Below are 1,104,333 nucleotides of genomic sequence, written 5' to 3' on the forward strand. Positions count from 1 at the left end.
TGAACTGGTACAGAGCATCCAGTGAAAACACCCAACTAAAGTTGATGGGTAGTCCCCATGGTTTCCCAGCCATCCAGAGCCGGGCCGGGCTTTTTCAGGCTGCGCTTCCCTGGCTCACGGTCTTCTGGTGCATGACGGATTTCCTACAGCTTACTCCAAAGCAGCTGTTTCCTTTCCTGCTGTCATCCATTCTCCTCAAGGGGCTTGTCCTGCTTGGTCGATGCCCTGGGCTCCTGACTATAGAAAGCAAGGAGGGTTATGAGTTGGGCCTGGTGTTTGAAGACCTCTTCATGGCTGTTTAGGCTGCTCTGTGACCCCAGCCAGCTGCCTTGCAAACGCAAGTGACTGTTAACAAGGGAAACCAGATGTGGGATGGATGGATCGGGTGAACCTGTCACCCTGACTAAACATGTGTTCAGCCGGGAGCAGATCAGTATTATCTTCCCAAGGAGTAAAGGAGAATCTATTTATAGCCTTATTACATATGCAGACTTGTGACCAAATTGCTAGAGGTGACAGGTCCGGGTGTTGCTTCTGTGAGGATTACTTCAGGTTTTGTTCTGGATTTTCTTGTTTGAATGCTGTCATTTCTTCTGCACAATATAAGCTACAGTCATGTAGATGTTGGGTTCTTTTTTTTCTTGCAGACATCAGATTCCAGCTACTATCACCTGCTTCCTCACTTACACTAAGTAGTTTTCATAAGGGAACCTCCTCTGTAGGTAGCCTGGACGTATCATGTGCAGAAGCAGCTTGATTCCTACTGAGTAACTATATTCTGGGCTGAATCAAGCAGAATATGCAGATATACTCTGGGGTGAAGACTATTATTTTAATATCTGGCACTGCAGTTCCTCTTGGCAGGTACTTTCTGTGTGTATGAAAATACTTTGATAAACAGTTTAGGAACAGAAAGTGGCCCTGACGTATAGATTAGGAGATGGAGGTAGGTACTATGTAAGGAGAGAAAAGAGGACAGGAGAGGTGGGACCAGAGAGATACTGGAGATGGGAAGTTGCATTTAATTCTAAAAGAGAATGGGATCAGTAGATACCAAAGCCATTGGGATACTGAAGGACCTTTAAGAGCAGGGAATTATAATTTTAGGTTATTTGCATCCTTCATTTAAAACCCCTCAGTTGCCCCAAACCTTTGAGAGTTTGCTATACAAACAACCAAAGAAAAGGGTTTGATTTCTACCTTGTGTGCCAGCAGGAGAGAAGAGAGTTTCAGGAGGGGAGATGTGAGGGAGTCTAAGTGTACAAAGAAAGCAAGAACTCAGGGGCAGAAGTGCCCTTAAGGTTGTGAACCCCCAGGGAATATGCAATCTTGGAGAGAACACTGGTCTTCCACTGGAGTTAGTCAATTTTAACAAAATCTCTGTGGGCAAGGTGACCTCGACTGAAAACTGGACGACAGACACAGCAGCTTGTTATTTTCAATCGTAATTTCTTGAGAGGCATTTATTACTAGAAAAGGACAGGGTCAGTAATCCCTCCTTCCTCCCCCATTTACCTAAATCCTTAGGCCTCGTTTTCCTCATCTGCATATTCTGGAGACTGGACTTAAAAAATGTCTATGGTCTCTCTTAGAGTCTACAGCTCTAATAATAATAGCTAATATTTTCATGTTCTTTTTAAAGATAAATTTACATACAGTGAAATGCACAAATCTTGAGAAGCATTTCAAGAGTTTTGACAAAGGCATATGCCTCTGTAACCTAACCCCTAAGCAAGGTAGTTTATCACTACAGAAAAACTCCCTCTTCAGTCAAATGACACCTTCACCTCCAGCCTCCCACTCTTCTAATTCTTACCACGATGGATTAAAGAACCAATATTTAAGTTAGTGTTAAATGCCAGGCTTTGGTTTAGAACACTGTATCATTATCAATGCTTTTATTTCTCATAAGCTCTGTGACATAACTATTATCTCCATTTTGCAGATTAAAGTTGAGCATCACAGCGGGTAAATCGCCCCAGGTTATGGGCTACCAAGAGTAGCGGCACGCCTAGAGCTGTAAGAAGTGGGTTTTAGAAGCCCGTGCTTATAACCTCAGTTTAGACTATACTGAATCTCTGAGACAAGTCATGGCGAGTTCACAAACGATTATTTAAGAAGTATTACAGGTCAAAATTCATTTGAAATCAATGCCATTTTAAAAGCAGTTTACATTTAAATTATATCTACTAAACGATTCGGTTTCTATCCTATTCAGAAAATGGCAGGAAAGAGGTGTGAAAGATTGCAAATTCGGTTTTACTGGTGAACCCCTCCTCCCCCCGAAAGAGGTGGCTAAGGTTCCAAACGCGCCATCCGGCCGGGCCAGCGGGGGATGCCTGGATCGGCGGCGGGGGAGGGGCTGGACCAGCGACCTTTAAAGAGCGGGCGCCGCTCCTTCCTCTGACGCCACCAGCATCCTCTCGGAATAGAGCAGGCATCGACGCGCTGCGCCTAGAGAACGGGCACGCGTCCTGCCACGGGGATTGGCCGCTGCAGCGCAGGGCTCATCGGCACTACCGGGGCTCAATTAGTCATCCGTCCTCCTCAATGTCACCGTCTGCCTCCGCTCCCAGACGCACCCTCGCGCCTCCCTGTCCCCCGCACCCGGGCTCCTCCCCGGAGCTGACTCCGAGCCCCCGCGCTCCCCCTGCGGCGCGGCCCTCGGTTGCCATGGCAACCATACGCCGCCGCTGCCGCCGCCTCTCCACGCACGTCGCGAACTAACGGACTCCGCGGCGGCGGCGGCCTATGCCCCACCCACATCCCACCTGGACCGCTTCAAGACGGTCGGCCGACCTGCGGCACATAGGTAATGAATCCGAGGGAGATGAGCGCCAGCCAGAGAGCCGGTGGTGGGGTGGCCGGGTTGCCAGCCCCACCCCGGCTCCCGCCGCGGGAGACGCGGGAACAGAGCGGAACGGGGGACGAGCTGTGGGGCGCGCGGGGCATTATGGGGATTGTAGTTCAGCTGCTCCTCGGGCTCCCGGCCTTGGCGGGGCGGCCTGGACGGGCGAACTACAAAGCCCGGCGGCCCCGTCCGCTGGGAAAGACCGATAAACTTTGAGTGGACCCGGAGAGAAGACAATCTCTCTCTTTGTGCTGAGGGGGCTCCGGGGTGGTCGCGGACCTGGGCTCTGAGCGTTGGGAAGGGGAAGTGGAGGTGAGACTTGGGCTTTCCGTCCTGCCATCGGGCCCGCCCCGGCTGCAGCGCTAGCCCCACCCCGGCCCGGCCACCGCCCCGCGTAGACTGGGGAGGAGCGGCCGCCCTGGCTGCAGGGCCTCGGGCCTTCGGCGCCTCTCATCCTCCCAGGTTGCTGCCTCTCGGTGCAGAACCGTATGTATGGCACACATTTGATGGGAGACCCGAAAAAGGATATTTTAACAGGCTTTTCTCCTTTCCCTGATACGTTTATTTCTAGGTATTGGATCCCGTTTGTTCTGAAGTAGTTAAGAGGTGTTTGCGTTAATTAAACCCACTGATTAATAATTACTCAAAGGGCATTAATGTTTAAAGGTTAACTGTAGAAGTAGATAAAAGATACCATGCTATTATATGATAGTATCTGATTTTTTTTTATTGTTTTGCAATTTGCATTTTATTTATTGAGTCAAGATTGTAAAACGAATACCCCTCCCACTCACCAGCTTCAACACTGCCTACACATATTTTGATTCCAGTTTAAAGATTAATTCAGCTTTAAATTATTAGTGTTTTTAAAAGTACAGATTTGTCTTTTTTTTCTTTAGCAGTAGGTAGTAATAATTATTTTCTTTAATTATTCCAGTGTTTTCTAGCATTTTTCCGAGTGAAAACGCCATGTTCTTTCTCTCTCTCTCTTCCTTTTTTTTCAGCGCTCTGGGATACACCTTAGCCCCCTAAAGTTGGCTCAGGCCCTGATGGTGAGGAAGCTAACACAGATTTAGAAAACCTGCCTTGCCTACACTTTGAAATTTTTCAATAGGTAGATAACCATTCTAGAAACTGGATATTTTGTGATAGTATGTTGGAAAATTGTTGACATATTGTGGGCTTATTTTATGTGAGTGTTTTTAAGCAAGAAAACAACATACGGCCACTATAAAATTTCTTTTCTCTCAATTAAATGAAGCTGGCCTCTGTAAACTTAAAGTAGCAATTTTGTAGAAGGAAATAAAAAGTAGGTTTAGTAATACCACTAGGAAAAAAATCAAGGCCTTATACAGTAGAGGGAGTTCTAAAAATCTTTTTAGTTTTTTTTTATTTATGAGGGGAGGTAATTAGGTTAGGTAGGTTTGTTTGTTTATTTAATGCAGGTACTGGAAATTGAACCCAGGACCTCATGCATGCTGGGCATGCACTCTACCACCAAGCTATACCCTCCCCCCCGTAGAGGGATTTAAAGTATTTCATTCATTCATTCAAGATTTGTTTATCTTATTTATTCATTCTAGGTTTGTTAAGGACCTAGTATGGGCCAGGTGTTCCACTAGGTGGTGGGAATAAAGAGATGATAGAAGGTTGTCTGTGTCCTGCGTGGCACACAGTCGTGTTGTCACAATAGTGTGATGGAGCTAGGTGCCAGTTGCTATAGGAGCCCAGAGAGAGAATACATAGTCATAGCACAGTAATAGGTAACGAACACTTACTCTACAGGAGGTGCTGTGCAGCGCATTTTGCATGCAGCCCCTTGTTTCATCCTCACAACAATCCTGTGAAGTAGGCGCTGCTATTTAGGGATGAGGAAGCAGCCTTAGAGACCTTGCCCAGAGTCGTAGCTGATAAGATGTGACTGGTGCTTCAACCCAGGTGGGTCTAACTCATCTAAATGGTGCTCTCAACCACTGATGCCATTCCCTGTACCCTTTGTTAGAAAGATCCTGTCTGAGAGGATTAGGGAAAGTCTCCAGAATGATGTGACATTTGACTTGTGCTAAGAAAGTTGATTAAGCTTTTACTGGAGAGAGGCCGAGGAAGGTCTTTGTAGGCAAATGGTATAACAGAAGCAAAGGAGAGATTTGGATGTTTTGTGTTTGGGGAACCCTAGGTCATTGTGGTGACTGAATCCCAGAATACTTGCAGTGTAGTGGGAGAGACCAGATTTGAAGTACTTGGTGCTGTGATAAAGAGTTTAGAATTTTTCTTCAACATGGGGTAACCATTGAAGAATTTCAGATGGACTAGTGGCATCACCGGGTTTGCGTTTTAGAAAGATAGCTTTGACTCCAGTGTGGAGAATGGATCCAGGAGAGGTGGGATTAGAATGGGGGTAGGAAAACCAGTTTTAGGAAAAAAAAGTCCAGTAGGGAAATGAAACAAGTCTAAACTAAGCAGTTGGAGTTACAGAAGGAGATGGATTGCAGAAACATTAAAGGGGTAAAACTGATACGACTTAATAAGAGTTTGGATGGATTTGGAACCCTAAGACGAATGATTCCTAGTTTTCTGGCTAGGATGACTGATGGGATATTGAAACATTGATTGAGATAAGGAGGAGCAGGTTTTTATTGGCATGAAAGATAAATCAGTTTATCTGATTTTCTCAACATGCACAGTGATATTCTTTTATAGAGAACATTTCTCCAAGGATCACTTACTAAGTGTGGTGTCGTGGAAGGAGTCACATAGATTTGTTGTCCACTTCTGGAACTACAGTTTACTTTCTGTGTGATCATGGGCAAGTTTCCAGACCTGTGGCCTACTTAAAAAAGATACTAATACTATCTGTAGGATTCTTGGGGTGATTAGACAGTTGAATGGAGGTACACCTTAAGTGCTCAATAACTGAAGATCTTTCTCTTCCCCTTATCCCTCTTCCTTAGCAACAACATGGCAGGATTGACTCTTCTGTTTGACAGAAAGCCACGTTCTAGGACTTGACCTGACCGTGTTAAGCAGGTAGATCAGGCAGTAGTTACATTACAGAATGATTATGTCATCTATAAAAGGATTCATCAATTATTCTTTTAAATGAAGCTTCTTTAAATGATACAAAATTATTTTATAGACCATTAATGGTAACAACATCCTTGCTTTGATTTCACCTTCTAAGAAAACAGGGAGTTCCACTACATGATTTGAGATCCCAGTAGCTCTAAAATTCTTTGATTCTCTAACTTTGATTCTCATTTTTGGACAGATCCATATTATAATTTCACTAATTGCACACCTATTTGTAATGAAAATATGTATATATTTGAACTCAGAATTATATATTTGAACTCAGAATTATATATTTAACTCAGAATTAAACATTTTATTTTCTCGATAACCATAATTCTGTATGGTAGACCTAGTGAAAGCATGCCTTAGAATGCCTTGTAAAAGTCAGGTGTACACAGGCATTTGCTAGATAAATGTAAGGCATAGATTGTGAGAGTAGTTAGAAAAAAATGGAGTAATTTTCCAAGATGAGCTGTTTAATCTCCACTAGATGTCTAGAAAGCCATTTTTGTCACATCGCTTGATGTGGTGTAAGCTCAGTAAATGGCCTTACTATTATTTTCATCTAAAAGGATATTTATGCACTTAAGATAAAATTTATAGTTTTAGCTGCCATTTTGAGACAGAATGGCAGATGATAAACATTTTCTATCTTTTTTAATGTTTTAAAGATGCCAGTGGAATTTAGTACATGGGCAGAAATTATTGTAATGGTTACTTCGGAGAAACATTTAAGCTCTTAGAATTATCTATCTAGATTCTTTCATGTTGCAAAGACAATTTTCTGCTTCTCAAGTATTTGCAAAGTGAGCTCAGGTGAGGAAACAAATGAGAAGGCTTCAGTGCTACAGGGATTCTCTTATCTCTGGGTATGTGATTAAATCATATTCTCTGTTATTCATGGCAAGAAACAGTCCTTGAGAATATAACCCAACATAAAGAGATGGGAGGTATTATGACTTTCAGAGTTAACTATTTTGGTGACGAGTACCCACATGGTAGTTTGATTTATTGCTATTAAAACATACTTCAAGATGCCATAATTTGCATCTAATGATGTAAGACTATTCAAATTAATTACTCTGTTTCTTCTTGAGAGAGAGCTTTGGTATGTTGTAACTAGAATTTGTCCATTTCATTAAGCCTTTTTTGCCTTTTAATATCTGTAAAGTTTGTAGTGATAGCCTCTCCTTCATTTCTTTTTTCTTCTTTTTTTTTTTTAATCAAGGTATAGTTGGTTTACAATGTTCTGTCAATTTCTGGTGTACAGCATAATAATTCAGTCATACATTTACATACATATATTTGTTTCCATATTGTTTTTCATTATAGATTACTACAAGATATTGAATATAGTTCCCTGTGCTGTACAGTATAAACTTGTTTATCTATTTTATATTTAGTAGTTAGTGTCTGCAAATCTCGAACTCCCAAAATTTATCCCTTCCCACTCCCTTCCCTCCCTGGTAACCATAAGTTTGTTTTCTATGTCTGTGAATCTGTTTCTGTTTTGTAAATAAGTTAATTTGTCTTTTTTTTTTTTTTTAGATTCCAAATATAAGTGATATCATACGGTATTTTTTTCCCTCTGTGGCTTACTCTCCTTCATTTCTAATTTTGGTTATTTGTGTTTTCTCTCTCCCTTTCTTGGTCAGTGTTACTAGAGGTTTATTTGTTTTTAATGAGCTTTCCAAAGAACCAGCTTTTGGCTACATTGAAATTTCTTTTTTTTTTTTTTTTCCTGTTTCTATTTTATTGATTTCTGCTCTTAACTTTATTGTGTTCTTCCTTGTACTTCTTTTGGGATACATGTGCTTTTATTTCCCTAGAATCTTGAGATAGAAGCTGAAAGCACGAGTTGACAAACTGCCTTCTGGGGGCCAAATCCAGCCTGCTGCTTGTTTTGAATGGTCCATGAACTAAGAATGGTTTTTGCATTTTTTTTTAAAGGTTAAAGAAGTCAAAAGAAGAATAATGTTTTATGACATATGAAAATAAATGAAATTCAGATACTATTGTCTGGAAATAAAGTTTTATTGCAACACAGCCACACTCACTGGTTCACGTGTGGTCCGTGGCTGCCCCTGCGCTGGCGGGGCTGAGCTGGTGGCTGCCGCGGGGACTGTGTGGCGTTCTCGTGGCTTTGCGTTGCTGCTCGGTGCGCACTGTAGTCACAGGGTTTCCCATGCCAATGTATCACTGCACTGCGACATGTTACTTTATCATCGGTGCGTTTTCTTCATGTCAAAACACGATGAGAAAAATGGACTTGACATATACTTTTAAAGCACAGAAGAATGTGGAGTATCGAACTAGAGCTGAATGACAGCGCGTTGTGATTGCTGTGCAATGACACTATAGCTGTGCTAAAGAAATGCAGTTTACACTGACGTCCCCAGACTAATCACTCATCATGCTAGTCCCAAGTCACAGGAAAGCAGTGGTTAGAAAACTTGAAAAGGAATATCTGTTGAAGCAGAATTTCTTCAGAAAATTAAAAAACGAAACTCAGACTGCACCCAGAATAAGTTTCTGAATGTCTCATTTGCTGGCCAAACAAGGAAGTCATTTACTGATTGTGACTTAACTAATCTTGTTTGATTGTAGCAGCCAAAGAAATGTGTCTGGAGAAAACAAACTTGTTTAAGACTATTAGCCTTTTGGTGAGAACAGTTGCTGAAAGTGTTGAGGACGTCAGTAATCAATTAAAAAAATAGGGCAAATGATTTTGAATGGTTTTTTTGGCTCTTGATGAATTAACAGATGTTACCAAAGTGACTCAGTTGTTTATTTGAGAAGTTGATGCTGAATTTGAAGTTACTTAAGAATTATGTTTAACGAATAGTGTTCATGGAATAATTACAGACAGGAATATTTGTGAAAAGTTGAGAAAACATTAATTCTGTATAACTTGATAAGATAGATAATGTATAACTAAGACGTTAAAACTGATGGTGGTAAAAATATGTGTAGGACAGAAAAAAGGCTTAGGTGAACAAATTTACAAAGCTATGAGGAAGTAGGGTGGTTAACGTCGATGGTTATTCACTTTTATTTTTCAGCAGGTATTTTGCAGAGAATATTTGAATCTATCATGTGATAAGGAACCATTAATGTCTTAAGACTCAAAAGTGTTGCTCTTGAGGACTTACCATTGTCACTTCTATGAAGTTTTGTCAGAAGTGGAAGCTGAATATCCTGGCTTGCCCCTACCACACAGCAGTTCAGTGACTTGTAGTGGTCAAGTTATATTGCAATCTTTTGAGCCAAGGGCTGATTTGAAATTTTTCTGAAGGAGAGGAACTGCTCTCATCCACTGCTATTGAACACTGAATGGCTTTGGAAATCAGTTTCGCTGCAGACTTGATAATGTTTCTTAATGAATTCCACTGAAAGTAACAGGGCAAAACAGTGCATATGTGCAAAAATAAAAGTTATTTCGATGCCAACTAATACTTGAATCGCAAGTCATATCAAGCTATTTTATATTCCATGCTGTCAAAAGTTAAAGCAAAGAAGTGAGGTCGCCATTCCCACCCAGATTTTCAGTATATTTCCTGAGCTCAAATTACATTTTCAGGGACATTTTTCAGACTTTGATGCAAGCGCAAAAGAAATTTCTATTTTACAAAACCTATTTAACTGCATAATTGAGCTACTTTCACCTAAACTTCAATTGGAAGTGATCAATACGCACTGTAAATGGCATGCTGAAAGATGTGTCAAGAGAAGAATAAAATCTTTAAATGCCTTCCAGACAATGCATATACTGAACTGAAATCACATGCTTGTGATTTTATATCTGTATGTGACAGTACCTATCTGGGTAAAAAGACTTTTAAACATGAAGTACATAAAATCTTATTAAAAAAGCAGTATTAACACATAAACATTTGCAACTGATTTTGATGATAGAGAGCACTAACTTTGAATCCCAACTAAATGAAATATTATCCTCCCAGAGAGTTCCTTTTTTTTTGTGGGGCGGGGTAATTAGGTTTATTTATTTATTTTTAATGAAGGCACTGGGGATTGAACTGAGGACCTTGTGCACTCTAAGCACCCACTCTGCCACTGAGCTATTCCCCGTCCACCCCCTGCCAAAGAGTTCCATTCTTGTTAGTAGACCTGTTTTGCAAAAAGAACTCAACTATTGTTGCTATAATATTTTGAATTCCAACAGTAAGAGTTGTAGAAATTTTTGTCTCATCATACAAGTGCTTACATAGTATCCTCAGCTTTACCTCTTGCCCCTCAAAGCCTGAAATACTTACTCTGGCCCTTTGCAGAAACAGTTTGCTGACCCCTGCTTTACATTAGGGTAGTTTTATTCTTCATATTTGTGTACCTGCACATAGTAGAATTAATGCTTTTATCTCATAATGACTAATCTGAAGAATTGTTCTAATTTGAGGAAGAGACTTTCTATGCTTGTCCTATATTCTGTGGGTATCTCTGCTGAATGTTGAAATTTCTTATTGCCTAGAAGTAGTGTACTGTTTGCTGCAGTATGAGTCTCAAGTAGATGATGCCTTCAAGGAACCTGTGCTGGGAAAAGGGGCAAATAATACGCCAAAACACATAAAAGAAACTATTTTATTTTCTAGAGTGTACTGGAGTCAGCTGGAATGCCTAGAACAGATGTGGTTAATTTTGAGGAAGTTTTTGAGCCCCTTTAGAAAGAGGTAGAAAGGAAGAGCCACACTACCAAAATTTAATTCCCCCAGGAAGGCATGGAGGAACATTTTGATTTTCTCTGCTAAGTGTATTCATTGATTTATTGTTCCAGGAAATAAGAGTAGGTCAATTTGGAATCCAATCTCTCCCATGATGTCATTCTTCTGTACCTCTGGACTTCCTACTCTTTGTAGTTTTCGTTGGAGAATATCTTTGCTTAGAAGCCTTGGATGATTCTGGGAGACTTTTGAGAAGCCTGGAAGAAAAGCCAGAGTTACTGGGCTGGAGGGCTTTGGTGGAAACCAGGTATTCAGGTGATATTCTCCCTGGCATCTTGTGGAAGGGGAAGGGTTAGGGCTAGGTATTTACACAGATGAAAAGCTATAGAGGATGACGGGATCATGGAAGATTACACTATGAGGCACAGAAAGGGCTCAGGTCGTCTAGTTCACAGGTTCTCGCTTAGATTTGAGTTGTATGGAACAGTTAAATGCATGGAAATGATGCATGAACAACTATAGGCTCTTTTTAAAAAATGTGTTTCTTAAGTATAACTTTTTGTTCTTGGGGCCAAAAAGTTTTAGTGAGAAATAATTTCCGTAGTTTTAATTGGTATCAGTGGAAATTATGAGATATTCATTGATTTTTACATTGTCAAGAATAAATTGAGTAAAATAAAGCAAGTTTCTCTTTACCATTATTGCAGCTTGTGGTAATTATAAATGAGCACGGAGAACTAGTGTCCAGTTTATGTAACTGTAACGTAAATTGATAGTTCAGGGCTGTGTAACTTCTCTCCTTATTGTCTCCTTAGGCGTTTGTTTGTTCTTTCTTTCTTTCTTTCTTTTAAGTGGATGTACTTGGGATGGAACCCAGGACCTCATGAACGCTAAGCATGCGCTCTACCACTGAGCTATATCCCCACCCCAGGTGTTCTTTTGTGATCTCCTTTGTATTTCCAAAATTAGAAATTTTGTTCACTGTTATAAGACTCATTCAGATAATCTCAAGGAATTTTGACTTTCAAAGTAGTTTTAAGCAGGTATTTTAAAGCATAATAAGAAATACTTTAAAGTCAGTACTGGAAACTTAATAAAAAGTCATTATATTTTATGTTTAGGTCTCTGAAAGATGAATTTGGCTGAAATTTGTGACAACGCAAAGAAAGGAAGAGAATACGCACTTCTTGGAAATTATGACTCATCGATGGTATATTACCAGGGGGTGATACAGCAGATTCAGAGACACTGCCAGTCCGTCAGAGACCCAGCTGTCAAAGGCAAATGGCAGCAGGTAAGGCCGTGTTTAAGTACTCAGTGAATGAAGGCAGTAGTCTGTTACACTTGACAGATTAGAGTTGGAAAATCAGTTTGAGTTTGTAAATAGTTCTTATTTATCTGAATACTGAAATATATTTAAAATGCACTCAGTAATTTTCTGTCTTTCCCAGTTAATATTTTCTGTATTTTTGATACTGTATTTTATGAGACATATTTCAAAGATATTTAATTCAAATTGAATCTCCTTTTAATTGCTTTCCTCATCAGTTGACCAGTTGTGTGTAATTATAAATTTTTGAAATAAGGTATTTCCACTTGCCCTTTCCCCTTTCATTTTTACATGTAGCTTTGACCCATTTTGTAAAACTTTTCCTTTAAGAAAGTTTCCTCTTCTTTTGAAAGACTCCTTACAGATACAAAGGAATCAGTAATCTAATAAAAAACCACTAGTATGTTTGCTGTGTCTCTTGAATATACAACTTAATTACATACAGCTAATAAAAACTTGAATTATAATTTCCCCACTTAGTCTTGAAACTTAAAATCCTTTTAAAATTAAAAGTACAAAGTCAAGCATTTCTTTGAAGTTTCCATTTTATGTGCCAATGCCTTTCAAGTGTTTCCTCTAAGTTTTCCACGAGTCCGAAATTGATGTTTTACTAAGTTTTGAGGGTAGATTTGACTTACTGTCCAATTTGAGCATTACCAAACTGAGTGAGAACAATGTACTTGAGATTTTCAGTTGTGTTCTTTTATCCTGCATATTAGCCACAGGCAAGAGTGGTTTATTAATCTAACATGGAAATATTTTTGACATGTTCTTAATTGTGTTAAATAGTGACCATTTCTATTCAGATACTTCTACTATGTTTCTTTCTGTTACATTCTGAAGTTTCATTTCTCCAAGTGTAGCGTATAATTGCATACACTAGCAGTTGAATTTTACTTAGATTTTTCTTTGGTTCTACGACTCCTTTATTTGTTCCTTTCCACGTGTTATTCAAGATAAAGTTAAGGGAAAGTTTCTTATGCTCAGCTTTATAGTAAAGTGTGCTTCTTGGTTAAAAAAATAGAATTGTGAAAACTAATTTTTAAATGCAATTTTCAATCTATCTGCTTTAGAAAATTAGTTCAGGCTCAAAGTTTGAAAACACAAAGATTTCCACATAGTTGGTGTTCAGTGAAGTTTTTTAAATATGGGGAAAATCGTACCTTTGAACTCAAAATAAACTTTACCCAGGCCTTGAAAGATTTTAAACAAGGTCAAAAGTATTTAGATTTCAGGTGAAGAAGAATTTAAATTAAATTAGAAGTGGGCAGCTCTTGGTATTGTACCATGTCGGGCTTTCAAATGCTCATCACAGGCATTTCATATTTTGTGATATTAGGCATAGGAAATGCTGATGAAAATTTTGGCTGGCAATTTTTGAGGAAGCTATTTACAAATATAGTAAAAGGATTTAGTGTAACATAGATTTCTGGGAATGGTTAACCTGTTTGGTACTAACTTAGTTGCTAGTTTTAAATTGTATTAATGTTTATCACATTCTTTGGCAGAAAGAGTTTCATTATGAATGATATATAACTCTTTGCCCTAAGAAAAGATATATAATTATGTCTTTTTTCAAACTAATCCTTGCCCTCCTATCTGTATTAAATAGTTCTTTGTCTTTTGATTATGCTTTAATGACTTATTTTGCGTACTTTGAATGACATTAAGGAAACTGGCATTTTATAGCAGTTTGTTATCTGCAATTTATATGGTTTGTAGTATAAAGGCTATTTTTTTAAGGTTCGACAGGAATTATTGGAAGAATATGAGCAAGTTAAAAGTATTGTCAGCACTTTGGAAAGTTTTAAAATCGACAGACCCCCAGATTTCCCTGTGTCCTGTCAAGATGAACCATTTAGAGATCCTGCTGTCTGGCCACCCCCTGTACCTGCAGAACACAGGTAAATGGAACTTTATGTTCTCTTTAGGTACTTTATGGTTAATTGATATTGAGAGTGAAGAGAGTAAAGCTTTATATGAACAAAGTATAAAAACCTATTTGAGGGGGCATGTAAATTTAATACCTGTTTATAATTTTCACATGTGTATGTTTACAGAGTTTGTATTTGATAACAGAAGGATATCAGTTGTCATATATCTTGCCTTTAGAATGTTTTACTGCTGTAATCTTAACAGTAGAAATCTACTGCTAGTCATAAAATGTACCGGTTAAGTGAGGTCTGTTAGATTTTATAATGTCAGCATCCAAACTTATTTTATTTAAAAGACTAACAACTTTGGATGAAATGGTGGACAAATTGGATTCATCTAGTTGGGCCTACAGCAAGTTTTCAGAATCTTAGTATAGAAGGAACCTCACCTTTCCTTAAAGGTTAAAGGGCAAAGTCCCTAGTGTGGAATATAAGGCTCTGAATTTATCTCCTTGATGCTCAGCCTGTGCATTATGGACTTTGAACCTCTCTCTTGTTCTTTCCTGTCTTCATGTCTTTGCACAGTCTGTTCTTTCTTCAGGGAATTCCCACAATCCCCATCTGAGCAACTCATAGCCATTCTTCAAGTGTCAGCTCGGAAGGCTCTTCTCCAGTTTGCGCAGGCGTAACAGTCTGTTTATAGTAGTTATGTTGTATTTCTTTGTCTCTTGACAAGATGAGGAAATTTGCAAGGGCCCAGACCTTAAATTTATTTGCTTAAAACAAGTAACAAATAGCAAATGTTCAGTGTTAGCAGAGAGTTTGGCACATAGTAGGTATTCAGCCAACACCGAATAAATAATTCCATTAATTCCGTAAGTAAGGAAACTGAGGCCTGGGAGACCTCAGCCTGTAAGACAGGCTAGACCAGGAGCTGAGTTTGGGTCTTTCTTGCTTTCAGTTCACTCTTCTGTGAAGTGGTATTGTGGCCAGAGTGTTGCATCATAGAAAATGTTTCCCTTTGATTAGTAGTTGTGATTATGTGTAACTTGTTGATCTCTTAAAATTTCCTAAAAGCACGTAAAGAACTGTGAAAAATAGGTAATTTATTCCTTCAGGATTTTTTCCACTGAGTTAGACATGATTGTACGATTCCCATTATAAAAACACTAGATGATAATTCTTTTCTAAGGTCTACAGCAATATAGTGCTTTCCTCAGATGTAACCACCTTCAGGTGTTTTGGATTAAGGTCACTGTTACCCCTCAAAAAGCACTGTTTCAAGAGTCATAGGATTATTACCATGGAAGTTCCAAAGTAAATACTGAGAAAATAATGGCATTTTGATGTATCAAACTTGAAAATTGTATGTATGTATGTATGTATAATAGAATACCTCGTTTTTTTCTGAAAGTCATTGATTCAGAAATATATTTCTGGTTTAAAGCTAAAAGCTGACACTAACTTTATTTTGATTTAGCTATAATTGACATGTAACATTTTGTAAGCTTAAGGTGTACAACACTGATTTGATATATTTACATATTGTGACATGATCATCGCAGTAGCATTCACTAACAACTCTGTCACATAACATAATTACCATTTCTTTTTTTCTGGTGAGAATTAAGAGCTAGTCTCTTAGCAACTTTGAAGTATATGGTACAGTATTGTTGGGTTTAATTACTACACTATGCATTAGATTTCTAGGACTTACTTAAGTACTGGTTACAAGTTTGTACCCTTAAGAAACATCTTCCCAACTGCCCACCCCCACCCCCATCTCCCAGCCCCTGGTAACCACCATTCTACTCTCTGTTTTTAGAAGTTTGGCTTTTTTGGATTCTACATATAAGAGATACCATACAATATTTGTCTTTCTTTACCTGACTTAACTCACTTAGCATAATGCCCTCAAGGTCCATCCATGTTGCAAGTGGCAAGATTTCCTTCTTTCTCAGGGCTGAGTAATACTCCATTGCAGTATAGATGTACCACATTGTCTTTAACCATTCATCTGTTGGTGGACACTTATGTTGTTTCCATATCTTGGCTATTGTGTGAATAAAGCTGCAGTGAACATGGCAGTGCATATATCTCTTCAGTATCCTGTTTTTATTTCTTTTGGGTATATGCCCAGGAGTGGAATTGCTCGATTGTCTGGTAGGTAGGTCTATTTTTAATTTTTTGATGGATCTTCATACTGTTTTTCATAGTGGCTGAACCAATTTTCATTCCCATCAACAGTGCCCAAGGGTTCCCACATTCTTGCCAACCCTTATCTCTTGACTTCTTGGTAATGATCATCCTAACAAGTGTGAGATGATATCTCATTGTGGTTATGATTCACATTTCCCTGATGATTAGTAATGTTGAGCATCTTTTCATGTACCTGGTCATCTGGATGTCTTCTTGGGAAAACAGTATATTTGATTCCTCTCCTCATTTTTCAATTGAATTTTTATTGTCATTACTGAATTCTATGAGTTATTTATATATATATATATATATATATATATATATATATATATATTTATTTAACATTTTGGATATTAACCCCTTATCTGATAAATGGTTTGCAAATATTTTCTCCATTTGGTAATTTGCCCTTTAATTTTTTTTATTGTTTCTTTGCTGTGCAGAAGCTTTTTAGTTTGATGTCGTCCCACTTACTGATTTTTGCATTTGCTGCTTGTGCTTTTGGTGGCATATCTAAAAAAATCATTGCCAAGAGCAATATTGAGGAGCTTCCTTTTGTTTTCTTCTAGGGTTTTATAGTATCAGGCCTTACATTTAAGTCTTTTTAATCCATTTTGAGTTCATTTTTGTGTGTGGTGTAAGATAGGGTGTCCATTTCATTTTCAGCTTGTGGTTATCCAGTTTCCTCAACAGGATTTGTTGAAGAGATTCTTCTCTCCCTGTTGAATGCTCTTGGCTCCCTTGTCAAATGTCAGCTGACTATGGATGAGCTCACTGTTCTGCTCCAGTGGTCTATGTGTCTATTTTTATGCCAGTTCTATACTGTTTTAATTACTGTAGCTTTGTAACAGAGTTTGAAACCAGAAAGTGTGATGTCTCTGGCTTTGTTCTTCTTTCTCATGACTGCTTTGGCTGTGTGGGGTCTTTTGTGGTTCTATACAAATTTTAGGACTATTCTTTCTAGTTCTGTGAAAAACGCCATTGGAATTTTGATAGGGATTATGTTGAATCTGTAGATGGCTTTGGGTATGGATGTTTTAACATCATTAATCTTCCGATCCATGAATGTGAGCTATCTTTCTATTTGTGTTTTCTTCAGTTTCATTAAAGTCTTGTAGTTTTCACTGTATAAATCTTTCACTTCCTTGGTTGACTTTATTCCTAAATATTTTATTGTTTTTGATGCTAATATGACTAGGATAATTTTATTTCTTTAATATATATTTTGTTAGTGTGTAGAGGCACAACTGATTTCTGTATGTTGGTCTTATATCCTGCAACTTTACTGAATTCATTGATTAGTTTCCAATGTTTTTTTGGTTGTCTCTAGGGTTTTCTATCTTTAAGATTGTATTATCTGCAAATAATGATAAGTTTTGCTTATTCCTTTCCAAGTTGGATGCCTTTTATTTATTTGTCTTGTCTAATCACCCTGGCAAGGACTTCAGTATTATGCTGAATAGAAGTGGTGAGTGTGAGCATCCTTGTCTCGTTCCTGATCTCAGAGAAGAGCTTTCAGCTTTCACCGTTGTGTAGAATGTTAGCTGTGGCTTTGTCACATATGCCTTTATTATGTTGAGGTATGTTCCTTCTGCAGTCTAATTTGTTGAGGGTTTTTATCATGAGAGGATGTTGTAATTTGTTTTTCCATATCTATCGAGATGATCATATGATTGTTTCCTTTTATTCTATTCATACTGTGTATCACATGTGTTGATTTGTATATGTCAGATCACCCTGGCATCCCAGGGATAAATCCCACTTGGTCATTGTGTAGAATCCTTTTCATGTGTTGTTGAATTTGAAAATGTTCCCTCTTCTTCAGTTTTTTGGAAAAGTTTGAGAAGGACTGGCATTAATTCTTCATTAAATGTTTGGTAGTCTTCGCCTGTAAAGCCATCTGTTCCTGGGAATAACTTTCAGTGTAGGAAGTACCTGTTCTTAATTGCTAGAGCCTCATGATGTATTTCAAAAAGCAGACGTAGATAATAATGCTAATGTTCATGGCTCAGACTGAATAAAAAGTGTGGCTGGCATCTTTCCCATTGACGAACACTTACCTGAAAACTTCTCCCCGTAGAGAAACACCAGCCCAATGATTTCTTTTCCTTCGGCCTCCCTTAACTGCCCATACCCGTAACACAGGACTGATTTGTGTTTGTGCTTGTGCTTTCATCCTTTCTTTTGATGAAGGTGAAAGATGAACGGGCCAGAATGTTTCTCCTACCCTCCTTCCTTCGTACTAAGTTAAAAAAAGTTCCCCTTGTATGTAGCCATTGTTTGTATTTTTCTCTGTGGATCAGAAATCCTTCATAAAAGCAAATCTGAGGCTGTATGTTGCCTGGGGAAGAAGATTCCCATTCCCATGTGTATTATAAACAGCGGTGGAAACACCCAGCAGCTCCACAGGTGTTGCCAGAGAAGGCGTTCTGTCTGGTACCGTGGGTAGTACCACAGGGTTAGTAGTTTTAAACTTCATGAATAAAATCTTTACATAAGCAGATTCACAGACACTTCACCCAGTACTAACACCATAGTGATACATATGTTCAGCAGACGTTAATGAGGTAAACTTGACACAGGTTTGCGGCACAGTGTGTGGGCGTGAGCTAACAGAATAAGCAAATATTAAGGTTGTAAGTTTAGGGTTAAAAGTTACAGGAGATTAGAGTTATGTAATATTTCTCTCCTTTTACAGTTTTGTTTCTTCTACAGGTCATATAAAACAAACAATCAAATTTTCACCTAGAGAAAGTGAATAGTGAATATAGTCCTTAGATATTCTTGGTTTAATGGAAGACACTTGACTTGAGGCTGTGAGATCTGGATTTGAGTTCTGCTTCTGTCACCTCCTTGCTTTATGACCTTGTGTGGGTTATTTAACTTCTAAAGATTAGCTGCACTACCTGTAAGGGGTATGTATGGGGATGCCTACCTCATGGAATTAATTAAAAGAACTTAATGATTAAGATAGTAACTGGTGTGTAATAAGTAAGTAAAATGAATTGTCAACTCCGAAATAAAGTACTGTGGTGTTCTTTCAGATAAATAGTAAGAGACTGACAATTAAAAAATGATCACTTCATTCATAAAATTCCTCAAGGAATCTTATTTCCTTCCTGCACATTCTGCGAAAATCATTAGTTTTCTGAGACATTTTGAGTAACTCTGGCAGAGAGGATGTGGTTTTTAAAATGTCCAGGTCTCATGAAGTAGGTGACCATTTTCAGGAAAAGGACGATAACTAATATTGGTCACTTTATGTTTTCTTATTTAAGCCTCCAATGATCCTGTGAAGTAGCTACTGTTATTGTGTACCCATATTATTGCTAATTTTTTACTCTGCACCCCGTTTACTGCTGAGGAAATTGAAGCTTATGAAGTTTGTTATGTTCCCAAAGTCATCTGAACAAGAAAGTGGCAGAGCCAGGATTTGAACCCAGATCTCCTCAGCTTCAGGAGTCTTCTTTATATTCACTCTGCTGTTACTTTCCTACACACACCTGGTGGTGTCTCTGTGGGTCTGTTTTGATGTACACCTATATATCCTGATACGTTCTGTCATATATGTCCTGATACAGTTCTGTTATCCACTTGATTAAATTCTTACTGGAGGTGGTAGAAGAATAAAGAAGCTGAAAATGCTTAATGAAATAATGTAATTTAAAAATTTTCTCTATGGGAATACCACACTGAAATTACAGGGTAGGTCAATAGGAAAGTGTAATTTACCTTGTTCTTGTACAAAGTGTTTTGGGGATGCATCCTGTGTGTCGTTAGGTATGGATTTGGTAGCCCTGCTCGTGGGTCTGTCGTCGCTTCAGAGACTTACAGCACACAGCTTCCCCTCCACGCCTGCACACCCGGGGAGTCTCACTCTGTGCTTTCCAGCGTGCTTTGCCACATTCTTTGAAGTTGTACCTTGTATGTCATGTGTCCTCTGAGTTTAATCATGATCCTGTTTTAAATCACCAGCAGCTGCTTGGATAAATCAAAACAATCTTTTAAAATGAATTAGATTTATTGCCTTAAATGTGAGGAAATTGAGCTACAGACGTAGGATTTTGGGAGGTACTGGCAATACTAGAATTAAACTCCAAAGAGATGAAGCCTCAGATCATTCTTGGTGTCCTAAGTTGAAGGTATCTTGTATTAATTAAATTATCTTATAATATTTTCCATATAAGTTTATTAAGTACATTCTCTTTAATGAGGCCATTTTAAAATGATCTCTCCCAGTGAGACCTGAGGCCATGAAACTAAGATTTTCTGCATTGGAGCAGTATTTGACATAGCGTATATTCAACAAACTATTCTTTATTCAACTTAACATGTAAACGTATTATGTCTTTTGAAATTACGTCTTTTGGGAGAGATGGCGCTAGCAGTAGATACACAAGCCTGGAGACAATCGTTTGTCTTACTCCGTGCTGGTGAGCCAGACCTCTGATAGTTATTTCACCCAGAACTGAGGGAAATCATCTGTTTCCGTATACATACAGATGGGGAGAGCGGTTTCCATCAAATTTGTACTATTCTGTCAAATTTCAGCACTTCTTCAGAAATTCTTACTGACTTAGTATTAAAGTTGTTGTTGCTTTATGTTTTCTTCGGGTACCCTAATAGGTTAAGTAACTGCTAGCATTTTAAATCCCAGTTTGCACTGGAACAAGATCAGTTAAGGCCGAGGTCAGGTACCCTCAGAGAGTAAACTGCCACCTGAACCTTACAGGTATTTGTTCCTTTCACCCAAGCTCTGGGAGATTTTCCTGGGATCGGGAGGTAGGAGAGCAAGTTTTTGTATCAGTTCCACCGCCGATAGAAGGATCCTCCAACAAAGTTCACATCGCTCTGCCTCTTTTTCCCCCCTGTGAGATGTATATCATGACAAGATTGTTTTGTAAAATTGTTTTGAAGTCTTGGGAAGAAAAACACTACTATTGATCTATCCAGCATATATTTAAGGAACATTCATCATATGCTAGAATCTATCTTTGGCCCTGTGGAAAGTATAAAGGTAATAATAATAGTAAAACCTCCACAGACATTGGCCTCAAGAAACCAGTAAGAGAAAATAACCCAGACATTGTGGACAGCTTCGGCTCGGATGCTGGCACCTGCTGCATGCCAGAGTGCTGTGTGCGGTGCCAGCACTGTGCGGGGAATGTGGGACCCAGAAACAAACACAGTCCCCGCCTTCCTCAGCCTGCAGTCCTGTGAAGTGGGTGTGAGCCATTACTGAGATGCAGAGAATGAGAGAAAATTTGAAGCAGATAATTAAATATCCAGACCAAGCTGTTGAATAGGAAATGGAAATAAGAACCAGAGTTTAAGAGAGATTAGGATCTGTAGTATTACTTAGGAATCATCAGCAAGTAAGGAATGTTAAGAAGGAAATTTTAAGATCCTTCTTTTTTTTTTAAACATTTTTTTATTGAGTTATAGTCATTTTACAATGTTGTGTCAAATTCCAGTGTAGAGCACAATTTTTCAGTTATACACGAACATACATACATTCATTGTCACATTCTCTTTTGCTGTTTAAGATCCTTCTTTATATGGTGGAATATGTTATTGCCTAATATGATTGGCAGGTTGAGATTATACTCACTTCTAAGCATTCTGGAGTCATTCTCTTCCAAAATTCTGTGTCTGGAGTATAGGATGGACTCTATTTTCAGACTGTGGGTAGACTGTAGGTAGCAGCACTGATGAGCCACATAACTGGCATTTATTGAGTTTTTAACTGTGAGTTAGGTACTATGGTAATAAACTCTCCACGTGGTTTATTTCTTAATCTTCACAACCACCCTCTAAAATAGGTACTATTATTCATCACCCCTATTTTTAGAAGAAATTGAGGTTTAAAGATTCTAAGCAACTTTCTCAAATACTGCATGTAGGTCAGGTAAGATAAGGGTTGAGAATTAGGCTAGATTAAGCAACATGGAGCTCACTGGTGACCATGATCAGCGGTTTTGGTGAATGTGGAGAATAATGGAGTAGGTTCAGAGAATGGGAAGAGAGAAATTGAAAACAATGAATGCAACAATTCTTTGAACGAGTCTTGCTATAAAGAAGAGCATAGAAATTGAGTGGTAGTTGCGGAAGATGTGAAATCAAAATTTGTTGTTTTAGAGAGAAAAGGAATAACAGGACATTTGTATGCCGATGAGAATGCTACACGGAACAGGGGAGATTGATGGTGCACGGGAGACAGCGGACAATTACAGGAGCTGCATCCCTGAGCAGACAGGGAGAGGGGCGGGTGGGGGTGTGGATCGTGCAGGACAGCTGACTCGGAGTAGCTGGGCGGCAGGCAGGAGTTATCAAGGGTGTGGATTAGAGAAGTGGGTAGACGTGACGGTGAGCCCTGTGGGAGTTCTCTCCTGATGATCTCGGTGAGGGAAGAAAAGCACACAAGATCATGAGTGAGGGCAGGCGTGCGGTTGTTTTCCAGGGTCTGAGTTCTCATCTGAAGTGTCCCGGGAGTGGGAGATCCATTCCATTTGGCTATTTTATCTCTTGGATGTAAGGGAGCATTTGTCTTATTTTGTAGAACTCAGTAGTCACTCATTTGAAATCTTTATTTTGAAATTCTAGGTATTTATTGCAATAAATTACCTAAAAACTTGGTATTTCTATCTTTTTTTTTAATATTACAGAAAAGATAACTGAAAGATAGACATTTTATTTCATTAGAGGTAGACTGAGGAATGGGAACAAGATAGTGGTGAGTCAGAATGAAGTCATAACACATTACTTTTACATGTTTATTGAAAGAAATCTTTGCCTTGCCAACTTACCACTGTCATCTGCCTCTGTTGCCTTTCACTGCGTCTTTTTCCTTAATAAGTAGAAATCCCAGATCTCCATTCATTGCAGCATTAGGGCTGAATTCTTGAAGATAGCTTCCTAATTTACAATGCAACGCCTAATTCTTAAGAGTTACTGGGTTTAACTTTTACAACATTTGATAATGTTTACCATCTTTCTTCTCTGGAATGCTCCTCTTACTACTACGGCTTCTATAACACTACACTGTTCTGTTTTTCTGCCTCTTTTTTTTTTTTTTCCTTCCCTGACTGGCCTCTTCTCCTTCTCTTACCTCCTCCTCTTGTTCCCTGGTCCTCATCCTGCTTTTTCTGTATTCAGTTCAGCTCAACGTATCCAGGCTCGCGGTGTCTGGGCTTTGAAGATGACATTAATGATGGTAGTACATTGCATTAGCAATCTGTTGTTTGTATATAACTTCTCTTTTCTCTCTCATTGTTTTTATGATTTTGTTTTTTGTCTTGGTGTTAAATAGTTTCACTATAAATGATTTCAGTGTGGATTTATTTTTATTTAACACTACTTAAGATTTGTGTTTCTTTTGTTTCAAATTATTCTTTTTTATGCTTTTAACCATTTTAAACATTCATTTTATCATCTATAACTGATTGTTCTATTATTGGAAGTTATTTGGAGCCGTATCTTTCTTTGTTATTTCTGAGGGCTCTTGTTTGTGGTGAAGTTGAGAATGCCCCTTCAAGGTTTGCGTCATTGTAATGTGTGGCTTGTTTAGAGGGATATCACTCCTGAGAGGGTCTCTGTTGGCTTTAGCCAGGTGCTTAAGTGATGTCACCTGCCTGGACCACTTTTAGGTACATTTCTTTGCTTAAGGGAGTATTCAACTAAATCCCGAGTCACATGAGAGCAGGCCCTTGGTTACTGTTTCTAGGGGAGACTTGTACCTCATCCACAAATATAGAACATGGGCCCAGATAGACAGATGTCTTGTTCCTTCCATGTGCATGTTTAAATTCTGCCCTTTGAGCATCATGGCTTTATGTACTAGTCTCAGTTCATCTTCTTTGATGTGTGTGGGCCTCAGGCCTTGTCTCAGGCCTCACTGTGTGCTTTTTAAATCTCAAGCCCTTCGATGTTTGAGACCCAGAAACCCTAAAGGACTGCCATGTCATGAGCTATATTCTTTTATTTATTTTTTCGACCTTTCCTTTTTTATCTTCTGGTAAGATCACCTATGTATATAACAGAATATTTGTTACATCTTATCAAGAATTCCTATTTGTTTTTTCTTGATGTTACAGAAAAGATAACTGAAAGATAGAATCTTTAATGCATTAGAGATAAACTTTATTTATATATTTATCAAAGTTCTTAAGGGTCTTATCTGCCAGTTTGTTATTTTTGAGGACTCTTGTTTACAGTTTAGTAGGGAACTCTTTTTCAGCAAGGCTCTCGTTACAGTATTTATGTGTGGATAGAAAGAGGTGTCCAGTATAATTCATAAAATATGTGTATATTTTTAGCTAAATTATAAGCTTCTTGAATGCATATGTTTTTTGTCTCCCTATGTTTTGAAAATCAGTAGAATAATCTCAGCACTTGACTATAAGCTAGACAAAGAACCATGAGATATTTAAAGTTCAACTGATAATATTTTAATATAATCTGTAAAAGTTATGTAGTCCTTATAATCTGAAAGAATGCCATTGTCCATCTAGTTTTAAGGTTTTTAGAGTTATACAGAAGATAAATTAATATTTTGTTTTTCAAGTTCAGACTCTTTAGAGATAAAATGGAAAAGGCAAGGGCCTATCTTTAGAACCAAAGAAGAGCAAGGTACAGTCAAATAACTTACCTGCCTGAAGTGGTGGAGTTCTACCACTGCGCCAAAGAATTAGTGATGTTGTCATCCCCTTTCCCACACCTTAGAAGTGATAGAGTGATTGGCTTAGCAACTTTAAATAAGGCTTAGTATGTCCCATCAGAATCTCTGACAAGAATCCAGTCGCTGTCCTTGCTGAAATAGCTGGCTGTGGGTAGCATCAAAATGCTGAAGGCAGCCCCCATGAAATTGAAGGGGATTGTATACTATTTGGTGTGAGAAGTATGTTAGCAGCTCCACATCTCATACCAGCTGAAATTTCTGGTTAAATGTTACCTTGGTTAACTTGGGTGATGCTTATGTTCTGCTGTGGGTAAGCATCTTTCAGCTCCAGGGACATTTGAGAATTAAGATTGGAAATGTCTAAGAGAATCAAAACTATAATAATACTATTTTTTGTTAATGGATATGTACATATTTGTTTATTATTTTTATGTATTTATAATTTAAGAAAATATAGCTGATGAGGGTGATAAGCATGCAATTCCAATTTAAAATGTATTATGGAATAATTTGGAGCTGTGGTTTTACATATAAATTTATGTTAAGTACTTTGGGGAACATTTAGAAGAAATTTAGGCTTACCTCATTTATAAGTTTAATTTACCAAGTTTATGAAAGTTTTTATATGTAAGTTATGCTTTGTTAAGTAAGACAGTTGAAGAACTAAGGAAATAAAATGTTACATTTATAAATGTAGGTTAAAAATTTTAGTGGCATTTAATTAGTCAGGTTGGTAGATGGCATCAGGCATTCTTCAAAAGCCTCTTGAAAGTGACTTCTAAAATCTGCTAGTCTTGAACATAGAAAAAGATTTGTAAGCGAATCTAAAAGCTTTAAGGACTAACTGAATTTTTGTATTTTTAACTTTAATAAGTTGAATATTTAAAAATATCAAAGTAAACCTTTGAAGAAGTATTTTCTGCACAAAAAGCACCCTTGAGGATACAAAACAACTCGTACCACCATGGCTTCTAGTACTCGATGTATTTTTGAATGTGATTGATTTTCTTGTTAGATAATGAGGAAAGACTTAACATAATATACAAAAGGCCTTTTATATTATGTAGCACAGTGTCTTGCATTCATTTAGAGTTCGGTATTTGTTAAAAAAATATTTTTAACAGATTCTGGAATATATCATACTAAAATACTTGTTTATAATTTTCTGATAGCAAATAACTAAAATTTCTAAAGTTCTTTTTAGAACTGGAACTTATTATTAAAGATTGAATTCTGTGGAGTCACTTGATTTATGAAGAGGCACCAAGCAATTCAGTGGGGAAAAGTGGGTCTTACCAGTAAATGCTTCTGTCTTAATTGAATATCCATGTGGGGAGGAAAATCTTGGCCCTTCACCTCACACCATATAGACAAGTTAATTTGAAATATATCATGACCTAAAATGTAAAAATAATAAAATAAAACTTTCAGAAGAAAATATGGAAGGGATATCATCATGATCTTGGGGTAGCAAAGGTTTATTAAACTGGACAAAAAGCATTAAAGATAGAAGACTGGTAAATCAGAATTGTAAAATGTGAACTTCTTCTCATCAAGAGACAACCATTAAGAGAGCAAAGAGGAGAGCCATGTACTGATAGAAGATATTTGCAATGTATATATCTGACTAAGGACTTGTATCCAGAATCTTTAAAGGGCGACAATCAATAAATCAGTAAGAAAAAGTCAAACAACCTGATTAAAAAAAATGGACTAAAGACTGGAACGGGTACTCTACAAAAGGAGATATTCACATGGCCAGTGAGCATATTGTGGAAAAGGTGTTTAACGTGCGTAGTGATTCAGGAAAGGGGAAGTAAAACCACCGGGAGACAGGCCCACCAGGATGGCTGGGAGGGAACAGCTGACGCTCATGCGTTGCTGACGGGAGGCTACCTTCACTAAAGCTACTCTTAACGTAGACCCTGTGATCCAGCTATTCTACTCCCAGGGACACACCCCCCAGAAATGAATGCTTATGTTTACCATGAACATGATTCCCATGTTCATAGAGGCTTTAATAATAAACCTCAAATGCAAAACAACTCAGGTGTTCATCCACAGAAAGATAAATTGTATATTCATGCAGTAGAATAGTACCCACCTGTGGATAAAGATAAACTCCCATTTGTAGGAACATGGATGAATTTCACAGGGAATACTGGAAAGGAAAAAATCAGACACGGAGTATGTACTATAGGATTCCATTTATCTGAAACTGGAACAGGCAAACCTAATCTATGATAGTAGGGTCAGAACAGTGGTTATCTTTATCAGCTGAACTTACTAACAGGGGCCATGAAAAACTTTCTGGGATATTGGGAAATGTTCTATGTCTTGTCCTATTGGTGGTTATATGGTACCAAAATTTATTGAGTTGTATACCTGATATATGTACATTTTACTGAATATATGTTATATCTCAATGAAAAATAGATTTAAAAATTGTATGAAGTATTATCTCCATTTATAGAGGAAGAACATGGGGCTCATGGATGTTAAGTGATGTGCTTATATAATCAGTAATTGGTGAATCTGGGAGTAGGAAGGCACGCAGTTTTTAGGATTCTAAATGTAGTGCTAACTCCAGATCACCATGTTGTTTCTCTGTGAAGGCGGGATTAGTGTTTGCAAAATTTGTATGTCAATATCCAGCATAATTCCTACCCTTATTAGGTAAATAATAAATAATTATTGATTTGAAAAATAGCAGTCATATATTTGATCAGAGTGGACATGAAAATTCTTAATCATTAATGTTTAATTTCAAATAATAGGTCCTCTAATTTCTATTTAAGCTTTGTTTTTTTGCCTCCTGATTTCTTACCAAATAATTTCTCTTAGACTCAGAAGTCTCATGTATTGACTCCAAGTTCTTACAGTAAAAAACATCATGTAAACTACTTGGAACTTACGTTTCTTTTCATTAGCCGTGGAGAGAGATGTTTTCCTGTTTATTTAATTCACATAGATTAATGTCATGGCAAGTAAGATTATTTTTTTCTTTTCCAGGAGTTTAATCTGGTTTCTGTCCTTGGGAATATAGGACCTGTTCCAAATGACTTATTCTTAAACTAGAATTCTAACAATGTATGAACAAATGGATGTAACCAAAGTATTTGGAATAATCATGAAACAGAAACCCGGAAGAAATAGAAAGAGCTCAATAGATGGGAATCTTAAGAAGGAGCCTATTGAGCAATTGGAGAAGTGAGAGTATCTTAGACTGTTTCTTAATATGGCATGGAATGAAGGCACGTTGAGAAGGGGTCTCTTTCCCTTTGACTTCTGGAATCCTGGAAGAGTGGTGTGGTTAGACAGTCCTATTTCTGTTGCCCAATCTTTTATGGAGATTTGCTAGGCAGTAATCCAGTAGGTTCAACAGAGGATGTGTACTCTGAGCCCACATCACTGCCACATGCATGTTTCTTGATCATGCCAAAAACTTTGTAGCAACCCTATAATTTCATTTTTCTAGGTGCTCAGATACTTTAATTACTTGTGTTATTGTGTTTGTCATATTTAAAGTTTATTAACCACTGAGTAGATAATATGAATGATTAAGTTTTAGGTAAGTATAAGGAGTCACAATACAATAGCATCCATTTACCCACTGCGGAATTTAAGATAAAGAACATTACTGTTACTTTGAAGGCCCCCAGTGAGCTCCTCTGCATCCTGCTCCCTTCGCTCCCCTTTCAGAGGGTTTATCCTGGATTTAGGGTTTATCGTTCCCTTGCCTTTCTTGATAGTTTTAGTACATACATTTGTATCTGCAAACAGTATCCTGTTTTGCTTGGAACCATACTGTATGTGTTCTTTGAACTTATTTTTACACTCAGCATTATAGAGTCATCTGATGTTATTGCATGTGGCTATCATTCATGTTCACATGAATATCGTACCCCATTATGTAAATTTATAATAATTTATGCATCTATTCTGATACTGGGTGTTTGGGTTGTTCCCAGGTATTTGCTATTACAAGCTTTGCTGGTAAGAACACTTACATATAATATTGATTATTCATATAGCTTAGAAAGGGAGTATTGGCTTTTGGAGGAAATCAGGCTTATTTGCATATGATAGAATAAGGCATATTTCTTCCCGTCCCTACAGGGAAGTATCCTCCAATAGGAGAACTGAGCGCAGTGTGGACATGTGACTTACCCGCAGATCACCAGTTGTCTGTACTTGAAAAGCTGTAAGCTGGTAGGGGGCAGCCTCTGTTGATTAGGGCGGGGGCTGGTGGTGCTGTGCTGCCCTACTGTGGTCTCTTTGTAGAAAGAGATCAGGGAAAGAAGCCTGGAGACTTATTTTTACATAGTCTGGAAACTCAGAGTCCTTAAATTGAAGCATGACATTGTGCAGTGATGCGCTGTTGGAGGAGGACGTACAGAACAGAATCAAGGATGTCCTTTGGGAAGCCGACAGTCTGTTACAAATGAAATAGCAAACCGCAGTGAGTCCGAACGGAAGACTCACCCAGCGCAGGCCCACTTTCCAGGAGACGTGGGACTTGCCTCGAATGGCGCATCCGGCTTCCTGAGCAGTTTCATTCAGACCGTTTATGAGCCCGGCGGAAGACCGAGTGGCGGGTCAAGGTCAGCAGCAGCAGCGGACGCTTGGGGTGCAGCCTGTGGTCAGCTTTGAAATAAGCCGCCTCACAACTCAGCGTCGTTGAGCCGGACGCGAGTGCGGAGCGGACCGCGGGGCTCTCACTGCTCGGCGCGCGGCCGGCCGGGGAGGAGGGCCCGCCCAGCGGCAGGAGGGAGGCTCCACGTTCACCCCAGGTCGCCCTGGGGCCCGGCCGCCGCCCGCAGCCTGGCGAGCGGTGGAGCGGGCGTGCTGCTGGCGAGCGGAAGCGTCAGGCCGGCTGCGCCTCCGAAAGGCAGGTCCGCAAACAATGACAGACTATTTAAATAGCAGGCGCAGCTGCTCCCAGAAGGGCAGGCTTGACGCGCGTTCTGTGGAAGAGATTGTTGGTCGTGTTTGATTCTCTTTGGCCATGAATCCCATTCAGGAAAGACATTTATATACACACAGTTTTATACGTAAATAAAAGTGAAGTTCTGCTTCACAGCTTGACATCCCTTCATCGAAACAAAACAGTTCAGTCAAAAAACAATAGCTGCACTGAAATACTAGGAGTAGAGCAACGTAACACTTTTTATTTTTTACTCTCTACCAGTCTCATCCCATTTTTATCTTACTGGCAGAATGCTTGAAAGACTCAGAGTGCTCTAGAACCAAAAACATGGTAATACCTTTAAATTTGAAAATGCCTTGTAACCATTTTACTGTGCACGATGTTCAAGTCCCCTTCCTGTGGATTTTTCCCCCATAAGATTGCTTAGTCATCTGTGTCTCCTCCGGGGGCCTAGCACAGGAGGGGCTCCATGCCTCCTAATGGGTGTGTGTGTTCAATAAACGATTGTTTAACTGGACTGGGCTCCAAGGATTCAGATGTTCCACATATGGTGACCTAGTAGGTGAACATACACTTTTCACCAGCCTCGCTTGTCCTTAGCAGTTTCACGCAGTGGTCTGATTCCAGGGGTCTGGAGAGGCTGCAATATGGTAACATTTTTTTACCTTGACTTTGCAGCCTTTTATGCCTTTTCATCCGTTTTCCTGTTTTTCTGGGTTCATTGAGTTATACACGTGTGCCACTTTTTCTGATACCAGGAAGAGAAATTCTATGATGAGTTAGATGAATGAAAAGCATGAAGCTGAAAGAGGGATAATAACAGATACGGCATATGGATGGAAAAGGAATACACATATGAGATGTGAAGGGCTTACAAATACAGGCGGAGCTGTGGAGAGAGTGAAGGGAGGGAAACGGAGGCAGAGACAGCGCTAGAAAGAAGAGCTAAGATTAGACACAAAGTGTTGGCGTCTCCCGCAGCACCCAAAGAGAGGCAAATAAATACTGAGAAACCCCATAATTTCACTATTTGAATAAGACATGTTTGACATTACATGACAAAATATGCCACTTTGTGAGCATGATTATATTTATATATTTATCCAAATTCTTTTTTAAATTGATGTATAATTGACACATTAGTTTTGGGTGTGCAACAAAATCATTCAATATTTGTATATATTGCGAAATGATCACCATAAGTGTAGTAACATTCTTCGCCACGTATGGTTATCCAGATTCTTAATTCATATTTGGGGGCCTGTATAATTTGAATGATCCTGCGATTTTTTGACACTCTCAAAGCATGAGTAATATTTCTGCACATAAATTTTACACATAAATTAAGATTTCATTGTTAAGCCCTGTCATTTTGCAGTGTGATGAATGAAATATTGGTTTTTCCAGTACAGAAGCAGAGAAAATCATTTTGGTTTTAAAGGATAAATTAGTAAGCTACGCAGATAGACATATTTCGAATTCTTGTCCTTTCAGCTTTTAATGCTTTTTTTTTTAGGTTACTTATTCTTGGTTTAGGACAGTAATGAATAAAGTACTTGACTATCTATTACACTATTAAGATTATGAGATGGAAATAGTCTGTGTTGCCCTCTGTTGGTGATTAATTGTTATTTTTGACAAAATAATTGCTGCTGTGTCATTTATATGTATTTAGTGTTTGTATCAACTACTGTATTTTACAGAAAAGCACTCTGAAAAACTGACCTAATAGTTGTGGCCATGAATTGGCGAAAGGGGAAAAAATTGACCTGTGGGCTTATTGACTTAGTAATTTTTTGGACTAAGGTAGTACTGAAATACTTTTGCCTGTGATTAATTTTAATTATAATTTTTTTTTTTTTTTGTCAGAGCTCCACCTCAGATAAGGCGTCCTAATCGGGAAGTAAGACCGCTGAGGAAAGAAATGCCCGGAGGAGGAGGCCGGGGACCCGTGGGCCGAGCACATCCCATATCGAAGAGTGAGAGGCCCTCTGCGAGTAGGGACAAGGAGTGCAGAGCGAGAGGGAGAGACGACAAGGCAAGGCGCCCTCTTTGTACCGCACTCACTTGAAGGCCATGACCTCTGGTGCATATTACAATTTTTGTTGTCTTTTCAGAGGACCTGGGTTTTGACATGCAAGAGATTTTTTTTAAAAAGTCTAAATCAAAACCTAAGCAGTTTTTGCACTTTAAAGGCCATTCTGCAATGTCAGTAACCTCAGAGATACATTAAAAAATACACACACGCGCACGCACACACACAGAGAAATCTTAAGTGAAACGGATCTTCTGTAGAAGTATTCAAAATAAAGTTTTTAAAACTTTAAATTTTTTTATAAATATTCTCAATGAAAATGAACAGTAAATGAAAACGTAACTGTAGGGGAAAAATATATAAAGAAGTAGATGAATATACCGTATTCACAGAATAAAATGATAGATACGGTTCACCATGGATAACAATTTTAAAAATCTTTGATTTATCTGCAAATTTTAGATAGAACAAAATTTTTTTCCCTAATGAGAAAATTTTCCTTGGTTAGGATTTAGTATGTACATTTACTTTATTGGGGAAACTGATTAGTGAATAAACATAATACTGGGTAGAAATCCTGTACTGCCCTTAAAATGGACTTTAGAAAAATGGGCTGAAAATAATTTTGTAAAGAAGCCAAGATGACCTGATATTTTTCTTAGCCTTAATTTTAATGAAAAGCCAAAAATAAATTTTTGGTGATAGAGTTCCCCATTTCCTCTGTGATGTCAGACACGAATGAGGATGTTATTGAATTGCCACAGAGAAGTTTTCTTTTCCTAGCTAGGGGTTCAGGATATGCCATCACATTTATGCCATGATATTTGTCATGAAAATATAGCTAGAACTAATAGCAATTGGTTATGCTTCAAAATTACATACTATATTTGAATATTTTTACTATGTATCATTTCAGTCAGTAGGTAAGCTTTCTACACAGACCAACTTCCTATACTTTGTGGTTTTTTTAGGATGGAAGCTGATATTTTCTGAGTATTTCTAGTCATGAGTTAGAGTCAGAGACATATTCTACCTCTATCTCACTAGAATACTGAAAATGAATTAGATTTTTTATGTTTGTAATTTATTGGAGCTATTACACCATAAAGCAGTAAGTGATTCTGTCTCAGATCCTTTTGGGATTGGTGAGGGCTACTAGTAAATTAATTTTCCTGCTGATGAAATTGAACTGGTTCTCCCCAGTATCAAAAACCACATAAATGGATAATTAAAAATCTGAATTTTACATATCATCTTTGTTTTTCCCTCTGTTCTTCATTTTTGTGTAGCTAACTATGGTTTGCATTTTAGAGAATAAACTAACAGCTGAAGTCCACCCCTCACTCTGCTTGTAGCTTTTAGGTACACTTTTAGAACCAGGTGAGGAACTTTCAGTCTTTACCTTGAGTTCAGATAACACAAGAGAAGAATCTTGGTCATGGTTTATTGGATGCTTCCTTGCTGCGTACCATTTGGAGTGATTACATAATAATTTATGAAACAATCCCATGAAGTAGGCAGTCATTTTATTCACATTTTTACAAATGAAGAAGCTGAGGTAGAGAGAGCTAAAGTAACTTACCCAAGGTCATAGAGTAGGGAATGGAGCTTGGAATGGAATTTATGAAGTCATAGATCTTTTTTGTCTTTATTTTAGTATTTTTCATATTATGCAGTATCCCTGCCAAACTAGGTAAAAAATCTGGATTGGCTTTGAAAAGAGTTCCAGAAAAATTAAATAAATGTCGATTTTTAAATGTGATTCTTAAAGAACAAAACAATTGGGCCATATTTGTTGAATGTCAAATAAATTTTTCTGGATATTGTAAATTGTCTTTTACTTTAAAAGTTCCAAATTTTCTAAATCTTAGCTGTTTTTTCATTGACATGTAAGTACTCAGAATGTCACTGGAAAGTAAGATGTTTATTAAAAAAAAAAAAGAACTCTGCAGTTGTTTGAAGATAAACGATACTTTCTGAGTCACTCTGAAACAAAAGGGACTACCATTAAAAAAAAAAACCCGAACTCATGTAAACGTCATTAGAATTTGGAAAGTATACTTGGTTTGGTTATGATTATCCTAAGCACTCAGGTATTCGGCAGCACACTGGAGTCCCTGAGCTTGCTGAAGGCTGCGGGAAGGTGGGGGCAGGTCAGGTGATACCCGCTGCCCTTGAAAGGCAATTTGAAAATGAGCGGGAAGCGTCCTCAGAGAGACAGTAGTCCTCAGTATTATTGGTTTTTTAAAATCAGTTTTGTGGGTTGTAGCCAGCTTTAAAGATAAAATGAAATAGACTGGAAAATTCAAAGTGCATTGTCCATTGAAGGGACACTTTGAGAAAAACAATTTGTTACATGAATATGTAAAAATTTAGTTAATATAATTATATGTTTGTGTACACTAGTTCATGGTCTAAAATGGATTTATTACTTTGTGTCATGGTCAGAAGTTTGAAAGCTGCTGTTCTCTCCAAGCACTTAACTTTTTAGATGTTTAAAAAAATGAGAACAAGAGAAATTAAATATTTTGCTTAAGATTCTCAGGATCTTTGGATTTTTAGTTTAGTGTTGTGAACTGTATGAAGGAGCAACCAATAGTAAACGCAGTAGCAACAGATGTTACTCTGCCTTGAGCACACTTAGCTGTACCAGTTCCTACAGATTCCTGTGAACTCAGCGTTATTTCCCTTGTTCTACATTTGGAGAAATTGACACCCGAAAGTCATAACTGCAAGTAGGTGGTGGAAGTAGGACTTGAACTCTGACACCTGAGTGCCTAATCATTATGCTCTGTAGCTTCTTATTTGCAAATGCTTCCTGTCTTATTTTAATGCGTCACAAATATCTGTTTCTTTTAAAAGTACCAGTTCATTTTCTGAGAGTGATTAAATCTTTCTTCTTTTTTTAAATTGCTAACAAGCTTCAAGTTAGGTCCAAGCTTAGAAATACTGCTTTTCAGTAAATAACAGTCCCTTTGTATAGCGATCTGTTACTCAGGCCTTACAGTTTTTTCCCCTGAGGTACCGAGTCATCATGAGGCCAGTTTGTTAACGCCATTTAGTTAATGCCCCTTTATTAAGCGCACGCTTTGTGTTAGTCATACATCTAGGTACTAGGAAGGCAGACTTTAATAAAGGGTGACTCCTGGCCTCAAGGTGATTATTTTCTTATTGAAGAGGGAATCAGATGAATAAATTATCTTCTACAGCTATGTTTTTTAGTCTTATCTGAATGTACCTGAGAAAATTGGATATTATTATTTTACTATTTAAGCTAAGAGTCAGTATAGAAATATATGTAAAATAACAAACACATTTTTTAATTTAAAACCATAGTATAAAAGCAAAATATTAGGTAGCAGAATAAATGTGTTTCTATTATAACCAAAAACATTTAATTCATAAAATTCTGATTCGCAAGTATTTTTAAAGACTGTGGCTTTATGGTTAATTAACTCTTAGTGAAATGAGCAGTGCTTCCATTTATGATCTCGTGATTAAAGCTGTATGTGCTTTTGAATAGAATTCAGATAAAGTATGGTAAATCATCTTCATGGACTTAAAGTTATTACACTTAAGGGACTTCATTTCATTGAATTACATGTAACAAATGGCCATTTTTGAATTTCCTTCTTATGACTAAGTTTAGGGATGTCTGGTATGGAGAGTCATTGTAAACCTGGAGTATTCTCTTGAACGCTGCTAATCAGTGGTTATACAAGTGAACGGTGACTTAAAAAATCTTTTTATTGAAGGAAAGTGCACAGACTATAAGGGTACTATTTGATGAATTATGATCATCTAACCAGCAGTGTACTGGTAAATGTTTAATAACTAGTTTTCTGAAAAACCTGTGTGTGTGTGTGTGTGTGTGTGTGTACACATTCACACACAAATTTATTTTAAATCTGATATAAAGGGTGCACTACATATAATTTACAAATAGCAACATATGCAGTACTCTTTATTGTACATTTTATGGATCAAGTGGACGCTCACAGAATGCCTTTGCTGATTTTTGCTTAACTCTTGTATCTGTAGGTACCTAAGGTTGCAATTGACAGTTGAATAGGAATGTAGTTCTGGCAGGATGTTGGTAGATATTTTGTTTTCATTAATGAGTCAGATGAAAGTGAAACAGCCGAAACATTTGTTGAGACCTCATGCATTTGTCAATCACTTGAGCAACTTTGGTGAATCAGATCATAGTTTTCAAATACTGAAAAATTATTTCCTTAATTTTTTTATGCTATTTACATTGTAACAACTGTAGATATGACACACCTTTTAGGTTTAACATTTTCCCCATTACTTTAAGTTTAGACAGTTAACAAAACAAGAAATCAAGCCCTGATTTGTAGCATTTACTGGTTTCTATAGCATAAATACTTCCACTGTGACTGATTTCAAGCTACCAACATGAAGTCCCTGAACTCAGAGTCAAGATGAGATGGATAATAACGTACCATTCTGTAGTATTTCTAGCACACAGACACGACAGACTTAAGTAACCTCAAGTGTGTAGGTACTAGTTTATTTTAGAAGTGAGGAATTTTGAGTAATTATTACTTTTGTTTTTAATATAATTTATTCGAAGTTTGTGTAATTTAGTTTTTCTTAATGGCTGTTTTTCACAGCTGGCTTGAAAAATTCCTGAAAATTTAATAATTGACCCTTACAAATCAGTCAGAGTAAGCTTCAGCACACCTTTGCATTGTAACTTCTGTAAATACCATGTAATCCACGGAACTGTCATTCAGGGATCAGGAATAGAACAGTTAGCACCTCAGACACCATAGTCATGATCCCTTCTGATCCTTGCTACTTCCTTCCCCAAAGTAACCACTATTCTGATTTCTGATACCATAAATTAGTTATACTTATTTTGAAACTTTGTGTACAGTGAGTATTCTTTTTTGTTTGGCTTTTTTTGACTTAACATATGTCAGTGAAATTCTTCCGTGCTGTTGTGTATATCTGAAGTTTGTTTATTTTCATAAATATACAGTATTGCATACCACAGTTAAATCTGTTTTACTGTTAATGGGTTTTTGGATTGCTGCTAGTTTGAAACTATCATTGGTTCTGCTACCTTGGGTAGTTTTGTACTTACCCTTGGGTATGTGCACAAGCCTTTCTAGTGAGCACATACCTACGAGTCGAATTGATGGGCCACAGGATATGCATATGGTGAACTTCAGTAGATGACACCAAGTCATCTTCCAAAGCCATTATACCAATTTCCACTCCCACCTGCAGAGTCTGAAAGTTCTAGTTGCTCCACATCTTTACCAACATTTGACACTGTCTATCTCTGGTGAGTCTTACTGTGATTTTACCAGTGTATTTACCATGTATTGTGTATATACCTGATAACTTATAAGGCAACAAGTTCTTTCATGTGTTTATTGGGCATTCATGTTATCAGTGACTTGTTTTTAAGAAATATCTTGTTCTGTCCTTTGGATATTAAATCACTCCACAAATTCTTTCTCTGATGGCAGCTAATTTATAGTGTTGGTTTTTGCTTCTATTTCATTTTTAATTTTATTGCATTCGAACTTGCTTTTCTGTCCCTAAATGTTTTACTGTGTTTCACTGGTTTATGTATTGTGTCCTCTAAGGTGAATACATGCCTCTGAGGGCAGGATTTTTGTCTGTTTGGAATATTGCTATTTCCTAGTGCCTGGAAAAGTGCCTGGTACAGAGTAATTATTCATAAATATTGTTACAAGAGTAAATTTATTGATAAGTAAGCAGAAATCTGTGATTTCATTATTTCAATTTAAACCGATTTTGTATTAACACTCTAATGCAGGACGTGCCACTGAAATTAGTAAGCATTTTGCATTTATCAACCTACTTTCCCTTGTAAAGTAATAAAGTCTTAGAGTGGGAGGCAGTTTAGGGACCTTGTAAATTTTTCCTCTGTTTGCCTCTTACACTGGGGTACGCGTAGCCCAAAGTGTACAGCATTATGCCATAGTGTACAAAGTGGGTAAAAGCACTGATTTTGGAGCCATACTGCCTAGGATCCAGCTGGGTGTCCTTGGACAACTTACTTAACCTCTCTGTGCCTCAATTTTCTCATCTATGAGGTAGAAATAATAAGAGTGCCTAACTCCTAAGACCTTTAAGATGGTTAAGTCATGTACTTCGAACAGTGGCTGCACATAGTAAGCTGTATACAGGTGTTAGCTATAAAGGTAACATGATAGTGGGGACCTAACACAGATACGTCACAGAATTCAGATCATTTTTTTTTAAAAAAAGAGAAACAATGAGATTTCCAAGAAATTTTGCACTTGCCGTGGGCAGTCGAATTCAGGAAACGAATAACTGGGCAAGTGAGAGGCAGTGGCTTTGCAGAAAGAACAAAGGTCAGCTATAATTCCACTTAGACATCCCTGTGACTGTGGGCCAGTGGTTTTCATTACTAATCAGCCTGTGATTCTAATGTTGGGGAGCTCACTGCCCAGCAAGAGAGATGACTCCCTTGTTGTACAGACTCATTTTTAGAAAATTCTTTGTTTTGTTGCTCTGAAATTGACCTCTTTTGTTATTGTGTATTGGTCCTGGGTCTTTCCTTTGGAGTAATATAGAGTACGTGGAGGTGAATAGTTCAGTTGGTTGTGTTGCTCTGTTAGCTTCAGCTTAAATGTCACCGATGTCCCTCACCTTTCTCTATATGACATGGTTTTTGAACCATTTGTCACCCTTCTTTGAGTATAATTTATTTGTCAATATTTCTCTTAAAATGTAAGAGCCAGGGCTAATGACTGAGCATGTTTCTCTTAATCTGCCGAGGTGCGAACGCACATGATAAAATGCAAAAACCGTTATTTGCGTTTTAGACCAAGTTGTGTTGTGTCATTAATTGACTTTGTACTACTGAGTTAGTCACTTATTGTAGCCTCATTTTCCTCAAATAGAATGACTAGCCAATACTAATGAAAGATCAATAATAGACCTTTCTTGATATGGGTAATTTAGATACTAGTAGAAAGAAGTTAAAATGTTTTGCTTTAAGAAGAAAAAAGAGTATAGCAGCCTTCATGCTAAATATAAAATTTCTGTTAATGTTGACCTTAGTCAGTTAGTGTGGGTATCTAAGCCGAGATCTCTAGGACCATTTCAGTGATGCTGCAGCTAGTATTAGTGCTATAAACAGTGTGGATAGTATCTTGGGTGAGGTTAGCTTTATTGCCTGAAAACTAAACCTCTTTTAGGTGTTGCGGTTAACCTAGCGGATTAACTGAAACTGCAGTTACTAACTTATATCTAATATCCCTGTTTTAATTTGTCTGAATATTTGTGATGAACGATAATTGTCACCCATTTGGTTGATTTCCCAATATAACCAAATTAATTATTTTCAGTTTCCTAAATCTGTTTTTTAATAACCTCACCATTTTGATTCAAAAAAGTTCTAGAATCTTCTTTGGAATATTTAATTTGTGTTCCAGTCTCCTCTCTACCATTGAGAACCTTTTGCTGCTAGGGCAAGTCATTTGACTGGCATATACCCACATTTCCTTGTCTGTGAACTGAGGGCCTTGACCTTGACTACTGCAGTGGGCTCTTATTTCTCTGCTTCTGCGTCTCCTCCAGCCCATCTGTTTTCCAGATAGCAGAGGGGAGGGTCGTTTTAAAATGTAAATCAGATCCTGTCATTCCTCTGCTTAGCACATTTCAAAAATTTCCCCACGTGCTTAGAATAAAATCTAAACTCCTCCCCATGGCCTATAGGGGCCCAGTGAGCTGGCCTCTGACGGTCTTTCCAACCCACTCCATTTGCTCAACTTGTAGCCACACTGACCACTCAGTTTTTTTCATCGCACTTCATATTTTATAATTACCTGTGTTTTGAGTTTGTTTACTTGTTACCCTCACTAGACTGGATGCTCGAGGAGGGCACATAATGTTTTTTCGTTGACTAATCTAAAACCATAAAATGTCCTGGACATAGATGGTCACGTATTTATTGTTCTTAAAAATCCTGTGATTTCTCTTACTTTCAGATAAGTGTACAGCTTTTCCTTTCCCTTGGTAGTGTTTATCAAATCCTCCCTACCACTTGGACATTCATATTAAGATGATGTACTTTCATTTTTTAATACTGAGTTTTCGGTAAGTCTCAGATTGTAGTGCCGTATCAAAGCTTGTGAAGTCCCAGATGGATCCGTTTCTGTTTCATTCTTTAGTTGGTTTATTTCTAGAAGAGTTCTAAAATGATTACGGAGTGTTCCTAGTGATTTGTTTGAATTTGACTAGCCTTGGCCTGTCTTTGTTATAAAATGTGATGCTAGGCCGAGCTTATTTTAAATGTGTTGATGTTATCTCTGTTGTGTAGGCATCCCAGAAATTTACTCCTTTAATAGTGTCAATATTGGGATCTGTCATCTGAAATACAAGAATCAAGAATCTTTCTGAAAAGTTAGCCTAATACTGTTGCCATGCTACCCAAAGACAGTAAATTACTCATTTTGGGGTCAAGTCACCAGAGTCCTGTTTGGTCACTTACCTAGTGGCTTAAAGAACTTCAGCATTTGCCCAAAGCGAGCTATTTCGTCCCCTCAGCATGTCTGATCGAGTCTGGTTTTTCTCAGATGAGGTGTGGTAGGAGAGGTTCGTCCTGTTCTCTCTTTTCAGATTGAAGCTTAGGAAATCAACTCATTTTTGGCCCATTTTTCCTTTCATTTTTGTATTAGGCAGTAACTGTGGGGCTGCAGCTCTGGGAGGTGCATGGCTCTGTCTGCTGAAGGAATTCCAGTGGTGAGCTGCCTCTGGCAGCTGAGCACGTTTCATTTAATGCTCTTCAGAGCTGAGTAAATCTTGGCAGAACTCCATAGAAACCATAGCATATAATTCTTTTTTAAAGCCACTATCCTATTAAATGAAGAATTTGGGGTAAAGTATATTGCTTTGATTATCCTAATGGTACTATTTTAAAAGGTCCTTTTACCGTTGTCATTATATTGACTTTATGATGGGGGTCCAAGGACCTTACTGGGAAGAAATCCTGAGTCCTGAGTTGGTCCTTACAGGGACAGGGAAAAGGCTTTGTAAGATGCAGTTCTGAGGCCCAACTCCTTCCTCGTCTGCAGCCTCTCTCGCAGATGCTTGGTGGGGAGTAGTAGTTCTGCTGTACATAACCTGCTCTTAAGCTTCAAGCTGACGCAGCCAGGCCTGAGGTCATCTGATGCTGTGGGAAGGTATGGGTTTGGGGAGTCAGGAAGATCTGAGTTAAAATCTGTACTCTGACATTTAATAATTGTGAACTTAGGTTACTTAACCTTTCTGAGTCCTAGTTCCTTATCTGTAAAAATAGGGTAAAAATACCAGCCTTGTAGGGTTGTTGTATTAAATGAGGTAATACATACGAGATTTTTTTTTTTTTTGCCATGCAGTAGATTCTCAGTAAATTGATTTTTTTCTTTATTAATATTCTTAATATTTTCTGGTGATGGTAGAAATCCCTTGTATCCACAAATTTAGAGGTATCTAGCTCATTTTAGTCTTACATGCAACTGTCCCCTCAAGAGTGTAAATTTGAAGTCTCTAATAAAGTTGGCCAGTTCATCTATTTCTGATGCATTAGTAGGGGAGGATGGCGTTTGGGCAGTCAGAAAACACTATTTTAAAAAACAGTAAGTCATTGAAAGTGGTTATATAGCAAAATTTAGAATGCTCAGTGATGCTAATTAACTTTACCTTGTTATTGACCAGTACTTTTTTACACTTGTCCCCAGGGAAGGAAAAATACGCAAGATGGTACAAGTGATGGTGAAATTCCAAAATTTGATGGTGCTGCATATGATAAGGATCTGGTGGAAGCCCTTGAGAGAGACATCGTATCTAGGAATCCAAGCATTCATTGGTTAGTCTGTTAAATTCTTGAATTAAAGTAGCAGAGAAAACAAGTTACAGGTTGGCTTGGTATGAGCTTGTTTTGTTATACATTCACCTCCTGATTATAATTTCATCCGTAATAGGGGTTTGTAGAATTGGCAGGATGGTTCTTCTTTCAGAAATAACCAAGACATTTTACATGTTAATTTGATGTTGACATTACTGACAAGGGTTGTTAATTGAATAACACATCCTAATTTATAACTGCAATATTTTTTCACTGATTGATTTGCTACAGTAAAAATTAGAACAATGTTCTTAACGTAAAAATAATTTCATAAGTAAAAAAATTAAAAGAATTAGTATTGACTGTAAATCAAAGGTGCCCCTGAGTAAACATGGAACTTTGCTGTTCTTACAAAGGGACGACATAGCAGATCTGGAAGAAGCTAAGAAGCTGCTAAGGGAGGCTGTTGTTCTTCCCATGTGGATGCCTGACTTTTTCAAAGGGATTAGAAGGCCATGGAAGGTGAGAATGTATTAGAATAATACAGGTGTAAAAATGCTGCTTACATGATAATAAGAGCTGGCCTTGTAGTGTCTGTGTGTGTCTGTGAACAGAGGTTGTGGAGGTTGGGGAGGTTTATACGCACCTCACCTACCGGGGCTTGGGTGCGCGCGCGCGTGCGCAGCCTCTGTGTGCGGCCGGAGAGGGCCTGAGCGCTGAACCGATCCTCTTCCACGCTGTACCCTCAGGGGCACTGAGCTAGAGATTAGCTGTAAGAGATTTCTAGATGTCTGTTTTTGTAAATAAAAAGTTAGCAAGCAAATTAAACAGTAATAGTACATAGTAAGAAATAAGTGATCAAATAAATACCTTTTTAAAAGCTGGCATATTTCTCAAAGTTAATTATTTTGATGACTTCACCAAGGCTTGGCATAATTCTCAGATGTAATCAGAATGTTTATATCTTACTAACTTGCTCTGTGATTTATAGTTTAAAGCCTGCCCCAGACTAGTTCCTCCTAAGTCCAGTGTTTTCATTTTAGCATATTAAAAAACCATCCCAACAGCTGCTGCCTGGAGGTTTTTTTTGCCATAGGCAGAGTCTTTCTTTACTCTGACTGGTGGAGTGAAATACAAGCATGGTCTTACTTTGCCCTTCTGAATTAGCCTCAGTACCTCCTTCCCTTTTGATGTGCCTAAAGGTAAAGGGGAGGAGAAACTGCACCTGCACGAATGGCTTGGGATACCCTCGGCATTTTGATTGCTTCTCACAACTTAAAAACTTTTATAGACCATTAAAGATTTACCTAATTTGGGGAACATATTACCATATATTCCCTCTTTATTATAACTTTTAAAACAATGTTTAAAAGAAAGAATAAGGTCTTTATAAAATAGATATTCAAAGGGGTTTTAAAATAGCTGGAATGGTAGGTATAACCTGCTTATCAAGATGAGCCCTATAAATCCTTAGCAGGAGGGCAGTTTGCAGAGGTAGGGAGCGCACCGCGGCCGCCGTGTGGAGGAGGGCTGGGGATGGGCCCACAGGGTGGAGGTGCGGAATCTGGTTAGGAGGCTGTTGCAGCCGTCCAGCCAAACGATGAGGACCTGGACAACGGCATTTGTTATTTGGCCAGTAGAAGTGGGTGGATATGTGAGAGGTGTTCATAATGTGTAAGTGATAACACTATGACTGATGGTTTCTGGCGTCTGGGAGAGGGACCCGTGGTATGACTCCCAGATTCCAGGCTTATATTGAAGGAGTATGCAATTAGTCTAATGCCAGCTGCCCAAAATTGGGCCAAACTTTACAGATTGCAGGCAGTTTTCCACAAGGCTGCCCTCACTTCAGATGCTGGCTACAAATTTGGGGGCCCTGAGTCACCCTCACCTCTGACAGCTGGCTGTGAATTTGGGGTTCTCACTGTGCCCTCAGGTTCAGTAATTCTCTAGAATGACTCAGAACTCAGGAAAGCATTATACTTCTGATTACAGTTTTCTCATAGCAAAAAGAGGCGAATCAGAACTAGCCAAAGGGAAAAGTGTGCAGGGCAAGAACTGGGAGGGTGCTGACAGCGCAGCTTCTGGTGTCCTCTTCCCTTGGACCCAGAATGCTTCACGCCCCCAGCGCATGGGTGCGTGACAGTGCACACAGTGCTGCCGGCAGGGACACTCACTCAAGCTTCAGTGTCCAGAGTTTTTATTGAGTTTTTATGGGGGTTTCATTGCATAGTCATGATTGATTATATCACAGCCCATGTGTCTCAATCTTCGGTTCCCCTTCTCTCCCCAGAGGTCCGGTTGATATCACATGACTCAAAGCCCCAATCCTCTAATCACAAGGTTGGCTTTTCTGACAGGGCCGGCCCCCATCCTGAGTCATCTCATTAACATAATCTATACAGGGGCCCACTGTGAGTCAGTCACTTCATTAGCATAAAATTTCAGGGCTCAAAGTGAAAAACAAAGACACTCCTATTGCTTGGGAAATTCCAAGCATTTAGAATCTGCCTCCCAGGAACTGAGGAAAAGAACCAGCCAATTCTTCATTATATAGGGTACCTGATATTGGAAATTGAGGAGAAGAGCAGGTTTAAATAGAATCAAAATATATTTAGGTAAAAACTCAGCGGGTAATTGGGAATAGAGGTCTGGAGCTTAGGATAGAGTTTAAGTTAAATTAAAATCGTGAGATTAGTGGTGGTTGATAATATGGATGTGAATGAAATTGTTCAAGGAGTTTTATAAACGGTTTTTTAAATTGCAAAAGACTTAGAATTACTTTGGGAATTTAAAGGGCAGGGGGGCGGGGGAGACCTGAAGGGCACTAAAGATGGTCATGAGTAGCAGTGTCAGGAAAGAGCAGGTCGCAGAACCAACCTGGTGGGAAGGGTTTGGGGAAGAAGGGAATGACCCCTAGGTTTTGGCAGCATCTAAGGTCAGAGAGAAGGAAAGAAACTGTGAGTTGAAAAGTGACCACTGGATTAGTAAATCGGGTGTTTTTAGTGAAGTAGTGGAGGCAGAAGTTGGATTGAAGCTGGTGAAGGAAAAATAGTAAGCATAAACCTCTTCTTTAGGAAGATTGGCTGGGAAAGGAAGGGGAAAGAAAGGTGGAGAGTAGATAGAGGGTGTGTAGGGTCAAGTGAAGGATTTTATTTTTAAAATAAGTAAAGCCAGTAGAGGACACAGTAAATAGAGGAGATGGCTGAAGGGTCATGTTGTGAGGAGGTGAAATTTATAAATGCTGCACTGCATCTGTGAGCTGTATCTGTGCACAGACGCTAACGTTGGAAATTGTCTCCTACTGGACGTGGCCACATTGATGACATTACAAGAACTGAGAGGTCATTGAGAGGCCACATTAGAAAGAGAAATTGGAACTTCTCTGTAACTGTGTCTATACCATTCGTTGTTTTTACAGTTTTCAAAGTATCAATCTCATGCATAGTTAAAGGCTTCTTGCAAATCAGAAAAATTTTTAAATGAAACTAGTGTTCAAACTCTAGTAATCCCTGGTTGTCCTGGGTATCAAAATTATATAGCTAGAAAAGGGTTTGGATAGTTTCTGAATTTAGAGGTTATAAAACTTTGATGTGCACATAGTTTTCAAAGTTTAAATCCCCAAAAGCTTATTCCATTAAATTAACAAATGGCACAGAATTCTTAAGATCACAAACTATTATACAAAAGAAATGTAGGTTTAACTATATATCTGAACTCTGATTAAAAGTGTTAGAAGAAAATAAGTATTTAAAAATTCACTAGTCTCCAAGACCAGTGGATTGGTGTTCTTGGATAATTTTTACTTCTCATTAATTTATTTTTATAGAATACTTTTCTATTTATTTGTTTTCAAAGGTGAGAGGGAACTAAAATTTAGCTTTTAGTCTATATTATATTTAGTGACTTTCATTACTAACACTTTTATGTAAACTATTAACTGTCTAGCACATTAAACTGCTAAAATGCTAGATAATTTGATTGTTTGAATTGCCACTGGATTTCAGCTGCCTTAGTAACTGATAAATGGATCTTTATTTCTGATTAAAAGTGTATCTTGTAAGTGTGTTTTGGAAGATAGGTTTTGCCTCTCAGGGAGGCAAGATATGTATAACTCTGTTACCCGTGGTAGAAGATGTCGTCTGACCCTTACTGCTTAAACAGAGCAATCACCCTTAAGGCGGAACTCAAGACCGTGCATGTTTGTCTTCTGCCAGGTGCAGGAAAATCGGCAGGTTCTTTCAGAGTGTGCCAGGAGAGTCCTTGTCGTCTAGGCCCTTTGCTAGCCCATCTCTCAGTGCCTCTGATTTGAGACATCTCGTGAACTCACTCTTCATTTTCATTTTTTCTGTCTATAAAATGGTAATCGTGCTAAATGCACTGTGATTTTACTATGACAGATGAGCTTGTCTTTTGATGGGAAAAGTTTCATGTACGTTAATAGTTGATGATATTTTATAAGAAAGTATTTAAATCTGATAAATCGTTTAATACATCTTCTGAAATTTCAGGGTGTGCTGATGGTTGGGCCCCCAGGCACTGGTAAGACCATGCTCGCTAAAGCCGTCGCCACCGAGTGTGGCACAACGTTCTTCAACGTCTCCTCATCCACCCTGACGTCTAAATATAGAGGTGAATCCGAGAAGTTAGTTCGTCTCTTGTTTGAAATGGTGAGTGATGATATATTCGAATTTCAGAGTACTGTTCGGGTAGGCAGATTATATCCCTATCGTCTAGATCCATTCACCTAGGGATCTTTTCTAAAAAGGGCAAGTGTAGTTGTAGTTTAACAGTTCTTGACACACTAATAAGATACGGGGTGGTGGGTTTTGTGTAGTTGGTGTCTCTTCCGTGTCCCTTCCTCTCTGAGGTAAAAGCCCTTTGGCATCCCATCTAGTGAGGGTAGAAGAGACTTGGAAAAAGTGTGTGGTTTGCCTGATGATTCTGGATCTCTGATGAGCTGGTTGAGTAGAAGTGTATTTTAATGTATATTTTGAAATCAATTAGAAATTGATCTATCATTAAAGTTTGTTCCTTTCTTGTAAGGGGTTTGCAGTGGTTACTTAAGAATGCATATTTGAGGATAGACTGATAATTTATCCTTAGAAACTTTTTTGTATTATGGAAATTTCCAAACACAAAAGTAGAAAGAATCCCCATGTTATTGGTCCCCTGACTTCACCAACCATGTAACTTACCTTTATTTTTAGAAATGTTCTTTTTCTGATATGGTTGATTGATTTAACCTCTGTCCATAACCAAATGGTGGCATTACTTAAAGCAGTGAGAAATTTCTGCTCTTTTGTTTTTTAACCATTGTTAGAAGGACAAAATGGCGTTTTAAAAAATTCAGATTATTTTGTGAGATAATTAAATGATTTTTAAAAAATATTTTCACAAAGGCTAGATTTTATGCCCCTACCACGATCTTCATTGATGAGATAGATTCTATCTGCAGTCGAAGAGGAACCTCTGATGAACACGAGGCAAGTCGCAGAGTCAAGTCTGAACTGCTCATTCAGATGGATGGTAATTGATATTTAATCACTATCTCAAAACTGTTTCAGTTCTGTTTTGAATTTTGTATAGATTCATACTTCGGAAATTCTCAATGAATGGACTAGAAGGCAGCCTGAATTTATTTATAATCATTTGTTTGTCCACCCATTGGTTCATGAATTCAGAGAGTACTTTCTGCACACTTGTGCATTTCAGGTTCTGAGGTTACAGAGAAAAGGAATGCTGTGGCCTTCAAGGAGCTTACTATAGAGCAAAGTTCCTAGAGATGTGGCCCAGGGTCCCAGGGGTCTTTAAGACTCTTTTAAAAGGCATGCAAGGACCAAACTATTTTCATAATAGTATCAAGACATTGTTTACCTTTTCCTCTCACTCTCCACAAGTGCACAGTGGAGATTTTCAGAGGCCATGAGAAGTGCGGGCTGTCGTGATAGGTGGAAAGCAGAAGCAGCTGTGAGAACCCAGCTCTTCCCTGTTGAGCCCGATGCTACAGAGATTTGCAAAAATGCAAAAAATTTCCAGTCTTTGTACTAATTTTTTTGTTTTGAAAATCATAGTTATTTTTCATGAAATGTATTAATTATGTTAATAAATAATAGATTTATTATTATTGCTTTAAATGAATTAATATTTTTAAAAATTCTCAGTTTTAATTTTTAGTAATAAATATTGATATACTCTATGCACACAAAAGCTCTCTGAAACCCAATAATCTTTAAGAGTATGAAAAGGATCCTGGGACCAAAAAGTTTGAGCACCAGTCATCTAGCTGGGAAACAGCAGTTTCACAGACAATTTTGATACATTGAACATTCTGTGGTAGAACTAAATAAATTCTAGGTATAGTGAAAACACAGTGGGAGAGGTACCACCTGGACTAAAGGAGTCACAGAAGGGAATAGCTGAGTTGGGCTTTGAAGCATTGGTAGTAGTCACTCAGATAAAGAGAGACGACTTTGAGGGGCCATTGGAGGGAGAGAGTGACGGGCCCAGAGCTACTTTTTAGAGATTTATTACTCTGGTGGTTGTGTGGTGAGCAGGAGGCTATTTAAGCAAACTATGAGAAACCATAAAATGTGTTAAAATGACATACCCAGAGTGTGTTGTTTTAAAACAGATACAGTTACCCACCAACCATGGATACTTACTGAATACTTCAGTGTGTGTTGTGCACAGTGCCAGGCACTCTCAGATACATAAAATAGTGTAGTACTAGGAGTCCCTGCCCTCAGTGAGTTTACCATTTTAATTTCTGTTAAATTATGAGAGAAAGGAGTGACTATGTTATGTTTTGGAGGGGGGATATAGAGGAAAACACATTAAACATTAAAAATACCTCTGAATACAAATTTAGTCAGCTGAAGTTCATTGCCGGCTATTTGTGACTGTTGATTATTAGCTGGACAGCCTGATTCTTTATGATAATGACTGAAATAGGAGTTTAGTAATACTGTATTAAGAAAATACCATATTGAGTTGGGTTGCTTTAAATCTACTACTTTTTAATACGAGACTAGAAACTCTTATCAATAAAGTTCATGAGTTTTTAATTTTTTTTTTTACCATATATTTTCCAGAGTTTCCATTCTGTAAGCCTGAAGTTTTTTATTCTAAAATTTGTAATTCTGAAAAACTAGGCTCTGTGTACATATATTTGGCTTGATATAAGAAGAAATGGTATTTTCAACAATGACTGATTATTAGGTTCATTCTTAAATTTCTTGTTTATTTTTTATGAGTCACTTAGAAGTTTGAAGGACAAAATTATTGCAGTATAACCTGTCTCTCAAAATTATGATTGCATTCTAGTGTATTAAGTAAATGTGAACCCTGTTCTATTCTTTCTTCTAGAGAAAATCAAATTAGAGTAACAACTAAAATAAAAAAAATTTTTTGAGGACCTTTGTGATTTAAAAAAATAACAACGGAGTGAAACAGTATAATCCCCCTTGCCTCTTCTTTTCAAAGGAAATATATATTCATTTTCTTACAGAAAAAAAAATTGCTCTTTCTTATTGGACTAGAATTCTGCAGTAGGTTACGTGAATCCTCCTACCTCCTTGTGCTACAGTTACCTGCCGGTGTGTGTGGTTCCGACACCACGCGGGGGTGGGGAGGGCCGCGTCGCGCGCGTCGCTGAGTCTGCCGCCGAGCCCGCGGCTGATGTCTAGACGTGTTAGTTGAATGAAAGATGAAGGGCTGTGAGAAAAACGCCCTTTTCCCCCTTACTGTGTCTAGGAGTCGGAGGAGCTTTAGAGAACGACGATCCCTCCAAAATGGTTATGGTCCTGGCCGCTACTAACTTCCCGTGGGACATCGATGAAGCTTTGCGCAGGAGGTTAGAGAAAAGGATATACATACCTCTCCCTACAGGTACGGGGCCGCCTTTTTGCTGTATTTTGGTCTTTCTTTTACTCCCTTTTCTATTTCTCTAAGTCTTTATTCCATTGTCATTCTGCTTAAATGAGTTTATAGCACCACAGAACCGATTTGTTGTTTATGGAAACAGAGGCCACAGTACCGGGCTGAAGTCCCTTCCACTGCAGGGAGGTTCTTGCATTGGAGCAGTAGTCGTGTTAGTAAGTTGGTAGGGCATCTGAGTTTTTACTTTCAAACTTGAGTCTTTGTTAAAAATTAAGTGGTTAAAAATAAAATTCTGTTGATCTTTTTCAAAGTATGCTGCTTTGAAAAAAATTCATTCTGTTGATGAAGTTAAAATTTTCGTGAGTTTTTTCTTTTTATATTGAGATAAAATTTACCTATGTACAAATGTACAAATCTTAAGTGTATAATTTGATGATTTTTGACAAATGAATTCTCCTGTTTAATCAAGATGTGACATTTCTATCGCCCCAGAAAGTTTCTCTGTGCCCCCTAGTTAGTTCAAACCCCCAGTAGGCATTCACCTTCCTGATTTTTATCATCATAGATTAGATTTACCTATTATTAAACTTTATATAAACAAAATCATGACATACGTACGCTACATAGTGATTTTGAGATTCATCCATGTGGGTACATGTATCAGTAGTTTATTTGTGATATGATTACGTGATGATTTGTTTTTTCTCTTTTTGATGGACATTTGAGTTATTTCTAGTTTCTGGCTATTATGAATAAAGTTACATTTTTGTCCAGATCTTTTTATGGATGAGTGTTTTCAGTTCTTTCGGGTGACATGGATAAGAGAATAGGTGGAACATAGGGTAGGTATGTGTTTAACTTTAATAATGCTCACACTGTCTTCCTAAGTGATTGTACTGTTTTCTATTCTCACCATCAGTGAATGAGAAGTCCAGTACTTCCACATCCTTGCCAACATTTGGTACTGTCAGTATTTTAATTTTAGTCATTCCCAGTAAGTATGAAGTGCTGTCTCATTATGGTTTTAGTTTGCATTCTCTGATGTCTAATCATGTGGAGCACCTTTTCATGTGCCTGTTGGTCATTGGTCTATCTTTTGTGCTGTGTCAACAAATCTTTTGCTCAGCTTTAATTGGTTTATTTGTTGTTAATTAATGCTCCGTAGTCTTTATCAGATACATGAATTGTGAATATTTTCTTTGTTTGTGGTTTACCTTTCGATTTTGTTTATGGTGTCTTTGGATAAGCAGAAGTTTTAATTTTGATCAAGTCCTCTTGTCAAGTTTTTCTTTTATGGACAGTGCTTTTTGTATCTTAAGAAATCTTTGCTTACCACAGAGATCAAAGGTTTTCTCCTGTATTTTCTTTTAGAAGCTATAGTTAGATCTATGATCCATCAGGAATTAACTTTGTGTGTATGTGTCCGTTGGGGGTTGAGTGGTTTTTTTTTCATATGTATATTGAGTTGTTCTAGCATCACACATTAAAAGGAGTTTCAGTTTTCCACTGAATTACTTGGGAGCTTCATTGAAAATTATTTTGCTGTGTATGTTTAGGTCTGTTTATGATTTCTCTATTCTGTTCCATTGATTTAAAAAAATAGACATAGGGCTATCCTGTCGGGTTACCCATTTTTCCTGGAGTAAGCTTTGGTAGCTTGTGTTTTCTACATCATTTGTCCACTTCCTCTGAGTCGTCAGGTTTATTGTGATTCGACCTAATGTAAATGTGGAATCCAACTAAATGGTTTATGTGAGGCTGCTGACTTCATGCCTGGTTCCGGAGCCTGAAGCCAGGAGGGAATTGAGGAAGAGAAGATGAAGTAGTGGAAATGAGGACAAACTGGAACCTGTGGGGATGAGCAGGGACTCATGAGGGTAGACTGGAACCCACGTTGGGCTTTCGCTGCCTCTGAGACTTAGAACTTTGATGACTGGGAGGCCCTTTAGAAGAAGCTGGCATTGTTTGTAACAGTACTAAATATATAGTTGGCATAGGAGTCAGAAAAGCTGAAGGAGGAAACCTAACAGGAACCAGAAAGATTTGGAGGCTCGGGTGCTGCCCCTCACTAACCAGGCGAGCCGGCAGACAAGTGACAGACCGTGTGCATGAGCAGCAAACGTGCCTAATGCCCTGAACTAACTTTCTGAGTTGATCTCATTTCTGCCTTTCAAATCTCATCCGCAATGACCAATGTGATCCACACTAACCCAGAACGAAGAGAATTCCAGGAAATGAAATTCTGCCTTCGCTGAAGTTGACATAGTACAAATCCACACACTTTATTTTCCATTTTTGTCTGTATGATCTATAATAATGGCTCAGTTTTCATTCCTAAAATTGGTAACTTGTGTTTTATCTCTATTGTTCTTGATCATTGTTGCTAGACATTTATCAATGTTGTTACCAACTTCTTCCTTTGTTAATGTTCTCTCTGTTTCCTGTTTCATTGATTTTTTTTCTCTTTGTATTTCTCTCTTATACTTTGAGTTTAATCTTCTCTTCTTTTTATGAAGTTAGAAACTTAGATTGTTGATTTTAAACCTTTTCTCTTTTTAAAATATAAACATTTAAAGCTGTACATTTCTCCTTAAGCCCTGCTTTGGCTTCATCCCACAAATTTTGTTATATTTTCTTCACTATTCAATTAGAAATATTTTTTAGCTTTTTCTTTCTTTCTTTGACTGTTGAGTTAGAAGTATGTGGCTTTGTATGCAAATATTTGAGGATTTTCTAGGTGTTTTGTTACTGATTTCTAATTTAATTCCACTACAGTTAGGAACTACTCTGTAAGATGTCAAGTTTTGAATTTTATTGAGATTTTATGATTCAGCATATAGTTCATCTTGATGACTGTTTCAGCTGAAATATTTAGAATATTATTCAGTGCTTGTTGATTATAATATTCCATAAATGTCAGATCAGTTGGTGTGATTAGTATTGTTTAAGTCTTCTAGATTCTTACTGATTTTTTGCTCTGGTTTTTCTGTCAGTTACTGAGTGGGTGGTTAAACTCTTCAAATGTGATTGTAAATTTGTTTATTTTTTGCTTTAACTCTGTCAATTTTTGCTTCATGAGTTTTAAGTTCTGTCATTAGGTACATGACCGGTTATCACTGTTACATCTTCTTGGTCCTCCTTTCTTGATGAAGTGCCTCTCCTTATCTCTGATTATATCCTTCGACTTGATGTGTACTTTGATATTAATACAGCCTCACTATCTTTCTTTTGCTGCTACTGTTTGCATGATATGTCTGCTTCCTCCCTTTAATTTTCACCCTGCATGTCTTTACAGTTTCAGTGCAGTTCTTGTAGACAGTATATAATTAGGTCTTACTATTTATACAGTTTACCTCTGCTTTTTAATTGGGATATTTGGCCATTCACATATAATGTAATTACTGTTACGTGTTGAAGTCTGCCACCTTGCTATTTGTCCCTTTTGTTTGTTTGTTAGTCTGTACCTGCTTTCCTAAATTCTTTTGATAATTGAATATTTTTTAGTATCCATTTTAATTCCCTTATTGGCTTTTAGCTATACTAACTGTGTTTTTTAGCAGTTACTCTGGGGATTACAACATGCATCTGTAACTTATCACAGTCACCTTAAAGCTGATGTTGTACCACTTCATGTGAAATGTAAGAACTGTTTGCCTCCCCCAGCCTTTGTGCTGTTTTGTCATGTACTTTACATCTGCGTATGTTATAAATCTCAACATGTAATGGGGTTTAAATTGTCAGTGTAAATTTAAATTAAGAGGAGCATAAAAAATGTAGTCTTTTCTATTTTACCTGCATGTTTACCATCCACTGCTCTGCTTTCCTTTTTTAAGATTCCATCTGGGTTCATCTCTCATTTATCTGAAGAACTTCATTTAGTATTTCTTCTAGTTAAGGTCTGCAAACATCAAATTCAGTTTTTGTTTTCTGAAATGTCTTTATTTCACTCTTATTTCTGAAGGATATTTTTGATAAATAGTTCTGAGTTGGAAGAGGGTTTTTGTTTTTTGTTTTGCTTTGTTTTTCTTTCAGTGCTTATAAAGATATCATTCTATAATCTTTTGGTCTCTGTTGTGTTTTTCATGTGAGGTCAGCTGTCATTCTTGCCACTGTTTGTAATATATCTTGTATGTAATATATCCTTTCCCCTCTGGCTATTGTTTTTTAAATTCAACTTTATTGAGAAATAATTTATATGTAAGAGACTTTATCCATTTAAAATTTGATGGATTCAACATTGTATATACCCATGCAACCACACCGCCGTCAGGATGCAGGAAGCATCCTTCATCTGAAAGGACTTCATGTGCCCCTTTGCAGTCCATTCTTCTCTCCCCTCAGTACCTCCCGCCTCAGGCAACCACTGATCTGATTTTTTGTCACTACAGATTGTTTTGAATTTCATATAAATAGGATCATACAGTATGTATTATTTTGTGACTGGCTTTTTCACTTAGCATAATTATTTTGAGAATCATCAGTGTTACTGTTTTTTATTGGTGAGTAATATTCCACTGTATGGTCATGGCACAGATTACTTATCCATTCTCTTATTTACGGACGTTTAGATTGTTTCTAGTTTGGGACCATTGTAAATAAAGCCACCATCAACATTCATATTCAGTTCTTCAAGTGAACATATGTTTTCATTTCTCTTGGATAAATACCTGTACGTGAAATAACTGGGTCATGTGGTCATACATGTTTATGTATAGAAAACATTTTTCTTGAATGATTGTTCTCTACAGTTGTTTTTAAGGTATTTTATTTATCTTTATTTTTCAGCAGTTTGACTACAGTGTACCTCTGTGAGCTTTTCCTTTTATTTATCCTGCATGTGTGTTGGACTTTTTGGTATTGTTGCACAGGTCACTAGGACTCTGTTAAAATTTTTTCAGTCTTTTTCTTTCTGTTCTTCAGGTTGGTAATTTCTGTTCACTTATCTTCTTGTTCACTGACAGTTTCTTCTGCTGCTGCCAATCTGCTTTTAATCCTGTCCAGTGAATTTTTCATTTCAGATGTATTTTGCAAATCTAGCATTTCTGTTTGTTTTAATAGTTTCCATTGCTTTGCTGGGATTCCTCGTCTGTGCATTGATTTTGTGTATCTTTTCCTTTAATTCTTTGAGATTTTTTTCCCTCCAAAAAGTGGAGCTTAATTCCCCTCCTCTTGAAAATGGATTGGACTTAGTGATTTGCTCCTGAGGAATAGAATATGGCAGAACATGGCAGAAGTGTTGCCACATGACTTCCAGGGCTAGATCATAAGCCTTTTTATCTGAAGGCCATCTGCTGGTGGAATTCCCTCTTGCTCTGGGGACCATTTTTGTTCTGTTCAGGCCTTCAACTGATTGGTTGAGGCCCACCCATGTTATGGGGTACAGTCCACTGTATTCAGAGTCCAGTGATTTAAATATTCATCTCATCCAAAAACACCCTCACGAAAACATCTAGAATAATGTTGAACAAATATCTGGACACTATCACCCAACTGTGTTGACACAAAATTACCATCACAGACCCCAAATGAGAATTTTCTAGCCAAGTGCTCCCAAATTCCTGATGCACAAAACTGTGAGGATAATAAATTTTTGTTTTAAGCCACTGAGTTAGTCAGATGAAGATTTGAAATTTGAATGGTTTATTATCACTTCTGATTTAATAAAATTTTCCCTTTCTCTTTCCCTCTTTTTCTCTCCTTCCTTGCTTTCTAAACAAAATATGTATAGAATATCTAGTATATTTATATGAAATTTTAAAATTTTACTACCATGTACAGTGATTATGAATAAAAAGTTAATACTACTGGGGCAAAATAAAAGCTTTAATAGTTGAACTGACATCATTTAAGCATTTGTACTTTGAACTTTAATTCATTATGATAGGGAGAAAAAATATAATTAGAAATATAATTGATGACAGGAATTTTATAAACTGCTGGGGAGAGGTTAGGTTGGGGGAAAAATACACTTCATAGTACAAAGGTAGGAGTTTAGAAGAACATAGACCTGGCTGACTAATGGGCTTTCTTCTAAACTTGTTTTCTCTTATGAAAAAGTTCTGTCCATTATAGGTAATGACTTTTAGGTGCTTCTCTTTGCTTATTACTTGTCTGAACGTGTGTACCTCATGACCATAGGAGTTGAGAAATCGCTTTCTCCTAGAGGGCTCCCAAACGAATAATCATAATTAGAACACTCTTTTTCTTTCATCTGTGTTAATTTCAGAGGCGTTAATTTAGCTCTTTGCTCTCTGAAAGACGTTTGGTAGGTTCTGTGAGAATGTAAAGGTGTACGACACCGTCCTTAGAGAACCCGCTGTGGGGTTGCGAGGGGGCATACACCTCCCCTAACTGCAGGGAAGCAGAGGAGCATGAGATACTGGAGTTCCCCATAGTACATTTGGGGTGGAAAATGAGGAATAGGAAACTCTCACTGAGGTGCTTAGGGGAGACTTCGTGAAGGAAGTTGCATTTTTGCTGAATTTCCATAGGGAAAGACAGATACAAAGGCATGGTTGCTTGAAAATGAGTAGACAGCTATTATGGCTGGAGTATTTGGTGGGATAAAAGGGTCTGGAAGAGACAGGACTGTAAAGAAAAGTTAGAAGGAGAGACCTGAACGATTTGGAAATCCAGGGTAAAATAAATGGAAAGAAAAGTAGATTATATTAAAGTAAAAGAAATTGAAGGGCATTTTATGAACAAAAACAACAAAAGAGATTTTTAGTTGGAAAAGGCAAGAAGTATGAGAATGAAATAGATAAAACAAGAAAAGCCACCCAAAAAGGCATATTGTAAATTATGTAGTTTACATAAAGAAGTATGCTGATTTCTTTAAGATTGAGAGGCAATTAGAATTTCATGGCAAGAAAAGTCAGCATATCAGTTCCTCTTCCTGTTTGGCATACTATTCCAGTCTTACTTTGCTCACAGATTCTGTGGGTCAGGAATTCAGATAGGGCACCACAGGGATGGTTTTTATCTGTCTCATGATGCCTGGGGTCACACCTGGGAGACTCAGCGGCTGAGGGTGACTCCGCATGGGGAGCCTGGCGTCACTTGGAGTGTCTTCACTCACGTGCCTGGTGGCTGAGGCCTGGGGCCTCAGGTGGGGCTATCTTTCTGGAGCTCCTCTGTGTTGTTTATGGTTACGCCGTGTGGCCTGGGCTTCCTCAGGCACGGTGGTCTCAGGTTGTCACGTTTAATACAGGGGAGGGGGCCCACCTTTTCTGGTGGAAGGTACATTGCTTTTTGTAACCTAGCCTTGGAAGTCGTGTAGTGTCACCTCTGCTGTCTGAACTGAAGCATTTTAAAGAGGAGGGGAAGTAGACCGTGTCTGGGTGGGGAGTAGAAGTGTGTGTACGGTGAGAGAGGCTCTTGCGCCACCTTGGTGAATCCAATCTGCCGAGGTCGCCAGGAGGAAGAAGTCAGACACCAGGCACAGGTGGGGCTTGGTCTCACACCAGGCCTGTTCCTCGGTGCATCTACATTACGGCAGCAACCACCCGCTCAGCCTAATGCACTCCTTCTCCAGCCCCCTGCCTTTAATGATATTTTGCTTTTAACCACCTCTTTGCCTAAACCACCTCTGAGACTCAGTGATTCGTATTTCCGATCACATCTGGGTCAGAGTATTTTTTTGTTACTGTAAGTCCCGACCTCATCTATTGTGTCTACTGCGTTTCTTACTGTTCTGTTGTACTTCTCTACGTACACTTTTTTCACTCATGCTTCTTCCTACTTCCGTGTCATAATTTAAGGTGCTCTCATTTCCCATGTTTTTTCTCTATTCCTTTCTATTTAATTTTTTTTTTTGGTTTTTCAAAGTCGACATGAAAGCACACCAATTCTATGAAGTCTTCTTTGCCCTGGCCTCTCCCTTGTGTGGACTTCCCTCCCCTGGGTGTTTCCTCTATGTCATCTCTCTCTCAGACGGCCCTTAACAGAAGGGGTCTGGCTTTTCTTGGTCTCCCTCTAATCCTGTTTTGTTGATTGACTGACTGATGGTGGGAGGAGGCAGTGAACATGAGTGCTGACTGTGGGCCAGGCTTTGCCTGTATTAACTCATTTAACCCTCACAAGTCTTGTGAGGTAGAGTCTCTTCTTACCTTTACTTTACTTATGAGGAAACTGAGGCACTGAGCAGTTAGGGATCCTGCCCAGTGCAGCAGACAGATCACTGAGCCCAGGCAGTCTGACCCCAGAGCGCACACTCGTTATCTACTGTGTGAGACTGCCTCCTGTATTCAAGAAGAACTGTTAATACAAGAAGTGTCTGATCCTTGTAACAATGTTTATTTAAATTTCAGAAGCCTGTTAAGTTGGTTATGTAGGATTGGCAGTTTTTTATACTGTTATTAACACTTTGACCCCTTGTTAAATCCTTTCACGAGGTTATTAAATATCATTAATTCAGTGTTACAGAAATGATAAATCCTACTTACATTCTTACAGCAAACACTGATGTAACCAATATTAAAAGTTAATTTTCCCCAAATCAGTTACTAGGGAAGAGAAGGATGCTTCCTTCACACCTTGTACCGCCAGGCCCTCACTTATGCACAGGTGTCTGCTTCAGAGTGCACTTAAGTTGGCTGTCTGGGTCTTCGTTGCTGGGGGAGAACACGTTACATTAAACTTGATGTTTTGAGTCCTTAGGGCGGGCCACAGGAGAGCATGTTGCTTTACAAAGAGGGGTACACCAGCACTGGGACTGACAGAGCAAAGTGCCGTGGTTCGCCAGCACCCACCTACTGCGGGCGGAGCGCTCCGCGGCTTGGGGGGGGGGCAGAATTCCCGGTCCCCGGGGCTCCAGGAGTGCAGCCGGTAGCAGGGGACCCGCAGCTTCCCCCCGTGCCTCTTTCTTCCCACACCCTTCTTGCTGACCACCTGTGTTGGACCCCTGCGTGGGCCTCTGGCCCGGGATGGGCAAGGTTGGGGAGCTCCCAGGTGAAGGAATTTTAGGGGTGACGGTTTTCTAGCCACACCCCGTTGTGCCTGCGGCTGCTTCTCTCCCCACCGGCGCTGCTCTTTGCGTTGCTTTGCTTTGTCTTACTTCAAACCTGTTCAAATGTTCAGTTTATCCAGTAATTGGCAGAGCAAGCAAGGCCCACAAGTGGAGGACACCAGCCCCCAGGAGCTCCCTTCCTGCCCCCTGGTGGTCACCACTGTTACTCCTTTTATGGAAATAATACATTGTTTTTCCTTGTAACTTTATCAACCAATAATAGATCCCCACGCCGTTTTACCTCCCTTTAAACTTTACATAAATTGTGTTCATTTGTGCCTTGCTTCTGTTGCTCCGTGTGTTTTTGAGATTCATCCATGCTGTGACCCGCAGACGCAGTCCAGCATCCGTCCTGCTGTGTGGCGCTCCGGCGTGTTGGTTTGCTAGGGCCGCGCGACAAAGCAGCGCAGGCAGAGGGGCTTAAGCAGGAGAAGTGTATCTTCTCACAGCTCTGGAGGCTGCAGGGCCAGGAGCAGGGTGTCAGCGGGACTGGTTTCATTCTGGGGCGTCTCTGGCCATTTTCTTTTCACGTCTTCATGTGGTCTTTGGTCCTGTGTGTGTCTGTGTCCTAATCTCTTATTATAAAGATACCAGTCATACTGGACTAAGGCCCACGCAGCTGACCTCGTTTTACCTTAGTTCGCCCTTTAAAGGCCCTGTCTTCAAATACAGTCACATTCTGAGGTATTGGAGGTTAGAGCCTCAACGTAAGAATCTAGCGTGAGACACAGTTTAGCCCATAACACCCGCCATGTGATCTTCCTGCAGTTACCTGTCATGTTATTTGATGGGCATTATGATTATTTCCGGTTTCCGGCTATTACGAACAATACTGCTATGAACATTCTTGTGCATGTATCATAGTGCAAGGGCCTGAGTTTCTTCAGGCCAGGGTGGACCATCCCATCCGGGAGTGAGCTGCTAGGTCACGCTGCGTGGCTGAAACGTCAGTACATAAATCCAGCCTCTTGGATTGTTGTGGTTGTTGGGCTTCCACTCCTCCCAGCAGACTACGGAATTCCTGTTGTTTCACGGTTTCCCGTCACGTGGTATTGTCAGATGTTTAAGTGTCCACCAGTCTCTTGATGTGCGGTGCTCATGTGGTTTAATTTGTATTTCCTTTATTATTGAAGAATTTGACCATCTTTTCCTTTATTAATTGGCCGTTTGGATTTTATGATGTATCTATTCAAGCTTTTTGCCCATTTTTCTATTAGGTGGTCTGACTTTTTCTTACTGGTTTGCAGGAATTCTTTAAATATTCTGGATATAAGTTTTTTTTGTTAATTAAGTATGTTGTAAATATTTTCTCAAACTCTATAGCTTGTGTGTTTTCACTGTACTTACAGTGTCTTTTGACATATAGGAGTTCCTAATTTTAATGTGGTCAGTTTATCAGTCTTTTTCTTTGTAGTCAATTTTTTATGTATCTTAGGAATACTTACTCTGAGATCATTAAGATATTTTCCTGTTTTATCTTCTATAATGCTTATAATTTTGCATCTTACACTTACATCGGTAATGTATCTGGCCCTGAATTTTCTGTGTGGTGAGGTGTGACCCAGTTTCATTTTTCTCTCTATGAGTAGTCAGTTCTGGCATCATTTATTGAAAGGACCCTCCTTTCTCCCACTGCTTGTCCCGCCTGTGTCATGAATCTGATGTCCATAGTATATGCTTTGCTCTGCTTCTAGACTCCCTATTCTGTATCCTGTCCACAGGAGTGTTACACAGATTTGAATCCTGTTGCTTTGTAATAGAGCAGTTCCTCCCACCTTGCTGTCTTCCTCCCACAGTGTCGTGATTGTTCTTATTCTCTCCATTAACATTTTCGTATCTGCCTGTCAAATTCCGCTAACAGACTGTTGGGATTTTACTGGGATACCTTGACTCTGGAAGATCATTTGGGCGAGAATTGCCAGTGTCATGAAAGACAAAACAAACAGAATAACACTGGGGAACTGTTTTAGATTAAAGAAGACTAAAGAGAGATGATAACTAAATGCAACTTGTGATAGTTTTTAAAAAAGTAATAAAGGGCTGGGATGAATGTGGACGTTTTAATCTGGATTATGTATTAAATGATACCGATGTACCAATGTTAAACTTCCTGATAAGAGTAATAATCGTATGGACACCTTTGTTCTTAGGAGCCACATACTAAAGAATTTAAGGTGAAGTGTTGTGATGCCTACAGTTAGATCTCAATTCAAAATAGAGAGGGGGGTGGGGAGAGGAGAGGACAACAGAATGGTAACAGCAATATGTTGACAATTGGTGAATCTAGAGGAAAGGTAAAATGGGTGTTCACTGATTTTTTTTTTTAACCTGAAGAGTAAAAAATTTTCAAAAAAATTGCAAAAATTAAATTTCACTTTGTATATCAGGAAATAGTAGAGAGCCAAATCCAAACTAATTTTACATTATCTTAGTGTGCTGTATTAAGCAGATTTGCTACTAAAACTGATAGCGAGACTGCAAGCATGTTATTTTAAAAATTCTGTAGTTTGTTTCAGCTTACTCAATACACATTTCAATCATATTGGAACAGCAAATGTCTATGGGCTGGCTCGCCAAGTGAAAAATACATTAAATAAGTGTTTTGTGCCAGTTGCTGATTTCCAGGAAAAGAGAACTGGATTTTTTTAATACTGATTAGAATTATGGAAATCTTCTCCTGTGTCATGCTAAAAGGTGAGCAAAGTAACTCATAGGAGTGACACTCCATGTGATCTAGTTTCATAAAACTAGACTAAATTTTTTTTAACAAAAGCATTTCTGGTGTTTGACAACTAATGTTTTTATTTTTCATAAAGTATCTCAGACTCATAGCAAGTATCTTCACAATCTGTAAGGAAAACTCTGAGTTTTGTTTCAATTTTTAGTTACTACAACCAAGGCACATAAAAAGTTAAATGATGCCATGAGTCATGCAGTGAACTGGTAATTAACTAGTGGACTCAAGAGTTGTTGGCCCTTCTTTGCATTAGTCTTTCTTCTCCTGAATGTTAACAGGTGATTTCTTATCAAAATGATTTGTAAAGTAAAACATCTAGTAATAACCAAAAAATCTTCTAACAGCAAAAGGAAGAACTGAGCTTCTGAAAATCAATCTTCGTGAGGTTGAGTTGGATCCTGATATTCAGCTGGAAGACATAGCAGAGAAGATTGAGGGCTATTCTGGTGCTGATATAACTAATGTTTGCAGGTATTTTTTTTTTAATGATCTGTGACCTTAGGCATTAGTTATAGATTTATCAAAAGGACTTGTCTTAACGTCGGTGTGCAGTTAACCCGTGAACAACATGGGTTTGAACTGTGCATATTTTTTTTTTGCTAAATTGTACTATGGGATCTGCAGTTGGTTGAATCTGGGGGTGCAGAACTGTGGATAAGGAGGAACTGCTTATACTGGGGCTGACTCTTAAGTTATATCCAGGTTTTCGACGGGCTAAATAAGGGTTTGCACTCCTAACTCCCATGTTGTTCAAGGGTCAGCTGTAGTTATTAGCTCTTGACATGAAAGGTCTTGAAATGATTTCCCATTTGTCTTGTTTTTTTCCTGCATAACTTCATTCATCATTGTTAGATGAATAATTATACAACAATATGTTCACCTTTTCTAGCTTTTTATTTTTAAGAAATTGATGTGCCTAACTTAGTAATAATGACTTTGACAACCTAAATTGGAGTTTTGATTGGCATTATTTTACCACATGCAGATGAACAGTTGATCAGTTATATATGTGTAAATATATATGTGTTTTTTCATCATATATATATAAATTTCCCTTTCAATTTAGTGGCATCATAAATTTTAGACAATTCACCCAGTGAAGAGGGTGTTTTTTAGTACTTAACATTCCTAACAATACTTGACATCGGTAGCCTTTCTTTAAAACCATTTCTACTAGTATTTTTCCTTTATGCATCTAAGTTGAGTGGCACCCAGTAAGCTCACAATAGCTTCTACTAATACTAATAGTAAAATATATGAAAATCTGCGATTTTGGTTGGCTTGGCTTCCTAATAGCTCTTTTTGTGAGCGCGAATTGTCCACTTCTTCCCAGGCTGCATAGTTTTTTACAAGTGATCATAATGGAGCTGAAAATAGGACCCGGAGAAGCCAGGTTTTATTTCTTCAGTTGCCGACAAATATTCCGTGTAGAGAATTCCACATTTACTATATGTAGAGACATTCATGTTTCAGGGAGAGAGTTCCTGGCTTTACCTCCTCTAATAGGTTGTAGACAAACTGGTACAAGATTTGAGTTATCTCACACTAGCTGAATGTTCATTTCCAAGTACGCAATTCAGTATTTCATAATTCTACGTCAGATTCCTAGACTTTTGTCTGTCTTTGAGAATCAAGTGGGGAAAAGAGAATTCAGCACCATCTGAGCCCACCCTAGACTTTTAGGGTTCATTGACAGTTCCTTTTATGTTTAAGTCCTTTGCATCCTACTTTAACTCTTCTTGACCCCTCAGGATGTCTCTGATATGGAATATTCTGAGCAGCATTGTAAAAACATGTACAATTTTTTGAATGTTTTCCCTTAACATTATCACAGTTGAAAATGTTTAAAACATTTGCAGCAGTAAGTTTTCACTGACTGTGGTGTGTTTTTAGGGATGCCTCTTTAATGGCAATGAGACGGCGAATCAATGGCTTAAGTCCAGAAGAGATCCGTGCCCTTTCTAAAGAGGAGCTTCAGATGCCTGTTACCAAAGGAGACTTTGAATTGGCTCTTAAGAAAATTGCTAAGTCTGTCTCTGCTGCAGACTTGGAGAAGTATGAAAAGTGGATGGTTGAATTTGGATCTGCTTGAATTTCTGTCAGCTCTTTCATTTCTGGTATTTTTGTTTATAAGATGTGAAGAAATTCCAGCAATTTAAAAAAAAAACAGGTTTGAAACTTTTCATTGGAGAGATTTTGCTCTTAAAGGAAAAGAAATCTAAAACTGCAAAGAATATAAATGTAGTTGAAAAATAAGAAAAGCTTACATGGAGAGCCTGATGCCCACACACCCATGCAGCCCATTGCACACCAGCCAGAGTGTCAGGGAGGCTGCAGGAAGTGATCAGTGTGCTGTTGTAGGAACTTGTTTACAGAAAATTTACAAGGACCTCTGTTTCTCACTCGCATTTGATGCTTTTTGGTTTCTCCCCTTTCTTTGCTCTGAGCACGAGGGACCTATTATCTGTTGACTTTTAACAGCCAAACTGGGTTTGTGTCAATTCATTATTTGCTGTTATGAGTGATGGTTTTGGATTAAATAATGAATCTGCTAGTTAAACCTTTAGAATTTTACTATTACTGTTAGAGTCTATTATATAGTTTGAATTCTCACCTTTCCTTCCCTTACCATTTCTTTTATTAGCTATTTAATCACTTACTAAGCTTCATAGGGGAGTATCCTCATGTTTGTGGTTTTTGAATCATTTTGCCAGGTGGCTTCTCTGGCCTTTTTGCTGGCACCTCTTACATTTCATACTGGAATGGTGGGAAGAATACTCTGATTGCATAAGACGCTCTTCTTCATTCTAGACTTTGAGTGTTTGCACTTTTCTTTCAGTATGTTCAACAGATAAACCCTTTATTTTTCTCAGCTCCAGCGTTGTTTGTTTTCTGCTGAATTTGCCTTTCATATTCTAAATAAATGCTTCGGTATTCTAAACAAGTCCACTCTCTTGTGGCTAATGGAAAACAAACAACACAAAATCTTTATGGTTTTGTAGACAGCTTGTTTATTAACAGAGTAACGTCGTGCATAATGAACGATGTTCAGTTGAAAACTTAAAAATTATTCCTTGTCTAGATTGAGAGCTTGTACACACACTAAGATGAGGTTAGAAATCTGACGTGCTCACTCAGTCCCGCGGGAATGAGACAGCAGGGAGAGGCCAGAAGAGGGGAGGCCGTGGATCTCATCACGAGCGGAGTAGCCTAGTGTTAGTTTTTAAAAATTACATTTGTCCTATTTTGTTGGGCAGCCTATGCTTTAATAGTCAAGCTTTAAAAATTTATACTTGATGATATCCTGAGTTTTCAATTTTGGAGAGCACCTATTGGTTTAAAACTAAAAATAATATAGCTTTTTTGACACTTAGAAAAAAAACTCTTAGCATCGTGCTTAAGAGATTTTTCCCCCTACTAAGAACTATGTAATTTTTAGATAAGTCTGACTCTAGACTGCAGTATTCATCTAATGCTATAAGTTGCCCACCTCTTCCTCTGAGGCATAGATTATGAGTTAAAATCATAACGTATCATGATTTTATTTTAACTGAATTAGTTCATCTTAAAACTTGAAGTGAGACGTTTCCTTTTATTCATGAACTTTTAATAAAGAAAGAAATAACCCCACTGAGATAATCTTGCAAATTATTGCCTGAATTCAGTAACTTATTTTTTTCCTGAAGTCCTAGGGGCAATTGTTAAAACCTTAGTGTTTTGACTGTTAAAACTTGTTTGTATATTTTAGTTGATTAGTTAGACCATTTTTAAAATTTTGTGTTATTTGTCTTGGCTTACATTTAGAATTTTTTTCTGAATTCATGGATAGTAACATGGTAATTATGATTTTTTAAAAAACTAGTTGAGCAGTATTTGGACGCTGAAGGTTCCTGGGAGCTTATCTTTATTGAGTCAGGTGTGTTTTTAAATTTCCCTTGTTTTCTCGTTTTGCTCTGTCCGTGGATGGTGAATGCTTTGTAAGTCTTAAAGGATCCTGAGGAGACAGGATCCTCAGGTGTTCTGTCCAACCTTTACTGTACATTGTATGTACGTTGTCTTCATTGCGAGACTGTGTTGCCTTACCCAGAATGAGAGACTTTTTGTGTTTTGTTTTGTTTTATTTTTCCTGTTGCATTATCAAATTAGATTTGTTTCCATTAATTCATCAGAAAACCTGAGTATTTCAGGTTCTGCAACACAGTGATGTTAGGACTGAGTTTTGTACACTTCTGGCATGCAGCTACCTGATGAGACAGTCCTGGGTTCAGCAGGCTCGTGTTGGTTGCTTACTGTGTGCACACCCCTCGCTGGGAGCTCTGTGGCTTACAGACTCGGCCCAGGCGGTGCAGTTCCGTCTGGGCACTTTCTGTAATTATGCTGTGTAGCTTCTGGCTCCAACTAATGAAACGAGTTCAGATCATAAATGAAAGGCACAGAAATCTGTGGATGCCTTGGAAAGATAATATATAAATTTTTTCTCTTTTCTCTCTTTAAATTTGCTTCAAAATTAGAACTGCATCCATTTGCTTGAACAACATAACTCTTATGGATCTGGCTATTTTCATGAACCGTTTTGGTCCTTTCCCAAGCTTCATGTTTATTGTAAACATGTACATGTGTAATTATGGCAAACATGTAAACATGTTACCTGTTTGCTGCAAATATTTTGCTTGCATAATCCTTTATTTTTAAAAGGAAATTAATATTAATGAAATGTACCAGACAAATGGCTCGCTGATGTAGGCTGAAGCCTAGTTCCAAGCAGAAAGTGGACGGTGGCATCACAGACTTCATCTCCTGGTCAGCGCAGTGTAGGCATCCCAGAATGACCACACACACTCCAGGCTTGGACCTCTACCTCCAGAAATGCCAAGACGACTTGGAAGAGGTGACAGGTTGGCAGGCTAGCTGCTTCACTGGGGGCTTCGTCTGGCTCTTGAGATTGCAGTTTTGATGATGTGATATTTGACTATCAAAAAATAGGCTGAAATCAAGAATTACTCAAAAAGTGAGCAAGCGTCTGATGAATCTCCTGTAAACAGACATGGAGCTACACCAGGAAAATGTGTGTATCCAGCCCACATTTGCAGTGTCATTGTCACTCTTTCACTTTGCTACATGTAGCCTGACTCTTTTGAACATTTCAGAATGATTGATACTGTAGGTTTTGAACAGCTTGAGTTTGTTTGAATTCAGAGTTTCTGTAGACGCCGCTGAGTCCATGACGAGAATGGTAGACCAGCTGGCACAGTTGTTTCACTTCCCGGACCCTCAGGACGCTGAGATGAAGTGAGGACTGAGGAAGGCGTTTCATGCCATGGGGTCTTCGGCTCCTTCTGCATTGTCTTGATGAATGAGTCCTTTTGGCACAGTAGTAGATTCCCACTCTTCCTTGTATCTTATTAATGACAAGTCACCTTAGGATGTTTCCTGTATGATAGGCATAAAATGTTAAGGATAATTGCTGGCCTTTTCCAAGAAAGGGCCACATTAACTGTATGAGGAAACAGTCATAATTGTTCTTTTAACATTTGTTTTGTCTTCTGTTCCATAACTGTTTTGATTGTATAGTATTTTTTATATACCACTTAATTTGTGATGTACGTAATATTTATGTGACTCTAAGAATCTGTCACAATGAGGAAGGGTAGGAATTACCATTGGAGGGTGTGCTGGGGGATACAAATATTTAAACCCCAAATGTTTTATTCTCATCTCCACTAATCATTTTTTTTTGCAGAAGAAGCTAAAAACTTGTAATTACTGTGTTTACTTATTTATATTTTTAAATTAAGCTTTTCAAACTTATTTATTTAATTTTTTAGGACATTTGCTTTTAATATTGTTTTCTCTTGTGGAAACTGTATGAATATTTAAAAAATAAAGTCTCTAAGATAACAGATGTTTTTAAACATTCACAAATTAACAGTAATTCTTTGAATTTTTATTAGGTTTTTTGGCTCCGGACAACTCTTTACTTTACTGACATTTCTGAATTTCCAGGTGACTTGTTAATAAAAACAGGAGAAATAGTCAGGTAATGTCATCCAGTTTATTCTTTTTATTTTACCTCTCTCGTTTCTCGGTTGACTTTATTTTATATGTATAGATGTAACCTAGGTTCTGCCTTGTCACCAGCAGAGTGTAGGTTTCTGTCGCTTGGAAGTCACAACAGGCAGGGAGTTAATACAGCCATTCTCCTCCTGTGAAAGGACTCCCACTTGATTTTCAAACCTGTAAATGAGCTTCGGTTTTACGGCCTCTGAAATGACTAAATATTGCCCTTTGGAAAACCTGAATCTTTGCACACAGCATTTCCAGAGTCTACTACCTCAGTTAACCAGGCTTAGTTTTAGGTGGGAAGGAATTGAAACCAGACTGCAATTCAGTTCATCACCTATGCAGGTTTGTTTGTTTAAGCGCTTCCTTCTCTCGTCTCTCACTAACTTTTTTTAAGGCTGCAATTTTAATTGAAAATATCTGTTGTTCTCCCTCGGGCAGAGCCCAGTGGTCCACGCTGAGCTCTGTAAAGTGTCTGAGCTGGTCTCCCCTGTTGTTGTAACCAGCTCCACCCATTAGATGTGCTTCATTTCAAGGAGCAGTTTCAGACCCAGCACACCTCCTCCCGTTTTTTCATAGCTTCATTAATGCAGACTCATGGGACAGCATTAAAAACCTTGGGACCTAACTGTTGCCTGTGTCCTTTCTCCAAGGACATACATACTTTGTGAAAACACACAGAGGTGGACGTGTGCCTGCTCACATGGGTGCAGCAGCAGTGCAGTGGGAGTGGCCTCTGGTTCACACTGTGTAGACAGTGTCCAGCGAGACCACTGTGTGTTATGATGGTTTGTTTTTGCTAAGATCTTTGTTTCAGTGTGTGCCTCCCAGTATTTTGAACCTAAGTTGAAGAAAAAGATGTTTCTAAATTGTGTTTACTAACCATGCTTTTCTTTACATTTTGTGCGGCTACATTGCTGGCCTCCTGAGCTTAGCTGTGTCTGTGCACAGGCTGTAATTTGGTAATAAATTTCTAGAGTGTTGCGTGTCAGTGTTTTCTTTGCGGTTCATGTTTGATCTACAGTCGCTGGTCCACTTACTGCTGCCAGCTGGGAGTGTCAGACCCCTTCACTAGTGAGGGATGGCTCTTTCCAGAGTTTTAGTTCTTATAAAATCACATACTGTAACCCTGACCAAAAATGTGTTTGCTGTGCATTATGCTAATAATTTCAAGGCTGATGCAGGTAAGATAAGCGTGGGTTTTCAATGAATTCTTCCTGGTTTAATAAATACCCCTGTCTCATTTGTGTAGCCCCATTGCAAAGTGGGTGTCCTGTAAGGGGAACTTTCCAGATGACTGTGCCTTATTTTAGGAACCCCCCCAAAATGATTTTTTTAATTTATAGACTATTTTTTGAGCAGTTTTAGGTTTTCAGGAAAATTAAACCTATGTATGAGGTGAGTTCTCACCTTCCTCCCCTCCCCCATTTCCCCTTTTATTAATATCTTGCTTTAGTGTGATGTGCTTGTTTATACTGTACCTGAGTCAGTATTGATACATTATTATTGCTGAAGTCCATGGTTTACATCACAGTTCATTGGGTTTGGATAAAAGCATCATGTCCTGGATCCACCATTACAGCGTCATACAGAATAGTTCCACTGATCCAGCATCCCCACCGGCTCTGCCTCTTCATCTCTGCCCCTCCTCCTAACTGCTGGCGACCTTTCTACTGTCCCCACGGTTTGCCTTTTCCAGAATGTCATTCAGTTGTAATCACACAGTATGTACCCTATTTAGACAGGCTTATTTCACTTAGCGATATGCATTTAAGGTTCCTCCTTGTCTTCTTGTGGCTTGATAGTTCATTTCTTTTTTTTTTAATTTACTTATTCATCATTGTATTGCTTAATTATTTGGCAGGGGGGGATAATTAGGTTTATTTATTTTTAGAGGAGGTACTGGGGATTGAACCCAGGGCCTCATGCCTGCTAATAAGCATGTGCTTTACCGCTTGCGCTGTACCCTCCCCCTATAGTTCATCTCCCTTTATCATGGAATAATGCCCCATTATACGGATGTACCAGTTTGTTTACCCATTCACCTACGGAAGGGCATGTTGGTTGCGTCCAAGTTTCAGCAATTATGAATAAAACTGCTGTAAACATTCCTGTGCAGGGTTTTGTGTGGACATAAGTGTTCAACTCGTGAGTAAATACCTGAGAGTACAGTTGCTGGAATATATGATGAGAGTATGTTTAACTTTGTAAGAAATGGCAGAACCGTCCTCCACAGCTGCTGTACCACTTTGTGTCCCGACCAGCAGTGAACGAGCCCCTGTCGCTCCACCCTCTCGAGCATTTGGAGCATTTGGTGTCGTCTGGGCTCTGATTGTGCCATTCTCATGGGTGTGTTGTGGGTTCGCATTGTTGTTTTAATTTCTCAAAATGTTCTCTAATTGACGTGATGTTCAGCATCTTTTCATATGTTCATCTGTTTTTTAATTGGTTCCTATTGAAACTTTGCTAAAAGATACCACACTTGTTCTCTGACTTTGTAAAACAGAGAATCTGAACTCAACCTTTTCTTTGTGACTGAGTTCTCCTTGTGACATGCTGCCCTCAGCAGCAGTGCAGGGGCGCAGGGCTGTCACTAAGTGGTCTTTGAGTTTTGGTGTTTGCCTTTATAGCATTTTTACTCTTCTGTTATCAGGCTGTCAACCTCTATTTCTCTTCCAGTTTCTAACCTCCAGTCTAACCTAGTGACGAGGAAACAGTCCGGGCTTGTTAGAATCGTGGGGAAACTAGGAGTTCAGCCTCTGGGGGAAGGAGTGATGGGGAGGTCAGTTCTGGGGGCGGTGGCGTCTGTGTCATTTCTCTTGGCTATCAGTGGCCTTCCTAGCTTCATCTTTGGTTCCCAGAGAGTTCCAGGTAGACCAAGTGTGAAGTAGATGTCTCTGCATAATTATTTTGTCGTGCAGTTGTATCATATTTGTAGCTGAAAGGCACCTGGCAACAATGGCATCCCATGGCTCCACCTTCATTTCTTGCTGTGACCATTGAGGATTTGATCTCTTAAAGGGAATAAAGGAAAAGAATGAGGGACAGAATTAATCAGGGACAAAAACAGAACGCATGTGCAGCTGGAGCCTTCCCTTCAGTCCTTTCCACTCTCTATGCGGCGTACTGCCTGTGCCGACTGGCTCCCGTGGCTGGGCGTACTTGGGTGCTGAGCAAACTTAGGTGCTGGGTGAACCTGGGTGCCGGGGCATTTGCCCGCAGCGAGGGCTTCAGTTGGAAACTGCAAGGAAGCATTGGCCAGCAGGGGTCAACTGCTGCCTTGCAGAGGGGTGAGCAGAAAGGCAGGGTGGGCGCCAGTCTCACCTGGCTGATTCCATCAACTCAGGCTCAGATTTGGGGGCTGATGCCAACGTGCCTTCCTCCCTGCCTGCTGGATGCCACTGCCAGCTGCACCTGGCCCGGCCGACTCCCGTTCACCTGGGCTTCCTCCCGCTCGTACAGCTGTCGCTCCCCCCCCCCTCCCCAGCGCAGGTGGGAAAAGGAGTCAAGGGAGAGAGCCTGTGTGTTCAGTGCCTCCTTCCTGTCCTCTGTGGGATCATAAAAGTTTTATGGCCAACTCTTCCCTAATTTTCATTTTTCTAAGATCTTCTCAGGACCTTTCCTGTAAGTCTTCAGAGACTCAGCAGGCGCCTGAGTCAGTGAGACCTGAAACTGGGAACAAGTGACTTGGTCCTCTCGTCTTACAGGTGAAGGAACTGAACCCAGGCAGGGTTTAGGATAGGTGTTCAGGATCCCATTCTGAACTGGGAAACAGGACTTAACATCTGTTTCTGATCTTGAAGAATGCTGCACAGAAGGTGTAAAGAAAGCCAGTGAGACAGCAGAACGCTTGCTGAGGACCTCTCGGCCTCTGAAGCATGATGCCAATACAGACGACTCACCCAAGTTGGTTAAGAGGAGTAAGAAACAGCAGATAAACTGGCATCATAGGACTGGAACTGACATTTACCAAGTTTACTATTTGCTAGATACTTTAATTCTGTTGCTTTATTAGATCCACTCATTAGTTCTAAGATATATTTACTATTATTCTCTTTTCACAGAAGAGGAAACTGAGGCTTATAGAGTGATGTGCTCTAGTCGTTTGGCTCCTGAGAAGCAAAGCGATGGAACCTAAGTCAGTTTAGTCCCAGAGCCTAGTCCTTTGCCATGTTCCAAGGTTACTTTCAACGGTGTTAAATGCAAAAGTACTGAATTCTTGAAATAAATATGTTAACATTCACCCAGTTTTCTGAGGTTATTACTCATGGTTTTACCTCTCCTTTCCTGTAATAATCCTTTTTTTCTTTTTTTGCCCGGAGACTTTCAGGCAGACTAAAGTGATATATTCTTTTATAGTATTTATGTTTATGATGATAGGAAAGTAATAGTGGCTCTTGTGTCTTGTGACATGAGTTTGGGGAGTCTGTTGCCCTTTGCTGTGTCTGAGTGTAAATATACACCTACTTGTTTTTCAGGGCAGGGTTTATGAAATGAGCCAATCGTTCTAAGAGTTTCCATGAATTATATTTAGACCACCAACTTAAGTGACGTAGAACTCAGTCAGTTCCTTTTACTAATAAGATTCCCAACAGTGTTCTGCCCACGAGGTGACAGCTCCACGGTTCTCAGCTGCACGTGTGGCCCCATCAGTTACCAAGAGGGCGGCCCCGTGTGCTTGCCCGTGGCTTCAGTGTCCGTATTGGAAGCACGACCCCAGAGCTGAGTTTAGCTCAGAATGCTCATGACACTTTCAATGAGCACATCTTAAATAACTTGTGTCAACAAATAACTAATCGTGGTATGACTACTGGATTCCGTAACAAATCCTACACTGTAGTGTCAGTCATTATTGTTGTAATTAGAGATGGATGAATCAAGCTTCATTTGGAATTTGTAAAATACCTCCAGCTATTTTTCAAACATTTTGAAATACATTTTATTACATTCCTCAAACATACTTCACCAAGCATATTTTCTCTAGTTTTTAAACCCTGTGTATTTTAAGGGGAATTTAATCCATAAGTTTCTTGATTCATTTATGCTTAACTCATCAAAGTTTTTTAAAGAACAATTTGGTTTTCAAGAAGCCTTAGGAAACCCTTCTCATGAATTCTGTCTGCCTTTAAAAAGCCTTTTCCACAATCAAACTTTTTTCCTCAAAGGTAAATGTGGCTGAAGTGTTTTAGTTTGGTTTACAATGCAGAGCCCAGATTTCACGTCTAAGCTAGGTCTGAATTTAGTGTAACAAGCTACGCTGCCTCTCCCGTAGGAACTCCCTTCCTTTGACTGTGAAGAGCTTGTTAACAACAGAGCTGTCTCGATAAGCGAGCGTGCTGACGGCCCTGCCGCCCGGAGCCGTAGCACGGGGGGCGGGTGGGGGCTGGTCAGACCCAGAAAACTGAATGAACTATTGGTGACCTGTCAGCTAGGCTGAAAATGTACACATATTTGTACATATTCAAATATACATGGACACACTCATAAAGATGCTTAAATCCTTATAGGCCATCTCTTTTGTTTTGACCTCTTCGTATACATGCTAACGGCAATACTGTGTTCTGGATTAAGTTAACAGCTTACTGTGAGGTGACTGTAACTGTCCACGTCTCTCTCCAGAAATGTTTTTCACCTGAGATTTAGTCCGGCCGGTTTCTGTTGCCTAGCAGTGGGTCTCGGAGACCAGCTCTTTGTGCAGTTTTAATTGAACAGGTTGGTTGTATGAAATCTTCTTAGGAAAAGGAAGGTCATTGCCATGAAGGTAACAGAATATGCTGACAACTAATGGGACAGAATGTCACCCGGCACAGCGGCTCTGGAAGAGACGAGCAGGAACGTGGCAACGTAAGAATGGAGTTTGCTCGAGGCAGGTAGACACCGCATCCCGAAGCAGTCGCGTCGGAAGGAGGGCACCGCCTTCCTGGGTTCTCATTAGGGAACCGTGTGAAATACATACTTGCTACTCACAAGAAGCAGCCTCTTTAGTTCCTATTCTTAATGAAAACTCTCATTTTTCCCCCTGAATCTTTTAGTGTGGGATCATTAAACAATGAAAGCATCTCTTCTGTACTTTTCAGAGCATACCAGTTTCATGTACATCTTGTTAGTTTGTACTCGAACTCTTTTAATATTTTAGAAGAAACTTTTATAATAGATAAATTCCTTTTAAAAATTAACACCTATATTTTTCTTTATTCAAACCAAAATGGAAAACCTCTTTCATGAAAGACTTACCTTTTGCTTTATGCTTTTCCATATGATAATCATTTTACTTCACAAAGGAAATATGCTTGTAAAATTATGAAGGTCGTTTTTAAAAAGCATTATTTCTAGAAATCCAGGCGGTGCTTTCCCTCACTTCTGTCTCCCCAAAGCCCTTGGCCTGGAAGTGAGTCGTGGCTTTTGCTTGACCCCGTCGCGTTTGACTCGTAGGGCCAGACGTGCTGGCCGTCGTCCCGCAGCCCGGGTGAGGGCCCTAGAAACTTCTGCAATGATGCCTTTCCATCAGGAAGATGTTTGTGAATTTTATACTATGTTTTAACCCTGTATTACAACACATTCACTCTATTGATAATTCATAGAGTATTTGTAATTTAGTATTTGTATGTAATGTATAAAAATATTCACAGTTAGACAATTTAAATATGAAAACATGGGAAATAATTTTATTGGCATAAAATGCTCTCCAAAAATTACAAATAATATTTGTATTGAGAGCCATGAGATTAGCTATGCTTCATTATTTTTTTAAACCTTGGGCTAGGCTAACTAGGTACAGTGATTTACTTAATTTTAGTGCTTAGTTTTAATGACTTTTGTAGATGAAAAAGTTTACTTCACAAAGGTGTGTAGATCCAAGTGGAAGAGAAATCATTGGCCACAGTTACAAGTCCTGAGCTTCTGGTTTTAATCATGGTCCCAATTATGCAGCAGCTTTCATTTAACTTTGGCTGTTAAATTTGCATCTTCCTTGATGTCAGTCGGTTCTTGCAAAGTAATTGGGAGGTTGCATTCTGTATGAATAGTTTCAAAACCCACTGAACCTCTTCATTTGAAAGATTTTAAAATAAACAGGGAAAATTGTTTCAAGTTTAAATTGCACGTATTAAGAGTTTTTAATAAGAGACTCCCTGCTTCTGCAACAAAATGACGGAACAATGAAGACAGGGCCTGAGCGTCTTCCCTCTGCCTGCCTGCCTGCCTGCCCCTCCTGGGCTGGTAAACCCCAGTTCTCAGTCCGTCCCTCTGATGGCTCCCCTGATTCTGCTCGGTCTGCACATGACAGTCCTTAAATGACTCAGGACAAGTTTAACTCCTATCCTGAGTTTTCGTTTCTCCTCAGACTTGAAATAATTCCGGGCCTGTAGATATGATTATGTCGCAGTCCATTTCTTCCTTTTTGTTCATCAGTGTTCCCTATGCCAGCGGCCACCGCAGTTCCTCCGACGCGCATGGCAGACTTGCCCTGGGGAGGCGCCGGCGTGGGTTCTGGTCCTGGTGGGGGCATCCGGGTGGCCGCAGGCCCGAGGCAGGATGCTGCCCGCTCACCTCTCCTCATGGTGGAGCATGTTCAGCTACCATCAGTGGGGCTGTAGGAGGTCCAAGAGCAGGACAGAGGCCCTCGTTACTCACAGGGAAGTGTTAAGGGATGAGAGGCGACCGGGAGGAGGAGTCAAGGAAGGAGGAGGCTGAAGTTTCAAAGGGAAGGGATCTCCGTGCGTCCTGTGACGGGGTGAGGAAGTTTAGCATGAAACATAAACGTTTGGTCTTATTTGGGCCGGGCGTACTCCGGTCACAGCCCCGTCCCTGCCCTTTGGCCGGAGATGTGTTACTGTGAATTGTGAGAACGTCAGCGCTCAAGTCAGAACCTGGGTTTGACCCCAGCCCCGCCACTGCCCAGCTGGGCGGTTTGGGGCAAGTTCCTCATCCTCCCTATGCCTCTGTCACCTCGCCTTAAATGGAGATGGTAATGACAGACCTTTCGTATAGGACTGCTGGGAAGATGGAATGAGGTTCTTGAATTACAAAGTGCTTACCAGTTTCTGGTCCTGTAATAAAAACCCTCAGTAAACGTTAGCTGCCATGGAGGGCTAGAGCGGGCTAGGAGCAGGCTTTTTCAGAGCCAGACATTGAATATTGAAAAATGTTGCAAATTCTTCAACCTGTTGATAGATTAAAACTGGGTCCGCTGAGAGTATTTGTGCCGTGGAAACGGCAAACACAAGAGTGGGGTTTCCTCCTCCACACGGCCCCCCTGTGGAGCCAGTTTACAGCACATCCCTGGTTACCTGTTTGTATTTCGCATGAGTTTTTGTTTGTTTTTCCTGCAGCTAAAGCAGCTGTGGATGCCCAGGCTGGCTCTTTGTCAGTCCCTCTGGAATAAGTAGATGCAACGGTGAGTAACACTCCTGGCCCTTGCCGGTCATGAATGGGGTCAGGCCGATTTGCCGTGAGTCGTTCTGACTGGAGAGGGGAGTGGCTGCTTTGGATCTGCCACAATTAGGGACCACCCTCTTCTCTGAACTAGACTTCGCTTCAATACTTTTATTGTGATGTAGCAGAAATCTTCGGACACCAGAAACAGACCAGAGTGTTCCATTACCCTTTAATTCTCTGACAAACAGTCTGAGCTGTATCTAGGCAAGACCCACACTGCTCTCAGCCTTTCGCCAAAGGGGAGATTCTTCAGTCACCCAGAGGTTCTGGACCCCAGAATTGTCACAGCTTACCTAGTGGTCACGGCAGACACGTGTACACAGAAGTGTCTGCCAAGTGCTTGTGAGGCTCTTTGGCTGTGTTTCCAGCCAAGGCGGGGGGGGGGGGGTGGGCAGGAAGAAGAGAGGCACTGTTCCCTCTGCTCTGAGCACCTTTCCTGAACCAAAATGGGGTGTTGCTGGTGGCGCCCAGCCAGAACCCTCTTGCCTCGTTTAGCACACTAAGGGTCAAATTTCTCCCTCTTGACAACAGAAACAAAAAAGCAAGCCGAATTTCTCAAAAAGAGACACTTTAAATACGGAATTTACAAGCTACGCGGTGTCTTCCCTACTGCACATGCATACACGTGTCCTGGACAGGATCATGCACAGAGGTCTTCGTGCGCCCTGCTTGAGGATCACGGGTGAGAGTTGCAGTTCGTTAGCCCCATTTGCTTTTCACCGAATGAAAAAGCATTACATGATGTCAGAGGGTCTCAGTTTCCACAAAGGGGAGTTTCCCAAGATTTTCTGCGTCAGGGAGTTTGCTGGGTAATCCATGCAGGGTCTGGAAGGATCCAGCCAGGACTAATTTTTCCATATTTTCTAATTTGAATCTCATACATGTATTTATTGATTTGTGTAGGTCTATTATTTAGACCTTTATAAAGTCAGTTTAACTTATTGAATGCCCAGCAGACTTGAGGCACAGCCCCTGGCTTAAGGAACTCGTGCCGGTACAAAAAGCCCTGAAATAAACTAACGAGATACTGGACGCATCATCGGTCACCGGCAGCACATGACTGAGAAGTGGTGTGGAGGGGAGGGCTTCATAGAGGAGGTGATGTCAGCCCTGCTCTGAAGCTCGAAGAGTTTACCATGTGACCAGAGAGGGAATACTAGTCCAGTAGTGGTGACAGTCATCGCCTTCCTGTTGACTTGTGTTTGAGTTAGTTGCGTTTTATCAGAGCAAGTTCTTTTCCACACTCAGTGGTGAGCTGTGGGAGGGCAGGAGGCAACTGTCATCGCTGTCTCCTCCGAAGGACTTCCCACACTGTAGGGGCTCTGTCCCCAGTGGGCAGTGAGAACCACACAAGAAGGCTGCTTTCTTCACTGTGAAGCTGTAAGCAAAGCCCTTCTGAGGAACACTGACATGAAGAAACATTCACTATGTGAAGATGGCGAAGCTCAGATTTGAAATCGGCTCCTAAGCAGAAAGCGTAGAGCAAAGTTGGATGTCTAGTCTGTGGACCTGGTCTAAATAAACACAGAAGCCATTTCCTTTCACTGTTATGTGGCGTAAAGGTCCCTCATTGTGATCAGTGTTGGTGGAGTTGTTGATAAACTGCTTTGCCTGTCTTCTCGGGAAGGCTGCTGCCGGCCCCGGCCCCGGCCCCGGCCTCCGTGCAGCTGTGCCCACCAGCAACAGTGTCCTCGGGGCAGCTGATTTTTACTGCCGTGGATGGCGATGCACCTCTCCAGTCACTGTCTTCTCTGTGCTATGAAATTCCCCGCCGTCTTTCCAGGTCCTGCTATGTTAGCCCGTCTTGGAATTGTCTATGGGATAGAATTTTTTCCACATATGAGCCAAGCCTACTGTATAAATCAAAAGGCACTTCTTAATTTGCAGTTGTATATTAAATTCACACATATCAGATTGAAATTCACACTATTTTGCATTACTCACACTTAATGGTAATTTCTTTTGGCTATTGCCCTCAGGCTGTATAAGAATGAAAAAATAGATTTGAGCTCTTTATTTTGACTATGTTCACAGATTGTAAATCTAATTGGTTCCCTCTCTTTTTTTCTCTTAAAGTAACATACACATTACTCTCTGAACAAAGACTGATAAGTAGGGCAGGTTTGCCTTGTAACCATGTGCATCTCACCTCAATTATGCTGTCAGTTCACTTGGAAAAGTCATCTGTTTTTCTGCCTTAATTTGCTGCATCAAGTTGATGTGGACCCCTAATAGATATGCCATCCACCTGTGAAACAGTGAGAAAATTAGGTAATGCTTTAAGAGTGATCTATTTCAGAGCTGAAAGGGACCTTCCAGATCATTGAATCCAGTATTTCTCCTACGGAGCTAGACAATCTACTTGTTCTATAAGAAATTTTTAAAAACTTATGTTTTCATTTAGATGAACAACCACAAAGAAGTAGCAACACATGCTGGCCCGTAGGGACGTCCTCTGAGCTGAGCACTGCTGTCAGATTTCAGAGGTCACATGACTTGAGTTCAGGGATAGGATCAAGGGTTCCTGCAGACACGTGGGAATTCAGTAATCAAGGAGTGGCCTCTGGATGATAAATCCACGTCTCTCTTTACCACATTGAACTCCAATCAGATCCATAGTGAACTGAGGGCCTCACTGCGACGACGGTGTCACGCCAGCCCCAGATTCCTGGGAGAGGCAGCTGGTGCTGCGTGTCAGGATGGCGGTGTATTTCTGGTGTCCATGTACTGAGTTACAAGGCTGCTGCTGCTGCCCGGAGCGCTCGTTCGTAGAGCATCAGTTAGCCAAGGCATCCTTGTCCTTCTCTGAGTGCTTCTCACACGTGCCCAGTGGAGGTGGTGGATCAGCCAGCTTTCTGCAGGTAAGACTAAAGCGATGAAATAACCCCCGGATTTCAGTGGCCTGCGATGGCCGAGGTGTGTTTCTTGTCCTCGTGTCCTCTGCAGCCCTGTTCTGGCTGTGGCTCTGCTCCATCCATTGTCTCTTCCTGGGACCCATGATACCTTCCATGGCCCCTGTTCTCGGGCAGAGGGAAAAGAGCAGGAGGGCCCAAAAGCACCCAGAGGCCCTGGGAACTCCTCTCCAGACACCATGTACATCATTTCTGTTACGATCCATTGGCCAGAACAAGTTGGATGGCCAGCCCTATTGTCAGCCGAACTGGGAAATAGTCTCTCCAAGAGGCATCACATGGCAGTGGGTAGAGATGTGTAATCCTCCCCCGGGGTGGGGTCGGGTTGGATAACCAGGAACCAGGTGCGCCCTGCACAGGCGGCACCCCCCACCCCCACCCCTGCCCCGTGACTCTGCACCCACGTCACTGCCGCGCATCCCTCTGGCTGACCCGGCTCCTCAGTTTGGCTTTCTGTTCTTAATGTTCATTGTCTCTTATTTGGAAGCTTTAGAATTGGAAAACCAGACAGCCTTAGGGCTGGAGGGACATCTAGAGATCTTATCTCATGTTCTTACTTTTCCAGTAGAGGAACTGAGGCCTAGCAAGGCGCTTGGCCCGGGTCACACAGCAAGACCTTACCACGGTAGCCTCTTCACAGCGTCAGCTTGTGAGAATGTCAGGGAAGAACTGCCTTGCTAATTGTAAAAGAAAACACCATTACGGTTCCTGAAACCATCCCCCTCCTGGAGCCAGAAATAACGCAGAACCTGAGTGGTCAGTCTTGGAATGAAAGCTGGTTCATTTCTATCCATTGTTCTTCCCAGCCACACTCACGTGAGAGGCGACTAATTTCAATTTGTTACGTAGCATCAACAGAGCACCAGGAGTTGTTTGGTACAAGAGTTAATTCACAGTTCTTCCAAGGCCAATTGCATGTCTATTTTAGAACCAGTCTGCACCCTGGGCTGATTTGATTTGAAATAAAACCTGTGTGGAGCGTGCAGCGTGCTTCCCTGCAGCCTTTGTGGAGGAACAGTAGGTGGGTGACACTCGATACCGGCCGCGTGAGGCAGGGGGAGAGCTGGCCAGTGGGTGGCCCGTGGGCTTTTCACGTTCTCGTGGGGTTCAACTGATAGCAAACGACAAAGCCCAACGCTGCCCGTGGGAAAGGCGGATAACCTGTACTTCACCACTGCCTTTCCCAGCACCCCTCTTCTGCTCTTCAGAGATTTCAAGTTCTGAGGTCAATGACCAATGAAAAAGTGCTAAAATAGATGGAGGTTACTGGGAGAGCTCCCATGGGGAGGACAGTGATTGGGAGGCGGCAGAAAGAGGCAAAATAGGAGCAGCCGCCGCTTTGGGAAGGGGGTGCTTTCGAGGGAGACACGGGTGTTACTGCACGAGGGTCTTCCAAATAAGATGCAAGAGGAAACGAACGGGGTGATAGCTCGTGGGCCCCAGCAAGCCTTTAATGCACAGCGTGGTCCCTTCCTCTGCAGGGTGCTCCCGGGCAAGCACCCATGGATGCACGAATGCTTGGCATTCTACAATCTCTTAGATCTGCCACCAGCAAAATTTAAATATATGTTTGCATTTGTGATTGTCTTAGGCAAAACAGGTCACAGAAGGATGGAACCTCTTGTATTGCGGCCAGCTGGCTGAGGTTAAGTGGCACATCTGGGCTGTGCTCTGGGGTAGAAAGAGCGCCCCGTCCCCAGATGAGAGTTTCCACCTTCAGCCTGTGGCCGTCGGGGGGTGGGGGAGGGAAGGACCTGCTTCCAAGGAGTTAACTGAAAGTTGCTTTGTCCTCTGCAGACTGGAGGCAAGATTAGTCTAAATTTTGAAAAGGCCTCCTTCTGGTTTTTCACTCCCTCTCACGGCCTAAAACATCTTCTCCCTGGGAATCAAGTGCCCAGCTCCCTCACTCAGGTTTCTCAAAGCTCCTGCTTTAACATCCCACACAGCCTGCTCCACATTGCATCAAAATGATCCGAGTCAGGGTACCTCTCCCCTACGTGGCAGGTGTTAAGAAAGCGATCTGATGCAGCTTTGTTGCACACACTGACATTGTGGCCCTTGGGATTTCCTAGTTCTTCTAACAGTGAGCTCTGTTTACGTGTTGCTCCGATACTGCTTGTCTGCTCGAAAATTAGGAAGACAAAGTGGGACAATTGTTTGGTAACATTTCATTTGCGTTTGACTGACAGTTTGGCGCCATTTCAACAGCACCCAAGTGTAAACAACAGGCCTGAGTTTACTGTCAAGATGAGAGCCAGAGAGTTGGGTATTCCCATCTCACATTTTGAATTTCAAAGCAATTGCAATCTCCCCAGCCTTCTACTGAGAGAGAAGTGTGTGTGTGTGTGTGTGTGTGTGTGTGTGTGTGTGTGGGCGCGCACGCATCTTTGGGGATGGAATAAGAAAGGCACTTTGCCAAGGCTTTTGGCAACATCTTCAGTGATGTCCTTAAGGACAAGGTAGAGAAATGTCACCTGAATGGTAGTTTCGCAGGTTCTCGGTCAAATGACTACATCGAAGGGAACCTAGTGGTGGTCTGCTGGGCTGCAAAGAAGGCTTTAATGCCTTGCTGTTGGCCTGTGCTTGACCCTGCTCTCCAGGCGTTTTAATAGAAGGCGAAGATGAAGATACCAAATCTCTAGATGACCCAGAGCCGGGAGGAATGGATTGTATTTGAGATTATTGAAATGATGCTTAAAAAGAGCTCAGTAGATAAAAGGAAGGGCTGGAATGAGCAAAATGAAATGTAAAGAAATGCAATGGGGGTAGAAACAGGTGTAAAATCCTGTACCTGTTCATTGCTTGATGCACAAGTTAGGGAGACCTGCTCTGGTACGACAGTCGCTACCTGACAAAGGCCTGTGTGAGACTGTGTCACCTGAGGGGTTCCAGTTTCTCAGAAGTTGGTCATGAGGGTCCCAGAGGACCTCCAGGCAGGTCAGAGGATCTGGGATCTCTTGAGGGCTCTAGCCACCTAAAGCTAGGGAGAAAAACCTTGGAACCCCCCAGGCCCACCCAGTAATCCACCATTCCCAGAACTTTGCCTCTCTGGAGTCCAGCACTTATGAAGATGCACTACAGTTAGGTGATCTGTGCGTCTGTCTTGGCTTCTTAATTGTAAACTCCAGGGTAGGGACCGTGGTTTAACCCTTCTGAGTGCCTCTGGCCAAGTGCCTGATGCGGACACAAACTGGGGAGTTCAGGGAGCCTGCACATGCAGGGAGTTTTGTCTGGTTGGTTGGTTTTGTTCACCGTCGCACCCACGGGACTTAGAACAGTACTTGGCACAAGGTAGGTCTCAGTGTGTATCTGATGAAAGAAAGACACACGGCTGCTCAGTGAACCTTCGCCGTTCATTCTCAGCACGGTTGTAGCGCATCCTGTTCGTAAGTCACCCCTTAGTTATCCTAAAGCTTTCGGGAACTTCACACCCTTTTTCTTTTGCTTCTCAGTTCTCAGTTCATAGGACTAAAACGCTTGATGATCCTTTGAAAAGACATACTCCAGATGTAATGAATTCATCACCCTTTGGCAGGGAGTTAAGTGCACAGGCGGAAGTCTGATGGGTCTGGGTCCCAACCTGGAGATCTATTTATGAGATTTATGACCATGGGAAAATATCCTATTTTCCTGAAGCCTTGGTCTTCTCGTCTGTAAAATGTAGATGAAACACTTACTCCAGACGGTAGACAGAGTACGTGTAACACAAAGTACCATCTTAGTAAATGCCACTATTATTATTATTAGTTCGACAAAGCCTTCACTCAAATAAGAGCCACGAGTAAGAGAGGGAGAAAACTCTTCAGGAAGAACCAGGGAAAAAGAAATTGGAAGTTGCTAAAGGCTTGTCTTCAAGGTTTACTTCTTTTGTATGTCAGAGCACTTGCTCCTGTTAGACAGGCTCCTCCGGTGGGGGGAGTGGAGGCCTCCATTGCTGAGGGGGCTCTGGTCTCCATGGTAACAGCACAGGAGATTCTGATGCAGGCACACCTGGTGTTCTCAGGTTGCTCCCCCATATGGCACCTCATATATTTCATCAGGGAAGAAAAACCTACCTTGACCTCCCCCTACTGTGCAGGCAGGCACACACACACACCCCCGCCCCCCCCCCAGCACATCCCTCTCTGTCCAATCCATGGCCGCTGAAGCCGTGTAAGCTTCTGTCACAGAGATTAGAAACACAGTTCTGAGAGCCATTCAGTCAAACAAAGGGCCAGAACAGTTATTCTTGCTTCAAAGAGGTGCCCAGAAGAGAGGTACCTGACAAACACATTTGCAGTTCGCCTTTCTTTTCTGTGGGACTGACTCCGAATCCCTGGCTCCCCCGGTGCCCTCCGGTTTGCTAATAAAGCAGCCCCATTCATAACCCTGCCGGAAGCAGCATCACATCCTTGACCATGACTCATCTCACGACACCATTTGTAAAATGGCCTCTCAAATGCTCCCTGCGTATAAATGCCCATTAAATGCTCTGCTTTGAACTAGTTTTAAAAGAAAAAGAAAGATTTCCTGGTAGGGTTAAAAACATTCAGCCTGTAGTTGCCATGTGACACAACTAAAGAATTACGGCTGCTTAGAGCTTTCTGGCTCTGCTTCAGAAACAGATGTTTAACAACGTCATGTTGAAAGAGATGTCAGCAACTGGGGACAGAAGTCACCGTTTCTTGCCGCACATCAAAGTCTTCCTTTTCACTGGGCATCTCACTGACTTGGTTTCTTCACACCGCCTTCCTGGTAAAGCCCGTTTAAATTAACCACGCATGCTGTTCCAGCGTGCTCGGGTGAACCACGGTGCCTTGTGTGTGTCATGCTTCATAAAGAGCCTTTGAAGACAATGTCTTAAAAGCCACAGTGAAGAAATTTTAGAATTTAGGTTCTAGAAACGTTGGCTCACTCACAGTATTCGTGGTGGTGTTTTAAGCTCCTTGGGTAGCCTGCTGAGTAATTAATAATAACCAAATGTATCCATCCACAGAGGAGAGTGAGCTGTGCTCTATAAAGTCTGTAGTTTGCGTTTGGAAACTGGCTCAGCGTGCAGGGTTCCTGGGTCATTACTTAGTTTTAATTTGTAGGAAAGGCATTATGCTTAAAGCAATAAAAACCTTTCCTCCCATGTCACGGCAACCTTTTGGCAAACTCACTGGCTCTTTCTCTCAGCTACTTCTCCACCCAACTTGGTCATGAGGGAACTTGGAGATTGCCTGGAACCCCAAGGGGAACTCTAGTCTCTTGGAGCATAGCTGATTGCTCATAAACATGCCAGACACCATCAGACCTCAGTTCTAGCCAATAGGAAGTAGCTGTATTCCTCCCAGCTGCTCCCTCTTACAACCAAAGGGCCATGGACATCACACAACAAAGAGGCATGAGAAGAAAGGCAGAGATGAAGGCAGACTTCCCAGGGTCCTCGGGACTCGAGGATCATCACAGTGGTGGGTCCTGGGATTTCTTTATTGCGTCCTGTGCATTCCTGGCAGGGCTCTACATAAGCTTCCAACCTGGAGATGCCAGCAGGCCCACACAGACCAAAAACATCCCTGCTCCATCCAAACGCCAGTGGAAAGACCACACCCACACCTCCACGTTTCAGCAGGACCAGACGGGGAGCTGATCCCACAGCCCCCTGGCCCGGGGAAGAAGGCTGCAGCAGCCCCCTTGCCCTGCTCAGCAGGGCTAAGCAGAGCTCTGATCGCTGACTGGGGGGAAGCACGTGGTGCTCTAATCCCCCCACTGGGTACTATCTGTGCACCAAGTGGGGAGTGGATCTTCCATCATCTGCTCAGTGGAAGCAGGCAGTGCTCCGATTTCCCTGCCAGGGTAGTGTCAGTGGAGCCCAGTGGCTTAGTTGAGCCTCACACTTACCTGGTATCCAGAGGCAGAGTGAGGCGGGTGCAGAATGAGCCTCGCTGGTGTGCTCACCCACCGCTTCCACGTCCCTGGTGTTAGCAAGGCCCACAAGGAGCTGAACTTCAGCCCAACCCCGCAGCAGCAAAGCAGTGTGAGTCAGCCCTCCACCTCCCCACTGCCAGGTGTCGGTGGGGCCCTGGAGGGAAGCTGAGCTCACACCGATCCCTGGAGACAACAGGCAGTGAAAGTTCGTGCCCAGCTTTTTCTGGGAGGGTTATCAGTGGGGTCGGGCTATAAATCTATAGATTCAAGAGGCAGAGTGAAATCCAAATGGGGTAAATCCAAATGGTGTGACACCCATGGCAAGGCACATCATAAGCTTCTAAAAGCTAAAGAAAGAAAGAAAGGAAGGAAGAAAGACAGAAAGAAAGAAAGGAAGGAAGAAAGAAAAGAAAGAAAAGAAAAGAAAGAAAGAAAAAATTTTTGAAAGCAGCTAAAGAGAAACAAGGCATTACCTATATGGGGACAACAATGGAGTATCAGCAGATTTCTCATCTGAAAATATGGCAGCCAGAAGGAAGTGGCACAACATTTTTCAAGTATTGAAAGAAAAGAACTGTCAACCACAAATTCTATATCCACTGAAAATATCATTCAATACTGAAGGGGAAATAAAAGACATTCACTGACAAAGAAAAACCAAGAGATTTTGTTGCTAGTCAACCTGTCTTTTTAGCATGTCTAAAGAAGGTTCTCTGGCATAAAGGAAATGATAATAGAAGAAGCCTTGGAACTTTAAAAAGAACATCAGAATGGGTAAAAATGGAGGTAAATCTCATGAGTTTCTTAAAACATAATTTGATAGTTGAAGCAAAAATTATACCACCACCTGATGTAGTGTTCACTATATTTGGAGGAAATACTTAAGAAAACTAACTTTTTAAAATAGGGAAGGTAAGGGGACCAAAATTAAAATATACTTCACTCAAAATAGTACCAGTACCACTGATACCAGTTGACAGTGACGAGTTATATATACAATAAATTATATATGTATAATATCTATCTGTATATTATTGCAACTATTAAGAAAACTTTGCAAAACAAAATATTCAAAAACATTACAAATATATCAAGATGAAATTGTAAAAAATGCCAAGTAACCCAGAGGATGGTAAGAAAAGAGAAATGGTGGAATTAGAGGAAACAAACGGAAAACGAGTAATAAAATGGCAGATGGAAGCCCTGAAACGTCAACAGTTCCCTTAAATATAATGTAAATGGTCTGAGTGCATCAGTCAAAAGACCAAAATGGCTGAATGGATAAAAGAAAAATGATCTAACATATGCCGTTTACAGGAAACTCACTTCAAATAGAACACGGGTAGGTTGAAAGTAAAAGTAAAAAAGGATAAAAGGATGGAAAAGATGTACCATGCAGGCTGTTCATAATAATGGGAAGCAGGAGTGGCTCTGCTGACATCTGGTAAAGCAGCCTCCAGAGCAAAGCAAATGACTAGAGACAAAGAGGACTATTACAACACGTGACCGCAGGCTCAAGCCCCCGGGAAGACACAGAGCAGTGAGATAAAGCACGGCTTTCGCTTTGATGACACAAACCTCCCTTCCTCACTGCACTGGAAGAGCCTTCCAGGGCAGGAGTCATACCTATTGGTCTTGATCTCTCACCCCACCTGCCACAGGAGGTGCTTGAGAAGCATTTACCATGAACTTAGTGAAGCCCCACTGCAGTGCAGTCCGGCTCCCAAGGACGCCCCCTTCTCTAGGAAGGGCCTTGGAGGAACCGGGGACACTGTGGCCGTTTGCAGTGCCGCTGCAGGTGGTACCCGTCGAGTTGCCCTTTGAAGCAGGGCACGTGTTCACTCACTCACTTTAGACCTGAGGTGGCGGGGAGGGGGCTTGCTTTCCCAAAGTGCTATCCTTTGAGGTTTGACTTGAGTCTCTATGGAGTAGCTGGTCCCTAAATGTGGGGAATCTGCCCCTCAGCTGTGCCACAGGCCTCTTTGTAAGCCCTCCCAAAAAACCTAGGGGTTCTCATGCAGATAACGTCCCGGCTCTCCTGAGAGGCATATGCAGATCAGGCCCCACAGTGACCCTACACACGAAACCATAGCCATAAATAATCCCAACTCTCAGCCACGCCGGGGTCAAGCAGCGTACCATTTGATTAAGTAATGCACTGAAATGCAGTGAGAGGTCCTATCTCACGACTGGAACGTAAATCTGGGAGAGACTGGCCAGGAATAAATAGAAACCTGTCTCAGTGCTGTCATTATGATCCTTGGTGGTTGGAAAGGAAATTATTTACTTGGGAAATCTCCACAGTGACATTATGAGATCACTGGTACATTGCTAATGATTCTGTGCTCCTGCTTTATAGCTTAGGGCCCCAAATTTATAGGTGTGATGGGGGGGCAGGTTTGCTGGCATCAGCATCCTTGGTGAGTGAGGCCAGAGCAAGGGAGACGGTGGCCGCAGAAGGGAGATTTTCCTTGGGGCCTTTTAGGGGGAAGCCTGGAGTCACGGCCTTCCGGCCAGTAGAACTCAGAGGTCTGGTCCAAACATCTCCTGACCACGTGCTCCCTCCCGATGGCTCCATCCATCCTGGGTCATCTCTCTACGTTCCGTTTTCACCGCTGGTGGTCAGACTTCAAACGCCGATGGTCATCTTGCCATGATGCCCCCTACCCCGGCCTCCTCCTCATGCCCAGCCTGACCTGGAGGCCTTCCCATGGCTGCATCAACCACTCACAGCGGGAGGCTCCAGCTGGGCCACCCGCTGCCTCTCCACATGGGGCCAAGCCTCCTGGTTCCTTGTCCGTGTTGCCCCTCGGCCCTCGGGGACTTCTGGTCTTGTCTGCACCCCGACTTTAGGATTCATCTTGGCTTTCACTTTTCTTACGGATCTCTGGTTTTGACCCTTGACATTCCCTTGGACGTGTCTACATGGGCCCCCTGGCTGCTCTTGGTCATCACCCACCCAGGCAATCACCTCTTTGAGCAAACCCCCCCCCAGTGATGCCCCAGCTCCTCACTCCTGTCCTCATCCATCTTCGTGCAGCAAGAGTCACCCCCAAATCCAATTTAGTCTTCCCGTAGCCTCACCGTGATAGGAGTGACCATACTCTCTGCCCTCCCACCTCCCTCTGTGGCCTTCATGCTGAGGTGGGATGGCAAGGTTTTAAAAGCGGGCATCCTGGAGGAGCTTACTGTTTATCTATTTTATATAAAGTAGTTAGTGTCATAGGGAACTGTATTTAATACCTCGTAATGGCCTATAATGAAAAGGAATACGAAAAGGAGTACATATATATATATATATGAATACATGTATATGTGTATATATATATATGAATCACTATGCTGTACACCAGAAATTAACACAACATTGTAAATCGACTATACTTCAATTAAAAAAAATTTCTTTTTTAAGTGGGTATTCTGGAGGCAGGCTGCTGCCTGGCTGCACACCCCAGCTCTCCCTCTCTCGCCGTGAGATGCAGGGCAAGTCAGGGGCACCTTCTTAGCCTCAGATTCCTTGTGTATTAAGTGACGATCACAACAGTGGCTACCTGAGAGGGGCATCGGGAAGATTAAATAAATAAATCACATAAAGCGTTTAGAACAGGGCCCAGCACACAGTAAGTGCTACACATTTGCTCTTTTGCTAAGTGAATCTTTAAACGCTAAGCCAGCCGTGAACCACTTACTATGTCATTTCAGGAGCCCCGTCGTCACGTCATGCCTTGCCTGCCTGGCCACCCAGCCTGGACGGGAAGGCGAAAATCAAAAGCAGGTTTAGGAGAGGGGGAGGGAGCTCTGGATGCTTTTCTGCCTGTAATTTTCAAAAAGAGCTCTCTGCCCTAAAAATGTTGCACTTCATATTAACTCCTGAAGCAGATGACTCTTGAAGAACCACCGTAGAAGAAATGCCTAGAAAAAGTTAGTACCATTTTCTTTCATTCTGATTCTCCTCTGTCAACTGACACAGAATCTCATCGGAATCTTAGCCCTAAAGCTGTTCTGATGGGCACTGTCTCTGCTGCCGCTGGCTACTGGTCGCCCTGCCCCCCCTGGCTCCTGGTCGCCCTGCCCCCAGGCTCTTGTCTCTCAGGGTTGAGCTGTCATTGCTTCCTTAACTGTAGGTGGCCTCTACACCCTGCCAAGGTTTGCATTTCTTGCAAGGAAGACCATCATTTTTTTTATGAATTTAAAAAAATTTTAATATTTATATATATGTGTGTGTGTGTGTATATATATATATATATATATATATATATACACATACACCTTTAATGGAGGTCCTGGGGATTGAACCCAGGACCTTGTGCATGCTAAGCATGTGTTGTACCACTGAGCTATACCCACTCCCCCAACCCTCATTTATTTTGCAATATTCTTGTGCTCCAAGTTAGTTTCCTTTCTCTAGCGGAGGAGAGAAGAAAGAGGTGCTTCAAAGCTGCTCGTTGACATGGAGGCAGACAGAGTCCCAGGTAAGGCCTGAAGCGGCAGTGAGGCCAGCCCTGTCCGCTCACTGCGGGCCTTTGACGGCCAGAGCCCAGCAGGGCCATGCGGCCCACCTTCCGGCCCGCCGTGCCACCGGCACCCACCTGTCTGGGCTGCTTCTGGGGCTGGTGCCTCAGGCTTTGGCTTGGGGCTATTTCCCAGGATGGTGGCTCTGGTTCTTTGTCCCAAACTGTCCTGGCCTCCCAGCTAGGATCTCTGCAGACTCAACCCCACAGAGAACACTCTTGTAGGGGCGGGGCTCAGATAGTAGGATGGGAAAGAGGGAGGGGCTGTCCTTCCTGGGGCCAAGCATTGGCGGGGGGGGGGGGGGGGGGTGTGAGGCGGGGAGGGTGGATCAGAGAGGCTTCCTCAGGAAGGTGATGCCTGACCCGAGTCCTAAAGGACCAGTGAGGGGTGTTTGCTTGTAGACGGCGAGGTGGCCGGGAGCGGGATGCCCATTCCAGGTAGAGGACACACCCCGACCAGAGACGAAGCAGCACAGGGGTGTGTGCGGGGAGGGGTGCAGTGATGGGGGGAGTGGTGTGTGGGGGGAGGGGTGCAGGAACCGGGGAGCGGGGTGCAGTGATGGGGGGAGGGGTGCAGTGACTGGGGGAGGGCAAAGGGCACCCAGGGCTCCTGGGCTCACTCTGGGTGGAGCCCCGATCCTCAAGGATGTTCAGATTTTATTCTGAAAATCATTCATTCCGGGCGGTCAAACAGCCCCGGGTCTCTTACCTGTAAAAGAACATGAAGCCTCCCTCCACAGAGCAGGGTCATCTTCGGGGTCTAACAGATTTGAAAACCACAGCTTTAACCTCTGACACATTCCCTGCTTGGCGCCGGCCAGCACTGCTAAGCCCGCTCCTCTGCTCAAGAAGGAAACCTGAAGACCCTTCAGGGGAAGCCTCAGAGAAGAGGCAGGTGTTCAGAGGGAGGCCTGACAAGGGCCTATAATTAAATCATGCTGACCCGCCTCTAGGAGAAGCCAGACTAAACTAATTCTACCCTCCCTCGAGGCAAGAATTCCAAAGAATCATCCTGGACAGATCCTCTAGTAATGTATAATTATCCATTATGATTAATTAGCTCGCTAGACACCCGTATTTAATGAGTGAATCAAGAATTTATTAAATGGTATCTGTACGAGGCACTGCACGTCCCGCAGGGGATGCAGAGGAGAGTGAAACGTGGTGCCTGCCCTTCAGGCGCTCACGATAGGAGAGGCGAATCCATGCACAAACCCCCAGCACTGTGTGATATGTGCCTGGCATCACAGCTGTGGCCACGTGGAAAGGAAGATGCTAAAGCTCCTGGCAAGGAGCTGGGGTCTTGAAGGATGAATAGGAGTTTAACTGGTGAGCAGAGTGGGAAAGAACCCTCTAGGCAGTTGCAATGTCATTTTCTAAGCATGAAGTTATGAAAAACCACGGTGTGTATGGGGACTGTCAAGCAGAGGCTCATTGATCCACAGCACGTCCTGCTTTCGCCACCTTGAGAGCCCCTGGCAGACACACTGATCCACCACGGCCATCTCTCCCTCTTCTCCTCCCCAGAGGTCTTCCCCAGGCAGCGGTCACAGATCTGCAGAGTCAGTGCTTAGAAGGAGCCCCTTTGCTTTGCCATTTGGGATACAGACTTCCGTGTTGCTGGATCACCAGGTGTTTAGAGGAGAATGCAGGAGGCGGGGCAGTGGTTTGGGGCCAGGATGTAAAGAGCCTTACATGGCATTCTGAGTTCCTTCTGTTGGTGACAGAAAGCCAACAGAGTGTTCAGGCTGGAGCGTAACACAGTCAGAGCCCTGTTTGGAAATACACTCTGTACCCCGTGCGTTCTCCGCCTCAGCGCTGCTGCTCACTGGTGTGCGTGGGCAAGGACCGAAGGTCGCAGCGTGAGGTCTGCGAAGGGCATCGTTCTCACACAGGAGGGACGGATTTAACAGTAGCCGCATCGCCTCTCTCACTCACCCAGGGGAGGCGACAAAGAGGCCGGAGTTGCATCGGCTGTGCTGAGAATTCCTTTGGATCTTGGCATCCCAGCCCTGCTCTGTCGGCACCTGCTTGCCGTTTGGTGACATCTTTTCCTGGTTCACGTGACTTTTCTACGCCTTTCCCTCTGAGCTTATTTATCATGTCGGCTTAACTCGTGCTCCCTTTATTCCGACAGTTCTGCTGCAGGGGCGCACGCCCTGGCTTGGCCTCTTCCTTCTGGTGCTTGCACTCCTCAGAGGTGAGGCTCGGCCCAGGGGCCCACAGGTCCCAGAAGGTAGCAGCTTCCTCTCTGCTAATGCGTGTTCCCGGGAAGCCACAGTCCAGGCCCCTGTGTGTCCCCAAGGCCCGGGACCCACAGAGCCACTGCGGCCCCCCGGAACTGACGTCCCTGCTCAGAGCCGTCCCTGTAAACGCTCAGTGCCCAGCTTGGAGGCTCCAGGCCTGGGGCGAGTCCTGTTACTTCCGTCAGCTCCTCTCTCGGCTGGGCTGGGGACCGACATCACCGAGACCTGGGCCTGTTTCTGACTGTTTCTGTGAGGGCAGGTGAGCTCGGATTGTCCCAAGGCAGCGTGGGACAGGCTAGGGCTGGGCTTAAACTCCTCCAGGACACCCTCATGCTCTTGACTCAGCACCACAGTGCCGTGCACCAGCCCCCTCCCACCTCCCTCCACCCCTCCCAGCCCCACCCCCCACTCCCCCACACCTGCACCCCACCCACCCACCCCCTCCCACCGCCACCCCACACCCATTTTAACCATTCTAATAGGTGCACTGTGGCATCTCATTGTTGTTTCAATTTGTGTTTCCCTGATGACATATGATGTGGAGTATTTTTCATTTGCCGATTCATCATCTGCATATGTTCTTTGGTGAGATGTCTGTTAAGGTCCTTGCCCCATTTTAAAATCAGGTTGTTTTCTTATTGTTGAGTTTTAAGAGTTCTTTGTGTATTTTGGGCAACAATCCTTTATCAGAACTGTCTTTTGTAAATATTTTCTCTCAATCTGTGGCTTGTCTTCTAATATTGTCTTTCACAGAACAGAAGTTTTTCATTTTGATGAAGCCCAACATATCAGGTAACTCATGGATCTTGTACGCGGGGTTATGTCTGAAAAGGCACCAGCACACCCAAGGGCATCTGGGCTTTCTTCTCTGTTACCTTCTAGGAGTTTTACAGGTTTGTGTTTTACACTTAGATCTGTGATGAATTTTGAGTGAATTTTTGTCAAGGGTATAAAGTCCGTGTCTAGATTCTTTTCACGTGGATGTCTGATTGCTCCGGTGCTACTTGGAAAGACTATGTTTGCTTCATTGTGTCGCCTTTGCTCCTCTGACGGACGTCAGTTACCTGTGTGTGTGGTGGTCTAGTCCTGGGCTCTCCGCTCTGTTACACGGATCTATTTGTCTGTCATTTCACCAGTACCACACTGTCCTGGCTACTATAGCTTTATAGTAAGCTTTAAAGTTAGGTAGCACCAGTCCTCTAACTGTACTTCTATTTCAATATTGTATTGGCTATTTGGGGTCTTTTGCCTCTCCACATAAACTGTAGACTCAGTTTGTCAGTATCCACAAAATAACTTGTGAGATTTTGACCCAGATTACACTGACTCTACAAATCAGGTTGGGAAGAACTGACATCTTGACAATATTGAGTCTTCCTATCTGTGAACACAGAATACCTCCCCTTTACTTAGTATTTCTTTGATTTCATTCATCAGAGTATTGTGGGTTTCCTCATATAGATCTTATACATATGTTGGCAGATTTATTCTTAAGTATTTTTTTTTAGTTGCTAATGTAAATCGTATTGTGTTTTGAATTTCAAATTCCATTTGCTCATTGTTGGTATATAGGAAAGCAATTAACTTTTGTATATTAACTTTGTATCCTGGAACCTAACTATAATTGCTTCTTAGTTCCAGGATTTTTTGGTTGATTCTTTTAGATTTTTTACATAGATGATTGTGTCATCTGTGAATGAAGACAGTTTTATGTCTTCAGTCTCAATCTGTGTACTTTTTATTTTCTTTTCTTGCCTTATTGCATTAGCAAGGACTTCCAGTATGTTGAAAAGGAGTGGTAGAGGGGCCATTCTCGCCTTGTGCCTGATCTTAGAGGAAAAGCTTCACATTTCTCATCTTTAAGTTCAATGTTAACTGTAAGTTTTTTTGTAGATAGTTTTTATCAAGTTAAGAAAGTTCCCCTCTATTCCTAGTTTACTAAGAGTTTTTATCATGAATGGGTGTTAGTGTTTGTCACGTGCTTTTTCTGCATCTGTTGATATGATCATATGATTTTCCCCTTTCAGTCTGTTGATGTAATGGACTATATTAATTGATTTTTGAATGCTGAACCAGCTGGGATATATCCCACTTGGTCATGGTGTATAATTCTTTTCATACTTTTTTGGATTCAATTTGCTAATATTTTGCTATGGATTTTTACTTCTGTATACATGAAAGATGTTGGTTTTTAACTTTGTTTTCTTATAAAGTCTTTGTATAGTTTTGGTATTAGGATTACGCTGGCCTCACAGAATGAATTAGTAAGTATTGCCTCTGTTTCTAAACTCTGAAAGAGATGGTTGGAAATTGGTATAATTTCTTCTTTAAATGTTTGATATAATTCACCAGTGAACCCATCCGGGCCTGGTGATTTCCATGTTAGGAGGTTATTAATTATTGATTCAATTCGTTTATTAGATACAGGCCTATTCATGTCTTCCATTTCCTCTTGTGTGCATTTTGACAGATTGTGTTTTTTCAAAGTATTGATCCATTTCACCTAGGTTATCAAATACATAAGCATACATAACTGAATACATTGTTGCTATTATTTTTAAGAATAAAAAAAATTAGGGTTTTTTTTTTTTACTTTCACTTATTCCTTCTTTGATGTTCTTTCTTTCTTTATGTAGATCTGAGTTTCTGACATATTATTTCCATTCTCTGTAAAGAACTTCTTTTGGCATTTGTTTCAAGGCAGGTATACTGGCAGCAGATTCCCTGAATGTTTGTTTGTCTGAAGAAGTCTTTATTTGTCCTTCACTTTTAGGGGGATAATTTCATAGGGTACAGAATTTCAGGTTGGTGTGTTTTATTTCTCTCAATACTCAACAAGGAGCAGTAATATTTTGAAATAAATATTTTTTTCCCCTTTTCTGCATAGTAGGTCTCAACAGTGGGTTTAAAATATTCAGGAAGCCATGTTATAAACAGCTTTGCTGTCACCCAGACTTTGTTGTTCCATTTGCAGAGCACAGGCAGAGTAGATTAAGCATCATTCTTAAGGACCGTAGGATTTTTGGAACGGTAGTTAGCATTGGCCTCAGCTTCAAGTCACCAGCTGCATTAGCCCCTAACGAGAGTCAGCCTGTCCTTTGAAGCTTTGAAGCCAGGCGTTGACTTCTCTCTAACTGTGAAAGTCCTAGATGGCATCTTTTTCCACTATGACTGTTTCATCTACACTGAAAATCTGTTGTTAAGTGGAGCCACCTTCATGAATTACCTGAGCTCGAGCTTCTGCATAGCTTGCTGCATTTTCTGCTTCAGAACCTGTCGCTTCCCCGTGCACTTTGATGTTACGGAGACAGCTTCTTCCCTTCAACCTCATGAGCTAACCTCTGCTAGCTCCAGACTTTCCTTCTGCAGCTTCCTCACCTCTCTCTTCATTGACCTGAAGAGTTAGAACCTTGCTCTGGACTAGATTTTGGCTGAAGGGAATGCTGTGGCTGGTTTGATCTTCCATCCAGACCACTCAGACTTTCTCCCTATCGGCAATAAGGCTGTTTCGCTTTCTCATCATTCACGTGTTTACTGGTGGAGCACTTTTAATTACCTTCAAGAACTTTTCCTTTGTATTCGCAACTTGGCTGTGTGACTCAAGACACTTAGCTTTCGGCCTGACTCGGCTTTCGACGTGTCTTCCTTACTAAGCTTAATCATTTCTAGCGTTTGATTTAAAGTGAGAGACACGTGACTCTTCCTTTCACTTGAACCCTTACAGGCCGTTGTAGGGTCATGAATGGCCTGATCTCAATATTGTTGTGTCTCAGGGAACAGGGAGGCCTGAGGAGATGGAGAGAGATGTCCTGTCGGTGGAGCTGTCAGAACACACGTTTATCGATTAAGTTCACCAGTTTATGTGGGCGTGGCGTGTGGCATCCCCAAGTAACATCACAGATCACTGACCACATATCCCTATAATAAATACAGTAATAATGAAAACGCTGGGGAAATGGCACCAATAGGCTTTTCTATGCCCCGATTTATAAAAAATGCAGTATCTGCGAAGCGCTTAAAGCAAAGTACAATAAACCGAGGTCTGCCCATAAGCCCATCAAAGCATTCTTCATCTCTGTTACAGGGCCTTTTATCTCCAGCATTTCTCAGGATTCCCATCGCTCTGCTTACATGGCCCATCTGTGCCTGTGTGCTGTCTGCTTTACCCAGCAGGGCCCTTAGCATATGAATCAGAGTGGTTTTACATTCCTGGTCCGATAATTCCAACAGGCCTCCTGTGTCTGGTTCTCATGATAGCTCTGTCTCTTCAACTGGGATTTTTGCCTTTGGTCTCGCTTGTGAATTTTTTAACAGTCAGACACGATGGGCTGGGTAAAAGGAACTGCTGTAAATGAGCCTTGGGTTATGTGGTGGGGGGTTGTGCGGGGAGGGGAGGTGTTTTGGGTTCTAAGATTTGGTGACAGTGTTTAAGTGAGTTGGTGGCTCTGGACTGTGAACTTCGTAAATGTTTCTGTTTTTTTTTTTTTTTTCCTCCCCCTTGAGGTAGAACAGGAGGCTAGAGTGGGCTGGAGGTGGGAATTCCCCTTCCCCAGGTCAGCCAGGCTCTGCAGACACCCCAGCAGGTCAGGCTCCGGCTACCTGTTAAGGTCTTGGTGAGAAGGGCAATATTTCAGCATCGTTCCTTTCCCTTCCACTGCTGGAAGCTCGGAGGGGACTCTGCTCTGGTATTTACTGTGGGAATGTGGCTGAGCTCCTGGAGAGAAATCTCACAAGATTGTGGGCCCCGCCGAGGACTGGGTCTCCCTGCAGTTTTTAACTCAGATTTGTCTGCACGGAGGCTGGAGGGGTTTGTCAGTCACCCCTGAGGTCTGCCTCCCCGCCCTGGTTCCCGAGGACCATCCCCACTCAGGTCTGCTCTGGGCAGCCGCCCTCCCTGAACCTGCCTGTCTGTCTCTCCAGTCTTGGGGGCAATGGTTTGCCCTGTGTCCTCCCCTCCTTCTGCTTGGGTCCTACAGAGTTGTTGGTTTTTCAGTCTTTTCAACATTTACTTGCTTTTTAGGGCAGACAGGCAACTTCTAAGCTCCTTACCTACAGAACCAGAAACCAGAAACCAGAAACCCCATCCTTTCCTTTAAAAGTTTAATTTCAATATATTTTAAAAGCGTTATAAATAGCTATTTATACAGTTTTTTATCACATACATAGCTGCAGTCTTAAAAATCTAAGAAGCAAAAGAAATTATTTAATTTATTTTATAGATTAAGAAACTGAGGCTCAGAAAGGTTGGGCACCTTTCCTAAGGTCACACAGTAAGTAATTTAATAATCTGACAATAATAAGGTTTTAAATCACTATGGTCAAACCTAATCTGTAAGAGTCCTGCCAGACCATGTGGTTAGTGAAGGTCCTGGTGGCTTAGCAGCCAAGCAGCTTTTGCAAACATGGATAGGTTTATAGGCTCTGTTTGTGTGTGGGTGTGTGTACACGCATATAAGATAACTTTGGACCACGTGGTCCAAATTTTGGACCTGTTTCAAAAAATGCTTTCCTAACCTGTCTTACCAGAACCTCTAATAAGGTTTTCTCTCGCCTCACCCATTTTGCCCCTCAGTATTGCTGTTTCCACCATAAGGCTGCCTGGTTTTAGTTGGCATTAATGAGTTACTAGCAGATTCACAACCACGTGAGTCTCTTATTAGGCAAAAAGTTGTTTGGTTTTAATTTTTCGGTAACCCCGTGTTTAACCATCCTAAAATCAAATTGTCTTCTTCAACCCAAATGAGCTATTTCCTTCTTAGATCTAAGAGCTTTCAAGCTTTGAAGATAAAAAGGACAGGCTGTCCTGCAGCTCCAAGCTTTCCATGACAAGTTGCTGAGACAGGAAGTGAATTTGCCATCCCTCATGTGTCCGAAGGAGTTCATGCTGGAGAGGAGGGCATGGTTCCAAAGTGGCCACCCTGACTTCCCTGAATTGTGAGACACCTAACTGCTCCGCAGTCCTCCGAGTCAGAGGTGAGCCCGCGACGGAACTGCACAGGACGGGCCCCAGCTCTACGTCCGGGGAAGGCGGAGTGGAGAACACAGCTGAGAAGCACACCTGTGCCCAGATCAGCGGCCCCTTAAAGGAAAAGGGCACCATCAGCTGGAAAATGGGCAGCTCACCTGTGTCAACGACTAGAGGCTAAACGATGAACATCCTCATGTAGAAAAACTTGATTAAAATACAAATTCAATAGATTCATGTTTAATCTTCTCAATGAAAACTGGAAAGAAATCACCCACACATTTGTCTTGCTCAACAGAGCCTTAGAAGAGGTTAACATAGAACATTAAACATCATCTATTAAAGAATTACATTTCACAATAGTGAGTAAAAGGGAAAAAACATTAGCCAACAAAGGACGCTATTCTTCCCCCAGTTTATTTCCATGCTCAATCTCCACTAGTAGTTACAAGAGGAGAAAAAAGACAAAGTTAAAAGCTCTTAAAATTGAGGATATAATAGGATTGTTTTTTCTTGTGAAATACTGTTTTCAGTCTGTTTATTTCAATGTCAGGTTAGTGTGTCACCTAAGGTTGCTCTTGGGCCCCACCTACCAGTTTGGCGCTAAATAGGGGTGGGTGATGGGGACCGAGGGGACGCCAATGTCATGCTGCCTCCAAATGGAAACCAGTCGAAATGACACCTTAGAGGGCAAGGACCCTGATAACTGCGCTCCATGGCTTTCCCAGTGGCCCCAGGACTTTCAGTCAATAGGCACATATGAGGCTGGAAGACTGTGTTAAACGACCATGGTGCGTGTGGAAAGGAGGGAGACCAGTTCTGCTCTGTGAGTGTTTGCAAGTGGAGCACATAATGCACGATGAACCTGATTGTTAGTATAATTAATAGAAAGATGACAAGTTGCTGAAAAGCATGCATTTAGTTAATGACTACTTTGGACAGCTCCCAAGTGTTTCAAAGGCCCATCCAGGTGGTCCCCACACAGATTTGCCCAAAGGCGAAGAGTAGGGGTGCTGGGGTCAGACTCTCAGCAGGGCCATGTTCTGCCACCCCTGCCACTTCTGGCTGTGTGACCACAGCCAGTTACCTGACCCCACTGGGACGCATCTCTAACAATCTGTGAAATGAGAACAGCGCCTTGGCAGGTGGGTGTGAGGGTGAGATGAGTTGGTGTATGTAAGGCGTTTGCACAGCGCTGTGCACAGTGACTTCCCCTCCACGCTCTCCTCTCCCTCCTGGGTCCCCTTGTCTCCTCCAGCGGCACCTTTCCTGATGGGGTCACGCTGCCGGTATCCGGACTGCGGGGCGTCCTTCTCTGAGCCCTCTCACCGTCCTACAGATCCCTCCTCAGTTCATCTTCATAAAACACCACTTGGCTTGACATCACTTTCTCCGGCTCAAGAATGTTCAATGGCTCCCCATTGCCTATAGGAAAAAAAGACTGAACTCATTGGCATGATATTTAAAACTCTCCCAAGTGGGCCCCACCTGCCTCATTTCCCCCTCAGACACTGTATCTGTTCTCTCTTCCGAGGCTTGTCCAGTTTCTCCTGCAGGGAGGAGCTTGCACCCTCTTCCATGACCCCTTTCAGGACTTCCTCTGTCAGCCTGGGCTCAGCCCTTGCAGCCCAGAGCCAGGGCTGCTGGCCCCATCCCTTGACTACATATGTAGTAGGCTAAGTGACAAACGGATCAAAATCAATACAAACATCTTTTTGATGGATTGACCTTTTTATCATTAAAAAATGACCTTCTTTATGTCTCATAACAATTTTTGTTTTAAACTCTATTTTGTCTGATATTAATATAGCTACTCCAGCATCCCTTTGGTTACTGTTTGCATGGTTTATCTTTTTCTATCTTTGACTTTCAACCTATTTGTGTCTTTGAATTTGAAGTATATCTCTTGTAGATAGCATACAGTTGGATCATTTTTTAACCTACCAATCTCTTTTACTTGGAGAGTTTTTAATTCATTTACACTGAACATAATTACTGATGAGGTAGAATTTATCTTGCCATTTGTTTTCTCCATATATCTCATGTCTTTTTCAGTCCCCTGTTCCTCCATTGCTGTCTCCTTTTATGTCGGATACATATTTTCCAGTGTATCATTTTAAGTCCTTTGTCATTTGTTTAACTATATATATTTACACTAATTTCTCAGTGGTTGCTCTGAGGGTTACAATGAACTCTTCACTTACAAGAATCTAGTTTGGATACTTCAGTAGCGTACAAAAACTTTGCTTGTAAATAGTTTCATTCACTTCCTCCTTCGATATGCTGTTACTGCCATAGAAATTATACCTTTACACAACTGTGGCTCAACAACATAGACTTTAACTATTGTCCTAGGCAAATGGCCTTTAAATCAGAGAGGAGAAAGAAAGCGTTACAAGCCAAAAATGCATTTATACTGTTTATCATATTTACCTAAGCAGTTACCTTTACTGATGCTACATATTTCTCCATGTGGATTTGAGTAAATATCCAGTATCCCTTCATTTGTCCGAAGGATTCCTTTTAGTATTTCTCATAAGGTCAATCTGTTAGCAACAAATTCTCTCAAGCTTTTTTTTTTAATTATTTAAACCTGAGAATGTCTGAATTTTGCTTTTGTATTTTGAGGGGTAGTCTCTTGCTGGGTGTAGAGTTCTTGGGTGATGGTCTTGTTCTGTTTTGAACATGTCATCCTGCTGTCTTCTGCCCTCCATGGTTTTTTATTTTTTATTGAGGTGTAGTTGATGTACAATATTATATAAGTTCCAGGTGTACCACATAGTGATTCACAATTTTTAAGGTTGTATTCCATTTATAGTTATGATAAAACATCATCTATATTGTACAGTATATCCTTGTAGCTTATTTATTTCTTACACAGTAGTTTGTACCTCTCAGTCCTCTACTCTGATCTTGCCCCACCCCTCCCCTCCCTGCTGGTAACCCCTAGCTGGTTCTGCGTATCTATGAGTCTGTTTCTTTTTTGCTATATTCACTAGTTTGTTTTATTTTTTAGATTCTACATATACGTGATATCATGTAGTATTTGTCTTTCTCTGTCTGACTTATTTCACTTGTAATACTCTCCGAGTCCATTCATGTTGTTGCAAATGGCAAAAACTCATTCTTTTTTATGGCTGAGTAGTGTTCCACTGTATATATATACAGCACATCTTCTTTATCCGTTCATCTGTTGATGGACACATAGATTGCTTCCATATCTTGGCAATTGTGAATAATACTGCTATGAGCATTGGGGTACATGTATATTTTCAAATTAATGTTTTCTTTTTCTTTTTGGATATATACCCAGGAGTGGAATTGCTCAGTGATAGGGTAGTTCTATTTTTAGTTTTTTGAGAAACCTCCATACTGTTTTCCACCAATCTGCATTCCTACCAACTATATAAAAGAGTTCCCTTTTCTCCACATCCTCAACATTTGTTATTTGTGTTCTTTTTAATGACAGCCATTCTGACAGGTGTGAAGTGATATCTCATTGTGGTTTTAATGGGCATTTCTCTGATGATTAACAATATTGAACATCTTTCCATGTGCCTGTTGGCCATCTGTATGTCTTCTTTTGAAAAATGTCTATTCAGATCTTCTGCTCATTTTTAAATTGGGTTGTATGTGTTTTTTTCTTTTCTTTTTCTTTTTTTTTTTTGTATTAGCCCCTTATCAGTCATATCATTTGTAAACATTTTCTCCCATTCAGTAGATCGTCTTTTCATTTTGTTGATGGTTTCTTTTGCTGTGCAAAAGCTTTTAAGTTTAATTATATACCATTCCTCCATGGTTTTTTGATGAGAAATCAGCTGCTAATCTTATTGAGGACACCTACCACGTGATGAGTCACTTTTCATACTTGAAAGATTCTCTTTTTCTTTGATGTTAGACAGTTTGATTGTGAAATAGCTAGGTGTGGATCTCTTTGAGTTTATCCTAGCCAGACCTTCTTGAATTGATCTTTTTGAAAGTGTAGATTAATGTTTTCCATCAAACTTGGAAATTTTTTTGTCATCATTTCTTCAAATGTTCTTTTTACCCTTTTTTCTCCTCTCACTCTGAGATGCCCATTAAGCGCATATTGGAATTTTGATGGTGCCCCATAGGTCTCTGAGGCTTTGTTACTTTTTCTCCTTCCTTTTTTTCTTTCTGTCCCTCACATTGGGTAATCTCAATTGATGTCGTTTCAATTGGCATCTTCAAGATTCTTCCACCTGCTCAAATCCAATGTTGAGCCCCTCTAGTGAATATTTCATTTTAATTATTAGACTTTTTAACTGCAGAACTGCTATTTGGTTCTTTTTTTTTTTCACAATTTCACCTCTTTATTGATATTCTCTACATTTTGTCATTCTTTCCTCTAGTTCTTTAGACATAGTTTCCTTTACATCTTTTAATGTATTTAAAATAATTAACTTAAAATCTTTATCTAGTAGGTCCAATGTCTGAGTTTCCTCAGGGAACATCTCTTTTAATTGTTTTTTCTGCCTGTGTATGGCCCATACTTTCTTTTTTCTTTGCATGTCTCATAATTTTTTGTTGAAAGGTGGACATTTTAAATTACATAATGTAGTAACTCTGGAAATCAGATTCTGCCCTGTCTCCAGTGTTTGCTGTTGTTCTCATTTTGTTTAATAACTTTTCTGAACTAATTCTGTAAAGTCTATAATCTTTTTCAGATTTAGATATTAAATAAACTCTGTGCACTTAGCTCAGTGGTCAGTTAAATCTCTGTAACCAAGAAATCCCCTGGTCTTTGCCCACGGCTCTGTGTGCATCGTGGACTCATCTTCAAAGCTCACCAGGAAGCTGACAGCTCTGCCTTAGCTTTCACTTCCGGGTTGTGCAAGCATCCAGATCAGCCAGAGGGGGCACTCCTGGGGCCTTGTTTGGTCTTGTCTGGATGTACACATGGCCCTGACTGTGCACAAGGCCGTCTAGATTCCCAGCAATATGTTGAATCTTTTCAAAGGTCCTATGGAAATCTATCCCTCAGCTTTTCCTTTTAAGCTTTGTGGCTAATCGTCCCAACTGTTATTCACTGCCTGAGGCAGCCGCAAAGCACCCAGACACAAAGTTAAACAGTTGCCTTTAAGTTTTTTTTCAACAAACATCCCTTGGGAAAAGGCTCTCTGCATGGCATGAACTCCAAGTCAGGTGCAATAAAGATGACTTTGCAAGTGGAGTCTCCCAGGGAACTACTGGAGAGGTCAGATGATGACGGCCACCTGAGGATGAAGCTGCGGAGGGGCTCTGACCCCCTTTTGGTCTGTCTGATGGCTGTCAGGCTGCTGGTTTTACTGTGATGGGTTTTCAAGGCAGCCATAGAACTGGTGGTGGGGAGATTGGAATAAGGCAAGCTAATATATCACAAATGTCACTGTTCTTGCCAAGATTTAGCCATTTATATTGAATAAAAGCTTCCCAGATTAACTGCAAGCCTTTGGTTAACTGTGAGTTTTGGCAAAGTTGGTTTTGACAATTTATTGCCATTTTGGTTTTTTTTTGGAAGACAGAATTTTTGGACGTCCTTAGTATCAATCAGATTTATGGTTTGGAGGATCACTCTGGCCCTCGTGTGTAGGAGATGTTGAGTTTTGGGAAAATGCTGGAGTCAGGGAGGTGAGTTGGGTGCTTTGTGGTCAACAGGCAACAGATGGTGGACACCTGCGTTCAGAGGGTGGCCGGTGGGGAATACTCATAGCTGCTCATCGGTGCTGAGCGGTTAGTTTGCGAGGTTCCGTGCTCAGTACTTCACATACCTTTTTTACGTCATCACACCGAGTTCACAGGTGGTAAAACCACATTTAGAGAGGCCCAATACCTTGCCCAAGGCCACGCAGCTGACGAGGGTTTAGAGCAGGGTTTGAATCTTCATTAGTCTCACTTTAAAATCTCTGTTTATAATCACTACCCTCTATGTCTAGAAGCAGTGACTGCAGTAAAAAACAAATGACTCAGTAAAAATGACTACAGTAAAAAAAAAAAAAAAAAAGACAAGGACTTAGCAAAACAAAAATGACTCAATGACTACAGTAAGAAAAGCAAAACAAAACAAAATTTCATTCAACAAATATTTACTGATGACCAGTTATGTGCCAGGTACTGTTTTAGGGGTTAGGGATGTAGGAGTGAACATGATAGGAAAAAAAATCCCTGTTATCATGGAGCTTACATTCTAGTTGGTGGAGACAATAAACAACTTATAGAAGCAAACTCTATTTTATGCTGAGTAGTGATAAGCGTTCCAATAAAGCAGAGGAAGGAGAAGAAGGGAAAGCACCTTGTTAGAAAGTAATGTTTGAGTGAGGACCTGAAGCTGGGAGAAAAATCATGTGCGTATCTAGGTGAATAGCATTCTAGACAGAAGAAACAGCAAGTGCAAAGGCCCTGGGGCAGGAAAGTGTCTGGCTTGTATGAGAAACAGCAAGGGGTCCAGGACTGTGAATGAGGAGGGAGATGTAAGGAGACCAAGTCAGAGGGGTCCTGAGGGTCCAGATGCGTGGGCCTCACAGGCCATTGAAAGGACTTTGACTTTGAGGAGTGACATTATTGAAAGGATTACTCTGGCTTGTGTGCTGAGAACAGGGAGACCAGGCCAACAGGAGGCCAGGTAGGAAGCTTTGCAGTAACCCAGGAGAGAGGAGGCGGGGGCTTGCACTGGGGTGGTAGCAGTGGAGGAGGGGGAGGGGATCAGCCTCCGTGCCTATTTCCAAGGTAGAGCTTCCAGGATTTGCTGGTTGCCTGGAGCTGGGGAGCTAGGAAAGGATGTTGTCAAGAATGCCTCCAAGTCTTAGGGCTTTAGCAGCAGTCAGGATGGAATCTCCCTTGCTGAGAAGGGGAAGATGGGGGCAGAGGTTGGGGAATTAGAACAGGTGTCTGGGAGTACCTAGTGGAGTTCCCTGTGCAATACCCTTGTGGAGCTTTCTAGTGGACAGTGTTATGAACATGTCTGTTGTCCAGGGAAGGCATCGAGCCCGGGTGAGCAAAGTCGTGTAGCGAAGAGGCCCAAGAAATGACCATTAATAGCCTAATGGTGAAAGGGGGAGGGGAGAGAAATCACAGACACACACACTCGAAAAGACAGCCCTTTGTACCTCTCCAGCTTCATCTCACGCCTGTCCACCTCTACAGAGCCTCCCTCCAACAGTAATAGTCACACTGATGACCCTGAATTATAAGAGAAATACACTAATAGAGCACGAAGCACGGGACACTGCCTGGCACTCGCCGTGTGCCAGCCTTGTGCTCTGTACTCACTCAGATGCCGTCTCACTGAAGCTCAGTATATGCCAACATTCGTTTTGCAAAGATTTCTACAAAGATATTGTTAAACTTGACACAAATAAACTTTGGGGACTTAAATGGGAAAAGCTCTGTTTTTTGGTAAAAAGGATTCAGGGGGACTAGCCCTTGCCCAGGGATGCTGGACACATGAGACTTCACTGCAAAATCAAGTAGGGAAGCATTGGGAAGGAGGGGAAGGCACCAGGCCAGAACTCATTCACGGCCTCCTAGCCCAGGGTCAGTGGCCACCCATCACTCAGAGCTCTCCCCAGGCAGAAAATGGACACGGCTTGTTGGAGAGAGTTTATGTTTCCCACTTGCATTAATCTTCCTTTTCTAGGGAGCTCGGCGTCTGGTCTGCCGGGGAAAACACACTCCACGTTAACATTTCCAATGTAAATGAAAGCTCTTTGTTCGCGCTCTTCCCAGGGACTGGACCCGCTGCTCTTCCAGACTGGAATCATCTTTTCATGTGGTTGTCACATACGGTTGGCTCAACCCAACCAATCTTTTCTCTGTAGCGTCTTGTTGCTGCAATCTGTGGTTACAGCTTTTAAAGACTTAATAAACGATGTGTTTTCTATCCCTGAGGAATGAAACGAAGATTGTCACTTGGCGTGGTTCTCCGCCATCGTGTTTTTGTTGCTGTTGTAGAAATGGAGCAGCAAATGACTGTAGCTCCTTTATTGCTCAGCTGCCCATGCCACTTCCAGTCCCTGGGAAGGAAATCAATTGTTTCTGCAAATTTTATTCAGACATTCGGTCAGTAACTGTTGAAATTGTCCCCGTTCTTTGCTGTGACCAACCCTTAGTTCTGGGATGGGGGAAGAAAAACGCCACTTTCCCCATCTCAGTGAACAACCAGCTGCTACTGTATCCTTTCATTATGTCTCAGCGTCTCACTTTGTCGCAGGAGATGAATGAGAGAGCTGTTTACGCCTGGATGGCATGCAACTTCACATTTTTTTCAAAAGTTATTTCTTTACTATCCCTGAGCTTCACTCGGTACCAAACACAATGCTTACAGCACCTGGATGAGGAAGCGGTTTTAATCCCAATTTATTGACAAGACAACTGAGGCCAAAGAATTTAAACCTCTCACTTAAAGCCAATGAGTGTTCTTCACAAAAGTGTCCGCTGCCCCTCATGCGATCAACACCAGCTGCCAGGAAGAATTTCTCATTTTGCACACTGTGCGTTTTGCAAAGGAATCACAATTTGAATCAGAATAGCTCATGCTTCATTTTTGCCAAATATTCTAATACATGGTGTGTCAATTACTAGAAAAATCCCGCACAGATGCATGTGACCAATTACAGTAAGAGAAACAGGCGTATGTAGGACGGCTGGGCTTAGAACGTCTTTGAAATGGTTTATATTTCAAACCTGTAACTCTGGTTTAGAGCAGACATTATCCACCAGTTGAAAGTTTTTGACTCTGCAACAGCCAAGTAATTATAAAATTTGGGCTACAGTAGCACGACAAATGGACTCCAGCCAAGAGGGCTCCGGTGAAAGGAAAGACATTCACGCTGGCGACTAATAATTTTAATTAAATCTTAGGTTTCTGGGTTTTTTTCCCAAGTTAGTAGTGGATACTTATTCTAAGAGAGGGGAAGTTGATAAAAAAAAATGTTTTAAGTCATCAGGAAAACGCTGAGAACGTGTGTTTGCCGAGGTTACAGACTGAATAACCAGGGGTGGATTTTGACACTGTTCTTAGTTGTCAGCTACTTAGTGAAATTGATGTCACTGACCCAGCGGTGGCCTCAGTCCTGGCAGGGACTGGAACAGGGGTCTCCTGAGCCAGGCGTCCGAGAGGAGAGGGGAAGCAGAGGGCTGGGCAGGCGGTGGTGTGGGACCCGGTGGGAGAGGTATTTCCTGATACAGTCTTTGCTGCTTACAAAGGTCTCCACCACGAGGCAGACAGGAAAGAGTGAGGCCAGGAGTTGGAGACTCTCTGCAAAGAGGGAAGGATTTGATTCGGATGGGAGAGTTTTCCATCTTGCAGCAGGGGTCAGCATCAAGGCTGCTGTGTTGGTCCGCGGGGGCTGCCTTCACAAAGGGCCACAGACTGGGGGACTTAAACAGCAGAAATGTGTTTTCTCTCCGTCTCGGAGGTGGGAAGTCTGGGGTGAAGGTGTGAGAGGTGCTGGTTCCTCTGAGGCCTCCCTCTTTGGCTCTCAGACGGCCGTCTTCTCCTTGTGTCTTCACATAGTCTCCCCTCTGCCTCTTTGTGTCTAAATTTCCTCTTCTTATAAGGACCCTGGTCATATTGGGTTAGGGCCCACCCTGATAACCTCATTTTAACTTAATCACCACTTTAGAGACCCCCCTCGCCAAATGCAGTCACTTTCTGAGGTCCTGGAGGTTAGGATTCCAACATAGGGATTTGGGGGGGGGGGCACAATGCAGCCATAATGCTGATTTTACAGCGGTCTCCACAGTAGTTCTATCATGTGCTCCGCAGAAAACACACAGTCTGGGCAGGAACACCTAATAAATCTCTGTTTAATTATTTACAAATAATATTTTACTGGACAACTACTTTGCACATTACAAAGCATACCTGTATATAGAAATTTTAAAGGATAAACAAGATACAACCAGAAGTTCTATTTCTTGCCCCATTTCCCAGCGGATCACTTTGGTCCCCACTAGGAGGGAGGCCCCTGCTTTGGGGGGGGCCACTGCCTTTGTCTCTTCAGGTTGACATTCATTCCTCGGATTTGAGTACCTTCCAACAGATTACCATCAAGGCTCCCTACCACCCTCTCTCTTTAAGGAGAGTTTCCCTACCTCCTGATCTGTCCTGTGTAGATTTACAGTTTCCTCAGCAGTCAGATTTCCTCCAGTTCTAAGTCCTGAGGGCACACGTCAGTCTCCTATCAGGCTCACCACCTGCCCTTTTCGTTTGATACCCAAACATTTTCTCTTTGATACACTTTGCATTCTTCTTATACATAATCCCCACTTCCTCACTTAGGCTGATGCCAAGAGGGTACAGATTAGTCTAAAGTCGGTTTTCCTGGCGCCTGGTGTGGTGCTTGGGAACAGCGGGGGCTTCCTAGATTGTTGACATTATGCCTTTCCACATCATCACATGGTGACAGAGAAAATGAACAACTCACTAGGGAGTTAAAGGTTAAAAACTCGAGTCTTGCAATTAAGTATAAAGGTGGGTGTGATTCTAACACAATTAACAAATGAATAGCCTTACAGCAAGGTCCTCCTGTACAGCACAGGGAACTATGTTCAATACTTATAATAGCCTATAATAAAAAAAATATGAAAAGGAATATATATATATGTATAACTGAATCACTATGCTGCACACTAGAAATTAACACAACATTGTCAAAGAGACAAAACTTCAATAAAAATAATGAATAGCCTTCTGAGTGGCCCTTCTAGATAGTCCCTGGGGAGTAAAAAAATATAAAAGTCATCACTTTTGGCTTCGTTCCCAGTGCAGGGCTCAGGGCTACCGGCAAGGTGGCGGCCAGCCTCAGCTTCAGCCCAGAGATGCTGCAGGCGACTTGATCCTCAGGGTTTCCTGAGCTGTCACTGGGTGAAGCGCAAAGGAAGATGGGGGAGATCTGGCAGAGGTTACCCCGAGGTAGAGGTCAAAAGACCGAGAGAAAGAGGAAGGTGCCACATCCTGCCCACAGAGTTGGGGGGAAGGAATTGGTATCACCGGTTATGTGCCAGGCACTGTGTTAGTCTCCCCACGGGAGCGCCTTTAATCCTCCACCACCGCAAAGTAGAAAATGCCTGCTTTCCCGAGGTTGTTACTTAGAGAAGGCAAGTAATTTTCTCAACATCACAGAGCTAGTGGGTGAGTGGAGGAGCTGGATTTGAACCCAGGGCCGTCTGACTCGGGGGCGACTGGGGCTTCATCTAGCATCCTACCTGCTGATCCCAGGCAACGCCCCACTTTCTAGCATCTTTCCTTGACTGCCCTGCCTCTGCCAAGCAGCGTCTTTGTTCTCTTGCCCTGGGGAGCTCTCTCCTAGTGAAGGTGGGCTGGCAGCACTGAGGTGGGGATTCGTGACCACGGGCCAGCTGCCCCTCTGGAGACCTACGTCCGTTCGGAGGTGGGGCTCGTGGGGACCGCGCCTGAGCGAGAGTGGGAGAGCTATCTGAGGGCAGGCCGGCCTGCGGGGCTTTCCCAGATCATGTCATGCAAGCAGCCATCTCTTGTGGGTCAGATCTAGACACGCTGGGTTTTGTGTGGTTTTAGTCCCAATGACAGTGGCACTAATTATGGGAGATGAGAAGCTCAGCAACCCTTACCTTGGACTATGATGTAAAGACCACCGACGCATGGCGGAGCAGGCTCTGTTGCTTAATTAGAGCGCAGGGGGTGTGAATTCGGCTTTCAAAGAAGAGGATCTCTCTGCGTGCTGGCCCTCCTGCCCTGGCTAATTAGGGATGAGACTGGGTGTGCTATTGAATATGTTCTTAGTGAACTTAGCTCATGGACCAAAGACTTTTCCTTTAGTTTTATTTGCCAGCAGATACAGCTTCTAGGGCCAAGTTGTCAATTTGGCTTTGGTGTGTTCAGGATCTCTCCAGACGCCTCCTCAAAACTGCGCCCCTTGTCACAGGAGGGGGCTTTAGACATTCTGACATCTTGTATGAAACCTGCCCTCTGGTCTTTCTAAGTCAAGGAAAACCAGTCTTTCTGCTCTTCTGAGCCTCATTCAGCCTTTACAAACCTGATCAACTTTTCAACTCGTCCACAGTGCCGGGTGAGTGTCTTGGTGTGTGCAGGCCCCAGGGTGGGTTCAGTGATGGACAGTGTGGGCAGCGGGAGGCGCCGACTCTGACACTGAAAACCAGCAGGGCACCTACACTCTGAGTACTCACTCCTTAACACTGTTATTTCCTTTACTCTTGGCACCCATGAGAAAGGCATTATCATCCCTGTTTTGCAGACAAGGAAGGTGACGATCGGAGAGACTGAGTTATACCGTTATTAGTGGAAGAGCCAGGATCTGAACTCAGGCCTGACTCCAAAGCTCGTTCTCTGTCTGCACCCTTTGAATTCAGGAGAACGTATGACCTCCGTGTGCTGACGGGGGTGGTGGGCAGAGGCCAGCTGCACCATCACTTATTAATCCTAGATTGACAAGCCGTTTCTTGGCGAAGCAGAGGACTTTACCTGTAGTTTTTTACACATCTGTCTAAATTGGGAGCCATTGTTTTGTTCTTTCCTCAGTTGAGGAAGCATCCGTCCACCTGGTCCCAGTCAGGTGTGTTCTAGGATCTCACAGACGTGGACCCCACCTTCCTGCACCAGATAGTACTTGGGTTCACTTTACTCCAATGAGATGGGACTTGTAGGACACCAAAAGGCAGAGACCAGCTACGGGTTTCACGTTCCACTGATCCCTGCTAAACGCAGTGCCAAGCACTACCGGGTCATGACTGCACGGCTCCAGTCCTCTGCCAGGAGCGGCATTCTTCAATGAGCCGAGGAGTCCGGGCCCCCAGAGCTGGCGCTGACCCTTAGTGATGGGGGCAGACACATGGCAGCCCAGCCCTTGCAAGGACAGCCAGTGTCTCTTCCAGCAAAAGGATGTACGTGAGCTGCTGTGACTTTTTCCCCAGGGCAGAAGTTGCAGGTCCCTAATAACATCTCGTCATCACTTTATCTTATTCATTCTAAGGGATGAGTTTCTCTCCAATTTATTGACAGAAACATTGTCAAAAGAGCAAACACGAATGATTCGTAAAGAGGGGGTGGGGGTCGCTGAGCAGGGAAACTGCTGGTTGCATGTGCCAGCTCAGGCCGCCTTAACAAACCCCAGAGGCTGGGGTGCTTGAGCAGCAGGCCTTTATTTCTCACAGTTCTGGAGGCTGGAAGTCCAAGATCAAGGTGTCGGCAAGGTTGGTTTCTTCTGAGGCCTGTCTCCTGGGCTTCTTAGAAGGGCACCATATTGGATTAGGGCTCAAACTAGTGACCTCATCACCTCAATTAACCTCTTGAAAGGTCCCACCTCCAAAGACAGTCATATTCTGAGCTACTGGGAGTTAGGGCTTCAATATGTGAATTTTGGGGAGATATAATGCAGCCCATCACACTGATGTGATATAAATATAAATAAAAATATAAATATAAATATATATGTATCATATATATATATATATATATATATATACCTGTATCCTCCCTCCCTTGATGCAGAGACGTAGCTCCTCTCTTGGGACGGACCAACAATCTGGGCTCCCCTCAGATTACCTCTGTAATTTTCTATCCAGTGTATCTGACATTCAAAACAGGCAGGCAGACACGTAGAAGATCCGGGTTAAGAGGCGGCTGAGTGCTGTCCCAGGGTCTCCTGCAGCTCTGTGCTCTCTTCGCGCGTGACGCCCGCCTCGGAGGGTGGCTGCCTGGACACAGGCCGGTGATGTTAGTGGAAAGGGTAGCGGAGAGCAGCGAGAGCTGTCCGTAGGCTCTCTCGTTTCCTCCAGACACCAACCCTAGGATGTCGATACTATTGTTCCCATTTTACAGGTGAGAAAATGAGCTGGGGGACTGGACCGAAATCTGACTGCATAGCCTGGACTCCGAACCACAAATTGGCGCCGTTCCCCTGACGTGTTCTTATTCGTGAAGGTTTGTGGGGTGATGGGCTCAAGCGGATACCCACCCAGTCGATGATGGGGCGTCAGTGCCTGGCTTAGGGCTTGCCAAAGCGAACACTCACTTGTCAGGCGCTACGGGCAGGCCGTTGGCTCCTGGATTTGAGCGGCGCGACCACACGGATCCACAGGGGCACCTCATCACACCTTTGTCTGGGACAGCAAGGGCAGAGCATCAGCTCGTAGACAGTCACTGATGCCCGGTGACGGCTGCCCCAGTGTGGAAGGAATCCCAGGGCCTCCTGGGAGGACGCCCTTAGACCAGTGCCGTCTCCTGGCAGCTGTGGGGTCCTGCCCTGTCTCAGGCTTCTCGCTGTGCCAGCCTTACAGACGTGCCTCCAGGGAGCCCGGGGGAACCTGCGGGATGTTCCTAGTGAGCCCTCAGTCAGGGGTTTTCAAATTTGGCTCCTTGGGGCCCTGGAAGTTCTTTGGAGACAAGGGGTGACAGAGGTTGGGGGACAGTGAAGAGGTGGGCTGGTCCACCCCTCTTTCAGTAATCATATTTTACCATTCTTGATATTGATGTTCCATAAAGATGAAAAATTTTTAAATATTTGTTCAATTTTTTACATTAAAAAAAGTGTCCAACTGTTTTTAAAAAATGTTGAAAGACGGCCTTTCTAATCTAAACTTCTTACTTGAAAGATGGAAAGTTTCCTGCCCAGAGAGGGTAACTGACATGTCCAAGGGCAGGGGGGTAATGACAGAGCCACAAACCGGGTTTCCCGACGGCTGGGCTGGTGCGTCTCCCTGGTGCTGGGCCAGGTCCCATAAAGGAAGTGCTAGGAACCGGACAGTGTGTCATTACTGAGCCCAGGGGACAGAACGGATGGTCCTCCGTACGTTGTAGGGTTGCTGTGGGGATGACGTGAGTTAACACAGATGTAAAGCATTTAGGATGGTGTCTGCGGGGAAGGCAGCCGAGCTCCACTGACAGAAGACGTCAGACCTGGCAGAGATGCGGGCTGCTCTGCGCTTTCAAGGCTCATTTGGTTGTTGCGAGGAGAACGCACAACAGAGAGGGCACTGGGAGACCAGGTGGGCGATGGGGGCTGATGCAGGGAAGCGGGTGGACTGGAGAGATGTTTGGGGGAGGACCCATGGGCCTTGCTGATGGACGTGGGGTCGGGTGGAGGTGCGGGGAGGGAAACTAACCTTCAGCTTTGTGGCTTTGAAACTGGGAATGTGGGGAGGCTGAATTTGGAGAGGTTTCTGTAACCTGTGCAACGTCACACAGGGTGTGGGTGGGATTCGGACCCAGGTCATCCTGACAATGGGGGCCTGTTCTTTCCATGCACAAGCCAGTTTCCTGGGATCATGGGTCTTCTGGTCAGAGGGACCTGGGGAGAGCGCGTGGGGAGCCGTCTACCTGCCTTCTCTGGACGGGACAGGGAATCAGAGGTTGAGGGGTTTGCCCACACGGGCAGAGAGAGGAGACTCAGGCCGGCACGCTCTGTTCCAGGCCACAGAGAACGTGCCACCCAAAAATAGCTGCCAGGCTTTCTGCAAAGCTCTTCTCAGCTCCCCTGTGATAAACAGCCTGCTTTCCCCAGCGGCTCTGGGCAGGAGGAATCGAAGGGACACCACTTCCCTATCTGTTTGCACAAAGGTTACCCAGCCTGACAGGCGCATTGAAACCATAAGCTCAGCAGGCAGGGTAGTAACAGCCCCCGCTGGCTCCCATTCATCCTCCAGGCCTCGCTGGGACTGAGAAGCATCTGCATGGAGAAACCTCGAACCCAGCTTTCCATGTATGAAACCGAGTGTGACCTTCAATATGCACTTTGACTTCGTACCACTGAGCTCTGTCAGTGAAGTCGCCGCGGCTGAATCACGGCTCTGTCATCCTCACGCCTGGACCCTCTGTCCCCGCCCGCGTGCTGCAGCCTGCCCTCTCTCCAGGTTGTCATGACAATTTTCACTGAGGAGCTGTTTCTAGAGAGGGAGCAGAAAAGAAATAGGGGGAGAAAATGCTTATTAAAGTCAGGCTGGTGGCTCTCAGGATTTCAGTGGTGTGAACACACGTCACGGTGGTCTCTCGTGAAAAACCAGAGGGTCTGTCCTCTCCCAGCCTGGGCCTGGGAGCTCGGCTGTTCTGTGGGGGCAAAGCAGGAGGTCCAGAATCCATCAGATGTTGCTAATTACAGTAATAATGATGACAGCAATGGAATGTGAGGTCCCCTGGGCATGATCCCTTAGATGGTGTAATTGTTCAGGCCACAGAGGCCATATCTCACTTTTGAGGGGTTGGTCAGCTTTTCTGATAACAAGCCTATTCTCTGCCTCTCTGTCACTGGCCGTCTGGCCTCGGTCTCAGCCGTCTGTCCAGGAGGTCCCACTAATCTTTGCAAACAATCTGTGTCAAATTAGAACTAAAAGTCAACACCCCTTTTCACAGATTACTCACTGAGTCCCCCAACAGACAGTGAGGGAACTCAGGGAAGGCAACCCTCAGGCCGACCACAGCACATCTTACAGAAGAGCCAGACCCCGGGGTCCTGTTTTGGACCAGCCATGGTGGGAATCACAAGCTGAGTTAAAATTTATACTTTTCGTTATTTTCCCCCCTTATCATTAAACCAGGGCAAGTTCATTGTCGTGAATCTGAGTAAAAACAGAAAAGCCCCAAAAGGAAAGTCAAAATCACCCACAATCTTAACACCTGGATTTAATCTCAACACTGAGGAAAGAAGCTGATTTAGGATTGCTTCGTCCTTGTCCACCCAGGCCCACGCACTTTTCTTTTAGGGTCATGTCTGCTCACCCAGCTACAAATCAAAGTTATTTCCCCCCTATTTTATGTTCAGTGTCAATTAAGAACAATTACAACACCTGTTAGGAAGTGACTTATGTCTCCCCTCCATAATAGCTATGTTCAAGTCCTAATCCGCAGTGCCTCTAATTGTGACCTTATTTGGAAATAGGCTCCTTAGAAAAGTAATTAGTTAAATACAATACGGACGTAGGAGTGATCCGATAGGACTCATGTCCTTATCAGAAAAAGGCCTTGGGAAGACAGACACGCACGTGGAAAATGTCATGTGGCGATGGAGGGTTGGAGTGATGCGGCTGCCAAGCAATACCGAGAAGTGCCCGCCTCCCCAGAAGCTAAGAAAAAGGCGTGGGACGGATTCTCCCTGAGAGCCCTTGCGAGAGCACAGCCCTCCTTACAACTTGATCTTGGACTTCTAGTCTAGATCTAGTCTAGAGCTGTAAGAGAAGAAGTTTCTGTTGTTTTAAGCCCCCGACCTTGTGGTACTTTGTTACAGCAGCTGTGGGAAACTGATCCAGACCAAGTTATCACGCCCACTTTTGCTTGTTTCAGAGGCAGTAGGTTGTGCTGGTGGAGAGCATGGGCTTTGGTGTCAAGCAGACTTGGGTTCCACTCCCTCCTGTGATGACCGGTGTGACCTGGGTAAATAGTGTAACAGCTCTGAGCCTCACTTTTCTCATCTGTAAAATGGGGACACTAACACCTAATTCACAGAGCTTTTATGAAATTTGAAACAGATGATGTCTATGAAGTACTCAGGCCTGGCGCTCGTAGGCCCTCACAAAGCACAGGGGCAAGAGACGGACAGGGCCATGGGCGGGGATCCAGGGGCATCTCCACCCACCTGTGCGGATCACTCAGGCTGAGGCCTCGGCCCTGCGTGGCAGACTGTCTGTCTGGGTAACGGAGGGCAGAGGCCGGGCCAAGTGTCTGCCTCCCCCGGATGCTGTCAGGGTGAAGGAGGGGATGTGTGGGAGCCCTGGGAGGGAGCTGGGGCCTTAGCCTCACAGCACCGTCATCGTTTTCCCATCTTTTCATCATTGATTATTTCAGAGTTTCAACAACACGGTTTTCAGCGCAATGCAGAGGCTGTGTGCAGGGCCTCCATGCCTACCCCAGGCATCTGCTGTCACGCAGCAACAGCAAACCCTCTCACTTGGGTCTTACTGCTTAATTATTGCAAATTGGCACGGCTTCGGGTGCCTTGAGAGCCCTTGGACATGTACCATACGTTTTGGGCAGGAAGGCTCTCCTGGCACGGGGCCTCTGCCTGTCACGCCTGTCACTCCTGCAGCTCCGCTCTGCTAAGTGGTGGATCCCCTCCAAACCGTCGGCCCCAAACCACAGGAAGCCAAAGCCTGGCACTTGGAGGTGCCAGTGCCCTGCTCACACGGGACCAGCCTGTCAGCCGTGCGTCCGGCATTTGTCACTGGTGGTAGTTTCCAGCCTGGCTGTGGCAAGAGGCAAGGGGCTGGAGAGCCAGGCAGCCCGTCTGATGTTTCATGTGTGAGCAGGACTCCCATGAAACATGTGCAACCCACCAGCCCCGAACCCCCAGGCCCGAGTGAAGAGCTGTGTCCCCCCACCCATCTTGGTTGGCCCTCAAGGATGGACTCAGAGCAGAGGAGAGCTTGACTGGAACTAATCGCTCAATCATTCAACCAATGTTTATTGAGCACCTACCATGTGCCAGCACCCTGGTGACAGCGATGACCGGGAAAGGGGGCGTCTAGAAGCTCGGTCCAGAGACAAAGATGTGCATGGTCTGGGATGAAGAGCAGGCCAGCCTCCCTGAGCCTCCCAGTGTCCCAGGAGGAGCCTGCACTGGAGGCCCCCGGGGGGCAGGAGCTCCCTCCCCAGCCTCCTGTGCTGGTCTCCCAGGCTTAACAAAACGCCACCTTCAGGATGGGCCCCGGGCACCCGTACTTTTCTAAAGCACCCTAGCAGATTCCAACTGGGTGAGCAGCACGGCTGCGGAGTCCGTTCCAGCGCGCCTTGCCTCTCACCCTCGCCTGAAGACAGGGGAGAGCCAGAGACAGGCGGGCAGCAACAGCCCCCCACTTCACCTCTGCTGAGGTTTCCAGGTACTCTCTGCCCATCTGGGCTTGCCAGGGGGCTCCATCTCCCAGCCCTGTTTCCTCTGGCATTGGGTGAAACAGAGAATTTGAGAACGCCGCTTGGACGAGGGCCATTTGGGGAGGCTATTCTGTAACAGAAAGACCCATCGCAAAATGTGAGAACAGAATTTATTACCAAGAAACCGGCACAGCAGACTTCCTGACCTTCAGCCCGTCTCTGAGCCGTAAGCACCCCGTTTCCCAGAAGGTGGGGGGGACCAGCATGGCGTGAGACAGGAGGTGAGGCCGGGGCCTGGGGACAGAATGTCTGTTTCGTTTGTTACTTGGTAATAAAAATAGTTGAAAGCTTGATTTCTGTCCACATCAAAATGTTCTTGGGTCAAAACGAGAGTAAAGCAAGTCTGTTGGAACATCCCTGGTGACAAAATGACTGTGTTAAACTGTCCTGAATCCTCCTGAGGGCTGGGGAGGTGGGGTCTGCGCCGGCAACACAAGAAGCCACATGGTCTACACTGATGGGGGAGGGGTTTTTGTTTTTTTTGTTTTTTTGGTTTTTTTTGAGGTTCTATTTAATTTTGCTTCAATTTTAAAAATTTTCTATTGAAGTATAGTTGATTTACTATATTGTTTATTGTAATGTGTTAGTTTCTGGTGTACAGCACAGTGATCCAGTTATACATATATATGTTCTCTTTCATATTCTTTTTTATTATAGGTTATTACAAGGTATTGAATACAGTTCCCTGTTATATATAGTAGGACCTTGTTGTTTATCTATTTTATGTATAGTAGTTTGTATCTACTAATCCCAAACTCCTAATTTATCCCTCCCCCACCCCCTGCAAAATCTCCTTGGGTTCAGTTTGATGGACTGGCCATTTGCGCTCCTCCTTTGAGTGTGTTATCCCTTTCTTCCCTTTAAACTGGCATTCTGAGAGGTCCCTATATTTTGAAAGGCATCCTGGTCACCAGGGGTTTTTTGGGGGGGTTGTGGAGGATGCTGTTGTGGGGAGAGCTAATAACTTGATAGATACATGCTTGGAAATTTCAATATATATTTAAGTAGCTCAGAAAAATACCAGGTGTAGTTTTTGGTAAATTATGTACAAAGGAGATCATTTCTAAGCTTAGGTAATTATTAACATCAGTATCTCAAGGGACTCGAGAAAACTCTTCATGGGCTGGGGCTGTCCTTCACACCTCGGGGTGACTAGCGTCATGGGTCTCTATATGCCAGTAACACTACCCGCTCCATCACTGTGATGACTGAAAACGCCCACCAACCCTGCTGCATATGCAGCCCTGCCTCCACGGGGAGGCTGCTCACCCGGATGTCAAGTCGCTGCTTCCTAAACCTCAACCCCGAGAAGGTCCTGCTGTTTGGACTTCCCTTTCTCAGAGGGTCCCAGCGGCTCTCTGGCTCCCCTGGGGGTGGCTGGTGCTTCCCTGACGTGGGTCCCCTTGCCTCTCGTCTATGGCTTCACCACTGAGGCTGCTCCCTGCCTCCAGGGCAGCGGAAAAGGCTATCTTACCTCCTGTCACTATTGATTTGTCTTTGGTGACCCGAAGATAGATGGCAAGCCCACCCTCAAAGACCTTGGACCAGCTCCTTGAGGCAGGGTCAGATGTTTGAGGGGCACTCCCAGACGTCACAGCCTGTAACCTCCTAAACACCCTTTCCCCCAGACTCATTACTTAGTGTTAATTCCAGGATTTTTATGTTTAACAGTCTCAGAAATGGTCTAATTTCTCCAAGATGGACTCAGCTGTGGACATGAAGTTTTAGTGCGCATAAAAATGACCTAAAAACGTGGCTATAAATTACAGATCTGTAGGGCTCACTCTGATATTCGAATCCAATGAGCCTGGAGGGCCCAGGAATCTGCACGTTTAAGAAGGAGCTCAGGGGGTTCTGAGGCAGGTGGACTGCAGACTGCACGTGGGGAAACTGCCTGGTTGGGGGGCAGTGGTGTGTGGGAGAGGCAAGGAGCCTCATCAGGAGAGGACTGTGAGGGACCCACCGTGATAATTAAGGATTCTCAAAGTGAGTGTCACCTTAGGCTCCTCCACATCTCTGGGGCATTAATTCTCGTGGCTATGAGGAGTGGACGTCTGTGGCAGAGACTTCTACCCATTGTCTGCTCTTTCTAGAACGGACCCCAAGTTTTTACTGGGCACGGTCCACCGGGAATAAAGACTGCCTTTCCCAGCCTTTCTTTCAGCTGGGGACGGCCCGGTGAGCGCATGTGGGCCGATGGATGTAAGCAGAGGTGGTAGCTCCAGCTTCCAGAAAGTGTCCTTAGAAAAGTGCCCTTTCCAGTCTTTCTCTTCCCTGTTCACTGGAACAGGGATGCATTCTCCCAAGGAGACCGTGGGGGCACATGCAGCAGAGCTGCGGGACAGAAGCGGCCTGGGTCCCTCGGGGTCCCTGTAACTGCCTGGGACTCTCCAAACCCAGCCTTCGTGGGGATGTAAGGGGGACAGAAGCATGTCTTCTTTAAGCCACTGTTATCTGGTGGCTTTTCACTTATTCATGGCTGAGGCCAGTGTTTACTAATACAGGGTCTCAGCTTAGGATTAATCAGCATTCAGCCCAAGATCTAGCCCTGTGGGGGGACGGCCCTGCCAGGAGGGTCTGAGGGTCCTTCTGGGCAATAAGCTTTTTTAAAGGAAGAAAGAATGGAGTTCTCCCCAACATCCTAGTGGGGAAGACTGTCTACTACCACAGGGCCCCTTGGTCACACCTCCACGTGCAATAGGGAAGAACAAATCTGACTCCATATTGGATCTGTTTTTCCTTTGTATTCTGTTGCTTGTTAATCATTAAAGGGATGTTGCCTATAAGCTTAAATTACACATAATGGCCCATCTCTGGGAACCCTGCCTCCCCGGTAATGAGCGTCAAGCTAAAATACCTTCGTTTAGCTCACAGGAAGCATCCTGACCAGGCCCCCCTGTGCATGACTGCAGGAAGGAGGCAGTGAACACACCCCCTCTGGAGGCTGCTAGAACCAGGAAAGATTTGACTCTACTCTCTCCCCTTTAATATAAAAGGAGCCTGCATTCTGACTCAGGCAAGATGATTCTTTGAGACACTAGTCCACCATCTTCTCGGTCTGCTGGCTCGCTGAATGAGGTCACTATTCCTTGCCCCAGCAACTTGTCTCTCGATTTACTGGCCTTTCCTGCAGCGAGCAGTACCAGCCTGGGCTCAGTAACACACTCTGCCGCCTCCACCCTTACACACCTTAAGGCTGAGGCAGAGCCCTGGGCAGCAGGGTGGGGTGGGGGAGGTGGAGGCCCAAACAAGAAAACAAGCAGAAGGAAAGGGGAGGGTGAGAGATCTTCCAGCTCTGCTCCTTCCAGCGTTGGCTCGGGGCGCCTTGAAGCTCTGACGCATCAGCAGGGTCCCAGCTTTCTGTGGTGATGAGAGCTAGAGCCCTTGAGAATCGGCAGTGGCCTCAGGACAACAGTGCCCGCATCACCGGAGCATCAGAAACCACAGAAGAGAGTGGGGTGGAGAAGAGGCAGGGTGGACGCCAGGCCTCCCAGAGGGCTCCTGGCGATCTCGCGTCACATGGCTTTGGGGACCCCAGAAGTTGGCAGAATGCAGCTGAGCCAGGTCCTGCAAAATATGGGGCAAGGGAAACACCCGCACCCTGCAGACATGGCCTGGGGTTGGGAGGGCCACACGAGAAAGCTTGCAGGGGACCTTCTGCAAGGCTGATCCGCAGGCGGACATCTGGAGCCACCCGCGGAGGGCGCGCAATGCCGAGCTCCATCCGTCCCCTGGCGCTGCGCCGCCTGGGCAGCCAGACACCCCACAGCCCTCTGCGGGACCACACACTTAAAACCAGCAAAGAGTTCCCAGGCCACTCTTCGGCCTGAAGAATGTCTGCTTATCAAAGGCTCTGCTTGCCCTGGAGGTTCAGAACATCCTTTTCCTTTCCCCTCTGCATGCGTGCAGACCTGGCGGGCAGCAGGGCCCCGCAGTCCTCTGGGGGGACGGCTTCCTGACTCATGGAGACACATGCTTGGCAGCCTCCTTTGTTTCATTTCCTGTGAGGAACAAGGCACCCCATGTGGAAATGGCCGAAGGTTTGATGAATGGGGGCCCCATAACATCAGAACGTCTGCTGTTCTCTGGGGACTTACAGGAATCCTGAAGCTGAATTCAAGGGCAATGTTTCAAAGGAAGTTGCAGGAGAGGTGGCTGCGTGGGAGGAGGGGGAGTGAGTTTGCAAGCAGGCTGGCTTGGTAGTCCTTTGGCGGCTCCGTGTCAAGGGCAGTGGGGCTGGATGTTGAGCTCTGGAACCGGTTGGGGGACTCTCCCAATATCAGGAAACTGCGGACTACACCTCATGACTCTGGCTGAGTGATTTCAAGATTAACCCGCACTGGGGCTGATGGAGAAACCTGTGGATTCCCCTGCAGAAACACTCAGCTGCGGTTTCAGACTGCAGAAATCTATTTTCATAGATTGAAAAAAGGATCTGTTCTTACGTAGCTGAGATTCTCCCGCTGGTCCTTCCTTTCCACCCCTAAGCCCCCCAAAGCCCAAGAGGTTCCCCAGTCCCTTGGAGAGTTGTCCCTTGAAAGGTTACACAGTAGCTTCCCGAGCGTGTAGCACCTGGTGAGGATTGTTCTTTCTTCCCCTTGGAACTGTCTTTTTGGGTTAAAACATCCGGGAGCTGCTTTCAGGTTGCCTGGGATACCAAATGGCTTAACAATCCCAAGAATAAAATGGTGATAAAAGGAACTCAGGCCCTGGAGATGCCCTCTGAGCCAGGCAAAAGGTTCATCACACACTGCAGCCAGCCTCATGCTGGGCGGGAGGATGTGAACAGAGATCCAGGCCAGGAGTCAGTTTCCTGAGCGCAGTCAGGAGGCTGATGAAAAGAGGATACACAATGCGATGTACCACCTGCGTATTTCTGTAATTCAGGATCTCCCGAACTGGGAGATGCTCCCATGTGCGGCACGCGGGAGCCTGGAGTTCCCCTCACCTGCCAGCCTCCCGCCTCTCCGGTTCTCAGCTTCCCCAGGTGAGAGTGAGGCTGTGTGACTAGGTGTTCTGTGGGTTCTCTTCCAGTTCTAAACGTCTTATGACTCCAGGGTTTCTCAGATTGATTTCTTGTGACAAATATTTATGAAGTCAAGCACAATGATGGGCCCTGGAAACAGACAGTGAGTCAGATGTTGTCCCTGCTTCCTGTGAGCCCAGCTGAAATGTTCACATACAGCGCAGTACAGGATACACTAGAGTCACACCCGCATTGCTGTGGGAGCACTGAAAGGAGCGCTGAGGTCAGCGCGGAGTCTGGGAGGATGTCAGGCGTCCCTGAAGTGGTGAGCACCATAGACGGAGGGAAACGCAGGTAGAGCCTGGAGGTGGGAACCAGCTAGGAGCGTCCGGGTGAGATTCTGACACCAGTTCCGGGGTGGGGTGGGGTTCCCCCGCACCACGCAATTCTCAGACACCAGCTGGGTGTCCCACAGTGCAGCCCAATTCTGAAACTCTCTACCTGGAGGAAGCACCATATTGTAGGAGTGAAGGGCTCAGCCCCACAAGACACCCCCACTTCAGATGCTCATCACGAGCCCTGTGCTTCTTACCAACTGACCATAAATCAGAGGTTCTCCCGATCCTCGCCTTGGGTTCGATTAATTTTCTAGAGGGCCTCACAGAACTCAGGAAACCAGTTTACTCTCTAGATTACTAGTTTATTACAAAGGGTAAGAGTCAACAGCCAAGGGGGGAGGGTATAGCTCAGTAGTAGGGTGTATGCCTAGCATGCATGAGGTCCTGAGTTCAATACCCAGTACCTCCATTAAAAAAAAAATCAAAGAAATAAGTAAACCTAATTACTTCTCTTGCCAAAAAAAAAAAGACTTGACAGCCAGGTGAAGAGGTACACAGGTGAGGTTTTGAAGAAAGGAGCTTGGGTCCCTGTGGCGTTTGGGGACTGGAGGAGCATCCTGTGGATATGCTCTGGTTCTCCAACTTGGAAGCTCTCCAAAACCTGTCCTTCTGGGGTTTTATGGAGGCTTATTTATGTGGACATGACTGGTTAAATCATGTCATTGGTGATTGATTCAACCTCCAGCCCCTCTCCCCTCCCGGGAGGTCTGGGGTGGGACTTGAAGTTCCAACCCTCCGATCACATGGTGGGTTCTTCTGGTGACCAGCCCCCATCCTTTGGTGACTTAGGGGCTTTCTAAAAGTTCCCTCAGTAACATAACAAAAAACACCTTGATTTCTCTCAGCACTTAGGAAATTCCAAGTGTTTAAGAGCTCTGCCAGGAAGGTGGGGGCAAGGTAACCTGACAGGACAGACGAAGACTAAATGTATATTTCTTATTATGAATCACAGTATCACCTTGGGGTTCTGTGACTAGTCCGTTGTGACCAGAAGGAGGGACATACCAGAACCTGAGGCTAATTATAGAGGGACTTCATGCCCCGCGGCAAAGTGACAGGGTCAGGTTTGTAACTAAGATTATCCTGTGGGCAGCATAGGAGCTATTTTGGAGGAAGCAAGACGGAAAACCTGGAGACCTGACTGCAGATTCTTTCAGTAATCAGTGTGGAAGCTGTGCGCGCTGGCTGGAGGCAGCAGGCACGGAAGGGAGGGGTTGTGAGGCGAACTCAGAAGGTGGAACCCGCAGGATTTGGGTGGCCGGTGGAATTTAGGGAATGGGGGGGTGGGGGAGACAGGAGGATGTACAGGTTTCAGAAGAATGGACAGGGTAGCTATAAACCTGGAAAAGACCCAGGGGAGAGCAGGCTTGGGGTATGGGTGTGGGCAGCACGCCTCATTCATCTGGGGCCTGTCGGGTTTACGGAGCAGATAGAGGCTGTGTAGATGGAGGTGTCCGGCAGAGAGCGGAGAACCCACGCCTGGCCACTGGGACACCGACTGGGAACAGAGTCACAGACTTAGGGGTACACAGCATGTAGGGGGCAGAGTATGGAGGCGGGGAAGACACCCCCAGATCTGATCCTGGGAAATGTCAAGATTTGGGGAGCCGTTTGAACACGAGCAGTGAGCAAGGGAGACCGAGACGGTGCAGCCTGGAGGAAACTGCAGTGACGCGGGGCTGCAGAGCCGGTCTCAGGACAGAAGGCTCCATCCACGGTAGCCAAGCTGAGCGGTGGGCGGAGGGAGACAGAGACCACCCCGGGGCGGAAGTGGAACTCTGAGAAGAGGTAAGAGAAGGGGAGGGTGTGACTCCCGTCTGCATAATGAGAATGTCTCCAGCCTGAGTGCCCTTCCATCAGACGACTGAACAAACACCAGGGCCGCTGCACCGGCTCTTCCTGCGCCACGTGCGCCCGTCTGCTGGGCCTCTCCCTTCCATCCCCCCGGTCCTTTAGCCCGGAGAGCGTTCCCATTCCCGCTTCTGCATGGACAGCTAGGGAAGACCCCCGCCTTCGCACTAAGATGTGAGGCTTGAACTCTCCTGTGGTGAAATTCTTGCCTCTCCTAGAGCACCAAGCTTCAAGCAGCAGGGGCTGAGCCCTGTGCTTGGGACAAAGGTCAGGGAGAGGCAAGGAAACCACAGTCCCAAATTCCACCCCATCCTTCCTACCCCCGCCTCCCCGCTTCTACCACCTACTCATATACATTTTTTATTTTGAAAAAATTTAAACCTACAGAGAAGTTGGAAGAAGCAGAATCCAAGTTCCTCATTCCAGAATTCACTCTCTTCACCATGACCCACAATTCTGAGGGCCCGAGATCTGCCGCACACTGTCTGAACATCCATCATCACTGATCTCACGATAACACTGCAAAGATAGGTGTTCCTATTGTACAGATGGGGAAACCTTGACTCAGAGATGGTACACGAGCTGAATTAGCTCATCACCTAGTACGAGATGCAGCCAGATGGTGGGTTCCGGTTGGAGCCTTCGCTTCTCCGCCCCACACGTGGTCCTCACGTCATCTCCTATTTGGCTCTGGGAGGAATATGTCTGAGAGGAAAGGTGCGGCTGGGGCAGGGCCCTGCTCTCACTCTCCTGGGCTTCCACTCACTGCCTCCCCTGCTTCTCCACACCTGCTGGAACCATGGACAGGGCTGAGGTGAGGGAAGGAGTCGAGACTGCCTGACCTGGGAGTTGGGCAGCCCTTGTGGCCACGTTGCTTGTCTGGCTCAGAACCTGCACGTGGAAAACTGATCTCTCAGTGTGCTGGTGGCGGTGTGGGGTTGCCTCAGCTGAGGACAGACTGGGGACAGATATTGAGGCAAAGCCTCTTCCTAGGCTATCTTCCCCGGCTGTTCCAGAGGCCCCAGGGTGCCCGGATCTGAGTGGGGAGACGGGCACACTGTGGTTATAGGGTTGGGAGCACAGCAGGCTGGGGTCAGCAGACTTGGGTTTGAATATTATTTCTATCCATTATTATTATTAGTATCTGTGAGATGTTGGGTTAGTTACTAAAATCTCCAAGTCTTGATTACCCCATATGAAAAATAGGGATAATATTATTCACTAACCTCCTGCGGTCGTTGAGAGGATATGATGAGTGAAAACAGGGGAAATGCTTGATGCGTTGTAAAGCTCAAGTCAATGTCATCTGGCTTTATTATCACTTCGTTAAGGGACGGCCCCAGACAGTAGCAGGAAGAGGACCCCTTACAGTACAGCCTGCTTTGCCGGGCTCAGCGTCTCCCTAATCAGCTCGGTCCTTCCATAACTGAGCTCATGGCTTTTTAAAAAATTAATTACCTTTTAATTAAGCTTCAAGGGAGAAAGCAGTTTGGAACTGGCCGAGCCCTGTGTGTCTAACTGCTGTCACAGGGGAGAGGGGGCTGGGGGTGGGAGGGGCAGCCGTGGTGAGTGGGAGGGGAGGGGAGGATGGTTGCTCCCCATCTCCGGGCACTGGGTGGGGGCAGCGCCGAGTCCTTAGCAGACTCTCCCTGAGTATTTCCTCCTGCTGCCTCCTTGACATCACTTGGAGGTCACAGGTTGTCACAAACTTCAATAAACAGAACCCTTGAATTTTCCCCTAAATGTGCTTCATTTCTCAGGAAATGGTCATCTAGGGCCTTGTCTAGGCCAAAAACTTCACAGGCTCCCTTAACTTCCACATCCTTCATCCCCCACAACCAGAAGCAATCAGCAGGTCCTGGCTGGCTCTCCCTCCCAGGTCATTCCGAAATGTGCCGATTCTGGACAGATTTCAGGGTCCACCAGTGACTGTCCCTCCATCCCTCCAGGCACGGGCATCAGGTAGAGGGCCAGACCACCATCTGGACCCTGAGGCTGGGCTGGAGAATGGGCTCGGACCACCTTCTCTCCCTAGTCTCATCAATCTCTCTGCTGGGTGGAGGGACCGGAAGTGGTCCTTGATTCTCTCCTGGGGCTGCTGTGGGAGCCCCGAGAGTGGGTGCTTGTGCGGTGGACCGCGTTTCCCCTGTGCACTGCCCTCTGAGGGCAGGTCCTATCCTCTCTGGCCTGGCTCACTGATGTCCACTGGACCACAGTGTCTAGTCTCCTCTCCTCCCTCTCTGTGACCAATTCTCCGAACAGCAGCCAGGGTGGCTCTCTAAAAACAGGAATCGGATCCCTTTGCCTCCCTTTTTCAAGCCTGTTTCCATCCAGGATTATGGGGGTTGTGGTCTCTGATGGTCCCCTGACCAGAAAGGACCTACCCCAGATGGTAAACAGGTGACCCCTCCTGAGTGATGTTTTGAACAATAAATTCAGATTTGGCTCCAAATCACTTCCCCAGAAAGGCTGTGTGTCCCCACTCCCACCCAGGATGCCCCACCTGCCCCCCGTTCTCTGTCACGTCACCCTGTTTTCACAGCATTTCTCACTTCTCTGATTTATCTTGCTCATTCATCATGACCTGATTATCCGCCACACTCTTCTAGAACAGGAGTTCCTCAGAGTCAGCTCGGTCCGGTGCACTGCTGTTCTGGCACAGAGCAGGTGCCCAATTAGACCCTTGTTACAGGGAGCGGGGCACAGCCACCAGGGCTCATGCTGTCCAAGGCCTTCTCCCAGGGAGCTAAATGATGTCTTAAGGATGGTCTGGTGTCTTCCCTCAGGAGCTGCTTTAAGGCTTGAGAACCCTCCAGATTAGGACATTGTTTCTGCTTGGCGGAGCACACATTTGTTCCCACTGGCTCACGGTTTCACAGCTGAAGCAGCCGAGCATAGCGGTTCAGACCACAGCAGGAAGACTGGTTACATCTGGGTTTAAATCCAGCTTCTGCAACTTACTAGCCGTGCAAATCTTGGGAAGTTACTCAACCTCTTAAAGCCTTTGTTTCCTTGGCTGGAAAATGGGGACTCCTGCAGAGCTGTGACCACTCGATAACATGATACAAGTAAAGCACGTAGCACAGTAGCTGGCACCTAGGAGAGCCACGGAATTTTTTTCCTATTTTTATGAGATCCGAAAAAGGGGAGGGGGAGGCAGAGACTGGCTTCCTGGGGTGATAACTGAAGTATTTGTGATCACTGCTTTAAAATATTCTGGCTGGTTGACCGTTGGCCCATCTCTCTCTGCTGATGCTGAGTAAGTGGGGGCCCCCAGAGGAGCTCAGGATGCGGCAGGAACCTGCCCCACCCCCCTCCTGCCGGGAAGGAGTATGGGGACAAGCATCCCTGGCCGGCAGCAGCCCTGTCTTTCAGGAGGCTGGGGTCCTGGTTGTCTTGCGGCCGATGCCCGGATGTGCTTTACCGCCTGGAGGAAGCAGGCCTGTTTGGGTCATTAGCTGCGGCTTCTTCAAGATAAAGAGAAACCACAATTGAGTCTGCTGCGCTTTAGAGAAGCTAGCTGTGCATTCCTCGCTCCATAATAACCCTGGTACTATCTTCACTTTTCTCCTACTCTTCTTTTATTTCTTTATTTAAAAGAGGACAAGTCAACCTAAAACACTGAATAAATAATTCACCAGGGATGGAATCAGGTGGTGAGATGGGCCCAGGATCTGGAGTCAAAAAAGGTCTGGGTACAGTCACGTCACTTACAGCCTGGGGATCTGAGGAAGCTAATGGACCTCTTTGGTTCTAATGGTCCCTGTGGTTCGGGGACATTTTCAAGACACAGATGCCCCACCCTACGAGCGGGAGAGCCCCCCTCAAGGCTGGACTGGTGCCAGCCACGCATAGCATGCCCATCTGCTTCGAGAACGGATGGCAAACACTCCCCTCTGGGCTCTCCTCCCTCGCAGGGTGGGTCTCGTCCCTCTTTGCCATCCTCACACCCAGCCCCACCTCCAAACCTCAGCCATCCACAGCTGGATGGCGACCGCGTGTGCGCTGATGACCCTGACAAGCGGTTTGTCTCTTCAGCAGCCCTTTCTTGCCCTTTCAACAGAGGCAGAGGCTCGGTGGAGATGTATTTACAATTCGTGGTGGGAATACCTCTGCTTAGGCAAGCTCTTTGAAACCTGCATTTTCCGGGAAAACAGCAGCTCCGGGTGCCAAGCTTTCTGCCTTAAACAAGGAGAAGCCGCCCTCTGCTGGTCATACTCGGTAATAGCACACACAGGCGGAGAGAACCGGGAGCTCCTCCCCGCCTCCCGTCGCCACGCCTCCCACCGGAGGGAGAAGCAGGCCTGGGAGATTCTGGATTGTATGCAGTTCTGTAGGTTTTAAAAGCTGCGGTTTTCCCTCTCTTCTCTTCTTTTCTTTTCTTTTCTTTGAACAGCATGGACGTGTCTTTATTTTGCTAAATTTGATTTACGTCCAAATTTTTCAAGACTAATCTATCACCTAAAGCAAGGTATGTCTATATTCAACTACATTTGCAAAAGTTTGATCTGGACTGATTCCAAAATTTTTGGAAGAGCTGCTACAAGTCCCATGCTATAGCTCAGTTTTACTGCTAGGTCATTTAGACATTAAGATTGACCTTTTCTACAAAAAAAAATATTTGTGTTGGGTTGTAGTCAGTTTACAATGTTGTGTCAATTTCTGGTGTACAGCACAATTTACATATATATATATATATATATATATATATATATATATATATATATATATACACACACACACACATACACAAGGTCTTACTGTTCAGCATAGGGAACTAGATTTAGTATCTTGTAGTCACCTGTAATGAAAAAGATCCACGTATGTATAACTGAATCACTTTGCTGTACACCAGAAACTAACACATTGTAAGTCAACTTTACTTTAATAAAATAAATAAATAAAAGTACCCTATACTTAAAAAAAAAAAAAAGATTGACCTTTCCTTTTTTTCAAATTAAAAAAGATTAAAAAAATTTTTTTACTAAGTTAGTCTCCCTTTTTCTTTTTTTCATTTTCTTTCCTAGTGCCGCTCCTCCCCCACTCCAGGCAATTCCAGCTATTGACACTGAATGCCAGTTGAAAGTCGACAATTGCGTGTGCGATACAATTTCATCTTAGAAGACAAGAAAAAGGTTCACAGCTCTAGGAGAGGAAACAGAAAATAATCATTAAACTCTCAGCAGCAGGACTATGAATTTTTAGGACTGATCATTTATTTCTGTGTAACAGAGAAGTAATTATCCTCGTGTTGGGAGTATATTTCTTTAACAATCACAGGTGACCGTGTTTATTAATAACTGATAATCGGCAGAAAGGCAAGAGCATTCCTGTGTGTGCGCACGTCTGGTTAAGCTTGAGTCTTCTGATGGGCGTCTGCTCTGGGCCTGGGCTGCTGCGGCTGGCACAGCCCGAGGGCTTCCGCGCCTTGGAGAACCTTGAGTTATTTCTTGAGCGCAATTTCAGAAGTCAGATCACGGTTTTTAAAGTCTGGCTTTTATCCTGATCACGTTGAATAACTTAAAACACCGTAAGAGGCACAGGTGCCAGGCTGATCCTGGAGGGAGCGCCAGCAATTCCGGGGCGGGGCCCTCCCACGGGTCGGCGCTGTGCTCACCGGGGGCCCTCGGGTGGAAGGAGCTTGGGCTTTGGAGTCGGACACGGGGGTCTGGCTTTGCCACTTACTGGCTGGAACTCCGCTGCCTCTTTAGTTCCTCGGAACCCATTTCCTCCTCTGTAAAATCCGGGTAGTGAGCCTCTGGTGGAGCTTTTGAAAAGGTCACCTCAGCGAGAAGTGGTGCACGATCTTTTCGAATAATGACCGGCCGCTCTCAGTTCTGTGTGTCGGAGATGCCAACGCACAAGAGGTTCGGGCTATTGTTGGCGGAAAAAGTCTAGAATAGTTTCCTAGTGGCTGTGTGCAGTTGGGGCCCTCAGAGAGCCTGGAGGGCCTCTTCTATCCGACTTTGCTACAACGTGGCCTGGGGCCCTGTCGGGGGATTGCAGCCCTCCTCCAGGCTCTAATATCCCCCCACGGAAGTCGGACTGGCTGCCCCCTCCCTGTTGGCGGTCTCCAGGCTCTTCTGACTGCTCCCTTGTCATTAAACGTTTCTGAGCACACATCCCTGTATACATAAGTTCATTTTAAATTGTATATGGGCACATGTAACTATTCTGTTGCCAATCTGCATATCAAGCATTTATATATCAAATAAGAGCTCAAGTTCTCATTCTTAAAATAATTATATATAGGATTTCTAGTTTCATCTTCCCACATCTCAGTAGATTCACTTGGTCACCTGCTTTAGGGACCACATCGCTTGGAAGGGTTAAATGATCCAGACTCTTAGACACCACTGTTACTATCCCCCTGCCATCCTTGCTGTCAGTGCCGTCCTGCACCCCAGTGGAGCTGTATTTCCATCAGTTCCTGAGATGTGCGTGTCATGATGATACGCGGGAGGCTGCCATCCATTCACTTACTCACTCAACCATTAATTCTTCACACACGTCTAGGGATGATCTATGGTGGAAACACCGTGTTGGGCTCTAGGATGGAGGGAGGGGAAAGAGTGTTCAGGCAGCCCCTCTGGGTCCTGGTCCTGGGAGCTTCCTCTGAGGCTATTACTAGAATCAGTGGCTCTTGTGCTTATAAAGCACTGAAAGGGAGGCTGGCAGCACGTGGCGAGGACCCCGTAAGTGTCATCACCACCTGCATGCCGTGCCTTCATCTCTCTGCAGACCTGGGTACCTGCACCAGTGTCTCCCCAGGGACCACAGGGTGTGAACGCTGTGACCACACTAACCAGTAACATTCAGGAAACAGTGGCTGCATCAAAATTTAAATTTTGATATCAATGTGTACTATTAGCAATTCTTTGGAAGAACTGTATGCCCGTCTGGATTTTATTTAATCTAAGGTTTGAAAGTTTTAAGCAATTAAAAATGTCTGACCTGCCTATAAGAAGCCTAACAGATGCAGAAATGGTAATCAAACATTGGAAGAGCGATCAGACAGGCGCCGGGAGCAAAATGACAACTTCACGAATACAGATCGACAGCCTAGAGGAAACAGAGACTGGTTGGAGAGGAGAAAAGTGAAAACTGCAGGACGGAGCCACCTGCAGGACTGGGTGGGGACCCTCACCAAGCTGTCTGGGCTTAAGATTCCAAGATAGGAAATAAGGACCATTTGTGTAAGTGAAGAGGGATCCTGGGGAGAACCTGACACCTGTTGGGTAATATGGTGGTTCTTCACTGATAACCATGAGGATGTTCTGCTGGACCATGTGCACACCAGGTGGAGCTGGTACTGTTGTCCTGTCATCCCTATGACAACGGCTACCTGGGAAGTTTGGGGTCTAATAGAGAAGACGTAGGCAAATGTGTAATAGGGTCCAGCACGTTAGTATAATAGATGTTCGAATAATTGGCTCTGTGATGCCTGAGAGGAACTATGACTTGGGGATCAGAGAAGGGGCTGGAGAAGAGGGGACACTAAGCTGTGTCTTGAAGAATCCATCGGAGTGCATTCAGCGTAGCGGGAGCAGCCTGTGCTAGGCTCAGATCAAGGTAAAGGTGCTGGGGAGGGACGGGTTTCGTGTGAAGGGAGTGAAGGGGGCGTGTGGGAGTCAGATGCAAGGTGGTGCTGGTGGAGTCGGTGGGAAAAGGCCGTGAGTGCTGTGCTGGGGCATTCAGACCCTGCCCGGTTGGCAATAAAAAGCAATGCTGGAGATTTTAAGCAGGGCAATAACAGGACTGCCAACTTGAGCACTGGCCACCTTCTGGACGCAGGATCTTGCCCCCAGGCAGGTGGGGCTGCCGCAGCTGCCCTGGATGGACTGGCATCACCTTGGGCCCCGGTCTCTGGTGACCCATGTTCAGGAAGTGGAGCTCCTCTTCGGTAGGATTTCCGCGGGGGGCAGCCCTGCCTTTAATCCCAGTGCTACGGTGGTTTGCTCGGAAGGGGTCTCCAGAAGCTTTCAGGCTGGAAGCCCTCTAAGTACCTGGAAGTGACTGGAGTCCTCACTCAGATCTCTCTTTCCACTGGAGAAGCTGGTCCTATCTGACAAATGATTGGCCACATGACCTGTGGGGAGGGGAAAGTGTTGAGAGAGGGAGTGAGTTAGGTCTGCCTCGTGACTTGGTGTTTTGCTCTGTAAACTGAGTCCGGCAGCGGCGTCTGACTGGGGGTGGGAGAGGCTGGGGGCTGAAGACCTGGGCCCTCCCCAGTCGTGGTGGTCCGGGGAGAGTGGGAGGTGGGAGTGGTGCCCTCCCTCGGCTTCAGAAGGGTCCGCCCAGGAAGAAGCCAAACGGGGTCATGATTCAAAGAGCCTCGGTTTGGAGAATCTAGATTTGAATTTTACCTCTGCCATTTTTTAAAGGGATGACCTTTGCTGATGATCCCACCTCCTCATGCCTCCGTTTTCTCTGTGTGAAATAGAATGACTTAAAGAGCTTCCTCATTAGGTTCTAGTGATGATGAATTGCAGTTTAACGTGCTAATATACATAAGATGTTTACAGTAGAGACCAGCACCCAGGAATGTGTAAATGGTACCCATTACTGACTTATTTAAAATGCAGTTTATTTGACGACCTGCCTCCTCCCCATAATTCCATGCCCTTCCACCTGGCTTTGCTTCTCCACCGCCTGACAGCTGGCTGTGACCCCTGTGGAAACCCTGGCTCCTCAGCTCTGCTGCCTCAGAAAGGCCAGCAGGCCTTCAGCACCTCGTAGGGCTTCAAGAGTGTAAACTGTCAAGACCGTGACAAGGCGTTCTGGAGCTTGAGAGCGGCTCAGAAGCTCTTGGCGAGGATTCTCAGCCCTTTTCTGGCTGTGATTAATGGCTTCGGTAGGAAGAGGTCTTTGGGGAACTCTCTCACGGGAGCGCCGTCAGAGCCGTGAGCCTGACCACAACGCCCGTGAAAGCGACACCGATGCCCAGGGCAGAGGTCCCCTCCTGGGCTGTAGCCTCTGCCCGGGTGTAGGAAACTTTCCTCGCTAGCAGGAACTAGTGACACGTTCAGGTCGTGATGCTGTTTTGGGAGGTCATTATCCGCAGGGAGATGCACAGGCATCTGTAGAGCTTGGAGTTAAACTGGTGTGCTTTTCATTGTCTCACGTGGGACTTGCATCTAGTCCAGAGGTAGCATCAGACTCACAGAAACACCGGGTTCTGAATTCTCAGGTTCCAGCAGCAGGTAAACACAGGTGGGAACCACACAAGATCAGAGCCTGATCAATAAAAAGCATTTTTTTTTAAACACTCAGAACTCTTTAAAGATGGACAGGCCCCCTTGAGAGCTCCCAGACTAGACAGATTCAAGCACAGAGGGCGGCCAGGTTGTAAAAGAGACGAATATTGGAGGGTGGGCAGTGGGAGGGCAGACTAATTTGGTCATTAAAGTCCTTCTAACCTGACAGGCTATGATTAAAGACATCTAGACACTGGATTCCTTTTAACTCGCCTTGTGCCTTTGGCCAAATCCTAACCTCTCCAGGCCCCAGTTCTCTCCCTGTAAGAGGAAAGGACAGTTCCTCCCAGCTCATAAATCTCAGGATTATGTGTCAGGGTCTAGGAAAAAAAATAAAATTACAGAAGAATCCTATTTTTTTCTTGAGGTTTTTTTTTTTAATTAAAAAACGAGAAACTTTGGATAATTCATTTTTAGAATAATCAATAAGACATTTCTACAAAGCTGCTTACATTCCTAAACTTGACGCACCCAAAATTATTTTTTTGAACATTAAATTAGAATATTTAAAATGTATCAGATCCTAACCGTTCCTGAGCTCTGGGAACACTCTGTACAACACAGCCCACAGACTGGAGAGCAAGATGCAACTCTTCTGCGTGTTTTCAAAAGTTGTTTTGATTGTTCTGTTTGTGGCCTCGCTCGGCTCGGACTGATCGGTGCCAGACCCATCACGAAGACTCACACAGCGGCCAGCGCCCTGCCTCCATCCCACCGTCCTTCTCCAAGCTGCCTTGTAGTTCTGCTCTTTCTGAGGGCAGAGTAAACCCAGCCCCTAATGGTCACCTCCTCCCCAAACCCTGATTTGGTTGTCCTGCGTGTGAAATGTCCCCAGCGCCGCAAAACTGGAGAGAAGAAAATCCGCCCGGAGTAGTGAGTGTGGCGCTAGCATCTCAGAGCCACGCGGCGGCGGAGCTGGGACCGGACCGCCCAGCAGCCCCCGCTCCGCTCCGCGGGTCTTTCCATGACAGCCCCACCCTTCCAGGGGCTGCTGGTCTTCGTCCCACCTGTTGATCTTCTGCTTTTGAACACCATCAGGGGACCTCTCCCAGGAAGCACATTATTGTTCGGAAAAACCTGACCACACTCGTTCACCCCTTCCCTCGATATTTATGCAGCTCTGTGTGTGTGTCAGGCTGGGTCCCACGTTTCTGGGAACTCGCGAGGAGCAAGACAGAAGGTCCCTGCACTCACGGAGCTTTCCTTCTCTCGGGGGGAGGGGGGAATGACAGGTAACATAGGAAGGACGTGGACACATCAGAGCTGTGTGACAGGTGCCCTGCGCATCACCGAGGAGGCCGGCCGGTGACCGGCGGTGCTCTTGGGCCTGTGGTCGGGACACCTCCTTGAAGCAGGAGTGTTGAATATGAGACCTAAATTCCGAGGCGGAGCCCCTTCGGTGGGGATGGGGCCTGTTCTGGGCTCAGGGGAGCAGCAGGCCGGAGTGACAGGCAGGGAGGAGAGAGCCGGGGGTGCGGGTGGGGGCGGGGGGGAGAACGGAGACTGGAGGCTGGCGGGGAAGGAGGCCCAGAGCTCAGGGCCTTTGCAAAGCAGCCTCAGGGCTGGGGTTTCAGCGGCAGGACTCTGGGAGCCACTGACCGGTGCTGGGACTGGGTGCAGTCACCCGGAGTGACTCCTGTTATTTTCTTGGAAGCTGACTTACGGCTGCGCGCAGAATGCACTCCACGGAACTTATTAGTCAGCTTTGCCAGGTAAGATGCTACCCCAAATAGTCCCTCCTGGTGACGACGTCACTTAGCTCGGGCTCCCATCCCCCCCACCCCGCCCCGTTCTCGCCAGGACCAGGCCCTGCCGGGACACAGGGGCTGGAGGTGTGGCGACCAGGACAGTAGAACGGCCCCCCAGGGAGGGAGGCGGCGCTGGAAACCACGGGGGAGTCGCGGCGGTGGTTCCAGGGCGGGCAGTGGTGGCCTGGGCCAGCTTGATGGGCGTGGAGTGGACGGAAAGGGATGGATTTGGGCCACGTTTGGAAGGAAGAGTCGCTGAGTTAGGTGGGGAGGTGGATCTTGGGGAAAGTGGAGACAAGGTTAAACTTCTAGGTTTTCTGAGTGAGAAAGCGAGTGCAGGGGCTTCGGCCATGGAGCCAAGAAGTGGTTGCAGGCCAGGCCGGGACCAAAGGGCCGCCGGGCCGCCTGCCTGCTGTCCAGGTGCGGGTGAAGCCTCCGCGGGGCACGAGAAGTTGGGGTCCCCGGGGGGGTCGGGGTTGGTGATTGCAGACTTACCTGACCCGAACTTACCTGCCGATCATCCGCGTGCTAGCAGAGGTGGGAAATTTCTCAATTATCTTGTCTCACAGAAGTGGGAGGAACTATGGTTTTAAAATAGGAAAAGTAGGAGGTAACGCCAAAATATATTGAACGTTTTTTGAGCTATTCATAGTTTTAAGGTCACTTTGTCAGCTTAGGAACAGACAAATCCATTAGGTAAATCCTCCAGGGTGAAGGGCAGCGTGCTGGCGAGGTGGGGAGTCAGAGCCTGAGGCGGGGGTGGGGGTGGGGGGGATGGCAGTGTGGGCACCGGGTGGGCCACTCACAGGGAGATTGGTCAAATAAGTGAATATATTAAGGACAAGAGGGAGCAAGTTTGTCACTGTCAGGAAAAGGAGGTATACATATGGAGAGGGAGCAAACGAGAATTTCTAGTTAGACTGGAATTGGAAGTATTTGTCTGAACTCATTTTTTCAATAGATAGCGAAATAAGTACAGCTGTATATGTGTGTCTGTGTCTCTCTACACCTGCATTTATACCTGTATCTGTATCTGCACGTGTCTTCCCTAGCTCCGTCCACTGGGACAGTCTGGAGCAGTGACATTCAAGTTGCAATGAGCACACTTAGCACCCAGATCTTGGCTTCTAAATAAGAGAAGACAGCTTGAAGAGACTTTCAATGGCCAAACCCAGGACAATATGAACATCAGAATATAAAATTATAGTAAGAGATAAACCTGTTGAATAAAACAGGAGACCGCAAGTATAGATAGATATAAATAAATGAAATAATAAATAGAAAGAATATATATAAAAGAATATATATGTACAGAAATGAAAGAATAAGCGGAGAGGTATTTAGATAGTTTAAACATGCCTCCCCATGAAATAGTTATTAATAACAAAGGGGAAAGGAGTACTTTTACAGAGGAGAGGACTGCCTGGCATTCCCCGAATCAAGTGATCAAAGCGAGCAACGTCAGTAATGGGACAAATGAAAATTTTGTGCCACCCGATAGGATGCAGTGAGAAAAACCCAGACTCGCGCTGGTGACACTCCTTCTGAAGAAGTGTAACCTGCATGGAATCGCCAGAAAAACTTAGACAAACCCAATTTGAGCGACATTCTACTAAATGACTGGCCCGTCATCTTCGAAAGTGTTGGGGTCCTGAAAGTGAAGAGAAGACCGAGGAAGGGTCCCAGACGAAAGGAGGCTTGGGAGACAGGACAGCTAAACGCAGCTCGTGGTTCAGGACTGGATCCTGTTTCTAGAAAGGGACAATTGGTGAAGCTTGAAGGAGGTCTCAGGCACTAAGTACATCAACACTGATTTCCTGATTCTGATGGCTGTGTTGTGGTTATGTGGCTCACTGCCCTTGTTCATAGGAAATACACATTCAAAGACACAGGGGGCGCTGCATCAGGTCAGCTATGGTGACTTGTTCTCAGGTGGTTCAGGAGCCAAAAAAATCCTTGGAACTGTGCTTATAGCTCCTGTTCATGACTCTTATCAAAAGCTTACAGATATTTTATTCAGATTTCATGGATCATAGACAGGAAAGACCTTTCAGTCTGAATCACCTCTATTTTATAGACAAGGACTCAAAGCAGAGAACATGTGAATTCCCCAGGGTCCCAAGGCTAGTTAGTGATAGAGGCAGGTCTGCTTCCTGCAGCCTGGCCCACAGCATTCTCTGCAGCAACCCCCTGACGCCAGGGGTGCCCAGGAGGAGTCAGGAAGGCAGGTTCTCAGGAGTGGAAGCAGGAGAAAGAGCAGGGTTCCCAACCAGACTCTGAAAGAGGACACAGACGCCCAAGAACCCTTTCTTGAGAGCCTGCTAATTGACTTTTACCTTCATCCTACAAATTAACATTTTATTTTAAGTCAAAACAATGCCTATCCACTTAAAATATTCCAGCAATGCAGAAAATGTAAAGAAGAAAGTTTAAAACATCACTCCAAGTCTCACATTTATGGAAAATAACCCCCGTTGATTTTTTGGTGAACATCCTTTCAGATACGTCTTTTGGATATACAATCTATACGTGACTTTACATGAATGTCACCATCCTATGTGTCAGTGGACATAGATCTTACACAGTGTGGTCATCTGCAGATACATCCTGGCAGAACCTCTGGCTGTGGCTGGGTCTCCTCTGCTCAGTCAGTACTTCTGCCCTCTCAGTTATTAAACATTGCAGATGTCACCCCTGGGTCTACATTATTAAGGAAGGGCTGTGATTGGTTCAGCTTGGTCCCACCCCCATATCAACCTGGGGAGAAGAAATACTCAGAACCTAGGCCCTGATAGAGCAGACCCTTTGGTGATGAGACCTGAACATGTTTCTACAAAAGGTCCTTAGGTGATTCTAATGGTCAGTGGGTTTGATCTACTCCTTTAACTACAGATACATATCAAGACAACCTGGGGACATTTTTAAAAACACAAGTATCACCCCTAGAGATTTTTCTTCAGATCTCAGTGGTGGATGTCACTGGTTACAAACTTTGCCCTTGAACTTGGTTCTTAGCCTTAGAGTCATGGCTCCAAAGGCTCACACTGCTCCCACCCCCGATACTGAACACATCCATTTTGTAAATGTCCCTGCATATTTTTCTGGGACGAGGGGCTGAAACTTTTATGAGTCTCAAAGAGGACAAACCTGAAAACTCTTAAGAATCACAGCTCTGGACTGAATTAGATTGATTAACCAGGCTTTACCAGATTTAGCTGCTTAAGTAATTCACACAACATATCCAGTCCTTATCCTGTCCGCATTTCTTCACTCCTTTGACAGAGACCATGCCAACGTTTTGCAGGAAAATGCAACGTCATATCTAATGACATTCCTTGATCTACTAGTTCAATAGCTCTACACACTTAAAAAATTTTTTGTGTGTCATGACTTCAGCCCATCATAGGCTCTACACGGTATCACCTTCTTAACTCATGCTCATAAGTCATCTGTTTAATATTCAGATCTAGAATTGCGTTAGTGATTGATATAATGCCTAAGAGTTCCTTTTATTTGCTCTCAGAAGCAGAGGGTTGGGGAGATCACGGTCCTCAGCTGATAGTGCACTTTATCACATCACTGGTTTCCGCACAGCCCCGTGTCATCCATGCGGTACGCATGCACCCAGGCATGTACACATGCATTTATTATTTTGGTTTCCACTTTCCCCTTACCCTCTAGGCAACCATCCTAACGTGATCGCTGTATGTTGTTATTAGCACGTGCCCTGACAAACATGTGCTGTTTAATATGCTTGTGCTATTAAATGTGCACAGACATCTGCTAGCCTTCATTGTTTCTCACTCCCTTGGCCCAAACGGTGTTTTAAGAGCTCTATTCAGGTTGCTGCGACTACATTCAGTCAGTTCCCTCCAACTCCCGCAGAGTATTTCAGAGAGCGCCTCCCCCATGGGTACCCATTGGTCCCCTCTAGGTGGACACACTGCCACCAACAGAACTGCAGTCCGCATCTCCCTGCACTGCCCTTGGGACATTTGGAGGACTTCTCTGGGATGACGCGGGGGTGATATTGTTAGGTTATAGACATGTATATTGAACTTGACATAACTGCTGCTGTCCAGAATGGCGGTACTGTTCTGTGAACCTCCAGCGGGGCCCAGGAATTCCCATATTCCCACATCTGGCCACCACCTGGCATTATCCCGCTTCCTAATTTGGGCTGATCAAATGGAGGTAAATGATACATCATCATTACTTCGATTTATATTTCTCTAATTACTAATGAGACTGAACGTCGCTTCACATGCCTGCCATTCACAATGGCGTTCTCTTCCATGTATCGCCTCTTCTGATCCTTTGTTCGTTGAGGAGAGGGGACTTCACGCTGTTTGCTGATTAGCAGGGTGTTTGCATATTCTAGATCCCAACCCCTAGTCAGTTGAGACATTGCAAGTATCTTCTCCCAGTATCTGTCATCTGTCTGATAACCTTGTCCTTCCTCTGATGAAAATCCTTTTATTCCGATGTATTCAAATCCATTAAGCTCTTACCGTATGCTTTGTGCTTTTGTGGTTTTGTTTTAAGAAGGGCTTTCCCACTTCGAGGCCACCAAGACCCTCTCTGGAGGCGCTGCAGCCACATTTAAATTGAGTGCGACAACAGCCGGACACCAGTGTGCCGCCCCGTCAGCCTCTTTGTCCCTGCTGGACCTGCAGCTCCAGGCCCAGCTCGCCCCTCTCTTCCCCGCTCTGCCCTCACGCTTCCTCTCTCCCCAGTGCCCTTTCCTCATCTCTCAGCTACATCTGGCCTTCTTTCAAAGCCCACTTCCTCAAAATCCAAACCCCAAACTCGGATGAATCTAGCCTTCTCTGGTCCCTTCCGTTCTACACTGGTACCCACGTCACAGGGACTTCGTTCCTGAACCCGATTCCCTAATTATTTCACGCGTGCTCCGCTCACTCCCTGGACAGGCATGCTTCATGTGCTTACTTTGTCCAGGGCTCCCAGGTCAAGGCTCTTAGTAGGCACCTAAGAAATACTCTTCTCTCCAAATTCAGGCTGCTGCTGAACTCTGATTACTTAAGCCTCCAAAACCTTTTTAAAAATGCATTTCTTCCTCTCCCTCTCCAAAGCCACATCCGTGCCTGGCTTTAGTCATTGCATACTCAGACTTTTATAACCATTTGTACCTTCTTTCTTCCTGTCTGCCTTGACTCCAGTGAGAGCAGAGAATGGCTATAAAACCCCCTGGCTTAAAATCCCCGGGTCCAAGGGAACTTATGCAGCCTCCAATCCACCCAGCCTCTGGGGCTTAAACTCCCTTCACAACATTCACATTCCTAACGAGTGCTGCTCAGTCTCTGCTTGAATACCTTCAGGCACAGTGGGGTCACTACCCTTTGAGGCTGTTTATTCCCTCTTTGTGCAGAGGTCACTTTCTTATTTTAAGCTGAAATTTGTCACCTTGTTGGTTACAGCTGTTGACTTAACTTTTCCTCTTGGGACCATCAGAACAACTCCTAATGTCTCTTTTGGTAAATATATCTCCCATGTGTGATGCCCAGAGCTAAACACAGCCCTGCCAAGTGAAGGATGGAACAGAACGCTCTCCTCTCTCCCTGTGTTAATTTCCTGTGGCTGCCGTAACACATGACCACAAGCGTGGTGGCTTAAAGCAAGAGAAATGTACTCTCTCGCACTTCCGGAAGCCAGGATTCCAAAATCAGTATCACTGGGTCAAAATCGAGGTGTCAGTGGGACCGTGCCCCTCCAGAGACTCTGAGGGGGAGTCTGTGGCCTCCTCCGGCTTCTGGTGCTGCTGGCATTCCTTGGTTTGTGTCTGCATCACTTCAATCTTCTTTTTTAAAAATATTTTTAAAATTGAAGTATAATTGATTTACAATGTTGTATTAGTTTCTGGTGTACAGCACAGTGATTCAGTTTTATATATATACGTGTATTCATTTTCATTACAGGTTACTACAAGCCATTGAATATAGTTCCCTGTGCCATACGGTAGGACCTTGCAGTTTATCTATTCTGTACATAGTAGTTTGTATCTGCCAATCCCAAACTCCCAATTTATCCCTCCCTCCCTGCTTTCCCCCTAGGTAAGCATAAGTTTTTTTCTATGCCTATGAGTCTCTTTCTGTTTTATAAATAAGTTCATTTGTGTCATTTTTTAAGATTCCCCATATAAGTGATATCATATGGTATTTGTCTTTCTCTGTCTGATTTACTTCACTTAATATGATAATCTCTAGGTCCAACCATGTTGCTGCAAATGGCATTATTTCATTCCTCTTTATGGCTGAGTAGTATTCCATTGTATATATATCTACCACATTTTCTTTATGCAATCATCTGTCAATGGACGTTTAGGTTTCTTCCATGTCTTAGCTATTGTAAACAGTGCTGCTATGCAAACTGGGGTGCATATATGTTTTCAAATTAGAGTTTTCTAATTAATTTGCATTGGTGCTGTTGGTTGCTTGGTCCTGACTGCAGTACGTTATCCCAAATGAATGACACGCTTAAACCATCGTCCCAGTCCTGTGGCTATCTTCTCAGATCTATCACCAAACATCTAGGATTTCTATGAACTAAAGTAAATCTGTAAATTTTATCAGTGATAATACTAAACAAGTGATTTATTTAGTGATCAAGATATTCAGCGGGCCCGGCTGAAAGCAGAGCTCCGTGGCCCATCACCAGAAACCCCCCTCCAGGTTCCATTAAGCCTGTTACCCGCCCCTTTCCTCCTATAGGTCTCTTCTCATAGGCTCTCTGCTGACTGACGCTGTGTCTTGCACTGAGTAGGAGCTGGGAGTGATGATTTCATATGTATCAAGCTTTATTTCCCACATTCCAAGCCCTCCTTTAAACCCATCACTCATGGATTTACTCTGACTTTCACATCAAAGGTAAATACTTAACCCCACAGGGAAGATACGGTGTAGAGCGGGGGTTCCCAAACTTCAGGGAGCCTCCAAATCACCTGGACGTTTTGTTAAAACACAGGTGGCTGGGCCCGCCCTCAGAGTCTCTGATTCAGTAGGTCTAGGAGGAGACCTGAGAGTCTGCATTGCTAAGTTCCCAGGTGATGCTTCTGCTGCCCTCTGGGAACCCCACTTTGAGAATCACTGATGTAAAGTATGCGTGGTTCCATCACATCTTCAGATAAACGAAGATGTCAGACTTTCATGGCCAGAATGTTTGGCCGCAACAGGTATTTCACACTTGCCACCCAATGACCGGGCGACGCTGGCTCTCTGTGGTGTGAAGTAGCCGCGATCAGGTAAGAAAAGTTGTTCTTTCGCCAATATATGGGGAGCAAGTTACCTTCATTCCTTGGTCTTTGCCTTTCTCACATGAGAAAGCACTTGTGAAGGTGCGATGACTTGATTTGAAGGCTTAACGCAAAGGCTAAAACAGACCATAGACCATTTTCATCCAAATGATGTACATTCAAGGTTATTCCCCTCTCCTACTTCTGAAAGTCTCTGCTCCCTTAGGTATATGTCAACCTCGGGCCCCCGGCTCTTCCTCTGGGGCAGGGCTGAGTGGGCCAGGCCCCCCAGGCCGGCAGTGTAGCCTACTTGCTCTGGCAGGCGGAGGGGTGGATAGAAAGCCTGGACCATCCATGCTCATGGTTCTCAGGAATGGCAGAAGATGGTCCCCACGTGGTTAAGCACTGGCAAACAGACATCCTCCGAGGCCAGCCCGGCCTTGCACCAACCAGGAGAACCTTCATCTCACTTAGCTTCGCTGCCTCTCTGGTTTCCCCAGGCCCAGAGGGACACATCCTGATTGGGTCCACAAGAGATATGTCTGTCAATTGAGTTTGAAAAGAAAACAAGAATCTCTCTCTCTCCCCTCCCTTTGCTTCCTCCTCCTCCTCTTTTTTCTTTTTCCAGTGCCAGCGGCTCCGTTCAGAGCCTCAGTACCGCCGCTGCCGGCGCTTCTGTGACATCCCACTGCACGGCTCACCTCACAGCCGCCCACTCACAGCGCGAATCACAGGACAGGGGCCACAACACGGGGCTGACTGCCTGACTTAGATGGCTGAAACGCCTAGACGTTTTCCACATTTATGTTTTATTACGGGAATAAAACACAAGATGTTTTTCAGATGTTCACATAAACACATTTTACTTATCATTTCTGTTTCCATCAAAGCAACAAATGAAACTCCAAAGGTTTATGGTGCTTTCATTGAACTATCTTCCCGTTGAGCCTACAGACAGAAGCCTTCACGAGTCGGTGTTGTATATTCAATACATTTAAGAAAGCCGGCTGACTGTCAGGCATTCATGCCGTGCCAAATATACAGTGGTTCCAGGAGAGAAATTCAACCCACTTCTATTTCCCCGGGGCAGGTAAGTCCGGACGCAACACTGAATGTTCTGTTTGTTGCTGTTCCGTACATAGCATTCAGTTACAGAACATTCTCGGCACTTCTCGGGCCTAACCCATTTTCCCGTTTTTATTGCATCTCTGTTCTTTCACGCCTTAGACTGTGAGAATCTTGCCACCGAGATCTCTGCGGCACCCAGTGGGAAAAGCCCGCAGCTGTTTTCTATTTGTACGCGCGCGCGTGTGTTTTAGCTGGAAAACCGCCCCCGATGATGACTGCAGATGACAATCTGAACCGGCTGGGAGCTCCGGGAGCTGGTGTCCGCCAGGGGGAGCCGGGGGTCCCTGCGGGGGCACCTCGCCCGGGACCTCGCGGGGCCCGCCGGGCTGGCGGCCCTCGCGCCGGGCGGGGCGCGCGGGGCGGCGCCTGCGGAGCGGGTCGCGGAGTCACTAATGGGCCGGAGCCGCCGGCGGAGGAAATGGCCCTGCCAGAGATTGATCTCACTTGGAAACGGCTGAGTCGGCGCTGCGGTTCCGGGAGTCTGGCTCCTCGCGGCGGATGCCCTTTCTTCGCGCACCCGCTGCAGCCTTCGTGCTTCTGTGCCTTGAAGAACTGCGTCCCCAAATTTCTAGCCAAAGGCCGCTATGCTAATAGATCCATCTTTCACTGGGGTTCTTGATATCAAAGGCCACTGGAAGCAATTTTCTAAAGTTGGCTTTTATCCAGACGTCCACTGCGCCCTGCAGGAGGGGGAACAGGGCTGTTTAAACGTCTGCGTCCCGGTAACCAGCTCCTCAACCCCGCTCCTCTTCAAGGAAGCGGGGAGGGAGGTCGGGGTTCTGCGCCCCTTCTCCTTAGGAAGTCTGATTCTGATTTTCACGTCCCTGCTTAGGTGTGGCTGGTGGAAATGTCCTGAGCAGGTGGTAAGCCTCATACTAAATAAGCACCTTCAATTCCTCCAGTAACCCGATTGCCCTCATCTTCCTGAGGACAAGATCCGGGCTCAGAGAGGTGCGGTAACTTACCAAAGCTTACACACCTAGTTATGGTCAGAGGCAGATCTGTCACCCACCTGCCCCTCTGAGGGTCTTGAGTCCCCTAAGCCTCTACCCAGGAACCCAGTTCTGGGAGAGGTTTAATGCTTACCAGCTCCCCCACTGATAGGAGGGAGGAATGGGCTAAGGGGGTTCCCAAAGTTCTTCCCCACCATTTCAGGGTTCAGGATTCATTGTGTATTAAATACAGAAGCACAAAGCTTGCACTGGTCACTCTTACCATCAGTGTGATCAGTGTTTCCTCTGGTGTCCCAGTATTTGCCCAGCTTGGGGGGAGAAAAAAGTTTTGGGATGGTATTAGCTTGTTAGGACCACCATAACAAAACATCACAGGCTGGGGGCTTAAAGAGAAATTTATTTTCTCACAGCTCTGGAGGCTGGAAGTCCAAGATCAAGGTGTTGGCAGGGTGGGTTTCTCCTGAGGCCTCTCCCCTTGGCTGGCAGGTGCTGCCTTCTCTGTTCTTAACTGGTTTTCCCCCCTTTGTCTGCACAGTCGGTAAACTTCCTCTTCTTACAGGGACACCAGTCAGACTGGATGAGGACACCTTACAGACCTCCTGTTAACTTAATTACCTCGTTTCCAATATGGTTAAACTCTGAAGTCCTGGGGATGAGGGCTTATTTGAATTTGGGGTGGGGCAAAATTCAGCCCATCACCGAGGCTTGGATAAGTCTTAAGCTGTTTGAGGCCTGACCCTGAAAACTGTGCACTGCTATTCCTTATGCAAATCAGTCAGATTTTTATGTGTCCGCACAGACAACTTCCCTAAAAACAAAAGAGCTGTGAGAAAATTGCCCAAACACTGTTCTCTGCCTGTTTATTGTTTTTAAGAGTCATGAGTCTTTGGTTTGGCTCAAGCAAAATTATGTGTGAAATCCAATAAATGGGAAGTCTTTATTGCTCAACCATTTTTGAAAAATGTCTGCAACAGAGGCCAATTTTCCCCCTTCCTATCAAGTCTCATGATTTTCTGTGAAACCAGCTCATTACGAGGAAAGGCTCTTTAAGAAGCAGGATGAAGAGTGTAGTTCCGCGGGTGGACGCTAGATGGAGCCCCGAGCAGAAGCCAGGAGGAGACAAAATGTCTGCAGGCACAGCTGAGGCTCTGAATTTGGTTTAAATGAAGAATGCAGTCATTCTTGAAGTTGGCTTTCTTCAATCCAAAGAGAAACCGAGGGCTCTGACTCTAATGGAAAAGTGTGTTTTTGTTTTTGTTTTTGTTTTTTTGGAAGGAGGGGGCGGTAATCTAGGGATCATAACTGAGCAAAGCTGAAATGGTTTTTATCATCAGGAGCTGTTCTCTCTCCATCAGAAATGTTCAGCATCTTCAGTGGCCATTCCTGTTGGGATTGTACAAAATCTTCCAGATCTCTTTCATCCCCTCGTTCCCACACGGCTCCCCACCTACCAGGTGCCCTCTCTCTCCTTCCCCAGTTGCTCAGCTGTTGAATCTCTGGTCTCTGCTGAATATACTGGCTCATCTGAATCCAGATGGACCAAATCCACTGAGTTTTACAGCATAATATCAGAAACAGAGGGGCCATCCTGAGCGAAGGCAATGAGACAGTGTTTGGGGAACAGAATATGTATTGTGTCCCACTCTCCCTCCAGGCCACGTGCTGCAGACCTGGACCTGCTGGGTCAGGCGTGGTGCAGCTACAAGAGTGTTTCCCAGAGACTGACACACATGCGCTCTCCTAGGCTGTTGTGGGGTGGGGCGGGAGGTGGGGCCTCAAGATCACAGCCAGATCTCCTTGGGTCTTGGTGGGTGATGGCAAGGGCAGGACACTTGAAGCTGTTACTTGAAGCTGTTCTCCTGGACTGCCCAAAGGCTGCTGGATCTGAAGTCCTGCTGGGGCTTACTCTTCCGCAACAAATGCTCTGCCTTCTTGTGTTCACTGGGAAAAGCTGGATGCTCCAGTCATTCCCAATCCTGGCTCCATGTTTTACCATCCTTGCTGGCTGGTCTCCAGTTGTCCCCCAACTCCCCATTCATTCTTCACCTTCTCCACTCTGTTCAGTGCCCCAGGGGCTCTTCTCTGTGGTCGGTGTCACCCCAGCTCTGCTGTCCTGTTGCTTCCAGCTGGGCTTGGCCTTGGCTAGAGGAGAGAGGAATCAGGGTATGTATTCCTCTGTTCCTTCCCTGCTGGCAGTGGTGGGACCCTCGGGACCCCAGCTCCGGTTAGGGGCTGGCTTAGACCCAAACTGTCCACCTCATCAGAAAACAGGCTGGAAGGTTCTGGACCCCAAGCTCAAAGTCAGCACTCAGGCCAGACTGAAGAGACAGACAGATGGCAGGACTAGACGGCCGTCACTCCTGTTTGCTGCGTGGAACCACTTTTCAGCCTGGAAAGAGGAGGGGCAGGTCCCTGAGCAGAGAGGGCTTCTGAAGAATCTCAGGATCCTCCACTGGCTGCTTGAGAAGGAAAGGTCTTAGGGTCAGATTTTGTCCTCCAGCTAAAATGCAAAGTCATCCTCTCCATTTTTAAGGCCCCTAACTTTGACGATTGGAATTTACTGGTGGATTTTATCCTCCATACCCTTAGGAAGAGCTTCCTTCATTATGACTCACTTCAAGGGTGAAGATGGAGCCAGTGGTGTCGCTCAGCGTGGACGCTAAGGCTTCCCGGCACGCCCGGCGTCTCGCGGGTGCCGAGTGTGTTCTCTAAGTGTCGCTGTCGGCAGAGAGAGGAGTTGGTTCGTGGTCACCCTGCTGCCAGCCTTGTTGTGGGTTTCTGGCAGGCAGAGAGGGACCACTTTGCAGATGAAACTCGTGATAATATGATCTCAATGCTTTAATAACTCACTCTCCTGGGACAGGGTCCAGAGACACCCGTGTCAGATGGATTCAGCATCACTGTGCCTAGAATTTGTGAGACCCTGAGTGCGTTGAGGGTCGAGCCCCTCTCACCTGCTTCTGCAAATACTGTTCAATTCTTAACCACTTCTTCATCCGCTCAATTTTCTAAACCTTTAGTTATTTATTTCCTCTTCACCAACCCGCTCTAATTTTCCCATGCCTTTCCAAAATTTCAGTTCTGAGAACTAGAAAGCTCATTTGTTTTAAATTCTTAAATTCTTTTACTCTTCAGTTTGACATAAACACCCATTGATAACATTGAGGCTTTTCTTTGTTTTGTTTTAAAATAGCATTTCATTACAAGGACCTGTTCGACCTGAGATATGATCTGACCCCAAAGGCCTTTTTATTAATGGAACCCATTGTTCATATTCTGAGTCTCTGTCTCCTTCCAGGTTCCCAGATGAGGAAACCTGGTCTTTGTCCCTGCCCCTACTGGATGTCATCTTGCTTTGACAAGTCATTTGTCTGATCTCAGAAAGACTTTCTGACATCTCAGCCATGCTGCAGAGAGGTTAATGCCCTTTGGTGCCCTGCAACTTTAATGGGACAGTCCTCATTTCCACGACCTGCCTGGAATGAGCCCCGTCACCTTGACCTTGCCATCGGACCCCCGGGGCTCCCGCTGTGCCCATTTTCCCGCCAAGCTAACCCTGAGGGCCCCTGGCTCAGCGCAGCTCCGTCTCCCGTGCGGTGCCAAGGGAAGTCCGCTTCCGCCCGGGGTTCGTTACCTGATGACACCTGAGCGAGGAAGGCCAGGTATTTCCAAACGTCACGGGGGCCGGGTGACTCTCTGAGGATGAGGTCAGAGTCCGCAGCAGCCGAGCTGGCAGAAGGGAGGGGGAGGAAGGCTGCCTCGTCTCTGCGCGCTGCCATGCCTGTGATTTCATCACGCGCACCTTTGTAAACAATCCATTTAGCAACCAAATTACACCCCGGGTAATTACAGCTTCCAGCCTAACATCAGGAGTCCCCAGCACAACAACCTGCTGGTGGTGATCGCCCCGCAGGGAGCAGGGCGGCTGGAATCTCGCCAGGGTCCTGAAGCGACGCGGAGGAGAGACGGCACGCGGCGGGGGCCGCCTTGGCCTCTGCGGATTGTCTGTGTCGGGTCTGCAGGGCTTGCTTTGACAGTCCCTAAACTGTCTGGACTCTTGACTCAATCAATGTGGGAAACTGGGCCAGAGTAGTTCGTCTTTGAGGAAAAAGCAAGCTGGGAAGATCAGACCCCCGGGGGAAGGAGGGGGGTCTCTCTTCATGTCCCCTTTTACCTTCCTTTTCTCCCTGAAGCTTTCCTTCTGGGCACCCAGCCCTTCCAGCGGGCCTGGGGACACTGTTCCGGTGCGGGGAGTCTCACCGTAGGAGGCAAGGCCCGAGTTAAAGGCCAACTCATGCATTTAAGAAATGAATTCAGGGGTTGATTCTCAGTCCTCTCCTCGCTTGGTGGCTCAACAGAAAATTGTTTTCACAGGGCACGAGAGGGCGGGGACAGGGCACAAGGCAGCAGTGGGGTGGCCGGTGGAAGGAGTCACCCAGTAAAGGAAGCGCATTAGGACCCCGAGCTAGGGCAGGAGGGCTGTATTCTCCACATCTATTAAAACCGTGTCTGAGAAAACAAACTCCTGGTTGCTAAAGAGGAGAAGGGGGGATAAATTGGGAGTTTGGGATTAGCAGACAAAACTACTGTATATAAAATAGAAAAACAGCAAGGTCCTACTGTACAGCTCAGGGAACTACATTCAATAACTTGTAATAACCTATAATGAAAAAGAATATATATGTGTGTAACTGAATCACTATGTTGTACACCAGAAACTAAGACAACATTCTAAATCAACTATACTTTAAAAAAAAAAAAACCCCAACGGTGTCTGCTGGTGATGCTTGTGTTTACAACCTTGCTGTTCGCTTAGATCCGATGATTCTTTATGCCTTTGGTGGCAGAAAGATTTCACCCCTGGAGCTGCTTGCAAGGAGCTCCCACGACCAGCGGCTTGTTGCATCCAAGGCGTCACAGGTCTCACCAAGCTGTTCGTCTATGGCTGGAATTCCCTCTGCAGACATGGTTCCCCTGCTGCAGCGGCTCACGCTCAGACACATTCACGGAAGGAAGGAAACAGTGAAGATGGGATGAGATCAGTCAGGTACAGACGTGGTTCCCCTGCTGTGGAGGCTCACGCTCAGACACACTCACGGAAGGAAAGAAACAGCAAAGGTGCGCTGAGATGAGTCAGGTAGCGCGCCCCAGGCACCCCCCACCTCCCAGCCCATCACGGAGGGCGCTGCAGCCGGGAGCCTCTCCTCCCCGCCCGGTCCACTGGGAAGGGTCTACTGTTGTCAGAGGGCTTCTTTGCTTGCTCAGCCTGTGGCCGGGAGACATTTCTCAGGTAGATTTGAGGAGAGATGTGAGGAGACTAAATGGAAAAGGTTAAGAGATTTTAAGAAGTATTGCCTCGGGCCAAGTGTCTCTGTTGCTGTGTTCAAGAAATGATGTGCATAAGGAACATGATTGTTTTTAAGTTATCCTGTGGTTGATTGCTGGTGGTTTTTGACTCTAACCGGGTCTGAGACTGACCACATGGACCACGGCTTCAGTGGGGTTGTGGGAATAACCGTGTTTCCTTGCACATGACGACCCCACACCCTTGGAAGCTTTGGCAAACAAGCAGCCTCCCTTGTATCCCAGGCGGGCCCAGGGATACGGGCTCTGAATCCAGAGGAAACGTCATGGGGGTGGGGGGGACACATTCGTTTCTCCCTGAGCCTCTCAGCACGTGCTCACCGAAGCCCTGCAGAGAGCCGTGTCTCTAGGGCCAGGTTCACTGTGCGTTGTGTCTGGTTGTTTCCAAGTCTGTCTCTGGAGCGCTTTGTCAGAAGGATGATCCCATTTTATAATTTTCTGGAGTGCTTCCTCAAAATGCAATGGATAATTTGCTTAGCTCTCCTATTAGCATAAATTTGCATATTTGTTTCAAACTTAAAACATGAGTAAGAGGAAAAGGATAATTGCGCCCAAACTGCATGAGTCGCCATGATGAAAACAGTGCACAATACCTTTACTTACCGGTTTCGAGTGCTGCACCCTCACTCAGCATCCTTTCATCGTGTCCTTAGTGCAGTGGGGGGGGGGGCACTCCAGGGCTGGGGAGCTGGCGTCTGAAGGCCTTCCCCAGTCTCAGGAAGACCGGAATCAGTGGAGGGAACAGTGAGTCAGGAGGATTTGTGTTGAAATCACATGCACACAGGCACCATCAGTGCTTTGGCTTAAGACACTAGGTCTTGTGTTGGACGGTGGGTTTTATTAATATGCCTCGTGATCGTATAATATTATTGGATTTCTAATTACATAAACATATCGAATAATATTTAAATATTTATAAATATATAAATATTTCTAATTATATAAATATTCTTTGGGATAGCCCAAATATCACGGCATTTTTTATTACAGAAGGAACTAGTCCTGGTGGAAGTGGCCCTAAGTCCGGGGCAGAGACCCTGGCATGGGCTGGGACTGTCAGATTCATCTCTTTGCGAGTGTGAACTTGGGAGAGCAGTTGATCTGTCTTCATAATAAGGGGCCCCATTTTCTTGAGAATATGGAGTTCTAAAGAGTTACCTTTCAGCTGTACGGAGAGTGGAAAGTCAGAATTTGGACATGTTCTTACAAGGCTCCTGGAGGAACCATTGGCTCAGGTGACTCTGTGGCGGTAAAGTCAGGAAGTATCCTTCAGGGATCCCTGATCAGGGGTGACACAGAGCTGGCGAGAGCTGAGCTCTCCCCCGGGCAGCAGGCTCTGGCATTGAAGCCATCACAGGAGTGTCCTGCTCTGGCCTCCACAATGCACGGGACGTGGCTTTTGCATCATCTAGTGAGACTGCGTTCCTGCGGCAGAGATGGCAGACTCTCCCGCCAGCCAGGTGGCCTATGCTGGGACATGGAATGGGGAGGAAGCAGCCCAAAGACCCCCCTACCCTTCCTCCTTCAGTGCCGAGTGGCGGGCACCTGCACTCCCGGGGCTGCCTGACAGGGGCTGGGAGCTACGGGGCGGAGGGGGGTCAGGTGCCTCCGGGCGGCTCCGAGCCTCCCCTTCGTGCTTGTGGTCCAGCAGCAAGTCCCTTGCCTCCTTCCCTTCCTGTGCCTGCTCCTTCCCGCTGCCTCTAGCCCAGGCTCAGCTCCTGTCAGTCCATGCCCTGGCTGCTGACACAGTCCCTCTGCCTCTGGGCCCTGTGCCTCAGTCGGGGATACCCAGAGCGGGCAGCCATTCTCATCCCGTGCCTGGAAAACTCCAGGCTGTCCCCCATCTCCTGCAGGAAAGAGTCCACTTCAGCCTGGTATTCGAGACGTCTCTTGATGTGGCTCCAACTCCCTGGGGCCCTTAAAGAAACACAGCCCCCAGTCTGGGCCCTGTTCTCGCTGGTCCTGTCCCCTTGCTGGTCCCAAGCTCAGACCTGGGCGCGGAGCATGGCTTAGTCTTTGCCTTCCTGACCCTTTTCCCTTTGACATTCTAGCTGCTCTAAGAAGGCAAAGCATGAGACGAGAGAGGGGTTAAGAAAAACCCAGTGACAGATTCCGTGGACTGGAAAATACAGGGAGGATCACCTTGTCACAGGAGAGCAGGTGAGCCGGGTCATCCAGGCCCGTCCGCCCCCCTCCCCCCTCCGCGGCTGCCTCCCGTCCGGGACAGATCAGTCACCGGGTCCCTTCAGTTCTCCCTTGGCCAATATTCTTGGATCCATCCCTTCTTCTCCATTCTCTCTGTCCCACCCATAGCCAGGATGCTAACCCCCTCTTGTCTGGATGTTTTCAAATTTCTTCCTAACTTGGAATCCATTCCACTTGTCATCAGCAAGTCTTCCTGAAACGCTGTTTGGAGCCATGTCCTCACCTGAACTAAATCGTCAATGACTCCACATTATAGATGGGCTGAGACCCACTGACTGTAGCCCGGAGTTCGAGACTCTCAATTTGCTTTTCCATTTGTATTTCCTCACAGAATCCTTTGTCAGATAAGCAACTCTCACTGTCCTCTGAGTGTTATTTTTGGGTTCTACCATCACCCCCACCTCACCTGACAGTTCAGACCAACACATACTCCGTGTCAGGTGTGCTTTTCCCTGGGCAGAGAAATGGTCCTCACCCTTGGTCTCCCCGGGCTCAGTTCAAATCCTTTCTCACTGATTGACTGACTCATTCATTGATTGATTCCATCATTCAAGATATATCTAGAGTAGGACCCTGTTCTAGAAGTTAAAATGGATACAGAGTTGAGGGAAAAGCAGTTCTTTCTGTCCAGAGACCCCTAGCTAGAAGTCTCTCTGGCCATTGCCATGAAACCTTATGCTCCCCGCCCTGCCCATGGAGATCCAGCTTTCCGCTGAATTCTTCCAGCCCCACGTTAACCAGGACCTTCCGGTGGCAGAAGCAGAAGGTGACTCAGTGGCTCTTATCTGTTTACTTGATTGTTGAAGGGTAAACAAGACAGAGGAGGAGAGGAATCTCCGCCCACTGCGCGTCCAGAGGAAGGCAGGGCCAGCCCCACACCAGGCCCCTGGGTGCTCGAGGGGACGGTGGGACTGATGGTGTCCCAGGTGCTCTGAGACCAAGGGTTTATGCCGCCCCCACTGTCCTGCTCTCAGCCCCCATCACCTCCCCCCTCACTCTGTGCGACTGGCTTTTCTGTATCCCTTGCTGCCCTGACAGCATCTCCCACTTCCCACAAAGGATGGTGCCCCTGAGAAGAGGACGGCGGATGCAGCGAGCCTGCGGAGGCAGGTCCCTTCCGGCTCAGTTCTCAGGCTGTGCTCCTTACTTGCTCTCTTGTGTGTGTGTCTTCTCTCTCCCACATGGTTATAAACCCCCTGAGGGCAGGGGCTGTATTCTGTTCCTTGTTATATCCTGTCAGGCAGTGACTCACAAACTTGGTGCATCACCTGGGGAGTTTTTAAAAATAGATTCCTCCAGAAACCATAAAGCCAAACAATTTTAAAGTTTGACCACATTAGAATAGAGCAAAACAAAATCTTCTTTATGGCGAAAAAAAAAAAAAAAGAACCAAGCCAACAGACCCGTGAATAGGTCAGAAGTAATAATGAACAAGGGGAAAAAATTTGGAACACAGATGAACAAGCACTAACTTCTTTCACTTGCAAAGAGTTCTTGTACGTCCTACAAACAACCTGCTAACTGCTGGGCAGAGGATCCGAACTGGCAGAGCAAGAAGAGGAAAACCCAAAGACCAATATGTGTAGAAAGAGTTGTTCAGCCTAACTCGCAAGTAAGGAGGTGTGGATCAGAACAGTGCAAGACCATTCTTTATGAATCTGATTGACAGAATTTATAAAGTTTCACAATGCCTAGCGCTGGTGAGAGGAAGGGGACAAGAAGTCAAAAGGAATGACAACGAATGCGAATTTGGTGGCACCCAGGAGGCATGGTGGAGCCATGGTCCCCACACTTGGGTGAGCTCCAGATCACCAAATGGGCTTGGAACAACGCAGATTCCCAGAACCCGTGCCTCCAGCATCATCGTACACACCCACGTGTAATTAAGGGCAGCAGCTGTGAAGTTTCAAATGATTACAGGGACTGGACCAGTGAACCTCGCCGGAGGATAACTTTTGACCCAGTGATCCCACTGTTGGGAGCTGGCTCTGTGCAGTCACCCACAAGAGAAGGTCAAGATCGTTGAAGAAGGAAGTCCCCTGCACCCTTGTTCGTGTCACAAGCAACCTAAATGTCCATCAGCAGAGAACTGGCTAAATAAACTAGGGTAACGTTCTCGCGTTGCTGAAAAACATTTAAGAGGAACTCTATTTGCTGAGATAGCACAGTCTCTGAGCTACACTGCGTAGTGAGAAAAAGCAAGAAGCAGCAGGGTGTAAATAGTATGATCCCTTTTCCATAAAAGTTTTTAAATGCTACACTGTGTATTTTGGTGAATGCGTGCCTTCTTCTCTTAACGGGAAGTATACGAGAAAGTGACAACGGTGACACCTTTGGGGGAGGGGCCGGGAAGAGGGGTTTTAGCACTTCATTCTATGCTGTTTGACGTTCTTACTTCGAGCATTGATTACTTTTCCTGGAAAACTTCGGTAAGTGTCTTCTGGATGGTGGAATTACGGAACAATTTTGCTTTCTCCTTTACAGTTTCTGTAAAAAAAAAAAGTTCACAAATTGTAGATTCTCAGGCTACCCGCCAGATATACTAAATTTGTGGGGGGAGGTGCTGGGATGTTAGGAATCAGCTTGTCGTGTGATTCTGCTGATCTGTCGGGTTCTATAGAAGCTTCTAGAAGAAAGGCATACTCTTCTCTAGTTTAAGGGGTGTGGGGACATGGGGTCTGGACAGCCACAGCCCTTTCGTGTTCATGAAATGCAAATATAGGTGGCGGTGTGCAGCCTCAGGACAAAGCCTCATCTCATGTGGAGAGCAGGTCAGAAGCAGAGGGGAGGTGGGCGCTGGTGACATTACTAGGCCCCAGCATCCAGCCGCTCCCAGCGAAAGACAGCCTTGTCTTCTAGGCTTTTTCATTATGAGACCAATAAATTCTCTCTGTTGTTTAAGGCAGTTTGAGATGGGTCCTCTGTCACATACAATATTAAGAGTTCTAACTGATAGACTTCCATCTGCTGAAACAAACTGAGTATGTCTTTATCCCTCACAGCCTGAAATTGCCTAATTTATAAAGTATTTAATGATGTTTCCAAGACAATCCCTCATCTGGCACCCCAGGCCATGTCTGATTGCCTGCTCTATTTCTCCTTCCGGAAATAAACTGTCAAACCAAGAAGTTTGTCCTCGGAGTACGTCCTCCATGTTAGCGAAAGAATTATTATGTGTTTCAGTTACTCTTCATTAGGTAACTCGTGAATAAATTTGGAGCCAATAGTCTGAGGGCATAACCAAGGACTATTTCTTGTGATTTCACTGATATCTGGGTTGGCTCACTGAGTCATTCATTCAGGAGATATATGTTGAGGGCTTCCCATGAACCAGGTGCCTTGCTAGGCACTCGGTGGGTGTACAACACGGAGCAAAACACATGATCTTGCCCCTCGTAGAAGTTATAGGTTAATAGGAGAGACAGATATTAAACCAACGACCAATAATCACCCAGATTACTAAGAAACGTATGTATTTAGATAATTGTATGAACAGAAAATACTGAGAAATGGCAGGGCTTTCTAACATGCATGAAGAGATTAGAAAAGACCCTTCAAAGAAGATGACTTTCAGCTGAGAGTTGAAAAATGAGTATCTGTTAATTAGGCAGAGAGTGGAGAGGACATTCCAGGCAGGGAAAACCGCATGTGCAAAGGCCCTGAGGCATGAAAGAGCTTGACTCATTTGAGCGCTTGAAAAAAGGCTAATGTGGCCCAAGAAGTGAGTGAGGGTCTGGCCAGGAGGAGGGCTGGAGAGACGGCCTATGGGGAGCCTTGCAGTCCATGTTAAGGATTCAGTATCGTATCCTAAGTGAAATTGGCACCACTGAAGGTGACTTGAAGCAGCAGTGACATGATCTGAGTTGTGTGTTTTAACAAAGATCTCTTTGGCTTCTGTGCAGAGAATGGATCAGGGAAGCCAAGGGTAGAAGCAATGAGACCAGTAAGGGGTGTTGCAGGAACCAGGCAAGAGTTTCTGAGGTCTTGGACTCAGATGGTGGCTATAGCATGGAGAGAGTGGAAGGATTTGAGACATTTTAGGTAGAATCTGTAAAATTCAGGGGTGGATTGTTTATGTGTATGTTGTCGGGAATGAGAGGGAGTGAACTGTCAAGTTGGATCAGTCAAGGAACTTGCAAGGGCCCATAATATTAAGAGTTAATTTTGGGTTTTATTTGCATGGACAGTTTTGCCAGAACAGGCAGAAATTTTGTCTTCCTGTCTCAACTGACCATACCAGAACTTTGTCCAAATAAGCTTTTCTAAATGTATCTAGAAGTCCCCAAATGTAGGATGACATTTCCCCAGAAAAGCAGGGAGAGAAGGAGGACAGAGCCAGTGCAACATTAGGGAAGCTGGAGGGGAGAATCTGGCATCGAAGGGCAGAGATTCTCTCCAATCAGATCCTCCTCGCCACCTCTTCACTTTCTTAGTTTGGACCTTCATCGTGTCTCCTTTGGACCTTTGCAGCAGCATCCGACTTGTCTAGTGCCTCAGCCCTGGGGATGATGGAAGACCAGACAAGAACAATCAAGGCTCACAGCTTCTCAGCCCTGGGGACATCCCAGACTCCACGTTCTTTCATTTTTAATATCTTTAAGATTTCCATTTCCTTGACAGAGGAGTTCTAGAGGCATCTAGGACTCTCTTTTTTTAATTTATTAACTTATTTTTCAACAAATGATAGTAACAAATATGTAAAAGGAAATTTTGGAAAACATAGTCATGATTCATTCCATTGCCCAAGTACAACAATGGTCTTTCTTGGCTTTTTTGTTTTTGTTTTTCTTGGTTCTTTATTTTTTCGTTTTGCATCTAACTTTCCGGCCCTCAGTGCGTTCATTCAGTTCAACAAGTTCTGAGAGGGCACAGACTGTGTGCCAGGCACACAGAAGTGAACGAAACAGACAAAAGTCAACATGCTTGTGTATTTCAAATTGTTCTAGCTTACTGTAGGTGCCATTCTAAATTAAGTGTGATGAATTTTAAGTGGTATTTGCATCTTTCTTAATTACCATTTAATGCCTGCATGTTATGCAAACATGTTAAGAATATAACTCATTAAAAACATTCACCAAACTGGGACTGTAGGCTCTTTGCAAATAGGGACTAGAATGATTTTTTTTTACCACTGCTTCCCCAGCCCCTAGCAGAATGCCCTATGATAGAAGGGGCTCGGTAACTATTAGCTGAACAGATAATGTCTCTTTGTTTCTGGTTTGGGAAAAGCAATTATGCCGCCACAGTCGTCTTTGTACCTGGCAGCCTCAGCTTACATTGGATTATTTCCTGAAGATAGATCTTTTCAAACTTGCCCATCAAAGTTCTAACAGCAGTAGAAGCTGAACCTTCAGGGACCTGAGGGATATAAACAGTGACTATAATATATAAATACATTCAAATATAATTAACATGACTTGGATCTAGAAAAAATTTTGTAAGCTATTGCTTTAAATACTTTCTGTTCACTTCTGTACGGCCCAGGGAAGGGTAACACCCAGATCTGACCTGCCCAGCAGATACAAGATACATTCCTGGGAGTGAGATCTGTGGACCGAAGGACAGTTATCTGGATGGCTACTGGTGCACGTCATCCTACTGTGACCTCATTACCATGCAGTACCAGTTACCATATTGCTCCCCTAACATTTTATAGCTGTTGTTACTGCCAGAAACATCTCTGTATAAGCAGACCAGCTTTACCCCGGCCTTGCCAGCGCTGGGTGTTTTTATGGGTTGAATTGTATCCCCTAAAGACATTGAAGTCCTAACCGCTCCCAGGACCTATGGATGTGACCTTATTTGGAAATAGGGTTTTTGTAGATGATCAAGTTAAGATGAGATCATACTGGAGTAGGGTGACCTTTAATCCAATGTGACTGATGTCCTTATAAAAAGGAGAAATCTGGGCACAGAGTCAGGCACACACACAGGGAGACCGTCATGTGAAGATGAAGACAGAGACCAGGGTGAAGCATCCAAGGAACAGCAAAGGCTTCAGCAAATCACCAGGAGCTAGGAGAGCGGCCTGAGCAGATTCTCCCCCAACAGCCTGAGAAGGATCCGCACCTTGACCTTGGCCTTCAGGCCTCCAGAACTGTGGGACGACCAGTTTCCATTGTTTAAGCCACCCAGGTTTGGTACTTTGTTATGGCAGCTCAAGCAAACTAATATGGATGTTTTATTTAAAAACTTAAAAAACAGCCTAGTGGGGACAAAATGAGCCCTCAAGCATGCTTTAATTTTTTTTATAACCTGAGAGAATGAGCACTTTGCTGTGAGTGTGTTTCATTGTCGTATGTTTACCTTCTCCCCAGGGTGTGGGGTCGCTCTCACACCTGGGCTGGGGCTGGGTCACTATGTGCTGAATAGAGGGAGAATTAAAGAATCAGCAGCCTGATGGAATGTCATTCAATGGAGCATCTGTCCGATTAAGTCTGATCAAAGAAAGTACATGCTTTCGTTCCCATATCGCCTGTCAGCACCTATGACAGCCTTGAGACAGTTCCCCAGAGAGAATTACTTTGCTCACACCATCTGGACAGAGGTGCCCACGAGTGCTCGTTGGCTATGCGTCCAACTTGCCTCAAGAGACCGTACGGTCCTTTAGGGAGGATGTGGGGAGGCAGTTACTCATCTCCTAGCCCCAGGTCCAGACGTGCCCGGCCCACATTAGGGGCTCCGTACAAGCTTGCGAAATGAGCTGGGGATAATGAATGACACCAGTGACCTACCTCTAAGAACATGAGATGGGCTGAAAGTGAACGATTTACTTTGAATGAATGTGAAGTCAGTCTGAAAACTGATCCTCCATTAGTTCAAGCTACTGATGCCGCCGCAGTCACCACGTCTCCAAATCTCAGGCTTGCATCTCACTCACAGAGTCTGACGTGGGTCAGGTGGCCCTTCTCCATCTTGCAGCTACGCTCTCTGCAGAAGGTGAGGGAGATGGAGGTCCCTGGAGCAAGAAAAGGAGACATGGAGGGTCACACCGGTTCTTAACTACCTCAGCCGGGAATGAAAGGAGTGGCTTCTGCTTGCATTTCATTGGCCAGCACTGGCCACATGGTACCAGCCTAGCTGGGGGAGGGGCGGGACCACAAGATGTGGACAAATGCAAATGAGTATCATCTCTGCCATAGTTTTGCTGAAAAGCAACTGGCCAGATGAATGTATTTGTGTGTGTGCAAGGATGTTCATAATAGAAATCCGTTCAAATACAGCCTTGAAAGAAATGTAGAGTTTTCATAGTATGGATTTGAAAGCTCCCTTTGAAGCAACTCTCTTGTTCCTCCTTTGGAGCACAGATATGGAGATAAGTGAACTGAAACCACTGGCCAACTGAAAACCAGAATTGAGCCAAAATGCAAAAAGACAAACAAAAATATTCATGCCTATTTGGAGTCACTTGGATAGTACACAGACCATGCATGGCTGGGTTGGCATGTGTGTGAGTTTAGTATTAGAAACTCTTAAGGCTTGACTCTGGGGCTTCTGACAACTTTTTTTTTAATCCCATGGGGCTTAATTTAAACTATGACAATGATATGTGAACATTTGTTTGGCTGCAAAGCAGCTGTCCAGGAGGAAGGAGTGAGAAGATAAAAAAGTTCTATGTCTTGTCAGTGGGATTTGGTTTCCAGAACAGAAAAGCAGAAGGTTGGTTTACTATTGAGATACTGGAAGTAAGTCAGATAAAGACAAAGATCCTATGACATCACTTACATGTGGAATCTAAAATATGACACAAATGAACTTATTTACAAAACAGAGACAGACTCACAGACATAGAAAACAAACTTACGGTTACCAAAGGGGAAAGGGAGGGGGGACGGATAAATTGGGAGCTTGGGATGAGCAGATACAAACTACCATATACAAAATAGACAAACAACAAGGTCCTACTGTACAGCACAGGGAACTCTACTCAATAGCTTGTAATAACCTATAATGAAAAATAATATATGCATATAACTGAATCACTGTGCTGTACACCAGAAACTAACACAACATTGTAAATCAACTATACTTCAATTAAAAAAATAAAACAACAATACCAGCAACAACAAAACCCCAAATAAATCACCCCTAGGCCTGCTCCTAGGTGACAATGAAACCTCTCATGTTGTCCCTTGAATCAAGAAACCTCACAGCCACGTATAGAGACATGTGTCCAATCTGTACTCATCAAGCCTTTTTAGGGACTGTTTTCTAAGGATAAAGCAATGGCATCCATAGACCTGAGTCCTCCTATTCACTCCTTGTGGGTGGGCACGTGGATTTAAGCCTGAAGTAGGGGATTCTAATGCTGATAGCCCAGCATGTCTATCACTGCAAATCCTGGGTCACTTTGTGGCAGCTGCATGCAGGGTTTTAATGTCAGTTGGTTTTCCAAGCCACTGGGTGATTAAGTCACACCACTAACCATCGATCTCATCTCAGAGGATGGAGGAACACTCAGAAAAACTATCTGAGGAATTCAAACAACACCCACCCCAATCACCTTTCAAGGAGACATTCCAGCCCCAGTCAAGTCTTCAGAAGAGACTGCAGCCCCAACCAACATCTCATCTGCAACCTCAAGAGAGACCCCGAGCCTCTTTTGTAAGGCCTGTATTGGCTGTTTGTCATCTTTTTTGACTGCTGAGCATCTGAAGCCTCCTTTATAGGTCTACAGAATTCCTTCCCATATAGGTCCAGGAAACAGAGAGAGGCTGGTTTTCGGTAACTGAAAAGACCACATGCTTGTTTTCTGTAGCAGAGACTACTAGCTAATCACTAAACCTATTTCCTCTTCTCCCTGAATATATTCCCAGCCTCCCTCGTAGTCAGGCCATGTGACTGAATTCCAGCCAATGGCTTGGAGCCACTTCCAGGCCTGGCCAATGAGATTGCCCCTTCACAATCCCCTCTTTTTCACTTCCTCTCTCCATTTTCTGGATGCTAATGGCCCAGGCAGCCTTAGAAGCCCGAAGCTGAAGATGACAGAGCCTCTTTTCAGGCTAGGTCCTCGTAAGACGGCATGGATTAAGGGGACACCTCCCCATGCCCACCACACTCTGGCCATTCTGAAAGCTTTTCAGCCAGGATCCATTCCCGTTGCGTGCAACTAAGAATCCAGACTCACACACCGTTAGTAAAAATTATCTGCCTAAAAGGAATTTATTTTTATGGGCAAATGGCATTGTTAGCCTGGAGTATGGTGATCACTGTAGCTGGTCATCATTCACACAGCGCTTGTGGGGTGTTAGCTGTGTCTTGTGGCCTGGAGTTAATTCTGACTTTGAAGAGCCTGTCTACCAGGATAACAGGTCATATATCAAACACTTCAGACTGGTCTCCCGGAGAGGGAAAGGCAAGAGGAGGTCAGGGAAGAAGCGGGGAAAATCAGATAAACAATAACAGTAACAAGGGGGGAGGGTGTAGCTCAGTGGTAGAGCACGTGCTTAGCATGCACGAGGTCCTGGGTTCAATCCCCAGCACCTCCACTAAGAAATAAATAAAACAAATAAACCCAATCACCTCCCCCCAAAAACCCCCAAACATACATAAAAAAATACAGTAGTAATAACAGTGTAGGGAACACGTACCTAGTATCGACTACACACAGCCACAGCTCTCAGTGTCCCACACGTAATTACTCATTTTATCCTCAGGACAGGCTCGGGTGATGGGTGTCATTTTTATCCCTAGTTAACAGACAGGCTGAGCACACAGCCCAGGCCACATGGCCACCACGTGGTGGAACCAGGATTTGAACCTGCCACGGCTGTGGGTGACAAGGACAGAGGAGACTGAGTAACTAAAAATTCTCTGTCCTTAAAGTGCAGTCGGGACAACTGAAAACAACTAAGGAGAATAGAATAACATAAAAGCTGGTAGCGCTTGGCAGGGCACTTGGAATAATTTGCCCGAGGCACCCAATTTTCCCTCAGATACCAAGAATCTTCCTTTTATAGGCCATTTAAGAAGAACTTGATGATGGGGAGGTTCCTCAAAAGGGCCCGAGGCACTCGCCACCCCCGGGGAAGCTGGGCTGCTGCTGGAGGCTCTCCCAGCCCGCAGGTCCTCAGAGCATCTCCCGACAGGGTTGAGTCACCCGTGCAGGCGGACGGAAGGCTCCCGCAAGCACCTCTGCACGGCTCATCCCCAGCCAGGGGAGAGGCTGAAGTGGTGAGGCAGAGCCCGGGGCGGGGGGTTCAGGTGGGTCCTTGGGAGAACAGAATTGTGGCCAAGTTGTATTGGACCCTGCAGACCCCGTTCTCACCGGGGCGAGAGAGCAGCTGTAGGTGTGCACACTCCGTGTCGTGCTGCGTGAGTGTGCATTCAGCACAGCCGGGGCTGGAGGGGCCTCGGGGTCACAGCCGTCCGAGCAGCGCCAGGCCTGGGTGACCGGCTTCTGCACAGCGCCGTCACTGGATCTGGTCATTTAGAGCAAGAAGGATGAGCTGGTCCTTAGCGGAGGCTGGGAGATCAGTATATTTCAGATGTAATTGGGGTTGGCGTGGGGACAGCTGGGTCTGATAAATAAAAATACCCTTTCGGTTTCATTCAGTCCTCATGGTGAGAACAGAAAGGAGTCTCCAGCTTGGCTCTGAGCGGCTCCTATCTTACAAATTCGTTTAATGCAAATGGTTACATTAATGCAAAAGGCAAGCCTTGGCACTATAAATAACTTAAGCCGAGTCCTGCTGACGGTGGGAGTCTGACATGTGAAATGCTGCACTGTTCCCAGCTCTGAATGAGGCAGCGACACCTCCTTTTCCATCACCATTTCCAAGACAGGGCCCTGGCAAGGTGGCACCCTTCACCACTAGACCCATCAGAGGAGCTTTAAAAAGAAAGCGTGGTCAGCAGAATAATGCTCCCCAAAGATGTCCACATTCTAGTCCCTGGAACCTGTGAATATGTTACCCTACACAGCAAAAGGGACTTGGCAGATGTGATTAAGTTAAAGACCTTGAGGTGACCCTGGATAATCTGGGTGGGCCAAAGTCATCACAAGGGAACAAGAGAGGCAGTGGAGTCAGAATTAGAGAAGCAGATGTGCTGACGGAAGCAGAGGTGGGAGAGGAGAAAGGTTTGAAAGTGCTCTGTGGCTGGTGTTGAAGCTGGAGGAAGGGGCCGCAAGTCAAGGGATGCAGGTGTCCTCTAGAAACTGCAGAAGGCAAGGGAGTATATTTTCTCCTAGAGGAGGAGGCAAACGAGCCTGCCTACCCCTTGACTTCAGGCCAGGGAAACCAGTTTCTGACTTCTGACCACCAGAACGGTAAGTTAGCACATTTGTGTTCTTTTAAGCCACTAAGTTTGTGGAAATTTGTTACATCAGCTACAGGGAACTAATACCATAGGCAGTTGTTCTGAAATGCTTCTAAATAGAATTCTTTCTTCATCGTGCGTTTCTTTCCTGCTTCTTTTGTTTCTGGAGCAGGATCGTGGGTGGGAGCGAAGGTTTAAGAGGGGGTGAAGGTAACCTCAGTGTCACCCAGCTGCCCACCCGTCTGAGATGAGTTGCACTGCTTGGAGGAAAAACCAACATCAATTCTGGGGGCAGGAGTCCTTATTTCTTAGAGATTCACATTTAAAAGCAGTTCTGCAAGACAACTGTCCCCCGCCTTCCACCTCGCCCCCCACTTTGGCTGTTGTGTCCCGTGAAACCCTAGCTTTTCACCCAAGCCACCAGCCCTTTTCAAAAGCGGAAGATGACAGCATCTGCAAGTCGCACAGAGTAGGGTCTCGGACCGCCTGGGCTGGAGGCGGCTGGCTCAGCACTTTGCCTGCAGAAGTACTTCCCAGTGTTAATATTCCAGGCAAACTGAGGATCTTATTTAAACGCAGGTTGGATTCAGGGGTCTGTGGTGGTGCTAAGAGTCCAACAAGCTTCAGCGGATGCCGAGCTGCTGGTCCTGCTCCGCACGGGGTCATGGGGACACCGAGGGCGGACACCGTGTATTTGAGCAGCTGGAACCATTCGCAGCTCGCCTGCGGGCAGGAGGCTTTTGAACAGTCTTGCTCCTCCGCGTGTGGCCCCCCAGGAAGCAGCATTGGCGCATCCTGAGCTTGTGAGGAGCCCTTTCTCTCTGAACTCAGCCTCCTAGGTCTGCCGGCTCAGAACCTGCGTTTCCACTAGGTCTTCAGGCGATTCCGCGCACAGTGACGGGGGAGAAGCACTGCCTCGGAGCCCAGCTCTCAGCCCTCCCCACGCAGCAGAAGTGCCTGGAGACCTCCTTAAATGACCGACTGCTGGGGTCCCCTCTCCCAGTGTGTGACTCACTACATTGTGGGCAGGGCTTGAGAACGTGCATTTCTAACAGGTTCCCAGGTGATGTGACCCAGCTGACCCAGGGACCCCACGGTAAGAACCCCTGCCTTAGAGGGAGCCTGGTGACCAACACACCCAACCACAAGTTCTAGAATGAACCCGAGGGACATGCTTGCTCTGGCATTTGGATACTGAGGTCTACCTTCTTTAATGATGAATTTTTGGTGTGTGATATGGTAAGAAATATATGTATTTGGTTTCGTATCAGTGTCTGTTGTATACTCATGAGGTGACTGGGGGCTGGAGGCTCCCTCCCCCGTGGCTGCAGGATGGGGACTGGTGGCCAGAAAGAGAAGGGCAGGAGTAGAGAACTGGGCCTTTCAGTCCCACCCGCCAGCCTCCAGGGAGTGAGGAGAGGCTGACAGGTGAGTTCAGTCACCCATGGCCAATTGTTAAATGAAATCTCCACAAACCCCACCCCCCGCCAAATGATGGCGTTCCAAGAGCTTCTGGGTTGGTGAATGCATCCGTGTGCTGGGAGGGTGGCGCACCCCGAACTCCATGGGAACAGAAGCTCCCACACGCAGGACCCTTCCAGACATCGTGTACCTCTTCATCTGGTGGTTCATTTTTATCCTTTATAACAGCCTTTACAATAAACCAGTAATAATTAATGTGTCATTTTCTTGAGCTCTGTGAGCCGTTCTAACAAATTACTGAAGCTGGGGAGGGGTTCATGGGAACCCCAGGTTTATCGCCAGTTGGCCAGAAGTACGGAGGACAACCTGGGACTTGTGACTGATATCTGAAGCAGGGACAGTCTTGTGGGACTGAGCTCCTAAACTGTGGGGTCTGAACCAACTTCCTGGAGTTAGAGTCACAATTAGATGGAATTGTTGGACTCCCTGCTGGTGTCCAGAGAGTTGGAAATTTTGCTGGTGTTGGGAAGAACACCACACACGTGGGGTCGGAAATGCTGGTGGTAAAATACTCATGGTGGTTTCATAGAAACAGTATATGCATTTTCATTTTATAGAATTTGTATAAAATGAAACAGCAGACCTTCGCTGCAGCTCCACAGGCAACAGCACGACCCTGACAAGGAATTCCAAGTCTCTGGGCCTCCGTTTTCCTCATCAAGAAAATGAAGGAGCTGAATGAGGGTCATCAAATCCTATACTTGAGAGCCGACTTTTAATATCTCAGCTGAAGGCAGAGGTTAAAAATGACTGAATCTTGGCTTTTTGGTCAGTTATTGGTGATAGCCCTGAATTATTTGAGTTGGGAATCCAACCCTCAACTGTAAAATGGTGCAATGGGATGATAAAGTCTCTTTCTCTCCCAGTTTTATGTATTGGAAAAACAATGTTATAAAATAGTAAAGACAATCTGAGAGAGTTAAAAATGTCATTTCACACTAGCAACAGCAGCTGTTTCGCCTTGCTGCGCCCCCTTCACACCGTGGGTCCCCTTAGAGAGAAACACACGTACCTTTGTAGCCGGCTTCTCTGCTCAGTGTTTGGTCATAAAAGCGCCACCTGCAATAGAAACATAAATTAGTTGCACTCTGAAGTCACTCCCGTTGGCATTTTAACTTTGTCACTGGTACCTCACTGATGTTCGAAGTTGTAACTTTGTACCGCTTGTGATGTTGGCCATTTCCCCCATGTTTGTTTATTATATGCATTTTCTGACTTTCCTTAGTTGTTTAATTGAGGAAACTGCTGGAAAGTGCCTTGTATAAGGTCTGGCAGCCAAGAAATATCTCAGCAAATATGAGAATATGCCCTTTCTGCAATATGCAGATATGCAGATAGACCATTTCTGAGCCTCCTTTCCCTCTCTGGGAATGGTGGGGTGGTGGGAGATTGAAGGAGACGCTTTGTGACAAGGGTCTCGCAGTGTCTGGTGTCTAGAAAGGGGGGCTCTGCCTGTGTTCCTGGCCCATCCGTCAGGGCTCGGTGGTGCCCTCAATGTAACCAATACCCACTTTTGCAGGGATGTTTCCACGCACACACCTCGGGGGAAGGCGGAGTCCTTCCTTGTTGAAAGTAAACCAGCTCAGCTCTCCTCGTTGGCAAAATAGGGAATAAAAACATACCTACTCACTGAGTTGTGAGCATTAAGTGAGCTCATCTGTGCCAAACGTTCAGCCTTGCGCCCGGCACTCGGGAGGCAGTCAGTGGAGGCTGGCTTCATGATGTGCTCTGTCACATTTATAGCCCGAGAGATTATTATTTTTAATTTTAATCATCTTGGCCAGATTGCTTTCCAAAAATTTAAAGTGGATATCGCTTAAATTTAGAAGTATATTCTGAACTTTGAATTGAAAGACTTATTTGCATTTTAAAAGTCTCAAGCAGCACATTGTACTAAGCCTGTTCCCAAAGCTCCCATTTCAGAAACAAGGAGAAAACCTTGCAGAATAAAAGGCATTGCACAGTGCCAAGCAGAAATAACTACAGCCAAGTAGAAAGCTTCTCTTCAAAATGCCTATTTATTGATGGCAAACATTGCTTTTTATTCCTTTTTTTTTTTTTTTTTTTTGCTGCTGCACTTATATCAACAGAATCTCTTGAGGGAACTTCATTCAACATTACCAAATGATTTACCAGGGAATTTGGATTAACTATGAATGAGTTCAGATTGGAGGTAGATGAATAGACAGATAGATATAGATACAGATTTTTACGAATATTACAAATACGTGTCTGAGAATAGGGGACCCTCCAGAGGAGCTTTCTCATTTCTTATAACACAGCAAAGCAATAACATCTCATGCATCTAAAGTGCTTTATGATCTGCGAAGCATCTTCTTATACATTTTCTAGTTTAATTCTCACAATGGTCCATGAGAAAGGAGAAACATGTTTTACAATCCTCACATTAGCGATGAGAACACTGACCCACAAAGAGGTTCCGACTTGTCTGAGACCCCATAGCTGGTGGCAGAGTGGAGTCTGTCCGTAGGTTCAGGCTTCTGCTCCTCAACACACTACAACTAGATCCACCCAAACCCACTGATCTTGGTCAAATGCACCCCAAGCCATGTAGATGTGGAAAGAGCATTTCTGAACCTCTAAATATAATTCCCATTCCATTTGCAAAAGATAAGCTTTGCCCGCAGAGAGAGAAGGCGCTCACAGCCATCGAGGATGCTAAGATGGGCGTGTCAGTGCCAGCTGGTTCTGCCTGGGGCTCCTGCTGGGAGTCATTTGGCCATGTCACAGTTGCACATGCCTCCATTTTCAGGGACTGGAGATCTCTTAATTATGCACGTTGTTGTTAAAGATGCTAACACACTACCTAAATGTTCATTGACAGATGACTGGATAAAGAAGTTGTGGTATATTTACACAAAGGAATATTATTCAGCCATAAAAAGAATGAAATAATGCCCCTTGCAGCAACATAGATGGACCTAGAGATGATCATACTAAGTGAAGTAATTCAAAGAGAAATATCATATGAAATCAGTTATATGTGGAATCTAAAAAAAATTATATAAATTCTATTCACAAACTGAAACCAGACTCACGGACATAGAAAACAAACTATGGTTACCAAAGGGGAAAGTGTGGGAGAGGGTAAATTAGGAGTTTCAGATTACAGATACACATTACTATACATAAAATAGATAAACAACAAGGACCTACTGTATAGCATACTGTGTATTATATAGGGAACTATATCCAATTTCTTGTAATATATAATGGAAAAGAATCTGAAAAGAAAAAAACATACATGTATGTGTGTGTATAATTGAATTGCTTTGCTGTACACCTGAAACTGACATTGTAAATCAACTACACTTCAACAACAACAACAAAAGACACTGATACGGCAAAGGAACTGTATACAAACCCACACCCGGAGGAGGACTTCCAGCAGGTAAAGGCTGGCAGTGTCCAACTTGATACCCTTGCTGTGGAGCCAGCAGGAAGGGCCTCAGAAGGCACCTCCCTGATGCTGGGAAGGATGTGTTGTTTGTGAACACCATTTGGGCCACGTGACCATCTGTAACCCTGCAAGACTAGATGAATAGCTTTCAGAGACAAACATGGTCAATGTTCATCTAACTTTGCTTGAAATCGTCAGCATTTGCCAGTAATCTTAACACATCATCTGGAGCCTTCTGTGCTAGTCTCAAATTATGAGGATGCAACATGTTGGTTGTAACAGGTGAAAACAGTTTAAAGACAGACGAAGAGAAGCTCACTGTTACTGACCTCCAATCCTGCTCTCCTGAGACATCCAGTCTCTGCACTTTACAAACTTGTATGTTGCTCATACAGGTAAACACGCACATATTTTGGGGTTTTGGTTTATTTCTTTTTGCTGAAATGAAATCTCACTAAGCAGATGGCTCTGCAGGTTGCCTTTTTATTTGAGGATATACCATAGGCACCCCTGCATGTCTGTGGTTAGGACAGACTTAACTTTGTCTTTGTTCCTTAATTTCTTTATGAACACATATATGTGTAGGTGTGTGTATGTGAGTTACGTATGGAATCATTAAAAAAACTTTTCCTCTCGCCCATTACCCCTAATGACATTACCCCTTCCCTATAAATCCTTCTTTCCTCCAAGCTGATGCAATCATATAAAATACTAACACGCATATATTTCTGTAAGGATTTTTTCATTATTTGTATCAAAACAGGATTGCATGCATATTTCTCTTATTCCACCCAATAAAGCCTCATGAAAATACCTACCAGGTAACTGGTCTGGTGCATGATTTTTAATGACTGTGTATCATTTTATGGGGTGGAGGCAATTTTGTGCTGGTAAATGTTTAACAACCAGCTATCAGGGAAAACCCTGATTGGCAGTGTTTGCTGATATCTGTGCCCTATGTATTCCCACCCAGGCTCATTTCAAGCTACAGACAAGCTGGTTGGATAGAGTGGGCTGGGCTGGGAAGTGACACGTGCCCTGTGTCTGGAGCTGGCTCCAGCGAACTACTGGGAGAAGGTTCCACACTGAAGCCAATTCCTCTCCAGTGATGAGTGTTCATTTGTTTCCAGGCCCCCCCCCCCCACCATCACCACCACTACCAACAGTGACACATTGTTTGTTGTTAGTCTATTCTGTATTTTCCTGACCTCAATCAGATTTGAACATTATTTCATGGTTGTGGTCACGGATTGGCAATTTAGTACATATTCTGGATCCAAGATGCCTGGGTTAAAAATCACAGCTCTGCCACGGACTAGTTGTATGACCTCAAGCAAGTAACAGACTCTCTGTGCCTCCAGTTCCCCATATGTAAAATAAAGATAGAAATAAGAAGCAGATGTATAAAATATAAGTGCCAATTTTTATTCTAAATTCAACAACATAAAAATATTCTGTCAGATTGCTATGAAAGTTTCTACTGATTGCTCTCAATTTCTCATCATGGGCTGGTAACAAAGAGCTTGCAGACAGATATGGGCCTAAAGAGGCACCCTACCTTTGGAAATTCCTTTAGGGCAACTAGCTTCAGGGTTAACAAGTGGTAGGTGCTCAGGTTTGATGCTGTAAGTCACGGGGGTGGGTCACAGGAGCTTGTTCAAGGGGACTTCTAGTTTTAATAGTATATATGACTGGAACATGATGCTGTACACCAGAAACTGACACATTGTAACTGACTCCACTTCAATTAAAAAAAAAAAGAACATTAAAAAAATAGATGAGTGGCCATGAAGGATAGAAAAATGAGGATATTGGGTCCTTCTAATAAGACTGCAAGTTCACAGAGTCAGGGAAGTCTTGCAGAGGGTTAAGAGGAGCTGCTGTGAGCTGTGGTTTAGGAAAAACACCAGGTACCTGCCTTTCCTCCCTCCCTCCCTCCCCCATGTCTGGGAACTTGGAGTTTTCTCTTCTTGGTGCTTTTCCTGATTTCCTGCTGAGAGAAGAGAGGGGCGGGAAGGGCTGTCTCCTCCTTTGTTCCCAGGAACTGACAGGATTTGGAGTCACACAGCGCCCTTACTAGGGAGGTGGTCAGGTCCCCGCCGGAACTCGCTGACCACTTGGGTGGTGACCACACTAGGCCAGGTGCTTGAAGACATCAGTGAACAAAACAGGATCCCTGCCCTGCTGGTGCCTACCTTCTGGAGGGAAAGGTCACAGTAAACAACAACCACAATGAAAAAGTGACCTGATGGTCCCACCACATTGTGAGTGTACTTGTAATTAAATCATTAAAATGGTAAGTTTTATGTTACATTTTAACACCAAAAACCCAAATAAATAACTTGTAAAAAGTCCATTATGAAGTATGTTTGAAGATGATTAGTGCTACAAAGAAGAGCAGGCACAGAAGGATAAGGGGGTGCGAGGGTGTCCATGCAGGTGGGGTCCCTGTGGTGCTCAGCACAGGTATGAGGGAAGGCTATCCTGGGGGAAACCCAGCAGCCAGCAAGGCCAGTCACAGGGGTCCTTGAGAAGCTTTTCCACTGTTTCGGCCTCAAAGATGAGAATGAGAATTTCTCCGCTCTTTGAATGCACCTTTGAGAAATGGGGAAAAAAAAGTAGTTTATGGTTATTTTGTTACTTCAGCTAATATTTAATTTAAGTTACAAACTAAAAAGAATTTCTCTTTCCTTGGGCTTTGAAATTAAAAGTCTTATAATTGTTTTCAAAATTCATATATTTTAACAATTACTTTCAAAATCCTTCTAAAATTTAGTTAATTGAATTTCTTTCAACATTTATAAATAATTCTAGTTTTTTCTTAGTACTCCAAGTAGACTAACAGAATCTTCCCTAAAATTAGGTGATTTTTATACACATAAGTTAAACTTAGAAGTACAGTGACTCAAATTCTCTTAAGCATTTCAATATTGTTTACTAGCTTTATTCTCTTACATTTTTCAGCTTAAAATCTTACATTGAAGTCAATCACTCAATTACACATCAAACTGGAATCACAAGGCTGACCTGTTAGCTGTGCCAACAAACCAACTTCTCATAAATGGGACTAATATCATAAATACCAAGTGTACACAGTGTAGAGAAGGAGACCATTTTCCTCTATCCTTCTTGGTTCTTTGGCTGATCTGATAATCAAATTAACATCAGACAGGTTAACAGGAGAAAAACAAATTTAATTACATTCATATAGGAGCCCAGAAGAATGGGGGACCCACAGGCAAGTTGGGTAGCTGAGATTTAGACTCCTTTCTGATTTAAGGAATAGGGTAGGCACCATCACATCTGCTCCAGGCCACCAACCTCTGAATTTCTTATCTGGGAAAAGAAACTTTTTATTTGTTAAATCCAGAGTAGTCAAATTTTTGCTACACACACAGTAGAATCCAATCATAAATGATGTGATACTATTTCATTGTCTGGAGAGATCATTATTTATTTATCTAGTCTTCTCTAGATGAAAAATACTGTGATTTTAAAAAGAAAAATGTGTAGTTTTCCATGCATGAGTGTATCCATAGAATAAATTCCTAGAACTAGAACCACTGGGTCAAAGGGTACATAAATTATTAACTTTGGTAGATACTGCGACTATCTGTCCGTAAAGTTGTACATATTCTTGGAGAATTCTTAATGTGCTGGGAAGAAGGCATCCATATTAAGGCTTCAGGACATAGATGATCAAAAGCTTAATTTCATTTTAGAATTTTTCTTGGTGAAGTAATTGGCTTCCTTTGGAAGGAGAAAGGCTTCAGTAGACCCTATAACTGGGCACGAAAGACTGTAAGATTCACTTACTAATTGAGAAGGATTCATCAAAGAAATGCTGATGATCGTGAGCTGTAAAATCCTTCCCAGAATTGACCTTAGGACTGCATATCAGACACAAATCATAATGCGTTTCAGCAAAGGCCCTCATCTCCCTTCTTCTGAAGTGATAGGCTACTGATGCAATTAAACAAACAAATTTCAGCATCTGTTGGGTATCAGGCACCAAGCTGGTACTAGAAAGAGAAGGATACTATACTGGGTTGAACTGTGTCCCACAAAAAGGTATGTTCAAGTCCTTATATATGTATGAAGTATGTACAATTCCTGCCTACAGTCCCTGGTACCTGTGAATGGAAACTTTTTTGAATATAGAGTCTTTGCAGATGAAACCAAGTTCAGATGTGGGTCCTTCTTCAGTAATTGACTCCAAGATCTACCCACTGGCTGACACCCAGCACCCAGGAGTCGCCCTTGATTTCTCTTTCTCCCTCACCTCCAACATCCTGCTCATTACCAAGCCTTGACTGGTCAACCTCTTCTGTATCCCTAGAATGTTTGACTTTCTCTACCACCACCACCACCACCACCAAGCTTAGGCTACTGTGCATACTCACTTGTGTTACTAAGTCCAAACTCATTCTGCTCACTGCACAGCAGGCCACTAAATCGGGAGACAAGGTGTTGGGGCAAGGAATAATGATTTTATTCGGAAAGCCGGCAGACCAAGAAGATGGCAGACTGATGTCCTGGAGACCCATCTTCTCCAAGTCAGAACTCAGGCTCCCTTTATCCGAAAAAGGGTAGGGGGTGTGGTTGGTTGTTCCAAACTTCTTGGTGTCAGAATCCTTTGTTCTTGCAGCTGTCCCCATAGGTCAGGTCATGGTGTCCCTGCAAACCTCCAACAAGTCAAATGTTATTTCTATTCCGCAACTTTTTATCTTTATATGGAGGGGAAAGTGTTATACCCTTAAAGGACAGAGCCTTGAGAATAGGTATCCTGTATATTTCAAGCTAGAGGCAGCATTCTTTTACAAAAGGTGCAGAACCAGCATGACTCAGCATGGAAACAGAGCACAAGGTTAGAGCCAAAGGAACAGATCTAGTCCAGAGTCAGATTTGTTCTTCCCTACTACACTTGGGCTTCATCAGTAACCTCCTAACTGGTCTTCTTGCCTCCAGTCTTCCTTCTCTGCCACCCCTCCTCCAGGTTGTACCAAGAATGATTTAAGATAAAAAAACTCACCTCAATATGATCACGTAACTACCCTGTTTAAAAGTGCAGTAGCCTTAACATTCAGGCAGAACTCCTCTCTGTGCTTTCCAAAGCCTGTGGCAACCTGGCACCTGCTTCCAGCTTCTCAGGTGTACTCTGCTTCCACCACATTAAAATGTCCTTTTGGTCTTCACACGTGCTTACTCTCTCTTCCCTCCTAAACTTTGTATCTACTGTTTCTTCTGCTGAAATACCCCTTCCTCACTTCTGTATCAGAGTGATGCCAACTTAGTCCTCCAGTCTGTAAGTCCTCCTTCCTTGGGGAGGTTTTTCCTAATCACCCACACGCTCACTCTTCTCCTGGGCTGCAGTTCCATTGCACCTTTCCCTTCCCCTCCCTCTCCTACATCACACCAGTAATTATTAGTTTTAACATCTATATTTGTTTCTAGATTGTGGACTTTCATACAGAAAAGGTCCACTGTGTCTCTGGAGGGTAACACTGTCCCCCACACATAATAGATGCTGAGTAAGTATTATTCTAATAATTGAAGAACGAATGAACAAATCTCCAGGGTACAGAGAGGTTCAATAAGAATTGGTTGAATTAATGAGAATAAATGAATTTTTATCTATTTCAATTGTAACTACCTTCCTTCAGTTCAAGCCTCTATCAACTTAAAACTCAAATTTTGCAATGTCCACCCTTACTCTCTACTTCAGCCTACACCACATAAGACATCCAGATCCACTGTCTCAAAGCATTGCTTTCATCAGGTAACTCCCAAGAAGAAAATTCATTCATAGCTCCCCAATAAATTCAGAGCCAACCCCCAAGTCCATGGCTGTGCAAGCCCCACAGAATGTTTGCCATAGATTCTTTAGATGTTTGTGTACTAGAGTTAAGGCATGTGTTAGTTGGCCTCTGTGGGCTAGCCTCTGCCCAACACCATTGTTTATTTGCAGAAATGCCTCCCTTACCCCAAGCATCCTGTTTACACATGGATATTTGGAAATACAGCCTGTTATTAGGCTGAGCATTGCTTTTTTTTTTTTTTAAATTGAAGTACAGTCAGTTACAACGTGTCAGTTTCTGATGTACAGCATAATGTCCTAGTCATACATATATATACACATATATTCATTTTCATATTCATTTTCATTAAAGGTTATTACAAGATATTGAATATAGTTCCCTGTGTTCTGAGCATTGCTTACTCTGAATCGTACTGGTTGTTCCTAAAGGTGACCAGTGCCAGGTTCCCAAGGAGTCAGCAGAGATGCACAGGTGGGCTTCCAAAAACCCTTCACTACTGCTAGTGCTTGGGAGGACTTCAAAGAGTAAGATATGACGTTTGGCCTAAATTTGGAGGACTAACTCTTCATGGAGCTTTCAAACCTTAAGTGAGGTAATGACTTGTTTGACGCTTTTTTGAAAATTAGAAAGCCCATCATCCTTGGGCTCAGAAATACTTTGATCTGGGCCTTCTTTTATTTTATAGAAGCTTAGTTGATTGACCATGTTGTGTTAGTCTCTGGTGTGCAGCACAGTGATTCAGTTATACACACCTATACACATATACATACTCTTTTTCATTACAGGTTATTACAAGCTATTGGATATAGTTCCCTGTGCTGTACAGGAGGACCTTGTTGTTTATTTTATATATAGTGTATTAGTTTGTACCTGCTAATCCCAAACTCCTAATTTTTGCCTCTCCCTACCTTTCCCCTTTGGTAACCATGAGTTTATTTTCTATGTCCGTGAATCTTTTTCTATTTTGTAAATAAGTTCATTTGTATCATTTTTTTAGGCTCCACATATAAGTGGTTTATGGTATTTGTCTTTGTCTGACTTACTTCACTTAGTATGATCCATCCATGTTGGTGCAAATGGCATTATTTTATTCTTTCTTATGGCTGAGTAGTCCCCCCATTGTGCATCTACACCACAACTTCTTCATCCAGTCACCCGTTGAGGGACATCTAGGTTGCTTCCATGTCTCGGCTATTATAAATAGTGCTCCCATGAACACTGGGATACATGTATGTTTTCAAATTAAAGTTTTCCCCGGATATGTGCCCAGGAGTGGGCTTGCTAGGTTGTGTGGTAATTCTGTGTTTAGTTTTAGGGACTCTCCATAGTGGGGATTTTCCATAGTGGCTGCACCAATTTACGTTTGATCTGAGCCTTCTTGATTTGCAAGATGCTGTGTCTGCAGCCCTTGTGGCACCAACTTGCTGACTTCGCTTGTCTAGGTGGGAGGACGGATTTCTTTTTGGCCTTGGGTATCACTGTTGGCCTGGGTGTGGACCCCGGGCTGGTGTACAAGGGTCTGGTAGCCCCCAGCACGAGCTCTGTCTGGGTACTTCCTCTGCCAGGACGCAGCCAGCTGGGAAGACACGGGAGGTCTGGGTAGTCGGGAAAGCTGAGGACTTGATCCTGGGCATTCGAGCCTTCCTTTTCTGCCCCCTCTCCCTTCTAGCACTCACCGTCCGTGCCATCTTTAGCCCTCTCCCCACCAAAGGAGGAAATTATCTGACTTGGTTCCGGGTATCAGGAGGCAGGGCAGAGCTGGCCACCAGACCAGAGCTCTGGAGTCGAGTCTGGATCGATCTTCATCTCAGCTCTACCACGTCATCCACTGTGAACTCTGGGCAACTTACTTAGCCTCCCTAGCCTCAGTTTCCACCTTTGCACAATGCAGAGAATACTCGTCTTCATAGCTATTTTGAGGCTCTGGGAACTTCACCCCAGAGCAGGAGCTGGGCATTCAGAGCCTGAAACTTAAGGTGTCATAACAAGGGTGAGGACTGTTGGCTGCCTTGTGGGATGACTTGATTAATTCTGCTTTGTGGGAAGTCTTAGGGTTGCCGCCTACAGCATCTTAAAGGTCACCTGGCACCTGGCAACAGAAGTCTGACTGGGCTTCCGCTGGTCCCTGAAGTTGGACCAGTGTTGGAAGCCACACTCAGGCTCATTGTTAACAGTAACCGTACACATTGTTTCCACTTAACGGAGCACCAACGGTGTACTGGGAACTGTGTGAGGCACATGCATTCATGCGTTACCTTCTTTAATCCTCACAACAAACCGGTGACTTAGCTACTCTTATTGTCTTTGTTTTACAGATGAGGAAATGGAGGGCAAGGGAGCTTACCAAGCTTCAGGTTAACTGAGGCCACTGAGCCAGTTCGTCAACAGATGTTTGGCTTACGATAAGCACAAGCCTGGGGTCACTGCACACATTACTTCCTGATCATTCCACAGCTTGCTGGTTGCTGATTTTCTTTTTTTGTGATGGAACAGACATTTCTGGACCTGAGATGCTTCTCTGAAACACTCACCCCTCTACCGCTCCTTCACACTCCCTCCGTGTGACTTGCTTTTGGGACAGCTGGATTCTGCCCATCACCTAGGTCAGGTTCTGATTTGCTCTGGCCAGCTGGACCTTTCTTAGCTGTCTGAGACCCACCTCCAATACTCCTGTGCTCCTCTGCTTAGCATTTGCCCATTGACACTGGACCTGGCCTCCGGCTCTACGCCCCTGGTCAGCCCAAACTGCCCTCTTCCCTCTCCATCGTCCCCAACGTCCCTGATTGTGACTTCACCACTCCCCACCAGACCAGTATCTCTTCCCCAGCATGGTCCTTGAAGATGTGTTCTTCTGATAAAGCAAGGTCTCTGCTCTGGGAAATGGGGCCATGGAGAGAGAGTGGGGGACATGGCATCTGGCTCCATAGTGTTCATCCATACTTTTGTGTTTTGCTTAATTATGAGAATGGGGACCACCGTGTTTGATGACAAAGACATAGAGAAAACCAGAAACCCTCAAGGCAGATCAATCCCATGTTTGTTACTACTCCCATCACCTTTATAAATTGAATTTCTGCCTAATTATCATGTGCAATAAAATATTGCAATCAAAAATTGTCCTTGAGTAAAATAGTACATTAGTCTTGTAAGATTAATTTTAGTTTTTATTTATTGCAACCCTCGCCTCTACCTTGTATCACCGCCTGCTTCCTGGATAGATACTGATTAACCATATGTATTCAGCCAGAGCTAAAACCAACCAGGGAATGTTGTTCTGAATGAGCGCATCTGTGCTTTGCTGGGGAACTTCCCAGAGAGAGTTCACGGCCCTGAGAGTGAGTCAGAGGTGGGGGCTTTCTCCGCCTTCTCTCCAACCAGAAGGAATGGGCAGCAGTGAAGGCGGGGCAGGCGGGGCAGGCTCCCCTCCCCCCAAGCACAACGCAGAGGGGACATATTTTCTGGGTGATTCTGGTCCCCACTTCTACTACTGTGGGAAGAAACCCCTTTCGAGCCTATATTACGACTGACGTTGACTAATTAGTCAGGTTCCAATGACTGAATTCATTTGTCAGTGCAGATTTTCCCTTAAGAAACAGTAAGAGCCACACGGCTCAGTATTTCATTCTTGGATGAGGAACCAGCCTGCAGAGATAGCCTCTGATTGGCTCAGATGGAGGCCACTGGGTTCAAAGTCATCCCTGTAGAGCTCTGGCAAAAGCTGGCCAGGCTTGCCCTCTGCTTGAGGGATGCTGAATTGGGTACAATCACTGAAGGAGGGCTCCTGAGCGATGTCCTGGGGACCAGGCACCCAGAAAAGTGTGGGATGGCAGAGCACCAAGGGGAGCCCCGGTGGCCCCCTGCTACTAAATTCTGTCTAATCAGGCGTTGGGCATGTTTTCCGAGGCACGTGTAGCCTGGCATAAGGTCCACTTCACTGAGCCCACACTTCAGGTGTGGATAGTAAGTGATACACTGAAGCGTTCATCCTCCTTTATCCTTGGTAACAGCCCTCTGACAAGACGAGAGATTACAGATGCATGTGAAAGAAGTTAGCCCAACTGCACACCATCCTCACATATTTATTTATTTTTTTCCAGCTCTGGTCAAATTTCTAAATTGGAAAAGAGGCAGATGGCTTCCTGAAAACAAAAATAGATTTATCCCCTGAAGCTTCACAGCCTGTTGGAGGGGGAGTCGCTGAACTCAGTGTTTGAAGGATCCTCTCTGAAGACGCACATGTGGTTTGATGTTGCACATTGCAGTGAGACAGGCAGCCAGAAATCTGTGAAGATGAGTGCTGAGAAGGCAGATGCTCCAGAGAATGGACTCCTGGTACAGCTGTGGCGGACCTTCAGAGGAAGAACGAGGTTGTGGGAAGGGACAAGAGAGTTGGACCCAGACAATCTGTGGTTTGATTTTTGGTCTAGTAGTAGTCCTGATCTCCAGCAGTTCACCTTATGTCTCTGAGCCTCTGTGTCCTGACCTGTAAAATGAGCTGTAGTGAAGAGGAAATGAAATAATGTGTATTGGTGATCTCTTGCTGTGTAACAAATTACCCCCAAACTTACTAATTTAAAACAACCACGTGTTATGTCAGTTTCTGTGCTCTGCTCAGCTGGGTCCTCTAACTCAGGGTCTCATAAGAGGATAATCCAAGTGTCAGCCAGGCCATGGGCAACTCAAGCTTCCGTGGAGGAAGGAGTGGTGTCTGAACTCACTCCCGTTGCTGTTGGCAGGCTTTGGTTTCCTGTGGGCTGTTGGACTGAGGGCCTAGATCCTCATGCCCTGCTGGCTGGAGGCCTTTCTCAGTTCCTTGCCATGTGGGTCTGTCCACAGCAGAGCTCACAACTCAGCTTTCTTCACCAGAACAAGCCAGGGAGCAGAGGCAGAGAGAGAAAGAAGGAAGTCACGGTTTCCTACAGCCTAATCTTGGAAGGGACATCCCATCACATCCCATCACTGTTTCGTTAAAAGAGAGACACTAGAGCTGCTCCCAACGCCCCCAAAGGAGAGGGCTGTACAGGGTTGGATACCAGGAGGCAGGGATCGCTAGGAGCCATTTCAGAACCAGCCTACCGCCCGGTGCATACATAAAGTGCCTATCATTGCTTCCCATGCCTGGTGCTCAATTCATGCAGCAGCCTTCTTCCTCTACTGGCCGGACATCTAGAGCTTTAATGCTGCAATGATGACTCTGCTTGGATAAAGTATATTCCAGGCCAGAGACAGAATTCCTCCAAGTATGTACTGAGCTCCTGCCACGTGCTGGGAGGCGACAGGGAACATCCAGACTGAAGGTCCGGCTCACGTGGCACTTACATTTTAGTGCGGGCAGATGGACAATAAGCAAGATAAATAATACAACCCAATGCATTATATTAAATGAGAAAATTATGATGTTACAAGTCTACCCAAACCTCCAGTCAGCTTCCTAACACGTAACCCAAACTCAGTCAACGCCCACAGAGCGCCAGTCATGAATGCTTACCTCATCACTTCTTGGTCTCTACCTATTAATAAGGTTGCTAACAGTCACCTGTGTGCAGTGACACTTGCATGCCACGTCACAAGCATTACCTCAAGATGATTCATGGCAAATAAATAAGGCAAATAGCAGTCAATTAACCATTTGTAGGTAAAAATGCAGGTAGCATTTACAGTAAATTTTTATTTTTACAGTAAAGAAACACAAAGCGATTTCTTGAAATGAACAATTTGGGGACTGGAGTGCTGGAGAAACGTTGAGATGCTCAGCCCTCTGCTGTCCGCTGGAAAGCCTTTCAAAGCACCTGCACATGCTTCTGACATTCTACAAACTGTGTCTGGGCTGTAACTCAAGATTCTATCGCACGTCATTTTATAAAGATGTCACACTGAGCCTGCGGGATATAAGTACACTCTTTCCCTATATAAGCGGCAGCTGAAGAAAATATTGTTTTGTGAGCTGTGCGTATTCTTTGAAGTTTGTGAATTAAAAACCAGAGGGACCTTACCATTAGAATATTAACTTAGAGCGGATGTTCTAAGTGGGAGATTGGGAGATATTTGATGGAGAAAAATGCAGCAAAGAAGGGGTAGTAAATTGCAGTTTGAAATCGTGGGCCAGCAAAGAGGGAGCTGTTTGAGTGGAGACCTCGAGGAGGAAGAACAAGTTTTGTGCTTGAGGTGGGGGGAAGGGCCCCCCAGGGGCAGAGAGCTCTGAGGCAGAGGGTGTTCTGGCAGGTTCTAGGGGAAGCCAGGAAGCCAGCAGGGCTCCCGGAGAGCACAGTGGAGCGGTGTAGGAGCCAAGCCCCAGCAGTGAGGATGGGGAAGGGTCCTACACAATTTTCACTCTGAAGGAGACCGCAGGCTTCAAACAGAGACCTGAGGGGAGGGACTGGTCTCTGTATCCCCAGCCAGTCAAGTTGTGACCGCCACCTCCGCCTCTGATGAGCCAGCGTCTGTGGCAGGGAGGAGCAGGCAGGGCAGGAGGGCGTGACCCGCACACTCTAAGTCCCAGACACGGGGCAGCTTCGGCGTTCGCCCTGACCCGCGTCAGGAAATTGCGGTGAAGACTGTCAGGGATGTGTTCGTGGTCTAAGAAAAGAGCCAGTGGCAATCGATGTGCAGAGATCTGAGAGGTGCTAAGAGGGCACCTTTTTCTTCAGCTCCCCAAATATTGCCTACTGACAACCTCCCACGGGACCTGAACCCACGCACAAACCTGCACTTGGAAGTTAAATGAGGGTGGGCATCGCTCACGGGACACCCACCGAGCCCCAGGTGCCGAGCTCAGTGCTTTGTACTCAAGGGTTCATCTCATCAGCTCAGCAACCCCATGAGGTCATTGCTTTTATCCCCATTTTACAGACAAGGAGGAAACGGAGGCTCAAGGGGGTAAGTAACTTGCCCAGGGTCGTAGAGATAGTAAGTTTACTGAGGAAGATTCAAACCCTGGGCCTTCTGATACTGTTCTTCACCCTGTTCTGTCTGGACTGCTGTGTCGACAGCATCCACTGTGAATAGCATGACTGTTTTGTGGGATCAGACAGGGTCAGAGCTGTAAGTGGTCACGTTCTCTACCTGATAGACGCGCCCATGTGGAATCCCCCAGGCGCAGAGAGCAAGCTTGTTGGGCAGGGAGGGTGTTTGGGGCTCTGGGGAAGGGGGCGAGTAGAGGGAGGGGGCTGGAGACGCGGGTGGGAATGGAATGTTTCCTGCCAGTTGGGGGCTGAGAGTCGGACCCCCACCTTCTGACTTCCTCAGTGGGCGGTCCACCCCCCACACCCCCGCCATTACGTCTTCATTGTATTTAGCGTGGCAATCACTTAAATGAATGAATCCAACCACCATCTCTCAGACATCTCGGTAAAGACCCATCACTTGAGAGTTAGTGCTGGAGAAAAAAAGCCATTTTACAAGAAATGACTCCATTAATGATGCACAAGAAAATGGGAAAGAAGAGGGGCCTCCCTCCACCCCCCACCCCATTCACAATGACAGGCTGATTCCAAACCAACTTGGAAGATAAAAATCACAGCTGTTTTTTCTCCCCCGGCCGCAAGGCTGAAGCATGGGCAAATCTTTAATTTTCACCAGTCCTGGGGGCTGTTGTTACGAAATTTTGCTAAATAGGATGCACCCACCCACCAAGCACATTTTATTAGCTCTACTTTCTGACGGTGCTTTCAATTTTTAAAACAGTTGCTTTGAAAAGCCTCTGGGGACGTGCCCAGCAAGCTCAGTTAATCTCCTAATAATAAAACCCAGCAGCTAAAGTGCTGCTGTAACAGTAATGACCAAACTCATGGGCTTTAAGATGGATTGTAAGGAGGATCTCCTGACGAGGAGTGTTAGGGCCCCACCGCGGGCTCCCTCCCCTTCCTTAGCAAGCAGAACGAGGCTCATCCTTCTTGTCCGGCTTTGCTGAGCTTTCCTAGGGGCAGAGACAGATGAGGTAACCTCTCAGCATCCTTTCCCAGCCTGTGAGTCTGAAAACATGCCTGCTGACCTGTCCCAGTGGGAACCGCTTTTCCCACTCTGGGCTGAGTGTGTGAAAACTCAAAAAGGTGATTCGACAAACATGCACTCGGCAGCTGCCATTTGCACAGCCCGGGGAAGTTCTGGAAAGGATGAGAACGGGGTGTTGACTCTAACCTCAAAGAACTGACATCCAGCGGGAGACAGAGGGCCATTCACGGGAACCTGAGGCCAAGTGAAGTAGGTAATGTGTTAGAAGCTGCAGCAAAGTGGAGGAGGTTTGGAAGAAGAAAGAATTTATGACAACTCGGCAATGGATAAATGCTTCCAGAAGAGGTGGCAACTGGGATCACTTGTTAAAGATGAATGGGATTTGGGGAGCTGGAAAAGGGGTAAAAGGCCAGAGGCTGAGGAAACAGCGTTGAGCAGAGACACAGCAGTGTGGCTGTCTGGGTTTGTCTGGCTGGGAGGGGATGTTCCTCCAACCTTTCCGTGAGCAGTGGTTTTTGTCTCATTGGTTTTAACCTACACTGAGTCTTACTTGCAAGGCCATTGGAGCCCATTTCATTTCTTTTGATTTCTTTTTCCCCATTTGCCTTGTACTCTGCCTCCCTGGTCACCAAGCACAAATGGCATTCTGGGTGGTTAGCTGGGTGTATCGCCCCTGGCCTCGCTCGGGATACTAGCTTGGGGGGGTTGGCACTGAAGAGAGGAAACCCCTTCTGCCACCTGGGGCGGATGCCTTCCTGCCAGCGGTTGGGCCTGCGGGGTCTTGGATGGACATGCAAACTGGTACAAACGGTCCTCTCAGCCTGCCTCCCACCAACCCACCTCTTCATAGATTTATTCCACAGATACTTACCGAGCATCTGTTGTGCCAGGCGCTGCATCAGAGACTCAGAGAAAGTAGAGGAGAATCAGGCATGCTCCTTGCCCTTGAAGAAGTTCAGCTTCAACAAATCATGGGTGCTTGGCATGCATGGAGGACGGACAGGAGCGGTAGAGGGTTGGGGGGAGGGGCGGGGCACAGCCATGCCAAGTGAGGGCAGAGAAGGAGGTCAGTTCTAAGCAGACAAAAACGCAAAGACAAGTGTCTGCAGGCGATTGACAGAAAGTGGGTGAGTCTGAGGACCTGAAAGGAACCCAGCTGGGGGCGAGCAGGAGCTGCAGAGAGTGACGCGGGGAGGAGGCTGGAGAGGAAGGCAAGGCTGTGTCACCGGGGACTTCACTGTTGATATTAGTACTTGTGCAACGACTTAGGGCGAGTTCCTTGTCTTCCTCTAGCTTCCGTTTCCTTTCTCTATAGTGAGATTAGGGTAATAAACCAGGAAAGAGAAGTTATGGAACAATGACATATATGTGGACTGCTTTGTAAACAATAAATTTTTAATAATAATAGGCCATCGATAGAGCACACAGAGTTTAGTAGCTCCAAGGTGCATAAGCGTATATACATCTCTCACTGTATACCATCGAAAGCATCCCAGTACACACCCCAAACCCACCACGCACAGAGCCTGACGCTCCCTAAATGTTAGCTGAACTGACCTGAAAGAACTGTCAGTGTCGTTTGCCACAGGTTGCAGAGGACCGTGGGGGCCAAGGGGAGACGTTCCCCACCACGTCCCGAGCCAAGGTTGTGGGGCGCGGAGGATGCTGTGGTCTTAGGGGTTGTAACAGATCAAACCAGCAATGCTCTGACTTCATAGCAAATCTGAACTCAAGTGACGTCAAGGTTTTAAACAGATTCATCCTAACCCAACTTATTTCAATTTGAAATGTTTTAAACTCAATTTGATAAATGCAACTCACTCCACGGCAAGAAATTGTTTATAACTCTCGTTGCCCGTCTAAGATTTCTATCCGTGTAGATAATACAAGACAAAAAACCCCAAAACCTTGAGCATAGGATATTCATAAATGCTGCAGACAGTTTACCATTACACTGAGCCAAAGGGAGCCCTGCGAGCAATCTATAAATAAATCGTTACCGATTTGTTTGTATTTCTCCTCATTTGTTTAAACTGCATGGACATATACTGAAAAGTACTGAAAACTGGTTGAAAGCTTTTAAAAAATATTTAGAACAAAGTATAATTTAAAATGCTCAGGCAGTATAAGCTGCATCTGGAGGAAAATCCAGCATTAAACAGAAATACCTTCTAATTCAACCCCTGCTGTTGAAAATTCTGACTTGCTTATTTATTCCACTTTCTTGCCTCAGTGGGTAAAGAACTTTGAGTCTCTTTTAGTCTTTCTGACAACCAAGGATCTTGTCTGGTCTTGGGCAGCAGAAACACAATGATGCTGGGGTCACAGCAATTATAGACTGTCCGGCAGAGAAGGGGTAAGAGATATACTCTCATAATCCCCTTTTTGCCAAAGGGGAAACAGATTTCTAGAGAAGCGGAGTGACTGGCATCAGATCCAGTGAGAACCAGGACCAGGTTTCTCTCTTCCCCTGGGCTTGGTCAATACTCAAATTCCATGCCTATGGGGCTGGATACATACCCGTCCCAGAACAGAATTTTTATATAAATGTTTATCCATGCATGTTTAATTTTCATCTTGGGCCCTAGAATGTAGCTTTGCCGAACATGGGGACTTGAAGATTCTGCTTAATTATGTTCCTATTGATTATAGTTTTATTATACATTTTATTGTAAATTCTTCATGTGAGATGTGGAGATAATACTGATTCTCAGTTTGAAAAGGCTGAGGGGATAGAAACTAAAAAAAAAAAAAAAAAAAAAAAATGAAGCAGTGCCCAAATCCCACAGACAGCCTGGTGGTTACAGGACAGGAATCTATGGGATATCTTTTTTTTTTTTTTTAATGTGGATTTTGCAGCAAGATAGATTTTAAAAAAAAGAAGACAAATCCATTTTCTTTGAAACCTTAGAAGACACAACATAAAGTGGCCCTTTTCTTGGATTCGGCCTCAACTTTGCTCGACTTAGACACAACTTGTGTGTGGGCACTGTTCCCAGAGGTTTTCAAACAGTAAGTCCTTTAGTTTTGAACAACTCTGCTCCTTACAGCTTCCCAGGTGGGGCAGCAGGTGGACCAATGAGAGAAGCCCTCAGGCCCCCTGCACGAAGCTCCAACCACCTGGGCTACCTTGGAGGGGCAAACCTCCTCCAGTCCCTGGTGGAGGCAGGGAGGCCCACTGGTGTCTGGGTGGGCAGTGTTCTCTGGGATGAGGAATTTTGTGCTGAAACCTCACTGCAATTTATCTTTACTTAAAAAGTTATTTCACTTGTGGTAAAATGGGCATAACATAAAGTTCACCATCTTAACCATTTTTCAGTGTACAGATCAGTAGTGTACAGAATATTCACATTGTTGGACAACCACCTCCACAGTTCTTTTCATCTTACGAAACTGAAACTCTGCACCCAGAAAACCTCTACTCCCCATTCCCCGACCCCTGGCCCCTGGCAACCACCATACTTCCTGTCTGTGCAAATGTGACTCTTCTAGGGACAACATATAAGGTGGCCTCCTAGGCTGGTGATTGACTGGTTAATTTCACTGACCGTAGTGTCCTCAAGACACATCCATGTTGTAGCCTGTGTCAGACCTTCCTTCCTTTTTAAGACTGAATAGTATTCCATTGTCCATATGTACCACATTCCATTTATCCATTCATCTGTTGTTGGACACCATTTGGCTATTGTGAATTCAACCCTATGGTTATAATAGCATTGTGAAAACTGAGGAATCACTGGGGTTGGGGGTGGTGACACTAAAGGCAAATACTACTTCAGAGCTCCCCTGACTCCCGCAGACAGGGTGGACAAGAGAGAGCTAGGTCTGCTTCATAAAACAAGGCACTTGTTCTGCTGCACCTTTTCAAAGAGCTATTTTGCCTCAACACTGAACATTATAATCACAAGCTGGACACTGTCCAATTCCCAAGGGCACTATGTACAACCTCAAATAAGTGAGCATATGGACATCATAAAGACTCATTTTGTGAACTCTCAGAACCTCACCATCTTTTTGATTATAACATGACTTTAGGGCAGATTTGGAGCAGAAGGTGTCTTTGCACGGAGAAGCTCTGGACACAAACCTTGGACCTTCATTCATCGGCTGCCCATTCCAGGTGTGGTATTTGGTGCTCCAGGAATTGTCTTTGCCTCAGTGTTTGTTGTATCACACACAAACACCATCGTGGCTTCGCCTATAAAAGGTGGTGAACCTGCATGAGCTCCAGCCTTACGTGGCTGTTGGGCTCCGTGATGGGAAACCAAGGCGAGGACTCTACAAAGTCTAGTCAGTGGTACCCTTGCACATCCTTCAGGAAGGGTCACTGGGAGAACTGAGCACCCTTCCTGTTGATGGGAATGGATTCCACGTACTAGGTTGCTTTTTCTAAAGACATTCTACTGAACAAAAGTAGAATGAGAAGACATTGCTCAGGGGATGGTGCCCAGGTAGTCTCCATTCCCAGTTAAACCATACCATGTGAAAGATTTGTTTTCAAAAAAGGGGATGATTACTATTGGCTGTAAAACCAGAATGCCTGAGTATGAACACCATCACTGACATTCCCTAGCTGTGTGAACTTGGGCAAGTTACTTAACTTCTCTGAGCCTCAGAGAGTCTTGGTCTCAAATGTGGATGATAACAGTACCCAAATCATAACTGCTGAGGACTAAATGAGTTAAAATGGGCAGAGCATTCAGAACAGTGCGTAGCAAATTGATCAATTGATTGATAAAGAAGTCAAGAGTGAGACAGTTGCTGTAACAAAGAAAGATCTTTCATATGATGTGTGTTATTTAGAGATACTGAAATCATCTTCCTTGACTGTATCTGTAATAGGATTGGTTCCTAAATGTCCAGCTCAATAGAGATGAAATTCTTCTAGAGGAGATAACATAAAACCCACAGAGGCCACAAAAGGATTCCCTAAAGAGTAAGCGAGCGGATAATAAATAAAGCCACGTGCACCACTATTGTGAGTCCAGGGGCCTCTGAGGCTTTGGTGGAGCTGATGATGGCCCCTGACCAGGAAATTGTCCAGACAAAGCAGATCATTGACAGTGCCTCGTCCATGGCGAACAACATTCGGTGTCTTTGCTGTTCATGGAGCTGTCTTAACACATAATGCACCGCCCCCCAGCGATGGGAACTGAAGTCTGGGGAAGTGGATGGATTAGCACACAGTGGGAGGGGAGGGAGGAGCCTGGGGGGGGGCGGTGAAATGAGATGCTGGAGGGATTCGACCCAGTTTACTCCATCAGCCCGCTTCCCCTAGCACAGAGAGAAAGCCTCGTCCTCCTTCTGGGACAGCTGTCAAGTAGTGGCCCTGCCACCACCTGCCCTGAAACCCTCCAGTGACAGAATATCTTCGGTAATTGCCTTGATACATGCAATTCTTTTCTAGGCAGTAATGCAAAAGGAATTAGCCAAAGGGATCCTGGCTCAAAAAGTGTTTCCGCTCTTAGACAGGAGATGTGGAGCATGCTCGTGAACGGCTCCCTGTTAGGAATATGGTTCATCCCTTCTCGAAGTCTGCCCTCTCTTCGGGTGGGCTCTGCTCAGCAGCTGTGGAGGAGGCCAGAGACACGTGCGAGGGAGGGGCCGTCCTCGCCTCTGCGCTCCTGGCCAGGGGCCTGCCAGAGAAACAACAGGTGGCCTCTCCCTGCCAGAAAGCGGGGGCAGGGGGGATTTTCCACCAACTGGGTGGCCATTCCTGGGGCTTGACTGGGGAGCTCCAGCTGCAACCTGATGGCCAGCCCCGCGTTAGGCAGTTTGGCCGAGTGACACGTTGTAGCCAGTTCACTGTCCTTCCAGTTGAAGGCCCTTCTGGTCGCCTCTGGGATCCTGAGGGGGCAGGGGGGTCCCAGGGGAAGGGATCCAGCAGTCGCGGTCACCTCGCTTTGCCCTTTACTCCAGGGCCACCCCCCACAGTTACAGGTGGTCCACACCTGCTGTTGGACATACACCTTCCTGAGAACCTTCCAGGGCTCTGCCTTCTCCCCATCGGTGCCCCCCTGGGCCCCAGGCCCCTTGACTCGGTGCTTTATTTAGCATTTAAATTGGCACATGATGGAACCAGGGAAGGCCGCCCCCTGGAAAGAGTCACCCACCTTAGGTACTATGTTAATAAAAAATGATTCGTGCTCCAAAGCCCTGGGGAATTATCTGGGTCACGCCTGGCTATGCTCTCACCATGCCCCGCAGTGCATTACATGTGACACTGAGGGAAACCACCCCCACCAGCCAGCCCCCAAGACCCAGTTTTCCAAAATATCCACCCAGTTGCCCAGAAAGCAGGACTGATGGAGGAGGCGGGGACGCAGTGTCAAAGTGTAAAATAGAAAGAATCGTAAACCACGTGTTCATGTTTAGGTAAGGTGGCAAGCAAGCCTTCTTCAGTGATGGAAATTCCTTTAAAACAAACAAAAACCAGTGGGTCGCATTCTTTTGTGAATTCTTGCTGTTCTTTTCCCCTCGTTTTCATTTTCACCGTTAAGAATCCAGAACAAGGCTGAAGAGTAAGTCTTCCTACATAATGTAAAAGGAGTGGAACCACTGGTGATATTAATAATACTTTACATTTATAGAACATTTTCATCTTTAAAGCCCTTTATGGATATTAACTAATTAATCCCCTTAGCAACAAAGTACTTACTTTGTTGGCTTCTAGGCATCAAGTCAGTAGTGGGCTGAATTACAAATCTCCCTGTGGAGTGATTTGCTATCTTTTTTCAAATACACAACCTGGGTTGAGATGCTTTTCCCTGTCCAGTTCTGAAGTCAGATCTTTAAAAATCACTGTAAGAAAAAGGAGGGGAAAAAAAGAATTCTAGCCCCAGCCAACGTCTCCCAGTTGTCAGCCTGCCTGTGCTAAAGGCAGAACGTGTTTTCAGCACTGAGTCTTCTAAGGCTTGCTGGGTATCAGCCGTGCCCCAGATGTTATCATCTCTGGTGGCTCGGATAGAAAATTCCAGAAACAAACATCCTCAATTCTATTTCTGCGTATTTAAAAATAAAACTGACATCAATACTCATATTGCTTGGGGCTATTACTGCCTCAGGTGTTTTTCCTCTTTCCTTTTTGAGGTTTGAATCAATAGACCAGCAAAGACGATGGGCGAAACACTCCCTCCCTCCTCCCCCACCCTTCCTCTGCACCTTCCCCTCCCACGCCTGCACCTGTGGGTTCACTTTGTGGCAGCCCCACTGTTTAGCACATTTCTGGCACAAGGCAGTTGCTCAATAAATGAGCTTTGGAGAACTTGACGAGTTCGGCACTGAACAAAGCCCCCACCTGCCAGCCAAAGCCACTTGTGCCCAAGGCATCCCCAGTGGTGTCTACAACTGAGATACTTTCAGAAATGTAGTGCAGCACGTAGTGGGTCCTGCACAACCCTGGCTCCTGTGTGCATTTGCCCAGATCTCCCAGTGCTGAGAATCCCCAGCAGTGACTCCGTTCTTGCCTCCGCCCAGGCCCCCATCTCTGGGTTCACAGCCCTGGCTCAGCAGCTGTCTCTGTCCGCTTCTCTGTCTACCCTGTACTGGTCCTTCCTGCTGTAAACTTCCGCTCACAGTTGCTCTGCCTGAAAACTGGCGAAGTTCAGTCCCGAGGGTAGAGTGAAAGTATTGCTTTTCTCCTCCTCTGGGTCCTGCATCACTGGCCTGATTGCTTTTGCCCTGAACCAGGATGCTCAGGCCCTGTGGGGACGTTCCCCTGTGTGACTCCTTGGGCTGCCTGAACTTTTTGCAGACTGCTCAGGGCGGTGACGTTCTTCCACGTTCACAGCCTGTAGAGCTGCATCCATTCTCCCACCTTGAAACTTCCCCTTGGCCACACCTGGGGTTAGAAGTCCCTGTTTATAATCAAATTCTATTTTTACAAAGCCTGTGCTTGTGGGTACTCCCCACCCCCACCTCCTGCTGCGTGTAAGTTACAGTGTCAGCAAGCGACACGCTGAGTCCAGATACCTTCCCAGCCCTGACAATAACTGGACTTGAAGCCAGGAGAGAAGGACAGATGTGCTGGCCCTGACAGCATCTCGGCTCAGGATGCAGTGGGATGTTATAGCCGTTGGAGTCAGATGGACCTGGTTCTAACCCCACCTGTCCCACCCTCAGGGCTGTCCTGGGCCACGCAGCCGCAAACCTTTGAACTGGCAGCTGGATTCTCTCTGAGTCTTGGGTTCCTGATCTGTGAGATGGGTTAAGCTTACCTACCTTGCAGGGTTGTTGGTGGCATCAAGTGATGATACAGAGGATGCACATAAAGACCTGAACTTGGCCCTTAGCCAGTTTCTGTGAGCGAAAGTGTTGTCAGGGCATCTAGTCTGGGTTCTTTCTAGCCTGGGTTCTTTCTCTGCCACTGCAGGTCAAGATCTGCAGAGATTCAGGCCTACCAGGAGAGGGGATCTAGCAAAGATCCCAGGAGGGGTCATTCCCCGACCCCGCCACCCCCACTCCAGGTGCGATGAGCCCACACCCACAGGATTCAGACCCACTCTATTTGCCAAACAGCACATTCCAGCGCAGCTTTGTTGCCATGGACAACGGTGACTGCCCCGCTATTATGCAGAACACTGCTGCGTTCTCTTTCTCACAGTAGAGAGAGAGAGCATGTTCTAATGGGAAGGTGCAAAAGGTCTCTGCAGCACCCAGACACCCCAAATGCCAAACCTGAATGCAAACGCTGAGAGAGGGAGCTCATTCAGAGCAGCGCGGCAAGCGGTCCACGCTGGCCAGGCGGCCCCATCTGCAGCCCCTTGTAAGCAGGGCGGGGAACATCCCCGTTCATCGCTGTTGCAGAAATTGGGAGGAGTCATACAACCAGGAGCCTCTCAAATGGCCAGATGGCTGGGCATTTACTGCCCTGTCTCAGGCTGCTCTGATGTGTTCTTATCTGTGATGTCCACATGGAAGGCCGAGGGTCGGCATGGCTCCAGCGCCGTCACTCCCAGCACCACAGGACAGACAGGGAGGGACCGAGATGGCCCACCCATCGGGCTGAGTTGGGGGAAGCCATCCAGCTTCAGAGAAACAGCTGGCCCCAGAGCTAGAGCTGGCAGGGAAGATCACATGGATATTTAACCTTAGGAATTCCAGAACAAAGAGGAAGAGTCCCCTCAGAGACAAGAGCACTGTGAGCAGGACCTCAGGCTGAGGTCAAGACCTGGATGTCAGGCAGACAGGGACATCTTGGGTCAGCTTGCAAAGGTGCCCATAGAAAGGCAATGCCCCACTCGCAGGAAGAGGATTAGATTAGCAGGAACCCCGGAGGGCAGAGTGGAGGGCACAGCCTCTGGGTGGGAGTTGGGCAGAGTACTGCTGCCAGAGATGGAGGTGACAGACAGGAACAGCCACCCAAACCCCAAGGGCAGAGTGATGGCCAAAATAGGGGGTGGCAGCAGACGTGGCTTGCCTGTAACACCACAGGTAGCCACTCCTTGGCTCTAGATGGTACCGAAGAGGAAGAAATAGGGGCCCCTTTCCCAGCCCTGGAACCAGACGTGCAGAGTGTGCACATCCTGGAGAAACAAAGGACGCAGGGACTTGGGGAGAGACGGATGCTGAGAACCAGGGATGCTCGCTTCTCTGACTCTAATCCTGCTGGAAAGAAGGATGCTAGAGGGGCAGAGGAGACCAGCTGACCACCTGACCGCTTGGCAAGAGGGATGGAGAAGGCCAAGTCGGATAAAGACGCAGCATATGTGCCTTCTGCAGTGTTCCTGCACCCTTCTCCCTGGGACCTGCAGAGCCTGAGTTGGCATGGAGACTGTTCCAGCTGCACTGTGGTGACAAGGATGAATTTCATGTCAAGAGCACTCCTAGGAACGGGAGGATGTGCTGAGGTGATGAGGAGTTTTGGCCAGTGGAGAGATGGGGCAGTGCCCTGCTGTTCCAGGATGCCGTCCACCTGCTCCGGGGAGGGCCTGCCCCTGCTTGCCTGCACAACTGGTGGAAAAAGAGACACTGGTAGAAATCAGAACATCGTTGTGAAACTCAGCATGATTTCCTGATCAGAAATCATCAAAAAAGCTCCCTCTTAAACAATTAACGTCAGGAATAGATTCACAAACCAAGCCCACGGTTAACGCACGTGCTGGTGAACCTGAGCTTGAGCTGAATCCTACTCTTCTGTCTCCGGGTGAACAAACAACAAATAAGCGAGTCATCAGGGGTGCGGGCTCGGTGTGCCCCTAGGAGATTGCTTTAAACCACGTTATTGTATAGTAATAGCCAGTCTTTCCAGGTGTCAATTATGTGTTTGGAAAGTTGTCTCGACTTTAAAAAAGGACCTTATCTCGTTTACAATAAACACAGTGAAGAGTGAGTTAACCCTTTAAAAGCCAGGCATTTAAGGAGAGGTGATTTTTCCGGTAAAGTGATTCATAAGGTAGAATTTCAGCTGGAAGAGCAGGGGTTGGGTCAGAACCTGACACCCGGGGGCAGAGCCGGGAAGAGTGCATTTCCTATCTAGTCCTTGATCTTTTGACTTCATTTTCTCGTTCCTAAAGTAAACACCCCCTCTTAAAACATCAGCCTTTTAGTGACTCTTCCCTGAATGGTGTTTACCTTCCAGGCTGTCTACTAATTGTCAGTTTGTTTAGCAAACCTAGTTCGCCTGGGGTTGACGGATCTGTTTCATATCCTTCTTTAAGACAGACCGGCTTATCTGTACAAAAAATGTTATCAGGTGTCTGTTCTAAGGATCATTACTTTGATTTATTGTTTCCTCTGCAGCAAATGTCCAATAATGGGCTTTCCTTAAGGCAGGTCTGGACTTTTTCTCATACATTTTCAGTGCCTCTCTTGTTTCCCTGTGCCTGAAGTGCTGTGTGGATTTGGGGGCCAGGATGTCTCATGAGCTCAGCCGGGCCCTGTCCACTTGGCCTGCAGCCTCTGATAGATGAGACCCCCACACGGAACCAAGATGCCCTGTGGGTCGTGTGCAAGGTCCCAGGCAGGCACCAACCAAGATCTCCCAGATGAGGGTAGGGTGAGGTGGACCGCGAGGCCTAAGCGGGCCTGGGGGACACCGAGTTCTTCATCCAAAGCTCAAAGGCCTGAGAAGAAGCCATCCTGACCTCGGCTTGTTCTTTGTCTCTGGTGTCAGAGTGAATCATTGCTTTCCCTTTGCCTCCCATTTTTAAAATGAATGTATGAGTAATACTTTGAATATTTTCCATTTTAAGAGAAATTCAGAAAGTTAAGATAGACTGGGGTCTCTTAAAAAAAAAAACCCAAATGTATATGTAATGCACACACGCACATCAGAGGTAAGTACTTCCACCATCAAACTTGAACCTAGTCACCTGGGAAAACAAGAAGGACACTGTATCGATGTTTCTGAACAAGAGTCCTAAGCGCTGGTTATTTCGAGGAAAAGAAAGTCAAGAATAGCAGATTGGAAGTTTCAGCCTTTCCTAAACTGCTGAATGAATGATCCGATAATGCTTAATTAGCTGCCTCGGAAATTTTAAGGGATGTTGGAAATATGAAAGAGCAAAAGAGAATTTCTTTGTGGTGGTAAAACCCAGGCTACCAGGCTGTGCGTGTGCGTGTGTGTGTGTGAGAGAGCGAGAGCCCCTCCCATTCTTAGAACTATAACACTAACTATTAATGGCCAAAAGTACCACTGATGATCACACTGGCTGTGAAGTGCCACCATTCCCCATTTCACACTATTTTTGCTCGTGTGTTTCAGGAGGGGTGACAACAGCAAGCCTGTGGCATTCCTCCTGGTTTCATTTCCGTGGGAATGAGGAGGGGCGGGGATGTGGGGATGGAGCGCCCTCTCTATGCAAATTCCAGCCCTGCCTTTTCTCGGGGCTGCCAGTTTGAGGAGCATGTGGGTTGTGATCCCTTTGTTCCTTTGGAAGAAAAAAATGTGCTCTGGGTAAAAATAGTATTTTAAAGTCTTTAAAAAATAATAATGTGAATCAGAGCTGATGACAAGGGAGCTGTTCCCCTGGGTGGGACCAGGAAAGAGAGTGAGTTGCAAAGGCTGGTGTGCCCTCTGCACCCGCTGCTCCAGGCATCTCCCCCTGCCCTGGATTCCGTCAGCAGCAGTGCCTGGGGAGTGAGCCCAGTGTCCCACTTCCTCCTCCTGTCACTTGCTTTTATGATTTCTAGAAAGTCCACCTGCTCAGGGCCTTTCCCTGGAGGCAGGCAGCTGATGCCGGGGCTCCACCTGCCTCTCATCTGTTCGTGTTTCACAAAATGTCCCTCCTTGCCTCCTTCTGTCGCTTTCTGGAGTCTCTCCTCCCTTGCTTTCTCCCGCTTTTTTTGTTTATTCTCCTCTAGGTTTTACCCAAGAATCCCAGACCTTTGCATTCAATTGCCCTGTTCCCAGTTCAAGACACTTGTGTGTTTTACTCTCTGTAGCATCGTTTCCCTCATTGGAGTAGGGCGTGTTTCAAGGAAATTCAGCTCTATCCAAGAAAGCGGACTCTCAGGGCCTTGTCCAGGAAACAACCCCCATTCCACAGGAGGGGCAGGAGGTACTTGGAGGGGCAGGGGATGGGGCTGGGCCTCTCCCATCTTTCACCCCAATGGCACTGTTTTCCTCTTTGATGACACTCGACTATGAGACAGCTTTTCCTTGGGCTAAATAAAATGCAACGAATAAAATAAAAGTAAAATCTCTTGGTGGGTAGGGACCCCTCCTATTCTGTACCACCCAGTTCATCTCCACTCGCCACACTTGGCTTGACGTCACCTCCTGACCTTGGAGGAAGTCACACATCATTGTAGCAGGTCCCACTTACGGATGAAACCAACAGCGACTAAGCTCAGAGCTCTGGTAATCCAACCATTTTTGGTTTTGTAGATACGAGACACAGGGGTGTCAAGTCACACGCCCAACTACTCAGAATTGCTTGCTCTAAGAGATGGTGCTAAAACCCCAGTATCTGTGTTCTTTGCTCATGGTGCTTTTCACCAGGCCACAGGGCCTCCCCACCATGGCTAAGACAAAAGCCATTTGGTCACTTAAAACATTTTGGGGGTACTTTTTGTAAGAGTTCCCTGAAAGGCACTAATTGGCCTACCTTACAAATAAAAATAATTATATGGACATACTTATGTGCATGTGGGTTCATGTATTCTCTAAACGACTTTAGAATCAGTGTCACAGTCTGGCAGGGCGCGATTAGCTTCGGGACCACATGCTCCAGAAACTTCCAGTTACTAGGGAGACTGAGTGGCTGGTCGGGCCCAGGCTCAACTTCGCTCGCTGACTCCTGAAAACAGCCCTTAAGAGTCAAAAGAGTTCCCCTTCTCTGTTGTGTGGTCAGGGCATCTTAGATACAGTGGCTTTTCTTCCTTTTCTTTGACGGCAGCCCCACTTCCCGTGCATCTGGAGCTATCAGTGCCCCAGCTGATGACCGTGCCCCCGCCACGTCCGGGGCCCAGCGAGCTGCTGTGAGGTCACGGCCGGGGTGCTGGGCAGCAGCCTAGTGTGCTCACAGCCGGCCGCAGGCCCCGCTCTCGACCTGTGGGCAGTGCCCAGGCTGGCCCAGGGCCCTGCCCCTTGTTCCGGTCTTCACTTCTGAGCAATGGTCAGCCTGCTGCTGTTGCCCAGAATCAGGTGAGGGACAATTATTTTAGCGTCTAGGCTTGGATGGCATGTCTGTGGCTTCTGGGCTGGGAGCGGGGAAGGGGAGCTCACCTTGGATTAGTGCAGAAAGCAGGTGAAAGTACACCTGGCCTTCAATCCTGGCAGCTGAAGCAGACTGGGGGCCGCCTGCATGATGGGGGCAGCCCCAGGGCTTCTAACGCGGAGGCTCTAAGGCAAAGACGTGCCTGACATGGGGGCAGGTAAGGGCTTCTGGGTGTGCACAGCAAGCACTTGGCCTCTACTAAGACTGTGTGCTTCTTGGGTTGGTTTTGGGGGCCCCGATGGAGATTTCCGGGGGAAGGATGCCTTATGCTGCTAAGCCCCCTGCGGGCCGCCCAGCACTGCCGCGGGCGGAAGCCAGCATCTCCCTCTGCTCTGTCTCCAAGTCACCTGCGGGGACTCAGTGAGGATCGCTTACACTCTTGAACTCCTCGCGCATAAAAGAAATGCCAAAGGCCTGCGGAGCTTCTAAACTTCCTCTGAAAGGCCAGAGTCATTTAGGGGACAGGCAGGGAGCCCGCTGTGGCGGGCAGAGCAGGTCAGCGGCAGGAGCATGAGGGAGCAAGCAGGGGGAGGGGCCACGAGGGACAAAGCAAAACTGAGCGTGGGGCCAGGAGCCGAAAGCCTACGCAGTTTTCACCTCTGCCCCTTGTTGTCCCCAGAGAGGTGGCCCTGGGGAGACGAGAGATGCACGTGCACAGGCGACTGCGGGGGGCGTGGTACCCGGGCCGCCTCCGCGCTCTCCCGTCAGTGCTGTCTGATTCAGACGGGGCCCCAGTCTCTGCCGCCCAGGCTCCGTCGTGGTAGGGTGTGAGGTCCTGCTTAAAGGCCACAGCTCAGCCCCCACCAGGAGAAGCTCATGGGTAACACCGGTCCTCCTGCTCAAAGGCAAATCCGAACAGGGGGTCCCCGAGTTTCATGGTGCTCTAGGGACACACCCCATGTCACCACCCACCCTCCCACTCCCGCCCCACTGCCCCCTGGAGAGGCAGCTGGTGTAGCAGAAAGAGCACAGGGCTCTGGAGTCCAACACTCTGGCTTTAAATCCCAGCTGGGGCAGTTACCATCTTCTACTCCGGGTAAAAACTAGTGAGTCAAAGCTTCTTCCTCTGGAGGACAGGGATTGTAACAGGCCAAGGAGCACGCAGGAGACTTCTGGGCAAAGTAGAACAAGAAGCCCTTTCCTTAAGATGTTCTATTTCCATATGTCAGAAAATTATTGTATCCTGCATTGCCTGTGGTATGAAACTGTCCCTGAGCTGGGCCCCCTTGCTCAACAGAGGCCTTTGGCCTAGGAGGGCAGTGAGGTACTTTGTGAAGGGCCTGGTACACGTGGGCTCTCAGCTGTCACCAGGCAGAGCTGCCTTTGTCCCCAGTCTGTCTCAGGAGGGACCTGAGACAATGGGTAGGGCCAGGACTGAACCCCAAGTCTTCTGACTTCTCCTCCAGCTCCCCTTCCGTGGTGCTCATAATCTACCTTCTGAAAATGTGCCAGTCATTCAGTAGAACACCCAGCTCTGTATTTCGCCAGAAACAAACATGTAGACATACTTTAACTTTCCCCAGGGACTGGTCCACTTTCTCCAAGCTGAAATACTGCAGGACAGAGAGCGAAATAGGATGATTTCCAAACACACAGAGTTCTCAGGAAGACGGCCAACCAGCCCCAAACGGGAATCCCAGACTCTGTCGGAGTCTCTCCACTCTGTTTGTGGTCTTGATGGAGTGACCCAGCCTCTGGTGATTCAGCTCCCTTGTACATAAAGTGGAAAACAACACTGCTCTGTCTTGCAGAGATACTATCACATGGACTTCACGAGCTTTCCAAAGAACAGGGAGAGAAAGCCAGAGGGATCCGGTCCTGTGCAAGAACAGCATGTTAACACTGCTGTTGTTATCAGAGCATCATCGTTGCTCCTGTAAAAGCATTCTGAAGGGCTCTTTTGAAGAATCCCATCTAGTGTGAATAATTAAATTTGCCCAAGGAAGTGTAAAGGACATGCCAAACTTCATCCATTCGGCAGTCAGTGATTTTTAATTGAGATTCTACTATATGCCTAGCAATGGGATTACAGTGATGAACAAAAGACACACAGGCCTTTCCTCTAGGAGCTTACAAACTAGTGGGCATATGTCATGGGACCCAGAAAAAGCAGACGGAGAAGTCCCAACGTTATTGGGGCGGCGGGAACAGAGAAGCAAGACCCACTTGCCTGAGTACCATTTTCCCTTTTATCTCGGCCTTCTTGCTGTCCGTGGAGTAAGCTGTGGGAAGCATCTTTCTGCCCATCAGACATCTATGCAGTCTGTCTCTGGTGAAGCATCTGATTGGTCACCACCCCCCACTCCCAGTCCACGGGGTGAGGATGGAGCTGACCCCACTCCTGGGGTCCCTGGCACGGACACATGACCCAGGGTGGACCAGCGAAGCTCCTCATCTGCCTGGCCACGTGGATGGGTGCAGAGATAGGACTGCCAGATAAAACAGAGGCTGTTATTTGATTTGATTCCAATTTAAATGTGGGTTTTGAATAAATAAATACTTTCTCATGTATGTCCCAAATACTATGTGGGATATGCTCATACTAAGGAATTATTCATTATTTATCTGAAATTCACATTTAATGGAGCATCTGAATTTTTATTTGCTAAATCTGGCAACCCTATTTGGGAGGGGGGGGCAATGAAAGCCCTCCCTGGGAAGTTTCTGGGATTATTGACAAAAGGGTACCCTTTCCCCACCAGGCTTCTGATAGCTGCTGTTACGGATTTCTGGGACAGCCTCCCTGAGAAAGGAGTTAGTACCCTAAGCAGAGATGAGAGAGGGAAAGACATATCCACATAATGTCTTTAGCGCCTCTGGATCTGGCTGTCCTGGTGGACCGCTGGCCTCTCCAGGTAGGTGAGCCGCTACCATCCCTTTGCTTCCTGTAACTGTCCTGAACTTGCATTCCCAGCCTTGTGTCATTGCTCCAGTTTCCCCGATTTCAAGGGACTATCTTTCTATCAAAATTATTCCCATTCCTCAAAGTCCACTCATTTCCAGTTTTCTCCAGAAATTGTCCTCAGACTTTCCCAAACACTGCTCGCCGTGTTTCCAGGATCACACAGACAGGTTGTTTTTGTATTCTGGAACATAGTATGTCTGGTCCAGAGACTTAGTGAGTACTCATATGAGTACTGAGTACTGGGTACGCACTGTCAGTACTTGCCCAGGTGTTTGTGTGAGTGCTCATGGTGGGTCATTGTGCAGGTACTCTCGCCTTCTGTTTCTCCATCAGTGAAGTACTGAGTTGCACGACATCTAGCATGTGCTTCTGACCCCGTGGTTCAATGATGCAATCATTCTGATAGATCCAGAGAGACTGGCACAGAGAAAGCAGAGCTGGATTTCAGCGGGTAATTTACAAAGTTCTCATGATATCCTCTAGGAGAAATGCGACAGATAGAGGAAGAGAAATTCAGTCTAAGTGGCAGAAGATTATTGCAACATGTCGCTGAAAATTCAGAGGCAAGAAGTCTCAGAGGTGAGATGTGGCCGAGTCACAGGGCCGTTACATCATCCCGGGCTTTACCGACAACTGCAAGTAATTGAAGGCGTTCTTTCAGATGACACAGAACTGGGAGGACTGGCCAATAGATTGGAAGAACCAAACCAGATTCAAATCAATTTAATGTTCTGAATTGACAGTTTAAAGCTAACTCTACTTTCTATCTGTCTGTCTGTCTGTCTATCTATCTATCTACCAAAAAATATTAAACAGGTTTAAAAAAAAAGGTGACTACACAAATGCCAGATAGAGATGTGGTTCGTGTGAGAAAGCCGTGGAAGGCTTGGTTTATGGCAGGCCGACTATAGATCATCAGTCGAGGTCCTAAGAGCCACTGCGAAGCTAGTTTGCATTACCAGCTGGGGAGGGCCTCGTTCAAGGGACGTGAGAGCTCCCTGTACTCTGCACGGGCCGCGCCCTTTGTAGTACTGGGATTTATCTTGAGGAGTTCAGGGAGTGTTGGAAAGGTCTGGAAATCACCTATTCATTTGCTCTTTCCTGTGCACCTGCTTTCGTTCATTCAGCAAACACATTCAGCCTTAACTTACAGTTGCCTCAGATCCTTTTCTGAAATGAGATAGGGGTATAAATAAATAAAAGCAAGCAAACAAAATATGCCAGAAACAGTGCTGGGGGCCTGGTATCCAGAGATGAAAGACAGAGTTCCTGCCCTCAAGGACCCCACCTGGAGATGCGAGAGTCCATCCACGTGGGGAGGGCTGTATGTCTAACAGCCTCTCAGCTGAGTCCATCCCCGAGTAGCGAGCCTGTCCTGTGCGATGGGGAGCTCCTGGTTCTCCGAGATGGCCCAGCACAGGCTGGATGGAGGTCAGCACGCTGTCAGAACTGTAGCCTTGACAAGGGCCTCTAGTCCATGAGCCCGAAGTTGCTGTCAGTTCTGAGTCTGCGAATGGGCTGGAATGAGGAGGGAAGGACTTGCACGGCCACTGCGCGCTCCCTTAAGCTAGCAAGTCCCCATCCTGCCTATATATCCAAGGCCTAGAAGAGTCACAAAGCAATTTTAACTGTTTCCAAACCTATTACTGTTAATAATAAGCCTGGCGTTATTTTGAAGGTATTAAATATGCCTATTCCATATTTTACCTGTATGTATAATAAAATTATAATATAGACACATATATTTGATAAACCAAATAATTTATTAGAATAAAGTTAATGCCCAAGAGCTACAATTTTCAGAGTAAAAGAAACAAGTATTATAAACTCATGATGTTTTCTTAAAAATGTTTCTCTAGCTCTATCCACTAAAAAGGTCTAGAAACAGCAATCACCCTGGCAGCAGTGAGTCTCCCAGCACACAGACTGTGGTCTCTAAATATCATTTCCCAGCAAAGAGCGCCAGAGGCCCTTAGGGAAACGGCAGCGTGCAAGTCTGCAGCAAGATGAACCTGGGACATCCTACTGTATCAAAAAGCAAGGAAGCCATCAAACTGTTGCAGACTCTTCCAAAGGACTCAGGAGTCATCTGGAAGGGACTATCTCTGGCCAAAAGGTGGCAATTTGATCATCAAAAAGACTAATAGCTACAATGGATTGAGACACACCAGTTATTTTAAAATCTCTAGTTTATAATGCTACTAAATTTATAAAGCTCCACTGGTCATTTTTGGAGGATACTAGGAAACCATTCACTCTTCCAAAACCAGTGACTTCCAGGAAAAAACCAAGCACACAGCCTCAACTTCCTATATGAACTGCACCTCAGAGTAACCAAATACTTAACAGGAGAAAAATCTCTCTCCTTCTTTAAGAATGACCATCAAAAGCTGCAGAAGGAACACAAATTGGTTTCCTAGGGCCGCTCTAACAAAGTACCACAATCTGAGCGCCTTAATCAACAGAAGTGTGTGGTCTCACAGGTCTGGCAGGTAGAAGTCCGAGATCAAGGTGTCGGTGGGGAGAGAGTCTGCCCCAGGCCTGCCTCCTGGCTTCTGCGAGTTCCTTGGCTTGTGGCCGTGTAGCTCCAGTCTTCACACAGCATTCCTCTGTCTCTGTATCCAAATTTCCCCTATTTGTCAAGACACCGGTCATACTGAAGGAGGGGCTCACTCTCCTCCACTGTGACCTCATCGTAACTAATTCCATCTGCAACGATGCTATTTCCAAATAAGGTCCTGTTCTGAGATACCGGGGACTAGGATTTCAACATATGATTCTGGAGGGGACATAAGTCACTCCGTAACAAAATGATAGAATAGTATTATTTTGTAATTCCTAATGAAATAATGGGTCTAGGCAGTGGCCATCAGTAACTGTGAAACCCCCTAAGCAAAAAGCTGATGAGGAACCTCACATTGAGTAGAGCAGGTGGACGGCACCCAACACACTGACAACCTTAACATCGCAAGACGCAGCACAGCCGGCCCTGAGGTCACAGGTGACGGAACAGGTGGGGCACAGCCACACCTGCAAAGCGCTCTTGCCCCCCCCCCAAATCAGACCTTAATCTGACCAAACCTTTGATGTAAGACGTAAACTAACAGTTTAGAGACTTACAAGTGAGAAAAGAAGGCGTCAAATCGCACCTTGGGTATGCAATCAGCAAAATCCAGAATGTGAGAGATTCTATAGGATGAAAGACTTAGTTTCTTAACAGATGTTAAGGGAAATGAAAGGGAGGGGAAACCTATAGACCCAAAGAGACTTTAAAAAGCATGTCAACCAAATTCAATGTGTGCGCCTTGTACGTTTTTTGTTTGTTTTGGGTTTTTTTGTTTTTGGTTTTTTTTTTTTTTTTTTGCTTATTTGGTTTTTTTTGGCGGGGGAGGTCCTTGTTTGGTTTTGATTTGAACAAGTCATCTGTAAAAATTAAAAACATATAAGAGACCATCAGGAAAATTTGAACACTGACTGGGTATTTGACGATGTTAACAGATTATTAATTTCAAGTGTGATAATAATTTTGTTGTAATTTTTTAAGTCCTTATTTTTAGGGAGGCTACTGAGATCTTTATGGATGAAAAGTTGCAGTGTCTTGGATTTGTTTCAAAATAATCTGGGAGAGGAGTGATAAATTGGGGGGCACAGATGACACGTGCTTGGCTATGAGTTGAGGCTGGGGTGATGGGTGTCTGGGGTTTCATTATACTATTCCCTCGACTTTTATGTGTTTGAAATTATCCATAATAAAGTTAAAAATTGATGAGGTGGCTCTCCTCCGATAAAAGTCCTATCTATTCATCTCTGTTCTGGACACCATCCCATCTTATCTTCTCAAGGACTTAGCTCTCCGTTTATTGCCTCTCTGAGCATCGTTAAGTCTCTCTCTCTCTCCCCCTGAGTCATCCCACAGCTTATAAACATGCTCTGCTACCTCCCATTTAAAAAAGAAAGAAAGAAAATCTGGAAAACCAGCCTCAGTTCCTCCCTTGGCTTGTCTCATCTCTCCCTGCCCACCTGATTTCTCTGTTCTGCTGCACAGCCCAAACTGCTTTTCTTATGCGCAGACCTTCTAATTCCTCACCATCCGTTTGCTCCTCAACCAACTGCATTCTGGGAAACTCTGTTAGGGTCACCACCAACCTCCACGTTCCCAGCACCAGTGGACACATTCCTGCCTCTCTCCTACTGCCCACTCTGGCCCTGTCCATCTCTCCCCCGACACACAACATTCCTCCCGTGCCTTTCAGGTCCTCCAGCTCCCCCTGACGCCCGCTGCTCCCCATTTTCTTCCCGGCTCTTCCCACGGCTGGCTCCTCCCTCTCCTCTGTCTTCAGGATGGTCTTCGGGACCTGAACCTCTGATGGGGTTCCTCCACCCATGTCTGTCACGGCACCAGCTTCATCCCCTCTCTAGCACTTACTGAACATTGCAGTCAGATTTTTCTTTCTGCATTTCCCATTGGACTGTAAGCTCCACAAGGAAAGGAAGCAAATCTGTTTTGCTTGTCCCTGTAATCCTAGCAAATAGCATGGTTCCTGACACACAGAGGCACTTAAAACATATTTGTTGAGTGAAAACATTAAACGATACATTAGCCAAATGATCGCCCAAATTAGTCTAATTACAAGTTGTGAAAAGCACTATGAAAAAAGGCGCATTTGAGTGTCGGTCTAGTTCCAGAGGGTCGCCAAAGCTTCCACGTGAAAATCACATTAGAGCTGAGCTCTGAAGACTGGCTGCCGTTACTTAGAAGTCAGGTAAATGTAAAGAGAAAAGGGTTAGCAGACCCTGCTGAAAAGATGCAAGAAGTTCTTTTGAAACCAAAAGTCGCCTGGGGATCAGCGATTTGTTATTTCCCCTACGAGGGCGGGTCTGTGTGTGTTACCTGGGAATAAGCAGTGCAGGGGAGCCCAAAGGTCTACATTGTTCAGGCTACAGTTAACGCCTTGTGGACCTGCAGCCAAGGGAGCTCCAGCAAGGTTTCACTTTCCTCCCTCCTTCAAAGCAGGAAGTGAACCAAATGCTTTAGGGAGCAGCCAGGACTGAGTTGGGGCCCCTGGGTTTCACCCTAACCTCACAGCTTCCTATGAGACACAAGCCGCCTTTACACAAACAAAACCTCAGATGCTGTCTCTTTCAGTTTTGCACAACAGACCTCCTTTGCTCAGATCTCTAGGTTTGATCTAAGGGATGGTTAGCATTCAAGCATATCTTCCCTAAAGGCAGTTTTCCATTAAGAAAAAAAAAGGTTGAGATCCCAGGGGCTTCAAATGGTTCCCCAGATGAACAAAGGACAGAGAAAGGGCTTCTGAAACTAGTTTACACACACACAACACCCCCCGACACACACACACACCCCACCCAGAAATAGTGAAACAGCTTTTCAAATATATAACCTGTCCTTTGACCCAGTAACTCTGTTTCTAGGAGCCAATCCCAAGGAAATAATCAGAGGCAGGCAAATACGAATGCACCAGAATGATCGCTTTAATGCTATTTATGAAGTACAAAATCGGAAAAATTTAAATGTCCAAAAACAGAGGGAGGACTACATAAATTACAGCATGCCTGAACTAACGTTCAGCCATTACAATTATGTTTACAAATAAATTTTAATTGCTTGGAAAATGCTCAGAATATAATGTTAAGTGAAAAGAAATGAATAAATAACTGCTTACACGGTATGAACTCAAATATTTGAGTTTCTGTGTATGTAATAGAGAGATAGGGAGAGAGATGCAGTTGGGAAGATTGGATAGGAATCATAATTATAGTTAAATCTAGCTGGTAAAAATCGTGTCAGTTTAATCTGATTTTTGTAATTCTCTATAATTGTTTAACAAATGCATATTATATAATCAGAAACAATAAAATACTTTTTGATATATTCGTTTTTTAACTTTTTTATTGGGATAAACCACACAGCACATAAAATTTACCATTTTAACCATTTTTGAGTGTACAGTTCAGAGGTGTTAAGAACATTCACACTGTTGAGACCATCACCACACCATTCACCTCCAGAATGTTTTCATCTTGCAAAACTGCAACTCTGTCCCCATTAAACACTCATTCCTAGTCCCCCTCCCCCAGGCCCTGGCAACCATCATCCTCCTCTCTGTCTCTATGAATTCAGTTTCTCTGGGCACCTCAGATGAGTGGAATCACGTAATATTTGTCCTTTCACGTCTGGCTTGTTTAGTGTAATGTCAAGGTTCATCCACGTTTGGCTGGTTTTCCAGGCACCTCGATGTTGCTTTTGCACCGTGTGAAGCTGCAGCGTGCACCCACAGGCATCTCCAACGAGGTCTTTGCTTGGGACCTGATGAACCCAAATACTTTGCTTGAGACATGAAGGGTCCTCTCAAAGCGCGCAGGAAGCGGTGATAAGAGACAGTACTGGATATTAAGTGCTCACCCCCCTTTGCCTCGGCCACATTCTGGTGTTAAGTCTTAAGAAAGGGCTGGTAGAAGGAGAGGGGAGGATTGACGTTGATTGAAGAAAGGCCTGGAAGGAGCTTTTAAAGCATCTACTAGAGCCGGTTCCTTTCACAGAGGCTGAGGGAACTGACGTTCGTTGCCCGAGGCAGGAGACGCAGTGTCCGGATCACAAATTCCAGCTCAGCCTCTGAGAGCTGCGTGACCTGGGGAGGTCACTGAGAGATCTAGCTGTCTCATGTGCAGCACGGGCGCCATCAGCGCACCCACCTCACCCCATCAGGCAGGTTAAGCGCAAAGTCCTTCACATAATGCCCGGCAGCAGTAAGTGCTATTTTTATTTTAAATTATTATTGTTGTTGTTGTTTGGTGTCAGACCTCAGACACAAACTCAGCTTTCTTAATTCCGGGCCAGAGCTGTTCTTCCTAACTCTCTTTTTCTTCTGTGTCCTTCTTTTGACCGTTGACCCTTGGCCCTTGACCATGCCCTCCCTTTCCCCCTCTCCTCTTCTGGCCCTGGCAGAGGAGAGGGGGAAAAAGGAGAGAGAAGTGCAGGATAAAAGGGGAAGAAGAGAAAACAGCGAAGACAGGAGGTCCCTGCTGTAAGAGTGAAGAAACAGGCACCGAAATCACGGTTCTGCGACTCACAGAAAGAACTCAAGGCCCCTGCCCACCCACTGATGCTTCCAGGTGCCAAGAAACGTCTGTATTTTCTATGTCTCACTTTGGAGTGTAAGTCAACCCTCATTTCAACAGGTAGCAGATAGAAACATCTTGGTCACAATAAACATTGACTTGTCTCAAGCTACATTCCATGTGAAAAAAAAAAATCTAGATCTCTAGAACCTTCCATCCATGGTCATTTTTAAGAGTAGCCATGATTCTCTTCAGAATCCTGGTGTGTGTACCTTTTGCCCCTCGTTCCCTTCCAAAGCTGGCTGCACATGACTCCTTCCACATCCCACCCAACGTGAACGGCTGCTGCCGGTAGGAGTTCGACAGTTTTTCTGTCTCGTTTGTCCCACTTCAGAAAGATCTCTCTCCTACCTTCGGCTCCTGGCCGTCCGCTCCTGCCCGGCTGAGGAGGAGACAGCCTGCACTTCCTCCCCCCGCACGGTCCTGCTGCCAAAGACCCAACACGCAGGGAGTGGTCCAGTTAAAAAGCTGCGCACGCCAGGAAAGACGGGCATTGAAGGACAACCCTGTTCACTTAAAAAAAAAAAAAAAAAGGAAAAAATAACACATGTAACTTTTTTATTTCAAGTTCTCTTGTGCTAATTAAGGCATATAGACAGTTGTTTTCCATTGGCTTTAAGCAACTGCTCATTTAGAGTGGAATCTTCTTAATGGACTGGTATAAACAAGAAAGGATGCCTTAAAGAGAAGACTCATTATACAGGTGGTCCCAAGCCGTGTTCCCTTTGGGCATCTGCTGGCTTCCAAGATGTCGTGGGCGAGGTGAGATGTGCCCAAAGGGGGCTCCTTGTTCAGAGGGCATCTGTGTGAGAGCAGACACGGGCAGCTCCTCCACCACCAAGTGTGCACTTGAAGAGTGTCATTTTAATTCAGAAGCCTTCAAGTATCCCATTCATTTCTGAAAACACGTGTGCCAGCTTGGCATCCAGCTCAGGGGACATAAAAGAAATCAGGAAGGGGAGGGAAGTGTCCAGAGCCCACATTTGCTAATTATGTGTTTTCTCTCCTTCAATCCCCTCCTCAGCCCTCTCTGTCCCCACCCTCCCCTCGCCACCATGAACATGACCGACTCGGAAATGTTTTCAACTCTGGGCCACCTTGGCAGTCCATTCAGGTTCTGTCCTTCCCCTCCGCTGCTTGAGCATTCAGGATGCACGGGCCGTGCGTCGGTGCTGTTCCCTGGCTTGGCTGGGACCACCTGGCTCGGCCGGCGACTTTGAAAGATGCACTCAGGAAGACGAAACAATCTCTCTGTTGAGAGCAACTGCCCTTGGCCTGAATTTGTCAAACAGGATTTATGGGGAAAGGACAAGGGAAGGAAGCAGGAGGGAGACTGATATTCAGAATATATTAAGTAAACACAAGTTAGGGTACAGCGCAGGGGTGCCAGGAAGAGACACAGTCAAAACAGGGAACCACACAGCGTGGTGAGAGCTGGTGTTTCAAGGCAGATGACAAGGCTCATATTCAACCAGTGTGCCAGGCACCACCCTGGGGGCTTTCGTGGTTATGGCTTCATTTCTGCCTCCCAAGAAACCCTGGAAGTTCATCCCATTATCCACCCCGAACCCCGCCCAGCGCCCTGAGAATTCAGACCCAGAGGGATCAACACGACCAAAGCTTTGACTCCCAAGACTTGTGCCTTGTGAACACATGACCAGTGGTTATCCACACTCCAAGGCAAAGAGAAAATACTCACTTTTAAAATTACCCGACATAATAATTAGCCACGATTATGCAGCTATTAACATTAGGGGAAATGAGGTGAGAACTCTGTACTATCTTTGCAACTTCTCTGTTGCAAGATAGAAAGCTTATTTTAAAGAGAGAGGCCACAGTCTGGGAGTATAAGTACTTCCAAAAGGGATGTGATGCAGATAAACTCTTGTCATCCTGATCTTCCGTCCTTCCTGGAATTGGTGGTGCCCAGCATGGTGCCTGCGCAGAACAAGCCTTTGTTATGCTGCCGACAATGCAGGTCTGTGCGGAGGAGGAGGAACACAGGGCTCTATGAAATGTTAGTGGGAGCCTCTCGGAGGAAATAAGATGTCTGAATTTTAGCTTATTGATTTACGGGTCTACTAGTCAATTATGAATATTAAGTTGTTATGTGGTAAAACCAGTTCCAGTTGGTATATGTCTTTTGGCTTTCTCTTTGCAATTAAAAAATATCTTTAATTAAAAAAATGACAATTAGCTTTATTTTGTCTCTAAAAGGAGAGAGACTGCCATTTGGGAGGCAAATTTGGCGAAAAGAGAAGGTATTTTGGAGACAGAAAGAGCTGGGTTCAAACCTCAGTTAGAAGGCTTTCTAGCTGGGTGACCTTGCACGAATGGCTCAGAATCTCTAAAGTTCAGATTCTTTATACGTAAAATGCAGCAATCACCCCTACCCACAGGATCATGGCATTAAAATACACAAATATGGTGTTTACTGATGCACGGTATGTGCTCAGGAAATAAATGTATGGATGAATGAGTGAATGTGGATGAAGACGTAAAATTGAATATTTATGCCTAATTTAACAGAAAAATCAAACTCATAGAGGGACGAGTCTATTGATTTAGAAGAATCATAGGAATAGTCATGGCCCCATCTATAAGTCCTACTCAGGCAGTGTTTTCAGTGGCTCTTGGGCAGGGCAGGAGGCACGCAGGCACCAGGTCTGGGTGCTGAGTATCAGACAGACCACAAGTAGCCAGTCTCCCTCATATGTTCATTGCGAGCAGAGCCAGATGCAACGCAGGCAGGTAGAGATGGAACATCCTGACAAGACAGGGGGCTGGGAGGACTAGGGGGCTGCCGGAAGCACCAGAGGAGCAGGTGGAGGTGCTTCTACTCATAGGTTAGGACTGTGGCTGTGAGTCGTCCTGAGGCTTTTCAAACCTTCACCCTCTGTCTTAGAAAGGACATGAGGATGCCAGGACCATGGGCAGCACCCAGCTACACTAGAGGGGGTGGGCAGCCCAGGGGAGGCATCACCGCCCTCTCCTGCGTGCGCGGCATGATGTTCTGGAGAAGAACAAAATCTGCCCAGGCCAGGCCAAGCCTTCCTTTTTACTAGCTCTCCATATGCCTGGCTGTTGTCTTTACTGTCTTGCAAAATTAGCCTGTCAGCTCAGAAAGCAAAGGCAAACACCTCGCCTGAATTTATTAGCCAGAAACCGACTTCCCCAATGCTGTGACCTGGAAGGGGGTCTGCCGGTCACTCACGTAGGTTTTTTTCCCTGGTTCACTCAGTCCTCACAGCTGGAAAATGCCAGTTTGTCACAGAGAAGCCCATGCCTGGGGCTTTTTCTTCCATAAATGTGTATGCGTGAGGGGGCAGGAGAAGGGGCTGGGGTGGACCAGATCAGTGGCCCCCAAATCTGTCTGAACTAAAATAGGCTATTTTAAAATCTGTGGACTATTTGGGTGGAGCTTGGGGAATACATGACTTTTTAGAAAGTTCCTGGGTGATTCTTATAATCAGGCAAGATTGGGGATCACTGGACCCCAGGATCTACCAGGTCCATTTGGTCTGGAACATTCTACATTATGGAATTCCAGATCCTCCCCTAAACCATAGCTGTCAACCCTCTTTCTAGCCTAGAAATTGTTTCTTAACAATCAGTGGGATGTGCTACAATCAAAGGACCTTTCTCGCTTTCCCATGCTCATTTGGCCTCGGCTCCCTTCAATATTTTCTGTTTCTCCACAGATCACTTGGCATCAGGGAGGAAGAAATACACCTTGGCTACATCTTTTCAAGGTATGGTCTACGGACCAGCCCCACTGGCGTCTCGTGGGAGCTCATTAGAACCGTGGGCTCGAGCCCCACCCTAGACTTCTTGGATAAAGTTTCCATTTTACCAGGGTCCCAGAGTGACTCACATGCACATTAAAGCCTGCAAGAGCACTAGTTCAGGTCACTGGTCATCAACTCGGTGGCACTTTGGCGTCATCTGAAGAATTTTAAAAAAAATAGTGATGTCTGAGTGTGGTGCCCAGGGTGCCGAGATTATTTTAAGTTCCCAGGTGATTCTAATGTGCAGTAAAGTGACAACTGGATAAATGGTTTAAAATAAAAATCCAAGGAAACTATTTTTTTTAGTAGGGACGGATGTAGCAAGGGCTTGTGTGGTTTGGCTTTTTTCCTTCATTAAACTGATGAAATTGTCCAGGGGTAGGGGTGAGAGAGAGAGAGAACTAAACAAATTCTCCCACAAACAGGGATGCCCTGAAACGCTCCGATCAAAACACGAGGAAATAGGAGCAGCCGGCATTAGGATATTAACTACCTCAGTGTAATTCAGATTTCTTCGGGAGCCTGCATGGATGGACCAGCACATGGAGAGGGGCACATGGAATCACCAGGTACACATGGGAATCCATCCTTGGGCCCGAGATGCCTCTGTCTCCCTCTAACAGAAAATCGTTTCTTATGTCCTTGTAGTTTAAGCAATTCTTTTTCTGTCAAAGCCAAGTACATATTGTGGGTCTATTGAGACATAACAATAGTCCATCTTGGGGAAATAACAAAGGCTGTATCTCAAACTTCAGTTCTGTGAATTTTGACTAAACCTGGTTCCAGCTGCATCAAAACTCACCCAGAGCCCTTGCCCAGCCCAGAGTCAGTCTCCACGGCATCCTGTGGGGCAATGCGGTGGTACTGGATCCTTCCACACGGGACCCAATCGGTCCTGGGTGGTAGGCCAGAGAGCTCGGGTTTGTTTCGGTTTGGATGCAACCTCTCTGATCCCCAGTTTTTCACCTGGGTTCTACCTCACCACACTCTTCTGAACGCACAGAGCAACGGCACCGGGAGGGAAGGTTGGTGAGTCCAAGTGTAGGAGGCAGCACTTCACAAGCACCGCGGGAGGCTTCTCCCCAGCCTGCAGGGCCGGGAGGCCTCAAGTCCCAGCTGTCCCCGGGTCCCTGCCCCGGCCCCACCAGGCTCCCCTGGCTTTGCCCACGGCGGCTGAGACAGCACCGGGCATGCAGCTGCGTTCGCTCGCTCTGATTAACCCTGAGTAAAATGCCAGGCTCAGAAAAGCCTCACCAATAAAAACAGCTGCGGGAGGCGGCAGCCTGACCCTTGGGGCTTTAGTGTGGGCGAGAGACTTTTTCCACACCACTCCCTGGGGGCTTGTGGGAAAGATGTGGGGTGGACCAGACCAAAGCACTGACACAGTTCACCTTCCCCGGGCGCCTTAACTGGAAAGCGATTTCCCCTCCTTCCCTTTCCCTGACCACCTCTTCCGAGGAGGGGAGGGTCCGTGGGGACCTGGATCTAGGATGGGCCGGAGATGGGAACACGGAGAAGACCCCACAGCTGTGAGGACCAGCCTCTCACCTGACCTGAGGTTGGCTTTGAATGTGAGACACCTCGGGGTGACCTGAGGATGGCTCTCTGCCTCTGGCTCTAGTGGCTCGTCGGCAAAACGGGGCCACAGGGTCGGGGAGCGGGTGGGAGGCATTGGTGAGATCTGAGGATGCTGTCACACTCATGAGGCTGTGGCTTTTGGAGAATTTACAGCCCAGGAAAGGAAAAAAAAATGCCGATGAGATTGTAAGATGCTATTTCAGAACCAGAAATAGTATTTTGGGCGAATCTAAGGGAGTAATTTTGTGAAGTTTCAGACAGAAGCCACGCAGAAATGACTGTATCCAAAGGCAGTGCCCAGAAAGGGCGGGCATGGCCGAATGGAGAGGAGGTTTGCACTGGAAATTTTCCCCAAAAGTCTGAGCGACAGTTTAAGGTGCAAACCAGCTGGAACACAGGCTGTGGTCATCAGAGCGTTCCCTGTCCCCTGACATTGAGTCCCTGGACCAGAAGTGCAAAGGAAACACATTTGTCCCCAGACACCAAGGACTCCAGAGAAGAGAGAGAAAGAGAAAGACAGAAAGGGTCAGAGACAGAGGGAGAGACGGGTTTTGAAACTAACTCTCCATTTTATTCACTTTTACAAGTGCTGGATCCTGGGTCAATGGTCATCCTCACTCTGAGTCTAATATTCCCCTGGTGAGGAAACAGCCAAGACAGTTTACTCCGTGGCTCAGACACCTCCGTGACCAGGTGGGGGACATGCTGGGTGCCCAGGGACCTCCTGGCGGGGTGCACCCTCCCTCCTTCTGCGTCCCCAGCTCCTCACAGGACCCTGGCCAGTGAAGGGAGCTCAGTGTGCATTTGCCACTGGATTCTGCCCAGAAGTAAAGGACAGAGAGGGAACAGGGGCAAGTAAGATGTCTCCCTGCCCTCACTTTTCCCACAGCAGCCGCAGCTGGCAAAGCAAATTGTTCTCAAAGGCTGATACTTTAAATCAAAAAAGGAGGCTTGCAAAATGCGTATTTACAAATGTCCTTCTTTGTGTGTGAAAGGTTGCCATGGAAACCTGCGAATGTGACACCAGTTTATGGCTTAAGAGCACATCCATCTCTGTGATTTTAGCCAGGTAGACTGCTAGGCCCGTGCTGCTTCAGCTGCTGGTTCTAGGGGTGCCTGTGCGTGCCCGGGGGTGGCGGGCAGCATTCCCTCAACCTGGAAACTCCTCCAGGACCGAAGATGCTGCATTCTCTTCCAAAACGGATAATTAGGCAAGGCGAGCAGCATCTGTCTCCCAGAGATCCAATCTTCATTTCAAAGCCTTCACATATGTGAGCCACCCCCACCCCAGTCTGGCTGGATGGGCAGAACTTGGCCTTCAGAGCGCTCCAACTCCATTCACCCTCCAGACTGCAGACAAGTGGGAGCAGCAGCTCCCGGCCTCCGTCCAGTGCCCGCTTCTGCTCATAAAACAGCCCAATTAGCAAGACCATTGGCAGTGCTGCTGCTTCCCAGGGGGCATCCACGATGCTAAAAATTGCACATCGCCTTGAATGGAGCCCTTTTCTAATCCATGATGAGCTCCACTGAGCTCCACCTGAACTGTGCCTTTTGAAACTCAGGTGCCAAAGACAGAAACAGTAGTGAAAATTGACAAGCGCAGGCCACGGTATGAAGCTGGAAGACACTGCCTTGTGCTTCATGAGAATGTTTCCTACGCTCTGAGGCTGGAGTTTCTGCTTCCTGGGTGGATGGCAGGGTGCTTGAATGACCCTGACTGGTAATGTGGAACCTCGTCTGGGGTGTCCCTTCACCAGACGCAATGCAGGTTAGGGGCTGGCTCCTTAAATTCACGCATAAAGACTATTTCATATTGGAAAGGGGTTGGTCGATGCACTCGGTGACATCTGACGCGGACTCAGGGTCAGCCCCGTCCCTTCTGAGGCTGTGATCCCGGTGTCTCAGTGTCTTTGAGGACCTGGCAGCTCTGCTCTCAGAGAGTGTGCGCCCCTCCCAGGCACAGCATGAACCCGCTCAGCGGCGCCCCACGGACTGTGCCCTCAGGGCCCATTCATGCTTGTTTCTTAAAGTGTTTTACAAAAGCTCCCCCTGTCCTCTTTCCAAAACAGAAATTAAAGTAGATTAAGAGGTGTGTGGGTTGAGAACCAGTGTGAACACTGAACTTATTCAAAGAGAATTGAGGAAAAGGCCAAGCTCCCCACTCGCCTTCTCTAATTGACGGTCTAATCTGTCTGAGTGTTTTTTGACAAAGCCCCAGACTGTGGTTCAGGAGGACCTGAAGGCTCACTGAAGTTTCTTCAAAGACGCTTCACCTTGTCGGTGAGAAACGCAGACCATTTGAGCACCTTCTAGGTCCATGAAGACCACCCAGGAGAGGATGCCCCAGGTAAGCGTGTCAGTAAGCTGAACAGGTGTTGGGCATATAGCAATGAACAGCTCTTACCCTCATGGAATTTAATCTAGCGCATAAAGTGGACAGTTCAACACTAAAATGTGCGGCAAGTTCTGGCAATGAGCACGCACAGTGCCGTGAGGGTGCACGGGAGGGCAGGTGTTCTGGAGGGCCTCTCATTGGCAGGCCGTGGACAGCACCTGGGCCGAGGGAGGGCAGAGAGCACGTCCAGGGAAGCCGTGACAGGTGGTGTGAGGAGGGTCTGCCGGGGAAAGCAAGGCGGAAAACAGCTTGGGGAGCCAGGAGGCTGCGTCTGGGAGTGGACTGGCAGGAAGACAGCTGGCGTCCAAGGGCCTTGACAGCTGGTGAGACAGCCCGCCACACCACAGGGAGAGCAGGAGGGGGACCCTTGGAGAACCAAGAAATGGGGCTGAGGGAACCGAGGTAAAGCTCTGGTCACTGGGATATACTCGGCAAAAGGACGTCATAAGGCCAAGCTAGAATCCAGTTCAGAGTTCAAGGCCGACCAGAGTGGGGCTGTTTAAAGCTAAGCCTAGGACTCGGAAAACCATGCCCGACAGAGACTGAGTCGGGCCCAGAGCCGGGGCCTGCCGGAGTCTGCAGACCGGAAGCAGATACCACATCCATGCAGGTGGCGGCCGAGGTGGCCAGGCTCGGTCACAACCCCACACATGTTAAAGGCCCCAGGGGAGTTTAAGAAAGAATGCCAAGGCCTGGCCACTGTCTTGTTTGTTTATTTACCTGCAGTTTTCCAATTGCTCCAGCACCATTTATTGAAAGTCTTTCCTGCATTGAGTTGCTTGTGCACCTTTGTGAGAAATCAGTTATTTGCGTGTCTCTGCCTACGGGCTGTCTGTCTGGTTTCATTGATCGATGTGATTATCTTTTTGCTAAATATCCTGTGACTTGTGGATTATTCGGAAGCATGTTGTCTAACTTCCAAGAGTCTAGTGGTTTCCCTGTCATCTTCTTGATACTGACTTCCAATTTGAGTCCATTTTGGTCAGAGAACACACGCTGTATGATTTCATTTTTCGCATTTGCTGAGGTTTGTTTTATGACCTGGGATATTATCTGTCTCAGTGTGTACTTGGTGAGCACTTGCAACAAACGTGTGTTCTGCTGATAGTGGGTGGCGTCAGTTCCTCCATATCCCTGCTCATTTTCTACCTTCCTGTTCTGTCAACTATTGCAAGACAGGTGTTGAAGTCTCCAGCTGTAATTGGGGATTTATCCATTTCTCCATTCATTTCTGTCACTGATTGCTTCATATGTTTTGCAGCTCCTTTTTTGGTTCATGCATATTGAAGATTGCTATGTTTTCTTGGTGGATTGATCCTTATCATTATATAATATTTTTCTCTGTTTCTGATAATTTTCTTTTCTCTGAAGTCTACTTCATCTGATATTAGTATAGCCATTTCTGTTTCCTTTTGATTATTTGCATAATAAATTTTTTTCTGTTCTTTAACTTTAATCTGCCTATATTATTATGTTTGAAGAAATTTATTATAGATAGTGTATGCTAGATCATGTTTTTTTAATCCACTCTGCTGATTTCTGTCTTTTAATTTGTAATCTAGACCACTTGTATTTATTTAATTTTTTTTAATGGAGGTACTGGGGATAGAACCCAGGACCTCATGCATGCTAAGCATGTGCTCTACTACTTGAGCTATACCCTCCCCACCCCAGACCACTTACATTTAATGTAATCATTGATATATTAGGGCTTAAATATGCCATTTGTATAATCTCTTCTTGTATGATCTAGGGGAATATTTTTAGTAACTTTTGTAAATGCAGATTTTTTTGGTAGTTCTAAGAAGGAATAAATCCTCCTGTGTATTATCAGAGTTCTAGGAGAGTTTCTTATAGCTAAGAAATGTATTTTAAGAAATTGACTCGCACAATTGTGGGGACTGGAACGCCTGAAATGTGTAAGGCAGTCCAGCAGGCTGGAAACTCAGGCAGGAGCTAATGCGGCAGTCTTGAGACAGAATCTCTTCATCTCCAGGAAACCTATTTTTGCCCTTAAGGCCATCAACTGATTGGATGAGGTACCACCCATACTATCAACTTCGCTTAAAGATAACTAATTATAGATAATAACCGTATCTACAAAATACCTTGACAGCAGCACCTAGATTAGTGTTTGACTTTGTAATTGCATACTGTGGCCTAGCCACCTGACACACAAAGCTAACCGTCACGTACTTCGCCTCGTGTGTTTTCCTGTTTGGCTCAGTGGGAAAGCTTTTCAAGAGGTGAAATCGTATCCTGGGTGGTGGTTTTTCTGATCAGCTGAAACATAGCAGGCTACTGAGTTGCAGGAGGCTTTGACAGTTTCATGTATCAGCCTAATGTTCTGCAAACCAGTGGGGTCAGGGCAGTTTTTTAAATCTATAATATGAAGCAAAACTGAATGGTAATTTGGAATCTCAATCTTGCATTTTCAATTATTTATCTTCTATATTCAAGCTCTTTTTTAGTACAATTGCTTTTTGAAGAAAACTGCTCCCAGATCTTGGCTCTTCCAGCCATTACTACCTGTAATATCTTTTGTAGAGGTCGCATAATTTTCTTCCTAATAGCTGTATCAGTTTTTTGTGACAAATTGGAGACTTGTCAGTATGTGATATGCATGATATTAAGTTGTGAATTAGTGGGACCTTAGAGCAAACAGCTTGTCAGCATTTGTAAATACTGGTGGTTAATGGCTCTTTTTAAGAAAAAATTTCCTCCAAATTTAAGCTGGAAAGTAACTGGGATAATTGTCTGGAAAAGTGTTAAAACTCTGTGGCTTCTGGGTTTAGTACTCACATTATGAATTATGTGTGTTTTGTTCACAATGTCTTTATACTGATCACCAAACCAAAAAAATGATGAAATCTCAATTATGAAAGAAAAAATTAGCCCCCAGAGTTAATCATTCCATTAGGGGAGGTAAGACTCTTCTGTTTAAAGCAATTAGAGAATTCAAGAAGAATAAGTAACTGCATGCAAAAGAGATGCTGTGAAAGTGCTAGAGGATATAGGATGCTGTAGAAGCGAAAGACACATGCCCTGTGGCCAGAGACCTGGCCGTTTCACAAGGACCCTGAGGAGGTGGAACTTGAGCGAGGGTTTGAAATCGGGATGAGAAGCTTTGTGTGGGCTCAGAGTGGAAAGAAGACATTCCAGCAGGGATGAACAGCGTGGGCAAAAGCGTGGGAAGGAGAGTGCTTGGTGGGCAGTGAGGGATGTGGAACAGCCGACGTGGATGGACAAATGAGATGCAGGGGCCCCTGGAGGCAGTGCCAACCTGCTGAGAGGGACACTGCCCAGGCGGTCGGACATGGGGCTCCAGGGAAGCCTGATCTCGCCCCAAATCTATTCCTCCACCCGCATTTCACGGGGCCTCAATGTGGCCCAGAGAGATGCATTCCTCAACTGGTAAAGACTCTCCATTCTTCCCGAGAGCCCAATAAAACTGCAAATAGTCCTCGTAGGAGGAAGCTCTGCTAATACCTTACCAGGGTATTTTCTGAGAAGAAGCCTCCAGGCATTCTCAGGGTGGAGGTGGAGCAGGATGAGAGAAAGTGGAAAACTTCAATTTCCCGGAGCTCAGGTTGCTTGGCTGCTCTGGCGCTGGGCTGGCGGTGAGAGCCATTTGAGACTTTAAGATGGAGAGAGAGCAGCGAAGGGAGCTGTGATTAAAAAGCACAGTCTGACACACAACTGGAAGGGCAAAGACTAGAGGTTAAGAGCCACTCTGTGCAGACTGTTCCACTTGGAGCTACAAGACTTGAGGTACGGGAGGGCTTCCAAAAATACTTACTGAATGAATGAATGAGTCACCAATTCAGGGCAGGTGGATGAGAAAGCAGGCAATTTGCCCTGAAGGAGCTTTCCATTCTGCCATAGTGGCATGCAGTATTTTAGGTCCAACCTCTTGTGAGGATCGGATCGGGTTTATGGGTCCCCCTCCCTCAGGAAAATGCACATTTGCAAATGCAATCAATTTCAGATGATTTAGAGCTTCCCTCCCACCTCCCCCAGGAACCAGTCCATGAAACTTTCCTGATCTTCTTCAGATATCTAAAGGGATGTGATGAGGAAGAGACACTTTTCTGTGCAAGAAATATATATCCCAAGGAAGTACTGGGACTAAGAGATGGATTCAGGCCCTTTATGCATTTGCCAGATGTCAATTGCTCTGTAGTTTCCTCTGACTAACATGGCTGGAAATCCAGTTTCATTCTCTGATCTTCTTCCCTTCCCAAGGGCATATAAGGTGCCTGGGTTTTAAGGGTGACTTGTGCTGCCCCTTCTCTTGGATGACACCTAGGCTACCTGTGGAGCTGGTCCTGCATTGCCTGCCTGGCATGGAGGTACTCACCTGCCCAGCTTCCAGCCAGTTCAGAGTGGTCTTTCAAAGACTGTCTGCCCGTCCAGCAGTTCCTCCCACCCTGGACCACATCACACTCCACTGGACCTGTGGACCCCAGCTTTTTGCATCCAGCTCTTTCCAGCCACTCTGCCTGAGGATGTACAATCTCAGAGTGGACACATGTGAGGGGGTCTGTTCCCTGAACACCCAGCAGCCCATCAACCTCCTTCCCCATCTCTGAGTACTCAACTACCGCCTTCCAGGTTGGAAATGCCCTCTTCAACTTTCTCTGTCCTATTACTTTCCTTTCTGGAAAAATCTAGCTGGTTCCTCATATGAGTCTGGACACAAGGAACTGGCTCATGAGATGGCAGAGGCTAAGTCCCAAGATCTGCAGTCTGCAGGCTGGAGACCCAGGAGAGCTGGTGTGTCCTTCTGGTCCAAGGTCAAGTCTGAAGGCAAAAGAAAACCAGTGTCCCAGCTGGAGGACAATCAGGCAGAGAGAGCGAGTCCTGCCTGCTCAGGCCAGAACCAGTGGACGACTGTGGAAGGCCTCTGCTTTACTCAGCCTGCATATACAAATGTTAATCTCACCCAGAAACCCTCTCCCAGACACACCTCGAATAAGGTTTGACCAAGTATCTGGGCACCCCAGGGCCTAGTCAAGTTGACACGGAAAATCAACTACCACACTCCTCTTCAAAGGCTGTGGGAGTGAATTACCAGAAAAGAGAGAGATCATTTTAGTTATAAAAGTCCGAAGCAGCCTGGACAAAGCTCAGGGTCATTTCTCCAGAGGCTGTCGTGCCATTAAATTGTTAATAAATCACCCACTAGTTATGAAGCAAGCTGGGTCACGAGAGAAGTCCCTCAGGAGGGAATGGAGTGAGCGGTGAGATGGAAGGGAAAAGGGTGTGGCCAGTGCTTTCCAGAGCGACCCCCACACCCAGGTTTCCTCTGTGACCCAGTTGTGCAGTGACCAGTGTGCTCTGTTAATAAATCTGAGTGAAAAAACAAAGATACGAGGATTGGAAAAGAAAAACAAATTATTTAACCAGTCTACTAATGAGGAGCATTTCCTTAATAGTCTTTCCCTGGTCATTAAATAAACACCCTTCAAATACGACAAAATAAGTAAATCCGAGTTCAGAAGTCCTAGTCTGGGGCAGCCGCTCCTCGGCTTCCTGCACCGAGAACCAGTCCCAGCTGAGCTGCAGACGCCCCAGGGCTCTCAGCTGGCTGCACGGGGACCTCCCCCTGCGAGGGAAAAGCAGCCTGGTTCCAAAAGCACCGTGCCCCTGTGCTATTTTTTACTGTTGAAGTTGTACTGTGGCCATGCGGGGACGGCCGCTTCCTGGGAAAAAGGGCCATGATGGAGCTCATTTTCAAATGGTTCAGAAAACAATTTTTAAAAAATACTGTGTGTGTGTATGCAAATGTGTGTGTGTGAGAATGTGCGTGTGTAGAGAAAGAGACATGACAAAGCAAAAGGTGAAAATGTTCGCAGTAGGTGTAAGGGGCCCGTGGGCATCTTCACAGCCTTAGTCTTGCACCTTTTCAGTGAGCTGGAAATTACTTCCAAATAAAAGTTAAAAAAAAATGTAATCCGAACTTCCCAGGTCCACCCCCTAGAGGTTCTGGTTTAACTGGCCTGGAGTTTTCAAAGCCCCGGGTGACTCCGTAGGCCCCCAGGCCCCGAGACTCCGAGTCACCCTGCGGCCCCTGGGCTCGGCGCGGCCGCCAGCCCGTGTCAGCAGCGGCGACCAGCGTCGTGGCGGAGGGTAGCTGGGTGCCTACTGCGAGAAGGACCCGTTTAGAAGTAAGCGTCCTCTTTAAAGACCGCTGCTGCATTGAGGGTGTGCGGCGTGGCTGCTGAGTATTTATCACCCCCGCCATTTCCTGCAGGGCCCACACATCGTTGGTGATGGCCAGCACTTCCTAATTGCTCAGCTGTTTGGGCTGCTTTCATCAGAAGTGGCCTGTTTGCTAAAAAGCCCCACCAGGGGTCACCCGGGCTGGGTGAATTACTTAACTCTAGCGATGGCGGCTGGAGGAGGGGAAGTGGGCGGGACATGAAGGGACCCGCCTTTCTCCTCTTCCACGCTGTTAGGGCAGGAGCTGAGGGGAGAGCTCAAAGTGACTTGAGAAGCCCCAGGGGAACCCATGCTCCAACTGCATGCTTTAGCTGAGAGCCGAGGGTTGTCCCTCTTGCCACTTTCAATTGTCAGAAATGCAGCCTCATCCAGTCCATCCATCACTTCCCATCACCTGTCCCCTGAGACCAGGGACATGCATTTGTGAGGTGAGAAGGGCTGAGTCTGGGGATGCATTACAGAATCTTCCTCCGGGCACCATAGACGCCCACAGACGCTCACCTGGAGCTCATTAACTTCTCTTAAAATCATGGCACAGGCCAAGCTGACTCCCGTGCTGTGTGTGGTCCACTGAGAGCCTCCACATCTTTGTTGGCACTGTCTTCCTCACCTTCTCAGTGCCGCGTATGTGCGATTCAACTTTTGTGCCTAGATGGACTCGGAAGCATTGTTTTTACAGGACTGAATGTCCCTGCTCTGTGACCTGGAGCACTTTCCAGGACCTGGCAAGCAGCGGGTCAGGCCCTAGAGGTCAGGGGAGACTCAGCAGGGCAGCAAGTCAGATCTGGGCGGGGCAAGCAGCAGTAGGAATAAAAGCGTCAGAGCAGCGGGAGGCTGGGTATGGTATCCCTCCCTATCTGCTCCATAGTTCTTGCTTCTTGTTGTACCTAGTCCTGTGCGAGGGCTTCATTGTTCAGTTGATCTTCGTATTCCTCACAGTCTCCGCGCCCTGCCCCTGTGCAGCCTTGCTGGAGGTGGCTGATGGGTGCTACTGGCTGTTTCTTGGTCAGTGAGAACCTGCATAGCTGGTACACCGGGCACAAGCATTTAAGGGCTTCTGCCTCTTTACCTAAAAAGTGACTTTCAAGGGTGATAGAGTTTTAACAGATTTGGGGCTTTCGCTGCTTCCAAATCACCTTCTTTTTACTCTCCTTCAGGCTCCCCTCAAATGCAGGCTGTGTACACATTCCTATCTCAAGTCCAGGTGTTAAGAATGGAATTGGTGGGGTGAAGATACAGCTCCGTGGTGGAGCCCATGCTTGGCATGCACAAGGTCCTGGGTTCAATCCCCAGTACCTCCACTTAAAAAAAGAATGGAGGTGGGCCCATCCCTTCAACTGGGTGAGCTCGGGGCCCAGTGGGATCCCTGGGACCATGACAGGGGGTGGGAGGGCACCAAGGGAGCCTTGCTAGCTTCAGGGTTGCCTATGTCCCGTGCATTTCGGCACTGGATTACTATTATCTTGTAATGTAGTCTCTAATATCTTCACGCATGTTTGTGAGTCTGTAAGCTCCTTCAGGACAGGGGCAGAGTATTTTTCTTTTCTGAACCTCACAGTGCTCAGGAAAGCATTGGGCCTGTAGCAGACACTCAGTCAAATAAGTAACAATAAATGCCTGCTGAATCGCATCACCTTGAATCTGATGCATCTCTGATAATTTTTAGAGCTTCGCAATAAAGTGTCAGAGCAAGAGGCAGGGGCTCGCAGCTGTCCAAAGCTTGTTAAAGAGTGAGACAGAGAGGAGACAGACCAGAAAACACTTTTTTTTCTTGCCCTGGGATTAGTACCAAGTAGTTGCAGTCACTGGTTTGTGGTTGATTTAAGCACAACATACAGGGGAAAAAAATCCCTTCCTTGCATCATTTCTCCAAGTCACTTGTGACTGTTCTTCCTTTTTTCTGGTGGGTCCCTATTCCACTGCGGATAATATTCTCGTCTCTTCTCAATCTTGGAAGCAGTGCAGTGAGCCTTGGACCCGTCTGGGGGGTGCAGGTGGGAGGCACTACCCCCTCATGCACTTCCTCAAGAAAATCCATCTCTTGTTGCACATCTTATATCGAACTAAATGTCTATTTAGTGCAAGATCAATCTGCTCTACGATGGCCTCCGCTCTCCAAAACGGACTGGAATGTTTAAAGCGGAGATTCCTCAAAGGAATGGGTAGGGCTCGCACAACAGCCTTAATAAAGTTTCATTCTCCCAGTTATTTCCCCATGGGGTTGAAACCCGAGCATGCTTTCATCTTGTTTCTCTTGCTATTGATTGTTTTCGCTTAGCCTCCCCCCTTGCTTAGAGAGAACCCCGACTTAGTAGAGACCAGGTTCATTGTCAGTCTGGTTTCCTCCTCACTGGGCGAACTGTCCCGTTTGGGCAAACCTCACCGGGGCAGTAGACCTGCTGCTACCCAACTTTCTCTGCTCCATCCTCCTCCTCTGATGTCCTGGAGGTGCTGGTGAAAAAGAAACTGATTTTCCAAATAGAGGAACCTGCCTGTTCCCAACACAGAAGGAGGGAGAAGGAGGAGGGTGAAATTACAACCCGCAGGCACCTTGCATCTGAGTTCTCCGGCAGTCAGCACAGGCCGTGTTATGAATAATAAAATCACATCCTTGTAACTCTCATGCTCTCAGGAGCGCAGAACAGTTTGCCAACATGATCATATCAGTCTTTACAGTGTTTATGGAAGGCAGGCATGAGGCTCGGAGGCTGCTGCTCCCTGCGGATGACTCCCCCAGCCTCCACATAGAAGGAGGGATGGGGGCTGCCCAAGAGCCCTGCTGCCCCAGCAGCACCTGGGCTAAATCTTGCCCAGTTCGTCCTTCACGCTGCCTTTATAAAAAATACACTATGTGGGTGGGGATAATTAGGTAATATTAAAATGCTTTGCTTTACCAATTGAGAAAGAGGAAAAAGAATGTCTCCCAGGGGCGCATCTCAGAGGGACTGAATATATTACAGGCACTAAATGCACCTCGGCCATCTGCTCCTGTATTTAGGTCTCCTCTGCGCTCGGGCTACCCCAGCATCCATGTCTGCCGGGTGCTGGGCAGCATCCAGCTGGTGACATTCAATCTGTCGCTGGCCTCCAACATCAGGGGACACTGCAGCCCGACAGCAGGGGCCCTGCAGATCAACAACAAGGAGATGCCTGTGTTCCATCAAGTTCCAGCCAGAGTCTAGTGATTCTGAAAATTCTGAGTTTCTCTTTTTCTTTCCCACTTCCTTCCCTCCTTTCTTAGCCGTGGTGCCCTTTCTTCCAGCCTTTTCTTGCATTAATTGACCTTCAGGTTCTGTGGAATTTGTTCTTCCTCGAGATTTCTCTTCCGGAGTCTTCCCTTTCCATTTCTCTAATCACCTTTTTGCCATTCTTGTCTGAGGCTATGAGTGAAGAACTGAACCCTTAAACAAGACCACCCAATTTACAGTCCAATTTTTCGATAGTGTGGTTGCTGTGACCCTTTCAAATCTCTCCTTATTTGCTAATCTGTTAAAAAGCACTGATGAGCGAGGAGGTGGCAGGTCCAGAGAGAATGACTCTTCCCTCCGAACATCTGATAGAAAGAACCATTCCTCTTTATGACGATGGCTTTGGTCAAGGCGTGTGTGAATAGTATGTGATTGTAATCATTTTACTTTTTTGACGTAGAAAATGATTAAAGCTTGGACCAAATGCTTGCAGGATTACTCAGCCTTCTGGGGCCCGGTGTTTTTTCTGTTTATGTGATTGACCCTTGAACAACACAGGTTTGAACTGCAAGAATCCACTTAGACATGGATTTTTTCAATAGTAAATATGATACCACTACATGGTGTATGGCTCGTTGAATCCTCGGATGCAGGTGGAACTGGAGGTGGGGAGGGCTAGCTGTAAGTTACATGTGGATTGCCTCCCCCCAACATTGTTCAGGGGTCAGCTGTACTTACTATCTTTACATATTTCTGAATCAAAGGAAAAACAAATAACAGAGGTTCTCGAATAAAGTTCTTTGAAAAGTTGACTGTATCAATAAATCTCAACTGGCCATTTAGAAAAGAAGCTTTTTGTTTGTTTGTTTAACTGATACTAGGTACTCACCCTCAGGGCCATTACTGCCCCGGCCACAGACGCGGGAGGGGGGTTTCCGGAAGCAGGAGCCTTCCTGATCTCATTTATCTGTATCCAGGCCCTCTCATGGTGCCTCGCACAAGGTAGGGGTTCAATAAGCATCTGATGAGTGGCTTAGTGAACAAGTCAACTGAGGTGGTCATGGAAGGTGCTAGAGAACCATCTGCTGGAATCAGGTGCTTCAGAGCCTAATTCTCCACCTGGAGCGGAGGGAGGTTGTGCTGGGACAACAAAGAGAGTGGAAACCACTGTGGTCTTGTCCAGGTACTTCGACCTATCTGCTAGCATCCAAAAAACACAGCTCTGTGTAGCACATTAAACACTGATAGCAACTTCTACTCTGTGCCAGAGACTATGCTGAACTCGAGGGGTACCAAAACAAATAGGACATTGTCCTTATCCTCAAATGGTTCTTGGTATGGCAAGGAAATGAATTGATTTTTGAAAATGTTATACCCCCATGCATTAAATTTTGTACTGAACTGAATCAACGTTTTATTATTTTAAAAAATCTGATGAACCAGTGGGTTTGAATTACCATTCCGTGTGTGTCTGTCTCTTAACCCTCTGCACTGGAATAGCACGAGAGCGGCGGTCTGTTCTCGTAGACAGCACCTGGAGGAAACACTCTGCTTACAGGGAGTCCATATTTCTTTCTTCTCTGTCCTTTGCATATCTCAGCATCCTTTCTCCCTAGCTGCACCTAGAATCTTTGATGGGAGCTGTCACCGGTAACCTAGCAACCCTTCTCATGCATACTTGTCATAGAAGGAGCAGGCATCTCCTGAAGACCTTGCCAGTCTTATGCCCTGACCCCGCTGTTACTTTGGTGAAAGGTCCCTTCTCTAGAACTATCTCTGGGAAACAGACTAGGGCTTTAACTAATGTGTTTAGAGTGGCCCATCTGTTTAAAAGCACTTTGATCAATGAGCTCACAGATTTGTGCTCCATGTCCCCCCGGCTTCCGGTGGTTCTTAGCAGGACCACTTCAGGTCTGGCCCATTATGGAAACCTGGATGATGAGTAAGACCTTACATGCTAACATCCTGCCCGATCCTGGAACTCCCTCCTCAAAGTCCCTACAAACCGCCATCTAGTTTATGTTCCAGTGGACAACAAAGAGCTCTCTGTCTCTAGAGAGTGCCATTTCCAACATTCAGCACTTTGGTTTTGGAGAAAGCTTTTTTTTTAGAAAGTTGATTTCTTACACTTCCTGCCACTTCCTTCCTTGGTTACCTCCTCAGCCCTTCCCTTGACATTTACTCACTCTTTGCTCTGATTCTTTTACTAAAATAAAACCTATCCATTCTTTCTTCCTCACAACAACTCCTCCAATATTTGAGGACAGTGTTTCTTAGTTTTCTCTGTTCGGAGGGAAACACTCAGAGCCTCCCCCAATTTTACACCTGGCGGATCCAGACCATAGCGTCTGCACCTTTCTTCTCTAGATACATCACGGTACCTTACGATCCATTTAAAATTACAACGCCTCAAATGGCACAAACCTTTCAATTGTCATCTGACCAACATACATTGTTACTATTACTTATTATCTGGATACTATAGTTCTATTTAATGGAATCTACAATTACATTAGCTTTTTCTAGCAACCACATCACTCTGTTGTATAGCACATGAAGCTTTTGGCGAAAGGAAAACTCCAGGTACTTTTTTTTTTAAGGACCTGCAATTAAACAGGTCCCCCTGGCGATGCTACTGTGCCATCTATTTCTGGACCTAAGTGTCTTGGCACAATACCAGCTGTATCAACAGAAGGGAACTGTTTTCTTCAAATGTGTCCTGGACTCACTTCTGGCTTCTTCCTCTAACCCCAGCCCCTCCCCTCTCCCCCACCTGAATGTGAGGTCTCCAGCCTCTGTGGTCCCACCTGGTCTGAGACATCTCTGCTTTTTTTTTTTAATTGAAGTATAGCCAGTTTATAATGTGGTATTAATTCCTGGTGTACAGCATAGTGATTCAGTTATATATATATATATATTCCTTTTTATAATTCTTTTTCATTATAGGCTATTACAAGGTATTGAATACATTTCCCTGTGCTGGCCGGTAGGACCTTGTTTATCCATTCTATACATAGTAGTTAGCAGCTGCAAATCCCCAAATCCCAATTTATCCCTCCAACCCCTACGTTCCCCCCGGTAACCGTAGGTTTGTTTTCTATGTCTGTGAGTTGCTGTGTTGTAAATAAGTTTGTTTGTCTCATTTTTTTAAGATTCCACATATAAGAGATATCATATGGGATTTTTCTTCCTCTTTCTGGCTTACTTCACTTAATTCTCCCAAGTATCAAGCACAGACAGCGAGAGAAGTCGACTTAAATTGTCAAAGGGCTTCTTTTTTGAAGGTCATGTGGCCTCTAACACCACTTCCCCCAGGCTGGCACCACTGAATGAGCTGGTAAGACTGATACTTTAGTGAGTCCTGGAGTCTGCTCCAGCCATGGGTGACTCTGAACTCAAAAAATATTCAAGGAAAGGCTGGTAATTACTGGGTGGAGTAAAGGCTGTGCTAATTTGGTCCCTCTCCCAGGTTCGAATTGGGCAGCCCAAGCCATTTCCCTTAGGTGCCTAAAACTAACACGATGGTCTGCACAGGGCGGCCACTTGTTTTTAGAAGTCTCCCAGGGCTGAGCCTCATTTAGCAGTGCAAAGGCAACAGGGCATTCTCTTAAATAAACAGAGGAGAGGAAGCCTTCAGAGAGCAAGAAAATGGGTATGTTTAGCTCTCAGAAGAAATCAAAATGGTAAACAGGAAATGAGTTTGCATTTGACTTTCCTTTAGTTATTCTAAACCTTGGAGTGGGAATTCTCCACATCTTGGGCACTTGGGATGGACAAAGTGAGCTTGATTTCCTGTTCTATGAAATTTTTCTAAACCTTAGAGTCAAGACATTTGCAACATCAAGAGATACTGAAACACGAACTTGGAGCGAGGCTTATGCTGTGGGTAGCACAATATCCCTTACTGAAAAGAAAGCAATGGATTTCATAAAAATGTAACACCACCTTCTCCCCTTTGGTGTCCCTTAGACACTGTGCTGATGCCTGGGGTGTGCCAAATGAAGACACCAGGGAGGGAGGGTGAAGAAGGGGGTTCAGGCTCCTGTGTGTTTCGAAACAATTCACCAACGTGCGCTGCGTTCCCATTCCGTTAACCCCAGGTACCCTGTGCTCTGGTAAGACAGAGTTTCTCATGGTGAAAGGTACACAGTTACTAGCTAGGACAGGGTCAGCACCACATGTAAGCCCTCTGGGACTTGGTTTTTCAGACTATAAAATGGGGATAACGATGCTATTTCCCAAGTTTGCTGTGACGAATAAGCCAATTAAAGCCTGGTAAGTGCTTATGACAGAGCCTGAAACACTGGAAAATAGTAAAGTGCTTAAAAAAAAAAAAAAAGAGTTAGCTATCATTTTCAGAGAAGGAGCTGAGATAAAACACACGTTTGACGTGAAGCTGTTGCCAAAAGTGCTGAATGTATTTAGTGAGATACTGCTGCGTGCTCAGCCATGTACCAGCCATCATGCAGGTGTGAAGCCCCATGAAAGACCGGCAGGACCCCCAGGCAGGTCCTCTACTCTCCTGCCAGCATCATCCGGTTCCCTGGCCCAGCAGCATTATCTCGCTTTTTGCTTCTGACACTGCTTACTTCTAGGAAAGTGAAACTTACCCCTAAGACTCTATTGGTTCCCTGAGCTTACTCCTGATTGGTCCATTTGTAGCACCTTATTTGCATGGAGTTCACTCCTGATTGGTCCATTTCTATAACTCCTGATTGGTCCATTTCTACAAAGCTTGTTCCTAATTAGTCAACTTTTGTTACACCTTATTTGCATATGATGTTGCAAAGTCTAGACTGGCAGCCTATTAAAAGCCTGTGTAAACCTACAGACGGGGTCCAGAGCTTGGAGTGTTAACTCCTCTGGTCCCGTCGGCGTAATAAGCCTGAGTTCTCCAACCCTCTGAGTGCTGCTTGGTCTCTCACCTGGACCCAGGTTGCTGTCACAACTGAGCTGTAACACTGAGCTGTAACACACTTTGCTGCAACAATACAACGATTTCTGCATCAATAGTTTTCCTCTGGACTTTCTTTGTTCACAGGACTCCGTTCATGAAGAAATTAAAGGCATTAACAGATAGTCCTTTTCCAGACGACCATGAAACCCTCTTCCATGGGTTATAAAAATCTATAAATGAGCTTCAATATCATATTTGTGTTGTAACATTTAAAATCCTTCAGCACCAAAGTGTTTTTATAAGAGCTGGGGCTGGAAGGAACTGACTTCCAGTATCCCCTTTTCTCCTTGATCTTGTCCACTTTCTGGAGAGATACTCAGCTGCCCGGTGAGATGACGTGCTGTGGGGCAGCAGGGAGGAAAATGGGAAGGAAAGACGGAAATATTCCACACACTGAATGTTCGCCTCTGGCAGGATGGGAACCTGCAGGGCCACCAAGGGCAGATTCCGGAAGGCTCTTGGGTCTGCTTAGGGGCTCAAGAAGTCTGAAACCTTGGAGAAAATTGTAGGTGTTTATTTTCTGTTTCTGAGTCAATTTTTAAGAGGAACTGGAAAAGGGATTATATGTGAGACTGGATTGTGGGGGGCTGGGGGGATGCATCCGTACATGGTGTGAGAGGCAAAGAGAGAGACAGAAACCCCTCTCAGGAACCCAGATCTGGTTCTTTGAGGGGTCAAAATGGTTAAAGCAGCAAGGAGAGAGCCAGGGGAGGGAATCCAGGATATTAAGGGTTAAAGCTCTTTTCTCTGGCTCTAGGATCCACTGATATATGTTCATCTTGAGTTGCAAACACCCCTGTTTCCTGCAGTTGTAAACTACCAGTCATGAGGCTTGAAGAGGTGGGGTGGACACCCGCCACTGGCCAGTCCCAGTACATCGACATGTGGAGAACTCCACGGGAAACTCTGAGGTGTCCAAAGTCAAGGGCCCTCAGAGAGCGCCAGGCCCCTCGCTGGACCTGGGCAGAGACACAGATCATGGAGCGACCATGGTTATAACTTCACCATTCAGGGTAACAGCCAAACAGAGAACACTAATAATTTAACCCAGCAACTGAAAATAACACCCACAATTTACTCCTGGCGTCCAGACTGCCCTTAGCTCTGAAAGCAGCCACTGGAGGCTTCAGGGATTTCTGTGCAGAGCACGTCACGATGCTGCCCCTTCCAGCCTGTGTGCCTGCCCTCTCAGCTCCCGCCTGACGGGGAAGGAGGGGGAAGAGTCAGGCAGACCGCTCTCCCCCAGCGGCTGCCTGGGCCCGGCTGGGCCTTGAAGCAAGAGTAGGGTTTTTTCAGTTAGAAAAAGAGAGGAGATAAGAAAAGTGAAATTTGGAAGCCAAGGGCACCCAGCAGAATTGTCGGGCAGGATGGGAACAGCCTTAGTGTTACTCCCCAGTGGCCCTACAGGGGACATTCCTTCAACCGGGGGGACCTGGGGACACACTTAGTTCTGTCATCTTTTTTTTTTTTTTTTTTTTTTTTTTTTGTGAGAGCTTGGGGGTATACTCTTATTTAATTAATTTTTAAAAAATTTATTTTTAGTGGGGGAGGGGTATAGCTCCTTAGCATGTGCAAGGTCCTGGGTTCAATCCCCTGCACCTCCATTAAAAATAAAGAAGAAGAAGGAGGTAAAGGAGGAGGAGCGGTAAACCTAACTACCTCCCTGCACAAAAATTTATTTTTATTGAAGTGTAGTTTATTTACAATGCTGTGTTAGTTTCAGGTATACACACACACACACACACATATACACATACATATATATGTACAAATATATTCATTTTCAGATTCTTTTCCATTATAGGTTATTATAAGGTATTGAATGGAGTTCCCTGTGCTGTACACTAGGTCCTTGTTTATCTGTTTTCTATATTGTAGCGTGTATCCGTTAATCACGAACTCCTGTCTCTCTTCTCCACCCCTTTCCCCTTTGGTAACCAGAGTTTGTTTTCTATGTCCGTGAATCTATTTCCGGCAGCCCTCTTCTTATGGACAAGCTGAGTCAGGGAAGGGTAATGGATTTCCCGCCGCTGGTGGAGAGAAGCATGGAGTTATGAAGGCTCTGATATGCCCGGGGTGGACACACACTAACACAAGGCTGGCTCAACACCTGCGGTGTTTGTCCCACCTTGAGCACCTGGCCTGACATTGTGTTTGTCTGAAAATAAGAGATGATTTAAGGAAAACTTCCAGGGCTTTGGAGATGGTCCTTTTCAGGGTAATTCACACTGAGCCGACAATAAGGAAAGTGGGGAGAAAACACTTCTGGTGGGTAAGGAAATCTGTCTCCTGCATTTTCACGATGAGCACCTTTGATTGGAGAAGTACGTTTACGTTAGAAAAAAACTGGTGAAACAGCTGTGTTTGTGACTGATGAAAGAGACGTGTGATCAACCAGCACCCTCTTTTCCTACAACCAGGGGACAGCCCGTTCCCGTGGTTGAAAGGCATCTGGAAACCTAGCCCCCGGGAAGGACGCAGAGCATCGACCATCGGCACCCACGGGAGCCACGCGGCACATTATTTGTGTTTGTTGGGTACTTTCACTTTTACTGGCTTTCGACCCAATTTCCAGAGTAGACAGCAGGGTCCTAGTCTCAATCCAACTAATGGGACTTCAGAGGTTTTCCAACATTCCTGCCACCTTTTTAGGACATTGGTGCAAATAAATGGCACCTGTCTTAAATGTACGTTGCCTCAGAAAAAATGAGACCAGAACTTGGAAACCGGAAGCCGGGGCATCAGCCTTGCCGATGGCTTCCTTTGGTCCAGGTTATTGCATTATTTTCTAATGGGCGGCGGGTTTTGTTGATGGCATGGGAAACTCACTGGCTGGAGTCTCTGATCTCCATGGTCTGTGTGGGGTCTTTCTGCTGACCGTCACATGGAGGACTTCCTGGCGAAGGGAGGGGCAGAAACTGAGCCAGAGGGGTCCTTCACATCTCTGAGGATACATTAAAGGGTCCCAGGAGTGTCAGAGAAGAACAGACATGGGTGATTAGGGAAGGACAATGAATCACTTTCCACAGAATTTCAGAGCTTCCCACTGCGGAATCACGTGTGGGAAGGACTTAATGAGGGTGTTGATGGAACGTGGCCCCAGGCAGCTCCCAAATCGAGAACAAAGTCCCGGGTACTTTGCATTCTCACCACCTTATTTCTTTCTTCTGTTTTCCCACACAAGGTCCCGGCTCTGCTTCAGCTCCTCTTCAAAGCATCCAATCATCCAGCGTCTCTGACAGCCTCCTCTCCTCCCTCAGGGCTGAGCGCACAGTCAGCCTCGAGAGGACAGAGCTCCCTGAGCCCAGACACTTTGGCAGTTTCAGTAAACTCCGCTATTTTCCTGAAACTATATTGCATTATATGATGCTGGAACGGGTGGTGACCAGTCATGGAGTTCATGCTTCTCTGTCTGGACAGGACGGAACTCGGCCATTGCAGAAAGGTGGTCAGTTCTCTTTCCCTGTTAGATCTCCACGTGCTCCTTTTACATCTTGCCTTTCTGTTTGTTTCCAAACCACGTTCCTCTGCCACGGGCTCACACAGAGAGCCTCTGGTCTTAGGGACAGTGTGTGTTATTCATCCTTACTCATCTTCGCCTTCCCACAGAGGCTGCACAGAGATTGCAATTCATATGTATTTGTAGAATGCATTTCATTGAAGAAATGAATGAAGATTCGTGAACCAGGTGTGGTTTTGACAGTTTCTGCATTGTCCTTCGCTTCTACCTCCCCACTAGGTCTGAGGACAGGATTTCTCAGAGGCCCTGAAGCCCAGCTTGGAACCACCATTCTTTCTACCACCTAAAAGCTGACCCTGCACCTTCCCTGCATCCCAGCCACCGCCACAGACTTCCCTGCACCCAACTCTCCCTGTCTAGGGAAGCCAGCCCCCAGCTCCCTGCCACCCCGAGGGGCTCCCGGAAGGCTCCTTCCCGCCCTCCTCGCCTCTGCTTCTGTCCTCAGTCCCTCACCACTTTTCCTTCCACGTTTCACTTAATTTTCTCTGCTCATAACTCATAACTCTGCTCATAGTCATCACTGAAAATTTGGAAAATGAAAGAAAATACCAAGAAGCAAACAAATAAAAACCCTCACTGTTTCCAAAAGTCCTGTTTCCTCACATGGCTTCCCTGGCCCACCAGGCCACCCACTCCCCGCAACCTCCGACCTGCCTGCCCACAACCCCCTTTCCTGGAAAGGAGCTCACGTTAGTATTTTCAGGTCTTTTTATCTTTGGGGACAATTGTTTGCCTATGGATTCGCATATTACAACCCAATTACTTCTCAATCCCAAGCAACCTCAACCAGATCGGGGTTATTCTTAATTTGCATAATTTTGGCAAAGGGGTAAGAGGTGCCATGGAAACCCCTGGTGTTTTAATATATCTTCAAGAAAACACAGCGAAGGCTTGGTTTGGAGAGGAACGTGGTTTGGAAACAAACAGAAAGGCAAGATGTAAAAGGAGCACGTGGAGATCTAACAGGGAAAGAGAACTGACCACCTTTCTGCAATGGCCGAGTTCCGTCCTGTCCAGACAGAGAAGCATGAACTCCATGACTGGTCACCACCCGTTCCAGCATCATATAATGCAATATAGTTTCAGGAAAATAGCGGAGTTTACTGAAAAAGTTTGCTGGTGTCAGAGGGTCCAGAGGCTAGCCCTGTCTTCCCTGTAAGTCTCTGTGAAGTTCAAGTGGAGATGCTGAGTAAATCTAGGACACTCTCCCTCCACCCTCACCATCCAGGAAACTGTGCGGCCCCCAGTACAGTATGCGCTAAATAGAAAATCCAGACAGGTGGTCGTCGGGGGACCAACACGTGGCTGGTCAGTGTAACTGAATAAGTCATCCCTTGGTATCCTCGGGAGATTGGCTCCAGGACCCCCATGGATACCAAACCCACGGATGCTCAAGACCCTTATATAAAATGGCATAGTATTTGCCTATAACCTACACACATCGTCTGGTATACTTTAAACCATCTCTAGCTTACTTATAATACCTAATGTAATGTAAGTGCTACATAAATAGTTGCAAGTGCGCAGCAAATCCAGGTTTTGCTTTTTGGAACTTTCTGGAATTAAAAAAAAATTTTTTTATTTTGATCTGAAGTTAGTCGAACCCACGGATGCAGAACCCGAGGATACGGAGGGCCCACTGCAACTGAGTTGCTGCTACCCCAGAAGAGACACGTTGTTTCATTACCCTAAGGTCTCTAGGATGTATTGTAAACCTACTACAGGAAAAGCTCTCTACTAGGCAGGGCCTGATTTTCTGCTGAATTCTGTTTTGGATCAGTGGGAAAATGAGATCAAGAAACTTCCTTCTGAGGGATTAAAGTCTAGATATAAACAGCAAGATTTTCTCAGAGAAGACAGAATGGATTTTCCAGTGTTACCCAGGTGCTGAGTAGCTATGGGTTTTCAGTCTCCATCCACCTTGAAGCGGGATTATTCACTGAATGACAACCCCAAAGAGAAAACCCACTTCACAAAGCATTAGTGAGCCCTGTAGATCTTAGTAAAGACAGTGTTCAGGGGAGGAAGATTAATTTCTAGAACACAACACACAGCATTTCACTTTAAAATTCCTTACAAGACATCTCTCTCCTAGTCTTTATTCTTGGCATTAAGTATTTCCTCCTGAAATTCCTCCTGGATTTTAGACAGTTTTTAATGGGTTCAGACTCTGGTCTAGCGCTGGACTGAGAGCTCCCAGTGTGGAGGGGGAGCCAGGTCCTGGTGGGCACAGCCCCCAGGAGGGTCCGAGCTGCTGGCCGGGCGGGTGACCTCGAGGAGATGTGTGGAAGGCATGTGACAGTGGGGGCAGAGGCAGTGCCCAGCGTGGGTTTGCAGTGAGTGGCAGGGGTGACACCAGATGGGACCCCGTTGGCACTGAGAGGGAGCTTTGCCTCGGTCTGGAGGAAACAGAAAGCCATCAGGGGATTTATTTCTTGTTCCAATTTTCATCTACATTTTTATTGTCCTGCCCTTCACCTCCTCAGGAACATATGATCAGCATCCTCCTGCCAAAAACCTGTCATATGTTTGAAAACACTGGTATTTCATCACTTCATCTTTCCTCTTTAGGTTAAATAGTCCTGATTCTTTCCCCCTCCCTGGTGGGACCTCTTTTCCATCACACAGTCTGTCTTTTCACCTGTATCACCCTTTCAGGGCTGTCCCGAGTTTTGCAATGTCTTTTGAAAAGTGCGATCATCACAATGACATGTGGTTTCCTGAAGGTCTAACGGGGAAGCATAACAAAATGCTTATTTCTTCTACCCTCAAATACAGTTTTCTTTTTCACACATTCTAGAAGCACAATGGAGAACTTCCCCCCAAGAAACGCCACGCGGTTGGCATATTTCACCGCTTGAGATCAGGGCTGAATTCTAGGCATCCTTTCCCATATTTTTACCTGCTAGTCTCCAGACAGCCTTCACATCAGTTGGCACATTTTGATCCTAGTGTGCCCCTAAGCATTACTGGACATGGTCTTAGTTTAAGTTTTAAATTTTACATTAAATCTCTTGTCAGTCCTGGATTCCTCCCCTTCCACCCCCTAAAAATCTGGCTCTAGAAAACAGAAAAAATTGAAAATAGAAAATGCTGAGTATCTTCCTCTGATCATGATTTGAACAACACATTGAGTAAAAGTCTTGAAATAACTGAAAGTCGAGCTCTGGGGATGCTTTATTTCCTTGTGAACTACCAGCGTCAAACCTGATTTCTGATAATGATGCGGTGTCCTCTTCTCACTCTCCTATCCCTTTTCCTTCCTTCAGAAACAGCTTGCCCCCTGGGTCTTTTCTGAATTGCTGCTGTTGGGATTTCTGGAGTGATTTTGAAACCTATCAAGGATACGTGACCTCCCGACCTCTGGATTCAGGCTCTCCTGTGATCCCCACCACAACAATTGCTACATTGCTGGGTTTGCAAGGCCTTCTCCTTCTTTTCAATTGAGAAAAATTAATTTCCTTCCTTCCTGGTGTAAATGTAGTTGATCTCACTTACCCTTGTTGGGAAACTGCGATGGTGTTAATTAAATTAAGGGTTTCACACTGATTTGGAGGAGCTCACCTGGGGAGAAGTTGCCAAGAGATTTGCTCAGAGACTGAGGAACAAGTCCAGGAGAAATGGAGAGTTAGTAGTGATGTGAAGGCAGTAGGTTTTTTGAATGTGATCTTTTGAGCAGCCATTAGGGTAAGGAAATCGGTTTGCATATGAATTTTAACTCCATATTGAGAATGTCCTACAGTGTAAAATTTAGTTGCTGAGAAACTCAGAGAATGCTGCTGTTTAAGCAAACAAACAAACATCCTAACTAGAGAAACATGGAGGAGGAAAGAGCGCCCAGGTTTTTTCCCGCCTCTCATTAAAAAAAAAAAAAAAAAAAAAGGCTTAAAAAGGAGGAAATTAGAGAAAAAGCTAAAAGACTTGGCCCTAAGAATATTTCATTCACTGGAGAGCCCTTTTAACCAGAACACTAAACTTTTCAAAGAGTGACTCCATCTGTTTCTCTCATGGGAACTCCCAGCAGGTGGCCATGTGCAGCCACCTCTGTCCTGGGTGGAGGGAGTTGGGCAGAGAGGGCTCCGGGAGGCTGTCCAGGGAGTAACAGAACCAGAAGGGATTCTATGGCCATCTAATTGCTGGTACCTTTGGTCATTATCCAACTTGTTCCACCTCCCCACCAAAGGTTTTACTAGGAGGATCCAAGATGGAAACCAAAAGACCCATGAGGATGGGGCAATGACACTGTGTAATGCCTCGGAGTGAGGGTAACCACACTGTCAAGGCTATTTCTCCCCGAGAGCCAAGGCAGCTGATGACACACTGAGTAACGTGATGGGTGACACCTAAAGGATGTCACTGTCAGTGACACCGTAAAGGAGGGCCATGCCAAGAGATCTGAACAACAGAATAAAGGAAGACGGAGTCTTTGGCAAGACAATTGGGGGAATTAAATGGGAGAGAAGTAAGTGGTTCCTTAAGTTTCATATACCTGACTGACTTAACCGGAAAACTCAGTCACCGTGTTCATTCATATAGTCATTGATTTTTCCCGACAAATGTATATTGAGCACCAGCTCTGTGCCAGGTACTGTAGCTAGAGGGTAAGTATCAACGAGGATGGACATAGTCCTTGCCCTCAGTTTATGCCCAGAGCATCTTGGAAGGACAGTGGCGGCAGTGGCCTTGTGGGTTCAGGCAGGGTCTCACCTGTGACATCCTAGTTCTCCCATCCTGAGTCGCCCCTCAAGGCCATCACCTTCACCCTTCTGCCTTCATCCCTCACTGATTTACCTGATACTCCCTGAAAATTCCCAAAGCACAATGTTCTGTATCACACACTCCTTTGCAACTCAGCCTTTAACAAATTTCTTTGGCCAACTCACAGCCACAGATCTATCTCCCTCTTAATTACTTTCCCTATGATTTTAGTTGATCTTCAAGTCCCCAAAGGTGGATCTTTTCTTTTTGGAGACTTTGTATATAATATTTCCATAGCAACCATAAAAGCACTGGATGATTCCAGGAGTTCTGGTCTTCCTTTCCAGGACTTAAGCAAGGTTATAAAGCAGACCTAAGGGTTCCTGCCCACCTGAGGTTAGCAGGTCACAGCAAGCCAAGCCAACCCAAACTCTCTCCTCCAGCTCCACGTTATCTGATGCTCCGTCATCATATTTACTCTAGGCATGGCCACTGCATGAGCAATCCTGTAGTAAAAAACAAAAAAGAAACAAGAAAAGAAAAAGGAAAAAGGAAAACATTAGAATGCCACCACTCGAGCCAAGAATCTTACGCCATCATTTCCATGTCCTATGTAATTCTACATAGTTTCAGCTTTACTTTTAAGGAACTTTGGGTTCTTGAGTCAGATGACTCTTAGATTAGAATCCCCACTCTGCTAATTATTAGCTGTGTGACTTTGGGCAGATGACTGAACCTCTCTGTACCTCAGTAAAATGAGGACAATAGTAGTACCTCTCTCATGGGGTTGTTGTACAGATAAAGTCCCTGACACACAGTGAGCTCAAAAAATGTCGGCTGTGATGACAAGGAAAGACAGGACACCTGGGCGGGGTTGACAAAGGAACAGGGCGGCTCAATACACAGGCTCGTGCTGCAGTAACCACTGCGTCCGGGCAGCCCTGGGGCTGAGTGCTGCCCTGAGGCCCCGGGCACGAAACGCTCCTTGCACGTGAGGAAGCCCAGGAAGCTGGGGTCTGGGCCCGGCTGGGGTGTCTCTGTAAGCCTCCAATAGCAGGAGGGAGGGGAAATTAGAAGGAAGTGGGGTCTTTAAAGGGGTGGGAGGGACAGGGCCGGCTCAGCGGAACCTTTGTGTCCACCGGCTCTGACAACTGGCTCCCACTCCTAGTATTGTTCGCTCTTAGGGGGCCTGGGGAGGGTGGGGAGGTCTAGGCAGATCCAGGATGAGGCTGGGAGACCTTCCCTGGCTGAGCTGGGCTGCGGAATGAAAGCAAAAACGGACGCTGGAACACAGCTAGCAGATGTGCTTTTGGTGCTGATCGAAATTCACGGGACATCGGGCGCCATCTGGGTTGACAGCTGACTCTGTGGATGATGCAGCTCCAGTTTAAGAAGAAGGCTCCAGCTCCCCAGGCCCCATCGATTTGCCCCTGTATCTGGTCAGCTGGAGGGAAGGGCACACGTGGGACCCCCAAGGAATGCCACAGGCACTGGCTATGTGCCGGCCGGGAAAGCATCCGTCTTGTTCTCTGCCTGAGAGAAAAAAGGTCAACGAAAGCATCCCAAGACTGAGCTTGTCCACAATGTCAGAAAGAAGAGGGGAAAACATAGAACAATCTTTATATTTCTGACCGAAGGGATAATTGTCAATTTTGGATGCAGGCCGACTCTCCAGATGCTGCGGGGGAGTTCTTCGTCCCCAGCTGACCCCCATCCGCCTCTGTCACCTCCAGGCACGAAGGAGACCGACAGCATTCCTGACAGAGCCTAGTAGGTCTGTCTTAGCGCATGAGGACCTTAGAGAGAAGAGGGACTGTGGACCTGGGCTATTTCATTCCCACTGTCAATATTCCGAATGTCTCCTGGGCGGGTGACATGTGGGGAGATGACAGAGAATGCTGCTGAAGTGCTTTAGGGTGTGGTTAGGGAAAAGGAACGGAAGAAAAAGCAACGCACAATGGGATGGGTGTGGGGAGGGAGCGGGGCAACTCTAATTTTCAGCTGAAGAAGGAAAACAGGAGAGAAGAAAAAAGACATAGACACGGTAGCCCATCGAAAGTGAGCCAACAGGACCCAAATGCCTGCCCTTCACGCCGTAAACACGGTGGAATTCAAACAGCTCTCAACACGGAAGTGTGACGTGCGAGGCAGGTGTACCGGGCAAGCATGTGCCTGGTCCTGCTGGGGCCACACGCTCAGAGAGGGAGGAAATGGAGGGAAGGGAGGCTCTCCAACTAGACTCAGAAACTCTGAGGGTTAACTACTCCCCCAAACAAAAAGGGCAGAGGAGAGGGGAAGCGAGATGGGCGCGGGGTCATCACCCCAGGCTGTCTAGTTTCTCGTATGCTTGGAAATTTCCCTGGTGACAGTTTTGAGTGGTGGGGAGGGCAGAGGAAAGAGCAGGAAAGCTACACTTAGATGTTTTATTTGAGCTCGACCTTGTTAGCAGGTTTGCCTGGAGCAAGCGTGTAAGGGCAGTGCTAGCTCTGATGGTTAGAGATGAATAATGAATCAGCAGGGGGACAGAGGGCGGCAAAAGGGCTAAGGGGAGGAGAGAATGACAGTGAGCAGGGGAGGTTCTGGAGCAGGCCGTCGGGGGGCCTTCAGGGTCCATGAGAGTGAAAGAAGCAAGAAGATGCCAGATTCATTCATGCATTCAGCAGATGTGCACTGAGCATTCCGTGCTCCGGCCTGGTTCTAGGCCCCGGGTCCAGCATCTTTGCCACCAGGACCCGGACACTCCAGGAGGGGGCTGGTGAGGACAGAGGAGCAGGATGTCATGAATGCTCCATTCAGCCTCTCAGCTGGGTTTGGGGGACCCCAGCTCCCTATTTCAGCCCCTGCAGCTGCCTCTGGTCACCCCTTGATGCTTTTATCCCAGAGCCCTCTAGTGGACCAGGCTCTTAGAGGTGAGGAGCTGGGTACCAGTCACTGGTATCATCTTATTCTGCTGAGAAGCTGAGCCCTTCCTCTCCTTTTCTTTTTGGAGGTCCATTAAAGCCAGACCACTGACCTTGGCATGAGAGAACTGACCAGCCCTGAAAGGTTCGCTTCCTGGCTCAGAGCAACTTCTTACACCCTGAGCACAGTGTTGGGGAAAGCCAAGCCAGCACCCAGGTACTTGAGCTTAGTACCAACCAGAGCCTTCTGCTTTCTGGTGGGGATGTTTCACAGGGCCGGGAAGCTGCTGAGGGAAGTTCCCAAGTCCTCCCCCCCACACCTTAACCTTAACCGGGCCAGGGAGCTCAGCCTGGGCCGGAGGCTGCCTGGCCCCTCCCACCTCTCCCGGTGCCCCCCGCCCACCCCACAGCTTTGCTCCTGGCCAGGAGGCTGTCCCCACTTTGCTGAGCTTCACCATCCCCACCCGGGGCTTCCCTCCACAGGGAGGCTGCGCTGGAGGGGATCCGTGACCAGCTCCCTGAACAGGCGGTTCCCAGGCAGCATCTGCTCCGCGTCTCCGCCGGCTGCGCCGAGGTCCAGCCCACACGCTCAGATGAGAGCTCATTAGCCAGTTGTTGGAAAACTGCTGTGGGACTCGTGCGTCTGCACGACTATGAGAAAACCCGGCGTGGAAAGCCTGGTCTCACTGTAAGACTTCCGAGCTGACACCTCCAAACGCCTATAGAATCAGCTGCGGGCAGAGCGCAGGGGTAGCCGCACGTGCTCACGCTAAGCGGAAGAACAGGATGCTTTTGACCAGTGGTTTGGGGACCACAGAGCCCCGGATGCGGAAGCTCTGTTCTCACTGCTCTGTGTCCAAAGTGATGGAGTGGGAACGCAGACGCCACAACCTGTTCTGGGGTTTTGTGCAAAAGCCCCGAAGGACACTCCTGCCTTCTGGCCTTGAGTGGCACCTGCAAACTGGGGCACTGCCAGCACCCTGCTCTGCCCCCCGTGCTTTGCCACGCCGCTGGGCTCGGCAGATGTGCTGTAATCTGCAGCATTTACTCTTCCCGCTCCATCCCCGGTCAGGCCGGTGGCAGCTGTGGGCATGTGAGCTTCACGGCCACACTCCAGCCTGGCTGGCTCAAGCCTCCTTGCCTGTCATCCGGTCACCGGGGCTGCCTCGTCCGGGGCCCCGGCCCAGGGCCTCCTCTCCCTCTCTCTCCTCACCTGCTCTGGGGCCCCTCTGCTGCACATCAGCTCTTGGCTACTGCGTGCTCTCCTGCCACTGGGCCACTTGTTCCTCCGAGGCACACGCTGAAGAGACATTCTGCCCTCCAGCCCAGTGGCACGTCCCTATTTTTAGCTGCATTGTGTCATATTTGACAATAATACTTTGTACTCAGGGTACACCTTTTATCAGAGGACCCCTGTGCACTCTGCAAACATTCATTGGCACAACACCCCTGGGGTAGAAGGAACGTGTCAAGTATTATGCTCTCAGGCTGACAGCAGGAGAGACTGAGGCCCAGGTGGCCATGGCCGAGGGCTCCTAAGAGGCTGAAAAGGACCAAGGCTGCTCCCCTGAGGTTTTCATCAGACTCAGCCCTTCCTGAGCCATCGGAGAGACGTCCTCTCTCCCTGGTACAGGAACACTCCTCTGCTCACACAGACGTCCCTGTGCCCGGACACACTGGAAACACGGCTTTAACACTCACACATCCATCTCAAAGTAAACCCAGACCCACCATCTGCACTGTGGTCACCTTTGCATCACCATGGTCCCTCAATGCTGGGAGAGACGTTTCCACCCTAATCCACACCTTGGCTGAGTCGGGAGATGGGATGGGAGCCCAGAGAAAGTGCGACAGAACTTTGTGTAAAGAGCTTAGTCCAGACTCCACCCCTTTTATAACGTGGACTGCCCGACTGGAGTCTCCAGTTCAGGGAAGCAGCCAGACAGAGCCAGTCCTGAGGCGAGAGCGACACGGCTGTGGGGTGAGGGGGCCTCTGGGGGGAAGGGGCTCTTGGGCACCAGCACAGGATCTATCTTCTCAGAAAGAACAAACCACATCATATGTTAGAAGCTCAAAAGCAATTGCTTTCTTTGCATTCTATTATCGCTGATACACAGCACTCCTCTGCAGAAGACGCCGTGGAGGTGGCAAGAGTCCTTGCCGCTCAGCAAAAGCAGGAATGGCAGAAAGCAACGCTAGCCAGAATGGGCTTTGGGCGCGGCGTGTCCCTCGTGGGCAGAGGTTGCTTCCATGGCTGAAGACACGGGCTTCGTGTGTCCCAGAGATGGCTACACCAATACATACTCCACTCCACGACTGATCATTGACGCTACTTCATGCAGAGGTGGGATCTGTGTTCTCTCTCCTTGAACCTGGGCAGAAAGTGCAAATATCTGCAACTTCCTCAGCCACTAGAATATGGTGGAAGTGATGGGGTGAGACTCCCAAGGCTAGAGCAGAAAAGGCAATGCAGCTTCTATCTCAGTGCCTGGGGTGGCTCCCTCCGTGGGAGGCCAACCTGCACACCCTGAGGACACTCAGCAGCCGTGCAGGGAAGCGCAGGTGGAGAGGAGTAAGTCCCCGGCGACAGCTACCGCCAGTTTCCCCGGTACGTGAGCTGGCCCGCTGAGGGGCAGGCTGGTCCAGCCTTCAGATGACTGCAGCCCCAGCCGATATATGACTGCAGCCACATGAGAGACCCCCACACCCCAAGCAAGTGAGAACTGCCAGGCTGAGACCTTCCTGAATGTTTGATCAACAGAAACAGCAACCTTTATCGGTTTCTTTAAGCCACTGTGTTTTGGAGTGACTTGTTATGTGGCATGGGACAACTGAAACTCCATAGAAGGATGTTCAGAAGAGGGATGCTATGAGAAAAGTGATAAGCAAGAATCTATCAGGCCGCTATTTAGAGAGCGGATTGGTGAGGGGCAAGATTGGGGGGCAAGATGACCAGTTACGGAAAATGGCCATTGTGGCATCGTTGTACCTACTTCATGGAGGCATTGTGAGTGTTCTATGAGACAGCAGATGCAACGTGCCTAACAGTGCCTGACTCAGAGTAGAGGTAGTGATTACTACTTATGTCACAGGCAGGCTCATCACAGGTGTGAGAAGGCAAGGGTGGGGGACACAGGCAAGAGAGAGCCATTTCTTAAAGTGGATACAGATGCTTCTCTTCCACTGCTATCCTTGCTTTGGGTGCCATACCATTTAGAATTGTTTGGCCAAAGGAATAGAAAAATCCTCCAAATAACGGAGGCTTAAGTAAGACAAATGTTTACATCTCTCTATTGTTGAAAAAAAAAGTCTAGAAGTAAGCAGTTCAGGGGTGGTTTGTGATTCTGTGGAGACAGAAACCCAGGTTCCTTATGATTGTTGCTTGCCTATGGGCAGCTTCTGTTCTCAAGGTCATCTCACAGTCCAAAATGGCTGCTGGAGTACCACCCCTCACATATGAATTCCAACTGCTAGCAAGAAGGAAAAGACAAAGAAGCACACGCCCTCTTCATTTAAGGACACCTACTAGAAGTTGCACACACAGTTCCAGTCACATCCCATGAGTCAGAGCTAAGTCACAAGATCACACTTATCTGCAAGGGAGGCTGGGAAACCTGGAGGCTCTGTTACTCCCAAGAGGAAAACAGATACTGGGGAAACAGTAAGCAGTCAGACACCCCAGATCCCCTGAATCCCCGTAGCTTACTCAACGATTGAAGATGCCATGTTTCGAAGAAACATCTAGGGAGAGGGCTAGACCAGACACCACGCATCAGATTCTCTCCTTCTCACATCTTTAAGATCTTTGGCCCCTTTTTCTGTTCCAGCCACTGCTGTGCTGACCAGCTCTGCATGGGCTGTGACCAGCTTCTCAAGAGCCTGAGCAAGTCTCCTATCCCAGACATTCCTAGGACCTCAGCTCCAGCGTGGGGCTTTCCTGTAACTCTGTCCTGAGACACCAAGGGATCAGTGTCTACACGTTCACAAAAGTCAGGGGCGTTGCTGCCTGTGGTGCAAAGCTTTGACCAGTGGAAGAGGAGAGCAGATGGACAAACCCACCTCCTCTCCTCCCCATAGAAAGACTGTCCTGAGACGCAGTTGTTTCTACTGACAACAAGCAGGGCCAGCCCCCTTAGGCATCCTCTGTTTGCCTCACCCATTCCCTGCCTCTTTCCCCTGTTCCCTCCCTCTTCTCGCTTTGGGATGGCGGGCCCCAGTGGAAGGGTAGCACGGGCTTTTGCTTCGGGCGCTGCTTTCCAGGGAAGCCAGGCTAAGACGGAGGTAGCATGCCTGAGCGTCTCTCCCCTCTGTCCAGACTTCAGCCCTTCCCTTCCCCACTTCCTCCTGGCCAGCTGCACTGAGTGCATCTGTCTTAGGAACATGAAAAATAGTATTATAGGACGGAAATCAGTCTTCTGGCAGGTGCAAAGTGGTGCTAATGCTTCCCAGTCTTGTCACCCCAGACAAACTCAGCATCTCTGATTGAACAAGGTTTCTGGTTATATCAGGTTAGAAAAATAGCTTTGGAAATTAAAAAAAAAAATCAGCTTCTTTATGAAAAAGATTCAGTTTTAGAGCTCCTTTTTAATAGACTGAATTGAATACATGAAGAAATATAGGGATAAAATCTAGGCAGTTTTTCCCAAAACCTCATTCCCATTTCCCTGCCCTGCCCCACCCCCTGCATTCACGGTCCACCCTTTGCTGGGATCCATATTTGGGTTCCCCTGGCCAGGTCTGCACTGCCGTGTCCGTGACACAGGGGTGATGGGAATACTCGCCACTTCTCACTGAGTGAATTCTCAGCACAACTCCACTTCCCAGAAAGGTGAACAATATTCTTAATTCTTGAAGGAGAAAAAAAAACCCATGAAAGTTCAGAAGTATTAGGCACCAATTCCCTCTCCCCATTTTCATTCAACGTACTTGTGATTTAAAAGCACTGGGGGGACAGCTGGCTAAAAGAAAATGAGTTTAGTAACTAAGTGGTGGCTATTTTACAGGGATTACACTAAAAGAGAACTTTTTTTAAATTGAAGTATAGTTGACTTACAATGTGCTAGTTTCTGGTGTACAGCATAGTGATTCAGTTATATATATATATATTCCTTTTCATATTCTTTTTTATTATAGGCTATTACAAGCTATTGAATATAGTTCCCTGTGCTGTACAGTAGGACCTTACTGTTTATCTATTTTATACACAGTAGTTAGTATCTGCTAATCCCAAACTCCCAATTTATCCCTCTACCCTCCCCCGGTTTCCCCCTGGTAACCACAGGTTTGTTTTCTATGTCTGGGAGTCTGTTCATAGAACTCTGTTCCTAAAAAGTACCATCTCTCCCTAAATCTTTTAATACCTGCCTGATTTATACAGCTCTAGTTTCACAATAAAATCGTATTCTTTTTCTCTCAGCATCTGTCAGAATAATCCAATCTAATTCCGCCTGTGGTTCTGCAGCTTGTGAATGCACTCTGTCATTCTGTTTAAATTGGCCAACATCAAATTCATTTAACAAAGCCATTTCCTAACGGCAATGTCCTTGGTTACACTTTGGGGATTTAAGTTGCTCTGAAATCTAAGGAAATTTTGAAACCTTTGAAGCAAGCACTGACTTTACTTCTTCCTCCTTCCCGATCTAAGGACCCTCAATGACCTCCGGAATGGGTCCCATTTTCCACAGCTGCATCTACTGACTGTGAGCATGTGAAGTGAGCGCAATGATTATGAACCAGCCCTGGGTTATGGCTCTTCTAAACGTTCCCAATATGATGAGACTGTCAGGTTGGAGATTTTTGCTCTCAACCCAATCACGCTGGGTCAGCCCTGGCATATTCAGTACATGCGTTGAAAACAAAAAGTTACGTCACAGCTGCCGGCTGAGGGTGCGCCTCCAGGGTGGAGCTGGGTTCACCTCGGGCACTGGGCGTTGAGGGCCAGCAGGATGAATCAACATCCCCAAGGTTAACAGGTGAAACTCAGCTCTGACTTTAAAAGTTATTACTAATCAAAAAAAAAAAAAAATGTCGTTTCCCTCTCCCTCCCTTGGCTCTCCCTCTCTCGTGTTTTCCTGAACCTGAAAAACGTATTTGCTCTTTACGACGCCCACCCTCACAACACAGTCTTGCAACTCAGCCGAATTTTCTGCTGAGCCAGCCAGTGAGAACAAACACCAGGCCCATGGCAACCACAGGCGTGTGTGTGCCTGTGTGTGTTCACACGTTCCCTCTAGTCTCTTCCTCCAGAATCATCCACCAACGCAATGCACGCTTTCTTAAAACAGAATCCACATCCTGGCCCCGGGAGAAGGGATGAGAGCATAAACAAACCCTCATGCCAAGGTCTCTCTCTCTCCACGGTCAGAACACAAGGACAGCAGTTAGCTCTAGATTGAAACCTGCCCTGTCGGGTTTTTATCCTCTGACAGTCAGAGAAGGTCACCTTTCTCATCTATATTACCCCATTTCTCTTGCTTTATGGAGAGAAAAATGCTCTCTATGTTTAATTAACGCCAGAGATTGAGGAATTCCAGAGAGCTGGGTCCTAATTAGTTGAGTAAGGTTTCTATTACACAGAAAGCTTGAAAGGAAGTATTTTGGCTATTTCTGTATCAGAAGCCAGACGCCTGAGAGAGAGCAGAATATAGAGCTGTAGTTTTCTGGTTTTGGTTTTTTAACTGACGTATAGTTGATTTACAATACTGTGTTAGTTTCTGGTAAACAACATAGTGACTCAGTTATACATATGTATTCTTTTTCACTATAGGTTATTATAAGCTATTGAACAGAGTTCCCTGTGCTGTACAGATGAACCTTGTTGTTTATCTATTTTATGTATCTGTTTATATCTGTTAATCCCAAATTTCTAATTTATCCCTCCCCACCACTTTCCCCTTTGGTAACCATAAGTTTGTTTTTATATCTGAGTCTGTTTCTGTTTTATAAATAAGTTCATTTGTGCTGTTTTTCTGGATTCTATATATAAGTAATATCATACGATATTTTTCTTTGTCTGACTTACTTCACTTCATATGATAATTTCTAGGTCCAGCCACATTTCTGCAAATGGCATTATTTCTTTTTTATGGCTGAGTAGTATTCCATTTTATGTATATATACCACAACTTCTTTATCCAGTCATCTGTTGTTGGACATTTAGGTTTCTTCCACATCTTGGCTATTGTAAACAGTGCTGCTATGAACATTGGGGTGCATGTACCTTTTTGAGTTGGAATCTTCTCTGAATATATGCCCAGGAGTGGGATTGCTGGATCATATGGTAAGTCTATTTTTAGTTTTTTAAGGAATCTCCATACTGTTTCCCATAGTGACTGCACCAAACTACATTCCCACCAACAGTGTACAAGTGTTCCCTTTTCTGGAGGTGTGGTTTTGTCAGTGGTCGCTGAGAGAACCAAAGAAAGAGTTGTGAAACCTGGGCTAAACCCATCCCCCAACCCTGGAAAAACCGACCATGGTCTCAGCCCTGCCTGCCTCTAAATTCCATCAACAGTGCTGACTTCCTTTTCTGTAAAAGCGAGGCCTTGGACTTGACCGCCAGATCGCCACTGGCTCGCAGATTAGGTGACTCCTTAAAGCTCATCAGTATTTGCAAAGTATTAAGCAGTGCCCATTGGAAAGCTGGATTAATAGACCACTTGGCAGTAGTATTAAGAATGCCTCCTGGCATAGCTAGGAAGATAACAGGATCCAGGGAGGAGAGGGGGAAATCTACCCCGTTAGTGTGGTAAATAGATTTTTTTTTAATGCAAGAAGGGTAAGCCCTAGGCAAAATTATGAAACAGCCAGAGTTTGTGTCCAGCTCCCGAATAATCCTTCTTCCTTAACAATCTGAGTAAAGAATTTAAAAATCAGTGACTTCCAATATAGATGGACTTGAGAGTCACTGTTTTTTCATCAGACAGGTAGAAGTCTTTTTTTCAATTGTGATGTAAAAGGCTTTTTTTCCCCCTCCTGATACAGGAGTTACAGGGAAGAAGGGGTGGCCAGGGGAAGTATATGTGTGCTCCAGCAGCTTCAAGTTTCTTCCGGCCTGAAGACGGGCGCCAGGGAGCCCTGCTGGGCAGAGGGCAGCCGTCCTTCCCCCTGCGCCCCTGCTGGAGTAGCCACCCCGCTGGGCTCTCCCTCTCTGTGTTTGCATTCCATCTGATGAGACAGCTGGCAAACCTCTCCACCGTCTCAGCTGCGTGGTGAGCACACTGGCTAAAGGCTCTGATGTGCCCAGAGGTGATGGCCTAGAGCTCATGGAACATCACCTGCCTCCAGCCAGGAATTCATCCATCCTAGTGGCTCCCAGGAGGTGGGGAAGGATTTCAAAATCCACCCTCAATTACTCCCAAATGAATTTCCTTCTGCCTGTAAGAGGAAGGTAGAGGGTGGCAGAAAAGACATGGTATCACCAGGCACTGGGTATTTAATTAAGCAGAGAGAGAAGCCTCTTGTAAAATAGGAAACAGCAAGTCTTTGACTCACTATTGGATACGGCAGTCCAGGCTCACAAAGCAGCAGAAGAGGAGCAAGCCATGGTCACCAGCAGGGGGCGCCAGGCAGCTCTGGGCTCCGGAAACAAAGGGAGTAAATCGAGGGTTGGGCTCCCAGCCCAGGAAGGGCTTCAGACTAGTTCTGACTCAGGTGCTGTTGTTGTTGAAGGGTGTTGATTAGGGGAGTGGCTAAGGCTGGAGACATCCTGAATGACGCCAGGGCGCCTAGCTGGCCACCCCGTGCCGTAATCACGCGCTGAGATAGTGCCCGTGCTCTGAGCCATTTCCTGATCTAGAACAAATATTTGAGTTTGAAGAGCTGAGTATAGCTGCAGAATGTCTTGTAGATTCCTCACATTTTCTCGGCTGCAACTCGAAGCCTCGGAGAGCCTTGTTTGTGACAGTCAACACAAGCACCTTGTTTCCATAGGTGATCTGCACAGGCGCCAGTGACTTCATGCATTAAGAATGGCACTCTTCTGTTTCATTTGTGCAATTAGTGGCCAGACAGACTTTTCAAGTGTCCCCCTAGAATCGAAGGACCAGGGGGCTTATGGCCCAGGAACAATCTCTTTCTCCAGCCCCCTTGTGCCATTCTGATGCCAGCCTAGTGAACTCCAGCTCAGAGCAGGGAGTGAGCAGATGCAGGGCTGCTGGAATGTTCCGGTGCTGGTTCCGTCTCTGCCACAGGCATGATATGTGATCCGGGTAACTTACTTCCTCTCTCTAGGCATTAGTTTCCTGACCTGTAAAAATTATGTCCAAGGTCCCATCCAGCTAAACTTTTAAGCTTGAACATGTCTGGACTAAAGCCCAGGGCATTCTAGGGTCATGGGTCAGCTCCAAGTCTGACCCGGTATGTGAGTCCTCCTGGGGGCGGGGTGTGAGTCCTCCTGGGGGCGGGTGGGCTGTGTCCGCTACCTAAGCCAGAACCCGGGCTCTGGGACAAATCACCTCAACATTTCATGGGCCTTTTCATGCAGATTTTAAAGTCACATTCCAGATTTACTGGAAAATGACAGCAACCACCCGAGACCAGACGGGACCAGAGTCTAAGGGGTCAGGGAAAGAGGGTGGGTTCCTTGGAGCAGTTGCTCTCCGAATCCATTTTTCCAATACCTGTATCTCCAAAGCACGTACAATTCTCTCTCTCTCCTCAGAGATCACACTTCCTCTGCCTTTTGGCAGTATCTGCCATGTCTCAAATTTAATCAGCCTTTTTTTCCCTCCAACCTTGGCAATAGAACCACTGGGTTCAGTCTTATCCTAAAGTTACATAAGTCCTGCACTTCAAAGAGAGAATTGAGTCAGCGGGACAGGACTGGCTAAGCATTCCCAGGTTGGCCACCGTGGGGCTGATTCTCCAGTCCTTATTTTGGCCGAATTCCCGTTGAAATTCAATGCCTGGTAAGAACTAGCAGGTTTATACATATAATTATGAACAAAGGTTTTTAATAGGCCAGAGGGCAAGAAACAGGAATCTGCATCTCTCCATCCTCAATTACCCTCTGCTGGTGGCTGTAACAGCCCCCTTGACCGTGCATCCTCTGTCCATGCTGGCACAGGCAGGCGGACCATGCCCTCCTGTGCCTGCTCCTAGGCTCTGCCCACTCGTGGCTGGTGGGACTGATCCCACCTCTCATCAGAGAGGAGAAATGAGAAATGGAGCGTTGGAAGGATTTTCTGTGTTCATCCTCCTCCCTTATGTTCTCATCACTTAGCATTTTATGCAGTAAGTTGAGCCAGCACATGACTATTAAGGGGATGGAAAGGGACATGAAGAAGTCGTATAATGCTGAGTCATCACAGGAGCTTAGGGAGAAAGAATGGGGGTAGATTTCCAGAATGAGGAGAAATGTACATCCTTGGGTATTAGTGAGATAGTCCAGAGATCGGGTCCACCAAGATTACAGCTCTTCGCTTTAGAAAGAGGGCTGAAAGGACATGTGATAGCAATGGTCAATGCTCTGATCATTTTCAGGGGCTCTCCATCCTGGCTTTCCACGAGAAGCACTTGGGGAATACAAATTACTGATGGCTGGGCCCCACCCACTGAAGCATTGTTTTTGGAAGGTAGAATCTAGGCATCAGCATTTTTTAAAGGCTCCCTGGATGACTTTGCTATACAGGTAGGGTTAAGAACACTAAAATCTAGCAAGCAGTGTTTTCTTCACTAAATGAGGAAGTTGGGAGAGACACCAAACACTAAAAAGAGACCATTTTAGGATGAAATGAATAAGGTACAATTGATATAACATTGATCGTCATAGCAACGAAGCTGCACCACATGCCAAGCTGTGCACTAAGCACTTTACTTGCCTGAACGCACTTCCTTTTGACACTAATCTCTACAAAGGACACATTGTTGTTACCCCATTTTATAGACAAGGGCACTAGGCTCAGGGAGATGCAGTAACTTGCCCGAGGCCAACACACTGAGATCTAATACATGGGAGCCACGTGTGCCTGAGCAACGTGGAAAATGCAAAGATGGGCAAGATACAGTCCTGACCCTCAAGTTGCTGCCTTCCAGGAGAGGAGCGAAGAAGCCTACACAAAGGACCACAGCTGTCTCAGCGCTACAAAGCGTGCTGGAACCACGGGAGACAGACGATTCCTAAAGGCTTCCTAGGGGAGATGAACTGAGCTTTGAAGATGAGCCCTGGATGCTGACAGACAGTGCTGGCTGGGGGTGGTGGCAGCAAGAGGCCATCCCAGGAAGAAAGCACAGTGCCCAGAAATCTGAGAAGGCAGCTGAGAGCTGGCACACAGCCCGGTCTGATTAAGGTTAAAAAAAAAAAAAGCAGCCGCCTAAGGCTAAGAGGGTGAGTTGCCCTAAACTGTGGGATCTTAAATAAGATCTAGGAGGCAACAGGGCACCCCCACGGGTATCTGCGCAGGGGGTGTGATGGATGGCGCAGTGTGATCAGAGCCCTCGGGAGCCTTGGAGAGGTCGTCTACAGGGAAGCGAGCAGGCCAAGACACTGGACAAGCCACGAATCCAAGAAGAAGGAAAAAATGCCAAAGACACCTGGGAAGATGTTTAGCAAACCATAGTACTGTTTTATCTCACCAGCATTGAGCTACTCTGTCCCCTTCCAAAAACCTACCTTACTGTCCACAGCCACACCCCCGGCTGGGGGACCACATCAGGATACTGATGTGTCATTCATTCTTTGTTTGCTGTGGTTCTTGTTATAGGTGTTTCACGTGAAAGGAGAGTGTGGTATCTTCCCTACGTATGTTGGGTTGCTGCTCATGTATATATTTAGATACTGTATGTTTTCTCAATGTCTATGATGACATGTGATGTCTGACTTTCCTACCAAGGAGGAAGTGAAGAAAATGAGGACACGGGAGGCTGGGCGAGGTGTGACCTCCTTACGTTCCCGGAGCTTTTCAAACTTCCCACTCGAACTTCTACTGGAACGTAGGATTCTGGGGTGTGGCCAACATGGCCAAGGGAAGGCATACATTTCTTTGCAATTTTGAGTTTTATCTTGAACTTTCGTGTAAATTCTGCACTCCCGTACTATAGCCATCCCTTCCTGTTATGATGTATCATGTTTATCCTGTGACTTTGCAGACCTCCAGCTCACCACCTTCACCTGCTGTAATAAGATGTCATCATGATTGTTCTGCCCAGGACTGGATTATTGAGTTTGACCTGAGTCACTTGAAAGACACCTTTAAGCTATTTCACTGTGATCAAAGAAAACAGCTTGTATAGCTTGCTTTTTAATTTTAACTGGATAGGTTAGCAGTTGGCAGATTTTAACAGATGACATGTGGAAAAATGCTCTTCAGTTAAAGGTCCTTTTGTTTATAACAAGGTCCATAGAGATAGATGGATGTTAAAGTCTGCTTGCCAATTTCTGCACAGTGTGAAACCTACACAGGGGAACCTAAAAAGGGAAGAGAGGTTTGGGAGAGGAGAGGAGAGGGGCCCTGGTCATGTGACTGATCCAAATTGACAGCAGGAAGCTATCCTTGATTGATTATCTTTGTGAGAAAGGGGTGCCATCTTTACAGCAACTTCCTCACATCCAATAACACTCTTGCGCCAGACTTGCGACCTCCCAGGTGGCTTCTCTCCTCCCGAAGGTCCCGGCTTCCTCTCAAATTTTCAGTTTCTGATCCCTAACACGCTCCTTTCAGCTAAGCGTTGCCAGTATTCTCCTCCTCTTGGGGCTTCTATAGCCCATTCATTCTCATCCCATCTTGAAGGAGGAGTTAAGAGATTCTGTCTTCCCATCCCATCTGTCACTTCCTGGTTTTCCCCAGAGAGGATGAGTCTTTTCTCTTTTTTATTGAAATATAGTTGATTTCCAATGTTGTATTCATTTCTGGTGTACAGTATAGTGATTCAGTTATACATATACATATGTATTCTTTTTCATTATAGTTTATTACAAGCTATTGAATACAGCTCCCTGTGCTATACAGTAGGACCTTATTGTTTATCTACTTTATATATAGTAGTGTGTGTCTGTTTATTCCAAATTCCTAATTTATCCCTCACCCACCCTTCCCTGCTTTCCCTTTTGGTAACTGTAAGTTTGTTTTCTATGTCTGTGAGTCTGTTTCTGTTTTGTAAATAAGTTCATTTGTGTCTTTTTTTAGATTTCACGTATAAGTGATATCACATGATATTTGTCTTTCTCTGTCTGACTTACTTCACTTAGTATGATAATCTCTAGGTCCATCCATGTTGCAGCAAATGGCATTATTTCATTCTTTTTTAATGACTGGGTAGTATTCCATTATATATATATATATATATATATATATATACGCACACCACATCTTCTTTATGCAGTCATCTGTTGCTAGACATTTAGGTTGCTTCCATGTCTTGTCTACTGTAAACAGTGCTTCTGTGAACATTAGGGTGCATGTATCTTTTTGAATTAGAGTTTCCTCCAGATATATGCCCAGCAGTGGGATTGCAGGATCATATGCTAAGTCTATTTTTAGTTTTTTAAGGAATCTCCATACTGTTTTCCATAGTGATTGCACTAAACCACATTCCCATCGACAGTATTGGAGGGTTTCCTTTTCTCCACACTCTCTCCAGCATTATCATTTGTCATCTTTTTAACGATGGCCATTGTGACTGGTGTGAGTATCTCATTGTAGTTTTGATTTGCATTTCTCTGATATTAACAATTCTGAGCACAGAGATATTGGCCCTCTGGTGGAGTATTCATGGCAGGTTTTCTCCTTAGTCGTGACCCTTCTGTTCACTTGGACTGAGTGAGGGCCTTTCTGCTCCGCAGTTCTTGGCAGCTGGCTCGCCTCTCCATGGCAAAGTTGTGTTTGGTTGACCTTACCTGGGGACTAGTGAGGCCCCTCACCACTAGAGCCTTCCTGCCTGGGAGCCTCACCAGGTTCTTCCTGCCCCAGAACCTGCTCTGGGGCCCCTGCCCTGAGCCCAGTGCTGCTCTCCCAGTGACCAAATAGCATGGGACCAGCACGGGTGGTAATAGCTTAGGATTTGAAATGCTTTATGAAGTAATGGTAATGGTTCTTTCTAAATACCCTTGTTCCAATTGTCGGCCCATACATTTTCTTTCCTGGTCAAGCTAAGTTTCAGCAGCTAAAATACCTTAGTCACTCATTAAATATGTCTTGATTTCGATATGCTTCTGTCAGAACTGGAGTCACAGAAACACTCAAACACAAGCCAAGCGGAAAAAAGCTGTGTGGCAAGTGCCTGACTCTAATACCCTACTCTCCACTTCCTGTTTGCTGCTGAAGACTTGCTGAACCTGTATGTGCTAGCCTGGGGCCCAGTAAAGTCACCAGAACCCCTGCTGGGTGACTGGTTTGATGTGGCAGGGAAAGAATGTCTCCTCTCAGACCTTGAGGACACAGTTTGGACCATCACTTGCCAGGATGAGGTCCTGCCGCCAGGAGCTGGGGAGCAGCTGGGAGGAAGGCAGAAGAGAAGGCACATGAGGGTTGTGGACAGAAGCAATCTCTCAACCCTCAAGTTTACAGCAAAGGAATTATTGCTGAAGTGAGCTGTCATCTGCTGGAGTCAACTGTACTGAGAGGAGGCCACCCTGGGGCAGTTGAAGCCACAGTTGGACTTGTTACTTGACATCAGGGTTGGGTATAGAATGGCTGTCCTCAAGGGGAGGGGCTGGAAGCAGGCGCTCTGGAACTCTGGCTCCAATGAGAGGAGCTCAAGTATTGGGAGAAGAGAAGGAGAAATCAACTCTCCAGGTCAACTCAACGTCCCAAGTCTTGGGTGGGTTGAGCTCTGACACTGTACCCTCAGCAAGCCTTTCAATTCCTTGCAGGAGGTGCGGAGGCCATTCCAGCAGCAGCATCTCAGCACTGGTCCATGCTGCGAGCACGAACAATAGCGCGGAGTGTGCAGAGCACGCTCAGTGACATTGACAGGGACAGTAGCAATGTCAGTGTGGAGAGAGGGGCCGTGGACCAGGTCCTGGCCAGCCGGGCTTTCTCTGGGCTCCCTTCCCCACTGGTCCCCAGAATTTCTGCTAACAACAGTTGAAAATAAATATCGAAGATATGACGGGGAGGGGGCTGTGTTATGTACACTGTAACTGCCACTACAAAGCCTTCTACCCAACAGTGAAAAATTATGAATGGTCATTTCTTCCCCCAAATAAACGTAATTTCATGAGGAGTGTATCCAAACTAACAAAGCTTTGTTTCTGGGTTCCACCCCTTTGCTGGATGGAGCAGTTAAATGAATCACACAGGGAGAGCCATTTAGAACAGGCTCCGCTGATAAACACTCTTCATGAAAAGGGGCCTGGGGTGACATTGTACTCCAGGGGCCAGGCCTTGACTGATGCTTGTGTGAATGACTCACCAGTCTCTACATGTGAATGGGATTTCTTGTTGTCTTGGTTACGGCTAACAGCAATTCAGTTCAGCATAATGACATACATATACATCAATGGTGACATTAGATTTGACCCCTTTATGTCTGAAAAGAAACATGGATGCTTCATTTTGGAGGCGCCAGGAGGGCATTGTGAAACCCTAGGCTGCTTTGGGCTTTCTCACAATCACTTAGTTCACAGTCACTGAAATCTGCTATGTGGCACACAGGATGCTGGCACTAGAAATGCTGAAATGAATAACTCAGTCCCTGCCCTTAGGGAGCTTAGAATCTGGAGGGAAAAATAAAACCAACTAGTCTATGGTAGTAAGGGCATCCGTGAACTGACGTCACTGCAAAGGTCAACTCTGAAAAGACACGTTGTTTAAATAAGCAGATCTGGCTTTGCTGTTATAAAAAAAATTACCACAATGTCAGTTACCTTAAATCTCTATAGTTTAAAATTCCAATGAGTCTCAGTGGAAAAAATCAAGGGGTTGGTCCTGTCATGTTCCTTTTTTGGGGGGTCTAGGAGAGACTCCAATTCCTTGCCCTTTCCAGCTTCCAGAGGCTGCCCACATTCCTTGGCTCCTTCCTCTCCGGCATCTTCAAAGGCAGCAGCGTTGCCTCTCTCTGACCACTGTTCTGTAGTCACATCTCCCTCTGACCATATCTTGGAAAGGGTCTCTCTTTTTAAAAACTCATGTGATTAGATTAAACCCACCTGGCTAATCTCACCATCTCAAGGCTGTGAAGTTAATCACACCCGCAATGCAAAGTAATATATTCCAACCTGTGAATGGGCTCTCTCGGGGCGGGAGGGTGGCGTCATTCTGCCTACCATACTGAAGAAAGACTCGTCACCGTAGATCTCCTACAGATTTATTTTGTTTTGGATTGCTTCCGTATTTCTGTTTCTCCAGTCATCATCCCTTGGAGATGCTGTTTGACATCCAAAGACCATTTTCTGTTGTGGCGGATGCAGGGATATGCTGGGTGGGGCCCGTGGGAGGGTTGTTTCAAAATCTCCTGGTGGAACATAGAGTCTGGAAAAGATAACTCAATTTTATATTTACATTGGGAAGAAATTGTTAAAAGTCATATTCCCATCATGCAGCCTCCAGAAGGCAGAGCTCAGCCACAGTGTCTTGGCCCATGGGGCTCTGCAGAGGGGACCTGCAGACACCGTTTTCTATGACTGGGCAGTGGGGGGTGTGGACACCTGCCTGGGGTTGCTATCAGACCCTTCAAAAGAAAACTGAAAGACACTGATAAAAGAATAAAAGTATAAAGGACATCTAGTCTCCCCTCCCCTATGCTTCCCCCAAGCTCACTTGTTTTCCAGTGGTCCCCACACAGCCATGCGTGCCTCTGAAGAGCTCATGCTGAAGCATCTTACCACAGCTGCGGTTTTTCAGGGTGTTATGGATGACACCTGGCACGGGGCGGGTCCTCAGACAATGTTTGCTGAATAAATCGAAGAAACTGAATGAATGCAATTTACATCATGTCTGCTCAGAAACCTGGCTCAGCTCCCGTGACCCACTGAATAAAGTCCAGTGGTTCCAAACACACCCCTGCCCCTACCAATACGGGTTCCTTTCCCTCAGTCCCTCTCCCCCTGGGTCCAAATCCTCTTTTTCAAGCTTGTATTTGTCTGCTCAGACTGTGTAACAAAATGCCGCAGTCTGGGTGCCTTAAACCACAGAGGTGTATTTTCTCAGGTTCTGGAGGCTGGGCGTCACGGTATCAGCCGGGGTGGCTTCTGCAGAGTTCCCTGCTTGGCTTGTAGACGGCTGTCTTCTGCCCTCACCTCTCTGTGTCTGTCTGTGTCCACGTCTGTTCTTCTTTTAAGTTCACCAGTGATACTAAATTAGGACCCCCGCAACCCCCACAGCCTCATTTTAACTCAGTTCCCTCTCTAAAGACCCCATCTCCAAACACAGCTGGATCCTAAGATACTAGAGATTAGGACTTGGACACGAGAATTTGGGGGAACACGGTTCAGCCCATATCAAAGGCCTAGCTCATTCCTTCATAAAATCTTATCTGATTCCCTTCCCTTCCCTCTCTGGTTCCTTTACCTTCTCTCCACCAACTTTCCCCCACTTTGCACCATACACACACGCACACACACACACACACACACGCACCCCGACATCCTAGAAGGCATTTCTCTCCTCCTTGTCCTCCCTTGTAGAGCTCGGCACTTGTTAGCTTGCTGTGTGCTCCCTTGCGCTGTATGTCATCTGTAGCACACTGCCATGTCTTATTATGTGGTATTATCTCTGTAATTGCCTCACCTAGAATGTAAGCCCCTCCGGACAGACTCAATTTCTGGCTAATCTCTGTCTCTGTCACACGACACAGTGCCTCAAACACAGTAGGTGCTCCAAAGAAAGCAGCTGATGAGTGGACACAGACAGCGGGAGAGCGACGAAGTCGTCGCTGAGCATGCTGAGTATGCGATGAATTAAATCTGTTATAGATGAGTTATGTCTTGCTTGAAAAGTAGTTCTTGGAGGACAAGGGACCAGAATCACGTGCAAGGTTGTGATTAATAAAAGCTTGCTGGCAAGACTAACGACGCGTACCGGGAAGGCCGACGGGTCCCCGGCAGCGTAACTCAGGACGGCTTGGCGACAGGAGGTGCGAGTACCATCGCTGACAGCACTGGCTCTGGAGCTAGACCCCTGGGTTTGACCTTGACTCTGTGACCCTGAAAAACTTGTCACCTCTCCGTGCCTCGGCTTCCCCACCTATAAGTTGAAGATAATAAATCTATCCCCACCTCACAGGCTCTTGGGGCACTTGGAATAGTGCCAGGCACACAGTAGGCACTTAGTAAATGTCCGCTGTTATTAGCTCCAGTGACTTCAGGTGTTTTTAAAGTGCCGCCCCTTCTGCTAGTCACATCTGCCCTTTAAATGGGGATCATTCAATTTCGGTGCAGAAATAGGAAAAATTCTCTGAAAATGTGACACTTCTACCTGCAAGCAGACCTGCAAGATGCTCTGGGTATCTAGTTCTTCTCCATGTGTCTCCGGACACTGCGCGGGGACAGCGGGTAGAACTCGCTTGCATCGTGGTTGGGCCTTTGTGAAATGTGACAGCCAAGCCTTTAATTATTCTTCGAAATCTCAGAACTCACTGGAAGCAACTGGGCTTGACAGTTCAAGGGCTAATTAACTCCAAACCCGCTTCTTGGGTTGCCTTATTTGCAATGCTTGCTCACTTATTGTCTTAAGTCTTTTAAAAAGTTCCTTTTGTGGGTCTGGCAGAAGGTTAGAATGCTGGGTGCAACAGATCAGTGGGAAGGGGGCCTCTGTCAGATACTGGGGCCGCAGGGAAGTACAGGGGAGTTAGGGGTGTGCAGGGCTGTTCCTGTCTGATCTGGAATTGACCAGGGGAGCTACAGCAGGTGTGGGGCCCCCGCAGAAAGTACTGCCAGCCCCGCCCTGAGTTCTCCCTTTTCTCGGGGTTGGGGGGTGAGTTCCTTCTCCCCTCTCCTTTATCTCAATTAAGAGCCTTTCTTGGGGTCCATTTTAAAATCCAAAGACCTCATGAAAAGCAAAATAAAAATATGCTAAGTGAAATAAGCTAGACACCAAAGGACAGACAATATGATATGATTCCACTCACATGAAATATCTAGAATAGACAAACTCCTAGAGACAGAAGGCAGATTAGAGGGTGCCAGGGCCAGGGAGAAGGAAGGGGCGAGGAGTACTGTTTAGTGGAAACAGAGATTCTGTTTGGGGGGATGTGCTGAAAGGGTTTTGAAAATAGATGGTGGTGATAGTGACCCAACATTGTGAACGGAATTACTGTCACTAAACTGCACACATAAAAATGATGGAAATGGCAAATTCCATGCTATGTGTGCTTTAGCAGCATAAAAACATGTTGGGGGGCTAAAGAGAAAGTCACGGTCCCACAGTTAGAGCGGCAGGCTTGGACTCCCACCGACATGCCAGGGACACCGAATGAGAGGGAGCTCGCAGGACACAAGGTGCTTGCTGTCCAGCCTCCACATGCTCGCACGTGCTGTTCCCCCTGCCTGGAATGCCCTTTTCCTCTGGTCTCTCCGGCAATTCATGTCATCTTCAGAAACCCCAGGTCAGTTGGCCCCGTCTCTGCCCAGGCGTCTCTGCCCCCTTCCCGGCCCTTCCAGGAAGAGCGCGTTTCCACCTCCTCTGAGCCTTTTTGCACGTCATACTACGTATGGCCACCCTTACCACATTCTATTGTCATTTATTTTCTTTTTAAAAATATTGTTACCGTACAATAAAATCCACCCTTTTGAGGGTACACTTCTGCCAGTTTTAATAAATACAGTTAGCAGTGTATAGTCACGCTGCCCTCCCGACCCCACCCTCACCCCTCCACCAGCCCCTGACAAACACTCTTCTGGTTTTGGTCTCTCTAGTTTGGTCTTTCCCAGAATGTCATGTAAGTGAAATCATCCAGTATGTACCACGGTCTACTGGGATTATTTTTTATTTGTATATCAGCCCTTGTTCTGGATTTGAGCTCCTAACATTGAGACTTGCCTTAGCCATCTTTCCCGGAGCCAAGCACGGTGTGTGGTCCGTGGTGTGCCTATTGGTGGAATGACTGAATGAAAGCATGATGTTATACCTGTTTCTGTTAGAAGCAATCCCAGGATGGTGTCTTCGGCTGGGGGATAAGTGGAAGGTTCCAGGCAGGAGCATAAGCAGCTGGTAGCAAGACAGTCACAACCAGAAACCTTGGGAGGTAAAGTTGGCCCAGCCCTTCTCTCCAGGTGACTGACAGGGGCAGAATGTGGTGAGGCCACCAGTGCCTGGCGGCCCGGTCAGCACTGGTCACCTCTGAGCCAGCCCCGGGGGCCACGCCCATCAGCAGAGGCTCTGGACTGGGCGGTCTGGTCCCTACCTGGGACACTTCCTGTTGCAGGCACCTCTGGGAGCCGCCCAGAGGGTTCCAAACCATAGGACTCATTCAGGAAGTAGTGAAAATGAGCCTGGTGGGGGTGGGGGGACTAGAATGTTGGGGGAGTGTGGTCCTCCGAACCAGCTAAACTTTGCCCTCTTCTACACACATCCCCCCCCACCCCATTCCTCTCTCCCGGCCCTGCAGCACTGTCACACACTCTCAGATCCTTTGTTTGCTCTAATACTCGCCAGAATTCCAGGGATTCGCATGGCAAGTCGCCGTCTGAGTTCCTATTTTCTCTAAGGTTTTCTATTTACCTTTCCTAGAAGACTGGGAAGTCCTTATCCCACATCCCAATCTTGTGACTGTGGCCTGAGTAGGAGCAAAAGTCCCGCATTCTTATGATCTCGCCTTCCATCCCTGCTTTATTAAATCTTTCATTAGCCCCTCAGGGGGAGGTCCTTGAGGGCCAAGGGCATCGCCAGGTCCTCGGGTCATCTTGCAAGCACATCCATTATTAAAGAGAAATTGGAGCAGAGTACGGGCCCCGTGGTAAATGCCAAATAAATCGGTTTGATAATTCGTGATCAGTAGTTCCGATTATTGAAGCTACCCACGTCCTCCTCAGCCCTTGGTTTAGAATGCGTGCTGCCTCTAGATCGTATTCTGGGGCAGAGACAGAAAGAAGCAATTCACTGCTTGCTCGCTGAGTAACTCTGGTTAAATAATCAGTGGGCAAGAGGGTAGAAGCTCATGGTTGAAGTGACATTTGGAGAAAATGGCATGGATGCTAAATCCTTTTCTTACTATTGCAACAATCGAGAATTGGCTTTTAAAATAACTTCCTTAATTTCTGTGGAAATAAAAATTTTAAAATTAATTTTCTAAAAATTTCTAAAAGACCCCTATCATGGGCCAGAAGAGTAAGAGCAATTTCTAGGCCTTTCCCGTTTGAAGTGGCATTTCTTTTCAAATTTATTTCCCTTGCATCATCAGCCTAACAGGTGTGTGTTTTCACTTCCTCTTCTAACTCTCATCCTTGTTTGGTCGGCAGATATCAGGAAGCGAGTTGCCCCCAGAAGACACGCGGGTGTCCCCAGCCCAGCTGTGCGCTTCACAGCCCCTGCTCACATGTGCACTGCGGTGGCCGAACAGAATCCAACCTTCTTCTGGTGAAGAGGCCAGGGACTCTGGTCCTCTCCAAACTACAGTAGGTGCATTTCACAGTGATGTATTATACCCATTAGATTTAACTTACTGGTCCCACAGGCATGTGCCCTGCACCTGGGTCACAAATCCTGCAGTCATGATACCAGAAGGCTCCCTAATAGGAGAGCAGGCAGCCACCAGAAAAAAACTGGTGCTGAAGGAAGCAAGTGAAGGTGCAGGGCTGGGGGCTTTGCTGCCTCTCCAGCACCAGGTCAGCAGGCACCCCGAGGTGTGACACAAGGAACTGACCCCACCAGCACCAGTGTAAGGTTGGGAAAGAACACAGGCTTCTTCTGAGCCAACTGAGCTGGAAGCCTGGTTCCCTCCTGGACTGGCTGTGAGATTTTCTGCAAGTGTCTTGACCTCTCTGAGCTTTTCCCGGAATATGGGGCTAATATATCCCCTGCCTCCCAGGATGGCCAAAAGTACTCAATGAGACATTATATATAAAAATCTCACAGAGCATCACTATCAGACGTTAGAGGCGGTGCATTTTAATAGGGACAGGAAATCAGGAGAAGTCTGGAATGTGGACCACTGCAGGGATTCATGCTGCCATTTGGAAAGAACTGTGGGGTAGCCCAAGGGTGATGGTTGTACCTACCAGGGCTTACTAATAGAGGAGGAGGGCAAAAGAAACAAGGGCAAAAAAAAATAAACGTGCTCTCACTTCTCGGCCTACAAGGAGCCCTACATCTCCCATGGCCCTGGAGCTAGAATGATGCGATGGCCCGGATGATAAGGAGCTCTGGTTTCCTTTGAGTCCTGCACTGGCCCCACACACAGCTTGGCTTCTCCCCTGACTCCTCTTTGAGACTGTTAACCCTGAAATGCCCCTGGCCCAGATGTCCCAGGGGTTCACCAACAGCAGATCTGTGACAAGCAGAAAGCAGAAGCTATGAGAACACGCTCCTGGAAGTCCATGGCAGTGGCCCTTCATCAGGCCTCGGAATCTAATTTGAAAAGCTGTCTGCCTCTGCCTTCCATCAGGATGCTGTGCTGGAGCAGAGCCACCTTCCTGGGCACATCCACGCTGGAGGACAGGAGCCAGCCATATGGTGACGGGTGGGAGGTGGCCCATGTGGGGTTTGTGGGTAGGTGGGGGAGACTCCAATGAGTGACCCTGAGAGGAGGGGTGTGGCTTCCAGTCCCAAATGCCTACATCCCCGCTGCTCCCCTCCTGCGGCCGCATTTCTCAGTGCTGGACCAATGGAACACTTTCACTCTGCTCCCTGCAGCTAAGTCTTTGCTTTGTGCTTTCCGTGGCTTAACTTTTGAACACCAGGCCAATCACTGAAATGCATGTTCCCAGTATTGCTCCGAGTGTAAAACAGGAGTCCATGTGGGACTCAGAAAATCCCTAAGAACTGGGCCCCTCAGGCATCTCCAACACAGAACCCTGGGGTTCAAGAGGTCACTTGGATTTACCCCTAACTCAGACTTGATCATGATAAACCCGATAAATACACGATTGACCGTCTCTCTGCGTAATTCAGTCGCACAGATCCCAGTAGCAGGAAAGCACTGGACCAGGTTGCAGGTTTTTTCTCATTTAACAATTCTGACTGACTCAGAGGTAGTACCAACAAGATACTGACTTCCCTGGGGAAGTTTTCTTCTGACGGTGCACACTGAGCTCGCAGCCATTTGACACATGCAGATTGTGAAAAAAAATTTTTTTTCACCCAAAGCCATTTTTGTTTGGTTTTGGTTTTACTCTTTCAGATCAGAGTATTTATTATATTAGCTTGAGGAAATCTCCCCCTACTTTTTATCCTTCTGTCCTCAGTCATTTGGTCACAATACTAGATATGATGGTCTCACTGCGTCTGACCACACCTCTGGGAGCGAGAGAGGCCCCAGGGTGGTCCTTGCCCACAGTCAGTTGTGAGAGAGTAAGAAGAGACTTTCAGGGGTTAGTACGAGGTATAGGTGATTCTGTCTCAGCCCGTGTAGCCAACAGAAAGGCTTCTTTCCCAGGGGGCTTTTTTTAAAAATTAAAAAAAAATTTTTAAACAAATGTATTGTGGTATAATTTCTGTATAGTAAACTACGCATATTTCAGATGCACAATTTCATGAATTTTGATAGACGTACACACCTATGAAGCCACCACCACAATCAAGATACCTACTTCCATCACCCCCCAAGAGGTGCAAATTTCGAACTCCCAGTTTATCCCTTCTCACTCATTTTTAAAGGATAACGGCTACTATGCTCCAAATAAATCTCAACCAGAAGCTAATCCACCACCAGTCCCGAGGCATACTCACGCCAGACAGATGACAACACGTATCGTTAGAGAGATGAGGGTCAGAGAGGCGTGTGCTCTACCTCTACACGCCAAGAGGAAATCGGTGAAGCATCATAAAATAGTTAAAAAATTAAGGAATCCAGAGGTAAAGCAGATTCGGCGAATATGAGTCTCTAGAATCCTTCAGCTGTTGGCTTAAAGCGAAGCCAAATTGCAGAATTCATGGGAATCCGTCCCACTTGGACCACAGTGGGAATCTTCCCTTGTATTTGTCACGTGATCTGATTTGGGTTGTGCCACTGCCCAGGCAAGCTGGGATGCAAGTGGAATGTGTCTGGGAGCAATAACCAACCCAATAGGGATTGAGGTCTAGGTTTGAGGGAGCAAACAATTCTAGTTAAAGAGAGACCCAGATGAGGACAGATTGGGTGAGTCTGTAAAATGCAGTTTGCTTCTAGTTTTCAAGAGGTGTATTTTGGGTTTTTTCTTCATTCTTGTAGTGTTAATAGCATCACTTCAGTGTCGGCGTAAAGAACAGGCAGGGAGCAGGGAGCAGGGAGCAGCGGGGTAGGCTCTTGGGGAGGAGCAGGCGGTGTGGGTGCTGGTCCCTGTCTGCTGCCCCCCGACCCTGCAAGGGCTGGGCCCCCTGCAAGGGTCTACTGGCTTATGATTCTGAGTGATTCCTACTTGTCTAAAAATCAGCTTTGCCAGTGAGTCTTCTCCAATTTATTTGCTACACCGTTTGTTGGCAGAGTTTAGTAAGGAGTCATTTGGAGCTGAATTGTGTGCCCCAAAAATATGCTCAAGTCCTAACCCCAGGTACCTATAAACCCTGGATACCTCTAAACCCCAGGCATTTTTAAACCCAGGTATCTCTAAATCCCAGACACTTAACCTGGGGTACCTGTGACCTTATTTGGTTTTTATTGGGGGGGGGAGTAATTAGGTTTATTTAATTTTTAACGGAGGTACTGGGGACTGAACCCAGGACCTCGTGTATGCTAAGCACACACTGTACCACTGAGCACTACCCTAGTTATTCGGACCTAGGATTTTTGTAGATATAATCAAGTTAAGACAAGGTCATAGTGGATCACTAAACTCTGCCAACAAATAATAGAGCAAATAAATTGGAGAAGTAGATTAGTGGGCCCTAATCTGATGACTGGTGTCCTTATTAAAAAGGGGAATTTAGACACAGACAGCAAGAGAAGGCCACGTGACAACAGGGGCGGAAGCGGCGGGCTGGAGTGATGTGGCCACAAGCTGGGGAACACCAAAAACTACCTGCCGGAAGCCAGGAGAGAGGCCTGGGATGGAGTGTCCCTCGGAACCTCCAGAAGCAACCAGCCCTGCCGTCCCTGAGGACGGAAACGCTGGGTGGTCCCAGAAGGAACACGCTGGTTTCTGACTCCCGGCCTCCAGGCCTGTGAGAGCATAGACTTCCGCTGGTGAAGCTGCCCGACTGCGGTAGCACGTTACGGAGCCCCAGCGAACTGACAGAGGGGCCGCCGCACGCACGGGCTGCAGGACGGCAAATAGCGTCATCAGATCCTTTACCGCCGAGGGAACATTTTTTGGTCTCGATGACGGCAACTTGATTTTGATAGGACTATGTCCTCAAGATGGTTTGGGGGATACACATTCATTCTATGCTCTTAAAAAGCTGAAGTACGCACATGTGTGCATACATGTATTCATTCACTAAGTTGTATTTCATTTTTTAAAAATCTGTGGGGTTTTTTATTTTTTTATTTTTTGTATTCAGAAGTGAATTCAATAATTCATATTTTTCCACCCAAAGGTGACCCCTGTTTACATTTTTATCATCATAGTTAGCAGCTCTGCTGCGGTGTTACCACATCCTCTGAGAGTTCTAGCCAGTGTCCAGCTGGTACCCTGTGCCATCAGAAATGTCTGCTTACCAGCCCTCAATGGACAAAGAAATTGCCCTCTGACAGTGCGGATGAGGTACCGTGCTTCCTGAAGGCAACTTGAGGGGTGATCATCCCCTGTGTGGGAGAGTTAAGACTTAGATTCAGACCCACTGGAAATCACACATCTCTACCTGAACCAGGGAACACATCCCCTCACCTTGGTTTATGCTACCCGAAAGGAAGTAGGCATCTAATGATTTGCATACATGAAGACTCATAAAACTTGATAACTTGAGCCTCAAAGTTGATTGTAAGACTTACTGATCAGGCTTAAGGGTTAATTTTTAATTGATTAGTCTGATTCTCACAGTCACGAAACCACTGCTCGTGGGCTCACTGGAGCAGCCTTGGAGTTGTGCACTAAATAGAATTCCATGCTGCCTTTCACACTCTAAGTCCGACCACTGTTCTGTGTTTGGTTTTAAGTTGAGTTTCATGTTTTCTGGTTATCACTGATCTAAATAAAGAGAGTCTAAAGGAGACTTTTAAAGTAATTCTCCAAGAGTTTACATTACCACTGGGAAATCCGTATATCTCATGTTCCTTTAAATGAAAAAAAAATAGAATACAAAGGTAGCTTATGACTCTAAGTAATCATATTTTTAAATCAGCTTTTTAAAGTGGGAAAATTATAATTCTACCTTATAAAATCAGTTTTTAAGCTAGAAAGAGAGAATTTCTGGCACCTTCACAGATGAGAACTTTATGCCCTAAATTAACATAAGAGACTAAACTACCAATTGCAGGTCAGCTGGCCACGCAGAATGAAAAACACAGTCTTTAAAAACAAAAAGACTTCCTTTTCTGTAGAAAGTGTGTTTTTGCAGAAGATATAGACACGGACTCATCACATATATATTAAAAACAAACAACCCTGACCATAGGAGCTGAACTGAGAAGAAATAGATAGAATGTCCGTGTCAGCAGGGTTGTTTCTAGGGTGGTGGGAAGTGCTTTATCCCTTTTTTTCTACTCTTCTGTAGACATATGTCATTCTATTACAATGGCAAAATGTAATATAATTAATTGTTACAATGACCAAAGAGCAAAAGACTTGGTGCCAGGGAACGTGTCTGCAGACAGCTGAGAAACAAGCATGGTTGACAGAACCTGCTGTCACCCTGTTACTGAGGGTGAGGAGTGGCCCAATTTGGGTGAAAAATGCTCGCACCAAGGCCAAAAGGCTGGCGAGCAGCAGCAGGCTTCCAGGTGGAGGCCCAGCTGGCCAATGGCCCAAGACCAGCCTCCTCCGTGCTCAAGTGTCATGGCGTCCAAGTGGGCACCATCATTGTAGCTCCGAGCTCATTCTGCCTTTCATCCCAGCCTGCTTTTATGTGTTCAGAGGAAAGGCTGGGAGTTTTTAGAGCAGAGAGAGCAATGAAGAGTCTGGCTCCCCAGTCTGTCCATCTGGATAGACACACTTTGAATCCAGAGAACTTCTGGCACCTTCACAGTTGAGAACTTCGTGTGCCCTGGAATTAGCAAGAGAGACTAAACTACTTATTACAGGGTATTTGGCCTGTTAGGATGAAAAAGACTGTCTACAAATAGAAAAAAATTAGCCTTCCTTGACTGTAGGGTTAGGGTTTTGGTGAGGATATTCCCATAGGACAAAAACATGAGTCCTGAGGGTATTAAAGAGGCGGCTAGAGGGGATTTGGACCCATTCATCCATTCATCATCACTGACTCACTCACTCATTCACACAAGTCATCATTAACACCAGTTGTGTGTGCTAGTCCTCAGAGCAGTGGTTCTCAGGGTATGGGCCCAGAACCAGCAGCATCAAGGTCACCCGAGATCTTGACAAATGCAAATTCTCAGATTCAACCCCAGAACTACTGAACTGCAATCTCTGGGGGCAGACCAGCATTCTGTGTTTTCACAAGCCCTCTACCTGATTCGCAAGTCTGCTACAGTTTGAGGACCACTGGGTTGGTATATGGGTGTGTTACAGTGAAAGGGGTAGGAATTACTGACCAGAATTTCAAATAAAGGAGACAAGAGCAGTGCATGGAAGGAGCTCACTGTTCTAGGGGAGCCCAGGGTGGGAGGCAGCCCCCTACCTCGCACGCAGGGCTTTCCAGGAGCTATTTTCTTGCATCAAATGCCCAGTTCTGTGGCAGCCACAGTGTTTATTTCTGTGGAGAGTCAGGAGTATGGCACTCTTAGGATGTCAGACTATATGCTTCTTCTCAGTCCGACGTGGTAGCGATCTGAAGTATTTGTTTCCACTGGCTTCTAGAATGAAGTCAACTGTAAGGGACCCAATTAAAAATCTCTCTACTGGCTCTTGCTGATCTTCTCTGATCAGGATGTCTTTGTGCTCTTGTGAGATGGTCCAGTCCTCGCCTCATGGGCCAGTGTACGTTTACTGACAGGAATTCTGGGAGCTTTAAATGGCTGTCAGAGTGTCATCCCATAGGTAGCTTGAGCCACACGACTCACTTAGAACCAACACTTCCTACTTCCGAGGAAATCAACTTGTTTCTTTCATTGTCTTCCCCTCTTTCTTCCTCGCAGCACCATCCTTCACTGAGAAAGTAGCAATTCTACAAACCATCCCTCTTTCAAACTGAACAGGCCTGGGCACAGCCGTGTGTGATCAGGTCTGCCTCTGACATGAGCCATCTCCAGGTTCTCCCGGATCAAAAGGACTTGTTCTGCTGTCGAATCTGTGGTGTCTCAAGGGTTATGTGCTTCTCAGGAGAGGCCTGTGCAAGGGGCGTGGTTGAGAGGTTAGCATAGCTTTGCAGGGACAGCTCTCTGCTTACTTCATTGCCTCCTAAGGGCTTGATTTTGGATCCCACCTGGATAGCCATGTTTTGTATAAAAAGTGCAAAAACAATCCAACTGAGGTTGCTTTTAATTACTTCAGTGCTGGACATCCTCCTTGTAGTTCTCAAATAGAGGGCTGAGGTTATGTTTCCAATGGCTAGTGCACGGCTTCACTTAAATTCCATCACAGGAGTATCTAACGCCTACAACTAGTCACAGCAGTTGAAAGTAGTTTAACTGTTACTGTGTATTGAGTGCCCGCAAAGTGTAAGCCTTATGCTGATATAACCTCACAACGACTCTCTGAGGTCGATTTTATTATCCCATTTGGCAGTGGTGGGAACTGAAGCTCAGAGAGGTTAAGCGGTTTGTTCAGAGTTGTCCAGCAAGGAAGCCGCAGAACTGGGATCTGAATGCAGCTGTGTCTGACTCTCTCACACTATGGTGCCTCCCTGCTAGGCCAACAGTGAAGGGAGAAGACTGGGACCATTCATTCGGCTGAAGAACACGTGATTCTACCTTCTATAAATGTGCTCTGGCCAGGGCTCAGACAAAGCAGTCCAAACTAATGACTGCATCCCTGAGATTTCTTATCAGTCTTAGATTAATCACAGGGGAGTTCACCCATAAATGATAGATTCCAGAGTGGGCAAGTAAGTTCATCTCACTAATTCTGAATATTTGTTAGTGGGTGCCTGTGTTTCTGTGTTTCTGAGGTCATATGGGCGCCCAGGAGCAAGGAAGGCTGTGATGTGTGAGGGACGTCTGGCCTGGCCTCGAGAGAGGCAGCAAAGAATCTGCTGCAACATACTTCCTGCCTTTGGTGTATCCTGGGTGCCAGGGCACTTAGTATGTAGGCTCAGACCTCGAATTTAGATCAGATGCTGAGTCAATGATGGCCATAGAATGTTAAGTATTAAGATGATGGGCTTGATAAAATGCAGTGGTGTTCACCAGTTCTGTGTGATGGGCGGACCGTGGAACACCACAGCAGATCAGATTGGAATTAGTGATACAGACATGCCTCATTTTAAGGCAACCTGACTTTGGAAATCTGAACTCATAAAATTATAAATGATAAGGTTCTCGATTTTACAGAATGATTGCTGGTTGCTTTTAAACGGAATTGTCCCACGACCACCCCATATACATCTACTACTTGCAAGGGGTGGTTTGCAGCCCTCTCTGTGACGGACGGTGAGGCAGGATGAGAAACTTAACTGTTGGCAGACATTCCTTACTGAAGAGCAGTCAGGTATGAGCATTTATAAAACCAATGCTGAGAGTATTATTATCCCGGGGAACTAGGATTCAGTGTATCAAAATTTAATGTACATGACTTTTCAAGAACACATCTATCAAAGAAGGGCTCAGCTACTGATATTCTCAAAGAGAAGAAAAATGTCAGTGGATGAGGAAAGATCTTTATACCAAATCTTTGAAGTCTGTTCAGTGAGGCTGTGTCCTCAGTGTAATCTGGCATCTCCAGGAAACTTTGACTCACATGGAGCAACCTGCTTCTGGAATCAAATCATCACCCCAGGGGCCTTAGGACCAAGGGTGACCCAAGTTGGAGGGCTTTCCCAAGACCACTGGCACCTTCTGGACCCACACCGGGCAATCGCCTGAGACGGGCTCTCGGGGACCAGATTAGAATTGAATGCTATTTATACAAGTGTGCTGGAACCAACAAGAGTTTTGTGTGACTTTACTTAGAAGACTGAAAATATTGCTTGGTTTTCTGTCTGTTTCTGGTTGTTGAATCCTTTCAACTGTTAAAACTATACAAGAGTCACTGTTCCCTAATTACAGCAATAATTTCCTATTGAGAACATCTTGTACAATCACAATAATTCGGGGTACTGTTTGCAGTGAATGAGCTTTCAAAGTACATCTGTAGTGTGCTTTACCACCAGAAGGCGAGGTGACCAAATGGCACACGATCGGAGTGGGAAAGCCTGCAAAGTTAGTCTGACATTTCACTATCGTTGGCCTTGACTTGGCAGAAGCAGTTCTCTTCTGGGTGACTGTGGTAGTCCACAGCATCCTGAATGTACCGAGGGGGTCACTGAAGTCATCCTGCGAACCAGCCCCACGCAGGGCCAGTAGTGTCAGAGAGAGTAGACATGATGGGCGGGGATGAATGTGAAAATCTGAGAACGTTTATAGTTACACAGTGCCTGTCTCTCCTTCTCATCCAGAAGAGTAAACTTACAGGACAGCTATATATAATTATACTTACAAGAATCAATTCACACTCTATGCAGTCTTGTACGCCACACCAAGAAACGTTAGGTTGACAAGAATCCTACTTGGTCCACAAAAGGCCTTATTCATCCTCCTCCTTAACAGTCTCTCTTTTCCTCCACATTTCTAGCCAAAGATCATGAGAACCTGTCCCTTTACAGTCTCTGCAGTGACACACGATGTGAAATACATTCTACACCACAACGAAGTATACACATCCACAAAAACACTGCTGAAACAAAGGACTCATGAAACAATAGTTACTCAATAGAACGTACTCTCCTGATTTCTACCTAATTTCGATTTTTGAAAAATGTCAGGGTTTGGGGTAGGGTATAGCTCAGTGGTAGAGTGCGTGCTCAGTATGCACAAAGTCCTGGGTTCAATCCCCCATACCTCCATTTAAATAAATAAATAAATAAATAAATAAATAAATAAATAAATAAACCTAATTACTTTCCCCCAACCACCCCCCAAAATACTGGAAGTCAGTTTGGAACATCAGAGAAGGTTCTCTGATGATGGAAATATTCTCTATGCTGTCCGAACAGTGACCACAAGCCACATGTGGCTACTGAGCACTTGAAATATGCTGGTTTGACTGAAGGACTAAATTTAAAATTTTGTTTCAAGTTAAATTTGGCTATATTTAAATTTAAATAGCCATGCAGACAGCCTATGTCCAGCCGCTACCATACTGGAGAGTTCAGCTTTGGAAAACTGGTAGCACTTACTGAAAATAAATACGCCCCAGTCCTTCCACCCAGAAATTCCAGTCCTTGGAATATATCCAAGGAAAAATGAGTGAGTATGTCCACCAGAGGACTGGCAAAATCACAGCACAAAACTGGAAAGAAACCAAATGTTCATCAACTGTAGAATTAATTTCTTAAAGCACAGTATATTCATACAATAAACTACTACACAGCTATTAAAAAAATGAACGACTGCCTTGTGGACATAACATTTGGATGACAGAAGCCAGATAAGAGTATAATTGTATGATTCTACTGACATGATGACTAAGAACAGGCAAGACTACCCAATGGTGAGAGAAGTCAAAACAGTGGTTGTCTCAGCAGCGAGGGTATAACTCAGTGGTAGAGCACATGCTTAGCATGCACAGGGTCCTTGGTTCAATCCTGGGTACCACCACTAAAAATAAATAAATAAATAAATAGAATTAATTACCCCCCCAAAAAAAAACCCCAAAAAATAGTGGTTGTCTCTAGGAAAGTGGATATTTACTAGGAAGTCACAGGACGGAAGCTCCTGGGTTGCTGGAAATGTTCTATATGTTGATTCAGGTCTTGGTTTTATACATTTATTTTTAAATTGCTGAGCTAGATATTTAAGATTTACGTACTTTGTTGTATACATTCTGCTTCAATTAGAAAGTGTTAAAGAATGCCAGTTCTCAGCCCTGAAATTGACCTCAAGATTCTCTGATGGGTCAGGACCTGCGGTTTGAGGAACAGTGTGGAGACAGACACCTGGCTGCCCTCTCAAGCACATGAGTCCCTCGTGGAGAGGAAAGGTCGGAGAATTAGAGGGTGTTTTCTTATCCCAGCCTGGATTTCTTCACACTTGCTCCCTGGCTCACGTTGCTCCCACATTCTGACATTATTCTACCTTTGGGTGGAAGAGCTGATATAAATGTATATGAGATCAAATCAATTCACAAATCACCCGCGCACACACCTGTTTCTCTTTATTGTAATGGTTCTGCACCCCTCGCCTTTATCTGTTTGCATGGTCCCCGTTCGACATGGTGAGAATCAAGGAGGTAAATGCAGTGATAGGAAAGGTGCTCTGTAGTCACGAGCTGGCACTTTATTTTACTTTCTCCTCTCCCTGTTGCCAGGAGAAAGCCACTTACGTGCAGACGGCGAGTTCATGCATCCAAACACCTGCAGACACAGACAAGGCTAGTGGCAGGAAGCGCTGTCCTCCCCACCCGGCCAGAAGGGCAGGGGGGCCACACCACACTCGCCTCCCAGCTGATGTTCTGCCCGGCACTGCCCACTTTCTTGTGGAGGACCACCAAGACCGCATAACCCAGCGCTACCGGAGGGGCATGACCACATGGAGGAAGCCAGAGCAGAAATGCCACAAAGTGGTTGCCCGAGAAAACACAGGGATGGGAAGTGCCAGGAAGACAAAGGAACTGGCACAGGAGCATCTCAAGGACCAAGGAGAAAGGAAGCAGGGGTGTAGAAACAGGTGTGGGAGATGCAAGACATGTAGTCATGGAGCCTTGGGAGAAGGAGCGAGCCGTGACTGGGAGAGGGGTTTGGGCACATGTCTGCGACCACCGAGGAAAAACAAGGGAGCTAGTTAGGGGGTCGGTGAGGAGAACTGAGATGTATTGAACGCCTGCTATGTGTAGATTCTTTACTTCTTGTGATCTCATTTCTTCCTCACAATAACCCTGTGCGGTATAGACAGCCTTCTACCCACTATACGGATGAGGGACTTGAGGTTTATTCATGTTGAAGACCTTGGCCAAGTTGCGCAGCTAAGACAAGAACCACAGCTGTGTAACTGTGAGGTTCATGCCCCCTTCTACTCTATTAAGTGAGGACCCTCCTGCCAAAGTAGTAACCAGCTCTACCCCACACCCTCTGCTTCCAACCCTGCCCTCTCAGATCCCAAGGGCGCCTTTGGACTAGGGAAGTGGTGACTCATTAAGGAATAAGAACCAGCTCCTAGATGTTTGGGTAACAAGAGATGATCTTGTCTGGCTCAGGATGATTTAAAGCACTTTACTCCAGCAATTTCAGACCAAAGAAGATTTCTCGGCCCCTGGAAGCTGATTCTTGTCCCAGAACATCCTAAGGGATTCTAGTTCACTACAAAGAGGTCCAGGAGTCCTGTTCAATGTGGAAGGGTCTCTGGAAAGGTGAGGATTTCCCAGTCCACTCTGAAGGGTATCCTGGAAGAGGGAGCAAGTTTCTCTTCCAAGGTTTCCTGGAGACTTCCAAACCAAATTTTGTCTTCCTGAAACCTGATGCCTCAAACCTTCACTGGAATTTCCAAAGTAAATGAAGAACCAAGAGTTTCTGCATCTTCCAGGATGCAGGCACACTCCTTTGGTCCAGTTCTGGTAACAGTGATATCAGTCCAGTGTTTGGTGACTTTGAGTCCAGATTCAGATTCAGTCAATGTTTATTAAGACCTACTAGGTGCTAGATGGACTCATATATATTATCTTATTTCATTCTTCCACACCCTGGAAAGAACATGTGATTGTCCCTCTTTCGCAGATGAGAAATAAGAGAGACGGAGAGATCTTTCCAACATCAAACCACTCATAAGTGGCAGGACCGGCATTCAAGTCCAGGGCCTCTAGGCATATGCTCTGAGCCATTCCATCACGTTGTTTAGCTTCACATGGGGGCAACCAGTTGAGGGGCATCCACTGTATCATCGTGGTCCTTAACTATCAGATACCAGAAAGCTCATGCTAGCCTGATAAAGAACAGAGAAAGTGCATTCATCTCACTAAGAGTTCAAGCATGAAGACAGCTAGCCTGTCATTAGCCCCAGAGTGTGACCCAAGTGTGCCCGTCCTGAACGCGGTCCTCAGTTCAAACAGTAAAACTCTGATGCAGTTCAGCTTCTTGGTAAGAGTACAAATGGGTAGACACATAAAGTTTACCCCAGGTCACTCCTCAGTCTTTCAATTCTTACCTTACCTTTGAGATCAGCCCCCCAGAATCTGTAATATTAAAGAGCTATGTTTAGAATCACTTCACTCCTGCTGAGTGTCATGGGGCTCCAAGAGATGGCATCTTGAGTGGTATTCTAGTCCCTTAAATGGAAAGAAGTTGTATTTTAATCAATTTTTGAAAAGGGAGTTAGAAAATATATATCTATCTGCTTGATCCCTGTCTGAAAAAGCTTTGTAAAATAATGAAACTCAAATTATTAAAGTATTATACTGAACTTGAGGATTTTCATCTCAGCTTTCTCTAGAGCATCTGGAAACCAGGTGACAAGATTTTCCAGTTTTGTTCAATGTATGAGGTAGATTATTAACCTGGAAACACATTAAATCTGCCCCAGCAACATGGCAGTCCAGGTTGTGCGGTCAAGCCTGACCATCCCTGAAACATGTTGAAGGATGGTAAATACCTCTTTTGCAAAATCTCACTGACTGCAGGAGTCCTGCAATGTTCACATCCAGCAAATCTGATCATGAAACAGACGATTAACAAAGCTTGGAGTAAATGCAAATATTACTCCCTCTTAACCAATAAATCTTTGTTCCAGAAGGCTTGGTGATCAACGTTTCATTCACCACACTATAGAGGATGCTTTAAATACATATGCATTTAAATATAATATATTTTAATATGTTTATTCATAATTAAGTCTATGGATTCAATATAATTTTATTTGTAATATTTAATTTCTAATATCCATTTATAAATATTTAAATATATCAGTGCCCTTCCCTAGATAATATAGTATATATTATTATGTAATTATATAAAATGCCAACCCTTTCATGTACACAGTGTGTTATCATGGGAACTTCCAACAGTTTTCTGAAGACAAAGCCAGTGATCTATTTCTGGTGATGGCAATTAAACCAAGCAGAGCAAAGAAAACATGAGTTAACTTAGGTAAAACAAACAAAAAATAAGTTTCTTACTTTCCCTTTAAAATCCAATCAGTAAAGACTTAGCAATCAAAATGTTGGCAATAGAATTTCATGATGTTTGCCATTCTTAAAACTAGGCTGATATAGTTGAAATATTTAAAAAAAAAATATAATCCAGAAGGCTGTCCCCTGAGAGTGTAAATGTTTTTGGCTTTCAAGGTACTTTCTTTGGTACACTTAGGTTTTCAGTTACTTTGTTGAGCTTCTTGGTATATTTGTGGCAGGTGTTGGGACTGAGGATGAGAGAAGAGTAACAATGAGGTTAAACAAACCTGGCATCAGGGGTAACTGTAGATCTCAGAAAAATGTTTTCTTTGCCAAAAGAAGGGAAGCTGTTAAACTGTGACTCGATCTCACATAGGGTGGTGACAGTGAACTTGAAGTGGGGCAACACAGGTCCAATCATTTGGGAAACCAAGTGGTGGCTACTGATGAGAACAGTATGGCTCAGAGTCCATGTGAGTGAGCAAGATGGCATCAGCCAGATACAAGGCCATGGTCACAGGCAGTATCAGGCCCTCGCAGCGGTCAATGAACAATGATGCCTGTGGAGGCTACTCGTAAACCACATTCAGCAGAGGGTCCAGGACTGATGTTGACAATGGCTTCCATCTTCATGGGGCTTAGTGAAGTCAGACACTTCCTGTTCTGATCCAAACATCCTTTTCTTCTATTCATGATTTCCCGTATTATCAAAGCAAGACTGGAAAGAGGCGGGTTAACAAGGAATATTGCATCCCTTTCTGTGGGTATCCTCAAAGATTTGGTGAAGCCTTTGTCTTTCGAAAGTGGAACAGAGCTTCTCAAAAATTAAAGATTTTTAAAAGTTCATGTGAAAGTGAAGGATGGACTGAGACAAGGAAGCACTTATCATCTTGGTCAGGGACACAGACTAAGTCTCTACAAGACCAACCATGTGGTGGAAAAGAAGAAATTAAGTCTTCCAGATGTTTTATCTGCATAACATGAAAAACTTCTTTGAATTTTTCACTTTCATTCATGTGTTTGATGTCATATAGATAAAGTCACAGATAGGAGAATATGAGAAGAAAATGAAAGGTGTGCAGAAAGACATCATCAGAAATGCTTTTTGATGGTAATAAAGTTCCCCTTTAATGTTTTAGAGTTTTCTTCCAAGCAGGATTTGATGGGTTTTATGTTTATATAGAACATGTATTTGCATGATTATGGGCCTTTGGAAGCTGGTGATCTAAAAATCAAAAAGTTGAGAGCCACGGGCTTACTTTTGGAATGTCCTCACCAGAAAAAGAGATGTTCCTGGTGGTTATTTTAGAAAATAAGTCATTAAACCAAAGTAGAAACTAATGTGGGAAAACTAAGATTAAGGGGGGGAAATCATGAAATCAGAAGAAATGCATTTAGCAACGGCAGCACAAGTAGGAAAAGAGAGACACGCAACTCCAATGGCCTGGAAAGTTCTGTTGGTTTGAGACGTTATTGTAGAGAGACATGGATGCCAGACTAGGGAGCATATATTTACTTTACTAGGCACTGAGGAGCCATCAGTATTTTTTTTTAAATTTTTTGTTTATTAGTTGCTAACAACAGAATCCACTCTGCCTGGTCCAAGCTGAAAGAGAATTTATCAAACAATATTGGGTAGCCTATAGAAATTTCAGATGAGCTAAACAGCTTGGCTCTGAAGCTTGCAAATAGGAGCTGCTGTCATGAAAATACATCCCAGCCACTCTCCTGAAGATCCAGCCTTCCATCTGCATTTAACAGAAGAATGGATCCGTGATGCAGCCACCTCCTTGTGTTATTCCCTTTTTGTTCCACTTCTCTTGCAGGAACCTGAAGTACCTATGATTCATAGGACTGAAATCATAAGTCTGAGCCTTAGCTGCAAGGGGGTCTGGGATATGAGGTTTCTATTGTTAGGAAGGGACTGACCCAAGACATGGAAGGATGTTCAACAACATTGGGCAGCTTCTACTGACAAATGGCCATCACAGCAATGAGATGACTGTAGCTGTGCTTTAGGAAAATCCATTCAGCATGGTTTGTGTATTGGGATTGGAGTGGGAAAGGGCTGGACAAGGCAGGAACCTGTTGCAATTATCAAAAGAAGCAGGGATAAAGTCTCACTGTCATGTTTGTTAGTGGTGGGGATGCAAGGGAGGGAGAAGATTCTGGAATCACTAAAGAGACAATTGACAACATTTAGCAATGATAGTTGCTGTCATCAGCAGGAATAGGATGTCAAGATGTGGTGCCACTACAAAGGGAAGTGTGGGATCCAGTCTGGGACACTCAACTTGGGGGACAGCAAGATACCCACTGGTGGACAAACCCAGCAGGCATTGGAGAGGTAGATTTGGAGCTCCAGGGAGAAGCATCCAGGTGTTGAAAGAATAGGACTGGGAGGGTGTAATTCAAAGTTAGTGTTTTCATTCCTTTTGAAAATTGGTTTCTCTTTTTGTGTATGTGTGCTGTTGACTGAAATAAAAAGCACACAACATGACAGTTGTGAGTTCAGAGTTATTTGGGGCAAAATGAGGACTATAGCATGGGAGACACATTCCAGAAAGCTCTGGGAAACTGTTCCAAAGAGGCAGGGGGAGGATGCAGGATTACAGGTGATGTCAGCGAGGGGGGGACATGCAGTCAGGCAGAGGCTGCTGCCCGTCATGAGGAGCACATGTCACCGTTAATGATTTTAGTGCTTTTCTAGATATGAGGAGACGCAAGAATTGGGGTCATAAAATCTTCTCCTGAAAACATCTAACTATCTGAAGGCCTGTTCAGCCGGTTTTCCCAGAGCACAGAGCGCCTCATTCCTGACCTCCACCCCGAACTCCTCTCAGGGCGTGTTGGAGGTCGGCGGCTGCAGCCGCTCGTGATTTAACCCAAGCAGAGTCAGGCGGCAGGTGCCAGTGTGATCCAGTCCTTGTAGGGGCGGGTGGCAAGTGCCAGGTTCTAGTGAGAAGGGCCCATGTTCCTGGTTTTCAGCTCTAGTGATTTAAGTCGACCTTAACCCACAGCCTTTCTCCCCCAGCAAAGTTTCGCTCTTCTCCAAAGAACACATTCTTTTCTGCTTCAAGGAACTTACCACCTGTCTTAAACAATTCCTCTATTCTTTATATAACTATGTCTGGAGGATTTGAAGACTTAATTATCTGTGGCCAGTGACAGGGTGTATCATAAATAAGGAAAACCCAGCCTTGTTTTTATTGTGGGTATTTTTTAACCTGGTCTGAGAAGAAACTAGTGAACACAGGTGATGGATCAAAAGAGTCTACATCACAAAAGGGAAGGTACCTGAATCCAGAACCTGAATGAGCCTCTGTCTGAGAGGGGAGGGAGGGGCTTGCCTGCGAGCATTTAAGGGCCCCGAGAGCCCGCAGCGCGGCGGGCCGGCCGCCCCACAGTTCCACTTGCCAGTCTCCTGACGGCACGGCCTTCCCTGAGGCCCCAGAGAAGGGGACCCTCCGGAAAGTGAATGGGAGGCTTGTGACCACCAAGAGTAAACCGAGAAGTTAGGACTAGCATTTTCTCTTACATCAAGGGACCCTTCTGTTTTGAAGGACAAAACTGTCTCAGAGCAGCCCGATGCTCCCTGGGGAAGAAGCCTCGGTACCTGCTCCGCTCTGAGCAGGGCCACGGGCCCCGCGCTGGCCAGGGGCAGGGTCCCCAACACCCTGGAAGGATCCGGAAGCCACACCATCCTAGAAAGTGGGGCCCAATCAGCCGTTCTGGGCCAGCAAACGGGCACGACGTCCCAAGTGCCCTCCTTCCTCCTAAGAACTCACCTCCTGGCGTGGAATCCTCTTAGAAGACGCCAGAGAGACACAGAACTTCACGTACACAGAGATGCCCTATAGCAGAACCAAGTCCCCTCCCTGCAGTGCCACTGCTTTCTGAAGACTGAGAGGGTCTGGAGTTGCCCAGGGTTGAGACTAGCAGCTGCTGCTTCTCTGTGGCAAACCGTCCAGGCCTTTCCACGCACAGTGTCAACAGCGGAGTCAGCCTGCAGAGCTGTCCACCCCGAGAGCGTCAGGAGAGTCAGGGCATTTTATTTAATATCTCTGGGCGTCATAAATGTGCCTTCTTCTGTCTGAACAGTAACCAGCATTGTTCCTGAGACAGAAAGAGTCCTTCAACCAACTCAAAAGACACAATAGGGTGGCTCAGGCCAGCCCGGGCAGGGCTGGGGGTCTCCTCCAGGAGATCGGATGACGGAGGAGGGTCAGGACCGGCATTTCCGCTCTGATTAAACTGAAGTTTTGCACTGGTTCGGTCAGGGAGGCATTCTGCTCTCAAAGGTTGTAGACCCGGCAACAGATGATCCAAGGGAAAAGCAAAGACGTGCCGAGCAGAGCTTACATTCCACAAGTGTTGACTTGGGTTTTAGATTTTGCAACTGTAATTGTAGAGGACACGGGACACTCACTGAGGCCATCTTGGAGGAGCAGGAAGACCCAGAAAGAGGTGCTGTGGACTCGGTCCTCCAAGCCGAAGGCAAGTGCCAAGGCAGGGGGATCACACGGGGATCAGCAGTCAGTGCCCTGTGACTGCAGGGGTCCCTCTCCTTCCCAGCTGGGGCACACCCTCAGACAGCCCTTTGTGGTGGCCTCTCAGGGCCCCTGTAGTGGCTGCATTATTAACACAGTGGCCCTGACAGTGTCCCGAGGCACCTGGAACTGAGACTCACTCCCAGTGCTCTCATCCAGCAGAGCTGTGGTGGAGAAAAAATGTGATGTTCACTGCAGGTCCCTCCCAAGTTTCCCAACAGCAGTAATAAACCCAGGGTCAGCTTTTCTTCCCCTTAGGCAATAAGCAACCTACAGGAAGTGAACGCAAAAGATTTTATCTGTCTCTTGGTCCTGCAAATAATGCAATGTATCCTGCATCTGCTTGGCTGCACCCTCAGAGGAAAGTCAAGATTACAAAAGAGATCGAAGATGTCAGAAGTTTCTGAGTTGTCAGCTCACCCAAGGTCTGTCTAGGACCAGAAGGGAAGTAGGAAGTCTGGGGGACTCCAGGACAGAGCTCAGGGGTGGCCCCCCAACCCCTGCTCCCTGCCACACACCAGCCAGTGTTGCACAGAGATGTCATTTACCCACCAGCCACTGAGCAAACGTCTCTTCTTGGGTGGTCAGATCCGGTCCATGCGTGGAGGTGGAGAGACTAGACAGAGGACAGGATGACTTGAGCCCAATGACCTTTCACCTTTTCACATATTTGAGGGTGGTCTGGTTCCCATTAGGCTTCAGAAAAATCTTGGTGATTCCCTTCTCCTAGGGAGGTCTTGCCTTCTTGCTGGGACTGGCTGAGAGCTTCGCCTTCACACCTGCCCTTCCTCTGACAGGCTCTGTCCACAACAGCATCCTAACATTTGTAGAGGCGTTTACAGACAACAGCACACGTGTGTCTCTGATAAACCTCACCGTAGCCCAGTGACCAGTTATTACTGTCCTCATGTTTTCAGTGTAGAAATTGAGGTCCAGGGAGGTGAAGAGACTGGTCCAACATCATACCACTGAAGAGAAAATTACTAGGTTCTAGCATTCACGGAGCACCTACTATCTTCCAGGTAAGTGCTTTACTTGGGTATATGATTTCAGCCTTGGAACAGCCCAGAGTTGCAGGGGTACCTTTGCCCCCAGTTTACAGATGGGGAGGCCGAGGCACAGAAAGCATTCATGCATCTTGCCCATGGGTTCAACTTTCTGGGGATGTCAGTATCATGTGAACAGGGCAGTTTGGCTCCCAAGCCCTGGTTCTTCATCCCAGGGTGTTGTGTCTCTGCCACCACTAGAAGCTGGTGGAAGAATCTGAATGGAGTCCTAGACCACCTTCCCTCCTACACTGGGCATCTTGTGCAAATGCAGATTCCGATCCCACAGGTCTAGGATACGGCCCAAGGTTCTGCATGTTTTACCGAGCTCTCAGGTGACCCGCAGAGCCCACTGAGTCACGACCTTCTGTACTACAGCTGCTTTTCCTGCTCTGACTGCCAAAATCCATGGCCCCCTGCCGTACACACTACTGCCAGACCTACTCCTCCGTGTACCTTTCTCCGCAGAGCCCACCCGTTCCGTAGTTGCATCGACTGGGACTACAGCCCTTTACGAGCCAGATTGAAGGGGAACACTTACAACACAACGCTCTCGCTTCAATTGCAGACCTTCTGATTCAGTGTATCAGGGATGGGGCCGAGGGTTCGCACAGAGTGATTGATTCTCTGCCCTTCCCAGTGTAAATCGATCTCTTATCCAGACCCAAGTGATCCCATAACTAGATCCAGGAAATGGGCTAGCAAAATCAGAGTTCTCCTGTGTGGTGAATACTTACTCTGACAGTGTGGTCTTCCCTACCACACCTGGATAGGTCGGCTTCTCTGTCAATCACACCGTGTCCATGCACGGGATTGGCTCTCCTGTCTATACCCCAGCCCCAGTGACACAACTGCGAACCACAGCCTTCCTCCTCCTGCTGTTGTCATCTTGGCCAACAGGCGTAAAATCTGAGCCCTTTGGGGAAGGAGTGAAATCACTTCTGACCTCACAAGGATGAGATTTTTTTTCTCTCCCAGGAAGTCCTGAGCCCGGTTGTCCAGCTGTTCTGAGCCTCCGCCGAGAAAAAGGAGCTCTTCAACAAGAGTCCTTTCACTTTAAGGATGTTCAAAGGCCAATTCCCTAGGCGATTACGTTTTCTCTTGACTTTTTTCCCCTACAATTCCAAAGAAAGCCTCACATTGAGAAAAACTAGAAAGGCGTGATTCAGTGATGTCAATGCTCTCAGGATGCCTCCTTCCAAAGGCTTTGTTAATTGTATGCAGTATCTATAGTGATAAATTTAAAGACACATGAAACAGCGGGACCCCAAAGACACTGGACTATTGTATCATCCCATTAAGTTGAAACAATGGAGCAGAGTCTTGAGCCTGTTTCCAGGGCAACTGAAAATGCCAGTCACAGTCAGGTGGGCTTTCTGATGAATTTTTAAAATAGAGTTTCACATACTTTCTTATTTAAAGATGGGAAAGTTAACTTGTCAGTATTTATGTAAAATTACAAACCCTTGAAACTGAAAATAATCTGCTATTTTAATCCTAAATTTCCTTTTTTAGATATTTGATTGATTTGTGGCAAAATAAGATTTTTCATGCCAGGAGTAAAAAAAGACCTCATGGAAAATACAAAAGCAACATGTTAGCAAAAAAAATTTTTTTTTACTGAAAATATCTATTTTAGCATTTAAATATGGCAATATAGTATAATCTGCTGGCATTTTGACACGTGATCTTCAAATTTCTCTCTATTGCCAAACTTTGCTCTGGACGTCAGCCCTGCACCTTCTAAGAAAGCTGAGGCAGTCAAATGCAAGTTAAGAGCTCTTAAAAATACAGCTGTAGGCAAATGGTCCTGAGCTGTGGGCCGAGGGGAAGTGCCAGTGTGTCCCTTTGGAGGCTCTGCCCTCATTCTCTCCACCTGGCCTTGTCTCTGGCCCCAGTTGGTCCTCCACACTCAGCTTTGATTCCTGGCCATCACCTCTCAAGCTTGACCACCCATTTTGGCAACATTTCTCTTGGCTGACCTCAGCATTCTCCTTTGGATAAGATTTGAAATCCTTGCTCTCCAGACACATTTATGATAAACAGGAATACAAAATTCTAGAGCTATGCTATCCAGTAAGGTAGCCACTGGCCACGTGTTGGCTGTTGAAATCATTTAAAATTAAACAAAATGTAAAAAATTCCAATTCCACTGTCATACTAGTCATAATTCAAGTGCTCAAAAGCCATATTCCTTTTACTGCAGAAAATTCTGTTGAAGAGTGTTGATTTAGAAACATTCCTACGCATATTCCAACCCCAAGGGGCTGACCAACCTGACTTTAGCATCTTCCCCAAATTCCCCCAATCCAAGTAATATGAGACTGAAATTACTGAATCTGGGATAATCTTGTAAGCATTCTCTTGAGATTGTTCCAGGGGTGGTCTAGAGTTCCTTCCGATGACTCCAGAATATCTATAGCATCTCTTTGACTATGTAGATCTCCAAAAATTCACAAACACTGGGATTAGATCATGAGTGAAGAAGAGTCAGGTTAAGGAACTCAGAGCAGCATGGAAAAGATGGTCCTAGGAACAGTGGAAATACCACCTTCATTATGGCACCTTTGGCAGAGCTCGATTATATTAATTTGCTGCCTGCTTATCTCTTTATTTGGCAAGGTGCCTAACATTCCACCATTAGAGCTTTATTCCTTTGGGTTTTACAGGTAGCTTCTTTAGTCTCCATACTGTGGCAGGGTGCGTGGGCTACACTGGTGGGCAGGAGAGAAGACAGATCTGTAGGGTAATTAGGGTATTTGTTTATTCTCTTGCTTGACTTACCACCACCTCGATACAACCTTATGGTGAGAGAGAGCAAGGACAAGAATATAAGAGTGCTTCCTTATATATCGTATATCATAAATGAAAAACTATTTTTAAACATTGTCTGTTCTATATCCAGCATAGTGCTGGGCCTGTAGGTGTTCAACACATGTCTAATGGGTTAATTATAGATATTCAATTTTAAGAATAGTTTTAAGAGCACTTTATCATTTGAATCACTCTGAAGCATATTCATCCATTATGAATTCAACATTAAATTTTCAAGTATCCAAAGCAAGTTTTTTCATGTGTTTTTGGTCTAATGAGCAAAATCATCCCTTCCACCTTCCCCACCCCCCAACAAGACTTCCTTTTCTTCACTCGTTTGTTTACTGATTCATTCGACAACTGTTTTGCGTACCTGCTCAAGCACTGTCCATCTCTGCATAGGATAGAAAAGTTGATGGATACTCCTTGGTCTAGAAAGTTGACAGATGACCATGGGTCCCAATTTGGACCCACAACTTGTAGAACAGAAGACTCTTGGCTTTGCTGTCTCTGATTTGTATCTTCCATCCCACCTTTCAGAATCCCGGTCCATCAATCAGAATTCATCTCTAGTGCCTAACTGAGGAAATCCTATATACTAGTACTTTCACCAGATAGAACTTTCTCTTTCAGCTAAAAAACCAGAGTTTGCCTCCAGGACTAAATATGGCAGCTCTTCTGGAATCCAGGCCCCTTCTGTCTTCTTGTTTCACCAACCTTACTCCATCATTTCATGATCTAAAATCTGCATTCCAGGTAAACAGAAGGAAGGGAAATGGAAGAAGAGCATCCTTCACCCTCTTAAGAGGCTTCCTTTCCTCTTAACCTCACTGGATAGAATTTAGTCAGGTGGCTCTATCTCCATACAAAGAGGATGGGAAGTTTCAACTTTTCCATTAGGCTTCTGATCTGAAAGAGAAAGTCTGGAATGGACAGTAGGGTAGACACCTAACAATGTCGGTCACCGGCCACACTCTGCCTAAGGCCCTGACCTACTCTAAGTACACAGCCTTCAGATGCAAAGTAATAATCCATTAAGCTTGAGTGATATTATTCACATCACCAATGTTCTTTCAGTTGTGCACATTGCAAAGTTCTAATCTCATCTTTTGCACACTTACTTGTTACTGTAAAGCAGGAGTAAAAGAGATGTCAGCAGATGCAACTATTAAAAACTTTCGTGTATATTAAGATAAAACCTTTGCAAAGGCAATAACAAGCCATGAAACACTGAAAGCTATAAAATCAGAACATCTAAGGTTTTACAAAAACAAAACAAAACATTAAACCAGTCATATGCTCCACGGTATTTTAAACTTCCAATTATCCTGCTAATTGCAAAATCTTAGACTAGGACGTGGAACGTGGAGAAATAAATTAATGTTACCGTGAAAACCCTGATTTTTTAGATTATAACTTCAAAATGACTCTGTCTTTAGCTTTCCTGCAAAAAGGAGGTAACACTAGCGAGTGTAATACTCACAATGGCGAAGTCCACGGGGGCTTTGGGGTTAACATCTGACAGACTTAAAAAAGGACCAGCTCAGACCTCACCTGCTGCTGGTATTCAACTGGGGTTAATTAAACCACCATCAGGTTTCCCAAGCAGGAAAGAGACACACTTTCTCATATGAAGACAGGCCTCTCTGTGTTCTGTTCAATCACACCGTAAACTCACAGAAAGAACTTCTTGTTAAAATTATGATTTATTGAAGGTTTTGACTGTAGCCAATGTTTCACTTGCTTTTGCCCTAATGGCTAATATCAGGTCCTGGTCCAAAGCAAAGCCCCCCTCCCTGTCTCCAAGTGTTTCTGAGAATTTCTCATGTGCTCCACATGCTTTAAAAAGGCCCAGTTGAATTTCAAGAAGCAGCTGTGTGGTGTCGCTTCTTTTTTTTTTTAGGCTCCCTGGTGTCCTGGCTCTCTCCTCCCCAACAGAGTGCCACATCTGCAGGCCCAGTGACTGGTGGCCATGTTCCTGGGTGCTGTGGCTCCCCCAGCCCACTGCCAGCTCTGCTGGTCACTCACCAGCTTTTCAGTGACACACTTTGACGACTTCTGGCCAGCACTGCCTACAAAATTGGTAGAAATGCTGAGGTGTGACTGAAACCCAACAGTGGAAACCAGCATAGATGGGAACTGTGATCCCATGGCAGAGACTCAGGATTTTCTCCCCCTTTTCTATAGTAATAGAATCCATCATTTTCTCAGTACAATATAGAGACCAGACTTTCTAACTTCTCCTGCAGTTAAATGTAAGAGTGGATGTCTAAGTTCTGGCCCAAGAGATATAAGTGAAAATGGAACGGAACCATCATGCTGGTAGTTTTTTTCTCTTTCCACTTTTCTGTTGATGAGAATGTAGATGCAATGGCTGGAGCTCCAGCAGTAATATTGAGCCATAGGATGACCTGGAGAATGGAAACTATATATGCAAAAACAACCAACCAAACAAATAAAACAGAGTCTGTGGTTCTCCTGATACTACGAAGTAAAATCTAGCTCAGAAGTAACTGGCTCTTATACTCTCTAACAGAGCCCACTGTCCTCTGATGTCCTCCGTCTGCTTCACACTAATGCCCTCCACCAAACTGCCCATGCCCTGTAATTTTTCTAATCACTCCTCATCTATCCAGATTTACCAGTACTGCACCCTATTCCCTTGGGGTCTGGCAGGTGACTGACTAGGTAATGCGATCATGAAATTTATACTAAATTATTCATAGGAAATCATGAGTATTTTTATTCTAATATAACATTCTAGTAGGGTCTTGGGTGACTAGACACTAGAATGACTAACATGGGTAACCTAGCAGATAATTTTGGTAGGTATTTTCAGGCAGGCAGACTTTTTGACATTTGATATAAGAAACAGAGTTCTGCAAGCTGTCAGGCAACTCCCGGTTTACATACGTAGCATGTCGGGTTCACTTAGGGTTCTCAGATACTTATCTCAACTTTCTCCTTATATTGCTTACTCCAGTAAAGCTATGCCAGTCATGTTCAAAACAAAATACGTGGAGCCTGGGTGAGAGAAAGTGTGGAAGTTAGTAGTTTGAAAACTTCGTAAGTTTTCAGAAATGGTATTCTGTTGCTTTTCTTACTACGGAAAGTGGAAACAGTGTTTGGAAAAAAAAAAAAAAAAACCCCACATCCAACACAACAATGTGTGTTGGAAAGTCTTAGGCGCTCCCCACAATCTCCATCAGCCAGTTCTCAACTGCCCCCCAAAAGTATATAATCTAAGTGAAAACAGTGCATGCCATATGGAAACACTGCTTCTAGATAAATCCCTTGGCCCTGGTCCTTCCAACAAAACTGTGACCCCAATATCTTTCCATTTGGAACTTAGGGGACCACCCCTGATTGACACAATATTATCTTTTCTACTTCTTCAAGCCATCAAAGCCACATCTACTCATTGTTTGTGAAACAGGAATGATTTGTTGTTATCTCAGTGGTTTACACTAACGGGCTTTTCTCTGCCTTCTTATAACTCAGAGCTCGCCCAGAGCCAGGGAGAGAGACAATCAGGAGGTACAGGAGCCCGCCTGAGTCAGTGAAAACCCCCGGAATAAACATCACTTTTCTGAGCCTTCACTGGCGTCACTTCCAGTAGAAACACAGTAATTTGAGCCTGTTTCCACAGCTTATGACAGATGTGTAATTGTAAACCAACTTCCTTGAAGACAGCAGGGCCTTGAAATGCAAGGCCAGCCTTGGAAAGCAGGGCGCGAGTAACCCCATGATGAGCCCTGCTCTTGCCTTTCCCCCTCTTTTCTTGCCATCCTGGTCCTTCTCCCTCTCTTTTATTCCCCTGCTATTTACAGCAATGGACCTCTGACAGGAAATGAGATTTTAAAAATTATCAAAGCATCTTAAGTTACCCACAATTTAAAAAACCTTAAGTTACTTCCCCCTCCTCTTATTTCATGTAAAGAAATATCCCTCACCCACTCAAACTAGCAATTCCAAGGAGTGTAAAATAAAGCTGTTATTTCATACAAGCAAAGCATACTTCCCAGGTATTGGAGGATGGACTCAGGTGAAACCAGAGAGTAAAATTAGAAGGGATGTAGGAAAAACAGATCCTGTGAATGAAAAAAAACTGCAAGCTGTATCAGTAAACAATGAATGCTGTGGCCATCAAGTCACCAGCACCTGTGCCCCAAGGGGACTCAGGATGTGGGAGAACAGGACACTGGCCCTAGGCAGCTGGGTGCATAGCAAAGGAATGATGTCAATGAGCCCAGACCTTTGCACCTTCTCATACGTAGAAAAGCACTAAATTCCTCAACTTGAGATGTCTGGTTTTTCTTGAATTAACAGTTGTCTTTTGATGTTCCAACTACGCGGTTTTGTTGCAAAAAACTCATATACCCTGGCTTCTACCTTGCCACTTTGGAGCAGTCCCTCAGAGCAATCTGAGAGGCTGTCATCCCAGGGTTAAGTCCTCAGAAACATCCACCGAATAAAACATAACTCTCAATTTTTAGGTTGTGTATTTTATTTCAGTCGACAATAGTGTCAAAGAGAAGTCTGAAGAATAACTATAAAGCAGGAGGTAATGACTCAGGTTGAAAGAGGACAGAGGGCTCTATAAGGAAGGTCGCCAGGAAGACAGAAATTCAAAGATGTCAACCATCAGAAGGAGCACTGGGGGAAGTAGAGGCGAGAGCATTATACAAGGGAAGAAGCGAGGCTGTTCAAAACTCCAACAACACAACGCTGTGCTGTAAAGAAACGATAGTGATGGCGCAGAAGTCTTGGGTCTGCAGTGTATGATATTTGTAGAATTATGACCTCTAGTATATTGAGAAGGTGAAAGAGAAGTAAATGTAATTTTTATCTGTCAAGGAAGAAATCATTGGTTAAGATCTAACAGTGAATAAGTAAATATGTGAATTTTTTTTTAAAAAAATGTCCCTTACTATATAGTTGTTGTCTTAGGCCCTTACCTCCTAAGCTCACCAAGTTAGAGACCACAGCCCTGGACACCAAGTTGAAAGCCGGAAGCACACGTGTGGATGGAAAGGCATCTCCAGGCGTTGCCAGGGAGCGTGAGTCATCTTGTGACATGGCTGCCATGATGAACAGGTAAGTCTTGTGGGAGACGAGGCAGAATGTGGGCAACAATCAGAGAACAATGTCAACTGAAGATACTTCACAATGATGTCATGCTATAAATCAGTCCCTGAAATAGCAACATAGATGCCTAAAAATAGAGCTCAGGTGAGTAAGGAACTAGGAGGGTAGAGAGGTGTAAGAACGCAAAAGGTCCGGTGAGGGCTATATGAGTCATACCAACTCCAGAGACAGTTTCCAGAACCGCCAAAGGCAACTGTTTTGGCCAAAACTCAATCCCGTTAAGGTCTTTGGTGAAATTTCAGGTTTGAAGCATTTAGCCCTTGTTCAGAGGAAGAGGACTCCCTACAGTGGGAAATGCACTCCCATCTCTGAGCAGGAATGACCCTACCTCCCCTCTGTCCTCACCTCCAAGGGAGCTGGGGTTTTCTTCTTCAGCAAAGTCCTCTGGGGATTCAAGGAGAGGAAGGAAAGAAAACACTTCCACTAAAAAGCTATTAGAGGAAATAAATGGAAATGAAATGAAGTTTTAATCTTACTTCCAAGCCATATCACACATATATAATGTCTCATTCTAATCTTTTTGTAAAATGAGCAATAATTTAGATGAAGTAAAGTCAATATTTAATTATCCGTGAGTTCAACATAACTTGTCCCTTTGCGTATGTAAAACTCTTGCCATTAGGAAGAAAAATCCAGTCTAAAGTGAGAAAGATTTTGCTTTTAATTCTAGATTTAAATAAAGGTTGCCATTAGACGTGGTTTATGTTCCTGAGTTCATCAATTTATGACTTTGCATTGAATGAGACAGAGAAAATGCCCAGCCCACTGACTGGCCATGGTGTGTGGTACTCAATAAATGTTAATTAATGATTTTTAACAAAACTTAATTTTTAACAAAATTAAGCTATAATTTGAGCATTCCAGATTTCATTAACTCCCCTTGTGTTTTCCCATTTAGATGAGTTGAAAATGTTCACAGTTTCTTAATTATTCTGTACTCTCCCTAGAACTCTTATCTCAAGGTTCTGTATTAAAGCCAGTTCGCCTCTGTGTACTGAAGTAACTGTATTATCTCAGCCAAGATCTAATTATCTCACCAAGTGAAACAGATCTCCATTGGTGGACAAAACCATTCTGCTTCTCCAAAGTGGGGACGTTTTAGTGGATGTCTCTGCATGTCACCCATTCTTAAAGAAACTGCCACTGATCCAGTTTATCCCAGCAGTGGTTTTAACAGCTGTTACCTTTCAGACTTTCTCTAGTAAGTGATTGGTATCTTTGGCCATTTGCCGGACATCGCTGGCTTTACCCAAGAAAAGGGTTCTTGGTGTAAATTAAAGGGAGGTAAACCAAATGATTTTAAATGCAATAGAGCTTTCAAACAAATCCATTAGTTGCTCCTTTGCAAAGTGAAGGATTCTTTTACAAAGCCAATAATCACTTCCTAATGCATGGGTTTTGCAAATCTGGAATTTAATCCTTCAGACTTTCTTAAGACAGACTCTTCTTTATTTGCTACTCTGAGCTTTGGTCTTTTGGCTTCGTTTTAATTTAAAGAATAAAAGAATCAAGGCCAGATTGCTCCAATCACACTCTGGTTTTGACAGTGTTGATGATTAATGTGTAAAGGGTAATTTAACGTAAATAGAAGGGAATGTAAAGTACAGAGGTGGGCTGGGGGGCTCCACGCTGCAGAGCAAGGCGACCCAGATCCCAGCACAACAGAAGTTTGAGTATCTTTGATTTTCTTTTAAAATTTCCCAGGCTGTTTGGGAGATTACATCCTATAAAAATGAACAAACAGACAAAGAAAACCCTGATATTAGACAAAGCTGCAAAAGTAGGAATAAATTTACAACCGATTCTGCTGAAGGAATGATGAGTCCAATGCAAAGAGATACGAGGCAGAGCAAGGAAATTTGTAAATTAATGTTGTAAAACAAAACCACAGAGATGGAAAAGGGCAAAATTAGTTGGGGAAGTATGTTTTTCTAACCTGGAAAACAGAAAACTTAAACTGAGACCTCCTTCCTATCCAGAAGTGCTGGACGTGTCCTTCAGATTCCTGCTCTGTGACCCACACTCACGTGCTTGTCGTTTATTGCGCCATCCAGCCCTCTAGGGAGAAAAAAGAATCTTGCTTTGCCCCCGCCAGACCTTCAAAAGCAAACGTAGCCCTTTGTTTCCGAGCTCCTTCACCTTCACAAAATGCTGATACAGTTTCTACAAATCAGAGGAAATCTGATGGTGGGAGTAGGGGCTGGTTTTGCAGAAAAAGAATTTTCCTTCCTGCCTCCGAGTCAGGATAAATTTAAAGTCATGTCCCCTGGGATACAGACTGCTGGGTTGGGAGCCTGGACTTCTCAAGGTCTTAAGGATTCCTTTCTGGAATTCTATCCCAAGCAACCTAAGAATTAGAGGAGGAAAAAAACCTATCGCACCCAAAGGCTCTGCCTCTCTAGCTGTCTAAATTTTCCTCAAGATGTTTAGCTGAATGCTGTTCAAGGTAATGCATTTTCAAAAGCAAACCTCTAATTCTGACTGCTTGGCTCAGTCAGCCTCTGTGAACTTCCCTTTCGGGTTCTCCAAATCCTCAATGTGCGTTACTGCTTGAAATTGAACGAGAGGGCATTTCAGGGGATCAATCAAAGATAATAGGAGGGTTCTGAGCTTTTAGAGTTTAAAAGAATGCCGTTTCCAGAAATGCTGAACAAGAGCCCTATTATGAGCACTTAATTATTTCCATGAATACATTACAAACTCCTCCATCACTAGAATGTAATAACTAAAAAAATGCCTTATAATGACATTTAAATGAAATTTCATTCCATGAAATGAGACTTTAAAATCAGCCAGGCAAACAATGGAATTTTTTTTTTTTTCCTGTTGGCTCCTCAAAACTGTTGCTCCATCAAAAAACACCAAAGGAATGTTGTTGCTGTCATGTAAGACATGATATTAACATAACTTTCATCATGGTTCCAAGGCCGTAGTTACGTAATATTTCAGGGCAACTCCAGCTGCTTTGAGGATTTGTGAAATCTCTTAGAAAAAAACTAAATAAAATGTAATACACATTAACTGAAAAGGTAGACAGCTGACATGAAGGATTTTTGGGGGTGGAAACATTAGCCACTCATGTATGAATATATTTGTTCTGCTGTGTACATAGTCAAAATATAAATTTTTACCAATTGCCAAGAGCCTAAAGACCTGGGTCTAAATGATGCTAGATTGAGCTCTAAATAATCAAAAACGAAGAAAGTAAATGAACATTTAAAATACATTCAACTTTGACTATTTGAGTTAATGATGCAGCCTAAGGATTTTTTATTTTTGTTCTTAATTATAACTGGACCTTGGAAAACTATTCCTTAGGATCTTCCCAAGATGCTGGGTTTGGTAAGAGAGAGGATATCCAAGTCATATTCAGGTACCTGTTTCAGCTCAGATAAAAATGTTAAATGCAAACATATATGTAAATGGATTGATATGCAGCCATTCACTATGATATTTACAGAGAGTTGTGATGCTGGCAAAATGTTTATGGTAGTGAAAAAAGGGGCAAGATTCGCAATTTGATATCTAGTTTGGCTCAAAATATTTAGAAGAAATGTAAAAAAAAGACTAATGATGGGGGTAGGAAAAGAGTTAAGGTCAAGGTTGTGGGTTAAGTTTATTTTTCTGGCTTTATGTCCTTTCACATTTTTCTAATGAGGATATATTACTTTTGTATTTGTGATTTTTAACAGTTTTTTAAAAGACAAATTCCTTTATGTGCCTTTTCTAAACTCGTTTTTTTTTTTTTTTTTTTGACTAAGATAACAAAGACATTTAATTATCACACATCACAGGAAGTCTCAGGTAGGAGTTTACAAGGTTGATTCAGCTGCTCAATTGTGTCTGAATCTTCCATTCTCTTGGTCTTTCTCTCATGGTTACAAAGTGGCTGCTATAGCTCCAACCATCATACTCTCATAGGATAACACCTCAAGAAGGAAAGAAAAAAGGAGGCATTTCTCCTCAGGCACTTCCTTCTTAACTGAACTCAGTCATTCTTAATTAATCCTTTTGTTATTGTTGCAAAGATTAGAGTTAAGAAACATTTTAGGTATTGATATTGACTAGGTATTGATACAAATAGATATTTCAAAGGAGCATTGTAGTCATTATAGTGATGACCCAGTTCACATGAGTAGGGAACAGAACGCTAATTCAGGCAGGGTCCATCTAGAAGCTGTGCATGGTACAGTGTATAGATATCTGTTGAATGACTGCCGTGATTCTTAAAATTTATCTCTTAATGTGTAAACAATAGATATTCCTGTTATTCCCCCAGAAAAAAACCAGATGGCTGAGTCTAGTGAACAAAGGGAAAAGGGAAAACAGGCAGAAACCAGAAGATGATTCCAAAAGGGAGACTCAGTGTTTATTTCAATCAAAGCTTAGCATCAGAAAAGACCTCTTCTTGGGGTCAGAGAAGTTTGACTGGGAGCTCTGCCAGAAGTGGGACTAGAATCTAGGGCCTGGCAGAGACTCTGCTCTGGTATCCAGGAAGAACAGCTTGGCCTAGGGCCGGGTGGACAAGAAGAGTGGGACTTTGCAGGGCTCGGGCAGAAATCAGGACGACAGTGGATGAAGATAGACTTGACTTGTGAGGCTGGACAGAGCTCTCTATCTCATGGGATCTGAGTCACCTGAACCAAGTGAGGCTTTTTTTTGTTACCTACAACCACCTGCCTGTGGACACAGTGCACCCTTGTCAGTTACCATCTGGAGGAAAGTGCTTTTCTCCAATCCGCTTGCAAAGACTGGCCCTCCTGTGTGTCGTTAGCATGATCATGACCTCCAGGGGATAAAAATACAGGGAGATAGATACTCTTTGGGCCCAGGGCAGAAAGAAGAATTTCAGGCTCTTCGGGAGGGGAAACCAGGGGCACAGAGGTCCGAGCTGGACGCTCCCGAGTGTCCCTGTCACAAGCAGCACCTGCCCTTGTAAAAGGCGTACATACGCAGAAATACAACTGGAGTTTAAGTTTGGGGGGTGGGGGATCCACCTCCAATGACAACAAAGCCCTCCCTGAAGTATTTTTATAACTGTTATTTAGCATATTCCAAAGGAATAACCTTACTCAGAGTGTCCTGGTGTTTTAATTTGGTGACATACAGTATAAACCCCAAGATGCGTAACCACCAGGTGTAGGCAAAACACACTCAAGCTCCCAATAGACTCATCCTTCACTTTGTTCAGCGTGCAGCCTGGAAGGAAATTTGAATTTGAAATTTGACAAGTGCTTCTTTAGAACACTTGAAAAAATGAGCTTTGGGCCACTTGCTTGTGTCCTAAAGGGATGGAGCTTGCGAGGAAAAGAATGGCAAAAAGTCGCAAGACCTGTTCGGGCCTCCAAGCGTTTTATAGTGTCAGGAGACCTGTTTAAGCTTGCAACCATTTTATCCTCATAGACGTTAGTCGTGTGATTTGTTTTTAAATAAACAGCACCATTTTATTTTGATTTCTTTTGCTATGTCATGATGCAGAGCTACCTGTTATCATATTTGTACAGAAAGTAGGAGCATCCTTGCAGGAAAAAGAGAAACCCAAGAGTGGATTTAACAGATAAATTATATCCTTACAAGAAACTAAATTCAAAGACCAGCATTTTATTAAGCCAATAACTTATCTCCAGGTCCCTAAAGCTACTTATCTGTTTTTGCTGTTTATGAAAGAAAAGTGTGTATGTGTAAGCTACAGAGAGTGATGCTTATGTTCTCCTAAGGTTTTAACTCAACTCTGCCCTGGAGCATCAGTGCCCACTGCCATGTGGTACCTTTCCTATTTATTCTCTGCCCTTCTCCTAACCCTTCTCAGAATTAAACATCTGTAAAAATGGGCAAAATGTTTTGTGCAGCCATTATGGAAAACAGTATGGAAATTCCTTTAAAAACTAAAAACTAGACTTACCATAAGATTCAGCAATCCTGCTCATGGGCATATATCTGGAGGAAGAAACTCTAATTTGGAAAGATTCATGTACCCCAATGTTCATATCAGCACTATTTACAATAGCCAAGGCATGGAAGTAACCTAAATGTCCATTGATAGATGACTGGATAAAGAAGATGTGGTATATTTCTACAATGGAATACTACTCAGCCATGAAAAAGAATGAAATAATGCCATTTGCAGCAACATGGATGGAACTGGAACTCGTCATACTAAGTGAAGTAAGTCAGACAGAGAAAGACAAATATCATATGATATCACTTCTATGTGGAATCTAAAAAAATGACACAAACAAACTTACCTACAAAACAGAAACAGGTGCATAGACACAGAAAACAAACTTATGGTTACCAAAGAGGAAAGGGGGTGGGGGAGGAGTAAATTAGGAGTTTGGGATTAGCAGATACACACTAGTATATATAAAATAGATAAACAGCAAGGTCCTACTGTATAATACAGGGAACTATATTCAATACCTTGTAATAGCCTATAATGGAAAAGAATATGAAAAAGAATACATACATGTGTAACTGAATTACTAGGCTATACTCCAGAAATTAACACATTGTAAACTGACTATACTTCAATTGAAAAAAAAATGTGCAAAAGGATGTGACGTCACACGGTTGTTGTAAAGATTATATGAAATTAAGTATGTAAAGTTCCAAACGGTGCCAGACATGGAGTTTCCAGCTCCCTTTCTGCGACCCCCTCCTTTTTCTTTCTATTCTCGTCTTGTCGTTTCCCTCTCTTTCCTTGCCCTCTCTCTCCTGAAAACAGGCAGATGTGGGATAGCGTCTGGAAGGCTTGGGGGGATATTGCGTGTTCTTTGCCCGTCCTGCTACCCGATGAAAGCCCCAGGCAGTATGAAAAATTGCAAGGGAAAGAGCTTCACAAAAGCTTCACCTCCTTGACTTTGTAACTGGTGTAATTCCCCGCTGGCAAGATAACTAAACAGCCGAGGTCGTGAGGCCAGTGTCGTGAGCGGTGGAGGAATGGAGAGGGTCGAGGACGCTTGCTCTAGGCTGCCACGCTCTGCCTCCTGCCCGGGGCACGGATCTGTGCCTGTTGCCCTCGTTTTCCTGTCAACTTACTCTTTTGCAAACTTTACGTCGGGGTGGACTGCTTCTTCATTTCCCTTCCTCTTCCACTTGTGTTATGTTTGTCTTGTATTCTCTGTAACACACAGAAATATTTGGGGTGGAATGTGCTCTGAGCTTCAAGGATTTGGGGGAAAGACGACTTTGTAAAAATATAACGAATGATGGAGATTTTCAGCGGTAATGAAAATGGCTGGGCTTGACGCTTCAAATCCTCAGGCTGCCATCCTGTACCCCGCGAACATCACCAAGCGCATCTTTGTTCACATCGCTGTGGTGTTTTAAAGTACTTACAAAATAACATATTTTAGGAAAATCCTCATGTTAGACTTTCTATGAGGAGGAAATAACCTTTTTTCTCACCTTTAAAGCTGATTCAGAACCCATATGCATTTTAATTTTCAAGCTAAATCTGAATGCTGGTGATCTCAGTTCCATTCAAAAATGACAAGAGAAATTCACTAAGCAGAACTGGGAAAGCCTTCTGGGGCTTTAACAAATGCACAAAATTACCGTGTTCCTGTCTCTTCCATGTGCTCCCGATCTCACTGAGGACTTATGTTCCTACTTTAATGTCACTTGGGTATAAGACCAGGGATGGAAAAGTGACACAGGAGGAAATAACAGTACAGAGGAATATTTCATGAAAAACCTACCCACAAAGTCAAAACAGAAAATTCCTCTCCAAATCCCCATAGAACTTTGAGACTGTCAGAACTGGCTGTACCCAGGAGACAGGGGCAGCTTTGTTGACAAATCAGAAGCATAGTAATTCCCCATTGACTTTATTTCCCTCGCTTCCCTGAGACAATCTGACCAATCTTGTGAAGCAATAAAATATTCCCAGCAGGGGGATGCTGGGAGAGTCCTAAGAGATGCAGAGCCCAGCAACTGAGCCTTCCTCATTTCTTCAGCTGAATTATCCAACTCTGCATTTTTGTGAACAACTGAATTCTGTGCTGAATTCTCGTGACAGGCCAGGGAAGGTTGGGATTTTAGATGTCTACGCGTGATATTTCCTCTAAGTGAAAAATACCTGGAACCACCTGCCCCCTGGTCCTTCACTTAGCTGGCTCCTCTTTTTCATTTGGGTCTCAGCTCAAATGCAATCTTTTCCAAGACTTCATCTGACCATCGACCCTAGAGTTACCTCTTGCCCCTATCTCCCTTCCCCCAACACCTGTCATTCTTTCTTTCATTACCCCATTTTATTTTTATTTTCTTTGAAGATTTATGACAATCCCAAATTATCTTGTATACCCGTTCGTGTACTTGTTGAGTTTATTAGCTGTCTCTGCAAGTAAAATCCAAGCTGTGTGAGCTGTGCATTTCCTGACCTGTCTGCACCCAGCAGGTGCCTGACACACCGGAGGCAAATGCAGGCAAAAGCAGTACACGTGCCTGCCAAGGTACCATTCCAGGGATGCCACATGGCCACGCAGTCCCCAGTGTCTTCCCCGTGGTCCTTCTGAGGCTGAAACTTTGGTTGACTGAGGTTTGGGGAAGGTCATAGAGTACTTCCAGGAGGGCACTGACTTTCAGAGGATGCATAGGAGTCAGCCAAGTGATGACACAGGAGTGAATTTCAGCAGGCGCAAGGAGCAGCTCATGCAAAAGCACAGACGCATAAAGAACTTACCGAGTTCTCAGATCTGCAAGCTTTTCTGTGTTACTGTAGCAGGCATTGAAGGGTGAAGACAGGTGAAAAATTAGAGAGAAAGCAGGGGCCAAATACTGCAGGAAATGAACTAAGGCACTTGGGATGGCATTGAAAGAGTTTTAAGCAAGGAGGCAAAAAGTAGAGTGGTGAAGAGCAATCAGGGGCTTTTGAGTGAGTCAGACCTGGTTCAAGTCCCAGTTCCACTACTTACAAGCCACGTGCCCTGCTGTCTGGGCCACGTTTCGCACGGGATAATAAGAGAGCCCACGTTTGTTGTGGAGATTAATGAAGCAAAGGTACTTCGCCCTGTTCTGGGCATATGAACGTGTGCAGTTGCTTTTAGCTTTGATGATGATTATGGGGGGGCAACATGATTATTTACACCTTTTAGAAAGAGCCCTCTGGAACCAGGGCAGAACAGATGCGATAAGCTTTCAGATTTCATGACCTGAAAAACAGTTCATTTGTTTTTTTTTACCTTTATGAAAGTAAAGCTGATGCATAGTAAAATGCACATTTTTGAGTACACAATTTGATAAAGCATTTTTAAGACTCCACGGAGACCACTATAGGAATTCCAATTTTCACAGAATATATAATAATGACAACATACTACCAGCCATTTCAAAGAAATAATAGTAACACCAGAAAAGTAAGAAAAGCATCTCTCCAAATAAAGAGCAAACATTTAAACTGGGGGAAAAATTACTTTCCGAAAAACGTGTCTACTTTCATTCGTTCTCTCTTTCCTTCTTCCTTTTTTGATGAGAAAATTGAGCAACTCACCCATGTTTACACATCTAGTAAACGGCAGAGGCAGGATTTAAATCCAGGGCCCAACTCCTAACCAATATGTTATTTTTCCCCCTTTCTCTTTCACTGTCATCAGCAGAGTTCGTTTTAGGTCTTTTAGCTGTGGCATTAAGACAAAGGTAGTCATTGTAATAAATTAATGACGTCTGAATCCCCCCAGGAGATGCGAAGGCGATGTGCGACGAAGGCTCCTGGCATGCTGGACGAGATGCCCAGTTAAACAGGGCGATCCACTCTTTCACCGCGGCTGCCCTTGCGAGACAGCTGGGCCCTGGCTCCTCTGTGAGGTCTCTGGTCCACGTGCTGGAGGATTGCACGTGCTCACTGATTATTCAGTGTAGGAAACATGGTCAGTCATGAGATTCAGCCACGTGGGCAGCTGCCCCAACGAGGCCTGACTCAAGAACTGAATCAGTGATGACAGAGGCCACTCACAGGCCCCAGCCCTTCCGATTGTGGTGACTTCCCTGTGAGTGTGATACATTGGAAGCCTTCAAGGGCGCACACAAGGCTTTGGAGAAAACTCTCCTCTATTCTTCATTAGGCTCTTTTAAATATTAACATAATATGCGGTACATTCACTGACAGACAATGCCACTACCTCCCTCGATGAAGAGGAAAACACAATTTGAACAGCGTGAAATAATTATGGATCAATCAATTTAAAAAAACTAGTGTCAAAAACGATAGCTACAGTCAAGGTTAGCGGGGTACAAAAGAAACAATTTACAGTTCACGCCACAAAGTTAGTATTAAGGAGAGTTCCCTTGCCTACGTGGGAATATAATGCTTACACAGGATTTTTTAAAAGTTGGATAGAGTTTTATTACTTTTGACATCAAAAAAATTATTTTTTCATTGAATAATCCTATGATGGTGAGCTGATTTCTAGGACAATGAACACCAAGACTGATGAGTGTGCTTTAGGATACCAACTTGATGATCCATTTTATATTCTCTTGGTACATTTGTCATGACTTAACACAAAATTACGTATTTCAACAATTACATAATGCCACTAGGAACTATCCTGTCTTTTTGTTTCTTGGAACATCTTAGTGGAAACTCATCCTCACACACATTTGAAAATTACAGAGAAAATGGGGCTGCTTCTCAAGAAGTTTCTGTCTCCTCATTTGTTAAAAGGGTTGGAGATGATGTCATCGCTAAGGTTCCTTCCACCTTTAGTGCTGGATGTTCAACAGTGTGGGCAAAAGTGAACCAAGTCTGAATATTATTTCTGTGTTAATGAGGCACACTTCTAGATCTGAATATTACATCAAAGGGTCATCCCTGACTTTACAAAATCATGCAACCGGGAACAGAATTTATAGTTTCGTCTCTTCAATGCACTTATTGATAAGGTTGTTCGGTTTCATTCATTCACTATGTTAAGTTCCAGGGCTACAAAGTTGAAGAAAACCCAGCTCAGGCCCTTAAGGAGGTTAGAGGTAGTTGGAGACCCATGGTACGAGCAGATGGAGAGGTGACTGCAGCCAAAGAGAGAGATAACAAAGCTGCCAACCTGCAGCAAAATCTTGTAATAACCTATAATGAAAAAGAATATGAAAAAAAATATATGTATAACTGAATCACTATGCTGTATACCAGAAATACAACATTGTAAATCAACTAACTATACTTCAGTTAAAAAAAAACTGGGTGTCACCCCCTCCATTCATGATGTGGTGGCCCAGGGGCTGTATTATGTCAGTAACTTATTTGTAAATAAGAAAATAATTTGAGTGTTACCTGATCGATATCTGTACCAAAATGACCCTTTAAACTCCAGGGTCATGTCACCCATTGCCCAGCTGGAGGGAGGAGGCACCCTCCCCACGTGGAGATCAGCCCAGCCGCGTGGGCGGCAAGCTACTGGGGCTTAGTCCACACTGGCCCCAGACCTGCCTGTGCTCGCTGCCCTGTGTCTGCTCACTCAGTGTCAAGCCTTCAAAAATGTTTATTTCTTACACCCAGAAAAAGGCTCCATCAGATGGAAATCATCAAAATGCAAAATGAACCACCACAAGGTACAGGGTTTTTTTTTAACTGAATAAATGAGCATACCCAGTCAGGGCCAACTCCAAAATTTCTAAATATGAGGGGTTTCCTACCTGGTGTGTGTGTGTGTGTGTGTGTGTGTGTGTGTGTGTATGGATATGTGTCTGACTGTGTTATTGAAGCTGTGCTTACATGGAAAACATTTGTTTTTACTTGGATTGTATCTTGGAGGAGAGAAGAGTTGATGGGGGAACGGGGCAGGGCACAGTCACCACTGTGCACTGCTGCTGGGTCAAGGGTATATGAACACAGAGCGTATCAGAAACACGTAGATGTAACTATAGATACACATAAGGGCTGGGGTTGGGGTGGTGGTAGAGCTGGTATTCTTGTTCATTCTAAGCAAGTTAACTCTTTGGAGAATAACTTGGATGTACAGTTCTAGAGCCACAGGGATGCTTGCAGACTTGACTGAGGGATAAGTTTCTGACTCTTGCCTAGGCAAGTAATTCAAAACACAGAAAGATTTCTATGCACAAAGACTGTACAATTACAAGCAATCATATGTCCCCCAGATAGAAAATGATTGTATAAATTACAGTGCATTGATGAAGTGGAATAGCATGCAACCTTCAAAATAAGGAGTAGGCAGATTAGGTGGCTATTTGTAACATTTAAAATGTTTCATATTTTAAAAAATGAATATTCATTTAATGTTTAAAAGAAAAATGTAGGCAGACCGACAAATCTGTGAAATTATGTACACAAAAAATCCCTGAAGGAAATATACAGAAAACAAAAATAGATTTTTAATTTCCAAAACTTCTATGATACTGGCGTCACTCTTTATTTTAAAAATTACAGAGGAAATCTATACTGGGTTGAATATATATTACGTAGCAGAACGACTCGTCCTACTAGTTGCAGAACTTTGTTGGCAGGAGAGAGTAACAAGAACTGAATTAGGAATGTACAGAAGCCCTGGTCGCCTATAAAACTGGTCTTCCTGATCCGAAAAAAACAGAAAAAAAAAAAAAAAAAAAGACTTGGAGTTTGATGATCTCCAGGACTACCTAAGAGTTTTTAAATAAATTATGTCGGTCCAAGAGGTCACACAGCATGACAAATAACCCAAAACATACAGACGAAAAAATACTGTTGAAGTTCAGAGGGCTTTTTCCATCCTTCTATAAAAACCAAACTTACCGGGACACTCAGTGGTCTAAAACCCTTCAATGGCTCCCATTTGCCATCAGAGTACCTCCAAACTGCTTAGCCTAAACCGCAAAGTGCTCAGTGATTGGCCTCCAGTTTCTCTCTCCTGCGGTATTTCTATCCCCACCACTCCCCGACTCCCAAGCATCAATCAGGGCTTCAGCCACCTCCTCTCCCTGGCCCCTCCAGCTCTAGTCTGGGTCTCCGTGTGCGTGCGCGTGTGCACGAGTGTGTGTGTGTGTGTGTGTACTCTCTTCCTGACCATCCAGCCTGCTCCAACTGGTCTTCACCTGCTTCAACTCCAGACACCTCAAGGCTGAATTTGCCTTATTTCCTCTGTGCTTTCAAAGTGCCCAGTGCTTGCCCCCATGTTGGCATTATCAACTCATCCCAAGGTATTTTAGTTTTCACCTTCCCTGTCTCTCTCTCTTGCCGGACTCTGAGCAAAGCGGAAACTGTCTTGAGATAAAAGACTCGCTCGGGCTGTGTCAGAGGAGAGAGAGGTCAATGTCTCGGTTACTGAATGAGCACAGTGGGGTGGGGGAGGAGAGACCAGGGTGCTGCGATTGTTCCTTAAGTCTCTGTGACTGCGGCCACCTTTGCAAATCACAGTACGTGCAGGTTATCACTCTCCTTAAGATAGGACTGGGGAGGAGGAGGGGGGCTGAACTTGAAGGAATCTGACTTACATCATGTTTCTCAATTGTGGCTGCACATGCCAATTACCTGGGGGAGCTTTGAAAAGTACTAGTGTCAGATCTGGTCCGGGAGAGTCTGATAGAGTCATTCCGGGGTAGGGCTCTGGCCTCTGTCTTTTTAAATGGCTCCTGGTGATGTTTCTGGGAACCAGGCTGAGAATGTCTCTTTAGGGGAGTATAGAGTTAAAGGGGCTGGATTTATCTGCAATTAATTTTGTTTGGGGGCTTCTTAGGAGTGAAAATAGGTCAATCCTGTCTACTTCCTTACCTTACACAATTTAATTCTTCATATCCCAAATTCAGAGCACAATTCTCCAATCTACAAACACACAAATTCTCCAGTCTACACGCACATCGTATATTCATTCTGCTCCCACAAGAGGAAAGACTAAAGGGGGAAGTTCATTTCGAAACCAGTAACTAGCAAATTATCTCTAGTTTCAGAGAAAAGACCTTGGCCTTTTTTGTGGTAGGGGTTTAACATTTCTTCTATGTTAGGGCTCTTCATGTTGATATTAGGGGGCTTCATACAGATTTTCTCATGAAAAAGAAACGTAGTATAATTTAACAAAGTAAACGTTTGAAGTGACTCTAAAACTGGGACCAAAGAGGACTTGGGTAAAACCGGATGGAGGTGGTAAAAGCCGTCCTCCAAGTTCTCACTTCCACTTGCGAGCGGTGCACAGAGTGTCCCTGGCTCCACCCCCACCTCCAGGCATTGTTGCAGACCTTTCTCTGCATTTTGTGCCATTTTCTGATCCCCAGATCTTTAATAAATGACAATGGATGTCAAATGAGATCATCAAGCCACGTAATACCTGATTAAAGGTTACTGGCCTCATAGCAAATCATGCTTCTGTCTAGTTTAAATTCATGAGTTTCTTTTGAAAACCCTTAAGGAATGATCCTAAGACGGATATCATTTCAGACCCCTTACGTGGCAGATGGGGGAGATATGTTTCTAATGACTTCACTGAGATACAGCTTACATGTAAAATTCATCCATCTCAAAAGCTGGAAGCAATCTAAGTGTGTACAGATGGATGAATGGATAGACAAAATGTAATCCCTACATTCAGACAATGGAATGGTTATTTAGTCTTAAAGAAGAAGGAAATTCTGACCCATGCTACCACCTGGATGAACCTTGAAGACATTATGTTAAGTGAAATAAACTAGCCACAAAAAGACAAGTACTGTGATTCTGCTTATATAAGGTACCTAGAGGAGTCAAATTCATAGAGACAGAAAGTATTATGGTGGTTTCCAGGAGCTGGGGGAAGGGAATGAGAAGTTGTTCATTGGGTTTGGAGTTTCCATTTTGCAAAATGGAAGAGTTCTGTGGATAGATGGTGGTGATGGTGGTACAACAAAGTGAATGCACTTAATGCCACTGAACTGTGCACCCCAAAAAGGTTAAGATGGTAAATGTTATATTATCTGTATTTAACTATAATTAAAAAAAATAAATTCAACCATTTAAAGTGTACAATTAATTGGTCTTTAGTATATTTACAGAGTTGTGCAGCCATCATTACAATCTAATTTTAGAACATTTCCATAACACCCCCCTCCAAAAAAAACCTTCTCTCTTGGGGGAGATCTTTTTAACAGGTCATGGGTGTCATGTGTTATTCTTCTGGGACTTGACTTCATGGATTCCTAGGAGGGGCCTTAGAGATTTTAGTCCAACTCCTCAGATGAAGAAATTGAGGCTCAGAGAAGCAGAGTGTCTTCACAAATGTCACACAGCAAATTCATTGACAGAGCCAAGTCTTTTGATTTCCCATGGAGTTACTTTTCCAAATACAAAAATGCCATGTCACTTGCTTCCTTCAAATAAAGCTGACAGTAGATGAAAGGTATCAGGAAGATGTTAGCTTTCCCGGTGTGGACATGTGGGCTCTTTCTCCTGCCTCCCACCTCACCCACCTGGGTCAGGAATGAGAGAGTAAAGCGAGGAGAGCGGAGAAGTCTGCAACTGTTTCTGTAATGCTTCCTCGTGCCTTAACTGTTAGGGGAAGTGTTATAATGAGTTTTATGGAGAAAAATGTCATAGCCTCTCTTAGAAGAGTGATTGGAAATACAGCTAGGTGTAATGACTTTACTTTTGAAACATGCTGCCTTTGGTAACTGGTAGCCACCAGCATCATCATGTGTCAGAAATGCCAAGGTCTTGGGCTGGCAGTGGTGGTTCATACATGTCTCATCGATGTATGATTATTGGGAAGCAGCAGAGGAAATGTGATTTGATGCTTCTACATGTCGCATTATCTTCTGCTTCTTGCCTTTGTACTCACAGTGGTAGCATTTAGGTCCAGCAGAGCCTGGGCCATGGCAGCAGTTGGATGAAAGTTGGGGTTTGGAGTGGGGTGGAAGACTAACTTGGTGAGCGAGAGCCTTCAAAATGCCTTCCAATGCTCCTTCTGAACACATTGGTCAATTGAAGCATTTTCAGCTGCTCTTATTTCCTGGAGATCTGATGGCAAGGGCTCTGTGGTTGCTAAACATGGAAAATAGGGTCAAGGAAAATCATGTAGCAACAGACTCAGAAATATTTAGACCAAGTCCTGAAGCTTAATTGGGGCAAGATTTGGGCCTCTTTTTCCTTCTGACCTTTGGTCTCTCTGGGACTTTGACCAAAGGCCTTCCTCTTTCCTGGTTACCTTCCTAACTCAGCAGGAGATGATGTAGGCCCCTTGGAATTTCTCCCGCCAGGCTACTCATGAGGCAGGGTCTCTAAATGTCCTGTAAGTTTTCATCCTGATGAGATAGACCTGACTGGAGAGATTGCTATAGGGAATGACACACACTCCGAGACAATGAGTTCCCTGAGGATAGTGCCTGAATTATTCATTTTTAAACTCCTGGCGCCTAGCAGAGTGCTTAGCATGTTTGCTGAATGAATAAGTAGTAATATTTCACATCAAATGATGCATTATTATTTACAAAGTGATTTATTTCCCATGTATGAACTCATCCTCACAATGGCCCCTATTTTACCCCTGGAAGGTAGGTAAGGCTGTTTTAAAGATGAGGTCACATAGCTGTAGGTTGGAGAGGTGGCTTTCAGTTGGCATTTTTAAACAGGTTTCTTATTAAGACTGCCCTTCCTAAAATGCTCTGAACACTAAGAGAGATATGAATAGGGAGTCAGACATTTGTGGTCTCTGCATTTTGTTCCTAAATGTAAGGTAGACATATGCTTCATCCAAGTGTCTCACTAATGCTATTATTTTGTCTGGTTGCTAGTCACTGAAAGTGTATAAGTTTGCAATTACATTTTGAGTATAATAGAATTCAGGGGATAGCCTGGTAAACTGGTTAATCCCCCTGTCATTTGTAGTAAATATTTCCTGATACAGATTTGGCATCATACACTATTGTATCTAATACAGTTTTTGGTCATTTCAATTAACTAGATTGTAGCTGTATGGCCCTGGGTCTTCAAGAAACACATGTTCAAACATTCTCCTTGCTTAATGAGATCCTTGCTCTTGTTGAACTTCTATGACCTTCTACTGGAAATCGATGATTGCTTCTGATCTTCCAAATGTATTGTTGATGAGATACCTAGATGAAATCACTATACAAAATGCTTTGAGATTGCAGGATGTGGAGAGCGCACTATCATTAAAATGAACGATTCTGCTTGGAGGTAAACCGTTATTTTAACTCTCCGTGTATATTGTGCATGAGGGAATTTCTCTGTGCAGAATTGTTTTCCCCCAATAATTCGTACGATCACAGCCCTCCTGGTAGCAGGTGTTGCCTAACTCCTAGGCAGCAGTTTGGCTAAAGTGAGCTTTCCTCTCCTAGCAACTGTTGCTAAGAGGGGCGTGGCCTCGGAGTGGTGCGAGGACGCGTTAGGTGGCTTCTCCCCCCTCACCCGGAACCGCATAGACTACACTTCCCGTGATGCTCCAGGGTGGTCTCCGTAGTTACGCACTTGGGGCCGACAGGGGGCGAGGGGGAGGGGGAGAAGGAGGGCGGGGGCGGCGGCTGCGAAGGGGGTGCAGTGCTCTCGGGTGTCCCAGACTCTCGCTTTGGCAGCTGCTGCCGCCGCCGCCATGTTGGCTTGAGGGGCGATGACAGGAGGCGGCTGCGGCGTCGGGGACTGAAAAGTGGAGAAGGAGGATAGAGCTCTGAGAGGAAATCATTCCCGGGCTGAGGAGAGGAAGGACCCGGCCTCTTCCGGGGACCAGCCAAAGTCGACGTCGCGGGGAGCTCGCGAGGCCGGGGAGGGGACAGGAAGGCGGAGACGGAGGAGGCGGAGGCGGGAGAGGAGCGCCGGGAAGCCGGAGACGATGCGCCCCAAGCCCTGCGGCTGCCCGGAGGCGCCCGCGCCCTGAGCCCCGACGGGCCGTGGGGTCTCCTGCCCGGCCGAGCTCCCCGCGCCCCGCGCTCGCCGCCCGGGCTGTGCGGCCGGGACTTGCGCTTCGGCTCGCAACGAGTTAAATGCCCTTGAGCGCGGGTTTCCGCGGCCCGGCTCGCAGCCCCGGCCGCGCGAGTTGAGCCGTTTCCCCGCGCCGTCCGCCGGCGCCGGCCCCGCGCCCGGCGCTCGCCTGTCCATGTGTAGCCACATAGTTATCTGTGTACCTCGACGCCGGGGCATTCTCCTGCTTAATGAGGACTTGACTCGGGAGCGAGTGTGAATCACTGCCGGGCTGGGAGCGGAGGAAGGCGACTTAACCCCCTTCCACCCCCTCCATGTCCGTGTGTCACTCGGCTCGGTCCACCTGGCGCGGCCGGTCCTGGGGCTGCTCCTGCTGCTGCTGCTGCTGACGGCGACAGCTACCCGGCTTCCCTCCCGCTCCTGGCGATTGTTCCTCTTCGCACTGAACCTCGGCCAGGCCGGCACTTCGGCTCCGAAATAACTTATTTCTTTTTGGAAAGCACATCTCGAACCAGTCAAGATCGTGAAGGTTGATTTCTGTAGCTTGAAGACTTCTCTCTCTTTTTGTTTGTTGTTGTCTTTTTTGATTTTTTTTTCCCCCGTAAACATCTGGGGATATATCAAACGGCAAGATGTCTAGTAATGTCCCGGCGGATATGGTAAGTGAAGGATGAGTTACGACACCCTTTGATTTAACTGTGGTTTCCAATCTTATTTAATCAGAAAGGATGCAGGCGTGGGGTGAAGCTTTGCGGGGAGATTTGGAGAAGTTGGAGGTTCTGGTGTCCCTCTTTGAGAAAGTACTGCTTTTAATGCGGATTTTCTCATTTGGCTGTGTTTTCTAAATTATTAAAGACAATGGAGAAGTTGGGGGTAATGTAGCAAGGTGGCTCGAAGTGGAGAAAATACCTTCCTCTTTGCTGGAAGCCTCTGAACAGTTGTGTCTTAAAGCGTCTGAAAACGTCAGTGACGGTGGGCAGAGCCGAGTTCGGATGTCCCTACTAGATACAGAGGTGGACAGGAACACGGGAATCTTGCTTTGTGACACTGACGAGATCCTTAATGCAGTAGGTACAAACTTGGTATTTCCAAGAACAGGGCCATATTATCACATCAAGAGAAACTCGGCTAGAATTTGTCGTGAGCTTTTTGAAATGTCTGGGTGAACAAGTACACCAACAGCTGTATTAAGACATTTTGGAATTTTCACAAATCTAGGCTGACTGTATATTGGTACATTTAGTGACTCTTCCAGGACTTCTAGTACCAAGTATTTAGTTGTATTACATCATTGGACTTTTAAAAGCTAATAAAACACATTATTGATTGAGCCTTGATCCCGGAATGTTAAGAACTCGAAACAAAAAGTACTCATGTTTATTGACGCTTTTCTTTTTGCTTATAAAGGTTAAGGTTGTGAGACTGTTGACTAACAGGAACCGGGTAGGTTTACAGTGCTGGGAGAGGTGGGTTTGTGTGAGTGTGAAATTACACTTTGCCGTCCTAGGGACACACATAATTCAATTAACAGGAAGACGAATAATCTTTTTTATGAAAGAATTAAAGTTAACATAGTTACGCTCATTTACATTAACACTTGAGTGTGTATTTCAGCGAAAAAATGAAATTGAACTTTAGTGATGATTAAATTTTAAAATGTCAGATGTTTCGAGAGACGTGAACCCCATTTAAAGGCTGTAAAAAAAAAATTAAATGGCTCTAAACGGCATATTTTGACCTTGGTTTAAAGACGTTTTGCCTGTGTTTGATTTCCCTTTTAGTGCGCTATTTAAATGCAAAGCAACCACAAGGTTCTGTCACTTGGGTGGCCACACAGCAACCTTACACTCTCCTGCCTGAGTCTTAAAACTCGAGCATTGTCCTTTTACTTTTCCCTCACCTCCTGGTGTGCACATCGGAGAATAGGGATAGCTGGACTTGGTTGCCTCCACCAAACTCTTGGAGTTGCCTGGAGAGGTCTCTGGACTGAGCTGGAAAATGCTATTTCCCCTGTTTGGTATTTGCTCTGTGGGCTTATCACCTCCAGCAAAGATTTGCTCTCTCTTGCTCTCTCCGCTCTCTCTCGCCTCCATTTTATACCATCATGCACACTCTAAGATATGATTGCCCTAAGCACTATTTATCACAGAAGTTGTAGTGAAATAGATTTGTGTCATTAAAACAGTGCCACTACTTTCTTGAGCCCAGTAAAAAGCTGGAATGTGCGTAGTATCAGCTACAAATTGAGATGATTTAGAATATACTGTTTCCAAGTCAGAGAGAAGGTATGGAAGCTAATGTTCAGATCAGGGGACCGGGAAGCAGTGGCAAGGTTTTATTAATGGCTGCAGTTATAAACTATAACTATATCTGTTTTAGACTGTATTTTAAGGCCTTGATAATTCTGTGGTGCTTTGAGATCCCTTGATTAAAGGTGATGTGCAAGGGCAAAGCAGTATTATGTAATAAACATATAATGCTCTGGTGATGCTTTCAGAGTGTGTCTAAGGTACAGCTCAGATTAGATGGTTCTATTTTTTATGTCTCATCTTCTAGCTGTTTAACTTGTTGGAGGTCTTGAGGGTTTTTTTCAGTGTTAAAACCTTTTAAACCTTCATTTGCTGTTACTTGCATTTTTGCTTAAGAGGTGCCTTCATTTAATATGCATCTAGAATTCTCAGCTTTTTGAAATATAACATGATAAATACTAGCTAGAAGTTGTCAATTAAATGCTTCATATTTGTTTAACTCTTCATTATCATTAATTGACAATTAACCTGCATTTACATTCATGTGAGAAAAATTTTACCACTCTTGAAAAGTGTCAGCCTTCCCACCCCCACCTCTTTCCATAACCTGACATTTCCCTTGAAGCACATTCTAAATTGAGCAGGATACATCCTTTTGCAATGTATGTATGAATACATACATTTTTGCCAGGTGCCATAAAATTTTCAAGTTTCTCAGTGGTGACCGCCAGTATGTGCCATTTAGAAACAAATGTTACGCTCTTTCACATTTTAATGGTGCTTGTCAGTTGTATAGGAGAATCATGTTTGGGAGATGAGGTGGGGCAGTGTAGTTACAACCCCGTCATGTTTTCATTAGAGATTAATCATTCTTGAGCTATAGTAATTGCTAAATCAATTGATGCTTTTGGTAGAGTCTTCTTATGGTAATTATTGTGATTCACTTTAAAATCGATTTTTAGATTCATTTTTAAATTTTGTAAATATAACTGACATTTAAAATTGTTTTTAAACATTCAGTAGATTTTTATGTTTACCATAAGGAGTCTCTTTTTTCTTATAATCCAAATTTAGCAAGTCAGTCTTTTGGAAGAGTGGGAGTGGTACTCCCAGTGAAAGGATTTGCTATATTCTTTACAAAAAATAATTTGCAGTTGATAACTTTTTCAGTTAACATTCTGTGAAGATGTCCTATAAATAATATAAATGTACTTACTTAAAATATTGGCTTTTCCTTTGCTAAGAGTGATTCGGTTTGAACAAAGAGATTGACTAACATTCCAGTGTAATAATTTATTTGTGAGAAAAATCTGAAAGTATTTGAACAGAGTATCATTATAATACATTGTCTTTAAATGATTCTTTTTTCTTTTTTTTTTCTTTTTTTTTTCCTCAGCCAAAATCATAGTTCATGATGGGGCAATATTTATTATTTATAATTGCAGCATGAATTATGTTAGTGACACAGGTTTTCTGAAAGAAAATGTTTACTCTTGCTGTTAGTAATAAGGCCTAAGTCTGGGTAGATAAGGTAGTAATTTTGTTTTCTGGGTTGGCAAAGTTATCAAGAAATAAATTATTGCATTTATAAAACTATTATATAAAACATTTGAGCTACTATTTAGAACTTTGGACTGAAATATACTTCATGATATCTAAAATTGAAAACCCTACCTAAGAGAGAAATTGACAATTAGTGTGAGAATAATGGCAAAGCAGTTTTGGTGTTTGAAAAATTTTAGATGATAAAACAATTAAAGAGAAACTCTGTATCTTTTAAAATGATTAACATGTACATTGTAGCAGATGAAACCATTTTTAGTCTGGGGTTAAATGAGCTAATGATAATTTGAGTTTTTTCAGTGCTTAATGAATATTTTTATTGTAATGGCCTAATCTCTTCCATTTGTGGAAGAAATATTGGAGCCCTCTAGTGGACAGGAAATCACTAAAATGAATTTCTTTTAAAAGTGAAGTTTTTCCAACTTTTCCAAGTTAAAGTAAATGACAGGTATAGAGTATACCAGGGGAAAATGTCACGCTAGGTAAAGATCTAGAGAGTAGAAAAATTTGAACTTGAAGAAAGAGTATTTTAAGACCTAATGCCTCAGATTTTCTCTTTACTTACAAGCTCCTTTTAACTTTCCTTTCTCTTCCTGGAGCTTTTATTCCAAATATAAGTTGGGAGGTTTTATGAAGCTAAAGGGCAGATAAGTACTGTTTACATGTATACACACACACACACACACACACACACACGCGTGCATATATATTAGGTGACTTGATGAACAGCTTAATAAATAACACATCTTTAATGGGATGTTTCTCTAAATTGTTTTACTTGAATGTGCCTTATTTGGTGTTCTAAATTAGACATTTTTATTGAGAAAACAAATGACAAGTTATTTCTCTCTGCTTTGAATGCCTTTTCCTTTCTAGCTCTGAATCTTACTCCAGCTCATGTCCCTCTTCTGTGAAAAGTTTTTACTTCATTCCAGTCCACAGTGATTTTTCCTTCCTGAGAACCATTTTCTGTCAGTGCATTTCAGATTAAATGATGTCAGATGCATATGAATGTGTCTTATTTTATCTCCCATAATTTCTAAAACAGAATAGACATTTTAAAACTTTTGAGTGATTTTCTTGACTCCTGAAACATTACTCTTTTTGTAACTTATGGGGAAGGTAAATATTGTCCCCTACTACTACTGCTTATAATAATGGTGTTAAATATGAAGTCAGTGATGTCTGCTTTTATTACTACTTTAAATATGAAAAATAGTTTTAGTGTTAAGTTATTTTAGTGTGAAGTTATTTTAAATTAGTGGATAAAGTGCTGATGGCTCTATTAGTTTTCATAACATGGAACAGTAAATATGTTTTAGGAGACTGAAGTATATTCTTAAATGTGCTCTTTAAGAATTCCTCTCATTCTGGGGGAAAAAAATTGAAAAGTGACTGTAGAATTCATGGTAACTGGAAACCCTGGGTAATAAATTATTCTGAATCAGCGAATTTTCTGAATACATGAAGGGTCGTTTTGGAAATATCCCAATCTATTTTGGATTTCTGTCCTCCTTATGTGTAATATGCTATGTATAATTTAACTTATTTTTGGTGACTTAGAGCCATCATTTGCATAATACTGATTCAGTTCAGTGAAGTTCGTTGAGTACTTCACTGTGTAGCGGAGTGCCATAATTCTTTCAACTACAGCTATTATATCCTCAGCATCTAATAGAGATTGTGACGCTTTGTGCCCCTTCACTACTAGTTCAGTAGTTTACGAAGCGAGATGGGGCAAGACAATCAAGATGTGACAGTAAAAATACTAGAACTTCTAGGTGTTTATTTTGTGCTCCAAAAAGGAGGAGGAATTGAGTTTTTGTATTTAATATATGGGTTGGCTCTGGAAAAGCCTCTGGTCTAAGAAGAGCCCACATTAGGTCCACGTTCAGATTTGCTGAGGGAGGGTGTGGGAATTCTGTAACGTAGAGGCCAACAGCAGCACCGTGAGCTTCTCAAAGTTTTTGCAGTTTTTCTGTTACAGTATATCACATAGTTACTTTTTAAAATACTTTTTTAAGAGAATCTATGATACTTTGTGTGGAAGTAGGGAGCAGAGGTTCACTGTCAAAGCACTTAAAAGATTTGTAGAACTTAGCTGAGTTACACATTTTTATTTTACAAAAGGTGAACCTTCTAGATGCTGGTCTTCATGATGACAAGAAGCTGTCAGTAGTACGCTACCTAGCAGGTATTTTTGAGAAAACAAACAGTAAGTTGTTCATTAAGGCAAAATTGACATTTTAACCAATAACTGAAAAAAATACCTGCTTTTCAGAAGAAATTTTATGGAGAGAATATTTGGAAAACATGTTTAGATTTTTCCAGTCTGTTGAAAAATCTTCCTCACGGAGAATTTAAGTGGACTTTAGACCCATTTATTAGAAAAATAAAAAACACACATTTTCCTCACTTTGCAAAAATTTATGATTGACATCAGGTAAAATAAAATTGTAATAACATTGACATCAGGTAATTGACTTTTAACAAGTAAAACTTGTTCATATTTGGTGATAGAACAGAAAAGTGATTAGTAAACAAGTAAGTGACATTCTTCTGTATGGATCTATGCATCTTTGTGAACTAGGTTTTTCAGTTACGACTTGTGACAGCTCTTAAAACCAAGTGTCAAAATACATTTGCTCTCACTTAATATGTTAACAGTAATAGTATTTTTAGTGATTGCAAGATTAAAATAAATTAATGTTTAAAATAGTTAATAATTAAAATTAAAACAATATTTTAATCTTTTAATTCTGTTTTAGTAAATGTTTTATAACATACTTAAAATATGTGATTTATAAAGGAATATACATGTATCGGAGGTATATGCTGAACTATTTTATAATTGGGATGTTCAGTGAAAAACTTAGAAGCTGTGCATAAGATGACTTCAGATTTTTGAGCATTGTAAGTTCTGTTGTTTGATATTTTTAGTTTTTCTGTCTCCTGCCTTGTTGAGCACTTATATTTTTCTGTGGTCGGTATGCCTACCTATCCCTCTCTAACTCTTTACAGTTGCTGGTTCTAATTTGCTGTGTTTGTGGAAATCAGATTTTTAAAGTTTATTAGGATAAAGTGTGTTAAAAATGAACAAATGGTGTCCGAGTAGGATTTTCAGGCATTCTTATAGTAAAGTGTATGATCTTTATTTCAAGGATTTGATCATGTCTGTTTTGGTTGCTTGGAGTTCTTTTTACTTGAGAGGCTTATTCTGTGGCTCTTAGCTGTGTTTTGCAGAGATGGGGATTCTTGGCAGTGATGAACTAGGTAGATGATTGAAAAAATAAAATTACACGTGTAGCTTCATTTTGAGCTTATAGGGGAGAGATGCTAATAATATTTGTTGTGTACTAGCTATTTACTAGGCAGATGCTTGGCATTTTACAGGATAATATTTGGTTTAATCCTCACAGTGATGCTGGATAAACAGGTTGGTATATAGAAAAAGAAACTGCTGCTGCCCACCAGGTGAAGACCACCAGGAGTACAACTGTAGTGAAAAAAGTCAGGTTTATTGACTTGCTACAGCAAAGAGCCCTCACCTGAGTGACCATGCCGAGTCTCAGGAAGAGGAAATGGGAAAAGTTTTTGGTGGGATTTGCACTGCTGAATGAATCTAATGAGAGCTGGGGGGAGTGGAGGCTGTCTCTGGATTGAATTCTGTGTACATGAAGTGGAAGTGGGTTAGTAATTGGATCTCTCAGCAGTCTTTAGGAGGCAGGAGAGAGGAAGGGGGCTGGAGAAGATTGTTAGTCATTTTGGAGCTGTTGTGTGGCCCTGGGAGAAAGTTTATTACCAGTTGGTCTTCTGTTGGCCTTGTCCCTCTGTGTTTTAGAGATACCACAGTGTGGTTGTCAACAGAGCTGACTTTCACTTTCTCACAACTCTAGGTTCAGAGAGGGTGAGGGAACTTGTCTGGGGTCATATAGCTAGGAAAATGGAGAGCTGGAATAGGAATTTGGTTCTCGTGGTAACAGTGATAAACGTGCTAAGCCCTCTCCCCCCACCTAACCTGAGCAGACGGCTGGCTCCCTCAGGCGCTCTTTCATAAGCAAAATGCCTCAGGTTCCTTCCCAACACTTTGCTCCAGGTATCTTTGCAAAATACTATTTAACTTCTGGATTGAATGATTTTAATGCGGGTGGATTAAATTAAAGTTAAAGGGAGTTTTCTTTAAACTTGTCGGAGCTTTGAGTCCTCTTGTGTATAAATTATGCAATGGAATTTTTTCCTATAAATTTACCACTTTGAATATAGAAACTATTATTGCTTTATATATGTAACACGTAGATTGATTTAATGCTTTTAGGGTATTTTGTTTTTGTCTTTTTACTATAACTGCTTATGTATGATGCAGAGTCTCTGTTGACTGATTCAGATCTAGTAGCGTTTTTTTATGATCTAAATCAAATACATATGTGAGCAATTTTCTGTGACTAGATTTTGAGGAGAAAATGTTCTTTCAATGCTGAAGAAGATTGTCTTGTTAGGCATTATATCTTGTTTATCAACATAAAGCGAGATGGCAGTTCACTGGGTCTAGACAAAATATTTTTTCATGATATATGTTTAATTTTCTTTACTTTCATATAAAATGAGTGTGAACTGATTCTGATAGATGTACATAAATTGTTTAGCTAGTTCCATATTCATGGATATTTACAAGCTGTTATAAACAATGGTGTAATATGTATCTTAGAACATATCTCTGTGCCTTGTCTGATTATTTTCTTAGGATAAAATTCTTAGGAATGTGGTTGCTCTGTGTTAGATACATGTTAAAAATTGCGTGGAGGGGGAGGGATACATTTTTACCAGTTTTAAAGCATACTTGAATTTCTGGATAAACCTAACTTTTTCATCTGCATTATCCTCTTAATATGCTAGAATATATTCATTTATAGTGTTTGCATTTTTGTTCATGAAAAAGATTGACTAGTAATTTTAAATTTCTTGTAAAGTCTTTGACAGATTTAGGTATCAAGGTTATGCTGACTTCATACAATGACCTAGGGAATGTATTTTATTCCTTGGAACAGTTTGTGAAGACTGATTGTTTTCATCCATAAATGTTTAGAAGAATTCACTAGTGAAGCCATTGGATTTTTCTTGTGGAAATTATTGATTGTTTCTTCAATACGGATAGGACTATTCACACTTTCTATTACTTTGTCAATTTTGACAGGTTTTGCTTTTCAAGGGATTTTATCTAAATTTTCCAATTTGGCTTAATTTTTTTTTTACAATATCCTCTTGTTGTCTTTTTGGTGTTTGCAGTATCTGTAGTGATATGTGGTTTTTAAATCTGCTTATTGGTAATTTGTGCTTCTTCTTGATCTCCAACGATTATCGAAGAGCCAATTCAAATTTTAAAAATTCTTGATTTTCTGTTAGGCTCTGCTTTTACCTTTATTTCTTTCCTTCTATTAAAAAAAATTAATCTGCTGTTCTTTTCCAAGTTTCTTGAGATGGATTCTCAAATCGGTAATGATAAATCTTTTTTTTTCTTAACGTATGCCTTTAAGTCTATGAAATTTCCCTATAAATGCAACTTTAGATGGATCTCAAAAGTCTGATATATTTTTATTACTCAATTAGAAATGTTTTAAAATATCCATTGTGGTTTCTTCTCTGCTTCATGGGTTATTTAGAAATATACTATATAATGTCTGAACATATGAGGATTTTCTAGCTATATTTTTATATCTACTTTAATACTACTGTATATCTAGGATTGTTCATTCTATGATTTCAGTTGTGGGTAATTTATTGAAACTTGCTTTATGGTCAGTTTTAGAAAATTGAGTGTGGTATGCTTAATATCACGTGAATCAAGTTTATTAATCATGTTCAGATCCCCTATATCACTACCAACCTTTTTCTCTTTTTATCACTCCATTGAGAGAAGTGTGTTAAAATCTCCAACTGTGAGAGGAGTCCTCTGTATGTTTTTTTTTAATTCTCTCAAATTTTGCCTTATGTATTTTGAGGTCAAGTTATTGGTTACATTTACAATTGTCTCTTCCTGTTGGATTGATCCTTTTATCATCATTATCTCTAATAATAATTTTTACCGTAAAGTCTATTTTTTGGGTATCATATAGTACTTTTTTTGTAGTTTGTTTTTCCATCCACTTCCTTAAAACCTTTGTCCTTATACTTAAGATGAATCTCTTTAAGCATCATACAGTTGACTTTTGTTTTTTACTAAGTCTGATAATCTTTGTTGTTTTGCATTTAATGTAATTGCTCTACTACATTATTTGGGTTTAAATTGACCACTTTATTATTTGTTTTCTGCTGGTACCATCAGTCCTTTATAACTTTCCCCCCTCGTTTCTTGCTTTTTTTTTGGATTAATTAAACATTTATTTTATTCCATATCTCCCTCTTTGCTTATTTGTTATAAAGTCTTTTATTATCTCTTTACTGGGTAGCCTAGGGATTACAGTATACATCTTTGACCTCATTTGAGTCTATCATAAGTTACTTCTGGGAAAATGGAAAGACCTTTTAATACTTTAGTCCTATTTACCTCTCTTCCACCCTTTGCTTTATTTAAAACCTCAGAGATGCCATTATTGTTGTTGTTGAGATAATAATAATAATAGTAGTAGTGGTAGTAGTAGTGGTAGTAGCAGCAGTAGTAGTAATGTTGTTGAAATAGCGATTACTCATTTCAGTTTGTTTTCACATTTACCCTTTCTAGAAGTCTTCATTTCTTCCTGTTTTGCTGCATTTGCTTCTGGGTAATTTTCCTTTTATCTAAGGCACTCCCTTGAGTATTACTTTTAATGCAGGTCTTCTAGTAATAATTCTGGTTTTGTTTGCCTGGAAATGTATTTATTTACCTTCATTTTAAAGGGTCTCTTCTTTCAGCACCTTTAAGTTCTTTTATAACTTCTGACTCCCACTGTTTTTGTTAAGTCAACTTTGGTCTTACTGTTTTTGCTTTGAAGTTAATGTATTTTTCTCTGGCTGTTTTTATGATTTTATCTTTGTCTTTGGTTTTTAGTAATTTTATTATTACGTGCTTATGGATGGCTTTTATTGTATTCATTCTGCATGAAGTTTGTAGAGTGTCTTAAGTCTATCTATAGCTTGCTATCTTTGTCACTTTGGGAATTTTCTAAGCTGGTATTCTTTAAATGTTGTTTCTATCCAATTCTCTCATTTCTTTTTGGGATTATGAATACATGTATGTTAGGTCATTTCACAGTTTTCATTCTTTTTCCCCCCTTCTGTAAATCTCTTTGGATATTTTTCCTGAACTATCTTCAAGTTCACTTACATCTTCTCTAACCAATATTTGGTTATACCCCATTATTGAATTCTTAATTTCAGTCCTAAAATTTATACAGATTCAAGTTCTCACATTGTTTTCATCTGTTTTTTTGTGTGTGTACATAAACACTGTTGTAGTGTTTCTGTCTGATAACTCTAATACCTGTTTCACCTGTTAGCCTATTTCTGTTGTCTGGTTTTTGATCATTTGATCCTTTTTCCTAGTATGCCTGGTCATGTTTTATTAATGTTGTGATAGAAAATTATGGAGGATCTGAACGATGTTATCTTTCTCCAGATAGAAAAATATTATTAATATTCTCTGGCAGGAAGTCAGAGAAGCATTGATCACTTTGATTCATCAGTGATTAATAAGACATAGGCCTGAATTCAGAGTAATCAGGAAATTCAAGTAGCCTCCTAGTACATAGCCCTTCTGAGATCTCATTTAAAAGTTTGGAGTATTTACCAAGATGCCTATTCCTTGGCAAGCCCTGGATTTTAAGTATTCTGAGGGTGATGAAAGCTCTGCTTAGCTTTGTAGCCTCTTCGCGACATGTTTTTGCTGCATTTTCCTGCATTTCAGTCCATGTTGTTTACAATTCAGCACATTCTTGGAGGGCAAAAATTGAGCAGAATGATGAGCTTGCTTTTTGCACTTCCTTTTGTTCTGGGATCCTCAATCCCTGGCTACCTTGGCAGTATAGAATTCCAATTTTTGTCTTCCCATCCAAGTGAGACTGATAGAAGCTCCAGAATGCTGCTTTCTGTTTGGCCTGTATGCCCTGTACGGGTAATTGGCAAAAGCATCGAGGGGAAACGAGGGTCTTCTTTGTGGCTCCCTTGAAGGCCCCTGATGTCCTGACTCTCTTTGCTGGTTCTCTCTATGCCTTCAGATAAGCTCGGTTTGTCTGGTATTTTATCTCACTTTTATAGTTGTTTTCATTGGGAGATTTGGTCTGATATTGCTGTTCCCTCATAGCTTGACCTAACTGCTCTTTCTATTTATGCCTTAGTTTCTTTCTTCTTTCATTTGTTTGTTTGTTTTTGATATTTAGCTATAGGATCACCAGTTTTCCTCTCTTTCTCCTCTATCCTATTAGTAGCTAAGAATAGCTAAAATTAAACATTTAACTGTGTTATTTACCATGGCACCATTAGCCAAGCAGTTGCTTAAGTCAGACATCTAGGAGTCATCCTTAATTTCCTCCTTTCCCTCATCCCCCAAATCCAATCAGTTTCAAACTATATCTGGAATCCATCAACTTCTCGTCATCTCTGTGCTGCCACCCTATTACAAGTCTCGTCTCTAATGCCTAGACTACGGCATTAGTCTTGGAACTAATTATTCTACTTCCGTTCACATTCCCCATAATACATCTTCCAGAATTGCTTGAGTGATTTTTATGAGACATAAATTGGATTATCTTTCCTTCTGAAAAAAACAGACTTTAGCAGCTTTCCATTGAAGAATAAATTCCCATAGAATAAAATCCCAAATTCTTACCCTGGCCCTTTCAGAGCCCTGCATCCTCTGTCTCTCCCTGTCTCTATAATCTTACCTTGTTTGGCTTTGGTATAACTGTGTTTCAGTTATACTGGGTCCTCCCAGTTCCTCAGACAGGCCTCAAGCTCTTTCCTGCACCTGGGATGAGCCTTTGCACATATCAGTCCCTTTGCCCAAAATCCTTATCAGTATACTTCTGTATCCTCTGTATATGGGTAATGCCTTCTTAGCTTCCCTGTCCTCAGAGACACATTTCCTGCCCATATCTGAAGTTGAATTCCCTCACTCCCTTGCTTTCTGATTCAGGACCCCATAGGCTTCCTCTGTAGCACCTGTCCCACTTGGTAATTCATTTATTTGTCTTTAGATTTGTTTTAGTTGTCATAGATTCTATGAGTATAGGTATAGCTCTTTCATTTGCCACAATAGCCAGTAGGTATGGTGCCATTTGTTTGGTAGATTCTTCAAAATATTTGTGGGTTAAAGGAGTGAATTACTATTGTAGGCACTGTGCCAAGCTAATTATTTGAAACAGATTTAATCCTCCAAAAAAAAAAAACAACAACAACTCAGAACAAGCTTAATAGGTAGGTAGGTGCTTAGTGTTAGCTGCAGTGTATTGAGGAGGAAAGTGAGACAATGATATTTGCTCATTTTCCTGAAGCCAGCCAGCAGGGTGGGCTTTTTTATATTGGACATTTTTGCATTTCCAACTTTTGACCATTCTTTACCTTTTCAGTGTTCTAGCCTCTTCACTATGTCTTAAAGCTAATGACTGTGATTATACTAGCATTCTGGTATTTCAACTTTAACTTCTTGTGTTTGCTTAACATTTAGCCAAAATAATAACCAAAATTTCAGAAAGGAAATTAGAAACTTGTAGTGGAAGTTGATAAAGTATTAATAGAATCTAAGTACTTGAAGTGGTGGATTTCAAGCATTGTGAGTGATTTTTCAAGCTATAAACTCCCTCATTACTTTGTGACTAAATAGAAAGCCTATGTTACAATTAATTTCAAAAACTTGAATATATTATATATAAAAATACATATTCGAAGAGAACATTTTTGAGCCTTTTGTATTTAGAGGACTGTTACATAGATTTTTACTTTCAGCAGTCTGTATAATCAATAGACTTTCCAAGTTAGAGATTTTATTTCCATACTTACCAGTTTCTGCATGATAACCCTGCCCTTTTTCTTTCTTTGCATCGTTCAGTTGATCAGACAGCAAGTATTTGTGAGCACATGCTATTCAGGCCATGTTTTTAGGCTATGGTGTACCGTGGTGAATGAAACAGATAAAATTCCTTCCTTACCAGAGCTTACTTTTAAGTAGTAGGAAGGCACTCTAAACACAACAAATATATAAATAGTTAGAGGTTGGTCAGTACTACAGAGAAAAATGAAGCAGGAAAGCGGGTTGGAGAATGCTGAGAGTGGGACAGGAGGCAAGAGGGCAGGGTACAACCATTAAAAGAATGACACAGGAGTTAACACCAAGATGGCAGAAGATTCAGCTTCCAGTAGACCTTGAGCTTCATTATTCGCTCATTGTAATGTGTTAGCATACTAAATAGCACTCCCACGGCGCCATGACAGTTCCTAGGGTAACCATAAGAGGTAAAAAAAAATGGATAGTGGCCCAGTTCTTTAGAATCCCAGCCCCTTCCCCAAAGTAGTTGGAATAATCCTCACTTGTTAGCGTATGAAATAACTGAGCTTATAAAAACTTAACTATCCAGGACCTCGTGCCCTTTTCTCGTCCCTTTTGAGAAGGCCCACACTCTGTCTATGGAGTGTGTAACTACTTTTACTTTAAACTAAACACCCACCCCCACGCCTCGTGGCCTCTCTGGCCTTCTGAGACTGCCCATATTCTGTCTATGGAGTATATATCTCTCTGAATAAATCACTTTCACTCCACTATGGCTCACTTTTGAATTCTTTCCTTCACGAAGCCAAGGACCCTCACTTGATGGCGCACATCCCAGGGACTCTCCTGGGACCTGGGACATGGCCATCCTCTCGCTCCCCATTTTCCAGTATCAAGAGAGTATGCCTGTGTTGTTCAGTTTTAAATAGTGAGATCAGGGAGAGCTCACTAAGATGCTGACATCTATGCAAGGATCTGAAGGAAATGCAAGCCATCCAGGTATCTTGGGGAATCACATTCCAGGCAGAAGGAATATGGCCTCACTTGATTTCTTTGTTCCTTTTCAGTTTCTCTCACTCTGTCTTCTGCCAGTCCTTCCGTTAAATTTTTGTGTTTCTCGTGGTTTTTGTTTTCTGCCCTTCTGTGTGATATAAGTGATCATTATCTTCCTCACTAATTTGTGGAGAAAACATTTACTAGATGCCAGTGTGCCAGATAGATCCTGTCCATAGCCAGAGACAATCAGTTTTCTCTAATGTCTCTTGAATCAATTTCCTCTTTTTCATCTCTGCTACCTTCAACCAGGTCTTCATCCAGATACTGTTCCCCTTTATCTACTAACATTTATCCTTCACTCCTTTCCCAGGTTTGTCTTTTGAAAACACAGATCTCATTGTTTGACTATTCTGCTTAACCATGGTTGGCTATCGCTTAAGGGCCAGTCCAGATGCAGCTCCTTAAGTGGTGGCATCAGGGCTCTTAGCAATTTTACTTGCAGCCAGCCTCATCTCCTGTTGCTGCCCCCTTGTATGTGCCATGTTTGGGTTGTAATGAACCCTCCAGTTGCCCACAGATCTTTCAGTTAACATTTATGCTTCTCTCTTTCACCCTTGCTTAGCCTTTCTTTTCCTCTTAGAAGCACCTCTCCCCTCCCTTCTTGTTCCATTTGCACTGGAGACTTGTTCCCAATTGCAGTATTAGTTCCTTGGTTAATTCCTTGGTCGGGCACTCCATCACTGTACGTACAGGATGGGCTAGGAGCTCCAAAGCAAAAGTGACAGTTGAGGCAAAGCTGTCTCCTCTGAGGGACCATGGGAAAATAGCCAGAGTGGCAGGACAGCTTTTTCCTTCAGGGGTTGCCAGCGGTGTGCAGCACCAAGTCCAGAGGGACGTAGCTAACGTTAGGTCTCAGTGTCTGTGGTGCTGATGAGCCTAGAGATTTCTAGGTAGTCCTGTGTCGCAGCATTACTCGCAGTGCCATCGTGACAGCAGATGAACGAGGCCTCGTCCACAGAAAAGCTAGGTGAAAGGATTGGAATCCTAGCTAATTGGGCTGGAATTCAGAGCTGGGCCAATTACTGTCAAAAATGTTATTACCTCTGCTGTAGCACTTGTAACTATTTTTCATTTATCTCATCCTCTAGACAGCCTGTGTGGTCTTTGAGGGCAGGGAGAGACCTTATCCTACTCATCTCTCTGTCCCCTTGTTCCCTGCACAGTGCCTGTTATATAGAGAATGCTCGATGGATGTTGCGTTAGCGCTGCAGCTTTGTCCAGTAGAACTTTCTGCAGTGGTCTGTTTATCTGTGCTGTCCAGTAATGTCACCCCTAGCTACATGTGGCTGTTGAGCACTTGCAGAGTAGCTTGTGTGATGGAGAAATGGAATTTTAAATTTTATTTAATTAATTTAAATGCACATTGTTACATGTGACTAATGGCTAATACCTTGGACAGTGCAGTTATATAGTTTACATCTTTCACTGGACTACAGAGATCTCTTAATTTTTTTTTTTTTTTTTTTTTTTTTTGCTTGTATTTCAGATGGTTTCAAATTGCTAACCTTTTGGTTTTTACTTTTTGTGATTTTTTTTTCAGTGCCAGCATTTTTTTTATTTTTTTATTTTTTTATTTTTTGCTACTGTCACTATGTATACTGTCATCAGCCTTTCTTTTTGGATGTTAGTCTACAGGACATAGAAAGACATGCAATCAAACCAACGGAATTTTCTTTAAAAAAAGCAAATAGTGTAGGTACCTGAAAGTCATCTTTGACCTCTCTTTAACCCCAGTAAGAATGTGGAATTAGCCCTCAGAAAGAAGAGAAGGCTAACTATGTGAATTAGTGTGGGCATTAAATTGAAGAAAAATAATACCAATATGAGGTTTCGTGAATTCACTGAGACAGGGGACATCCCAAAAGTACAGTGACTCTGTTTAGAGATAGGAGAATTTAAAAAGTGAGCATAGGAACAGAGTTATAGGGAAAATGTCCTTTTAAAGGTTGACTGTCGTGAAAGCCATGCAAGGAGAAACCCAAGGAAGGGTAGCGGTGTGCGACAGCAGAGATGCAGGGGGATTGGATAAGGACCAATTAAAGTCCATTTTGTGTATCTTGGTGAAGGTTGTATGGGTCTTAACTCGTTGTCAAGTATTCCAATGTGGTCAAAACAGTGCTTTTGTTACAATTCACAAGGTTTTCTTCCATACTGAAGTGCTATAGGCATGGAAGAATTCAGTGTCCCCCTTTTTCTGAAGTCATTACTGTTTTTCAGTTTCTGTGTCTGTATCTACCTTTTCTCTACTCTTTCTTTTTGTCAAAACGTTTTGCTTTGGTATTATCTGTAATCTGGACAAGCATTAATAATACTTGCTTTCTGCTCTGAAATTGATCCTTTTTAATCCTGCACAGGTGAATTTCTCTGTTACCTGATAGTAGGGCTGTCGGTTCAGTTCATGCTTTGATGCAGGATTTACTAAGAGATGTTGTTTCTTATTAAATTCTTTATACCTAGAGAAAGACAGTTTTACTAAAAAATTGGGACATCTAGCCTCTCAGAGGTACTGTCAGACTCCCAGCTGGCAGAGGAAGCAGGAAAATGGCTCTTTCATTTCCCAGAGTACTATCTGCCTTACTCCTTTGGGACTTAAGATGGGCAGCCAAGAAAAATTAAAAACTGGGAAAACATTTCCACAAATATCTTTATTCTGAAGTAGAAATGGGTTCACTCTTAGGTTGTTTATAGTTCAGAGTGCAGATGTAAGCTTATTATTATATTTTTATTTTCAAACTATGCCAACACATGAGTTATATGTGAAATCTCATTTCTCAATTAGAACCACTAGCTGTACAGGTGCAGTCTTCCTGGAATAGTTCAAGCAGCCATCTCAGTCAGATAAAAGGGAGGACAGTCTACTCTGAAGTTGTTTTGTTGTTTTCCAGATGACTTGAGTAACTTATGTAAGTTATAGTTACCTGAGAAGTACACCAGAGATAATCGAAAGTACACAGTGGAGATGTCCCGGAGTGGGTACATCAGATAGTACAGAGGCAGGAGCAGCAGTACCATTTCTACTCTGTCTGAAAACATGGTCAGTACGTATGTGGTCATAGAGTATTCATTTTAGCTGAGGTGTAAGTTTCCTAATTTGACCACTCTTGTTTTATTAGTCTTAGCATTTAAATATTAAAAAAAAAAACTATTTAGAGGGAAAGGTAATTATAATTGTGCATTATTAAGTAGGTGAATGTGATTACCACTCAGCAATAAATGAAATGTAAATTATCTTCCACAGTAAGACCTTTATCCTTTCTGTGATATTTCAGTATCCTTGACCAGTGTTCTCTGAAGGCAGGTGTTTATCCAGCTGTCTCATTTGCTCTTTCTTGGCCGTAATCTATTTTATGTATTTACTTTCAAAAGTCTAAGCTTCATTGTTTTATTGTTGTTTCATTCTACTTTTGTAACTGATTAGAAAAGCAATAGGATTACTGCAAAATGTGTAAAATTGAAAACAGTTTGAAGAAAGTAATATCATTTATGAAATTCTGTTACTTAGTATAAATTCTGTTAATGTTTTTGTTCTCTACCCTCTAGACTTTTTCTGTGTGTGATATATGTAAATATGTGTATGTGTGTGTGTTTGAAATGTTCTGATTTGGGGAGGTCTTAAAGATGAAAGTTAACTATATGTAGGCAGTTTACATTCACTCATAAGAAAACGTTTAAGTCGTTGGGTTTTTCCAAAGAATAGGCTTCTTTTAAATACATTGTATCTGTACCATTCTTGCCTTTTAAAATGGAGTCTTCTTTCTGGGGATTCTGTGGAGTCTAATATGGAATGCCAGTGACTAGAAACAGTTTGCTAATTTTAATTTGGTAATTCTCCTAAAATTAAAGCAAAACAAAAACTCACCTAAATCAGAGTACTTTGTTTCAGTAGAATCAAAGAAGGAGCTAGAGTTATTTATATTTGAGATTTGCAGGAATGCTTAAACTCTTTCTGATCTTACAAAAGGACTCAAGAAATCACATTTGTGTGAGGGTCATTGACTTACTGAGTTCAGTCTCTGCCAGTTTATAAGCTACTTTGTTTGCTGGATATATTCAACCAAGACAGCATATTCCAGTGATGGTATTGTTAATTATATCAAAATTAAGAACGTCTACAGTATTTCTCAACGGTCTTGAATGAGAGCAGAAACCTACATCTTCTAATTTAAGTAATTTAACAAAGGGCTTTAGAAGATCCATTGCATCACCTGGCAACTATGTATAAAACACTTAATTTCATCTAAATTCCTTGAGAGCCATTGTTGATGATTCTATTTTGGGAATTTATGTGTAAACAGAAAATTCAGAATATGTATTACTTTACAAAGTCAGTATACAATACTATAAACCGAAAGTAAGTTTAAAGAAATCCAAGTTTTTATTATGGCTTTGTACTAGAGAAATATAAAACAACTAAAAGGTTTTGTTTAAATATAAGACAACTAACAGCATACTAAAACTGCTATCTGTACAATACACATTCAGTAAATAAAGATACACAGTAGAAAATGGTAGAAAATTCAACCAAAGAAGTTAGCATGTTTTTTTTGGAAAGGACAGGGTCTTTAAATTCCAGGTGAATTTGAATATCTGCAAAGCGATAGTAGTACAATCTCTTACTTTACTTTGAAGGTTTTAAAGTTAGACCTGCCAATAAACTTTCACAGAATGGCTTCCTGAGCAATTTGATTAGTTACCCCAGAACCATAATTACTTATAAAATGACATAGTACAGTTATAAATAATAAATACAAGTTTAGTCCTGATATGTGTTACAGCTTTGTTTTATCACAAGGGAGATATTTCATTTTTCTCTGATGAATTTAGTGTAATAAGTTGTATACTACAAATAATTGGTTTTAAAAAACACAAGTTATATCAGATATATTGAAATATTGCTCAGATTTCTGTCTTTAATGATATGGTCCTTTTGGAGCCTAAGTCAAAAAGCCTTCTTGTCTAGTTTGTGGTGTTTTCAATATGTAAATACAGTTCAGCTTAGTTTGTATTGAGTGCTCAGGTGGGCACTGTTTCAAGTGCTTCACACATATTAATTCAATAAAATTTTCCTACAATGTTCTGAGCTAGGAATTATTACTAGACCCATTTTACAGATAAGGAAACTGAAACATGGAGAAATTAAGCAATTTGTTGGTGACTGGTGGAACCAGGATTCAAATCCAGGCATCCTGTTTCTAGAGCCTATTATGTGACTGTGTAACACCTCTGGAATTCTGGGAAGATGTATTGTATTATTAAATATTACTATGTAATTAGAAATGAGGCAGTTGGTTTTCTGTACGCATATAGTAAGATTATAGAGCAAAAAGCAGCATTTACTTAACAAATAATAGCAAATCAGGTGATGGGTCAACTTGAATATCTTTATTATGCAGGTAAGGTTTCTGTTTATATCATGGTTGTAACCTGGCATGTTGGTTTGAACAGCATCCATTACTGATTCTTTAGGTTGAAAGAACAAAGGAGTGGAAGATGACTCAAGGGGAAAAAAACAGTCTTGAATTTAGTGTTTTTAAACGTCTAATACCATTTCAAAGATAGGAACTGTGAATGTAAAATTAACTCTAGGACTGCAAGGAATCTGGGAGTAGTCTAAATCTAGAATTCATTCTGTGTTACTATAAAAAGTCAACCTCTCAGTGGGATTTTGCTTGTCTCTGGTACATCTTTTTTGCAGGATCACTAACATACAGCACTGTCACTCAGGCCTTCGTAAGAGAAACTTCTTTCTAGAAAAGAAAGAACATACCATGTGTTGGGAGTAAGTACTGTTAAGTTAGGAGACATTCTTACGCTTATCCAAACACTATAAATCATTCTATTCAGCTTATTTGTAGACTTTTTCACATTTCTTAAGTGGTTGGCATTTTATCTTTGCAGTTGTCTAGAGAAAAGTTTGGGGGGTAGAGGGTGGGGAAAAGGGATCATTACTCTTGAGTTATTCCCTGTGATGGAGGTATCTGATCTTTTAGTCAGCCTTTAACATTAATGCATGTTGCTCATTGATTGTTGGTGGGGGCGGGGATATACTTGGATTCTTTCTAAATTGTTTCTCTCTAAATTACTAATACGATTCTCTTCTAGTTTTCCTCTTTTTTTTTTTTTTATTTAAATGATATCCTTTCTGGTGGAAAGGAGAGTACATTTTATTCTGTTTTTGAAAACTGCTCATAAAAAAGAAATCTACATAATTTACAGTACCCTACTAGTTTAATTCATTATTATAAATAAACAGTAATTATCTAGGATGGGTTACAGAAAATATATAACTGCTTTATTATATTAAGTCTTATAATTCTATGAATAGGTAGGTTAATTTCTTCCAGATTTGTGAAAGTACCATCATAACACCCTTCTTATCTCGGTGGAATCTTGTGTTTACTGGTAGCTATATTTCTTTCAAACTCTGTAACCATGTTTCTTTATTCCAGGACTTCTGGTATGAATGCATATTGCAGCAGAACGCCTTGCTTGGCCTTCCTTTTCCATCTTAACACTGTGAAATTTTTCACTTTCTGACCCAAAGCTAAGTGACCAGCTTTACAGATTGACTCAATTCTTTTAGATTACAACATTGAGTCCCTTAGGTGGGATTTTGTAAACATTTAAGTTTTATGAAAAATTTCAGACATATACAGAAGTGGAGATATTAGTATAATGAAACCCCATATATTCATATTCTAACTTCAACAGTTATCAACTCACAGTCAGTAAGTTTTACTTGCTCTTCCAGAATTACTTTGAAATATATGTATGAGATATGCGATAATGACTCTTTAAAATAAAGACCACAACAATCATCACAGCTTCAGAATTAGCAATACTTACCTAACACTATCAACCATACAGATATAAAGTCTATAAAGACATTTTAATGCTCCCTTTTAGTAATTTTAAACTAAAGGCACTGAAAAATTTAACATGTCAAAATGTGCTTAGTATTAAAGTGATTTTGTCTTATTAACATGGAGAAGTAGAGAGGGCATAGGAAAGTCCTTTCTAACCCTACTTTATACAATATTTGTAGAGTTCTCAATTCTGTCTTACCTCTAAAAGAGGTGAAAAAGTATTCTGACCTTGCAGTCAGAATACAGACTGTTAAACATTAGCCATTAATGTGGAGCCCAAGCACACTTGTGGCATGCATATGTATTATGTGAAGTAAGAACTTTCTCAAATAAGTAACAGACTATTTTTGAAAGCTAAAAAAATTGCCTCAAAATTTAAAAATAGTTCTTGGACAGAGAAATGTCTTTTAGGTGATTGATTGGCCTTAATTTGGGAAATCATTCGGTTGCTGCCTTCCTTTTTTACTGGAAGGAAAAGGAAGAAAATAATGTTTGTACCTCTGGTCAGTGACCTAAGCAGTTTGTTCCTTTTCCTTTGCTCTGTAGTAGGTTAGTCGTCATTTAAATAATTGATGTTAAGTGTCTCTGAATTCCTGTGGTTTGAAGGCTTTGCAGATACTATTAACTTTCTCTTCCTGGCTGAAGAGGATGTGTGTGATAGTATCTTTTTTCCTCAGTCTGTCTAAATTTAGACTTCTTTATCATGAATTAGAAAGCATATGAGTGTATCAAAACTAGAGGTAAAGTGTGGCTGTTTTCTTAGTTTTTAGCTTTTTTTTTTTCTTCTTAACTTCCTTTTTTCACTCCTCTATGCAGTTAAGGGTGAATGGAGAGCTAAAAATAAACATTTGCTAACAGTTCAATCTAAAAGTTATTTTTCTATAACACTTGAGCTGAATAAAAGCAAAAGTTTAAAAACTCTGAATCAAGTTTCAGTTGGAATCCTTGGCTTACAGAGAAAAGGCATTTCTTTATGTCTGGTTGCTGTTCACCCAGCTCCCTGCTCTCCCATCTCTCAGAACCCTGACCCAGGTCTGGATCCCAGTAGGGACCAGCCTCATGTGCAGGTTTATGCATGTGTGTGCACATGTACCTGCGAATTTGCGCTTGACTACCCCTTTTAACAAACTTGATGATCTGCTGTTGGCTGGAGAATTTTTTTTTTTAATTGTCTATGATTACTTTCTATGTTTAGAGTTGGATCACAGATAGACATTTAAAACATCCATAACCTCTAGAAACCCTGTCCTTTTTAATACATTTAAGCTATTTTGTTTATGGCCCTTTCCCTGTTCCTCCCTGGACCCGTTCTCTCACTACCGTTACTGCAACTGTACTCGTCTTCACCCTTCTCCGCTCTCAAGGGCGGGGAGGGGCTAAAGTGGTGATTAAATCGCAGGAGCAAGCCTGGGCAACTTAAATCGTATTTTAAAAAAATTCAAGGTTTCTGCTGCCTCTACAGATCTGTCAAACAGGAGACAAAGTAAACAAAAGGAACTGAAATTTATTTATTATAATTTATATTTTTGTTTTAAACATTATAGCATATTGAACTATAGTTAACAATAACCTTTCCCCGTGTTGACATTCAAAGTCTAAATTAGAAAATGCTATTGTTCTTTTATTCCGGAATGAATAATAAAATAAAGCAGACAAGAAATCAAATTCATGTATTCACTTTCTACATACGATTTTTAAAACTGAAGTGGTTTAGCATTTAACACTGTAGTTTGGAACAACATCCCTTAGCACAGAATGTCCACAACATAGCAGCATTGCCACAGTGTTTGTCTTGCTCTTGAGCATTGTTACATGCAGCCAAGATAATCTGTGGTCTGTATCTTGAATCAAGATATGATACAGCAGAGGATAGATGGCCGCTGGTTTCCCTAGTGGTTATCTGTATAGCAGTCTCTGCTGTGGAGAGCTTAGCCAAGACCAAGACAATAACAGTAAGGTCTCCAAACAGCAGAAATAGCACACCAGTTCACATAACCAAATTGATAAACTTTACTTCTAGAAGATTTTCAGAGTTCAGCATTGATGGCATAGTTGCTCTTATTTTAGTTTAAAACTGATTATCTCAGCCCGTAGTAGGAGATATGCTCTCTGGGAAGCCACAACAGACAGCTACTGTGTAAAAGCGTCTTACTGTTAGTGGGTTCCAAAAGTAAATTCCCTAAATTCTGTGATTATATTTCATAATGCAGTCAGTTTCTTCAGTACCACATTTCCTTTACTGAGTGGTAGAAAGGACTCTATACAAAGTAGCATAATAACAGTAACATTAACGTACTTAAATAATACTCATAAAATTACAATATATTTATAGAATGCTTTACATAAAGTTAACAAAATACTTTCATTTATATCGTCTTATTTAATAGATTATTTCTAGTAATTCAGGGTCTAGAGCTGAAAAAAGGGGGAAAAAAGTGGCAGAATTCCTACCAAGCGTCCTGAAAGTTTAGGGGACAATATCCCTGAGCACCTTTCTAATAGGTCCTAAGGGCCTCATTGTGTGATAAATGGTGTTTATGATGGCAGAGACTGATTATTTGATACTCACTGAAGGATGCTAAGCTTATATCCATTAGAAATGTATAGATTATGCAGCTGTTCACAAGCTGGCCCCAGAAGATAAAGCTAAGAAAGGACTGTATGTGTTTCCTTTATTGCATTAAGGGATTTCTCCAGACATCTTCCGTTGAGTGCTTTTCTGTTTGGATTGGAATCTGTTTAATCAATTTGTGAATGATAAAGCCAGTTGTTTACCCAGGTATGGAACTCAACTAGTAACTTAAAGTTAGATCTCTGTAATTGAGGAAGCACAACTGAGAACTTCCACAGCATGCCAGTAATGTTGCCTGAATTTTTGTTTTGTGGTTCTGAGTTGGGAAGGTAGTACATATTTGGGGATTAAATGGCATTCAGAAGACTGAGAATAAAAGGAGGATGTTTTTAGTTTTGCAGTGGGTTAAATATATTCCTTGGCTTTTAGCCCTCCCAAATTATTCAGGAAATTGCTAACTTGGTAAAGCAATTTTAATGTTAATGTCTTTGATTCCTTTGATCTATGGCAGATTGGTAATTCATGGCAATTTCTCAAAGTATGTATATTTATAATTATAGAGCATTCAGACTAGAAGATCTCAGAAGTTTGAGGCAGATGTATTATAAAAGGTATTTCCCCCACCCACTTTCCACTTGACTGACTCCTATTTGAGATCCCAGTTTAGGAGCCCGTTTCCTGGGATGGTCCAGGCCTTTGAAGTCTGTGATGGTGCGTGTTGGCTCTGTGTGCCAGATGACATAGGATTTCTGTTGTAGTACCGAGTCACACTGGATTGACATTTCAGTTGCTGCTTTGTTTGCCTGGGGTTAGGTCAGTTCATGTGAGTTGGGAATTAATAATAATATTCTTTAAATATTTGCTCGGCATGTATTTGATGGAAGAAGGATAAACTAGTTTTATTTTCATAACATTTCCATTTCCATATAGAACTTCATTTCTGCTGGGGTCAATTTTCTACAAGTTTTGGTACTTTTAATTCATGATTTTTCTAAGCCAGCCAACTTCCTAAAGGCCACTTAAAATTTGAGTAATAACATTTATTAATCCCAGTAAAAATCTCTATACTGTTCAGTTTTGGAACTTGATCTGACTTCAGCCATCCATGGACAGTATATCCCAGTGGTGCTCTGGCGTCCCTCGTAGACCTGAATTCCTGGACAGCAACCCATCTGGGCCACCCTAATCACACTCCCATCTCCCAGGTGAGAGCGTGGCACCTGTGCATCTTACTCAGCCTTGAATCTTGGGCCTGTTATGGTGCTGAAAAAAGTGGGGGTATTCAGTGAATATTTGGTGAATTGTTGAAGAAGTATTAGTTTTTCTCCCCTTTACCCCTGTGCAAAACTTGGCTTGGAAAGTCAGAATTAAAATTTTTATTATTGTTTCTCATTACATAGGTGATGTTTATCTCTATATGAAGTGATCTATTCATGTGAAGAAAAGAAGCTTTTAGCAGACTTTCAGATTGTTACCATGAGTTTCATTTCTAGATTAAGTTTTCTGTTTGGTAGAATGTAAATTTGTTCTCTTTGATAGCACCTGTAAACAGCAGGTAGGCTCAGTTTCAGTTAAGGGCTCATGAATGAAATACGTAATTGCTGAAGGATCTTGTTGCTGCTTATGACATTTGAGGTAGTTAAACAATCGATTCATATTGGCTGTAAATAAATGAGATAATTTCACAAAATCTTTAGCCAAATAACATTACATACTCTCTCTTTTTCTTAAGCTGCTAAGTTAAACCTGAAACTACTATTTCCTCTTCAGTTAGGCTTGATAGGAATTAGCTCCCATGAATGAATTCAAGGAGCTTGATTTGGATTCCTTCTTTTGTGACCCTAAACATTATTTCGTTAGATAAGCAAAATAGCATCACTAATATTCACTAATAGCATCTTTTTCCTCCGAGGATTTTCTTTTTTTTTGTTGGGTTTTTTGGGGGGAAGGTAATTAGGTTTACTTATTTATTTTGGGGGGAGTTACTGGGGATTGAACCCAGGACCTCATGTATGCTAAGCATGTGCTCTACCACTTGAGCTGTAAAGGATTTTCATATTATTTCAAAAGTGAATGGTTCTTCTTCTCCAGAGTATATAAGAGTGCCTTGAAGAACATGGGTTTGAACTGTATGGGTCCACTTATACATGTTTGTTGTGTTTGTTTTTAATAGTAAATACTACAGCACTACATGATCTGTGGTTGTCTGAATCCACAGATGCAAAACCATGGATACAGAGGAACTGCATATATGGAAGGTTAACTATAAGTTATACTCGGATTTTCAGCCGTTCAAAGGGCCTGGACCCCTATCCTCCATGTTGTTCTGAGGTCAACTGTACTGTCGTGTGTTGTTTAAAGATTGCTTTATTTTCATCAAAAAGAATTAATTATGCAGAGTGAATTAGAAAATAAGAAATAACATTTTAAGGAATTGAATACAATATTTTAATATTTTGCTTAACTAATTTTTAGAATTTATCTAGGCTTTGATGCTTATTGAAGGTTATTTTTTATCTCATTGCCAAAAAAAATGATTTGTGACTTTCAAAAAGAAAATTAAACTCTGGGCAAAGAGAAGGTATGGTAGAATATTAAGTAGGGCTAGGCAGAGAAGTATTCTTGAAGATTCTTTGCAGGTACTGAAGTTTGGCTATCATTTGGCTGAAACAAACAGGTAGCTCATTTATAATAAGATTAACATTGTTCATAAAATAAAATTATGCCAGTTGCTTAGGAAAAGGAATTTTTTTTTCCTGACACTGAAGTCTGAGAGAAATTTCTTACATAGGCCTTTGTAAAGGAGACATTGAGTAATATAGTGAATAGCTCTCTCCAAGTAAATATAATAGGGAGTTTTGAATGGCATAACCCCTAGTCACAACTGGTAAAAATGATGCTTTAAAGAACAGTACTTTCCAATAGAAGTAGAATGCAGCAATATATATAGTTGAAAATTTTCTAGTAGCCACATTTAAAAAGTAAAACAAATGGGTGAAATTAATTTTAAAAATGTCTTAACCTAATATATCCAAAATATCATCTCAACATGTAATTAATATAAAATCATTAATAGTATTTTACATGTTTTCATAACAAGTCTTTGAAATCTACTCACTGCACATTTCAATTCAGATGTTAAATTTTCATTAGGAATACTGTCTGTATTTAGATTTCAGAAAATCTGCATTTTAGAAGTAGATTCATACGCCCACGTTCCAGACATACTTGAAGTTTCCGAATAACTGAATCTCATACATCAGATTATAAATTTAAATTAATTTTAAGTCTTCAGTAGCCACATGTGTCCAGCAGCTACCATACTGAATGGTGCAGCTGTAGAATGCCTACAGCAGAAAAATCTTACCCAGGGCTAGACACAGCAAAATCGCCTGGGGGCTTCAACAGATGTGTCCTTGGAAATGCTACAGCGGGTTTGGGGTGGTTCTTTGCATTGTATTTTGGAAAAGTTTCCAAGATATATTCTGATTTGTGTTTAAGAATAGCTGATCCAGAAGAAGAGACAAGTTGCATATACTTCCAGTGACGTAACCGCGAGTAGCGGTTCTCGCAGCTAGGCTTTCATTGGGAGCTAAGTCGCACAAGAGCCGGAGTGCAGGTCTGCATCCCAGCCTGAAAACTCGTAGGTTGAAGTTTGAATTGGCAAAATTGCTATGCTGATTTGAAATGGAGGGTTTACCAGGTGAATAAAATAAAGGGGGTGGAGAATGGTGAATGACTGTAAGTAAAAGACTGGAGAGAATTGTGTACATCAGGTCATGATCCCTGTGGCTCCTTTGGAACAGTTCTTGAGGGACACAGGAATTACGTTAGGCACTTTAAGAACTGATGAGATTTAGAAGGGAGAGCATTCCAAAGACAGGCACATTAATACAATTTTTTTTTAATTTTTAATTTTTTGGAGTGTGAGGCAGGTAGGTTTATTTTTATTTATTGATTTTAGCAGAGGTACTGGGGACTGAACCCAGGAGCTCGTGCATACTAGGCATGCACTCCACTACTAAGCTATACCCTCCCCCCACCCCCACATTAGTACAGTTTCACCCTGTACTGGAGAAGAAATTTGGGAAGGAGATGGAAAGCCAGAGTAAGGGAGGAAATCTTACACTTGAATATTTGAAAGAAGGTAGGAATGCTTTTTGCTGGGTTTTTCCAGTGTTGGAGGTTCTCTTTTCATTCTTGTGCTTGCTGCTCTGTGGATTCAAGAGAGCCATGTGGCTTCAGATATCATAACCAGTTCAAAGGGCAGAAAGGGCAGAGGGCAAGGGATGGAGTGGGGGCATGGCAGGAACAGCCCAACTACCATTTTCCTTCAGCATTTCTCTCTTATCAGCAAAGGATTAAATTTCCTAGGAGCCCGCATGAGCTTCCCTTGTACCTTACTGTTCAGAACTAGATCGCTCAGTGGAATACTGAGTAGTCAGTCATTAAATACTTACAAACATTGTGCACAAAATAGACTGCATGCCAGTGGAACTGTTCTAGGTTATTAGTGATCTCCAGGTTACAGATCCAGGAGACGCTTCCCTGTCTTCATCTTACTTGGCCTCTCAGCAGAACTTAAAATAGTAGAGCATCTGGTCTTCATTTAAACACTTCCCTCTCTCAGTTTCCATGACCCCACATATATAATTTTCTTGCTTTCTCATCAGCTGCTCCCTCTCAGCTTCCTTTGCCAGCTCTCTATTTGCTTTTTAAATGTTAGCCTTTTTCCAGGCACAATCTGGGCTCTCATCTCCTTATCTCATTAGCTGCCTTATCCATACCACAGCCAAGGTGATCTTCAGTGTAATTTGGATCATGTGCCTCCCTGTTTAAAACTTTTCAGTGTTTCACCGGACACTTTGAGCGCAGCTCAGACTGCTTCCCAGGCTGTGTGAGATCAGGCCCCTGCCTGCTCTTCCTCCTCTTTGGTGCCTCTTCCTCAGTTACTAGTCTGTCCTTGGTGTTTGTCTTCTCTTTCCTCAGATGGGTCTTGTCTTTTCTTCCTTGAAGTCTTCATACTCTTCCTACTGCCTAGAGTGCCCTACCACCTACTCTTTGCATTTCCGACTCCTTGTTAGGTCTCAGTGTGTCACCTCCTCAGAGGGCCCTTCAGTGAAGGCCTTCGCAAAGTTCCCTGTTCTAGACCGTTTCCTTTATAGCACTTCCGTACAAGTTGTCTTTTGTTTGCTTCTTACATACCCAGTATGTCTACAGTAGGTGCTAATATTACTTTTTTTTTTTGGCTGAATGCATAATTAATACCATGGAGAGATTCTTATATTATTTTGAGAAAAAGAAAATTTACATTTTATTGAACATGATCATACTGTGTAAAAAAATGTTAATAGTCTTTAGGTAGTGGGAACCTTTTTAAATTAACTTTTCTAATAGCAAAAGAAAACTTAAAACCTCTTCTAATTTTCAGTTTTATATCTAGATATAACTTTAGAGATCATTGAATACAATCACTACCTCCCTAATAAGGCAACATGGATAATAATATGCTACTTTACAGTTTTACAAAAAGTTTTAGAGTTTACAAAATACATTCACATAGTGTCTCATTTAAGCTTCAAAATAGATTCTAAGTAGGTAGGGCATTATCTGTATGTAAGCCCTGGTCTTGCTACCAGGCATGTGACCTTGGGTAAGTCATCTGCAGAATGAGAAAATGAAGACGCTATGAGTATCCAGTGACTTTAATATGTATCAAAACATTTTGCAAACTCCACAGTATGAAACAGATGTTGGTAGCAGCGGTATTACAGCTGAGAAACTTAGCTCCCAGAATAGTCAAGTAGTATGTCTGGGGTGTCACAGCTATTAAGTAGTAGAGCTGATAACCAAACCCTGGTTGTACAGTGAGCTGGTAAAATCTAGGGTTTTGAGTAATAACATTGGAATGTCTTCATGACTCTTTTTTGTGTCGGTACACGTGTTTCAGTAGCATTCCCTACTTTTTTATCATGTACTTTTCTAGAAAGCATGAAATAAATTATGTTTTTCTATAGTAATGATGTCATATTTGGAGTTGCATCTCCAGTTAAGGACTCAGCATTAAGTAAACAAAAATGTGGCCAGGAATATATCCTAAATATATAGTATTTGAAATTCAGTATATAGTAATTGAAATTCTGTAATTATTTAACATTAAAAAATCATGCTCAGGTTTAGTAAATGGACATACATGCACTGTATGCTTTGTGTATACATACATACATAGAGAAATAAGCATACCGAGGTACTTTTTAATAAATTTGATGGAAAGTAAATTTGCTAGCTATACATTAAATACTTAATATTTTTCCATCATAAGTCGTAAGGGCTTTTGGAAGATGATTTTAATCATCTAAAATAGGTCATTAATTAAAGTTGCCTACACAGTGCTCTCCTCAGTTTTCCCTTTAGCAAACAGAGGCTTTCAGAATTTCATCTTATATATCTGATACCTTCTAAAGGTACTGTTGAAGATGTTTAATGCATGTTTGTTAATGATGATTGTGTTTTTTACTCACTACAGTGAATTAATAAAGTAGATTATTAATTGCATAGTAATATATTTATCCATTACAAAGCAATTGATAATTCTTTTAAAACTTTGGAAATATAAAAAATATGTTTAAAGTGGCAGAAAAGGTGACCGGCATAAACGTTTTGGTTTATTTCTTGCTAATCTTGGAACTAGTTTTAAAAAAAAAAAATCTTGACTCAACTTCTGCCATCTTCTCTTCAGAATCCTTCAGTTTTTTCAGAACTACAAGCAAAGCTGATTATAGTTGGATCCAATACAGCCCTCAGAGAAGCAGTGATGCTCTTAAGACTCTCCACTTGACACTATGTTTACACTTACTAGACTAACTCATACTTCAGTGAACAACAATAAAAACAGTTACTGGATAAAAACCGCCACTAGAGAAAAAAGAGCTTCAAAAATTCGTAGAATTAATATGGCAAACTAGATGTAGAATTGTGGGTTAAAACCAGTAGTTTGGTGGGAAGTAGAAAATGAAGGATAAAGGCAATGAGAATTGAAGTCTGGGATACTCAAATCACAGAATTCAGGAGCAGTGAAGAAGCTAGACTGGCCATCTAGGTTCTCATCTGGCTCCCCATTTTACCAGCTGGGAATCAAGCCCTCAGCAGTGAAGTGATTTTTCCAGAATTATATAGACAGATGGGTAGGTATAAATTAAGTCAGGATTAGGAGTTCCCATGACAGACATGGATAATTAATCACAACTCATGTTGTATTGAGTTCTGAGGTGTCTTCAGAATTCTTCTTAATGGAGCATTTTTGGCAGCCACTATAAACCAATAGCAATTGACAAGAGTGATAAATCCCATTTTGCAGCCTGGCATTAGATGTTTTCTGGTTATTTTCTAAAGTAGACTGATGTAAAGGCTAGTAAGTCAGTCAATGCCCATAAAAGAGGAAATAACTACCCACTAGCTGAGTAAAAACCTTTTTCCTCCATGGCACAACTTTATCTAATTGAATGACTTGCATGTTATTTACTGATATGGGATACAAGGTGCTACTTAGGATGCATACTGGTTTATTCTAGAATGGCATTTCTCGTGCCCTTAGTGTTCTATAAACCCTTAGTTGTTTTCAAAAGAGGTAGAATTGCTTGTTAAGAATTTATTTTTAAATCTAGCCTGTGTATACATTATACACACTAAATTGTGTTGGATTAATTGCATGAAAATGGTGTGTAATGAGTATTTCAAATTGTGCTCTATAATTTCAACTTCTTGAGCGCTGTGAAGTTTCACAATAGAAGATATGGGAGGACAGATTATCTGAAAGTATGAGAGCAATGAAATTTGTAATTTTTCTTCCAGCTGTACTAAGGGAGTAATTTTTCCTCAGAAGAGACTAATTTTTATGAAAAGATGCATGGCACATATACCCATGTTTCTCAAAGAGAAGCAGTAAAGAAGTGCCCTTTTCAAAGGTAGAGCTGCCTGTGACTTCCTCCAGGAGGACACAGGAGAGTTCCTGCAGGGGGGTCCAGGCCGAAAGATATCTGAAAAAGCTTCTCAGGTGATTCTAAATCTCTCCTACCCTGAGGGACTCCTGAGATTTGAGAACTTTAAAAATTTAGGTGGAAAATTAAAATTTGATTGTTTTTCAGACCGAATTCTAGGGTGAGAATGGCTATGGAGAGCTGCTGGACCATTTAGTTCTACTGTTATAAAATGGCAGACATGCTTAGTTTGATCTATGTGTTGTAAATAAATATTGTTTTTCAAAGACTTTAAATACCTTTTAATCATTGTATAGTCTCTTTACAGAGGATTTTTTTCTTTTTTTTTTTTTCCCACCAGTTAATTTAGCTTAGTGGTCCCATGATTCTGAATCATATGACAGTTTCAATATTTAATTTTCTGGTTCTTTAGAATTAGTTCTGATGCCTGAAATGTAAGACTACATGTAACCGAGTTGCTATGTGTGTGCATATATATGTGAGAACGCATACACGTATGTTTTGTTTGATCGGATCAGTGCAATGTGAGATGACTGAATATGTCATGAACTCTGTTTTTATTATCTTTGTTGTTTATAAATATAAAAGTAAATTATGCTTGTTATAGACATTTGGGAAAATACAGAAAAGAATAGAGTAGAAATTTAAAATCACTCATAATTATCTTCTGACAGATATCCATAGTGTCACAGATATTCATTGTAGTCCAGAAATAACAGCTGTTAATACTTTATGTACCTTTATTTTTCTCTCATGCAGTAAATATACTTTTATGTTTCAGTTTTTAAAATTAACATTATGGAATGATCATTTTCTCAGGATATCAAATATTCTTTTAAAACACAGTTATTGAGACTTATCATTATCATAGAATATGTATATAAAATGTCTAGCATAGTGCCTGACACACTAGTAAGCATTCAATAAATACAAGTTCTTGTACGGTTGGAAAGGCCTTATAGGATATCTTGACTCTGGTCCAGTCTTCTACCCAGTACAACACACAAGTAGTTTTCTGGCCCTCTGCAAACATACTTACCAGCATGGGAAACTCATTTCTTCATAAGCTAACTGGTTCTTTTATTCCCAGCTCTGATGATTTGCTTTTCTGTAATCACCTCCCATTGGTCCCAGGAGTGCCCCGAGACCTACCAGGAGTTAGCCTAAATGCCTTCCTCAGTGTGACAGCCTCTCAACTCAGTATGAAGATCGCTCTTGTCTGTTTTCCCCTAAGTTCCTGCATCTCTGGGTATCTTGCCCTGTCTTCTAACTTATTTATGGTATAAACATTTTTAGTAAATCAAAATAAGATAAACTAACTCTCAGTCTCCCCTTTTCCACAACAGATTTTCTCTTTTATAAAGGTTTTGACATTCTTACATGATTTTAATAACTTAAAATTTATCATTCTGTTTGATCCCAATTCTAAGTTGTGAGGTTCTTCTTCTATTGTGCTCTTCTTTCTTTGCAGAATACATCTTTTAAAATCATAATTAACTTTTACTTTTAAAAGATTTAAGTATTCAGTATCTATAAGCTATTTATTAATTTTCAGAATTAAAAAATTAAAACATACCAAAATTCAATTTTTAATAAAAATTTCAGTTTTAGTATTTTTCTCTTTAGTACCAGAGGAATCTGATATAGTTCTAGCCCTTTCATTCATGGAAAGTTAAAAAAAAATTTTAAACCTTTTTTTTCCTGCATTGGAGTAACTCATAAACTAGCCACTGAATTTTTATGTTCAAAGTTTTAAAATATTGCCACCTAAACATACACAATGTAACTGTCCAATTGGACGCAGGTTCAGGTTTATTGCTCACTGCTTTCATCTGTCATAGTTTCTAACACATGCTCATTACGAAGATCTCTAAGTGTAAATTAACTATGGTCATAAGCTTAAAAAAATGAAAAAGGAACTCGGTGTTATAACACCAAGAGTATATGGTAATCATTTTTGGTAGTGGGTCTTTGGTGTCTGCCTAGAGATTTATGTGTGAGTGTTTTCCGAAGCCTCTCAGTTTGCTCGTTGAAAGAGCGTTGTTGACTTGAATGAATGTGTGTCTGTAGAGTGGTCTTGCTCTAACAGTCTGACAGACTGGCGTGTGCCGTCACAACAGAGGAATGGCTTGCCTGCTTCCATTTATATTTTCCCATGTTTTATAAATTCTTATGGCTGCATAGTATTCCATAACGTTGGTCTGCTATATTTTTCTTTCACCTTTTTATTTTTTCTGGATGTTTTAAGCCCATGCTTTCTTTTTCATTGCTGGGTTTTAGAAGTAAATGTTTTTATATGTCAGAGCTCTGTTTTTGCTGCTTTAAAAAATTGTATCAAATCATTGGAGTAAATCTACCAGTAGAAGAGAGGGAACATTTTTTTTTTTACAGTTCATGATATTAATTGCTAAATGACTTTTCAGAGGGATTTATACCTTCTAAGCCCCTCTCCCTCCTGAAATCTGTCTACCCATTAGCCATCAGAGATTATTCATTCATTCAGTTAGGGTCAGAAAGGAAAATAAGCTGAAATTTAGACCTATCACTGTTAATTACTTTGTTGGTATCTCTCTTCGTATATATAGCAGAGGGAGATGTCAAAACTAGTGTTTTAAAAGATATTTTAAAATTATTTGTGAAATTCAACGATTTATTGATTTGAATTGACTGTAGGGTATTTGCAAAAGTAAAACCCTTATATAATCATAAATATGAAGATGACAAGGAATGGCTATTTAGCAATTGGATTTTAAAATAAACTCTCGAAACGTTTGGATATTTAGCCATTTTTCCCCTTTCTCTTGGCTCCCAGAATCAGTTTAGGAATTTTTATCCTCCAGCCATTGATTTTGCCATTGGATAGAATACTTTCACTCTTTGGACTTTTTTTTTTTCAATATTCACAATTGTGGCAAACTTTGTACATTAAGATTTAGATTTATTTTGAAAGCAAGCAAAAGTCATTCAGAACAGAGTGAAATAAAACAATGATAAATTGCATAACATTGATCAAGGCATAAAAGAAAAAAGCCAAATGTGATTTGTAAAATAATAAGACAGAGTTCGTATGTGCACATGGTGTGGAAAGAAGGTGGTGAAGAATAAGAGTGATCTGAAAATACCTCCAAAATAGAAGTTTTGATTCTTTTCCCCTCAATAACAGCAATTGTGTATCTCCGGTCAAAGGGACAACTTTACACTCAGCATTTTTACTTAACTGTAAAATATTTTCAGTTAGTCTTATTTCAGATGGCTTGAAATACCCTTTTTTGCTGAGTGGTTTAAACATTAAGTTATTCTGTTGCCCTAGATTTCTGCAAGAATGCGGTCTTGATGATTCAACAAGTTGAAGCACTTAGCCCAGTGATTCTCAACCCAGGCGATTTTGCCTCCAAGGAGACATTTGACAATGTCTGGGGACATTTTTTGTTGCCAAGACTTGTTGGAGAGTGGGGTGCTACTGGCATCCTAGTGGGGAGAGACTAGGGGTGGATAGTGCACGTCCTACAATGCACAAAACAGCCTGCTGCAACAAAGAATTATCCAGTCTCAAATATCAGCGATGGTGAGGCTGGGAAACCCTGTCTTAGCTTAAGGTCTTGGGCTGAGGGATAGTTAGTTGCTGTATTCAGTCTTCTACTTAACTTTGGCAAGATGTTTAGCCTCGGTTTCCTCATCTGAAAAATATAGTATCTGTTCTATATAATTATTGTTAGTGCAGCATCTGACACGTGGTAAGTAGTTGGTAAATTCTATTACTGTTATTAGCACCATCAACAATAATATTAAGCATGTCTAAAATTACTAGAATGGTAGTTTGATGAGTAGTCTGATGAGTCTTTACAGTTTTTTTAATTCTTTGCTAAATTCTTTCTTTTGAGAAGTAAATCCACATATACTTTGTATAATAGCTGTGCTGCAGTGTAGTGAGACCACTTTCCACATATTTTCTAATTTGTACATACATCAGGCTACTTTACTCAGATTTAAATTATCAAAATAATAATGGTTTAAAGACTGAAAAATTTGTAGAGTGAATGTAGGCACTCAGAGGACTTGAGTCTTTGGAATGAGGATTGTTGGTAAGCGTGTGCACCGTAGCTGCTGCCTTTTAGGGCTCACTCTCCGGTAGTTGCCATGGCTCGTTAGACTGCATCATGGTCACGGTCATCATGGTATTTTTCTCTTCCTCTCTAATGGCCCCCTGATGATTTTATTGACGCACTTCAGGGAGGATGATTAGCTGGTTCAGTCCTTGTACCATGCCTTCATTAAGGATGTTTAATAATGCTACCACCAGTACCCTCTCTGTGAAGAACTGGCTAATGGTGAAAGGAAGGAAAAGGAAGTAAAGACACAAGGAATAGAAGGCATTGTGGTTCCTGCCTTTGAGGAGTTTACAGTCTAATTGAGGAGATATAATAACTTACATGTCTGGTTCTCCAAGGACTAATAGGACTGAAGGTATGGCAGCCTCATATATAAGGCAGGAAATAATGGAGCAAGGTTAGGAAAAGGACAAACCAAGGACAGGCATTTATTTGATTGCAGCTAATTATTCCTTATATATAAATATGAGTCTAACAGCACTTTAAGGTCTTAGAAGTTACAGTAAATGTTCATACTCATTTGATCTTTGCAGTAGTCACCAGAGGTAAAGTAACAGTTATTAAACTGTCTCCCAAATGTACATAGGTAATATATGTAATATAAATTAAATAACAGATTTGAAAATATACTGGGGAATGCCAGTGTGGAATTAGAAGAGTAATAATCTCCAGCTCCCTCCTGGGCTAACATGGTGTGTCAGGAGACCTTAAAGACGATTAGGGCTATTCGCCAGAGAGCCGTATCTTGATGAAAACATCCTGTAGAGACATTACCCTCCTTTGATTCTAAGATTCTGTCTTTAGTCCTCAAGCATTTTATACTTTTCCTCTCTCCTTTCCTTTTTTTGATCCGAAGAAATGTATAGTTTTGATAGGGAGACAAAAACAAAGACAAACAAACCAACAGAACACTGTTACTAAAATATGAGGAATAATAAAAATACATTAATTAAGACTTTTCTTCTTTAGAGCCTGTTTGATAAGGTTTTGTTTTTGTAAAGTATTTCTACTAACTAATATGTAAATGACTGATTTGTAAGTACAGTAACTGCTTATTCCATGGCACTATAATTGAAATGTCATTTATTAAAGAAAAGGGACACTTAACAAACCATATTCTCTTTACATGACAGGTACTTCCTGCCCTCAAGTTTTTTCCTAAAATTTTCCTATTATTTCCTTAAATCTAAAATAGGAAATCTTTGGGGACTAGCAGCTGAATTTCGAACAGTACCTAATCAAAAAGCTGAAAGAATCTGCAAATAATACCTTTCAGTAGAATGGCCTTACCACTTATGGCCAGAATTCAGACCAAGTCATGAGAAAGATCCAAGATTATATCACTTATTATTTTATCATCTAAAAGAATTGTTGCTCTGAAAGATAGGAAGTACATGAAATATATACAGACCAAGTTTAAGGTTTTAGATAGTTACATGGGAAGACATTTGCACATCCTATGATTCCAATAAATTCCAAATCTAATTAGCATTGTAACCACTTGAGTAGAATTATAGATTTCTTTTATTAGGCAGAAAAATTAAGTAATATATACTTTAATAATAAATTTGAATCTAAGGGTCAGAGTTTCTACATATGGTCATTCAGATTGTCCCACCCAAGGCAGGGGCACCATTCATATCAAATGGATCTTAGATTATTTTGAAATTTTTTTTATGTTTGTATTATAATTGTTGACTACAAAGATGGACGATTTGTATATGTATTTTTGACAACTTTCTGGCAGGTGACAGTGTCTTGTTTGGAGGTCAGTAACACATCATTTAGGTTGGACGCAGGCTGCTGAGGGACCTGTCTCCTTTGAGTTCTGGAGTCACTGAGGTAATAGCTATGAAGCGAGTTCAGCGGGCAGTCATGGTTGCAGGCAAGAGTCCATCCCTGGGCCTTTCTGATCTTGAAGAAACCTTAGCAGCTGAGTTGGTAACCCTAAAAATTTCATAGGAAAGTTATCCCAAAGTTGTTTGTGGTGGTGTAATTGTTTTATTAGACAAATGTTTACTTCCTGAAAGATTTTGAATTAAGTTTAAAAAGAATACACAAATAAGCAATTTCTCCATATTTGGCAGCTTATGTAGTTTTCATAGTTAAGGGAATTTGACTTCTATGAGTAACAAGAGTGCCTTATAATTGTAATTTTAAAAAAACTTTCATGATAGGAAGTTTCAAATTAGCTTTGTTTTATGAGGGGGAGGTAATTGGGTTTATTTATTTGTATTTGGAAGAGGTGCCCGGGATTGAACCCAGGACCTCGTGCGTGCTAAGCATGCGCTCTGCCACTTGAGCCACACCCTTCCCCCAGAAAGTTTCAAATATTCATAAAAGTAGAAAAGATAATCTAAAAGACTCCTGTGTACCTATCACCATGCTTCAACAATTAACAATGTATGTGCCATTCTTGTTACGCCTGTTCACCACCATCTTCCCCCACCAAGTGTTTTTAATAGAGTATTTTAAAACAAATCCCAGATATCTTGTCATTTCCCCTTAAATCCTTAGGTATGAATCTCTAACAGATAAGAATATATATATAATGATGTCATCATTATTATGGTACTTCCTTAATAACATATACTCCATAGTCAATTTTAAAATCTCCCTGATTTTACTTAACAGTGGGTTTGTTCAAATCAAGATCCAAAAACGATTTGCATATTACATGTGATGATGTCACTTAAATATCTTTTGTCCTCTTAGTTCCCTCTCCCTTTACCCCCCCTCCCATTTCTTTCTCTCTTCCTCTACCATTGATTTGTTGGAAGAAGTGGACGTATGTCTGTAGAATGTACAGGATTTGGATTTGGTGTAAGTTTTGCTTTTTCTTAGTGTTATTTTATTTATTTCTCTGTTCCTCAGTTTTCCTATAAACTGGTATTGAAGTCTAGAGACTCAGTTAGATTCAGGTTCACAATGTAATTCCAAGTCTTAAAAATTGAGAAAGAATTCACATACCATAATATTTATTCACCCTTTTAAAAAAGTAAACAGTTCCATTGATTTTTTTTGGAATATTCACAGAATTGTGCAAACATATCTGTTTAAAGTACCTTAACAGAAACACTCATTTAACACACACCCTTTACTTGGGTACTTAGTTTTCATCTAATATAACTAAGCTAGGCAGAAAAGGCCAACATACATATGGAAATGTGTGTGTGCGTGTGTGTATGTGTGTGTTTGTGTGTGTGTGTGATGTTATTTCAGATTCCCTCTTAGCGTAACTGAGAAAATAATTTTATTTTATTCCCTAAGAAAGCAGTTTTTATACCATTGTCATACTTTCTAAAACTTTGAAGATAGAGTAAGGATAGTACCTTTGGTAATTGTTGAAACATTAATGTCATGGATATTCTGAAAATAAAATCTAAGAAGTGAAAGTGGTAGGAACACTGTTATCCAGTTCTCATAATGAGAGACCCAGAGACTCCAGGATCTTTCTCAGACTTTACATCTGTCTCACGGTATTCGTTAGTCTAAGTTGTTGTTGATACATTAGCAACCTCTAGAATGCCTCACATATTCTTGTGGGTTGTGTCCAGTAGACACGAGCATAGGCTATTTTATTGATAAGAAAACAGTAGAACATTCATTGCTCAGCGTATAGGACAAGGCAGAAGATTGTCATACTTAACTGACCTGCACCGGTTTATTTGGATTTCTGACAATCTTCTGGTTTCTTATGACCTTAGACAACTTTTCTTTAACTTTGAGCCTAAGTTTCTAAATTTGCAAAAAGCATGGGTGATATTTTCTAGCTCGATGCCAGTGTCCTTTAGTTCGTGAATTACTCCTCTGGCAATGATGCATTCTACTCTCTTCATGTCTGGGTCTCTAGATGATTGATTTGCTCATAACAGTCTTTCCTCCTTATAAATATTCCTTCTTTTGCTCTCTCTGATTAATCATTTACTTTTTCCCAGGAATTCATCTGTCCTTTTCCTTAACTATTTTTTGTAAAATTATTCCTTTTGGTTTTAATTTGTACTTTACTGCTGTGTAGTTCTCTTCTTTATTCCCCCGCTTTGAAGCCACCTGCTGCCGTATGTTTTGCTTTCTGTATTGTGAGGCTAAATGTTTTGGTGCTCCTGGGTTTGTATTCGGTAACAACTTTTATGAGCTTACAGTTTCTGTGTTTTTTTAATGAGTGGCATGATGCATTCACCCCTTATGAGCAGTCAGTGATTATGTTAATTAACATTCTTAGCATAGATAATATATCCTGCATGGATGCAGAATTTTGTGCTATATTTTACTGATAATTGTACTAATACTGTGTATGATATTGATGCATTTCTCACATCAGCATGTCTCATTTCCTGCTTGTTTTGCAGAGTTCTGCGGCTAAATAATTAGTTATACTAATCCTAAATAAACTGATAAATTATTTATTAGGAATTTAAAATTTAATAAATAATAATTAATAAACCAATTAAATTTGAGTAAGAATTCACGAGTATTCCAGAGACTTTAATTTATAAATGAGAACCTCAGTGTTTAAGAGCACGTGAGGCCGTGGCTATCTGTCACTCAGGGCACCGCTGAGTGACAGTGTCACTAGTCACAGGTTGATGCAAATTGTCTGTGTGGGCTGAATAGCCCTGGGAAGCACAGGCAGCCTGGAACAATCATCGTCTTCATGGCCAAACAGAATGGATTCTTCTTAAGTAGGAGGGCTTGCTATCACTTTTGAATAATGAGTTGATTGACAAACATATTGTAAAGAATAGGAGGATTTCTGAAATGTCTTTTTCTATTTTCCCTCCTCAGGGCAACTGTTTTTCATTATTACTATGGGCTGTTTCAGGGCTTGTATTCCATGGTAGTTGTGTGTGGGCAACAGTGAGTCCTTCATCACCTAACTGTGTATAATAGTACACAGTGTTAGAGTATGTTTTTTTCTTGGTAATTGTTGGTAGATCCACTTCCTGGTTATACTTAAAGTATCCTGTTACGGTGCATTATTGAAATGTTAGGAATGTTGGCTGTAGTCTGGCATATTCTAGTACATTATTTATTCATCTTCCAATATATTAAATACCTCCTATTTTTTAGACACAGTAACTGAGGTTAACTATATGAATTGATTTAAAATGCACTTTTTCCCTCTTTTGAGCTAAAAGTAGGATTTAATTGGGAAACCAAACATAGCCAAAGGCTCCTCATCTCCAGAATTGTTCTGTAGCCAAAAAATGGCAAACTATTAGCATTTTTACTTCTTTTCACTGTACCATACATACCCTGTTCTGACTGAAAACTTTTTTTTAAACTGAAATTATATGCATAGAAGAGCTGCTGTTGTTTCCATTGGCCTTCCCTTGGGAATTTTATTACATGATAGGAACTCCATGCCATATCAAGTCATTTAGAGTCCTGATTTAACAGTTTTGTTTTTAGGTAAGTATGTATCTGAGTCTATCACATTTTAAGCTGTAAATAAGAGTGTTGTTTTTAACGGGTAGTTGATGTGTTGAGAATCCCACTACCTCACACATAGAGGTTCTTTTAAGGTATTTTATAGATTAGCTTAGCTTGACTTCAGAGACATAAAAAAGTCTTTCATTAATAAATATTAAAGTAATACAGAATATTTTAAAAGAAACTAGCTCATGTTTGTGGGAATTGCTGTACATTTCCTGAGAGGAGCTGTAATAATTGACATGATTTATCTGAATAAGTCTGAGAAGAGTCTTACATAAGAACAGTTAACTACTGACCAGCCTGTGTAGCCAGATGCTTATCTGTGTGTCTGCTTTCAAGATTTCTTCTAAAGGAAATGATGGGACTTGAGTGTTTGCCTCCCTTGGTGTTACAGTCCTGAGATTTGCTTGACTGCATACTGAGGCAGGTAGATTCATACTCCTGGTCTAGGAACAGGGCTGTCACATAGATAGAAGCATGGGAACAAGGCCAGACTCCTCTGTCTTTATCTTCGTTTGAAAACTAGGCACAATGTACTTGTTAATACGGTAGCTCAGAATTAATTTTACTTTTCAGAGTGCCTTACATTTGTATAAACTGTGGCATATCGCTGACACTAAAGATCCAGAGCCTGACAAATGAAACATTAAGGGTTTTACACGTCATATTCACATGTCCATATCCCTGCCACAAAATGATTATCCATTCCCATTCCACATACTGCACTGATCATTTGATAAAATGCCCAGAATGCTGAAGCTTGGATTTGGATCTTGGTGCTGATCTGTCTAGTCTATATTTCTGCTTACATCTACAAACTGAAGACACTGAAATATTAGTCAGTCAACAAATACTGGTTGAACACCTACTGTGTGCCAGTCACTGTTCCAGGCACTTCTGGAATGTCAGGCAATGTGTTACTTTACTCAGCTATTTGATTTTGTGGGTTTATTGCTCTTAGTTCTAATTTTGGACATGAGCTTCTATTGCTGATGCAGGCTTATCTGCTGCTGTCACTTACAGTTTTAGCTATAAGATTTGATAAGTCCTTAGATTTATGTATCTTAGACTTCCTCTTGCAGCTGTCATTCTCATTTCCCACCCAAAGGGGTGATCAGGCTCCCTCTAAGTAGGTTTTAAAATCTTACTCTGCTTTTTTTCTTATTTTATAGCCCAAAGCCACTTTGAAACTTCACCGTGAATTGCAGACTCAAATATTTTCTGAGGCCAGCCTGTTACCGTAAAGGTATGCAGCAGGCCAGTGTCAGTAAGTGGAGATGCGTAGGTACGTGTCACACTGGGAAGCTCAGGCCCCCGTAAACATTTTTAAAAATGCCTTTGTAACCTGTGTCAGACACACCTATAGGCCAAAAGTTCCCAACATCCTGAACATCTAGATGCATGTAAATTAGGCTGTTGACTTTGAAATATGAAAATGAAGTATCAGTTTATTAGTGACAGTGATTGTATCAGTTTTAAAATAGGAAATGCTAAGAACTTTGCCACAGTTAGTGTTACGTATTTGTGGGGTGGGGTGTGTGTATTATTTTGTTTTGTTTAATGTATTGGGGACACCTTTCCATGTTCAGTCATATAGATCTATCTCTCATGTCATTTAATGACTGTGAAGTTTCCATAGTAAGGATGTGCTATCATTTATTTTTCCATTTCCATAGTGATGGGTATTAGAGAAAATCTAAAGTATGTTTTAGTGTAACCTTTATGGAAGATAAGGATTAAGTTTTTTTCCCCTGTTTTCTTTGTTATTTTTAAATACTGTAATTTGAATAAAAGACAGTAGAAATTAATTTTAAACCCAAAAGTTGATTCCAGGAAATAGTAGGTTTATATCATTTACATAACTCTTTGGAAGCCTCAATTTAATTATATTTCCTTCTGGTTAAACAGATGCATGTGGATGAACCATTATAAGGGCATAATTTCCTGGGCATTAATGACTGAAGAGCCCTTATACAGTAGTTTGAAGCTATTAATAGATTCCGTATAAATTCTGAGCATAACATGTTTACCAGTATTCACACGTAAAGAGACAGCCGTGAATAGTGACGTATCTGTGAGAACTAACATTCACATTATATTGTGTAGATGTTAGGGTTCATTACTTTTTTGTTATAGGAAACAAATAGCTGGTGCTTTCTTACAATTTAATGATTCTTGCAAACTATTACTTGAATTCTGTTCTAATGGAACTTACAGAGTTTCTAGACCAAATTACTTTACAGCAGTGTGATTTCATCTGATCTCTTCCTGTATTACGCTCTCTGGTCTAATTTCATTTTAGTTAGGAAAAGCAGCAAAAAATTCTTATTGGACTTACTGAAAGGGCTTTCCCACCTGGGATGTAGATTTCTTTTTCTTTTTATCATTTAAAATACTTCTTAAATTGAGATACAGAATACATAGTTATTAGAATACAGTTTCTAATATGGAACCCAGTTCTCCTCCCTCAGTATGGAATCCAGTCACATCCCACTGAATGCAGAATTGTTTGTGTGTAGCGATTTTCGAGAGGAGATGTTTTATAACTTTCAACACATTTTCAAAGTGATGACATACTGGGAGTGGCAGTGGCCGCAGTGGTAGGTAGTCAATCAGTGACCTGGTATCTCGATGATGCTGTAGGAGGACCAGTTTATTCACTGTAGGCTTTGTCATCTTCAAAGATTTTCTGGTATTTTTTTAATGAGGAAAAAAATATTGGTAACTGAAGAGAAGAGCTGGGTAACCTGGGACCTGGCACAGTTCAAACTGGTCCAGTGGCATTCTCTGTTCTTTATATTTAAAGAAGCAAGGCTATTCCCAGCACTCAGCTCTGGATTAGACCCAACTTTTAGGAAGGCGTTATTTGCTCTCTTAATAGAGGCCTGGAAGTATAGAAAGCCACACTTGTATTTCTGTAACTCATAGGGGAAATGAATGAATATTGTAGTTTTAAAAAATAACATCATTAATTATGGATGAAGATAAAAATTAAAAAGTGAACATTTCAGAAAATATGTAAGAACGGTATATGCAAATATATATTGACTTGGAAATATAAATCCAGTGGATCTCAAAAATTTTAGTTCTACTATCCATTTTAGGTTTTTCACTGCGGATGAACAGTGTTCTTTGTCACACATAGCTCTTCCTCCCCGTCCCACGAATAATGATCATGTAATTGGGATTACAGTAACTACTATTATTGAATCCTTCATTAACTTTAATATAGTTCTTTAAAGTTATAGTTTCTGGTTAATTTGTTTAAGTTTGAATGATTTTTATAACGTAAAATGTTGTAAATGATTTATCATTTTTTCTTTATTTTTCTAAACAGAGTAGCAGCTAAATTTTTTTCTATTTAGTAATGTGATCTGCAGGGTAACCACTCTTAGCTTTTCAAGGAAAATGTGTATTCTGAGTTACAGTGATAACCTGTAAAAGTCCAGTTCTGAAACACTGCTAAAGTAATTACATTTGGAAGCATCATGAATTTTGTTTTTCCTTTCTTCATTTAGTATGGCAAAAACACCCTGCCACACATATATATGTTAACTACTGGAAATAAAATCGTGTTTCAAATTCCCATTCTTTAAAAAAAATCTTTTCAGAATTTAAGTAAATAAAGACCAGAAAGTGGCACCAGTAATAATTTAGAATGTGATTGAACTGAGAAGATTGTGAGTCATTATTTCACTTTAAAAATTTCAAGATTTATATTAAAAGAATCATTGTCTTCTTTCAGATAAATTTGCGTCTCATCTTGGTAAGTGGGAAAACAAAAGAGTTCCTGTTTTCTCCTAATGATTCTGCCTCTGACATTGCGAAGCATGTGTATGACAACTGGCCAATGGGTGAGTGGAGTTTTTCTCTTAAAAATAAGTAACGTTAATTCTTTGTGCCCTACCTTTTTTCACAAACATTTTGAACAAGTTGTAAGTAAATAAAATATAAAAGAACAAACAAATGATTGAGGGTATAAGGCTTAAAAAGTAGGGGTGGCTGCCTCCTTCCCTGAGTTTTGCTCTTCTGCTTCCTCACAGGCAAATGGTAGAGGAGCCAGTGCATCAAGTCCCTGTTTGGCCTTAGAGCTGTTTTAGTGTAAAAGAAAATGCAAAATAACTAGCCAACACTCTTGTAGCAGTAACCCTATTTATACCAAAACATAAAGTGAAAGGAAAGAAAAACTATCTTTAACAAATTACCCTTTCTTTGCTCTGTTCTATACATGGCCTATTTAAAATTGAGTTTGACACAAAGTTAATTTCTAATTCATGTCACTTCATGTGTTCTCTGAACTGCTGCAAAGTCAAGAAGGTATAAAATCCATTTATGCTTTGGATTTTCCAGCCAGTATCATGACAGAGAAAATTTTGCGGGGTGTGTGTATGGTATTTCTTAATTTCTCCGGTTCTTTGCTGTGCAGTAAGACTGTCTTGCCATCCTCAAGTGAGTCTTTAGCTTATGTTTTTTTTTTTTTCGAACTTTCCCCAAGTCATCTTGACTCTTTTAATGGCATGTACCATAGTGATATGACTGTTTCAGCTGATTTCACTTAATTTTACTAGCCAATGCAGTTGGGACTTTTAAAGGATAAGATTTGTTTTAACAGAGAACACAGTGTATACAAAATAAATCAATTAGATCAGTGTTTCTCACCCTAAAATAATATATGGAGCTCTTTTAGAGGAAGAATATTCTTGTAGATTCCCTAGTGCTGACTTTAAAAATAAACATTACATCAGATAGAGACATAAAACTCAATTAAGTGTTTATCCTTATTAACTTGTATACAACCATAAAACTAAAACAGATCTACAAAGAAAATGCAAATGTAACTCTAAAACCAGTAATGGTCAAATTAACAATTTTAATGTGCCACGTGATATATTTTTGCTAAAACCAACTCGCTGCTTGCACCGTGACTGTGGTGCTGTTGAGTGTGGCACGCCTCTGCTGCTGCTTGCTGTATGAGAACCCAGTTATCTGTGAATTCACCACAGAACCTTCATCACACACTCTACCAAATTGTCATTCAGCCTTCACTTAGCAAGAATGCATCATTTATGTATTAAGTCGACCTCTGTTCTTTTCTTGTTAACCTCTTGACGATTAAAGTAGTACTGCTCGGCACCAGCACTATCATACATGCATACGTGGGCACTGAAATCCCACGGCTGTACTTGGTTATAAGGTAGTTATTTGATTTATCTATATAATGTCTTCCAGATTATCATTAAAATGAAAACACAATCTAAAACCTCTTGAAGAGGACTTTCAGACCATAAGAACATATTTTTGTGAATTCATAGACCTGAGTTTAAGAAACGCTGATTTAGACAAATACTTTGAAATGACTGGCTCTTTCTTCCCACAGTCACCAAGGGACAGGTCAGTGCTAGTTCTTAAATCAGGAAGAGACTGAGGCTAAGAGTTATAAATAAGAAGGAATTTCAGGAAAGCTGAAGTAAACTAAACTTGGGCTCTTAGAATATTGGATTTTCTTCATAGGTAGGCAGGATAGATAACTAACAGTATGAAAAACATTTAAAAATGTCTGATAGTGCTGTTGTACTAAGTATAAAAGATTACTTTTGTGATTTTTGTAGGGGTGGAGACATCTACGCATATTATAGAAAAGATTACCATAACTAAAAGGTTACATTATAACTTGAATTAAAAGAAATACTTCTACCTTCATAATTGTTTGATTTAGATATTAAAATTAATATTAATTCCTTAAAATATCCTGATTAATGGTTAAACAAAGGTAAGACCTAAGTGCAGATCTTTACCATAAACAGTTTCCCAAATGAACCATTATCTACCAGTGATGGAAATTGATTGTGTCAATTCTGCATTACTTGTTTTCATAAAAAAAGCTTTTGAACCCAGTCTTTCCTCAGTTTGCCAGTTCTATTCAGCAATTTTAAGACACTGCAGAAAATAAAAATAAGTAATTTAATTTTCTTATATATAAAATATTTAAGTTAAAAACCTTGGTCTATATTGTATCCATAATGCAGTAAAGGTCAGCAAATGTAAATATTGGTGCTAATAATAAAAGTCTAGTGAATATTACATCAGTGGAAGGAGATATTTTGTGCAATGTATTTTTGGAAGGATTTTGTTTTCTTGGTATACTCTTGGGCATCTTAGAAGAATATTGTTAATAGATGGATTAATCAGCCACACAGCTGTTATCGGGTCAGAGGTCCAAAAAAATAACCCATTAAGTGTATGTTGCTAGTAGCTGAAATTCCTCCTCTAAGCATTGTTCTTCTGTAGGTCTCTCTAAATTTCAGATCCTCTGAGAGAGGAAGGGAGATAGTGTATTAAACCAAAGAAGCACATGGAAATCATGACACTCTATATAATATAATGAATATATGGCTTTAAACTTCTGCATCTCAAAAAATACCTTAAATATTTTTAGAATTTTTTTCCCTGTGAATCAGACAGTTACTGTCATTTGTCTTTATATCTATGGGACACTGCCATCTTGACCAGAAATATTCATATATCTGATAAGGAGCTAATATCTAAAATATATAAGGAACTCATACAATTCAACAGCAAAACAAACAAACAACCCAGTTTTAAAATGAGCAGATCTGAATAGACATTTTTCCAAAGAAGACATACAGATGACGAACAGGCGCATGAAAAGATATGCTCAACATCATTAACCATCAGGGAAATGCAAATCAAAACCACAGTGAGATGTCACCTCACACCTGTTCTAAAGACTGTTATAAAAAAGATAAGAAATAACAAGTGTTGGTGAGGATGTGGGAAAAAAGGAACCAATTTAATTGGTGCATCCATTATGGAAAACAGTATGGCGATTTCTTAAAAAATTAGAAATAGAAGTACTATATGATCCAGCAATTCTGCTTCTGGGTATTTACATGAAGAAAATCAGAACACTAATTCAAAAAGATATATGCGCACCTATGTCCATCGCAGCTTTATTTACAACAGCCAAGGTATGGAAGCAACCTGAGTTCCCATTAGTGGATAAATGGATAATGAAATTGTGATACACATACACACAATGGAATATTATTCAGCCATAGAAGAAGAGTGAAGTTGCCATTTGCAACAACATGGATGGACTTGGAGGCATTATGCTAAGTGAAACAAGTCAAATAGAGACAAATGATTACCAGATGATCTCTCTTATATATGGAATTAAAAAAAAAAAAAAAGCCAAACTCATAGATGGAGAGAACAGATTGGTGGCTGCAAGAGGTAGGGAGGAGGGTATGTGGGAGAGATGGGTAAACTTTTTTTTTTTTTTAGTTAAAATGAATTGAATAAAAATTGTTTTTTATAAAAGAAGATTTATAGCAAAATATTTTAATTCTGGCATTTTAACACTGAGGACATTTAACACAAAATAAAGTTTGACCCAAGTAAAATTAGGTTAGGTAGAAATTATCATGACAAAATAAAACTAACAATGCTAAAGGGAAAATAAAGAAATATTCTATTAAACAATAATTTTGGGTATGGTGAATTCAAAGTAATTCATACAAAAGTGCTGGTGACTTAACTTGATCTTTCTTCTAGAAAAGGGACCTTGGAGCACCGAGTCAGAAGGCAACAACGGCTTCCCAGGGGAGGGAGGGACAGGGCAGGGGGCACAGGACCTGGCAGAGAACCACTGAGATCCTTTTCTCCTCTGCCCTTCTCTGTTTTGCCGAGTCACTGAGAAGCACTGGTTTTATCAAATTCATGTTCATCATTTTGAACACTCAGAAAAAGGCAAGAGGAAAAGTGCTTTATTTACCTCCTTTCTCTTCTGTCACTCGCTCTTCAGGCCATTTTAAACTGACTTTTGTGTTGATGGTTGTCACCTCCTAATAATAGGAGCTTCTGTAGAAAACAGACACACGATTAGTAGAATTCCTGAGAAAGATGATGGTGGAATTCTCAAATCTTTATCAAAATCAGAGCTTAGATTATTATATTTACAAGCTAGTGCAAATTACTAACCCCATACCCTGCCATGATAACCAGTGTCCTCAAAGCATTATTTTAACAGAATCATTTCAAATTTTACTATAATGCAAGCTATACACTAAAATGAAATATTCTCTTACTCATCCTGCCCACCAGTTTGTCTTCTGATTTTATGTGTACACTATTCTAGATTTCATATTTGTATAGTACCTCCTAATATATATTATTTTTCGAGTTTCTTCCGAGTATTTTGGGTAAAGTGAACTGAAGTTGTATTTTCTGTAGTATTTATCAGTTGGCTTAAAAAATAATGTACAAATCAACATTATCCAAAAGTAACTACCGTGGGGGTTTTTTTGTTGTTGTTATTCTGTGTTTGAAATTTTTATTCTCTAGTTATTGAGGTATGATTTTTTTTGTTACACTCTACATCAGTATATTCTTTTAAAAATCTCTGTTAAATCTATTGTGAGCCTAACAAGTACAAATATTGGAACATTATAATATTTTCTGTTAATTAGTGGTATTTACAATTGATTTTCAACTGACTTTTTTTTTTTTTTACTAGGATTGGCTTTTTCCCAACTCATTTGTTTTAATTTTTAAACTTCAGGACTACATTTGGGCACATTTTAGTAATCTTTAAGAAGCAAAAACTAGTCTTTCTTCAGCTCTTGCTATTTAATGAGAAGAACTAGCAAGAACCAAGACTGCAGTGATTTCAGGAGTAGTGACTTTTCCAATTATTGGGAAGCTCCAAGTGCCTTCTCTGATGTTATTCTATCTGGCTTGGATCTGAATTTCAGAACAGTGTAATAATACCTTAATTTTGTGTGAAATACGCCTAACAATTCCCTGGTTCTTTTCAGACTGGGAAGAAGAGCAGGTCAGCAGTCCAAATATTCTACGCCTTATTTATCAAGGACGATTTCTACATGGAAATGTCACATTAGGAGGTAATAGTCACCTTTATGAGATTTAACTCCTCTTATGGCAACATTGTTTGCTTGTTTAAATGCTAATGTCTGATTTTACTAAAAATATCATTTCAAACTATGAATTTTGCCTAGTTTTTGATATGTCTACTATTTTACATTTTGCATTCTGTTTAATTTTAGCACTACGGTTAAGTGTTTACTATTTGTAAAATAAACTCTAAGCCATTATAAGATGGGTGTCCATACTATTATTTTATAAATGTAATTTAATTGTACTTCTGGATAATATAATTTAGATGTGATATTTTTATATTGAAACCAGACACACAAACTAGGAAAAGTTTATGATAATTGATTTTTAAATATAATAATGAAGAGATGTTTTCAGTTTGACTTTAACTGATATAATTGCCGATCATGCGGGAATAAAGGTAAAAGTAATGTTAGAGAAGCAGTGTATTATAGTGACTGAGAGAGCAGATTTTAGAGCCAGACTGCCCAAGTTGTATCTTAGCTCTACCACTTGCTAGCTCTGTCACCTTGAGCAACTTATTTCACTGCTTTTTGTCCTCATTTCTCATCAGTAAATTGGGATGACACTAGTGCCTACCTCATAGATTGGGAGGGTTAAATTAGTTTATATATTCAAAGCACTTAGAACAGTGCTGGGCACATATTAAACACTTTTCATTGTTAGCTGTTGCTACTCTTTATATGTGGATGAAGAAATGTAGCTCAGTAGCGCCCCCTTATGGGGGGATATGTTTTCTACTATCAGCAGTATGTTACTATAATTAGAAATTTATTGGCAAATGAAGTGATCTACTTTAATATATCTTTGTTAAATATAGTCTTTTTTCTCTAAACCTAACAATGAAATGTTTAATCTTTTTTTCCTTGAGTAGAATATTTTCACTCATTCATTGATTCTTTGAGCATGTATTTATTTCTTATGCAACAACACTGTGCTAAGCTGGAGATACAGGGCTGAATGAGGTGGCATTTCTTCCTTCATTGTGCTCTAGTATTACATAGTAGACACAGATAAAATTCACTTAAATACTGTGTGACAAGGGCTGGAGTAGATGATTGCAAATGATTATTATGACAATATCAGGGAGAACATTTCAGTGTGTAATTTCACACAGGTTCTGGTGGCGGTGATAACCCTGGTCTGAAAGGTGATGCTCTCTGCTAAGAGATATCTGCTGTTCAGATACAACTTTGGGGGGTTGTAGTTTTTATCGCTCTTTGTGTAGTTCCATGGACAACTCTTAATATATGGCTATATTGTGCATTCATTAAGGATGAGGCCATATTTTAATCCTTTTTTGATCATCTGTGTCTCACAAGCTCTTGTGATGTTGATCAGTAAATGTTGATTGAATTTATTAATCTGTTTGACTATATGAGTGAGTCTTGAGACTCCATTTCCCTTTTTTATTTTTTTAATGTTTTTGGGGGGAGAGAAGTAATTAGGGTTTATTTCTTTTTATTTATTTGTATTTTATTTTTTCATGGAGGTGCTAGGGATTGAATCCAGGACTTCATGCATGCTAAGCATGCGCTCCACCACTGAGCTATCCCCGCTACCCCTCCATTTCCCTTTGAGTGTTGATCTATGTGAGCAATTCCTCACCAACTTAATTCTTTAATTACCTTTCTGTTGTGGCCTCAAAGTTCCAATTTCATATTAAAACTCATAGAATTTGTGTTGAAATCAACTTGTTTTTTGGGGGGGGAGTTTGTTTTCGAGTGATTAACAGATTGACTTATATTATTATTGTCATTCTATGTTGCTCTCAGTCTTTTCAAAATTAAAACAAATCATTTCTGGTTGTAGTGATTTAGACAAATAGTCTAGAAGTGTAACCTAGACCTTTCAAGTTGATCCATGAATCTAGGTAATAACTTTCAGCTATTTGTGGTTTTTTGGTCACTGTTTTTCTTATGTGTCCCTGTATTCTTGAATGTGGATTATAAAGGAGACGGCAGATAGGGTCCTGTGCTGGAGTGGCTCGTGTGGAGAAAGCCTGTGAGACTTGCTGTGTGTGTGTAACCCTGTGGGCCTGAGATATTTCTTTATAAATGCAAATTCCGCATGCCCACCCTCACCTCCCCCATCTCCCAATCCACTACCGATTTGAAATCACCAGTGATTTTTATGTAAAGGGTGAAAATCTCTGTTCTGGATTCTGTGCAGCGTCACAGTAGGAAGCAGAAGCACACAGTGAAGGAGAGAGAAGGCATCTCGGATTCCTGTCTCCCTCTTCCTTTACCTTCTCTGACAGCGTCAGTCTCAGTATCTACCATTTCCAGCTGAAATTCAGGTGGAGAAGAACAGTGACGGTCCCATCAGTCCGATTTGTAGCTTCCCATGGTCAGCCCCTCCGCAGCTTCCTAGGTCCGTCCAGGGTTTCTCTGAGTTTACCCTTCAGTTCACTTACCTGTTCTCTGAGATCCATTTTCCTTGCTTCTCAGAAAGATGAAGGTAATGATGATCATGGTAATACTGATGGAATGCTTTTTTGTGTCAAGCCCTGAGGTAAGCCCTTTCCTTGGATTGTTTTGTTTAACCAATACAACAGCAAGGTACAGGTGATGGAACTACTGTCTCCAGCTTAGGTGGAGGAAACTGAGGCGTAGGGAGGGGTCAACAACTCATCTTCTGGTCAGTAAGTAGCAGAGACATGACTGTAAACCCAGGTCTGGCTTCCTAGAGTCAGGAAGGTAGTCTGAGAGTGGTACCAGCTTGGTATGTGGAGATTGTAAATTCAGTCAGGCTTTCTCAATACATGTAGTGAAAGTTTTAATAATATAAAGTCTTGTTTGCATTTCAGTGTTAAATCAGGCCTAGGAGATTATCCAATAAAGATGCTCCTGCTTTTCTCAACCTAATGTGCATTTTGGGGCATCACATTAAATTGAACTTCAGAAGTTAAGAGAATAGACCAAATAATGGCTGGCCAGCTTTACATAAGACGGAAACTCCCCTCGATTGTGTGACGTATTAGTAACCTTGAAGATAATCAGGCTCTTGTTAGCCATCATCCTGTAGAGCAAGATTGAAAAAGCAGGTAGCAGTGGGGGCCATACTTGCTAGGTAATGAGCCAGGGCCACCTTAGGTTCATAGTTGGTGAAGAGAGAGTAGTCTGAGATGTCAGAACGAAAGCATCACGACTATGGAGATAATCTACAAGTTCAATGTACCGGCCGATCCTAACTTTATTCACAGTGACAAATGGATTTACCCTGAAACTTTCGCTCAGATGGTTCATGGACACATGGGTGTGTGCTCTGTTACTCTTTGTCTGAAATAGTTCAGAATAACATTTGTTTGTTACTTATGAATGAGGAAAACCTCTTAAAGACTTGACTAGAAAACAGTGATTACTAATAATGCCGATAGTGATTCTTTTTTTTAATTTAAGTATAGTCGATGTACAATGTGTTAATTTCAAGACAGTGAGTCTTTTAAAGTAGCCTTTTTAAGAAGATTATTTTCTAATTGAGAATAAGTGTTTAAAATTAAGTTTGTCATTTTTTTCTATTTCTATATCAGAGTGGCCTGTCTGGTGCAGAAATTTTATTATGTGATTAAATATAATTAGGTTTAGAAACAAATATCTCTTAATCTAAACTTTCCCCTAATTTAGAAAACAATTTTTTAAATTCCTTCTCTCCTTTAAAGATTATCTCCAGTATTAACCAATTGTGTATTTTCTCTTGTCCCCTTAAACAGTATGTATGTATGTGTCAGACTGATAGCCACAGCTAAATAATTTCTGAATTGTAGAAATTGTTTCTGATACCATTAACCTAATTTCATTTTGTAAGAGATGCTCTATCCAATAAGACGTTCCATCTGTTGATGAAGTCAAACAAAAGGCCATCAGTTTTTAAATGGTTTCAGTGCTGGTTAGTGCTTTCAGTGGGTCGATGTATATGTAACAAATTGTATTCTACTTTTCACATAGCATTAAAACTTCCTTTTGGCAAAACAACAGTGATGCATTTGGTGGCCAGAGAGACGTTACCAGAGCCAAACTCTCAAGGTAAGCCACCCCCTGGAGAAGTTTCTCACTTGAGCCCCAGGGACAGGCATTTAAATCTGCCTCAGTTTTTCTTGGATATTCTAAGAGAAAGGAAGTTTTCATAGTTTATGAATAGAGCTTGTTAAAAAAAACAGCCAAATATTTTGAAAACAGGCTGAAATTAAGAGTATTTATTATAGCTTTTTAATTTAAAAAAATGCAAGCATTCCAAAAAAAAAAATCTCTGTTTCTTATTATGGTTCGGGTACCTCCCCTTTCCTCAAGCATTTTTATAAACAAGGCCTTTCTTCGTTTTTCCTAGGTCAGAGGAATCGGGAAAAGACTGGTGAGAGTAACTGTTGCGTAATCCTGTAAATGCCGTCTGCCAGGCGCGCTGTGATGTGGTCCTTGTCTTTCACGCTGCTGGGGCAGAGGAGACCCGATGTGGCTTCAGAAACCTTTAGGCAGAGTCCGCCTGTAAATCCATGGACCCAAACTATCATGTGAACACTGTCATCTTTTCTCATGAAAGTAAAAGAACCAAGAACATTTTTCACTATAATTTTTTTATTTCTAGTGTCTTTGTTTATGTTGAGCAGTTTTTAAATATTTGGTTTTTGAATGCAAGTCAATCTCCAGGGGAAAAGTTAACAAGTTATCTTTCATAACAGAAACCATTTTGCTGCCACAAAAATTGCCATCACCAGAACTAACAAATCAAGTGTTCCAAATGCAGTTTGCACTAAAAAGGATTGGCATTATTTTCTTCATCAGCAGAATTTATTATATGGTTTATGGTACCTAGGAATGATCATATATATAAATTCACACTGGAAGACACTCAGCAATTAATGAAGTTAATTACTGGGCCAACTGGAGAGGAAAAAATGGAGAAAAACCCAGCCGTGGTGGCTGCACTGGCACAGAATCCTAAACTGAGTGTGACTATTTTCACTGCAACAATGAAAAAGCAAAATGTGCCTGTTGTTTAAAGTACTCAGTAGAGGCTGATGAAACTAATTGTTTTTCCTTTAACACGTGCACTCAAGTCAGACAGTAACGGCGGGCTTGTTCACACAGCACAAGAAGGGGTGAGAGCGCGTGTCCTAGCCTTAATGCGGGGGTCAAGTCCAGTCACTCGTAGACTTCCATGTGCAGAAATATTAGAAAACCTCATTTATTGGTCACTTTTATGTATTTGAATATTAGCAAATTGAAATTTTCCATAATTACTACTCATCTCTGTGTCCAGTGTCACACTCATTAGAAAGTTCAGATGAATTCTTAAAATTAAAAAATTCTCCATAGTACTAATTTCATTTCTTTATGTAGTTTGCATTTCGTATTAGTGCTTGCAGTTGTATTAAAATTAAAAGACAGTTTTTTAAGGCATACATGATTAGGGATGTCATTCTTTTGTTTGTACCAATAATTTAAAAATTGATATGCTAAAAACAATTTGCACAGCACTAAAGCATGAGCTAGTTTCATCTAAATCTGTAAAAAAAAAAATAAAATAAAAGATTTTATATTTTTTCACTGGGAAGAAATTCTTCCTGGATGAAATTTCAGATATGTGTAGAATATATTTAATAAAAAAACTTATAAAATACCTAACTATAGAACTTAAATATAGATTGGCGTGTAGTATATAGAACAATATTCCATATAAATAACTTTAGCCTTTATAAAAATGAAGTTGCAGGTTGACATTATGTTCTGTACTGAAATAAATGTCCACAGCCCTTACAAATAGTAAGTGTAAATGGTTTCAAATGGTCAGCTTTGTTTAAAGGTAATCAGATTACTTTACTCATTGTTAATGCTTTGATGAAGAGGCTTTATATGCAGTAGATCTACGAAAATATTGTTCATACTGATCAGAATTAAATTTGTATAGAGCAGAGTTTTAAAATGAATGTAAATAGCACTAAACATTTTCTTTTCTGCAACCTGTACTTATAGAGTCTTTCTGTAAACTAAATTAAAAAAATACTGTAGTGCATTTTGGTGGTAACTTTAAAGGTCTTGATTAGGTTGATAATTGTTTGAACACTGTCTCATCCATGTTAAAATTGTGTTCTATTTTATTTTTGAATCTTTTAAAAATTTGTGTAATATTCTTTTGTTAGTTTTGGGAGGATTCCCAGTGTATCTTTGATATTTAACCTGGTTAATTTGTGCACAGTCACGACAATGGTTAGAATTACATAGTCTCTGTTATCACTAAGACATTCTATTCAAGGGATGTTAAATGTTTATATGCTTTGTTGACTAGCTCAAATGTGAATTCTGTTAATGTCGACTAAAGAAGAATCTGGTAGTTACTTAATGGGGCAATTAAGCCATTTATGGCTGTATTCTTTCCTAATACAAACTACTGGTAGTTATTTTTAATACCTATTTTAATTCTAAGTACTTTTCTGTTTTTCCAAAGTTAAAGACTATAGTTAATTATGATTGAAATTCTATGATGGTTAACAATATTCTCTATTGGTTTTCAATATATTTTCCTGTGTGTTCCCACGTTATAAATTTCCCTTCAGAAGACCTCAATTCAGAGTCTGCAAATTGGATAAACTGGCTTATTTGTAGAGAAAGAATTATGTCACTTAATTCCTAGTATAATTGTTGTGCAAAATGAACAGAAGAATAAAAAGTAGCAGTAAAATTATATACTGAAAACACCAAAAATTTAGATGCCTTAATAGTATATACGTGAAAATACTCAACTTTCCCTTTGAAAATAGTTCCTGGGCCTGCCTGATTGTTGATCATATCCAAGGCTCCTTCCTATCAGCGATCCCTCTGCCAAAAACAACAGCTCACTCTCCGAAAGGTGAGAGCTGCAAAGATCCAGTCCTGTAAACAGAGCCTTAGTTACAGGCCTGTGACCTTGCCCGGCGCTGGGGTTTAATTCATCTCTTACCTAAATTTCCTAAATGTTAAGTGTTCTGGAAAAGGCAAAGCTTTTTTTCTTCATTAAAACCTCCGCATGTCTCCTTGATCTGAATTATTTGTTTTCTTTTCAAGATACCTTGTATCTTGTCATGAAAAATACAGTATCTAACATCGTCATTTGCATTAAATGAGGTTTTCTCATAACATTTATCCTTAATTTTATGTCATCTTGACCAATGTTACAATAATTTCTGTTAGCTGATTGTGGTAAACAATGTTTAATGTGAAAAGAAATTAAAACTTTCTTCATCTGTTGTAGAATATTTCCCTTCTTTCAGATGACTTCTATTCCTAATTTTGGTGTAAAAATATTCTCTCTACTATTTTTGTCTTTTTTCCTTCAATTTATTTTATTACATTCTTCAGTAAAAATCAGCATTGTGTCAGCCTTTACTCTTCTATATTACCAAAATCAAAGAGAAGCGATCAAAATTTAGTGTGCCCTTATACCATCCTTACTGGTAACTGTCACAGGCATTTTCTTCAGTTTTTTCTCGATTATTATTTTGTAATATAGTCACTTGTTAGTCAGAGTGACGGGGGTTGGGAGCGGGGCGGCTGGAAGAAGGACATGTAACCTACAAAACCCCAGGCTTTCGGCCGTTGTCTCAGCACCGTTTCCCTGACCTGGCAGCGTGGGCTCCTCGGGCGTGGGCAGGGGGTGACTGTCTGTGGCTCCCCTCAGCTCCCCTCGCCGGCCATTTGCTCTGCTTTCTCTAAGAGACTATGACATTTGTGAAGTTCTCTCATCCTCAGGGGCGGCAGGGGGTTGAGGGGTTCTGAAAAAGTTCGTGGACAAAATTAAAGAAGAAATGTCTAATTCTTAGTAAAGTTTAACTGAGTCGTTAGTGTGCTACTGTCCCCCAGTGTTTCTCAGAGCATTTTAACAAATCTGATCCTTTTAATGCATCTCCATTTTGACTGATACTCAGGGTTCCGGATCCGGATACCAAGCATGGGAATAGCTGGGCTTGGGAATCAGGCCTGGCTTTGAGGTCCAGGTCACTAAATCTTGGACTTGAATTTTTTTCATATATAGAGTAAGAATAATACCTATTTTATAGGATTGTAAGGATTATTTTAAAATAAACATTTAGAACACTGATTTGCCCAAGAACTTACTTGACCAACTGGCAATGCTGTCTAAACGCCTTATGTCGGAGGTAGAGGGCTGGGCAGCAGCCTGGGTTCTAGGTGTCATGAAGATGTAGCTGACAAAAAGGAGAGAAAAAACAGGAAGACTCTGTGCAGATCTCTCACAAGTAAATCCGACTCCACAGTCACAAATTATCCTGATGAAGAAAAAAAGACTTTGAATAGACATTGTGGCTACAAGTCCGCTCTCCAATCTCCATTCCCACCTGGGGCCACCCTCAGGGTCGGATTATTCTCCCAGTTCAGGTGTACTGCTAGACCCTCACTTCTGCCAGAGAATCAGCTCTATTTTTCACTTTCTCCCATTCCTCCACCCCTCGGTCCCCTCCCGACTCTTTGTAAAGTGCTCTTTCCATTTACTACCCACACTGCTGCCACAAAGGAGGGAAAACAGCAAAATCTATTGTCATTGTTTAAATTATCCAAACATAAATAAAACAAAATATAAATAAAACATATTTGTTTAAAGTTATTTAAACACCTGCCTTTTGGTGGTCACTTACCATCCTGACTTGTCCATCTGGTTCACCTGAAATTCATTTATTGGGCACCTACTGTAAGCCATGCACTGGGGGAGGCACTCAGAGTTCAAGGACATGTGAGAGTCTCCACTGGCAGCGTTTAGGGTTCGTTTCATTCCCCATCTCACCATTCACCAAATATTCTCAATTTGCCGTTAATCATTTTCTTCTTTTCTGCTCTACTGCCCCTGCTCCAGTCTTCATTATCTCTGACATTAGTGGATCACAGCAGCTGTCTCCTACACAGCCTTTTTTACTTAAGACTTCCTAGTGACAAATCTGGTTGTAATCATGTTTTTAGATAAACCTTTTCCAAATCATGACTCCCTTGGGGCTGAGAACTTACCATTGACTCCTTACCTTGGATCACAGACGCCGGGCTGCCCCTGCAGGGAATCCCGGGATTGGCTGGTCCGCAGGCCCCGCCCCGAGGCGCCGGGCTGCCCCTGCAGGGCATCCCGGGATTGGCTGGTCCGCAGGCCTCCAAGCCCTTCCCAGCATGCCTTGTCAGCGCGCAGGTGCAAACGCAAAACCATTTTCCCGGCTGTCGTGCAGCTAGAGTCCCAGCTTTCATTGACGTCCCTCCAGTCGCGTGCGCCCAGGTGAGATTTTGGTTCACAGCTGCGGTCTGTGGGAGGAGACCCCGGGCGCGTTCTGCTGGAGCGGGTGGCGGGGCAGTGGGCTCTGCTGTGGAAGCAGTGACTCCCTGGTTTGCAGGCAGCGTCTGACACTGGCAGCTGCCTGGTCCCAGCGGAGGCCTCCGCTCCCTTGACAGCCCAGTTTTGCAGCGTGGTGAAGGGGGTCCTTCTTGGAGGCTCAACTTAGAGACTGTTTGTTCATCCTTCCCAGTCTCTGGGGTAATACAGACCACTAAGTCCTTCCTGCTTTAACTGGCTGGCAGGGACCCTGGTTTCTGCAGTCTTCAGCTCTGACCAATGTACTGCCCAGCTTTAGTTCTCACTTTTTCTCCAAACCTATCAGGCGGGTGCGCTCGCTGGCCCTGGGAGTACCCCCTTCACCCCTGTCGCATGCCTGCATTCCCAATCCCGCAGTCTCCTGCCATGTAACCATCCCCTGAGTCCTCTAATTCCAGATGCAGAGCTAGTCTGTCTCCCCTGGGGCTTCTCTGACCCCTTGTGCCCCCATCAGACACCCACTGAAGGTGAGGCAGGCTGGTGGCCTCAGCTACCCCGAGCCCATGGTGACCCTGGACACACTCGCCCTCCGTTTCCTTTACCATAATACATGGAGGTTGGACCCCGTGAGCACTGCCTTCTCTTCCAATTCTGAAGTCACTAAGACTCGAACACTAGAAGAAAAGCCACTTCCCAGTTCAAGAGACCCAAGCTGCTCTGGAACATATTTTAATTCAAATTCTGTGGCATCTTTCCTCCACGACTCCAGCCCCCCAAGATTGACTGTGCACGTGCAGGCGGTTTATTTTAATAGCTGGGAAGAATTCCTGCGGCTGGCAGCGCCAGGCACTGAGGGAGCAAGAGCAGAATCCTTTTTCGAGGAGGCGAGTTCTCCTCAGAGTGTGGGCGCTGTTTTCCGGACAAAGTACACGTTCCCACGGAGGCCAACAACCCAGCCCAGAGGACAGAGCGCTGGCTGCACTGGGCTGTGTCCCCAGCTCCAGAAGGTCAGCACCAGGGAGCGTCCATCTGCCCACTGAGCCTGGGGTGACCAACTGTGCAGGACCCTGAGTCCAGCATGACGTCATACAGGTTGCATCATCCAAGGCCCTTCTCCAGAGAAACAGGCTGTTCTGCTCCCCACTCTGGTGCAGGGGCTGTGCCGTCAGCAGGCAGGCAGGGTCCTCAGAGGAGTAAACCCAGGGCCACCCCAAGGAGGGGTCTGCCGGCCACCTGAGGGTGTGGGAACTCTGGGAAATGCTCAGCTCTTCCCATGCCTTTCATCTCACCTTTCACCTCACCTTTCATCAAAGGTTGACACAAAGAATGACCAGCTGGCAACTGCTCCTGCCTGGCTCTTGGGAGTCGCCTTACATGAGCGCCCCAGAGGCCACAGATGCTACTTTTAAAAAAGAAACAAAGTGCAGAAGTAGATTGTCTTTGGGTCAGGAGTGACACCAGACTTAACGCTATTTCCACCTGCTTTGACCTCTTCAAGCTTGGGTTTCATCTTTTGAACACACACACACCCAGGCCCAGCTTCACGTGGCCTGGAGACCAGCACTGGCCTGTTCCTTCTGACTTTGACCTGGCATCTCTTTGGTGTCCAGGCCCTTCCTTGTAAATGCCACCCACCTCTCCACGCCACCCACACCCCTGGACCCTCCCACACCTGAACCCACACAAGCGTGGCCTCAACTTTCCATGGGAGGGTGACAGTTCCTGACTGCTGGGAGACCTTGGGTATCATTTGGTCCCATAATTACAAAAGATCTTTGTAGCAAATTTCTCAAAAAGTTTCTTTTTTCTTGAATTGCTTTGACCTATTTCTCTGACGAGAGCCGGGCAGTCTGCTCCTTAGTTGCCTAAAAACTCGTAGCTCTGCTTTATACCCACCTGCAGCTGTTTGCACCCTTAGCCTCCTTTTCTGTTTGTTGTCTGCACAGCTGCCCAGAGTTTACAGAACCCCTGTTGGTAAAGTGCAAAAAACGCAAGCCCAACAGCCACATGGGTGTGCTTTTGACACCAGGCCCACCCCCATAAACCAGTCTAATGAGTGTGGGCACATCATTTAACTTCTCTAAACCTCAATTTCACCATGTGAAGTGAGATAAAACAGCTAGTGTCCCAGTGGCTTGATCATTGCTGAGAGTCACTAAACTAACGTTTGCCCAGAAGCCCACACATGTAAGTGCTCAAAAGATGTGAATTCCCTTTCCTTTTTTTTCTTCTTCTTTTTTTTTTTTAATGGACCCACCCTAGCTTTTGTTTCTGGATGGATGCATTCGGAGGTAGGCAAGGTATCCACCCTGAACAAAGAAATAAACACGAAGACAGGAGCTTTGTGGCGCCTGACCCCTGGCTGCGAGGACGCCTTAGTTTTAAGCAACAGGAGGGATGGGTAAATGCAAATTGGTTCTCTGTCTCAGTTCCCCAAAACTTCTGTGGGGATCCCCGAGACCAGCTCCCAAGTAACACATGCAGCCGGAGCTGTAAATAGTTGAGAATGGTCTCCAAGATCGTCAACAAGTGTGAAAGCCAGAAACCAGCATCACTGCACAATGGGTGCCCGGCCCAGGGACAGATGCAGAGCAGGTTAAAAATATGTGCCAGCAGACAAGTTTGTGCTGGTAAGTTTGGGTCAGAAAGCTCGTTTCTTCTCATCTGAGCTCTCATTTTGGGTGTGCGTTCCTTTAGGCAAATGACAACGTTAGCCGTACCCAAAAATACTTGATTTGTCAGAGGCAGGAGGTCTTCTGTGCGATGCAGGAAACAGGGCTCCTTCCCGTCACTGAAGATGCCTGTGCCGTCTTGTCAGGAGGAGAGACAGCAGAAAGCACACAAGAAACCGAAGAGACTCAAATCCAACAACTGTTTATAGGAAGGGGAGCCACCTGGCCCTGTCGTCCGGGTACACTTTCAACAGGGCTCCTGTTCACTCTGTTGATGGCTGCCTATTTGATCAGTTTCCTCGAGATGCCGTAACAAAGTACCACAAACTGGGTGCCTAAACCACAGACATTGTCCAACAGTTCTGGAGGATGGATGTCCAAGATCAAGTCATCACAGGGTTGGTTCCTTCTGAGGGCGGGGACGGAGAATCTGTTCCATGCCTCTCGCCTAGCTCCTGGTGGTTGCTGGTCATCTTTGATGTTCTGTGGCTTGTAACCGTGTCCCCATGTCCGTGTTCATCTTCACGTGGTGTCTGCAAGTTTCGAGAATACATTTTCATCTTTTTTTTTTAATTGAAGTATAGTTGGTTTATAATGTTGTGTTAATTTCTGGTATACAACATAGTGATTCAGTTATACATATACACATATATATTCCTTTTCATATTCTTTTTCATTATGGGTGACTATAAGATATTGACTATAGTTGCCTGTGCTATGCAGTAGAAACTTGTTGTTTATCTATTTTATATATATTAGTTAGTATCTGCAAATCCCAAACTCCCAATTTATTCTTTCCACCCCCTTCCCCCTACTGGTAACCATAAATTTGTTCTCTATGTCTGGGAGTCTGTTTCTGTATTGTAAATGTGTTCATTTGTGTCTTTTTTTTTTTTTTAATTTCATATCTAAGTGACGTCACATGATATTTTTCTTTCTTTTTTTTGGCTTACTTCACTTAGAATGATCATCTCCAGGTCCATCCATGTTGCTGCAAATGGCATTATTTTATTATTTTTAATGGCTGAGTACTATTCCATTGTATATATGTATGTACCACAGCTTCTTTATCCAGTCATCTGTCGGTGGACATTTAGGTTGTTGGTCAACTTATTTCTATTGAAAATTTTGCAGCCACTGTAAAAGCTCTTTTTCCTTTTTTAGAGAAGAATTCTGAGGCGATGACTACAGGTTAACACTAAACACCTCCTCATAAAGACTTAAACTTCAAATAATCTTGTATCTTCCACTTGATAACTCTGAAGTATTCTTTTTAAATAACTTTTTGGGTTTTTTTAGGTGGGGAGGAGGTGGTCAGGGTCTGAATGTTTTATTGACAGCAAGTTGTAGTTTTATTCCCAAAAAAGTATCTCAGTTTTATCTTCACCCTTTCTGCTTTATCACATATAGAGATTCCAATGCAGAGTTTTCCACATTAACTTCAAAGATACTCTGCTTCTATCTTACTTACTAGATGAATTTTTTCATTGGAGTAAGAAATAGTCTTACCATAGAAATTTTCCTTCTCTGATGTTTTCTAAAGGAGTGTAGCTTTGTTCTGTTTGAAAATTAATGCAACATGGAATTCTCCGAGTATGTCTTAAGATAACATGACCTCAATTCCAGATTATTTAAATATTTCCCCCAAAAGTTTCACCAACAAAAATATCTGGAGTTCAGTGGTCAAAATGAGGACGCTGACCAACATATATTAGTTATCATAGATGCTGTCATAGAGGAGGCAAGAGAGGAAATAGTGAGACCAGCTGGGAGGCTGCTCGGTCACCCACATGAGATATGATGGTAGCTTTGACCCAAATGGTTGTGGGTTGTCAAAGAGAGGCAGGCTCATAGCAGATATATTTGAAGTTTGGCCCAGTGAACGTGCCATTGGGTTAGACAGTGGAGAGCAGAGATGTAGGGAGTCAAAGATGGTACCCAGTGACCAGGGGCGACAGTGATCGGGGATGGTGGGACCTCCTCCTGAGAGTAGGAGAGGTTCAGACTCGGGCTGGGTAGGCACTTCAAGGGCTCTGTTGTTAGATGTTAAGTGTGAGATGCCTGGGGCACATCTAAGTGGAAATGTGAGTAAATGAAACTGCTTAAAGAGAGAACATAGAGACGAGAAGAGGGCCCAGGACCAAGCCTTGAGCAAGTCCAACATCTAGGGGACAAAAGGAGGAGAAGTCAGCAGAAGAGAATGAAGGAGAGGCCAGTGCAGAAGGAGAAAGCAGGGACGGGGCGGGTATCGGAGGTGCCGCGGGAACCACGTTTCAAGGACGAAGAGTGGTCAGGTATCTCCAGCAGGGCAACAGGAGGACCAGAAAGTGCCCTGGCGTTGGCGGCACAGAGGTCGTGGGCAATCTCACACATGCACAGCTCCAGTGCAGAGATGGGTGGCTGGAAGCTTCGTTGGTGAGGAGGTGGGTTTACTCTTGCCAACAGCTCTGTTGAAAGCCTTTCCTTTTAACCAAGCAAGGGAGTCCAGTACGGGGCCCTACATCCTGGGGCACGAAGACAAACATTCTTCCCGATGAACCACGCTCAGCCCCTTAGCCCACACACCTTTTCCAAACAGGAGAGCCTCTCCCTCCATCTTCCTCCCCACCATCCTCATAATTGAATGGCTGAGGGTGGCAGTGAGAAGGAACCACTTGCTTTGGGCCTCTAGAGGGGACATCTCATTTTGCTGTCCAGGCTCCTGTCCCCTCCCTCTGCTAACAAGCCCCAACCCCTCCATCCACACCGTTGTCACTTTGGCTGCTCAGGGTGAGTTTCTGTCACTTACGACAAAGCCACCCTGATGATTACACCCTCTCTTCTGAAATGGTTCCAGGCCAGCTTTTCTTGGCTTTTTCCCTTCCTTAGCTAACGATGAGAGAGGACATAAAAGAGTCTAAGAAACCTTGGAGGGTAGGAAATTAAGGAGAAGTTGGAAGAGTGCAGCGGTTCTCACAACATTTTGATTTTTCAAATTTTATCTTGTTAAACTAACCACATTATGGGAGATTGCCAATGGAGGAATATTGATTTTTCAAAGTAGAACAGTGCTTTAGGAAGAGATTACATGCCTTTTATTGAAATTGTAGCATTGCTTTATTTTGTACATGCCCTCTGTAACGGCCGGGGGGGAAGAATGTGTAATAAAAGTAAGAAAAGAAATAGAAGAAATTTCATTAAGGGTAGGATGCTGGACCACGAAGAGCCCAGCTCTGACATAACTGAAGAAGGGTGGACATTAAATATCAAGAACAAAAGGAAATAAGTGAAATGAAATAAGATGCAGCAAATTTAACCGGTCCTCACATCACCAGCCAGTTAAACTCTCCTTTGCAGATCCAACATCTTTTCTGTATTTGCAGCAAAGCTTCAAAGCCACAGGCTGGCATCAGGCCACCAGAGTAATTCAAACCACAACGGTGACGTTTCCTGGACTCCACATCTAACCACATCCCCCTCTCCCCTCATCTTCTCATGTCCTGGCACCAAAAATTTAAGAAAGATAGGAAGGGAGAATATTGTTTCCCTTTCCCTTTGCACCCCCTGGCAACCTCATACAGTCCCCAACTTTCCCCAGATCCACATGTGCCACGACTTCCAGGCGGTTAAAAGCCAGGGAATCTGGGTGGACCCAGAAGAACGGATGTTTTTTTCTCTAAAAGCCCTTGTGGGAGGTCCCTGCTAGTCTCTGGGGGTAAGGACACTGGTTCATTCTCTGTTGTCGGTGCCCAGCCCAGTGCCGGGCACGGGATTAACAGTAGCATTTCTTTATGAGCAAATGATGAATGAATGAGTTTTCCAAGAGGATGTAGTCAAATGATAACCACCCCATCTGTATGTCCAAGTGCCTCCATTTATCTCCAAGGAAGCTTCCCCTGTGTGCTTTTGTATCCTTGTCCCTTGGGGGAAAACCTCAAGACAGTGAAATGACTCTTTGCTGGACCATGAAGCATGAAAGCAAAAAGATTCAAGCTTGGCAGATCTGGGAAGCTGCTGATGCCTTTGAGGTCTTGACTTCCTCCCAGGGCCTTGCTCACAGCCTGTCTCCCTCCCCACCTCTCTGTTTCTCCTGCTTGCCCATCCTCCTCCTCCCCCTGATCTCCAGGGACTCGGCTGTGAATTCTGCTGTGTGAAGTGTAGTTCATGGGGACTGAAGGCTCCTGGAATTCTTGGCATTTCAGTAAAAGATTTCTTGAAGACCAGTACAAAGGAATAACACAAAGCGGTGACATTTTCAGAGGGTGGGAGCAGATGATTTGGTAGGACTTAATTTTTCCATTTCAAATGGTCCCCAGTAGGCAGCTATATATTCCGACCATTCATCAGGCTGTGTCTGCTCGTTGCTCACTTTGATGGATCAAATTGGATTAGGACCCAGAGTTGCATGATTGATTTAACCAGTAACTCCCATCCCTGCATCCTCCACTTATCCATCTATCCCATTCATTCGTTCATTCATTCACTGAAGACCAGCAATGATAAAGACGACCATCTATTAGTTCTCTCACAGCCGACGATGCATGGAGAGAGAGATGGTGACCACAGTCTAGCAAGTAAAAGAAATTCCTCAAATAAAAGTAGTCAGGCTTTGGAAGTTCATCACAGAGACTGGGTGGGCGAGAGGTGCTTCCAAGAGGAAGGAGGACTCGGTGGGAGAGGGGGCATGGATTCTCCAAGGTTCAGGAAGCAGTCCAGAGGGGCTGGAGTTCAAATCTCCAGGCGGACAGCTGGAAAAGAAGGCCAAAGCCAGACCATGTGGGCTCTTTGGAGCCACGTTTACGATTTTATTTTTTAAGATCAGCAGGAAGCTATTGAATAGTTTTACGTAGGAGAGGGGCAGTCACATGATCATGCACTGAGTTGTGTTTCAGATACATTCTCACTGTGCTTGTGGTTTTTGCACTCCTAAACCAGCACGGCTGTTCCCGGGGAGGACTAAGGCTGTGCTTTCCTGGAAGACGAAGACAAAGACGGGGTCAAGTCTGGCCACTGACTTCCACTCCCGAGATGACAGCTGTGGGAGCAGGGCCTCTAGAGAGACGAAAGGCAGAGTCTCGAAGAGAGCAGGGGTTGAAGGTCAGCTAAAGTCAGTAGGTCACAAACTGGACTGTGGCCGAGAGGGAGGGACGGAGCACTGGCCCTGAGGCCAGAGGGACTTCGCTGGCCTGCAAAAACCAGAGAGAGAGAGAAGGGTGTGTGTGGAGAGACTGCCCCGCCTCTGCCCTAGAAGCTCCGGGGGCCAGGAGGGACCCTAGCCAGCATGGCAGCCTGTCTACACCAGTGGGAGGGCACTGGGCTGAGGTGCCATCTTTCTCACAGCCTGCCTGGCCCCCATCAGGAGCCCAGCAAGCATGACTTCATCCTTTTTCAGCCCATCCCAACTGTCGCCCTCAGTTCAAAGGCTGATGACACATGTAAGTTCTCCCCCGAGAGAGGATGGTAAAAGAGTAACCTGGTCACACCCAGGTTACATCCAGTGGGGAACAGTGGCTTCGTTATCTGTACACCAGTGACAGTGTAAGAATCACCCAGGCCAAGAGAGTGGCAAAACCCACCCTCCTTAAAAATGCGACTGGCCCTTTTCAAAGGTCAGTGTGGCTGCGGGGTGGAGACCCACATGCCAAGGGGGCAGAGCAGAGGTGTGTGGCCAGGCAGGGTTTTGCAGTGGTCCAGGCAAATATTGGTCCCAGTTGGGCTAAGATAATGGTGGCACTGGAGATGGAGAGAAGTGATTAGATTGCAGAGATGTTACTGAGATACACTGACAGGACCAAGTGGAGGAGCGGCTCTGGAAGCACAACATCGTTTTCCTAATCAGGTTTCCACAGTAGTGGAGTAACCAAGGGTTACGGTGGTTTCCTCCGTGACGTTGAATAACAAACAACGCCGAGTTCTCAGTGGTGACAGTGATCATTTATTTTTCCTGTTTTAGGTCTGCAGGTTGGTTGGGGCATTTCTGCTTCTGGTTGTGGGTGATTCCTGTGTCTTTCATTCTAGTACCTGCAGTTCCCCGGGGGGCAAGCTCTTCCACAGCGGACGGCGGAAGGACAAAGGCAAGCCAAACACACACAAGCACGTTTCAAGCCTCCGGCTACACGAGGCCTAAGAAGTGTCTGCTCATGTACTGTCAGCCCGAGGAGGCCAAGGGGCAAAGCCGAAAGACGGGGGGCAGGGAGTTAAGCTCTGCCCTGGGGGCGCCACAGCAAGGAGGACTTGTGAAGGAGCAAGGCTGTCTGTCTTAAGAGCCGGGGGTGGCTCCTGGGTTTGTGGCTTGCACAGATGGATAGACTGCAGTGCCCTTCACCAAGAAAGGAAGTACTGGAAGTGGAACAGATCTGGGAGAAATCACGGCTTCAATCTTGGGTGTTTGGCTCTGAGATGTCTTTGGCTACCACAGTGGCAGGGGCGACAGAGAAGTCTGGCCTGGAGGTGTGTATCTGGGAGGTGTAGCAAAGACCACCAAGTGCACCCTTCTTACTCCCTCCTCTTTAATATTAGAACATCTAATTTTTAGCTGGCCACCATGCGTTTCCAAACCTCCCTTGAGCTAGGGTGGTCACCTGACTAAATTTTAACCAATGAAATATAAGAGGTGTCACATACGACTTTTGTGAAGTATCCTTAAAGGAAAGTCCTTCCTCCTGATGTACTCCTCGCTGCTGAGAGAAGCATGGTTGTGATGGCTGGAGCCCAGGAGGTTGTCTGGAACAATGAGGTAAAAGTCCTATGTTGAGGATGGCAGAGCAGCAGCAGAAGACTAGTTCCCTGAAAAGAAATACACTTTTGTAACATTTAGGCTACTGATATTTGGAGTTTTCTTTCATCTATAGTCAAACCCAATCCCATCTGGTTGAGGCGAGGCCGTGTGCTTCGCCCCTTCTGGAAGTGGGCCCACCTGAGACCCCGCCTCTTAATGTACCGGAGCAAGGCATAAAAAAAGAATGAAATAATGCCATTTGCAGCAACACTGTCATACTAAGTGAAGTAAGTCAGACACAGAAAAACAAATATCATATGATACCACTTATATGTGGAACCTAAAAAAATGACACAAAGGAACCTATTTACAAAATAGAAAGAGACTCACAGAATAGAAAACAAACCTATGGTTACCAAAGGGGAAAGGAGGAGAGGGATAAATAAGGAGTTTGGGATTAGCAGACACAAACTACTATATATAAAATAGATAAACAATCAGGACCTACTGTAGAGCACAGGGAACTAAATTTAATACCTTGTAATAACCTATAATGAAAAAGAATATATTTATGTATAACTGAATCACTGTGCTGTACACCAGAAACCAACACAACATTATAAACCAACTTTACTTCAACAAGAACAACAACAAAACTGGGCACTGGAAATTTCAAGGCCACAAAGATAGTATGTCGTATTGCTGGGGCTTGGGGCCCAGACAGCTGCAGCACACTCACTGCAGTAAGACCAATACAGCACACAGGATTTGAACTGAACACGACTTAACCCTTAAACCACCTTTGTGTATATTTAATTAACCAGCAACAGGACTCATTCCAAAGTCATTGTTCGGGATTTCTTTGGGGGATGATAAAAATGTTCTGGAATTAGATAGTGGTTTTAGTTGCACATATCTGATGATATATTCAAAACCACACACAGAATTGTACACTTTAAAAGAGTGAATTTCATGGTATGTGAATTGCATATCAATCAAAAAAAAAAAACCCTCCCTCCAAAAAAAAAGTTCTTGTGGTCTGGAAGTAAGAAATTGACCTCCGATGGTAATGGCGGTGGTAAGGAAATTTCTAAGACAAGAATTAAAAGTGGGACCACGGCAATGACATTAAAGACGCCCAAGGATGAAACTGACATTGTAAACTGACTATACTTCAGTAAAAAAGAATGCAAAAAAAGATGCCTGAGGTTCTGAGCCTGGTAACAAGAAACAAAGGGGAGGAGGCACAGGAGATCATACAGATGTGCTGACTTTATCTTAGGGACTGCTAGGGGATGCACGGGGGGCCCGGTGTTAGGAAGAGAAGTCACAGAGGGACCCAGAGCAGATGGGATATCTCAGGGAGACAGAATCACAATAGAAGGTCATTTATCAGGAGGAGAAAGGGCGGGAGGCGTTACTGTTTACCAGAAAAATAGAGGTCAGCACGTGAAATCGTCCACCTCTAACACACACTGAATCCACATTTTTCTTCTCTCCCTCAAAGGGCAAAACCAGATCCAGTGAGAAAAGAACCTGACTCAGAAGGGCAGGTAAGAAAAGTCATGTTCCCCTGATTTCTCCTGTGTACTTTCATTCTTGCATGGGTGTGTGGTTCTGAAAGGAGACTTTGAGCACACACACACACACACACACACACACATACAAAAGACTTTGGGGTTAAAAATTAATACAGAATTCAATTTTTTTTTAAAGTCACACACTGACAACCCCAGGTTTTCTCAAGCTTTTAAGTTAAACTTAACCCATCTTATTTTATGTACAGATCCATTTAAATTCATGTGATTGTTTACAACAGGACTTTAGAGCTTTTGGTTAGTTACATTCCTTTGGACATTTCATAGTGTGTTTGTAATGAAAATATACTTAATTTTCTTTTCAAGCGCTTTGATTGTCGAATGAACAGAACTTTCCCAAATACTTAAATAATGCTTGCAAAACTAACGTCAACCCTTATATATATGGTGAGAATTAAATCCTTTTGAATAGGGGCCACTGGCGGTCTCTGGCCACCCCACAGAACCCCGCAGCCTAAGAGTGGCTTGTGATGACACGCTTTTAGGAGAGGGTGGGCCAAGAAGTCTCTTCCAACAGGAAGGTTGCCCTCTATCGGTTTATGTGAGCCCACAGGTGGGAAGGTAGGCTGATTAAAGCAGTTCTGTGCTCACAAAAGAGTCCGGCAGGAAAGGATCCTTTTGATTTTCTGCAGTCTCTTGGTGAGTCTCTCAGAGGGAGCCGAGGCCCTGTCTGCTTCAGGGTGCCCTGCGGTACAGCAGAGCTCCACCACGAACACGAATACCTTTGAGTCAAATTGCCTTCAAATAATACGCGTCTGGTGTGCCGGGAAACCAGGCCGTGGGGATTGACTCCAAGATAGACTTTTCCCTGTTCCATGTTCTACTCGGGGGTAAACAGCAAGATTGCAGATGGTACAGACATTTACCAAACATCTAATATGCGCGAGGCAGTTCCATTTCTGTTTTCTCGTCTGTTCCTCCAGAAAGCCTTGCGAGAGAATTAACAGTGTCACCATCTTGCAGCTGAGGAATCTGGAGACTCGGCGAAGAATTTCTCTTTGCAGCAGTTTCTGCATCTGATGCTGATGCACCTGACACTCCTTCCTTGCTGTCCCCGCTCAGCAATGGCTGTTTATTAGAATTTACTGTAATTACATAATATAATACATTATATATATTTATTGTAATTATAGTATTGATTATAGTAGCCAAGCAAGACTGTATTAGGACTACAGGACCTTCCTTAAAACTTACGAATTTTCTCCAGGCCCCGGTCCACCCCGGAGGGTCCTTCATTCTTTGGTAGAACAGGTGGGAGGTTCAGAGGATGCCACCACTGTGGGCAGATGGTTAAGGCACAGCAGCTCCAGCCCCGAGGCCAACGAGCAAGCCTTCTCCCCGCCAGCTTGCGAAGACGAGCACTCCAACCAATTAGTCACACTTAATCTGATCATTATTCTGGGAGATGGTAAAAACTCGAACAGGCTTTGTTCTGGAGGAAATGTCAGACCAGAAGTCTGGGAGACGAGGCCTGTCCCAGCTCAGCTGACGGCTCCATCCTGGGAGCTCGCCCCCGGCCCATCGGCCTCCAGCGCGCCTGCGTTTAGAGCAGTGTACAAAGCTGGGTCCCTGTGCCCTCCTGTTGTCACTAGCTCCTCCACCCCCCCCCCCCCAGGAGGCCCCGTCCATGTCCATGGCACCAGGAAATGTAGGTCTTATGTTTCTGTGGCTGGGGGCTTAGGGTAGCAGTTTAACAACGGGTAGACCTGGCTGTGTATAAAACACATCTTTAAGACTCTGCACTTTGTTTGACTTCTGCCGCAGTGGGGCAAAGATGAGCCAGGTCTGGTCCCTGCTGGCGGTGGGTTTACAGCCTGGTGGGGACAGAAGATAGGAACAATCACGGGATTTTCCCCAGGGTGACAGGGGCTAAAGGAGCTGAGAACACAGGGGCTGAGGCACTTGGAATGGGAGAGGCTGCTTCCTGCTGCGAGAGGGGTGTCAGGCAGGCCCTGAGTTAGTATAGGGGCTCCAACCCGGAGAGAGAGCCTGCTGGCTCCCCCCGGGCTCCCTGAGCTGTCGTCCCATTCAGCCAAGTCCAGGTGGTGGGGGCAAAAATACCCTCTAACTTTCCTTCCCTGTGGCCAAAGCCTGAAAGGGCGGGGCTGCTCTGAGGCAGAGGCTGCTGAGCCCGAGATGTGCATCCTCTCCCGGGGGTGGAGGGTGGAGGGTGGGAACCAGGGGAAGCCACAGGCTCCTGGCTGGAGACCGCATCAGGAAAGGATGACTGGACGGTCCCTCCCGCCCGTGCGATAATCAGCAGGTGGCTCCAGGTCTTAAAGTTATCTTATTAACCCAGCTCCAGGCTGGGTGTTAGGGTGAGAGGGGTGAGCAGTATGCTAAGGACTTTCAAACCCCCTCCCCCTGCCCCCCACCTTGAGGAGCCAAGGTGGCCTGGCTGACAGGACAGGAGAGACTCCCTTCTGAGTCACTGCAATTGCCCTCTCTCTCCCCAGTCCCCAGCCATGAAGTGTCCCCTCTGGCATCAGAAACCACTCACATGGAATTCATTTATGAATAGGAATCTGCGCTCATGCTGTTAAAATAAAAAAGAAAGGCTTGGGCTGAGGCACATTTATTTGTTCAAAAACCAGAGAAGGCATCACTGTTGGGGAGATACAGATCCCAGCTCGCGGGGTTTAAGGGGAGCAGAGCGGTGCCTCTCAATTTTTAACATGCTTTCAGATCCCCTGGGGGGTCTGGATGAAAGGCAGACTCTGACTCAGGAGGGCTGGGGGCCTGAGAGCCTGCATTTATAATAACGCTCCCCTAGCTGAAGCTGATGCCGTGGACCACGCTGTGAGGAGCCAGCGGTGGGAGGGAGCAGTGTCCTCTGCAGGGTCTTCACACGTGTCTCCTCCCACAGGAAGGACCCCCACCCTGCAGCACAGAGTAAATGTCCATCAGATGATACCAAATGGATCGTATGTAATAGTATGCATTGTAGTTAGTGGCGATGTTGATGATCAATGAATGAGCTGGTTTTGTTTGAGAAGCCTTGACCTCCGGGGCTAACCTCTGGTGTTGGGAGGACCTCGCATGGCATTGCATCCCTCCCCTTTCCTCAGACCCCTGGGCCAATGGCTCCTCCAGGTGACTTGGGACTGTTCCTCTGCCTTTACGTTTGCTGTAGTTTGCACGCACAGTCCTCCGCCAGCTCCCAGGGGCGACAGGTCCCCCTCAGCTCTAAGCCCCAGACGCCCAGACGCTCACTGGACTCTCACTCTGCTTGCAACCTGCGGCTCCGCCGTGAGGGGCACCTGTGTTTGGAGCTCAGCATCCCGGGAGAGAAAGCGAGGCCACGCCACCGTGTGGCCAGGATTCTGCAGTGGGTGACTGCCTCCATCAGGTTCACCTGCAGGCTCCTGGGCCTCGTCTACACTGAGGTCCCCGGGAGTAGACTGGAGTCTCTCGTACACTGGATTCTAAGCCTGGCTTTTCTCCCCGGGAGGCCAAGGCAGGCCTTCGTGTGAGCATGAATGGAGAAGAGGCATCTGCCTGTGGGCGGCTCTCCCGTCAGCAGGAGATCCTGGAATGTCGTCTGTGTTTCCCGGCAGCACAAACACCTGCTCTGGAAGCTCTCCACTGGCTCCAGCCGAGGGATTGGCATCCTCCACTGGCGGGAGAAAATGAAGCTTTTTCTCCTCAGGACGTCAGAACCGTTCCATCAGCAGACCCTTTCCTGGAGCTTTAAGATGAGCTGAGAAATGACAGTCCTCCCTTAAACACGGTGAGAATACGAGGGACCTGTACAGACAGCACCCGAAGATGAGCAGAGTGGGACGTAGTGCTGACGGGGAAGCCTGGCTCCCCAGGCTGGAGGGGAAGGTGGCCAAGTGCAGGGAGACGGCTCCGAAGCTGCTCACCGGCCCAGAAGTGGTGCGAGGCCCCGCACAGGAGGCCTGTCTCGTCAGGAGAGAACCATACTGCTGGTCCGGGCCAGGACTTCTGCCCGGGAGAAAGGGGGTGCTATGACCCAGACTCAGGATGCTTTCCACACTCATATGAAATCAAGGCCTTTTTTCCCCCCGATGAATGAATTTGGGGATTGTGCCAGAATCAGGAAAGTTTCTGTGGATTTCTTCTAGAATTTCAAGGGTCTGTAAATCCCGTGGCTGGCTGGGAGCCTACTCTGATTATTTTTAATGCAGAAAGGGATGTATCTGAGCATCTGGCCTGGAAATGGACTAAATCTGTCTATAGCATAATTGGTTTGGAAGGAGCTGGAAGACACATCGAGACTGTGAGTGTAAACAGGAGAAAAGGTGGCAGAAGGGGAGCCAGATGGATGAGCTCAGACACAAAACACACACAAACAAAAGCTGTTTGAGACACCGGAGGAACACGTTTGCATCTGGGGCCCAGAACCCGACTGGCATGAGGGGCCTCCTTGGCTTGGAAGCGTCTAGACTCAATGTCTGGCTCCCACGACCGAGCCTGCATCTGAATAGCAGGCATCAAAACCAGCTTCCACCCGGGCCCTCCCCAACCTGTGACAGGTGGCCGCAAATTGGCCTTGGCAGTGAATTCGGAACAAAAACAAATCACAGAAACATCACTCAGTTCCTCAGAGAATTTAGGCTCAGGGTTGAGGCAGGGGTGTGCTCAGAGCCAGAGATCTGGGGAGGCTGGCTTCTCGGCTGCCATGTGTGCTTGTTCCCCGTGCGGGTAGCTGTGCAGGGCAGCCTGGGCATACGTTGTTCACAGCCCCGACAGCGTGTGGCGGAGCGCGGAGTGTGTGGGGCGCCGCCGGTACACGTGTGATGACAGCGATGCTGATCTTCGGTGATGAGGTCTCCTCACCCGGTAACGGCTTACTGCAGCAAGGGGGTGGGACTCGATGGTTAAAAGCACCCACTGCTGAAATGCATCTCGTGCTCCTGTGTCAGCGGCGACAGTGAGAGGCTGTTGTCCAAAAGGCATAACCTCTCTCTCTACCCAGCAGACACTTATAAGTAAAAAATAATACCCTTTTCATTTGCTTACAAACACTGAGAACCTTTCCCGCGAGTACCAAAAAGAGCCCGGGAGAGACAGGCGCGGCAAGAGGTGACACTCAGCCCGGAGCCTGTAACAGCGCAGTGATAAATAATTATGCTGCCCTTTTCAGAGCCGTGACGCGTGACTCGCCCAATTAAGCCTCCGGGAGGCTCGTTCTGACGGCCCGTAGTTCATGCCACCCCTTCTCACATCTGTCACAACAGCTTGGTTTTCTGCTCTGCTTCCTTTCTCAGTTTGCACCCCATGCAGTCAAATTGCAGGCTTCCAAAATGAAAAATACAACCGCCGGTTCTCATCTCTTTGGGGGAAATTAGTCTTATTTCTCCCATAAATCACGAGCTTGCTTTGGCTGTAAACAGAGCATTAGCAGCTCTGGAAGTAAATTAACTTCGGGTCCCGGGGAACCCGGAGGTTGCCGAGGGTGACTTGGTAATTCTGATTTGGGGAAGGGGAGGTGGGCGACTTGAGAGCAGTTGTGCGGTGCGGGTGGTTTAACCACTTTCGGCGGAGAGCAGGGTGCCTGCACGTTCACTAGGTCTGGCCTTGCGCGTGCCCGTGGCCAGCGGGCTCCCTTTAGGGAGGGGAGAGGAGGGGTTTCGAGGGAGTGGAGGTGGGTTTGGGGGACAGGAGTTTGTCCCCCTGGGGGAATTAAATCCACTGGTCCACACGCAGCACCAGGTCAGAGTGTGGACAGATCTGCCCACTTAGGTCGGGAGCTCTAGGAAGCAAAGGACCCCACAAAGGGCGCACTTGACAGGAGGACCCCTCGGCCCAGGTCATTAGGAAGAGATCATGGGACCTCGAATGCACCCCTTCCCCCATCCATCTACCAGCACTGGGATCCTCATTCAAGGAAAGGGAGTTGAACTTGAAACCTGTGAGAAGACTGAACAGTGACCTTTACATTTTTATAGCCTCATCCCCTAAACAGGGCTGGGCACTCAGCAGTGGCTGTTCGGGCGGATGGATGGATGGGTGGGTGGGGGAACAAGGCACACAGGGCTCAGGTGAGCAGACAAGGTGTCCCAGCTCCAGACCAGGGCACTGGGTGTAGGTCCCCAACAGAGGGTGCTATACGCCCGAAAGAGCGATGCCAGGCCCGGGGCCAGAAGCCAGTTTGGCGATGGGGGTGACAGAGCCCTGGGCTCCCTGCGGACCGGAGCTGGGGCATCCATCAGAGGAGCTGGGGCAGGCCCTGAACCCCAGTATCCCCACACTCGGGCAGGGAGGAGACAGCCGTGCTCTCCTGCCTGGGCACTTCCTCAGCATTAGGGAAGGAAGACCAACCACCTGGGTCCAGGCAGGATCCATGCAGTTTTGTTCATCAGTCTCTCCCCCGGTGTCACGCACAAGGCCCGGCACAGGGAGGGCACGCCGTTACTACTGCAAATGGGATGAACGCGTGAACGAGCCTAGGAGAACTCCAACACAGCTGGGCCGTATCTGTATCTCAGACTGTATCTGAATACATACATTCTTAGGCTGTTTGTCTGGCCTTCGCCTCACCTGTCTCGGAAACCAGAGTTACTCGCAAGTTCCCGTGAGCCCTGGGTGGCGTCTGCACCTGGGCTGGCCTTTCCACTCTGTAGGGCTGCGTATGACAAGACCGATGGTGGCCTAGCGTCACAAGAAGGGACTTTCCTGGGAGATCAGTCCCTACTCACCCGCCCTCCCCACTCCCCAAACCAGGTCCACACACCCAGGGAGGACAAAGCAAAGAAGGAATGGAAATCGCACAAAGCACTCCCACAGAGGGCGGCTCGTGAGGCTGCCGTGCCCTCAGCTGAGCGTCCCTCTAACGTCCTGAGAGTCTGAGGTGGTGGGGCTGCTGGGCTCCAAGGGGAACCCGGGGCTGGACAGACCTGTGCTGGGGACCTCATTACCCTGTCTTGGCTTTTCCCCATCTGTACCTCTGTTTCTTTCTTCATCGCGAGTCCTTGGTTTTACTGTCCTTCTTTATCGTGGGTCGAGGGAATCTGTCAAGAAGAGGGCAGTCAGGAATGGATGGGGGGCTGGAAAAGTGGGGGGTGCTGAGCTGAGAGGGGGCGCTGGCCACTCACTCGCCCCGGGGACTGGCAGAAATCTCCGACCTGGCTTCGGGCACCAACCCCCACCCCCACCCCCACCATGGGCGGCAGCCTGGTCTCCCAGAAGGTGGCTCAGGGACAGATGTTGCAAAAATGAACAAAAAATGAAGGGAGTCCCTCATGGTAACTAGCACATTCTGCCAGAGGGTTTGGTTCTACAGACACAAAATTGATGAGGAAGAGGATCTGAAAAGTTCTTTTTTCCCTTGTGGGCTTGGAGTTCTCTGGAAGCTCGAGTTGTTGAAAGCACTCGTGAACTTGTTATTTCTGGTTTGAAATTCTTTTGAAAATCTCAGGATTTTAGCGCTAAGAGGGAAAAGAGCAAGAGCCTTAAAGCCTCCCTTTATTTAGTGAGAGAAAGTCAAAGCCTTAGGGGGCCAGTGACCGCCTCCCGTCGGAGCACACCCGCCTCATCTCTCTCACACACCCACAGACACGCACACACGCACACAGATACACACACACAGACACACACACACACCCACATACAAACAGACAGACCCACAGATACACACACAGATATACACACGCAGACACACACACAGACACTTATACACACACACACGCACACACACACAGGAGAACAACAGCAGTGAGGACGAACCTGCCCGTGTGAAACTCAGCGGAGGGCGTCACTTTGCCATCCTGCTGTGGCCACTCAGCTCACAGAGGACCAGCTCTGTCCCAGGGCGGGGACCCCCAGGAGAGCCGTGTCAGCCACCTCGCCCATGAGGTGGAGCCCCACCCGCGAGGTGCCCCCACCCGCTGAGAACTCGGAAATCACGCTTAGAGTGAAACTAGAGAACCCCCCAAGGAGCGGCTGGGATTAGCCATTGGTGGGAACTGTGGGTAGAACCTGTGACCAAAGCAGATGTGTCACTCAGAACTCAAGGTGGCTCAGAGAGGCCACTGGGCTGTGATGCTGTGCAGCCAACACCTGGATCACGCCCTGTTCAGAGAAGGGCAGGGAGAACCCCTGGGGTGACCCTGGAGATCACCAAAGCCAAACCCACCGAGTGCCCCCAACAAGGAGGGAGGGCCTGGCTGGACGCCGGGGAGCTGCCCAGAGTCCGGCTGGGAGGAGGGGTCCCCCCAGTGCCTGAGTGGGGTCCTTTCTGATGCTAGACCACAGCCAGCATCTGCCTTCTGCCCCAGGATCTCCCTACAAGGGAGGGTGCCCTGGCAGACAGCGGCCTCCCTGTCTCGGTTGCATTTCTCCTGGGAAGTGGGTAACCGCTTACCCTGGGGGCTGAGGGGGGGTGTGGCTAGGAAGTCAGGCCTCAGGACGAGGGGCACAGAACCCTCGATTGATTTTTAGTGATGCTGTGAGGAATCACCCCAAACTAGCTGGCTTGAAAAAACAGAAATTTACCCTCTCGTAGTTCTGCAGGCCAGAAATCCAAAATCAAGGTGTCAGCCAGGCCATGCTCCCTCTGAAGCTTCCAGAGGAGGATCCTTGTTTTCTCCTTCTGGTGTCCTTGGCTTGGGTGTCCACACTCCGGCCTCTGCTTCATCCTCATGTGCCTTCTCCCCGGCGCATCCATGTCTCAGACCTGCCTCTGCTCTCCCCTTACCAGGACACCTGGCACTGGATGTGGGACCCACCCTAACTCCACGATGACATCAACTCAAGACCCTAAACTTAAATGCACCTGCAAAGACACTTCCCCGAGGAAAGTCACAGGCACGGGTTCTGGGAGTTGGGACTTGGGCGCATCTTTCGGGTGCCTGCGAGGGGCCGCACTCGGAGGAGAGCCGACCTGCGGGGGCGTCAGGGGGCAAACTGCCTTCGCCAAGGGTGCCTCACGGTCATCACATCTTGCTCTCATTTCTAACGATGTTGCTGGCCAGCTCTGTTCTGACTTTGCATCTAAAAAGGCACGTGTGGGGGCCTGGCTGGCCCAGAGCCTCCCCTGGGACTGAATGCTCAGCCTTTAGGATCACAGCCCCTAAGGGACGAGACTGACTTAACGGTGTGGGAATTTCTCCTCCTGCCGTTCGTCTCTCAGCCACCACCTGGAAAGAAGCTTCTAGAGAATGCTGAGTGTGCTTGGGTGTGGAGTCAACAAGAGGCCAGGGTAAACGCGTTCATAAACTCACAATTTTCTCGCCTTTTCCCCCAGGGGGAACGTAGGCCGGGACTGGCCTGACTCTGCCAATCTGAGGTCTGCCTCCTGCTTTGGCGCCCGGCCCTGACAGGGGCGGCCAGTTCCCCGGGGGTGGTGGCTCCTGCTAGGACAGGCCCAGGGAGGACCTCCGCCAGCACCGGGGCCTGAAGCCGACAGGGAAGGGCTGCGGTCACAACCTCAGAGTCCAGGGTCAGACTGGGCCCGAGTGCCAGGCCTCCTGCTGACCGAGCGGGCGATCGTGGGCAGATTCCTCACCCTCTCCAGGTTTCATCTGAAAGATGGGTGGTTATGAAGATTGGAAATTCTCCAGGTAAATTGCTTAACGTTATGCACCAGGCTCACAGCATGTGTTCCAAAGTGCTTGTTGTTCTGGTTCTGATTACAAAGAGGAAGGAAATTCACCGGTCACACCCCTTTATCTGACCCCTCAAAGTGCAGGACTAATGGGATGGAAACAGAATTGTGAACCAGTCGCTTCCACCCAACGAATCTTTCCACTTTCTAGCTGATTTGTCGTTACAAATACATTTTTTTCAATCAGTCAGAACCACTGAGACTTTCTCCTGATGATCTGCTTTATGTAAAACGCAGGCTGGTTTTCTAGCTCTACTGAGCCGGGAGGAAGGAAGCTATCAGGCAGCCCTCTGCCTTGTCTCCTAACCACCCACTCGACTACCGGGAAAGGTGCTGTCTGCTGCCTTCTCCACCTGCAGCTCCTTGGTCCTGTCCCCTGAACAGGGAACTCACTTCTTCCCCACAGGCGGCCTGTGGAACGTCGGATTGAAGGCCTGGCAAATACAGCTTCACTCCAGAAGCTGTGAAAGACCGGACGCCTCTCAGGTGTGGTCCTGGCGGCTTCAGGAGTCAGGGCCCGGCACACACGGCCCTGGCTCCTGTCTCTCCTCCATAAACGGGAAGTGGTTAGGATGAAGCTTGCCTCTCCTCACCTCCCACAATCCTGTGAGAATTGTCTGGTCCCACTCACCCCCCCATTCACCCCCCACTCACCACACCCAGTCACCCTGCTTCTCTTTCTTTCTCTCAAATGCCCCAAGTATTTCCACCTCAGGGCCTTTGAACTTGCCGTGCCTTCTCCCTGGGATCTCTGCAAAGCTGGCTCCCTTTCGTCCCGCAGGTCTCCACTCAGACGCCACCTCTTCATAGGGTATGCCACCTAAGTGTCCTCACGGTCCATTCCCAAGTCAGATGGCCTGTTGTAGTTTCTTCGTAACGCTTACATGTATGTGGAGTTGTTTCATTTCTGTGTTTATAAGCTTCTTGTCTGTCTTCTCCCAGGAGGAGAAAGCTGTGATGCGTCCTGTTAAGTGGTGCAAACTGTAGAGTTCCTGAGTGCAGAGGATGCCGAGTTGGGAGGAGAGAGGGTTCAGGGAGGACCTCGGGAAGGTAGAGGGGAAAGGTGGTTGTGAATGGCAGTGTTGCTGGGGGACAGAAGGGCAGAACAGCATTGCAGGTGAGGGTACCAGCAGATGTGGGGGCTCCAAGGCCGGGATGGGGATGATTCTGTAAGCACAGGGAGTTCACACCGGGGTTTAGCAGGGTCACGACTGCTACTCTAGCGACATCAAGAGCTGCCCAGGGCCCAGATGGGCAGGATAGGGAGGGACGCCCCCAGGAGAGTTTTGGGGGAACCCTGGAAGCCCAAGAGAGGCCGGGAGCAGAGGGCGAAGTGTGGAGCCCCTGGGGTCCTGGAGCAGACCCGGGAGCAGGATATGAGTCATTGAGGCTCCTAGGAGGGAGAGCCCACAGCCGAGCTACAAGCTCTGACTTCCACAGAGAGGCGAGGGAGGCGTGACTGAGTAAGTGCTGAGTGAGCGGGCGGGTGAGTCACTGAGAAAGGGTGGGACAGGCGAGCTCTTGCAGAGCTGCTCCCAGCCGGGCTGACAGCGCGCACCTGCCTGCCTGCCAGGAGTCAAGGTCCCTGCCCCTCGGGAGCAGACCTTCCCCAGTTTCCCGTCTTTATGGGACTAGGCTGATCTGTTCACTCCCTCACCTGCTTCCTAGGGAAATTGTGAGGGTTCTCTTGTTAATCCTTCCCAAGGTCTTTGTGGACCCTCTGTACAGAACGCACCAAAGAGCACTGGCCCAGTGATGCTGTCCTTGGCGTGCACGTGGCTACTTTCTGTTGAAAGCCTTGGAAAGCCTGGTTGACAGCGGAGCAGATTCTCTGAGTGTAGTGCAGCTTTCATTTCTTTGCCTCCAGAGACAGTATGAGATGAACTCTGCACTCAGGATCTTAATCAGGATTCTGATTCACTTATTCAATTCCTGGGTTATAGAGCTTTTCATTACTGAGTGCCATGAGTTCTCGATGTGTTCTAAATACTAATCTTTTGTCAGGGTTCTATCTAGAGGTACTTCTACCTACCTACCATCTATCTACTGCAGTTTTCCCCCAATCTGTGGCTTACCTATTAATTGTCTCAATAGTGTTTTTGATGGGAAGAACATTTTAATTTTATCAAGTCCGGTTTATCAGTCCTTTCTGAAAGAAAGCGTTGGTTATTGTTCTCTGTGCCTCATCTTAGTAACTTTAGTAACTTTGGTCTATTCTAAGCTTTCAAAGATATTCTCCTAAAAGCTTTATAGTTTCGGCTTTTACATTTAAGTGTATAACTCATAATTAGTCTGGGGGCATGATGTGAAGTAGGGTCGAGAATTTTTTTTTTCTCTATGGACATCCAGTTGTTCCAGGACCGTCTGTGAGAGAAGTTTTCCTTCCGCTGTGGAATTACTTTGGCAACTACAGTGCCTACAAGTTGATCATAGAATTGTGGGTCTGTTCATCCAGCTGATGAACAGCCTTATGCCAATACCATACTTTCTTGATTAATGCGCCCTCAGAGGAACTCTTCACGCTTTGTTCAAAATTGTTACTACTTTATGGTTTCTAGCTAATTTACAGTCACTTATGAATCTTGTTCAAAATTATCTGGCTATCCCAAATTCTCTGGACTTCTTTATAAGTTTTAGAATCAGTGTGCAAATTTCTGCCATAAAAGCATTCCTGGATTTGAATGGGATTGCCCTGAATCTGTAGACCAACCTGGGGAGAAATGACATGAGCACAATATTACCTTCCAGTCTGTGGACCTGGCGTAGCTTTATTTAATTTGGATCTTCTTATTTTCTCTCAGAAATTTATGTGTTTTTAATGAAAAGGTCTTAGACATAATTTTTATATTTAATCTCTCTATATTTTCCACTACTTGGCGCAATTGTAGTGTTGCTGGATTAATTTTATCTTCCAACTGTTTATTGCTAATATATAAAAACACTTCAAATTTTTATATATGGACTTTTTATCTTGCGACCTTACTAAATTTGCTTATTATTCCTAGCACTTTTTTTTTGGTAGATTCTTTGGGATTTTCTATATGTGCAATCATGTCAACCATGAATAAAGAGATTTCTACTTCTTTCCCTACCACTTTGAGTTAATTTCTGTATACGCCATGAGGTGGGGGGAATTCTTTTGCATGTAGATATCCAGTTGTTCCAGTGCTATTTGTTGAAAGAATTATTCTGTCCCCCATTGAATGGTCTTGGCACTCCGGTCAGTAATCAGTTGGCTATATATGTGTGGGTTTATTTCTGAGTGCACCATTCTTTTGAATTGATCTATATGTCTATCCTTATGCTAATTCATGCTGTATTGATTACTGTGGCTTCACAATACATTTTCAAAATGATAAATGTGAGTTCGTTGAATTTGGTCTTCCTTTCCAAGATTGCTTCACCTAGTCTGGGTTCCCAGAATTTCCCTATGATTTTAGGATCACCTTGTCCATTTCTGGTTAACATATAGTCTGGTTAACATATAGTCTTGTCATTTCTGGTTAACATATGTGAGTGTTCCATGTGCACTTTGAAAGAATGTGCACTCTGGAGTTTTGGGGTGGAAGCCTGAATAGATTTCAATGCAGTTGTTTGATAGTGTTATTCAGATCTTCTCTATTGATTTTTCTGTATAATTGTTAAGTTCGTTGCTGAGAGAGGAGTGTTAAGACCTGTGGCTATAACTGGGGGTTTATCTGCTTCTCCTTTTGTCTATTTCTCGGTCAGATTTTTCTTCATAAATTTTGCAGTTCTAGATTCACACACATTGAAGATTATTACATCTTCTTGATGAAATGTCCCATTTATCATTTTGACATGTCCCTCTTTATCTCTGATAAAATTCTTTGTTTTAAGGTCTATTTCATCTCATATTAATATAGACACTCAAGCTTGGTGTTTATGTGGTACATATTTTCCCATAATTTTACTTTTAACCTATATATCTTTATATTTAAAATATGCCTCTTATAAATAGAATAAAATTTGATCTTGCTTTTTTATCCAGCCTGACATTCACCTTCAGTTGAAGTATTTAGTCCATTTAAATTTAAGGTAATTATTGAGATCTTTGTGTTTAAGTCTAATCTTCCTATTTTTTTCTGTTAGTCCCATCTGATATCACTTCTCTCTCTTTTTTTTGCTCTCCTGATTTCGTTTGATTATCTGAGTATTTCTCAGTATTCGTTTTTCCCCTTTTATTGGCTTTTTAACCATACTGCTTTGTTTTAATTAATTAATTAATAACATATTAATGAAATACTTGATTTCTTCGTTGGAAGTCAGTTCCTCAACTCTCATATCAGCCATGAGAGTCCCTGAGGGGGTGGCATGAGCATAATTAGTACAGGGAAGGTCAGGGACCTAACTCTAGGCATCTCTACTACAACGGGTGAGAGGAATGGAGGCGGCGGCAGAAGAGTTTAGAAGGACTGATCAGAGGAATGGAGGGAGAACCAAAGGAAAGCAGGGTGTTGAAAGTACAGGCAGACAAGAGTTTCAAGAAAGAGGTGGTTAAGAGGCGACCTGAATAATTTCTCCAAAGATATACAAATGGCCCATAAGAACGTGAAGAGATGGCCGACAACATAGTCATTAGGCAAATGCAGATCAAAGTCACAATGAGATACCACTTCATACTAATTACAGTAGCTACTATCCACCCTACTCCCCCCCTCCAATACTGACCCCCCCAAAAAAATCCAGAAAATAAATATTGGCAAGGATGTGGAGAAACTGAAACTCTTGCTTATTGCTGGTGGAAGTGTAAAATGGTCCAACCATTGGAAAGGTGACATAGCATTCCCCCCAAAATCAAACACGAAGTTATGACATGATCCAACAATCCCCCTTCTAGTTATACACCCTGAAGAACTGACAGCACGAACTTGAGCAGATACTTGTGCCCCAGTGTTCACAGGAGCATTATTCACAACAGCCAAAAGGTGGAAACTCAGAAGGGTGTTGCTGGCGGCTGAGCAAACAGCATGTGGTACATACACACAAGGTCCTGTTACTTAGCCTTAGGAAGGACACGTGTTACAACATTTCATTATTGTGGTACGTTTGTCAAAACTAAGGAATTAGCATTGGTACAGGACCGCCAACTAAGCTCGAGGCAGACTCGGAGCTCATCAGTTTTTCCACTCATGTCCTTTTTCTGCTCCAGAAGCCTGTGCAGGGTCCCACGTGGCACTTAGTCATCATGACCCCTCCAATCTGTGACAGTTTCTCAGTCTTTCCTTGTTTATCGTGACCTTGACAGTTCTGAAGAATGCTGTCCAGATATTTTGTAGAATGTTCCTTCCTTTGGGTTTGTGTGATGTTTTCTCATGAGTAGCTGGAGGTGATGGGTTTTGAGGAAGAATACTGAGGGGAAAAGTGCCTGAGATGGATTTTTTTTCAAAGATTTCTCAATGCCTTTAATGCTAATGGGATGAAATGTATAATGAATCCTCAAGAGGGGAAGCCCTTTCTTGCAGAATACATTTCAAGGAAAAGCTATCAAAGGGTGCTTTCTCATGTATTCTGTTTTCCTACATGTTTTCATCCTGATCCTATTTGCGAATCAGGTGTCTGAGTCTGTCCCCAGTGTTTTAAAGCTGGATCATTGCAAAGGGTCTTGTCCTTTTCCTGCTCCTTCCGGCACCCACTGGGGTGCCAGCTGCCGTGGGAGGGGCTGGAGTCACAAAGGTGGTTAATATAGGTCCCTACCCCGAAGCTCACCTTTAGTTGGAGAGACAAGGAATTGCAAACGGATCTAAACCAGCTTCGTCAAGGCTCTTCTGGTGGGCGACGGTGGCTGTCACTGATTCGGGTGCAGGGAAGGATACAGGTGCCTCCCGCCCCCCCCCCCACCCCCAGGTGGTACTGCAATGGGAGCAAGTCTCAGGCCACATTCCTAAACATGAACCAACGGTTACTCTCAAGCAGGTAACAAACCAACCAGTCTCTCCAGTGTTCTGTCATTTTAGCGAAGTCCCTGCTCTCTGTTCGTTCAGGCTCTCCAGCAAACACCTTGCGTGAAAGTTTCACTAGAGGCAGATGCAACTGTATCCCGACCATAAACCAACTCAATCAAATCAGATGGCAAAAGCCTCCTGTGGAAGGAATGGGAGACCCAGGGCCCAGTGGGGTTTGGACCGCGGGCTCCCTGTCTTCTGCCCTCAAGAGGAAGGCAGTGTCTGCACTGTCCTTCTGGTCCACCGTGTGTTTTTGAACACCGCCCATTCTAGAAATGAAAAACTGTTTCCACATCCCCTAACCAGAGAGCAAGTCCTCTGGTGCAGATCGCGTAAGGGCATCTGCTGCAGCCCTTCTGGGCTGTGAACTCCTGCCAGGGTGGTTTTTTAAAATAATTTAATTTAATTTAATTTTTTATTAAAGTGTAGTTGATTTACAATGTTAGTTTCAGGTATACAGCAAAGAGATTCAGTTATACACACACACACACACACACACACTTTCAGAGTCTTTCCCATTATACTGCCAGGTTTTTAAAAAATGTTTGATAACCACCCTTGATGAGTGAGTTCCTGATTAAAACGCTTCAAATACTAACTTAAAAGCTCCAGGTTGTGGATTAAAATAAATTTACACGCAGATATTTTACTGTTGGAGAAAATATAACCTAAAAATAGAAATAATTATAGTGTGACAGGCGTAGATAAAGGAATGAGAATCCAAATATGGGGGCAGGTGAGGATGGGGTGAGGCTCCCAGTGGTGGCTCAGAGAAGTTTCCAGAGAAGGTGGGCTTAGGCAGAGCTCCCAGGGATAAGAGGCTGGCTGCTCATCGGGGGCTGCAGGGAGAAAGGGGTCCAGGTAGGCGGAGCAGCCGAGGAAGCGCGCAGGGGACGGAACGAGGTCCGGAGGGCCTGGCTTGGGGTCACAGAGGGCAGGGCTGGTGGTAACAGAGACCAGAAGGGTGGCAGGGGCGCATGTCTCGCCCGTGTTGAGCAATAACCAGTCTCAAGACTTCGAAGAGCTTTACTTGGGGGTTTTTAGAATTGCAATTCCGGACACATGGATTTGGGTAAAACTGAAAGAACATTTGGGGAAAAGAAAGAGTCAAGGGCTTATAAAGGCAAAACCCACAAGAAATTTCTGACACAAGAAATAAATACTTGTTCTTAAGGGACAGGTGGCCCCTTAAGGGTAGCAGCTATTTGAGGGTAGTGGGTCCAGCCAGCAGACAGGCTATCACGAGTAGGGGAAGGGGCCAATAAGTGTCTGCAGTTTCTGGCAGATGTTCTGGATGTCTTCCATAGGACCATAAGTGGTCAAAGGTTCACATTCCACCCAGGCTGAGATGGTATAAGCCACCCTCCCTCAGCAGCCTCATTTTAGAGAGTTCTCTTAGCAAGACCGACTCTGTTTTGATTTTCCTTTCACAAAGGTCACCCCAGACAGAGGAGTGCGGATTTGGGAGTCATTCGAAGATGTGCCGTGGAATTTAACACGCATGATCAGATTTCTGGTTTTGAGGGATTCTCCTGGCCATCGTGCAGAAGGAATGTGGGGGAAGGACCTGGAGCCAGGGTGACCAGTTAGCACTGATGGTAACGGTTCAGGCAGTGACACTGACAACAATGACACGAGGGAGTAATAATAAAGGCACTTTAGTGGGCGCGTACTCCGAGCCAGGCTCCACTCTGAGCACTTCCCACAGAACGAATCATTTCATCCTCACAACCTTACACGCATCGTAAGGTTCCCATCCTCATTTTAGACAGGAAGAAAACGAGGCCCAGATAAGGCTGCCAGATAAAATATGGACACACCAATTATATTTGAATTTCAGATAAACAAGGAATACTTGCGTTGCAAACACACATCCCAGGCAATGTTCTCTTTGTTAAATCTCGCAGCCCCGGGCCCTGAAAGGTGAAGGAAGTCGCTCCAGGTCAGACAGCCGCCCAGGAGCACTGGAACAGGGCAGGGCAGGCGCCCAGCTCCCGCCTCCGTCCTTGGGCAGAGCAGGGCAGGCTCCCGGCCCACGGGCAGGACTTGGCCAGGCCATTAGAGTTAATCATCACTCTTTTCTCTCTCAGAGGGCCTGTGTTCTTAAAACAGGTCTGCAAAGCTCCTATAAGCCATCTTAACCCTCAGAGCAAAATCCATGCCCTGTGACTAAGTCACTAAATCCCCTACATCTCCAAAGCTTGCTCTGCCCTAAGGGATTTGAACATCTTTAAGGGTTTCCAGCGCCCCTCTCCAGTGAGCACTGTAATTAGGACCTTCTTCAGCCCTGATCTGCACGCCATACACATTTACTGTCCTACCTACCTGTTGCGACCGGCCTGGGATATAAAACATAATTTAAACAGATGCGTTTGGACAGATTTAATAAGGTTTCACCTGAGGTGCAAAAGACAATTGTACTTTCAACTTTGGAATATTTCAAATAGTCAGCAAATAAATGCTAAGTGCTGGCAGTACAGTGAGGTCCAGGGCAGGATTACTGCCCTTAAGAGTTTCATTAAAAAGATGGATATGTATTAAAAAAAAAAAAACAGACCCAGAACTATGCAATAAATATTATAAGGGAATGTGGAGGAGGCTCTGGGAGTCCACAGTGGGGAGCATCTCATTTTGCAGGAAGAAGATGGGTTCCTGGTACTCAGTGTAATCCTCGTGGGGTCCTCACCTAGACCTGCATAATCAGAGCCTGCATTCTAACAAGATCGAAATGTTGCAGAAAAAATGTGTTACAGCTCAGTTGTGACAGCAACGTGGATCCGGGCAAGAGACCAAGCAGCACTCGGAGAGTTGGAGAACTCAGGTTTATTACGCCAGTGGGCCCAGAGGAGTTAACACTCCAAGCTCTGGACCCCATCTGTAGGTTTACTCGGGCTTTTATAGGCTGCCAGTTTACACTTTGCAACATCATATGCAAATAAAGTATCACAGAAGTTGACTAATTAGGAACAGGCTTTGTAGAAATGGACCAATCAGCGGGGAGAGAAATAACCAATCAGGAGTGAGGGAAATGGACTACTCAGGAGTGAGCCCACTTTCCTAGAAGTTAGCCGTTTCAGAGACAGAAAGTGAGATAATGCTGCTGGGCCAGGGAACCGGATGGTGCCGGCAGGAGAGTAGTGGCCCTGCCTGGGGGTCCTGCCGGTCTTTTCATGGGGCTTCCCGCCTCATAAGGATGACTCGTAGGCACATTAGAGTTTGAGAAGCGTACCTTGTTGAACACCAGCGATGATACGTGAAATGAGCATGGAAGGATGAATGGTTTTCCAGGTGGGGTCGAGGGGGAGGGAACAGCGTAAGTAAAGGCTTGGGGCTGTGAAAAGAAATGCATTCAGGAAAAGACCCAAAACTCTGGTACACCTAGAGCCCGACAGTACATGGGAGCGAAGGATGGGGAGGCTGGCAAAGACAGCCTCAGAGCAGGCAAGGTTGTAGCTGGCTTTATTGCTGTGGTGAAGGGTTTGATATTTTCAATAAAACTTTTCAAGCATACGAAAAAGTGTAAATAGAATATATAAAATAAAACAATGAGTGTAAAATATGAATGAAACATTACAGGGACAGCCCCCTCGGTATTCCCGCCCTCCCCCATTCCATTCCCCGCCCTCCCTCCTGGACCTACTCTTCTGAGTTTGATGCTTACCATTCTCGTGTCTGTTTTTATGATTTTTATACATACGTTTGTACACATAAGCAGTATTATTTTGCCTGTGATGTTACTACACGTATTATACCACAAGTTGATTTTCTGGCTCAATGTTACGTTTTTTGAGATTTATCTATGGAAATACACAAGGATCTAGTTAATTCATTTTCGGCTATGATACAGTACTTCTTTGGGGGCATATACCATTATGTATCTGTCTAGTCACCTAACGATGGTTTTCCAGGTTAAACAGTGCTTAAATGAGAGGGTATAGTGGGTCTCCTTGTGCACATGCTTGGGTTTCTCTAGGGAACATCTCCAGGAAGCTTCCTCTTCACTAGACACCAGCAGATTGTTCTCTAAAAGCATGTACCTGTTTGCACTCCTACCAGGAATGTATAAGAGTTCCTGTTTCTCCCCTTCAACACTTGACATTGCCACATTTTAAAATATTTGCCAGTTTGATGAGAGTGGGAATGTATCTCATTTTCGCCTTCGTTTCTTCAGTGGCTGGTGAAGTAGAGCATGCCATTGTATATTTATTGGCTACTATGCAGGTTTCCTCTTTTGTGAATTGTCAGTTGATATCCATTGCCCGCTTACCGGTGGGGTTGGTTGACTCACATTGATATGCAGTTAGTAAAATATTCTCGGCACTGCTACTTTATTAGTTACCTATATTTACAAACTCCACACCCACCTCCCCCAGGCTCTGGTTGGCTTTTTCATGTTGTTCATGGCACCTTCTGCTGTACTCACATTTTTAAATTTTAGTGTAATTGAATGAGTCTGTTTCCCTTTTGTTTTGTGTGGATAGCTTGGACTTTTTTCTCTCCCTCAATGTTATAAAGCTCTCCTACTATACTTCTAAAAGTTTTAAAAGTCTTGCGTCCCACATTGGAGTCCAGTTTCTCATACTGACAATGACAATCAGCTGTCCCATGGCCATTTATTGAACAGTCCACCCTTCCCCTCTGAGGTGTAGTGTCACTTGTCACAGACCCAGGTTACACAGGTATGCCGTCTGGCACCGTCTGTTGTACCGGCCCGTGTGTCTCCCTGCTCCTATACCGTCTGCCCTACAACACAGCATCATACTGAGGGGCGGCATCTGGGAGGGCGAAACTTCCAACAGCCCTGGTGATTCCCGGCCTTTTGCTTTGGGGGACGCACTTTAGAGATATCTTGTTAAGTTCCACACCCCCAGGTATGTGCACTCACACACTCAGTCAGCGAAGTCATGACTTCTATTGCACTGAACTTACAGAATAAATTGGGAGCTATTTGGCATCTTTCAGTCAGTCACATCCGCAACATGGAATAACTTTTCATTTATTAGGTCTCATTATGTCTTTCATTATGTTTTATAATTTTCTACGTAAAAATCTGTGTATCCTTAGATTTTTTTTTTCTTAGACAACTTGCCTTATATTTCCTACTGCTATTATAATACTTTATTTAAAACTATGCTTTCTAGTTTCTGTTAGATTTGTTTTACAGATGATTTGCACTTCCAGAACAAGTGACTTGTAAGTCTGAATTGGTCATTATCCTTATAAACAGGAGTATGCTGACGGCACCAGGGCCTGTGCTGACCCGCGTGTCCGTGTTGGACGGCTGCTACAAGCAGTCTTGTACTAGCTTACCTGCTCGACTGCACGTCTTACAAAGCACTCACCTCCCAGTTCCGCTGGGCGGCTAATGACCTCTTCAGTACTGGAGCGGTTTCTTCTTCCATTTCTAGAAAATCGATACTGTTTGCTTTGCTTGGTCAGTTCTAGATACACCCAAGAGTCATCTGTGAGAGCGACGCTAATTCGGTTAGCCTCCTCAGGGGGCCGGGACCAGGTGAAGAAGCCATCGGGGTGGCCCCTCCTGCCTTCTTTCAGATTTGCTCTCTGGTTTACAGCGCATTCTGTTTATCTGCCCTGAATCCATATAGTCATGTAGCTAAAACAAAGTTTTAAAACAGATTTTTATCCCTCCTAAGTCTTTTATATTCATTTTAACTTCCCCAGGAGTATGAAATACAAGAGAAAGGAAAGTTGTGGTTTGCCTCAGGGCTGTGACCGTCCACCCGGAGAGAACCTGGACCCCGTGTCTCTCAGAGGCAAGATCCTTCTAGAGGATCAGGCCCCCTCTCCTCCATCCCAGCCCCACCGACGCTGCCTTCGTCCCGGCTCTTCCCCTCCCTCCCCGTGTTAGTTTCTTGGGTTTCTGTAATGAACCACCACAAACGCTACAGCTTCAAACAACACGCATTTACCATCTCACAGTTCTGTGGTCAGAAGTCCTCCGGATCTTACTGGCTGCAGTCAAGGTGTTAACAGCACTGCATTCCTTACGAAGCCTCCAGGGAAGAACACGTTTCCTCACCTCTCCCACCTTCTGGAGGAATCCATCCCTTGGCTCACGGCCCTCTTCCTGCCTCTTCTAAGCCGGTGATGGCCAGCTGCCCCCCTCTGCCTCTGCCGTCACATCTCTTTCTCTCCCTTTTTCCTTATAAAGACCCTTGTGATACAGTCCAGGATAACCTCCCATCTCAAGGTCCTTAATCAAAAGCAAAGGATTAGGACATCTTTGGGGGCATTCTTCTGCCTACCACACTCTTAGACCAATATTTTTAAACTAAAAGTTGTGACTTGTTGGTAACTCATAGAATCAACTAAGTGGTTTGGACCCAGCATTCCCCCCACCCCAGCTTTATAGAAAAATAATTGACTCACGCCGCTATATAAGTTTAAGGTATATAGCGTGATGGTTTGATTTACCCATATTGTGAAATGATTACCACAATGTGGAACCAGCATTTCTAAATGACATCAGAGCACTTTGCTTCTAGTAAGGTTAAGTATTGTTTCATGGACTTCAGATTTCATATACATATGTATGTGTGTGTGTGTTCCTTGGTTAGCAATAGAAATATAAAATATATTTCTTACTGTGAGTTTTGGAGTATTTTTAAAAAAGGAAAGCAACTATGGAACTATCATAAGAGCCTCCTAATTGCTCTTTCTGCCTTCAGGCTCTGCAAGCCATCCTCCACACTGCTGCCAAAAAGTTCTTCCTAAAAATAAACTGGACATGTCACTGTGCTTAAAAATCTCTAACAGCTTTCATGGCCAAGTTAGGTAGTCTGTGCTTTGCTCCTCCAGACCCACTGTCCACCTCCCTGCCCGGGCTGACCATCATGGGCTGCCTCAGCCAGACTCCTGTGCTTTGACTTCCACCTGAGTGTGGACAATGGGAGACACTGGAAAAAGTCAGAGGGCTGGAAGAGAGAGTTTAGGGCACTTTTCCTCTAGCATCCTCTCTGCAGGCAAGGCCAGCTTCAACCTGCACAACAGTACGAGGCGCTGGGCTCAGAAAGGCCCCACGCTTGGTTCAATGCTCCGCTGTCGCCATCTTGAAATTCTTGATTGTTGAACAAGAGGTCCTTCGTTGTTGTTTCGCACTGGGCCCCACAAGTGTGCCGCCACTTCTGCTTTCAGGCCATATGTTGCAGGGACAATGTTCCTCCACCAAAGGCACAGCTCATCTGACACCCATTTCCTACAACTACAACTATTGGGTTCCAGTGAACCCTGGGTCGTGGGTTTATACAGTTCCTTCATTAAACTCACTTCACCCCTTTCAAGAGTGCCTCTGTCTCCTCTCAGGACCCTCAGTGATAGACAGTCTACAGGATAATACCCAAAGTCTTGCCATTGCTGTGTGGGACTCTTCACAGCTCGGCCCCTCCTTGTCTTTGGAGCTGGCCTACAGCACTGCCTCCTTCACACTACGACCTGCTTCGTCACTCTTGTTTCTGTAAGAATGCTGTGCCTTTCCAGCCGTTAGTGTTCTCCAATTGCTAAAGATTCCCCAGTATGTTTCCCCTTCTTCCATAGGAACAACATTTTAGCTGAGCACATGGTTACCCAGATTATGACAGCATGTCCCAGCTTCCCTTGTAGGCAGTGGCCCTGTGACTAAATTCTGGCTAATGCTGTGTGAGTAGGAGTGCTTGTGGGTTTGGCAGATTCCAGAAACCTTCTCTAAGAGACTCCTGGAACATTACCTCTGCTGATTCTTCTTTGTCCCTTCTTCCATCCTGAGAAGTAGCCTGTGGGCTAGCTTGGTCTATAAGGATGGGGGACATACCCTGGGGATGTAGCATGATGATTTGGAAGGACTCTGTGTCTCTGGAGATTTTATAGAACAAAGTCCTCTCACCAGCTCTGGATTAAATGCTTAAAGGTCCAAGGACTTTTAAATAGGAAATTTCTTCTTAAGCCACTGATATTTGGGTTTTCTATTTCTTACCAATGAACCTAACCAGTGCTACACCCATCATCATTCATGAAATAAATTTAGTGACTGGGAATGAGGTTTGAATCAGCAGGTAGCAATGGAGCCACGTGCAGGTAGAGGTGATGGCAATTTGCAGTGGTCATGGACAGAGAGGGTACACTTGGAGGGCCAGGTGAGGAAGCCTGGGAAGGGCACAGACAACACTTCGGGGCAGAACTTGACAGTAACCTGGGTCCCGAAGTCCCAAGAGCACAAGAAGTTATAACCTGCAAACAGGAAAGTTCAACCCCATACTGCCCCCACGGTACACCACTAGACAACGTGATTAGGAAAGGTTAAAAAAACGAACAAAATAGGTTTGCAAATACAAGCAAAAACAAAGAAGCAGCTGAGTTATTAATATCAAGTGAAGACTTCTAAGAGGAATTATTGACAGGGCAAAGTGAATGATCATTTTCTTGACGAAGGACGTGACAAACGATAAAGAAAACATGACAAACGATAAAGAAAACTGCCGTCATAAACAACTATGTGCCGAATGACTGACAACAAAACACAGAAACCCCAAACTGTTAGTATTATATGAATAAAATTTTATAAAAAGAATAATATTGAGAAATTTTAATATACTCCTACTTAGTCCTTTAAAGATTAGGCAGGTAAAAAATAATTTTGAATATAGACGATCTGAACAGTTTATTCAAAAACTGATTTAATGCAGACTGTATACCATAAAATGGAATTTAAACATTTTAAAGTACCTGTGCATGGGAACTTAATTCAGTTTCTTGTAATGGAACCGTAACCATAATGGAAAAGAAACTGAAAAAATGTATATCTATATGTGTATGTGTATAACCGAATCACCTTGCTGTACGCCTGAAACTTCCATCGTAAATCGAGTGCACTTCAGCCACCAGCACAGCAGCACCTGCGTGCTGTGCCTGCGTGGGGGCAGGGGTATACGGGAACCTCTGTGCCTGCCCCTCAGTTTCACTGTGACCCTAAAACTGCTCTAGAAAATAAAGTCTTAACATTAAAAAGGTACCTAAATGGAGCATTTTCAAAATTTAACCACAAAAAGCCTTAAGAAATATGTAAAGAACAGGTAGAAGTAACAGTGTCTAATCACTATTCTATAAAACGAGAAATTAACGCCATTAAAAAACCCCTCTGCCTAATTCCCTAAATAAAACACATACACACGGGCATCCACTTACAGACACTGCACATTTCTGGGGTTAAAGAAGAAACCAAAAGGCACCAACATAATATTAAGCAAATAACCATAAAGAGACCTCTGCAACCAACAGCTGAGGGGCGAGGACCCCACTCCTGCGCGGGAGGGAGGAAGGTGCAGAGGAACGTTGCTTCCGCCCTAAGAATGAGAGAAAGTCCTGATCTGTAGAATCACAGCCCTCTGCAGCCCATCTGAGAGCTGAGGTTACCAGGCAGTCAGAGGAACCACACCCCCAGGGAGTGACAGGCCCTCGAGGAAAACGGGTCGTGACCTGCCTCGCCCTTTGGGAGCTCTGGAAGAGGAGGTGGCCGTCATCAACGCGAGGGGCAGAGAACGGCTCAAACATCATGGATTCTTCAAGGCCACAGGTCGACTGCCATGACAGTTTAGACTCCCTGGGAGCCCCAAACACAGGGTATTCAAACCTGCTCACCAACTCCCTCCCGCAGGCCTCCATCGGAGGTTTGCAAGAAAGACTGGGCAGGGCAGGAGACCCGAGGGCTCTCCCTTCAGTGACACATGGAGACAAAATCCTGCCCACAGGCCTCTCCCTTCCCTCCTGCCCCAGGGATGGAGGCAAAGATCCAGGGCTTCTGCGGAAGGAGTTGTAACAAGAGCTGTCTGGTGTTAGGGGAGGGGCAGAAAGCTGAGTCCTGGGAGAAACTACATTGATGCTTGAGAGAGCGACGGAGGCAAAACCTGATGGCTCCTGGAGGAGGGGCAGGAAGTCCCCCTAGGCCCAGTCCCAGGCACAGCCCCCAGGACGGAGTGGAAGAGAGAGCGGACTGCCCAGGGCAGGGAGAGGAACCTGTGCAGGCCAAGGACCTTGGACTGATACAGAGCAGAGGTCTTCGGCTGCTGGGGGAAGGGAAGGGCAGGGGGCTCTTGCTTGCCAGGACCACCCAGGAAGATGCTGCAGAGTTGTCCGCCCTTAGGGTGGCGGCAGGACCACTGAGAAAGCCCCACCTCCCTCCAAGGGCCAGGTGCACAGGGCCTGCCTAAGACTGAGGCTAGATCAGGTGATCCAAGAACTTTCCCCTTTGCCCACAATGACTCTCACCGAGTAACAGGCAGCATCTGTGTACCACCGAGGGCGGGGAAAGCCATGGAGGGAGAGGGCTCTGTGGCCCAGGTGTGCAGAACAAACGCCCATGGCGGCCCAGTCCCGTGGCGAGTACAGGTGGCTTCTCGGAGCACTTTGAGGGATGTGAGACACTGTAGGTAACCCAAGGGACAGCAAAATAATATTGTTGAAATATTGAAAGACCTGTCTACCCAGAGCAGCTGGGGAGCCCTGTGCTGGGCTTGGCAGAGGAGGCTTAGCTAAGACTAAGCTGGTGGCATCCGTGTGCCTTTCCCTCTCCCGGCAACAGCATAAGTACAAGGGAGCCGGTCCCACTGCACAAGGGCTTTTTAAGGGTCTCCTTGTACCAACTCTGTCACCATCCACTTGGCCAAAGTTGGTCACATGGCTGAGCCCAGGCCCAGGCAAGCCCACCCTGCCTCACAGTGGAGGGCACTGGCCTGGTTAGTTAGAAGTTGAGGAGAAGAGGGGCGACTGAATTCGAAGATGCTAAGATCTCTCTGGGCTCCGACATTTTAAAATCGAACTTGACAGCTTCTTTCCCAAGTGTGGGGCAAATCAGAGGTGAGAAGGATGCAGGGGAGGGTCCCTGGACTGCATCAGCCCACTGGGGTGGTCAGGACGGTCCTGTCAGTAACACATCAGAAGCTCCCCTTCATCTCCACCCATGTTATTAAAGGAAAATACTCCTTACTTTATTATAAATACATGACCGTTCCCAGGCTTCCCCATTCAATTTGTCATTTACAATTCAGAGTAATCAGACTGGCACATTTTAAATCAAGCGGAGGAAAATGTATAATAAATGTATACATTTTTAGAAGGCTGCTTCAGTTTCATGGAAAAAAAAATAACATACAGCCAAGGAACATAATTAGAAAACAGGCAAAATGCATCGTCTAGGCCAGAAAATTTAATTCATTTTAATATGAGTAAGAGGACCGTGCAGTGGCTGCAGGTTTCTAGCCTGGTCTTGAGTGATTCGTGGGCTGACTCGTTTCAGCACGTTCGTTGCCAGGGACACGGGGAGGGAGCCGAGTGGCCAGGTGCTCCCATGTAACGTCGGGGTGAGTACAGCCCACGTCACAGGGCCTGTTACGAGGCCTCTGGCCTCTGCGGGGCTCTGTGGGCAAAGACGTCTGAGCAACAGGGAGGGAGAGGCGGCCTGCTCAGAACAAAGCCCCACACGTCTGAAGCTGAGTATTACGGACTCTAAATATAGTTGCTAAATAACCACTTGGTTGGGAAATAGTATGTCGTGGAGTTAAGCTTCCCACTTAGGAAATTTGAAAAGACTTTTCTTTTTCTCTGCTGTGATCTATCTTCAGAAGAAGGGAAAAAAAGAGCCCTCCAGAATTCGGAAATGCGAGGACTCAGACTTTGGACACGGGGGATCCTGTGCCTTCTCCATCTAGGTCACTTTTCTAAAAAAAAAAAAAGAGAGAAATTGAACTAGTGAGAGTAATGAGGTCCTTGAGCTGAGAGTCGTCTCTGTTGCGTTCTTGGGCCAGGGTTCTGGGACTGGATTCTCAGGGGCCAGTGTCTTTAGCAAAATACCCACACCCCATCCTGCGCCTCACCTTCAGCCAGTGCTTTCATCAAATACATATTGTAAAGTTATCCTTTTGAGTTTAAGATGATTCAAACATAAACTACTGGTAATGATCAGGGGGAAACTGAGGAGTGTGGGTAAAAGGATGGAGTGAAGGGAAGTGCTGTGGACCGAACTGTGTCTCCGCCAAGACTCATGTTGAAGCTCTCATCTCCAGTGTGACTGTATTTGGAGATGAGGCCTTTAAGAGCTGATTAAGGTTTAAATGAAGTTATAAAGCTGGGGCCCTCTAATAAGGACTGATGTCTTCATAAGAAGAAGAAGAAATACGGGGACACACACAGAGAAGAGGTCGAGTGAGAACAGAGCAGGAAGACGGCCACCTGCAAGCCAAGCAGAGAGGCCTCAGGAGAACCCACCCTGCTGACCCCTAACCTTGGACTTCCAGCCTCCAGGACTGTCAGGAAATAAAGGTCCTTTGGCGAGGCCACCCCGTCCTCGGTGCTGTTTTGTTATGCAGTGCTCGCAGGCTCATACAGAAAGTAACATGCATTCATTGTCCACTAGGTGGCAAGTGCCGAGGGACACGCTGAACACAGGCCATTAACTCCATCCTCTCAGCAGCCCAGGAAGTTAGGAAAGTCCGGGTTCAGAGAGCAGCTCCCTGCTCAAGGCCGCAGAATGAGGGACTCTGCATCTCAACGGCCTGCTTGATTTCAAAACTCAATCTGTTTTCACAGTTACTGAGGTTCTTAAATACTGCTGTGCTTCAGAATGATCTAGGAAGTTCATTTAGATTTTTAGATCCCACTCAAGATCTTGGCTGAGCTTGAGGCACGGGACCTGGACGTGTGTATTTTTAACAAAAGCTCCCGGCAGAGGCGGATTCACACCACTGCCCTGGTTCGTGAGGCCGTATGAGGGAAGTCCTCCTGTCTGGGGGTTTTTCCCGTTCCAGGGTAGCAGACAAGCAGCCGTCTAAGACCCGTAAAGCTAGTTTAGCGTCTTTCTTCACCTCTCAACTTCACTGGAACTCCAGGAGCTGTCATTTTCATCGGCTTTTGTGGGGGAAGTTTCCAACGACATCCGTTTAAAATACATCTTGCCACATGAGCTTGGGTAATCACCTAACCCTGACAGTCTTTGGTTTCTGACGGTCTGTCTTGCTCAGCGTTCCGAGGCATTAATCTAAGAACTTTTAGCATGGAAATCTCTGTAGCTTTTGACCCATTTATAGCCACATCCAATACAACAAAATTTTAGCAGGATATAAAAATGCCAAATTTCAGGGGAAGGCTGGTAACTATGCCTTAGTTCTTAATGTTTTATAAATTTGGGGTTCTGTTCATTGAATTCTCATAAAAATATGTGCACCCATAGATCTTTCTGGCTGTTGGCTTCTCATTTTGTGCAGAGAACCAGACAAATACCAGATATTCCTTCCTTGATTAAGTTTCCAGAACTGTCTAGTCTCAAGGAGAAAGATACTTGTGCAAGCCAGCCTATGATTTTCCTAACATCCAGGAATGTTCTTTCTCAGCACATGTCCTACCCACGAAGGTACGGATCGCCGCGCTGCTTCGCCATCAAACAGGAACATAATTTGCTTCTTATGTGATACTTCTGAGGCCCGATTCTTGATTTCTTTTCCACTACTTAAGGAATGCAATACGTTCAGAAGCTCAGGTTGGCTTCAAGGATTCTTAGCTATTTCCTAACTGTTCCTCTAGGGAAAAAGAGGGAGTGAGAGGAACGAGAAGGTGGCAAAAATCCACAGGTCTGCGTGAGTTAGCTCTTCCCTGCCTCGGACATGCAAGCCCGGGCGAAGTGTGCTGTCAGCATCTGGGGAGCCGGCGTCCACACGCAGGACCACAGGCAGGAGGCAGCTGCCAGCTCAGACAGAGGCAGCCCCGGGGAAAAGTAGACCTGCTCTCCTCCAGTTCACTCGGTCAGAGGGAGACAGACTGAAAGAAGGCTGCTTCCTAAACCGGCCTCTCCAGAGAACAGCCTGGGGCACCCGGAGGAACCACTGAAGGAGCCAGCCGTCCCCGAGGCCAGCAGACTGCACACCTGAAAGGGCAGACTTGATGCTATGCAGATGATCACACCCAGTTAAGAAAAGTTGGGAGAGAGAGAAATCTACACGAAGGGATTCCATTTGAGACACACAAAGAAGGAAGAGAAAGGAAACCCAGACACGCACAGAGAAGACCCTGGAAGCACCCAGAGAGAGTGGACGGCCGCGGGCTGAGGACGGGCACCCGGCTCTGAGTTCCCGTGTGCACGTGGTACGGCTCTGCTGCTACAGGTCACAAGTCTCGCTTTAAGATCCTCGTTCCTGAGAAGTCCAAGGAGGAAGAGGTTTTGTCCCCAAAGCAGCCACAGAATGGCAGGCCCCCCAGGATTTGACGCTTGCACCTCCCATTATTGCCCATGGGAAAAGGAGGACCCCTCTTTAAGTTGGGCCATACAACCTCAGCCTTGTCCTTCCTGCGTCATCCACGCGTCCCCAGCAGCGAGTCACCTGCCTCGTGGCCCTTGCAGAAAGCTACCTCATCTCTGGTGTCACCTGTCTGCAGGCACAGCCTCTTTGGAGTCAGCTTTGGTCCTAAAACCAGCTTCTTTTCTCAGCTTCCTCCTGTTTGTGCCGGCTCATCCAGGTTCCACCTCTCAGCTGCCAGCTCTTGAGCCAAGGGACATGCTGGTGCTCCCGGCACAAGTGACCAAAAGGTCTCAAGGCCCCCAGCTGGGGGCTGCCGCCTGTCTGTTCCTTCACCCCGAGAGCCATGGACAAGTCTCCAGGCACACAGTGTAGGGCAAGGTTAACAAGCCACGGGTCCCTCCAGACACCTTCCCTCTAGGATCACAGCCGCCCCTCTAATCATTCACGGTTTCCTCTCCAACATTCCCATCCCTTCTAACCCAGGACAGCTGTTCTTTCTTCTGACCAAGCTTAAGTGACCAGAACCCAGGAAAGATGTGTAGGTCAAAACTGACACTGTATTTAAAGTGCAATGTGTAGAAGTACGTGCGTGTGGGTATAGCAGGTGTCCGGGGGGATGCACCCTGAAACAGACAGAGTGGGCATCCTTGGGGATGGGAGCGAAGCCAGAACAGGGCACTGGGGGAGGACTTGTGCTTTGTCTTTGCTTTTTGTTTTATGTGCATCTTTAGGATTTTTAAAATACCAAGAAACGCTTGATGAGGGGAGAAAAGTTTAATTGTATGAAATAATTCTTGCCAGAGCGAAAAAGGGTACACAGACATAAATAGCTTAAGACGATTGAGTTAGTTCCCAGAGCCCTCCTAGTTGGGTTTTCTTTTCTTCGATACAATACACTATTGCAATACTTAAGATATGACAACACAAGGAATAAAGAATAAGACACGAGTGTCTGCATCACCTAGCTTAAGGCATCAAAGATTGCCAGTAAAGCAGACGTGCCCCCAAGCTCCTCCCTCTTCGCTTCTACTCGGTAATTTCCAAAGAAGCATTGTTCTGTGACCAACACAGTCACTGAGGTGGACGTTGTGCCAGGTTTTCCCGGTGGGAATTCCAGCTAACGCTCTCAGGAAGCAGAGAGAAGGGACATGAGGAAAGCCTTGGGCTGGTTATTCCCTGTTTTGTGTTATCTGCAGTAATGCTCTCTTCCTTTGGCCAACATACTACTGAGAAGACGCCTAAAACAAAATCAGCAACATGCCGCGTTTGCCATGGCCGCTGGTGGCCGTGCGGTGATGGGCCCCATGTTCTCCACGACTGCCACGTCCCCTGGGCCCCTGGTAATGCAGGGTCGGCTGGCATCCACCCACTCGGTGGGTGCGTGGGGGCCGCTGGCTCAGCAGCCGTCCCCAGGGAGGCAGCCTGGTGACCCTGCAGCTGAACGACCCTGTTGCTTTCTGAACGCTGTGAATCAAAGGGAAGAGAGGTTGCTGGTGCGTGAGGTCTCTTGTGCACTTTTTTATTAGCACTTGAAACTGGGTTTCCTCCAACACATTTTATGTTCTGCACACTCAGATGTGATGGCTGTGTCTTGGGAATTAATGACATAATTAAAGAATCTGTCCTCTCTAGATTCCTGGCTGGTATTGTAGGTGTGTTTCACCTTCTTTTTTTCCAGCAGGGTTGATGGAGCCCAAGCTGTTTTTTTTTCCTTCCGTGGCACCCAAGTTGGTTTTATGTAAAAAACTAAAGAACACTCACAAAGATTGGATATAAATAAGAATCACAAATTTAACTTTTTCCCAAATGGTGAAGATTCTGTTTCTGATCATTCCAAAACTCCCCACCGTGCTCTTTTTTTTTTTTTTTTTTTTTTTTTGGTTAGTTAAAAGTTGAGGAACTTGCTGTTTTCCTGAAAGAAATGTAATTTAAGTAGTGCTCATGTCACATGTTAGTGCCATGTGATAAGGCTTCCAGTTCCCCTCAGTTTAAAAACTGTGCCTATAATATGACACGTACATTATCTAAAAAAGGACCCAGTGCTCTGCCAGTTGGCAGCGTGTGCCCCACATGTCAACTTGAAAAGGTTTAAATGTGAAGGGAGGGCATGCCCAGACCAGAATGACCCCCTTCACGTCTCCATAATTACAGATCGGTTCTCGCTGGGTCTGCCCCATCCGTCCACTGCAGAGCCAGGATGGGGACTAGAAATGGTCTTTTGCTTAAAATATCAGAATTAGGTCCATCTGGTTCAGCTCACTCCTTCACACCATCCAGAGAGTTCCTTTAACTCAGAAAAAATTAGAGACAAAAAAAATCAATTAAGAACTAAAACATCATGTTATCCATCCATCTATACAAGATCATAGTATATGATATCATATAGATAATAATATATGATGTAATTTACTGAAAGTTAATTTAAGTTTAATCAAATATACCATGAATTTCAAATAAGTTATGTTTTAAAACTGCCTCCGCTGTCAGCCTCTCTCCCTGCCCCCCACACGCACGCCCTGAAGCCCTCGGCCGCGGTGGGAATGGGGTGTCTGTCCTGGATCCAATCAGCCTCCTCTTTCACCAGCCTGATTCAGTGTGTCTGAGCCACTGCTCAATCTCAACCTCATCCAAATTTCATGCTGATGTGGTCATTAAATTTGTCCTAACAAATCAGATAAAATAGATGAGCCATAATTATTTTAACCTCATTTTATAGACAGACAAAATGAGGTCGGAGAAGCTATGACTTGCCCGAGATCATTAGTCAGTGAAGTCAGACCTAGAATTCCAAATTCCTAGCCCCCAGTGTACCATTCTTCACCCAGAATGCTTTTTGTCTTACAAAGAAGATTGAAAGGTGCTAATTAAGAAAATGCTAATTAACCAGTGCACTTCGGGGGAGCTTTCAACGTTCCATGTAGGAGAGTCAAGAGAAAACATACACCTCATTGGCCCCATCTTGACATCTGGTAACTTCTTAGAGACAGGAGAAGCATATTCTTAGGATGTTTTTACTGAGAGTTGAGGATTGACACCTGTTTCAACAAATCCCAGAGTCCGTGAAGTCCTGTTGATTTGTACTGTTTGGATTTGCCGTGAATTTCTCAGCAATGGTGTTAGCATTTCAAGCTAACTGGATATAAGCCAGAAAATGAGAAAATTAGCTAGAAGAATCCAATGCCCTTGATTTAATAGCCGCTTTAAACTCCAAATCGAGCTAACATCAGGCCTTTTTTGGGCCAGTAATGATTAATTCTTGTAATGACTTGGTTTTCTTTTGCCAGAGCTTGTCTAAAATCCTTTGCTTGCATAATCTTCTGTCAAAACTTTTCTGGTTTAAAAAAAAAAAAAAAACTAAGACCACGAACACATAAAAAGGGACATATTTTAGCCCTTTCCATGGAGTGGGTTAAACTCAGGGCTGGTTTCAGTTCCATCTTGAATTGTGCCAATGAGGCACAGCTCTGCCAGCAAAGCAGAGAAGTGTCATCCTATCGGGGTGAAGCTGGCTGTCCTTTTCCGGCTGAGAGAGGGCACGCTGAAAGCAGCCGAGATGCGCTATGCTTGTCACTGCTCCAAAGGGAGTGGGTGGATTGTCCCCCGTAAGCGGTAGCTCACGGTTCACACTTTGGTAAATGCTGTCAAAGCTGTACTTGGGAAGGGAACTCATGAGCATGGGGATATTCCTCCTCTGCTCTAACGTGCTAAGGTTTTTGATGGGAGAGGGTGGATGTACCCTCTTTTGGTTTATTCCCCCTGCATCTAAAGCTGGTCCAAGTTGTATCTTGTGTCCAGGGAGTGATCAGGCTACACCCTCCGTGCCTCACAGGCTTACAGGACTCTGGGTGATTCCTGAGCTGCCACAAGGCCCCTTCTCTGAAATAAAACATGACGTATGGCCTTGGCCTTTTCCCTGGCACTGCTGGGGAGCGTACACATCTTTAGAAGAGGACTGGGGGCTGCCGGAGAAGAGGACTCGATTTACAGATTCCTGTTTCCGCTTGGAGTCCACGGTCCTCATGCAGATGGGGGGTGTGCTCAATAAATCTTGCATGAGACAGACAGACCTCGTTGTCCTGTGGCATCCAAAATAAGTCCAGTCGTTTTCAACCCCCGAGATGTATTCCTCACTCCTGCTTTACAGGCATCAAAGTTTGGCCTCGGCTCTGCTGCACATGACCTCGCTTACAGCCTGGGCTGGGTCAGTGCTGGCTGTCACAGAGGAGGGGAAGAGGACAGAGAAAAAACACGCATTGGCTCTTGGCCCTTCTGCTCACGTTTCAACGGCCAAAGCAAGTCAGATGGCCACGCAGGTTATCTGTAGGGCGGAAGTATAAGCCTCCCCCAGGCAAGGCTAGTGGATATTTGAAAATAAAACTATCAGCACGCTGATGAAATGCTGGCTCATAGTCTTCAACATTTTCAGCTCACAGGCTTTTTTTTTTTTTTTTTTTGGTGGGACAGAGACCACCACACTGGGCCATTCTTAGCTTCACCAAAACCACTATTAACTTGTGCTTGGTGTCTTTTGAACTACCTTTATCTAGACTAATTTTTTCCTTTACCCTTAATTACATGAAGAATATATAAGTATATTCTTGTTGTGAAATAATTAGAATTAAAAACAAGATATAGTCTAACTCATTATTTTTAACGAGTGCATAATATGCCATCATAAGACAACCCATGATTTAATCAAGCATTCCCCCATTCCCTTATAAATGGAATTAGATTTTATTCCCCCCACCCTTCCTTCTTTTCTTCCTTCCTACCTTCCTTCCTTCCTTCTTTCACTACAAACATTGCTGCTATAAATGTCTTTGATTTTTATTTCTACAGAAATAAGGATATTTTACCCAGTACTTTTATTTCTACAGAACAGATTCCCAAGGAGTGGGATTGCTGGCTCCAAGGGAAGGTAACTAACAAGATGTAACACAGGACTCAGTCTTGGCCAGACGTCCCCAGGGCCTGAGAAAGAGAGATGGTCCCTTTTCACATTCTACAGGGGTCTTAGAGAACACTGCAAAGGCAGGGATCAAAAGCTAGTTTTGATGCTCTTAGGCCAACATCCATGTGAGTTGGGAGTGGAGAAAGGAGAAGCAGGGCCGAGGAAAGCTTTCTCTGCAGTGAGCTCAGTGGGAAGAAAAAAAAAAATCGGCCCTGGGGACATAGCAAATGCAAAGGGCATCTACACGCTCATTACCAGGAGGGAGACAGTGACGCCTTTCCTGACCTTGAACCCTTACCTGTTCTTCCCGGCCACCAAGCCTGGCAGCATCAGAAACCTGGGCCAGGTGGCAGCTCGGAGACGCCTTTCTCTCCACTGCCCAAGGAGGCCAGGCCCAGGGGAAAGATCGACGTAAAATCCAGAGTTCTGCCTTTTACATGAGACTGGACATTTTAAATGAAGTGAATAAAAGTGACTGGAGACTTTTCTTTAAATCTGAAAGTTGCAGAAAAGATTATGGAAGCTGCCAGAGGTTTCAGCTGGGGACAAGAAACCACCAATGAGATCTGAAGTGCCAAGGAGGGGAGAGGAAGCTGCTTCCTGCCGTCCTCCTGGGGCCTTGCATCTCCATTACTAGGGACATACGAGTTGTTCCAGCCACAGGCATTGCCAGGCTGCTTTCCAGGACAAGTCGGAGCAGTTCACACACGTACCAGCAGTCCCAGGGAGGGCTTCTTTATCTGAATCTGCACCGGTACCACTTGTTTTAATCATTGCAATGCTGCTGCATACAATTCTATTGTGTTAATTTGCTCCCCTCAGTTCGCAGACAAGATCAAGTTCATCCTGGAAGTTCGGCATTTGGACGCTGGACTGGACATTAGAAATTTGTGAAGCCTCAAGAGACCGGGGGCACGTCAGAGTCTCGGAGCGAACAGCCATGACCCTTCGGAGAAATAGTTCTCAGATCCATGCCATCCATTAGACGCCAAATTCTTCCTGAAAACTCACCTTTTAAAAGAATGGTCTGCTGTGACCCTAAAAATTCTGACAATATGCGCTCATCACTACCAAATCATTGAATATCTTCGCTGGTCCCCACAGGATGCATCGCAAATACCTGGTGCTTTGGTGGCACTAACATCCCGGGGTATTTAATGAAATCTCACTGCAGTTTTACTTCCTAGCTTCTCTATTTTAAAACCTCAAATTACCCAGTTTGCTTTGAGAATCAAATTAGGCCCTTTTGCGGTCAGATGACACACCGGAGAACGACACGATCCCCGACACACTTGCCAAAAGCCACATCTTGGTGAGTGAGTCTTACAGTCTTGAGTTGCATGATTTCAAAAGCCCTTCACTTGTGCCGAGCAGGCAGTGGGAGAGGACAGCGTGGCCCTCAGTGACTTCCTCTTTGTGTGGCTCAGAATATGCTGGCCAGTCACACCAGAAAAACCACTACCAGGGGGGCTTTCTGAAGAGCAAAAAATATAATTATTTTATTCTTACTCAAAGAGAGTAGGGAGCAAAACACCAGAATGGACACCGTGTGTGTCTCCTGCAGCAAGAGCGTGGCTGTTCTCAAGTCCCTTGTATGTTACGTTTCTCTCTCCAAACACAGATTCGTCCTTGTTTAGCTGGTTTTAACTCAGCATGCATGCGACAGATTTCTGTATGCATCACATCCAGGAAGACTACGGAGATTTTGCATGGGTTTTAAGGATATTTTACCCAAACAGCATGCTAACTGTGCGTTTTCCCAGGTCGTCTTTCTTAAATTAAAATTGTATTCTTATCACACTTGAATTTGTCACATATCTCTTTTCTCTTCTCTAATATTATTCACTCACTTCTATAGCAAAAATTAAATCTCAAGTACCGCTGCAGAAATACAGAGTAACAGGGGTAAAGAGATCCAATTGCTTTGAAAATCACATGAGCTGAAACACAGGGGCCTGTGGCTAGGGTTTAAGGGGCATGTTTCCAGTGGAAGAACACTATTTCGGTTTTCACAGAAACACAGTCACCGCTGAGGGTGAGGCGCGCACGTGTACAAATGGGAACACGCCCACTCCCTCTGAATTTACTCAGTACCAGCTCCGCGCTCTTCCGGCCGGAACCCAACTTCTGTCTCCCTTCGCACAGACGGCTGATCTCAAATCTCGGTTCCTCCTACTCTCCCTTCCCTGCTTGTCTCCTCACTGTGCTGAGGTGTCCCCTGTGCGGTGGGTGCACCCCCACCCCCACTCTCCCAGATGCCACCGCCCCCCGACCCATGTCCTCTCTCGCCTCTGAGTCCCTCCTGTCCCCTCACTCGCCCCCAATCTTGAAAACACCTCTTTTTCTTCCTTCTGAGCTTGAAAGCGACTGGCTTTCTTTCCCTCTCCCTTTATTATGGCATATGTTTTATTAATTTATTCATTTTTTTAATTTCAAAAGCATAATACAAACTTGTAAAAACATCAAACAGAACGGAAGCATATAGACCGTTAAAAGCACCCCCATCCCAACTCCCGCTGTACCCCTATCACTCCCAGGAGGCAGCCCCTGTTGACAGTATTTTTATCAGATATTTATAACATGTAAACAGACATATGTCTATTTCTGTAGCGTTCTTTAACCCTAATGGGAACACAGAACAAAGCAGTTCTATAGCTTGCTTTGATCTTTTCTGTTATTTTAAAAATCACTTGAAAAATGTAAACACCATAGAAGCACATGTTAGGAAACATAAAAGTCCCCTTGTGGTGTATTTACCCACGGAGCCACGCTGTCCTGTCATCACTGGGTCACCAGGAAAAGTTCAAGAGAAGTCCATCATCCAAAATAAATGTACAGCAACTTGAATCTTTATTGCAGTCTCCTTTCTCTCCGTGACCCCTTCCCTCTTTCTACACACACACACACACACACACACACACACACACACACACACACACACACACGACGGATGGGCATTCAGGGTCCTAGCTCCTCACATCACAGACAGGCCGGCAGTGAGCAGACGCATGCACGTGCACCTTTGTGCACGTTGAGTATTCCGCAGCACACATTTCTAGAAGTGACTGTGCTGTATTAGGGCGATGTACGTTTAAAATTTTCTTAGATCCTGCCAAGCTGCCTCCCGAAGCAGCTCTACCAACTTGCACTCTTGTTAACAGTGAAGGTGACTGTGCCTGTGTCTTCACAGCCACATTAACGTGCTACGCTATCAACCTCCTAAATGCTTTTAAAAGAAATTTTGTCAATTTAATTGGTTAAAAATAGGTTCCCATTATTTAATTTTAATTTTCTTTCTCTGTCACGTATTTTATAAGAACTGTCAATCAGCCTGTTGTTTGCCTTTAATTTTATCTGTGGTGACCTTCCCTGTGAGGATGTATTTAACTCTTCTATAGTCACATCTGTCAAGATTTGCCTTTGTTTTCTTGTTTTCCTTTTGTCCTGAAAAACCTCCTTCCCTAGGCTAAGATTATCAACACATTAATGGTTTTCTTTGTATACGGTTTTAAACTGTTTGGAATTAAGGAATGACATAAAAATCTATTTTTCTCCTAAATGAACTGCCAATCATTTCAACCTATTTATGGAATAATTCATCCTTTCCCTATTCATTTAGAATGTAACCTACATCATATGCAATGTGTGTGTGTGTGCGCACGCGCACGTGCTGTGTCTATTTCTGGACTTTTTTTCCCATTATGCTATATATTTCTGAAATAATACCGTCCTATTGTAGTCACGGATATCTGACATAGAAAATTCCACTTTGTTGTTCTTCATGGCCAATTTTAGGAAACAATTTGTCAAAGTCCATTTTTAAAGTCCTAGAAATTTTTAGTGAATTCTCCTTGAGTAAATAGATTATTTGGAATAAAGTTCATAAGGGACATTTAAATCTCCCATATATTCCTGGGAATCTAAAAGGCTGCATGCATGTGTAGGGCCGTGTTTGCACCTAAGGCTGTGCCCGTGTCCAGGAAAACCTGAGAAAAACTGTCAATTTTCACCTCCGGCTGAGCCTCAGATTCCATGCAAACAAGAAGTGAGAGCTAAGGCAGAGGTGTCAGCACCCAGAGCCAAAGGACGGGATCGTTGGCTCAAGGCATATTAGCTTTAGAGGCATAAAACATGACATAGCTTTTTCAGAAGTCCAGCCCAATGACCTCCACTTAAATCTCAATGGTCTGGCCCAGGTTTGATGGCCACGCGACTGTAAGGACATCTGGGAGAGTGGGTGTCTTAGCTGGGCACATTCACACTCTCCAGGAAGCCAGTGTTCTGTGTGTGAAAAAGGTGGGATAAACATTGGGAAGACAGCTAGCAGAGCCTGCCACAGCCTGTTTGCTTTTTACTTCTGGGAATTATCTTGTAGATTAACAAACAGATTGTTGAAAAGTCTCTGTAGTTTAGGTTAGTGGGGTACAAAGTTTATCAATCAATTAAAATAAGCTTGCTGATAATTATTTTTATTTTCTCAATCACTGCTGTCAAAAGAAGTCTGATAAAGTCCCTCACCATGAGTCTGTACTTTACCTGGCAACACCTTAGAATGCTTTATTGAGAACCATAGCTCATACTTACAAAGCATGTGCTGTGTACCAATCGCTGTTCCAAGTGTTTACACAGGTTAACTAATTTAAGCATCCAATAATCCTATGACGATATTATTACTATGAGTGACATTATTACTATCCTCATATTAAGATAAGTAAATAGACATACAGAGACGTTAATTAACTGGCCTAAAGCAAGTTAATAAGCGTCAGGTAACTAGTGCCAGAGTCAGGAGTCAAACCGAGGCAATCTGGACTTAGCAGCTGTTCTCTGAACCACTACGCACCACTCAAAGCTGGCCACCCATCCAGCTGTTGCTCAGCACTTTAGTTCTAAGCTATTTCCCCTCGCCCCCATATTAGACACTGCTTTTATGATTTTATACCATCTACATTTATGTATGTTTACCAGTATCTTGGCTTGCAATTTCTTCTCGTCCCTCAGACATTCCATTTGAGTATTTTTTCCATGTCTTTTAACATTTCCTTTAATGAGTGTCTTTTAGAGAAAAACACTCTTAGTTTTTAAGTCAAAAAATGTTTTTATTTAACCTTTGTTCTTAAAGATGGTTTCAGTGGGTAGAGAACTCTGGGTAACTCTTTGGTGTCCCCTAGCACACTGAAAATAATTCACTGACTCTGGTACCAGTCACTGAAAAATAAGATTTTATTCTCATTGCCATTTCTTTGTAGGTTTCTGTTTTTTTTCCCCTTGGATGCTTTTTGTCCTTTATGTCCTGTAGTTTCTCTATGTTGTATCTAGTTGAGGACTTTTTCTCCTATTAGAAGTTCATTTGGATTCTGATATTTGAGAATTTAAATTTTAGCAATGTTTCCAAAAATATTCTGGTCATATGTCTTAGAAAATTTTCTCTTTATATATGCTGGAACTTATTATTCTTACTTCCTTATTGTTTGGTATAGTTCTATATTTTGCATCACTGTCTTTTTGGATGGTGTTCCACATATGTCCTTCAGTTCACTACTTTTTTTTAATTCAGCTGTGTCTAACCTGCTCTTTAATCTTACAGATTTGTGACAATTCTTTGTCAGTAATTTGTATTAGAAATACCACTTTCTACTCTTTGGTCTCCATTTTCATTCTCTTAGTTGTGCCTTTGATAGACAGGAGTCCTTAATTTCAGTTTAGTAACATTCATCAATCAGGAGACACCGCCAAAGCCGAGGTGATGCTCTCCCTTTCAGTATCCTTGAAAACCAAACACAACAGCTCTGAGAACTGGCAGCCTAGCAGCCACTAGAGGGGGCAGAATGAGTGCAGAGCTCCCACAAGGGCCATCTTCAAGGAGCTGTCACTATTGGACCTGTCTGATGGCCTGCTGGAGTTCCATTTTCAGGGCTTTTCCTTCTTTGATGTGACTTAGAGTAACATCTCTATAAGGACAGCCCTACCAACAGGGTATTTGTCAAAACAACAAGCAATAATTGTTTAACACTGCAGTTACTTAAGGAAGCATTATACGTTGGAGCTATCAAAAAGCTATGAAAAAAAAACTTGAAAGGGAAAACTGGAAATGTGATATCCATAGGGTGCTTTCAAAAGTTTCTACATATTCCTGGAATCTGGACCACAAACACATAGAGAGCTGTGTCTATGTCTAAGACACAACTGGGAAGACCCTAAACTCTCAGCTCTGGCTGACCTTGAGTGTCTGCACAAGCAAGAAGTGAAGGCTGATGCAGAGTTGTAAACTACCTGTGGGAGCTTGGCAAGCATGGCCCAACATACACACAGAAGCCCTAGAGAAAAGATGAGAGACTTACTGGTTCAAGACTTATAAGGAAATCTTCGTGCAATCATTAGATGAACACTAAGCTAAGTAGCAGAGAGTTCCGTGGCCATACATGACAAGGAATACAGATGCTACAAAATCTATCCAGGAAAGTTGTTGAATAAACAAACAGAAAACAGCAACAACAACAGAAAACCTGGGGAAGGAGGGAATCTTATCTTTAGAGTTGTCACATTATATTATCTAAAATGTACAGTTTTCAACAAAAAATTACAAGACTTGCAAAAAAAATGCCACAAAAGAGTATTTTTTCACAGGAGAAAAAGCACTCATAAGAAATTGTACCTGAGAAAGGGCATGTGTTAGGTTTACTAAGACAAAGACTTAAAGTCATCAATCATATAGGAAACCATGTTGAAAGAATAACAGTATGAGAGTGATGTGTCACAAAACAGAATATATCAATAAAGAGATAGAAATTATTTTTTAAGTAGAAATTCTGGAATTGAAAAGTATAAAAACTGTAATGAAAACTTTACTAGAGGGGGCCCAACAGGCTATTTGAACAAGCAGAGGAAACAATAGACTAATTGAGATGATCCAGTCTGAGGAACAAAAAGAAAAAGAATAGAGAATGATAAACAGAGCCTCAGAAACCTGTGGGGCACCATCCAGCATACATACAAGGGAGTCCAAGAAAGAAAAGAGAGAAAGGGAAAAAAAGAATATTCGAAGAAACAATGGCCAAAAACTTCCTGAGGCAATGAAACACATTAATCTGCACACCAGGAAGCTCAGTGGACTCCAATTAGGATACTTTCAGACACCCATACCTAAATATATCACAATCAAACAGCTAAAAAGCCAAAGAAAAGCAGAGACTCATGAAAGCTGGAGAGAAAAGCAAATTCATCCGGTACAAGGGATCTCAGTGAGATTAACAACTAACATCTCATCAAAAACCATGGCAGCCAGCAGGCAGTGGGGTTACATATTCAAAGTGCTAAAAGAAAAACACTGTCAACTAAGAATTCTGTATTTGGGAAATCTGTCCTTCAAAATTGAAGAAGGTAATGAATGAACACCAGAGAAGGTCACTACATGAATAATACAAAGACAGTAAAAATGTGTTTTCATTTGTAGCTTTTTTCCCCTTTTGGATTTAAAGAATTGCACAAATCAATAATGATAAAATTATCTCATTGGGCTTATACTGTATAAAGACGTAATTTGTATAACAACAGAAGTACAAAGAAGAGAGAGGGAATGGAGTCTAAAGAAGCAAAGGTTTTGTAGATTATCTAAATTAAATTCCTTTTAATCTAAACTAGATTGTTCTAAGTTAAGATTTCATTATAATCACTGGGGCAGCCAGTAAAAAAAAAAAAAACTCAAAAATATATAGTAAAAAAACAACAGACAAGATCATTAAAATGATGTGCTAGGAAATTTTATCTAACACAAAAGAAGGTAGTAATGAAGAAATAAAGGGAAAAAACCATGACATAAGGAAAAGCAATTTTAAAATGACATACAAAAACCCTACTGTACAAGAAATTATGTTAAATGCAAATGGACTAAACACTTCAATTAAAAAGTAGAAATTGGAAGAATGGATTTTTTAAAAGTAATCTGATTATATGCTGTCTATAAGAGACAAAAGAAGAATAAGCAATGACACAAAAAAGCTATTATCAAAAAGATAAGAAATAACCAGTGTTGGTAAGAATATAGAGAAAAGAAACTCTTGTGCGCTGTTGGTGGTAATGTAAACTAATGCAAGGACTATGGAAAGTAGTATGGAGGTTCCTCAAGAAATTGAAAATAGAACTACTGTACGATCCAGTAATTTAACTTCTGAGTATTTATCCAAAGGAAATGAAAGCACCACCTCAAAGAGCTACCTGCATCCCAAGTTCATTGCAGCATTATTTACAACGGCCAAAACATGGAAACCACCTAAGAGTCCATCAACGAATGGATAAAGAAAATGTGGTATGTATACGATGGAATATTATTCAGCCATAAAAAGAAGGAAATCCTGCCATTACAACAACATGGGTGGACCTTGAGGGCATTATGTTAAGTGACAAGTCAGAAAGAGAAGGACAAATATAGTATGATATAACTTACATGTGGAATCTGAAAAACAAAAACAAAAACAAAAACAAAACTTGAACTCATAGCTACAGAAGATAGGTTTGCTGTTGCCAGAAGTAGGGCATAATGAGTGAAGATGGTCAAAAGGTACAAGCTTCCAGTTGTAAGTCCCAGGGATATAATACACAGCATGGTGACTGTGGTTAACAAACGTGTATTGTATATTTGAAACTTGCTAAAGGAAATCTTAAAAGTTCTCATCATGAGAAAAAAATTTGTAACTGTGTGGTAATGATGTTAACTAAACTTACTGCGGTAATCACTTCACAATAAATTCATATATCAAATCATGCTGTACACCTGAAACTATTATAAAGTTATGTGTCAATTGTATCTCAATTAAAAAAAGAAATAAAAAAAAGAAAGCTCCGTCTTTAAATCATCATTATAAGATACAGAAAAAGGAACACATTATTGTGTGGTATGCAAAAAATGCTTATGAATGTAACATTAAATATTATAAACATATGACATGATTATCTCAGGCCTTACCAAGATGTGATTATCAAATAAAGTCACCTGTATGTCCCAGGCCTTACCTAGATGTACTATTTGTTACATCTAAAGAAAGTCTTCTATCTATACTAAACACTTTTGATGTTAAATTGCTATGTGTTGAGTCCTCACTCATGAAATGACTGATCTTCAGTGTCACATTTGCTTTTTTCCTCTCTCTCCTTTTTTTATATACACAGATACACACATATATGTGCACACACATTACTATTACTATTAATTTTTTTGTTATACCATTTTAGAATAAGGTGCAGACACTGTGATCTTTCACTTTCAACTGATCATGTCTCTAAATACCTAACTATCTCCAAAGGACAAGGCTGTTCTCTTGCAGAACCACAATTCCGTAGTCACAAGGGGGGAGGGGAGACAATAGGGAAAAGCAACAGAACCGAGAGTTGGTTCTTTGAAAAGATCCACACAACTGACAAACCTCTAGCTAGACTGAACAAACAAAAAGAGAAAATTCAAATTCCTGAAATCAGAAGTGAAAGCAGGGACATTAACCCCAGAGAAGGAAAAAGGAAAATAAGAGAGTACGACAAACAATTGCATGCTGACAAATGATATAAACTAGATAATGAACAAATTCCTAGGAACACACAAAACTGACTCAAGAACTACTCTCCTCCCTCCCCTGCCCCCAGCCCCTGGTGACCACTAAAGTACTTGCTGTCTCTGCAAATCTGACTATTCTGCACGTTTCATGTAAATAAAATCATGCAATATATTGTGGCCTTTTGTGTCTGGCTTCTTTCACTCAGTGTAATGTTCTCATGGTTCATTTACGTTGTAGCATGTATCAGTACTTCATGCATTTTTATGGCTGAATAATATTCCATTGTGTGAGTATTTTACCTTTCGTTTATTCTTTCATAAGTTGAAGAGTATGTGGATTCATGTTTTGACTGTTTAAATGCTGCTGCTCTGAATGTTTGTGTACAAATTTATGTGTGAACATATGCTTTCATTTCTCTTGGTGCGTTCACCTCCCGTGTTGTTTTCATACGGATGCTCCTTGTCACAGCACCGTTTATGAAGGAGACCATGCTTTCCTGCTCCACTGCAATATCATTTTTTGTTGTTACCAAGTGTCCATATATACCTAGGACTGTGGCTGGACAGTCTGTTCTTTTCCATTGTTTCGTTTTGTTTTGTCTATGCTTGTGCCAATGTCACATTGTTCTGGTTATGTTATCTTTTTAACCAGTCGATATCTAGTAGATCATGTACCTTTGCATTTTTCTTAGAGAAAGTCTGGGTGATTCTTGATCTTTAGCATTTCCATATTTATTATAGAATCAGCTTGTCAAATTACATAAAATCCTGTTGCTATTTTTAACTGGAACCACAAAGCTCTACAGGTCACTTTGGGGAGAACTGATGACTTTACACCGTCAAGAACTACAAAGGGTCTGAGATTTTATCTTGCTTGAAAGGTAACAAGTTGGCCGGTCAGTTTTAGGGATGCTGGCGGAAAGCGCAAAACCCCTGGGTCAGAAACAAAGGACTTTACAACTCACAGGAAAGCGTAACAGCGTGAGTGTATCACCTGCTGGTTCTGAGTCCCAGTTCCCACAGAGTGATGCCCATAAAGCCAGGTGACACTTAAAACACTTGGTGGGTTGTGTTACAGGACAGGAACTCTTGAGTTTAGGAGACCCAAATCTTCTACAATGGGATGTGAGCAGACCTGTCTGATAAAAACATCTTGAGAAGTCAGTTACTCTTCCCAATAAGGGCAGAAGTACGAGAGACCCATGGGAAATGGTGTCCTAATCGTCTCCTTCACCTTCTTCATCTCTGTAGTGCTCTTATAGTTTCCTGCACGCATTTCATTAGAATTATTAGGTATTTTACATACTTTTAAAATATAAATGGTATAATTTTAAAAATCTCATTTAAAAATCTCATTTTTTTAGTACATGGAAGTGCAACTGTTTTTGATTATAGATCAAATTCTTTAATATTTATATGATGTTCAGACTTTCTATTCTTGAATATTGGTATTTTGTACTTTTATTTAACAAATTGAACATTTCCACTAAATTTTGAAAACATTGTTATAAAATTGTTCATAATATCTTCTCATGCCGTTCTAATGTGTGTGGTATTTCCACTTTTTTATTCCTTCCTTGGTTATTTGTATCTTTCCTCTTTTTCTTCCTTAATCAGTGTTGCCATGAGTTTATCAATTTATTAATTTTTTCAAAGAAGTAACTTTTGATTTTGTTATTCCTCTCTATTTTATTTTGTGTTCTTTATTAAGTCCTGAGCTTGTATTTATTTTTCCTAGTTTCTTGGGCTTAATTTATTGTTCTTTTTCTTTTTTCTCATGTTAGTTATGTAAATAATTGAATTCCCGTCTTTCTTCTTTCTTAATATATGCCTGTCAGCTTACAAATTTCCCTGTAAGTACATTTTTAATTGCATCCTACAAGTATTGATATGTAATATTGTCATTATTTTTTAGTTTAAAATATTTTTAAAATTCCCATTATTTTGTCTTCTTTAATGGATGGGTTATTTAGAGGTTTATTTCTTAATTCCCAAATACGTAGAGATTTTCTAATCACCATTTTATTATTTTTATCTGTTTTAATGAGATTTAACAGAAGAAAATTTTCTGTGGTTTTAGTTCTTTGACATCTGTTGAGATTTGCTTTATTATTTTGTTTGTAGCAATTTTTATAAATGTTACTCTTTGCATTTGAAAATAATGGATAGTCTGCTGTTGATAAGAATCAGTGTTCTATATTAGAAAAGTAGATCAGTTTAGTTAATTATATTGTTCAGATTTTCTGTATCCTAACTAAATTTTTGTTTGCTTGGTCTACACTTACACATCAGGGAGAGGTATGCAAAGTGTCCCACTATAGTTGTGAACAACGCTCTTAGGATCTGTTAATTTTTGCCTTACATATTTTGAAGCTGTGTTATTAGGTATGTACCAATTTAGAATTATTATACCTGCTTGGTGAATTAGACCATGTATCATGACCAATTTCTCTCTATACTCATTGTAATGCTTTTGCATCAAAGTCTGTTTTGATAGTAATGTAGCTACTACTATAGTAGTCTTTTGATGGGTGTTTACATCGTATTTTTTTCATCCTTTTACTTTCAGTCTTAATTTTTCTACATCTCTATCATACAAGCAAAAACAAGGGTTGCTTTAATTTTAATGCAGTTTTGATAATCTTGTCTTTTAGTTGGAGAATTTAATCTTTTATACTTATTACAATTACTGATATATTTAGATACAAATATGCCATCTGATTATTTAATACTTTTTTTGCCTTCTTCCAAAAAAGATTTTAGAATATTTTAACTTCATTTATCCTGCACCCTGATGTCTATACCATTGCTTTGCATATTTCAATTGTATATATTTGAAAATCACTAAACATTATTTTTATCCAATCAATATTTACTCTGATCTATACAAAGACTCACCTTTTTCATTGTTCTTCATGGCTTCCTGCATTTCTGTCTTTCTATCTGGAATAATTTTCCTTTTGCCTGAAGAATTCCTTTTAGCATTTCCTTTTGCTCAGGTTTTCTAATGATGAGTTATCTCACTTTCTATTTGTATGTTTAGTTTTTATTTCACTTTTAATCTTGAAGAATATTTGCTGTTTTTTTTTAAGTAATAGCCATCCTAATGGGTACTATCAATTGAGTTTTCAGTTTCTGTAATTATATTTTCAATTTCTAGAGTTCCATTCATTTTTCCCCCCAAACTTTTATTTCATTTTACTTATTACTGATAACTGTGGTAATTTGTCATCCTCGATGTGGTACTTTTCCACCTGCAGTTTTTGCATATCTATTTCTACTGTCTTTTTTATTACTTATTTCACCAGTGGTGTCTTTTCCTTGTGTTTTGTTGTTTATTATTATTTTTATTATTATGAGTTGCTCATTTTCCTTAGACATGTACCTGTGGGAATTCTTTGAGATTTCAGTTGAAGGTGAGTTCACCCAGGAAGGATGTGTGTTTGTTTTTGCCAGTACCTAGAAGGCACTGCTAATCTGGGACTACTTTAAATTTAGTTCTGGTTTGAGGTTGTACCTACCAGACGTATGAATTTGTACCAAAATTTATGGAGGAGCCAGACTAAGATTATAAATTCTCAAGAGCAGCTTTTGTCCTGCCACTGAACAGCAAGTTCACGACAGGCAGCTTTTGGCATTGTTTCCTTCTATGTGTTAGTTTTTATTTGTCTTTCACTCCAACACTGAATATTGCTCCTGGGTCCCACTTGAACGCAGGAGGAAGTGACTTCTACTAGATTTACTAATTTTAGAAGGCTCAGCTTTATTTCCTTGCTTGGACGTTAATGAAAATGAGATATTTTACATTCCTCGTGGTAAAATGGACCACAGCAAAGGTATACATTCTTCATAAATGAATTTGTAGTCAAAGAAATTTCATTCAACACTCCAGAGTTATGTGTGTCAGAAAAGAAATACAGTAAATGATTCTAAGAATAAACTGATGTGAAGAGTAAAACTTGAGAAAGAGAAATGTGAAAAGGGAATGATTTATCTGCTTGATACTGAGCTACAGCATGAGGCTGTCCAAAGGAAAACAGTATAATATGTAAGCAATAATAAATCAACAAGAAAGACTAAATAGCTCACAAGTGGACCCTGTAAGCATAAGCTAGTATATAATAAAGGACATATCATAAGTCAATGGCAAGGGGGTAGATTATTCAACAGATGGTGTTGGAATACTGGCTAATAGGGGAGATCTGTATTCTCACTTCATTGCATACATTGTAAGTTTGGGTAAATTAAATAATTGAATATAAAGGAGCTGTATAATCACGTTATCTCTGGTCAGGAAAAGCTTTCTAAGGACAAGAGCAATTAGAGACATAGCAAAAGGAAAGATAACTAGGTAAAAATGGAAAGTTTGTACAACAAAAGTCATAAAATTAAAAAACTCACTATCACCTAGGGAAAAATCCTAAACAGTATAAAAAAGAGAAAACAAGTTCTCTGTCCTTATGACATATGACATGGCTTCATTGCTTTAAAAAAATTTTGGTTTGGCTATTTTCCCCAAACTCTCTTGTCCACCCCTCAGACTACTGCCTCCATATGTCACAAGCCTGGACCAGGCTCTGGGACACAGTGCTCCCTTTACTTCCTCCAGATCCAAGTTTCAATCTGCTGCAATTGCCCTTCAGCCTGGAGAACATCTCAAGCACTAAGAAATGCTCCCGCAGGTCTGCTCAGTTCTCATTATTTCATGCTTAGGACCATTTTCCCAAATCCAGAATTCTGGGTTGACATTTTGTGTTTTTAATTTTTGTCTGTCTGTTTTTACAAATGTCATCCACTGTGTTCTGGTCTCCATCATTTCTACTGAGAATCCATATTTTTTTCCCCCGTTTGCAATGTCTGTTTTTCCCTCTGGCTGCCTTAAATAATTTCTCTTTGGATTTTTGCAGTTTGACAATGGTGTTTTGTGTTTGTTTGTTTGTTTGATTTTTGTATCTGCTTCTGGTTTGCTGAGCTTCTTGGATCTATAGGTAGATCTTTTTCATGAGATTTGGAAATTTTTTTACCATTATTTCTTCAAGCATCTTTTTCTGCTAAGTGTGTGATCTTGGGCAGGATCAAGTTTATCTTCGGGGCACACAGTGGTGAAAAGGACCTGGGTTTAGATTGTGACCTCCTTTGGGCAAATCATTTAAACACTCAGAACTTCAGTCTTCTCTTCTGCAGGAGAGGAAATTAAAACCCTCAACTTGTGGGATTTCTTTTGAGAGTTCAGTGGAATGGTGCTTATAAAGGATACAGAGGTTATAAGTAAGTGGTAGGTCTGATTGGGTTTAAAGTATTTCTTCAGGAAGCCCCAGTTAATAAGCGCATATAATCATTTACTCTTTGTTAACATCACAAGAGACTCATTTGTTGAATTACCCGGCAAAGAGGAAGGAATGTATATATTCTTTTGTTTGTGTTTGGAGGGGGAAAAGCCCAGGAGAGGCTCCCAGCATGGGTGCCTGGGTTGGCACAGGTGAGTGGACACACACCTTCCAGCCAGTATTCACCAGCAACCTGCCTCTCCCCAGACAACTGACCAGTGGGCAGAAGAACAGCTCTGTTCTCTCCTTACTCTCAAACGCATGCCGCACAGGAGAGAATCACAAAATTAGTGATCTTGACATTGTCATTAACTCTGCTACAGCAAAACAGAATGATCCGCTGCGCTCTCAGATCAATGTCTTCTGATTCTCTCATTTGTCGTTGGTTTCATCTGACAAGTGTTTGCTTTAGACCTTGGTGCGTTGTGCGTAATTTTCAGCACCAGAAAAACAACAGCGTCATAACTGCAAGCGGTAAACAAGGTTTCTAAATTGCCTGCTTCCTTTCCTTACCTGGGTAGAATGCGAATGCCAGCCTGGAAAGGCTGGTTCACTGTGAGGAAATGTGAGTGTGTACTGGAGAAGAAGGCTCCTAAGTTGCTGTTTCTTGAGTGATTATTATTTGCTACGGGGCAGATGGAAATTAATGCTGGAAATGAGCGGGGCTGGACCAGGTCTACTGGGAGGAAAGATGTGCGGGTGGGGGTGGAGGAGTGATGACATGTGTTAGAAGGCAGGACAAGAGGATGCTTGTGAGGTGAGAGGAGGGAAACCTGGCCACAGCGTGAGTCCACAAGCTCATCTACACATTAGGGGTGAATGAGGCTAAGAATGTGTTGAAATTCTGCCCATGTATCTGCCAATTTCTGTTTGCATCTAATTGTTCCTTTTGATTGACAATATGCTTCACGAATGGGAAGAAATTTTTGGTATGGACGGATGGTCTGGCACCACTGCAAATATACTTAGGTCACTATAGAGTTAATCAAGGCATTTCTCCTTCGCTTTAAAAAATTCTACCCCTGGTCAATTAGAAGGCCAACAGTTATGTCGACTGTTACATCAACATTTTATGTATAGGACTTCAAAAATGCAAGATTTCTGCATGGGAACAGAGGCAAATCGAAGCACTTCTGTCCCTCAGAGAAAGAACTTTTCTACAGAAGCAATTTACAATTTACACTTCTTGGGTCCGCGTAACAACTAATTAGAATATCACCCAGCCAATCTGATACATGATCAATGGTTGGGTAATAAGATGTTGAGGATAACTAATTAATAAATCTGTTGGTTGACACTTACATAGGAAATCTAGTAATAAAAATATTCTTTATAAAACAAGTGCGGCAGTGACCCCAGCTCTGCAAGAGGCTGAGTTATCAAGCCTGGTCCAGTGGGAGAGCCGGGGCTGGGCTCCCCAAAGCATCCTGGAGTGAGAGGCTGAGGGAGCTTCTGGGAAGCAACTCAACCCAAGGGGAGAAAGTCCACAAGTTTGGTTCAAGGCCAGCATCACAGGGGAAGGGCACGTCTCTTCAGAGCCAATCAGTTCTGCTCATAGTGCATCCTTCAGCCTAGATCCCAGGATTTCATGGAAGGACAGACTAACGAAAAGAAGGGGTAAACTTGACAAGTCTCTCCAGGCAGTGAGAGCACAGGGTGGCACTGATGTGGGGTCGCACAGCTGCGTGGCAGAGCTAGCACAGCTGGACGGTAAGTTTATTTCCCTACCTGGGGCGAGACTGGTACACAGGATGCACGAGCGTGGATGTGCACTGGGGCCAGACGGTGGTACCACATGAAGCACACATGGTACAGATCCCTCTAGGAGTGGGCTGGGAGACATTGGAACCAGTAGGGAAGCTGGAGAAGACAGTGGACACCAGTTTCTTTCTCGCCTACTCACATCTCCTTCCTTTGGAGACCACTGCTTCCTCTATTTTCGTGACACTGGTGGAACCACAAATCAGCCTCCTCTCGGCATGGTCCCCACGCCCCACAGGGGTAGGTGTGTGACCCAGGCTAGCCCACAAGAGAGTACTATTCTGCCGGAATCAGAGAGAGGTGCACATGCGTGGGCATATGACCCAAGCAGAACCTATCAGGGTCCTTCTGTAGGGTTGAAGCGGATGCTAGAAGGGGATTCCTTCTATGCCTCACCTCAAAGACCACTGCATTAGGTGAAGATTATGGATGATAACAGCAGTAGTGATTTGTGGCCTTTATGGAATCATTATCATAATGTGCCAGGCACTGCACAGGAGCCATTCAGGCTTTATCTCAACTCTTAGAGCAGCTTGTTAGAGTTCCCATTTCTCAGATGAGGAAACTGAGGCCTCAAGAGCTCAGTTACCTGCTGAGAGTCCCACAGATGTCTCCGTCTCGACTGTCTGTGTTCCTGGCCACTGCACTGTGCTCGCTGCCTTGACAGCCCACTCTTCTAGGAGATTTCGGCGTAAGATGCAAACACAGAAACCTAATCCCAATTCTTTGAGGTTAGATCAGCTCAAAGCAGGAAGGGGATGGCTAGGGATATGGACAAACTGTTTAGAGGCCCAAAATATCTTTGCATAAAGGTTACACTTTTGCTTAACCAAGCAGAAACTTCTGGGGTGTTAGCGTAAGCTGAGATCTCACACTTTTTATCTTAATACAGTAATGAGCGTTTCCAGAGTGCAACCAACACTGCGGCTAGGTTTGCCTAAAGCTAGTGTATCACCCAAGTGGCACATCTTTTCAGAAATCCAAAGAAGGAGATGGCTTTTGCCAAATCAAATCCCTGCAGAAATTAGCAAAGCCCCACAGAAGATGATCTGTCTAGGGAGCTGTCTCCAGGCGCCACATAGAACCCTGGTGGAGGGAAACAGAAGAGAATCAGAAACCTGGGCAGTAGGGCTGGCGACACTTTCTTCGACTTCATTTCTTCCAACAAGAAGGGGAGGAGGGGCTGGCAGGGGACAGAGAGGATACGAGGTAGGCGGGAGGAAGCAGTCAAGGGTAGACACTGGTGCCCTCGTTGAAGGAGACTCCAAGAGGTTGTCACTTGGCCAACGGCACACAGTTGCTCAGCCACGCAGTCCAGATTCACAGCTGCTTCTAGCTGACGCACCAAGCCCTGTTTTCCCCACCCCGCCTCTGCTCGCAGTGGGAACACCAGCCTTCTGAAGCTGGGTCTTCCTGCCGCCTGTTCACAGCAAGTGCAGCCTGCGTGGGCAGCGCAGTTACAAAACTGCAACATCACAGGCCAGGGTGACTCCGAGATCGCAGGCTTCCCCACCCTCCACATTGGGCACAGGAGCCCAGCGGGAGGAGAGCAGTCGTGGGAAACACCTTAATAGTAACAAATAGCTTCGTAAGCAAACGGAGGCATCAGCCTGACATGGTGAAGTTCTGCACGGCCAGTCCCAGGACCTGCTTCTGCTCTGTGGGTCCTGTGACCCCGAGGACTACAGGGTGCCTCCCTGCTCCTGTGAACCAGAGGCTTGCTCTAGTGGGGCCCGGCTCAAGGCCTTTTCCAGCTCTGACGGTCTTTCTTCTTTTAAATGTGATTCCTGCCGTGTCAAAATACCACAGACTAGGGGGCTTAAAGAGCATGTGTATTTTCCCACAGTTCAGGAGGCTGGAAGTCCACGATTGAGGGGCTGGCAGGCTTGGTCTCCTCTGAGGCGTCTCCCCTTGGCTTGCCGATGGCCGCCTCTCCCTGCGTCTTCACACGGCCCTTCTCTGTGCCCACCCATCCCTGGGGTCTCTCTGTTAGTCCTGATCTCGTTTTCTTATAGAGACACCAATCATATCGGATTAGGGCTTCATTTAATTTAACTACCTCTTTAAAGGTCTAATCTCCAAATACAGCCCCATTCTGAGGTCCTGGGGGACTAGGGCTTCAACATATGAATTTCGGGGGGATGCAAATCAGTCCACAACACGTTATGTATTCCAGAATGTTCTCATATGTTTCCTAAATTTAAATGTCAATGGATATATCATTCAAATGTTAAAGGACACAGCAAAGGTATGGAAAATGAGGTAAAAACTTCTTCATGGAGCACAAAGAACTTTCCGGCACTATGGAAATCCAGTAGGAAATATGTACCGTTGAGCTTCAAATTAGACGCAGACTTAAACTGGGGAGGGGAGTGAAGCAGTTTCCTCTCTCCGTGGTGACACCCGCCAGGGCTCAGCTTGGACCCCAGAAGGTTTTTGTTTGAGAAGGTGTGATGTTAAAGAAAAGAAGAAGGCACTGAAGGGAATCAGGGCAGCATGGGAAAAAAATGGCAATAGCTGGACTTCATCACACTTATTTTAATATTTTTACTTTGGATGCTTGTGGGGAAGACAAGGCATCACTGTCTTTTCAGAGCTCACGCCCTGGTCACCTGGGTACCTGGGGCTAATGGCCTGAAACCTTGTCAACAGTTACACGCCAGGTGTGAGCTTCTTTCTGGACAAACCACAAGGGACAGTGGGAGCTGAGGATGAAGGCATGGGTGTTCTTTGGCTATACAGATATTGGGAAGAGAATGGGACTGGAGGTAGAATTTTATTTTATTTTTTAGCTACAATCCTGAATTTTAATAAGATCTACTGAGTTTATTGTAAATATTCAATGTAGACTATTGAGGCAAGTAAACAAAAGAATTAAAACTCCTACTAGAGATATTTTAATATTTCCATCCTGATTACATATAATATATATGCATATATGTACATATAGAATGTATGTTTATATATGCAGATAGACGTGTACATGTGTGTATATATATATAAATATATATAAATTGGAAGTATATTGCAGACAAAAATGTTATAACCCATTCTCATGATATAATCTAAGTACTTTCCACATAATTGAAAACATGGTATTTTAATGGTCGCTTAATATTCTATTCCATTTTATGAATGGATATGAATGTATTTAACCAATTTTTTATATTTGGACATCTATGAAGTTTCTTCTTTTGCTATTATGAATGACCCTGTGACAAATACATGGACATAAACTGTTGTGGGCATCTCTCTGCTAATAAGAAAAGCTATTTTCTTACAGCTGTGTTTTTTCACAAAGATGTACACGGTAAGAAAGGCTCTTCCTCTTGAGGGTCCGCACGCTGGTTTTGTGGTGGAGAGAGAGCACTTTCTGCCATGATGTGTACAGCTGGTTTCAAAGGTCTCCTGAACGTCTGGCAGGGGTCTGATATCACTTGCTGTCAGCTAACCAAGCCAGGCCCTCTGAGCCCAAGGGCCGCTCTTCTCCGTGCTCCCAGGCACCAGGCCGGCCCGCGCGGCCTCGGCTGGAGGGGCAGCGCTTTATCAGGTGTTTATGACACTTCCCACCTGGACCAGGGCAGACAGCGCGTAGGACGGGAAAGCTGTACGAATCGAGACTCTTTTTTGATAAAAGCGACAGAAAGCGAGCAGAAAGGAGCACCCCAGTGGCTCAGAAATCTAGACGGGTGGCCTCAGGAGCACTGAACGGGGACTTGACCAAGAGTCACTTCGCCCCTCACCTTTGATTTCTGTTTCCCCTTCATTCTCTCTGACTGGCTGACGCCACACAGTGGTGGCTGCTGGTAGCACTTGGTGGACATCTGTCCCACTGTGCTGACAGGGAGGAAAGAAAGTCTCTTTCTTCCAACTCCCAAAGGCCTTGGGAAGGCTTCTAAGCGGACCTCAGTTTATGTCATCTACCCAGACACTGTGGGCCCTGGCTGTAGCCAGGAGGTGACAGACCCCCTTGGGTCAGGAGCCCCCACCCCCAAACAAATTTCTGTGCTGAGGGAGGTGGGGGTTTGTGATGGCAGTTCCTGTTGAGGACACACTAGCAGGGGATGTTGGGAAGCCAAGAACAGAATCTCCCTCCATCCCAAGACGGAAAGAACCTAAATGTCCATCAATGGATGACTGGATAAAGAAGATGTGGTATATATACACAATGGAATATTACTCAGCCATAAAAAAGAATAAAATAATGCCATCTGTGATAGTATAGATGGACCTAGAGATCATCATATTGAGTGAAGTAAGTCAGACAGAGAAGGACAAATATTACATCATATCACTTATATGCGGAATCAAGGAAAAATGATACAAATTCTATTTACAAACCTATAACAGACTCACAGACATAGAAAACAAAATATATGGTTACCAAGGGGGAAAGGAGAGGGAGGGATAAATTAAGAGTATGAGATTAACAGATACACACTACTATATATAAGACAGATAAACAACAAGGACCTACGGTATAGCACAGGGAACTACATTCAATTTCTTATAATAACACATAATGGAAAAGAATCTGAAAAGAAAAAAATATATATGTATATGTGTATATATATATATATATATATAAACTGAATCACTTTGCTGTACACCTGAAACTACCATTGTAAATCAACTACACTTCAATTAAAAAAAAAAAAAAAAAGCAGAATCTCCCAGAAAAGGGGATGGAGCTGGCCAGGCCACAGTAGAGGTCCTCTGAAGAGTGGGACAAGTGACAACTGTGTTCTTTGCCCCTTACCTGGACCCCCAGGGAACCAGAATGGTGAGGTGCACACCCAACTACTGATAGCCTTTTCCTGCAAAAACGTCTGGTTGTAAGAACACCCCTTTACTACGGAAGAAGAAATGCTTCCTTCTTTGCATTTTGTGTGACCCCACGATTCGGTCTAGCGTTGGACTTAACCACATCCTGTGGGAGTTTGCTATATATCAGGTCTGGTGCTCAGTGTTTCGCAAGGATATTGTCATTTATTTGTCACAGGCACATAATCCCTATCTTAGAAACGAGGAAAGTGAACGTTGGAGAAAGCTGAAGCCGTTTGCCTAAGTGCGCGTGGCTTAGAAGACATGTAGTCAGCGTTAGAAGCCATGCTCTCTGACTCCAGAGCCCACACTCTTAACCTATCCAATATTGCCTTGCAACACTTCAGAAAACGGAGTGGCTCTGTTTCCTTAATCTGTCTAATAATGACTATTATTAAATGGGTACTTTCTATATGTAGATTTGTGCCAGGCACTTTACACATGGATAAATTTCTACATCAATACTATATATTCAACATGCAGTTTTAGATTTACCAAAAAATAAGGGGGAAGTACAGAGGATTCCTATATACCCCCTCCCCCACTCCGGTTTCCCCTATTATTAACACCTTGAGTTATTGTGGTATATTTGCTAAAAGTGATGAGCCAATGTTGACACATTGTGATTAGCTAAATTGCACAGTTTATATTAAGGTTTCCTTTTTGTGTTGTGCCCTCTGTGGGTTTTGACAAGTGTGTAATGACACGTGAGCCCCGACAGTATTGTGAAGCGTAGTTTCACTGCCCTAAAAATCCCCTGGGTTCTGCTTATCCATCCCTCCCGCCTCTTTCCCCCATGAGCGCCTGGCAACCACTGATCTTCTTACTGTCTCCATAAGTTTGCTCTTTCCAGAAGTTGGCCTCATACAGTATGTTGTTAAAAGAGGACGAACGCAGTTCCCCTAGGCCAGCAGCTAGCAGAAAGCGGAGTTAGAGTCCAAAACCACTGTCCGTCTGCCTCTGATCCTCTGCCCTTTCTGTAGCCTAAGCTGCCTAATGGTACTAGCCGGGGGCCTGGTCTGTCCGCCGTCACCTTAGGTGGTGCTCCTAGGGCCTAAATCCTAGCAACTCCTTTCCTTAATGGTCTTGGGAATCTTGGCTTGATTGCTCTTTGATTCTAATCAAGGAATCACTTGTCACTCATGATCCCTCTGGACCTGCAATGTGAATCCTAACCTGCCTGAACTTTAGTTTCACTTAAAACATTCAGCCAGTTATTTTCAGCTTTTTTCCTAACTTTTTGCTGAGACCTTGCACAGAATTATTTTTTCCCCGGTTCACATGGAATCCTTTCTGCCAGGATGTTGCTTGCTTACCGGCCTTGTCATGGAAGGTCTCCCAGAGTCTCCCTGAAGACGAAGTTGGCTGGGTGGGGCTGTGAAATGGAGCACAGGGCTGGAAATTCCCTCAGTTAAGTTCTACCCATACCCCCATCAGGGCCTGGAACACTTGCTCTCAGAACTTACAATGTTCCCTTTCTGTGTTGCCCAAGCAGACCGCCTCTACAATCTACTAACTTCTATTTACTGCCAAGAATTTTAAACAGAAAATCCCACAATCATATTTCAAGCATTAAAGGATACCCTGGTAAGAATATAAGGTATATAAGCTCCAAATAAAGGTGAAGTAGCTTGCAGAAGACCACACGGAAATGGAGTGGCAGAATTCAGATTCAAATCCAGATTAAGTGCAAAGGCAAAGCCAGTGGTCCCTGAATCACACCAGACTTCCTTCTGGAGCTCCTCTGATGGCAGTGTCAGCAGATTAAGGAGGCCGTGTGGGATTCAGGAAAAGTCCCCGCACAGGAGACTTCCTTAATGCAACCTCAAAGCATCAGTTCACCATCGTTCAGTTGAAACTGGAATTTGTTGTTTTAAAACAACAGCTTAACTATGGTGCCAACCACTGTTCAGGGTTCTTTACAAATACAAGCCTGTTTCTGTGTGCTCATTACAACGTTTTCTGAAGCTAGCACCCAGCAGTTATATGCTTTATAAATTGCTAGCATAATTCCAATAGAGTGTGGCACTCAGCGGTGGACAACGAACCTCCATTACTGACCAAGGACATTTGTGGGGGTTGCTAGTGGGTGTGGAAAGGATTCCAAGGCTGTGGACACTAAGCCATCATTTTCCCTGTTCTACAAAGTCAGAGGGGGCTGACAGGAAACATCTATGACCTTCTTACCTCTCTCATGTAACAGGTTACCAGATCTCTAAAACTGTGGTTCTTACTTGGGTTTTCTGGAGCAAAGAGACAGCAAAGCGGGAACTTGAGCTGAGCGCCCGGGTACTCGGTACTGCGAGTTCTGCCCTCTCTGGGAGAGTAGCCCGGAAGTCACCGCTGAGACAGGCCCGCCGGCCAGGTGTGCTGGTCCCACCGCCAGGGGCACCGGCAGATTCAGGCTTCCGGCCCTTCCTGACAAGGGGCAAGGACAAGTCGTTTATTAAAAAGAAGGGAATAGCAATAAAACATTCCAATGACAAGGACATGAATATTTATAATAATGTTTAAAAAAAAAACAAAAACAAAAAACCCTGAAGAGCATCCCCTATCTTTTAATTTTGGAGGAGGCAAGCTGGCAGCGAGCTCGGGGTCCGCCCGCTGGGGACCAGAGGATGCGGTCGCGCCGCGGGCGCGGATTGGCGGAGGGATGGCAACAGAGGGGCGGGGCGACCGTCCCCGCGTCGTCAGGCCCCGCCCACCGGCGGGGGAATCCCAGGTTGGGGAGCTGGGCGCGCGAAGCCGCGGCGCCCCGCCCCCCGCGCCGCCCCCGCCGCCTCCCGGGCTCAGAGCCGCGGCCGCGCGGCGCTGCCATTGGTGCCCGGGGGTGACGCGCGCGAGCGGGCCTGGGCGGCGGGCGCGGGGGGCGGGCGCGGGGCGCGGCTGATGAAACCTGGCGCCGGATCCAGCCCGTCCTAGACACTCCATTCAGTCAGCGCGGGCAGGTGTGATCGGCCGCTCAACTGCCTCGCGGGGCACACGGCCACCCGGCATCTGTTACCCGAGTCCCCACTCCTACTCCCCGCGCGCCGCGCCTCCGCCCGGGCGTCTGTCAGTCCGGCCAAGTCTCCATCCGAGCGTCCGTCAGTCCAGCACCTCGTGCGTCCGTCCACCCTCGTTCTTGCCTGCAGCCCGCCGCCCGCCGCCCGCTGCCCGCCAGCCGGGTGAGTGCTCAGCCTCCGCCGGCGCCGGGGCAGCTGCCCGGGTTCGGGTCACCTTGGGGTGGGGGGACCCTGGAGCCGCTTGGGGTCGTGGAGGGCGGCGCGGGGAGCGGCGCGGGGCACGCGCGGGGGCCGCTGGCGTCCTCTGGGGTGGTTGCGGGCCGGGTGGGTCGGGGGTGTTCGCGGGCCGGTGCCCATGCGGCACTCTCCGCTAAGGAGTCCATTTTGGTTCCTGAAGGCGCGGCGTGGTGCATGATGCAACACCGAGTGAGTAAGCGTGGGCGACCTGACGCCTCGGGGATGCCCGCCTCGCGCGCCCTGCGGGGAACCCGGGTGCCGGGAAACACGGGTGGTCGGGGTGGGCAGGGGGCGGGGAGCGGGCGCCGGGCCGGCAGGCATCTGGAGACTTTCCCTTACATGGCGCGGAGCGGAGCACCCCGCCCCGCCACGAGGTCCACGATGTGTCATCCGCCGCGTGTCGGGAGCCCGCCCGGTGGCGGCAGGGTGGTCCCGCGGCAGGTGGCGGGCCGGGGACCGCGCAGCGCACCCCGCACGCTGGCCGCGGCGCCCACCTCTCTTCCTCCCTAGACCTACGGACCCACCCCGGCCCATCTACACCTCTAGTCTGGGTCGCTGGGGTTACTTATGGGAATTTCCCCTGGGTGGGCTTCCTCGTGACCCGATTTGGCCCCTAAAGGGTGGCATCTTTCAAGTTTTCCAGATGGTGTGTCGTGGGAGGAAGTTCTTCCGACTTCCCCAAGACAGCCTGCGCTCTGCGTGTTCTTTTCTACGAAAGTTCCCAGGCCAGGCAGGTCACGCAGTCATTCTGAAAGCCGTGTGTACACAGCAGCACTTGCTCTGTAGTGCTACCACCGCGAGCTGCTTTAGCTCTTTCCCCTTTTCAGTGGCTGTGGGAACTAGATAGGGCTTGCGTTTGACTTGTGTGATTAGGATAGCCAGACATGTGACTTCTGGAAGGAAAACTACAGTTCCCATACTCACCGGCAGGCTCTCATGTGTAGAAGTAACCTGGAGTTGGGTTTTGTTCCAGGTTTGCTAACAGAGGAGAGGGTTGGGAATTTTCCTAAAATGAGCTCTTTAAAGTTTGACCAATAGAACTGTGTATGTTGGCCTCTAGCTGAATTTCCTAATCGTGTTTAATTTTAATGATCATTTCTTTGGGATTTATCTTAACATTTCTTGCCACATATGTTTGGCTTAGACGATAGGAAACCATGATACATTTATCCCCCTGATATTTATAGTTGGTCTCAGTGGAAATTATTATTTTTATAAGAACACACCCTTTTGTCATTAAAACAAAAGATTTTATTTAAGTCATATAGTCAGATTAGAAATTTAGAGGACAAAGTCAACAATGGATTAAAATAGTTTTTCAAAGTTTATCATATTAAGATCATGTTTAATTATTACAGAGAAGTTTAAAGTGTCAAAGGAGTTTTGACTTACAAAACAGGATGAGACTTAATAGAGATCAGAAATGTACTCTGTTTATATCTGAGTTGAACCACATGAGTACTCTTATGAATATAATTATTTGCTTCAGAGGAAAAAAGTCTTGAAAGATGAGATTGCTGATCTCGGGGAGTTGGAATTTTAAGACACACGTTAATTATATTTGGTATAATCTTCCAATCTTTGATGGAATTAAACACATGTTTACTGACTGTTCTAGTGTGTAGTTTCTTTTCTACTAAGGCCAGTAGAAATATGTAATTATGTTGGAGGGCCTGGCATTATGTCTAATTGAATTAATCCCTTTCATTATTAACTATATATTTGGAGGTATTGGTTTATTAACCCCAGAGGGGAATTTGAAACAGGAATAAGTGTGTCCTTGTTACAGAGAGAAACATTTTCCTCTGGGCCAGAGGCATCTTCTGAGATGTCCATCCTTCCACCTGGCTCCTGGTCCTCACTCCAAGCGGGCCCTGCGGACAGGGCCCTGATGTTCTTCTGTATGCTTGGCCCCTCCAGCCTGGGGCTCCCACCACTGTCTGCTCCAGTTGAGGGTGGGTCCCGTGGGCCATGAGGCGAGGGGTCATGGGAGGCTGTCAGGGAGTTTAGGGATAACTTCAGAGGCCCTGTGGAGGAGGGGGGGAGAGGGGCAGGTGTCGAAACAGGGAGGCCAGTTCAGAGACTCGTCCTAACTGAAATCTGGAATAAAACCCCAGCCCAACTGATTTCCACCTGAGAGAGTGACCATATGTCATTTCCGTGAGAGAGGATGGCAGCTTGGACTGGGGTGGAAATGGCAGACACGTCAGCCCGTTGAGTTGTGCTCCCGCTGCAGGCTGTGGACTTGCTCTATCTGCAGATTTTAAAGGTAGAGTCAGCAGGGTTGGCTGGTGGATTCCACGTGAGGTTTGAAGGTGGCTGAATGTGACTCAGAGTGGAGCAGAGTGTTAGTGAGGCTGGGGAGAGAGCATGTGGGGATGGACATCTTAAAAGTCATAACTGACTTTTTTTAGGTGCTTCCATCCTCAAGGGACAGGGTCGAGCCAGCCCTCCCCTCTTGCAGCCTCCTACTCCTGGTGGGGCCTCTGCCCTTTTCACGGCCCTTTCACGCAGCTCTGGCCTCCTACCCGCAGCCTCCCTCTGCTCCCCTGTGCCCTCCCATGGGCATCTTGGCCATGGGTTTGTCCCTTGGCTGGAATGGGGACTAAAGCCAGGGGTGTGCCTGCTTTTTCATTCCTGGCCATCAGGGCTCCTGCATTCCAGGGGTTTCTTGGGCCTGAGGCCCCAGGCATTGGATCCCAGGCCAAGGTTTTAGGTCTCTTCCAGTCAAAGAATAGAGCGGTAGCATGTTTCATGGCAGATGGTCAGCCTTGTGGTAAACGTCGGTGGCTTTTCTTTCTCCCTAATCCCTATCGCCCTCTCCCAACTGCAAGGCAGCTTCGAAAATAACTTCCCCTGCACTTGTTCAGAGTCAATCACAATTTACCATGGGGGGGGGGCGTTTACTGCATTTGCCACCTGTGAATCTGCTGGAGGGATGGGCAGCAAATTGGTAAAAGGATCTGGTGGACTGCTGACCATTTTCGTTTCCCTCCGAAGGCATTCCTTCAGATCTGCCACATCTGCAGAGCAGCGCGTGGAGCTGTTTGCTTCACCCACTGGTCAGGATTCATTCCTCAGGGGACACAGGCTCTGCATGTTGGAACAGATTCCGGCATACAGTCCCCCATCCTGCCTCACTCCCGTCTTTCACTTGGCTTTTCCTCCGGTTATTGTCGTTAGCAGTGGGGACTGCCGGGTGGTGAACAAACCGTGCAAACTGGAGGTAGAGCTGTGTGGAGCAGAGGGTTCACAGCTTCAGTGCAGCCTGAGATCATCGCCCTGAAACAAGGATGCTGCTTCCAGAGGCGGAGGGCAGGTGGTCCCGGTGCCGGGAACAGCACCTCCCAGGGGCTCCCGGAGTGCGGGCTTTGCGGCCGTCTCTGGGTGCAGCCTCCAGAAAGTCGCTTAAACTTTCAGAACCCTGGAGACTTGCTCTGCCTATGGATTGGGGAAGCCTTCCCTCAGCCTTGTGACGATGAAACTAATAATGTGAAAGAATAACGATACTGGAGTCAGTACATTTAGATTCTTTCATGGAATAGGTTCTTTCCCCTGCCAGCCTACTACTCCTCTAATGGCAACCAGAAATCAAGCTCAGGGAAGCCTTTAAAGGCTACGGAGAGGTGGGTCATATGGAGGTGGGAGAAAGAATGTCCTTCGCTTAGTAGGACAGTGTGTATTTCCACATCGTCTCCCTTTTTCCTGAGTCACCTTTTCCCTCCGGAGGCACAGAGACTGTGGGCAGTTGATTCCTAAACATTGTGTTCCTGCCGCAGTGCTTTCTTCCGAATATTCATGCAGATAAGGTTCTTGAATGTGAGGACAACCGAGCATTTTCCCAGTTGTGTAGGACAGGGTCCTGTGCTCGGCACACACGCTCCGTGCGCAGTGAGCGCTGTGTCGTAGCCGTGCTGACTCGGGCCTCCCGAGGAGCAGGATCCGCCCCCCGGGGCCACCCGCACTCGCACGGGCCGTGCACTGCGGGGTCGAGGGACACGCCATGGGCCCTCCTGCGGAAAGGGCCGGGCCCCAGAGCGGGCTCCACTTGCTAGGATAAGCGCCTCTCCTAAGCTATTTCTCAGAGCCTCATTTCACTTCTTTTCCATATTGACTGCATGGTGATTGGCTCCGAGTGCCTGCCTTATAGGTCGAGAGAATTTAAATGAGGCAATAATCCAAGTTCTACGCTTAACAGCTTCTGGCACATCCTGAGCGCCTAACAAACGTTAGCTATTATATTGGAACGGAAGCTCAGTTCTTTGATTTAGATGTGGAGAAAAATAAAATCTGTAACAACTGTAATTTGCTCTCCCGTTTTTGCCAAGGTGTTAAAATGTGGCCCCTTCTCCTTGGAGTTCTGTCTGCGCTGCAGGGGGTGGGTGTGGTGCCACGGTGTCGGGGCAGTACTGGATCCTCTGAGGCACATGTGGACCTGGGTCCAGGGTCTCTCTGGGTGAGACTCTTGTTCCTTTAGTCCCAGGGGGCTCTCTTCACCACTGTCCTTTCACCATTGGGGTCCTGGAGGGCATTCTGTGGCCTTCTTGCCGCAATGGGAAGGGGCCTTGCGGAAGGACCTCAGTCTGGGGCTGTGTTCCGACTGCCGGGGGACCTTGAAGCCCGTCGCTCTCTGAGGACTGACTGCCCCCCGGGTGTGGGGGCAGGTCCCTCAGGTCTCAGATCCACACACCTCCGGGAAGCAGAGCTCACGGCCCCCTCCTCGGTGCTTGCCTGCATGTGTCTGTGCGCATGTGTGTGTGCACGCGAATGACAGTGTGTGCATGCGTCTCTGTGACACTCGAGTTACATAGTCATCCTGACCCCAAACATTTTGTCCAAATTAACCTGAGGCCTTCGGGTTTAAAAAACTTGGGCCATCTCTGTATGCCATCTTTTCCCACCCCTTCCTTGAGGGGCCCTGCAGACCCCTTTTGGGGGGGGCGGGGGCAGCAGTGAGTGGGGAGGAGTGTTTCATCACACTGTTGTCGCCGCTATCTTCCCACCCACGAGGATGCTCGGGATGACCTTTTAAGATCGGCTTGCAAATGGTCTCTTTCTCTGTGTCTTCTTATCGGCCTACTGATTACCATTAGCCAAAGTCTCTTACACCAAGTAGGAAGGAAGGGAGAGGCCCTGGGGCTGAGTAAAGTCCAGGCTCACAGGCACTTGGTAGTACTCACCACGTGCTCGGCACTGTCTGTGTTTTCATTTCACCCTCACGGCCGCCCGTTCAGGTTAGTACTGCTGTTTGGCCGAAGGGGTGATGGAGGCGCTGAGGAGTGACACAAGTTGCTGGGGGGTGGGGAGCAGGGGTCGGGAGTAAGTGGCAGAACGAGGATTTGCACCCAGAGGTCTGGCTCCTGAGTCCCAACACCAGGGGTGCTTAGGGCTGTGGACTGCACCCGGGGCTCTGGCCACTACTGGGGCCGTGTTCCATGTGCCCGGGGCGCGCCAGGCCCTGAGCCGAGCACACAGGCCTGAAGATGCGGGGCCCCTCACCGCTCTTTGTTCTGAGCAAGCCCTAGACGTGCGGGAGCCGGCCGTCCACCGCTGGACAGCACCCAGCTCTTTTTCCCCTTTTGCTCTGATTCTTTTGAACGCACATCTTTTTCTCTCTGGGCCCTGGCAGCACAGCCCTGGGCTCCGGGCACAACTGGAGCTCTGGTGTCCCTGGGACAGCTGTGCTGGCCGGTGGCCTGAACTGGAAATGGTGTGTGTGACCGAGCGTGGGCTGCGTTCTTTCTGGGTCAGTAGTTTGGCATCCGCATCACCGGAGCCGGCTGGACGGCTGGACGTGGAACTTCCTGCCTGGGCCGCAGGGGAGCCCTGTTTCATTTATCTGCGTCTGTCATCTCTGCGCTCCACCTCCTCCACCTCCACCTCCACCCCCAGTGGGGGGAGGAGCCTTTGCAGGGGGTCTTGTGGGAACTGGCCTCTGGGGAACAGTGGCTCCCTTCCTGGTACCCCTCCTCCTCAAGGCCAGAGGCAGGGTCCTGCCCCTGATCTTGCTTTGCTGATGTCTGTAGTGTGAGGAGGTGGGGAGGGGTCTCCTGCCTTGGAAGATGCTTCTTTGACACGCTCAGAAACCTTGGGGGCCACTGTCTGAGCCTGCATAGCGGCGAGACCCGTCTCCCCAGGAGAGATTGCGCGCAGGCAGGGCGCCTGCGGCCGTGGCCTTGGCCTCTCAGTGAGGCCGTGGGTACTGACCAGTGTACCCCCCTTCCTGCCTTTCTTCTTTCATCTTCACCTCCTTTCTTCCTTCCCGTGGAAAGTAAAGTTGCAGGAGTTACAAGGAGCTCCTCAATTTTCTCAAATTACCAGCTGTTTACATTCTGCTCCTTCGGTTCTTTCTGACAGTCAGTTCATCTGTCTACACACATATCCACACGTTTTGTTCCTCAACCATTTGAGAGTGAGTGGAAGACATGAAGCCCTTTGATATGCCCCGCGTGCTTCGGTGTGTGTCCAAAGAATAAGGACATTCTCTTATGTGACCGCAGCATGACCTCAAAATCAGGGAATTTAACATTGATACGACATTGTATTCCAGTCCACAGTCCATATTCAACTTACAGTTGTCCAAATGATGTCCTTTACCTATATGTGCATTTTTTTTGGGGGGGGTCCAGTTTTCTATCTCAGAAGCCTCTTTAAGAAAAAATGTTTCTAAAAGAATATGCATCGTGAAAAATTTGGAAAGTACAGAAAAGGAAAAGAAGGAGGAAATAAATACCACCTGTAATTCCTGCGCCCCCTCAGGGTGGGTCTGGGGGGCCCCCGTCAGCTTGGAGGGCTGCAGGGGGTGGTGACGGGGCCCCCCAGACCCGCCCGGAGCCCGCAGGGCGGGAGCTCCTAGCGAGGCCCCGGGCGGCGGGAGAGGCGGGCGCCCTGTCTGGACGGCTTTCCGCCCCTGCCCACCGCCTGGGCGCTTGCCCACTTGAGCTGGCGAACTTAACCCCTCAGGGTGGGGAAGGGTGGAGATCCACCCAGAACTTGTTCAGGACTTGAAAAGAAGTGTTGCAGGTCCTCTCTTGTCTGACATATACCCCGGGCTTCCTAGACTAAGTGGAGGGTAGGGATGGGCCTGGGCCCTGATGGGGAGAAAGGCCCCAGCCCCTTGGAGACCAGCTCGTGGTTGTTTCACAGGCTGTGGAACCTCTGGGCCCCTACGGGTGGGCCAGTGGGGAAAGGAAGAGGAATTCTAAGCTGTGAAGTTTGCTTCTTATTAGCGACTGCGCTGCCCACAAGTTCCCGAGGGAAGGTTTCAGCCTGTGGCATGAAGCGTGTGGACCTTGCTTACGAGTTTCACTTCTCAAAGCCACCGTCCCCCTTGTCATCACCAGCAGCATCTGAGGGGCTGCATTATCTCCTGGCCTGGATGGGGTCTTCACCGAGGGCGGCTGGTTCCTGGACCGGTTTTGTGACTACGTTGTCCATGGAACCCCATCGTTTGTACCTCAGTTTCCCTGAGCTGTGAAATCTACGCCGTATGTGGAAAGGGGCCTCTGAAGGTCATGATCAAAAGCCCCAAGTATTTTTCCATGTGTTTGTTTTTTCTTCTCCTGCACCAGACCTTCTCCTTGAAGGAGCTGGCCCGGGGAGGGACCACCGTGGGCAGCCGCCCAGGCTCTGCGCACCCTGCTGGGGCCACGGAACCCCTAACCTGGCCAGGCCAGGACTGGAGGCTGCTCTTCAAAGAAACCCTTTGAAGTGCAAACATTTCCTTTCCTGAAAAGAAGGGAAATTGAAATGAAAACGTATTGTTCTGTGCAGACAATGTTCTCTTGGATCAAAGAGGGAGTGGGGCTTATAAAGGGAGATTCACAAATGAGGCCTTAACGTGGCCCACGGGGAGGGTGTGACTGTGCTCCTGTCCACGGCCCGGGGTCTGTGATCCACGGTAAGGTTGTGTCTTCCTTTTCCCCTCTTTATGGTCCTGAATCTGAGTCTAACATTCTGTGTTTAACGGTGTCCCTCCTTTGTGTTTTTATCTGGTGGTGGTTGAGCATGTAGAAAAACCTTTTGATAAGTGATGACACCATCCGTGGTAGAATATTATATAGCCAATAAAAGGGATGTTTTCAAGGAACATTTGATTATGGGAAAAACTTTGCTGGTAAAAGTGAAAAAGATCTGGAGGCAATTTTCCACATTCTGTGTTATCTTAATGAGGTGCATGTGTTTGCACATGTTAAAATCAGGCTTTGTTTTGTTCACTGCTGGGTGTGTAACACCTGAACTAGTGCTCAGCAGATACTTGTTGAATGAATGTTTTTGTAGTTAGTGAAAGGCAGTATATTCTAAAGGGAGAATGTGAGCTAAATAGCATAATTCTGGGAAGTGCACAGAACAATGAGTTATTTTACATTTTTGTTGTAATTCTGCCCTGGCATCTCAGTTTGGGGTTTTTTTTGTTTGTTTGGTTGGTTTTTTTTTTTTTTTTTGTATGAACACGTGCCCCGTTTTGTACTTTGGTGTAAAGCATACTGCGAATGCGTGACTCTGATGTTTCTATTTTTGGAATAATCCGGTCATGTTGAAATTAGGGTATTGGGATGTTAAGAAGCTTTTCCTGGGCTGGTTACTAGGCACCCTCACGGTGGGGTAAGGTGACAACTTCTCACCTACTCTGGCTGGTGTACCATTGCGCCAGCTTGACCTCCCCTGTTGTTGAGAATTTTTGCCTGATTTGCTTAGGATTTCTCATCTTTGACCATCAGCACTGCTAAGCATGTACCAGGAGGCTGTACATCGCCCTGTTTCTGATTTTTAAAATTCTTTAGAAATGCAGCATCTCATCCTTACCCAAAATATAGGTTAGTTTGAAAACAGGCCGGGTTTCAGTGATCCCGTGTTACAGCAGCCCGGACCTCTCCCGGGGAGATCGTTTTTGTTCCTCCTTCGGAAGGACGCAGGACTCAGGTGTCAGGGCCGCATCCGCACGGGGTTCTGGAAGCTCCTTGGGGTGGCTGTGTTCGGGCTGTGCTGGGGCAGGGCTGCTGGTGCCCACGCCCTGGCTCTCCTGAGGGTGGCGGCTGCCAGGCGTCTGGCTTCAGTCTACAATAAATATACTGACACTTTGATCAGGTGCACTGTTTATATACAGATTGAATGAAACTCATTCTTGTACCTGCGAGTGCAGGCTGATAATTGTTACTCTTTCCTGTTGCGTTACAGAAAGTCCCGGGGGCGGCCTGCCATTTGCAAACACAGGTGGGCTTGGGCGTGTTGGCCTGCAGGCCCACCTTCCCCTCCTCCTTGGTGTGCTGAATCTTAACATTCACTAGGCCAGGGTGTGGGAGTTACCCCTGTCCACACCGGTTTGGACAAAGACAGCCGGAGGGTAGAGGTTTCTTTTTGTGGTGAGTGGAGGGTTTCTGGCTGAAGTGGACATTATTCTGTGCTGAGTCCCAAGAAGGCAAAGGGGCACAAGGCAGGATCTGTGTGATTCCCGGTGTGGTTTGCTGCTGATGCAAACCTGGGCAGCTCTGTCCTGAGCTGACCTCACACCTGGTGTTTTGAATGTGGCCAGGTCAGGCTGTGTGGGATTTTTTTCAGAGATGGCCCAAACATTTGTTAATTTCAGTGCTTTGACTCTTTTTGAGTTTATTTTATTTGGTGTGATTTAAGGAAGAATCCATCTGAAAGGTGAGCCTTCTCTTTTGGAGTTGAGGATTTGTGGGATGAAGGGGGAGAAAGTACACGTTTTTATTGATATTAATAGAAATATTAATTTTTGGACTCTCGGGTCTGGTGGGTCAAAATTGAATGGGGTGTTGAAAATATAATATTAGATGTAGCAATCATACCGTTAAATAGTTCTCCTTGAAGAGGTTGACTGGATTTTATGTAAGTTTAAGTCTCGTTTGAGAAGTGGTTTTTTTTTTTTTTTGCTTAGAAAATAAATATTCTTTAAGTGACAAGTCTGTGTATATAATTCTTAAAACAATAGTAAATCAGGGGAGTTGATTCTGTGGCACAAGAGCACAGTGACAACAAAACTAGAACAAGATACATTGTGGAGCTCATTGAAACAATGTACAAATGCCTGTCCTAGTTTCTCGTGGCTTATTTACTACGCTTCTCAATACATTTATTGTAAGAATTCAGAGTACTTAATTTAGTCTTTTAAACATTCCTCTATAAGTTACAAATGTTACCAAATGTTAGTATGTAAGAAGAATCCTCATGAACCTGATTTTATGCTGTTGTCTATGTTGATATTATGTGAAATTGGGGATAATCTGCAATTGTAATTGTATAACGTATCCCCCATAAATCTATAACCTCAAATTTCTAGCAGCTAGTTTGGTTTTTTGTTAGTTTGTTTTTAACCTTTGTTGGAAGACATTTCTTTCTCCCTAGAGGGCAAACTTGGGAGATATTGGGCAAAAACATTCATTAATTCTTTGAATAGTCTGTATTGCACTGGGAAGGCCGTCTAGCTAGTCTCAGAGTTTGATGCCATCAGAATTTTGGAAAATTATCAGGTGTAATTTGTGCTGGGATTAAAGCCTAATTACCGAAAGACTGTCAGGTCTGTGGTCTGGTGAGTCACAGCGAGGGCTTGGCCACCTTAAATTTCTCGGGCGGTGAGTCTGGGAACACACCTCCCGCGAATGGAAGCACTTTCCTGTTGCTCGAGGCGGCCTGCTAACCTGCCTGCCTCGAGGATCTGCATGGGAGTGGATCTGCATGGGAGTTCGTGCTGAATCGCCCTGGGGAGCCTCTAGATTGGTGGGAGATTTGGAGCTTCCTGGGGGCTGCTGGCTCTGTTCCCCCACTAATAAAAATAAAAACGTAAACCTAAGGGCAAGACTGTGTTGTATTTTGTTTCTGGAAACGTAGCACACAAAACAGGAGCCGTTTCTGTTGTGCTGTGCATGTCACTTCTTGGTTATTGCTGTCACCCCTCCGTTAACACCTGAAAACCATCTAGGTAGGTCCACGCATGCAGGTGAGACAGACAGGCAGATGGAGCAGGGGGTTAGGATGGAGAAGAGGAATACTTTTGTGTAAGTGACGTTTGCATGATGTAATGGTGCCTTTCACATCCTAAAGTCAGACCTCAGGGGTCTAGACCATCGATACAGGTGCGGGCACACAGATCCCCCTGCCCGCCCGGGAGCTCCTTGCCCCTCAGGTCTGTGTGTGAAGGTCTGGGGACAGTTTCTAACCAGCTTCCAGGTTCTCTGAGTAGCCGGCATCTATAAGCTGCTGGAACCGGACCTCATCAAGGAGACCCGAGGCCGGGCCCGAGTGTAGTCACCTTTGCGGCTCTGGGACCGGGAGCAGTGCCTGGTGTTGAGTAGATGCCCAGAGATGTCTTGCTGTCCCAAGGCGTTGACTTGGGTGCCCCGGGGCTGGGACGGGCGGGACTGGGTTATCTGCCCGCCACCCGCCACCCGCCGCCACCGAGTGCAGATGGGAAGTGGTGAGAGGGTGCAGAGGTGGAGCCCCCGCCGGAGAAGCAGGAGGAGCAGAGATAGCAGCCGGAAGGGGCAGGACTCCGCGCCCCCACCCGGGCTCCACTTCAGTGCCCCCAGGCACCGCCACCTGCAGCTCCTTGCCTCTGTTCCCCCGCTTGTGAAAGTGGGAAAGAACAGTCCCGACTCGGAGGCTGTGCTGAGGGTTCAACGTGTAAAACTAGTTGAGAACGTTGCCTGGTGGTGAAGGAATGCGGGCTCTAATTAGGGTCGGCGGGGCAAGGGTTAAGCCTCGGCCTCTGGAGGGTTCGGAGGCGCAGGGGCCCAGGCTGTGACTTTGCGCAGAGTGAAGCGAGCTGGGCTATGAGAGGCTGCTGCTTGTTCTCTTTCAGTCAGGATGTTCTTGACAGAAGACGGGGTGTCAGAGCCTTTAATTAAGGGGGGGCTGTGCAGAGGGACGGGGCCTGGCAGTGCCACGGCTCCCTGCCCGGAAGACCTTAAACCAGGATGCCACCTGGCACAGGAGGGCGTGGGTTTGTGAGGGCATGCAGGTGTTTGAACCCCCCTTGTGGTTCACTTTGGTTCCAAGGAAATCTCGGGTGCTCGGGTGTGGGTCCACCTGCCTCGCGCACCCCAGAGGCGTGGCCTCGGCCACTTGCCTTTGAATAGTCAGGGGACACTTGGCTGCATTTGACTGTCATCCAGGTGGAGGCTTCCTGCCTAGTGCACATATTTGCATTGGGAAATTTAAGGTAAGAGTGACAGCAAAGCAGATCAGTTTCTCAAAAAGCTTTGAAGTGGTCCTGTTTCCCCACATTTCACTGCAGATGCTGTGGAAGTGCCTGGAAGCTCTCCGAAATTTCTTGATCTAAATGTTCCTTCTCACGAGGGAAATACAGAGGGGAGAAACGATGAGAATGGAGAGTCACTACATTTAGTTGACTTGATTTTTATTTTTGCTGTAGTATCTGGTTCATTCATTCACATGCTCATCAGAAGTTCTTCTGTTAAAAAAAACAAAGAAGGCTTTCTGTTAAATAGTGTATAAAAACATCATTTACTTTTTTCTTTAAAATTTGGGAGTTGTTGAGGGTGGTATAAAAAAAAGTTAGGACTTATGATGACTTCTGTAAAACCTGCGAGCCGAGACAGGGCCTTCCCGGACGGCGGCAGTGATGGCGGGGTCAGGGTGAGGGGGGCGGGGGGTGCTGGCCCCTGCCCGTGAATCTGTAGCCTTTGGTGGCTTCTGCATTTTGCATCCTGCCTGTACTGCTGTATGAAATCCCGCCAAGGCCTTGTTTCTTGGAGGAAAATCAGACTGAATTCATGGCGCCCTGTACAGGAAGGTAGAGGCTGCCTTACAATCATTTTTCTTATACTTCTCTGTCTCTAGAAGCTTGCACATTTTTTTGTCTCATCAGGTGTTAGGATGAGCAGTGCGTTAGCATTTTCACACTCATCACCTTGGCAGAGAGGGAAAAATCCATCAGCCTAAGGGATGTGTCTTGATAGTTCAGCAAAGCAGCCAGTGGGGAAATTAAGACCTGGTTTAAGGTGTGAAGAATGTCTGTAAAGGAGGCGGTTACGCCATCCAGCGCAAGTCAGGAGCTCCCCGCGTGCTGGGGGGTCGTCTGAACGTGACGGGGAGGAGTGTTTATGAATGTGCTGGGAGTGAGAGGTGGTGACATGAGGGAAGCTGGGGCTTGCTGGAAGGGGGCAAGGGCTGGAGTCGTTTGTCCCCTGCTGCCCAGCGCTGAGGTCCCCCCAGGGACTCATCACACCCTCCCTTCCAGGTGCCCCCAGGCCTGCCGCCCCCTCAGTTAGCCTGGCTGGAAGTCCAGAGACAGAGTGACCCTGAGCAGGACTGAGCCCTTAGGGCCGCGCTTCCTGCTTCTGGATTTGGGAGAGATTGGATTAGGGTCCTCACTTTGGGGGTTCCAGCCCTGAGCAGGAAAGGGGTGACGATCCATGATTATGGAGCCACTAAATCTCTGAGCAGCAGTTTGATGTCCAAACTGTAAAAGTGGGAGTGAGCGAGAACAGGATGAACCTGATGAGGTAGAAAGCAGAAGGTCTGGTGTTAGAACGCTGACAAAGATCCAGATTCAAGAGTGTCACTTTGCCTCTGTGAGCCCAGAAACATTGACATGTGCATCTGGAAGGAGCAGAGTGGCTCTTATAAAAAAAAAAAAAAACAAAAACAAAGACACCAGGTAACCAGCATCCACATGGTCCACCAGACTTGCACGCCCTCCTCGGAGTACTCCCGAACAGCCAGTGCTGGTCAGAACAGTGTTTCCCCAGCGCACCCCCGGAAGGAGTGAGCAGCCTTGGACCGTGGGTATCACGGTGTGACGCAGCGCCGTGGTGCTCGCCCGTGGGCAAGGGCAAGGGCCTCCGAAGGGGGCAGCCGTGTCCTGCTGGGTGGGGGGGAGTCTCCTGCAGAGGTTTTGGAATGTCAGGATAGGTCATGAGAAGTTTCAGTCCCAAACTATCCCACCAAGGAGGAAGCTTGAGAGAGGTTATTTTTTAAAAGGACCGGGCAGCCATACACAAAACGTATCCAGGCCCCATCAAAGGAGAAAGAAAGCAAGCTTGCCCGCGTCACCCCACCCAACTTGAATGAGGATGGAGCAGGCCAGCTGAAGCTCTGGGCTGGGATTCTAGAAAGAGCTGTCTTCTGCCGGAAGCATTTCTTTTGGAAAATCCTTCACAGCGTTCCTGTTTCTGCTTCTCCCCCGTCTCCTCTGGGAGACATACGGGGATAAAGACAAAGGTGGTATCAAATGTGTGAGAACGACAGAGGGGACCTTCCTTGCTCTTTAAAGTTCACTGCTTTTGACGGGCTGTGACAGGGAGCCGGTGCGGGGGACGTGGAGGGGTCACTGCTTCTCCAGCAAGGATGGGGCCTCAGGGTGGACGGAACACCTGCCTTCCAGGAGGAAATAGCAGACCAGACCCGATGGTCCCGGACTTACATTTCTCTCCGCATCCCGGCGGCCTTCCCTCTGCAGTGGCCCCTCAGCCTTGGCTGCGTCTGGGGTAAACCAGCCAGGAAACAGACACTGGGACCCCCATTGCTGTTCCTGGGCCTCAGCTTCAAGTACCTTCTCAAGAGCTTTCTGCCCGAGGTCCTTTGGATTTGCCTTAGTGGGCAGGATCGGCGATGACAGCTTTCCTGTGTGGTTGTACAGATGTGTGTATATAAAAATAGCACGCCCTTGTATTGGGTAGTGCGCACCAAGTTCACGTAAGGGTCAAAGGAGGACAAAGGATGGCAAACAGTCAAATCTGCAAAAAAAAAAGACTTCAATTGTAGAGCTAAGTTCAGATGTCTTAAATATCTGCTCTCTGGACAGAAATCCAATAAGGGTTGTATTACAGGAGAGGGGAAATTTCTAGTCTGCAAATACCAAAGAAGCCTCGGCTTTTGTTTGGAGATGGAGGAGAGCTCATGAGAGGGCTGAGCGAAAGATCCAGGACTGCCCAGTCCAGAGGTACCATCAGAAAGAAAGAGATGTGACCTGAGCTTAAAACTCCTGCAGGCCACGGCGAGGCGAGCCACGGATTTACCGGCCAGCTGCAGGGTCAGCTGGCCCCCGACAGGTCAGCACTGCCAGATGTCTCAGCACAAAGAACAGGCGTGCAGTGCTTCCCACAGCTGGCCACTGGCAGGAACAGAGGGGCAGAGGCGGAAGGGGGAGTGGACAAAGCAGGAGGTCGTTATCCGCAGTCGGCTGGCACGTGGGAGCTGGAGGTGGGGTTTGCGGGGGATTGGGGTTTATCATGAATCTTGGAAATGCTATCATGGGACGTGCCTACGTACAAAGCGTGCTTTGTCAGCTTCTCCAAAAACAGGACTCTCGGCCAGAGTAGACCAAGTTTAACCGAGATTCAGTTTCTTACATTCTTGGCTCTCCAAATCCGGACTGTGTGGCGTTTCAGAGGGGGAGCAAGGCAAGCTTGGTGCCCAAGGCGCCCACCCGAGTTGTCTTGTTCACATTCCATGGTCCTTGGAAAGTGAGTTGTGGCCCCGCGACAGGCACAGGCCTCTCGTTTGAATTAGGAGCCCCCTCTTGGAACCAGGTCCTGGAGGAATCTCCTGCTCTCGCAAGGATGTTCTCCACCGGGTCTGCTGCCCTGCGCTCACAGCCCCGTGCTCGCTTCTCTGGCTGCTCTGGCAAGGTGCTGGGAGCTGGCTCGTGCGTTCAGCTTGTGGGAGCCCATCAGCTAGGTGCTCTGCTCAGGCTCACCCTGCCCAGCTTGGGGGGAGGATGGGATCAGAGCTGGAGTCCAGCCAGGTCACCAGGCTGCTGACGGGAGCAAAGTCAGCCCCAGAGACAGGGTGGCACCGAGAAGAGGCCCCGGGTAGGGGACCTGCCTCCCCATCTGACTGTCAAGTTCACTGTGCCCTCAGCCACGTCAGGCCCCAGGAACAGAAGACCACATCATGTACAGAGTTTTATTTGAATTCTAGAGATGACCTTGTGTCTTTCTTTTGATAATTCATTAAGTTTCATATTGGCATTTAACTTCAGGTGAATAATAAAGTCAGCAGTGGAGAGGTAAGCAGCCAGGGCGAGGGCTCTTCTGACGGAGAGCCGCCTGGATGGGCAGCGGGAGGAGTGTGAGTTTTGGTGTCAGACAGACCTGGGTTCCAGCCAAGGGACCTGCATCCTTCAGATGGACCCCACCTGCGGGGCAGTCTGGGGACCAAGGAGGGTGGCTGACCCGAGCTTTGAGTACAGGCTGCACGTTCCCTCTGTCTGCCCTTCTCATCCTCCTGTTTACTTTCTGACATCGATAGAGATGGTGAATTTGTTGTCTGGAAAGACCACAGTACCCTCATGTGACCAGACTCCTCAGCAGAGCAGGTAAGGCCATCCACACAGGTGCAGCAGTGGCCGGATCCGCTCCTTTCCAACTCACATATCTGTAGCCCCACGAAGCATATAGGTCTGATCTGAGATTGGGATTGGTGTCAGCCTTTAGAAAGTGGGGAGAATTTGGGACCCCAAGAAACAGTGATGCAGTGCAGTGACTGACCCTCGAGGTTAAAGCTGTGTCGGTTGGGTAACTGACTCCCTGCTGTTAGAACGTTGCTCAGTCTCGTCTGAGATAGTGGTGTGGTTCTTTCCACCTGCAGAAAGCATTCTATTCCTTGACGCTGCCAGTCCTACGAGTTTTTGCTCTTGTTCGCAGGAGCACTCAGCAACATGAAGCATTGATGATGTTTGGTGGAAATGAATAATAAAAGTGCATCTCCAGCTCTGAATGGGCAGCTGTGGGCTGATAGGTCCTTCCATGCAGGACAGTGACAGGTGACCAGAGCTGGCACCAGCGCCCCCCCCCCACGTGAGGACAGAGCTGTATTCCTTTGGGCCAAGTGTGAAAAAAGGGGTACTAAGAACATAGACTCCATTTGAATTTAAATTTTTCAGGAATTGGTATGAAAAACCTTTCATTTAATTTGTACGTTAAACTCGCTTTTACACCCAAACCTTTAGCAGCAGATGCATGGGGCATGTTTGATGCCAAGGATGGCGTATGCAGAAGCCCAACACCAATTTCACTTGTCCAGGCTCAGTGTGTTTGTAAATTCTAAATTAGAGGGCCTTTGAATGCAGAACGGGAAGTTCACAGTAGCAAAGCAAATAAAGGATTCTTTATAAAAATTCAAAATATGCTGGGAATTATCCTAAATTAGAAGCAGCATACAGTACTCTCTTTTTAAAAACGTAAGTCGTCTTCTCTTTTTGAAGTTTATTGTTTTGATAAGGTGTCCTTGGGATCTCTTCCAGCACAGGGCAAGGGAAACTGGCGCAGGCCTGAACCATACTTTTATGTATAAATAAGAAAACTCTGGTGTTCTCAGATGTTTGTTTGATTAAGCGCTCCTGTAACTAAAGACCAGCTACAGCAGTTACATAAACGGGCACAGGAAAGAATGCGTTCGGAAGTCGATTGGCTTTCGTTTGGGAGGTGGTGGACTTTCTCTTCTGCTTTATGCGTGTGAATCTTAACACGTGCTTTATCGCGTGGAAGAGCAGGTGTTTGTGTTCATTAGTTTGGTTTAGGCCCAGCCCGGACGCCTGTGATTCGTACTGCAAATAATCCTCAGCCCACAAACTGGGTAGAGACCAAATAGCGGTAGCTGCCGTGGGGAGTGCCGGGGAACGGCAGCTTCACCCCAGACTTTGATTTTCAATGATTTGTGTAAGATTTCAGATTTCAAAGCAAGCCCTTTGAGAAGTACGGGACTCATTCATTCATTCGTTTGTTCAGCAGGCAGGCAGTGGCTGGTGCCCACACGCGCCAGCCGGCGTTCCCAGAGTGCTGGCCTTCGGGGTGTGTTCCGTGCGGTTCCCCGCAGGCCTGGGCCGGGAACCCACTTCTTTATGGTGAAGCCGACTCAAGCATCAGACTCAGCACCTATTTTCATCCCTCTGAGAACAGAGCTCCTCCTAAAATTGCTCACTTTTGGACAGTTTCCTTCTAATGACACGGTTCCAGGACTCTGTTGTCAGCCCCACCCCCGTCGTCTCTCTGAAATATTTCACACGCTTGGCCGGTCTCTTTCCCCCCAGACTCTCCCCTTTTCCTGGTCTGTGGCAGGAGCCTTCTCCAGGCACAGGACGTGAGGGGGTCTCTACTTGCCACTCGGGCTGCAGAAAGGCCTTGGCTGCTGATGGTCGGGGGCCAGAGGGTGTGGGGTGGGACACCCAGGTCAGGTTACCAGCCTGAGCAAACACAAACCCCGATGGATGCCCAGCCGAATTTGGACATGCAGTTAAATTTGAATTGTAGATAAGCAGTGGATACTTTCTTAGTATAACGTTTTACACTAAAAAATATTTGTTGGCAGTATTTGGAACATAATTATGTTACGCTTGGAACCCACTTCTACCAAACCATCACGTGTCGTTCACGTGACCGTCCTGTGTTGGGTCTGGCCTTGTTTTGGCTCCTGGCTCACTTGGAGAGGTGAGGACGTGGGCCTCGGGGAGACATGTGGAGAAGTCCGTCTGCTTTTGGACTCATTTTTAAAGTTGCTCTTTCCCCTTCCTTAGAGTGATGCTCCCCCCTTGGACTTTTAAGAATGAGGCTGTTCCCCACAGGTGTCTTAGCAGACGTCCTCCCTCCTGGGAGCTCCCTCCCCATCAGCACGGACCCCTGTCCGCACTGACCTCTGTCAGCATTGATCCCCGCGTCAGCCTCTGCTGGAGGCTTGGCTTCAGATGCTCACCCACCCAGCTGTGTGCCGGGCACCTCCGTGTGTTCCGCCCAACAAAGGACATTTTGACACACTGTTTCACCTGAGGATATTTTGACTCTGTGAATATAAGTTTTTAATCAGAAAGATCATCACAGATGAATTTTGGATGGAAATATTTCCCCAAGTGAACTTCAGTTTAAGTCATTAATTAAGTTTTTAGAGCCCAGATAGACTGTTTAAATTTTGCATTTCTTGAAGTTATTCTCATCAGGGTAAATTATATTCCATTCAGATTTCCAAGAAAGGTTTCTGCATGTACCAGCCAGTTATCCATAACAGATTCCGGTGACTTTAGCTTCTGCCACTCCTTCTTTGTGCCTTTTATTCCTCTCAAGCTGATTTTTCTAGATCAAATTTTGCAGATTTGAGTTTTTAGCATATTCTGCTGGCTTCTGCCGGTGGGTGTGTGTTACTTCTAGCTGGTATGGTTGGTTCGCTGGTTCACGAGCTTGAACCAGCACTGATCTCCTGTATTGGCTAATTCACTTCTTTTATGTACCTTTCATCACTTGGTATTTTATAAACCAGAGCGGAGAGTGAATGATGGAGTCAGATCAGCAGGTCACAGCGTCTTACTTGGGTCTCACCCTCACCTTGAACTCAGGACTTCCACACCCAAATTTAGATTTCTCTGCCCAAATTGTTTTTCTTGACATTGCCTCTTTATGAATCCTCAGTCTCCCAGTCACCCAGGCTTGAGATGTTAAGCTTACCTTTGACTCATTCCCATCTCTTGCCTCTGATCTTCAGTAATTTATTGTATCCTGTCCATCCTTCCTTCCCCCTGTCACATCCGTCTTCTTTCCTGTCTCGTCCCATTGTCCAAATGCAGTAATCTTAGTGGTTTTGTTCAGCTTCCCAATCCTCCCTCTTTTGGAAACCCTCCTACGTGTTTTTTTTTAATATTTAGTTTTTCTTCCTTGTTAAATTACAAGTCCCTCTCGGGCAGGGACCACAGAACTTTCTTCTGTCACCTGCAGTTCCTAACAGTGTGTGTGTGCGGTGAACACTCCACAAGCAGCTCTCAGATGCAGGGCGCAGGGAGGCCCGGGCTGGTGGGCTGGGCTTCACTGGGTGTGGTGGTGACCAGGGTAGGTCAGGTGGTCTGGCTGCAGACCCTCCCTCCTGCCTCTGGTGCCTGTGTCACCCCCCACCCCCACCCCACAGGTGGGCTCAGCTCTGGGAAGGGCGCCCCAGCCCCTGGCCGGCTGGCATCCTTCCCGGTGACATTTCACTCCGACCTTTCCTTTGAAGAAGGGTTTTGAAGCAGCCTTGTACACGTAAAGGTCAACAAAGAAGAGTGGATGATACGCTGACAGAAATGTAAGTTAAAAGGCAGGAAGTGGGGCCGCTTGGTGTAATAGGCTGGAAGGGATGAGCGGAAGAAAATGCCCTTGAAAGTATTCTTTAATCATTTGTCTTTAGAGACGTAGAGTGGGACACGGAAAACAAACACTTCCAATCAATGTATATACAGTTTGGTAAAACAAATAACTGGGCTTTGTGAGCGTCCAGGCTTCCTAGAGGGTGGAAAGTGGCCTCTCAACTGGGCACGAGTTTTCTGCCGAGTTCACAGCGGAGGTCAGGGCGGCCGCCCCACCAAGAGCAGGTAAAGCAGCATCTCGCTTCCTGAACGAGAGCTAAACATCCAAAGTTGGCACGAGAGCGAAACAGATGAAGGGCCCCTGAGTCAGGGGCGTCGTCGGGGGTGACCCACGACCCCACCTTGGGACCCACTCACTTGTGCAGGAGGCGCCCAGAGCAGTGCCGGCCCCTGGATAGTGCGGAGCCTCCACGGCCGTGGTCCCCGCCAGCCCCTGACACGCACATCGTGGGCGACTTCGGCCCAGAAACCACGGTATTTAGTAAAAATAGAAATCAGTGGTTAAAACCTCAGTCTCAATTATAATGTTTGTATTTATATATTTTTTCATGTATTTTATACATAACATTTATATTTTTAATAGTTTCAAGTCAACTTAAATATCTCAAGACAGCAGCTCTCCAAACCTTCAACCATCTGAATTAGTAGAGATGGAGATAAACCAAACGAGGAACTTATTTTTACTTTTTAAGCCACATATTTGCACAGTGCTTTTCAGCTAGGGCCCCTTCCTGTAGTAACTGCAGTCCGTGTGCGGGCTGCCTGCTTAGCCTCCGCGGTGCTTCCCGGGCTGGTTATTAGTCAGATCTCTGACAGATGAGAAGCTAAGAGCAGGCGCAGTGAATGCATAGCGCTCACTCTGTGCCAGCAGCCCCTCGTGCCTGCTCCTGTTTGTCCATCTGAACCTCCCCCTGCGGTGAGGGGGAAGGGGGACCCAGGGACGGAAGTCACTTGCCCCCCACATTTTGAATCCAGTTTTCTCTGAGGTTTTAACCTCCATTTGCTTCTCTGCTCCCAGATCTCCAGCAGGGGAGCAGGCGGGGATGGGGTGGGCACTGTAGGGGAGGTGAGTGAGGCTGGCATCTTAACCCCTTAAAGCCGGGTAGGCTGTTTGCCCGCCCTCGCCCAGCATGGCGGGTGGCGGAGCCGGCCTTCTGATCCCTCTGGTCAGCGAGCAGATGCAAACTGGGCTGTAGGAGGAAGTGTTCCCATCCCACGTGCGCTCGGCTCAGCAGATCAGTAAGGAAGCTGCCCCAGCCCTGCCCGCGTGCCCAGAGCCCTGGCGGTCTTTTCATCCTGAGGCTGTCCTCCATTTCGTTTTGTGCCGTGAAAACACCGTGATGCACCTGTCCAGGGGTGCCCCTCAGGCAGGGGCTGCGAGGCGCTTCCACTCTGTGGGCCGATCCAGGTGGCGCAGCTGTGCAGCTGTGGCTGTGAGGGAGCTTCCGTCTTATGTCAGAAAACTTCCTCTCTCCTCCCTCCGCCTCGCCCCAGTCCTGACCTTTTCTTTCTTTTGACCTAATTTGTGTAATGTGAACGGGACTTCTGTGGACGGCCAGATGGTGGCTGTGCTGTGGTTACTGGGGGACTCGGTCAGCCGCACAGGTGACCCCAGGTGGGTCTCTGGGGCTGGCGACTCCCATGCTGGCCGATTAGGCCCTGGGAGCACCACGGAGGATCTCTGAGGCTCGGGCGCCTCGTTAATAAAGTGATGATTGATTGTTGATTTTTATGCACGTGCAAGACCCAGTATCTTGTCTGTCACACACGAGCTGCTAAGATTTTATTAAATTGAAGATTTTTAAAAAATATCTTTTTATAATGCAATGTGTTGTTATAATAAAATACTAAAATCTCTGGGCATTTTTGAGAGTCAGGTGTGTCTGGTGTTGCCCACTCTACAGGCAAGAGGGACCACCAGATGGTTCAAAGCCCCGTCCAGCTGTGCGGCCGCATCATAGAGGTGTTGTCTGTGGGGTGGGCCTGGACTGCTGATTCTGAGATGGCAGCAGCAGCTGCAAACATCCAGAGCTTACTTATGATGTAAGGCTGTAGCCATCAGGGCCCCTGCAGGGAACAGAGCCCTCTCAAATGGGGTAATCAGAGGTGAGTTTAAGAAAACAGCTGCCTACAGAGGCGGGGCAGGGGGTCCGGGTGGTCTGGTGGTGCTAGCAGCCTGGGGTAATGAGGGTGATCTTCCCACAGAGGGGCCTCCGTCCTCCCCGCCCCCAGTGCGCGAATCGGTGAGGAGGCACCCAGGTGAGCCCAGCCTGGTGGGAGGGGGGGAGTGGCCAAGGGCAGAGGAGGCCTGAGATGAGGTGGAGGACTTGTGCAGCTTCCGCACCACCCCGCCCCTCGTTTGCTTTGGATGAAACAACTCTTACAGTGAAGTTGAAATGGTTGGATTCAGGCCCATTCTGAAAGCATTTCACTGATGGCCTCTTGGGTAAAATTTCTTCATTTACTTAGAAGCCCGAGGACCTGCATGCTGTGGTTCTAGGTCAGTCAGTGCAGTTGGGCTTGGGTCCCCTCACAGGTAGCTAAAGGTATAGATGAGATCTGGGCTCAGCAAACGGGGCTGAAAAGGGCTGGATAACAAATAGTTTAGGCTTTGGGGGCCATGCATGTCAAATAATAATCTTCACAAAAAACAAAAAACAACCAACTTCACAAAACTCGAGGTCAGTGCAAAAATGGGCCACGGGCTGTGGTTTGCCAGCTCATGGACGAGACCCTTATTTCCCTGTTGTGCTGTGTGAATGCTGCATGTGCGATGATTTCAGGGAGAGCACAGACCAACACTGTTACCTTAACAGTATGTTAATTCTTACGAATATTAGGAGAAACAGACATGACACTCTGGGGCTCACTCCCCGGAGGGCTCACCCATCGGGGTCCCTGCAGGAAGCAGATGGCCCTCCCGTCGGTGATGGGGCTGAGTTTAATATCTGATTTCAGATTGCTGCTGGTGGTGCTCCATTTATGAAGGTAATACAGAGTTTTCTTTAAAAAATTATTTATGAAAAGGTGGATTCCTTTAAGGAACAATATTCTGAATAACAGTACGTGTGCCACACAAATTCCAGCAAAGACTCTCGAGGGTGGTGTCCTGGGAGGCCGGGCTGGGACGTTTTAGATCATCTCCTGATTCCTTCCTGGCACCAGCGTGCCCTGATTCTCTCCTGCTTCACGTGTAGCCTGTTGGGACCGCTTCCCTGCAGGTGAAAATGTCCTCAAGAAGCTCCTGGAGAAGAAGCTTGGTGTAAGTTTGGTGGTGAAAACGAGAGGACAGAGCCATCTTTGAAGAGCCCGCAGGTGCGCGGTGCCCCCTCCTGGGAGAGCGGCTCAGCCACTCCCTGCGTGACGTTTCGCTGGCTGCCTCCCTTTGTAGGACTGCACACACGGCCAGCGGTTTAGCCCCAAGAGAACAAATTAGCCCATCAAAGTACAGAAATTCTGAGGCTAAGGCTTGTGAGTGCTTGCCCGATCCCCTTTGGTAACTGCTGGGCTGGCGCAGGCAGGCTCCCGGGTCCTGGGCCCGGGCCGCCCTCCCGGCCACATCCAAGGCTCATCCATCTTCTGAGGCTTCTCTGGAGCTGCCGCGCCGCCGGGGACGCATCCGTGGGAGGACGCACCTGCCCGCAGGGATTTGTCCCTGGGCTTGTAAAAGCTGGAGGGCAGCCTGAACTCACCTGCCAGGGGTGCCTGGGCAGACAAAAGGCTGGTCACTCAGTGCAGGAAGATCCCCCCACATTTGCCTCCCAGGCGTTTTTCCTTCCAGCTTCCCAGGTTGGGCGTGTCTCTTCCCCGCCTCACTGGTGATTTATTCACCCGGCTTGTGCACCTTGATGGTCTTAGAAAATACTGTGCTAGTGCCAGGAGGCTTGGTCACAGGTTTTTGCTGCAAGATGATCTTTTACTTTCATCGGATTCCCTGTTAAAGCCGTCCCGTTTTCCCCGAGGTCCTGGACCGTACGCAGACGCTGAGTGGAGGGCACCCTTCCCCTACTCGGTGTGAGCCAGAAGCTTAAGTGAAGTATGTCATTTAGACCAGCACATGCTGCAGTCTTCCTCAGTTTCATTATTCTGTGCCCTGTCACTGTGAAAATTTAAGCCGTGTATTGAAACGAGCTCATATTCACAGTGTTAACGAAACAGCAGAAGACGAGGCAGTGGGTGTAGGGAGGGTGCATTAAACAGCAGCTAATTTCACATTCGTGAAACTCTCAAAGTAAAATGACTCTTACATATAATGAGCGGTTTGTGTAGATAGAGTGGAGATCGTCTTACCAGCTGCAACCAGAGCTATAATTACTGATTTTGGGGAGAGGTGGCGGAGTTTTGACTTAAAGCAGAATTGAAAATGTATGGAACAAAGTGCTGCTTTAGCAATGGGACGTGTGTGGAAGTTGTCAGTTCTGCCCAGGCGCCTTCAATGGGAAAGCCGTTGTGGATCAGATGCTTCTTGGCTTTTTTTTTTTAAACAGCTTTACTAAATATAATTTAAAGCCATAAAGTACATCCATTTAAAGTATAAATTCAATTAAAAAAATTATATCCACTGTTAAGCAACCGTTTGCAGAATTTTCATTACCCTAAGAGGAGACCCGGGTGCATTAACTCCCTGTTCTCTCCTCTCTGTCCCCAACCCAGCCAGTCGCCTGCTTTGTCTCTGTTCTGGACATTTCAGATGCACGAACTAACACAACGTGCGGACTTCTGTGACGGGCTCCTTTCACTTAGCATAATGTTTTCAAGGTTCATCCATGTTGTAGCGTAAACAAGTACTTCATCCTTTTTATGGCTGAATAATATTCCCTTGTATGGATAGACTACATTTTGTTTATCCACGTGTCAGTCAATGGGCCCTTGGGTTGTTTAACCGCTGTCTGGCTGTGATGAATGACGCTGCCCTGAGTGTCTGTAGCCGGTGTTCTGCTTTCCTTTGTGTTGGTTATATATCTAGGAGTGCTTGGGGCCTGTGGCATAAGCTTTCACTTTTTGAGGAATCTTTAGTTTTTGAGTTGTATCTTTTGCTGTGCATTTTGAAGCACACATTTCAGTGGCATGCAGTCCACTCACCTTGTTGTGCAACCATCACTGCATTCCTCCTTGCAGGCCTTGGCGAAACAATGGACACCAGCCCATGGGCCCCAGAAAGAGGTGGGTAGCTGTGACCTTGACTTGGCAAAGAGGTGGGTAATTAATGAGCCCACTCACTGCCCTTCAAGAGTGGGAACCAGTGAAGGGTCCTTGGTCCCCTAGGGTCTGTCTGCATCAGTGCTGTGGCTTTAAAAAATAAAAAGTGTTGATTACCAGGGATGGAAGGAGGCAACTTGACGAGGCTGCCCAAGAGCCAGAGCAGGAGATGGTGAGGTGGCTGCGTCTGTCTCCTGGGGGCGCCCACTGGGCCTGGGGGAGAGACCCCCCCCTCCCTGGGGCCCGCAGCACCAGAGCATATTTTCCTGGTGATGGGCGGTCCTACCTGGGCCCTGGCAGGTGGCAGGAGGGAGCCTTGAGCATGAGGGGCCGTGGATTAAGGCAGGGGATAGCGTTGTAGAGCCAAGAAGTCTCGCAGAAGGTTGGCCTGGATGGTGGGCAGCGGAGGCCTGACCTCCACTCCCTCTGCCCGTCCTGGCAGGCTGGTCCCCACCCTCTGGGACCCCTGGTGCTCTTCCACGCCCTGTCCTGTCTGAAGAGTGCCTGCCTCCCTCCCTCCACCTGCCCGGCCCAGCCTCCCCCTGGACCACCGCCCCGTGACGCCATCCTGAAATCCCCCAGGCCTCTCTGCTGCTCATTTTGAAGAAAACCCTGCACTTTTGGCATCGTAGCCGTACGTTTCCTGAGTAGCCCTCTCACCTTTCCAACAGTACATCACTTCCTCACTGGCAGAGACTATTTAATTAAACTCTTTGGGTTAAGTTACTGGCAGCTGGAAATGGCAAATATCCAGATCCAGAGTAGGCGTCACGGTTGACCCCAGCAGCTCATTAATGAGATAATTCTTTTAAAATATTGACACACCACGCAATTAAGAGCTGATTATTCACGTCAAACAATTCTTCCCTTAAATGGGAGGATTTCTTTAAATAGCAGCTCCCCTTGGCTGCATTTATCCGTTGGTGTCACTCATTAGCTATTTGGAAGAAAAATTCCAGAAGCCAGTGCAGCTGGAAAACAGGATGAAATGAAAAGAGAGCATTTCTGAAATTCCGTCACTTATTCAGAGAAAGTCTCAAACAATATAGTCGAGGAAGTGCTTCATATATATGCACGATCTCAACTTCTTACTACTTTTAAGCAATTCTGTGAGCCTTGCAGCAGCTTCCTCATGCAGGAGGGAAGAAAGTGGGGTTTGCAACAACCTACGCAGGCTCGTTCCGGTGGTCGGTAGGTGAGCCGGGGTCGAAACCCAGGCCGTCTTCAAAAGCCATTCCTCCTCGTCCCCTTGCCTCTGTGTTTGCAAAGTGGGAGGAGCATCTTTGCTTCTAATTAAAGTTTTATTATAACTACATTATGGCCCATTGCCCTGGGGGACCCTTTATAAGTCTCATGTAGAGTTTCAGTAGCATGAAAAGTAATTCAGGAGCATCGGAGTGGATTAAGTTAGAGCGCCGAGTTTTGAGCCAAGGCTCCGCCTTCTGCCTACTTTGTGACGCTGCTTTTCCGTAAGTGAAGTGGGTTGAGAGAGCTGTGGAGATGTCAGAGGCTGGGCTTGGGGGTTCGGTGACCCGTGCCTTACCGGAGGGCACTGGGACGCAGCAGGCACTCACTGTAAGTGTCAGCCATCGTTGTTACTGTCGCCGACGTCGGGGAAGATACCTGACTTCTGACGTGTGTTTATTATTGCTGGACCAGGGGTAGGATTCAGAGGATGATTGGTGAGAGCATTTGAAGTGCAGGGAGGGAAATGACTGAATGGAAAGTCAGTCTCCTCTTCGTGCCTCCCTGTCCGCTTTCTGCCCACTGTTCTCCCGCCCTGCTCTTTTTCCCTTCTACAGTCTGAGAGGATTTCCGTGTTCGGTGGCCACGTGGTCCTTTCTAACGCTTAGAACTTAAAATTTTGTCTTTTAGATTCTCAGATGTTAAAAAAGAATAGGGGTTCATGGCTTTCTGGGAAAGAAGCTGCCACCCCTGCCCGCGGCACACGCCTCACCCTTGTGCCCTTTCAGAACTTCAAAGTCGGGGTGTTCTTCCCGCACAAACACTGAAGCGGTGCCTTTTTCGTGACAAGAGGACCTTTTTGGAGAGTGGCGAGGGAGCTTCACGCCAGCCCGAGTCCCTTACCTGCTGTGAGCCTCCACGCGTCACCTGGGAGATGAGGGGGCATTGTGAGCACACCTGGAGACCCCGGGAAGGTGCCCAGTCCCCTCTCCCAGGGGCCCCGCCCAGCAGTCCCATCCCTGCCTTGTCTCCCCGTCACACACGGGTCAGTGACCCTGAGCAGATCCCCAAGAGCAGATCCACCCAAAGAACCCGGATCAACAAGAGAGGCTTGTCTCGTCCTGAGTGCAGTTTTGAATCTTTTACTTTTTCCCATCATCTGCCTGCCTCTCAGTTTTCTCCATCCTGGTTCGGGGACATCAAGGGTTCTCCAGCGATGTGGTGACGAGATTTTGCTTTCTTGTGAATGCACGCTTATTCGCAGACAGTATTTGTAGTTTTTTAAAAAATAATAAAGTATTATTTTAAAATTTTAAGCCACTCACTCCAGAAAACGTGTCCACGGAACATTTTGCTCTCACAGTTCCATACAGTAAGGCAGGTGGCGCTACGGACAAGGCTGTCGTGGGGACTGTCCCGTGCGTTGTAGGATGTCCAGCTGCACCCCGGCCTCCGCACACTAGACGCCAGTGCCACCACCTTCAGCTACGCCACAGAAATGTCTCCACATGTGGCCAGGTGGTCCCTGGGGGCATCCTCACCCGGGTTGAGAACCGCTGCCGTACAGCCCTGTCTTGGCCCCCAGCCTCTCTCACTGCCCCCTCCCCCGGGGAGCCTCCCAGGAGATTTCTACCTGAGAGGAAGAGTCACCCTCCCTGCCGGCCCCAGTGCACAGCAGGGGAGGATTTTGTAGCCTTTTGTGGAGTATTTTGCATCTCAAAGGACGAATCATCAGGCTGAGAGCCCAGCGGCCTTTTCCTTGGTGTGGAACAGACTGGGGTAATTTTAATTGGTGACAGTTGCGGGGTAGGATTAATATATCGCTGTTACTTCCTTGACCACATTTCCTCTAGAGTTTGTAAATTTTTCCCCCCAATGAGTGCTGTAGAACCACAAATGTTTATACAGAATGCAGTCTTTCAAACAGCTTTTATATTTAAATATTGTTGACGCCTTCAGGGGTTGCCAGAAACTGGTGTTGGTCCCAAATCAAGGTGGAATGGGGGAATACATGGGAAATTGTGGGGAGAGATGAGACAGTCACATTCTCACTCAAGTGGACACTGGAATCCATTCCATGAGTTTCTCTGGGGAGCCATTACCATTAGCTGGGAGACCCCTTCCTCATAAGACCCCTGTCATCAGCTGGAATCCGCTTCCATTGAGAAACGGTGGGTGAGTGCTGCCATCGCAGAGCCGTGGGCAGCAGGAGGGTGGGGGTGCCGGGGGCACGATGTGTAAACGTCCCTTGCTTTCTGGTACGTGAGTGTATATTTCAGTTAACGACAGTCTGCTCATTTCTGGATAAATCCAAAATGCAGAGCTTCAGGACTGGAAGGGTCAAGGACAGAGGAGATGGCTCCCAGGTCCCCCTGGTCCAGAAAACCATTCCGGAGCGGCCAGCTCCCGGCGCGCGGCAGGTGCAGCTGCTGTGATGGTCAGTTCCTGGCGCCCGTCCTCCAGGCTCACGAGGGAAAGAGGGAACAAAGTGTGAGGGTCTCTGGGACGGTTTTGGATCCTTGGGTGGCGCCTGAGGCCCTCCCTGCTGCTGCCTACACTCACGTTTTAAGTCCATCAGCCCCCTCTTCCTGGAACAGGAAAGGTACTAACGCCTTTGTCCTGCTATCAGCCCCTTCGTCCGTGCTTTTACCAAACAAAAATCTCAGGCTGAAATTTCAGAACTGTTCACGCCAAAGAAAAAATGGAATTCGTGTTTGCTTTTTCAAACTACAGATACCCTCCTTCCAGGATTCTGACACCCCACTCATCCCCTTGGGAGGGGCCTTGGCTGTTCCGTGTTCTCGTGGCCGCCCCCCGGGAGCTCTGTTCTTGCCGCAGTGCTCGGCTGGAGCCAGAAGACTTAACAACTCCGCTAGCTGTCTTGACTGTTCCCTGTAGCTTCACTCCTTACAGTCACGCTCGTATCTGACCTTCTCGAGGCTGCAGCACTTGCTTGTGTAATTGGGGCTCATCTTATTTCTAGTAATCTCATGGAATTGCTTTAGGGGGTCAGAGGCGTGCCACCTCCCTTTGATGTTTCTTCCATCCTTACGTTTCAGAGAGGTGTTCCTAGTCGGAGGATGGAAACTCTGCCAAGGCGGGGGTTTGGGTTTAATTAGTTCACTGCTGTGCCCGTGTTTTTAGAACTGTATCTGGCACTCAGGATATTTGTGACGTGAACGATACACAAACGCGTTCACAGGAGCAGCAGCTGTTTAAGCTGCCCCAGAGGTGGGCATCATGTTTAATAAAATACAGCGGGAGACATTTTTAGTAGTTCCTGCCAGTGTATTTAATGAGAAGGCCTGATTCCTTTTGATTATAAATTATTCAGTGGATACGTGTCTGATGTTCTCAGGTTGTTTCATGGACGTATTTCCGCCAGCGTGCTGGTGTCCCCACTGCGCAGGGCCACGTGGTGTCGTGGCCACGCCTGTGGGGGGCCATGTGCCCTCGGGAGCCCATCACGGGTGGCGGCGGAATGCTGCTTGCTGTGTTTATGAAATAAGTGAACTCAGATTCTGTCGGTGTGAGGTGGATGTGGCATTCTCACTACCCTCTTTTTAACAAGTGAACTTTCAGGTCTGAAGAAATACGGTAAATTGGTGGGGATGTTCTTGGATTAAAGAGGCGCGCAGTAGCGGATGCCCTTGCCGTGTGTGCGTGCCAGCCCCTCCCGTCCTGCAGGGTTCAGCCTGGGTGACGCGTGGCCCGCCTTTCTGCACGCGCACGCTGAGCAGTGACTGCTTCCCCACCGCGACAGGGGCAGTGAGGGTGGCGGCTGTCGGGCTGCTGGTCCTGCTGGAGAAGCAGGGGCAGCCTTCCCGATGGGCGCCTCCGTTAAGCGTGGCTGTGTCTGCTCCGCGGGGACCCCGCAGCGGTTCTCAGACTGCTGGGCCTCAGAACCCCCTGCACTCGCAAAGGCTGTTGAGGACGACGGGCGCTGAACCTACCAAGAGGTGTCACGTTACAAGCTAAAGTTTCAAATGACTTGAAATAGTTATGTATTGGTCCAGCTAAAAGTAACAATAAACAATAAAAAAAAAACCCACATAAAACATTTTAATGAAAAACAGCGGTTTTCCGAAACAAAGCTCATGGAGTGGTGGTGGTCACCTCTTTACAAAGCTCTTTAGTGTTTAGCTTAATGGGAGGCTGCTTGATTCTTCTGACTGCCCCCGCGTCTGATGTGCGGTTTTAGCTGAAATAAAGAAAACGGGGCCTCAGATCCGTGCTTGGAGTACGTCAGTAGCCTTTTCAGATAATTGTGGATGCTGCACGAAGCCTCAAAGGCAGCTGGTTTCCCCGTGGATCTAACACCATGTCAGGGAGCTTCTCGTACCCTAAAATGGGTTTGTTTTGTACTTTGAATCAACCGCTTACCCGTGTGTGATTCTGTTTCAGTGAATTACTGTCTTATCCAGGTCTTCCAAATGTTGACAGATTTTATCATATAATAATTTTCGAAAAACACATTTGTTAATAACACCACCAGTGTCGTCAGAAAACTCATTTTAAGTTTTGGGGAGCTGTTGGTTGAGATCTTGGTGACATATGCAAGTTTTCCAAAATTCTAGGGGTTTTTTGCTTGAAAGCTTAAATTTTACCATTGGCAACAAATGCCGTCCATTGTTCTGTTCCTTTCACTCCAGAGTTTTCTTCCTAAAATATAGGTCCGATCGTGGGTCTTGCTGGCCAGTCTCCATCCATGACTTGGACCCCAGCCCTCAGCATTTTGACAGTTTCCAGCCTTGCTTTAAGCCTCTACATCAAAAAAATTTTTTTTGGTATTTTCTATTGAAGTATAGTTGATTTACAATGTTGTGTTAGTTTCAGGCCTACAGCAAAGTGATTCTGTTGTATACATATACATATGTTCTTTTTCATGTTCAAGACATTGAATATAGTTCCCTGTGCTGTACAGTAGGTCCTTGTTTATGTATTTTATACATAGTAGTGTGTATATGTTAATCCCAAACTCTTCAGTTATCTCTCCACCTTCCCCTTTGGTAAATAACCATAGTTTATTTTCTATGTTTCTGTGTCTGTTTTGTAAATAAGTTCATTTGTGTCAGGGTTTTTTTCTTATGAGATTCCGCATAAATGTGATACGATACTTGTTTTTCCATCAGACTTACTTCACTTGGATATGATCATCTCTAGATCCATCCATGTTGCTGCAAGCCTCTACATTTAAAAAAATGGCTTAAAACAACGTAAATTTATTACTCTAATGGTTCTAGAGGTCAAAAGTCTGAAATAGGTCTCCCTGGGCTCAAGTCCAGGTTCTGGAGGGTGTGCTCCTGAGAGAGCCTGCTCCCTGGCCTTTCTCAGCTGCTTTCTCGGCTTCTGGGGCGGGTCCCCTGACAGCCCAAGCCGGCAGTGCTGATGGAGCCTCTCACAGTCCACACCTCTGACACTGCCTCCTCCTCCTCCCCCATCCTCCAGGGACCCGGTGATTACATCAGACCCACCCCAGGAATGTCTCCTCATCCAGGGTTGGCAGATTAGCACCTTCATTCCTTCTGCAGCCTTACCTCCTCCTTGTGGTGTCACTTAACGCAGTCACAGCTTCCTGGAAGTAGGATGTGGACATTTTGGGGTTGGGGGGCATCGTTCTGGCTGTCACATTCAGGCCTCCCAGTTCGTATGTTTCATTCCCACTCTGTGTGGACGCTGGATAAGCAGCACGTGATTGCAGAGCCTTGCTGAGTCTCCAGGTGGAGCCACGACTTGCTCTTCTACCAAGACGGACTCACAGGTGAATCTGCGGGCTGTGAGCCTCATTCATCCTCGTTTCTCTCACTGCTCTTGGGGTACGTGGCACAAGATAGACAAGTAGCCATATGTTGTCAACTTTGGACATTTGATTATGGGCTGTGTTTTAGAGGCTATTGAATGAATGTTCAGTTTCTTTGGCGTGATAGTGGCTTTACCATTACTCAGGTGAGTGTCATTCTTAGGAGTTACCAAAATTCTTGGGTCAGGTGTCATGGTAGCTATTAGAGCTCCCGATCAGATGGTTCATGAGAAAAGTGTACACTTACATAAAAAAAAAAAAAGCAAATGTGGTCAAATGTTAAATATTGGCAAACGTAGATGAAGAGTATGCAGATGTTCATTTAACTTTTCCAGACGTTTGGACATTTTCGTTTCAAAGTAGAAAGTGGGAAAAAATGAGATGTTAACGCAGAATGAACGTACGGAAGCTGTGGGTTGGGACGGAGCAGGGTTCCTGGAAACCTGGTTTGCTGCATTGAAGCCATAAAACTCTAGCTGTTGACTCGCATCCTCGTGTGCGTTTTTGGCTCAGCAGTAATTCTCTGTGGGTTCACATTAGGTGCAAATCGTGTTCAGAAAGTGTCACTAAACCTCCCCGGGAGAGCGGAGGGGTGTGTGCAGTGGAGAACTGGGACGACTGAGGAAACAAGAACTGTCTGTGCCACTCGCCCGGGAGGTTCTTCCTCGGTGCCCCTTGGGGGAGTGCCCATCGCTGTTTTCAGTGGCCACTCTGGGCCCTCAATCCCATTCCTTCTGGGACTGCAGGCCCGTCGTGACAGGGGCATTCCTCCATCTACAGCAGTCTGTGGCCCTTCCTGAAGTCTCAGGGGAGGGGACACTCAGTGCTGGCTAGGACAGTGCCCCAGGGCTGCATACCGTGCACTGGGACTCCGATGCCAAATGCCAGGGGCAGCTTGGGTGGGAGAGTGGCCGTCGCACAGTTGGGAGTCCCGCTGTTTCCTGAGGATGAAGCTAAGATTTTCAGTCCCTCAGTGCCAGTGTCAGGAGAGGACTCACTCCCCTCGGTGGCCCCTCGCACGGCCCCCGAGCTTTCGCAGCTCCATCTCTGTGCCCTCGACGTGTGCAAGTCGTCTGTTGAGACGATCCTTTGCTGTCATTCTTACTTGAGATACGTTCACATGTCAGTGGAGGTAACGAATGTGTAGATCCTCTGGCCTGGAGGCCGCCCACACCGATTCCCCGTTGTCTCCCCTGCCCAGTCGGCGGTGCCCCCACCCGATGCTGCTCCGTCTCCCTGGTGAGATCCCCCCCCCCCCCATTTTCGGTTGGTGTTACAGCTGAACCAAGTCATTCCACCCTATGACAACCACAGGCTTGGAGGTTCTGGGACCAAAACAGTTTAACAGTCTCCTTTGTCTCCCAGGAGCCTGAAGCCTCATCTCGTCCCTCCTGAGACGTCTGAGCTCCAGTCCAGGACCCAAGGCTCCCCGGGTGCCGGGGTGACCAGTCTTCACGCCACAGTCCAGGTACAGTCTGCGCGCCAGCACCCCGGCAGGAGAGCCGGCTCTTTGGTGCTGGAATGTTATTTGTTTAGGCCTTTTGTTGGCCGTTGGCTTTTTAAGTTCACTGACAAGTAAGCCCTAAATAGTCTTTTTCGTGTCTAACTGCTGTGCTTTTCAGCCTCATCCAGCTCTTCCGTCCCATCCACTCATCAGAAAAGCCTTGCCTTTTCGCTCTGGTGGCTTCTTGAACTCCTGGCTTCACTTCTAGCTCGTGCCGACCTCTCAGCATCCTGGATGGCCAGGCCTCCCGCCCAGGGCCTGGTCAGCAGGGCGTGCTGGGGAGAGAGGGTGTCCCCTCCCTTGTGGCGCGGACCCCAGGCACTGTGTGGTCTGCAGCCCTCGGAGGGACGGCGCCCGGGGGCGGCCGCGGCACTGGGGCCGTGATGCACCTGTTCTGGGTCTGCCTTTGACTCACGGAGCCTCCCGTTTCTCAAGTTCAAGGGCCAGGCCAGTCTCCATCCTGCCCCCAGACTGCTCGTCTGGCTCCTGTTCCTCTCCCCTGCTTTTCACTCTTTACTTCAGACTCTCCCGTAGCTGGTTCCTGGGTGTCGGTGCTGTAACGACCGCTGTCGGTCAGCGTGTTTCAGGCTGGACCTTAGGGGGTCCTCGGAGCCCCGGGGCCCTGGGGGGAGGTCAAGGTCAGCCAGCAGGGCTCCACGACCCCATTGCCCTTAAGTAAGAGCGGCTCCAGCTTTGCCTGATGCTTATATTTGGCTTAGGATGTAGTTTGGAGCAAAAGGATCTGCTGTGAAAATGCTTGAAAGCTGTTGCTCCGGTTATTTTTTTGATTAAAATAACAGGTTCACTGAGTATGGAGACTTTGTCGTTTTTGTCACTGTTTTATTCATCACAGAGGTTTTCAGGGGTGTGTGTGTGTGTGTGTGTGTTTGTAAAAGAACCGCCCCGACCTTCCTCGCTCCCTCTCACGCTCTCACGGTCCCGCGGGACCACTCACTGTCTCACTTCCGAGTCCGCAGCCCCGTGAAGAAGGCACACACAGAGTCAGCAGCCCTCGCCGAGCCCTCCGTCAAGGAGCTAGGTCGGGGGCATAACCGTGACCTTGGCCTCGTGTCGGCACCCTTGAGCCCACAGGCTGCCTTGGGGGACAAGGGGGTCAGGACTCCCCAGCCCTGTGTTCCCCGAGGTTTCTCCTCTGAACCCCCGCGTATGGATGAGGCTGTTGCAGCTTGCAAGTGTCAGAAGCAAAGGCGCAGGGTGACCAGGTGCACTTCTCCTCAGGTGAGATCCTTGCAGCAGGGAGGTGGGAGGTTTTCCCATCCTAAGCCTTGAATATCCTCTTCCTTTCTTCTCCTTTTAGGGGACTGTTTAGTAAAAGTGCCTAAGTCACCCTAAGTTAGGGCCAGTTCATTCTGCCTTGTCCCTCCTCTTGCTGCCATAGCGGACGTGTCTCTGCTGTCTTAGGGACGATTCTAGAGTCTGCCCCTCTGTTACCAATACCCAGCCTTGTGGGGACTACTCACATCTGAGTGAAAAGCCTCAGATGTTGGTTTCTCGGGGTCAGCAGTGCTGTGATGAGCGGGGCAGGGGTCCCTCGTTGGCTTCTAGGCCTGCAGCACAGGCCCTGGGCCGTGTCTGGATCAGGGCCCTCACAGCCCCACCGCCAGGCCAGGTGACAGTCTGGCCGAGACAGTGCTGGAGACCTTGGCCTCTGCTGCTTGGTCATGCTCTTTGTTTTATCATGTTGTCTTCTCCTGCCAGGAGGGCAGGGAGTGTGTCCCTTCCCTGCGGTTTCCTCCACACACAGAAGGGAGAGGCACGTCGTAGGTGGCAGGTAAATACTTGTGTGATGGATGGTCACTTGGGTCTTTTCCCAGGATGGGCACTCTGAGCGCAGGGACAGCGACTTGCTTATCTTTGCAGCTCTGGTAACTCCTCCAGGAGTGGCACAGGGTAGACACACTATTTTTAAAAAGTGAAATAATGGCCACTTAACATAGACCATTCTTGCAGAAAGAGGAAATTACTTTCAATCATTCTGCCTAACCAAGAAAAGACAGTTTCAGGTGAAGTAAAGGTGAAGTCCATCCCTGAAGCACAGAGAGCGAAAGAAACATCAGGGCCTGTTTTGGGTCCTTGAAGGTTTAAAGAGAACGTAGATGCAGACTCACTTATGATCTCATGGCCGCCTGGCCCACAGGTTAGTCAGCTGTCACTGTGGACAAATCACAGACTCAGGGGCCTAAACACACATCTGCCTTGTCACAGTGTCTCTGGTCACGAGTGAGAGCGTGGCTTGGCTGGCTGCTGTGCTCCGGGTCCCACGAGGCTGCGGTCAGGCTATGAACTAGGGCTTGGTCCTCACCTGAAGGCTCACCTGGGGTAGAATCTGCATCCGCGCATCCTCAGGTTTTGGCCAAACCCATTTCCTCACGGTCCAGCCCCATCCTCTGGTGCATTTTCTCCTGGCCTTTGGTCGTTCAGTCAAGCATTCTGGGATCCACGGGCCCTCATGCAGTTGGCCATTTGCTTCCGATGTTTCAGAGTTAGTTCAGGCAACCGGCGTGACATTTTCTATCACAGACCGTTCTGTTACCACCTACTGCACCTGTCCTCCAAGTGTTCCCGTAAACAGAAAACTTCGTGGTGGGGGAAAGGGCGACAGGTGCTCCTTGGACTGAAGATGGGAAAGGTGGCCAGCCTCAAGCGTGGGGGACTCTGGCATTTCTTTCAGATTTTTGATGCTTTTCTTTTGGGGTGAATATCTGAAATCTTAGCCACCAGTGAAGTGAGTTACCAATATGCCAGCAAGACCTATCATAAAACAAGGCATTTCCTGCCAGATGTTAATTCTGCAGGACGTGCCCTACGCAGATAATCCCCATGGTAACCAGGGGCGTGGACACTCCCTGTATCTCAGGGCTCCAAGGAGAAGAAGCAGAGACGGGGAACAAGTGGCAGGTAAATAGGAAGCGTATAGCACTCGCTTCCGCAAAGGGCTTTATCAGCTGGATTAAAATATCGCGCTTCAAGGTAAATGTATTGATTTGCCACCTGAAAAAAGAAGTCTGGGCCACGAGCGGCTGGCGGGCTGGTGCCCTTTCCCCCTCCAATCTGTCCTGCACAGCAGGACCTGATTAATCCTCCAGGTCTGATTTGTTGATGCCCTTCCTTTGCCTAAAACCTTCACGTCTCCAGTGTGAACCTCTCAGCTGCGCACCCGGCTCACCTAAGCCTGTGGTCCGGGCCGGCCCTGGTCCCCACGGCCCGTCGGGCACTCCCACCTCAGCTGTCCCCTGTCGACGAGGGTCACCTGGGGCTTCGTCTCCTGGGAGGGTCAGGGCGTGACCTTGACCTGCTGAGAGCTGGGAGGTGAGCAGTAATTCGCTTCTGTCCCGCACAATGTATGGCGCAAAAACACATGTTTACAGGTTTTTCTCTCTCAGCAGCTGTTGGCTTTTGAACAACCTGTGCACCTCTTCATTTTTTGTTTTCCTTAAATCTCTTCTTTGGAACTCACATTGCCTTTTCTGATCTGAGTCTGATTCCCTAAATGGTACAGATTTAGGCTCAGAGAGGTGTCCAGGGGCCTGGCCCCTGAGAGGTAAGACCATCTCTGCCAATTATAGATCCTTTACTCTTGGCTGTTTTTCTAGGTAAAAAATGGCCAAATATTGACAGTTTCATATGGTTCAACCCAATCCTATAAAAGACTAAGTAACTAACTAACTGACGTGAGCTGTGTGTTAGGGCATGCGGGGCTGTTCTGGCCCCGGGGGTACTCGTCTCAGAGAGAGTTTCCTTATTGTTTTCCAGGTGAGCCCTGGTTGAATTCCTTTCTCTTCACATTTACTTTTGGAAATTTCCAGACACGCACTTGTAGAGAGAAAGCATGACAAAACCCCACATTCCCAGTTACCACGCCTTCCTGGTCAACTTTGAGAGATTTCCTTCCTCTTAATTCAGAGGTACACACACTGGAAAAATGACGAAACGCTGAGAAAAAAACCTGATAAACTCCCGTCCAAACTACCTTGATGGTCCTTCTAGACCATTCTTTACACTCATACTCATATATGTTATATTATTTTTAGGGGATGCTCTACCTGCTTTTATCAGGGACACGATGTCTCCAACATAATGTTTAATCTGTCTGCTTTGGCCAGCTCTCTCCCTCTGAGTCTTCGCCTCTGCATCTGTGTGCTCTCCAGAACTTTCTGCTGAAGCCCCGGTTGCGCCCTGCTGCCCACATTACCTACTTGTCCTCAGTCCCAGATAAAGCTCCTTTTGCCTCAAAGCGAGTGGATCTTGGCCGGCTGGAGAAAAGTGGGTGGGTGCCTTGATTCACTCCACTGTATGAATAGCTAATTGACTGCATTTTTACCGGAGTAATGGCTTTCAAGAAGGGGTGTTCTTAACCCACATGGATTTTTTTTGGTAGGATTTCAGACAGGGTGACAAAGTTCTTCAGGCAACAGGAAGAAGAGACTTGATCAAAGTTGTGTCACGTTGGCACCTGGCGTGGGACAGGGCTTCTGGAATTAGATGACTGGGTTCAGATCCAGCCTCCACTGTGTACAGGTTAGGTGACCGTGCGACCCCCAGCTGAAGTCCACTCTGGCTGTTGGGAGAGGACTGACAGTTGCCACTCTGCTGGTCTCTGGTGAGGACAAAATGAGCTCGCGTGTCTTGGCCATCCCTGCATTGGAATCTGCACCTGGAAGCTGCCCTGCCTAGTGGCCGTGTGGCCATGTGGACCCCAGGGCCCTCCTCCAGGGCCGCCTCCTTTGGCGGCTGGAAGTCAGGACTGAGAGGCAGAACCTCTGTTTTTCCATCAGGACTTAGAGCTCCCAACGCGGGGCTGCGCTGCTGTGCGTGGGACCTCAGAGGCCTCAGGCTCTTCCTGCAGTCAGCTCTGCTGAATCGGCAGGAAGAGCCGGCCTCAGGGGCAGGGCTCCTGGGGCTTGGCTCTCTGGTGGGGCCGAGGGTGGCGGACTCCCTGAGGTTGAGCCATCATGGAGGACCTTGTGGCCCCCAGGCCAGCAAGAAGCCACAGCACCTGTTGGTTGTGGATTCCAGCAAAGCATACTGGGTCTTTATGACTGAGGCTTCCAACTGGAAGCAAAGACGTGCCCAGGCGCCTCACGGGCCTCAGGCCTCTGTCCTCACTTCTCTTCTCCTTGGAGGTTGTGGTCTGTGAGACGGATGGTTAAAGCCTGGTCCCACCCCCCGTCCACCTGGCTCCCAGCCCAGATGCCCTGCCTCCTGGGCGAGGACTGGGGCTTATGCTTTGCCTTGAACCTGGCCGTGTGGAGACAGGGCATCATAACAAGTGTGAGATCTGTGAATTCAGTTATATCCTCAGCATCTTCCTTGTTGCCTGGGGTCAGACGAGTGTAGCTCTTGGGGGCTTTACAAGAGCTCAGGCCCCAGAGTCACATCCCACGGCAGGCTCCGGCTGCCCGGTGAGGACGTGTGGTGCGGGCCGGCCCTGCCCCACCCTGCCGCCGTTCTGTCTGCTGCATCGTTTGGCCGCCACCTCCACGCCCGTGCTTTGGGCTCAGTTCTGTCACTTTCTTACCCACTTTGACCTGCCTGCTTCTCGGGCCACCTTTAGCGTCTACCAGTGCCCTGTACGCTCCAGGTTTTTAATTTTAAGAACTTGCACCTGGGACCCCTGACATCTGGGGGAAGTGAATCTGGCTCTAAGAACAACTTCCTTCAACCCAGATTTCGTTCCTTGCCCTGAGTCTCCTCCCCTACGGTGGCCCACGTCCTGGAAAGCTCTCTTTTTGGACCCCCTCTACCCCGCTGGGTCACTCCGTTGTGAGCCCTCTGCCCTCTTCCTTATTAAAGTTGCAGGAGCTCTAAGGCCCTGGGGCTCCTGGGGGCAGCCACTCACCCGACTCTGGAGGGGAGCTGAAATGACATATCTGTGTCCCCCCCCCAACCCCTGTCAGTGCATCCCGTGGGTGAGCATTCTGGCAAAGACCTGCTTGCTTCAGCCTGGGACACATGTCGACCACAGTCTGTCTCCTACTGGAGTGACAGATTTTACTTTAGGTGGCTTGCAAGTTTGGGGCCATCGTAAGGACTACTTAAAGGAAGGGCCGAAGTATTGACAAAATTTCAATGTAAAGATTTTCTCCAAAGGATGGCACTTATGAACTTAGTGTCTGTGACAGCCAGCAACGTCTGACCCCTCCTTCCCTCCTGCCATTAAGCTGGACTTTTTCAGTGATGGACCTATCATTCCATTTGAGAGTAAAAAAAAAAAAAAGAAATGATTTACACCTGCCCAGCTTTACCAGACACCTTCAAAACACAGCATCCTAAACTCTATCTCTGCAATCTGGACCCATTGGACCATTTTGCTCTGGTTAGGTAGTGATTACTAGAGTGAAACTTGGAGTTGGAGATTCTACGGGAAAGGGACAGATTTTCTTTGCTTTTCTAAGAGGATCCCGCCTGAGGTGTTCTTTAATAATAAAATTCAGAGTAAGACAGATCTGAGGCTCTCACTGTTACAGGATTTCTATCAGAAACTCAGCTGCGAGGGTGGGCGTCAGCTGTTGTACAAATTCCGCCCCACGGGAAAGGACCACCTCCTTCCCAGATGACGCTGTCAGAGCATCCTGGCGACTTTCTGCGTGACCCCCGACAGCAGGGGTCCAAGTGGACCTGCGTTGCCCGTGTCTGGCGTGGTGAGGGTGGCTTTATGCAGGGAGGTTTCATTTGGTCTCACTGTTGGTTGAACGACCAGCTTTGGAGTCCAGGCAAGAATGTGTGTGATGGTGTAACGTGAACAAAACACTAGCGGAGAGCCCCCGGGAGAACATCGTTTTACACTGCTTCCAAGGAGACAGAAAGGACGTTTCTGAAAAATAAACCCAGGACACGGTCAGTGAGCATCTCATTTTCTCCTACCCTGGACAGTGGGAGAGGACACCTGGCTCAACACACCTGTTCACTCTGCACTGTCAGCCCTGTGTTTTTGTCCCAGTGTCTCCCAAGGGAGTCGGGCCTGCCCGTTCCCCAGACAGCGAGGAGAACTTCAGGAGTAACTGAGGTGAAAATAATGGGGAGTTAATCACCTGTCGGGGTCCCTTCTGTGCTCCCCGTCCACTGGTACCCGGAGCCCTGCCCTCCGGGCTCCTGGGAGGAGGAACGGCCAGGACCGTTCCTGAGAAACCGGGCCACCATGTCCCCACTTTGAAGAAGTCAGCTGCGCCCGGCGAGTCATGGTTTGTGGTCTCAACCAAGAAGTGCCTTTCACCTATATTTGAAAACCAATATCTGTAACTAAATTTACAGAATTCAGTGACCAGCCCTCTTTCTTCTGAAGATGATGCTGAGGCCCCAGGGTTGGTAAGGGGGTTCTTGGAGAGGGTCTCCACCTGTGGAAGCCCTCCCCATGCCCGTGACTCCCAGGGGCACGTGACACATAGACTGCAGCTCCGCCTGTCCAGGGGCATCGTTACCACCTCAGGTGACGTCACTGGGCTCTCAGGACTGTGTTCCCAGCCTCCAGGGCGCCCCTCGCCAAGTGTCCCAGTGGGGTCGCTGACAGCTCTGGCTTCTGCTCCAGACGGCAGCACACCCTGAGGAAGGTGTGTGAACCGTGGACCAGATGGAGTGTGTCTTATCTTCCCGAGGGAGCGAGTGGCTCACTCTGGCCTCCTGGACCCCTGGGTCCCTTTACTCTGTGAAGCTGAGGAAAGAAAATGCTATTTCATTGCCGTGTCTTTGCTGTGCACTTGGCTTTTGTTGTTTGGGGGAGATAATCCGTTTATTATTCACCAAAAAGTACATGTAGGAGCTAATGGGAGCAGGTAAGCACTCTCTAAATATGAGTCACATTTACCGACCAAGCTACAAACAGTGCAGGTGACAGGGAGCTTTCATGCACTGCTTCCCTTTAAGGTCCCTGGCTTCTTAAAACACTCCTGCCCTCCCCCAGGTGATGCTGAGAAGCTCCTCGCTGCGCCTTTGCAGGCCCCAGCTCAGTGTCTCCTGGTGAGGGTTGTGCAGAAAGGATGCATCTTCCCTCATAACTTGGGACCCAAGCAGTTGTTTGTTAAAGGCTTTGTTGTGACTCACACTCTGACTGGAATATGTCCCGGTGACTCCTGGAGGGAAGAAAGGACCAGGCAGGTCCTGCTCCCCCGGCTCGGTGGCCTCGCTGGGCACCCCCGCTTCGGCGCTGACCCGGCTTTCAGAACCTGGCCAGTCACGGCCCCAAACGAGCCGGGAGCCGCTGCTGTCTGTGCGGGTCTCCCGTTCCGTCACCTGTGCTCTCTGCTCTCGTCAGACCCCATGTCTGTGATTCTCTGGCTCCACTGCTGCTCCACAGGTCAGGCCACCTTCCCTCATTTCCTCCACTTCCTCACTGCCCGGTGATGTCACTTCCTCCCCACCGGTGACACCGCCCTCGCCCCTCCGGAGCTCTGTGACCCTGTTTGACACTTGGCTCTCTGAGTTGTTTTTCCTCATCTTTACAAGAAGGAGGCCAGATCAGATGAGTTTTATTCCCCATTTGAGCTAAAAACTTTGAGTCTTGGGAAACTGTTTTTCTCCCCTCTTGACCTGTCAGACAAACAGAGGGGACACCTGTTCCCCTGTGACCTGGCGCCAGCCAGGATGGGACCCACCGAGGGGCCCTGGCATGAGGTCGGTGCAGGGGCCAGACCTCCAGGGCGTGGGCGGGGTTCCAGGTGGTCATGCGTGGATGTGGCCGGACCTGCTGTCCCATTTATTTAGACTCTTTGCTCTCTGGTGACTTAATGGCAGCAGAGTTAGGTTAATAAATACCGATTGATCATAAGGATGAATTTTTAGTTGCTAGAAGGTTGCTAAAAGTCATGATGATAGTGTATCCCTGCACATGCTGTTTTTTTAAGCTCTTATTTTAGAACAGTTTCAGATTTATAGAAATGCTGTGACTACATGTAGGATGGAGAGCTGCTGTGTGCCCCACACCAGCTTCCTCGGTCACTGACATCTTCCATCAGTGCGGTGGACACAGCTGAGCCCATACTTTGTTCAGATTTCCGTAATTTTCCCTGCCGCCCTCCTTCTGTTCTGGGATCCCATCCTGTCCCATGTTAGGTTTAGTGTCCCGTCTCCTGAGGCTCCTCCTGCTGGTGAAGGTTCTCAGACTTCTCCAGTTTTTGATGACACCCGCCAGTCAGTCGGCTGTTTTGTAGAATGCTCCTCGTCTGTGGGTTGTTTGCTATTTCTTCTCAGTAGACAGGGGTTATGGGTTTGAGGACGAAGCTCGTGGAGGTCAGGGCCCTTCTCGTCACATCATACAGTCAGCGTGACCTGTCACCACTATCAGTGTCGCCCTTGGCCACCTGGCAGAGGTGGTGACTCTCAGGTTCCCCCGGTGAGGTTACTGTCTTCTCTCTTTTCCATGCGGTCCTCTTTGGAAGGATGGGGACCTGCGTTCCTCCTGCTTGGGGCTCCCGGCAGCCCCGCCTCTTGGAGTGAACTCACTGGTGACTGGCCCGTGGCCACGGGAGAGTGACTTGAACGCTGACCTGGGATGCTGTTCACCATGTGGGCGGCCTCTGGGGACCCCCACTGGATGGGTCCCAGGTGAAGATTGGGTGCCATGTGCTCGTGGCCCCTCTCAGAACGTGATCGGGGGTGTGTCATCTTAGCACTTGGGGCCAACACCTTGGTCCAGAGGAAGAGTGCTTCCTGGAGCAGCGACAGTTACGAGAGCCCTGACCTGGAATAATTCAGTGCTTCTCTGCTCTGGACCTGGCTCTGTGTTAAAGTGGAAACAGCTTGGTCCCTGCTCTCGGAGGGCCCCAGGAAGGTCTAGAAAACGTTGCCATTCCAGGCCTCTGGGTTTTAATAATTACACTAAAATACGGTTGGGTTTGCTTTCCCCAACAGCACACGTGAATAGGATCTTGCTTCTCCTGGTAAACTGTGTGATTACTGAGGGCAGGAACGAGGTCCTCCGTTTGTGCTTCCCATGCTCTTTCTGCTTAGGAGGCTCTCAGTTAAGAGTGGCAGCTCGGAGACCACGGGGTCATGGCCGGTGTGCTGGTGGTTCTCATGCTGCTGCAGCCTGAGACCCGGAAGTGCGGGCGGATGTTCTGACGGCAGGTCCTGGGATTCTGGGCTGTCAGGTGTTAGCATTAAGGGCAGTGCAGGACCCCACTGGCTTCTGTGCTGCAGACGAGGGGGTTGATGGGTGAAACCAGGGGCGGTGACGAAGCAAAGACCTCTGTCTTTCTCTCGGCAGGTTCGAGCCGCAGAATGGGGTGCACAGTGCTGGTCAGCATCGGGCAGCAGATGCTGCGGCGGAAGGTGGTGGACTGCAGCCGGGAGGAGAGCCGGCTGTCCCGCTGCTTGAACACTTTCGACCTGGTGGCGCTGGGGGTGGGCAGTACGCTGGGGGCCGGCGTCTACGTCCTGGCGGGAGCCGTGGCCCGGGAGGACGCTGGCCCCGCCATCGTCATCTCCTTCCTGATTGCCGCGCTGGCCTCGGTGCTGGCCGGCCTCTGCTACGGTGAGTTCGGCGCCCGGGTCCCCAAGACGGGCTCGGCCTACCTCTACAGCTACGTCACCGTGGGCGAGCTCTGGGCCTTCGTCACCGGCTGGAACCTCATCCTCTCCTACATCATCGGTGAGTCCCCGGTGCCCGGAGCCTGTGCCCTGCCCTCTATACCCCGTGGGCCAGACCCACTCAGCTCCCCAGACAGACTGCGCCTCTCTCCTCCCGGGGATCTGCCTCCTCGCCTGACTGTTACACATCGTCCCGTTTCCCTTAATGGAAGGAGAGGCACCCTGTGGGCATCACTGCCCTTGCTTTTAATGATCCAGCCCATCGGCCCTTAGCGGGGGTGGGCCAGGCCCGCAGGAGGCCAGTCTTGTCAGCACCAGACCCAGAGGCAGCAGGACGCTCCTGACGCGTTACAGAGCAGGAGGTCTCCTGCAGTATTTTTTTCTGATTACTCGAGTAAATATATCACTGTCTGATGCAGAAAAATTTGGGAAATGTAGAAAAGCACAAAGAAGAAAGTGGAAATTACCCTGTGTGACAGACTGGTGAAATCGATTCTCTTGTTCATTCGTTCAGCAGTTACCGATGCCTCCTCTGCCCAGGTCATGCCAGGTTTAGGGCACAGTGGAGGGAAAGGACCCTCTGTTCATGGCATTTAGGGATATAACCATTGTCAGTACTTTTGTGAACCAGGGGTATCATTTTTCCTATTGTGTCTTTTTTAAAAAAAAATAAACAAGACATAGTAAACATAGCGTCGTCATAGCATCGACTGGTTTTCCAGAGTAGTGCTTCTGATGACGACGTTCCCATTACATAGATTTATATACAGGTGACTGAGTGGACGTCATTGTGGGATATTCAGATTGTTTCCAGCTGCATTGTTATTATAACCAGTTAATTACTTAATGTCTTTGGCATGGCCATGGTTTGTTTTTTTTTTTCCCTTTAAAATGGTCTAAAGGAGGGAGGGTATAGCTCAGTGGTAGAGTGCTTGCTTAATACGCAAGGTCCTGGGTTCAATCCCCAGTCCCGCCATAAAAAGTAAATAAACAAAAAAATAAATAAAACTAAAATGGTCTAAGAAGCAGGCTGTCTGGGTCAGTGGGCCTGTGTTACCTGCGACCTTCCTGATAGCCAGGGGCCCCTTTTCCTCACATCCTTGCTGACTCTGGACTCTGGGCATCAGCGTTAAAAACAACCAAACAACAAACAAAAACACTAAAAACAGTCTTTTTTGTTTGGTGGGTTAAAATGCTTTGTTTCTTTTCACATTACTTGTATTTTGATTACAGCCGAAGCTGAGCTCGTCCAGTTAAAAGACAAACCCCCTGAATGTATGAAAAACTGTCTATAAATGGCGGGTCGCAAACGTAGAACCACAGATGGCAACTAAACATTCCGGTTCTGTTTTTGCAAGCTCATTGTAACAATATCAAAACCCAGTAAGGTAGGGGGGTTGAGCTGTGTGCCCCGTTCCTGCACTCGCGCCCTGGGGATGCCCAGGGCAGTGCTGCCTGCGGGACCCCAGCACCAGGTCCCCGTGTAGGTTCCGCCAGGCGCTCTGGGCGACGCCTCCCTTTCTTCCCAGCGCCTGCTGCGAGTCTACTCTTCTGAGTTGGAAATAAGATTCCTAATCGTGGTTTCTCTCAGCGTAACACCAGAGCTTAAACCACAGACACTCACAAGCTGCAGTCTCTCAGGGGGGAACGCAGCTACTTTAAAGGGGCCGCTGTCTTCCCGAGGATTTGCCTGCGTGTAAAACACATCGGGGGGTGTGAGGCACCCGCTGGTTACGGACCTGCGGGCGAGGGGGCCCAAGGCCAGGGTGGTGTCTGCTCGTCAGACATGTCCCCACGTCACCGCCGGCGATTCTCAGCCATGGTCCTGGGCAAGGGCAGCTTTTCCATCAAACATGTTTATTTTTAAAGCCATGATTCCGAGATGGGGAGAGGTAGGCTGGAAGGAAAGGCCGGGCAGCCCTGTCACGTGGCCCTCTCAGCAGCGAGCAGGCCTCTGAGCCTTTGCTGTCACTGGGTGTGGCCTTGATGGACAGAACTTGTAATGGCCCAGCTACTGAGGATGGAGAAATGTGCTTACACTTTTGAGTTGTTGGAAAAATTCTTTGCATGAGACCAAGTAGTGAAAGAGAGCGTCTGCAGGTTGCTCTGGCCAGATGCTGCGGGTGGCCCAGAACATAGTCACCAGCAAGGCCCCTTAAAAAGTAAAGGAAAACGCTGTATGTCGATACTGGAATTTGAGCGACATTTCCTGAGCGGTGATGGACGCCTGCCGGAGGGGCCGGGGGCCTGCCTGGGTGAGCTGGGGATTTCGCTGCAGATGGGGGGCCGGCCCGAGCCCCCCTTGTCCATCTCCTCCTCCATACGGGAGGCCGGCTCTGTCAGCTCCGCTGCCCAGAGGGTCTTGGAGAAGAAGCTTCCAGAGAAATGAGGCTCAGGTCATGGCCTGCAGCCCGTAGCCAGGGGCGGCCATGAAATCAATTGAATGGCTCGTCCCCGGGAGTTCTTTATGTGATGGAATAAAGTCGGCAGAATTCAGTGCTGTCGGAGTGCCTTTGGGTGCTGAGGGGACATTATTTTCCTATACTTCCGTCACTGTTCACTTAGACACACAATAGAAATGCACGGTACACATGTGAACATTGGTTGGGTGCAAAATGCGAGGCTCCCCAGGCTTCCCACTGCTCTGCAGACCCGGGCTGGCGCTCGGTCCTGAGTCAGCATGTCCCGGGGTCAGGCTGCTGCCTCCAGGTCCCCGCGCACCCGCTGCGGGCCCCGCGCCGGCGCCCAGACGTCGAGCCTGAGGACAAGCCGTCTGCTCGCTGTTCCCCGCCAGTTCCCGCTGACGGTGTGCTTCCCGGCAGGTACCTCCAGCGTTGCCAGAGCCTGGAGCGCCACGTTTGACGAGCTGATCGGCAAGCCCATCGGGGAGTTCTCGCGGACGCACATGGCCCTGCATGCCCCCGGGGTGCTGGCCGAGAACCCAGACATATTTGCTGTGATTATAATTCTCATCCTAACAGGTAAGGCCGCACCCTGAGAGGCATCAGGTTGGCGTGAGGGCTCCGAGGTGGAGGACGGGCTGCTGTTCAGTTCGTTTCTTCCTTTTCTCATTCTCCCATCCCCCCCACTTCTTTTTCTTTGTGTAATTAATGCAGACGTTTTGTTTGTCCAGGTGGCTTATAGAGATTCACCCAGGACTGGCCTATTGAATAGCTGTCGAGTTGCCTGTCATTTAAATTAAGAGAATCTCAGCTGTTTGGCTAACTGCTGGTGGACTAAGACTTTGTTAGTGCTGCAGGCTTTTGGTGCAAGACTCAGGAATACAAATCTTTTGACCCGCCGGATGGCCACTTGGAAAGAAAAGTTGGGGTTCCTCAGCCAGGGTGATGGGGAGGGGGGCCCCCAGGGCTGTCTGGGACACTGATGTGGGCCTTGGTGTGTGCGACGCCTCGGGTGGCTTTACACCCAACAGCCGTCAAAACACCCTTTAAATAAATAAGTTTCACCACAAAGCTGCTGGTCCAGAATTTTGGAAGGTGCAGACGTGGCTCGTACACAGCTGATGGCAGCCTCTTCTCAGTGACATTTATCCGTGTCTCAGCCCCTCGGATGGGAGTTTTGCAGGGTAAACATTAAGCTGAAATGCGGATAAATTCTCCTCTGAGGTTGGAAGATCTTGGATGGGTGTTAAAAACAACACGGCTTGTTTGCCACACGCATCATTGATGTGGTTCTGCACAGGCCAGTCTCAGCAGTGTTTGTGGTCCAGCCGGCAGGAACGTGTGTCAGAAACTAAGTTTGCAGGAGTGAGATTTTCACAAACACGGGAGGGAGGGGCGCTAAAGAAGAAACAGAGCGGAGTGTGGTGACGTCTTCCCTGTGATGAATTGCTCAGTTCTCTTCTAATGTCCGTATTTCAAAATTCAGTCTGTTAGGTAGAGCAGCTTTTATTTTAAAGCATATAAAAGGCACCTCCCACACCTCTTCTCTTGCCCAGCCGAGAGTTCATACAGGAGTGAGCCCCGTGGTCCCCAGGCTGGTCCTGCTGCACCAACAACACGACAAGTGTCGTCACATGGCCCCTGTGTTTCTATCGCTCGGTGGTTTTTTTATCGTGGGTTTACCTACTAGACCTCGTCTCTGTGCACTGCGTCCAAGGGGGACCCGGACGTGGTAGGGGTTCCACACCCCAGACGGCCGTCACTGCTGGTGCTGCTCCCACCCTACGGTACGTGCGAGTGAGTCCTCATCTGAAAAACTCGTTCGGCTGAGAAACTGAGCAACATGTCTCCTTGGAGGAAATGAAATCCTGCTCCTGAGGGCAGTTCTCAGGGATGGATGTGCGGAGGGAGAGGCTCTCTTCATCCTAGGGGATGCCCTTGCTCTCCATGGGCCGTTGGCTGAGCTGTCCCCGTCTCTCTGTCCCTCGGTGCCCCCCGGGTTAGTATCTCGATTCAGAGGGCATCTGGAGATGGAACTCTGCTGGCTTTGTTAAACATCGCGCGGACTTCGGTTATGTTGATCCCTGCCTCTGGAATGAGAGTTAATTCAGCCCCCTTCCTCTCCAGAGGTTTGGTGCTGCTGGGATTTCTTCTTAAGTCACCCTCTCGTCCCCGCCCCAGAAGGACTTGCCTGGTACGAGGTTAACGCTGAGACACAGTTTTCTGTTCACGTGCTTTTTGCAGGGCTTTTAACTCTGGGTGTGAAAGAGTCAGCCATGGTCAATAAAATATTCACATGTGTCAACGTTCTGGTCCTGGGCTTCATCATGGTGTCGGGGTTTGTGAAAGGATCCGTTAAAAACTGGCAGCTCACGGAGGAGGATTTCCGGAATGCGTCCAGTCATCTCTGCTTGAACAAGTGAGTTGTGGCTTCTGTGTGTCACGTCCACGTCCTTGGGGGATGTAACTGGCTACAACAGTACAAGTCTTTTCTAAAAAATATAATTTAAATTAGAATATTTTGTTATTTATTTTTCGCAGCCAAGTAGCTGAAGGTGTTTTATTTGTCTGAAGTTTGTGTTAGTTTTTATGTCCTTGTACTTGACTGAACATTGTAAGACAGGGGAAGATATTAGGGAAAACAGAATCTGCCTCTAATTCCAAAATTATACACAGTTGAGGATCATTGTCAGACCCAGTAAGTAATCCCTTTTTCCTCGTAATCTGTTTCATGGTCAGCCACTGAATTCTGTATTCGGAAAGGATTTTCGCTGCAGTACAGTGGTAGGACCACTTTATCTTGAAATGCCTTCCTATCTAATAACATACAACAAGGGAAAAACTGCATGGAACTTTTATCACAGACTATTATCAGAGGTTTTCGGAATTACTAAAGTATCAAAATGTGACTATAATCATCTCTGTCACTTGCACTCAGCTCAGGCCGCATCCGCCCCAGGAGCCGTGGCCCCATCACCCTTCCGTGCCTGTGGCTCAGGACACCCAGGGTTAGAGGCAGGCGACTGGCCAGCCCTCGAACCCTGTGCCTTTTCAGGCCTCTCAGTGCACCCTACTGGCAAGCTTATCTTAGCCAGGAAACAAAAGCCAAACAATTGTATCTTTTTGATCTTTTTGTCAGATTTTCGAGTGAATTTTAGGGTCCCAGGATGGAGAACAGGGAGTTTAAATTTTGTCTACAATTCTTTTTTAATTACGGCTAATGGTTAACCACTCTGATGAGACCCTCATAAAATATAGTGGCTTTACAATGATGTCTCAGGTCCTAAAATGAGCAGTCTGGGGTGGCTGGCCGGCACAGCCAAGCACAGGCTTTCTGAGACCCAGATCGTCCACCTGGCTGTTAGGACATCCCCAGGGACGCTGTCCTTACTGCGTGGTGGGAGCTGGGCTGTGGGCAAGGGCGTGACCCAGCTCTCCTAGGAGGGAGAGGGTGTGTGGTGGACAGTGTGCTCAGATGTGGGAGACACACGTCCCTGCTGCCCACATTCCACTGGCAGAATCTAGCTGCAAGGGAGGCTGAGAGACGAGCTCTCACTCTGGGGAGCCCAGTGGGCACAGGTCAAGCTGGCCTCTGGCTGGGGACTGGGTGTCCAACCGTGTCCTCCGGTGGCCTGATCAGGGGTCAGGCATTGATGTGTATGTAACGAATTCACTGTTGGAACACAGACAGGAAGCCAGTGTGTAAAATTACTCTGACTCTAATATTATGTGGTTCACAGTTCAAATAAATAAGCCTTCCTTCTGGGGACAAAACTCAATTACAGAGAAATGAGGGCTTTGAATATATCATCCCCAAGCATCCTGAGGCCTCTTGGTGCCCGAAATGCGGGCTGGAGTAAGGCCAGTCTGAAACATGCTTCGAAGTAACGCAGGAGACTGGAGGCTTGGGGAGCTTCTCTTCCTGGGCTGTTCACAGGGCAGGACTCACTGCAGGTCCCTTTTTATTGGTGCTTTTCACAAGGCAAGACCCAGACCCAATGCAGGTCCCTGGCTATTCGTGCTGTTCACAGGGCAGGACTCACTGCAGGTCCCTTTTTATTGGTGCTTTTCACAAGGCAAGACCCAGACCCAGTGCAGGTCCCTGGCTATTCGTGCTGTTCACAGGGCAGAACCCATTGCAGGTTCCTGGTTATTGGTGCTGTTCACAGGGCAGGACCCAGACCCAATGCAGGTTCCTGGCTATTGGTGCTGTTCACAGGGCAGGACCCAGACCCAATGCAGATTCCTCGATGTTGGTGCTGTTCACAAGGCAGGACCCAGTGCAGGTCCTGGCTATTGGTGCTGTTCACAAGGCAGGACCCAATGCAGGTTCCTGGCTATTGGTGCTGTTCACAGGGCAGGACCCAGACCCAATGCAGGTCCCTGGCTATTCGTGCTGTTCACAGGGAAGAACCCATTGCAGGTTCCTGGTTATTGGTGCTGTTCACAGGGCAGGACCCAGACCCAATGCAGGTTCCTGGCTATTGGTGCTGTTCACAGGGCAGGACCCAGACCCAATGCAGGTCCCTGGCTATTGGTGCTGTTCACAGGGCAGGACCCAGACCCAGTGCAGGTCCCTGGTTATTGGTCTGTTCACAGGGCAGGACCCAGACCCAATGCAGGTTCCTGGCTATTGGTGCTGTTCACAGGGCAGGACCCAGTGCAGGTCCCTGATTATTGGTGCTGTTCACTGGGCAGGACCCAGACCCAATGCAGGTTCCTGGTTATTGGTGCTGTTCACAGGGCAGGACCCAGACCCCATGCAGGTTCCTGGCTATTGGTGCTGTTCACAGGGCAGGACCCAGTGCAGGTCCCTGATTATTGGTGCTGTTCACAGGGCAGGACCCAGACCCAATGCAGGTTCCTGGCTATTGGTGCTGTTCACAGGGCAGGACCCAGACCCAATGCAGGTTCCTGGTTATTGGTGCTGTTCACAGGGCAGGAACCAGACCCAATGCACGTTCCTGGCTATTGGTGCTGTTCACAGGGCAGGACCCAGTGCAGGTCCCTGATTATTGGTGCTGTTCACAGGGCAGGACCCAGACCCAATGCAGGTTCCTGGCTGTTGGTGCTGTTCACAGGGCAGGACCCAGACCTAGTGCAGGTCCCTGGTATTGGTGCTGTTCACAGGGCAGGACCCAGACCCAATGCAGGTTCCTGGCTATTGGTGCTGTTCACAGGGCAGGACCCAGACCCAATGCAGGTTCCTGGCTGTTGGTGCTGTTCACAGGGCAGGATCCAGACCCAGTGCAGGTCCCTGGTTATTGGTGCTGTTCACAGGGCCTGACCCAGACCCAGCGCAGGTCCCTGGCTATTGGTGCTGTTCACAGGGCAGGACTCAATGCAGTTTCTAGGTTATCGGCCGAGATTTAGTTTGATTCCTTTTTTGAAGAGGTGGCTTGTGCCCGTGGGTGGTGCTGACTGTCACGGGTGCGGCCCTCGGCTCAGCCCTGCCCGCAGCCCCGGGAGCGCTGCCGCGGAGGCTTTGAGAGGTGGATGCCGTGCGGCTGGGCATAGCCTGCTCTCTCATTTTATTAGAAGGTGGGAGTTTCTTTCTTCCGTTCTCTTTCCAGCCATAGCTGTGTGTTTCTGACAGCGGCCACGTGGACTTTCATGAAACTGCTTGTCTCTGAAAGGGTGGAGCAGTTCCCGACCCAACCGCAGGGCGAGGAGGAGCGCAGGCCCGCATGGGTGGGAGGCGGCTCTGACCGCCCTGGCTGTGGTGTTCATCCCCTTCGGCCTGGGAGGCAGGCTGTCACGTGGTCGGGGGAGAGGTGTGATCCTGTGCCCAGCTGTTTCCTGGCTGCCTTTGACTTGTGCTGCTCTGGTTTTCCCACCGTGTCCCGTGGACGGGGAACCAGCGCAGGGGGAGGGGAGCATCAGCAGGGCACGGACACCTGCTGAGAAAGTTCTGTTGGGTCTGCCTGTCAGTTAGGATGGAAGCCCCGAGATAACACTGGCTTCCACGAGACAAAGGTTTAGTTCTTTTAGTCCACGTCTGTGGGCGGTCAGTCCAGCACACCGCTTTCCTGGTCCAGGAAGCCAGTTCTTGCATCCGGTGGCTTTGTCTGTGGCCACATCCCCAGGGTCACCCCAGGGTTCTAGACGGCTCCTCCCCATGAAGGGGAGGAACTGAAGCCTTAGTGAGTGGTTCCTCCCCTTTTGGGTTGGACACCCTGCAGCTGAGCAGGGAGGCCTGTTGCCCAGGGAGGGAGTTGGTGGCCGGTACAGCCGATCTGGGGGCTGTTCACTAAGGCAGCCCCCAGGCCGCCGAGGGAGCCGTCGGGTGGGGCGCCTATTCGGAAGGGCTCCTCTTCAGGCCCACGAAGCAGCTGCTGTGATCCCTGTGGCTCTTTTTTCTAGTGACACGAAGGTGGGGAATCCAGGTGTCGGTGGATTCATGCCCTTCGGGTTCTCTGGTGTCCTATCGGGGGCGGCCACCTGCTTCTACGCCTTCGTGGGCTTCGACTGCATCGCGACCACAGGTACGCCCGCCACCTGGCATGCAGCTGGGCTCCTCTGGCCACAGCCGCTGTTTCCCTCCCCGGGGGCCTGCGCCGGTGCCCACGCTGGCACCCGAGGGGCCCGTGTGATTTGTAGCTTCCTGCCCATCTGCCCCCATTTGTCATGTCCCCGAGGGGCCGTATCTGCAGGAAACTGCATCACGAACATGCCTGGCTGTGCCGCCACGTGCCCGGGACAGTGACAGCCTCGCTGCAGCTGATTGCATATCTGGGCACCATTCGGGAGAAGCGGGGCCACTAGAAATACTGTCCTCCTGGGGGATGACTGGCCAGGCTCCCCCGGCCTCCCATGTTTTCTCTGCCAAAGGAAACTAGTCTCTTTCCTGCTGAACCGCAGTGTAAAGGCTGAGAACCCTCCCTGGGCCCGTAGGTGTTCTGGTCTGTGGTCCCGCAGGGCCGTGCACGTCTGGGGGCCCGTGGTGGTGTGACCCCCTCACCCCCGCTGCCCCCCGGCTGACTCCCTGCTCTTCCAGGGGAGGAGGTCAAGAACCCCCAGAAGGCCATCCCCGTGGGCATCGTGGCGTCCCTGCTCATCTGCTTCGTCGCCTACTTCGGGGTGTCGGCCGCCCTCACACTCATGATGCCATACTTCTGTCTGGACAAGGACAGCCCCCTGCCCGACGCCTTCAAGCACGTGGGCTGGGAGGGCGCCAAGTACGCGGTGGCCGTCGGCTCCCTCTGCGCCCTTTCCACCAGGTGAGGAGGACACCCCCGGAGGGCCAGTGTGCTGTCTGTGTGACTCACCCGTGTGCGCGGAGCCGCTGCCCCAGCCTGGCCGTGTGCTCTCTGCCCTCATTGCTGCGTCGGTCACCCGAGCGCGGTCTGTGTCACTGACCTGGCTCTCCAAGAACCTGAGGCCCACGTTTTAGCACCATCTGTGCAGCGAGGGCCTGGCTCTCTGTCCCGACTGTGACCACTGACCAGGCCTCCTCCGCGAACACTGTATTTTGGCCCTTAGTTTGGCCGTAAAGTGGAGGTTACCTTGAAAAGGGGAGTAAGTGCCTTTGGATGGGAAGCATTTTGCTCCCGTACTTCCTGCCAGCCTGAACCTGCAGGAAGCGTTTGCTCAGTATCGACTGACCACAGAGGAATCCTCGTGAACACAGTGATGCTTTTAGTTTCTGTTTGATTCAGCTGGAAATAATCACAGGAATAAATAAATACAATATTCCTCTTTCAAAAAATTACATCTAGATGCCACGCTAGCTGACATCAGACGCTTCCGCCCTTTCCCTTCCTGCGGACTTGCAGCGTGCGCTTCCCCCGGGGTTGGCGCGCTGGTTGGCCTTTCAGCCGCCGGCGTCACCGGGCGGAGGTAACCCACATGGCCCCACTATGGTGCCTCTGTTCCCGGTGAGCTATTTATTTAACAGGTGCATTTTGCCTTTTCTTCCCATCCAGTCTTTTAGGCTCCATGTTTCCCATGCCTCGAGTTATCTATGCCATGGCTGAAGATGGGCTGCTATTTAAATTTCTGGCCAAAATCAACAATAGAACCAAAACACCGATAATCGCCACATTAACCTCAGGTGCCATTGCTGGTAAGAACTGGAGTGATTTTCACATGCCGGTATTTTAACAGTTGCTCTGTCGTTCCCTAGGGAGAGACCCTGACTTCTGCAGGTCTGCGAGGAGTTATAACTGGTCTTGTTAACATTAGATTTTTACCCTTGGAAGCTGGTTTATTGCAAGGTAGCTAACTGCCCTTTTGACAAAAGACAGGGGCCAGTTTTATGGAGGGTGTGATGGAATTCTCCGAAAGTTTGATTTTTTTAAATTATTATCATCATCTTGCTGGGCGGAGCTGAGACCACACACTGTTCCTTCAAAGCCCTGCGTCTTTCCCCCTTTCCCGAGTGTCCTGAGTAGGCCTTGGTGGTTTGGTGTCTTCCATGGTACAAGCCAGGTGACCTCTGGTTGTACTGGAAATTCACCACCCATGCATCTCCTTAGCTCACGAATTCTTTGGAAAATGAGAACCCCTCTGGTCAACGTTTTGTAAAACGTGCCACCTGTCCCCCAGGAGACACTGAGGGTGTTGCTGGTGAGCCATGACCCCTAAGCTGATCAATAGTGGCAGGTCCAGGGGAGGTTTATCCGATCAAATCCCAGGTTCCTCGCCAAGAGGGCAGTTTTGACAGATGAAATTGGTGAAACCTTTTGAGCGGTGTATGTTCCAGGGGCCCTTGAATAAGAAAAGGGAGCCGTGAGAGGAGACCACTGTCTGTTTTCTGTTTCCTCCTTTGCTTGCATTTCCTGGCCCGGAGGCAGGGCTCTCCCGCTGCACACTCTGGCAGCGGAGGCTCAGGGAGGTGAGGGAGTGCGGCGCACACCCAGGGAGTGGAGGAGAGCTGGCTTCTGGTTCCTGGCTCGTTTGGGGGCCAAAGTGGCTGGTTCCTTCCCAGGTGTGAGTAGAGCAGTGGGTCTCTTTGGTAAATTAAGACACAGTGCCTGTCGCAGTGGTACCCCAGGGACTTGTCCAGTAGCCATTGGGAAGGCATTTGACCATCTTAAATGAATGAATGGTTAGTAGTATTTATCCCCATGGCAAACAAAGTGTGCTTAGTTTTGTGGATTAATATTATACAATGAAAGAGAGCTAGTTTTTCATTATTTAACACATTTGTTTTGTAATTCCACATTCCTGAGAGCGATCACATGCTCAGGTTAAGGGATACTGTGTGTCCGAATATGACTAGTATGTTTAAGGGATTAAGGAATTGGAAATAGTGAATGTTTTTTCAGTATTTACATGTAATTCCATCATATTGAAAACTGGCCTTAACTTCCTTCCTGTGCTGATTATGGGAGATCAAACTATAAGCTTTAAAGTGACTATAGAGGAAGACACACTGGACTCAGAGCCATAAGAACCTAGCTCAGGTCCTGACTTTTCCCCTTTGTAGCTGTGTGATCTTAGGTAAGTCTCCCAACGTATCTGAACTTCACTTTCTCCATCTTTAGTGTAGGGATAGCTTGCAAAATTGCCGTGAGGATCAAAAAGGGTCAAGTTGATGCAAGTAATCTCTACAGAAATGTTAGCTATTACAGTTCCCCGTTGAGGACTGTGTGTGTGGCTCAGTCCTGAGCTTTTCTTCCCTTTAAGCAATGTCACCATGCCTTTCCACGGAAGGGGCAGGGGCTGAGGGGCACAGGTGGGTGGGGGCTGTCGGTGTGGGAGGAGGGCCGCCCACAGCCCTGCTGTTTCCATTTGCTCCAGCTGTGATGGCCTTCCTCTTCGACCTGAAGGACCTGGTGGACCTCATGTCCATCGGCACCCTCCTGGCTTACTCTCTGGTGGCTGCGTGCGTGTTGGTCTTGCGGTACGTATGGCTCTCCTGGGTTCTGGGGCATGGATAGCAGATTTCCTTTCAATTGCCAGCCTTCCTATTAACGGTGCACGTTCATGGTTTTCACGGTGTGATTTAGGTTGTGTGAAGCTCCTTCGGGAACTGCCTGGGGGAGGGTGGGTCTGGTAGTTGGGAGCCTAGTCACCGAGAACATCCTTGAAGAGCGTCACGTGGCCCCACCTGTCTCAGGTGCTGAGTTTTCCGACCAGATGTTGGGAGGATAGAGACAGGTTATTGATCTGCCTATTGGGCCTGGATCCTTGGATCAGAATTTTTGAAGGCTTAGGGCAATAATTTCCATCTGGTCCAGGTTCTTAGGACAGAGGAGACTGGGTCCTGGCCCCGGTGAGAGTTGGGAGAACCCAAGACCTGTGGAACGCGGGTCAGTGTGATGCTTCCATGGCAACACTGTGCCGCCCTTGGAGGAGTGAGGGCCAGTTTTTGGCCTTGCGTGGGTGACCAGCCCCGTGGATGGCAGTTCTGGGCCCAGGCTTGGTGTCCCGGTGTTCTCAGCTGCCGTGGTGCCCCTCTCTGAAAGCACACCCTGCTCGCATTTCCTGTGCTCCGCGAGACAGCTTCTTTGCCCCCAGGAACGACCCAGGTCGCGGACATCCCAAGCACCTCCATGTGCTCACGGAGACTCTCGGTGCTGCTCACCTGGCAAGAGTCCCCCCTGCTTCTTTTTCAGGTTGTTATACTTGTGAGGCCCCTGATTCTGTTTCTAATGTGCCCCGCAGCTCCTTTAACTGCCTTGAGCCCCAGCAGTGGCTGTGGAGAATCAGCTGAAACTAGTTTCCTTGTTTCTGACCACTTACTCCTTCTTAAGAGCTCAGTGCTAGAATCTTCTCTGAGATCCTCTCCACTTTCTTAACTGACCGAATGGTGTTGCATAAAGTGAACCAGTAAGGGAAAAAAATCGTTAAATATCTTTTTACTTGCTCTTAGATTATATGCAAAATAATTCATAAAGCGTTCCATTTTTCGAAGTCAGTGAAAGAGATGGGAGCTCTGTTCACTTTGGCTGGGCAGATAAGGGGCCTCATTTAAAATGACTGCTTTCCTTGCAGGTGGCTAGTGTCTTGGAAATCCTGCCACAGGCTGGGTCCTTCACCCAGCTCTGTTGAGCTATTTATTCTAAGGCACTTGGAGTTTTAAAATAAAGTGATCCAATTAAATCTCCCAAACAGAATTTCTCGACTCCGGCAGCTCACAGACGCGTTTCTCTGGCTCTCTGCACCAAGTGGGGTCCCAATGCCACGGCTTTCTATTTCTGGCTGCGCCTTTAGCTCCCTGCAGCCATCGTTTTGTTGAAGCGGCCCAATATCTTAAGTACCCAAGGGCCGGTGCCACTTTTCAGAGCAAGAGACATTGTCTCAGTACTTTGCTCTGGGCTGGTTCATGGTGGAGGTCAAGTTGCCTCAAAACAGACACATCAGGGAGGGTGTTGCCCAGAAGCAGGAGCAGAAGCTGAGGCCCAGGACTCCTCCTGTGTCTCCACTTGCTGGAGAATATGTCATTCTGACCATCTTCTTCCCATTTTATGCCTCCTGTCAAGGCAACTTGCCTTTGAAGGTATACTAGGAGCTTCAGTTAGTGTGTGTCCTTCGCTTAATTGACGCACATTATGACGGTCAGGCAACGCGCTGCCTTACAGGTACCAGCCAGAGCAGCCTAACATGGTGTACCAGATGGCCAGAACCACCGAAGAGCTGGACCAGGCTGACCAGAACGAGCTGGTCAGCACCAGCGACTCCCAGACCGGCTTTTTACCAGAAGCAGAAAAGTTTTCTTTGAAAACTGTGCTTTCGCCCAAAAATACAGACCCTTCCAAATTCTCAGGTCTCATTGTAAACATCTCAACCAGCCTCATAGGTAAGACCCTCCCGTTCCCCGAGCAGTGTTTGGGGTCTCGCTTGTGGGCACCGCGTGGTTTCACGCCCACGGGGGTGGGCCGGGGCCCGGTGGCTCCTGGGCAGTGATGTCACTCACCCTGCCCCGGTTTGGTTGCTCCCTGCAGAAACGGAGCCTGCCAGCCTCTCTGAGGGTTTTGGGGAGGGCTGAGGATGTCTGTGGGAACTGTGTCTCTCTTTTTTCCTCTCAGCGATTCTGATCCTCACCTTCTGCATGGTGGCCGTGCTGGGAAAGGAGGCTCTGACGAAGGGGGAGCTGTGGGCAGTCTTTGCGCTCATGGGCTCTGCCTTCCTCTGCTCAGTCGTCACGGCCATCATCTGGCGGCAGCCTGAGAGCAAGACCAAGCTGTCGTTTAAGGTGAGCAGCTCTGCCTGGCGGCTGGAGGGAGCCCTCTGGGAGGCCGTGACCCTGGCGCTCCTTCCAGGAGGCTGTCCTGCCACGTGGGCTCTGCCTGGGTGTCCAGAAGAGGTGCTGGCCGGCCGGGCTCAGGGGGACGAGAGGACAGACTGTGGAAGAAGGCCCCTTCCGGCCCCTCGTCCACTGGGGCTTCTCATAGATGTCCGCCCTGGTGGGTCGCATGTCATCCAGGTCTTGGAGATAACCAGGGCTTCTGCAGTTTTAGATTCTACAAATAATAAAATAGTTCAGTCTTTGAGATAAAGCAGGAGTTCGAGTAGAGCTCACTTTGGCAATCAGTAAATTAGAACCAAACTCCCACCTTCCAGGACTTGCCTGTGTGGGCGTGTATTTGTGTGGGGGGCTGGGGGTTCAGGGGAATGTGTTGGGGGTACGGGGTATGTGTTGGGGAAATGGCATGTGTCCTGGGGTACAGGGGAGTGTATTTGGGGGTACAGGGGTGTGTGCTGGTGGCATGGGGTGTGTGTTTGGGGTACAGGGTATATGTGAGGGGTGCAGGGTGGGAGCTGGCACTCACTCCCCTCCCCACAAGGACACGGCCTCCAGAAGAGCGTCAGGTGTGCTCTCTTGTCTCAGGCAGTTTTGCTAAATGCTTCAGGCGGAGGCAGTCCTGTGTCCCGAGCTCCCCACTCAGCCGGGTGACGCTGCCGCCTCCTGTCTTTGCAGGTGCCCTTCTTGCCGGTACTCCCCGTCCTGAGCATCTTTGTGAACATCTATCTCATGATGCAGCTGGACCAAGGCACATGGGTGCGGTTTGCCGTGTGGATGCTCATCGGTACGTGAGTCCTGGGCTTTGCTGTGACCTGCCTGCCAGTGTCCTGGTGTCTCCCGGCCTGCCCCCTCCCACCCTCCACCCCTCCCACCCCCCCACCCCCCCATCTGTGCTGCTCACCTGTCTCCCCTGCTCCTTGCTGGGTGGCCCTTGTCCTCCACCTCCCCTGGTTCAGATTTCAAAACACAGTGAAAACAGCGCAGTCAGCGGTTTTCTCTCAGTCAGCAGGGAACTCCTGGGAGGCTGTGGGTCCTCCCTCCCTTTTAGGTGATTTTCATTTTAATAGCCTTTGGCCTGAACTAGTTATCTTGTTGGGCGAGAGAGCCTGACGTTCTAAGAACAAGCCCGTGAGCCTGCCATTGGTGAAGCACCGGTTTGCTCACCCCGCCGGCAGCTGCAGCCTGGCCCACGGCCGCAGGGACCGGCCGGACCCATGGGAGGCTGGGTGTCACCCTGTGGGTGCTGGCCCCGTTTTGCACTCACTGTAGCCCCCTCTCTGGGCCTCCAACAGCAGGGGCTGTGGAGATGGACTCAGGTTCCTTCTTCAGTGTCAGAGGCCAGGTGCCAATGCCCAGAGGACTGGCCTTGACCTCCGGGTCCCTGATGAGAGCAGTGGCCTCCAGACCATGTTGCTGCCACACCTCCAGCCCCGGTGCTGCCCTTGGGGAGGGGTGGGCTGCCAACTCCCTGTCCGCGGAGCCTAGGCCAGGTCTAGTCAGGCACTCGCCTCCTGTGGAGCTGTTTGGTGAGCGGCCGAGGCCGGCCCTCAGTGCTCCCTATGGAGTCCCCTATGGAAGCTCCTTGATTCCAAGGCATTCACTTCTCTCCAGGGCTTTCGGTGGCTGGTCCTTCCTTTAAGGTCTGCTCTCCTGTGTCACTGACACAAGGGCACCCCCTTCCCCAGGAGGGAGTGGTTAGGGCACAGGTCTCTGGGCCCCACCCCTGACCTCTGCGGCTCCCCAGCACTGGAACACTGGATTCATGGGTCACATGCATTCCCAGGAGACCTGAATGCCTCCTGCCTGAGGCACTTACATAGGGAAAACGGGCTGGAAGATGGCACAAATAGGTTCCTGCTGGAAACCCGCCCTGGCCAGGACCGTCAGACTCCTGGAGGGTCTGTCCTGTCCCCTCCGGTGGCTGAGGGGCCCCTGGCCAGGTGGTCGGTGGATGAGGCTGAGGGACCTGGGCCCCAGCCCAGCAGCTCCCCCTGCTCGGTGCCTCCCTCACGGGAGGCTGCCCAGAAGGACGTGCCTCTGCCGCACATAGAGGTGACCCTGCTTGAAGAGCGGTGTCCCTTCCCCAAGGGCTGCTGCCCGGGAGGCTCAGGCCTGGGGCAGGCCACCCAGAGAGGCCCCCCTCCACACCCTGCTCACCTGGCCTCTGCTTGCCCCACAGGCTTCTTCATCTACTTTGGCTACGGGGTCTGGCACAGCGAGGAGGCGTCCCTGGCTGCTGACCAAGCAAGGACTCCTGATGGTAACTTGGACCATTGCAAGTGACACCCAGCCCCGCCCCCGGAGGTGGCAGCAGCCCTGGGGGACGCCCTCAGAGGCCCCGGAAGCACCTGGCTCCCCTCACCTGCGTTCCAGGACCCACCCACACTCACCAAGCCCCCTGCAGCAGACCATGCAGCTACTGGGCCTGCAGCTGCAGCCCCCAGCTCGTGCGTCCTGCTCAGGCCGGCCCTCCCAGGCCCCGGTCACCCGGCAGCTCCCCGGCGGGGGCCGCGTGGCTGTGGCTGACCACCATGTCTCCAAACCCTGCTCTGAACAAAGGGAGCAGCCCCTCTCCTCGCCAGCTTGGCAACCCTGCTGCTGCGGCCTCCGGCACAGTGGAGGTCACCAACTCTCATCACCTTAGGAGTCCAGGCCTCCCCTTCCAGGGACTCTTCTGGAATTGACAGTGTGCATACTCCAGACTTGTAGTCCCCACCTCCCTGCTCGGCCCCACACAGCCAGCCCTCGTGCAGGAGGAGCACCACGAATCAGTATGTCCCCAGCCACGCCACCCCTGGACCAAAGGACAGCGGGTTGGTTTAGTTTACGCGGAAAGGAAAACCTAGACTGTTTGCTTCTCCCGTTCCTGCCCTCTGAGTTGCCTCCACGGGCGTCCTTAGGACTGTGACCGCCCCCTCACCTTCCAGGCAGGGCCTTTGCTCTGTCACCGTGACAGACTGGGCACCCTGCACACTCTGGCGGCAGGGCAGACCACGCATGGGACAGGCGGTGGCCGGGAGGGCTGGCTCTGCCTGGCATCTGTGCGTGGGGACCTCTTTCTGCCACGGTCCCTCCAGGCCCGGGGCCGGTTCTCACTGCTGGCTGGGTCCTAAGCAACTGGAAGTCCACAAGTTTATGTTGGACCCACCTCAGATCACGGAGCTTAGAGCCCCACTCTCTCTGGTCTTTGCTCTGCACCAAGTCCTGCCTTTGCTGCGTGTGGGTCAGTTTCTTGGATCCTGTAAGGTTCTTGAGGTGGCATCTGCTCTTTCTGAGTGATGGCCTGGGTCCTCCCAGCTGCTTCTGGCCGCCGACAGCATCTCTGACCACCTCTTATGGCCACCTCTTATCAGATGGAGTCCTCTTGTTAGTTGCTGTGAATCACTCCACCAAATTCAGTTGGTGCTGAGCATTGACTTGGAAAGAGGCTGAGTAATTTATCCCTTGTTCTTCAGGGCGTGGGGTCTGCACGAGGCAGTGTGGGCTCATACTTCTGGGCCTCGTGTGTGTGTCATCCAGATGCTGTGGGTTTGTATACGGGTTGGTAACCTGCCCCGGACCCCCCTGCCTCCAGGTCTCAGCCTGTGGGGCACCGGTGTCTCTGGGCACACGCACTCCCTCCCGCAGCCCCAGGACATTCCTTGTGGACAGGCTGAGCTTTCTGTCCTGCGAGAGTGTAATTCAGGGGATGGAAGGGCCCATGCTGGCCAGAGGTGCTGGGCAGGCATTTGGACACCATGGAAAATGTAAATGCTGCTTTGAAGCATAGATTTCCCTCTCTCCCCTGCTGGCCTTTGTCCCAAATCTGGTAGAAAAAAGCCTGATAAACTGATGACACTTGGCTTCTCTCCCTCTGCCCCTGAAGGTTCTTGGAGAAAAATGCAAAAACGAGTGAAGGGGCCCCACGGCTGGGGTGGCGGGGGTGGGCAGGCCAGGCTGGCCCTCCGTCCCAGACTCCGGCCATCCTGGTCAGTCGTGGAAGCTTCATTCTTAATATCATTTGTGAATCTTCCAGAGGGAGGATTGTTAAGAGCCCAAAGCTCGGACTTCCAAAGAAAGGTATTTAAATTTATGTAGATTGGTGCTGTACAATATTTTGATAAATATTAACTTATTTTGTTGGGGTTTCGTTGTCTGCTGTCTGCTTGGGGCCTGTTAGCTGTGTGTCTGACTTGTCTGCAGTCTTTCCGCAGAGGCAGAGAGCGTGAGGGAAGGAGGGCGTCCAGGACAGGGGGACAGGTGCTTTTGTGACTTTCTCTTTCTGGCTGAAATGTCTTTGCATGGCAGCCCCCGGCAGACTCTGTACAGTGGGCATTGCAGCAACACGTGTTGCTCTGCAGCCGAGAAGGTGTGTCTCAGCATCTCAAGGGATGAGCACGTCCCGACAGACGGGTCTCCTCCGTCACCCAGAGCCGCCAGGTGCCCCACAGAAGGGCCCAGGGGGCGTCAGGAGAAGCCCTGCAACTTCCCCGCCAGGCAGGAGCCCCCCTTGGAAGGGGCACCAGGGCGATGTGATCGGCACAGGAGCTGGTGTTCCAGCTGAGAGCGGCTGTCATATAGTCGCCTGGGGTTTCCTCTCCTGTGTGGGGGTCAGTGTTGCCAGGAATGGTGTCTGGGGGGTGCCTCCCAGTGTCAGTAGACTTTCTTACCACACGCCCCTCCTTCCTGCCCCCGAGATGGACACACACGCACATACACAGACAACACACACACACACACACAGGCAAAAATAACCACCAGAAGTGCTGACAGTTTCACATCTCAGCCCCCCCCCCACCCCGACACCCCACAGACCAGAGTATGGTTCTCAGTTTCATGGCCCGGCCACGTGTTCCTGCTCAGTCAGAAATTTCCCCTTTCTCAAGACACACCTGCTGGGGATAGTGTGTCTGCTTTTCTCTGCGCCAGCCCCAGGTCGCCACGTTGGAAAGACCCATTGGTGATGAGTAAGTGTCCCGTCCTGCCGCCGATGGCCTTGTGAAAACCCACAAAGAAGCAAATGGCGGGGCCCTCAGGACCTGTGCTGAGGAGTGAGGGGGGGCGGGGGCCTCCGTGGAGACACAAGCCCCCAGGCGGGGGCGAGGACCTTCGGTGCGCACTCAGGCCTCTGCACGGCCCCCAACCCACCTGCTCACACCCCCTCTGCCTGGCTTTGGGCTGAGCTGTTTTTCCAAGCTCAGAGGAGGGGCGATAGAGCCATCTTTCCAGGCCGTTTTGGAGAGGTTGCTGTTTATACCATTGCCAGGATCACTCATGTCCCCCACCCTCACCTCCATCAGGTGATCGGCCACCTGGCCCCTGTGGTTTGGACACCACCAGCCTCCTGCCCACTGTGTGCACAGGTGACTGCGGCACCCTGGGGGCTTCTCTGCCCGCCCTGGGCCCCTTGCACTGTGTGCTTGTGGGTCGGAGGGCGGGTGGGAACCAGGTCTGTACCGGGTCTCGCCGCCACCCCGCCCCGCCAAGCCGGCAATGACTGGACTGGGGCTTGCCGTCTCGCCTAGAATGACCTCTAGCCTAACCCCAGAGCCAGCGCTCTGAGCGTGGGGTGGGGGAGGAGTTCCTGGGTGTGGGCATGTCTCCTAAAAGCCCCACCCAGACTGCAGGGGAGCCCATGGGCATTTTGGGGGTCTTGCTGCTGCAGAAAACTTGCTGACTCCCCGCCAAGACCCGTCTTTCCGGGTCTGAATGTCCCACTTGGACACGTTGACTCAGAGCCCATTGTTCTGTTGGCACCATGAGGACAGAGTGAGGGGTCTCTGGGCCGGGCCCCCTCCCCGCGCGTTCTGGGAGGAATGGGGAGGTGTGACTCTGGGCGCAGGCGTGTGACGCTTGTGTGCGAACTCTTACAGAGTTAGCTGATCCTAGTGGACCTAAATATATGTTGTGTATAAATGTTATGTATAATTTAAAATATATCTGTCTTCCCTCATAATGAGAGTGTGAGATATAAGGCCCCTTAGTGGGGGAACAAGATGTACATTTTGTCAGACTCTTCTGGACTCTCTTTGGTAATGAAATGCTTTATTGATCCGGTGGTGCAAGAAGCTACTACGTACACTCCGTCGTATCTCATCACCGTGGTTACGATGCCTGTTGGGCGGTTTAGGCAAAAGAAGTCAGCTGACCTTCCTGTTCACTACATGCCCCAGTCTTCGTGTGCCTGCTGCCTCACTGAGTGGCAGTGCTCTTTCAAGAGGGAGCTGGACCAGTCAAGGGTCTTGGGGTGCAGTTCTCAGGAGCCCCCTGGATCACCCTACAAACATGTTGAACTGCCGGCTGCAAAAATCCCCATGAGACGAAAAACTGTGGCTTGAAGTCCAGCTCGGATTTCTCAGGGTCAGGGAGCAGGGCTGGGAAGATGCATTCAGACTTTGTTAAATTATTAACAAGGTATGTATAATGATTTTGTGTTTCTTGATGATAAACTTTTTAAGTTTGGGACTTATTTTCCCATTTGGAAGTTATAATATATATTTAAAATAAGTTTCCTGCTTAAGTTGTGCCTTTCAGCATTGCTGGGTTTGAGGAGCACAGAGGGTGACGATCGTAATGAGGGTTGGTTTACTGTCAAACGTGAATAGCTGTGGTTTCTCCAGTACACTTCTACTGAAAGTGGAGCCATTGTGAAAAGACCAGAGCGTTTTTTATTACGTAAATTGTACAATATTTTTTGCTTGTTTGAGGTTCTATTTTTCTAATAGTTTTCTTATAGTTTCTTATAATTGTGATACTAGATTTAGATTCTGACACTAACTGCAAATCAGATTGGCCCCTGCTGGTTTCCCCCGTTTTTATTTTAAGGACAAGCGTAGATGTCCGTCATCTTTAAAAAAAATGTGAAATTCGGCTCTGTATCCCATTTTCGCTGACAACTCTGTACACTGATACCGTACTTCATGTTGTAAAGCCAGACTGTTTTGTGGTACATTCTCCCATGCTTCTGCAAATCCTAATAAATTCCGTCAAAGGCTTGGGTGCGCAGTGTGATGCCGAGCATTCCAACCGCTCCGGGCCATGCCCCGCGGAGAGCTGCAGAGCCTGCCCTTGGCTTTTTGAGTATCTCCCCACGCCCAGAAGTGGGGCTGCCTCATCTTCCTTTCGCCATTTGGTGGGAGCCCTCCTCATTCCAGCGTTGGAGCCTCAACCCCGGACGCCCTGAATCCCCATTTAGGGTCCTCTGGCGCCGTCTCCCCACCTCCCTCTTTTTCTCGACTTGAGTTTGCGCCCAGGGGTTTTTCTGCCCCCGAGACCGGGGATGACGATGCCCGTTTGCAGAAGGACTTGCGTGGCCGCGCAGCAAACCCCCCTCTGCCGTGAACACCTAGCCTTGCGCTTCCCTGAGCCGGCAGCGTGGAGGACCCTGTGCGGGGAGGGGACCACGAGGGTTGTAGCAGTTGTAATCATCCTTGCTGGCTCGCTCCCCGCTCCCCTTGAGAAAGGAAACATCTTGCGCAGGAGACCAATTCAGTCAAGTGGCCTTAATTCTCAGACCCGGAGGCGCGGTGATGACGTGACCGCGCTGGGAGGTCAGCTGCCCGGAAGAGAGAAGAGCAGGGGGCTGCTGCTGGCCGGCGTGCTCGGCACCGGGGACCTGAAGGGCACCTGCACCTGGGGCGCCACCCGCACCGCCCCTGTCGGCCGCGCGGGCAACCACGCGCGCGCGGCCCCTCGGGAAGCTGGGGGCCCACCAGGGGCAGGGCCTTGCCCCCCAGAGCCCGCCCCGGCCGCGGGGCAGGAGGTCCCGCGGCGCCACGCTGCCACCTAGTGGCCGGCGCGGGCGGGCAGCCCGAAGAGCCCGCAGCAGGCTTCTAGCAGTTTCCTAGGAAACCCTGACAGCGGGCCCGCAAGGCCCGGAGAAGCCACGCCAGTCTGGAGGCCTGGGGGCGGTGGGAGTCACCTGGAGGAAGTCTGGTTTTGAAACACGTCTGGTGACTCAGAAGCTGCCCCCAGACAGCCCGGCCTCGGCGGTGGGGAGGAATCCTGGGGACTCCAGCCCAGCGCTCTCAGCCACTAGACGGCCGGGAGGGCGGGGACGCCTACTGGGGGGACCCCTGTCCGCCCTCTTCCAAGGGGCATAGTTGGTTTTTGCCAAATAAGCCTGTCCACCAAGCCATAAATACCGCCATAAAAAGTGCGCTGTGAGCAAGGCTTAGGGAGTAAAGCGGGCGGTCTGCTGCTGAAGTGAGCCTCGGGCCCGCTTCTCAGTGCCGACCCCGGCGCGCTCAGGTCTGCGGCGGGGAGGGGGGAGTGAGAGGTTGGGCTCTGCAGCCCGGGGACGGGGGGCGGGGGGCGTGCTACGCGGCCCGAGCTACGCGGGTTTGGGTTTGGGTGCAGTTAACCCGGACAGGGGCCGCTGAGCGCGTGGCGGACTGGGCTGCCCGCGGTGGGGCCGAGGCTGCACCGCGCTCACTCCGCGTGGTGCTGGAACGAGCAGACACGGCGAGCGAGGCGAATTCGCTCGCTCGCCCGCCCGCCCGCAGCTCCTGAGCACATCCCCCACGCTGAGGGGGAAGGAACAGGGCTTCGCGGTCAGAGGCCCCAGGTATCCCTGCTTTTGTTGTTTTTAAAGAGGTTTGAGAATAGCAAACTTAAAAAAAAAAAGACATTTAGCAAACAAGTGAATTAGCTCTAGTCGGTGGTGATGTTTATTTTTTAAGCATTTGCCCCAAACTCCCACGTGGGCAGGAGCCTGCCTCTTGCCTATCAGGCTGCGGTGAGAGTGCGCCGGGGGCCACTGCTCGATGCCTATTCGTGGATGCAGCTGTGAGAAGAGCCTTCAACTCCGACAACAGGTGGGACGCATCCGCTCCCCCCTCTACCTGAGCTTCCCTCCCCCCTGGGTCCTTCCTGCCGGGACATCCCAGCCTCCAGGCGAGGAGAGCCGCTGCGCTGGGCCCTCGGCACAGAGCGAGGACCGGCTGGTTGACTTCACAGGTCTCTGTCGCTGCCAGGTAAGCCGTGGGGAGCACAGCTCTGCGCAGGGGGAGGGGGCTGGACCCTGTTTTCTCCGCCGCCGCTCCCTTGTGAAGGGGAGGTGCTGATAAGTGCGGGGCGGACAAGGGATGGTGATTATTATAAAAGTGGAGGCCCAAGAAACGAGCAGGTTGGAACCAGTTGACAAGGAAATCATTAATAGCAGCCGTTGCCAGTGACCTGGACGCTCACGGGCTCCTGGGGTGGTGCTGGCGCGTAAAGAGTAACTCCCGGTGTGATTCCTCACCTGCGGAGGGGCTCCTGTTCAGCTATGGTTCAGGAGGGCAGGCGGGCCGAGTCTCCCTGAGGTCCCTGCCAATCCCCACAGAGGCCGCTCTTCCCGGAGACCCCAGGCAGGGCAGGCCCAGCCCCAGCAGGACATTCCAGGGCTGCCAGCCAACTGGCTGCCACCCCATCTGAAGGCCCGGGTGTGGGGAGTGAACGTTTTCAGGATGGAGTGTCCTGGCTCAGACCTTTCCAGGGTCCTGTGAACCCTGTGGGCCCGAGACAGCTCACAACAAGTGTGTGCTGTGACCACCGCCACCACACCAGGAGGCCTGTCCCCAGTGGCTCTCTCAGAGAGAGCTCTGTGACCATCCAGATGCAAACTGACAGGATTTAGGACAGACTAAGTGCTTTTTGGGTGGAAACACTGGTCGAGGTCTGAATTTGATATTGATGGAGAGAAGGTGGTACTTAATCTTTTGTCTTTTTTCCACCCAGTCTACCCGAGACTGGGGGTGGGGGGGCATTGAGCCCCCAAAGTCTGGACGGGGCTGCTGAAGGTCCCACGCTGGAAAGATGGGTGCAGGGGGGAGGGGTGGGGGGAGAGTTGGTTGGGGGATGGGTCTTGAGACCACGTGTTGATCAGCTGACTCCACCACACACACAAAAGGAACCCAGCCTGCAGGATACCTTTCTGGCCTCCCTGCCTTGGATCCCCGCCTGATCTGAAGCCTGAGAGGGCCAGGCCAACAGTCACATCAAGTGCATATCACAGAAGATCCCTCAAGGTCATTTTAATATGCTTCAAACACAAATATGCAACACAGAAACCGTAGGGGCTGGAAAAGGAACGTGTAACCCCGTTCAGCTCATCACCAAGTGCACCGGCCCTCCGGCCCCTCCCTGTCCCCGACCCCCAGCCAGAACCTCTTCGGAGCATGTGGTGGGCTGGGGGCGGGTGGGGCACCCACACACCAAGAGGTTGCTGAGGTTTGCTGGGTCTGTGTGAGGCAGGCGGGGAGGCTGTGGCATTTCTGCATGGCAACAGTTCCAGCCTGGCAGGTGGACACCTAGGGGCTTCCACACTGCGAGAGGTCCAAGTCCTAACGGGGTGGGGTGGAGAGGCACGGGGGACACGGTGGCAGCTGCCCCTCGTGTTTTGGGATTGGAGCCATGTGGGATGGGTGTCCAGGATGAGGAGACTAGGCCAGGGCAATGTGGGAATTAGCTCAAGTACCCAGGCCAGGGCTGGTGAGAGGCAAGCCCTCGCCGACCTAGGGAGGGAGGACTCGGTTGTAACACCACGACAACTCTGACCGCACTAGGCTAACACACCGCACCACAGTCTAACAACACTGAAGTCTGTATTGCTGTGTAACTGCATTTAGCAGGTGCCTTTATGGAAGCAGCTCCTAATCTGAGGGCTGAGCTACTGCTGAACGTGTGTTGGCAGGTGGTGCTGCTGAAAGAAGAAACGCTTGTGTGATTTAGTCAACGTGGCATGAACTACACTAATGGGATGCCCAGCTCAGTATCACAGCGCCATGCGGAGCCACTAAAGGGAGAAAAAAATGTTCTTCAGTGGGTATCTCCTGTGTGTGTCTCCAGGATGGGCAGAGGCCTGGAGGTTTGCTAGAAATGAGATGTATGTGAGGCCAGGAAGCCCAGCCTTGACTCATGCAAGGAACACAGACCAGGTCTGTCGTCACGCGGCCACATCTGCACCAAGCAGGCTGGGCCCTGGGCAGGCTGACCCTTCTGTGGGCCATTTCTTCCCTGCTCCGCGGCTCTGGCCCACGAAGCATCCCTGCATGAGTCCGCTTGCATCAGGTGTGCTCAGAGCCAGCCCGGGGCTCAGGACCACTTCTAGGGGCCTTAGGGAGAAAAGTGCAGGGTCTTCGTCACAAACAGTAAGTAAAGGCATTGTTATCATCACCATAGCAACTGTCGAAACTACTTCTTTCTTTTGTGTGTCATGCTTCTAATGGTTCACAGCACTACACGTTCTAATTCTACCATTTCAGAGACAAATGCCAGTCCAGAAGCCAGTGACTACTGGCTGGCTGTTTCATGGAGCTCCTCTGTTTGCAGGAGCCTCCTGGACCAAAGGTGGGGCCGCTGTGAGCTGTGATATTGCTTGATCATCCAGCAGAAAATGCACCTGGGCTTCTGGAAGGTCATGTGATGATCCAGCACAGCTTGGGGAACTGACCCCCCAGGACAGGAATTGGTTTTCTGGAAGCCCCTGCTAGATCCCCTGAACTCCTCAGTGTACAGGGATGGGGTTGGGTTACAGAGCCAAATGGAAGAGGGGGGCCAGTGAAATGGGCCGAGGGTCAGATTTTGGTGGGTTGACTGTTTACGGCATCATATCAAAGCAAAGCAAAAGGGATGCCGGAGTATGCGTTCCTACCCTATGCTTAGTCAGGATACAGACCCTCTCAGCAGTTTTCCTTCTTGAGGGCAGAGCATGAATGGTCTTGGCCAACTCCAAGGTCATTCTCACCCTGACTCTATCAGGTCATGTGCTTCCATATTTTCCCGAGGATGCAATAGCTTAATGATGGATTCCATGGTGCCACTTAGGGAAAAAAGCAAAAGTTGTGTTTACAAGACTATAGATGATCCACTGTCATGAGTAACAACTGTAAGACTGCTAACCCCCTCAGGGTTTCCTGCTGCTGCCCCTTATCCACTCACGACAGGAGTGTTAATAATTAAAACTTGCAGATGGAGTAAGTGACCTCATGTCATGTTGACTAAGAAGCTGATTGTTCCAAATGCAGTTACTGTTCATGAATGGCTGGTGTTTGTGTTAAACAGAGTACCACGTGGTGGTAGGTTGAAAGGCGCTTCTTCTCTGTATCTTTTTTTTTTTTTCCTTTTTCTATTTTGGGTAGAAATATTCCTGGGAAGCTAGATAGAAATGCGTTTTCATTTCCCAATAATTCTGAGGCACAAGTTAGAAAACTGCTGACCATCACCAAAATATGTCAGCACTTCATGTTATAAAAAATGCAATTCAGAACCGCTGCATGTGTATATACGTGTATCTAAATATACACACATATCGGTGCAGTACACAATGCGTAGTCAATGGGTACTCAAAACTGAGCTAGTTGTAACTAACCTGAAATTCTGCAGTGGAAAAGTTCATCGCTCAAGAACAATTGGTGTTTCTCTCTTTTGGCTCTAACTATGGTCAAACGTTTGCACATCAGACACTACCGTTTACACTTGCCTAAGGGCCAGTACCAGGACAGTCTTACACGAGGATCAGAAGAGGACTCAGCCTGGGATGCAGCTATGCAGCTACTGGGCATGCGCGCGGGGCGAGCTGAGCCGGCCCATGGTCAACACTCCCTCGAGGTGGAAGCCCGCGTGGACCGGGCGCCGCAGCTCCGCCGGCTGCGTGGTGGCGTCATCTGGGCGTCGTGCTGACTCTGGCGGGAGAGGAGGGACCGGAGGAGGAGGAGCCGCGGTAAACGGGGGAAGTGGGGGACAGTTTAATCGGGCTGGTTGGGTCCCCAGTTTGGAGCTTCCAAAGCAGCTCTTCGTTGGTCCGGCTCAGTCTCTTCTTCTCCTGGGTTTCCTTCTCCACGTACTCCTGGAGATTGGCGTTTTCCTCCGACAGCTGTCTGCATGGGGAGGATAAGGAGCCATCAGGTAGCAATCACGGAGGAAGGCACTTAACCCGAGGTCGGCCAGGCCCATGTGTAACCGAGCAGGACCCTGTGGGGTCTTCCAGGGACAGACCCACCCTCATGTCCTCTGCTGCAGCTCCTCTCTGAAGGACCCAGATAATAGTATGTCACATATATTTCCTGAGTTTCTCAGATGCTAAAAATCACCACGAAAGGGTAGAAATGAACTGCCTGATGATGGAGAAAACGTGGCCCCACACCTGGTGCCCAGGGGTTAATAGTGTTGACTGCCCTGTTCCCACATCAGCCAATCAGAGAGTCGCACAAGCTGATCACGCACCTGTGACGCCCCTCCCTCACCTCGCCTTTAAATAAGCTTTGAGGGACCCCTTCAGGGAGTTCAGGGTTTTCTGGGGCACGAGCCGTCCATCCTCCTTGCCCGGCCCTGCAATAAACCTTTCTGTGCTCCAAACTCTGACATTTCAGCTTATTTGGCCTCATGGTGCGTCGGGCACTAGACGTCGTCTCCGGTAACAGTTCTGGAGAGCCAGCGCAGGAGTCCGTGCCCTGGCAGGTCGGCCCAGCCAGGCGGCAGCCCCTTCCCTGGGTCCCAGCAGCTGCCAGAGCTCACTTCGCTCTGGGGAGCCGGAAGGGAGTCCCCCAGCAGGTGCCGGCCGCCCCCTAGCCTGAGGCTGTTTGGAGCCTAGAAACGTCCAGAGCTGCGGTGCGTATTCTGTGACTGGGGGTGAGTGGCTCCAGCTCCCGCCGGCTGGCGATTCTCCACCCGGGCTCATTCCCACCGGGAAGGAAGCTGCTCTGGGCTCCCCTCGAGCCACCCTGGGCCCGTTCTCTGGGCCCTTCTGTGTGGAGGCCTCCTTCAGGGGAGGAAGTGGAATTTTTGGACTACACCTCCTGCTGGTATGACGGTAGCTTATTTGTTGCCAGTGTTTTCTTGTGTGTGTGGTTTTGGGGTGAGCCACTCAGGCTGCGCAGGATGGGAGAATTCCACCCCCTCCACCTGGGCTGAGAACCACTCCGGGTCCATTCTCTTTTGAGGGCTGGGCCAGTCTGTTTGAAGGCCTCTGTCTGGGAGTGGAAGTGGAATTTTGGGGCTACACTTGGATCTTTCGTTTGCAGAACCGTGTCTGCTGCATGTGTGGCTGTGTCAGTACTTGCACTGGCCGGCTGAGCGGTCTTTGAGCCACAGGCTCAGGTGTGACGACACCAGGGAACCCTCCCTATCGCCTTGACCTCCCCTGTGGCAGCTTGTGGGTCCGGACGTTCCCTTTCTAGCCTTGGTTGTTCACTCAGCTTCATCTCTGACGGGGCGCTGGTTGGGGCTCTCCCCTACTGGACTGACAGGGCTTTAGTTAGGAACCTCCCTTTTGGGGCTAGGGAACTGTGACCCCAAGAGAACATTTTGAATTCTTTGCTTGACATCTGGTAACCTCAGAGCTCTGTTCTGCCTTACGTATGGTCCTCCTAGAGTATATTTTGCAAAACTGGTAGATCTTCAGCTATGTTCCCATAAATAAAAGGAACATTTTTACTGTAACACTGTGTGGCCTCAGTGCTCCCTGAGGTCTGGAGAACCGTGGCCCTGGTGGCTCTGCTGTTTTATCAGAGTGGGCCTTCTGCAGGTCAGCTTTATCTTGGGGGGGGAGGGGTGTGAGTGTGTCTGAGTATCTTGGTACCTGAGTCCAAATCCTGTTCTCTCTTCCTAGTTTTGCTGAAAGTGAGGCATGTGAATGTGAGCAAATGATTATTAACATGTATTATTGTCTATTACTATTACTTCTTTTAAGCTGAAGTGGATATTTGAGAACTGGAAAAATAATCCCTGTAAACAGCCAAGATGATTAGGTTTTGTATAAACCGTTAGAGAAGGAATTTGCATTTCTCTTCCTGCGCCTTTGAGATGTAAATGATCTACCTGGGGTCTCTAGGAAAAAGTGGTTTTTTTTAAAACTCTTGTCCTGTCTTTACATAAAAATTAACATACAAAAGAGTTCTACTTGATTGACAAGCAAGCACTACAAATTGAATACTTCTAAGTATAAAAGAAGCTAGACAACAAATTTCGGGCTCATGTGATCTAGGAAATATTCAATATTAAATTAATATCTGATATTAAAGCTAGCTTAAACTTTGGTATAATCAACACAGACATGTCTTTTATTGTGCCAAGGTTTCCTGAAAGTCAAAAGGTTCATGTTCCTTCTGTTGCAGAGTTTGTCAAAAAGAAAAAAAATTAACTTGGCATAACAATTCTTACAAGCAAATTAAATGCAAATAACACCCCAGGAGCTTTGGGGTGAACTTTTTGGAAATAATTCTGTTTTAGGAATATCTGCTTAAAAGTGATCTCTGTAGATATTTGGTAACTTGAAATTTGAGAGTTGTGCTAACTTAAGTTAAATGGTGGCAGTTTGCTGAATAGCTAGGTCACTCCCAGAGTAAGATACTGGACATTATTTACTGAACTTTTAGTTTCTCTGAAAAGGGAATCCAAAGGACTATTATTAAATATGTTTGGTGTTGCACTGAGATGTTTTCTATAAAAAGCATATGTTTTAGAAATTATAATTGGTGTGTATTTGCCAATCTACAGAATGCTATTGTAAAAGGCAGTTCATAACTGCTTACTTCTTTGTTTTCACTAGAAATTAGTTTTTAAGAGTTGAGGGTTCTGATTTAAATGTCATTCAAGTTACTAAAAATAATAAAAGAAAAATTTCAGTATACAGCAGGAAAGCAGGTTATATGTTTTGAGTTAAAAAAAAAATTGTCCTAAATAAAGCTCCTTTGCTTCTAGATGAAAAAGACAAGAGACAAACTAACAGGGACACTGAACGTTGCGGCAAGTCTGTGAAAACGGGGCCCTAGAAGGGTTTTGTGCATGGTCGGGCTGAGATTCAACTTCAGTAGGTAAGTGGATTTTGTTATTAAAAGAAGACTAGTGCAGGACTAGATTTGGTTTCTCTCTGTTAAGGGAACAAGTTTACTTAAAATGCTTCTGATAACAAATTGTGTGAAACTTTGATGTTATTGACAAACTTCCTATCAAATTCTAATCAAAATTTTTTTTGACTTCAGCTAACTTTGAGATGCTTCAGAGAACCCCTGAGACATCTCAGAGAAAAGTATTTAACCAGAATTGGTTGGTATGTTAAATTACATGGCATTGTCAGATGAGTGATAAGCTTGCAGTATTTTTCCATTTACAAGGCTTATCAGTGAACAAAGAATGCTGTGGCCATCAAGTCAGGCCACTACCGCCAACTCGGGATGCAGACAAGCAGGCAGCCTGGCCTCTGCGGCCGCCCCCAGTGGCACCCCCCAGGGGACTCAGGGTGGGGAAGCACAGGACACTGGCCCTAAGTAGCTAGGAGCAGAGCAAAGGGATGATGTCAATGAGCCCAGACATTTTGCACCTTCCTAGACATAGAAAAGCACTGAATTCTTTAACTTGAGATGTCTGGTTTTCTCTAACAGTAATTTTTTTCCTGTTCCAACTCCCTCATCTTTATTGTAAAAACTCCTGTACATCCTGGCTCCTCCCCTGCCTCTTCAGAGCAGACCCTCAGTGACCTGAGAGGCTGGCATCCGGGGCTTAAGTCTTAAGACCTCAGAAATGTCTGCTGAATAAAGCATAACTCAACTTTTAGGTTGTGCATTTTATTTCAGTCTACAGTTTTGGTGACCATTTACGAAGGGACCCAGAGCAGACTCCTCTCCTTCGCCTGGACTCTATGAGGACTTGGAGCCTTGGTACCAGCACAGGCCTCTTGGGCCCATCTGACTTTTCGGAGAGTCCAAATTTGGGTGAGTCTCTCCTGATTCTAGGATCTCCTGTTATTGGTTAATTATCCTAAGTTTTATTCAGTGGTGTTAAAACTCCTCTTGGAAGAGCAAGTTGAGGAGTTTATCCTTGAAACTTAGTTTCGAGAAGAGGTACCTGGGTTATCCTCAGGGAAAGCACTGGGAAGATTCTGCTCCACTTAGACACTGAGTAGTTTTATCCTGAGGCTTGTACTGGGTAATTAGGGGGAAAAACTGGCCTGTGGTTTTTCCTTGAATAGGCTACCTTGACAGAGTTTGTTGAAATAAAACCAAAATCTTATGAGAGCCCTTTGGCTCTAAAGATGGGACCCTCCTCCTGGCCAGCAGTGGCTTTCTCAGGTGACTGAGAAACTTGCAGGAGTGATGGAGGCAAAGACCTCGTGCTGTGCAGCTGTCCCTGTGGGGACACCCACTAGTGAGTTTATTCTGACAAACTGACCTTAAAATGGGGAATGTAACTTTCAAAACAAAAGAAGAAGGAATGACAGATTGCCAGCCTCCAACTAAGGATCTGAGCCAGGTTCATGAACAACACTTAAAAGGACTAACTTAACTGGAAAGTGAAGGAAATCTTGCCTGAAAATAATGAACCTGGGCTCTTTTGTTGCCTACACAGTTAAGTTTAAAAAAAAAAAAAAAAAGCCATCCTGATTTAAAAAAAAAAAACCTTAAGAATTCAGACCTTACAAAAACAAAACCCCTTCTAGGGGGGGACTTGCATTTCTCTTCCAGAGCCTTTGAAATGCAAATGTTCTGTCTTTCTCTGGGCAGGTTTTTTTGTGTGTACATTTTCTTGTTGTTGTTGTTTTGGGTTTTGTTTTTGTTTTTTTTTTTAAACTTGGTCTCTGCCATCCAGAACGTACAAGTATGGTACATATATGGCAGCCAAGATAATAGACTGCGATTCTGAGCAATCCTCTGTACCAGTTCTCAGGCTTTTTGCCATCTTGACCTTCACTGCATCAGCCTGGACCACAAAGGCCTTTACTTTTTGGGGGAGTAAACTTTTGAATCTTATTTAGGTGGTGCCCCCCACTCTCTTGTGGGGAAATCTCTTCATCTTACTGGTTTTAAAATCACTACTAGTAACTATATCCATTGGTCTGATGACGGATCCTTTAAATTGGAGTGGAGAAACTTCTAAATTGATAAAAGTTTAGAGAGCTCTCATTATAAACAGCTATTTTATTGGTACCTATAAAAATCAACCAAATTTAAAGGTGGAAAAAAAATATATATCTAACGGTTAACCTAAGAACTCCCTTAGTTTAAAACAAAAAGAAAAATCAATTTTGAAAGCCTTATTTGTGTTCTCTCCCCTTCCCCTCAAGGGGTCTTACGATGCTAACAAAATCATTACAATAATTAATGTTAATTAGGTTGAGTAGCTGGAAAAAAACTGTAGAAAAAAGTCTAAAGTTTTTTTTTTTTTTATTAACAAGGTAAAAAAATTAAGGAGTTATCCCAAATGGATAAAAATTTTTTTCACATGGTTATTTAAAACAGGATAAATAAAATGGACATTTATGGATTAAAATGCTAACATTTTGATGCTGCACTGTTAAGGTTAAATAGGCAGGGGCTCCCTACTGGTCCCCAAAATTTAAAGTCCAAACAAGTCTGCTCTACTTACCCCAGTTTAAAATGCATATATTTATAAGGCTGGAAAAAAACTACACTGAGATATTTGACCAATAATTGGGGCGACAGTTAGACCAATAAATCAAAATTTAAAGATAGCCAAGGGCCTGCATCCCTTAGCTCAAAGTCCTCTCTGGGGAGCCCAGAGACTTATACAAAATTAGGTAAGATGGACAGGGGATGAAAGAAAGAGAAGCTTCTAGGACTCCTTCTAAAAACAAGACTTGTTGACTGAACCTAATAAAAACTAAAAGGTATACGAGTTGATAAAACTGAAATAAAGGGAAATCTATAAAAATTGGTATATTTAAATGGGCATAAGCAAAAGAAATTTGTATAAATTATGCTGTGGGATAGATATGTTTCAATAGGGAATGCTTCCCCTGCTTGTTATTGTAAGACTGGGCACATAGATGTGTCCCTCAGAAATATTAAACATACTAAAGGAAACCAATAGGGTCACCTGAGCCTTACAATATAAACTAAAAACTAATATTCAGGGGATAAAGAAAAATCCCCTGAATAATATAATAAATAATATAATAAAATAATAGAGATTTGCTCTAGGTTTAACTTAAACTCAAGAAAAGAGGGCCTTTATTAACTGCCTTATACAAGCCTTTGAAGACATGATAAACCATAAGTTTCTAGAACACAGAATTCTTTCTTTAGAAATCATCTCATTGATGTAGAAGAGCAAATTGAAGATACAGGTAGACACGGGTGACAGACCAGTTCTTTGGAGAACTAAACGCATCTGTCTTTGTCTTACAAATCAGAAACGAGGCCAGACTGAGCCTGATTAGTTCAACAGTAAAACCTATAGTAAAGGACACATTTTGGAAGCCTTAGTGATCTGAGCCAGCAAATTCAATTTATTCTGTTATTTATAACTAGTAAATTTTTAGTGTAATCCCTAATTCATAACTAAGTTTTGATGTAAAGTTATGAGATCTCTTGTTTTGTCTGATTATGTCTGCACACATTATAGATATGTCTCTACCTCTAGAAAATATCATCAAAATTTATAAACTATCTATTTAATTGACTTAGAAGTAAGCACTTACAAAGTAAATATTTCTAAAATAAAAACTGGCCAAATTAACCTTCAGGTTCATGTGAGCTGAATATTAAAGGTTATTATTAACCTGGTATTAAGGTTAGTTTGTTGATCTAGTTAATATAAACATGTCTTCAGAGTCATCAAGTATAATATTCTTATTGTACCTAAGGTTAAAAAAAGTCAAAAGATCTTGTATCTGTGGCAAATTTGTTAGCAAAATAATTAGATGTGATAAAATTCTTACAAGTAAAACGCAAATGAGATAAGAGCTTTTGGGTGAACTCTTTAGAAATAACTGTTTCAGGAATGTCTGCCTGGAATGATCTCTGCAAATATTTGGAAACTTGATTCTCCAGTTGTGCTAAAATGAGTTAAATGATGGAAGTTTATTGAATAGCAAGGTCATTCCCCCCCCCCCCCAAATTAATTACTGAACATTGGCTTCCCTTTGAAGGGAAGCTAAAAGTATATGGGACTATTGATAAAAAATGTTTGGTGCCACCCTGAAATATTTTCTATAAGAAAATGCATAGTTCTGGAAATTATTATTGGTATTTGTTTGCCAATCTATAGAACACAAATGTAGAAGACAGTTTGTAATTGCTTATTTCTGCTAACTAAAACCTGGCACTTGCCACCCATCTCTACAAGGACTGGATCACACTGGCACCTGCCGCCTGACTCTGCTTGGATTAAATCACGAGCCGCTGCAGCTGCGGACCTCCAACATGCCCTGAGAGGAGTTCGGGGTGCAGGTCAGGAATGAAGCGCTCTGTGCTCTGAGAAAACCAGCTGAACAGGCCTTCAGATAGATAGATATTTCTAGGAGAAGATTTTATGACCCCAATTCTTGCGTCTCCTCATATCTAGAAAAGCACTAAAATCATTAACGGTGACATGTGCTCCTCGTGATGGGCAGCGGCCTCTGCCTGAGTGTGCGCCTGAATGCACGGCCCCCCCTCGCTGACATCACATGTAATCCTGCGTCCTCCCCCTGCCTCTTTGGAATAGTTTCCCAGAGCTTTCTGGGATGCTGTCTCCTGGGCTATAGTCCTGATTTTGCCCCAAACAAAACTTAACCCACAACTCTCACGTTGTGTGATTTTTATTTCAGTCAACATTTCCTAGTTTTCACAGGAAATTAAGAATTTTAAGAGCTGTGTTCTAATTTAAATGTATAATTAAAGCTACTACAAATAATGAAGAAAACACTTTACAATATAGTACAAAAATAGGGTGTATGTTTTCAGCAAAAGAAGTTATAAAGGATGAAACTGCATTTTGTTACTTAGAGCTGATTGTTTCTAGATGGGAGAAATAAAGGACAAAATAATGTGGACACAAAAAGTGATGGAAGGCTTGTGGAGAAGGAATCCTGAGAAAAGACTTTTGCGTACAGTTGGAATTGACTAAACTTAGTCTAAGAAAATGGATTTTGTTTAAAAGTAAGTTGGAACAAGACTGTTAGGAGACCAAAGTTTGAGTGCTACTTTTTGATAACAGATCATGTGTGCCTTTAACTGCTTTGTATCCGTTTTTGAAACCACTGTCACTATGGTTGAGTAAATAAGTGGTATTTCAGTGACCTATAATTTTATCTGACCAAGTGTTTTGAAACTTTTTAACAAGCTTCCCAAATACCAAACTTTGATTAAAGTTCTTCTAACCTTCAGCTAACTTTGGGATGCTTTAGAGGGCCCCTGAAACACCCCAAAGAGAGAGATTAGGCTAATTAGACTTGTTCGGTATGTTAAATTACTTAGAAGCATTGTCAAGTAATGGGAGATGGACTTTAGGTTATATTGAAGAGATAAAGGACATTAATACAGATATTCCAAAATTTATTTGGCATTCTTAAAAATCTGATATGTCCTGGTATCAGTCATAATTCTAATTATGATCTTAGAATGTTGTAGGTCACAGAAATATCCAAGTTGCTTGTCAGTGGCATTGCAATCAAATCTGTAACTGTGCCATTTTAAGTCTTGTCATTTATACTAACAATCATTGTTTTACTCTGATCCTTTTATAAAATGAAGACTTTCAGGAAGATTCATAAAAAGGGACTTTTAAACAAATATAAGTTTCTGATAATCTTTTGCTTACACCACTGAACTGGGTAAATTATAAAACTAATGGAACACCTGATGACTTCATCAAGATAAACAGGAATTAAGTAAATGGGACTGAATGAACTGGTAAATATGATTTGATCATCTTATGACTTTTGATAAGCATACTGGTCTTTAATTTTTATTTTCCAGAAAGCCTTTCCTCTTATTCTGTGACCTACAAGTTGATAAATGTTTTATCCTTATTTACAGAGGCATACTTTATCTTTTTCTTTCTGCCTGATCCTTCCAGAATCTGACTTCTCCATCTGGCTCTCCTGTGGACTTGAGGGTTATTGCAACCAGATTACAATCTGGTCATACTAATCATTGTTTTAATTTGTTCTTCGTTTCTAAATTGTTATGCTTTGTATGACTTTATTAACGTTACTAACTGTGTTACTTATATCTTATTTTTTTAAATTGTCCTTGGCTGCCTTTATTTTCCTTTTTTTTTTAAATGAGGGGGAGGTAATTAGGTTTGTTTATTTATTTATTTATATTTGGAGGGGGTCCTGGGGGTTGGAGGGGGTCCTGGGGGTTGAAGCCAGGACGCTGTGCGTGCTAAGCGTGCGCTCTGCCACTTGAGCCACACCTTCCCCCATCCTATCTATTTTATAAGATTGTCTTTTCCGTTATCCAATGTGTGAGTAGGCCTCCGACAAGATTAATGATGACTGAACATCTTGAGAAAATAAATCACATTTATAACCCTGCATAGAATAATTGTCAGAGTGATTCTAGGTATAGGAAAGAGCAACGAGGGAAAAACGTTTCCTGGATCATAAGACTAGTAAGACAGGTGATCCAGAGAATTTATGGTTATCAACAGGGACTGATCCAAAAATTAGCACCTTGAATGGCATGTCAACAGAAACCTCACCTGACCTAGGAATAAACCTGCCTAGTCCCATGGGACAAAACTGGTCATGAATTGTCTCCCAAAATATTGGTCAAATTTAGGACCAAGGGGGAGCACTGTGAACGAAAAGTACTGCAAGCTTATCAGTGAACAAAGAATGCTGTGGCCATCAAGTCAGGCCACTACCGCCAACTCGGGATGCAGACAAGCAGGCAGCCCGGCCTCTGCGGCCGCCCCCAGTGGCATCCCCCCGGGGGATTCAGGGTGGGGAAGCACAGGACACTGGCCCTAGGTAGGTAAGAGCAGAGCAAAGGAATGATTTCAGTGAGCCCAGACATTCGCACCTTCCCAGACATAGAAAAGCACTGAATTCTTTAACTTGAGATGTCTGGCTTTCTTTAACAGTAATTTTTTTCCTGTTCCAACTCCCTCATCTTTATTGTAAAAACTCCTGTACATCCTGGCTCCGCCCCTGCCTCTTCAGAGCAGACCCTCAGTGACCTGAGAGGCTGGCATCCGGGGCTTAAGACCTCAGAAATGTCCGCCGAATAAAACGTAACTCTCAGCTTTTAGGTTGTGCATTTTATTTCAGTCAACAGCCTCCTCAGATGATATGGTGTAAATGTTAACATAGACAATCTGGAAATTGTATAAGGTTTCTGAGATGTAGATATGGCTTGGTGTTATGCCATCAGTCACGATTCTAGTTATTCTAGTCACATTCTAGTTTCAGTCTAGTCATTGTCTTAAAACGCTGTGTGCCACAGCAACTTGATTAAGTTTCTTTCTCAGAAACACCGTAGCCAGATCTTTAACCTCGCCTTTTTAAGTCTTTCGTTATTTGTAAACAGCTAAACTGGTGCTTTGCAAAACTGCTTCATCTTCAGTAAGATTCACAAAAAGGACTTCCTGACAAGCACAGGTTTCTGTTAAATCACACTCCTGGACTGGGTAAGATGTTTGAAAAGTCTGCTGAAAACTATGATTTCATAAAACTGTTAGTAAAAAGGATTAATTACATAGGAATGAGTTAACAGGTGAATATGGGTATACTTTTTTGGTTTTGTCCGAAATACTACTGGCTTTTAATATATTATTTTCTCATTGAGTTATCAGATGTTTATCAATATTGAAAGTTATTTTACTTCCAACCATGTTGTTGCCCTCAGTGTTTAGGACAGAAAGAGAATTCTCTAGTGGAGCTGTCACAGTGTAACTGCTCACGACGTATAACGGGGCCTGCGCTACGTCTGTTGCTAAAAGCACATGTACGACGCTTGTGGAACAACTGGGTGTAAGTGATAAAATGTAAAGCCAATAACGTGCTTCCCCATCAGCACACCTCTGAGCGTGTCCACCATCTCTGACTAGTTCTCCCCCAGCGCGGATGACCAGGCAAATATAAAGGAGGCCCAGCCCCGAGGGACGTGACCTGAACCTGGGGCAGGAGCCATCACCCCCATCAGTGCTGAGGGACAGGTATTTTGATCATCAATGCCTTCTACTGAAAGATTTGCAATCAAAACGAGAAATGATGGGAAAATCTGCACACAGTGAGGTATGGGGAAGTCATTCTGGCCTACACACAGTTAAACTTCACTGATCAAAGTGGCCTGTTGTTCCGGCCTTTTCGACATGGATTGTACATCTGCTTTGACCTTGAGGAGGGGAATGTGTTTGAACATCGAAATGGAGTAGCTGTGCTTCAGACATTCAAGGTAAAACTCGGTGGCCCCCGGGGGTGTGATTTCAGACAGGTTCTTGTATCTCTGAGAACTCAGATTCTGAGCTGTGTCATTCTGGGGAGACCACCCACCATTCTCCAAGCAGTGTATGCTGGCAGCTGGCACCTGCAACCTTACAACCTTAAGGTCTCTTGTTTTTAACTACTAAACTTTTAGACAATAAAATTGTTTTAGATAAGATGTTAGCAGAACAAAGGAGAGGCGTAATGGCAGCAGCTCCTGCTGTATGTGAATACATGTCAGAAGCTGAAACCTACTTAGATTAAAGCAGACAGCTAGCTACAATCTCCCACAAAGCGCCAGCCCCAGACTGGTTTTCAGGCTTGGGCCCCTGAATTCCTCTGGGAATGAGATCTGTTTGTCTATTAAAGTTCTGGTTGTCACTCCAACTACTTGTAATCAAGTCTGCTGGCACAAAAAGTGGGGAACTAAAGGACTGTGATCTTAATCATACAAGACTCAGATCCAGGACTTGAAGCTCGGGGGTATTTTCAATGTGGTGTCCACCCCCAAACTGAGGCAGGACGAGGCCCTGCTTCGGCAGGAAGTCGCCAGAGCAGGAAGCTTTGGGAAAGGATAAAACAGGACTGGAGACTGAGACTGTCCCCCTAAAACCGGGCTCCGCTGCCGAGTTTATTGTTAACCTCTCTGTCCAAAATGCCATTCCCTGCCTTGTCCAACACCTGTTCTTATGATTGAAGAGTATCAAGAGAGGGGGACTGTAAACAAGCAGGACCCTGTGGGGCCTTCTCGGGGCAGACCCCTCCCCCCCTCCCCTGTACCCTCTGCTGCGGCTCCTCTCTGCAGTACCCAGATCACAGTACCCCACCTGAGTTTCCTGAGTTTTTCAGACGCTGAAAACCACCACCACAGGGAAGACGCGAACTACCTGATGATGGTCAGGAACACGTGGCCCCAGGCCTGCCGGCGCCTGGGGGTCGGCAGCGTTGGCCGTCCTGCTCCCTCCACATCAGCTCGCCAGGGAATCGTGCACGGAGCTAATGGCCTACCTGCCGCCCGCCTCTCCTCGCTCAGCCCTGCAGTGAACCTGTCTCTGCTCCAGGCTCACGTCGGGCACACGGACGTGCCTTCGGCTGCATGGGCGCGGAGGGAAGGGAGTAGGTGGTGGATGCCTGCGGGAAGGACACAGCCCTGCCAGACCGCGGGCACCATGAACCGGGGCTGAAACTAATTCCACTTGTCCCACTGACACATCCAGTCCCAGAGCCGCTCGGCCAACACCTAACCCACTCCCAGGGGACTGCCCCCGGCAGGGCGGGTGCCGGCGGGCCAGTGGGCAGAGCAAAGGCCACAGGCCACCAGGAGGGGGCGGAGTGGGGGCGGGGGTGAGTGCGCCGCCTGCAGCCCCGGGCAGGGCGGGTGCTGCGGCCTCAGGACCCCAGCTCCAGCCCTGCCCCTGGCCCGGGACCTGCATGACAGCCGGCACCTCCTGCCACTAAATTCTGTGCATCTGGCCACCTGCTGGACTGGGAGCCCTGAAGGGCAGGGGCCAGAGCATTCGTCCGCCAATGCCTGGCACCCAGCCTGGTGCAAGATGGCTGTCAGATGCTCAGTTGATGTTTACTGCTAATGGAGCCTATGTGAAAAATGAATCTGTGCATTTTGTGCCTCTGTCTCAACACGTGCGTTCCTCCCTGTGCTGCATTTGTAAAACATGACAACACCTTGGAGGAACTGGGCAGGGATAAGTAGGGACTGTGTACCCAGGTGGGCTGCAGCCCGGAAGTCGCCCTGCTGGGGTCCAGGCTGGGCTTGCTCTTTGGGCTGGATGCCTCTGCAGCCAGAGGGGCCCGGACTGCCTGCAGCCAAAGGGGAGGGAGACAGGCCTGCTGGCCCGGCACAATCTCTCCTGTGCGCTCTGCGGTGGAAACAAAGGGCTGGCACCAGGCGCTCTGTTGTGGACGGGGTGTGTGTGTGTGTGTATGTGTATGTGTACCTGTGAGAGGCTGTGTGCACAGGAGTGGGTGTATGCAAGAGGGAGGGTGCGTGTGAGACATGTAATAAATGTGCATGTGTGAGTGCACATGAGTGTGTACTGTGTGTGCCAATGAGCACTGGGTGTGCATGGGGTGACACGTGGTTTACAGCTCTGGCTCACGGAGGTGGCTGGGCCCTCCTGGAAGTCCCCTCCGGCTGGCTGATCGATCCCAGGCCCCTCGCACCCACTCTACTGAAGCAGGGCTGCCTCCCGACCCTTCTGGGAAGTGGGGGCCCTCCACGCAGGGTCCGCAGTGAAGGGCTGCACACACAGGGAAAGAGCTTCCTTGGGAGCAGCTGCCCTGGTTCGTCCCCTCCCTGCCGCCCTCTGGCCCTGACAGCTCTTCTCCGCCAGGGCCACCTGGCCCAGAGGACGGTGCAGCAGCCGAGGGCCCCGCTGGCAAGTTCACAGGACGGTTCTCTTTAGCCTGGGGACCCCCCATCTGCAGCCTCTCCGAAACCCCTCCAGAAATAACCTGTCACCTCCCAGCTGCCCCTCATGCTTCTGCCTGCATCCCTCCTCCCTGCGGTGGGGTCACCGCTCCCAGAGCCAGAGCCTCCACAGGGCACTCAGCTTGTGTTCTGTGCTGCCCACCACGCGGGGCGCACCCCGAGCCCGAGGTGGGGAGCCTCCCAGCTCGGAGGAGTGAGGACAAGAGCAGAGCCACCCTGTCCGTGGCACCTGCTTTGGAATCTCTGACATTCAGGCCCACCTACCTCGTGACAACTGTGTTCTGGTCGATCCTGGCTCTGAGATCTTCGTTCTGCTGCTGGAGAACTTGGATCTTTTCTTCCAGGACAATGTTCTTTTCCGCCTATAAAAGACAGGGTGGCAAGAGGTGCGAAGAAGTGAGGCCATGTGACGGATGGCAGCCCCGTGCCCTTGGCCTCTGGAGGGTTATAAGAGCTGTGCTTTTCATCCAGCAGTTGGTAAAGCATTAAGTCGGCTGTAAAATCAGGTTAGAGGGATGTGATCAGCATTTCTTTTTTAAACAAAATAAAACAAAATAACCTGCGTGTCATCAAAGTAAGTACTGTTATCTGTATTTTCCTTTTATATAATGTGTGTGGACTGGTGCAGACAGTGGATTACACAGTGCATGTGTATATACACCATATGTGTATGTGCCTACACTGGAGTCCTGTGTGCCACAGGTTACTCTTAGCAAGTGTCTGGGTAAACCAGCTTCGTTCAGAGACAGATGGGGAACTTTAGCAGTCAGAGAAGATCAGTTACTGAGCTGGTAAGGTGCAGACCTGCTAACAGGAAGATGGCAGGATACAAAACACTTGCATGTCTGTGTGGGGCCTTTGGGGTGTGCACACTTGTACAGAGGAAAGGCTCTGGAAAGTTAACAGTGGTAGAAATATATTTTAATCTTCCAATTTTTTATCTTCCAATTTCCTATGATGCACATCTTTCTACAATATCAAACGTTTGTTTTAAATATAATAAAAAAGGAATCTATTCTTAGACCCTTGGGCCAACCTTCCCATCAAGACGGCATCTCCCTGGAAGCCGGCTGCTGCTACTAGCTGTGGACGACTCTCAGCTGCAGCCCTTGCCCCCACGGGGTACGGGTACAGGAGTGAACTTTCCAGTTCTGTTCCCCCAAGGGGGCGCCCTTTGTTAGTTCCATGGGAACCGGGCTGAAAGGTGAGGCAGAGAGTGTGCTGTAAGCAGGGACCTGGAGCTCTGGGCTGGGGCTCCCACCTGGACTGGACCACTTGTTGGTTCTGGGTGAGGCATGACCTCTTCCTAAGCCTCTGTGTCCGCACGTGTAAAAGGAGGCCCCTGACAGCACCTGCCCCGGTGCACTGCTGTCGCAGTTAAAGAACAAACACGCAGAAGGTGTCTGCGCGGAGCTCGGTGCCCACAAGTGATGCTCGGCCCACATGTCCCCGGGAGGGGTGAGGAGTTAGCACGTCACAGTGCAGTGCAGGTGGGTCATCAGAGGGGCCCCAGAATCCTACAAATGAGGCCACCTCTGAGATTCCTTATCAGAACTTCTGGCTTCCTGCCTGAGAAAGGCCTTGAGATGCAGCTGTGGCATTTTCGGCTCAGGTGTAGCCCCGCCCCCTTGGCCTGGTAAGCCCCGCCCCCCACCTGAATGCTGTGAACACGGATGGCCGAAGAGGCTACTGGACCCTCGAGGAAAGGCTGACTCACCAGCTTTTCCAGCTCAATAATCTTCTTTTCCTGCTGGTGTATTTGCTGATTCTTCATCTCTAACACCTGCTTCAGACTCTTCATGTCTTCCTCCAAGTGCTGATAAGGAGCCAGGGCAACCTACAAGGGCAGAGAGCAGAGAGCTAGTAACCGGGGGACCCGGCAAAGCCCAGCGTTCACCGGCATCACCAGTTCAGCTCAATCTAGTCTTTGTTAACAAGCTTCCTAACAGGCACTGGAGAACATGAGCAAGAGGGAGGGGGAGAGGATGCGCAGAGCCTTCCCTGATAAAGATGCCCACAAGTTCCCACTGGGACCGCTACCAAGAGTCCAGCCCCTTGGGAAGCAGGAGAGACGAAGCCATCGCTCCCTGAAATGTCGGATGCTGGGATGGCCAGCCTCTCCCAGCCCGGCCCCCAAGGGGAGCTTAGGGGACAAAAAGAGAAACTTCAATGTTGCCTTTTAACATTCGCCCAGACGACTGGATTCAAAAGACAGGTGGGGATTTACAGGCCCTGCCCCCTACCCTGCCTAGGAAGTGAGCAAAAGTGGTTTAAAAAGCAGAAAAGGCATTGTAGAAAAAGAAATGTCTGGGTCAGGTTGCCAGATGGGACCAATTAAAAAACAGGCTGTTAAGGCTGAATTTCGCATGAACAACTTACTTTGTAAAGATTGTGAGAGACATGCTCATTACGAACAAAAATTCATTTACGTGTAATTTAAATTTAACTGGGGGTCATGCATTTTATCTGGCAACCCTACATTAGAGGGAAGAAATTTTGCCCACTTTTAGGAGTGGTCCCAGGCCCAGTTTGTCACAGATGCTCAGGGCAGTGGCTGAGGAGCCGTGTGGGATGTGGCAAGAGTAACACTTAGATGGAGAAACCCACAGCTGTCCTGACTCAGCAGCGATGCCAACAGGTGTACATTTAAATCCCTGGGAGGCCCTGACCAGTGTTGCTCTGGCAGCAGGTAAGCACTGGGAACCTGACTTCGGGGTGATGATGGGGAATCCCTGGGCACCCTGGGGTCCAACAGGGTGGCCTCGCAGTGCTGGGTGGCCAGGAACGCGTGATACCTCCAGCTGCTCTTCAGTGTTTTTCCTCAAAGCCTCTTCGAAGCGCCGGGCTCGGTCCCGCAGAGACTGACTCTGGAAGGTCAGCGTGTCCACCTGGTCCTGCAAGAAATGCACAAAGCGGTCCACTGCAGATGCCACACCTGGGAGGCGGGGGTGATGGCTGCCACTTGGCCCTGGGGGCTCCTCATGGGGCAGCAAGGTCAGAGGCCCTCCACTGACCTTGGAGAGGACAGACTTCACTTACAGGGCAGCACCATCCAGGGACCTGCCACCCAGCCCTGACCCCTGCTGCCCAGGAGGCCAAGGGGAAGCCAGAAGAAACTCCACCAAAAGGGCATCGCCTGCTGGAGGGAGATTCGCCCAAACGCCCCCGTGCTCCCAGCCTTGGTGCCTTGTCCAGAACAGACCACAAAACACGGGCAGATGACTTTGGCTGCTGCACAGAAGGCGCACTGACGCTGTGGGGGGGGACCCAAAGCAGGCGACCCGACTCTGAGTGCCTCCTGAGATGAGAACGCTGTCCTCACCCCCTCCCCCCAACAAGCAAGCTTGCAGGGGAGCAGTTAATAACTTAATACCTGATATGATATATCACTTATAAAATGACACAAATGAACTTATTTACAGAACAGACTCAGACATAGAAAACAAATTTATGGTTACCAGTGGGGAAAGGGCAGTGGGAAGGGATAAATCGGGAGTCTGGGATTTTCAGGTACACACTACTATGTATAAAAAAGATGAACAACAAGGCCCTACTGTACAGCACAGGGAACTGTATTTCATACCTTGTAATAGCTTATAATGAAAAAGACCATGGAAAGGAATATATATATGTACAACTGAATCACCATGCTGTACACCGGAAATTAACACATTTTAAATCAACTACATTTCCATTAAAAAAATTTAACATCTGACCCCACAAAGGCAAACCATCAGCAGAGAGGCATCTCCATCCTAGGGGGGCTAGCGGCCCCCACTTCAGGAGGCACAATTAATCCATCTCACAGAAGAACTATCCTCATTTATTCAGGCCAGAAACTGTCAAACCGACCTTTACGCCTCTCTCTGCCCGAGCCCCTTCCCCGCACCACTAAACACGCTGACATCAGGTCGATGGTCAAGTCCTGACCATTAAACCTCCTTCATGTCCCCGGATCCACAGACACTCCTGATCCCACTCCCACCAACTGGCGTTGGGCAAGTCGCTGACTTCTCAGACCGGATAACTCATCTGCCCGCGTGCTGGAGTCGGGGAGCTTTCTAAAGGGCAAGGCTGAACCTGTCCCCCTACACAAAACCCAGTGCCCTCAAGATGAAGCGATACCCTGACGCAGCCTCACATCCTCCCCATCAGCCTTTCTCGTCCTCGCTGCCCCCACTCCATCCTACTATCCCACTCCCCCTCGGCGGTGCCTGCACTGCCAGCTACTTCTGTCCTCCCTGGGCAGCAGGGGTCAGGGCCGGGCGGCAGATCCCTGCATGGAGCTGCCTCCTCGGCGGAGTCTGTCCTGTTCAGGCCCCTCCCCGACTCGAAGGACACTCCTGCCCCCAGAGCCTGCCAGCCAGGGGCTGCCCTCTGTGTGAAGATGGAAAGAAGGCAGGCGCGTGAGAAGGCACGGTGCCCCAGCCGCCAGGACAGAGGTCCCCACACCGAGCCCTCTTCTGGTGGCCCCAGCCCTGCCTGATGGCCGTGGGCAGCAGGGGGAGCCGGGCGGCAGGCTTTCTCCTGATGCTCGAGCAGTGAAGAGATGGTGCCTCCCTCGTGCCAAGAATTTGAAGTTCTCCCCCCAACATCACCACTTCTGTAACTTTAGAACAAGGACTAGGGTTTTCCTGTGGACCCTTCTAGCAAGAGAAGTGGCCTCAACCCACCAAGTGTCAGCAGCGGGCCGTGGTAAAGGATGGAATGGCACGTGGGAGCACTGTAACGGATGGGGTGCCGGCTTGACTGCTTTCTTGTCATCAGAGAACCCTGCTTTGCAAACCATCCTTGGTGGGTTCCTTTTCCTTCTCTCTCTGTTTTTCCCAGTTACTTCCATTTAACTTTTAAGAAATAAAAGTCCCCACGGTGCCATTAAATGCAAATGCTGGTGCATTAGGGCAAGAGTGTCAGCGGGAGTTCGAAGGCACTGGAGCTGACAAATGTAAACCACGTAAATCACGCCCAGGGCAGCCGGCTGGGCCCCAGCACGCATGCGAGGCTGCCGCAGTTCCCCCCCAAGAGCTGGGCTCTAGAAATGACTGCAGGGCTCCATGACTCCTACACCAAGCCTCTCAGCATCGCAAGAGCAAGCATACCTCTCAAGCCTCTTCTCCTCCATTAAAAACAAAGCAATGGAAACTCCTCAGGCAAATACCACCGAGGCTGCATCTGAAATATCGCACTGTGGTTTTTCTCCTTTAATCACCATTATTCAAAGACCAGGGTCTGCAGGCGCACAACGGTGCCGCCGCAGTCAGACAGGACACGCTGGTTTTCAACGCGGGTTGGCGCCTTTAACGTCAAACTAAGAGGCACAGAGACCCAGCTGGTGACCTGGCCTCACGTGGGCCACTCGGAGTTAACCAGGGTTGGGTAATAAGGGTGCTGATAAACGTAGCAACACCTGAAGCCATTATAATGGCAACAGCTGCTGCTTGGCGCTCTCAACACGTACACATGATGAAACAAAATCATGTTTAAGGCAGGACAAGAAAATTTTTAAACATAAAATTCTCTCTCTGCCTATTTGGGCCATTACACTTCTTTAGTGTGCCCTTTACGTCTGCATTATATGTTAACTAGATCGCCTGAGAAGACACAGGAATGTCTGCTGGCCAAAAAAAAAAAAAAAAAGCGGGGGGGGGGGGGGGAAGCAATTTTCTCCCGCGAGGTAACTCCTTAGGAGATAACATTCCTCTCCTTTCTCAATCCTGTAAGGGGTCATGATGCCCCATGACTTGCCCTGTTGGATTACGTAAACTGTCGATATGTTGCTTGGATGAATGACCCTTTGTCTCAAAACTTATATAACGGTGCTTTGACCTCTAAGAGGCGGGACAGCCCTCAGAGCTTTCTGAAAGACTGTCTTCTGGGTCCTGATCCTCACGTTGGTTCGAATAAAATTCTTCCTTTCTTAGATTGACAATTGATTCATTTTTTGTTGACACATATTATTTCCCTAAGCTGCTCACACGTTGAGGAAGGAGCTGCTGTCGTCCCCATTTGACAGATGAGTCAACTAAGGTTTACAGCTTATGTAACTGTACAAGAGTTCAAAGCTATTAAGAGGAGGTACAGTGGGGATTTAAACCAAAACTCAAAATTTTTTTTACCCCAAACCTGTTTCTCCAGCTGCCAGTAGCCCAAGGAGATTGGCTTAAGCAAGTCCATCCTCCCCGCACCAGGAAATCTCCAGCTCAAATGGATTCTGCCCCTGGAGAGTTACAACTAAAATGTGCACAATTCAGGTCCGTGTGATGTTAGTGGCGGAGTGAGGACTCACAGATGAAACAGAACTCTCACTTCTTTTGGTTTTGGACTGGGTGGGGTTTCTGTTACATCATAGTTCAGTATGGCTGTTCCTCTCCTGGTTTGTGTTCCTTAAGGATACTGTATTTGGATGGCGTGTGATGTCGGGGACATGAAGAAGGCAGTTTGGGGCGAATCTGCCAAGCACTGGCCACAAAAGGAGGACACGGGCAGAGGCAGGCCCTCTGACGGAGCCACTGACTGAAGGGCTTGCAGGAAGCGGTTTCCCATTTAAAAATTTTTGACTAGTACACTCAACAGTTGTGACACTCCACACCTCTAGACTCCTCTCAGGGCAGGGCAGGCTCTGCGCAGGGAACGCTCCCTGCAGACAGTGAGTCATCAAAGAAGCAAAATTCCCCTCTTTGTATTAGGCTTAGGGTAAGCGCCTTCCCCAGTTTCCAGACACCAGCGCCCCTGGTATTTACAAGAGAACCTCTCTGTGTCTGGGAGGGGAAGCAGGGCCACCAACCCGCCACCTCACTTCCCCAGCAGCCCCTCCCTAGGGCTGCGGCTGGTCAACATCTTTTCAGGGAAGCAGCTGGCCGGGGTCTCTGGGAGGCAGGAGGGAGGGAAGGCGCGTGATCTGGGAGACTCTTCCCTCTCCCCTTCGAGGTCGGAAGGAAGCCAGGCAGTGCCCTTGGCATCTGAGACCACGTTCTCAGATAGTAGGTAGGCTGGTAGTGGGACGCTGAGAAGCTTTACCTCTCACCCACCTCCAGGAGACTTGAGTTTAGATTAGATTTCCACTCCCAGAACATGTCCTATGGCTTCTGCCCCACACAACTCTCCCGACACCACTCCCCCCGCCTAGGTCCCCGCCTTCAACCCCGGCTCAGTGACTCCTCTGACCGCAGCCCGTGCTCGGAACTCCTGTGGCGCTGGTGAACAGTTTCATTCATTCTGTGCAACTGTGTGTTATTGTCCATGATGGTCTGTCCCTATTTGTGTCACAGCTCTGAGTGGGCAGTAAATTCCTTACGGGCAGGGGTATGTCTTATTTACCTCCATACTCCAGTGCGTGGCACAGGATCCAGTCCTTTGCAGGTGCTGGATAAATGTTTGTGGACAGGAGTAAGGATGCTGCCATTCTCCTGATGTCACAGTTAAGGAAATACTAACCTGGAGGGACAGCCGCAGCTTTTCAAAATTTTCTTCCAATTCTTTCTTTTCAAGCTCATGGGTAGAGATCAGTTCTGGAGAGAAAATATCAAACTATTAAGATGACCTTGAAAACGATCAAACAAGCTTCTTTTGCCAGCTAAGACTAATGACGTCAGCGAATGAGGGGCCCATTAGACAGCACTCTTCAGCCTAAAGAGACGTCTCCATTAGTTTGAAATGGTATGAGATATTATTTAGGAGAGAGAGGGAAAGAAAGAGGAAGGGGACAGGAGGAAGGGAGGGGGAGAGGAAAGAAAGGAGAGAAACAGAGCACAAGCACACACACATGCGCACACACACACATGCACACAGACACTCCCACTCATTTCTGTACCCAGCTCCGCCACCATCCTGGCCAAGTCAGTCTCCATTCACAGCACTCATTGATTTCCCAACTTCTCCTAATGGTAAAACCACTGGGTAATTAATGTGAAATCTCCATTTTCTTCCCTTCCCAGGATCACTCTTCCTTTCCACCAGGAAGCAGCAATCAGGGGCTGAAGCAGGGAGGTTCCAAGGCGAGTGGAGCGTGGGCTCGCTGGGGAACGGATGGGTGAATGTGCCCAGCGCTGTGTCTGCAAGGTCACCTGGGTGGCCTCTGGGCCGCTCTCCGGAAACCGCAGAACGCTAGAATTTGCTTGAGCAAAAAGTCAACGCTAAGATACTCAGAAGGAAAGACTAATTGGACTGGTTCCTCCTGGAGAGTCTGGGACAATTCTGTTCCGTAAAAAGTGTCATTCTGGTAATAATTTGCAAGTTAAGCAGAAAGAGATGTCATGTAAGAGTTATTAAACAAATGGATTCTGTTTTCCTCCAGATGGGAACAGTCTTATTAGCAGGGTAAAGCCCATCTCATTCTGGCTACACAAGCAATTTGTTTTCATGTTATAACTGGAGGGAGGAAAGGTCTCATTAATCAGCCTGGATCATACGCTTAGCACAGGAGACTACTAGAGACCAGCAATTACCCTTCTGGCTGGCATGAGCTGCAATTAGGAAAAACTTTGTGGTTTCCATCAACCCAACCTTTTAACTAATGATGCTGAAGGTCTCTAAGAAATCCAGTTGTTATGGCTGAAAGTTATGGTCAGAAAAAAAAAAAGCTTGCCTATTCCTATTAACATAAACAGTGTGGCCTTCTGGTCTACCTGCCTTTGTCTAAATGAGTATTTTTAATAGTCATTGAGAGCACCATAATAATGAATTTTTTAGCTACCATTATATACACTTACATTGTCTTGACATTGTATATAATTCACAGGCCCTGGATGTGGCATCTAAGTGAGACTTCATTAACCAGAAAAATCTACCAGGTCTTTTTATATGAAAATCCAGAAACAAAAGGCACCGTTACTGTCCCATTTCCATTCATATTCCCATCCCAGAGACCATTTTCCTGCAGTGCAGTGACGGCTCTTGGATATTTTCAGGTGATCCCAACACCTCACAAGAGAAGTCAGTATCAATTCTGAAGACAGCATGAACCACGGCGACTCATCTATGTACCCATGGCATATTTCACTATCTTAAGGTCATGACATTCTGTCCTATGCTTAATACTGTGCTCTAAGACAGTGGTTCTCAAATTCTGCAGCATATTAGAATCACCTGAGGAGCTTTAAAAAATCCTGATGCCTAGGCTGCACCCCAGAGCAATTAAATCAGAACCTTTGTAGTGAGATCTACCCCAAGTATTAAAAAAAAAATTCCCCAGGTGGTTCCGACGTGCAGCCAAGGGTGGGAACCAGTACTCCAGCGTGAGATGTGCTCGCAGGACACAGGTGACACATTTCACCAGTTCTCAGGGAATTCCTCTCCCTTGCCTCCGGCTTGGCCTTTTTCATGTACTGATCTCAGAGGTGGTGGGGCTGGTGCGTGCGGTGGGGCAATACCATGAGTATTGATTACAGCACAGGCACAGTGGACCTTGATGTTTACAAAGAACATTTAAAAAAAATTATCAAAAAAACTCTGATGTTAATTCTCAAATTTTTTAAATGCATTAATGTATTGTTAAATGTACTGTTTCAATATTTTATTGTAAAAATATTTGTTTTATTTTATTTTGGGGGGTAATTAGGTTTATTTATTTCTTTATTTAAAAGGAAGGACTAAGGATTGAACCCAGGACCTCATGCATGCTAGGCACACGCTCTACCACTGAGCTAGACTCTCCCTTCCTCTTGTTTTAATATACTTTAACAACCAGCCAACTGGAGGGGAAAAGTGAGGAAAGTGGAACTTGAAAAATAAATTATATTTCGGTTAATGTAAATGCATGTTAAAGTATAAAAAGTTTCTTTCACAGATTCAAACTCTTATTCGTACTTAGTAAATGTTGCTGTTGTTACGACCCACATAAAACCCTACCAAATTACAAAAAATGTAAAAGATACAAATCACAAAAAAAGATCCTGAGACTCCACTGAAGTCCACGGTGGCTGTGAGGGCGAGGTGTGCAGGCCGAGACCCAATCAGAGACTGGCAGGGCCCTGAGGACGCCACACGTGCGGGGAAATTAGGAGGCCACAAAGAGGACAAAGCCCAGGAGCTCTACACCTACGTTAGATCAGCGATTCTCAAGCCCGGCTCCCCATTAGGATCATTTAGGAGCTTTAACAAGTTTTGATGTCCAGACTGAACCCCAGACCAGCTACACAGAGCCCTGGGGTGGGACCAAGGCTCCCCAGGGATTCCAATATTCAGGTAGGGTGGAGAGTATTGGCGCCAGAGGAAAGGAGTGGTCACTTAGACCTTAGATTTCTCTCTCTTCTTGCCACAGGAATCCACACAAAGGACATCCCAGGAAGGAAAGGGAGGAAGGAAGGAGAGAGAAGTAGGGAAAGGGAGGGCTCCCTGTGTCAGCTGCAGGAAGGGGTCAGCGTGCATGGTCCACCCCTGCTGGCCACACACATCAGGGCTGGTAGCTACCTTGGACCTTGTGGTCGTGGTCATCCTGCAGGATCGCGATGGCAACCGTGTGGCTGTTTTCCATCTCGAGGAGAGCAGCCTCATGGCTGGCGGTGATGTCTTCCACCTGCAGAAGATGACAGCTCTGGTTACGCAGAGAGCTGGGGGACGGAGGACTGCAATGCCCTCGCTGCCTGGAGGACAGAGGTGGAATTCAATGAGTGGAAAGGTCAGTAGCCCAAGCATCAAGGACATGAGATGACAGCCAGCCTCAGCCCTGTGCCGAGGCAGAGGATCCAGGATCTGGTGGTGAGGGGGCAGCCCTGGAGTCAGGTGGACGCCACGTGGAAGTCACTGCCACAGCTCAGCTGATCACACAGGAGGAAGCAGCTCCCAGGGGATGGAGGGATGTCTGCCTAAGCCACCTCTTTACTGCCCTGGGCCTCTTCTGGACCATTTCCTTCCACCCCGTTCCTCCCCCTTCCACCAACTACTCTATGAGAAAAAGATGAGGGTCCCCCCTACCAGACGGTCTGTTCTGCTACCCTGTGGTAGGTGGGAGCCACAGTACACAGGTGTCTGGAGGGAACTAACATTTATTAAGCTCTTGATTACTCCACTCAACCTCACAGCTATATAATACAGTAATCATTTTTGTGTCCACTTCCCAGATGGGGAAACTAAGGCTTAGAGAGGTTTGAAATGTTTGGCCCAAGGGCTAGTAAGCAGCAGAGCCTGCAGTCAGCCCAGGTCTGTCCGACTCCACAGGCAAAGCTCTCTCACACACACCTCCGCTGCCTTCCTGGCAAGACCAGCAGTCAGTGCCCCAGACAAGTGGGCGGGTCTGTGTGTGCTCCCCGCATCTGCTTCTCAACAGAGAGTTTGCCTTCAGCTCTCGGTGCGGACCCCTCCCCCCCCCAGGCTGTGGGAGTTGCTCCCAGGGGCTACTGCGTCTCTGGCTGGAGGTACATGTCCCCGAGCTTAATCACAAGTCGTGCAGCCAGCCCAGGACTTTTTATTCCACCCCCACCCCCCGATCTCCGACCCCACTGCACACCTGCGCTCCTGACTGTTGCTGTGGCTATTTTAACTTCAAAGTTACAGGGGTAATTGCATAAAACCATCTCTCCCTATGATAGCAAACCAGAACAATGTTTTTCCAAATCTTCTGTCAGCGACTCATTGTAAAAATACCACTGTACATTATTTCACACACACACACGCGCGCGCGCGTCTGTACGCACAAAACCAGTTTCACAAAGTGACACTTCCCTTTCCTATCTGCAAAAATTTGGTTTAAAAATTTTTATTCTATTTTACTTTGTTTTTTCCAAAATGCTAGTTTCAAACCACTAAATTCATTTCATGACTAACTAATGTGTCAAAACCTGACACTTGAACGGCACTGAACCAGCACAGGCGCCCAGGCTCTGAAGCTCTTGGGTGGGCCAGTTCAGAACATCTACCTCTCGGAGGGTCTCCTTTCTCTGGGCTGGTCTTCGACCTGGAAGGAGGAAGAGCTCTTCGCAGGAACGGAAGCCCACTTATGAAGGGGACACATGGGCGTATTTGTCACTGAGCAGGACCCTGTGGGGCCTTCCAGGGTCAGCCCCCTCCCCCATGCCCTCTGCTGCAGCCCCTCTCTGAAGCACCCCGATAGCAGTATCTCACATCTATTTCCTCCACTTTTCAGATGCTTAAAACCACCACCAAAGGGAAGAAATGAACTGCTTGACAATGGAGAGCATGTGGCTCCCAGACCTCCTGGAGCCCAGGGATTGACAGTGTTGACCGCCCTGTTACCTCTATGTCAACCCATCAGAGGATTGTGTGCGAGCTGATCGCGTACCTGTGACCCCCACCATCCCTTACCTGGCCTTTTAATAGGCTTTGCTGAAACCCTTCGAGGAGTTCGGGGTTTTCTTGGGCATGAGCCACCCTGTCCTCCTTGCTCAGCCCTGCCATAAACCTGTCTCTGCTACAAACTCGTGTTTCAGTTTGTGTGGCCTCACGTTGTGGGGGGCACACGAACTTGCTTCCCATAACATTTGTATTTTAAAATGGGATAGATCCGCACTCCGGATACCAACTGGGGAAAATTTGCCCAACTTTTCTCTTCTATGGTCAACGAGACCTTCATCCACTAAAATGGAAATATTTTTAGAGCTGGCAGATAGCTAGATATGAGCAGAGAAAGAGGGGCACAAGGAAAATGGCAGGAATTGGGCAGAAAGGAGGGGCACAGGCCAAAAGCAGGAAACCGCACATCATGTAGGCACCAGAGGTCCCTGGACAGAGAAAGAAAAGCAGGAACCTCTGGAATGGTAAGTGGTCACACCATTTGGGGTGATGAGCGGCCTGGAGGCCAACAAAGGAAGGTGGGAAAAGGCAGGAGTCTCCAGTGTCTGAATGTAACCTTTTGTTCATTATGCCCTCATTTCAATAAAGTTAGTCTTGCAGATTAGAAGTACCCATAATGCACTGATGCCATGACACTTCTGATCCAGACTAAATAAGGACAAAAATCCTTCTCCCCTCGGGAAGGTGGAGTTGGGATGAAAATCAGGGAATACCATCCCAAACCCTTCCCTCCCCAATGAATATTCTAGCCGTTCATTTTTACACTTTATGTAACCAACTTGCAAAGAAACTCAGCGCAGCCGCTCCCCTGAGCCTTCCCGCCCTCCCATTGAGAGTGTACTATCCATCCCTTAATAAATCCCCATTTTACATTCTTAACCTCTACGTCTTGTATCTGAATTCTTTCTGGGATGGGACAAGAACCTGGAAACCTGTTACATCTACCGGCAACAACATCACTGTCAAAATCGACAACGAACTTCACGGTGTTAGGACACCTGCAGGAAAATGGATGTGGTATTCAATGATTCGCTTTTCTTCACCAGACATTCTTGATTAAACAATATTTCACTTGAGGTTGAGAGCTATGAATCCACTCAGCAGAAAGGCTGATGACCACAGGATTTAATTGTCCAAATCCTATTTGAAGCTTTTTTTTTAATGGAATCTTTGTCCAAAATTCTTTCAGTCTCCAGGAAAAACAAATCACTGGCCAAAAGAAAAGAAAAGGAAATATCTTTTCCCTATGCTCCACTAGTGAAGCCCCTTAAACCCACAGCACACAGTCTACAGGTGCAAGTACCACACGTTGTTTGGAGGCATGTCACCCAGCTCAGTATAACGAAAAACCTTCCATTGGTCCTTAGCATCACTCTAATTTATTGGGCTCTTACACAAATTGCCATGGGTGATTTCAGAAAAGAGAGGTGGATGCAAGGACTAATTGCAGAGGAGTCCCTTGTGTCCCTGGCAGTGGAACCTACCCTGATTGGCAAGGTTTGTGGTCAAATGCACGCCCTTCTGGTCGTTGGAGGCAGGCCTTTGATTTCGGTGGTGACGCAATACCACACCCAGTGATGTTAAGGATGATGTAAGGTGTGATCTACCTGCCCCAGCGTCTCAGAGGGACTTTGAGGGAGGAAATACTGATCCCCTAACTCTGAAAGGCCATAAGCAGTTAGAGGAATTCCCAGGATGTTTTGAAGGAAATCAGTGAGAACCAGGGAGCCAACATTTGGGCACCATAATCCTTACTCTTGAGTAATTTAGGTTTCTAGACAGATGTATGGTTTTTAAAAAACGTTCCTTCTATGAGGAAGGGGCCACGCACTCTTGGCCATCTTCCTCCTTGTGGCAGCATCAATCCCTACGGCTTCTCCCTCGTGGCTCCCAGCTTCTTTCCAGATGCTAGCATGGGCTCACACTCCAAAGCAGCCCGTCAGAGCTCTCAGCCTGAGAAGACCTCCAAGCCTTCGGCAGGCACTTGAAGGGATTCAGACAAGTTGACTCAAGGAAAACACAAGATCATTTTCTGCACTGTAGATCAAATGCAAATAAGAGACAGAAGGCGCTAAGCCATAATCAAGCCATAGAAAACTTAAGCTGAGCAAAGCTTCCTTTTCTTCCTTTTAGAACCCTGGGTGCCCCCCCATCCCCCAACCCCTGCTGGACCATCCTCCTCCCTCCTCCAGGAGGACAGAGTTCTGAGCTGGCCACGGAGGAGTCGGTCCACGTGCCCATCAGGTACTCCCAGTCACCCGGAGAAGCAGCTGGTCCCCGTGCCAGGCTCCATTCCTGCAGCGGCTTGCTGTTTAGCTGAGTTACAGCAACGCAAATGGGTGGGGAAGCCACCCTCTTAAGACAAGTAAGACTAGAGCCGTGGGCTTCATGTAGCCATTTGCAAAATGCAATGATGGGGGCTTCAGCAGTTCCCTTACAGAAGACTCACATTTAGAATGAAGGAGCATGTGCGTTATTTACATCGTCTCGGCTTTACTCATTAAACTAAACCGGATTAAACTCCCATTTGCCCCCATCCCAGACATGTATTCCTATCTGATGAGACAGAGGGAGCTGGCCATGCTTTTTTCTCTCCAGGGCTTTCTTAATGACTTTCCCTTCCAGATAACAAGGTGATTCATCACCCCTTCTGCCCCTGAGTCCCTGCTCCAGTATCCTGGGTGCCGACTCAGAGCAGACAGCCAGCCCTGCTAGAGCTCCCAGGCTGACTTCATCCCTTTCTAGGCTGTGTCTTTGACCCTTTGCCGCCCACCACACGGGCAGGTGTTTGCAGAGGCCCCTAACTTCCTCGGCCGCCCCTTCCTAGCAACCAGAGGCTCTGGGCTGTGACGGGTGGGGGCTCTGGTGCTGGAAGACGGAGGGCCTCTCGGGACCTCATTCTATTTGATTAGAGAGCGTGGTTTCTGCCAATGGCGACTGTGTGCCTGCCATGCGGGAGGACTAAAGAGACAGAACGCAAGATGATGGCCAAAGTGGTCGCTGTACATTCTGATTAAGCACTGGGGATGCCGTGCCCGCCAGACAGTCTAAAAGGATGATTTCTTTATAAAGGGTGGAAAGCATGTCCTGGATACGAGACAAAGCAAACATTTAAGCACCAAACAATGAACCCACAGCTCTCAGGACGCCCCCAGGAGCCAGAGGGCCCTGAGCGAGGGGCTTCGGGGCCAGGTCAGGGAGCGAGACGAACTGCCCAAGGGTCTTGGAGGGATGGAGGCAGAAGTCCCGAGGCTGATCACCGAATACCAGGCTTTGTGGGTGGGTATGTTTGGAGCAAAAAAGAGAAAAGCATGTGTGTTTACAGTAGAAAACCTGTTCTGTGCGCTCTGAGGCAGGGAAGCTCCAGCAAGTGGCTTCTGTCACTGTGCAGCTAGCTTTAGCATGAGCACTGATTGGATTAAACACCTTTATAATTTCAGTTTAAAGTCAGAGTCATACATTATTTTTAAAGTCACTGAAGAAAGCCACGAGGCCAGGCCACACCCCGGCTCATGCCCTAACTAGGCTGCAGGACTGGAGAACGAGGTCCTGCACGTCCTCCGACCTTGCAGCTCTGGGCCCTGGGAAGCCCTGCTCAGTGGCTCTGATTCCATTTGTGTGGGGTGTGGACAGAAGGGGTGTTTTGCCAGAAGTTGCCCCAGGTGATTCCCAGATGTGGCCAGAGAGAGAGGGCCTGTGGCCCTCAAGGCGAGCGGAAGGGTGATTTTACTGGGGGCAATCTTGCAATAAAGTCAGAGGTCAGCCTACCTTGGCAAGGGAGTTCCCGATGGGAGTAAAGCCTGAGAGGATTCTGCGTCAGAACAGAAGCAGCCTCCCCGCGGCCGCCTGGAGCACTGGGGCACGTGGGAGGCCGGGTTGGTGAACCTGACTTTTGAGGCTTGAGGAGGACAGAGATATCACCACGTGTGGACTAGCACTGCCAAATGCAACTGTCCCCATGAGGAGGACTGGAGTGTGGGGGTCCAGCACGGGTACCTGGAACCACAGACCTTCCAGATCTCCACTGTGGCCGTGCTTGGAGCCGCCTTCCTGGACCAAACATGTGCGTAATTTCTCTCCCTGGAAATTAGCACACGGACTGCTGTGTGTTTTGTCTTCCTGCTCATTGCCTGCGTGCTCTCTGCTGGAGAAGCTGAAGGTCGGGATGGCAGTCAGCATTCAGCAGCAGGAGCAGAATCCGGGGCCTGAATAATTCATAGACTTAAACCAACCATTCCCCACTCCCGCCCCGCCCCACCCCGCCAAGCCAGTGGGTTTCTACAGGAAAGATTTACTCAGATGCAAAGTGTGCACATGCCATTTCCACCATGAAGCTTTCCCTCGTCCTCGCAGCTGCACACAAACTCTCAGTTCCTAAACACACCGGCTGTATTGCTCACCCGGTATCATAGTTTCTTGGGCACTTGCCTACAAAGGTCCCCAGGCCCATCACCCGAGGCTATGGAACAAGCAAGTTCACATTTGACAAATCCTGGCATCTCCAGCAGCTTTCTGTCTGAGGCCCTGTGGACAGCAGGCGTTCGCTAAGCATTCTTTGCACAGGCGAGTGAATAAATGGATGAATCACTTTAGCTGTTACAAAGGATCAAGAACAACAGAACTCAGAGCCCTCCTGAGACAGACACTGTTAAAATATACATAGGTAGCTTAGGTAACTCATTCTCAGACGGAGAAGTCAGGGCCTTGCGTCCCTCCCACTACGTGGTCTCTAAGAGGCTGCTGGCCCAGCTTGCGCAGGTGAGACCGCACCCCCAGCAGGCGCTCCCGCACCCACAAAGCCTTGCCAGGTTCTGTTGGGGCCCCGCTCCACCGATGGACGGCCCCTCAGCAGCGGCCCCAGCTCTGTGGTTTCCACACACAGCACCCCCACGTGGGCCTTCATTCAGAGACTCATTCTCCTGCCTGGGGACCGCCTCCCACCCTTCCTCTTACCTCTCGGCATCTTCTCAACCAACCCAGAACTTCGGACCAGAAGTCGGTGAATACGGGTATAAACACATTCTCTGCATAAAATCGGAAATGAGGAGCCCTGGGATGCGAGGCACAGACAGAGCCGATGCCTGCACCAGGTCTGAGCCACGAGGCAGGGGAGCCCGCAGGCAGCAGCTGCGCATGTGCCCACTTAGCATGCGCTGAGGAGCCAGAGGCTGGAGGTGTATTTCTAATCTTAGCCCAGCAGGTAACTTCAGCTCTAACCTATCCGTTTCCTGACCTCTAAATCGACACCGCCTCCAGCAGGCTGGTGTGTCTGGTTTCCACAGGCTTCTAGAAAAGGATGGTGACTCACCTGAGATGCTGAGTAGAAGAAAGTGCCATCAAACAGGAGGCTGTTCATTCTGATGACAGTGCTTATCATTACTCTGAGATTTCCCCCATGCCCCCAGGACTCACTAGTCCCTGGGGACCCTCGCCCTCCGGGGTATCCTGGAAGGCGGCCCAGATGCTCATGAGAATGAGGGGCCGCTCGGCACTACTGTGAGAGTTAAAGGGTGCTCCACGCTCCTCCTCGCAAATGCCAGTTTACCTTAGAAATGCCCCAAGCAGATGACAGATCACAATACACCCATGAGGAGGTGGCACTAAGGCATGGGGGCCTTGGGGACTCAGGAAGACGAGAAGGCAGCAGGAACAGTTCTCACAGAGGCAGAGCGAGCTCGTCGGCACCCGCCTGCCTCATGCCGACACCGGCGCAGTGGTGGACAGGGCAGCGGGCGAGGAGATGGGCGGGCCGGGCTCCCACCTGCTTTCAGCCCCACAGGCTCCCTGGGAGCTTCTCTAGCTGTTCCAGGAAGAATTACACTCTCCAGCCAGTCTGCTGGGCTGGGGTTAGCTAGAGGAATTCTTCCTTAATTAAGCAGACACACACTGAAGGTCTGCTCCGTGCAGGCAGCCCTGCGTCTGAGATCCGGCCATTCACCCAGCAGACAACTCTAATTTCGTGCTTAACACGGACCCTGGAGCCAGACTGGGTTCAACCCTGGCTCTTCCATGACCATGAAGTATGGCAAGGTATTTAACCTCCGGGTCTTGGTTTTCTCGCTTATAAAATGGGGATAATAATGGTACCCAGCTGCGAGGGTTACCGTGGGAATTCAATGAGTTAGTGCCTGTAGAGTTAAGAGCAGGGCCTGGGGCACAGCAAATGTGAGACACGTGTGTGTTATTATCACTGCCCTCATGGAACATGCAGACGATGGATGGGGACAAAGTAAAACGCATCATCACATGTTAGGTAGTAGTAAGTGCCAAGGGAACTCTAAAGCTGGAAGGGGACAGGAAGAGTACCCATGTGGTTGGGAAGGGGGTCTAATTTTGGATAAGGAAAGGCCTCCCTGAGAAGGGAGGGAGAGAGGGAGTCATGGTGTGTCTAGAGGGAGAGCATTCCAGGCAGAGGACACAGCATGTGCAAAAGCCCGGAGGTGGGAGTGTGCCTGGGAGGACAAGGGAGGAAGGCTGGAGTGGCTGGAGGGGACGACAGGAGGGGACAGAAGAAAGAAACGAGGTGGGAGAGTGGGCAGACAAGAGGCTCACCTGCCTACCAGGACTCCCCGCTAAAGCGGGCTGGCTGCCCTCCACCTCCCGCTCGCGACCCCGCCGGCAGGGATGGGAATGGCCCAGAGCGCAGACTGACCTGCTCCTGGTGCTGACAGCGGATCCGCAGCAGCTGCGCCCGGTGCTCCTCCTGGAGCCGGGCCATCTCCGCCTCGAACTGCAGCTGCAGCCGCTCCTCCAGGTCCTGCAGCTCGGCCCGCTGCTGCCAGCCCAGCCTCCGCACCTGGTCCTCACACCGCCGCTCCAGCTCCTCCTTCTCCTTCTGCAGCTTCTCGCACCGCGCGGTATTGAAGGCTGGGGGCGGGGAGAGAGCAACACTTTGGAAAGACGGGTTAGGAGGCCCCGAAAGCATCACACCTGAGCCTCTGCAACGCCCACGGGGACACCACCGAGGTGGGCGGACATGAGGACTAGGGCGAGAGCCCCTTCCTTTTGCAGAGCTTCAGTTTGTAAAGCGCTGTCCTGTCTACCGTGTGAGATCCGCACAACAGGCCCTGGATGTCGGGGTGAAAGCTGAGCCCTGGGGAGCTCTGGTGACAGGGCCCAGCTCGGAGGAAAGAACTCTGAAGGCAAATCTGGGCTTCCTGACCACAAGCCCTGCGCTCCTGCTGCTAGGTCAGGGTTTCTCCGAGGGGCCACAGACCACGGGCATCACAAACACTGGGTACTTGCTAAAAATGCACACTCCTAGGTGCTCCCCGGTGGATCAGAGCCCCTGGGACAGGAGCCTGGCACATAAACTTTTCACGAGGACCACAGTGACTCTTACGCCCACCGAGGCTTGAGACCTGGGCACGCCTGGAGGCTGGAGACAGGATGGGGGGGGGGGCACTGATTCTCTCCAGGCTGAAATGCAGGACAATCGCAGAGGGTGTGGGGGGTACATTTCAGGTGGTCAAGGCTTCACCAACACCGTCCCTTCCCACTGAAGGGAGGATGGGTAACCGGCCCGGCACAGTCCTGCTCTGCCTCCCCGGGAGGAGGCTGTGACGGCAGCTTCTGCCCTGCGCCTGTCCCACCTTCCCCCCTTAGTGTTCGCACCTCCCCGTGGGCTGCGGGCAGCAGAGGCCTGCTTTCCTTGTAAAATCTCTTCCACAATTGCAAACTGCTTCCAAGAAGGAGAAAACCTTCCCTGACGATCTACTATGTTTGGATCAAATGGAGGTGATACACCCGTGCACGGTGGTCGAGGTGCACATCCACGTCATTCATACGCCACAGAGGTGCTCTGTGCTGCCCGCTGGGGAGGCTGGTCACTCACTTTAAAACTGAGTGAGCAAGAACATGCACTGGTTAAGGACAACCTACACCCTAGGGGTGGTTGGTTATGATCAGGACCAGACAGCCAAGGTAGTTAGACAGCCTTCGAAATATCCTAATCAGAAGCCCTAAGGGGGCGGATACGTCAAGGGCTTCTTTGCCACATTCGCTCTAAAAGCGTTCCTTCATTAGCACAGGGGATGTTCAAAAACATTCTTTCCCTCGTGAAGTGAGTGATGAGTGGGCTGGATGTTGCAGAGGCATCTTGCCCTGGGTGAACAGTGTGTAAGAATCTGGTCTGCCCAGCAGCCTAACACGGTCCCCAACAGCCTTCTCGGTCCAGGGCTTCAACTGGCCCCGCGTCCCAAGATTGGGAGGGAGGATTCTGAGGCATAATCTGGGGAAGCTGTTAGGATTTTGATGTAATCAGGGTGTACCGAGGGAGGGGTGGTGGGCAAATGACCCCCACCCCAAACCATTTGAGAGTCACAGGCTGACCACTTTCCCATCGACCGCGAATTCCTTAGGGCATACTCCCTACAAACAAGGGCATTCTCCTACAGGATGATGATACAATCACCTACATCAGGAATCAACGCTGACCCAAAAGTGTCGTCCAGGGTTCAGATCCATCAGAGCTTCTCCAGTTGTACCACTGACGTTCTAACTAGAAAAAGGATCCCGTCCTGCACCACGAGCTGCATTTAGCTGCCCCGTCTCCTGAGTCTCCTTCAGCCTGGGACCCTTCCTCAGCCTTCCCCGGACTTTGGGACCTGGACACTTTTGAAGATGACCGGCCAGTCATTTTGTAGAATGTTTCTCAATTCAGTCTGTCTGAACTTTCCTCATTATTAGATTTAGGTCATGAATGTTTGGCAGGAAAATCACAGCCCTGGCCCCATGCTCTTCTCATCTGAAATATTCATCAGTTTGAATAATCTTTACACTGGAATTTCTTCTTTTTTAACTGTTTATGCAGGGAGTCAGGAAAATAATGCTTACGACAGATTGTCACGAGGTTGTACTGAAAATGACTGTGGTGTAGAGGTGGGAGTGCTACACATGCCAGGTGTCAAATATACTAGGAATACCCTTGAATAGATACGTTATTGTCACATCTTTTCAGCGAGGTAGACGTCAGGACGGATGGCTGGGCGAGCACCAGGCTTCCCAGCACAGGTAGGGAGACAGGGTTCTGCTCGCTCAGTAATACGTGAGACAGGAGGAGCAGATGAGGCTTTCTGGTCCCTGGAAGTGAGGTTAGGGTAGGGCACGGTCCCCACAGAAAGGACCTACCAGGAACGAAAGGCCAAAGCAGCTCAGGCCCGGAGGTAGCGGCGAGGGCTCGCCTGTTCCCAGGAGTCTGACCTACAGCTTTAACAGCTCCAGCTGCTCCCAAAGACCCTCCACCTTGGGGACAGTGTTAGGGATTTCACCAGGGACTTCAGCGAGTGAGAAAGTTGTCAGGGTCCACAGACTAGGGAAGAGGTGTGGCGATAAAGACAGGTTCGTTCTGGGGTGGCTGGGTTTTAATAGAATAGGACAAAAACCATGGGATGGCCATTAAAAAAACAGAGGTTGATGGTTTGAGAAAAAGTCAAAATTGAGGCAGAGGGGCGATCATCTCACCTATATATGGGGAGGACAGAGAGCCCTCTGCACAGACAAGAATGGGGCGCCACTAGGTAATGAGCCCCAGGGCAGGTTTCTGGGTGCACGGGGGGCAGGGGGGAGGTTCTCTGGACAGTGCTCTTGTTTCCCTAATTCAGGTGAAATAACGTCTTAGTGGTCTCTGCCCCAGGCATCTTGCCCACCCATTCCTTGGGATCAAAATAAAGCAGTGACAGCCACGTTTGTTTGTATTTAAAACAGGTCAATGAAGCAGTCCAGAGAGGAGGCACAGCCAGCCAAGAAACATGAGAACAGACGGTCAGCACCATTCATGACTCCAAACACGCAGATCAATGCAAGAGATGATTTTTCATCTCTAAGGTCAAGATGAAGTACTCAGATGCTAAAGCATAGGAGGAAACCGGCATTTCTCGGACTGACGGTGGGAGCGTAACTGACAGGCTGCTCCGGAGGGCACAGGTATCTTTCCGGATTTAAATGGCAGGGATGGGCGCACAAGAAGGGTGACATAGGAGGAGTCTGGGGTGATGAAAATGTTCTAAAACAGATTGTAGTGACGGTTGTCCAACACTGTAGATACACTCAAAACCACTGAATTGTACACTTTAAATGGATGAACTGTCTGGTATGCGATTATAGCTCAATAAAGTTTTTATGATATCTCAGGGAGGATAAATTTAGATATTTTTGTAGAAGGAAATTTCATATTTGGATTTTAAAACTCTGTATAACAATGGTGAAGATACACACTGGCAAACTAAAACTCCACCATCACAGTTTTACACACACACGCACACACACGGATGTATGTGGAGCCTAACAGAACCTAAGAACCATTCTTATTGTTTCTTAACTAGAGACAAAGCATATAAAACTCAAATGAAAATAGTAAAATATGCTTATCGTGTATTTTTCTTTAATAAGTACTATCTTGTATGGGAAAATGTATTTTTCATATATTAATATCTGTATCTTTAACTCCAGGGGACCAAAACAACAAACTGACTATAGACAGATTGCCTAGCTGGAATAAAACAGACAGGTAAAGAAATGAAACTAACAAATCGGTTCCACTGGAGAAAAAAATTAAATAACACATATCCTTTAACCAAACAATTTCACCAGGGCACCGAAAAAAATCTGATCGCGGATGACTACTACAGCACGATGTGCATTGGGGAAATAGTGGGGGGCTAGTTAAAAAAAAAGATGATTAAATTCAATATACACATAGGACAAATCCTATATACAATGGGAGATGGGGAACCAGTGAAAAATAAGGTAAATCTTTTGGTGCTCTTGTGGGATGATCTGTAATATATTGTTAAACAAACAAACAAAAAAGGCAAGATACAGACATAGCATGAATACGTAATTCCTTCTTGTAATGGAAATGTACCTGTATTTCTAACTCTCTGTCCTTCCCCCCTTGGAGACTGTATGCCCAGGTTACAGGACTCACTGTTCAGGGAACACCTGCAGTGATATGTATTTAATATCCTATTATTTGTTTGCATGTTTTATGAGTAAAAACATTTTAAAAATTACCACCACGATCAAGAAGACTGGGTTTGAAAAGGCCATGGTTGCCCGTGGTCAGAAAGGACAAGCCTCTTCCATCCTCCCTGCAATTTTACTTATGCTCGTGGCAGGATGGCTCATGGGCCCGGCGCTCTGTCCAGGGGCTCAGAGATGACTGGTTTCACCCTAGAGCTGCCCCGGACGGCACTGCTGCCTCACATGAACGAGGAGCCGTGGCGGCCTGGGCTTTGCCGTCAGTGAAGTAGCAGAGTGGCCGCACCTTCACAGGCAGCACCAGCCCCCCAGTCCCCGTCACCGCTGCGTACGAGAGGTGGCAACTCCTCCTCCGGTGACCCCGGGCTGCAGAAGACACCAGTTACCTGCAGCCGAGGCACCCGGGAAAGGGCTCCAATAGCGGAGTCCCTAAAAAATAAACTTTCTCTTGCCTCAAGTAAATCTTCAAAGACGTTTTCTATTTGGGCGTTTTGCAGACAGAGGTTGACGTCGGCTAATGTAGTAGCATCAGACAACACCTGGAGTCTTGCTTTCATCCATTCTTTCTTTTTCTTCATGAGAAAACATTTGGTCCTTTCTAGCGTGAGAGGCGAACACCACAATAATAAATCCCTCGAGTCTCTAGGAAGCTGAGAAAATAATTTCTAAAACAAAAGAATTATGAATGGCTAAGAGCACGATAACATTCCTAATTCAGAAGCATGAGTATGAAAAGCAAAAATAGACTCAGAGTCTATTGCACAGTTTTAAATAACTAAATATGTATGTAGGTATGAATATATATATATATACACACACACACACACATATATATATAGCATGTGTGTGTACACAGTACACACCTAACCCAACGCAGTTCATAAATCAAATGAAAGGGAGAAAACTCAGTGAGGAAGATCAATTTTCTTTAAACAATTGCCCAAGCGTCCCTTGAATAATTACAACTCATTACTAGTTTACCAGAGAGGAAGCAGGGACTGGCAATTACAGCCCGAGACTTGAATTGAAGACAAGTGTCTGGGTCTAAAGCTCATGATGGAGCGTAAGGAATGACACCACACAGCCTTTTCCACCACAGGAAGTGCTTCAGGTACGACAATCACAAAACAAGTCATCTAAGTATGAAGAAACGGCACCGTATATAAACAAGTGGTACTACAGCAACAGTCACTGTTCTGGGCTGAGTTGTGCGTCCCCAGAGCTCACACGCTGAGGTGCACACCCCCAGTGCCTCAGAACGTGAGCACGCGTGGAGACAGGATTTATAGAGGTAAGGAAGTTACATGAGGCCTTCAGGGCCAGCTCCAGTCCAGCATCACTGGAGTCCTCAGGACACAGACACCTGTGGAGGGAAGATGTGAGGACACAGGGAGGAGGTGGTCGTCTGTAAGCAGAGGGAAGGGACCTCAGGAGAGACAGCCCTGCTGGCATCTTGACCTTGGGCTTCTGGCCTCCAGGATGGTGAGGAAATACATTCCTGCTTTTGAAGCCCCCAGCCTGCAGCACTTCGTTATGGCGGCCGTGGCAAACTGACACAGTCAGCATCGTTACACATTGACAGGGGGGCGCCCAGTCAGACCAAAGATTAAGCTGTTTCTTGGAGAGATGGGGAGTAACTGGAAAGATAAACTAACTTTCAAGGAAACAAGCGTAATTTTAAAATTACCCATAATCTCACTACAGAAAGAAAATGAAACTTTCAATGGCATAAACCTTTCACAGCGTTGCAGTGGTGTGAATTCTTAACATTCTGTGAGGAATTTTCCATGTCTTCCTGGTTAATATTTTTATGGCTACCTTTTATTTTCATGCTGATGCACCATAATTTATATGCCTTTATTGTCGGATATTTGGTTAGGGATATATATATTTTTTTTAATATATATATATATTTTTAATATATATATAAATCAGCATAAATTCCTAGGAGTGGAATTAGAGGGGCTAAAGATTATGAGCATCTTTGTGAAGTGTTTTTGTTTTTTGTGGTGTTTCCTGATGGCAAAGGTCCTGTAACAGATCAGCGCCCACCAGGGGGCGCTATGATGTCTGGAAATGCCCTCTGGCGGCCAAGGGCTCCGTCCACACTTGTCAGACCACAGGGAACCGCAGGAGGCCACAGGGTCAGTCGGTGAAACGCGCTGCCTGGGATCCTGGCCACACTGCCCTGTGCAGCCCTGTTCTCCTCCTCTTTCCTTAGGAGTTTCTTTTTGATGAAAACGTCAAGAAGAGAGAAAGGAGAGGCTGAAATGGAGAAGGTGAGGTTCACAGACTAGGACTGTAAGGAGTGTGAAAGGGCCAGTGGGTCTCCTGGCATCTCCGCGGGTCCCTGCGGCATCTCCAACGCCGGGGACTAAACGGCGGTCACCGTAAAAACAAGAGCTTGCGTTTCTACAGCGCTTCCTGGATGCCGTCCACCTGGCACACCCTGCCCTCCCCGCCCCCCAGACAAGTGTCCAGCAGCCGGTGGCGGCTGAGGAAGGGTAGCTCGCTGCCCCGAGCCGCCGCGGGGGCGGTGAGGCCCTAGAGGGCGGGGCGTCCCCTCTCCGCCGCCGCTCAGGTGCGCCTTCGGTAGCTCAGAGGCAAGGGGAGGCTTTGGCATACCAGCCTTCGAGCACTCCCTGTGTCGAATCGCAGCCACCCCTTGACCTGTCTGTCTCCCTCCCGAGTGGGCAGGGACTGCATCACAGCCACTTCTGAATCTGTGCTCAGGTAGGCAGGCAACAGACAGCAGTTGAATTTACTGAGCACCTGCTACGTGCCACAGCCCAGTCCCGTGATGAGCAAGACACGCTGTCGAGAGGACAAACAAAGACAAGGACAAATGTTTCCAATAGCAAAATGTTAGGTAGTGAAAACCTGTGATAACTGCAGGGAAAAAGTGAAGTAAGGGCAGTGCGAGGGGAGGGCTGGGGCCAGGTGCAGGGTACCTCGGCGCCGGTGGACGCGGAGGGCGCTCTGGGAAAACACCAGCCGGGTTCCAGACGGAAGGACTGCATGAGCAAAGGCCCTGGGGGGGAGACTCGGCACACTTAAGGAACAGGAAGACAACAGGGATGGAGGGTCCATAAGGGAGACAGTGGAGGAGGCGAAAATCGAGAGAGGGAGAGTCAGATGACGCAGGGCCAGTGGTCCCTGGAGAGGAGCGAGGGTTGCACTCGGGGGCCTGGAAAGCCCCCGACAGTCTTACACAGGGAGAACACAGGGGCCCCCTGGTGGCTGCATAGGGAATAGACAGACAAAGGCGAGGACGTTTCTGAGGTCCAGGCAGATACAACAGTGCCTGGGCCCAAGGCTGCAGCCTGGTGGAGGCCGGATGGATGTGCGATGCACTGGGGAGGCAAAGACACCTGCACGTGCTCCTGGACTGGACCGGGGAGGTGAAGGAAAGACAGGAATCGAGGCTGACTCAGGATATTGGTCTGAGCAACTGGAGATGGCGGTGCTGTTTAAGGAAAAGTGAACATTGGCGGAAGAGACCCACTGGGAGGAAAAGCACACATTAGGCACCACATAAATCTCTACTGAACTAACAGCTGAATTCTGGTACTTATCAGGGCCCACAGCTCACAGACGTTACTGTGGCATTCGCCTCTGGTCCACGGTACTCAGGAAGGACCTTTCTGGGAGTTGCCAATTAGTGCGAAAAATGTGAAATTCAGGACCGCTGGATTTTTGACAAGCTTTGTGACACTTTAATGATAATATGCCACTTCACACGGGGCACATGCTGTGGTCAATTTTATAAAAGCACTGAAGTCTTAAATGCATGAGATCTCAGGACAGAGCTCCCCCAGTGAAGCGGGGGCAGACTGACAGCCGGGTCTCCCTCCCCACAGGCGTGTGAATGGTTTGTTGAAGGACACCAGGGACGTGGCAGTAGTCAGAGGAAGGGCATTTTCAAGCTGCCGGGTATTTCAAATGCCCCGTAACAGATACAGACACAGGCTTCTTATCAAGGTGATGTCCTACAGTGCACTCACCTTTTATTTACCTGTGGACCAAACTGGTCCCCAAACTGGATGGCTATGTATGGGAGCCTCAAGGTTCCCAAACACGTGTCATGAAGTGCCCCATCCACGTCCCACCCCTTACACTTAAAGTTCGATACAGCGTAATATTAAATAACTTCCTGCACACTGGATCCGGAATGTCAGAGCTTCCAGAGAACAGATTAGAAGGGGGGTGGGGGGGGAGGGAAAGCCCAGGACGGAAGTGGTCAGGTGACACCTGGAAGGGGCAGGAGACGCAGTAAAGAGCAGCCCTGGCCTCTGGGCCAGCCTCCGTCCTAGGCTCTACTGACACCAGCTGTGGGAGTTCTGGCAGCTCACTCAACCTCTCTGGGTCTCAACATTCTCAAGGGTAAAATGAGGAGCCTGGGCACTGTGATGGGCTGAAATGTACTCCCCCTAAAGCCAGATGCTGACGCCCCATCCCCAGCACCTCAGCGTGTAACCGCAGTGAGGGATGGGGTCTTGGAAGCGGTGATTAAGTTAAAATGAGGCCATTAGGGTGGGGCCCGGATCCAATATGATTGGTGTCCCTATAAGAAAAGGCAGAGCCACCAGGGATGTGTCAGGGGCCACATGAAGACACAGGGAGAAAACATCCCCCTGCAGGCCCAGGAGAGAGGGCCGCAGGAGAAACCAGCTCTGCCAGCGCCCTGACCTGGACTTCGGCCTCCAGAAACATGAGCTCCTGCTGTTCAAGCACCACGTCTGCAGGATTCTGTCGCGGCAGCCCGAGCGACCAGCAGAGGCGCTGTGAACGTTAAGCCCCCTCTGTCCCGGCACGCTAGGACTCAGTAATTCGGTGGGTGTTGTAATGGTGACCAAGAGTTATCAAGGGGAGTTTTTTTTTTTAATATCTTTTTTTTTTAAGTGGAGGTACTGGGGACTGCACCCAGACCTTGGGCATGCTAAGCACGTGCTCTACCACTGAGCTACACCCTCTGGGAGTTTTGGATTTGCAGATACTACCTACTCTATATGAAACAGATAAACAACAAGGCAATAAGGTCCTACTGCACAGCGCAGGGAACTGTATTCAATACCTTGTAATAACTTACAATGAAAAATAATATGAAAAGGAATATATATATGTATTACTGAATCACTGTGCTGTACACCAGAAATTAATACCACGTTGTAAACTGATACTTCAAAAAAATAAATCAAATCAATATTTGCTGGATCTGTTTAAAAAAGAAAGAGTTTATATTTGTCCACTGTCATCTCTTGAAGACAACAGCAAAGGCTGTACCATTTTTATTATGATCTCCTTCCAAAATGGATCCCTAAAGAAAGAAGCTTCATCTGCAGAGAAAATTTGCTTTTGTAGAATGACTCACTGCCGGGCAACAGGAGACACTCTTAGTAATAACAATGCTGGCCATTTCTATGTGTCATCCTTAATGAAATTCTTTAACACACAGTATTAACTTGTTCAGTCTTCACAGCACATTTCAAAGCTGGGTAAAGCCAGAAGTTTTGCTCTGATTTTATAGAAGAGGAAATGGAGGCTCAGAGGCGTTAAGTCACTTGTCCAAGGCCACACAGCAAGAACTCTCTGGAGGAAGCTGGGGTTCCCAGCGGGTGTTCTGAATCTTAGGAGTGCTCCTTCCTTCAAATAATAATTCAACTGCTATTCTGCCTTATGTTTTGGAAGAATGGAGATAAAGAAATATAAGGAGAAACAGATACAAAAATCTCAATTAGTTTCAGGTGCTTATTCGAGTAATAAAGAATTTGTGCTATTTTTAACGCGTTTCTTAGGATAAAGGATGAGCCTTTTAGCAAATGGGTAATGATGGCTCCTGTCTGTGAATGTAACTGCGATGCTCAGAAGTAACCTTCTTGGTATGAGAGGAGAAAAATGCAACAATGATTTCTGGGGGCAAAGGAGGGGAGAGGAAATAGATTTGAGAGGATGGTTATAATGATGAGTTTAGGAAAGAGAAACAAATGCAGTCTGCATGAGAACTAATAACACTACTGCCCATGATCGGGACATAGCTTTCTGCGGAGATGGTTCTGCAGAGCGCCTGCGTCCCCCTTTCCCCGGGGCTAATCTGGGCTCCGCTAACACCCCATGGGGGCCGGCTTTGAGCAGGTCAGAGTGGGTCCATTTGGTTGCAGTGAGCATTTATTGCTTTTAATTTTTTTTCCTCCTGTGCAAAATGGCATGGAGAAGCTGAGCCTCTAATGTTATCTCACATTAATATTCATTCCATAAATTGTACAGTGAACACCACCTCCAGGTTGAACATCCCTTTTGAAGGAGTTTTTTATGACTTCCCCAAAGATGTATGAACTTCTGCCTAAGCTGAGACTCTGGACCCATCTTCCCTGTAGCATGCTCTCTACAGAGGAAGCAGTGACCTCCTGTGCCCCAGTCCCATCCCCCGTATTGGCTCTTGGTGGGGACAGAGGCCGAGGGGCTGCTAGAGAATACATTTTAATCCATGTGACAGTGGCAGGCTTGAGTACTGTCATTCCCTCCTTCAGGATGGCAGACACACGCCGGGCCTGGCTATCCCGTGCTCTCCACAGGGTTTGCGGCATTTTCTCTGAAGGTTTCTCAGATTTATAATGAGTCTTCATTTGTTGTCCAAGGGTTTATTGCTTTTAATTTTGCATAGGAATGAAGGATTAATGTTTGAAAATTAGTAGAATCTAATTTTTTAAGAGGTGTGCATTTCCCCATTAACTCCTCCCAGCCTCTTGGCCATGACTTCCAAATATATCAGATCCACTTCCAGGAACAAAATGGACCACCTCGAATTGTTGCTACCTACCAACTTTAGGCATAAACAGAGAAGTTAAGTTTTCGGCGATTTATAATAGCTCAAGAGTGTGTTTATGATGAGCAGAAATATTTGTCTATTATCCTGGCTACACCCTGTGTCGTGTTCAGGGCTGTTGAAACAGGCAGCTGGGCCCCCCCGCCCCCAGAATGTCTGCGTTTCTAACAAGTTCCCAGGTGATGCAGATGCTGTTGGTCCAGGGACCTCCCACTGGGAGCCACGCCCACAAAGACAGTGCTTCTTCAACTTTAATACAAATTATCTGAGGCTCTTGCTAAAATGTGCTCAGTGCAGGACTCAGGCCCCAGAGCCATCCTCCCTGGTGTGCAGAAGACCCGCAGCCTTCATTACCCGGGTCAGGTAGACGGCTCAGCACAGAGCAGAGGGCGGATGTGTCCATCCTTGACGATGGGCCCTGACCGTTGCTGCGCCTGGAGCCATCTGCCTGTCTGAATTCTAGGTCTGCCTGTTCCCTCCGTCCTGACGTGAGCTCCCAGCTGGCCCTGAGTCTCTACAGTCCCCAAAGTCACCCCCAGGCCAGCAGCAGTGCTGGAAAGCAGGACGAGTTGCAGATTCTTGGGCCCCATCCCTTCCTACTGCATCAGAAACTCTGGGGCTTGGTGGGGGTTGGGAGAGCTTTGTGTTTCCTCAGGCCCTCTCTATGGAAGAGTGAGGATGCTGCCCTTAGCACATTCCCACCCCAGGGCCTTTGCACGTGCAATTTTCTCCGTGTGGAACCCAGTATTTCCAGCTCCCTCACCAGACTCCTAGCTTGCCCTTTTTGGGTCTGGATCTCAGCCCCAGAAGCTCCTCCTCCAAGCTCGAGACCAGTGCCCCCTTGTCAGAGGTCCAGGCTTCAGCTCCGCCAAGTGCCTCTCCAAGCGTCTATGTTTTAATCATGCCAGCCGCTTCCTGAGTACCCCAGCTGCTTCCTGCGGCTGCTACCTCCACGGTGCCTCGGGGTCCTTGTTTTGCCTTTTCAGTGGCCTAGCTGACAACTCTTTGCATTAAATGATCACTGGTTAAAATAACTGGTGTGGTGTCTGCCTGCTGGCAGTGCCCTGACTGCCAGTCTGGTGAACTCAGGGATCTGTTCTCCACGCCTACAAACCCGGCCAAGTGCAAACTGGCCTGCTCCCTCCCAAGTGAACAGCAAGGGAAATGTCATTCCAACTGATCTCAGGTGAATGTATTTTGATGTGTGCTTGGTCCATCTGTATATAGGGTGTGTGTGTGTGTGACCGTGTGTATCCTGGGAGTTGCTGCCTGAGAGTAAGTGACTTATTATCGCAAATAAACCCTATCTTCAGTTTCTTGTAATAACATCTTCTGGAAAAGAATCTAAAAAAAAATGTATGTATGCATATAACGGAATCACTCTGATGTACACCTGAAACTAACACTGTAAAACAACTAAACTGCAATAAAAAATAGAATTTAAAAAACCCTTTAAAATGCCCCCCAAGAAGATGCCTGATTTAGAAAATCACTGAAGAAAAGAGAAATCTTACAGAAGAGAATAATCCTGCAGAAAAGCAGGAAATGCTTTTGCCATTTTTTTTCCAGTTGCTGACTTGAAGGAAAGGCCATGGAATTACATTAAGTATCGGAATGTTTTTGTAAACATGTTTTTAATAAGAAAAAATCAGTTGGTCCCCTAAGCTGACCAAGTAAATGCTAACTAAATGTCAGGACGGAGCCCCAGTCTTTCAGCCTTTCCCCAGGCACAGTGTCTCTGTCTGGCCGCTTCTGGCCACTCTCCTACCCAAGTCCTTCACAGCTCCCATCACTGGACAGAAAAAGCGCTTCATGGACTCACCACTGCTGGGAGTAATTAGAGAAGAAGAAACAGGGTTTGGGGATGGGAGAGGGAGAGAAAGTGGATGGCAGAGCTTTTGCATCGAAGCTCTGATGGGAAGAACGCACTGAAGCAAAGTGAACTTGGACCTAAATGCTGACTGCAGAGCCTGGCAGGTGGGGGCTAAACCGACAGCAAAATCGCTGCCAGCACCGAATGTTGGCAAGGACATGGAGGAACTGGAACCCTCGCACCTTGCTGGGGATGGTGCAAAATGGTGCAGCCGTTTCCAGAACTGTTAGGCAGTCTCTCCTAAAGTTAAGCTCGCATCTGTCCTATGACTCAGTAACTTCTCACGTAGGAGTTTAACTGACAGAAATGAAAATATCTCTGTCCACAAAAATACTTGTGCAAGGACATTCATAACAGCCTTATTTTTAACAGCAAAATGTGACAGCAAAACAACTCAAATGTCCATTAGTGGAAGAATGGCTCATTCATTTTGGTATTCCCGGGCCAATGGAACATTACTCAACAATACAAAGGTATATATATACAGTAGAATACTACTCAACCATAAAAAAGAATAAAATAATGCCATTTGCAGCAACATGGAGATCTTCACACAAGTGAAGTAAGCCAGAAAGAGAAAGAAAAATACCATATATCACTCATATGTGGAATCTTAAAAAAGAGACACAAATGAACTTATTTATAAAACAGAAACAGACTCACAGACATAGTAAAGTAAACTCATGGTTAACAGGGCGGAAAGGGGATGGGAAGGGATAAATTGGGAGTTCGAGAGCTGCAGATACTAACTACTAAATATAAAACAGATGAACAACAAAATTTTTCTGTACAGCACAGAGAACTATATTCAGTATCTTGTAGTCACCAATAACGGAAAAGAATATGAAAACAAATGTATATGTATGACTGAAACATTACGCTGCGCACCAGAAATGGACATATTGTAAACTGACTATACTTCAATAAATGAATGGATATTAATTTAAAAAAAACAATAAAAAGATACAAACTACTGATAGACTCCGCAACGTGGATGAATCTCATGGGGGGGCGAAAGCATCCACACACAAAAGACTATACGTTGTCTGATCGCATCTGTATGGAATCCAAGGCCAAAATACTCACGTACGACGACGGAAATAAGAAAACGGCTGCTTCAGAGGCGGGGAGTGAGGTGGGCCTGACTGGAAAGAGGCCTGGAGAACTTTCTGGAATGACGTAAATGTGTCATGTCTTGGGTGGTGATTATGTGGAGGTATTCACAGAACTGAACACTTAAAAATTAGTCAGCTTTTATCTTTATCCACACATTTACCACTTTGATAGTCTTAATTCTTCCCTGTGACTCCAAGTTTCTATCATTTTTTTAAAGGATGTTTTCTCTGGATATTGAATTCTTTTTTCTTTAATCATTTAGTCACTTAGAAAATGAAATTCCACTGCCTCTGTCTGTTTCTGATGAGGGTAACTGTCACATCCTTGTCCTCTGTACGTGACATGTGTCTTTGTCTGTTTGCTTTCAATACCTCCTATCTTTGGTTTTCATGAGTTTGACTACGACATCTTAGGTGCGATTTGTGTATTTGTGTTTATCCTGTTTGGGGTTCACTGCTTCTTGGGTCTGTAGGCTGCTCTTTAAAAACCAAATTCAAGATGTCTTTGCCCATCATTTTTTCTAAATTTCCCCCCAACGTCTCTCTTCTCCTTCAGGCAGTCCAATGACGCATCTGTTAGGCTGCCTGTTCCACAGGCCCCTGACTCTCTGCTCATTTTCTTTTAATCTTTTCTTTCTCTCTGTTCTCCAGACTGGATGATATCTGCTGATTGTCTTCAATGCACTGGCCCCTTTCTTGTGCGGTCTCCAACGTGCTTTAAAGCCCGTCCGGTGACTTTTTCATTTCAGAGATTTGACTCTGGGGCTCGAACATCTCCATTTGGTTCTTTTGTAGTTTTCATTTCTCTGTTGTGCGTCCCCACCTGGTTACTCAGTCTGTTCCTCTTTTTCCAGAGATGCTTGAACATGTTTAAAATAACTTTTAAAATTTCTTATCTGCTAGTTGCAACAACTGGGTTATTTTAACACGCATATCTAGTGACTACTTTTTATTAACTGGCTTATTTCAATACCCATTTCTACTGACTATGTTTTTCCCTGATTATGGGTCCTGCTTTCTGTGAGTCTAATTTTTGAAAATCTACATTCAACATTGTGGATGAGACACCATAGGGAGTGTGTGTTACCCTGTCTTCCTTTAACAGGTGTTGAGTTTTCTTGGCTGGCAGGTCAGTTACCAGATGCCTTTGACCTGCCCGGACTTGGTTTTATTCTTTGTCAGGTGGGTCCACTTCTGTTTGTCCTAGAGAGACCCTTACTCCTAGAGCCCGGCCTTCCTCAGGTCCTGACTGATTGCTCGAGGTGCTCAGGGAGCTGGCTGCACCCCGCTGGCTGGAGTTCCAACATCTCCCCACACTGCACACCCTGGGGCCTCCATCCAGCTCAGGCCTGCGGCAGCTGCCCTCAGCCGGGTCTCCCAGGGCATAGGCAGCCTAGGCTTCACCTAGGAGCACTGGGGACCCCCTGTGCAAATTCCCGGGGGCCCCCTCTGCCCAGCTTACTTCTCCCCAGTGCTCGGCCCTACAATTTCTAGCCGCTTTCATCACCTGGAACTCTGGTATCTGCTTCTTCAGCCCAGCAAGACGTTGGTCACGGCCTGGAGCACCTGTCCGTGCTGTGGTCTGGTAAGTGACCCCCGGCAGAAAGCTGGGACTAACAGGGGACTCAGTGGGATCCCTTTTTCAAGGACCACAGACCTGTGGTGTCTGTTGCTTACAGACAGCTGCCTCATAGATTTTGTCTGACAGCTGAGAACGGTGGGATGGGAAGCCCAGAACCAGCTACTGTGTGGTACGGCTGGAGGCAGGGCGTGCGCGGGTAGTCGGCAGAAGCTCCCAGGCCATGCTACCGGGTTTCCATCTCCTCCCACGGGGGTCCCTGGCTAAGAAAAGAGAGAGTTGTGCAGACGGCTGCCCGGGGCGCTCTCAACAAAGACGCCATTCTGATCCAGGGCACAGGATTGATTCTGGTCCACTAAGCAGTCTTCTGGTTATGATTTTAGCTTTGTAGGTAGCTCTGCCTATAAGCAGACATAATTTCTCATTGTGAAGTGAAAATTAATAAGTTGGTATTTTTGTTTTCTACATCAGGATCTAGTAAACTTAGTTAAAAGGTGTCTCCTTGAAAGTCAGAGCCATTCTTGGTGCATGAACAACGCCCGCACTTAGCTGCCAGCCTGGTCTCTCCATCGGAACGATCACTCTGATGAGCTAAATTTTGACCAAATTCTTTATCAGTACCTTTTTTTTTTTTTTTAAAGAGTTGTGTTAAGAAGTCCTGAGGTCATGATCAGATTCATTATTACTCAAACCTAGTAAATCTTTATAGGGTTACTTGCAATGCAGAGTTAGCTTAGTTATCAACTTCTTTTTTTTCATTTGGTCCTTTTTTTTTTTTTTTAATGGAGGTACTGGGGATTGAACCTCGGACCTCGTGCGTGCTAAGCACACACTCTTGTCACTGAGCTATACCCCTCCCTCAAGTTATCATCTTCTTTAACCAGAATTAACTTTCCAAAGATGAAACATTTGGCTGAAAAACTGCAATTATGATCAAAAAGAGTGCTCTGAATATAACTTTGCAACTTACATATTACTTTGTTCTAATAAACTGTCAAATTAAGCCAACAGACTGGCAGTACTTGAATCTCCCCCTGGTGGTATATGTGGTTGCTTGAATACATGAGAATAATTTCATAATGCCATTAGACAAGAAAAAACAAGTGTTTAAAAAAAATCTATGAAAACAGAATCACTGGAGTCTAACATCCCAAACACTGTCCTGCTTTATATGCAAGTAATTTAAAGAGTTTCAATAGACGGACCCACCTGCCCTATTCCTCTGGCTTAGGGGTCACCTCATGGAAAGCCCACCTCTCTTCACTCTTCTTCCCATTTCCCAAAGGAGAGATTAAGTCCATGATGTCATTACCACTGTTTCTGTAATTGATCAAGTGTATGGAAGGATCACTTCTTCACTGACTTCTCCATTTCCTTTAAGCTCAGCTGTTTTACCCCTAAAAGCCTTCGCTGGACCTCTAAGTGGGTTACAAATCCTCCGCTGAGCTCCCAGACCTTCAGCACCTTGCTCTGGACGCTGGGTTTTAACTACCTGCTCTGCCTCTGTCTCTCCAGTACACGGGTGTCCCCCGAGGCCAGAGACCATGTTGCAGCTGTCTTTCACACTAACAAGTGTGTCTCCTGGGTTCAATCGAGTTTATAAAATGAAGCAATGAATGGTTCACATTCCATGTGATCAGCCCTGGGCTGGGGCTGGAGATACAAAGAAAAAGAAGGGATTCACATGCATGGGAAACTCACAAGTGGGAGGTGATTCTATCTGCATAATTTGGATGTGACTGTCTGTCATTTAAAACATTATGTTTTGTAAGATGCTCTTCAGCAATTTTCAGGTTAAATCAATACAGCACATCGTGTCTTTCTCTTGCTTTTTCTTATCTTCCCTCAGACACCAACTGAGATCTTACAACACGAAGGCAGCATGCGCTGGTCATGGTGGAACGAGATAAGGACCAGCTCCGTTATTCTTTACAGTTCTGTGATTTGGGGTTTGCTTTCGCTCTCTATCGCCATGATTTATTCACCGGCAAGATGGTGGCGGTATTATCTACCTTACTGTCTGTCTCCTAGGGTTCTTGTCAGACTCAAAAGGAACAATGTGTGAAAGAGCTTTGTAAACCGGACACCACTATAAACATCCGACTTATGAAGTCCCAATTTTACGGAGGCAGCTGACTCCAAGTTTCAAGAAATTGCTTGTCCTCAGGAGAGTTCACGGGCAGCCCCTGGTATCCTGTTTTAGTCCGTCAATTCAGGTTAAGAATTACACTCACAGATTTAAAAATACTAACATTAGCATATAGCAGAAGGAATTATCTTTACACACAAAGGAGTAAATATGTTAGAGGATCACCAGACATCTTCATATAAAATATCTAGAAGGTATGTGTATGTATATATATATACTTCAAAGAATTTTATAAATATCAAAAATGTGTTGCTGCCAACTGGAATAAATCATTGTCTCAAGGAATGTCGCAGTTTTGTGGAACTGTACCCAATGGTGTGTTTTCCATGGCAACCAAACCCAGTCTCTGGTACATTTAAGGGAGTCTGTGGTTTTGATATGACTGTGAATGGGTAAGCACCTGTTTGAGATAGAAACTAAAATGACTTTAGGAAATTACATTTACTGGAATAAAATCTCATCTTGGCAGCTGACGTCACTGGCTTGAATTCTTCCCAGCTTGGAACATCATTTTTCTACAGGAGGGGCAGGTATATCCCGGACCCACGCATGCTGAGGCAACACATCTCAGGTTCTATCGTCAAGCTCAAACTTCTGACAGCAGCTAAACCCACCAGCTCACACCTTCTTCTAAGTAACGCTACCTGCCTCCCCACCACAGAGCCTAGAACGGTACCTACCACAAAGTAGTTGAGAAAAATTAAATGAGAAGATTCAACTCGATCAGAGAGAATTTGACATCCCACAGATTTTGTGTTTTTATTTTCATTCAATTCAACATAAATTTCTAATCTACCGTGTGGTTTTCTCCTTGACCCACGTGTTGGTTGTCATGTTTAATTTCCCAGTGTTTGGAGTGCCCCACGTATCTTCACGTCACTGATTCACAGTCTAATTCTGCTACAGTCTAAAACGTTTTGTATGATTTCAGTTCTTTTGCATTTGCTGAGGTTTGTCTTAGGGCTCAGCATGGGGTCCATGTCAGTCAACACCCCACGTGCATTTGAGAAGGATGTCCATTCTGCTTGGTAGATGGAATGTTCTATTAACGTCAGTTAGGTCAAGCTGGTTGATACAGCTGTTTCGGTCTTTTAAATCCCAACTGATTTTCTGTCTGTTTGTTTTCTCAGTAGAGAGAAAATCCTGGAGTCTCCAGCCATAATCGTGGATTTGTCTATTCCTCCTTTCCTATGATTTGAAGCTCTACTTTCAGGCACACAGATATTTAGTATTGTTATGCATTTTTGGTGAACTGAGTCCTTGATCGTTATGTGATGGTCATCTTCATCCTTGGTAACAGTATTGAAGTTTGCTTTGTGTGACACTAACATGGACACCCCCATTTTGTTTTGATTGGTGTTAGTACAGTATATCTTTCTTTTATCCTTTTACTTTTAAATATCTATATTTTTATATTTGAAGTGGATTTCTTTTAGGCAGCACACAGCAGCATCTTGCCTTCTTACCTAATTTGGCAAACTGTCTTTTAATCGGTGTGCTTAGAAGGGATAATTTTATAAATCAGAAAAAAATGCATTGTTTGGGATCCCAAGATTAGTTATTTTTTTCCTGAGGTATCTTCTTGGTTTTTGCATTTTAACTCAGCTTTTTAAAGCTGTGAGAGGAAGGAAGACAGAAGAGTCTAATGTGAAGCGTAAGGGAATTAGCATATACCGCACCCGCCCTGTTCAGCCAAACGTTCTGCCAGACCCTCTGCTCTCATTCACCTCGTGTGACAGGACTGTTCTGCCGATGCAGGCACGTGAGACCCCACTTCCTCCACAGAAATAAAATATCCGGGCATCACCAAGAAAAAAGAGCACGTTCCCGAGTCCCCCTCATGACTAGGTTTGCCCTGTGACTTAGTTCTGGCCGAGACATAAGGTGAAGTATAGCTCCTGGAAACTTCCCTCCAAGGGGAGCCAACCCACCATCTCTGCTTCTTGGTTCATTCCTTCCTCCTTCCTGTGACCTGGGCCACAGAGAAGCACCATGGCCTCGGGGGAGGGGGAACAGGGCGCTGCAGGAAGGCGGGGCCCCCAGTGGACTCTGTGGAACAGAACCACACCTGCCTCTAAGTTCTTACCTCGTGACTTTTACATAAGAGAGGAATAAAAATCTCCCTCGATTAAGCTACCATTGTTTAGGGAGTTTGTTATCTGTTCCTGAATCAATCCAAACGGATGTGCTTAGAATGAATCAACATAACACTGCTCTATAATTATAGTCTAATCTGTATTTGGACAGATCTGTACTAGCATCTATTAAGATTTTGTGTGGAAGTCACATAGAACTGGCAGGAAAAGCTATTTTATTTTATCTGATTTTTCCACCTACTAAATTAAAAATTATAAAAAAAAAATTTGGTGGTGGGGCTCAGGATGCTGTGGGAAAGTTACATCTGTATGGAGAAGAGTTCTAGACTTGGGCTTCAGGCTTGACTCCGTCCCATACCAGCTGCATGCTCTTAGGGAAGTCTCTTAATCTTCCGGAGCCTCAACTTCTATAAAATAAAGACATTGACATCTACTTCACAGAGTTGTCTGAATGAATAAATAAAACATACCATGTGACAGAGCCTGCTAAGCACTAAACACTAGGTAAATATAAGGGATTATGATCATAAATTGGAAGACACATTTTAAGTATAACCCTGAAAGGAAAAATCATCTCACAAACACACTTACAGTGGTCCATGTGTACGTGTGTAGGTTGCTAGTTATACACAAGAATAAATTGAAAAGTTCATCCTATTTAGTAACTGAACATAATAAGTAACAATTCAGGGCTTACTGTCATAAGTTTAGATTCCTAGCACAGCTTGAGAGCAAAGCTCTCAGAATTCTTTAGTCTGTCTTTATTTCATGCTATAGAAAACTTTCAGGTATTTTTGGCTTTGTTTCAATAAGCTGAAACTTTGCCAGAATGATTGCTTTGCTAAACACTCCTTTCTGTTTTAAAACCTATATTTCACATTAAGTGCTTTTAAAGTGTTCAGCAGAGATCAAAACGCAAAGTCCATCCTATATCTGAAGCAGAAAGATCAAAACTGGCTGGTCTGGATTGGGGTGGGGGGAGCCAGGGCAGAGGCAGTGACAAGTTCAAGAGAGGAGAGGGTGACAGAAGCCACGCACAGAAGCGAAGGCAGCTCTGTCCATCAGCCCTGGGGCCTGGGGGCAGTGGCAGGTAAATAAGGCCAGGAGGACAGCAGCTGGGGTGACTGAGAACTTCCAAGATGAGAGGCAGTTTCACACCAAATTCAGAGAGCCTCAGCTTTGAGTAGCCCCGAGGAAGGAATCTGGTGGGAGCTGTGCACTGGAGTTAGTGCTGGTCCAACTCGTGTCTGCACGGACATCTCAACGGGGCTTCCGGTCTGGCTGGGAAGGAGTGCGGCCAGAGGCACCATTTAAACTTAGCCACTTATTGCGTGTTTTTCTACCTGGTGGGGTTCATCTAATTCATATGTTTTAAAGCTCAGCTTTGCTGGACAGAGGACCATAAGTATCCACCTGTGGCAGCCAACAACTTGACGCATAAGGTCTTGACAGGAAATAATCTGCTTCCAGGAAGAACATCTTATAAATCGATTTTGGTACCTACTAATGTAAGAGTGAACCTTCAATTATCCAACGTTTGATTTCCAAGTTTGGAGAGTGCCAGTCCATCCAAAATTCAAGCCTTGTATTTTAAGAACTGTATTTTATGGGGGATTCTAAGATGTGCTTAAAAATAAAATATTGAATACATTTCTAGCATCTTTGCTGCTCCTTCCCTGGATGTGGTGCTGGATTCTAGTTTCCTGGAGATCCAGAATGCCCTTCCATCCCACAACCAGTACATCTTGAGGAGGGCTCTTCCAAGGACAGACCCAATTCAGGCCAACTCCAAAGACAAGGCAAGAGCCATCATCCCTGGTGGGTGACCTGAGAATGAGAAGCTTTCAAGAGGATGGCCAGACATCCTCGTCTCCACGGGAGGTACGACGTAACCCAGAAGACAGCAACTTCAGCCATGCCACAGGGACTCTGCTCTTGGACTCGAAAAGGCTCCGTCCCCAACTACATCTTTGTGTGGTCTGTGAGCCAGTGTGTGTGTCTTCTCTTAGGAGAGAGAGAGAGAGAGTGTGTGTGTGTGTGTGTGTGTGTGTGTGAGAGAGAGAGAGAGAGAGAGAGAGAGAGGGTTTTAATTTCCTTTTTATAAGGCAACCCCAGCTACACTGAGATTAATATGTACCAGGGCTGAGAACCACCAGGAAAGCTGATTCTGAATAGATGTGAAAAATCTTTGTTTGAATTTATTCAAACCAAGGGTGTGGACAACTGATGGATACTTCGGAGCAAATATTGGTAGAATTTAGGGCAGTATTTTAATGGTTATGAAAAAGTTTAAGCAGCAATTTTGAGATATGGGGGACAAGCCAGTCCTGTTCTGGGATCTGTAATAAGTGTCCCGAAAGCATTCTGACCTATTGCCGCTTCTTCCTTTCTCGTGTGTCTGAATTCACAACCTCTAGAAATCCCATCTCCCCCCAGAGCCACCCCGAGGTCCTCTCCTCCAGGCGCCCCCCCTCGACTCAGCTGACAAGGGGGCCAAATAAGGGTGGGGCTGGCGGTACGGAGACAGGTAGGACCAGCTCTCAGTATGATCACTGGAAAGTCAGGTTTGTGAGCTTAGTTCCCTTTTGCCTTCAAGGGAATACCCTGCAGGTCAAGACACTAGAATTTATGACTTTACAGGCAACAGCGAGTCCCCACACTCCAGTCTTTATCGCACAAGTGCTGTCTCTTCAGCGGTTCCGGTACTTGTGCTAAAGTGTCCGCTGGGGCCCGAAGCCCAGATGCTAACGGTCAGGCCTGGTGCCACCGAGGCCTCCTGCCCTCCCCTGCCCCACCCGCCATGGCTTCTTCATCTGGCAGGTGAATTCTGGTTCTATCCTTAGCAATCGCGCAGAAATCAAATATGGGCTTAAACACAAAACCCAGCATGCTCCTGCCACACTCAGAAGCTCCAGGAAAGCACGGGAGAGGGGCCCCGGATTGGGGACACCCCACCCGGGGGAGGGGTCCTGGATCGGGTACACCCCACGAAGCCGGGCAGGACAACACCCCCGGATCCAAAGCTTGCCCGGGGGCGGGTGGCGGTGCAGACGGCTCTCTGGGGAGGAGCCCACCCTGCAATGGAGGGTTTCGTCTTCTGTCTTCAGATTCAAGGCGCTACACACCTAATAGTTACAAGAGCCACTTGTACAGATTGCTTCATCACCACCCTCTTCTTTCATCGAATTTCCTTTTTATGAAGGAGATCTAGGGACAGAAACGTGTGCCAGCTCGCCCTACCTGGCCCTCGGTTGTTTCTTCCAAAGCCCAGACCCAGAACCAGTAAGCTTCAGAACCACCTGAGAACTCAGGCGTGTCACCAAGAAACTCGTGCTTGCGGCCCTGGGCATCGGGGAAGCCCCCCTCACAAACTGCCATTTCTGTTCCTCAGGCCGCTCAGAAAACCCACCTGTGGGCTCACCCACTGGTGCTCTGCATCAGGGAAGCCAGGTGTGGGCGCCCGAGCCTGGGCGTACACGGTCCTGCGGCTCTGATCACACACAGGGGAGGCTGGGGACGGGGAGCTCTTCCTGGCGGCTTTCCCACGGGGCCTGCCCTCCTTGGAGGGGAGAAGAGGCCATGGCTGACCCACCTCAATGACCAAAAGAGTCACAACGCTCATGATGAAGAAACAAAATAAAAATTTTTAAGGTTCGAATAAAATGGGGGTAAAAAGGGACGGGGGAAGCTGTGTTTGCAAATCACTGCCCAGTCCGCTGCGCATCCTTGGGGCCCATGTTCCCTGGGGAAGGCTGGCCTCCAGACTCCTGCCTATTTGCACGGCTTGCCTGGAAACAGATGCCACCGCCACCCACTGGGGCTGGCGGGGCTGCTCAAGTCCCTTTGCTCACAGCAGAGGCCGCACCTGCACAGGTGGGCTGTTCCCAGGACCACACCGGATGGAGGGGAAACGCTCACTGCAAAAAGAACAGCAGGCCAAGGGGATGAGACCACGTTTGGCTCACCTTTGCTAGCGTGACCGACCCTCAAGAGAGAGATGGGGTCAAGGAACTGAAACGTGGCAAATCCTCAGTCTGATCTTCGGCCGAGAGCGAAAGCCCACCACTTAACAACACCCCGGGGTCTGGGGGCGGCCCTGTCATTTGCAAGGTCTCCTGCGGTTCAGCCTGAACTACGCCATCCTATCAGCCAAAGAGGAGGCGCTCTGACATGAACCCCCGCATTTCTAACCCCCCCAGATTCGTGTTCTGTACCTTGTTTGAGGCCACAGAGGACTGCATGGCAGGGTATACGCTGGCAGGAAGCACCTTACAGGCAGCGCCTCAGTTCCCTTCCGAGCTGAGCTGCTTGTCCCGGAGCTGTGCCCGCCGGGGGTGGGGTGTGCCTGGAGGGAGGGGTCACTGCACAGCACACCACTCACACAGATGGCAGGGCTGTCCTGGGAGGAGCGGAGCCGGGCCTGGTCGGCTCCGCTCTGAACTGTTAGAAGCTGTCTTTATAACAATGGGGACATCGAAATTACAGCTCCCTGCAAGGCTGCAAGACCCCACCACGGTGCCGGGGAAGACACTCCCTCTGTCCGGCAGGTCTGCTCTGGCTTAAGACCCGAGACGTAATCGCTTTTGTTACACACTCACAGGCAGCAGGAAAAGACATTCTTTATGGTCCTCATGTTTGACGCCCGACTTACCAACTTCATCCCTGATGTTTGCAAGTTCGATTGACAGCTCTTTTTCTTTCACAAGGGCACTTTCATTCTGCAAAAAACAAAACGGATACCGAGAGTCCCCCAGTTTTATGCTAGATGAGCATTTTCACATGTTTAATTAATGAATCATATTAAGCAAATATTTGTAAGTCTAGCCCTTAAGGAGATAATTTTCTCATTATAGAAGCATATAAAAAACACTTCCAAAGCCAAGCCTGGCTCATTCAGTTGCATCCCGTTCAGATCACCAAGCCTGACATTAACATTCACACCATCTTGCCTGGGCTTTTCTCCGCGTTGCACTCTTGTATACACCATCCTGCAATCATTCTTCGTATGTCGATGTTCTACGCTTAATCCACTGTTATATATTATTACACATTAAGCAAAATTTTAATGGAGGCACTGGGGATTGAACCCAGGACCTAGTGCGTTCTAAGCATGTGCTCTACCACTGAGCTATTTCCTACTCCCCATTACTGTGCATTTTTAATTATCGTCACTATTACGAGACTTTTGACCGTTAAAATGTCCAGACTATATTTCTCTGAAGGCCAAATGCTTATTTTACCAACTGTCTTGTCCCCTTAAACTTACCCTTCTGTCCACACACGCACAGTTAGCTACCCAATGAATAATACCTAAACGGAACACGTAACATGAACCATTCTCTCTGTAAGAAGACCGACATCAAAACATAAGGTTTCCAAGTTTTTTGTCCCATATCTGCATCAGTAGGAGGAGGAAGAGGAAAACTCACACTGGTGACTGACTGCAAAGGATGCCATTTGTAAGCACATGACTGCTTAGCTGTTTTCAAATCAAATACAAACTATGACACAAAATAGAGAAGCAGTTGAAGATATGAGTAACCACAAATATTTACATTTGTTATGATTTTATTACTACTAATAATAACCAGGAAAGATGTGTTATGTAAATTCTCTCCAAGTCAGAGATACCAAAAACACAGGCCTTCGAGGAAAGGCTCTCTCATTCTGCAGGATGTACTCCCAAAGCAAACATTTCCAAAAGGGGATTTGGGCTAAAATGTGTACCAAATATCTAGCACAAACATCCAGAATGCTCTTTCTTTCTTAACCTCCTTTGACTTTGATCTCAGCACCTCCGAAACACCTGTGCCGAACGTGAACAGACAGACAGCTGTCACAATCTCGCTTCTGTGTCTGCTGCGTTTAGACCCCGGTGACACGTGCGCTACGGTGGGTGGAGGGGAGGGAGGGTCTCAGGTTATCCAAAGGGCATTTGCTAAGCAATGTCAGAATTTCATGCAAAAATCAAACTTGATTTGCATAATAAGCTGAGAGTTATTTTAGTTACAGGCATCAACAATGATTAAGTCACGGTTGTCTTAAGACTAACGGAGCAATAACACACCCTCTGAGGGACAGGGGACCTGCATCTCACTCGTGAAGCTCCCTCCTTCCATCCCAGCCCACAGCATCCTTGACTTCCCTCAATCTAAAGGCTGGGAATCACACCTGAGAGCAGACATTCCCCTAATCACAAATCGATGCTGCCTCGATGCCACACCCACCGCCTGGGGTTGTCCTGAGGGTTAAACAGTCAACCTACATGAAGCAGCTAGAACGTGCCTGGCACTTACAAGCTCCATACAAGTGCTAGTCGTTATTACAACTCGTTGTTTCCTTTGATTTCCTTTGCAGCCCGATGTCATGCTGTCGATAACAGGTGCTCTTCTACCTTGAGTATCTGAATGTGTTTAGAACTGGCATTTGTCTTATTCTCTGATATTTATTTAGTTTAACAGCATCTTCCTGTCTCTGTCCTGATTTTACTCTACGTTCAGAGACTGGAGAACCCAGAACAGGGAAAATACCTAACCAGACGGATCCCGGGGATGGGGCGCTTGCACTCCCAGCCGTGTAATACCGCTGCCGACTTGCTACTGCGAGTTAAGAAAACTCGGTATTCCGGAGAGGGTAAATCCCAGTATTTACCCCCAAATAATCTCAAACTAGTGAAAAACCTAACTTGTTTCTACCATCAAGAATACTTTTGAACACTGATATCCTCAATTCCAAAGCACAGCCAGAGAACTGAAACACTGCACTTCTCAGTCCGGAAACAGCATCCCAGGTATTCACTCCCGGGCTACTGACTCTAGTTTAACCCGAAGCCAACGTCTCCCTCAGCTCCTGCAGCAACCCCTGGGGTGATGCCCCTGGACATCACCCATGCCGTGCGGAGGGGTCCCGCATCACAACCCCTCACACTCCGCTGTCCAGCCAGGGAAGAATCTGGCATTTGGAGGAGTGTCTTGCAGGTCCAGGAAGGAGGAGCAGCCTCAGCTGGAGACAGTGCTGATAACATTGAAGAGCTTCAAACTTGAGTCAGTTTGGTGAAAAGCTGCTGGTGGTGTCTGTGGCCAGGCCTGCCCCACCCGTCTTTGCTTTAGGAGAAACGCAAGTGAGAGAATGAAAGAGAAGAAGCAAGAAAAGAAAGGGAGGGGGTGGGAAGGGAGAAGAGATAGCAGGGGAAATAGGAGGGAAACCAGAGCGATCTGAGGGCCTGCACCCTCTCCATTTGGGGAAGATCAGTGAAGACGCACCCCACCCTCACCCCTGACCTTCTGCCAGCACAGACTGCAAAACCAACTGGTCTGAAAGTCATCAAACGGCTCACCAAGGGTCAGCCGCCAAAGACAGGCAACAGACCTGATGGCTAAAATGTCAAGGAAAATAACTAACCTCGGGTAAGGTCTGCTGATGCCGATGGCAATACTAACACTGACCTTCACTGAACACCTTCTAGACAGGCACAGCGCTGGGAAAGCCCTGCTCCTTATTCACTCCTCCAAAAACTGTCGAGTGGACCCTGGGTTTTATTTTCCTTTCTGTAGGATGAAACTGGGGTTCTGTGATGAGGTAACCCACCAAGTAACCCACAACAAGCCAGGAAATGGCAAAGCAGGAGTTTGAACCCAGAGTCAACAGTCTCCATCAAACACTAACACATGGACATTCTCCCCTCCTACCCATGGTTAGGTCCACCCAACACCAAGACCAAAATGCACCGATCCTCAGACTGGATCTGAGCACTCATTACACGAAGCTTTTCACGTCTACCAGGCATTGAGGCAGTGCCAGCTCCCAATCCCTCTGTTTCATTGGGAACATCCCCTGGCTGCATCCACACCTCACCCCACCCCCTGCCCTCCCTGTGTTTGTCCTTGGTGTTGATTTGTCGGTTGCACCTCAGTTTATTTCCGGTACAGCCTACGTGGGGCTGTAACGTCTGACAGGGTTGCTGTTTAGCTTGCCCAGATCAGTTTTCTCTGACCCTTTCTGATGGCCTCCGAATGCATCCCTGCCAAAGATGCTGGCACAGCCCAGCTCTGCTTGCTGAGGCCAGCCAGAGCAGCCTGGCTGCAGCCCTTCCTCCTTAAGTGCTGGTTTTTGAAATGATATCAACTCTTCTAATTTGTGAAAACTCTGCATCAATTAAGTTACTCCTTGTTTTCTGCAAGCCAAGCCCAGTGACGTAGTGCTGCCCTGCAATGGAATGAACAAGTCAACCGCTGCAACGGCGGGGACACTGCTCCTGAGGCAAGGGGTGACCCCTAAGGGAATGTCCACTCTCCACTCCCTGCGTCCAGGAGCGACCCCTCCATCATCGTGACTCGACAGAGACAGCAGCCGTCCAGCAAGGCCCTGAGGTTCTGCTGAACATCCAGGAGAAAGGCCTCCCCAGAGACTCCGTTTCAAAGGATCTCACGCACCACTCCCCTTCCTCCCCACCCTAAGCCGGGTCGGCGTGATGACGTGGTGGGATGGCTGAAATCTGAGCAAGGCCTCTGCGGACAGCCCAGCGTTAGATCAGTGTTAGATCATTCCCTACATGGGGAATGAGTGGAAAATTCCTCGCTGGTGCCAAGCACACGAGCCCCTGCTCTCACTCCAATCGGCTAAAAATAGAACTCAGCAAGGCATCCGACCTCTCCTAGTGATACAGTCCAGAAATCTGCAAGTCGAAGAACGCCATTCCTCTAAAGTGACTGTTTACTCTAGGGCAGGCTGGGCTGGAAACAGACCTGTGGAGAACGTCCACCTCAGCCCCACAACAGCAGCTGTCTTCTGAGCCGCCTCTTTTATCTGATTGCCGACCTCCCCATTGCGCTCCGAGTCCTCTAGTCTCTTTAGCGTGGCACTCGGCACCCGCAGGTGGTGTCCGAGGTGAGTTCTCCCCGAGGAACACCCAAATCCACCCCTCCTGCCCCAACACGCTCCTGCAGGCCTGCTCCGGGGAAGCCCACGCCTCTTCTTAGACACGGCGCTGCCCACTCTTGGGAAAGGCTGCCTTTCCTCTTTCCTAGCGACAGAAGCCTGGCGAAGCGTGCAACCTGCTAATCATTCCATTAACTTCAAGCAACTGGATGTGTGGCCGAGCCCCGGGCAAGCCTGCCACACTCTGTTACTCCAGCACGCGTGGTCAGCGGGGGCTGTCTGCTCAGGTGCCTGGTGCTGCCCTGCGAGGGTGGTGGTACAGGAAGTGAAAACGCCCGTCCTGGTCAGCATCGCCCACGTGACCCTCCCTCGGGCATCAGCAACCCAAGCCCCTCCTCGCACTCGGAACCAACACACAGCCTGGTTATTAAGAACACTGAGTGTTGAGGGAACCAAGGTGCTTTCATTCCCCAACTAACGCAGAAATAGGAAATTTATACAACACATATTTACTGAGACACTCCAGGTAGGGTATTTCTGCCTTTGAGGAGCTTAAGAGTCTTCCAGAGAGTCAGTAAATGAATAAGCAATTACAAAACAACGGGCTATAACTCAGCCAGGCAGGGCTGGCGTGGAGTGTCCCTGAGACCAGAGGATGAGTAAGCAGGAGCCTATGAAGGGAGCTTCCTAGGAAAAGGCCAGGAGAACCAGTGACACAAAACAGCACCTGGGGCTATTTCTGGGAACCTTGGTCACCCCATTAGATGGACCCTTCTCTTTTTCTTGCCAAGTGTCTGCCTCTGGTCTGTGACGGTCCCTGAGAGAATGCTTAATCAGCTACAATGGGTACTGATGACACTTTCATAAAATACAATGTCAATTCACTGTGGTTCTCAATGTTTTTGTCAGCTACCTCCTCCCCACCTGTTTCTTTTTTTTTAAAGAGGGGCATTATATGCACGTAAAATTAAAAAAAAATACATATGGAAGCCTAAAGACTCCCAACTAATCTCTTCTATCTTTTTAGCCTGCCCTGAAATCAGCGCAGACCAGGAAAATTCAACCCCACGAGCTGGGCCACTCTTCCCCAGGCTAAACAAAAGAACCGTAACCAGCGAAACATCTACAGACTTCGGGCATTTGAGGAAACATCTAGATCCTTTTTATTGTGAAGGTTTGAAATCTAAGGGACATTCATACACATGAAATCACAAAGAGGTTAAGGGATTTTTTTTTTTTTCTCATTCTTCCCAGAAGCAATACTGCTTCTCACCTAGCGCTCCACAAGTTCAGTTTAGGGCTTAATTCCACGTGGTAGAACCTCGTCTCAATAAGGAAGCATGCTCTTCCATATTTCAAAACGAGCCAGCCACAAGGTGACATCAACAGAACATGGTAAGTCTCCGGCATTGTTCTCACACTGCCTTTTGTGAAGACTGCGTTCATTTTCAGCATTAATATTGTGAAGACTGGCCAGATTCTTCATCATATGGCTCTGTGGAAAATTCCTTTGGGAGGGAGACTGACCTTTTATTCATTTCAGTTATGGCTTTAAGGCAGCACTGACATCAGGCTTTGACTTAATCAATAAGTATTACATCTCCCACATATAATGAACACAGACCATTGTTTTTTTGTGCCTGCTTTTCCACCCGGAAATGAAATTTAATATACACTGGTCAAAGGCACAGCACCATTCACACTTAATATTCTTAAATACATGTCAGTGTCTACTCGTGTGGAAAATGAGCAAAGTCATATCTGGTTTTAAAGGAAATCAGACTAAACTTCAAGATGCGTCAGTCCAGCCTCTGCCGTCATGCATGCTGGGGAATCAGTGGTTGCAAAACCTAACTTACCTAAGAGGCTGTAGTCAACAGGGGAACGTCAGACCACACCTGGATTACCAAGCCATGATTAGGAAGGACAGAGACTTATGGGCCCCAAGGGGAAAGAATGTGAATCCAAAGAAGTAATGTTGGGAAAGTCTGGATCTCAGAGCCAGCGAGAGAAAAGAAAACTCACCAGAACCATGACTTTTAATCGTTTATGTATTACTGAAGAAGTCTCTTGACCTTTCTGGATTCAACCTTCCTCTGATCACCCTCCCAAATTTATTACTGTCCCCTCACCCACGCATACCTGGGAGGGGCAGTGAGGCACCTTGTCCCAACTCACACCCCTGCCAAGAATTTAGAGAAAAGGTAAACAAGGTTAGCCTCTGAGATAACAGTCAACACATAAAAGGCTATGGGTAGAGACAGGCCAAGTGACCCCTAAACGGACAGGACAGCACTCAAAGCAGCAAGACGAGGTGGGGGCAGGAGGCGGGAGTGAAGAAGCAAAGCGAAGGGGGCTTGGAAGAGGCGGCCACCGGGGCAAGCACGATTGCACAGCCTCCTAGGTGATTTCGGGCTGGAGGGGTGACGGGACATGGACACGCCAGGCGCTGAGTCACTGGATGCCTACGTAACGCAACTCGCTGGCTCAGACTGCATCCTCATCAAAGCTTCTTATGACCATGGACTGACTCTAAAAAGACATCACATCTTTATCAGGCTTGTAATCGCCCATCTGCCTGTCAGTTTTAGTTCTTCCTGTTACAAAGACCAGTCGGCATTCTAGTTATACATCTAGTTGACTTCTCTGCGTAACTCAGCCTTCCTAGGAACGGCCACCTCCGGGAGGTTTCTGTCTGTGCAGAGCTGCTGGCCTGAGCCCGGACCACGCTGAGTCCACCAGTGAACAGACTCCTGGGGACCCGACTGGTGTCCCAGAAGCCCTTCCTGGGTCATACCTTTCCTTTGAAAATACCTAGAGAATGAGTCTGTAGAATGCCTCTCTGCTCCAATCCCAAGAGGGACCGCCCTCCCTCATTAACTCCAGTTAAAACACCAGGGTCGGCTCTCAGCTTGGAGAGCATTTTCCCACACTCCCTACATGCTTGTGTCTCCCAGTGTTAACTCTCACCTTTCACCAGAGCGGCCTGAAATATCTTTACCCCTGTGCTCTTTGCTTAGTTACAGTCCTTCTCCTCACTCGTTTCTCAAAACTCTACCCCGTTCCTCAACGTACAAGTCATGACCCTCCTTTCCCAAGAAACCTTGCCTTTGATTCCAGCACCGACTGATTGCTCCTTTGACTGGATTCCAGAAACAGGTGCAGTCGGCACCACATAACTTTCACTTAATTACACTCCAGGCTGGACTACTGTTTGAATCGCTCTGCATGTGTCCCTGCTGCCTACCCCACTTGCAATTTTTCTGGAAAAGGAGGACGTACAACCGAACATATAACTGGTAAACTCCATGGGGCAGGTTGTGCCTTTTAAGAATTCTTTAAGAGTCCCCATAGTAACTGGGCACATAGTAAATGAGCAGTGAATACTGTCAATGAACAGGTGTCTTTAAAGTTAAAATACTGAAGCACAATCAGCTCTTAAAAACCATTTGTTCATTTAATAATTTTTTAAATTCATTTTCTACTCTGGGTTTTCACTCCATTGCTCCCCACAAAAAATTCATGCTAAAGCAGTGTCCTAGGATTTCCATTTCTTAGCCTCTCTCTGAAACTGATGACCTAAGAAGTATCTTCAAATGTGCCCCTGCTCTTTTCAGAACATCTTTAGTTGCACTGTGATCAAACTGTTAAAAATTTTTTACTTCACAAAACAACATTTTCTGTTCTGTACCTACACAAAGCTCTGGGGGGATGTTTCTTTTATTTTTTCTTTGTTTACTACGATGGGCTAAAGTCATCAGCAACGACTCCACTGACCATTTTTATCAGGTCTCTTTCAAACCACGTTGGTGCTGAGAGTGTCAGAGCTGATTAACAGACTGAAGGACTTGACTGGGGGATTTAAAGGAGTGCTGACTTCCAGGGTTTGAGATTGGAACGGAATCCCATGTTAGTCCTCGTGTACAATGCATGGCCCAGTAGGTAACTACAGAATGAACAAATGATTTTGGCACGCTGCCTGCGAAGGTATCCTGAAAGGTGGGCAACTAAATAAAACAATGATTTTTTTAATTAGAAAAAGGAAAGCCCCTTAACTCCTAAAATGAGCACCTCTGAACACACTTCTACAAAATCTCCAACAGGAATACCACTCTAAAATAGAGCAAAGAAACATCAAGAACTGCGGGTCTAACGTAGTGAGAAAGTTGACAAGTGCAGGGTAAGTTTTTTAGCTTTCACCAGGAAAGAAAAATTTATATTAAGTTTCAAAGTTTCAAAGCTAAAACATTTGAAACACAAATATGCTGCCAAAGAGATGAAATAACATTTAATTATTTTCCTAAAATCTCCAGTTTAAAGAAGGAATGGGGACCATTTTTTTCAAGAACTTGATTTAAAACAAAAAAGGATGGATTCACTTTAAAATATATTTTCTCAAAAAAGGCCTTTATATTACAGTTTCTATTTCTAAAACTTTTGTACCAGAGCTTAGAATTATGAGTACTGTACTGCTGTTGTGCATGTAATAAATCCTTCCCTTTTCTAATAACTATTGTTAACAAGCCTCCTTCAATACCTTTTGGTGACCATTTCTCCTGGAAAAGGGCTTAATCACTTCAGTGTTGGATTTGCAGATAAATTGAGTGCAAATGTTCTATATTGCTATTTGTTAAAAGCACAGAAATGCGTGTATGAACATTTTAGTTTTTATTCATGGAAGCAAAGGTAATCTCACTGCGACAATTATTTCTATGGGAAGAGAACGACCAGGTGACTTCTAAGATATCAGTTTAATTTTCCTAGGTGGTAGGTAACTCTACTTTAGGTCAAAGTTCATAAACAGAACTGGTAACTAACACATTCCCAAGTGACCTCCTTGTAATGAGTTTTATATTAAGTCATTTATTTCCTTTCACCTGGTCCCAGACTATATACCTCAAGCCATCTAGCTGACCCCCATGGGTAGAAAGGAGGCAATTTCAACCCCTTGTTAAATTCCATTTCATGCATCTTAGATAAATCCAAATGCGTGTGATAATAAAATCTATCACAGAGACACGATTTCTTGCCAACTCATTCCTAGTTCTGAAATTAAAAGCGTACCCTAGTCCCCCTGCAAGCTCACAGGCAAATGTCAGCAGCAAAGAAAGGCTCTCTGCTGGAATTGTCATACAAGTCTTTCTCACATTGTGTTCTCTGCTCCCTGGCTGTGAGCATTCCTTGCAGTGAAAGCTGGAACACACCCTCAGACTCTCTGGCTCCTTAAGTTTTCACCTCTGCGTTTTTCACCCCTGCGTGACGCGAACACATACGGAGAGAATAACGGGACTGATGCTTGCTTCTCTGACCTCAGGAACAGAAATGACAAGGATGGATGCTGCGTGTCAGGAAGAGTGGTAAACTTTCAGAGTTAGTAGTTGGCCAAGAGAAGCACGTCTAGCTAATCTAAATTCCCCCACTGGAATGTCTTAGGTTTCACAGGTACATCAAAATGAAGTAAGAATACTCCAAGGATTTCTTGGCAGTTGGGATTTCAAGAGCCCTACTGTTTCCGGAGAATGCAACAGTTACACGGGAGACCGCAGGGAGACAATTATGTAAGGCACTGCAGAGTCTGAGCCCCGGTGTCCCTGCGAACACCGCTCACAACTCAGCACACTGGAACCAGTCAGGTAGCCTCCTGCTCACCCACGAGACAAGGGCACACACATGCTGCGGACAGGGACAGAGGCGGCTGGCTCTGGCCTCTCTGCCCTTAGGAAGGAGGAGGGGAGGAAGAGAGAGAGGGAAGGCAGAGTACCGTCTTGTCCAGGCACTGAAGGCAGTTGTAAGGCTTGCAGCAGCAGTGGCCCATCCCGGCAGGCTGGCTGGCAGGCAAGGGGACCTCCTTCATTCAACGTGTCAGCGGGTAATTCCTAAGGCGAGGTAATGGCTCAAGCGAGAGGGGCGCGCCGCTGGGAGCTGTCACAACTTCCATGTGGTCCCCTCGGCTACCTTATTTCTCCTAATAACTTCAGGAATCCAGGAGCCAGAAGAACGAGAGGAGGAGGAGGAGCGCAGGGCGGCCGCGTTCGGCTCCTGCTGCAGGGAGGGGGGAGGGCAGGAGCCAGGAAGGGAGGGGACAGGCGGAGGGAGGGTCACTTTGCCACTGGAATCCTCAGAGTGAGGCAAATCAATAGTCGCATAACAGTCGAGCATTTACCGATGCCACCTCCCGGAGGGGACAGCCGGCGCGCCGCTCCCAGCCCTCCCCCGCGTGCGGATGCGCCCCTGCGCGACGCAGACACGCCTGCAGAGGACGCAGGAAACACAAAAGAGCTGCTTTTCCAGGGATGCTCCGGGCGGAGGGCTAGGGAGAGGTCTGGGAGAGGCGCGACTCTGCTCAAATACTGGCTTTCTATTTCCCCGAGAAGTAAAAATACGTATAAACGTGTTATATGTGGCCTTTCCTGCATGTAACCCGCCTCTCGGGGCATCTTGCCTGGGGACCACCAACTGCTCATTTTCAAATTGATGTGCCAGGAACACTTCTGGCCTCATTTATGGAAATCTCTATATTTGAACTATAATTGTGAAATCACTTGTCTCAGCTGACATACACTAACCATTCAAGTGACTTAAGTAATTAAAATTGGGGTGTGGGGCAGATATATCTCCTGGGCATATTAGCATAACAGTCTTAGAGGACTTGATCTTTCTGGATGATTTGTAATTTTTTGAACAGTTGAAAATCAAAAAGGGAAGGGAGTGGTGGGGGCAAAGGTTTTGTTTTTGTTTTCCTTTAAATTTCAAAAGAGACGTGGTATTTAAAAACATGTTTACGTAATCCTGGAAGTGGAAGATGCAAATATTTACACGATTAACTTTATACTTCCTGTACCTCAAAGGAGAAATCCTGAAATTTACCATCTGCAGAAATGTATAATTGCATTTTTGCCCATTCTATTTGCCTAAGACTGTAAGCAGACAACAGTTAAAATCAGATAATTTTACTAAGTTTAGATTTTCCAAGCAGATTTTAATTAAATAGGACAAGTTATTTAGATTTGCTTGTAGAGAGGACAAGGATATTTGGTGATTAAATAAGAACAGACTGGAATGTGTGCTCTAAACTTGAAAGAATAAGCTCAAATCTTTCTTCAGTGCTAACAGGTAAACTGGCATAATTCTTTAGGTTGTGCCTATCAAAAATTTAAATGTATATACACTTTGAACCAAGAGATCTACTTCTAACCTACAAAAACACTCATATATACAAGGATACATGCATAAGGATATTCCATTTAGCATTATCTGTAACAGCACAAAAATGGAAATACTAGACAGCCAACATCTTTCCACCGTATGGAATGGTGAAATATTGCTGAGTCAGAAAATAGACTTTTACAAAATACAGAGCGAAACTATACGCACATATACATTTGTATAGGTCTACAATAAAGCTTTTGGAAAAAACCACAGTTCATACAACAGGAGCTGACCCTTGGGGAATAGGAACTAGCGGAGAGGGAGTGAATCTGCACTGTTTACCATCTTGCCAGCCTGTGTTACTTCCGCTGTTTTAAGTGTTTCAGGGGGAGGGCAGTGACCCCGGCCTGAACTCTATGACAGCGCTGCCTCCTTCTCATACAGTCTTGCCCTTCTGGGCAGGGAGCCTGAGCAGGCCTCAGAGAGTGAGAAGCTCCCAGGACCTCGGGCTTAAACCTGGCTGAGGGCTGTTCCTGAGACTTCTGACACCTTGGGAGAAAACCTTTTTACTGCAAGAAGCCATGCCTTGGTTCACCCACGTGCACAGCAGCGCTGATCGCAACAGCAAGAGGTGGAAGCAAGCCCAGCGTCCGCTGACGGATGGATAAACAAAGTGTGGCCCACCCGTACAAGAGAGCATTCATTACTCGGCCTTAAAAAGGAAGGCAATCCTGTCACCTGCTACAATGGAGGACCCTTGAGGATATTATGCTACGTGAAACAGGCCAGTCACAAAAAGACAAGTACTGTGTGATTCCACTTACATGAGATACCTAGAGTTGTCGAAGTCATAGAGACAGGAAGTAGAACGGTGTTGCCAGGGGCTGGGGGAAGGCGGGAATGGGGAGCTGTTTCACGGGGACAAAGTTTCAGTTTTGCAAGATGGAAAGAGTTCTAGAGACTGGTGGCAACGTCATGTGACGGCCCTGAATGCTACTGAACTGTACACTTAAATGGCTAAAATGGTCAATTTTATGTCATGTGCATTTTACCACAATTAAAAATTAAAAAGTGGTGGCTTGCATTCCCCTGCGGGTAGACGGTCCTTGCACAGTAAGTGTCTGATCAGGTGAAGACAGAAAAGCCCGTGTTGCGGGCGGGGCAGCAGGAGTGGGAAGGTCCCAGAAGCTAATGTCTCCCTCCCTACAGCCACGTGCAGAAGGCTTTCTTTGGGCAGAATTGTTTTTCTGCACCTTTTGGAACTGTGTCCTCCTACATTAGGATTTAGATTGCGCTGTCATAGAAAATTACTGCTCATTCTTGTGTGAGGTCTGAGTGTCTCCACTGCCCACAGGAGACAAGGGTGAGACGGGGAGGCTACCCAAAGAAAGAGGAGATTCAAACATATTTATGCAATTGCCCCACATATTCAAAACTTGGAACAAGAGCCCCTACTGTAGTGGTTTTTATTTTTCAAGGTACATTTACACACCAATGTACAAACAGCTCTAAATGGTCATAGTGGAAACCATGTGCATAAGTCAGTGTTCAAGTATTCCATTTTATTATTCCTGTTTCTCTGTCTTCCTTGAACTTGGAGTTCCTTACCCAGCCCCCTGCCCCCGAACACCCCTGCCAGACTCAGGGCTCCCTCTGCTCAAACCTGCCTGCCCAGTCCTGTCAGCACCACCTCCCCTCCTCTCCCGGATCCTCCATGGGAGTGAATCTGCTCCCTCTCTGTGATTTCACGTCATTCTGTGTACGAGTTACTGCTGATGACATTCTGCTTCATGTAATAATAATCGTTTACATCTGTCTTCTCCAAAATATCATGCCCCCTCGCTGTGCCTTGCTCACGTTCACACCCGCTGCACGAGCAACCTGCCTCGAGAGCGGGTCTCCATGACCGTCTCCCGAAGTGATGTGGGAGGGGACCTCGCTGGAGTCAAACTCGGGGATGGTGGCTTCTTGGCAGAAGCACTTCGGTGTCTCAAGCAGTTTGTCAGCCATGGGACCATTTGCAAGAGGTCAACGAGATAAAAAGTGTATCTCTGTCTCACTGTTTATTTCAAAGAAAACCATGAAAAACGACCCTGCAAGAGCCCCTTACAGATTGTCTAGGCAACCATCTGTTTATTTTGGTTCCACCGACCATGCCCCCCCTTTTTCCATGCATCTGAAACACGAGCTGTGGCTCTTGCACTGGATTTTAGCAAAGGGGATCGCCAGGAAAATGTGTGTAGCTTTTACCAAACACAATCCATCTAGAGATTTTAATGAGGGGAGAACGGGCTGGAAAGGGAAAATACCAAACAGAAATGTTTAAACTGGAAGTAAATTGGTGGTTTTGATCATCTGCATACAGACAACAGATGCCCTGAAACACCTTTGATGTAATAAACAGGATTTAGAATATTAAGGGAATTTTAAAAAGAAACAAATAACACTATTCTGTTCCGAGATACTTGTCAAAAGAGAGCTACGAAGATGCCACCTTTCTGTCATATCCACGTAGGAAGGTGCTGCTGTTGTATAACGCTCTTTCCTGTTTGTAGTCTGTTAGTCTTTGACGGTACCTTTATGTTTTTCTCCTTTTAAGCCAGTCACTAGGAGGAGGAGAGGCATCCTCCTTAGGTTTCTGCATTGCAGTCAGAAGAGTTGACTACTGTCTAAGAGAACTGAAATTCCAAATGATCTTTACTACCTGAGTGAGTAAAGAGGCTGGACGAGATTGGAGGACCGACAGAATCAGATACAGCCGTGGGAAAACTGCTGGCAAAACTGCAAAGAGCATCTGTTTACTGAACACATATTAGATGAGAAGGGGGTCACCGTGGACCTTAAGCTGAATGTCAGTCAACAACGCGACTGGCCATTATGAAGGGTTTGGACAGTAGAATGGTGTCTGCGACCAACCTAGGTGTCCATCCCAGCTCCCCAGCCCTCCTTGCTAAGCTGTGATGGCTGCTACACCGTGATGAAGCAGTAGCCTCCCCAAGAACAGCCCTCCTGGGAGCACTGCAGGCATGGGAGTGATGTGTCACTGATCTTGGCACAGGGCTTCTCACCTGTGGGAAGACGAGTCCCCAGCCCCTCCACCAGGTTCAGGTTCTCCCAGAAACCTCTGCTCCTCCTTTGCAGCATTTCTTACCATGGCAATTAAATAGTCATCTGATCCGCCTGCCTGTCTTCCTATATGAGGCCCCCAGCTCCGGGAGAGTGGCGACCACGTCTTCCCGTAAGGACATAACTGCATCCTTATCATGTGGCGCAGCACCAGGCGCACAGTAGGCACCAGTGAATGCTGAATAATACATTCAAGATTGAGCAGACTCACCCTGGTTAAAGTTGAAGCAGAGAGACCTGCTGATTGGCAACAACACAGCTGCTGCTCTAACATCTGGAGGGTGTTTGTTCAAAATCCCTTAAGAACAGTGATCCTCAGACCCAACTGCATAGACACTGTCAAGCAAAGATGGAGAAACTGCTCCGACATCCACCGGGACTTTTCTTTTGATTTGGAGCTCTGAAGAAGCCCAGACATTAAGGTGCCACTTCCCACTGTCATCTTTACGATACAAGCGTGGGAGAAAGCTGACTCACAACCACCCTGCCATTTGCCTCTTTCTCTTTTTCCCACTCATGATAAGAACCTGGCCATTTATCTGGGTGCGTCTGTCACTAGACGCTGTCAGTGATGCTCACTGTAGATTGCCATGTGGCCTCAAACCAACAATTCCATAGCCTTTACTCTACATCACGTGCCCGGATTCCCAAATATGCTACCACTTCAGGGAAGGACATGGCAGATGTCCCACAACTAGTGATTATACCTGCTGCTTGCAAAGCATCTGTACTGGTGGTGAAGGTGACCACGGTTCTTTGAAAATAATGTAATTAACTATAAACCTACATGCAATCCTGTCAGCTCTGCCTTAAGAACAGACCAAGAATCTGACCACCTCTTACACCTCTGCTCTAAGCATCTTGGTCCAGGCTGCCATCATACTGCCCTTGGATTATGGCAACAGCCATTTGATGCTCCTGTGTCTACCCTTCTCCCTACCTCCAGTCTGTTCTCAACAAATCAGAGTAGGAGAAATTTTATAAATAAAAAAGTATGTCTGTTTTCTATTCTCTATTCTTCAGTGGCTTCTCTTCTTCCTTGGAATTAAAGCCAGGGTCCCTTCAATGGCCCATCAGGAATTGGTCTTCTCTTACCCCCCTGGTCTCTTTATCTAGGACTCTTCCCTGCCACGCTGGCCTCCCTGGTGCACCGCCAACAGGTCAAGTGTTTTCCCTCCTCAGGCATTTCGTTCCCCCAGTCCTTGTGCCTGCAATCCCCTTTCTGGGTATACACAACTTGTTTCCTAACTGCTGTCACCTTATCAGAGAGACCTTCTGCAACTACTCTGTAAATTTAGCACACACTCTTACATCTTCCACTACTTCTTACACTCTCGTCCCCTGATTTTGTCTTCTCCAAAGTACTTACCATAACTTGCTTGTTTGTTCATTGTTTATCTCCTTCTAATAGGATGTACTCCCACTTAAGTTGCGAGTTTTCAGCATTCTTTCACTATTGTGTTCTCTGCTTTGAACAGTGCCTAGCACAGGGTAGTACTGAATACATATTTACTGAGTTAATAAATAAATAAACGAAGGTCAACAACCGGCTCAGGTCAAAGAGAGAAAAGATAAGAGGTACAAATAAATGTCTTAGAGAAAATAGAGGAATAGTCTATAGATACAGTAAGAATTTTAGAAAGAGAGAGAAGGAAGACCACAGACTCCACCTAGGTCCATATCTCCAAACACTTCTTATAAATCAATAAAGAATAACAAGAAGAAAAAAATTACCTAAAACCAGAATGCCTAAATTCAAAATGATTATAAGTAAAAAGATAAAACCCACCCAAATCCAGAAAGCAATCTCTCATACTCTTGCTCTTGCATAAGACTTTTCTCTGAGGAAGATCTGGGTGAGAAAAACTATGGGGAAAAAAGAGCAGGGGTAGTTAGTACGCTCTCAGTGTGGAAGTATTACAGAAGTCTCCGAGTAGATCGAAGCATGGTCTCCCAGGAAGGAACTTGAAGATATGTGTGATTGGAAGTTGCAGTCTTTGAAATAAAGAGCTTCTGGAAAAGAAGAAAAAAGGCAAAAAGTGTCCTACGGCAATTAGGTGCTGAAGGGGAAAAGACATTTAGAGGGAAAGTTAGGGTGCTGCAGGACAAGAGAGTACCCCCAAACCAGAGGACCTGATCCCTGGCTCCACTCACCCACAAAATCCACTAAAGAATCTGGACTTTGCTACACTGACAGAAGGCACCAAAGAGGAATCTTGAAAATCAGCCCAAGACTGCAAAAATGAACAGGAAAAAAATAAATAAATAAAGAGTTTTTACCAAGAATCAGAAAATAAGATCGAACATACCTCAACTGATGACAACTGCCTCCAAGAAACAACCATGAAGCAGAAGAAAACTGTAAGAGAACACTTCAAGCTGAATTAAATATACTAAAACTAGCACCGGGAGATATGAAAAAAAGACCTTGACACAGAAATACAAAAACCAAGAACAGAAATGTACAAAGAACAGGAAATAATCGAAAGAGAGTTGATTGAATTTTGAAATGTAAGAAAGAGACAGTTATCTCAGAAAATAAGCAGTAAATTACAAGGTGCCCCAGGCATGACGAATTAAAATAAAAATTTAATGAGGAGCATATTAAAAGGTAGGAAAGCAATCAAGAAAATAAAAATGAGAAAAAGAAGTAAAAGAGGTCTTAGAGAAAATATTGGAAATGAAAAACTGATAAAGATTAATCCTCACATTATTAGACTCCTGAAGAGGAAAAATAAAACAATGGGACAGGTCTGTTACTTGAAAAACATACTGTAAGAAAGCTTTTCAGAGAATAGAATCTTTATATTGAAAAGACTCACTGGGTACCTAGGAAACTAGCTCAGATTTAAACAACTCCAACATGTTTAATTCCTATTTAACTCCTATTAAGCCTGCTAGTATTCAGAGATTAAAGAAAATCAAGACCCCTAGGCAAAAAGATTACCTAATTATAAGGGCAGAAATATTTAATAGTCAAAGTAAGACAACAATGGGGCAATATTTAAAAAAAAAAATGAAAAATGAAAGAACATATAAAACAAGCCCTGTCTAAAAAGTTAAGCTGTCCAAGTGTCAAGGCTATAGAAAAAGTTTGAAACACAAGGACACAGGGAATTTTGTACCTGTGGGTAGAAAAGGAACAGCCTAGAGTATGTGCTTCATTCAACTAAGAGATGACTGGGAAATTTTCAGCAAAAGGATTGATGTAAGGATTTATGAAGAGAATTGTAGATCTAAGACAAGAACAAATGTGAGTATGAAGATAGAAGACTAATGTACAAATGCTTATATCTTGACAACTAAATAGAAATAATGAAACTAAAAACTAATAAAGAATGGAAGAGAGAATAAAGAAAGTAAATTAAGCTCACTGGCTGCTGTGAGGCAATAAAGGGGAGTTAAAGGATATAATTAAAAACTGGCAAACTGGATAGCCTAAGGTTAGATAAGAAAACAGGGGTCTGTGAGTACTCAAAAAAGATTTAAGCACAAATGTAACCACTAAAACAAAAATAAAGTGTCCCTAAATTCCATTCTTCAAAATTAATGAGCAAAGATTATACAGCTTTAGAAAAAGAAATATAGCAAATAGAACATAATAGATGTAATTATAAAACATTATGACAGACTTGAGACCAAGTATATCAGCCATATCAATGAGTGTGATGGGCTAATTTCACCAATTAAAAGAGAAGTATTCTCAATTCAGCTTACAATGTAAGCCCCAAATATATGCTATATCCAAGAGATATATAAAACCAAATGATTCAGCAAGGCAAAGTATAAATGGATGGATAAAGGTATTCCTGGTAAATGGAAACAACCAGAAAACAAGAGTAGCAATCTGGATATCCAACAAATAAAAGAATTCAAGCCTAAAAGTGTTAATTAAACACAACAAAGAAGCCCCTTTTAATGCCAAAAAGGCAAATTTATAATAGAGATAAAACACTTATGAATATCTATTTTCCAAATAACATAGCAACCTACTTTGTGAAGCAGATTTACCATTCTTAGTTCAAGAAAGATCAAGTGGACAAAAAAGAAAAACAAAACATAATCAATTAGGTAAGTCTTATGGCTATAGATTGAACTTCATATTCTGATAATGTAAGCAAATATGTCTATTTATCAAGAGCCTTTGAATCATTTACAAAAAATGATCAGAAGGAAACATCAGTAAGTTCTGCGAGTTAGAAATATTACAAACAACACTCTGATCACAACACGATAAAAGTAGAGATTATTAACCAATGGAAGGAAAATAGAAATCATTAATCAAAACTAAAAACAAGAAGGTCAACAACTGAAAAAATTTAAAAGTCTTCTTTTTGTGAAAGAGAAAATACAACTGAAATTTGAAAAAAATTTAAAAACCACTAAAAACAAAACACAAAAACACTAACATATGGGATACATTTGAAGCAGTTATCAGAGGAAAACTCAAAGCAGGGAATACTTTCATCAGTGAAAAATGAAAGGATGTAAATAAATGACTAAAATACCTAGCTGAAAAAACTAGCAAACAACAAAGTAAACCAAAAGAAAGCACTAGCGAGGAAATAATAAAGAGATACGTAGAAATTAATGACGTAGAGAAGTAAAAAACAGTAGATTTAATTGAAAAAAAGTTAACAAAATAGCAAACCACTAGCTAACTTGAACAAGAAAAAAGAGAGAAAGCACAAATAAACAAAATAAGAAGTGATAAGAAGGAAACAGAAAAAAAGAATAAAAAATCGTAACAGTCTACACTGCAGACCTCTACAAAATCAGCCTGAAATCCGTTATTAAATGGATAATTTTCTAAAGAAATACAGATTACCAAAATTAAGCCCATTAGAGAAAGTTTAAACAGACCAAATGTCTACAGAGACAACTATTAAAGAGTGACCACATACACAAAAACACCAGGCCCAGACGGCTTCGCCACGGTCTTCTACCAAACCTGCCAAGAGCAGACAGTTCCTGTGTTCTACAAATTGCTCTAGAGCACTGAAGATCGTGGCAGGTGGAATAATGCCTCCATTCCCCAGAAAGATGTCTGAGTCCCCAGAACTTACGACTGTATTATGCTACATGGCGAAGAGGAGCTCAGGTTGCAGGCAGAATTAAGTTTGCTAATCAGCTGACCTTAAAGTAGGGAGATTATCCTGGATTATCCAGAAGGGCCCAAAGTAATCACAGGCATCTCTGAATATGGGAGAGGAAGGCGGGAGAGTCAACATCAGAGAAATGTGATAAGAGAAAAAAACACTGCTGGCTGTGAGGATGGAGGGAGACCACGGAGCCAGGATGACAAGAAGCCTCTAGAAGCTGGTACAGGCAAGAAAGTGGATTTTCCCTTAGAATCCCCAGAAATGGATGCAGCCTGCCAATCTCTTGATCTTTGTTCAGTGGGACCCACTTTGGAACTCTGACTTCTACAACTGTTAAATAACAAATTTGTGTTGTTTTAAACCACTGAGTTTGTGGTGACTTGTTACAGCAGCAAAGAGAAAAGTAGTTCAAAATACTGATACAAAAATGAAGAAAAGTTTCCTAATTCTTTTTATAAACTGAGTATTTTGATACCTAAACCTGATGAAGGCTCCAAAGAAAGAAAGAAAGAAAGAAAACTCTGGATGGCTCAATAGTATGACTTATTCACGAGGATGCCCCAGTGATCTGTCATCCTTCCGTAACAGGGGTTCCCGCTTCTCTTGCAACTCTGCCATATGCATGAGTCGGCTTTTTTCTACATTTGTTTTACCACAGCTGTTACCCATTATTATCTCTTTCCTTTGTCTCATGTTTTATGGTTACTCATGGATGGTACTGCCTTTTGGCTTTTTTTTTTTTTTTAAATGGAGGTGCTGGGGATTGAACCCAGGACCTCGTGCATGCTAAGCACATGCTCTACCACTGAGCTGTACCCTGCCCCCAGCCTCTTGGCTTTTGCTTCCCATTTTCTCTTTCTCAGCTTCTAACTCTCCTACTTCTGCGGATTCTATTACTATGTCTCAAAAACAAAATCCCTATGAGGGAGGCTCTGATTGGTTCCAGCAGATGCTCTCCAGTACAGAACATGCCACTGGGCAGAGATCTTGTCTCAGTGAGGTCAGATTTGCTGGGGTCAAGGTGGTGGGGTTTTGGTACCAAGCATGACATAATCAAAAGGTACTCAAATATCATAGGTGATTCTTATATAGATAGTTGTGGGCAGAAAGTTGAAAGGAAGAACAAATCTATGCATAGATTTCATAATCAGAAATGTGCAGAACCAATACGAAACAGGGATGGATATTTACACGGGTACAAGTGCCCGTGTGGTGCGCACATGTGCACAAAGACACACACACAACCGAATTCCTGAATAAATGAGGTAATATCATTTCTTGTGCTTGATTAAATGATGTTATATTGTAAAGATGTCAAGTTTTTTCAAATTACTCTCTAAATCCGGGGCAATTAAAATTTAAATCCCAACGAGCTTTTTTTTCCCCAAAACTTGACAAGTTGTTTTAAGAATTCAACTGAAAGAGAAAATGCCTGAGAATAGCCATGAAAATTGTAAAAAATAACAATGAGGAGGAAAAAATGCTTGATGTGTATATCAACCTTACTATAAAACTACGGCAATGAAAACAGTTTGGTTCAGCCCAGATACGTTGATCAATGGAACAAAGAAAGCCAGAAACAGAACCATGCATGTCTTGGACCTCGATCATATAATAAAGGTGGCATTTCAAATCCATGGGAAATAACGGAGTATCCATCGGTGGTACTGAGACTATAAGGCTACTTATGTGGAAAAACAAAGAGGTGAACTCTCTACCTCAAATCACATACCCAAACAAATTTCTTACAGATTTAAGATCTAAACATTAAAATTAAAATGATCACAGTATCAGTGGCAAATATGTAAGAATACCATTATAATCTTGGGGATGGAAGGTCTTCCTAAATATGAAATCAAACCCATAAATACATAAGAAAGCAAAATCTTACGTACATTAAAAGACAGCATAACCAGGTAAAAAGAAATCTATAGATTGAAGAAGATATTTGCAACACTTAAAATAGGTCAAATGCTAATATCTCTAACATACAACTTATCATAAATCAATATGCAAAAGATAAACAAAGGAAGGGAAAAAAGATAAACACAGGACGTGGACAGTAGGCACGTCCTATCTCTCTTGAACAACAGTAAAGAGCGTAAGATTTGAAATTTTAAAACTATGCTTGTGGCCACTCTGCCAAAGCACCACATGCACCTCTGAACTACTAAGTGTGCTATTTCCTGGGGAGATGGTTTGCTTAACACATAGGGATGACTGACTAGTGATGAGTTTTTAGCCTAAACCCTGGCTATTGTTGGCAAAGGACTATCCTGTGACCCTCTATTTAGTCGACGGAAGAAAAAAAACACTAGGTTTTAGAGATTCCAGCAGAGATAACTGCTCTGATTAGACATTAGGCCTTTTCAGGTTATTGACCAGAGGCCACAGTATTAACATCACACTGTTTCCTCTTTTTCAGAACCTTGGGTCCTTATCATCCCATTGTATCTATGCTGCTTAGAGATGTTCTTAAGGTCTCACCCAATTCATAAACTCTTCAAAGGCAACATTCACATCTTTATTTTTCTTTACTGCCTCCCACCATTTTACTAGCGTTCTTCCTTTGTTCTTCATACGTGCTGACAGCTTACATCACATCCATTTCCAGACACATCTGTCTTTCCAAATCAGACCTTCTTTCTGATTTTTTTCCTCATTTTTGCCCTTTGGAAATTCCTTTAATGAGAGTCTGTAAGAGGGTAAATCTTGTTTGTCTAAAAATGTCTTCATTTCCCTCACCTTTGGAAGATAGTTTCACTATCACCGACTGACGGTTATTTCTTCCCAGAACTTCCTTATTCCGCTGTCTTCACTCCATTCTTGTTGCTTTGGAGTCAGTTCCCACCTGCGTTGCTCCTTTTGTAGATACTTCTTTCCTATGATTGCTATAAAAGTCTTCTGTATTTTATCATCTGCCATTACAGTATGTGGGTGTGAATTTCCTCTTCTCTCCCTTGATTTGTTTTTTTCAAGTCTAAGGTTCACGTTATCTATTAATTCTGAAAAAATTCTCAGTCATGATTGCTTTTAATGATGATTCTCTCTCGTCTTTCTCCCTGGAAGTCTTGTTACATCTGTCAGCCTGTTTCGTTTTATTCTCCATGTTTCTTAACCTCGTTGATTTTCCATCTCTTTGTCCTCCTCGGCTACACTCCATGTGATTTCCTCAAACCTTCAGTTTCATGGATTATCTATTCTATACTCAAATCCTTTATTGAGTTTTAAATTTCAATTGTTCTGTTTTCTAGTTTGAGAATTTCTACTTGATTCTTTGGTGATTTTTGATAGTCTCTGAATTATATTTTGAACTGACTTTCTTCTAAAACCGCATGTTATGCACACTTTTTTGGAGCACTGTTTAGGGTCATCTTAATATTGAAAGTCTTCTGCATGTGGTTCTGTTGTTTGTTGTTTCTGCTGACTGTAACATGAGACTTTTTGTGCGCGTGTTTTGTGATTTTTTTTTTTAAATTGTGTATTCCTCTTTTTGGAACTCTGTCTGCAGGAATTCTTTGAGGCTTGTTTTGAGAATGCATTCCTCTTGGGAGATTTTTCTTTTATTCAGACCCAAGGGCATTTCAGACAAATTCTTGGCTTGTAGTTTTTCAGATTAGGCAAATAGTATAATGAGAGACACGTGGGCTGGCCAGTGGTCACAAATCATCAAGGGAAACTTTTAAACTTCTCTTTGCACCAATATTCAGTTTCATTTGGAAATTATAAAACATATCAAACACACAGAGAAGTACAGCAAATAATATAACAAATTCATGTATATATAATACCACAGCCAAACAGGTGGTTCTTGTTCTATGCACACTTTTTTTCCTTTCTAATTTCTAATTATTTCACTATTCTCTTTCTGTCTTGGAAAAACGTAAGTGTCAATCTGTATGAACAAAATATAACAATTATATTCAAAGAGATTGAAAACATGAGCAAATATTTTATTCTAATACATATTAACCAAAACTAGTTTAATTTATAAGAGGGTTTGAATCAGGGCTTAAAGGACACAGTCAGCATTTGGAGAAGCTGTGAGAGAAACTGGAGATGACAAAAACAAATAAAAGGGTTGATAAGCAACAGCCCGACAGCTCAGCTGTGGTTGGAGGCGCAGATCAGCCACGGCTCACGACGGGGAGTGTCCACGTTGCAGTGTCCTGATATGGCTGGAGTTCTGCTCGGCAGGTCTGGCAGAAGGACAGTTAGGGAACTCACAGGTAGTTACAGAGGTGCTTCTGAGATTTAGTGCGCATTCAAAGGGCCTGGGTATCTTGCTAAAATGCAGGTTCTGATTCAGTGGGTCTGGGACGGGGCCCGAGATTAAACATTTCCAAAAGTTCTGAAGCACAGCCAGTGCTGCTGCTCTAGTGACTTGACTTCCAGCAGCCGAGTGGTCCTGGTCACGGAGGGAGGGAGCTGAGAAGGGTCCTGACACAGCGGAAGAAACGAGATGGCCTGAGGAACTGGACGGAGGTCTCTGAGTAGTGAAGCAGAGGATCAGCAGGAGTCAGAGGTGAGAGTCGGGTGGAGAAAGCAAACTGGTCAGAGTGAGGTATGACAGCTGAGTGTTTGCCATGTAAGGTGGTTCTGGTTTAAGACAGAATCCAGGACCGATTCATGGACTGGGCAGCTAAAGCGGGGTTGTAATGCTATCTGGAGTTAAGAAGGTCCAAGAATTGGAGGTTGAGTTGTTAGCTGATGGTTGGGTTGTCAGCCCAGTGAAACCTGCAGTAATTATGGGAGGAGTTGGGGTAGCAAGGTGGGGGGGCAGCTTGCAGGTCTCTGATAAATGGGGCTGGATGGGGTGGTTATGAGAGCATTTGAGAAGCTGGTAGCTGACTTTGGCAAGGAGGAGTAGGGGGCAGGCATACCATCAAACTAGGATGAAGTCTGAGGTTTGGGTGAAATCACGATAAATAGTTGATACGTGCACAGTCAAGAGGGTTAGTTATGGCCAGGAAGAGGAGAGAACATCTCAGGAAAAGGTGGATGCGAGAGTCCTAAAGCTTTTTACCTCTAGACAGGACAACTCTGGGGGCAACTGATGTTCCAGAGGCTCTTTGTGGATCACCAAGACTACACCCCTGCTCAGCTGCTTCCCTGATGGGTTTTCCTGAAGAGCATGCCCTCAGTAGATCCCATGCACCTGACTCTCCATCTCAGCTTTGCTTCTGGGGAGCCTGGCATAAGGCAGGGGGTCCTGGGAAGCAGACTCCAAGGATGGAGGCTGGAGGTGAACCATCCACTAGCCACCAGCAGTGATGGGGCAGGAGGCGGGGTGGCCCCTGGGACACTACAGCACGTGTGATGATCGGGGAAGGGGTACGTGTGGGGAGGGACACACTGGCTCGCGCACTGTCTCTGACATTTGTGAGGAATGAGGGGACATAGGAATTTGGGGGGACCATGGACCTGGGTAGCGACTGCTGAGCAGCTTTGATGATTTGAAAAGGACAGATCAGGGCAACCAACTGTCAATTAAAGCAAAGCGCGAAAGCCAGAGGTCTCTTTGGCAGCATATAAGGATTCCCTCATCTCCATCAAGGAGACTCAGGATCTAATCTAAGAATAGCAGGCAAGTCCTTTCGGAGAAGGAAGATTCTCAACTCTCGCAAGTCTCTGGCACCACAGTCACACCCCTCAGACGGAAGGAGTGGGATCTTGAGACCCAGCATGAAGATATCTGGGTAGATGCTCTTGAAAACCATAAATGCTCCTATCTCCCTAAACCCTATGGACTGCAGGTGTGACCATCCTTCCTTTGTTGGTGGATAGCACACCATCCTCGCCTCTCCAGTGAAGCAGGTGCCTTACAGGACCACACTTGTCCTCCTCAGGGTCTGTCCCCACTTCCCCTGTTAGCAACCAGACCAATGACTAGGGTCAGATCTCAGCAGGAGCCAACTAGAGAGTGCTGCGCCTGGGAAGGGAGGAGAGAGATTCAAAGCCAAAGGGCCCGCAGGAAATGGCTACTCTTTCACAGCAGGAATAGGAGAAAACGCCTGGGAGTGGATCCCAAGGGTGCGGGTCAAGGGTCGGGGGTGGGGGGAGAGTGCAGAGCTGGGTAAGGGAGAGGCTGTTGATATGAGCATTTCCCATGACACAGGATTTCATTCCCTGCAAGGGTTTAGGATACGGCTCCTAGAAGCTTGGAAAAAGTGATGGCCCACCATAAATGAAGAAGGGATGTCAGAATTGCCCCGGTGGCCTAGGGAGGAAGGGACAAAAAGCTAGAGAAGCGAGCATGCTGGAGTGGGCCTGCTGTAAGGCTGGGAGACCCACCCGGTGGACCATGTTCCTCAGAAGGACCTTCTGCTAAGGTGACGGGGGTGACACCAGCATCACTAAGATGCACAGCGGAGGCTCTTCTCTGTAAGTCTGGGCTGACAGCAGGAGATGCTGTTACAAAACAGGACTTCCCAGCATCAGGGGAATAAGAGGCTCCCCAAATGCCGAAGGCCATGTGGCAGCATTTAACCACCAGCCGGACTGCGATGGCAGTGTGATGGGTGACCTGCGGGGATCTAAGGAAAAGAACATGGTGGTGTTGCAGGCAAGACACATGGGTACCCAGCAGGGGGACTGCTTGATACACATAACCAAAAGAAACCAGGAAGGGATGAGCCAGGGATGGAGGTGAGTAGGTCCAGCGCTGTGTCCAGTTTCCAGACTAGGGTCAGTTCTCAGACACAAAACCCATTCACTGAAGAAGAAACCAGGTCCCCAAGGCCCCAAAACGGCACGACACGGCTGCGTAGTGATTCCCCTAGTCCTTTACCACAGGAACATAAGGTCTTGACTTGGCTAACGTATACTGTAAAAAGGGGAACACCCGGACCTTCTGAGGGATGCTGGATACAGGGCTGTAGCAGACACTGATACCCAGCGTCCTGGTACGAAGCACCATCATGCACCCCCTGCTAGAGGAGGAGCGTATGGGGTCCAGATGACTGATGGGGTCCCAGCCCAGGCTCCAATCAAGGTGGGTCCACCGAGTCAATGGACCTCAGTAATTATTTCCTTAATTCCTTAATGTATGATCAGAATATACATTCTTAGCAGAACCCTCACCTTGGTTCCTGCACTTACGGAGTAAGAACGATCGTAACAGGAAAGTCAGGGCAGCAGCCTGAGAAACTGGCCCCTCCTGTCCCAGGTCAGACAGCACATCACAGACACCACTGTACCCGGGAAGGCAGGGCAGAGTTAGTGACACTCCCAAAGGCTTAAAGGATGCAAGGCCGGTGGGTCTCACCACATCCCACTTCATGCACCAACCTGGCCCCTGGGAAACCCCGGATGGATCACGTGAGAGACACAGCTCCACCACAAACCTAACCGATCAGCAGGCTCCACTGCCCAATGTGGTAACCCTTACTAGAGCAGGTGAACACGGACTCTGGTATGTGGCTACTAAATTGGCAAATACATTCTCCACACCAGTCAGAACGGAGGATCTGAAGCAGCTCACCCTGCGTGGGACAAACATTACTCACTGAAGCCTCAGCCCAGGGCTGTGTTAATTCTGCTTTCTCTCACAGTAAAGTCCGGAAGGCTTCAGGCCATCTGAACGCTGGCAGGAGATCACACTGGTCCAGCACCTTCATGAAACTGTGTAATTCCGACTGAGTGAACAAAAAGTGGCACGTACTTTGAGGGTCTCGGTCAGAACCATGTGCTCCAGAAGGTAAGTGAACAACTTCAAAGATAAAGGAGCCAACACATCGCTAAAGTTTTTAGGGGTCCAGTGGTCTGTGTCAAGGCAGCACATTTCCTCCAAAGTAAAGGACCAACTATTGTACCTTGAACTTCCTAACAGCAGGAGAGAAAGACGGCCTTGGCGACTGCTGGGCGCCGAGGGGCAGCCCAGTCCTCTCTCGGGGACGGCGCTGTGGCGCATTCATCGCAGGACGCGGAAAGAGCTCTGCAGTAGGTCTCGGCTCTGGTCCCGGCAGCCCTGCCATTTCCCCATCCACTTCCCTTGCTCTCTTATGGGTTTTTTGGGAGCACAATTCCCCATAATTCACATGTTCCGAGATGACTGTCTCAGATTCTGCTTCTGGGAAAATAGACCTAAGACAGTCATAAAAGGGATGAGGGAGCAGGACTGGCTTTTACGTGATGGTGAAAGATTACAGGGCTGAAAACAAGCCACGGTTAAATGTGACTGGCCTCGAAAAGAGAACATAGGCAAAACATTCTCAAAACCGTAGCAATGTTTTCCTAGGTTGGTCTCCCAAGGCAACAGAAATAAAAGCAAAAATAAACAAATAATCAAACTTTTGCCCAGCAAAGGAAACCATGAACAAAATGAAAGGACAACCTATGGAATGGGAGAAAATAGTTGCAAATGAAGCAATTGACAAGGGCTTCCTTTCCAGAATATACGAACAGCTCATACAACTCAATAACAAAAAAGCCAACAATCCAATCAAAAAATGAGCAGAAGACCTAAATAGCCATTTCTCCAAAGAAGACATACAGATGGCCAACAGGCACATGAAAAGATGTTCAGTATTGCTAATTACCAGAGAAATGCAAATCAGAACCATGTGTATCACCTCACACAGGTCAGAATGGCCATCATCAAAAAGTCCATAAACAATAAATGCTGGAGAGGGTGTGGAAAAAAGGGAACCTCCTACACTGTTGATGGGAATGTAAATTGGTGCAGCCAATATGGAAAACAGCATGGAGGTTCCTTAAGAAACTAAAAACAGACTTACCACATGATCCAGCAATCCCACTCCTGGGCATATATCTGGAGAAAACTCTAATTTGAAAAGACACCTGCACCCCAGTGTTCACAGCAGTACTATTTACAATAGCCAAGACATGGAAACAACCTAAATGTCCATAGACAGATGACTGGATAAAGGAAATGTGGTATATTTATACAATGGAATACCACTCAGCCACGAAAAAGAAGGAAGTAATGCCATTTGCAGCAACATGGATGGACCTAGAGACTATCATACTATGTGAAATTAAGTTAGACAGAGAAAGACAAATACCATATGATATCACTTATATCTGGAATCTAAAAAATATGATACAAATGAACTTATTTTCAAAACAGAAAGAGACATAGACATAGAAACCTATGGTCACCAAAGGGAGAGAGAGGGGTAAATTAAGAGTTTGTGATTTACAGATACAAACTAATATACAAAATAGATTTAAAAAGAAAACAAGGTTCTAATATATAGCACAGGGAACTATAGTCAATCTTATAATAACCTATAATGAAAAAGAATATGAAAAAGTATTTATATGTATAACTGAATCACCATGCTATAAGCCAGAAACTAACATAACACTGTGAATCAACTGTACTTCAATAAAAATATGTGATTGGTCTCGGGTGTCCCACTGGACGTAGGTCCTAGACAGAGGCCGCCTGCCGCACTGGGCCTGGGTGAGCGATAGCGGAAACCTTGTCCCACGCTCGTCACTGCCCCTCATCTCCCCAGAACAGTCTGACTCGGGGAACTGCCGACATGTGGCTCTCATGTCCCATTTCTCCAGACACATTTGGAGAAAATATTTTGAGCAGAGGCGCTGCAGGCAAGCCCTCCAAACCACACTGTGTACTAGGACGTGGCTGACCTGGATTCCTTCTTTGGATTCCATGCAGGCGTGATGGTAGCCACACAAGAAATCCTTCCTGAATTGAATTTCATTAAAAAAGTAAATCTGCACCGAGCTCTGTGACAGTCACAACCTTCATCCCTAATATCACATTTTTAAGGTACAAGTTGTATGGCACTTTGTAATATTTCTTTTCACACCATTCACTCATTTGACAAATACTACCAAATGCCTACGGTACAGCAGGCACTATCGCGGGCTAGGCTAATGGTGACTCTGGGATTTTCCCAATGCAGCATTGGCCCGTACAGATTCAAATGCCAGGAACTGCGACATAAAGGCCAGGACTTATTACGTACTGGTGATATGGTCCCTGTGCTGGTGTTTTCTAGTGTTTCGGGAGCTGGCTCTCTTTCCTTCTTCGGATTATAAGCTTCTAGACGACGCAAACCACGTGACTATTCATTTAAAGAGCCTGTCATCACGTCTGGCAGCGTTCCGCCCCCAGGGCTGACGGAGCGACATCGTCACCACGGCTGAGTACAAGCACACAAAAGTACAAGTTCGCTAGTCCTCAAGCAACTGCACTTAGTCTCGTGAAGCTTGTAATCCAAGACCCCCGAACGGTGTCAGCGCCGGAGTCCTGGCTGGCTGTTACTTCCTGCACCTCAAATCTGACAACGTGAGAGCTGTTTTTTCTCCTTTTCTCAGTGCACTGCTGGTGAATTTTGCAGGACAGCGATTTAAAAAAAAAAAGACATCGTATTTTGGAAACATGACATGACACTGTTCCCCCGACATAATGAATTTATTAATGAATTCTGACAAAAAGAGTTATGTCCTTGTTTTCTGAAAACCGCCGTTTAAGCAACGCAAGTCGCATCCCCACAAGGCTCTGCTAAGCGGCGGACAGCGTGGCCTAGTGGCCTGAGGACAAACATGGATTTCAGCAGTTCTAATGAACGATCCTGGCCCCACCGCGTGTAAATGCTATGGATTTTCCTAATAAGGCCGAACTCAGCTGTGATTCTATATGTGCCCTTAGAGTGAAGAGACCCCACCTTCTCAGTGGGACCATTTGCAGTGGCTCTGTTCCTGGCCAGCACCTGTTTCAGCCCCAAACATCTTTTCAGACTTGTAGATGCACTGTTTGCCCAGCAACATCGGTTGACTTGACAATAGATGTTACTCTGACCCTCTAAACATCCCTCTCCCTGCACACTGGGCCTTGCGACTCCTTCCTCTTCCTTCCTTTCAGTAGTTTCTCTTTATTAAAAAAAAAAAAAAAAAAAAGAAAGAAAGAAACACCCTTTGGTTTCTCCTCTCTGGCAGTAAAAGGAAACTATGATTAAAACCCTTGTGCCCAGGGGCACACAGTCATCAGGGACGTAACAGTGCCTGTGAGACGCCACTAAGCTTTGCTACAGAGCATCACTGCTGTGAGAAAAAGAAGGGGTGGGTGGGTAGCTGCAGGTGGCCCTTTGTGATGGCAGTTCCACTAGGGTGGAGGGTCGGGGGCAAGACGACAGCCTCGGGCAAGAAATATGCAGTGAAACATAAAATACGAACCTGTCTTTTTCAGTTCAAATGGAGACAAAAGTTGAGAATGTGCCCATCAAAAATCTGATAGCAAAGGAGCCAAACTCAAATCCTACTCAGAGGTGAGAATCTCAGTCATTCACAGACCATGTGTCATCAGACATCTCCCTAATTGTTAGTCCAGTTTGCAATGCCTGCGAAGGTGGCTTAATTCTGTTTCAGGTTTAAGATAAAATGATCTGCAGTAGGAAAGTCAAAATCGACGTCGATGGTTATAAACAATGAACTTGGCTTTCAGCTGCTTTGCTGACTAGGAAGCCAAAATAAAGTAAGAATTACATCCCAGTTCTACGCGTGTAGACACAGGTCAGACTCTGGATCCTAGAGAACCAAGTTGAGTCCCAGTATTCTCTCTGTTTAGGGAGATGGCAAAGGGCTCCTCTGTTTTGAAAGCTTGACATGCGCATTTCATTAAACGGTGCTTTATTTTCTCCACAAAGTGAATCAGATAAACTATTAAAAAAAATGAGAACAAAGCCAGCCTTCCTGATCTCATCTGAAATTTTCCACTGGTGAGATGAGCAGCTTCACGGGAGCCTGCACTGGTAGACTGAATGCCAACCGTAGGACGACGCTAGGGTTGCGAGCAGATCTGGGCTGAGTTGTAGCCTCCCCATCCGGGTTGCTGCCCAACCACTGGGTCCTTACACGTAGGCTGGTGGAGCTGGGGACCAGCCATCTTGGGCTTCGGGGGCAGGGTCCTGCTGGGTCCTCGGAGCCCCACGGCTGCGATTTCATGGGGCTGCACGACAAAGTTCTGTGCCCCAGTAAATGCACTGCAGGGTGTATTGCTGTCACCATTGTACACGTGTGCTGTGTTTCTAGGTGGGACAGGCTGATGGTGTTTCTAGTTTTTATACTGATAGCTGTCAATATCACTAAGAAGATTTTGAAACGCTGACTGCCACTGATGGGACCTCAGTTCCTTAAACCATGGAACGTCCAATATCAGTTTCAGTCAATGGCATCACCACCCACCCAGCTCAGCAATTTGAAGCCAAGCGCTCCCTAAACACCTTTCTTAAGGACCCCCACACCCAGAGCCAGTCCTTGATCCCTGCACACAGCACCACCAAGGGGGCAGGCAGACCACCCCTCCAGCCCACCCCTGGACCCGCCCCTACCCTCACTCCATTTAAGGGCCCAGCCCGCCCCCACTAAGGGAGCGAGCAAGGGCACCTGTTCCTTGCTCTCACTCCCTCCTGCTGCAGCACGAGTCCCAGTAAAGCCTTGCCTGCATTTCTCCAGCCTCTTATCAATTTCTGTTGATTTAGGAGGCCAAGAACTCTGGTTGGTAACAGGACCATAAAAGAACATGTGTTGGGATGGTACTTTGGTAGAATCACCCTGTAGTTCTTAGCAATGAGGACGCCTTTTCGGGCGGCCTTGTGATGCTCCTGAGACTTTATCTCATACTGACACACTGGAGCCTGGAAGCCAGAGCTGCTGTCTTCCCAGCTGACCCTGGAGCGTGACGGACATACCGCGACCCAGGAGAAGAATGTCATGAGTGGATGAATCTAACTGGGATCGGAATTAAAACTGGGTCCCATCACTAGTGTCACAAACTGATGTGGTGGTTCCCCAAGTCGTGTTTCTAAAACTACAATTAGATGTGTTCAGGCCACCAGTGTTGTCTGACCGGGAGTTGTGGTCTGTTTTCAGTGGGGACTAACTGCCGAAGATGAAGTGGCTTAAGTTAAGACACGCTGGACACAAGAGTGGGGCGGGGGCATTGCTGGCTGGGGTCCAAGGCTGGGGCTGCCTTGCTGGAATGAGTTCCAGGCTGAGCAGGCCCTGGCTGTCCGCGGGAGGGGCCTCCGGACTGAGGCCAGCAGCTGGGGCTGGAGAGCACTCCCGTGCCCAGGCTGCCGGCAGGACTGAAGGTAAGAGAATAAGCCACACAGAACACGAGTCTCAGCCGCCACGAGCAGCAGAGGCCTCCGTTTCCATCCTGCAGCTCCCGCGGGGCCCAGCCTGTGTAGGACATGGGAATCCAGACCCCAGGGGGGCCTGGCTTTTCCTCTGGCCTGTTTGCGTTCCCTCTCTACGTGCCAAAGCAGCACCCAGAGTGTGAACACACGTGCTTCTGCGTCCGCAGCTACTTTCCTCTGGACAGAACTGGACAGAATGTAACAGGTCAGGCCTTGGGTTATAGAAAGCTGGTGTTTTTATTGAGTGGGGGCACACCTCCTGACTACATCAGAAATTTCATACAGTATCGAGCACAGTGAACACAGGATTTCCACTGGACTTGGATAAGTAAATGGAATAAACCATCACTACTTTGCTTAATTATACAAAAAAGAGTCTCTTCCAGTGGAAGAGAAGATTACTCTTTTGGCTGGAACAGACCCCCTTGCTGGCTACCTCTCACAACATACATCCATGCAAAGAGGATGTTTTATAGACACACACAGATATTTTCTCTCCCTTTCTCTGGGGATTTTGCTGTGGTGCACTGAAAAGGATTCAGCAGCTTAAAAGGATGTTTCAAAATGCAACCCCGCTCCAGGTTTAATTATATACAATGTAGGTCAACTTATTTTAAATAGGTCCCTACGTGGTTGTCCCTGAACTACTTTGTATGTTTCACGGGAGTCAGCTTTCCTATTACTGAGAAAAAGTGGACAGTTTGAAGTTAAAGACAAATGCTTCCTCTCTGTAAGTAGCCTGTGGACGGCCTCCCAGGACAGCCATGAGCAGAGGGACAGAGGAGATGCTGATCTGATCCTCCGCTGTGTCTCCTTTTCCAGCCTATTGAGGGGGGAGACACCCCTCCTTCGGCACAGCCTACGCCCACCGCCGCCCTCTCGCTGGGCGCCCTGCGCACACCATCTGAAGCGCTCAGGAATCACAGGGGCTGGTTCCACCCCCAGAGGAGGTGAGGGAGATGGCCAGCCTGACGTGGCAGGAGTGCAGAGCTGAAGTCCCGGGGTGAGACATCTTCCCTGCGCCAACGCACGCTTTATGCAAATCAGAAGACATTTTTCCATGGAAACCAAGATCCGAGGAGAGTCCTTTACTCAGTTTCTGCCTTTGCTCTCCAGAGCTGTCCATCCCCTCCCACTGCAGGGCATCTAGGTTTGATTATAGGTCGCCCAGCTGCCCCCAGTAGCTGAGATTACAAGCGAGTGGAAACAGACATCGTTTCCATTAGGCCCTCACATCTATTTTAAAACACTGTTTTTAGTAAGATGGTTGTTAGGCACTATACTGCTTAAAACCTTACACGAAGGGGAAAAATACACACACTCTCTCAATTTTTATGTCATTTGAACTTGTGTTTGCCATTTGCGGTGACTGCTCTGTCCTTTAACAAGACCAGAAGCAATGAAATAGAAAGTCACAATTCTAAGAATACAAGCCCCAACTTCAAACGCATCTCTGTGTTAAGCGGCTGGACACACACGCCGCAGTCTGCAGTCAGTCTGCCACCTCACTGCCCCCGACGCAGAGCTGGATTTATTCTCTCTTCTCCTGCTCGCATCGCTGTATCGCTCGCTGTCTACCCCCACTACCTGTCCCTCAGCAATGCCTGCTGTCTCTCGTGTGAGCCTCCCTTTTTCCAGGAAGCCTCTTCACTCATTTGCAGCACACTCCAATCTCTGATGATCAATCACATACTGACTTATATTTTCTCATGTGTTCATCTGATTCACAAGTGAGGCCAACTCCATGAGGAAAGGCACTGTGTCTTATACAAAAGAAGAATCTCTTTGGACCCAGCCCATGAAGGCTCACAGCAGTGCTCTGCCACCTCCTCTTAAAAGTCAGACGAAATGTACCAGCTGTTGGTTTCAAGAGCACCAGTTCTATTTAGCCTAACTGGACATTTTCAGATGTCTCAAAGGCACCCCAAACTCCACGTGCCTGAGAACCCAATCCATGAACCCCCGAGGAGCCCACTCATCCCATCTTCTGTCTCAGTGAGTGGTACCCCTGTTTGTAAAGGAAAAGAACAAATCTGACTCCATGTTAGATCTGTTCCTTGGGCTCCAACCCTGTGCTGTTTCCTGTGCTGAGTCTCGCTGGCTCTGCACCTTTTGTAAAAGAATGCTGCCTCTAGCCTGAAATATACAGGATAACTTATTCTCAAGGCTCTGATCTTTAAGGACATTAACACTTTTCCATTCATATAAAGATAAAAAGTTACAGAGTACAAAATAGCATTTGTTTTTCTGGAGGCTTACAGGGACATCATGACGGGGACAGCTGCAAGAATAAAGGATTCTGACACCAAGAAGTCTGCAACAACCAACCACACCCCTCCCCTTTTTAGTATAAAAGGAGACTGAATTCTGATGGGGAAGATAGTTCTCTAGGACATTAGCCTGCCATCTTCTCAGTCTGCTGGCTTTCCGAATAAAGCCATTATTCCTTGCCCCAACACCCTGTCTTCTGATTTACTGGCCTGTAAGGTGGTGAGCAGAACGAGTTTGGACTCAGTAACACATTCATCTGGTCTCCCAGCCAGAGACCTTGGCCTCAGCCTTGACCACTACCTTTTCCTCACCCTTTATTCCAACACATCGCCCCTCCTGCCTGACTTCCCTACTGAACACCTCTCCCACCGCCCACAGACCTCGCACCACCGCACGTCCATCACGCTGGTCCGAGCTGCCACAACTGCCTTAGCTCCCATTTGGTCTCCCTGCCCGTCTGTTCTCAAAATGTGAGTCGGCTCGGGTCACTCTCCACGCAGAGTCTTCCTTTTCCTGCTACATAGAGTGAGATCCCCGTCACTGCTTAGGAGGTCTGGCCTGTCAGCCACCTCTCCAGCCTAGGGCTCCGTCAGTTCCCCTCAACTCCGTGGACACCCATGTCCCCTCCCTTCCACAGCGATATTACGTGCAGCCCCATCTCCCCTCCAAATCTGCTGCAATAGTGTTCCCTGACCCCTTCCAGCTCTTTCTTCAATCTCAGAACACACACCCCTGATCTCAAAGACTAGGGGGCAGCCTCCGATACTGCTCTTTCTATTTAAAAGACTTGATCCATCCCTCGACCAGAGTCCCAGCTCCACGAGGGCACAGACCACTTCTGTTTCGCCCTCTGCTGTATTCCCAGTCCTGAGCAGATTCTGGTCCAGAGCAGGCACTTGATCTGATGATGATTTTTTGAGAAAACAGTCATCACCACCAAGTGGTAGAGTCTTCACACCAGGTTCATGGACACAAGATCACTCCGCCCTCCTGACAGTCTCCTTTTACCGGCGAGGAAAGTGAAGCAGAGAGAGGCGGACTGGACTGAATCAGGTCTCCCGACGCCCAGTTCTGTGCTTTCTCACTTTACTGCGCTGAGGGTCGTTCCGCGCAGGAACTCCCAGCAGACAGCAGAACGTGGCAACGGTGTCTGGACCCCCTTGCCTCAGACCCCGGCCCGGCTCTGACTCACTTTTGTGACTTCAGGCAAAGTGATTCCTCTCTATGTCACGAAATTGCCCACCCACAGGGCTGTGGTGAGAATTAAACGGGACAAGGGGCACTGAGCCCCTGCCAAGTGCCTGGCACGTGGTAAGGGACATAAATGTTAGCCAATAACAAGCACAGATGAATGGTCTCTGAGTCCCTCTTACTGCCAGCACCTCTACGTAACTCGCAGCCTCCTGCGGGTTATTTTCTGCACTTTAAATACGTTATATGCTGTAAGCACTACAGCGCCTGGTTACATAGTATCAGACCCTTTTGCTTCACTGTGTTAGGAATTTTAGACATTTTTTGCTTGCCACAGATGCAAACTGCCTCCTCACTCTGGCTAGTCTACTTTACATGCCCCAGATTTTTTTTTCCTGGCACAGAAGTTCTTCTTGCTTCCACTCCAGGACCTGTATCTGGGGAGATATCTGGGCAGAAGCCTGGAAATCTGCCCCTTGAGGACCCCAGCTATAGATTCCCAGTGGCAAGAAGGATTCTAGCCAGCAACAGATTCTAATTTGGGTTGTTCGACCTCTTTCTTCCCTCTTTATGCACAAACCTCCTAAAATCACTGTAGATTTTCCCAGGAAGGAATGCAAGAGCAGGCAGTCACAGCTCCTCCCAGCCAGGGATTTGCTCTGTAGCAGCTCAAACTGGCCTGTTTCTTCTTTGCTGATAAAGGCAGGGCACTCTGGGAACCACCTGGGGTGCATGTGTTCCTTCTTCTAGCAGAACAACTTGGACTATTGCAAAAAGAGGTTAAAGATCAAGACCACCGACACAGTACAACTCACTGGCCATGCCAAATCCAAGCCACGGAGAAATGAGAGGGGGTGGGGAGGCCCCCTTTCTCTGGGGAACTCCCCACTTAAAACTCTGCCATCTTTAAAAAAGATGAAGCAATTGTTAGTATGTATCACTTGAAATAACAATACAAACCCACTGGACCACGGGTGAGTTCGTGGTCTGAGACTGTTCTCCAGGGTCCACTGAGATTCCCAGCTGCCCAGTGTCAGGACCGGCGTTGACCACTCTGATGCCAGCATGACCCCTCAACCTTCCTGCCACCGGACAGGGTACCACGGGATCTGAGCGACCGGTAACCCTTGTGTTACTTCTCGTTGTGAGAAGCAAGGGAAAGAGCACAGGTTGAGAGCTAGATGCCTTCAAGTCCTGGCTGTGCTGTGCAGCCTCGGCTACTTAGCCTCTCTGGGCTCCAATTTTCCATCTGCAAAAAGAGACTGTCTCACGGCCAGGGCGGCTGCTAGAGCCGCTATTTCACACTAGCGGTCAGAAACACTAACACCACCGTTCCTTCCTATTTTCAGTTTTTGTTTTTGTTTTTTTTTGAAAGCCGTGTTATAGATGTGAACTTCAAAAATCCAAGTAGCCACAAGCGAGTTTTCTTATCCTCTGACTGCCCTTAATCTCCACCTGGAGCCTCTGATTTTCCTCACTTTTAGGGAAACCTAAACTAGTTGCTTTTAGATGAAAGTTAAATCCCATCATTTGTTAATTTATGTTTACAGGAGTCAGCCACTTTCCAGTTCAAAGCCCCCGCCCCTGGGTTTTCCTCCCTCCTACATCACCCGGCTCGATTCCAAGCGGGTCACGGTGCGGGCAGGGGCTGGGCGGCCTCCCGCTCTCCTTCCGTCTCGCTCCTGGGCTGACAGCCTTTGAGCTGTGACTCACCTGGAAGGATTCTGAGTGTCGCCTCTCACCACACCTGCGGCTGTGTACAACCACGCCTTCAGGGCTGCGGTCCCTGGCTCTGTGCTCACAGTGTCATCACTGTGGCTTCTGGTTGTCACGTCCACTGGAGTCCCCTGTTTCATCTTGTATCGGGGGTGCCCTCCATCCTCTGAAGCTCCCGGGAGCCTCTGCTCTGCCACCCTCAATCCACTGTGGCCAAAGGGAGCTCAGGGAGGCTTAACCATCAGGAGGCCGAGTGAGCTGAGCAAGGCCAGGCTCCCCACTACTCTGGGACCCCCCAAGTGATGAGAGTTCCACTGGGTTTCAGTCTCTCCTCTAGGTCTCAGCCTGAAGCAGGTTCAAGCCGACTGAGCTTGGATCTCGAGCTTTTCCCGGAACATTCTTCCCCCTTCCCAGCCTGGATAAATTCCCTCTAATTGAGGAAGGACGGGAGGCTAGAGATTAATTTCTGCCCAGATTAACTGCCCGTTTCAAATCTTTTTCTGTCTCTCGGGCTTTTCAGGGTGAAGTGGAGACGAGGAGTCCTGGCAGAGCTCCGCGGCCGTGCTGGGGCGAGAGAGCCTTGCACCCGGTCAACCAAGTCTGCTTTGTGCGATATCCACACAGCCACTCGGCTTACCTCTGATTCGTGGTCACATGTTATACCTTTTTACTTTTAACCTACATCTTTCTGGATTTTAAGCAGGATTCTTGTTGACAGCAGATAGTTGGGTCACGTTTTTTGAATCCATGGTTCCATACATACTCTGACAATCCTGATCTTTTCACTGGTGTGTTTAGACCAAAGGTTGGCAAACTTTCTCTGTAAAGGACCAGATAATAAGTATTTTGGACTTTGTGGCTTATGTAGTCTGTTGACTACTCAACTCTGCTGTTGCAGTGAGGAAGCAGCCCCAGGAGGGACAAAAAGGGGTGCATGTGGCCGTGTTCCAACAAACCCTTATTTACAGAAACAGATTTGGCCCATGGGACACTGTTTGCTGGCTTAAATTAGTACATTATATTTAATGTGACTGTTGATATGTTCGAATTTAAATCTACCATTTTATTGTTTTCTGTTTTTCCCTCTGGTTTTATTCTTCTGTTTCCCCCTTCTGGACTTCTCTTGGGTTATTTGAACATTTTTCAGTGTTACTTTTCATTTTAATTATATTTTCTTTTAAGGTGTAGTTGATTTACAATGTTAGTTTCAGGTGTACAGCAAACTGACTCAGTTCCATATATATATATACGCACATATATATGTATACACACACATATATATGTATATATATGTATATACACACACAGATATTTTCAGATTCTTTTCCATTATAGCTTATTACAAGAAATTGAATAAATTCATTTTCCAATTGTGCCATATTAGTATTAGTTTGTCATTTGCTTATCGCACTTTTGATTGCATCTCTTTGCATAATTTTTTAGCTGCTGGTTTGGGAATTATAATATAAAAAATTCAACTTTTAACAGTCTAATTAAAATCATATTTTACCACCACATGTGGGAAGGAGAAGCCTCTCTGCCATATGGGTCCCTCTGTACTCTCTTCCCTGTGTAGTAATCTTATAAATCACATCTCCATGCACTGAAAACCCTATCAGACAATGTTATAATTTTGGCTTCCAGCTTTTCAATATATTTTAAAGAACTCAACAGGAAAAGAATAGTCTGTTATATACCCAGATATTTACTGTTTCTGTCACTCTTCATTCTTGCTGTTCAAGTTTCCTTGTGGTATCATTTCCCATCTGTCTGGAGAGCTTCCTTTAATGGTTCTTTGAGAACAGATCTGCAGACAAAGGATTCTTTTTAGTTTCCTTTCATCTGAGAATGTCTACTTCACCTCCATTTCCAAAGGATGTTTTCACGGATCTAGAATTCTAAGTTGATGGTGCTTTCTTCCAGCACTTTGAAAACGTTCCATTGTCTTCTGGCCTCCACGGTTTATGATGAAAAATCTGTAGTCATTTGAATTGTTGTTCCCTTCCAGATAACGTGTAATTTCTTTCTGAGTGCTCTCATGATTTTTCTTTGTTTTCAGTCTTCAGCATGTGATCACAGTACAGCATATCTGGACATGATTTCTTCAGGCTTATCCTGTTTGAGGTTCACTAAGATTCTTGAATCTGTAGGTTTCTGTCATTCACCAAATTTGGGAAGTTTCTGGTCATTATTTCTTCAAATACTTCTTTCCTGAAAATATTCTCCTTTTCTGGGACTCCTATGACAGAAATATTAGACCTTTTTATATTGTCTCTCAGGTCCCAGAGTCTCTCCTTCTTCTGCTTTTTTTTTTTAATAATTCTTTCTTTCTGTTCAGATTTGACAGTTTCTATCTTCAACTCCATTGACTTTTTTGTCATCTCCACCCAGTGAGCTTCTTTTTTTGGTTATTATATTTTTTTACTTCTAAAATTTCCATTTGATTTTTTATATCTTCTGTTTCTTTGAAAAGATTTTCTATCCTTCCATTGAATTTAAAAGTACTTGGCCTTACTTCTTGGAGCATTAAAAATAGCTGCATTCAATGTCTTCATCAGAAACAAATCTAACATCTGTGTCATTCTGGATTTACTGTCTGTAGGCTGGCTTTTCCCATACAAGTTGAGATTTTTCCTGTGCTTTGTATGCTAAGTCATTTTGGACTGGATCCTGGGCATTTTGTATATTACATTATATGACCCTGGGTCTTGTTTAAATCTCAGTAGAATTGATATCAAGCAGCTGATCAAGTTGAGTTCAGGCTATGGTTCCATGCAGTCCTCTGTGAGTTGTGTTTCCAGCATAAGCTCAATTTTCAAAGTCTTTTAAGTGCTGTTAGGATCTGCCCCCCTCCCCCCATCCAGCAATGACCAGTCAGGCACTGGGCAGTGGTCTATCCTGTGGTTCAGTTCTCAGAGTCTACATATGCTGTTAGGGTGAGATTCACACACATGGAGCTCAGGGGTGAGCCCAGGGGCACAAGAACAATTTTAAGGGATCACTTTCCCAAGTTCCTCCCTTTCCCCAATCTTTGCAGTTCTTTCCAGTTCCCTGGGGGCTCCCTCTTCTGGTCCTCCAGCCAGAAAGCTGGAACATGAGTAACCCAACTCTGCTGTGCATATCTCATAGCTGTGCTCACATCCATGGCTAAACGGCAGAATAATAGAGAGAATAAAAGCAACAGGGTTTGCCTCCCCCTTTTGGGACACAGCATCTTCAAGCAGAGAGGAAAGTTCTCCTCTCTTAGAGTTTGGCTTTGGCAGGCTGCTGCCACCAACACGACGGCTGCCATGACCACAAGGCCACTTGTGAGTTGGGGTATGAGAAAATGGAGGAAAGGAAAAAGATGGACTTAACTCTCCCCGAGTGCTAGGAGTTCCCTTTCCCACTCCCGTAGCCAGAAACAGAGGGCTCTTCCTGGAGATGCCTCTGTCCACACCTCCGTGTCCACTTCCAGCTTTCAAGCTGCACTGAGCTCAGGCCAGGGAATGCTGGAAAGGAACACCTGTAAATTCACCACCAGTTCTGTGATGCTGCCCGTTCTGGTCTTCTTTCCAATCTGCCGGCTACACATTACTTTTCAGAGTCCTCAAACAGCTACTCGGTGCACCCTGCCCGGGCGCTGCAGCTGCAATCAGTGCGAGAGAGAGCATGTGCTCCTCCGTCTCACCCAGGACCAGAATTCAACCAACCGGCATCTTGGGGACCTTGCTCAGTTTGTGTGTTGGGTTTTCACATAAGAAATGACTATTATGAGGAGCTGCTCATTGTCAATAATATACCTTAAGTTCCCAAAAAGAAAAAAAATCTATACAGATAGAAGAAAATATTCTGAAGACCTCAGTTCTGAAAAATTACTCAGGCCTTTACTTTCGTTGGGCAGCATAGCCTTGTGTGGCTCTCAACAGCCTCCTGTTTCATGGCTCGTCCTGGGTGCGGGGGAGTGAGGGCTATCTTCCATGGGTGGGCATCTGTCCCCAGGAATTGGGTAGAGTAGTGAGCTCCTGGCCAACCTCACAGTTAATCTCAACATAGCTACACTGGTTGCCTAGGGTTTGATAATTTAGGGCAAGAAAAACCAGTAAGGTACTAGTCCTCCTTCACACACGGCGTCAACTGTTGAATGGAGGGCACGGTGTTTCACTGCAGCCACTGAACACTGTTCCCCATGGGCTGTCACCAAAGTGTGACATCTCAGTATAAGGTCAAGATGCTATTTGGCAAGGAGATTTTGGTCAGTTGGTGTTGCTAGACCGACACAGGGATGAGGAGCAAAGCAGAAAAACTCACACTGCCGGAGGGAAGGTCACATGTTAATACCCCGATGGCACCTGGGGGACTGCCACTTTCCATGCAGCCCTGCTCACAGGCAGGGGCTGCAATAAATGTTCCACATGGCTTCATCCAGCTACGAGGCTGCTGGGGAAAACCCCCCTCTTGATCGTTCTGACCACCACAAGTCATTTCATGTCTTTGTCAATAAAATACCATGGATAGAAGAATAGCAGGAGCGCCAGACGCAGAGGCTGGAGTGTCGGTTCTACGGCTTACGAGCCACCAGACCTGAGGACAGGAAGGACTTTTCCGCCTCTGTTTCCTGATCTGGGAAATGGAGGTACTAAGAGCTCGCCTGTGTGCCTTTTGGCAATGCTGAGAGGACCAAATGAGATGCTTTGCAATGACTAGTTGGGATATTGGAGATTTTCTGGAAGGGACATCTTCAAGAACAATTTTTTATTTTCTTTATTATTCTGAGACTTAGCGGGTGCTTGTTAAATAGCTGATGAATGAAATGATAAGCAAAGTATTATTGATCAAAGCAACCTGAGCTATCTATCACATGGGCAACAAACCCCTGCATCAAAAGCTTAGTATGAGGATTAAATGAGACAACGGACATAAAAAATACAAAGGGCATAGCCATGGCCAGGACACATCAGGCATTTACAATTATTTTTCCCCCTAAATCCTGGATGCATTTCAGCAGGCTTTTGAGATGAAAACAAAGTTCTCAGGACTGTAACAACTGAGCATTATCTGGTCATAGAGGCACTGGATCCAGTCAGCCTAAAATATCAATAACTACCTTCACGCTCTTCACGGCTTTTGAACTGACCCCTTTGTTCATAATGTAGTGTCCCTCTTTATCTCTGATGATCTGCCTTGTTTCAAAGTCTGCTTTGTCTGAAATCAGTGTAACTACTCCAACTTTCTTTGGATTAGTGTTAACATGATTTATCTTACTCCATCCCTTTACTTTTGTAAGAGTCTTTGTATTTAAATTGTATTTCTTGTGGACAAAATACAGTTGGGTTAAAAAAAAATCCTTTCTGACTATCTCTGTCTTTTAATTAGTGTGTTTAGACCACTCATATTTAATGAGATTATTGATACAGTTGGATTAATAACTTTGTAACTTTTCCATTCATTGCATTTATTCTTTGTTTCTTTTCCCCCCTCTTCTCCTTTATGCTTAGAAAATAAATATATATTTCCGGCCTGACTTTTTTTTCAAAATGAAGAAATATTGGGTAAATGCTATAGAAGAAAAATCTGAGAAATGTCACCACCTCTCATCTCTTTTGTCAGCACCATCCTTACGATAATTCTCTGTTTTCAAGAGAACACTGCTATGTCAGAATCTCAACACTTTTCAATTTTAAATGTTCTCTTTCTGTTCCTGGTAGAGTAGAAGTGATGGGCCCTCACTCTCTCCAGAATTACAGATATGGATGGTTTGAATCTTAGGTTTGTGCGATACATAATTGCTTTCATGAATTACACACAAACTTCTTGCAGTGTGCGACATAAATCTCACTCTTGCTGTCTTGGTACTTTGACTGTCAGGAATCGAATGAGAAATGAAAGCAGTTGTGTGATTTTTCATTTCACGCCTAGTTTCAGTTACATCTGCGGAACAGGCAGACCTGCCGTTCCTACTTTAGTGAACGTGGGGAGAAAAGCAGCATTTGCTTTTTGTGAAACTCCCTGGAATTTAAGGTACTATTTGGCGAGCGCTCTTCTCCTGGGGCACAGATTTTCATTTCCAGCCAATGCCCTGTAGATGTCACCATTGCCACTTCGCATGGGGAAAAGTGTTGGCTTCACCGTGGGCTGAGGGAGGCCAAACTTTGCTCAGCCTTTGGTTGCCAAGGAACCAGGAGCATCTCGCGGTCCCGACCTGTTTGTAGGTACTCCTCTGAAAGTGCCAAACTCTAGGGTATGTCCTCATTCTGTATCTTTGTCATCCACTGTCTGCTACCAGCTGTTGTAAATCACTCCCACCTTGAGAAATGCTTCCCTCGTTTGGCTGCTTAGAGATAAGACTCTCCTGTTTTCAGCAACCTTTCTCAGCATCGCCTGTGTTTTCTTTCTTTTCCTCTCCTCCTCCTTGGCCCCTACAGAGGTGCTGTCCTGTCCTCCTTCCTCCTCTGTACATATGCTCCTGTCAGTCTCATCCCTTTTATGTCACTTCTAAGTAAATGACTCCTAAGTCTACTTTCCTTGAGCTTCCTTTTTCTCTCCTGACCTCCAAACCCGAATTTAAATCCCTAATGGAGCCCCCAGCATCATAAAGCACAAAGAGTCTTGGAAATCAACAAAGGGGGCAGGGCTACGCCAGGTGTGGAGGGATGCTGCGTGCAGAATGGTAGGACCCGTAAGCTGAGTTAATTTAAGAGAAGTAGAAATTCAAAGCCTTAAGCAACTGTGAAAAAAGCAACTCCTCCCATCGGAAACTCCTGAGAGGATGGGAGAGACAGAGGATACTCCTGGAATGTGGGATGAGACTCCAAAGGGACAGGTGATATTTGAAAAAAGTATAATTTTGGAGGAAAAATGCCCATCCCTACAGGTCCACCGCACCTGAACCTTGAGGGTTCACTGATGCACAAAGTGTGCAGTTCCAGAGAAGATACTGAAAAAGAGAACCCGTGACCTCTTGTAAGCATTTCTGAGCTATGAACACTATAAAGTCCTAAGCTAACTTAACGTTCCATGGTTTTGTGATTTCCACCTGGGAGCTGCAGAGGCTGAGGTGGGTACGGTTTACCATTTGTCACCTGGAGCAGCTTGTACCCCCCCCCTTAAATCCCAATGAGCCCCCCCCTCCCCGCCACTGGCTCCCAACCCAGGTCCCAGAGAAAAGAAAGGAAGAGAAAGAAAGGAAGGAAGGAAGAAAGAGAGAAAAGGAAGGAAGGAAGGAAGGAAGAAAGAAAAGAAAGAAAAGAAAGACAAATCGTTTATGATAAAGTGTAAGAAAGATGAACTGAGTAGGGGCTGTTAGATTCTACCTTAGCCAAGTATCTATTCTTAATCACCTTATTATGAAATTTATATCATCATCAATGAAATTGGGTCTTATGAGGCCCCACTCTTGGAGATCTTCCATAAAAGCTAAGACTCTGCAATTTTAAGTTTTATTTTCTACCTACCATGATGTTTTTCATTATTGGCCCCCAGGCCAAAAGTTATTATTATTTCAAAGAGCTGTTTGGCACAGCTGGGGTGGTGATGGTGGTGGTTCTATCCCCTGATATTGGGAATATTTTGATCTTTGGGGTTTAGGCTAAACATTTCCTTAAGCTAAACTCCCAAGAGTAAAAGCAAGCACTCACGGTTCTTCCAAAAGGCACTGTGGTCACACTGACTTTGTGACACATGCTGTTCTTTTACAACAACCATCATTGGAATGGTTGGGTTACTACCTCACCAACTCCCCACCAGGTTACATGCTGAAGAACTGTCCGAAATGCCAACGTGGGTGCACACATCTTCTCTAAGGCTTTAGTTATTTCAGGTAAAATTTAGGGAAGACAAGATAATCACAGGGCATTGTTTATAAAGGGGGAGGGGAGGTGCACAAAGCACTATACTTAAATGGACATTTTTAGAACTTAGGGAGCAACAGAGAGTTTACTGTTTTCAGTTCTGTTTTTCAAAATTTTGGGGGGGTAGGTAATTAGGTTTATTTACTTATCTCTTTTTAGAGAAGGTACTGGAGATGGAACCCAGGACCTCGTGCATGCTAGGCACACACTGTACTACTGAGCTATACCCTCCACCAGCTTTCAGTTTGATCAGGTGTCATTACTGCCCTGAAGCGCCCCCCAGTGGGACGTCTCTGCAACGTCTCTGCCCCCGGCTGCTGGACACAACGGCTTCTCTCCTGCTCTTGGAGCCCCAGGGCAGGCTTTCCTCCTGATGCTCCCTGCATTTAGAATCGGAATGGATTAAACGGCTGAGGCAAGCAAGCATTTATTTTCCAAAAGGCTTCTACTTCTGTCTCTTCTCTCCTCCCCTTTTAAGACACAGCCTGCTGAACAGAAGGACCCAGACAAGGGCTACGGAGCAGGGAAGGTGAATCTGGGCCACCTCCACCAAGAGAAGCCACCGTCTCTTATAGAGGAACCATCGCACTTCCAGGAACAGTTGAGTCCCTCGATCTCCACCCATAAATCATTAACTGATTTACCAAGAGCGTAAAGTTAGGGAGGGGACACCCCTCTGCAGACAACAGGCTGTGAACGTCCCCTTCCCACACACACTGTTTCTTCCCTTCCTCTTTACTCACCCAAACCCTGTCCAGGGCCCCATCTCCACTCCTCCAAGTGTCCTGCTCTGGCCACCCCCTTCTCTTCCTGTTCACAGAAATGGGCTTTGGCCTGTGCACACCCCTTTTGTATGGCTTCCAGCTGAACAGTACCTTAGATCATTTTCTGTTAGCCTTCTGTGCACGTGCTCAACTTTTAGACTATTGTTTCACATTTGGTTTTTCCCAATTACAGTTTTTTCCCCCTTAACTACATCGAAACATTGAAGGCTGGGGGAGAGGGAGAGGAAGCACCAAAATATTGTGGGAAAACACAGGTTGGATACAGGCTGACCTGCATTTGTATTGTGGCTCCACCCCTTTCTAATATGTTGTCTTTGGTGAATTGAAGATGAAAAGTTGAAGCTAAATATATGAATTATATTTAAAAATGTGTACCCCAAAACTAACAACAAAAACATAAATATGGAAGAGTGTTAGCAAGTATTAAATATAAGTGATGAGTATTTGGGTATTATTTTTTCTGTACTTCTGCATTAAACATTTTTTGTGATAAATGGTCACAAAGTAAAAATACATATTCATATATATACACACTTTGAGGAGAAGGAGGCTGATGCATTATTAATTTCTATTAAGTTTAGAAAGTCCACAAATGCTTGACATTAATTTTCATGCCTTGTATGCCTAAACTATTTAATAATAAATAAAAAATAGTTAAAAACCATCATCTATCACATACGTAAAGTCAGTGATAAAATGAAACAAATCAATAGGAAAAAATATTGAATACGTATAATAAATCTGATTAAAAATAAAATGAAAATAAATACACCCTCTGATGTCACTTGTGTAAGACTGGATGCTACAGGGCGAGGCACACTGCTTTGAACTGGCCCATCTTCTCGATCGTTTCCTGGACTGGCCACCAGGGGCTGCTAAAGAGCAGCAGTTCCAGGGGAACAAGGCAGCAAAGAGCAGAATCATTCAACTTGACCCTGAGAAGTGCGAGTCCCCGAGAGTCACACTTATTACTACACCACCCGGAGGTCTGGGCTTACGGATTTCAGCAAAGCTGTCGGGCCTGTGGTGAGGACCATGCCTCGCTGGGAACCAGCACAAGCGTGAGGCTGGTGTTGGCACCTAAATGTGGCATCTTAGCATCCCCGGACGCTGGGCTCAGGCTGTACCACAGCTGACGACTTTCACAGCCTCTATGCCAAGAGCTGTGAAGCCTGGGCAGAAATGGAAGATTCTTATTTAGGCTCTTAATTCCTTTTTCTAGTGCCTTCCCATGCTTAATGGCATCGGCACCTTCTGGAAAAAAATACACAGAAGCAGCTGAACAGCTGGACTAGAAAATTACTTCTATTCTTAAAGTACACCCCAAACCAAATCCTTTATGTATAATGAAATAAGAGGAGTCTGTACTGTGTTTTAGCTTTACATTCCTCTTATATGTCTTATCCACTCTGCTTGAAAGTAGAATATCTGCCAGATTTCCTTGTACTCAAAAAGAATGTTTTATTGGATGTTTATTCAGAGTACCTTTGCCCATGCATTCACTGCATCCTCACGATAACTCTGTGGAGCGTTATTATCAATCCTATTTGAAATTGAGGCAACTGAGACTCAAAGACAACTGGTCAGAGGTGACTCAGCAGCGGGAGGCGGAGCGGGGCAAGGGTACTGTCCCACTGGTAATGCTGATGAGGCTCAAAGGGGGGCAGTAACTCACTCAGAGTCTCATGCGAGATGGAGGCGGAGGTGGACTGACTCCTGGCTGGCATGGCACTCTCTCTCCACCATGCCCTGCTTTGCAGACGAACATGCTACAGCAGAGAAAAGATAATCTGTAGAGTTCCAGCAGGGTCTTCTAAGCAGAAGAGCAGAGATTCTGCCTTTTCAGGCTGGCTATGGAGGGCACGCTCTGCACAGCCGGCAGGCTTGGCTGTGACCATTTCTCACATATAGTAAGAATGCGCAGGCTTCCCACAAGAGTGACGTGGAGCATCTCCGATCACGAGGCCTTGTACTGGGGGCTCCACCATCGGAAGTTCCCAGGCTGCTTGGCTTCTGTTTCCCCTGGTGCTCTACTCATGTCACACCTCCTGGTCTGGTTCGATATCCCTGGCAAACTCTCAAATCAATCATCTTAAACCACATGCCAGCCTGAGTGGAAGCACTTATGTTCAATTACAGACTTAAAGAAAAGTCAAATTTTTCTTCTGGGGTTTGTGTAGAGAGAAAGTTGAGATCAGAAGGACAGAGGAATCAACACTGTGAGCAGGAGGTGAAATGCCATGGTCATTTGGGAGGACTGCCCGGTTGTGATTTACCGAAAAGACAATGAAACTCATGCCCACCACCCACCTTGCTGAAATGTCATGCCTAGAGCAGCTCCAGTCAGTAAGGAGCTCTGATGGAGATGCCTGCAAATCACCGGCTGGCCCTTTTAGGCCTCTGATTTAAGAGCCATGTGTATGCTGCAGAGAAGTAAAACTTGTCCACGGGTCAACAGGAATTTTCCTGGGGCACAGAAATACATCACTACAGGGAACCTACCTGCACCTTCAATTCAAGAACTCTCTTCTCTGCCACGATGCCATAAAAGGGGTTCGAAAGTCCCCACTTGCAAACACAGTGCACGTTACCAATATGTTAAGTCGATGTCTGCTGACGTATCTACCCACGTGACATCTTTATCAAGGATTTGTTACGGCACTGTGGATGACGTGTGGAAGGGGTAACCCCAGAGCGGGCAGAGTAACAATGTAAATGTTCTCATCAAACTGCAGTCAAAACCCTGCTTTCTTCTCTTTATTAAAGACTCGACAGTCAGTGGAAAACATACATCCAACTAAAGAACAAAAAAAAGCCACTCTTTCTATAATAAGAAAAATGTTCAGTATTTACCATGGCAAGTCCAGCCCCTTGGGCACCTCAAAAATGTGTTTGTAATTTTAATTCTTACCAGGGTGGGAACACAGCACCTCACTGTTCAAGGTTGACACAAATGGTTCCTCTGGTACTAGACCAGAGGGAAGATGTAAAATCCAAACTGGTCATTTATTACTAGTGTTGACTTTTTTTTTTTTTTTGGTTATAACTTGAACTTATTTATTTATTTTTTAACTGAAGTGTAGTTGATTGACAGTGTTCCAGGTGTACAGCAAAGTGATTCCGTTACACACATACATATATTCTTTTTCACTCTTTTCCTTTAGAGGTCATTACAAGATACTGACTATAGTTCCCTGTGCTCTACAGTAGGTCCTTGTTGTTATCTATTTTATGTATAGTAGTGTGTATCTGCTAATTCCAAATCTCTAATTTATCCCTATTTCCCCTTTCTCTCTTAGTAATCATAGGTTTTTCTATGTTTGTGAGTCTGTTTCTGTTTTGTAAATAATATTGTATTATAGTTCTTAGATTCCACATATAAGTGATATCAAATGATATTTATCTTTCTGTCTGACTTACTTCACTTAGAATGTCCATCCATGTTGCTGCAAATGGCATTATTTCATTCTTTTTCATGGTTGAGTGGTACTCCATTTTATATATATACCACATTCTCTTTATCCATTTAACTATCAATAGACATTTAGGTTGCTTCTGTGTCTTGGCTACTGTAAACAGTGCTGCTGTGAACACTGGGGTGCATGTTATCTTTTCAAACTAGAGCTTTTGCCTTTTCTGCAAATATGCCCAGGAAAGAGATTGCTGGATCATATGATAACTCTATTTTTAGTTTTTTGAGGACTCCATACTGTTTTCCATAGTGACTGTACAAATTTACATTCCTACCAACAGTGTAGGAGGGTTCCCTTTTCTCCACACCCTCTCTAGCATTTATTGTTTGTAGACTTTTTGATGATGGCCATTCTGACTTGTGTGAGGTGATGCCTCAGTGTAGTTTTGATCTGCATTTCTCTAATAATTGGCGCTGTTGAGCATCTTTTCATGTGCCTGTTGGCCATCTGAATGTCTTCTTTGGAGAAATGTCTGTTTAGGTCTTCTGCCCATTAACATTTTGATTAGGGAAGAGGCTGAAACTATTGGTAAAATCTGAAATCTATTTGTCTTGTTTTTCACCACAACAATAATTTGGTAATTAGCTCTTTGGTCTAAAAGCTTTAAGCAAAAAAGGGAACAGCAACAGAACAAGACAGCTCAGGCCTCTATACTGTGGGCTGGGGAGGCTGTAGGGTAACATAAAAGGCAGAGGGTCCTCCACACTTTAAGGTTCAGATGATAAAGAATATGAGTGGACATGCTGCAGCAGACATCCTCTGACTTTCTTCTTTAGCCAGAAATGTAGTTAATCTCCTTAGTTTGGGAGCATTTATATAGCATTTCACTTCCTCCCATTTACAGATACCAGATGCATGAAACTCGAAATGCCTTATGGGTTATTAATATGCTCATTCATAATATTTAAGCCTCAAAGGTAAGTGTTCTTGTTCCCCGCTAGACACACCCGATGACCTCGCGGTGGAGCACAAACGCACAAAGTCAGGCGCCAGGGCTCCACCAGCCTCCCTCCCAGGGCGAGAGGCGGGCAGGCTGAGCTCCACCACAGACAGTGACAGATCCGGCGTCAGGAGCCTCTGACACTCAGGCTGAGAGGATGCCAAGACTCGCCGCGTTTTCAGAAGACCGAGGAAGCCCAGGCGCCCAGACCCCGCGTGCTGCCCCCTGGTGCTGAGGGTGGCCCTGAGGTCACCCAGGCCTGGCACCTTCTGCGACCCATCACCAGCCAAAGTGGACCAGCACTGAGGCCCTGTCTCCCTTAGGGCTGAAAGGGCAGAAATTTCAGAACCTGGCCATCTGACGTCTAAAACGCAGCAAGCAGTCACATGCTCCACTCGCTTCCAAGGCCTCCCCTTCAGAATGTTCATTTCCACCTTTTCCTGTCTTTTTTACATCATGTTCCCTTTTAGGATCAAGGCTCTGAATCATTCTTCCCAGACCAATGTCTGTCACACGCACGTCTACCCCGGGCTCCCGAGTCACCATACGGTGCGCTCGGAGGTGCCGTCCGACCTGAGAATCAAACCGGTTCTCCAGGCCCAGACCCAAGCCAAGACGCACACACGCGCGGGCAGCCCCTCCGCGGCCCCGCCCGGTCCGCGCTCCCCGACGCGGCCTCACCTTCCCGGAGAAGAGCTGGGTGGACACGGCGAGCGCCTCGAAGCCGCGCGCCGCCCTCCGCAGCTCGGCCCGCGCCAGGCCCAGCTGCCGCGCCTGCCGCTCGCAGCGCTCCCTCAGCCGCTGCGCCAGCTGCCGCTCGGCCTCGCGCGCCTGCGGGTCCGGCTTCGGGGGGAAGCCGTTGCGGGGGGCCGCCGTCCTCTGCTTGGGGTGTCCTAGAACGAAAGAACGGGCGCTGTGAAAACACCGGCAGCCCAAGCGGGCCGCGCGCGCCTTCTTACAGCCTCCCCCAGGGGCTGAGAGGCAGCCACCCGTTATCGGTCACGTTAGGTGTTCCACCCCGCCCCCCAAAACAGCGACTTCACATGTTCTATTTATGTGGCTCGAAGGACAGGACTCCACACCTGGAAAAAGCAGCAGACAAAGCTGCCCAGCGCCTTCCAGCATCCTACACTTCTGGGTCTGCTTAGAGAGACTGGAGCAGTTTTGTTGTTTTTTTTTTTTTTTTTCTTCAAGAGGATTACTCTTTGAAAATGTCTAATGGGAAATCAATCAATCAATCAATCAATCCAGGTCAAAGTCAGAGTTAAAAACCGAGGAAAGTTTTAATTGGGCCTCAGGGATGATGCTTACACACCCTTCCCTCCCTTCCTGTGACCTTTTATTCAATGTCACGTTCAAGTCACACCTCTGATAGCCTCTGCTCCAGGGACTTCTGACTTTATTTTATAATTATTATTTTTTGCTACATCTTCCTATTTAATCTTTTTTTTTTAAATTGAGATACAGTCAGTTTACAATGTTGTGTCAATTTCTGGTGTACAGCATAATTCTTCAGTCATACATGAATATACACATATTCATTTTCATATTCTTTTTCACCATAAGCTACTACAAGATATTGAATATACTTCTGGCTTTAAATTCCTACAGTATCAACGTCCTCCCAAATGTACCCCATCGTGTGGCCACTCACGCCACCTCCACGGCTCAAGGTCCAGTCCCAGCCACCATAACCCCTCACCTTCTTATGGGAGCCCTGCTTCTAGCATCTTCGCTGCACAGCAGCAGAGTGATCTTTACAAACACAAAAGAGCCTGGGAGCTGCACGGACCCCTCCGTATGCCCCACTGCAGGAAGAAGGTGCCCATCCCTCACGACGGCCCAGAAGCCTCTGAGGTCTGGCTCCTACCAGGCAAACGTTACAGGTGTGTGTCGGGGAGTGAGAGGGGACACAGAGGAAAGAACCAGAAACCCTGCCCAGTGTTGAGGAGGCTTTAAGGGGAGGTGATTACTAGGCTGAAGCACGAAGGAGGAAAGGCCGGGCCCCAGGAAAGAGCTCAGAGACCAGCCCTGCATCACGGTCACGGACCCTCGGATGAGCAAGTCTTTCTGGGATCTGCTGTCCTTCTAGCCTGAGGCTCAGGCCGACCTGACCCACTGAGAGCCTCTGCGGTGGACCACAGATGGATTTCCATTCCCAAGGCACATTCTTTCCGTGGCTTAAGTAGATCACATCCCAGAGGACATGACAGGGACACTGCCCACACGCTCACGAATAAATTTTAATGTTTCAGCTGTTCTTCTGTCTCCACCTTTGCCTCCAAAATATCAGGGAGTAACGTACAAAACATATCAGAAAGTGGTGGCCTCTTCAGTGCCTGATACATCGAGATGCAGTAGAGTAATGGGCTTGGAACACACAACTGGCCTCATCTTTTAAGGGGAAAAAAGATGGTTAATTGATCTAAATGCATCTGATTATTGATTTAATGGTAACCATGCTAATTTTAATCAAATCTTCCTCCTTTTGAGAAATCATCAGAGATTAGAATGCAACCTCACGTATGACATCGTAAACTAGTGTGGCTTAGTGGAATAGCAGACTGTGAAATTACTGTTTCTTTAGAACTGTCTTTATGACAGTGGAGTAAACATTCCAGAAAATTCACTTGCACGTTGCAGGCAAATCAATCTTAATGTGTCCTTAATCCCAACACTCTCAACATTGAAAACAAAAGAAAAATAATTACCAACAAAATGTGAGAGATTTTACTGCCTGCATTAAATTGTAAGACATAGCCTAAGACCCAAGGTAGATTTCTTTCATGATTTTTTATTGTTGTGGCTGGTGATTTTATAAAACATTCCAGCATTTTAATTAATGTGTTGAGGTACCCAATGCCTGGCACCATTACAATAGAAGGCACTTCCTTTAGAAATCTAAAACTAACTAACTAAATAAAACATACTTCCAGCTCAGTGAATTAAAGCTAACTGCAATCTAGGGCAGAAACAGTCCCCTCTGCACTTGTGGATATTAGTAAGTGCTCACATGGTTGTGTATTTTGGGCTGTCAGATTTATCTTCCATTATTATTATTATTACTATTATCATCATTATTATTTTTAGGTTAGCAATTATACTCAATGGGAAACAGACAATTTAATTTGGTGAAATTCTATTTTTGGTGTTTACTTTGATACTGTGTTATTATTAAATTGCTTTTATTCACACACTCAGAAGTCCAGTGTTCTACTGAACTCTAGTACACTCAGTCTACATTTCTATTCCTGGGGCCACCAAAGTGATGTTCTGAGCCAGGACAGAGGCCCCCCTGAGAACATCAGCTTTCGGTATTAACACACCAAACTACCAAACCACCTGATGAAACCAGCCCTTGTGTGGGACTCCTGGTTGGCTGCACAGTTGGTCGCAGCACAGGTCAACCCTCAGGCCCCAGTGCTAAGACTCCAGGAAGCAAACGAGGAGAAACACGGTTGGTTGTGGAGTCCTCTGTGGCTTTCGGCTGAAAAGGCTCCTGCCATCTTGCTGAATATATCAAGCGTAACTCTGCCTAGGACGAATCACTACCCAGCTGTCAGCAGCAGAGGGCTGGTTCTCACTAAAACCTGTATCCTTCCCTGTGCTGTCAATTTCGTCAAGTACGTCTGCGGTTAAGTCCCTGCGGTAGCGTCCTGTCACGTACTCTCCTGCCCGCCCCCGTGTCAGACCACGCCCAGGACGGTCCATGAGGACCAGGCTCATCTCCCGGGGATGGAGAGCCTACGTCAAAAGAAAATGAGTGACACACAGCCAGCTTCACCTGGTTGATTAAAAATTTAAAAGGATTTCAAAAATTAAAAAATTTTTTTATTGAAGTATAGTTGATTTTCTATGTTGTGCTAGTTTCTGGGGTATAGCATAGTGATTCAGTTATATGTATATATATATATATTCTTTTCCATTATAGGCCATTACAAGATAGTGAATATAGTTCCCTGTACTGTACGTAGGACCTCGTTGTTGATCTATTTTATATATACTCATGTGTATCTGCAAATCCTGAACTCCTAATTTATCCTTCCCTGGCCCTTCCCCCCGTAATCATAAGTTTGTTTTCTATGTCTGTGAGTCTCTATTTTGTAAATAAGTTCATTTATCTCATTTTCTTAGATTCCATGTATAAGTGATATCACATGACATTTGTCTTCCTCTGTCTGACTTACTTCACTTAGTATGATAATCTCTAGGTCCATCCATGTTGCTGCAAATGGCATTATTTCATTCTTAAAAAGGATTTTGCTTGCTCCTACTGTTTTCTCTTAAAAGCCAGCACATAATGAAGCTAAAATACAAACTTTCTTAGGAAGTAAGGGGTTAATGGGACCATGCCACAGAAAGTTCCAGATGCCCATGATCACGTGGAACTCGTAGAGAGCACGGTCAGCACTGGGATGTTGGTAGTGATGGTCACTCACTTCTGACCTCTCACACCCATATTTCTCTGGAAGAGCCACCATGCACACTTTAAATGAGGGGAATGCCATGTCCCCTGAGGACACTTCCAGGTGCTGGAAGATTTTATTTCCTCCTTCCCTGTTCTTTGTGGTGTCCATATTGCCTCTGTAGAGCTCGAAGGTTCAAAGCAGGCAGGCATGCTACTGACTTCTCTGCAGCCAGGCAGACTCTGTTAAGTCTCTTTCCACAAAAATCAAAGCTCTGGTCCCCTGCAATATCCTGATTTCCATCCAGTTAAACCAGGAAACTGCTATTAATGAATACAGACCTTCACAAAGGGGATTAGTGATGGCTGCGGCGTTTTCAAATGAAGTGAAAGAGTAAAGGTACTAGTTTGTTGTTGTTTTTTTTTAACTCTCTGGCCCTATAAACCTCTCAACTATTAATGAGACTCATCCCAGTGCAGGTGTTCAGTGTGAACTGTATGAACAGAAATACCTAGACAGTGTCTTGCCATGGCCTTCAGACAGAGCTGATTTCACACGTGCACTTCATGTCATGTGTTCTGTGGGGGATCAAAATATCTAACAACTTTTACTGAGCACGGCTCTGTGAATGACGTGTGGGAGACCAGCGGACATGCAAAGGAAGAAGGCCCGCCCTTGCCTGGAGGCAAGCTGGTGTCAGGAGGGGCCCAGCTGCATCTGGCTTTCAGGTTTTCTGACCCCTCTCCAGGGGTGTCACCACTGGAGCACCACCAATCTACCCTGCAGCATCTCCGCCAGGTCTCCCAGGTCTGGGGGCAGACCTACATCTAGAACGCCTTCCCTTCGTCTCGGTCCTGCTCCAGTCACAGTTTCTCTTTGACCATCCTACTGGCAGTGTAATCTGACTGGGGGCAGAGGGTATCTATGACGATCCCAGCGACAGCCAGAGGCTCAAAGGAAAGAGCCAGTAGCCGTATAAATGTGCTTGCGTGCAAAGGCTGAGCATCAGGAAGAATGCAGCCCTTAAAAATGGAAAGAGGGCATTAAAAATTCATCTGCAGTCATCTGGTCACCATCCAGAGGATTCTGATGGATATTAGAGCGTGGCTTAATTTTAAAGCTGGAAGCTCATCTGACATGATCACAAGCAAACTGTGCAGCATCAGGACCTGCATATTTACAACCTCAGAGAAGGCCCACGACCTTAACACTTGTAAACAGGAAAGAAAAGAATGAAAGGACACAACTTTGATAGGCCTCCAGTTTAAGGAAAAGCACTTCATGAGTTTGGTCAACGTCGTAGCCGAGAGGAGGTCTGTTCCCTGCAGACTGGCAGGGAGCACACGTGCCGAGTTCTCTGCGGTCTCGGGCAGGCTTTTATTTTTCTTAAACTGATCTAAATTTCAGAAAATTCTGCCCAGCAGCACACTTAGTACTTAGTACTTCTGATTTAGCACTGGCACTTGTTTGCCTGGGTTGCCTAGCCGGCGGGGAGGGGAGGGGTGTGGGAGGAGGAGTGAAGAACAGACGGCACGAGGGGAGGAGATTTCCTTCCAGCCAGCACTGAGCAGGGGTGAGGGCAGGAGTTACCAAACGGGGCAGCACCTGGCCATATACTAAGTTTTCTAGAAAGGAGAGGTCTGCCTTTCCCATTCCAAAGACAGAGCAGGTTCCTTCCTATTTTGATGGATAGGAAAACAGAAAAACATAGGAACAAACCAGCCTTTCCAAAGCTGACTATGAAAAGATGTGTTACTCTAACCCACCCTCTAGACAAAAACTGATGTAAAATTGTCTCATCTTCAGGAAATTTCTTTATTATGTACAAAAAGTAGAGGTGCTAGTTATCAAGGTAGATATGAACATCTCCCTTCTCCAAGGGTGAAACAATCGTGGTTTAATAGTGTTACTGCAATTGCTAAATTTTTATATTAAAAATTATGCTGCTTCTGGCCAAGATGGAGTAAGATGGTTCAAATTTATCTTTTCATCTGAAGCTACCAAGGAAGGTTTCAGAAAGGAAGCTATCAATAATGTCCAATGTCACAGGGATGAGACAAGGAACAGCGCATGGCCTCTGCAGGAGGCGGGCAGTGGATGGTGCTGGACAGCACCCCAGGGTGCGGCCATGGGATTCAGAGTACCTGCGTTCAAACCAAGACTACTACTAGTTTCCTGTGACTTTGGGCAAATTAATGAAAATCTCTGTGCCTCAATTTCCTCACACATAAAGGAAAGGCAATAATCGTACCTGTCTCCCAGTTACTGTAGGCGTTAAATAAATGAATACATTTAAAGAGCTTAGGAGAGAACCTGGTGAACAAGAGGAACTCAAACATTAGCTGCTATTGTTGCTACTATTTTTGTGCTTAAAGAGAATGCTCTGAGGTTATACTGCATTCCATTCTACAAAGGGGTTGATGCCTTACGATATGAATTTTCATAATAAATAATTTTCAACTTTCGTGTGACATTTATGTGGCTTATCCATATCTGAATTGTAAATAAATAAAAAAACAAGTATTGATAATCCACGGTTTCTCTTTTTAGAAAATATTATCTCCTGAGGTTATAGCTCCAAAGTCTATTTTTCAATTATAAATTATTTTACACGCTGTTGAAATAGCAGATACTCCCACACGGAGAAGATTCTACCACTTAAATGGAGCACAATAACGTTTTGTTTTTTAAGACAAAATGATGCCAACAGCTAGTTCATTTCAGCTGGAGTCAGAACACATCAGTATGTGTACGTCAAGCCCCGGGACAGTCGCACACACCACATGGGCTGGCGTTACTCCATTGATGACATCTGAACAAAGTAAATTCCCAGTTCAAGTCTTCTCAAATAACACAGCTCACATTTCTTAAATACCTGGCGAATGAAGCTTGGTGGCTGAAGCCGCTGTTCTCTTAGGAGATGAAACTGCAGGTTTATTAGCATCTTGATCTTTTTGTACTTCTTTCTTTGTTCCTATATATAGTTTAAAAAGAGAGAAAGAAAGAAAGAGAGCGAGTTACAGTCGAAATACTTAACACAAATTGTTTGTGGAAAGAGAGGCTTAACAAAAGGCGCACAGAACAAAATAATATTTGGGTGATTTGTTGCTATAGTCACCACCCCCTGTGCTTCGGGAATGCCACATTTATTTACAGCAAAGGGAATTTCATCGTGAGTGGTCAGGCGAATAAGCACACTGCTGTCTCTGATTTAATGAAAACCACCCCTGTCTCCGGAGGTCACTGCACCCCCATGGCCCTGACAAACTCTCTGGGAATTAAAATTGTACTATCCTTGGCCACCAATTCAGTCTGCCGGCGTCCTTCTGCCAAAACAAGTTTTCAGAAGACGAGAAGGAAGCTTTAGCTGAGTCTAACTGCTAATGACTCCAGCATCACGAGAACGGAGCCCCCGGGGACATGGCCTGCCTCTAATTAACTTCCACGCAGCTGGTCCATCGAGGTGACCTGGAGCGCCTCTGAGCGCTCTCTCCGCTGCGGCTGAGCTTTGCGGGACCTGCTGGCAGAGCCCGCTGCCCCAGAATGGGACAACCTGAGTGCAGAACGCCACGTGGAAGCTCCTCAGTCGTGCTCCGGGGCATGCGAGGCACAGCCCTGTTTCTCCCTTGTGTGCTGGGCACAGACCCTCACCTCCACATCACCTTCATCAGAACGTCAAAGAACCGTGGGTGGAAGATCAGAGAAGTAACACAGACCTGGGTGTACCTAGACCTGTCTCCACTTCAACCCAGTTTATTGTGTCGTGTCAAAAATAAACTTTGGTGATGGCGGTGGTTCCTTCGATGCAGAACGCAAACATCCCACTTTGCCCCCACTCCCTGCAACCTCGCTCCTCTTCCAGAGATAACCACTGCCAGCAATTTGGCATTTATTCTTCCAGACCTTTTTCTAGGTATTTATAAATGTATCTACATAAATACAAACACAGCTTTTCATTAGCTAAATAAATCACACACTGCAATTTCTTTTTTACCTACCCACACTTTTCAAGATTTTTTTCATATCAGTGTATTTATACATCTTTTTTAAAAAGTGCCACACCATGTTAATGGGCGAAGATACACATAATTTATTTACCCATCCTCCTGCTGATGAACATTTAGGTTGTCTGCAAGTTTTAGCTGTTAACATAGCTAAATGCGCTACAATAAACATTCTCCTGCTTGCTTCTTTGTACACATGCACCAGTGTCTTCACAGGATGAACGCATAGACGTGTTTTGCTGGATTAAGAGTCTGCCCATTTGCAATATTGCCAGACACAGCCCAGTTGTCCCCCAAAAAGAGCTACTAATTTACACTTCCAACCAAGCACGTGAGGCCAGTTCTTTCCACATGCCCATGCCCCCTGAAGTCTCCATCATTTTAATTTTTGCCAGACACTTATTCTTTCCATATTAGTCATGTGCATTTCTTTATTGGAAAATCACCTAATTAAACCCTTTGGCCATTTTTCTTATTGCTGTATAAGAACTCTTCACTTCTTCTGGATATTAAGCCTTTGCCTGCTGCGTAAATGATATTTTTCAGCCTTTCACTTTTTACAACTTATTTATAGAACCTTTCATTGTACTATAGTTTTAAAATTTTAACGCATTCAAATATGTCAACTTTTCCCTTCCAGCTTTAAAAGCACTATTATAGATTATTTATACGTACATGTACGTGCAAGTGTACACGTGTGTCTGTGTGTGACTGTGGGAGGGATCATTCCAGGGTCTGGAGCGGGAGGCAGGTGTTTGGATTCTGTCTCCCTCTCTTTCCTTCTCCTTTTCTGGCCTGACTGGGCTACTGCTTCCCCCAACACCACCCACCCTGCCTCACCCTCTCCACACTGTGCACCTGCCTTCTGCTCTTCCTTCTGCACACCTGCCAGCATCTTCTCTGCTTTATTGCCTTTGCACAAACTGTTTTAGTCTTGTTGATTTCCCTTCTAAAGCCTAAATTCTCCTTTGTATCTCCCCTCTGCACTCTTTTTCCTCCTACTCTCGAGATGCTTCATGTATTTAGTGAACATACCTGGAGTCTTCCACATCTCAGTAAACGGCCCCACCTTTCACTCACTGTGCTCGGGCCAAACACACACCAACATTTCACCAAATACCCCATATTCTGTTGAAACCTAAATATTTATTAATTCTTCCAACTTTATATGCATATTTCTTTTTTTATGTCTTTGCTAATTCTGTAAGTCCCCACTGTTCTGCCTTTTCATCTTTCCTTAGTGAACTCACTGTTTGGGTCATCTTGATTCATCTCTTTGCTCCCCCCGCCCCCAATTCAGCCCATCAGAAGAGCTTGCTGGATCTCCTCTGAGAACACCTCCCGGGTCTGACCACCTCCCTCCTTGCACTGCCTCTCAGGGCCCTGTCGCCACCCCCCTTCCTCCCCCTTCTCCAGCCTCCCACCTGCCTGGCTCCCTCTCCCGCCCTCCTACAGCACCCTCTCTGGCAGCCCCAGATAAATTGGTCCCCATGCTACATCACAGACACTGGTGATAGTTCATTTTATGTGTCAACTTGACGGGGCTATGGTTGCTCAGATATTTGGTCAAACGTCATTCTAGATGAGACGCACGTTTGAATCAGCAGACTGAGTAAAGCAGATTGCCCTTCCCGCCCAGGAGGGGGCCTCCGACAATCTGCTGAAGGCCTGAGTAGAACAAAAGGATGAGCAGGAAGGAATGTCACCTGTCTGACAGTTTGAGCTGGGACGTCAGCCTCCTCCTGCCCTTGCGCTAGAACTTAAACCACCGGCTGTCCTGGGTCTCCAGCCTGCGGACTGCAGGTCTCGGGACTTCTCAGCCTCCAGAAGCACGTGAGCCAAATCCTCATGCTAAATCTCTTTATATATTGACTATTTATTTATAATAAATATACTCTATATTATAAATATATTAATATATATCCTTTGGACATGCTTTCCTATATATAAAATGTATGAAATATATGCATGTATAAATCTTTTGGTTCTGTGGGTCTGGAGAACCACTAACACAAACACACACACACACACACACACACACCCCTTCTGGCCCTGCTCACACACTCCAGCCACACTGCCAGCCTTCTTGATGCTCAAATACGCTACACTTCCTCCCATTCTGGGCAAGTTAGCGTGAGTTCCTTCTGTACAGAACGTGCCCCCCCAAGACCCTGGGCTTGGTTCACTCATCTGCTCCTCCAGGTCTCTGCACAAATGAAAATCTTCCGGGAGGTGGTGCCTGACGCTCTAGGTAAACGAGCCCTCCCGCCACCTGCTTCATTCTTCCCAGCGCTGACCACCACCCAAATCGTGTTACACACTCATCTGTTTGTTTACTGTCTACCTTCCCCACTAGAACATAAACTTCAACCAGAGGGCCACACCCTCCCCGACGGTGTGGCCATTCAGTCAGTGCCCCACTGTCCCCCTCTCCCACTGGGCTCCTTTCCAGGCACTTGGGGGATACAGAAGGCTGCATCCTCGGGGTCCTAAAAGCCCAGTCACCACTCCGCCCCACTGAAGCCATACCCGCCCTACAGGGCATCCAACTTACGGCTCATCTGACTCTTCTCTTCCCTCCCTTTGCCCAGGTTTTAGGTATCAACAAATACGGAAAGGCCCCCAGGTTCTCAGGAGCTCAGGAGGGAAGTGTTAAGGGCCAAAGTCTGCACTAAACACAACACTTTAAAGGAAAACTAAGCATAAATATTTATCCAGAGTTTCAGTATTTTCCATCCAGCCGTCATGGACTGCTATTTGGCAGCTTCTATCAAAAATTTTAAATATTGATAGACTTGACCCAGCAATTCCACATTTACTGATCTCTCTTCGGAAGACTTCAACAAGTGTGAAAAGATGTACGTTCAAAGGCACTTCCTCCATTATCCGCAATAATAAAGAAGTGCAAATACCCAAAGTGCACACTGGGGAAGGGTTGAATAAACTATGGTATATCCATCAATGGAGTACGATGGCGCCATTAAAAAGAACAAGGTTGCTCTGTATTCTACCTGCATGGAAAGATGTCCATGAGACATAAATTACAAAGCTAGTTGTTGAACAGTATGTGCAGTTATTATCCCATTTTTATGACACAAAGTATTATCTGTATTCTAATTGTAAATATACAAAAAAATTCTGAAAGATCTTTTACTAATTTTAAAATATTTTTAATAAGGGTTACTTCCAAGCAATAGGATCGACTGGATTTTACTTTTTTTGCTTTTGCATTATTTCTGTCTTTTAATAATGATCACACACATTACTTTTGTAATAAAAAATACACAACAAAAGGCATGAAACCAAAGTCAGACTGAAACCAATCTGTCTGCTCTATGAAAGGATAAAGAGAGAAGCCAGCCTAGTGCAACCACCTCTACAATAATAATTTTGATTGAAAGTTTCACCATCTCCCTCCTCCTAGGAGCATAGTGCTGCCCAGAAACTTCCTGCGTGGTTCTGGGAGTTTTGGATGGCACAGACAGTGAGGGCAATCAGCCAAGACTTACAGTTCTTTTTGCAGTTTTCCTGCAATCTAGACTCAGCTTAAGTGTTTTCAAGTACATCATAAACTTTCATCTAACTCTAAGACCCCCGAGAGCTGCAGCAATGCGTGTTGGCCTCGTGGTTTTCCTGCTGCCCCTCCGGCTGCTCTCCCCGCGTCTCTCTTGCTGCTGCTTCCTCCCTTCCCCACACCTCGTACAGCTGCCCCGGGATTCTGCTTCCACCTTCTCCCACTCACTCTTCTGGATGAGCTAGTCCACTCAGCATGCTTACACCACCGAGCTGTACACACTGATGACTATAAAACCCATTATTTCCAATCCAGATAAGCACAGACCTCTCTCCTGAGACCCAGGCCTACTTTTAGCTGCCGACTAGACATAACCACTTACCTACTGGACGGCCAGATCACCGTGCCCCAAATGGAACAAATTTTCTTCCTCTCAAACCGTCTCCTCTTCCCATATTTTCTTTCCTGGTCAATTGTCCCCTTCGTCACTAAAACCAGAAGCCAGAGAATCGTCTTCCTCACCCTCTCACATCTAGTCAGTCACTAAGTCCTTCTAATTCTACCTTGTCAGTGGTTCCTGAATCTGGCCTTTTATCCATCCTCAGTTTCCTGCAGCCAAATCATCCTCATTTCTTGCTGGGACAACCAAGAAAGTCTCCTGAGTCATTTCTCTGTTTCTCACCTTCTCCATCCTTAGCCAACTCACCCTCCTAAAGCTGCCAGAATGACCTTTCAAATCACACAGCTTTCCTTTTAGAAGTTTTTCCAAAGCTTTTCCTGGTCTTCAGTAGGAAGCCCCAATTGTGTGTTGTGGAACGACAACCTCTAGGTGACATCATGGTCTCTGTGTGATGCTCCGTAACACCACCTGTGCTGTCCCTTAGGCTGCAAGGCTCCATCTTTCCCTTGTCTGCATGACCCACCCCTCATCGCCATCAAATTCAGCTCCTCCCCTCTCTGAAGACTTGTTTGTTGCCATTGGAACAAATGATCATGATCTCAGTGGTGAAAAACAACACAAATGCATTCTCTTATAGTTCTTGGGGGGTAGGGGTCAGAAGTATGAAATCAGTCTCATGGGCCATGTGTCAGCAGGGCTGGTTCCTTCTGGAGGTTCCCAGGGAGGATCCATTTCCTTGCTTTTTTCTGCTTCCAGCCTTCCTTGGCTGTGGCCCCTTCCTCGGTCTTCAAGGCACATCACTCCGATCTCTGCTTCCAACATCATATCTCCTTCTGCTCCAACTCTTCCTGCCTTTCTCTTAGAAGGACCCTTGTGATACACTGGGTCTGTCTGGATAATTCAGGACAATCTCCCCATCTCAAGACCTTTAACTTAATCCCACTGGGAAAGTCCTTTTAGCCATATAAGATAACATTCATTGGTCCCAGTGATTAGTACATGGGTGTATTTGGGGGCTAGTATTTAGCCCATCACACCTTCTTTGTCTAACTGAACAAAACAAATAAAAAAAAAAGGAGGAGGAGGAGGAAGAAGGAGGGGAAGAAGAAGGAGGAGGAGATGGAGATGGAGACGAAGATGAAGACGAAGATGAAGAAGAAGAACCTCTTTTTGCTTGCCAAAAAGGCACTAAGTGTTTGGCCTATATTAGTCCTCAGAGTCTGTCACTTATTTAGGAAGATTTTCCTAATTTCATCGAATCCTCTTGAACTCCTTAGACTCCATTCAGCCTTGCCTATCTTATTTCACCCGGTGTAGACGATATGCCTCTAGTGGATGTCTCTTGTTTGGCCTGACCAGCTTCTTTTAACAGCACCAGTGCTGACCTTTGGGGAACCAACCCTTCCCTCCTTTTGGCCCACATGGTTGGGTGGGACTGACCCACCTAGACCTGGAGGTGGGCATGTGAACCAAGCCTGCCCAATCAGAGCTCTGCATCACACCAGTGTGACAGAGCACGTTGGTTCGGGAATGAACACAAGACCCAAGTTGGGATAATGAGAGCCCTACCTTGAGAATTTTGCTGGAATGATTAGAAAAGAATTATTTTTCTGATAGATGCCTAAGCTGGTGAGATGTAAGTCTTAACGTGGAGCCTTTGCGAAAAAGAAGCCAACTGAGGGGAAAGAAGGGCCAAGAGATGTAAAACATTCTTGATGACACCTCATTTTAGCTTGCATTTCACTGCACAGTGGCCTCAGTGAGTCCCGATACACAGTAAGACCTCTTGCCTGCTTTTAGTAGGAAGCACAGTGAATCCAGGGGTGTCTGACTCCACTGGAGGGTTTAAAGGGAAGTAGGAGAGGGCAGGGTGGGAACGCTCAGAGCAGAGCTGGGGGGAGAGGGTGGGAGAACACAGACGCTGAAGGTCTTCTGTTTGGTGCTGTGACCTTGCTCAAGGCATTTGTTTTCTAAAGTTGAAGGCCAGTGAATCCCAGCATTCTTTCCATCCCTGGCCCTAAGCTTCCTCTCTCTATTAGCCCACACCACATGGAACTCCTTACTCCTTTGGTAAATAACCTCTGTCTCCCACCTTCATCCTCAAGCTTTCAGAGCAACCTTCTCAAATGATGGCCACTGTCCTTCTGCTCCTCACCCAACTTATTCTCAAGTCAGGAGATCTCTTTCAAACTACCTAATACCCCACTAGAACGTGAAGCCCCCATGTTTGTGTAAAACTCCTCTTCCTTTGAGGTCCCAAACTTAAGGCTGGCGTACTCTAACACTGTTCCCTGCAGTCACCCACGGCGTAGTTACTGTCCCTCCCTTACCCCTAGGCGTGGCCTTCCTCTTTATCCCAGGTCCTGCCATCACCCTGGTAAGTGACAATGACCCCATGCATAACTCATCTGACGTCCCAGCCTTTCAGTACTTCGACATCTGCTACTCTGGCCAGGCACCTTTACTCAGGACACCTGCGTACCATCCTGGACCTTGCCACCACCTAGAACTCCACCTCTGAAGTTCACATACCCCGCTTTCTGAGCACAACTTTCTACGGAAGACCTACATCTCACGAGAACCACCCACTTAGTAAATATTTGTAAACAAATGAGTTGGTTACTGGTACTAATGATGGTCTTCCTCTGTGGAAAATGAAGTCAACCTTGAGATTAAGTGAATTCCTGACAGTTTGGAACATACTGTCGTCTTTTCACATCTTCCCCAGTGACTCTCTCTCCCAGACATAATAAACAGGCGTCTCATAAGCAAGTAATGAGAAATCACTTTACACACTGCTAGAAACAAAATGAGAAAAGCTCTGCATATGATGGTTTTGTGGGAGGAAAATAATCCAGTTCTCATGGGGAATCAAGACACTGTGTGATCTATTAGGCACTGAGAAAATGTGGATAAGTAAGTCGTGGTGGGAAAAGCACTTTGTGTTTTTGAAACTACTCAAATAGATATTCGGGCTTTATTCATTGTGGCGGTTTTTTTAGTTAGGTAAGCCAAAATGAAGGAAATGGTCTGGATTATTTGTCTCATTCCACCCAATAATTTACTCTCACATTAACTCAAGAACACAACAAATTTGTGCTTTTTAGAGCTAACATTTTCCCTATATAAATAAAAAATCCCTAACATGGTCTAGTATCAGATAAGTGCCCACATGTTAGTTTCCTGCAGTTTTATTCTAAAGGCTGCATCATCCCTTTCTTATTTTCTGAACTATTTATTCCTTGAAAAATCCAAAGCATTCTCTTATTCATTCACCATATGTTTTTATAGGGGGCAGGGCTCCACTATAGTTGATATGGTATTAGCTGCTGAGAGTCCATGGTGAAAGACAAAATCCTTATCTCCAGAAATTCACCAATTATTGGGACATGTAAATAAGTAGTGATAAGATAATGAAACAGAGGTCTGGATAAAGATTTCTCTGGGAGCTCAGAGGAGGAGCCAGGAAGGCTAAGTCTGAGCTGAGGTGTGAACCATGCAGAACTATCACCAAGAAGGAAAGGGCACAACAAGGATGGGACGTGTGCAAAGGTACAGCGCATCCGGGGACAGTGGCGGAGGGGTGGCTTGAGTCCAGCCTTCCTTGCTTCTTGCCCTCTATAATCTCCAACTGCATCAGAGCAAGGCAAGTACTCTCATCCAGTTCCCCTCCCTCAGAAATCCAATTTAAGGCTAATAAGTCCACGTTCAATTAAATGTGATTGTGATATCACAACAAGCATTTAATTGAACAGTGGACTTATTTATATAAGCAATATATACACATATTACTTTCTTTTTTATAAATGGGAAGCTGATTGAGGTTGAATGAATGGAAATGATGACTAATGAAAAAAAGAGAAAGCAAACAGGAAGTTAAAGTGTTTGTGGCTCATATTGTTCATAGTTTAAACTAAGTTCTCTGGCTAAAATGACAGATCAAGATTGCCCACTCCCACGACTTCTATTCAACTTTGTATTGGAAGTCCTAGCCACAGCAATCAGACAAGAAAAAGAAATAAAAGATATCCAAATTGGAAGGAAAGAGGTAAAACTGTCATTATATGCAGACGAAATGATACTATACACAGAAAACCTAAGGACTCCTTATAAAAGACTACTAGAACTGATAAACGAATTCAGCAAGGTAGCAGGATAAAGATTAACCCACAGAAATCTGCTGCCCTTCTCTACACTAACAATCAATGTGTTGTTGTATCAGTGAAATCACACCGCACGCATTCTGCTGCCTACCACTCTTTACTAAACATTGCACTCATTCTCACCCAGCATTACAGCGTGCAGCGCTAGGTCGCGTCATTGCCAAACGGCATTCTGTTGCACGCATGTATCACAACGTGTTGGCTTATTCTACCGTTGATGGAAAATTGAGTTGCTTCCACTTCCAGTCTTGAGCAATTATAAGCAGTTCTCTAACTTTGCTTGTCCATGTCTCCTGACACATTTGTAGATGCATTCTCATGTACCAACAAGCAGAATTCTTCAGTTAAGGCATAAGTGAACTTTAGTAGGCAACACTGCCTTGTTTTCCAAAGTGGCTGTGCCCATTCCCCTGTTTCCCTGGCAGGACTGTGTCCGTGTTCTTCACGCACACCCTCTTCACCAACACTTTGGAAGGTCAGATTTGAAAATGTTGCCATTGTGATGCATACACAACTCATGTGATTTAAACTGCCTTCTCCTGGTCACTGATGAAGTTTAGCACCCTTTTCATAAGTGTATTTAAGTGTATTGGACATTCGATTTTTTTCTTTTGTGGAGTGTTGGGCAAGTCTTTTTGTTACTTTTTTTTGCACTGACCTGTAAGGGTTACTTGTAATGTAATTTTACAAAATTACATAAAATTATATTTATTATATTTATATTATTTATATTTATATATTGTATTGATATATATTACATATATTTGTATTATATTTATATATTATATTTACATTTATATAATTATATAAAATTGTATATAAAGGTTACAACCTTTTTTAAAGCAGATTATGTTATGATCATCTTTATGATACTATTCATCTATAATTTTTTTCAGCATGTAAACTAATTACTAACTTGGTAAATGATAACTCACAATGGAAACAGGAGCCACTACAAAACAGAGCTGTGGTTATAAGTTATTTTTAAGTTGGAGGTGGAAGTAAAGACAGGATGGGGAGGGTGATTAGCATACACTAGCATATCTGTTTAAGGCCGGGACCCCCAGCTCTACTGTGTCTTTAGCTGAGTGACCTCGGGCAGGTAACTGAACCTCCCTGAGCCTTTGTTTCCTCCCGGGTAAAGTGAGTGCTGACAACAGTAGCTACCGCAAGGCTATAGTGAGAATAAAGTGGCATGGTGCATTAGAAGTGCTTCGCATACTGCCAGGCACTAAGCATGCAAAAACAGTACTTACTAGCAATATTAACTCAATCATCACAAATACTTGTCTAGAACCTGTGGATTATAAGCTCTGTGCTAGTGAATAATATCACTACAGAATGATACTGGTGTGATTCTTCTTTTCCCAATGAGGAATCCGAGGTTAGAGAGGTTAAGTAATTGAATCAAGCTCTCACGACTATTAGTGGGTCTGACTTCGAGGCTCATTCCCTGTTTCCTCTACCATCCAAAGTCTATGTGACGAAAACTATCAATTAATTGCGGCTTATTAATAAAGTTATTCCACTCATGGGAACAAAGTCATGAGGCAACAGAAATATGCCCAAGGTGTCTGGAGTTTTAAACCTAAAACGATGTAGCAGATGAATAAAATAAGCGTCCTGTAACTTTGGACCCTTGGGTATTTTTTCGCAGGTCATGGGCACAGAAGCTCTGCAGGCTGGCAGCCCGAGCAGGTGGGTTCTGCTGGCTGACGTTGGTCACAGCAGCTGTGAGAACGGATTAAAGATGACCAATTTGAAGACTCCACAATGTCCAAGAAATGAGTATTTCTTTTCCAGTTATCTTAGAAAATGGCTGGCTGGCATTTGTCTCTTTCTGATTATATTTGCATTTTTTCCAGACCCCTCCCCAGCCCAAAACAGTAATTAGTATTTGGTATTTCATCAATGTAAGGTAGCTAGTAAAACATATATATCTGGAAAGAACTGGAAAGTTTTAATCACTGACATATAATTAAAAGTTCCATGCTCTCACGCTAAGAGATGGGACTGTACCACGGCAGGAATTTGCATAACAATGCATTTATCGTACAGTAGGCAGAGTTCTGAGGCACAGAAATGTCAGAAATCACGGTGGAAAACACGGCTCTATAAGCCCATTTGCATTAATTACTGCTGGACCAGCTCCCGTAGCTCTTCGAGGCTGACAAGCTGAGTGGGCAAAATACCAGGTGTGCAGTCTTTGAGATACAATACGTGTCTACACTCAAGTGAGAGGTAGCTTTTTTGTGCCCTAAGGTTTCACACCAGCCTGCAGGGGGCTTAACAGCAAAACACCGAGTCCCCACATTTTATAAACTCTCTGGTACAACGCACATGCCCTACAGCACTTCCCAAACGGATCAAAAATATTATTCGTGCCACTGTTTCAATGCAAGAATTTAAATGGCATAGCAGAGAAAGCTAAATGTGCCTTGTCCCTTACTTGGATCATTCTGTGGCATTGCGATGATAACTGTTAAACAGCCTCCGAGGCCACTATCCTGGCAGTAGAGGGTGAGGTTGTTAGAGAGTTCAACCCAAGTGTCCACACACACAAAAAACCAAACTGTCCCAACGACCTGCTGACGGGGCAGCGTTTGTGCCACGGTTACGGCCAGGGTGGACGCACCAGGAGAATCAGACACTGATGAAGCAGCTCTGAAGTTTCTGGACACTTTTTTTCATGTTGTCTGTCTTTTGACCACTTCACAGTTTGCGAGTTCCTCCATAAAACGGTTGGGAAGGGGAAAGGAGGGTGTGTATTCCAATTAACATGGCATCTAAGTGTTAGCATCCCAAGTCCCAGATTTTAAGGGCAGGGAGCGTGGAAACCTCTGATATTCACAAAGAGAGAATCCACCTGTTCACCTGCACGCCACGCCGTCCTCCACCATCGCCATCTGGCAACTTTGACTCACCCGTTAGGTCTCTGCCTGAGTGACTTTTGCACACTGCGCTAAATCTGTATGATACCCCTCCACTGTATACTCAGCATAACTAGTTAAACGAGCACGTGTGTAAGTATGAGTCTGATGTTTCTTTCTCCTATTGGACCATCCGCTCTGCAGCAACAAAGACTGTGTCTGTCTCGTTCATCAGGGCGTCCCCGGGTGTCCAGCACAGTGCTCAGCTCAAAGAAGGTGCTCTGTAAATACCTGCTGAATGAATGGCTGCCCATCCACTTCCCACTGACGTCACTCCCTGTGACTCTGGTGTCACAGCTTGTGATTCACAGTGCCTCCTGGCCGGCTGCAAGGGGCGAGGAGCCTCCCCACCCCTGGCCGGAAAGACCAGCAAACGGCCCTTCCTGGACACCCACAAATGCCGCCCTCTGAACAGTGACGAAACGGACAGTCATCCCAGTCATCATCCCGCCATATTTTCCTGCCTCTGTGACCTCATGCAAAGGAATGGGTCTCACATGTATTGCCTTTATTTCTCTCCCACGAAAGTTCTTTCTAGTACTTCTAATCTCCTGTAAACTCCTCTATCCTCAAGCTATCGCTGGTTCCCCTGCTGGCTTCATAATGGCCGAGATGAGTCAAAGCTGGGACAGGAATAGGGACTCAGCCTCAGGGAGAACTCAGCCAACACCAAACAGTCACGCCATCTGTACTCAGGAGCCCAGTGTAGCCTAATGGCTTTGAACTTGCCTCCTTCAAGTCTCACCCCAAGACTCCAGGGGTAAAGTGACCCCTTCACCTGTCCTGTCTTTTCCTAAAGCAGAATATTTTATCTCAGCAAGCTCCGATGCACCCAGAGAAAGGAGAGCTGGTGCTTGGAGGGAAGGCAGGGAGAACCTCCCAGAGTAGCGATTTCCAGAACCCTGCACGTCAAAGGAAACAGACCCTGATGATGCTGACACGCTACTTGTATTTTCAAATTATAGTGTGCCCAGAAATACCGACACATGTGGAATTTAATGCAGAAATAATAATCTGCTTTCAAAGAAGTAAAATTAATTTTTGTGACCCAAGTGGAGTTTCTGTAGCCCACAAAGTAACAGCCTCACTATTCCCAGAGATTTTTTTGCCTTAGGGAGAGAGGAAGCCAAACAAGAAGACATCAGCTGTTCATCTTCTATATAACACGGGAAATCCTTTTATATCTTAGTCTGAAGAAAGGAACTTTATTTCCTTTAATACATCATGTCAACATGACAGAATCATAAGTCATACTGACCAAGAAGTAATCTATCTTCAGATCAACATTTCAACTGAAAATACTTTCCTACTTGCTATGACAGCTGCAAACCAGTCAGAAAAGTCAATGGGCAAAGCCCGATTACTTGTGTAAAATTAAACGGCTCAGTGCCCTGGTAAGATGTTGTATTTGACATACAAACAACAGAAAAGTTTGTCATGAAAATTTTGAGAAAAAGAATCACTGAAAGACCAAGGCTAAGATTCCACAATTCTCCCCTTTACACGGCCATGGAGATGGTTAGTGCTTTTTCTTTTCTTTTTTTTTAACAATTAGCACTAAACCCACAATACTTTCCACTGTCATCATGCTGATGTCAGTGAGGCGATGCTCATTATTAACTTACAGGAAGAGATATGACAGGAGTGGATCACAGTTTGCACCTGCAAACACGCTTAGTCAAGTGCATTCGTTCTCAACCTGCGTCCAGTAACCCAGGGCAGGAGAGGAATGGACAGAACACCGAAGTATTTTAGGGGATCTGGGGCACTGGATGTGTGGTAACTAGCGATGTTCCAGAAGGAAGACTTAATCTCTAAGCTCTATATTCCAATGTATTTATTTCAGTGACATGTCATTAGTTGGCCCCCAACTGAGTAAGAATGTGTAAGCATCATGTTTAGAAAGGCTTTCCCTATTCCAAAATTTTAAACTACTTTCTAATTCTTTTATTATCAGAAAAGATACGTTTGAAACACACAAAGTTACTGTCCATTATGTTGTTCAACATAATTTTGCTTTAATTCAGAGAATTAAAATCTTACACTTTTGTGCTAAAAAATCAGTTCTCTCTTCTGTTCAATGGTACCCTCTTTTCTCTTTCCATGACTGTGGTTATTCTTCACCCTCACAGCCAGGAAGCTCTGGGCCTAATTTTGTCGGGCTTCTCTCTTTTTTATGACTTGGATTTTTATCCTTGTGTCTCTGTTATTCTGTGCTCTTTACTGGAAGCTACATTGTAACTTTTCTGAAGTTAGAAAGTGATAAAATAATAAATAAATTAGAAAATAATTAAATAATAACTAGTGATTTAATAATTTTAAAAGCGTGTTATATTTAATTTAAACTTTTTCAGGTCATGTGTTTCTTAAGCCGTCTTACTATGAATTCCTGGTCTGTTAGAATTAACTGGCATCCGGCTGATGAGATTATGCATCTCTGGCTCTCACTCTAATTATTCGTATACAAATCTGTTTACCTTATTGTGGGCTCCTCAAGGGTAAGGACTGTTCTAATCCAAGTCACCTATGACTTCAAGCAAGCACTTAAATGTTTGCTGAATGACGGAATCAGACATAAACGCTCACATCAGAAATCTAAGTTAAAGGAAAGGGCCCGAGCATTCCCAGGGTGTGTTCCGTTGTGGGCACATGTTGCGTCTATAATTGCGGATGACAGTAATTGAGCAGATGACCCAAAGATGCGAGAGCTCAGCCATCGTTAGCCTGGAATCACCAAGGGGAAGACGCAAAGCATCACAGTTTAGAAATGTTTTCCAGCAGCATCGGTGAAAACAAGAGTTGGAACGTCTAAGTAATTAAAATAACCCAAACACCTCACAGTCCCAAGAAATCCAATTATCTGGAATTTAACTGTGATCTGGATGCCTGCCTTCTGCTTTTTAATTAGCTTGAAGACAGAACGAGGCAATGTGAAAGCTGATTTTGTTGAAGAAACTAGATTCTTTAAAAATTAAAAATGCAAACCAGTGGAATAAATGCAAAGCTAACATTCAGTAATAAAAATGTATCTTTTAACAACAATTTTGAAATACCAGGAAGTGCTAGGTGTTGGAGTTAGATAAAACCTAAAAGAGAAAGTCCTGAAATCTCTAAAATGAGCTTTCTGCTTCATTTTCCCAATCCAAGCCCTCCCCTGGTCACTTAGTTCATTTTCTCTGGGTTTTCAGGCGACGTGTGTGGTCTCCTCCCCCCCTTCCCCAGGCTGGGGAGCAAAACAAACGTGGCCTCTCTTCTCTTCTCTTGTTCTCCTGACGATGGGGAAAGAAGGATGAAGCGTACCTTAGACCAGCTAGCACCACCACCTCACCACCTCGTGGGGCCTGCTGGGCTGAGCCAGGACAGCGGTCACCGGTGAGCAGTGCCGGGAAGGGGAGGGGCAGCCAGCCTGCAGCGGGCCCCAGGGGCCACAGCCGAGGGTCTACACAGCGGCTGGTGTGGGCCCGTTCGTCTAGCAAATGGTGGTTGTTACGCCTGTTCTAAGACACCCTCGCACCTTCTCCTTGTTTCAATAATGGGAAAATGTGTAGGAAGTTTTATGTCTTCTGAAAATTCAGAGCCTTAGGGCATCACTGAAATCAGTTCCCAAGCAGACGTGGGCTAAGACTCAGGACCTCTGTCCATTGCCTGTCTCACCCAGTCCTCCAGCGACTGGGGCTGCCTCCACCCCACACAGACCCTGGAGAAGAAGGCTGCATCTAACAGAGTGAGGCTGGCAGAACTAACAGAAATGGGGAGAAAGAGGAGGAAGAGAGGTGTGACTGGGGGCAGTTGTCAGCCGCTTCTCCTCGGCGAGACCTCCGTAATTTGCCATCAGTGCATAAGACGCCAACCTCGTGGCAGGGGCACAAGAGATGTGGAACAGGTGGGGTCCTCGGGGCATCTGCTGGAGCCTGTCCTAGGACATGGGGAAAGGCGTTACTCCCACTTGTCCTCAGGAACTGGTTTGTTTCACTGCTTCAATATGGTAACCACCTGCCCCTGCTCAGAGTGGCATATGCCCCCAAAACATTAGGAAGGGAGTTAACTTTCATTCATTCAACAGGTATTTGTTAAGAGCCTGTTTTGTACCAAGCACTCTTGGTACTCAGGATCTGAGGGTGAGCAAACCACGCATGCCTGCATGGATGGGGGCTAGAAAGACATTAGACAATCACAGAAATTATGAGATAACAATACTGGTGATAATATGAGCTCTAAAGGGGAAGGTCCCTGAAGAGGCGATGCTTAGGTCAAGACCTGAAGGAGAAACAGACGTTAACCAGAGTCAGAATCAGGGAAGGAAGGATATTGCATGAAGTGGGATGGGGCCCGTCTTGGGGGAAGGAACGTTCCAGCAGAGAAAGGGCCACCATGATGTCACCTGTTTCCAGGGCAAACCCACACCAAAGGGAACATGGCATAGAAAACTTGGCTACTTTTTAACCAGTAAGTAAATATTAAGAATTAAATGAATTGGGAGATGGAAATTTGCAGATACTGCTATACATAAATAGATAAATAACAAGTTTTTACTGTATAGCACAGGGAAGGAACTATATTCAGTATCTTACAGTAACCTATAATGAAAACAAATATGAAAGGGAATCGATGTATGTATAAGTTTGACTGAACTGTTATGCATACACCGGAAATTGACACAACATTGTAAACTGACTATGCTTCAATAAAAAATACATACATAAAAGGTAAATTTCAGATGAGTTCATCCCATAATACCTCTCTTTCATTTATTCCATAATACACAAATTCAGAATAATAGCAGATTCAGAATCACTACATCCACACTATCACCAATAAAGTAATTACTGAAAACAGTTAAAAGATTTTTTTTTTTTGCAATTTTTGTGAACATAGGCATATACTATTAGGGAGGAAAAATAAAATTACTGTTTTAAAGTCACTCGGAATAGATCTTCTCTGTGTGTTTATGTTGCCAACAGGCCATGCAATTACTTTCATTTGTTTAATCATACTTTTGATTTTTAGATATCATCTTTTAAAATTCAATGCTAATTTATCATTGTGTGAAATATTTACGTAATTTCAAAGTCAAATCTACAAAACAAGGTGTATTCAAAGTCTAGCTTCTGCCCCGACTCCCTCCATGCTGTTCCTTCTTTTCCCTTAAAGATACTAATTTTTTTTCAATTTCAGAGTTTATTCTTCTATTGCTTTTTCTTAATATAAGCAAATATATATTTAATTATACATACGATGTCCCTGTTGTTTAGATAAAAGCTTAGCTTCCTCTACACACTTTTCTCCATCTTGCTTTTATCACTTAATGATAGATCCCAAAAATCATCGTCCACAGAGAGCTTTCCCCGTTCATTTAACAGCTGTGTAGTCCTGCATCCTGGGCATGTATTGCCATCCATTTAGCTAGTCCCCTATGAATGGACTGCTGAGCTGTTTTCAGTTTTTAGTCATTTTAAACAGTGCTGCAGTGAATCATTCTGAGCATTCTATTTTGCCAGTCTACCTTTGGGAAAGATTTCTGGAGGTGGGGCTGCTAGGTCAAAGGAAAAATGCATGTGATTTTGTTAATAGATATTGCCAATTCTCTTTCAAAGGAGTTGTCCTATTTTATATTCCCACCAGAATATGTATGAGAATGCCCCTCTCCCTGCAACTTCACAAATTTTTTCAAACGTCTGGATTTTTGCCTAATAGGTAAGAGAACGTAGTCCATTATAGTTTTACTTTATGTTTTTCTTGTTATGAGTGACACTGACTGGCTTTTCATATGGCTGAGACCTATCAGCATTTCTTTTCCTAAGAACCATCTGTTGAAATCCTAGCCCATTGTTTTGTAACAGCGGTTCACAAAGTGTGACGCCTGGACTAGAAGCAGCAGCATCGCCTGGAATCTGCTAGAAACGCAAACTCTCAGGCCCGGCCCCAGACCTGCTGAATGAGATGCTCTGGGATGTGGCCCAGTAATCTGTTTTAATAAGAAGCCTTCTGGGCGACTCTGATGCACTAAAATTTGATCAGTACTGATCTACAGGATCGATTCACCAGCTGTATTTGAACTGTACTATAGGCTCACCTAATTATTTTCTATTTAAACCAAGGCCAAACTGTTAATAAACTGGAACGGAAAGAGTCAAATGCCTGGGACATTCAGTCATTGATTCGTGGATTCATCCAACCAGGAACAAATAGATGTTAAGTAGCCACTGTGAGTCAGTCACTGGGGACCCTGGGGCGGGCAGCGGGGATACTGTGTTGAGTAAAACAGACAAGGTCACTGACCTCAGGAGCTTTCCTTCCACTGAGGAAGAACAACACTAAACCAGTCCATTTAAGTCTTACCAAAGGGGATTACAAGGTGCTACTCCATTGAAGGGCAAGGGGCTCCAGCGAGTGGAGTGGTCAGGGAAATGCAAGTTAAAGTAATGTTGCGATGGTATTTCACTCCCATCAAATGGACAAAATTTTGAAAAGGGAGAAAGATCTATTCCTAGCAGGCATACGGGTGGAAGTGTGCAGCACTGTGTCCTCTTTGGAAAGGAATCTACTTACATCTATCAAGGCATCAGACACAGCGATCCCACTGGTGGGGGCCATTCCCGTAGAAAGAATGCCACCCTTCTGAGGACGTCACTGCAGCACTGGTTACAGTGGCAGACACTGGTTACAAAGCGCATGCCCCGCAGCAGGGGAATGGTTGACTCAGTCATGGTACAGCCGCCCCCGGCGGCCACTGGGAGACGGAGGCCTGCGCTGACTTGCAGGCAGTTCAGCGACGCACTCTGAGTAAGGGAAACAACACGTGCAAAGATGGGCACGACGCAGCCTTGCCTTCAGAAACCCACACAAGCCCATCTGTGTGTCCACGTGTGTCCACTGGGATCCGATTACATGAGCACAGAAGGAAGATATGGGGGGATAAATGCCCCTACAGGTGAGCCATCTACAGTGGCTTTGGGCTCACCATCCAGTCTCCCTTCCTCTTAGGGTGTCTTCCTATGGTGCAGAAGATGGAATGCTAAGCTACACGCTGCATGCTTGGACATCCCACAGGCAAACACGCACACGTGTGAGACACCGCGGGAGGAATCGGGGCAGGGGCCACACTGGGCTGCTTCGGCTGCTCACAAGCACCTTCATTTGTCACACCTCTGTGTCCACGGAGTTCCCCAAGTCTGTCACTAGTTTCCCGTGGCGGATGGGGGAGGCTCAGGCATCCCCTTTGCTGGCCTGGGTAGAGTAGGGAGTCAGCCTTTCTGCAGCAACTGCTGATCCCAGGATCCTGCGTGGATGGTGGGAGCCTGGAAGCAGCCGGGGAGATGGAGCCGCTGAATCCCTGCAGAGATAGCAGCCCCCCCTGCCTAAAGCGGCCCCATGTTTTTGTTTTGTTTTGTTTTTCCTGACAATGGAAACTGTGTGATCAAATGGGTTACCCAGTTGGGGGAAGAGAGAGAGGGAGTTGTGAGAATTTAAACATAGGAATATATGAAAGTGCCTTGAAAATCATGCTATTATTATTAATTTAAAATGCCATCTGAAACTCATCAGTCATCTCATCTAAATAACCGAAGTACCTGAGGACTTTCAAAAGGCTTTTTAATGCAGAAAGGGCACTCCACCGTGGAGCTTCTCCACAGCAGGAAGTCTTACCAGCGGGTGTGGACGTGGATTTTGGTGCCGGAAGCAAACTCCTGCGGGGTGTTGCCACACTGGAGGAGGCTGGAGGGGCCGCCCGGCCGGCCCCCTTGGGTGTGTCTTTGGAAGGCAGAGCCACCTTCAGAGCTGGCTGGTCTTCAGTCCCAAAGGTTGAACCTGTGGGAGGCAGACAGCGTGTTAATTTCAACTTCATGAAAAATGCAAGGACTCCTCGCCATGTGCAATTGCCTGCCTACCCTAATGCCGCCGCCTGCTTTTGAACTTGACCCGACTCCTAGTGAGTGTCCTTGAAGATCATTTCTCTGCGACCAGATGGGGGAAAGAGCCCCCTTTCGTCACCGCATGTAAGTCTGTCCTTCAAAGCCCCACGCCAGGGGCTCCACAAAAGCCAAGAGCAGCCTTGCCCCTCTGAAGATTTCACACATGTGCGTGCACATACATGGTTTGCTTACGTGGATGTGTAGCTGCCTGTGCATATGATAAGCATTTATTTGATAACTCATGGAAGATGAGCAACCATTTTCTGAAAAACAGCGTGAGTGACCCAGGGGAGGTGAGAGAAAGAACACAGGTAGGCACGTTAGTCAAGGAAGTGTGTCTGGGGCTCCCTGAAACCCAGCTGAGTTTACCTTTGGAATAAGAGGCTTGGGGTGAAGGCAGAAGGGCGAGGTGTATGGAGACAGGGAATCTCTTTGAAACCCACAAAACTTTTTGTCTGAAAAGCTGAGACTTCATCCAAATAAGAGGACCCTGCATTAGTGACCCCAGTTCACTGCAAAGGCAGGTGTTTGTTGATGACTTCAGTTTACTCTTCAACACAGAAACAGATGCTTTGTCTATAGGACAAGCTTGTTGATGACGGAGTGCTCTGAAGACAGGGCATCCTGGGATTTGTGTCAGACGTAAATGCATGGGATGGCTGTGGCCTGAATTTTTTCTCTAGCTCTTTCCAAAGCTACCGTGGTTTACACGTCTGTAATCTCTTAAAGACAATGACACCCCCACCTCTTCCTATTAATGGATAAATCTTCTAAATACACCTCCACGTACAGCCGCGAGGCCTCATCTACTCCATTAAATAGAGAGCCTGGGCGTCCTGAGATGACCGCTTGTCAGGGATAAAACTACCCAGCGAGGAACGTGCCCATCTGCCGCGGAAAACAGGCAATGGCAGCTAGAAGCGTAGCCTTCCACGGAAAGATTAAATTTTTTGTTTTCATCATTTTAAAAGGATAGTCACAACATTCTATGCAGATAGGGCCTGCATAAAAATGATAACATTGTTAAAATGGCTTTAGCGTTCAGACATCCAGGGGGTTTATTCAACCACTTCGAGTAAGAGATGGCTGCTTTCCTCCCTCTGGAGATCTGACAGTCTGTTCAAAACTGATGAGATTTGTTTTGTTTCTAAAGCAAAGTGTATTTAGGAAGGAAAAATAAAGAATGTGCTGTTTCATAACACAGAACCTATGCCCTACAGTTCTTTTAAGGGCCTGTGCAAGGTTTTAAATGGTTCTAAGCAGGGTTAGGAGAATGCATTTGAACCATGAGAGCAGAACAAAAGCATTAAAACTCCACTGAGAGGATGTGCACTGTATCCTGAATTTCAGGTTAAAAAGTAAACACAGGGCAGCCGTGTGCAAAGAAAAAAAGAGAAAGAAACAAAACTAGAGCACTATTTCACACCTTCCACAAAAATTAACTCAAAATGGTTTAAAGACTTGAACGTAAGACCTGAAACCATAAAACTCCTAGAAGAAAACATAAACAGTGTTCTCTTTGACACTGGCCTCAGCAATATCTTTCTAGACAAGTCTCTTCAGGCAAAGGAAATAAACGCAAAAATAAACAAATGGGACTACATCAAACTAAAAATGCTTCTGCACGGGAAAGGAAACCACCCATAAAACAAAAAGACGACCTACCAAATGGGAGAAGAGATTCCAAATGGTACATCCAACAAGGCGTTAATATCCAAAACATGTAAGGAGCTCATACAACTCAACAATGAAAACAAATCTATTAAAAATGGGCAGAGGAGCTGAATAGACATTTTCCCAAAGAAGACGTACAGATGGCCAACAGGCACATGGAAAGACGTTCGTCACTAAATTATTAGGGAAATGCAAGTCAAAAACCATGAGCTATCGCCTCACAACTGTGAGAATGGCTATTCTCAATAAGACAAGAAGTAAGTGTTGGCGAGGATGTGGAGAAAAGGGAGGCCTCATACACTGTTGGTGGGGATGCAAATTGATGCAGCCACCACGGAAGGCGGTATGAAGAGACCTCAAAAAATTAATAATACACCTACCATGTGACCCAGCGACTCCACTTCTGCTTGTTTGTCCAAAAAAAGCGAAAACCCTAATCTGAAAAGATACCTGCACGCCCATGTTCACCTCAACGTTATTCACAGTAGCCAAGATATGAAAATAACCTAAGTACTCATCAGTGGATGAATGGATAAAGATGTGATACATACACACAATGGAATTCCACTCAGCCACAGAAAAGATAAAATCTGGCCATTTGAGGCAACATGGATGTACCTCAAGGGGATTATGCTAAATGAAATCAGTCAGACAGAGAAAGACAAACACTGTACGATTTCACTCACATGTGGAATATTTAAAAAGCCCAAAACCCCCAAAACCAAACAAAAAGAAAAAAGAAAAAAACCAAGCCAAACAAAAACAAACACGTAGATACAGAGAATAGAGCAGTGGTTCCCAGAGGGGAAGGGGCTCGGGGCAGGCGAGGGTGAAAAGGATAAAAGGGGTCAACTGCATGGTACAGATGAAAAATAAACTTGGGGTGGTGAGCATGCCGTGGGGTAAACAGAAGAGGAAATATAACCCAGTACACACGAACCTTATAACGTTATAGATCAATGTTACCGCAATAAAAACATCAAGTCAGCACACATTTGAGCAAAACCTCATCAGGGACACCAGGCACCTGCAGGACAGTGAGTCTTCGCTTCTGAACATAGAGCAGGTTCACCGTCCCATCCCGGGACTCAAGAGACTCTCTGGAGGTCGTAGGACATTTCAGATGGGGGGTGGGGGGAAGGCTTGGTCACCAGCGACATTTCACGTGGAATTATCTATCGTCCAGCTGACTGCTGACAGACTGCCTGCAAAATCTACTCACTGACACGTGTAGTGTGGAAGCTGAAATGAACATCAACTCTTTCACACAGAGACTTTCCCTGAACAAGTTATTAAAGATCCTGAGGAAGGGGAATATTTTGTATCACTTGTAGAGTTCAAATGCCCTGTTATCGAATCCTCTTGTGCCTGGCGTTATTCTCTTACACGAAATTTATAATTCAGTGAACACGTCCATTTAGAGATGTGGCTGCTTTCCAGGCTGGGGAGTAATTCATCTGTTTGAAGTATGAAGTGTCAAGGAAGCTATGTACTCCCTGCTGAAGGAAGTCTTGAACGACTGAAAAAACCAAAATAAAGTAAAATGAAATAAAACAAAATGATAAAACAAAATTAAATGCTATTCTTGTCCATTCTTGTGGAAGACAGCTGGCAGTAAACAGGACCCCTCTTTGAAAACCATCATAAGTTGGCCGGGACTTAAAAGACACATTATTCAGTGAAAGAGAAGTACTCTGAACTTGGAAATGGCTGTGGAGTTCTGTAACTGCTCTGGTACATTACAACAATGCCTACAACATCAAAGCATTGCATGATGAGAAGAGAAAACAACTGGAAATAAACCATGAGCCAGAAAAATGTTCTGGAGGATCCAGCCAGTGGAAGTGGTCCACGCGTCTAATTCAGTCATCTCATTCCCAACCAACCAGCAGCTGCTGTGGCCCTTACGATGCAGGTGATAAACGGTACAGACTCGGGGGCAAGATGCCAGGGTGTGGATACCCCCTCCTCCACCTGCCACCTCTCTGCACTTCGGTTTCTTCATTCATAAGCGGGGATGATGCTAACTGAATCCACCGAGGTGCTGTGAGAATTAAAAGAGCTAATACAAATGAATGTTTAAAAGGGCGATGCAAGTTCACTTACAGTGGTGCCCGCTGTGTGGTAGGCTCTCATGTGTTACGTTACCAACAGTTACAGGTTAGTTTTAAGCCCAGCAGCTGGTCAATACAGCAAACCAGCTTTCCACAGGGACTTGGAAAGTATTCACGGATTAATATCAGAAAAGGACCAGAGTAAACCTGGTGGTACCTGCAGGATGAAAGGCTAAAATGAAGAGTGACAGTATGATGGGCTTTCACGAAAATGATGCGCTACTTCAAAGGAAAGGTGAGAATAATAACAAACAACCAAGCTTAAGAAACCTGAAGCACTAAGAGTTCCGATACCTTCCTCACAGTGTTAAGCACAGTTATCATAGGAGCCAGCAGCTCTACTGTTACGTATATGCCCGGGACCTGAAAACATTCGCCCCCACAAAAACCTGTGCGCAAATGTCCCTAGTGGCATTATGCATAATAGTCAAAGAAGTGGGAACAACCCAAATGTCCATCAACTGACAAATGGTACATAAAATGTGGCTTACCCAGACATCAGAATATTGTTCAGCCATAGAAGGAGTGAATTATTGATAGAAGCTACCCCATACACGAATCGTGAAAACATTAGGCTCGGTGAAAGAAGGCAGGTACGAGAGACCAGACACTGTATGATTCCATTTATATGAAATGTGCAAAATGGACAAAGCCATTGAGGCAAAGGTAGATTAGAGGCTGTCAGAGGCTGGAGGAGGGGGAGGGAGAGTGAGTGCTAATCGAGGAGGGGTTCCTTTCTGGGGTAAAGAAAATGCTCTGAAATTAGACAGGAATGATGGAGCATAACCTTGTGACTACACTAACAACTACCTGATTGTATGCAAGGGTGAGTTTTATGGTATTTGAATTATATACAAAATCAATCAATAAAAACACCTCACACGTAAGTTTTCCTTCCTGGCTCCTCTGGTTGGAACAAGTTCCTCTTGTGATTCGGCTCTCCCCTCTCCCCTGTTACCATTCCTACTCCCCATCCCAGGAGCCTGCGTGGTGGCTAAAGCAGGTCCCAACCCGTCTGTCCCAAGGTGGTTCTGTCTCCTGATGGCGGACTCCTGCATAATACAAAAAAGAACACTCCTCAGACCCACGCCTGCATCCCATTCACGGCTGCAGAACGACCGAGCTCCCACGTGAGGAGGATGACACTCAAGGCACGGCTACCCCCCTCCCCCTGTCTCATGGAGGCCCACCAAGTGCGGTGTGATCTCAGCAGCTCCGGTCCTATACCACAGAAGAGGACACGTGCCAACACAGGCCAGAAAAGGCTGCACCAAAGGAATGAAAGTTCCTCGGGGGATTTCAGGCACTGGGAGGAGGAAATGTAGATTTACAGGATTTCTGATCCCCTCTTCCAAAGGAGTGAGTGGTGTCTACCCAGCCTGATCAGAAGGATAATTCTGACCATGACAGTGGCAAAGAGGGACGAACACAGACCAGACCAGAACGAGTTTTTTCAGGGGAACACTGCAGAAGAAAAGCAAAACAGTTATTAACATTATGAGGGCATCATGGCCAAAGTCAAAGAAACCTGTTTTCCTGATTCTGATAATTTATCTGTATTATAATGATTAAACTCTTCTCCTCACAGACTTTTTTTTTAACAGTCCCAGGCAATCAAGTTGTATAATATTTTGGCTGCATGATTGCCTAATTAATGTATATTTCATTGATTTAGCAGCATTTATCACTTGGCAGCAAAATCTAGTTTAATTATTAAAGTACCAACTGAATATTCCATTTCCCACCTTCTGCATATTTTAACCCAGGTATGTGCTTTCTTTCCCACTGAAGAGCTAAAGTAAAAACCTGCTATGTTACTACTATGGGCAAAGTTATTTCTTTGTCAGAGAGAAGCAGAGCAGGCTCTGCCCTGGGCAGGAGGCGCACGACAGACAGGGTCCTCTCTTTGTACCACTTACATCTCAGTGTAGGGGACACACGGACCACAGATATAGACAAATAAAATCATCACAAACTGCTATCAGTTATGAAAGAAACACAGGGATGGAACTAAAGGAAAAACTCAGGGGTGAAGGAGGGTGCCCCACTTTAAGTGGAGTGCCTAGGAAAGAGGTAATGTTGAAAGTAAACACTTGTAGTAACCTATAATGAAAAAGAGTATGAAAACGAATATATGTAAGTGTACGTATGACTGAACCATTATGCTGTACACCAGAAACTGACACATTGTAATGGACTACACTTCAACTGAAAAAGAAAAAGTAAACACTTCTCTCAGCTGCACACTGCCCCACTCCACCTCCTTTATTCTTGATTATTAATGACCATGATTGTTCTAGGAACTTGGAATTAAAATGTCAGAATCCTCCAGACTCTCTCTTTCCCTTCTATCAACCAATGCAGGTCAGTGTGCTCCTGTTTCCGTTGCACACTTCAAATTTAAATCCTTTCTCTGCCCCTGTGGCGGGCACCTAGGCAGCACCTGCTGGGGAGACAATGGCAGGGGACCTACTCTATCCGCCCCCTCCGTCATTCAGGGCATCCTCCTCCTCACGGTGCCCTCTCTGAGCTTCCTAAGGCCCATGTGGTTCAAGGCGGTCTTCCCGATATACTCCACACTCTTCTTTCTGACATCCAAATTCTTCCGTTATCTGGTCCCAACGTATTTTTCCCCCTCAATTCTGCCACCACATCAAGCCCAGGATACACTCCAGGCAGGCAGGATTCCACCCGCGACTTCCTGTCCAGCCACAGACAAGGCTGGGCTTGAGAAATATTTGCTGTATAAAAAAAAATGTACCAAGGGCAAATCCGTCCCCTGGGGCCAGTGCTTCCTTTCACAGTCAATTCTCGTCTCAATTTCTGAGCCCAGAGATGCTCTAAAAGCTTCACACTTTCCCCAAAAGCTCCCGTGAATGCAGTCACAGTGAGTATGGCCGAGGTGGGGCATTAGTGGTCTATAACACGGGTACTGTCTGTGGTGTAGCGCAGTGGTGTTCAAACACTTTTGAAAACAATACACAGAAAAATAAACATCAGAATGTAATGGTTTGGGGGTCTTTCTGCCCAAGCACCACTCCTCCTTGCCCCAAGACAGGGTACCATTTATTTACATAATGCTTTTCCTCTATATCATTTCAGGTTTTGATTTCATCTCGTCTTAAGCATCCATCACTGGGTTTGATAAAGTTTGAGAAGATAATAGTGGTTAAGACTTCCTGGGTTCAAATCCTGGCACCACCTCTTACTAGTTTCTGACCTTGGACAAGCTATTTCCTCTCTCTGTGTCTCAATTCCTCGTCTTTAAAATGGGGATAACAGTAGTATCTGCTAATTAGAGTTCTAGTAAAAGAGTTGTTACATATATAGAATAAAGTGCTCAGAATAGCATCCGGCACATATATGCCCTCTGTAAATGTAACACTGATATTCTGCCCACTAACCCAACACGGAGCCTCGTTCAAAGCCCATCAGCCCGATCTGCCTAGTCACTCTTCTTTTTCCTTCTGGTCACCAATCTCTCCTGGCTTTACATCCCCCCAAGGCAATAACTGGGATCACTCTTGGGAGTCTGCCTCTGAAGAGGCAACTCCAAAGAACCCTGGTTCTTTCTCTGTCCCTTTCTCCCCAGTAGCCTAAGTCCTAACTAAAGACAGAGAAACACACGGCATGTATTTCACTGCTCCCACTTCACCTACAGCAAATGCTAACTTCTCACTAATCCAGGGCTGGCCTGAGAGTCTTCCTCAACACAGCGCTCCAGGAGTCCAATGAATGACTCCAGCCCTGGGCCAGAGGACATCATCTACACTCAGCATCCTAGCCAGGCGGCAGGATGCACTTCCATAGGTCAGGTGCTGGGTGGAAGGGGACTCCTCTAGGTCCACAGGAACTTTCTGGATTCCTGCTGCAGGGCCTCCCCTCCTGAGCTCTCCTGGCTGGGCTTTGACAGCAAGGTCTTAAGACTAAAAATAGTAAGAGTATCATGGAATAGAGTCACGGACACCACAGGTTCGCCCAAATTCAATACCAGATTTGAAACTTACTAGTAATATTCTCTTTAAAAAGTTAATTAATGCAGCCTATTTTATGAAGTGGCTTATTTATTGCCCTCTGTCATTAGGTTAATCTGAGAATTAAATGAGAAAATGCTCATGATGAATTTGCAAAGTGCGTGGTACGCAATAAACGTTAGCTGTCATCACCATATGCGCACAGCATCAGCAGAAGCAGCTCTCTTTCATCAGATGTCATTTCTTCAAGGACCCATCTGTCCCACACGACTCCTAATGGCACCTCATTTTATGAAATCCTGTTTCGTGCAAATACTCTCAAGACGTCGCTACCTCCACCAGGTCAATAACGGAAGCAGATGATTTCTGCAAGTAGCAGGTGCTGACGCTGACAGTCATCTCTGTAAGTTCCCGCTGCTTCAAGGCACAGTTTGCACAGTGCCCCAGGGCTGCACATACTTTCTCAAGGTCTCCTTCTTTTGATAATGATCACAACTAAACCATCACAGAGAAGGAAAAAAACACACACCTTTGTCCCCCAACTCTCTATCCCCTCCTCCCCACCCAGGTGCTCCAGAAAAGCTTTCTCATCTCCTCCTGGAGTCCATTCTAATATACAGCAAAGAGGGTCTTCTTCCTTCTGTCTGCATATGGGTGCAGCTGAACTGGTAAAATGAGACTCATGGTCCAGGGACACAAATGTTAAAGGGAGAGCAGGCCTGTAGGAATGATGCCTCCTCTCCCATCTGAGAGGGTGACATCCTGTGACGTGGGCAAGCCTTCCAGACCTTCACAGCCTGGTTAAATGCCACCTTCTCCATGACACCTTCTCTCCATCTCCCTCTGGGTAATATAACTAGTCTAATAAAGACCAAGCTGATTAACAAAGAAAGCAAAGGCCAGGGGTGATTATACCATTTCTCTTAAAATGATAGAAGTAATCACGGAGGATAAAAGCCAGCATCACCCAGCCCAAGACAATTAAACTCTCAGCACATAAATGACTTAAAGCTTCCTTTTGATCTGAGAAATTCTCTTCAATATTTACCAAGTGACATTCCCAAAGGAGAGAACGTGGTCAAATATTGATGCAGGTTAGTGACTTAAAAGACCAAGGGCTCATATGATATTTCATGAGACTTTTGAGTAATTAAAAGCAAGTTCTTACCACTCCCATTTTATATCAATTAGGCCAGCTGTAATAAATCCTCTTCTCTGTCTGAAGTACTTAAAAGCTTGAGCCTTCATCCATGAATACACTGGTTCATCACCGTGTGAATCTTTCAGTAGTTAATACCTTGGGGAAAATATTTAAACTGTAGCATTTTAATTATATGCTTAATATGGGAGTTGTTAAAAGATAAGAGCATCTGATTTGAACTCAATTTAAATTCTGCTGAGGTTATTAACATGGTATAAGGAATTACAGAAACGATCAAGGGCTTATCTACCAGCTTTTATAAAGAGAGCAAGAAGGAACTTCTGGTGTTCCATTTCCCTGGCTTGGATTTTGTGTTCTACTCTAGTCTCCTTTTCGTGTTACAGGTCTGTTTAATTAGTTGTTTTGAGGCATCCGGGGAGCTCATGGGCTGCTCCATGTCAAGCGCTGCTTCAGTGAGCCACATTGTGGCAGCAAACCAAGTCTAAGTCCCAAGAAACCAAGTCAGATGTTGAAAAGTGTATCACTGCAACTGAGCCTCAACCTTCTTTCCTATGTATTTATAAACCCTGCAGAGGCTGCCAGAAGGAGTCAGAATTGTGCCATCTAGCTGGGATTTCTTGCACTCTTAAAAAAACCCTTTCTGCTTAGTAGCTTCTGGAGAACATACAACCTTTAAGGGAGAAGAAACTGTGTCAGTTTCTGGTGTACAGCACAATGTCCCTGTCATGCATATACATACATATATTCGTTTTCATATTTTTTCATTAAAGGTTATTATAAGATATTGAATATAGTTCCCTGTGCTATACAGAAGGAACTAGTTTTTTTTTTTAATCTATTTTTATATATAGTGGCCAACATTTGCAAATCTCAAACTCCCAAATCTATCACTTCCTACCCCCATTCCCCGGTAACCATAAGATTGTTTACTATGTCTGTGAGTCTGTTTCTGTTTTGTAGATGAGTTCATAGTGTCTTTTGTTCCCTTCTTTTTTTTTTTTAGATTCTACATATGAGTGATATCATAACTGAACAGCCTCAAAAAAATGAAAAGCGTACTGGCTTTAAGGAGGTTTTTCAACTTGTAAATCCAAATAATATTCGCCACTTGAACTCTAAGAATTTTCTCTCTGCTCCTGGGATCTAGAAAACCCCCTCTCTTCTTCCGAGGTCCAAGAAGGTAGTCATCTTGCTTTTATTTTTTTTTCTCTTTCAACATAGCGCTGGTTTTGTTTCTCAATGACAACTGCACTATTCTCTCCCTTTGGTCCAGAGTTTTCCAACAGGGCACTGTCCACACCTTGGGCCAGACGGGTCTTTGCCGTGGAGGCCGCCCTGTGCACTGCGGGGTGCTCAGCCGTATCCCCAGCCTCTACTCAGTGGATGCCAGCAGCACACTCTCTCCCTGTCTACCCCCAATTCCACTGTTGTGACAATCAAGAAACACCTCCAGTTATTGTCAAATGCCCTCTCGGGGCAAAAGCCACCTCCAGGGAAAACCGCTACTCTAGCTGAAGGACAGACTGAAAGATTTAGTCAAAAGACAGTTCCTACTTGTCTTAGTGGAAAATGAGACGGGTAACACCTAAAATCCCAGCTCAGACAATGCAGTAGGGAACAGTGACCCACTGAAGTTTATAAACTAACTGAGGAAAAGTGTTATTTTAGATAGATTAATCAAGAGCAGTGGGTCCTTGCTTTGGTTTTGAGACTCCAGGAGGCTGTGCAAATAGAGCTGCATTGTCACGTGGCTTCATGTGCAAATTGAAACATGTGTCTTCTAAATAATGAATATATTCCCAACACATATATCCTTTAAATATGAATAAGTGTGACCAATACAATTAAAATAAATTTAACAAATGAAAAAAAAAGCCTAGGTCAGGATTTTAATAGTTACTTCTTTAACAGTTACTTCTTTAATAATTCTTGATAGCTAACTTCAGTTACTTCTTTAGATAAACTAAGGCTGTACAAAAATATCTTCAATATTCAACAATGTTTTGATGTCTGTTCAGTAGTGGAACCACCTCTGCTCTCCATATGTATTACCCTGATTCGTCTTGATCAGAAACTGGGTACATGGACTGAGCTCCTCCTGATTCTGACAGCCTTCGTCCCAAACCCTCAGCCCCCAGGAGCTGTACTAATGTCCAAATACAAGTATCTTGATAACAGAAATAGCACCTGTTTTCAATTGAAGTTGCACGGGGGAAACCCCAATAGAAAACAGAAAGATGGTGATGCTCCTCCAGTGGTTTAAATCATCATGATTTAATGGAGAATACGTCATTCCTTGAAGAATCCTAAGGATATGGACAGAAATAAGCAGTTTGTAGAACACCATAATTTCTGGACTTAGAATCAAAACAAAACAAAGAGAGCCCTCCTCTGCTTTGCTTTGCTTTGGCTGTGCCCACCTGGCCACCGGCTCTGATGACAGGCGGCCATGGTCACCGAGCCCCCTGGTAGGTGCAGCTCCAGGCTGAGAACGTGGCGGCCCTGGGACAGGCAATCACTGCTCCTCCCCTGCATCCTCGTTTCTAACATCAGAAGAGCAAGAGCTGTGGGGGCTACAAAGTCATGTCTGCAGTATCCGACATGCGGTAAACACGAAATAATCGGTGGGCTCCCCTTTCCTGGTCTCTGAAAACCATTCACTCTTCCTTAGTTTATGAACACAATCCTTTTCCTCAAAGTCCTTCCTGATACAAAATTTCAGAAATCAAAAGCCCTATTTCCGCTCCTTTTCTAAAAGCTATGATGACTACACGGTGTTCAACCATCATCCATGCGAAATAAAATTGCCAATACTTTAAAACCCATCATAAAATCACTCAGGCAAACATCATTCAAACTGGTTTTTGCAAACTATCATAAACAGACTAGTGAAGGAACTTTGCAACCCCTTTAAATTTCATGAGAGACAAGCAGAGGCTTCAGTCGATCACCTCCCTGAGGGCAGTTCCTCCAGGACGGTGCCAGCTGCCTCCTCAGGAAGACCAAGGCTGTGAAGCCAGGACAGTCTCTCGGCTTCTGGATTTTACAGATCTCTGATACCAAGCTCCAGCCCTTGTGAGTTTCAGTTCTCCTGCAACTCCGCTCCCTCAAGTGCCTTCCGCACCTTCCTCCAGCAAAGGCGATGTCTTACACTGGGTAATGGTGTGGTACAGACCATGTCCAGCAAACACCCGGGTCACCCGCACCCCCAGGGGGCAGGGCGTCCCACATCTGCACGTGTTCCTGCCCCCTTTCCCCCTAGACTGAGCAACAGCCAGCTCCTAAATTCTCTTACACTTTTTGTTTCTGTTGTCATCAAAAAGAAATTCATAAAGTTGAAAAATATTTGTAAGTAAAAAACAAGAGCTTAAAATTCACAAATTAAGGTTGATAAGCAGAAGCATTTTAATCAGCAGCAAAATCTGGATCCGACATTAGTCAGAACATGTGTCTGAAGGGCACAGAATTCTAAGAGACCTTTGCCTTAACTAAGGGGCCATCGCTTTAGGCCAGGTAGGTGCAGGGAATGGAGACCGGAATCTTCTGTTTTCCACTCTAAACAAGGAGGCACCTAAGGCTGTGTGCACAGAGAGGAAAGATCAGGCCAGCCTGCAGCCTGTTAAGCAGAAGTAGAATAAATTGTTTCCTAAAATAGTAATGAAATGCAACATCTGCTAAGGTCTCCCTCTCTGCAGAGACTTCTGGTAAGCGTTAGCCAGCGGACAGGAGCAAAACCCTGGGTTATTACAAGGAGGAACATTTTTATTTTAAATAATGGCAAATTATTTTTTAATTTTTATTGAAGTATAGTTGATATACCATGTGTCAGTTTCTGGTATATAGCAAAGTGATTCAGTTATATATATTCTTTTTCATATTTTTTTCATTATAGGTTATTATAAGCTATCAAATATAGTTTCCTGTGCTATACAGTAGCACACCACTGTTTATTGATTCTGTATATAGTAGTTTGTATCTGCTAGTCCCACACTCTTAGTTTATCCCTCAAATTATAAACATAAATGTAATCAAGGTGTGTTTGTGAGCAGGATACTAGGGTGTCTCCCAAGAGCCCCATTCTCCAGCGTAACCCTGCCGCATAATCCCCGGGAAGGTGAGTAAGATGGATTTGATTCCAGTGAGGAGGTTGCGCTATATGGCACATTTGACGTTAGGAAAGGGAGTTATCTGGGTGAGCCTGACCTAATCCCATGAGCCCTTTACAAGCACAATGTTTTCTCCGGCTGGAGGCACAAGAGCAAGTCAGAGATTCAAAGGACTAGGGGGATTCAACACCCTGTGGCCAGCTCGGAGGTGGAGGGGCCAGTAGCAGGGAACGTGGACAGCCTCTGGTTGCCACGGGCAGTTCCCCACTGACAGTGGGAAAAACGGGGACCTCAGTCCTACAACCACAGGGAAGTCAATTCTGCCAACAGTTGAATGAGCTAGGAAGTGGATTCTCCCCCAGAGCTGGAGACGAGAACTCAGCCCAACACCTGGACCTCAGCCTTTGAGGCCCTGAGCTGAGAGCAGCTCTGCCCTACGTGAGCTGCTAAACAGGCGCTGTCTTCAGCGCGTAAGCCGGTGCTGACTTGTCAGGCGGCAACAGCAAACTCCTACAGACGCCTGACACATCAGCCGGGCAGCCGTGCCCAGGGCTGGGCCAGCACAGTGCTGGGTGGAGGTGGTCCTCGGGTAAGGGGGCTGCAGCAGAGGTGAGGACAGCCCGGGACACTCCCGCTGCAGGGCCCCAGGCAGTGGCGGAGGCTCTGCCCTGGTCCCTGGAGCTGGATGCCCTAGTGAAAAGCACATGGATTCGTCCCATATAAGCTACAGAGTCTCAGAGAAATGGCTGAGTCTTTCTCAATCTACATTTCCTCATCTGTAAAATGGGTTCTAGTGCAAATTAAAAGAAACAGCCTGGATGAAGCATCTAGCAGAGTTCCCGAGGCACAGGAGATACTCACCGCATGTTACCATCTTTCTCCTTTCCAATCTCTCTGACGTCCTCCTCTTTCTAAAATACAAAATGAATCATTTCCCAGTTGACAGCCTTTTGATGACCCCTCACCTCTTATAAAGTAAATCCAAGCCCCTCAGTAGACCAAGGAAGGCCACTTCTTGCTTGCATCTCAAGGTCCAACACTTGACTATTCATCATGCTGTGAATACACTATGATGTTTCTTTGCTTTGTTGTCTTTAAACACGTGGCTCTCACTATCTGGGATGCCTGTCCCATTCCCCTCCTGCCAGGTGAATTCTGTTTCATTCTTTAAAACCCAGCTGAGGTGCTACAACCATGTGAACTATTCTGGAAAGGTTGCAGATAATGGTAAGAACACTTTGCTCGGAGGTTGCAAGGTCCTCCACATGTATGTGTACTCTCGACGTGGTAGCATGAAGGAGTCTGTACTTGATCCTGAAGGCCACAAAAAGCCACTGAAGGGTTCCAATATGGAATGACATGGCCATGCGTACCTTTCAGAAAGATGGCCATGGCTGCGGAATGGGGAAAATAAATTAGAATGGGGCAAAGCTGGAGGCAAGGAAGTAATCCAAAGCTTTTTCAGCAAACTAATGAGACAAAGTAAGGGTCTTGGCTGAGTAGTATCTATTGCTTATAGTACTGGGGACATCAATTGTTTTGCAGCAATGAAGGCTGGTCCAGAAGAAGGCGACTTCAAGAGAAGGGAAGTGTTGAGAAGCAGGAGCGGGGGTAATATCACCGTTGATGAGCCGTCACTGGCTTGCGCATGCTGCCTGGGTAAGTCCTTGGTGAGCCAAGATGTACTAACGAGCCCTGATCTGAAGGATCTTGAATGAGGTGTGAGGAAAGTTCACTTCAGTGCAGATAAAGCTGGTTTAGGATCAATTAAGAGTGGAACAAATCAGGGCAATTACAAATAACTTAATGGTCCCTCAGGAGCAGAGATGCTGTTTGTTTTTTGCAAAGTGTCAAACATCTTGAAACACCTGAATTAAGGCTTCTTTTCTTTTCTTCTCTGTTTTTAGCAAGTAAAAGAGCGGTTTATTCTGTGGACAACTGATCGCAAAGCCATACACATTTGCAGACCCTAAAGAGACTTAGAACATGGAAATACAGTCATGACAATAAAAGGTCCCGCCCTCTTCCGTTCGTTGGTGTTTTGCCCTCCTCACTGCTCTGTCCAGGCTCAGCCTGCGCCCCTCACCGCGGCCCTCCCTGCCCTGAACAGTCAGCACTGGGCCCAGGCTCCCCAGCCTCCCTGACAGGAGTCAGCGCCGACTTCAATGCCTCCCTGAGGAGCTGGCCCAGGACATGATGTCTTGGCCTAACAGCTAATACCTGACAAATACTGGCATCTACAGAGATGAGCTCATTTCATCTGTGCAGTCTTCTGTTCATTTTGCAAAAGCAGAAATTAAGGCTGAGTCATTTGAACCAGGAAAAGGCAGTAAACGCAGAGTCAGCATTCAAATTTGTGTCTCTGACTCCGGAGTCCAGGCTCTTTCAACACTCCAGCGCAGCCTGCCCGGAAACTGAAGGCTGTTTCTGAAGCCTGTTTCTGAAGCCCAGCTGTTCGGCCTCTGGGCTACGATCCATTGCCTAGAAATCACTCTCCCTGCATCTGGAGCTGCCTTCCCTGCTCGCCCGCCCCCCCCCCCCCCCCCCCGGGCTCTGGCTGACAGCAGACAGGCAGCTCTGCATCACACAGGAGTGAGGAGTCCCGATCCACAGAACCCTGGGCTCTTGTCGCCTTCAAATCCCAAAGGGTCGATCCTATAGGTTTTTACAAGTTTGGTCCTTAGAGAAACCTTTAATCTGGTATATTTCCTACGATGTTACTGAGTCTGACTGTATTTTCTAGATAAATGTAAAACCATCAAAGAACAATGCCCCTCAATGAGCCCAAAGAAATTCGGAACCATATTGAATATGGTGATTCCTTTATCTGGTGTAATTTCAATTCGGGGATGACAACAATTTGCTAAATGGACTTGGTGGGGGCGGGGGTGGTGCTGAAAGCAATCCGAATAGAAACTCAACCAACAGAGGAGGAAAACCTCACTTAATCTTGTCTGAAATGGAAAAGCCCCAGGATTAGTCTCAAAAACAAAGTCCCAGGCTTCTCCGCCTTGCTTGCCCTACCCTCATCTGGATCCTTCCACCTCGACGTGGCTTAGACGCTTGGCATCAGACAGATACGCTCCCTTGGCCACTTCTCCTTACGCCTGCTCCGCTATGTGGGGTGCGATCCCCGTGGCTGCAGCCAGGAAGTGCTCACCTGGGAGTGACTTCGTGCTGATGCCAGGGTGCACCGTGGGCAAAAATCATTTTGCTGGTAAGCTCGGGGATGCTCAGAACTTGGCATCTTTCAGGAAAAAAAAATCATGGGGCACATTTAATCCAAGTCAGCAATTTTGTGAAAAAAGCATTTTTAAGTGGTGGCATGGGTATTGTAACTTTGAAACTACTGGACAGGGGAAGAGAGAGAGAGAGAAAGCAAGGGAACAAGTGGTCCATGATTGCAGAGTTCAGTTACTAGCTTGGCTGGCAGTTCTGTATTTCCAGATCAACAGTACGAAAAGTTGGGAACATGCAGAATGAGATGGGGTGGAGGTAACATGAGCTGACAGTGTTTTCTTATCTCTGTGAAGTGCTACTCTCTTTTCTTGTCACAAGGAAGGACTCACTGATGCACAGAGAGAAAGCTAAATGGATTAGAAGGGCAGGAGAGGGAAGAGGCGCTTACTTTTAAACTGAGGTAGGATTTGAAAATTCTTCCTTGAGTGACCTGAAGGTCTGTTTCTCAGAAGGGAGACCACACTGCTATGCAATGAAACCCCGAGCGGGCTAAGCGCTTTGGACACATCCAGCTGCCCCAAAGCAGCAGCTGCAGGTCACGTGGCACTGATCTTCCAAATAAGAGACCCCCAGGCTGGGAAGACGCACCACTGCGCTGCACCAGGACACGTCTAGTCAACTGGGTAGCTAAACACCGCTGTCTGCTCTTGCATAAAGCATGTCTTAAATCCACCCTTCCATTCCCATGCTGTTGCCTGGGTCCAGATCCAGGACATTCTGTCACTGTCTTCGTGTCTCTTTGTTCATTCACTTACTCACTCACTCATTTATTCATTCATCTCATTCAACGGACCCTCCTCTGTGCCTGAGGAAGACCACACTCTGAAAGCCCCAGTAGAACGAAACATTTAGCAAGGAAGACATTAAACGTAACAACACTTAAAATTATCCACAATTAGAACACAATCCCCCAATGTCCTCACTGCCCAACTTCCCAACTTGCTCTTTTCTTTTTTTTCCCCAGAGCCTGGCTCACCTACTAACACCCAAAGAATGAAAAGCAGGGAACTATAAGATACCTGTACACCCATGTTCACAGCAGTCTTACTTCTTATAGCCAAAACGTGCAAACATCCCAAATGTCCATGGGCAGATGAGTGGATAAACAAGATCGGGCCTATGCATACAATGCGATATTATTCAGCCATAAAAAGTAAGAAAATTTGATACATGCCACAACATGGATGAACCCTGAAATCATCATGCTAAGTGAAGTAAGTCAGACACAAAAGAACAAGGAGTTTATAATTCTACTTCTCTGAATTATCTGGAAAAGTCAAATGCACTGAGACTGAAAGTAGAAACCCTGACGGTTCCCCGGGGCTGGAAATGGGGGTTATTGTTGAATGGAGTTTCAGTTTGGGAAGCTAAAAACATTCTGGAGATGGATGGCGGTGGGAGACCAATGTGCATGTACTTAATTCGGCTGAATTGTACACTTGAAAAAGGCAAAGATTGTAAGTTTTGTGTTATGGAGATTTTTTTCCACAATTAAAAACAAACAAGCCAGCAAATGTGTTCAAAAACGCCCTCCTAACACCCCAGACGGGAGGCCGGCCAGCCCGGTTCACAGGTGGGGAAGTCTAGGCTGAGTGGTATTAAGAGACTCACCTGAGTCAGTACAGAGCTTGGGTCTTAATTTCACACCGAATAATGTTCATACGAACTTGGCCAGAAGAGCCGTGTTCCCTCTGTAATTTCCACCGCAGCCCCACTCACAGCTTGAAATTCAAACTCATCATCTAGTCACTTTCTTCTTTTCCTTCACTTTGAACTGTCACTGCAAAGAGGGATGATTTCACGAAGTTCAAGAGTCGGTGACTGAATGTCTGAGGAAGACACAGCCTGAGTGACACGGTGACACCATCTGTGTTGCCCTCGGCTTGAAGCTCGGTCAGTGTGGACCGTCTGCTCAGATCTCTGGGCCTCTCACGGCTTTTGAGCGCTGCAAAATATTTTCTTTCCACACATTGGTGTTAAAACGGGAATTTATGGGCAGTAAAACATTGGAAATTCTTGGTACTTGAGAAATTTTCCAACATATATTAAACTCACAGTTTATCCCAAGAAGAGGCTAGCCATGACAATGCTGATCAATATCTTTTCAAATTGATTCGATGTTTTTAAACTAAATCTAAACCGAAATTTCTGAAAGCCTAAAAAGTCAAAATCATTCCCTGCCGTCTGTGAGAGGAAGGGAGAGGAGAGGAAAGTGAGGTCCTTCATGTCGCAGTGACACTAATGTCTTCATTCTCTCCCTCCGCGAGCAGCACTTCCCGGGGGAGTGGCACTCAGAGATGATCCAAGACAGGAAACTCAGCCATGCAGGAGAGAGAGAATGATGGTGTAATTTCCAAAGATGGATTAAGACAATGGAGCTACTCTTCATTTTCAAGTACAAGAGATGCAGACTGTTCTGAGCAGCCGTCATCAATAGCTGTTCCGAGGCCATTAGGAAGGTACGCCGATGTCGAAGCTCATTAACACTCCTATCCAAAACCCTACAACCAAATTCTTTGGGATTTTGGTGACAGAATGAAAGGTTCCCTGGTTGGAGCAGAACTGGAAGAGCCAATGTCACCACAATGAAATCCAAACATTTCAACTTAAATATCTTCGTTATGGAAAACAGTATGCAGATTTCTCAAAAGAATAAATAGACTTACCATATGATCCAGCAATCCCACTCCTGGGCACAGACTCAGAGGGAACCTTAATTCCAAAAGATACATGCACCCCAATGTTCATAGCAGCACTATTTTCAATAGTCAAGACATGGAAACAACCTACATGTCCATTGACAAATGACTGGATAAAGAAGTTGTGGTATATTTATACAATGGAATACTACTCGGTCATAAAAAATAATAAAATAATGCCATTTGCAGCAACATGGATGGACCTGGAGACTGTCATTCTAAGTGAAGTAAGCCAGAAAGAGAAAGAAAAATGCCATATGATATCACTTATATGTGAAATCTAAAAAAAAAAAAAAGACAAATGAACTTATTTACAAAACAGAAACAGACTCACAGACCTAGAAAACAAACTTATGGCTACCAGGGGGGAAGGAGGTGGGAAGGGATAAATTGGGAGTTTGAAATTTGCAAATACTAATATATATTAAAATAGATAAACAACAAGTTTATACTGTACAGCACAGGGAACTCTGTTCAATATCTTTTAGTAACTTATGGTGAAAAAGTATATGAAAATGAACATACGTATGTTCCTGTATGACTGAACTATTGTGCTGTACACCAGAAATTGACACAACGTTGTAAACTGACTATACTTCAATAAAAATATGTTAAAAAATAAAATTTTTTTTAAAAGCTCAAAAAAATAAACTAAATGGGCCACTGGGGTAAGCAGACATGAAATGGGCCAGTTACAAGTGAGGCAATAAAGACAGTAACCCTAACCACAGCACACCTCTCAGACCAACAAAGCCCCTGCCAACCCGGAAGCGGGCTAGTCTCTGGGGTTAACAGGTCAGAGTGCTAGAGAATAAGTCGCTTCACCTAATGCACTAGGCCAGTACCCACAATTTTAATGTTTTTTTACCCACTTAAAAATTAAGTGTCTATTATGTACTAGGCACCATCTGAGAAGCCAGAGATATGAAGATGAATAAGAAAGGGTCCTTGTCCTAGAGAGGCTAAATGACGTGCAGGAAGAGAGAGACTTAAACAAAACAAACGCAACTCAATGTAATGTGCCTTTTCTAGAAACATGTGCTGGGTAAGTGGGCGTTTGAAGAGAGACTAAAATGTCAATTCTGCCCATCAGGAGGGAGGCAGATCAGAAGAGGCTTTCAAGGGGATGTGACCCTGGGAAGACCAGAGGGTCGCTGGTATATGCCAGGCACTGTGCCAAGTACCGGGCTTGTAAATCCCTCTCCCCCTGAAGTTAAAAGGCAACACACAAGTAAACGACAAACTAATACAGCTTTACCAATGAGATAACTGCTAAGAAAGGAAAAGATTAAGGTGGTTGGCAGGGGAGGTTCCTATACTGTGGTTGGCATTTGATTTTCATTTAAAGTCACTCTAGAAATATGTCAATTTTACAGATGAGAAAAGAGAAACTGACAGACTGAAGGTTTGCTCTAGGTCACACAGAAAGTGGCAAGGTCAGAGCCGGGAACAGCTTCTAGATATTCTAACCCATATTCAACTATGTTCAAAGGTCTTCTCTTCTTTGTAATTTCACATTAGAGGAACTAACATTTGATTTATGCTAAATTTAAAATATATTTAAACTTTTTCTTTTCTCCTCTGTCCATAATTATAATATAAAAACAAATACATATTATCTTTAAAGACACTAGGAAGGAGAGAGAATGAAAGAATGAGGCATCTTGTGTCATTTAGAATTATAATTGTTCTTTTCTGTAAGATTGGGTTTTATGTATAAAGCTTTCACAAAACTGTCACACCAACAGACTCTTAAAAAAAGAAAGCAAATCAGAGGTAAAATGAAAGAGTTAAAAACAAACGCGGTTCACAGAAAATACCCTTCATCAGGTCAAATCCTAAGAAAGACAAAAATTGTCTTTGTTTGCTGAGGACTTTCATCCCACAATCAGAACCCCACCACTCGGGGATTCTAATCAGACAAGATCACCCAGAGCCAAACCACCTACTGATGATAACGCAGGGACATTTTTATAGTGCGTGGAGAACACCATTAAAGAAAAAATAATATTTGATTTAATTTTCCCTTATACTGACAAAAGCTCATTTTTTAGCATTATGATTGTGATTCTTGCCTTGCAAAGGCGACTAAACAAATAGCCAAAGCAGGAGGAAGTGTCCTCGACTTTGCAAACCAAAATCACGTATTTGACATCATGCTAAGAGTCTTTCCATCAACACGACAACAGCAGTAGGTCTGCTGACAACTGCTACCCAGTCACATCAGGTAGTCGGGATTTTATATGCCAGGCGTCTTACAGTTAGGAGACAGCTAATTAGGCCAGAGTTGTCAGCACACTCTCCCGTGGGGGCACTGAGCTTTCAAACACCTCTATAGTTTGTTAGCGATAATGCCAATGACCGTATCAGACGGCACCAGGAGTAATAAAACATATCCTGATGAAACACGGGCCACGTTCACTGCAGTCCTCATGACAACCATGGTGTCTGCTTCCTGACGGTGAGGCTGAAACAAACTTACTTCTCTTTCCAGAAGGACTTGCAGGGGGGCCTGAACAGGTTTATCCTACATTGACTTCAGCAGCTTCTACCTCTAGGAGGCCTACAGAGGGGCTCCTGGCATCCAGAAACCAGGAGCCAAACGAATGAGTATTTTTCTGAGAAAAAGACCCATAGGTATTTTTGTCCCCAGCTTTTTAAAGGCGTCTATGAGACTCTCCTAACTCAAGAACCTGTTGGACCACACCCACATCTGTCCACTCTGATGAGTTCTATGGCCCAGAATCCCATACTGTCCTAGCCCCTGAGGTACCTGAGCACCACCGAAGGAAATGCAGTCTCTATCCATTCTGTGCTCTGTCTGTCCCACCCACTGGACCATGAATCACTGGCAGTCAGACCACTTCTGGTACAGCACCCAATCTATTACTAGGCACCCAACTGCCTTGTAATAGATTCTCAGTAAACATTTGCTGAGTGGAACTGAAGTGAATTAACAGAGGAAGGAGATAGGTTATGTACAGGCCATATAACTGTATGTAAACTGAGGCCACAAGCTGCACCACTACCCACAGAACAAGTGAAATTATCACTCCAGACCCCCAGGCAAAGGTGTGCACAGGACCGGCACACAGGGACCTTCTTCTACCTCTGCCCCTCTGCTTCTCATGCAAAAATTCTAGATAAAATAGAGCAAAAAAATCTTAATGACATAGTTGAGCTGAAATCAAGAAAGGGAAATAGCTTTCCAGCTATAAAAAGTCAAGAAGGAGTCAAAGGCACAGAAGCAAGTAGGAGTCGAAGGCAAGTGACTCACTGGGCTTTCCGTCAGTGTCCACGGTCCTGACCGCCCTGTGGGCACCAAGTCTGGACCACAGACCACAGGGAGCTGGAGATTGAGCTACTTGCTGAAAATCAGGACATGCATGGACCAGAGAATTCCACCTCTGGCCTAGAGAAGTAGCAAGGAAGCTTTCCATCTGCCTGGGGCCTGGGTGTAGAGTCACCCAGAGAGACGGGGGGCCTCCTTGGCCTGAAATGGGATGAATATCAGGGCACGAGAAACCCAGACTGAGAAGTGATCATAAAATGGACCCAGAACTGATGCAAGGCCCTGGGCCCTGTCAGAGACATAGGATCATCTATGAGGATGCTTCCATGGCCCAAAGCACAAAGGACTGCCCTGGGAAAGCAACTGTGCAAAACATGAGCTCACAGCCAATCAATTCCAAAATATTAAAAAACATTTGAAATCACTTCCGATGTTCACAGTTCTATAAAATTTGACATAAATACCTAAAATAGAAGCAAACCAGATTTGCTGGAAATTTTAAACACTTCTGAACAAGTCTCGGATCAAATAAGGTATCAAAATCATAACTGCAGAAAATAACAAAAATTTAAAGGGCACAAATGAAAACAGCCGGCCTCCAGGAATAGGTTTATTTTTGTGTGTGGTCATTTTTCTACCTTTCTCCTAGCCTTCCCAACAGAGAATGAGAATTGGCAACTGGTCACATTCCAGGACCCTGATAAGGACAAATCTGCTAGGGACTAAAATTGAGAACAGATCCAGGTCTGACTGCTCTGCACCCGCGTTTCAGAAAGCTGGGGTGATAACACAGAACCTGTTCCTGCACGGGAGAAGACAGCTATCTAGTTACTTCATTATTTCTAGTTATCTAGTTATTTCATCTAATTATGTCTCTTTTCTCTTCCTCCACTGTAGGTGCTGCTGGGGCTTGGACCAGCCCGACACTGGACATTTTGAGCTAATGTGCCTTTTCCTGCTCAACGGTCTCTCAGTTTCCATGTCTCATAATACTGATGGTCATGCACTATACTTTTTAAATATTGTATTGAACTTAAGTTTGCACATTGAAAGGAGTAAACTAGAACAGGCCCCACCAGTGCCATTTATCCGAAACTATTTCAGTCTATTCTGGCTAGGAAAAATGAAATGTGTTATGCTGTTCACCCCAGCTTTCTAGGTTCTGTATACTGGGGCCCGAGTCTCAGAGAACCTTATGGGAAAAGGTGACTGACTGAGGTCAGTATTCTATGTCTTTGTAGTCTCAGACAATAATATGATCAAATAGCACCAGTCTCATCCTAATTATTTAATAAAACCTACAGAATACTGTCAAAGATAAATTCAGAGTAAAATATATCCTCTATGCTAAGACAAAATAAAATAAAAAGTGAACACTCAAAAGAAGAAGTTATAAAAAATGCAAATAAATATGCCCATGAAGGACATAAGACTGAAAGATTAAAAAAAAAAAAGTAATAGATTAGGAAAAAGAAATCATGGTAGATTAATGAATTAAGAGATTTTTTTTTTTGAGAAAAACAACCTCCATAGTATTATACAAACCTCTAGCTAGTCAAAATATATGTAAATATATAATATTGGATATAAGAGAGGGAGACAGAGACACACCGTATACCAATGGAATAGGAAATTGGGGACAGTGGATAGTTTGGTAGGAAAATATGTTACAGAAATTAACTGAAACACCTAAGTAGGACAAAAAACAAAGAAATCTGTGAGAAAGTTGCTAATTATTGATTTAGAATAAGCTCTGGGCCAAGATGGTTTCATGAGTGACTTAGAAAGAACTAGTATGCCAATTAAGTAGTTTCCGAGTACAGAGAAAAAACCCTCAATATTAGAAAATCTACTTTAAAAATTGGCTGTCTCATCATATCAAGGAAAAAAAATCACAGGAATCTGTCAATCATTGATTTAAACAATGACAAAATTCAAAACCTATTCCTGATTGAAAAAAAAGACTGAATAAAAACAAAATAGAGGTAATTCCCTAAAATGATAAAAGCATGAATTTCACACCATCAACTGAACCATTAAGATTAACAGAACAGTAGAATCACTCCCAACAAAGCCCAAAATGAGGTAAAAGTGTTCATTAACACCATTATTATTTAACATTATTTACAACCTGCACTGAAAACAAGAGAATAAAAGCAAAGTTTTAAGTATTAGAAATGAAAAATAATTATTATTTGCATTCTTGTTAGCATATTATGACCAACACACCTGGTAAGTGCCTCCAAAAATCAACTGAAAATATTGTAATCAGTAAGCATTCAATCAAATGACCAGTTAAAAATATAAATAATAATAGCTTTATTAGCTTATGGAAGAACATAAAAGATCCCATTCAAATTATTTGCAAATCAATAAGAAATGTATATGCAAACTTACTGAAAATGAGTGAGACTGATGATAAAAAGAAGTACTACCTCCTATTTTGTGGGGAGGTGACCTTGAAAAAATGATTCGAAAGGCCACCTTGAAGAATGAATTTGTGAGAATAGCTGGGGGTGTGAGAAACAGAAGAGGAAGCATTAAAGAGTTTGTACCACCACCAGAGATTAATGCTATATAAAGCCAGCAGTAAATGCTATAGGATTACATAGTGTGAAACAAACAAATCCACCAATGGAGGGTCCAGGGGGAGATCCCTGCAGGTGATCAAGGTGGTGTGACATTCAGTTAAAAAAAAGGCGGGGGGAGCTATTCCCTAAATGTCTGTACAACTGGTAGTTGTTTGACCGCATTCTCCAGCCTTCCACCGAGTAAATTCCAGGTGAACCAAAGATTTCTATTTTGAAGACCAGAGGAAAATACGGCTGAGCAAAATCCAAGTCCAAAATCAAAATAAACAACTGAATATTCCAGGAATGGGGGAAATCCTTGTTAGAAATATTCAACAAGAATTAATAATAAAGGTTTATACAATTTATTATAAAAGGTAAAAAAACTTAAAAATCTTAGTTTAAATAACGTTAAAAATATAAACAATTCCTACATGTGGAAAAAACATTTATAGAATATAAGACAGATATAAGGTTTACTAACCCTAAAATAAACTTTTTGTAAATTAATGGGAAAAAGATGAACATCCACATAGAGAAATTAGTGAAATATATGTAGGTAGTAAAAGAATAAATACAAAGGACCAATATAAGTGAAAAGATAGACTCATGGTAAAAAGAAATGCAGGAAAAACCGTAAGATAATCACTTTCTACTTATCCAACTGGCGAAGATACAAGTCTGCCAACAGTCTGTGTTGGTGAGGGTGTGTGGAAACGAGCAAACTCATCCCTGCTGGTCAGAGTATAGTGACTTCACCACAAGGACATTTGGCCAAATATATACCAGTTAGCATTTTAGGTGGCTTTTGATCCACTTTGAAGACTCAGTCTGCAGAAGGCAACTGGGCCCAGTCTTAGGGGATCCCTCACACTTTTGTGAGTTTAACGTCCAGAAGTCTGACCACGTTTCTACAGTGAAGATCAGAGAAAAAGTCCCTTGTGCTTCCGGGAAAGGGAGGGGAATAGTGGGCATTTTGAAGTAAGTCCAGAGCGCGTGCTAATCTTAGCGAGGCCTGCCCTTAGGAGCAACAATCTCATCAGAGACTCACCAGCTTTTGCTGGAACAGTTGCTAGAAATACGAACGTTAAAGGTGCTTCTGGTAGGTCTCAGATGGAAATGAGGAACGTGTATATGGAAACTGGAGGAAAACAGACCCTTGTTATAAAAGTGGCAGAGAACTTGGCTCAGTTGTGACCTGCTGTCTTGCGCAAAGTAGAACTTGTAAGTACAAACCTGGATATTTAGTTTGAGGTGATATCCAAGCTAACTGTTGAAGGTGAGGCCTGATTTCTCTTTGTTGCTTATAGTAAAATGCAGGAGGAGAGACAGAAATTGAAGAAGGAATTTTTAAGCCAAAAGGAATCAGAACTTGAAGACTGGGAAAATTCTCAGCCTGTGAATATAGAGATTGGGAAGGAAAAGGTGAAACTGTCTTTGTTCACAGATAACGTGGAAAATCCCAGAGACTCAACAAAAAAACTCCTGGAACTCCTGGAATAGGCACTTATGGCAAAGTCGCAGGATACAATGTTAATATTCAAAAGCCAATTGCTTTATTACATACCATCAGTGAACAGCTGGAATTTGAAATGAAAAACAGTACCATTTGTGTTAGCACCTCCAAATGTGAAATATTTTGGTATAAATCTAACAAAATATGTACAAGATACATATGAAGAAAATTATAAAACACCAATGAAAGAAATCAAAGATCTTAAAAAAAATGGAGAGATATTCTATAAACATGGATAGGAAGACAATGTTGTCAAAATGCCAGTTCTTGATCTGTAGATTTGATGTAATACCAATAAAAACCCCAGCAAGTTACATCACGGATATTGACAAACCAATTTTAAAGTTTATATGAAATGGCAAAAGACCCAGAACAGACAACCTAATATTAAAGGAGAAAAAGAGAGAACTGACATCACCCTGCTTTAAGACTTACTATAATGCTACAGTAATCAAGACAGTGTGGTATTAGAGAAAGAACAGACAATATAACACAGACCCCAGTAATAGACCCACACACTTATAGTCATCTGATCTTTGACCAAAGAGCAAGGGCAATTCATTGGAGAAAGGATAGTCTTTCCAGCAAAATGTGCTAGAACAACTGGACATACATGTGAAAAACACTAAATTCAGACACAGACCTTTCACCTTTCACAAAAATTAATCCAAAATGGATCATAAACCTAAATGTAAAGTGCAAAACTATAAAACTCCTAGAAGATAACTTAGGATAAAGATAACAACTAGATGATCTTGGGTTTGGCAATGACATTTTAGATACAACACCAAAATCAAGATATATGAAAGAAAAAATGGATAAGTTGGCTTTCATCAAAATTTAAAATTGATGCTCTATAAAAGATAATGCTCATAGAATGAAACAGCAAGCCACAGTTTGGGAGAAGACATTTGAAAATACATATTTCATAAAGTACTGGTATCCAAAATACACAAAGAACCCTTAAAACTCAACAGTAAGAGAACTAACAACCTGATTCAAAAACGGGCCTGAGATCTGAATAGACACCTTACCAAAGAAGACACACAGATGGCAAATAAGCATATGAAAAAATGTTCAACATCGTATGACATAAGGGAATTGCAAGTTAAAACAATGAGATACCTCACATCTATTGGAATGGAAAAAATTCAAAACGCTGACGACACCAAATGCTAGTGAGGACGTGGAGCAACGGGAACTCTCATCCGTTGCTGGTGGGGATGCAAAATGGTACAGTCACTTTGGAAGACAATTTGATACTTAATTAACAAAATTAAACATACTCTTAACATATGATCCAGCAATTATGTTCCTTGGCACTTATCCAAATGAGTTGAAAACTTAGGTCTACACAAAAATCTGAACATGAATGTTTAAAGCAAATTATTCATAACTGCTGAAACTTGGAAGCAACCAAGATGTCCTTCAATAGGTGAAAAGATAAACAAACTGTGGTATATCCACATAATGGAATAGTGTTGTGCAATAGAAAATAAATGAGCTATTAAGCCACAAAAAGACATGGAGGAAACTTCAATGCATATTCCTAACTTAAAGAAGCCAATCTGAAAAAGGTTACATATTGTACGATTTCAACCATTTGGCACACTGGAGAAAGCAAACCTATGGAGACAGTAAAAAGCTGAGTGGCTGCCAGCCAGTCGTTCAGGTGTGGGGGGAGGGGGAAGGATGACGCGCTAGAGCACAGGGGGTTTCAGGGCAGTGCAACCACTCTGAACGACATTGGAATGATGGGTGTAAGTCATTATATATTTGTCAGACCCACAGAGTATACAGCACAAAGAGTGAGCCCTAATGTAAACTATTGAATTTAATTAATAATAATCTGTCAGTTGTAACCAGTATATCACAATAATACAAGATGTTTTACCTTATTTTTAATAGAGTAAACTGGGGCAAAGAGTAAAGGGGCATATGGGAACTATCTGTACTTTCTGTTCATTTTTCTGTAAGCCTGGATCTGTTAAAAAAATAACATCTATTAATTTTTTTAAATAACAAAGTAATTAAATTTAATTAAATTATTATTGTACTAAAATTATTTTTATTAAAATCTATGAATTTTTAAAAACCAAAATAATTAAATTTATTTAAAATTACTTTTATTAAAATTATGATTTCATTAAAATATTCAAATTAAATTAAAATTTAATTAAAATTATTTAAAATAAAAAATAGATAACTCTAGAAACAATCCAAATGCTTTTCAGTAGGAAATGCTTTACCTAAACAACGGTGGAATCACAACTGAACACCATGCAGCCTGTAACGGGTGTGACACACGGTTATACTCCTCAGCAATGCATCACCATTTAGACAGGTTATGTGCAGCAGAACTGCTCATGTCATATGAGATGATTTCTTACAAAACTGTTCATCAACCAGTATTCACTTGTTTAGTTATGTATTTACACAGAGCAATGTCTGGAAGAACCGTTTGCAGTGACCCACTCAGGCAGCGGTTAGAAAGGGCTGAATACTACGGAGTCCCTGGCACCCAAGCTGCACACAGTAGGGGCTTCTGAAGTGAAGAACTGAAATCAATTCCTTTGTGTGGTTTTCTCTATTTGAGTTTTTTCTGTCCATGAAACCACACTATCATTATAATGAGACAGAGCCCAGGAGCTATTTTTACCCTAGAAGGTCCGGCCACGTACTTCAGGGCAAAAATCATGATAAGCTCTTGGCACTGTTTGAAATTCACTGAGAAACTGCTCAATTCCCCATTTTATTTGCGAAGGGAGGCCCAGTCCTATGCAGCGTTTCTCTTGAGAAGAACCTACAAAGATAATTGCCTATTACTTCTCTGCACTATGTGAGGTACAGCGGTGGCAATGTTCCATTTCAACCTCTCAAATGCCTTTTTCAGATGAGAATAACCTTCTGAAATAGGAATGACTAAAATGGCTCATTTTTGTTTCCTTCCAAAAGCACTCAAAACAGTTATTTTCCTTCTTTTCCTATCAACCTCGGGGCGATACGGTAGATTTACTTCTCCCTTCCCAAATCATGGCAGAAATGTTTCCCTGGAAATAGCAACTTCTTAGACAGAATTAAAAAGCTGAGACTGGGTCCCCACAAATACAAGATGTCTGTGGGCGAGTGAAGCACAGTCACCTCTCTCCCAGCACACGCTCAGAATTGCAGCTTGTCACGGCAACCCTGGCAGGCTGCTGTTGACCATTGGTGGTAATAAAACTGTTCAACTTTGTACTTCAGATGATCCCACTTATACAAAAGAAATTTAAAATGATATCCACGCTAACTACAATTTGACCTATTCCACTTCTAGGCAGATTTATGCTGGGCATCCTCACTGACTCGGTCCCAAGAAGCCAGTGCACTCAGCATCACTGTCCCTTTAGTGGCTTCACATCTGTCTTCCCCTCAAGCGCCTGGGCAGAGTCCACATCTTGGTCACCCTCCCGCTCCCCCTGCCCCCACGCCAGGCTCAGGGTGTTTCCACATTGCCAAAAACCTTCCGCAAAATGCAAAAATCAAAACTCTCAAGCAATGGCACCCGACAGTGGTTGAACCACATCCAAATGGAAGGAACAGAGAGTGGAAAGAAAGGTGAAACCTTGTTAACTTAAATTCTAAAAAGGCAGCAGTGAGGCCAGCATGTGGTCGAGTCTACACTTCATATGGTGTGCGCTCAGAGTCACTGACATGTTCTTCTTCTTCATCGCCAGTGCTTTCATGGCCCCTCTGGACAGAAGCCTGAACCTTCTCTGGCAAATCCTTCCTAATTCGGGTATTTAAAAAGAAAAAAAAAAAACTCTAAATTCTAACACTTCCACTCTTGTGAGGAATACATTCACTCCCACAGCATTGCTCCTAGAATAGTGAACGCCCCATGTTGTGAAAGAAGGATTTTCTACCTACTTGAAAGAAAGCAGAAAGCAAACTAATTAATTCTGAATTGTAGATAATGTGAGGAAACCCAGAGAGTACTAACTCCCTCTCACCCCCAACAATCATATCGATTGAGGTAAAAGTGAGCAAAACGTGGGTGGAATTGCTCAATTAATTCAGGTCGAAAACAGGAAACTTACAACCAATCAACCAACCAACCAGCACTCCCTGAACTCTTTCTGCTTTGACTATCTGTTTATAGCAGCATTTTGCAGTAACAGGGCAGATCAAAAGCTTAACAGATTAGAAACCTACAGTGTCCTGGAATGGGCAGCCAGAGTCTGGGTTCTGGTCTGAATTCTTCCTCTCAGCAGTTGTTCATTTTTGATAAGCCCTAAGGTTCCTTTCAACTCTAACATCCTTGGCATCTATGGTCATATAAAACTGACATATTGTTGGGTCCACACACTGTTTTCAGAAACCATGGAATTAATTAATCATATTCAAAATAGAGGGATTTCACTAAACATAAGAATTTCTGGCTTTAATTTTTTTTAATCAGAAGATATGGAAATGCTAAATGACACCTGGCTGGAGCTGGGTAGTGGCCTCCATCTGTAGACAGAGCACCAACTCTTGAGTTTGCCACAGTCCCCACTGTTCTCTAATGTCCACCCAACTCTATGGTCCAGTGTCACTGCCATTAGTCACCAAGCTGCACCACTGTTTCTCTTACACTTGGGTGAAAGGAAAGTAAAATATTTCTTGCAACCATATTAAAAGCAGGAAAATAAAAGACATATCTAAAAAGCTGAATGTGCCATAAAAACGAGAAAGTAATATTCTTCATTTCCACATAAAAATATGCTAGGTGTTTAATATGCACAGATGCATGTCTGCGCTGGAAGAATACAACATAAGATGCCATTTTTAAATAAACCACAATAAATTCTGGCATAAGGAAAGATTTGTAATAAAACCTTAATACAAGGAGAAAAAGACTATTTTATTTGTTTCTACTAAAACCCACCAGATTTGTTTCTGATAGAAACAAAGTGAATGAAATAGCTGCTACAACTGTGAAATAATGAATTAAGTAAAATAACTGCTGAGCAGTCAACCTTCTAGGGATGATGAGTTTATAAAAATGTTTACAGAATACAGCTGTGATTACGTGTCCTGACCAGACAGAAATAGCCTTGTGGAAATTTAAGTGTGATCCGAAACACTGTTGTTCAGGGTACTGAAGAATTAGTGGAAAACTTAAAGGACAAGCGGCATGAAAAAGATAAAGATAAACTGTTGGTGACATTTTCTACTACAGCTAATAAGAGCACTGTAAGCCACATTTATTTGTGGGTTGAAGAGAACGTGGATGTGACTGAAGCAGTGCTGGACACGGTGCCCATGAGATAGACAACAGCAGGAAATTACTTACATTGGTGAGCTGGGTAAAGTGTTTAAAGTGGGTTTTTTGGTTTTTGTTTTTTTTTTTTAGTATTTTAATGTAGTAACTATGTCCAAAGAGGATCCTCCCATGGCTGGTAATTTCACACATGATATAAAACATAATGTATTTGTGTTATGTTACATAACATTCAACAACACTTATAAGGATAATTTAAGTCAGTTTATTGAATCATTCACCAAGAAAGGCTTTGCGCTAAGAAGTTAGAAACAGAACATTATAAAAATATGAACTAGATTCACTCTTACAGCTTGAAAACCTCAGCAAGCCAAAGTTTGGCTGGATGGACCAGATGTACAATACGGTATTTAGTGATACTGTATGAAGCTGGGAGGTGATGCTGGAGATTTTTTTTTAAGTTTTGGAAGGAATAAATTTGTTCTCACCACGCAAGCAAAATCCTGATGCTAAACAGTGGCTCAAAGACTTGGCATCCCTGGGTGATGCTGCAACCCACCTAACACTTGGAACACTCTTCCACCTCGCTACTCACAGTGGTACACGAATACGGGAACTAGACAGAGTCATAAGCGTGAATAACGATTCAGCTCCCTTTCCTATACTGAAATTAGTCTCTCGAAACAAAAATGAAGGCCTGAACTCTAGTCCCCAGACTGTGAAGTTGAAACCTTAATTCCTCCAAAATGGTATCTGATTTTAAATTTTATGAAAATAAATTACCAATGTTTAATTGACATGTTTTATTATCATGTATATTCAGTCTGCATCTGACTTTGAAGGAGAAGCTTGTATTAGACCAACCTTCCTACAGAAAACAGTGAAAACCACAAAAAAATACATGAAATACAAAAGTTAGCTGCTTGAAGATATCAGAGAGCAACCAAAGCAGCCAACATGCCAGCAAGAAGCAAAACATATTAAGAAGTGAGCCAGACCTTCCCTCTGCTTTCTCCCCTTGGAGCTTTCAGTGACTTGTAAGTCAGCGCACTTGTAGCCCAGGGCACTCGGAGGAGTAGGAAGAGCAGCCTAGCCTTCTAGCAGTCTCACGAGGCGACGTTATCAAGTGTTTTCCCTCTTGGTTTTCAGTGATTTGGTCCTGTCTTCTGGAATGCCTGGTAGTTCCTTCCATAATGCTACTCACTGTGTATGAAACATTTTAGAGGCACTTGATGATGTTATCTTCATCAAGAAAGGATCTAATTTTCACCTCACTGCCAGTAGGAATACAGAAAGATGCCTGGTTAGATTCAAACATAATATAATAAGGAAGAAACGTACCCAGATGAAAATGAGTCACCTCTGGAGATAGTGAGTTTTCTATATGATAGGAAAATGTTTTAAAATTTGGCCAGGTGCTCTGTGGAGATGTTTCAGAAAGGATTATTTTAGTTGAAGTTGCATTAAATGATCTTTAAGATTCCCTTCCCCAAAAAAATCTGTGAGGTTATTTTTAAGGCAAAGAAACTAATATGCTAAAATGAGACAAAGTCCCATCCAAACATCCAAATTCACCTATAAGATTCATGCATGTAACATTTAAAGCAATGTGAAATAGATTACAGATACATCTGACTCTCTGCTGTTATCAATAACATAACTGTTTCAGAACGTTCCATGAAAAGTCAATGAAAGGAAACCGTATTTAGTATAGTCCTTCCTGGACCAGGGCAAGGTGGGTCAAGAAGATGGGCTATTTTAAGTAAAAGCCAAGAAGGGAATGAAGGAAAAGGGGAATAAAGTACTTTACAATAAAAGGATGGATCAGATGTAGAAATTACACGAAAGCGAGAGGTCAAGCAAGATTAAAGCTGATAACCAAAGGTGCAACCACAGAAAGAACCAGGACTACTATGGAAAGCAACGGCAGGAGAGCCAGCAGAAACCAAGCCTCAGCACCAAGGGACCAATGTCCGGGAAGTCTTAAAAATGACCACCGCCTGCCTCAGTCAGGAAGCCCCTTCACGGTCACATCATGGCAGAACCAACAGAACCTCCCCAGAGGGCGGGCACGCCTGCCGTTGGAGGCAGCAGAGGAGTTTATACCCTCAGATCGTCACACCATGGATGCCGTCAGGTTCAAGCTTCTCAAGCCAGGATACCACTGCTCCACTGCTCCCAGGGCTAGGATGTGATGAGACAGGAGGAGGGCACAGCCACTTAGCCTGAGCCTGCACAGCTTCCAGATTTACAAGAAGAGGGGCAGTTTGTTTATTTAAGGTCTGCATTCCACAGATCACACACACACACGTCTAACTTCACATGATTATATAAACACAGTATTCTCATTCTCTCTCTCCCTCTCCTTCTTTGCCTCCCTCCCCACCTCCCACCCTCCCTTCCTTCCTCTTCTCTCACCCCTCCTACCACAGGGAACTTGGTGAGCTGCCTAGTTCCTCATGCTAATATTATCTACAAAACATACAGAAACATATACAGTTATTCTGTCATTGTTGTATAAAAACAGGCTCTTAGACGCACTTCCCTGCATTTTGCTTTATGCAGAGAAATCCCGCTCAAGTCACCTGGCAGGGTTCCCATTCACTCTCTTTGATGGCTGCGCAATTCTACGATGTGTTGGCTCCACGATTTATATTCAGCCACTTCCCTGTTGAATGCCATTCATTTTATTCCAATTTTTGCCATGACACATGGTCACACATATCACTATACATCTATCTTGATGTCCTCATGCTTTCGTTTCTGTGAGACTGATTCCCGGGAGTAAGACTGCTGAGCGAAAGGGTACATATATTTTTAATGTTAACAGATATTGCCAAATTGTATTTCACAAAGACTGTAATAATTCACAAAAGAGATACTACAGTTCTATTAATATAAAACTGGATATATTTTGGAATAAAATACAAAATCTACGTGATTTTTTTTGGAAAACATGTAAGTTTTCAGTGGAACATGGGACTTCCAGCCGTCCACACCCTAATATTCTCTAGGCTGTGAGTTTTCCCCTCTCTGCCAGGTTCGAGACATCCTGGGTCGTACGACTGAACAAGCACGTAACCTGCAGGAGCGGTGTGGACCTCCTGCTTGCGGGAGGGCACAGCAGCAACGCCTGACAGCAGGCTCCTCCATTCCTGGGATAAAGCAGCTTCCCTCCCAGAGGTAAGAGTGATGTCAGCCCTGCCTATAATTTCATCCTCCCGTTTTTCACAGAAGGAAAGAATCCCAGCCCAGTGGCAATCTCCACAGCACGCGAAGAACAGCTTCAAGAGGTTGACTTGATGGGACTCTCGGCTCCTCCCCAGCTAGAAGAGAAGCCACAAGGCTCAGTCTCTTCCTGCAGCTCCAGGAAACGGGGTCTCGTGTCACATGGCCCCAGCATCACAGACGCATGCATGCATGCATCCATCCATCCATCATGGAAAGTAGACATTCAGTGACGGCTGACACTGTCCACTAGGGGCAGGTCCCTCTCAATTTTTCATGACCCAATAGGAGTCCTTCTGTTTTAGATGGCACTGCCTCTCCCACCTCCAGGTTTGGGTTCCAGGCACAGTGACGAGAAACGAGAAAACCCGGGAATCCTGCTATCATTCTAAAACCTGCAATCCTCATCTTGAAAGGATTCTAAAATCAGATATCATCTGCACAATAGTTTAACCTTGACACTTAAGCGAAGCTTCAGAAGTCACAGGCCTTATCTATGAGGTTGCTGATTACTTCTATTTATGCAAATTATATTCTTTGGCTAAAAAGTCAAGAGAGACCCTTTCCTCGGCAAAGGTTTCAATATTAAACAAGCTCCGAGTAAACGTAAAAGCAATTCAGATATTTAAAGATTTATTTCCACATTCTACTAATTCGGATGATTCCCCACTGAGCTCTATAGTCTTGAAAGATTTGGAGGGAAAAATTTAATGTTTTTGTCATGTTTAAAATTTAAAAACATTTTACAAAAGGAATCTAGGTCCTGCTTGGGGAATTCAAATGGAGTTTCCATGCGGCGTCAGGTGACATGGCCTCTGACGGAGCGAAGGTGTTCAGCTCTCTGAATCCTTCGTATGAAAAGCTTTAATGCTCTTAATATTTAAAACCTAACACCATCACCTTCTTCTCGCCATAGTAGAAATGAGAACATAAACAACCACTTAGAAGTTTAACATTAAATTCGGCCACAATGTCAAATATTATTTGGCAGAATCCACAATGAACTACCCTCAAGTACTTTAAACCTCTTTCATCTTTTAAATGCATATCTTTTAATTTAAGCTAAAAGTGAGTGCAAATCTGAGAGGTCCACAAACAATCTGTAATGCTATCTTTTTAATCTGAGGGAAGTTGTTTCATTAGAACATTCTAAGATGATGAGATACTGGCAAATATTAACTCAGTGGAACAGTGGAAAAGTACGGCCAGCACTAACCTAAATTTAATATGGCATCTTGGGAGACACAGTCCTAATTCTACAGGACACATCAATTCCAGGTCGATTCCACCGTTACGCTGGAAGTATGAAGTAATGAACAGAGAGCTGATCAAAGAGAAGCACAATTTCTTATTTACTTAGGCTGTGGACAAATCGCTGAAAAAAATTACACAGAGTGTGGTGCATCCCAGAACAATATTAATGCCATATTATCATTCTTGTTCCAAAAGGTAAACTGGGTATTTTAGTGACAGAAAGTATTTCTTCAGTCAGTGCACGAACACAGATACAATTTATGACCAGAAAAGCACTTAGACTTTCTGACACCGCCTTCCCTAAACTGGTAAAAACATTCTGATGCTAATTTGGTAAGACAAGAAAACTAAAGAGAATTCATTTCAGTTATTTAAATCCTGTCACTGATGTCCATGCCTTATGTCTCAGATAAACTATTCAGATGTCTCTTTCTAATCATGTCTCCTGAATTAATCTTTCAGCTGGTAGATCATGATATGATTCACTGAAAGAATGTCACCCTCAATTCTATGTCCAGAAAGACAGATGGGAGCAGGGGCTGAAAGGCTGCAGAATTGCACAGCTGTGATACGTAAATGTTAGGGTGACACCATACCGCTTCGAAAATTATCTTTTTTAAAAATCAGTTTTTGGGACTTGGTCGAGATGGCAAAATATGATCATATTTTGATGTCTATCCTCTGCTCCAAACATACGCCAATGATAGATATAAAATATAAACAGAAGTAACCACACTGGTCTTCCAAACGGAGATAGAGTTGTGAATCGGGATTGGAATGGAGCATGAAGCCGTGGGAAGGGTCCACGAGGCTCCTAGTCTGGAGGCAGGTTCCTACGGGGACAGGGATACGCTGCACTCCTCTGTCCAGCAGGGCCATTGGAGAAGGTGGGCAGCCTTGGGAAGGATGCCGAACATACTTGCTGTTCACTGTAGATCTAGTGAGGTTGGAGGAAGCAGACCCAGCCTGGTGACAGAAGACATGGCAGCCCCCACCTCCCACTACATCTGGGGACACTGATTGGATCAGAGATAATGTCATCAGGACACAGGAGCTCAAATCCTATGAAGACCTCCTTCTGGACTGGAGGACCCAGGGCTTGGTAGTCACAGCTCTGGGTAAGGAAGGCAAACATGGAGGCAGAAAAAGAGAAAAAATAGAAACAACAAAATGAATAAACAAAGCTGCAAAACATAATACATCTACTGCTAAGAAACACAGCCAAAAAAATCTACATGAATTTACTGTGAATAAATGCATTTTATGGACTAGTCTGAAAAAGATTTTAAAATAAGTATGTTTAGGATATTTTAGAGAAATAAAGCACATGCATTTAAATAAAAAAACCCAAGACATTATAGAATGAAAACAGGCAGAAATGAAACAACATATGGGTATAGAAGAGAACTAATTAGAATTTTTGGAAATGGAAGATGTGGTCATTTAAATAAATAAAAATAGTCCAGATGGGATTAATTCTGGACCAAACAGTGGAAGCAAGATTTAGTGAATTAGAAGAGAGTTCTGTGGAATTCACCCACAAAGCAGCACAGAAAGACCTAAAGCTTAAAATGAGCAGTTAAGCAATCTGAGAGATGGACGAAGAGTAGGAGAAACATTTGAAGAGGTAACAGCTGGAAAATGATAAGGCTCCAGGAGTAAATCATTCAAAAGATGCAGAGGGTCTTTTTGAAGTAAATTACAAAATGTTACTGAGAAACGTAACAGAAAATACTTGAATATATGCAAAGATACAGCATATTCATGAAAAATAAAACAATATCATAAATATTAGTTCTCCCCAAATTATCCTATTAACTCAAGGAATAATTATAATAAAAACCCCAACAAGTTAATTTTTCAGTTAAACAAGCTGATTCCAAATTCATACGTAAGAACCAAGGTCCAAGAATAGGCAAGATAATGATAAAGAAGAAAGAGACAGAAATTTCCCTGCCACATCTCAAAACTTAGGATAAAGCTATCACAATTAAGAGAGGCAGGACTGACACAGAGATAAACAGAATGCAGTCGAGTAGAGAATCCTGAAACAATCCTACACACACGTAGAACGCCATGTGGGGGTGGTGACCCATGGCCATGTGCAAAGACAGACTCTTTCAAAAACAGTTCCTGGGCCACCGGTTGTTTCTCAACAAAAAATGAAATGAGATCTCTACCTCATGCTACACTGAAAGATCAACTGATCAGCTGCAGGAGGAATAAAAACTGTAAAACAAAAAGTGAATTTTTAACCGTTATAGAGAAATATATTGGGGGAAAAGCATGAGTAGGGAAGGGTGTCTCAAGAAACACAAAGAGTGCACACCATAAAGGAAAAGGCTGATACGTTCCATTAAAATTAAACTAAAATGAAAAACTTGTATCCAAAAGAGATCGCCTATAATGAAAAAGAATATGAAAAGGAATATATATTTGTATAACTGAATCACATTGCTGTCCACCAGAAATTAACAGCACATTGTAAAATGACTATACTTCAAAAAAATTTAAAAATTAAATAAAACAAAAAATATGCTGTAAGGAAATTTAAAATATATCTGCTATTCATATAACTAGCAAAGGATTGATAACTAGAATATATAAATAAGCCTAAAAATTAGTTAAAAAGAGACAAAACCGGAATAGGAAAATAGAAAGTATACAAATTGGCAAGTTATAGAAGAAATTCTAATCATAAAAAGTATATATGAAAAAGGTGCTCACACAGACTGATAATTAAGAAAACAAAAATTAAAACAATGAGATAATGTTTACAGCCCAGGTTGGCAAAGACAGAACAATCTAACGATACCTGTCGACAAGGACGGGGACCAGTCCTCGTACGCAGTGCTGGGGGCTGAGCTGGCCCATCGGGCTGAAGGGCCCGTGCCCGCGGCTGGTGGAAGGAGCAACTCCGCACGAACCCTGTGACACTGATACCCAGTAATTCTGCTCAGACTTTCTCAACAGGTGGTTCTCATCAGCCATAAAGCAGAAAATGATTTGCAGGATTATTTTCTCAACTCTCCCTAGGATGGTACATACCTAGTGTAGTTCTAGATGTTTTAAACAGCTCTTACTTAAAACAAAATAGACTAAAGAAATCCACCAAAAGTAGGGCTTCACATTTTTCTGAGTCTGTAACATCTCCAGGAGTTTAGGCCTATGCCATACCAACTTGGTTACGTGGACAGCCTCTGTGAGTCTCAAATTCACCTTCCTCCCGTCCCTGCCGCCAGAGCAAGCTCTTTCAAACACACATCTGATCACCTAAGTCACCTTCAAAGTCGCCACCTTCAGGCTCTACAGCCAGCACACAGGAGTCCACCTCCAGCCTCATCTCCCGGCTTCTCCCCATGATTTGATGGCTCCAAAATACCCATTTCTTTTAGTTCCATGAACACATCACACTGCTTTTTGCTTCTGTTTTTTTGTTGTTGTTGTTTTGGGGGGTTTTTTTGGCTTAGGTTGTTCCCCTCCTACAACTGCTCAGGCCTCCCCTTCACTGGGATGACCCTCCTGACTCCCCCAGAATGAATTAAGCCCCCTTTCTGGCACCCACAGGCCCTTCAACTGCCCTCTCCTTTCGAAGATGACACTCTGTGTATCTTTCAACACCAGTCCAAGGGCTGACTCACTGACTATCACAGCTCTTAAGACTGAACGCGCCGCCTGGCCCAGAAGTGCTGAATGGAAGTGAATGCTGAGCTCCGCTCCTTTCCCTGTCTCCGGTTCTCCCTGACCCAGCACTCCATACCACTGCAGGAGAAAACGAGAAAGACACTCAAGGAATGCCACTCTCCGATCAGCTCCTGCATTGTTTAGCAACCACAAAGAGCTCTTTGTTGACCTGAAACAAACAGACTGCAGGGTGTTTCTCCAGCAAAGATGGGTTTATCCAGATCAGCAGAGAACTGCAGACCTGGGTCCTCGGCCATGGCAGGCCACACGCAAGTCCCTGCCCAGCAAGGGAAAGAGAACGCTTTTATAGAGGGGAACTGGGAGGGCTAACGTCAACAAACAGTCCTTGGCTTTTTATTGGCTGAGTCCTTGCAGGAAAGAAGGGAGTCTCACAGCTCGTGAGAGCGCCCCTTCTGGTCTCCTCATTCCATTTAATTAAGGTTTCTGTTTATTAGTCTTTCACATCGTCAAGGCGCACATTAATAGGACTTCTGCTATTAGAAGGCTGGAAGTAACCCCTTTTCAATGTTCTGCTCATTGGTCTAAAGTGTAAACTTACGCTGCTGATTCAGGGTCCCCAGTGAGTTAATCCTGGATGAAATGCATATTTTGGTTCTATCCTCTCTTCCAGTACTTTCCCCTGGCATCCTCCTCCCCAGCCCTTCCTCTCACACCCAGGGCATCCTATGGTCATTCTCTAACATCTGAATTTACCATCTCTGCTTTTCATCCACTCTTAGTGATTAGTAAATTTAAAACACAGAGTGCTGTTCCCGGGTACTCTGTATGCAGCTTAACTACGGCCTCAGAGACAATGCACTAGTTTGGGTTTAAAAACAAATGATTAAAATTTCAACTGTAGCAGGGGAAATATGACATGGTTAGCATTTTTAACAAGCAGGTTTCATGCCCTGAACAGAATCACACACCTATTATTCTGTGTGCTCACTAACCTAGACCTTTCCCTGAACACAACCTCTGTAAATCCCAAACATCTCAGAAAATTTGAACAAAATATTTAAGAGCTCGATGAAGTTTATGAGCATGCACACAAACAGTAATGGCTTAATTTGACTGATTTACTACTCAATAAATTTTGCCCGAGTACTATCGTTGCTTTAATAAACTATTTCGGCACAAAGCAAAATTTGAGATTTATGACCTCCTTATGGACTCCTAGGCTGTTAACAGCTCTTCCCAGCTTAATTTACCACTTGGGAAATAACTCACTGCACTGTACTCACCACATGGTTGACATATTTCTTTGCAGATACTGTACAAAGTCCTGCTCTGCATGGTCCTGCAGACTTTGCATGGTAAACGGGACAGAGTAAGAAACTGATTATGTAATTTCACAGTCATTACCAACTACTGTCCAACCACACCCACTCAAAAAAGTCAGAGGGACACTCAGGGAAAATGCATCCTGAGCTATTTCTCTTTCTTTCTAGGTCTGAATATGAAGGCTCTCATAAGCAGGGAGTGGTGGGCTGACAATTAGCTCTGCCCCCAGGATTTCATCCAGGGAGAGGTCTGCGGGTTCAGCACCAGCTCAGTCCAGCTGTGTCTCTTCGGCACAGCAGCCCAGACACCGTGCAGTCCCCAGCCCATCATTTGCACGTTAGTTAGCCTCCTTCACAAACACTGCTAAAGAGCTTCCAGGAGCATGGAGAACACAGGCTCGCTCCCCAGCTGCCAGGACAGCACAATCTCAGTAAGGCTGTCTCCCAGGGAGACAAGCGTTAACTATCACCTCTCTCAACCACTTCTCATCACTGTAAAAATTATGTAAATTATGACAAAATTATGTAAAAATGACAAAAACTAAAACTACATTTATCTTGAAAATTCTAGTACCAGCCATGGAATGCTGAAGCCACCAAGAGACAGATTCTTTCTGAGATTTTCCCATTTTCTATGGCTCATCACTGTCTAAAGAGATACCCTCAAACTCAAACTGGATTTCTGAACCCCCAAGAACAGCATGACTGACAATGAACACGACTTGCACAGGCAGAGGCAGCACGAGGCTCTGGAGCGGCAGGTCTGGAAGGCACATCTGAGAAAGCCCGTGACCGAGCCGCCGGGCCTCGCCACAGCCAGCCACGCGGCAGCTGGGCCGCTCCTGCGTCTCTGCACAGGGTCCCAAGAGAGCTCTTCTGCGCCCACATGCCTATGTTGGTACCTTCTCAGGGCAAATCACTTGAATCTGGTCATCTGCATTAAAAGGGAAAAACTTGTAGTTACCAAAGTCCACTACAGAGATGATGTAAATGTCCCCGGGGCTGACTGTGGTCAAGGTTTCCAAGTTCATAAATGCCTGGAAAGCAGCCCTTTGCTGACAGCACGACACCGTCACCCTGGTAACCTCCGAAGTGCTGGACTGACAAGGCAGTAAGTTACACACGTGAACGGCTCTAGCTTGAGAACGACAGTGTGGTAATTAGGAAAAAATGCCAAGCAAGTACATCCTCTCCACCCAGCAGCACTGCCCTGCTGCGTCCAGTCAATGCGGCTCCTCCTGCTCACCTGTGCCTCGTACCCGCAGGCCCCGGAGCTCTCCGGGGAGTCACTGTCAAGGCCGCAGTGAGGTCAAACCAGCTCCAAGACAGGTGACTGTCCCAGCCCCAGCCTGGGGCTTAGCAGAGGTGGCCGAGCATGTGGACCATGGATTCTGGAGCCAGATGACCTGAGTTGGAGTCCCAGCTCCACCACTTGCGAGCTTTATAAATCTGAGCGGGTTACTTAAGCTTTCTTTGCCTTGGTTTTCCCATCTGAATAATGGGATTAAAATAGTATTTGACTCATGGGTGGCATAAAGGTTGAGTTAACATGTAAAAAGCAGTTGGTACTGTAAGTGCCATGTAAGTGTCAGGTGCCACTATGTGTGTCACCAGAGCACATCGGAGAAGGAAAAATGGGTGGGCCCTCTGAGGGTTAGTCACTGAAGACACTTCTCCCTCCACAAGAGCAACTGCTTGGGGTCCAACTCACCTGTGAGCTGGAGTTTCCTAACTTAATCCAATGTGCAATAAATTATACTTCAAGTGAAATAAAGGAAAACTAGCCAAAAGACATGTGGTTGAGTTACATGAAAGAGTAAAAGATTAGTCAAGTAAATCGGCAAGTTAAATAATTAAAGGGGAAAAAAAATCTCTTCTTTTTTCCAGTGAATTTCTTTTCTAACTGTCCCCTTGCCTGGGCTAGAGAAAATAATTTCCATCCTAGGTAGATATTACCAGTTTTAATGGCTTAACTATAACAAAGATAGCTTTACAGCCTTAATACTGTGAAGATAACATGAAGAACCGTTAGGAAAATTGAACACATGGGAGCATCTCTCCATAGCGTGAGATAAATATTAAAAATTGTAATTGTCTCTTCCATAGGAGCAAAAAAGAGTTCCATAACAAAACAAATTACTTTTGGGTTTTTATCCTCTGAAGAAATTTCTAAGAAGTTCTCAACAATGAGTCCTTGAGTTTAATGTTTATGAAAGTCCTGAGCATTGTTTCCCGTCATCCCAGGGGCCACATCTTCCAGAGATGAGATGAACACATAATTTACAAATAGAGCTGAGCAGCCCAGGCTTATGTGAGGGTCCCCGGGGATGCCAGGACCTCTGCATTAGCCCTATTCTGAGCGGGATCCTGAGCTCTGGGCTGCTGCTGGAGGTGCTTCCCCAGACTCAGGGCTGACCTGCATCTTATCTGGCCACCGGTGCTTCTCTTCCTAATGTCTGACTTCCAGAATCGGTTGACCCCTATGGTGCCTGTGCAGTGGCTATTGTAAATAGTGCTGCTAAGAAATGAAAATGGAGAAATTACAACCAACACCACAGAAATGCAAAAAAATCATATGAGAATACTATGAACAACTACATGGCAATAAATTGGACAACCTAGAAGAAATGGACAAGCTTCTAGAAACATACAGTCCACCAAAGCTGAAGCAAGATGAAATAGATCATTTGAACAGACCAATCACTAGAAGTGAAACAGAATCATTAATAACAAAAAAAAAAAAACCTCCTTGCAAACAAAACTCCAGGACCAGACAGCTTCACTGGGGAATTCTATCAAACACACAAAGAAGAGCTCATACCAATCCTTCTCAAATTCTTCCAAAAGATTGAAGAGGAAGGGATACTCCCAAACTCATTCCAAGAAGCCACCATCACCCTAATACCAGAGAACTCAGCCATAAAAAAGAATAAAACCATGCCATTTGCAGCAACATGGATGGACCTGGAGATTGTCATTCTAAGTGAAGTTAAGTCAGAAAGAGAAAGAAAAGTATCGTATGATGTCACTTATATGTGGAATCTAAAAAAAGACAAATGAACTTATTTACAAAACAGGAACAGACTCATAGACGTAGAAAACAAACTTATGGTTAGCAGAGGGGGAAAGGGGTGGGAAAGGATTAATTGGGACTTTGAGATTTGCAGATACTAAGAAATTGTATTAAGAATTAAGAAACTGGCTTATTACAGATCCCTATGAACAATGCATATGTAAATCTCCCTGAATAAACTAGAATACACAGTCAAGGTACCAATAAATAAGACATTTTAACAACAAACAAGGAAATAATTATAATATCTCACATTGGCAGACTCCATCAATTATTTTATCAATTATTTTGTAATAGTTCGTCTTTTCAAACCCTGGGAGATTTATAACCTCACTACACTGATGAAGCATTAATTGATTTGCCCAAGGACAAGGAGGAAATGAACTCATGTTGAAATACTATATGATAACATAGATTAAGCACTTTCATAAAATTATTTTATTTAATGATATCTAATTCCAACAGCTGTAAGACAGGTAAAATTGTTCATTTCTAGTTGATAATACCGTCTCAGATGGCTAACTTGTCAACAGCCACCTAATAGCAGGGAAGTAAAAATTTACATATATCAACTCAGGTTTTTTTGCTCAAAATTCAGTGTTATTTCCTCTGCAATGAAACTGAGCACACACAAGAGTTACATGAACTCTTTTTTCTATTTTTCATATTAAATCTTTTAAGCATAGTGAAACTACTATGAAAGGAAAATAACCAAAAATAGGAGACAGAAATAAACCAATATGGAGATAAATTTCTGTATGCACATCAGGGCTTCTAAAGCCTTTATCTGGGGAATAACAATGAGATTATTAATTCTATGATTCAATGATTGCTAAAGGAACGAAACGATAGGGGAAAGGTTTTCAGCCATTATTTCAGCAGGTACTCCTTCTTCCCCTTCTCCTTCCTTTCTGGGACTCCCATCATACATGTGTTATGTTTGGTGATGTCTCACAGGTCCCCAAGGCTCTTTTTTTCCCCTCTGTGTTCCTCCAACTGGACAGTGTCAATACTCTACCTTCAAGTTAGGTGATCCTTCTGCTTGCTCAGATCTATTGGCTGAGTCCCTTTAGTAAATTTTTCATTTCAGTTATTGTACTTTTCAATTCCAGAATTTCTGTTTAACTCTTTTTTTGTAATTGCTCTTATTTTTTAATATTTTATATTTGGTCAAGGCATTTTTCCTCCTACTTTATTTATTTAGACATAGTTTCTTTTCATTCTTTGAACATATTTAAAACATCCTATTCAAAGTGTTTGCTAATACATCCAACGGATGAGCTTTCTCAGGGACAGTTTCTACTGACCGCCTCTTCCCACGCACAGCCCCCTCCATTGCGTGCTGGGCCGTATTTTTAAAATTCTTTGTGTACCTCATTTTTTGTTGGAAACTGTACACTCTGACAAAATACGACAACTTGAGAAATCAGACCTTCCTCCTTCCCTAAGGCTTTTCACTGTTGCTGTTGTTGTTGTTGTTTCTCTAATGACTTTTCTGAACGGATTCGGTGAAGTCTGCACTCACTGTCAGGCGCTTGCCCAGCGCCCCAGGCTCAGGCCGGGCAGAGAGCGCAGGGCCTCCCCAGGCCGTGCCCGCGCTTGCACACAGCCCTGGGATATGCAAAGACCTTTGTATGAACACAGCCTTCTGGAGTCCCAGGAACATATTAAAGCTTCTCAGAGTCCTCTATGGATACCCCGTCCCCCAAATTTTCCTTTTTAAACCTTTTGTTTAGCTCATCGTTTGTCTAACTTTTATCTTCTGCCTCAAACCACTTTTCCATTTTGGAACTGAAGTGCCTGGAAGATGTTAACACCTAGCTCTGGCCTATAAAAGAGGGAAAAGAGTTCGACCATAGGAGGTAATAATTTTTTTGAGGAGTTACTAACACGGGTAAGACTCTAAATCAAGTGGGCATAAATAAAGTTCCCTTTCAGTTAGGCTCATAAGTCCTGTTATGAATACGTACTTACTGAGGAGAACATGATTTGTGGAAAAGTATTCTTTCATCAGAAGATCAGGGCCTGAGTGTACTAAGAAGGTCAGAAGTCCTAGCCTGAGCCATCTCATCTTGCAGGGCGCTGTCCCACCACCAACAGCCAAGCGTAATCTTACGTGAACAACCCTGTCTGCCTGCTCATAATGGACTGGACCAGAGGAGGCCACTGGACTCAAGCGATGCCAGTACATAGGCTGGTCAGTGACCTGTGTCCTGGAGCAAAGTGATGAGCTGGTATGATTGAAACCTTGAAGAAAACGGAAAATAGACGATGAACCACGGCGTCAATCGCTGTAGATTTATCTGAAGATCGAGACGTATGCCCATGGACACCCATTAAATTCCTGGTACTTCAATTCCAAAGTGAGTTAAATCACACACCTTCAGATTTACCACAGTAGGGCTGCAACTTAATTTGGTTTTAGTGAAACACAACTTCTTTCTTTGCCCTGCATTCCGCTTTTCTTTCTTTATCTTGGGGATGTTTGTTTCTTTCTAATAGTCATGCTTGGCAAGTACAATTAATATTGTGTCTGTGGCTGTGTCCTTGTCCTCGGAGGTCCTGGAGTTAAGTGACCCATAGTGTCATGTGCTTCGTGGGAACATACCCTTGTGAGTGAAGAGACCGATCAGCCGTGGCAAAGTGGTTATGAAAAGTTAGCCTTCGTGGAATAACTTCCCTCTCCAATATTCAAGACGCTTAAATTATTCAACCCCCTTAAAAGAGATTTTACAGAGAAGTATTAAAAGTCATTAAAAATCACTTTTCTTTCTAAAAGAACATCTTCATTCGGAAACTAACCAAAGACAAAACAGTTAATCAACCAGATTTAGGGCTGAGAAAGTCTCTGCATTTCAACATTTTATGTTCTGATTTTCGGATAAAGTTTGTTCATCTCACACACCTACGCTGATGCTTAAGAACACAGCAACTGCTACTAGCTTTTAAAGAGTTTATTTATAGCCTAGCCATAAAATTTCTCCTCAGTTTGAGGGGGAAAAATTCCTATAGATATTTTCAAGTGAAAAGGCCTAACTTTTTATACACCAAAGTGAGATAAATCAGAAAATCTGGAAACCCAGATGACCTGGCCAAAAGTCACAGGTACAATTTTAAGCAACAGCAAACTTACCAGAATCACAGGGCAAATAAAACGCACTTTAAGATTTCCCAAATAGAAATTTTAAAATCATCAAATTTTTCGAAGTTTGTTTTTAACTGTTTAATAAAGATATTTACTTCCTGCAGCTTCTTCCCCCCTTGGGTTGAGGACACGTGGCACCACTGTGTAATACTTAGTTTGCTGAGAGTAGGTATAAGAATTTTAGAAGACCCAGCTGAAAACCCGGCCTCAGCCATCCACATGTCTCTTGTAACCAAGTGGGTGGGGGCAGCTGGAGGAAAACCTTTAGAGATAGAGCAATTCAGTTAAAGAGTTTTAAATCTGCACTGCAATAAAATGAGGAAAAAAAATGAACTAATTGAGTATTATCCAAAAGACAACATTTTCAACCCTACAGAAACGGAGCTACCTTGAAGTGGCAAAATCAGATTCTTTGTGAGCAGAAGTGGTGGTTCATGACCCGGTGGCATTCAACCACAGAAAAATGAAGAAAAATATGACTCTCTTCCTGACCAAGTTGGGATGGTAAATTCAAACCCACTAGACTTATAAAGAAAACATATAATTACATGAGGCTGTTGGGTGAATCTGTCTCTGTTACAGCTGTACTTGAATGTTTACATGAATTATCTGTTTAAAATATGTATGATATTCAAGTAAGTGCTCATCAGCCACAACAGGATGCAAGCAAGTCTCTGATGTTAAGTTTCAAGGAAAAAAAAGCGCGTATTTTTGAGACCCCGCATAACTGAGTGTTGTCCTTCCAGACAGCGATTGTTGGAATTGCACATAAAGCCAAAAGGTCCATTTCTGTCAGCAACACCCTATTGTTTTGCTCAAAGGCAATCATTAGTGAGCTCAACATTTCCAGCAATCTAACAGAACACTAGGAATACTGCAGCCCTCTGATGCCACAGTCCTTCGCAGTCACTGACAGACTGTACAAATGGCAGACATCCACACAGCCTGCTCTCTTTGTTACCATCACCCTAAAGCAATTTTTTTTCCAGCACATACATCAAGTGGAGACCACACATTGTCTAATGGCTATTGCAATGGAGTATTGTCGTTTTCTCCTCCACGACTGCCAATGAAAGTTTCAAGACTGTAATTATAGAGGGAGGGACAGCAAATGCAGCTCCCCTGGGGGTGAACGGAATCAAGCCCCTTGCCTTCATAATCATCCATAAATATTTATGCTTTACTGCCCATCAAGCTTCACATTCTGAAAATAAGAGGTATATTCTTATAATACGGCTTTCATTATTCAAAGAAAGAACTTAGATTTTATCTTTACAATGCATAAACAATCTTGGACTTCAGCATGAATTTTTTTCTGTTTCAAACTATTTTCAGCTTGTAATAAAACAGTGTAAATCTTCTTAGAACAGAATTAAACATGTTAAGAACCTCAAAAACATGATTCTAGGTCCTGGATATATAGGAGACTTAAATATTCCACTCAGATTCAAGCTATCCATTTGATTCATGAACATGTTATTGGCTGAAAATATAACAGAGTCATGAAGAGGCTGAATGTCAGCAGAGGAAGAGTGTGGCTCCTTCAATTTAGGGGATGGAAGAGGCTGGCCGGGCACAGCTCGGCATTTCACGTTTACTCTGCAAATAGTTAATCCTTATAAAACATAAATTGCAACGAATTTAATTTTCATGAAATACTGACCATAAATAATCACCATCTGCCCCACCAGGACAAAGGAATCAGCCCTTCAATTTATTTGCACCCAAGTTCTGCAACACTAGGCGGGAGGGAAATCTGCGTGCACGTGACCACGTGCGCGTTAGGAGAAAACTGTAATTTACTTGCAAACCAAATTAGGCAACAAAGTCCCTAATCAAGGAGGGCAATATATTTATTAGGCAAATTGAGAGTAATTTTAGAATGCAAAACAGAATCTTTTACTCGTGTAGCACTCATTTTTACAGTTCAAATCCAACCTGGTTTCCATGGAATAAAATGCTTTCAAATTCCATCATTCAGTATGGACATGCATGACGAGCACTAATGAAGACAGCATGCATGCTACTGTTCTGGTCCTGATGGCTCACTGGTTATTTTAAATGCTGAGGCTTAAACAGTGTGAAGGATTTCTCAAGGGTAAAAACAGTAAGTAGAAATGTGCAAACCACCATGGGAGCCTCCTTCTTTTGTTGTCAGGAAATTGGTTTCTTGATAAGCTCAGAGGTAAACAGAATACATTAAGAGTGCACCCAAACGTGCAATACATCACATTATGCAAAATAAATGGCGTAGGCATGTCACTGTATGTCCAGGTAGCATGGGAACATCTGGGATCAATGAGGCATATTTTCCAACGAAGTCAAGAAAAGCTGATTTAAGGGGAAAATGAGAGCAAAACAACCGTTAACTTGTAGGCATGCTGCTTCAAATTAATATAAAAGTCAGATGAAGTCAGGCTGCCTTTGCAAGTACAACGTCACAGTTTACAGATCGCCTTAAGGGGAAGGGAGTGTAGAAGCCTGTACTCCCCGAATTGAACGGGAAAATGTCATCTAAAGGGAGGAGAAGAAAAACATCTCAATTAAAATCTGAGTTTAGGTCCCAGAGGCTGTCAGCAGGCAATACATACAAAAGATGCGATTTTGCAATTTTAATTTCAGGAAACAGACAAAGAGGAGTTAAAGAAAGTTATTTATCTATCTACCCATTTATGCCACAAAATCAAAGTGGGAAGAGCAATATAATTTCTTTGAATGCAGTACAGACCCACTCAGAATCTCCTCAGAAGGCTCGAATAATTCATCAGCTTGACCTTCTCTGGGAGAGAATCAATGTGCTATTTCCATCCTAATCATTCAGGCTGAACTACAATTTCTTTCCTAAGGAAACGGAAGATGCTAAACACAAGACGAAAGGCCGCGATGACTCTGATTCCTAAGCCCCTCCACTCACATAGGAAAATCATAGCTAGTCAGACAACAGACCAAAAACTGGAGCTTTATAAGAAAATAAATTAAAATGTGAGGGTAAAACCAATGTTTAAATATTCCACGGAACACAGACTCTTGGATTTTAGTGTATTTCCTTAAGACATTTAGGCTTAAAGAGGAAACAAAATAAACTTCAATTTTATTTACTTATTTTTATTTTAACATTTTTTATTGAGTTATAGTCATTTTACAGTGTTGTGTCAAATTCCAGTGTAGAGCACAATTTTTCAGTTATACATGAACATATATTCATTGTCATATTTTTTTTTGCTGTGAGCTACCACAAGATCTTGTATATATTTCCCTGTGCTATACAGTATAATCTTGTTTATCTATTCTACATTTTGAAATCCCAGTCTGTCCCTGCCCACCTCTCGCCCCCTTGGCAACCACAAGTTTGTATTCTATGTCTATGAGTCTGTTTCTGTTTTGTATTTATTTATTTTTTTTTTTAGATTCTGCATATGAGCGATTTCATATGGTCTTTTTCTTTCTCTTTCTGGCTTACTTCACTTAGAATGACATTCTCCAAGAATATCCACGTTGCTGCAAATGGCGTTATGTTGTCGGTTTTCATGGCTGAATAGTATTCCATTGTATAAATATACCGCTTCTTCTTTATCCAGTCATCTGTTGGTGGACATTTAGCTGTTTACATGTCTTGGCTATTGTAAATGGTGCTGCTATGAACATTGGGGTGCAGGTGTCATTTTGAAGTGGGGTTCCTTCTGGATATATGCCCAGGAGTGGGATTCCTGGGTCATATGGTAAGTCTATTTCTAGTCTTTTGAGGAATGTCCATACTGTTTTCCACAGTGGCTGCACCAACCTGCATTCCCACCAGCAGTGTAGGAGGGTTCCCTTTTCTCCACAGCCTCTCCAGCATTTGTCATTTGTGGACTTTTGAATGATGGCCATTCTGACTGGTGTGAGGTGATACCTCATTGTAGTTTTGATTTGTATTTCTCTGATAATTAGTGATATTGAGCATTTTTTCATGTGCCTATTGATCATTTGTATGTCTTCCTTGGAGAATTGCTTGTTTAGGTCTTCCGCCCATTTTTGGATTGGGTTGTTTGTTTTTTTCTTATTAAGTCATATGAGCTGATATATATATTCTGGAGACCAAGCCTTTGTCAGTTTCATTTGCAAAAATTTCCTCCCATTCCGTAGGTTGTCGTTTGTTTTACTTATGGTGTCCTTTGCTGTGCAGAAGCTTGTAAGTTTCATTAGGTCCCATTTGTTTATTCTTGCTTTTATTTCTATTGCTTGGGTAGACTGCCTTAGGAGAACATTTTTGAGATATATGTCAGATAATGTTTTGCCTATATTTTCTTCTAGGAGGTTTATTGTATCTTGTCTTATGTTTAAGTCTTTGATCCATTTTGAGTTTATTTTTGTGTATGGTATAAGGGAGTGTTCTAGCTTCACTGATTTACACGCTGCTGTCCAGTTTTCCCAACATCGTTTACTGAAGAGTCTGTATGTATTCCCTTGTATATTTTTGCCTCCTTTGTTGAAGATTAGTTGACCAAAGTTTGTGGGTTCATTTCTTGGCTCTCTATTCTGTCCCATTGGTCCATATGTCTGTTTTTGTACCAATACCATGCTGTTTTGATTACTGTAGCTCTGTAGTATTGTCTGAAGTCTGGGATATTTATTTACTTATTTTTATATGTACATTTATTTATTTATTTATTTATTCTTTGTTTTGTTTGGGGGGAGTAGTTAGGTTTATTTAATTTTTTTAAATGAACTGGGGATTGAACCCAGGACCTCATGCATGCTAAGCATGCGCTGTACCACTTGAGCTGTACCCTCCCCACTAAACTTTAAAACCGAAGCAAGTGACTAGACATTTCAGGCCAACAAGTCCTTGCAGCTCATCCGCTATACATCCTGGGGTTCAAACTTACCCAGTAACAGCATCCTTTCTCAATGTCTATTTGCAAACAGACAAACCCTAATAGGAGAATAGCCGACTCCAAGAAGTAAAGATGGAGGCTGATTTTCACACATTATACTAAATATTAATAGAGAAGAGAAAAATCAGTCATTGAAAAAAATGTACAATAAAAATGAACAGGTGCAATGGATCAGCAACCAACACAAACAAGTCCCGGTTACAAGAATTAAGTCATCTACAAAACAGAAACAGACTCTCAGACATAGTGAACAATTTTATGGTTACTGGGGGGAAGGGGGTGGGAAGGGATACATTGGGTGGTTGAGATTTGCAAAGGTTAACCACTACATATAAAAATAGATTAAAAAATTTCTTTTGTATAGCACAGGGAACTATATCCAATATCTTGTAATAACCTTTAATGAAAAAGAACATGAAAATGAATATATGTATATATAAGCATGACTGGGACACTGTGCTGTACACCAGAAGTTGACACATTGTAACTGACTGTACTTCAGTAATAAGTAAAAAAAAGAATTAAGGTGCATGGCACATGGTAGGCACTTGTTCGATGTACATTAGGGGGAAGGATGAATGAAAAGATGAGGCTGAGAACCTTTGAAAAACGTGATTTGATGTCTTACAGAATTTCACTTGGGACCGTGACATCACTGGCAGGCCCTGAGCAAAATTAGAAACAAGCCCCCTTGTTTAAAAGTTATTCAGTATTTCAAGATGGTGACAACAGAACAGGAAACCAAGCGTGAGGCCCTGCTGAGAACCGGGCTCCTTAGCTGCCCAGTGGGACACCTGCTAAGCTGGCCCTGCTCTTGCTCACGTCACCCTCGGCTGCGTCCTGGGCTCTCCAATGCTTCCAGATCACGGTGGTTCCAAGTTCTGACACAGCTCTTCCTTCTTCCTTCCCCTAGGGCTCTGAACACGTCCTAATGTGCTTCTTTATGTGTGGCCCTGAAATCTCACCTTCCCTTCCTGTCCCAGAACAGTGTGCTCTCATCTCCACTCCCACAGCCCCTCATTTCTCACCAGCTCCAAAGTGGTGCCCACCCCACCTCACAACGTCAGGGCCCTTTGGTTCCTAAATCCAATGGACACTTTCTCTTCCGTATTGGTATTTACACACATTCATTTGTTCACCATGCATTCATTCCTTTCACCATCACCTATTTATTAATAGCCATCACCTCATTAATAGCCATGACCGTGACTTTATGTTAGTTGCTTTCAAGTGTTTACAGAGGTCAACAACTCCCCCGCCACCCCTGCGCACATGGGCTGCCTCTCACGGAGCGACTTCACCTCGACCTCCAGAAAGCGCTGTTCTCCTGACTTTCCTCTGACCTGCGACCTCCTCCCAGACTCTCCCCACTGATCCTTCTCTACCCTAAGTGCCGCTGTCATCCTAAGTTCCCGGTCCGAGGTGGGCTCCGGCAGTCTCATGGCTGTGTGCACTACTCACACGGTGATGATTTCTAAAGCTACACATTTACCTTGAACTTGACCCCGAAGTTCTCTGCCGGCATATCGACTCGCCTGCTGCCAGTTTTCACACCCACAAGCACCCCACAGCAGCCTGCCCCAGTCTGAACTCACTACTTTGCTCTCTCCCCCATTCTCCTTCTCTGCTTGGTACACACCTTCACGTGATCTTGTGTGCTTGTCTGGGACCCTGCACTAGCCTGGAAATGTCCCAAATACAGTGGCTGGCAGTCAACAGATACTCAGATTTTTGTTGAGATCAACAATCCCCCTGCCCAGGGTTCTTTTTGTCATTGTAGCTCCTTGAACGATTTGAAGCTTGAGTGTGCGACTGAATCTTATTATAATAAATTAGAATGCTAAATCCAGTCAGAGCCAAGAATCTTAAATTGAAGAAGACACTGAACTGGACATTGCCAACATTTAATTCCCCGTGAAATATCAGGTCTGACTAATCCTTTAATTCATACACCATTTTATTCAGTTTATTAAATGCTTCAATTTGCTGGGTAACTTTTCTCTTCACAGGCCAAAGAGCAGTCACGTGGACAAAAGCAAATCCTTGATACATTCATTGCTAAATAACTAAAGTTGTAAATCACTTTGGTCTTGTTTGACCGACTGCTTTCAGGATGAGAGAAGGCATAGCCTTTTTGAGGGGGCAGTGATCTCAGAGATCACTGGGTTCTGCGCCTTTACTTTAAAAATGAACAGGGCTGAGGGTCAGGAAAGTGAAGGGACCCAGCAGTGTCACACAGGGAGTCACTAGCAAAGCAGTCATGAGATGCCAGACATAGATTCCCAGCAGGTGTTGTTTCCATGACACCACAATCATCTTTTGTCTTCAACCCTCATGGCAGAGACTGCTGCCTGTTTCCCCAGGTGCATTCTCTCCTTCCATCTTAGTGACAGAACCCCACAATTTTAGTGGAGCATGTGGCCACCTGAAAGAAAGAAGACACTTCCCAGCCTCCCTTGTAGCTAGGCAGGACCAAGTAGCTAAGTTCTGATGTCTGAAATGTAAGCAGGACTGTAGTGTGCATCTTTTAGAAACTACTTTTTAAAAGAAAGGGACTAGCCTGTGTTTGGATACTCTTCCTTCCTATTGACTGGAATGCTGACATAATGACTGGATTTCAAGCAGCCATCTTGTACTATGAGGTAAACGCATCGCACTGAAGTTGGCAGGAAAATGTAATAGGAGGAGCTTGAGTCCCTAACACCAAGTCATACCCTCCAGATTTTTCCAGATTCTTTTTACATGAAAAATTAATTCTGCCTTGTTTAAGCTGTAATTATTTTGGATTTTCTGTCACAGGCAGACAAACATAATCCTGACTGATCTAACCCATCCACCCGCTTTTCCTCCATCTGACTCTCTCTACTTGTAGAGCTCACCTCCACTACTACAAATATTAGGAATACTCTGTCTTCTTCATGAGTCAGAACAACTCCGTATCCCATATTTTCAGCATCCTGCCCCACAAGTCTCATCACTGCTCACTTAGAAGAGAAAGCTCTCATACAGATCACATTTCAACCCAATTACCTGTGCTTTCTATGTCAATAAGATTCTTACTCACTCAACCAGGATTTAATTATACCCAGTGTTCTATATTTATAAGGCAAAGGAGTACGACAAAACATTGGAGAAAGGCTTTTGCCTAGAACCTGAACAAAAAGAGATTCTTGTTAGCTCTACATTTATCTGAAAATTTTAACTCCCTAGAAACACCCTCCCGACTCACCAAGTCTTCTGGCGAAATGAAGAGTCTCTGTTTACAAATTTCCTTGTAAGAATATGCACAACAATGCACAGTTTACAGATGGAGAAGAGGAAATTGGAAAAGGTACAGCAAATTTCTGAAAGTCAAACACCAGTCAGCGAACATCTTATTTCCTGATGCAGAGACTGGCAAAGTGGAGAAACTCACTCCCTCTCAGTGCAAGCCTGGGATGGCTGCCACATTGTAGAAAGATGTTTTTTTAAAAATCAATGGCCTCTAAATATAGAAAAATTTTTCAAAGATCCACATTACTGAACAACAACAAGAAAACACACACTTAATGGGAAAGAGAACCTCCATCACGGTCCAGGGCCCGAGGACAAACTGGGGTCCACAAAGTTTTTCCCAGCAGCCCGTCAGCCCTGCCATGAGGTATGAGCCTCACCCAGACCACCAGGACCTGAGAGCAGATGCCCTGCCCCATTTGGGAGGCCTCTGGGTGGAGGGACAGTAAGGAAAGGAGACAGGTGGGCTCCATCGGAAATGGACTTACAACTACTAACACTTGCTTCCAGCTTTACCTACACAGGCATCTTTATACACATTCTGTCATTTGATTTAAATAATTCAGCCCTGGAGTGTCTTTGGCCCTCTTCGTCTTTCGGAAGCAGACGCTAATAAGAAGTGGCATGATTACTTAGGAGCACGAGGTTGATGAACCTTGAGTGGGAATTAAGCTCTAATTCATTAGTGCTCAATTTTGTTTCCAGTGTCAGTGCTCATGGGAGCAGAGTTCACAGTAACGCAGTAATAATAGTAATAGTAATAAGGTAAGACTGCAAGCTTTCTTGCATTTTGGAAGCTCTCAGTAAGAAAAGCTCTATCTGTACTTACATGTTTTTCTCTTCTCAGAGTCACTGCATCCTCATACATTTCCCTCTACCTTTTCTAAGTCCGTTGGTTCCTTACATCTGAGCATCTTCCTCCCCCAGGCTCTCTGTCCCTGCTTCATAGTTCTCGCTTCTACAGACAGTTCATCTCAGGCCTCTGCTTATTTCTCCAAGCCCTTACGAGTCACTGCTGCGCCTTGTCTTTGAACCTTTTCTAATATATCAACATGTTCGTCACACCGAAGGACCTGGGGTCTCCTGACCGGGGAACCCTCCAAAGGGACAGGTCTGGAGGATTTAGCTAGAGGTGAGGCAACCTGAAAGGCAGATGCAAATCATCAAATCTTTGTACTAAGCACGTCTGCAACTTTCTTGGCATCACCTTGACTTTCTGTGGATTTGGCTAGATACAGATAGTCCTTGTGATGCAAGAGAACAACCCTTCTGTTTATCACACCAGAGCTGGCGGGAAATGTCTTCACTGCTTGCCCGGATTCAGCAGAACAATAGGAAAGGAAATACTTGCAGAGCAATTAGGTAGGTAAGATGAGGCTATCTCTAAAATGAGAATGAAATATGTAATTATGGTTATGCGTATAACTTACAAACACATAATTATCACCCGGCTGTCTGTCTCTCTGTCTGTCTAGCTATGAAATTTTGCCCCAGTCCCAGTATAGTCCCCTGTGTACAATGTAGATCCTTAATTAATGCTTCTGACATGAATAGAAATGAAAAGCCTGCCCTATTTGGATATAGGCTCACTGCTGCAAGTACCTCCTATATTCCAATACAAAACTGAATGATGAGTCAGACACTCAAAACCATTTTCTTTTCCAAACAACTATTTTTATTTTACTTTCAAACTCTAAGAAACTGTGTTACCTAGCCATACGCACACTACCTGCTTTCCTCATTTTTTTCTGTGAAATAAACAGACATTTCACCAAAGGACCTAGAAAGCACCCCATCCTTAGGCTAATATTCCACTTGACTATTAAATCCCACTTTTATAAATGTATGTTTCACTCTCTGCAGCATCTATGTGGTTTCATGAGAATTAGGTCTATTTTAGACTTCATTTGCTTCTTGGCCCCAACAAGAGTCAGAACTGAGGCAGCTGTCCTATTGAAGGCTGTGGGCGGGTCATAAACCTGAAAAGAATGTCATCTCATTGGTGAGTTCTCTATATCTGATTCTGCTGTTAATATCGGGGCAGAACTGACACGAGCATGACCTAGAAACAACACTGACGGCACAACATGTCCTTTTCACATATACACGCGGATTCATAAAGTGAAAGGACGCACATCTGCGACGGTGTGTGCAAAACGTTAGCATCTCCCCCCGAGGCAAGGCTGAAATTGCAGAATCAGGATCTTCCAGCTTGAATTCTTCCTCCTGCTTTGAACTTTAATATAGTGATCCTGAAATAATGGAAATAAAGATCCAGGGAGGAATAAAAAAAAGGGACAACTTGTTCCCGAGGCTGGAAATAAAATCTTTTGGCTGTCAGGAGTATCATGTTTGAATGACTAACCCATCTTCCTGCCTGAAAATGACAGCTTCCTTGTGTGTCCTGGAAATTAGCAGATAAATGTGGGTAAAATTAAGTAAGAAGAGGCACGGACAGCGATTTCTGAATTGTGAGTTCTGACCCTTGCTCTGGCACTGCCTGTGTATTGGTAGGTTATTTAATCTGTTCAGCTATAAGGTGAGGCAAAGAGCAATCACCTTCTTCGCAAGAGTGCGGAGAGAGAGGAAAGAATCCTGACTGCTAGACTGTCCAGCCCAAAGCTTTTTGTAAGAACAAAGCCATCATTTAATATAACTTACTGAGGGGCTGGGAGATAAGGTGCTTTTCTAAGCACCTACATGCGGAGCTCACCTGAAATCTGAAATGTCATCAACGTCCGTAACAAGCACGAGTCACCACCGAGGGCTAACGCGGCTTTGCAAAGCCAGTCGTTTCTTGTTTAATGACCAGGAATCAAAAGCTATCGTTTGGGTAACACAAAAAACATTCAGATAAAGCTCAGAATAAACTTTCCTCTACCTTTTCTGAGGTTTAGTAAGTTGTTTTGCTTTTCTGAGGTTTAGTAAGTTGTTTTGGCTTGTTTCAAAGTTTGCTCATTAATATAAACATTAAGTAAATCTGTCATACTAGATACCCTAATTGTCGGCCGACGTAATTTAAAATGAGATTAGCTCAATAAGACTGCACATCTCACCATGTCCCTTTGTACTCTAGTGAAAAGGACACAAAAGCATTGGTCTGCTTCCCTCTTAGTTCTCTGCACACGTATCCCTGCTATTTCTTTTGGTATTAGACATACGTGAATTTGAGGGGGCAAATATATTACTTAATTAGGTTCTTTATTATGGTTTATTCCTAAAACGTATTCTGATTTTAACTTTTCTGATTAAATAAGCGAATTAAAAAATCTAATTATTTTCTAATGGTCAAATTCAGAAGCCATGCAGAGGTTCTAAGTTATCAATATGGAGAGAGGCTGCATTATAATTCAATTTACATAAAGCACTAAGCTATTTTTATTTAGAAAGCAGTTTCTTTAAAAAAGATTGCATTATTAGAAATACTTTGTTTTTTAAAATCTTAGTAATCAGTTCTAGAGAATACTTGAAAATTGAATCTTCAGAACACAAGAAGCCACCCGTGATACTAAATGTAAAATCTATCGCTTGATAGATGCTCCTATTCATCCATAAAGCCAAATATATTACATTGTTGGAAAAACTGAACGACACAGACGTATACTGAAAGGCAGCTGAAATTCATTTACTTTTTTCTTTTTATCATCAATTGAGCTGTATTATTTTAAAACTAAATTAAATATTATTGTTAATAATGGCAGGCCACTGACCTGGAAAGCCTTTAAATCCCAAATCCTCAAAAAATGTTTTACAGAAGCTAATGCCTAAAAAGATGTCAGTATAAAACCTATTTGTTTTGGAAATCTATATGTAAATAACGTATAAAAATCATCACTGCAAAGAGCTACTAGCCTGACTTCCCAAATAAAGACTTGTGTATTTAAGTATGTTATAAACCCAGGAAAAATAAATCATATACATTTAAACCCTGGACATTCACTGCTGAGAATTACTGGAGGGTGAAGAGAATTTCAGAAAGGTGGAGGCAGACAATGGGCCCTGAGCAGAAACCCACCAACAGCAGCAAGAAGACTTATGGGCTGTTCTGTGTATACAACTGTGGGAGGAAGGAAGCCCACTTTATATTTAGGAAGAAATGACATCTCAGGAAGGTTTGCTGAAGGGTTCATTTGCTGGAAGAATGCTACATGGAATTCTACTCCAACCTTCTTTGGTTTTCCATGTCAGCCTGTTTTTCCTCTTCAGTTCTATGGATCCATAAAATTGTGTTTCAAAGCTCCCGTAACATAAGTTTCCAATCCAAAAGTATTGATACTTCCAGATAAAATCCTCATCCTAGACGAACAGATATTGGATGAAATTTAAAACCCTACGTCTTCATTCTGAGTAGGCTGAGTGGCCAGGCCATTCTTTTGACAGTAAGAGCAGAGTTCTACTTTCCCCAGTAGCTGTACCCTGACATGAATGTTTTAGTAAAAGATAGGTTTCTCACTGCACCAATTTTGAGGAAATTTAATTTCCCATGGCATTTAACTAGTCCCCAGTGTCCTCAGCAGAAAAGAAAAATGCTTAAGAACAGCAGGAACTGCATCTCAAATATTTTGCTTCCACCCAGAATGCAGTAGACCTGTTGCTAATGTTGTATTGGTAGCAGAAATGTAATGATGGCCAAATAAATATGGAAGAAAAGAATCTGCAATTAGAAGATGTATCAGTTCTGGAGATGTAACGCGCAGCATAGTGACTACAGTCAACAATACTGTATTATGTACTTCAGACTGCTAAGAGACTAGATCTTAAATGTTCCCATCACAAAAATGAAATGAAAGATCTGTGATGTGATAGATGTGTTAGCTGTACCAAATCAACACCCTGTACACCTTGAACATACACATTATATGTCAATTATATCGCAGAATGTCTCTGCAAACATTACGTCTACTCATCAAAACGTAAAACTTCTATCTGAAATACAGCAAAGAATTATCAAGACATTTTTTATATCAAATAAAAGAGCCATTAGAAAGGACTGATCTCACACTGATTGTCCTCTTTTCCTTCCAAAACGTTTATGAAGGCATCAGGGTAGACAAAAGAGCTATCACGATAAGCAAAACCAGGCTTAAATCCTATCTCTTAAGCAACTCATAGGCTATATAGAGGGGAGAGATTATTAAGCAACCTTAAATGTAACTATAAAAGTACCGCTCTTACAAGAGCCACGACAGAGAGGAGTGTGAAGCGGGTATTGTGTGTGTGTTTGGGGTGGAGGGAGTGAGGGTGAATCTAGTCAAGACAGTCAGGACAGGCTCCCCTGAAGATGAAATGCTTTAGCTGAGATTTGTTAATCGACGTGAAAAATAAAGGGAAAGACAGGCCTGGAGCGGGAGCAGAATATGCAAAGGCCCTGGGGCAGGAGGAAGCATGCAGGCACCTGAAGGCTGGCCAGGGCTGTGTCAGTGGCAGAAGGAGGGCAGCTGGTGTGTGATGACAGAGAGGGAGGAGAGGAGGCGCTTGTGGTACCTCACAGCTCCCGCTGGGCAGTGTAGTTTCTAGCCTAAGAGCCATGGCCAACCATTGAGAGTCAAGCCTTTCCAATGTTTCCTGATTACAGAGAAATTCATCCCTGTTCCTAAAGTTAAACTTTTAAGAATTTTTTTCAATATTTCATAATGATACATTTCTGTCTTCAACAAAATTCCTTTTCCATAATTTCACTGCTTAAGTAGAAAAAATCTATATAATTATTTTCATTTCATTGATGACTAATAGCAGGGCACCCAAATTTAAATCAGTTTTACTTAAGGTAGACAAAAAATTATTTCCTTTTTGAAATTATTTCATAAGACAGATATATAATTATTTGTGGTGTTATGATTTCCTCAGAATTTTTTTTCATGAAAGCACCTTTTATGTTAAATATTCTGTAAAAGGATCTGATCTTTAGTCATTTTTATCTTTGTTGTTTCCCACTTTGGGACAAAAAAGCCATGAATTAAATTCACATATATGTTATCCATAGACAAAGGAGAGTAATACCTCAAGCCATATTACGTGATAGAAAGGCTTTTCTCCAAGAACCCTGTCAATAACCAATTTTAAAGAGATCATCTTTGAGTGCCAGGGTGGTTTATAACCACTGAAATCATTACAATTTATGTAAGGTACCTGTCTTCCCACTACAGCAAACAGTAGCCAAAATCACTGTCAAAAATGTAAGCTCAGTGCACATGGCTGCTAAATTTAGGACAGAAATTTCATGCAAACAAAATGCGCACACAGAAGAAATGCCATGAAATACAACAATGCTGCGTGGAGCCTGGAAGGCAAAGGAGGAAGGGCCCCTGCCTCTTACCCCATCACGGGCACAGGGTCACTTCCAGTCTGGATCCACAGAGCAGCATCAAGCCTGCTCCCTACTCTGTCTACCAGGCATCTAGCCTCCCACCCGTAAGCAGATTTGGGTAGATTTTTACAGCATTGGGAAGGGGAAATGTTGCCCACCATCTCTTTTTTCTGGATCCTCTGTTCTCCCAGGGACAGTGAGGACCAGCCCAGCATCCTTGCAATGGCTTCTCTGAGCAGCTTCAGGGCAGGTAAGAAAGGGTGGGAACTGGAGTTTTCAACAGCCTTCAATCACAGGATGCTTGAGCTCTGGGCACACGAGGTCAAGACAAAGGTGTCCTCATCCATTTAGGGATTCAGGATTCATGATTCCTGGTGTGGAGGAAAGACCACGGAGACTATTCTGAAACACTTTCCCTAGTATGTGCCGGCATCCACGGGGAAGTCCAAGAGCGCCCCACGTGTGGACTGCGACATCAGTTATGACCAGCAGGGGAGGCTGGGCGGCACGTCCCTCGTGGGTGGGCTCAGCGACACCTGGGACACCTTGGGGTCAGCCAGGACAGCCCTGCACTTCTAGTGGTGCTGAAAAGAAGTCAAACTCTGGGGGATTCTCTTAACTGAATCTGACCAACCACCACGTAACCATCCGAAGATGTTCCAGAGCCAAACCCCAGAACGGGAAGTGGACACACAATCACAGACATGAACGTGCACGAACACACATGCTCCCTGGCACGCTGACTCAGACTGGAGTAGGAGGCAAAAGGAACCACTTGTCAAGATACCCTCCCCTATTCTGAACCAAGTAGAAGAAGTTAATAAAAACTCTACAATAAAAAAAAATGACTGCCTATAACACCCACGTGGCTCAGTCTGTGCTCCCACAAGGGTCACCCCTCAAGAGCCCACCCAACGCGGATGGAAGGACAAGCCACCTGGACCCAGAACAGCCGGCTGTTTTCATGCACGATAACCTAGGGGCATAAAACAAATGAACAACAGTCTGTTTTGTTTTTAAATGCTGGTATTTTGTTTGCTGTGGACTTTTTAACATGATTTTTTATTTCAAAGAATATGGCACCCAAACACTATTTACTTGATGGCTGAGCTTTTTGGTGTCCAAGGTGAAGGCTTCGCTCACATCACCCTAATTCTGGTCCCGTGACACGCACAATATACACCCCCCAACACACACCCTACACACACAAAGGCTGAACTGGACAGGATCTTGGTTTTAGGGAGTGGGGGAGATGAGACACCAAGTACTTCCTTCATGGCTATCAGAATTTCTGTGCAGCTCCGTAGCTCCCAGCACACAACGATCGAAACCCTCGGCTGCATCAAGGAAATGTTGCATCTGCAAAGCCTCAGACACCCCGAGTTTTAGATCCTCAAGGGTCTGACAACTCAACAGTCCATCAGAAAGCACGAAGAAGCAGTGCTCACGTAAAACACTTTGTTGTACACAACACAAGTACGTAAGCACTCTGTATTCTCAGACGCAGGACATAGTCTTATCACCAAGAAACTTATCAGGGAAATCTTCACTTAAAAAGAGCCAGAAAAATATGATTCAGAAAACATAGTATTTTAAATGGCCAAATAAGGTCTCTGCTGTAATTTGATCGCTTGGTAGTCTGCATTTGTCTGTTTGTTGAACAAACATTGTCAAAGGCATCGAATGACCTTGTCGACATCGTCAAGGGCATCGAATGACCTTTTCCACCACAGAAGGGTGTCAACAAACCCTTTAAATTCATTACATGATATGTCAGTGCACTGTTCGATTTCTTGGGATGCTACTCTTTGCTAGACAACATAATAGGATCTTGGGATACATTTGGGAGCAAGCAGACAAAAATCACTGCCTCCAAGAAAATTACATTCTAGAACAGGAGGCCACGAGATAAGAAAATTAATTCAATTATATAATTGTATGGTGTCCGTACTGGTTGAATAGTGTCTTCCCAAACTGTATATCCACCAGGAACCTGTGAATGCAACCGTATTTGGATGTAGGGTCCTGGCAGCTGTAATCCAGGTAAGCTGAGGTCATACGGGATTAGTGTGGGCACTGAATCCAACACAGCTGGCGTCTGTGTAAGAAGAGGGAGATCTGCACACAGAGGGAAGGTGGCCACGTAAAGACAGAGGCAGAGACTGGAGGTATAATGCCCGAAGAACGCCAAGCACTGCTGGCGACCACCAGATGCTAGGAGAGTAGAAGGGTCGAGGGAGATCCTTCCCAAGCGCCTTCAGAGAGGGCCTGGCCCTGCGCGGAACAACAGGCCCGGGTCCCCATCCTTCCTTCTCATTACTGCCATCCTTGGATGGTGAGTTTCCTGAGCATCTTGAAATTTAAACATTTCAAAGCTCCTCTGTTCAAGAACTAGGGCAAGAAATGAAGAAGGTTTGGGAGCCAGCCAGCTGGAATCACTTGTTTTTCTTTTTCCTCTGTATCATCTCTTCTCGAGAGGCACAGTGCATGCATAAACCAGTGGACAGAGGCCGAAGAGACAGGAGTGTGTCTTACTTCTTTCAGACTCCCTGCGTGTGACGGAAGCCACGGAGGTCTTTTTCCTTCTGTGCCTTCCTTGCCTGACAGAAAACAGCTCTCCTGAGCTGCTACAGACTTTTCTTTCCTGGTCTGGCCCCTCTGCAGTCCTGATGCTGCCAGGGTCTGGAGAGAGCAGTGATTCCTCGAGCTTCTCAGCCCAGCGTTGCCATTTCCTGCTTTCTAATTGGCAAAAATGAAGAAATAACTTACCTCGTGGAATCATCCTGGGGATCAAATGAGAAAATATGTGAAAAGCGCCAGTGCTGGGCACTGAGTAAGTCCTCTAGAATTGGTAACTTTTTGATCCATTTGTAGGGGGCCCTCCCAGGGATCGGGGTTTAACTTCGGGGAGCAGAGACATTTGAGACAGTGAAGCATTCTGATCTTTCCTGAGTGAAGGTACTTGCTGTGTTCAGTCAGGCTGAGATGCCAGAATCGACCATGAGGAGGCACTCACGCCATGAGTCAGAGTTTAGTTTTTAAAAGTCAGAGACATTTAACCCAGCTTTTCATGTTTCCTTAGAAGTTCTAAGGAATAATTTTGTCTCTTAGACCCTTTCACAAACTTTCTGAATTAACGCTGACTGGTTTATGTCAAACACCGGTCTTTTCTACCTCGTTTGAAGAGCTAACCTCAGTATGAAGATTCACCCCAGGGGTCCACTGGAAACTCAGATTTCTGGCTCTAGCTTCGGTGATTTTGACTAATGGCCACACATAGTATTTCGTGTATTCCTCCTGATCTGGGGAAGTCAGTCTCTCCGGGACAGAAAGAGTTGTCCGAAGCCTACGATGGTTAAGGCTCCTGGGGCTTCAGTCAGCCTCTGAACTCAAGGTCATGTGCACTTGCTATTTATTCATGGTAGCTATTTAGTTTGGTTACCATCATTCAATATTGAAACCAAAATATTATTTGCTAAATCAAATCAAATCCTAATATTTATTTGTGGACCCATTTTCCACTTAAAGTTATTGTTAAAATTAAAAAGTAAAAACACCAACTGTGGGTGAATATGTGGAGAAACCAGAACTCATACACTGATGGAGGGAGTGGTGCAAATTGTTAGAACTCTGAGGGCATTTTCAATAACTTAGTAAGGGTGGGGATATGGGGATGTGCGCGTGACCGAACGATCCCACTTCCTGAGCTAAAGGGACACTCACAGGAGTGCCCCAGGACACGTGTGCAGGCGCACTCGTGACAGCGCAGGTTACGAGAGCCCCATGCTGGGAGTAACCCTGCATGCCCGCCTGCAGCGGGTGGAGTACACACAGCGGAGCTCACAGCGGGTTTCACCACAATGATGAAACGGAGTGAATCAGGGCCGTGCGTGTGAACGAGGGTGAATCTCAGAGACGAGGAAGCAGCTCCAGAACGCAGCACATGTCGATACCGTTGTTTACTGCTGGAAGACACAGCCCTGCCTGCTGCTCACGGACGAAAGGCAGTCCCCCTGGGAGGCCACACCACGCACCGGAAGTGTATGCGGCAGTCAGAGTGCAGGGTGCCCCTGGAGGGGGTGAGGGGTGAGGGTCAGGGCTGTTTTATTTATTTCAAAAGAGATGTGAAACAAATCGGGCAAAAATTTGAGACCTTATTCTGAGCACGGAGGGGCAGGGTGTTTATTTCGTTGCCCTCTAGCTTTCTACGTTCAGAAAACTTCAGAACAATTTTCAGAAGATATCAAGACAGATGTCTTACATCAACGAAATAATGCTTCTTCTTCTTCCTAACTTTTGGAGTTTATGAGACTCTCTGCTTGGATCTTCACAACAACCTGAAAGGAGGCAGGGGGAGCGTTTTCATTTGAAGAAAGGGACGCTCAGAGCAGCTAGTGACTCACTCAAGCTCACACAGCCAGCAGGAGGTAAAGCCAGGGTTCGGACCCAGGTTCTACATCTGGTGCTCTCTCCCCAGCCCCAATATCTAAGACCTTTCCAGACGTCTTCACTTATAATGAGCACTTCGGTGCCCTGAACTATGTAACTTTGAGAGCCTTTTGACAATACTAGGAACCATGTCCACTGGGCAAACTGAAAAATCAATATAGATAGTGATTTTAAGATATATTAATATATTCAATGACCCATTCCGGATCATACAGTAGAGTGGTGTTGGAACCCACACTGTCACCCATGAACTCTTGATTCACTTATGATTTATTCTTTCTAGCCTCAAACTAAAACTCCAGTTTATAACCATTTATAATCCAATTCTTACAAATACTTTAACACAACTTGCCCATTTTATGATTGTAACACTAAAACATAGTAGCACCCTAAATTACTAACCGTAGGACAAGGGCTGGGTAACTGGTTAATTCAGTCAGTGACATTTTTGTCGTGAAGACTCTGCAGCAATGGGTAGGCACTACTTAGCCAGTGGGCACTTAGCCAGTGGGTCTGGGTGAGTGGCTACCTATGGCTGGTGTCCATTCTGATTAGCTACCTCCCATGTCCCCTGTGTCAATGTCTGTGCTGTACCAGTTGTTAAATATCTTTAATATCACCCTTCTTATGATGCCACAATAAGTGGGTAATAGCAAAAGTCAAATTATATTACACTATGATTACAGTTATAGAGAGATGTATATAAAAACACATGCAGCCACATAATTGAGTTAGGGGGCTAGAATTACTGGTGACTTTCTATCTCACAGATTTTCCACAATATTTTACTGATTTTGTGATTAGAAAATTAAACACCGGAATCTTCTTTTAGAGTACCTCTGTCTCGCGCCTGCCGCTTTACGACCCGACCCTGCCCTTCCCACGAGTGCACGGTTTACATGCTCAGGCAGCAAAGTGTAATGCTTGGCGGGAGACACAACAGCTCCACCTTGTTTTCCGCGATAAGATCAAATGCATTGGACTCGGGTGTCTCTATTTTGCTAAGGGTACTGCAAATTATATAGAGATATGGAGAGATCCAGTGCTATCAGCTCCTTTTAATGAAATTCTGATCCTCTTAAACCCCTCAGTTCACTCAAGTCTCGTTTTCCCTGTTGGGACGTTACAGAAACCCACACATCTCTTCAAGGCTGAAAGAGGAGCATGCTCAGTGCTATCAGAGAAGGTACAGTTTCATCAAACATAGGTAAACCTTTCAAATCTTATAAACCCTTGTGATGGTGTTATATTTTATCTTTATCAACCTTCCTAACCACGAGAAGGCATCCTTACAATTCAGAAGAATGAAATTGGAATTTTAAAAAATTGGTCCAGCCTTCTTGCCACAGGTCCACATGTGTTCAGGGTGTTCACTCAGCATTTTATTCCATCACAGGAGCTGACATCAGTTAAACTTATTTTTTTTCCCACCCACCCTGTTGAAAGGGGCTAATTTAATGCGACTTACATTTGTACCAATAGCTCCTTTCTCTTCTCTTTTTGAAATGATCAGTTTCTTAAAATTTCAAAATATGAGAGATAGCCAGGAGGTCATGAATTGAGAAGCAGAAATACTAAAACAATGGAATATTTCACGATATGTAACAGTTAACACATAAAATCCAATCCAGCTCAGCCATGTTAAATGATTTCAAGTGGAATAAATCTGTCAGACAATTAAATGCATTATGTAAGCCAAAGCTGTAGCATATGGTATGATGACAGGTAATTTGAATTCTTTTCATGCGCTGCTTTTCCTGCAGAAGTATCTAGCAACGTCCCAACACTCGGCATTTTATCTGGCGTTCTAGTATTAGCTGTGCAGAAATCCCATTTTGCACTCTCATGGCAAAAGTATATCATTTATGAAATTGATTCCTGACACATTGTGCTGTAAGGAGGTTAATGGTTAATTGATTTAGCCCATGGTAGGATTTGCTTGCATTTAATAATGCATAAGCTGATAACCTTTTAATTCGTTTATATTTCCAGTAAGACTATAAACTTCTGCACTATTATAAGAAGGATATGTAAAACGGCTGTATGGGTTAGCTCATACTGTTTTCAGACATCTGAAAAGCATTTGCAAATTGAAGAGCAGCCAAACAAACAAGTTCAGATGTTTAACAATGATGTGTATCATGATGGAAATCTAGGTTTAAAACTTAGGGCTCCATAAATCTTAAATGCCCCCAACTAAGAGTTTATTTTCTATTAAGTGAGTCTACAAAAAATAGTATTTCTTCCCTCTAAGGTTTGTAGTCAGAACCAAAGTTGGAACAACGCAATGATAATAAACTGACCTCCAGCTTCTGAATGTGCCTCTCTTGGCCACCCCTCAATGCTGCTCAAATGGGGAAGATTAGATCCCTTTATGTGCCCATGTTCAGGTTTTCTTCCAGCCACCCTGATGCTCTTTTTCACTCAAGCAGCAGAGAGTACAAACTGGTATGACAGCTGCATCCTTCTGCTTTCCTTCCTACCCAATAAAACTCAGAGTCTCCAAAAGGTTAAAAGCTGCAGTGTCACTTGATCCTTTTCAACTCAAGTGATACACTGTTAGATAAAATCAAAAAGGAGGAAGGAGAGGAGGAGGAAGAGGAGGAAACAGGATGGAGGAAGATAACTGGGGAGGATGGGTGGGCGGGGAGACCACGCTCACTTAGCAAGAGCCAAGGGAAAATGAGAGGATGGGCAGAAAGCAGATCAAGCCCGTGGCACGAGGGGCCGCAGCCAGCGGGACTGTCCTGGAGCTGGAGGCAGTGCTGTGAGGAGGGAGCCTAGTGCCAGCCATCCCTCCCCTGCAGGGGACCGAAGCCTGCAGCAGAAAGCACTGTGGACCCAGAGTCTCTGGATCCCCTTCTTCTTTTTTAAAAAAATTGATTTATTTTTACTGAAGAACAGTCAATCTACAAAGTGTTAATTTCTGGTGTACATAGAATAGTGATTCGGTTTTACATATATATATATATATTCCTTTTCATATTCTTTTTCATTATAGGCTATTACAAGGTATTGAATATAGATAGTTCCCTGTGCTGTACAGTAGGACCTGTTTAACTATTTTACCTCCTTTTAAAGCATTTGCAGTTGGAACGTCTGAGAAGGGGCGCAGGTGGGAAGGCTGAGAGACAGTGACAGAGGAGGAGTTGTGCCCAGCAGGCAGGACGGGGTGAGAGTTGAATCAGCTAATTTGTTTCTAGGGGGAAATAAATTACTGTGTATTTGAAGGCATTTAGTTAAAATTCATCAGTTAGATTCTATCATGCAGAACTGGAGATGCGAGTCTTTTAACTCTGACTTCAGGCTGTTAATAGGTTAATGGCATTGACATGGCAATTGCTGTCCTGTCGAACCAGACAACGTAGCTTCAGTTTGGCTGGCACTACGTAGTGTCGCCATCCACCAGAACTGCTCATTTGCCCCCATCAGCAACTTGGAAAGAACCCTGGACTATTTCAGCACAAGGCGCTATGGGCCTCACCTGGTGCACCTCGCACTTTGTGCATGTAAATTTGAAATTCAGCAGGTTGCGGAATTCTTCCAAGGTCACACAAATGATCAGCCTCTAAAGTCCATCAAACACTTTCCCTTCACACATTAAGGCTCCCAGTAAGAAAAATGAAAGCACCTTGATCATGCTTTTAGGAAACTCCCATCCCAATGCTTCAGTGGTCTCCAATGAATCTTCCTTACAACCAGCAGAATGTGGCAAAGGTGACAGCATACCACCCCTAGGTTATGTGATGTGCATCTCTGTCTTGGATTGGAATGAGAGATTCTCCTTGCTAACTTAAGGGAAGTAAGTGGTCATTTCCAAACCCATGTGGCAAGGAAATGCAAGTGACCTGTAGGACACGCAGGTGGCACCTAGGAGCTGAAGGTGACCTCCAGAAAACAGCAAGCAAAACGCCAGGGCCCTCAGTCAAACAGCCCCAGGGAATACACTCTGCCAACAAGCTACGTGAGTGTGGAAATGGATTCCTCTCCAGTTGAGCCCCCCGATGAGGAAGCAGCCAGCCAAGACCTTGCCTGCAGCCTTCTGAGACTCTGCACAGAGAACCCAGCTGGGCTGTGCCCAGACTGCCAACCCAGGCAAACTGAGAGAGAACTGTGTTGTCCTAAGCCACTAAATTTGTGTGATTTGTTATGCAGCAAACAAACAAACAAAAACAACGAATGTGATTACACATCTGACAGTTTTGCAGCCTCACCTGTTTACTTCTCCATCCCCCCCCACCCCCGACACCAGACTGCGAGCTAGTTTACAGACAGGGACTGTGCCTTGGTTTACCTTTGTTCCTTACTCCCCCTGGTGTTTAGCACACCTGTCTGACACACAGACCGTCAGGAAGTGTGTGAGGAATGAATAATCCAGTGAACAGGGGAATGAACCAATGAATGCACGTAGCCCCTGAGCATCCCAGTGCCTGAGTCAACCCCCCATGGCTTTCTCCTCTATCATCTCTTGGTTGATCAACATGCCAAGGACACTGAAACTATTTCCTTTTCTGAGCAAGTCGTTTGTCTTCATTAAAATGGAGCTGCTGTCCTATTTTCTGGTCATACTGTTTGATTAGATCCTTCTGGAATATTCTGTAGAATTCTCAGTGGGTTTTACTAGCCTACATAATTGTGTGACACCAGCTACTTCAATGCACAAGCTACTTTTCTCCAACTAATTATTTCAAATGCGCGGCACCAACTCCTGAGGCATCCCATTAACTCCTTTCTATGAAGGAAATTTGCACAAATTTCCTTCCTCTGAACCAATTTAAATCCACAGGAGAACTTGATTTCTTTACTCTGTCGTTAGCAAAAATAATTATATTCAGACTTTTAGATGATGAAAGTCCTTTATACCAATTATTTTATTTATCTGTGTTATACCCAGAGGTAAACTTGCTGTGTAATCCCCATTTTTTGGATAAGAAAAGAAAGGCAGAAAATGGTTTTTTAGGAGGTAACCTGTACGTTATTTATGTGTTCAGGCAACAATGTACTAAGCGCTGAGAATAAGTGGAGAACTGTATTTGGAGAAAACGGAAGGAAGGAAGGCAGACAGATGTCTGCCTTATTAAACTGTAAGTTCTCTATAGTTTTATCTGTGTTTTTTTCTATTTTATTTTTTATACTAGTACTTCCACACACAAAAGCTGGGCATGAGCCTTCATCACCTTACACCGAGAAAAATGCAACAGCTGCTGGGTTTTCCCAACTCCCGTTTATCCAACTCCAGGCTTGAAGAATGTCTTGTTACGCTCTATCTTACCAGTTCTGAGGTTCCTACAGTGACTTTCGTGGCCTGTTATGTAAGAGACAAACATCCTGGCTTTGTTAAAGACCTCTTTAGACATCTCATCCACCCTTCCTCCCCAATCTAATACTCTCAGTCAATGTTTTTCTTATTGCATAACCAGGAATTCTCTGCATCAACCAATATAACTAGCTGGTCAGCTCTTTATGCAAAAACTTCTCCTCCACTTGTTTTTTATACGCCATCTCTTCAAGCCCCCCTGGCTCACAATGGACAGCCTAACTTTTCTCTTCTCCTTTAAAAGCAGGTACATCCACCTCTGATTCACCTTCTCCTCCTCTGATGAGGCCTTAACTCTTTGCCTCTCATTCACTTGAACTTTACCAATTTGCTGCATTTATATCAGTGGGTCCAGCACCAGCAGACTTAGCATCACCTGGGAACTTACAAGAAACACACACTCTTGGGCACCACCTCAAATATACTGAATCAGAAACACTCAGGGTGGGGTCCCCGCAGATTGTTTTAACAAGCCCTCCACGTGATTCCAACGCCCTCTAAAGTCTGACAATCACTGATCGATACATGTATGTGCAAATATAAGGAGAAATACATACAACCCTACACACACACCACACACACATATACAGTTTCCCAAAGGGGTACATAACTTAAAAAAATTAGTGAGATCCCCACTTAGATTGTAAGCTATTTCAGACAGCAGGAAACCTATGATAAAATTTAACTTGTATCATTAGTATTTTTCTAGCACCCACAGCACCTAGAACAGTATTTTGCATCTATTTTGTACTTTACTACATACTTAGCTAAAGACCACTTGTCCGCTTTGGTTGAGTTAAGCACCTATGACCAAAAGAGTTCAAAGGAAAGAAGCTAAATGAAGTACACTATTCTGATTAAATATGTATTTGCAGCTCTGATTAAGGCTGGGAAAACCAAAGCTAGTCCCGCACACAGAGCTCCTGCCATGGGGCTCCTGTGTTCCTTCTGTAGCTACAGCTTCTCCCCAAGGCTCCGGTCACGCCGAGCTCTCTGCGTCTCCCCGACAGCATCGCTAAGCTGAACTGTCCACGTAGGATGCCCTCTGTGCCCTGCCTGCCTGGGTAACTCCTGTGCATCCTTCCAGGCCCATCTTCAGGAAGCTTCTCTTCGCCCCCTTCCATTCCCTCACAGTGAGACACCCCTTCCTGGTACTCCTGGGGTACCTACTGTTTATTCCTATCCTGGCATTTACCACGCTGCCTCATTAGGATATGTGAGAAGCAGAGAGAAATGTTTTTAATTTAGCTAATGTTTAATATTTAAGCAACACTGTCAAAAGAGAAATTAACTATTAAATCACAGAAATACCTGAGGTAAAATGTTAAATGTTACATATAAGACTTCTCCAAAGAGTAAGAAATTGCAGTTGATTGTCCACATGGTTTCTAGTCGTATCTTCCCACCTCCTGAGTGTGAAGACGCGTTGCTGGCTGTCCTCTCAAGCACATCGCCCACTCCCCAGTCTCCTTCCTAAAACCCTTCTTGTATTCAACGAATTTTTATCCAGTGCCTATTTCTAACACAAATTATTCTAGGTGCTGCTGATACAGAGGTAAGTCAGAAAATGGTATAAAAAAATGGACTTTTTTGTGTTAAAATTTCAAGATTTTTAGTCACTGATTTCATCCCTTGTGATCTGCCTTTTCTCCAAGAACATCATTCCCCAAGAGACCCAAGTTCCTCCAGCTGTTTTCTCTGTGTTGTTTCTGGTTCTAGTCTTCTGTGAAGTAGAGGGAGTTCCCTTTGAGGCCGTTCCTCCTGCACGTGAGGAGGAAAGGATGGGTCTGTGCCTGGAATCACAGCTGATGACCGAAAGCTAACAGGACTCACGGATGCCGCTGGAGGTACGTTAGGAACCAAAGTCAAACTTACCTCCTGCCACGCGGCACCACGAGGAAAGCACCTCCACGTCTGTCTGCCCCACCACACTGCCCGGGAAGCACCTCGCGGACGGGGGCCTCACGGTGGTAGTCCGGTGCCTGTCACAGAAACTGCTGACCAGGAAAAAAATAATTGGATCCGATTTGCTAACAGGTGTAACTCGGGTCTCTGTGCTTTCATGTCCTCAACAACCGAACATGAATTTATTTTATGCCAGCAACTGACTTAGTTCAGAATTGGAATGGAGTTCATCTGAAGGGGTCGTTGGGGAGCCCCAAGGCGTTTCTGGTTCCCCTCCTGATCCAGGGCCCACTGACTCTGCCTCTTCAGGAGCTATACCAGGGGCCCCAAAGCACGATGTCAGACTTGGGAGAAGTACAGACACAGGCCTTGCTGTGTGTTTCAGTGCAGAGAGCAATTTGTTCAGAACACCACCAAGCACCAGCGACTCGGCTTCCTACCAAAGGAAGCCCTTCCGTGATCCACTGCAGCATTTGGGGCTAATTCCTGCTCTCCTTCACCATCTCTCATCTGCTGTCTGATGGGACACAGGGCTGCAGAGAGGCCAGCCTCACGGCAAAGCCACATCTGCGTTGTCCACAACAGCTGTGAGCAGTGCCAGGAAGTACAGTGATCCCGAGAGCAGCCCAGAGGTTCCTCGGGAACTGCCGTCCCCTTGAGAAGATCACCTTCCCGTCCCAAGAGTGTCCATCTCCGCACAGCTCATCCTCGTGAGTCTGGAGTCCCAAGTTTAACACCTTTACTCACTTCTTTTTAAATGAAGATATATTCTCCTCATGCAAGAAACTGCTTATCTTGATGAAATCAGGAGCGGTTTTACGCATATATTCATAAATACATTCAGTCTCTCTGTTTTGATGAGGAAAAGCTAAAATGAGTGTATGAAATGGCATCTGGTTAGTAGCCCCCAGTGCAGCTCCTCATCTGTGAAAGCTCAGAGGAAGAAGAGACCCCGCCCCACCGGCAATCGCGACTGCAGGCAGCCTAACGTCTCAACCGGGCGCTAGGGAAACAGCTGCTGATGACAGGGCGCGTGATGCTCGGTAGAGGGAATCCCACCTCGAAATGCTGGCTGATGGGGGAAGAGGGCTATTCCTCTGCCCCCAGCGGCCCTCCGTCTCAGAGACCCAGGACCTGCACCAGTCAGAATTTAAGAGCACAAGGGCAAGGAAGTCATGACCCAAAAAGTCTAGAGCTAAGCGTCCAAACTAATGAGAACCGATATGACTCTAAATAATGGTTGCAGAGATTTGCAAAAAGGGCAGTTTTCCTTAAGAAAATATAATGAGCACCTAGATCTGAAACCACCAAGACCAAGAAGTGGAGTGAAGACAACAGGAAAATAAAAGGATACAAAACGCCTTGTCCCAAGGAGGACTAACACAGTAAGAGGAACACAGTCAATAGATATCTATCAACCGATATGAGAACCCAGTACAGTAACAAACACCGCAGGTCAGAGGAGGGAAGGGTCACTTTACATGCTTTTTAAGAACCACTGGCCAATCATTTACTATAAATTAAAATTAGAGTCTCGCCTAATTGTGCCCCCAGATTAATTCTGCTTAGAGATTTCAATATAAAGAACAAAAGTGCTGGAGGAAACAGAAGTGTGCGACGCAGAGAGGAGCTTTCGGAGCACTGCTCCCAACACAGAACCAAGGAGGAAAAAATGTTGAATGCGGTCACGCGCTTGAGCTGACCTCTTCGCGCTTGAGTTTTCCCGTCTGTTAAGATGGGCTGTGATAAAAGAACCTCTCTCATCAGGGCTGTCTGTGGGTGAATGCGTACGTGTATGCAGCTCATATGAAACACATGCAGGGTGCCCAGCGTGAGCCTAGGCACACAGGAAGCACTCAATTAAATGCGAGAGGGGAAAAGAAAGAGAGATGGGAAGAAGCCAGACATGTCCTAAATGTCTACAACCAGCATTTGGCTCCATATTTGGTAAATATGATGCATCTGTTAAAAACTGTGTGGTAGATATATGTTTATTAACACGGACCGGTATCACTGTGTCACTGGGGGGTGGAGGGGAGGGCATAGAAAATCAGTTTCCAAAACAGTTGGGTGATCCTTTCTTATTTTAAAAAATTAAAATGATTCTGAGACTTAGAACAATAACACCTTAATTTTTACTTTTTAAATAACTGACTAATTTTTCATTCTACTTATTCCAAAATACTATTTACATACTTTTGGCTTATTTCCAGCAAAGTTGCTTATGCATTTAGCATTTTTTTAAGATTCCACATACGACTGAGACCATACAATATTTGTCTAAATAGTCCACATAAGATATACATATAAAACTATACATGTATTTATAGTTTTCTTTATCCGAGGTTGTTGCTATGGCTGGGATACTGCAAATAACGCTGAAATGAGCAGAAAAGTACCGATACTGAGATAGTAATTTTATTTCCTTCAGACATACACCTGGAAGTGCAGTTGCTGGTTCATACAGCAGTTCCAGTTTTAATTTTTTGAGGAGCCTCCATACTGTTTTTCATGGTGGCTGCACCAACTTACATCCCCACCGGCAGTGCACGAGGGCTCCCTTTTCTCCACGTTCTCACCACACTTACTATCTCTTGTCTTTCTGAAAACAGCCATTCTGCCAGGTGTGAGGTGATAGCTCACCGTGGTTTTGATTTGCATTTCCCTGATGATTAGTGATGTTAAGCATCTTTTTCATGTGCCTGTTGGCCATTTGTATGTCCTCTCTGGGAAACTGTCTATTCAGTCCCTCTGTCCATTTTTTATTCAGACTTTTTTTTCCCTGTTGAGGTGTATGAGATCTTCATACATTTTGGTTAATAACCCCTGATCGCATCTATGATTTGCAAGTATTTCCTCCCGTTCCATGAGATGTCTTTTCATTTTGCTGATGTTTCCCTTTGATGTGGAGAAGCTCTTTAGTTCGATGTAGCCTCACTTGTTTATCTTTGTGATTGCCTTTGCTTTTGGTGTCAAATCCAAAAAATCATTACCAGGACCAATGTCAAGGGGATTACCCCCGTATTTTCTTCTAGTTTCATGGTTTCGGGTTTTATGCTCAAGTCTTTAATCTATTTTGAGTTGATTTTTGTGTATAGCATAGAATAAGGGTCCAGTTTCATTCTTTTGCACGTGGCTGTCCGGTTTTCTCAACACCACTCATTGAAGAGACTGTCCTCTCCCCACTGTATGTTCTTGGCTCCTTTGTTGTAAGTTAACTGCTCATACATGACCCCAATATGCTCTGTAGAGATTATCTTCTCTCTCACAGCGTCAGCACCCACACCGCATGGGAGCAAAGGGGCTGCAAAGCCTGCGTCTGGGCACAGCGCCTCCTCCTTTACCGGCCACAGCTCGTTCCATCCTCCTTTCACTCGCTGTCACATCCCACCAGCTATGGAAAGAGCCACCCTTCCCAAACAGGCTGAACCTCTCTGTTGCATCCGTGACCATAGTGGGAAGACCAGGGAAATGTATCCTAAATAGAAAGATCACCTGCAGTCTGGTGCATAGGGGATCAGCCCTCAGAAAATGTTGCCATCGTGAACTAAAAATTTCCATTCTGTGACTCCAATTGTGAAAAGAATATCAGAATATTATTCCACAAAATCTGGGCCTTGGCCCAAGGACAGAAAAATGGAACTAGAGAGCTAAATGACAGCCAGTTCTTTCTGAATCTTAATGTCATTCTAGGTGGAAAAAACCGACTGCCAGGAAAAAATAGTTTCACAGCAATGCCTGGAATGCTCGTATTTCTGAGGAATCGTGGTACTAAATATTGATAAACCAGGGGAAGTGCACAGGGCTCCCACTGTTCGGTAAAATTGCGTCTGCCACACACTTAGAAGAGCCTGAAGAAATGCTCTCCAAGAGCCCACGTTTAGGACCATGGTTGGAACACAGTCTTTGTTTTATCATTTACAACTTCCATTCCAAGTGGGGTCATCTTTTGATTAAGAAAATAAAGGCATCAAAGAGGAAGGATTTCCTCTTTTTCTGTATTTCCCATTTAACCACAGAATACATTCAGCACTTGTTCATTTTTATATGTGAGCAGAAATCGAGGCTGAGAAAGAATCAAAGCTGTCGGATGGTCCTATTTGATAAACACAGATGAAGGCAGCCTGCTCTTCTTTTCTGTAGGTGCTAACTGCACAAGTAGTACACGGCTGTCATCAAAGTTTTAAACAGCGGTAAGGAAAAAAAACCACCAAAATTGCCTCAAATGCCACCATTCAGAGATAGTCACTACTGACATGGGAAGTGATTTTTTTTTTAATCTTTGTTCTTGCTGGTGTTGACAGTTCTTTTTTTCTCTTTTTATTGAGATACAATTCACATATGAAAAGATAGGTCTTTTTTTTAAATCAGCGGTACTGAGATTTAATTTACATTCACATGCAAAGATACTTGCTTCCATGCCTACATGTTACAGCGCTCTACCATTACATCCAGCCCTTCCTCTCCATCCTGCCTCTGTCCAGTCCGGGGTTCCCATCATCTGTCCGTGAGTGACATGGTTGGGATGCACACCCACACTGCTAGCTCTAAGTTCACATTCTTTCTGTGAGACTAAAGCCAGCGCAGGCCGCGTCCAGGATGGGGAAATGCCTTTCCACCCCGGCTCTCTGATGACTTTGTGTGGCAATCACAGTATCTATAGCTATCCCTTCTCAATTTTCATGGGACAATTAGTGCACAAAACTCATCTCCTAGTGGGGATAAGTCATCGAATGAGACGTTCAGCAATGTTAAGTTCAAAACCCAGACCACCTCCCATCCTGAGCCTCGCTTTGCCCTCATCCCTGTAGCTACAATTCCGTCTCCTGCTCTCGCGGTTCTGGATGGAGGACATCCCTCCACAGCTCTCACAATTCCCTGTGGTGGTGTCCCCTGCCCCCTTTACTGGTGCTGAGCCCTTCTCCCTTAGGGCTGGGGAGGCGCAAAGACTGGGCAGGATCCTTGGAGGACACTGGACACTGACCTCCACAGTTTGATCACACTGTGACCCCCAGACACTGGAACCAGGGACACTGTTTCCCAAGAGTGAATAGAGCTCCTTCCAAAAGGGGAAATGCCCGATGCACTTCACTCCCTGAGAAGTTATTTTTAGTTCCCTCAAGTGTCTCTGAATCCAAACAATCCAAGGAACTGTTTCATAGTTTCAACGTGTTCCAACTTTGACAAAATACATTATGTCAAGTGGAAAGAGGGCCAACCAGTCCTAACTGTCTCACAGCCACAATGCCAGCTCAGAAATAGGGCCCTTATCAGTGCTGGCAGGGTCTGGAGATGATCTCTGAGGGCTGCTGGCCCTCTCAGCCCTCTCAGCAGTGTCTGGAATAAAAGTAGGGTTTGGATTTGTGTTGGACAGATCAGTCCCACTAAGAAACAGCAGAAGCACATATCAGTGCAATGCAACTTTCAGACTGAAAATAAAAACTTCGTACAATAACGTTCTAGAGAAATCTGGACTTCAGAGTAAAAACGCATCACAAATCTACACCAGCACCTTCATGAGCCTACCTGGCCTCGCCTGGCTTTCAAAACAAACCTCTTGCCAGAACTTTCAAAGAATCCAATTAGAGAAAGAGAAATACTAATGAAGGAGGAAGCAGGGGAAAAACAATAAAGTCACCCAGCTCGGAAGAGATGTTTATGAACTGTTGTCATCCAAATGCTGCATGTGTAGGAAAATTAAAGAGCTAAGTCCCGAAGTGGTCGCACAGAAGTGAAAAGAACAAGTCATGACCTCAAACGAATGGCTGATTCTATCTCTAAGCCAATGGGCGGGTGAAGCAGAAGTTGAGAGTAAAGGCCACGGTCCTCACCAGCTGAGATCGGGGTGTTCTGCGTGGACCTCGCCTACGGGGGTGACGGGAAATCGTCTGTCCATTAGAAGAGTGATTCTTTTTTACATAATCATTTTCAGCATGCTCAAGGGTATGCTATGATAGATTCTGACTGGCGTTCCCCAGTGTCCATTCATTCAGGGCAAACTGAGTTGTGGGACAGGCACATGGAGGAACATGGCTCCTGCCTGCACGGAGCTGTCAGAGCAGGGGAGATTTAGAAAGCAAACAGGTGCGATGCAGTGTGTGCGCCAGGAGAGGCCATGCCGGGCGAGGCCGTGCCCGGCAGATTCTCCAGGGAAAGAGAGCCAGTGGAATACGAACACATACACGTATGTGTGTATGAGTATATGCATATAGATAAATATTCACACACACACACACACATATACACAGGCACACAGGGTTACTCCAAGAAACTGACTTACACAGTGATGGGGGCTGGCAAGCCCCAGATCCACTGTGCAAGCCTGTGGGGTAGAAACTCCAAGGTGGGGGCAGAAGTTCTTCTTCAGGGAGCCTCAGTTTTGCACAGAAGGCTTCTGAAGTGATTGAAAGAGGCTCACCCAGATTATAGGAGATAACCAGTCCCACTCACTGAAATTCAAGTGATTACAGATGTTAACCACATCTATCAAATACCAGGAGTCGTGTCTGAGGGAAAACGGTGCTCCAGTCCAGCCAGGCTGACACACAACATTGACCGTCACGGAGGGGAGGTCCGGGGAGACCTCAGACTCCCACTTGGGCCTGAGAGGAGGCGTCGAATCAGATAAGGCTCCTGGAGGAAGTGCTAGTAAAGACGGAAAGGCTGGAGAGCAAGGGAAGAAGGGTGCGGGAGGAGTCTGACAGCTGGGTTGGGAGCCGGCGAGCGGAAAGCAAGTGGGCCCAGAAAGAGCTCCCAGGACCCCGGGCAGCATCCCAGCACCCCAGGCAGAGGCCCCACAGCCGGCACCCGCGGCAGAGAGCTGGGCGTCACAGCACTGAACACTGACTGGGCGCCGACTCCGTCAGGTGCCATTCAAGGTGCTTTCCACACATCGTCTCAATCCTTCCAACCCACCGTGCTCGGGGACCCCCAACCACATCATGCTGATGAGACGTGGCTGTACAGAAGGGCCACTAACTTCCCAAGGTCCCACAGCTCCTAAACGTTTAGGCAGGATCCCGAACCAGCCCGTCTCACTAGAGGAAGGGTCCACGGGCTATGGGAGGAGCTGGAGTCAAGGACACAGATTAAGAAATTACTTTCAGCTTCAGGCAGAAACAGAAGAGAAAGCTCAGGATGAGCGCGGAGAGAGGCCCAGAGAGCAGTTAGGCAGGAACCCCAGAGAGTGGGGGAGTTCGGAGCAGTCTGGGTGGGAAATGGGGTGAGAGAGGAAAGGTGGGAGGAATGGCCCCGATCAGCGTGGATGGAGCACAAAGGTTCCTGGCGGGAACTGTCAGCGCGGGATTGAGGCTCTGGAATCACAGAGGTGAGATCACGTGATGGGTGGGTCAGTCACGTGGGCTCCCAGGAAAGAGCAGAGTTAAGGCAAAGAGCAAGTCCACATGCCAGGACTGCCCACCAACCCGATTTTGGGCATTTGGAGCAAGAAACTGAGTGTCAGAATAATTCACATGCTCCCGCTATTCCTCACTGGTCTGCTCCAGATACAGTCAAATACCGAGAAGGCTGTAGTCAGAGTAGAACACACAGCCCTCGTTTGAGAAGCAAAGAGAATCTCTTTTCTTTTGTACGTAGCCTTTGGCCAATGCAGCTGAGTCACTTCAATTTTGAACATTTCCTACTGAGACCATTTTTGTGGATCACAGGCATTAGTAAGAGAAGGCTTCAAACCGAAAGCTCTCTCGTTTTGGTCTGTCTGTTGCTCTGTGCAGAAAGAAGTACAATAAGTAATCCGACCACTGCCTTTTCTTCTCCCTAAGCTTAACCAAAAGAAGTCCTCCAGATTAAAAAAAAACAAAATCATCGTTAAAGAAAAAGTTTGCCGTCGTGTGGCGTTATTTCACTGAGTGACTTTAGAACATCTTGTGTGTATAATGCGCAGCCCTCACGGTGTAAACCCAGCGGCAGGCACCACCTGCGGCCCCTGGTCTCCTGGAAGACATCTGGCAAAGAAGTCAAGATGTGGGAGCTGCTACATGGAACGCCGTCCTTGCAGGAAGAGCCCGGCACTCGACAGTCCAGGTGTTTACGTTTTTCATTCGCATAGGAAGAAATGAAAACATGGAGAGTCAACATTCTCCTATCACTTCAGGCAATGACAGAATGAATGCTAGATTTGTTCCTGTTGACAGCAGTCAGAGGTTGCTTGGCAACCCCAAGTGTTTCTTAGGCTGAAATTCAAACTCCTGGAGCAGCTACTTCTTTTCAAACTGATGAAGCTGTTCTCGAAGCTGAGTGGGGTGCCCACCACACACCCAGACCGCACGTTTATACAGGATATTTACCCACAAGATGCTCCCGCTATTGGATGTAACATCGGACACCCCACTGGCCCTACAGCTGTCTGGAAGTCATCAAAATGACATCAAAATGACATCCTGACTCACTTGATCCAGCTTTCTATTTCCTGATTAGCTACTTTATCACCGGCTCTCACCAGATTCTTTTAAATTTATTTTTAACTTGTGGTCAAATAGACATAACTTAAAATGTACCATCTTCACCATCTTTAAGTCCACAGTTCTGTGGCATTAATACACTGTTGTGCAACCATCACTACCATCCCCAGCACTCTCCTCATCTTGCAAAACTGAAACTCTGTCCCCATCAAACAACTCTCCACTCCCCTCCCCCCAGCCCCTGGCGACCACCATTCTGTTCTCCGTCTCTATGATTCTGACTACACTAGTCATATATGAGAACTCATTCAGTATTTGTCCTTTTTGTCTGGCTTTTTTCATTTAGTATAATGTCCCCGAGGTTTATCCATGTTGTAGCATAGTGTGGAATTTCCCTCCTTGATAAAGCTGATTAATATTCTATTATATATATAGACCAAATTTTGTTTATCCGTTCAGCCATCAATGGACATTCGGATTGCTTCCACTTCTGGACTGTTGTGAACAATGAATGGTGCTATGAACAAACACCTCCTCAAGACCAGCCCAACAGAGGGGCACAATTCACAGTTCAGGAAATGCATCTATAAAATTCCCCATGTTTATCTATGTGACATTGCCTGTCTAGAACCAATCAATCTATCTGTCTAATCCCTTATATAAAATTAATTTTATTGTGAGAAGTCTTTTTTAAATTAAATTAAATTTTTTAATGGAGGTACTGGGGATTGAACTCAGGACCTCATCCACAGTAAGCATGAGCTCAACCACTGAGCTATTCCCCTTCCCCTAGAGAGAAGTCTTTAAACATATACACACACAGAACATAAATATAAGCTTCTCAATGCCCAGACCCTCATTTTCCACACATATTTCTACCTTGTTCCTCAAGCACCCAGCACAGGACAAAAGCAATGGGCTCTTAATCAATATTTCCGGGGTTTTCTGAATATGAGAGTGATCAATGACATTTTCAGGAATCCATGCCTGACAACACCTGTCCAGCTTAACACTAAGATGGTTTTCTTAGGGATAAGTGAGAGCTATTTCTTATCGATGTCTCATAAAATATCTACATTGTTACCTCTTAAAAAGTAATAGGGAATTATGGGGAATTTTATTATCACTGAAATAACACTCCCTTGAGAAATAGGGAAAATGGGGCATTTCAAACATTCTTACACTTGGTTAGGGAAGCGATCTAGCATGTTGTTCCATGTATTGTCTGTTTCACAACATGACATAACTTATAACAGAGGTTTTTATCCAAGTCGTTTCTGAACTAAGCAGGTTCGGCTTTTTCTTGCCATATTAATTATTTCATACAGCCTCCTTTCATCTTTTAATTTTTGTTCGGATGTTGCAAAGATGATTTCTGCCCCACTTTGATCTCATTGCCAGAAGTAACTGAATTCAATAGCAGAGGGAACTGCAATGCACACCAGACTCCAGGGGCATCAGGCCGTCCTTGGGTGCTGAGCACCCGCCTCATTTCCTACTCAAATTTCTCTGGCCTTTGGTAACAACGGGATGAGTAACTTTTTTTCTTCTCTTCTTTTAAAAATGTGACATATTTCCCTCTTCTTTTTTCTTCTTTTCTTTCATTTCATCCCCCATGTTTAGAAAATACAACTCAACAAACATATTTAAAAGTCTCCAGTAATTCTAATGATTAACATTAAAGTAGAAAGAAATCTAGGCATTTATCTTTGTTGCTTAATTGAGATACAATTGACATACAACTCTGACAAGTTCTAAGTGTACAACATGACTTGACACATGTGGATGCTGTGAAATGACCATCACAGCATGTTTAGTTAAGATCCATCACCTCATATAGCTAGAAGTTGTTTTTCTCGTGATGAGGACTTTTCTTACTGCTATTGAAGTGTAGTCGACTTATAACTCATGAGAACTTTTAAGATCAACTCTCTTAGTGACTTCCAAACATGCAATACAGTATTGTTAACCATACTGTATACAGACAGCATAACCTGCATGTCCTTCGGTTGTAACAGAGAAAAACTATATGCAAAACGTAAGTGGTTTCTCCTTTCTGAATGACAATGTAAGAAGGCACAAACTCATGCCCCTGGAGTCCCCTGAGAACCTCCAGCTCTGGAGTCTTGGGACCAGAGACACAGGAGCCACAGAAGTCATTCCAGAAGCCACAGTCCCAACCCTGACTTGACTGGAAGGACACTGGACGTCCACAGCGATGATGTGATCTGTCCAAGGTGACAGACCAGGGCAGCGTCTAGATGTATGTTTTCTGAACTCCTAGTTAGCCTTCACCCCACCTCGCGGCCTCTCTGGAAGTCTGGGAGAAGGAACACAGGGTCTCGCCAGTTTCTGGGCCCAGCACACAACCCTCACACCCTCACCCTGCCTGGTCTCAGGGACGGCTCCCGTGGGCAGAACCTCAGCTGGTTATACACATGGCTAACGGGCTCCCGTGCACTACGGGCAGCTGAACTCGGCTTCCTGCAGATACTCAGCAAAGGAAACATCACGGGAAAAAACGGTTAGACTCTACCTGCTGCCAGTTTATGTTGCAGGACCTCAAGGATGGAACCTCCTTGTCCAAAGACTCAAGCTGCACAAGGAACAAATATACATTCCTCTGATTATCCCTAGCGTGACATTTAGTGGCTCTCACCTTGGGGTGGGTGACGGGATGAGGCATCAGACTGAGGTACCAGCGCTGGGCTCATCACCAACTCACCCTGGGGTGGTGATAAAAGTCACCCCACCTCTCCTTACAGCCATCTCCTTCTCTGTAGCATCGTCAGGCTCACTTGGATAAGATCTAAGGTGCCAGTGTGGACTTTGATGATGGTAAACAAAGGCTCCTGGACGGGACAGACCAGTAAGGACACGGGAAGAAGGAAGCCAGGGCGATGTATGAGGACGCCCAAGGCATACAAAGGACTAGCCAAAGGGAACTTACGTTTTCTGGACAAGTAACCAGTCACTAGGCAGTGAGCTCGTCCTCTCCTCAACTGTGATAAAATCTAGGAAGAACCTGACGGTTTCTCGTGCACCCTCAGAGCCGCTGTTGGACACAAACTAATAACACTTGCTTAGAACAACACCTGCTCCTTGACCTCCGGCTTAATGAGCATATCTGTTCAGTGAAACCATCCTGACAGTCCTTCCAGGCTCATTTGCCTTCATTAGCAAACCTTACCAGGTGGCAAGAGAAGTCCCCTGCGTCGCCACCAACTTTAGAGGCACAGCTCGGGGCTGACAGCACCCGAGGTATGTTGGCATTTTTCATTTTCTAATCAAAGGGGTCCGCATACATGGGTGTTGGCAGTTGACAGCTGAGGCTGTCTGCCTGTCACCTCCCTGCCACATGCAGTTTCTAATAAAGAGTGCTGGGGAAAAGATTCGAGCCTCAGATTTCTGTCACAGCGGCCGTAGTGGGAGATTCTGGGGTGGCCAATTCCTACCACACCTGCCACACAAGGGTAAGAGGTGGGGGTGGGGAGATTTCACTGTGGCTTTTGGCAAAGCTGTAGTAAGGGTGCATGCATGCACACATACGTCTCACGCACGCGCACACACACACACACACACGGAGGGGCCCCAGCATCGGCTGATACCCAGCCCCGCGTCTCCGCAGCTCCCGGGCAGTTACTAGCAAACGTGGAACAGAACAGGGCAACCCTCCCCACAGCTCTCAGAGCTGCAGGTGACCCTCGGCTGCCATGTGGAGCGCAGTAACAATGACCGCTCTGTGCCTGCTCAGGCCAGGACAGAATGTGCTTAACCCAAGTCCCCTGAGGACAGCAGGGAGGGAGATGCGAAATCAGTGTGTACAGCATCCACGTTTCTCCCGGAGACGTCCGTGATCCATGTTAAGAAGTTACCTAAGAAAAAGGATTGTGAAATATCTCATTCTTTGCCCTCAGGAAGCCCAACACCCAGAAAGAGAACAAAGCCCTCAAATCAGAGAAAACACCGTGGGCACAGCAAAGAGATGCTCTCTTGTGGGAAAGAAAAGGGAGCAAGGACATGTCCTGGAACTTACTGGAAGAAGTAAACCTCCTTAGCAAGACGGTGACAGGACTCTTCACTTGGGTCCACTTTGAATTAGCACATAAATGGAACCACAGACTAAGGGCTGGTGAGAGAGTGGAATCACCAAGTCTTAGCTGCGCTGGGAGAAGGTCCCCACCAGTTCGTCAGGGAGGAAGAGCCCGACTTTCACATCAGAACCTGCCGTATATAATCTACATTTACTGAATATATTTAGGGTAAAGGTAATACATAGTAAAGGCATCTAATTCTATAGTAAATGCATCTAATTCTACCTTATGGGTTAAATGATTCTCACGTATCCCTATTGTCTTCACAAAGTCCTGAACTGTCTGGCAAGCAGATCTTGGGACCCAACCCCACACGGCCCCAAAGCAACAGCGCCGCCAGGGTCTGCCCACCAGGCGCGGAGCCCAGCTCACTTGTTTCTAAGTTATTGGTTATCCACGTTGTTCCCAGATACCCGCATGGGAAACAGGAGAGGCTCCGCCACCGCCGTCATGTCTGCCTGACCCAAAGGATGTTACTGGACTGTTACAACCACTGAGTGAAATAAATTCACACGTCCTGTCTTTGAGCCTGACACCATGAGTTCTTTTAAAAGACTCATTTAGAAGGAGTGTCATCTGTCACCAAGTCCAAATGTCTATCTTACCAACGAAGCAGCCAAGGCCCCAACGAGCAAAGCGGATCACCTAAGGTCGCACAGAGAGTTGGGGACAGAGCAGAGGGGAGGGTCCCGCTTTCCTGGCTCTCCCCGCTCTCCTGACGTCTCCCTACCTTGCAAATTGAAAGGGAGCCAATAAAACTCATTTCCATATACAGCTATGGAAGCTGTATTAGATACCAAGGCACAAAAGATGCATTATCTCCATATACACAAACAATTTTTCCAACATTTAAAGCAGTTCTCTTTTTCATGTGTGATTTTTGGCAAGACGAACTCAATTTAAAGAAAAACAAAGCAGAACACCTAGTTTTTAGTGACTCTCGTTACTGGTGACCCCAAGCATGTGGCTGGTTGACACGCAGCCTGGTCAACATCATTGTTACGTAACACAGCCAGAACGGAACTTTCGGATGTCAATGCCAAATTCCCAAGTGCATACACTGCTCAAGGACAGGGGAGCCCCAGTTGGCGAATCTGTCTACTGAAATCACCACAGGGACCCAAATGGTCACATATACAATCTGCACACATCTTCTTGTGCAAGAACATTCGACAAAACACGTCAGTTTAGCCTCCAAAAGTTAACACACTGTCCCGACAGAAATGTTGGTGTCTCTTGGTTGAAGAGTCACGTATTAATAGCACTCATAGCATTCACGGGACCTAGACATGCTTAATCACAAGGCCCATAATATTTCATTTCAGCTGCGGGTACTTGCTGATGGATAAAAATCTACACTGCACTTCATTTATCCTGTATGTTTCTCTCGCGTCCTGTCTTATTTTCAATTCAGGCTGCTCTTGTTCCAGAACGTACAACGCAAGGCACTGAAAGTGATTTAATAGGTCTATTGTTTGCATAGCAAATTCACCAGGTAAGATCTGCATTTCACAGAAACGAAGTTTTCTTTTTATCTCTAAGCAGCCATATAGGAACTTCCTCTGACTGGCTGAACAGTATTTCATCAGCTGTCTGGCAGCTTCCTTGCTGGAAAATTCAGAAGTCTGCATCTCAAGAGATCCAAAGAACTGCCTTGCCTTTGGGCTTTCACTCTAGCTCTCACTGGGTCTCCACCTCAGGGAGGGCAGGGCCGGGGAGTGGAGGAACACGTGAAGGAGTCTTCAAGGAAACCAGAAAGAGGCCGATGGAGCACTGACAGCTCCTCATCCTCTTCTTGGTTATTTCCCACCAGCGGTACCTCATCCTCTCACTTTCCTTCCTTGCCCTCCCCTCCATCTTTCCTTTGACTTAATTATTTCTCCCTCCCCGCCCTTACTTTTTCCTTCTGCTGTAGATATTGCCCCACTCTGTCTAGATATAATAGGATTAAGCTATTGTATTATATGTAAGTGTGTGTGTGTATATATATATATTTATACTACATGAAGGTATCAAAGTATTAAATTACATGCACTCCGCTATTCTTTCATATGAAGATAATGGTTCTCATCCCCATCTGGATGATTTATTCCATCTTCTATGACCTGGTCTTGTGAGCAATGGTATGAACTTATAAAGCAACCAGTGACAGAGGCAGCATCTATGGTTTTAGAAAGGTCTCCCCAGCCCTAACAAGGGCTTTACAGAGATTAACTGTGGGATCTTCATTAGCTCTATGTCACCAGCCAAGGAGCCCAAAGCTCTGGTCTTCAGGGATCCGTGTGGGATGCCTCCACACGGAGGAAGAAACCCCTGTCACTATGAATCTTAAAGATGGTCAGTACTATCATATCTTTTAGAAAATCCAAACTGACGATAAATCTAGAATTGAGTAGCCACCACCCTTAGCCATGTGGCTACTTAGATTTAAAGTCATTAAAATTTAGACGTCAGCTCCTCAGTTACACCACCCACATTTCAGTGGCTCAACAGCCCCACACGACCGGTGGCTACTGTACCAGAAATACAGACATGGTGTACTTCAGCATCACAGAAAGCACTATTGAACAGCGATGCTCCACAGACACACGGGACCCTATTACAAATCAGCAAGCTGAAAAATGCCATTCTTGACAACGATAATTAGAAATTTATATTTTAGAAGGGAATTTTACCCTTTTGTCTGTAACAGTGAATTCCATCTCCAGTTCTTGAGCCAACTAGACATATTTACCACAAAACCAGTGATTTCTGTTATGCCCCATGGAATCTCTCAGGGGTTGGTACAGCAGGATGGAACGGGAGCGGGAAAGGTGGAGAAGGCTTGGGACTCCCTACCTCCCTCTTCAACCAGCACCTCTGCTTCCGTGGAGTTGCATTTAAGTATCAGCTGACTCAAAGCCCCTGGGACATGATATACCCACCCTAGAAGTTGAACTGCTCTAACTCACAGCAACAGGGACAACGGGGGAGAGCGTAATTCACCACATCACTGGGCACAGTCCTAAAATCTCGTATTGTCTCCAGTATAAAATCATGTTCTCCAACTTCACTCTGGCCTTCATGCAACTCTCCAAATTCTCCCTTCACCTCTTACTGACTCACTGCATCACTCCAGGTAACCATTACACCCCTTTTTACTTTATAAAATCCCAACTCTGTCATGTTTGCTCTTTGCAAAAACCCTACTTTTTAATTATCTGGGACAAATAAAGAACCTCATGTGAACTTGAAACGCCTTTCCTTCTGCCCAACATTTCTCTACACTCATCCTTTATCCCTTTCTTTCTGCCTTCCTGGCCACCCTCTCCACTTGTATTTGACAGCGTTCCTGCTCTTTGCTCCAGGAATTGCTCCATCTATCGCACACACTTGCTTTCATCTCATCTTCAGTCTCTACTTACTACTGGATACCTCCTCTCAGATCATAAGCACCCTTGTGTATGCTAAGGGAAAAAAAAATCAAACCAAACACAAAACAACTTTCCCTGCTCCTCTGCTGAGCCACTGTCTTTTCCCTTTCCCTCCACCAAAATTCTTAACATTAATATATATTCTTTACCTTCACCTCCCTTACCCTCTTGTAACCTGATTTCTGCCTTCATGCATTTTTGTCACAATTATTTTTATTGTTGTTCTTTTTTTTTTTGGAGTATAGTCAGTTGACAATGTGTCAATTTCCAGTGTACAGCATAATGTTTCAGTCATACATATACATACATATATTCCTTTATATATTCTTTTTCATGATACAAGATATTGAATATAGTTCCCTATGCTATACAGTAGAAACTTGTTTATTTTTATTTATATATAGTAGTTAGTATCTGTAAATCTCAAACTCCCAATTTATCCCTTCCCACCCCCTTCCCCAACTGGTAGCCATAAATTTGTTTTCTATGCCTGTGTGTCTGTTTCTGCTTTGTAAATAGGTTCATCTGTGTCTGTGTTTTTGTTTTTTTTAGACTCCACATATGAGTGATATCATATGGTATTTTTCTTTCTCTTTCTGGCTTACTTCACTTCGAATGACGATCTCCAGGTCCATCCATGTTGCAGCAGATGGCATTATTTTATTCTTTTTTATGGCCAAGCAGTATTCCATTGTATAAATATACCACATCTTCTTTGTCCATTCATCTGTTGATGGACATTTAGGTTGTTTCCATGTCTTGTCTATTGTATATAGTGCTGCTATGAACATTGGGGTGCAGGTGTCTTTTCAAATTAGAGTTCCCTCTGGGTCTATGCCCAGGAGTGGGATTGCTGGATCATAGGGTAAGTGTATTTTTAGTTTTCTGAGGAATCTCCATACTGTTTTCCATAATGGTTGCACCAAAGTACATTCTCACCAACAATGTTCCCTTTTCTTCACACCCTCTTCAGCATTTATCATTTGTGGACTTTTTAATGATGGCCATTCTGACTGGTGTGAGGTGATACCTTATTGTAGTTTTGATTTGCATTCATGCACTGTGTTCACACTAACTTCCAAGCCACCAGTGACCTCCTCCTCACTAAGTCCGTAGGCCCACCTTTCTCAATATTGAATCATCCACCTCTGCAGCACAGATAGCACTGACTGACCTTCTTGCATCCATCAAGCTCTCCCTCCCTGGGCTTTCTGGGTGCTCCCCGCTCCTCGCTGACCAAGCCTTCTCTGGTTGTGTCCACCCTGCTTCTGACCTAGATAGGCATGCCCTGCAGAGTCTGCTAACATCCCTCCTCCCCACCCCATCCTACTTGTCCTCCCCCAGCGATGTCAGTTATGGCTCCAAACATCATCTATCATCCACAGATGCTCTCCTGAATTTCAGTCCAGCATTTCTGTAAACTGGCTGGATGTACTTACATGAATGCCTTTCTGTGAACTCAACATGACTAGAGCCCCACAAACTCACCTCTCCTCCCAAACCCCTAGTTCTGTGAGTGGTCCTCTTGCCCTTCCAGTCACCCCACCCTCTTAGGTGCTCTTGTCCTGTCAGATCTGACTCTTTCCCATTTGGCCCTTTCCTTCCACGCCCACTGTTGATGCTTACTTCCGGCCCATCAACCCTCACCTCCCAGTTGCTGCCTGTTACAGGAGCCAAAGAACCCTCTGACGTCATCATGTAACTTATTTTCCATCTCACTGAAAGCAAAAGGAATTATCAATCTGGGACCCCCTCTGCTGCCTTAAGGAAGACACTGCAAGGATCTTTATGAACCTTCCCAGAAGAAAGTCTGTGTATTACAGTGATACAAGCAAGCATGTACTGTTGGCAAAGTTCCTGGGAGAAGTCAGTCTGAGTCTAGAAGCTATGCACCTCCCCGTCTCTGTTCTGATACTGGACCAATAACCTAAGATGCCCAACACTAGGCAAAGGGCAGGAGCAAGAAGGTGAGGTCCAAGAATCCTACAGTCCTGCATTTTATAGAATAAAATCAGGGCAGTAAAACCTCTGAGCTGTTCTTTGTCTGTTAGTGTCTTGAAATTTCCGTATCAGATGACAGGAAAAAAAACAACAAAATAAGGTCAAGCCAAGAAGAAAAGAATCCCTAATTTTGGCAGAACTAAGTTCTCTCACCCTCTTTCTTCTCCAAACTAAATTACTTACATTATCATATTAATTTTTCTCAAATACAATTCTGATTATTCACCGCTTACAAACCATAAATTATTTCATACTCTTACAGAATACAGTCACAGGATTCCAGCCCTTGAGTGCCAGAAGTGGGCAATTTATTTAATTCCATCCCTTCCAACTTTAATAATAAAAAAATCGAGTCCAGTGAAGTTAACTGACTTTCCCAAAGATTATTCCATTACCCAAATACTGATTTTATTGTATATTATGCATGCAAGTGTGGCATATTTCTTATCTTAGTTCATAGTTCAAAGTATCCTTTCTTCATTACATATCTTGAATGAGCTAGAACATGCTGGAATACGGCACCTAGAAACCTGCTGACGGGCAATGTGATTTCTAACAGACTTGCTCACATATTTGTTTCAAGATGGAAAAACTAGACGTCACTTAAGCAATAAAGAAAATATTATCATGCTGTCCACTAGAGACCAACACAACATTGTAAATTGACTGTACTTCAATAAAAATGAATAAATAAAAAGAAAATATTTTCACTTACAGGCAATGCCAAATAACACTCAGAAGAACCAAGTTCTGATGGCATGTGTATAAAGAGAGCAAAGAAAGGGACAAAAAGAAAGAACTGAATGTGTGGGAATAATTGGGGAAACTAACAGCAAGATTCAGTGGAAGTGATTCAATTTTTTTTTCCTTACAAAGAATATTTTAAATGACATAACTACGGATTCCAGAGAAATAGACATTTAAATCCATCAGTGGCATGTGTCTGACTTCCTAATTTCCCAAGAAAATCAGCAGCTTATTTTGGTTTTTGTTACCACTGTTCTCTCTTCCCCACCCACCCAAATCGGGCTGAGATATTTGACAAAGTAAAATCCTTGCACAATGGAAATTAGGCTCGAGCAAAAGAGAAGCTGTGTGAAGCCCTTTACCTATTGCAAAATCAAATGTTCCCATTTTTTCCTGCAGACATGAGAGGCACAGAAATAAAATCAGATCCAACTCGTAGTTTCTATTTTGAGCAGAGGTATTAAAAGCCATCAGCTCGGATTAATGTGCTATGTATTAGTCACCTTGCATAAATATGTTTCATTTAAAGGGAGCCCAACTGAATGTATTCTCTTAAATGATAACACACAAAGGGCATGACAGAGCCCTTTCAGATAAATCAAAACACGACTTCCCTGCCTATGTTTTATAACAGCCAAACAACCACAAGCTTATAGTCCAAAAGTAATAGGCTCCTGTGAAAATCGAAGCTTCTAGAACTGCTGCCTTCCTGTTTCATACATGGCATGTTTTAGTTAAACGCACAGGAAGGTACCCACTGTGGAGGAGAGACGCGATTATAAAAATTCTGAAATGGGATGAATGTCATCTCTGACTTAGATGATATCACAACCAGTTTTCTTACCCCAAACCAGACACAGTTAATCCATCGTGGCATTTTTCCAACTGAAATTTTACATCTTCTCAACAGAGAACTTTATGCACACGACAAATGCATGGGATCAGCCACAGAAATAATAATAATAATAATAATAATAATAATAATAATAATAATAATAATAATAATAATAAATAATTATATTAATATTAATAATTAATATTATTATTATTATTGTGCAAGACCCTGTTCGCATATATCAATTCCATTTTAATGTGCCCGCCCGTCCTACGATGGCTTTTGACATTACTTTCATTTATTAGTAGCAACATTGTTGTTATTTCACAGTGAGGAAGCAGAGGCACAGAGAGAGAAAGCAACCTGCCCAAAGTCACAGAGCCCGCGAGCGGCAGAGGCGAGATACAGACCCAGGCGTGTGCCTCCCAAGACCACAGTCCTCGAAATGAAAGCCAATACAGAGAGAAGATGGAATGCCAACCTTCTTTTATGGACATTTTCAAACATACCAAAAAAAGTCAAGTAAATAGTGTGATGAGCCCTCAGAGTTCCATCACCCAGCTTCAAGGATTATCAAAAATTTGCTTATTTTTTCTCATCTATGCTGCCCCCTCCCAGTTTTGTTTTTCCTTTTCTGGATTATTTTACAGCAAGTACAGAACACTGTCATTATTTAGAACCAGTGTGGAATAATCAGATCTGAAGATAAAATGCAGCGGTACTGAGACACCCAGGAGAAGACTTGAGGGGTGTGGGGTTTGCCCGCACCCCCAAGTCAGGAGGGTAAGATGCTCCATCCCTCAGGTCCCTCCCCCCAGCCCCTGGCCACCCAACGCTGTGCCGTCTCCACCCACAGCGACACTAGCAGCTCCCTGCAGGGATGTCCTTGAACACTCCCACCTGCCCCCTGGGTTTTAACTTCACAAGGCATCCTGGTCACAGCAGCCCCAGCACTACGCTCCGTGTTTACCCCAGAGCAGACGCTGGAAGAGTAGGCTTGGGGAAGGGAAACGGCCAATCTGGTCTTCACAAACCCCCTGAAATGATGCAGTTCAACTACACATTATTTTTCCTATAATTAAACATATTACCCCCTCAATTTCCACTTATCTTAAACTTTCAGCTATAAATGGTCAGCTTTCTTAAAAACAAAACACTTTTACACTCTAATCTCATCTCTGGGCAGACGTGATCAATGTCCCAGCATTCTGAAAAGGAATGTGCACGGATATCAATAAGGCTTAATCTCAAATGGGCAATAGCTTCTCTGAAACTTGACCTCACTGGTCCCTTTCAGCTCCTTTTTCCATGAATAAAAAATGACTCCCTCTTTGCCAATGGAACCTGAGACAGGTGAACGGCTGTTTCGGTAGGAGTTATTAATAATGCTTCACATCGACTCTGATCTTATTTAGAATGCACGTCAGATATAGAAAATGAAGCACGCTACGTACAGAAATGTATTTTATGGTATTCATAAGCGTAAGTGCTGAAGTTAACATTGCAGAAAGCTTTCATATTAACCCTCACTGTCACTGATTAACCTTCCAAAAAAGGATTTTCCACTTCAGATCATTGTCTCCAGAACCCAAATTCTATTCTATGAAGAACATCTACTTACTTATTTTATGCATCAAAATGAGAACTAAAATGCTAGAACTTAATGAGAATATCCAATCTAAGTTGAGATGCCTAATTTTGGACACTTTGAAGGTCTCTCATGAAAAGCCTCAATAGTAGGGCTGCAGCCCAACTCCTTTAAAACGGCCACCTCTGTGCAGGGAGTGACATAGGTCACTTGACATCTGTGACACTGTCAGGACAGTCTGCATGCTGATTTTCCTCTGAATACACTTCTACTACAAATGACCTACTATCTTTTCTACCCTTTGAGATGTATAAATTACCTCTAGGGTTACCACAGTCAACGGAAGCAGCATTTTAGAGATAACTGAGCTAATTCTGAAAAGCGTGAAGACCACAGTGATGGACCTCACCTGCTGCTGAGACCCGTGACGGCCGTGATGCAGTGAAGGCGCGCTCCGGGTATGGAACGCCCTGCAGGCGCCCGACCCCCCTCGCAGCCTCTCTCGTTGCAGACGCTGATATGGGAGAAAGGATTTCCACTGGGAGGCTGGGAGAGCATTTCTCCTGGTATTCTGCTGGGGTGAGGCATGCTAAAATTATTAAGAGCTACAACCCCCTCCCTCAGAGAGCTTACAGCCCACGGGGGCGGCAGCACACGGGAACACGGTAACTGTGGGGAGACGGTACGTGACCAAACCACAAAAGCGACACAGCAAGGGGCCGTAGGAGCTCCTGGGAGAAAGGGGCACGTCAGGCTCACAGGTGAAAGAAGGCTTCTGAGGGGGGAGGACACAGCTTGGCGCTGGCATGTGCTTAGCCTGCACAAGGTCCTGGGATCAATCCCCAGTGCCTCCGTTAAACTCCATTAAATAAATAAACAAACCGAATTACCTCCCCACCAAAAAAGGAAGGAAGGAAGGAAGGAAGGAAGGAAGGAAGGAAGGAAGGAAGGAAGGAAGGAAGGAAGGAAGGAAGGAGGCTTTTTAGAGGAAGTGGTATCTGAACCTCACCTGAAAATGACTGAATCTACAGAGAGATCTGTGGGGAGAGGAGAGCATTCTAGAAATGAATGGTTTAAACCAAGACCCAAAGGCAGGAAAGCACGAAGCCCTCTGAGAAGAATGTGAACCCTCTGGTGGTCTCGTTGAGGGTGTGTGTCAGGGGCTGGCAGAGGGAAAGGTGAGGAGGGGGCTGAGCAGGTCACCTAGGACCCGGGACTGCCAGCAAACAGCTGAAGAGAGCGCAGGGGGCGCCACGGAGCGTCAAACCAGGCTTGGGAGGGAAAATGACCTAGGACCCCGTACCCTGTGGATCACAGAGCGAAGACGTACAGGGAAGAGTTTAGGTGACACTGATGTAAGCAGATGAGGAGAGAAGGAGGTCGGAGTAACTGCCAGGGAGAATCAATTCAAGCTGATCACTGAATACAAAGGAAGGAAAAAACTGGTAATAGGTACTGCTGATTCTAAAATCCCAGCCTCCGTGGCCAGGAGATCACAGACGTCATTAAGTGACAGAGCAACTTCCAGAGGAGGCATCAGTTTGGAAGACAACGAAAGATTCGTTTTGGGGGAAATGTTTCGTTTGAGGTGATCTGAGCCATGCAGCTGGAGATACGTGGCAGGTCACCAGACACGTAGGTGAGCAGTTCCAGAGGGCCGTGGGGGCTGGAGATGTGGATATGGAATCATGTCCAAAGCGCCAAGAGCTGAACCTGTGGACAGGATGACCAAGGGGAGACCAAAGGACTGGAACAGAGTGCTCTGGGGACTGAGCCTGGACGGCTCGGACACCGGACCCGGCCGTGATGGCCTGGCGGGCTGCCGGAAACGGCAACCCCTGAGTTCAGGAGGGTTTCTGGATGTATCAACCGTGCCTCCCAAAAGACCACCCAGATAGAGCCCATCTCTGCCTCCCAAAATACTGCCCAGCTCACCACCCGTCTGAGAAACTCCCGACCACCCGCATCAGAAACGAACCCTCCACCTCCACGCATGCGCTTCCGTCCCACTCTGGGTCGTCTTTGAGGCTGCGGGCACAGCTAGCCTCGCGCCGTGATTATTCACACAAGTGTCAGTTTCTCTGTCCGCATCCCCAGCGCTGCTCCTCCTCCTGTGAACATTCGACTACTTCCCCGCAGCAGAAAAAGGAACAAGAGGAAACCCTGAGATTTCTTTTTTATTTCTCTTTTCAAATCTTCTGTCCTGTGCCTTCTGGTCTCAGCTCACCCCGCAGAGAAAACATGAGGGGATCTGAGGAGACGGGGAGGAGAAACTGGAAAGGACAGCTGCAAATGCCGCCTTCTTCATGCTCTTCTCTGATGGATATTTTCAGTTCCTTGCACACCAGGAGGTCAGGAGCGATGAGTGAGTTCATATCCACAGTGAGAAATGAACCTCCACGTAAATTATTCTGTCCTTGGGTGATATGATCTATTTTCATTAATGATTAATTCATGAAACCTTAAGTCTTCCTATTCCCCCGGCCCCGCACCCCCACTCGCCCAAGGTTTTAACTCTAAATTACACCTTCTCACCCACTGGGAAAATCAAGTCCACAAACCTAACTGCTGAGAAATCTGACAACCAGGTAGACTTCAGGCTATAGCATGAGACCAACGCTAAATTCCACAGTAATTGTTTTTCTCTAAGTTTCTATTGCCGAAAGCATATTAGAGGTTTTTTCCTCCTTCTCTGAAAACTACTAAAAAATGAGCTACACACTGGGTCAGACCTGCGCAAATACTATGATTTTAAGTTTAAATTTGAGTTTTAAGTTAGAGAATTACTTTTCTCATGCTCACTTTCTATCTTAAAAAAGCTGGAAGTGGCTAGCTAGTATAATTTGAAGTTAGTTTTTTTTTTAATGAAGTATAGTTGATCTACAATGTTGTGTTAGTTTCTGGTGTACAGCCAAAAGTGATTCAGTTATACATATATATATTCTTTTTCATTATAGGTTATAGCAATACCTGGAGAGAACTGTAATTTGAAGTTTTATTTGAGATTCTAAATGGGCCAGCCTCATCATCTGCATGTACTGAACTGGTCCAGGAGTGATGGGAGGTGCCCAGTGCTGTCTCCAGAGGCACAGCGAGGACAAAGTTTGTGCGTTAATCCAGAAGAACTGGGCCACCAGCAGGAAATTACAGGGAGGCAGCCTGGACCCATGCAGAGCACTGCCTCACTGTGAGAGCTGCCCGGCTAATAGCCGGCTTCTTCCCAGGACAGGAAGCTCCTGTCACCTGGAACTGTCACACACCTGGGAAGAGGTGGGGTGGGGAGAGGGGGGTTTGGCCTGAGGGGCCCCTCAAGGCAACTCGACTTTTAGATTTGCTTCACTAGTAGAAAAGTAAGACTTTAAGTCATGGGTGAAACAGCCTATAAAGAAAACCAGACGTATCTTGTGCCTAAAAGGACAAGAACATACAAGGATTTATACTGAAGGGCATACACACATGTGGGGCTGCACAGAGCCCACTGTAGAAAACAGTTTTTTAGCCTGCAGTTTTGGTCTAGCTGATCATTGTGCACACCTGGCTGTACTAACCCACCTTCCATCCTGGGAAATGTATAAATAAAATGAGAGCTTCACTTAATTCCTCAAACAGTGGAGATGGAAATCTAATTTTTAGTATACCAGTTATAAAAAAAATAAAAATCACTTATACTATGCACTCCAAATGAAAGAAAATAAAATCAAAGTGTAAAATAATAAATAAATAAATAAATAAATAAATAAATAAATTAATTAATTAATTAATTAAATCAAATCAATCAATCAATCAATCAATCAGTCAGTCAGTCAGTCAGTCAGTCAGTCACGGGTGAGTCTTTACCCCATACGACAGCTTTAAGAACTAAACAAAGGAAGAAGACCATCCCAGGACGGAGAACAAGTGGATCTGGTCTCAGTTTTGCTCAGCAGTGAAATGAAGAAGTGGACTCGATGCTAAAGTGCCCTCAGCTTCTAAGGGATTATGTAGACAATTCATTTCCCTGTGTCGGTTCCATTGGCCAAAACCTCGCAGAAAAAGTCAAAAGACACACCAGGGCACTTGCTTGGGGAAGCCCCTGCCCACGGGGTTGCATGAGCCTGAGCCCAGGGTGGAGGGCAGATTCCACATGGAACAGCTGAGACCCACACTCAGGGGGCTCACAGGCCTCCCCTCTCCACAGTCATCATTGCTGGCCCCTCAGGTCCCAGGAGGACAGCCCAGGAAGAGTCACAGCCAAGCCAAGGTAGCCCAGGAAACACTAGCAGGTGTGTAACGAATCACTTAAAAGTGTGCCCAATACAGCATTCACAGCCACATGGACACGGTCAGACTGTTTACAGGCATGTGAGGAACTAAAACCATGAGTTGCACATTTGCAAACAGTTCCTTATTATAACCATGTTTCAGACTTGGAGGCGCCCACTTACCACGGTGTGACCCCTTATCACAGCGGTATTCCTAAAAGGAGTCCTAACTGACACTAGGCTTGAAGTCATCTCTAAAGAGAGACAAGACAAGAAACAAAAAAGGAACCGATTCTGGTACCATGTTGGCTGTTTCCATGAGCTAAACCAGCAAAGTTTGCTCCCAGGATCTGCTCTAAGGCCCTTCAGCTCTTCTAAGAACTTCATAGTTTACGTAATCCTTATCATCAAAGCATCGTGTCTCCACTAAAGAACAGGAACAAAGGTTTTCTCAACATTAAATCTAATAACGAGCATAAGCAAGATGGTTAATGGTACTGAGACATGAATGTGAGAAGTTCTTCTGTGATTTACCAGTAAGTACAGATTTTATATATAGCGAGGTGGCAAATAATTAAAAATCGACTCTGACATGCTGGTTTTTAGAAACAGGAAACAGTTCTGAATAGAGTAAACATTGTTTTTCATATGAAGTCTTTAAACTAGGAGTTATTTTCTCTGGCACGTAACAGCTCTTGACTCCGTGGGTGCTCAGAGGGTCCCTATCGAGAACCCTCTGAAGCACAGGTGCGAAGAAATGCCCCAAGCACACCTGGAATTATTCCATCCACATCTGTCAGCCCTCCTTTGTCAAAAGCTGCTACCATGGGGACATGGCTCAATTCACCTTGAGGTTAATTCTTTTTTAAGAAATCGGTATCTTAACTCCTTCCTTGGAAAGATACATACCATATGAGAATTTTCATCATTCATGCTCCCTGTAAAACAGAAACATGCCACTGGGAATTTCACTACTAAAAATGATCACTTAAAAATCTTCAGACTGGGATTTCAAAATTGTAGAATAGATAAACAAGATTACACTGTATAGCACAGGGAAATATACACAAAATGTTATGATAACTCACAGAGAAAAAAATGTGACAATGAGTGTGTATATGTCCATGAACGACTGAAAAATTGTGCTGAACACTGGAATTTGACACAACATTGTAAAATGATTATAAATCAATAAAAAATGTTAAAAAAAATCTTCAGACTGTTAATATGCACACACATATCTAAAAATAAGAGTAACACATTTGCAAATAGTTCTGTATTATAGTCACGAGAAGATTCTGAGACGTGTACCGTGCCATGATGTAATCGCTAATTATAGTGGTTTTCCTAAAATGATTCCCATGTGAAAGTAGGTTTGAGACACAGCACCTCTGAGAAAACAAGCGATCAAAGAACCTCTCAGAAATGCTTACAAACACATCAAGACAAAGGAAAATGTCATGCATTACTTTAAGGAACAATCAGGTAGACCAAAATTTAGAACTGTTGAGGTACAAATGTTCTACCCACCAGCTCTGTAAAACCCAATGGAGGACAGAGAAAACACAGCCTGGAGAAAGGAAATGCAAAACATAATACGAAATCAATCCCATCCTCAATCTCTCTTCCTTCCTTCCTTCCCTCTCCCCTTCTCTCACCATCTCTATCTCTTGTTCCAACTTGATTCAACTATAATCCCTTCAAAACAGCTCTTCACACGAAAACCTCTAAGATTTTCCTGGCCCTCTGGCAAATTCTTACCATCCCAGCATCTGAGGTGTCATGGCTTCAGAACCAATGACCATGACTTTGAAGTTGATGAGGCTGCAGATGGGGTTTGGGCTGCAGAGGCTCAGGAGAATGGGGCCACCCTGGGGTCTTCAGTGGCTGCTGTGACTTGCTCTGAGGCGATTAATTCACACTTTAAGATAAGCCCACAACATCTGTCTCAGGAACCAGGCCTGGGGTGCCATCATCTCAGCTCCTGGGGACCTTCCTGGGCACAGACTTGAAGCAGCTCAGCTGTGATTTCCTAGTTTTAATGTCGCTTAGTTAACTCTTAGAAATGCAGTCAAGTGCTCCGCCAATACGAAGGCATTATGAGTAAAAATGATTTTTCCACTAATACTTAATGCCTAATGTGTTTAATGACGGCATATCATAGTCACACTTTTTTGGACCTTTCTTTGGCTTCTTACCCAGAATGCATGAAGCAACGGGCTCCTGGACTCAGCCCCTGGATAAGTCATTTCCTAGAGTTAAGTCTTTTTCTAGAATTTAGAAGTCTTTTTCTGGCATATTAACTCCCCCTAAACGAGAAAATGGTAATGCCAAGTAGGCTTTTTTCCTTCAGCAGATTATTTTTAAAGTCCCAACAATGGTAGATTAAAGTAATCAACCCAAAATACCAGTTTACACACAAAGAAAATGCAATCCTGTTGCACCCGCACACTGATTTGCCATCTGCTGGTCTGGCCTGTCTGGCCAGGGGCACCCTCCAGGGAACAGCAGTGTCACCAGCCCCTCTGCCCCACCTGCCCCACTTACGGTTGGCCAACCGGCCGGGCTCAGGCTGGGCGCTGTCCGCAGACTGGGTGCTGGACACGGAGGACACGCTGGAGCTCCGGACGAAGCCAAAGGCCGCCAGCTTGGCTGCAGGGAGACGCGAGTAACCAGGAGGACGAAGTCCAGATTTTGGTAGGTTGGATTTTGCGGCATTTGAACTGGAAGCTTTCTTTAAGTCCGCTAAAGTGAACCCAAACAAACAAAAAATCTCAGTTGATAGCAAGATAGAGAATACACAGATGGTGAATACTAATCCAGCTCTATCATAAACAGACCACAGTGACTCTTTCAGGGCCCAATTCAGCACATTCACAAATACATCTTTATGAGAAAGGGCCCTCATTGTGGGCCAGGTGCCTCAGAGAATTCAAAGAGGAGGAGAGACAGCAGGCAGACAAGACCAGTCCTGACAATTAGCCTCATTATATGGTCATAAAGAAAGGTGTAGTAATTTGGTGCAACCACTATGGAAAACAGTAGGGTGATTCCTTAAAAAACTAAAAGTAGAATCACCGTATGACAAAGTAGTCTGTCCCCTGAGCCAAGCACAAGTCACATCTCCATTCTAAGATGTACACGTAGTAAAGATGTACACACATAAAGAGGTTGTAGTATATATATACATGGAATACTACTCAGCCATAAAAAAGTATAAAATAAGGCAATTTGCTGCAACATGATTGGACCTGAATAGTGTCATTCTAAATGAAGTAAGCTAGAAAGAGAAAGAAAAGTACCATATGATATCACTCTTATGTGGAATCTTAAAAAAATAAAAAGAGAAGACACTAACAAACTCCATCTACAAAACAGAAACAGACTCACAGACACAGTAAACAATCTTATGATACCAGGGGAAAGGGGGTGGGAAGGGATAAATTTGGGAGTTTAAGATTTGCAAATGTTAGCCACTATATATAAAAACAGATTAAAACACCAAATTTCTTCTGCATAGCATAAGGAACTATGTCTGATATCTTGTAATAACCTTTAATGAAAAAGGATATGAAAACAAATATACATATGTATGTGTATGACCGGGACACTGTGTTGTACGCCAGAAACTGACACATTGTAACCGACTGTACTTCAATTAAAAAAAAATCAACTGGTTTTTAGGAACAGGAATATGGGGATGGGGGGCCTTTCCTGAGGGGCCTTGGTCATGTACCTTAGCCTGGACCTACATGTACACCTTAGAATGGAGATATGACTTGTGATTGGCTCAGGGGACAGACTACTTTGTCCGATATACAGGCCCACCAGGTGTTCACTCATGAAAAAGCAGTCATTAGGGAGAAAGAAAAAGACAAAAAAAAAACCCAAACCCCCCATAAAGCCAGTAGGTGAAGTGCTGAGGGCTGCACTCCGAAGGGCAGATGGCTCCGCAGGACCCTGAATGCCTCTGTTGCTGCTGCTGCCTACGCTGCTGTCGCAGTAAAAGTCCTGGTCCTCAGGATGAGGGAGGGAAACGCCCATGGCATCTCTGTGGACAGCGAAGGGGTCAATCCAGATGCTACTGAAGCCCAGGGTCCTTAAACCCCGTGAAGCAGCCATTGCCACGGGGAGTGCCTGATGACACTGACTGGAAGCTCTGGAAGAAACTTACCAATATAAGCAGAGCAGAGAGAATCCCCAGGAAAGACCAAAAAAAAAAAAAAAAAAAGAAAAAAAAAAAGAAAAGAAAGGAAAAGGAAAAAAAGCCAGGGTGCAGGGAGGAAAGATGGAGAGAGAGTAATGAGCATTATTCGTAAGAGACAAGAAAGTAGAAACAATGCATTTGTGCATCAGCTGATGAACGTATGAACACAGTGTGGAAGGCCAGTGCCCAGTCTTATTTTTCAGCCATAAAAAGACTGAAGTGCTGGTACAGGCTATAATACGTGTGAAGCTGGAAAACACTAAGGCAAGTGAAAGAAGCCAGACACAAAAGGCCGCACGTTGTGCGATTCAATTATATGAAACATCCAGAATAGGCAAATCTACAGAGACAGAGAGTAGATCGTGGTTGCCAGGGGCTGGAGTTTGGGGAAAATGAGGAGGGCCTGATAACGGGTACAGGGTTTCTTTCTTTTTGGGGTCACAGAAAGGTTCTAAATTGATGGTGGTGATGGTGACACTATTTCTGTGAATAGACTGAAAACCACTGAACTGTATCCTTTCAGAGGGTGAATTCCAGAGTATCTGAATTATATAGCAATAAAGCTGCTATATTAAAACAGAATTTTTTTAAAAAAAGAAAAAGTAATTCTTGTCTTCAGTCCAGTAACAGGCTTACAGTAAGCTAGGACAATGGTGATTTTTCCAATCTCTATCCGTACCTTCACTTTCAAAGGGCCTGTGACAGAGAACTTGCTGTCACTGTGAGTCCTCCACAAAAACCCTTTCTAACTGGCAGATGGGAGAAATGTTCTGGATAGCAGATCAAAGGCCCTTCCAAACGAATATAACCGTAATGGGGAAATTAATTCAAATAACTTCAAAAATTAACAAACATTTAAAAAATCCTCTAGGATCAGATATCCAAATCCTATGCAAAGGAGCTTAAGTGGGCTCATTTTTTTTTGTTTTCATCAAGGCTTTACAGTCTGTCAAGATTTTGCCAAAAAAAAAAAAAAGATACAAATTCCTGTTTGAACAACAAAAGAGATTTTGCTGCTATTGAATGCTTAAAAGATGTGTTGCTCTTTTCAAATACCATTTTTCTTTTGAAAGATAAATCCTTTGACGAATGCAAATCTTCACATTTCAATGAGACATGGAAAGTTGTATTTGTTCTTACCTTTTTTCCCTTTTGTATTGATTCTCCTTTAAATATGACTGTGATGCTAGAAATAGCTCAATCAGCTAGAATCAGAATATAGTGCTTAATGGTTCAATATTATATTGATAAAGGTCCATTCATAATTGTCCAACATTCTCAACATCTCAGGCAGTAAAATAAAGACTTTGAATGTAAATGTGTATCAAACCAATTCAGGATGCATCCACAGACACTGCCACGGGCAAGGCTCTTTATAAGGTGCTGAGGGAAATTCAGAAACAAAGGCGTGGGGGTCCCCAGGTGGGGCTGACAACCTATGGGAGCACATGTCCTTGCTCATAAAGACCCACAGCCTAGGAGGAGGGGAGATCAGGGCCAGAACAGAGGTGAGACCTAGCACTGTGGGAAAAAAGGACCTAAGAAAGGCAAAATCAGCAAGGAGGATGACTCGGAGTTTTTATTCAAGGCCCACGTTTTCCTTATTTTATGTCTGAAGTGCTTTTTCTTTTCTGGCTATTTACGTGCACAGAGAAATACATAATTTCAATCAAACTATGGTTTAAAATTTTACTACAGTTCTTCCAAGCTGCTCTTAAAACCAGCTCCTTCCTTCACATTCTGTGGAGCGGTGGTTTGCTTTGTCAGATGGCTGAGGAGCAACGCCTCTCTCACCTTGCTCGGGAAGGAGAAAAAATGGTAGCTCTTTTTACCAAGTTTCTTTCACACGGGGAACCAGTAAGTAGAACTGTTTCACATTAAAGCTGCAACCATCTCACAGGAGAAGAAAGAAGGGCGTAATTAAACAAAGCAGGGCAAGTGGCACATTTCAGGATGGTACTAAAGATCTGGGTTTGACGGTAACATCAAGTGTATAACCTCAGGCCAGACTCAAGCTCTCCGAACTCCCGTTTCCTCATTAAAAATGAGGATAAAACGATCTGCCCATTATAATGAGAGAAGAGGAACTGCATCTAAAAGGCGTATCCTATCGCCTGGTATGTAGCAAACACCTAAGAAGGGACAGTGCTACCACTGTTATCATTAATGTCACTGTTGTTGCAAGTGCAAAAAGCATCTCACCACCAAGCGGGGAGAAAACAGGTTTTTGGCTCAAGAGGAACTGTCTTCAAGACGCTGTACCTCACCACACCTAAGTAGCTTCCTTCGCTCCTGGGCCTGACTCGTACGATGGCATTCTGGATACTGAACTGACGCTACGAAGGATGAGACGTGGCGGACCGCTGGTGGAGGTGTTTTCTGCATGTGGGAGAGGCATAGACCAGTAGAGGCCAGAGAGCCGGCTGCAGCAGCCAGCCTCCCACTCTCTCCTAGCGGCGACCTTCACCGCCTGGCGTTCGGTACGCCCTTGCGCGGTTCCCTCCCGCCCCGAGTCAGGGCTAACGTGTGACTGGGAGAACGCCGAAGGTGTGAAACGTTTTCGGCTATATTGTGAAAGGCACTCCCGCTTCCCCCTTGATCTCCGGGATCGCTCGCTCTGGGGAAAGCCACCCACCACGTGGTAACACTCAGGCAGCCTTGTGTAGAGACCGCATGGGGGAAACTGAGGCCTCCTGCCACACCAGCTTATTAGCTACTCGATAGCCACCTTGGAAGTGAGCCCTTGAGCCCCCAGCTTTCAGACGACCGCAGCTCGGCTAACATTTGACTCTGGATTTGAGGTCAAGGCTCAGTTCAGTGGGCATTCTCTCTGCCAGGACAGTGATGCCTCAGCTTTACACAGGGATTGCCCCAGTTTTAGCTCTGAAAGTCTCACATCTTGGCAAATCCCTAGCACCAAGCAAACCAAGATGGCTGATTACCCTACATTTTTGCCTCTCAGGCTTAGCAACTTCAGCACTTACAGAATAGCTGAGAATCCAGGTATTGGCGGAAAAGCCCCTGAATGTGAAGTGTGATGAAAATGTGAGAGACATGTCTAGAGTAACAATATGAAGCAAGCTCCAACCAGAGGGCAGGGCAAATTCTCTAATAACTGAAGCTAATTTCAACATCTCAGCAAAACCAAGTCATTAACATTTAAAAGAGAAGCTCCTAGGCTGGGATAATCGAAGAGTCACAAACAAAAGAATGTAGCTGAACCCCTAACTCACACCATACGCAAAACTTAACTCAAACGGATGAGAGATTCAAATTTAAGTGATAAAACTGTGAAACTCTTGGAAGAAAACGAAGGCATACATCTTCATGAACCTGAGTTAGGCAAAGACTCTTAGATATGACAGCAAGGCATAAGCAAAAGAAGAAAACTAGAAAAACCAAACATTATCAAAATTCAAAACTTTATTATTTCAAAGGACTCAATCAAGAAAGTGAAAAGACATTAACAGAATGGGAAGAAATAGTGCAAATCATACAAGTGATAAAGGACTCATATTGCAAATGTATAAAGGACACCTGAAACTTTACAATAAAACGACAACCCAATTTAAAAACAGGCAAAGGATCTGAACAGACAAATCTCCAAAGGAGACATACAAACAGCCAATAAAAACATGAATTGTCCAGTAAGTTCATAAGCACATGCTCAGCATCACGAGTCATTAGGGAAACGCAAATCGAAACCATGATGAGATGATATTTCAAATCAAGAAGATGTTTATAATTAAAAAGTGATAATAACTGTGTTGGAGAGGCTGTGGAGAAATTAGAAGTCTCAGACACTGATATTCAGAATGTAAAATGGGACAACTACTTTGGAAAACAGTCTGGCGGTTCCTCAAAAGGTTAAATACAGAATTCTCTGTATGACCCAGCAACCCTACTCTTGTGTGTACATCTAAGAAAAATAAAAAGAAATATCTATTTTTAAAACTTGTATATAAATGTTTATGGTGGCATTATTAATAACAGCCAAAAAGTGGTTAAAACTACTTAAATGTCCATCAACTGATACATTTATAAATAAACTGTGATATATCCATATAATGGAATATTATTAGTAATAAAAAGGGATTGTTATGGACTGAACTGTATATGTTGAAGCCTTAACCCCCAATATGACGGTATTTAAAGATAGATCTTTAAGGAGGTCATTAGGGTTAATTTTTTTTATGGCAGAGGGAGGTAATTAGGTTTACTTACTTATTTATTTTTTGATGGAGGTGCTGGGGATTGAACCCAGGACCTTCTGCATGCTAGGCATGCACTCTACCACTTAGCTACACCCTACCCACGCCAGGGTTAGATGAGGTCATAAGAGTGGGGCCCTAATCTGATAGGACTGGTGTCCTTGTAAGAAGAGGAAGAGACACCAGGGAGCTCTCTCTGTCTCTTCACATGCACAGAGAGGACACAGTGAGAAGGGGACTGTCTGCAAACTAAGGAGAGAGGCTTCATTAGAAACCAACCCTGCTGGCACCGGGGTCTCAGACTTCAAGCTTCTGAAACAGTGAGCAGATAGATTCCTGTTGTGCAGCCGCCCAGTCTGTGGTGTGCTGTTCTGACAGCCAGAGGGGGCTAACAGAGGGCTGGAGAACTGGCCCGGGCTACAGCGTGGGGGAGCCGTGAAGACGTTAAGGCAAGTGAGGGAAGTCAGACACAGAAGACACGTATGTGATGATTCCATTACATGAAGTGGCCGGCAAAGGCAAATCTAGAGAGACAGAGAGTAGATTCGTGGTTGCCAGGGGCTGGAGTTCAGGGAAAATGAAGAGGGTCTGATAATGGGTACTTTCTTTCTGGAGTCAGGAAAATGTCCTAAAATTGACTGTGATGTTGGATACACAACTCTTTGAAGAGGCTTAAAACCACTGAATTTATGCTGTAAATGGGTGAATTGTGTGGTATATGAATTATATCACAATAAAGCTGTTATTTAAAAGAGAGAGAGAGAAAGAGAGTATTAGGGCTAGCTAGCTAGTTAACTAGCTCCCAGGAAGAAAAATAAAGAGGCAAGATAGAAGATACAGGAAATTCGGCAGAAGATGGATGACAAGACCAGCCCTCCTCAGTCCAGAAGGCAGATGGCGCAAAGGGAGGCGCGTGGGGTGCGGGCGCAGCCACTGAGGCCAGCCCGCAGGGTCAGAGAGCGAAAACTGCCTCGAGGAGAGTGAAAATGAAGAAGCAGAAGAAGGAAGAGAGATGAGAACTGTAGATCCTCTGGCTCCACTCAGTTCAGCCGAGTTGAAGAAACACCCATTGAGCAGACAACGGATGTCATGCTAATTCTTGCAAAAGAAAAATCAGGGAGGCCTGATACCAGCAGCAGATGCACACACAGAAAATCACAATAAAATGTGTGGCAGGAGGGGGCCTGAGCCCAGCCAGGGCTGAACAAGGATTGGGCTCTGAGAAGAGGTAAACTTGAGCTGGGTCATAAAGGACACATGGAGCGAGTTGGGATCAAGACAGAGCAGGAAGAGGGTGGTCCAGGGAAGAAGCTGCTGGAGGAACGCAGGACAGCCTGATCTGGGTGGGGAGAGTTAGGCTGGAAGAAATGGTTGACATTTCATCTTTGGTCCTTCTCCCAACAGCAATGCAGAGTCATAAAGACCGTTCAAGGAGGGAGAACAGGGACTGCTCTGCTGTGCAGAGGCTGGTCTGGAGCTGGTCTGGGCTGGAGGCAGGAAATCAGTGGGGAGGGGCGGCAGTAAGGAGAGAAGTCACGAGGCTGAGAGCAGGGACCCAGCAGAGCAGGATGTATTCAAGTCAGATCAGCAGATCTAGCTGACTGATTACCTGGGGAGTGGGGGGTGGGGAAGAGGGAGGGTGAGTAAAGAGAAATTCCCTTTGTTGTAGGAACAATAAAAGGCCTACCTACCTGAAAATTTCCAAGGGAACCACTGTGGTTAAGCCATGCCCCACTGAAGTCAGGTACACTTGAAAACACAGCAATCTGTAGGGACCTGAGGAAAATCTTTCTCAGTTCAAAAAGAACGCTGAGGTGCATGTATCTCTTTGAATTAGAGTTCCCTCTGGATATATGACCAGAGATGGGATTGCTGGATCACAAAAAAAGTCTATTTTTAGTTTTTTGAGGAATTTCTATACTGTTTTCCATAATGGTTGCACCAAACAACATCCTCACCAACAGTGTAGGAGGGCTCCCTTTTCTCCACACTCTCTCCAGCATTTATCATTTGTGTACTTTTTAGTGATGGCTATTCTGACTGGTGTTAGGGTGATACCTCACTGTAGTTCTGATTTGCATTTCCCCAGTGTTCACAACAGCACTGTTCACAAAAGTCAAGACATGTAAGCAACCTAAATGTTCACCAACAGATGACTGGATAAAGTAGCTGTGTGTGTGTGTGTGTGTGTGTGTGTGTGTGTGTGTGTGTGTGTGTGTGTGTGTGTGTGTGTGTGTGTGTAATACTACTCAGCCATGAAAAGAATAAAACAATGTCATTTGCTGCAACATGGATGGACCTAGAGATCGTCATACTAAGTGAAGTAAGCCAGAAAGAGTAAGGAAAATACCGTATGATATCACTTATACATGGAATCTAAAAAATACACATATGAACTTATTTACAAAACAGAAACTGACTCACAGACATAGAAAACAAGCTTATGGTTACCAAGGCGGAAAGGAGGTGGGAAGGGCTAAATTGGAAATTTGAGACTTGCAGATACTAACTACTATGTATAAAACAAGTTTCTACTGTAGAGCACAGTAAACTATATTCAAAATCTTGTAGTAATCTATAATAAAAAGAATATGAAAATGAATATATGTGTGTACATGTAGGACTGAAACATGATGCTGTACACCAGAAACTGACACAACATTGTAAACTGAAAGTAAAAAAAAAGAACGTGAGTAAGCCGCAGGCAGAAGGGCCCCGTGAGAGGCTCTCCTGCAGAGTGGCTGGACACTGGCTGGGGGTAGGGGGGAGTCGCTCCCTGTGAGCAACAAAGCAAACTGCAGAGAGGCACGAAATGAAGACCAGGAGCAGCTGTGACAGGTCGTAGGGGCTTAGAGTCAGGCTTCTGCGAACCTCGTCACAGGTGTGTCTGTCCACCATCAGGAACGCTGAGCAGAAGAGAAACTTCACTGAGATTGCTGGCTCACTGGCATTATTTAATATCCAGGCCTGAAAGGAAACTCGTGAGAGCTGCTCTGGTTTGGTTTGGTTTGGTTTGGTTAACGTTTTTGGAGTTAGCTGCAGAGAGGTTGGTCTAAAGTTAAAAACAGAACACTGTGCTAGACGAGCACGGAATAATCTGCAAAACCAAAGATACCTATTGAGGTGATGTGTCTTTTACTGAGGTCCAAATCTTGCGTTTTACTTTATCATAATCTGAAAAACGGAGACTGTTTGGGGCTTATCAGAGTATAACTCTGAAGTGAGTATCTGCATCTGTGTTTCTGTAAACAGAAATCTAAAATCTTACGTCACCTTAAGTGACTGTATTTAATCCAGAGAATCATAAATACCCAGTGACATATCTCCCACTGTCTTAGAATAAAATGCCCACTAGGGCGATTTGACCTCTGTGTACGTAGCTGGTCGGTGGACAAATGAATCGAAGCCTTTGTGTAAGAAAAGGAAATAGGAAGGAGAGGGGTCAGGAACAGGCGTGAAAGAAGGAAATTAACAGAACGGACAAGTAACGTAAATACTGCAAATGTCGTACTTCTGCTGGACAGATCTGCTTATAAACAAAAGCTCTTTAAAAAGAGATGTCAAATACAGGTGACCTTGTATGAGCACATCTCACAGAATTAGAAGAGTTAGTCCATTATTTTTAGCTGATTCTAAATCTACGGTTGCTTCTCAACTGCTGTGCTGTGCGTGTGGATGGAGAAAGCCCTTGGATCCTATTTACAGTAGTGATTCTCAGGGACATTAGAGGCTCGAAGCTAATCGAAGGGAACAATATTTTTATGCACAAACGCACTTGAATCGTCTGTTTTCTGATAACTGCCTTTAGCCTTGCAAAATAGAGGAAAAAAATCAAAGCACTTGGCTCTGTTGGCTAAGGAAAAAACTCAGAAAGTTATGATGACACAGCATGTCCTTTCCATGGAGTGCATTTAAAAGCACAGTTCTCGGGATCCCTCCACAACACTGGGGAACAGAATCATTTTATGATACTGAGCAGTGACAAGAACCCACAGGGATGAGATTTAAGTAGAAAGGGAGACTGCCAGCTCAAGGTGGTGGACAGAACATAGGGTTTTTTTTTTTCACCCTTTCTTACCAAAGATGCCTTAAAATGAGAGTGACTTGATTGTAAAGAGGTACAATGAGCAATGGCAGCTAACACCTGCTGACCTCCTTCTATTAAGCACTTCACATATTTCAACCTAGAACAAGAGAGACAAAAAGAGACAGGTACTCACTGAGCCAAGCATTTCAACAATCTGTGGGGCAGAGACGGCGGCCCCTCACTGGAGGGCAGAGCAGAGGCGCCTTCTGCAGCAGACGGCAGCAGCGCTGCAGAGAGGAAGCGCCTGCTGACCTCCCTGCCCCGCAGCCAGGGCCGCAGCGGCGCATCCCCTGGAAGGAGGCCCAGCAGCACCGAGGGAAGAGGGAACGAGGGAGACGCTGCAACCCCCACCCCGCCACCTCCCCCATCCGCTCCCACGGTGCCCGGCACCCAGGTGTGTACCTCCCACCTCCCCACCCGGGCCAAGCCCCAGGGCAGAGGAAACAGACTTCTAAACAATTTGAGCAAAGGAACTTCAAGTTCATCCAGCTCAACAACAAGAGTGAAAGATCACAGAACTGGAGCAAAGCTTGCAGCATCCCATAAACAACCAAAAATTAAGCACAACAGAGAAAACAGGCTCCTGAGAAGAGAGAGAAAATTCAGAAAACAAAAGATAGCTTTTTAAAAAAAAAAAACCTAATGATACTTAGAAATTTGGGAGGACATTGCAACAGTAAATAGCAAACTGCTACGGAAAGAAGCAGTCAGAAACCAAGAAGGCATCCATAGAAATTAAAAACACCAAACAACAGTTCAACAGAAGTGCTTGGACATACAGTCCAGTGAGACTGCCTGAAATGAAGGCAAAAGCATGAGGTGAGAGAAAACATTAAGAAAAACTAAACACAAGTCATTGCTTTGGGGGGTCCAAAAACCAAACAACAGAAATTCCAGGAAGAAAGAGACAACAGAGAAGTAGAAACTATTAAGTGAAGAACGTGAGATGATTGCCCACAGCTGAAGGGAGACACGAGTCTTGGGACTGAGCGTTTAACCAGTGCTTCGCAAGATAAACCAATTACCCCGTCCCCCACCTCCGAGTGTCTGTCTGTCTCAATCTCTGTGTCCCACCCACTTGCTCTGGCTCTCATTCTTCTCATCCCTAGTCCCTCCTCCGTCTCTCCCTCTCTCTCTCTCTGACACACAATGCATGCATACACACACACACGACAAAACACACACCTGGAAAATTTTAAAACACTAAGGATGAGAGATTCTAAAGCTTCCAGAGAGAAACAAAAGCAGGTCCTCCACCCCCGTCCAAAAAAAAGTACGTCTCAGACTGGCGCCAGGTTTCTTTTGAGCAACACTGCAAGTCTGCATGTTTAGAAAGAGAACCACTTTCAACCTATAAAATTATATTTAATCGAGTGAATGCAGACTAAAGGCAGTTTCAGAAAGGCAAACCCTCTGAAAATTTGCCTTCCTCGAACTCTCAGGAAATTACCGACAATGTACTCCAGCCAAACAAACAAGGAAACCAAAGAGGTGGGACACATCCATCCATCCCAGGAGAAAGGTGGAGGGAAGTTCCAGAAGAACCACAGCTGGTGGAGAAGACAAACAGAAGCTGACAGACTGAAAGTCCCAGGAAAAGGCATCTTGAAATCGGAAGCCCAGGACACAGTGGGTGTCCAGTCAGCACCTCCTGCACGACTGCACCGCTCCCTCCAGCTGGAGACTTTACCCACCCAAACCGCCAACGCTCTCCAACTTCCGAACCTGTGCTTTGAAGTCCCGTTTTTATGTGCTTCTGAATTAAGGAAGGACAAAAATGTATACAGATAAGGACACAGCCCCTTTCCATAGTGCAGAAAATCCAGGAAGACAAGCTTTGTGCTGGGTGCTCACATACAAGGATAAATCAGATAGAAGTCCTGAGATTCCCCATCAACCAAGGTCAAAATAGCAGAACAGCACAAATCTAGATGATTCCTCCTCATCTTTACCATCAACTTGAAAAGCAAACAGATGGACCAGCTGATCACAAGGTCCGTGCCCTTCAGCTGAGTCCCATCAGAACCAGCAGCAGATTTTTGCCTGTAGACTTGTTAGGGCTGCCTTTACTCCACATTTTATTCTTAAAAGGTTTTCCCTTCCCATCTATTCTGATGTCAACTTGACTCACAGCGTCTGCGGTTGGTCAAATCCACCTCCTAAAACCCATCTGCTTCTCCCCATCTCTCCCACCACCACGTCGGCTATCATTTATGGATTGCATCAGCCTCCTAAGGGATCGCTGTTTCCCTCCTTGTTACCCCACCCCACTCCTGTCCCTCCATCCATTCTCCAAACTTCAGTCTAACTGATATTTTTTAATGAAATATGATCATATCAATCCCTTGCTTAATGCCCTGTAATGGCACTATCTTGCTCTTAGGATGGAAGGCCAGTTCCGTAACACAGCTTGCCGTGTCTTCACAAGCTCCTGTCTTTTTTCTCATCCTTCCTGTGATACCAGTCTTCACACGTGCCATTGCTTCTGCCTGGCATACCTTCTCTTCCATTCCCACCACTTCTTCCTCCCTCATCCCACAGCTCAAAAACCCTTTGCTCTTGCATACCATACTTCACCTGAGCAACTTTACTGGACCCCAACTTGCGGTCAGGTCCCCCTCCTGTGTCCCCTGAGCCCAGCAGACTTCGCTATCACAGCATTCAGTCATAACTGCCTGTGGGATCTCTTCTATCTTCTTCATGACTGTCTCCCCAGGACCTAAAACAACTGGACACATAGTATGTGCTCGGTGTTTATTAAATATACTAACAGTGTTTATCCAGATACACAGAAGGACAGTTGTCCTGCCTGTGATCCACCCCCGAGTCACTGGAAACTGACGCTCCGGGTCTGGGCTGAGGAAGCTTGCATTTTTAATACATTTCTGCAGGGCATTATTAGGCGTGCTCAGCTGCCACGAAAGTAAGACAAAGATGGGATGGCTTTGCTGGCTGAGTGCGCAATAAGAGCACAGTCACTGTCAACATCCATTTCAACAGTCGGGAGAAATGGGTAACAGTGAGAGATACACTGATACAAACACCAGAACAAACTGAATGCTTCCTCTGCAGCCTCCAGGATAAGTCCCAAGGTCATCCAGGGTCACTCAGACTCCATGGGAACGGGGGTTTGGGCCTGCTCTCTTTCGCCATCTCACGGATGCATCGGTTTCTTCAATAGGGATGTTCTCATATCTGATTTGAGTCTTTCTTGGTAGATGTTACAGTTTTCATGAAATTAACTAAAACCATGATGACAACAGTGACACGGCACTTAGGTGATGCCGACAAACATCGGAATCAACACTTCGCCCACTGTGTTTCATCTGTTCCTCTCCTCCTCCGTCTCAGGAGAAGCAACACTCCACCTCTGTTCCAAGGTGTGCCCTCCACGTGGGGTGTCGAGCTCACTGTCTGCCCCGCTCCTGGGCATCTTGTTCCAACAGTTCCGACCACCGCACCCGCCAGCTTCTCTGCACAGGCCACTCCTGCCCTCGCACATTTCAAACCAGTTCCAACCTCTCCCACACACTCTGGAAAGCAAAGCAAAACAAAACGCAGCCCCGCTTCCCCAAGAGCCAGCACCCAGGGCGCTTTTCCCCATCAGCGCATTTTTAGAAACAGCAGTCTATTCTCATTGCTTCCACTTCCTCACTTTTCATTCACTTCTCAACCTACTAATATGTGACTTCCACCCCCACATTTTACTAAAACTGCTCATTCAAAACTAGGTCACCAACTGCTTCCTAATTTCCAGTCCCAACAGCCTCTTTGCATTTTGCCTCGTCCTTTCTTCTCTGAGTCTGTTCTGACCATTTTCTGCCGTGGATGCTCCCTCTTCCTTAGACTCAAACGCTACATTTTCCCGGGGCCCCCACCCACCCACCCTGTAGTGTTCTGCCTCTTGCAGGGTTCGTTTGCCAGTTACTCCTTAAATGTGGGTGCAAAGCTTTTTCTTGACCTCTTCCTTCCTCTGCCCGCCCCCTCCATCCCTGAACCTGCTGGTCCATTCACACGGTTTCAACTCACATCTGGGGGGAACAACTCCCACATTTCTCCTTGGCTCAGACATCTCTCCCTTTGGAAATTTCTACCTGAATGTCCCCAAGGAACCTCAAACTCTGCATGTGCCCAAAAACTAATTGTCCACCAGCACCCCCGATCCTGTAAAACATCCTCCAGGGCGCCCTGCTGAGCAACGGTCCCTGTAAGGGTTGAATCACCCAAGCTGATGGCCTCTCTCTCTGAGGGTGTATCTGCTACTTTTACCCCTTCTCACCCTGGCAAACTCCTATTTATCCTGCAAAACTCAGCTCAACTCACCCCATTTTGAAAATCTTTCCAGAGCCCTGGTCTGCCTGTGCTGAGCTGGGGGCCCTCCTCTCGTGCCTTCTGCACATCTTTAATCATGTATTCTCTCTTCTCAGTGTCATGACTGACTTATTTCTCTCCCCCACAAAGTCACGGGCTGCATATTCAGTCTGTGCATCCTGAACACACAGACCAGCACCTGGCCCACACTAGGTCCTCAGAAAATCTCTGCTGAGTACCTGAATGAGTAACATACTGAACAGAGGAACAGATGTGCACATCTCAGAGATGAGTGATGCCCTAGAACAGCAACTTGGTCAGCAAGCTGCAGCCCACAGGCTAGCCATTTGTTTCTGTAAAAAGAGTTTCTCTGGAACAGAGCCACGCTCATTCACTTCCGTATTGGCTGTAGCAGCTTCTGCATTACAACGGCAGGGTTGGGTAGTTGTAACAGAGACTATTTGGCCCACAAAGCTTAAAATATTTACTATGTGGCCTTAATTTGCCCACCACTTCTGCTCCAAATCATCTCAGGACCTTACCAGCTTTCCCTGATGATAAAAAAAACCACCTACCACTACTGCTACTGCTACGAACATTTATTCAATAGACACTGATATTGTAAATCTTTCTGTCCTCATAGACCATACGTGAGAGAAAACAGAGAGAGACAGTAAATTCATAAAAGCAAAATAAGCAAATTACTGACCATGATTTTTAAAAAATGGTGAAGGAGACAAACATTAAAATGTGTGAGGAAGTATCTGATTGGGCAGGGGTCACTGTGGAGAGGGTGATAAAGGCCACCTTTCTGGGGCGGTGACATTCACACTGAAACGTGAAGGAGGAGACAAGGCCAGTCCTGGGTGTGTTAGAGAAAGTATGTTCTACAAGGCGGGGTGCATGCAAAGGCCCTGAGGTCAGAAAGGGGCTGAAATGCCTACAAACTGAATGGAGCCACTGGGGGTGATGTGGATGAGAGGAGAGACAGGGAGGCTTGAGGGAGGGGCAGGAAGAGATCTGGCCTTCGAGGGCAGGTGGGGTGTTTGGATTTGTCGGTTACATCCTGAAGGCTGGGCTTAAGAGCTTCCATTCAATCCTCCCAACCGCCTGTTGCTTTAGATTCTACTATTATTCTCATTTTAGACACGAAGAAACTGGGCAGCAGAGACGTGTGGATTGAGTAACTGACAAATCAAGAATCTGGGGTGAGAACCTGGGTCTGACTCAGAGCACAAGGACTGAACAGGAGATCACACAGCCTCCCCACCTGCTCACCTGAATTCTACAGTTAAAAATCAACCATAAAAAACTTAAAATTAACTTAAAAATTGTCATGACCGCAAAGGCAAAACGTGCCATTGTAAACATCTGGAAGATACAAAAAGGTGTAAAAACCATTATTATCTTATGACAGTAGTTTCCTCACTAGCCTTCCTGGCCTCCAAACCTTGACGTAATCCATGTTGTCACTCATCACGGTCTCTTCAAAGTATAAAAAGACCTGTGTTATATTTAAAAATCTAAAGGTTTCCAATTCCCTACCAAAACACAAGAACAAAGACAAAACACCCTCCAATCTTAGCCTTGGCAGTGACAGCCCCTCACAATCTGGCACCAACCTACTCATCCGGCTCTGTTTCCAGGGACAGAGACCAAACTAATACCTCTTTCCTAAAGAAGCCACCAACTTCCACGTCTCTGCCACGTCCTTCCTGCATGAACCTCGTGGTCCTGCTTCGTCCATCCTGTGAACTCTTCCAGGCGCAGCTCCCATGCCAAGCCTCTACTTCCCAGTACAGGATGCACTGCCCCAGGACATTCTTCCTCCTCTAATAAGACCTTCCCTCAACCTTTTTTTTTAGACACATGAAAAACCATTCCGTTCTATTAACATATATTAAGCTCATAAATAGTGAACTAAAGGAAGCCTTTCACAGCGCACTGTACCATCCTAGATCAAAATACAGATGAAAAGAACTCAGAAGCATTCTCGTTCTGATATAACCATCTGAGAGTCTGATTTCTATGGTTTACAAAACAGAGGCTAATTATTTAGTAAATATGGATGTACATTAATTTTATGACTTTTTAGGGAGGGGTAACAGACATGTTCCTTGCATATTGGTGAAGATGTCTTCATTTCAATAATGTCAACTAGTATCTATGACTTCTGTTGCTTTTATGAAGATACATCCTGATTTTAATGAACTGTCATCTTTCTATCCTTCAAAAACAATTGGCCACTATATATAAAAATAGATTTTAAAAAGTTTCTTCTGTATAGTACAGGGAACTGTGTTCAATATCTTGTAATAACCTTTAACAAAAAAGTGTGAAAATGAATATATGTATGTATATGCATGACTGGGACACTGTGCTGTACACTAGAAATTGACACACAGTAGCTGACAGTACTTCAATTAAAAAAAAGCAATTGGCATATCTATCTAAAATCTAGAGTGACCCTCGGTGTTGCTTTAATGCAAAGAATGACTTCCCTAAACACGTAATTAATGGGGATCAACAGGAATGTTTTAAATCAATGACCAATGTCTCCTCTAACACCTCCCCTCAGCATACCCCAGTGCTCTGTCTGCACGGAGCCAGCGCTCGGTCAAGTTCATGGAGTGAATTCGTGCTTCTCCCTCTTTCTACCACTGAGCTCTGCTCAGATGGCAGGAAGTAAAGGTCCTACTGCTACCTGAGGGGACCCAAAGGATTTCACACTAACCTCCTTCACAGACACTAAATTCATTAAAAACTGAAACTAATTTTTCTAAGACAAATCTGAAGATTCAGAACTGTTACAAGTGTAGGTAGGCACTGAAAAGGCAAAAATCATAATGGAAAAATAATACTGCCACCCTAGAATTCTTACTTTGTACATACTGAGCATAAGCGTACAAGTTGCTAAATTTCTGACATTATCATGACCACTCAGACTTCTCAACAATTACCTCTGTGCTAGGGTTTTAAGTTGTTCCAGCTGAGTTTACTTGTTCTTCAATACATGTTACACGAACTTAACAGTCAACACTTTCAAATTTGGTAGGATTCAACCTACCTTTTGAATAAAATTACCAAAGTGGAAAGTTTACACAGTATGTTGAACTCTAAAATAAAATTTATTTTAATATGCAGAATTCGTAACAAAACTGAATATAAATTGAGAAAAACTGTCTCAAACTCTCTTATCTTGAACTTCTCCAGTTATTTATAGAATAAAGTATTCTCATATAATCTTTAAAAAAGCTTCTATTCTGACACATTAACTACTACAAAAACGTGTCACAGTTCTTTCAGATGCGCTGGCCAACACAGAAACGTCATGCTTTCAGGTACACGGGGCATATTTATTTCCAGGAATGCCAATTACATCCTGACATACTGTATGCTATAGAAATCAACATTTTAATATAATGTATTAGGCCATGAGAGATGTTTTTCAGAAAAAGGAACATAAAACACATATAAATCTATACACTAAAAAGTACTGTCTTTTTACTCTTCAGAGGTAAGGGATTTAATAACAAATTGTTCTGATACACAATCTTAGATTTCGCTAATGCAGACTTTATGTCCACCTGCAGGCAGGCGACAGCCCCTGCTGTTGTACCTGGAGCACTTAAATAGCATTTTGAGTTTCATACCCAGACCCGATGACAGTAAAGCTTCACAGGTTTATGCTTGACTGTGGAGTCCGAGAACACTGTACACAAGGACACAGAAATGATGCAGGAAGTAAAGAAGTGCTAGGGTTATTTATTTTTCAGCAGTCACATTAAGATCTGTTAAGACTGTGAGGGTCTTGGGAAAGAGCATTCAGTTACAACATAGAAATTGTGGGAGAATCTGCTTTATGCGAAAGCACATGTTCATTGCATCTCTGGTTCTTTTAGGCCACTTTCAAGCCAGGATGTACCTAATGGTGCTCATGGAGCCAACACAGGAGTGGAAACAACAGGAATTCTTCCCAAGGTTTAAGTCACAGGTTTATTTGCCTAAAGGAGACCTAAGAGTTTTCCTACCAAAGAACTGGAAAAAAAATATATAGTAGTGTATGCAGTTCACATGTCAAACCAGGTCTTAGGATTCAGGATGAGAGAAATCACTCGAGGCTGGAAATGTGAATGCTGAGTTACAGGGTGCAGTACTGAGGGCTGTTCCTACCTCCCGTTCTCACTGGCCAACGAGATGCTGCTCAGAGCCTCAGGTAACCGTGTGACATAAAGAAACGAGAGTAACCAAGGTCAGAGAGACAGAGAATCCTGACCTGCTGAATACGTGAGACCAGGCACACAATTAAACACGAATCACACACAAATTAAACACAAAATACAACCATATACGGGAACATTCAAAAAGTGTTCTTAAAATAATAAACAAACAAACAAACAAAACCCCCAAACAACCACTACATAAATCGTCTGAACCAAAAAAAGCAAACACAAAAGGGAAAGTTTTGTGTTGGACACAACAAACACCATCTGATGTTAACGATCTCTGATCAAAATGTAAAGGAAGTTCCACCCATAAAGGTTTAATCCATACGGAACTTGCCAATTTCTAATTGCCAATCAGAAAATAAAACAAAATAGATGGAACTAATGTTTTCAGAAATTGTACAAGAGCCAGCACGGGACTGCGATCCTTTGGAGAAGGAAAACAAATGTAGTGAGCCTTGTCACTGCCCATCTGACTCCCTGGAGGCACATTCCCTGGAACAGCACAGGAAGGAGGAGTTGGTCCATCACAGTGAGAGACAAACACATCAGAGTCTGGAGAGTCCACGGCAGTGAGAATGTGCGAAGCAAAGAGAAGAGGATATGCAGACAAATTCCTCCTAAATCTGCACCCAAGTCCTCCTTGAGCTTTTTTTTTCCCCAAAGATTTTTTTTTAATTGAAGTAGAATCAGTTTATAATGTGTCAATTTCTGGTGTACAGCATAATAGTTCAGTCACACATGTCCATACACATATTCGTTTTCATACTCTTTTTCACTATAGGTGACTATAAGATATTGGACATAGTTCCCTGTGCTGCACAGTAGAAACTTGTTTTTTGTCTATCTTATATACAGTAGTTAGTATCTGCACATCTCGAGCTTTTGAAGACCTCCTTCAGCGAAGCTGGCTACACTGGTGTGTCAACTTCCTTTTGTCTATCTGGCGAATCAGCCGTCTGTCCCCACTACTCCATTCAAATTGTTCTTGTAAAGATAATCAGCGGCTGCCCTGCTGTCAAATTCACTGATCCCTCTCTGGCCTCAAATTACCCCATTCCTCCATGGGATACAGAATTACCAGGCGCTCCTGGCTCGCAGGACACCTTGCTCTGCCAGATCCCCACCGGCCACAGCCACTCCGGCTGCTGCCTCCCAGTCTTCCTTGCTAGAGCTCGAAGTGCCGGCAAGTCGGCGCCCATCCTGGGATGTCGTGTGCTCCCTAGCTACGCCCCCATGACTTTTCTTTTCTTTTTTTATTGACGTGTAATTGACATACATGACAAGCACATCTCAGAGATACTGCGGGTTCAGCCACTGCAATAAAAATGAATGTCAAAATAAAGCAAGTCACACACGTTTTTTTTGGTTTCCCAGTGCACACAAAAGTTGTGTTTATACTACACTGTAGTCGCTTAGCGTGCAAAAGAATTACGTCTTTAAAAAAAATGTATGTACCTTAATTAAAAAATAATGCTGTTGGAAAAATGAATCTGACAGATTTGCTCGATGTAGTTGCCACAAACCTTCAATTTGTGAAAAATGCTGCATCTGTGAAGTGTAATAAAGCCAAGTGCTATAAAACCAGATATGCCTGTATATTAGTTTCATGTGTATAACGTAGACATTGCAAAATGATCACTACAGTAAGTCCAGTTCACATCCATCACATGTCACATGTTTTTTCTTGGGATGAGAACTTTCAAGATCCACTCTCCTGGCTACTTTCAAATATGCATTTGAGTCTCGACTTCAGTTCCTCTGGCGAACCTCAAATGTCAATCTCCAGCCCTGACCTCTCTTACATCCCCTGACTCACATCTCAAGTTGCCTCTGTGATAAGCTCCACCAGAACTTCCAAAACAGAAGCCTCTGTACCTCCTCCCGGGCCTCAGCTCTCCCCCATTCCCTGGCTAGTCAAACTGTCTCTCGTAATAAATGGCATCACATCCATCCAGGTGCTCAAGTCAAAATTCTACAAGTCCTCATCGACTCTGTCTTCCCCATCCCCCACCTCAATGTCCAATCCTACTGGCTCTATTTCTAAAACATACCGCAACCATCCCAGCCCTTCCTCCCGCTAACCTACCGGCGTCTCTCACCTGTCCAAGTGCGCTGGCTCCGACCTGGTCTCCCACTTCTCCCACTTTGTATAAGTTATACTGCACCAGTGACTCAAGACGATCTTTGTAAAACATAAACTGATCATGTTTAAAACTTGCAGGGGCTCCCCCATCACCCTGGATTAAAATCCAAACTCCTGACCAGGGCCCCTAAGGCCCTCTGTGTTTCGTGCCAGGATGGGTAGAGGTGGGTTCAAAGAGAGAGGGACCTCTCTCTGCTCCAGAGCCAGGAACCTCGGGACAGGCGAGTGAGAGAGAGAGAGAGAGAGAGAGAGAGGGAGAGAGAGAGAGGGAGAGAGTGTGTGTGTGTGTGCGTGCGTGCGTGTGTGTGTGTGCAGGTCTCCTCTGTTAACCTGCTTCTCTCCAGACAAATGAGGCAGCTGCAGGGCTCCTTGAATTCTAGAATCTCATGACATCCAGCCCGACAGACTGCTTGCTGTAAAGATGGCTGTCTTCTCATTCAGCCCTGCCTCCCCTGCTGTTCTGTGGGAAAATCAGGCCCTCGACACTCAACTCCTCCCCGGAACCGGACCCCACTGCTCCAAGTACGGATTCCCCACCATGAGACCCCTGTTCTGTGGGCTTGGCTGACCTGTTCCCGCCTGCAGCTGAAGGCATCCTCTTTAAGTGTTTTCTGCATTTATCAATTTTTAGGACTTAGATACACAGATGTTTCTAGATTTATTAAAATGCTACATTATTCTCCTATTGTTTGGGGACTGACTTCTTAGAAAAGAAAATAGCCAAGACTTCTTAACTCCACCACCTTAAAGTCATCTTAAGGAAACTAGGGGTCTTGAAAAGAGATAGGAGAACAGTCCTAGAGTCTCCTTTAATGGTTCCTCATTAGATTCTTTGCTGAGCATCTCAGCCAAAGGATTCGGTTAGCCCGGCTGATGTCTGGTGTCTACACATCTTTGCTCCTGGGACTCCCCAAAGGTGCACAAACTTCAGACTCCCTGAAGCTTCAGTGCCCACAACCCCAGTACTCCGCCACGGCCCCTAGCACCTCATGCAGGGTCGGCTGAATTCTCCAGGGAAGAAAACCATCCAAAGGATGTCCTTGGAAAATAGACTAAGTTTGATAAAACACATCAATAAAATTAAAATCCACCTTGTCTCCCAGACCTGGACTTTCCTGGGCCAAAGAGTTTCGAAACCTTACATACTTTTTCATATACTTCTGCCGACTGAATGGTACCACTCTAAATGGTAATTGGCATTATGCTAAGGCAAGAAACAGCAAACTTTTTCTTAAAGGGCGAGAGAGTAAATATTTTAGGCTTCTGGGCAATATCTTGTCTCTGTTGCAATGACAGCTCTGCAAGCAGCCAGGGACGAAAGGGAAAAATGACTGTGGCTGTCTTCCAATTAAATGTATTCCCAGAAGCAGTTGGCCAGCCTCTGGACTAGGGTTTGCCAACCCCTGTTCTAAGGCACAGAAAACCTACAAATGTGGGTCTTTTCCTTATTTTATAAACTAAAGATACTGCAGTATCATGAGATTTAACACAGGCAGTCAAAGTATGCAGTCTACCACGGGGGACCCAGAGACAAGAGTCTTGAGTTCAGCTCTCTCTGGACACCTGGCTTACAAGCATGAGTTATGTAACCTAGTAAGTTTCACTCCCTGCACTCACGACACAGAAGTAACAGCATCTAAGTCACTGCAGTCCTCAGTCCTCAATTTACAACTTCTGGCACAGAACAAGTACCCAGAAATTGTTAAATAAATGAATAAGAGAACAAAACAGAATCTTACACCGCCATTAAAATCTCTCTGAAACATAGATGGCAGAGTAAATGCCTACAGTATGGTATCAGTAGGAAAAAACAAAATTCGCATTCAGTATTAATTCAGCTATTAAAAAATGCATAGGAAGAAACACACTGGAAGAAAAATTTCCATAATATTAATCCTGGCTGGGTGCTAAAAAATATAAGGACAATTACTTTCTTTTTCATATTTTTCTATATTCAAATTTTTTACAATGGGCTTGTATTACTTCTATAATAAAATAATACATAAAGTCTAGAGAAAACCACAAGAGCAGAAGAATGGATGGAGAGAGGACAACAGGGACGTGCAGAGGACATCAGGAGATGACGCAGCCACTGAGAGCAGGGGCACATGGTTGGGATGGGTGGCAGGGCCATTCTATAAGCAAGTATCAGGGGTTCAAGATTTGTGAGCAGATAAAAGCATGACAGGGTCACTGCTATATGGCAGGAAGAGCTCTCTGACAAACTACAGCCCCCAGGCCAAACCCAGCCCGCTGCGGACAGCCCCCGTTTCACCGCACTTCGTAGACGTGGCATTTTTCACAAATGGAAGGTCTGTGGCAACCCCGCCTCCAGCTGATCTGTCGGTGAGATTTTTCCACCAGCATTGCCTCACTCGGTGTTTCTGGGTCATATCTGGGTAATTCTCACACAATTTCAACCTTTTAAAGTCACGACTCCATTTGTTATGATGATGTGCGACCAATCATCTGTGATGTTGTTATTACTACGACTTACAGAAGGTTAGCATTTTTGATAAGTATTTTAAAATTAAGGTGGATGTGCTGCGTTTTTAGCCAACGCTATTGCACACTTAATAGACTACACGAGCAGGTGAACATAACTTTTATAAGCACTGGGAAACCAAAAAAAGCTCGTGTGGTCCAGAACTGAACCCACGGTAGTTCCAAGGTACACCTGTGTCTGTTTCTGTAAATTAAGCTGCATGGACACCCAGCCGCACCCAGGCATTCAGATATTGTCCACGGCTACTTTCATGCGAAGTAGTTACAACACAGAGCATTATGGCCCAGAAAGCCTAAAATACTTACTATCTGGCCATTTCCAGAAAAAGTCTCTGAACCCTAGTCCACAGGATACAACACAGAATGGGAAAACTACAAGAGGTGAGGCAGCAGTCACGAGGGCCATCACTTTAAGGGTGACGTGGAGGATGACGGCTGCAGACAGAAGACAGACATCTTGACAAACATCTGTATCTACGATCAGATGAAGAACAGAAGAGCTACCACCCTTTTTCATGATCACTATTTAACAGTACGGCAGGAACGCACGGTAACTGTTGCATAGGTTACCTGCAGGATCCGGACTGTAGAGGCTGGCAGCTGTCGCTATGGGTCCTGGTGGGTGGATGGCACTCGCCGAAGACCTCTGACTCGCAATCAGGATCCTGCTCTTTGCAGATGGTAAACGAGACATGGCACCCAATCCCAACTGGGGCTTAAGGAGCATGGCCGATCGATAGAAGGTTGGAGGAACTTCGTAGTGAGTATAGGGAGGAGAACAAAATTCTTCTTTTCCAGGGCGTTCTGTAACCTGTGATGAAGGACCGGAAGCTCAGTCAGAGAACTGCACGGCACAGGATGAGTGGTGAGCTGGTCCAGAGACCAAAGCGCCAACAGGGACCACGCTGGCACCAGCGAGCTGCTCCTCCACAATCACTTACCTTCTCTGGGCCCCAGTGTCTTCATCTCTGTGTTGACAACAACTGGGTGCTCTCTCAGGTCTACGCTGGTTCTAATACTCTATGGATCTACATTTCGCTGAGAGAAGAAAGAACTCCCTCTACAAGACTTTTAAATTTGATCGCTACATAGAATCATTGGAATTTGTGCAAGCAGTCAGCCTATAAATAAGCAATGTCAATGATGCAAGGCAAGAATTTAGCAAATGTTCACAGAATTATGAACGTTTCATTATTCCTAAGGAGGAAAGGCACACTTTTCATGGCGACCTAGTCTTACAAGAAGCTGATGGACTTCATCCATTTATGTTAAGTCTTTATTAGGCGACTCGGGAAATTAAAATATGCATGGTTAATGAGGGAGAAAAGGTTATTAGGAAGAATAGAGAAGTCAATGAAAAGATGCGTTGTCAGGCCTCTACGTTCTGTTTACACAATTAAAAACGACAGACTAGGAATTACCTCCGATTGTCTTCCCTACGAAGGTGGTGGTTCCAGGGATGTTTGAGCAAGTTTCACTAGAATGGAAGTTTGGGGGCAGAGTCTTGCTGACTGCTGAACTCACAGCGCCTAGAACAGTGTCTAGCACAGGGCTGAAATCAATAAACATCTATTTAATACAGGAATCATGTTTCAGACTTTCCTAAATTTAATAACATAACATGTTACTGTTTCCTGTAGCTAACAGTTTGGATTACAATACAATTATGGCTACCTTCCACGTATGCAGTTCTGTACTCACAAAGCCTGTTCATAGTATCGGTGTTTCTTGATGTTAAAAATGAAAAAGACAATGAAATAATCTTATTTCCTTTAAGTTAAAAAAAAAAAACATAGCGTCAGAGGCTACGTAGGAAAAGATACACGTGGTAATTAACTCTGTGGTAAATCACAATACATTGTATATGTCAATGTACTGCCTCCATCCACTCAGGAATCACAGGCATTTAACAATATTCTTTAATAGGGGCTACAGAGCTTTGATCCAGGCTGTTGAAGAGATAAACCCTTGAGTTAATACTGTTTTAATGTTGAAATGGATAACAAAGTTCTCCTTAAATTGACATTATTGAAACAAAAGATAAGGCCTTTAAAGTTTTATCATTTCACACTGTAAAAGATGCATGATTCCTAGAGTAGATGGATGGGATTCAGGCCGCAGCAAACCACCCTTCTGTGAAAGAGCATTCCACAGCTGCTCTGATAAAATTTTCACCACTTTCTACTTACTCTCCTACTATCAATCTTTGGCTTTTCTATCATAGTCCTATTTCCTCTCTTTTTAAATTTTCGTGCCTAAATTTTAGGGGGTCACTGCTCATTGCTTTTAGCAGGTGCTCCCATGAAGAAATAATGATCATTTCTATCTGCCAGGTTGTTAGAACTGCAATGTCTTATCTCAGTAATTACTCAGTTCTTTCAAACTGGATAGGTTTCAGGGGGCAAAATCTATCAGGCCGTCATTCAAAAACGACCTTCATGATTTCAGGAACTTCAAGGCCCGTCATTTTGTTGGGTACTTTGTCTCTGGCAAGATAACAAATTCTTTAAAAAGGTGAGAAGCATGCCTCGGATGCTTAATCTGTGCATTTTTAATAAAACAAGAGCGTCTACAAAGAGCTTCACACTCTTTTCTTTCATCTTTACTGACAGAACACAACAGGTATCACCCACAGTCATAAACACATAGAGATTTAACCCCAAATGGGTTTTCTTCCCACCTTCTCTAATGGAGTATTTTTAGAGAAATAATTTTGAAAGCCAACTAAAGAATCCTTGTGATTTCAAACAAACTCTTAAAATCAATTGAGGCACACAAACAAGTAAGTTCTTACTGGATCACCCCTCTTCCTATTTGCCTTGTCCTAGTCTCAGGGGATTGTGGGCTGGGGAGACTGGGGTAAATGTGAAGGCTGCACTGAGAAGCCACTGGCATAGCTGCACAGAGAGGGCTTGTGACAGCTCATTTCGTCAACTTAAGATACCATGCGATCCAGACATTCAGTCAAAGATGATTCTAGATGTTTCTCTGAAGGTATTTTTTAGATGAGCTCAACATTGAGTTCAATAGACCTGGAATAAAGCAGATTACCCTTCATAATGTGGGTGGGCCTCATCCAATCAGTTGAAGGCCTTAATAGAAAAACACTGACCTCCCTTAAAGAAGAGGGAAATCTGCCAGCAGATGGCCTTTGGACTCAAACTGCAACATCAACTCTTCCCAGGTCTCCAACCTGTTGGCCCCCACTGCATATTTTGGACTTGCCAGTCTCCACAATTGTGTGAGCCAATTCCTTAAAGTCTCAATAGATAGGAAAATAGATAGATACACACAGAGATACATATATACTTGTATATATGATCTGGTTCCCTGGAGAACCTGAGAGACACAGTGTCCTACAGAGATGAGGGGGTTCCAGGGAGGACGGGAGTCCAGCCCTAATCACACTCCCGTATACTGCAAGCACACTGCCTCACCTGGTCCACTCACCCCTGCTCCCTGCCTCCCACCTCCTTCCACCAATCATTAAAAGGGTTCCCCCAAAGCATCGATAGGAGGGAGTCCCCTGAAGCCTCAGGGTACCTGAAAGCAGAAAGCAGTCCAAACAAGTAAGCATATTTTACCATCAAGGCATGACTAGATTCATGATTACCTTCAGAGCCACTTCCAGAGGCTGAACACAGGAGGAGACTCTTTGGGTTACATCAAGTCACAGCTATGGGAGTAAAGGCCAAAAACCAGCCTATTCTCCACTTTTGATTAAAGATGACATCAGAAATTTGCCCAGTACAATGTCTGGGGCTTCTCTACTCTATCCTGCAGCCTGAGGAAAGGGCCTGGGCCTCAGATGCTCTGATTGTGGCTGAAAATGGTCCTCGGAGAGAGTGGCTGGCACACAGCAGCACTGCTACCCCGGCACCAACAGGGTCTCACCAGACTCCTCAGAACTACTAAAGCCACACACTCACACCAACCCATTTCCTGGAGATCTGGGGTGGCTTCTGGAGGACTAAGAATAAAAAATACATGGGGTGGGGGGGAATGTACATCTAACATAGAAATTATTCTGTATTTTATGGAGGAAGCAGAAGCAATAAAGAAAGGAATTATACACAAGAAAAATTCAGACATGTCACAGAGAAAGAATTGCAGATACTAACAGGATTTCTGCCTACATCTCCAAAAAAGTTTCTCACAAGTGTGTTTCACAGAGAAAAATCTAGGGGATCTTTTTTGTTTGTTTGGTGGGTGGGAAGGGGTACTAAATTACTTATTTGAAGAAAGTGTACAAATGAAAGTCACCAATAAAGTGCCTCTGAACAGAGGCCTAAAGAAAGCGAAGGGGAGAGCCATTCAGATATCTGGAAGAAGACCTCTGAGCAGAGGGAAGTGCAAAGGCCCTGAGGCAGCAGAGGTAGAGAGAAGGAAGGAGAGGTGGTCGGGAGGTAAAGGAGCCAGACTGACTGCATTCTGACGGCTGAGCAGGCTCTGGGCTCCAGCCCACATTCCGAGTGGCCTGGGAAGACCTAAAGCATGTCAGGGAGAGGAGTGAGGAGAGCTGCAATCCTGCCCTGCACAGAATCACTGCAAGGACTGGAGAAGGTTGGCAAAGATTAAATGTGATGTCAAGTGGGCCCGGTACACAGTAGGCACTCAACTAAACGCCAGCTGTAATTATTGTTTTGACTTAAAATGGAGCCGAGGCCTAACATGCTTCCTACTCACTGTGCTCTTGGTATGTCTGCATAGAGATCAAGTCTGACCCATTTGAACGGTATATTTATTTTGGAATTTTTGCATTGGCCTGGTTTCTAGAAGAATTATGCTCGCTTGCTGAAACAACGAAGTCAGGTCAAATGCACACTTCCCTACCTTTCACGTGTTATGTCAGGTAGAATTTTAACGAGTCTCCTCAGATGTCAGAGGCCCTCTCATCCTGACCACCGGACTCTTCTAAATCAAAGCTGTCCATCTGCCTACAACCTCCCCTGGTTAAAAATACCCATTGCTGCACGAGTGTCTCCATCACAGTCTGCGACTGGCCGAGAGAGGATATTCTGTTTTCCCAATTCATCAAAAAATGCATAACAGATCTGAGGAAGTGCCACTTGGAGACGGTGTCACGATGCCATTCTCTTACCTCCTGCAGAAACTTTTCACTCATCTGACTGAAGTGGTGTCCAGGGGGCTTGATCCCAGACACCACCAGCCCGGAGCTGAACACCCGGGGCCGCTGCAAGTCAGGCTTGAACTTCTCGTAGAGGCCGGCAGGCGGCTTCAGGTCCCCGCTCACCGCCTTGTCCTCCTTGGGGAGAGGCACGGCGCATGCAGGCGGAGCATACGGCAGCCCCACAGGGACCAGCGAAGCGTCCATCTGGCCGAGGGCCTGAGGGCTCCTCCTGATGTAGGTGATGATCTTAGGCCTAACGTGCTTGGGCTTGGGCAGGATGACAGGCCTAGGGTCTGCCCTTTCTTCTGTCTTTTCAACCCGGAGGCCCTCCCTTCCCTCTGGGGCGGCGGGTGTGTCCTCGGGATGGGCGACAACAGGCTTGGAAATCCCACTGGGGCAGGTGTGCTTGTCAGGCACTTTCGGGGAAGCGTTGGACAACCCCGCGCTGTCGGCGGGAGGCAGGGCGACCGAGGGGGACCCCGCATCCCCACCCAACACGCCCGAGTCCTGAAAGCCGCTGCTGGGTGGTGGAGGCTGGCGGCCCATGTTCACAGCGGTCTCTGGGTGGAGGGGCGCTGGGACCTGGGGAAGAGAATCCGCTCTTGCTGGGGTGCTTTCCACCTCAACTGCATCTTCTAGACGGTGCCTGTTCTCAGCCACGGATGTCGTGATCTCTGTGCTCTCCCCAGCTTCTGAGCTGCTGTGAGGAGGGTTGAGGGGCTCAGCGACCCCAGTTTCACTCTTTCCAACAGAAGGATCTGAAGTGAAGACTGTAGCACCATCCCTGTCCCCACCGCCCAGCACCCCACTCTCCTCACGGGCATCTGAGGGTCCGCTGTCAGTCGAATTAGCAGGAACCAAAGCTGCGTGACTATCACCTGGTGAGACGCTGCGGGACGCCGCTTCACCCAGCTTCCCAGCTGCACTTGGTGAAATTCTGCCTGTGGGCTGATTATCAGCAGCTCTCGGGGGAGCAGGGCTCTGTTTCGGGGTGGTCTGCAGAGAACCCTCCTGGCCTCTCTTTTCCTGCTCACTCCTGCCTCTTCCCACGCCTGGGGGGTGAGGACCGCTGTGCGGCAGGCTGCTAAGTACGGCAGCGGCAGCGGCGGCAGCTTCCTGCTGTGCTTCCCCACGCAGCTCCTTTCTCCCCCGGGGTAACACATCCTCCTCCCCAGGACATCCCAGCCCCTCCACCTGGGTGGACTTGAACTCCTGCATGGGCCTGGGCTGGCCCAGTTTCAGCTCCATCTTGGGCTCTGCCTTTCCCTGGCCCGACTGTGCTTCTGGCTTACTCAGGACTTCCCTCAACAGTGGAGTGGAATTCGGGGTGCCCTCTGGGCGGGCAGAAGGGGCTGTGCTCTGGGCGCTAGCTCTCGGTACCTGCCCGCCCTCAGTCCGGGCCTCTAAGGGGGTGGTCTCCTTGGTTTCTGAGGTAGATGGTTTTGGAGGACGCGCAGGGTTACTGGCCGCTGGAGAACAAGCTGGCCCTGGAAAAGGGACTGTCCCCGTCTTCTGCGGCCCCTGCCCACCACTGGCCACCAGCCAGAGGGCTTCTGGGGGGCCCAGTCCTCCAGGCTGCGGAGGTGGCCGGGCCAGGCCTCCGGGGCGCTCCTTAGCAAGCACGTCGCCTGCAACCGCAGAGCTGCTGGCCCTCTCCAAAGAACGCCTCCTCAGCTCCTCACTGTCCAGGGTCTTGGCCAACTTATCCTTGGGAGCATGCCGGGGAGCTTCAGCCTCCCTCCTGGCTGAGACCTCGGGACTGGCCTCACCCCCGACAGTCCTCCAGCTTGGCCGGCCTGGGCCGTGGAGACCCCGAGGGGTCTGCAGGCTCTCTGCGACTCTTTCCAGCGTGGACTCCATGCTCAGTTCGCTCTGAGCTGTCGGAGGAAATTTTAAATCCTTCAGGCTGGTGGGGCCAGCCTGAGGCCCCTTCCCAAAGCTCTGAAGTGGCTGGAAGTCCTTATGGACCCGGGTACCATTCTCTGGCCCCCCTGCATTTGCATTTCCAAGTTCATCTGTCCGGTCACAAGTCGCCGGCTCATCATGAGAGGAGCTGACCCCCCACATGACGGGGTTGGCGTTGGTGTCCCCCAGACTCAGGATGCTCTCATTATTATTTTTTGTTCCATTTCTGTTGTCCCGCAACTCAGTGTAGCACGACTTCTTAGGAGCCACTGGGACGCTCATTTTCAAGCCTTCAATGGGGGCTGCCTGCCATGCAGTCCTCCTGAATGGGAAGGGGCTTCCTTCAAGCTGCTATGCGGTGAAGAGGAAACACTCAAGCTGCCTGCTGCCCCCGGACAAAGTCACTGGGCAGCGCTGCTCATCACTCTCAGAGCAGTTTTAAAACCGAGCATTGTCTTGATACGCAGCTGGATGACTTGTCTGTTAGGTGCCTGCTGAACGAGAGCCCGTTAGCCCATGAGACCTAAAGAGAAATGAAAAGGAAAGCATGTTAGAGTGACAGGTGGAGCTCTCACGAGAAAACAGCGTGGTAAACACACATTCATTCGTCACTTTCCTCCTGTCATTTCATCTGCTCAGGCCAGACACTGTTTCTCAAAAACCTTTCCGACGGGGCTCTCCTGCTAGACAAATATGGGAAATTGTAAGATCAAAATGATTACTGTTAGGCATGGATTATGAATACATCTTAAACATTAAATTCAAATTTTAAAAACCCACAAGTCCATGCTGATACTGATGGAAAAGGGTGAAAGGGAAGGGCATGCTCTTTTTCACAGAAGAACATCAACTAACATATGAAAAAATTATACAATTTAAACATCACCACTTCATGTTCACCAGAGTAATAATCATCTTGGGCAAGGGACGCCAATGGTTGCTAGAAATCACTGAATGAAAAACTGTTGGGGAACAAGATAGTTACAGAATTGTTAAGGCACCATTCTCTATAGATTACTTTATTTATTCCAAAGGAAAACTTCATCTGTACGAGGGAGAACGCTGGTGGACACCACTTTAACCAAGTGATCAAATTTAACATCATCAATATGGAAGCTGATAGCAAGTGCTCCTGAGGTTAGGCAGTTCTCAGGTCCTCCCCCGGCCCCGAAGACAGTATTCTGGCTATAAACGTCCAACCTGAGTTCAATCAAGAGGAAATAAACGGGCAAACTGAAATTGATGGGCCTTCTACAAAGTAACTGGCCTAAACTTGCCCCTAAAATGCCAATGGATATCTAGACGCAATGCATGCTCCTTGACTGAGTCTTGGATTTTGAAAACTTTTGCAAAGAACATTGAGACAATGTGAGATTTAAATACGGGCTATATATTGGGTAAAGATACTTGATCATGGTTAACTTTCTTGGATGTGTTATTAGCATTGTGATTATACCAGCAGTAATCTGTTCCTGGAAGATACACAATATTAAACATGTCAAGATTTCTAACGTGACATGTGGTCTGTAACCTACTCTCAAATGGTTCAGCAAAGAGAGAAATGTGTGTGTGTGTAAAAGAGAGAGCGCACACAACCATGGCAAAATGTCAGCAATCTGAAAATCTAGGTGGATCCCCTCTGCTACACCTGCACTTTTTGTATAGGTTTGATATTTTTCAAAATAAAAAGTTGGAGGAAATTCTATTCCTGCCTGAAAGGTCTGCATGGTCTAGCCCCCACACACCTTTCCAGCCTCACCTCCACTTGTCCTCTTACTCCCTGGGGGGCAGCCACACTGTCCTCGTTCCTCATGTTACGATGTTCCTTTCTCCCTGCTTTGGGGCCTCTGCACATACTCCCATCTTCATGGAATGTGGACTTTTCCCCCAGTCTCAGCCAACTAACTCCCTTGTCGTCTTCAGTTTGCAGCATAAGTGCCACTTCCTCCAGGAAGCCTTCCTGATCCACTAGATTAGGTCCTTCTATGATGAACTTTCATAATACCCTATATTTTTACTTTAAAAAAAAACTTCAAATGTGCTAGGCACTGAAGAAAATATTAGAAAAGGTTGGTAATACCTGGTATACATATATACATATATATATATATATATATATATACACATATATATATATGTATATATATATAACCCATTTCACATGTATTTGTAGTATGAACAAATGAATAATGATTAAATGAATGATGAAGATCAATGTCATTTCTGACCCCACAGTTTGAATTTTAATAGAGTATTTAAGTTTCTATCCAAGTAGATGCACAGATCACCAGTAAACCACTCAACTCAAGGCTAACACAGTTTTACCTGCTGCTGTGAATGCATTTATTAGGCACGGGGGATGGGAGACTTTAAAAGTAACAGGGTTCTGCCTTGGCCCCAACTCTCCCAGTGGGGATTCAACATTAACAGCCTCCTTCCACACCTTCCTCTGCTTCATACAAACACATACAAGTGCACGCACTTATGACACAGGAGACTGCTGTTATGTTTCTGCTAAAACACGTTACATGGCAACCCACTCGTCTGTCCTGCATGATTGTTGAATATGTTATTTCACACATTCAAAAGAACATGTGTATGTACATCTACATATATATGTACATTTGTACATGCACTATACATGTATGTGTGTATATATACTATATGTGTAGATACACAAGTGTAGATTTGTTTTATAACATATGTTATAAAACAAAATAATATAATAAACAGGAAAAACAAAGGACTGAAAAATCACCAAGAGCTTGCAGCTACTTCCAAGCTCCTCTCCACCCCAGCCCCGACCTTCCCAACTTAATCTTTCAATTGACAACCTCCCATGGGCACCCCTACGATCTCAGTTGATAGAGATTTCTTCTCCTTCCATTTTTTTCGCATGTATATGTCCTTTTTACATAAATGAGGTCATTTCCTACAAGCTGCTTTTCTTTTTCTTCGCCCTTTCTCCCCCCTCACCCCCAGGCACATTAACATCCTGCTCTAGGTCTTTCCATGTATTTCCCCATGTTTGTAGAATCCTGTCCAAATACACACACCTGTACAAAGGTGTGCACTTCCATCTCCCGCCATGCCGCACTTCCAGTCGGTCCCTGTCATACTCACGTCCTCATCTTTCCACTCCCTTCTTGTACTGTCTCCGCTTTCCTTTTCCCCTTCTCTGTCTTCTTCTAGCCTGTCTTCAGCAAGCCAGTGGTACCCCTAGGTCCAGTCTTACCCCAATACAGCCCTCAAGCCTAACCAAGGTGTCGATGCTCTGATCCCAGCCTCCGGGATTCTCAATGCACCCGTATTTGTTTCTTTCATCAGCTTTCCAGATACTTTCCTTGTGCCTCTGGGCACAGATACAAAAAGCATGTAGGCAAATCAATAAGACAGCCGTTTAAAAGAACACCATGCTTTCTAGGTCGGGAAATGGGTGTCCTAGAAAGTCAGGGAGAGGAAGAAATTCCACAAACGTAAGCCAACCACAGAAAGTGAGCATCTCTAATTCTCTGTGGGCAGAATTATAAGCACAAAACCAAGAGCTCTCTTGGGTTTCAACTGTCGAGGCTGGTAGAAGGAAATAAACGAATTCTCAGCACTGACAAACCAAACCAGGGCACCAGACATCACAGTCCACAACATGATTGCTAGAGAGTGTGAAATCAGTGTCTTGTTAGAAAGAGTTGTACCTTAATTTTTTCTTATTGAAGTACAGCTAAATTCCAACGTTGTGCTAGTTTCTGGTGTGCAGCATAGTGATTCAGTTATATTCTTTTTCATACACTTTTTAATTACAGGTTATTACAAGATATTGAATATTGTTCCCTGTGTTATACAGGAACTTGTTGTCTACCTATTTTATACATAATAGTTTGTATCTGCTAATCCCAAACTCCTAATTTATTCCTCCCCACTCCTTTTCCCTTAGGGAACCATAAGTTTGTTTTCTGTCTGTGAGTCCATGTTTTGTAACTAAGTTCATTTGTGTCATTTTTTTAGATTCCATATATAAACATGATATCATATGGTATCTGCCTTTCTCTGACTTTTACTACACCTAGTATGATAATCTCTAGGTCAATCTATGTTGCTGAAAATGGTATTATTTCATTCTTTTTTATGGCTGAGTAGTATTCCATTTTGTATATATACCACAGCTTCTTTATCCAGTCATCTGTCTACGTACATTTAGGTTGCTTCCATGTCTTGGCTGTTATAAACAGTGCTGCTATGAACACTACGGCGCACACATCTTTTCAAATTAGAGTTTTCTCCAGATATTTGCCCAGAAGTGGGATTTCTGAATCACATGGTAACTCTATTTTTAGCTTTTAAATTAACAATTATATAATAGATGTTCTTTGTCAGTAAATAAGAAACGTTACTGATTGGTAAATAGATGAAAAGCTAGAACCTCCTGGGGGCCAAGTATTCTTCTCAACACTAACGCTTATCTGTAATATTTCATTTTTAAATTATAATTAACTTTATTTCATTTTTAATTTTAATTTAAGTTAAACTATTTAATATTTGTAATGGCTCCAGAAAGAGATCTTAACATCCCCTTGCTTTTTTTCTCTCTCACCAGGTAAGCTTTTTTTTTTTCTCCTCACACAGGTAACACTCCCCAGGTCACAAAGCATGGAAGTGGCAGAGCCCAAACAGAGGTAGGAAAGTAAAATCCATGCAGAAAGTGGAAGCTATAAACAAAAAGCTGCTTATTGGTGAAAGTGTACAGATCACATGGGAAGAATAAAAAGTCACTGTTGTAAGAACAAGAATAGGAAAGCAAGACCAGAAACCAAAAGAGGAGAGGAAGCTCACACAAGACAAGAAAAGCAAATTTGAAAACCTTCTTCAATCATAAAGGCAAAATTACATACAGAAGGTAACATTTCCTGTCTCCTTCCCTTCTTGCCCAGCTTCACACCTCCCTCCTCCAGCCCCACCCTTTTACCAGAAGACAGTCTCAGGGCCAACATGAGTAGGAGGTTTTTTCCCATCTGGATTTCAATCCAGGTAATCTACTAAGGTAAACATCTTTTCCCCAATATAAACATGATCATAAAAATTCAGACTTATGATACAGGAGTGTGTGAGTAAACAAGAAACGCAAATACATCAATCAACGGTGGGGACCCCGCCCCATGTAAGGTGCATTTGCCCAGGGTGAGGCATGGAACTGTCATGGGCTTCACATTCACGACTATAAAAAGTTACAAACAAGGGTTGTAGTGGTAAATGGCAATTTATCTTAGAAAAAAATCCATTAACTAAGTCCCAGGTCCAAAAGGAGCTTAAGGATTTTCTAGGCTCACAGCCAACCTGATGCTTAATAATCTCCCAAGTAGTTCTCCCTACTGCTCAGGTGAAAACTCCAGAGTCGGGAACCCCACCAGCTCTGCAGACAGCCCATCACACCCCTGCACAGGGCCACCGTCAAACCTCCCATGACTGAGGTCCTCGTCTCCAGAGCAGAACGGCAACCCCTCATCACCTGGACGACCCTTCGGGTATTTGTGAAGAGCTGTGATGCTCCCTTCCTCCCCAAACCTGGTTTTCCCGTTAAGGAACTCATATTCTCCCAAGCTGGAGCAGCTTTCAAAAATTCCCACTACCTAAGCACACACACCGGGGAGCTCTAGAAGTGCTTACAGGGTGTATCTTAAACAGGGTGCTCAGAGCTGCACACGATATTCAGCCCCAGGTGCATCACCCAGGGTCACGTGGCAGTAAGACTTACACCCTCTTAGTTATACCTCTAACCACACAATCCAAGAGCATGATCACTTCATGGACATGGAAGTCTGCTGATTCCACATCACCCATCAGAATGCCAAAGCACCCTATGAGTTACTCCTAAACAACACCAACTCACTCCTGGAAATTTGTAACTGGCTTTTAGCATCCAGGGTAGGACCAGAAAAACATGTCTTGAACCGCATCTTGCTGGTTCTACGTCCATTGTTCAATCTTATTTAAAACTTTCTGGGCCTACCCTCTATTTTTCATCCAAAAGGTTTGCAATCCATTCTGTTTCCATACCATCTTCAAAGAGGGAAGTGCACCCTTCACGTTATCATTCATTCAGTGATGCGAGAGGCAGCAGGACAGGGCAGGGGACAGAGAGGCAGCAGCTGGTACAGGGAGAGGGAGCTCATCCTCTGCTAGTTGGTGCTCCACGGCCGTCCACGCAGGCATGCCTCACCCACCAGGCCGGGCCCTGAAGCCACCAGCCCCGCTGCCCATCTTGTCCAGAAGAGGACAGACTACACCAAGCGTGTTACTGAAATAATGATCACATCACCTCCCATCCAAAAGAAAAAGAGAAAAATGAAAAGGAAGAAAGAAGAAAATGAAGCCGTTACCCACGACCTGCTCTCCATGCTCCCCAACGTTGTCCGAAGGACCCGTTTATTTTTCTCAGTACTCGTAACTCACCAATTGCTGATGCTGCTTAAAACCCAACGTGGGCTCAGCATCAGGCTCTCCGACTTGTGGTTTAAGCTCTGCACCCTCTTCCTCGCCAACAAACAAAACTGCCTTTGCCCACCTTTAACCACTGGGCATGCCTGAAGTTTCCCGCAGCTCACTGTCTCCACTAGTGGTGTGAACATCTCATCCAGACAGAACCTGATCAGTAGAGCGCATATACATTCCTGAACCATTAAGTGGACTGCAAGCATCTAGAAGCTCACACACAATCTCTTCACCCATCCTGAGCTTCAGTTTCCTGTTACCATGTTTGTTCTGTCCAACACAGCATGAAAGGTGTTCCTGGATGAGGAGGAACTCAGTAGAGCCACCCTCTCTGTGTCGTCCACTAACATGACTGTGAGGTAACCCTGCTGGATGATGGGCGAAAGCCAAACTTCCCAGCTTGACACTCAAGGTCTGATGAGCACTGGGCCCAGTAAAATTGTCCTCCCTACCCAACAGCTCCACCTTTTTGAGCTCAAAAGGACACCTCTTCCATGAAGCCTTTCCTAATTTCTCCTCCCTCCCACACACACACACACATCAAAAAAACAAAAAACAAAAAACAAAAAACAGGTGGAGAAGGAGCCAGATATTGAATCCCCAGATCTCTCCTCTTGGCATTGTCATACCATGTTTTTTTAATGACAGTTACGTACATCTTACTTTACTATAGGTAAGTGTGTCTTTTTATTACAACTACACGCATCTTATTTTTATTATAGGCATGTTATTAAACTGCAGGCTCACCAGGGAGGAGGCTAACAGCTCAGACACTCCTCTCTCCCATGCATCACCCGGGCCGACCCTTTGCCCAGGCACTTGGGTTAATGAGATCTCCTCCCAACTGGAGCTCAAAATGCTGAATGCTTACATCACTTTCAATACACCATGGCCCCTTTTTTTCAGTCTTTTAAGATGAAGATTATAAAGATTCTAAACTGGGTAACGAGTTAGACACCCTCTCCCCCTCCTCCCAGGAGGGCTGTACCAGACTATCTAGAGGAGATTATATGGAAAAATACATACTGATCATATATTTTATATTTGTCATAATATTTAATTAGAAAATGTAAAAGCTAAAGAAAGTTTGGGGGATTTGTATGCTATTAAAATGAGGCATGGATTTAAAAAAATTGAAACATACTGTGCACAGATTTCTCGAGCTGCTAGGTCTGCTGTGGAATGCTTTATCAGTTGTGAATTTTCACATAAATATTCAAGCACTGTGCCTTTGAATGTAAATGTGATTCCATCTGATTTAATAAAACTTAGTTGCCAAAAAAGCTCCAACTGCAACTCCTACCATGCAATAAATTATCCTTCAGAAGAACTTTAGGATACAAAAATGTATATGCTATGAGCCCAAAATTTAATGGTAAATATATTTATGATGCAAAAACGTCAAAATCCCAACTTTCAAAGTTTAGTTGACATTTTTACTAAGCATATATTGAGATCTACAATGTTCCATCACATTTAACAGGATAGTTTTATGTGAAGTGACTTGCAAACATTAACATACAAGTCAATGTATTCACCTGCTTTAGAAAGTTTCAAAGTAATCACTCCTCTGTTTTCTGAAATGGTAATTACTTAGGAATAGCCAAGTTCTTGGTCCTGTTTCACAATGTTGATATGCTTATTCTCAACGGGCACAAGTATAGGTGGTCTAAAACTTGATGCACTGCAAACTGAATGAATTTTACAAGCTCACTGTCAACACAATACAGTTAAAAGCTGAATCAGTGGTTGGAGGATGGTAACTATAGGGTCAGGGACAGTAGCTCTCCACGGTGCTGAATTTGGTCACAATGTGCCAAATTAGGTAAAAATTTAACCGCTCTCTGGAGCTTTACTCTTCCTATCTAAGTACATAACATGAGTAGTACACCACATTTTATTCTAATATGTAATCAGAACTGTGTCAGAAAAATATCTTTTTTTCGGTAGCAGAGGCTATTTTATTTTTATTTCACCTTGAGCAAAAAGAGCAAAAAAGAATATACATATAAATTAAATGCTCTATTTCCCCCTTTACAAAGGGCCAGGAAAAGAGGAAACTGGACTTTTCAAAGGCTAGACCAATCTAACATCTAAGCAAAATATTCAATTAACTGATATTTTAAATCTCTCCAATAAAAATGTTACGTGTTTCTCCAAAAGAAGCCTTAGTCGCATTTGTAAATAAAAAGCATTTGTTACTTTTCCTTCCAGGACAGAATTTCACCAAGAAAACATGGGATATTCATTTCTTGCCTAATATATTTAATGTTTATTTTGTTTTGTTTTTGTTTTGAATGATTTTTTTCCAAAATGGAAATACTTACATTGTCAATATGTTTTTATTTAATGAATCTTCACTGTGTGGAAAAAAAAAAAAAGTAAAAATATACCAAAGTCCCCTATCCCACCCCAAGAAATAGAGTTTGATGTGTAGCAGCCCAGGTTTTTTTTAACACTCAGGGAATGAGTTTTTTTAACTCCATTTTTACATTTTGCATGTCATGGACATCTCCCCTGATAAATACACGTAATAAATACTTAACAATTTTTAAAGACCTTCAGGTTTCAGACTGTCAAACTTTAGGTTGTTTTCAGCTTTTGCCTTTTAAAATAATTCTTCACAGAAAGTTGCTGAGTACATATCATTATGGACCCCCTCATTTCCTTACAATATATTCCCAAAGGTAGACTCATTGTATGACAGGACTGCACATTTGGATTTTAATATACAACTCTACGCCCCATGAGGGATTTTGTTTTGTTTACAGGTGCACCCCCTCTGCCTAGACTATATGCCAGGGCCTGGCACATGATGGCTGCCCCATCATTATTTGTCGAATAAACACATGTTGCCTTCAAGAAAAAAAGTGTCGACCTTCATTCTATCCCTCAGTTCCCTACTTCCTGCTCTATCTCCTCGCTCCCAAAACTCTTCATAACTACAATGACCAGATCATGTTCCATTCAAACAGGGACCATGTTTTCCTGCTCAGGAATTTTTTTCCATTTTTCATTCAAGTATAATTTACATAGGGTAAATTTCAACCTTTTTACTGTACAGTTCTGCAAGTTTTGGCAAATGTAATCAGTCTTGTGACTCCCCTCTCATGCCACAATCAAGATACAGAACAGTCCCCTGAGCTCCACAATTCCCCCTTTTGTAAGTCGGCCCTTCCCTGACCCCCTGCCCTGGCAACCAAGATCTGATCTCTGTTTCTACAAGTTTGCCTTTTCCAGAATGTCATTTAAATGTAACTACACAGTGTGCAGCCTTGGTGCTTGCACAGCACATCTCAGATGCATCACGGCCTGGGGTCTATCCACAGTTCATTCCTTCCGACAGCTACATACAATTCCGTGCTACGTGCCACAGCTTGTTCATGCCTTCCCCATTTGAGGGACATTTGGGTTATTTCCAGGTCTTGGCAATTATTAAAAGCATTCCCATACAAGCTTTTGTATAAAACTGGAAGGTTTCTGAGAGTTCAAAAATGCTAAACTAGACAGAAATGCCAGGACTCCAAGTGCAAGCTGGACATATGGTCGCCCTCTTCAGAACACACTTCTCACCACCCAAGATTATCTGGTTCCTGTGCTTGTTTGCCCGTTTATTACCTGCCTCCCCCCATCCTACAGAAGTTCCAGAAGGGCAGGTACCACCCAACTCTGTTCACCCCTCCATTCTCAAGCCCAGAACAGTAACTGGCACACAGCAAGGATTCAAAAGGATATTTAACTGAAGTTCACTCAAAACCAGGAATTTATTTTCAACAACTGAATAGCATTTACCATTACCAGGTGCTGTTCTCAGTGCTTCACTGCATTTAATCCATATACCACCCCTGTGGCTAGATATTGCTATCTTGTTTTTACAGAGGAAGAAACTAAGGCATAGAGATGTTAAATACTGAAAGTCAGTGGAAGGGCTGGAATTTAAATCTGTGGTCTGTGGTCTTAAGCCACCATGCTAAGCTTCTATGGAATCACTCATTTTTAATAGGCTAAAAGGATCTTGTTATTTTATTTTCTTATTACTTTACCTCTAGTGGGGTTCCACGTCATTTCACATGATGTTTGGCTCTGTGTGCTTCTTCCTTCTTGCTGCATATCTCTGAAGTGAAATTATTTTTAACCGTTATTTTCAATGGCAAACATGGGAGACAAGCTATTTCCAGAATACAGATTTTATCAAGAGAAAATGAGATAGAATTTTAAGGACCTGTTCCAGGGAACTGGGGCCAGATAAGAGCCCTCCTGCCCACAGCCTGCCTCACCCTGCCAGTCCCCGGCCCTCCCAGGTCTCTCCCGCCTGGATTACCGGTGTCGTCACCAGCCTCCTCAGCAGAGCTGCAAATCGGGGACGTTTCCTTGGCCCTTTCCTCTAACTCCCACCCGATCCGTCAGCAAGCGCTAACGGACGCACTTGCACAGCTCATCCCAGCCCATCCACCTTCCTACCGTCCTGCTGCCACCATCAACTCCCATGTAAGCCACTTACAGATCTCCTGCCAGATCTTCGGGCCTCCATTCTTGCTTCTCTAAAGAGCTGTTCTCCCTTCACAAGGTAGCCAGAAAATGTCTTTTGGCACATTAGTCAGATCAAGTCACAAACCCTCCACGGCTTCCTTGCTCTGACCTGTGTGGCCCCTTGAAACCTCTCTCCACTTCCCAACTCCCCTCCCTCACTGACTCCATGCCACCTGCCCCAAGGCCGTGCACTATTATTGTCACTGCTTTGCACACTCAACACTGGGCTCTCTGCGTGGCTGAGCCCTCCTCAGACAGACCCTCCTTGACAGTCACCCTCGTCCCCAGTCATAGCCCCTTGTGGCTTCCTTCCCAGCCTGTCCCAGCTACTCTACATGTTTGTCTGTTCACTGTCCTCCTCTCCCAGGAGGACAGAAGTTCCATGAGGGTAAAGACCTCACCACTGTCCTCAGTGACCAGAAGATGGTCCTATACATTGTTGGCACTCAATTTGTTGAATGCATGAATATAGTAGCAGAGAATCTTTCCTAGTTTATTTGGTTCTCTGGGTAATGCCTTGTCAAGCATATATTAACCACAGGATCACTGAGGGTCAGAGGTGGCAAGGAACTGAGGCGTTAATTAGTTTAACCCTCTTGTTTTAGAAGAGACTGCAGTCTAGAGAGGCCTCATGACTGCCTCAGAGTCCCCTGGCCACGACCTGTCACAGCAGTCTGTCGGGGGGGGGGTGCTTTTCACACCCAGGCCAGTGCTTGATCCCCTGCAGACCGCCGCCCCCTGGAACAGCCTCTGTGGTACGAGGACCAGAGAAACAAAAGGACATGGAGACAGGACTCAGAAGGGCTCAGAGATGGACCCAACTGAAGGACACCGACCGATAAAAAAATCCAGTACAAGGAACAATAGGAAATGAAAGGTCTATAAATGAAAAGTCCTCATCCTCAGAGAAACTCATCTCCTGAGGGAAATAACACCTATGGGGGAAAAGAGAGGCAGGGCGTAATCAAAGATGCTGTTAAAGCAAAGGAAACCAGAAATAAAACAAGAAGAATGGGAGAAAATTTTTGCAAGTGAAACCGACAAAGGCTTGATCTCCAGAATATATAAGCAGCTCATACGACTCAATAAGAAAAAAATAAACAACCCAATCCAAAAATGGGCAGAAGACCTAAACAAGCAATTCTCCAACGAAGACATACAAATGATCAAAAAGCACATGAAAAAATGCTCAATATCACTAATTATCAGAGAAATGCAAATCAAAACTACAATGAGGTATCACCTCACACCAGTCAGAATGGCCGTCATTCAAAAATCCACAAATGACAAATGCTGGAGAGGCTGTGGAGAAAGGGGAACCCTCCTACACTGCTGGTGGGAATGCAGTTTGGTGCAGCCACTATGGAAAACAGTGTGGAGATTCCTCAAAAGACTAGGAATAGACTTACCATATGACCCAGGAATCCCACTCCTGGGCTTGTATCCAGAAGGAAATCTACTTCAGGATGACACCTGCACCCCAATGTTCATAGCAGCACTATTTACAATAGCCAAAACATGGAAACAGCCTAAATGTCCATCAACAGGTGACTGGATAAAGAAGAGGTGGTATATTTATACAATGGAATACTACTCAGCCATAAAAACCGACAACATAATGCCATTTGCAGCAACATGGATGCTCCTGGAGAATGTCATTCTAAGTGAAGTAAGCCAGAAAGAGAAAGAAAAATACCATATGAGATCGCTCATATGTGGAATCTAAAAAACAAAAACAAAAACAAACAAACAAACAAAAACAAAGCGTAAATAAAGGACAGAAATAGACTCACAGACAGAGAATACAGACTTGTGGTTACCAGGGGGGTGGAGGGTGGGAAGGGATAGACTGGGATTTCAAAATTGTAGAATAGACTACACTGTATAGCACAGGGAAATATACACAAAATGTTATGATAACTCACAGAGAAAAAAATGTGACAATGTGTATATGTCCATGAATAACTGAAAAATTGTGCTGAACACTGGAATTTGACACAGCATTGTAAAATGATTATAAATCAATAAAAAATGTTAAAAAAAAAAAAAAGATGCTGTTAGAGAGAAACACTCAGCACCACATACGACACAGAGGAGGCACGAATTCCAACTGAGGGGCCGAGCAAAATAAGACCTCTGCCCCTTGCAGTGTATGAAGGGGTGTGTGTGTGTGTATGTGTAGTTCTACAAAGACTCCAGCCAGGTGTGTGTGTGTGTGTGTGTGTGTGTGTGTGTGTAGTTCTACAAAGACTCCAGCTGGGTGTGTGTGTGTGTGTGTGTGTGTGTGTGTGTAGTTCTACAAAGACTCCAGCCAGGGGTGTGTGTGTGTGTGTGTGTGTGTGTGTAGTTCTACAAAGACTCCAGCCGGCCGCCGCACACTCAGGTATACCTGAAGTACTGCACCATCCAGGGCCTGGGTATTGAATTTGTGATGCTAGAGTCCCACCGCCCCCTTTCTTCCCCCACAATCTCTTCACCTGTTATTCCTGCCGCAGGGAAGGGCTAGGGAAAAGAAGCCACTCTGAAACTCCAATCTGTCAACACTGCTTGCTCTCAAAAGGATTTCACAAGGAAAGAGGGCAAAATAACCATTAAAATGAGGCACACGATGATCTCCAGATTTCACTTCTCTTTGCAATCCCTGCCTTCTCGCCAGAAAAACTCGGAGTTATCTGTCCTGGTGAAGGAAGAAAATGTCGTCATCCAGTTTATAAGACTGGAAGCTTCAAAAGGCAGCAAGAACAGCTGAATCTGACCAGTCAAGAGTTGGTGATAAATTCTCTGCCAGTATTTTGTGAGACAAGTGAGAAAAGCTAATATATTCAAGATGAATATTCTATCTACAAAATACTAGATCAGGTCCAGACTCTTCCAAATACAATTACCATGTGCTTGTGTTTATTAACAGGAGATTGAAAAGAGAGACAGGAACTTCGAACCTAGCTACAAGGGATGCATCTTTTTGACTTACAGGAAAGGAAGTGTATCCACACATAGGGGGTTCAACCAGCATCCCAAGAGTTGAGTCAGACAAGGTTTTGGCGACAGTCTTGTTGGAGAAGTGAGAAGCACCTTGTGAAACGCTGAGCTCTAACGTTCATTTGCAAGGTATGTACTTTTTCCTTCCCCAGTGGCTATCTGGCCTGTTAACTCACACCTGGTTGCTCTGCAGCCTAGGCCACCCTGCCTGGTCCCTGAAGGCAACTGAGGGCTGGCTCCTTTGAGTTCAGAGCATCCCAATTCACTTACCTGCCCAGGTATTATGTAAGTATTCCCAACAAACCCACCCCTTCCTCTCTTTCCCACTCGTCCTAAGGCCCGATCTGCTTCTGCCATGCGGATGCTGGGCCAAGTCGTTACAGAAGAATCTTTTTTTTTCTTTCTAGTTTTTTAGAAAAACGGGGGTGGTGGTGGGAGGTAATTAGGTTTATTTACTTATTTATTTTTAGGGGCAGTACTGGGGATTGAACCCAGGACCTCACGCACGCTAAGCAAGTGCTCTGCCACTTGAGCTACACCCTCCCCCAAGGAGAATCTTTAAGTCTATTTGAGAAGGTGGGGAGGGAGGCTGCTTCCCGGGGGCTGGGGGGCTGGCTTGGTCCAGGCTGGGAGACAACAGATCACTTTCTCAAACTCCTCTGCCAGCCCCCACTTAACCTCGCTTCTTCAACTGGGTTTATTTCAAAGCTGTAGGTGTGCTCCAGCTGCATACCCTGACTCTCATCTGTGGGCCTCAGACCCTGGCAAAGGACTCCAGCATTCACGATGAGGGTGGCCCCTGACCCTCGTTTCTCCGTGGGACTGCAGGCTGTAAACCTCAGGGACTGTCTGCTCTCTGAAAGGAAGAAGAAATCTGTCTAACATCATCAGGGATAAAGTGAGAATCACCTTCAGCTCAAAAGCCTGCCCTGGGTCACTATGAACGGGGCTCTTTCAAATCTTGTTTTCCTGGAAGGTGAATTTCTTTTTCTATCATCAGCAGCATATAACCTTTCTTCTGTCAGTGAACCAAATACCCGGAAGGATAAAGCTAAATATCTAACCCCACAATGCAGACCAGGCAAAAAAGTTTGTAACAACCAGAGAGCAAATAAAGAAACATGGTGGCTGCAAAAAAAACTCCAATTAAACGGAAAGCTATATACTTTTATGTCCCAGAGCCTTTGGTTGAGAGCCTCTGTAGTTTCACTAGTTATATTATGTAATGAATAAGGTATTTTTGATCACCATGTTTGGAATGTCTTTATCTCTAAGGAAGAGATAAAGAAATGAAGATAAATAGAAAAAGAAAAAATATATTCCTTAGTTAGGAACCAACTTGGCCTAGAAACACAAGAAAAATAAATGATCTGTGCTGGGGAGAATGATTGTTCTTCTATACAATCAAGATGAATGAATAATGTTGCTTTAGTGAACTGGTAGGAATCCTCCAACATTTCACCAAAGCTTGAAGAAAAACAGTAAAAACAAACCAAACCAAACCAAAAAATCCCCAAAACTTAGATTCCCAACAAAATTCAAAAATGCCTCCTTAAAAAGAGCAACATGGTGATACATATCTGAATAGCACCCCACCTACCATCCCAGGGTGGGACGCTGCCTTGCTAGCATTTCTGGGACAGGATAGATGCTTCCTGAATCTTGATTATCAAAGCTGACAACTTCCATGAGCAACAAAAATCAAACACTCCCAGAAAGCACAAACCTGAGTAAGGATGAATTTTAATGGGCATGTTTTAAATATTTAAAATCACAGTTTAGAAATTCACTCTTAAATATCATGAGATACTCAAACATCCATGTTAATCAAAGACTTCCAAAGAAATACCACAAGTCCCATGCTTCTTATCTTTTCAATAAAACAGCCGAAAAGCGAATTAGCCGCTTTCATTTGTGATTCAAACTCACAACCTCTTACATGCATGACATGCGTGCATATGTTTCAGGCATGGAAAAGGCAGCGAGGATGCTAACTGGTATGTGGTCATAACAGCATCCAGGAAGGCTCCTGACCCGCGTCCCGGAACTGCTCCTCTGACCCGGTAGCTCTCCAAGGCTGCAGGAGCACACGTACACACTGACCACCAGGGAAATATGATCCAGGTTTACTGTTAGGGCCTCTTCCTAACTAAGTGTAAGGACAGCTCTGAAAGAGAGGCGACAAAGAGGAATCTCCAGGGAGCACACTGGCGTCAAAAGGAGTCAGGATACAGTGAGTAGGTCAGGAGAAAACCTCTCTCTGGGCAGACAGGCTGGGCGAGGGGTCCTGGGAGTGATGGCAGTGGCCTGCCCAACCCTCCAGGAGGGCAGGTAGATCCCACCAGCCTGGAAAGATGGAGCCCCGCAGCCTGGGAGCCTGTCAGGGGAGGGGGGAACCCCTGTGCCAGGTCCTCCAATTAATGTGAAAACAATAAAGTGGTACTGGAAACACAATGTGAACGCTCCACTCCCCACCAAAAACGAGGCGGCCAGAGGAGAAGAGAAAAGGAGAGGAGAGGAAACCCAAAGGGCACTAAAGTAGAAAAAGAAAACTGACTCGAAAAGGGGGAAATGATGAGCAGCGAGTTACTACTTCTCCGCCTGGAATTCCACGTGTGGGAGTGTGCGCGTGCACAACGCACAGCTCATCACACACACACGCTCGACACCTCCACGAGAGTGAGGGCGGGCAGCGCAACACGTGGCTCTGGATTCCAATCCCACTCACAGTCACGAATGAACAGCTAAGAACTATCAGGTAAGTAAGAAGGCCTTCGAACGAAAAAGAGACAAGATATTTAAGGAATTACAGAAAACAGAAGACACCTTTTTTTATGTTTTCGTCTACATCCAATAAAATCCATTCTTTTGACTGCACAGTTCAGAGATTTGACAAATGCAGAGTAACCAGCAACACAATCAAGATACAGAACAGCCACATCATCCTGAAAACCTCTCTTGCTTGAGTCACCTCTTAGAGCCAGCTCCTCCCCTACCACTGCTAGTAAATACTGACCTCCATTCCTTCAGTTTGCCCATTCCAAAATGCTATATAAATATAACTATACAGCATGCAGCCTTTTTTAAAATTGACATATAGATGACTCACAATCTTATGTTAGTCTCAGGTGTGTGACACAGTAGTTCAATATTTTCATAGATTACACTTCACACAAAGTTATTATAAAATGTTGCCCATTCCCTGTGCATGTAGACTTTTCAATCTGGCTTCTTTCACTATTAATATGGATGAAACTAGATAATAATATTGCTATATTATTATAGTTGTATTACTATAATGGTTATATTTATTATATCAACATTGTTAATATTAAGGTAAAATGCATATTGTATTCTAGATTCATGCACATTATCACACATGTCAATAGTTCATTCCATTTTATTGCTGAGTAGTATTCCGTTGCATGGCTGTACCACAGTTTGTTTATCCATCACCAGCTGAAGGACAGAAGAAAACATTTTAAAATTCTAATTAATTCCTTCAGAGAGAGAAGAATGCCCACAAAACAAGAATAAGATGCGATCGAAAGGGATAGTCTGAAAAAATGTAAGAGCTCATAGAAATTAAAAATATGACAAAAATGCAAAAATCAATAGAAGGTTTTAAGGATAAAATCTAGAAATTAGATTAGTCTCAGAAATTAGAACCCCCAACAAGGAAAAACTATAAAAGAATAATTAGTGTATCAATGTAGGAGCTCTAAGTTCTAATAGAAATACAGGGGGTAAAAAGAACAGAGCAAACAAAGGAGGAAATTACTTAAAGAAACAAAACAAGAAAATTCTCAGCACTGAAGAACACATGTCCAGATTAGAAGGGCCCACTGAGGGCCTAGAAAATAAAGTGTGGTCTCTTGCAAAGCACAGCATCACATACCCCGGTGCCCTGGGAATAATGAGAAGTTCCAGAGAGAGAAAACAGATCACAGAGAAACAGAATCAGTGGCAACAGATCCCCGAACAGTGATGACAAATATCTGAAGTCAGGGAGAACTGGTAACACTCAAACAAAGAATGATTTTCACCTAGAATTCCACATCTTGCTAAAATCTCAAATCAAGTGTGAACATAAATTCATTTTCAATCACACAATAATTCAAATATAAACATCTGCCAAACCTCTATAAAGAGGATGCTTCTGCAAAACGAATACATAAATGAAGAAGACAGGAGATCCTGGACAGGGGAACCGAAAGAAAACCCCAAGAAAGCAAGGGTGGGGCCCAGGCCCAGAGATGAACCGGTTCGGATGGGAGGCAGGTCTGTGAGAAGGGGCCCCCGGTGGTCCTGCTGGGCCGGGACAGGCGTGTTGAGTGAGTGTTCTGCAGGCTCTGGTCACTCTTTTCTCCAGGTGACAGGGGAGTCTGTCTCTCTGAGAACTAAGAAAACTTTCCAGAAGCACGGATAAGGCTGCCCCTCACAGGGCAGAGAACGAGGCCATGACAGCCGACTTGGCATCATCAGACATTACTGAGTCAAGCGGCAAAGACGTGGACATCAGAACAAAATCAGGTTGCAGCCAGCAAGGAGGGCAAGGGAACGACTGCCGGGCAGCAGCGAGCACTGTCCCCTGTGGATGAATTGTCCCAGGGTACTAAGGGGACCTTCTGTAAATTACATGTACTATAATCCTGTAAAAAGTTTCTTTACCCCAATTTTGGAGGGCTGGGAAGGGCAACAGTGGAAGTGTGCAATAAGGGAGCCGACCGACCTCTCTTTTGTGTGACGAGAAACCGCTTGCTGATGTCCAAAAGGGAAACAGAAGCAGAGGGAGAGGAAGAAACAGCAAAATGATTAGAAATCGGTTGCCTCTGAGGAGTAGGATGTGGAATGAGGAAAGGTGGGCAAAGGACTGCAGTTTCTTCTTACCAGACTTTTACCACTATAATAAATTAAAAGTTAAATATTTTTAAAGCACCATTTTCTCATGGGATGTTTAAAGAAAACTGAAGAAAAGTACGAAGACTTCAATCATTTTAATGAAGATCTAAAGCTCCAAACTCATTGAAACGATCGATGACGAGTGACTTTTCATTTTACATTTAAATTTAAAATTTAAGAGATCTGAGGAGATGGTGGTCTTAGATGCCTTGAAACTCAACAGATTGGCTGTTGGTACTGAGATGACAGGACATCTGAAGCTGACGCTGAATCAGCAGGAGGAAAAACACTAGTATTTCTGGTTTGTTCAGAGGACAGCAGACCTGAGCAGGTGAAGGAGACAGTGCTCTCAACTCAACAGGAGGGTGTTGAAGGAAGGCCACGCTGTTAGGAAAATGTAGTCACAATTTCAGAAAAGGGTAGTGGATTTTGATTCAGAGGAATAAAATTTTAAGATTCTCCAGCTGCCTGTGCAGTATCTACTCAGGATGCTTCCAAACTATCCAGCGTGTTCTATCAGATATTGTGCTACCTGGAAGGACGGTCCTCTAGCATCACTACTGGGAAAGAGTTAATAAAGATCTGCCCAACCACATATCCAGGAAAAACTCTGATTTGAAAAAATACCCCAAAAGTTCACAGCAGCACTGTTTACAACAGCCAAAACAGGGAAGCAACCGAAATATCCATCAACAGGTGACTGGATAAAGATGTGGTATATATACATATATATATACATATATATGTAATGGAATATTACTCAGCCATAAAAGAGAATAAAATAATGCCATTTGCAACAACATGGATGGACCTAGAGATAATCACACTAAGTGAAGTAAGCCAGACAGGGAAAGACAAACATCATGTGATATCACTCATATATGGAATCTAAAAAATGACACAAATGAACTTATTTACAAAACAGAAACAGACTCGCAGACATAGAAAACAAGCTTATGGTTACCAAAGGGGAAAGGAGGGGAACGAATAAATTAGGAGTTTGGGGTTTGCAGTTATTAACTACTACACACAACATAGGTAAACAACAAGGCCCTGTTGTACAGCACAGCAAACTGTATTCAACAGCTTGTAATACTCTAAAGTGAAAAATACAAAGAAAGAATGTGTGTGTGTGTGTGTAACTGAATCGCTGTGCTGTACATCAGAAACTGACACAGCAAATCAACCACACTTCAATTTAAAACTTTTCTAAAAATAAAGATCTGGCTGCTGTGAGGCCTCTCAGAATGCTGTATGACCACCATAAACATAAAGCAAGTCATCTGGAAAGAGGGAGGGGAATGCGACACGCTCTGCTTTGAGTCCCATTCTGCCACCCTCTGTCTGTGCAGTCACTCACTTATCTCATCCTGTTTCCTCATCTGCATTTTAATGCAGCTGAATATAGCAGTGGCTTGTAGGGTTGCTGTGGGAGCGACAGGTAAGGTCTGTAACACACCTATCACGCGATGTAAATTAAATAAATGGTAGTAATATTACATTACTGCAGTAAAAATATACGCACAGACCCACTGCTACCTCGTTGACTGGGCCACAGAAGGGGCACTGTCTGCAGGCGTAAGAACGAGTTTTGCTGTTGTTTGCTTTGGCTCGTTCCCACCAGCATCCGGGGCAGAGGGCCCGCGTCTGCATCTGACTCTTGGAGCAGCTCTGAGCATCCTCCACTTTCCCGGCCCTCTACCCCGCCCACTCTGAACCTCAGCTCCGCCTCCCCTCTGGTTAGTCTGGTTAGTCACCACCCTGCTCTCCATTCTACAGTTTGCACAGCTCATCAACACCAAATAAATATTTAGCCTCTGTTCCAGAGACTGACTCCCTATCTAGTAAGGGACTGGTGAAAACATCCCCTGGGCAGAATCTCATCTTTAAAAGAATTGGCTATAATCAGATTTAAAAAAAAAAAAAAAAGGAATTGTTACTATGGGCCATCTTCCAGGACACAGAAATAGCTTCATTTTGAAAGAACAGATGACACAGCACTGTTGCCTTCAGCAGGATCTCTGCGCTGCATGTTCCTAGAGAGCAGATTCTGTGCTGAGCAGCGTCTCAGCAGTCCGGGAAGTCCTCGGATGAACACGATGTACTCAGCTAAGAGCACTCGGTTAATCTGGGGTAGGAAGAAGCAGGGCTGCAAGACACTGGGGTCCCTACTAGACAGCTGTAACACGCAGACCGTAACACGCCCGGTTCACACCTGCCGAAGCCCAGTTCCCTACAGGACTGCGGCCAGAGGCGTCCGGCCGACACTTTCTCGGCTCGCGCCTCACTCCTGCACATCTCCCTTTCTGCCCGTGTCATTCAGTTACTTCTGTGGATGCCTCATCCCCCACCCTGCCCCGCCCCTCTCTATTCACAGTACCTGGCTGCTCCTTACGGCAGGGTCCTTGCCTTGGAGCATCCATAGACCCTTTTCCAGACTTTTTGCAGACACTCAACAAAACTTTGCTGGGTCACAGACAAAACTTGTGATTTCAGTTTGAGGGGTGGGCAAGCACTGCCATCCAAGCCACGTCTGTGAATTCCAGCCGCGCTCTGGCTTTCCCCTGCCCAGAGCTCCACTCATATCTCGACGCCACGGGGGTGGTGCAGGGCCCTCTGTCATTAGGCTCGCGGCTAAGCCCTCACCACCGGCCACAGCGTTCTGCTGCCACAACAGGCTAATTCACTCATGCACACCTGTCGAGCACCTACTTTGCACCAAGATGGCCCAGTGCGAGGAACAAGGAGGTACCAAGACGGGCATCCTGACCGCATCAAAGCCCTTCTGGTCTACAGCCTGTGACGATGCCCACAGCCGCGTGGGCTGCACCAGGAGGACACCGGTGACAGAGACGTCCCCTGATGTCCATCCTCCTTCCTGCTCATCAGGAACTGGGCACCCACATTCCTCTGCGTTTTCTCTGTCCCTGTCTCAGGATCCTTGTCGCTTTCTACCCGGCACAACTACTTTCTGTACTCGTGTCCTTTCTTCTCAACTAGACTTTGATCTCCTTGAGTCCCGGAGCCCAGCCCAGGCACCTCTGAATCATTCCTAACATCCAGCAAAGAGCGTCCCCCAGGGCAGCTTCTCAGTCCAAGTATGACGAAAAAAACATGTCTGGTTAACAGACACCAAAAATTAAAATTCCATTAGTCTCTAGCAACTATCACAGATGTAGATTTTCCTGGACAGCATGCTCGGGAGTTTCTGATTATATGACTGGATGTTCTGTTTGGAAACTACAAATATCTGCTTTTATTACACAACAAATTCATGTTTTCTCCTCCTCCCCTGCCCCTCCCCCTCCTACTTCTTTTTCTGCCCACTTTGTTGTCAAGATAATAAGTGCCTTTCTTCACAGATGGACTTTGCAAACGTTCGTGTAAAGACCAGAATTGTGAAGAGGTTTGTCAAGTGTAGAAACAAGCATTTCGTGCATAAAACTATTCACTGAGAGTATTTTGAATATACTACATGGAGAATGTTACAGGGCAAGATTTTCAAACTGGAATCAATTTAGTGACATATGACCTGCATTTTAAAAAATGAGAACAAAATAGAGAAGATGAGTTTATCACATTTCCATGTGTATGTATTGTTTCCTGCAACTTTTTGCAGTTAAGCCTGTGTGTGTGTGCATGTGTGTGTGTGTGTGCATGTGAGTGTGTGTGTGCAGAGGGCCATGTGTACCCTTGCAGGACTGCAGACAAAAATGTTTAAGCAACATTGCTGTGAGGATGTCTGTTACTGTTTTTGGCTCTCTGGATCCAAACCAGCTCCCCATTTTGGGTAACTGTCCATGCTGTCAGTCTGGGTGGAGGCAGGGAATTGCCATCCATTAAAGAAACAAAAGGACGGAGTCCCTCATCCCCTGGTCCCTCTAGGGAAGTGACCTGGGCTTGATCAAATGGATGCTTTCACTTGGGACTTTGACTCTTGAGCACTTGACCCAGAGACAGTGAGATTAGATGTGAGTGGCCCCCATGAGCAGTAACTGCAGCAGCCACAGCCCTCGGGGGGGTGGTAGGGGGAGCGCCCAGGGCAGCAGCAGAGGCCCGCTGGGCAGCCCACCCCGCCTCCCCAGCTGCGCACGCTCCTGGGCTATTGCCCGGTGCCCAAGCATGAGCCACAGCCTTCCTCTCCTGCTTCCTTCCCTTCCTTTTCAGAGGAGATTTCTCTTGCTCACAGCCAAGATCCTGAATGATGCAAACGTCATGCTAAGGAGGCTGGCCTCTACTCTGCAGAAGTGGGAAGCCCCGGCCTACCTGTAAACAAGAGTGACATTGGGCTAGGCAGTCCGGTGCGGACTGGAGCCAGGGCCAGAAACCACAAGAGCAGAACAACAGGCGGCCCAGACCAGACGACAGGCGGATGTGAACCAGGACAGACAGTGAAGGAGAAACACAAACACCTCCTGGGAGAGCTGCACTGAGGAGGCACAGGAGCACATGCGAGGCGACCCAAAAGCACAGGGAACCCTCCCACACTGCTGGTGGGAAAGTGGGGGGGGGGGGGCAGCCACTGTGGGGAACAGTATAGAGGTTCTCCCCAAAATTAAAAATAAAACTACCACAGGACTCAGAGATTCCACTCCTGGGTATTTATCCAAAGAAAACAAAAACATGAATTCAAAAAGATATATGCACCTCAGCGTTCACAGCAGCATAATTTATAAAAGCCAAGATATGGAAGCAACCTAAGTGGCCATCAACAGATAAATAGATAAAGAAGATTGTGTGTGTGCGCGCGCATGCGCGCGCACTGAAATATTACTCAGCCATAAAAAAGAATGAAATCTTGCCATTCGAGACAACATGGATGGGCATGGAAGGTATTAAGCTTAGTGAAATTAAGTCTGACAAATACTATATATTTTCACTTATATGTGGAATCTGAAAAACAAAACAAATGAACAAGTATAACAAAACAGACTCACAGAGAACTAGCGGTCACCAGAGGGGCTAAATAAATGAAGGGGATTAAGAGGTACAAACTACCAGTTATAAAACAAGTAAGTCACGGGGATGTAATGCACAGCACAGGGAATACAGTCCGTCTTTTATAATAACTTTGTATGGTGTGTTATCTGTAAAAATATTGACTCACTACTGTGTATATATACTGCACGTCTGACATTAATATATTGTAAATCAACTGCATTTCAATTTAAAAAAAAGAAAACAAGCATAGCTGAAAAGACCCATGGAGGCCAGCAGGGAGCACAGTTAAGAGCATGGACTCCGGAGACAGACTCCCTGGATTTGAATCTAAGTTGACCAGCTGGCTGAACTTGAGTTAGTTACTTAATCTTTCTATGCCTCAGTTCTGCCATCTGTAAAATGGGAATAATGACAGTACCTAACTCTCTGAGTTATTGCTATAAGAATTAAATCAGTTAGTAGATATGAAGGACTTAGAAGAGTGCTTGGTACCCAGCAAGCAGGTGTAACTGTTAAAGATGAAAGAAAAAAGGCTTCTCCATCCCAACTGCTATGACAAAGCTGCTGCTCTGGGTCTACTTTGGGGAGTGGGTTGTTCTTCTCAGGCTCCTTTACCTCTGCTTTTAGTCATTTACAGTTCCACAGGGAAAGACCCTCCCAACGGAGCCGATGCACAATTAGAGCCTGATCTTTAAATATCTAAGTACTCACATTACTGTTTGTGAATTTATCCACAGCTGATGCTCAGTGACACTTCGGGCCTCACTGGGGAACTAAGTGTTTCACAAGCTAATTTTCTACCAACTGAAGCACATCTAACAGCCAATGCACATAAAAGTTCAAATTATGTCAACCGTTTGCAAAATATATTGTGTAATTACCTACCTTCTTAAACAGAGTGCATCAAAAATAACTTAGTATTTCCACGTTGACTTAGGTTGATCATTTTGAATGAACATCCGTCATTGGACTAATGCTAAAACAAAGCGGTGGTCTTAAGGATTAATCACTATGGTTTAAAAATCTTTTTGCCCCTAAACTGGGGTAGCTCAAATACAACTATGCTGGAGTCTTTGCCTCTCCCTTTTATTTTAATTTTTCCTGCATCTTTTCCTGCTCTTAGCTAAGTATTATGTCTTGCAGCTATCACTGTTTCTGCCTCAGAAGATAACTTCTCCTGTTTTGTTATGATCTGAAACCACACTGCAACAGATTTTAAAATTACGTATAAAGCAAAAAGCATGTAGTAAATGGGTACATAGTCTACGGATGGTGGAGTGGGCATGAGACCCCAACAAGGGGCAGGAAGCTTACACTGCGCACTTTGTGGGATCTGTTTTGCCTGCTCTCTAAGAACTGCTCCCAGAACGTTTACTGGCAAGGACAGCCGAGGCTGCCAAACGAGCATCGTGAGTTTGACTTGTGATGAGTAACAGCTAAAGGTAAGGAAGGTAAGCTGTCCCTGGATCCCAGACTTGTTGATAAGACCACCTACTCCGTATCTCCAGCGTATCTCCACGGAATTCATATTGCTTCTGTACCCAAGTGCCACAATTTAATGACTTAGAGCAACACCAATCTATCACCTGGCAGCTCTAGAAGTCAGAAGTCCAAAATGGACCTTATGAGCTAAAATCGAGGTGTGGGCAGAGCTGCGTTCCTTCGAGAGACTCTATTAACTTGCCTTTTCCAGCTAGAACCTGGAAAAACGGATTTAAGAACATGTGCCAAGGCCACTTGCACTGCTTGGCTTGCTGCCCCTCCTCGGTTTTCAAAGCACATCACCCCCACCACACCTCTTCTCTGACTTGGATGGGCCTACCCGCCTCTTACAAGGACCTCTGTGTATATATACACTGGGCCCACCAGGATAAGCCAGCGTCATCCCCCATCCCAAGATCCTTAATAAAGTGCCTTTTGCCAGGTGAGCAGCCACATTCTCAGGTTCTAGGAATTTAAAGTCCCTTTTGCCACGTGAGGTGCCACATTCTCAGGTTCCAGGAATTAAGACATGGACAATTTGGGGGGGGTTTCTCTGCCCACCCATGTAGATGTTGAACAGATCACAAACTTAACACACAAAACTGAGCTGCTGACTTTCCCACCCACACCACCTCTCTCCAAACCTGCTCCACCCATTGTCCACCGCATTTCAGGTGGCAGCAAGCTCAGGGCGAGAAACCTGCGGTCAAGACTTGTCATCAAGTTCTGTCAGGGATCCTTTCAAAAACAGATCTGGCATCGGACCAGCTCTCCCCACCTCCACACCCGCCACCAGTCCGAGCCACCATCCTCTCTCAGCAGGACCCCTGGAACAGCCCGCTACGTGGTCTCTGAGGTCCCACCCTCCAGTCTGTTCTCCATCCTTCAGCTAGAAGGAGAATCTAAACTACACTTCAGAACATGTCGTTCCTCTCTTCAGCCTCGCCAGTGACTCCGCCTCACTCACCAAGAGCCGAAGTCCGATGACAAGTATTCCAGGAAGAAAGGAAAGCATGAACAAAGGCTCAGACCTGGAAAACTGAAAGCCACTCCATGTATCCTGAAAGATGGGATACGATGCAGCAAGGCGGGAAGGAGGGAGAAACGTGGGGAGGCTCCCGGAGGGGGCAGCTGAGAAAAAGGGGGTGGGCAGGTTCACAGCCACTTAGGATGTCAAACAGCAGCAGCTGCTGGTGGCTCAGATCCGAGGTCAAGGCTGACCCCCAGGTGCTGGCTTAGTGAACGGGTCTCTCAGATGGCGATGCGCACCAGCCAGACGGGAAAGTCAGCCGGAAGAATGGCTGCGACATGCTGAGCCACGTGTGGGAGATTTTCAAGTCAAAATGTTGGAAGGTGATGGGCCATGTGGAATCTGGTGATAAGTTAAGAGATACTGGCTGGAAATGTCTACCTGGAAGTTTCAACTTTGCAGGTGGTTATTTACCCCATGGAAACAGATAAAGGGGGAAAAAACCACCCAGGGCGAGGAGGTCGAAGGAAAAGAGAAGTGGGCTCAGGAATGAACCCTTTAAGTGGAGGAGACGTCCACAGAGCAGATGGAGAAAGGACAGCTAGGGGCTCAGGGGCACAAACAGTGGGACCTGGAGTTGTGGACGGAACCCCGAAGAACCCAGCATTTGTGGGAGGCGCTGGTCTGCCAGATGTTGTAGACCAGCTGAGTGAAAAGGCCTAAAAATGTTCCATCGGTTTTGGGTCAAACAAGTTGTAAGAGACCCTCACAGGGCAGATGAGTAGTGTTCATGCCAGGTGCCAAGGGCTGTGGCATGAGGAGGGAAGGAAGCAGGAGAGGAGAAGTGTCCACAGGGCAAGGATGGGGCGGAGCATCAGGGTGGTGATGGGGGAGGAGGGCAGGGAGGGTTTTGCTTTCAAGGAGGAACACAGGAGGTTACTGACGTGTGAGGTCTCTGGGAAGAAAAGAGAAGGCAGGACCCAGAACGCGGGTGGGCAAAGTCACCTGGGGTCTCGGCTCTGGTGACCCTTGGTCACTGGGACAGCTCTCCCACCTCCGTGCAGAGCACAGCAGGATGGCCCCTACCCTCAAAGAGCTCCCAGCCAGTAAGGGGAGTGGAGGCCACTAAGTAAGTAACACTGGCTTTCACGGCCATGGTGTAAGTGCTCTGCCCGGTGGACAGGGGCTGCTAGCGGCGACCAGGACCAGAGTCCTCCAAGAGCCCAGATGGGCACCAGAGGGGCAGCCAAACAGAGGCCTGGGAACGTCCAGGCATAAGCCAAGCTACAGGGGAGGCTGGGAACTGCCGAAAATACAATCATAAAAGAAACATTCATTAGCACCTTCCTGGAAATGTGACAGGCGTGGAATGTGTTCACAGTTCTCAACGCTAACAACATGCAGGCATTGCTCCCCGTGGACAGGGAGGCCGAGGCAGGCCCCGCTCTCCCCTCCTGCCTCCCGGGGACCCTCCACCCAGAGCAGGCAGTTCAAGACTGTTCTGCTCACCCTCAGGAGAGGGCAGGGTAGCCTGCCCCGGATGACCAAGAATCTCCTCCTTTCTTAACTGAAAGCTGTAAACACCGTCCTACAGAGCTGGGCACCCCTCTCCCCAGGGGGGTGAGAAAATCCAGCTGGGGCCGGGAAGCCCAGGACACCGGAGGCCACATCCCAGACCAAATCTTCTCCTGGGTTCTGGCCCCCGTGCAGCTGTCACAGACCACCTCCTGTCCCTCTGCCCCTCCTCTGTCCCAGCCCGCTCCCCTTTCGTTCTCATCAGCTGGTAACGGCAGCTCAGCCCAGCAGGTCCTGGTTCCTCCTCCTCCTCCCCTCCTTCCCCACAGCCTCTCGTATCTGCTCCCTTTTGGCTCTAAAACCACACAGTTACATCAACGTGCCACTGTGGAAAAGCACTTGTTGAAATATTCATTTCCTTCCTGTTTTCCCTTTCTCTGCCTGCCTCCCCGCAAGCAGGTAGCTGGCTGCACGCTTCCTGCTCTCAGGGGTGGTTCACGACTCCACGGGGAGCAGGTGCTGCTGGTGAGACACCTCCCTCCTGGCTTCGTTTCCAAGTCCTTAAACCCCTGGAGGAGAAAAGGGTTCCAGGCGAGTGGAGGAGCCCCGTCAGGACTACAGAGAAGTGGGGTGGGCAACTGAAAGGCTTCCCCTCAAAGCTCTCAGGCCTGAAAAGGAGAGAGGGCTGCGGTTCCAGGAAGCAGCGCAGTCTGTGCCATCCTCGCTCCAGAGCAGCAACGCGCAGGAAGGAAGAGCTGGGCTCCCAGGCTGGGCTCCCAGGATGCACAGGTCCCGGTGCAGAAGACAAGGCAGAGCATCTAACCTGAAGACACACTGTGGGCCTGAGACCCGGGACCAGGGGGGCGTCCTCCTACCTGGGGCTGCCTCCAACCCCAGGACATTTGCACAAAGAGGAAGGAGGGAGGAAACGGTGGGAAAAAAAAAAGAAAAAGCTAAGACTGAATCTCCTGCCAGCTCAGAGCAGGGAGAAAACTAAAAGTCAAAATTCAATTCGTTATGAAAAATGAAGTCACACCTGAGTTTCATAACTGCTACCTCACCTCGACAGGAATAAAACAGAAAACATCCTCATAAGTCAGGTCCAGCGCTCATCCAGCACCAGCTGGCCCCATGATGCTCACGCACGTCCTCCAGACGACCGACCGCGGCACAGACCCTAACCGCACGCGTTAACAGGGCTGTAGTCTTAAATAAACCAGAGTCTAATTTTTAAAAGCCTAGCACTTACATTAAACATGCCCTGGCCCACCTGCTGCCCTTAGCCAAGCCCTCTCCCGGGAGCAGACGGTCATCTTTTAAATATGTGAACGTGATCGAGCTGCTTCTCAGCAAAGAGTTGCTTCCCTCCTGTCCATAGGGCACGACCCTATTTCTCGAGCAACCCAGGAGCCCTGCACTCTCTCACCACAGCTGAGCTTGCCAGTATCACACCCTTTCTCCCAGAGGGACTTCCTCTCATCACACAGAAAGACGTTCTTCTAAGAACATCCAGCTCCTTTCAAAGTCCCAGGCCTCTAGCATCTTCCTGCCCAGAACTCCCCGGGCCTGCAAGCCGCCGGTGCTGGCTCAGAGGGTCAGTCAACAAATGTCGAATGAATGAATAGCTCAGTGAAGCCTCTTAGGCGGGAGAAGGTTCTGGGGCCCTCCTTCCACACAAGCCCTGGTGAAGACAGAAGGGCGGGGGCAGAGGCCACAGACGCACGGGCCAACTGTGTCCCACAGAGGTGTTTCATTTGAGTCACAATGCAATGATTTAAACTCGGGATCAACACACATAAATCAGGGAATTTCCCAGAAATCATCCAGATTCCCAGCTTAAGTTGGAAAATGAGGCAACCTGGCTTCGAGGGCCGAGAGTCCCTACCCAGCAGCCCTCTACAAGGCCAAGTACACACTCCCCAGTTCAGCCCCCGCCCACCTCTCGGTCACGCCAACAGAAGGTGCGAGGGGGCTCCCATCCACGCTCGGCCTCCCAGCCGGACCCTGCACTTGCACCCGCTGCCTAGCCCCTGTGGGCGCTCAGGATTAGAAGACCCAACCGCCATCCCACGGTGACCCCAGTTCACTGACTCCTCCACTCCCACCGCCAACAAGTCGAATCCAAACCTCTTCCCCATCGGCGACCCCCACCCCCTCCTCAGAGTCTGCTGGGGTTACTTCCCTGGGTACAGGCAGTTGGCGATGGACTCTGTTAACAAGGCCAATTTTTAAAAAATATCTTGGCTGCATATCTGAACCCCATGTGCTCTCCGAACATTTCCTCACACACTTATTCCGTTTCTGAAAAGGTGTCCCTATCCGGGCCTCATTTTCATAAGCTTCTTTCACTGCTTAGGTTTGAGGCTCAATGAGAATTCATCCCCAAAGGCCCCCATCACCAAGCAACAGTCTTCCTGCGGCTACTAGATTCCCTGGCTCCTTCTTAAACCAGCAGCTGACCCAGCGCGCAGAATCGCAGCTGCCGGCGCCCTCCCAGCCTCGAGGATTGTATACCACACGCCCAGCAGAGCATCTTAAATTACAGGGAATCAATATGAATCTCCCTCGGCAAACACGTCGAAGCCGATGAAACTGTTGACAAGAAAGCATTTGCATCTCTTGATTAGAATCTGGTCCAAAACCAACTGAATCAAAGTACCGCAATGCTGTTTCACAGACAATTGCTTTTGATTACAAGGGAAGCCGGATGAGCCGCAGCTTTGTGCTGGAAAGGGGCTCGTCCTCATATTAAACTAATATTTTAGGCACGGAGCTTACACCACTTCAAACTGCCTTCAATTCAGGGGGGAAATGCAACTGAATTATTCAAAACCTTCTCTGATTTTCAGTACACACAAATACACTCCCCTTTAATAAAAATGCTCCTCTAGGAAGACCTCTGGTCTCTCTCTCTCTGAATAGTTGATAATTACCGAATTTTTAACTTTTTGGTACTCAAAGTGATAATTATATTTTTTGAAATAACCATCCAGATTCAGAAAATACTGTGGACTTGCTCAGCTCACCGACAGCTTTGGTAGTGGCTCTATATGGTTAGACTTTCATCTTGTTCCTGATTGATCTCTTTGCCCACAAATAAATTTCTCTAATTTGCTGTTTTCTCCAAAGTGAATCTGTGACTTCTTTGGCGGTGGAGTGGGGACAAAAGGTACAGCGATTCCTAAAAGGTTGTCATTACCAACTACGACTTGCATGCTTTACAACACATTTGTCTCAGACCGGCTCCTAAGGAGCAGACAGATTTGCAGACCCACAAAGACACGTGACGATGTGGCCAGGCAGGCACACGGCTCCTCCCATGTGACAACTGGAGAAGCTGAGGAGTTGAGCTCATGTACTGGACATGATGGAGTCTCTGTTCTCCCTGCGGCATTAGCTTCATGCCCCGAATTTTAAACAGAATCTGCACACATCCCAGTCCCAGAAGCAGAGCGGCTGCCCACACCTGTGGTCTTATGCCATTCCTCCCTGCCTCCTTATCCTCTCGGTGATTCATCTTCTGTACTGTACTTCCACGCTCTCAACGTTGCCCGCACACAGGAATCACCGGTTCATTTTCAACAATGCTGGTGCCTGGGTCCCGCCCCGCACCGTTCTAACTTAGCTGTTCCAGGGTGCGCCCGGGCTGCAGATCCCTACGAGGACTCTCTGTAAGGCTCCGTCCCCCAGCCCAGGAGCACAAGCTCGCAGCCTGGGTGCCAAAGTGGCCTAGGGACGTGTGCTGGCGGGTGCGTGCTTCTGGGTAAGGGGTAAAATACACAGAATAAAATTTACCATTTTAACCACTTTTAAGTGTACCATTCGTTCTGTGGCATTAAATACATTCACATTTCTCTGCAAGGGGGCAGACACTTCTTAGGGAGGGAGTAACCATGTTATTTTTTAAATGTTTATAATCAGGAATGTTCCACAGAAAAATGCAGATGTCTGGAATCTGGCAACAGTGAATACAGCCTCCCGGCCACAGTCACCTGGGAAAGCAGGACGGCTGCCTGTTCAGGCAGAACGGGTTCTCACGGTGGCCAGCATCCCCCCTAAAGTCACTCCCAGCCTGGCTCCCGCAGACAGTCCTTACCTAAGTCCATCAACAGGGTCCATCCGGCCTCCTCACCCCTAAAAATGCCCTGTGTTCTCTGCTCCTCCCCCTCCAGCATCCCCCTCTGCTCTTCCCCTGATCACCCTCACCACCACTCAATCCTCAAAGCCCAGAAGTCTAGCTTTTTCCCACCCCCAACACTGAGCCCACCCTGGCAAAGACCCCTGACCTCGCACTGCCAAACCCGGGGACGCCATGCCATCGCCCCCAATTCCCTGTGCTGCACCAGACAGACCCAGATGGCTCATCCTTCTCAGCCCCCTGTGCTCCCCTCCACATGTGCACCCCCTTCCCTACCTTCCCACCCAGGGATGCACCCTTGGCCCGCAGCGAGGGAAGACTCACCCCAGCCCACAGGCTGGCCAATCCAAACAGTGGGCTCCTCAGGGCTCCAGGAGGATCTGGACACGGGTTTTGAGTTCCCACCTCTGACACTTATGACCTGTGATTTGGGGCCAGCTATTCATCCTGAGCCCCAACATCCTCACCTAAAAAGCGAGGGTCCTCATCCCCACCCCAGAGCACTGCAGGAGCACGTGGGAGGTCGCACACGCAGCTCTAGACGCACGTGGCTGACCCAGAGAGGTTTCTGTGATGACGGAAGAGGTCTCTACCCCTGCTGCCCAACACGGGGGGCACTAACTACATGTGGCTTCTGAGCACTGGAAATGTGGCTGGTGTGACTGAAGAATTAAACTTTCAATTTTATTTAATGTTAATTCATTGTAAAGCTGATAGTTACATGGGGCCGGTGGCTTCCTACTGGGTTGACAAACACTAAACAAGCATCAGTAAGCATGGCTACTGCTGTGTGACTGGTACCTAAGGGAACAGCAAGAGTCAACTGCTCCAGCTCAAACCTCCCCCTGTGCCTCGGGCTCAGCAGGAGGAGACCGCAGGCAAGTGGAGGCCCGGTCCTGCCAGAGAATCCTGGGCTCAGGAGAGTGACCGAAACGCATCAGGGGACACGGAACCACTCAGGAATCATCCTGCCTAGCTGTTCACATCTGGAGAGGCGGGAGGCTGTGGCCACAGTCTCCAGGACTCGGAGGAGGCGTCTTCACTTCCGGCAGTGGAGGCCCAGCTGCAGGGCTCCCTCCGGGGCCGGAGGCCAGAAAGACTCCTGGAGGAGCACTAGGGACCCTGCAGGTAGGTTCTTACATCCTGCGTTCTTGTTATGCTCCTGCGACAACCACAGCCCAAGCGCCCACTGGATGGATACTTCCATGTGGCTGCCCCTCAGGCCATCACTGGCTCTAAACTGAGCCCAGGTCTCCACCCCCCCAAGGCCCCCTCCCCTTCCTACCTTGTCCTCCCAAATGATGTCCAGAGGAATCTTACACAATTTGCCAACCCCAGGTCCAAAGAACCTCTCACACTGTTAAAGGAAACCATGGAGTGCATCCTCCTCCTCTCTCTTACCATATAAATTAAGAAACCAAATGAGGTCAATAGACAGTGTACTTGTCAGGGTCTCCAGAGAAACAGAACCAATAGGGTGTGTGTGTGTGTAAAGATACAGCAAGATTTTAATGAACTGGCTCATACAATTATGCAGGCTAGCAAATCCTGCATGTGCAGGGTAGACCAGAAGGCTGGAGAAGAGCTGATGCTGCAGCCTGGGTCCAAGGGCCACATGCTCACCTGCTCACCTGCTGGCAGAATTCCTTCTTGCTGGGGCTGCCAGTGCAGGGGCTGCAAGGGGCCAAGAGGGGTGGGGGAGGGGAGAGGGGCAAGCTTTTGTTCTATCCAGGCCTTCAACTGACTGGACGAGGCCCACTCACATTAGGGAAGGCAATCTGCTTCCCCCAAAGTCCACTAATTTAAATGTCACTCTAATTCAAAACCACCTTCAGAGAAACATCCAGAATAACGTTTGACCAAGTATCTGGACACCATGGCGCAGCCAAGTTGACACAAAAAAATTAACCATCATAGAGGGCACATGACTTCACCAAGGTCACTGAGTCAAAAATCTGGGGAAAATCTAAGACAAGCTTTTAAAAATACAAGAATATAACTTCCTTCCTTGTTACCAGTATTTTAAAACATAAGAGGCAAATTTAGGTATAAATCATCTTATTTGGCACAAGAATAAGCAGTGTTACTTATTATTAACACCTATAATCATAATAACAACATACCACACAGCTAACACGTACTGAGTTACCAAGGACCGCCCTCCGTGCCGTCTGCGTTACACAGTATCACATTCAATCAGGCAAACCTATGACATTGTTGTGTATTTTTGCAACAACTTTGGGTTATACTTTCCAAGAAATAAAACTGTGTAGCATGCATGTATAGCCAGATTCAAGGATGCAGTTGAAGTGGGATAATTTTTTTTCTGTCTAGAAGTCAAACCACAACATAAGTCACCAACATCTGGGAAGGTCCCTGTATCCTTCTGAACATGAAAGTTCAGTCCTCTGGGGTTGCTGGCATCCATGCCAACTATGAGAGGTTGACTTGCATCAGCTCTTTGGAACCCTCCCCCGACCCAGGGCACTCCTCGGCCATTCCAAAATAAACCGAAGCTGCACACTGGCCAATCTGAGTTTATTCCGTTGTTTCAGACAACACAGTCACTACCAAAGTCCACAACTTACCCACAATCCTGAATACCAGAAGGTCTCAAAACGAAAGGTTGTTTTTATAATTCATTTGACAGCAAAGCATTACCTAAACTGATAGGAAGCTACATATAGTCTTTTTTTAAAAATCCCACTTAGTGAGAATGTCAGTATGTTTTATTTCAGAAACATTATTGTATTAGATTGCAGGACGTTGCCCCAGACCCTAGCGGGAATGGCATGTTCTCTTTGGTACAGGCATAACCCAGAAACCTGAAAAAAATGCAAATGCCTGCACATATTTGGCCCCAAGGGATTTATGGAAAGTATTAAGGACCTACATTACCCTCATTTTACAAATGAGGTCACCAAGGTGCAAAAAAGAACCCAAATATGCTTCATTAGATGCCAAAGCCGGTACAGGGGTTCGTAACGTCTGTACCGTACCTGTCGCACTCCCGTGAGCGATGACAGAACTTCAGCTGGAAACCGTTATGTAGCATCGGAAAGCACTGAGTCTGCTCTGTGGACCAGGAGTCAGATGCACCGAGAAGGCAAATGATTTGCTCAAATACATGTAGTCTCATCAAAGCCAGAGGCAGAGCTCTCATAAAGACCCCTCTTGTTTATACTAGAAAGGAACCAAAATTTCCCCCAGAAGAAATGAAGGAAGGGACATATTTGGAGTCTGAGATTCTCAACTCTGTGAGATTTCGGAAAGCACCGCAAGCTCAGCGCCCTTCCCCTGACTTGTGCTTCTGAGCGCCTTTCCCTCCTCTCCGACTAAGCAGAATGAAGAGGCCCCTCAGGAGCCAGCAAAGGTCACGTGACGACTCAGCAGCACCGTCAACGCAAGCGCACCAAGTAGCAGAGACAGCCCGGGATGAGGGCAGGCCTCTGTCCCGGGGAGCGATGAAAAGGGAAAGCCGAACTCTCCCGTCAAGTCCACTGAATATGGGGCTGGAAACGGGAAAAGAAACAAAGCGAGTCAGAGGTCAGGCAGGTAAAAGGGTGGAGGGAGATGGAAAAACCTAGGGCATAGCTCCAAACCACTGCTGCCGAGTTCGGGGCCATCCAGGGTCCAGGGCCGTGCAGCCCATCCTGTGATTCAAGGACCAGCCATCTTCTGGCTGAAGTCACAGTTGCACGAACACCCCCACATTCATTCACTGACACCAGTTGGCCTCTCGTGGTGAATGCTTTCAATAAAATAACTAGCAACTTGGGAGCCGATTGAGAGACAGTGGCCTGAGAGCCCCAGATCTCAAACTTGACCCGCACCACAGTCACCTGGAGGCTTGTTAAACACGATGGCTGCGCCCCGTCCCAGAGTCTCTGATTCCCTGGGCCCAGGGTCAGGGAGGGGGAGGCCCGCAAACCTGCATTTGTAACCAGCGTCCAGGCGGCGCTACTGCCCTAGAAAAGTGCTGACCAAGTGGATCACAGTGTGAGCTGCACTTGTAGCTTCCAATTTCCTAGTAGCTTACATTTAAAAAAATACATCCTAGCAGACTTGAGAGGGGTCCTCACGCTGCACTCAGTGAGGCGGGAGGGGAGAGCTGGGCCCTGACGAAGCCAACCACTCAGAATGTCCTCTAGCCCAGCCCACGCCTCTGCCCAAGTCCTAGGTGGGAAGGTTATGATGCTATAAGGTAAGCAAACCCTCAAAGAGGGGCTCTGTCAAATGAAGCTTCAGGAGCTCAAGGAAGCCCCAGGAGGTAACCCATGGAGTGGAGCACGCTCACCGCAGTCTCCTCCCCCAGGAACCAACACAGAGAAGTCAAGATGATGTCTGCGGGGTAGACACTGGGCTTCCCTCCTGTTCTTTCTAGCCTCAGACCAGAGTCAGGGCCTGGGTGACAGGACCTACGGCTGCAGCCAAGTAGGACCAGGGCCCCAGCAGACGCAGGAAGGCTCGCAGACTATCTGTCACTCATAAGACCCTCCCTGGGAGGATGGAGCAGCTTGAGCAGGGCCAGGTGACAACGGGTGGCTCTCGGGAGGAAGGGACAAGGACAGGTGTACCGACAGACCCTGGCTGCTGGGTCCCCGCTCAGTCTCAGGTCCCCGCACACTGGCATCACTCTGACCTCCGAGAGGGCACACAGGGCGATGGTGCCGTGGCCCCTGGTAACCACGACTCCCCGTGAGTGAGCCGAGAAGGATACTCTGCACAAATGCGGGGCACGCCCTCCCCACTCTCCTCACCCACCCGGGGAGACCACAGGTCCCCAGCTGGTTCGGCAGGTGAGGCCCACTTGCTTCAGTTCACTCCCCTCGGATTTGTTTTTTTAAGATCTTTTTCTTATGCTAAAATACACATAACATGAAACTTGCCATTTTAAACATTGTTCGATGCACAGTTCAGCGGCATTAAGTACATTCACATTGTGCAACCACCACCAACCACCTCCAGGACTTTTTCATCTTCCCAAACTGAAACTCTGCACCCATTAAACACTAACTCCTCTCCCCCAACCCCGGCCCCTGGCAACCACCCTTCTACTTCCTGTCTCTATGAATTTGACTACTCTGGGCACCTCACATAAGTGGAATCATTCAGTCTTTTTGTGACAGGCTTATTTCACTCCAAGGAAGGCCCTCAAGTTTCCTCCATGCCGTAGCACAAGTCAGGGTTTCTGCCCTTTGCAAGCCTGAGCGTTAGTCCGCTGCACGGACAGACCGCATTTTGTCTATCCTTCCATCTGCTGAAGGACACTTGGGTTGCTTCCACCTTCCGGCCCTTGTGGATAATGCTGCTGTGAGCCTGGTGGACAAATATCTGTGTGAGTCCTTGTTCGGTTCTTGGGGGAACGCACCCAGAGGCGAAACTACCGGGTCAGACGGCAGTTTTGTTTAAGTTCTTGAGGAACCGCTGCACCGTTTCCCACAGCAGCTGCATCATTTTCCCAGCAGCGCACAGGAGTTCCCGTTTCTCCACATTCTCACCAGCGCTAGTTATTTTCTGGGGTTTCTGTTTGCTTGTTAATAACTATCCTGACGGGTATGAAGGGGCATCTTTCTGCGCTCTGATGAGCATCTCTCTGATGAGCAGTCACGCTGAGCACACCTCTGATTCTGACTCCTGGCCGCTGCCGTCTTTGGCACCTCCTCCCTAGCCTGGGCCCCCAGGCCCTGCCTTTCTACTCCACTGTCCTCCACTTACTGTGGAACCTTCTGTTCTTGCCCATCTGAACGTCCCAATTGCTTGGTCCGGACACAGCAGACATTCACCTTGGCCATCATAGCTGGCACACTGCGTCACAGCCAAGGCTGAGTCACTGCATGAGAATCCTTTCCCTGCCCCCAGAAGACACGAGACGGCATCCTCGGGGCATGGAGAGAAAGGCCGGGCACTGGGAACCAGTCCTCCGCCGCCCCCTCCCTCCAGGGGCACAGAGAACCGGGTCTGTTCACGCGTACTTGAGCCTTGTGATGATGCACTCGGGGGCCAGACGGGCCCCGGGCCCCAGCACTGCCCTCTGCACGATCCCTGCGTCAGGCCAGACAAACCCTCTCCGAGCCAGATTCCTTGAGGCGGCAGGGCCACCAACAACAGCTAGAAAAATGCAAGCGACACAAGTGGTCTCCGGGCAGGATGCCCGTTGGCAAGGGCCACTCAAGTCACACCACACTTGTCCAGAAAAGAACGCCAGGTCAGGCAGGGCAACTTTCCCAAAGCTCCAGGGAAATGACAGTGGGTGGCTTTACTTTTTTCATTCCATTTCTTTTCAATTTTTTAACTAAGGTATAACTTGCATACAGTAAAATGCACACCCCCCCCCCGAGTGTGCAGCTCAGCAAGTTTTGACAAACACACACAGCATACGTGTAACTACCACAGTCAGTACACAGAACAATTCCATCACCTCTCACGATGCCCCCCTGCTCCAGCCACACTCAGCCCTCCCTACACCCCAGCTCCTGGCTCATCTACTCCCTGTTTCTATAGTTTTACCTTTTCCAGAATCTCTTCTGAAAAGAATCATACAATACGTAGCCTTTTGAGGCTTTCTTTTTGCATAATAGGAGAGTGATCTGCAGAGTTTCCTGCATCCACAGCTTGTTCTTTTTCTCATTTTTCTGTTTTAACTGTGGGAAAATACATGAATCATAAAATTTACCATTTTAACCACGTTTTAAGGGTCCCATTCAGTGGCATTAAGTACATTCACTCTGCTGCGCAACCATCACTGGTAACTTTACTTTTGAAGGCTGGCCTCATTAAATGATTATTTTTGAACTTTAATTCCACTCAAGGTCCCTTGAGAATAATGTGAAAGTTTGACAGCACATTCTGTTGGCAAGACTATGAGTCAACCAAGATCGGCCCAGATGGCCAGCAAAGCCCTGGCTCCTGCCCGTGGCCCCAGTGTCACTATTAATAGGGTCCCTTTCACGCTCAAGAGTGTCCTGGTTTGGATGATAAGCCACGGCCACACTTCCCACAAGGAAAGAGAATCTCTGACATTCCTGGTGAAAGACCAAAAAAAATTTTTTAATGTTTAAATAAAAACCTTATGGTCTATCAAATTGCAACTGTCATAATGACAAATACATTTACTTTTGACCCAACGATCTCATTTCCGACGTTTCATCCTACAGATAAATACACTGCATGTGTGCGTATACAATACTGCAGCAGTGTTTGCAGAAGAAAAACACCAGGCACCACCCAAGTGGCCATCCACAGAAAGCTGGTCACATAAGCTATGGTGTATCTCCCACCCCTCCCAAAATCATTACTGTGCAGCTGTAAAAAGAACAGAGAAGCTCCCTGTGTTCTGACGTGGACGGAGCTCGAGGACATGCCCTTAAGTGAGGAAAACAAGGAAGAACAGAACGTGTGATGTGCTACAGTCTGGGTAAGAAGGGGGGTGGGAAACAATACATATTCACTCATCTTTGCTTGCACGTACGCAAAGAAGCCCTCCGCAAGATCCTGGACGGGTACACAGAGACGAAGCTGCCTTTCTAGGGGGTGAAGACGGGGGAGGGCAGTAAGGCTTCTAATGTCTCAATTTTTTCAACCATGTAAGTGTATATTACAGGTTCAAAAATAATTAAACAAAAAGAAAAAATGGGGGGAAAAAACAGAGGGTAAAAATGTTCTCTGGGAAAAGAATTGCTAAATTTGATGGCATGGACTTTTTTTTTTGAAGTTTAGTTGATTTACAATGTTGTGTTAGTTTCAGGTGTACAGCAAAGTGATTCAGTTACACATATTTCTTTCAGATTCTTTTCTATTACAGGTTATTATGATATATTAAATACAGTTCCCTGTGCTGCACAGTAGGTCCCTGTTGTTTATCTATCTTATACATAGTAGTGTGTATCTGTTAATCCCAAACTCCTAATTTATTCCTCCCCCTACACCTTTCCCCTTTTGTAACCATAGTTTGTTTTCTATGTCTGTGTGGACTCTATTATAATCAGTTTATTTGGAAAATACCACAAAATCAAAAAGTCAATAAATGTACCTTTCAAACACTGAATGTATCCAAAAGACCTCAAATCATCTAGAAAGCAACATCCTCATGCAGTTTGGCCAACTAAGCATGAGAAAGTTCCCTCTGACGGTGCACGTTTAAATTTAAACGTGTCACCACACACACACACACACACAGCATGCCTCCCTAATTCTCTTCTGGACGCTCTGTTCAATTCTTTTGAGGGGAAAACGTTTCTTGAGAAGCAGAATCATTTTAAAGCCAAAACCAATTTGCTAGTGTCCCTGATGGTGACCCGGGCAGAAGGTGCGGTGTCCACGTGGCCAGTCGTGACGGGTGAGGGGAGTGCGGGGGGAGGGGGTGGGGCTGGAGAGCCAGGAATGGATCCCACTAGGTCACCAGGGCTGGAGGATGTGCTGCTGTCTTACCACAAAAGGACGTGACCATGAGTAATCACACTCCACAGGACAGACATTCCTGTGATTCCTCTGAGCCTCTATCTTAAAACAGACTATAATCACCACCTTCATATCACAGTAATTCCCAACAGACGAGAGCCATTCCTCTCTCGGTCGAGGTCCACATGCGAACGACACAACAATAAGTGGACACGGATGCTCTAAGAATTCACACACACCCAGGTATATGATTTCTACGTCTTACTGAGAAAACAAAGCTAGAAATGGTGCTCCCCTTCCCAGTCTTCTGCCCACAAGTGATGTTATTTAAGCTCTTCTGTGTTGCTGAACCCAACAGTCAAAGTCTGCATCCGGAGTCGGCTTCCTCAGACAGGCTGTGCTGTTCACTAGTCTAAACTGTGTCTACCACGTGAGGAGTCAGGGCTCACCCTTGTCCATCCTTGTCTGGACTGTTTTACGAAACTAGGAAAGTCCTTCTGATGTAAGATCTTTAAACTACGGGAAAAGTTTTCACCAGCAGACATTTGCCTATTTCACTAAACTTTCCATGTTCTTAACAGACTCTGATGAATGTCAAGTGCGAGAAGATTGCTTAAAGAAAGAGCACATGTGACAAGAGAAATGTAGGCAAGAAAATACAGTTTTTGAACTTGGCAGAGAAATTCTATTTCAGGGAGCAAGTCACCACAGTTTCTGCAAAGTTGTGATTTAGAAGTTATTTTTTTCTATCTTCTTGACCATTGCTGGGCTATGAATCTCTTGCAGGGGCCATGGTGGTCTGGGAAGAGAGAGCAAATGGATTATAACTGGCATCAAAGTATGATGCTTGGGGGGGTAGGGTAATATGCTTAGCAAGCACGAGGTCCTGGGTTCAATCCCCAGCACCTCCTTTTTAAAAAAAGTATGATGCCAAGAGAGGTTCATTTTGTAGATTAGTATTGTTGAGCTGAAAACAGTAAACAGGCAAAAATGATAACTTTCTGGATGCACGATGTTTGAATTTCTCATTAACAAAATAAATCCTGGACTCCATCAGCTCAAAAACCGAACTGGTACTGTTTAGTTTAATTATCTTTTTCTCTGCCTGCCTCCCAGCGAAGAGAAACAAACATGCATCTGTCATCTTGATTATCATAAAGGCTTTCCTCTCCACCTGATAATATAGCAAAGTAACATTATGATGACGGATGTACAAGTGAGGCTACTAACAGTCTAGAAATGTCTGTTACTCAAAAAGCTCTGTTCTGTCAAGTAATTGCTTAATAGAGACCAAAGTAAAGACAGTTCCCCTCTTTGTTTTGTCATTGAAATAGAGCTGATTTACCAAGTTGGTTATATTCTAAACTTGTTTAGGCACAAGTAAATTGTTTGGAACTAAGAAAACATTATCCCATGAAAAATATAATACGGTTTTATCTAAATTTTAAATTCAGTGTTTAAATTATAAGTGTTTAATTTAAAAATACAACAGTGTGTATGTTTCCAGGTTAATTCCCCAGAATCAATTTAACTCCTGAATGACTGATTATAATACCTGCTTGAGTTCTGGTCATTCAGATTTTCCTTTCCTTCTCCTAAGAAGAGTGTGAGCCTTGGACGAGACCTTTAGAAACACATAAAGGTTCTTTGCTTTCCTCTGGGCTCACTTTGTAAGTCTGCCTCTAACTCTCCGCTTGCAGAGCTGCCCTCCATCTCCTGCCAGGCCTGCCCATTCTCCCCAAATGGAGCCGCCTGCCAAGTGGCTCGGATATCAAACTTCTTAATCCCAACGCGAGCAACCTGATTCACAGACCCTTGCAGCAGGAGGGACACAGAGGTCCTCCAATCCACTCCACCCCTAACCCTATCCTCCTGGAACAAGTCTACACCAATGTAAGAATGCCTAACTGTTTCATAATCTATCCAAAGACATTTGCATGCCTTGAAAGTTGACTACTGATCCAAAAGATCACGTAATTGATTGAATTCCAGGAAGTATAGGCAATAAAGATGAAAACACCTAAGCCATCTATCCGAAGGTATTCGGAACCCAGGACGCCCACAACAGCAGGCTGACGCTGTCTTAGGTCTGCCCCCAGGGTCAGCCCCTCTAAGCTGTCACTGCTTTTCACAGCTCCTCCCCTCCCAGCGTTGTGGACTCACAGGCCAGCTAGGAGCTCCCACAGGACCTCTGGAAGGGTGGGGCCGGAGTGGAGAGGCAGGGGCGGGGCAGCCATGCGCATTTAATACTGGAGTTAACGGGGTGTGGGGTGGGGGCGGTGTGGGGGTGCTGGTTCTCCCGCTGTAGCTAAAGGAGCAGCTCTAGCAGCTGCCTCCTGTCCTGCAGAAAAAGGAAAAAGGAATCTCCCTGAGCTAAACTTCCTGCTCTCCTAAAATTGCTCTAAATGGTCAATTGGGTTAAAATATCTTAAAACACCACTTTGGGCAATTTTAAATGGAAAAGAGACACAGTCAGGAGGTTTATTGATCATAAATTTCTTAAACCTACTGTGAGAAAAAAATATATACAGCTGTATCTCCAACTCATCTCCCCTCCTGCTTCCTCCACCCACAGCCCTCCCCCCGCCCCCGACTGCTTACTGACATTCATGAACCTGGGGTCACAGACGATCCCTCTCCACCCCTCCTGAGACCCAGTTCATAACCAGAGGTCTGCAAAGCACAGGCAGTCTACACCCATGGCACCGAGTCCGAAAGATGGAAGGATCCACCTGGTCTTGGTAAAACCCACGTCCCCTGCCCATCCCGTCCCCCGGCTACCTAACTGTCCTGGAAGGGGCAGTTACTTCCTTCCAGAGTTAGTCTATGCGTATTCGTTCTTTACAATCAGAATGAGCACAAGATTCAAAAAATTTTTGCATCCCTCTCCTCCCACCCACTTCCACTCTCTTGGTGGGTCCCTGCCAGTTCACACAAAGCCACCTTTTTCCTCTGTGACATTTGATCGTATGCCACTGTATCCACATAACATAAATAATCATCCTTCACCAGCAGATCAGGTTACTTCCAATCTTCTGCCATTATTAAAATGCCCTGCTGATTTTAACTTCCACAATGTCTTGCATCATCCTACGATATATACTTCCATGACTCTATTCTGATCTCATTGTCCCTCCCCGGACTCCCCTGGACCACCCAACAGCCACGTAATTGATCCCCGTGATCTTAACCTTCCTCCCACTATCCACCCTCAAAAACACACCACAATCTCCTGAACTACGACTCTGCCCATATCTATCCCGAGCTTCAAGTTCGACAGCCACGACCAGGTGCTCGGTGAAGGCCAAGCTCACGAGCACGTCATGCAAGGCCTCCTCCAGTGTCCCATCTGGTGCGGTCGCATCAACTGAGTCACATCAGACGGTCTGCTGTCCTCATAGAACATCAGGCCGCTTTGTGCCTCTCTGCCTTTGGCTGTGCTGTGCCCTCGACCTGGAACATCCTCCCATCTCATCAGCCTTCAAGACAGCTCTACCACCCCTTCCCCAGGAAGATGGCTCTGAACCCCTAGAATGGCCAATGAGCTTCCACAGCTGCATGGACCAAGCTCTCCTCCCCTCTGCTGTAAACTCAGGGATCAGGAATCCCACACCTTCATAACTGAAATACAGCAGGCACTAAATGTTCATTGCAATGAACTGGTATGGAAATGAGAGAGAAGTTGAGCTTCAAAATGGTGAAGGTGATCAAGGTGTTTCTGTGCCTCAGTTTTCCCATCAAGGAAACGGGATAATGGTATTTTCCCCACGTGGTTGTGGAAAAGATTAAATGAGATAATATGCAGCAAACACTTAAAACAGTGCCTGGCATATGGAAAGCACTCCATAATGTTATTACGGTGTCAAGAAGGAGAATGAGGATTGGGAAGAGACCTTCCAGTTGGCTGACCAGCGGTGACCATGGTCTTCTGGAGAGTTTTCCTACAGTGTCAAGGCCAGGCTGGAAGCGATGGCCACGGTGCTGGGGGTGGGACTGGAAACTCCTGCTGAGAAACCAGCCTGCAGACACCCCTGTGGAGTGCTGGAGGGGTACCAGGAGGCTGAAAGGACCGCCAGGGTCCCACTGACCATGCATGTGCCTCTGTGGCCCAGGCCAGGTGGGGAGGGGCCAGGGACTGCACAGGGGGGGCAGGTCTTCAGATGGGGGCCCGGGGATCAGAGGAAAAGGAGGACTCCGATGGCTCTGAGCCAGTTTTTAGACTTGAGATACTTGAATAAACATCGTACCTCGATGACTCTGTCCACCAGGACTGGAAAGGGCTGTGGCTAAAATTCCAACCCACTCAACATGAACAATTTCAGTAACATCCTGCTGACGGGGAGGGGGGCTGCCTGCTGAATGAAGTGCGAAAGAGGGTCGGTTGTTCCAGAATTTCCCCAGCACCGCAGTCCCCTGGGCTTGATGGCATGCGCCAGAGGGAACTTCATTTTCTTCTTTTATGACTGAAGGATCAGCACTCTGTCCTCTCACCTCCCCTAGGGAAGCCAAGGCTCCAGATGGGCCACCCTCTTATGTGACTGTCTAAGGGCTGTGCATGTTTCCTTTGTATACATAGCTTGGCCATTTATTATTCATTCTCCCGATGAGCTGATCTATTAATGTGCTGAGCTTTCTTTATAAATCATGAATTAACTGTGTGGCATTTGCGTGAACAGCAGAGCTACTGGGGCGTGACATAGAGAGTCTGATGCAGCAGAAATTTCCGTTTGTTATTAGTCCCAAGGAAATGATAAAAATCTGACAAAGAGTAACGACACTTTTTAACTTTGTCGATTCTAAAGGATCACAGGAACTGCTTGTTTTCATCAGGCATGTGTTCATTGATTTGACATTTCTTATGAACATACTATACACCAAGCACTGCAGTGGGTGCTAAGGAGAAGGACAAATGGATGTTCACAGCTCCTTTAACGTCATTTATACACCGAGGAAGAGACAAGTCAAATGACAGAGTAAGTCATAAGGAATCAGCCCTAGTGTTCATGATTTTTTAAAACTTAAGCCATTTCACAATTCCATTCTCCTAACACAGAAAGTCAGTGCAAACCAGTGGCCTGCAGACTCAATTCAGATATGATGTATTTGGCTAAAACTGTTTTTTTTTTTTTTTTTTAAATGGGGGTCAGTATTTTAAAATCAAATCAGGAGATTTCACAAAATTTAACTAATTTAAAAACATTTCTAATTTCTCTTGGAAAACACATGAAAATATCTAGCAACATTGGATTCACGTTCCCAAAAGACTAAAGTCCCCCAAAGTGGGGTCCCAGCTGTCCAATTAGATTGGCCATGCCCTCTCCAGGACACGGCACTGTCCATCACCTCTGCGTCTGGACACCCACTGCCGGGTACCATGCACCATCCCCATTACTTGTCTGCACACACAGGGATCAAAGCTGGAAAGTAAAAGACTAAGAGAGCAGCCTGACCCAAGGAAACTAGGGGGGAGAATAATTCTTTGAGTCAGTGAAGAACAGTCCCATGTGGTGAAAGCACAAACACACCACGCCCAGCACACCCAGCACACCCAGCATAGAGCCTTATACAGACCTGCAGCTTCTGAAGGCATCTGTTTGCACCCTCTGCCCAAGTGTAACCACTGTTTACACTTAGCAATACCACTCGCATCACACACTAGACAGCAGAAAGCACCGTCATTCCTTTGCTAAGGCTGAAGTCCTTAACATCAGACATCGAAGGATCAGGTATTTCTCACCTTCCTTCTTTCCTAACAAACCAGTAAGGAGCCCAGCCTCCACTTTCCCCATGCCTTGCTTACTTTTCTCATGACTATCCAGGGCTGTGTTAAAATAAAAAATATAAACCTTCTCCCCATTTGTTTCCAACACTTAGAAATGACTTCTATCCGTCTCACTAGTATTCAGGAAAAGCAGATTAAATTTACCATTAGAAACCCCGCCACCAAGTCCAGGGCTAGAAGTGGTGACACAGGAACGAACACTGTGACTAAGACACAGCCACGTTCAGGAGCCATTTGGGAACCATAAGCAATGCTGCAGGTGCACACAGCCTGTGAGCCAGCAGCGGGACCCCAACCTCCCTTTACTCCGACCCTCGGCAAGAAATGCATTTGACACCACGACCCAGTGCACCTGCACACAAACACATCTAACCAGAAGAAGAGCCTGAGCAACCCCACCCTCACGATGTGCAGTGCACTTGGACATCATTCATCACTATACAATTCATAACATATTCTCATTCGTTTTTTAACATGAGTTGTAATCCATTAAACTGATTTCATGACACATGAATGTGGGACAGTTTGAAAAACACTGGCTTAGAGGATACCCCTCCCATGCGTCCGTGGACCTATGCGTCGGAAGTCTTGTTGCATGACTTTGGCTGAGACTGAAAGATTTTAAATAATCTCAATGTCTAACAAAGCAGATGGAAAAAATAAGATTTCATGTTCATATCACTGAACAGTGAAAACTGAATAAACTAAATCTAAGTATCCACTTTGATAAACCTTAAAATTAATGCTACATTTTCCTCAAAAAAAAAAAGCAAGTTACGTAATACAGAGAGTATATAGACTTAAAACATACGAAAAACGAGGTGTGTATTTCTTTGGATACAGACACACATAGTAAAAGGATAACACCATGCAAGGAAAGGATCCACACCTACTTCTGCACAGACTTCTGCACAGCAGAGGGATTAAGATAGGGGTGTGAGGCTGTAGATGTATCCGTAACATTAAAAAAAAAAAAAAAGAACTTCAGCAAATGCCAAAAAATCAGCATCTCTTGTATGTGGATATGCATACAAGATGAATTATTTTTATATGTTTGAAAAAATTCACAAAATCGCAAAATCGTAAAATAATTTTTAAAGAGTTATCTTTTCAAGGTGCACATTTCTCTCATGAGACAGGAAGCGACCCTTAAAGGATGCAAAGGTGATTCTCTAATGCCCACAGCTCTCAGGATGTGGGGTGTCAACAGGAGGCTGTCACCATAGGACTTAGGTCCTACTGCACCGTGGACCAGAAGGTAAGACTAACCCACGTGGGTTTGCTTCTAGAGTTATTGACAATTGAACCCTTTAAAAAACTACAATCATTTTGGGATTTTTGAACATCGAAATGTACAAATGCATACTGCTTATTCTGAAACTGGTGGTTGAAATGCTGCCTGGTGCTGAATAGGCATGATTTTAGCTGACTCCTCGCAAGGCCACCTGCTAAAATAATGTTAAAGTGCTTTACAGGGACCTGCTACTTCACAGATTAATAATGCTGACTATTTCTGTGGCGGAGGGCCCTGGAAGAAGAGGACGGTCACTTCATCAGAGAAGCCATTCATTACAGAACCTGTGACGGCTGTGATCTGCGGGCTGGCACCTCCCTGCACATCCCCACCTGCAGGCAGCATCCTCACACCCTCCAGAGAGAGCTTTCTTTGTGCAGCTCTAAGATGCTGAGAGCTTTCAAAAGCAGTTTGATCTAAGCAAATATTTCTTTCTCTACAATAATCAGTCTGTACGTATAATTTTTAACACCCTCAGAGTCAATCCTGTCTGTATCTTGTGAATTTCAGAAGTTCTCGTTAATGTTAAAGTCACAATTCACATGTGGGGCTTCACCCTTGGCATCAGAGTTGCCATGAGTGGTACAGCAGGGCTGTTGGTGTACAGCACACGGACTTCAGCCATTACTTCATTGACAAAGGAAAGTTTAGCGTCACAGACAGAACTAAGATAAACAGGATAGGAACATCTAAATTCGTGTCCCATTTTGGCCTCATGGAAGCTTTCAGACCTTTGCTGTTTAGGACCTCAGTCTATTTGTGTCCATTTTCTCACATGTTTAAATAAGAACTAAGCGTACTGAAGAATGTGGGAAGCTCTGTGTAAAACAGAAGCATTATGAAAACAGAAGGTGGAGCTGTTATCAGAGACAACAGCAATAAATATGTCTGCACTCCATCATATATGCAAATAAACACCCAGGATTGCTATTTTGGCACACTGCAGCCCATTCAATTTTTCTGTAGCTCTTTTTGCTAAAATCCTAATGAGTTTCATCTTTATCTCAACTATTAATTTGAATTTTTTTTATTACAAGTCCTTTCTCAGCTTGAGAGAATGCACACCCAGTTTATTTCTTAAAATGAAAACCTGTGGATTCCTCTGGATGCATTCTAAGCCCCTGGTTTACCAGGGACAGATGCATGGAGTTCCATACCAAAATCACAGGATTTGTTTTCCTTAAGAAACAGCTCATTCTGGTGTGTTTCAGTGGCCCTGGACCATGCGTCTGACCTCAATTTACTAATATTAAAGAAAAAGCATGGCTGATAATAAGTCAGTATCGGGCTCTTATTGTTTTTTAAAAAACACTCTTAATCCAAATATCTTTAAAATGTTTTCAGATAATCAAAGTGGTGATGCTTTCCTTAGCATTTTTAAAATCCCAAGTCCAACACCCATCTCTGCTTTCCGGCATTATTTTTCTGTGTGTCGGGGTAGAGAATAGACAATACTGATTTGTGAGCGAAGTCTGGAATAAGACACAGGTGATTTAACAAACTAAATAAAAATACTACTCATACCCATTTGCATCAGCTGCCCTCGAAAACCACAAATCCACACAGGCACCAAGCCAGTCCTCTGCCACCCAGGATCCTGCCCTCTGCTCCGTCACCGCGGGACCTAGAGCGCTACGCGTCTCTGCTGGTCACCAACACCGTCCAGGCCCCGGGGGAAAGCGTCTGCACAGCTCTGGCCCACGGCTCTGAAAAAGCACGAGGCGTGCGGGCTGTGCTGCTGCCAGCATGGGGAGTGGGTGCCGCACTGAGGCCCGGAGGATGGAGCTAAGGGGCAAGACTGTTTCCAAGTCCTCCCTCTCGGACAACATGAGTGCAACGACCTCGGGATGACGGACGTCATTTCTCAGTAGGAAGGAGTCTCCGTGTCTTGCTTCTCTTCACACTCAAACTCATGGTTCCACAGCACAGGGGCCACACTTCCATCTTGCAGGCTGTTTGCAGGCCGTATAGCTGCTGTTGTGACTACCCTGCAGCTTCACTGGGAAGCGATTTTACTTATGAATTTGATTCCTTTTTCTGTTTCGTTGGACACTCTCCAATGCTTTTTTCTTTTCCCCCCAGCTTTACTGAGCCGCAATTGGCATGTAGCATTGCGTACGTTTAAGGTGTACAGCACTATGATCTAACGTGTGTACGTACTACAAAATGAGGACCAAAACAAGGTTAGTCCACCCCTCCATCACCTCACATAGTTACCGTGTGTGTTTGTGTGGTGAGAACATTTAAGATCTACTCTCTTGGCAACTTTCAAGCAGACAATACAGTTTTATTAACTATAATCACCAGCGCGACATTAGATCCCCAGAATGTATTCATCCTATAACTGAAAGTTTGTTCCCTTTGACAGCATCTCCCCATTCCCCTCACCTCCCCAGCCCCTGGCAACCCATTCTACTCTCAGCTCTTCCTTTAGACATTTCCTTCAGACACACACTTAGATGTGGAACTGCTGGTAGTTCTCGTTTAATCTTTTGAGGAGCCTCCATATTGTTCTCCACGGTGGCTGCACCGGCTTGCATTCCCACCCGCAGTGCACCAGGGCTCCCTTTTCTGCCCACCTTCTTCAGCACTTGTTTTTTCTTGTCTTTTCGATACTAACTATTCAAACAGGTGTGAGGTGATACCTCATTGTGGTTTCGAGTTGCATTTCCCTGAGGATGAGTGATGTTGAGCATTTTTTCGTGTACTTGTGGGCCATCTGTATGTCTACTTTAGAAAAGTGTCTGCTTAAGTCTTCTGCTTAAGTTCTTATCACAAGAAAAAATTTTTAACTATGTAAGGTGGTAAATGTTAACTAGAATTAGATCATTCTTCAGTGTATACAAATATTGAATCACTTTGTTGTACACTTGAAATTAATACATTATATGTCAATTACACCTCAATTAAAAGAACAACTCATATTTATGACCAATGATGCTACTGAATCCTGCCCGTGATTGGATTAAGGCAGTAACAACTTATTTGAACGGCATTATCCACATATTGGAAGTACAGTGCCTGGTATGTCTCACAGGGAGTTTCTTGGCACAGTGGATGATGTCCACTATGCAAAATTGCTATTGCAGGCCTCTTACCGCCAGACCACGGTAACAGAGTTGAGGATTCATTCACGTTTACCACATGTAATCAAGGGGGATTTGCTACTACTCTCAATAAACGCAGCTTATACAGATTTTCTCTGAGGAAGATTATCCCCCAAATCAAGAAACCCTGTCTAACCTGTAAACTTCCTAAATATTTCACAACGGATATTATTTCCATAGGTTATAAGGCCTCGGTTTGTGATGCCAACTATTGAATAACTTCTGAGTTTGAGAAGTATTCAAAGAGGATAATTAATTCTTGAATCAAGAGTTAATTAAAACACCAAAAGCAAATTATCTAAGAAGATTAAAAAATCAAATAATTTCCAAATCTCTCAAAGATGTGCAAATAAATGAAACATCTTCAAGCAAGTCTCTAAAATAAAAGGTTGTGACTGATGGAATCCACTCCTCTAAGCAGCTAGACAATTTTCTAGGACTTGTTAATTTTTTGCTATTTTGGTACTGACACAAAAAGAGTAGGTTATCTCTTTAGTACTATTAACTAAGTACTATTTTGTAGGGCATCATAAAGAAAACTATATGATTAAGGACTCTTGTTTTTAATGATTACTTTATTTCATTATTATTATTTGGTTAACAGTGCTAGCAGAAGTCTAAACATTTTGTTTCCAAACCAAACATATTAGAATTCTCTTTGTAAAGATGCCAATTTCAAGCACTAGCTAGCTAGCCAATACAATAGTTAATTTTATGTGTCAACCTGGCTGGACCACGGTGCCTAGTTTTTGGTCAAACACTAGTGTACACGTGGCTGTGAAGGTATTTTTTTAGATGAGATTAGACTTTGAGTTAAAGCACATTTTCCTCCATAAGATGGGTGGGCCTCATCCAATCATCTGAAGGCTTTAAGGGAAAATCTGAGGTTCTGCCAAGGAATATGGAACTGCCTCCAGTTGGCCTCCAGACAAGCTGCAATATCAGCTCTTCCCTGGGTCTCCCACCTGTCAGCCCGCCCTGCAGACTGCAGACATATCAGCCCCCGCAGTCCCATGAGCCAATTCCTTAAAATACATCTTTCTCTTTATATATATATATATATATGTGTGTGTGTCTGTATATATATATATATCTTTTTTTACATATATATATGTATATATATACACACACATACATACACACACATACATATGCACATCTTATGGCTTCTGGAGAACCCTGACTCATACAGCCAATCACACAGGCATGCAGTTCTGAACTGTAGATATTCAAAGCCAAGATGCAACCAAGTATCTTCTCATAACCAATATTACAGCCCAATACGCACCTCAGACAGGAATCACTGCACACCTGAGACAGGCAGGCAGGGTTGGAAACCACATCACACTTTAAGATCTCAGCACTGAGACTCAAGACCTAGGCCCACTGGATTTCAGACAACAGAATCCGAACAAGGACTTAACAGCCACACTGCTGTTTCCTTGTGCACTGAACGGGGCCCCTGCTGTCACTCCTGCCTACCTCCGGGGGCTCCAACTCAGACGTGGTTTATTGAAAGAACTCTATATATAAACTCTAAGGAAGTGTACCATTGACTGTCCAGGCTAGAAGAGTGCAGATAATAAATTACAACCGCCTGCCTGAACCTCATTACGACGATGTGGTGATAACGAGAGACTCTCCCCAGTTTGTCACTGAGATGGGAAGTGGCGCACATGGGCTGCAGGGTGATGCAGTCACAGGGCTGCTCACCCGCTAAAGGAGCAATCACACACAAACCACTTACTTCTAAAATGGGAGCCACACCGAAACCGCAAGAACATATGGGGCTATACACGCACAGCACGGGCCCCTGCCAAGAGGAAGGGGGTTGGAGCTCCAAGATGCAGTGATTCTGTTCAGAAATACACCATCAAGAAAGGCCAGCTGTCTCTACGAGGCATGAGACCTTGGACATCTGGGATCTTCAAACCCCAAACCAGGTGTTAAAAACCCAGAAAACCTTCCTGCACACGACTAAAGCTTGGACCGACTGGAGCACGGATCCCGTCGCTTGAGGCCCCCAAAGCATGCACAGAGAGTGGCAACAGAATTGGTAAACTCTGATACCAACTGTAACTCTGTCGACATACCCACAGTCACTGTCCTTTCTCATTTATTCAAAAACTATGAGTACGTCCTTGATGCCAGAAACTGCTTAGGTAATGTGGCTGCAGCAGTGACCAAGACAAGACCAGCAGGTCCCAGAAACATTTCTCCAAAGAAGACATGCAAAGGCCAAGAGGCAGGTAAAAAGATGCCCCACATTACTAACCGGTAGGGAAATGGAACACAAAACCACCATGAGGTATCATTTCACAGCTGTCAGAACGGGTATTATCAAAAAATAAAGAAAACCAACAGACAAGAACTGGCGAGGATGTGGAGAAAGTGGAACCCTTGTACGCTGTTGGTAGGAATGTAAAATGGTTCAGTCTCTACAGAGAACAGTATGAAGGTTCTTCAACAGATTGAAAATAAAACTCATATATGGTCCAGCAAGCCCACTTCTGGGTATTTATCCAAAAGAACTGAAAGCACGATCTTGAAGTGATATTAGCACCCCCGTGTTCACTGCAGCACTGTTCACAACAGCCAGGATGCAGAAACAACGCAAGTGGCCATCAGTGGGTGAATGGATAAAGAAAAGGTGATATATGCATACAGCCAAAGGGTGGAAGCAATATGAATGGATAAACAAAATGTCCTATGTCCATATAATGGAATATTTTTCAGCCATGAAAATGGAACGAGGGGCTGATTCATGCTCTACCATGGATAAACTTTGAAAACATTATGCTCAGTGAGAGAAACCAGTCACAAAAGGCCATATATTGTTTGATTTCATTTATATGAAATGTACAGAATAGGCAACTCTAGAGACAAAAAGAAGGCTAATGGTTTCCAGGGACGAGGGAGAAAGCGAAATGAGAAGTGATTACTAGTGAGTGTGGCATCTCACTCTGGAGTGATGCTGGAATCAGGTAGTGCTGATGGTTGCACAACCTTCTGAATATATTAAACCACTGATTTTTCCTCTGCCCCATCCATTCTTCTGTTGAACTCACCCATTGAGTCTTTTATTTCCAGTTCTGTTTTTCAGTTCTGAAATTGCCATTTGGTTCTTCTTTATATCTTCTAATGTTTTTATTCATTGCAAGTGTATTTGCAATTGTTCTTTAATGCACTGTGTGTATTGAAATGTAAGTCACATCCCAAAAAACTCAACCTTTTAAACTGTACAAATCAAGCTGGCCTGCCTTGGAGAACTGTTTCCTATTTGTTTTCTATATAAAGTTCAGAGTTTTTAGTTGCATTTGAGAAGAACTGAGAAAAGCATGCCTACAACATCTTCCCAGAGACAAAAGTCTAGCCTGTCTTTTCAAATAAAAATTTTTAAATTTTTAAAAATTAAATCTTAAACATAGAAATAGCTTTAATGTGAAAAAATGCATTTCCTTATCCTTCTGAAACTTAATGCACTAAAATTAATTTAACCCTTTTGACAAGATTCAACAATTAAATATCCACAGTTATTTATTTATTTATTCATTCATTTATTCATTCCACAAGATTTGTTTCAGTTTTACTATGTGATAAGTAAGCACTTTTCTGTCCATTAAAATGGGTCCCGTTGACCTGATTTTGGCAGTTCTGGGATAGCGTGGTTCTTTTTTCTATTCCTCACTCTTGTCAGCATGGCTGCCTCCAGAGACTCCCCACACCTTCGAAGCTGCTACTTCGAACAGCATGCAGGCTGAGAAATTAGACCGTCAAGTCGTTTAGAGATATTTTTAAACAATAGTAAACAGACTAATAACAACAGACTCTCCACTTGATACACAAATTTGCCAACATCTATTTGGGCAACTCTAAAGTCCTGCTGGCTTACAATAGCTTCCTCCTCACACACCGGTTAGCTGAAGTTGGACAACAAATAACACAGAGCGTCGCTGTATATATAAATTCACTCCACCTTCATGGACATTAGACCAAGCAAGCAGAGGCCTGCGGGGAAACGGGAGACCCGTACCAACTGCAGACCACCGGGGAGATGTTCTCCTGGCGCCTCTACAAACCCACTACCCAGGAAGGATGTGTGAGATCACAGGCAAGCTGGAAACAGGATTCCAGAGGACTGTGCTGAGGAGGAGGAGGAAGGGAAATGCAGATACCTAATAAGCACTTTGAACACTTTTCTTACTTTATTGCTGCTTGAGTGTAACCAAAGCTGACACTTCTAACACAACGGGTGTAGCACCTGTTCACCTCAGCAAGTGTGCTGTGGCCAGGGGACGTGTCCCAAAGGAATATTTTTCTAAGATGCCTAGGCTAACAATTGGTTGAAGGCTGACATCAGGGCTTTGTCTCACACCTCCTGCCACAATTACATCACAAAACACAGAACGCTCTGTTCCTGAACTCCCCGATGTTCAGAATCAGGGCCTGACATGAGACCAGAGTCCTCATGCCCATTTATGCTCTGGAGGGAGAATCCTGGTCCCTAAGACAGACTGTAAGTTCTTTCTTTTTTTAATTGAAGTACAGACTGTAAGTTGTAAATTCACCTCTGCGGCCGTGGTGAGTTACCTGAATATTTTCCACATCTAACGTTGCGGCGGGAAGCCCCATAAAAAGACGGGCAGGACCCTAGGCAGGGCCACTGCTCTCCTCCCATCACCATCTGGTTCCCTGGCCAGGAAGCTCTATCTCACTTTCTGCCTCTAAAGTGGCTAATTTACACCTAAAATTTTATTGGTTCCCTGAGCTCATTTCTGATTGGTTATTTCCTTCACTCCCGACTGGGTATTACTCTCACTTCTCATTGGTCTACTGCCCTAACTTCTGATTGGTCCATTTGTAGTACTTCATTTGCATGGAGCTCACTCCTGATTGGTTATTTCTCTCACTCCTGATTGGTCTATTTCTACAAAGCTTGTTCCTGGTTGGTCAACTTCTGTTATACTTTATTTGCATATGATGTTGCGAAGTGTAAAACTGGCGGCCTATAAAAGGCCTGTGTACACCTACAGACAGGGTCCAGAGCTTGAAGTGTTAACTCTTCTGGGCCCACTGGCATAATAAACCTGAGTTCTCCAACTCTCCGAGTGCTGCTTGGTCTCTTGCCTGGATCCAGGTTGCTGTCACAACAGAGCTGTAACACTGAGCTGTAACACATTTTTCTGCAACAATGTAAGGAAAATATCCCCTGCATTCCTGAGTTTTGATGAACTTTGGAGAGAAAAACCACAGCACAAAAGTGACATAAATTTTCAATGAATGTCAAATATCATGACTATTACTGATTTTTAGGTACAAGGAGAAGACCACCTCTCTGTGAAGGGACAGGGTACCAGACACTACTCTCAAGTTACCACCATCCGTGGAACAAGGTACTGAGTTGATCTTCAGTCTTGTAAGACAACTCAGTATCTCCAAACTCAGAGTTCTTTGTGCAATATGGTACCATTTTTAGCACACGTAGAAAGGCAGGTGCAGGGTCAAAGTGTTGAAAGGTACCTGCATCTTCTCTAGGGTGGCCTCTTCTCCTCTGTCCCCACCATATTTCTTCCCACCAGCTCATCGACCCAGTCTCCCCATCAGCACCCCCCCACCCTCCCTCCATCCCCTCTCTCTTCCTTTAACATTCCACGTTTTGGCGCCTGGTTTGTCAGTGTGGGTTTTTTTCTTTTTCTAGCCATGCACAAGCCCTAGACTCTGGGCCTCTATTCTATATGTTTTCTACCCACCAGTCCCTCTCCTTTCAGTGCAAATCCCCCTAACCTTTCAAATCTCCAGCTCTGGAGTCCACTGTCTTTGAAAAGGGAGACTGGTAGTAAGACTACAAGTCTTGGTGGATGTGACGTACGAAGGTGGGACACCAACCTTGCAGTAGGGGTGGGGCAGAGAGAAAACCAGGGGGGCTTTGGGTTGCTGCAGCCATGCTGAACTGACATGGAAGGCCTCCAACCTGGGGAGGGAGAGATCCTCAGGGGGCTGGGGGTCGGGCTGGCAAAGGCTGGAGAGAACGGAGGCAGAGATGGTTCAGCGCTTGAGTCCAGAAGATGCATCAATACCTAGAGCAGAGCAAGGTGTCCAGGCTCCCACGGCTGCCCGGGCAGGAAGGGCGCACCACGCCATACAGGCCTGCACGGGTCCTCTCAGGGCATCAGACTGGGCTGCGAGGCGCACCGGTCTCTCAGCGCCAGGTCAAGCAGGTGGTAACGTGGCTGGGATGTGAGAGTGACAGAGTGACCTCACCGCAGACGTGGGCAGAAAGGAAGGATGGAGACAATGGCATCTGAAGGGAGGTGGGGATGAGGAATGACTGGCCGGGAAATTCAGCCCTCATTTCAGCAGTGAAAACCCTCTCATACTCGAGCGTCAACTGTCCCAGACATGGACACCCAGAAAAGCATCATATATATGGGTCACACTGAGCCCCTCAGTTATACCAGAGTCTTTTTAGGGCAGCATCATTAAGCTATTTATAGTGAGCAATTAAAGATAGCCCAAGTGGGCCACCGCATTCCCATCTGGCGGGTGTGCAGTAGCACTGAGATAAGGCTTTCCTTCAACGCTGTGCTACACTAAAACCTTCTCTACATACTTATAATAACCTGCCTTTAGTTTGTATTAATATTTTTTAATTTAGCTTTTTTTTTTAATGGAGGTGCTGGGGATTGAATCCAGGACCTTGTGCATGCTAAGCACGTGCTCTAACCACTGAGCTATACCGTCTTCCTTATATTTATATTTTTAACGGCAATATAATTATTCATGGGATGCATTATCCATAATGTGAGCTACATTGTGGGAAACCACAAAAATTGTTCGGAGCCTGGCAGGTGGCAGGCATGTGGACATGGCTTTGGGGTAGGACAGAGCCTTTGGATCCAAGCAGACCAGAGTGAGAATCCCATGGCTGCAAACAAACATGACATTGGGAAATTCAGCCTCTCAAACCTCGGTTTTCTGACCTGTAGAACCGCGATCTATCAGCTGACTTGAGAGCACTTTGGGACATAAAGTACCTACTGCGTTTGGCACCTGGCATCGCTCAGGAAAGGGGGCCCTGTTTTAGGGCCAATCAACAGAGCACATGAGCAGTGAAGTCGGGGTTGTGAAGAGACTTCTGAAAATCCTCCCCTCCGCCCACCCTCGAGGTGTGCTTTCAGAAACAACTCGGCCTCCAGTGTAACTCCCCCAACCTCGGCCCCCAAGTCCGCCCACCTCGCCCTCACCTGCCACCCCTTCCCCTCCGCACGCAGCCGCTCCACCACACCGCGAGGTGCACGTCGCCGACGCCGCCCGCCCCGAGCAGCTGCCTGCTCAAAATCGTACCCGTGCGTCAGGGCCCTCCTCAAATGAGACCTGCTGTCTTCAAGGGGAAGCCAGCACGATACCTGCCTCTCCAGAATCTCAGCACTGGCCACACCCCGTGTTGGTCCAACAATACAGATGCCTGTCTCCTTCCTCCTGAGCCAGTCCAAGTGTGCTCATTTAGAACATGCTGCCAAAGGCTTGGGGTGCACGGACTAAGGGGAGAGAAACTAACAGAAGGCAACAATTTGATTTTGTTTTTAAGGACAGGAAGCGTGAGCAGTCTGTATCATCTGTGGCGCTTTGAAATCAAGGCGCTCCCTGGGATCTTAACTCAGACTTGTCAGCACTCCTGGTGGGAAGCCAGGAACGAGCTCTCAACTGTCACTCACTGAACTGCAATGAAGACAAGCCACTGAGAATGTCTTGAGTCAAGATTCCACAGTTTTCTGCAGAACTAACTGGCAAATGATACAAAAATGGATCTGCATTGAGAGTAAAAATGAATGCACTCTGAAAATTCTTAACTTTCCATCCCTGGAATTTTAAGAAAATGGGTAAAACAAATAGACCGCTCTCTACCAATAAAACTTAAATGTCACTCTGTCATATATTAAAGCTTTACTTATGCTGGGGTATTTCTGGAGTCTCCATTCTGTCTCATCAAGTAACCTTTATGGTACGTTTTACTGTCTGATAAGGAAAGTCTCAACTCTCCCTTTAATTTTTTTTTTTTTGGCTTTAATAAATGGTGTTGGCACTTTCAGTTGTCCATTTGGAACAAAATAATTTTCTTACACCAAATGTAAAAATAAAATACAGATAAAGTAAGGGCTGGATGCCAAAAATAAACTAATAAACTCTTAAGAGAAAATCTAGGACTACATATATCACCTAAAGGTGCGTGGAGACCTTATCTCTGAAAACAAAGAAACATAAAACAAAAGGCATATTTTGCTATATGAAAATTTAAACCATTTTTAGAGCAAAAGCTATCATAAGCAAGATGTACATGCAAACAACAGATTTGGAAAAAGTATCTGCAATGGAATTTTTAAAATAAAATGCTAATATCAATAACATATAGAGCCCTCTTAGAAATGGATACAAAAAAAGAAAAATAATTCAATAGAAATGTGCCCAAACATACAGCTCAGCAATGTGCGGAAGAGCCGAGACCTGAAGGGCCAACTCATGAAAAACTGCTCAGACTCACTCTTTCCATCCAGATCAACAAAAATTATTTTTAAAAAAGCTTAACACTTATTGCTAACAAAAACGTCAAAAAAAAAAAAAAGAACACTCATAAATTGCTGATGGCAGTGTAAATTGTTACAGAAGTTTTGGAAGTAATCCAGCAATATTTTTTGCTAAAAATACACTTTCATGAGATTCCAACTACTGTGTAACATTTTCTTAAAAAAAAAAAAAAAGACAGTGCAAAAAGAGAGATTACAGATATGTTTATTACACCACTATTCCCACTGGCAAAAAAAGGAAACAAAATGAATGTTTATTAACAGGGTAACAGTTGAATAAGTAATGATGGGTCCACACCCATACCACGGAATACTGTACAGCCATAAAAAGAATGAATTAAAGCCAAACTAGTGGAGTTGAAGGTACTTCTATGAAGTGTTGCTAAATGGGAAAATTAATACAGAAAAGTGTGTTTAAGATGACACCAGTTAATGAAGCAAACAATTATCCCCAAATCCTTATATGCCTATATGCTTCTATGTTCATCTACATTATCTGGGCATAGAGGAAAATACAAGAAGATACACACCAGGTAATTAACTTGGGTTACCCAGGGTGATGAAGGGAAAGTAAATGAAAAAAGGAAAAAAATTCCCAAAGAACACCCAATATGTATATGGTCCAAATATATATGTATTTCTTTAAAAAGAAAAATTTTTTAAAGAGACAGGGTTAGACATTTCTCCAAAGGAGATATACAAATGGCCAAAAAGCATGAGAAGACATTCAATGTCACTAACCATGAAGAAAATGCAAGTCAAACCCATGAGACAGCATCTCACACCATCAGGATGGCTACTATCAAAACACAAAGTGGTGTTAACAAGGATATGGAGAAACTGTGCACTGCTGATGGGAATGGAAAATGGGGTAGCTGCTGTGGAAAACAGTATGGCAGTTCCTCAAGAACTTAAAAATAGTATTACTATATGATACAGAAGTTCCACTTCGGGGTATGTATCTAAAAGAATTGAAAGCAGGATCTCAAAGAGATATTTGCACACCCATGTTTACTACAGTACAAGTCACAATAGCCAAAAGGCAGAAGCAACCCAAGCGTCCATCAGTGGATGAACAGAGACCAAAAAATGTGGTATATACATAAAATGAAATATCACTCAGCGTCAAAAAGGAGGAAGTTTTAACCCTTGTTGTAACATGAGTGAACTTGGAAGACAGGATACTAAGCTAAATAAGCCAATCCCTATATGATTTCACTGTTATGAGCTGTCTAGAGCAGTCACAGTCACAGAGACAGAAAGTAGAACGGTGGCTGCCGGGCGGGGGGCGGTGTTTAATGGGGACAGAGTTTCGGTTTTGCAAGATGAAAACAGTTCTAGACATTGGCTGCACAACAAGGTGAGTGTACCTGACACTACTGAACTGTACAGTTAAAAATGGTTAAGACGGTAAATTTTATGTTATGGGTATTTTACCACAATTCTAAAATGTTAAAAGACTAAGAGATATTGCAATTAAAAGATAACAAGGCGAGTGAGGTAGTAGTAAGAAGTTGGGCTAGAAACTGAGAGAGGCTGGGAAACCCCAAAGGCACACGAAAATCCAGGGCATCCAGGCAGCAGAGTAGGTCCCCTTGGGAATAACTCAGAGGCACATTAAACGGGTCCCAAATCATAAGCAACAGAAACACGGACTCCTGCCACTCAAAGTTAAAGCCTGGCACTTGATGGACGGGAGGAGGGGGTCAGTATTCCAGCCTTCCCATAAAATGGGCAGAAGAGCCCCTTGCTAAGCAGCAGAGGTGGAAAACAAGCTGTTTTCTTAACAGAAAAAAAAAAGTTGAACATACATATCCCACCACTGCTACATGTTCTCTTTTACATCCTTTACAATATACATATGCTCTGCAAAGGGAAAGAGAAATGAAGCTCAGATGTTAAGCAACTTCCAAGATTTACAAGTTGGTCGCCCAAAGGGGCAGCGGGGAGGAGCCCCACCCCAACCTGTACGTGGGATCTGCACTGAGTTTGTGATGTAAAAGCTCCAGCTGGGGCAGGGGCAGCGGTATCGGTTACAACCTAGGAGCCGTGCGCAGGCCCGGGAAGAGTCAGTTCCTTTCCTCCCCCCACACCGGTGAGATGAGCAATGACTAACACTGTCACAGTGAAGGCTCCGTGTGGCACGTCCACCATGGTGCTCTGAAATAAGCTGCCAACAAAGTCAGAAAGCCTCCTCTGACATTTACACAGATGGGAAGCAGCGATTTTATGAGATTATAGAAATAAGCAATATTCAAATGAGGGAAAAAATCTTAGGACACCAGCAAGACTAATTTCCCACCTAACAGAGGAATCCCACCCACCGACTCTCTGCAGGCAGGAACGCTTCTAATTGTAGGGAATGTCCCTCCCTAACAAGACAGCCATTCTATTTCTGAGCAGCCCTAAAGAACTAGGAAATTCCTTCCTCTACAGAACCAAAAATTGCCTCCCTGTAGCTTCTACCTCTTGGCCTGAACCTTATCTTCTTGAAACAGAGAGATGATTTCCAATCATTGAGGTGACTGAGGAAAACACTCCTACCTGCCAGGACGCAGTAACATATTACCTGCTTAGAGGTAAAGGTCAGCCACACAAGCAGTAAGCAAAGGGTCCTTCCCTGAGCCCTTGGGCACGAATTTCCACCTCTGAAGAAGCCTAAATCCCAGAGGTCCGAGGAACAGTACAATTATTTTGCTAATGAAAAAGTTAACATCATGCTCAATAATCTTGATTGTATAAACATGCTAACTGTGAAAATGAACTGTCATCTTTGAACAAGAAAAAGATGGCCTATAAATTCTGTTTGAATTTCTAAAGAAAGTTTCCCTCTAGGCATAAACAATATTAAAATGAATTATAGTCTCAGCCAGCCCACTGAAATTCACAATAGCCAAGAATAATAAATTGTCCTTATCGCCCATTATTCTCCACAAATTAATACTAGAAAGTTGTCTTTAAATCCTGGGTAAAAATTTAATCATGTGGCCAATACACCCCATTTACTAAAAAGAAAAAAGTAATAGGTTCCAGTTCTTTCTTGAAGAAAGAGTGGTATGTGCACAATTATTTATTCTTTTCCTTTTTCTGATGAAAGATATAAAAAGTAAAATTAAACAGAAAACCGACTTCTCATCTTTTCCTTAAATATAACACTTTAACTGTCCACTAACTAACAGCGGCAAGACCCAAAGGTGTTGATCATACAAGGGCTACAGCCCTGGATTCTTTACACATGAAAAACACACTAAAAAAATGCTTTTAACTAGGAGGCTGCTTTGGGTCCATAACATGTTTGCATTAACAGTCACAGACTTTTTTCTGCAAAGCCCAAAAGATCTCACGTAACTTGGAAGGTACTCAGAAGACTCCTTTTCTAAGTGAGTAAATGACTCACAAACACATTGGAAATTAACTTTTTAGGTACTTCACCAACATAAAATTATAAAATTACACAGACAAATTTTTATTTTCAATGGTACCTTCTATAAAATTGACACTGGCTCATGCATCCCAAAGCAACAATCCGACCCCTGATCTTTAATTCAGCCTCAGGTCGCATAACCATCACTAAACACCTACCTGGGAGCAGTCCCTGCTTTTAAGAAGCAGACATTCCTTTCAGCCACATTCCTTAATACCCAACACATGAAATTCCAGTGAAATTTTAATTAACAAATTCAAGGCTCAAATGAGGATGCTCATATAAAATAATATAAAACCTTATGTCAGCCACAGTAATGTGAGTGAGCTCAATCACAATAAAGAAACATTTAGTTAAGTGGAAACATTTTTATTATTGCTTACTCAGAGATGTATATAAGTGGCAAAGGCAATTAAATATCCCCATAAAATAAAAACTAACTGTAAACAGCTCCAGCGTATTTCTTTGCGTAACATCCTATAGCCTCCAATTAATTTTATTTCCCCAAACAGTCATGCACAACCTACTCATATAAATGTGTCTCCATCTCAAAAGCAGTCTCCTCCTTTGGCTGCATCAACATTCCAGGAAAAAAGGCCACGTGAGCCATACTTGCCCAAGGACATCAGACGTGGACATTCGACACGTGGCTCCCAAGGGCCTGTTAGAAATGCAGACTGAGACTCTCCCCCAGACCTGATGAATCAGACTCTGCAGTTCAACCAGCCCTGCAAGTGATTCCCAAGCACGTCCTAGCGGGAGCAGCCCCGCTACAGACCGGCTGGTCTTCAAGGGTGGTCCTGGCACCAGCACCCTCAGCAGCATGTGGGAATTCCTGGAAATGCACATTCTCGAGCTGGACATACAGCTCAGTCTCAAAAAGTAAATAAAAAACGGGCAGAAGACTGAATATTTTTCCAGAGAAGACATACGGATAGCTAACAGACACATGAGAGGCTGTTCAACACTGCTGATTGTTAGAGAAATGCTCACCACAGCTACAGTGAGGTGTCACCTCACACCTGTCAGAATGGCCATCATCCACAAATCTGCAAATAACAAATGCTGGGGAGGATGTGGAGAAAAGGGAACCCTAGTCCACTGCTGGTGAGGATGCAAACTGGTACAGCCTCCTATGCAAAACAGCGTGGAGGGTCCGCAAAGGACTAAAACTAGAACTACCATATGATCCAGCAATTCCACTCCTGGGTATATATATGAATAAAAGGAAAACACTAATTTGAAAAGATACACGCACCCTAGTGTTCACCACAGCACTATGCACAATTGCCAAGACACAGAAGCCACCCAAGTGCCCACCAACAGACGAATGGATAAAGAAGATGTGGTGTACAGACACACCAATGGAATACTACTCAGTCATTAAAAAAGAATGAAATTCTGCCACTTGCAGCAACATGGATGGACCTAGAGAATGCCATGCTCAGTGAAATAAATCAGACAAAGACAGACAAATACTGTATGATGTCACTTCTATGTGGAATCTAAAAATTTATACAAATGAATGTATATGCAAAACAGAAGCAGACACAGATATAGAAAACAAACTAGTGGTTACCAAAGGGGAGAGGGACAAATTAGAGGTACAAGACTAATAGATACAAACTACTATGTATAAAATAGATAAGCAACAAGGAATTATAGCCATTATCCTGTAATACTTATAGTGCAGTATAGTCCACGAAACTACCAAATCACCATGCCGTACACCTGAAACTACACTTCAATTGAGAAAACACTTGGGGGCGGGGCCCAGCAATTCGTGTTTTAACCAGCCCTCCAGGTAGAGGACCAGATAGTAAATTTAGTCTTCGTGGCCATATGGTCTCTGTTGCAAGTGCTAAAATTTGCAGCCAGAGCACAAAAGCAGCCAGGGACAATACGCAAACGAGTGAGCTTGGCTGTTCCAATACACTTTGATTTACAGACACTGGAATGTGAATTGTAAGTAATTTTCACCTGTCACTAAATAGTCTTCTTTTGATTTTTTTCCCAATCATTTAAAAACGTAAAACCATTCTTAGCAGAAGGGCTGTGCAAAGACAAGTGGTGACCCAAGCTGGCCAGGGGGCCCTCGTTCACCAGCCCCGGCTTTAGAAGGGAGATGATTTTCCCCAGTTTCTGCTGCCCTCCTTTTCGGGCACAGGGGTCCTGAGGGTCACCCACCAGGATCGACGCAATTCAGAGCAGTGAAGCCACGGTGCCTCTGAGCAACACAGTAACGTTCAAACACACCCCACAGTTTTGTAGAAACAATCTTGCTGAGGAGGGTCCACCAATTCCCCGTACTAATCGTGCTCAGGAAATAAAGTGAGATTCTGTTGAGAAAGTACAATGATACACTTGTCAGCTTTTCAAACTTAATTAGAAATGTTCCAGAGGGGAGAAAAGCAAATGAAGCAACGCAAAGGGTTCCAGGATCTGAGTCCAGCCCATCTTTCTTTCTTTCCTTCTTTCTTTCCAAAGAATTCCTACATTCTTTTTCATTAAAGATTATTGTAAGATATTGAAGATAGACCCATGTGCTATACAGAAGAAATTTTTTATCTATTTTTACATATACTGGTTAACATTTGCAGATCTCCCAAATTTATCCCTTCCCACCCCACCTCCCTGATAATCATATGATTTACTACTATGTCTACGAGTCTGTTTCTTCTGTAGATGAGTTCATTAGTGTCCTCTTCTTTATTTTCTTCTTTTTTTTTTTTAAGATTCCACATACAAGTGATATCTTTCTAATCTCACTGATCTTTTTCTGCCACCTCTTCCTAAACCCCCCTGTGCTCCAAATGAATGCAGCCTCTCTCTGTTCCCAAACCACTGTCTGAGGACGCCCACAGATCCCTTCTGGAACGTCCTGCTCCCCAAGCCCCACGTGTCCAAATTCTGCTCGGCCCTTACCAGCTGGCACAAATGCAATTCCACCACAAAGCACTCCCAATCCTCCAGCTAAAATGAACCTCTGTAGTCTTTCCTTGTGTTCCTACCACCCGGATCATCACACTCTAGGCCTTATTTGTGGATATATTTTTTTATCCATCACTAACTTATAAAGTCCCCGAGGGTGGGGACATCTTACTCACTGTATATTTCTTGAGCACATTTAGTCCCCTAGCAGAGGGACAGTTACCTGCATACTTCCTGAAATGATTTAAATGTAGTGAAAATAATGTAAAAATTAATACAGAAAGAGCAGCAGCTACCATTACGACACCCCTAGTGCTTGATACCTTAGTTATCGCCAACCTTACAACAGAACTTCCTTTAAGGTAGGAATTCTTGTGGCTCCCGGGACCTACATCCCAGTCAGGTATTACTTTTCACTCAGGAAGGGATACTGAACTTTGGTAAGATCGTGCCACCGCCTTCAAGTGAAAATGCAGACCTATAATGCTTCGAGACACAGTGCATTTTAGAGTTTATCGTCTTCCTCACATCCCTGAGTTAACCGTATGCTTACCTATCACCCAACTCAACCCAATCATCGGGGCGCAGCGGATGGCGAGGCACAGCCATCGTATGTGGGAAATCCAGCTCCTTTCATCCAGTAAATGGCACAAGTAAGCGTGGGCTCTGTGGAGACTTCTCATTATCTCACATGAAGCCATGGAATGAAATATCAATAATGTATAGAAAGCAAAAAAATTTTTTAATTACTTATTCCAACTGCTGCTAATTGAGGGGCTGTGATTTGTTAGGGCAGAAGCATTTCATGGGTCCTATTTGGAAAAAAAAAGAAAGGAAGGAAGGAAGCAAGCTTAACTAAGACGCTAAGGGTACAATGATAGGCTTGAACGTGAAGATTTTCATCAAGAGAGACGTCGAAAACTGAGTACAGCTGCCTCCAACAGCCACGTGTGCAGACGCTTTGCCACACGGACGGGGACACTCACTGTGCATTCATTTGGTCTATTTGGTTTATCATTTGTCACAATGAGACTAAACTATCTTACTAGACAGGAAGATGCTGGTAAGAAAATGAAGACTTCCTTCTAAGAGAGATTTACTGTGTGCTGTTTTTTTTTTTTTAATTCTCTTCTCCCTTGACACGCATTTTCCTCCACACAAAGTTGTTGTGTGTGTGTTTAAGTTTAGTTAACTTTACGCATTATCTAAATCATTAAGGTCAATATTTACAAAAGATGTAACATGTCCATATTTGCAAGCTGTGGGATATCTGAATTTACCTTGAGACCCACTTGGCAAAGTTCATAAGCAAATTCCAAAAATACTCAATTCAAGAGCATCAAAGGGAATATTCAGGCAAGAGGAGGAGGAGTCGGTCAGGTGAGGCATGTGGGAAAGGCAGCCCCACTGGGAAGGAGAAAGTCAGTAAGTGTGGTCCTATGACTCGGAGAAGCCTGAAAATTTTTAAACAAAAGAGGGGTATTGAGCAGCCTGATCTATGAAATCATGTATTCCCTGTAGGGGAGCTGATTCAAGTAGGCATGGGATTCCGTTTCCGTTGCCTCCTGTAATAAACCACCTAACCCATGAGCAGACATCAATAGGAAAAATATATAAGGCAAAACTCATAGACTGGCCTCAAGATAAAACTTAAGGGAAACTGATTATATAAATAAAGTGGCCTGTGCAATCTTCATCATAGCTGTATATTTGTAATGCATCTATAACTAATAATTAATTAAAATAAATAAATACGTTCCTCAACGGGGCAATTTTAAACACGGTTATGTGACAGTCTTTATAAACATGAATAATCACGGGCAGATGGATCGCCATTATAATTAAGAGTGATTCTGTTTGTCTTCATTTTATAGAAAACCCTAAGAAACAGGTCAGGAAAACAAATCTGAGACACATCGTAGATCGGAAAGGGATTGTACTCTTCTGTGGGGGTACTTCTTACTCCCTATAAATCTGGATTTCCTTGTTTGTAAAATGTAGTTAATATCAATATCTACCTCACCGGAATGTTGTAAGCATGAAGTGAGATGAGAGACGAGAAAGGTGTTCTGGGAACGGTAAAGCTCTCCACAAACGAGTTGTTTCCGCGTGGGAATAGCTCACATCAAACGAAGGAAGGGCAACAATTTAAGATTGTTGACTAATTTCTGTAAATGCTACTCCATTTTATTTTTTTTTAACATTTTTTATTGATTTATAATCATTTTACAATGTTGTGTCAAATTCCAGTGTTCAGCACAATTTTTCAGTTATTCATGGACATATACACATTGTCACATTTTTTTCTCTGTGAGTTATCATAACATTTTGTGTATATTTCCCTGTGCTATACAGTGTAGTCTATTCTACAATTTTGAAATCCCAGTCTATCCCTTCCCACCCTCCACCCCCCTGGTAACCACAAGTCTGTATTCTCTGTCTGTGAGTCTATTTCTGTCCTTTATTTACGCTTTGTTTTTGTTTGTTTGTTTGTTTTTGTTTTTGTTTTTTAGATTCCACATATGAGCGATCTCATATGGTATTTTTCTTTCTCTTTCTGGCTTACTTCACTTAGAATGACATTCTCCAGGAGCATCCATGTTGCTGCAAATGGCATTATGTTGTCGGTTTTTATGGCTGAGTAGTATTCCATTATATAAATATACCACATCTTCTTTATCCAGTCACCTGTTGATGGACATTTAGGCTGTTTCCATGTTTTGGCTATTGTAAATAGTGCTGCTATGAACATTGGGGTGCAGGTGTCATCCTGAAGTAGATTTCCTTCTGGATACAAGCCCAGGAGTGGGATTCCTGGGTCATATGGTAAGTCTATTCCTAGTCTTTTGAGGAATCTCCACACTGTTTTCCATAGTGGCTGCACCAAACTGCATTCCCACCAGCAGTGTAGGAGGGTTCCCCTTTCTCCACAGCCTCTCCAGCATTTGTCATTTGTGGATTTTTGAATGACGGCCATTCTGACTGGTGTGAGGTGACACCTCATTGTAGTTTTGATTTGCATTTCTCTGATAATTAGTGATATTGAGCATTTTTTCATGTGCTTTTTGATCATTTGTATGTCTTCGTTGGAGAATTGCTTGTTTAGGTCTTCTGCCCATTTTTGGATTGGGTTGTTTATTTTTTTCTTATTGAGTCGTATGAGCTGCTTATATATTCTGGAGATCAAGCCTTTGTCGGTTTCACTTGCAAAAATTTTCTCCCATTCCGTAGGTTTTCTTCTTGTTTTATTTCTGGTTTCCTTTGCTGTGCAGAAGCTTGTAAGTTTCATTAGGTCCCATTTGTTTATTCTTGCTTTTATTTCTTCTAGGAGAAAATTTTTGAAATGTATGTCAGATAATGTTTTGCCTATGTTTTCCTCTAGGAGGTTTATTGTATCTTGTCTTATGTTTAAGTCTTTAATCCATTTTGAGTTGATTTTTGTATATGGTGTAAGGGAGTGTTCTAGCTTCATTGTTTTACATGCTGCTGTCCAGTTTTCCCAACACCATTTGCTGAAGAGACTGTCTTTATTCCAATGTATATTCTTGCCTCCTTTGTCAAAGATGAGTTGACCAAAAGTTTGTGGGTTCATTTCTGGGCTCTCTATTCTGTTCCATTGGTCTATATGTCTGTTTTGGTACCAATACCATGCTGTCTTGATGACTGTAGCTCTATAGTATTGTCTGAAGTCTGGGAGAGTTATTCCTCCAGCCTCTTTCTTTCTCTTCAGTAATGCTTTGGCAATTCTAGGTTTTTGATGGTTCCATATGAATTTTATTATGATTTTTTTATGAGAAAATTGCTAATTATTCTCTACAGCAACCTCAGAAACATGTCATTTTTCTGGTTACATAAATGATCTGCCGAAAGGCAAACCATGGGCACAAGAGACACAGCAGATGATGCTATTGACCGGATTCGAGGAACATTTAAAATGCTGATGAAGCCATCTCCCTGAAAACCTAGCCACGACCTCCTTCAGATCCCCTGAAGGATGACATCTGAGAAGTGCCACAGCTCACCAAGTCCTGTCCCTGCGCCCTCAGCCCCACTCCTCAGCCGGTGCCTCTGCACACACGTGTGCACACAGAGAGAGAGAAAGTTCAGGGAAAGGGAAAGGAAAAGCACTTCCAGCTAGGCTAGATCATTTAAAGCACCCCCCACCGGCTAGTTATTTCTAGCTGAGCCTTCCACAATCGACAAAATGCCAGTACCAGTACTTTCCTCAGGGCTGGTGCTCGCAGATTAACACAGCAAGGTTACGGTGTACAAACATGGATCTCACAGGACGGTAACACAGCCACAGGAGATCCTTCCCATTGTCTGTGACTGTCTGCTGAACGCCCCGCTGAATGAATCATCATGAATGAGCCACGGCAGGCTTTCAAAGCGTGACAAGACCAGCACACACATTTCTTAAAGATGTGTATCTCATAAGTGAGTGGTGTTTGTAGTAAATACCGTGCCAGCCTGGACCTCAGCGACCAGCTGTATGATTTAGCCTGTCTAGACCACTGACGAGGCCTGTGTCACCATGAGTTCCGATTTTCAAACAAACATAGAAAGAGAACTAGAAATCATAAGATTTAATTTACAAACACAGAAAGATACTTAAAATTTTCATGGCATAAATAAAGTGACGTCAACATAAGAAGAGAGAGATCAACAGAATAGAAATGACTGGGAAATAAACCTCATTACATATAAAATGTAAAACATGACAAAGAATCCATCACCAGGAAGGGAAACATTGTTTAATAAATGCTTCAGGGAGTCCTAGCTAGTAATTTGTTATGCATCTATCTATCTACCTACCTACCTATATACACATATGGCAAATGCATCTGAAACAAACATTTGTTACACATACGTGTAAAATTTAGGAACCTAGTTCTAGACACACAAAACTTACTTTGACACTGTTTTATATTAAAAAATGTAAAAATAAAACAAAACTAAAAATGTCTCACGCTCCAGAGGTGACACCTTCTATGCTTAGAAACTATAAAGGAAAAAAAGCACAGACTAGCCTACATAAAAACTGATCACCACCACATTTTTTTAAAGCAAACCAAAGACTAGGAAAAATATTTTTGCTAAATGTAAGAACTTTATTTTTGTTATGTAAATTGATAAAAGAAGCATTAAGTCAAGAAGCAAGCAAGTGATACATAAAAAGCACTTTTTATATATATATATATTCGACTCTTTTCCGTTATAGGTTTATTATAAGATATTAAATATAGTTCCCTGTGCTCTACAGTAGGTCCTTGTTATTTATCTTTTTTTTACATAATAGTGTGTATATGTTAATCCCAAACCCCCAGTTTATTCCTCCCTCGCACTCCTTTCCCCTTTGGTAATCATAGTTTGTTTCCTATGTCTGTGAGTCTATTTCTGGTTTGTAAATAAGTTCATTCGTGTCATTCTTTCTAGATTCCATATATATGATATAAAAGACATTCTTGAGTGTCCTGTAGAAAAGCTCCTTAATTGAGGGTCCCCTGCCCTTGAGAACCCGGGGCCTGCCTTCCCCTCTAGCCTTGTCTCTTGCAGCCGGGACTCCTGCCACACTGACCTATTTAACACTACTTATGGCCTCCGGGTGAGTCTAAGCTTCTGTAAGCCTTGTTGTCTTTGTGCCTTCCCTGTACTGGAGTGGCCATCCCCCTTTTCTTCCATCTGAAAATTCATCTTTCAAAACAGTTCATGCCTCACCCTCCCAGGACACCTGCCAATGCTCACCTCTATCACCATATGCTGACCTGTCCTGTCCAACACTGTCCAGAGGAACTTCCTGTGATGATAGAAATATTCCACATCTGCACTGTCATAAAGCATGGCGGCCACTAGCCACGTGTGGTTATGAGCACTTAAAGTGTACCCAGTGCAACTGAGCAAGTTTATTTTAATTTCATTTTTTATTTTACTTCCATTTAAATTGTCATACTGAATAGTGGCTCCCCATATTAGACTGCAAAATACTCCTCTGCGATCTTAGATCCACAGCCGTTACTGCACTGGTCACTCTCCACTGCACTTTGAAAATAGCTGTTTTTTTAATTACTATTGAGGTAAAATTCACATAAAACAGAATGAACCATTTAGAGTAAACAACTTAGTGTCATTCAGCACATTCACAACCACCTCTATTCTGAACTTCCAAAACATTGCCATACATTCAAAAGGAAACCAAACACCATTAAGTAGTCACTCCCCATTGCCCCTCCCCCACCCCTGGAAACCACCAATCTGCTGCTTCTATGGATTTACCTATTTTGACAATTTCACATACATGGAATCAATGTAATCATACAATTTGTGAATTTTTGTGTTGGGTTATTTTCACTTAGCATGATGTTTTTGAAATTCATACACATTGCAGCATATATCAGTACTTTATTCCTTTTTATGGCTGTATAATACTCCATTTTACATATATATATATATATATATATATATATATCACAATGTGTTCATCCATTTATCTGCTGATGGACATTTGAATTGTTTTCACCTTTTGGTACTGTTAACAGTACTACTCTGATCATGTGTGTATGAACACGGGTTTTTTTCTTTTGACTTTTGTTTTATTTTTTATTTCAATTTTTCTATTCTCAGCAGGTGAACTGGTTTACAGTAGGTCAGTCCACCATTGCCAATAGAACTCAAATTTAAATTTTATTTGAAAAAAGTACAACGCAGAAAAACTGACCCTGAACTGGATACTAACTGGCAGACTTATTCTTTAGAGTACAAAACAAATACTCCGTTTTAAATAATTTGACAAACATTTGGAAACTGCTTTGTTGATGCTTTTTTTTAGGTGATAAACTTTCTTCAGGCCTAAATACAGAAACAATCGGCAGTGTAAAAACCAACTCAACCCCAGATACATATGCTACAATGTATCGTATTATAAAATTAAATTATGAATGTGAAAAATTAACTATTAAACTAAAATATGAAAATTAAAATATGAACATTCTCTTTTACTACAAAAAAACAGTAGTTCCCCCTTTATTGAGTTAAAAATGCCTAATCTTCAGCTATATGTTACTCCCACATTTATAAAGCACTACAGGGGCTACAAGGACACTGACTTTTAAAAATTAACATCCAACAAAAAAGAAATAACATTTTAGTACAAGGAATGTCAGTTGGGCACAAGCAAGTCAGATTCCCAGCCCAACTGAGAAGTTTGTCCCTAAGAATGACAAAAGCTAAACATAAAGTTAATAAAGGATACAAAGTTTGAGAAGAAGATGAAATAGAAATACAAAAATAGACCTGCCCAACAAAGAAAAGGAAGATGGTTATAAGACTGGACCAGAGTACTCTGGTTAACTCCTGAAAAGTCTAGAAATGTGAAGCAGAATGAAGAAATTACAGGCGTAGAAATCTGACCTCACAGCTTATCTCTTATTACGACATACCTACACTACTGGAGTAAGTGCCAAGTTCATTTGAAAAGCACAATATTAAACTACATTTACTTTTATGGATTCCCATTTTAAAGTAAGTAAAATTAACTCAGATGCCTTGCAATGTCTTAAACTAAAAGTTCTAGTAGCCCAAGGAACCCACTGGTTAATTTAGTCCCCGATGAGAAAGGTGACTGGTGCAGGTAAGCAAAACACTTGGGCTTTTATTGCTCTCTGTGCCTCAGTTTCTCTAACAAATTCTGTTCTATTTCCGGAACTGAAGACCCCATGCAGGATGTTTGGGAGACTCTCATGGCTGTGTGCTCCATGTGCTAGTAAGAAAGGGAAATGAGACACAATTATTTTTAATATAAAATGTAACTACCAATTTGTTTCCTCCAGATTACACCCAAAAAACTGGAACCTTCCCTGGGATATACCAACCGCTGGTTTTAAACCAGGTGAGGACGTATTCTTACTGTTCTGATGAACCACACTAACCAGAGTGAGAGAGAGCCTTCTTTGACTACATTCTTTAGGAAAACACAAATATATCTTTAATGAAGGCAGTCGTGTTTAACAGTAAATCAAACTTTAATTCTCATATTCTCAGAAGCCCGCGTGCACAGGGGTTAGACTCGGGAAACACCCCTATTCCTGGAACACAGGACCGCTGGGTAAGCGGGGAGGGTGGCCAGGGCTGAGGCCGCCACCGACAGTACTCTTCTTTGAAAGGAGTGAGGTGGCTAAGGACCTGGGTCACACCAACTCGATGCCATCCCCCCAGGACCCAGTCCAAGCCCCTGCCTCCAGTCCTAGGGATCAGCTGGCCCAAGTATGGCCTCACAGGCCACGGGAGCCCCAGTGTCCTCAGTTGGAGGCCAAACCCTGCAGGCACGGAGAAGGCAGCCGCCTCCTGCACCCAGGCCCACTCCAGGCTGCGCCCCCAGGGTCCACAGCGTCCACCTCCACTGCCCCAAAACAGCTGGAAAATTCAGCTTGGTGCCACAATGACGTGTGCTGGGGAGGTGGCTTGATGCCTTCCTCCCACCAGGCACCCGCTTTGTTTCTCTGTCCGAAGTCACAAGAATCCAGTCCCCTCAGTTCTCCTTCAGCTCCATCTATGCCCCCTTGCCCCACGCGAACAGCGCCCCTTGAGGGGAATACATATACAACTCATACATAGAGAAATTCACGTCATATTCCTATAGCACAAAGGAATGAACTAGAACCACCCAGCAGGTGAAGTCACAGAACATTCTGAAACATTAACAGATGGGCCCCCATCCCTCTCCACTCTCCCCTCCGGCACAGGGTCCCCACTCAGGCAGCCAGGCGTTTGGTACCATCTCCTCAGCACTGACACCTCAGAAGAAAGCAGACACAACCAGGTCAATTCTTGTCCTTCGGGTTTCCAAAGCCTCCGGGGACAGAGGCAGGTGAACACCTGATTAGAGAAAGACTAGCTCCCCACAACGCACACCCCTCCTGCCAGAGAGGCTGGGCACCGCAAGGGGCGGAGGGGAAGCCAGGATGGGGTCGGTACCCTGGTTCCCGAGGACAGTGCCCCGCTCCCTTCCCACAGGTCATGCTGGATGCCTGAGGCCTCCAGCAAACGGGCTCAACCAAAGGCATGGGCGCTGAGGCAAGAGAAAAAGCCAGACATCCCTAAAGACTCCTAGAGATAACAGGCACAATTGGAGGCAAAAACTAGGTCAGGATCGAAGTCAGAGAAATCACTTTTATCTCCAAGTAAAACGTGTAGCCAAGGGAACCTGTATTACAACTGCAAAAGGGAAAAAAGAAGTCACCCATCAAGCTGGCTTTCAGGCTCGTTAGGGGGGCTGGCGCTGGCAGAGGTGCCAGCGAGCCCTGCGGTCCACCCATCTTCCTGTTAACATCACAGAATCAGGGAACAGCCCAGCATCGGGCCAAGGCTCCCCTAGGGGTGGCGGTGAGGAACACAGTGCAAAGCGATGTCGAGTCAGAGCAGCTCTCTTTATCTCCCTAATACAAAATCTGGCTTCAAAACTCGTGTCTGGTCTTGAGGCACTGCCCAGAAGAAAAGCAAATGCAATTATAAGCACATTAACTCAGCCTCAGCATCCAAACATTTGGAACATTACAAGAGAAGGTCATTGGAGAATAATCTGCAGAAATTTAAGCAAAGGGCTTGCCAGGAACAGCACAAATTCAATAAGCTAATCATAAGGGAACGGTGTGTGATAATTACTGCTGTAACTAGAGTCGCTTCAAGAGAACTTGAAGAGTATTTTAAAACCAAAGACAGAGCAAGCGCTGGTGAGGAAGTAGGAGCAACTGGAACTATCATATGCTGTCGACGGCAGGAAACGTTGGTACAACCACTTTCCAAACCCATTTGGCAGTTTCTCCTAAAACTAAACCCTACAGCCTAGCAATGTCATCCCTGAGTATGTAAAAAGGGAAATTAGTACTCATGTTGACCAACAGAATATGTAAAAAAACGTTCATAACAGTATTATCCATAATAGACAAAAAAATGGAAACCCTTCAAATGCCCCTCAACAGCACAACAGATAAGTGTGGACTATTGATGCAACAGAATATTTCACAGCAATGAAGAGAAAATGACAAGACGCCATAGGCTACAGACACAACGTGCAGCAGAAGAAGCCAGAGACTTGAACACAAACCCTGTGGTTCCATTTATACAAAGTTCAAGCACAGGCAAAGGGCTTCCAGGGCGAGAGAGCAGGGTTACCTGGGAGCAGGAAAGGCTGGGGAGCCCGCGGGAGTCTGGCAATATTCCACATCTTGATGCGGGTGGCGCTTACACAGACTTACACACGTGTGAAGGTTCACTGTGCCTTTGCTGTCTGTAAGTTATAACTCAATACAGAAGTAAACTTTTTAAAAAAGCAAATCATCCAGATAACAACTACATATAAAATAATCAACAAGGTCCTACTGTACAGCACAGGGAACTATATTCAATACCTTGTAATAGCCTATAATGAAAAAGAATATGACAAGGGATATATATGTATATATGTATAACTGAATCACTGTGCTGTACACCAGAAGAAACTAACACAACACTCTAAACCAACTATACTTCAATAAAGATTAATTTTTAAAAAGCTAATCACACAACACATTCGCCACAAAGATGGCCTGCTACGTCAGCATTAAACAGTCCCTATATCCTTATGGTATAGTGGTGAGTGAATCGAAAAGGGTCCTTCTCTCTAGAAGCATAAGCTGGAAAAGAAACAGAAGGACACTAACACAGAAAACCAATTAATGAGTCCACAGAGGGAGGAAACACAGGAAAACAGGATGCAATGGTGCAGGTACATGAAATAAACTTCAACAGTCAATACCTCCATCACACACACCAGGCTGACTTTTGTGCTAGAACGCACAATTCATCTATTGTTTACAGGCAGACATGACAGCTTTATTTCTGGCAAGAACCTTAACCTAATCACGGTGTTTGGCAAAAGAGGGAGGTCTAGTTCTGTTAATTCCACTCCTGGGACATGTCAACTGATGATATAAAATGTGCACTCATAAAAGCTGTCAATGGTTGTTGTAGTTAAAATTTATATCAAAAAAAATTCCCATTTCATTAGTCCCACTGACTAGGAGCCATTCGGGCATGAAGTCTAGGAACCATGAGTCAGTTTCTGCCAGAGAATCCCGTATAAACGCATCTCACAGAATAGTAGCCATTATCATCTGGGAAACTTCTCTCTGGAGGAGCAGCATAGGGAATGGTCACAGTAAGGTCCTCAAATAACTTATTACCCTGAACCTTGGCTTCCTCACTTGCTACATGGTGGGAAAATAAGGCACATCTTTACAGTTACCGTAACAATAAGACAAGGTAACAGTCATTGGACTCTAAGCTCACGTGGGTGACCACCAAATCTATTTTGTTTCATCTCTGCGTGCCCAGCCCAACCACACAGCAGAAGCACCCATAAACACATGTTGTGGTAGTGAATTTTGTGGGTCATGTTGGCTGGGTCAAACACCAGTCAGTCTGGATGTTGCTCTGAAGGTCTTTTTTTAGATGTGATTAATATTTATGATCAGTTGCCTCTGAGGAAAGCAGTTTACCCATAATGTGGGTGGGCCTCACCCAATCAGTTGAAGGCCTTAAGGACAAAGAATGGGTTTCCCAACAAGAAAGGAATTCCACCTCAAGTCTGCGACACAGATACCCTGCCAGAGTTTCCAGACTCCGAGCCTGCCCTACAGATTTCAGACCCACCTCTCCCAGATATCCACAGGCTTGTTATTTCAACAGAAGTATCTGAGAAATCTGATGTCTCAGATACCCCTGTTGAAATAATTCTATCTCTATTTGGAACTGATTTCCCATTGCAGGTGCTTTGTACTATTGTTTATCTGTCTCTTCCATTCTAGAGAACTTAAAAGCAGAGCCTTGAAAAAAAAAATTCATCTTTGTATCTTCCTGGTGCTTATTAGCATAGTATTTTGCAGACAGTGATACATTAAAAAATTTTTATTACATAAAATCTCAGGCTGCTGCAAAATTCAAAAATTATGCTTCCATTTACATCAACCAAAAAATGATTTTATGCTATACATGCTGTATATTTAAGCAGAAGAAAATTTCATTTCATAACTATAACACCTAGATTTGTCCCACAGGTATAACAAAATTTGATTATCTGGTACTTTCCTGCCCTCAATATCCTAGTAAAACAAGAATCTAATAAACTAAGTAAGAGCAAAATCCCATTTACATCCACATTGCAAGACAATGTACAAACGAATGTACAACAAACAGAACACACAAAACTAAAAAGGTGTCAGTGGCCTTCAGAAGTCATTCGAGAATACATTATTGCTATTTTAGCAACTAAACAGCCTTACTGATGTAAGTCTCTTACACCAGACTCCGGTTTTCAATGCAAACTGTACTACTGTATACGATTTTTCAGTATATTTTTGTGAACATGATTTGTGATAGGTTATCAGACAAAATTTCAAATACTGAAAATACGGCTAGCAAACTATTTTCACGAAAGAGGTTAATTCAGAATGCATAATCAGCCATGAAGAATAAAGTTTTGCCATTTGCAGCAACATGGATGGACTTGGAGGGAGGGCATTATGCTAAGTGAACTAAGTCAGACAGAAAAAAACAAACACTGTATGATATCACTTATATGTGGGATCTAAAAACAAACAACAAATGAGTGACTGCACCAAATAAGAAGCAGACTCTCACATGCAGAGAGCAAACTAGTGCTTACCAGCGGGGCGGCGGGCAATACAGGAGTCGGGAGGGCGAGGCACAGACTACTGGGTGTAAGGCAGGCTCCAGGATGTATTGTACATCACAGGGAATACCGCCAATATTTTACAATAACTGCAAATGGAATGTAACCTTTAAAAATTGTATAAAACATTTCAAAAACTTTAAAAAGTACAAAAGTTAAGTCTATAACTAAGTTTTTTTTTTAATAAGAAAAAACAAAGACCAGAGTGAGACAAAAAGATGGTTGGCCGCTGGCTTCTACACCATGCACAACTGAGTTTATGTGATTACAACGTGAAGGGGAATTTGCCTAATTAAAATAAAGTACAGGTTGCCTTATTTGATTAGCTCTCTCCTTCACACTCCTGGGCCCCGCAAGTGAGTGCCCTGGTGACGGGCTCTTCAACACAGCTGTCATCTTAATGGAAATAGACTTCAGTAAATTCAGCAAATTCCTGTCCAACACCAGTTGTTAATCCATGTCAATCTCATTTAACAACCAGAGAAGCCATTATGAGTTTGTCAGCCTTTAATTTCCCTAAATGAACTTAATTGATTTTTCATCACTCATTAGGTATTAACATCATCTTCGCTTAATAACAAAGTACAACAAAATTAACCATCAGTCCACTGTTTCTAAAGCCGTATCTTTTAGAAACAGAGTAGATGGGGATTTGTGTGTGCAATAGCTAATCTGACTGTTATGAACAACATAATCATGGAAGCTGAGAATCTCCACCTTGGGGAGGGAGGAGGGGAGAAGGGGAACAGATGTGGGGAAAGACAGCCGTCAAAGCAGGACTGTTAACCCAGGGCAATGCAGCACCAAACTAAGCATTAGGATCCTGCATTTTTTTTGTTGTTGAAGTACAGTTGATTTACAATGTTGTGTTCATGTCTGGTGAACAGCACAGTGATTCAGTTATACATAAACATATATATATACACATATATTCCTTTTTATATTCTTCTTCATTATAAGCTATTACAAGGTATTGAATACAGTTCCCTGTGCGTATAGTAGGATCTTGTTGTTTACCTATTTTAGATAGAGTGGTCAGTATCTGCAAATCCCTAACTCCCAATCTATCCCTCCAGCATTTTTATTATCATCCAGAGTATCAAGACCCTGGTGACAGATAACAATGCCAAGGTGGTTTTATCTTTAAGTCTTTATTTTCAACTCCCGCAGTCAGACCAACTTTCCTGTGGTTTTACAAGAACCATAATAACTGACCAGAAGAAAAGCTAACACCTCTTATGTGTTTGCTACAAGCAAGATACTGTTCTCAGTGCTTTGCCCGTACTGTTCCATTTGGGACTCACAGTACCTCGATACAGAGGTGCTATGTCTCCCCGGGGTCCAGAAGAGGAAACTGAGGAGCAGAGGTGAGGGAACTTGCCCAAGGCCCAAAACCTGTCAACAGTGGAAGCGGATTCAAAACCATTCCAGGGGCTCAGACCCTGGCCCTAAGGATGAGGTCGTACCCCCACCGTGTGAGAGGCCCTCGGTGTGGGAAGCCCAGGGCCTTCCCCACAGAGAAACGGGAGTCCCGGAAGGCCACTCAGACGGCAGTCAGCACTTTGAAAACATCATGCTAGATATTTAGTAAGTGTTTAAATAGCCTGAAAGTAGTTAGTATTTCTGCATGAAGGCCAAGCAAACGTTAGTGTTTTAAATATTTAATTAAGTGTATGTTCACCCACAGGTAGATATAGCATCAAGCGCAATTTCATTTTCCCAGTGAGTCCTGCATAAAACAGAAAACACAAGAACTCAACCAGGAATTCAGTAACTGTTTAATCATCAAATGAAGAGAGCTGGAATCAATATATTTCAAATTCTTTCCTTAAGGAAATTTCAGTTCCACTGACTTCTGCAAACTTAGGGATGGCCAACAGCCTCTTGTGTCAGAATAGCTAAGCACAACACTCCAATTCTGGGTAAAACGAAAAATGATCCACAGTTGCCTTGCTCGACCCAAGCCACTCTAGGACCCAGAGTCGCCCTCTCCTCTCACTGTCTTGGCATTTGAGAAAGGACCTGAGATAAGGAGCAGGAATGAAATGACTTCCTTCACAACACGGTCTATGATGGAATCGGTCTTGCTAATGGAACGCAACTTGCCTGACAAGACAAATTTGATGCTGGTTTATCTTTCCGGGCAGAAAGCAATGTAAGTGCCCTTTGTCACGGGGAAAAACAAACAAACAAACAAAACACAAAAACAGCTATCAGGTAGAGATCTCCACCGGCTTCTCTACTAATTCCCACTAATCTTAAAGTGGCTTCCACACTTTTCCCACTCCTTTTCGTGCCCAAAGTACAAGAATTACCTTGAGATAATCCAAAGACAGTCCCCTGACTGAGGGTTACTGGGCACTGCTTCAAGTGATTGAAACCGGGAGACCAGATGGCCATGACCCTCCCTTCAGGCAGGACCAGCACTGACCACAGACAGAGTGCCAGAGAGGAAGGACAGTGCCAGCCTAGCCCGAGGTCCCCGCAGAGGGGCTGAAGAACAGGTAGGAATAAAGGGAATTTGAATCTTTGCTGAATAAAAGGTGTACATCTTCATCAAGTCTGCATTATTTTATTACGATTCTCCTTCGCCACCCTTATAGTAGGCAAATGCAGGCAAAAACCTCATTTTACTTCACTTTGCTTTACTGCGCTTGGCAGATACTACATTTTCACAAATTGAAGGTTTGTGGCAGCCCCGCATCGAGCAAGTCTATTGGCGCCATTTTTCCAACAGCGTTATTTTTTAATCAAGGCATGTACATTGCTGTCACTTTCTCAGTGATTTCTCTTTTGCTTTTTTATTTGGAGTGATAAATCTCTTTGAGGCATGTAAACCAAAGAGGGAAGTTTTGGTACAACAGTCAACTAACACATTCACGAGGAGTGCCAAGCCCACGGTGATCAGCGGATTCCTTCTAAACTCCATCATTCATTTCCCTGGAAGAGATAATCTTTGCAATCAGCAGGGATGAAGGAGTCAGCCGTGTACAATGCTTTGCACTGTGTCCAGAAGAAGAACACTTCTGGGTCTTCAGGGTCATGTTCAGGATGGGAGGACAAGTCACTGGGCGACCAGCAGAGCTCTGGCCGCAAACAACCAGCCAGCATGCGTCTAGCACGCCTTGAGATGGCGAAGCTGAGACAGAGCAAGGTGTTTGTTTACATTTTGCTAGTGCTCTGGTCATATCTCTTACCACTCATCTGGAGGACTCAGTAGAACCTAGTTGATTTGGTTTATTCATCGTCCCCCCAAACATGGCAGGCAATTGATGCTGGGACCACAGGCTCCGCTACCACGGTCTAGAAATTTTCAATAATCTTTTAATGAGAGACCCCACATTTTTATTTTGCCCTGGGTCCTGCTCATTACACAGCTGTTCCTGCCTCCCACACATCTTACACCGTCCCCTCACCTCCCTTCCCCACAGAACTTTCAGTCCCTCCTGCTCCATCGCTACCTGTCAGAATCCTACCAGTTTCTGTAACACCAAATAAAAATCACAGCTCTTCCCTGACCGTCTCAGCCTAATGTCTTGTATCATTTATTTCCCATGAAATGACTCCAATAATCAATCTCACACTGCACGGGGACACTGCGGATAAAATGTTAATTATATTTTCTTTTGTCGTCTCCTTTTTCCCATCTTTTTGTCCTTGATCTCAAACAGGGTAAATGTCAGTGAGGGCAAAGAAAACGGTCTCGCACAGCACGGCCAGATGAACTTCCTGCGATGGTCAGAAACGTTCCGGATCCCTGCTGTCTCAGAGGGACCACTGGCCACTGCAGCCAATGAGTACTTGAGATGTGTCTAGTGAGCCTGGGGGACTGAATGTGTCATTGTGTTTAACTTTCATTAATTTAAAATGGAATTTTCACATGTGCCAGTGGCCAGCATCTTGGACAGCACAGGTCCAATGCTCCTCTGAAGCTTCCACGAGGCCTGGGGCACAGGTGTGTGTGCAATGAACAATTCAGCTGTTTTGACTTGAATTCTCGAGAACCTAACGCTTACCTTCATGGACCTAAAAAAGGTCAATCAACTTTTTTAAGGAAACAAGTTTTCAGTAAGTTATATACTAAATCTCCCTGCTGCTTAAACTATTTCTGGTATATGTACATGGTCTGTTAATATTTTTAATCTAAAAGAATGAAAAAGAATGTTAAAAAGGAATATTTATATGTATAACTGAACCACCATGCTGGACACCAGAAACTAACACAACATTGTAAAGCATCTATCATACTTCAATTTAAAAAAAAAAAAAAAGGACGAATATAACTCTCTGCCTGCCTGAATTAACATGGGAGAGTTATGTGGTTCCAAACATAAGATAACTATCTCTAATTTTCTTTTGACTACAGAATTCCTCCAAATATCTTTCTCTAGCCTAAAACTTTAACAGAAGCATAGTTCATTATTGCACAAATGAGAAAAAACAAGCCAAATAAAACCCATGAAATATTGCTGAACACAGTAAAAGGCCCTTCTGACGGGGCTGCAGCCTCGGAGGGCCCTGGACTGCATCCTCGGAGAGGCCCACTGTATTCCAGGTCTGAGAGGTGCAAAACCCCCGCGGGGACCACCTCCGTGTACAGACAGGAGCTTCTTTCTACTTCCTCCCTTGTCTTCCCAAATGCACCCTGGCACACACGAGGCTGGCCTTCAGCCGCTGTGCATGGGTGATTTCCAGAAGAGCCAAGGCTGAAAGATGGATCCCGAGCTCCTTCAAAAAGCTGTCAGACTGCTCTTGACCTTTTTTCTGTCTTGAACTGTTCTGTCTGAGGTTCTTCTTTTCCTGCTACGGGACTCTGGCCTCCAAAATCGATATTAACCATAAATTAATCAATTTGTTCAGCTTTCTGCATATCCAAGAACTTGAAAGTATCTAAACATTAAGCTAGTTAAAAACCCGCATGGCTCCAAGTTTCCATACATGGAGCACACAGTGTCCCAGGTTCCAAGGATGTTTTTTGATTCTTAAGCAAAGTATGCCCTCCCCTTTATTGGAATCTGTCACACAAACGCACCCGTTTTCACCTCAGCCTGTCTCCATCAGACACTTGTAGGCCAAAAATGCATGACAGAACCAGCCTCAAAAAGGGCTGGCCAGCATTTCTACGCAGTCAACACCTGGTCTTGAGCCCTCAGCTCTGCTTTTACAAGCCTCGTTTCTGGCGGAGCTGTATCGGTCAGCTCGGGCCGCCGTAACGAAACACCACAGACTGGGGGCTGCATACCAGAAAGGTGTTTCTTCCCAGCTCTGGAGGCTGAGAAGTTCAAGACAAACGTGCCAGACTGCTTGGCTTCTGGCAAGAGCTCTCACCCTGACGTGCAGACGGCCTCCTTCTCACCATGTCCTCACAGGCCGGACAGGAAGAACATGCTCTCTGGTGCCTCTTCCTATAAGGGCACTAATTCCATCACGAGGGCCCCACCCTCAGGACCCCATCTAAATCTCACTACCTCACAAAGGCCCCATCTCCAAATACAGTCACACTGGGGGGCTAGAGCTTTCAGCAAATTAATCTGGTGGGGGACACAATTCAGTCCATAGAAGGGACAGTGATGAAGAGGGAAGTTAACTAGTGACAAATGGCCCCAAAGAAGCAAATGACACAACCCTGAAAGCTCCCAAAAGACTCTCACTCTACGTGCCTTCCGCCCATCGATGAAAAAGTGTGACTCACTTGCTATAAATGCAAAAATCCCAAGTCCTGAGCAAAAGCAAAATGATGTCTTGCTGGATCCTCGCTTTACAATAAATTTCTTTGAGTCATAAAAATGTGCAAATCTGTACAAATCTGTACATGGCAGAAACAACGCCTCACAACTCAAGGATAAAAATAATTCTAATCATGTTCTATTCACATGGAAAGTCTGTTTAACCTGTCTTCTCATTTAGCCAGCTGGAGCGCTAAAAGCCATTTGGAGGGTTTCTCCATACTCAGTCTCTCTGATGTTTCTGAAATCCAAGCTCCTCCAGGGAGCCAGCAAAACACAGTGTCTTGGGAAGCCCTGTGCTTCACAGGGCTCTTCTGCTCCTGTATTTCAGGAAGAGTTTCAGAATTACTCATCAAAACCATAGAAAAATTACCAGACACACCAATGCTTGGAGAAACGTACATAATGAAACTCGTAACTCAGCTCACCCCACAGCAACGAGGCCCTTCTAACCACAGATCAAACTGGCCGACTAGTGGCTTTGCCTTTGGCTCCCAGGAAGAGATGGCCATTCTGATTGTGTCCTTGGTCACCTCCGATCCGTATCTGCTCTCTACCACGTTCTCTAATAAACTGCACACAGAAAGAATCCTGGAAGATCTCCAGAAAGATCACTTTCTTTTTGCGTCTGCTGGTTCTTAGCCAACAGAAGCTGACTCAGTAAGTAGCTTTTCCAACTAGATTTTTTTATCCAGTTAGGATTCTTGACACTGACCCCAGCTCTGATGCATCAATTGCCGAGTAAACATCTCCAGTGCCCCCTCCACCCCCAGAGCCTGAAGAAGGAAGCCCAAACCTCCCACCTGGCATCTAACAGCCTCCATAACCACCTGCTAGAGCCCTCCCTGCTGCTCGCCGCCCTCCCCAGCCACGCGGAATGGATGCCCTGGCCTCCCGAGCCCCCCCCCAGGCCGTCCCGCCCACAGACTCTTGCTGACGCTGTTTTCTCCCCTGGGAATGCCCCCCCACTCTCACCCACCTCCAGCACACCCACCACCCCAAGTATCCGCCCACCTAAACTCCACACACAGAACAAATGTGACCCCTGCCAAGACGCCGCATCTGCTACTGTCTGGATGGAAGTCCTCCTTCCTGTGATTTCTAGAGCCCAATGAGTGTTCTCCAGCGGCTCTTAGCACTTTCTGCCTTGTACTAGAGTCCTGCTCCTCTCAAGACCATGAGCTCCTCACTAAGGTCCCCCAGCTGTCTGGACAATGTCTTTTACGTGGCAGATTCTACAGAAAGGAGAAGAGAAGAGGAAGGTGAGAGGGAGGGAAGGGGGTGCATCAGGAAGGAGGCAACACCCAGCTCGCCCATGAACCCCTCATCCATCCACACCCGAGGATTCGAAATACAATCTCAAATAATTTAACTGAAGAATGAACTCAGAATCATCTTCATTCTGAAACAGAGATTAAAAAGCACAAACCTTTTTACTAATTTGGGTCAACATTAGATAAGATTTGCTATAAAATATTAGATGTTGTTTTGGATTAAAATTTTTTTTTTTAGCGTGGGCAGCTCTTCTGAAAGGCTAACTTCAGACACACCCCTGTGCCCTTGAACTTGCTGCTCCCGTTGCCCAGGGGCTGCCCCTTTCCTCTCAGCCTGGCAGGTGTGCCGTGAGCCCTCAGGATGGCTCAAGCACCAGCTCAGCTGCCCCAGGAAGCCTTCGCCACACCTCCCACCACCCTGCGGAGCTCTGCTCATTCCGTGAACACACATCCCACGCATTCTCTATGCCAGGCAGCACCACAGACAGGGGAAATTTAAGTATCAGTGAGACATCCCCTCCCTCAAGGAGTTTGCAGGTATGGAGTTTGAAGAGTAAACAGAAAATGGGCCATGGTCATTAGAATCATATGGAAGTTTGTACAAGATGCTCTGGAAACAGGAAGGGAAACCCTGGTCCCCGCCTCGTGGAGGGGGTTCGGGGGTTAAGGAAGACTTCCCAGGGGGATGTAACACTCGAGCTGGACCTTAACGGAGAAAGAGGAAGCAGCCAGACCCAGTGGGACGCGCAGGCGGGGGAGGGAGGCTAGAGGTGAGGTCTGCGGTTACTGTTACTTATTTCGCCTTCTCCTTTGAGCACGGCACCTGTTATCTTTTGTTCCCTCAGTCAGGAACCTACTGACAAACTCCTTCATATTATTTTTTTAAATACTTCGCAATTCTAATAAGCTATAATTCTGTTTTCCTCATACGTGCATGTGAGGTTTTCTTAGGAGGTAGCACACCGCAGGGCATGGAGCTTGAAGGGTAAGAGCGCACCGTGAACAGTCGGCTCACCCGCCACCCGCCCTCCACGGGGGCAACCACACGTCTTCCGAGACTTCCCTAGATTAACGTTTCTGGCTCTTAGTGGACATACTGGTGTACCGCTTCCCACCTGCAACTTCTGCATCTGCAAAGATGCTGGCTGCTTCCAGGCTCAGGTGCTCCCGGGGTTTACGAACACTAATTAGTACCAGGGAGACATGTCCCAGGACAAGTCTGTTCTCCCGCTGCCTCTTTCCATGTAAAGGGATGACATTAGACAGGCAAGGCGGGCAGGGGCTGCATCAGAGGAAAAGCTGACACTGGTAGGGCTGGGAAAAAAGACTCCAGGAGACACGACAGCTTTCTTCAATCACGTAAAGGACTGTAGCGGAGGAGACAGGTTAGAGTGGCCCCCGTGATGTCCAAGGGTAAATGAGAACTGATGGGGGGAAGCTCAGGGCCCCACGAAGGCGGGCTGTTCCAACCGTGTCAGGGGCTGCGATGCAGTGGAAACCCCGGTGGTCTCAGTCCCGGGAAACGCAGGGAAGAATCAAGCACAAAACCAAGGATGAGACCACTTGACAAGATCAATGTTTCTCAAAGCAACGTCCACATCCTGCTGGCAGAACGTAACCTAATTTTAGCTGGCATAAAGGGGCTTTTCAATGGTCAAATTTTTCATGTTTATTAGAAAAATATATAATAATAGCGCTTTGTGAGCACTATGTGCAAGGTCCTATTGTAGCTCTTTTCCTTTTTTTTCTTTTCATTTAATCCTCACAAAATGGCTATGAGACAGATACTATTACTATCCTCATTTTGTCCTTGGGAAACAGACGCGGAGAGACGCAGCGACTTGCCCCGAGTCACTACACCTGGGAGAGGTGGACCGACGTGGACCGAGGTAGTCTGGCTCCAGAATCCAAGCTGCAACTTTCTCAAATCCAGAAATGATGCTTCAGAAGAAGCTAACCCAAACAGAAGACATAATCAGGAGAAAAAAATTTTAAGTAATAGTGCAAGTAGCTCTCAAAGATGGCAAAAATCATGAACACAGCACTCACCCACTGATGTTTGAAATACGCTTGTCTAGATGTTTTAATACAGTCCCTTCCAACCCATCTTCTAGAATTATAACCACCAACAGCGCCTATAACTTAGGCCATTCCATGATGACAGAGAACAAATCATCAGAAGCGAACCTGCGTGGCCAAAATAAACGACATTCCGGGGACAATGCTATGCTTTATAGTCTAATAAAAAGTTGCTATGTTGCATAGACACTTTCCAGTAAGTCCTCCAAAACAAACACTGGAGTGCAGGTGTGGACAAATGTGGCCAAGACCCTAGTGAAGCACCGTCGGACCATCCCCAGCATCCTGTATCCCTGACCTGACCTCACCCACCTCCCCACAGTGGGATACCTGGGCCTGCTAACGCTCAAACTCCACTAAAGAGCAGAGAACACCTGCACACGCTAAAGGGCGGTGGGGACGCTTTAGGACCTGGTGAGGTCCGCCGGCTTTCTATTTGCATCTCTTTGGAGCTCCTATCCTCCTTGCTGTTTATTATGGAAGCACTGAGAGTCACACGTCAGAGCATCTTAGAGTATAATGTTTTCCCCATGTCTCCCCACACACAGCTACCTCGTTCTCCAAGAGAAAATAAATCCCTCATCCTTTCCTTGGAAACGCAAATCCCAGCACACCATACAAAGCACCAGCTCTGTGCTTCATACATGTTTGCAGCACAGACCTCAACTGAGGGAAACACGGAAGCCTTGCAGACAAAGGTGCGCCTGCGCTCGGGACGCCCGTCAGCTTCATGACAACGTCAGATGCCCCACAACAGAGAGAAAGCAATTATCTAATAACGAGGCAGCTCACCAAATCAGTGATGACTTTGCTATAATTAGAAAGTCAGAAATAATGAGTGTGTACCTGCAAGGCTGATGCTGGCACAGAAGAGAAAACGCGGCTGTACAAGTGAGCTCAAGCACTCGGGAGCGGGCAACGCCATGCGTGTCTTAATCCAATCATATTTGCAAGTCAACAAGCCCCCCTGACTTTTCCCCCTTGAATGGAAGCCACCAACATGTGGTTCTTTCCCTTCTTGCTGAAGCCTGTCACACAGATTAGGGGGTATGTGAAGAGCTACCCCCCAGGAAGAGCCGAGAACAAGTGAACAGTGAGCCTGCCACCTCCAACATCAGGAAGAATTAAAAAGAAATTAAAATAAATGGATTATACAAAGCACCCTCAGTAAATGCTAATTATTACCAAGTAGATTCTTGGTTATCAAACTTGACTTCACTATCAATTACATTTTTTCTTGGGAGGGGTGTCAGTTTAGCACTCACTTTTATTCTTTGTCTTTAATCAATCTTTCCAAATGCTGTGGTGATCCCTTACCCTTTGCCCCAGACATTGACAATTCAACTTTAAATGTAAAGAATGAGGCCCAGAGGTTGACTTTAATATCTCAAGCGACCAACTCTCTCTCAAAATATCTTGTTTTTCAGATTTCATAAGCCCTATGCAGGGCCTTCAACCAGGATAACAATCCACACTGTCCCCTTATGAAGATGCCGAGGGCAAAACCAGAGGGACGGGTTTTCTTCATTTGATTTATTCTCTTTCTACGTGAGACATGACTCTTTCTCTCTACTTTCATTGGCCAAACATAGTTAAAGCACTTCCATCAGTATTTCAATATCTATTTTTATTCTGCTCATAAAACAGTTATTTAGAAACTGAAAGTCCCAAATACCACGCAAGGCACCAAGGAAATAAGGTCTAGAAGGACTCACTCTAAAGGGCAGAGAGAAACACACAATGGTCAACACTACAAACCGAGAAGGTTAACAGAGGAGTGGACAGTGTTTTCCAGGCCCCGGGGTCAATTCATTTTGCCGCGGGAGATGGGTAGGGACAGACTGAAGGGGAAGGTTTTGCACAAGAGGAGCACCTGAGCTGCGTTCTGACAGGAGAGAGGGCAGAAGAGCGGCCAGGAGAAAAGCATGAAGAAGCGTAAAGGCCCAAGCGCACAGGCTGCTCGTGGGAAGCAGCAAAGCGAGAAGACCCCTCACAGAGTTCGCCACAAGGGGCACCACGCCTTTAGGACGTGCAAGTGGAGGTGCCTGGAAAGGAAATCGGAGTATCATGATGGAGACAAGATGTGTAAATAACCACCCAGGTGACGGCTGAGGCCAGAGGAAGAGATGAAGTTCCCTGAGAGGCGGCGGCGTGAGAGAAAGAGGTCCAAGGACAGACCTCAGAGGACGCCCCTCATGACTCCATGGTCACACAAGCCCTGGCTTTCTTCCCTGAGTGCGGGCAGCTCATTCCCGCACAGGGCCTTGGCACGTGCCACCCTGGTCTGGGATGCTTCTCCCCGACATTACTGAGATCTCAGACTTCAGCTGAAAAGCCTCTCCCTCAGGGGCCTGCCCTGAGCCCCCTTCCCTGGTCTGGCACAGGGCAGGCTCTCAATAACTGTTTCCTGAGTCACTGAGGAAGGGGGCTGTGGTCAAAGAGATTGGAGGGGACTCAGGCGGCAAGTGCATCAGGAGGAACGTCGTCAACAATGCAGAAGCTACCCAGGGAGTCAGCACAATTAAAACACCAAGGAGGCCTACTTCCAGAAAACCCAACAGTAATGATGAAACTTCTAAGTAGCAATTCAATCAGGCCAACTGCATTAATCAAAATCTTCAGTTGTGGCTTATTACCTACAAGATGCAGGCAAACTCCTTAGGCAGCACCCCAGCCCTCCTCAACCTCAACCCCACTGATCTCCAGCTCAGCCCCTCGCGTCGGCCGACATGCCTCGCTCCAGGTCACTGGACGTTCTGCCTTCTGTGCCTTGGACCACTCCAGACAGACTGGCTTCCCACCTCGCTCACCTAACAAACCCTACAAATACTTGAAACCCTTGAAAGCATTTGGTACTGTCACTATTTTTAAAAATTAAGCTCACCATTTTTAAGTCATGATTTTTTCATTTGAGCCATTCTGATCGGTGTGTAGCAGTATCTCATTGCGGTGTTAAAGTGCATCTCCATGACGGCTAATGCTCTGAGCATCCCTTCATGTGCTTCTTTGGCATCTGTGCATTTTCAGTGAAATATACATAGTCTGTCCATGTCTTTGTCCTTTGCCCATTTTCCAATGGGACTGTTCGCTCATCACTATTAAAGTTTTGAGAGTTCTTTATATATTTGAGATATTGTTCATTTTCAGATATGAGATTTAGAAAAATTTTCTCTGGTCTGGAGCTTGTCCTCTCATCCCCTTAACAAGATCTGTTGCAGAGCGAAAGTTTTTCACTGGCTTGTCTTTTCCCTTTGTTTTTTGAAAAGAATAAGTTTTTAATTTTAGTGAAGTCTAACTTATTAATGTTTTCATGGATCATGCTTTTGACATCATGTCTAAGAAATCTTTTCTAATGTGAAGTCATACACAAAAATCAAAGTTTTACAGTTTTAATTCTTAAATATAGGTCCATGATCCACTCCGAGATAATTTTGTGTTTGGTGTGAGGTAGGAGCCTAAGGTCACTGCTTTGCATGTGGATAACCAACTGTTCCAGCAACATTTCTTGAAAAGACTAACCTTCCCCCATTGAAATGCTTTGGCACCTTTGTCAAAAACCAACTGGCCATAAATTTGCAGGTTTATTTCTGGACTTTTTATTCTGTTCCATTGATCTTTAAGCCTGTCCTTAGGCCAATACCAAATTCAGTAACATAAGCCCTCCAACTATAATCTTTTTCAAAATTCTCTTGACTATTCTAGGTCTTCTGCCTTTCATTTTCACAGACACAGTTCTGTCAAAGATATTAAATAATAAACCAAATATGTAAGTATAGTCTTTTCTAGAACTCCATATTTGATAAGATTTCTCTCCACAATGGACCATACTGTACTGTTAATCATGGGTGAAACTGCCATCTTTCTCTCCAACTGTCCACATTAACTTTTCATGTAACATAAATGGTGGAAACTTACTAAAAATAATCCCAACCATAATAAAAAGAAAAAATCTACACACAGGAAAACAAAATCTGGAATAAAAAAAAATTATGTTTTTATTGTTTAGTACTATGAGACAAATGGTAATTTTTCTTTTCCTTTTTATATATATTCCTGAATTTTCCAAATTATGCCCATTACATTAAAAATTATTTTCCCTACTATAAAATACATAAATTTTTTTTCCAATATTAATTTTCCTTTTCCTCTAACGCTTGTTTTTGGTGGAGAAATACAGTGTTACCATCTAAATGATTAGCATGGATACATCAGAGTATTTACCATGACTCCTGGACTTCGCTTTTCCATTTCACAAAATCCAAGATAGAACAACAAGTTTTATTAATACCTTCCTTTATTCACTTACCTCTATGTTTCATAAATATTCAGTGATCAACCTTGCTATATATTCTGATCTTGATAAAACACAAGTTATTTTTTTCTCATTAGCCTGGGGTAACGTGCAATAGGAAACAATAAGGAGCCAGCGGGAAGGAAATGAGATTTCAGTTTCACCAGGAGTAAATGCTTTTTGCATACTTTTCAGAATGGGTGTGAGTTGAGCACAATGAATACTGATTTCTTCCTAAATCATATTATCAACCAGAATGTGTTGAACAGAAATGTAAGACCAAATGTTGGTGACATAAAGTTTCAGCAAGTGTTGCCTAAACGTTTAATGAGATGGTGCGTAGAGTCTGTTAGTAGCTGCCCTCGGTCTTCTTTCACTATATCGGGTCCTTCATGTCACCATTTCTTTGCCTCAACCCCGTGATCTACCACTTCTGAAATTATCAGTACAAACACCTTCAACTTCTTGCCCCCGGGTCTCCCTGATCTGAGTCAATTCACCACCTCTACTTTCTCTGTTCCTCTTGGGTTGCTGAGCACTGACCCTGAAAACCACAGCCCCACGCCCGCGGGGCTCGGACACATCCCGCGTTTCAACGTCACCTGGCCACTCAACAGCAAAAGGAAACTCTCTCACCTCACTTTAGAGGGTTCTCACTCCCATCAGCCTCCAACCTCTGCTAGATCATCAAGGGACTCTGCTGTCTGATTGAGACCATTTAAAACCCTCTCTTGTGAAACATATAAAGCTTGGTTAACCTGTACACAGATAGCTTATTCTTGACTAGTTACAGTGTACTTAGGGCTGCCTGTAATATTTAAGTTTCTTACTGCTGTGTGTGCCAGTAGGAACATATAATTTTTGTATATTATACTTACTGAGATGTTGCCTTTTTAAATTTCACAAATACTTTGGAATTCAGATGTGTTTTTTGCTTCTGTGAGGATTAATTTGGAAAGATTTTTAATGACACTCCACTGATTTCAGATTTTGCTTGAGATTGACCTCAATAAATTGTCCTATATGTTCCAAATGTTTTTTTAAAAGCTCTCTCTTAAAGCACACAGAGTAATATATCCTGTCCAGGAGACAGTCACTCTCTCAAATTTGCAGCAGTGATGTTTCAAGAAAGTATTCAAACAAGGGGAGCCCCCAGGTCAAGGCTTCATAGCACTAGGACATGAAATAATGGGCCCAGAGAGGTCTCATGGCAACCAATGAAACATACATTCCAGGAAGTCAAACTGTACCCCACAGCCCCTGCCCTACGCTCAATGCCGCCACCCTGCATTCGGGTCTGAAATTTGAACTTCCTGATTGGATCAACAACACAGAGGAACATGAAGGTGGAGGAAAGAAAGAAAATCCTAAACAGTAATTAAACTTGACTTCCTACTGGTTCCAGAAATGATCTGAGGAAGAGTCCACTCTTACCCGAGTTTTCCTATCCACCACCAGCGCTTGAAGAAAATACATATTATTTTTTAAGCTACAAAGCTCAATGTTTGAAAGTATTCTGGACCATTAGAATAAAGGCCACCAAAAAGTGGGTTTAATCTTCATATACATCAATTAAAAGCTCTCAGAGACACAAAGCATGCACCCTAGTCTTCCAGCCATCACTCAGTGATTAAGTACAAATCTTGCACCATAACCAGAGAAATGACATAAACCCTGTTCTATACTCGGCAGGTCAGTAGCTTCATTTCCAAGTGCAAAGGAACACATTTTGGGATGTGATGAAGCAGAGACACCAGCACCTCCAATGCCTGTGCTGCCTAAAGGACAAGTACCAGGGCAGAGAATCAGCCAAGGAATCCGCTATCTGGATGCTGAATGTATTTTAAGTAAATTAAGAGTAACCTCAGCAATATAAGAACTTAATTATAGTTTATGTCATCAAGAGATAACATGCACATGTACTCGTATGACTACAGATCAGCAGGGAAGCTTCTGAGCATCTTCGTACAGATTCTTTTACTAAAGCAACTTCATCACCGCATTAGTGACAGGATTTATAGTGATCTCACACCAAATTCACGTCTTTTAACTGAACAAGTGTCGACAAGTAATGTGAGATTTTATGCCTCTTACCATATGCCATCATTGTAACATGACATTCTCTGTTAACTTCCACTGGCTTACAAGCTATAAATAATGGATCAAATTCGCTTCCTTAGTTTTACTCAAAATGAGCCCTTGGGCTGGGATATGCTAGCAAAGTTGTCTAAACACATGCCTCTCAACTTGTTCTAATCATAAACTATTTTCAAAATTCCATTAATTGTGAAATAGCAACAGGCTATTTAAATAAGTGTTTTTAAAACAGCATTTAAAAGTAAGACAATAATAAGCAATGTATAAATGTTCATGTCCCAAGAAACAAGAAAACACAGAGTTTGAGACATGAAAGCAGAAGATAAAAGAGCAAATTAATTTAATAAATATGTACAGACAACCTATCGTGTGCCAGGCATCGTTCTAGGTCCTTGGGACACAGCAGGGAGCGTAGGGGATACTGTTTCGGTCATCCACCCTCCTTCCTAGTAAAACCTCATTCTGCTTAGTATTCACTTCTCCACCAATGCATCCGCCCAGGAGAAGCTGGCCACACCCCTGGCTCCATGGCTGGCCCTGACTGATCCAAGGCTAATTCCATTCCGATCAGCGAAGACGGGTTTAGGAATGGGTCTGCGACTCAATGTTGGTAAAAGACCCACCAAGAGTGCTTTCCTGGGAACTTCTGGAAAAGACTTTGCTCTGCCCTGAGGGACTTCCAGGAAGTGGCTGTCTCCTCCTCTGGACAGTGTGATGTGCTGATAGGCTGGAGCTGCTGCAGCCACCTGTAGGGTGGCTTGAGGATCTGGAAGATGGAAATGGAGCTGGAACCTCTAGACGGTGTCACACTGAGTCCCCCCATCTTCTGGCTTCCATACTTACGTGTGCTAATAAACCTCAGTATTTACCTAATCTTCACTGGATGTTCTGCACAAGGCAACTCTTCAAGGACAGAGTCTCTTTGCTTCAGAATTTATAATCCTTGGGGGAATGAGACACTGATCTAATACCCAAACTCAGGCTCTGTAACCCCGAAGGAAGGCAGGCGTGGAGCAAGAGACCAGAAAAGCTAAAGCCCCTCGGAGAAAGCCGTGCTTCAGCTGTTAGCTACACCACTCAGACAGCAGCATCGTGGAATCCCCCCATCCCTGCGCCCGGGGTCCACACCACTTGTCTCTCGTGCAGACCCCTGTGCAGGAGCCCCGACCGGGCTCTCTGAGTCCATGCTGCTCGAACAGACCACGCTATTACACTGCAGTGCAAATTTTCACCCGAGGTGGCCAAAATGCACATCCAAACTGATTAGGTTCTTAATTTGAGAGGAAATGCTGCTTTTCTGACGTTCACTTCCTCTTATTTTCCTTATAGCAGCCCTGTGACCCTTTCGTCTCTGTTGCAGGCAGACAAAGATGAATGATAAGAACAGAAAGCACTCTGAATGCCTTAGAAGTAGGTACAAAATTTATGCAGTTCCCTAATTACTATCTGTGTTGATCTTTTCGGGATTTCCTTCAAAGGATTCCAACCATCCCAGGACTTCAGACCGCCAGGGCTCTGGAGGCTGAGCACACAGCACACATGATGGCGATGACAGCTGTGCAGAAAAGGCTCAGCCTGTGCCATCGCTCCTCTGGGTCCTTGCACCAACATTTCAGGAGAAAGAAAAGAAGCTGTAAATACTGGTCACTGTGGCAAAATGGTAAGCCCAGGGCACAGGTGCGAAAGCTGCCTACGTCCACAGGACAGCTAAACAAAATGGCACCACTGGACCCATAGTCACTTAGAAGAAAGCACCACCCTTCGCACTGATACAGGAACATCCACTGAGCTTCACCTCGGGATGAAACCCTCCACGCTGACGAGGAGCTACAAGAGGACTTGAGTAGACCTAGAAAGCAAGCTTACAGTTACCAGAGGGGAAAGGAGGTCGGGGGATAACTGGGGAGTTCAGGATCTGCAGATACAAACTACTATATATAAAATAGATAAACAACACGGCCCTACTGTACAGCACAGGGAACTCTATTCAATACCTTGCAATAGCCTATAATAAAAAAAGAATATGAAAAGGAATATATATATATGTATATGTATAACTGAATCACTATGCTGTCCACCAGAAATTAATACATTGTAAATCGACTATATTGCAATTAAAAAAAAAGAGGAGTTAAATACAATAGAATTTAAATACAATTGTGAGTCTTCCTGTATGGAAAACCTTTAACTTTTCCTCCCACTGGATCTCTTTTAAGCAATCCAAAGGGATGTTTGGCAGAAAATATAAGAAAATTAGTTGCAAAACTTTGCCAAAGAGATATACTGAAGTTCTGAATAACATTTCTCCTTCTCCAGGAACCCCTGACACAGTCAGCGGGTCTAGAACTTTCACTTTGCATCACTGGCCAACACAGTGTACCTGTCCCATCTTTTTTCTTGTAATTTTTTCTTAGTGTTTTTAATCATATTAAATCAAATATGAGGGGGGAAGTGGGAAGAAGAGAAAGAGCTTTGGTTACACACTCCAAAGGGTTACAGCCATAAGCAAGTTTGCTGAGCAGTAACAAAGAGTGGGGTGTTCGCTTAATGAGCAAAGGTCTTTTAGAAGGTAAAAGTTTTGCCACTCTTGGCACTGTCTCGCACAAGACTAGACTGTCCCATTCCTTCACCAGCATTCTGCCCTCCGATGCCTACCGTATACCACTGCAGGACAGTTGTTACAATTTAAAGTCTTTTGTCTACGTTGCCATGGGCTTGCAGGATTATTTATGTAATCTGAACATCTGCTCCAGGTAGCAGGTGTAAGATGCTGCACTGTGATTCATTCATGATCTGTTACTGTCCTCAAAAACCTATCATTTTAAAATTCATTTTAAAATTTCAATCAATCCCCCATCATTTTTTTAAAAGGAGAATGTAGCAACTTTAAAATGCAAGCATGAGAGTCATACAGGGGAGGATATCCATTCCTCCTTCTATCAATCCTTGTATCAAATAATACAAGACAGAGACACCTACCCGTCTAGTTCTCAACCAAAAATGAAAGCTACATTAAAATTCTACAAGTGAAAATGAAAATTACTTATAGTTTGTCCAAAAACCATTTGTTGCAAACCATTCCTAAATCTTACATAAACTATATTTTATTAAGAATTATGTGCAGAGAGTTTATACTAAACCTGAGTATTTACTTCACACTCATTTGAAAAGAAATGTTAAAACCTAGTTGAAAACCAAGAATCAGTCATTTTAGTATTTTAATACAGCATATTTCTAAACACACAGTTTTCAGCAGTCCAGAAGCACAGACACCAGAGGGATTGACGGTCACAGGCCACGTGCCAAGAAGCAGGAGGCAGCCAGCCCCCAGCTCCTTTTTCTGGCCACACCCTTGCCTGCACACTTTTATAATCATTTGTGCTGACCAACTATTTCAAGGAAAACGATGCTCCAATCATTTGAATTTCACCAGAAGAAAAAAAAAAAAAAACTACATAGCTTAAGGGGAGCTACGGATAAATTAACATTTCAGCTCAAACAGGATCAAAACAATGAGACAGTGCAGGAAACAGCCCCAGTAACAGCGGCCACCGTCTTGAATTCAGGTTCTGCACACACGTGCTCCCAAGTAGACAGCCAACAGCATCCTGCTAATTAGCCTCACAGCCACCTCTCTGGGGAAGCACTAAAATGCCCTCCTCATGAAAAATTAAACACGCCACCAATGGAAGCCTCTCCTCCCGTGTTTACTCCTGTAAGCAACTCCCCCCACAGAAATGTTAATTAGCTTTTGAAATGAAGAAAACTAGTTCTCAGCAGAGTCCCCAATAGCCTGAAATGGTTTGTTTGTAGTTTTGGGTTCAAGAAAAGAGTTTGGCTCCTTCATCAAGAAAATCACAAGAGAAAAGCAATTACAGAGAGTGTAGCAGCTGAGCATCCAAGACACCATCACTCTAGGGTGCCCCATCCTCCCTAGAACATCCCCTTGAGGAAACCCGAGAGTCAGTTCCTGACGACACTGCTCGCTCTGTGCCAGCCCAATCACGGGGCTCAGTTCTGAGAGGAACACCCTAGAAATACCATACTCCATCGCGTGGTGCAGGAGATTCCACCAGCAGCCCACAGCCTGAACGTCACACAGCACAAGTTTTACTGTTTCCCGTCTAAGCCGTGCAACCCGCGGCGGACACTTGGTAAGGAGACCGCCTGCATGACGAAGCTCAGCCTCCGTTACCCGGAGCTTACAGAGGAAACATCAAGTCAGGCCCGGAAGTACAAACAGCTGAGCACAGCACGGCAGCTGCCTAAGTAACAGAAAGATTCCATATTTCTCAGGTATTTCGTCATTTTAACTTGACCCTGACACAGGAGTGAGGGTCTGACCCAGAGGACTGAGCAAAGAGCTGGAACCAGAGTGAAAATGAAAGAGGTTCCATTAGGTCCAAGTTCACACCTCCAGAGCACTGCTTCTTTTCTCTCTCTCTTTTTTTCTTGCTTTATTAGCTTGTTTCTTTTTTATTGAAGTATAGTTGATTTACAATGTTGTATTAGTTTCTGTGTACAGCATAGTGATTCAGTCATATCCTCTTTTTCATATTCTTTTTCATTATAGGTTATTAAAAAGTATTGAATGTAGTTCCCTATGCTGTACATTAGGATCTTGTTGTTTATCTGTTTTATATATAGTAGTTTGTACCTGGTAATCCCAAACTCCTACTAATTTAGCCCTCCCCCACCACTTTTCCCCTTTAGTAACCATAAGTTTGTTTTCTATGTCTGTGAGTCTATTTCTGGTTTTTAAATAAGCTCATTTGTGTCATTTTTTAGATTCCATATATAAGTGATACCATATATTTGTCTTTGTCTGACTTACTTCACTTTGTATAATAATCTCTAGGTCCATCCATGTTGCTGCAAATGGCATTATTTCATTATGGCTGAGTAATATTCCATTGTGTACATATGTCACAACTTCTTTATCCAGTCATCTGTCAGTGGACATTTAGGTTGCTTCCATGTCTTGGCTTTTGTAAATACTGCTGCTATGAACATTAGGGTGCATGTATCTTTTTGAATTAGAGTTTCCTCCAGATACACGCCCAGGAGTGGGACTGCTGGATCATATTGGTAAGTCTATTTTTAGTTTTTTAAGGAACCTCCATACTGTTCTCCGTAGTGGCTGCACCAAATTACATTCCCACCCACAGTGTAGGAGGGTTCCTTTCCCTCCTCACCCTCTCCAGCATCTACTGTTTATGGACTTAAATCACGGGCCTCTGTGGTCCCCGCAGCCCGGTCTTTAACAATACGCATCAGAAACGCAGCTGCCTCCCCAACCCAGAGCTGGTCTCAGGGCCGACGCTGGAGTGTGTACTTGCCATTCTCATGCAGGTTCAAATCTGCTCCCTGGGCTGCCAGCTTCCTCACAGACAGGCTGAGCTGCTGAACAGACACACTCACACGCATACGCACACACACGCATGCACCTTTTGCAGCTGTGGTCAACTGAAAATTTTTCATGTTTTATTTCAAACTTTAGAGTAGAAATATTGTTTCATATTCTTCAAAAGCAGCTGTGTCTGTGCTAACCAAAAGATTCGGTTAGCTGTCAACTACATGCAAGGGGGCAAAAGACAAGACATTTTTAAAATAAAAGGAGAATACAATGAAAATAAACTGTTGATCACAGACCTACAACCACAGCTCATGTTTGTCCGTCACCAACTTGCACTTCCCACTCCCTGGGGAAATCACCCAATTTTTCCAAAGAAGAGGCTGAAATGCTCAACAGTACCAAATAACCGGCACCCTAGGTGTGACGCATCCGAGTCGGGTACTTTTGCTTAGTGAGTTTAAAACCCTGCAACTTCTTGACCAAGCACGACTCAGGCCCCCAACTTTTAAATCTTCTTTTGATTTAATTTGGTCACCATCAAGCTACCATAGTAGAGTTTTTAAATTCAGAGTCTTTAGCTATTCATTTAATGAGTACTAACTTCTGTTTCACCAATTATGACTTGTCTGAAATGTATTAAGTGGTGAAAAAGCTCAAGTGATTGAGCGCGTGGTAGAGCGCACGCTGAGCACGCACGAGGTCCTGGGCTCAGTCCCCACTACCTCCTCCAAATAGAAATAAATAAACAAACCTAATTACCTCTCCCTCATAAAACAGAGCGGGGGGAAGTGTGCTTTAAAAAAAATGGTGAAAAAGACACCAGAAAGCCTTTTTTAAAATTTTTGTTTTGCTCACCAGCTTGTTATTGTGTTTTTCACATATGACTGACAGAAAAAGTCCCCTAGTTTTTTACAGGTAATCAAAAAACCTGGATTATAAATTACAGAACAGTTGAAGCTTTGTTGTAAGAAACTGGATTCAGGAGTCCATGTTGCAGGACCTAATACATCAGCTGAACCTGCCTCCCACAAAGCTTTCTCACCTCCCTCCCATCACCCCAAACCCCAAACCCCTCCTAGGAGTCCACAGGACATGCTGCACTCATGTGGACACATTTACAACCTGGAATTGTCACCTTCATTATTTATTCATTTTTTAATCTCATTCCAAAAGAGCAACAGAGGCAGCCTACATAAAGGCATTATAAATACTACCGCTCAAGGAGACAGTAAGCTCATATAATGCCCAGAGCTCTTGGGTTCATCATGGCTCAAATATTTTACTGACCCCCTAGAATATTCCATTCCCTCCAGTCCCTGTCCTCCTACACACAGCATTGCAGGAAACACGGTTTCATTTTCAGAAGCTATTTTAAGGAGAAATGAACACCTTTTCCCCGTGCCCTTCTCTGTACCCGAGACCCTGGCTGTGCTGATGGAGGGCACGCTTCAGTCGTTTTGTTTAGTTCTGAGGACACAACAAAGGACTGCTTATTCCCTTCAATGTTTTCATGGAAGACTCTCTGTCGGGAATTTTGGCTTTTAATCACTGAGAGAATAAACTCTTAAAGAAATGAACCCAACAAAACAAAAAACCCTCACTCCATTATGTTATTGTGAAATGGAATACTGAACTCAGTTATTTCCCTCCCTTGACCACCCCCGCCTCCCCTCCAAAAAAGCTACAGGAACTTGAAATGTGCTTTCCAGAGATGGTGATGAACTGACTAAGCCATCCACCATCTAACTTGGGTCTCCTGAACAACAGTATTCACTGGCAAGACAGCTCACTGGAGTCAAGGGTACTGCCAGGAAATATAGCACTGTGTCTTCAAAATGGTCCACATGAGGGGTGGACATAATTTCAAAAGTTAATCAATCCTCTTCTCTAACTAACTGGGCTGGCCTGCTTGTAACTAGGTTCAAGATAGTGGGAAAGAAACACAAGGTTAGTGATGACAAATAAAAGGACTCCATAAATATAACTGAACAAATGAATGAAGTCAGTGCCTCAGAAACCAGAGATTCTTTCATTACCCCAACCCACCCCTCAGTCCTTCAGTCCCACTAAACCACCCAGATGCCGAGTTGGACCCAGTTAGCTGTGACAACAGCAGCACAGAAACCTAGTAAGTTACAGCAGACACCCCTCACCTGACCCACCAGAACAGCCCGATGAGCCAGGAAGCCTGGGAATTTCAGCAGCTACAGGTGCCAAGCACTCGCCTTGACACATTCTTAAAGCCCTGAGCTCTCCTGACTGGGCATGATCACAGCTCAAATCTTGATCTATGTGAGTTGGGCTGCTAACCGGAAATCAGGCTGACCCTGCCTTCCCCCAAAAATAGCGTGGGAAACACCACCATCTCCCTGTTACTCTATGGGGACCCTTACACCTGCTATTGTTACTATGCAGTTAACAACTGTCACATTGTGAAGGTCACAGTTGGCAGCATTTATAAGAAAGCTTCCTGCATTTGTGAATGTATAACGGGGCAGGTGAGGATGGTTAAAAGTTCACCTAAATGAATCCTCACAGATTCTCAGAAGTGGGCAAAGTGGCAGGAGAGGACAACCAGAGTCTGGATGTAATAGTGATTCCTAACCCGTGACTTCTGAACTCCAAAACAGGACTGTCTCGGGGCTGGAGGCTGAAAGTCAGCTTTATACTAAAAGACATCTGTTTTCAGCAGAACCTAAAACCCTTTGGCACCTGTGAAACATTCTTCTGCTGAAATGAGTTCTCTTTTCCTCACCGGCAAGCCTGCTGCAGGTGAACAGGGAGACAGGTGTACAAAGCTTACTTTGCAGCCACAGCCGAGGAGCAGGAGTGGCCAGGTGGTTAATGTTAACCGCTCCTGTTCAAGGTCAAAGCCCCCCAGCCCTGGGCTATGTTAGAAGGCTTGCAAAACGGGGTGCACATGGACCTTTAATGGCACTGTTGGCTTCTGCATAGTGACCCAAGGTGGAACCAATGGACTAGATGATGATTCGGGTCAACCTCAGCAGTCTTCCAGGGGGTGGGTGTGTCCTCAAACAAATCATAACTGAGTGGGAGGGCTGTACAGAACCTGAACCTGTGAACCAGAAAAGGGAGTGTATTTTAATACAGAATCATCTGTTTGTCTTGGGGGACAAAACAGCCCCTGGACTAGTTGCTGAGAGTCAGGAAACCAGATGCTTTAGGAGATGATGGGGAAGCTGGAGGAAAGAGGGAAAGCAGAGAGGAGTTGAATCTGATGAGCCTGGGGCTCTGTTTAACTGTCTGCATATAATGGTGAAGCTTTATTATCAACGCTCTCTCCTACACAGTCCTGGGATATGCAGAAACAGGAGGCGAGGTACCACGCAAATGACTTCTCATATGTTCATATTTTCTCTAGTTTCTTCTCTTTGATCACACTCTGTAATGACAACTACTTAAATACATCCTGTTTGAAACGATGAAACATAAAATGCCAGTCCCACCACTTCGATAGGAAATATCTATTATTACGTTTCTTCTCTTGCCATCCGTGTTTAAGCTGAAGTCATTTTGTATACAAAGCAGTATCCCTATTGTTCCGTCAATATCATAAGCCTTTTCCATATTAGCATCATCTTCAAAATCACTTTTAATGACTTTTGAATTCATCCAGATGTGCCGCACTCCCTGAGCTTTGAAGATGTTCCCAATTTTCCACTATTACAAATGAAACCACAGCAAACATACTGTGTCTAGATGGTTTTCTTTTTTGTACTATCTCCTGAGGGTAAAATCCCAGAAGTGGGACACCAAATCACTGAATTTTCATGCCTTTATTGATTTGAGGACTGCCCGTCAATCGCTTTCCTAAAGTTTAACGCTAATTTACAATACAACCAAAAACGTACAAGAGTTTATACTTCAACAAGGACCTACTGTAAAGCACAGGGAACTCTATCAAATCTCTTGTAATGAGCTGAAATGGAAAAGAATCTTAAATATACATATGTATGTATGTACGTGTACAGTGGGATCGCTTTGCTGTATATCTGAAACTAACATTGCAAATCGACTATACTGCAATAAAAAACGAGAATTGAAAAAAAAAAACAGGTTATCTTTGCTGGGCCAGGTATGGGTTTCATTAAGTTTTTCAAATTTAGTAGATAAAACCGGTAGCTTCTCCCACTGGCATTTATTTAATTCTACTGACCCATTTCTACATTTATCAGCTCCATTTCTTCCAAATTGTTCATTTTTTTCCCCAACTCATCTACTATTTATCAACATAGATAAGCTCTTTGTATAACAAACATATTAATACTTGATCACATTTGCAGCAAATGGACTCTGAATATCTTCAGCCCACAGTTAGCTGAGTCCCCGGTTCGGTGCATCTGAGGACGCAGAACCCACAGATACAGAGGGCCAATAGGGCTGAGCGCCCACCACATGCCATGCACGGCTCTAGGTTCAGCAAAACCAACACACAAAAAAGCTCCAAGACTCCTGATTTGTGAAGACTATTCCCAAAGATCATTTTTCTTTTTTTTTTTTTTTGCCTTAATATAATAGTAGCTATTGCCTGCTGACTGCCTACTGAGTGGCTGGTATCTTTCAATTTATTAACACACACACACACACACACACACACATGCTCACTTCCTCTTCAAAGCAACCCTTGAGCTGGCTGTTCTCATTTTAGAGTAAAAGACACTGAGGCTCAGAAATGCTAGTGACAGAACTGTACCCACACAGGCCTGTCTGGCCTCATGGTCTCCCAGCTACACACAGACAATAACCCTGTAGGGCTTAATGTGGATGTGAATTAACAGGCGACCCGCAATGAATTCTCCCACACTCCTTATTTGAGGAGTGATTCTGGTGATCACTCCTCAAATAAGACAATGAGTCTGCACCATCTCACACACACTTTAAAAGTGCAAACACACTCCACTCCACCATGTGACTTCCCAAGGCCAGGGGACCGCTTTCTCTGCTCACGCCATGGCCCTGAATCCTCCCCCGACAGAGATCCTCTCCAGCCAGGAGCCCCACTCCGACCAGCCCTGTCCCTGAGCCGCAGCAGCCCAACCACCTCTGCCCACTGGCTCTCTGGGCCTGGTAAGATTCCCTGATAGACTGATTCCCTGATAAGAACAGCATTGGTAACTGACTGAACGAGGCAGGGACCCGCCACTGGCTAGGAGGATTTCTGTTATCAGGTTACAGCTGTCCAGAGAGCCTCAACGGTCCACGTGTCACACTGCTCTCCCCACGTGTAAGGACAAGGTCGGCACAGGCTGGGTGGGCACCGGGTGAGACGGCAGGTGTAGATATCGCGAGTTTCTCTTAAAGCAGCGCCAGAATGTCTTGTCCTAGGTCCTCCAGTATCCAGCGCACGGAGAGAAGTAGCAAGGAGAGAGGAGGGAGGAGGGAGCCTTCAGACCACAGAGATCAGCGCAGAGCCAGAGGGCTAAGCCCAGGACACGTCCGTTTCAGGCTGATCTGGAGAATGGGGCGATGCTTGTGAGGTGCGCTCTGCTGCGGGCTTCCTCTCCGCACTGAGGGCAGGGCAGCCCAGCGCCAGTCCCATCTTCCCCGTTCCTAGAATCACACTGGGTTTCTCCACTGGTCTCACGTGGCAGTGTCCTCCCGTGGCAGTGTTTGAAAATGTCAGGACCTACTTCCTATTCCCATCGCCCATTCCAGGCTCTCAGATACAGGGACGGTCCCCACTGGAACCTCAGGTGTTTGCTCCTGTCTCCTCAGACACTACCCTTTTAGGAGGAAGAAAATCAAATTCCCAGATCCCTGCCAAAAGCCAGCAAAGGGCTGCCTGCTAGGAGTGCTGCCTCATGTCCCCTCTAACAAACCAGGGGTCTGCCTGTTTTCCCAGAGAGTGAAGAGTTGTTTGGAAACAAGAAAACAACAGTATTTATTCCAGGGAAGAGGACCCTCCATAAAAATCTAGGAATATTATTTTTTTTAATTCTTTTTTGGGGGAGTTGGGGAGATAATTGGGTTTATTTGTTTGTTTTAATGGAGGTGCTGGGGATTGAACCCAGGACCTCGGGCATGAAAAGCCCATGCTCTACCGCTGGGCTATACCCTCCCCCCTAGAAATATTATTTTGATTATATCTCCGAACGGGAGCTTTCCTTACAGATGGCAGAACATCGTAGCAAATAGCAACTGAGCAAATTCTAAATCCAGCTTGTCAAAGATATCCGCCGCTCTATCTAACAGCTCACCACTAAATGCAATTCAAATCCTTCCCCCTACCGCCACCTCCCCAGGCTCAAGGTTTTATGACAGAAGTAGGCAGAATGAAGTTTATTGATCAGTTGGATTAATTCTGAAATAAAACCCCACAGTCCACCTCCTACCGAGCTCTGGGAGAAACCGGGGACCAGGAAGGCGTGTGCCCCCCCGCCACGTGACCAGCGGGCTATTTCCCTACAGAGACGCTATTCCTGAGTAACATACACATTCCCCGCACTAGAACTCTGCTCTCGGTGTGATGTACTGCTCTGCAAAGATCCTTAACTAAGCATAGTCTTCCTTAAATCAGTTACAGGATGATTTACCCCATGCCTTTAAAAAGTCAATATGTTTCATGAAAATGAAGTTTTACCCTGCTAGTTAAGTTTAATAGTAGCTACTTGTACCCCAAGTTACAGTGAGTGGCACTGCAGTAAAGCCTTAACGACTATAGTTTGAAAGCTGGCAGCCGGAAGCGTGTAAGGAAGCCAGCACTTGCCTAAGGGACCCTGAGTCCTGGAAAGCAAAGCATCACCCAGACTGGCCCAGCTTACAAATGGGTCTATAAACACATTCTTCCATAGAAATGAGTCTCCTGGAGGGAGGAGGCCCCTAAGCTGGCCCCAAAGTCCTTTTGTTCATTATGTCTCCAAAGACCCCAGCCAGGCCAGACAACCCCAGGGACTGTCTGCAGATGCCCGGCCCAGGGCAACACCACCAGCAGCTCGCGGGCCTCCCTCAAGCCTCGCAGGCCTGACCGTGGAATCACAGCAAGCCAGGGGGAGTCCACGCTGGTTCCACCTCTGCTGGACCACAGCTTCTCCTGATGTCACGTGGAGGCAGTGACACCTCATTCACAGTGATGGTGCCAAGGGCAAGCGTGGTGATTGCACAGGACTTAGCTCTGCACTGGCTTCAAAACTGACACCTTAAAAAAATCACCTACAGTGGGGGAGGGTAGAGCTCAGCGGTACAGCGCGTGCCTGGCATGCCCGAGGTCCTGGGTTCAGTCCCCAGTACCTCCATGAAAAAAAAAGCAAATAAAAACTACAAATAAATAAATAAACCTAATTACCTCCCCCACCAAAAAAAAAGAAATTAAAAACAGAAAAAAGTAAATGATGAAACTACAAAGACATGGTAACTTTCAACATCCATACCTAAAACTGAAAAAACACCTATGATTATCTGTTCCCTCCTCCCCAAAAGTTAGCCTGTTCCCTCATACCTGCCGCCTCTTAATGCCAATTTACAGCCTTCTCACCTCCTGCTGCCTTCACCTTCTCCTGCCTTCTCCCTTCCCCTCCCCCGCGTGAATGCAGCTGAGCTCAGGGAATGAGCCCTGGAGACGGAACTGGAAGGCCTGGCTTCTCCTGGAACTTCCCCACCTCCTCCTCCAGCAAAGCTCACCCTCTCTGAACCTGCCCCCACCCCCACCGTCCTTTTCGAACTCACTCTTACCCAGTCTTCAAAATTTTGAGGAAAAGCCCGCTCCCTACTCATCTCCACCCCACATTCAGAGGCAGGGGTTCCCGCCTCACGCTGATAACCCTCATGCCCGCCCTGGGAGAACAGAACATGTGATATCTGCAAGTATCTGTCCCCCTCTCGAGATCTTAAGTTTGGGGGCGGGGGTGGGCACACATTATAATTTTGTTTTTAATCTCCAATGCAGCAAATCTTCAAAATGCATTTGATGTCGCTGGGGATGAGAATAAGGGGCCTGCCTGTCCGATCGAGCTGGGAAGTAGGTGGACAAACAATGGCGGAAGGAAGACTAGGACAAAGCAGAGACACAAGTTTCCACAGCCACATGAAGCACTCAGCTAACTGTGACTCGCTCCGCAAATGCTGGTCTTAGTATCCCTTAAACAACGGGTCAGTGAAAAGGGCAAATCTGCAGTTCAGTTGTTGCTGCCTTTACCATGGGTTTAATTTCCGAGCTGCAACCCAGAATAATTTACCTGGTATAAACGTAAAAATGACGCAAGGTAGAAAAGGCCCTGGACCTCTGGATAACTTCATTTGAGGACCCTTCCTGAAAAAAATTCCAACCTCGGGGAAGACGTGAGTCCTGCCTCCTAGGGGAACAGCACAGCCTCACTCGACGGTGTCTTCTCCTCGTTCTTTGATTAGGTGGGATCCAGCCACCTCCAGAGCACAGGGCTCTCCAGCATCCTGCTTAGCGCTGCTGTAACTGTATACACTAGGGCTATTTAATGGCATTAACACAGTGGAGGCCATGTGTGGCTTTGTTCTCCACAGTGTCCTGAGTGTCCTGGCCAGCCTGGCACATAGCAGGGGCTCTAAAGTATTTATGCAAACGATGGATGGATGGATGGGTGAATGGTGATGACCAACACTGCATATACCAAAGGGAAATGAGAAGGTTCGACTCCGTGCAAATTTGAACGCAAGGAGGCATCTCCCCATCCCATGTGTTCATGTTTTCTCACCCCCTAAATGCCCTCAGGGATGCTGATCATCAAAGCTCCACTGCAAGTCTGTCATTGTTGCTTCCACATCACTGTGTCAAATGCATTTTCATTCTTTCTTTATTCATTAAAAAAACTTGAAAAGGCAGTTCTATAGTTTTATGACTTTCAAAATTATTTCCCACTTTCCCAAAAGGCAGCCTCCTCCCGGTTCCCGCCGCCGCCTGGGGTCAGTCGAAGCCCTCCCGCTGCCTGGCTGCCCCTCCCGTCAGCATTGCTGACTCTCCGCCTTCCCTTTCAAGAGCCAACTTTGTTCTTGTCTTTCTGGCCCATTTCCCATGTGACAGTTCCCTAAAAACTGATCTCTGATCTTTAATTCCTCCAGAAAGTTTGTATAACTTTAATCTTTTGAGTTTGTAAAAAGAAGAATCATTCGTCAGAAGGTCACATTTCTAAGTTGCAGGAGATCTGCCTTTGTCTTTCAGAACTGTTATCTTCCCAAATCTTCTCAGGTCGTTCGACATCCCCTTAGAAGAAACTGCCGACTCCATACCCAGGGTGGCTCTGTGGCACAGTGTTAGCTGCTAGAGATTAAATTTACCCTGGTCTCAATACACTCAGCGCCAAGGCCCTCCATTCCCAGGTGGGCCAGGTGAAGGGTACCCAGCCCCCTCAGGAACCGTCAACATCTCCTGAGAGAGCTGGTGGCCAATGAGCTCAGGTGTTTTCAGTGGCTCAGAAGCTGTGTTCTGGACCTGGACACATGGTTCAAATTCAGCCCTGCCTCTTCCTACTGTGCGGCTCTGGGCAGGCGACTTTACATGCGTCTCGCTTCCCCGCCAATAAAACGGACTCAGTGACAACATCCACCTGATAAGCTGACAGTGAGAGGTCGGTACTTGGAGAACACGACCACTGGGTCTGGTACCCAGCCCCGCCCCGCTGGCACTCTGGACGTGACAGGGTCTCTCAGCACCTCTTTTGGTTTGGGGTGTTGTTTCTGTGTTTGGTTGTTGTTGCTGTTGGTATTTTTAATTCTATCCCTCTCATTCCATTTTAATATGGATTAAAGTTCAGGATATATTTGCAACTTAACAAAGTCGCAGCAAAAGGCAGAGATGCTAACTAGTGCCCTTGGGTTGGGGGAGGATGGAAAGGACTCTGTTCTCCGGCCAGGGAACCAGGGAAAGCGGTTGTTTTATAATTCCTCCTGAGGCTATTTCCAGATTAGCTGACCAGCCAATAAATGCACTTCATATTCTGTAAACAAATTTGTCAAAGAGATTTCCCCAGATGAGTGGCGGCGTTCCAGAGCCAGGCAGCAGGTGCTCGGGCAGCAAACGTCAGCACCGCTGCTGGTGCCGCGGGAAGAGCAGCCCGCTTCCTGCGGACGGCACTGTCACTTGGGCCGCCTGCCTGCTGCCCGCTCTTCCGGTGGACCCATCTGCTCCGTAAGGGCCAGCCCTGGGAGATGCCCAGTCCGGCCAGCTGTGAGCTGCGGCCCCAGGATGCATCAGACTCAGCACGCAGCTCCCTGAGCTAGCCTGAGCTGGAGCCCCATAACTGCAGCAGAAGACTTCCCGGACATCTGGGGCTTTTGGACACACGCAGAATTCATGTGCCTGCAATGCGTGCCATGTGCCTGACTTCGCCATCTTCAAACTAGGGCAGCCAGAGGCTTTGCAAGTGCTCATTTTAAGGGAATCAGTTTATATATCCTGGTCTGTTATTTGTAGTTTGTCCCCAGATCCTTCTGCCTGGGAGCATCTTTCCTCCTCACATCTGCTCCTCTTGTAGGTTTTTAAAGAAAAGCACACCCTTCACATCCTGAATCTTTCTCCAGGCTTTAAAATCTTTCAGTGACAATGGGACGATTCCAAATATCAGTATATAGATAAAGGCTGGAGCACCAGTCAGACTCTCACTGGGAAGGCAGCATCCACTTGAAGATTTGCCACAGAGGAATTAACACAGGGAACTGGCCACACAGTAAGAGAAGAGCCGAGAAACCACCTGGGAACCAAGCAGCCAGACAGAGGGGCAAATGCTGGAGGTCACACCAGCCCCCTGCCGACGGGACCAAGGGAGGGCGGGGTGAGCAGGGCCCGGGAGCAGCACCCCAGGAAGAAGAAGGCACTGCCACGAGTACCGCCATTCAAGGGGAGACACCCAAGTTCAAGGGGGGCGGGAGGGGGTGAACTCTGGCTCCTCCCACTCCACAACCTCCTCCTGGGCTTTTATTCCACTGGCTAGATTGAAAAGTGATATAACTAGTTTTACCTTAAATTGTCAATGTTCACAGTAACACTGAGGTTACTGTGCAACTCTTTAAACTTGTGATGAACTTTTTCGATGCTAACTTTAAAAAGTGTGAAGGTATGTATCATCTTTCAAAACTCCTTTAGGAGGTACCTGAGCAAGAAATTTAAAGACCTCTGCCCTGAAATAGAAAGGGAAGCTGCCACCCAGTCTGTGGGCTCACAAGACTAACCCGGCCGATAGGAGAAGGAGGGACTGAACCCAGTGGTCACCTACCGCCTCCTCCGTCTGCTTCACATCCGTGCAGTCCTAACGCACACCTAGGAGGCAGGTACCACGATCTCTGCTTTACGGACGTGGGACAGCGTCTCAGACATTCAGTGAGCTGCCGAAGCTCAAGTTTGCAGGTAACAGAAGGAAGATTCAAAACCAAACTTGTTTAATGCCACGGTCTCTTGGGTGGGGGAATCAGTCCCTGATGTCAAAAGCACAGAAGCAGTGTGTCATAGAACACGTCCTAAGGCAGCGTTTCCCCAACTATAATACGCCTTCTAACCACCTGGGGGCCTTATGAGATGCAGATTCTGATTCCAGAAGTCTGACATGGGGGCCTGAGAGTCTTCACGTCTAAAAGGGCCCCATGTCTGGGGGACCACACTTTTGAAGAGCAGGACACTTGAGCAGTGGGCACTAAACTTTCTCCAGTGGACACCCTGAACAGCAAGATGCTTTGAGCATGCATTCCCCCAACACAGGTGCACTTGTTCATTTATAAATTGTATGTACATGTTTTCAGACCAGTAACTAATACAAGACCTACTCCCCAGTTAGGACAAGAAGCATTGTTACAATCATAGCTCTAAATCTGCATTTCAAATAATCTTGGTGATTTTGAATTTGGGGCCAACTTCTTGTCCAATCCAATTAGGTTAGCCTTTTATTTTTACTTGGCCAAGGAACTTCTCCTACAAGGGGCAGCAGAAACCACACCAATTCTGCCATTTTCTTGATGTTCATTTGCACTTTCACTTGCTAGTGGGATAGGCAGTCTCTGTTTTTGGTTGTTTTTCTATTTTTATTTACAATGTTGTATTAGTTTCTTTTTTTTAACACTTTTATTGTGCTAAAAGTCAGTCTCTGTTTTTTAAGCCACTTATCTATTTTGTGAAGGTTAATTTAGTTAAAACTAGATAATGTAACTTGCAAATCCACTTAACCCTGCGAAGAAGACGGAGGTGGGAGGGAAGGTGTCACTCTTTTCTTCCAGACGTGACCTCCCACTCCGTCCTCAGGACACCTCAGTTCAGAACATGACAGGTAACCAAGTGAAGCTACCTGTGTCTGTCCTTATAGCCAAATATTATAAGGCTTAATTTCTGCTTCATCCTCCACCCCCAAGAGGATTTCAGAGGCCTCCCCATGGCACCCACTTTGGACACATCCCCCTGCTGCCCTAGAGAAGAGGCTCGTGTGTCCTGGAGGAACATAACGGACAAGCGATCGCCCTCAGGGTCAACATGCTGCTGCTTCCATGGTCAAGTCCACTTGCAGATGGTTTAACAAATGCGTAATTAGAAAATATTTTATACGGGATTTTTAACCCCCTTTAAAATTGCACTCCCACCACACCCACACTTTGAACTCTTCCCTCCTTTTCCCACTCTCTGACTTAAAATCTCTTCCAATTGAATCCAAAGGAAGTACAGAAACAGCAAAGCGTTTCACAGAGGCGTGAACTACAACACAGCATCCGACCCGCTTCAGGTAATCAGATGCTGTCTGTCCACAGGCAGCTGGCAGGGAAGTTTTTCCAAAGAATTTAGAAATTCTGTACATTTTCCATTGCTCAGAAATAAACACAATTTTAACCTTTCCAAATACTTCAAGCCCTGGAAGACGATTAACTTCCCTTTCCACAAGCCACCGGGGACAAACCTCCCAAATACTGTCCCCAAACCACATCTCTCCGTTACCCTTGTCACCTGTCATCTAACAGAGTCAACGAGGGTCTCCCATGTGCCAGTCCCCCTCCAGGTGCTGGGAGAACAGCAGAGGAAGAGGCGTCCCCCGGAGCCCATGTTCGGGCTGGGGAGGCAGACAAACCAGTGAGGATACACCTGGGATGATGCTCTGAAGAAAAGAGCTCAGAAGGAAGAGGGCAGGTGCTCTAACTTCCTTTCTCCGCAGATCAGCATCCCCAAAGTTTCAGGCACACTTGGGCATTTAAGACGAATTCCATCAACACTGATGTGCAAATGCACGTGCTCATCTGACGGCACTGAGAAACACAATTCAGACTCTGGCAGGGGGGCGGGTATAGTTCAGTGGCAGAGTGCATGCCTAGCATATGCAAGGTCCTGGGTTCAATTCCCAGTTCCTCCTGAAAAATAAATAAATCTAATTACTTCCCCCCACAAAAGGATTTTTTTAAAAAAAGAAGAAGAATTCTATCAGATTCTCAGAAGTCATACTACAGGAGATTGAAGTGTGAATGGAAGATGGGGGAAAGGGAGACAGACTCTTGCAGAAGCTCTAGCCCTGCATTTAAATTATGCAAACGCTATAAATGCTGTGCGTTTTTGCTTTCCCATTGGTCCACTCCAGACACATTTCCTCACCTTTCTCTACTTCCTATGCCAATACGTGCAAAGGTTTTTTCTGGAACAGGAACATACCTTACTGTTAAGACACAGGGGAAAACACAGCATAGAAACAGCCGTCAGAGGCACTGCGGAGCTCTCACAGACTCACACAACAGACAAGCTTCAGGCAAGAAAAAGCTTTCGTCCTTTTCAGAATGTATTTCAGCTTGCACATAAATGATCATCCGCATTTAATAGCGATATTTCGCTCCTCTCTGGCAACTGAGAGATACACTCAGCTGCACACAAAACAGGGAAATTTTCATCCAGAAATAAATGAAACCATGGTAAACAGTCAACTGAATATTCTGAATACAAAAATCAAGGTAAACTTTCTCTGCGTGGTGGTCTCCTATGCATGGGAAACAAGTGTCTGGAAGAAGGACGAGCATGATATGACATCCGCACACCCGGCATGAGGCTGTAACTGCAATGGGTCTGTCTGAGGCTCTGCTGTAAAATGAATCAGCTGTCTAAAGATCCACCTCCAGGGTGGTTTAGAGAAACACCACACAAAGAATGAAAGTTCTCTGTAGCAAAATTAAACTTCACATTCACAAGTCCCTTCTCCCTTCTGCTGTTTGACGCTTTAATGTTAAGCATACCCTCTGGGCAACTTATGTTTTTAACACTGTTCTTGCAAATAGAATTAATAAAAAACCCACTGCTGTTGGGAATTCTACACAATATTGCCAAAGTTCCAGGTTGAATCTGGGGAGAGGGTCCCTGGTGAGAGTGGCAGGAGGGCTTGGCCCATGGGGTTGGCTCTGGCCAATGAACAAGGAGCATGTCGTCTCTCCCTAAGCCTGCAGCCAAGACCAAGGCACAGCCAGAGACCTGCGCACCTCCTGTACTGTACCTGGACCCCGAGAAAACAAGCGCTGGCTGTCTGGTACCTGCATCCAAAAACCAGGATAGGGTCCTGTACAGAGAGGGACCCACCCCATCCTAACGTTAGGATGGCAGTTACATTTCTGCCTGCTTCTGGGTCTGGAGTTTGCAGACAAGCTATACACCTTCCTTCACGTCCCTCCTTTGTCTGGGTAGGGACTGTCAGAACCTTCACTCAGACTGTAAGCCAGCAGGCAGGGGGCTGTGTGCAGACTCTGGCCAGAACCCTCTGCCTAGTGGGCGTTCGTCCAATGGGCTCTTGCTGGACTCACAGGGGAAGCTCTTTTGTTCTTATCATCAGTTTCAACCACCATGAAAAGACGAATTTCTCTGCAGCTAACTTTATTAAACACCTGTGGTCTCTAGAGAGAGGGTCCTCCTGATTTTCTCCTTATGTCTACCTGCCCCCCTCCCTGGGACTCACGCTCCACACGCCACGCCCTGAAGGCTGCTTCCGAAGCCCTGGCGATAAACCAGGCCGTAAGTTGTCTCTGAACTTGGAGGAGCCAAGGGAGGCAGAACTCAGATGGGTAAAGATTTCTGATGCAGAAAAACGTAGGGAGGGTTTCACAAAGGGCACAGAACCCGAGCTGGACCTCGTGAAAGAGAGCTCAAAGGCAGAGGGGAGAGAGCACCCAGACAGGAGGCAGGAGCCAGCAGGCGGGGGCAGAAGAGGGCAGCGCGGCTGGAGCAACGCGCTCACAGAGGAAAGCAGCGAGAGGGCAACCGGGAAGAGCGCTTCGCGGCAAAGCCGCCCCGGCAGCGTCCTCGAGGCAGAGCGAGGGCCGCCGGGAGCCGCTCCGCGCCCTCCGCCCGCGCGGGCCACCAGCCAGCGCCGCTGCGGCGACGCTGCTCCTCTGCCCGCCAAGGGCTCTGCGTGGAGCCTGCTTGTCTTCCTGCCCTGGGTGTGTGTGGCCTTTGCTCTCTGCTGCAGCTGTTTGCCTGCGGCACAGTCCTCTGTGGCTCTGGACCGAGCACGCTTCTCTGAACTTCTGCCGTGTTTTCGCCTGTTCAGCTTTCCAAACAAGCTGCTACCAGAGTCGAAAGCTTCTCCCCTTGGAGAGCCAGGTGTCTTATTTTGACTGACCTAACACTCTCTTTGGATCTTTGAAATGACTTTCATAGACTCTGGAAGCACATTTTCCATTTAGCTGGACGTGACTGTGCCAGAGGAGCTCATATAGAAAACAAACAAAATGCTGCCGTCTCCGGGAGCCTCTGCCTCTGAGCTTCCACCGGACAGATGCGCAGTGACCACGTGTCACAGGGCCTGTGCCAGACACGAGACACATTCACAGTGTTCTCCAAACACGCTCAGCAACAATCCAATGATTCATCTGATGGATTAATTAATTTTAAAAAGCTTGTTACAAAAAAAAAAAAAAGACATGCAGCAAAAGTCAAAATAAAAGAGGCCAACAGTGAGAAGTCACTACCTCCCTCCCACCTCCCACGTGGCCCTCCAACCCCCTGGTGCTCAAAACGATCTTTTTTAAATAATTACGGGCACATTTGACTTGGTCTCTTGTAATCTGTCTGGTGAACACGAGAAATACAGGCTATCTACCCAGACCAGAGCTTCTCAACCTTGGCACAAATGACAGCTGGGGTCAGAAAACTCTTTGCGGGGGACTGGCCCGGGCATCACAGAATGAGGGGCAGCATCCCTGGCCATTACCCACCCACTAGATGCCAACAGCACGTCCCCAGGTGTGACAACAAAGCCGTCTCCAGACGCACCAGACGTTCCCCGGGAGAGGTGGCAAAACCACCACCGCTGAGGTCTAGGCCGTTCAAGCCAAAAACATTCTTTCACCCACAGTAGAGGGACTGATACGAAGGAAGGGCTGGAACGCTGTAAAGCGGCAGCAACAGGAACACTTATAGGAAGACTCTTCTGGCTCATCTGATTTTCTTTTAAACTCAACAATCACAGCCCCATTATTGAAAATATTTCCGGAATAGTAGTCTTGGGGGGAGGGTATAGCTCAGAGGCAGAATGCGAGCCTAGCACACAGAGGGTCCTGGGTTCAATTCCTAGTACCTCCATTAAAAATATATAAATTTCAAAAACCCAAATTATCTACTCCCAAAAATAAATAAATAAAAATGTGAAATTGTAAAAACAAAACAAAAAAAAAGCCCAAAAAAAAGAAAAAAATTTTAAAAGACTTTATCTCCAAAATATTAGTCTCTTTTCCTGCCACCCTAGGTGCAATTAACCATGTATGATTTAATTTCTTTTGACTATGAGAGTTCTCGTAGTACTTAAAATTAGTTTTCAGTACAGCAGCTGTTGTCACACGGTCCTGCAGATATAAAGCACCAGGATCAAACCAATACTGACTGACCCCCAAACATACTAACTGCAAGTGGCTTAGAAAGGATGGAGAACGCAGGACCAGTGGGTCCACCTCCCCCGTGCTTCCCCTGTGATGTTCCTTTAAACCACTCTTCTGCTATTGTTTACATATTGGGCTATCTCATTAGACTGTAAATTCTTGGAAGGCAGAAACCAAATTTTCTTCCTTTTTAAGTTCTTAAAACCTAGCATAGTAAATATTACAAGTCAAGTATCCAATAAATAAACTAAAGTACCTAAACTAAAAAAGGAGCATGCACCTGGAAGTGCGAAAGAAACGTGGAACCAGGGCGTGTGCGAGGAGCCCTGTGTTTCTGCTGAGGAATCCGGGTGTTCGCCTGTAAGTGAACACGCGGGGCGGTCAGAGAACACGAGGGCTCGGCCTGGCAGAGACCGAAGCCGGGTAAATGCCAGCCCCTGGCATGTGGGCAGGCCCAGTTTTGCAGACGCTGGACGCCCAGACGCCGGAGCCACACGAGGCCCAGCTGGCATTAGAGAGCATGGCTCCAAGGGGCATCAACCTTCAGGGCTGCTGCTGGGTTCCTCGGATGGTGCCCCTGGGGGAGAGGGCTCTGGCAGGTGTTGAAAATGCCAAGGATGAAAGGGAAGATGGAGAGACTCAGATGGAGGAATCAGGCCTCGTGTGGAAGGAAAGGAAGCCTGCCCTGCAAACCCCCCGCAGTTTCTCCTCAAGTCCTCATCATCTGCCTGAGCAGCCATGAGACAGGAGACGTGGTGTAGATAATAAACGGGGAGAGTGACAAGATGGAAAGAAGTCTTGAAAGTCTCCAAAATCACTCTCTGTGCTCTCGAACCTGATCTACCCCTGGTCCCCCACGGGGCGCCCCTCCTGACTCCGTCTTGGAAAGGCAACCTCTTCCTTTGGACCACTCGCCAGCCACTGTCCCTCCTCCCTCTCAGAGCTCCTATGCCCCCTCGTCTCTTCCCTCTGAGAGGTGAGACCAGAAGTTCCATCCTCAACCCCACCTGCTCCCTTGCACTCAAATCCGACAAGGAGAACCAAAATCCGACAAGCACCACCAGAAAATTCAAGCGATACTGACTTGATCAGCAGAAACCCCAAACCACGCATGCCTGTTTCAAATATATTCCTACTTTACTGAGAAAGTCACCTTAGGCGACCGTCGGCCAGGTTTCTCTTGGCATCCTCAATACAGGGCAGGGCCAAAGTTCAACCAGGACCTACAAGGGACACGAACACATCCGCACGGTTCCCATCTCAACCAACCAGAACCACCAACAGCGGATCCAACCCTCTGTGCTTTGCTGGGACAAGGTCTCTGTTCACCAAGTATTTCCCGAGCCAGCCCTTTTGTCAAATAAATGCTGGGAGTGAATGAGACATGGTTCCTGCCACTGAAAATGCACCGTGTCCAGTGAGGAAACAACACATGCTCGTGAGTAACTATACCGGGAAGTAGAAGGAGGCGTCGCCCACGAGGCACGGGTGAGGTGCCACAGAGCCAGGAGCTTCGCGGACTAACGGTATTGCTACATCTGCCTTTCAGGAAGACAATGAGTCCTAATACCCTTCTGTTAAAACCCACTGGTCTTGTTAAGTGTGCATCTTCCTTATAAAGGAAAGACTGCTTTGTTTTCTGAAGGCGTAACAAGAACGGCTTCTGCATGAAGCAGAAGAAAACATGAATTCTTCCAACAGTTTATTAAAAAATCCCCCGTTAAGTGGCATATTGTTTGCACGTTTATAATAGTCTGTGGAGATCAACCTGCCCAGATAATTTAATTTCTTCCGAAGAGAGAAAAAAAAAAGAAAACACAACTGAAATATTTAAAGGACACACAAAGCTTTTGACTTGATAGGCTCAGAGTGTATCTGTACGTGCTGGGTGATGTTAAAATGCTCGAGGGAACTGAGAAGCATCTTAGAATTTACAATTAGCCAAGTGTTTCCAATCTAATTCTTTCATGCATTTTGGTTATCACGCAGCATTACTGTTCCTTTGAATTAAACTTGGAAGACAAAGCTGCCCCGGATTGGCAGACCTCAAAAACTTAGTTGACATTTTCCCATGATCCTCTCGCACGTGGTTCCCACAAGGGCTTAACAATGTCGTTTCATTAACAAACTAGTTCAGGTCTGTGTGGTTATGTAAACACATAACCCCGGTCCTCAGTGCACATCGTAACTCCAGCATCCCCTCCCGTTCAGGACTCTCCTTAATGCGGGCAGACCTCCTTTCATCACACCTCACTTTACTGTGCTTTGCAGATAATCACGTTTTTTACAAACTGAGGTATGTGGCAACCATGCCTTAAGCAGGTCTATCGGCACCATTTTTCCAACAGCATTTGCTCACTTCATGTCTCTGTGTCCCATTTCGGTAATTTGTGCAATAGTTCAAACTTCTTCATCGTTATTACATTTTTTATGGTGATCTGTTATCGGTGACCTCTGATGTTACTATTGCAAAAAGATTACCACTCCGTGAAGACTCAGATGGCTTGGATTTTTTAGCAATAAAGTATTGGGGGAGCCAGTAATTAGGTTTGTTTGTTTGTTTGTTTATTAATGGAGGTACTGGGGACTGAATCCAGGATCTCGTGTGTGCTAAGCATGTGCTCTGCACTGAGCTATACCCTCCCCCACTAGCAATGAAGTATTTTTTAATTCAGGTATGTACACTGTTTTTTTTATAAGACATAATGCTATCATACACTTAGGCTACTTTATAGTGTAAAGATAACTTTATACACACTGGGAAGCCAAAAACTTCCTGTGACTCGTTTTATTGTGACATTCACTTTATCGCGGTGGTCTGGAACCCAACCAGCAGTATCTCCGAAGTATGCCTGTATGCCCTATTCTGAGAAAGGAGGTTTTTTTTTTTCAAAAAACTACATATATCTTTTTTTTTTTTTAAGTTAGTTGAGCAGTTCTAGAAATGTCAACTTCTTAAAGGAGACTTTTAAACAAGGCCTGATTTGTGCGGGCGCTGGAGCATCGCTGGTTCTCCCCCTTGTAACCTCACCAGTCCTTACAGAACCACAGGATAGACGCCATCCCATCTTAAGGGAAGGCCACTGTGACACAAGTCAGGTCACACACTCCAAAATGGGAGAGGCGGGAACCAGAGTGTCGCCAAATTCCACATCGTCCTCTTCCTGGCTCGCTGAGGACCTGTTCCATCCTGAGTGACAAAGATAAGTCGTCTATATAAAAAAGCACAAAGAGGAATCCAAAGTCAGTGCTTCCACGGAGTAAGTCATACGCCATGAATAAAGGGTGTTTTTCTCTTTCCAGTTTCTCAAATGAGGAAAAGTCTTGCCTTGGTCTCTCGCTACGTCTCGGCTGTGAAAAGGGCTGTGTGAGTCTTCCTGTTTTCCTCCAACTGAGATGAAAGGAAAAGGACTCCCCCTTCCAGAGCCACATGCTTCCAAGTTGCCTCATTCATTCTATAGACATTTGCTGGGTGACCGGCATGTGTCAGGTGTCCAGTGGTCCAGGAGCCAGGAAAACAGCAGTGAATGAACAGAATGCCAGCCCTTGTGAAGCTCACATTCTGGTGATGAGCTGGACCTACAGGAGCGAGATCAGAACACGCACAGAGCCCTGCTTCCTGCGCCTATATGCCAAGGCTGCTCCCCAGTCGGCACAGGGGACAACCACTTCTGAAAAGGTCATTCTGCCTGCCCTGGCATCTAAGGGGAATGTCCCCATCTTAGCAGCTGGACGTTACAACACACACAGCATTTCTAAAAATTCAGATGCTAAGTACAATGAATAACAGCTACAAAAATATGAGGACAAATTGAATATAAAATCCTTTTCAGGCAAAAGTCGATCTTAAAAAGCCATTTAATTCATCCTCCTATTGTTAGATGGAACCAAACTAAGCCTTCAAAAGAAGAACTAGAAATGAATCTCCAAATGACCTCTCTATACAACATCCCAAGCTTCTGCCCCAGGAAGTCACTACCAATTGGCTGATGTCAGAGCAGGCTCTCGGTGTTTCTAAGAGGGAGGACGATGTGGGGTGGGGAGGCAGAAAACCACATTGCATTAAAAATGTGCAAGTTAAAGCAGTAAGTCATAACACACCGGAATAACCCAACCATTTTTAATTCTTCTGTAATTTCTGTGATAGTTCTTAATACGATGAACTTATCTGACATAATTTGAGTAGCGCAGGAACTCTGCCAGGACTCCCGTGGTAATTCATCATCATAAACTGGACGTGTGCTCAAATACTACACAGTTCCCTGCTATCCGCCCCAATAGCAGGAGTGAAGCCATTTCGTTTGCCTCCTGGCGAGCTTACCCATTAATTACCAAAGATGACACAGTGCCAGTGGGATCCAGGCCCCTGTGTGTGTGCCCCGATGACCTAGTTTAATAAAATCTGGCCTCGCATCCAACAGCACCCAGGTTCAATTTGGAGCTAGAGAGGCAGGAGGACAGAATGTATCTAACAGTCTGCGAGAGCAGCACATGGGAAATTGAGCGGTCTTGTGCGCCATTTAAAAACAGACAACGGAAAAGTCTAAGCAACTTTTTATCATCTTAATGGGATCATCCATTTGACTTTTACTGATTCTGCCTCCCGTCACCCCCAACAACCAATTTCCTAGAATCCCGAGCTCTGGATCTGTGGATTTAAATATTAAAATGCAGTTGGTCTCTTCTCCTGTGTTTTGTGCCTAACGAGAAGATGGATTAGGAAAAAGATTAACCTCAGGATCTCTGAAATAATGGACTCTGAGATCCTGGTGCTTCTAATCTATTCCCATTTTAACGCAGAAAATAAAACACACACACTGCTGAGTTTCTTCACGTACACAAAATCTGAGCACATTTCAGTCCTATTTGACATTTAAATATTTCAGAATCACAGGACCTTCTTCAGTGGAAAGAAAAAAAAGCCTAGTCTTTAAAAATCTCTAAGGTCTCTAGGAAACAAATCGCAACTGACAATTCCCTCACATCTCATTATAGGGCGTGGGTTTATATCTGGGCTCCTCTGGCCTTCTCAGCTGGTGCCCTCTAATGACAGAATTTTTTTGAAGCGGTTCTGCCCGTAAAGCTATCAAGCTTCATATTATGGGGGATGAGAGAGGCTTGTCTGAAACATGTAGAGTTGGAGAAATGAACGTGACTTTCAGGCGAGGATCCAGTCCAGTGTCGGGGAGGCAGCATGGCCGAGTGGGTAAGGGCACGGCTGGCTACAAGCCCGGCTTCACCACATATGAGCTGGAAAATGAGGGTGATGGTGGTACCTACACCTCATGGGGTGTTTAAGGAGCAAATGAGACGGTGAGTGTTACCGGCTCAGCACAGCACCGAAGCAGGGAGCGCTGCCTACATGGCAGATAGAATCAGCATTTCAACCTGGAAAGTCATCCCATTCCACGAAGCAGTGCATCCCGTACACAGCACCGTGTTCCTAACCCAACATCCTCCACCATGTGAAGATCCACTGCCCCTCCTTTTCAGAAAGCTACTCTGTATGTCTGTCTCTCTCCTGCTGTGGAGGTATGTACATCTTTGCATAATGAGCATAAAGGATCATTTATGATCCAGCAATCCCACTCGTGGGCATGTACCCAGAGGGAACTCTAATTCAAAAAGATACATGCACCTTAATGCTCACAGCAGCACTATTTACAACAGCCAAGACATGGAAGCTACCTAAATGTTCACGGACAGATGACTGGATAAAGAGGTTGTGATTTAAAAAAAAACAAAAAGAAGAAGTTGTGATATATTTAAACAATAGAATACTACTCTGCAATAAAAAAGAATAAAATAATGCCATGTGCAGCAACATGGACGGAACTGGAGGTCATCCTTCTAAGTGAAGGAGGTTAGAAAGAGAAAGAAAAATACTGTATAATATCACTCATGTGGAATCTAAAAAATAAAAAAGAGGACACTAATGAACTCATCTACAAAATAGAAACAGACTCTCAGACATAGCAACAATCTTATGGTTACAGGGGGAAAGAGGGTGGGAAGGGATAAATTTGGGTGTTTGAGATTTGCAAATGTTAACCGCTATAAATAAAAGTAGATAAAAAAAACAAGTTTCTTCTGTATAGCACAGGAAACTATATTCAGTGTCTTGTAACAATCTTTAGAGAAAAAGAATATGAAAACAAATATATGTGTATATATATATATATATATATATATATATATATATATATATATATATGCATGACTGGGACATTATGCTGGACACCAGAAATTGATACACTGTAACTGACTATATGTCAATAAAAAAAGTAATCAAAACAATTCTTTGGATCATATGGTGATAAAATATTTCAACCCCAAATTTATGAAAATAAATAACAATGAGAATGCTGGATTATTCTTAAATATCACTGTTTCATAATTTACCATTTATGAAGCTAGTGTTTTCACAAATATTTTGTAGTAGCAAATACCATTTTCCCTATGAACAGTAAGGAAAAATGGAACATGGAATTATTAGCTCAATATCACAGTCACCAAATATTGGACCCCAAACAACTCCATATTCTCACTCTTCCCTTGGTATTTCAAAGGCAAAGAAAAAATCAGACATAATAGCCACCAACGAAGTGGAACAGACAACTCAGCGATTATCTGGGGGGGCTGTTTCATATAAACCTAATCCTCTTTCCCCTTTTCCTTCTTCCCCCAAACTCATTTTTTAAAAAATCCACATCATTTTTTCCTTCAAAACATAGATCATATATGCATGGTTGGGGGGCGGGGGGGAGAGGATTCAGATGTAAAGAACACCAGTGCCTTTTCCTGTAAATCACATAAATGGTTCTCTTCATTGATCACGTGTTCCTTCTTCTGTATTCCGAGAATCAACACCCCAGATCACACACGCGGGCACGCACGCACGCACGCACGCACGCACGCATGTGCGGCAGAAATGCGGGTCATGGCAGGGGTATGGGAAATAAACACCAACAGTCACCGGAATTATAACCACTCTCTGAGGTCTCTTTGTTGTTACTCTTCCTCGGGGAGGAAGAGATGGATAAAAGGTACAGTAACAAAACTGGTTTCTCATTCTGCAAAGAGAAGCCCCTTGGATTTCCCCCTCATCAACTCTGTCGTCAGCATCTAAGAAAGTAAAGCTGTATCCAGCCCATATATTTTGTGTCTGCAGCTTGGCCTCTTTTCGTCTTCCATTCCCTTCCTTCATATGACTCATCAATGTCCCAGTGGCTGCTGCCACCCCGCCACCATAGCACCCCAGCTGCCACCCCCATGTGGACCACCCCTAGACACCGTGACCTCCACCCATGACCCCAGTGACCAGGACCCCAACACCACCACCACCTCTCCGCACTACGCTATTATTTCCCATATCTGTTCTTTTTTCATCTCAATAATACATTGATCAGCCACATTCCCCACCCACAGTCCTACCCCGGGACCCAACACACGACGGCATCTCTCCTATCCTAAATTTATCAATCAGTACTTACCCATTAACAACAACATAACTAAAAAGAAAAAAGAAAAAAAGAACAACAGCATAACAGCTTTTTGTCTCAGCAGAAGATTAATTACAAAAAGTCATAAGTAGGGAAGAGACAGCCATTATGGACACACTCAACATTTTGAAAGTAACTCTGTTTTACTGGGGGAAAAACTCAAGTTTAAATAGTCCCTAAGAACAAGAACATTACAGAGCTGGTGAGCTGCAGAATAAAGCCACTTTAGAAGTGCTGGGAATCTGAAAGTACACATTCTCTCTATCACTAAATCGCAGGAATTCCGTCATCAATTCGGTTTAAAGCATAGTTGAGGTTTCCCCTCCCTAGTTTTACTACTGGAAAGCTCAGGCTACCCTTCTGGGCCTCCAAACCTACAGAAGCTACTGCCGCTCTGGTAAGTTTCTTTCATGCAACCCAAAAGTCAGATCACTGGCCATACCTGAAACTATTGTTTCTATCCTGTGTCCCCAAGGACCAGAACTCAGTAAAAAAGCCTCCCTTCCTTACAAACTGTCCTGAAAGCAAAGCAGCCTGGTAGTTGTTCAGGCTGTGCACTGTGCAAGGCCACCACATTCAAGGAGGCACTGACCATATCAGCTCTACTATTTTAAAAACTGTCTATATTTTTATTACAATTTTGATGACTTAAAGATGGGTAATTCATTTATATTACAAGTTTCCAGCACACGGCAATAAAGTGTCTTGTTCTAAAAATCAGGATAGTCCAACAATCCTCCATCAGATGGAAGTAAAAAGTCTGTGGGAGGGATCCCTTTGTCTAATTTGCATAGAAATGCCAGACAGGTCGGCAGCCACTCTCAGAAAAGCCTCTCTCAAATACTTTAAATTTTCTGTGGTCTTGGCTGCTCAATGAAGCTTCTATTTTATTCATCGTTTAATAAACTCTGCACCCCATTAACTTTTTCCCTCCCAATCTAGTCTTTTTCTCCCAATAAGCACATCCTCTAATCAAAGCAAGCCCCTAAATACGACTGCATCCTCCCGTCCTATTTCTGTCACCTGCTGTTACTAAACACATGTTAACAACCACATGATAACCTTTTGTCGCAGGCAAAGATTAATCACCACTGGGAAAGAGATGCCCATATTGGGCACTCCACCAATTTAAAACCACGAACAAAACACGTTGCTTGGACTTGAATTTTGGTTGATGTTGGAACATATATCTCACATCTTGAACAAAGCAAAATTAAATTAAGCTTTCAGATGAGAATCAATTTTAATTTGCTTGCATCATTAATGATATTTACCAAAAATTACCACCAGCTCTTTCCTTCGAATATTGGGAAATATTACACAACGTTTAAAAGGCAATTATGCGCCCCAGTCAAATGAACAGTAAATCGAATAGAAATCCACATAAACTCACCTTGACCCCAAGAAAACAAGTTTTACTGCCATTGGTGATAACTTGCCCTAGTTGACAATCCAGGTGTGGAAACCTTAAAAAGGAAAAATACAGAAAAATTTAGACGAAAGGAGTAAGGTTCAGGAAAGCACAAACAGGAACTTCATTATAATACCACTCGTCACTGAAAAACAGAGCTAGCGCAGGAGTTCTCGGATCTCTGCATAACTGTGCCACAGATAAACGCTTCATAATGGGAGTTGTTTCACAAGTTCCCCATTTTTCCATCGGCTGTGTCTAGGATTTTAGAGCTACTTAATCTTATATTCAGATTAATCCTCAGTGGATTACGTGACTTCAATTTTCTTTCTATCTTAATCCCTCAAGCAGTTAATGATCTGAAAACTGATTCTTAAATACATCACATAAATGAAGTATCTTAAGGACTTAAGACTTGTCTTTTATCAGGGGAAAAATATCTCTGATACGTGAATAATCATGTCCATTTTGTAGATCTTAATTTTCTTAAATTGCACCAAATTTACACTCTGTTGTGCTTCTTCTTATAATTCAGAAATAAAAAGCCAGAGGAACTATAAATCCTACAATATTAACAATATTAATATTAGTTAAATCCTTAATAAAACTGTATTTCAAAATAAAACAGTAAAAATTACTTTCCTCTCTAAATTGTCCAGCAAGATTAGTTGCTACATGGTAGAAAACACATATTCTTCTACCAAATTCTACGGCAACAGATAGCCTAGAACGCCTGCTATTAGCAGGTTGAGTCATATAAAAGTACTGATATCCAACCACTTTCTATCTGTAAAAATGACAATTTCATCACTTTTCCTAAAGAGAAAATAGACAGATTTGGGAAACCCAGTGATTATGAAACAATTAAATCTTCAAAACTACCTATCGCTCTGCACACGTCATTTTTCTGAGCAGCATCCGTGGTTTGAGTATTAACCGTTTCCATTCCAACCCACCACATCTTCATGGTACCTGAAAGACACAAGTGAATTGTTTCCAGCATTTGGAAGGGCCAGAGAGTATCTTTTCAGTCCTTTCTTCCCACTCCACCCCTATTTACTGCCCACTTCCTCTCTGCTTCCTCCTTGCGGCAGTAAGAGTCTTCTCCGAGAGCGTAAATTGGGCAGAGAGGATAGCTGAGGACTGGGAGGCAAAAAGGTGAGAGGAAGAACGCAGCTCTCTAAGAAGGGCAGGCAGAAGGGAAAGCGTGTCAAAGTGAGTGAGGAGCAAGCGGCAGGGGGCAGAGGGATGAAGGGATGAGACGTGAGGGGAAGAAGGCTGCCTTTCCTTAAGCGGCAGGCATCACATCAGACTGAGGACACCCCACATGCCCAAGTCCAGATGGGATGAAGGGAACGTTTACTTCTGTCCAATCATACACTTTGTAACCCAACTATCTCGCCCATCCTTCCGTTGCTATGAACACCACCAGCAGCACAAGAAACACCCTCAACCCCACCCCCACCACCATCCGAGTAGTGTGGGGCACGCACAATGCTCCTGGAACTACAACCAACCAACATAAAAGAGGCCACGTGAGTACCCTGGGCATAAAAATTTACTCATTCACAAAACGTGTTCTCCTCTGAGATGGAGGAGGAAGGGCTTCGATAACCTTGCCTCCTACCGGGAGACCCATTAAATGAGCAGCCTACCACAAATCATTTTGCTTTGGTGTTTGTATGAACACGCGGCCAGCTGCAAAATAAACTGTTTGATCTCTTTTTATACCATTCATCTCATTTCTCTTCCCGTATTTTTAAAATTAATTATCTGGCAGTAAGATATAGAGTCAAAATCAGCATTCTGACTGTGCAAGAGTGGTGGTGAAATCTATTATTTTGTTCGTATCCAATCAGAATTTTAAACATCAGACCAGGAGAGAAAACGCTGGGAGAGAAAACCCAACATTCAGAGGCACTCTCCATTGTTCCAGTGGTGACTCTCCCCATAAAAACAGAGGTTGACCTAAAGTGGACCACGGTAACACTGAAGTTAAATGCATTCATCTGTGAGCCTTCTTCTTTTCTTAATAGAGGCATTCATAGCTATACATTTCCCTGTAAGCACTGATTTACTGGCATCCCATAAGTTTTAGTGTGTTTTTGTTTTCATTCATCTCAAAGGATTTTCTAATTTCCCTTGTGATACCTTCTTTGACCCACAGATTATGAAAATGTGTTGTTTAATTTCCACATTTTGTGAATTTCTGAACCTTCAGCTGTTGATTTTTAATATCACTCCATTACAACCAACAAACATACCTTGTATGACTTCAATGCTTTTAAATTCATTGAAACGTGCTCTGTGTCCTAATACATGGTCTACGGCCTAATATATTGTATTCTGAAGAATTTTCTACGTGCTTGAAAACAACGTGCACTATGCTATGGCTGGGTAGAGGGTTCTTTGGATGTTTGTTAGTTCTAGTTGGTTTATAGTGTTGTTCAAGCCTTCTATTTCCTTGTTAACCTTCTGCCTCGTTGCCTAGCTAAACTTCTGCCTAGTTTCCACTTGTTATTGAAAGTAGGATACTGAAATCTCCAACCACAATAGTTGAATTTTCTATTTCTCCCTCCAATTCTGTCAGTTTTTGCTTCATGTATCTTGGGGAACAGTTGCTAGATGCACATATGTTTGTAACTGTTATGTCTTCCTGATGATGGATTGACCCTTTTACCAATATGTAATGACCTTGTTTGTTTCTTGTGGTAATTTTTTACTTAAAATCTATTTTGTCCAATATTAGCATAACCACTCCCAGCTCTCTTTTGGTTACTATTTGCATGGTATATCTTATTTTATCCTTTCACTTTGAAACTATTTGTGTTTGAATATAAAATGGATCTATTGCAAAGAGAATACAGTCAGGTCACATTTATTTAATTCAGTCTGCCAATGTCCTTTTTTTATAGGTGTGTTTAATCCATTTACATTTAATGTAATTACTGATAGGATTTACATCTGCCATTTTACTGTGTTTTCTGTATGTCTGTGCTTTCTGTTTTTCTGTTCCTCCATTACTGCCTTCTTTTGTGTTAAACAGATATTTCTGATACCATTTTAATTCCTTTGTTGCTTCTTTTATACTTTTTAGTACTTTCTTAGTGGTTTATACTGTCTTCACATTTACATAATGTAGTTACTTTTACTGATAGTCTTTATTTCTTCCATGGAGTTGAGTTATTGTCTAGCGTTCTTCATTACAACCTGAGAGATCCCCTTTAATATTTCTTGTAGGGCAGCTCTGTTAAGGACAAATTCTCTGTTTTTGTTTTTCTGAGATGTCTTAATTTCTCTTCTATGTTGAAGGATAGTTTTGCTGGATATAGAACTCTTGATTGGATAGTTGTTCTTTCAGCACTTTGAAAGAACTACCTTCTGGTTTCCACGATTTATGATGAGAAGTCAGATGTTAATCTTATTGAAGGTTCCTTGCACATGATAATTCACTTCTCTCTTGCTGCTCTCTTTGTTTTGGCTTTCAATAGCTTGACTGTTGTGTGTCTGGGTGTAGATATCTGTGTTTATCCTGGAATGTACTGAGCTTCTTGGATGTGCAGATTAATGTATTACATTAAATTTGGCAAGTTTTTGGCCACTGTTTCTTCAAGTATCCTTTATCTCTCTTTTCTCCTGGGACTTCCATTATGTGTATGTTGGTATCCATGAGGTATTCTGAGGTTCTCTCCATTTCTTTTTATTCATTTGGGCTTCTGCTCCTCAAACTGTATGATTTCAACTGACCTACTTTCAAGTTCGCTGGTTCGCTGATTTTTTCTTCTGCTAATTCAAATCTGTTGTTGAGCCCTCTAGGGATTTTTTTCATTTCAGTTATTGTATTTTCAACTGCAGAATTTCTATTTGGTTCTTTCTAAATAATTTCTATCTATTTATTTATATTCTCTATTTGGTGAGACATCATTCACATCATTTAACTCTTGAGACATGACTTCCTTTCATTTTTTTAACACATTTATAATTGCTGACTTAAAACATTTGTCTAATAAGTCCAATATCTAGACTTTCTCAGGGATATTTTTCATTGTTTTTTCCCTGTGAATGGGTCACACTTTCCTGTTTCTTTGTGTTTTGTAATTGTGTGTTAAAACTGGATTTTAAATAATATAATATGGTAACTCCAGAAATCAGATTCTACCACCCCAACCAAAGGTTTACAGTTGTTGCTGTTTGCCTTTGTTGTTCCTAATGCTATTTGTCCATTTCCTGGACTAATTCTATAAAGTCTATTTTCTTTATTATGTGCAACCACTTAAGTCTCTGCCCAGATTTCTTCCATAGTCAGCTAATGATAGAATAGAGATTTCCTTAAGTGCTTTGAACCAACACATCTCACAGCCTTTGCTGCTGTGGGCTCTCATTGGGACATATGCACAGATTTACATCTGCACATGGGACTTTGAGATTCTAAGGAATATGTCAGGGCTTTTCAAAGCCCTCTATAGATATATCTTTTCCCAATTTTTCTTTTTAAGTTTTTTGGTAAACCTCTTGTTAACCCCAACTAGTGTAGATATCCCAGGAACCTACGATGTTAAACAACTGCCACTGGTTGTTTTTAACAAATGTCCTGAGGCTGTTTACACACAATAAGTCAGGAGGAATAAAAACAACTTCTGAAACAGAGGTTTTTAGGGAGCTGCCAGACAGGTCATACAGTGATAATTTTCTGAGAATGGAGCATTTGGAGAGTTCTGAATCTCTTCTGTCCCCTCCAGAAGCTTTTAGTTTTCAAAGCTACCATGGTGCTGGGAAGGAGTAATGGGAATAAATTTAAATGCCACAAAGGTCATGGTTTTTAGCACAATTCAGTATTTTTCTTGAATAAACACCCACTGGATTGTTCCAAGTCTTTGATTAATTTCCAGAGTTCTAAAATAGTTTATTTCGACAATTCTTGCCTCTCTCAGTGAAATTCTGTTCTCATTGCTGTTTTGGAAAAGAGAATTTATCGAATGTCCTTACTCCAAAATTCCAGAGGTGGTTCCAAGATAAAGATGTTTTTAAAACACAAAAATTAATGCAAAAAAATCCATTATGAACAAAATATGAAAATTTTAAATTAAAACATGATCAGTAACAGTGTCATACTATGCCATGCTGGAGCCTGAAACAAAAGGAAAAATCAAATATTGATCCTGTCCTTTTAAAATTTTTGGTATTTTGTTCATGGATTTTTGCACTAAGTTTTATTTTTTTAACCATATTGAAATATTAGTTATTTTTACTGCTTAGTTTTTTAGTATCCCGTTAAATTTTATGTCTGAGGCAACTACCTGACTAGCCTTTTTCTAGTCCCAGCCCTGGAGAAGTGTGATTTTCAGACCACAGCTCTGCTTTTTTTTTTCTCTCTCTAAACTGAGATATTAGTTCTAACTCACATTTATATTCCATTACAATACCTTGGGTTGTCATCAAAATAATAATTCTAAAATCTAGCAGAAAAAATTCAGTATAAAGTTTGGGGTAGAGAATAAAGTGGTTATATTAAACTAACTTGTTAAAACTGCTAGTGGAAGAAAATTAGCTCACTCAGTGTACAATTCATTACTAGCTACCAGAGAAACTAATACAAAAAGTTTAAAGAAATACTTTAGGAAATTAAATCTAGTGTTTGGCATTTCTGCTATACATACTTCCTAAGATATTATGCAACACTAATAAAAAACACATCAAGCTTAGAAATAGTCATTTCAACCAAAATTATTCTGTTAAATGATTTCAGTTTTTGAATTGGCTTCCCCTGAAAATAAACTGATAGAAATATAAGAATTAGGGGCAAAAATATGTTTCGCTTAATATGTGGCAACATTTCCAATCTGAGAAGACAATTATTTGCATGTAAAGAAAGACTGCCTGTCTTCAGGAGCTATTTTGAGTGAGTAATTTCATATAGCTTAGTACAAAGACAATTAATTCTGGATGATTTGAGATTACTTCCGTTATATTGTCATTTCACAGAGATAGTGCTCATATTAAGTTTCTAGATTAGTACTTTGCAGTAAGTCTGGTGAAGTGTGGAAATTTAACTTCTCCATTAAGTGTTCATTATTTGCTTCTGCTGTTTTATTGTCATTTCTTACAATCCATGGCTCTATATTCCATGCTTTGTCTGCACTACTTTTGGAAAGCATTTAAAATCACTATATCAACATTAGCCTGTTTCTGGACAAATTTATTTGCCTTATTACCGTCTTTATAGAAGCTAACACACTATGTTGGCTTTTCATTTCTGCAGGTGAGTCAAAGTTCCCAAAGTCAACATCAACCTGTCATTAACACTGGCTTAGCCCTCATCACATACACTGCTGGATCACCTTTAATGATTATGTGTACACACTGCTTTGTTCTTCTAAGAAAACTGAACCTACTGGTTCAATGGAAGAAGTCTTGAAGGGTCACACCGCCCATCCTCTACGGGCAGGGGAAGGACATCTACCTGAAAGACCAGGCTCAATCTTATATTTAAAAAAAAAATCAACAGTTTGAGTCAACAACCTCTTCTCCTCTATCTACTCTAAACTTTGGTAATAAAACATGAACCAGAAATAAGAAAAGAAACCAAAACAGTCATTACCTGAAGATGACAGGACTGCCTACCTAGAAAATTCAAGAAAAATAACCAAAAAGAGGTTAAAGTTGATAAGAGCTTGAAAAGTGCTCGGTTACAAAATTATGTCTTAAAATCACCATCTTTCTATACATAAATTATTGGTTATATATATATATATAACGATCTGAATATTTGAGTCCCCTCAAAATTTGTACGTTGAAAACCTAAGGTCCAAGGTGATGGTATTAGGAGGTGGGGCCTTTGGGAGGTGACTGGGTGATGAGGGCAGAACCCTCACAAATGAGATTAATACCTTAATAAAAGATGTCCCAGAGAGCTTGCCTGCCCCTTTCACCAAGTGAGGACACAGCAAAAAGGCACCGTCTATAAACCCAAAAGCAGCCTTTACCAAATCTGCTGGCACCATGATCTTAGACTTCCTAGCCTCCAGAACTGTGAGAATAAACGTCCCTTGTTCATAAGCCACTGGTCTGATGTACTTTGTTATAGCGGCCCAAAAGGATGGAGACAACATAACATAGCACCAGGCGCCATATACAGAACTGATTATACAACACTACCCAATGGAAGAGGGCTCCTTCACAAAGGCTAAAGAAGAGTATAAAATATACACACATAACCTTAAACATCGTATTTTCCAAACGTGGTGGGACATGTGAAAGCAGCCTGCAAAGTGAGAGACCACGCACAGCAACGACAGGCAGAGAAGAGGCAAGAACGCCAGTCTCCTCTGTGTGCCACCTGCCAATCTCCTATACACGCCACCTTCCTACCGCCACCTGCTCGAGTGCTCATTCAGGCTGCTATTACGCTCCTACCTGCCAGAAAACCAACCAAAGAACCTCCGTCTATATAGAAGGCTTCTTTGGCTGTGTCGGGGATAGAAATGGTTATAAGCTAATGGCTTAACAATGTAAGCAGCTATGTATCCTGTCCCTAACCCCATCTCCCCATGCATCCCAGAAGGCGAGGCCTTTTCTCCAGCACACAGGTCCTGGTGCTACTCCCCACTGGCTTCTCAACCTCTCCACTGACGGATCCATGACCACCGGCTACCTGGGCCACCAGTGTTTTCTGGTCACTCCAGGCAGGGCAGCCATCCTGGCACACAGCAGCCTCGTCAGCGAGTGAGCAACTTCCCCTCCTCAAACCCTAACCAGCCCCTAACCCCTTTAGACCACGGGGTTCTCCTGGCTCAGCTTCACCTCAGCAGTTGCTCTCGGTTCCTGACATTCTGACATTCCCCAAGAAAGAGGAGTGTGGTTCCTGCTGTCAGCATCCTTTAATCGTCACAGTTCTATTTGGTCCTAGGGGACTGCAGGGGATCCGGGCTGAAATGAGACCTTCCTGCCAGCGCCTTTCCTACCCCAAGCCAGTGGGAACCATCATTGAGGACACCCACCCTCCCTCCCTCCTCCTAGTTTATGTGACGATCTGGGCTGGGTTTCAAATGCCCTGAGAGGCCCTCAGCCGTACCTGATCCCACACCAACACACCACCTAAGTCCTCAAGAGCAACACCATCACCTGCTGACAGTCTCAGGTCACTGGAGACAAGGGTCCAAGGGTAGGCCCAAGAGACCACCGATCCGGAATTAGAGGAGTGGGCTGCTGTCGTGGGGAAGCCTGGCCATCAGCCTGCCGGCAGCACAGGGCCCCCTGCTGCCCCTCGTAAATGCCAGCCGGGCTCTGTCACGGGCTCTACGCTGACTCTTCCCCAAGCAGGAAATGCTCTCCCCAGAGAGCTCACTCTTCACCCTCTTCAGGACTCTGCTCAGCATCGCTCTCGGGGAGGCCTTTCCCAATCTACGTGGCCCAGCAAATCCCCACCCAACACTCCTCCTCCCCCTTCTGTGACTTATTTTTCTCCACAGCACTGTCCCTACCTGACAGATTTCATATTTTACTTAACCTGTCAGCTCCTCGGGGGCACAGGTTTGGTCTGTTTCGTTCACTGCTTTGTGACACCTGACACCCAGCATAGCACCTGGCAATACAGACACTCAGAGGTCTCTGCTGGACGTCGTTAAGGAGAAACAAAGCCGGACGCTAGTTAAAGGCAGTAAAGACAGTCCATTCAGCACACACTGCAAGAGGGGAGAGAGACTTCGGTCCAGACCCAAGCCCAACTTCAATCCACAGAGAGGCGACTGGACATCTTAAAAGAAGAATGAGGTTATGAGGAGGGGGAACAGGTGGGGCTCAAGCAGTGGTCAATTACAAAAAGCAGGGAGGGTGGTCAGTCCTTGTCCACAAGGTGAGGCCACCTGTGTCAGTCTGTCCTGGTCTCCTGGAGACTGGGAGACGGAGGCCCTGTCCTCCCTGGTTACCTTTCAGAGGAATGGCTTTCAGGTCCTTGAGAAGGATACTCCGGGTTGCAGGGGATACAGATACATCTCAAAGGGACAGAGAGAGGATTACAGTTGTAAGTTCTTCTAATAAATGATTAATAGAAGGGAGGTCATGGGCCTCTCCTCAGATGTTGGCTGGAACTAAGGGGAAATCTTTTTGGCAGCCATGCGCTTTCCCAAACAGGAACTCTTGGGGGGGGCCAGGGCATCCCAGGGGCATGGCCTCAGGCTGCTGGAAGTCGTGTTAGAGTTTACTCAAGTCTCTGAGCATGTGTATAACTGTGGGGTGAAGGGTGAGGGAGGGGCACAACGCTGCGCTGAAAGCTGCAGTTCTTACAGGCCAAAGCTGAGCCTTGGTCAAGAAGAGGGCTCAGAGGAGCCTGATTAAAGTTTGGTCAAAGGGGAGTGTCTTTGTGGATGGATGGACGGATGGATGGGTGGGTGGATGGATGGGTGGGTGGGTGGACACATGGATGGATAAATGGATGGGTGGGTGGGTGGATAGATGTGGGTGAATGGATGGATGGGTGAGTGGGTGGAGGATGGGTGGGTGGAGGGAGTAGAAGCGTTGGTGGGAAAGGGGTCAAGATGTTAAGATCCAAACTCAGATAGGAAATAGAAATCACCTCAGAGAAAAAGGGAAAATCGCCCACTCTTTCCAACAACGCCCTCTCCAGATTCCTGTGATGGGCACACTGAGGCTCCCACTCACCTATAAAACCATTAACGGGAACAAGCCGATAGTTCACCCCAGCCCTTCCCAGCCTGCACTTGCTTCCCGCAGGATATCTTCCAGGCCTGAGTTTGCTCCCTGCTTACAATTCATATTAAAAACAGATCCTAAGGAGTTTCCAGGAAGGTCTCCTGCGGAGCTGAAGCTATCTGTTCCTATTAACTTTTTATTAATGAAGCATCTTTCGGTAGTTCATTTTTTTCCCTTTCCCCTTGGCAGCCGTGTCCGAGATGCAGAAGAGCTTTAACCCACTTTCCTCCCTTTCCCATCCCCGTCTCAGCTTCCCTCCGCCTCCAGCTCACACTCGGATCCAAAAACATCCCGTGTGTGAGATCACAAGGCAGGCCTGGTTCTCCAGGTAACCACCCGGTTCCAGTAGCTCCACGCAGCCCTAGGTTATAGCAATTTGCATTTTCTCAGCAGCTCACCTGCAATATCAGCCAGATTTCTTTTTTTGTCTTTTCAATCATACAACAGACATTAAAAAAAGAAAAAGCATGTTTATAATTTACATTTGAACATAATTTGGAGACAGGGCAGATTCAGGGTTTGTGAAGCCTTATGTTTACATGGGGAGAGGGGAGTGAGCTCCTTATTTAAAAAAAATCCAAAATGACAAATACAAACTTCTATGACCATGTGAGCACACTGTCAGCGGCTCTCCCAGGGGTTTGGACCAAGTTTGAATGAGGGGCCCTGAAGCTTAAGATTCATTAGCTCCCCAGTCAATCTGCCTCTGCTGGGAGATAGAAAAGGCTAGAGAGGTTTATACTGCAGCATTAAAATCTCTGGAAAACCGCTAAGCATAACAGTCTTCTATTACATCAATCCTCTCGATACTATTCTTATCTCTCTTTCACAAACCTCCACCCCTGCTGTTCCCTCTAATTTGGCAGCAGCAATTCATTATAAAGGTGCATGTGCTGGGCTGGGGTTGGGCATCCTTCCCCTGTTTGGGCTCTAACAATCTAGCACTGTGTCAATTATGTAACAGCCAAAACAGGGAGTGTAAGGGAATACGAAAAGCATCATCGTAGTTCTTACATAAGCCTTCACAAACCATCCATAAGATCTGCCCCCTAGATCGGGATACTCGCAATTATATAAGGTAGAGAGAAAACACTGATTCAGCAGCCAGCTTTACTTCCGACCTTAAAAACAAAAAAAGCTCTTTTTGCACTTAATTTGCTAGTCTCTGTTAGCAAAGTAAGTTTTCAATTTGATGGAGAAAGCAATCTTTGATAAGACTTGATGATCTTTTCACTTAAACATAAAGGAATATCCTGATAATGCTACCCAACTTCACTGATACCTCTGCACAAAGAAATGTCCCACTGAGGATTCCCCCGCACATTCTGCATGGAATCATGGGTCCCTGACAAACATCAACTATTCCTTGCAGGTTTAAGAAAAGTCAAGGTATTCTGACAAAATACAAAAGTGTACATGCTATCATTCTTCCACACATCTCCTTTCCAATACCATTTTTCTCTCTCCGTATTTCTAACCACTTGCTTTTACTTTCCTTAAGCCACTGCAGCCACACCTTGAGCTAAAAGTGACAAATTAAAAGAAAACAGTGCTATCCAATGGGTCTCAGCCCTGGCTACACATTAGAATCACAAAGGAGCTTTTAGTATTACAAGTGTCATATAGCATCACCAAAAACCAGTTAGAACAGAACACTGGGGTAGTGGTCACAAAAGGAGGTGCCTAGACACTAGTAAATCTGATGTTTCTACTTTTGTCTTCTTCTTACCTGAAAAAAAAAAAAAACCTATAAATACAAGTAGAGGTTGGGGGGGGGGCGGGGAGAGATCTTTAATAACCGGCAGTTCATAATTACTAAGTTTCCATCAGATATAAAAATAAAATCATTCAATAGTTTAAAAGCCATAAAGATATCTATGGGGTCCTTTTATTACCATCAGTAAATACCAAAGAATTTTCACCAAGTTTCTTAACAGCCTTTACAAAACCTTTTTTTTAATGTTTTCCAATTTTACCTAATGAGTTCTGTATTACCTTAAAGGGTATCTCCAGCTAAGACCATGCTTATTTTCAAGTAAAGTTTGGGTTTAAATCAGAAATTATGGCTCTGACTTATCCTCAACCTCTTTTCCTAGATGCTCTGGTAATCACTTTTATAACTTTACCAATGAGCAAATATTTTTTAAAAGCACTTATATAATAAGAGAGTACAGGCGTCTTTGGTACCCTGCCAAGAGTACTTCTTTCCGTGTTTGTATTTAAAATAGAATGGTAGTAACATCACTTGTGTGCCTTAAATTCCTTCTGTGCACAGGCTCAGAATGAAAAAAATGGATGTAGCAAACCGCTTCACTGCTTTGCCATTATAAAGCTCAAAGGAAATAACACATTCATACTAAATTAAGACGAAGACACAGAACAAATTATCCAAAGCTGGGGGTGTAGGGGTGGGGAGGAATTCGGTTGAACTAACCTGCCAGCCCTTCTAAAACAGAGGATGTTTAACCTGGCAGCACTCGGGTGTCAAATGAGCTGCAATGGCTCAGCCCAAGCAGGTGATGCAGGCAGCAGAGAATAAGTGCTATGGTGACAGAAAAGCCAAATAAACCCTGCGCTGCCCCGAGCCCCCGCTGCAGTCACTCCCCAGTCCGCGCGGGCTCCAGAAGGCAGGCACCGGAGCCCAGCCCGCCCCCGCCGGACTGTGCAGAAGAGGATTCGCTCACCTGGGTGGGAAAGAGTCAAGAAAGATGTTCAAGAAGCCACCACTGCCCTTAACGAGACTCTCATCCCGGACCGGGTTCCCACACGCCTCCTCCTCCTCCTCCTCCACCAGCTCGAGTTTTCTATTTGGCGACAGGTTTGGACTGTGCTGACCGGCCGAGGAGGTCCGCAAAGCAGGGGAGGGCGACAAACTTGCCGCGACAAGCCAGCAGAGGTGGCGCAGGTGGCGGAGGCAGGGTCGCCCCCGCGCCCGCGCCGGCTCCTCAGCCCGGCCCCGCCGCCCGCCCACGCCCGCCGGCGCCCGCCCGCGCCCAGTGCTCACCTCGCGCCGGCGCCGCCCAGGCCGCCGCCCCCGCTCGGGGCGCGCGGTGGCCGCGGGCGGGGACCGCCGACCGAACGCCGAGGCGCTCCTCGGCTGCAGCGGCCGCCCCTCCGGCCGCCTCGCCCGGACAAAGAGAAGCGGCGGGGCGGGCGGCGGCGAAACCCGGGCCTCGGAGCGCGCCGCGCACCCCGCGCAGCCCGCGCGCCTCGTTTGCGGGGTGCGGGCGGCGGTGACAGCGGCCGGGCGGCGAGCGGGCTCGCGCGGGAGGGCGGCGCGGGGCGGAGAGGCGCGCACCCCCTCCCGACCGCCCCGAGACGCACACGCCGGGACCCGCGCCCCGCGCCCCGCAGCCCGGCCGGGGAGCCGCAGCGCCCTCTGCCGGCCGCGCGCCGTCCCGCTCCAGCTCCGGGAAGGCCTCGCTGCGCCACCGCGGTCCCAGCGCCCCGGGCGACCCCGGCGGGTGGCGTGAGGCCGAGGCGGCGGGGGCTGCGGGGCAGTGGGCTTCGAGGAGTGGGATCTTCTGTTGTCTTCCAAGGACAGAAGAGGGAGCAGCTTCAAATTTGATAGCAGCAAGAATTTGGTTTCAGCAGCAGGAATTTGGGTTCAGCCCCAGGAAGAACTTGGAGCACAGTGGGATTCCTGATGCACGAGGAGCCCAACGTTGACCTCTGGAAGATTGACCTTTGCGGAAAAAGCAGGTGTTGCTTTCTAGAATCGGATTCATGTCTGTGTTTAATAAGCACTGAATGTGCCTAACACTGATCGAGAGGTTCTAGAGAACCTCTCAGGACTAAATATAGTAAAGACTTCTCAAAGAAATGCTCCCGGCTCTCTCGAGCAGTGCACCTGTAAGGCTTGAAAAGATAAGCGAGATGGGAGAACTTCCGCCGCCTCTGGGTCAAACCGCAATGTTGATAACATTTGCCTTATAAAAATGAAATGCTAATGCTGGTCCTCGCATTCTTTACGTGTTTTTTTTTTAAGGGAAAGGGGTGTCTTTTTCCAAACTACCATGTTAAGCCATATTTTATACCTGTTCATTTTTGAAACACACTGCACTACTTGGTGAAGGGAAATCGAGCAAAAGTACCTTTTTCCGCACCACTGTCTTTTAAAATTATTCTAACAGATCTCGCTCCTCTGGAAGAATCTAGGGCAAGATTTCATAGTTTTTCCTGTCACTTTCAGGTTAAAAAAAAAAAAAAAAGTCTGATTCTCTGGTATTAAAAAGCCCAGTCCAATCCAAATTGAAACTTCGGTCTCATTCCACGTAAGCCCACCCCACTCCCCTCTCGCCAACCACCAGCTCCCAGCCGGACTCAAGCTCGGAAGCCTGCATGGGGAAGGGAAAGGCCTTTTCTGTCTTGTTTTACATCCCCGGGCTGGCTCTGCAGACGGGCTCCTCCAGGATGTAGGGCAGGGAGACCCCTGCACCAGGCCCTCCCTGGTCCTGGCTTCTGCGTCAGCTGGGTTTGACTGCGTTTTGCCTCAAATATGCACATTTTCCTCTTGTGTTTGCCCTGAAGGTCAGTCTTTCCTCCACTTTGAGACTCCTCAAATAATACAGAAATCATAAATTCTGTCCCTAAACCTAAGATAAATTCCCCCCAGGCAATTATATTTGGCGTGGCTGAAACATCGGTAGAATAAAAATGGCTGCAATCTTCTTGATGCGACACGAATTTCTAATGCCTTATGAGTCTCTTGAGAATGTGACATTAATTTAGGGCTGTAACTAAAATACTCTATATCCAAAAACATGTTCTTTGCTACCCTTTGCTTGTTTTGTGTACTTATGGTGGAATAGGCTTCAGTTACTACAGCAAAGACTACGGAGAAAGTATACAGAGATTTTAACACAATCTGTAGCATGCAAAGACTCTTCTTCAGGAAATATATATTCAAACCAGTCTCCTTAACACCCCAGACTCCTTAGTTGTATGCTACAGCGCCTAAACCCTCGTCACAGAAGCCTTGCCAGAGGCTTTTTAAGGACAATTGAGAATCGCCTAGCATTTTGCCTGGGACCTCAGAAAGGCTTTTCTCTCGAGAGCAGTGAGTATTGACCCCAAAACCAGACATGATGATAAAATGTGCACAATATCGGCACACAACTTACTTACATCCCTCCAGGCCTCCCATATCTTGACCCATTTGGTTCAAAAAAGGCTTTTTCCTCAGCATTCATTTCACCACAGGTGCTCCCTGGGCAGTGTGAGGACCACACTGACATGGTCCCCGCCTCTCAGGGAATTTACATTCTGGGTAATGACAGACTCAGGTGCAAGGACCAGGGAAGAAAGAAATAGGAGGACATGATGGAAATGCAGAGAGCAGGGTCCCGACATTAGATGCCCACTGGCACTTGTATGCCTGGCTGTGCCTCCGGCTGTGGGGCTCCAAGGGAAGGGAACATGACAAGTGCCCAGGTGGAAAAGAGCTTGCTAACTCCATCTCTGTGTTCATAACTTTCCTCCCAATTTCAAGAGTTAATTTTGAGCTTTTTTTAAATTTCAGGGGTGGGGCTAGCTTTTATTTTCCCAAAATTTGAATTATTGGGTTAGAAAATATTAACTTGTTTATGACTACATGTACATATAATAAATTATATATGTGTGTAAGTGTATATATGTGTGTATATGTGTATATATTGTATACAGGTGTGTATATGCTTATATAAAATATTTGTGCAGCATATATATATATATCATATATGTGTGGCATGTGTATATATATATAATATATACTGTATATATGATACATAACAGAGAGGGAAAGCGACCCAAATAAAAAGGCTACACCAATTTATACTCCTGTCATCAAGGTACAAGAAAAGCTGTTTCACTTCTCTTTTAATCTCCTTTAAAATGTTTGCAAATTTGATAACTATAAATAATATCCAATTCCCTTCCTTTTTCTTTATGTGATTTTAAATATAACATTGGCACATACAGCGGAATATAAGTAACATGTATCTATGTTATCAAACAAATAACAGATGAACCCATAACCCAGCCAATAACTTGCATCCATCAGGAGCAACTCCTTTGTCCCCTTCCTTCCTCCTCACTCCACCCCCAGGGGAACCTGTGTTCTGTATTTTATGTCCATTGTTCTCTTGCCTTTCTTTAAAAAATAAGTTTGTCACATATGCATATATAATTGAATAATGTATTTGTGAATTTGGTTTTTTCAGCCTTATAAAAAATGGCCTCATGCTTAATGGGGGTCTTCAACTTGCTGATTTCACTCAACATTATGTTTCTAAGACTTGTCTATGTTACGGCACATAATTGAAGTTCATTCATTTTTCACTGCTACGTAATGTCCATCATTTTCCTATTGGATTGTTTTCAGCCTTTTAAAAAATTATGAATCCATATGAACATCTCATAAAAGTCACCTTGTGTATCAAAAAACATTCAAGATAATGCTAAATATTTTTGCAAAGGACCAATGGAAACCCTGGCTGGACCAATGTACCTTTCCACCAGCAATATATGAGATATCTCAGTTATCCACATTCTTTCCAACACTTTCTATGGTCAGACCTCTTCCTTGGTGGCAAGCTAGTGGGTATGAAATGCCATCTTACTGGAGTCCTACTGGGTATTTCCCTGATTACTAATGAAACAGAACTCTCCTTATGGTTATGTGCCAGACATATTTTCTCTTCTGTGAAATACCAGTCCATGTCTTTTGCACATTTTTCAATTGTATTTAGTCATTTATCTTACGGATTTATAGACGTTCATTGTATATTCTGGATACTGATTCTTCACTGATTGTATTACAAATATGTTCTCCCAGTGAGGGACTTAATTTCCATTTGCTTTACGGTATTTTTTGAAGTAGTCTTAATATTTAAAATAATCAAATTTATCAACCCTTTCATTGATGAGTTTCTGTGTCGTGTTTAAGAAATTCTGAAAGATATTATCCTATATTTTTGTCCTAAAAATATCAAAGTTCTGCCTTTCACATTTTAAGTACTTAATCAATTGGAATTGATTTTTGGTGTTTGTGTGAGATGAGACTCCAACTGCAATTTCATCCATGTGAATACTCAGATGTTCCAGACCACTTACGAAGCAGGCCCTTCTCCCCTCAGTCGTCCGCAGTGCCACTTCCTTTGTGCCCCAGAGCTCCAGACACATGTGGGCTTCTTCCTGAACTGTGCACTTTGTTCTACTGGTCAGTTTGTCTCTGCCCATACCAATATCCAGTGCATAGGTGCTGCAGATTTATTATAGGTCTTTGTATCAGCTAGAGCAAGTTCATCTACCTTATGTTTCTTTAGCGCCAACCTGACAATTTCAATGAAAACTCCATTCACTTTTATTTAGAATTTGGAGAGAATAAACAACATCTTGACATTGAGTATTCCTCTCCAAATCATGAATATCATTCAGTTTTCTTGGGTGTTCTTTAATAAGATCTTATGATAGCCTGTATATAGAATTTACATGTCTTTTGTTAAAATTATTCCTGCTGTGGCAGATTGCCAATTATCTCCCAAAAATCCATTCATCTCTTCCTGGGGACACAGCTTCCCAGAGAGATTCCAGTCACGCCAGGAGGGACGGTGCAGCCTCTAGGTAGCTCCTACTGAAAGAATCACTGCTTTTCCTGGACTCAGGTTTCCCCCACGTTGTGCTGACCACAACATTGCCGAGGGAGTGGCCCAGCTTCCGTCTTTCAGATGAGTTCAGTGCTCTCAGGAATGACCTAGCAAAAAAGTGAAAGGAACCTAGGCCTCTGGGCGACCTGCTGAAGCAGAGCCGTCTGCCAGCCTAGACCAGCCACGCTGGAAACGTCTCTCTCACTTAAGGCATGCTTTTCTGGGCTATTTGTTATGTTGTGCTATCATTTTATATGCTGTTAAGAGTCTGTTAAGTAATATTTTATCTAGAATTTTTACATTGATGCTTAAGAGTGAGATTGAACTGCAATTTTCCTTTATTCTCATGTTCTTTCCTTGTTTTGATACCATAAAACGCATTAAGAATATTTCCACTCTTTCAGTCCTCTGGAGGAATTTACATAAGATGAAATGATCTGTTTCTAGAAAATTTAATTGTACTCATCCATAAAACCATCTGGATTTCATGTTTTTGTCATGAAGAACTTTCACTATTGTGTGATTTGATTTTAACACTTTATTAATAAGTAACAGTGCTATCTCAATGTAATTTTAATTTCCATTTTTATATTACCAGTGGATTGATCATCTTTCCATATGTCTATTTTTTTATTGAAGTATTGTTGATTTACAATGTTGTGTTAGTTCCTGGTGTAGAGCACAGTGATTCAGTTATACATTTATATCCATATGTCTATTAATTGTGGGTTTCCTATTTTGCAGATTGCCAATTTATTTCTTTTTCCCATTGTGATCCTTTAGATTAATTCAGGTTCCCCTTCCACTGCGGATGGAATACTATTCTCCACCCAGATGGATGGTGCTGGGCTTGGCCCTGTGGCTTGCTTTGGCCAACAGAACATTAGCAGACATGGCCTAAGCAAAAGGCTTTCATTACACTTGCTCAGACTGGCTTATCTCTTGCAATGTTATCACCATGAGAACCAGCAGGGTAATCAATGGTCTTTGAGTGATGAGTACACCTGGAACAGCCCTGTACCCAAATTACATTCTGGAGCCAAGCCCAGTGAACTTGCAGCCTGAAGCAGAGTCACCCAGCTCAGTCTAAGTGAGGCAAATCAGGCTGACCAGCAGACTCATGAGAGAATAAATGCTGTTGCTGTAAGCCACCGAGTTAAGGGGATTTGTCATGCAGTAACATTGAGGTAATAGCTGACTAACACATCTATTTATCGATCAAGGTGTTACAGCATTACTTACCAACTTTTGTAGTGATTAGCTTATACAAGTTTAATATATAAATGCAATTAATATATATAATTAATTTTATATAAGTAGTAGCATTTGCTGTAACTTGTCCCCTCGTGCTAGAGTTTGTCTTATATTTTCATGGTGTGCCTTAATTTTACAGAGGGAAAATTCACGTTTTTAGTTAAGTTTGTACACTTTTCCTTCTGTTAATCTTATACTCCTTTTGAACCTAAACTAAGTCTTTCCCAATTCTGAAATTTAAGAATCAATTCCATTTCCTGTTTTTCTAAAACTTTAAATATATGTAATTCAGTAATCTATCTAGAATAAGAGAGGTCTATTAATCACACCTAGACCCTCTGATTTTTCCCCTGAGTTCACTGTAGTACACCTGGGAGCTCTAAAAGTGTATCCTAATGCTAATTGGAAAAATGTTTAAATTGGAAATTCATTCAGATTATATCACAGTCACCCTTATAGCGAACGTGTTTGTTTTTGCTTTACATTTTTAATTAAATTAGCATGCCAGTTTAACTATCCCAATTACTTTGTGTTTAACCAAAAAGCTGAAATGAAGCTTTCGTTCGCTGCCCCGCTCCTCTAGAGAATTCAAACTTACCACAATCATTGAGTAATCCACATCTTTGTTCCTTATTAACTGGAATAATTGAATTGCTCCCCCATTTTTTTTTTTTTTTTGCAATTTCCAGTTCCTGGATTATCTTATGATCCTCTTATCTGTACAAGACTGGAAAAAGGTTGCATGAATAGCACTACTGTATTGAAGGTGTCCTGCTGTGACTGAAGGGCTGTCCCTGGCGGATCCTTCCCCGATTCCCCAGGGGAGAATTGCTGCTCTTCCTCCTGAGGTCCCACAGCAGGGTGTGTATGGGACTTGCATCGCAACGTGCTTTTGTTTACATGTTTGTTCACCCCATTTAACTGTGAGTCCCCCATTGGCTGTAGCTCATTTCTAATTGTCTAGCACTCTTCTTGGTACTTGGTTCACAGAAGATGCTCACTAAAATGTTGGTTGATCAACTGATTGGGAGGTTGCACTGGGTGATATTAAAGCGATGGTGAGCAGCCTAGTTTGTTAGCTTTCTTTCTCTTTCCTTTCTGTTAGACCATGACCAATACATAATTCAGGTAAGCTCTTGTACCGGGTCATTCTTTTCTCCCTCTCACTCCAGGCAGTTATTAGAGTGCCCAAACACCACATGGGAGAAAGGAAAGTGGGAATAGAAAAGATTATCCCCAGTTTTTACAACTAAGTTACCCTAGCACCGTGATATACTGGATAGAGCACTAAACTAGGGGTCAGGGGACTTAGGGTCCACGTCTAGCTCTTCCCCCAATACCCAGCTTAGAGCATGTAACTTCATCCCCCGTGACTGCAATTTTGCCGTCTGTAAATTGTAACGTACCACTGCATTGCACAATCTGTTAAATCCTTAGGACTTTAGCTCTGCACAGACCTAATCAGGATTAGAGTCATTCATCAGGCAGTCACACTGCACAGCGGAAGGACACAGGGCTTTGGAGTTAGGAGGTTGGGCATTGAGTCCAAACTCTCAGCTACTAGAGCAACAACTTTGGTCAAGTTATTTAACTTTACTGATGCTCAGGTTTCTGTGGAACCTATAATACCCCTCTTGTGAAGCTGCTGTGAACTTTAAATGAGATAACGGAGATAAAGCACGTGGCCCAGTGCTTAGCCCACAGGAGAGTCTAGACAGGAACCTCGATTGTGTTAATCACTCCCCAGTCCCTGCACACAGAGGATACTCATCTTTCACTGATGCTCACATACACACACACACACAGTAGAACAGGTAAAGACAGAAATCCAATGTTAATGACTTTCACCCCATGGTTTTGGTACCATCATTGCCAAGAAGAGAGGCCATCTTAGAGGCAGTGATTTAACGGCTGAATGTTAAATTCTTGATGTCTTACAGCCATTAAAGGACTACTCCCTAGGTAATTCCCCCTACGTCCAGTGAAATGAAAAAATTGCCAGATATATGGAACTTTAAAACTGGGGTAATTAAGTTCTTTAAATCCTGGACAAAGACACCACTAAAGTGTAGGTCCATTCCAATAATTTTTTTAAGTTATAAAGAATATTTCATACGCAGTAAGCAATATTACACGATGGCACAATGGAACAGAATCACCAACTGTTCAAAACGTTTTGTTTCTGCTGCACTTTACGCCTTAGATCTGGATACTAAGGTTTGAGATTGCTTGTTCTGAAACAAAACTCACCAGCCCTCAAGGCGATTCACTTTGGAATCGGTTGCTCAAACCCACAACAGTCTTCAAAACCCGGAGGAAGAACTTAGATGATTCAACCATCCTCTCGAATTGGGTTTTGAAATTCGGGTGTGATTTGGGAGCAGTTTCTTCACAGGTCTGCCCAGCAGAGGGCAACAGGACCCCGGGAAACGCAGCGAGAGTATCACCTGGCTTTGAAAACCGGCTCCGGGAAGGGCCGCTCAGAGCCGCAGCCGGCACAGGCCGGTGCCTCTCTTCCCCGCCACGAAGAGCCCCGGGGCCAGTGCAGAATGAAAAGACCGGCCCTTTGTCCAAAAGCAAGAAGAAAGCTTTTCCTTTCTTCTGCAGTCTCTCTCTCGACCTGTCCTGTTGTGTTTTATTTGCTATTTACCGTCCGCTCCCTCGGGCGCGCGGATCCTGGAAGAGGGGCGCGGACCCTCCCGGCCCCGAGCAGGGACCGCGTCCTGCGCCCTGGCCAGGTTCCTGGGCCAGCACCGGGAGCCCACCCAGGATCGTGGGGCCCTGGGACAGCACTGGGCACACACCTGACAGAGCACCGTTTACTCTCCGAGCCCAGCCAACGCTAACAACCTAGGTCCCCCTAAATCCAGACTGCGCTGTCACCTAAGTGCCGTCCAGCTTCTGGAAGGAAAGGGGTAACAGCTCCCCACGGTCCTGTGACCATCAAAGCGGACACTGCCGCCACCGCCGCCGCCCAATCTCCCCTCTCCTAACGCCAGCCATGTCACTTTCCTTGATGTTTCTTCCAACACCTCAAGTGTACTCTCCTTTTGGGAACTTTGTCCTTAAGATATCCACTCCCCTGGGCTCTTCTTGCCCAGAGACTGTGGGGACCCCCTCCCTCCCTGCAATCACTCAGAACTCCGTTCAGATGTCACCTTCTCGGGGAGGCCTTCCCCAGCTAAAATAGCGTCCCCCTCCGGGACCGTAAACCACCTTTGTTTTTCCTCAGAGCACTTACTTCTGACCCCTGACGTATGGTGTCAATTAGCCTGCTCCTGGTGGGTCTGCACGTACTAGAATATCCACACAAGCAGGAATTTTTGTGGAGCTTTTGGTCCATGACTCTATCCCCAGCTCATGGAATGGTGCCTAGCATGTGTAAACACTCAGATGCTGAAATAAGAATATGTCTTGACAACCCACTGATGAGACAAAAATAAAGAGCAAAGAACCACCAGGGCAGGGCCTGCAGGGTGTATCTGTCAGATCAGTAGATGGGATGGAAAGGAAGAACCCTTTTCCAGTACGCAGACTTGCTTTGAAAGCAGAATGTTGACTTTGCTTAGGACCATCGTATTTCCCCATCGCCTAGCCTGTGATGCTTTTACAGCATCCTCGGAGAGTGACGGCTCCACTCCTTTTATAGGTGAAATAAATAAAGCCCAGAGAAGTAAAGAATCGTACTTAAGGTCACACAGCTCCCTGTGGCAGAGCGAACCGAGAAGACCAGAACCCAAGCAAGCCTGACTTTTATCCTCGTACACTTTTCGAGATCATACTGTTCCAAACATGTGGTCTGCAAACTGAGCTTTTCATTCTACCCGAGGGTCAGGAGGACAGACCTAGTGGCCTGGCCTTTGGGGAGTTTATTCAGCTTGTTTGCAGAGATCAGTCAGCTTTGCTTTGGATTCAGTTTAGGGCCAATGCACCCATAATTCTTTATTAAGAAGCCCAAGCTTATGATGGTTCTGAGCAATTGCATATTGAATGTCAAGAGAAAAGATAGGGGAGTGCATTGTGTGTTGTGAAATATTGCAACAGACAGGCGTGTTCCAAGGTATGCGATTCTAAGCGTTTGCTTCCTGGATGATCATTGATCTCTGGTTCCCGAGGAGTTCATTGTCTAGCCCTGAGCACGGCACCGGTTCCAGCCCATATACTGCACTAATTAGCCACAACTACATTTCACATGAGGCTTTCCTTTGTGGTGAACTTTAATATTCAGCAGAACAGACATTCTTACTCCTTTGATTGTGTTTTTCTAATTAAATTGCAAATTGTAATTGCTTCCTACTCTGGAAAGATCTTAAACTTCATCATTGAGTTCCTATGCTCACATATTATCTTTATTTTTCAGGCCTTGCCACAACCAAATAACCAAATACCTTACCCCATAGATAACTTTTGGATAAATATAAAATCTCCTGTTTGACCGTAATCCTCACAACATGGTTCTCTAACAGTGTCTGATGTATAATTATCACAAAAGGGACAGGAATAATACATGTCAGTGTGAAAAGACAAACTGAAATCTATCATACCCTTATTTATGAACCACTGTGTTTCTCATTTCCTGATCTTTAAAATGGAAGAAATTCCATCTAACTCTGCTCTACTTAAAGAAAGCTTATGAGTATTAATTAACACTCTTGGAAAAAACAAAAATATTATAGAACAAATCTTAGCAAGCAAAGGTACCATGTTAATAATAATATTGCTGAGGGGAGGATAAAGCTCAGTGGTAGAGAGGGTCCTTAACATGCACAAGGTCCTGGGTTCAATCCCCAGTACCGCCATTAAAAATAATAATAATATTGTTTACAACATAGCTGTATCATAGAAAATTGATAAAGATGGTGAGATTTGTAGAACACAAAATTTTAAAACTAGAAGAGACCCCAAAGGTGATCAGAATAAGCAAAAGTGCAGAAACAGCAAGTTTGAGACACTCTATTGTAAAATTCTCCTTTGATGGACTAAAGTATGCTTAAAGGGGGAGTGAAACCTCCTATTTAACTCATTTAGAATACAGCCCGACAGTGAGACACTGATTTCTCTTTTAGGGGCTCCAGACTATTTATAGCTGCTGCTTTAGATTGTCGGTGCCCTTCTCAAAATGACTACACTTAGAGCCTCAATCCTATTCTCACCACTAGAGGGCGCTGTGGAGCTGGCACCACCTTGAAACCCAGGTGGATCTAATTCATGCAAACCAAAATCACGTCCGTTTCTGGAACACTTGCAGAAGCTAAAATCCCTAGGCTTCTCATAAATTCCTTTAAACCAGGACACAGCTGCTCTTTTGTCCACTCAGCATCCATTTCTCCTGCTTCAGCAACAGCACCCCAAGTTTGCTTTGGAGAGTTACTACTCCAAGGGTTGGAGAGAATCTTGGAGGTGCTGTCAATCCAGATGGTCTGCCCCTCCTCCCCTGGTCGAGAGGAGGGCACGTGAGTCAAGCTAGACCAACCAGCTGCCCTCTCTCCAGCATCTTGCCCCTGAAGGAGTTACCGCAGGAGCCGATGGGTTCAAGGGGTGGTGTTGGAAAGATACCGTCCGCAGGCCCTTTCAGTTTCCTAGGTCCTCAAAGTTATTCTGGTTTGAGAGCCTCCAGATCTTGATTCCTCAGCCTTTCCTTCGATTCTCTGCAGCTTCAGAGTAAACCCCTTCTTTTGCGTTTTGTTAAAACTAAGTCAGCTTCTGTTACTAGTAACCAAAATCTCTACCTGGCCCCTGGCCTCCATGATGTTTTCTGGTTTGTTTCTTTGTGTGTTTTCTGCCCCTCTTCGTCTTCTATCAGAAAAACAAGCCTGTCTGCCCTGTCCACTGCTGGCTCTCTAGAACCAAGAGTTGTGTCTGTAACATGGGATGCTCTCAAGAAATACATATTGGATACGTGACTGATAGACAATCCCCTAAATAATCTGTTTGTCAAATCCAAGTACATTCTGACGATAAACCAAAGAAACGAGTTTTTTTTTAGTATGCTCCTTTATAAACATGAACTCATAAAAGGGGGTAGGGTGAGGAGTCTCTAGGAGAGGACAGAAGACCTGATCCTCAGTAACTAAGTGTGAGTCCTGTTTCCTGCCAAATTAGCCTCAGAATCAAGCATTTGGGCAAAGGGTGGGGAGGACCTTGTGACAGAGTGGATGGTTTAATGCCCTCTGTCTCGGAGGAAGGGGCCCTGGGGAGGGACTGCAGCTGTTGTGGCCACAGTCGCGTCCCCCTCTCCCCAGCCCCACAAGCCAGGGAGAGAAGCAGGCAGCTGGGCGCCACGGTCCCTGAGGGAAGGACTGTGCGTTTCTGCACTTGCTGTGGGATCCACTCTGAATTTCATGTGGGCCTAAGACTGGTCTCCGTTTCAAAAGAGTGAGAGGAAGCAGGAAGAAAGGGAAGAGTTGTGCCAGTAGGATTACTGTGGCCAGTGTTTGCCTGCAAAGATAATTAGTTGAATACTGAAGATGTAGGCACAAGGAGATGCTCACAGACTCCCCACCCCCAGATATGACATAAACAAAATTTGAATTATTCGTGCTTTGGAGGCCATGAATAACTACAGAGAAGCACAGAGTAAAAGCCGTGTGTGGCAGAGGAAGTGTCAGCTGGCCCTTACACCTCCCAGCGGCCTTACCAGAGATGCTCATTAGCTGGCTCAGGCGAAGTGAACGTCTGCTGGGAGCAGGACCAGACACTGACAGTGCTAAGTGATTTGCATGCATATTCTGATGTGATTGCACAATCTCCTGGGGTGGATACCACTATAATCTCCCATCTACAGATCAGGAAAGTGAAGTTTAGCGAGGTTAACAACTTGCTCAAGGCCATACAGCCAGCAAGATTTCAACCGGATGGCAAGAGATGCTAGTCTGGAGAGAGGGAAATAGGATAAAGGAGAGAGACCAGGGAGATCCGGGTATCAGCGCCCACAGTGGGTGTGAGGGAGACGTTTCAGGAAAAGATTAGGCGAGGAGAAAACCGGGACGGGGTGGGGGGGTGGTCGAGTACTCCGACTGCTCCCTTTCGTCGGGGCCTGGGTGTGTGCTGAGCCCTCCCAGGGGGCGGGGCGCCGCTCGTTTCCCACCCCCTCCCTCGCTGTCCTGCTGCTTCCAAACCTTTCCTCGCCCACCCTCACCCAGCAACCCTGCCATCCCTTTGTAGCAGATTAATCTGAGAAATTCACAGGTGTGACTTCCGCCGGTGTCTCCCTGAAAAGTAAGTGTTTTTCTCACCCTCCTCTCAGAAAGCAAGGACAGCTTTGAGGCCTGGAAACTTGAGTTTACTCTTGACCCAGAGAAGAAAGAACAGGTCTTTGGAGGTGCCCTAAGTTTTGAGGGAGAGGGGTGTGACCCCTCCAGCCCCAGGAAGAGTAGAATCCTCTAAAGAGAGGGTCTCAACATGCTGTCCCCTGGGTGTCCCCAGGACCCTTATCGTGGACTCAGGAGGTCAAAACCGTTTTCATAATAACACAATTTGATTTGCCCTCTTCCCTTTCACCCTTTCGCCAGGGAACGGTGTACATGCAGTTGTTCAGGGCATCCCTCGTGTGATGGCGCAGCAGGCTGAGTGCAGAAGCAGAGACGGGAATCCAGCTGTCTTCTTTTAAGCCAGACATTAAAGTGATTTACAAAATGCAAGACACCACCACTCTTCTCATTCATATATTTTTTTTGTTTTGGAAAATATATTAATTTTACACAAAAAGATGTTACTTAGATGAATGTGTAATGGGCTTCTTAACATATTAAAATGAATTAATAAAGCTTCTCAACATTTCTCAGCTGCACTTTCAGGCATGGTGAATTCTGACAGATACGAGCCACACGCACACAGCTCCTCAGAGTGGTCGGTACAGTGTAACCCAAACGTGGTGCCCCTACCTCCTAGGTGACTACCTGGCCTCTCACTCTTCAGAGAAAATAAAAAACCCTAGAAATGAGTCTTGTAAACTTTTTTTGGCCTCTCCTAAAAACAGCTCCGTTCATTTCCACCGCCTTTTCTCTGTGACGGCAGGAGAGGGCACAATGTGTCTGCGGCCCTCACGTCTTTCCTCAGTTCCCCACTCTCTGCACCCATCCCCCAGGCCTGCAGCTCCACACCCCCAGCATGCGGCTCCTCCACACCCGAAGAGAAAGAGGGAGACAGGAAACCTGTCCCCAGCCCTGCCCTCCCCGCATCCTTTGTCACTTGTCTCTGCTCTCTCTCCTCCTGTCCACTCTTCGATAAATCATGATCCGGCTGAAAACCAACAGAGGCCTGTATCAATTAGAAATCTTCATTTTTAAGTAACAGAAACCAACTCTGACTGCCTTCAACGGAAAAGACTCAGTAAGAAAAAAATAGAGCAGGAATCACCAGGAACATTTCCTCATTGTTGTACCTTTGACACAGAAGTGGTACCCGGGTGGCAAGTGCAATCTTGTGAGGGAGGGGATGTGACAGGAGCTGCAGAAGACGGGCCCTGACATGCCCACCAAGGCCACAGCTGCCTCTCCGAGCCCCGAGACGTGGTGAACCACTGCTTCCAGCCTGCCTCACACAGCGCTCTATTCCTTGAAGCCCAAACCATTCCTAACTGACACAGTGCTATTCCTTCTGCCTGGACACTGCCCTCTCCCTCTACATTCTGCTAACTCCTCTGAGGTCCTCCTGAATCAGGAAGCCTTCCCTGACCGCCTGAGCCCACACCCAAGCACACCTCCCACGAATCTTCTCAGAACCTTAGAATGTGACTGTGTGTGGATTATGAGGCCTTTGTAGAGGTGATTAAGGTTAAATGAACGCATGTGGGTGGGCCCCAATTCAATATGATGGTGTCCTTGTAGGAAGGGGAACTCTGGACGCAGACACACAAAGAGAGAAGACCACGTGAAGACACCAGAAGGCAACGGTCACCTGCAAGCCAAGGAAACCAACCCTTCAGAAGAAACCAATCCTGCTGACACCTTGATCTTGGACTTCCAGCCTCCAGAATTGAGACAATAAATGTGTGATGTTTAAGCTCCCCTAGTCTGTGGCACTCCGTTTTGGCAGCCCTAGTGAACTAACGGACTAGCCAGAATGGCCAAGCTGATGGGCATCCCTCCTGATGAGGTTACCTTACATAAGCCTCCATCTTAGCTGAATGGAGAGAGTCTAGCGGCCTCTGGGAAGCAAACAGCCGCGTGAGGACCGCCCACAGAGAGGGCCACGTGGCGGGGACCTGCGGGCACCTCTAGGAGCTGAAGGTGGCCTCCGGCCAAAAGCAAGCAAGAAGCCAGGACCCTCCGTTCTCTAATTGCAAGGAAGTGAATTCTATGACAACCATGGCAACTTGGAAGAGAACTTTGAACTCCAGATGAGAACACAGCCTGGCGGATGGCTTGATTACAGCCTCGGGGAGCATAAGACCCTGCTAAGTCGAGGCTGGACTCCAGACCCACGGAAACAGTTAGATAATGAATGTGTGTTGTTTTAAGCTGCAGAGTTCGTGGTGATGTGACACACAGCTTGGAAAACGACTACATGCTGAATATGGGGTCCCTGTTTCCTGGTAGGGAGAAGGGTGATGTCCGTGACTCCAAGCTAGGAATGTGCACTGGAAATTCGAGAGTTACACTGAACCTGAGAGCAGAGGAAGGAGAATGGGAAACACGCAGACCCCACCCCCCAAACACACTTGTCTCTCAAGGCTTGATGGAGTAAACAACTACTAGTATAGTTTAACTTGAGGAACACTAAGAAGCTGTTGGGCCAAAAATATTTGTCCTACCCACATGTCCACATCTAAGACGTCCACCTGCGGGGGTGGGGATCTCTATGCAAGAAGGAGCATTTGGAGCCTTGCCTGAGCCCCACCTCAGCCCCGCCAAATCCACATCTGCGTTTTTATCAAGGATATCCAGGTGCTTCTGATACTTGGATCTGAGAACTACCCTTTGGGGAACACTGCCTTACACATGCACATGGCAACTGGAATGATGTGATCAACCACTCGGAGACTTAATTTATTTGAATGATCTTGGGTAGAAAGCCGCCCTTTCCCATCTCCGTCTGTGGGCCTGTCCGGGAGCTGCGTCTGGCTCCACGTCCCCCGCCGGGACTTGTGGCCAGGCCTTCAGGCTGCAGCCCGGCCTGCTGCAAACCTCTGCCCAGGCAGGTCCACACGGTGCCCGCACTGGCACTCCTCTGGCCGATGTCTGGGCTCCTCGCCGGATTCCCGGTGCTCAGAAGCACCACGCCCACCACACGCAGACCAGTCCCTCCAGCTCTGTAAGCAGAAGCCCCATGCCGTAAGCAGAACCTGAGATACTGCCCCGTAGAAGGTCTGGGCGTCTGGGGTGAGCATGGGGAGTCTGGGAGGGCCGGGCATTGGGAACAGCTCTCTGACCTCTCAGGTCACCTCTGAGGGCCTTGCCCTGCCACTGACCTGCTTTCATCATAGCTCCTCCTCAGATCTGCATTATTTATATCATCACCATTGCCCCCCTACCGGCAGCCAGTGCGGCCCTGAAGGGGCTGTCCCAGGATGCCAAGTGCTAGGGCCTCATTCCATCCAGACTCCGCTTCATCCTGCCCTCGCCTTCCCTGCTGTGTCTGTGTGCCAGGTGTTGGACCAGTGGTCTCTGGAGGGGTATCAGGTCCAAATGGCCACTGTCTTTAGTGCATCAAACTGACGCACCAGAAATCCCATCAACACCCTCTGACTAACTGCACAGACAGGGCTGACAACGAGCACCCCATTGTCTGCTCCACTTTTCACCCAGAAAAATGGAAACTGCTCCAAGTCAACCAAGCAACCCCAGCTGGGGCCCCAGCTTCTCCTCATGGACCCCTCCCCAGTCAGTTGGTTTGTCTGTAGTCCTACCTACTTCCCTCTTCCTCTGACCGGACTGTGAGGAGATGGGAGGCCAGAGAGGGGATGGGAGAACCCCGAGAGGGCGCCACCGACACTAAAGTGGCTCATCCTGTATCCAGGCTGAACATTCTTGCAGGGATTGTCTGCCATTCATAAATGTTAATGCGCACATAAGCGCTTTGCCAAAAAATAAAAATCTACTCAATTAAAATATTTCTAATTCTGGTCAATATTGAAACTTGAATTTTTTTTACAGGGTTCTAATCAATGATTTATACTATAAACTATTGAGTGTGTTCATCATTTATTGAATATAATCTATACACTTGCCACATTAACAATTACATAGAGTTCTATTATTTCTGATGTACTATTGTTTGCTTAACATCTGCTGTGCATTGGTTACTTGAGTTGCTCCAATTTTTCATTACCATGAATTCTGCTGTGATAAACATATTTGTGCAAATTGGCTTTTTTTTTTTTTTTTTTGGTCTTTTGGTATTCCTTAGACTCTATTTCCACAGACTACATTCCTAGTCATAAGATTACCACAGCAAAAGAATGAATGGACACACATACATGCATATAGCCATGGTGCTTTACAGAAAGATAAGAACAAACTGTTGGTTTCAACTTGGCAACAATTTTTAGGCAACAGTTCTGAAAAACCTATTTTTTAAAAGTTGAAGTCTTAGAATTTAAGGATTGGAAGGGAAGACCTTCTTAGCGGTCGTTTAGGCCAGCTCCCCAAAGAGTGCAAAGATGCCGTCTCCATCACAATGCCTTGTTGTCCCGCTGCTGTGATATGTAGTGGCTGAAGTATTAGAAGAAAATCCAGTCTCACACAAAATGTAATAGTAAAAGAAGGAGCATTTTAATAATCTTTTAAGATAATTTTTGGTATTTTCTTGGATAGGACACCAAAACATAACAAATGGCTAGTGGCAGTGTAAAAGTTGAAACTATATCAGTCAAATTTTCATACTCTGTCACATCAAAATTCATTGGTCTATCTTGCACTTCAAATGGCACTTTTTCTCAGACATGATTTTATAACATTATGCACTGGTCAGTTGAAAATTTTTGGTTCACTAGTAATAGGGATATTTCAAATGTAGACATATTACATTACATAATCAAAAAAAATCACATTGGCCCAGGGTCAAACTGCTTCATTGGAGAATTCTATCAAGCATTTAAAGGAAAATTGACACCAATCCTTCTCAATCTCTTCCAAAAAAATTTGAAAAAGAGAGAACACTTCCTAACTAATTTTATAAGGCCAGCATTACCTTGATAATAAAATCAGACATAAATACCGTAGCAAAAGAAAACTACAAATCAATATCCCTGATAAATATTGATGCAAAAATCCTCAACAAAGTACTAGCAAGTCAACTTCAACAACACATTTAAAAGATTATGCACCTTGATCACGTGGGATTTATTCCTGCAATGCAACATAGTCACATCAATCACTGTAAACACCACATTCACAGAATGAAGGGCAGAAACCACACAGTCATCTCAATTGATACAGAAAAAGCATCTGACAAAGTTTAATACCTTTTCATGATAAAGAAACATTCAACAAACTAGAAGAGAGAAAATTTCCTCAATAAAGGCCATATATGAAAATAAAGCCACAGGTAATATCATACTCAATAGTGAAAAACTGAAAGCTTTCTAAGATCAAGTACAAGACAAGGATGCCCACTCTTGCCACTTCATCTAAATTAGAAAAGAAGTAAAATCATCTCTGTTTGCAGATGACCTGATCTTATCTGTAGGAAACCTTAAAGATTATACACACACATACACACACGCACACACACACATACACACACACACACACAAACCTGTTAAAACTAATAAACAGATGACTCAAAGTTGCAGGATACAAAATCAACATGCAAAAATCAGTTGCATTTCTATACACTAACATTTCTATACATTTCTGTACACTAATGAACAACCTGAAAAGGAAGTTAAGAAAACAATTCCATTTACAATCCTATTAAAAAGAATGAAACATTTAGAAATAAATTTAACCAAAGAGGCAAAAGACTAAAATACTGAAAACTGAAAACAAAATACTAGAATAAATTTTAAAAGACACAAATAAAGGGAAAGACATCCTATTTTCATGGATTAGATGATTTAATATTGTTAAAATGTCTGTACTACCCAAAGTAAGCTACAGATTCAATGCTGTCCCTATCAAAGTCAAAATCCTTATGAAATGGCATTTTTTGCAGAAATAGGAAAAACCATCCTAAATTTATATGGATTCTCAAAGAACCCCAAATAGCCAAACCAATCTTGAGAAAGAAAAACAAAGCTAGAGGCCTCACATGTCCTTATTTCAAAACATATTAAAAAACAGTATAGCACTGACGTAAAGACAGACATATAGCCCAAGGGGATAAGAAAGAAATCCTCACATGTATGATCTTTGACAATGGGGAAAGGACAGTCTCTTCAACAAATGGCACTGGGAAAACTGGACAATCATATGTGGAAAAAAAAATGAAGTTGGATCCTTATCTTACACTATGAACAAAAATTAACTCAAAATTGACTAAAGAGCTAAATATAAGGCCTGAAACTATAACACTCCCAGAATAAAACACAGGGGAAAAGCTTCATGAGATTGGACTTAGCAAGGACTTCTTGTAAAACCAAGAGCATAGGCAATAAAAGCAAAAATAGACAAGTGGGACTACATCAAACTTTAAAATGTCTGTGTGCCAAAGGAAACAACCAACAGCATGAAAAGATAACCTAGAGAATGGGAGGAGCTATCTGCAAATCAGGTATCTGATAAGGGGTTAATATTCAGAACATATAAAGAACTCCCACAACTCAACAACAACAAAAAAATAATCCAAATTTAAAATGGACAAAGGATTGGAGTAGACTTTTCTCCAAAAAAGACATATAAATGGCCAAAAAGCACATAAATAGATATTCAACATCACTAATCATCAGGGAAGTGCAAAGCAAAACCACAATGAGATGTCACCTTACACCCATGAGGATGGTTACTGTAAAAAAGAAAAAAAGAGAAAAACAGAAAATAACAAACGCTGACAAGAATGTAGAGAAACTGGAACTGTAGTGCACTTGGGGTAGGAATGCAAAATGGTGCATCCACTATGGAAAATAGTATGGTGGTTCCTCAAGAAATTAAAAGTGGAGCTACCATATGATCCAGCATTCCCATTTCTTGGTACATATTCAAAAGAATTGAAAACAGGTTCTCAAAGAGATACGTGCACTCCTATGTTCACTGTAGCGCTAGTCACACTAACCAAGAGAAGGAAGCAACTTAAACGTCCATCAGCAGAGGAATGGGTAAGGAAAATGTGGCATTTACATACAATGGGATACTTTTTCAGTCTTAAAAAAAAGGAAATCTTGGCACATGCTACAACACGGATGAACCTTGAAGACATTATGCTAAGTGAACCGAGCCAGCCACAAAAAGACAAACACTGCATTATTCCACTAGAGGAGATATCACATCCCCCTGTCCAGCTGCCCTCTCCCCTCCTGCAGCCCTCTTTCATCTGCCTCCTTCAAAACCAAACTAGTGTCTGACATTTGTTTGGTGCATTTGAGTTTTATGAAGCACTTTCCCATTTATCACCTCCTTTAGATTTTGATCTTCAAACTACTTCGTGAAATAGTTTTTCATTCCCCCTTTCCACAAGGAAAATGAGGTGCGGAGTGGTGGTAATTTGCCCAAGTTCACATAACCCACCTTTCTTATGCCTCCTTTACTTAAGATCTTTCCAATCTCTTAATAGATTTATTTATAAGGAGGTTTAAATGATGGATAGGTTCTTTACATGTTCCTTCTAAGAACTGTTAGCTTTATGAAAGGGAGCTTTACAAAAGCAACAACAACACGTGTCTGTGCAACGACTCCCCAGCCGTGAGACTCTTAGACGTCGTTATTGTTTGTGCCTATCCCGGAGAATGATTACATGCAGAACAGAAGCTGGGCCCTGGGGAAATAGACATTATTATTTTTCAAGTGAAGGTGTAATGGGTATACATTTTTGCAAGCTGTAATAACTAAATCTGAAAATCTGCATTTAGAAGAGACAGTGTCACCCACTGTGTGCCTTCCACCTCACAAGGACATCTGAGTAAGGCCTGCACCTTTCCTGAAGCCCCAAACCACAAGAACAATGTGTTCAGATAGATTGGATACACCCAAGAGTATTCGCAGAAATTAACTGAACAGCACTTTAAGATCATGTTCCTTCAGTAGCCACAGACCATTCTGCAGGATGACTAAATGCCCAGTTAGCGTAAACCACAAAGAGTTAAAAGGATGAAGCCCAGGAGCCTAAACCTGGGAGCCCAGCTTTGAAGTTCTCTCACAAGGGTAGGCCCGGGGAGGGAGCACTTGAAACGGAGGAAACAGGAAGTGCCTAGATAAAAGTTTATTTCATTTCCTAGGGGGTGGTCTTTCTAGAATCGCTCTTCCAGGAAACCAGTCCTTTCCCATCTCAATGTTGAGGTTTCCTGGGAAGAAATAAATAACCTCTTCCATCAGAGGGTGGAGGATCAGCTAGTCCGTAAAAAGCTGTAGAAATCTGAGTTTGCCCCAGTCGATGTGATCAGCTGGAAGGAAGGACTTTGAAGGAGGGGCAGGGGAGAGAAGAGCGGCCCGAGGAAGAGGCCGCAGTCAGGCTAGCCTTCGAGAGGGAGAGCGCAAGCAGCTCACAGCAGAAGCAGAGATAGGAAGCAGGTAGCCGAGGGTGTTTATTCGCGAGAGTCCAAGGCCCAGCTCCATCCCTGGGGAAGAGCCTAACTGCAGACACTGCAGAGACGGTGCAGAGGGTGGTACCTCGGGGCGGGGAGAGAACATCAGCGAATACACGGAGCCCCGTGGAACTGAGACCTTCCATTAAGCCGACCTCAAATAATCCCATCTTGTCCGCAGCCCCCTAGAAGTAGCATGGCTAGAACCGTCGGATTTGCGTGGACCACAGTGCCCCCTGGTGGAGGTGCGCTGGGGTGCCACCCACTTTGGACCTTGGGGCTGAGCAAAGCCAGGTGCACTTGGAACAGGGTTGCAGGATTGTGGCTTCCTTTGCACACACAATTTCTGCATCTTCCCACATATCAGATTGTTCAGTTAAGATATGCTGGCTGCAGCTATATAGGCAGCATGCTGCCTTTAGAAGATTACTTTCCCCACCCCGTCATGTTCAACCAAAGCCCACATTCCCCACCGCCTCCCCCACCCTGCATTCAGCTGCTCCGCCCTTCCTTTCCCCGAATGCACAGCACTCAGATCACTCAGATGTCTGTCTTCACATGCTCCTCAGTTAGATGCCGCTTCCCCAGCTCAGCTTTCCCCGCAATCCCCAGCTGCCTCTTCTGTTCCCATCCCCTGGTCCTTCCTTCTCTTCAGCAGCCCCCTTCTGATGAGTCCTGCCAGGTTGTGCATGACGGAGGCAATGTGGTGTGGGGATCCCACCAGACTTTCTTAGTGATTTTGATATTTGTTGAAGCTTCAAAAAGCTCTTTCAACCAAAGAGATATTTGTTGGTATTGCAGAGAGCCCTGTCCCATCGCAAGGTGGGGTGTAAACTGCCAGCACCCTGGCTGATCGCTGACCTCCGCCAGCACGTGGCTCTGTTACAAACCGCAGGCTTGTGAGTGCAGCCAGGCCACGGGTCAGCACTTCTCTGAAAGGGGGAGTGTCCTGAGAGAAAGAGGACCAGAGGCTTGAACGTACGAGTGTTGGTTTCTGAATATACATGAGGCTCAGCCTTATTCCTGAATACAATCAGTAGTAGCATTTTGAGAGAAATACTTTTACTTGAGTAGAGCTTGCCTTGAACTAAGAAATTTGTAAGAGTTAAGAGATAGAAAGAGATGCTGTTTTTCTCATAATAAATTTATTTCCATGCCTACAGGTGTTTTTAGAGACCTTTTCAATACAGAAACTGAGCTGAATGTGGTGTTTTTCTGAAGTGTGAAGTAACAGTAAATAATGTCTACCTAATTCTGAAACATTTGGAGACTTCACAGAAGCCTCGAGATGATCTTGTAATAATTGTAAAATAAAGTAGGAAACAGACCTGAGACCTTAATAAATATAGAGGGCAGAAAAACAACTCACTGTAGTCTAAATATAAGATACAAGGCAATTCTTTTAAACTTCCAGTATAAAATACACCTCAGACCAAAAAGAATGGACCAAATGAACCCAAACAACTCTCCTCTTCAGTGTCAGAGCAGCGCAGTTTCTGGCGTAGGGTCGGGTATGTGGAGAATGTTGGCATCTGGGAGACGGGTTACAAGGTATGTTAAAGAGCTAATGGAAGCCTCAAATTTCTTTTGCCTAAAAACGTTTCTTTTTTGGAGAATTTCTGGGAAACTACATTAGATCGTTTTAAAAAATAATTCCTAGGCGTTGCCCTGTTGACAGCCAACACAAACACTGCAACCCCCTGGATCAAAGAAACTGCTCCATCAAAGAAAAAGTGGACAACTCCAGGAATACGATCTTCCAAACTGTTAGATAAATGCCGCCCAAAGAAGAGGAAAGCACAGGATGTTTGGAAAGGAGGCAGCAGATTTCTTTAAATGCTGAGAATTTAAAAGAATTTTTAAAATAAAAATAATAGTAGTAGTAATTGTAAAACAGCAGCTATTTACTGAGCGTTTGTATGTCCCACCGCTGTCTGCTGAGACCGTGCCACAGACTGTTCCATTCTAACCTCACAAAACTCCAGTGAGGTAGGCACTATTATTTTTATCAATATGGTGGACTTTTTTTTTTAATGGAGGTAGTGGAGATTGAACCCAGGACCTTGGGCGTGCTAAGCACATGCTCTACCACTGAGCACCCACCCCCTGGATACTGGTATCATCCCCCTTTGATGGCTCAGCATACTGGGGCATGAAGAGGTCATTGATGTGCCGAAGGCCACGGGCGCGGTGGACAGGAGGTCGGTACTCTCAGCTGGGCCAAACTGCTCCCTTCTGGGCTGTTTAGGGGGCTGACACTTCCTAGGCACTAGCTGTTTCCCAAGCCTGCTCTTACAGGTGCCGGCTTGTCGGATGCTCACAAGAACAGCCAACAAAAGACCCACTATTATCACCCCACTTTACAGCTGAGGAGCCCAGGGCACAGGGAGGCTGAGGAAGCTGCCCAAGACACCCAGCTAGCAGTTGAGTGCCACAGTGGCATGCGGGCCCAGGCACTCCGAGCTCATAAGCCAAAATCTTAATCACCTTCGAATACCACCTGTCCTGGAGAATTAAAACAAATGTTTCCCACCTTACATGTCTGGGTTCTGAGTTGCTGCCTGTACAGAGACGTGCATAACTCAAAACGACAGGGAGGAGAGTGCTTTCTCTGCTCACATTAATTTCAAGCCCAGGAAGGACCGAGGACAAGTGCACGGAGGGATGCCCACCAGTGACTCAGTGTTTCACTGTCAGTAACGGGTCACGTCCACAGACGTGGGATCTGGTGAGGGAGGACCTGGGGGAGTTCTCGGTCATGGAGCCAAAGAAGTGGGCAGGCCAAGCCGTGTCCTTCATCTCTACCCAATATAGATGTGCCCTTGGGAGCGGTGTTGGGAGAATGAACAGGAATGCCTTATACATATCTTAAAGGTTTTTTTTAAATAAATAAACAAATATTTATGAAGTCCTCACAACATACAAGAACTAATTTCAGCTCCTCCTGAACTATCAGCCGGCTGTTTGAGAAGATGAGGAAGTGATTCCTCACGGTGGTTAGGAGAACCGTTACCTTAACCTTGAAAGAACTCCTTCCCAATCCCCATCCTACAACAGAAAATGAAGACTATATCAGGAGGCCATCTCCTAGCAGTTCTGTATTTACGAACGAAGGATTACACCTGAATGCCAGTGGAGCGGTCACGATGGAATAGGTTAAGCTGCTGTAACAAACACCCCCTCAACACATATACACACACACAGATGATTTTGGTGGCTTAACACAACAAAGGTTTACTTGCAGCTCATCCTACATGTGTGGTGTGGTCTGCAGGCTGTTGTGATGGGGGTGCTCTTCTCATTGTAACCATCCAGGGACCCAGCTGCTGGTCCCTCCAGGGAGATGCTTCTGTGATATGGGAAGAATGGGAACAGAATTGTGCACAAGCTCTTAACGCTGCCTCCTGGAAGTAATATATAACATCCACCCACATTTCATTGGCCAGCGTAAGTCACATGATAAGCCTAATTTTAAAAGAAACGACAAAATGCAGACTTAGCAGGTGCCCAGAGGAGGAGGAGAATTGGACTGTTCATTTAGGTACAGCCCTAATGACTAGGACATTGAGTAAAGGAAATTTGATGTCAGAATCAGGAGCTTGTGATCATCTGAAAAAGGCCCCCTTTAACTTTGTGGACCTCAAGCTAAAGACCTGCATGAAGAGTTATTCAAGACTGATGAGAGGCAGTATTTCAGTGGCTGGGTGTGTACACGAGGAACGGCTGGGCGGAGCAGGTAGTGGCAGGTGAATAGTGTAAAGACTAGGACAGCAAAACCTACTGTGCAGCTCTCAGTTAAAGAGCTTACAACTGAGTCCTGAGGTTGCACGTGGGCCCCAAAGTCTCAGAGGGAGTGGCATACGTCGATTTTAGGAAGAGGAGAAACTTGAAACTATCTTGCCCATGACCCTGTAACTCTGAATGAAACTGGCCCACAACTCTGCGACTCTTACTGAGACATGCTCCTTAATGAAAGCAATCATGTGAAAGGTAAAAACTCAGTCCTAGCTGACTTTGCGATTTGGCTGCAACCTCTCCACACAGGACTTTAAGACTTTGGCCTTAATCTTTGACTCACTGAATTTCCAAAATCCTTGGTGTTTCTCTATGACAGAGCCCTGGGGCAAAATGACCTCTCGTTCCTGATAAATTTTAACTAACACTTTTTGTGAAATAAAACAACAGGCAGGAGCAGAAACATGGGAAGAAAAATGGGAGCGCTTCATGAGAGGGACACATTCACGGCACCACCCATCCCACAGGGCTTCTCCTAAAAGAAGGACGTTGTCTGTAGGTCCTGGATTTCTCTGTAAAAACAGGAGCACTATTGTCTCTGATGAAGTTGTCAAGTCACCCACCATCCACAAAAATCTCATTTGCACTTTACAACCCCTCTAGAAAGTATAAAACACACTTCTAAATCTCAAAACAAGGACTCTGATTAATAACAGAGCCGAGCAGGTTAGCAGCCGAGAGGATGAAGGTTATGAGCTGGACCCGTCTTCCTGTTGCTCAGGGCTTTCTGCTCTGCAGCTGTGACAGATGCAAAGCCCCTGTTTGTGTCCCACGAACACTGTGGGCACAGGTTCACCGTGCTCCACAGCCACCAAGGGACAGCACAGCAGAGCGCTCTAGTGTCTGACGCCTCCGCTGCCCCTCCCACCAACAGTCCCGGCGCCACCTGGGAGCTTCCCTGAAATGCAGAGTCTCAGGCCCAACCCCCGACCTGCTAAACCGGAATCTGCATGTTAACTGTATGCACATTCATTTGAGAAACTCTGTTCTCTGGAGTTTTAAACCACCTGTGAAAGACGTCTTTGCTACTGTCTTCTGTTGAACAGAATTAAAAGTTGAGGCCAACTTTTCCCCGCCTGCCTTCTTCCCCAGCTTGAAGTCAAACAGTCAAATTGATACCAAATGCCCAGATAATAATTCACCTGCCTCAGAACCTGTAAAAATAGCCAGTACTTGCATGACTAGAACTGCACTTAACCCTGGACAATTCCATTACAGTATGTCCCTATAGAAACTAAAAGTAGAATTAAAGAAAAAAATCAGTTTTAAATGCTTGCTTCCATAAGCAGTACACTCATTTCTCCCAGACTACTGGCTAGACACACACATCTGACCGTTTTACTTCTAACTTTCTCTTCTCCCTCCGTCAACGTCTGCCGAGTACAAACACGGGTAAGTGACAGTTTACAGAACACGTGCAGGTATTTTTATTTACAGGGATTCAGTGGAATGTTGTCTTTTTCGGCAGCTTTGTTTGTTTTGCTTGAGGCTCGCGGGGCAGTCTGGACTATGTCCTGCTCTCCTGCGTTCATCTGGTCTAGCCTCGCATCCACGTCTGAGGGGTAAATAGATGCTGAGAGACAGCATTAAGTCAGGAAAGCTCAAGTGACCCATTCTCTATTTTTTTGAAAGTTATGAACCTCACACTTTACCTTAAAATGTTCATGCTTAATATCAGAGCAGTTTAATTTGAAATATTGTGCTAAGGAAAATATCATCATGACACGTGTGTTCATTACATCTCCACCTCTTTGGGAACTTAAATGAAACAAGTAAACAGATGATAACCTCAAGGAGCCTGCATTTAAAAGGATATTTTGCTTTTCATTAGCATTTGAGCAAGATTCCATTTTCTGCCTTCAAAAGATGAAGTAGGTACAGTTGATGCAAAAGCACCTTTTAACATGATTGGTGGGAACCCAGGATCTATATTCTCTGGAGGATTTCTATGACACACTGTTCTCAGAAGCCTTTAAATAATCTCTAGTGAAACAGGAGGGAGAATATTTCCAGGTGACAATGGAGCTGGAAGTGATCTGACGTTTGTACGTGAGGAGCTACTCATTTTTCTGAAATAAAGAATCTTGTGAAAAGAGGAATTATGACTAGTATTTACAACAGCTTTTCATAAACATCCCCAAATTCCAGGCACCAGACAAAAGGCATGACTCAGATCACAGTAGGCGTGAGGGCCAGGGAAGTGGCCCTGGTGAAGGCGCTTCCCGCTGCCTGAGAACAGCTCTGGGGAGATCTGTAGGAAGCTGATAATGGGCTATTTCATTCGAGGATCACCAGGAAAGCTCTGGTTTTGATCAAGAGCATTTCCTTAGCTAAAAACGTCCTGCTTCCTTGATTTGATTTTTTTTTAGTAGATCATGGTTGAAAAGACTGAAAACTTGAAAAAAACAGTATGAATGACTTGCGATTTTTTAAATTTGTGCTGTCATTTGAGTCCGCGTGATGAGGTTATCTCAGTGGGCGCGGCTTGAGCGCTCCTCAGCGCTGTGGCTTTTGGGGCCGGAAGGTCGTCTGCCCCTCAAGTCTCTGCAGTCGCGCTTGTTGGGGGCATTCCTGTGAGTGCAGGTGGCGGTGCCCACAGGAGTTTGCTTAAAAGCTCCCCCTCAGAGGTCCCACCTGCTCTGAGGTGGGGCTAGTCAGGAGTCTGCATTTGTATAAGCACAGCAGGTGGTTCTGAGGAGGTGATCTTTAGAGTAAGTTTAGAGGAAGTACTGGCTACAACCTAGTGAATTCCTCATCTTAAAAACAAAAACCACATCAAAAACTAGAGACTAACAAGCTGGTAAGAAGGCGGAGCTGGGCCCCTTGTGCACTGATGGGGGGAATGTAAAGGCGCTGGGGAAACCAGTGTGGCTGCTCCTCAAAAAATTAAACGCCGAACTACCACGTGGCCCAGCAATCCCGCCTCCGGGCATGTTCCCGGAGAACTGAACGCAGGGTCTCTGAGAGTGAAAGGCAGGGGCCAGGATCGGGGCTCCACCCCATTCCCTCTGCTCCTCGGCTCAGTCCTCAGAGATTCCCAGCAAAGACGCGGTGGGGGGCTGTCAAGGCTCCCACGATCTGCTCCTGTCTTAGCGGGGTTTCCTCTGTCACCTCTTCTCCCCCTTCACCCCCAGGCAGGAGGGCACAAGGCTTCGGGACATGCAAAACAGCTTCTCTTCGAAACAGGTTAGAGAGCCATCCACCAGGGTGGTTACAGATAATCTCAAGGTCTAGGGGAGAGGTGGGTCTCAGAGAAGCCTTTGTCTCAGGGACCCCACACAGAGAGCGGTCCAGTCCTTCAAGTGCAGCTTAAAATAGCAGTTGAGGAAGGAGATATTTTAAATTCATCATGAAAAGACTTCCATCTTCCAACACAAACACTTTATTTTTGGTCTTCGGTGAAATTGACACTACTGTACCTATCCCACACTTGGCTTAAATTTTACGATTACATAACACACACACACACACACACACACACACACACACACACACCCCTCATATGTACCCACCCATGTACCTATATAGCCACGTACACAATACTAATACCACACCTGTGTATAAATACACATATGTAATAACTGCATCTTTATATGCACATATTGATCTGGTTTCATATGTGTATCTATATACATGTCTGTTTACGTCTGTAACAGCAAACCGATGATGGCTGGGATTGGTCTTTGGAAGAAAACCCCAACATACGAATGCAATGTGCTTCATTTTGCATCATTGGTGAATGGGTTGCACTCATTCCTCTTCACAGGACTTACTGCAAAATGCAGAAGAGAACCCCCCACTGAGGTTAAAAGGGGCCTGCTTTCAGAAAAAAAAAATTACAAGAAACTAAGTCTTATTAATAGAGGACATACAGACAAATAAAAGTCATGGAAAAGAACTGAATGTATTTTGACACGGTCTTCAACTGAGTATTAAACCTTAATGGTCTGAGGTAAACACATTCTAAGCAAAGATCCAAACACTACAGGCAGCCACCCAGGGAATGTTCTAAAGTAGTGCACGTGGACCCGAAGGATCCAGACCAGTTCTGCTGCCCCAAGAGGATTCTGAACCTGCCAATACTTGCCAAATCAGCCAGTCTCGGGTTTGTGGGACAAATGTAGTTCAGGCCTCGAATCCCAGGGCAGGTTTGGAGATGCTTTAGAGAGTCCTGGAGGGAGGGTAGCTGACAGTCTCTGTGGGATGTTTATACCTTTCAAACTGACTTCAGAGCACCGAGCCCAACTCAGCCCAAATCTCCCTGGCCCCTGTGAGAAGCCCCCAGTAGACTTCCAGAACCTCCTCACATCCCAGAGCTTTGAACCTTGACCAAACAGAGAAAACGACCGTGGGTCCGTGCCTCCTGGTCTGGCCCAGCGAAAGCTCCAGAGTGTGGGCTTCAGAACCGTCTCGGAATCAATGCCAAGGCTCCCTGTGGGCTTCCATTAGACTGGGTACCAAGCTCTGCAGGGGGCTCAGCCCCTAGGATGTTTATTGCAGATAAGGCCCCCGAGGGACACTGGAGACAGGCACTGAGGCTCCACTGTGAGGCAGCAGAAGGCAGGGGATGGATTCGAGAGCTAAATGTGGCTGCTTTCCCCCTTCTGCGTCTGAGGAGGTTTTCTTCTAAATCTCTGAGAGTTTCCTGCACTCGCTGGGCAGGCTGCGTGTTTGGCTCAGTGTGATCTCTTTCTTAGGGACACGCGTAGGACTCTCAGAGGAAACAGGACAGACATAAATATACTAACTTTTTGTTGAGGCTATAGGTCCTGTGAACAATAGCAGTTGCCAGTATGAACAGAGCAACTGAGAAGAGTGTTATTCTTCTTGTATTAATATTGCAAACATTATGTTTACTCCGTATCTATTTCCAAAGAGCTCAAAAGGCTTTTCCGATCATTTGTAAGCGGTTCCCAACCCACTGGCTGCACCCAGATGGGTGTGAGAAACCTTGGTCCAAGACAGCCAGAGACCCAGACTTTCCCTACATCTTCCCCCAATGTCACTGTCTTTAAAAATCAGGACAAATTACCACAGATCTTCAATCTGTGCCTCTTGGAGGGTGTGTGGCATTTAATGACCAGATGGAGAGAGTCTGGTGGCTGGGGTTACTCTTGGTCACAAGACCTAGATTTCGCAAGGCCTCCGTCATCAAGTCCTCCCCCAAGTGGCCAGTGGCCTCCTTTCCGGGCACATCTCCCATGACAGCGACCAGTTTCAGTCTGAACATAATTCATCCCTCCATCTGCTCCATGACAACTTTAGAGCAAGGGTTTTAATTCTGCGTTTTTCCTATTCCCCATGATAGAGCGCCCTGCATAGAACGGTGGTTCAATAAAGAGTAACTTCTCAGTTAAATTCACTCCATTGTAATTTTCATTTCTGGGATTTTGATGACCTGCAATCTTTCCTTTGTTTGTGCAAGAAAAGTAGGTAGGGAGAAAGTGAAACTGTTTGGGGGTCGCTGGGAGCTTGGGCAGAGAGCTAAGTTTGGCCTAAGAACTGCAGAATCAGGCACAAGATAAGAAGCTTTCACATTTATTTGAGCCTCTGCACCCTTTGACTATTTGAGGAAGAACTGTCAGGGGACAGTGAGTTAGAACAGGCAAGTCCTGTAACATGGGTCTTAGAGCCCACCTGGTCAGGCTGTTTCCTCCACTGAAGTCCCTCCAGTGGTGGTCACTCTCTCCTGTAGGAAGAGAAGCATTTTGAGGAAGCTTTGTCTATAAGGACATGCTTCTTGATATGCAGCCATAGTGGTCTTCCCTAGAAGAGAGATCAAGGAAAGGTGGAGGGCACATCTTAGGTCTGGAAACAGACTGTGATGGGAATTTGGGCACAGAAAGGTTACTGAGGAAGGCTCTGGGGACTCCTGGGGGGTACACGGAGTCGGGGCGGTAAAGGCAGCAGGACTGGACAGCGGGAGAGGCAGAGCAGCAAAGGCCTTGGCTGGTCTCCAGGGAGCTCTGGAGCTGGGACAGCCCTTTAGAGTTGCTATGATTTGAGGCAGGGGTCTAGGGTGTTGCGTCCCCCCCAATTCATATGTTGAAGCCCTAACCCCTAGAACCTTAGAATATGACCTCTGCAGGGGTAATTAAGGTTAAACGGGGTCATAAGAGTGAGCCCCTCATCCAGTGACTGGTGTCCCGATAAGAGGAGGAAGAGACAGCAGGGATGGTGGTTCGAGAAAGGGCCACGTGAGGACACGCGAGAAGGCAGAAAGGCACTCTGCGGAAGGGACAGCCCTGCCCCCACCACGACTGCCGAGCCCTGAGGGGATACACTCCCACGTTCCCAGTCCCCCAGTCTGCTGCACTCTGATATGGCAGCCCTGGGACACCGACACAAGGTCTTCAGGTTTGCCACCGTGGCTACTGAGCACGTGAACGCCACTCCTATTGGGGAAGCCGGAGGGAAGCCGTGCCCTTTTCCCACCCCCAGCAACGACACCACGGACACCTCAGCCAAGCGTGGCGAGTCACAGTCTCCCTCTGAGACTCTGAATCTTGAAGAGGGAATGGGTCAATGACTGGAGAGTCTCACGGTGGCTGCGGCAGGGGAGAAGGCCCACCAGGAGTGCCCGAGGACAGAGATGCCAGCACCTGTCCCCACGGGCCATTGCTGTGGCGGGCTCTTTGCGATGTCTTCTCTATGACTGCAGACTCTGTTGATTCTGTGAGCTACCTCATACCCTCCCAGAAAACTCCTGCTCTGCTTAAGTGAACCAGGGTCGATTTTTCTTGTTTGTAACCAAGAATACCCACTAATGCACCTCGGAGATTGGTTTTGAACCTAAATGCCTGTTGTAGATGGTTTCTCGTATTTACCCCTTTCCTCCTGAGTGCCTTCTGCATTCACGCATCTGTCCATTCATTCATCCATTGAATATTCACTGGTTGCGTTTAGATGCCAGACAAAGTACTAGGTGTTGGAATACATGGTCTATTAAGACATGGCCCCTACCTTAAAAAGCCCACAGCCTAGGGGGGTGGGTATAGTTCAGTGGTAGAGTACATGCTTAGCATGCATGAGGCCCTGGGTTCAATCCCCAACACCGCCATTAAAAATAAATAAATACCATTATAAACAAGCAAAGAAACAAACAAACAATTACCTCCCCCCCAAAATTTAAAACAAACAATTACTCCCCCCCCCCAAAAAAACCCACAGCCTCGTCCAGGGCAGAACAGTCAAGAAAACAGGATTAGGACACAGAGCAGTAATTGTTACAACAGACAGAGAAGGCACCTAACTGATAGGCTGGGAGAGGATGAACGGCTTCCTGGGGCCACTGCTCCCTGAATTGTGTCTTGAGAGATAAACTGGATGGCTAGGCAGGGCAGGAAAGGGAAGGGGAGGGACATTCCATTAAGAGGAGGGAACTTAGCAGATCAGGACACTAAGTCACTGAACCAGAGTTCAGTGTGTCTACATAAAATCTAGGTAGGGAGTGGTAAAAGTTGAAGTTACAGAGGCAGGCAGAGGTCAGTGATGGACGTCTCACTTAGGAATCTGGACTTTATCCAACAGCAGCATGTGACCACTGGAGAGAAAGCAGCCAGTTTTCTATCAGACATTGGTTTTTCTAGCAGAGGGCAAATAATAATTGGAGTGGTGCAGGACTGAAAGGTAAGAAGAGAAGATGTGAAAGTATAAGGAGTAATCTGGGAGATTTCGAAAAGGCAGAGGCCGGGACTGGGCTGGCGCAAACGGGGCAGATGGGAAGGACAGGACAGAGGCAGCTCAAGATGGATCCTCCGCTCGGCGGTCTGTGAGGCAGCTCCAGGAGGGAGCAGAGTCCGGCCTGTCTTGTTCGCTGGCGCCCAACACGGTGTCTGGCGCACAGAGGCACTCAGCTCTTTTTTTTTTCATTCTTATTTTTCATTGAAGTGCAGTCCATTTACAATGTTAGTTTCAGGAGTACAGCAAAGTGATTCAGTTATACACACACACACATATATATATTTTATCAGATTCTTTTCCATGACAGCTCATCACAAGGAACTGAATATAGTTCCCTGTGCTCTACAGAAGGTCCTTGTAGTTCATCTGTTTTGTGTACAGCAGTGTGTGTCTGTTAATCCCAAACTCCTAATCTATCCCTTCCCCCGTCTCCCCCCCCACACCCGTGACCAGTTTGTTTTCCATGTCCGTGCATCTGTTTCACTCGGTCCATTTTGATCTGCCTTCAAGCACACTGGTTCTCTCCTTGGCTGTGTCCAGTGTGCTGCTGAGCCCACTAAGGCATTTTCATTTCCGTCACAGTGTCTCTGATTTCTAGTATCTCCTTTTGATGCTTTCTTTAAGTTCCCATCTTGCTGCTTCCCTTACCCATCTGTTCTTGCAAGTTGTCTGCGTTTTTTCCAATGTGACACTTAAAATAGGAGTCACAGCTATTTTCAATGGCCTGTCCAGTAAGGCCCGACTCTCTGCCGCACCTGCAGAGTCGGGCTCTGACGCTCTACAGATTGTGCTTTTGCTTGCTTTTTAGAACGTTTGGCAATTTTTTGTTGAAAGTCAGACAGGACGTGTCAGGTGATAGGAATTGAGGTAAACTGGCCGTTAGCCTGAGCTTTTATGTTGATCTGGCTGGGGTTTTAGGCTGTGTTTCATTTCTGCTGTAGCTGCAGGTGCCAGAGGCTTCAAAGTAAACAGAGTCTGTGCCTTCGGGCTCTTTCAGCTGCAACCCGGGACTCCGCTGCTGGTGGCAAGATCCGGGGGAGGGGAAGCATTCTTACATAACCTCATTATTAAACACCAGTCTCTCTGTGGGCCTGCGTCCCTGGGCTGTGACCTGCGGAGGTATTTATTGGCTTAGTTTCCCCTCCCTTAGGTGAGACAGGAAGGCTAGAGGGGGCTGGGGTCAGGGAAACACCCTTCTCCGGGTGGGACGTGTCTTTTCCCTGAGAGCGTAGGGCTTTGTTACAATGATGCTCTAAGCATATTTCAAAATATTCCCCTTCCTCTTCCAGAGAAAAAGCACGGAGCCCTCCCCGCTCAGACGACGGGCCCCGGGAGTTTCCTACTCCCAGGCCACTCCGCACTCAGCCTCCAGCAGTTTACCAAAATCACCATGAAGTGCTCCTGCAGGCATATGGCCCCAGCGCCTTCTGTCCAGCTAAGGAGGTCTTGGCTGTGACTCTCTGCCTCTGCCTGCCTCTCCAGGTCACGGGATGGAGCTGTGCCTGTGACCTCAGTCTCTGATGAGCACAAGGTAAAACACTGATTTTCAGCTCCTTCAGCTTTTTCGCTCTAAGCATGAGAGGGACGGCTTCCAAGCTCTTTACGCTTTGGAGCTGAAACCAGTCCCTCAACACGTTTCTGCTGAATGAATAAAGCACAACAATCAGGTCTGAATGAACCCTAGTAGAGGGAATGCACTAGAGGGAGGAGCCCAGGATGAAACTGGGGTCTGGCGGGAGTGACGAGTGAACACTAGGCAGGGAACACAGTAGGACAGCAGATATTTAGGGAAGGAAAATTAAAAGCAAACAACCAAAAAAGCTTGTTAATACAGTTCTGCTTAGTGTTTGTTCTGAATACTCACAAGATTACCCATTCTGGTCACCTAAAGGTGTTTTTTTGTTTTTTTTTTTTTTTTTTTTTGGAAACAACCCAAATTTATTCTCTTAAACTCTAGAGGTCAGAAGTCTGAAATGGGTCTTACCGGGCTAAAATCAAGGTGCTAGCAGGGCTGCACTCCTTCCGAAAGCTTTAGGGGAAGAATCTGTTCCCTTGCCTTTTCCAGTTTCTGGACGTCACCTGCATTCCTTGTTCATGGATCCTTCCTCTGTATGCAAAGCAAGAAATGGAGCATCTTCAACTCTTTCTCTGATCGTTACTCTCCTGCCTCCCTCTCTGACTTGTAAGTACCCTTACGACGGCATCGAGTCCACCAGAAAATCCACACACCAGAAAGGTCCCTGCAGCCGTGTATGGGGAGCTATTCTCAGGGGCTGGTGACGAGGACACGGGCCTCTTCAGCAGGTGTTATTCTGCTTATCACAGGCGCCACTGGTCAGGAGGCAACAATTGGATTTACCCTTTGATCTACTCAAGGGAGTGTGGGGAGAGAAGCAGACTCTCTCCTCTGTTTTCCATCTTCTTTTTCCCCTATTCCCTCTTCCCTTGCGTTTCTCAGCATCAGGGGTAAGTCTCTTGCCCTGCTCCGTTTTCCTCAACTTGAAAGTTTTCTGCATACTGGAAGTCTATGATCAGACTTGCACAAGAAATGAAATGAACAGTAACAGCTGGCCAGGACTGGTGTGAGTGCTGTCAGGACAAGTTAGCTCTCCTTTCATGTAAAAATACCCAAGGGCAGGGCTCCCCATCGGTGTCCCAGAAAAGGTGACATGACCACTCTGTTTTCGTGACCTTGGACAGCGCAGTGGCCTGAAGGACATGGTAGTAAAAACTGAGTAACCATGGGAGAAGCTATCAGGACGGAGAGAGAACACCTTTCACCTTCCCAGGGCAGAGACTGCAGCTTCTTTTTAAAAACTCCTTCTCAAACATCTGAGCTGCCTTCTTAAAGTCCTCCTTAAAAACCCCATTCACTTTGTTAGGAAAACGAAGGAGGAAAGATGGGAGGCAGCAGGGCCTAGATTCCAAGGACTCTTCCCATACCTCTGTGAGCACAGGGCTATGAAATGACAGCTGTGTTCCGTGAGGAATGATGCAATTATTCACTTTGGTTTCAGTTTTCTTATGAGTAAAAAGTTAGGAGCCTGGATAGAGGGTTTCTATGCTTATGAGTTTCCCTGTTTTGTGAATCTGGTTCTAAATAGGTTGATCCAGGCAGCCCCAGAGTTCCCCCAGGCTCCCCCTGCAGAACAGTGATTTCTCCGTTCTTAAGCAACTTTTCTAGATGAAGGACTCTTTGATTGCCCGTTAGTAGTTGGGGTCCGTCCTGTCTTATCTTGGGCCACCTGTGATAGTCCAAGAATGTCAGTTTGCCATGTGGTTGCTGATTCAACTTTAAAGCTTGTAGAACTACCTGGAAAAGAATCAACCTTTGGGTTTTTTCTCCTATAGCTTTGTAGCAAATATGAATGACTTTACAAGTAATTATGTCATCATTTCCTTCTCTCATTTCTTTTTAAATAAACTGTTCTGATTATAAATTACTACATGTTCATTGTTGAAAACATGGAGAATACAGAAAATTGTATTGTCTACAGTATTTAATACACAAATAAAAATTGTTAGTAATCCCACCACTCAGAGATAACTGCTGTTAAAGTTTGATATATTCCATTCTGGGATTTTTTTATACATTCATATGTATACTTATTTTTTAACAAAATTGGGATATACTATATATTTTTTATTTCCTTTTTAAAAACTTATTGTCATAGCATGAAAAACTTTCCATGTAATTATTCTGTAAAAAATATGGTATAATGGCCTTTCAAAGGAGCTGGAGATGGGAGAAGGAGGACTGATCCTCTAAACATGGTCTATATTATGGAGTCATGCGTGCATGAATTTAACTTATTTTGCTGATTTTAAATCTGTCCCTACTCCCACACCCAACCCCAGTAAAAATGGGGCTGACTCCTCTTGAGAGGAAAGTTGCCCTGTGGGATCACAAAAGGAAATGCCAGTTTGAAGCAGAAGCCAGGTTCTTCTCCATTACTTCTCAAACACAGTAGTATGTGTGTCTGATCAAGCAAGATTTAGCTTCATATACAAAGATTCCTGAATACCCACCAAGTGTCAGACCCTGTTCTAGGAGCTTCACATATATCTTATTTCACCTGCTGTGGTGGAAATGAAGCCAGATTTAAGTGACCTCACAAATCAGGTTTGAGCTTCCATCCTGACTGTGAGACGTCCATTCACCATTCTCTGAGTTCTCCTTTCCTTAGAAAATAAGACCCCCTCAAAGGGCTTACGTCATCCAGATGAGTCGGTTTTGTTTAACACTTCTGCTGTGCAGAAAAGAAATTGAGGAGTCTGATGTGACTGCCTCAGGTTCCAACTTCTGCTCTGGTGAGGCTGATGCAGAAAACAGGAAGTCTGGCTCTTGGGTCCCAGGGCTGAAGGCCTCCCCACTGAGACAGTGCTGCACAGACCAGGGGGGTAACTAAGGGTAGCAATGGCTACTCCACTCCACAGGAGACTGGGTTCCCAGTACAACTCTAGTGACAGATATTTTTATTTACAGATATCTGTTTCTCTTAAGGAACCTCAAGGTCCAAGGAGGTGGATCAGGACAGGGTGCAGCATCGTTACTCTGTTCCTGACTGACCTTCCCCTAAGACAAGGGAGGCCCTGATGCTGGGCCTGTTGTACCAGCCTAGCTCTCTCACTCCATCAACACCACCACCATCACCACCATCACCACCATCACCGAGATGTTCTTCTTGAGGGCCATTTTGTATATTTCTGACCACTTATCTTACTTAGGACCATCCCAATACCTCAGAAGTGTTAGAATGACTTGAAATCCCATAGGGAAAGAGTCAGGATTTCTGATTTACCAGGGAAATCCTTGGTCTCTTTGCATGTTTGCCCACCTCCTCTCCAAACTTTATATTCACTAGTGGGCTGATGATAAGACAAAGCCCCCAACCTTAGCCAAGCTGACAAAGAGCTATTCAGCTCAACTGCTCTAGAACCGGAGGCCCACTTGCCTTACAGCCACACACCTAAAAGAGGTATAAATAATATCAATTATATTCATGACATAAAAGCTACAGCATTTGGCGGTCTAAAAGCCAGGTATGATTCCCAGGTCTCTGACTTTGCTGATTGGACAGGTGATGTCATTGGTTGAAATGGGGATTTCTGGAGGGAATTGGTATATGTTCCGGACATTTAAAATGATGTAGTGGTTTTGTAAAATACTCATGGGGAAGTTCTGTGCGTCAAGTTCAAGAGAAGCGCAAGAGCTTTCGATTTGGGAGTGATGGGTATGCTAGTGGTTGTTGGTCACAAGCATGGATGTGACTGACTGGGGAGAGAAGGGGGCTGAGAAGGAACCTGAGGAACAGGACCACTGGAGAAGCAAGCTCGCAGAGGAAACTGAGGAGCTCTCAGGGTAACAGAAAGATCGAGTTGTGTCATGGAACCCAAAGGGAGAGAACATTTCAAGAAGGATGAATTTGTTCAATAGAATCCAAGGCAGCAGAGGTCAAGAAAGACAGGGGTTGAAGTCAGGTTATGAATTTCTCAGATAGATAAGACCTATCCAGGTCTGTTTTAGAATATTTTTGACCAAGGTCATATGATCAGATTGCATTCTGTTTCAACAATTTGTGCTTGGAGTTGTATAATTAAACTCGTCTGAGCACAGTATGAACAATCACCTACTAAACAGTCATTGTTTAGTATAACTAAGGTCTTTCCATGACATCTTACCTTGCTGATAGTATCAGAAGCTTAAAAGACACTTTCTTCTTGAAATTAACAAAATCTAGCAGCTACTCTATTCTGTTTTGGTTTTGCCACTTGAATATGACACTGCCCAATACAGCACACATTCTTTTGAGATGAGTATGTCTATTCAAGTGTCCGGTGATGACTCAATTCTCCCACACTTTTTACAGAACTACTATGAAAACATTTTGAAGCATGATATGACATCCTTTGGTCTTCATTTAGCTTGGGCATTTATATATTTAGTCCACTCCTTTTCTCTTTATCCTGACATTTTGTAAAGTACTTCTACTTGGAGCCAATATGATCATAAACAGAAATACAAATACAAGTGTCAGTATTTGACTATAAGACAATTCAGAATAGGCTTATGTTACAATTTGTAAGTCATTAAACTGAAAACATAAAATTTCAAAATCCTCCTGGAGACCCCTGCCCCGGAAAATACAGCTTTTGATCCCAGTTTTCCCATGAATGCGTTCCTCTTCGTTACAAGAAGTAGTAAACCCAGCTGTTCATCTTCAGGTGTGTTTCCGGTGGACTCTCTGGAGAGCATGTATCCCACCTTTGCTCCAGGGCTACGGCTGTATGTGCACCTCGAGTGTTTCATTACAGCAATCCTGTAAGATTGTTATGCCTACTTGACAGATAAAGAAACGGAGGTTCATAGGGACTAAATAATTTGCCCAAGGTTACACCAACAGGAAAAGCCAGTGACCAGTCCAGACCCGGCGAACTCTGTCAAGAGCACTCTCTCTCCTGCACCTTCCATGGGCCTCCCCACCCTGTCCCCGTCTTCTGCGTTTCTCGGGCCACCTGCTCAGCCCACCGGCGTGCTACAGGGAGCTGCACTCTAAAACGTTACTTCTGCAACAAATCCCCCGTGTACTTCTGTGAAAAACGATATTCCGACCCAGGAACGCTCTCTAACCGCAGAGTCCTTGAACTAGACCTGGACTGCGCGCCGATCCGCAGGGGCCTCCTGGGGGGGGCGGGTTCACAAGAGTGACATTGGAGCGGACCAATCCCCGTGGAGGCGCCGGCAAAGGGCCCAATCACAGGAGAGCCAGGGAGGATGGTGACAACCCAGGCGGCCGGGGACCCGCACCCCAGAGGCCCGCCTCCTGGACCCGCGGGGATGCTCGGCTGGCGGGGGCTGAGTCACGGAGGAGCGCAGGCCGGGCCGCGGAGCCAGGGAGCAGCTGCCCCGCGCGCAGGCACCGCCGGGGCTCACCGGGGCCGAGGCCGCAGGGACAAGCAGGAGCCGAGCCAGTGCTGCGCCGTGAACCGCCGCCGTTGTCACTCTGGACGCGGAAGTGCGCTTTCCTTGGTTTGCTTTAAATTAAGTGCTTGAAGTTCCTCGTTCTGGGTATTTATTTGGTCGAATTCAGCGGAATTTCCCCTCCCTGTCCCAGCGCGGCGGTGCAGACCCAGCCTCCAGGAGCACTTGGTGCCCCGAGGCGCCGCTGGCGCAGGGCAGCCCCTCAAGGGAGACAGCCCCCGAGACTCCGCGCCCCGAAAATGGTCAGACCCGCGCCTAGCCTGGCAGAAAGACTGTGACCGTGGGGTGAGTTAAATAAATAAATAAACCCTTTCGATTGGGAGCTGTTATTTAAAGGCCCCTTCCTGTCCACGGTTCACAAGCTGCAAAATAACAATAACAAATAGTTGCGCAGTTGTCGTGTCCCGAGAGCAACCGCACTGCTTCCTTTATGAAAACCGGCTGGGTTTATAATGTGGGGGGGTTGTAGTGTGATCGTTGCACAGCCAAAATCGGAGACAACTTATTAAGACTATTTTAAAGAGTCATCTTAAAGGCAGCTTGAGCCCTAAAAGATCCCAGTCTTTAAAATGGGAAGTATGACCGTCTCAGGTTTCCTGAGTACTCTGTTCCAAACTGAAAGTTCTTAGGACGGGCTTAATGCTTTCTGTTCCCTAGTTTGCTTGTTTACGCCACAAAATTCCTCCAACTTCCTCATCGAGAAAATCTAGCCTCTCAGATAAGAGTGCAGCTGATTATCTCTCCCCTTTTTGTTTTTAATAGAATTCCAGCCACCTACCCAAGCAACATGCAGATTTTATTTGTGGAGCCTGCCATTTGCCTCAGTGCATTTGCCATGTCTTTGGCTGCTCCACTGACAACACAATATGTGTACCGGAGAATATGGGAGGAAACAGGCAACTACAGTATTGCACCGGATAGCAATATTTCTGAGTGTGCAAAAAACAAAAGCAGCCCGATTTTTGCGTTTCAGGAGGTAAGAAATTTAAATATCTCTAAAATGTAGTAAGAAGGGAATGTACAACGGGTTTTAAATGACAGAGGACATGGCACTCACCGTACCTTTATCTCTCTTGAGTCACCCTGTTAGAACCCCCGAGTCCCAAACCAAGAGACTCTGTTCAGTTCTCATTCTGTCTGAAGCCTCCTGTCACCTCTAATCTGCCTCTTCTACTTAAAACCCCTTCTTCTGTGACACTGGCTCTTCACCTTTCTCTTAGAAGATCTCAGCCCAGTTTCATCTCCTCTGTGCCTATCTCTTTCCTCCTTCCCCACAAAAGGCCTGAAAGTTGGACCAGAGCAGGCTGGAGTGAGTACTAGGTGGACGGGGACGGGGTGAGATGGTTCCTGCCTTTCCCTTGCCAGCTGTCTCCCCACCCCCTTCCACTGCCCATGAGTGACCCAGTTTTCAGTGACCTGGGAAAATGGCCTACCCCTGAAGACTGGGCCCTGGCACCAGGGCCTGTCATGGGGTGGGGGTGGCATTTGTCATCCATCGTTTGATGTTATCAAATCAGCTTTGACCAGGTGCTGAGGAGCAGCTGTGTGAGGAAAGCAGGGGTGGACAGCTCTCATTTTTGCTCTGAGGACACGGAAAATGTTCAGCCAGATATTACAGAGCCTTTCCTTCTCCCTTCCTGCCTCGTCCCCCAGTTTTTCTTTTGTTGAAAACAGGAGCTACATCACCAGTCCCCTGTTCCCTTAGGCAGGTTTTAACAGAGTCTACCAAAGCAGAGGCGAGAGCGTCCACACTTGGACATTTCCCCCCGACAATGCCTCATAAGCAAACTACACTTATGACCTTTGAACTCTTCCCCTTGGGCATATTTTGTGATGGTAAATACCAAAAAGCAGCAGCTGCTGCTGCTTCCCCAAAAGATGAAGAGAGTTTAAGGGACTCTCAGTCACCTACATCCATGGAGAAAAGAACAGACTACTTCTGAACAGCCATGCAGATGTCATGGTTCTGGCCTACAGTGAGGTCATAAAGATAGAAGGGCCAAGGGTCTCTCCTCTTGGTTTTGCCTCCTTCAGGAATGTTTCCTATCACATGTATGTCATTCCCAGGGAGTGAGAAGGTTCCAGAGGCTCATCAGTTTCTCACTTGATTCTGTGCATTCCTGCACCAGGCTCCTGAGAGCAGTGGGAGGGACAGAGGAGGAGAGGACTCGAGTGTCTGGAAAAGTTGGCTGCCCTTGCCCTCTGCAGTGAGGGGAGACAGGCCTTGGTCCAGCCACCTTGGTGACCTCTGTGATGTGCAGATGATGAGTACTGGTCCCTCCTCCAGCCTGACCCAGCTGCTGAGAGCCCCCCTCTGCCCCCACCCAGAGCAGTGGTCTCATTTTGAAAATTTTTGCCAAATTTTTAATTGACTGACTATTGTTTCATTGGCTTAATATCAAGAAAACATACTCCCCTAGATCCTTTGTCTTAAAGTTGGTGCTCGAGGGCTTTTTCTCAGACTGGGGAACTAGAAACCACCCCACCCACAACAGGGGCAGCCACGGCGGCCCACTCACCCATGCTCCTAGGACAGTGACCACTTCCTTCTGGTCCCTTCCCTGGATCCTGTCCCTGCCCATCTTCTCAGAGAATATTCTCCCCTCTTTAAATCCAAGAACAAATGCTCTCTGTTCCCTGAGTTTCCATCTCAATTCCCAGCTCTCCTGGATGGGTTCTGGCCAAAATGAGTACACATATTTACATGCGTATTGCAATGCGAGATGGTGTTATGCATGTCGGGGTAAACAAACTGAGAGATTTCACTTATATTTAACATTTTGAAAGTCTATTTGGATGAAAGTCTTATTTTTCAACCCACTTGGGGTTAAGCTATATGTAATATATATTCATTTAAATATTTATCCAACCTATTTTTCAAATCTTCATGTCTTCTGAGCCCTGTGCCTATAAGGTGCACCTACATACTTCTCTTGGGCGATGAGATTAATCTCTAAAAGGCCTCTCAAACTGGCGAAGGTGTGGAAGGAAACTCTTGGCTAAGGGGGGAGACATAGGGATTCTAGGACGTCTGTTGACGTTTGTGGAGGAAGGGATTTTTGAAGCCCCTTACTGCTCCCTCAGTCCCTTGTAAGTGACTGGTTTTGAAGTGTTACATTGGCCACTGTAGCCTGTTCTTTTCAGGCAGCTTTCAAGGTCAGCACTCTGCTATGGAGGGGACAGCTTAGGGTCACCCAACAGATCACAAAGTTGTTCTTGCTCAGGAACTTATATATAAACCTTTTAATAACTGACACAATCCCTTGTAACCAGCAGATAAGGGATACTTTCTACTCAATTGGAATATACACATTGTAGCCTATGAAATTGTGACTTCTTTAAAATTCCTAACACCTTCCCTTCATCTATCCCTGACTCAGTATGTTGTCATTCTGTTCAAGCCTATAGAGGAAATAGCATTTTTTTAGTCTCATATCTCCCACCTACCCTTATATAACACAATAAATGTAATTCTTCAGAGTAGAGAATATACAGATATACAAGAATTTCTTATGTCTCAACACTGATTTATGATTGAAATGTGCTTTGAATTTGTCTTTGTTAAAATCTGTCTTTCAAAACATGGGTTCCAGGTGAGGAGAGTGGTCAGTGCGAAAGATTGGGTTGGGATGGTTGTAGGCAGAAAGGAGAAGACGGGACCTGGGGGGAGGCACTGAAGTGGGAGGAGGAACCCCAAACTAGGACATCTCGTTGAGAAGCTCATTAAAAGGTAACTGTTTCATGTACTTGTTTCTTCAGTAAATATTTACTTATGGCTTCTATATCTGTAGGAGATATAAAATGTGCTCAGGAGATCCGATCAAGTAGAAAAGGAACAGCTGAAACTGACTAAGCACTGACTACGCACCAGGGCCCTGTGCGGAGCACCTTATGTTACCTCCAGTTTAAGTGTCCTGACAGCCTGTAAGATGGGGACTGCTGTCATTCCCTCTTGTCAGATGAAGAAGCTATAGCGATGAGCCTGCAAGTTACAGAGCCTGTTTTAGGTGATGATTCGATCATTCAATCAGTCAATCTACTGAGCAGCTACCCTGGAAGCACTGTTCTTGGAGCTGGAGACACTGTGGTGAAGGAGACAAGGTTCCAACCCCCAGACCTTAGGTCGTAGTAGAGAAGTCATGCAATGCATGGGTCGATTAAAATATCACGTCCTGACTGACCGCACTTCAATTAAAAAAAAGAGAGAGAGAGAAATGTATTATCATGTCCTGTCGAGGAGTGGTGAGTCCCTAAGGAAAAACACGCAGGACGAGGGGCTAGAGCACTGGGTGGGGGGCAGTGGGACTTCTTTGGATTGAGTGATGGTCATGGAGGCCCCCTCTAAGGAGGTGACTTTGAACTGAGGACGTGGGCTGTGTGACAGACGGGAGAAACAGCGAGCACAGAATCGAAGGAGTGTGGAGGTCTGAGGAAGGGCGAGGAGTCTGGATTCATTCCAGTGTAAGGAAAGCCACTGGGGATTTTGAGCAGAGGAGCGACCTGAGCTGATGTGTGTTTTTAAAGATCACTGGAATTGCTGTGTACAGAACTGACAGGATTTGAATCCAGATTCGTCTGACTCCAGAGCTCAGGCTCAGCACAAGAAAGTGCAGTCAGGGAATGATAACGTCGTATGAGAAGCTTCAGAGGCAGGAGCAGATTACATCTGTTAGGGAATTTCAAGGAAATCCAAGTGGGACTTGACCACGGACTGTGCCTGGAACACAGACCGTATCTGGGGAGCGAGTGGGAATAATGCTGAAGAGTGAGCTCGGGGCCCATCTTGGGCCTTAAACACGAGACTGCAGAGCATGGCCTTTCTCAGGCAGGCAGTGGGGAGAGACTGCAACAGGGGAAAGACATAGTGGGCCTTGCAAGGTGCTCCCAGCTTTAGTGGTAAGACTGGCTTTATACTCTGAACTGAACAAAGAGCCCAGTTAGATGGCAGAGTGGTCCAGGTGAGAACCAGTGGGAGCTGTCCTTCAAGTGGCAACTAAGGGACCATCAAGAAGGTAAAGGGCGTGAGAAACGCTGGGGTTACAGGAGAGACCGTGCAGGGGGCCATGGACGAAGGGAAAGGCTAGAAGCAAAGACAACTGAAGTTTTGAGTCTGAGTGACTAGAACATTTCCTGGCAACAGGGAATTGTTTGAGTTATATAAATACACAAAAATAAAAATAGGCTCACTATTTTAAATAACTATTAATTCATTATTTTATATTTTGCGGTTCATCAGGTTTTTAGGGTGCTTCCTAAATATTACACGAATAAATCTTTTTTAAAAATGAGTTTAGTAATCCCTGTCATAAAAACAGCACATATCCTTTATATAAAGTTTGGAAAATACAAGGGAAGTAGCAAGAAGAAAATGCTTTTAAATCACCCCAAACACCTCCCATCAAATAACTAGTGTAATGATGGTTACATCTGCCGAACTGTGTGGACGCCGTTGTTTTGGTCCCTAGGGAAACTTGAGTGTCTCTCACTCCTTAGTTCATGGCACGCCACCATCTGTAGTCAGTTAGTCAGTTCAAAGCTCCTCTTTGGGTTTTATCTTTTTTTTTTTTTTTGGTTTCATCTTAATTTTTAGCAAATAAAGGAATAAGTTTCTCCCTAATCTATCTTTGGAGATACATGTAAGAAGGGCAACCGGCTCTTCCAAAATAAAGGTCTGTCAACTATGACATTTACATGTGATATTCATTCCCCTTGAGAGTAGACAAAAAGGTGTCTCATGAGAAAGGGTATTATTGCTCTTGCTTTAGAACAGTGGTCATGATCTCTTAGTGCTAACTGTTCATAGAAGAAAGAGAAGTCATTACATTGCCAGTCCCCGAGGCGTTGGGTTCTGTGGATGCTCTGTGTAAGACAGACATACACCAATACACACATTTTTCTTTTAATGGATTAATGCCCCTCCATGGTACTTGAATATCATGACTGAGCATTGATGATTATAGCACCTCTTGATATTTGCTTTGTGAACTGGATGAAGACTGAAGCTGTATCAGCCCATGCCCCAGAGATTCCCCATCCCTGACCTACTGGCTGTATCAAGACAAGCATGCACCATGGTATTTTTAGGCACATTGTGTAAGCCTCTGTAAACACTTTGTCTTTTTTTTTTTATCTCTTTGCAGGAAGTTCAGAAAAAAGTGTCTCTTTTTAATCTTCAGATGGACATGAGTGGGTTAATTCCTGGTCTTGTGTCTACATTCATTCTTCTGTCTCACAGTGACCAGCGAGGACGAAAATTCCCTTTGGTTCTGTCTTCTGTGGGTGCGCTTGTAACCAGTGTTTGGCTCTGTCTGCTCTCCTATTTTGCTTTTCCATACCAGCTTTTGATTGCATCTACTTTTATTGGCGCAGTTTGTGGCAATTCCACCACATTTTTGGGAGCCTCTTTTGCCTACATAGTTGATCAATGTAAAGAACAGAAACAAAGAACAATTCGAATAGCTGTAATTGACTTCCTGCTTGGAATCGTCACTGGATTAACAGCATTGTCTTCTGGCTATTTTATTAGAGAACTAGGTTTTGTGTGGTCATTTTTAATGATTGCTGTGGCTCTTACTGTTAACTTGCTTTATATTTTATTTTTCCTTGATGATTCAATGAAACAGTCTTCATCTCAGAATGTTTCTATATCATGCACTGAAGGCTTTAAAAACCTATTTTACCAAACTTACATGCTTTTTAAAAATGCTTCTGGGGAGCAACGGTCTTTGCTCTGTTTGTTGATTTTTACGATGATCACTTATTTTTTCGTGATAATCGGCATTTCCCCCATTTTTATTCTTTATGAATTGAATTCTCCACTCTGCTGGGATGAAGTTTTAATAGGTTATGGATCAGCTTTGGGCAGTATCTCTTTTTTGAGCAGCTTCCTAGGAATATGGCTTTTTTCTTACTGCATGGAAGACATTCACATGGCTTTCATTGGAATTTTTACCACCATGGTGGGAATGGCTATGACTGCTTTTGCCAGAACAACACTGATGATGTTTTTAGGTGAGTTACAAATGCAGCCTAAAAGTAAAGGGGTATTTGATATTTATATAAAATGGATTTAGTCTGTTGGGTGAGAAACTAATATGAAATTCTTGATTTAATACATTCTAGTTCAATTAAAGGTACTTCATTAAAAGCTAGTTTGACAGAAGCTAAAAATCAGTTTACTTAAAAAAAAAGTAATTCACTAAATAACCACAATTATCCAAATTTGTATATTTACCAAAAATTGTCTTGAGGAACATTCTTCAAGTGAATCAGTTCTGTAGTATAGCTTTCACTAACTTAAATATTTCTTAAAATGCTGATAAGAAGGCTACTTTACATAAAAAATTTTAAAGGCAATTATGTAAAGTAACTCAAAAAATTTATAAGGAAAATATTTATTGACTATATTCAAGAAGATTTTGCAAATTGATCTTTCAGCAGATTGGCCATTTCATGAATTGGCTTTTGATGAATCACTTTTTGGCAGACTGCTTCCTTAACTGCCTGCCTCATAAGTGGCTTTTGCAGGGCTTAAGTGGAATACTGCATTTGAAAGGGTTAAGGGATCTGTAACCCTATAAGGGATCTGGAGCCTCAGGAAAGGTCCGGTTTAGTTTTTTCTTTTTTTTTCTACAAAGGCAATATTAACCCTTGCTACCTTGCAGGGAAGCAGGATGAGCAAACAGAATTGGGCTTAATTTCTGTCTATAGTACTAGGTGATCTTGGGCAAGTTACTTAACTACTCTGAGCCCTTATTTTTCTTCTATAAAATGGGCATAGTAGTACTTAATTCAGAGGGTTATAATGAATATCAGAGGAGATAACTGTAAATCACTTAGCACAGTTCCGAGTATTCAGTAAATGCCATGTAATTCCCCCCTGTCTCCCTTGGAGCTGCCAAGGTCAAGTACGTTAACGTATGTGAAAACACACAAAACTTTAAAGTGATCTGCAAATGTAATATCTTACTATCTTGTCATATAACTAAAAATGCTACTGACTATTAAGAATCATAATTTAAGAGCAGAGGAGATTTGTGTTCATGAAATTATTCAGCCACAAAGATGAACAAGCAAGCAGATAAGGAACCAACTTATCAATATAATAAAAGATTGCTAACACTAAAAATGTCAAGTCTGAAAGTGCAAAAATATAAAGTAGAAAATGAATTAATAGTCTCAACCTGCTAAACACGAGGCTGCTATTTGAATCAGGGAAGTCGATGGATTTCAGTTAGCAGGTCATACAGCTCTGGACTACAACTTGCATGAGCTCTTGCTCTCTGCACTGGGATAAGAATTTGAGAGGAAACTAATCTTAAACTGACCTGTCTATAGTCTATCTTAATTCATCACACAGAATTCTACTGTTAAGTAACTCAGCCATTAGATGCAATGAGTAATGCTTATAGGAAATGCAGTATTTAGAAAGTATTTCGCCTTTGAAACGGACCCGTACTTTTCCGATTCAGCCAGTAACTTCCGACTGTTCCCCTCCCAGTCAGGCTGCCGTTCCTTTTCACTGTCGTGCCGCTCTCCGTTCTACGGTCCATGATGACAAAAGTGGTGCGTCCTACTGAGCAAGGTGAGTGTCACCTGCTTAAGGAATGGAATAAATCTGTGATCCGTACCAACTCGCATCTGTGTGCCATCCGTGTTTGACTCTTCAGAATATTCTACACCCCTTTTCCTGCTCAGAACTCCTTTTGAATTAAGTGGTAAAGTCTGCATTAGGGAAAGGCGTATATTCAGGCAAGGGGACCCCTGCCCAGGGCCTCGTGCTTTAAAGGGCTTGCTCTGGACATGACCCTTTCTGAGCAGAATGGGGCAGGGGGTAGCACACAATGTGGGTGGGCTGCAGCCTGCAGGATGGGGACCAGGGGGTGACAGCTGGCTTTCTCAGGGCTGTCATGTTCCTACATAGAACTCTAAAAAGTCTGAGAATTCTAAGTTTGTGTCTGACCTTCCAAAGCATTAGAAAGGTATATTTCTCAGAGTCGGGACATAGACCATATCTCAGTTAACTGTTATTCAGAGTTATAATTTTTAAATACTTAGAGTATAATTTGTAGGCCTCTAATTATATTCTTACACTGGACCTCACAAACGTCAGAGCTGGGCCTGAGTCAGAGCCCTAGCCAAATCAGGATCCCCTGAGCTGCTTCAATCGAGAGACTTGAATGGAGGGCAGCACAGAGGAGAGGACGGCCCAACAGGGAGGGAACAGAGAGGAAACCAGCAAGGAGGTCCCCGTCATGTAACCCGAGGGGTCAGCCTCCCAAGCACAGAGCAGGACACAGAAGAGCCAACAGCTGACGGGGCGGGCAGAGAACAACCAGTACAGATGGAAACCAGTAGTAAGGCCTCCAGTTAGAACTAGTTATCAGCTGTACGTCAGGCACATGGGGTTGTCTTCCTTTGCTTTGATCATATGAATATTATTAGAACCTTGGAGCTTTCTTTTGTTCCGTGTCTTAGCCTGATGCAAATGTTCATATTAATTGTTTATGAATAATTCATAATTATGCTTTTGTATTTCTGGCACTTTAATCAACACTAGGGAAGACTACATAATTCAATAAATTTTAAAAATAATATTCCTTGATTCTTTTCCACTCATAAGATGTAGCTGTATATTCACACAGCTGTTTATAGACTGTGTGATGAGGATTAACTGGAAAACCACTTAAGAATATAAAAACTAGTATGGAAAAATCTACCTGCGTCCTTGGATCATGCAGTGGTCTCTTAGATATGAAACTAAAAGTACCACAACAAAAGAAAAAGGACATAAATTGGACTTTATCCAAATTAAAAACTTTTAGACTTCAAAAGACACCATCAAGGAAGTGAAAAGACAGCCCAGAGAATGGGAGAATATATTTGCAAATCATATGTCTGATAAGGAATGTGTATCCAAAATATGTAAGAACTATTAAAAGTCAACAATAAAAAAGACAACCAAATTAAAAAATGAACAAAGGATTTGAATTGACATCTCTCCAAAGATGTACAAATGGCCAACAAGCATGTGAGAAAATGCTCAGCATCATTAGCCATCAGGGAAACGCAAATTAAAACTACAATGAGACCCACTAAGGGCTGAATGAAAAAGACAGACCATATGAAGTGTTGGTGAGGATGTGGAGAAACTGGAACCCTCATACACTGCGGTGGGATTGTAATATAATGCAGCCATTTCACAAAACAGTTTGGTAACGCCTCCGAAAATTAAACAGTTACCTAGTGACTTGGCAAGTTCCACTTCTAGGTATATACCAAAGAGAAATGAAAACCCATGTCCACACAAAATCTTGTACACAAATGTTCCTAGCAGCATTATTTATAACAGCCAAAAAGCATAAACAATGCAAATGTCCATGAACTGATGAACAGATAAACAAAATGTGCTATGTCTGTCCACTGAAATATGATTTTGCAATAAAAAGAAATGAAGTACTGATAAACCCTAGAACAGGGATGAACCTTGAAATCATTAGGCTAAATGAATGAAGCTAGTCATAGAAGGCCACATATTATCATATAAATATGATTCCATTTATACAAAATGTCCAGAAAAGGCAAATCCATATAGACAGAAATCGGATTAGTGTTTGTCAGGGGCTGGGCAGAAGGGGAGTGAGTGCTAATGGGCACAGAGTTTCCTTCTGGGTGATGAAAATCTTCTAAAATTAGACAGTGATGATGGCTGCCCAACTCTGAACACAGAAAGAACCACTGAACTGTACAATTTAAAAGGGTGAGTTTTATGGTATGTAAATTCTATCTCAATAGAGCTATTCAGGGAAAAAAGAAAAATCTACCTGCTTTTCCTTCGAGCTAAAACAGACTTGTCAGAATGTATCATTTATTTTTATTTATATTTGGTTTAGTTTAGTTTCTCTGTAAAGGCTTTCTTAAAAGTCATTTCATACTGTTAAATACAGTGACATTAAAAATGCTTATTTTACAGTTTGGCATTTCTTACTCTGAATTGCGATAACTGGACTGTGATCCCATAGCTCTAGTATAGCTCACTCACTTAATTCTTAACTGCAAACGAAGAAATCCTTTTGGTGGTATTAAAATTTACATAACTGAATATATTTCCATTTATCATTTTTTTTTAATTTTCTTTTTCATTTTTATTTTTTGATTTTTTGGGAGGAGGTATTTAGATTTATTTATTAATGGAGGTACTGGGGATTGAACCCAGGACCTCGTGCATGTTAAGCATGCAGTCTACCACTGAGCTGTACCCTCCCCCCATCATTATTTTTTTTAATGGATAATTTTTGTGAAACATTAGGCACCTTAAAATAATCAGAGGATTAAGGAAATGCTGCAGAGGTTTTCAGATGCCTCCCCCGTCTCCTCTCTCCGAAAGGGGAGTAAAGTGACTTGGCAATTATTTTGAAATCTCTGTGCTCCACACAGCTGTGTAACTCTTGGCCAGGGCCACCCCAGACTTCCTCTTGGCTCATCATCACCTGTGTAGTCGAGATTATGAACTGGAACACAGTAAAAACAGACTTGAGTTCTGAGGTCTATTGGATTTTTTTAAAGTTTAGAAAATAAACTACACTGCACTTGTATTTATTCCAATTTATCCCCAGCAACCATTAAACCAGTTGCCTTGCTCAGGGGAGTTCAGCAGCAAGCTGGAGTGACTTCATAGGAGTACGGTTGTTTGTGTCAGAGCACAGCACTGCCCCACCGAGTTCCCGACAAGGAAGGACGCAAGCCGTCGGGTAACAGGATTAGTACCGGGCAGTCTGTCCTCCGTGACCCTGTCCCTGGCTGCAGCAAGGGGTCAGAAATAAAATGAAATGATAATGTTGTTAGACAAGTAAGAGGACACCTTCCCAGTTAAACTGACTTACTGTATCATCATAAATCATGGAGGCAGGAAGTCCATACGCTACTTGATTATTGATAACTGTGTCCTTGAATGAAGCTTTTATTCATTCATTTGACACACAGGTATTAAATGTCTACTATGTGCCAGCACAACTAGGCCCTGGGGACACAGCCGTGAACAAAGCAGATATGCACTTGGCATTGACAGAACTTTCATTCCAGTCAAAAGAAGACACGTAAACGATAACCCAGTACTCTGCAGAGAGATGTGTGTTTTATGAACATGTGTCCTGCTGCTCAATGAAGCATTTGAAGCAATGTGAAGAATACATATAACAGAGTGAAAGTTTAAATAGATAAAAATCAATACAGTCTAAAAGGTCAAGGGCATGGGGAAGATCAGAGCATAGACATGAAAACCATAACCTAGTTAAGAAGGTGATCATCAAGCTTGCCTTTTCCTTCCTACCAGCCCAATCACAGAATTTACATGATCTGCACTGTCTGTAAAAAAAGCGCATTACAGTTCATCCTGGAAAAGTACACTCGGCAAAGCAGGGAACAGGCCCAGGGGCTTACAGACAGTCTGCAGAAACCACTGCAGGAGCCGCACAGAGCTGAAACCAGCCGGCACGTTTTTAGTGATGCAAAGTTTGAAAAGGGGGAAGAAAATTACATCAAAATGACCAGTGAGCTTTTGGAGGTTTAAGTCTTCAGTCAATATGGTCTTGGATTCCAGACAAAACTAAAAACTGTAGAATAATGACCATTCCCCTGGTTGTGAGCCCGCACTGACCACGCGGCCATTTCGGGCTGCCTGGTCGATGACCCAGGGCCTGCCCTTTCCCACACCCGCTGTGGGGCCAGCAGGAAGGACCTCGGACTCCCTCAGAGGGGAGGCGTTGTAGGCAGGTCAGGCAGAAAAAGACGTTTTAAAGAATTACTTAACGTCAAACTGTGGTATAATCTTCACTGGAGCACTGGTAGTTACCTACCTAGTTACTTGATGAGTCAAACTTGCAGGAATCTTGTGATGACTGAATTTTTTGTCACTTTGGAAGAGTGATCAAATTCAAACTGCAGAACATATGATACAATCACCTCTCTTGGCCTGCACCTGTCACTCTTGTTAGATCTGACTTTACATTTCAAAAGGCCCCTGATGGGACATTGCTCACGGGGAGCCATCCTGCCCTTACAGTGTGTGTCACAGATGAGCGCAGGGACCGAGAGGGGACGGTGGCCCCTGGAGCCTCAGGAGCATTGTGGCTGCGTCTGAGGCTGTGGCAGGGAGGGAAGACGTGGCAGGGAGGGAAGACTTGGCAGGGAGGGGAGATGTGGCAGATTTCACTTGGCTCAGCATCTGGTACCTCTTAGCTTTGCCCTGTTGACACTGGAACTTCGGTGTTTCCAACTCCTCTCACCTCAGGTCCGAGAAGAAGTCCTGACCTCAGTTTCTTCACCCACAAAATGGGTTGCTGAGTTCTCAGGGATTTGAGGGAATAGCTTTCCCTCACAAGCAGCTCCCCTGTGTTTGCATTGTAAGTTTGCTCCATTATCTGTGTTCGCTGTTGTGCAACTCAGCCTGTTCTCTTTCTCCCTCCACACCCCAACCCCAACAGGTACCCTGTTTGCTTGTATTGCCTTCTTAGAAACACTTGGCGGAGTCACTGCAGTTTCTACTTTCAATGGAATTTATTCAGCCACCGTGGCCTGGCACAAAGGTTTCGTCTTTCTGCTCTCCGCCGTTTTATTACTAATCCCAGCCATCAGTCTATGGTATGTAATTATTTTTCATCCTTTTATCAAAGGAGAGATGGATTGAGGAATTCCCTGAACTTGCCAGTACAATTACATAGATCTGTTGAAGTTTTGCCTCCGAATGTACTTTTCTCAAGAAGTTTTAGATGTGAAGACATCTGTCAATAATTTTGGAGACTTAGGAAGAAAGAGAGAGTGACGTGGCCAGCCAGAACTAGAAGACAGACTAGGCTAACCTCTGAGAAGCTACCTCATCTTTAAATATGAACAACTGATGAAATTAGCATCTAAGAAAAAAAATATATATATATTCAAACTATGATATCCTAGAGTGTAATATTCCCTTAAAGTCAAAGATCAGTACAGGAAGATATATCTTTTTCCCTATATATCAGATATATATTTATACTGTGTGTTTTCCTACCCTCAACATAATTTCAGTAGATCAGGAAGATACACTTTATTATATAGATTAAATGACAAGAGCAGAGAGCATACACTGAATATTAAGAATTCTCTTTCCAGAGAGTTGGCTTTTTTTTAATGACTTCCTTTTAAATGTAAATATCCAAATAAATACAAAGTACAAAATTCTATTTGTGAATAGTACATAGAATAAAAAGATAGACAAGAGGCATAAACTTATGAGAAATATGTATTTCCCCCTCTGCCTTTTAATTAACAAAAAGTGGAAGCCAGTAGAGAAGTGGTTGTGAAAACGCACAAGCAAGTGTATCTGACACACTCTCTGGGGCCCCGGCGCTGAGTGAGAGCTCACCGTCTGCCTCTGCTGGGCTCTGTCCAGCCCCCGCGGCTGCCGCCCAGCACGGAAGGTGGGGCACGACGGTCTGGCACCTGTTCTCCCCTTTTCCCTGGAGGGAAAAGGCACCTATGCGCACCGGCGTTAAAACTCCCCCGCAGCTGAGAACTCCCTAAGGGACGGGCCCACGTGCCATTCAGAGTGGGACCTCAGCACACGGGGTCTCCTGGAACACTGATCTGCGTAAGGCGGACTACAGTAGTATTTACGGCTCCTCTGTGGTTGTGCTGAAAGGCAATTTTTACTCGGTGTCTTTTCAAAAAGAGACTATTTGCTGATGGCACTGGCAAAATTAAACTCCTTGCTGTGCTAGTGAGCACACGATGAGACCGTCAGCCCTGTACCTTGCTGGTACTGGTGTCATCAGCATGATCATTTTTGGAAAGCAATTCATGAACGTGTATCAGAAGTTTCAAAAAAAAAAAGTTCATAGTATTTGAACCAGTGATTCCATTTAGAAACTTATCCTACGGAAATGGTCAGAAATATCAAACATTTATATTTTAAGAAGTTCATTATGGCAAAAAAACCAAAAAACAAAAAAACTGTCATGACCAAAATGGCCAACAGGAAATGGTTAAAAAAAAAATGATGGTGCATACATATCAAGAAAAATGACTTTAATAAGAATTACATTCTTATTAAAGGAGGTAGAAGGATGGGTTATTTTAGTTTTATTCTTCATATATTTATAAATATTCTGTTATGAACACATATGACTTTTAATAACTAGAAAAATTAGCACAGAGGGCTAAAAGGTCATTATCCTTTTAATAATGCTTCTAATGTAAATGTAGGTGGTCTTCTGAGATTTTTTAGCCCTACGTTGTTCAATATTTTTAAAATGAAAATTACATGCTACTTTAATTCTTTCCAGATGTCTTCCTGTCCTAGCTGCAGTTATAAGTATTAAACATGAACTTCAGTAATAGCTTTAGCTGTAACTATTTTGTGTGGACTGCACAGAGTAGACAGTGGGACAGATGGACATCTTAGGAATCTGGAAGAGAAAGAACTCATGTAGATTTTATTTTCAGAGAGCTATGCGTAACAAGTCTGTTGATTCAAAATATCAGTATGTTCCTCCGCTGCATAATTTATTAAAAGCCATGTAACGAGGGAAAAGATGGAACACAGATTATTATGTATGGCCTTCATCGCAGTTTGTAAATGTCTCGTTTGCTCTGGCAGTGCCGTCAAGTGCATCAGCAGGAACGCGGGAAGCCACGTCCTCCTCGTACAAGAAGAACCCAGTGAAGACACTTCAGACAGATGATTAGTTGTGATTCAAAAAAACCCAAATGCACATATCATATACTCTTACTTCTGAAGAATATAAACTAGCTCCACAATCAATACTTCATGAATAATCAATACTACAAGTCCTTTCTTCTAAGCAGTCAGAGAAATAGTTCCTGGCTCTAGCTTCTTGGAGTACCATGCACTTTGAGCACTTTATGAAGATCATGTGATATTTCCAACACACAGAAGAACAAATCTCAAGGCACTTACCACTTTTGGACTTAAAGGAAAACAAATTTATTGGTATAAGGCTGGACTAGGAAACTTGATACAATCAAAAGTGATAATCTCCCTGATAAACTCCAGGAGATTGAGATTGTTTGCTTCAGTTTCTTCACCTGCAAAATGGGTTTCTGACCTCTCTCAAGGACTTTGAAGGCATAACTGTTGAAAATTATGATGACTCATTCACTGATAGGAAAAATGATAGAAGTTTTGAATATTTACAATATAGTTTTACCTCTGCTTGGGTAATGCTTTGTTTTATAGAGTCCACCAAAGTGCTGGTGACAGTCAAAGCTTTCAGTAGATGCAAAAATCTTTAAAAGTGAAGCACTTTAAAGAATCCATGTTTTTACTTTTCCTAGTATGTTTCATCAGTGACACGAATGATAATATTTCTGTAAGTAAAACAGGGGTGACTGGAAAAAAAAGATAAGTTTCTAAAGAAATTTAAAAACCAAGTAAAAAGCCAATGATGATGTTAAGTGATTAGTATTTACAGAGCCAGTATTCATTCCTTCTTTCAAAGGATATCCATTTCTTCCTGCCTTACACTCACCCCGGGACCGCCAGGGTCCCTGAAAACACCGCATCCTCTCCAGCCTCCTGTCTTTGCACACAGTGTTCCATTTGGCCTTCCCGCCTCCCTAAAACGTTCAAGTCTCAGCCAAAGTATAGCTTCTGCTTCCTCTGTGTGGCTTTCCACCCACAGGCCCGCCACCGCGCTCTGTGCGTGCTTCCATCCTAGCGTTTTCCCTTGTCTTGTAAAATCTGTCTCCCCTACTTGACAATGGGCACCCTGAGGACAGGAACAATCTTCGATTCCTCAATAAATGTTGAACTAAATGACTACAAAATTGTGTTTTCACTTGTAAAAATCATTTAAAGTTATATATAATGCATTATGAGAGTAACCAATGATAGCATGCCACAGTCATTAAGCCAGCCTTGCAAGTAAACTGAAACCTGTGCTAGCCCATATGCATTATAAATTGGTTTATAGTATTTTCACAGGTCCTTCAATATCTCCCATCTTCGAAGTTTCCATATGTAATAACACAAATGTTTTGAAGGACACCTACATGATTAACTCCTTTGTAATCTCTTAAAAGTAGAGTCTTCTGTTTCATAGCACTGCTTCCAGCTTTTCCTGTAGGGTAATCAGTGACTGCTTGACTAGCAAGTGGCACTCATAATTTAAAATACCAGAAATTCTTATTTCCAAGACCATTCCTTTTAGGTTTGGCTAATGTCTTCCGGCTATTCTCAGATTGACTGATTCACTTTTGTTTTACTTTCTGTTAATGCTCTTCCCAAATGAAAAGAAAAAGTACTTTACAGTTTACAAAATGCTTTCCATATCAACTTATTTTATCCTCTTAATAACCTTGCAAAGTAGATTTTCATTTTCCCCCTTTTATAGACAAGGGAGGCAAGGCTCAGATTTCACCTGACTGCGTTTATTTAGCTACCACTAGGAACAGTGCTGGACAGGTGGATCTGGCAGTGCTGAGGTTCTTCACAGCTAGAGTGTACATGTGACAGATTACAAATCCAATGTCGAGAATTGTATCAGGTACAGTATGAAGGGTCCCCCCCGCAAAAAACCCACATTAGCACTATCTGTACCCAACTGCCTCCAAGATTGCTTTTTTCTGAGCTTAGAAAAGATCTATAACAAGGTCCCTTCCAGCTCAGCCTCCCCTGATTTTACACATTCCATCTGAACTGACGGGGACACTGCTGGGATAGTTTAATACTGTGGGAGGATTAACAGTTTCTCACCTGAGAAGAACCATTTGAGATGCAGTAAGTATATCAGGGGATTGGACTGAGGTGGCCCAGGGCAGAAATATAGCACGAATGGGCTTAGCCATCTCCAAACCGTCCATCCTAAGAGATGATTAGTAAATGTGACACTGAGGAGCCTAGAGAAGCACGCGAGCTGATGGGGTAATACAGTCAAGACACAAGGTGGGTTGGGAGGAGCTATGATCTTACCTCCTATAATGTGACCTGATTATCTAATTATCTGAACAAAGAATGTTAATGGAATGACTTGTTTCTAAGGAAGTCCATATAAAGAGGAACCAAAAGGAAAAACATGTTCCTTTTGAGACAGGAGGGAAGTGGGCAGGGCACAACCACTGAAGGAATGACTCAGCAGTTGAGGACAGGACAAACTGGTAAGAATAAAGAAGGTGGAAGATTTGACTTCCGAAAGACCTTGAGCCTCATGGTGCACCCACAGGCGCCATGACAGTTCCTAGGCTGACCATAAAAGGTCAAAAAGGGGGCCGGGGGATGTTTCCTGGAAATCCTCATCTCTTCCCCAAAGTAGCTGGAATAATCCTCCTGCTTATTAGCATATGAAATTACCGAGCCCGTAAAAACTAACAACTCCGCCCTGGTGGCTGCGCTCTCTCTTGCTTTGTGAGACGGCCCGCGCTCTGTCTTCGGAGTGCGTCTCTCTCTAAATAAACTTGCTTTCACTTTACTATGCCTTGCTCCTGAATTCCTTCCTGTGCAAGGCAAGAACCTATTCCCTGACAACACTTTCCCCTACCACTGTACAAGGGGGGTTAGCTATACCATATCTAATAGAGACACACTCTTTTCATCACTAGAGAGGGTGTATTTCTGTCTCTACAAGGCAGGACCATTCAGTAGGATCATCCAGAGCCTGCACTGCACAACTCAAGAAATCCCTCTTCTCTGCTGCTGTGCTCACTAAAGAATCCTCTGGTTACTCATTCCGTACCCAAAACTCTTGCTAATAAGAAGGTGCCCTAGGTTCAGTCTCTTTTAAAGACATGTCTGTATCTCAGAACCACCCGAGGAATTTTTTTAAATCTCTGGAGATTTCTAATTCAGTTGGTCTGGAGTAAGGTCTTAGAATCTCTTTTAATAACCTCCTTCTGGTGACTGACACACATTCAGATCTGGAAACTGCTGCCCTGGATGCGTGCTTCTCACCCCTAAAAGCCCAGGCAAATAACCAGTGTGGGGCAGGCAGGTAAACAAATGCAAGCACCGAGCCTCATCCAAGGCCTGCGAGTTCCAGTCTCAACCTACAGGCAGAACCGCCTGGGGGGCTTTACCACTGCCAGCGCCCAGGGTGCAGCCCAGGCCGACTAACTCAGACCTGCTGGGAGTGGGAGGTGAACAGCAGTACTTTTCCCAATGTTCTTCAGGTGATTGCAGTACGCGGCCAGGGTCGAGAGTCACTGCTCTACACCAGGGACTAGCAACTTCTGTAAATGGCCACAGAGGAAACTCGCTCGGCTTTGTGGGCTACACAGTCTGTCCCAGCTACTTACAGGCCTGCTGTCCTAGCACAGCGCACCCCAGACTATGCAGAAGAGAACGGGTGCGGCTGTGCTCCAACAAACAAAACCAGCAACAAGCTGGACTTAGCCCAGGGCAGCAGTCTGCCGAACCCCTGCGCTCGGTGAGGACACACGATATTTTGGTTTCTGGAGCGATAAGTCCCTCACTGTAATTACTGGGATTTTAGGTTATAGTATACATAAAATAGTGTAAATATAAAACCCTTGTTAGAGCTCTTGGCTGAAAAAATCAGTCTCATTTGATTAGTGAGAGGCAGTCCCTATAGTCAGATTGACTGTGGTTGCTCTGACAGAAGTTACTGAGGGACTGCTTTCTTGGGGATGACATGTAGCTGGAATGGGATCAAGATAGGACGAAATATTACGGAAACGACAGGCGAGCCGAGAAACAAGCACCACTCGGAGGCTGGAGTACTCAGGTTTATTACGGCGGCGGATTCAGAGGGGCTTACACTCCGAAGCTCTGAGCGCCTCTAGGACGTGTGCGTGAGGCTTTATAGGGTTGGTTACAAGCTCAGGGTCCATTAACCAATAGGCTGAGTATAGCTAGGCAGTATCATAAAAGTGGAAGCAAAGGGTCGCTTGCAGTAACCCGAAACCAGTCTAGCAAGGTGAGACTTAAAATTCATGAGTTAGCATAGCCCAGTCTTGGCCCAGCCCACCTCGTCCTTCTCATTCCCCCCTCTTGATGTTTTCACAGCCCAGGGTGGAGTAGGCACCATCCTCCATCTGGTGCAGAGGCTCATAATTGGAGGCTAACATCTGGAGCTTTATAGCCTCTATCCGTTCGCTGAAAAAACGGGTCAGGACGTTTAAGATGCAGGGCCCAAATAGTAGAGCTGCACAGATTAGGAGCAAGGGGCTTATGAATGGTGCCAGCCAGGAGGTCCAGTCCCAGGGGCCTGTCCATGGGCCCTTGTCCGAAATATATTTTCTCCATTCCACCCGGTCCTGTAACTCTTGGACCATCCCTCTGACAATTCCTGATTGGTTGGCATAAAAACAGCACTCCTCATTTAGGAAGAGGCACAGTCCCCCCTCTCTGGCCGTGAATAGGTCCAGACCCCTCCTGTTCTGTAAGACCACTTTGGTCAGGGAGTCAGTCTGACTCTGCAGAGCCCCCAGGGTTTCTGCCACACGTTGGAAGTCCTGATTGAACTCCCTTGAGAGCTGATAACAGTAATAAGAGGATGAGGTTATGCCCCCAATTTCCATGCCCACCCCGGTCGCCACTCCCAGCCCCACGAGCAAAGGGATTAGTTGTACAGCCCACTTTACTCTCTGCGGCTGCTGGTGAGCTACAACCAGAATAGGGAGACTCTGGTTGTTGGGCAAAATATCCACCCGGGGGGTGAGGTAGGCTGAAGCACACAGCCCTGTCCAATTTGCGGGGAGGCATTGGTAGGCAAACTCACCACACACGAAGTAAGTCCCGTTATTAGAACACCTTCCCTGTGTGGGTTGGCAGCCCTGACTCATACAGTGAGGGGTTTTATGACATTGATTTATGGTCAGATAGCCTCCTAACAGATTGGTTCCATTGTTGAAATGACATTCTGGTGCCTTGTAGGTGAGCTGTACCCAGTTTAGCCTGGGACTCCTAGCGGTGGCAGCGGCATCACCGTTAGTCGTGGTGAAAACCTTAGTGAGGTTTGCCAAAGGCAGAGCCAGGTGCTGGATGGAGCCGAGAAGCAAGCACAGCCAGCAATCCTTTGCTAGGTTTGGGTTGGAATGATTAATTCCGTGGACCGCGGCCAACAGCCCATCTATTTGTGGAGCTAGATTCCGAGGCTCGGCTAAAGGCGGGAGTCTTATGGGCTCCCGGCAAGGCAATCACTTCTGATGCAGCCTCTGGACTGCTTGTTGGACTGCTTGCCGGCGTGCCTGGTCTTGTACCCCTCCTCCACCACTCGTCCCATAATGTGTGTGCTTGGTCTAGCACACCGGCTTGCCTGGTGTGCCATAGCACTTGATGCCAGATACAGAGGAAGCCTTGACCGTACCAATCCAGTAGGGCCTGCCCCGATATGTGCACTCTGAAGCTGAGTCATTGACTCGGCTGATAGGTATAAGCTGTGAATCCAGGTTGGTACTTGGTTCAACGCAAGTGCATTGCGAAGCCCAGGGAAGTGAAGGCATTAGCGCCAGTAACATCAGCCTTATTATTATCTTAGACACACTGCCATCGTGAGAGAGCTACTTACAACAAAGTATAAAAGGGCTGTCAAGATCTTTTGGCCTATGCTCCAGTCAGGTGGAGCAGTGCTGGCCAGCCCCACCACTAGTAGGCAGGCTAATATAGCAAGTAAGGAAAGGGGTAAGGGGGCACAAGAGGAGTACATTCAGTAGTTTTTCCTCAAGCTTCGGCCGTGCGTTGACTAGCCAGCCTCCGGGTGTGGCTAGAGCAGGGCTTGTAGTCTTTCTCCTGGGTTCTCCAGATCTTGAGCCTGAGTGGATCTCCCGGGACGCTCTCAGCTCTCCCGGGACCTTCTGCCTGGAATGGAGTCACCATCTTAATCCTGGAGTGATGAATCCATGGGATGATTCCTGCAACTTTAACAGCTTGGCTCACAGGGTCATTTCCTTTTTGGTGTCTCTTACAATGGATAACAGCCCCTTCCTTCGGATCCCATACTGCCTCCAGTAACTGTAGAATTTCTTCTTTGTTCTTGATATCCTTTCCCCCAGCAGTCAAGAGTCCTCTCTCCTTACAGACGGCTCCATGTACGTGTGGGGTTGCAAAAGCATATTTGGAGTCTGTATATATATTGACTCGCTTTCCTCGCCCTTCTCTTAGTGCCTGGACCAGAGCCCAAATCTCTGCTAGTTGGGCAGACCATCCCGGGGGAAGGGGTTCTGCCTTGATCACCTCGCAGGTTGTTGTGACGGCATATCCTGCCCGCCACTGCCCATCTTGCACGTAACTGCTGCCGTCCGTACAGAGCTCCAGGCCTGGGTTCTGCAGGGGCGTGTCGGTCAGATCAGGCCTGCTTGCATATACTTCTTCAATGACTTCCTCACAGTCATGGTCAGGCTGTCCTTCCCCTTCGGGCAGGTAAGTGGCTGGGTTTAAGGTTCGCAGTCTCCAGGCGCACCCTGGGATTCTCGCATAGAAGCCTCTGGTAGTGGGTCATCCTTGCAGTAGTTACCCACTTAAACATGGGCCGTTCATCAGGGTCACCACAGAGTGGGGCACTTTTACGTTTAAAGTCTGCCCCAGCGTGAGTTTGTCTGCCTCACTGACCAGGAGGGCTGTGGCAGCGAGGGCCCACAGACAGGGTGGCCATCCTGGGTCCAGTCTTTTGGACAAATAGGCCACTGGGCGCTGCCATGGCTCCACGTGCTGCGTCAGGACTCGGAGAGAAATTCGATCTTTCGTGTATGAACAGGCTGAATTCCCGTGTCACATCTGGCAGGCCCAATACCGGGGCCTGGGTTAATAGTTTAGCTGCCTGAAGGCATTCTCTTATTCAGCTCCCCACTTGAGGGTTTCCTTTCCTGACCTGGCAGTTGCCTCGTAGAGGGGCTTGGCTATCCTTGAAAACCCAGGGATCCAGATCCAGCAGAAACTGGCTGCGCCTACGAGCTCCCGAGCTCCCGTATTTTTCTTTTCGTTTGTGGTATCGGTACAGCGCAGATAACTTGGTTTCGTTCTGGCCCCAAGGCTCAGTGTCCTTCTGAGATAATGAATCCCAGGAATTTGACTGTTTTCTTACAGATTTGGGCCTTTTTCCATGAGACCTTCTATCCCGTCGTCTGGAGTAACTCCAGGAGGACTCGAGTTCCTCTCCAACAACCTTCTCCATCTGGACTGGCTAGTAACAAATCGTCCACATAGTGGAGCAGGGGGCATCTCGGTGTTCCCCCAGGGAATTTTACAAGGTCTGCGGCTGGCGCCTCTCCAAATAGGGTGGGTGAGTTTTTAATCCTGTGGGGAAGGCACGTCCTGGTCAGTTGGGTTTTCCTACCTGTAGGAGGATCCTCCCATTCAAATGCAAATATGGGTTGGCTCACCAGCGTCTTTAAGGTCCAGACAAGTGAACCATCTGGCACTTGTGGGAATGAGGCCTAGGAGAGTATATGGGTTTGGCACCACTGGGTGTATGGTGATGGTTACTTTGTTGACCTTCCGTAGGTCCTGAACTGGTCTATAGTCTGTTCCCTCCACTTTCTTTACTGGGAGCAACGTTGTGTTCCAAGGGGATCTGCATTCAGTTAGGATCCCCTCTTGTCAGAAGTGCTGTATATGCTCCTGGATTCCTTGGTGGGCCTCTCAAGGCATGGGATATTGCTTCTGCCTGACAGGGCTGGCTCCAGGTTTGAGGTCAATCACCAGTGGTGCCTGATTATGTGCCAAGCCTGGCACTCCATTTTCAGCCCAGACTAATGGAAACTCTTCCAGGAGTTTGTTAGGATTCTCCTGAAGTTCTCTACTCTCATACAGACGCCACTCTTCCTCTTGGAGAACCGAGATGGCTAGAATCATAGACCCTTCCTGTAGGATCAGATGTGCTTGTTTCCTGTGGACGAAGGTAATTTGAGCCCCCGATTTAGATAGAAGGTCTCTTCCGATGGCATTGGGCATTCCGGCAAGTATAAAAATTCATGTGTCACTAGATGGCCCCCTACTTGGCAGGATTGTGGTTGGCAGAAATGGCGGGCAGTCGAGTCCCCAGTAGCCCCTATAATGGTCGCCTTTTTCTTGGTTAGGGGAGCTATAGGCTGGGTCACCACAGAATATTCTGATCCTGTGTCTACCATAAAAGTCATTGGCTGGCCCCCATCAACATTTCAACCTTGGGCTCCCAGGGGGCCAGGGGCAAGGAGCCCGGCCCTTCCTATTCCGAGTCGATTCCAGCCAGTCCAGTGAGGTTTTCAGTTGGCGGTTCCCGTGGTAGGTAGGCTTCTTGAGGGGTGCTCTCTCCCCATCCTTTCTATTTGGGCACTTGTTCTTCAGTGTCCTGTCTCCCGGCAGTATGCACACGGTCTTGACTCGAGGGCATCCGGGGTCAGGGTCCCCTCCTCCAGGGTGGTGCGGGATTCTGGCTGAAGCCCATTTTCCCCAGGGCTGCTGCAAGGAGTGCGGCTTTCTGCTTCATTCGCTGGTCTGTCTCTCGTTGGGCTTCCTGCTCTTGATTTACGAAAATCTTGTTTGCTACTTCCAGCAGCTGTGTAGAGTTCATCTCTGTGAACCCATCCAGTTTCTGGAGTTTCTGGCATATATCTGGGCACGATTGGGCTATGAAGGCAGCGTTGACCATCCGCTGGTTTTCTTGGGCCTCAGGATCAAATGGAGTATAGACTCGGAACGCTTCACACAGTCTCTCATAGAAGTCAGTGGGGGTTCCGTCTGGCCTCTGGGTCACCGTGGTCGTTTTAGACATATTAGTCGGCTTCTTGGCTCCCGCCTTTAGCCCTTGTAGGATGGCCTCCAGGTGCTCACGCAGTGCTTCTCTCCCTTCCTGGGTGTTAAAGTCCCAATTTGGTCTGGTGCCAGGGGCCCGTGTCATGGCCTACTCTTCAGTATCCAGTGTGTCCCCGGGGGCTCGGCCCTGCAGCCATTTTCATGCTTCAGTGAGAACGCGTCTCCTCCCCTCCGTATTGAAAAGGGTCAGAAGCAGCTGGCGGACATCTTCCCAGGTGGGCCAGTGAGAGTGGAAGATAGACTCTACGAGGTCAAACATAGCCTGTGGCTTTTCAGAGTAGGAAGGAGTGTGATGGCACCAATTGAGAAGGTCTGTGGTGCTAAAGGGTTGGTAGTAGAGTACGGGGTGCCCAGGTTGGACAGTCCTGTCTTCCCCAACTTGCTGTGGCCCATGTGTCTCCCGCAGCGGCATTGGAGGGCCAGTGGTGCTGGCCTCCCGGCTTGTGCTGAGCGGAGTCTCCTTCCTACCGGCTCAGGCTGGGGGCTGGGCTCTGCCTCTGGATCCTCAGGTTGGGGAGGTGGTGACACAGAGGTGGCAGTCTCTCCAGTGGGATGGGAGTTGTCGGTGCCCCAGGGACATACGGAGGGGACAGGCACCTCTCGTCCTCTATGTCTCCCTGGAAAATAGGCTTTTCTCTGTCTGTCTTCTTGGCCTGGACCGCCTGGGCTGCTAATATCTTGCATTGTCCAGGTCCATTCGTGCAGAACCGAATCCATGGGGTAGAGTCTGGGCGACATTCAGCCAGGAGTCAATGTAAGGGAATTGGTCTGGGTGGCCTGGGGTTCCAGTAATTATTCGATAGACTGCTCGCATTGTTGCTAGGTCCAAAGTTCCTCCTGAGGACCACCCGACTCCAAAGGTCAGCCATTAGAGCTCACACAAGGTGCGGGGGTTTCCAGGGGTCATTCGAACTCCATAGTCTCCTGTGTACCCCTTTTAGATACTCTTAATCATGCAGTCTAGGATGGTGGGTTCGACTTCGAGCCTCCCATTTTGTCTCGGCGTTTTAAGGGTGGTAGGCCTGCTGCTTTGGGTGCTTGGGAAGGTAGCCTTTATATCTCCTCCTTCTCCACTCTTCAAAGCACAGGAGCTCCCAGAAGGACCGCTCTCTTGCTGGCTCTATGAATCGCCTGAAGGCTAACTTGGTCAGAGAGTCCGGGTTCCAACCACGGCTGATGTCTCTGAAGCCCAAGGCAAGAGCTAGCTCCAGGGGCTTCCTCACCAAATCCTCCTTATATCCTGAACATACCAAGGGACTGGGACTGACAGTTGATGGCTAAACAAATAGACTGGAAAGGGGACTTCTAAGGCCGGGTGAGCCCAGTCTTGAAGAAATCTGTTCTAAACTCAAGTCCTGAGGGTCTGAGATTAGGCAAAAGGGACACGCGTTAGGTCGGTTCAGGAGCTGGGACAGAAGTCTCGGGTGTTGTGTGACCAGGTTAGGTAAGAGACTTTCTCAAAGAAATGGCGTCCTAGCCTCTAGGGGCACGGGGGCGCTGACTCATAGGCTGGTTTATGTCCCTTTCCTTGCCGGTGTGGCCACCCTGTGCCGGTGTCTCAGACAAGACAAGGGAGGGTTTTCTCTGCGTCCGTCTGGCTGCTCCCCTCGCAGGGATGAAGGTGCCTCTTAGCTTTGGCGGGTCAGTATAAACCGCTGACTCCGATCAATACCCTGAGGGGTCAATACTGCCCTGAGCAGTAAGAGGTCACCATGGAACCTCAGGTTGGGACTCACTTGAACTCCATAGCCAGAGGCTGTGGAGCTACAAATTCAAGCCTGATCGCATGCTTTCCAGCCTGCATGTTCACACACACACACACACACACACACACACACACACACACACACACACACACACACAGGTTAACAACAGTCCTCCCACATTATCCTGAAACCTGGTGCACCATTCGGGTGCAAGAGGGGATCAGCCTCCTCTCTGTCCACTGGGACAGGACCTGACCTTTCCTGTGGTCCTACCTTGTCCGGACGGTTGCCTGGTGAGTCTGTCCGTCCCTCCAAGTCTGGCTGAGGTCCAGCCTCATGGGGGGCTGAGCCGCCGCCGTGGAAGAGAACCTGGAATACCATCAGGTGGCGCCACCTTGTTCGTCACCAGAGTTTCGTCCCCCGATTGGCCGGAGCCACCAGTCCAGTGGCTCAAGGGGCCGGTGTGGCTGAATCTCGCTGGGGCCTCCAGAAATGTTATGGAAACGACAGACCAGCCAAGAAACAAGCACCACTCAGAGGGTTGGAGTACTGAGGTTTATTATGGCGGCGGACTTAGAGGGGTTTACACTCCGAAGCTCTGAACGCCTCTAGGTTACAAGCTCGGGGTCTATCAACCAATAGGCTGAGTACAGCTAGGCAGTATCATAAAAGCGGAAGCAAAGGGTCACTTGCAGTAACCCGAAACCCATCTAGCAAGGTGAGACTTAAAATTCATGAGTTAGCCCAGCCCAGTCTTGGCCCAGCCCAACCTTTTCCTTCTCACAAGCCCAAATGATTTCATTGCCAAACATTTAAGGAACAAACAGATCAATTCTACACAAGTGTTTCCAGAAAGTAGAAGAAAGGAACACTTCCCAATTGGTTTTATGAAGCCAGCATTATCCTGATGCAAAACCAGAAAAGAAACTACAAGGAAAGCAAACTATTGTTTAAAAAAAATAATAATTTAAAAAGACAGGATACAAAGTTTAACACTTCATGATGCGGACAATCTCCATGTGGAGAAATGCAAAATGGGGCAGAAGGCAGGGAGCTTTCAAAGGATAAAGAATAAGGATCGAGGAAGTAAGTCCAGCGTCCCTTGGTATTCTCAGGATCAGTTCCAGGACTCCTCCCTCCTCCTCGCCCTGAGGCTACCAAAATCCATAGATGCTCAAGTCCCTTATATAAAATGGCATAGTATTTGCATATAACCTCTGCACATCCTCCCGTACACTTTAAATCACCTCTAGATTATTTATGATACCCAATACAATGTAAATGCTATGTAAATAGTTGCTGGCAAGGCAAATTCAAGTTTTGCTTCTTGGAAGTGTCTGGACCTTTATGGCCCCCCAAATGTTAGATCTGTGATTGGTTGAATCCATGGATATGGAATCTGCCAATACAGAGGGCCAACTGTACAGACCCCATAGCTGACTGGCATTTGGGAACTGGCTGACGGGATATACTGCTTTTCCAGTCAGGAGAAGCACCTTCAGACATAGTTACCTAGGTTTTGATTTGCTGATGTGGCGGCCTGGGCGGGAGGAGAATCATCCAGGGCCCAGAAAGTGATTTCAACACCTCAGGCTAATATCCCTCATGAACACATTAAATTAAAAATTCACAACAAAATATTAATCAATCAAGCAGTACATACAAAAGATATAATGTCCTGACCAATTGGGGTTCATCTAGAAACTGCAAGGTTGGCTCAATATTTGAAAATCACTTAATGTAATAACACATCATATTAACATTAGACAAAAGGGAAAAAACCCACATGATCATATCAACAGGTGCATTAAACAGAACTCAATATCTATTCATGACAAAAATTCTCAAGGAACTAGGATTAAACTAATAAAGGACAACTACAAAACAAAAACAAACAAACAGAAACCCCATACAGCTAACAGGATACTTCATGGTAAAAAGACTGGATGCTTCCCCCCACCACTGGGAATGAGGCAAGGATACCCGGTATTATAATTCCTATTCAACACCACACTGAGGTTCTAGCCACAAGGCAAGAGGAAGAAATAAAATGCATACAGATTGGTAAGGACAAAGTAAAGCTGTTTTTCTGCATATGACATGACAGAGAAAATTCTAAACTTTCATTAAAAAAAAACAGAACTAATAAATGAATTTAGCAATCTCACAGAATTCAAAGCCAATGTACAAAAACCAGTTGTATGTCTACACACTAGCAACAACAACTGAAAAAACAAAAATCAAAAATAATACCACTTAACAACAAAAAGGTGGCATCAAAAAACAAAACACCTGGGGATAAATTTAACAAAAGATGTTTAAGACCTGGACACTGAAAACTATAAAACAATGCTGAGAGAAATTAAAGAAAACCTAAATAAATGGCAAGATACATGTTTATGAATTAGAAGACAACATTATTAGGATATCAAAGTTAACATAAAATTTCCAGAAGAAAACACACAAGAAAATCTTTGTAACCCTGGTTTAAGCAAAATTTCTTAGCACACCAAAGGCACAAAACACCAACACACAGATCGATTAACTGGATTTCATCTAAATTAAAATTTTCTTTTTGAAACACATCAATAAGAAAATGAAAAGGCAAGCCAAGATTCCAGAAGGTATTTGCAATACATATATCTGACAGATGCTTTATATCCAGTATACATCAATAAATAAATAAATAAATAAACTTCTGAAACTCAATGAGGCAAGAAACTACAGATCTTTGGCTTATGGGGTTAAATCTGGATAAGCCCACTGTAAACTGAAAATATCATCAATCAAAAATGCATTTAATACACTAACCTCTGGAACATTATAGCTTAGCCTGGCCTTTCAACATGCTCAGAACACTTACATTAGCTGACAGGCAAAGTCATCTAATGCAAAACCTATTTCATAATAAAGTGTTGAATATCTCATGTCATTTATCAAATACTGTACTGGAAGCAAAGTCAGAATGGCTGTCTGGGTCCAGAACAATGTAAGTTTGTCGACTGTTTACTCCTGTGACAGCGTGGCTGATGGGGAGCCCTGCATCACAGGACAGTATATACTGCAGATCTCCAGCCCGGGGAAAAGTCACATTCAAAATTCGAAATACAGTTTCTACTGATTTCCAATTGTTTTTGCACCATGGAAATGTCAAAAAATCATAAGGTATAATTTATATAAGAAAGACTACATGGGTGCTTTGAAGCCAGCACTAACATACGTTTGAAATCTTGGGTCAAGGTATAGTTGTCTAGCTTATCTTGGGAAAGACAGATAGGTGGCCAGTGAATAGGGATTTACGCAGGCAAACCACTCCAACCTTCCTGCCTCTCAGTTCAGTTTGCTCCCTCTATACCTGCAGTTCTCAGAGTGTGGTCCCTGGATCCACAGCATCACCACCACCTGAGAACTTGTTGGAAACAAATCCTCGGGCTTCCCCGGAAACCTCCTGAATCACAAACTCCAGGGATGGGGCCCAGTAATCTGTTTTCTAAAGCTATCCCGTGATTCTGATGGAAAAAACGTTTGAGAACCACTGTTGTGCACTGCACTAATGCCACCTGGCGTCTCGGCTTCATCCAGCGTGGGCCTGAATCCAATTTTGCAAATTATTAAAAACACATCCAGCTTCTTGAGTTACATGAAGCTAGAATCACCTTGTATAAGGGCATCACAATGATATTCCAAAAGCATATTCGAAATCTGTTCCTTCACATGTTCCTAAAGTTCTTGTAGGCATAAATTGGCAGTCCTCAAATTCTTTCCATGTTAGATTTCTTTGTTTGGCCGCCAGGGGGCATGCTCAGCTCTCCCCACTGGCTCTGCGTTTGGAAGTAAAGAGCACTGTGGCAAGAGGCTTATTGGCTTTCCCTGAGAGGCTGACCCCTCAGGTGATAGAAGTCTTAAGGAAAAAAGGAACGCCCTCCTTCTAAGTGAAGAAATTGCTCCCTTCAGTTGTTCCCACTTAACTCAGTTCTCAGGGTCCTAATCAGTGCTCCAGTTTTCACACTTTAAATCTGGCAGGACAGTAACTTTAACAGCCATACTGAGTCAGGAGACACATCTGTCTTTTGCCCTGTGCTCCACCTGTAAGAAATGACATTCTTTAGATTTCTGTACGTTGGTCTGAAGATTTGAGCACGTAATTTAAACTTTCCAAGGCTGTCAGAAGCAGCCACCCCACCACGCTGACTTTTTCATATCCGGTTGCTCAGAAGCTTGCTGTAATTGGACATGCGAATTCATGTGACCAGATGAGGTAGCTGTTTTGCAACTGCCTGCCAGAAACAGCTAGATTTCCTACCTGGATTCACTGCCTAAACTTGGTTGGATAACGAATCCCCCAGTTCCCGTGTCTCTCTGGGGATGTATTCCCTGTAACACCAACTGTCTGATGCCAATTACTGTATCATCCAGAGATGCTGACTGAAAGCAAACGCATGCCTTCTATTTATCTTAAGCACATGGAGATTCACTGGGATGATAGTAGGCACTCACAACTTCAATAAAAAGCCTCAGAACAGGCTAGGAAACAATCAAGAGCCAGGGGAGCGCCAGAGATAAAGCAGCACCATCGCAGCAGTGATCTGCAGCACAAAGGGCAAAGGGCACTGCTCCTGCCAGCGATGAGTCCTCCTCCTGTTTCTGCTCTAGAGTCCAAGTCCAGGAGGCACCCAGAGCAGAGCTGTGGACCTTCTTAGCATTCAAGAGAGGGAAGAGGCACTATCTCCCCCAAGACGGCACATGACGGAGGAAAGGCGGTTCCCCTAAAGAATGCAGTGTTACCAGGAAGTGAGGGTGGATGCCAGACAGCCAAGACAAGGCGGATGAGTCCTCCAACGTGCAAGGTGCAATAAAGAGTCATGGAATCTGGGCGCTGACCTTGCCTGTCTTTCACCCAAAGCCAAACCCTGGAGGTATTCAGTTTTTGTTTTATTAAGGGAGGAGAGAGCCTCTGAAGCCAGACCTGGTCCCTAAAATGGCAGTTTGGTCTGTGATCAAGCAAGCGAACAAAATAAAACAAAAATACTGATTAAACAATATGCACCTTCATTATGATACTGACAACAACAACAAAAATGAATTGGTCGCTGGACAGAGTATTTAAAAAAAAAACTGATTTTGAAAATGGCTAAAAATAAGTTAAGAAGAAAGTATATTTTCCCTGCCCTTGCTGTATCAAGTCTACCCATGGGTAACCAAGTGGGAGGTTCCCAGTAAGTTTCCTCTGAAGGAGGTATTCTGACATGAAGTGGAGAAGGAATGACAGGTTCAGAATCACCATTTCTGAAGACTCTAATGAATAAATGGATCTATGCATTGTGCAGCAATGGCCACCAACATCACGAAATGAGAGCCTGTTAGGCATTAATGTCTTTTTATGGAAAAACACACCATCTATGAAGTGATCTCAAAAATAATGAACCTGAATCTGATCAAGGTGCAAACGGTAAAATCTAGCCTGTGGGAAACTGTAGAACAGCATGATTTCCTCAACAAATAGCAAGAAAAAGAAAAAGAGACAAGAAGGAGGTAGAACCCATAAAATAAGAGACAGCTGGCACAAAAACCAATCACAATGTGTGTAACTTACTTGAATCCAGATTCAACAAAACAGCAGAAAAAAAAAGACACTGGAGCTTCAGAAATCTGAATACTGACTGGGCATTCAATTATGAGAAATTATCATGAACTTAGGTGGGTAACAATATTGGCTATAATATTTACACATATAAACAACATTTACACATATAAATATTTACACATATAAACAATATCTGGAATTTCAAAATAATATTGAAGGGATAAGTCGGTGAAAAAAATATAGATGAAATAAGATTGGCCACAGATTAAATCATGGAAGCTAGGTGATGGGAACATGAGATTATATTATCTTTTTCTATCTACTTTTGGATGTTTGAAATTTTCCGTAATAAAATGTTTAAAAAAGAAGAACAATGCAACACTTTTGGGGCCTCATTGTGTTCCCTTTGTCTTCTCTTAGATTTTCATAACACAGTGCCTACTTTTAAGCCACAGTGCTGAATGAAGCAAGGCTCTAGCTGCCCTGGCTTGTCCTGATCTTGTGACTTTCTCACGTAATCGGGCAAGACATCAGTAGTATTAAGGACAGCGATGCCTCCCTACAGCAAACAGGGTATCTTTGTTGTAACTTCTAAGACAACGATGATTGTGATAACTAAAGTAGGTGAAGTATATTCAATATTCTGTGAAATAACAATTAGTAATGCTAAAGTTTAAATTTTTAGCATTTTAATCCCAATGTAATGTTTTTTCAAATGGAAAGTCTGTATTTTCATTAAAATGATAAGATTTAGGGCATTTAGGAAGAGTAATGATAGAAATGAATTATAAAACATTAAGAATTCATGCATCCTTAAGGATACCTTAAAGAGAAAGAGAAATAGGGGGAAATCTGGCTTTACAAAAATTTGTCAACCAATCAAGGCAGGAGGAATAATAAAAACATCACAATTTTTCAATCCTTTCCCATCCCCAATGACTGTGTTATAAATGATTGAGGCAGTTTTTTCATGGATGCTAAAACCTCAGGGTGAAAGATTCTTAGGGAACAGGACACACGCAAGGTCTCAAACTATTACTTCATAGATTACTTACTAATTACAAAAGAAAAGCTGTACTTTTACAATGGAGAGCTCAGCAGCCACGACCTGTCAACCAAGTGATCACACTTCGCAACACCAGTAAGTGGGACGAACTGACCTCAATGTGGCTCCTGACGTGACACAGTTAAGTACATGCGCCAGCCACCTTCTTGCCAAAAATGCTTATCCTGAATCTAGTTATGAGGAAATAAGACAATAAGTTGACAACTGGCAGATCTCATGAAGGTTATATTGGGTGTTCTATGTACTGTTCTTTCCGTTTTTCTCTAACTTTCAAAATTAAAAGTGGGTGAAAAAATAACTTGGTTTATGTTTTGCAGGGTTTCTAAAACCGAAAACAAATAAAAAGAGTGGTCGAAGTCTTGAGTTAAAATCAATCCATCTCTCCAAAAGTAGATAAGCCTGGCCAAACTGAGAGCAGAATTCCACCTGGTCCCTCGCTGATCCAAAGCCGTATCCTCTGTGTGACCTCTATGTCATCACAGAGATGAACAATATAGCTTTTTCCTGTCTTCACCAGGTCAAGACGCCAAAAAGAAGCAAAAAGACAGAGTACAACTGACAAAGCACGTCTACTGGCTCCAGAAATAAATTCAAGATCTGGAAGCAAACTCTCAATTTTCAAGACTTGATTTTTCATCTTTAAAGGAAGAAACATTTTAAAGTCCCTTATACTTTTTCAATCTGAAAAAAAAAAACCTCTGCTTAAATTCTATTAACAAATCTAACAGTATGTTCTCATACTATAATGATATTTAAGGACCTATAATAAAAGTACAGGGGTTTTTAAATTGAAATATAGTTGATTATAGTATTTTGTTAATTTCAGGTGTACCACATAATGATTTGACATTTGCATATATTATGAAGTGATCATCACAGTAAGTTTAGCAACCACCTGTCCCCATACAGTTATTACAGTATTATTAACATATTCCTTATGCTGTATATTACATCCCTGTGGCTTATTTATTTTATAACTAAAGGTTTGTATCTCTTAATCCCCTTCACCCATTTTGCCCAACCTCCCCTCACTCCTCCCCTTTGGTGATCACCAGTTTGCTCTCTATATCTATGATTCTAATTGTTTTGTTATGTTTGTTCCTTTGTTTTGTTTTTTAGATTCTACAATAAGTGAAATCATATAGTATTTGTCTTACTCTGTCTGACTTATTTCACTTAGCGTAATACCTTCTAGATCCATCCATATGTCACAAATGGCAAGATTTCATTTTTTATGGCTGAGTATTATTCCATTGTATAGATACCACAATTTCTTTATCCGTTTATCTGATGATGGGCACTTACTTTCCATATCTTGGCTACTGTAAATAATGCTGCAATGAACGTAGGAGTGCAGACATCTTTTCAAATTAGCGTTTTTGTTTTCTTCAGAAAAATACCCAAAAGTGAATTGCTGGATCACATGGTAGTTCTAGTTTTAATTTTTTGAGGAACCACCACTCTTCTACAGTGGCTGCACTAATTAATATTTCCACCAACAGTGCACAAGGGTTCTCTTTTCTCTACATCCTCACCAACATTTGTTATTTGTTGTCTTTTTCTTAATAGCCATTCTGACGGTGTGAAGTGTTATCTCACTGTGGTTCTGATGAGCATTTCCCGGATGAATAGCGATGCCGAGTTATCTTTTCACACATCTGTTGGCCATCTGTATGTCTCTGGAAAATTTCTATTCAGGTCCTCCGCCCAGTTTTTTAAATTATAGTTGATTTACAATGTTGTGTTGTTTCTGGTGTAAAGCATAGTGATTCAGTTATACATTTTTTTTCATATTCTTTTTATTACAGGTTATTACAAGATACTGAATATAGTTCCCTGTGCTCTACAATAGGACCCTGTTGTTTTTCTATTTATGTACAGTAGTTTGTGTCTGCTAACTCCAAACCTCTAATTTATCCCTTTCCCCTTTCTTCTCTGATAACTATTAATTTGTTTTCTATGCCTGAATCTGTTTGTTTTGTAAATAAGCTCATTGGTATCATTTTTTTTAGATTCCACGTATAAGTGATATCATATGATATTTGTCTTTTTCTGTCTGACCTACTTCACTTAGTATGATCATCTCTAGGTCTATCCATGTTGCTGCAAATGGCAATATTTCATTCTTTTTTTTATAGCTGAGCAGTATGCTGTTGTACATATATACCACATCTTCTTTACCCAGGCATCTGTCTATGGACATGTAGGTTGCTTCCATGTCTTGGCTATTGTAAATAGTGCTGCTATGAACACTGAAGTGGATGTATCTTTTTGAATTAGTTTTTTTTTTTTTTCCAGATATATGCTCAGGGAGTGGGATTGTTAGATCATTCAGTAACTCTATTTTTAGTTTTTTAAGGAAACTTCATACTGTTTTCCACAGTGACTATACCAATTTACATTCCCACCAACAATGTAAAATGGTTCCCTTTTCTCCACACCCTCTCCAGCATTTGTTGTGGACTTCTTTAATAATGGCCATTCTGACCTATGTGAGGTGATACCTCATTGTAGTTTTGATTTGCATTTCTCTAATAATTAGCAATACTGAGCATCTTTTCGTGTGCCTATTGGCCATCTGTATGTCTTCTTTGGAGAAATGTCTATTTAGGTCTTTGGCTCATTTTTTGATTGGGTTTTGTTCTTCTTTTTGAGTTGTATGAGCCGTCTGTATATCCTGGAAATTATGCCCTTGTCAGTTGCATCATTTGCAAATATCTTCTCCCATTCTGTAGGCTGTCTTTTCATGTTGCTTATGGTTTCCTTTGCTATGTAGAAGCTTGTAAGTTTGATTAGGTCCATTTGTTTATTTTTGCTTTTATTTCTATTGCCTTGAGAGATTGACCTAGGAAATGCTCATTTTTTAATTGGGTTGTTTGCTTTTCTGATGTTGAGTTGCATGAGTTCTTTGTATATTTTGGATATTAACCTCTTATCAGATATATCATTTGCAACTATCTTCTCCTGTTCAGTAGGAGGCCTTTTCATTTTGTTGAGTTTCCTTTGCTGTGCAAAGCTTTTTTCCCCCCGATTTTAATTGGGTCCTCTCTCTTTTTTTCTTGATGAGTCTGGTTAAAGGTTTATCCATGTTTTTTATCTTTTCAAGAGACTAAATCTTAGTTTGATTGATTTTTTCTTTTATTTTTTAGTCTCCATTTATTTCTGCTCTGATCGTTATGATTTCTTTCCTTCCACTAATTTTAGGTTTTGTTTGTTCTTATTTTTCTATTTCCTTTAGGTGTAAAGTGAGATTGTTTGAGATTTTTCTTCTTTGCTGAGGTAGACCTGTATTGCTATAAACTTCCCTCTCAGAACTGTTTTTGCTGCATCCCATAGATTTTGGCTAGTTGTTTCCATTTCCATTTGTCTCCAGATATTTTTTGATTCTCTCTTTGATTTCTCTAGTGACCCATTGGTTGTTTAGTTGCATATTGTGTAGCCTCTACGTTTGTATTTTTTTGTAACTTTTTTCTTATAGTTCATTCCTAGTTTCATACTGTTGTGATTGGAAGAGATGCCTGATATCCTTAAATTTATTAAGACTTGTTTTGTGGTCTAGTATGTGATCTATTCTGGACAGTATTTCACTGCACTTCAGAATTTATATTCTATAGTTTTTGGACAGAATGTTCTACACATATGTGTGCACGCGCACGCATGTGTGTGTGTTAAGTTCATCTGGTCTAATGTACTGTTTCTTTCTGGATGATCTATCCAATGACCTAAGTGCAGAGTTAAAGTTCCCTGTTATTGTGTCAATTCTCAGTATTGACAGTAATTGACAGAATTACTGTCAATTCTCCCTTTATGTTTGGTCATATTTGCTTTATGTATTTAGGAGCTCCTATGTTGCGTGTATGTATATAATTGTCATATCTTCTTATTGAATTGATTTCTTTATCCTTAGGTAATGTTCTTGTCTCCTGTTACAGTCTGTTTGGATCTATTTTGTCTAAACATTACCACTCCATATTTCTGTTTCCACTTGCACCTTTTCCCATCCCCTCACTTTTCTGTGCGTACCTTTAGATTTGAAATGAGTCTCTTGTAGGCAGCTTATATATGGGTCTTTTTTTTTTTTTTTAACAATTTTGCCACTTTATATCTCCTGAATGGAGCATTTCATCCATCTACATTTAAATTACTGATGTGAATGCACTTACTGCCATTTTGTTACTTGTTTTCTGATTGTTTTTGTAGTTTTTTCTTTCTTCTTCTTTTGCTCTCTCCCCTTGTAATTTGATGACTATCTTTAGTGTTGTTTGAATTTTTTCTCTTCTTTTGTGTATTTATTATAGATTTTTGGGTTTTGGATACCATAAGATTTATATATAACAACACATATGATTATTTTACGTTGATGATCCCAAGTTCAAATACATTCTTACACTCTACATTCTGACTCCCCCCACCATGTTTAATGTTTCTGATGTTGCATTTTACATATTATTTTGTGTATTCTTTAAGCATTTATCATGGATACAGATGATTTTACTACTTCTCTTAAACTTCCTACTAGCTATGTAAGTGGCTGACCTACTACCTTTACTGTGTGTTTGCCTTTACCAAGATTTTTCTTTCATAATTTTCATTTTCTAATTGCGGACTTTTCTGCTTAGAGAAGTTCCTTTAACATTTCTTGTAAAGCTGGTTTAGTGGTGCCGAACTCTTTACGTTTTGCTTACCCGTAAAACTCCTTCAATCCTGAATGATAACCTTTCCAGGTAGACTGTTCTTGGTTGTACGTTTTTTCCTCCCATCACTTTGAATATATTGTACTACTCCCTTCATGCCTGCAAAGTTTCTGCTGAAAAGTCAGCTGATAGTCCTATGGGAGTTTCCTTGTATGTAATTAGTTGTTTTTCTTTTATTGCTTTTAAGATTCTCTTTATTTTTGCTATTTTAATTATAATACATCTTGTTGTGAACCTCTTTGGGTTCATCTTGTTTGGGGCTTTCTGTGCTTCCTGGCCTGGATGTCTATTTTCTACCCCAGGTTAGGAAAGTTTTCACCTATTTCTTCAGATACGTTACATGCCTGTGTGTCTCTCTCTCCTCCTCCTGCGACCCCTATAATGCAAATGTTAGTACACTTGATGTCTCAGACGTCTCTTTAAACTGTCATCATTTTAAAACACTCTTTTTTCTTTTTCTGTTCAGCTTGGATTATTTCCACTATTCTGCCTTCCAGATCACTAACCTATTCCTCTGTATCATCTAATCTATTGTTGATTCCTTTCATTTTTGTGATTGTATTCTTCAGTTCTGTGTGGTTCTTTATATTTTCCAACTCTTTGTTGAAAAATCTACGTTCACTCATTCTTCTCCCAAGCTCATTCAGTGTCTTTGTGATCATTACCATGAAGTCTTTATTCGGGAGATTGCTTATCTCCACTTTCTTCAGTTCTTTGTCTGAGGTTGTCTTATTCCTTCATTTGGAACATATTCCTGTCTCATTTTGCCCAATTCTGTTTATTTCTACGTTGGGTAGATAAGCTACTTTTCCAATTTTGGAGAAGTGGTTCTGTATAGAGACGTCCTATGGGGCCCAGTAGCATGTTCCCCTCTGGTCACAGAAACTATATGCCCTCAGGGTGCCCCCTATGTAGGCTGTGTGCTCTTCTGTTTGGTGGGGCTACTGTGAGTGCACTGGTAGGTGGGGCTGGCCCCCAGCCCATTTGGCTGTGAGACCTTGTACCTGCTGGAGAGCAGGGTAGGCTTCCCACATGGTTGGGTGCTTGACCCAGTGGGGCACAGGGCAGCTGCTGGTCCACTGACAGATGAGGCCAAGTCCCTGGTGCTAACAGGCTGAGATTTCCTATATGGTGCTTGTCAATGCTGGTGTTATCGTGGAATAAAAGTTCCCAAAAATGGCTGCTGCCAGCATCTCCATTCCCGGGGGCAGGGGGAGGGGGTCCCCAGTTGCCTCCTGTTTCCCTGGATCCAAGATCAGCAAGTCTGACTCAGTTCCTTTTGAAGTATTAAATTTATGCTGGGAGTTGTGGAGTGCATATGCCCTTTTAAGAGCAAAGTCTATAACCTCTCAGCTCCATGGTTTTCAAAGCCAGGTGTTTTGCGGAGCTCATCGTCCTGGTGCAAGACCTCCAGGCTGGGGAGTCCGATGGGCTCAAAGCCCTTGCTCCTTGGGGAGGATCTCCAAAATTCTGATACTTTTCCTATTTCGTCACCAACCTGTGGCTGTCAGTGGGTCCTGACTATACCACGTCTCTGCCCCTCCTACCGGTCTTGTGCTTCCTCCTTTATGGTTTTAGTTGTGGAAATCCTTTCCTGCGTGTCTTCAGGTTGTTCTCATAGATAGTTGCTCTGTAAATAGTTGTAATCTTGGGATGTTCATGGGAGGAGCTGAGTTCAGGGTCTTCCTGCTCTGCCATCTTGGCCACCTCCTCTTCCCAAAGTATAAGTTCTTAATTAAGGATTTATTGTACATGGAGGAACATGAATTTCAACTTGGAAATCATGAGCTAAGTCAGTCCAATGAAAATACCACAGCATTTTTGGTTTTGCTTTATTGAAACAGTAAGTCAAAATTTAGATAAACTTAGATTCATCCAATTGGAGATTCCAGTGGAAGATAATACACTACATAGCCTTTCAGCTTTTCAAAATAATCTACTTATTTAGATCATCTTTTACATTCTTGAAATGTCTGTATTCAAAGCAATAACAAAATGCAGGAAAGCACTGGGCGATATTTTGTGTACTCTTGAAAGAGGGATAAAATCCACTGCAAAAAGAAAAATTAATAAAAACCAGTAAGTCTATCATTTATATTTAGTACAGAGGGTAGAAGTGAAGAGGTGTGTTTAGTGAAAGAACTATCCCATGATGTGCCAAATAGTGCTCAATTGTTTGCCAACCCACTCAACACTTCCAGACAATAAAACTCACAAATTCCCTTATTCTTATATATATACTAAAACGCTTAACATAGAACTAGGTTGTGCTCTCATTAGGTATTTTGTATCTTTTCTATTTGAATTTTATCATTTTAATGTTAATATTAACTTTAAACAAGCACCAACCTGTGAAACACCTCTTTAACTCAAAGATTAGTATTTCACAAACAAAACAGACAAGGAAAATACTAATTCCTAAAAAAAATTAAAATTGAAATTAAATCACAGCATCACTGCAATAAAAATGCCTAATTGAAGAGTCTAGCACCTAGGCAAAGTAACTTAAGATGAACCTACAACTGAGCCTTATGAGGGAACCTGAATTACCCAACTCCAGGCAAACACTGTGGATTGCAGAGGAAGAAACAGTAGCAAATTTTTCAGCACCAAGGTACATCTACATCAGAAGAATTAATTGATGCTAATGAATGTCACTAATATAAAAGCAAAAGCAAGCGACAAAGGAAAGCAAGCATATAAACCAAAGGTTCTAAACCCTGGAGAGTTTTTCCAAATAGACTTCTTGGGATCCACCTCAGAGTAGTCCTACCAGGATTTCTGAGATTCAGACCCTGCCACAATTTTTTCACAAGATTTCCAGGTGATTTTACATGCATCCAGGGATGAGAAGCATAAGTATAAATATGCTTCTTTATAAATATGAGAAGCATAAGCATATAAATATGCTTCTTTACCTTCTTTTTTACCAAAGAAGGTAAAGAGGAAAAGGAGAGGGGGGAAAGCAAAAAGACCTTCAGAAAATAAGCACTAACCATGATTACCAATTTCTGTGTTTAAAGCATCAGCTTTTCCACTTAAACTATGCTCATTAAATTAACAGTATCCTCTACTGGTCAGGAAGAGTATCTATTATTCCTAAAACTATGGTACAGGAAAAACCTTCAACTTTGCTAATTAGCTGAAAGAGAACAAATTTAGAAACAATCGATTAGTGAACCTTCATTATGTCTACACTGTATCATAATTTAAGTGTAAAATAAGTTGGCAAATACTGTGTTGACAAAGATGGTTTTAAACTTAATTCCAACAATCAGGAGCAATTTTTATTGTAGAATTTAGCACATCCCTGCCTCCACGCACTAGATGCCAGTTGGAAACCCTCCCCTACAAAATTGTGACAATCAAAAACCTCCCTAGACATTGTCAAATGTTCCCATAACCACGGAGGGAGGGGCAATACTGCCTTCAAGTGTAAATCAATGACTTATACAATCAAAACGTTCCTGAGAAATTGGTAATCTTTAATTTTTGTATACTAGGTTCATAATAAATACCTTATTAAGTAAGAACAGCCATGGTGAAGATTTATTTTTAAATAAGTTATTATGGAGTTTGCTCATGGATATGTGTGTACATGAATGTTCTATTTTTTTTTTAACTTAAGCATCTCGTGATATATAAACCTAAGCAGTACCACAGTTTAATCAATATCTGTTTGTTCTTTTATTTTTCAATTTAAAGACCAAAATCAAAACCTCTGAATTCACACTTTTCAACATGAAAGAATCAAAGAATATAGTTATAATTATAAAGTAGCATCAGTACAGCAAATATTATCCCTATGAGTATTAATGGACTATATACTGAAACAAGGTAAAATATAATACTTTTATTTTGTACTTACTTTGAAGTGTTGCCACCAAAATCAACTACAAAAGTTTATTCTGAAAAATGCTACTATGAAGCTGCAGACTCAAATATTGATAGTTATTCAAATGGAATAACTAGGAAACAGACTGAATTGGAACCCGTGGATGGTTTTATAATATTAACTAGCAACATTTTTTTAAAGATGTAGAAGGCTACTGTTTTAATATAAATGAGGAGTCTTAAAATCTCCTCCCTTTAGTGCTTTCAATTACCACATGGCCTTAAACCAAAGACTCAAATAATTTCAAATGATCACAGATACTATTTAGGCAAAAATTCTCAGGTGTCAGTACTTTTAATGTTGTGCACATCAAATTAGAGTAAAAAGACAACTATATAAACAAGAAGCAGCCCCTCTATTTCCATGAACAGCACACTGCGTTACAGTAAACCGAGCTTATATTCAACCATCAAGTGTGGTTCTCCCATTAGTTCACTTTGTGACGGGTCTGAAAACAAACAAAAACAAACATATTAAAGATTTCAAAAAGATAAACTCAATGATTCTACTCATATGAAAATTTAGAACAGGCAAAACTAATCTAAAGGGACAGAAAACAGACCAGAGGTTGCCTGGGGCCAAGGGTGGGGAACTAACAGCAAAGAGACCAAGGAAACTTTTGGGGATGATGAAAGCATTTAAATCTTGATTGGGAGGGCTAGTTATACAGCTGCACATTTACTAAAATTCACAGAACTAGACACTGAAAATGGGTGCATTCTAGTGTATGTCAATTATACCTCAATTCAGTCAATTTAAAAAGAATATACAGATTGAAAAAGTTCTCCTTTTCAAAGTCCTTAAGTTTTCCAGTGGCTTCCCAGATGACTCTAACAATCACTAATTAAGAGATTAAACAATCTCTTAATCTAACTTGCAAAAAAAAAAAAACACATTTTACATCTATCATTCTGTGCTCTGTTACCAACACATATACACAAACCAGAATTCTAGAGCAAGGAAACCTTAAATAATCTTCATTCTCTTGTTTGCACTGATGCGTCAAACAAAAGTCTTACTTTACCTGTGATAATGCACCTAAGAGTTTTTAAAATGAATACCAACAGTAAGCTTCCTACAGACAAATAGCCTTTTTTCTTTTTTGCCCTCTACCCCTCAACATAGGACGAGAAACAGAATACTCAATGAATTAAACTGTAAAATCACTTTGTAAAAATTAAAATAATGATTACCAAGAGTAACAGATCAATTTGGATGTTTCTTCACTGGATTTCCTGAGACTAAGGATTATTGCCTCCCATCAGTTCAGCAATCTCTCTACTCTCGACACTTGTCACACAACAAAGTAGCCTTAGCAACAAATGACACTGCTATAGTTATTAATAGAGTAAACTGCTAAGTATACAATAGGCATTCAAAACCTAAATTAAGAAAAAAGTATGTCTGCACACGAGTACAAAGAACAAAAATGTTTGCTGCAGCACTGTTTCATGTTACTGAGAGAGAAAAACGTACGCATTCATCAGTAATGTATCGACGCAGCATACATGCTGTAGGATACACAGAGTTGCCATACCAACTGTGCTCAAAACATAAACACTAAGCAATGCCAAATATTTTCTGACTATATATATTTGTGTGAAGCCACAGAGAGAAAAGTCTGGAAGCATATACACAAAAAGCAGCAGCCAACCAGGGAAGAGGGAGACAAGTGGGTTTGTGCAATCATGGAGAGGACTTTAGTTTCAGCTACAATGTTTTCAATTTTTAAACAAAGAATATCCTCATTTATATAATTATAATTTTCCTTTAAACTCTACTTTTTTAAGCTTCTGACTTTAATAAAATATGTGCTTATTGAATAAGTCACTTGCACCAGAAGACAGCACAGCACGCAGGCAAGGGCCTGGCCGGTGGTTCTGGCGCCTCCTCCCGTGAGGCTTCCAGGCAGGGCACGGCCTCCTGGTGAGTCTCAGCTTCCACATCTTAAAGTGAGAGAACTGAGTAAACGGAAGACCATTCTCAGCACTAAGAAAAAGTCTAGTTTTGACTTGCCTACTGCCCTCCTCACATTCCCTTCCCTTCCTTATAAAATAATGTGACGATTTTTCTTGGCCAAACTGGCTTGGCTGATGAGCAAGCAAGCAAAAACCTCATCATCTCCAAAACTTTAAAAATTGCAGATTGGAGAAATATACAGATACTCATCACAGTTTAATAGTCTTCATACAGTGTTAGATTAATACACGACTCCCTCATTATAGGCTTTAAAACCCCTTCTGGGTCAAAGGTGATGAGGAGAATGTGGTGAGCAAGAGCTCTTAACACTTGCCGTGGATCAAACACCGTATGAGGCACTGGGGACACAAGGGTTAACAAGAAGTCCCCAGTCTCATGAGATTTATATTTAAGTTGGGGAAAACAAAGAAGAAACAAGAAAAATACCAGACAGGTGCTATGCAAAGAATTAGTGACGTGACAGGGTGACCAGGACCACTTTATATTAAGTAGTCAAGGAAAGCCTCTCTGAACGAATGACATTTAAACTGAGATCTGAAAAATGGGGGGGGGGGTATTCTAAGCAGAAGGAACAGCTAAGGCAAGGCCCTAAGGTAAAGCCCTAAACTGTCCATAAATTATGCAGTTACAGTTCGCAGTTACAGTTCCCACACGGGGGAAATGTCCCAAAGGGCATCGCAGTGGTCTGATCCTGATAAAAATCACCTACTCAGTCAGGGGATCTTTCCAGTACATCACTACCTTAGAGACATGCAATTAATGAATACAAAAAAACACCACAAGATACTAGGAATTTTTTTAAACATGAAATTACATCACGTCATGTCACTGCTTAAAACTATTCAATGGCTTTCTGCTGCACTCTGAATAAACTTTCTGTGGTCTGCAAGGCTCTGGCTCCTGTACTGCCCAGCTTTTCAACCTCACCTTATTCTACTTTTCACTTCAAGGCACTCCAGCTCGATGGGCCCTCGTACTATGCTCTTATATGTGTTGGGAGATAATTCTCTAGGCGTCTCTCTCTCTCTCTCTTCAGCAAGCCTGAGAAGCAGGCGCACTGCCTGCCTTTGTTCTAAACTGTCTTTCCAAGTCTGTTTCTAAAGAAAGATGGTGTTTCCCTTGGAGCACAGAACAGGCAGGCTGACTGCCTATTATAAAAGATTCAGGCATCTTGAACTTGAGGTTCCCCTTACTGTAACAAAATATACTCCATCTGCAGGTTTCATCTAATCCTTTCTTGCTCCCCTGTGGGAACTGGGGCTCAGAAACCCAACAGAAAAGCTGATGCTCTGGCTTCTGCTACTGCTGTGAGTAATACACTGCCCTTTGTCTCTAGGAGTCTGTGTCTGCCAGCACCTAGGAAACCACGGCAGCCTAACTTGTTAGTTTGTAAGTAGGATGAGATCTTAAACTCTTCAGAGCTCTTGAGCTGATCTCAAGTTAGAGACCCTGAAAATACTGCTTCTTTTGCCTTAAATATTCTTTCTTCTACTTTTAACTCAACTATTTCATATGTCTTCCAGGAATCAAGTTATATGTCATATTCCCAGAGGTGCCTGCCTCTCCTACCCAACAACCCAAAATGAATTCTACCCAAAAGAATACAACTGTTCTTTTTATTCTGAGAATTTAATCACAAATTTTAACTATGTTTGTGTTTTATCTGTAACAGCTTACCTCCCCATTAGAAAGCACAGATGTTTGTTTTTTCCACCATCATATATTCAAAGCCTAGCCCAGTGCCTGACACATAATATTTGAGTGAGTGCTCAGTAAGTGCCTCTCCCTTTTACACAGCTTTACAGACGTTCATTTTTAAACAAATGCATTTTTATAACTAACTAAAAGATAATTATAGACCTGAGCTATCATTTTACTAATTTTAAATAAGGTCTAAGTTCAATGAAAAAGCTTAGGAATTCCTGGTTTTCCTGTATTTAAAAAGTTCCCTCGGGGAAGATTCCCAAAGAGAAGGCTCACCAGACGGCTGTTGTGTCCACAGCATTTCCTTCCTGCACACTAGTAGCCAAGCAAAACTAATATAATTTAATCCTGTTGGGTTTTTCTATTTCTCCTGAATTGCAAGGGTATAAGACAGAGGCAATACTGGACAGAATTATAATTTATCTTCCACAGAACCAGAAAAATAGAGGATAATATATGTATTGCTCTTACTTTCATATATAATGCAATCCTTCAGAAAATCTTGTTAATAATAGATTCTTCACTATTCATCATCTACAGAAGCACAATTATGGGGGGGGGGGCAAAGGGAGACTACTGCTTAAACAAAACTCTTATCTTTTTTTTTTAATTGTTTTTAAAACCAGCCATATCCCACAAATGTTCTGAATACTAAAATACCAACCTTGTTTAAGCCATCCTAAAAATACTGTATTGGACTCATCCATCAGACTTTATCAACAGGACATGAAACAAATGACTGTCATTAGCAAACTGAAATGCCTATAATCTCAGAACTCCATAAATAATTTTCACTTTTAAAACCAGTCAGAGAACAGTTATCACCATTAAATTTTATCTTATGTCAGTGAATAAACACAAGTGGATCCAATCAGCTAAAAGCTCCAAAGGGACAAAGATGCTATAGGTTTTGTTTGTTGACATTGCTTTGTACCTTATTGGGACTCTATAAAAAGGTGCGGAATGACACTTACCATTAAGAATATCTTCAAATCCAATAGTCTCATCATTACCCCTCAAAATATCCAGTGAAAGGTTTGAGCTTGGAAGAAATGGAAGACGCTGAACCTTCAGGAAAAGTGTAAAAGGGCAAAATTAGAAAAAACCAAGGGGGAAACCAGATCATATTGACCACAACCATGAAGGCACAATTATGAACTACACGATCAAATTTCACATTCTTCATTCTTTATTTGTGAAGTTCACAAAACTAAGTAAAATATTACTTTAACCAGTAAGGGAAAAAAAACACAAGTTCGTATTTTAGACCAAACCAAATTTGTAAAAATTCAAAACTTTACTCAAAATATATAAAGACACTGAAATTTTAAGCTTTTACCAACACTTAATAATCCCATGAGGTTTGCACACATTTGAGGGCTTTGCTTCTGTCCAAGAAAACCAGAGCACAAACCATATGATAAAATGCAAAATCCTAGAACCTAATACCATTTATTCCTAATAAATGCGAGATGATCAAATTCCTGAAGAAATTCCAACTCAGTGAGAGCATTATTCTACTCAGTAAACTGACTGTTCTTTTATGTTGTTTTATATCGCTCATAGTGCAAACTTAAATTACCCTTAAAACAGTACTAGAAACAGAAACGAAGATCAAAGTCACCTGTGGACCTTTAAAAAATGCAGCACCATTCTGAACCAGTATTATCTACTTTTTTCAATCATTAAATACATATACTACAAACAAATACCTAAGTATAGTGGAGAGAGCATGGGCTGTACAGTCAGAGAGATGAGTATTCAAATTCTGCTCTTCCTACTTACCAGTCCACTGGCTTTACCTAAATTACCTGACCTGTCTCATGCTCAGGTTCCTCATCCGTTTAACAGGATAATACCATCTTGCTCTTGAACCCATAGCGTAGTGCGGTATAAGGTATGGATACACACTCGTTGGCACTCAACAAACATTAATGTAGTCAAACCAAATTTTCAGTTTTTCTGTTCTTTGTTAGTTGTCCAGCAGTAACTGGAACCAACGCAGTAAGATGTGACAAAATCTAGAGCACAGACTGGGGGACAGTTCTTACACACTCAGGAGGACATTTCTGAAGATCTTATTCCTGAGCAACAGGTATATGCAGTGGTATACAGCCTGCCTATTAGACACTTCCAATTGGATATTCCTAGGGGCATCTCGAATTCAATGTTACCCCCCAAAAGGGAAAAAACATGAAAGTGTATACAGGTGAGTTTTCAGACAGAACCTATAATTTGAAGAAGTCTTCTGTTTCAAAGCTTCTTTTCTCTATGAAGTTGGAATTGAGTTCATATCCAAAAAGGGGGAACATAGGACAGGTTGTAGGGAAGAAGAAAAAGTAAGGTTCGTACAGCTGTTACTAAAATAGAAGCTCCTTCCAACTGAGATCAACACACATGCGGGATCACCCATGAACTCACCTGCTGCACTGCCTTGAATTCCATTTGTAACTTTAGTGGAGCAAATAGACCCTGGATGTTTCTCAGTGTGGAAAAGTTCATTTTATCTTGGTTGAGCTGGAACTACAAAAGACGACAATGCAATTTTAAATGTGACATTCAACACTCTGCTGCCACAGCAGTGATACTCATGTTAACACAACACTTAGAGGAAGGGTTTCAATATCTATCACTGCAATAAAAACAAAGGTTTTTACTAATTTCTTCAATACATTTTAGAATATGTATGACTATATTTTATCTAGCATGCAGGTATATTCCATTAATGTAAAATTACCTAAAATTTAGATCTACAAAACTAATAAATTAAGGAATGTTTTAGATACTGCAAAAAAGTATATTTACAAAGCGTAACTGTATTTCAGTGCTTTTGATTAGAATTACTCCCAAACTGGCAGAGCAAAGAAAAGGTATAATCTGAGATCCAGGAATACTTACAGTGACAAAAATTATTAAGAAATTCTAAGTGTGAAAGAATCTACTTCAAAGGATTTCATAAAAGAAATAATCAGACCCATTATACCATGCTGTTGATTAAACTACAATGTTTTAACTCCACTGTTCTGAGTAATTGAGTCGGGGCGGGGGGGACCACAAACTGAAAATTCTGTCCAATTTGTGTTGGGTACTAATAAGCAGTTTTTTTCCAGTATCATACTTTAACCGAGCCCTGATCTTCCTTCTAAAAAACAAGTCAGGTTTAGCCCATCTAAATGTGCATAATTTTTCTTGTGAACCCAAACACAGAACTTCACATTTACCTCTTTAATTTAATGGTTTTTCTTGAAGTTTGGGCCTAGGTTTTTGGTCTGTTGTGTCATCTGTGATACAGTTCACTTATTCATCAAAATGAGCTAACTTTACCAGCTTTTTTCCCCCCACAAACCTGATTTCTATGCTTTCTATGGTTAATCTCAGATCTTTGAAAAACAACCCTCCTGAGTCAACTTCTGAGCCTGAAATCAGAACGCACCTGAGGCAGCCAGGGACCCTTTCACTGTCTCATCTAATTTGCATTTCAGTTTCATCTTTATATTATTTGTTCCACTCTTTCTTATAGAAAGATCTTTCCCCTTGCTAAAGAGGGAGGAAACAAACAAAAAGGAGCAGGTCAGTGTTCTGTTAACTGGGGAACACTGCACCGTCATCCCCGAGTAGTAAGATAACCTGTTTCTTCTGCTCTGAACATGTATTTAAAACCCTTTTGGTTGTCTTTAGGACATTTGTACAGGCTATACCTTTTTTGGGAATGACCTTCCCCACCTATTTATCTGGTTAATACTGGTCTAAAACTGTTCAAATGTCCCCTTTCTAGAAAGCCTTCCACAAGCCCTAAGCACAGGTGGTTGCTCCATCCTTGGTCCCCTACAACACTTTATGAAGCCCCTGTCCACTGCTTGTCCTCCCATTAAATTTTCAGCCCCTTCAGGATGGGGATTACATCACATTCACTGTGTACCTACTGTGCCTAGCAGTAATTTGGAGATGCAGTGCTTGAAAAAGAGATGAAGGTTAGAGACATGGGCTTGGAGAACAATAACAAAAATGTCTGGGGAAAAATATAGCAGAAAACAGGATCATCAAATGAGAAAATATTGAGAGGAATGGAGAGGTGCACTAACCTCTAGAAATGTCCATAGAAAAGGCAAAGAAGAATGTGTAGAAAGGGCGCTTTAGTGAAGCGGTGTAACAGTAACGCAAAGCTATGCTGGAAGGATACTGACAACAAGGCCTGCTGTTCTTCATGGTCAAACGCTCAACACCAGGATTGTCTTAAAAAAAATTACCAACGGTATTTTTCTCATAGAGAATAAAAATAAAGACACAGGTAACATACTTACATTTTTTTCCGATAATTCAAGAGGATGACTGGGCAGAAGTTCATTTTTCACACAGGAAAAACTGGAAATAAACATTTGAGAGAGACTGATTATATATCACTCAATGCCTGAAGTTCAAAACGACATCTATCCATGTTGTAACATAATGAAATGACATGAGGGAGGTTTTTGGGGGAATGATGAAACCGTTGTGTGTCCTGATTGTGGTAGGGTTAAGGGAATTGATACATATATTAAAATTCATATACACCCAAAAAAAAGGAAAAAGTCAGATTTACTGTGTAATTGTTTTAAATGCATCTTTTATAGGTACTGTTTGGGCAAGACTTCAATTCACTGAGAAGCCTCCAAAACATGGTGCCAAATGATGACCTATATCTAGAAGAAATTTAATAAAGTATGTTTATTACTATTACTCTGATGACATGATTCTTGTATTATGTAAAATATCTAAGCCTCTCCTGTTCAGAGCTAATGCATATGTGACAGTTAATATATTTTTGATAAACACATGTTGAATAATCTGGCATTTCCCAAACACCAACTATGTACAATGTACTACATTAAATGACACACACCTAATGACTATCATATTGTCAACACCAGGATTTGAGAGCTGACAAAAACCTTAGCAATCCTACAACAACAGTATTTATTGAATACTGTCTTTGTACAGAACATCATCCTTGAAGTGGAATTTGAAAATGGTTCTGCTAATGGCAGGCCTAGAGTCTGAGAAGGAGGAGCATTTCACATGAAAAACAAAAATAAAAACCAAATCATCAGGACCTGGTTATTGGTCAGCTTATGAATTTGATTATACTATAAATCAAATTACATCTCCAATTCCGAAGGCAATATACTGCCATCTTTCACTACAAAATGAAAAGACAATAATGAGGTGTTATGTCTACTACCAGAAACCAGTCTTAGAATGACATTCCATTATAGTAAGACTAAACACCTTAAAATTAGATATAAAACTCAAAAATTCAAAACACAGTATATACATGGGAGAGGAAGCATGAACCTCATTTGATTAAGCAGAAAAATAATCTGCCAAGAAAAAGAATCAATACTAGAAATTGAGACTAAACAGATCGAAACATAAAGGAAATCGAGGGAAAGGGTATAACCAAAGTGCTCAAACCAGAAAAGAAAAATAACAGCATCTAATACTTAGTGCTTACTAAGGTCAGGTACTAAGTATTTTTCATGTATTAACTCATTTATTCTTCAAAATAAGATATATGCTATTACCAGCATTATTTCACAGGTGAGGATACGGAGGCATAGAACAACTGAATAAACTGCCCAAAGGCATACATCTAGTAAATGGCAGGGCCAGGACCAAAACCCAGGCAGCCTGAGTCCCGAGTCTATGCTCTTTACTGCTATATTCTAATCTCTCCCAAAGAAATGCGAATCACTCCAACAGTTAATGAGATAAAGAGACAAATGGCTCTCCAAGCTATTAGCAACAAAAAGAAGAATCCTACCAAATCATGCTACTGGGTAACATCTCCTGAAAGGATGCCCTACCCTGGGAACCTACTACTCTCATAAAATGCTTCTTACGCTATAGAAAACATCCAAGCTTCCACTCCCCTCCTTCCCCAGTCTAAAGTATATTACCTGCTATCCCCTAAAGTAAATATATATTTACAGCCTATCAAAATAGTTAAAGAATATTGTGAAAAATAATTCACATTTTATTATAACAAAATCAAAGTCACAATTCCCCCATATACCCTTTTCGAAGAAGATCATGACTTTCAAAAGGTCCACTTGCTGAAAGTTCAGTAACTGGAACACTGTCCTTTAGCTGAGATCCAAGCCCTCTGGCATTCTACAACACAAATAAAAAACACTATTAAATACAAAAAAAATTTTTTTAAAAATCACACTGAACTAGACTATGTATAAAACATTGTTTAAGCACTAGAGAGAAAAGATAAGGTCTTTGCCCTCAAGGGGCCCACAGTCTAGATAATTACCACAAGCCTTAGCATTACAGTAGAGGGATACACACGGTTCAGCGAATAATATCAAATTTGCGGGTAGGAAGGATTACTGAGTTGATCTCCGAGTGCTGTCAGATTGAAAAGCATTCCTCTTCCAGTTTTCAATTCTGCATAGCAAGGTTTGCATGGTATGTGATCTCTCCCACCAAAGCTGTTTTTAAAAAAACCTTTCACTGATTTATCAATGTCTTGTCTGAAGAAAATGTCCAAGGTCCTAAGCCTGGAACACAAGAACCTGCACAACAGGTTTCAATCCCCCAACACAGAAGTCATGGTTAATTAGGAAAAGAATCTGGAATCTAGTGTGGGCTGTGACTAACAATATGTGCCTGTGATGAGGCACAGAACCTCTCTGGCCCCTTCCAGGCCTAGAGTTGTATGACTCTACCTTTCCAAATTGATCTTCTGCTACTTTACTACATGAACTTTCTCCTCCCCGACTGCTTTATTGTAAAGTGACAGAAGAAAGGTTTCTTCTGGGCACAAAGAAAAGGGGAATTCTGATCTCTGGGTTCTACAATTATCACTTTCCCAATTACCTTCTGTAAAACATCACGATTAGTACCTGATGTTTCTAACACAGTATCAGAGGAAAACAAAACTATGAAAAGTTAATGAACACTAGTTATGCTTCGAGTGTTTATAAAATCTCTTTACTATGATCAGCCATATTTACCAACAAAAGCTTTCTAATTTGGATGGCCTAGCCGCAGCACTGGCATCACAGTCATGGGCAATGACAATTCAGCAATCTCTCCCAAATACCGTAACTTTTAAGTTAAAAAGAGAGAAAGAAGGAGGAGGGTATAGCTTAAGTTGTAGAGTGCAAGCCTGGGATGCATGAGGTCCTGGGTTCAATCCCCAGTACTTCCTCCAGAAATAAGTAAGTAAACCTAATTACCCGCCCCGGAAAAAAAAAATAGAGAGGGGGGGGGAGATCCAACAATACTTAAAAGTGGGAAGCAGCAACTAATTTTTCCCCCTCCAACATCTGACATACTACAAGCTCCCAAAGATATTCGCAGAGTAAACCGAGTGACAGAAATGCGACCTATAGTTGTGGGTTTGTTATCAAGAGTATCCGAGGGTCAGGGATGGGTAAGGAGTTTGAGGACTCGACTCCCAAAGGTTCTCTCCACAGGGGAGGGGTAGTCGGCGGCGCCGCATCCCAGAGCGTTACACTTTCGGATTTGCCCTTTTGGGCTCGGCGCCAACTACCGGAAGGGTCCGGGGCTAGGACGGGGACCAGCTGGGGAACGTGGGGATGGGAAAGAGAAAAGGAGGCGGGAAAGGATGAAGCCGAAGCGCTGCTCATAGGACCAGCGCGGGAGCCGGGCCCGGGCGACCGCCACGAACCCCCCGTCTCCGTGACTCGACAGATCATGGCGCCCGAGGCCCGCCTCCTCCTCCCGCCGCCGCCGCTACCACCGGGGGCCGGGCTGGGAGGCAGAGGCCTGCTCCTGCGTCCATGGGCCCGAGCCCCCGGCAACTCGGGTCGCCCGGGGTCTCACTCACCATCTTCACCTCGCTCTGCGCACACCCTCTCAGCCCGTTACGGTCAGCCGGCCCCGCCGCTCACTTCCGTTTCCGGGGTTGCCCCCCCTCCACGTCCGCCGGAAGTGCGTCCGTCCGGGCGAGGAAGGAAGGAGGGCGCGGGGCGCCGGGAGGGAGCCGCGCGGGGCCGAGGCTCCCACGCCTGAAGTCCCGAGGGACCGGGGGCCAAGGGCGCAGTAAGGGTGTGGGCGGGAGGCGGGCGGGCTCGGGAGGCGACGTGCGGGGGAGGGGAGACGAGGCCCTCCGCCCCCGCCCTCATCCCCGACCGCTAACGCCGCGTGTGGAGTTGGGCAGTGCGCGTTGCTAGACGCATCGCCTAGTTAACTGAGAATCTCTTTGAGGTCGAGATTGCATTTTTCGTAAGGGTAAACGAGGCCTAGGTGGGATGAGTGACTGGCCTGCAGTCGTCCAGCTAGTAGGACAAAAGTGGAACACAAGGCTTTTTTGCCAGTTTGTTTCTACTTTTTAAAGTCAGCGTTCGATAAAGCCTGCAATGTTCAGGACCTTGTGCTGAGGCTAAGAATGAACAGAAATGAACCTGGTTGGTGTGGTTCCTGGGCTACGGGAGTAGAGGAACTTGGGGGTGGGGGGGTTAACAACTAAGTATACATTCTGACATTTTGCGGCTCTTAAAACAATACCAAGGGCTGTACGTGAACTGTCTCATTTAATCCTTTCAATAAACTAATGAAGTGGGTACTACCATTACCTCAGTTTTATAGGCGCTAAAAGCAAGACATACAAGTTTAAGTAATTATGCCCAAGGATGCATAATCTGTTGTAGTCATAACACTATACTGAATTGCCTTCCAAATATAATGTGGCAAAGTGGACTCATGCTCTCGCACCGTGTGGTGGAGATAACTTCAGGAATTCTTGGGCTTACAGCCCAGGTATGAGTGAAATAGGTAGGAGACTATTTGAAAAAACATTGTGGGCAGGTTTGCTTACGCAAAAATAAAGTGGGGATGAAGGCTGATACTCAGAGAGTAAGGTAGCATGTAGTGTGAGATCAAGTTTAGGAGGTGGAAGCAAGCTTGTTACCGGGGCCTATTGTGTGCCAGGTTAAAGATAAGGCTTTATCTTTAAAAAAAAAAACAAAAACAAAAACAAAAAAAAAAACCATTGAAGGATTTTAAGGAGGTGATAAGGGTGTGTGTGTCTTGCATATCCATTGTCATGGTCCCACAACCTTGAACTCCTGGGATAATACAGACTGCCGGTATCCTGCACCGCTGTCCTTAGTGTTTCCTTCTCACTCTTCAGAATGTCTGTGTTTACCTTGAGATTTGAGCTTGAGTGTTTCATTTGCATATTTTTCCTTTCACTCAGTTCTGCCAAAGGGGAAATTTTAAAACTGCAGCTCTTCAAAAAAAAAGTCATTTTCATGTTTGTTGAGTACTCACAGTTCGGTCATTAAATCCTTGTTGAGCATTTGCTTAGTACTAGATTCTGGGGCTAAAGAGAAGAAAAGCCATTTCTCTGTGCTTGATACTTTAATTTTCCTGGGGAATAGACATGTACACAAATATTTAAAATGCCAGGTGGTCAGTGCCTGATAGAGAAAAGAGCTGGATCAGGAGGTGGCTGGGAACAGGGAAGAACGGCATTTGAGGAAGAGGAAACGTGGAAAGGCAGGAATTTGCAAAAGGGTACATTTGAAGAGTATTTCTGTGTGGATGGAGTTCTGGGTGAGTGGTTGGAACAAGGTGAGATGAGATGGGAGGGCTTGCTTGGGGCTAAAATGAAGGGCCCTTGTACTGTATGCTGAGGTTTTTAGATGTTTTCTCGAAGGAAACAGGAGATGATGGAGGTCTTGTCATAAAGACTTTTTTTTTTTAATTTTTTGAAGTATAGTCAATGTGTCAATTTCTGGTGTACAGCATAATATAAATGATTGGTATTTTAAAAAATGATGCAGCACAAGGGATGTATGAAATTGGGAGAAATGAGGAACCAGAATGCCATTTAGAGTGGTGCAGTAGGCTGAGGCAGAGGTGAAGAGATGAATGAAGGTAGCACAGTGTACTGGAGAGACTTCTAGAAGCAGTGAGAAGGAGGGATGAACCTGAGAAGTAGTAGAACACAAGAGGCAGCCGAGGAAGGGGAGCTGCCACGGAGACAAGAAACGGGCGAGAGGCAGACGGAGAAGCAAACTGCTGTCTTGGACTGCAGAGGGGAAGGAAGTGCTGAGAGGTTGAAAGGAAGTCGAAAGAGAGGCTAGAAAATGATTTTAAAGTAGCTTTTAAAAAATCACGAAGTCTTGAAAATAGGCCTATGGTGGCCAATGTGAAGGAACGCAAGGAGAAAAATCATATTTTGAGCAGTGCACACACCCATATTTATATCCTTTTTAAAAGTTCTGTTGCAGCATTAACTAATACAAAGCAGTGTTGAGTAGACTAAAGTAGTTTAAAGAATTAGATTTGATGCTAGAATGGTTTGATATGTTTGCTTAAGCTTTAGGTATGTTACATAGTTTGGAGGATAGAGTAATAATGCTAGTTGTCATCTGCTGTGTGTCAGGTCCTGTTCTTAGTTCTTTACGTGTGTCGTTTCAGTTAATCCTCGGTTACTCTATGAGGTAGGTACTACTGCGTCCACATTTTACAAAGTAATCTGGTTTGTTATGTGCGTTGAATGACAACAGGTGCCCCATTTTACTTCACTTTTCGTTATCTTCCTTGAATTCACCCTTAGGCCTCTCTGGCACAAATCCGTGTTGACTGTATGTTATTGAACATAGAAAAAACTCCCATGGAGAATGCAGGCTGGTATTGAAACAGGGGTGAGGAGCAGGTGAATGAGGACAGCCAGGCAGTAGCTGATGGTGCTAACTAGGAGATGTGAAAGCATGCTGAGTTGGAAAATTCCCAAGGCGTCAGTTGAATCCTCATCCCTCCAAAAGTAGAGAAAGGGCGGAGTAAAGCAGACGCGTGCACTTTCGCAGAAGAGGGAGTTGAGCGGTAATGGTAATGATCAGTAGCTGTCAGGAGCAAGAGGCAGTGGGTCAGGGAAAGTGTGAGAAGGAGTAGACACCACAGGACAAGCTTTGGAGGAAAGCAGCATCATTTACAAGAGAGCTAGGTTTCCATTAAGCTAAGTTGTGGAAAGAACTGGTAGCAAAGTGAAAAATACTGGGAAGTCTAGTTGCATGGTCCAGGGACATAGCGGCAGGGGCTTGTGAAAGCGGACAGGTGAGTTCAGGGGGCCAGGGGCTGAGCAGGTGACGGTAGCGGAGGAGTACCTGGGGTAGAGAGGTCAGGGTTCTCTCCCTTACGCCCCCATGCAGCCCATACACGCTGCACCACAGCCTTGAGCCCTCACTGTGCTGGCCTACTTCCACACCTCTGTTTCTCTCCCACAGGCTCCTGCAGTCAGGGCCAGTGTCTCACACATTATTGGATCTACATCTGCACAGAGAGAGCATCCAAAAAATGTTTATTAAATGAAAAGTAGGGGAGGGGAATGAATGGCTGGGGTTCCTAATAGGTAAGACAGACTAGATATGCCGATCCAAGATATTTGGACAAGTTTCCGGAAGCACCCTCCTGGGCTTGGAGCCCAAGCCTAAAGCGCAGCCCTGTAAGCCGAGTCCCTAAATCTCTATCTCGTTCCAGTTATGCCCTTTCCCCCAGGACTATACTCAGCAAAAATTGGCACTCCACCACGAAGTCGACAACTCTGTCATCCAGTCACATCAGGAGCCACAGAGTGTGTGTGTGTGTGTGTGTGTGTGTGTGTGTGTGTGGTGTGAGGTGCCCACTCTTCCCCTCCCCCGCCGGCTACAAATTCTGACCAGTCTTGCTTGGTCTTTTTTTCCTCCCAGTCTCTGAGGACAGTTCTCAGTCATATGGATTCTTTTGCTTTGAAATCAGAATGGGGGGATTTGGAGAGGGGCTAGTGGCAGGGTCAGTAGTGATGGTTTTCCCATAGAATTTAGGGTGGCAGAAGCATGAGAGCTCCCTGGTCTGAGAGAGATGAGAGGGGAAATAATTCAATCAGTGTAAAAAGTTTGTAAAACTTACTGTCTTCAAGGTACCTAATACTTAGTCGGTCATAAGACCGTCTAAGTTTCAGAAATTGCTCCCTTACAAGGTTTGGCAGGGGAGTTCATGTGAGGGGGTGGTACAAATCTCTACTAAAAAGAAAGCTCCTGTGTTTCAGAGGGCCTGAAAAGAATCTGCAAATTTTAAATAGTACATCCAACTCTTCTTTAAACTATCTTAATTCTTGTAGTGTTGGGAGAGTCTCAGTGTGCTTAATTTAAGATAAATCCTGTTCACACATCTTTCTTGGCAAGTCCCTTGTAAGTGTTAAGGGATGGAGGAATACATTACATCAGGTTTATCTGACAGACCCTTCTCTTTAACCCCGAGAGATGAGTGTTTCATATTTCATCTGAAATACTTTGCTGACTATGATTTCAGTTGGAGCTGCTTTTAAAAGAGTGTCCTCTGATTATGAAAAGCTGGGTTTTGAGAGTAAGTACTTACTAGACTCTTGAATCCAGGTGTTTTGTTTTACTGTTTTATATGTTCATTGCATCAGACACAGCAGAGGTTTAGCATTCCGTTTTCCATGCTTTCATAGCCCTATTTCGGGTCTGTGTTTTTAAGAAGTCGTTTATATTTTCAGCATAGAATCTTTATTCCTTTGCCAGTGGAGCATACAGTTTGTAGATTATATGCAATGAATTTTAAGTTCTAGACCTGTTTCTGTTACCCTTCATTTGCTGGCCCGCACGTAGGAGCATAGAGTCATTTTAATATTAACTAAAAAATGTAATTCAGAGTGCATATCTGCCAAAAGCACTGTACAGTGCCTCAGAGAGCTTGATACATCATACATGTCTGTCTGATGGTGTCTGTCCACATACTGTCTTCACATTCTGATGTCAGTATTCCCCTCCACTGCTGTGGGTAATTGAGAGGGGAAGTTTTTGTATTTTTGAAAATTCAAAAATGTATTCACTGAAGACCATGAAAGACTTAAGTAGAGAAAATTTGCATGTATTCAAAGTACACCAAAAGGGTTCCTCAAAAGCAATTTACTTTAATCTTACTTGGAATCAGTAAGGTGGTTTAGAATCTAAAAGCTGAAAAAGGCAGCCCAAGTCACTCTGATTGATGTATGATTGGGTTACTTGACTTTTTTGTTCTTCCTCCTGAAGGCAATGCATGCTCGTTGTAGAGAATTAGAAACCATCAAAAGGCAGAAAGGCGGGAGCCGAGAGCGGAGGTGACTGCGGTGCACGCGCTGGCTCTCAGGTGTTCTTCTGTCAGACAGAATGTATCTGCCTGTCGTTTGAGAGAAAATAGAGTGACTCCATTTCCTAAGTGAGCTGGGAAGTTTTCTCTTAGCTTTTTTCATGACTGTGTTGTTACTTAATAAAATATGTCATTCTGAAGCCTTAGAAAACACCCTTCCTCTCCTTCTTCAAGAATGGTGAGTTACACGTAGGCTGTTTAGTCAACATTTTTCATTCTGTCAGCATGGTTGGATGCCAAGTGGCTGTTCTGAGGGATTTTTGAAGGTACGTTTTTTTTTGATACTTTGCCAGGGAAATCATAACTCTTAAAATGCTCCATAGTCCTAACCATACAATTGGATTTATGGATAGATATTATGTTCCATGTTTTGTTGTTTTCTCACTGTTTTAGTGTCTGGGATTAACGCCAAAGGCTATTCAGCCTCACTCTATTTATTACATTAGAGTGTACAGCTAAGTTTACACAATGGAGTTTAGAGGGGGGAAAAGGACCTTGTTTGTTTATCATTCTACCTACGTGTCTTTACACCAGTGAGAAAGGAAAGTATTATTTCTCAAATAACTCAGTGAAATCTCCTGAGAAATCAGGCATCACACTTAACAGAATCAATTACCTGACGCCTGAGCCACAGGAACAGCTTCTTGCCTTCTTCCAGACCGTCTTCCATACGGCTGCCAAAAACGTTTTTTCCCCTAAAAGTCAAGTCTGTGGCTCTTCTCCCAAAAGCCCTCCACTTGCTCCTGGCTCCCACCCTCCAGGATTGACTCCAACTCTGTGGGATGGCAGACAGGCCTTTTGTGATCTGGCTGCCAACGTCATTCTTAAATCCTTTACTCTAGTCATGTTAAATTACTCGGAATTCTCTGAAAACGGCATTGCTTGCATGCCCCTGTCCTTTTATTCCTGCTCCCCCTCCTTCTGGAAGGCTCTAGGCACCATCGCACGCAGCATCACTTCCTCTATGAAGCCATTCCTGACTTGATCCTCAGCCCTGCTTTCCCCCTTCCAGGGAGAGTGGACCCTCCGTGCCCCATCACATTGACACACTTGTTCCGCAGCATCTGTAACACATTGTTGCACTTCCTGTGCCACAATTTTGTGGGCAATCTTTCCGGAGCTGATTATATCCTTTTGTAGTGCTCAGCTTCCTTTAGGAACATCATGGTAGCCTTTCAGCTGGCTGACCTGCCTCCACTCTCACCTGCTCCCTGATTCGCTCTCCATGTCATCCCCAGAGTCCTGTAAGATCAGTAAACAATAGCTGTATTTCAAAGGCTCAGTAGGGACTGGGTAAAATTAGCTTCAGGGTATAACTAGCACTGGGTCTAATTTATTTCCTATATCAAAATTGCCTAGACCCTAGCACCAGGGCTGTGAGAAATTACGTAAAGAATTAGATGTAGACAGCCAGAAAAGTCACAGAGCCAAAAAGATGCGGTTGCCAGACCTCAACCAGGGCTGCCAGAACTTGCATGGGTGGGATGTTCAGGGGTGTGTTACTGGGGCTTTCTTGTGGTCCTGGGTCAGAGTGGTAATGAAGTCAGGAAACCCTGTCCAGTGACCAGAAGTAGTAGCAATATTCTTTGTTTGGAGCTGAGAGGGATGTACAGTGTGGGAGCTACAAAGACCAGTAGATTCAGTCTTGTCAAAATATATTCCCCGAGGATCTGAAATTTCAAAATACTGTAGTTTGTATATGTTTACTTGGAATACAAAATAATTCCTTCCTTTACCACTATATTTATCAAAGAATTGTTTTGAGACATCATTTTAAAAAAGAATGACTGGGACATTGTGCTGTACACCAGAAATTGATATATTGTAACTGACTATACTTCAGTTTAAAAAAAAGAAAGAAATGTAAACTGATTCAGAAGGTGTAAATTTGTATTTCTGCCACAGTTAAAATTTTTGTTGACCTGATGGGTTAGAAGTGAGAGCTTACTGTCATTTTAGTTTGTGTCTTCCTGATTGCTGTTCAGATTAAGCAATTTTTCATGTTTATCATTTAGACTTGCTTTCCTGGAAATTCCTGTTCATACAGCCTTTGCTCACTTTTCTGTGGAGTTTTTCTTCTTCTTAAAAATTTGTAGGCATTTCTTGCATACTATGGATGTTAACCTCTGTCTTATACACTACAGATATTTCCCACAATCTTTTGTTTATGGTAATATTTTTCTTTTGTTTATAGTATCTTTGACCTAAACATTTATAATAAATGTCTCTTTGCCTTTACAACTCTGTGGCTTATTCCTTCAGTTGAAAATGTTTCCCCAACTACTAGTGTATAAGTTTATTCTCAAATTTTATTCTAAAATACTGTTTTTCACATTTTGTTTTTAATTCACTTATGAATATAGATTATGATTGGAGTCTGGTTTTATTTCCCTCTAGAGGCTATTTTAAAATCCTGTTTGTATTAAGATACGCTTTGAGACTTTCCATTCTTATGATCTAATTTTTTTCCAAATTTAACAAAATTTGGTAACATTTACTGTACATATATGTGCCAAATACTTTCCTAAGCACTTTACATATTTCAGCTCATTTAATCCTGGCAGCAACATTGTAGGTCAATTTTATTATTCCACGTGAACTTTAAAATGTTTTTATCAGATTAAAAAGAAACCGTTGGGATTATGATTAGAATCACTTTAGGTTTATACATTGATTTGGGGAGAATTAACATGTTTTATATACTTCAGTAATATTTTTATACATTTTGTCATATGTCTTAAACCTGTCTGGTCAAATTTAGCCTTAAGTCTTCTGCAGTTTTATCACTATTAGAAGTGGAATATGTAGGGGTTTTTTTCATTTTCACTTCTATCTGGCTGTTCCTGTAAGCACCCTTACTGATGCAGCGTGTATATTATTCAGCTTAGGGTAAATTATGCTGCAGTAGCAACCTGAAATTCTCATTAGCTTTAAACAATGTTTTATTCTTTTGTTTTTGTTCAACAATATCCAGTCCCTCTCTACTTCTAAGTATGCAAGATTTATACTTTCTTGTCTCTTAAAATGATACATAGCCATCGGACTCGTTCTGGCCAATGAAAATGTAAGTGGAAGTGATGTATTTCACTTTGCATGGAAGCACTCAGGAGCTGGAGAATGATTCTCCATGTTATCTCCCCTCCCATAGTGATTGTGGAAGTATGTGCTGATGTGGAAATACCAGAAGACCAATGTAGCTAGGATGTTGGGCTGTTGTATAGAAGACAGTTGCCTTGCAGGCCACCCAGGTGAAGGGTCTGTAGTTTCAAATTCAGAGATTTGAGGGAATTTAGTTTTTTTCCACTACAACATAACCTAGCCAATCCTGACTAATACAGCGTACATATTCTACATATTTTAACAAAAGTGTCGTGTGTGTGTGTATTCATTTATCCATATTGTTATATAGGACAGAGTTCTTTCATTTAAGTATGGGTCCACTGCTTTGGATGCCAAGTATCTTTCTTACATAAGCCACATTCGTAATGCATCCTATACAGTTTCCAGTGTGGATTTCTTTATTATGGAGCAAAAACTTAAAAATACTTGTAGAAAAATATAAATACAGAATCTTACAACTTCCCCTTCATCTTTTGTAATTGTCACGGCCAAACCAAAGCATTTTTTATAACTTACCTTTATTGAATCTTTCTAAAGCGGACAGCTTGTTTTCATAAAAGCAATTTATTCTGTTCATATTATTGTTGGATTCTGTAGTATTTATTTAAATTACTTGTTTATAGTAGCAGTACAACTGTCATAAACATGTTTCAGAGCAAACACAACTGGATATTAGTAAGTGTACAATTCAGCTGGTGAAAATGGAATACATGATTGTAAGGTCAGAACATTTAGCTTGCTGTGTAGGTAATAGTCTGAAGGTTTTACAGATGAAATTGAGAGCTTTGTAAGTCCCAAGAGTCATTTGGAAAGAAGGGAATTAAGCGAGCTTCAGTATTATGCTCTATATTTATATATGCATGTACTCTATTTGTATATGTGTGTGTCTCTGTTATATTGATCTTGTATCCAGCCACATTCTAGAATGTTCTTTTTAAAAGCATATCTTGGGGTTTCTACGTATGTAGTCATATTATCAGCAGAAGATAATTTCATCTCTTTCCCAAATTTATATTATTTCCTTTTCTTACTGCACTGTTATAACCTCCAAAACAATGCTGAGTAAGTGATGGTAATAGTGGGTCTCCCTGTCTTTTCCTTGATTTCAGCAGAAGTGTATTTAGTGTTTCACTCTTCAAGATAATGTCTGCTATCAGCTATTTGGGAAAGGTCCTTAGTATTTTAGGTGGTTACTTTCTGTGGCAGAGATAGGCTAGATACTCACTCAGCACTTTTCCTGTTCTCCTGAGAACACAGGTAGCTTACATTTTCCAGTCCCATTTGTGATAAGCTCAATCTGACTGAATTTTACCTGTGATTAAGTAAGCCCAATCTAACTGAATTTTGGTCAAAAGACTGTGGGTGGAAAAGATTTGCCATACTTCCAGTCCTAACTCTGAGCCTGCTGCATGGTTTTCCACGCTGCCTTCCCTTCTCTGACATTCAGATGCAGAGTACTGGGTCGAGAATTCTGAGGTCCTAGAGGATGGCAGAGCTACTGATGGAAAGATCGTGGATCTCTGAATAACTGCCTGTAGGAGACATGCATTGCTGACCCACACTGGATTATGATGTGATGAGAAATAACTCATTATGTGAAGCCACTGAGGTTTGGGGCTGTTTGTAAGATAAGCTAGCCTATGCTAATATTACATCCTCTATTAAGGTTATATGTAGAGTTTACATTTGAAGTGACTGCTCACCTTTTTCAAATGCCTTTTAATCATTTCTTTATATGAACATTTTTCCTCATTAACTTGCTTGTGTGGTCAATTATGTTGATAGATTTCTTAATATTGAACCAGCCCTGTATTCCTGGAATAACCCTGCTTGGTTGTAATGCATTTTTCTTTCGTTATTCTAAAATACTCTATTTCCCATAATTTTATTCAGAATTTTTTGCAGTGATAATCTTAAGTCAGGTCATTCTATTTTTTTTTAATTGTACTTTTTTAAAAAATCAGGTAGTCATATTAAGATTTTGCTGGCTTTATACAGTCAAATGTGTAGCTTTCAGGTTTTTTTCTATGGTTTATTTAGAATAATTTTTAAAACTTTGAGCTATCTGGTCCTGATATATGAAAAGAACTTTTAAATTATCCCCTTATCCTTACAGTTATACTCAATTTCTCTGTAACTTAAATATATTATTTAGTTTTTCTAATTTTTAACCTTTATAATAACAAAATCATAAAGTATATTCATCTGTGACTTCCAATTTTTACTCAGCAGTGTTTTTGGAATGCATCCATGTTGATATGCAGTTGATTCATTTTTATTGCTGTATAATATTTTATTGTGTAAACACCCTCATTTTAAAAAACCCACTCTACTGGGTTAATTAGATTGTTTCCAGTTTTTGCTAATATAAATAGTGGTAATATAATTTTTTGTGCATGTCTGCTGGTGCAAGAGTTTTTCTACCAGGAGTGGAATTGCTACATTGTAGAGCATACTCACAGCTACTGGATATTACCAAAATGTTAGCCAAACTAGTTGAAGTAATTTACACTCCAACAAATAAACTTCCCATTTCTCCACATTTTTGCCAGTATTTGGGCTGAATCAACTTTTGCATTTTTCTCAATCTGTTGGATACAAAATTGTATCTCATTGTGGTTATAATTTTCATTTTCATATCCACTTTTGAAATTGAGTGTATGTTCCCTATATTGGCTAATTCATGTTTTCTTTCCTGTGAAATGCCTGTTCATATCTTCTGTTCATTTGTCTATTAGTTTGTGTTTTTTAAAATTGATCAATAGGTCAGCTATAGGTTTTTGATACAGAAACACTTTTAAATTAACTATGATCAAATTTATTAACATTTTCCTTCAGAAATTTTCAAAGATTTACCTTTCATGTTTATGCCCCTAATGTAACTATAATTGTATATATATACACACAGATATATACACACACATATTGGCTGATGTAGGGATCCAGGTTCTTTCATTTTCCCCATGTGGATTATCCAACTCTTTTCATGCTGAGAAATCATCATTTTCTCCGCTCACTTGCAAGGCCAGCTTTGCTAAATACTCTGGGTTCTCTTTTCTGCTCCGTTGGTCAATCTGTCTATCTCTGTACAAGTTCTATGTTATCCTAATGTAACTATAGGTTTATGACATCTCAATATATGATAGGACGAGACTTTCTACTTCCTTCTTTAGAAGTAACTTGACTATCTTCGGCATGTTGCTCTTTTATTTTATTTGAGTTAGCTCAAGAGGTTATTTGGATTTTTATTGAATATAGAGTTTAGGGAAGATTGACAGCTTTAAGACAGAACTTCTCCACTCACTTTCTATATTATTTCTTAACCCCATAATTAAAACATTATTATTGTTGTTTTACAGTCAGTGGTTGTTTAGACTTACCATGTGTTTATCATTTTCTTTGCTGTTCTGGATCTCTGACCTTTTTTCTGGGATGAGTTTTCCTCATCCTAAAGTATACCTGTGGAAGTTTCTCTAATAAGTGATAATAAGCTCTCATTTTGTAGTTTGTCAGAAAATATTTATTTTGCCCTCATTTTTGAAAGATAGTTTTGCTGGGTATAGAAATTTAGGTTGTCCACTATTTTCTCTGCATTTTGAAGATACTGTTCCACTGCTTTCTGGAATTGTGTTGCTTTTGATAAGTATGGCCAAAGTCTGTTGTTCCTCTGAATCATCTGTATTTTTCTCTCTGAAAGCTTTTTAGATTTTCTCTTTGTCTACATTTGACTACAGTGTGTCTTGGTGTAAAGGCCTTTTTATATATCCTGCCTTGAATTTGTTGGGTATATTTCCATGATGAAACAGGAGAAGCACTCTTTAAAAAGTCACATCTACCCTTGTCTTTCCTTCCTCCCTCTGCCACCATCTCCTCTGAATGCAGTCATGAGATCTGGAGCTGTGAGAATCATCGTGAAATCATGAGGTTACAAGCACAAGAATGGAGAAATAGAAGGGAAGGAATCCATGTCCTTGAAAACCTCTCTGGACTTCACGCTATAAGAAGAAAATAATTGCTTTTTTTTTTTGCTTAATGTATACTCTTTATTCAGGTATTCTGTTACATCCAAAAATAATCTTAATCAAAACATGATCCTTTATTTCTCCTGTGAAGTGCAACAAACATTGTAACAGAGTAAGTGCTCAGAAATGTTTATCAAATGGCTGCTGATCATTTTGTATCATGGCCATTGAGAAATCTGTGTTTAGTCTTTGAAAATGTCTGAAAATTTTGATAAGTTTGATTTATTTAAGAATGTTTCTTTGTCAAAATAGGCATATGAAAAGATGTTCAACATAGCTACTAATCAGGGAAATGCAAATCAAAACCACAGTGAGGGATCACCTCACACCAGTCAGAATGGTTATCATTAAAAACAACACAAATAACAACTGTTGGTGAGGATGTGGAGAAAAAGGAACCCTCACACACTGTGGGTAGGAATGTAAATTGGTGAAGCTGCTGTGGAAAAACAGAATGGAGGTTTTTCAAAAAACTAAACATAGAACTATCAAATGACCCAGCAATTCCACTCCTGGGTATTTGTCTGAAAAAGACAAAAACACTAATTCAAAAAGATACATGCACCCCAGTGTTCATAGCAGCATTATTTACAATTGTCAAGGTATGGAAGCAACCTACATGTCCATCCACAGATGAATGGATAAAAAATGATGTGAGATATATATAGATATATATAGATATACACACACATATATATATACACATACATATACATATACACACAATAGAATACTATTCTGCAATAAAACATGAAATTTTGCCGTTTGCAACAACATGGATGGACTCGGAGGGTATTATGCTAAGTGAAGTAAGTCAGAGAAAGACAGAACTATATGATATCACCTATATGTGGAATCTAAAAAATACAACAAACTAATGAATAAAACAAAGAAGAAGCAGACTCACAGATATAGAGGACAAACTAGTGGTTACCAGTGAGGAGGGGCAGTATAGGGGTGGGGCCAAAAAAAAAGGATTACTATGGGATTATATGAAGTCATGTGTGTGAAGCTTTTGAAAATTGTGAAGCACTGTAGAATTTAAAGAATCTACCATTCAGTTAAAAAAAACCTATAGCTGACCTACAGTTCAATAAAAAGAAAAAAACTAATATTTATCAAATAACCACTAAAGTATCAGGTAGTGTTCCTTCCACTACACTGTAGCTTGTTAGACTTAACTAGTGTTTTAGGAAATAGAAACACAGTCTAAGATGTGTAAAATATACAACTCCTATGTGAGTAGGTTTGGTCTGTACCCACTGAGACAAATCATTCTTAGGGACGAGGAGATAAAACATGAAAATCAAGATTAATCAGAAGATCTGGCTTGAAGGAGTTGCAGATGTAAGTGGGGAGGAGGAGGGAGAGAGTGAGATGGAGGGAGGGAGTGAGAGGGACCAAAATAGCTGGTCCCCTTTATGCTTCTCTCCCAATCAGCTCAGCTGTCTTTTAAAAAGTAGACATGTCTTTTAAGGAGCAGTCTGCAAGTGAGCTGGGAACAGACATGCCATCGACTGACCTGTGGGAAGCTCTCTGCTGCTAACTGTCTTCTGTAGTTTGCAGAACGTGATTGTGTGCCACAGTAGGACATGTGCTAGCTCTCTATGGAAGCTCCCAAAGCATGTATTAACCTCCTTTCCCCATCACGTAGATGTACTTTCACAGAACTTAAAGAGCTGGGCAACTGCAAAAACCAAATATATTTGAAAAGTTTGTTTCTCTAGTTGAACGCTGCTAGATTTTCCCCTCATCCAGTATAGGGAATCCATTTCAGGTTCTGCATAGAAAGAGAACTTCCAATGGCCAGGGTAGTCACTGTAGACTTAGTGCTGTTTGTATAATGAAGATATGGAGATACAGAATTCTGCAGTCTGGCGTGGGATGTGAGAGCTGGTTCTACAGTTGACAAGATTCCCTCCCATCCTCATGAGAGGTGTGTGAGTACCAGGATTCTCCGGGTCCACCCACCTCATGATCCCTGATTGGCAAAGCCCAGCCTTTTTTTTTTTTTTTTTTTTTTTGTCTTTTTTTATTTTGGTATAGTTGATTTACAGGGTTGTGGTAGTTTCTGGTGTACAGCATAGTGATTCAGTCATATATACATTAAACAGTAGGACTTTGTTTATCTGTTTTATATATAGTAGTTTGTATCTACTAATCCCAAACTCCTAATTTATCTTTTCCCCTCTTCCTTTCCCCTTTGGTAACTGTGAGTTTGTTTTCTGTGTCTGTGAGTCTTTCTGTTTGTAAATAACTTACATTTGTCTCATTTTTTTTAGATTTCACATATAAGTGATATCATGTGATATTTCTTTCTCTACCTGATTTACTTCATTTAATATGATTATCTCTAGGTCTGTCCATGTTGCTACAAGTGGCATTGTTTCATTCTTTTTTATGGCTGAGTAGTATTCCACTATATATATCACAACTGTTTTATCCAATCATCTGTGGATGGACATTTAGGTTGCATGGTCTTGATAGTCCAGCCTTCTTAATGGGTCAAAATGTCGCACACATTTTTAAATGATCAAAGTGGTCACATGTTAAAATAGGAGAAACAGGAGTCCAGCCAAACATTCCTCAAGCAGTTGTTTCTGTCCTGCAGAGGGTTGCAGCTTGACCTGCTAGGGAGGAGAATGGTTGCCCATGGGGTGTTTGGATTTCCTTCTATTTCCACTATGTCCTGGTCATTAAAATGGGGGATCTCCATAGAGTTAAAGGTTATTTTACACAGGAAGCACATTCAGTATTAGTACAACAAATGTTTTCCTTTCTCCAGCCCTGGAAGAACTCTACTCAGAGGGAGTCGTGATAAACCAGAGCGTCAGCCCTTTCCGCTCGGACACCAATAAGTCTTGCACTTCAAAATTGCTGACCTAAAAAGGATACTTGAGAAGGAGCATGTCTTTTTTTTTTCCTCAAAGAAAGCAACACCAGAAGCAGTCTGACTTCCTTGTTCACTTCAATGCATGCAAAAAAGAAAAGTGAGTCACTCTGAGTTTCTAACTTTAGTGTATAGAAACAAAGCCCTGAATCGTATAACTTGCCAGGGAAGACCTAGATAAAGTCTGTCTAGATCATGTTCATGTTGGGAGAGTCTGAAATTCTATTTTTGTGGTAGAGTTATGGGATTGGAGCTGCAACTGTCTACTCACCAGTAATTTTGCAGATCAATATGTGACTGTAAAAAACACTCCAGTAGAGAATTGGCAGGGCCATCTCATAGCACAGTCTCCCTTTACTGGGTCAGCCACACTCAGGCCAAAGCTTCTTCAAATGCAGAATTGAAAAAGGAACTGAAGTTAACATTAGGAAAAGCATTGTGGATTCCGTCCAAATATTAATGCTAATCATGCTGTGGATGAAATGAGGTTTTTTTTTTTAAAGTCACTTATTCAGTCAATTGGAAACTAAATACAAATCTGTGTATGAAACATACTTAGTAGATAGCATCCAAGCTCCAGTCTTTCTGCAAACTAAGACAACTCTCTTGGAATGCTGATACTACAGAGCAAGTCTACCCCAAATAATTAGTCCTGCTTCCTCCCTTGTAAAACTGCTAGTCCCTGACCCCATCTCAGTACTTTCATTATCTCTCGTAAATGTGAACTACCTTTCTAGCTGTTCTGATGGATGCTTAATTGTAAAATGTCAGTCAACAATCCCCAGCAGTTATTGGTAACAATACCATGAAGTGATTTTTAAAACAATAGTAACTGAGCTTCTTCATTCCACTGTTCTGCCATCCTGCCTCCCGTTAAAGTAGACTGAGCGAAACAAAGTAATTTGCTGATTCAGTGCATTCCAAAACCATGATTTGGGGGAGTACCTGGTGTTTAGAATATTTGCATTACTGCTCTCCCAACCATGAGAGGTTTTTTGTTTTGTTTTGTTTTCTGTAAGATTTCCTGAAGTCATGGGATATTGTTTCTCACATACTGCAGTTCAGTTCAGTCCCATGCAGAGTTTTGAAGAAAGATTGGGTCAGCAAACCCCTCTTCAGCCTGAATATTCTGTCTTGTGTGCCTTTATCAGGGACACTGTCTTTGCTTCAGGACCTTCTTCCTTCTTCCACCCCTCACAGCATGAGCCTGTAGACTGCTCACTGATGAGCATTCTACCAGGCACTTCCAGATCATTCCATGAGATTATAGCAGGAAGGATCCGAGGTGAAAAGAGAGGTGATGTGAGACCTCCCTCAACTGCTGCCTCACATCTTTTCGGTTCCTGGTCATTGATTCAAGGTCTTGGACACATCTCCTTCCTTATGATAATGACGGTCATCATAGAACACCAGGCCCCAAGCTGAGCCCCTGGCTTGTGTTCAGACCCTTCAAATTAAGTACCATTAATATTTGCCATTTTACAAATGAGCAAATTAAGACTTAGAAACCTTGACTGACTCGCCCAGATCTCACAAGCCAGTGGCAGAATCGGTTGGTTGGATTCTAGAGCTCCAGGTTTTAACTGTTTTGCTATACTTACTGGGTAGAAAATTTGGCAACGATACCATAAGAAACCAGAAATCACAATCTAGCCACATGCAAAATAAATGCTGAAAGCATTCACGAGAAGCAGCCAACGTATTTTGAAGCTGCTTGGAGGGGGCGCACAAGATAAATGGAAAGAACTGTTGTTTCTCTTTGAACAGTATTTTTGCAGCAACTGTTGGGGCTTATATAACTGCCTATGGAAACATCCAGATATTGCACCATCCAAAGTGGCTCAGGCTGATTACAACGGCCCCGGAAAAGGGGGGACCACATTATACAAACCCATCTCTTAAAGGCCACCACCAGTTGAACCAAGAATGTATTTCCATCATACCCTCTACTGGCATGTCAGCCCATAACTGACTTGACTAGCATCACTGACTTAAAGAAAGCCCGAATCTGTAGGTACCTGGGGGGAAAAGGTTTTCATGCTCCAGAAGCCCATTTCTTTTCTTCTTTATTAAAGGCAGCATTAAAAGCAACACAACGTGAGAGGTGCGTCGCACTGGGAAGCAGTTGCCTTCCCTGATGGATACAGAAGGCCGCGCAGTTAGTTCCTGCTCAGTACTGCACTTTGATTGGATCTTACCCATACACAGAAGTAAAGGAAAGCCCAAAGTATTGTCTCTTTCTCTCATCATTTTAAAAAAGATTGAAAGACATACTCCCCCAAATGCCAATGGCTTGATTCATGTACTGTCTTCAATCACATCTCAGCATTCCATTCTAAACATGAAATATGTATTTTTAGTGTCCCTAAGTAAATGTTCCAGCGCTCCAACTATGAGGGGTGGGAATCCTTTATCTCGGTGGGGGTTGGACAGTGAAGACTTCTCCCACCCTCCTTCAAATAGCCACCGAATCCCTTAAAGTGAAAGTACTGTTACTTGTCTTTAGCAAATAAAACAAACAACAACCCTTTGATCTTTAGGAAGCCCTTTCTTGTTAAGGTAACATTCTGTCTGACTTTTATGTTTCAGCATTCATTGTATATTTAATTATTTGTAAAAGTTTTGTTTTAAACGATTATACTTTTTCATAACTTAAGATAAACATAGGCATGCTTTGTTAAAGATTAAAAATAAATCTCACACGAAGCTGCAAAACATGGCAAACATAATACTACATGGGGTCGGTATGTTCCAAAACACGGTTCTCCAGGGGCCCCTCCAAACACACCGCTTCATTAGGACTCTTGTTCTGAAAAGTTTCAGGAAGCCCCTGACTCTCACCCACCCTTTCCTGAAACTGGTGAAAGTATGAAAAAAAAGAAAAAGAAAGAAAATTGCCACTGAAGTGAAAAAAGGAGAATCTCAACACATCTGGGAGGCATGTTTTGTCTTTTTTTTAGATTGTTACTGTGCTCAAAAATACCTTGATGCTAATCTTGTAATAGCTTTCAGACAGGGAACGCACTGGGATAGCGATTATAAACACAAGGTCGTTGACAGTGTTCAATAGATACGTTATCAAATGACTGTTGTTAATTCAGCTGGAGAATAATTCCTAGATCTTATTACATGGAAAACATCATCTCACTCCAACCTGTTCAAATTTGACTATAACTTTATGAATAAGGGTTCCCTTTTGGAAATATCCAAATAGAGCTAAAAAAAAATAAAAAATAAAAATAAAAAAATAAAAAAAACAGATGTTCCTTGGCGGCTCACTATTCAGGCTTATTCCCCAGAATCTTTGAGTGTTCACTAACTCTTCCATTTTATTCTTTCTTTTGATTCCAATACATTTCCTCTTTCTGCGGTCGGGAGAGTCGACTCCACTCGTGGATTTGGGGCTAGGAGGTCTGAAATGCTAATGCAGTTCTTGAAGCAGACGGTAGGTGGAGTTGAAAAGCCATACCTCTCAGCCAGTCCTTTCTGGAAGACCCTAATCAGAAGTGTGAGAAGACTGATGTAATGGGACACAGGAGAAAATGCTGCCCGGAGAGGGGAGAGAAAGAGCAAGAGAGACAGGAACCAGAAAACGAGGGTGTCTACTCCTGGCTCAGACACCCACGTTTGTGGCTAGGATCCAGCTTCCGTAATTCCACATGGAAAACCCTTCTACTCCAATTGAAGAAATCAAATATCTAGACCCGATGAACACTTTGCAGAAGGATTTTACTTACTCAGTGCCCATGATGTGACATCTTCTAATAGGCCATTGCCATTGGCTAAAGCTAAACAAAGATGTACACATGTGAATTCAATAAAGTATTAAAAGTGGGGTTTTTTTTTTATAAGTTTAGAATTACAAGAGTCCTTTACTGATCTATCCTATCCTCAGATTCCTGGAAGGGAGTATTTCCCACTGGGGACAGTGAAGCAGGAAGGTTTGCTAGGGTTTCTCTAAGTGAACAGTCAGGAAGTGTATTGCCCAAAGATGTCAGCCCAAGCTACGACTCTGTACTTAGCTCGGAGTGGAATGTGATAGACCGTCAGAAAGGAATGCGATCTGGGTTCACTGGAATGAAGTGGGGCTTATTCGTTATTCTTTCCCAGGACCAAAAATTGACAATTTGTTGGCCTAGATGAAATTGTTGCTATTTGGACAGGGCTGTGGGAATTAGGAGAAAGACTCAGAAGCTACAAGTTCAAGCACATTATTGTTCTGGCCTTGGGCCACTGCAGTCTGTGAAAAGTAGAGCTAAAAGCAAACTAATGCAGGGTTAAGTCTTCATAAAAACTAGACTTATATAACCTTGGAATTAGGGATCGTGTGTTCTGACCTCTCTCCAAAAGCAAATGTTCCCAGAAGAACATCTTTGAAAGATGACCTTCCAGATGTTTTCTGGAATGCTTTGGAGAAAGCTCTAACAACTTTTTAGAATACCCCATTCCATTCTGAACCCCTAGTTTCAGCGTTTCTGAAACCATGCTGAGAACCTGGAACACACAGACATATTCTTGGAGGTCTGCATTCTAAACAAGATCTGCAAATGTTTGTCTTTACATTTGGATGACAATCTAAAAAGAGTTAAGTTGTGAGTGTGCCACTTTTTAAAAATTAGTAAACTTTCTGTTTGTGAGCAGTTTTGGGGTATGCATAGAAACTGAGTGAAAAGTATAGACATGCCTCATACACCCCAACTCCTCCACCTCCAGCTTCCCTGTGATTGACGTCTTACATTAGCGTAACACATTTGTTACAGATGATGAGCTAATATGGATATATTATTATTAATTAAAGTCCATACTTTGCACTGGGGTTCATTCTTTGTGTTGTACGTCCTAGGGGATTGACAGATGCGATGACCACTTTTTATCTGAGGATGACCGGAGATGTTCTCAGTCTCCCTTTTGTTTATGAGGCTAGTTCTACTTTGTTTGGGATGAGTAAGAAAAAAACAGAGTTGGACTGAACAAGCAACAAATGATGTCAATTTTAGTGAAGGACAAAGTGATATCATAGTATGCCTCATAAATGAAGATTTGTCTGTGGTTCAGATGTGTTTGGTTTAATTTATCACAATTTATGCCATGGTCTGTACCTGCCCAAGACAAAAGCCATCACTGGTACCATATTCATGTCCCAAAGAGTGATTTTGTTTCAGCAAACATCATCTCTCACATTAAAAGAAGGCTATTTAAATATTGTGGACATTGTACTTTTTTTTGCATTTAATTTATACATTTGTAAATGTAGTTGTTAATTTAACTTGTAAATGTATATCAGCATAAGCATAAGGACTTTATACCTAGTTGTATGCCCATAGTGAAGAAGTGTTTAGGGGGTAGGGTGTAGCTCAAGTGGTAGAGCGCATGCTTAACATGCGTGAGGTCCTGAGTTCAATCCCCAGTATTGCCTCTAAAAATAAATAAATAAATAAACCTCCCTCTCACCCCCCAAAAAAACTAAATAAATCTTCAAAAAAATTATTTTTAAAAAATGTTTAAAGAAAATATTTGTAAGTGATATGACTGATAAGAGGTTAATATCCAAAATATATAAACAGCTCATACAATTCAATACTAAACAAACAACCCAATTAAAAAGTGGGTGGAAGACCTGCATAGGTATTTTTCCAAAGAAGACATACGAGACGGCCAACAGTCACATGAAAAGGTGTTCAGTATCTATAATCATCAGAGAAATGCAAACCTAAACCACAATGAGGTATCACCTCACACCTGTCAGAATGGCCATCATCAAAAAGACAACAAATAGCAAATGTTGGCAAGGATATGGAGAAACAGGAACCTTCATACATCATTGGGGGAATGTAAATTTGTGCAGCCACTGTGGAAAATAGAAAACAGAACTACTATATAATCCAGCAATTCCACTCCTGGGTATAGTTCGAAGAAAACCAAAACACCAATTTGAAAAGATACATACATCCCAATATTCATAGCAGCATTATTTACAATCCCCAAGACATGGAAGCAACCTAAGTGTCCATCGACAGATGAATGGATAAAGATGTCGTGTTGTGTGTATATATATATATGTACAATGGAATGTCAGCCATAAAAAGAATGAAATACTGCTGTTTGGAGCAACCTGTATAGACCTAGAGAACATTATGCTTAGTGAAATGTCAGACAGAGAAAGACAAATAGTCTGTGTTATCACTTACATGTGGATCTTAAAAACAAAACAAATGAATGTATATAACAAAACAGAAGCAGACGCACAGATATAGAGAAGAAACTAGTGATTACCAGTGGGGAGAGGGGAGAGGGGAGGTGCAAGATAGCGGCATGGGATTAAGAGATACAAACTACTCTGTATCAAATAAATAAGCAACAAAAATATACTGCACAGGAAAATATAGCCATTGTTTTGTAATAACTTTAAATGGAATGTAACCTATAAAAATATTGAATCATGTACACCTGAAACTAATGTAATGTTGTAAATCTGCTATACTTCAGTTGAAAAAAAGAAACGTTATAGGAAAATATTTGTAAACCCTGGGGATTTGCAAGAATATTTTTTCTGTATCGGGGGTGTGTACATGACTCAGGTTTAAGAAACTCTGCTCTAAGTGTTAGTTTGTCCCTGTATGGAGTGCAGAGCAGCCTCCTTGTGGTTTGCACACTTATCCTGGTTCTGCCTCCTAAGATCTAATCCTTTTCTGTACAACAGCCCTCTAAGCATTTACATGTAACAATTGCCCAGGTTAAAGTTTTCTCTTTTATATTTTAAGAGGCAGAAACAGATTAATAGAGACTGAATATATGTCTAATCCCTGGAGGGCAAGTTATAAATAACTCTGCTCCACCCTCCTTCCACTGGCTGTATTAAGAGCTGAGCTTAAGACTTGCTCCTCTCATTTACCAGCTCTCTCAGAAGCGAAGGCAAGGCCGGGCTGCCTGATTTGTTCTCAGCGAGTTCATGATGACTGTTAGGGCCTCTTCCTGGGCATCTTTTCTGCATGCTCGCGGTCATGCCCAGGGTGGATTGAGCTGAAGGCTGCAGTTTCTGTCATTCAGCCTTCTCCCATTTGAGCACTGAGACGGTGTTTTCTTACCCATTTCCAGAGTGTTCTGGCCACTCTGTCATTCTATGTGATTTCTCCAAGAACTGAGAATTGTTCTTCAAGCAAAACCTCAAGTCATTTTTCCCCAGGACTGCAATTCCACGCCCTGAGCCTTGAATGAGGGGTGAGCAGTGCTTGCCAGAGAGCCCGATGTCGCTGACAGTGGACAGTGAGGACATTACTGCCTGGCATCTGCGATGTTGCTGCTTTGGGGATTGGGGTCAAGATAGGTGGGACCCAAAGGCCCTGTGGAATTGGGAAAGGTGTTAAGTTGCTAAGACAGAAAGTAAACACTCTCTGAAAAGAGCCCATCCTTTTTGCATGAAAGATGATAGTGTGTCTCAGACAAAAAATAAGAGTCAACAGAAAAACTAAAGAAAAAGTAGAAGTTGGGAACCTAAAGAGCTGAGAGCGGATTGGGGGGGGGGGGTTGAGGAAAAGTTTCTTCAAATAGGAAGTCGAGGAAAGAGCACAGAGAAGGAAAGTCTGTCCTGAAGCACCACTGATGTGGGTGCCCCAGGTGTGCATGTGAGTGTGTGCACAAGTGTGGGGGCACGTGTGAGACAGTTCCTCCAGGAAGGCAATTTTGCAAGCAGTCTGATCTGCACAACCTAACCTTAAAAGCGGGGGAAAGAGGGAATTAAGCATTCTTACCTGCTACCTTTCTGTAACGTGATTTTGACTAATGTCTATAGTTAGTTGTGAGGCCCTGAAGAGAAGCTACAAATGTTGATCACTCAAAGCCAAGCGATAACTCCTGTGGGAATCATCAGTGATGAGGAAGAGGCGATGGGAAAGCCAGTGTCGCTGTGCACAACCTTTGCTGATTCAGGCGTTGGGTCGGATAGACTCCTGGTTGCACGAAGACAAGCCTGCGGATCCTGCAGATGACAAAGAGCATCGATCTTGGCGACAGACGGGCCTGGGTGAGAGTCTTTGCTCCAACACTGTGTGCCCCTAGGAAACTTACTTCGCTTCTCTATTGCAGTTTCCTCCTTGGTAAAAACAGGATGATAACAGTACGCTTAGCCTCTAGAGTTGTTGTAAGAATTAAATGAATTAAGATATTACGGAAAGTTCTTGAAGAGGGGCATGTGGGAAGTGTTACGTCGTGTACGAATTATTATTCTAACTTGGCCTTGCCTAACTTCAGAGGAAGCTGGGAAACTGCGTATGTGGCTAAGGAGGAAGGAATTACTTCAAATGACTCAAGCCAATTACGACTTTCCCCTGGGGCTGTGTCAGGACTGATTTCCCCAAGAACAGGGACTCTCCACCTGGCATCTATGTAAAATTCAAGGAGTGTTGGCAAGGAAGACCGAGGAGGGTGGCAATGGCTGTAGGAGATGCCACAGAGCGTGTCTGCCACACACCTTGGTTTCCAGGTGCAGCCCTGGGATGCAGGAGGCCCCCCCAGGAAGGCACATCTACTTGGTGACTGAGCACAGCCAAGTCTAGGTCTCTTGCTTCAATGTTACTTTCTGGAACCAAATGCTTTGACAGTGTGGTGCTTCCTAAGCACCACAGCCCTGGTACAAAGTGTTGATATACAAACTTTATCGACCTGAGAAAATGTGGAGAGCAAAGTACATCCATCACATGGACACATCCCAGCAACTGAAGTGTCACTCTAAGTAACAGTGCATCCGATTCAGAGCACGGGTTGCTGGGCTACCGGTCGCGATCCTCGGTCATTTTCCTCTGAGGAGATCACGTGGCTCGTTTGACTGGGGAAGTTTCAGTATGTTTAAGAACGCCTGTTGCCACCCCCTGGTGCACAGCTCCAGCTTTTAGAGCTTGCACAGAAATGAGTTAGCCCTTTGTTGCCAACTCTCTCGTTCCATTTTGAAGCAATGTAAAGATCCAGTATTAGGGGGATCGTTAAACTATGATTCCATTATGAAATATGATGTGGAAATTAATCTCATCGGGGTAAAGACTGGGCGGCAACAAGGAAGTAGAGGGAGGTGTCATAATTAGTGCGAGGTAAGCAGGAAAGGAGAGCGGGCGCTCTGGGTCTGCCCGTGTCACTTTGGGTTCTCGGTTGTTCCAGCCAAGTTTCAGCTGCCAGGAACATCTCTGAACCTGGAGGCTCTTCTCCACGCACCCCCAGCTGTGGGGACACACACACACACACACACACACACACACGAGGAATTAGCTCCCTTTCTCTACCCGCAAGCAGCCCTTAAGCAGTAGGTGTGGGGAGTGCTCCAGTACCCTTTGTGCTGTGTGCTTTGCACCGTGTCCCCAGATATCCTTGGGGATTAAACTTCTGTCACTTAATACACGTGCTCTTTATTGGCTGCTCTCCCTTCCCCGTACTGATTCCCCACAACCTCAGCTGTGTTGCCTGCATCTCCCAAATAAACTACCTTTGCATAAATACCTTGCTTCTGGGAAAATTCAAGCTAAGACACCAGAGAGGGACTCGTAGATGTACCCCTGTTCACCCGTATAGACGACGTGTCCACACGCAGGCCAGGGTGCAGAGGACGTCTACAACTGTGGCCGGTGTTGAATGAGGGTGGTGAGAGTGTGTTAGATTCTTTTCCTTCTATTTTCTAAACTATCTGTAAAGTTGTTCTATATCTAAACATTTTTTTGTTGTTGTTTTATACTTTTAAACAACTGTTAAAACATCCATATGCTTGAAGTCCACATCCACAGAAGGGTTGGAAACAGACGTGAGAAACAGCTATTGAAGAAACTGCCCACAGAATGGTCTGTCTTAAGGAAAGGAGGGGTGGGAGCCCCGGGTCAGTGAGGTTTCTGGGGCTGGTCAGGCTGGGAGAACATGGCCTTGTGGCAAAACCAGACCTCAATCTGGCCCACATTTAACATCGACACAGATTTGAGGTTTACACAGTTTAGTGCCCAAAGCACAGCGAGAACTAGTTTTTCAAAGCGCAAGCTGCATGAACACAGACACACACTGCGTTCCTTCCCACCTTTCTACATTCCAGATAACTTTGCGCTTTCTCCGGGAAGTTCCTTCACAAACGAGTGAGATCATTTCTGTTGTAAAATTGTGATCTACAGTTTATATACGATCAGAGCTTCTTTTATTTTACTGAGCTGTTTGCCATGTAAAACCCTATTTTTAATGTGAAGACGTAAGTTTAGTGAGCTTGCTTCTAGGAACATTACAGTAGGCTGTAGAAACGAACATATTACCTATTTGTTCTATCATTTTCTTCTTTAAAACTTTTTTTTTAATTTAAGTACAATCAGTTGCAATGTGTCGAGTTCTGGTGTGCAGCACAGTGTCCCAGTCATGCATATACATGCATATATTCGTTTTCATTTTTTTCATTAATGGTTATTACAAGATATTGAACATAGTTCCCTGTGCTATACAGAAGAAACTTTTTAGAAATCTATTTTTATATATAGTGCCTAAAAAAAATACACACAGGCACGTGCAATTGATTCCATTGTAAAGGGAATGTAGGTCCCAAACCAAAAGCTAAACTGATCATAGAAGCCGAACTCTTTGGACATGTAGTCTCTGAGGTAAACATTGTACCCAACAATGTCACTTTTTGAAATGGGAGGAGTGGCTAGCTATTGCATCTAAGAGGGTAAGTGGTTTTATTTGGAAGGCTAATTAACTCAACTTACAAGTTTTTCTTCTTCTACAGACAAAGCGAGGGTGGGGTAATTTTCTACCAGCACAATGAGGAAGGAAAATGTGCTCTTTACCTCTGTTATCTTTTTCTTGTAGGAAAACTGATGAAGGCTACAGAATAAAGTAGTGAAATACCACATACTTTAGAGCAAGAGACATCTAGGTTCAAATCCCGGTTCAGCCACTTATTGGCTGAGAGATCTTAGTTGAGGTGTTTAACTTCTCTGTGCCTCAGTTTCTTCCTCTGTAAAATCAGCATTATACCCAAGAGCAGCAGCCCTTCATAATAACGAAGAAGGGAAAGCAGCAGAAATGCCCATCAACAGAAGAGCGAATGGAAAAATGACCCAGCCTGGAAAATGAACGAACTGCAACTCCTTGTGAAAGCATGGATGAATCCAAGGAATGGGACACCGAGTGGACAGAAGTGTGCCACCCTTCGCATGAAGTCCAAATATAACTAAAACTAAGCAATAAAGTATTGGGACATAAAATAGCAAAAAAACAAGGAAATGCAAAATTCCGGATAATGGTTGTGTGAGGAGAGCAAGAGAATGGGTTGGGAGGGGCAGAGAGATGGATGCAAATTATTGTTCATGTTCTGGCTCTTGGGTTGGGCAGTAAGTTCATTAGCAAGTTCGTTTTGTTATTTAAAATATGAATAAATGAATAAAAGGTGAGTGAAAGAGGGCCATGCCTGGAACAACAGTGTGTCCTGAACCAATTAACCCAATTACAATTCACCCAGTATTGTGCCAGTGCATCTGAAACGAAAGAAAGAAAGAAAGAAAGAAAGAAAGAAAGAAAGAAAGAAAGAAAGAAAGAAAGAAAGAAAGAAAGAAAGAAAGAAAGAAAGAAAGAAAGAAAGAAAGAAAGAAAAGAAAGAAAGAAAGAAAGAAAGAAAGAAAGAAAGAAAGAAAGAAAGAAAGAAAGAAAAGGAAGGAAGGAAGAAAGAAAAGGAAGGAAGGAAGAAAGAAGAAGGAAGGAAGGAAGGAAGGAAGGAAGAAAGAAAGGAAGGAAGAAAGAAAGGAAGAAAGGAAGGAAGAAAGAAAGAAAGACAAAGTAGAGTTGTGATAAGAACTGAATGAGAAAATGCCTGTCACGTGCTCAACATTCTGCCTAGAAAATTGTACCTTTTTAATAGACATCCCAAATAGGTTGCTATTTTGGAAAACCATTGTTTTTGGACTATTTCAGACTTTAGAAATGTCTCATATATTTGAAATGTATCGATTTCAACCAAGCAAGATGAACTCTAAGACTGTCCATGCTGTCAGCTCAGTTCTGCCTGTGTTACAGATGAATAGAACAGATCCTTGGATCCAGCCGGGTCTTCGAGGGCCTCCGCCCATGTGCTGGGCATCGTGGAGAACCTGGAGACCGTGGTGAGTGTTGCAGATCTCGTCTTGGCCACTGCGGAGTACGCACTGGTGAAGGGGTAAACAAATAACTGCATGGTTACCGAGGTGATCAGAACAGGAGGAGAGGGCACACAGTGACCTGGCCCTGCTGGTCCACAGAGAAGCAGCCCAGCGTGGTCCGTGCAGGGTGTGTGGGGCCACAGCTGGCTCCACCTCCCTAGCAGGCCCAGGTGAGTATTATATCAATGTTATAAATAAAAAGAAGCAAGTTTACGTGATGGAGGGTTCAGCTGCCCACTTCCGTCCGTGTCCACCACACACAGAGACCTCTTATCTGTAAAAGGGGTTTTACTTTACATTCCACCCACTGTAACAACTACCATCGTGCCTGGATGGCTTATAAACAACAGAAATGTATTTCTCACAGTTCTGGAGGCTGAGAAGTCCGAGATCAAAGGCGCCAGCAGAGTCAGTGTCTGGCGAGAGTCCGCCTCCTGGTTCACAGATGGCGCCTTCTTGCTGTGTCCTTGTGGGACGGAAGGGGCAAGGGGACTCTCTGGGGCCTCTTTTTTATTTTTATTTTTTTTTGATTTATTCTATTTTTTATTTTTATTTTGTTGGCGTCTTTTTCTTATAAGGGCACAAATCTCATTTAGAGGGCGCCACCCTCACGACCGAATCCCCTGCCAAAGGCCCCACCTCCTAACGCCTCACCTTGGCGATTAGGTTTCAACATATGAATTTTGGGAGTGGGGAGGATCAAAGCTTCCAGTCTGCAGCGGGTCCGCAGTACCTTCCTCCTATGGTACTTGGTGCGTGAGTGACGTGCTAAGCACAGCATTCACAGTCAGTGTTACTACTGTTACCTTTGACGCTCCCCTGCACAAAACAACCTGAGAGAACTCAGCTACTCTTTAACATTCAATGTAAGGAAATGGTGCTGAGTGCCCATGTAAACGTCACATTGCCTGGGGGGCTGTGAGCAAAAAGCACTGCAAGCCTCCGCCTGGGCTCCCAGTCCTCAGCTTCACCCCCTTTAAATCCACAGCACCACTGAGTCCGCCCCACTTCCTAGCCCCCGGCCCGACCACTCAGGACTCAGTTGCGGCTGTTGTTTGGGCATTAGCACAAGCATATGATCGCTCCAGAGCCAAAGGCCCCAGGGGCCTCTCTCCCCTTCCCTTCTCTCCCCCCTCCCCTAAAAGCCAGCGAGAACCAATTTGATGCGGCAAACTGGGTTCACCAACTTGAGCATTGTGCCTTATCCTCTAAGGACAGCCATGCCTTGGATGACAGACGTGATTAACATAATAAGCTGCAATTATTCCATCCAATGAGATTGATGGAGGCATGTGGCCACAATGACCGAGACACTTTTCGTTCAACAAGTGCTTCTCGAACATCATGCGCGCTTATCTAGACGCTGTGTAGAGGTGTTCGCTTTCACTTACCGCTGGGAATAAATGTTCTCATAATAAGCTTATGAGATTACTCATAATAAGCTTTTCAATACATTTCTCTGCTTCTGTGCTACACATAGTCGATTCTGTGGGGGAAATGAGGCATTAACATGGGGAAGAGGAGTCCGTAATCACCGCAGAATGATCATCTGTGACTCCTTAATCCAACACAAAGACGTTCTCTCCTCGGCTTAGAGGCCGAGGGGCAGCTGGAATAGGACAATACTCAAAACAAGTTAAGGACAAGTTGGGTTTGCTTCTTCTCTGTAACTGTGAAAAAGTGTTAGATAATTGTGAAAATGGGTAAAACTTTTTGGAAGACCCCGTTCCTATGCAAGGAAGAGCGAATGTCCTTTGAGTGAGGCACGACTGGCGTTCAGTTCTGTAGCTGCAGGGGTGGCCGGCCAGGGCTCTGCTGCTCCACACTCGGCCGGAGGGTGACTCCAGGTGCCCCACGTCTGACCCCAAGTCACCTAGACCCTGGGCCACTCCCCAGACCTCACTCTGCCCCACCTAGATTTTGATGCTAAAATGTTCCTTCCCACGCCCCACATCCCCACATCAATTTCACATCCTTCACATATGACAGGCCCGCGGGTGGTTGGAACTATGGAGCCCTTTCATTTAAAGCAGTGCTGTCGTATTAACTCAGTTTGCCCCTCCTCGTTACACTCAGTGTGGCATCTGCTTGCAGAAAACAGAGCTGGGCAGGCAGTGGTGGGTGATGGAAAACCTGGCCTGGGAGGCGGGGCGTGGGCACCGGTGCTGGATCCCTGCCTGCTGGCCACATCCAGCCTCCTCCTCAGGTCCTGGGTCCTTGTCACTGAAGTGACAGGCTCTACCTGGGCTGCCTCTAAAGCCCCTGTCGTCCCAGAAAGCCCAGTTCACAAATCATGCGTTTCTGCGGACTGTCTGCCAGGCACATCACTTGTACAGACGGGAGGAATTCCACAGACTGTGATGAAGCCAACTCAGCTCATCAGCCCTGTTTCCTCCCGGTGGTGGAAGCCGGGCTCTTGCCAATTCGAGTAACTCAGTCACTTCCAGTTTCAACGCTGTTGCTTTGGGGTAACCCTGCTGTCCACTAGGATCCTCCCGTTTCTCTCTCCCTTTCCTTCTCTCAGGATTAGATCTGGATTAAGGGACGTTTTGCTATGTCTGTGACGGGGTGGGGGACAAGAGCAGGCTGTGTCTGTCCTGTGGTTTTGCTAGATGTTGCCTCATCTCAGGAGCTCATCGGTGCCTGGTCCCAGGCTCCCTTTCCTCCCATTCCCTCCCCTGACCCCACTGAACCCATCTTGTCTGGAAAAACAGCTCTTGGGTTATCTTGAATCTCCCTCCCTGATTGATTCATGGTATCATCATTGGTGGTATCACACGCGCTGTGTGGGTGAGGGAGCCATTGGAGGATGTGAAGAGAAGGCCTAGTTCATCCTCATAGGAACTTAGGAGAAAAGAAAGACATAGTCATACAGAGTTTATTAAAATATTTAGGTTGGGTGGGGCCAGGTCTTACTGCTAATGATGCAAGCAAGATGTCAGCCTCCAGGAGAGCTCCTGCAGATGAGTACTCCCCGATAGGTCCGCCACCAGCTTTCATGTCCCCAGGGTGAGCCACAGCCACCCCCCAACCCCCCCAGGAGACCCTCAAAGACCAGCCAGTCTTTGGATCCAGCAAATGATAAATGCACTTATAAACGCGACACACATTGCCCTCGACTTCCATGCTGCTCCCTTGGATAAGATTCCCTTCTCATTTCTTAACCATTAGAAGCAGCAGAGTATGACATTCAATGTGGATGTAGACATGGGAAGAAAACGTATGGAAAGAAAACATTTCAGCTGCTGAATGGAAAGAACTGGAACGTGAAGCCTTGATTTTCAGAATCTGAGCACGGCTGGGATGGCCCTCCAGCCCTTCGCCTTGATGGATTCACATGTGGACCAATAGGAAATGAGCCTTTTGTCCTGCCTTCCCGAAACAGTGAGTCCCTGGACCAATCTGAGCAAGTTTCCCTCCCGGTTATAGCTGCTCCTACCCTCACCCCACCAAAAAAATTTATAAGGAAACAGATTATCTTGAAACCCGAGAAAGGTCAGAAATGACAGATGAGACAGTGCAGTGGATTGAGCCTAGCTTGCAAGTTGCAATCCAGAGAGAGGGAGGGGGAGAAGGGAGTGGGGACCCTTGGCCGTGGGTGAGAAGGAAGCCCAGGACCAAGCTGGCTCAGGCGCGTGTCCACGGGTGGCGAGTGAACTTGAGGTGTGTGGACTGGGGGTGGGGGTGGGGCCAGAAAGGCTTCTTGAGCAGAGCAGAGCTGGCCAAGGGGGGTCAGGGGAAGACGGAGGAAGTGGATGAGCCGCTGGGGAAAGATCTGGGCAGAACAGTGTTGTTTGACTGGATGAGACGATTGCAGAGGGCCCCGGTGTAGGAGAAGAGATGGCCAAGCCGGAGACGTGGTTACAGGCTTCAGGGAAGAGGGGTAGGGTGGGAGCGTCGGGGGAGTCACTACGAAGAACAGTGTTGCAGGTGCAAAGCCAGCTGGGCCTGGTCAGAGGATTCAGATGGGATTGTGCTGAAGGGAGAGGTACCGGCAGAGGCGAGGCGGGCTCTGGAGGAGGAAGCCGCGCTCCCTGGCGGCCGCTGGTGAGTGATGAAAACCCGAGAGGACTGCAGAAGCAGCAGGACACTGGCACAGCCACGGGGACAGAGGAGTTGGGCAACAGGGCAGGCTGGGTGAGGAAGGGTGGGGAGTGTGAGGTCTCAGGGCTGTTTATATTCCGCTGCAGACGTCCCACAGATCTTGGTACGTGACTTACAGAGAGGAGAGGCCAGGGTGTGTGCTGGGGTAGGCGGCTGGTGGGAGGCAGTCTTGGGCAGTGCAGGCTGACCGGAGGACTGACAGAGCCAGCTCTGTGTGATGAGGAAGACACGGTGCTCTCCCTGGAAGTGTGTAAGGCAGCCAGGAGCCTTGTCAGCCCTCTGCCGCGCCATCTCTGAGCCTGGAATGCTGAGACCAGAGCCAGGACACGACCCTCTCCTTTCTCCTGCATTTGATGCATCATGTGTGCATTCCCCCACCGTACTGAGGATGAAATAGTTAAGAGGAACCCCCCTGAGCTGCAATCCCTGAAGAGTTGTGATGGACCACACACCGAGTGTCCCAGTATCCCTGGGCTTGATCAGAGGAGGATCCCAAATTAAGAGGTCACTCTTCCCATCAAAAGAAGCTGAGTAATATCTCTTCTGACACAAACTGGAAAGAATTCAAATGCCACTGGCCAGAACAATGGGTTTTCAGACTTGTGGGGCCTGGTAAACGTGGAGAAACCCTCTGCAAAACAGCAGTCAGGAGTAACGGGCATTTGAGTGAGCCCATGGCAGAGAACAAACCTCCTTAGGAATATTATTACCGAATATTTAGTGCGTAAGGTAAAATTTGAGCATGTTCCATGTGGATACATAGCCCTTCCTGGAGGTGTATGACAAGATCAATATGGAAAATGCTTAGGAGAATCACCAGGCCTTGAAAACCCAAGATGGAGAGGACTTCAGACCAGACCAGAACATTGTCTTAGCTACCCCTGGCTAAGAGATTTTTGTTTTTGTTTTTTTATTCTTTAGGGAGAAGAGTTTGGGAATTTACACCAGAACTCCTTTCCATACAATGTACAATTGATTGCATAAAATAATAAGTTAGTTGGAAGTACCCAGATTGGCCTTATTTCACAGCGTGGGTTCAAGCATTCTCGATGCTTCCTTTTATCTTCACAAGGGCCTGGGTCACAGCCAGCCACCAGCTATTATTATAGCAAGATACCTGCACAGGGCGGACCCCTTCTGACTCTTGCAGTTAGAACCCTGGTGCCCGGAGTTTCCAGGTAAGCGGCAACCCTCACACAATGCTGTCTGGGTGTGCAGCCTATAACAATGGGGCACCACACCCAGAAAGACAATATGCCAAAATATTAAACTCTCCTACTCAGCCTCCATGTCGCGTAGGACACAGATGTCGGGGCCCTTGAGAGGGTCATTCAGAGTGATTCAGTACTTCCATATTGCTCTCAACTTTCTCAAGCTGGTTTTGTTTTTTTTCCCAGGTGTTCCATGGTCTGGCCCCACCTTGAGTGACAGCGTGGCGGAGGGGATGAAACAAGGGACTTTGGCTCCAGGCAGAAGTGAGGTGAGACACCATGTCTACCTCCTTTCATGGCTGCATAAGCTTGAACATATTATTTAACTTTTCGGAGCCTCAGAATTCCTCCTCTGTAGAGTAGAATTCTAGAAGCTACTCAGGGCTATGGAGAAGAGAGAGGTGGGCAGCTGAAGGGTGCAGGATGCTGCCTGGTCTGTGGGAGCTGCTCCCCAAATGTCGTCGCTGCCCCTCCCCCTCCCTAGACCACCCCCTCACTTCCCCTGATTCTAATTCTTGCTTCATTCTTTCTAATCTGGGAACTGGCTGGGAGGCCTTGAGCTCTTTCTCTGATGAACGCTCATTCTTAGACCCTCCCATTCCCACACACCCTGTCAGACCCTGATAAACACCCTCTAATATTCACGAAAAGTTCATTTCTCCCGCCTTTACTCACGCTCCCCTGTTAGAAACAATTCCTCTCCCTTTAAAAGAAGACGGACCGGCCCTTCGTTTCTGGGCCGTTCCGGAGGACTTCCAGGTGTGTGAGTGGGACGCCAACACTCCGCTGCCTCTAACCTGGCTCTTGTTGGGACCTAGATCTTTTTCATTACGCTCCCCATCACTTGTTCTGGGTTCCCATCCCCCACGTGTGTGAGAAGGCAGCACGTCTGTTTTCTCACTTCAATGCCAGGGCCACTTTGTAACCCAGACGCCGTATCCCATTTGTGTCAGAGGCCCAGCGGGACAGCTCAGGCCCTGCATGCGCTCTGGCCAGCCCCTCCTGCCACCTCCGTATCCTGCTCGGAACTTTCTCCCAGGTAGGCCCTGCTCCCGGGTCTCCGCGGCTACGTGTTCGAATGAAAGGGCCGGGGCGATGACCGGGATCTCCCTGCTTCCTGCAGGGAGCAGATCAGTCTTTCCTTTCCCTTCAACTTATAGTCAGCTTCCTCCAGGAAGCGGGTGTTCATTTCACCCGATGTCAGAAGTACCAGTGAAATCCTGGAGTTTTTATTGGAGAAGCTGAATGGAGGGTTTCAACAAGGGCTTAAAAGCAGGTACTTTTCCATAGGTCCTGCTCATCAAATTATGTCAGGCTCCTGCAGGTCCCATTCATCTAAAGCGTGTCCGTGATGTGCAGTCTCCCCGTCATCAGCAACACTGCAGACGAAGCAGTCTGCAGGGTTTATTTGTTCTCTCTTACTGAAAACAAAAACGTGGAACTGTTGGTGACTGAGGGCTGCCCTGACATTTAGAAACCCCAAGGTGAGCATTGGTCCCTTGCAGTGAGCTCTTGTAGAACCGTGGGGGTAACAGACGGGGTCCGATAAAACCTGGGGCCTGGCACCTGCAGCTTTTAAACAGTGAGCTGAGGTCAGCTGCCGTCAGGAGACCCAGGAAAGCATCTTGTTTATCTCCACTTTCCCCACAGACATCTCTGGCAACATGTTGTTGCTGTTTTGTTTTGACTAATTTTGATTCCCCCCACCCCCATGATTAAAAGAGAAAACAAGCTTTGAAAAATGACCTAATCCTTACCCAGTGTTACTTCATGGGAAATCACCAGCCTCCCCAGAGTGCAGAGTCGGGGCAGGCCTGGTGCCAGGAAAAGGGATTTGGAATTTGGAAGCTTCCCATGTGTTGAACCAGCATTGAAGTCTTATGTGAGTTTGACCAGGGTTCCACATCCACAGAAACGGGAGGTACCCTAGGTTGACTGCCAGATTTTTAAATAAGGAAGAAATTTCAAGATACTGCAGTGTGAAGGACAACATGGATTATTATAATGATTATGGGTAATAGAATGTAGAGATGGTGTACGTACTATTCCTTGGTGAGAATCTCCCCAAAGCCCCCCAGGCAGGGCTGTGATCCTGGTTGACAGTGAAGATGACAAAGCTTTAGGGAAGCGATGTCAGTGGGAGAACAGAAGTCCTGCCCCGTGGGCTACACTTGAGAAGTTTGCCCTTGACCTCCAAATCCTGGTGATGGTTTCCTCAGTGTTAGCATGTATAGATTGCACGTTACAAACATAATCCATGCTCTTTCTAAAAATATCCGAACAACAGAAATACTTAAAGTATGTAAAGCAAGAGGTGAGGGCCTGCCTCCTCAGAAGGGGTCAGCAGGGCGGTGACCATCCACCTGGACCTTTTCCAGGCACGCACACCGAGGACTGTTTGTTTCACTGAAAGTTACATCATACTCTGTGTATTGTTGTGTGTGACAGTTGCATCTTTTATTCGGAAGTGGATGTAACATAGGGTGGGAAGTCAGTGCAGGGTCCACATCAGAGCTGTGGGTCGGCTCCCAGCCCCTTCTGTTGCGGGCTGTGTGTTTTGGGCAAATTGCATGACTTCTTTGAGCCTCATCTTTTAAAATGGGTATCATGCTATTTAACTGTCAGAGCTCTTATGAAGATTAGAGGTGATATGTAGAAGATGCCAGGCACATGCTAAGTAGGGAGCATCATGGTCATTTATAATCAGCTTTAAATTCTAGGGTAATTTTTATTTGAACTGCCAAAATGCTATATTTTCCTCTTGATCTGAGGGAGCTTGGTTGTAGTTCATAAAGACACTCTCTTAGATGCTTTGTTTCAGTAAATTCCCAGTGGGTTTCATTCCTGTTTCTTTTCTTTAAATTGGTTGTTGTCAACCTTGGATCCACACTAGAATTACTTGGGAAGCTTGTAGAAACCCCAAACCAGGCCACACCACAGAACAACATCAGAATCTAAGCCTTTGTGCTTTTCTGAAGGTCCCCCCAAGTGATGCCAATACTCAGGCCTGGCAGAGAAAAAAACATCAGTCTCTGTGATGCTGCGTCTGTCTCAAGAAATAAACATAGTGGCAAGAATGGAGTCGATTTCATTCACTCAAGGTGTTTGTGTTACTGGGAGAGTTTATTACCTTTCCTCTTCCAATGTAGTATAATTAATGTAATTAATATTTATATATTATAAATATAACATATAAACACAGTAATCATGTATTACATTAAGTACAATGCAATACATAATAGATTAAAATATAATATATAAATACATTGATTAATATCTACATTAATTACAATGTAGTAAAATTAATATTTATATACACATGTGGAGTGAACACCAGAAAAAATTACTTTGTAAAAAATTTAAAGTATTGCAAATTGTAAAGTATATATTTTTTATTATAAACATATCAAAGAATATTTTGAAAATAGAAAAAAGCAAGCAAGCAAGCAAGCAAATCCCAGCACCTTTACTTATGTAACTCTCTGCTGGTGTGCTAGCAATGGAGTATTTTTTTTCTATAAATAGATTTTAAAATACATAATGATCATATCACACATTATGATTCCATATGCCTTTTTATTAGTGAACAACTGTAGGGAGCAATTGTATTATAGAGAAATTGGCCTCAGGCTGAAAGCACTGAAGGAGCTCAGGGCCAAGTGTGACTCCTTCTAACGCTGTCCATGGTGGGGAGTCTGCGTTCCTTCAAACCCTTTCTGTTGCCTTGATTCGTTTTGTCTTTCAGAATGGAATAACCCAATGGAAATGTCCAGGTGACACGGGGATTGGCTGGAGTCGTTTCCACAGGAAACTGTGAAGCCAGACAACAGTAATTTGTTCTCCATCGTGAAAGCCTCACTTTTTAAGAAGCTCTTCCCAAGACCCGTGGAAAATGAACAATCGCGTGGCTGGGGGAGAAGACTCGCCTTCCACACCATATTCACACACTCTTCCCCCCAGAAGGTAAATGCAGGGTCTGAAACAATCTGTTCTTTACTGAGAACTCCTTTGGTTTGTCCCTTCTCTGGGACAAGTGCCAGGCTGGGTGTTTGCATATGTTTTCTCATTTTGTGGACCCACATTTGCCTGGAGTAATAATTGTTCCAAAGAAACAGATGCTGGCTGGACCTTTGGAAGCTTACTGGTCTGTCCGCCCACAGGTATGCAGAGGAGCCCAAGCACAAAGAGCAAACAGTTGGCTCGATGTTGGCCACAAAGCAGGTGTATTGGAGGGAACACGTCGTGGGCAGAAAGTATTTAGACAGGGTGGGGTGCGAGGGAAAGAACCTCTCTTGCGGAAGAGGTTCTGGGGAATGAAGGGAGATTTCCAAGGTCATCTCTAAGGCAGACGCACCTTTGTGGGGTGTGGGGGAGGAAGCTGTTCCCAAACACAGCTGCAGCCGGAGAGGTTACTCAGCAGAGCAATTCCACAACCAAGGAGGGGCTGTTCACACTGGGGTCCCACAACCTCGGGAAGTGCCCCCTGGCCCTTTCTTCATCACAAAGTGAACCCAGTGAGAAATGGAGGATGAGCTGAGGACAGTGTCAGCAAAGGGAGGTCCTCCATAGAAGTATGCTGACCTCCTGCATTGATGTAACTCCAGGAGAGGGGAGCCCCCTGATTTTGGGGGACCCTCTGCCCTGCCCTGCACAATCTGCAAAGATGGTGCATTTCCACCCATGGTCCTAAGTGAACTGAAGGCAAAGGAGCCTAGAGGTGACATTGAAACACGGACTGGACAGTTTTGACAGCCCAGGAGGGCCTGGAGACAGAAGAGGAGGCCCTTGGCACCTCTTAGAAGGCGAAACGGCCAGTGATGAGATGCCAAGGAGGAGGAGTTTTAGAATAAAATGGATGTCCCCCCAGATAACCCACCAGTGACGATTCTTTGGTCAGGTCCTCACCAAAGCATTTCTAGGCACCAAGAAGAAAGACAGAAATCGTGACCGTGACCGTTCCATCGGCTCCTTCGAGCCCCCCGCACCACACGTCTGGTCCTCTTGAGTACGTCAGCGGCTCACAGGATTCACGCGGTTCTGCTGCAGGGAGGCGTCCCGCCTTGCTTCTGGTTTATTTCCATCAGATTTTATTACAGCTTGCCACGATTTTCTTTCTTTGTCTGTGTTCCTGGTTGGTTGGTTTTTCCTTCTTCCACCCCACCGGACAGGAAGCCCGATGATGGCAGGGAGGGTGTCGTCGGCCTGCGTTGATCACCTCCGTGACTAGACGGTGCCGAGCACAGAGTAGGAAGTTAATAACTATTTGCTAAATTAAAAGAATAAATTAAAGAATATTAACGAATAGATAAATACACGGAATTTATTAACTTAATTTAACACAAGATCAAGCTACAAATCCTTCTCCTGTTTTCACCTGTTTTGCTCCATGCCAGCCTCGGTCTGTGGTTTCAAATCTAATCCCAGCACATGGGTCACTACTTGGTTGTAATTTACCTGCTTCACCACCAAGAGGGTGTGAGATGGCTGAGGGTGTCAGGCTAGAAATCCTGCCCCCTGATCTGATCCCTCTGGCCTTCGTGACACATTCCAACCAACCTGAAGACCTTCCAGACTCTTGAGTGCACCGTGCTCCCTCTCACCTCCGGGCCTTTGCACATACTGTTCCTTCCGGCTTCCTCCTGCCCCTCCCCTGCTTGGGCCCCCACATTGAGTTGAGCACCCTTCACTTGGGCTCCTATAACATCCTGTGTGTCTCCAATTTCACACTTAGCTCATTAGCTTGTAGCTCCATGTTCAAGTATTTGTTTTTATTTACTCATTTATCAATAAATATTTATTGAGCATCCATGATGTCTTAGGCACTGATCCAGGTACCCAGAATACAGAAGTGAACAAAATAGGCAAGATCTCTGTTCTCTGGAGCTTACATTTTAGTGGAAAGAGACAAGCAGTTGGCAACTAGAGACTCACATAATATGTCATGTGTTAATAAATGCTATAAAGAAACAAAACAGGGAAGGCAGTTAAAGAGGAACAGGAGGCAGGCTATTTCAGATAAGGTACCTACCTAGGAAAGGCATCTGACAAGGGAGTGTTTTACCACCAGCTGAAAGGAGTTGGGGGAACGAGCTATGAAGATGTCTGGGCACATAGTATTCAGGTGACAGAAACAGCCAATGCAAAGGCCCTGAGGCAGGAACATGCTTGACATAGTCAGGACATTAAAGAAGCAAAACTGGTGTGACCAAGCAGAGTGACCACGTCCCCCTCTATCCAAGCTGTAAGCTCCACGAGGTCAGAGACTGTGTCCACCGGGCTCAAGGCTGTGTCTCTAATATCTAGCACGGGGCTGGCACATGCCCTAAAGGTGCTGAACGAAGTCACATCTTGAAACAGTGCTTCCCCATTTGCCTTGTTTCACCGTCAGGTCCTGAATGAGATGGACAGTGAGGAAGACATTGAGCCTTTGGACAAGGTCTGGGCAACAGAAGAGCTGAGCAAGTAAACAGGAACAGCAAAGGGTTGAGGAACTGAGGAACTGAGAATAAATCTAAGGGTCCTGCTTAATGTCCCAGGGGTCAAAGCTCACTGTTGTAAAGGGTTCTGGAAACGGTTTCTTAGAACCATACCGTGTTATTAAAGCTGAGCTCTTTTAAGTCACTAGTGACTGCACACCAGATAGATCCAGTGTCCTTTAATTACTGGCAGGGTCTGTACTGCACTAAGCGTTTTCCGTGGGTTCACTTGGCGTGATTGTGATGGAGATGAGGTAAGTCTCCATTTTACAGATGAACAAACTGATATTCAGAGTGCTCAAGTCACTGGCCCAAGGTTACACAATCAATGGCTGAGACAAGCTGTGCACCCAGGCAGCAGGATTCTGAAGTCTTCGCTCCCAGCCACCACTCCATAAATGCCACCTCCTCCCAGTGCACCACGGCGGCAGCTGAATGCAGGCAGGCTGGAACTCAAATTTGAGTCAGACTTGACCCCAGATCAGTGTATTTTCAAATCAAAGGACAGCAACGCCCCCCCCCCCGTTTTTCTTCTGGATTGGGGTCAAGCCTGCAGAAATGAGGGTGACAACCAACCAGAGCACAAGGAATGTCTTTGACAAGAAATCCACATCCTGCACGCAATGCTTGAAAGTAACTGAGGGCAGTATGCTTCACGAGGAGGGGGCCTGGTGAAAAAAAGAAGTCATGTCTAGCCAGGGAACGTCTGGAATTGTTCATGAAAAATGACAGCACAGCCCTGGAAAAAACCGAGCCATGCTTATCTCTCCAAGCCCCATGAGATGCATAGAGCTCCCACTCAGACAAGCACCAGCAGGAATTCTGGTGGCAGGAAGGACAGCAGCGCCCACCATAGGGATCAAGATATGCCTCCAAAAACAACGGGGAGTGATTCATTTGCTTACAACGTAAAGGATGCAGGGAGATGCCTTGGCTGTTGGTGCCTGGCATCACCATCCGGGTCCTACGGTGGGAACTGGGAAGGGAATGGTTGAGAGGAAGAGCATCACATTGCTCTGTGTGACCTCTGACACTGTCACTACCCTATTCCAAGGGCACATGGAACTGGTTGTGATGATGAACTCAAGCCCTGCGGAGGGTGGCAGGTTCCCTGAGAGGACCTTTCAAAGGAGTGACGTGGGCTTTCCCATCTCTGTCTCCTTTCCTCTTGGATTCTCTAAAGAAGTCAAAGGGACTGAAGGCAGGAAGTGGCCTTTATCCTGTGATCTCACTGCATCCCACTCAGTGCTTCAGTGCCCGAGGGGAGGCCTCTTCCCCAAAGCGATAAGAAGAGCTGCTCTCTGGAAGATCTGAGCTGACTGCAGTCTTGTCAGCAGGATGTCGACTGGTTGATCAGGGGCTTAACTCGTAATCTCCAGGAGGCTCCTGTGGCTAAAACTGTAAAGAGCTCACATGATGGCAAAACAATTGAGGAATTCATCCCCCAGATTGGAGGGTAATGAGCAGATGCCTGGAAGATGATGGTCCGGTTCCCTGAGAGCATCACGAAAGACTTCAGCACCAGATGAGATCTCCTTCCTGCCCTGTCACTGACTTTCTGGATCTTCTGTGGGAGCACCGACATCTTCATCAGGAACAAGGGTTACAGGGCATCTGTCCCTCAGAGGAAAGCGAACCCTGGAAAACACAACAGGATTAAAACAGCAGGACAAGCTATGACGGTGAAAGTAACAGGATACGCTGGAAGCTGGTCCGAAGGCAGCGCGGCGGTGGAGCTTGTGGCTCCGCAGTTCTCAGCCGGAGAGCGCCCGAAACCCCGGCACGGGTCCTTGCCAACCGCCAACCGCAGCTTGAACCCCGCATATTTGAGAGCACCGGGTTGTCGCTGCTGTTTTGTTTGTTGTGAACGTGTTAAGTAAGAAGCTGAGAGCTGGTAGTTCATGTCAGGAAGCCAGATCTTTCCAAACACAGCACAATGATGTTTGTTTGTTTGTTTTTTATGTGTTTCCACTATTCCTCAGCAGCAGAAAAAGTACTCCGTTGAGAGTTTAGAAACCTGGGTCTGATTTCGGTCCTTCAGGATTTTAGAGCTTGTGCAATGCCTTGGGCCACGCCTAATGGAAGGTACAAAGACAAACAGTCCAAGGCAGCTGCCCTCAGGGAACTTGCATCCAAATTGAGGAGACAGGCAGATAAAAACCTGAGAGCATAAGGGAGGAAGTAATAGTTGCTAAAATGAAAGTGCCGAGTGTTAAGATAACACAAAGGATGAGCAGATTAGTTTCAGCTGGGCGAGGCTCTTCTTGCGCAAAATGCAGGCAGGGCATCCTAGGTGGAGGAGGTTGCATTTTTTAAAAACCCACAATGAGATACCACCTCACACCCATTAGGATGTCTACTGTCAAAAAGTAGCTGGAAAGGGGGTGGGGTATAGCTCAGGGGTAGAGCCAATGCTTAGGATGCAGTAGTTCCTGGGTTCAATCCCCAGTACCTTCATTAAAAAAAAAAAAAGTAACCTATAATGAAAAAAATATGAAAAGGAACATGTGCATGTATATGTAGGACTAAAACATTATGCTGTACACCAGAAATTGATACAACATTGCAACTGACTATACTTCAGTAAAAATAAGTAAAAAAGTAGTTGGTGAGGATGTGGAGAGATCGGAACCCTTGTGCACTGCTGGTGGGAATGTAAAATGGTGCAGCACTGGGGAAAACAGCATGGCAGTTCCTCAACAAGTTAAAAATAGAGTTACCACGTGATCCAGCAATCCCCCTTCTGGGAACATACCTGAAAGAACTGAAAGCAAGGAGCTGAACAGATATTTGCACATCCTTCTTAAGAGTAGCATTATTCGTAATAGTTAAAAGGTGGAAGCAACCCAAGCGTCCACTGATGGATGAATGGATAAACAAAATGTGGTCCATCTGTACAACAAAATGTTACTCATCCTAAAAAAGGAAGGAAATCCTGATCCATCCTACAACATGGATAAATCTTGAGGACATTATGCTAAGTGAAATAAGCCAGTCACAGAGACAAATTCTGTATGAGTCCACTTCTGTGAGATACTTAGAGCAGTCGGATGCATAGATACATCAAGTAGAACAGTGGTTGTCAGAGGCCTGGGAACAGGAATGGGAGTTACTGTTTCATGGGTACAGAGTTTCGGTTTTGCAAGATAAAAAGAGTTTCGTGGGTGGATGGTGGTGATGGTTGCACAACCATGTGAATGTACTTAATGCCACTGGACTGTACACTGAAAGTGGTTATAAGATGGTAAGTTTTATGTTACGTGTATTTCAACACACACACACACACACACACACACACACACACACACCACGAGAAAGCTCCCAGAACAAAAAGTCAAGAAGCAGCAGAGTGGATTTAAAGGGAAAGAGGAGTCTGTGAGCAAAGATCTTAGGAGATGGAGCAGTAAATAGAGGCAAATCAGGTCTGGGCCAGGCCAAGTCAAACTCTGGCTCCAGGTTGTGTGACCACGAGAGTGGAGAGGATGAAAAGAAGAAATTCAGAGCAGGTGATCTATGGGGAGAAATAACCATGTCTTGAAAATTACACAATAAACATCATGGTCATGTTAAGTATACATACATTTTATGCTCTTGCATTGTAAATGTGGTCCCCGGAGCTGTCCCCATCATCATTCCTGTTATTGAAAGTGGAGAGAAGCACCCTCATCCCATGTTAGAAAAGCCCCGCTGAGCCATGCTCCTCACCCAGCAGCCAGAGAAGCACTCTGTCTCCGGTGAGGATCCTGGGAAGCACATCGAAGTCAGGTTTCTTAGAGAAAGCCAAGGCAAGGGCCCCTTTACGGAGATGTGGGTGGAGAACACGAAGGACAGGGTGATATTCTAGAGCAGACAGTGGGGACTGTCACCATCCCGAGATATGTAGGGTCAGAGTGAGGGTGGTTCCTGGATCAAGAAGGGATGAGTCACACTCAGAGGCTGTCTTGGGAGCTATGGTGACTTCTGGTGCCTGGATGCAGCCAGTCCTAGGCAACCCCACAGGCAGGGAGCCTGGGGAACAATACCCTTCAGTCACTCCTCCTTCTGTCTGGGGCCTCCTGCCAGGGCTTCCCATTGGCCAAGGCCCAGCTGGACACCAGAGGTTAGGACGCCAGAGGTCCCATGTGTCTCTCTAACCTTAACCAACTTCAACAACCCTTGGCAGGCTTGGTAAAACACAGATTGCTGGTCCCCACCCCAAAGTTTCTAATTCAGCAGGTCTAAGATGGGTCCTAAGAATTTGCAGTTTTTTTCCTTTCTCAGTTTTATTAGCTAGAATTATTACAGTTTGCACATATATATTATATTGCATGTGAATACATACACACAATACACTGCACAATTTTTTAGTTTACATGTATGTACTGATCATTGTTTCTAAGAACAGATTAGAGCTTTAGCTTTTTAAACTTAACATAGTTATCAAAGGAATAAAGCCAACCACAAAATAAGAATTAACAGATGCGATAATCCAATCATAAAGGACAGTCAGATGCGCTTATACATAAAGAATTTGCATTTTTAACAAGTTCCCAGGTGATACTATGCTGCTCATCTGGGACCACATCAGAGATGAGCCCACACACGTGGGCCTCGCACAGCGCAGGGAGGAAGACAGGTGGGGGAGCAGATCTGGAAAAGCAAACAACCCGCTTAATGTAGTTAAAGGTGTTCCCAGACCACGTAGTAGGGTCACAGCTTCGCAAAGCCTGTATTTCCTTGCCTGGGAAGTGGGAGAGAGAGCTGTAAGCTCCCTTCCAGCGCATTCTGTGACCCCACGGACACCGGGCTGCAGAACCTAACGCCACATTTCTGAGCGACCATGAAGCCTGCTCGTGTAACAGGTGAAGCGGTGTCTCTCGCTGCAGACTGGTGGGGAGGCAGCGCACTGATGGCGGGTGGGTTGTGTGGGTGGTGTCTCAGTGTATGTTTTCTACATGCTTTTCCTATTGGATGTACGACTGTTTGGGAAAGGACACAAAATCTGACTTTTCCAGATTATTTCTTTATAGATGAAAGGAGGTGTTTACTCTATCAGATGAACTATCTTCCAAAGTAGGGAAGCCCCGTTCAATTTGTGTAAAATCAGACGTCAAGGAGATCATTTTAAACATTGCCAGAGAATGCACCTAATTAACAAAACCCCGGTGGGTTTATGCTCATTTCACCTATGAAATCACTATTCACTATTTTGCCTATAAAAGACTTCTCTCTTCAAGAGCTCACTTGTTAACATCAAAAGACACCCGTGGTCCTCCTGCTCATCGGTGAGACAGACACGTGCTCCGAGTGCCTACGCATCTCCTCGCAGGTGTTTGTTTTTGTGTCCCGGGTATTTACAGGGATGCGGAGGATAGATGTGCATGGCTGAAAGGGGTTGGAAAATTCCCACCTGTTCCTTGGTTCCCCTTTTGTCTTCATTCAATTAAAAAAAAAAGAAAAAGAAACATTCTTACATTCTTATGCAATGGCTGGTTAAAAATAGACTCCCTCACAGCAGACAGAAACCGCCACTTCCAGGAATCGTAGAACGTCTTTTGAACCATCGTTTTGCTTTCTCCTCAGGGTATCTCTGACCCAGAAATTTAAGCTGCTCTTTAATCAATTATTGGTTCACGTATTCATGCGCTGGCTTGTGGCTCGTAAGTCATTCTGTTTGTAAGTCACGGGGAAGATGGCAGTTGGGAAATTTGTGTCCCAGTTCTGACAAGTCGAAGAGTTCCCCGTTTCTTCAGGGTAGATTTTCACTGGGAGCTGTCAGAGGCCTGGCCGCTTTCATCCATTCGGCAAATTTCATTGAGCCCTTCTGTACCTGGAAGCCTGCAGGGCTGTGCGGTCCGGGCTCCCGTGAAGCAGGCGTAGCTGGGCAGGGGGTGGGGGGGGCACCATAGTACCAGGTGATGGGTTCTCCCAGGAGACTTTGAGGTCCCTGCGGACCGAGACTGAGTTGGTCATTTCATGACTGTATCCCCAGTTGCCTGGCACATCCTGGGTCCTCAATAAATATTTGCTGACCAGGTACAATAACAGAAAAATAACCCAAGATCTGTGAAAGCACAGAGGTGCTGATTAATGCTGCCTGGGGCCCATGATGAGTCCCAGCTCACCTGGAGAAGAAGGGGGCAGGGGACCCTCACCCCTGCCTCCCTAGGAGGCCCAGGAGCAGCCCGCATTCCATCTTTAAAGATTCTATTTGTTCTCTGCATCTGAGTTTGTTTCTGTTTTGCTGAATACATTTGTTTGTATTATTTGTTTAGATTCCACATATAAGTGATATCATACAGTATTTGCCTTTCTCTGACTTATTTCACTAAGAATAATATTCCCTGGGTGCAGGGAGCAGAGAATGGAGAGCTCAGTGGTAGAGCACGTGCTTAGCATGCACGAGGTCCTGGGTTCAATCCCCAGAACCTCTGCTAAAAATAAATAAATAAAACCGGATTATCTCCTCCCCTCAAAAATTTTAGAAAAAATAGTATTCTCTAGGTCTATCCATGTTGCTGCAAATGCCAGAATTTCATTATTCTTTTTTATGGCTGAGTAATGTTCCGCGTGTGTGTGTGTGTGTGTGTGTGTGTGTGTGTGTGTGTGTGTATGCGTGTGTGTGCATGCATATGCATATATATATCTCACATCTTCTTTATCCAGTCATCTATTGTTAGACACTTGGGTTGCTTCCGTGTCTTGGCTGCTATGAACACTGGGGTGCATGTATCTTTTCAAATTAGTGTTTTCATCTTCTTCAGATATATATCTCGGAGTGGAGTTGCTGGATCATCTGGTAGTTTTATTTTAGTTTTTTGAGGAAACTCCAAACTTTTTTCCACAGTGGCTGCACCAATTTACATTCCCACCAACAAGGGTTCCCTTTTCTCCACATCCTTGCCAATATTTGTTATTTGTGGTTTTTTTGATGATAGCCATTCTGACAGGTGTGAGAAATCATGGTTTTGATTTGCATTTCTCTGATGATTAGCAATACTGAACGTCTTTTCATGTGCCATCGGCATGTCTTCTTTGGGAAAATATTTACTTGGGTCTTCCGCCCACATTTTGATTGGATTTTTTGTTGTTGCTGTTGAGTTACATGAGCTGTTTATATATTTGAGATATTAATGCCTTGTTGATCATATCATTTGCAAACTTTTTCTCCCATTCCATAGGTGGTCTTTTTGTTTTGTCAACAGTTTCCTTTGCTGTGTAAAAGCTTTTAAGTTTAACTAGGTCCCATTTGTTTATTTCTGCCTTTGTTTCTTTTGCCTTAGGAGACAGATCCAAAGAATATTGCTATGATTTATGTCAAAGAGTGTTCTGCCTATGTTCTCTTCTGGGAGTTTTAAGGTTTTAGGCCTTACATTTAGGTCTTCAATCCATTTTGAGTTTATTTTTATATATGGTGTGAGTAAATGTTCTAACCTCAGTCTTTTACAGGTAGCTGTCCAGTTTTCCCAGCACCACTTACTGAAGAGACTGTCTTTTCCTCATTGTATATTCTTGCCTCCTTTTTTATAGATTAATTGACCATCGACCATGGTTGTGTGGGTTTATTTCTGGCCTCTCTTTGTTCCATTGATCTATGTGTTTGTTCTTGCGGAATTTAAACTATAAAGCAAACGAATGTATATAACAAAACAGAGACAGACTCACAGATGCAGAAAACAAACTAGTTACCAGTGGGGAGAGGGAGGTGGGAGGGGCAAGATAGGGGGAGGGGATTACTGTCTTCAGAAAGGTAACACTCTGTTCCCTTCTGTTCACAATGAGTGAATTTTGAAGCTATAAGAAAGTTGGCTTGAATCTACCACGTGACCCTAGAGTCAAGCGAAACACGTCAAAGAGTGGAATTTACATGGAAAAAGTCTACAGACGTTTTCAGGCTGTTAGCCTTGACAGCCTGAGGTAATATGATTAGCACAGGATCCGGGTTTGTTTTGTTTGTCTCCTTTGTCAAAACAAATAGAATATTTTTTATTTGTTGAAATATAGTTGGTTTACATTATTATATTAGCTTCAGGTGTACAGCATATTGATTTAGTATTTTTATAGATTATGCTCCATTAAAAGTTACTACAAAATAATGGCTGTAGTTCCCTGTGCCGTACAATATATCCCTTTGCTTGTCTGTTTTATACGTAGTAGACTGTATCTCTTAATCCCCTGCCCCTATCTTACTCAAATAAATTCTCTAAGCTTTGGTTGCCTCATCTCTTAGTGGAAATAATGATGCAGACCATGTGGGACTGTTGTGGGGATTATGTGAGGTAACATCTACAAAACACTTAGCATTCTGCCTGTGCCAGTCAGTGGTATCCGCTGACCTCTTCTCTGCTGGCTGTGCTGTGTGTGTGTCTTGACTCTGCCTTTGTTTTGTGCTGGGAAAATGCTTCCACAGCAGGAAATTTATCCAAGTATTGCACTGATGATCTGGTAGCAACTTTATGATCCCGGCACCCTTGCAGCTCTATCTGTAAAATACCCCCCAGTTGAAATACTTAATTAATAAATAGATTTTTTTCATAAAACACAGTTATTTGGAAAAAAAAACAAACAAACAAACCCAAGCTTAATCCGGTTGCCAGTTGCATACATCACATGAAGTCCAGGCTTCTCCTTCTTGGGACACTGGGCTGGTAGAAATGACCGCAGGCTCAGCCTGGCAATTCTTCACATGGAGTCTTTTATCATTTATTCATTCATTGAGGAAGTGAGGAAGAGAAACGCCAAGATAATCCACTGTGAAGACCAGGCATGCCCAGCTGGACCCTAACTCAGCCCCCATTCTGTCTTCTGTGTACAAGTTGCCCAGACACTGTCTGATGCCACTCGGATGTGGGAAAAGGTGTGGGAGAGACGGCCAAGAGCAGGTGTCCCACTCGGGCAGCTGGAGTTCCCTTTGACACAGAAGGGACACCTGGATTTCCATAGGTTTTGCAGGCAGCTCAGTAGATGGCTGGACCTAAGCTCTCTTCAGGTCCCTCACCCAAGGTTGCTGTTGCTGGACTGTGGCTGGAGAGAGTCCCCACTTGAGCCAGAGCCAGCCCTCCGTGCTGAGGAGAATGTGGCAGGGAAGGCCAGCTGAGGGCTCACGTGGAGAAGCCACAGACGCGATCCGGGAGACCCCGCATGCGCTCCGTCCCGCACACGCGGGCAGAGGCGTGGAGAGGGAGGGGCGGCCGCGCCCCTCCCCCGGCTCCCCGCCCCTCCCCCGGCCCCCTGGACGCAGAGGGAAAGGGTCTGCAGACCACAGCCCCGCCCCCTGAGCTCAACTGCTGGGGAAGACGAGACACGCTTTGAGTGGAATGCAAGGTTAATTTTTAGAAAGAAAACTTTGAATTATGGAAAATGTCCAGGACAGAAGAATAGTAGCTCCTATCAGCCAGCTTTAATTACTACAAACTCACAGCCAGTCTTGTTTCATCTATACCCTTCGACTTCCCCAGCCCAAATTATTTTGAAGCAAGTCCCAAATATCATACTATTTCACCCATAAATACTTCAGTATCTATTTTCAGAAGATAAGGACTCACAAATATCCATTAGACGCCTGAGCATCATCCAATATTCCCTGACTGTATCACACATTTTTATGATTTATTTGAATCAGCATCCAAATAACACCAAGCATTGCAATTGGTTTTTAAGACTCTTTAACTCTGCGATTTTCTCCTCTGACTACTTTTTTTTTTTTTTTTGCAATTTTTTAATTGAAGAAACCCTGTTTTTCCAGTAGAGTTTCCAACAGACTGGGTTTTGCTGATTGTTTCCATGTGACGTTGCTTAACATCTGCCTCTGTTTCTGCATTTTCTGTAAATTGGTAGTTAAGTCCAGAGTCTTGAGCAGATTTAAATTGGTTTGAATTTTTTGACAAGACTATTTCACAGGTGATGGTATGTTCTTCCTTGGGAAGAATCCAATATTTAATTGTCTTTCCTTTTTTACATTGTGGTAAAAAAATTACCAGATTTAAGTGTGCATGTTAGAAGTGTTAAATACATTCACACTGGTGTGCAGCCAATCTCCAAATGTTTTTCATCTTGCAAAACTGAACCTCCCATTAAACGGCTCTCCATCCCCCTCCCCTCAGCCCCTGGCAACCCCCATTCTACTTTCTGTCTCTATGAGTTTGACTACTCTAGACATCTCATTTGCTTATTTATAAAGGCTGAACTCAGATCCCAGAGAGATAGACGTGTGAAGGGCCCTACAGAACAGCTAGACTGCACAAACATGTAAGCAGAGGCTGGCAAGTCCCAGGCCAGGGGACGTCCAGCTAACCGAGGGCAGCATTTGGGGAACTCAGAGATAAAACAGAGACCGCTGAGTGAATGGGATGCTTTCCGCTCGCGGCTGCCCCAAGAATGAGCTGGAAAAAGCCAAGGATGGACTGGGAGGGGAATAAGGTTCCAAGGCCCCACGAGGAGAAGTGCCAGCGTGTGGCTGTCGGGGCTCCGTCCGGGAGAAGGAGGCGCAGGCCGGCCCTGGCAGCGGCTGGAGGAGGCTCAGCTGATGGCCGTGGCTCCGTCCGCCTCTGCGGTGGTCAAAGAGCAGGTCGCGGCCCCAGACACCCAGACAGGCACTTCTCCCCATCCCGACTGGAAGCGGGACGTCGCTGGGGCCGGATGGCGCGACTCGAGGTGGTCCCTCTGCTTTGGAAGTCAGTGCTCAGGCATACGGCTCGCACCCAGGGAGGCAGGGCTGGGCGGCCCTCTTAGAAGAGAGGTTGCATTCAGTACACTTAGGCCGGTCTTTCAAAAGGTCTGAAGGTCATCTGAAGTGCAGGTGCCAAATGTTACAGAAGTCTCAGATTTTCCAGTGCTGCTGTGATGACCTGGGAGGCGCAGGCTGAGTCCCCAGGCTGCTTCCTTAAAAGCCTGTGCTGGGGGAAGTGGCGGTGGGAGAATTCATTTGTTCGTTCAGCGTACTCATACGGGAATGCTAACGTATGAATTTTAGCCACCACACCAACTGACTAGCGTTCAGTATTGCAGACCGTTTTTTCTCTTTTTTTTTTTTTAATTAAATTGAAGTATTGACTTCAGTTTTAATTGACTTGTTATACAGTATCATATTAGTTTCAAGTGTCCATCATGGTGATTTGATATTTATGTGCATTTCAAAATCGTCACCGTAAGTCTAGCCGTGTCACCACGCCCAGTTATTACAATATGACTGACTGTATTCCCCGTGCTGCACGTTATGCACATTTATTTTATAAAACTCGTTTTTATTTTTATTTGTAACGATTTACCTGGGATGCAGGAGCCCAGTTTCTCATCCCAATCATTCCACCAACCAGCTGTGTGGCTGTGGCAAGTCACTCAACGTCTAGGAAGAGAATAAGTAATACCTACCCTGAAGAATTGTTTTATTAAATAAAATTATATATGTGGAGTTAATGTATTAACTGTGTATTACCAAGAGTTTGTATTTTATTTTTATCCTTAAAAAAATACATTTTATCAAATTATCAATGAAGTCCTCTGATGGCTTCCCATTGCCCTAGAATAAAATTCAACATCCTTTCCTGGCCCAAGCATCTCCATGGTCTGGCCCCTGCCTGATTCTCTGACCTCATCTCTTACCACCCTCTTGCTCACTTTTGTACACAGATTCTCACCACACTGATCTAACTTACTTCTGTTCCTTAGTCATTAGAATATTGTTCCTGCCTCGGGGCCTTTGCACTTGCTCTCTGTCCCACCAGAATGTTTCTCTCATGGCTCTAGACTTCTCCCCAGTCTGCTCTCAACTCAACTATAATTCCATCAAACTGGCCATCATATCTAATGTTGTCCCCTGGACTGTTGACAGTCTCTATCACTGTAAACTCTTTTCTTTTCTTTTTGAAGTTGTCACTCTCTTATTTCTGTATGTTCTACTTATCATCTCTGTTCCCTGCCAAAAGGGGCAAAGACTAGAATTTTGTCTTATTTCTGTATCTCTCATCTAGAATAGAGTCTGGCTCATAAAAAGAGATTAATAAATATTTATAGAATAAACTAATTACTGCTGGGGAAATTCTTTGTGTTAGCTTTTAAAGTAGACTTATTCGTGGAAGCAAAATAAATGTCAAACTTAATCATTTATATCACAGAGAGTCTGATTCTTGAGGCCCATATATATATATTTTCATCAAAAATTATATTTGTACTAAACATGTTCATTTATAATCTACTTTGTTAGCAATGGCAATGGATGTTTCTTCTACAGCATCATTTTTAACGGTGACATGTGGATGTATCATAGCCATTTCACCAATTGCCTGTGGTGTACATATAAAGAAATGCTGGGTTAAAGGGCCTCGGGTAAATATCCCAAATCTCCCCCTAGAAAGGTTGTGCCAATTTACACTCATACAAACAGTGTAAAAGAGATTTATTTTCCTGAATGCCTGCCAATACCAAATTTATCGTTAATAAAACAAAACAAAGTGTTTGCTAATTTGATAAGCAGTAAAGTATCCCATTGTTGCTTTAGTTTGCATTTCTTTAATTACCTGTGAGGTTAACTGTTGTTTTCTTTGCTTTTTAAAATCATGTTGTATTTCTTCCCTTCTGAATTGTTGCTTCATTTGTGTGTGTGTGTGTGTGTGTGTGTGTGTGTGTGTGAGTGTGTGAGGGTGGACGGGGGCTGGTTGTTCTTGCTGCTGATTTTCTACTGAAGTGTTCCTCTTCTATTGATTTGCGTGAGCTCTTTTTATATTTAGGCAATTAGCCTTTGTCACAAATTGCAAATATGTTCCCAATATGTTGTTTGCTTTTTAATTTTCATTGTTGGCCTATAAATCTCTAGCTAGGCTTATGTCCTGGGACCTAAGTCAGCCAGTTTACCTCAGTGAAATCTAAGTCCCAGCATAGCTGGCCTGGGGCCCTGGGCAACACAAGGCCAGGCCAGGGTATCTGAGGTGTCGAAATAATTCAGAGCTTAAGATCCCCAGGACAACCTCTAGAATGACTGGCCCCATTAACTTACTGATGGGCTGAGGGACTACCCTCTGCCTCTGACCCAAGGTATTTAAAATTTTAAATAGGAACTCATAAAGATCCCAAGGAATGAAGCTATAATGCTGAAAAAACAAGCATTATTAGAAATTTTTAAAATTTTTAACCATTTAATTTACTTTTTTCTTAGAGCAATCTTCCTTTGCCTTCCTATAAAGCCAGTGTGCAGTAGTGGCCAGACCTGTGGAAAGAAGTTTCTAGTGAGGAATATTCACTGAGTGTGTGTGTGTGTGTGTGTGTATGAGAGTGTGTATGTATGTGTGCGTGTGTGCATGTGCACACGCACGCATGTGTAAGGGGCTAGGGAAGGACGTCATATTACTTTCTATCTCCAAATGATCATTTTTGATAAAACATTTTCAAATACATACACACATGCGTACCCTCACTCAGGTGAGGCCGCCTCTCCGGGTAACACGATTGCCAGTCTTTTGTCAAAAACTTCCGGAAGACAGGTGAACCTCCGCTTGGTCCAGCCTAACTCCTCTGGTTGTGTAGACCTTCCTCTCCCATTCCCTTGCCTGTGGACGGCGTGCGCTCTGCCCTACTTGGAGCTCCTGGGCCTGTTTCTCAGTCCCCTCCGAGCCATCCTGTCCCTGGACTACATGACGGCTCCCTTGGCCTGGACCTTCCGCCCAGCCCGGGGCTTGAGTCTCAACTCTCCCCAGCCTGCTTCCTCTGTGGCCTTGTGTTCATTTCTGCTGGTTCTGCTTTGCAGCAAGAGTGCCACAGAAGGGGAAGAAGGTGACTTACAAGGCGGTGGGCAGGAGGAATGTGAGAAAATAAACAGCTAAGGCCCCAGGAGTGACACTCCATTGGATTGGGTCCTAATTTTCTGCTGCTCCCGGAGGCTCTCACTGACGTCCCAGGTGCCAAGCAGGGGCCTTTCTCTGGCAGAAAACCTGGCAGCATCAGCAAGCAGGGACCTAGTGCAGTGAGGGACAGTGGCCTTTACCAGCTACAGGAAAACCTCTCAGGGCAGTATTTAGGCTGGTTCCCTTTAGGAAGCGTGGAGCCAGAATCACCAGTGCTTCATAAACATGGTGACGCAAACACTCGATTTGAACGTTTCCCTAAGAATGTGTGTTTTGACAGAGGCTGAAATTTCATATGCGCCAGGTACACCTACGTAAATCACGGTTTTCTCAACACACCTATGGGCTTGTTGTAGGATTTGCTGGTGTGTGTCCACAAAGCTGGAACAGAGCACCAGACTTGTCATGTACCCACCTCTCCCTAGCCCAGGAGTTACTTAAAGACACAGGTAGCAGTCACCATTTGTGTGCCGTTCCCTCCATTTACTCGTCATTTCCTGTTTATTAGGTGCAAATGTGTTTCCATCCATGGCCCAGCAAAAACCCAGTTCCAACAGTTCATTGGTATTTGCTATTTTATCGTCTGTCACTTGTGCCCTGGGGCATGGTAGCCTCCCCTTTTTTTTTTTTTTTAAGGTAAAATGAGCTATGTTTTGTCTGCTCGTATTTCTTCTAGCAGACACACAGCAGGACATCTGGAAGAGATACACCGCAACCTGCGGAAGCTCCCCTATCAAAAAGCTGTTCAGATCCCACAGAGCCAGCCGCCCTCCATGTCCTGGAGCAATCTCTAATGTGAACGACATTTTACCCTCAAATGCACAGGACACGATTTACTGTGGCGGGCATCGGAACCGAAGCCAGCAGCCATCAGACAAGACAGCAATCAGTTCCAAGCTATTTTCCTGAGGAACTACTCTGTGCCGATCATTAGTTGAGATTCAGAGTCGTCTCAGTTAGTAGAGACTGAGATGAGTGGAGGGGGAGGGTAGAGCTCAGTGGTAGAGCATGTGCTTAACATGCACAAGGTCCTGGGTTCAATCCCCAGAACTTCCAGTAGAAAGAAAGAAAGGAAGGAAGGAAGGAAGGAAGAAAGAAAAGAAAAGAAATTCGAGATGAGTAGAAATTGGCAGGAAAGGAAAAGCCTTTTCTGATGTTACTCTTCTAGATAAGCAGGCACCTTCTTGGAGTTCTTCAGAAGAGGAAGAGCCTCCCCAGAGAAAGTCTACAAGTATTTCTGCAGCCAGTCTACTCTGCTTCCTGGATTTCTCAGCTGACTCTGCTATGTTTACAATCTGTCCAGGCCTGGGTAAAGAAATACCAAGAGGAAGAAAGACCTCAGGACCAGGACAGAGCATCATTCCACCAAGACTTCATCCAGTTCTTCGTTTTGCCTATTCTGTCCTCATTTCCTTTGTACATTTTTCCTTAATCTCTAGTATGTTTTCCACCCCACGGCATTTCTAACAGTCCCACCCATCTCCCCCGCCGACAACATCCTTGGTATTTACAAAGTTTGCTAGTGGTGCCACAAGGGAAATTAGATTATAACTGAGTGTCTATTTGACAAACCAAGAAGATTTCAAAACCCTAGGCATCCAGACTCTCTTATTAGAAGTAATCTTTGTTATGATGTATTTTATGATCTCTTGGAGTTTACAGTATTGGGATTTGACTTGTCATAGCCCTGGAATGTGGCATCAGGTTCTGTTTTGTATTCTGAATTCCAGAAAATAAGGACCAGAATATGTGGTCTGGTGGCCTGCTTTGAAGGGTGACAGGGGCACTTAGGTGCTAACTGCATGCTCTCTTAGGGTACAGTCCATAGGAAATGGGCTTAGATAACCTTTATTCCCCCATGTGTTGGAGGGTTAGTATAAGGAATTGTGTAGGGGAAAAGCAATTTCATTTGTTGACACATCTGCTATGTGCTCACTGTTTTTTGCAGTGACATTTAGAACCTGATGAGCACAGGAGGTGCAGGGCAGTCTACTGGGTGCTGATCGGGAACTAAATGGCCTGGTCTCTGCATTCATTTGCAGGACGGAGTCAAGGACAGGGCTGGGAAACCGTGTTGCCAAGCAGAACGGGACGTGTGTACGTGGCACGTGGTGGGGTTCAGGGGTGGGAGACGCTCCCTTCAGCTGGAGTGAGGAGGGCCAGCTCTGCACGTAAGGAGGCAGAGGGCAGTGACCGGAGGGGAGCAGAGACAGGAGAGCTCACAGAGGACTCGTCTAGTGACCTGGTGGTGAATGAGACCACAAGGGAGAGGACAAAACTCACTGGGCTTATCTCTCAATAATAATCATCATAATGACTATTTGTTGAACCTTTAATCTATACCAGTATATACTATGATGTATTTTCATACATCGATTCTCATTAAAGCCTCCTGCAGCCCCAGTTGACAGATCAGGACCCTGAGGCCCTGATCACCCGCTGCTACACCTCTGAGCTGCGATCTAACCTGGCAGGTCTGACCCCAGGCCATGTTTTCTTCACCGCATCACGTTGCCCGGTGACAGTGAGCACGGTGATTTCTGAGCAACACGGCCATGTGTTATAGCTGTTCATTTACCTGTCCAGTCCATTCACCCTTTTGTGAAGTCTCCCCAGTGATCTGGTTTCTGCAGTGCTGCTGGGTGGCGGGGTCCCAGGCCGTCCGGGTTGCCTGGCGAGCGTTCTGAGTGCAGGACGGCTTCCCCTGTGCTGAGGCATTGCCAGAATCCCTGCACCCACAGCCCACACAACCTCCCCACAACTTACTTCTTATCTTTTCCCGAGCAAGCCCCTGAGGCCTTGGGGTGCCAGGATGCAGCATCGGGCTTCCCACATCCCACAGGCTAGATGCTGGATGCTGGTGACAGCTGAGCCCCTGCAGCTTGGCCCCGGCGGATCACTCCCTCCTGTCCGCTCTGCCTCCCGGGCCACATCGGGCTGCGAGGGCTTCACGTTCTGTCTGCAGAGTGGACAGCCCCCCGCCAGGAATTCCTGGTGGAGCCTTGCCCGACAGGCCCTCTGGCATGGCTGGGCCCTAGCACCTCGGGCGATGCTTGTTTCTTTGGTCCTGGATTGATTCTCCTCGGTCCTCAGGCAGTGCCTGGCCCTGCTGCGTCTCCTGGGCAACAGGATGCAGCAGATCAGGTACCACCATCATCACAGAATCCCTCTCCCCATGGACAGGAGCTCCTTGAGGGTTGAACTGTTTCTAATTTAGCTGGAAACGATGGTCTGGGCACAGGACTTGGCACTTAGCGGCATTCCATACATATTTGCTGGCAAAACAAACGGAGTGTTGGGTGAAGGAGAGGGACATGCAGGCAGGCTGTCTGGACCCCGGCCACGAGAACTGTGGAGGAAATTCAGAGCTAGGGAAGGAACTTCACAAACACAGATACTGAGAGAATATCTGAACCGCAGAAGGGGAAGTGGATAAGAAGACAAGTCAGGACATCCCAGGACAGTTCAGAGAGAGGAGAAGACATTTCAACATTTCTGACTTTTTAGACTTGGGGATACCCAAGAGGTGACATTTAGTCCTTAGTGCCGCACTAAATACATTTGCTGGAGACCTAGAAAGTCAAAATGAGTTTCAATCCACAGAAGTCCACGCTGGAGGAAGGGGAGCTGGCGTTTAAGGAGTTCCTCTTTTACCCCCGACTTTTCCCATATCACTTTATGTCATCGTCCTAGCAACTCAGGGAGGTGATCCGGTTGTTCTCATTTTAAAGACAAAGAAACGTAGTCTCAGGGAAATTGAACAAAATTATCCAGCGGCATCGAATGTGAAGTCTGGTACTCCTGACTTCAAATAGCCTGGTCCTCCTCACTTGAAGCTCCCCGGGGGGCCCTCCCCGCGGCGTCAGATCTTCCGCTGTCTGCCCATCCCTGTGAGCCGCTGGAGAAATCCCAGCTCCTTTCAGCCCAGGAAACAGACGGGACTTCAAAGTCCCCTGGGGATGTTACCTCCTCTGCTCTTAGGTCAAATTCGTCCTTTTCATTATCAAAGCGAACTCGACTTGCGAGTCCGTTTTTCCAGCCCCAGCCGCCGGCTCTGTCTGTTCACAGAGGTTCGTCCCTGTATTTTCCGGGCTCCGTGGGAGCCTCATTTCGCATATCCTGCTGCCTATCTTGTGTTCTTTTACGAGGGGCCTCTTGACCTTTCTCCAATTCTCTTGCTTCTTGAGGCTGAAGCTATCAAAAGAAAAAAAAAGAAGACTTACTAATTTGAGGCCATATAAAAACCTCCTAGAGTAAACCAAATGCCTTTGATGAGTGATCATGTATAAAAAAGGAATTACTTTTATGGCTTAGTAAGTGCTGACATGCTGGCCTGGGGATAACTGATGGCAATACTGCACACACGCCCGAACTCCTCGGAATGGAGGATGGAGGCAGAGGGCCCGGGGGCATCCGGGTCCCGCTCTCAGCGCGGTGGGAGGACAGCGTGGGCGCCCCCTGCTTCTCTCCTCCCCGGCTCACGACTCTGGACTAGCCTAGAACCTCTCCAAGTGTAAACCTCAGTGATGCACAGGCTTGCTGCTGCTTGTAACCGATCCACCGGGCCTCTCCATCTTTTACTGGCAACTTCAGTATGTTTGCATATATTTTGAGTTCTGATACAGTTGGACTTACTCTGCTACCTACTTTTGGTTTCTATTTGCTATGCTTTCTCTGTGTGTGTGTCTCTCTCTCGGCCTTTTAATTAATTAATTTCATTTATTTATTAGCTCAGAAAAGCTGTTCTACTCACAGTTTTGGTCTTTACAGAGAAAGGATACAGGGTACAATCAGCCGCAGGGAAGGCACCGAAGTGGGGTCCCGGGAGGCCAAGCCCAGGTCCCAGAGGACACGGGCAGAGGGCCTCAGCTCCCCCCAGCAACAATGTGTGACGAACAGAGCTTGTCACTAACCAGGGAAGCTCACGGAAGTCTCGGTGGCGTGGGTTCTTGTTGGGGGTCGGTCACTTTGACACTTGTTACCTGGCCCTTTGGTGTCATAACCAAGAAAATCATTGCCAAACCCATTTCCGAGAAGCTTTTGATTTATGTTTTCTTCTAAGAGTTTAAGGTCTCACATTTGGGCCCTTAATCCATCTGGAATTAATTTTTGGAGATGGAGTTAGATAGGGGTTCAGTTTCATTCTTTTGCATGTGAATATCCAGCTTTCCCAGTACCGTTGACTGAAAAGACTGTCCTTTCCCCATTAAACAGTCTTGACACCCTTGTCAAAAATCATTTGACCGTAAATGTGAGGGTTTATTTCTGGGCTCTCTCTGACTTTTAGTTTTTCACCTCTACAGATTTAGAAACACAGCATCCTATTTATAATTCTTTAATGGTTCTCAGAGTTAAGTGTGCACCAAAAGATCCGGCAAGACTTGCCAACACACATACTGGGCTCCTCACCCACAGTTTCTGAGTGAGGGCCTGAGAATTTATAATAAAGTTTCCAAATAATACTGAAGATGTTCTTCTGGGGATCACACCTTAAGAAGCACTGCTTCAAAGCAAAGATGTGTTAACTTCAAGGATTCAATGCTGTTAAGTTTTTTTTTTAATTGGAGTATAGTCAGTTACAATAGTCAATTACAATATGTACAGTATAATGTCCCAGTCATGCATATATATACAATATTCATTTTCATATTCTTTTTCATTAAAAGTTATTACAAGATATTGAATATAGTTCCCTGTGCTATATAGAAGAAACTTGTTTTATCTATTTTTATATATAGTGGTTAACACCATTGAGTTTCTGATGAAAATCATTAATCACCTCCCTCCCCAAACCATATGGAACCAAAAAATTTTGCATTCAATTTTTGGTATCTGTAGTCCTTCCACCCAAACCAATGCATGGATTCTCTAGGAAATTGGGGGGACCTCCAGGTAAGATCTTCTACTTTAGAGGCTGGTTGTATTACCTGTGTCAGGACACAGGTTCTGCTGTTTTAGAGTGCTATGATTACCTGAGCATGCAACCCCATGCATTCATTCATTCATTTCAATCCGTTCATTCATTGATTTAGTAAATCTTTCCTGAACACCTAACGCACGGCAAGCATTGTGTTAGGCAACAAGAATAAAACCCCAGCCTCCCCAGAGCGGGGAGCCTCCTCTTCGTCCACAGAGCTGCCTTCCTGGTTCAGGTCCTCCTCTCTTCTCACTGAGTTACTGCAATTGTCACTTCACTGGTTTCCCTTTCTCCTCTCCCTGCCCCTCTTTGCTGGTCCTCCCACTGTCGCCTAAGTTTTTTTTTTTAATAAGAATCTGATTCTTTCCTACAGTTACAATCTTTCCCTGGTTAGAATCTTCCAATGATTTATTTAATTAAAAAAAATTTTAATGGAATTACTGGGGATTGAACCCAGGACCTCATGCACACGCTCTACCACTGAGCTCTACCCTCCCCCCACAACGATCTTTTTTTTTTTTATTGAGTTACAGTCATTTTACAATGTTGTGTCAAATTCCAGCGTAAAGCACGATTTTTCAGTTATACATGAACATACTTACATTCATTGTCACATTTTCTTTCACTGTGAGCCACCACAAAATCCTGTGCGTATTCACAATGATCTTTTATAACTTTCAAGGTGAAATTCAAATGCCTAAGCTCAACACACAAGTCTCTTCCTCAGTGGACTCTTATCTCTTTAGCGTCACCTCTGACTTATCCTCACACCCCAGCTACGTGGAGTCCTCACTCTCCCCTGACCTCATCGTGCACTTTCCTGCCTCTGTGTCTATTACTGTCCTCCTTGTCTGGAAAGTGCTTCCCTCACTTCTTCATCTAGAACCTAAATTCTAGTTGACGCCTATTGTCCTTCCAAATTCAGCTCAAGTCTCAGTGTCCCAGGAGACTTCTCTGGGTCCTTGTTCTTCCAGACCCCTGGGTCATTGAGGCATTCCTCTGTCAGAGAGATTACCAGCAGTGCTCTCGGATAATTACTTACCTGTCTGCTTCTCTCTTAAACCAGATTTGCACCCCACCCCCGGCCTCCGCATTGAGTGCAGTGGCTGGCATACAGTAGGTGGTAAATAATCAACTGTGTAGCAGGGCTACTTACTCCTGCCTGGCACCTCTCGATGTGTAGACAAAACCATAATGACTTTGGTCTATAAATAACCTTATTTTCTCACGCTGCCATCACCTGGCTCCTGGGAAATTTTTTTTTCTTCCCTTTTATTGAAGTGTAATCGACTTACAATGTTGTGTTAATTTCTGGTGTGTAGCATAGTGATTCTGTTGTACGTATATATATTTCTTCTCATATTCTTTTCCATTATAGTTTATTATAGGATATTGAATATAGTTCCTTGTGCTATACAGTAGGACCTTGTTGTTTATCTATTTTATATATAGTAGTTTGTATCTGCTAATCCCAAACTCCTAGTTTATCCCTCCCTCACCCCTTTTCCCTTCTGGTAACCATAAATTTGTTTTCTATGTCTGTGAGTCTCTTTCTGTTTTATAAACAAGTTCATTTGTATCATTTTTTTAAAGATTCCACATATAAAGTGATATCATATGAAATTTGTCTTTCCCTTTCTGACTTACTTCACTTAGTATGATAATCTCTAGGTCCATCCATGTTGCTGTAAATGGCATTACTTCCTTCTTTTTTATGGCTGAGTAGTATTCCATTGTATAAATATACCACATCTTTATCCAGTCATCTGTTAATGGACATTTAGGTTGCTTCCATGTCTTGGCTATTGTAAATAGTGCTGCTGTGAACACTTGGGTACATGTATCTTTTTGAATTAGAGTTTTTTCTGGTTGTATGCCCAGGAGTGGGATTGCTAGATCATACGGTATTTTTGGTTTTTTAAGGAATCGCCATACTGTTTTCCATAGTGGCTGCACCAAATTGCATTCCCACCCATGTATAGTATAGGAGGGTTCCCTACTGGGAAATTGTTTTTTTTTAATTTAGTTTTTATTGAAGTGTGGTTGACTTACAATGTTAGTTTCAGGTGTACAGCAAAAGGGTTCAGTTATAAATATACATACTTTTTTTTCAGATTCTTTTCCATTGTATGTTATTACAAGAAATTGCATCTAGCCTACCGGGAAATTGTAATTTAATGTCTGATCTGGGTTCAAGCTTAGTCCACCTGATAATTTAAATCACTTCTGCAGGTAGTGCTTTGCTTCACTTGTATAACTACTCAGTGTCTCCGATGGCCTCCCCTTCCCCCTGCTTCTTTCCCCAAGATGGCATATGCTGTTTGGGGGAGGGATGTGTGGTTTATTTGTCCTGTGGGGCTCGGGGCAGAGGGTCCCCTGGACTCCTGGAGGCACTGGGGTGCACATGCTGTGGCGTCCGCTGGTCTGTGGTTAAAGTCCCTCGTCTGCCTGGTTGTTCCCTGCCCTGCTCACCGCTGAGTCTGGGGCCTGTGGCTGCTGAATTCACGGTCTGCCCTTCTGCTGCCATCGGTGATCCTAGTATTGACTCTGCCTCCCCACATTGCCCCGTTGACTGCAGATACCTTAGCATCTTCCATAGGGAAAACCAGGGGTCGCAATTCCCAAAACTCAGTTACTGAGCCTTTTGCCAGCATTCCCCACAGTCCATTCTTACTCTCAGTCTCTCTTCTGAATACTCAAAACAGGAAATATTTTGTGGGGCCTTATCTTCTGTGCGTTTGGCCGATTCATAGCGTGCCGATGTCGACCAGCCCCCTGCAACGCGCTGCGCCTTCCCCCGCGCTGTGATTCTGCTGTCCCCGTGCTGGGTCTCCCCGCCTGAGCCTCCCGATGGGAAGTAGCCCATCTGCCCCCAGCGGTGGCGCTTCACCTCTGGAAGAAACACCAAAAACTTCCTGTTCCCAGGGGAAAGGATTTCACCAAACATTCCCAATCAAGTGTAGTAAATAGAGGTGTGAGTCACTTCACAGAGTCCTCTGAGGAGGGGGTCAATGAATAAAGACTCGGTGTGAGTCATCACGTTTATGCTGCTAGACCAGAACCATCTAAAAAGCAGTTTCCACGCAGGCAATCTGAGAGATGTGTCTAACGTTTCCTCTTCCTTTAGAACATGTATCAGAGGAAGTTCACGGCCCTGGTGTGCGCAAGGCTGGGGGTGAATGCTTGCTCCCGGGCCCAAGGTCACATCTTGGTTTTGGGGTTCCCTGTCTTGCGTGGGTCCAGGATCACCTGGGCACACTGTTTCATTCTTTGATTCTTTCTTGGCCCTCTAATTAGGCCTAGATTACCCCTTACACCCCACATCCACGTGCCTGCGACATCACACAGGCATGACCCATTAGCACTTGGTCATCAGAACCTGTTTTGACACCAAAAAGAGGCAGACCTAAAAATAAAAGGGACATTCTGAAAAACCCCTACGTATCTGAGACTAGAACTCATCTCAGGACAGGTGTTGGATCTGCATACAGAGACTGGATAGGTCATATGTAGAAACAGGAAAATGCTGGAGTTAGGAAGAAAGGGAGCCAGAGAGTGTTACAGAGGGACAACGTTCAGGTAGGAGAAGGTTGCAGGGGAGCCAGGAGGATGGAGCCAGAGCACAGAAGGGTGGAAGTGCCCGGTGCCACGGAGCTGGGAGTGTGGGGTAAGGAGAATGTGGTCGGCCAGTGCCTCTCCAGGCTGTGTCTCCATCCGGGTCAGGGCAGGACTGGCTTTACAGGCAGGCAAACAGCATTTGTCCAGAGTCCGGCACTCAGAAGGGCCTACACTTGGTTTAATGCTCTGTTGTCAGTCTTGAAATTCTGAACAAGGGGTCTGCCATTTTTATTTTGTACCAGGTCCCATACACAGCATAGCCAGGAAATGAGAGTTCCTCAGATGTCAAAAGCAGCATTCAATTAGTAAAAAGATACTTGAGAAAGATGCCACTTCAAGTTTTATACACCATCAAGGGCCTTCTGGCAGTAATACCTATGCTGATGGTAGAAGCCATCTCTAGCCTAGATTTGAATGGACTCATTTTTAATTCTCAGTCAGTACATCCTTTGCAGAAAAATTCCCCAAAGAAATATTAGCAAGGTTGCTTTTGAGTGAAACTTAAGAACTAAATACAAAAGCATGTATTTGAGCCTCCTTTATGTTTCTATGCTTTTTGTTATAAAATCTTTGGAGTTTGAAGCTAGGAAAGTATTCCCTATTTAAAATATTGTGAACATAAGAAAGAAGGAGATAATGACTTAATTGCAGAGTGAGCAATTAAGGCACTTGTTCAAGGTAATTTGAACTTTCAAATTAATTAAAAATAAATATAGGAAAACTTCAAAAGACTCAGTGATTTCTTCATAGGTTCAATGTCTCTCTCTTCCCAACACACACACTCCCACCAACCTAAGCCAAACAGGGACATTTCTTTTTTCTTCCCAAGTACAGTCTAATTAGACAAAGGGCACATATATTTTCACCATACAGGTAAAAACCATTTATCTGTCTTGTTCATTTCTGTATTCATAATGCCCAGAACAGTATTAAATCAATATTTATGAGAATGAATGAATGAAAGGGATTTGGCTGAAGTACCTCCTCTAAAGTAAATAAATAAATAAACCTAATTATCTCCTCCCTGCCCCTCAAAAAGCCTTTAAAAAAAGTAGGAGATTTTCCATGGTTTCAAGGACAAATGTTAATGTGATTTAAAAGAATCAGCTAGCATTGTGCACTGATGAAATCACACTGGTACCCCTGTGGGTCTACATAGGAGTAATCTACACATGCACACGAAGACGAGCAGCAACGTCAGAGAGAGATGGGCAGGAAAGACGTTGGGAAAAAACGCAAAAGAAAATTTTCTGTTTGGTATCTTCAGCCTCACCTTTTTGCTTCATTTTTTCCTCCAGTTCCCCTTCCCCTAAAGTTGTATGTCTTTCTAGGCTCCCATATCCCAGGGCCCATGATTTCACCTGCTTCTTTTCTAGTGAAATCTATAAATAGCAGAGTGTCATAAACTCACTTATACTAAAATGTGAGTGGTTGCTACCATTTTGGGGGAATGGGCTCTGAATGAGTGTGTGTATACTTTACTAGAAGATAAAGGAATGGCTTACCACTGTGGCACTCCCAGAATTAAGGAATGCCTTAGAGATGTATGTCAGAAGGGAGGCTGGGGAGAAGAGACATTTCATGTAGGAAAGGACCCTGCTTTAAAAACAAGAATCATTCCTCTTTGCAATAAAATAACTGCTCTATCAGGGGCCATTCTCATAGGAACTGCCATAGCTTTTCTCCCTTTTTACATTATCCAGATGAACTCAGTGTATACTGAGAGAGACAGAAAGAGACACAGAGAAAAAGAGAAAGACAGACAGAGGCAAGTCCTACAGGAATCTGAGGTGACTGATCTAGTTGAAAAATCATGTCTGAATTCACACCCTCAGTGGGGGCTCTGTTCTCTTCTCAAAGGAGGACCCTGCCAGGCCTGCACTGGTCAAGGCAGGCAGGCCCTCGTGGCTGTCTGACCACACGGCTGGACTCTCGCAGGCCAGGCCCAGTGCATCCTGCCCCACCTTGGTCAGTTCTGACAGCCAGACGTACGCTCTAAATCAGTGTTTGTCTTTTCTCCTCAAGGTATAAGCTGCCAGGATAAGCCATCCTCTTGGTTTTGGAGGAAATTACATGGCCCAGCTGGCCCTCAGCCAACCGGTCAGTGCTTGCTGACACTTCCCTACAGCCAAGGTCCCAGAGCAGGGGCAGGGAGGAACCCAAAGATGGAGAAATGGAGCTAGCGATCCAGCTGGGGGATCAAGACACAGGCTCACAGAAGGTCACTAATGAAGAGGAACCGAATCTGAGGGCTCGAGCCTCTGCTGAGGAAGAGCTCTCCTCCCCATCATTGCTTAGAAAGCAAGAGAAGTGACTGTGCCAAATAAATGGCTAAAGAGAAGTGGTTCCAGCTCTCCACACACCCTCAGCTCAGGCTTTCCTCATCACCTGGGGGAGTGCCCCACGTCTACTTTCAAATTATCCAAACAAGTCAATCTCTTTCATACACAATACAACTTATAGGCATACTGTGTGTGTGTTTGTGTGTGCGTGGGCCCACCCACGAGGAAATACCTCTTTACCTGCAATAAGAATTTTTTGAGGGGGCTGACGCCGTCCCTTAAGACATTAAGAATCTTTACTTTGAAGTTGTTGAACTTTGTAATCCATGCATTTATCTACATTTCTTTTGAACGTATACGTGTGTGTGTGTGTGTGTGTGTGCACAATGCAGAGCAGTTATGACTCAATCGAGGTAACTATCATTATTATTTTAGATTTTCATCCTTTTCACCAAGAGGAAAATGACCCCACACACTTAGTAGAAGGTAACAGGGGCGTTACAATCATGCAGCAGACTCTGTAGAGTTTAAATTATATCGCTCTGTTTTCTTCCTCTTTGTATTTCCCTTTCTGTCCGTCCACCCTCCTTCTTCTTGTGCTTTCTTTCCCCATTGCATGTGGATCTCTTTCCTCTGTCTTTGTTTAGTTCCTCTCTCGGGGATGAGAGCAAGGAGGCGGAGAACAGATGCATGGAGGCTGGGGGGGGAGGGGGAGGGGGAGCAGGGGAAGCTTTGGAAAGCTGAACCCGGACTCTGACCTTGGGACCTGCTGGCTCTGCCATCCCTGCAGCTGCTCCAACATTAGCCATAGGGCTCGTTTAAGCTTTTGTTTTCTTAAGGACATCAGTAGTCCCGGGGACATCACCTGACCGTTGAATGGGATTATCAATTTCCAAGAAGTCCCGTGTGGGTGCAGCAGAAATGCATTGCTCACATGTCCTCAGCAGCAAATAAGGGTTTCTGTCCCTCTACGTGATCATGTTACTCTTTCAACTTAAATCTCATGTCCTCAAGGTTTCCACCACTCAAGGTCTTTCCCAAATCTAAATTAGTCACTGCATTTCCCGTGAGCTAACTTGAAACAACAGAGTCAACTGACCATGGCGGGTTGGGGAGTGGGGGGGAGGTTCTCCTTTGGGTTATTGTTTCATGAATAGGCACCACTGGTTCAATGCCAAACATCAAGAGTGGCTGGGTGGTGCTTTCCCCACAACTTTTTGGACAATTAATCAGCATGTGCTCTACCACTTGAGCTATACCCTCCCCATAGATTGTCATTTTTACCTTATTGCTGTTCTGTCCCACTAGCATGAGAGAGCCTTGCCACCAAACCCGGCACCCTTGCTGTGAAAGGCCAGCTGTGTCTGATCCCCTGACATACCTAGGGGTTCTTTCATTCCCTGCCTCCCCCTGATGTCTTCTCCCCTGCCCACCCCATTTGGTCTGGATGACTCCTTTGGAGTGCAAAAATTTATTCTCATCTGATCATCCATTCTCCTAACTGTGTCATTTATAGCACAAACACTATGCCCTAAGTCCTTCAAGACCTTGTTTTTTAAGACTCAAAACCTTTTTCTTGTATCTTATCTCTGCTCTGAGACTCAAGATCTATTTCAAAATCCAAAAGCTGAGTGTGTCTTTATTTGTTCTCTCTGCATTTCTGCTCTAAACCTTTGACCCTGAGGACAGTGAAAACAGAGCCTTTTACCATTGTCTGATTAGACTGGGCTGGAGGGAGGGTGGGTAGTGTCACAGAATGTACCAGGGAGATAAAAACACAGACAAATCCATTTAACAGGACGACCCCTTCACACCATGATGATGTTGAGAACTGCTTGCTGAATGAACACATATAGTGAACCTAACCAACAGGAAACACTGAAATTAGTATATGTAAGGTCAGCAATCCTTTGAAGCAACCTTTACAGAAAATTCTAGTTCTATGGCTTTGTACTGAATGCAAAAGCTTCCACATGTTTTCTCATTTAATCTCCTTTGATCTCTTTTTCAATCTAATATCTTTAGATGAGAAAATTGAAGCCCGAAGAAGTTAAATGACCTGCACAAGTGGCCCTGTGGTAAGGGGCAAAATAAGAATTTCCAGGGACCCAGGAAATTTCTTGGGTCTCAATCGAGAACTAATCTCATGATATCACCAACCCAGAGGGGACAGAAGAAAAGACGGGTTGGAGTTGAAAGTTATCACACTGAGGCAACTTCCTTGGCTAGGCCAGCCTGCCTCATCAGAGCAACAGTGTTGATAGAGTGATGTTTTTGTATTTTGGCCTTTGTCTGGGTTCTGTGTGACAGCTTTCATGTAGCAGCTCCATTTCATTGGCAGAGCTCAGTCTATAATCAACCCAAGTTTGAACTCCAAGTCCCACCGAAATGAAGCCTTCTGGCTGAGAAAGTATGCAGTTATAGAAGACTGAGCTGGGTAGCCAGTCTCCCAGAAGACAGTCCTGGAGCTGTGGCCTCCTCCACACTGGCCCCGGCCAACACGAATCAACCATGTTTCATAGACAAGCCCTTCGAGCTGCAGGGTCTAGAAGGAAATTCGAGATCGAATTCAGTCCTGGACTTAACTTCTCTATTGTCTACTAAAATTAGCTGCTCCTGTGATCTTCAGACTGGCCCAGAATCCAAACGTCTTCTCCCAAGCTTGGCCCAGTCTCAGAGGGCAGAGACGGAGGTGAACAATCCAGGGGACTCTTTCTTGGTCAAAGCTGAGTCTTAGAGGACGCACTGGGGAGATTCTTGGAGATGCTCTAGCTCCATGCTGGTGTAGTCCCAAACCCTTCTGCTGACCCCAGGTTGGCCCTTAATTCCTGTTAAAAGACCAGAGTATGCCTTCTGTCAGGACAGACCTCAGAATAGAGCAGAGCCACTGGGATGTTTCACCTAAATCTGCCAGCCCCAGGCAGAACCGACTCCAAATGGCTCCAAAGGAGAGAGATAAATCAGCTGGGACCATGATTTAAGATAGCAGGGTTGTGGCTTCTTGCTCAGATGGGGTGCCTTGCACGGGGAAGGCAAAAACGCGTTTGCCTGGAGGCAAAGTGAACACTTTCAGCTGGAGTGGAGGAGAGAGCAAAATGCTCAGAACAACTGGTGGAACCAGTTACTGGGGAGGTGGCAGGAGTGACTTAGGAGAGGGAGTGAGTGCAGGAGGAGCTTGGTGACTCGCCGGAGACAGGAGCCAGAACCACTCCTGAGAGCCACAGCGGATGCTCTGCCAGGGCCCAGAGCAAGGGGAAGAAGCAACGTGGATTCCACGTGTAACAGGACGGCTACTGCATCTCATGAGTGTCACTGGTAACCACAGGAGAGTCTTGGGGGAGTGCTGGCAGAGCTGTGTCCAGTTCAACGAACCACGGGAGGGGCCAACCACAGAGCAGGACAGGAACTCCCATCACAGACACCTCAAAACACACTTGGCCGCCTTTGAACTATCATCCTCTTCCTGATCTCTTTATATTCCCTATCTTGGGAATAGCACTTCTGTACACGCATTCGCTAAGCCAGAAATCAGACTTCTTTTACCCTGATCTCCAAAGCTAATGGATCACTATGATCCATTCATGTCTCTTTTTTTTTTAATATGTATTTTTATTGAAGTATAATCAGTTTACAATGTTGTGTCAATTTCTGGTGTACAGCGTCATGTTTCAGTCATACATGAACATATATACATTTGTTTTCATATTCTTTTTCACCATAAGTTACTATAAGATATTGAATATAGTTCCCTACGCTATTAATGTCTCTTTAATTTCTCTCTCCTCTGCATCCTCACAGCCATCTCCCTTATTTCCAGACCTCATTGTCTTTTGCCACCATCCCAGCCTCCCAGCAGTTCCTCTTGTCCCAGTTCACCACGTTATTGCTGGAGAAATCTTGCTGAAATGTAACAGTGATCATGTCACTCCCTGCTCAAAACCCTTCACGAGCTCCTCACTGCCTTCAGGGTGAAATACAAAAGCTTTGGCGTGGCATTCGAGTCTTTTCACAGTTCCATCCCTGCCTGTCCCTCCAGGCTCACTTCTTCCTCTCTGCCACAGATGCTCTGTGCTCTGGTCCTTCTGAACAGTAGGCTGTGTCCTCTCCTGCCTCTGCATCTGCTCTCACCCCTGCCTAGAGTGTCTTTCCGCCCCTACTCCTACTCCTCAAAGTCTAAACCGTCTGTGGTCCTTCAGGGCTCAGTTCATGCGCCCTCTCCCCCTGTCTGGGTTGGGAATCCCTGCTCCGGGCTCTCCCGCCTCCTGGTTTCCCTTCATAGGCATTTGCACATCCTACACAAGACTCTTGGCCTTTGGCAGCCTTGCGGGTGTAAGAATGTTGGCCTAGATGCCCGGCCATGTGTTTTCAGGGCAGACCCTCCCACCCCCCTAGTACAAACTAAGCTCTACTTGATGACCATTTTTCACAGGGAGGCAAATCCTTAATCATTCCCAGGTGTTGTTGCCACTGACCACAAGCCCAGCTGCAACAGGGCCTGGGCTTTTGGCCAGGCTCTTCAGTAGCTGAATGGCCAATAGGGCGTCCAGACAGCAGTGAATTAGCCAGGCTTCCCCAAGCTCCTTGGCAGCCTCGAAACAATGCAAACCACCCCCTTCCCGGGAGAAGAGGCCGACCCAGGAAACTCATTGCTTGGCCAACCAGGTTTCTTCTTCCAAATTACCGATCATCTGGTAAACCATCACAAGCCACTGCTGGTTGCAAGTAGGGGGGCAGAGAGAAGTGGATGGGCACCTCCTTCATTTCCCTCCTGGGAAGAGGAGTGGGAAGTCCCTCCCTCTGTGGAGACATGAGGGGTGGGACTAAGTGTGTCCCCAGCACATCTAGGTACCAAGGACCTAGTCTTACTCCCCTTAATCTCTGTATTCCTGGCGTTCATCACGGTGCCAAGTATACAGTAGTTGCTTAATAAATGTTTGCCGACTACTATAATACATGAACATACAGCTACTGGTGCTGTAAGTGGTTAAGGATGTGGCGTTCTGAAATCTGACTGCCTGGGTTCAAAGCGAAGCTCCGGCCCCTACCGTGTGACCTGGAGCTAATTGCTTCACCGGCAGTGATTATTTCTTTATCTGAGAAATGAATATAATAACAGTTCCTATTTTTTAGGGTCATGAGAATTAAATGATTTAATATGTGTAAACCAATTAGACAAGGGCTTGGCAAAGAGTAAATGTTCCTTTGGTGTCAGCATCTGGGAAGGAGTGTTGCAGATAGGATCCAAGGCGGTCCCAAAGCCAGGCAGTCCAAGAACATTTCTCAGTAAAAGGGAGAAAGAAATATGATGAAATATACATTTAAACATATACAGCTATGCATATATATATATATACATACGCAATCAGGTTTTTAATACTCTGAGATTATGTCCTTTCTGCTGTTTTAGTATTTGCATGTCCTGTATTGCATGAAATTGATCATGATAGTAAATGGTAATCGTTGTTTTTACTATCTTGACAAACCAAAATATATATTGCTCCCCCAAAGTGCGTTTTGAAATGTTTCTGGTCTGTGAGTACAAAAGCCTGGGAAATACTTGGTTGCTGGCCAGGGAGTCTCTCCCCCGTGATGTTGCAGTGTTAATGACAGTGGCTCCCAACCTTGACTGCACCATTAGCACCATCTGGGGAGTTTTTTGTTTTTTTTTTTTAAAAAGCACACACTGATTCCTGGATCTGACCCCCAGGAGTTCCAATGCAATAGATCTGGCTGCTAGGACTTAAAAAATTGGCCAAGGAGAGACAGGTGGGTGAGCTGGACCAGGAGCTAGCCAGTGCCATTTATTTCCTTTTTTGGGTTCTCTAATCAAATACATGTTCCTTTTTCTTTATTACTTTCAGAGGGGAAAATGGACCAAATACAAACAAACAGGGGTGGGAAAGGGCAGAGAATGGAAAGAAAAGAAAACATTTGCTTTATAATTGACCAGCATTTTGAAACCCTGTCTTATCAACCACCTTCTCTCTTTACGTTACTTAGGTTTAGGGATCTCTTGAGTCCTAATTGCGTTTGAGCAAGTCTCATTCTCTTCTTTCTTATTTCATTTGTAAACAGCTTTTCATAAAAACAATAATAAAACAACATACAAAGCAAATCTCTCAAAATATTTCAAAAAAGCCTTTGGTATTTCTCTTTGTGCCATGACTGTGACATCATCCAAAACACTGGGTCACCCAGAAATGTACTTCCTCTCAGTTTTCAAAATGCCTCATATAGTAAGATATATTTCTAATTATATTTCCAATAAGAACCAGATGTTTTAAACACTTTACCTCGAAATCTCTTCCTGATTTTGTTTAAAAACTCTTAGGAGAGGGGTGGCATCTGGGCTCACCCCTTCCCTGACTCTTTCCGTATATTTCCCAAAGATTTGACATTCTCACATATTTTTCCTGGGAATTTGTAAATTTGCCTCTAACAGAAAATTGTTGACATCAACTGACCTTTCGTGAGGCTCAACCATGAGTATTAAGAAAATTGAAGCGTGGGTTTCGCGGGTAGCAGCATTGCTGGAGTTCACAGTAACATTCTCAGAATCAGAAAATACCTTAGTGGCGACTCCCTCTCTCTGGGGAGCCTCAACTTTCACTTTTTTTATAAATGGCACAGCCTGCTTGGTTTTAACACTTGCTCTAACTCGGCCTGTGTCTTGCCTCAAGCATGCACGCTGCTCCTGTAATAGGGAAATGGCAAAATAATATGAGAACAATTAGCCTCAGCTTAGAATACAAATTTCTTTTCCTCCTGGGATCTTGCCAAGTCCCTCGTGGCTGGAGATCACATGTTAGCCTAGATCAAGTTCCCACCTCTCTAACTGGATTGAGCCTGAGATTCTAACCTGCCTGGGGGACAGTGGCTGGGGTCCAGGTGTGAAAGGGGTCCAGCTAAGGTCGGGAGAAGAGAAACAGAGGCTTCCAGTGTTTTCAAAAGTCAAGACTGTTGCTGTGTTTCTTATCCCCAACCAAGGTCGCTGAAAAGGAGACAAGATCAGGCCAAGATCAGGCTGTGACCCTCACTGGGTGGCAGACTCTTCAAGGGTGAGGACAGTGCCTTTTCTTTGTGTCCCCTGACCCAGCACAGGGATCGGCTCCTGGGAGAGGGGATATGCATTTGCTCGGGGAGGGAGGGAGGGAGGGCACGTGGAGTCCAGGTGAGTCAGCCTCACGGACCAAGCATCCTGGTGGGTGAGAGATGAGAATCACGCTGCTTCCCACTGGCATGTGCTTTTTTTTTTTTTTAAAACATTTTTTATTGATTTATAATCATTTTACAATGTTGTGTCAAATTCCAGTGTTCAGCACAATTTTTCAGTCATACATGGACATATACACACTCATTGTCACATTTTTTTCTCTGTCAGTTATCATAACATTTTGTGTATATTTCCCTGTGCTATACAGTATAATCTTGTTTATCTATTCTACAATTTTGAAATCCCAGTCTATCCCTTCCCACCCTCCACCACCTTGGCAAGCACAAGTCTGTATTCTCTGCCTATGAGTCTATTTCTGTCCTGTATTTACGCTTTGTTTTTGTTTGTTTGCTTGTTTTTTAGATTCCACATATGAGCAATCTCATATGGTATTTTTCTTTCTCTTTCTGGCTTACTTCGCTTAGAATGACATTCTCCAGGAGTATCCATGTTGCTGCAAATGGCATTATGTTGTCGGTTTTTATGGCTGAGTAGTATTCCATTGTATAAATATACCACATCTTCTTTATCCAGTCACCTGCTGATGGACATTTAGGCTGTTTCCCACTGGCATCTGCTTGACCCTGTAAAGATGCGAATGTTTTTCTTCATCATGGACCCCAAGCACAGGGTGACTACTTCTGGTGTCCATAGAAGACACAGGGATCTCTTCCAAGGCCCTAGGCAGGACTGGCCGTCAGGCTAAGGAAGGACAGACGACTGTAATCTATGGGCAACTTAAAAGATTTTCTAGTGTCCTTCTGACTATTTATGCGTTTGGCCTGATGTGCTCATTTGGGAACCCAGTCCCACTATAAATAGTTACTGACTGAAAGCCTCTTTCCCTTTTTAGATTTGATGAGCCGGGAAAGTAGGAGTGACTAGAAAACTTTACCACCTTCTTTCTCTCAGGGGAGGGGGGAAACAACAGAAGTAACAACAACACATGAGCACATGAACACTTGTTATTTAAACATAGAACGCTGTACAGGAGGGTACTCTGCCAGATGTTGGGGGGGGGCGTGATGCTGGTTTAAACAACCAGAACACATCCTTGTTACCTACTCCCCAGCAGGAGGGCTTCCTTTCTGGGAGGGGAAGGGGCAGATCCTGCTTCAGGTTTATTTATACAAATAGCACAGGAGGAGACCAGCCCAACTAGCAGCCCAGGGGTCACATCAGTCCTTCTACCCTCACATTGGCAGAAAGAGGTGCCGCTCCGAGCCGTCGTGGTGGCCTGGGCACCTTTGGGAGGTGGAAGTCGAGCAGGAGCAGGAGCTGAGCTGGAGCAGGAGCTGGAGCAGGAGCTGAGCTGGAGCTGGAGCAGGAGGTTTAGCTGGGCCTTGGTTTGCACCTCGGTCTTAGACTCAGCCGGCAGAGCCTGATTCCTGGGGTGATGCAGCACCAGCAGGCTTCCCGAGTCTGGGGTCTGCAATGTAGGTATGTCAACTGCACTTGCTGATCCCTTTGCAATCTTCGGCTTGGCCTTCTTGCCTTTATAAGGGCCTGACAGCCTTGGCACCCGCACTCGTGGCACTGGCATCACGGCCTGCATCCTCCTCGGGCCCATCTTCTTGTGCTTCTTGGCAAAGCGCATGTTCTTCGGAAACTTGGGGCCCATCCCCTTAGAAGGCTCACATTTTTGTGGTCGGAGTTTCTTGATGTCATTTCTGTGCCATTTTCAAGGCTGGCTGTGCGTGGTGTGGTTCTTGAACTTGGCCATGTCTGCACCCAAGTGCCTGGACCCCAAGAGAAAGGGAAGCCGCCAGGAGGGCCTCAATCTGAGAGCAAACTTGTTCCATGAGCTTGTGGGTTAGTGTAGCCAGCTGCCCCCGCTGCTCTTCAGATCTGCCTCCGTTGTTGGCCGTTTACAACTTCCTGAAGACGCTGAGCTGAGAACAGGAGGCACCGTGCCAGGACGCTTTCCCCCCAGAAAGGACTTCCCCCAGCTATCTCTGCTGGCCCCAAATTCGTTCCCTTGGACTCGGTTTCCTTTTCTTCATTCTTTCTTTCATTCATTTGATGATTATGGAACACCCGGTATGTATGAACCTGGCTTGGCCCTCCGTGCACAGGTGTAAATGAGTCTCACGTGGTTGCTGGACTCACGGAGCTCACAGCCTTAGGTGCGGGATGGACCTCAATTACAATAATTACACAATAATTACACTAGAGGATGCTGAGGGCGCTGTTAGGAAGACACAGTGTTCTCCAAGGAACCCACCTTCTCTCACTGAGTTTCAGTTGCTTTTATACCATGGGCATAATGAAGCAGGGTGTTTCCTTTCTTTCTTTCTTTTTTTCTTTCTTTTTTTTAATGGAGGTACTGGGGATTGAACTCAGGACTTCGTGACTACTAAGCCTGTGCTCTACCATTGAACTATACCCTCCCTCAGGGTGTGTTGTTTGGATAACGCTTCGTAAGTAAAATATCTAACAAGTGCCAATCAATGATATTATTTAAGAGCCAGTTTCTAAAATCCTTTTATCTATTTGCCAATTAGAAAGCCTAAATTAAGAAAACTGTAAACATGTGTAGTGTGTCATTCAGTTGGCTGCCAGTGAGTTAATACGCTCAAGAGCTCGTCAGAAAATAGGCCTACTCATTGCTTTTCTCCTCTGGTTCTTTAAGCAATTAACAACCAGCTATAGGAAAATTATCTGACAGGATGCTTGATTCTCTCTGCCTGTGCTGAAGGTGTAGTCACATTCCGCCATGAATGAATGTGTGACCAGAACGAAAGCCACCCCTCCAGTCTGGCCACCTCTTGCGATGCTGTGCTGGGTGGTCACGCCCAGGAGGAGGGCCTCACCCTCAGGTCCGGCTGGTGCCGGGGGTGTTAGGTGCTTGGACTATGGAACACCGCGCCCGGCATTCAGTACAGTGAGATGTGGCTGCAGGTTTCACTTTCTGGCTCTGCTGTCGTATCGTGTCATTACAACTGCTCCTCCCCCGCTACCCCGTTCCCTGACTGCTGCAGCCTTTGACGGGGGCTGTGGGGTGCGGTGTCCTCTGTTCCCTTCCTGCCAAGGAAGATGCCTCTTCTGATTGACTTTAGCTGAGCCTGTGCCTTGAGACTGAACTTGACAGTGCTTCTCAGTTTTAAGGCTCGAGAGGACTGGAGTCGGGTCTTTCTTTCCCCATGCCAGCTGGGCTCTGATGACACCCCAGCAGGTCAGGCTCTGCTTACCTGGTGCCCCCGAGGGCAGGCCTGGTTAAGCACAGAGGCCTCCGGTGTATTTTCCCGGGGCTCCTTGCCCTTCCTCCTGCCTGAAGCGGGGCGTGGATTTTTTGCTGATATTCACAAGGAGAACCAGGTAGAGCTCCCGGGGCTAAAACTCCCCAAAGTGTGAAGGCCCCTGATGACTCGGTGTCCCAGGAGTTCTCATCTCTCAGACTTGTCCACACTGAGGCTCCAGCAGCCGGTCCATTATCGCTCAGGGTTCCCACCCCAGCACTGGTTCCCGAGGAAGTGTCTGTCTGCTGGGAAGTGTCTGCTCCGGTAAGTTGTGATTCTCCGTAGCTGCCTGTGTGTCTTTCCAGTTTGGGGAGAGTCGTCGTTTGCCCTGTGTTCTCACTTCTCTTTCAGATTTAAGACGAGTTGTTAGTTTTTAGGTGTGTTCAGTTTTTTCCTTGTTAGGCTGGAGTATCCACTTCTAAAGCTGCTTAACTGCTGGGCCGGAAACCAAAAGTCTCCAGTGGATTTTTCTTCTGCCCCTCCACAAACCACTCAGAATAGACACGAGGATCTGAGTAACTAAAACTTGGTAGTTCACTTCAGAAAGTCTTAGTGATCCTCATGGTTCAGAAGAACTTTCTAGAATAATTTAATTGCATATTTGAAAAGGGACTAAGTCCTCCAGGGTTTTGGCAGAGATGAGGTCTCAAGTCACGAGGGTGGAAAGGCTTACTCCTGGTTGCGTCTTACACTTGCACTGGCTCATACCTTAATTCCAGCGTGATGTGGTGAGGATGTCATATTGCCAGTCCCCCAATTTGAAGAGGAGCAAGGATTTTTCCCTCCTACTCCTCTAGGCCACCAAATCCCAAATTCAGGTTCTCCTGGATCACATTTGTTCTCAAAGCAAAAGCAACTCCAGGCCTCAATGACTTCCTCTTTCCTACAGATTTCAACCTAGTAAATTCCTTACGCTTGTATCTGAGCTTTTGAGGTTTTTCTTTAAAAAAAAAAAAAAAAAAAAAAGATACTTTACCTACCCTTTGTCATGGTTTTCAGTGGGAGGGCTGTTCAAAATAACCTACCCAACCCCGTTTCTGCAAAGGGAAGGATAATGCATTTGATTTTCTTAATAGAATTTATTCATCTGAAATCTTCCTCCTTCCTCTTGCTTGTTATCGGATGATACCAACGATATGAAACACTCCCTTACATTCTGTCTGATCACTTGTGTATGCTAGCCGCTTGATGAGTGTGCCTGGCACATGGCAGACATCTAATAAACGACCATGAAAGTTAATAATGATGGCAATAATTGTGAGGTAATAAAAGCAAAAGATCTTAAACCTGTGATGCGAACAGTGTCGTAGCTGACAGCTCTGCCCCAGTCTCCGCTTCTCCAAATTCTCCCACGCGTGCTGGAGATTCCACCTCGGAGAGCGGGTGCACTCCACATCCGGCTGCTCCCCGCTGCCTTTTCCCCGGAGCCCGGATTTCTCCGCGTGGTATCCAGGCACGTCTGGCTGTAAACTAATTTTCTATGCCTCGTGGATCCTGTGTTCCCCCCCACAAACCAGCCTACTTGGCATTTCCCAGACTTGGAACACATCTTCACTTTAATTCCACTGCCTTAGCTGGTCCTCCCATCACCTCTTGCTTCTGTTCCAGACTTACTGTCCCCATGACACACCGTTCAAATTCCACTTCCGCTGAGATTTCGTCTCTCATTCCTTTCTTTAAATTCCCAGAGGGTTTGGGGGTTTCCTTATATCTCTTATCAATGTGCTCTGTATTACAACTACTTGTAACTTATTTCCATGGGTTAACACTATGCCCAAAACATGGGTGGTGCAGACACTCAACAAAAATGAATAGAAAAATACATTGTCAAAACAAGCTTAGATTGTGGATCTCAAATAATATCAAAACAAGGGCATCTGTTTACCATACTCAGAAATGCCGTATCTTTTAGGCTCTTAGAGATTTCTGAATTTGGTAAGTGGGGTTAGGCATCGCCAGGTGAATGGTCACGTCATTTAAAATGACTATTTTTCCAATTGTTTAGTACCTTTCACAGAATGGTTGGGAGCCTGGTGCTCTTTTCTTTTCTTTTCATTTTTTAATTCTTTTGCACATGTTGAAGGAATTCAGAATTTAAAGGGGTTTTCTTTTTTTTTTAATTTATTTTTTTAAACTGAAGTACAGTTACAATGTGTCAATTTCTGGTGTACAGCACAATGTCCCAGTCATGCATACACATACATATATTCGTTTTCATATTCTTTTCCATTAAAAGTTTTACAGGGTATTGAATATAGTGCCCTGTGCTATACAGAAGAAACTTGTTTTTTTAATCTATTTTTATATACTAGTAGCTAACATTTGCAAATCTCAAACTCCCAAAAGAACTAAAAGTTACTGCTAATGATTCCCACACCAGATTGACTCTGACCCGTATTTTCTATCAGAAGTTCCTGTAACCTTGTTGAATTTCTCATTTGTACTATTACCCCATGAAATGCCACCACCCTGGAAAATAGGAACCCAGGACAGTGTTTCTCTTGTTTCTAGAAGCTAGGTTCTAAAGATGGAAAATTCCAGCAAAAAAAAATATATATGTAATTGAGCATTTGAAATCCTGTGTCTTTAACATAATGCGGTATTTTTTCCCTCTGAAATAAGAGGTGGCAGCTGTTATGATACCAGTTATATTCTTGCAGCAAACAGACTGCATTATCCTATTTGGTTGACTACTAAGAATTTTCTAAGTCCTGCAGAAAAATACTTGTGGTGGCTGGTTTCCCTTTGGTACTCTTTCAAAACACTCATAGAAGGAAGGAGGCCTACTGCTAGATGGCTTCCTACGAATACCAGTACATGAATCAAGGAGATTCAATTGGTTAATGTTTTTGAATCTCCCTTTTGTTCAGGAGAAAAGTTTGAGTAGTCAAAGTAGTATGTCTGGAGTTAATCTCACAAGTAAGGGAAAATAAATCCTATAAAAGACACCATTTTACAGCTCACACAGAAACAGCTTTAGGAGAAGAAAGCAAACGAGGACATACAAATGGTATATGAAATTAAATTTCAGAGAGAAAAACTCTCTAAGGCAGAAAATGACATGGGCCAAGAAATCTCAGTTGGGTGCCAGAAATCTGAACAAGAACCCAGGAGGTGCCAAGTGAAGGAATTCGGGTTCAGTGACTGGGGGGACGCCAAATGATGCTTGAGAGCATTTCAGTCCGCTTAGAGGTTAAATCAGGTAATGTCTCAAAGGCTCTCAAGCCGGGCGTCTTGTTGATAATCTTGGCGGCATATTGGTGTGGAATGTTTTGTACCCAAACGAGGGTACGTGCCTCTAATCCGTTCTTAACTCAGCCACCACCAGAAACCCCAGCCTCTCTGCTCACCCAGAGTCACACCCACAGTCAGCTCTATGCACCCTCGGTCGGACCCCGTCCCCCCTATCCCCCTGAGGGCTCTCCACTTTGCCATCAGCAGACCCTCAGCTCCACCCCATTCCTTCACCAGTGACTGGCTCACCCTGGGAATGTTCCACTGCAGCTGGAGCAGCTGGAGCCATTTCTCTCTCACGCCTCTCGGAGCTCAGGACCAGAAACATCCACTGTGTTCTCCTGGCTCCCCACTGCCCCTCGCAGACCACATCTCTCCCTCACTGTTGCACAAACAGCTGCACCTCTCACAGGCCATCTCCTCCTCCTCCTGATGGCCGTCATGCCCAGACTTCTCTCTCTCTCTCTCACACACACACACACACACACACACACACACACACACACAGAATGTTTCAGCTCCTAGCTGCCTATCTGGCTGTCCACTCACCTTATGCAGGATTTTGGCCACTTCAGTGTACATGGAGATGACACATCTACCACGCTGGCCTCGCAGACCCTACTCCTCACAGTCTGGGAGGACGCCACCCGCAACAGGCAGATCCTCAGCAGATTAGGTCACCAGACGCCTCCCAGGCCCTCACCCCACGTTCCTGTCACACAGCGCTCCTCTCTGTCTTCCTGAGGCTCCTGTCCACCTTCCTCCACCACGCGATCCCTCAACTCCACCATCACCAGCATCTGCTGGCCAGTCCCTCTGCTGACGGCCTCGTCTCCTGTTTCCCTGAGGGACTAGGAGCCCTGGAAGGGGTCTCCCTCCTCTTCCCACCCCCAAGTCGGCAAACCTCTCGGTGCCTGTTCCCTCCCTCGTTTAGGCTTTTGCTGTCCTGAAACAACACTCTCTTTCTTCTCAGGACCACCTCCCAGACGGTTTAGTAGCCCCTACTCTGGGGAAGAACTTCCCTCTGAGGCAGTGGCTGCTGGAACTGGGTCGCCCTGGCTCCTCAGAGCCAAGTGCTCAGTGCTCGGTGAGCTTGCAAGCTGTCTGACCTTGTGGTGGTGACTTGAAATTAACCGTGCAGAGTATTTATCTGAACAAATGAAGGTTTCCGTCTCCAAAGGGGGTTCTGTTAAACATTTACCAGCGCATCGCCAAAGCTTCCTGGTGCTGCGCACACACTTCTCTGCGGGCCCTCCCCACTTCGCCCCCGTCCAGGCAAAACTTCTCGAGAGCTGTCCACGGTGTGACCTCCTCTCCCCCGCCCTCTTCTCAAACCCCCTCCAGTCTTGTTTCTGTCCTTGTCAGAGCCACTGAACTCCCCCGGATTACAAATCCAAGGGACATCTTCTCTGGTTTTGTCTCACGTGACTTTTGCATTTAACTCACCGACCCACGTCCGCATCTTAAAGCGTGTTCTCCCAGCTTCTCTGATGCTGCACTTTCTGAGTTTTTCTGCTGCTTCTCTTGCTGTTCTTTGGCGGAATCTATTGCAGGCTTCTGCCTGCCTCCCTCAGACACACACCCGACTCCTAAGTGCTGGTGTCCAGAGCGGTTCAAGGCTCTCTCCTCTCCTCTGTCCTTTCTCCCCACGTGACCTCATCCCGTCTTGTGACTTAAGTGCTAAGGATTCCGCAAAGGACACCTCACCTCTCCAACCTCCCGACTCCTCCATCTAAGTGCCTACTTGACAGCTCTGCGTGGATGCACCCTTTGCTTTAAAAAGTGCCACTCCTGATTCCTTCACCGCCGAACTAGGGCCTCTCCCAGTTTCCCTATCTGGTCACTGCTGACACTGTTCAGCCATTTGCTCAAGTTGAAAATGTGGTCACTATCCTGGATTCCTCTCTCATCCTCACCCCCCCACCCCGCCACATCCAAAGCATCAGCAAGTCCTGTTGTTCCTACGTGCGTCTCACTGGCCTGCCTGTCTCCACACGGTCTTCTGAGCCACCCCCGTGCCTCGCTTCCGGGCGCCCGGGGACCTCCTGACTGGTCTCATTTCTACTGCTGCCCCTGCTTAAAAAATTCTCTGCAAAACAAAGTTTTACGGGAGAAAATCCTGGAGATTAAAATAGATTTTAACGACGTTAGGGATACACAGATGAGTATTTCACTATTGTCACTGACAATTACAAGAATGTGTAGAAAATAAACTATCAATACAATGATTCTTTAAACTGCATAGAGATGAACAAGCTTATATAAGATTTTTAGAGGGAAAGTATAACAGGAAAGTCGGAGGGAAATTAGTTTGATGGAAATTATTCATCTTTTGATGGAGCAGTTTGATAGAAATTATTCCTCTTTTAAGTTTATAGAGTTTGTGTAGGCACCATTTTATCTCCTTTCGTTTAAAGAAATTATTTTCATTACATTAATTTAGGCTTTGAAATAGTAGCTGTCATTTTAAAAACAGCAGTACATGCAAAGAGAATTTCGAATTTCAATGCTTAATATTTTTGCCAGTGACCACCAAAGCTTTTTGCATATAAGCTATTGAAATAAAGCTCCTGAATATAAGGTCTGCTGGAAATGATCTAATCAAATAAAAATTGCTCAACTAATGTTCATCCTTTGCTATGATATAAAAAGAAAATTAAGGGGGGGAGGGTATATCTCAGTGGTAGAGCACATGCTTAGCATGCACGAGGCCTGGGTTCAATCCCCATTCAATCTCAATTAAAATAAATAAGTAAATAAACGTAATTACCTCCCCCTCAAATGAAAACAAAACAAAAAATATTATTTAAAAAAAAGAAAATTAAAATCTTATAAAGGTTTCATATAATTTACTTTTTAAAAATAAACCAGCTGCCCTCCTTAGCCCTTCCTGTGCTAGCCTGGAAATTAAAATGGCTTTAACAATTTCAAAGATACATGGAAAAGTGATATTCTGACCCTTGAAATTGTCAATCATTTTTCTTTTGAACTTGCAGAAGTTTCCTTATTAAGACAAAAGACTCTGGAATCAAATAGTCTTTTAAAAATACAAAACAGATTGCTTTGTCACAATGCCTAAAACCTTCCGGTTACATCTCAGATGAAAATCCACATGCCTCTCCTATGAGGCCCTGAGTGTTCTGGCCTTTACCTTTCTCTCAACTTCATTCTGTCCTCCTCTTTCTTGAACTCCACAAGCTCCAGGCACCCTGGCTTCCTCTGGGTCCCTGGGACACTCTGCCTTTCTGTTGGTGGTGGCGGCGGACATGTTGGAGTGTTTTGGTTTTGCCTCAGGGCCTTTGCACAAGCTCTTTCCATGTTCCTGTCCACCTTCTGCTGATTGCATCTCATCTTTCAGGGCTTATGCCAAATACACACCACCTTTCCAGATAAGGCCAGAAGACAGAGGGTCCAGTAGAGCAAAATGGGCAGATAGGCAAACAGTCTGCAAATCACCTCTCTTTAAAGTAAGTAAATCAGGAGAGAGGGAAATAACTCAGTGGTAGAGTGTGTGCTCAACACACATGAGGTCCTGGGTTCAATCCTCAGTACCTCCATTAAAAAAAAAAAAAAGCTAAAAAAAAGTAAATCAATATCTTAAATTTCCTGTCTGGTTGGTAAAGTAACACTTCCTGAATCGTCTTTTCATTGATTCCTTGAGGGCTGCCAGGGCCTGGCCTGTGTGTGGTTGGTCTTTCTAAGCTCTGCTTGTTCCCCTTGACAAGTGTCAGTCATGCCCCCTGTCTCGGGTCAGGGTCCCTAGAAGCAGAGCTGAGATAAGATTCTCATGCAGAGGCCCTCCAGAGGGATCTGTCAGGAGGAGAGCGAAGCAGGAGAGGGAAGGGGAGGCGGCTAAGGAAAGATGTGTTTTCAGCTGAAGTCTAGCCTCAGCCTCCTCCCACAGATGCTTGGAAGATGAACGGCAGCACAGAGGTGTCCCTCTTTGATGCAGGGGTCCTGACTTCTGTATCCCTGGACTCATCAGTCACTGGCTGAGGGCGCCTCGAGGGTGGGGAACACAGGTAACCTGACATATGCTGAGAGGTTATGCAGGTGGCGAGCCTTGAGCAGCCAACACTCAGCAGTCCAGGCATCCTCCGGGGCAAAGGGATCTGGGTGGGGATCCCTGCCATCACGTTGCCTGTTCACCACACACGTTCCTTTGTGTGTAAGTGTGTGTGTGTGTGTGCGTGTGTGTGTAGTTGGGAGCCTGAGTGTCTCTGCTTTAGCAATGACTTGCTAAACTGACTGGGTCAAGCCAGGATAAAAAGAAAGATAATGAACTTGATCGCGACTTAACAAATAGCAGGAACAGAGTTAGATGACTGAGTGACCGTGACAGCTGGGTTTCTAGCATGGAAAAATGCAAAGACAGGGCAACGAGAGCAAGTCTGGAGGAAGAAAAGACCAGGTGAAATTTGGACACAGTGAGTTTAATGTGCTGGGGCCGCCCCACGGACACAGGTGGAAGGCACTTGCGTATCCAGGTCTGGGCTCCACCCAGGAGCCATCACCAGCAAAGCCAAGGGCCCAAGGACAGCTGTCTAGGGAGAAGGTACTTGGGGAGAAAAGAAGAGGGCTGAGGGCAGAGCCATAGGAACCTTCACATTTGTGGGGGAGAAGGAACTCGAAATGGTCCCAAAGGGGACAAAGAAAGTACAGCCATAGAAGCAGGAGGAGAGCCAGGGACAGTGAAGCCACACACCAGGGAGGCAGGTAGGAGAAACTACTGTTCAAAAAGGGAAGACACAGTCCCTTAACCTGTCCCTAGGCTCCACTCCTCAAGGATGCTAGGTTTCTCAAACTAGCTCTAGCATGCCGTCAAGGAAACGTGGCATTCAGGCAAAACATTAGCCTGGAAATTTTTCTAATCAGACATTCCCACACTTAAGGAAAACAAACACCCCACTTTTAATGCACCTATTTTGTTAGGGGAATGTGTGCACCTGCCACACAGACTGCCCGTATAGCACACAGTTCTCCTACATAGAGATTCCAGAGCCCCCTAGTATGATGGAAGCACCACAGACAGAGGGGGACGCCTGTGTCTAAGCTCTTGCCATGTGACCCCTCTGGGGAGTCATTTTGATCTCCAGGATTTGGTTTGTTCATCTTAAAAATAGGTGTTTGGGTGATGTGACCACCTAGTATCCTTTCCTACTCTTAGGACTCTCAGGCTCAATTCAAATCCACTAACGTTTATTACATAAATCTGTTAACGAAGGTTCCGCCCTATTGTAAGAGCATCAGAACCGTGAAGCAGATGCCCTCCAGTGCAGCAGAACAGCCCAGGGGGCTTGTTAAGGTACTGGCTTCCACACAGAGGATTCTGTTGTGTAGACAGATTCTACCGTACGACACACAGAATGGGAGGAAATACTGCAAATCATAGCTCTACTAAGGCGATCTCCAGAATATATTTTAAAATGTCTGCAACTCAAGAACAACAACAAAAACAACCTGACTTTAAAATGAACGAAGGGAAAAAAATGAACAAAGGACTCGAGTAGACATTTCTCCAAAGAAGATATACACAAATGGCCAATAAACACAAGAAAAGATGCTCAACATTGCTGATCATTAGGGAAATGCAAATCGGACCACAAGAGACCACCTCACACCCATCAGGATGGCCACTATTCAAAACAAAACAAAACAAAACAAAACAGAAAATAACAAGTGTTGACAAGAATGTGGAAAAATTGAAACTCTGGTGCACTGTTGGTGGGAATGTAAAATGGTGCAGGCACTATGGAAAACAGTAGAGCAGTTCCTCAACGAATTAGAGATAGTATTGCCATATGATCCAGCAATTCCACTTCTAGATATATAGAGATAGAGAGATATCCAAAATTGGAAACAGGGTCTCAAAGTGATACTTGTACACCCATGTTCACAGCAGCATTATTCACAAGAGCCAAAAGATGGAAGCAACCCAAGTGTCCATCGATGGATGAATGAATAAAGAAAATGTGGTCTATACATGCAACTGAGTATTACTGAGCCTTAAGGGACGGAAATTTTGACACATGTCATAACATAGATGAACCTTGAGTACATTGTGCTCACTGAAATAAAGCCAGTCACAAAAGGACAAATACCGTATGGCCCATTTAAATCCACAGAGACAGAAAGTGGGATGGTGGTTACCACGGGCTGGGGAAGGCGGTGAATGGGAAGTTGCTTAATGGGGACAGGTTCAGTTTTGCAAGATAATAGAGTTACAGAGATTTGCTGCCTAACAGAGTGAATATACTTCACTACTGAACCATATGCTTAGAATGGTTCACGTGATTTAAAAAGGAATCCTGTGATACTCATAGAGGAAGAAAGTTGCAAAATAACTGGTCTATAAATACAACTTGGCATATTTTCCTAAAGCCAGCTGTAGTCTTCCAGTGATTACTAGGAGTGTATTATTCAGATTTGGAGAGTGTTGTTTTCTGATCTACCTGTTTTGAAGTAAAATTTAAAAGACAATTGCTAGACTAGAAGCGTAGAAGGAAATTTCGACCCTCTGGGGAGGCACGCACACTGTTAGAGTCTTTGGCTGCCCTCCGACAGGCATTTCTCCCACGTGCGGTGTTCCCCGCCCCGCCTCTTCAGACAACATTTGCACGTTGCAATATTGGGTTGGCTACTAGGCATTTCCCGAATGAAGGTCCCAACTGCAGATGAATAAGACTTCCTCAGAAAGCTGGCTGTGGAGGTGCTGTTTCCTCCTGCCACAAGCCCATCTTCCCACCCCACCTGTACCTCATGAGGCATCATGGCGGGGGGGGGGGGCGGGGGGGAGGCGTTCCTCAGACAGACAGCAGAGCATCTCCAAGAGGATTGGAGCATTTAATCTCCTCCAGTTTCATCTCTGTACAACCTGACTTCATCCGTAAAGACTCATTCATTCATTCATTCCACAAACAGTTCTAGAATGCCAACTCTGTGCAAATCTCCAGAAAATAACTATTACAAATGAGGACAGAGCTTTTCCTGAGACCATTTTATTGAGGTATGATTTGCATACAGTAAAATTCACCCTTCTGGGTGTACAGTTCTCTGAGTTGACAAGTGTATATTGCATCACCACCACCACAATCAACATATATTTCTATCACCCTAAACAGCTCTCTTATGTCCTTTTGTAGACAAGCCCTCCCTTCACCCCCAGTACCTGGCAACCACTAATCTGATTTTCATTCCTACAGTTCTGCCTCTTCCAAAGGTCAAATAAATGCAGTCACACTGTATGTGTGTCACTCTTGTGTCTAACTTCTTTTGCTTAGTGTAATGCTCTTGAAATTCACCTGTATTGTTGTCTGTATCAGCAATTCATTCTTTTTTATTACCAGGTAGTAGTCCATGTGTGGACGTACCACAACTTATTTATTCATTCACTGGCTGACGAACATTTGGGTTGTTTTCCAGTTTTCAGCATTATGAATAAAGCTGCTACAAACATTTTTGTGTATGGGTCTGTGTGGACATAAGTTTTCTTTGCTCTTGGATTCACACCTAGGATTGGGATTGCTGGGTCATTTGGAGAGTGTAGGTTTGAATTAATAAGAAACTGCTCGACTGTTTTCTGAAACGGCTGTACCTTTTTGCATTCCTGCCAGCTGTATATACAAGTTCCAGTTGTTCTGTATCCCCGCTGGCCAGACAAAGCTTTTTGCAAATATCAGCATTTAATGACTTCAAACCTGCAGTAATCATGATCATTGTATAGCATCAGCAATGTGTGGCTGTAGCTTTAAACGTCTCACTCTATAAGCTGAGGCTCAGAAATATGCACTGCTTGGTTTGGTTCCATGATGCATATTTGTCTTTATACAACAGTAATATAAAAAAGCCTTAATGATCTCATTTGGTTTAAGAAATTACAGCAAGGCAGAGTTAACCCTTAGCAAAATAGAAATAGACAGATCATAGACTAGTACAAGCTTAGTGTCAGAAGGGATCCTAGAAGCCTTCTCTCCACCCCACTCACCACCGAATGCTTGAAACTATCTTAGTACGTTCCTGGCCAGAGGTCACGTAGGTTCTGCTGTAATCAGTCCTCTCAGGGATCTCACTTCCCCCTGAGGCAGCATGTTAACCAGGAGTCTGTCACCAAAAGACACAGTCAGCAGGAATTGTGTCATCTGTGGACAGTCACCCTCGTTTCAGGATTCTTCAGCTCCCTGGTCTTGTCTGGGGAATGGGAGACGACAGAATTCCAACCCCTTTCATTATCTGACATCTTTCCAAATATTTGAAAGCAGCTCTCATGTCTCCCAAAGGACTCCCCTCTCTTCCAGACTAAACATCACTAGTTCCTTCCATCATCCTCACACAAAGGGATTTCGGTCACTCCTCCATCCCATCCCTCTCCTCTCAATGGATACGTCTGTGTCTCATCTCTTCCCAGACTGGGGAGCTCAGCGCTGAGCCCAGAGCTCCATACGCCCAGCACACACACGGTAGATTCTGACCCAGAGCTTCTACTTTTAATGTAGTCGAAGGTCACTTTTGAGACAGAGGTCTCTGGTGCCTCATACTGAATATACCATCAGCTCTTATCTGTGTGGCTGGCTAAGGAGTCCTACGATCCACAACCTGTACGTGCAGAATCAAAGTTTGGGAGACTCAAGAGAGACCTTATATGTTCTCATCATCAATTCACCCACTGCTCCCATTTGCTTGGACTTTGGGTGACCCTGATTTTAAAATCAATTATGTTTACTATATCAATTTTGTGACACCTCCATATTTGATAAGCAGATCCATAATACCTTTGATCAGCAATGAATATTTGTTGAGTGCCTACTATGTTCTGTGCGCTGGGCCAGCCACTGGGAATGCAAAGATGAATCAGAAATGGGGCTGCTTCTGAGAGGCGCTCATAGTCCGCAGGAGATGTGTGTGTTGTGTTGGACTACAGTGAAAGCTTCCCATTAGAGTCCCTCAGCGTTCTCATCAGAGCTCTGCGTGTTCTGTCTTCCAACCACTGACCTATCTACTTGTGCCAATATCCAACCCAGATGCTTCCATTACGCCCACATGGCTGGCATGAGGAAGCTTGAAGAACATCTGGAAATCTAGGTACACTGTGTCTGTGCGTCCCTGCTGAGCTAGGGGTCAGAGCATTCAGAGGGACGAGGACATCAGTCTACTATGAGTTATATTTAGTAACTGGCCAGCGCACACTCACTACCCCCCACCCAACTGTCCTCATCCCACTTTCGCTGATCTCAAAACATCACATAAACTTATATTTACATGGATGTAAAGATTACTGAAAAGATAAAATAGTACGCAGTAGGGAGTGAGCTCCTAGAGTGGTCCAGCTGACATTGACAGGTAAATAGGTAAATAGGTGTGTAAGCAGTGAATCAAATTGTGTTTTAGGTCTAATCCGGATTCCAAATAATATACCTTGGGCAGCATGGAAGAGGCTGTTGGAAATATGAGCCTGGGGCTGGACTTCTTAAGAGGTTCTGCTTGGGCTGTGAAGACTGGCAGTCTAGAGCTAGCTAAGTTTTTGCAGGAGGAGGGGAGGAGGAAGGAAGCCCAGAAGGTGCTTAGCACTGACTTCAGAGTCTGTATCTGGCTCCCTCACTGAAGGCACTCAAACTCCAGTTGGGAGAAAGGTGAGACCTTTAGGTGTGCATTTTCAACAGCCATTTCACCGAGCGTTTGTAGTTCTCAGGTTTGGATTTTGTTCCTGTCTCAATTCCAGCTCCCTCTCCCACTCTGATCTGGTGAAGTGTTTATAAGAAGTCAAGATGGAACCACAGACGTGAGGATAGCTGACAGCTAGGATCCCAAGGAGCAAACCTTTGGAAGAGAGTTGTTTCCTCAGGAAATTCTTTGGCCTCTTCTTCCAGAAAACCCAGCGCATCTCAACCCCTGCTCTAGAAAGATTTCCTCCAGTGCCCAGGAAACTCGCTCGTTACCCGGAAAGTGACAATTGCCAATCGGTTGAAAGGACAAAGTTGGCACCGCGTGTGGGGTTGATTTTGTTTTGTCCTGGCTTCCAGTGGAAGCGACCCCCAGCAGGCAGAGCCCGGGGAGGGGCGCCGCATCTGGTTTCTCCGCGGCGGAGGCTGGGTGAACTCCCCTTCTCTTGTTTACTTAACTTCTCCCAGGGTTTTTGTTTGGGCCCGGGGAGGCTGCGCCGCGGCTCCTCAGATGTTATTTATCTTTTCCTGCGAGGGACTTGTGACAGTCCAGGGTGTTGTGTATCCTGTGAGATTGTTTATCGCCCAGCCCATGCGGTGGCCGGAGCCGCCTCCTCGCCGGCACTTCACGTCCCGAAACCCCGGGCTACGTGAGCGGGAGAAGGGCGGGGAGGTTACATTTGGGCGCTGGGGTGAACCCGCGTCCCCTGCAGCCTGTAGCAACGTGTCCTCAGGCAGCGGCTCTGACCCCGGGGCGCCCAGGTGCCATTAACCAGACGGCCGCGCGCCTCGGGCCGGGGCCACCCAGAGGCCACCCAGGGGCCACCCCGGCGCGCCGCGCACCCGGCGGGGCGCACGCGGCGCTCGCTGCCCCGAGGCAGCAGCCGGTCAGTCCTGCCCCGGGACGCAGCTCTCGAGGGACAACCCCTCGCGATGGGGTTCGCTCCGCGTGGGATCACCCTGGGCTCGGTTCACTGGAGGAGCGAGGTTGGCACAGGGTGGAGACAAGGGTTGGGAACTTTCGGTTCTGCCTGTGACCCAGGCCGGTGGAAGGTTGGAAATGAGCCCATAGGGCGACTTGGGGGCGAGTCTTGTCTTTTCCCTTCTCCTTTCCTTTCTTGTCGTTTCCGTCCTTTTCTCTTCCCTTCCCTTTTTCTTTTTGTCCCCTGGGTGTTTTGGAGGGCCAGGTCTCTTGCCATCGTTAGGAGCGCGCCGGGGAAGCGAAGGCAGGACGGAAAGAGGGGCAGTGCCCGTCTCTACCAGCCTGACACCCCTCCACCACACACACACACACACACACACACACACACACACACACACACACACACACGGAAAGATCAAACGCTAAGGGCGGCCCAAGGTCTGTTTTCTCAGGCGTCCTTCCCCCATCACCACATTGTTAGCGGGACAATGGGCTCCTGTGTCAGTCTTGTTGGCACCAGTTTTGTACGATGCAGGAAACAGCATTTCCTCTCGGCGCTGGAAAATCAACTTGGATCGTGCTTTTCCCTTTTTAATGCGAATCCGCACACACCCCGGGAAACCCGAGCTCCCGGAGAGGGGAAGGAGCGGCAGCAATAGCCACCCCGCAGTCCCGCCCGGGTCCGTCCCCTTCCCGCTCAGCTCACGGCTCCAGGTCTCTGCCAGAGGAGGAAACTCCCGGAGCTGAACAATGAGATGGGGCTGGATGTCTCGGCAGTGACCCTCCCGCTGGGGCTGTCAGGACCCGCTGTGCCAAGGCTCACAGCCCTCCTGCGCCCCTTCTGTTTGGAAGGGAAAATTGACAAAAGGGAACCCCATCTCTGGAGGTACCTGCGGTCAGCTCCAAGCCGTGCAAGCTTGGGCAATGGGAGGTGTTGCCTCGGTGGTCCCAAAACGTACCCATTTGAACTATTGTTAGGCCCACGGACAGTCTAGTAAACGTTATCCTAGTCCACTTAGGACTTCCTTTTTGGTACTCATCCTACTTTGCCCTGAATTATATGGTGTCTCTTGTCTCTTGGAGTAGCACTAGACTGCAAAATCAAGGAGGCAGGGAGGGGTTCTCCTGTCTGCATTTATCACTATAAATGTCACTAAATATGTAGACATTTGTGACTCTCCTTGCCACCCCTGCCACCATCTCCCACTGTTCACCTTTGTAGACTGAGAATACTAACAGCTCGCTACTGACCGGACCCACAGAATTTATATGTGTACGTAATTTACATGCTGTTTTCTACACATTCCACTTGTGGACACACACTCAGAGAGCACAGATGTGACAGGAGGTGTTTAGTAACTGCGGTGTGGCTACCACCCACTCGCCTCCATCCTGTCCGTCTGGAGAGAAGGAAATGGAAACTCCATTCCAAACCCATCACAGGTATACCTCTGCTTCTTGTTCATCTTCTTTGGCAACAGACTTCCCACATTTTATGTGAATTTAATTTTTGAAAATGTTACTTCCCATCAAATTTTAAACTCTCAATTTTTAAAATCGACTTTCTTTTTTAAAGCTCTTTTTAGATTCACAGCAACACTGAGCAGAAAGTACAAGATTTCCCATTCACCCCCTGCATCCCCACAGGCCCTGCCTCTTCTGTTACCATCATCCCCCACGAGAGTGGTACCTTTGTTACAACCGGTGAACTTACACTGATACATCATAATCACCCAAAGCACACAAGTTTACATTACATTCACGCCTGGTGTCCATTCTGTGGGTCTGAATCAACCTGTAATGACCTATATCCACCACTATAGGGTCAAACAGAGTAGTGTCACTGCCCTAAAAATCCCGTGTTGCATCTATTCATCCCTCTAAACCCTCATTTTTTGAGTTTATCACGATGCCTAATTGACGTTAAGATCAAAATAGAGCAGGATGAGAAAACCGCCTTGAGGACTTTCTATCCTACCTGAGCAGGATGTAAATAAGTTACTGCAATTATGGATCTGTTGTGGGGACTGGCTTCTAACACTTCAGGTTTAAGTCTTCTTTTTTCCTGACCACCCACATCCAGCCCTTCTCCTTCTCCAGCTGCAAGAGTTAATGGTCTGTAAAACAATACTTAAATATTTAAATCCTCTAGGGAAGCACTAAAAGGAACCCTTGGGACTCTTTGTAATGTGAAAATCATCCTCTAATTGCTTTGCTTCTTCAGTTCTTACTGCCCTCTGAGGGGAGTGGGGGGTAAAAGCCAAGGCTGCTTAATGCTTCATGAATGAATGAATGATCTGTTTTTCATTTCTATATTATTTTATTTATAAGCTTAGAAAAGAGACTATAGCTTGCGGTCTACAGGAATAAATTTGGGGAGACATAGATGGAGCAGTCCCTAGGAAGATATAAATTGGGTGCATCTAATTGCTCAACACTCTTTAGGAATGAAAATGTTGGCCTGCTCCTATGGTTAGCCAAGACGAGATGAGACTTCCAGCAGCAGAGTGTGCAAACCCCTGTGGTGCTGTGAGTTCACTGAGGAGGGTCCTCGTTGCTTCTGCAAAATGCTTACGGCCCCTGAGAGCCTTGTTGCTGTGGCTTTTTGATAGAGGGTGCCACTCTGCTTTGACCCTATTGTCCTTGTTACTTTTTTTTTTTAACATATCTGTGTTCCAGTTAGCTGTGAGCCCCGTAAAGTGTCATCTTGAATCTGCAGATCTAACAGTTTCCTACCCCTAGAAATAGGGCAATAAATGTCTGATAAGGACGGTGAGAACCAGCTGGTGACCCACATAAAACAAATGCAGAGGTCAAAAGTCATCATGCAGCAAATTAAATGATGTCTAATGCCCTCCAGTGGCAGCTGTCCAATTGCATTGTCCCTGGATGTGCTTCAAGGGACCAGTGGAGAAGGACCTTCTCCAAGAGTGATTTTATATTTGAGGTCTTACTGCACAGGACAGTTTTGCAAACATCCATCTTAGAAGAATGTCAACCATAGGCAAAGGCAGGTTGCCATCCCAAACCTGTTAATGGAAGAAACATTTAAGATTGAACTTCCCCCATCACCAACCCTTTAAAAAAAAAAACTTTGCTATATTCTCTATGAACTAGAAAGAAAAGAAAATTTTTTGGATAAGAATTGCTCAGAACTAGGAGAAAATGGTGAAAGGTTTTAATCCTCTGTTCTCTTCGACAGAAATAGTTGTCAGTGCGCAACAGCTCTGATTCCTTAAGCTCCACAGGTCCACACACTGTTGGCATTTCCACCTCACTTTCCTGCTGCCCGCCAAGAAGCAGATGGCTCCCCACAACCCCTGCCCCACCCAGTCCTCTCACAAAAGGATTAACCCAAATATAAGCTAAATAAATCAAGGGCTGATTGAGTTGCATAGCATCTTTGATAACCTTCTGCTGGGAGGATCTCAGGGCCCCTTGGCAGAGGCAGAATGGTTGCATCTCTTGCCTTCCAGTGGGCTGTTCTGATCGGCTTAACTTGTGTAGGTGGCTACAGAGGAATCTTTTCTTCCCTTCATGGAGTGCTGAAACATCCCAGTCAAGCTGTTCCTTGGCTCCATGAAGTAAAGTCTACGTGAAAGAAATTCATTCAGGGAGTTAGCACCAGCCCTCTCTTGCTCCTTAGGGTGTCCCGCCTCTGCCTTCCATTTCTTGCTCTATTTCCGGGCTTCTGATCTGGTCCTTCCTACCCTGGTTTCCGGCCTGTGATCTTCTCTTTTTAGGGCTGTTGCCACGTCCCTTTTCTCCAGCTCTGTCCGGAGGCTGGGCCTGGTTGAGAGCCCCTGGCCTGCTCCTTCCTGTGACGTATGTCCGTCTGATTTCCTACTCTGGTGCTCTGTCCACATCTTCAGGTATCCCTTTCCTTCATCTTAGGCTCCTGTCCTCATTGCTGATAAGTTTCCTGGACTTGGACTAAAGGTTTCCGTCATCTGTGGGCACCTCTCTCATATGAGCGTCCACAGCACGGTCCTCCTGGCCTCTTTCCCCTCTTCATTGTTTCAGTTTATTCCAAGTATCTGGCCATTGCCCTAATGGACCCAATGACAGCTCAAAACCTTTCTGAAAGGAGACAGGTTTAACTGTTTAAGATCAATCAAGAGTCAATTACAGCAGCTAAAAAACACAGAAACGTGAATCACAAGACTTGAAATGCCCAGTGATGTTTGCAGTCGCCTCGCAAGTGTTAGCCTGCAATCCCAGGTTCCAAGTCTGTTCATTTTCTCCTGGATATTCTGTTCAGATCCTAAGCAAGCTGCCACCAGGCGAGCAGCGGTGCCTTAGATTTTCAAGTGGCTAGATTTGCCCACAGTAAGAGTCACTGAGTCCAAGAGTAGAGCATAGCTTTAATGAATTATACGTGGAAAAGAAGGTGCCTTTAATACAGAAACTCTTAGCATTAACCCTTAGTAAACGTTCTTTTAAAATCTTAAACATGAACATTAAAGAGGAATATGATGATCTCTTATTGCCAATAAGCAATTTCTAAATGGCTCTACCCTGTTTGGGATCCAAAGGCTAATTGAAACTTATTATTATTACTTAAAGCATGAGTTAATTACAGAAAACATCTGGATAAAAGATGGTAATCGATAAAATTCAATGACTTTGTCATGGATCTTCAGCTGTGCTCAGTCCCTGGCCTTACGTATACAATTGGGTTGAAAACACCTTTTTAACTCACCTGAAACCTTCCAGCCCCATGTCCCCATCTCCCACCAGCCTCTTTCCTACATTAAGTCTGGGTTCTAAGAACAGCAGGGCTGTCCATCCCCGATGCAGATGGTGCTGTTTCTATAAAAATGCCTCCTCTGCCTCTCTCTTGCCCTCTTTGTTTTCCTTCCAAGAGCCCTGATTGAGGAAGAGGACAGGATGAAATAAATGGTGCCAGCAGAGAAGCACGTGGTCATCTTCTCTCTAATCGAAGAATGTATGTTTTGGCCACCTTTCTTAACTAGGCTCTTTTCAGTTTGAAGCCAGAGTTCACGTTCAGGCATCAGATATACTGGCACACTCCTCTGCTCACGTGTGTGCATGCACACAAGCACACGTGTGCATGTGCACCTGTGACACCCCCCCCCCAAGGACTTGACTAGCCAACAGGACTCAGTCTGTTGACAATTTAAATCTCGAAAAGATACAGGCAGAGGGGATGACAAATGAGTCCTTTTAGCAGGGGAGCCCTATTGAGCTTGTGCAGATGGCAGAGTTTTGTGTCAAGCATCTCTATGCCTCTCCCTTACAATCACCCCAGGAGGCCTGCAGTTTTTAATCCTTGTTTTACAAGCCAGGAAAGTGAGGCTCAGGGCAGTTTCGTCGTTTACCAAGATCACACTGCTGGTCAGCTCAGAGGTGGGATCCAAAGCATCCTCGCTCCCTGGAGGGCAGGAAAGGAAGATCCAGGCGCCCCTTTCTGAAGCCTACCGGAAGCTTTCTTGTACCACCCTCACCTCCTCTGCCACTTTGTTTACCTGACCAAGTCATTTTGGTCTTCAGCTGGGCCCTGAGAACCCTTCAGCGCTATCGTGGAGGGCTGAAGCCTACTCTGTCTCAGGAATTTAAAAAAATTCTTTTACATTCTCCTAATTTTATAAATGAAAATATTAAGCGAACTTAGGAAAGGAGCTTATGAAATGAAGGATGTTCAGAAAAGAAAATTCCCAAGACAGATGAGGTGGTGAGTAACCGTTACTAACGACACGAAATTGGCGTGAAGACGAGCGTGAATCAGGATGGCTTCCGGGTCGCAGTGCGTGTGCTCGGCCGGCGGTGCAGCTGTGTCCTCGGCGGAGTTGTTTTCCTTAAGTTGCTAAATTAATCACCGCTTGCAGGTTGTTTTCCTCTTTTCATTCGTGTGACTTCCCACGTATACCCTCTAATTTTTTTAAAGACACGTAGTGGCATTTTGTAACTTAAATTTTATGGCAGTAATACCTGGTCATCCCTCTTGGGCAGACACTGGGAAATACTGAATGAAATTAGGCCTCGGATTTCCGTGAATGCTAAAAATAGGGCAGAGTCAAGTTGGCAATACCCACAAACTAGTGAATCAAGAGGATGAAAGTTCACTTTTTTAAAATAGGCTTAAAATCTTTTTTAATAGGCTTTTTTTTTTTTAGAGCAGTTTTGGATTCACAGCGAAGTTGAGTGGAAATGATAGAGCTCCCATTACCCCTGGGCACCCCCAGCCCGCAGCCACTCCTACTGTCAACAGCCCCTACTAAAGTGGTGCATTTCTTACAGCTGGTAAACCTGCATTGACACATGATTCCCCCCAAGTCCATAGTTTACATTAGGGTCCATTCTTGGTGTCGTACATTCTGTGGGTTTGGACAAATGGATAATGACATGTAGCCGCCATTGTGGTTTCACTGCCCCTGCAATCCTCTGTTCTCCGCTACTCATTCGTCCCTCCCCCAGCACCTGGCAACCACAGATATCTTTACTGTCTCTGTAATTTTGCCTCTTCCAGAATGTCATGCCATTGGAGCCATACAGTATGTAGCCTTTTCAGATTGGCTTCTTTCACTTAGTCAAGGTTGACTTTTTAAACCAGCCAAGGAGTCTCTTCATATCAAGCTCCTGTCTTTGTGTTTTGCTTCTAAAGCTTGTTCTGTTTGCGTTCTTCTTCCCTCTGATGGCAGGACACACATACCCGTCTCACTTTTAGTGTCCCTGGGATGTTTCCTCAAGAGCATTGAAATGGCATCCCTTTCTATCTTTAATTCTATAAACTATGATAGGATATTCATAACCAAAAACACACTCTGGTCTCCACTTACCAACCAAGAGTGACATGGACCCACTAGGGGGTCATTTGGAATGTGTGTCTGGGGGCCAGGGTATAGCAGACTTCCTGTTGCCACTCAGGAATGGTGAGTATGCCTACCAAGTTCAAGGCATTCTTCCTCATCCTCCACTATTTTTAAAGTGGGAGCATTTTAAGTGCAAGAATAAGCAAAGGTCAAAGCAGGCTGCAGCTTGCCCAGCCAGACAGAAAGAATGGTGGCCACAGGAGGTCCGGACAGGACAGCAGTGGTTTTTTTTTTTTTTTTTTTTTTTAAGATCTTTACCTATGCCTTCTTCCTGGTTTTTGAGCTCAGCCAGATCATTGGGATGATTGAATGGGGACCAGAGGAGGACATCTGGTGGGCGGGGAGGGCCGCATCCACTGTTCTCCTATCTGAGCCTTTCATGGGGTCCTGATAACAGTCACGACCGGTTTCAGCTCTACTGATGGCAGGTAAAGGAAGCTTTTATCCACGCTTGTGGAATGCTGCGGGGCAGCCCTGGGCCCCCAAACACCAGCTCCGTGGTGGGATGAGTGGGAAACTCAGGAAAGGAGATCTTGGGTTGAGAGGAGGATGGGGGGACCTTCACCAAGGTGAGGTCCCCCGCCCCTGTCAACCTCGGTGGGTCAAAGGTTTTGCTTATTAAAGGGGCAGAGTTTTCTTACAAAAGCTTAGGGTTTGATACTGGAACTTCAGTAGCAGAGGCCCATGGAGAGAGGCGATGGGCAGCTGGACCAGGCAGGATGGAGAGGAAAGGGAGCAATGAAATGTGATCATCTGAGCTGGTCCCTGCAGGGATGGCCATGATGCCCAGCAGTTTCTCAGGGTGAGGTGTCAGTGGACAGGCCTTCTGGTCTAGAAGATGAGGGTGGCTACTGGAGGCTCTCAGCATCCTAGGACACGTGAAGTCAGGCAGGAGGCAGCATCTCAAAGGATGCTCTAGGGTAAAGGGAAGTGGGTCTACCCTTTAGGGACCAGGCTAGTAAGTGCAGACACTGTGGGGGCCATGGGATTAGGTGAAGGAAGGTTAGTGAGGGAGCATGCAGGGGGCCATGCCAAACAAACATCACTACTGTAACCTTAGCTGACACTACTCAGTGTTTATTTTGGTCCAGACACTATTATAAATGATTTTCTAGACTTCTCTTTGAATCTGCACAGCAACCCTATTATTATGTCATCAGCTCTGCTATGCAGAGTGAGGAACACATCGTGAGCTAGAGGTTAAGTGGTTTTGCTCCAGGTCATATATCCAGTAAGAGGCAGAGAGCCCAGGGCGGGCTGGCCCGAGAAGCCGCGCACGTCCCCTCTATATCAGTAGAAGCTCTTTGCTCTCTGCTTTATTTTGCTTTCTTTTCTTTTCTTTTTTAAATGGAGAAACTGGGACTTGAACCCAGGACCTTTTACATACTAAGCATGGTACTCTACCACTGAGCTATACCCACACCCCCTAGGCTGCTGAGTGTAGGTGACCTTCTGCCCAGAGTGGGTGATCTTGACCTGACTGAGATCTGACCTGACCTGTGGGCAAATCCTTCCTACTTTCCTTCCTCCCACTGATTTGTCAGATCATCTCATGCTGACTTAGTGGATGAAGCAACGGGTCTTTAGGAACCAGCTCTCTTTTTATGTCTAATAGGCTTGATATGAAGAGACCAGAAGGGCTGGGGAGCTGCAGGGGTGGGGGAGTCTCAACTATCAGCCAAGCAGGTCCTTCTGACTCAGGCTCACTGTGAGCAAAGCATATCATCTCTCTGCCTGTTTCTTTAAAATAAAATCAGATGGTTGGACTAGATCATCCATGAGGTTTGTTTGTACACTAGTATTTTATGAGTCTATGTTTTATTTTCCCCAGTGTTCTGGAATCTCTCTTTTTCCAACCATTGGAACTTCTCTTCTTTACATGTTCTAGAAAAAAATGGCCAATGGTCTTGCAGCATTGTCTTTCTGTTCCTAAAATTTCCTAGGATGCTTGCCAACAAATCTTATTTTTTTTTAACACATAGCTTTTAAAGTCTTAATACCATGAGATGATTAAGCGTGGGTTTCTATCCTTCCACCCCAAATTTCATTTTCTTTAGTTAATGATCACCCGCCACAATTTCGAAATAAACACGATGGAGAAGAAAAATGATTTTCAAAGCTTGTGCATTTCCCTCCTCTCCATTATAGACAGAATTTCTTCCTTGATTCTTCTTTTACAGAATTTTCCTATTTTCTTTCTTAGTTTTCCTTCTTGATCTTGTTTCTGCTCATCCATGTTACTTCTGTACACAACAGTACTTTCTGAATCACGTGTATTTTTCAAACCATCAGTTGTTTCCCTTGAGATTGCTTTACACCTATTCACATCTCTTTATCAACCAACACTGGGCTTTTTGCTGAAAACGCAGGGAAAGACACGGGTCCTCATGGCTGTCAGTGAAACCAAAGCTTTGGTCACCAGGGAACATTCACTGTACCTCTTTCCTCTCTAGTGTCACTTTTTTCTAGGCTCAGATCCTAAAATTGGCTTTGGGCTGATGGTTTGCATTTTCAGTTTTAGACTAGGAAAGAAAAATATGTTTTATCGAGAAAATATTTTAAACATAGAAGAAAGAATTATATATAAATTCTATATCCATGACCCAGCTACAACATTAACATGTGGCCTGTCTAGTTTCTTCTTTACTCTTCTTGGATAATTCTTTTTTGATTTTTGTTTTTGTTTTTGTTTTTGAGGTTGTTTTAAAGTGGTTTTTTTTTTTTAATTGAAGTATGGTCAGTTTACAATGTTGTGTCAATTTCTGGTGTACAGCATAAGGTTTCCATCATATATACATACATATATTCTTTTCCGTCATAGGTCACTACAAGATATTGAGCATAGTTCCCTCTGCTACACGGCATAAACTTGTTTATCTATTTTATATACAGTAGTGTGTATCTGCAAAACTCGAATTCCCAGTTTACCCCCTTGGATGATTCTGAAGCACGTGTCAGGCACGTTATCACTCTGATTACTTCAGGGTGTGAAGAAAGGGAATTTTATTTAAATAAAATATTTTCTTTAAATAAAATTAAATAAACTATGATTTGGCTGAGTTTTAAATTGCACGAAGAAAAACTACGCTAGTATTTGACTTGATGCTTTGGACATTGATATCTTTTATGTCTAAAACTGAGATTTGTTTACCATATCTTGACATTAACTTTTTTCTCTTACGTGGATAAACAGGGGATATATGCCCAAAAATGAAACAATGATTCTGATATTTTTGCAGGTATTCTGAAGAAATTTTGTTATAAAATTATAGAAGCAAAGGCATTTAGCGTCTAAAAATTAGTGGAAAGCAGCTTATGATGTGTCTTTCGGGGAATAATTGGAAGCAGTATTCTTAGCATAGTCAGAAGTTGATTTCATGGAATATTATTTTTTCAACAGAAAAAATCTAAAGCCACTTATTATACTGAACTCTTCCCTCCACAGTTGGATCAGGTGAGCTTGGGGGTCTGTCTTTCTTACAAATGCCAGATTTTGCACCTTGGGAAGTTCCGGGGCCGCGTTCCTGCATTCCGGCTGACTTCTGGTTCAGATGCGCCTGTGGTCTGGGGCAGAGTGGCTGGGCTTCTCCATGACTTCTGCTGCTGCTGATACGCATGAAAAGTACGTCTGGGAGGAGTCTGGAAGAGATGCAGGAAGGAAAGGGTTGGTCTTCCACCGAAGCTGCCAGCAGACCTGCCCGGAGGCTCTGTCTGGAGCTCAGGGATCTTTGGAAGGAGGAAGGGCTGAAGGTGGTGAGCTCTGCTGCTCTCACCCCTGCTTTCTCAGAGGTGGAAATCCAACTCGTGGCTTTTCATAAACTTCCTAATCAGA

At 44.9% G+C, this 1,104,333-nt stretch overlaps 7 protein-coding genes, 5 long non-coding RNA genes and 2 other non-coding genes across 32 annotated transcripts; 9 read left to right on the forward strand and 5 right to left on the reverse strand.

Moving 5' to 3' along the window:
• Positions 1–2,566: 2,566 nt before the first annotated feature.
• KATNAL1 (katanin catalytic subunit A1 like 1) lies at positions 2,567–69,298 on the forward strand. 5 transcript variants are annotated; one of them, XM_031465825.2, is made up of 12 exons: positions 2,567–2,812; positions 11,721–11,893; positions 13,673–13,833; positions 31,479–31,647; positions 41,397–41,524; positions 41,920–42,025; positions 46,015–46,173; positions 46,906–47,032; positions 49,259–49,393; positions 61,473–61,599; positions 63,022–63,183; positions 67,080–69,298. In XM_031465825.2, the coding sequence occupies exons 2-12, from the start codon at positions 11,732–11,734 to the stop codon at positions 67,141–67,143; spliced, it is 1,500 nt and encodes a 499-aa protein (XP_031321685.1). In that variant the 5' UTR covers positions 2,567–2,812; positions 11,721–11,731; the 3' UTR covers positions 67,144–69,298. The 5 variants fall into 5 exon arrangements, with proteins under 5 accessions (XP_031321685.1, XP_031321683.1, XP_010975422.1 ...); XM_031465823.2 differs by lacking the exon at positions 2,567–2,812 and adding an exon at positions 3,023–3,163; XM_031465827.2 differs by lacking the exon at positions 2,567–2,812 and adding an exon at positions 3,358–3,422.
• LOC116157164 (uncharacterized) lies at positions 25,586–29,095 on the reverse strand. Its single transcript, XR_004141102.2, has 3 exons — positions 28,850–29,095; positions 26,784–26,840; positions 25,586–26,076 (listed from the first exon to the last, which is right to left on the reverse strand). It is a non-coding gene; the product is annotated as an uncharacterized LOC116157164 (long non-coding RNA).
• Positions 69,299–74,653: 5,355 nt separating the features above from the next.
• Positions 74,654–77,639, forward strand: LOC135322789 (uncharacterized). The gene is made up of 2 exons (XR_010383688.1): positions 74,654–75,583; positions 76,156–77,639. It is a non-coding gene; the product is annotated as an uncharacterized LOC135322789 (long non-coding RNA).
• Positions 77,640–160,537: 82,898 nt separating this feature from the next.
• Positions 160,538–160,610, forward strand: TRNAA-AGC (transfer RNA alanine (anticodon AGC)). The gene has a single exon. It is a non-coding gene; the product is annotated as a tRNA-Ala (tRNA).
• Positions 160,611–304,354: 143,744 nt separating this feature from the next.
• UBL3 (ubiquitin like 3) lies at positions 304,355–362,500 on the forward strand. The gene is made up of 5 exons (XM_010977119.3): positions 304,355–305,411; positions 350,298–350,406; positions 355,390–355,476; positions 359,437–359,514; positions 359,816–362,500. The coding sequence occupies exons 1-5, from the start codon at positions 305,385–305,387 to the stop codon at positions 359,866–359,868; spliced, it is 354 nt and encodes a 117-aa protein (XP_010975421.1). The 5' UTR covers positions 304,355–305,384; the 3' UTR covers positions 359,869–362,500.
• Positions 362,501–434,802: 72,302 nt separating this feature from the next.
• Positions 434,803–501,076, forward strand: SLC7A1 (solute carrier family 7 member 1). Of its 2 annotated transcripts, none has more exons than XM_031465822.2 (13): positions 434,803–435,116; positions 468,827–468,929; positions 479,185–479,568; positions 482,330–482,488; positions 484,154–484,328; positions 488,273–488,394; positions 488,907–489,129; positions 489,835–489,974; positions 491,654–491,756; positions 493,438–493,655; positions 493,885–494,051; positions 494,778–494,886; positions 496,282–501,076. In XM_031465822.2, the coding sequence occupies exons 3-13, from the start codon at positions 479,199–479,201 to the stop codon at positions 496,383–496,385; spliced, it is 1,890 nt and encodes a 629-aa protein (XP_031321682.1). In that variant the 5' UTR covers positions 434,803–435,116; positions 468,827–468,929; positions 479,185–479,198; the 3' UTR covers positions 496,386–501,076. The 2 variants fall into 2 exon arrangements, with proteins under 2 accessions (XP_031321682.1, XP_010975417.1); XM_010977115.3 differs by lacking the exon at positions 434,803–435,116 and adding an exon at positions 441,104–443,091.
• A 4,214-nt stretch (positions 501,077–505,290) lies between these two features.
• On the reverse strand, positions 505,291–911,255 carry MTUS2 (microtubule associated scaffold protein 2). 2 transcript variants are annotated; one of them, XM_064493235.1, is made up of 18 exons: positions 911,014–911,255; positions 899,504–899,593; positions 898,604–898,676; positions 784,431–784,501; positions 771,970–774,427; positions 767,439–767,679; positions 743,723–743,920; positions 642,184–642,345; positions 622,401–622,499; positions 615,801–616,012; positions 564,176–564,242; positions 539,562–539,776; positions 531,071–531,176; positions 528,098–528,171; positions 523,459–523,557; positions 522,381–522,500; positions 520,928–521,025; positions 505,291–506,941 (listed from the first exon to the last, which is right to left on the reverse strand). In XM_064493235.1, exons 5-18 carry the CDS (start codon positions 774,184–774,186, stop codon positions 506,725–506,727), a joined length of 4,125 nt encoding a protein of 1,374 aa, XP_064349305.1. In that variant the 5' UTR covers positions 774,187–774,427; positions 784,431–784,501; positions 898,604–898,676; positions 899,504–899,593; positions 911,014–911,255; the 3' UTR covers positions 505,291–506,724. The 2 variants fall into 2 exon arrangements, with proteins under 2 accessions (XP_064349305.1, XP_064349306.1); XM_064493236.1 differs by lacking the exons at positions 615,801–616,012; positions 622,401–622,499; positions 642,184–642,345; ... (5 more) ...; positions 899,504–899,593; positions 911,014–911,255 and adding an exon at positions 574,163–574,588.
• LOC116157161 (uncharacterized) lies at positions 509,708–520,934 on the forward strand. The gene is made up of 3 exons (XR_010383689.1): positions 509,708–509,875; positions 510,635–510,772; positions 514,146–520,934. It is a non-coding gene; the product is annotated as an uncharacterized LOC116157161 (long non-coding RNA).
• Positions 878,919–878,991, reverse strand: TRNAE-UUC (transfer RNA glutamic acid (anticodon UUC)). Its single transcript has one exon. It is a non-coding gene; the product is annotated as a tRNA-Glu (tRNA).
• A 32,726-nt stretch (positions 911,256–943,981) lies between the features above and the next one.
• Positions 943,982–947,838, forward strand: LOC135322790 (uncharacterized). The gene is made up of 3 exons (XR_010383690.1): positions 943,982–944,251; positions 945,595–945,836; positions 946,371–947,838. It is a non-coding gene; the product is annotated as an uncharacterized LOC135322790 (long non-coding RNA).
• Positions 947,839–951,105: 3,267 nt separating this feature from the next.
• Positions 951,106–968,108, forward strand: SLC46A3 (solute carrier family 46 member 3). 5 transcript variants are annotated; one of them, XM_031465817.2, is made up of 7 exons: positions 951,107–951,321; positions 951,397–951,572; positions 952,050–952,263; positions 957,428–958,298; positions 959,788–959,871; positions 964,769–964,925; positions 966,919–968,108. In XM_031465817.2, the coding sequence occupies exons 3-7, from the start codon at positions 952,075–952,077 to the stop codon at positions 967,001–967,003; spliced, it is 1,386 nt and encodes a 461-aa protein (XP_031321677.2). In that variant the 5' UTR covers positions 951,107–951,321; positions 951,397–951,572; positions 952,050–952,074; the 3' UTR covers positions 967,004–968,108. The 5 variants fall into 5 exon arrangements, with proteins under 5 accessions (XP_031321678.2, XP_031321677.2, XP_031321676.2 ...); XM_031465816.2 differs by having other exon boundaries at positions 951,421–951,572; XM_031465818.2 differs by lacking the exon at positions 951,397–951,572 and having other exon boundaries at positions 951,106–951,321.
• A 25,138-nt stretch (positions 968,109–993,246) lies between these two features.
• On the reverse strand, positions 993,247–1,004,595 carry POMP (proteasome maturation protein). Its single transcript, XM_031465814.2, has 6 exons — positions 1,004,496–1,004,595; positions 1,002,708–1,002,805; positions 1,000,957–1,001,017; positions 999,077–999,178; positions 997,630–997,723; positions 993,247–993,419 (listed from the first exon to the last, which is right to left on the reverse strand). The coding sequence occupies exons 1-6, from the start codon at positions 1,004,496–1,004,498 to the stop codon at positions 993,352–993,354; spliced, it is 426 nt and encodes a 141-aa protein (XP_031321674.1). The 5' UTR covers positions 1,004,499–1,004,595; the 3' UTR covers positions 993,247–993,351.
• A 9-nt stretch (positions 1,004,596–1,004,604) lies between these two features.
• Positions 1,004,605–1,023,671, forward strand: LOC105086585 (uncharacterized). 9 transcript variants are annotated; one of them, XR_010383692.1, is made up of 5 exons: positions 1,004,605–1,004,710; positions 1,014,372–1,014,533; positions 1,016,807–1,017,058; positions 1,019,732–1,019,936; positions 1,021,912–1,023,671. It is a non-coding gene; the product is annotated as an uncharacterized LOC105086585 (long non-coding RNA). The 9 variants fall into 9 exon arrangements; XR_004141094.2 differs by lacking the exon at positions 1,014,372–1,014,533; XR_010383693.1 differs by lacking the exons at positions 1,004,605–1,004,710; positions 1,014,372–1,014,533 and adding an exon at positions 1,004,737–1,005,075.
• A 52,677-nt stretch (positions 1,023,672–1,076,348) lies between these two features.
• On the reverse strand, positions 1,076,349–1,078,238 carry LOC135322717 (large ribosomal subunit protein eL29-like). The gene is made up of 2 exons (XM_064492884.1): positions 1,077,815–1,078,238; positions 1,076,349–1,076,395 (listed from the first exon to the last, which is right to left on the reverse strand). Exons 1-2 carry the CDS (start codon positions 1,078,236–1,078,238, stop codon positions 1,076,349–1,076,351), a joined length of 471 nt encoding a protein of 156 aa, XP_064348954.1.
• Between the last annotated feature and the right edge of the window lie 26,095 nt (positions 1,078,239–1,104,333).

The sequence above is a fragment of the Camelus dromedarius genome, chromosome 13 (assembly GCF_036321535.1).
Source record: "Camelus dromedarius isolate mCamDro1 chromosome 13, mCamDro1.pat, whole genome shotgun sequence".
Taxonomy (NCBI): Eukaryota; Metazoa; Chordata; class Mammalia; order Artiodactyla; family Camelidae; genus Camelus; species Camelus dromedarius.

Excerpts from the sequence above, each read along its gene's own strand:
- KATNAL1 (XM_031465825.2), top strand. The coding sequence starts at position 11,732 with ATGAATTTGGCTGAAATTTGTGACAACGCAAAGAAAGGAAGAGAATAC. Across the intron at positions 11,894-13,672 it reads TCAAAGGCAAATGGCAGCAG|GTTCGACAGGAATTATTGGA; the intron begins GTAAGGCCGTGT and ends TATTTTTTTAAG. Across the intron at positions 46,174-46,905 it reads TTCGTCTCTTGTTTGAAATG|GCTAGATTTTATGCCCCTAC; the intron begins GTGAGTGATGAT and ends ATTTTCACAAAG.
- UBL3 (XM_010977119.3), top strand. The coding sequence starts at position 305,385 with ATGTCTAGTAATGTCCCGGCGGATATG. Across the intron at positions 305,412-350,297 it reads GTAATGTCCCGGCGGATATG|ATAAATTTGCGTCTCATCTT; the intron begins GTAAGTGAAGGA and ends GTCTTCTTTCAG. Across the intron at positions 359,515-359,815 it reads ACCAGAGCCAAACTCTCAAG|GTCAGAGGAATCGGGAAAAG; the intron begins GTAAGCCACCCC and ends CGTTTTTCCTAG.
- SLC7A1 (XM_031465822.2), top strand. The coding sequence starts at position 479,199 with ATGGGGTGCACAGTGCTGGTCAGCATCGGGCAGCAGATGCTGCGGCGG. Across the intron at positions 489,975-491,653 it reads AACCTCAGGTGCCATTGCTG|CTGTGATGGCCTTCCTCTTC; the intron begins GTAAGAACTGGA and ends CATTTGCTCCAG. Across the intron at positions 494,052-494,777 it reads AGACCAAGCTGTCGTTTAAG|GTGCCCTTCTTGCCGGTACT; the intron begins GTGAGCAGCTCT and ends CTGTCTTTGCAG.
- MTUS2 (XM_064493235.1), bottom strand. The coding sequence starts at position 774,186 with ATGAGCGTCCCAGTGGCTCCTAAGAAGTCGTGCTACACTGAGTTGCGG. Across the intron at positions 616,013-622,400 it reads CACCAAGCTTCATTCGCCAG|GACACCCCAAGCAGAGGACG; the intron begins GTATTTAAGAAA and ends CTTTCGTTCTAG. Across the intron at positions 506,942-520,927 it reads CAGAACACAGTTGTCACGAG|ACAGCTGTCGGAGGAAAACG; the intron begins GTAGGTGGGCCT and ends CTCCCCATGCAG.
- SLC46A3 (XM_031465818.2), top strand. The coding sequence starts at position 952,075 with ATGCAGATTTTATTTGTGGAGCCTGCCATTTGCCTCAGTGCATTTGCC. Across the intron at positions 952,264-957,427 it reads CGATTTTTGCGTTTCAGGAG|GAAGTTCAGAAAAAAGTGTC; the intron begins GTAAGAAATTTA and ends ATCTCTTTGCAG. Across the intron at positions 964,926-966,918 it reads ATCCCAGCCATCAGTCTATG|TGCCGTCAAGTGCATCAGCA; the intron begins GTATGTAATTAT and ends TTGCTCTGGCAG.
- POMP (XM_031465814.2), bottom strand. Across the intron at positions 1,001,018-1,002,707 it reads CATGATCTTCTTCGAAAAGG|TTTTTCCTGTGTGAAAAATG; the intron begins GTATATGGGGGA and ends GTTTATTTCCAG. Across the intron at positions 997,724-999,076 it reads AATTCAAGGCAGTGCAGCAG|GTTCAGCGTCTTCCATTTCT; the intron begins GTGAGTTCATGG and ends CTTTTCCTGAAG.
- LOC135322717 (XM_064492884.1), bottom strand. The coding sequence starts at position 1,078,238 with ATGGGCCCCAAGTTTCCGAAGAACATGCGCTTTGCCAAGAAGCACAAG. Across the intron at positions 1,076,396-1,077,814 it reads CGGCACCTCTTTCTGCCAAT|CGACCTTGGTTGGGGATAAG; the intron begins GTGAGGGTAGAA and ends TCTCCTTTTCAG.